This window comes from Saccopteryx leptura, chromosome 1, assembly GCF_036850995.1.
Source record: "Saccopteryx leptura isolate mSacLep1 chromosome 1, mSacLep1_pri_phased_curated, whole genome shotgun sequence".
NCBI lineage: Eukaryota > Metazoa > Chordata > Mammalia > Chiroptera > Emballonuridae > Saccopteryx > Saccopteryx leptura.
In genome coordinates this window covers 99467229-100405478 of record NC_089503.1, presented here as the reverse complement: position 1 = coordinate 100405478, position 938250 = coordinate 99467229, and the positions used below count along the sequence as shown (strand labels likewise).

The 938250-nt window shown below is 47.9% G+C and overlaps 11 protein-coding genes, 1 long non-coding RNA gene and 3 pseudogenes across 44 annotated transcripts; 8 read left to right on the top strand and 7 right to left on the bottom strand.

Annotated features, from left to right (window-relative positions):
- The first annotated feature begins 6078 nt into the window (after window positions 1–6078).
- On the top strand, window positions 6079–45053 carry LOC136388100 (eukaryotic peptide chain release factor subunit 1-like; annotated as a pseudogene).
- Window positions 45054–82453: 37400 nt separating this feature from the next.
- On the top strand, window positions 82454–107234 carry PAFAH1B2 (platelet activating factor acetylhydrolase 1b catalytic subunit 2). Its single transcript, XM_066372616.1, has 6 exons — window positions 82454–82603; window positions 88413–88500; window positions 97301–97390; window positions 98300–98416; window positions 101007–101129; window positions 106537–107234. The coding sequence occupies exons 2-6, from the start codon at window positions 88420–88422 to the stop codon at window positions 106813–106815; spliced, it is 690 nt and encodes a 229-aa protein (XP_066228713.1). The 5' UTR covers window positions 82454–82603; window positions 88413–88419; the 3' UTR covers window positions 106816–107234.
- Window positions 107235–123023: 15789 nt separating this feature from the next.
- SIDT2 (SID1 transmembrane family member 2) lies at window positions 123024–137825 on the top strand. 3 transcript variants are annotated; one of them, XM_066372688.1, is made up of 27 exons: window positions 123024–123491; window positions 125080–125201; window positions 125487–125651; window positions 125738–125783; window positions 126197–126298; window positions 126401–126484; window positions 127473–127572; window positions 127760–127825; window positions 128733–128826; window positions 129187–129239; window positions 129946–130017; window positions 130181–130252; window positions 130440–130502; window positions 131265–131383; window positions 131669–131742; window positions 131838–131904; window positions 132485–132558; window positions 132697–132820; window positions 132969–133086; window positions 133582–133718; window positions 133918–134026; window positions 134221–134297; window positions 134444–134490; window positions 134756–134861; window positions 135520–135630; window positions 136231–136344; window positions 137232–137825. In XM_066372688.1, the coding sequence occupies exons 1-27, from the start codon at window positions 123309–123311 to the stop codon at window positions 137277–137279; spliced, it is 2547 nt and encodes an 848-aa protein (XP_066228785.1). In that variant the 5' UTR covers window positions 123024–123308; the 3' UTR covers window positions 137280–137825. The 3 variants fall into 3 exon arrangements, with proteins under 3 accessions (XP_066228785.1, XP_066228782.1, XP_066228787.1); XM_066372685.1 differs by having other exon boundaries at window positions 136436–137825; XM_066372690.1 differs by lacking the exon at window positions 130440–130502 and having other exon boundaries at window positions 136436–137825.
- Window positions 137826–141223: 3398 nt separating this feature from the next.
- Window positions 141224–146287, top strand: TAGLN (transgelin). The gene is made up of 5 exons (XM_066372703.1): window positions 141224–141333; window positions 144519–144721; window positions 144823–145000; window positions 145293–145395; window positions 145722–146287. Exons 2-5 carry the CDS (start codon window positions 144542–144544, stop codon window positions 145864–145866), a joined length of 606 nt encoding a protein of 201 aa, XP_066228800.1. The 5' UTR covers window positions 141224–141333; window positions 144519–144541; the 3' UTR covers window positions 145867–146287.
- PCSK7 (proprotein convertase subtilisin/kexin type 7) lies at window positions 146234–175267 on the bottom strand. 5 transcript variants are annotated; one of them, XM_066372665.1, is made up of 17 exons: window positions 175138–175267; window positions 173340–173461; window positions 172375–172854; window positions 171503–171637; window positions 170727–170892; window positions 169467–169557; window positions 168116–168170; window positions 167520–167658; window positions 166272–166372; window positions 162538–162705; window positions 161979–162086; window positions 161420–161522; window positions 150051–150207; window positions 149438–149532; window positions 148543–148636; window positions 148219–148336; window positions 146234–147933 (listed from the first exon to the last, which is right to left on the bottom strand). In XM_066372665.1, exons 3-17 carry the CDS (start codon window positions 172840–172842, stop codon window positions 147568–147570), a joined length of 2364 nt encoding a protein of 787 aa, XP_066228762.1. In that variant the 5' UTR covers window positions 172843–172854; window positions 173340–173461; window positions 175138–175267; the 3' UTR covers window positions 146234–147567. The 5 variants fall into 5 exon arrangements, with proteins under 5 accessions (XP_066228762.1, XP_066228754.1, XP_066228759.1 ...); XM_066372657.1 differs by having other exon boundaries at window positions 146234–148336; XM_066372662.1 differs by lacking the exon at window positions 175138–175267 and adding an exon at window positions 174752–175123 and having other exon boundaries at window positions 146234–148336.
- A 417-nt stretch (window positions 175268–175684) lies between these two features.
- Window positions 175685–235540, top strand: RNF214 (ring finger protein 214). 6 transcript variants are annotated; one of them, XM_066372675.1, is made up of 15 exons: window positions 175685–175817; window positions 177326–177446; window positions 179466–179976; window positions 180688–180747; window positions 188481–188621; window positions 192391–192530; window positions 228314–228410; window positions 228587–228675; window positions 229281–229371; window positions 229571–229669; window positions 229880–230256; window positions 230381–230513; window positions 230714–230818; window positions 231523–231618; window positions 232503–235540. In XM_066372675.1, the coding sequence occupies exons 2-15, from the start codon at window positions 177337–177339 to the stop codon at window positions 232566–232568; spliced, it is 2115 nt and encodes a 704-aa protein (XP_066228772.1). In that variant the 5' UTR covers window positions 175685–175817; window positions 177326–177336; the 3' UTR covers window positions 232569–235540. The 6 variants fall into 6 exon arrangements, with proteins under 6 accessions (XP_066228772.1, XP_066228774.1, XP_066228771.1 ...); XM_066372677.1 differs by having other exon boundaries at window positions 175718–175817; window positions 177305–177446; XM_066372674.1 differs by having other exon boundaries at window positions 175727–175817; window positions 177331–177446.
- On the bottom strand, window positions 181593–182596 carry LOC136389719 (PRELI domain-containing protein 1, mitochondrial pseudogene; annotated as a pseudogene).
- On the bottom strand, window positions 231298–259184 carry BACE1 (beta-secretase 1). Of its 3 annotated transcripts, none has more exons than XR_010750002.1 (10): window positions 258456–259184; window positions 243470–243558; window positions 241778–241994; window positions 241138–241275; window positions 240321–240455; window positions 239046–239147; window positions 238567–238716; window positions 238130–238301; window positions 237174–237556; window positions 231298–231315 (listed from the first exon to the last, which is right to left on the bottom strand). XR_010750002.1 is itself a non-coding variant. In XM_066372694.1 (9 exons), exons 1-9 carry the CDS (start codon window positions 258711–258713, stop codon window positions 237315–237317), a joined length of 1503 nt encoding a protein of 500 aa, XP_066228791.1. In that variant the 5' UTR covers window positions 258714–259184; the 3' UTR covers window positions 234690–237314. The 3 variants fall into 3 exon arrangements, 1 of the variants encoding a protein (XP_066228791.1); XR_010750001.1 differs by lacking the exon at window positions 231298–231315 and adding an exon at window positions 234690–235719; XM_066372694.1 differs by lacking the exon at window positions 231298–231315 and having other exon boundaries at window positions 234690–237556.
- An 8292-nt stretch (window positions 259185–267476) lies between these two features.
- On the top strand, window positions 267477–357212 carry CEP164 (centrosomal protein 164). 10 transcript variants are annotated; one of them, XM_066372606.1, is made up of 33 exons: window positions 267477–267600; window positions 271565–271695; window positions 272430–272554; window positions 277047–277149; window positions 285265–285376; window positions 298649–298859; window positions 307514–307669; window positions 308079–308213; window positions 314287–314385; window positions 322027–322398; window positions 324484–324564; window positions 326316–326399; window positions 330489–330574; window positions 331519–331686; window positions 332576–332692; window positions 337603–337797; window positions 343124–343255; window positions 343341–343557; window positions 345281–345358; window positions 345562–345693; window positions 346035–346157; window positions 347765–347848; window positions 347970–348038; window positions 349003–349199; window positions 349495–349621; window positions 349923–349990; window positions 350545–350749; window positions 352305–352409; window positions 353106–353232; window positions 353712–354056; window positions 354810–354870; window positions 355626–355748; window positions 355930–357212. In XM_066372606.1, exons 4-33 carry the CDS (start codon window positions 277068–277070, stop codon window positions 356021–356023), a joined length of 4185 nt encoding a protein of 1394 aa, XP_066228703.1. In that variant the 5' UTR covers window positions 267477–267600; window positions 271565–271695; window positions 272430–272554; window positions 277047–277067; the 3' UTR covers window positions 356024–357212. The 10 variants fall into 10 exon arrangements, with proteins under 10 accessions (XP_066228703.1, XP_066228674.1, XP_066228677.1 ...); XM_066372565.1 differs by lacking the exon at window positions 352305–352409 and adding an exon at window positions 271085–271221 and having other exon boundaries at window positions 267487–267600; window positions 355930–357208; XM_066372577.1 differs by lacking the exon at window positions 352305–352409 and having other exon boundaries at window positions 308088–308213; window positions 355930–357210.
- Window positions 357213–372297: 15085 nt separating this feature from the next.
- Window positions 372298–753009, bottom strand: DSCAML1 (DS cell adhesion molecule like 1). 3 transcript variants are annotated; one of them, XM_066372545.1, is made up of 33 exons: window positions 752801–753009; window positions 736165–736482; window positions 731961–732107; window positions 489736–489882; window positions 483719–483997; window positions 480770–481045; window positions 479173–479469; window positions 477213–477485; window positions 465046–465324; window positions 464525–464644; window positions 463512–463688; window positions 442974–443173; window positions 442377–442473; window positions 441687–441815; window positions 431061–431228; window positions 429831–429901; window positions 424339–424579; window positions 422248–422394; window positions 419863–420018; window positions 410563–410702; window positions 396140–396293; window positions 392546–392663; window positions 392026–392189; window positions 391607–391705; window positions 390717–390905; window positions 389963–390250; window positions 379725–379880; window positions 377338–377368; window positions 377083–377201; window positions 376635–376787; window positions 375622–375816; window positions 374785–375096; window positions 372298–373307 (listed from the first exon to the last, which is right to left on the bottom strand). In XM_066372545.1, exons 1-33 carry the CDS (start codon window positions 752844–752846, stop codon window positions 372832–372834), a joined length of 6162 nt encoding a protein of 2053 aa, XP_066228642.1. In that variant the 5' UTR covers window positions 752847–753009; the 3' UTR covers window positions 372298–372831. The 3 variants fall into 3 exon arrangements, with proteins under 3 accessions (XP_066228642.1, XP_066228639.1, XP_066228649.1); XM_066372542.1 differs by lacking the exon at window positions 479173–479469 and having other exon boundaries at window positions 752801–752928; XM_066372552.1 differs by lacking the exons at window positions 372298–373307; window positions 374785–375096; window positions 375622–375816; ... (8 more) ...; window positions 392546–392663; window positions 396140–396293 and adding an exon at window positions 409755–409825 and having other exon boundaries at window positions 752801–752928.
- On the top strand, window positions 444860–444986 carry LOC136390161 (U4 spliceosomal RNA; annotated as a pseudogene).
- Window positions 753010–771333: 18324 nt separating the features above from the next.
- FXYD2 (FXYD domain containing ion transport regulator 2) lies at window positions 771334–787747 on the bottom strand. Of its 3 annotated transcripts, none has more exons than XM_066372539.1 (6): window positions 787605–787747; window positions 774660–774698; window positions 774425–774499; window positions 773628–773664; window positions 773201–773231; window positions 771334–771484 (listed from the first exon to the last, which is right to left on the bottom strand). In XM_066372539.1, the coding sequence occupies exons 1-5, from the start codon at window positions 787621–787623 to the stop codon at window positions 773207–773209; spliced, it is 195 nt and encodes a 64-aa protein (XP_066228636.1). In that variant the 5' UTR covers window positions 787624–787747; the 3' UTR covers window positions 771334–771484; window positions 773201–773206. The 3 variants fall into 3 exon arrangements, with proteins under 3 accessions (XP_066228636.1, XP_066228627.1, XP_066228633.1); XM_066372530.1 differs by lacking the exon at window positions 787605–787747 and adding an exon at window positions 784750–784868; XM_066372536.1 differs by lacking the exons at window positions 771334–771484; window positions 787605–787747 and adding exons at window positions 772449–772628; window positions 784750–784868.
- On the top strand, window positions 772572–773188 carry LOC136398146 (uncharacterized). The gene is made up of 3 exons (XR_010749999.1): window positions 772572–772668; window positions 772789–772828; window positions 773011–773188. It is a non-coding gene; the product is annotated as an uncharacterized lncRNA (long non-coding RNA).
- Window positions 787748–797135: 9388 nt separating the features above from the next.
- FXYD6 (FXYD domain containing ion transport regulator 6) lies at window positions 797136–841271 on the bottom strand. 6 transcript variants are annotated; one of them, XM_066372511.1, is made up of 8 exons: window positions 841147–841271; window positions 802767–802829; window positions 802085–802123; window positions 801895–801969; window positions 801104–801140; window positions 800318–800367; window positions 799866–799916; window positions 797136–798364 (listed from the first exon to the last, which is right to left on the bottom strand). In XM_066372511.1, exons 2-7 carry the CDS (start codon window positions 802822–802824, stop codon window positions 799888–799890), a joined length of 288 nt encoding a protein of 95 aa, XP_066228608.1. In that variant the 5' UTR covers window positions 802825–802829; window positions 841147–841271; the 3' UTR covers window positions 797136–798364; window positions 799866–799887. The 6 variants fall into 6 exon arrangements, with proteins under 6 accessions (XP_066228608.1, XP_066228610.1, XP_066228599.1 ...); XM_066372513.1 differs by having other exon boundaries at window positions 802085–802120; XM_066372502.1 differs by lacking the exons at window positions 802767–802829; window positions 841147–841271 and adding an exon at window positions 802197–802427.
- Window positions 841272–873962: 32691 nt separating this feature from the next.
- TMPRSS13 (transmembrane serine protease 13) lies at window positions 873963–903819 on the bottom strand. Of its 2 annotated transcripts, XM_066372476.1 has the most exons (14): window positions 903684–903819; window positions 892653–892872; window positions 892177–892281; window positions 889734–889772; window positions 889517–889639; window positions 888576–888705; window positions 885172–885264; window positions 884159–884202; window positions 882685–882847; window positions 881624–881796; window positions 877826–877924; window positions 876472–876614; window positions 876166–876318; window positions 873963–875489 (listed from the first exon to the last, which is right to left on the bottom strand). In XM_066372476.1, the coding sequence occupies exons 1-14, from the start codon at window positions 903702–903704 to the stop codon at window positions 875463–875465; spliced, it is 1533 nt and encodes a 510-aa protein (XP_066228573.1). In that variant the 5' UTR covers window positions 903705–903819; the 3' UTR covers window positions 873963–875462. The 2 variants fall into 2 exon arrangements, with proteins under 2 accessions (XP_066228573.1, XP_066228576.1); XM_066372479.1 differs by lacking the exon at window positions 889734–889772.
- Window positions 903820–938250: the final 34431 nt, after the last annotated feature.

The window sequence follows — 938250 nt, the reverse complement described above, 5'->3', positions numbered from 1 at the left end:
AGCCTTGTCCCACTTTAGCCCTTGAGGCCCCCAGGCAGGAATAGCTACAGTATTAAAGCAACTGTAACCAAGTTGATGGTAAGGCAAGGGAATTCTTCAGTAAAATCCTTCCTCTTGCAAAAGCCAACTCACCGGGTACAACCAATCAAATCCTCACCAAATATAGGGGAACAGGGAAACCAAGATTTGCGTGTACGCGGGCGGGGAAACCAGACTAAATACGCATTCCAATTATTGGGTGGGTGAGGGCTGGAGAAGGCACGTCATTTTCCTTCCTCCCACCTGGTCTCTGAACAATTCTATAGCTACATGACTGTCCTATTTCTGTCTCTTGTGTAACCCTGATGAAGCAGTGGTGCACATTGTCCTGTGAGCCACATCTCAGTTAAAGGAGAACGGTCTGTTAGGCAAAATAAATAATAATAAAAAATTATTAATTTTATATTTTTAGAGAGAGAGATTGTCAGAGAGAGGGATAGATAGGGACAGACAGACAGGAATGGAGAGAGATGAAAAGCATCAATCATCAGCCTTTCGTTGTGACACCTTAGTTCAGGAGTCAGAAAACTTTTTGGCTGAAAGAGCCATGAACGCCACATATTTTAAAATGTAATTCCGTGAGAGCCTACAACAACCTGTGTACATTATGCATTATCCAATAAAAATTTGGTGTTGTCCCGGAGGACAGCTGTGCTGGGCTCCAGCCACCCGCAACCATGAACATAAGCAGTAGGAAATTAATGGATTGTAATACATAAGAATGTTTTATATTTTTAACATTATTATTTTTTTATGAAAGATTTGTCTGTGAGCCAGATGCAGCCATCAAAAGAGCCACATCTGGCTTGCAAGCCATAGGTTCCTGACCCCTGCCTTAGTTGTTCATTGATTGCTTTCTCATATGTGCCTTGACCGTGGGCCTTCAGCAGACCGAGTAACCCCTTGCTCAAGCCAGCAACCTTGGGTTTAAGCTGGTGAGCTTTGCTCAAACCAGATGACCCCGCGTTCAAACTGGCGACCTCGGGGTCTCGAACCTGCGTCCTCCGCATCCCAGTCTGATGCTCCATCCACTACGCCACCGCCTGGTCAGGCCAAAATAAATAATAAAATAAAAATTCCATCCTGGCCCTGGCCAGTTGGCTCAGTGGTAGAGCGTCGGCCTGGCGTGCGGAAGTCCCAGGTTCGATTCCCGGCCAGGGCACACAGGAGAGGCGCCTATCTGCTTCTCCACCCCTCCCCCTCTTTTTCCTCTCTGTCTCTCTCTTCCCCTCCCGCAGCCAAGGCTCCATTGGAGCAAAAGATGGCCCGGGCGCTGGGGATGGCTCCTTGGCCTCTGCCCCAGGCGCTAGAGTGGCTCTGGTCGCAACAGAGCAATGCCCCGGATGGGCAGAGCATCGCCCCCTGGTGGGCGTGCCGGGTGGATCCCGGTTGGGCGCATGCGGGAGTCTGTCTGACTGCCTCCCGTTTCCAGCTTCAGAAAAATACAAAAAAAAATTTAAAAATTCCATCCTTACTAGTGTCTGTTCAAGGACACTGAAGATTATGAAATTTATCTTTTCCTTCCCTCCTCTTTTATCTGGCATTTCACACAAACCCCAGAGCTCCTCACTAGCCCTCAAGTCCCCCCCACACCCTTTATTAAGTAAATTAACTGCTTTAGGTGGGGATGGAGAGGAGTAGGTAATCGGGCCATAAATAATAACAAGATGGCAAAGGAGGGAAGATTTTGAACATTTCTGTTGAAATGTATTCCTTCAGTCCAGTCTCAACCCATCCACACTTGTCTCTGTCAATGGCAGAACTGGGTCACAGATCACTGCATGTACCATATTAAAAACTGACATCCAGGGCACTGTAAATGTGTGAGAAGGAGAGTGCATGTTTACTCTCTCTGACCAAAATATACTTACAAGCGCTCTGATTCCCCATCTAACTGTGAGTAATGGCTGTGTATTGCAGTAATATAATGTTATAGTAATTAAATATTAGAAATATAGAAAAATATGGAAGATATATAGAAATAATTAGGATATAATATTAAAAGCAATTAAGGAAAGTAAATAAAGTTATGCCGTCTGGATAGGAATTAATATAATGTGTACAGATATGATAAACAGACTCTGCCTTTTGCACAGGGCCCAGTTAGTGTGTGTGTAAAGTTATATATAGATAAGAAGTGGCTTGTTGTCATAACTCTGTAGGTTAACATAAACAAGAAGCTTCCCTAGGAACACCTTAAAAGTGGCTTGATGTAACATTTCAGTAGATTAACATAAAAAGAGCTCCCTGCCAGGAACTCCCAAGAAGGTGGTTTGAGGTGATAATCCTGTAGATTGACACCTGTTAGAAGGCATTGGCCAGAAAAGGTACTAAAGCTAAGGGGTCCCCCTGCTGCGGTAGTTGCCCAGACTCCAACGTTGAACGTGGACTGTCTGTCTCCTCGCCGCTCTGACCAAGGACAGCCAAGAGGAGCACGCTGACGGGGCCCCCTTAAGCAGTACCCAGGCACACCATAGGATTGTGAGTAATAAACTGCCTGTGTGATTCTTGCAACTAACTTGTTTGTCGGTCATGTCTTTCCTCTGGTGGCAACTGGTCTCAGTACCAATAAGTAGAATCCTCATAGCTGCCTCAAGAGTAGTCTCGAAAAGGCTTCCAGCCCTGCTGTTAAGCAGGAGTGTCCCACTGTGCAGGGAAGTTGAATCAGGGACGCCTGATCAACGTAGAGCTCGGGCTTTACTGGGACACCGGGGCTAGAATGGGACAGAGAGGTCACTCTGCAATTGTCCTGAATTAATTCCCTGGTGGCTGTTTCAAATTGCCAACACAATTAACACTAATTGGCTCCTTTACTAGCAAATAAGGATAAAAATTAAGTACTGTAGACCTGGGCTTCTGTAGCCAATTTCTCTTACCATGTCCTGACCCCACTCACTTGTCTTTAGCAGGGATTGTACATTAACTTTGGTTTTGAGCCCAAGGTCCTAGTATTACCACCTCCCTAAGGAGAGAGGGGAAGGGAGGGGAGAGGTATGAGGATCTCAACCGAAACTTTAGCTGGCTGATAAGGCAAGGAAAAATATCTTTTACTCTGGGGGCAGGAGCAGCACTGAAACCATTCTCATATTAACTTTATGGCCTCTCCTCTGCTCATGGACATCATTGGAACACCAGGCATGGGGACTTCTGCTGTTCTCTGGAGGGTGTCAGAAACACGGAAGCTTCTGGAGAGAGCACTGGTCTAACCTCCACAGAAAAGAGGCACATCACTCTCATCCCCAGTAATGTCCAGAATGTGTAGGCTGTATGTTATGTCATCTAAAATCCTTGCCTCTATGGATTGAGGCCTGTAGATGGTGTATCCTTTTGAGGCTCAGACAAGGACTTACTGGAGATCTCCCTGAAGAGTTCTCTTTGGCGAGAAGAATATAGAAAATTGGGGAGGTTATTGATTAACAAAGACCTACGGGGGAAAAGGAAAACAATTTAGATATATATGTCTTTAATAAGGATGTATTGAATACCAAGGACTCACAATTAGAGAAGAACTTAAAGTCAAAAATAACAATTTGCCAGGCTTTATGCTAATCTAAGCAGTTGACAGAAATTAATTCAGTGCTCAACAACCCTGTGGAGGGATCATATTATCCCCATTTTCCAGATATGGCAAAGGAGGCACAGAGGGATTAAGATAATTGAACACAGCCATAGCGCTAGATAGAGCGAAGATGCAAACAAACCCAGGCAGTTTACTCACCTCTGGAGCCTGAGATCTCCCCCCATGGGATTATAAACCCTGTCAAAGTAGAAGCTAATAGGAAAAGTTGTTTCTCCAGAAGCACAAGGTGACTGAGCTCACTGTGGACGAGGGAAGAGGACTTTGACAGTTCTTGAGAGCAGGACAGAGCAGACCTAAGCACATATATAAAGAGCAACAGACCACAAAACTGATTGAAGAACCTGTGATGGCTTCCCTTATAAATAGCGCCACAAAGAGACTCGCTGCCTTTTGCTGGCCTGAGAAAACAGGAGGCAGGTGCATTCCCACCCTGCCACAGACTCAGAAATGGGATGTAAGGGCTGAATTCTCAGAGCTGCAGCAGTCCACAGTGCACGCAGAGAGCTAGCCACCACCCAGCTCCTAATGATGCCTCCATAACCAACTAACCCTTTCCAAAAAAGCAAAAGATAAATCCAAAGATGAGAAATGAGACATTTTCCTATGTACGGTAATGTCATTGTGTCTTGTTTCTAGAATTTTAAAAGGACAAAATAAGGCACTCTTTTTTTTTTTTTTTTTTTTGTATTTTTCTGAAGTTGTAAGTGGGGAGGCAGTCAGACTCCCGCATGCGCCCAACCAGGATCCACCCGGCATGCCCACCAGGGGGCGATGCTCTGCCCATCTGGGGCATTTTTCTGTCCCAACCAGAGCCATTCTAATTCCTGAGGCAGAGGCCATGGAGCCATTCTCAGCACTCAGGCCAAGTTTGCTCCAATGGAGCCTTGGCTGCAGGAGGGGAAGAGAGAGACAGAGAAGAAAGAGAGGGAGAGGGGTGGAGAAGCAGATGGGCGCTTCTCCTGTGTGCCCTGGCTGGGAATCAAACCTGGGACTCCTGCACGCCAGGCCAACGCTCCACCACTGAGCAAACTGGCCAGGGCCACGAAATAAGGCATTCTTGATAGAAACTTCTAAAAGTAATACAAAACCTCTGAGGACCTGTGGTCTGACCAGAACATGATATAAGTAGTGGGAGGTAATACATTAACTCTTGTATAATTTTAAAGGCCTGCCCTGCACAGCCCACCTGCAGGGCAGTCTACCAGCAAACTGAAAGAAACCTGTGGCCGTGTAATATAGCTCCACAGATTCTCAGAGCCTGAAGATTCTCAGGACCCTGAAGAAAGTCCAACTCCTCGCTTTACATTCACCCAATGCATTACTGTTTGGGAAAAAAGCTTAACATTAGAGGAGTATTCAGTTGCTACAGATAAATTCTTTATGCTCAAAGGCAACATTATAGAATGTTTACATGACACTCATTCCCAAACAAGGAAGTCAGGAGCCACTGGTAATTTCTGCCATCACATAGGAATCAGGACACTGTTGGATGCACACATTGTCTGATCACTCAACGTGCCCTGGTTCTCCAGGTGAGCTGAGTTTGTGTCTTCTCTTTGTTAGGGCTGCATTCTGCATGACCCCCTCAGCTGTGTGACTGTTGCTTTTCTTCTTCCTTTCCCAGACCAATCTAGTCATATCCAAAAGCTTCCCCTGGCTAACGAGAAATGAGTCTGAGCAGTCAAAGTAAATACATAGTCTTCTGCTATAAAGTATTCTGAGGAGGGGGCTAAATAAGCGTTCAGTCAAAGAATTTCTTTCCAGCTTGCCCACACATTTGTTTTTAACGAAACCATTCAAGCTATTACACAAAATATAAAAGTTACCCTTACTGCTTTGCATAAGTTCTAGAATATCATTACACTTTAAATCATCCAAAACATATTTAAATATGTTTTTCTTAAAAGTTTTCTAGCCTGACCTGTGGTGGCGCAGTGGATAAAGCGTTGACCTGGAATGCTGAGATTGCCGGTTCAAAACCCTGGGCTTGCACAGTCAAGGCACATATGGAAGTTGAAGCTTCCTGCTCCTCCCCCCCTTCTGTGTGTGTGTGTGTGTGTGTGTGTGTGTGTCAATCTCTTTCTCTCTCCTCTAAAATGAATAAATAAATAAATAAAAGTACAAGTTTTCTGCATTCTTAGATGTGACTATATTACCATTTGGGATCACTGTTTTTCTCAAGCAAATACACCTTTGATTTTATATGGAAAGTCAATGGGAAAACACATTTAGTAGAGAAAAAAAAAATTCATCCAGGGAAACTTTGTTCACAAAAGTATATGCTCTTAAGATGAGGTATACTTAGTTACCCTGTGACCAACTCCCTAATATTTCCAGGGGTCCCCAAACTACGGCCTGGGCCCACAGGCCGCATGCGGCCCCCTGAGGCCATTTATCCGCCCCGCTGCACTTACGGAAGCGACACCTCTTTCATTGGTGGTCAGTGAGAGGAGCACAGGATGCGGATGCTCCTGGAGTACCGTATGTGGCAGCGCCGCAAAGCGCAGCGTCGCACACGTACAGTACTACTTCCGGTGACGCGGAACGCACGTGTCACAGCTGTGGAAGCGTGTCGTATCACTTGTTACGGCTAGCAGTGACAAACATGGAACTGGACATTGACCATCTCATTAGCCAAAAGCAGGCCCATAGTTCCCATTGAAATACTGGTCAGTTTGTTGATTTAAATTTACTTGTTCTTTATTTTAAATATTGTATTTGTTCTTGTTTTGTTTTTTTTACTTTAAAATACGATATGTGCAGTGTGCATAGGGATTTATTTGTTCATAGTTTTTTTGTTTGTTTGTTTGTTTTTTGTATTTTTCTGAAGCTGGAAACAAGGAGAGACAGTCAGACAGACTCCCGCATGCGCCCGACCGGACCGGGATCCACCCGGCACGCCCACCAGGGGGCGACGCTCTGCCCACCAGGGGCGATGCTCTGCCCCTCCGGGGCGTCGCTCTGTTGCGACCAGAGCCACTCTAGCGCCTGGGGCAGAGGCCAAGGAGCCATTCCCAGCGCCCCGGCCGTCTTTGCTCCAATGGAGCCTCGCTGCTGGAAGGGAAGGAAGAGACAGAGAGGAAGGAGAGGGGGAGGGGTGGAGAAGCAGATGGGCGCTTCTCCTGTGTGCCCTGGCCGGGAATCGAACCCGGGACTTCTGCACGCCAGGCGACGCTCTACCACTGAGCCAACTGGCCAGGGCCTGTTCATAGTTTTTTTTTTTATAGTCCGGCCCTCCAACGGTCTGAGGGACAGTGAACTGGCCCCCTGTGTAAAAAGTTTCGGGATCCCTGATTTATACTAATAAAATTTTTTTTCTTATATTCTGCCTTTTTCTTCTAAATAAAAAGCCTGATACTCAACAAATATTAATTCTGGTATATTTGGAAGCTTTTCTTTCCCTCGAATATACAAGTGTATGTAAAATTCTAGACTCTATAACTCTTCATAAAAAATAAAGGCCGGTTGGCTCGGTGGTGGAGCGTCAGCCTGGCGTGCGGGGGTCCCGGGTTCGATTCCCAGCCAGGGCACACAGGAGAGGCGCCCATCTGCTTCTCCACCCCTCCCCCTCTCCTTCCTCTCTGTCTCTCTCTTCCCCTCCCGCAGCCGAGGCTCCATTGGAGCAAAGATGGCCCGGGCGCTGGGGATGGCTCCTTGGCCTCTGCCCCAGGCGCTGGGGTGGCTCTGGTCGCAACAGAGCGATTACCGGGAGGGGCAGAGCATCTCCCCCTGGTGGGCAGAGCGTGGCCCCCTGGTGGGTGTGCCGGGTGGATCCTGGTCGGGCGCATGCGGGAGTCTGTCTGACTGTCTCTCCCCGTTTCCAGCTTCAGAAAAATAAAAAAAATAAAAAATAAAAATAAAGGCACACTAAAAAGGTCAACCTCAAATGGAAGTTCTTCATTTTCCTGGTTCAAAACCTACAGAAAGGTAGCTTTCCAGCTTTTCCAGCTGTTCACTAAGAAAACTTTATGCTATCGGGATTGATTTGTGTAGGTAACTGACCTATAATAGTTGTTTGTTGAAAAATTGTTTGCTTCATTTCCGCCACAATTTTCCCCAACTATTTAGAAAACACATCTTCTAACTTGGAGCCAAAAGGAATCTTCTTCCTTTGTCTGCAGAGGCACCTGCTGGTCAAAGTTGGTGACTACATGATGCCTAGCTCTACATACTCCTTTTTCCATTCCACTAAGACCTTCTAGTCCTTTCTATTTTAAAGTTCAGTCAGTTGAAAACCACAAACCCACATCAGGAGCCAGAAAGCTAGAGTTCAAATGGAGCATGGCTCCAGGAACCTGGATTTCCTTGTGACCGAATAAAAAGTACAGCGAGCTAAAATTATCATGGTCGTTTAGGCTTTAGGTAACAGTCTATATAACTGTGGTTATGCGCCGCCCTGGGTATCTTCAGTGATCGCCATTATTGTGGCATTTAAAGAAAAGAATTCTTTTTTTTTTTTATTTTATTTATTTTATTATTTTTTTTACAGAGACAGTGAGTCAGAGAGAGGGATAGACAGGGACAGACAGACAGCAACGGAGAGAGATGAGAAGCATCAATCATTAGTTTTTTGTTGCGCGTTGCAACACCTTAGTTGTTCATTGATTGCCCTACCATATGTGCCCTGACCGCGGGCCTTCAGCAGACCAAGTAACCCCTTGCTGGAGCCAGTGACCTTGGGTTCAAGCTGGTGGGCTTTTGCTCAAACCAGATGAGCCCATGCTCAAGCTGGCGACCTCGGGGTCTCGAACCTGGGTCCTCTGCATCCCAGTCTGACGCTCTATCCACTGCATCACCACCTGGTCAGGCAAGAAAAGAATTCCTTTTTTTTTTTTTTTTTCTTTTTTACAGAGACAGAGAGAGAGTCAGAGAGAGGGACAGATAGGGACAGACAGACAGGAAGGGAGAGAGATGAGAAGCATCAATTCTTCCTTGCAGCACCTTAGTTATTCACTGATTGCTTTCTCGTTTGTACCTTAAGGGGGGGGCAGGCTACAGCAGAGCGAGTGACCCCTTGCTCAAGTCAGCGACCGTGGGCTCAAGCCAGCAACCACGGGGTCACATCTATGATCCCATGCTCAAGCCAGCAGCCCTGCACTCAAGCCGGATGAGCCCGTGCTCAATCTGGTGACCTCGGGGTTTAGAACCTGGGCCCTCTGCATCCCAGTCCGATGCTGTATTCGCTGTGCCATCACCGGATCAGTGAAGAAAAGAATTCTTGGCCCTGGTCGATTGGCTCAGTGGTAGAGCGTCGGCCTGGCGTGTGAGGGTCCCGGGTTCAATTCCCGGCCAGGGCACACAGGAGAAGCGCCCATCTGCTTCTCCACCCCTCCCCCTCTCCTTCCTCTCTGTCTCTCTCTTCCCCTCCCGCAGGGAGGCTCCATTGGAGCAGAGATGGCCCGGGCGCTGGGGATGGCTTCTTGGCCTCTGCCCCAGGCGCTGGAGTGGCTCTAGTCGCAACAGAGCAACGCCCCGGAGGGGCAGAGCATCGCCCCCTGGTGGGCGTGCCGGGTGGATCCTGGTCAGGCGCATGCGGGAGTCTGTCTGTCTCTCCCCGTTTCCAGCTTTGGAAAAATACAAAAAAAAAAAAAAAAAAAAAAGAATTCTTAAGGATGGAATTTATTTCTGCTTATTTTTATTTTTTTAATAATTTCATTCTTTGGGCGCATTTAAAGAGGAGCCTGGCATTTTGAGTTTTAGTTAGAACTGGGCTTTTTAGTAGACTTTTTTTTTTTTTTACAGAGATGCAGCAAGAGTCAGAGAGAGGGAGAGATAGGGACAGACAGACAGGAATGGAGAGAGATGAGAAGCATCAATCATCAGTTTTTTGTAGCGACACCTTAGTTGTTCGTTGATTGCTTTCTCATATGTGCCTTGACTGTGGGGCTACAACAGACCAAGTAACCCCTTGCTTGAGCCAGCAACCTTGGGTCCAATCTGGTGAGCTTTGCTCAAACCAGATGAGCCCACACTCAAGCTGGCGACCTCAGGGTCTCGAACCTGGGTCCTCTGCATCCCAGTCCGACGCTCTATCCACTGCGCCACTGCCTGGTCAGGTGTAGACTTTTCCATTTAAAAGCTTCTCTCCAAGTTTCAGTTTTCTTTTCTAGAAAATCTCTGCTACCTCATGGGGCCATGAGAAAAATAAACTGTCATAAATCTGTAGAGGGACCTAGATTACGGTCTACAGGGGTCCCCAAACTTTTTACACAGGGGGGCCAGTTCACTGTCCCTCAGACTGTTGGAGGGCCGGACTATAAAAAAACTATGAACAAATCCCTATGCACACTGCACATATCTTATTTTAAAGTAAAAAAACAAAACGGGAACAAATACAATATTTACAATAAAGAACAAGTAAATTTAAATCAACAAACTGACCAGTATTTCAATGGGAACTATGGGCCTGCTTTTGGCTAATGAGATGGTCAATGTGCTCCTCTCACTGACCACCAGTGAAAGAGGTGCCCCTTCCGGAAGTGCGGTGGGGGCCGGATAAATGGCCTCAGGGGGCTGCATGTGGCCCGCGGGCCGTAGTTTGGGGACCCCTGGTCTAGTACGTATTAATACGCGTACCGAAGCTTTTATTTCCTCCTTCTAAATTCCAAAGGCATGTCGACAATAGCATGCTGCTTTCAAAATCACTTTCAGAAGATAAGGAATGAGAATAGAGTCATTCTATTCTCAATAGGGCTGTGACATTAGATTAACTTCAGAGTTAAAGAGAGAAAATAATAGTTTTGGTTTGATTTACTAAACACGTTTGTTCAATCTTTGGAAGTTGGGCATTTTCATGATGCAACTCTACATGTCCAATTAAAATATTCTTACTCTCACAACTTTTATAAAGTACTTATTATTCCCACTTTACATATGGTCAAGTTAGTGGATCTATCTGATGATTGGCTCACAGTAAAATGGTAAATTTGAGAAACAAATCCAGGGCTTTCAATATCCAAAATCAGTTGTCTTTCCAAACTTTAGTATATACCAATGTTTGTGGTCTGCTAAAAATAAATAAATAAATAAATAAATAATAAAAAAAGGATACCACTGAGGTTTTTTCCCTAAAATTTATTTAAAGTAGATATGTAAGAAAAAATAGTAAACCCTGGCCAGTTAGCTCAATCGGTTAAGATCATTGTCCAGGGCCTGACCTGTGGTGGCACAGTGGATAAAGTGTCGACCTGGAATGCTGAGGTTACTAGTTCAAAACCCTAGGCTTACCCGGTCAAGGCACATACAGGAAGCAACTACTATGAGTTGATGCTTCCTGCTTCTCCCCCCCCCCCCCCCACTTTCTCTTTCTCTCTCTCCTTTCTCTAAAAATAAATAAATAAAAAATTTTAAAAAGATCATCAGCCCAAAACAAGGTTGCAGGTTCGATCACTGCTTAGGGCACACATGGAAAGCAACTAAAAAGTGGAACAACAAATGCCTCCCTTCCTCCCCACCCCTTCCTTCCTCTCTTTTCCTTTAAAACAAAATGAAATATTAAGCCCTGGCCAGTAGCTCAATTGGTTGGAGCGTCATCCTGGAGTGCAGCGGTTGCCCGTTCAGCTCAGGGCACTTACAGGAGCAACTCAGTGTTCCTGTCTTTCTCTCCCTCCCTGACTTTCTAAAAAAGAAAAAATGCTAAAATATTTATATCATTTCTGTGTGACAGTCTGCTTAAGAAATGTGTGCATTCCCAGACTGTCTACAGAACTTATAGAAGCTCAGTAGAAAGAAAAACAATCAATCCTGGTGTCTTTTCTTCTAAAACAAATTCAAAATCATATATGAAAAAATTACTAATTATATTTACACTAATGTCTTCATTTTATGCAATAATCTGTTTGTTTTTTTATTTTTTATTTATTTATTTATTTATTTATTTATTTTTCACAGAGACAGAGAGTGAGTCAGAGAGAGGGATAGACAGGGACAGACAGACAGGAGGAACATGGAGAGATGAGAAGCACCAATCATTAGTTTTTCATTGCGCGTTGCAACACCTTAATTGTTCATTGATTGCTTTCTCATACGTGCCTTGACCGCAGGCCTTCAGCAGACTGAGTAACCCCTTGCTGGAGCCAGCGACCTTGGGTTCAAGCTGGTGAGCTTTTGCTCAAACCAGATGAGCCCGCGCTCAAGCTGGCGATTTCAGGGTTTCGAACCTGGTCCTCTGCATCCCAGTCCAACGCTCTATCCACTGCACCACTGCCTGATCAGGCTGCAATAATCTGGTTTTTGTTTTGTTTTTTTTTTCTGAAGCTGGAAACGGGGAGAGACAGTCAGATAGACTCCCGCATGCGCCCGACCGGGATCCACCTGGCACACCCACCAGGGGGCAACGCTCTGCCCACCAGAGGGCAATGCTCTGCCCCTCCGGGGCGTCACTCTGTTGTGACCGGAGCCACTCTAGCGCCTGGGGCAGAGGCCAAGGAGCCATCCCCAGCGCCTGGGCCATCTTTGCTCCAATGGAGCCTCGGCTGCGGGAGGGGAAGAGAGAGACAGAGAGGAAGGAGAGGGGGAGGGGTGGAGAAGCAGATGGGCGCTTCTCCTGTGTGCCCTGGCCGGTAATCGAACCCGGGACTTCTGCACGACGCTCTACCACTTAGCCAACCGGCCAGGGCCGCAATAATCTGTTTTTAAGAAACCATATGCCCATATGTAATCTTTATATTTTTCAAAATAAAATTAAAATTTCCTAATTTCTTTTTAGTCTTAAGATTATAACATTGAATTAAAATTTTTAAAGTAAATTTGTTTAATGCCAATACGTGTATGACAAAATACAGTTTGAAAACCAAAGGTCTTTTTCAGCTTGACAGAGAAAGAAACATTTTTTTTATAAATTTTTATTAATTTTAATGGGGTGACATCAATAAATCAGGGTACATATGTTCAAAGAAAACATCTCCAGGTTATCTTGTCATTCAATGATGTTGCATACCCATCACCCAAAGTCAGATTGTCCTCTGTCACCTTCTATCTGGTTTTCTTTGTGCCCTTCCACCTCCCCCTCCCCATCTCCCTCCCTCCCCACCCCCCATAACTACCACACTCTTGTCCATGTCTCAATCTTGTTTTTATGTCCCACCTATGTATGGAATCATGCAGTTTTTGGTTTTTTATGATTTACTTATTTCACTCTGTATAATGTTATCAAGATCCAACCATTTTGTTGTAAATTATCTGATGTCATCATTTCTTATGGCTGAGTAGTATTCCATAGTGTATATGTGCCACATCTTCTTTATCCAGTCATCTATTGAAGGGCTTTTGGTTGTTTCTATGTCTTGGCCACTGTGAACAATGCTGCAATGAACATGGGGCTACACGTGTGTCTTTGCGTATCAGTGTCTCTGAGTTTTGGGGTTATATACCCAATAGAGGGATTGCTAGTTTATAAGGTAGTTCTATTTTCAGTTTTTTGAGGAACCACCATTCTTTCTTCCATAATGGTTGTACTACTTTACAATCCCACCAAAAGTGGATGAGGGTTCCTTTTTCTCCACAACCTCTCCAACACTTGGTACTCCTTGGTTTGGTGCATATATATTAAGAATTGTTATGTCTTCTTGATTCAGTGTCCCCTCAATCATTATGAAATGACCCTTTTTGTCTCGATTACTTTTGCTGTCTTGTAGTCAGCATTATTAGATATGAGTATTGCTACACCTGCTTTTTTTTGGATGTTATTTGCTTGGAGTATTGTTTTCCAGCCTTTCACTTTGAATTTGTTTTTATCCTTGTTGCTTAGATGTGTTTCTTGTAGGCAGCATACAGTTGGATTTTTTTTTAATTCATTCTGCTACTCTGTGTCTTTTTATTGGTGAGTTTAATACATTTACATTTAGTGTAATTATTGACACATGTGGGTTCCCTATTGCCATTTTATAAATTGCTTTCTGTTAGTTTTGTATCTTGTTTGATTCTTCTCTTTTGTTTTTCTATCATTTGTTTTTGTTTGGTTATAATCCATACTTCTTTCCTCTGTTGCTACCTTTTTTAAGTCATGTGCTTCTGTGGTGGTTTTTTCAGGGGTGGTTACCATTAAGTAATGAAAAAGATACCTACCATGTTCATTGTAGTGCACTATCTTATGAGTGCTTCTGCACTCCTCCATCGTCCTTTGCTACTGTTAATCTCCGTCCTCTCCCCTTTTTTTTGTTTTTGTTGTCACAGTTTAAATTTGGTTTTATTGTGTTCTTGGTGGAGCTTTTACTTGTGGTTTTGTTTTGTTTTGTTCTTTGTATCTGATTGGAAAACCCCCTTTAGTATTTCCTGGAGTAGGGGTTTTCTGATGATAAATTCCCTCATCTTTTCTGTATCTATGAATGTTTTTATTTCTCCTTTTCATATGGGGTTGACACTTCCTGCTCCTTCCCCCTTTCCTTTCTCTCTAAAAATGAATAAATTTAAAAAAAATTGGCCTGACCTGTGGTGGTGCAGTGGATAAAGTGTCGACCTGGAACGCTGAGGTCACCAGTTCAAAATCCCAGGCTTGCCCGGTCAAGGCACATATGGGAGTTGATGCTTCCTGCTCCTTCCCCCTTCTCTCTCTCCACTCTCCCTAAAAATGAATAAATTAAAAAAAATTTTTTTAAAGAATTAAATTTTAAGTTAAATGTAGGGGACAAGATACAGTGAGGTTGTGTAATAAGGTTTGAACTCTGCCAGAGTTCACGCACCCCAACTGTAAACTCTGAGACCACTTCCCAGGAAAAGCTGGATGTGGAAACCAAAGTATGTAGATCTCCAAGAGTCTACCTTTTCACTTTATACCAACTTTAATAAACAGTTTTGATTTTTCTAGAGATTTTCTTTTGATAACTACCAAGCACCATGCATTTATTGATTCCCTGTTATATAAGTCCAAGATTTCAGAGCAGAGTACCCAAGCTCCTTTGCAACCAAACCCTACTCTTCTTCAGTGCCTCAAGTTTCATTTATTTCCTGCCCCACCACTCCCCACTCAAAACTACTGCAGGCTTCTTTAATGTCAAAATAAATTCTATACTTCCTCTTTAACATTTTATGCTTTTCCTTGTATCTGGAATATCATTAAAGCTCACTCATCTGTTATCTGAAATTCTATTACCCCTTTAGGTACAGCTCAGCTCAGGGTTTTTACAATCCCTGTAAAAACCAGTCACAGTTTTTTTTCTGGGTCTCCCAAATGTTTTGTCTATTTAGAGCATGGGTTTTGGAGCCAGATTATCTAGGTTCAGATCCTGGCTCCAAAATTTATTAGCTGTGTGTTCTTGAGAAAATTAGTTAACCTCTTTGGATCTCAGTTCTTCAAGTATAAAATAGGTGTTATCATAATATCTATTTCACAATAGTTTAGAGAGGATTGAAAAAAAATTATTACAGGCTCCTAGTCAAGATGGTACAGTAAGAAAATGCTATGCTCACCTTCACCCACAACCACACCAAAATACAACTAAATTATAAAACAACCACTCTTAGGAACCACCTGAAAGCTAACTGAACAAAACTCCTATAATAGAAGACATAAAGAAGAAGCCCCCTCAAGGTTGGTAGGAGGGGCAGAGACATGAAATGGGCTGGCCCCACACCCATGTGTGGTGGTAAAGAATCAGAGTAATATCTCAGTCATGGAGGTCTCACCTTAGGAGCAAGGGTTCCTAGCCCCATACCAGGTTCCCTAGCCCAGAGCCTTATGATCCAGTGATTCCACTTCTGAGAACAATCTGAAGAAATCCAAAACACTAATTCTAAAGAATATATGCACCCCAATGTCCATTGCAGCATTATTTATGATAGCCAAGATTTGGAAGCAGACCAAGTGCCCATCAGTACAGAAGTGAATAAAAAAGCTGTGGTACACTGACCAGGCGGTGGCGCAGTGGATAGAGCATTGGACTGGGATGCGGAAGGACCCAGGTTCGAGACCCCGAGGTCGTCAGCTTGAGCGCGGGATCATCTGGTTTGAGCAAAAGCTCACCAGCTTGGACCCAAGGTTGCTGGCTCAAGCAAGGGTTTACTCGGTCTGCTGAAGGCCCGCGGTCAAGGCACATATGAGAAAGCAATCAATGAACAACTAAGGTGTCACAACGAAAAACTAATGATTGATGCTTCTCATCTCTCTGTTCCTGTCTGTCTGTCCCTGTCTATCCCTCTCTCTGACTCTCTCTCTCTGTCTCTGTAAAAAAAAATTAAAATTAGAATTAAAAAAATAAAAGCTGTGGTACATTTATACAATGTAATACTGTGCGGCAATAGAAAGGAAAGAAATCTTACACTTTCTGACAGCATGGAGAGCATTATGCTAAGTGAAATAAGTCAGACAGAGAAAGACAAATACCATATGAATTCAAAATATGTAGAATGTAAAAATAAAAACAAGCTTGACCTGTTGTAGCACAGTGAATAAAGCATTTACGTGAAACACTGAGGTCGCCAGTTTGAAACCCCAGGCTTGACTGGTCAAGGCACATATGGGAGTTGATGCTTCCTGCTCCTCCCCCTTCTCTCTCTCTCCCCTCTCTAAAGTGGATAAAGAAAGTCTTTAAATTTTTAAAAGAAAATTAAAAATAAAAACAAAATAAATGATCAAATAAAATAGAAACAAATTTATAGATACAGAGAACAAACTAATGGTTACCAGATGCAAGGGGGATTGGGGAACTAGGAAAAAAAAGTGAAGGGATTAAGAAGTACAAATCAGACCTGACTGATGGTAGTGCAGTGGATAGATCATCACCCCCAAAGTTGCCAGCTTGAGTGTGGGATCATCAACCTGATTCCATGATTCCTGGCTTGAGTCCAAGATCACTGGCTTGAGTAAGGTGGTCACTGGCTCAGCTGGAGTCCCCCAGTCAAGGCACATATGAGAAGCAATCAATGAACAACTAAGGTGCCACACCGAAGAATTGATGCTTCTCATCTCTCTCCCTTCCTGTCTGTCTCTGTCTCTCTCTCTCTCTCTTGCAAAAACAAAAATGTACAAATCGGCAGCTATAAAATAGTCACAAAGATATAAAGTACTGCGTAGGGAATTGAGTCAATAATATTGTAATAACTATGTATGGTTCCAGGTGGGTACTAGATTTATTTGGAGGATTATTTTGTAAGTTATATAGATGTCTAACCACTATATGATATACCTGAAGTGAATATAATATTGAATGCCAACTATAAATCAAACAATTAAAATAATTTTAAATAAAGAATTATTGGCCCTGGCTGGGTAGTTCAGTTGGTTAGAACATTGTCCCGATAAGCCAAGGTTGTGGGTTCTGTCACTGGTTAAGATGCTTACAAGAATTGGTCAGGCCCTGGCCAGGTGGGTCAGTGAATAGCATGCAGAGGTCACAGGTTCCATCCCTGGCAGGGCACATGCGAGACGCAACCACTGAATGCACAACTAAATGGAACAACTTAAGTGGAATAAGTGGATACTTTTCTCTGTCTGTCTGTCTGTCTGTCTCTCTCTCCCATTCCCTCTCTTTCTCTCAAATCAATGAGTATTAAAAAAAAGAAGAATAAACCAATGAATGCATAAATAAGTAGTTCAACAAATTGATATTTTTCTCTCTCCTCTCTTCCTCTCCTTTTAAAACCAATCAATAAAAATTTTTTAATAAAATAAAAATTATTACATATAAAGTACTTATAATTGTGCCTCCATATAATTGATACTCTATAAATGATTGCCAAAATTATTATTAATAATAATCTATTGTAGAGCAACACATGTAGCTCACACATGTAGAAACACATGGAGAAAGGAAGCCAATGTTCCAAGTCAGAATCTCCAGAGCCAGTGCTGGGAGAGGGACAGCTGCAGTGGCCCAGGACTAGCTGGGACTTTAGAAAGGAGAAGGTGAGAAGATGGTGTGGGACCCCTCAATGCAGTGAAAAAGACCATTACGATCTGGAAGATCAAGAAGCTCAATTAAGAGCTTGGAGGCAGCCCTGTCAATGGCACAGTTGATTATTCCTCCCAAAGAGCAGATTTCATGAGTGGTACCAATGCTAGCAGATGAATTTAAAACTGCATCAAACATTGTTGGCCGTGGCCAGTTAGCTCAGTGGTAGAGCATTCACCGGGCATGTGTTTATTCCAGGTTCGATTCCCAGTCAGGGCACACAGGAGAAGCGACCATCTGCTTCTCCCCCCTCCCCATTCTCACTCTCTTTCTTTTTCCCTCATTTTCTCTCCCACTCCCACAGCCATGGCTCAATTGATTCAAGCGAGTTGGCCCTGGGCTTTAAGAATGGGTCCGTGGCCTCCACCTCAGGTGCTAAAAACAGCAAACATGGTTGCAAACATGACCCCAGATGGGCAGAACATCGGCTCATAGTGTGCTTACTGGGTGGATCCAGTTGGGGTGCATGCAGGAGTCTGTGTCTTTGCTTTCCCTGCTCTCACTTAACTAATAAAAAACAAAAACAAAACAAAACAATAAAAATATTGTCAAGAGTAAACCACTCTTCAGTCCTGGGAACCTTTATATCTGCACAACAGAGACTCGAACATTGAAACAAAGTACCTCCAAATGGCCTGGTTGTTTACTGCGGTACAATTGTAACAGAGAAAGGGGGAAAAAGGAAAGTCTTGATTGACTTTGATACTTTCAAACCAATTAATAGGTCATTGTATTTGTGTGACAACAATTTCCATACAGAGGCTCTTATAGCACTACTGGCCTGACCTGTGGTGGTGTAGTAGAAAAAGCATCAATCTGAACACTGAGGTCACTGGGTGGAAACCCTGGGCTTTCTCGGTCAAGGCATATATGGGAGTTGATGCTTCCTGTTCCTCCCCCTCCTCTTGCTCTCTCTCTCTTACCTCTCTAAAATGAATAAATACAAAAAAAGAAAAACAGAGGCTCTGACTGCACTATTATTAAATGATAGCAAGTTTGTCTTCATTATAGCAGATGGTAGTGGTGTACTTTTTGGCACGCTTCAAGGAAACACAAGAGAAGTCCTGCACAATTCACTGTGGATCCTCCAAATAAACATGGTGGAGGAGGCCAGTCAGCCTTGCTTTTGTCCCTTTGAGAATGGAAAAGTGACATAACTATCTTTGGACAGCAGCTGAGACTGCTGTGCAGCTGTTTATTACTGGGGACAAAGTGAGTATGGCTGATCTCATTTTAGCTGAATCAGCTGTCTTTAAAACAGAATTAGTCAATCTGACATGTTTGCTTAGAGGTTGCAATCAAAAGTTTTAAAGTTAGTTGATATATCCTAATGTTGTGAAAATGGATTCAACCAAGCTGTTGAGTTATCTACCAAAGTCTTCTCCAATGTGAAATTCATTCAAGAGAAGTAATTAATGAGATGATACTTTAATGAAATCAGCCAGGACATGGGCAACTACTCTTTTGGAGTTGAAGATAAAAAATGCTTTAGAGCTGCAGAGATTCTAATAGTCTATGAAAATCTGGATATAATGAGATATGTTCTTCATTGCCAAAGCACAGAAAAGGAAAAAATTTTCTAACTCCAGAACAAGAGAAGAATAAATCTCATCTCACAGACAAAGAGACAGGACAATAACATACATTAATTGAGGGCATACCCCTGCTGGAATGGTTTGCTAACAACTATAAAAAATTTGAAGCTACATTGGAAATGATCATAGATAAGTCTCAAGAAAGATCCCAGTTTGTGAAAGGATTTGAGGATTTGGTGGAAATGGAGGTATCTTGAGATACTGAGTAGATTTCCAGAGAATGGAATACCAAGGAGGAGATGATGAAATTTTTACCTTGATGACAATGAGGTAGTTGACATGGCTCTGATAAAATGTGCCTCACCCTCCAGGATCCAACCCAAGGAGCACACTGTGGTGGAATCCAATTGGAACATTTCCAGACCTTAATCCATGAGCATTGGATATGGAAAAGAAAACTGAAACAAAACCAGACTGAATCCTACACTTTGGTTTGTCATGGTGTCTGTACAGCAGCCAATAGCTAAGTTCCTAAATGCCACGTTGGACTACTTTAAACAAGAATCCCAGTTTTTACTTTTACTCTATGGTGAAATTGGTTGCTCTTGTATCTTATGAAAAAAATATGTTTTTAATCTTCATACATAAAAGCAAAAATATTTTAACTACTGTAAACCTTCAAAGTTAATATGAAATGGGAAAATCTATTGTAGAATTTTTTGTTTTTTTAAAGATTTTATTTATTGATTTTAGAAAGAGAGGAGAGAGAGAGAGAGAGAGAGAAAGGGGGGAGGAGGAGGAAGCATCAACTCATAGTAGTTGCTTCCTATATGTGCAGGAACTATATTTGTTTAGTACGCTAATCCAGCAGCCAACATTGCACTTGGTATATAATTAATACTCAATAAATATTTCTTAAATAAATGAATGTCTCCCGATAAAATTGTGATTATCTTGAGGCCAAAATTGATTTCTGTGTGCTCAGAACCTAATGCGGTAGGCAGCTTGTATCACTCAGTGTACACTGGCAAACATAAAATAAGAGGAAGATGGAAAAGTTGTATCCTAATGTGTGTATTCTCTCTTCTAAAGTTTCAGGCTGACATGACTGGTGCTCTGGAGCTGCCATCCAAAGTCTAACTTTGTGAATGACATAAACACTAATTTAAAAAATCAGTGAAACTGAAAACAAAAACAAAACAAAATCTATCTTTGGTCTGAGCACTTTATCTTGCAGAAATGTGGGGATCCCAAAGAATTTCTAGAAAAGCCAAGAAAAAGGTGAAGAGTTTTCTAGGTGGTCAGCACCCTTCAGAAAATTGAGCATATGACCCAGCCTGAGACTCTGATCCTTCAAGGAAACAGAGGGCTGGGAGAAGGAATTGTTCACACAAAGATCCTGTTCTGACTCAAATATAAAGGAAAGGAAAGGAAACGTCTTTCTAGTTACTGTTAATACATGACCCCAAAGATGTATAAGAGCTTAAAAATAGTTTCTTTAGAAGGGAGAGTGGAATCTCATTCTGTCCCTGGAAAATTAGGAAGCCATTGTAGTCTTCACTACCATTATTTATTAGACTCTTACTAACCGGATCTGCAGTAAAATAAAGCCTTTAAATTTTTATCTGTTCACTCTTGCCACTTCTATTTAATATCATGCTGGAAGCTGTAGAAAATAAAAGGCACCTAAATTGGAAAGGAAGAAGTAAAACTATCTCTATTTGCAGATGACATAATTTATATATAAAAAAAATTTAAGGAGTCCACTAAAAAACCATTTAAACTAATAATAAGTGAGTTCAGCAAGGTTACAAGATATAAGACCAATTAACAAAAATCAATTCTATTTCTATGCACTAGCAATGAAAATTCTAAAAATAAATTAAGAAAATAATTCTGTTTATAATAACATCCAAAGGAATCAAATACCTAGCTATACATTTAATTAAAGACATTAAATACTTGTACATTGGAAACAACAAAACATTATTAAAAGAAGATCTACATAAATGGAAAGATATCCCATGTTCATGGATTGAAAGGCATAGTATTGTTAAGATGGCAGTACTCCTTAAATTAATCTGCAGATTCAATGCAATACTTATCAAAATCCTAGTTGACATCCTTTGCAGAAATTGACAAGTTGTTTCTAAAATTTATATGCAGCCCTGGCCGGTTGGCTCAGCGGTAGAGCGTCGGCCTAGCGTGCGGAGGACCTGGGTTCGATTCCCGGCCAGGGCACACAGGAGAAGTGCCCATTTGCTTCTCCACCCCTCTGCCGCACTTTCCTCTCTGTCTCTCTCTTCCCCTCCCGCAGCCAGGGCTCCATTGGAGCAAGGGTGGCCCGGGCGCTGGGGATGGCTCTGTGGCCTCTGCCTCAGGCGCTGGAGTGGCTCTGGTCGCAACATGGCGACACCCAGGATGGGCAGAGCATCGCCCCCTGGTGGGCAGAGTGTCGCCCCTGGTGGGCGTGCTGGGTGGATCCCGGTTGGGCGCATGCGCGAGTCTGTCAGACTGTCTCTCCCTGTTTCCAGCTTTGGAAAAATGAAAAAAAATAAAAAATAAAATAAAATAAAATAAAATTTATATGCAAATATAAAGGATCTAGAATAGTTAAAACAATCTTTAAAAAGAAAGAAGTTGGGCCCTGGCCGGTTGGCTCAGCGGTAGAGCGTCGGCCTAGTGTGCAGAGGACCCGGGTTCGATTCCCGGCCAGGGCACACAGGAGAAGCGCCCATTTGCTTCTCCACCCCTCTGCCGCGCTTTCCTCTCTGTCTCTCTCTTCCCCTCCCGCAGCCAAGGCTCCATTGGAGCAGGGATGGCCCGGGCGCTGGGGATGGCTCTGTGGCCTCTGCCTCAGGTGCTGGAATGGCTCTGGTCGCAACATGGCAACGCCTAGGATGGGCAGAACATCGCCCCCTGGGGGGCAGAGCATCGCCCCATGGTGGGCGTGCCGGGTGGATCCTGGTCGGGCGCATGCGGGAGTCTGTCTGACTGTCTCTCCCTGTTTCCAGCTTCAGAAAAAAGAAAAAAAAAAAAAAAAGAAAAAGAAAAGAAAAAAAAAAAAAAAGAAAGAAGTTGGATGACTTACTCATCCCTATTTCAAAACTTAACTACAAAGCTACAGTAAACAAGACAGTGTGATACTGGCAAATGGTACATATGAACAGAATAGAAGTGAGAATCTGGAAATAAGCCCTTACATTTATGATCAAATGTTTTTAAACAAAAATACCAAGACAATTAAATGGGAAAAGAATAGTCATTTCTACAAATGGAGCTGAGACAACTGGATATCCACATTGCAAAAGAAAAAAGTTGGGCTTTTTCTTCATACCATACAAAAAATTAATTCAAAATGGATTATAAACCTAAATGTAGAGCTAAAACTATAAAATTGTTAAAAAAAATAGGAATAAATCTTCATGATTTTGAGCTGGGCAAATGGTTTCTTTTTAGAATATTTTAAAATTTATTTATTCATTTTAGAGAGAGGGAGAGAAAGAGGGGGGGAAGATGGGGGTAGAATAGGAAGCATCAACTCCCATATGTGCCTTGACCAAGTAAGCCTAGGGTTTCAAAGTTCCAGGTGGACACTTTATCCACTTCGCCACCACAGGTCAGGCAAACCACTGTATCCTCAACTTCTGTCGTTGTTACTTTCATCTTTTTTTTTTTTTTAACAGAGACAGAAAGAGTCAGAGAGAGTGACAGATAGGGACAGACAGACAGGAAGGGAAAGAGATGAGAAGCATCAATTCTTTGTTGTGGCACCTTAGTTATTCGCTGATTGCTTTCTCATATGTACCTTGATCTGGGGGCTACAGCAGAGCAAGTAAGCCCTTACTCACGTCAGCGACCTTGGGCTTCAAACCAGCAACCTTGGGCTTCAAGCCTACGACCTTTGGGCTCAAGCTAGTGACCATTGGGTCATGTTTATGATCCCACACTCAAGCCAGCAACCTTACACTCAAGCTCTTGAGCCCATGCTCAAGCCGGATGAACCCACACTTAAGCTGGTGACCTCCAGGTTTCAAAGCTGGGTCCTCCTCAACCCAGTCCAATGCTCTATCCACAGGGCCACCGCCTGGTCAGGCTCATATTTATTTAATTAAGATTTTATTTATTTATTTTAGAGAGGAGAGAGAGAAAGAGAGGGAGAGAGAAGAGGGGGAGGAGCAGGAAGCATCAACTCCCATATGTGCCTTGACCAGGGAAGCCAGGTTTTGAACTGGCGACCTCAGCGTTCCAGGTTGATGCTTTATCCACTGCACGACTACAGGTCAGTATGGCTTCTTAACTACGACACCAAGAGTGCAACAAACTAAATAAATAATATATAATTTGTATATCAAAATAATAATAATACTCAATAATCAATAATTTTCTGCTTCAAATGATACCATCAAGAAAATGAAAAGACAACTTACCAAATGGGAGAAAATATTTACAAACCATATATCTGATAAAGACTTGCATCCAGAATATATAAAGAGCTCTTATAGCCTGACCAGGCGGTGGTGCAGTGGATAGAGCGTCAGACTGGGATACAGAGGACCCAGGTTCAAGACCCCAAGGTCGCCAGCTTGAGCACGGGCTTATCTGGTTTGAGCAAAAGCTCACCAGCTTGGACCCAAGGTCTCTGGCTCAATCAAGGGATTACTCGGTCTGCTGAAGGCCCGTGGTCAAGGCACTTATGAGAAAGCAATTAATGAACAACGAAGATCTCGCAATGTTACTTTTTTTTTTTTCATTTTAGAGAGAAGAAGGAGAGACAGAGGAGAGACAGAAGGAGGGGAGGAGCTGGAAGCATCAACTCCCATATATGCCTTGACCAGGCAAGCCCAGGGTTTCGAACTGGCGATCTCAGCATTTCCAGGTCAACGCTTTATCCACTGCGCCACCACAGGTCAGGCAGATCTCGCAATGAAAAACTAATGATTGATGCTTCTCATCTCTCTCCATTCCTGTCTATCTGTCCCTGTCTATCCCTCTCTCTGACTCTCTCTCTGTCCCTGTAAAAATAGAACAAAAAACAAAAACAAAAAATAAATAAATAAAAATAAAGAGCTCTTATAACTCAACAATAGAAAGACAAATATCCAATTCAAAAGTAGGCAAAAGATGTGAATAGACATTTCTTTAAAGAAAATATACAAATGACCAATCAGTACATGAAAATAACTTAACACCATTAGTCATTAGGATAATGCAAATCAAAATTACAATGAGAGTCCACTTCACACCCACTAGGATGGCTAAAATAAAAAAGACAAACAATAATAACAGTTAGTGAGGATGTGGAGAAGTTAGAACCTATATACATTGCTGATGAGAATGTAAAATGATATAGTCACTTTGAGAAAATAGATTGGCAGTTCCTCAAAAGCCATATATGAAGTTACCATATGACTCAGCAATTATACTCCTAAGTACTATATATCTAAAGTAAAATAAAAACATTTTCATCCAAAAATTTGTACATGAATAGGCATAGCAGCATTATTCATAGCAACCAAAAAGCAAAAAACAACCCAAATGTATATCAACTTATGAATGGAAAAATAAAATGAGGTACATCCCATTCAAGTACTAACTAGCCCTGACCCTGCTTAGCTTCTGAGATCAGACAAGATCAGGTGCATTCAGGGTGGTATGGCGGTAGACAAAATGTGGTACATCCATGTAATGGATTATTGTGTAGCTATAAAAGGAATGAAGTACTGATAAATGCCACAGCATAGATGAAACTGGAAAACATTATGCTAGGTCAGGGGTCCCCAAACTTTTTACACAGGGGGCCAGTTCACTGTCCCTCAGACCGTTGGAGGGCTGGACTATAAAAGAACTATGAACAAATCCCTATGCACACTGCACATATCTTATTTTAAAGTAAAAAAACAAAACGGGAACAAATACAATATTTAAAATAAAGAACAAGTAAATTTAAATCAACAAACTGACCAGTATTTCAATGGGAACAATGCTCCTCTCACTGACCACCAATGAAAGAGGTGCCCCTTCCAGAAGTGCAGCGGGGGCCAGATAAATGGCCTCAGGGGGCCATATGCGGCCCACAGGCTGTAGTTTGGGGACCCCTGTGCTAGGTGAAAGAAGCCAGATACAAGTAACATATTGTATGATTCATTTATAGGAAATGTCCAGAATAGGCAAATCCATAGACACAGAAAGTAGATTAGTGGTTGCCTAGGGTGGGTGAGGGTGGGAGTAAAAAGAATAGGATATGATTACTAATGGATACGGTGTTTCTCTCTAGGGAAAGGGTAATGATTGGCCAAGTCTGGGAATAGAGTAAAACCATTAAATTATACACTTTAAATGGTGAATTTTATGGTATCTGAATTATGTCTCAATAAAGGTGATATTTATTGAATTACGTTTCAATAAACCTCAAAAAAAGGTTAAACTATTTTTTCATGAAAAAAACTTATTAGAAAAGAATTCTCTACTATACCAATGGTGACGAAGCTAAAAAGAGTTCAAGAGAGGGCAAAAGTATATATTATCAATAGCCCTGATCAGCTGGCTCAGTAGTTGGTCCGGTGTGTGGAAGTCCCGGGTTTGATCCAACGGTGAGGACACACATGAAAAGTGACCATATGCTTCTCCTCCCCTCCCTCTTCCCCTTCTCTTTCTTTTCCCCTTCTGCAGCCAGTGGCTCAATTGGTTCAAGCAATGGCCCTGGGTGCTGAGGATAGCTCAGTGAATTTGAGCATCAGCCCCAGAAAGAGTGGATCCCAGTCGGGGAGCATGTTAGAGTCTGTCTCTCTATCTTCTCTCCTCTTACTTCAAAAAAGAAAAAAAAAGTATATGTTATCAAATGTTTTATCTAAGGACTGAAGGTCTTTGTAAGAAGAGATACTTTCAGAGAAACCTGTGGGGAAGGATAAAGTCTGCATTACTTTTTAAACTGTAGACTCCAGAATAAAAGTCAGTTTTATTTGCGTGAAGAACACATGCTGCAGGGAAGGAATGTATGAGAGAAATCTCAAGGAGGGAGATCTTCACAGGAGGAGGAAATAAACTTTCTCCTAGAAATAAAATTTCTAGCCCTGGCCAGCTGGCTCAGTGGTAGAGCATCGGCCTGGCATGTGGAAGTCCTGGGTTCAATTCCTGGACAGGGCACACAGGAGAAGCTCCCATCTGTGTCTCCACCCTTCCCCCTCTCCTTTCTCTCTATCTCTCTCTTCCCCTCCCGCAGCCAAGACTCCATTGGAGCAGAATTGGCCTGGGCGCTGAGGATAGCTACATGGCCTCTACCTCAGGAGCTAGAATGGCTCCAGTTGCAATGGAGCAATGCCCCAGATGGGCAGAACATCTCCCCCTAGTGGGCTTGCTGGGTGGATCCCATTCGGGTGCATGCGGGAGTCTGTCTCTCTGCCTTCCAGCTTCTCACTTCAGAAAAATACAAAAAAAAAAAAAAAAAAAAGAAAAGAAATAAAATTTCTAGTCCTTAATTTTACTGAACAAGTGCTTGCAAAGATACAAAATCCACTCCATATGTAATGATTTAAATAGGTCATACAGCTGATCCCACTGATTACCGAGGAAGCCAGCAACCTCGCCCTAGAGTCCCTGAACAATCCTTGTGGTTATAAAGAGCTCAGCTGGTTTGGTAGCAGAGGCAATGTCTGCTCATTTCTTGTCTGTCCCTTGTTGATAGACCTCAAGCATTGTCCACTGCAGTCTCATTTTGGAGACAGTCTCAGGGGCTGAGTTATTTTCAGCTACAGTGTATTTACTTCCATCCTGTTGAGTGAAGGAATAAAAGCTGAATATGTATATGGCTAGAGTTACCGTTTCACAGGGAAAGAGATGCAACTACTAGACCAGCTGTTTAAAGTATCTGACAGTCCTAAGAAAAGATGATGAATTATATCTTCTCCATAGTGGGGTTTTAAATATGAATTGGGAAAAGATATCCTTTTGCTTACATCCTCACCCTTGATGGAACCAAGCTAGAAAAATTATGTAAGGTGGTTAGCAGGGTTTCTACAGAAGATGGTACAATAGAGCTTTGCACACTGTATCAGAAGTCTTAGGAAAAAGAAAATACCTAAAACAAAACAAAACAGACCACTTGACATCAAGTTATATAAACCAAGAAGCTACAAACACCTACTTTGTGTACATGAACTAGATTCACTGACATACTCTCTGTGTTTGAGAAAATGGTCTTAAAAACTGAAAAACAAACAAAATTTATAAAGAATACTATACTGAGTTGATTCTGTAGCAAAAATTCTCTTTCCTGGGGAACTAAACATAGGGTCATTTTAGGATGCCTAGCATTGCATCTGATAACATGAACTATATGGTCAGCACTTGTGAAGAGGGTGGACTGAATGTATGAATTGGTAGCAGATAAAGAGGAATGCTAGGTAGTCAGGAACTGAAAGCAACAGAGAAGGAACCCAGGGCATCCATTCAAATAGATAAAATCGGAACATTTTATACCAGGGAATGTCCTGGATCTTGTTTTTCAATCCTCTTCTGTTGTAGATGGAAAAGCAGGCTGCAAGAAATTGAAGCCACCTGTCCAGGAACTAGAGATACTAAAGAGCTTATCAGAACTCACACTTGGGTTGGAATCCAAAGTTACACCTGACACTCTTCTCATGAAGCCAGTATTCTTGGTTTTACTTCACACTATTCCCTCCCATTAGCAAGTGAAGAAAAACCTGGAAACCAAAGGACCAAAGCAGCAACAAGGAATTCTCTCCTTTCAACGAATATGAAAAGCCAGACACCTGGGAGCCAAAGAGAAAGAAAGACTGGGCAGAGGTCAGCTCTGTACTGGGGGGCTTAAGCAACAGGAATTTATTTGTCAGAGACCTGGAGGCTGAGAAGTCCAAAATCAAGGTGCCAGCCCATTCACTTCCAGGAAGAGAGGTTTCCTCCTGGCTTACAGAGAGCTGCCATCTCACTGTGTCCTCACCTCAAAGACCTCTGAACTCCTTTCTTCTTCTTCCCCTCTCCTCCTTCTCCTTCTCCTTCTTCTTCTCCTCTGTCGCCGCCTCCCCCCTTCCTCCTTCCACTTCCTCCTCCTTCTCCTCTTCCTCTTTCTCTTCCTCCTCCTTCCTTTTCTTCCTCCTCTTCTTCTTCTCCTTCCTCCTCCTCTTCTTCTTCTTCTTCTTCTTCTTCTTCTTCTTCTTCTTCTTCTTCTTCTTCTTCTTCTTCTTCTTCTTCTTCTTCTTCTTCTTCTTCTCCTTCTTCTCCTTCTTCTCCTTCTCCTTCTCCTTCTCCTTCTCCTTCTTCTTCTTCTTCTTCTCCAAGAGAAATCAGGGGAGATAGTGAGACACACTCCCACATGTGCTCCAACCAGGATCCACCCCACAACCCTGTCTGGGGCCAGTCCTCTGCCCATCTGGGGCCATGTTCTCAACTGAGCTATTTTTAGCACCTAAGGCAGAGGCTCCATGGAGCCAACATCAACATCTGGGGCTGAACCAATCGAGCCATGGCTGTGGGAAGGAAAGAGGTAGAGAGAGAGAGAGAAAAAGGGGGGGGGTAGAGAAGCAGATGGTCGCTTCTTCTGTGTGCCCTGACCAGGAATCCAACCCAGGACACCCATATGCCAGCCGATGCTCTACCACTGAGCCAGCTGGCCAGGGCCCCTCTTCTTCTTATAAGGACACTAATCCCATCATAAGGGCCCTATTCTTAGGGCCTGTTCTAAACCTAATTACCTCCCAAAGGCCCCACCTCCAAATACCATCACAGTGACAGGTTGGGACTTCAACATATGAATTTAGGAAGGACAGAACCATTCAGTCCATAACAAGGTCTCAGATGTCCAAGCAATAAAAAATCACAAAGGTAATGGATGCTAACTAGATTTACTGAGGTGATCGTTTTGTAGTATATACAAATTTCAAATCATTATGTTATATACCTGAAACTAACATGTTACATGTCAGTTATACCTCAATTTAAAAAAAAAAAAAGCCTCACTATAGCTAAATAACAAAATCCAAAAATAAGTTCTCTATAAATATATTAATAAATACCAAAATAACATTACAGTGGTGCCTTGAGATACGAGCAGACCAACATACAATTTTTTAAGATACGAGCTGTGACTCTGTATTTTTGTTCAAGATCCGAGGGAAATTTCAAGATATGAGTTGTGATTCGGGAAGCTGCCGCTAGTTGGCACGTTGGCGCACGGGTCCAGTATCAGCAGCACAACACTAGCATCTTGTTCTTTCTCACATGTTATCCACAGAATCAAGTCGAATCTCGTGCGCTGTACTCATTCTTGCATCATTTTGAATTTCTTTTTTTAAAATAAACTTCTTTTTTTTTATAAGTATTTTTTTAAATTATTTTTTATTTATTTATTTTTAGACTTTATTTATTCATTTCAAAGAGAGGAGACAGAGAGAGAAGGGAGGGGGAAGCAGAAAGCATCAACTCCCATATGTGCCTTGACCAGGGAAGCTCGAGGTTTCAAACCGGCGACCTCAGTGTTCCAGGTTGATGCTTTTACCCACTGCGCCACTGCAGGTCAGGCCATTTTTGCATTTCTTACTAACATTTTTGTGTGCTATCATGCGACCAAAGAAAGAGAGTGTAAAGGACTGGTGAGAAGAAGAAGAGAATGATGTCGATAGAAGTAAAGCAAAAAATAATAGAAAAACATGAGCGTGGTGTATGAGTGGTTGAACTGGCAAGGCTGTACGACCGCAATACAACTACAATTTGTGCCATCCTTAAACAAAAGGATGCCACCAAAAGCGCAAATCTAGCGAAAGGAACTACAATTTTGTCCCAATTAAGGACAAATATCTATGAAGAAATAGAGAAGCTTCTGCTGGTGTGGGTGAAAGAGAAAGAGCTGGCAGGAGATACAGTGACAGAGACTGTAATATGCGAAAAGGCACGTATTATTTACGGTGACTTGAAGAAGAAAGAACCATCAACCTCAAAACAGGCAGCAGAAGATACGTTTAAGGCAAGTCACGGCTGGTTTGAAAATTTCAAGAAGAGATCTGGCATCCACTCGGTGGTGAGGCATAGTGAAGCTGCGAGTGCTGACGTTAAGGCAGCTGAGGAGTACATCGCATGTTTTGCTGTGTTTATCACAAAGGAAGGCTACATCCCCCAACAAGTGTTCAACTGTGATGAAACAGGATTGTTTTGGGAAAAAATGCCCTGGATGACTGTCATCACTGCAGAGGAGAAGAAGCTGCCAAGCCATAAACCCATGAAGGACCGTCTGACCCTTGCATTGTGTGCAAATGCTAGCGGTGACTGTAAAGTAAAGCCACTGCTAGTGTATCATTCCGAAAATTCTCGAGCCTTTAAAACTCACAAGATTCTTAAAGAAAAACTGCAGGTTATGTGGCGTGCCAATGCTAGGGCATGGGTTACGCGGCAGTTTTTTATTGAATGGGTAAATCTTCGTCTTTGGTCCTGCAGTGAAGAAATATCTTCAAGAAAATAAACTCCCAATGAAAGCATTACTAATCCTTGAAAATGCTCCAGCTCACCCACCTGGTCTTGAAGATGACATTCTCGATGAGATCAAATTTGTGAAAGTCTTCTACCTCCCACCCAACACGACTTCAATCTTGCAACCTATGGGTCAGCAGGTCATTTCAGCTTTAAAAAGCTTTACACAAAGCACTTGTTCCACCATTGCTTTGAGGTGACTGAGAATACAAATCTAACTCTTCGAGAGTTTCAGAAAGATCACTACAACATCGTGATATGTTTACGCATTATTGATTTGGCATGGCAAGAGGTTACAAGAAGAACCTTGAACTCGGCATGGAAAAAGTTATGGCCTAATGTTGTTGCAGACAGGAACTTCGAAGGATTCGAACCAGAGACCAAGACTGAGGTAGAAGCGTTGGAGGAGATTGTGTCCCTTGGAAAGTTGAGGAACTCTCAACTCATTTTGTTGCATTTATATCTGAAATAAATTGAAGGCAGAAAAGTTCAAAAAATTTTAAGAAAAAGAGCCTGACCTGTGGTGGCGCAGTGGATAAAGCGTCGGCCTGGAAATGCTGAGGTCGCCAGTTCGAAACCCTGGGCTTGCCTGGTCAAGGCACATATGGGAGTTGATGCTTCCAGCTCCAACCCCCCTTCTCTCTCTCTGTCTCTCCTCTCTCTCTCTCCCTCTCCCTCTCCTCTCTAAAATGAATAAATTTTAAAAAAAAATTTAAGAAAAAGAAAAAACTCCAAATACAGTGGTACCTTGAGATACGAGTTTAAAATGCACTTTCTTAACTTTAAACTTAACCTACGCTTAACATTACATATTTTTCATTTAATCATCACCTGTTTCACTTGCAGGACTTATGAATAAAAATCTGTCCAAAGAGGTTTGCTTTTGCCTGCCTTTTAAAATGTTACGGAAATGTGACAAACAAGTTTCATTAAAAAGTGCTGAAGCAAGACCAGTTGAAACTTTTTCTGGGTGTTTCTTTTCAATGAAACTTGAAAGCTTCTCCGACATTGCCAGCATGTCTTTAATTTCACTTGTAGAAATCACTTCCTCCGACTCGACCTCCTCCTCACTGCTATAATCTCTTGCAGAAGCTCCGTATGTTGCATCATCTGTAGCTCCTTCAACTCCTCAGTTGAGAGTTTCTTCTCATGTTCCTCGACGAGCTCGTTTACATCACCCTCATCTACCTCCAGGCCCATCGACTTTCCAAGGGACACAATCTCCTCCAACGCTTCTACCTCAGTCTTGGTCTCTGGTTCGAATCCTTCGAAGTTCCTGTCGCAACATCAGGCCATAACTTTTTCCATGCCGAGTTCAAGGTTCTTCTTGTAACCTCTTGCCATGCCAAGTCAATAATGCAAAAACATATCACGATGTTGTAGTGATCTTTTCGAAACTCTCGAAGGGTTAGATTTCTATTCACAGTCACCTCAAAACAACGGCGGAACAAGTGCTTTGTGTAAAGCTTTTTAAAACTGGAAATGACCTGCTGATCCATAGGTTGCAAGATTGAAGTCATGTTGGGTGGGAGGTAGAGGACTTTCACAAATTTGATCTCATCGAGAATGTCATCTTCAAGAGCAGGTGGGTGGGCTGGAGCATTTTCAAGGATTAGTAATGCTTTCATTGGAAATTTATTTTCTTGAAGATATTTCTTTTTTTTTTTTTTTTTTTTTTTTTTATATTTTTCTAAAGCTGGAAACGGGGAGGCAGTCAGACATACTCCCGCATGCGCCCGACCGGGATCCACCTGGCACGCCCACCATGGGGCAATGCTCTGCCCATCCAGGGCATCACTCTGTCCAGACCAGAGCCACTCTAGCGCCTGGGGCAGAGGCCAAGGAGCCCAGGCCATCTTTTGCTCCAATGGAGCCTCAGCTGCAGGAGGGGAAGAGAGAGACAGAGAGGAAGGAGAAGGGGAGGGGTGGAGAAGCAGATGGGTGCTTCTCCTATGTGCCCTGGCCGGGAATCGAACCCGGGACTCCTGCATGCCAGGCCAACGCTCTACCACTGAGCCAACTGGCCAGGGCTGAAGATATTTCTTCACTGCAGGACCAAAGACGAAGATTTACCCATTCAATAAAAAACTGCCATGTAACCCATGCCCTAGCATTGGCATGCCACATAACCTGCAGTTTTTCTTTAAGAATCTTCTGAGTCTTAAAGGCTCGAGAATTTTCGGCATGATACACTAGCAGTGGCTTTACTTTACAGTCACCGCTAGCATTTGCACACAATGCAAGGGTCAGACGGTCCTTCATGGTTTATGGCTTGGCAGCTTCTTCTCCTCTGCAGTGATGACAGTCATCCGGGGCATTTTTTCCCAAAACAATCCTGTTTCATCACAATTGAATATTTGTTGGAGGATGTAGCCTTCCTTTGTGATAAACACAGCAAAACGTGCGATGTACTCCTCAGCTGCCTTAACGTCAGCACTCGCAGCTTCACCGTGCCTCACCACCGAGTGGATGCCAGATCTCTTCTTGAAATTTTCAAACCAGCCATGACTTGCCTTAAACGTATCTTCTGCTGCCTGTTTTGAGGTTGATGGTTCTTTCTTCTTCAAGTCACCGTAAATAATACGTGCCTTTTCGCATATTACAGTCTCTGTCACTGTATCTCCTGCCAGCTCTTTCTCTTTCACCCACACCAGCAGAAGCTTCTCTATTTCTTCATAGATATTTGTCCTTAATTGGGACAAAATTATAGTTCCTTTCGCTAGATTTGTGCTTTTGGTGGCATCCTTTTGTTTAAGGATGGTACAAATTGTAGATGTATTGCTGTCGTACAGCCTTGCCAGTTCAACCCCTTGTACACCATGCTCATGTTTTTTATTATTTCTTGCTTTACTTCTATCGACATCATTCTCTTCTTCTTCTCACCACTGTCCTTTACACTCTCTTTCTTTGGTCGCATGATAGCACACAAAAATGTTAGTAAGAAAAAAAAATGTTAGTAAGAAATGCAAAAATGATGCAAGAATGAGTACAGCGCACAAGATTCGACTTGATTCTCTGGGTAACACGTGAGAAAGAATGAGATGCTGGTGTTGTGCTGCCGATACTGGACCCATGCGCCAACGCGCCAACTAGCGGCAGCTTCCCAAATCACAACTCATATCTCGAAATTTTGCTCGGAACTCGAACAAAAATACAGACAGAATCACAGCTCATATCTTAAAAATTTGTATGTTTGTCTGCTCGTATCTCAAGGTACCACTATATAAGAGGGCATGTTGAAAAAAGGAAGAAAGAGCATGAAGTAAAAATGGTTTGTCCTCAGTCGTCTTGCATGCTTCCTGCTGAGATCTGGAGGGTGAGGAATGATCAAACAGAGGGGAGACTGCCTCTGAGGTGAGAATATATGCAATGTAGCTGGTCCTGATATGCTGGCAGTGGAGTAACAAACAGATACCTCCACTTGAGTGAGTTCATAGCAGTCTAAGACTTAGTTTTACTGCAGAGTACCTTGGTGACCTTGGACAGCTTGAGAGATCTCATATGCAAAATGGAGAGAGAAATAACCAACAGGGCTGTTGGAAAAGCTAAACATGTACAAAAGTACTTTGTAAATTATAAAAGGTTATATAAGTTTGTTTTTCTTCTTAATGTCACGATAGGTCTGAGGCTGTGCTAAAATTACAGATACAGGAGAAGTGGAAAACAAGGTCTGTGATCTCAAGTATCTTGTGACTGTATATGTATAAATAAGGCTTACAAACATGAAAACTCTTCAGGATAGCACATAGCTATCCAGGGTTGATCAGGGATCTCATCTTCTCCACTGAAGATGACACAGGTATAGTTGGATGTGTCTGGCTAGCTGATAGGGTATCCTTGAGAAAGTTTATTTGCAAGGAGGCTGCAGTGCCTCATTTGAGAGAGATCCTTGTAGGGGAATATGGAGCCAGGCGTTATAGGCTCACCAAGAGACAGTACCTTAGTCATCAGAATGAAGTGTAGTCATTTTTATGCAAATGCAACATGGTCCCAATCACTTAGCTGAAGATCCAAGACTTCATAGAAAAGACAAGTCTTATGTAGACATTGAAAGAGCTGTTTCAGTATTTCTGTAGCACACTGGGACTCAAACAACATGTTTTGGTACCCCTCTCTGGGTGTGTAACACAAAAAGGGAGAGAAATTATTCCCTACCTTACTACAGACTATGTGTTCCTTTAATACCCAGTAGGCTCTGGGTGGAACAGTGAGGAAGATCTAGAGTACCCAGGAGAAAGAGGGGAGTTAGCAGTGCCAGCCTGCAAAGCTGTCTGTCTCCAGCCAGGACCACAGCACGATAACTGAATGCAGCAGTGTGTATTGTTCCCATCAGAGCAGTGACAATCTCTAGCAGAAACTGCCTTGCCAGGCAGCGCGCATGATAGGAAGTAGTTTAACAGATCAGTTCAGAGCAGCAGCAGAGATGGTGATAGACCACTGTGGATATTTAGTGAATGAAGACTACTAGACTGTGAAGCTGCTGGGAATGCTGAGGGAAGGGGATTTTCAGAGGGCTGGAGTCCCTCTGTTAGCAGGTGAGCCCTGAAGAGCCAACAAAAACTCCTGTAATGCAGAATCATTTCAGATAACAAAACAATCAGTAGAGTGAAGTCACTGACATCACAAAGCTGGTGGCCTCTGGACCTTGAAGTTGTGTGCTTGTTGCTCACCATGCATGTTTACCATATTTTAAAAGTCATTTTAGAGAGGGGAGAGAGAGAAAGAGAGAGAGAGAGAAGAGGGGAGGAGCAGGAAGCATCAACTCCCATATGTGCCTTGACCAGGCGAGCCCAGAGTTTTGAACCAGCGACCTCAGTGTTCTAGGTTGATGCTTTATCCACTGTGCCACCATAGGTCAGGCCTCAGCATGCATGTTTAAATGTTGAAAGGTACTTCTTACTTCATAAGTCATAGAGCAAACATTCAACTACTAATTCCCCAACACCCTGCCAACAGTTTGAACAGAGCCATTTTTAATACCATTGTGCCAGGCTGGAAGCTGGACAGCATGCCTCTTTGGCAGGTAGTCCTGCCTTTTGCCTGTACCCAGAGCAGCTGCTGCCTCTGCATTTTCTAAAGAAAGCCTTCTCTGTGTTCTCCCTTGCCCCAGGGACCCAAAGGAGACAGAGAATCCTTAGCCCCCTTCCACCGGCAAATAGATTGTTCAGAGTCTCTTATGATTTCCAAGAAAAATTAGGCACAGGTAGCAGCTGTGGATGGGATGGTTCTAGATTCCCCATAGCCCTTTGCCCACTGGAGAGCCCTTGCAAAGATGGTCACCGGGGTTACTTAGAGAACTGGCAGCAATAAATCTCAAGCAGTTTCTTGCCATAGGCAACACTCTATCTTCCTAAAAACAAGAGGCAGGCACTCTCTTTACATCTTTAGTACATGGAGGATGAAGCTATGGGGGTGGGCAGAGAGAAAAAAAAATGTCCCTAATCCTGAATTCACTTTAAAGATGACTATTCAATGATTTGGAAGCTGAATCCTTTAGTATTTCCCAAGGTGGGAAAGAGTTTTCAGTCCCTTGATCTGGGGAAGAGAATATAACCAGCAAACTAGCTAAGTGAGAAGTAAATCAAATGAAACTTAAAGAAGGTAAGTTTCAAGATTTATAAGCTTGCTGTCTGAAGATAACAAAAAAAAAGAAAATTGTCAGTTGGTAGTGTTTAAACTTTAATGTCTATAATATTCACCTAGGGAATTTGCCCCAGTAATTCTAATTCATTATAATTCTGAGTTAAGGCAGAGTCCATGGCTGCCTTATTTACTCTTCTTCCACAACAGTCAAGAGTCTGCAAGCAACTTAATCAACTACAACTATGGAGCCTTCATCAGACTTGTTGAGATTTATTGTGAAAAAGCTAAGAAATTTCTAAAACAAAGGAGCTTGAAAACTTGATTTTCTCCTTGGATGCTGATCCTTTCACTGATAAACTCCTTCTTTATTTCAAAATAGCACCTATCCACCATTTTGGGATGGGGGGAGACCTAGAGCTCTAAGAATGGTGAAGCAGCTATTGGCAGGATTTACCAATGCATTCTTCCTGTTCCTGTGGTATAGCTACACTCTGGGCCACAGTTACTAGAACCAGTGAAGAGGAGAAAATCAGAGTCTGCTCAGGGCTTTAGGTACCGATCTTTCTCTCAGCCTGTAAAGGTGACTTTCAGGCTTCTGAGGGCTGTAGATACTGTCTTGATCACCCTCTAATTACAACAGAGGCAGATTTAATGGTAGGCGCATTGGGTGCACGCCCTGACTTCTAAAGGGCCCCGCAAAACCCCAACTTCATACTTTTTTCTAATGACATCAAGTTTGGTTTCATAGGTGCAATTTTAACATTAATAGTACATAATATTTTATTTATTTGAAAATATGGTTAGCCTGACCTGTGGTGGCTCAGTGGATCATGCATCGACCTGGAATGTTGAGGTTGCCAGTTCAAAACCCTGGGCTTGCCTGGTCAAGGCACATATGGGAGTTGATGCTTCCTGCTCCTCACCCCCCTTCTCTCTCTCTCTCTCTCTCTCTCTCTCTCTCTCTCTCTCTGTTGTTCTACTCTAAAATGAATAAATAAATAAAAATAATTTTTAAAAAATGGGTTATCTAGAGTAGATGAGATAAGGTGGGGTAAGGGAGAGTTACCTCCCCTTTCCCCAAACCTCAATACCCCCTCCCACTGGCTTCCCTTTAAAAAAAATAAAATAAATAAATTAAATTAAATTAAAATATGGTTAACATGTATTTCTATTTTCCCTGTCTCTCTCTCTTTTTTAAGGGGCTCAATATTTTCTTCTGTGCCTGGAGCCTCAACCTACCTTAATTGGCCTCTGAATCACAAAGCTCATGATCTAATTATATGGTAAATTCTGACCACATCTTCTTAGTTCTGGTTACTGGTTGTCTTAGCTTGGACTACCATTAAAAAAATACAATATGTTGAGTGGCTTAAACAACAGAAAGTTATATCTTACAATTCTTGAAGCTGGAAGTCCAAGATCAGGGTGCCAGAATGGTCAGGCTCAGGTGAGGACTCTCTTCCTGGTTTGCAGAAGGCTGCCTTCTGGCTGTGTCCTCAGCACACAGCGTGAATTCCGCTCTCTTCTTCTATACACTGTCATGACTTCATTTAAACCCAATTACCTCCCAAAGTCTCAGTCTCCAAATACTATCACATTGAGGGGTTAGGGCTTCAACAATGACTTTGGTGGGTCAGGGGAGAACAAATATTTAGTCCATACCACTGGTTTATTGCCATATCAGTGTTTTAAAAAATTTCTTAGCAAGCCCTAGCTGGATAACTTGGTTGTTTAGAGCATCATCCCAAAGCGCAGAGGTTTTTAGTTTGATCCCTGGTCAGGGCACCTACAGAAACAGATAGATGTTCCTGTCTCTATGTCCTTCTCCCTTTCTCTCTCATTAAAATTAACAAATAAAATAAACTTTAAAAAAAAATTTCTCAGCGAGTCCCATTCTGCCCAGGTCACTTTCCTCCTTTTCTATCTTTCTAAACGTTTTATTATGAAAGTATTCAAACACAGAAATGTAGAGAGAATAGCACAATGATCTCCTATTTGCCTATCACACAACTCAGTCATTGACTCTCTGCCACTCTTCTTCCATTGATCCCAGCCTCCAACACAAGGCAGGTTGTTTCTATGAAGGCAGAAACAATGTTTGATATCCCTAGCACCAAGTAAAATGTCTGGTATGTGTGCACTTAATAAATGGTTGCTGAGCTAATTAATTCACTACGAGGATGACACTGTGCTTCCATGCTAGACATTACTGGAGATTCCAAAATAAATTGGACTCTGATCCTTTCCCCAGGGAGTTTAGATTCCAGAGGAGAGCTAATGTAACCACCTCACAGTGGGCAGGGAACATCGGCAAGGTATGCTAACTGCTTTTATGCAGAAAGTATGTAGGTGTCTATTCACTAGGGTGTTGGGGAACACAAGCTGACAGGGTCCTACGGTTTAAATTTTGGGGAGACAGAGGTGTGGCTGACTGACAGTAAGCTGACAGTCTGCTCAACCCCCCACCTCACTTGCTTAGTGAAGTTGCTAAAGGCTAAGTTTTTCTCCACACCTCCATGTTAGCTGCGATGCTGTATTGCTTTTACTCATCCTATCCCCCATGTCCCTTGGAGAGACTGGAGGCAGTTTTCTTTTTATCCTTTGTTTTATGAAGTTAAGATGTTATGTATGGTGAGGGTTTTCTGCACTTGGAAGAGTTCTTGGGTTGCCTTGGAGATGTGACTTTGTTTTAATGATCTCTTTGATTTACTAATGACTTTACTCTGTCCTATAAACAAAGCAGCTTTGGGGATGGAGAGTCTCTCTTGCAAGCTATCTTGGCATTGCAGAAGCCTCTCGATCCCATCCTGTTTCTCTTTATCTCCTCATTCTTCATCATTCTCACTCAGTACCTGGAATTACTGGACATGCTGGTCTGTGGCAGGTGGTGCCCAAACAGGGACCTGAGGAAGGGAAAACGAAACTAAAGGCAGGTGATGGAACTCCCCAAGTGTGCACAGTGAGTAAAGTTTTGGGGAAAAGTATAGTCAGGAGTAATAAATTATGGGACAATTAGGAGCAAGAGTTAGGGACCTTGCCTGAATGAGTGGTGGCGCAGTGGATAGAGTGTTGAACTGGGATGCGGAGGACCCAGGTTCAAGACCCCGAGGTCACCAGCTTAAGCGTGGGTTCATCTGGTTTGAGCAAAAGCTCACCAGCTTGAGCCCAAGGTTACTGGCTTGAGCAAGGGGTCATTCAGTCTGCTGTAGCCCCTCAGTCAAGGCACATATGAGAAAGCAATCAATGAATAACTAAGGTGCTGCAACAAAGAATTGATGCTTCTCAGCTCTTTCCCTTCCTGTCTGTCCCTCTCTCTGACTCTTTCTGTCTCTGTCACAAAATAAATAAATAAATAAAATTAAAATGCTATAAAAAAAAGAGTTAGGGACCTTTTCTTTTTTGTACAAATGTTTTAATTTATTTTTTTGTGGCAGAGACAGAGAGAGAGTCAGAAAGAGGGACAGACAGGAAGGGAGAAAGATGAGAAACATCAATTTTTTTGTTGTGGTTCCTTAGTAGTTCATTGATTGATTTCTCATATGTGCTTTGACCAGGGGGCTACAGTAGACCGAGTGACCCCTTGCTCGAGCCAGTGATCTTGGACTCAAGCTGGTGAATCTTGCTCAAACCAGATGAGCCTGAATGCAAGCTGGCAACCTTGGGGTTTCAAACCTGGGTCCTCCATATCCCAGTCCGACGCTCTATCCACTGTGCCACCGCCTGGTCAGGCTACAAATATTTTTATTTGAGAAGACCTTGGAGTCTGAGGATGACTCAGGAGACAATGAGGGTGTCACAGGTATGGCCGCCTTAACCTTTGTGCCTCTGCCACCCTCTGCTCCTTCTTATGCTCAACCTTCTGCTCCTCCTTACACTTATTGGATTGCTCCCAGGTTCTTTGTCTCAGACCTTTGGAGATTCCTGCTTCCACAAGCTTTAGATCAGGCTCAAGATATAGGGGATTACATCAGAATATGCGTTGATATTGGGCCTTCATACATGTGAGGTCTGGCTATTGCCACAGCGCTTTAGGGGAGGACTCCAGGACAATACTTTGATAAACAGCAGAACAAACAATGGAAGGGAGACCAGGGAAGTACTGCTGCCAGTAGATCTTGTTTCCAATGTGGGGGTCTAGGATATTTTGCTAGAAAATGCCCTACTCCCCCCAAATATCAGTCTCAGCCTCCCCCTCAAGGGCAGCCAGCTCTTAATGCTCCAGACCTCTGCCCACATTGCAGGAGAAGGAAACATTGGGTGAATTAATGTAAATCTATGTATACTGCTGAAGGGCAGGTGATTCAGGGAAATGGACAATGGGGCCCTCCCAGGCCCTGTCAAATGTAGAGGCAATTTCAGTGTTTCCTCAGCAAATTCTAATTCCAGCAGGCCAAACATTGCCCAATTATCCTGAGCAATGGCAGGGCAGCTGCTCCTAGTTCTCTCTGGCTGCTTAGTCTGCCACTCAGCTAAAATTGAGGTAGAGAAATCTCAGTATAGTCAGCCTGAACTTTCAGTTACAGCAGCTATGGAATTTGAGAATGGATAGAAGAGTCAGGTATTATGAAAGTTACAGCTTTTCCTGTTATTGTCTGATTTTCTTTAATGTTTAAGCTACAATCCTCTGAACTTTCATTTTGTTTCTTTCCTATTCTTTGCCTGGAAAGTAAGGCTGGGGACCCCTGGTGGATGTGACTACAAAATTTCCCGCCTGACCAGGTGGTGGCGCAGTGGATAGAGCATTGGACTGGGATGCAGAGGATCCAGTTTTGAGACCCCCAAAGTCTCCAGCTTGAGCACGGGCTCATCTGATTTGAGTAAAGCTCACCAGCTTGAGCCCAAGGTTACTGGCTTGAGCAAGGGGTTACTTGGTCTGCTGTAGCTCCCCAGGCACGGCACATATGAGAAAGCAATCTATGAACAACTAAAGTGTCACAACGAAAAATTGATGATTGATGTTTCTCATCTCTCTCATTCTTGTCTATCTGTTCCTATCTATCCCTCTCTCTCTGACTCTCTCTCTGTCTCTGGAAAAAAAAATTTCCAGCAGCTACCAAGAAAATTTTTTTCTCGGGGAAGTTTTATTTAGTCCCATCCATCATCAATCCCTCTGTCAGAAATGCCCTAAGATCAGGCAGGCATCTTTCTAGTCTGATTGTACTCTGAAATCCCAGGTTTCTCTCTGGTTTGTCTGATTCTAGTTTCTGTTTAGTTTTTGTCTGATGTTGTCTGAAATGCGATTTTTAGGCCTGAATTAAGTTCTTGCATGCAAAAATTGGAAATGCCAGCTCTAATATTGAACAAGAAAAAAATAAAATAGTTTCATCCCTACATTTTTGCTTAAAAATTAGAACTTATAAGGAAGGAGTGCTTATTTAAATGTAAATAGAATGGAATGTGGATCCTAAAGACTTGCTAATTTGGTTAATGCTTTGAAAGGTGAGTTCTGAGTTTGGAGCCAAAAAGCAACTCAGGGTTTAGGACTAATCAAATTTATATGTTATACTTGTGTTTCTGTACTGTAAATTGTTTTGTTTGCATGTAATACTATACTCAGGTCTGTGAAACAAAGGAATTGAGCAAAATTAAGCAAAGCCCTGATAAGTCATTTCAAGGATTTGTCACAAGCTGCTTCAGGCAGTTGGAAGAATAGTATAAAAATGCTAATTCTAGCCCTGGCCGGTTGGCTCAGCGGTAGAGCGTTGGCCTAGCGTGCGGAGGACCCGGGTTCGATTCCCGGCCAGGGCACACAGGAGAAGTGCCCATTTGCTTCTCCACCCCTCCGCCGCGCTTTCCTCTCTATCTCTCTCTTCCCCTCCCGCAGCCAAGGCTCCATTGGAGCAAAGATACCCGGGCGCTGGGGATGGCTCTGTGGCCTCTGCCTCAGGCGCTAGAGTGGCTCTGGTCGCAACATGGCGACCCCCAGGATGGGCAAAGCATCGCCCCCTGGTGGGCAGAGCTTCGCCCCCTGGTGGGCGTGCCGGGTGGATCCCGGTCGGGCGCATGCGGGAGTCTGTCTGACTGTCTCTCCCTGTTTCCAGCTTCAGAAAAATGAAGAAAAAAAAAAAATGAAAAAAAAATGCTAATTCTGCTTGTCAGACCACATCCTGCAAAAGGCCCTGAAGAAATCAACAGTTTGGCTCCTCTGATGCCCTGAAATGGAGCTAACAGTACAAAAGCATAAAGTCAGAGAACTCTTAGATATAGGGGCTGATGCATCTGTTATTGCTAAGCAACATTGGCTTTTTTCTTAGCGCACTCATGAAGCAGTCACAGAGCTTCGAGGCTTAAGGCAAGGTAAATTTCCCTAACAAAGCTCTAAGTTTTTGTTTTTTTTACAGTAGGTAGATAAAGAAGGTCATACTGAATTTTTTCAGCCTTATGTGCTCCCTAGATTGCCTGTTAATCTATAGGATAGAGATGTTTTGAAAAATGTGGGAGCATTACTTGTCAATCCTAATAATTTAACCAAGGCTCAAATGCTTGATCAAGGAATTTTGCCCACTAAGGGATTAGAGAAAGATCAGCAGGGGATTCTTATCCCCATAGAAATGATACCCAATACCAGTATGCATGGATTAGGGTATCAAATTTTAACATAGGAGCCTTGGTAGCTCCTGCTACCCCAATAATGCATTGTGCAGACCCAATAACTTTGAAATCAAATGATCCTGTTTGGGTAGACCAATGGCCACTCTCTCAGGAGAAACTTAAGGCAGCTGCTCGATTGGTACAAGAGCAGCTTGGGCACATTGAACCTTCTAATAGTCCATGGAATACCCCTATATTTGTCATTAAAAAGAAATCAGGAAACTGGAGGCTATTACAGGATTTGAGGGCAATAAATAAGACTACGGAAATTATGGGTTCTCTCCAGCCAGGACTCCCCTCTCCTACTGCCATTCCATGGGATTTTCACCTTATAATTATTGATTTGAAGGATTGCTTTTCCCCCACATGATTGCAAGGGTTTTGCGTTCAGTGTTCCTTTACTTAATTTTCAGGCTCCCATGAAGCAATACCAGTGGAAAGTTTTGCCTCAAGATATGGCTAACAGTCCTACCTTGTGCCAGAAATATGTTGCTCAAGCCATTTTTCCGGTACAAAGGCAGCACCCTAAGGCATACATAATTCATTATATAGATGATATTCTTATTGCTCATCCAGATAAAGACACTGTGCTGACCATTTTGCAATATTAGAATATTCTTTGAAAGAATCAGGATGGATCACTTACAAGCTTTAAATGATTTCCAGAAATTGTTAAAAGACATTAATTGGCTTAGACTTTCCTTAAAATTAACTACAGGGGAACTAAGACAACTTTTTTATTCTTAGAGGTTCTGAAGAATCAATTTCCCCTCGTTTGGAGTTAACCCACAAGGACTCCTACCAGAACAACTTTGGCAAATGAATGTTACTCATATACCTTCATTTGGCAAACAATCCTTTGTCCACGTTACAGTGGACACTTATTCTGGATTTATGATAGCCTCTGCCAGAACAGGTGAGGCTGCTAAGCATGTTATAGCTCATTGTTTATATACATTTTTTATCTTAGGACTTCCTAAGGTAATTAAAACTAACAATGCTCTGGTGTATGTAGGAAAAGCATTTACTACTTTTTTTTTTTTTTACAGAGACAGAGAGAGGGACAGACCGACAGGAATGGAGAGAGATGAGAAGCATCAATCATCAGTTTTTCGTTGTGGCACTTTAGTTGTTCATTCATTGCTTTCTCATATGTGCCTTGACCTTGGGCCTTCAGCAGACCGAGTAACCCCTTGCTCAAGCCAGTGACCTTGGGTCCAAGCTGGTGAGCTTTGCTCAAACCAGATGAGCCTGTGCTCAAGCTGGTGACCTCAGGGTCTCGAACCTGGGTCCTTTGCATCCCAGTCCGATGCTCCATCTGCTGCACCACTGCCTGGTCAGGTGCATTTACTACATTTTGTCAGACTTTTGGAATTGACCTGAGGACAGGTATTTCTTACAACCCTCACAATCAAGGCATTGTAGAGCATGCCCATCAAACACTTAAAAATCAATTTAGAAAAAAATAATAAAAAGGGGAGTCATGCCCTGGAACTCCTGAAAATCTTCTTTATCATGCTTATTACTTAAAAAAGTTTTTTGAATACTGATATAAAGGGCCATTCAGTGGACAAGATACTCTGGAATCCAACAAGGAAAGCCTTCTCTGAAGTGAGATGGAGGGACCTGCTCACAGGAATCTGGCAAGGGCCAGACCCAGTTCTCTTGTGGGACCAAGGATATGTGTATGTTTTTCCTAGGTCTGCAGAGGCTCTTTGGTTGGTTCCTGAATGTTTGGTGACACACCATGAGCCAGGAGGAGAGAATCACTTCACAAGTGCAATTGTATAAGGCTTATTTTACTCTGCTCTCATCCCTCTCTCTCTGTCAAACCTGTTCCACCTATCAAATCCTCTTAGCACACTCCAAGCCTCCTCCTCCTGCAAATTCTGACTCTCCTTCATTTGATCCAGCTGATCATACTGTTCTGTCTTTTTCCAGTCAGCCCCAGATATACAGGAAATGCTTAATAAGGCAGAGGAGGGCCCTCAAACCCCTCAACGAGATCTCGTGAGCATGGCTTTTAAGGTCTATAATGACCAAGAGGGACAGGAGAAAGCAGACAGAGCCCAAAGAGATCAGGCAAAATACCAGCTCTTGGCAGACGCCCTTAACGGCTCCAACACCCCTAAAGGGCTTCATAGAACTCCATCAGGGTCCTGCTTCAAGTGTGGAAAGGAAGGGCATTGGGCTAAAGCCTGTCTGGGCTCCTCAGCCGCCACCAGGGCCATGCCCTTAGTGCAGGAAAAAGGGACACTGGAAGGTAGACTGCCCCCTCACTCCTCTATGGGAGGGTTCAGTCTCTTCCATCCCTACCACCTCAGACCTAACTTTGCCCAGACTGCTCAGACTTGCCAGTGAAGACTGAAGGTGCCCATGGCTGTCGACCCCATCTCACATCACCGTGGACAAGCCTAGGGTAACCATCCAAGTAGCAGGCAAACTGATCTCATTTCTTAGAGACACGGGGACCACTTACTCTGCCTTGCCCGAATATTTGGATCCTGCTTATCCCTTAAAGATTTCTGTTGTGGGTGTTGATGGTCTTATTTTCCTCCACACTTGCCACATATCCACTGCCTTGTCTAATAGCCTCTCTCTCCTTTCACCTCCCATCCTTGGAGTCAGCCTTGTTGCTACTCTTGGCCAGCCAGATTTGCCCACTTCTGTTACAAATTTACCTCTACCACCCAGCATAGTGAATCCCAAGGTTCTCCTCACCACCCCATGGCTACAAAACTCCAGGAAAAGGTCCCTTAGTTTCATCTCTCCAGGTTAAAGAAAACAGAAACTCCATGTCCACACATGCCTACATACAGCCCTTCCAGTCTACCTGAATCATCACCAGAAATCCAGCATTGACATTAAACTTGAGACAAAAAATTAATGTACTGGAAGCAGTGGGCTTTGGGATTTGAATGCTAGCTGCAGAGTGTGGAAATGCAACAATAGTTCCTGTGCTATGTGGACTTTTCCTGAGTGTGACTACTGCTCCTCGTGATAGTTCTCAATGGGACTGAAGTGGGGTTGGGTTGCATCTACAGAGAATGTGGAAGGGTGATAGTGTCAGCATGGACTTAGTGAAATTACATTAACATATTAAGGACATTCAAAACTGCAAAAACTCTATTATAGATCCTGCTGTATTGACTAAGAATTTGCTTGATAATCTAAAAGGCTTTAATGCCTTCAATGTATTAAGATACTTGTTTTGGTATCTGTTAGCATTGGCTATATTAATCTTGTGTTTATGTTGTATTTTTCCAGTCTGCCTCCAAATCGGAACATGGGAAAAGAGATGAGTGTAAATCACAGCACATGAATTGAAGTTAAAAAATTAAAAAGGGGGATATGTTGGAGACTGCAAGATGACAGGGTCCTTGTGGTTTAGAGTTTTGGGGGACAGAGGTGTGGGGGACTGGCAGTAAGCTGACAGTCTGCCCAACCCTCCACCTCACCTGCTTAGTGAGTTGCCACAGGCTAAGTTTTTCTCCCCACCTCCATGTTAGCTGTGATGCTGGATTGTTTTTATTTCTCCTATCCTCCATGTCCCTTGGAGAGACTGGAGGCAGTTTTCTTTTTATCCTTTGTTTTGTGAAGTTAAGATGTTATGTACAGTGGGGGTTTTCTGCACTTGGAAGAATTCTTGGGTTGCCTTGGAGATGTGACTTTGTTTTAATGATCTCTTTGATTTGCTAATGACTTTACTCTGCCCTATAAATAAAGCAGCTTTGGGGGTGGAGAGTCTGTCTTGCAAGCTACCTTGGCATTGCAGAGGCCTTCTGATACCATCTTTTTTCTCTTTGAGTTCATCATTCTGCATTGTTCTCACTCAAGACCTGGAATTACTAGCTGAGCTGGTCCGTGGCACGGGGACACAATCAGACTCTAATCAAGGAGTTACTCTTTCTACAAAAGGAAAAGACCTTCAATCTCCTAATCTCTACCAGACAGCTTTCTGGAACTCAAAAGCCTCAGATAGGAGATAAGAACAGAAAGCTTCAGGATCACAGAAAAGGAAAGGGAACCCTTTCCTTTTGAGAAAATAGGCATTTCACAAGAAGTGTTAATGTGAGAAAACCTCTTTAGACAGGTGATTAGCAGTTGAGCACTTACAGGGAATGTTGAGCAATTGCAGATAAGGAGCTGGAGAATTGCCCGTTAATAATTAGGGCCCTGATACAAGAAGTCACATCGTAACCTAGCCTAATTGGATGGGGCGGGAATAACAAGGTCACAGAAGAAGTGAAGCAGTAGAACCTAAAAAAAAAGACAGGCAGGCCCTGGTCGGTTGGCTCAGTGGTAGAGCGTCGGCCTGGCGTGCGGAAGTCCCGGGTTTGATTACCGGCCAGGGCACACAGGAGAGGCGCCCATCTGCTTCTCCACCCTCCCCCTCTCCTTCCTCTCTGTCTTTCTCTTCCACTCCCGCAGCTGAGGCTCCATTGGAGCAAAGATGGCCCAGGCGCTGGGGATGGCTCCTTGGCCTTTGCCTCAGGTGCTAGAGTGGCTCTGGTCGCAACAGAGCAACACCCCAGATGGGCAGAGCATCGCCCCCTGGTGGGCGTGCCGGGTGGATCCCGGTCGGGTGCATGCGGGAGGCTCTCTGACTGCCTCCCCATTTCCAGCTTCAGAAAAATACAAAAAAAAAAAAAAGACAGGCAAAGGACCAGAAGTTCTTAAGTTAGATATATTTTAAAGATCCCAGTAAGATATTACAAATTACTTTAAGAACTCTTCTCTAAACTAGCTTTTAGTCTGTTATAAACAATTTTAGCCCTGGCCGGTTGGCTCAGCGGTAGAGCGTCGGCCTAGCGTGCGGAGGACCCGGGTTCGATTCCCGGCCAGGGCACACAGGAGAAGCGCCCATCTGCCTCTCCACCCCTCCGCCGCGCCTTCCTCTCTGTCTCTCTCTTCCCCTCCCGCAGCCAAGGCTCCATTGGAGCAAAGATGGCCCGGGCGCTGGGGATGGCTCTGTGGCCTCTGCCCCAGGCGCTAGAGTGGCTCTGGTCGCAACATGGTGACGCCCAGGATGGGCAGAGCATCGCCCCTGATGGGCGTGCCGGGTGGATCCCGGTCGGGTGCATGCGGGAGTCTGTCTGACTGTCTCTCCCTGTTTCCAGCTTCAGAAAAATGCAAAAAAAAAAAACAAAAAAAAACAATTTTAAGTAAATTCTATGGTAAAAGTATATGTTTCTCATGCCAGGATGTGAGCTCGTTCTCAATGAATTCTTACCAAATTTGTCTTTAAGAAGGCTTATTTTAGCCTGACCAGGCAGTGGCACAGTGGATAGAGTGTTGGACTGGGATGCAGAGGACCCAGGTTTGAGACCCCGAGGTCACCAGCTTGAGCGCGGGCTCATCTGGTTTGAGCAAAAGCCCACCAGCTTGAACCCAAGGTCACTGGCTCCAGCAAGGGGTTACCCAGTCCGCTGAAGGCCCGCCGTCAAGGCACATATGAGAAAGCAATCAATGAACAACTAAGGTTTTGCAACGCGCAATGAAAAACTAATGACTGATGCTTCTCATCTCTCTCCGTTCCTGTCTGTCTGTCCCTGTCTATCCCTCTCTCTGACTCACTCTCTGTCTCTGTAAAAAAAATAATAAATAAAATTAAAAAAAAAGAAGGCTTATTTTAGTCAAGGAGTGTTCCACATAGTCGTCAGACTTATATATATACAGATACAATATAAGATGGTGCCCACACAAGAAGTTTTATGGAGGCTCAGAGCAAGGAGAAAGTTTTCTTTCATCTGGTAGAATCAAGAAGGCTTTATGGAAATGGACATTTCAACCAGGTCTTGAGAGATGGGCAAGATTTGGGCACAGATGGGAGATCAGAACAGGGCATTTCTTAATAAAAGCCATTTTTTTGTTTGATTGTTTGCTTGGTTGGTTTATTACTTTGGTTTTAATACAAACTATATGTCATTTACAAATTTAGAAACTGGTAATAACCCCTAACCAGTGTGGCTAAGGAACTAGTTTGGACACAGTTCCAGAGCAATGCCCACTCTGAGCTTGTTTCCACTCTGCTGAGTTGGAATGTTTTCTTGGCTTGGAATTCATGCCAAATAATGTCCCATTGTCTGAATGTACTACAGTTTATTTATGCACACACCTACTAAAGGACATTTTGGTTGCTTTCAAGTTTTGACAATTATGAGTAAAGCTGCTATAAACATTCACATGGACCTAAGTTTTCAACTCATTGGGTAAATACCAAACAGCCGGATTGTTGATGTTTAGATTATATAGTAAAACTATATTTCATTTTGTATAAAATGACAAATTGTCTTCCAAAGTGGCTGAGCCATTTTTGCATTGCCACCAGTAATGAATGAGAGGTCCTGTTGTTACAAATCCTTGCCAACATTTTGTATTGTCAGTGTTCTTTTAGATTTTGACAATTCTAAATGGTGTATAATGATAGCTCATTGTTTTATTTGTAATTTCCTATTGATATATTATCTGGAGCATCTTCTCATATGCTTATTTGACATCCATATATTTTCTGTGGCAAAGTATCTGTTCAGATCTTGGCCCATTTTTTAACTGGGCCAAGATCTGTTGAGAGGGGGGGATTTTTGTTTCAAAAAAAATGAGACTATATTATGTGTTTCTCTGTATCTTGCGTTCTTGTTTAGTACATTGTGGAAATCCCTCCAGATCAACTGGTATAGCTCTAATTCATTCTTTTTTTATGGTGGCATAATATTTCATGGTATGAAAGGTCCACAGCTTTTAAAACATTTCTTGTTTTGGGGAGGCAGGGAGGAGGGTATTGTTAAATCTGTTCTTTTTACCACAACCATATCAAAATTGTAACTAAACCACAGAACAATCATTATTCGGAAACATCTGAAATGTAGCTGACTGGAAGTCCTACAACTAGGGATACAAAACAAGAAGTCCCGTTGAGACTGATTGAGGGGCAGAGACACAGCACAGCCTGGTCCCACAGTCACCTGTGGCAGATAAAAAATCAAGATGTCTATCCTGGCTGTGGAAGTTCCTTCCTAAGAAGTGAGTGGTTCCAGCTCCACACCAGGCCCCTCCCTGCCAGCCCAGGGTTCCAGAGCCAGGAAAATAAGTGTCCACAGCTTCTGGCTGTAAAAACCAGCAGGAATTGAGGCTGAGAGAAAAAGAGCTGCTGGAGTCCCAGGCATTCCTCTCAAAGGGCCCAGGCATAGACTTATCAGACTCACTCACTCAGAGCTCCAGCCCTAGGGCAGCAGTTTATTTTATTTTTATTTTTATTTTTATTTTATTTTTCTGAAGTTGGAAACGGGGAGGCAGTCAGACAGACTTCCTCATGCGCCCAACTGGGATCCACCCGGCACGCCCACCAGGGGGCGATGCTCTTCCCATCTGGGGCGTTGCTCTGTTGCGACCAGAGCCATTCTAGCGCCTGAGGCAGAAGCCATGGAGCCATCCTCAGTGTCCGGGCCAACTTTGCTCCAATGGATCTTTGGCTGCGGGAGGGGAAGAGAGAGACAGAGAGGAAGGAGAGGGGGAGGGATGGAGAAGCAGATAGGCGCTTCTCCTGTGTGCCCTGGCCGGGAATCAAACCCGGGACTCCTGCATGCCAGGCCAACGCTCTACCACTGAGCCAACCAGCCAGGGCCCAGGGGCAACAGTTTAAAAGGCACCAGGGGCATACAGGGAGGAACTGAATTATTTGGCATAAGAACGAGAACTGGAATGACAGCATTCTAACAGACAAAAGTGCTAGCAGAAGCCATTGTTCCTTCTCTGAGACCCACATATCCCCACAGACCATGCAGGCAGGTGCCATATCTGAGTTTCCATCAGCCTGGCTATCAATGTTCACCCCTGTCCTGGTGATTCCCTGAGACCTCACTCCATCTAGCTTGCAGGCCCACCCAAACCATTTCCAATGGTTTTTTCATACAAATGGCCTCTCTTGCTTCATGCTGCAGACTTTCTAAAAATCTGTCAAACAAGAAGCATCTGGCCTGTGTACCCCATACCTCTTGCTAAGTGGCCCCAGGCCTGGCACTAGCAGCAGCTAGGCTTGGTTTGTAGCTTGGCCTCTCCTGGGTACCTCCAAGCCCAGCAAAAGTAGTATCCATCTACAGATCCCTCTCTAACTCATGCCAGGTAGCCCCAGGAAGGATAGAGGTGGAGGCTGAACTTGTACCTCCTGAGAGGCCCCAGAGCCAATGCACCCAGTGGACAGCTTCAAATTATGCCAGATTACAACTCTACCACCTCCCTGAGTGACACACTCAAGGTGAACTTGGCGAGCATCAAAGCTCCAGTGAGGCAAGTCTTGCTCAATAGGGTTGACTACTACACAGGAACTCATCTGCTGCAGTCCCAGCCAGTTCTCACAACTATGGTAATTGGCCTGGCGGTCAATCCCTCTCAGTGATGCCAATAGCATTCAAGGCTCAATTACAAGAGGACTGTGCACACAAACTACACAGGGGTACACCTGGAGCTCCCAACTAAAGGGACTGGGGAAGCTGTGCCACTGTGTCTTATAGGACACCTACTATATAAGGCTACTCTGCCAAATCTGGGAGATATAGCAGTTCTTGGCAGTTTGTTCATAGAAACAAACATAAGGAAGCAGACAAAATGCAGAGACAGCCTGACCTGTGGTGACATAGTGGATAAAGCATCGACCTAAAACGCTGAGGTTGCTAGTTCAAAACCCTGGGCTTGCCTGGTCAAGGCACATATAGGAATTGATGCTTCCTGCTCCTCCCCCCTTCTCTCTCTCTCCTCTCTCACTCTTCTCTCTAAAATGAATAAATAAAATCTTAAAAAAAATAAAAAACATTTTCCAGTCTACCTGACTCATTACCAGCTAGAAGCAGCAGTCATCGGGACTTGGACATGAGCTGCAAAGTATAGAATGGTGACAACAATTCCAGTGCCATGAGGACTTTTCCTGGATGTGGACTTTTCTGGACTCCTGCTCCCTGTGACAGCTCCTAACAGACTGAACTGTGGTTGGGTTGCATTTTTCAGGGATTTGGCATGGTGATGGGGCCAACTTGGACTTGGTGAACATGTTAAGGATACTACTCTTTTATGGATTTTTGCTGTATTGGCCAAGAGTTTGCTTAAAGGCTTTTAATCACTGTAAAAAAAAAAATAGAAGACTGGATAAAGAAGATGGGGCACATATACATCATGGTATACTATTCAGCTAGAAGAAATGATGACATCGGATCACTTACAGCAGAATGGTGGAATCTTGATAACAGTATGCGGAGTGAAATAAATGAATCAGAAAAAAACAAGAACTGCAGGATTCCATACATTGGTGGGACATAAAAACGAAACTAAGAGACATGGACAGGAGTGGGGTGGTTACGGGGGGGGGGGGGGGAGGGAAGGAGGGAGAGGGGGAGGGGAGGGGTACAAAGAAAACTGGATAGAGGGTGATGGAGGACGATCTCTCTTTGGGTGATGGGTATGCAACAGAACTAAATGACAAGATAACCTGGAAATGTTTTCTTTGAATATATGTACCCTGATTTATTGATCTCACCCCATTATAATAAAAATTTATTTATAAAAAAAAAAAAAATGAAGAGACAAAGAAGTAGGTCCGAAATGAAAAGACAGGAGAAATTTCCAGAAAAAGAACTAAATGAAATGAAGCCAAGCAAATTACCAGATATAGAATTCAAAACAATGGTTATAAGAACACTCAAAAAAACTTAGTGAGGCCTGACCAGGTGGTGGCGCAGTGGATAGAGCGTTGGACTGGGATGCAGAGGATCCAGGTTCAAGACCCCGAGGTCGCCAGTGTGAGTGCGGGCTCATCTGGTTTGAGCAAGAGCCCACCAGCTTGAACCCAAGGTCACTGGCTCCAGCAAGGGGTTACCCAGTCCGCTGAAGGCCCGCGGTCAAGGCACATATGAGAAAGCAATCAATGAACAACTAAGGTGTTGCAACGCGCAACGAAAAACTGATGATTGATGCTTCTCATCTCTCTCTTGTTTCTGTCTGTCTGTCCCTGTCTGTCCCTCTCTCTGACTCACTGTCTCTGTAAAAAAATAAATAAATAAAATTAAAAAAAAAAACAACTTAGTGAGAACTTCAGGGAACTTGGTAACAACTGCAACAGCATGGAAAAAGACATTAAAAATGATAAAAAGGAACCAGTCAGAAATGAAGGCTACCCTGAAACCTATTATAATTTTATTAACCAATGTCACCCCAATAAATTCATAAAAAAAGAAAGGCCTGATTGGGTAGTGGCGCAGTGGATAGAGTGTCGGACTGGGATGCGAAAGACCCAGGTTCGAGACCCTGAGGTCGCCAGCTTGAGCAAAGGCTCATGTGGTTTGAGCAAAAAAAAAAAGCTCACCAGCTTGAGCCCAAGGTTGCTGGCTTGAGCAAGGGGTTACTCAGTTTGCTGAAGGCCCGCGGTCAAGGCACGTATGAGAAAGCAATCAATGAACAATTAAGGTGTTGCAACGCGCAAAGAAAAACTAATGATTGATGCTTCTCATCTCTCCGTTCCTGTCTGTCTGTCCCTGTCTATCCCTCTCTCTGACTCTCTCTCTGTCTCTGTAAAAAAAAAAAAAAAAAAAAAAAAGAAAGATACACTAACTGAAATGAAGAATAATTTACAGGGAATCAGCAGTAAAGCAGATGAAGCTGCAAATCAAATCAGCAATTTGGAATATAAGGAAGCAAAAAACACGCAATCAGAACAGCAAAAAGAAAAAAGAATATAAAAAAAATGAGGACAGTGTAAGGAGTGTGTGGGACAACTTCAAACATACCAACATTCACATCTTGGGGGTGCTGCAAGGAGAAGAGAGAGAGCAAGAAGTTGAAAACTTATTTGAAAAATAGTGACAGAAAAACCTCTTTAACTTGGCAAAGGAAATAGACATACAAGTCCCAGAAGCACAGAGAGTCCCAAACAAGGTGAACCCAAAGAGCCCCACACCAAGACACATCATAATTAAAATACAAAGAGAGAATCTTAAAAGCAGCAACAAAAAAGCAGTTAGTTACCTAAAAGGGAGCTCCCATAAGACCGTCAGCGGATTTCTCAACAGAAACTTTGCAGGCCAGAAGGGAGTCGCAAGAAATATTCAAAGTGATGAAAACAAAGACCCACAACCAAGATTACCCTACCCAGCAAAGCTATCATTTAGAATTGAAGGGCATATAAAGAGCTTCCCACACAAGAAAAAGCTAAAGGAGTTCATTGCCACCAAATGAGTACAATATGAAATGTTAAAGGTTCTTATTTAAGAAGAAGGAAAAAAAAGATAAAAAATATGAACAAATTGCCTTGGCCAAATAGCTCGGTTGGTTAGAGCATTGTCCCAGGTGCAGAGGTTCAAGTTTGATCCCTGGTCAGGGCACATATAGGAACAGATCTATATTTCTCTTTCTCTCTCTTTTTCTCCCTTCCTCTCTCTCTAAAATCAATAAAAAATATGAACAATAAAATGGCAATAAGTGCATATATGTCAACAATAGAATCTATAAAACAAAATTAACAAGCAGAAGAGAAACAGACTCATAGATACAAAGAGTATGTTGATGATTGCCTTATAGGAGGAGGGTGTTTTGGGGATGGGTGAAAAAGGTGAAGGGATTGAAAAGTACAAATTAATTGTTACAGAATAGTCATGGGGATGTAAAGCACAGCATAGGGAATATAGTGACTAATAACTATATTAATAACTATGTATGGTGTCAGATGGGTACAAGATTTATCAGGATGATCATTTAGTAAGTTATATACTGTCTAATGATTACCAGGCATCCCCAAACTACGGCCCATGGGCCACATGCGGCCCCCTGAGGCCATTTATCTGGCCCCCCGCCACACTTCCAAAAGGGGCACCCCTTTCATTGGTAGTCAGTGAGAGGAGCACTGTATGTGGTGGCCCTCCAATGCTCTGAGGGTCAGTGAACTGGCCCCCTGTGTAAAAAGTTTGGGGACCCCTGGTGGGTTGTACACCTGAAATGAATATATTGTATGTCAACTGTAAATGAAAAAATAAACATTATTATAAAAATTATTTTTAAAATTTGTTCTTTTATAGCTTCTGAGTCTCCTGTCTTGATTTAAAGACTATATAACATTTAGCTTGTGTATGTGAGTGTGTGTGTATATAAATTTTCTTCTATAATTTTATTATTGTTCAGGTTTAAGTTCTTTTTTTTGTTTTTTTTTTGTTTTTTTTTCATTTTTCTGAAGCTGGAAACAGGGAGAGACAGTCAGACAGACTCCCGCATGCGCCCGACCGGGATCCACCCGGCACGCCCACCAGGGGCGACGCTCTGCCCACCAGGGGGCGATGCTCTGCCCATCCTGGGCGTCGCCATATTGCGACCAGAGCCACTCTAGCGCCTGAGGCAGAGGCCACAGAGCCATCCCCAGCGCCCGGGCCATCTTTGCTCCAATGGCGCCTTGGCTGCGGGAGGGGAAGAGAGAGACAGAGAGGAAAGCGCGGCGGAGGGGTGGAGAAGCAAATGGGCGCTTCTCCTGTGTGCCCTGGCCGGGAATCGAACCCGGGTCCTCCGCACGCTAGGCCGACGCTCTACCGCTGAGCCAACCGGCCAGGGCTCAGGTTTAAGTTCTTAATCACTTAAAGTGATTTTTTTGCATACCATGTGAGGTAATAATCAATGGCCCCAGCCCCAGGACCGGTCCGTGGGCCATTTGGTATCTGTCCGCAGAGAAAGAATAAATAACTTACATTATTTCCATTTTATTTACATTTAAGTATGAACAATGTTTTATTTTTTAAAAATGACCAGATTCCCTCTGTTACATTTGTCTAAGACTCACTCTTGACGCTTGTCTCGGTCACGTGATACATTTGTCCGTCCCACCCTAAAGGCCAGTCCATGAAAATATTTTCTGACATTAAACTGGTCCGTGGCCCAAAAAAGGTTGGGGACCACTGCTCTAGACCATTTATTAAATAACCACCTTTGTCAAATAAATTCAAATAGCATTTTAGTATATAAATTATCATATGTATTTGGATCTTTTTCTGGACACTCTATTCTATTCTCATATGTTTTTATTACAGAGTCTTTATAATATAAATATCTGTTAAGGCTAGTTTGTCCCTATTGCTCTTTTCCATTATTTTCTTGTCTAGTCTTGAATATTTTTCCTCCCCATAAGCTTTAAGACTATTTAATAAAAATGAAAAGTATACAGTGATTCCCCCAATCCAGTGGTCCCCAACCTTTTTTGGGCCACAGACTGGCGTTTAGGGTGGGACGCATAAATGTATCACATGACCAAGAGAAGCGTCAAGAGTGAGTCCTAGATGGATGTAACAGAGGGAATCTGGTTATTTTTAAAAAATAAAACATCGTTCATACTTAAATATAAATAAAACGGAAATAATGTAAGTTATTTACTCTTTCTCTGCAGACCAGTACCAAATGGCCCACGGACCGGTGTTCTAAAAAAACCCGGTGATGTTGAAATTGCAGATACTACCAAACTTTATATACACAGTATTGTGTTTTGCCTATACATACATATCTTGTCAATTGTTTAACTTACAAATTATAGACAGTAAGAAATTAATATCAATAACTAATAGTAAAATAAAACTATTATAACTATTTACTATAATAAAAGCCACGTGAATGTGGTATCTCTCTCTCTCTCAAAATATCTTATTGTGCAGTGGATAAAGCATGGACCTAGGATGCTGAGATTGCCAGTTCAAAGCCTTGGGCTTGCCCGTACAAAGCACATATGACAAGCAATGAATGAACAACTAGAGTGAAGCAACTGTGAGTTGATACTTCTTGCTCCCCAGTCCCTCTCATTCCTCTATCTGTAAAATCAATAATTAAAATCTTTAAAAATGTATCTCTTATTGTACTATACTCTTCACTTAAAAGAAATACTTTACAGATTCTTTTTTTAAATTTATTTTTTAATTAATTTTAATGGGGTGACATTGATAAATCATGGTACATATGTTCAGAGAAAACATCTCTATGTTATTTTGACATTTGATTATGCTGCATTCCCATCACCCAAAGTCCAATTATCTTCAGTCACCTTCTAACTGCTTTTCTTTGTGACCCTTCCTCCCTCAACCTTCTCCCTCCCACCCCATACCCCCACACTCTTGTCCATGTCTCTGAGTCTCATTTTTATGTCTCACCTATGTATAGGAATCATATAGTTCTTAGTTTTTTCTGATTTACTTATTTCGCTCAATATAATGTTATCAAGTTCCATCCATGTTGTTGTAAATGATCCGATGTCATCGTTTCTTATGGCTGAGTAGTACTCCATAGTATATATGTATCAAAACTTTTTAATCCACTCGTCCACAAACGGACACTTGGGCTGTTTCCAGATCTTTGCTATTGTGAACAATGCTGCCATAAATATGGGGGTGCATTTCTTCTTTTCAAACAGTGCTATGGTGTTCTTGGGGTGTACTCCTAAAAGTGGGATAGCTGGGTCAAAAGGCAGTTTGATTTTTAATTTTTTGAGGAATCTCCATACTGTTTTCCAGAGTGGCTGCACCAGTCTGCATTCCCACCAGCAGTGCAGGAGGGTTCCCTTTCTCCACATCTCACCAGCACTTATTCGGTGTTGTTTTGTTGATGAGCGCCATTCTGACTGGTATGAGGTGGTATCTCATTGTGGTTTTAATTTGCATTTCTCTAATGATTAGTGATGTTGAGCATTTTTTCATGAATAATTTATAATTATTTTTTCATGAGAATTTATAATAATTATTATTATTTTTCATCTGCCTATTGGTGATCTGTATGTCCTCTTTGGAGAAGTATCTATTCATTTCTTTCACCCATTTTTGGATTGGATTGTTTGTCTTCCTGGTATTGAGTTTTACAAGTTCTTTATAAATTTTGGTTATTAATCCCTTAACAGATGTATTGTCAAATATGTTCTCCCATTGTGTAGTTTGTCTTTTTTATTCTGTTCTTATTGTCTTTAGCTGTGCAGAAGCTTTTTAGTTTGATATAGTACCATATGTTTATCCTGTCTTTTATTTCACTTGCCTGTGGAGACAAATCAGCAAATATATTGCTGCGAGAGATGTCAGAGAGCTTACTGCCTATGTTTTCTTCTAAGATGCTTATGGTTTCATGGCTTACATTTAAGTCTTTTATCCATTTTGAGTTTATTATTGTGACTGGTGTAAGTTGGTGGTCTAGTTTCATTCTTTTGCAGGTAGCTGTTCAATTTTCCCAACACCATTTGTTGAAGAGGCTGTCTTTACTCCAATGTATGCTCTTACCTCCTTTGTCAAATATAAGTTGTCCATAAAGGTGTGGGTTAATTTCTGGGTTCTCAGTTTTGTTCCATTGATCTATATACCTGTTCTTATGCCAGGACCAGGCTGTTTTGAGTACAATGGCCTTATAATATAACTTGATATTCAGAAGTATGATACCTCCCATTTTATTCTTCCTTTTCAAGATTTCTGAGGCTATTCGTGTTCTCTTTTGGTTCCATATAAATTTTTGGAATATGTGTTCTATATCTTTGAAGTAAGTCATTGGTATTTTAATCGGTATTGCATTGAATTTATAAATTGCCTTGGATAATATAGACATTTTAATGATGTTTATTCTTCCTAACCATGAGCATGGTATATGCTTCCACTTGTTTGTATCTTCCCTGATTTCTTTTATCAATGTCTTATAATTTTTCGAGTACAAGTCTTTAATCTCCTTGGTTGAGTTTATTTCTAGGTACTTTATTTTTTTGGTTGCAATGGTGAAGGAAATTGCTTCCTTAATTTCTCTTTCTGACAGTTCATTGTTAGTGTATAAAAATGCCTCTGATTTCTGAGTATTAATTTTATATCCTGCCACCTTGCTGAATTCATTTATCAGGTCTAGTAGTTTTTTGACTGCGACTTTAGGGTTTTTTATATACAATATCATATCATCTGCAAATAATGATAGTTTTACTTCTTCTTTTCCAATTTGGATGCCTTTTATTTCTTTTTCTTGTCTGTTTGCTGTGGCTAGGACTTCCAGAACTATGCTGAATAAGAGCGGTGAAAAGGGGCACCTCTGCCTTGTTCCTGATCTGAAGGGGATTGCTTTTCATTTTTGCCCATTGCGTATGATGTTGGCTGTGGGTTTGTCATAGATGGACTTTTTTTTTTTTTTTTTTTAATTTCTGAAGCTGGAAACGGGGAGAGACAGTCAGACAGACTCCCGCATGTGCCCGACCGGGATCCACCCAGCACTCGCACCAGGGGGCGACGCTCTGCCCACCAGGGGGCGATGCTCTGCCCCTCCGAGGTGTCACTCTGCCGTGACCAGAGCCACTCTAGCGCCTGGGGCAGAGGCCAAGGCGCCATCCCCAGCGCCCGGGCCATCTTTGCTCCAAGAGCCTTGGCTGCAGGAGGGGAAGAGAGAGACAGAGAGGAAGGAGGGGATGGGGGGTGGAGAAGCAAATGGGCGCTTCTCCTATGTGCCCTGGCCGGGAATCGAACCCGGGTCCCCCACACGCCAGGCCGATGCTCTACCACTGAGCCAACCGGCCAGGGCCATAGATGGCCTTTATCATGTTGAGGTATGTTTCTTGTATTCCAACTTTGCTGAGAGTTTAGATCATGAATGGGTGCTGAATTTTATTAAATGCTTTTTCTGCATCTGTTAAAAATATCATGTGGTTTTTCTCCTTCCTTTTGTTTATGTGATGAATCACATTGATTGATTTACAAATATTGTACCAGCCTTGCCACCCAAAAATAAATCCCACTTGATCATGGTGTATGAATTTTTTCACATATTGCTGGATAAGGTTTGCTAATATTTTGTTGAGAATTGTAGCATCTAAATTCATCAGGGATATTGGCCTATAATTTTCTTTCTTTGTGTTGTCTTTCCCTCGTTTTGGAATCAGAATTATGCTCATCTCATAAAAGGAGCTTGGAAGTCTTCCTTCCTCTTGAATTTTTTGAAATAGCTTGAGAAGGATAGGAGTTAGTTCTTCTTTGAATATTTGGTAGAATTCACTCATGAAGCCATCAGGCCCAGCACTTTTCTTTTTTGGGATTTTTTTGATAACTGTTGCAATCTCATTTGTTGTAATTGGTCTGTTTAGGTTCTCTGATTCTTCCAGATTAATTTTTCGAAGATTATATGTTTCAAGAAATTTGTCCATTTCATCTAGGTTGTCTAGTTTTTTGGCATACAGTTCTTCATAGTATTTTCTTACAATATTTTATATTTCTGTTCTGTCAGTTGTTATTTCTCCACTCTCATTTCTAATTTTATTTATTTGAGTCCTCTCTCTTTTTTTCTTCGTGAGTCTGGTTAAAGGTTCATTGGTCTTGTTTACCTTTTCAAAGAACCAGCTCCTGGTTTCATTGATCCTCTGTATTGTCTCTTTAGCCTCTATCTCATTTATTTCTGCTCTGATCTTTATTATTTCCTTCCTTCTGCTAGCTCTGGGCTTTACTTGCTGTTCTTTTTCTAGTTCTTTTAGATGCAAAGTCAAGTTGTTTATTTGAGCTTTTTCTAGCTTCTGGAGGTATGCCTATAATGCTATGAACTTCCCTCTCAGGACTGCATTTGCTGTGTCCCATAAATTTTGAGTTGATGTATGCTCATTATCATTTGTTTCTAGAAATTTTTTATTTATTCTTTGATCTCATTGTTAACCCATTCGTTATTTAATAACATGCTATTTAGTTTCCAAGTGTTTGAGTATTTTTCAGTTTTTCTGTTGTGGTTGATTTCTAGTTTCATGCCATTGTGATCAGAGAAAGTGCTTGATATGATTTCAATCTTCTTAAATTTTTTGAGACTGCTTTTGTGCCCTAACATGTGGTCTATTCTAGAGAATGTACCATGAGCACTTGAAAAGAATGTATATTCTGCTGCTTTAGGGTGAAAGGTTCTGAAGATATCTATTAAATCAAGTTGATCTAGTATGTCCTTTAAGTCTGCTGTTTCTTTGTTAATTTTCTTCCTTGAGGATCTATCTAGTGATGTTAGTGGGGTAGTGAAATCCCCTACTATTATAGTATTGCTGTTGATCTCGCCCTTTAAATCTATCAAAGTCTGCTTTATATATTTAGGTGCAATTATATTAGGTGCATAGATATTTATAATGGTTATATCTTCCTATTGGATTGCTTCTTTTATCATTATGTAGTGACCTTCTTTGTCTCTTACTATAGTCTTTGTTTTAAAGTCCATTTTGTATGATATAAGTATTGCTACCCCAGCTTTTTTTTTCATTTCCATTTGCGTGAAATATTTTTCCATCCTTTTATCTTCAGTCTATGTGCATCTTTTGTTTTAAGGTGTGTCTCTTGTAGACAGCATATGTATGGGTCTTGTTTTCTTATTCACACAGCTACCCTATGTCTTTTGATTGGATCATTTAATCCAGTTACATTTAAGGTTATTATCGATATGTAATTGTTTATTGCCATTTTATTCTTTAAAACTGTATTCCTCTTTTGATATATTCTTTTTCTCCTTTGATCTGTTTACAACAGGCCCCTTAGCATTTCTTGCAGCCTTGGTTTGGTTGTAGTGAATTCCTTGAGTTTTTTTTTGTCTGGAAAGCTTTTTATTTCTCCTTCAATTTTAAACGATAGCCTTGCTGGATAAAGTAGTCTTGGTTGTAGACTCTTGTTCTTCATTACTTTGAATATTTCTTGCCATTCCCTTCTGGCCTCAAGTGTTTCTGTTGAGAAGTCGGAAGTCATCCTTATGGGGGCTCTTTGTAGGTGATAGTCTTTTTTTCTCTAGCAGCTTTTAATAATTTCTCTTTATCACTTAGCTTTGGTATTTTAATTATGATGTGCCTTGGTGTTGATTTCTTTGGGTTTCTCTTTAATGGAGTTCTCTGTGCTTCTTGAACTTGTGAGATGTTTTCTTTTTTTTTAATTTATTTTATTTTATTCATTTTTAGAAAGGAGAGAGAGACAGAGAGAGAGAAGGGGGAGGAGCTGGAAGCATCAACTCCCATATGTGCCTTGACAAGGCAAGCCCAGGGTTTCGAACCAGCAACCTCAGCATTTCCAGGTCGACGCTTTACCCACTGCGCCACCACAGGTCAAGTGTGAGATGTTTTCCTGCCTTAATTGATGGAAGTTTTCAGCTATGATATGCTTGAACAAAGTCTCTATCCCTTGTTCTTTCTTTTCTTCTTCAGGAACCCCTATGATGCGGATGTTATTTCTCTTCATGTTGTCACAGAGCTCTCTTAGAGTTTCCTCAGACTTTTTGAGTCTCTTTTCTTTTTTCTGCTCTGCTTCTATGCCTTTATTTATATGTCCTCTAACTCGCTGATTTGACTCTCAGCTTCATCCATCCTGGTTTTAATTCCTTCCATTGTGTTCTTCATTTCTGGTATTGTATTTGTCATTTCTGACTGATTCTTTTTTATTATTTCAATGTCCTTTTTTATATTTGCTATCTCTTTATTTAGGTGTTCGTAATGACCATCTGTTGTTGTTCTAATATCTTTGAGCATCCTAATAATCGTTATTTTAAACTCTGCATCTGGTAATTTGGTTATATCTGACTCATTCAGGTCCTTTTCTGGGGATTTCTCTTCATTCATTTGTGTTGCATTTCTCTGCTTTCTCATTTTTTCTGTGTAAAATGTTTTGGCCACTGAAGTCCACTGGGTGTAGCCTCTGTGTTCCCTAGGTGTGGTCTGTCTGCAGGCCCGCCACCCCCTCTGCTGTTGCTGCCTAGGGCGTTCAGGTATGGGCGTTGCCGGTGCCTGCCCACTGGGGTTGTTGCTGTGGTTTCCACCTCTCCTTGACTGGAGTGGCTGTGATCACTTGCTCGGGAGTACAAGCCTTGGTGGCCTTGGCCTTCACCCCACCCCTGTGGGTGGTGTTATGCTCGGCTCTGAGGGCAGGGTTGAGCACCTTAACTCAGTTGCGGGTCTCTGCCTGAATCTGGGCTTTCGAGTGCCCTTGCAGGAGGAGCCCGCTCATGGGGTGGCTGCAAACCTTGGCTCCACAGCCCAGGCAGGACTGCATGCCCACACTCTGTTAGCGGGATTCCGCCTGTTCTGGGCTTTGGCTTCACCCCCGCAGGAGGAGCCAGTTCCCAAGTCAGGCCACAAGCGCCAGTTCCGTGGGTGGGGCAAGGCTGTGCTCCTGCACCCTTGCTCAAGGGTGGGTCTCTGACCCTTCAGGGCTCCTGCCCTTCTCCCACAGACTAGATTGCAGGCGGCCCGCAGCGTCGGCCTGGCATGCAGGAGTCCCGTGTAGTAAATGATTCCTGGCCAGGGCACACAAGAGAAGTGCCCATCTGCTTCTCCACCCTTCCCCCTCTCCTTCCTCTCTATCTCTTTCTTCCCCTCCTACAGTCAAGACTCCATTGGAGCAAAGTTGGCCTGGGTGCTGAAGATGGCTCCATGGCATCCACCTCAGGCACTAGAATGGCTCAGGCCACAATGGAACAATTCCCTAGATGAGCAGAGCATTGCCCCTTGGTGGGCATGCCAGGTGGATCCCAGTCGGGGGCATGCAGGAGTCTGACTGCCTCTCCATTGCTAACTTCGAAAAAATACAAATATGTATATATATAATATATATAAAATATTATATATATTATATATACACATAGTACTTTTCAATGCACAATTCATACTTTTCAATGCACAATTTGCAGTGTACATCTTTGTGCATATATTTTAATGAACAGGTAATTTTATTTGTACATGAAAGGCAGAAAGGATAGAATATATTTATTTTAATATGCAAAAATGAAAAATAAAGAATTGGTGTTTATTTGTTTGCTTGAATTATTCTTGCACTTTTCTGTAAGTTTAAATTCTAAATAAACACTTCAAAGAAATAAAAATGACAAATCATCTGGGAGTCTAGATTGGGGGATAAGGCAGAAAAAATAGTTGTAGTTGATAATTAAGCTGGGTTATGGAAAAATAAACTTATTGTATTTCTTTATTTTCTGTATTTTAAGAATAAAGAAGTTAATTTTTTAATTGAAATCTGATTTTAATTAGAATCCTTTTAATTTGTGTAAGGTGGTGAGATCTTAATTGTATTATCTTCCCATCTAAGAGCATGGTAGATCTTTCTTTTTAATCCAATCTAGTTTTATATCCTTTGATAATATTTCTGTTAAGTTTCAAGCTCAGTCACACTGGCCAGTTGGCTCAGTGGTAGAGCATTGGCCAAGCATGTGGACTTCCAGATTCCTGGTCAGGGCACACAAGAGAAGAGACCATTTGCTTCTCCACCCCTCTCCCATGTCTCTCTCTTCCCCTCCCGCAGCCATGATTCGAATAGTTCAAGCCAGTAGGCCTCAGGCTCTGAGGATGGCTCTATGGCCTCTGCCTCAGGCAATAAAATAGCTTGGTTGCCAAGCAATGGAGCAATAGCCACAGATGGGCAGAGCATTGTCTGGTAGGGGGCGGATCCTGGTAGGGGTGCATGCAGAAGTCTGTCTCTCTGACTCCTGGCTTCTTTTTCTTTTTAATTTTTTAAAATTTATTTATTTTTATTTTTTTTCAGAGACAGAGAGAATCAGAGAGAGAGGTAGATAGGGACAGATAAACAGGAATGGAGAAGATGAGAAGCATCAATCATCAGTTTTTCATTGCAACACCTTAGTTGTTCATTGATTGCTTTCTCATATGTGCCTTGACTGGGGGCCTTCAGCAGACCAAGTAACCCCTTGCTCGAGCCAGCGACCTTGGGTCCAAGCTGGTGAGCTTTTGCTCAAACCAGATGAACTCGCACTCAAGCTGGCGACCTCGGGGTCTCAAACCTGGGTCTTCCGCATCCCAGTCCAACGCTCTATCCGCTGCACCATCGCCTGGTCAGGCCCTCCTGGCTTCTTAAGAAAAAAAAAAAAAGAAGTTGCAGGTTCAGTGATTCATTATTCCAACAAATATGTGCTGAGGTTTTTACTATAAGTCAGTTGCTGTTCTGCAGACTTGGGATGCATCAGTGAGGAAAACAAAGATCTCTGCCTTTATGAAGATTAATACTAGTGAGGGGAATCTGACAATGAACTATAAAAATAATAAAGAACTAAGCTATATCACTTGTTAAAACGTGATAAATGTAATGAATAAAAAGCAAAAGTCCAGCAGGATAAAGGATTTAATAGTATAGGGTATGGGTGGTCAGCAAAACTTTATTGTGGAGTGGACATTGACTAGAGACCTGAAAAAGTTGTAGGAATTAGCCAATCAGAAACTAGAAGAACGATATCTGCAGAAGAGGAAAAATGTATGCTAAAGAGAATTATCTGATAAAAAATGAACAAAAAAAAAAGATGAAATTTAGGAAAGAAAAAGGATAATAGATGACGTGATGTTTTTTATCAGATGACAGGTCCTCTGAAATCTCCCAATTTTATTAATGTAAGTAATGAAATACCAGGTAGTCTCCTCAAATGCAGGCCACTTGGATAGGATGTTGACACTATCATTCCCAATGTGTTAGGTTTATTCTACTCCATTTGATAACTCCAATCAGTCCACAGGCATTTTGTCAGGGCTTGTATATTACTTTCCTTTAGGTTATCATTTAATCCCAAAGGAAACCAGACTAAAGCATCTGGATGAATTCACAATACCTATCATCATTAATGGAAAAACAACTTGAAGGGCTAGCTCTCCTGGTAATTTTGCCTTGTAGTCAGAAAACAGTTTCTTTTTTACCAACTAGGATGGTATGAAAAATACAAACTCTGAATGGGGTCCCAGGGTAAGGGAGGCTGTGTGTGGGAAGTGAGGAAGAGAAAGGATGTGTGTGTGCCATCAGAATTATGTTCCCACATGTAAACTGAGAAAAGAGTGGACGTTTAAAGCTATAAAGGACCTTAGCAATGATCCAGTCCATCATTTTTTATCTTGCAGGCTAAAATACAAAGGCTGGAAGTCGTTAAAGGAGCGGTAGATCTCAGAAAAGAACCCAGGGCACCCTGAAGCTTAGTTTAGAATCCTTCAGCCATAAGAAATGATGACATCGGATCATTTACAATAACATGGATGGACCTTGATAACATTATACGGAGTGAAATAAGTAAATCAGAAAAAAAACTGAGATGAATCCATACATAGAAGGGACATAAAAATGAGACTCAGAGACATGAACAAGAATGTGATGGCAACAGGGGCGGGGGGTTTGGGGGAGGGGGGATGGGGAGAAGAAGGAGAGAGGGGTTAGGGGAGGGGAGGGGCACAAAGAAAACCAGATAGAAGGTGACAGAAGACAATTTAACTTTGCAGGAGGGGTATACAGCACAATCAAATGTCAAAATAATCTAGAGATATTTTCTCTCAACATATGTACCCTGATTTATCAATGTCACTGCATTAAATTTAATAAAAAAATAAAAAATAAATAAATAAAAAAAAAAGAATCCTTATCACTATACCACTTGCATATTTATTTAGAAAGCTAAAGTAGAAAGATCAGGAGACAGGCTCTGAATACATTTGAGGGTTAAGTGACCACTGAGATTTTTTCCAAAACACTAAAAACTGCCAAAGCCATAAAGGTATTTAAATATTTACAGAGGCTAGCTTAGCTAGGTCTATTATTTCCTAGGGGCACACATCCCTTATTTATGTTTCTCAATTTATAAGTTGAAAGAACAAGAAAGGCCCTGGCCGGTGGCTCAATGGATAGAGCATAGGGGGTGGCATATGGATGCCCTGGGTTTGTCTCCAGGTCAGGGCACATAGGAGAAGCAGACCATATGCTTCTCTCTCCCTCCCCCTTTTATCCCACTTCTACTCCTACAGCCAGTGGCTCTATTGGTTCTAGTATTGGCCCAAACTGAGGATGGCTCCCTCCTAGAAAGACAGCCTCAGGTGCTAAAAATTGAATACTCAGCATAGCCTTAGATGGGGTTGCCAGGTGGATCCCAGCTGGTGTGGGAGTCTGCCTCTCCATCTCCCCTCCTCTCACCCCCCAAAAGCAACAAGAAAAACTATAGGCCACGAGTTACACACAGGCACACATTCAATCCATGATCATTTCATTCTTCATCCAGCAGTATTTAATGAGTGTCTACTATGGATCAGGCATCATGCCAGGTACTAGGAATCCACAGGACAAGGTCTCTGCTAGCTCAGAACTTACAAGGGAAGACACTATGTTAAAGTAGTAATTACATTAAAGTGTGTTGAGTATTAAAATTGGGGAAATGCCAGATTGTATAGATTTAACCTTGAAGAATAATTCAAGCTGTTTCTCTTTTGTTATTAACATATTTCTGGGTGCCTCTTCATACCATCATTTGAGTCCCTCAAATACAAGCTCTTTTCAGTAAAATACTTTTAAAAATCAGTCATTTCCTACTGGTGTGCCATATATGTACTGTGAACTTCTGCAAGAGAATTCCAAGGTAAACTAGCAATGTAAAAAACATTTTATATGAGAGAGGAAGACAAGATGGCGATGGAGTAGGCGGACATACCAAATCTCACCTCCCAGAACCAAAGGAGATTACAAACTAATTTTAATAACTATCATCTGGAAAAACCAACCTTGGACTAAACTAGGAGGACTCTTCAAACAAGGAACACTGAAGAAGCCACACCGACACTTGTAGGAAAAGCGGAAACATGGAGAGGGCTGCCCAGCTCCCCGGAGCAAATGGCAGCCAAGAGAGACTTGCGTGGCGGGAAGTCAGTTTAGCAAAGAAGGGATGGTCCTGAATCCCAGGAACGAAGCCCCAGCCTGCAGCCCCAGAGCCTAAAAGAGGTGTATGGACAGTATTTAGCTGGAAACAAGACAGGATACTGTTTGTGAGAAAGAAACTGATTTCTCAGACCCAGGATTCTTCTTTCTTTCTTTCTTTCTTTCTTTCTTTCTTTCTTTCTTTCTTTATTTATTTATTTTCATTTTTCTGAAGCTGGAAACAAGGAGGCAGTAAGACAGACTCCCGTATGCGCCCGACCGGGATCCACCCGGCATGCCCACCAGGGGGCGAAGCTCCACCCCTCCGGGCGATGCTCTGTTGCATCGAGAGTCACCCTAGCGCCTGAGGCAGAGGCCACAGAGCCATCCCCAGCGCCCGGGCCATCCTTGCTCCAATGGAGCCTCGGCTGCGGGAGGGGAAGAGAGAGACAGAGAAGAAGGAGAGGGAGAAGGGTGGAGAAGCAGATGGGCGCCTCCCCTGTGTGCCCTGGCTGGAAATCGAACCTGGGACTCCTGCATGCCAGGCCGATGCTCTACCACTGAGCCAACCGGCCAGGGCCCAGGATTCTTCTTAAAGGGACCGCGCAGAACACCTCTCTCACAACCACTCACCCGGGGCTCTGGGGGTCAGGGAGAGAGGAGAGGACCAGAGTAGAAGGAAGAGAGTGTAATCTAGGAGGCACAGGGAGAAACATTTTGGGAGACAGCCACCCTAAACCCTGTGACGAGTCACTCCCCAAATCTGAAGTGAATATTTCCCCAGGAAACAGCAAAGGGAAGCAGGACACCAGCCAAACAAGCTCTCCTGCAGCACTCAGAGCAGAGTCGCTTAGAAGGACGGAGCTTTCTGGGCTACAGTAGTGAGTGTTAGGGTCTGAGCTGCAGATCCCCCACCACACGGCTGAAGGGCTCGCCCAAGGACAGGCGGTGGCAGGACACGGAAGCACGGTTCTGTTGGTAAGGGAGCAAACCGGTTGGGCACCACTGGGACCAGGTGTGAGCTCAGTCTTGCCCGGCTGGGGAGGAGGTGGCCTGCAAAAGTGGTCAAGCCCAGCTGCTGGCCGTCTGTATTCTAGCCTGCAGGGGAAGGGTGGGAACCCCAGAAAGGGTGGAGACCGGCCCTTGAGCAAGGGCGCAGGAGCACAGCCTTGCCCCGCCCACTGAACTGACACTTGTGACCTGACTTGGAAACTGGCTCCTCCTGTGGGGTGGAGCCAAAAGCCCAGAACAGGCAGAGTCCTGCTACTGAGCGTGGGCACGCAGTCCTGCCTGGCCTGTGGAGCCAAGGCTTGCAGCCGTCCCACAAGCGGGCTCCTCCTGCAAGGGCGAGGCAGAAGTCCAGAAACAGGTGGAGACCCGCAGCTGAGCAAAGGTGCTTGCTACTGTCCTCAGGACTGAGCATAACACCACCCACGGGGCAGGGCAAAGACCAAGGCCACCAAGGCTTGTACACCTGACCATGTAATCACAGCCACTCCCGTGAAGGAGAGGAGGAAACCACAGCAACGCCCATATCTGAACACCCTAGGCAGCAACAGCAGAGGGTGTGGCAGGCCTGCAGACAGACCATACCTAGGGAACACAGAGGCCACATCCAGTGGACTCTAGTGGCCAAGACCTACTTTTACACAGCAAAAATGAGAAGGCAGAGAAATGCAACACAAATGAATGAAGAGAAATCCCCAGAAAAGGACCTGAATGAGTCAGATATAACCAAATTACCAGATGCAGAGTTTAAAATAACGATTGTTAGGATGCTCAAAGATATTAGAACAACAACAGATGGTCATTACGAACACCTAAATAAAGAGATAGCAAATATAAAAAAGGACATTGAAATAATAAAAAAGAATCAGTCAGAAATGACAAATACAATACCAGAAATGAAGAACACAATGGAAGGAATTAAAACCAGGATGGATGAAGCTGAGAGTCAAATCAGCGAGTTAGAGGACATATAAATAAAGGCATGGAAGCAGAGCAGAAAAAAGAAAAGAGACTCAAAAAGTCTGAGGAAACTCTAAGAGAGCTCGATGACAACATGAAGAGAAATAACATCCGCATCATAGGGGTTCCTGAAGAAGAAAAGAAAGAACAAGGGATAGAGACTTTGTTCAAGCATATCATAGCTGAAAACTTCCCTCAATTAAGGCAGGAAAACATCTCACAAGTTCAAGAAGCACAGAGAACTCCATTAAAGAGAAACCCAAAGAAATCAACACCAAGGCACATCATAATTAAAATACCAAAGCTAAGTGATAAAGAGAAAATATTAAAAGCTGCTAGAGAAAAATAGACTATTACCTACAAAGAGCCCCCATAAAGATGACTTCCGACTTCTCAACAGAAACACTTGAGGCCAGAAGGGAATGGCAAGAAATATTCAAAGTAATGCAGAACAAGAGCCTACAACCAAGACTACTTTATCCAGCAAGGCTATCATTTAAAATTGAAGGAGAAATAAAAAGCTTTCCAGACAAAAAAAAACTCAAGGAATTCACTACAACCAAACCAAGCTGCAAGAAATGCTAAGGGACCTGACCTGTGGTGGTGCAGAGGATAGGGCGGTGACCCGGAACGCTGAGGTTGCCTGTTCGAAGCCCTGGGCTTGCCTGGTCAAGGCACATATGGGAGTTGGTGCTTTCTGCTCCTCCCCCCTTCTCTCTCTCTCTCTCTCTCCCTCTCTAAATATGAATAAATAAATATTTTTTTTAAAAAAGAAATGCTAAGGGGCCTATTGTAAACAGATCAAAGGAGAAAAAGAATATATCAAAAGAGGAATACAGTTTTAAAGAATAAAATGGCAATAAACAATTACATATCAATTGTAACCTTAAATGTAAATGGATTAAATGATCCAATCAAAAGACAAAGGGTAGCTGCGTGGATAAGAAAACAGGACCCATACATATGCTGTCTACAAGAGACACACCTTAAAACAAAAGATGCACATAGACTGAAGATAAAAGGATGGAAAAAAATATTTCACGCAAATGGAAATGAAAAAAAAAGCTGGGGTAGCAATACTTATATCATACAAAATGGACTTTAAAACAAAGACTATAGTAAGAGACAAAGAAGGTCACTACATAATGATAAAAGAAGCAATCCAATAGGAAGATATAACCATTATAAATATCTACACACCTAATATAGGAGCACCTAAATATATAAAGCAGACTTTGATGGATTTAAAGGGAGAGATCAATAGCAATACTATAATAGTAGGGGATTTCACTACCCCACTAACATCACTAGATAGATCCTCAAGAAAGAAAATTAACAAAGAAACAGCAGACTTAAAGGACATACTAGATTAACTTGATTTAATAGATATCTTCAGAACCTTTCACCCTAAAGCAGCAGAATATACATTCTTTTCAAGTGCTCATGGTACATTCTCTAGAATAGACCACATGTTAGGGCACAAAAGCGGTCTCAAAAAATTTAAGAAGATTGAAATCATATCAAGCACTTTCTCTGATCACAATGGCATGAAACTAGAAATCAACCACAACAGAAAAACTGAAAAATACTCAAACACTTGGAAACTAAATAGCACGTTATTAAATAATGAATGAGCCTGACCTGTGGTGGTGCAGTGGGATAAAGCATCGACCTGGAACACTGAGGTTGCCAGTTCAAAATCTTGGGCTTGCCTGGTCAAGGCACATGTGGGAGTTGATGCTTTCTGCTCTTCCTCTTCTCTCTCTCTATCCCCTCTCTCTAAAAATCAATAAATAAAATATTTTAAAAAATTAAATAATGAATGAATAAACAATGAGATCAAAGAAGAAATTTAAAAATTCCTAGAAATAAATGATAATGAACATACATCAACTCAAAATTTATGGGACACAGCAAAAGCAGTCTTGAGAGGGAAGTTCATAGCATTACAGGCATACCTCAAGAAGCTAGAAAAAGCTCAAATAAACAACTTGACTTTGCATCTAAAAGAACTAGAAAAAGAACAGCAAGTAAAGCCCAGTGCTAGCAGAAGGAAGGAAATAATAAAGATCAGAGCAGAAATAAATGACATAGAGGCTAAAGAGACAATACAGAGGATCAATGAAACCAGGAGCTGGTTCTTTGAAAAGGTAAACAAGGTAGATGAACCTTTAACAAGACTCACCAAGAAAAAAAGTGAGAGGACTCAAATAAATAAAATTAGAAATGAGAGTGGAGAAATAACAACTGACAGAACAGAAATATAAAATATTGTAAGAAAATACTATGAAGAACTGTATGCCAAAAAACTAGACAACCTAGATGAAATGGACAAATTTCTTGAAACATAATCTTCGAAAAATTAATCTGGAAGAATCAGAGAACCTAAACAGACCAATTACAACAAATGAGATTGCAACAGTTATCAAAAAAATCCCAAAACAGAAAAGTGCTGGGCCTGATGGCTTCACAAGTGAATTCTACCAAATATTCAAAGAAGAACTAACTCCTATCCTTCTCAAGCTATTTCAAAAAATTCAAGAGGAAGGAAGACTTCCAAGCTCCTTTTATGAGATGAGCATAATTCTGATTCCAAAACGAGGGAAAGACAACACAAAGAAAGAAAATTATAGGCCAATATCCCTGATGAATTTAGATGCTACAATTCTCAACAAAATATTAGCAAACCTTATCCAGCAATATATGAAAAAATTCATACACCATGATCAAGTGGGATTTATTTTGGGGTGGCAAGGCTGGTACAATATTTTTAAATCAATCAATGTGATTCATCACATAAACAAAAGGAAGGAGAAAAACCACATGATAATTTTAACAGATGCAGAGAAAGCATTTAATAAAATTCAGCACCCATTCATGATCAAAACTCTCAGCAAAGTTGGAATACAAGGAACATACCTCAACATGATAAAGGCCATCTATGACAAACCCACAGCCAACATCATACGCAATGGGCAAAAATTAAAGGCAATCCCCTTAAGATCAGGAACAAGGCAGGGTGCCCCCTTTCACCACTCTTATTCAGCATAGTTCTGGAAGTCCTAGCCACAGCAAACAGACAAGAAAAAGAAATAAAAGGCATCCAAATTGGAAAAGAAGAAGTAAAACTATCATTATTTGCAGATGATATGATATTGTATATAGAAAACCCTAAAGTCGCAGTCAAAAAACTTACTAGGGCCCTGGCCGGTTGGCTCAGCGGTAGAGCATCAGCCTGGCGTGCAGGTGACACGGGTTCGATTCCCGGCCAGGGCACATAGGAGAAGCGCCCATTTGCTTCTCCACCCCCCCCTCCTTCCTCTCTGTCTCTCTCTTCCCCTCCTGCAGCCAAGGCTCTTGGAGCAAAGATGGCCCGGGCGCTGGGGATGGCTCCTTGGCCTCTGTCCCAGGTGCTAGAGTGGCTCTGGTCGCGGCAGAGCGACACCCCGGAGGGGCAGAGCATCGCCCCCTGGTGGGCAGAGCGTCCACTCTGTTGGGCGTGCCAGGTGGATTCCAGTCGGGCGCATGCAGGAGTCTGTGTGACTGTCTCTCCCCGTTTCCAGCTTCAGAAAAATACAAAAAAAAAAAAAAAAGTATTAAAAAAAACTACTAGACCTGATAAATGAATTCAGCAAGGTGGCAGGATATAAAATTAATACTCAGAAATCAGAGGCATTTTTATACACTAACAATGAACTGTCAGAAAGAGAAAGAGAAATTAAGGAAGCAATTCCCTTCACCATTGCAACCAAAAAAAAATAAAGTACCTAGAAATAAACTCAACCAAGGAGATTAAAGACTTGTACTCGAAAAATGATAAGACATTGGTAAAAGAAATCAGGGAAGATACAAACAAGTGGAAGCATATACCATGCTCATGGTTAGGAAGAATAAACATCATTAAAATGTCTATATTATCCAAGGCAATTTATAAATTCAATGCAATACCGATTAAAATACCAATGACTTACTTCAAAGATATAGAACACATATTCCAAAAATTTATATGGAAACAAAAGAGAACACGAATAAAGTGGGAGGTATCATACTTCCGGATATCAAGTTATACTATAAGGCCATTGTACTCAAAACAGCCTGGTACTGGCATAAGAACAGGCATATAGGTCAATGGAACAAAACTGAGAACCCAGAAATTAACCCACACCTTTATGGACAACTGATATTTGACAAAGGAGGTAAGAGCATACATTGGAGTAAAGACAGCCTCTTCAACAAATGGTGTTGGGAAAATTGAACAGCTACCTGCAAAGGAATGAAACTAGACCACCAACTTACACCAGTCACAATAATAAACTCAAAATGGATAAAAGACTTAAATGTAAGCCATGAAACCATAAGCATCTTAGAAGAATACATAGGCAGTAAGCTCTCTGACATCTCTCGCAGCAATATATTTGCCAATTTGTCTCCACAGGCAAGTGAAATAAAAGATAGGATAAACAAATGGGACTATATCAAACTAAAAAGCTTCTGCACAGCTAAAGACAATAAGAACAGAATAAAAAGAAAAACTACACAATGGGAGAACATATTTGACAATACATCTGTTAAGGGATTAATAACCAAAATTTATAAAGAACTTGTAAAACTCAATACCAGGAAGACAAACAATCCAATCCAAAAATGGGTGAAAGAAATGAATAGATACTTCTCCAAAGAGGACATACAGATGGCCAATAGGCAGATGAAAAAATGCTCAACTTCACTAATCATTAGGGAAATGCAAATTAAAACCACAATGTGATACCACCTCACACCAGTCAGAATGGCGTTCATCAACAAAACAACACAGAATAAGTGCTGGCGAGGATGTGGAGAAAAGGGAACCCTCCTGCACTGCTGGTGGGAATGCAGACTGGTGCAGCCACTCTGGAAACAGTATGGAGATTCCTCAAAAAATTAAAAATCAAACTGCCTTTTGACCCAGCTATCCCACTGTTAGGCATATACCCCAAGAACACCATAGCACTGTTTGAAAAGAAGAAATGCACCCCCATGTTCATGGCAGCATTGTTCACAATAGCAAAGATCTGGAAACAGCCCAAGTGTCCATCAGAGGATGACTGGATTAAAAGGCTTTGGTATATATATACTATGGAATACTACTCAGCCATATGAAATGATGACATTGGATCATTTACAACAACATAGATGAACCCTGATAACATTATACTGAGAGAAATAAGTAAATCAGAAAAAACTAAGAACTATATGATTCCATACATAGGTGGGACATAAAAATGAGACTCAGAGATATGGACAAGGGTGTGGGGGTTACGGGGTGGGGGGGAGGAGAGGGAGGGGGTTGGGAGAGGGGAGGGGCACAAAGAAAACCAGTTAGAAGGTGACAGAAGACAATTGGACTCTGGGTGATGGGAATGCAGCATAAGCAAATGTCAAAATAACCTAGAACTATTTCCTCTGAACATATGTACCCTGATTTACCAATGTCACCCCATTAAAGTTAATCAAAAAACAAACAAACATCATAAACACAAGGGGAAAAAAGCTGGATTTCAACATGCTCTATCATTTTCCTATATTATATAGTTTTAAAAAATGAATCATCTTCTCCTTAAAGCTCTGAGTGGCCATGGCTTTATTAAAACAAAGCTTTGTTCTTCCCCAGCTGCTGGTCAGCCAGTATACAAAGTAAACTCCACGCAAGCCCTGGCCGGTTGGCTCAGCGGTAGAGTGTCGGCCTAGCGTGCGGAGGACCCGGGTTCGATTCCCGGCCAGGGCACACAGGAGAAGCGTCCATTTGCTTCTCCACCCCTCCGCCATGCTTTCCTCTCTGTCTCTCTCTTCCCCTCCCGCAGCCAAGGCTCCATTGGAGCAAAGATGGCCCGGGCGCTGGGGATGGTTCTGTGGCCTCAGCCTCAGGCGCTAGAGTGGCTCTGGTCGCAACATGGCGACGCCAGGATGGGCAGAGCATCACCCCCTGGTGGGCAGAGCATCGCCCCATGGTGGGTGTGCCGGGTGGATCCTGGTCGGGCGCATGCGGGAGTCTGTCTGACTGTCTCTCCCTGTTTCCAGCTTCAGAAAAATGAAAAAAAAAAAAAAAAAGTTACTGGCCTGTTTTGAAGTATAGTCAAGTGACTGACATTTATTTTATTTTAAAAAATTATTCCTCAAAAATAAAAAATTCATTGTAAAAAACCAACATTTTATATGAGGACAAAAGTATTTTGGATTATATATGCCTGATAAATTTAGTATCACGTAACAAGCACAGGTGATCTGAAACTTAATTTGCTATAACTTGAAACTGTAGGCTCCCATGTTTTTATAGGATAGTATTCATAACAAGTTTTGTCAGCAAAATCAAAAGCCCCGGTCATTTTCTGAGCATTTGAAAGATCTACTGGATTCTGGGCACAGGTCTGAATGAATCCCATCCATCCTTAAAAGGTCAGCTAAGAGAGCTACTCTACAAACATTTCTCATAGCCCCTCTTCTCTACTGAGGAAGGAGGGGCAGGCCCCCCCTTCCCTGAGAAGAAGGAGATGAGAAGAATGCAAGAGAGAGGAGCCTGCAGGGGCAACTGAGTCAGCTAGTCATAGTTTAACTCAGGGGTCAGAAACCTTTTTGGCTGAGAGAGCCATGAACGCCACATATTTTAAAATGTAATTCTGTGAGAGCCATATAATATGTTTAACACTAAATACAAGTAAATGTGTGCATTTTATGTAAGACCAACACTTTTAAACTACAATAAGTCTCTAAATTATTTTTAATAACGTTGTTATGCTGTTGCTAACCAATAATGAATAAAGTACTTCTTACCATTAATGCGACTTCTGGTGCTGCATGGTTTTGCTGATAGCTTTGTAGTCTGGTTGATACATGGTGAGGTTAAGCTTCATGTAGACGTTGAGACTTCCATACGTTAAACGTGATTATAGGTTGGTCTTAACGTTCTTTAGATGTGAGAAAGACTGTTCACATACATACGTAGAGCCAAACATTGTCAGTACAGCAATACTCACATACTGCAGTGTGTGGTATGTGACAGGAAGTGCGTTCCAGGTTTTGACTATCAGCTGGTCTGCGGGTTGAAGTTTTTTCATTTCTCCCCACTTGTGTTTGCTCGCCAACTCTGCTTGCTGTTGTGCAAGTTTTTCCAAATCTTCATTCAGTGACTTGAACTTATTCACCCACATGTCTGAGGCCTTCAGGTCAGCAGCCTGTAGCTCAAAATCTCTGACAGAGACACCGGGGATGTAACTCAGGTCGGCGCTGTCCACTGCACACTTGTGTGGATGGGTGATGAACTTCAAAAGACAAGTGCTCTTATGAAATTCTCCAAAGCGCGCTTTGAATGACTGCAGGAGATTAGATGTGAAGCCCACTAGCTGCTGGAGATCAAAATATTGAGCAGGGTCACTTGGTGTGCATGCATCTTTAAACTCTCCCAGTTTTTCAAAGTGTAGTAAAAGACCTATTTTAATGTCTGCTATGAAGAGTTCCAGCTTGTTTTCAAATGCAAACACTGCTTGTTGAAAGGATAAGAATGTATTTCCAACACCTTGCATTTTCACATTGAGCTGGTTCAGATGTTCAGTCATGTCCATGAGATAGTAGAACTTCAGGAGCCACTCAGTGTTAGCTAACTCAGGATGCTCGACGTTTTTCATTTCAAGAAAAGTTTAGATTTCACTCAGACAAGCCGTGAAACGGCTGAGCACCTTCCCTCTTGACAACCAAAGCACATTGCTGTGCAGAAGCAGACCAAGATAATTATTCCCAACTTCATCCAGCAGTGTTTTAAACTGGCAATCACATAAAGCTCGGGCAACAATAAAGTTGACCACCTGAATGACCAGCGACATCACCTCACCAAGCTGCTCACCACACATCTGAGCACAAAGATGTAGGATGCAGTGAAAACTTAGAATGAGTCTCTTTTCATGTTCATGAAGAAGCGCTACGAATCCTCTGTTTTTCCCCACTATGCACGGACCACCATCAGTACACACCAAAATAAGTTTATCCATAGGTAGATTTTTTCTTTAGCGAACTCAGTGAAAGATTTGAATAAATCCTCCCCTCTTATTGTCTTTCATAGGCAAAACAGCAAGACTTTCCTTACATAGTGTGTCACAGACAGCATACCTTGCAATCACGCTGAACTGAGATGAATGGCTTACGTCTGTTGACTCATCCAAAGCGAGAGAAAAGAATGGTGCTGCATTTATGTCCTTCACTTGTGTTGCCTCAATTTGATTTGCCATCATGATGGTACGATTGTGAACAGTGAACAGTTCTTGCCTACAGAGGCATGTCTTTTATTCGTTTGATTATCTTGTCTTTATCTGAAAAGTCGTCAAAAAGTTAATTGGCAGCCCTGGCCAGTTGGCTCAGTGGTAGAGCGTCGGCCTGGCATGCAGGAGTCCCGTGTAGTAAATGATTCCTGACCAGGGCACACAGGAGAAGTGCCCATCTGCTTCTCCACCCCTCCCCCTCTCCTTCCTCTCTGTCTCTCTCTTCCCCTCCCACAGCCAGGGCTCCATTGGAGCAAAGTTGGCCCGGGCACTGAGGATGGCTCCATGGCCTCTGCCTCAGGCGCTAGAATGGCTCTGGTTGCAACAGAGCGACACCCCAGATGGGCAGAGCATTGCCCCCTGGTGGGCATGCCGGGTGGATCCCAGTTGGGCGCATGTGGGAGTCTGTCTGACTGCCTCCCCGTTTCCAACTTCAGAAAAAAAAAAAAAAAAAAAAAGTTCATTGGCAACATCAAGCATGAATGTTTTGGCATACTCCCCATCTGTGAATAGTTTTCCATTTCTCACAATTGCTAAAGCACCAGCAAAGCTAGCCAAATTCCAGTCACCTTGTTGGGTCCAAACATGGAGTTGCTGCTGACAAGCTCGCACTCTGCACAGTAGCTCTTGACATGCTTTCTTCCTGCTGTCCCCCACTGAATATTTCGATGCAAATGTAGTATGGTGTGTGTCAAAGTGCCGCTTTATATTTGACTGTTTCATCGATGCAATTTTATCATTATATATTAGACACACTACAGAACCTGCTCTCTCCACAAAGACGAATTCCTCTGTCCATTCCTGCTGAAAAGTACAATACTCCTCATCTTTTTTTCTTTTAGACATCTTCTTCGTCAATAGGGTTTCTGCAATTAGCTAGCTGACTACTTGATTAAAAGGAGGGAAGTTTACTTCCTGACCTCACAATGACCTGTGTACATTACGCATTATCCAATAAAAATTTGGTGTTGTCCTGGAGGACAGCTGAGATTGGCTCCAGCCACCCACAACCATGAACATGAGCAATAGGAAATGAATAGATTGTAATACATGAGAATGTTTTATATTTTTAATGTTATTATTATTTTTTTATTAAAGATTTGTCTGCAAGCCAGATGCAGCTATCAAAAGAGCCACATCTGGCTCACAAGCCATAGGTTCCCGACCCCTGGTTTAACTACTTCCTATAGTTCTCTGGAAGGACTGGTGCCACTTGCTACCCAGAGCTAAGAAGATAGAACTTATCTGAAAACACCTTCCTCTTCTCTTTTCTTAAAAGCCTTTAAGAGATGTTTACATACCTTAATTAAAAATTCCAACCCTTATCCTCTGAACCCACCTAAACTCACCCTACCGTCCTGAAGCCATGAGAGTGACACATACCTCTAGACAAAGGAATCACAAGCCCTTTGCCTGAAAACCTGTATTCTCTAAAAGGTATATATATAAGGTGACCAACTTTTTTACAGTGAAAAGAACAAAAATAAATTGAAGAAAATAATTTAAATAAAAGAAACATTTTATTCATTGCAACAATACACTATAATATGATAAATACATAATAAAAACATTTGTAATATTTCTATTATAACTATGCTTACATGCCTATTAATTTTTAATAATAATTGTAAGAAAAAAGTACTCATTTAGTAAAACTAAATATCAAACAAAACCACTAATTTGGAGTGATATTCAGGTGTATTTATCATTTTCTAATTTAAAAACGTCTGTTTTATGCAACTATTTAATCAAAATGCATTATTACTAGATATGGTTTGAGGTTAGACTTCCACTTTAAGACTCGAATTTCAAGGAAATACTTGTAAATAAAATTATATGTATTTGGAAGTTATTAAATAGATAATGAATTAATAAAATGTGAATTGTACTTACCTGTCTATGATTGAATATTAACTGAGAAAGAAATTATCATGAGTCTACAATGTCGTATGTGCCATGTCGTTTTTTAGTAAGAAGTACACAAAGCCACTTGCTCCCTCAGTATATCGCGCTCTCTCTCAATGTCTCCCGTGTGGAGCGCATGCGTCTCATAATCACCTCTCACCACACTGTACTGATCCTTGATGAATCATCATGTCAAATATAAATACGTCAATCACATGCAATGGGTCAACTCTGCATTGATTAAATACGGACATTTACAGATTAGTCTTCCAATATCAAAAAGGAGGACATGTAGGAGAACACTTTTCAAGGGAGGATGAAACTTACAAAAGAAAGACTGGGCCCTGGCTGGTTGGCTCAGTGGTAGAGCGTTGGCCTGGCGTGCAGGAGTCCCGGGTTCGATTCCCGGCCAGGGCACACAGGAGAAGCGCCCATCTGCTTCTCCACACCCCCCCTTCTCCTTCCTCTCTGTCTCTCTCTTCCCCTCCCGCAGCCAAGGCTCCATGGAGCAAAGTTTGCCCAGGCACTGAGGAAGGCTTTGTGGCCTCCGCCTCAGGTGCTAGAATGGCTCTGATTGCAGCAGAGCGACGCCCCAGATGGGCAGAGCATCACCCCCTGTTGGGCGTGCCGGGTGGATCCCGGTCGGGCGCATGCGGGAGTCTGTCTGACTGCCTCCTCGTTTCCAACTTCAGAAAAATACAAAAAAAGAAAAAGAAAGACTGTCCTCCCTAAAGGAGGACGATTGGTCACCCTACAGGCGTAGTCAACCTTTTTATACCTACCACCCACTTTTGTATCTTTTAGTAGTAAAATTTTCTAACTGCCCACCGGTTCCACAGTAATGGTGATTTATAAAGTAGTGAAGTAACTTTACTTTATAAAATTTATAAAACAGAGTTACAGCAAGTTAAAGCATATAATAATAATTACTTACCAAGTAGTTTATGTTGGATTTTCGCTAAGTTTGGCAGAATAAATTTTTTATAAAACAACTTACTATAGTTAAATCTATCTTTTTATTTATATTATACTTTGATTGCTCCGCTACCGCCCACCACAAAAGCTAGAATGCCCACTAGTGGGTGGTAGGAACCAGGTTGATTACAACTGGATAAGATGTAAGAAATCTAAATATGGGCCCTGGCCGTTTGACTCAGTGGTAGAGCGTCGGCCTGGCATGCAGGAGTCCTGGGTTCAATTCCCGGCCAGGGCACATAGGAGAAGCGCCCATCTGCTTCTCCACCCCTCCCCCTCCCCTTCCTCTCTGTCTCTTTCTTCCCCTCCCGCAGCCAAGGCTCCACTGGAGCAAAGTTGGCCCGGGCGCTGAGGATGGCTCTATGCCTCTGCCTCAGGTGCTAGAATGGCTCTGGTTGCAACAGAGCGACGCCCCAGATGGGCAGAGCATCGCCCCCTGGTGGGCATGCCGGGTGGATCCCGGTCGGGCGCATGCAGGAGTCTGTCTTACTGCCTCCTTGTTTCCAACTTCAGAAAATATCAAAAAAAAAAAAAAAAAAAGAAATCTAACTTTGGGGAGCACATGCTTGGTTCCCTCTTTTGAGGGTCACGCTGCTCCACTGGCAAAGTAAATCCTTCTTCCTTCATCCCGTTGTCTGGGCATTTTGTCCTCCTTTGGTTCCTGGTATACTACCTACCCTTAATAGATTCCGCATTTGTATAGAATTTAGCATATGCTCTTTTGAATATTGACTTTGTATATGTATGTCTTCCCCTAAACTGGATGGATCATTAAGGAAAAGACTGTGACTTGCCATTCCCTTATGGCAGGGGTTGGAAAACTGTTTGGCTGAGAGAGCCACGAATGCCACATATTTTAAAATGTAATTCCGTGAGAGCCACACAACAACCTGTGTACGTTATGCATTATCCAATAAAAATTTGGTGTTATCCTGGAGGACAGCTGTGATTGGCTCCAGCCATTTGCAACCATGAACAGGAGCAGTAGGAAATGAATGGATTGTAATACATGAGAATGTTTTATATAGTATATATTTTGGGGGGAGGAGGGGTATTTTTTTTTTTTTTTTTTTTTTTGGTATTTTTCTGAAGTTGGAAAGGGGAGGCAGTCAGACTCCCTCATGGCCCGACTGGGATCCACCTGGCATGCCCACCAGGGGGCAATGCTCTGCCCATCTGGGGCTTCGCTCTGTTGCAACCAGAGCCATTCTAGCGCCTGAGGCAGAGGCCATGGAGTCATCCTCAGCGCCGGGGGCCAACTTTGCTCCAATGGAGCCTTGGCTGCAGGAGGGGAAGAGAGAGACAGAGAGGAAGGAGAAAGGGAGGGGTGGAGAAGCAGATGGGCGCTTCTGTGTGCCCTGGCCAGGAATCGAACCAAGGACTCCTGCATGCCAGGCCGAAGCTCTACCACTGAGCCAACCGGCCAGGGCTGTTTTATATTTTTAACGTTATTATTTTTTTAATTAAATATTTGTCTGCGAGCCAGATGCCGCCATCAAAAGAGCCACGTCTGGCTCACGGGCCATAGGTTCCCGACCTGTTATGGTATCATTAGAACAGGCAGTTCCCAGAAATCCATCCATTTATCATAGAAACATAAATTCCAGTCGTAAATGTACGGAATTGCCTCATTTATCCTGGAACCCTACTTCATTCCCACTTGCAGCAATCTGGTTTATTCCACGGGGTGGAGAAGGAAGCCAGGTTGGCTGGATGTGCAAGGATTGGCGTCAGCGTGAGGTCACTCCACAGTGTACCGAATGCCATCATCCCACTGCGGTGACTTGAATGTAGGGTTGAGGGATGCAGCTGGAGGAAAGATAAGCGACCCAAATCGCGCAACCTACAAGCAAAAAGTGAGCAGAAGAGAGGACAAAGCGAGGAACCTCCTGGGGCGTGGCAAACCACCTGGGTGCCAACAAAAAGGGAAAACGGTGGCGGAGAACCATACTGAGTCCGCGCGGACCGGGGCGGGACTTCCGGAATCTATCTGCCTGAATGGCAGGGGAACCGGAAGTGGGGGCGCTGCTGCTGGTGCTCTGGCCGAGGAGGGAGGTGCCGGAGTGGGGCCGCCGGGACTGAGCGAGCGACAGACGCTCCACCCGCCGACGCCGCAGCCGCTTGGGGCCCGCACGGACCCTCCGTCTGAGTGAGTGCATCCAGGGTCGCGGGTGGCCTGTGGCTTAGAGGTGGGGGTGGGAAGGGGCTGCAATTTGTTATTGTGAGAGGCCCGCGGCCGCCCCTCCCCCACGCTGCGGGCCCCTCCCCCCGCCGCCCCGTGGGGGCCGTGCGCGCGCGCTTTCTGCGCGGGCCCGGCGTTTGTTCCCAGCTGCCCTCGCTATCCGTGGACTTTCCCGCCTCTGGCCAGCCCCGTTAGAGCCATTCCCTCGCAAGCACCCCATCCCCGAACCTGTCCACTTTCCTGGGCCTGGCCGCTTCCTCCACCCCGCCTTTCCGCGTGGACACGGCGAGGTCACCGCCCTTTCCCTGCCCACCTCCTGGGGGAGGCCTCGTCGCGGCGAGCGCCGTTTAGAGTGACTGTTTTGCCTCCCGCTCAGCTGTTGCCGTTTCCCTCTATCCCCGGCGTTGCCCCCTGACCCTCCTCTCCCCTACCCTCTCTCTGGTCGCAGAAACCTTGCACGCGGCCACTTAGATACGCTTTTGGTTTTTTTGATTGGGCACCTTTTCCTCCCCTTTTTTGTTGAAAATTCTCAACTCTTTAGAAACTTCTCCATTTCCTCCTCTAATAGATTTTGGAAGTACACAGACCGTCACGACCTAGAGGGGATTATTTCTTAGAGGGCTGTGCAGTCCAGCATCTCATTGAGGGGGGGGGGGGGGCAGCGAGGCTGTTTTTTCCCAAGGTCAGTCGGCTGGTGAAACCTACCAGTGGGCAGGTTTTCGTGGGAGTGCTTTTTTACCTGGTGCTTGTCCATTGACCAGATCAGTATTTCTGTGGTCCACAGGCTTGCGATACACCGAATGCACGGTGACATAGTTCTTCCTGCTTTCCGTAGCTCCCACCATCCCTGCTTTGCTTTTCATAATTTTTTTACAAAATTTAAGAAAACCATACGCTTGAAATGTGGGCTCTTCGTAGAGCTTTCTCATGAGAAAAGAAAGGTCACCTGGATTCTCCCTAGGACTTCATTTTGTACAACTTTAAATTGGGGGAATGGAGGTATAGGGTTGGTCAAAGAACAAGGAGAAAATTCAGAGGATTATCTCCCCTGAACTTGTGAGTCGCCTTAGCCTTGAATAGGCCTGTGTCACTAGATTCTTCTCCTGGGCACATTGTTCTGATGTAAAAGTTGCCTTCTTGTTGGGGAGCAGAGGAGGAGTCGGAGATCATTGCGTTTAATTTGTTGGCTTGGGCATTTGATAATGAATTATGGATGTGCTGGAACCCCTGGGGCCCACTCGCCAGCCCCTGATGCAGGGTATTCAGGATGAGACCTTGCCTTCCCTTTCAGAATAACCCTGCCAGCTGCCCCTGAAACAGAATGAAGAGTCTTAGGCCAGAGTGGAAACATTCTGAATCCATCTGTTTCCTGGTGAAACTAAGGAAACATCCAGCTCGGCTTGAGAATTTATAAATTTTTGTTGTTGTAACTGGTTTCTGATTAGACCCACTACACGGTGCTAGCATAAGCATTTGGAAATTCTGGTGTTGTGTAGTCATAGTTCCAAGTTCAGTAGAGAGGAGAGAAAATGCAGGAAAATTGGGAAGTGCTGTGCAGGAACTCATTTTAATGAACAATTAAACTTCCTTGGAGTACTCTTTCCTGGTCAGTTAACAAAACTTATGTATTTCAGGCCTTTATCTCCACTGTGCTGGGTTTTTCTTCTTGTTTTTTGTTTGTTTGTTGTTTTTTAGTGAAAGACAGAGACAGGAACAGACAGAGATAAGGATCATCTCATTTGCGGCCCCATAGTTGTACGTTGATTGCTTTCTCATGTGCCTTGAGGGGGGGGGGCTCCATCCTAGCTAGCGACCTTGGGCTTCAAGCCAGTGACCTTAGGGTCATGTCTATGATCCCATGCTCAAGCCAGCAACCTCAGGAGTTCGAACCTGGGTCCTCAGCATCCCAGGCCAATGGCACTATCCACTGTGTCATCACCTGGTCAGGCAAGGCTAGGCTGGGTTTTTTGTTTTTTTTTTACAGAGACAGAGAGATGAGAAGCATCAATCATCAGTTTTTCGTTGGACACCTTAGTTGTTCATTGATTGCTTTCTCATATGTGCCTTGACCATGGGGCTACAGCTGATGGAGCAACCCCTTGCTCCAGCCAGGGACTTTGGGCTCAATCTGGTGAGCTTTTTCGCTCAAACCAGACAGGCCTGCGCTCAAGTTGGCGACCTTGGGATCTCGAACCTGGATCCTCCGCATCCCATTCCGACGCTCTATCCAATGTGCTACCGCCTGGTCGAGCTAGGCTGGGTTTTTCTAACTGAGCCTGCTGTCTATAATCTCAGAAGTTAATGCTGCACAGAAGAGATGATTATGAATCAGTAAGGTGAGATAGGAGTCAGAGCCTTCCCAGTTGGTATCTTTTCTGGTGTGTTACTGATTACAGCTTGACCATCCTGAATACCAGTGGGTTAAAATATTGCTCCCTACCTGTGGGAAAAACCCACAATCACTCAGATTTTTATGGCCTTCCACAGAGTATTCTCTTCATTAATACTTCATATTTATTGTAAAGAAACAACAGTTTATTTTCTCTAACTCCCAAATTATTTGAGTTTTCTAAATGCATAGTCCCTTAGGTTGTAAATTTCCAGCCTGGTTCTTAACCAGCCTTTGTGGCTGTTTTTTCTTTACCTACTGTTTAAAAATGTTACCAAACTGTGGGCAACTGTAAAACTGAAAGCTACTTTGTATTGTAAGATTTTGATTTGTCAAAATAATACAAAATCCAGTGTTTGAAGGCACAAAGAAACAAGTGTTCAGATGCTTTGCCCTTGTAGAAGAAGGATGAACTTGTATTCATAGTTAAAATAAAAAGACCAACTAATTGGGAATATTATGTGATCTCCTCCCAGTTTTACCTGCCTGGTAGCTTCAAATATGTGACATTTTGTTCCTTAGCTCTATTTTTTGCCCACGGAGAAGTTTAGGGCCAAGATGAAAGTATTTTGTAGTAACAGAAGATATAAGATTGATTTAGTACATTAGAATTTGTGACTGTTCCATATACTCTTTTCTAAAGTCTGTGTGTGTGTGTGTGTGTGTGTGTGTGAGAGAGAGAGAGAGAGAGAGAGAGAGGGACAGCATATAGGGACAGACAGACAAGAAAGGAGAGAGATGAGAAGCATCAATTCTTCATTGTGGCACCTTAGTTGTTCATAGATTACTTTTCTCCTATGTCCCTTGACCAGGGCTACAGCAGACTGAATGACCCCTTGCTCAAGCCAGCGACCTCGGGCTCAGGCTGATGAGTCTTGCTTAAACCAGACGAGCCCACACTCAAGCTGGTGACCTTGGGGTTTTGAACCTGGGTCCTCCATGACCCAGTCTGACACTATCCACTGTGCCACCGGCTGGTCAGGGTCTTTTCTAACATCCTTTATGCAAGAAGAGCCCTTCCCCCTTCTCTCTCTCTCTTTCTCTATCCCTCTCTCCCTAGCTCTCTCCCTCTCCCCCTGCAACTGGTGGTTAGGGCAAGTTGCCTCGGGCATTGAGGATGGCACCATGGCCTTAACTCATGCACTAAAATAGCTTAGGTTGTTGAACAACAGAGCAGCAGCCCCAGATGGGCAGAACATTGCCAGGTGGGGGCTTGCCAGGCGGATCCCAGTTGGGGAGCAGATAGGCGTCTCTCTGCCTTTGCCTCTCACTTAATAAAAAAAGAAAAAAATGAATCACCCAATGAAAGAATGCATTAGCCTTACCAGGCAGTAGTGCAGTGGATAGAGCATTGGACTGGTACGCGGAGGACCCAGGTTTGAAAACCAAGGTCACCAGCTTGAGCGTGGGCTTATCTGGTTTGAGCAAGGATCACCAGCTTGAACCTAAGGTCGCTGGCTTGAGGAAGGGGGTCACTCGCTCTGCTGTAGCACCTCCCTCTTGAAGGCACATATGAGAAAGCAATCAGTGAACAACTAAGGAGCTGCAGTGGAGAATTGATGCTTCTGGTCTCCCTTCCTGTCTGTCTGCCTGTCCTTACCTGTCTGTCTCTCTGACTCTTGTCTCTCTCAAAAAATTTTTTTAAAAAGTAGAGTATGTGCGCATCCTGGGATATATAAGATGATACATTGTAATACCAAAGAAAATTTAGAACTTTTATCATTTATATTTTATTTTAAAAAGGAAAACAATAAACCTTATTAATCTATGTATTATATATTATGATACATAGATTAACAATATCTTTTTTTTTTTCTAAGTGAGAAGATAGGATATAGCAAGACAGGCTCTCACATGCACCCTGACCGGGATTCACCTGGCAACGCCTGTCTGGGGCCAATGCTTGAATTAACTGAGCCATTTTTAGTACATGAGGCCTATGCTTGAACAAATTAAGCCACTGACTGTGGAAGGGAAAGAGAAGCAGACGGTTGCTTCTCATATGTGCCCTTACTGGGAATTGAACCCAGGATGTTTATACACTGAGCCAACGCTCTATCCACTGAGTCAGAAGGCCAGGGCCAGAATTTCTAATTATTCTGAATTTCACGTACTCTCCAGTATCAGAATCTGTATTTGGGTTTATTGTTAAGATTTTCTTATTGAAGACCTGCAAAAGTAAAAATACCTAGTAAATGTTTGTCAAAAGCCAGGGCCAATGGTCAATTTTTTCATAATATTTAGTACAGTTATTTGTGTGGTGCTAGTAACCAGTGGCTTCTAGTCATTGCTGTAGTAACTCTTAAATGTGTAGCTAGCAGCCTAAAAGGCTCTAATGTAGATTTCATTGAACTAATTCCTTGTGTCATTTGGTAGTAAGAGTAATAAGTAATCATCAATAGTTATAGCTGTAAAGTAGATACTTGAAACAGATTTTAAAAATGTAATGCACTGTTTTTAACTGATAGTCAAATCTGTCTGGAAGCTTAGTGGTGCTAGATATTTGTAGGACTTAAGCAGTTGTGTTCTGGAATTTAGTCTCTGCTGAAAATAAAGTCCAGTTGGTTTTTTGTTGTTGTTGTTTTGTTTGTTTTTTTTACAAGGACAGAGTCAGAGAGAGGGATAGATAGGGACAGACAGACAGGAACGGAGAGATGAGAAGCATCAATCTTCAGTTTTTCCTTGCGACACCTTAGTTGTTCATTGATTGCTTTCTCATATGTGCCTTGACTGCGGGCCTTCAGCAGATTAGTAACCCCTTGCTCGAGCCAGCGACCTTGGGTCCAAGCTGGTGAGCTTTTTCCCTCAAGCCGGATGAGCCCGCACTCAAGCTGGCGACCTCAGGGTCTCGAACCTGGGTCCTCCGCATCCTAGTCCAACACTCTGTCCACTGCACCACCGGCTGGTCAGGCTAAAGTCCAGTTGTTTTGTTCCTAGGTAAAACCAAATTGAAACTATCTGTCTATTTATTTATTGAGTTAGTGCGAGAGGCAGAGATACAGGTTCCTGCATGCGTTCTGACTGGGATCCACCGAGCAATCCCTTTATAGAGCAATGTTCTTCTGCCCATCTGGGGCAGCTGCTTCGTTGCTTGGCAGCCGAGCTATTTTAGCGCCTGACGTGAGGCCATGGAGCCATTCTCAGTGCCTGGGGCCCACTTGCTCAAACCATTGGAGCCATAGCTGCAGAAGGGGTGGGGTGGAGAAGCAGATGGTATCCTGACCAGGAATTGAACCTAGACTTCCACATGCCAGGCTGATGCTCTACTGCTGACCAACCGGCCAGAGCCACAAATTATTATTTAAAGCCTTGTGTGTAGTATTTAAGTAAGTGGTAACAAAAATATTCCTGTTAATGAATAAAACATGACAGACATTTTTTCCTCAGGTGTAGAATGAGCCAAGGAGACTCGAACCCAGCAGCCATTCCACATGCAGCAGAAGATATTCAAGGAGACAACAGATGGATGTCTCAGGTAAAAGGAAGTGTACATGTATTATTCACATGAGATGAATCTTTTTTTTTTTTTTTACAGAGACAGTCAGTGAGAGGGATAGATAGGGACAGATAGACAGGAACAGAGAGAGATGAGAGCATCAATCATCAGATTTTCGTTGCGACACCTTAGTTGTTCATTGATTGCCTTCCCATATGTGCCTTGACTGTGGGCCTTCAGCAGACTGAGCAACCCCTCGCTCAAGCCAGCAACCTTGGGTCCAAGCTGGTGAGCTTTGCTCAAACCACTCAAGCTGGCGACCTCGGGGTCTCGAACCTGGGTCCTCCACAATCCAGTCCAGCACTCCATCCACTACGCCACCTCCTGGTCAGGCACATGAGGTGAATCTTGTCCATATTTGGGAGTTTTGGGGGTTTTTTTAGCGAGAGAGGGGCAGATAGGGATAGAGAGACAGAAAGGGAGAGTTGAGAAGCATCACTTCTTCATTGCTTCACCTTAGTTGTTCATTGATTGCTTTCTCATATGTGCCTGAACTGGGGGGCTCCATCTTAGCCAGTGCTTACTCAAGCCAATAACCCCATGCTCAAGCTGGTGAGGATACACTCAAGCTGGCAACCTCTGTGTTTTGAATCTGGGTCCTCTGCATCCCAGGCCAACACACTATCCACTATGCTACTGCCTGGTCAGGCGTATTTGGGACTCTTTTGACCAAAGCTGCGTTGTGGTATATTTAATGGTTAACAGGAATTTATTACTGTGAATAAAAATCTAACATTAGAAATCTCATGCCTAATCACCATCTGAAGTTGGAACCAAGCACTATTTTGCCCTCTTCTTAATTTTAAGACATAACAATATCTCTACAGTATTTTAAAGCTTTAAACAATTTTTAAAAGTTTTAAAATTATATAAATATTACACAAATTTTGTAAAGAAATCCTTATATTCTTCATCCAAACTTGCCAGGTAATATTTTGCCACATATGCATAGTTATGGGGTCTACATCTATTTTTATATATACTCAAAATAATGTTTTTTCTAAACCATTTGAGAATAAGTTACAGTCATTATGTCCCCTTTACCCTTAAATATTTCAGTGTTTTCTAAGAACAATGATATTTTCTCATGTAATTATAGTATAGTTATTTAAAATTAGGAAATTTAACATTGATATTATACTATTACCTAATTTCAAAACCAATTTCAGACTTTTCCAATTACCTCAATATTGTTCTTTATATCAATTTATTTCCCATTCTGGAATCACATTGCATTTATTTGTCATATCTGTTTATTCTTTAATCTGAAACATTTCTTAGACTCTTTTTTATGACATTTACAGTTTGAAATAGTTTAGGCAATTCATGTTGTAGAGTCCTTCAATTTTGAATTTTCTTTTTCCTCATAATCAAGATCCAGAATGTGCATTTTTGGCCAGAATGTCAGTGAAGTGATGTCTTCAGTACATTACAAATAAGGCACATGAGGTTGGTTTGTTTCATTGGTGATAACAGTAAGTCCTCACTTATCATCATTTGGTTCTGTGACTTTAAGCAAAATGCTGCATAATGAAACCAGTTTTACTATAAATTAATTGATAAAAACAACAATTAAGTTCCTAGAACATTTTATCAACTTTATAATAAAACAACATTGAACAGCCTGACCAGGTGGTGGTGCAATGGATAGAACGTTGACCTGGGAATCTGAGGACCCAGGTTTGAAACCCTGAGGTCACTGGCTTGAGCATAGGCTTACCAGCTTGAGTGCAGGGTCACTAGCTTAAGCATGATATCATAGACATGACCCCATCATGGTCTCTGACTTGAGTCCATAGGTCACTGGCTTGAGCCCAAGGTCGCTGGCTTGAGCAAGGGGTCACTGCCTCCTCTGGAGCCCCCAGTCAAGGCACATACGAGAAAGCAATCAGTGAACAACTAAAATGCTACAGTGGCATATTGATGCTTCTCATCTCTCTTTCTGTCTGTCTCTGTCTGTCTCTCCCTCCCTCTTTCCCTCTCTCCCTCCCTCTTTCCCTCTCTCCCTCCCTCTCCCTCATGCTAAATTTAAAAAAATAAAAATCAATGAAAAACTGAAGTACCGGAACTATGGAGTTGGTGCTTCTCATCTCTCTCCCTGCCTGTCCTTCTCAAAAAGAAAAATGTTACTGGAAAGTCTATCAATAGGAAAAAGAGCTTAAAAAATGATGTGTCAGTAGGTGTATTCAGAAGGATATTATGTGGCTATTATAAATTATGGTTTTAAGCCCTGGCCAGTGGTTCAGTGGATAGAGCCTCAGCCTGGTATATGGACATCCTGGGTGCAGTTCCTAGTCAGAGCACACAGGAGAAGCTACCATATGCTTCTATCCCCACTCTCTCCCCCCTCCTTTCCCGCTTACACTTCCACAGCCAGTGGCTCAGTTGGTTTGAGTGTGGACCTGGGCACTGATGATAGCTCAGTGGGTCTGGGTGTGTAATCCTTGGGTGCTAAAAAGAGCTCATTGGGCCCTGGCCGGTTGGCTCAGTGGTAGAGCGTCGGCCTGGTGTGCAGGAGTCCCGCGTTCGACTCCCAGCCAGGGCACACAGGAGAGGCGCCCATCTGCTTCTCCACTCCTCCCCCTCTCCTCCTTCTCTGTCTCTCTCTTCCCCTCCCGCAGCCAAGGCTCCATTGGAGCAAAGTTGGCCCGGGCGCTGAGGATGGCTCTGTGGCCTCTGTCTCAGGCGTTAGAATGGCTCTGGTTGCAACAGAGCAACACCCAGATGGGCAGAGCATCACCCCCTGGTGGGCATGCTGGGTGGATCCTGGTCGGGCACATGCGGGAGTCTGTCTGACTGCCTCCCGGTTTTCTTTTTTTTTTTAATTTTTTTATTTTTTTTTTATTATTATTCATTTTAGAGAGGAGAGGGAGAGACAGAGAGGAGAGACAGAGAGAGAGAAGGGGGAGGAGCTGGAAGCATCAACTCCCTTATGTGCCTTGACCAGGCAAGCCCAGGGTTTCGAACCGGCAACCTCAGCATTTCCAGGTCGACACTTTATCCACTGCGCCACCACAGGTCAGGCATTTTAAGCTTGTTTTTTTTTTTTTTTTTTAGCCTCCCGGTTTTCAATTTCAGAAAAATACCCCCCAAAAAAGAGCCTATTGGCCCCAGACGGGTTGCTGGGTGGATCCTGGTGCAGGCGGGAGTCTGCCTCACTATCTCCCCTCCTCTCACTTAAAAAGAAAAAATAATTATGGTTTTGACCTAAAGACTCCAAAAAATGATTAGAAACAGTAAATAACAGTAAAGTTGCAGGATACAAAATCACAGTGTACAAAAATTCACTACTTTCTTATAAATACCAATGAAATTTCAGATTTGCAATTGCAAAAGAATAAAATACTTAGGGATAAACATAACAAAGGATGTGGAAGACCTACATACTGAAAACTGCAAAACATTATTAAAAGAAATAGAAAAAGATACAAGGAAATGGAAAGATTCTGTCTTCATGGACTGGAAGAATTAACATAGTTAAAATGGCCAGATTACCCAAAGCAATATACCAACGCTTAAAGCCCAAGGTCGCTGGCTTGAGCACAAGGTTGCTGGCTCGAGCAAGGGGTTACTCGATCTGCTGAAGGCGCATGGTCAAGGCACATACGAGAAAGCAATCAATGAACAACTAAAGTGTCACAACGAAAAACTGATGATTGATGCTTCTCATCTTCTTCATTCCTGTCTGTCTGTCTCTATCTCTCTCTCTGACCCTCTTTCTGTCTCTGTAAGAATAAAAAAAAGAAAAGAAATAAAAAGATAAAAGAAACATGTAATAAATGTTATCTCAATTAAAAAAAAAGAAAAACTGATGATTGATGCTTCTCATCTCTCTCCATTCCTGTCTGTCTATCCCTCTCTTTGACTCTCCCTCTGTCACTGTAAAAAAAAATTAAAAAATGGGCAGAGGGCCTGAACATACACTTCTCCCAAGAGGACATACGAATGACCAACAGATATATATATGTAAAAAGATGGTCAACTTCACTAGCTATTAGGGAAATGCAAATCAAAATTACAGTGAGATACCACCTCACATCTGTTAGATTGGCTATTATCAACAAGACAGGTAATAAGTATTGGAGAGGCTGTGGAGAAAAGGAAATCTGTTCACTGCTGGTGGGAATGTAAGCTGGTACAGACATTATGGAAGAAAGTGTGGTGGTTCCTTAAAAAATTAAGAATAGAGTTACTACATAACCCAGTGATCCCTCTTCTGGGTATCTGCTCAAAAAATTCAAAAACATTTATTTGCAAATATATATGCATTCATATGTTCATTACAGCATTATTCACAGTAGCCAAGACATAGAGACAACCAGAGTGTCCTTCAGTAGAGGATTGGATACAGAAGGTGTGGTACAGCCCTGGCCAGATAGCTCGGTTGGTAGAACATTGTCCTGAAGCGCAAAGGTTGCCATTTTAATCCCCAGTCAGGGCATATATAGGAACAGCTCAATGTCCTGTCTCCCCTTTCCTCTTACAGGAATCAATAAATTTTAAAAAAAAGAAAGAAAATGATGCCTGACCAGGAGGTGGCGCAGTGGATAGAGTGTCAAACTGGGACGTGGAGGACCCAGGTTTGAAACCCCGAGGTTACCGACTTGAGCGTGGGCTCATCTGGTTTGAGCAAGGCTTACCAGCTTGAGCCTAAGGTCACTGGCTTGAGCAAGGGGTTACTCGGTCTGCTGTGGCCCCCAAGTCAAGGCACATATGCAGAAGCAATCGGTGAACAACTAAGGTACTACACCAAAAATTGAAGCTTCTCATCTCTCCTTCCTGCCCGTCTGTCCCTATCCGTCCCTCTCTCTGTCACTGTCACAAGAAGAAAAAAAAATGAAATGATGTGGTACATATATGCAATGGGATACTACTCAGCCATAAGAAATGATGAAATACTGCCAATTTGCGACTTTGTGAGTGGACCTCAAGAATATTATGCTAAGTGAAATAAGTCAGTCAGGAAAAGCTAAGAACCATATGATTTCTCTCAGATGTGGGATATAAAACTGAAACTCATAGACATATACAACAGTGTGATTGTTACCAGAGAGAAGCAGGTGAGGTGCTGTTAAAGGTGGCCAAATATATGGTGACAGAAAATGATTTGACTTTGGGTGGTAGGCACACATTGCAATATACAGATCATGTATAATAGAAATGTACACTTGAAACCTGTATGATCCCATTAACTGTTGTCACCCCAGTAAACTTAATTTTAAAAGTTACGGTTTTAAGAATCACATAGCTACATAGAAAAGTAATTCTAATAACTTGTAGTATATTGTTAAGTACAGTTATAGTGGCTGTTATTTATTGAGTGCCTACTGGGTGCCAGCCAAAAGGTGAGCCCTTTTCATAGAACTCTCATCTTCTCAACTCAAAAAGAGAGTTGCCAGCAGATGTGAAAAATAATACTCAGATTATATACTTGCTTAAAGCTACTAGACAAGAAACTAGAATTTGAATATAGGTTTTTCTGTTCTCAATCCATGGTGCCAGAAGGAAGTGTACATGATGGTTCAACTATATAAAAGGCAAGGTAGTTATGTGAAAAAATGGTGAGAAGAAAATACACCAAAATGGTAATAGTTATCAGTGGGTTGAGATGGTGGAATTATAGGGGTTTTGTTTTGTTTGGTCTTTTATATTTTTATTTTACTGTTTTTAGTGTGAGAGAGAGAGGGACAGATAGGAGGGGAGAGAGATGAGACACATCACTTCTTCATTGCAGCACCTTAGTTGTTCGTTGATTGCTTTCTCATATGTGCCTTACCCAGGGGGCTCCAGCTGAGCCAGTGCGTGCTCAAGCCAGTGACCTTTGGGCTCGAGTTAAAGACCATGGGGTCATGTCTATGATCCTGTGCTCAAGCTGACATCCTTGGGATTTCGAACATGGGTCCTCTGCATCCCAGGCTGATGCTCTATCCACTGTGCCACCGCCTGGTCAGGCTTGCTTGGTCTTTTAGAAATAATATTACTAGCAATTATTTTTTATACAGTCCTAGAGTTCTTTTTTCTTTTTTTAATTGATTAATTGATATTTAGAGAGACAGAGATGATGGGGAAGACAAAGAGAGAAGCTTTCATTTGTTCCACTTAGTTGTATATTCACTGGTTGTTTCCCCTATGTGATCCTCACCAGGGATCAAACTCACAACTTGGTGTCTTGGGACAATGCTCTAACCAGCTGAGCTACCTTGGCCAGGGCCTGTTTGATTTTTATATTTTTCTAAACTTACTGCATCTACCTTTGTACTTAAAAAAAGAAAATGTGGAATACTACATCCTTTTTGGTAACAGTCTAAATCCCATGACATGCTGTAAACAAGTTTTTTTTATTGGAATTAAAAGGTAATTGGTAATATATATAGGGCAAGCATTAAGAGAGTTGACACGATGTGAAAATGCACCTGCTCACTAGCTAAGTTTTATTCTTGCTTGTCTGTCCCTTTAGTTTACACTTACTGTGCTCAGCCTGTAGGTCACCAGTTCAATCCCCGGGAAGGGCATGTATGAGAGGCAATCAGTGAGTGCACAACTAAGTGGAACGAGTTGATGTTTCTCTCTTTCCCCCTCCCTTTCTCTCTCTTTCTCTCTCTCTCTCTCCTCTCTCTCTCTCTCTCTCTCTCTCAAAAATAAATAAAAACTTATTGAAACAATAATTTTTAAAAATTTATTTACACATTAAATTTTGGGTTTTTTGTTTGTTTTGTTTTTTTCATAGAGAGAGAGTGTGAGAGAGAGATAGATAGGGACAGACAGGAGCAAAGAGAGATGAGAAGCATCAATCATCAGTTTTTCGTTGCGAAACCTTAGTTGTTCATTGATTGCTTTCTCATATGTCCCTTGACTGCGGGCCTTCAGCAAACTGAGTAACCCCTTGCTTGAGCCAGCAACCTTAGGTCCAAGCTGGTGAGCTTTTGCTCAAACCAGATGAGCCCGCGCTCAAGCTGACAACCTCGCGGTCTCGAACCTGAGTTCTCCGCATCCCAGTCCGACGCTCTATCCACTGTGCCACTGCCTGGTCAGGCTACACAATAAATTTTGGATGTGAGAAAATAGAAAATACTAGCCCAAATCCTGTCATCCTAGAAGAGAAATATTTTAATAAATTGTTGTATTATTTCCAAAAGGATTTTTGTATTTTTACCTATAGTAGATGTGTCTCTGTCTCACCCCAGTGTCATCTGCCGCTGGTATTATCTGCAGATATACTTAAGTCATAACCCTACCTTAATTCCCAGTAGGAACATGATTAAAGGTAGTTTGAGAAAAAACATTCAGACCTTTCCCTGGGACTGGGTTAGAGACTTGTTACCTAAAGCATCATGTAGTGTGTTTTAGGGACAGATATAAACATTTGAACTATGTTCTATAGCATTGATAGGTAAGATCCATTTTTAAAAGTGTTTTGTACCTTTAGAGCAAAGAGAAGCATTCCAGGACTCAGTCATCACAGCTTATAAACTTGCATTAGATTGAAGGAGGCTCTAGTCCTAGTTTGCCAGTATCTCACCTTTGGAGTTAACAGATAAGGCCTGACCTGTGGTGGCACAATAGTTGGAGCCTTGACATGAAGTGCTGAGGTCACTGGGTCAGGGCCTGCATTTACCTGGTTGGGGCACATATGGTAGGTAACTGTTGTGGGTTGATGCTTCCTGCTTCTACCCCCACCTTTCTCTCTATCCTTTCTCTGAAACTAATAAATAAGATCTTTTTTTAAAAAAAAAAGCAGACTTTTTTTTTTTTTTTAATTTTTTTAAATGTTTTTTTTTTTATTTTTTATTTATTTACAGGGACAGAGAGAGAGTCAGAGAGAGGGATAGATAGGGACAGACAAACAGGAACGGAGAGAGATGAGAAGCATCAATCATCAGTTTTTCGTTGCGACACCTTAGTTGTTCATTGATTGCTTTCTCATATGTGCCTTGACCGCGGGCCTTCAGCAGACCGAGTAACCCCTTGCTTGAGCCAGCAACCTTGGGTCTAAGCTGGTGAGCATTTTTTATTTGCTCAAGCCAGATGAGCCCGTGCTCAAGCTGGCGACCTCGGGGTCTCGAACCTGGGTCCTCAGCATCCCAGTCCAACGCTCTATCCACTGCGCCACCGCCTGGTCAGGCTAAAAGCAGACATTTTTAAGGTCATATTAAAACTATCCAAGTAAATTACATGGCTCTTGATTTGATAGATAGAAATTCAACTCTTACAACAATTGGAAAGATTGACTGTGGATTGAATGTTAGATATTATGGGATTATTGTTCATTTTCTTAGATGTGGAAAGAGTTCAGTTTTATAGGGAACTGTCCTTATATGTAGGAGATGTATGCTGAAATATTTAAGTGTGAAGAATCACAATGTTTGCAGCTTACCTTCGAATGGTTCAGCAAACATACAGATAAATAGGGGGAAATGTTATTGTTGATTAGAGGTGGAAGATATATAGATATTCATTGTGTTACTTCAGTTTTTCTGCATATATATCTGAAATTTTCTTGAAAAAGCTTGAGGAAAAGATCAAGTTTTTAAAAACATGTTCAATGTATTTTTCTATTTTGGTTTCAGTAAAATAGCGGTTTTCTATAGCATACTAGAATGATCAGTATAGTAAGGATGGAAAGGAAGTTCCAGCAGTTTATTGCCAATCAAGAGGAATCAGCTTTAGGGACAGACATTTAATAACAGAGTAACTGGTTGGACAACTGTTCTATCTAGGTCAAGAAATCTCACGGGGAAAGTAATGCCCATTTCTAATTTTTCTTTCTTCTTCAAACCAGCACAACAGATTTGTCCTGGACTGTAAGGACAAAGAGCCCGATGTGCTGTTTGTGGGGGACTCCATGGTGCAGTTGATGCAGCAGTATGAGGTAAAGTGGAAGGGGGCAGAGGTGCTTAGCTGGTGATGGAAGGCCTTCATCACAACAGGTTTGCATTCTGGGTGGAGCCTGTAGGTTTAGGCATGACACTTTAGAAAAGCTCTAATTCAGAGTGTAAGGGAAATCAGATATACATGATAGAATTTTGTGCCACTAAGCATAACTAAACAAGAAAAGTTACCATTGTTTATAACTAAACCTCTTTTTTTTGCCTTGGCTTACAAGAAGTTTCACATTACGTTTATTATATTTGTCCTGGTCTTTGCCTTCATTTCTTACTACTTGTATCTTATCATTCTCTTATTTTATGTATTTTTGTAGCAAGCTGTTTCCTTTTTTTTTGAGAGAGAGAGAGATTGGTTCCACTTATTTATGCATTCATTGGTTGATTCTTTTATGTGCCCTTACTGGGGATCAAACCCCACAACCTTGGTGTATCGATGATGCTTTAACCAACTGAGCTACCTGGCCAGGGCCCCAAATTTTCTTTTTAAGGTTAGCATTCTTCCAAGGGAAATTTGAAAGAAAAGATACCTCTATTTATTTTGGCTGCAGCACTCTTAACATTCTTTATCTCATGTTTCTACTACACCGTATTCCGCTAAATGGTTGAATAAAGGGAAGGGAGAGTTTATTGAGTTGGCAACTTAATTTTGAATGTTGCTAACTGTTAAGGGGCCAAAGGTTGAGCCAGGACTCAGTTCTTGAGTTAGAAAAAATGCTGTATGAAGAACTGAGTTATACATTGATATCTTCAAAGTCCTTCCAACAGTGAACTTGCAGTGTTACATTTGAATACAGAAGATAAAAATTGTTATTTTAGTTGCCTCGTGACACATTTCAGTTGAAAGATTTCATTTCCAATTAATGTTAGTTTAAGCCAAATTTTTCTCTTTTTAGATATGGCGTGAGCTTTTTTCCCCACTCCATGCACTGAACTTTGGAATTGGGGGGGATACAACGAGACATGTTTTGTGGAGGCTAAAGAACGGAGAGCTGGAGAACATTAAACCGAAGGTGAGATGAAGCTTATTTTTTAAGAATGTTATTAATCTTGGGTCTTTTCAGGTAGTTAAGCTCTGAACTGGTAATAAAAAAGCATCTTCATGAAAGCATTGTTTTGCTGTTGTTCTTTGCTTCATGCCCCTTTAAGATAAATGATTCTGTCCTTTCTTATGAACATTTCAAATACTCATTTAATTAAGAAATCTGTGTACTGCCTGACCAGGCGGTGACGCAGTGGATAGAGCATCGGACTGGGACGTGGAGGACCCAGGTTCGAGACCCCGAGGTCGCCACCTTGAGCACAGGCTCATCTGGTTTGAGCAAGGCTCACTAGTTTGAGCCCAAGGTCGCTGGCTTGAGCAAGGGTTCACTCAGTCTGTTGTAGCCCCCCCACCAAAGCACATATGAGAAAGCAGTCAATGAACAACTGAGGTGCTACAATGAAGAATTGATGCGTCTCATCTCTCTCCCTTCCTGTCTGTCCCTATCTGACCCTCTCTCTGACTCTCTCTGTCTCTCTCACAAAAAAAGGAAAAGAAATCTGTGTACTGTCTGACTAGGCGGTGGCGCAGTAGATACAGTGTCGTACTGGGACACAGAGGATCCACGTTCGAAAACCCAAGGTTGCCAGCTTGAGTGCAGGCTTATCCGGTTTGAGCATGGGCTCACCAGCTTGAGTGTGGGGTTGCTTGCTTGAGCATGGGATCATAGACATGACCCCATGGTCACTGGCTTAAGCCCAAAGGTCGCTGGCTTGAGCAAGGAGTCAAATCACTCTGCTGTAGCCCCCCGGTCAAGGCACATGTGAGAAAGCAATCAATGAACAATTAAGATGTTGCAACGAAAAATTGATGTTTCTCACATCTCCCTTCCTGTCAAGTCTGTCTCTGTTTGTCCCTCTCTCTGCTTCTCTCTCCTCTCTCTCTCTCTCTCTCTCTCTCTCTCTCTCACACACACACACACACACACACACACACACACACACATCCGTGTACTGCTTGCTTGACTCGTATTTGTGATGTTACAGTTTTGCTCATCTATAGAAAGAGATGTGTTGCTGATGAGGTGTGCAGTTGTATGAACCTCAGGGCTGTGTGAGGGGTAATTTGCTTGGAGTGCACTGTGGGAATGGGCCATAGGAGCAGGGCTGGGATTCACTTCAGGAAGGGATTTCTTATCTGTAATTAACCGTACAAACAGATTGGTAAACAGTCTCCCAAGGTCTTCTGAAGGAAATTTGAAGTAGATGTGAACAAGGTCCACCACAAACGTGTACCTGGTCCCTTACCACATTATAAACATCCTACACATACTTTTTCCAGCCCAAACAAAGAAGACAAAGCTGAGCCCCTGATAACAGCTACTTCAGTTCATTTGCTCTTTGCCTTTCTCATAGACTATCCCACCCCTGTTCCTATCTTCTGTAATAGTGTAGAAAATTACTTTGTTGAGTCATCAGTAAGATGTATGTCTAGGTGACAACCACATTGTAAGATTATCATATTTACCCATTTATAAGACACATCCTTTTCTGAAAAATTTGGGGTCTAAACACTGGGCGCATCTTATACAGTGATTATAGATTTTTTTACTGGCATTTCCTGTTTTTTTCATGAGTGTTTTTGCACTCATTGTTGAAGATAGTGATTCGTCATCAGACACAGATGAGGACAAGCTAATGGACGGGAGGTTTTTTTTGTTTGTTTTTGTATTTTTCTGAAGCTGGAAACGGGGAGGCAGTCAGACAGACTCCCACATGCGCCCAACTGGGATCCACCCGGCACGCCCACCAGGGGGTAATGCTCTGCCCATCCGGGGCGTCGCTCTGTCGCGACCAGAGCCACTCTAGCGCCTGGGGCAGAGGCCAAGGAGCCATCCCCAGTGCCCGGGCCATCTTTCGCTCCAGTGGAGCCTCGGCTGCGGGAGGGGAAGAGAGAGACAGAGAGGAAGAAGAGGGGGAGGGGCGGAGAAGCAGATGGGCACTTCTTCTGTGTGCCCTGGCCGGGAATCGAACCTGGGACTCCTGCACGCCAGGCCGACGCTCTACCACTGAGCCAACCGGCCAGGGCCTGGACGGGAGTTTTGACAGTGATGAGTTATGAAATTTGTGATGAATAAAACTTGAATTCAGTAACTTTGTGTAATACTTTTTTATTTTATTTTGGGCCCCAGAATTAAGGTGTGTTTTATACGTTGGAGCACCTTATACATGGGAAAGTACAGTATGTTTTTAAAGAGAAAAATCTGTTAAAGCTGAACTATTTATATCTACTCTATTAGATATTTTTGCTGTTTTCCTCCTAATTAGGGAGACTATGATGCAGGTAGTAAATTTCCTCCCAAGTGTCTTAGATTTCACTAATTTTTTTAACATGCACGGTTTTATTTTTAGACTTTGGATTTTTTTTTTTAATATAGTTTCTAGATTTTAAGAGATTAGCTTCTCACTCAATGGTGATTAAAGAATCCTCTTTCTTCTAGTAAAATTTTAACACTTAAGGATTTATCTTCTGGGAATTTATTCTGATATATGTGAGGTATGAATCAGTGTTCCTGGGTATTTATCGCCCCTCTCCCCCTTTTTTCCTTCCCTAAATTATAGGTCATTGTTGTCTGGGTAGGAACAAACAACCATGAAAATACTGCAGAAGAAGTAGCAGGTGGAATTGAGGCCATCGTACAACTTATCAACACAAGGCAGCCACAGGCCAAGATCATTGTATTGGTATGTAGTCTTTGGTGGGGTAGATACCTTGATGTCATTAGATCAGGTGAGGAATCTTTTTAAATGCCATGGCTCATGAATATAAAGAATCTTCAGCCCTTGCTGGTGGTGGCATAGTGGATAGAGCGTCAACTTGGGATGCTGAGGTTCAGGTTCAAGGTCGCCAGCTTGAGTATGGGATCATCGACATGGTCCCGAGGTTGCTGGCTTGAGCAAGAGGTCACTGGCTCTGCTTGAGCCCCCTGGTCAAGGCACATACAAGAAGCAATCGGTTACCTGATCTGTGATGGCGCAGTGGATAACACATCAACCTGGAATGTTAAGGTCACCAGTTCAGAAACCTGGTCTTGCCTGACCAGGCGGTGGCACAGTGGATAGAGCGTCGGACTGGGATGCCAAGGACCCAGGTTCGAGATCTCGAGGTTGCCAGCTTGAGCGTGGGCTCATCTGGTTTGAGCAAAGCTCACCAGCTTGGACCGAAGGTCGCTGGCTCGAGCAAGGAGTTACTCGGTCTGCTGAAAGCCCGCGGTCAAGGCACATATGAGAAAGCAATCAATGAACAACTAAGGTGTCGCAACGAAAAACTGATGATTGATGCTTCTCATCTCTCTCCGTTCCTGTCTGTCTGTCTGTCTGTATCTGTCCCTCTCTCTGACTCTCTCTCTGTCCATGTAAAAAAAAAGCAATCAGTGGACAACTAAAGTGATGTAACTACAAGTTGATGCTTCTCATCTCCCTGTCTCTCCTTTTTCTCTCTCTCAAAGAAAAAGTAGGTATATATGCAATTGAAAAAGACAACAATTAAAATAGTTGTTATATGGTAACAGGATTAGGAATATAATATGTATTTCTTTTTAAAGAGAGAGACAGACAGAAAGGAGATGAGAAGGATCAGTCTCATAGTTGCATCACTTTGGTTGTTCATTGATTGCTTTCTCATACGTGCCTTGACCAGGAGGCTCCAGCCAAGCAAGCCAGTGACCCCTTGCTCAAGCCAGTGACTTTGGGATCTCGAACCTAGGACTTTAGGATCCCAGATTAATGCTTTATCCCTTGCATCACAACATAGTATTTTAGCAGTTACTTGAGACCATTGTACTAAGAGAAATAAGTAAATCAGAAAAAGTTAAAAGTATATGATTTTATACCTAGGTAGAATATGAAACAGACTCATGTATAATAGACAAAAGTGAAGTGGTTGCGGGGGTGGGAGGTGGAGTTACGAGGGACAGATATATGGTGACGGAAAATGATTTGTATGTGGGTGATGGGCACACAATACAATTAACAGTTTAAATGCTATGGAGACATCTACCTGAAACATACATATTCTTATTAATCAATGTCACCACATTTAATTTCTAAACAAAAAAATAAAATAAATATTTTAGCAGTTACTAATTATTTTAGGGGGAAAATCCCATGGGGATACTCCTTTTGTAAGGAGTATATATGCAAATAAATACATAGCTGTTTTTCTCATTCTTACTTTAAAATTCCAGTAAGTATTGTGCCCTATTCTTGAGGCTTCATCATACCTTTAAAGAACTCTAGATATCTTTGCAGTGATATCTGTCTGTTGAACTATATACTACATTGCACCATTGAAACTGAACCATGTGCGGTTCCTCATAGGGGCCTCATAGGTGTCTAGAGGAGGCTTAATCATTCTGTATAGCTTTGACTGCTATGGTATTATTTGAAAGTTGTAATAGTTTTTTTGTCTTACTGGCCATCCTTCCTGGTGGTTCATTCTATCTCAGCCAGACTTTGATATATCAGCACTGAGGGTGCTCTTTGGTAACTATTAGATATAAGCCTTATGCTTTTAACAATTACATATATAGCCTGACCAGGCGGTGGCGCAGTGGATAGAGAGTCGGACTGGGATGCAAAGGACCCAGGTTTGAGACCCCGAGGTCGCCAGTTTGAGCGAGGACTCATCTGGTTTGAGCAGAGCTCACCAACTTGGACCCAAGGTCGCTGGCTTGAGCAAGGCGTTACTCGGTCTGCTGAAGGCCCACAGTCAAGGCACATATGAGAGAGCAATCAATGAACAACTAAGGTGTCGCAACGAAAAACTGATGATTGATGCTTCTCATCTCTCTTTGTTCCTGTCTGTCTGTCCCTGTCTATCCCTCTCTCTGACTCTCCTTCTGTCTCTGTAAATAAAAAAATAAATAAACCAATTATATATAAACTAGGGTTTAGGATGACCTACCTCATCTGTGACATTTTGAGGCACTTAACAAGGATAGAAAGAGATGGACTAGGCTTGCAGAGTTATAATTCTCTTTTGGAACTATATAATGACACAAAAAGTTGGTAATCAAGGGCCCAGTTTTGCTGAAAAAATTAAAATGGATATGAACAAGTACTTTGGGCATTAAAAAAATCATTTTCTTTTCATAGAATATGCACAGAAAATCTATTTTTTGTGAAATAAGACAGCTTTTCATATTCTGTATTAGAAATAGTTGGATTTTCTTGCCTAACTGGTGATGTCTCAGTGAATAGAGCATCGACCTGGGATGCTGAGGTCCTAGGTTTGAAACCTGAGGGTGCAGCTTGAGCACAGTATCACTGGCTGGAGCCCCCTGGTTAAGGTACATATGAGAAGCAGTCAGTGAATAACTAAAGTGATGCAACTACGAATTGATGCTTCTCATATCTCCCTTCCTCTCTCCTTTCTCTCAAAAAAAAAAAAAAAAGGAAAAAAAAGAAATAGATGGCACTGTTAGGTATAAACCAATTAAAAGGTTGGGAATGTTGGACAGTAATTTTATAATAGGTTTGCTTGTCTGTAAAGGCCATTTATAGTTTGAGATGATAAAACTTTGGTCTTAACCATTTAAGACCAGGCTTTTATTTCCTGTAGAAGGACAGATATTTGATTTATTTAAAAGTTATAATAGATCATTAACAGTTAAAAACAAATATAGGCCTGACTGGTGTGGCGCAATGGATAGAGAATTGACCCAGGACGTTTAAGGGCCCTGGTTCAAGACCCCCAATCGCCTTCTAGAGCATGGGCTCACTGGCTTGATCATAGGATCATCAACATCATCCCAGGGTCACTGCCTTGAGCCTAAAGGTTGCTGGCTTGAGCCCAAGGTCACTGGCTTGAAGAAGGGGTCACTGGCTCAGCTGGAATCCCCTGGTCAAGGCACGTAATAGAAGCAATCAATACACAACTAAAGTGACGCAACTACGAGTTGATATTTCTTTCTTCCCCCTCTCTCTCCCTTTCAGTCTCTCAATTTATTTATTTATATTTTTTTTTGTGGCAGAGACAGAGTCAGAGAGAGGGATAGACAGAAAGGGAGAGAGATGAGAAATATCAATTCTTCGTTGTGGTTCCTTAGTTGTCCATTGATTGATTTCTTATATGTGCCTTGACCGGGGGGCTACAGCAGACCAAATGACCCCTTACTTGAGCCAGCGACCTTGGGCTAAAGCTGGTGAGCCCGCGCTCAAGCTGGTGACCTCAAGGTCTCGAACCTGGGTCCTCCGCGTCCCAGTCTGACACTCTACCCACTGTGCCACCGCCTGGTCAGGCTCTCTCAAAATAATAATTAAAAAAAATTTAGGCCACATCTCTGTTTTAACCTACCATTGTACTCTTTGTCTCTGATTCATCAAGACAGCATTTGTTCCAGCTCTATTTCTCACGTGTAGTAGGATAGGTTCCATATGGCATTAATAAATAGATGTGTATTTGAGCTAGATTATTCTAGTGACTGTTGAGAAGGATGTGAAGGAAAGGCAACACTGGACATAAAAAATCCAATCAGGAAATTTTACATTAATTGAGGTGAGAATAATGTGATAAGTTCCCTAGCCATATTAGTGTATATAATCAGAATGGAGAATAAAGAATGTTTACGCCTGACCAGGCAGTGGCACAGTAGATAGAGCGTCGGCCTGGGACTCTGAGGACCCAGGTTCGAAACCCCAAGGTCGCTGGCTTGAGCTCAAGGTCACTGGCTTGAGCAAGGGGTCACTGGCTAGGCTTTAGCCCCCTGGTCAAGGCACATATGAGAAAGCAATCAATGAACAACTAAGATGCTGCAACAAAGAATTGATGTTTCTCTCTCCCTTCTTTTCTGTCTCTCCCTATCTGTCCCTTTCTTTCTCTCTTGCTTTAAAAAAGGAAAGAAAGAAAAAAATGTTTAGGATGCAGAAGTTGAGTAATTGAGTGATAAATAGATAAGGAATGTGGGATGAAAGACTCGGGAGTGTTGGGATGACCAGTTGATACAGAGAATGCACAAGGACATGGTTTGAGGGAAGGTGAAGAATTGCTTGTAGACATTTTAATTTAGGAATGCCTTGGGAACCTTCAAGTTTGCTTCTGTAGCTGATGTTCAGTATAACTTCTGAAGCTCTCGGAAGAGATCTGGGCCAGTGTTTAGAGTGGAAAGAGTAGTGTGCCAAGGAGAAGACCCTCAAGAATGCCAACAGGCCCTGGCCGGTTGGCACAGTGGTAGAGTGTCGGCCTGGCGTGCGGAAGTCCTGGGTTCGATTTCCGGCCAGGGCACACAGGAGAAGCGCCCATCTGCTTCTCCACCCCTCCCCCTCTCCTTCCTCTCTGTCTTTCTCTTCCCTTCCCGCAGCCGAGGCTCCATTGGAGCAAAGATGGCCCGGGCGCTGGGGATGGCTTCATGGCCTCTGCCTCAGGCGTTGGAGTGGCTCTGGTTGCAACAGAGCAGTGCCCCAGATGGGCAGAGCATCGGCCCCTGGTGGGTGTGCCGGGTGGATCCCGGTTGGGCGCATAGGGGAGTCTCTCTGACTGCCTCCCCGTTTCCAGCTTCAGAAAAATACCAAAAAAAAACAACAACAGAAAACAAACAAACAAAAGAATGCCAACAGTTCAGGGACAGGAGGAGGAAGAGGAACTCATGAAGAAACTGATAAGGAATGATCAGAGGACTTTGATTAAAACCATGGGTAGTCAACCTTTTTATACCTATCGCCCACTTTTGTATCTCTGTTAGTAGTAAAATTTTCTAACCAGCCACTGGTTCCACAGTAATGGTGATTTATAAAGTAGGGAAGTAACTTTACTTTATAAAATTAATAAAGCAGAGTTACAGCAAGTTAAAGCATATAATAATAATTACTTACCAAGTACTTTATGTTGGATTTTCCCTAAGTTTGGCAGAATAAATCTTTATAAAACTTACTGTAGTTAAATCTATCTTTTTATTTATACTTTGGTTGCTCCGCTACCGCCCACCATGAAAGCTGGAATACCCACTAGTGGGCGGGAGGGACCAGATTGACTACCACTGATTAAAACCAATAGAGTGCAGTGTTTCAGAAATCAAAGGTTTAGCAAGTGCCAAATATGTAGAGAAAAGCAAGTGACTCTTCTCATCTTAATTTCTTCTCTGCTCTGCCCCAGGGTTTGTTACCTCGAGGTGAGAAGCCCAACCCTTTGAGGCAAAAAAATGCCAAGGTGAACCAACTCCTCAAGGTCTCCCTGCCGAAGCTTGCCAATGTTCAGCTCTTGGATATAGATGGGGGTTTCGTGCACTCGGACGGTGCCATCTCCTGCCACGACATGTTTGATTTTCTGCATCTCACAGGAGGGGGCTACGCCAAGATCTGCAAACCCCTCCATGAACTGATCATGCAGTTATTGGAGGAAACACCCGAAGAGAAACAAACCACCATTGCGTGACTGGCTCCTATCAGTGTTCACTGCATCCTGGCTTCCTCAGATCAGTTATGTCACTGGCACTACAGAATCCTTCTCTTTCCTAAGGCACTTTGCATTGTAGAATATTCCTGGATGTTTATATCTAGTGTTTGAAAGGGAAGAGGGATTTAAACTGGTCCTGTACATAGGTTTGTTTGACACAGGAGAAAAACTAGTCAAGGAAGAGTGTTGTTGAAATTCATTTGAAACCAGAGGGGACTTTTTAGTTGTATGTGTGACACATTGATTGAATTATCACTGTTTTTCCTAGGACAACATCAAGCCTAAGTACTGAACAAAATGAAGATTTCTTTCTTAGCCTTTCTATGGATTATGTCATATATAACAATGATCAGAATCATACCTACTTGGCTTTAAAACATGTTTGCAGTTTTAAAGGATATTTTAGTCTTTTATTTTTATTTTCCTTTACTCATATATTCTCAATGTTTTAATATATGGCATCAGATTGGACATACTTGTCACTCAAATATGGGAGATGCTGTAGTTACAAGTGAATTTGTTCCACTCTCTTAATCTTTCCCAGGCTTAGCAATGAAAAATAGGTTTTGCCACATTTGGGGGACTCTGTGGAGGGTTTTATTTTTATGCTGCTGAGTATCATGTCTATAATTGACCCATATATGCAACATTTCTCTGTCCCTACCCCCCTTTTTTTTCTTTTTTCTTTTTTTTTTTTATCCTGTTGACATTACACATTTTTGACCGAGGAGCTCTGCTGTTAGAAGTATGTCTCCAGCAGCTCCTCTCACAATATTTCCGATGTGTGACTCCTTCTGTGTGGTGTTGTGTGCTGTAGAGACTGTTGTGCCGTCCACATGCAGAGTCCTGCTCTGCACTCTCGGTCCCTTAAAGCCTGTTACAGAATTAGAACTCTTAATTTCCATCCCCTAAGCCTGACCTTATTTCAAGTTTTATAGTCTTAAGGTGTACATTTTGTTTTTTATTGTCTTAGTTTTTAAATTATATCAGTCCAGAAAATTTTGGTCTTATAGGGAAATAAGTGAAGCTGATCTTCAGAATAGACACCCTACTTGATCCCACCATTTTAGTGATAAAGAACTGGATTTGTCTAACTTTCAGGATTTCTCCTTAATGTATTTTCATCTGAGAATTTCTTTCACGAGAGCGTTTTATAACCTTAATGGTTGGTTTGGGCTACAAGAACTGCCATTTTAAAAATAATGGGCAGTAGTTGGTTTGTTGCTCAATATACCTATGAAATGTGTACAAACTGGATCTACAGACATATTTTAAACTGGACCAGGTGGCTGTTGCAGTGACCCATCCAGATGTGCTCTGCAGTGATCCTGCTTACTGTTCAAGTTCCATAACTGAGGCTCGGGTTTAAGTTCTACCTGCGAGGGAACGCAGTGCTTGTGTGTGTCGGAGGGGCATTGCTGGTTGTGCTAACAGCCGCTTCTGATTGAGAGAGATAGAACTTGGGCCAATTTTTTTTTTCTTGTCAGGCCTCCTAGGAATTACATCGTTTTTGTTTGTCTTTTTTTTTAAATGCATACTTTTCTGAATGTATCATGTCTTTATTAACAAAAGAAAATACACATGGTGTTTACTAAACTTAAGTTTACTATATTAAAAGTTTCCTTTTTTTATTTTTAGTAGCCCAGGTTCTTGAATTTTTCAAGACAGATAAATATTTTTTCTCAGCTGGGGTATAGTTCTAGGGAGGATAATTCAGCCAGGCCTCTTGTCTGTCAGGGTGGGAGGGTGGGAAGGTGGCCCAGACGAGCCCCTGAGGTCACTCCAGCAGTGTCGGGGCTTTGAGCTGCTCCTGAGGATTCAGTCCCTTTGTGAGCTGGCCTTCAGCTCCTTCTCTTGTATGTATAGACCTGAGATGTTACTACATTTTCTATCTACCAGAGCTATTTCGAGCAATAGTATTTGAACCACTAGCCTTTTAAATAAAAGTCTGGCCCATTGCTAATGTGCAGATACTGAGTCCGCTCTCATTTCCTGCCAGCTTTCTTTGCACTGCTTTAGGCAGACATAGTCATCCATTTTTCTTTCATTGACATCCAGTTTGGTACAGTGACAGAGCTTAACCCTTAATCTTTGGATTTTTCTCTCTCTCTCTCTCTCTACACACACACATATATATATATGTACATATATATATATATATATGATATATATATATGTATGTATGTTAACTTAAATGTACTGTCCAAGTAAAAGTCCTAGTTGTCATTGTGATTAAGGGGCCAACTTCCCAGGAAGCAGAGGTCTTATTCTGTTACTCTCCCAGCAAATTTTAATTAAGTAGCAGCTGGTGATGGCACTGTAGAGATTTCTGTGTTCACGTCTTGAATGTGGCAGGTGACGGATGTATTGCTGGGGTGACCTGAGGCTGTCGTTTTGCTGCCCACTGTATTCTAGACCGTCACAGGCCTATTTTGACTGTATCTTTCGTCAGAAACATGAACCCACCAAAAACTAATCTGGAGCAGTTTACAGCCTGCTGTTAAGAATACTGCCTCTTGTTAAAGTCCAACTTTCTTTTTTATTTCTTGACCTAGTCACTGTTTACAGTTGTATGCTAAAGCCTGAAATATTGTCTGTGCTATGGTGTATGAGCATTGCCAAGTTTATATTTATTGCAGTGAGAAACTAAAAACATGAAACTGGAGCACGTCCACGCTCCTGAGTCTGTGTGGGTGCACGTGGGAGGAGTGCGCTGGGGTTTCTTGGAAGGAGGCTTTTTGGAATGGGGTCTCCCAGGCTTCTCCTCGGCGTTCCTGCTTGGGGATTGCTGCTGCTTAGCTGACTGGACCTCCCTGACAGAAGTTTGTGATTCTGCTCTGGCAAAGTTTCATTGACTAGTAGAACTCATTCTGTTTTAGTGCATATTTCAATATAAATGTAAACATTTCACTTAAACTTGCTGTCTTTCTGCCTCCTTTGTCAGAGTTCGCATTCCAGTGGAGAAAAGAAGGGATGGGTTTCTTTTCTACCGTATTACAGCAGATTGGATACTAAGATCGTCCTGCTTCTTTTCTGCAGAACTGAATGGACCAAGGCGATCCTCATTACTTAACCTCCTTAGCGGTGTCGGATGGTAGGGTGGGACGGAAGGTTACAAGGAACCCCAAGTATACTGCTCACAAAAATTAGGGGATATTTCAAAATGAGTATGAAATGATAAAAAGAAGCATTTGATTTTTTTTTTTTTTTTTCCATTTTTCTGAAGCTGGAAACAGGGAGAGACAGACAGACTCCCGCATGCGCCCGACCGGGATCCACCTGGCACGCCCACCATGGGGCGACGCTCTGCCCACCAGGGGGTGATGCTCTGCCCATCCTGGGCGTCGCCATGTTGCGACCAGAGCCACTCTAGCGCCTCAGGCAGAGGCCACAGAGCCATCCCCAGCGCCCGGGCCATCTTTGCTCCAATGGAGCCTTGGCTGCGGGAGGGGAAGAGAGAGACAGAGAGGAAAGCGCGGTGGAGGGGTGGAGAAGCAAATGGGCGCTTCTCCTGTGTGCCCTGGCCGGGAATCGAACCCGGGTCCTCCGCACGCTAGGCCGACGCTCTACCGCTGAGCCAACCGGCCAGGGCCCACATTTGATTTTTTTTTTATTAAACAAGAACATCAGAAAAGCAAACAAGTCAAAGAAAGTTGTTTGATTATGCAAATGAGATGCAAAACCAACTTTTATTTCATTGGTGAAAATGCACTATACAAAAGGCTGAAAGTACTGGAGTATCTGCATGTTCTCTGATCCTGTAATTTTTGTGGCAGTGTAGATGTGTGGGGAAATTGTCAAAGAAAATGTTTCATATGGGTAAGAATACCTGGCATTTAAAACAATTAATTCAAACCATTAAATTGACCTTTTGACTTTTTTTAAATTTCAATCTTTAGAATTTATTCACATTGTGTTCCAGTGTGCATTGTTTCTTTATTTCTCACACTATTACTCATTTTCTTTTTACACTTTGGGATATCTCTACTGTTGCTCCCGTATTGAACTTAAGGCCTTCAAATTAATTGGGTTATTCTGAGTTCCTGTGCCATCTAGGAAGATAAGCCTTAGGATATTGCCCGTTTTATTAACCACTTGAAAACTTCATGTAGGTGCACCCCCATTTTAGTTTTGGCTGAGGGGCCCAGGGAAGTTTTGTACCTTGTTCAAGGTGAGTCATGTAGTTTAAATGGGTGTGCTGGGGGATTTGATCCCAGTTTTACTTGACTTCAAAGTCCTTGCCCTCACCACTGCTTCTTCCACCTGGGCATTTTATCTGTAGATTCTGACTCACTGTGTTGATGACAGATGCATCTCTAAGTTTTCTCTCATTAGAAAGTCCTGGGGCCTGACCAAGTGGTGGCTCAGTGTATAGATTGTCGGACTGGGATGCGGAAGGACCCAGGTTCGAGACCCAGGATCCCAAGTGGGATCCAGGATTGTGATGTTGAGCACGGGCTCATCTGGTTTAAGCAAAAGCTCACCAGCTTGGACCCAGGTCTCTGGCTCGAGCAAGGGGTTACTCGGTCTGCTGAAGGCCCATGGTCAAGGCACATATGAGAAAGCAATCAATGGCCTGACCTGTGGTGGCGCAGTGGATAAAGCGTCGACCTGGAAATGCTGAGGTCGCCGGTTCAAAACCCTGGGCTTGCCTGGTCAAGGCACATATGGGAGTTGATGCTTCCAGCTCCTCCCTCCCTTCTCTCTCTCTGTCTCTCCTCTCTCTCTCTCTCTCTCTCCCCCCCCCCTCCTCTCTAAAATGAATAAATTAAAAAAAAAAAAAAAAGCAATCAATGAACAACTAAGGTGTCTTAACGAAAAACTGATGATTGATGCTTCTCATCTTTCTCCGTTCCTGTCTGTCCCTATCTGTCCCTCTCTCTGACTCACTCTTTGTCTCTGTTAGAAAAAAGCAAAAAAAAAGAAAGTCCTCGGAAAGAAATGGCGATCTTGTCTGGACCAAGGCAATGGTTCCCTTCAGTTTTTTTGCAGCCAGTGCATTCCCTTTTATTCCCATCCTCGTGATCGTGGAATTGTCACCTAGCCCACCTGTTTCCCACCTTAAAATGAGCAGTTAAGAATTGGATTGTGATGTTTAAGCAAGTTTCTGATGGTACACGTGAAAGACTGTCTGGCTACTGTATTAACATGTCAATAACTTCAGATTGACATTACTTGGGTAAATAAGATTTAAAATCTAAAGGGAAGCAAGTCTGACCTGTGGTGGCACAGTGGATAAAGCTTTGACCTGGAATACTGAGGTTGCTGGTTTGAAACCCTGGGCTTGCCTAGTCAAGGCACATTATGAGAAGCAACTGTATGTGTTGCTCCTCCCCCCTTTCTCTCTCTCTCTCTCTCTCTCTCTCTCTCTCTCTCTCTCTCTTTGTCTCTCCCCTTTCTCAAATCAATAAATAAAATTTTAATTAAAAATTAAAGGGCAACAGGAAAGTGTAAGTATAATCATAGCAGAAAGATAATTTTAAAATAGGATTTGCCAGCTTCCATATGCTGAGGAGTGGAGCTGGGGATCACAACTGCATATGAAAATGTTGAAATGGTTCATAGCAAACTGTCTCCCTTGAAGTTTACTCTTACACATTGGGTCCAGAACAGTCTTGCAATAGGTTGGTCTGGGTGGAATGCTGTGGGCTCCTACAACTGACCCGAGTGAGTGGCATTAGTCTCCGCATAACATAATGTAATGGAAGTCCAGGACAGGAACCTTGCACAGGGACCCAGTTCCTCATTTGTCTTCACCTCTCCACGCTAAGACGACAGCCTGCCCCAGGTGCAGCCTCTTAGATCTATGTGACTAGACTAGAACAAGGGTCAGTTACTCAACTTACCATCAGGGCCTACCCTGATGACTAGTGCCACAACCACCCCCAGCAAAAATATAGCAAATTGCTATGTCAGGATAATGTTGTTAGCAGCTAAAACTTGCTACAGTTTTTGTAGCATCAACTTTTGTCACTCTTCACTGCAGTGATGCTATTGGATTACAGTGGTTTACTCCTAGAAGAGGGTAAAATGTGGAGATACTAAAGCTGGAGTGTTTGTTTTTCTCATTGCCTTCCCCCCGTATATAATCACACCAAGTTCCTCCTGACCACCACAGTCTCTGCCTTTTCGAGGTACTTGCAGATTCTTCTCATCACAGCAGCTGCAAAAGCAGCCTGGGTTCTGAGGCTTTGTTGACTGTGCCCAAACTACCCCACATGGACCTCTTCCACAGCCCAGGTGAACTGGGAAAGACAGTATGGTAGAAGGGAAGGCTTCTTCACTGCCTCTATGGGAAAAACTGGCAAAACCAACAGGAGAATTCATTGACTTGTCCAGCCACGACAGGTGAAATCTTAACTCACTTTATTTTTACATAGCCATGAAGCAAAGATCTTAGTGTTTTTGCTAAACACAGTCTTTCTTTGGTCTGACTTTATGCCATACCTCTTGCTTTTTGCTTATTTGGTGGCTTAATTTGGCATAACTCATCACATCAAAATACAGGGTGGGTGGGACAAAAGTGGGTTTATCATATGGAAAATAAGACAAGAATAAATGCTGCTTCGCATACAACTGTAAGCCTACTTTTGCCTCACCCTGTATATATCAAAAAATGCTATATATCGCCTGACCAGGCGGTGGCGCAGTGGATACAGCGTCAGACTGGGATGCAGAGGACCCGGGTTCAAGACCCCGAGGTCGCCAGCTTGAGTACGGGCTCATCTGGTTTGAGGAAAAGCCCACCAGCTTGAACTCAAGGTCGCTGGCTCCAGCAAGGGGTTACTCGGTCTGCTGAAGGCCCATGGTCAAGGCACATATGAGAAAGCAATCAATGAACAACTAAGGTGTTGCAACGCGCAATAAAAAACTAATGATTGATGCTTCTCATCTCTCTCCGTTCCTGTCTGTCTGTCCCTGGCTATCCCTCTCTCTGACTCACTCTCTGTCTCTGGGAAAAATAAATAAATAAATAAAAATATTTTTTAAATGCTATATAAAAATATATTATTTCAGCCTGACCAGGCAGTGGCACAGTGGATAGAGTGTTGGACAGGGATGCAGAGGACCCAAATTCAAGACCCTGAGGTCGCCAGCTTGAGCACGGGCTCATCTGGTTTGAGCAAAGCTCACCAGCTTGGACCCAAGGTCGCTGGCTTGAGCAAGGGGTTACTTGGTCTGCTTAAGGTCCACAGTCAAGGCATATAGGAGAAAGCAATCAATGAACAACTAAGGTGTTACAACGAAAAACTGATGATTGATGCTTCTCATCTCTCTCCGTTCCTGTCCCTCTCTCTGACTCTCTCTCTGTCTGTAAAAATTAAATAAATAAATAATGTCAAATACTGATCAAACTTTGACAGCACACCTGTAAAGAGTTCATGACACATTATATTGCTGCACGCTTACTGATAACCACTGATAGTCCGAAGTATTAAATACAATGTCCTCTTTGTGACCTGGTCCTCTTCAGTCATATCCTCGCACCCCTTGCTTTGAACTTTCATGCCAGTAGTACTGATCTTTAAGTCTGTGCCTTTGCTCAAGCTGAGCCCTCCTGTCTGGAATACACTCCTGCTCCTACTCATCTTTTATTTTTTATTTTTTTAATTTTTTGTTTCTTTTTGTATTTCTCTGAAGTTGGAAATGGAGGAGGCAGTCAGACAGACTCTCGCATGCACCCGACTGGGATCCACCTGGCACGCCCACAAAGGGGCGATTCTCTGCCCATCTTGGGGCGTCGATCTGCCACAATCAGAGCCACTCTAGCGCCTGAGGCAGAGGCCTCGGAGCCATCCTCAGCGCCCGGGCAAATGCTGCTCCAATGGAGCCTTGGCTGCAGGAGGGGAAGAGAGACAGAGAGGAAGGAGAGGGGGAGGGGTGGAGAAGCAGATGGGTGCTTCTCCTGTGTGCCCTGGCCAGGAATCGAACCCAGGACTCCCGCACACCAGGCAGACGCTCTACCACTGAGCCAACCAGCCAGGGTCCCTACTCATCTTTTAAGAACCTCTCGGGGGACACCAGCAGTGTGTTCTGATTTCTGTTTCCAGCTCTGGTCCATACTAGTTCTCATCTGAGATAATACCTTGTATAAACCTTTTGTCATTGCACTTATCACTCTATTATATATACACTTACCTATTTGTCTACGCTGCTAGGTTATGATTTCCTTCAAAACACAGAATGTTTTAAGCATCTTTGCATTGCCAGAACTTAGCTTAGTAACTAGTACAAACTGGGCATTGAATAAATGAAGGAATAAACGAACTGGAGGTTGACTTGTTCATGTTCTTCCAGATAGTAACTGTCAGAACAAAAACAAATGCAAATCTTTTGAAGACAAGTCCTGCTTTTGCCATCGGACTGGGATGTGGAAGGACCCAGGTTTGAGACCCCGAGGTCGCCAGCTTGAGCGCAGGCTCATCTGATTTGAGCAAAGCTCACCAGCTTAGACTCAAGGTCGATGGCTTGAGAAAGGGGTTACTCAGTCTGCTGTAGCCCCATGGTCAAAGCACATATGAGAAAGCAATCAATGAACAACTAAGGTGTCGCAACGAAAAACTGATGATTGATGCTTCTCATCTCTCTCCATTCCTGTCTGCCTGTCCCTATCTATCCCTCTCTCTGACTCTCTCTCTCTGTCCCTGTAAAAAAAAAAAAAAAAAAAAGTCCTGCTCTTGCAATGGTGCTATGCTTCTGATTGTAAGAAACAATATGTGCCTGACCTGTGGTGGCGCAGTGGATAAAGCGTCAACCTGGAAATGCTGAGTTTGCCGGTTCGAAACCCTGGGCTTGCCTGGTCAAGGCACATATGGGAGTTAATGCTTCCAGCTCCTCCCCCCTTCTCTCTCTCTGTCTCTCCTCTCTCTCTCTCCTCTCTAAAAATGAATAAATAAAATAAGAAAAAAAAGGAAAAAAAAGAAACAATAGTGTTACAGTAATGTTAAAGTAATTAAGCATATAGAAATATAGGAAAATATAGAAGATATGTAGAAATAAATTAGGATATAATATTAAAAGCTATTAAGGCAAGTGAATAAGGATACGCCCTCTGGGTGGGAACTAATCTAGTGTTTACAGATATGATAGGCAGACTATCCCTTTTGTGCAGGGCCCAGTTAATGTGTGTGTGTGAAGTTATATATAGATAAAAAATGTCTTGTTGTGACAACTCTGTAGATTAACTTAAAAAAGGGCTTCCTGCTAGGAACTACCAAAAAAGTGGTTTGATGTGATAATTCCATAGATTGACTCCTGTTAGAAGGCATAGGCCAGAAAAGGTACTAAAGCTGAGGGGCTTCCCTACTGAAATTTGCAGTTAGTTGCCCAGACTCCAACACTGAACTTGGACTGCTCCATACCACTCTGACCAAGAACAGCCAACAGCCGAGAGGAGCATGCTGATGGGGCTCCATTAAGCTGTACCCAGGCCTGCCATAAGGATTTGTGAGTAATAAACTGCCTGTGTGATTCTTGCAACTAACTTGTGTGTCAGTTGTGTCTTTCCTCTGGTGGCAATTGGTCTCAGGACCAATAAGTAGAATCCTCAAAGCTGCCTCAAGGGTACTTTTTTTTTTTTTTTTTTTTCAGAGACAGAGAGAGGGATAGACAGGAACGGAGAGATGAGAAGCATCAATCATTAGTTTTTTGTTGTGACATCTTAGTTGCTCATTGATTGCCTTATCATATGTGCCTTGACCGTGGGCCTTCAGCAGACCGAGTAAACCCTTGCTCGAGCCAGCGACCTTGGGTTCAAGCTGGTGAGCTTTTGCTCAAACCAGATGAGCCCGTGCTCAAGCTGGTGACCTCGGGGTCTTGAACCTCGTCGGTCCTCTGCATCCCAGACCGACGCTCTTTCCACTGCACCACCGCCTGGTCAGGCCCTCAAGGGTAGTTTCAAAGAGGCTGCCAGCCCTGCTGTTAAAGCAGGAGTGTCCCACTGTGTGGGAAAGTCGAATAGGGGGTGCCTGATCGAGATAGAGCTCGGGGTCTACTGGGACAAATAGACATTATTCTTGCTGGTGATAAGTAAGGGCAAAAAATATTCACTTAAGAACAACAAAAATAGTTACAGTACCTATGTATTACAAAATTTTTAAAGATATTTTCTGGGATTGCTTGAGTAGAGCTAGATGGAATTAATAAAGATAGTTTTTTAGGTCTGACCAGGTGGTGGTGCAGTGGATAGAGCATCAACCTGGGACGCTGAGGACCAGGTTCAAAACGCCAAGGTCACCGGCTTGAGCACAGGCTCATCTGGTTTGAGCACAGGCTTGCTGGCTTGAGCACAGAATTGCCAGCTTGAGCACGGAATCATAGACATGACCCCAGGGTCACTGGCTTGAGCCCAAGGGTTGCTGGCTAGAGCCAGGGGTCACTGGCTAGACTGAAGGCCCTCTGGTCAAGGCACATATGAGAAAGCAATCAATGAACTACTAAGGTGCTACAAAGAAGAATTGATGCTTCTCATCTCTCTCCCTTCCTGTCTTTCTCTGTCTCTCCTTTCTCTCTTAAAAAAAAAAAAAAAAAAAGTCTTTTTAGGAAAGGTGAAGCTAGAAGAAAAGGCTAGACTGGTTCAGAGGAACAAAGGTATTATGAATGAGAAAATAACGTTTGTGAAGGTTCTGAGGACCAATGAAGTAACACAAGAATCTATGGGATGTGGCCTATATCTGATTCAGAGTGTGGAGAGTGGCTACCCTTCCTAATATCAAGAACAACATTGAGCCTGACTGGTGGTGGTGCAGTGGGATAAAGCTTCAACCTGGAATGCTGAGGTCGCCTGTTCGATACTCTGGGCTTGCCTGGTCAAGGCACATATGGGAGTTGATGCTTCCTGCTCCTCCCTTTCTCTCTCTCTCTCTCTCTCTCTCTCTCTCCTCTCTGAAAATTGAATAAACAAAATCTTTAAAAAAAAAAAAAAAGAACAACATTGAATAAACTGGGTAGCTGTAAGTGATCTTTAGATACAACCAGAAGAGCTGTATCCAAAAGGCTCTTCAGTTGCATCTGTTTTCTTAGCCAGAGACCCACACTTGCTTGAAACAGGAGGCTGGCTGGCTCGCTTTTATCAGTGATCTTTGGAGACACAGATTGAGTCAATCAATTATTTATCAGCTTGTTTTCAGCAACCTGATGACCAGCCTCATTTCCTGGAAAGCTCTGACATTGGTTCCATCACATGGCCACAGGGAAGCAGATTCAGGGCCTGTTTCCCAGTCTGAATGGTGAAAGCCCGGGTTTAGGAAATGGAAAGTGGCTGGTTCCCTGGCAGAAAGTCCTGCCCATTTAGTCAAAGCTGCTCTCTTGATTCACCTCCTACTCAGTAGATAGTAGTTTAGGATGATGAATGCAACCATGTCCCCACTAAGTGGCATTTGGCAGGACAACGGAGATGAGACATGGCTTCTGAAGCCTAAGAAAGTTGAATTTGCCTTAAGATGCACAATGCAGGGCTTTAAACATACACCTTTCTCATACCAAGTCCTCATTTTTTTTTTTCATATCACGAAACCATGTGGTGTGTCTGAGACCTTATCACCAGAATGACAGTTTACTCTGTATCTTTAGCTGATTCCCAACCTATATACATCCAGGTTTCACAGCCCTTGAGGGGAAGATAAACAGACACAGGGCAGCCCTAGGGGAAAACAGAACCTGCCTGACGTGGAAGAAGTGCTATACTCTTGCTGCTGGAGCTGCTTATGTCCAGGTTATTTCTACTTGTGCTCCAAGTAGATATACTGAGCCCTTTTAATGGACATGATGAAAACAGGGAACTTCAAGTTCATTTTTTTTCAGAGGGGCTGATTTGCAACCTTTTTTTCTGTGTTAGAGTTAAACCATTACTTAATTCTAAAATCTGGTTTGATTCTGCGCTCCGCCCACAGGAATGGCCACTTCCTAACCCCCTGGTTCCTAAATTACTTGATGAGACTCAGCTAATGCATTTACTGTGATTCTTACTGTATCTTGCTCTTTTTTTATTTATTTTTTATTTTTTTGTATCTTGCTCTTGATGAAGTCTTTTTCTTTTTCTTTTTTACAGATACAGAGTGTCGGGATAGACAAGGACAGACAGACAGGAACGGAGAGAGATGAGAAGCATCAATCATTAGTTTTTCATTGTGCGTTACGACACCTTAGTTGTTCATTGATTGCTTTCTCATATGTGCCTTGACCACCGGCCTTCAGCAGACCGAGTAACCCCTTGCTCGAGCCAGGGACCTTGGGTCCAAGCTGGTGAGCTTTGCTCAAACCAGATGAGCCCACGCTCAAGCTGGCAACCTCGAGGTCTCAAACCTTGGTCCTCCGCATCCCAGTCCCACGCTCTATCCACTGCGCCACCGCTTTGTCAGGCTTGATGAAGTCTTAAGGTCGTTTTAACAATACCTCTGACCTCTTGCTCCAAACCTTGAAATCGTGAGCTTAAAACAGAGCCAGACCTATGCAAAGCTGGGAACCTTGTCAGCCACCTGCTGCATGGTCCCCTTTCCTGGGTCCTTTCTGTACTCAGGCTAGGAAGGATGGCCCACAGGGAATAGAAGACAGTCATCTGAGCCTTGCAATCCACCCTGCCCCCTTCATCACTAGGGTTGGGGTTGGGCTTTTTACATAATATGAAACCTTTGCAGAGGGTCAAGGGGCCTTAACATCTCTGCACTCATGAGTCTGGCTTTGGGACGGCAGAGCACTGCCCTTCTTTTATGCTGACTGCTGCAGACAACAAAAAAGGTTTTCTCTCCTCTCAGAGCTGCCAGACCTCTGAAAGGACCTATTCACAACTGGGTTTCGCTGTTCCCTCCCTGGGTGGGGCAGGGTGGGTAGGACAGCAAGGCTGTGGAAAGGTCCATGGACCTGAGAACAGCAAGAAAACCTGGGGCTGCTGCCCTCCTATAATGTCTGAATACTCACAGTGCTGAGGATTCAGTTTAAGCCCTTGACACCTTGCAAAAGGGACAGATACCCTCTGGGTTTATTTGAATAGATTTCTCCCAAGATATTGCCAGGAACAGTGGATAGAACGTTGGACTGGGATGCAGAGGACCCAGGTTTGAGACCCCGAGGTTGCCAGCTAGAGCGCTGGCTCATCTGGTTTGAGCAAAATCCCACCAGCTTGAACCCAAGGTCACTGGCTCCAGTAAGAGGTTGCTCGGTCTGCTGAAGGCCCGCGGTCAAGGCACATATGAGAGGGCAATCAATGAGCAACTAAGATGTTGCAACACGCAACAACAACAAAAAAAACGAATGATTGATGCTTCTCATCTCTCTCCGTTCCTGTCTGTCTGTCCCTGTCTATCCCTCTCTCTGACTCACTGTCTCTGTAAAATATAAATAAATAAATAAAGTTAAAAAAAAATATTGCCAGGAGAAAGGAAGCAAACAAATACTGATATTTCACAATCGTTTGGTCCCAAAGCAGTGGTTCTCAAAATTCACTGTGCAGAGCATACTTCTAGAGTTCTTCTTAAAATGCAGATTCCTGGTCTCCACCTCCAGAAACTGTGATTCAAAGACGGTAAGTAGCGTCAGATGTACATTATAAAGAGGTGTAGGAGCACATTTTGCTCTGAAACCTAAGAGAGACCTGGAATGCTTCTCCCCAGGCTCCCCACCCCCCAGCCTGGGCCTATTCAGTAGGGTCACAGCACCAACCAGCCTGTAGCAGAGACTCTATGATCCTCACGCTCCAGGGAAGGTTCGTGGCACATGATAGACCAGTTAGATTATGTCAGGCTAAGTGTGGTGCTCAAACACAGGGTGTAGAGTTCCAGATTTACGGCAAGATGAGGAGGGGGTCACAGTGAGGGAGAAAGTGAAGTCCAGTTAGAATATGGAAAATCTTTCCAAACTGGGCTGCTGACTGTGTGAAGGGCTCCTTATGACACCTGTTACTCTGAGGGGGCCTCCAGTTCAGGTTTGTCTAGATGTGCTGGAAAGAATACTGGACCAAGGCTCAGGAGATGAGTCTAGTAAGCTAATCATGAGCTGACATCTGGGCTTCACTCTACTTATCTGTAAAATGAGGAGTTGGCCCAGGAGTCTGCTAAGGTGTTCTTTGATCTGACTTTCTAAGGCTCTCCAGCCCCTGCAGCTTGCCTCTGGTATTCATCCTCAAGGCTGAACACTTGGGCAGAGCCAGGTCTAATTCTCCCACTCACCATGTTCCCAGTAAATTAGAATAGTACCTGGCACATTGTAGGTGTCTATTAAGTATTTAGTGCAGAAGTGAATAAATATTTATAGTTCATCATAAGGTAAAATAATCATCATTGGAAAATGTGGGGGTGGTGGGGAGGGGCTGAGGCTGCTGGAATCTTATGAGTGAGAGAACTCTGACAAGCCTCTGGCCCAGGGGACTTCATCAGGGTGTATTGACAACTTCAAAGGTGGCCACGGTATATTTCTTTTCCTTTAAACATACTTAATTTGTCTTATCAAAGAAATTTCTGTACATTGTAAAAAAATTGCCTGACCTGTGGTGGCACAGTGGATAAAGCGTCAACCTGGAAATGCTGAGGTCACCGGTTCGAAACCCTGGGCTTGCCTGGTCAAGGCACATATGGGAGTTGATGCTTCCAGCTCCTCCCCCCTTCTCTCTCTCTGTCTCTCTCCCTCGCTCTCTCTCCTCTCTAAAAATGAATAAATAAAATTTAAAAAAAAATTTATAAATTTTTAAAAGGTATTAAAGGCCCTAGCTGGTTTGCTCAGTGGATAGAGCATCGGTCCAGTGTACAGAAGTCCTGGGTTCTATCCCCGATCAGGGCACATAAGGAGAAGCGACCATCTGATTCTCTTCTGCTGCTTCTCTCCCTTCTCTCTCTCTTCCCCTCTTGTAGCCGGTGGCTCCAGTGGCTGGATTGATTTGAGCATCTGGTGGGGGGGGGGGCGGCATTGAGGATAACTCAGTAGATCTGAGTAGTCAGCCTCAGGCGCTGAAAATAGCTTGGTTGATTTCAGCATCTGTCCTAGACAGGGTGGCTGGGTGGATCCATGCTGGAGTCATCATTGCTAAACTTTTATGCATTTTTTAAACATTTTCTATGCATGTCTATGTATTTGGAAACCATAGTTTATATAGTGTTATATTGTGAATTCTCTACTTACATGTCCCTTAAAGTCTTAAGCATTGTTTTTTATGGCGTCATGATAATAGTGCATGTGACCACTCCCTTATTATGGACATTTAAGCTATTTCCTTTATGGTTTATGTTATAAACACAATGATAAAGACAGCTGCTCACTTTTAATCTGAATTTCCTTAGGATAAAGTCCTAGAAATGGTATTACTGGGTCAAAGAGTATAAAGCCCTTTAAGCTTCTTGAAACACAATGCCAAAAATATTTTGCAGAGAAGTTTTCACCAGTTTATACTGCAAGTCACTATCTTGCAATGAGCCTCTGTAGGGAAGGGGGAAGACCGGTAAGTAATTTAAGCCTTACTTTAAATTTAAGGCATCCCTGAATCTGTGGTGGGAGGTGAGATTGCACAGGGAGGGAGGGGTTCCTCCTGCAGTTCTGCCTCAAGTACTCCAACGCCTACAGGGACACCATCCTGTTGTTTCCTAATTCTCTGAGTCCTTCGTTTCTTAAGTTCCCAGGGGGGAAAAGTGGCCTGGGGCGGAGGATTTTAGTAGTAATGGCAGAGGGCGTGGAAGAAGCGGCGGGAATTCCAACCCAGTTTGAGCAAAGAGAATTTGTTAAAACTGGACTCCAACACTTGGAGATCCTTCACGGAAACATCAGTCTACTCCCAAGTGAGCTTCCAGAAAGATGCAGGATACCGAAAGAGGAGGCATTCGCGGGAAATAAATCGAAGACTTGCAGCTGGAGTGCTATGGCCCCTTTAAGGCCCAATCCGGAACCTGGTCCTTTAAATCTGTGTCAGTTTCCCTTGACGTCAGCGGGCGGGCCTGCACCCCGGCTGTTTACCGCTAAGCCGCGCCGCACACTTTTCCCAGTTCCGAGCGCCGGAGCCGCCGTGCCCCCAGGCCTTAAAGGGTCCGCAGCCCAGATAACTCTCCGGGCCGCGCGGCGTCCGGTGACTACCAGCTTTCAAGCGCTTACCCTCGGACTCGTCCCCTTGCGGCCGCCCCCGCCGCCGGCTCCTGCTTCCTCCCTCCTCTCCCGGCGTCTCCAGGCTCCCAGCAACCAGCGCCTCCTCGCTCACCGCCCTGGCGGGCGGCCGCAGGGTCTCGGAACCAAGCTCGCCTTCTCGCGATCTACGGGCCCGTTCCCGCGGCCCGGACCCCACACCTTCCCCTCCCCCCGCCCCTCCCCTCCGGTGCCCCTGGGAGCGTCTCTGCGGCTCCAGGGAGGGGACGTTTACTAATCTCAGGCCGGGGTTAAAGTTCTGGTCCTGGTGAGATGGTGGAAACTGCGGCCGGAGCCGCAACCTGTCCCGGAGGTGTCCTGTCTCCCGCCGCTGCCCCCGCCGTCGCCGCCGCCACCGCTGCCGCCCTGCTGGGGCCATGTTCGCTCTGGGCTTGCCCTTCTTGGCGCTCTTGGTGGCTTCGGTCGAGAGCCATCTGGGGCTTCTGGGGCCCAAGAACATCTCGCAGAAAGATGCCGAGTTTGAGCGCACCTATGTGGATGAGGTCAACAGCGAGCTGGTCAACATCTACACCTTCAACCACACTGTAACCCGCAACCGGGTAAGGGACGCGGCTGGGCTGGGGCGGTGTGAGTGTGGAGCAGGCTGGGGCCGGCGATACTGTCAGCCCCCTTCCCGGGCACGAGCTGCCCCACCGGATTCCCGGTCCCTGAACACGCTGCACCGTCTTGACCAGTCAGTCCTTCCTTTGCCACCGGTATTTCTCCGAAGCTCCCACTGGACAGGTTCTGAAGTCTCATTCCGGTCTTCTTCCTGACCCCCCTCCTTCCGACAGCAGCCAGAACCTGAGCTCCGTGGGGTTTGCGTGAAAGAGGAAGTAGGCTTGCTGCGGGGCTGGCCCAGAAAGCCCAGGGATGAGACAGGCTCTAACTGAAAGGCTGAGCGCAGGCAAGGAAGAGTTAGAGCCCGGGCGCCTAGAAGGATGAATGCAGGACTCCCCTGGCTGCAGATCGCTGGGAACTTCCCAGCCCTCCTCCAGGTTTGGAAAGCCAGATGGCCTTGTAAGATGCAGGGCACTGATGAGGCCAACCCCAAGTTGGGGAGAGAAGAGCTAGGGAGTTTGCTGCGGAGAATATACCGCACCCTGATTTTACTTTCATTTCTTCCCTGGCTGTGAGTTGAACATGGGCACAGCTGGGTCCCGGAAGTCTAGAGTTGAAATTTGGAGAACTCTTGCAACCTGGCTGAGTGGTCTCCCACCTGGTGCTCTGCATGATCGCATTTTCTGGGAAGCAGTGGAGTTGAGAATGGGAAGATTTTTTCAGGATGGGGAGGAATTTGGTGTCTATGAGAGGCCAGGATCTGCCTTCCAGTCCTGGTTCTGTAAAGTTTCACCTCCTCCTGTTTGAAATCCTGTCTTCCTTTCCCGCCATATCTGGGGTTACCCAGAGAGCTGTGACCTCTGTTCCTGTGAGAAATGCTGCGCTAGGGTTTGGGTTTCGGCAGCCCAGTAACAAGATTCACAAGATGTATTTAGTTTTACTTTTTGCTTTGAACTCCCGCTGTCCTATATACTTTCCTATGTAGCACCAGGAGTGAGTGTGTCTCCATTTTATAGAGGAGGAAATTGAGGCTCAGAGATGTGACGTGACTTCTCTGCAGCTTTATCCCTTGGTCAGAGCTACAGACGGTCACTGCGTGTCCACCCCTCCTCCAACCACAGGAGTTGGTGTATGATAGGAGCTTCTGGCTCCAAAGGAAGAAAGTGAAGGAGCATGTTTTGCTCCCCTGTGTCTGTGTGTGTGTACATTTATATGTGTGCAAGCATGTGGATCCCATGAACATGGATAGGAATGGCATATCCTGGAGATGCCTAAGATCTCCACTGTGTTTCCAGTTGGGAAGTGAGGCCTTGTAGTTGCTTAGGTTGCCTTGCCGGTTCCTGCCATCCAGGAGCTTTCCTCTTCCATAAGCCTCTCCTCTAAGTCAGTGCCAGTCCCTCCCGTAGACTGGGGGCTGCTCTGTCTGAAGACAGGCAGTGGACAGCTTCCCAGCCTGAGCAGGATGGGGCAAGAACACAGCAGTTGGCATGAGGGAGGGCAGAGCTCAGTCTCTGGAGCCATATGTCTTGGGTGGCAGAGGTAGAATCAACAGGCTTGACTGAGGTGCATTTCCATGTCGTTCTGCAGACAGAAGGCGTGCGTGTATCTGTGAATGTCCTGAACAAGCAGAAGGGCGCTCCTTTGCTGTTCGTGGTCCGCCAGAAGGAGGCTGTGGTGTCCTTCCAGGTGCCCCTAATCCTGCGAGGGCTGTGAGTAGGACCTGGGGATCAGGGAGGGGGAGGCCTAGGTCAGGCCTTGCCCAGAGCCTCACCCAAGTCCTTATCCAGGGCCTCAGGCCACCCCTCTGTTTCGTTTCCTCACCCCCAGAACCAGGAGGCTGGTCAATGGCATAAGGGCTAAGCCAGCCAGCCCGCCCAGAGTTTGTCAGCCTCGTGGGGGCAGAGAACCAGAGTAGAGGAATTGGGGTCTTGCTCCACTGGAATGACACGCTGATTGGGACAGTAGTCACATCCCAACTCTGCTTCGGGCCATAGGTATCAGCGCAAGTACCTCTACCAAAAAGTGGAACGAACGCTGTGTCAACCCCCCACCAAGAATGAATCTGAGGTCCAGTTCTTCTACGTGGACGTGTCTACCCTGTCACCAATCAACACCACGTACCAGCTCCAGGTCAGCCGAATGGACGACTTCGTGCTCAGGTCTGCAAGGGAGAATGAGGGGACCGTGGGACTAGCCTCCTTCCTGAGCTAGGGACTGACCTTGGGCGCTCTTCTCTGCCCTGCAGGACTGGGGAGCATTTTAGCTTCAATACCACAGCAGCCCAGCCTCAGGTAAGACCTCGCTGGGGACTATCCCTCAAGAGAAGAAATAGGGAAGCTTGAATGTGGGAGTGGTTGGTGGTATTTGCTGGGAGTTTCACATTGGCTGGACTCTCTCTGGAGGGACTCCAAAACAGGCTCTGGACCCAAGGTGGTAAGGGGCAAATAGCACGGGAAGTGCAGAGACGTGGGGGCTGGCTGCCATCCTTCCTACTTGCCTCCCAGACACTGTCCCCAGTACCCAGTGGAGGTCAAAAGGAGTGCTATATAGAAAATGGGGCTGCTGTTAGTCACAGCCTTTCTCCCCAGAGAGCCTGCGTTGCCTCCCCCCCCCCCCCCAGAGGGTTCACTGTTCCCTTCTAGAAGGGCAGGGAGGGCACCCTCATGAACCGGGGCTTTCCCTGCCGCCCTCCCTCTGCCCTCAGTACTTCAAGTATGAGTTCCCAGAAGGAGTGGACTCGGTGATTGTCAAGGTGACCTCCAACAAGGCCTTCCCCTGCTCAGTTGTCTCTATCCAGGATGTCCTGGTAAGTGTCATGCCCTCTTCCATGCCACCCGTAGATAGCAGGGCTGCTAACGAGAGAGGACAGGGCCCAGGTCCCTGCATCTACCTTTTTCCTCCTCTGTAGTGCCCTGTCTATGACCTAGACAACAATGTGGCCTTCATCGGCATGTACCAGACTATGACCAAGAAAGCGGCCATCACTGTGCAGGTAGGAAAAGCACATGGGCCTATGGGAGATGTGGCCAGTGGTTAGCTTTTTAACTTTTTTATTTTATTTTATTTATTCATTTTTAGAGAGGAGAGAGAGAGGGAGAGAGAGAGACAGAGAGAGGAAAGACAGAGAGAGAGAGAAGTGGGGGAGGAGCTGGAAGCATCAACTCCCATATGTGCCTTGACCAGGCAAGCCCAGGGTTTTGAACCGGTGACCTCAGCATTTCCAGGTCGACGCTTTATCCACTGCGCCACCACAGGTCAGGCCCAGTGGTTAGCTTTTTAAACTCTCACTCCTTTTCCCTGCCCCATTCTTCCTCTACCCGCAAGCCATTAGCCCTTGAGAGTTTGGGTCCCCTGATATACGCGAGAATTGAATCATGATCCCAGTTGCCTTTGGGGACAGGACAGGGCAGCATACCCATTTTGGCTGTCATATCTCTTTTATTCACTATAATGATAGCAGAGAGAGAAAGAGACCCTCATGGAGGTTTTGTGCCTGCACTTGGGAAAGGCTGAAACCTATGCTGGGGACAGGGAGGGGGGCATCCACGGGTTCACCTCAAAACATTCAGTCATGCAACTGATGGAGGCAATGTGGCCCCTCTACTTTTTCTCCTAGCTGATGCCCAGCCTGTAATAGGGCTCCTATGGGTCCCGTGACAGTGGGGTACACACACGTTTTCTCACCTGGCCATAGTAGAGATTCAGGGTTTGAGCTCTGGAGTCAGATAATCTTGGCTCTGCCACTTGCTGGCAGTGTGACCCTAAGCCAACTCTGAGCCTGTCCAACAGAGATAATGACAGTACTATATCATAAGAATCTTTGGGAAGATTAAGTAAAATAATATATAAAGAGAGGGCAGCATAATTTCTAGCTCAAAATAGATATTAAGAAAAGGATGGTGACAATGATGACAATTGAGGATATAATGATGACAATGACAATGATATCATTATCATCATCATCATCAATCATTCTCCAGCGCAAAGACTTTCCAAGCAACAGCTTTTATGTGGTGGTGGTGGTGAAGACAGAAGACCAGGCCTGTGGAGGTTCCTTGCCTTTCTACCCCTTTGTGGAAGGTAATTTTGTGCCCCAGGCCTGGCTGGGGATGGGGAGGGCTTGGTCACTCCCTGGGAGGTAGAAGAGCCCGTGTGACTGATTGGTGGACATTATGGGACATGGGTTTTTGGCCCCAGTGCTGGCCCCACCAACTCTAGCTAAGCTCTAGGCAGCCTTTAGTTTGCCAACTTGACATTTTGCTTCCAGATGAACCGGTCGATCAAGGGTACCGTCAGAAAACCCTGTCCGTGCTGGTATCTCGAGCAGTCACATGTGAGTGTGGGTGGCTGATTGGGGATGGACTGGCCTCTGGCTCCTCCTCTCAGGCCAGGGGTAGGAAGGGTGAGGAGGACCTACTCAAGCAGCCTGACAGGGTAGGGAGGGGGCAGGGTTCTTGGTAGGCTTCATTGTGAGAGGGCCAGGAGGTGAGTCCCAATATAACTTGGTACAGAGTTCATGACTAAGAATATAAAGTACTGAGTTCTAGTTCTGTCTGTACCACTAAGGAGCAATGTAATCTCACCGAGCCTCAGTTTCCCTAACTCTATAACAGGGATAATAGGATCTATCCTATCTTCTTACTAAGTTGTGAAGTTCAGCACAAAATTAGTAGGAAAGTACCAGGCTCCTTAGTTGTCCTCAGTAAATATTTACTGAGTGATTGAATGCGGCCCTTTATAAGCTGGAAGGTATAAAATAAAAATAGATTGTGAAGGGAGGGGAAAGAAACTGCCTCTCCTATACGGATTCTTTATTCAGCAAATATTTATCAAGCACCTTCTGTGTGCCAGATGCTGGCCTCCAGCTGCAGTCCTGAGGGAGCACCTGTCTGGAGGGACAGGAGCCTGTTGCTGAACAGGCTGCTGAGAGCTGTGACGAGGAAAGGACAGGCCACTGTGGGAACACGGGACAGAGAGTGTCCCTGAGAACAAAGTTTCTGAGCTGTGTTTTGAAGGTTAAGTCAAGATGGAGTTTTTGAGAAAGAACTAGGGGAGAAAGTTCTTGCAGAGGGAGCAACGTGAGCACAGAAGGAATCATGTCAGAGTTTGGTGTGTTGAGGGGCATAGTCAGGTGTTCACACTGGCTAGGTCATTACAGTCAAGGGAGAAGTGGTGAGAGACAGGGCTGGGCCCAATGTGCCATGACTGGTGTGTTCAGCTTCCTGTTTCCTTCCCAACAGCGGAGGCCTACGTGGGTGGGATGCTCTTTTGCCTGGGCGTATTCCTCTCATTCTACCTGCTGACCATCCTCCTGGCTTGTTGGGAGAACTGGAGGTAAAGTGGACCTGCCGGGCCCTCCCCTGTTCTGGGGCACACTGGACAGGAGATGGGGGGGTATAGCCTGGCAAGCTCTGAGCCAGCCCACGGTAATCTTCCACACTGTCCACAGGGCAGAGGAAAGCTGGCCCCTGTTAGAGTCTGTGGTCCAGGGGTCACTCCTCTGGAAATCAACCCCTTCCTTCAACCTTCTTTCTGAGTAGGGAGACCCTACATGCTTCCCAGCCTGGAAAGAACTGTAGGATCATGGATGAAGGACAGGGTTTTGGGATGGAGAGGGTGGAAGGCAGCCCAACCCAGCATGGAAGGGATCCTCGTCCTGTCCCTCTGGTTTACCTCTTTATTCTGTCCCTGCAGGCAGAGGAAGAAGACCCTTCTGGTGGCCATAGACCGAGGTTGCCCAGAAAGCGGTACCTGCAGAGGGCCTGGGTAGAAGGGTGGAGTGTGCTTTATGTTTTGGGGGAGGTAGTGGTGGATGGTTCCCTTGGAGGTTGGAGGAGGCTGTCTAGAGGCTTCTGGATATTCAAGTTGTGAGTAACACTGCAGATGGACATGGGGCTGGGATCCTGTGCCCACCATCTCTCACATGCTCGTCTGAAAGGCTGTCACTTGATTCATTCCCAGGGTCTAGCTACATGGGGCTCATAGTCTCTGGGATTATTAACCTTTCATTCCCTCTTCCTTTCTTCTGTACCCCTCTGTCTCCTCCCTCCTGCTTGGGACCTTCTCTGTCAGCTTCTCTCCTTGGTAAGCTCCAGGGGCTATGGGCAGAGGAGCAGGAGTTCCGCGTTGGGGAGAGAGGAGGAGCACAAGGGGTGTCTGGGTGGGGCCCCGGGCAGGCCAGTGCTGTCTGTCTTTGCTGCTGGTAACTTAGATGTATCAATTTCTTGACATTTCTCTCTCTCCATGGAGGACAGAGGGTGTCTAGTGTTCCCGGTGGGGATATAAGAGGAGGGAGGTCAGGGTAGGTGCTGATGGGGGGAGTGAGCTATGTTTGCTGGGATTGGTGCTTATTCCTTGCTGCTGCCATGGCCCCTGTCTCTCTCTCTGTCTTCTCCCTGGCTTTCGGACTCTCTCTGCTTCCAGGGCTGAGGGGACCTTGATGTCTTGTTGCAGGTCACCCTCGGGTCCTGGCCGACTCCTTCCCTGGCAGCTCCCCTTATGAGGGTTACAAATATGGCTCCTTTGGTAAGTGTCCATACCAGGGATTGTGTTGGCCCACTCACGGCCTAGACTCCTGAGCATGCCACCCCTAAGGTGGCAAATTGGTAGTCAGCCTCCTCAGAGCCCTTTGAGATGGGCCCAGTGTCCCCTTCCCTGTGGTCTGTCCTGACCAGTTACTATTCTGCAGAGAACTGTTCTGGATCCACCGAGGGTCTGGTTGACAGCATGGACACCGGGGACGCCTCCTACAGTTACCAGGGTGAGTGGGCCAGGGAGGACTGAGCGGTGTGGTGCAGGGCTGGTGCTGGCCGGGTGAAACCTGACGGGGCGGTTGCCTTTTCTGTCTGATGCTGGGCCAGGGAAGGGCCTGCTGTCTCCTACCCGCTCCTCCCTTGGTCTTTCCTCCTCGGCTCCCCTTCCCTGGTAACTTTCCCTTTCCTTTGAAGGGCACGACCAGTTCAAGCGGCGCCTTCCCTTTGGCCAGATGCGGCAGCTGTGCATTGCCATGGGTAGATGTGGGGAGGGGGGGAGCTGCTCTGCCAATTGGCTCCTGCCAGGGCGGTTGACCAGAGTTGTTAGGCTGTGGGGCCAGAAAGATGCTTTGTGCATGGCTTCCCTATCTAATGCCAATGATTTCCAGCTCTTGTGTCTTTTGAGAGGGGCATGCACTGGTGGGCTGGTGTCCAAGTTACCCCTGGGCCAGATGTTCTGGTTTGCTATCATGCCCTTACTCCCTGGCCTTCCAGGTTAGGGCTTGTGGGATGGGGTGCCACGCACTAGCCTCTGGGGGCTTTGGACAGGCAAGGGCACAGAGGAAGCTTCTCAAGGCACAAGAAAAGACCAGGCTAATGTGCTCTTCCTAGAGGCAGCCTCTCGCCCTTGCCTGTACCCTAGGGCCCAGTGGGGACCAGGGCAGTATCTTCTCAGAACCCACACAGCTGGGCACCTTCTAATCAGCATGACTTCTGCCAAATTCAGCCCTGCTGCTTATATCTGGGGCCTGGGGTCAGCTCAGTGTCCTGGCCTGGAAGTCTTAGCCCAGCGGGGTGGGGGTGGGAGTGGGGCTGGAGCAGTCCCTATGTGGTGGCCTCTTTGCAGAGCCTGCTCTTGTCCCCTCAAGGACTTAGGAGTGCTTGGTACCTCCCCCCAGGACCTGAACCCACGGTTTGCCTCTTCCCATTGCCCAGTAATTGTGACAGTTGCTCCAGGTGGGTAGGGACAGACCTCGAGCTCTGTGCCCACTGGGAAACCCTTCTCCCCACTCTCTCCAGACCGCTCCCTTGACCCTGTGGGCACGCGGCCACGACTAGACTCCATGAGCTCTGTGGAGGAAGATGATTATGATACATTGACTGACATTGAATCAGACAAGAACGTCATTCGCACCAAGGTCTGATACCATGTGGACCACCCAGTCAGGTTACCCAGGGAAGGGAGATTCTGTGTTCATGCCCCACTGTGTCTCCCCCTGGGGAAGGAAAGAGCCAGTTGGGGCAGAACAGATTTCAGGGGAAACTGACTCAACTCCCAGCCCTTCTGGGCTGCATGGCCGGTGGCAGCGGGGTGGCCAAGAGCCCTGCCTACCAGCCTCTGGCCCCTTTAATGCTTTCTCACCTGGGCCAGGGGGGGCCTCTTGCAGGTGGTGGGAGAGGGACTCACTCTAGCTTCTCCCCAGCAATACCTCTGTGTGGCCGACCTAGCACGCAAGGACAAGCGTGTTCTGCGGAAAAAGTACCAGATCTACTTCTGGTGAGTGGCCAGGACAAATGGGACTTCCTGCTGTGTGGATTAAGTTGGCCGTTTCTTGGGCTCTGTCACCTCATCTCTGTCCTCCCGCTCCTCAGGAACATCGCCACCATTGCCGTCTTCTACGCACTTCCTGTGGTGCAGCTGGTGATCACCTACCAGACGGTGAGGGTGGGGCTGGCTCCCCTGGCCCCAGAGCTGCAGGTCTCCCTTTGCCACAGTCTGGGACTCGGCCCCAGGTGCAGAGCCTCCCAGCCTGGGGCTCTGGAGTGAGCACAGGTCTTAGGTCTCTGGAACTGGGTTCAAATCTCAGCTTTTACAGCTGGGTGACCTTGAGCAAGTCACATAACCTGCCCAAGCATCAGTCTATTCCTCTGCACAATGGGTATAGCGCAGTACCAGTGATGGCACCTTCCCCAAGTTGTAGGGATTCATGAAATGAAAGTCTGGGCCTTTGTAAATCTCGGCTTCCCTTCTCTTCTCTCTGTGCTGGGGCAAGAACTTCAGTCACAGTCATGGCCCAAGATTTTCTGCCACCGCCAGAGGTGGGTGACAGTGACTGTGCCACGGAGGACTTGCCTGGTATATGTGCGCGCGCACACATGCAGGCTGTGGTGGCACTTGCTGTCCATGGCAGAAAGGGACGGGGTGGGGTGGTTGGGCTGGGGCCTATCCTCACCAGCCGGCAGACTGGCATTGGCACTTCAGCAACCCCTCCTGCTCCCGCTCCCTCTCCCTGCTGCAGGTGGTGAATGTCACAGGGAATCAGGACATCTGCTACTATAATTTCCTCTGTGCCCACCCACTGGGCAACCTCAGGTGGGGATCATCTTGGGTGGCCCCTCCCCCAGGCGAAGGGTGAACCCGGGGAGGGGCAGGGGCTCTGTGACTGCCTACCTTCATGGGGAGGGCCAAGGTAGGAGGCTGAGGCCATGCACCTGGTGTCACCCCTTCTAGTGCTTTCAACAACATCCTTAGCAACCTGGGGTATATCCTGCTGGGGCTGCTCTTCCTGCTGATCATCCTGCAGCGGGAGATCAACCACAACCGGGCCCTGCTGCGCAATGACCTCTATGCCCTGGTGAGGAGCACCACCCGCCCCCTGAGGCCTCTGCTCCAGAGCCTTTGTGCCGGGCATGGCCCACCCCTGCCCTGCCTGGCCCCGCTGCACCAGGCCCTCTCTTCCTGCTTCACCTCTTCTCTCCCTTCCCTTTTCTTCTTCCCATCAGGAATGTGGGATCCCCAAACACTTTGGCCTGTTCTATGCCATGGGCACAGCCCTGATGATGGAGGGCCTGCTGAGTGCTTGCTATCACGTCTGCCCTAATTACACCAATTTCCAGTTTGGTAAGTGGGCCTCCCTTTTCCCCGGCTGAATGTAGAGTGGGGACTTGCCTTGGTCTCCCGCTGTCCCCGCAGCACCGCATGGACCCCCAGCCTCAGCCGCAGAGGAGACCGTAGGCCTGCGGTGCTGGGCGCACACACATCCTAGCTCATAGAGGACAGGCATCTGGGTGCGCTTTCATTTGTCCAGGAGCCTTTCCGTAGCACCAGGAGCACCTGGAAAGTGAAGATAAGTAGGGTATGGTCCCTGCTCTCTGGGTGCTGAGAGTAAGTTGTCTTGTCAGGGTAAGTCAGACTGGCTGACAGCCAGTGGGTGGCAGTGTGATGTGGCAGGGACAGTTTAGGGACTGGCGGTCAAGTGCCAGCCCACCACCAGCTCACTCCGCAGCCTTGAGGTAGTGTGGGGCTCTCTCTGCCCTCTGACTGCCGGAGCTGAGGGTTGGGTGCTGAGGCTCAGTGGATGCAGCTGCGGCTCATGTCCATGCGCACCCTCCCCAGATACATCCTTCATGTACATGATCGCCGGGCTCTGCATGCTGAAGCTCTACCAGAAGCGGCACCCGGACATCAATGCCAGTGCCTACAGCGCCTACGCCTGCCTGGCCATCGTCATCTTCTTCTCTGTGCTGGGCGTGGTGAGGCCCTGGCCTGCCCTGCTCGCCCCGTAGGAAAGGCGCAGGCACACATGCACACCCCCTCACCTTCTGGAGGAGGAACCCCAGCTCCCTCCCTGAGGCGCCATCCTTGGCCCCTCAGAGAGCCTGGCTCCGGAGGAGGGGTGGGATGGGGCAGCCTGCTCCCGCCCCCTCAGCCCTGCCTTTGGCCACCCGGCAGGTCTTTGGCAAAGGGAACACGGTGTTCTGGATCATCTTCTCGGTCATTCACATCATCGCCACGCTGCTCCTCAGCATCCAGCTCTACTACATGGGCCGCTGGAAGCTGGGTGAGGGCATGGCCAGGCGGGGCAGGGGTGTGAGTGGCCTTCACGCCACGGGTCACAGGACATGTTCTAGGCCTGCCCTCTCCCTGGCGTCTGGAGGAGTCCCTGGGTTAGGAAGCAGATGAGCCCTAGGCTCAGCCTGGCCCCTCGCTGGTACAGGCCAAAGGCGGGAACACAGCATGCCTTCTCTCCCGCAGACTCGGGGATCTGCCGTCGCATCCTGCACGTGCTCTACACAGACTGCATCCGGCAGTGCAGCGGGCCCCTCTATGTGGTACCTGCCGCCCCCACCGGGCTCCCTCTGTCTGCTGTTCCTCTGATGGGGGCGGGGGCAAGGGGCACCAACTGACTTGGGCCTCCTCCCACTTCTCTCCCTGTCTCTCCTCCCCTCTCAGTCCCCGTGTCTTTGCTTCCCTCTAGGACCGCATGGTACTGCTGGTCATGGGCAACATTATCAACTGGTCACTGTGAGTCTGGCCACTGTCTGTGGTAGCCTGACTGGGTGGAAGGTTGGGAACTTGGCCGGCCCCTGGTTGCCTTGGAGACCAAGGGCAAATTCGAAGCTTCAGGCATGAGAAATGGGGGCTGACAAAGAGAAGTGTTGGCACCTGGGGTTCTAGAATCTTCTGCAGGCCTCTGAACCAGCCCTATATCATACTAAAACCTGGGGTAGGGAGGAGGACAGGCCCTTCTTGCCCTTGCCCTCCCTGCTTCAGCCCTCCCCCCCACCAGGGCTGCCTATGGACTCATCATGCGCCCCAATGATTTTGCATCCTACCTGTTGGCCATCGGCATCTGCAACCTGCTCCTCTACTTTGCCTTCTACATCATCATGAAGGTGCGTGGGATGGCTGAGCCCCACTGCCTGCTGCTCTGCCTTTTGGGGGGGAGATGGGCACAGCCTGCCTCAGGCAGCACGGAGACAGAATTTCCCTGTCCATCTGTCTGTGCCACTGAGGTTTGAGGAGGGGAGAGCCTAAGATCTCATACATGTGTCCCCTGGGAACCAACTATATCCTAGAGCCACTTCCTGAGCACCTTCCCTGCTGTAAGGATGGCCCATGAAACTGGTAGCACTTGAGAAGCCCCAGTTGGTAAGAATCTGGTTCAGTGCAGAAGGGGTTGAGGAGGTAGAGCTCAGAGTCTGTGACAGGCTTGAGCCTCTGAGGGCCAGGTGTTTTCCAGGGGACCCTCATACTATCCTGTGCGAGAGGAGCCCCCTGCATAGTGAGAATCCCCTGGCCAGTGTACCCCGCCAGCCCAGGGTTCTGGGCACGTGGAGGCCCAGCCAGGTGGACATCAGCAGTGAGGACACCAGGCTGCTAGCATGGGGACAAGTTGAGCTGTGTAACGCTATGGGGTAATGGTGTGAGTTCAGGAAAGTTTCCTGAAAGGCTGGGAAGGCACCAGGAAAGCCACATCTGGAGCAGGCCAGCTAGTGGGATGGGGTGGGGCCCGGCCCTCAAGCTGTCTTCCTTTCCCGGCACCCCCTCCAGCTCCGGAGTGGGGAGAGAATCAAGCTCATTCCCTTGCTCTGCATCGTCTGCACCTCAGTGGTCTGGGGCTTCGCACTCTTCTTCTTCTTCCAGGGACTCAGCACCTGGCAGGTGAGCAGCCACCCCACCAAGAAGGCGGGGGAGTCACCCACAAACTCATCTTGTCAACACATGGCCAGTTTTCTTTTCAAACATCATTTGTGAGCGCTGCCCATGGCCAGCAAGGCCAGGGAAGATCCTTCTTGACCATCTCTGTGATCTTAGTGTGTAGTGCTGATAGCCCATAGACATTGACTAAAGTCTAGCCAGTGTTTGCTGGATAGAAGTTGTGGACCTTGAGTGCCACGATTCATGGCTGCTGCAGGGTGGGGGCAGGGCTGTGTGACCTGACAGTTGTGCCCTGGCAAGAAAATGAGCCTGAAGGAGCGCTGGAGGCCTGAGTGGAACAGAGGGCAGAGTCCAAGGCGGGGCCTGAGCAGGCTTTGTGGCCTAGTGTCTCAAGGTCATCACAACCCTCTGTTCTTAGGTCAAGGGAAGAAGAATCGGTAGCAGGGGCTGATTTGTAATAAAAGCCAATTCTTGGATGTGAGAGATGAGGGCAAGGGGCGAGGCAGAAAGAAAGTGCTCTCTTGCCTGGGGCTGGGAGCAGGAGAGTCCTAGGTGTGGAAGGGGTGCAGGGTTGTGTCAGGCAGTTCTCCCTGTTCTGCCCAGAAAACCCCTGCTGAGTCGAGGGAGCACAACCGGGACTGCATCCTCCTGGACTTCTTTGATGACCATGACATCTGGCACTTCCTCTCCTCTATCGCCATGTTTGGCTCGTTTCTGGTATGTGAGGGTCGTCTGTCCGAGCGGGGAGAGTGGAGGAGAGGTGCCGGCCGCCCCCTTTCCTGTGCTTGACTCGGCATCCACCGCCCAGGTGTTGCTGACACTGGATGACGACCTGGACACCGTGCAGCGGGACAAGATCTATGTCTTCTAGCGGGAGCTGGGCCCTTGCTTCTCTCATGGGGCCCTGAGCTCCTCTGTGCCACCGCAGGAGTCTGTAGCCCCAGGGGTGCGAGTCCCAGCCCTGCTGCCCAGTGCTGGGTGGCCACAGGACACAGAGGCCTAGCCCAGGTCTGGCTGAACAGTCATAGGGGTGGCCTTGAGCCTTGCAGCTGCCCTCTGCCGGGAAGGAGGCTTGCTCCCCTGAAACCCCAGACATTGGCCAAATTGCTGCTTTGTTATCAGTGTTGGGGCCTTCCAAGCTCCCTGTCTTTGCTCTCCATTTGTCCCTCTGTAGGAGAAATGGGGAAGTGTTGCCCTTCCCATCTTGTCTTGATCCTACCTGTCCTTCCCTTCTTTCCCAGCCTGGGGCCCAAAGCCCTTAATTCTTCAGTCCGGGGTCTGATTCTCTGGCCTGTACCAGTGTTCCCCCTTCTCTTTTGGATTATGCCTGGCTGTCATCACTGCCTACTCTGGTCAGCCAGGATAGATGGGGATGTAGGATTTGGGGGACTGGCCAGCTGGTGCCAGGCTTATGGTGCTAAGACCTGCAAAGGGCCCTGGGTGGCCCTTTGGCAGTGAGGGTCAGCTCATATGTGAGAACTGCCTTTGATCTGAGGGGCTAAATTGAGAGGTCACCTTCCTATTCCATCAGCCCCCAGACTGATGCTAGCACCAGGATTGGAAAGAAAAAGCAACTCACCTGTTTTCTTCCTTTTTCTTTCCAGGCCCTTAGTCCTGCCAAGCCCCAGCTGGGGGCCTTTCAGTGCCATTGACATTGCCCAAGAATGTCCAGGGGCAAAGGAGGGAGGATGCAAAGAGCCCAGCCCATCCTGCCTCCTCTACCGTCACAGGAGCCCCAGTGCCTATCATAGAATGGGGCTCGAGAAAGGGACATGATAGCCCTCTGTGTCCCTCATCCCAGCCTCACTCTAGGGCCCAGGGCTGGCTCCTAAGCTTCCGTCCAGTCTTCAGCCAAGTTCTGTGTTGGTCACACACAAACATACCTATGAAACCTTGGAGTTTACACTGAGGGGGCCCCAGCTCTGAGACCCCTGGCTGCTCTGGCCCTTGGGGTCCCCTTTGTCCTACCTGATCCATTCCAGATTTCAGGGTTGGGAGGTCAGGTCAGGCCTCTGCCTCCAGGTGGGAAAGTGTTATTCTCCCCAGCTGGTGTCTATAGCCCCCCCCCCCCTTGGGCTGGGGAGAGGAGGTGGGTCTGGATCTTCTTTCAGAACTCCGTGTAATGTCTTTCTGTGCTATGGTTGTATTTCTGTTTTCTATGAATGAGTCTGCAATCAATTAAAGAAACAACAGACGCATTTCTTGGACCTTGTTTGCTCCCCTTTTCTGGGTGTAGGTGTTGAAAATGTGGGGTAGGTCTGGTCTATCTTTCTCTTCCAAGTCCCAGACCCATTGGAAACAACAGTTCCTTGATTTCCATGTGCTCTTCTCCGAGTAGTGGCATCAATTCAGTAAGTGTTTACAAGGGGCCTGTTCCATGCCTTCTCACCTGAGATTCCCCATCCCTTCCTGGCAAATAGCAGTGACTCTGCCCACCTGGTCCCTTCTTACCAGTCAGATGGCTTCACTTATGACCTGAGCTCCTCCCAGCTCAGCAGCTGCAGGCACAGTACTCCCTGCCATGGCTGAGGTGGTGCTTGGGGAACACAAGATGTTGATGGCTAGTGGGTAGGTGGGTGTGTGGATGACAGGCTGGTTCCAAGAGGAGTTTTGAAGTGACCAGAAGGCTGACTTAAATTTCAGCAGGCAAATGAGGACAAAATGTTAGGGGGGAAAGGGAGCTGGTCAATTCAGGACACAAGCAGAGGTTTATGGGCTGCTCTCTGGTCTCCAGCTCCTTTTCCTGCGCCTCCCCGCAGTCGCCACTAGGGGGCACTATAGCTCTATGCGTCACTGGGGGGCGTGGCTGAAGGGTGGAGAACGGAAGCCAGTTTCTTCTAGCAGAGAAGGGTCCCAGGGCTGAGCACTAACTAGTTAGGAGGCTGACTGGTGCGCCAGCTCTCTTGGGTGTGTCTGTATTGAGTGTGTAGTGGAGAGCGTTAGCTGCTTTCTGCCAGGCTACCCGAGGATGATGTCCCTCTTACTTTTTTTTTTTTTCTTTTTAAATAGGAAGGGAGAGAGATGAGAAGCATCAACTCATTGTTGCGGCACCTTAGTTAATTGATTGCTTTCTCATATGTACCTTGACTGGGGGGTGGGTGGCTCCTGCTGATTCAGGGACCCCTTGCTCAAGCCAGCGACCATGGAGTCATGTCTATGACCCCACGCTCAAGCTGGCAACTCCACACTCAAGCCAGCAACCTTGGGTTTGTTTGTTGTTGTTTTTTATTATTATAGTGCATTGCTATAATTATTCTATTTGATTGTTAGTGTTGATAACTTCTTTTGCCTAAAGTGTGTGTATGTGTGTGTGTGTGTATGTGTATGTTTTTTTGTGTGTTTTTTTGTACAGAGTCAGAGAGAGGGATAGAGGGATAGATAGGGACAGACAGGAATGGGGAGAAATGAGAAGCATCAATCATCAGTTTTTTGTTGTGACACCTTAGTTGTTCATTGATTGCTTTCTCATATGTGCCTTGACCGTGGGGCTACAGCAGACTGAGTAACCCTTTGCTCGAGCTAGTGACCTTGGGTCCAAGCTGGTGAGCTTTGCTCAAACCAAATGAGCCTGCGCTCAAGCTGGCGACCTCGGGGTCTCGAACCTGGGTCCTCGACATCCCAGTCCCACACTGTATCCATTGCGCCACCACCTGGTCAGGCAACCTTGGGGATTTGAACCTGGGTCTTTGGCATCCTAGGCTGATGTTCTGTCCACTGCACCACCAGTCATTCAGTCTCTTACCTTTTTTTTTTTTAAATTTTTTTCTTTTATAAAGTTTTATTTATTTTATTTTATTTTTATTCATTTTAGAGAGGAGAGAGAAAGGGAGAGAGAGAGACAGAGGGAGGGAGAGAGGAGAGAGAGACAGAGAGAGAAGGTGGGGAGGAGCTGGAAGCATCAACTCCCATATGTGCCTTGACCAGGCAAGCCCAGGGTTTCGAACTGGCGACCTCAGCATTTCCAGGTCGACGCTTTATCCACTGCGCCACCACAGGTCAGGCGTCTCTTACCTTCTTTATCTCCTTTTATCCCTTCCTGAGACCCCTGAAGCCAGGTACAAGTGAGATGTGAATGGCTTTCCGTCCTGGGGTAAGGGAGTCCAGTCTGTTTTCAGGACAGGTAGGTATTGTTTCTAAAGGGAGGAAGGGAGGATCACAGCATCTGAGCCTTGTCCTCCAGGGTTGGTGTCTCAGGCCCTGGCAGGCCTTAGACATCCTCTAGATGGGGACTAGGGTCAACTGAGCTGCTGCTGAACACTTAAATCCCACCCCAACTAAAGAATATAACTCAAGCCTGACGTGTGGTGGCTCAGTGGATAAAGCCCTGACCTGGAATACTGAGATCACTGGTTCCAAACCCTGGGCTTGCCTGGTCAAGGCACGTATGACAAGCAAGCAGTGAATAACTAAAGTGAAGCAACTATGAGTTGTACTTCTTGCTTCACCCCCACCCCTCCCATAAAATCAATTTTAAAAAATATGTATATGGGCCCTGGCCTAATGACTCAGTGGTAGAGCGTCGGCCTGGCGTGCAGGAGTCCCGGGTTTGATTCCCGGCCAGGGCACACAGGAGAAGCACCCATCTGCTTCTCCACCCCTCCCCCTCTCCTTCCTCTGTCTCTCTCTTCCCCTCCCGCAGCTGAGGCTCCATTGGAGCAAAGTTGGCCTGGGCGCTGAAGATGGCTCCATGGCCTCTGCCTCAGGAGCTAGAATGGCTCTGGTTGCAACAGAGCAACGCCCCAGATGGGCAGAGCATTGCCCCCTGGTGGGCATGCCGGGTGGACCGGTCAGGTGCATGTGGAAGTCTGTCTGACTGCCTCCTCGTTTCCAACTTCAGAAAAATACAAAAAAAGAAAAAAAAGAAAAAAAAAGAAAAAAAATATATGTATATATATAACTCAAGACCCACCCAACTGAAAATTCCTCAACCTGAGCAGGGTTGTACAACTGAAAGTAGATCTGACAGCCTCTCCAGCTCCCTCCCACCCATGTCCAGTCTCTGCCACTCGTGACTCCCTGGGTGGCTTTGGGAAGGATGCCCTCTGAACCTCGGTTTCCCCATCTGTAAAATAGGGAAGGTAATTGTGCTCTCACAGTGTAGCTGTGAGCTTTACATGAGAGTGTCTTCAGTAAAGCCTAGTTCCCGTCTCCGACTAGAGCTGAAAGCCCAGGAGGAGAGGGTGGCTGGCTTGTTTCCTACAAACCTCAGGGCTCGGCCTTTCCCCTCTCTCCCCCTAGCCCTTTTCCTCTCTGGCCAGACCCTCTTGGATTTTCCCCTCCTCTCAAACCCGGGGGTGGGGGGCAGGGAACAGTGAAGAAGGAGCAGCCCTAAGTCCAGACAGCAGGGAAAGCCTTCATGGTCCTGTCCATAAAAGGCTTTTCCCTCTGGTCCCCCACCAGCCCGGCAGCCCCGCCCCGCCGGCTCCATCTCCAAAGCACGCAGAGAATGTTTCAGGCAGCCCTGGCAGACTGCTCCAACTTGGTGTCTTTCCCCAAATATGGAGCCCGTGTGGAGTCACTGGGGGGCCTGGGGGTGGGGACCGGAGCCCACTTCCTCTAGCAGGGAGGGGGCCATGGGGTGAGCCAGGGGGGCAGGATGACATCACCACAGAAGCAGGCCTTTAAACCCCTCACCCAGCCAGCGCCCTGTTCTGTCTGTCCAAGTCCAGACAGAGCTGACTCCTTCCTGGAAGCCCGAGGAGCCCTGTAAGTGCATTTGTCTGGGGTTGGCAGGAGGTTGGGCTAGAGCTTGGTGGGAGCCGTGGGTATACTGCAGGCAGGGCTGGAGGGAGCCTGGCCGCCAGCGAGGGAAACCCACACTAAATCAGTGTCGCATTCCTAATCTCCAGGTAGGGCGATGGTCCTGGCAGATGGGTGGGATGGGATTGGTAGAATCCCGTGTTGCTCAAACTGGGTAGCCTTGGGCTCCCTGAACTGGCCAGGGTGACTTGGCTGGTGAAGAGGGATGGATGGCAGAAACCTGAGAACTGGGGGACAGGGTGTGTGATGGGCCCAAAGTATTGTCGGGTTGGATGGGCTCTATTATTTTTTGTCTGTCTAGGAGGAGGTCCAGGAATGTGAGGAGATGTGAGGGCACTAATGCTGGAAAGCAGAGTCTGGCTGGCGGGTGGGTCCCAAGGCCTGAGCGGCACAGGGGCCCCGAGGCCCTGGGGAGGATCACTGAACTCTTGTATTCTGAAACAGGCAGGGGTGGCAGCGTGCAGGTACAGGTGAGAGTTGATTCTCAGGTTAGCAGCCCCTTCCCAACACTGAGAGTGGGAAGTTACCTCACAACAGAGGAAGGGTTGGTCACTGCTGGGAGCTTCGAGGGACAGCCTGGGGGGCTCAGTCAGGGCTAGGCAGGCCTGGGATTCTGGGTCCTTCCGGAATGGGCTGGCTGGTTCCCCTCTAGGTTGCTATTCAAAGGGTAGCAGGGAGTGGGGTGGCTCTTCTGTCCCCGGAAGTTAGATGAATCACCTTTCCTGCCTGCCATCTCAGAGATCGACAGGTGCTTGCTCCTATTTGCTGTTTTATTTGAGAGGGGCACAGCAGTCCTGGAGAGGCCCTTGGTTCTGCTAGTTTTTCCCAGTTCCTGCTGGGAGGAGGTGCCCCCTACCTCTTTGTAGCAGGACTTCATTCTGCAACTGGTCCCTTCCCCCTCTCTGCTCCCCAGCAGCTCTGAGGTGAGAACTGCTTTATCAGAGGACTTTGAAGGATTCCTTGGAACTCTCCACTGTGAACTCTTCACCGGGAGGGAACAGGGTAGGGGTGTAGGTGTGTGAGTTTTATCTCCCGCCCGCACCCCACCATTCTGATACAAATATTGTCTCTAGGTCCAGGGGCTGCAACTTTGTGTCTTTGCCACTGTGAGCCTTGCCACCTTGGCTGTGTGTTCTGAGTCTCCTGTCACTGAAAGCCGGGGTCAGAGATGCATTCTGCATCCATCCCGTTGCTCACACACTCAGGGGATGGATGGGCTGGGAGGGTCGGTGGTGGCAGAGCAGGGAAGATGGTGCGTGCCTAGATCACAGGGATGCCTGGCCCCTGCCTGGGACCTATGTAACGTGAAGCTGAGTTGGGGGAGGAGGGAGGCAAGGACGCAGGGTGGGCTGGAATCACTTGTCCCTGCTGACTGATAGGTTTTCACCACAGTGCTTTGCCCAGGAGCCCTGGGGTGATGGGTGCGCAGGGGTGGGACACAAGGCGGGGGGGGGGGGGCTTGCTGTTTGCAGCCAAACAGAGCAGATCCCTCTGCTTTGGGTTCTCTGGCATCACTGGCTAGGGGCACAGGGTGGGGTTGCTCTGAGAACCCTGTCCTCAGGGGTGGCCCAGCCCTCACTTGACAAACAAGGAAACAGACCCAGAGAGAAGTGAGCTGTGCCGTCACTAGAACGTAGCTGACTATCCTGTGTTGTCCTCTCAGGGTATGGTTTTGGAAAGAGGTGGGGGCTGGAGTGGAATGAGCACCCCCTGCTTTTACCCCTCTGTCAGGGGCTGGCTCTCCCACATCACCTCCAGGACGCCGGCTCTGGGAGGCAAAAGACAGCCATTTCAAGGAGCTCTGCTGAGGGACAGGCAGTATAGTAGGTAGTCACAGACACTGTCTTGTTGGATGTTCACAGCCTCTGAGGTGGGTAGCCTTGTCCTCACTTCAGACAGACATTCGAGCTCAGAGCGGTCAGCCATGGCAGGGAAGGGGAGGGCAGACAGAGCTGGCAGCTGACCTGGGACCATGTGAAATGCTTCCCACAGGTGTGTGTATGGAGAAGGTCTTCACTCGGATTAGACAGGAGGTTGGGGGGACAAGCAGACCGCCTCCATTCTCACCCTCTGACCTCTCAAGGCCAGGGCACGGGTTTGGCCTCATTTGGTGCCTCTTCAAATGAACTCTGGGCACCACTCCAGGCTGAGAGCTGTGGCCAGGTCAGCTTCTTCTTGGGTAGCCGTACCCACATCTGCCCAGCATCCTGCCTGCCCGGCCCTGCTCCTGCAGCCTCCCCTTCTGTTAGTGGGGTTTCCGAGAACAGGCCCAGCCCTGGGCCCTCCAGGCAGCAGCTGCTGTCGGTCAGGACAGGCAGACCCTGGCTCTGGGGTTTTCCTGGCAACTCTGGCTTCTTGGCCCCTCAACTGGTGAAGGAGCCCATGGGTATGCCAGTGCCCCCCGCCCCCGCCTGGCTCTCCTGAGAAAATGCAACTTCTTGGCCAAAAGCTTCTGGGCATAGCTGTCTTTCCAGACCTTGCTGGGGTGGATAAGCAGAGCCTCTTCAGCCGCAGGCCAGAGGCTGAGCTGACCTGGCAAAGCACTAGATAGAGCTTTGGAGTCCAGCTTCTGGGCAGGAAGACAAAGTCGAGGGGAGAAGTAAGAGTGGAGGTAACTCAACCCAAGGTACAGCCAGTAGACCACCTCACACATAGCTGGACAAAGAGACCTGCTGGCTTTATTTTGAGGGGCATGTGGCCGCTTCTAGAAGGCCTCTCCAGTATCTCTGTGGCCAATCTTGGTAAAGAAAGAATGCTCTGAATTGGGGGTTGTCACACTATGGCCCATGGGCCAAGTGCAGCCTGCTATCTGTGTAAATAAAATTTTATTGGAACAAAGCCATGCTTGTTTGGGTATTGTCGAAGGCCTGCAAAAGACTTTTGTCCGGTCATTTACGAGAAAGTTCACTGCCCCTCCTCTAGACTTCCAAAGATCTGGACTCAAGTGTGGAGAGGCCCCCATGGCTGAGGGATGAGTCTGGCCCAGATGGGCAGTGCCAGGAGAACAAAATCAGGGAGCCAGGGGAGAACCATCAGTGTCTAGCGCAATGGGGCACCCACAGTGAGACACACCTGGCACAAGTGAAAGCGCAGCTGTTCTCTGACCCCTGATCTCTCCCTCCTCTGGCCAGTGCTGCCTACACTCTCCCCAAACATGGCCAACAAGGGACCTTCCTACGGCATGAGCCGTGAAGTGCAATCCAAAATTGAGAAGAAGTACGATGAGGAGCTGGAGGAGCGGCTGGTGGAGTGGATCATAGTGCAGTGTGGCCCTGACGTGGGTCGTCCGGACCGTGGGCGCCTGGGCTTCCAGGTCTGGCTGAAGAATGGTGTGGTGAGTGGCACCCTGGGAAGGGGGTTGGGCTGTATCATCCTACCAGAGTTGTGGAGCAGGAACCCTGAGCCGAGTGCCAAGCTGTGTTCTATGCCTGGCAGATTCTGAGCAAGTTGGTGAACAGCCTGTATCCGGACGGCTCCAAGCCAGTGAAGGTGCCCGAGAATCCCCCCTCTATGGTTTTTAAGCAGATGGAGCAGGTGGCTCAGTTCCTGAAGGCAGCTGAGGACTATGGGGTCACCAAGACGGACATGTTCCAGACTGTTGACCTCTTTGAAGGTACAGAGAGGAAAAGGGTGGGGGAGGCAGGTGAAGGACAGCTGGCTAAGGCAGGGACAACAGATGACCAGAGCATGCCACACGATGGGTGCACACAGCAGGAACGGGGTATGCTGAGGGAAGACCACACCACACTCCCAAGGGCGCACCATGGGGACTGAAGCCTCCTTTGATTCTGGGATAGCCTTTGCCCCTGGCTTGGCCATTCTGAGTGTTGAGGTCAGACACTGCCTTGGTAGTTTTGTTCACGTAGTCCTGAAGTTTGTCTGCCCTCCCCGCTTTATTCTCCCAGGCAAAGACATGGCAGCAGTGCAGAGGACCCTGATGGCCCTGGGCAGCCTGGCAGTGACCAAGAATGACGGGCACTACCGCGGAGATCCCAACTGGTTTATGAAGTATGTGGCCACCCTGTGCGTGCGTCTGTCCATGAGAAGGGAGGGAGCCAGGGCTAACCTGTTAGTGAGTGATTTAGGGAGGCAGAGAGCCAGAAAGGTGTGAAGGTCAATGAGGGGTAAATGGGTCCCTAATACTTCTTGACTCCTCCCTTTCTACCTTCCTGTGCTCAACCAGTCTCCCCAGCCTGAGAGCAGGCTAGATTAATGAACAAGGGAGGTGAGAGAGGGAGGGAAGGGAGCAGGCTAGGAAGTTAACAGCAAACAGGAAGCAGGTGGATAGGTAGCATGTAGTCCTGCAAGTTTTAGCCTGGTTCCTCTTCCACTAGGAAAGCCCAGGAACATAAGAGGGAATTCACAGAGAGTCAACTGCAGGAGGGAAAGCATGTCATCGGCCTACAGATGGGCAGCAACAGAGGGGCCTCCCAGGCTGGCATGACAGGCTACGGGAGACCTCGGCAGATCATCAGCTAGAGGACGAGGGCCGTCCCTCCGCCTCCCCCAGCCCATCGGCAGCAGCCGTCCCGCCTAGCCCGCCTCCCCCACACCTGTGTAGCTCCTTCAGCCCAGCCCAGCTTCCAGGCTCCGAAGGCCTCACCACTGAGCAAAGGTGACTGCGCTTGGGCACCTCTGCCCACCCCTCAGCCCAACTTCTTACCCCAAAGCACTGCTCCCTGGGTCCTCTCCTCAGTTCCCCGCCGCTCCTGTCTCTCACCATCCTGGGCTGAGCAGAGGCTGGGGCTGGGGCGTGGCCTGTGGGTGGGGCACATGCACTGTCCTCCTTGGCTGCAGAGGCCCATTGAAGGAGACCCAGCCCAACCTTCCCCCATTTTTGCTGGAATATTTTGGGGGTTAACATTCAAGAAGGAAACAAATATACATCAATCTTTTCTCAGGCCTGGCTGGCAGAATTTGATTTGCCCTAGTCACTTCTGTGTGGTTCTGGGACAGGAGCAGGGGACGGGACCACCTTCATGGTCCCGGCCAATGTCTTCTGAAGCAGCCCCCATAACTCAGGGTTCCAGGGGCCAGTCTTTCAGAGGACAGGCGTGGGGGGGGGGGGGCGGGCAGGAGGAGGTCCTTGGTGTGGTGACTTACTTTTGTAGAGAAAAGGAGATAGGGAGGGGCAGAACTGTGTGGAAGGTTTTTATTTGGGATAAGCTGTGCAGAAAAAAGCTCAAGTTGTTGCAGAAAGAGAAAAACCAAATCTTAAGTGTTAAAAAAATTCAAATCGACCAACCAGCTTAGAAGAGGGAAGGAGGCCAAGACTAGAAAGGAGGGTCACAGCCTGTCGGGCAGAGAGCTGGCTTCTCGTGGGTAAGGCCATTTCCCTGAGCACTTTTCAGAGGAAGACACGGTGGTCACAGGGCTGGGGTGGCGTGGCTGGCCCCTGTGCCAGTCCTGTGCAGACACCCCTAGTGAGCAAGCAGCACAGCCCAGGGGCCACGCCCCTCCCCAGCTTTGCCACAGCATTGAGCATCGTACTAATCCTTCAGGATGAAGGGACAGGTCACGGTGAAGGAGTCAGGGGTGTTCATGGTTGGCTTCTGGTGAAGGACAATGGAGGCAGCTATGTTAAGGGCAGTGTGCTAGGCTGAGGGCAGACTGCCATACCAGGAGCCCAAGGTCCAACGCCTAGGCAGGAAAGTGAGGGAGAGTGGAGAAGTCTGCTGTTTCTGGGTCCTGGGTCATCAGAAGGACAGGCATGTCTGGGGCTCTTCCCAGCCTCCACACTGAGCCCTCTTCCTGAGCAACTCCACCAACTTTTGTGCTGAGAGGCTCTCCTGGCTGCAGTGGGCACTGTCTCAGCATGGGCGAGGGTCCCTGTGGCCCATGCACTGGCTTCCCCAGGACAAATGAGGATGGAGGCCCAACAAGGGAGTGGGGCCCATCCTTTGCCTAAGGCCTTCGGACCCGAAGCTCTTGTCTGGTTCAAGGAAGACTCTGTGGCTGTTGCCACATGTTCCCTGGCACCGCTCCTCTGCCACTTGAACCTTAAGAAAGCCCTGGCCCTCCCTGAGCATAGCCAGAGGTACACGTTCACCTCTGGATTTCCAATGTAAGCATCAGGAATGCCTTCTCCCCAGAGCTCCCGGGACTTAGGAGCAGCTTGCCATGCTCCCTCAAACTGGGGAAGGAAGAGCCAGTCCCACGTTGAGTCTGTCAGGCCCTGGGTCAGCAGATCTGCTCCTCCTTCCCCTGTAAGAGGTCTGGGGACAGGTGCCGATGCGGACAGTCCAGGGTGCTCCTGTTCTGGGACAGGCTCCAGTCCCCTTGAGCCAGCAGGTCTGGGGCAAGGAGAGCGGAGGTGGTGAGAGGGCTTTCCTTCTCCGTGTCCTCTCCACCCAGGTCCTTGCTGCTGCAGAGTGGCACTGATTCTAGTTCTGTCCCCTCCTCCCTGGCTTTTCGGCGTCTCTGGGGCCAGGGGCAGGATCCACTCCGACAGGCTGGGTGGGAGGCCGTGCTCCTCTGGCTCAGGTACACTTCCAGCAGGTAGTAAACAGTCCAGAAGAAGGCGAAACAGCCAGCCAGCACCAGCATCTGGGGGGAAAGCCCATCATCCAAGTTAGGGACCGTTTCCCAAAGCCCGTTGCCAATCTCAGCCCAGAACAATGAGCTCAGGGTCCCTCTCCTACGAGGGATTACCTCGTCCACCCCAAACCACTCACTGCCCCCACAAGAAATGCCCTCTGAGAGTCGGCCAGCAGCAGGGCAACCCCACCTTCCATCACTGCTCTCCCCATCACCCTGAGTCTTCCACCAAGGACTGACTCCCCAGGACACTCCTGCCCACCTTGCCTCGAGGGTGAGTCTTAGCTCTAGTACCTTGAGGGTGTTAGGCGTGATGGTGTAACCACCTTCTTCAGGAATTTTCAGCCCAGGAGGGCAGGGCAGGGTGAAGCCATCGTGCAGGTATTTCCCGCTCATGGCACCTTCTAGTAGCCTGTGGAGAGGAGAAGAGACAGGGTTGCCTACTGAGCTCAGTACTATTGGCTGTCACTCACCCTGCCCGCTTACAGCTGAAGAGAGAGAAGCCACACAACATGAAGGGGAGGGACACTGGGTCCCCGGGGGGTGGAGTACCCCAAGAGGCCTCTGTCCCCAGTCCCCAGGAGTTGCCTTCCCTCTGACACATATGTCCACACCTACCTTTGTCTGTCTCTGATGTCTACTGGACTCCACACAGAGCCATACAAGGTCAGCTGCCACCGCCGCAGGACGCCAGCCGGGACTGGCTCATCTCCTAGGGCAGCAGGGGAGGCGGTCATGAGTCATGGCCTCCAGTTGGACATGCGAACAGCAGGGGCCCTGCCTGCCTTGCCACCTGAAGGGACCTGAGCAGATGGTCCCCTGCAGGAGTTGTCTGTCGCACTGACCCCTAGGACCCCTAGGCTCCACAGCTCCCCTCATGGGGCCCTCAGGGGTGGGCGGAGGGGGTTGAAAGGTGTCACTCTGAAGCAGAGAAGTTTCACCCTTATCTCTTTCATATTTTGGGATTTTAGTTGGGATTTTGCTTGGAAAGTAAAAATGTCCTCCTATGAAATGAAATAAAGGTTTGAAAACCACCAGTCTAGTGAAGACCTAACCTGATTGGAAGTTGGGAGGGTTGGGTTCAAGTTCCAGTCTCCTCACTGAAATACTGTGCGACCTTATGCAAGTCACTTCAAATCTCTAGGTGGGCCTCAGCTTCTCCAAAATAATGGTGAAAATTAGTCCTGCCCTTACCTGCCTACCAGGGCTGGCCGAAGGATGGTTATATGTGAAAAGACTTGAAATGTGGTTTCAACAAGGAATTTTTGTTGCTATCCTGAGGAAAAATGGATCAGTCACTTCTCCACAGAATACGAGAGGTAGTATAAATAACAACTTTAGATAATAATGCCCATTTCTTGGATGGGGCTTACTTCTTGGTATCTACCCAGTTGGTCCAATGGCAACCCTATATATTCCACATGGGACGATTTCTGTGGGGACTCTGAGGTCCAGAGGGACCAGATGACAGTCATGAAAGGCAGAGCCCTGGTGGAAGGCAAGACAGACTCACCTACGTCCCTGACCACGAGTCTGTAAGGCCCTCTGGCCCTTTCCCCCCAGCACCGCACTGTGGAGAAGGTCCAATCATTGAAGCCGTTGGGGTCCCTGGGGAAAGAACAAAGTAGAAAACCCGAAGGCATGGAGCAGGAATGGACCTATTTTCCCAGAAATAACCTTACTGTAGCAGTCATGACCATGTAGCACGTGCTGCCTGCGCTACAGCCACTTGGGAGGGGCTGTGAGGGGTCCTCATGTGCTGTCCCTTGTCCCTGGGGTCTGAGGGGATGAGGAACTCATGTCAATGGGTTATCATGGAAAAAGCCAATGTAGGGTGAGCACAGGCTGGGGAGTGACAGGTCTAGATGTAGTGTGGCTTCATGTGACTCATCTCCTTTGTAAAAAGAGGCTATAAAGGCACGGCTTACAGGATGAGGGGCGATGTGTGTAAAGCTCAGTGCTCAGCACGTTGTCAGGACGTACACACAGCCTGTCACGAATGGCTTCCCGCTGCCAAGCTCAGCCAGTGCCACGGTAAGTCAGGACAGAGCTAGTGTCCAATTCTCTTTTCCTTGAAAAGGCTCTTGTTGCAAAGGCAGTTCAGAAATCACGGCAGGCATACGTACGAGTCCATGCTGCGGGGGGCGCCGATGAGGGACATCATGCCACTGGGGCAAAAGAGTTTCAGTTCCAGGCTGCCGCGTCGCGGATGAGTGATGGAGACCGTCACTGCCACATGCTCCAGGGTCTTCAGCCCCGACATCTGCAGGTCCATCCTGCTGACTGTAGGAGGTCAGGCTGGGCAGCTGGGAAACCAGCCCCATGAACATGCCCTTACTTCATCCCAACATACACAAAGGCACATGCTCACTGAAGCCACGTGGTCACACCATGGCAACTCTGACTGGGGCCCAGTGCACATACAAGTGGGATGCAGCAGCTGCTTTCAAGTAACTTAGTCTAGTTAGGAAGACAACATGTACCGAAGACACAGTATAAAACCAAATGGAGAACTTCAATTGTTCGTTCATCCAAAAAAAAAAAAAAAAATTCAGAGTACATTTCAGGCACTGTACTAGATGCTGGATTAGAGAGCTAAATTTGGACATGATCTCAGCCTCCTACCTGCAAGTGGACAAGGATATGGCGTGAGGTGTATGTAACTGATAGGGGAACGGAGATGAGGCAGGTGAGTGTGGGCGCACTGCAGTGAGGCTCTGAAGAGAGAAATGAATGCCGATTGGCAGAGGGTTGGCAGAGGGTATCCCAGACGGGAAATGGCATGTACAAAGGGAAGGGTGGAAATGAACACGTTTCATACAGAATTGAAAAAACAAACAAACTACTGAAGTGAATAAACTTCAAGGAAAATTATGCTGAATAAAATATCCAAAATCAAATTTGGATACATAGAGCATGATTTCATTTATGTAATAGTCATATATGACATAACTGTAGAGATGGAGGCCAGGCTTCAGGGATGGATCAGAGGGGATGGGTGTGGCCATGAAGGGGTGGTATGAAGAGTTGTGGGGATGGTGCTGTTCCAAATCTTGGCTGTGGCAGTGGTTATACAAGGCAAAACATGCTAAAACTGCACACACACACACACACACATACACACACACACAGTGCACATCCTGTTGGTGAAATTCAAATAAACCATAAGCTCTTTGGATTGTACCAACATCATTTTCTTGGTTTGGATATTGTACTATAATTACTTAAGGCATTAACATAAGGAGAAGGGTACCTGGAACTTCCCTGAACATTTCTTTGCAACCTTCTGTGAATCTAAAACTATTTCAAAATAAAACGTTTTAAAAAAAACCCCACACAAGGTACTGGAGTAGAAGCCTCGATTGGGGAATACTGAGAAATCAGGTTGCAATGAGAAATAATTCCTTCTAAAGTACCTGTCCCCCACTAGTCCCTTCCAGCAGGCAGGGCAGAGAGCAGCACCTCTATTTCACAGATGAAGCTCTGAGAGGCTCTCAGCGCAGACCTAAGATGGGAAGGGCTTTCAAAACTTATTTTAAACAGCAAGCACGAGCTATTACAGATTACTAAGCAAGAATGAAGGTTTTTTTTGTTTGTTTGTTTTTTAAGTGCTTAAGGAAAGTTACTCTTAACAGCTCTGGGTAGGATGAATTGGAGTAAGAAAGGAATAGGTGACAGGAGGCAGCTAAAATGCTACTTGCCTTCCTCTAGGGCTGGGGTGGTGTGGGCACAGACAACTACAACTGGAGAAGAGAGGAAAGGAAAGGCGTGAACGCTTCTGTGATGCCACTTTCGTCCCTCCCAGACCCCATGCCTCCTGACCTGCTCAGTCGCCCTCTCACTGATTCACGGAAGAGTACCCCCACCCGTTATCCACTACGACACCGAGTGTTCATGCGGACTACCTATCTGATGCCATAACTTCACATTTCTTAACCTCCTCAGCTCCAAAGACCTTTCTCCATCCCATGTCAGCACCCATTTCCATGAGCAGACCCTGGTCCTTGTCACTATCTGGGATTCCCTCACTTCTGAATCCTTAGGAACATTCACTGTGGCTTTTATTATAAAAGCAACACAAATTAATTGAAGACAAATTAGAAAAGTAGTTGAGCAAAAATGAAAGCAAAAAAAGTTCCCACAATTCTTGATACCGTGCTGGTAAATATCCATCTAGACTTCTGTGTGTGTGCATGTGTGCGTGTGTTTTAGTTCCATTTGTAAACTCTCCAAAGCCAATGTACCACCTTCTCTGAAAGCAACCTCCTGTCCTTCCACTTTCCCCACTCCCTCCTTGACCTAATTATTTATTTATTAATTATTTAATTCATTTTTAGAAAAGAGAGAGAGAGAGAGAAAGAAGGAGAAAGCAGGAAGCATCAACTCCCATATGTGCCTTCACCAGATAAGCCCAGGGTTTTGAACTGGTGACCTCAGCATTCCAGGTTGATTCTTTATCCATTGCGCCACCACAGGTTAAGCCCTTCACTTTCTTGCTCTTCAAGAAGTCCATCAAGCTCCTCTCTCCTAACCAGTTAAGACCCCACAGAGAGACAGAGAGGGGGACAAAGAGGGGCAGACAGAAATGGGGAGAGATGAGAAGCATCAATTCTTTGCTGCGGTACCCTAGGTGTTCATTGATTGCTCTCTCACATGTGCCTTGACGGGGGGGGGGGCTACAGCAGACCAAGAGACCCCTTGCTCAAACCAGATGAGCCTGCACTCAAGCCGGCAACCTCGGGGCTTTGAACCTGGGTCCTCCGCATCCCAGTCCGATCCTCCATCGCTGCATCACCTCCTGGTCAGGCTCATTGTCTCTACTTCTTACCCTCCTATTCATCCTTACCATTTTTTTTTAATTAAAAAAATTTTTATTTATTGATTTTAGCGAGAGAGGAAGGGAAAGAGAAACAGAGAGAGAGGAATATCAATCTGCTTCTGTATGTGCCCTGACCAGGGATCGAACCAATAACCTCTGGTTTCGGGACAATACTCTACCAACTGAGCTATTTAGCCAGGGCATCCTTTTTTTTTCTTTTTCTATCAAACTGTGAGTGTACATGGTTTTTTGTGTTTTTTTTAAATAATAAAAACCAGGGGCGACGCTCTGCCCACCAGGGGGCGATGCTCTGCCCCTCCGGGGCGTTGCTCTGCCAAGACCAGAGCCACTCTAGCGCCTGGGGCAGAGGCCAAGGAGCCATTCCCAGCGCCCGGGCCATCTTTGCTCCAATGGAGCCTCGGCTGCGGGAGGGGAAGAGAGAGACAGAAAGGAAGGAAGGGGGGGGGTGGAGAAGCAAATGGGCGCCTCTCCTATGTGCCCTGGCCGGGAATCGAACCCGGGTCCCCCGCACGCCAGGCCGACGCTCTACCGCTGAGCCAACCAGCCAGGGCCTGTACATGGTTTTAAAAGTAAACTGGTTCTGGGATGACGCCATTTTGGACTCAGCCCATCTGTTCACAGATGCATACATTTCTTATAAAACTCAATAAAATAGGCCTGACCTGTGGTGGCGCAGTGGATAAAGCGTCGACCTAGAAATGCTGAACCCAGGTTGCCGGTTCGAAACCCTGGGCTTGCCTGGTCAAGGCACATATGAGAGTTGATGCTTCCAGCTCCTCCCCACTTCTCTCTGTCTCTCATCTCTCTCTCTGTCTCTCCCTCTCCTCTCTAAAATGAATAAATAAATAAAAAAACTAAACTTTTAAAAAAGTAGACTGGTTCTGGAGTGCTTATAATTGTAAAAGAGCAGTTCCCTACCTCGTTCTTCACCATTTGTCGTCCACTCCTCAGAAGCAAATGCTTTTTATTGCTTTTAGTTGTTTTTCTTCTGGGATCTACCTTCGCGTTTCTAAGTAATAAGCATGTATGGCTATTTCATAGTTCATCAATAATGTATTGTTTACCGACTTCTGATGATAGCAAATCAGGACGTAACACCAAGCCCGCATCTTCTCCCTATCTTGCCCTCTCTCTCCTCTGGCTTCTCAAAAGAATTATATCACAACTTTGGGTCAGATCAATATTTTGTTTACTATACAATGACCTTATGAACATATGGAATTTAGCCAAGTAGTGCACAATGATTATATTTCATTTCTTGAACAATCTGCTGTTTTCTGCTCTAGAATTAATAATTGCCCTGTTTTTTGCTTGACTTTAATTCATGTCCCTATCACTACTTCTTGCCAAATTGCACAAAAGAGCCACATAACCTCTTTGTCCCAACAAAGAAGTCAGGGGCTCTCTCCACCCCGTATTCCCACTGGACGGCCTCTCAAGCCTCCTGTCCCAGTTCCACCTGTGGCACGGCTGTCGGGACGGTCCTTCACCTCTCACTTGGGTTCGCTTCCTCTGTCCCCTCTCTCTTTCTCTCCATCCCCTACCACTGTCAACTCCCTCCCTTGTTTTTGTCTTTCTATCCTCTTCTTCCTTCAGTTTCCTCTCCTCTGTGGGGGAGCATGTCTCTGGCAGTTTTCAGACACGTGGAGCATAAGAAAGACTTGCATGTCTCGAAACATCCTTAGTCTACCTTCCCATATGATTATTAGCTAGGCTGGGTTGTATCAACTGAAAATAATGTCCCTCAGAATTTGGGAGGTATTTGGAGCATTTTTTTTCAAATGGCAAGTGATCCCCAAAAGCCAGTTGGAAGCTTTAACCATGGGTGGAGCTTTTCAATTGGTGGGCTGGACTGGAACAGCACTGCTTCATGGAGGGGCCCACATATCAGTGTCTATCAGTCTTTTTTTTTTTTTAATTCATTTTAGAGGAGAGACAGACAGACAGACAGAAAGGAGGAGCAGGAAGCATCAACTCCCATATGTGCCTTGACCAGGCAAGCCCAGGGTTTTGAACCGGCGACCTCAGTGTTTCCAGGTTGACACTTTATCCACTGTGCCACCACAGGTCAGGCTATCAGTCTTTTGATGAGGGATCATTCCATTTCTCCAAAGAAAAATCTTCCACATCCTGGCTGCCAGTGTCTTGGGTTCAGAGTGGCTGCTTGGGGGGAGGGGTCTCCCTCTGTGTGCTATCTTTCACTTTCTGCTGTACCTGGGGTCCCTAGCTCTGGAGAATACACTTCCCAACTCCTGCCCACAAAAGGAAGGGGCCACCTCCTGGCTGCTAAGGATGGGAGAAGGTCCTTGAGAGTCTACCTCTTATTAATCCGTTTTCAGTCTTTTTCTTTCTTTCTTTTTTTTAGGTGAGAGGGGGGGAGATAGTGAGGCAGACTCCCGCATATGCCCCAATCAGGATCCACCCAGCAACCCTATCTGATGCCAACGCTCAAGTACCAAGCTATTTTTAGTACTTGAGGCCAACACTCAGACCAACTGAGCTATCCTCAGTGTCTGGGGCCAACGTTTGAACCAATCAAGCCACTGGCTGCGGGAGGGGGAGAGGGAGAGTAGGGGGAGGAAAATGGGGGAAAGTAGACAGTCACTTCTCCTGTGCCCTGACCAGGAATCGAACCCGGGATGTCTATACACTGGGCCAACACTCCACTGAGCCACTGGCTAGGGCCACTACATAATTTTTTAGTCCTGCTCACTTCTCCATTCATTTCCATCCCAAAAATGTAATGAAATATCTTATTTGCTGTGGTCTCCTCTCTCATTCTCTTTATCCTGTGCTCATACTATTTTTATTCCTTTATTCTCATTGTGGTGAGGTTTTGGGAGAAAGCAGAGATAAAAGCATATGTTCGATTTGCCATCTTTAACTAGAAATAGTCTCCTGTCCCCACTAATTATTTAACGAAGTGCAATCTAGCTTTTGCCCCATGAATACACGGGAACAATACTTCTCAGCATCTCCAATGGCCTCTTTGATAAACCCAGGGACATCCTCCAGCCCTGTCCACTTGCCCTCTCTCGTGTCACTGTCCTAGATCCTTGTAACTCGACCCTCCTGACCTTTCTTGTACTCTCAGGCCATCTCTTTTCAGTTGTTTTCTTCAGAGGCTCCTTCTCTGTCCACTCCTTTACTGTTGGCCGTGTCCTGGGTCCTCTTTCACCCTTTTTCTATCCACCAACTCTGGTCATCTCCCAGAATTTTTTCTTCCATTTTTATGCTGGTGACTCCCCGATCATTACACAGTCTAGACCTTCAAAGTTATTTATTCAATTGCTTCCTGGATATAACCTTGAGATGATGCACAGAAGCCTAAACCACAGCAGAGCTGAAACTGTCTTCCTGTTTCTCACACTGCAGTTCTTGCTCAGATCTGGTGTTCCGCCTATATTCCTTTTTTTTTTTTTTTGGTGACAGAGACAGAGAGAGTCAGAGCGAGGGACCAATAGGGACAGTCAGGAATGGAGAGAGAGATGAGAAGCATCCGTTCTTCACTGTGGCTCCTTAGTTATTTATTGATTGCTTTCTCATATGTGCCTTCATAAGCAGGGGCTACAGCAGAGCAAGTGACCCCTTGCTCAAGCCAGCAAACTTGGCTCAAGCCAGCAACCATAGGGTCATGTCTATGATCCCACGCTCAAACCAGCGACCCCACACTCAAGCCAGATGAACCTGCACTCAAGCCGGCGACCTCGGGGTTTCGAACCTGGGTCCTCTGCATCCCAGTCAGATGCTCCATCCACTGCATCACACCACCTGGTCAGGCTCTCCTGGGATTCTTTTTTTTTTTTCTTTTTTTTTTGTGGCAGAGACAGAGAGAGTCAGAGAGAGGGACAGATAGTATTTATTTCTAAAAGATCGGGTCTTTGGAGTCTCTCTGACTGCTCTCTGTCTCCCTTACTACTAATTTAAATTGATGACAACTTATCAGAAAGGCTCCCTGCAGACTTCAAGACTTACACGGCACCTAGCTCTCCTGGTTCCTGCCTTGTCAGATCCTCCTCTGCCTCTCACAGCCCATACTCCAGCGATACCACGTCAGCTCTGCACACATGCCCTGCTGCTGGGATGTCCCTTTCATCACCTCTTCTCCTAGCCAGCTTATACAGTGGTAGGAGCGCCTCTCCTCTGACCCTGTGCTGTTCCTACTGCAGTGCTTATTAACACCGCGCTCTTCCTGCAGGCTGGGCTGTCTTCCCTAATGGACTGTGAACTCTCTGAGGGCAGGAAGCATGTCTTATCTCTGAGTCACTAAACCTTAATACAGTACCTGAGACTGGGTAGGTCTAACATATCTGTAGAATAAATGAATCAACTGAGAGACATTTCAGGGAAATCGACGAAAGACTAAATTGTGGGGAAAAGTAAAAGGGGAGACTGGGAATACCTGGGAAGGGGCAAGGGACGAAAGGGACTGAACTCCAGAGTTTCAAGTCTGGGAGCATAGGGAATGCTAACGGCACTGGCAGGAATGGGAGAAACTTGAAAAGCAAGGTGGCTTCTCAGAGGCGATAACGAAACCCACAATTCTGTACGTGTTCATGTAATGTATCGGTGGGATAGCCACAGCACACACTGATGTAGAAATAGAAAGGCTAAGGAAATATTCATGGCACAGCTGGAGGCGAGCGTTAACATGACAGAGGGGCTTATGGGGAAGTAAAGGACAGGGACATAGGACATCACTGGAATGAAATGGGATGGATCGAAAAGGAGCCTATGAGTGCCTGTGTTAGCATGTATACAGAGCGGTATTTTCTCATTACTCTCTATAGGGATTTGGTGGTCATGTATGTGAGAACACTAGAATTATTTCACCAGAATTAAATGGGTTTTAATGCATTAAATGAGTTAATACTTAGAACAGAAAAAAGCACTCAAGTCTTAGTTGATGATCATCACCTTATCACTATTATTATTTGGCCTTTGGTACGTTAGGGTCATTTCAACTCTTACCCTCTGGCCAGAAGATCCCAGGGCTTTATTTGCTCACAGTCTTGTGGAAGCTATGAAAATCTCTACCCTTCTCCCTGGTAGGGGATCAGAATAAGAGATTTCGATCTAGGACTCATCTGGCGAGAGGTGGTAGCTGAAGTCTTAAAACCAGTTGCACTGTCAAGAAAATATTGAGGGAGGACCAAGAACTTGGGAGTGAGTGCAGAAGGTGCTCATGGGAGCAGGGGGGCAGCACCCGAGAAAACCAGTCCCGGGGCAGAGCCTCTGGAAGAGTCTGTGCAGCAAGAAGCCAGGATGCTGGAGGGGAAAGGCTGCTACACAGGCCTGGTTGATAGGGGTGAAGCAACAAAAATGTCAGGGGGGAACAACCCTGAACTGGCCCTGGACCTTCCCAAGAGCAGGGGTGCCATGAGTGACAGTGTGAGCTTCAGCGGTCAAGAGACTGTGCTAAAAGCAAGCAATTGCTTTAGATAATTAGATTGAAAAAGTTACAAGTTGAAGGGTGGCAGGGACTTTGTTTCCTAACAGGTGAGCTGAGGATGTCTGAAGGTGGAAGGAGGAATCAGGGAGAGGGCAAGATTGGGCTGGAGAGGGAAGATGTGGAGAAGTGAAGGAACAGGGTCCTCGCCTAGGCAGAGGGTTAGTCACATCCTTGGACCACAAAGAAAGTCAAAGGCCCAAGTGCCAGTGGTGTTCCGGAACCTAATATAAATACACACAGACTCTCCTGTGTTTTAGACAATCCTCCCAAACCCTACTCTCCCTCCTAATCTCTGGTGGAGTTCTGACCCAGGGCCAGAGGCAGAGCCAGAGCTGAAGGAATCCAGGGGCCCTCACACCGTTCCTCCATATCCTACTGCCAGTGGGAAGAAATAAAAGCCTGCCTTGCTCTAGCGCTGCCCTGGCTAGCATGGAGCTACCCGCCACACGTGGTGTTGGGCAAATAAGTTTGTAAGATTTTTATTTTTTGAGTTTGCTGCCTTTTATTGTTAAAAAATGGCACTGGGCAACCACCTGTGTGTTTGCCCTCAGAGCAGGGCGGTTGATTGCCAATTGTGGATTGCATTCCTGCTTGGGAGGGGCCATTGTTTTGCTAATGTTTGCTGGAGGAGCGGTCTTTGTGGGCCCAGCCAGTTTTGCAGGGAGAGCAGAGAGAATGCAGAACGCTGAAGAAGAAGCCAGTTTGGCAGAGAGAATGAAAGTTGTGCAGATGGGGAACCAGAGCTGAGGGGCTTCTGCGAGCTCCGCTGAGACTGGGGGGGGGGGGGGGGGGAGCTTTTTTTTTTCTTCTTCAAACTTTATTCAATTTTCAGAGAGGAGAGAGAAAGAGATATTCAATTTTCAGAGAGGAGAGACAGACAGACAGACAGACAAAGAGAGAAGGGGGAGGAGCAGGAAGCATCAACTCCCATATGTGCCTTGACCGGGCAAGCCCAGGGTTTCGAACCAGCGACCTCAGTGTTCCAGGTCGACACTTTACTCCACTGCGCCACCACAGGTCAGGCACTGGTGGGGCCTTTGATTCTAGGAGGAACTGGAGAAGATTCTCCTGGTTGTGGAACCTGAGAATGTGTCAGGGCTTTGGGAGCCCTGAATGAAAAGGGAAGTGTTTTCCCTGTGTGGTGCTGGTTGGCCGGTGGGAGACTTTAATAAAGGATAGCCCACCATTTTTGGGCTCCACTGTTTCTTTACTGTCTGTCTGAATCCAATGAGAACCTGCATGGCCACGACAGTGGCGGCCACTGGCCATACATGTGGCTACTGACATATAATTGTGATGAAGTAACATCATAGTTTTCCAGTCACACCAGCCACATTTCAAGTGTTTGATAGCCTCATGTGGCCAGCGGCCCTGACCTCAGTAAAGACAGGGGACATTTCCATCACTGTAGGAGGTCCCTGTGGTGCTACACTTCTACCTGTGCCAGGATCACCTCCCCACCACACATGAAGTTCACTTTCGGGCCCTCAGACGCTCAATCACCAGGTCTTGGTGGGAAAAGACCACAGCTTTGCTACAGGAGAAGAGGCTTTCTGACTGACCGTCTTAGAACTGCGGTCCTCAACGCTGTATTACCTGGACACACTTTCTCCAACCTCCAGGCACACAACAACCTTGTGCCTTCTGTTCTATCCACTCAGGTTTAAGTGAGTCCCAACAGAGGGGAAGGAACCTTTGCTGGGCTCAGAAATCAGCAGAGTTCTGCCTGTAGCCCTCCAAATGAAGACAGGCTCCACTAGCCAAAAGTCCAGGGTCTCTACCTCTCTTGGCTTCCTCCTTTCTCCACTATTCCACCTCCCAGTCTCCTCTTCCCAGGACAATTTGTTCTTTCTTGTGCTTCCTGGCGACAAACAAGCAGTGGACAGAAGCCTCTGTACCTAGGCAAGTTTACCAGACATGCTGGGCACCACCCCTGATCAGTGGGAAGCAGAGAATGACCAAACTGGAAGGAACCTTAACTCTCTTCTAACTCAACCCTCATTGGACAGATGTGACCGGGAGTTACTTTGTTACCTAAATGACAGGAAGCAGTCCTGGTGGGAGGTAAAAGTTAGAAGCCACACTATCCCTAAGACATGCTGTTTCCAAGACAAAGCCTGGGGGTTCCAGCTGATCTGCATTCCTGGGACTCTTCCCAAACTTCTCTGCCTTGGTCAGAGCTTTGTGCCCTTTCCAAGACAGCATTCCTTTTCCGAAAAGTGCAGTGAACTACATCCATGGGTTTCCTTCTGCCTAGAGGACAACTGAGAAGGCACTGGACATGGGTAGTTTGGAAAGAGAATGGACTCTTCCCAGCAACACCTCAGCTCCAGGGATGCTGCCTCTGACCCTCCTTTCTGAGCTCCCTTCTTGGGCCATTCCTCCTCTTGTAATTGCTGCTTTCCTCACTGCCTGCGAGAACAGGAGAAGTGAGGATGGAGTTCTAGTTTGGGTACAGAACATGCTCCAATCTTCACAAAAATAGTGAACACGCTGTTAAAATTTCTCAAGAGAAAAGGAAGTTCCCCAAGGAGCTGAAGGTAGGAAACCGTCCTGTGGGGGCTCTGGGCAGGTGCAGACGTGACTCTCCGGGACAGTTTCCTGGTCCGGCCTCCTCTCTCTGGGAATGTGCCTGACTCTGTGCTCAACACAAAACCCACAGCTCTGACTTACAGACCTCAGAGCCCCAGTGACCCTGCTGGGATGGAAGCAGCTCAGATGGGCCACTGCAGTCTACTCTAGGGAGACATCCACAGTCTCCTCTGTCCTACCCCCAACACACCCCGTGTGACTTTCTCCGTATTAAATGAGGTTGAGAATCAGAGATAGAAAATCCCAACTTCTCTACTTCATCCAAAGGCTACTGGGATGGAAAACCATCTGGTGAGTTCTCAGCGTGATATTCAAAGGGACAGCTGTCACTTGTGCTGTTTCTCCCCAAGCTCCCCCCACCCCACCTTCCTGATCAGTTGCTCAGCTCCCCTCCACTATTAGTAACTGGGGAGAAAGGTCTTGTTTGAGCAGCCCGGGGACTGGCCAACTCAGAAGCAGCAACATGTCCTAAAATGGTCACAGAAAACGCCACAGGTCTGGCTGAAGTTCAGCTCCTAAAGGAAGGGGCAGAACCCAGACAGGATGAGTTCCCCATCACCCCGCCCCAAATCTCAAGCCCAAGATCAACCCCTTCTCTGAGGACTACTTACCATTCCACAGTACCTCCAGCGAGCGAGGGGACAGCGGGATAGCCTTGTTCTCTGTTAATATGGGGCTGACGTAGGAAGCTAAGTAAGGGACAGAGGTCCAGATCTGTGAAAGGTAAGGGAGTGTGTGGATGAAAAGACCAGGCTGAGCTCTCTCTCTCTCTCATCCACTTGATCTTCAGGGCCCAGCTCTTTGTATTTCCTCTCCTCACCACCTTTTCTCATTCCCAAGGCTCCTGCTGACATCATGGAGGGCTCCCTATGGCACCAAGTCAAGCAGCCAGGGGAAATGGCTGTGCCCAGGGAGGAAGGTGAGAACCAGAGCACCCTGGGGCTCCAAGGTATACTCAGGTCTCCCCGACTCCCTCCAAATGGTTTGGAAACTTCAACTAGAACTCTCAGCCTGCTTCTTCATTTATAAAATGGGTGTCAGCTGGGATGAGAAGAGATGAATCAATAGACATTTGTTAAGCACGTACAACATGCCAGGCAATGGTCTAGGCATCAAGTCCCCTCCCCTGGTCACTCTATGCAGGCTCCCTGCCCTGCCAACACTGTTCACCTTGGCTGCATTAACGAGTCTCCAAGCATTGAGCAGGCCAAATCCATGCTGGTGGCTGTGGCTGAAGCCCGCCTCATTGGTCACCCAATCTGCACGGCGATCTTCATACTGACAAGACAGAGGTCCTGATTAGTCTCTTGGATTTCAACTTAACTCTGGTTTACCTGCTCACCCTGCTGGATGATCCCACCCAGGCACTCCCACTATGGGCGGCCATGCCATGAGGAATGCATTCCCCAAGGAAAGCTAAGGCAAAAGGTCAGTCTCCATGACGTCACCACCCCAAGGGCCTGCTTTTAGAGGAGCCAGGAGTCACAGACTCCCAAGAGGAAGTGTCCTGGAGCTTTCTCTTGCAGGTAAAATGGCATCATCGGACTAGGTGCGAATGTGTTTAGGACTTGGTCTTGACAGGGTCCCCACCCCTGTTCTACACACATGGGAGTAAGCTCCTAGCGTCTGCAACATTTAGAATCTGAAGAGTCCTGATCCCTGTAAGTCCTTGGGATCTGAAATCTGGGGTAGGCTGGCTGGGTCCTCTGTCTACCTGCTAGCATCTCACCTGGGTGGCCGTGAAGACAATGATGTGCTGGATGTCACGCCACGTGAGGCAGGGCCGCACCTGCAGCATGAGGGCGATCATGCCAGCTGCCAGGGGAGCTGCGGCGGAGGTTCCGGTGTGGCCCTCAGTGCAGCCTGTGCCCTTCTGAAGGTCCCAGTCAGTGGTCACCTGGTCAGTGAAATGGAGGGGAGGGGACTGGGTTTGAGACTGTTCACAGGTGCTATAGAGGGTGTGGTTAGTCTGGTCCTCAGAACAAGCCTCTCAGGAGGGCCCTTCTCTGTGAGAGCTTAGTCTTTGACCCGAGTGAGGCCCAGTAGCAGGCCAGGGCAAAGGAGACCTTTAATCCTTCTAGACCTCACAAGAGACTCTCTGTAGGGCTGAGAAAGAGGATAGACATTAGAGAACCACTTATGAGGGTCTAGTTGTGTGGGAAAGCAGGTAGAGGCATGGGAGAAGCCTACCTACAGAGGGCAGTATCCTGATTCCTGCTGCTCTAACTCTCCATCCCCAAATTCTCCACCCCAACCCCCACTCCCAACCCTCCGGCCCCTCCAACCATGCTAGACAGAGGAAGTGGTCAGGGAGCTCCTGGGCCCCGGCTGGAGCTAGGACAACTGTGACGGCACCCTCCAGGAAATCCAACTCGGCTGCTCAGTGATAAGGAGCTGCAGTGACATCAGTGCGAACAAAGGGAACGTGTTCCCAGGGAGAGGGGACTGTCCCCTTGTCTACCCCATAGGCTCGGTAAGGGATTAGTGTCCGTACTATCCTGGTCTGTGGCAACTGACAGGATGAGCTGCCCACCACATGGTGCCTTAGTATGGTTTCCATGAGTCCCCTTCTCTACCTGTGTTCAGAGTGGGAGGTGAGAGTGGGGGTAGGGAGGGGAGAAGTGGCAGGTGTTCAGCGTTAATTTTTTTGTGTTTTTTTGAGGAGAGACTGGAAGGAAGAAACATGAGAAGCATCCACTCGTAGTTACAGCACTTTAGTTGTTCATTGATTGCTTCCCATACATGCCTTGACTGCAGGGCTCAGGCTGAGCCAGTGACCCCTTGCTCAAGCCAGTGACCTTAGGCTCAGGCCAGTGACCCCTTGCTCAAGCTGGTGAGCCTGCACTCAAGCCAGGTGAGCCCAGACTCAAGCTGGCAACCTTGGGGTTTTGAACCTGGGACCTCAGCATCCCAGGATGACACTCTATCCTCGGTGCCACCACCAGTCAGGTCAGCATCGAGCTGTTTCTATGCTGTAAGCAACCCTGGAGGCACACAGGGGTTAGCTGCAGAAGGCTCTGACTAGATCTGCTCCACTATACGGCACTTTGATTGTAGCACATGGTGCTAAGGTTAAGACCAGAAATATTTTTTCTTTCAACCTTCTCTTCTGGGTCAGATACCAGGGTCCTAAATTCTGCCAAGAGCTGCCCTTCCTCCACTGTGCTCACTGCTTCCCTCCCAGCTGTTACAGCAGCTGCCAAGACATATAATTTTCACTCAGACGCCATGCACTCCCAGAAGAGAAGGAAAAAACTCCCAAGTTGTAGTCTCAATGAGACTGAGGAGCCTGGCCAGTGCCAGGAGCAGATTGATTTTTTCCTGTTAAGGAAACAGCCTCACGGTGACAGTCTAGTGTGTAGGTGGGAGGCCTGGGAATGTGCCTACGGCGGAAGGAGCCCCCGCGGCCACAGGGAAGTCCAGGAATGTGCCCCTGGCAGCCAAATGGTGGGTAGCCTGTGCCTCCCCACCCTGCCCTCAGGAAGACAGTGTCCCCCAGCCGGTCACTGACCACTGACTGGCAGCAGGAGCTTTCCAAGGCAAGGGCATCCCAAAGATGAAAAACTGGAGAAACAAACTCTTCGTTTCTGGACAAGTTACACTTCTGATGGAAGGTGGGGGTGTGGGTGAGGGTAAGAAGTGGTGTTGATCAAGAGGACAAAAGCCAGACCCCTCACAGCAAGACTGACAACTATGCCTGGGGAGCCCTGTAGGTTCCTGGGTGGGGCTGGGATGATGGATTTCTGCCAGGGATGAAGAGCACAGTATGTTCCAGCTCTTCTTCCGAGCCCAGTGCAGCCTTGTGGGGATGGGGGGGGGGGTGCCCTCTGCACCTAGACCCCCGCCTGCAGAGCAAAGCTTCCCCTTGCTCCTTTCCTTTAGTCCACTCCTTTTTCTCTTCTCCCCAGGGAGGGAGAGGGGAGGGGCGGCCAACTGGCCCAGAGCCTTGGAACATTGTGTTAACCAGAAGTCATTTACAGGCAAAACAAAATTTCACTTTTAGAAAGTGAATATGACCCAGCAGGAGACAAAGCAGCCTAATTCCCAGTGGCCCCAGAGAGACCTCCCCGCACCGCCACTGGAGAAACCTGACACGCCGCCCCAGCACAGCTCATCTGGAGCCTGTCCCCACTTCATTCTATTCTGTTCCCATTTTACTCTATTATGGGCAGTGGGGCGGGCAGAGAGCTCTGGGCTGACAGCCCGGAGACTGAAGATGTTGGCATGGAGCTCAGCCAGCGGGGTGTATGCACTAGACCCTGAATTCTTTAAAATGTTCCCAGAGTTTGTGAGCTCCACTCTGTTGCTCTATCCAATCTCTTGTTTGCTGTGGCTCCAAGGAAAGAGCCCTCCGACAGGCGTTCCCCTGGCTCCTTATCCTGCCCATCCCATAAACACAGCCACGAGCTCGACTCCTGAACATGACCATGAGCAGAACGCACAGTATTTACGTAAGGGCTGAACAGCAATGGAATGATGATATTCTCTTAAGCTTGCAGGGATTAGCCAAAGCCCAATTCTACCAAAGAAAGACATTTCAAAGTTCCTTAGTTAATGTGATACGTTGCAGTTGCTCTAACGATATATACATTTGTACGTTAAAGTTTTTTTTGTTTGTTTGTTTTTGCAGAGACAGAGAGTCAGAGAGAGGGATAGATAGGGACAGACAGGAACGGAGAGAGATGAGAAGCATCAATTGTCAGTTTTTCTTTGCGATACCTTAGTTGTTCATTGATTTCTTTCTCATATGTGCCTTGGGGGGGGGGGGGCTACAGCAGACCGAGTAACCCCTTGCTCGAGCCAGCGACCTTGGGTCCAAGCTGGTGAGCTTTGCTCAAACCAGATGAGCCGCGCTCAAGCTGGCGACTTTGGGGTCTCGAGCCTGGGCCCTCCACATCCCAGTCTGATGCTCTATCCACTGCGCCACTGCCTGGACAGGCTGTAAGTCAGGGGTCGAAAACCTATGGCTCGCGAGCCAGGCTCTTTTGATGGCTGCATCTGGCTTGCAGACAAATCTTTAATAAAAATAATAATGTTAAAAATATAAAACATTCTCATGTATTACAATCCATTCATTTCCTACCGCTCATGTTCACGGTTGCGGGTGGCTGGAGCCAATCACAGCTGTCCTCTGGGACAACACCAAATTTTTATTGGATAATGCGTAACATACACAGGTTGTTGTATGGCTCTCACAGAATTACATTTTAAACTATGTGGTGTTCATGGCTCTCTCAGCCAAAAAGGTTCCTGACCCCTGCTGTAAGCTAAAGTTTTAAAGATAAAAACCACCTCACGGTATTCGGTGCCCTCAGCTCCACTCTCCCAGCGGAGGCACACTGAGGACAGAGGTGTGCTAGGGAAGAAGGACCCAAGGGACAGGACAGGGAGGCAGGGAGCAGGAAGGAAGGTGACTGTGCTGCCTGAGAAAAGGATTATGGGACAGGGCCGGGGGGCACTTACAATGCTCCGGAGCATCTTGTCCCCACCACTGAAGGTGACCGCCAGCATGGAGGCGCACTCCTCTGCATAGAAAGGCATCCGTCCCTCCTCATCCACAGCCCCTGGGACAGAGCAGGGAAAAGGGAGCTGAGAGAAAATCCTGATAATGTCCGAGTTACCTCTGAGTTTTCAACTAGGAGGTGGTCTTGAGTTTAAAAAATGATTTCAGTGGCCCAAGTGCCTCCTAGTGCCCACACCCCTCACTTGAACAGGCAACCTCCAGTGGCAGAGGGTATTCTGTGCCCTAAACACCATTCTTTCAGCAGGCTTGCTCCAGGGTAGAACTGGGGGCAACCCGCCTCTATACCTACATTAATTTGCTCAGCATTTATTATCTACCGTGAGTCACACACTGTGCAGAGCATGCAGGCCACACAGAAAAGGATAGTCCTCATCTCAAGAAGCTCAAGAGTCAAGGAGGAAGCTGGGTGAGTAAATAAGAACCACTGGGATGGCAAATGCTATGGCAGGCACACAGGTCAAGGGGACGAGAGGCTGGAACAGAGGCTAACCAGCCACAGTAGGTGAGGTAGGTGGCGGATCCGCAGAAGCTGGGCTGTTTCCCAGGGCCCAGGACCTTCTGAGCACAGCCTGAAATTCTGCGAGAGCAGGGCCAGTCCTCCAAATGCTCTGAACCCGATGAGGAGGTCATGCTCAGACAGTATACACACACAAAAGCTGGGCATACCAAGATACACAACCCCCTCACCACAAGGACACACAGACACACCAGGATACACAACCCCCTCACCACAGGGACACACAGACACACCAGGATACACAACCCCCTCACCGCAGGGACACATTCACACACCAGGATGCACAACCCTCTCACCACAGTGACACACACATCAAGGTATAATCCCCTCACCACTGAGTCACACACACCAAGGTACAGTCCATTCACCACAGAGCAACACATACACACTGAACTAGCCTCACTAGAGTTACACACACACACACACACACACCAATAATCAGTTCCCTTCTGAGTGACACATACACACCAAGATTCAATCCCCACACCACTGAGTCACACACACTAGGTTACAGTCCCTTCACCAGAGTGACATACACACACCGAAATACCGTCACCGCAGTCTCTCTCTCACACACACATACATACGCGCGTGCACATACACATACATACCAACATACACAGTCCGCTTACCACCGAGTCACACATACACGGGACCATAAGGTTGCTACCTATGGTGACTGTGTAGATGGAGTTGGCGTAGCCATCGTAGTTGCAGTTGTCATTGTGCTGGCCCCCATTGCCACTGGCTACCACAAAGATGCTCCCAAAGCCCTGGCGGCCAGCAATCACCCCATGTTGCAAAGCAGCCTGAGGAGCAAAAATGCCGTCAGTTGAGAACCTCATAAAAAAACCTAGACCTTCCATACAAGCTGCCTTCCGCTCCGCTTCCAGGAAGGAGAAAAGCCCAAAGGGAGTGGGCACGGGAAGAAGAGATTTAAAGGTGGACACAAGGAAGGAGGAAGCTGTTAGTTGAGCAATTACTGATGGATGTTCTCTGCTTATCACAGAGGGCGGGGCCAGAAATGAGGAGCCAAGCACAAAACCTAAGGAAGCCCATCTCAAAGCACTGATTCCATTTCTCTTTCAGAACATGGGAACCCCTTCCACCTTCCTTCTCCCAGTTAGGAGTGCTCCTCCTGAAAAGAGGTAGCAGGGTTAGATGGCATAAGCCTGGCACTACAAGTGGGGGTGAGGTGCGGTGGGAGAGGGACTGACTTACAGTATTCTGGGAACTGAATGAAGAGGGTGCATGCAGCTCAGTTACCTTTCCAAGCTGATGGGGGCCATCTACCGTCTTCCCGTCATCATCTGGTCCCCAGCTGTTGAGGAAGGCCCAGAGGGGAGAGCCAGAGTCAGGCTGTGGCAGCCTGCACAGGCCCCATCTCAGCTGGCCACCCCTCTGCCTGGGCTCATTCTCCTCAAAGGGTTCCAGGTCAGGACTTCCATGATGAAAGGACAGAAAGTTCGAAGGTTCAGCCTCCGCTCCAAAGTGGAGAAGAGAAGTTCATGCTAAGGTTCTTTCCCTTGGAAACCTTCCCAATTTAGGACTATGTTAACCTGCTCTTAAAAATCTTTTTTCATAGAGCGTCGGCCTAGCGTGCGGAGGACCCGGGTTCGATTCCCGGCCAGGGCACACAAGAGAAGCGCCCATTTGCTTCTCCACCCCTCCGCCGCGCTTTCCTCTCTGTCTCTCTCTTCCCCTCCCGCAGCCAAGGCTCCATTGGAGCAAAGATGGCCCGGGCGCTGGGGATGGCTCTGTGGCCTCTGCCTCAGGCGCTAGAGTGGCTCTGGTCGCAACATGGCTACGCCCAGGATGGGCAGAACATCGCCCCCTGGTGGGCAGAGCGTCGCCCCTGGTGGGCGTGCCGGGTGGATCCCGGTCGGGCGCATGCGGGAGTCTGTCTGACTGTCTCTCCCTGTTCCCAGCTTCAGAAAAATGAAAAGAAAAAAAAAAAAAACAAAAAACTTTTTTCAGGTCTCAGGGAGCTGGAGGCAGGACACGTTGGTGGAGAGGGAGAGGGTCCCATCTTCCTGATCTAGGGGGGTCTGGGCAAGGCTTCACGGAGAGCACCCACGAGGGAGGGACCCAATCTGCATAGTCCCAGGTCCGAGGAGTTCTCCATTTCTTCTCTAAGAGGAAATATACATTGTGGATGTCATGGAGTTAAGGCAGGCACCAGTTAGGGGTCGAAAAGGTACAGCAGTGCCATGGGGGCTGCCCAATCTCAGTTTCTCTTTAACCCCATCCCCACACTCACCATAACCACATCCTGATGCTACATTTATGTGTAGGTAGAGGGGACTGCCACTGGGCACTCAGCTTAGCTATGGGTGGAAAGGAAAGCCCACTTTCTTCCAGAGCCCTTATGAGTTTGTTAAATAGCTCGAGCATGCCTCATATGGCAATTTGATTACTCGGGTGACATGTGGCTTAAGACTAGGAACCCAGTGGCTGGGGGTCTGGAGAAATAAGGGCAATGGGTTTATAGGCTGAATCCAATGAGGAGGCCCCTGCTGGAACCCACTAGAGTTACTCACTTGCTGTTCTTTTGTTAGAGAATTAGTACCACTGTTTGAGCCTCTTTCCCGCTCACCTGTTCCTGGCTCTGTCTCACCTGCAACTGTAGATGTCGTTTATCTGATAGTGCTTGTTGAACGCGACAGCCTCCATGCTGTCTGTAAGGGGTCCATCCAGTAACCGGATACCTAGGAGCAAATGCCACATTAGCTCCTTAACAATGTCCGTCCCCTACGTGGGGAACTCAGTTGTGGGGAGCCATGTGGAGATGTACTTTTCCCTCCAGGCACTCTTGTGTTTTTATGTCATGTGGATGCACCTGCACAGAAGTATTTTTTAATATAATGCTAAACCTAAGACTTTAAGGATCATTGGGTCTGGTGGGAAGAGGCAGAGGCTAGAATGAAGGTAGCCAAATTTCCCTTTTTATTTGTCTTTTATCATGTATAACACTGATGGGCGGCAGGACAAATAGAAGGTGCTCAATAAATGACCCTCATTACCATGAACTACTCTACGGATGCCTAGTTTCACCTTCTAAAATGGGGCAGGTCACATCCCGGTGACTGACCGACTGTAGGGACAAATGGAGCTTTCAGAAGGAATTTGGACCCTGAAGGTTTCTGGCTCCCTCTGCAGCTTCACTGAAAGAGCGGCTGCCCTCTGCTGGAGTACAAGAAGAAGACAGCCAATTTATTGAGTCGGGTCCCAAGCCTTCAGGAGTCACAGGGAAATCTTCCCCGTTCATTCCCTTCATCTCCTGCACCACTGGACGAAGACTGAGAGGCGAAGGAGTCATAGAACAACCCCCAGGGGAGGCCAGGGCTTGTCAGGTCTCTTGAAAGGATGGAAAGCAGACAGGGACCATCAGAAGGGCTGGGAGCTGGAGAGCTGGGAGACGGGAGAGGAGCCTCCACAGACAGGAGGGAGATCAGGGAGGATGGGCAGAGGAGAGGATGCCTGGCAAACTGAAAGTACAAGTACAGCACAGAGACGTAAAGGAGGCATCACTACAAAACAGCTGGGTCACTGATGGGCCATAACCAAGATCAGAAAAAGGGAAGAGGAGACTGAGCAGGTGTAACTTGAAGTCTACATCATGCATCAAGGTTATTCCCCCTTTTACCCGTTTTAGATGGTGGGGTCATTGCTGCTAAAAGCATGTCTAAAACACCTTTGTACTGAAAAGAGTATCAGTGAACTGATTTGTCCTAGGGACATTTATTCCAAGCTTACCCTTTGTTCCATGCTGTGTGTGTTGAGGGTAGGATAAAGACAGTACACCATTTGGGGGGTGGGGTAGGGACCCAGGAGGGCCATCCCAGGAGAACCCCGCGGAGGCCGGCCCGGAAGATACCTGCTATGCGGCTCCCGTACGCCACGCCCACTGCACAGAAGCTGTTGTTAGGCACCGCAGCAATCTCGCCTGCACATCGAGTACCATGGTGGTTGCCACTCTCCATATCAGGGTGGGGCATAGGGTCAGGGTCATTAGAGTTGAGGTCATAGCTGCCTTCAGGGCTCTAAAACATGTGGGGGGAGGGGTGACAGTGCTCACTCACTGGTTATATGAGGTCAGGGAGAGAGGGGAACTGGGCGTTTGGGGCTTCGAGCCATGGCAGCTGGCCCATCTCCCTCTGAAAACCACGTGGGCTACAAAATGTGAGGACAGGACACACTTGGGCAAAACTGAGAAGTGCTACAGTTCTTAGGAAACTTCCCTCTTGTCCATTACAGAAATGTGTCCAGAAAACTGCTCTGTGATTTGGGAAACCTGGGATAAAAATGATTTAGGGCTACCTAAAGGCCAGGCTTTAGAAAGAGAAGGTGCTCAGGGCTTGTGTGGAGAGGGCAGTTGCCTGCAGGCCCTACTCCTTATTCCCCGGGGCAGGGAGCTGTGTCAGGAACCAGTGAGTATACCCTGGGGTCCTCTCCCTGGCTGAGGGGGAACAGGAACCCCTCCGTGTTTCAGCTGCCAGTCTGGAATGCTGGTTGGGGAAGGAGATGAACGCCATCCCACTCCCTAGGTTCCTCTGTTTGGCCCGAAGACCTCTAAGGAAGGGGATAAGCCGAAGGCAAAACCAAGAAGGAGGTAAGGCATGGGGTGAAGGGGGTCATTCCAGGGCCACTCACATAGTTGGGTGCAATATCCTGGATGGTGTGTTCCACTCCATCATCCACGACCACCACAGTCACCCCTCGCCCAGTCACGTTGCGTTCCCATACACCCGTCACATTGATGTCCCTGCCGGGGCTCTGTCGGTTATTCTGCAGGAGAGATAAGGTCAGGACCTGTCTGTCCCAAAGCCTTGGGAATCTAGTGACACACTGCATAGCCCATAGAGATACCAGGCATAGCTGGCAGCCTCTTTTCACTCTTGGCTGCCATCAGAGAGCCAAAGAGAGGTTGTGAACCAATAGGTCTAGGTGGGGATGCAGTCAATGAGGAACAAGTGAAAACTTTGCTTCAACCTAAGTCTCCAGGGAAGCCTGGCAGCATTAATGGGCAATAACGATGAAATGGTAGCTAGGCTAAAGATTGGATGGTACAATTATTATGCCATATAATGTATATTATGGTAACGTTATATAATTTTAGCAGTCAATACTCTAAAGTGTTTAGAATGTACTAGACGCACACAATTAATCCATTTATCCTTACTATATCTATAAGGTAGGTACTATTACAATTGCTAGTTTATAGAGAAGAAAACTCAGGCACCAAAAGGTTAAGCAGCTTGCCCAAAGGCACATGCTGGCAAGTGGGAGAGCTGGAACTGGAGCTCAGGCAGCCTGGCCCAGCACCCATGCCCTAACTACTGCAGCCCACTGGCTCTCTAAAAGTGAGCCCAGGGAAGGTGGGGCTCGAGGGGGAAACACAAAACCAAAGCCCACGGAAATGTCTTTTCAGGCAAACTGAAAAGTAATACAGTCAAATGTTCACTGGAGAACTGGATACCCAGAACCTATCTACCTGAAGCTGAAGCCTACAGGACTGGACTCACCAGGTGCCACTGCTGTGGGTACTTGGGGTCATTGAAGTGGACGCTGCGCTTGGCTCGCTTTAGCAGCTTCTGCTCCGAATGCCAGCGCACAGCTTCATGCCTGGCTAATACGGCCTCTGCCTGCTGCCGGATGGCCTCCACCTTCTGATCCGGCTGGTGCCCAGCTGGCTGGACAAAGAGGTAGTGCCCCTGGAGCTCCCCGATGCGTCCGGTGTTCACCAGCCCTGCTGCCTGGGCCAAGGCATCTGCCTTCTCCTCCAGAGCCTCTTCCTTCCCCTGGCCTCCCCAGCTGTCTAGATGTACAGCCCAGCTTAGCCCCACTGGGCCCTGGGCCTCAAGCCGACCTGTCCCTGCCAGGCCCATGACCCAGGGAACCAGTAAGAAGAGCCCGGCTAATTCCAGCCAGAGGCAGGTGGGCAGTCCCAGAGGGGCATCCAAGTGTGGCACTTTCTGCCTCCCCTTCGGCATCAGAGCAGAAGGCTGCAGACAAAGAGAAAGGACGTGAAAGATAAAAGAGCTGATAACTGCAGGAGTCTGAGAATGGACTGAGCCACCAATGTTCAACTGGAAACTCCAATCCACTCTTTTTAAATTAGGAAACACATGATCCTCTGTTTTTATTCAAATTTATCGCTGACCAACAGGGATAAGGCCCCAGGTGGAGTGTAGGCCAGTACCAACCCCAGGGAGCACTTCCGTGGAGTGAGGACCAATTGCCATCTCACTAGATAATTACGAAGCATGTCCAGTTGCTAACAGGCACCACACTGTTCTTTTCCACTGTTGCCCTGAAAAGGGCTCCAAAGTCCTGCCACTCCCACAAATTACTGGCCGAATTATGACTGTTCTTTAGAAGAGAACCTCCTCCCTTACTTAGAGGGCACAAAAATCTTTCTCCAGCTGACTTCTTGGTCCAATTGTCCTCAGGGTTTACTCTTTCCCTTGAGGTGGGGCCCCATACCCACCTGGACTCGAAGTGAGGCTGAGCTCCTGGTCTGGCTAACCACCTCATGCTCATTTTGTGCAAATGGAGAAAAGGCATCACTTTCACTGTGAGTTCTGCTGAGTCTGAGCACAGACTACAGACCTGTGGACCCCAAGAAAAGAAGAAATGGTGTCTTCCCAAACGCAGTGAAGCAAACAGAGCCTCACCATGAATTCCAGGACCTACAACCAAAGAAACTGGCCACCCATCAAGTATTATTTCCAGGTACCCCAGACAGGTCATAGAGTGGAACAGAAGTGGTACAGTAAGGCCAAATCAGGACAAAACCCAGAAACTCTACTTCTTGTCCTAACCAGGCGTCCCCAAACGCAGGCCGCATGCGGCCCCCTGAGGCCATTTATCCAGCCCCCACCACACTTCCGGAAGGAGCACCTCTTTCATTGGTGGTCAGTGAGAGGAGCACTGTATATGGCGGCCCTCCAACGGTCTGAGGGACAGTGAACTGGCCCCCTGTGTAAAAAGTTTGGGGACCCCTAAAAGAGGGTTTGAACTGTTACCAAAAACCCTTCTTGAAAAATTAGGTAGTAATGCTTCCTTCAAGTCCAGGTGGTAGCTAACTTCCTGATTTCTGTATCTGAAGGACACCAAGGGGAGTAAGAGTAGATAGGAGACAGGGGGAAAGGGGAAATGGCAACTGGGAGAGAAGAAATGACCAGAGAATAGCACTAAAGAAATACCCTGCCACTAGCTCAGCAGGCTGGCTTGGAAGTGGGAGCTCAGATTTCAAACCTGGGAATCCCACCCATGATTTGATATAAGTGCCAAATTAGAACTAATTTGTGGGCAACTGTGGGGACAGGAACAAGTGAATGGTAGAACATGTGTGTGCCTTTTGGTGTCTGAGTTTCTTTAGAGGCATCTGTTCTCTACTGGTGTCACTATGAAGCAAACCTTAGTACTCACACAGATACACAAATGGATCTGACTCAAAGCATTACAGAAAAAGTGGGTGTTTTATGGAAGTCTATTTGGAAAAAGGAGAAGGGAACTTATGCCACCTAATATTTCCCTCCAAAGTTCTGCATTCCACACCTCCTCTCTTTTCCTTTTAGGTTCCCCGGCATATACATTCCCTCTCAAAGTCCTTCCTGCCCTCCAGCTGCCTCGACTGTCCCAAGATATTCAGGTGGACTTGGCCAGTGTGCGTACCTTACTAAGTAAAACAAGATCTTTATTAGCCAGATAGTGACCCATCTAGGCAGGCTCCTACAATCTCAGCAGCTTCCACAGATTTCCCAAGAGAAGAGAAACCTGAGCACCAGTTCCTCCTTCCCCTCCCGCAGAGCAGTTTTTCACCTCTCTTACTACACCGCCCCACGCCCAGGCTTCCTGGAAAAGAACCTTAAATATTTCCCGAAAGCAGATCCTAACCAGACTCAACGGGTAGACCCCTCTTTACAGCTCTCAGGGAGAAGACGAATCCTACGGCCAGCCCAGAGTCCAACCAAGAGTCCGCTCCCGGGAGACCGTGGTCCCCGCACCATCTACACCCTGCCCCCCAGAAGTCAGGCTGCGAACAGAGGCCGCTTCCTTGATCGCCCTCCGCGGCCGCGATCATGCGTGCCGTGCGCCCCTGTCCTCCGCGGGATCGTGCCGTCCCAGAATCGCGGACCGCGGTGCCCGTGTGCCCGGGCTGTTTCACTCCCGGACTGGAGGAGCATTCTGTGCGGTCTCGCGTCTTCGGACACTGGCGCACCTCCCGGGTCTCGGCCCCTCTGCCTCGCAACGCTCCGCCCCGCACTGACTTCCCAACTCACCGGCCCGGCCGCAGCTCCAGCCGCCGCCTCCCTGCGGAAACTCGCGGCTTCCCGGGGGTCCGGGGAGCGATGACAGCAGCATCACTTCCGCCCGGCGGCGCAGCCAATCAGCGACGAGCCCGGGCCGCGGTCACCGGCGCTACGAGGCTGCTGCGGCGGGTCCCCTCAGCCGGGAGAGGAGCGCGCAGTTGGGCAGGGCTTTCTTCGCCGTCTAGAGTTCCCGGGCATCTTCAAGAGGGGCCTGCCAACGAAGATCGTGCTCTTCATGGTGTCCTCTGCAAACATCATCTCGGTTACGACCTTAAAAACACCTCATTTCTCTCCTTTCTCGGAGGCCACGGTCTCGACTCTCCCTGGAACCTTCCTAGAGGGCTCCTCCTTCCGCTGGGTCTCCTTCCTTCTGACGACTGCATCCCCCACTCCTCCCCGCGGCCGGGGAGAGGGCACTGACTTGTGTTGTAGGGGTTTCTGCACCTCCGCGTTCCTGTGGCGGTGCCAGCTCCGGTCGCCAGGGGGCGCCGTCGGGGGCGGCTGAGCGGCCGCCGCCTCTCCTACCCGGGCCGGGACGATCCTCGCCCCCTCCGCTCGTGCCGCCGGAAGTGGGAGGTGTAGCGCGCGGTCCAGCGCCGACCCCTCCCACCAAGGCCCGGCCGCCCCCTCCCCCCGCTCCGCCCGCTCAGGTGCGTCCCGTCCCTCCCCCCTTCCCTCCCCGGGGCGCGGAGCCCGAGGGGTTTGCAGGGCGCGCGCGGGCAGGGGGCTTTGACGCTGGGGGCGGCAGTGGAGACCAGGGGTGTGGAGGGTGCCCTGAGGATGCGGGCGGCCGGGCGGAGGTCCCGGCCTAGAAGTGGGACGGGGGCGGGCCACGGGCCGCGGGGCCGCGGGGAGGGTGCGCAGGGACTCTGGCCGGTGGCGGCTGCCAGTCCAGCTCGGTGGAGGGCGGCCGTGGCCACCCGGCGCTGCTTCCACCCATTGTCCCCTGCGCGTCCGCCCCCGTTCTTCCCGGAGGACCGGGCGCCTCCGCTGGCGCCGCCTCCCTGGGGTCTCCTCGATGGCGGTGCGGAGGAGAGCGAGTCCCTCGGCACTTTAGACTGTCCGTCCCCCACTGCAGACCCGGTATACCTGCCCCCCACCCTTCGGGCTGTCTGGCGCGTTGTCGCATGTGTGACCCGTGACCCGTGGTTTCCTTTGCTTGGTACCAAGGACCCCCGGCCCTGGGCTGTGTTGGGGCAGGAGATCTGCACCCGAGGGAGCAGGAATGGTGATTTTGGGGCCCATTTTCTCCTGGGAGTTTTGCATAATGGGGGAAACTGAGGCACGAGGGATCTCTGGCTTGTGACTGAGGTGTTGACACAGCCATCTCCATACTTGCCGTTGTAGGTCCTGAAGGTTCAGGGTGTACCGTTGATACTGTTCAAGTTAAAAAGAAAAAGAATTTGAGCTAGTATTGTACCTTTCCTCACCCCCCAAACATTTTCTTCCCACAGAGGGCCATGAGTGAGTTTGTCCTGTAACATAAAAGATGGCCTTCAGATATAAGAAAGTCATCTTAACTGGATTACCCTGTTTTCAGCTCATTTTCACACCAGCGTAACCTAGATTCTCATGATGTTTTGCACGCCTGTAGTAACTTTCCTGTCAGTGGTTATCACACTTTTCTCATGGGTGGGGGATGCACTGACAGTAAGATACTTGTGTTGCTCAATATATGGCTTTTTTTCTCACACACAAACCGCCCTAAAATTTCTCTTAATGGAGAAATTTTAATGTAACATCAATGAAGTGATTTAAAAACATAAGATATTTTTGCTATCAGGCCAAAAAATACATCTTGTGTAAATAACATCAGACAATAGACATATTCAAATATGTGGACCATTTGAAAGTCTCACAGACTCTAGTTTCCTGTTTTAAATGACTGCATTTTTCCCAAAAGTGAAGAAAGCTTTGCACAGACTCCTAGATATTTATATAAATACGATGATTCTTGAGGGTTGATGTCCACTGAATCGTATTGCACAATGGCTGTTTTAATACCCTGCTGTTGAAGAAATCCTTTTAAGTGTTTTCCCCTGGAGCCCAACTTTGTTTCTTTCCTGGAACAAGGACTGTTGTGTGAACATTCTGAGGGGGGAAAGATACATTTGTTTTAAAAACTTGAAACTTGTAGCCCGTAATTTGTTTCTGAAAGTGCAGAGCGTGATGGCTGCGTCTGAGGTAGCTGATGTGGTGGCCGATGCCTCCAGTTCTCCAGAGTCCTCTTCTAGTTCATGTGCTTCCAAATCAGACGGTGGTCTCCTAGATGGTCTAAGGTAATGTGTGGATTCTTGACTGGGAAGATTTTTTTGGGTAAAGGGCTTTTGAGCCGGGCCTCGTATGGAAGTGTAGCTGGTCTTTCCTTTTTTTGGCTCTAGTAGCACTGCACTAGATTAACCTCTTTTAAAGGTAGGGACTGTGCGATCTATATTTGTATTTTTGGTACCTAACACAGCATCAGACAGCAGACATTTAAAATGTCTGTGAATAAATAGATTAGACTATAGGAAGTTAGACTCATCCAAAAATGCAAATATTTTTTCATTCTATCCTAAACAGATTATGTTCATTTAACTATATGCTTATATATTCTACAATTGTATATACACATATGCATCTTCTCTATGATATGTGTATGCAGATACATATATATACACAGATATGCTTGTGTGTGTTTGTATTTATATATCTGTGTCTATAGATAGATAGCTTTGATAGTATGGCTTACTGCTTTATGTATATATTTTGCCTTCCATCTGAACTCTGAGGGCAGGAATTACCATTACCCAACCTTGTACCTTATAGTGCTTGACACATTGTATGTATAATGTACTAAATCTACCTCAACTCTTTTCTAGAGTGCCTAGGACCTAATATAATAGATAATACTGTACTAACAGCTTTATATGTATTAACACACTTAATCCTCCCAACAATCCCAGGAGGTAGGTGCTAATATTATTATTCCCATTTACAGGTGAGGAAACTGAGACACAGAGAGGTTAGTAACTTGCCCAAGGTTATCAAGCTATGTTGGAGTCGGGGTTTGAACCCAGGCTTGTCTGACTCCAGAGTACTTAATAAATATTTGTTTAAATGAAGAGAAGTTTCTTAGTGAATGGGTAAAATGGGGGAAAATGTTAAGTTAGCTTAACCATAAACTTGGGTCTTCATTTTGTAAGTAAAATCAGCCATGTGCTACTAGTGGTAATAATACCAGTGGTAATAATACCACAAGTATGTGCCAGACACTGTATTGAATACTTCAGATGTGTTATCTCATGTAATCCTCACAATTATCACATTAGGTGGGTAATAATTTCTATTTTACGAATGAAGTTAAGTAATCCCCTCTCCCCCCCCGCCTCTCAGTGAACTTCCAGCAAGGAATCAGCTTAGAGTATTTATAAAGATTTTCATGTTACAAGATGCTGTTTCAGTTGCTTTATTTTGAACAGCAAGTACTGCTGAGGAAAGAAAGGCATAGTGACCTGAAGCCTCAGGCAGTGCTAGCTTGGGGTTGCTAAGGACCTCAGTTGACAAAATTAGTTTTCGACAAGGGTAAAGATTCAGTCATTATTCCTAGGTGAGACACTTACAGTTGTGAATGTTGGATGTCAATGTAAATAGGTTTTAAAGGTCTCTTTACAAACCAATATTTTAAGTTTCTGTGGTAAACAAAACAACTATCCCAGTGTTATATGTTTACTTACTAGTCTGGGATGAAACTTCTACTGACAGCTTCAATTTTGGATTCCGAGTTGTTTGTAGTCAGACAGCTTGAAGTGAAGAAGCTGTGCTCTGGGAACCCTGAAGAACCGAAGAAGGGGCTCTTCTGGTCAGAGAGCTGTATAATGAGCTCGAGTGAAAATTATTTTTGAGAAACATGAGAGTGGAATAAAAACATTTCCAAATTAATGTTTTATTTATTAAAATATTACATGTACCTAAATTAGTACATGTAACTAAAATGAAATATTCTGACTACCATTAGGTTATTTCATCTGAATCCCTAAAAGTGATTTATATTGGCCCTCGAAAAGTGTTTGGATCTTCTGACTCACTTGGGTGTAGTTATTTACCATAGACTGTGTCCAGAACCCAGGCCCTTAACCACAAGCTGTACTCCCTGTATGTGGGATATAATCACTGGATAGAACCAACATTCATTTTGATACTCTGGGGGGTTCATTAGTCTAGTATTGTTCTTTTAGTGTTTACATTAAAAGTATTATGTATTTTGTCCTTGTTAAGACTGGGTGAAGAGAGAAACTTTTTGTCTTATGTTTTGGTAGCCCCAAAGACCCTGCACAGAAGCACAAGAACTCGCCTCTGTCGAGTGTAAGTAGCCAAACGATACCCAAGGAGAATAACAGAAATGTGCATTTGGAACAACCAGAGCAGAATCCTGGTTCATCAGCAGGTGACACTTCAGCAGCGCACCAGGCGGTTTTAGGAGAACACTTGCTAGCAACAGCCCTTTGTCTTTCTGGCGGTGGGTTGCAGTCTGATTTGAAGGACGTGGCCAACACAGCAGGAGAGGAGGGGGACACGTGCCTCCGGGAAAGCCTCCATCCTGTCGCTCGGTCTCTTAAGGCAGGGTGCCATACAAAGCAGCTTGCCTCCGGGAATGGTTCTGAAGAGAAATCCCCACAAGCATCCGTGCTAAAGGAAGGTAGCAGGGACACAGGCTTGGATTTCCGACCTGTAGTACCTCCAGCAAATGGGGTTGAAGGAGTCAGAGTGGATCAGGATGATGATCAGGATAGCTCTTCCCTGAAGCTTTCTCAGAACATTGCTGTACAGGTCAAGTATCAAGTTTCTACTATTAAAATGGAATTTGGGCTCTTTAAATTTTTTTATTTTTATTTTTTAGAGTGAGACATTTCTTCATGGTTGGTGGAGAGCTACTCTATCATTTTTTTTTACTGACAACTGTCATACTATTTCACAGATCATACTATTTCATGCTATTTCTATAGAGTGCTATGTGATTATTTTATTCTGGTTTTCAATAAATAATAAAGCTAGGAGCCATTGTCTGAGTGTGCTGACTAGGAACTATACGGTCTATATACAGTCTCGTCACTGAGTGACTAATGAGGGTAGGTCATTTGCGTTCACATCTCCCATCTTTGTCCTTGCAGGAGGAATCCTTGTTAATTCTCTGACCTACATCTTAAGAAGTACAGTGTATCCTGCCTTCTAGTGACTGGTGTGCTTTGTTGTAGGAGGAAGGATGGGAATCCTAGGTCGTAAGGGCAGAATTCTAATCTCAGGCCTGAGGCTGTCTCTCCATTAGTTGTTGGGTTCCATCCCGGTGGTTCTGTGGGATGAGTGCTCCCTGCAGCATGGAGTCCGTGTCCACTGGCCAGACTGCAGTGCTTCACTTGCTGTGAAGCCAATATGTCAGCGTCTTACTTACTTGTGGCAGATTTCTAGGTGAAAGTGCTAGAGTAATTCTTCCTTTTCAGTTATCACTGAACAGTTCTGAATAGATTGTCTCTTTCTTTATAGACTGACTTTAAGACGGCTGATTCAGAGGTAAACACAGATCAAGATATTGAAAAGAATCTGGTAAGTATTTAAACTGTCATTGTTAATATGTATATGAAACCCTTAATGCAGAAGATCTACAGTCATATGATCTCAGTTGGGAAAGGTACAGGAACAACCTCCTTTAAAAAATTCCTGATGAACAGTCAGCTAATTTTTTTTTTTTCTTTGTGGCAGAGACAGAGTCTGAGAGAGGGACAGATAGGAAGGGAGAGAGATGAAAAACATCAATTCTTCATTGTGGTTCCTTAGTTGTTCATTGATTGCTTTCTCATATGTGCCTTGACCTGAGGGCTACAGCAGAGTGAGTGACCCCTTGCTCAAGGCAGTGACCTTGGGCTCAAGCTGGTGAGCCTTGCTCAAACCCAATGAGCCCGCGCCCATGCTGGCGACCTCGGGTTCTTGAACTTGGGTCCTCCGCATCCCAGTCCGATGCTCTATTCACTGTACCACTGCCTGGTCAGGCCAGTCAACTAATGTTTACTTGATCACTTCCAGAGATGGGAAGCTTACTGCTCACAAAGCAGCCTTTTGCATTTTTAAAATGGCTCTTATTGTTCTGTCTTATTTTGAGGTGAGGATTTGTTATAATTCTCTCTTGAGCTATATAGAGTAAATCTAAAATCTCTTGTTAGCCCTTCATGTTTTTTTCTGGTAGTGATGAGGGAAGTGCTGATTGAATTCAGCCAATATTACTGAGTGCCTGTTATGTGATAGGTATTGATCCAGTTACTGGACATATCAAAGAATAGAACAAAGGTTCCTGCTCTCATGGAGCTTACAGTCTAGTGTTTATGACCACTTTGCTTGCATGCTGTCTGTGACATTGGGCAAGTCATGGCACCTCTTTGTGCCTCTGTCCTGAGCTACCTGATACGGGAGGAAGCAGGCCTGGCCCAGACATGGATAATGTGTTCAGTGCATTGTAGATGCCAAACAAGACACCTCTCCCACCCACCACCCAGTACATCAGGCTGGGAGTTTATCTTTTTTTTTTTTAAGATTTTACTTACTGATTTTAGAAAGGAGAGAGAGAGGCAGAGGGGTGGGGAGGGGAGTAGCGAGAAGCATCAATTCCTAGTAGTTGCTTTCATATGTGCCTTGACCAGGCAAGCCTGGGGTTTTGAACTGCTGACCTCAGCATTGCAGGTCGACGTTCTATCTACTGCGCCACACCAGCCAGGCTGGAAGTTGACTTTTACTAATAAAGTATAAGTGGGGAGGGCAGAGATGTGGAGCGGGTGGTCTGGTGTGCTGCCCCAGAGCTGGCTGGCTACACAGGTGGCTGCCTTGTTGGCAAGGTCCTTGATCTTCCCTGTACTGCCAGCACTGTCTCCTCTCCTACTCCTTGGCTTCTCTGGCTGTCTCAACAAGGATTTTGGAAGGGGCCTCATCTTGCAACTTGGCCAAGATGTATTCAGAACCCTTCATCATCTTGGTCACATTTTTTTTGTACTGCGCGAGACCAAATTCCTGAACAGCTCTGGGGATGCCAGATAAGCTAGAGGAGACCCAGCCTTCTCGTCATATCGGTCCAGCCACTGTTATCAGAGTTCACACAGTAAACGTACCTTCCTCCACTAGCACCATCTGGGTGTGGTTGATGCTCCAGGTGAAGGTGGTCATGGTCTGGTTCTCTGGGTCCATAATAGAATCCTCCAGATGTACACTGAGGGAGCAGCACTGGCAGGAAATAGCCGCTCGGCCCAGTGGGGTATCCTGTTGGTCTTGGTCAGAAGTCTCTGGTACAGGAGCTTCTGGTCAGTGATCAGGGGTCAGCTGCTGGTACACTGTCTTCTGTCAGGACTTAATTGCTGTAGGGATTTGGGTACCACTGCCAGACGGCAGCAACACTTGATCCCAGGAGCATGCTGTGGCCCAGAAAATACTTTGCCACTGACCCCAGTCAGGGCAGGCTCAGCGCAGGGGTGTGGGGGCAGGGGTGGGTTGGGGATGGGAATTGGCGGTGGCACATGGAGGCCAGGATGGCTCAGCACACACCCACCACGCTCAGGCTCAGTCACCAGTGTTTTGGTGCCACCAGCTGCTGTCACCATGAAGGAGTTGTTCAGTAGCCTTACATAGTTCTGAAGTTCTTTTTCTTTTTTTTTTTTTTGTATTTTTCTGAAGTTGGAAATGGGGAGGCAGTCAGACAGACTCCCACATGCGCCTAACCGGGATCCACCTGGCATGCTCACCAGAGGGCAATGCTCTGCCCATCTGGGGCATTGCTCTGTTGCAACCAGAGCCATCCTCAGCGCCCGGGCCAACTTTGCTCCAATGGAGCCTTGGCTGTGGGAGGGGAAGAGAGAGACAGAGAGGAAGGAGAGGGGGAGGGGTGGAGAAGCAGATGAGCGCTTCTCCTGTGTGCCCTGGCAGGGAATCGAACCCGGGACTCCTGCATGCCAGGCCGACACTACCACTGGCCAACTGAGCCAACCAGCCAGGGCCAGTTCTTTTTATGAGTTGATGCTTCTCTTCCTCTTAATTCTCAGGTCTGAACCTTTCCAGGTGAAACATCCCCAGATGTTTTTAACATTCTTCTTTATAGGATATGTTTTCAGTCCCCTTGTCATCCTGGCTACTTGTTCACTGAGACATGTTCCATTTTATCAATGTTTCTTCTGAAATGTAATCATGAGAACTAAATGCAGGAACCCAGACAGAGTATGGGACTCCTCACACTGCTGAACTTTCAGTCAGACCCTACCAGTCTGTTTCGTGTGCATTATTTAGTTGTAGCTCCCATGTTATTCCTAAGTAGTTTTTAAAACTTAGAGAACTTCACATTTGTATTTGTTAAACTGGTCCCCTATCACTGGCATTTTGTGGCAAAAACTCCCACCCCCTAAGTGAATGCATATCTAATAGGTGCAAAGATCATTGACCATATTGCACTTTTTTTTTTTTTAACAGGGACAGAGAGAGAGTCAGAGAGAGGGATAGATAGGGACAGACAGGAACAGAGAGAGATGAGAAGCATCAATCATCAGTGTTTCATTGACGTTGTGACACCTTAGTTGTTCATTGATTGCTTTCTCATATGTGCCTTGACCGCGGGCCTTCAGCAGACGGAGTAACCCCTTGCTTTAGCCAGCGACCTTGGGTCCAAGCTGGTGAGCTTTTTTTTTTTTGCTCAAACCAGATGAGCCTGCACTCAAGCTGGCGACCTTGGGATCTCGAACCTGGGTCCTCTGCGTCCCAGTCCAACGCTGTATCCACTGCGCCACCGCCTGGTCAGGCCATATTGCACTTTTTAAAAAAAGATTTTATTTATGCATTTTTAGAAGAGAAGAGAGGGAGAGAGAAAGAGAAGCAGGAAGGATCAACTCATAGTTGCTTCTCATATGTGCCTTGACCAGGCCAGCCCAAGGTTTAGAACCAGCGACCTCAGCATTCCAGGTCAACTCATTATCCATTGCGCCACCACAGGTCAGGCACGAATGCATATTTAAATATATTTTTCAAAAGGAAGGATACTGCTGGGAAAGGAACCCTAGGATCAGGAAGGAGGTCTTCAGGGTGAGATGTGTTAATTGAGTGGACAAAAGGGAAGTGCTGGTAGTAACCAGAGAAGAAAGTGAGTATGCAGAGCTCGCTGAAGAAACTTAGGGGCTGATAGGGAAGAAATAAGTTACTAGAGTACATTAATCAGATGAGGCCAGTTAAAACTTCAAAATGGAGAGTAGCAACTCAGGAGTTATTAATAACAGCAGGTAAAAAGAATCTGTAGAGCAGCGGTTCTCAACCTGTGGGTCGCGACCCACAGGTTGAGAACCGCTGCTGTAGATGAAAGACCTCGTGGAGACATGCTGAGTAGGAGCGACCCTCCAGAGAAAGGGGACGTCATCTTCTCTTGAGCACTTATGCTAATCAGCTTATTTATTTCGAGTATTTGTTTTGTCCCCATAGTTTAAGGTGGGGTTTGTATGACTATGTAGCAATTGAAGGGGCCAACTAAAGTAATAAATTCATTTTGGTATCAGTCTGAAACAGGGGTGGAAACTGGTAAGTGATTGGGGCAAAAGAGGCCCAGGGTTGTGTTGTGTTTGGCTGTGTTGTTTTGGGTGGTGCTGCAGCCCACAGTCTTAAAAAGGCAGTGGAACTAGGCAGGTGTTAAGCTTAGCGGCAACACAAGAAACTTGGCTCTTGTTTTATTTGCTATCCTTTTCATGCGTTTATGGTAATGGCCCACTCACTACCTTATACCAAATATGGGTTTTTTCCCAGGCAAATGAATGCATTTATTTGAATATTTATACAAAAATGGCCTGAGAGCAGTAGATACACTTTCAAAAGGGTATTGCTTCCATTTTGATGTTGCGCACTAGAGAATATTTTAAATTCTTGTTAACTCTCAGAATTAGATCTCAACACTACGTTTTTAAGCTATGTAACTTGTATGTACTATATCAGCAGTGAATCATATTAGAATCACAACATTATCCAGCTTATATCATGAGAATTATTTGGTAAGAATGTCATTTTAAAAAGTCAAACAGAGCCTGACCTGTGGTGGCGCAGTGGATAAAGCGTCGACCTGGAAATGCTGAGGTTGCCGGTTCAAAACCCTGGGCTTGCCTGGTCAAGGCACATATGGGAGTTGATGCTTCCAACTCCTCCCCACCTTCTCTCTCTGTCTCTCTCTCCTCTCTCTCTCCCGCTCTGTCTCTCTCTCCCTTTCTCTTTCCTCTCTAAAATGAATAAATTAAAAAAAAAAAAAGAAAGCAATCAATGAACAACTAAGGTGTTGCAACGCACAATGAAAAACTAATGATTGATGCTTCTCATCTCTCTCCGTTCCTGTCTCTCTGTCCCTGTCTATAAGAAAAAAAAAAAAAAAAAAGAAAAGAAAAAAAAAAAGTCAAACAGAGCCTGACCTGTGGTGGCTCAGTGGATAGAGCACCAACTTAGAATGCTGAAGTTGCCCGTTTGAAGCCCTGGACTTGCCCAGTCAAGGCACATATGACAAGCAGTCGATGAAATACTAAAATGAAGCAGCTATGAGTTGATGCTTCCCATCCCTAACCCTTTCTCCTCTCTCTGTAAAACCAATAAATAAAATGTTAAAAATAAATAAAAAGTCAAACAGAGCTTTAAACTTGAATCATTTACATTGTTACCTTATAAAATTCAACCCATTTTAAAGACTCTGAAAATATACAATTATGTGTTTTCTGCTTTAAACAAAATGAAAAATGTTTTGAGTATCAAACAGTATATTCTCTACCTTGTAGACAGTATCTTTGTCTAACACTGTTAGCGACTTTTTTTTTCTTTTTTTTTTTTTTTTACAGAGACAGTGAGAGAGAGGGATAGACAGGGACAGACAGACAGGAACGGAGAGAGATGAGAAGCATCAATCATTAGTTTTTCATTGCGCGTTGCAACACCTTAGTTGTTCATTGATTGCCCTCTCATATGTGCCTTGACTACGGGCCTTCAGCAGACCGAGTAACCCCTTGCTGGAGCCAGCGACCTTGGGTCCAAGCTGGTGGGCTTTTGCTCAAACCAGATGAGCCGGCACTCAAGCTGGTGACCTCGGGGTCTCAAACCTGGGTCCTCTGCATCCCAGTCTGACGCTCTGTCTACTGCGCCACCGCCTGGTCAGGCTGTTAGCGACTTTTAAATAACATAACTAGAAGAAAAGCTACTCCAAAATTGTTTTTTCTAATAAGTTATGACAAATTTGACACTAGGTTTTTATCTGGATAAAGCATTCATGTTATGTAGAAATAATAGTAAAATCTTTTCCTTTTAGGTTAATGAATTCCCTTAGAAAGCAGATCTTTTTTTTTTTTTTTTTTACAGAGACAGAGAGTCAGAGAGAGAGATAGACAGGGAAAGACAGACAGGAATGAAGAGATGAGAAGCATCAATCATTAGTTTTTCGCTGCGCATTGCAACACCTTAGTTGTTCATTGATTGCTTTCTCATATGTTCCTTGACCGTGGGCCTTCAGCAGACCGAGTAACTCCTTGCTTGAGCCAGTGACCTTGAGTCCAAGCTGGTGAGCTTTTGCTCAAACCAGATAAGCCTGTGCTCAAGCTGGCGACCTCGGGGTCTCAAACCTGGGTCCTTGGCATCCCAATCTGACGCTCTATCCACTGCGCCACTGCCTGGTCAGGCATGAAAGCAGCTCTTTAACTTTTCTTTTTGGTGGCAGAGACAGGGAGAGTCAGAGAGAGGGACAGATAGGGACAGACAGGCAAGAAGGGAGAGAGATGAGAAACATCAGTTCTTTGTTATAGTTCTTTAGTTGTTCATTGATTGCTTTCTCATATGTACCTTGACCACGGGGCTACAGCAGACCGAGTAACCCCTTGCTGGAGCCAGCGACCTTGGGTTCAAGCTGGTGAGCTGTACTCAAACTAGATGAGCCCACACTCAAGCTGGCGACCTCGGGATCTCGAACCTGGGTTCTCTGCATCCAAGTCCGATGCTCTGTCCACTGCGCCATTGCCTGGTCAGGCCAGGCTTAACTTTTTAATAATACTAATTTAAGTCTAATATTATAGTCCCTTGACCTACTTGATTTGGGCTCATCTGGTACCAAATGTGTTTTAAATTGACCCTCTTTAAGTTTTAGTGACCCTTTGAAAAGTAGCTGTAGCTGATTTTCTGATTTGAGGGAGGCAGAGCTGAACTGTGGTCCTTGCTTCTCCTCCCTACGTTACACAAGACACGAGAGCTTGCCGGTTTGCTCAGTGTGTAGCCTAAGTTCTCTAGACCTCTTTGTGGGTCTGTCCGTTTTCAGAGCTAATGATACAAGAAATTCTATTTCTGTATATATTTTGGTAGGTGACATGTTCTTTGTTTTTGCCCATTCTTTTCTTCACTTAATGAATGATAAAATACCTCTTTCTTCTTATTCCCTAGAGCAGGGATTGACAAACTTATTTTCTAAAGGGTCAGATAATAAATATTTTAGGCTGTATGGGCTCTGTTTTAACCAGTCCAGTCTGTCGTTAGAGTTGAAAACAGCATGTAAACCATTGGCAATGGTTGTGTTCCTACAAACTATTTATTTATAAAAACAGACCATAGGTTGCTAACCACCCTCTCTTCCCCTTCAAAGCAGCATTGTACAATAGAACTCTCTGTACTAATGGACATGTTCCATATTTGTGCTAATGTGGTAGCTACTAGTCACCTGTAGCTATTGAGCATTTGGAATGTGGCTAGGTGACTGAGCAGCTGGATTCTAAGGTTTTCTTCTTTTAATTAGTTTAAGTTAACATAGCCACATACAACTAGTAGCTGTACTATTGGACACTGCAGCCATGTAGCTCTGCACAGTGCCTTGAACAGGCACCTGGTAAATGTTTCTTTTTTTCCTAAATTTTATTTATTTATTTATTTTTTACAGAGACAGAGAGTGAGTCAGAGAGAGGGATAGACAGGGACAGACAGACAGGAACGGAGAGAGATGAGAAGCATCAATCATTAGTTTTTCATTGTGCATTGTGACACCTTAGTTGTTCATTGATTGCTTTCTCATATGCGCCTTGACCATGGGCCTTCAGCAGACTGAGTAACCTCTTGCTGGAGCCAGCGACCTTGGGTTCAAGCTGGTGGGCTTTTGCTCAAACCAGATGAGCCCACATTCAAACTGGCGACCTCGGGATCTTGAACCCGGGTCCTCTGCATCCCAGTCCGATGCTCTATCCACTGCGCTACCGCCTGATCAGGCTGGTAAATGTTTCTTGCAATTAAATTGTGGAATTACACTTCTCTCCTGTTGTTATTAATAGGATAAAATGATGACAGAGAGAACTCTATTGAAGGAACGTTACCAGGAAGTCCTGGACAAGCAGAGGCAAGTGGAGAATCAGCTCCAAGTGCAGTTAAAGCAACTTCAGCAAAGGAGAGAAGAAGAGATGAAGAATCACCAGGTATTCTATTAATGTTAAAATTGACAGTAAGTCTGTAGTCACTAATCAAGCTTTAATTTTGTATCCAAATTAATAGAAATAGAAAAGCAGTATTTAACTTTATAATGGTTATGGTAGAATTTTAAGGATAAAAATAACCTTTGAGGACATCTTATTCAAACTCTTACTTTTTATTTTAGTTCAGAGAGAAAAGGATTTTTTATTTAATACAGTTTGTTGATATGACAGTCTACCTAGAAAATCATTTGATTAGACTCTTGTATCACATGTTAAAAATACTATTGTAGATAGATTAAATATTTCAAAGTAGAGGAAAATGTAGGAGAATATTTAGAAAAATCTCAAGTTATAAGAGATCATTTTAAGCCAGGCAGAAAATCCAGAAGCCATACAAAATTTAATCAACTCAATTACATATGATTAAAAACTTTTGGTATAGCAAATGTTACAAAAACAGTCAAATAAGTCAATGTCAGGCTGAGAGAAGATATTTATAGTACATCTGATGAAGTATTTAATATCCATGACATTCTGAGATTCTTATAATTCCTGGTAAAATTGAAATAATCTAGAGAAGAACCAGGAAAGGTTATTGTATTAGTTCCCTATTGCTGCTGTAACAAATTACCATGAATTTAGTGGCTCATAGCAACACAAAGTTATTATCTGATAGTTCTGTGGGTCACAAGTCAAACATGGGTGTCATTGGGTGAAAATCAAGGTATTAACAAGGTTGTAGTCCCTCCTGAGGGCTGTAGGGGTGGATCTGTTTCTCTGCATGTCCAGCTTCTAGAGGCTGCTTGCATTGCTTGACTATGGCTCCTTCTCCATCTTCTAAGTCAGAAGCATTGCGTCTCTGACCATTCTTCTCCAAATACATCTTCCTCTGATCACAACTGGCCCCATCTTGTGATTAGATTGGGCCCACATACATGATCCAGGATTACTTTCCCATCTCAACTTCCTTACCTAAGTCACATTTGCAGAGTGTCTTTCCCCATGGAAGGTAACATATTCACAAGTTACAGGGATTAGAATGTGGACATATTTGGGGGCAGGGGATTATAACAGACAGTATCACAGAAGAGGACAAGCAAATCATTAATAAATAAATGGAAGGAAGCTCAGCCTCACTGGTTCATTCATTCATTCATTCATTCACTCAGCAGATGTTGGGTTTTTTTTTGTTTTGTTTTTTTCTGAAGTGAGAAGCGAAGAGGCAGAGAGACAGACTCCCTCATGCATCTGACCAGGATCCACCCGGCATGCCCACCAGGAGGCGATGCTCTGCCTATCTGGGGCGTTGCTTGGTTGTAACTGGAGCCATTCTAGCGCCTGAGGTGGACGCCATGGAGCCATCCTCAGTGCCCGGGCCAGCTTTGCTCCAGTGGAGCCTTGGCTGCGGGAGAGGAAGAGAGAGACAGAGAGGAAGGAGAGGGGAGGGGTGGAGAAGCAGATGGGCGCTTCTCCTGTGTGTCCTGGCCGGGAATTGAACTCGGGACTTCCACATGCCAGCCAATGCTCTACTGCTGAGCTAGCCAGCCAGGGCCTCTGAGTTTCTAATCTAGGCTCTGAAGATTAGTAGTGAGTGAAACTTACTCTCTGCCTTCAGTAAATACTTGTTCTAGCTCCAGGAGACAGGCAGTGAAAACAGTAAAGAATGGGAGTTAGGGAAATGCTCATTACAAGTATTAGATACTATTCCTCCTTCTCCCCAAAAGGATTGGCAGAAATAAAATAAGTTGTCAAGTGTGAGGAAAAATGAACTCTTTTCACATACTGGTAAGAGTATGAATTACTAAGGCCTTTTTAGAAAGGTTATTAGGCCTGACCAGGCAGTGGTGCAGTGGATAGAGTGTCGGACTGGGATGCCGAGGACCCAGGTTCGAGACCCCGAGGTCCCCAGCTTGAGCACGGGTTCATCTGGTTTGAGCAAAAAAGCTCACCAGCTTGGACCCAAGGGGTTGCTGGCTCAAGCAAAGGGTTACTCGGTCTGCTGAAGTCTCATGGTCAAAGCACATATGAGAAAGCAATCAATGAACAACTAAGGTGTCAAAACACGCAATGAAAAATTAATGATTGATGCTTCTCATCTCTCCGTTCCTGTCTGTCTGTCCCTATCTATCTCTCTCTCTGTCTCTGTAAAAAATAAATAAATAGAAAGGTTATTAGGGCCTGACCTGTGGTGGCGCAATGGATAAAGCATCGACCTGGAAATGCTGAGGTCGCTGGTTCAAAACCCTGGGCTTGCCTGGTCAAGGTACATATGGGAGTTGATGCTTCCAGCTCCTCCCCCTTCTCTCTCTCTGTCTCTTCTCTCTCTCTCTCTCTCTTTCTCTGTCTCACCCTCTCCTCTCTAAAAATAAATAAATAAATAAATAAATAAAAATTAAAAAAAATTTTAAAGAAAGGTTATTAGGGATTGTCAGTTAAATTTTTTTTTTTTTTTGTATTTTTTTTTTCTGAAGCTGGAAACGGGGAGAGATAGTCAGACAGTCTCCCGCATGCGCCCGACCGGGATCCACCCGGCACGCCCACCAGGGGCGACTCTCTGCCCACCAGGGGGCGATGCTCTGCCCCTCCGGGGTGTCGCTCTGCCGCGACCAGAGCCACTCTAGCGCCTGGGGCAGAGGCCAGGGAGCCATCCCCAGCACCCGGGCCATCTTTGCTCCAGTGGAGCCTTGGCTGCGGGAGGGGAAGAGAGAGACAGAGAGGAAGGAGAGGGGGAGGTGGAGAAGCAAATGGGCGCCTCTCCTATGTGCCCTGGCCAGGAATCGAACCCGGGTCCCCCGCACGCCAGGCCAACGCTCCACCGCTGAGCCAACCGGCCAGGGCCTGTCAGTTAAAATTTTATCTGTACATATGCTGCTATGACATAGCAATCACATGATTAAAAATGTATGCTATAGAAATAAAAATTTTTATATGAAAGTGTTCGTTACAGTATTTATATCTAGAGTGTTCGTTACAGTATTGTTTATAGTTACAGAAAAACTGGATCAGCATGATGGACTCTTAACAGAGTGGTTGGGTAAACTGCATATATAAATATATACATTATGTCATCTTATGCAGCTTTTTTTAAAATCTATATATATCGATAGTGTATTCATTTCAAGTGAAAAAAAGCAAGATGCAGAATAATGTATATAAAATGACCTCATTTGGAAAACAAAGCAGTGAAATCTATGTGTTTGTGTGAGAATGGAGAAAAATATGAAGAAAGTACAAAACAGTTAACACATTGATTACTTTATGGATAAAATTTGTGTTAATTAGGGAGGACTTATCTCTATCACTTTTTTAGTACTATCATAACACACTTTTTTTTGTTAAATAGTAAGAAAAGAAAAAAAACTTCACACATAAGAAAGAAGATCTGTAACAAAACAAAACAAAACTATGTTTGTTGAAAGTAACAAGCTCCCACCCTGTGCAAGAACACCTTTGTCAGTATTCTTGACAGGTGTATTCAGCCTTTATTTGATTATCAGTAATGGAGAATTTATTGCTTCATAAGGCAGTAATTCTGTTTTGAACAGTAAGAAATTCATTTTCCTGTTAAATTGAAATCTGTTTTATTGTAACTGTCTTCCTTACATCTAAATACTGTCTTTCGGAACTACTCTTCAACCAGATTCCTTCAGTTCAGTTTGAATTTCCTGAAATCGGTATGTTAATTTGTGATCGTTGAAAATAACATACAGACCAAAAGAACTAATTTATTTCCTTCTTTATTTGTGTGTAACTGTGATTGTATGGGACTCAGGAGATATTAAAGGCTATCCAGGATGTAACAATAAAGCGAGAAGAAACAAAGAAGAAGATAGAGAAAGAGAAGAAAGAGTTTTTGCAGAAGGAGCAGGATCTGAAAGCTGAAATTGAGAAACTCTGTGAGAAGGGCAGAAGGTAAATGATGCTATTAAAAATAAAAACCCTATGTGTATGTAAGGGGTCAATACTGTTTGTATTTCTGGTTTCTTTCACTCTAATTTTTATTTGAAAAAAAAAAAAGAAATAAAACTCTTCCACTGATTTTAGTCTTTCCAACTTCCTATGTTAGATTTAATAAAGAAAATTTCAGCCTGACCAGGCGGTGGCACAGTGGATAGAGTGCCAGACTGGGATGCAGAGGACCCAGGTTCAAGACCCCGAGGTCACCAGCTTGAGCTCATCTGGTTTGAGCAAAAGCCCACCAACTTGAACCCAAGGTCGCTGGCTCCAGCAAGGGTTTATACTCAGTCTGCTGAAGGCCCACAGTCAAGGCACATATGAGAAAGCAATCAATGAACAACTAAGGTGTTGCAATGTGCAATGAAAAACTAATGATTGATGCTTCTCATCTCTCTCTGTTCCTGTCTGTCTCTCCCTGTCTATCCCTCTCTCTGACTCACTCTCTGTCTCTGTAAAAAATAAATAAATAAATAAAATTTAAAAAAAAAAGAAAAGAAAAGAAAATTTCAGGCCCTCATTGGTTAGTTCAGTCAGTTAAGAGTGTCATCCCAAAACAGCAAGGTTGCAGGTTTGATCCCAGGTCAGGGCACACACAGGAAACAACCAATGAATGCACGGCTGAGTGGAACAACAAATGAATGCTTCCCTTCCTTCTCCCCCCTCTCTCCCTTCCTCTCTCTGTCTCCCTAAAAGTCAATTAAAAAAAAAAATTAAGCCCTTGGCCAGATGCTCGGTTGGTTGGAGTGTCATCCCAAAGGGCAGAGGTTACTGCTTCATACAGGAGCAACTTGATGTTCCTTTCTCTCCTTGCTTCTCTCTCTCTCTCTCTCTCTCTCTCTCGCTCAAAGAAAAAAAAAAGATTTCAGAAATTCAGTAATACCTTTAAATAATAGCAGATAATTATAATTGTTGGGTCCCAAGTTTGATCAAGATTTCGGTATGCATCTAACACCTGTTTTACTTGCTTTATAACCTGATGTTTTAAAAGGTCAGGCTAGAAGAATACTTTTGATTCTATTTATGCTGTTCAGTACCAAAAGTAAATTTCAAACAGCATCGTGAGCTGATTAGAAGGAATTATTTAGTTGATCTGTGTCCTCTTCTGGGTACTGTAGCAAGAGTAAGGTGGGCATAGAATTCAATCAGATTTTCAGTTTTTCAAGTTTTTTTTTTAAAATTTATTCATTTTAGAGAGGAGAGAGAGTTAGAATGAGAGAGAGAGAGAGAGAAAGAAAGGGGGGAGGAGCAGGAAGCATCAACTCCCAAATGTGCCTTGACCAGGCAAGCCCAGGGTTTTGAACCGGTGACCTCAGTGTTCCAGGTCAACGCTTTATCCACTGCGCCACCACAGGTCAGGCTTTTCAAGTTTCTTAATCTGAGCTGTTTGTAAATCAAAATAGCTGTGATACTGTAATGATTTTATTTGTTCTACTAAAACACATTTTTATTTATCAAGAGAGTCTTGGCTTGGTAATGTGTGAAAGAGCTAAGTGGAAAGTAGCAAGTTCATTTGCTGAATCATTTTCCAAGTATGGAAGATGATAATTGTGAAAGATCATGAGGAGGAATGTTTGGAAGAGGGCCTGAAGACCAGTCAGTTCTGTTGAGAATCTAGTGATGATGATTAGAAAATGGATAAGTTATCCATGATGATCTGTATGCTAGCAATTATGAAGAGTGTACTAGAAGCAGGACACTACTGGGCTTTTTTTAAGATGATAAACTTTTTTAAATTTCTTTTTTTATTGATTTTTAGAGTGTGTAGGTGGGGGAGAGAGTGAGAGAAGGAGGGGGCTTCAACTCAGTAGTTGCTTTCCCTATATGCCTTGACCAGGCAAGCCCAGAGTTTGGAACCGGCAACCTCATTGTTCCAGGTTGACACTTTACCTACTGCGCCACCACAGGCCAGGCTGTACTAGTTCTTGTTATCAATCAAAACAGCTACCACTTCCACCCAACAACATGGCCTCTGTTATTGTCTCCATATCTTTGTGGGGTAGGGTTGAAGCACAGATAGGTACATGTCATCAGCTTAGCAGCAGATATCCTAAAGAGCAGAAGTTGGGAAGGTAAGTATATAAGTTTATTCTAAGCTCCATGAAAGATCTTCTGATGTGTGCTCCATGTGCTCTACATATCTCCATCTTCTTTACCATCTGGTTGGATAGCTACAAATGGTGATTGATACTTGTTGTATTGATTGATACTTGTAGTATTGAGGATCCAATCAGATTTTTTTTATGTATGTCATGCTTTCTTTTATTCTTTCTGTTAAATTTGGGGTCCATTTTTCCAGAAGTAGGAGAAGTCTTTTATGTGTATCTTTGTTCTAGCAGTGGTATAGGTTTTGGCACAAAGGTTTTGGTCATTATCTTATATGCTCAGGCTGATGCAACAGAGTGCCATAGACTGGGTGGCTTAAACAACAGAAATTCACCTCACAGGTCTAGAGCAGGGGTTGGGAACCTATGGCTTACGAGCCAGATGTGGCTCTTTTTTTTTTGTATTTTTCTGAAGCTTGAAACGGGGAGGCAGTCAGGCAGACTCCCGCATGCGCCCGACCGGGATCCACCTGGCACGCCCACCAGGGGGCGATGCTCTGCCCATCCGGGGCATCGCTCTGTTGTGACCAGAGCTACACTAGTGCCTGAGGCAGAGGCCACAGAGCCATCCCCAGCGCCGGGGCCATCTTTGCTCCAATGGAGCCTTGGCTGCGGGAGGGGAAGAGAGAGACAGAGAGGAAGGAGAGGGAGAGGGGTGGAGAAACAGATGGGCGCTTCTCCTATGTGCCCTGGCCGGGAATCAAACCTGGGACTTCCACATGCCAGGCTGACGCTCTACCACTGAGCCAACCGGCCAGGGCCCAGATGTGGCTCTTTTGATGGCCGCGTCTGGCTCGCAGACAAATCTTTAATAAAAAAAATAATAACGTTAAAAATATAAAACATTCTCGGCTTTGGCCAGTTGGCTTAGTGGTAGAGCATCGGCCTGGCATTCAGGAGTCCCAGGTTTGATTCCCGGCCAGGGCACACAGGAGAAGCGCCCATCTGCTTCTCCACCCCTCCCCCTCTCCTTCCTCTCTGTCACTTCTTCCCCTCCCACAGCCAAGGCTCCATTGGAGCAAAGTTGGCCCGGGCGCTGAGGATGGCTCTGTGGCCTCTGCCTCAGGCACTAGAATGACTCTGGTTGCGGCAGAGTGACGCCCCAGATGGGCAGAGCATCGCCCCCTGGTGGGCATGCCGGGTGGATCCTGGTCGGGCGCATGCGGGAGTCTGTCTGACTGCCTCCCCGTTTCTAGCTTCAGAAAAATACTAAATAAATAAATAAATAAATAAATAAAACATTCTCATGTATTACAATCCATTTCCTACTGCTCATGTTCATGGTTGTGGGTGGCTGGAGCCAATCAAAGCTGCCCTCCGGGATAACACCAAATTTTTATTGGATAATGCATAATGTACATGGGTTGTTGTATGGCTGTCACAGAATTACATTTTAAAATATGTGGCGTTCATGGCTCTCTCAGCCAAAAAGGTTCCCGACCCCTGGTCTAGAGGCTTAAAGTCCAAGATCAACATGCTAGTAGGGTTGGGTTCTGGTGAGAACTCTCTACTGGGGTTGCAGATACAACTTCCTCTAATTGTGTCCTCACATGGTCTTTTCTCTGCATGCTGCACACACCTTGTGTCTTTCTCCTTCCTCTATGTACCCAGTTCTATTGGATAAGAACCCCATCTTAATGACATCATTTAACTTTAATTACCTTCCTTTTTTTTTTTTTTTTTTACAGGGACAGAGAGAGAGAGGGATAGATAGGGACAGACAGGCAGGAACGGAGAGAAATGAGAAGCATCAATCATTAGTTTTTTGTTGTGACACCTTAGTTGTTCATTGATTACTTTCTCATATGTGCCTTGACTGTGGGCCTTTAGGAGACCGAGTAACCCCTTGTTTGAGCCAGCGACCTTAGGTCCAAGCTGGTGAGCTTTGCTCAAACCAGATGAGTTCACACTCAAGCTGGCGACCTCGGGGTCTCGAACCTGTGTCCTTCCACAGCCTAGTCCGACACTTTATCCACTGCACCACTGCCTGGTCAGGCTAATTACCTTCTTAAACACCCTGTCTCCAAGTACAGTCACATTGAGGGGTTAGGGCTTCAACATATGAATGGTAGGGGGGAGCAGAGATCAGTCCATAATGGACATATTGCTATTCATAGCTCTTTCATTCATTTAGTCAACCTTTATTGAATATCTACTATGAGCCAGACAATATGAGGTGGAGAAGAAAAAGCTCCTTAAGGAGCTTATTGTTTAGTAAAGGAGATAGGTAAAGAAATAGATAATTACACAATCTCATAATGGTGCTGTGACAACATTTAGAAGAAGCATGTCACCCAGACTGGGTAGGACTTTCCAGAGGAAATGCTTCCAAAATTGAGTCCTAAAAGTAAGGGGAAACAGGACCACCAAGTGCAGTGTGTAATTCTTGGTTTAGTCCTGGATTAATTAAACTATAATAGACATTTTGTAATAATTGGGAAAATTTGAATATATGCTACATATTGGGTAATACTGTCATTGCCATTTTGAATGTGATTATGGTATTTGTGATGATGTAGATGGTTCTTGCTAAAGTTTTAGGGGTTAAGTTTCAAATGTCTAATTTTTAGGTGGTTAAGAGAGAAAGTAAATGTGGCAAAAAATTGTAACAACTGGTGAATCTAAATGAAGGGCATATATGTTCATGGTACTATTTTGTTAATTTTTCCTTTGGTTTGAAACTTTCAAAGAAGTTACAGTGGTGGGAATTAGCCAGGCAAAGAACAGGGAGTAAGACATTGCAGGCAGGGGCCCCACAGGACGAATAGCAACTGAGATGTGAGGTGGGGAGGAATGAGGCTAGCAAGGTAATCAGAAGGCAGATCACAAAAGATAATGCATTAGGGAGTTTGGGTGTTTTCCTGATAGTGAGGGAGACTGAAGGATATTAAGGAAGGAGGGGTAACAAAGGATGAGATTTGCATTTTAGATTGATGACTTTGACAGATGGAAAATGGTCTTCAACTGTTGGTCCATGGACCAGTGTTGGTCGGCCAGAATTTTGTGCTCGTCTGTAAGAGTTAACCACCCTGCTGTTGTATGCGGTTGAAAAACTCTGGTGAGGACCCTTTAGGAGACTGATCTAGGAGGAGCCAAGTTAGAATAATGGTGGCCAGAACTTAAATGCTGAGTGGGGAGGCAGGAATTGAACATGTTTGTAAGACATTGGGGTACACTGGTAGGTGGACAGGGAAAAGTTAGAGTAACTACATATTTCTGGCTTAGAAAATTGGGGTTCTTTTGGAAAAAGGAGTTCTATAAAATCCATTTCGCTCACCTTAAATTTTACCACGTTTGTGAAATCTTCCTCACATTTCTTCTTGAAACAATTTTTTTCTCTTCAGGACACCTATATGGCTCTATTCTCATTTAGTGCTTATTTTTATGTTGTACTCTAAATTTTTTTCCACCTATGTATTCTTTGCTGGCCATTTATGTTATAAAGGCTGGGCTTTCTCTCTGTATGTATGAATTAAAAAAATTTTATTTTATACTCTTATGTTCTTTTACAGCATAGTTTAGCACTATGTATTTGATAATTACTTGACAAGTATTTGTTGAATCATTAGATAGGAATTAAGAGAATTTCACATTGGTATTATATAAGCTAAATTTACTTAATAGAATTCTGCTAAGTTCTTTGTACTATTTAGAGGTAATCACTATGACATTCTGAATTGACCAAAGAAACCCGCAAAACACAAATATTCAGGTTAGTCATATATTTGATTCCCCCCCCACACACACCTGGCTTCTTTGTCATGGATATTTTCTTGCCTTTGTGAGGACACTTTCTAGCTGCTGGCTTCATCTGTCCAGATTATTGCTGGCCTGGAAAGGTGAGGCTTCTCTGCAGTGCTCTTCCAGGACTTCTTCAGCTCCTGCCTTTAAGAGGGACTCACCGAGCATGGCAGCAAATAGAGCTCTTCCAGAATAAAAGATGGTGAACTTGCAGTTTAAAGGACATCATCAATTGATTCATCATCGTTAGACCAAATAGCAGAAAAACTGCAATATCTAGCATGATTCTTTTTTTTTCAGCAAGAGAGACACAAGAGGGGAGAGAGATGAGAAGCGTCAACTCATAGTTGTGGCACTTTAGTTGTTCATTGATGGCTTTCTCATATGTGCCTTGGTTAGGGGCTCCAGCTGAGCCAGTGACCCGTTGCTCAAGCCAGTGACAATGGGGTCAGGTCTGTGATCTCCTGCTCAAGTTGGCGACCCTGCACTCAAGCTGGATGAGCCTGCACTCATGCCAGCGACCTCGGGGTTTCGAACTTGGGTCCACAACATCCCAGGTCGACGCTCTGTCCACTGTGCCACCACCTGGTCAGGCCATGATTCATTTTTTAAAATGTTCTGAGCTTGCCTGATGAACTCATATGATAGAACCATTGATAAGTAGCAGATCACAGGGATTATTGTTGGAAGCCTTTCTTTGGATGTGATATAAAAGTCTATGCTAAATTGAAATGGACAGGGTATGTGAGGATTGATTTTGGGAATTTCTCACCAAATGCTACTCACCAAATGCTAGTTTATTTAATTGGTATGCTTTTTAAGTCCTAATAGCTTGTCTAGCGATCAGTAAACCTAGTGAGTGTTTCTTAGATGCAGTAGCCGCAAGTCAGGCTATTGCAGCAGTCCCTATTGTGACCACAGCCTTTACTCCATCTAGCTTTGTCTCATTCCTAATAAATGTACACTTTGACCACATCAAGTCTTCTTTCTGGTTCACTGACTTCACTCTAATTTACACTAGTCTTTTAGATCCCTGGAATAATTATCTTTCACCTACCTAGATGCGAAAGGTTCATTACTTTAATTACTCCTGTACCATTACCTTCAATTCTGTGGGGCCTTGTTCCTTTCCATTTCTCTGCAGTCCTCCACTCCTGGGTGAAGTTAGCCACCTGACCTCTCTGTTCTTGTACCTCGGTTGCAGAACGCTGCTGGAGAAGATCCTACAACTGTGTCTTGGGCCAGAATAAATGAATGACTCCCAACATTACCTGGATGCTCAAGGCTCCCTCTTCCTCTGGGAGCTGAACCAAACTTTTACCTCTCCTTCTAAACTTCCTGTGTCCACTATTTCTCTCCTTAATCTTAGCAGATGACATTGTTTATATAGTTCACTGAAGAGGTAGAGGCCATTAAGTAAAACTTTTTAATTACCTCACAATCAGCAGATACATCCATCCTTTCTTCCTGTCTTTGTGTCTGAGTCAACTTTCTACCTATATGTGAATTTAATTCACTTTTGCTTCTACCATTTCTTCATAAGTGGCACTACCATTTCCTCCAGTGCTTAAGCAGAATAATGGAGGCATCCTAAATTTCGCTGTCTTAGCCCTTCTACCACATCTACTTTTACCAAGTTTTGTAGGTACTTAATGTTAATTATCCCTTTCTTTCCATTCACTCTGCTACGATCAGTTGAGGTTGTCATCAGTCTTAGATTACTAAAGTAGGCTACTAAACTTTGCCTCCCTTCACATTTATCTAATTTACTGTTACCATAGAAATCTTTCTAAAATATGATTCTAATAATGCCATTTCCTTGCTTAAAATCCTTCATAATTCTGTATAATTTTTAGAGAAAAGTTTAAACTCTTAACTTAGTTAAAAGGCCCTTAGTTACCTAGTCCCTTTTTATATCCCTAGCTATATTTTACCACTCCCCCAAACCACTCTTTTGGTTTCTATCTAATACCACATGCAGTTACTTGAATTCACTTAAAACTCGGCTGTATCATCTGCTCTACAAAGTGTGCCCTGATACTCCTTTCTACCCTGGTTCCCACACCTGACCATTTCACTTAGGTGACTCTCCTTCATAAATGTACCTCTGATAGTCTTTCCTATTTATTTAAATGCTTCCCTAATCATATAGTTAGCTTCTTGAGGGCAATTATTTTGACTATCTCTTGCTGTGTAAAAAAACCATTGTAGAAGTTAGTATTGTAAAATGAGTAATTTATTATAGCTCAAAATTCTTTGGGTTAACTGAGTCTGTGATGGGTCTGCTAGTTTCCTTTGGAGTTATTCCTGTCCTTGCAGTCAAGTGGTGGCTGGGCTGGGGCATGCACAGCATGCTCAGCTGGGACATGGGATGTCTAGGCCCTCCACACTCTCACCCTTCCTCACTCTCACCCCTCCTCTCTCTCACCAGTGTGGTCTCAAGGCTTTTTCTCTCCAGGTGGTCTTAGCAGAGAAGCCAGATCTTACCTGGTGGCTCAGAGCTCCCAGCAGTGCAAAAGTAGAAGTTTCCAGGCTTTTTTAAGGTGTAGACTTGACCCTGGCACAGTGATACTTCTGTGGCATTCTGTTGGTTGAAATGAGGCAGAGGGCTAGCTCAAACTTAGTGTTGGAGGGGACTACCAAGAATGTGAACACCAGGGGGCCTGATTCATTGGGAGGGGTCCATCTTGGCAGATTTGCCACCACAGCAAGTAGTACATCTTATTTGACTTTTTGTGCTTAGCATGTGTAAGTATCTTTTAGATGTGGGACATCATAGAAGTTATATAAATAGGGAACATAATTAGAGATGTTTTAGAAATATGCATGATGAATTATAGGGAAAGAGAGAGGCTGAAGTTTCAACCATTAGTTCTTACAGTAAAGTGAGTTTGAAAGGATCATTAAAGACTTGTTGTGGTGAATGAAGGGAATAAATGGCTTCAGGAAGAATTGGTGTCTAATTATTAGGACAGAGAAAGAAAATTTTAAAAATATTACTGTATTACCCTGCATGACTGCCACATGGATAGTAATTGGGAAGTAGAATTTTAGTTCTAAGTTTTGTGCTTAAAATAACAAATTTGATAGTATAAGATATAAAAGTTATAACACTTAGTAGGCAGTTGGAAACAGGAGACTTGAATATGGAAGAACTACTGTGTCTTGACTTGGCATTGACTGTATTGAGGTGATAGTTAAAACTATGGGAGTGAATTTTCTATGGGAAAAATTTAGGGTAGAGCTCAGGTCTGAATGAGGTACACCTACCGGGTACAGAAAGAGGAAGAGAAGGCAAAGGAATAATCACAGAAAGAAAGGGACACAGTTTTCAATAGTTGCATAGGGTTTCAAAAGAGAGATGTTTGATAGTGTCAGAAACTACTGAGAAGTGAACATGAGGACCATGTCTGAATAATGGCCATGACAATTATTGGGTATAACCAGTGGGATTGGTAGGCAGTGGAATTAAATTATCAGATTTATTTTACACCAATTTCTTTTGAAAAGTTTTAGACACTAGGAGAAGGTGGAAGTATTGTACATAAACATTTACAACCTAAATTTGATAATTAACATTCTGCTAGATTTGTTTTAAGTAATATCATTTCCTCCACCCACTCCTCTATTCACCTTTTTTTAAAATTTATTTTTATTTAATTTATTCATTTTTAGAGAAGAGAGAGAGACAGAGAGGAGAAAGAGACAGAGAGAGGGAGAAGGGGGGAGGAGCTGGAAGCATCAACTCCCATATGTGCCTTGACTAGGCAAGCCCAGGGTTTCGAACCGGCGACCTCAGCATTTCCAGGTCGACGCTTTATCCACTGCGCCACCACAGGTCAGGCTATTCAACTTTTTTTTTATTTTATTTTTTTATGACAGAGAGTGACAGATAGTGACAGACAGGAAGGGAGATATGAGAAGTATCAATTCTTCATTGTGGAACCTTAGTTGTTTATTGATTGCTTTCTCATATGTGCCTTGACTGGGGGGCTACAGGAGAGCTAATGACCCCTTGCTCAAGCCAGCGACCTTGGGCTCAAGCTGGTGAGCCTTGATCTAACCAGATGAGCCCACGCTCAAGCCAGCAACTTCAGGATTTCGAACCTGGGTCCTCTACATCCCAGTCCGATGCTCTACCTACTGAACCACTGCCTGGTCACACTCTATTCACCTTTAAATCTATATGTATGTATATTATTAATTAGAATTTAATGTTATTTGCAGTAATAAAATATATACTTCGTTAAATACATAAATCATAAGCGTGCCATTGAATGAGTTTTGATAAATGTAGTACCAGTATAAATCAAACTCCATAAAGATATAGGGAATACTCCCCTCAAATTGAATGGTTTTCTTCTGCACATTTCCCAGTCTCTATCCCACCTCTCCCAAATGCAGCCACTCTTCTGTTTCACCCTAGATGAACTCTGCTTGTTCTAGAACATCACATCAGTGAAATCATACAATATGTACTCTTTTATGTGGTACTTCTTTCATTCAACTTTTTGATTGCTTTTGATACCCATTCAGTTTATCTCTTTACTGTCAAGTAGTGTTCCTTTTGTTAATATACTACAGTCTATTTAGCCATTCTTTTGTTGATGGGCATATAGCAGTTTCCAAATTTTTATTATTATGAATAAAGCTGCTAGGAACATTCAAGTGCAAGTCTTTCTGTGATATACTTTTATTTCTCCCAGAAAAGTTCCTAGGAGTAGAATTGCTGGATTGTAGAGTAGATGTAGTAGATTTAGTTCTATAAGAAACGGTGAGGTACATTTCCAAAGTGGATATGCCATCTTACATTCTACCTACAATGTATGAAATATGAGAGTTCTGGTTGTTTCCTATCCTTGCTATTCAAGTGGTTGTGTAATGGTATTTCATTGTGGTTTTAATTTGCATTTCCCTAATGACTAATGATATTGATCACTTTTTCCATGTGTTTGGTGGCCATTCATATATCGTCTTTGTGAAGTGCCTAGTCAAGTGTTCATTTTGGTTGAGGTTTTGACTTTTTATTGTGTAGTGAGAAGTTCTTTACACATTCCAAATATACATCCCTTGTCAGTTATATGTTCTGTGAAATTTTTCTCCTGTTCTCTGACTTTATCATTTTTTTTTTTTTTTACAGGGACAGAGAGAGAGTCAGAGAGAGGGATAGATAGGGACAGACAGACAGGAACGGAGAGAGAGAAGCATCAATCATCAGTTTTTCTTTTTTTTTAGGTTTTTTTTTTTTAATTATAATTTTATTTTTTTAATGGGGCGACATCAATAAATCAGGTTACATATATTCAAAGATCAACAAGTCCAGGTTATCTTGTCTTTCAATTATGTTGCATACCCATCACCCAAAGTCAGATTGTCCTCTGTCACCTTCTATCTAGTTTTCTTTGTGCCCCTCCCCCTCCCCCTTTCCCTCTCCCTTTCCCCCCTCCCCCCGTAACCACCACACTCTTATCAATGTCTCTTAGTTTCACTTTTATGTCCCACCTACGTATGGAATAATGCAGTTCCTGTTTTTTTCTGATTTACTTATTTCACTTCGTATAATGTTATCAAGATCCCACCATTTTGCTGTAAATGATCCGATGTCATCATTTCTTATGGCTGAGTAGTATTCCATAGTGTATATGTGCCACATCTTCTTTATCCAGTCGTCTATTGACGGGGTTTTTGGTTGTTTCCATGTCCTGGCCACTGTGAACAATGCTGCAATGATCATGGGGCTGCATGTGTCTTTACGTATCAATGTTTCTGAGTTTTGGGGGTATAATCATCAGTTTTTCGTTGCGACACCTTAGTTGTTCATTGATTGCTTTCTCATATGTGCCTTGACTGGGGGCCTTCAGCAGACCGAGTGACTCCTTGTTGGAGCCAGCGACCTTGGGCCCAAGCTGGTGAGCTTTGCTCAAACCAGATGAGCCCGTGCTCAAGCTGGCGACCTCGGGGTCTTGAACCTGGGTCTTTCCTCATCCCAGTCTGACGCTCTATCCACTGCACCACCGCCTGGTCAGGCTGACTTTATCATTTTTAATTGTATCTTTTGATGGACAGAATTTTTTTTTTTTTTTTTTTTTTTCATTTTTCTGAAGCTGGAAACAGGGAGAGACAGTCAGACAGACTCCTGCATGCGCCCGACCGGGATCCACCCGGCACGCCCACCATGGGGCGACGCTCTGCCCACCAGGGGGCGATGCTCTGCCCATCCTGGGCGTCGCCATGTTGCGACCAGAGCCACTCTAGCGCCTGAGGCAGAGGCCACAGAGCCATCCCCAGTGCCCGGGCCATCTTTGCTCCAATGGAGCCTTGGCTGCGGGAGGGGAAGAGAGAGACAGAGAGGAAAGCGCGGTGGAGGGGTGGAGAAGCAAATGGGCGCTTCTCCTGTGTGCCCTGTCCAGGAATCGAACCCGGGTCCTCCGCATGCTAGGCCGACGCTCTACCGCTGAGCCAACCGGCCAGGGCGATGGACAGAATTTTTAATTTCAATGATGTGTAATATATCAGGTTTTCTTTTAAGTTATTGCATTCTTTGTCCTGTCTATGAAACTTTTGCTTACTCCAAGTGGCAAAGATGTTCTGAATTTTCTTTTCTAAATTTTTTATTTTTTAAAAGATTTTATTTATTGATTTTAGAGAGAGAAAGAGAGAAAGGGGGGAGGAGCAGGAAGCATCAACTCACAGTAGTTGTTTCCCATATGTGCCTGGGCAAGCCTGCGGTTTTGAACTGGTGACTTCAGCATTCCAAGCTGTTCTCCTATGTTTTTTTGTGGGGGCTTTATCATTTTAGTTTTTATCTTTTTGTCTAAGATCCATCTCACAATTTTTCTGTATGGTGGTATGGGTCCGGGCTCATTTTTTTCTATGTGAATGTCCAGTTGTTTCAGCACTGTTTCTTTCTTTCTTCCCTGTTTTTTTTTTTTTTTTTTTTGAAGAGAGAGAGAGACAGGAAGGGAGAGAGATGAGAAGTATCAACTCATAGGTGTGTCAATTTAGTTGTTCATTGATTGCTTTCTCATAGGTGCCTTGACCAGGGGGCTCCCGACAAGCCAGTGACCCCTTGCTCAAGTCAGCGACCATGGGATCATGTCAATAGTCCCATGCTGAAGCCAGATAAGCCTGTACTGAAACCCATTACCTCAGGGTTTCAAACCTGGGAGCTCAGCATTGCAGGTCTATGCTTTACCCACTGAACCACCACCTGTCAGGCCAGCACTGTTTCTTGGAAAGACTTTCCTTTCCCCATTGTATTTCTTGACACCTTTGTCAAAAACCAAATAACAGTAGGCCCTGGCCGGTTGGCTCAGTGGTAGAGCGTCAGCCTGGCGTGCAGGAGTCCCGGGTTCGATTCCCGGCCAGGGCACACAGGAGAAGCGCCCATCTGCTTCTCCACCCCTCCCCCTCTCCTTCCTCTCTGTCTCTCTCTTCCCTTCCCACAGCCAAGGCTCCATTGGAGCAAAGTTGGCCTGGGCGCTGAATATGGCTCCATGGCTTCTGCCTCAGGCGCTAGAATGGCTCTGGTTACAACAGAGCAATGCCCCAGATGGGCAGAGCATCACCCCATGGTGGGTATGCCGGGTGGATCCTGGTCGGGCGCATGAGGGAGTCTGTCTGACTGCCTCCCCGTTTCCAACTTCAGAAAAATACAAAAAAAAACCCCAAAAACCAAATAACAGTATGAGTCATTTGTAGAGTGGGCCTATTTCTGGGTACTACTTTGTTGCATTGATTGTTTTGTCTATCCTTTTTTTTTTTTCTTGTGGCAGAGACAGAGAGAGTCAGAGAGAGAGAGACAGATAGGGACAGACAGACAGGAAAGGAGAGAGATGAGAAACATCAATTCTTCGTTGCGGTTCCTTTGTTGTTCATTGATTGATTTCTCATATGTGGCTTGCGCATGGGGCTACAGCAGACTGAGTGACCCCTTGCTTGAGCCAGTGACCTTGGGCTCAAGCTGGTGAGCCTTGCTCAAACCCAATGAGCTCACGCTCAAGCTGGCAACCTCGGGGTTCCAAACCTGGGTCCTCTGCGTCCCAGTCCGACACTCTATCCATTGCGCCACTGTCTGGTCAGGCATAGTTTTGTCTATCTTTATGCCAAATCATGCCATCATGATTGTTGTAGTTTTATAGTAAGTCATGAAGTCAAATAATGCAAGGTTTTCTACTTTTATTTTTCAAGATTGCTTTGGAATATATATATATATATATATATATGTTTGAATTTCTATATATTTGCATTTCAATATATATTTGCATACTTTTTTTTAGAAGCAGCTTGTCCCTTTGTTTTGTGACAGAGACAGAGAGAAAGATAGATAGGGACAGACAGGAAGAAGAGAGATAAGAAAGCATCAATTCTTCATTACAACTTCTTAGCCTTTTGTTTCTTGTAAATATTGTTGCATTGCGCAGGACCTCCAGTATAGTGTCAAATAGAAGTGGTAGAGTAGACATCCTTTTCTTGTTCCTGTTCTTAGGGAAAATGTTTAATACTTTACCATTAAGTTTGATGATAGCTATAGGACTTTTGTAGGTGCTCTTTATCATATTGAGGAAGTTCTCTTTTATTTCTAGTTTACTGAGAGTTCTTAACACGAATGGGTGCTTAATTTTGTAAAATGTTGTTTTCTGCATCTATTAAAATTATCAAATGATTTTTCTCTTTGATTTTGTTATCATGGCGAATTGCATTGATTTATTTTCAAATGTTAAATTTTTACTTATTTTGGGATAAAACCTAACCTGGACAAGATATATTGTTTTTATATGTTTCTGGATTTGTCTTGCTAATATTTTTTAAAGATTCTTGTATCTATATTTATGGAAGCATTTTGTTGTGTATTTTTCTGATTTTTAATTATTTTTATTTATTTATTCATTTTAGAGAAGAGAGACAGACAGAGGGGGGGGGGTAGAAAGAAGTGGGGAGGAGCAGGAAGCATCAACTCCCATATGTGCCTTGACCAGGCAAGCCCAGGGTTTTGAACCGTTGACCTCAGCGTTCCAGGTCAACGCTTTTTCCACTGCGCCACCACAGGTCAGGCTTTTTCTGATTAAAAAAAAAATCAACTATATCTCTTGCTGAGGGGATGATGTTAATATCTTTATGATTATAGATTTTTCTCTTTCCTTTCTTTAAAACAATTAATAAACTTTTGTATTTATTTAACTTTTTGAGTAGTACAAACGTTCATATATGTCCTTGTGCCTCCTGACCATCCAGAGTATAATTGTATCAAAAATTTTTATTTTAAAAATGTGTAAGGCAACATTAAAAAAAAAACAGCCTGACCAGGCAGTGGCACAGTGTATAGAGTGTCAGACTGGGATGTGGAGGACTCAGGTTTGAGACCCCGAGGTCGCCAGCTTGAGCGCAGCCTCATCTGGTTTGAGCAGAGCACACCAGCTTGGACCCAAGGTCACTGGCTCGAGCAAGGGGTTATTCGGTCTGCTGTAGCCCCACGGTCAAGGCACATATGAGAAAGCGATCAATGAACAGCTAAGGTGTCGCAGCGAAAAACTGATTGATGCTTCTCATCTTTTTCTGTTCCTGTCTGTCCCTATCTATTCCTCTCTCTGACTCTCTGTCTCTGTAAATAAAAAAATAAATAAATAAAAGACAAATATATATTCTTCTTGTTTCCATAAATTGGTTATCAAACAAACATGATTTTAAGTTAATAAAACTGTAACTGTAACTAATTTCATTTTTTGAAAACTCACTCCCGGGGGTCAGCAAGCATGAAAAAAACTCACTACTCGAACTAATGACTATAGAAAAATTTTATAAGAAGAGTATCTGACCTTCTTTCTCTATATGTCAAACACATGCACATACACTATTGCATTAGTATTTTACAATAGAGAAAAGTGAATGAGAAAAATTTTAGCCTAAGACATGAATCTTTTGGTTATTTTTACCAGGTTTCATATTTAAATCTCTTTAACTTGCACTAATAAAATTAGTGAATAACAGAGTTAGATAGGATTTTACAGACTTTTTTTTTTTTTTACATAGAGTAGGAGAGAGGGATAGATAGAGACAGACAGGAACGGAGAGAGATGAGAAGCATCAATCATTAGTTTTTCTTTGTGACACCTTAGTTGTTTATTGATTGCTTTCTCAGCACTCAGCAGACTGAGTAACCCCTTGCTTGAGCCAATAACCTTGGTGGTGAGCTTTGCTCAAACCGGATGAGCCCCCACTCAAGCTGGCAACCTCGGGGTCTCAAACCTGGGTCCTTTGCATCCCAGTCCGACGCTCTATCCACTGCGTCACCGCCTGGTCAGGCGGATTTTACAGACTTTGAAAAATAAATTTCCCCTTTTTTAATTGAATTTATTGGGATGACATTGTTTAATAAAATTATAAGATGATACAAATCATCTGTATATTCTATTTTGTGTTCACCACCCCAAGTCAAGTCTTCTTATCACAATTTATTGCCCCATATCCTCTTTAACTTCACCCCTCCTTTTTTTTCCCTCTGGTAATCATCATACTATTGTCTGAGTCTTTTTTTTTTTAATTTTTATTTTACAGGGACAGAGAGAGAAATAGATAGATAGGGACAGACAGGAACGAAGAGAGATGAGAAGTATCAATCATCAGTTTTTCGTTGCGACACCTTAGTTGTTCATTGATTGTTTTCTCATATGTGCTTGACCGCGGGCCTTCAGCAGACGGAGTAACCCCTTGCTCAAGCCAGTGACCTTGGGTCCAAGCTGGTGAGCTTTTTGCTCAAACTAGATGAGCCCGCACTGAAGCTGGCAACCTCGGGGTCTCAAACTTGGGTCCTCCGCATCCCAGTCCGACGCTCTATCCACTGCGCCACCACCTAGTCAGGCTGAGTCTTTTTTTTCTTTATCCCTTTACATTTTTCACCCAGTCCTACAAACCCCTTCCCCTCTGACAGCTGTCAGTCTGTTCTCTATGAGTATGGATCTGTTGTGTAAGTTATTTTGTTCATTAGATTTCACATATGAGTGAAACCTATGATACTTGTCTTTCTCTGACTGATTTATTTCACTTAGCATACTGCTTATCAGGTCCATCCATGTTGTTGCAAAGGGTAAGAGGGAAGATTTTCTTCTTTTTTATAGCTGAGTAGTATTCCATTGTGTAAATGTACCACAGCTTTTTTATTCACTCATCCACTGATGGGCACTTGGGCTGCTTTCAAATTTTGGCTATTGTAAATAATGCTGCAGTGACCATAGGGTGCATATATTCTTTCAAATTAGTGTTTTGGATTTCTTTCACTATATTCCCAGGAATGGAATGACTGGCTCATAAGGCTTCCATTCTTAATTTTTTGAAGTAACTCTAGACTGCTTTCCACAGTGGCTGCACCAATCTGCATTCCTACCAGCAGTGCATGAGGGTTCCTTTTCTCCACACTCTTGCCAACACTTTTTTGTTGATTTATTGGTGATAGCCATTCTGACAGTTGTGAGGTGATATTGTGATTTTTATTTTTATTTCTCTGATAGTCATGTTGAGCATCTTTTCATATGTCTGTTGGCCTTTTGGAGAACCATCTATTTGAGTCCTTTGCCCAGTTTTTAATTGGATTGTTTGGGGGTTTTTGGTGTTGAGTTTTATAAGTTTTGGGTTTTTTTTTTAATTCAGTGAGAGGACGGGAGGCAGAGAGACTCCTGCATGCACCCCGACCAGGATCCACCTGGCAAGCCCACTAGGGGGCGATGCTCTGCCCAGTCATTGCTCCGTTGCTCAGGAACTGAACTCTTCTTAGCACCTGAGGTGGAGGCAATAGAGCCATCCTTAGCACCTGAGGGCCAGCTTGCTCCAATTGAGCCATGGCTGCAGGAGGGGAAGAGAGAGGGACAGAGAGAGAGAAGTGAGAGGGGGAGGGGTGGAGAAGCATGGGAGAAGCAGATGTCACCTTTCCTGTGTATACTCACAGGGAATCAAACCCAGGACATTCACATGCCCAGCCAACTCTACTACTGAGACAACTGGCCAGGGCTAAGTTTTATAAGTTCTTTATAAATTTTGGATATTAATCCCTTATCAGATGTATGATTGACGATATGTTCTCTAATGGGTTGTCTTCATTTTGTTGGTGTGTTTCCTTTGCTGTGCAAAAACGTTGTAGTTTCATGTTGTTCCATTTGTTTATTTTTCTTTTGTTTCCCTTGCCCAAGGAAATGTATCAGAAAAATATTGCTATGAGAAATGTTTGAGATTTTATTGCCTGTGTTTTCTTCTAGGACTTTTATGGTTTTGAGTCTAACATTTAAATCTTTAATCCAGTTTGAGTTTATTTATGTGTATAGTGCAAGAAGGTGGTCTAGTTTCAGTTTTTTGTATATGTCTGTCTAATTTTCCCTACACCATTTATTGAGTATACTATCTTTACCACATTGTATGTTTTTGCCTCCTTTGTCAAAAATATTGACAAAGGAGTCAAAAATTGATTATAAAAGCGTGGGTTTATTTCTGGGTTCTTTTTTCTGTTCTGTTAATTTGTATGTGTCTGTTTTTTTGCCAGCATCATGCTGTTTTGGTTACTATGGCCTTGTAGTACAGTTTAATATTGGGTAGCATTATTCCTCCAACTTTGTTCTTATTTTTCAAGCTAGCTGTTGCTATTCAGGATCTTTTGTGGTTCCATAAAAGTTTTTGGGATATTTGTTTTAGTTTTGTGAAATATGCCATTGGTATCTTGACAGGAATTCCTTTGAACCTAGAGATTGTTTTGGTTAGTATGGACGTTTTAAATGTTAATTCTTTTTGTCCATGAACATGGTATATTCTTCAACATATTTGTATCTTCTTTAATTTTCTTCTTCAGTGTCTTATAATTTTCTGAGTACAGGTCTTTTATATCCTTGGTTAAATTTATTCCTAGATATTTTATTCTTTTTGAAGCAATTGTTAATAGGATAGTTTATTATTGATGTATAAAATTGCAACTGATTTCTGGATATTTATTTTGTATCTTGCTGTTTTACTGGATTCATTTATCCGTCCTAGTAGTTTTTTTTGTGGAATCTTTAGGGTTCTCCATTTATACATTGTCATGTCATCTGCAAATAATGACAGTTTTGGTTCTTTCTTTCCAATTTATATGTCTTTTATTTCTTATCCAATTGCTGTGGCTAGGACTTTCAGTACTACATTGAATAAGAGTGGTGAAAGCGGACATACTTCTCTTGTTCTGATCTTGAGGGAAATGCTTGTAGTTTTTGCCCGTTGAGTATGGTGTTGGTTGTGGGTTTGTTATATATGACCTTTATTACGTTGAGGTATGTTCCCTCTTTGCTGAGAGTTTTTATCATAAATGGGTGCTGGATTTTATCAAATGCTTTTTCTGTATCTCTTGGTATGATCATATGGTTTTTATCCTTCATTTTGTTTATATGGTGTATCAAGTTTATTGATTTTTAGATATTGTATCAACCTTGCATCCCCGGAATAAATCCTACTTGATTATGGTGTATGATATTTTTAATGTATTGCTGGATCCAGTTTGCTTTATTAAGGATTTTAGCATCTGTGTTCATCAGGTCTTTTGGCTTATATAAATAATTTTCTTTTATTTAGTGTGTTTATCTGGTTTTAGAATTATGACAATGCTGAACTTATAAAACGAGCTTGGGAGTCTTCCCTTCTCTTGAATTGTTTGGAATGGTTTGAGAAGGATGACTGTTAATTCTTCTTTGAATGTTTGATTAAAATTCACCAAGTCGAGGACTTTTATTTATTGGGACTTTTTGATTACTGTTTCAGTTTCACTAGTTATAATCTGTCTATTCAGATTCTTTGATTCTTCCTGATTCAGTTTTTGAAAGACATGACCCTTGGTCACTGACTTGAAGCCCAATGTCTCTGGCTTGAGCCCAAGGTTGCTGGCTTGAGCAAGGGGTCACTGGCTTAGCTATAGCACCTCCCTCCCCCATCAAGGCTCATATGAGAAAGCAATCAATGAACAACTAGGGTGCTGCAACAAAGAATTGATGCTTTTCATCTCTCCCCTTTCCTGTCTGTTTCTATCTGTCCCTTTCTCTGTCTCTCTTGCTAAAAAAAAAAAAAGGTCATGATTACTCTTGACATATCAGTGCAAGAGATTGACCCTCAGTGATTGGCTGTGAGTACTGACCATGAGTGTAGCAGAGGAGCTGTTTTGCAGGGGCTGACTCCATGGAGCAGGATTCGCCTTAGCGGGGCTCTGGTGCCTGCTGAGTCCTCCCTTTTGGTATGTTATTTGTGGAGATGGTTCAGTTGTGCTCTGGTGTGGTCTGAAATTGGCTATGGATGTTGGTCCTGGGGCCTCTTGGGAGGGACTCTAGTGCAGGCAGTGGTCAGCCTTTGCCTAAGGTCACTTGGTACGAGCTACAATGTAATCTGCAGTTGGTTGCTGCTTTTGCTGGGCTTGTAGGTGCCTGGGAGAGGATAAGCTGAGAACTGAGGTTGGCAGCCTTTAGTGACAGTCTTGAGACTGCTTAGCCAGAGATATGGGGCATGCTGAGACCCGGTACTTCTTATTTAGGGTTTGTGAACCTTTGAAATATTTAGGAAACTTCACTGCACTCACCAAGACAGGCCACTTGTATGGAAAAGCAACTGGAAACAGCTTGAGTGGCTCTGCAAGTTGGGTGAAGCAGGGTCTCAGAGAATTACCAGGGTGGGACAGTGTTAGCCAGGTTGATGGAGACTCAAATATGGTGCCCACTTGTTCCTGCTGGGCAAGGGCTCAGCAAAGGAACAGTGGCTTCTACCAGCACTTCTGTCTGGGAGAAGGCTCACCCCCAGTCCTCACTTTGAAGCCAGACAATTCAATTCTTCCCTTGTTTGACTAGAAGTTTTTTTGTGTGTGTTTTTTTACAGAGACAGAGAGAGATTCAGAGAGAGGGATAAACAGGGACAGACAGACAGGAACAGAGAGATGAGAAGCATCAATCATCAGTTTTTCGTTGTGCCTTGCGACACCTTAGTTGTTCATTGATCGCTTTCTCATATGTGCTTTGACCGTGGGCCTTCAGCACCCCTTGCTCTAGCCAGCGACCTTGGTCCCAGCTGGTGAGCTTTTTCTCAAACCAGATGAGCCCGCGCTCAAGCTGGCGACCTCGGGGTCTCGAACCTGGGTCCTTCAGCATCCCAGTTCGACACTATCCACTGCACCACTGCCTGGTCAGGCATTGACTAGAAGTTTTTAGTATTTTTTTTATTTATTTTATACTTTCAATTTCTTTGCTGAGAACTGTTATTTGTTTAGTCCTTGTAAGCGTATTTTCTTTTGTGTCCTTTTGCATAGTTAAAATTGATGCTTTAAAATCCTTGCCTGCTTATTCTAACATTTTGGTCACCTTGGAGTTCTTTTCCATTGATTGCCTTTTTCTTGACCAGGAGTTGGAATCAAAAGCAATATCCTAAATACGAAAACAGCATAAAAGCTACTTCTGGTGTGATTATATGCACAAGAATTTCTAGAAAAGACAAAACCATAGTGCAAGAAAATCGTAAATGGTTTCCAGTGGCTTAGTGTGGAGGGCAAGGATTGACTGCTATATAGTAAATATTTTAGGCTTTGCAGACCATATAGTATTGTCATAACTATTCAACTCTGCTGTAGTATAAAAGCAGCAACAGAAAATATGTAAACAAAATGAATCTAGCTGTGTTCCCAAGATACTTTATTTACCTGAATTTGACCCACAGGCCGTTAGTTTGCCAACCTCTGGCCTTGACTGTGGATTATATTTTCTGTTTCTTCTTCTGTTGGTAATTTGGGGCTGAATCCTTAATACTGTGAATAATACATTGTAGAGACTCTGGATTCTGTTGTATTTCTTCAAAAAGTCTTGATTTTTTAAAGAAAAATTTGTCATTAATCTCTTTCTTTGGCTGGACATAAATGTCATGCTCTCGTCTGGTGGGCAGCAGCGGTGGTCTTAGTTCATTTCATGGAGCTATAGATGAGCTCCTTAGAATCTTTTCTGTGCACACATGGGTTCAGGGATCATCCAGAGACTTGGACAGATTTATATACAGAGTTTACCTTCTGTGTTTTTTCACTTTGAGGATTTCCTCATTTTCTAGCTCCCAGTGTTATGGTAGCTGTCAACTTTTTTTTTTCTTTTTCTGATTTTGAGCTGGTAAGCCTGCAGGGTTTCTATCTCAGTTATAACCATCAGCATGGAGCTGGCTGGGGTTTGCCTTAGGCAAATAGCCCTTAAAAAAAGGGAAACATTGATATTCACTTCTTTCAAATGGCAGATCTTCAGTTTATGCCTTGGTTCTTATTTGTTCTTTAGGGCCATCAAATAATGCTTTTTTACAGTTTGTTTAGAATTTATAGTTTTTGACCTGCAGGATGTTGGTCTGTTAGGAGCAAGTCTGCCCTTATTGGAAGTGGACCTCTTCATATATTTTTAAAATTTTTTATTGATTCATTTAGCGAGAGAATGAGGAAGAGATAGACAGGAACATCACTCTGTTCCAGTATATAGACCAACAACCTCTATGTTTTAGGATGATGCTTTAAGCAGCCAACCTATCTAGCCAGGGCTAGACCTTTCCAGATTGTTTTAAGTTTATTTTATTTTATTTTTTGTATTTTTCCAAAATGAGAAGGAGGTGGGAGGAACAGACAGACTCCCGCATGTGCCTGACCGGGATCCACCCAGCATGCCCACCAGGGTGCGATGCTCAGCCCCTCTGGGGTGTTGCTCCGCTGCAATAGGAGCCATTCTAGCACCTGAGGCTGAGGCCATGGAGCCATCCTCAGTGCCCAGGCCAACTTTGCTCCAATGGACCTTTGGCTGTGGGAGGGGAAGAGAGAGATAGAGAGAAAGGAAAGGAGGAAGGATGGAGAAGCAGATGGGCGCTTCTCCTGTGTGTCCTGGCTGGGAATTGAATCCCGGACTTTCACACACCGGGCCGATGCTCTATGGCTGAGCCAACTGGCCAGGGTCACCAGATTTATTTTTAGAAGGTTAACTCTGGCTGAATTAAGTTAGATGGGCTAAAGTGAAAATAAATTGGTGTCAGGAAGACAGTTTCGGCAAGATAAAAGGAGGGCCTGATCTATGTGGTGAAGGAACCAACAGGTGGGGTATTCTGAGGTAGGGTTGATGAGATTTGTTGATTGTCGAGGGAGAAGAGAAGTTGTGACAGTGAGATGTCTGAGATGGCAGAGATGGTGACTATTGGGAGTGGAGCAGGGTTAGGGCAGTGGCTTTGGGGATGGAGGCTTTAAAAATTGTTTTAAACTCACTTTATGATAAAATTCACCCATTTTAAATGGTAAGTTTTGATAAACATATATAGTCATGTAGCTACCACCACAATCATAGTATAAAATATTTCTACTATCCCAAAAAGTTCTTTCATGTCTCTTTGGAGTCTACTGCTTCTTCTACCTTCAGCCATTGATACACAGTGGTCTGCTTTCTCTCACTGTAGTTTTGCCTTTTCTAGAACTTGATGTAAACAGAATTATACAATATATATATATATAGCCTTTTGTGTCTGCTTGTTTAGAATAAAACTTTTGTGATTCATCCATGTTGTTGCACATATCAGTAACTTATTCTTCTTTATTGCTTAGGAGTCCATTGTAAGATTTTACCAAATTAGCTTATGTAACTAAGCTGCTCTGAATATTCAAGTACAGGTGTTTATGTGGACCTGTGTTCTTTTCTCTTGGGTAAGTACATGCTTGGGAGTAGGAATGCTGAGCTATATTGGCCTAACTTCATAAGAAACTGCCAAACTCTTTTCAGAGTTGCTTGCTTTGTTCTTTTGCATTTCCACCAGCAATGTGTGAGTACTGTAGTTACTCCATGTCCTCACCAGTACTTGGTATCATCAGTCTTTTTAGTTTAGCCATTCTAATAAGTGTTTAGTGATAACTCATTGTGATTTTAATTTGAATTTCCCTAATGACTATTGAATACCTTTTTATGTTCTTAGCTGCCATTTGTCATTTTTTAATCAATTATCTACCCGCTTATGAAGTATTTTACCCATTTGAAAAAAAACATGTTTTCTTATTGAGTATTTTATTACTCAGTAATCCTTTTATCAGATATGTGTTTTACAAATATTTTCTCCCAATCTGTCAATTGTATTTGCATTTTTAAAAAAAAATTTCACTTATTGATTTTACAGAGAAAGGATAGAGAGGGATGGGGAGTGAGAAGTATCAACTCATAGTTGCCTCACTTCGTTGTTCATTGATTACTTGTATCTGCCTTGACCGTGTAAGCCCAAGGTTTTGAACTAGCGAACTCAGTGTTCCAGGTTGACGTTCCACCCACTGTGCTACTACAGGCCAACCTGCCTTTTATAACACTGTCTTTTGAAATGCAAAAGTTTTATTTTGATAAACTTCAGTTTACCTTTTTTTCTTTTTTGGTTCACACATTTTGTGTCCCAAGAGCTCTTTGCCTAACCCAAAGCAAAAATAAATTTAGTTAGAAAAATAACATTGTTTACATTTTTACAAGTGTCTTTTTTTGTGTGTGTGACAGAGTGAGACAGAGGGACAAATAGGGACAGACAGACAGGAAGGGGGAGAGATGAGAAGCATCAATTTTTCATTGTGGCACCTTAGTTGTTCATTGATTGTTTTCTCATATATGCCTTGACCGGGGTGGGGGTGGGGGCTACAGCAGACCAAGTAACCCCTTGCTCGAGCCAGCGACCTTGGGCTCAAGCTGATGAGCCTTGCTCAAACCAGATGAGCCTGCGCTCAAGCTGGCGACCTCGGGGTCTCGAACCTGGGTTTTCTGCGTCCCAGTCCAACGCTCTATCCTCTGCACCACCACCTGGTCAGGCTACAAGTGTCTTTAATGGAAGAAACTTAATTCTCCTATATACTTTTGCATTTAATCTATTGCAGTATGTTGTTTTGGTTAAATTATAAGAGAAAGTCTGGTGATGAGTACAGATCTGTAATTGAAAAGCAAAGAGTATATTAATAGCCTTTTGGATAACTGGATATTCTTCTTTGATAGTATCCCAAAATTTGACAGGTGATAGTTTCTTAAAATTGCATCGTGCATTCTGAAACCATATCAGTGAACTTTTTGTACTGTTACACTAAAATCCATTGGCTTGCCCTGTACTTTGAATGGATCTTTTATGTTGTGCAGGGGAGGAAAGCTTTTACCTCCGCTGTGTTAGGTTCAGCATGTGAGGGCTTTGAGTTAAACTGACAAAAGACAGAATGATAGAGAAAGAAAGAACAGTTTACATGTGCAGTGTGATCTATGTGAGAGAACTCAGTAATAAGTAACTCAAAGGGGTGGTTGGAATTTGAGGCTTATATGCCATTTTCATAGGTGAAGGAAAGAGGTAAGAAAGCCTCTTGTGGGAAAACAAATGACTTCTTAGAAGGAGGGGGAGAAGGGGCACTTATGGGACTTCTTAGAAAGATGAATGGGTTTTCAGGAGAACAAGAGATAAAATGTTTGAAATAGCATTTACTATACAGGTATGAATTGTTTTTCTGTCTTTCAGGGCCCTAAAATTCCCTTGGAGAAGGGATTTAGGGTAGCTTTTATTTGCATTCTCCTCAGAGTACAACTGCCCTAAAGAAGAATTTGAGTCAGATAAAGGAAGCTCCCAGGAGGCTTATATTCCAAAGTCTGTTGAACTTTTAATGTCTTCAGCTTAAAATAATCTAACAATTCTGGGGTTCCAGGTGGGGTCCCAGTGTTGATATAATGACACAGTGCATTGATAATTTGAAAAATGTTGGTTCAGTTAATTCAGATCTTCCAAGTGTTGAGACATTTTATTTTATAATATTTAAAGAATCGCATTATCTTACATCACGATCTTCGATCTTTTTCATATCACGACATAATAAACTAATTACTAAAATTCTGCAGCACACCAAAAAATACAATTTTTTGCTGATTTGACAAAAAAATCAGAGGTATAATTTTGACTCATTCACTCTGGTTGACTATTGTGTTGGCTATTGTCATTTTTTTATTTGATAATCTAAGGGAAAAGAGGTCAGTGGTCCTGACTAAATAGTCAAGTATTGTGTGTTTTAAAAATTGTTGCGGCACACCAGTTGAGAATTGCTGGTTATATCAATTTGATCTCATCAGAATAGTCCTTATAAGTAGTAAGAAGCCATCAAGCTCCCAATGGCTGGTACAGATTTTTCAAAATCCTAATTTTTGCTTGAAAGCATGAATTTTATTCTTGGCAATACTGTCAGCTGTTTTCTTTGAAATAACAAGAGTTCTTCATTTATCTTCATTATATATGTCTGCCAAAATCTCAAGTTCAAATAATCATAGTTGGTCTATCAGTTGTTCTTTAAATTAAAAATGGTATTTCCATGTTCAGTTCACAACTCAAATGGTCTCACAAGTGTTTTTCCTTGAGATAACTACTGTACTTTGGCATGTAGCATTTCATCAAATCAGAATATTAAAAAATGTTTACGTAAGGGTTGATATTTAATAAAATTATTTTTATGCCCTCCTCCAACTGCATGTATATGGCAGTAAAGAATACAGTCGTTAATGATAAAATTTGATGCCAGTACCTTGATTTTGTACGGTGCCAATATTTTCATCCGCTATAGTTTTTATACTAGAAATGCACTGTAAGTATCAACACAATTGTTCTAGGAAAACCATGAGATTAAAAAAAGTTACTCAACTTGGATTTTCTGAACATCACTTGTGTTTGTTCCTGAGAAGTCACATACAAGATCATCGTTGGTGACTGGTTGGTGCTAGCCCTAGATGAGTATAAACGAAATAGCAAGTCTAGCCAGCTCTGTAGATTTTTTTGTAGAACAAAGTTACAAATTCCAGAAGTGAAATCCTAAATTCTTTAAATTTGCAGCAAAATTATTAGCTTACTGAGCTACTTACTGTATCACTGAAAAGCAGTGCTGCCAGGATTTGTTTTAGTGACTTTCCTTCCAGCCGGCATGCTGCAGTGCCTGCTGTCAGGCTGTGCTGCTCGGGTAATTCAGGGCAGGCACTGACTGAGGAAGCTGCTTCATTGCCTTTTTTACTTTGAACTTGAAAGGCTTTAACAATTTAAAAAATTTTAAAGAACTTATTACATCTGCATTTAAAATATTCAATTCCTTTTTCTTTAAATTCTGAGTGGTCTCAAAATGTCATGGTAACTTAATTGGCATAATATAATAATAATAAGATATTCTGTCTTAATTGGCATAATATGATAATAAAATATTCTGTCACCTAAGATTCAGTAAGGTAAATTATTAACATCTATGAAATAAAGAGAAAGGTGGCTGCCATCACTTCTCGGCCTTTTGGCTAAGATCAAGTGTAGAGAAAGGTGGCTTTTGTTATACTTTGGTTTCTTTTTTTTTTTTTTTTTAAGGTATTTTTTACAGAGACAGAGAGTGAGTCAGAGAGAGAGATAGACAGGGACAGACAGACGGGAACGGAGAGAGATGAGAAGCATCAATCATTAGTTTTTCATTGCACGTTGCAACACCTTAGTTGTTCACTGATTGCTTTCTCATATGTGCCTTGACCGCGGGCCTTCAGCAGACTGAGCAACCCCTTGCTGGAGCCAGCAACCTTGGGTTCAAGCTGGTGGGCTTTTGCTCAAACCAGATGAGCCCGTGCTCAAGCTGGCGACCTCAGGGTCTCGAACCTGGGTCCTCTGCATCCCAGTCTGATGCTCTATCCACTGCGCCACCACCTGGTCAGGCATACTTTGGTTTCTTATTTATAATTTTGCCAGTTTCTTTGGCCAGTTGCATTATTTTTAGCGTCTTTAGATGTCTACATTCCAGCTGTGGGCTGAGAAAGTGAGTCTTCTAATATTTTTTGAGCCAGCGATTTATTTTTAAATATAAGGAAAATACCAAATAAATCTTTTATTTTAGAAAAAATATTAAAATAAAACAATACATTTTAGATATAATTTAAACATTGAGAAAAGTTTTCAAAAAAAATAAAAAATATTATTGCAAAACAAAGTAACAAAAATTACTTGTTTCTACCAAGATGCATGAAGAACTTTGAAATTTTACAATAATGATTTATTAGGCAATAATGGGATTATATGGATGACAGCAAGTATTACTAAAAATGGCTAGGAAGAATATGACAGAATAATTGAGAAAGAAAAAATTGAGAGGCTAAATTATATCCTAAACCCACCTTAGAAAATGCTAGAAGCCCTGGCCGGTTGGCTCAGTGGTAGAGCGTCGGCCTGGCGTGCAGGAGTCCCGGGTTCGATTCCCGGCCAGGGCACACAGGAGAAGCGCCCATCTGCTTCTCCACCCCTCCCCCGCTCCTTCCTCTCTGTCTCTTCCCCTCCTGCAGCGAGGCTCCATTGAAGCAAAGATGGCTCGGGCGCTGGGGATGGATCTGTGGCCTCTGCCTCAGGCGCTAGAGTGGCTCTGGTCGCAACATAGCGATGCCCAGGATGGGCAGAGCATCGCCCCCTGGTGGGCAGAGCGTTGCCCCTGGTGGGCGTGCCGGGTGGACCCCTGTCGGGCGCATGCGGGAATCTGTCTGACTGTCTCTCCCGGTTTCCAGCTTCAGGAAAAAAAAAAAAAAAAAAATGCTAGAAAACATACGAATAGATAAGCATATATTCCATTAGCCATCAAAGTGATGATATTATCACTTGTCATGTGGTCTCAGGAAAACTCCATTGTAGACTTACAAAAGAATGAGAGTGAAAAAGGCAAATAATTTTAGTATTACCATGAAATTAGTTTTTGCTTCATAGACCAGGCCCTCAAACGGTGTTAAGGACCATGAACTATGCTTTGTAAACTGCTGTTCTAGGTTACCTAGGGTTTCTACTACTATCTCTGCTAGTGACACAGTCATTTGTCTCTCCAGCCCAGATAATAGCACCAAGTGCTGGCCTTGTATGTCCAGTGCCTGCTGAACAACCCGGGCTGCTTCCTCAGCTCGGTGCTCGCTTATTCTTAGGCCTTTGCACACATTCATTGTTCTGCCCCAAATTTTCTTTTTTTTCTTTTTGTGTGTGACAGAGACAGAGAGTCAGAGAGAGGGACAGATAGCGACAGACAGACAGGAAGGGAGAGATATGAGAAGCGTCAGTTCTTTGTTGCAGTACCTTAGTTGTTCATTGATTGCTTTCTCATATGTACCTTGACCGGGGCTACAGCAGAGCAAGTGACCCCTTGCTCAAGCCAGTGACCCCGCACTCAAGCTGGCAACCTCAGAGTTTTGAACCTGGGTCGTCTGGGTCCCAATCTGACGCTCTATCCACCGTGCCACTCACTGCCTGGTCAGGCCCAAATTTTCTTATTTCTTCTGTTCACCCAGAAAACTACTAGACTCTGAGCTTCTTGGGGACAGGGACTGGGCATCTTAAATCCCAGATTTTAGCAGAATGCCTGTCATTAGGCGACTTAGTAAATGTTGTTGATTGAATTAAATCAAGCAAGATTTCTAGCCTCATAAACAATAAATTTGCAGTTCATCCCAGGGTAAATTTTTTCTGCTTTATGTCTGATCTCACTCATTCTACACTGGTTTTTATTAGCTTCAGTTTCAGAGAAAGGATTTCATAACCTACTCCAAATTCAAGGCAGCCAACCCTTATACATTAATTCATCCAACGGTTTTTGTTTTGTTTTTCCTTTTGCCTTACTAAGAGTACAATGTATCTGAAGGGAAGGTATTTTGGGGCTGGGACTCAATATCTTAATTTTTAGCTTTCTTTCTGACTGTTGAGGGTATCACAAGACACTTAACATCTCTTTCTCTCTATTAAAATCATCTGATTTCCACTACCACTAGTGGTGGGAAAAATGTATACTACATATATTTTCTCTGAAGGAAAATGTTCTAACATTCATATGATAACTAACATTTCTTAAGTTGTTAACAATATGACAGAAACTATTCTAAATGTATTACATACTTAACTCTAATCTGATAGTGCTATGAGAGGTAGATTTTCTTATTATTCCTATTTTACTTTAACAAAATGAGGCATGGAAAAGTAATAGATTCTGAGTTTTAACTCAGAGCTTAATTTGGCTCCAGAGGCTATGTTCTTAACTACCATAAATAGCTTCTCTCAAATCCAAATACATTATTTTTATCATTAATTTAGTACCTATGCACAGATTCTCATTATAGAATTACTTATAATTGTGAAATTGAAAATAACTTCAGAGAATACTTAAATAATGATATATATGTGCAATAGCTAGTTATTTAAAAATCACATTTTTATATTTTTAAGTAATTTTGTAAGTATTAAGAATACTTAATGGTATGGAAAAATATATGAGGCTGAGAGACTAAGATAAAAATCCTAGTCGTTGAGAAGCATATTTAATAAATTTGTATATTATATATACTTATATAAATATACAAATATTCTTTTAAAAGACTGGAAAGAAGTATACTGATTCTTGTTAGTAGTGCAGTTGTGAGAAATTGAGTTAAAAATACTTTTAAAATAACATTTGTTGGATATGTCCTATGTGCTAGGCACTACATTAAATTCTTTTTTTTTTTTTTAATTTATTTTTTGTATTTTTCTGAAGCTGGAAACGGGGAGGCAGTCGACAGACTCCCGCATGTGTCCGACCGGGATCCACCCGGCACGCCCACCAGGGGGCGATGCTCTGCCCATCCTGGGCGTCGCTTTGTCACGACCAGAGCCACTCTAGCGCCTGGGGCAGAGGCCAAGGAGCCATCCTCAGTGCCCGGGCCATCTTTTGCTCCAACGGAGCCTTGGCTGCAGGAGGGGAAGAGAGAGACAGAGAGCAAGGAAAGGGGGAGGGGTGGAGAAGCAGATGGGCGCCTCTCCTGTGTGCCCTGGCCAGGAATTGAACCCGGGACTTCCACACGCCAGGCCGATGCTCTACCACTGAGCCAACCGGCCAGGGCCACATTAAATTCTTTATGTGTGTTTTCTTGGTGAACTCTCCCATGAATCCCATGATGTAGGTACTACTCATTTTTCAGATGAAGAAGCTGAGGCCTATAAAGATTAACTTGTCTAGGGTTATACAACCAATAAATAGAAGAGTTGGAACCTCTATGTTATTTATATATATATATATATATTTGTGTTTAAAATATATATATATTTGTGTTTGAGACAGAGAGAGAGACAGAGAGAGGGACAGATAGGGACGGACAGGAAGGGAGAGAGATGAAAAGCATCAATTCTTCATTGCGGCTCCTTTGTTGTTCATTGACTGCTTTCTCATATGTGCCTTGACCAGGGAGCTGCAGCAGAGCGAGTGACCCCTTGCTCAAGCCAGTGACTGTGGGATCATGTCTATGATCCCACTCTTAAGCCAGCGACCCAGTGCTCAAACTGGTGAGCCTGTGCTTAAGCTGGATGAGCTTGTGTCCAAGCCAGCGACCTTGGGGTTTCAAACCTGGGTTCTCTGGGTCCCAGTCTGATGCTCTTTCCACTATGCCACTGCCTGGTCAGGCTGTGTTATAGTCTTATGTTTTGTATTTTCTAAACTTTTTATAATTTGTATTATTTACATGATCAAAACCAAATTGATTTAAAATTATGCAAACACTGGGACCTACAAGAAGTCAGGCTTATACAATCTGGTAGGATTTCCTCATTTGAACCATTGATTCCCTGAACTAGCTATGCAAAATAACAAAGCATGGGACTTGAAAGAAATTAGACCAAGTGTTTTAAAAGTTACAGTAGATGCAGTGCACTGTTTCTGTCCTACCAGGGAATTTTTTTTTTTATTGTTTACTATAGGGAACAGATTTTTTTTTTTCTGAAGTGAGAAACTGGGAGGCAGAGAGACAGACTCCCACATGTGCCCAATCAGGATCCACCTGGCATGCCAACAGGGGGCGATGCTTTGCCATCTGGGACATTGCTCTTTTGCAACTGGAGCCATTCTAGCGCCTGAGGCGGAGGCCATGGAACCATCCTCAGCACCTGGGCCAACTTTGCTCCAGTGGAGCCTTGGCTGCAGGAGGAGAAGAGAGAGATAGAGAGAAAGGAGAGGGGGAAGGGAAGAGAAGGCCGGGAATCGAGCCTGGAACTTCACATGCTGGGTTGACGCTCTACCACTGAGCCAACTGGCCAGGGCAAACTGATTTTTTTTCTAGCATGGGTTGCAGGTAGTACCCTTTAGTGAAGTGAGATCTGGTATATATGTTACAGTGTAGTTAACATGTAAGGCTGAGCATTTTTATAATTGTTTAAGTTGTTTGCTAGCAGTGGTTGTGGTTGTGGTTGTGGTTGCTAGTAGTCACTTTTGTCTGTTGGGGCCCAATAAGGTAGATGTAGCCAAATGCCCAAAGGAAAAACTTTTTTTGTGTGTGAATATATGGACTGTCTCTCGCTTTGCTGCAAGGGGTTACTCACTCTGCTGCAGCCCGCTGGTCAAGGCACATATAAGAAAGCAGTCAATGAACAACTAAGGAGCCACAATGAAGAATTGATACTTCTCTTCTCTCTCCCTGTCTGTCTGTCCCTGTCTGTCTATCCCTCTCGCTGTCTCTCTCTCTGTCTCTGTCACACACACAAATATAGGCATGGTAGGAGGATTTTTCTAGTACAGTCATCCCTCGCAATATTGCGGTTCACTTTTCATGGTCTCACTGTATTACAGATTTTTAAATTGTATATATCTAATTTTGTATTGCTGATTTTTTACTATATTGCGTCATTTTGCGGTATATAGGTATTTTAATATTTTTATTATTTTAATTACTTTTGCAGTAAAATAAGTGTGAGAAAGGTTAATAACCATGTAAGAAAGGTTTATAAGAGTATGGGGAGAGTTTATAAAGCCTTAAAATATATGTAAAAATACATAAATAATAAAATAAATATAAAGTCGCTACTTTATGGATTTTTGCTTATCGCGCAGGGTTTTGGAACCTAACACCCGTGATAGACGAGGGACCACTGTATATAAATGTATATCTGTAGTTGACAAATGTATTTAATGAAATTAGAGGTATTTAGTTAATCATCTGTCATCTTTAAGAATAACATTGATTGACTGACTGGTAGATTGCTCTATCCACTGGTGGTGCAGTGGATAGAGCATTGACCTGCAACACTGAGGTCCCAGATTCAAAACACCAAGGTTACCAGCTTGAGCATGGGCTTGCTGGCTTGAGTCCATAGGTCACTGGCTTGATTCCCAATGTTGCTGGCTTATGCAAGGGGTCACTGGCTCAGTTTGAGCTCCCTGATCAAGGCACATATGAGAAGCAGTCAGTGAACAACTAAAGTGAAGCAATGACGAGCTAATGCTTCTTACTCACTTTCCTCTCTCCCTCTCTCTCTTCCTGTCTCTTTCTCTCAAAATCAATTAAATAATAAAAAAGAATAACGATCAAAGAAGGCAACTGTAATATTTTCCTACAATTATCCCATTGTCAAAGAATGACTAGTAGGCTAAAGAGATCATTGACTGACCCCACAATATATTTCACATATCCTTATGGTAAGAATTTTGGTGACTCATATTTTTTAACTTGAGGAATTTGTGTTGTAGCAGGAAAACACATCTGCTATAAACCTTTGTCTAAATAACAGAGTTTTTCCTCTGGTAGGAAGTTATTTTGAGGACAACACATGGAGATTAAGGAAGAAAATTTTCACCCACACAGTCATTTCTATTACACTAAGTAGACCTTGTCAGTAGAGGGGCAGTGTTAGTGAACCAGTGAATATGTGTAACACACACACACACACACACACACACACACACACACACACACACACACGTACTTCACCAGTGAAATAGAGAACAAGGGTGTAGGGAAGACTGGATCAAGTAAAAGAAGAGACCTCAACGATTTAAGTGAATTGCTTCCTTTCAAATATGTAAGGCTACGAAAAAAATAGAAGAGTAATAAAACTGTTGCACTCACTGAAGAAAACAGGACATTTTAAAGATGTAACTCTTTTCAGCGTTTTCTTTATATATATATTTTATTCATTTTAGAGAGGAGAGAGAGAGAAGGTGGGAGGAGCAGGAAGCATCAACTCCCATACATGCCTTGACCAGGCAAGCCCAGGGTTTCGAACTGGTGACCTCATCAACGTTTTCTTCTTATTTTCACCTTTTAAAAATAATTTAGCCTGACCAGGCGGTGGCGCAGTGGATAGAGCGTCGGACTGGGATGCGGAGGACCCAATTCGAGGTCTCAAGGTTGCCAGCTTGAGCACAGGCTCATCTGGTTTGAGCAAAGCTTGGACCCAAGGTTGCTGGCTTGAGCAAGGGGTTACTCAGTCTGCTGAAGGCCCATGGTCAAGGCACATATGAGAAAGCAATCAATGAGCAACTAAGGTGTCACAATGAAAAACTGATGATTGATGCTTTTCATCTCTCTCCGTTCCTGTCTGTCTGTCCCTATCTATCCCTCTCTCTCTGTCTCTGTAAAATAAATAAATTAATTAAATAAATTTAAAAATAATAATAATTTAAACTTTTCCATATTATTTTGCCCACTGATCTGGGTAATTTTGTTGCTTTTAGCCATAAAACTTATTACAATCAATTGTAATATAAGGGATTTCTTTTGCTGGCTCTGTTCCTTTATTGGCATCTTTAGTCCTGAGCAGGGTGCTCGACTGTCCCAACTCCTGGGAAATTCCTCAGGAGCAGACAAACAAGGCAGTTGTCATCCTAACCCAGAGTGTGTGTATTATGCTCGAGATGGGGTTTAGGTTGGGGCATGCAAGATGGGAGGAAACTATTGGAAGTGGAAAGTGCTGATGTATGAAGAGAAGATTTTTTTCTTTGTGAAGAATGTTCACTGTAGCTAAGAACACAGGGAAATCAGTAATTTGGCAACTATGTATGTGCTTGGTTCTGAGTCAGAGATGAGTGCTCAGTGGACCCCTGTTTTTCATCCTGCATTCTTCATACCTGTCTTGAAAGATAAGTTGCAAATAAGAGAATTGCGATAATAATTGTGAGCCCTCCTTGAACATACAAGAACATTCTGCCTTTAGTGGGTTTGGGTTCTAAGTACACTCTTTTTCCTGTTTCATGTAACCTTATTTTAGCAAGTGGAGATGTGAACATTTTTACTTTAAAATTTTACTTGCTTTTATGTAGTTACAGACTACCATATTTATTACATAATGTTATTGAACTCAAGTTTTATTCATTATAAAGGTCTTACAACTCCTCATCACTGTCAAAATTCGCATCCATTAACTTGTCCTCATCTGTGTCTGATGACGAATCACTGTCTTCAGCAATTAGCATAAAAACAAGCCTGAAAAAGGGAGAAATGCAAGTAAAAAATCTACAGCCACTGTATAAGACACACCCAGTTTTTTGTTTTTTGTTTTTTGTTTTTTTAATTTTTCTGAAGTTGGAAACGGGGAGGCAGTCAGACAGACTCCCACATGCGCCCGACCGGGATCCACCTGGCATGCCCACCAGGGGGTGATGCTCTGCCCATCTGGGGCGTTGCTCTGTTGCAACCAGAGCCATTCTAGTGCCTGAGGCAGAGGCCATATAGCCATCCTCAGTGCCCGGGCCAACTTTGCTCCAATGGAGCCTTGGCTGCGGGAGGAGAAGAGAGAGACAGAGAGGAAGGAGAGGGGGAGGGGTGGAGAAGCAGATGGGCGCTTCTCCTGTGTGCCCTTGCTGGGAATCGAACCCAGGACTCCTGCATGCCAGGCTGACACTCTACCACTGAGCTACCGGCCAGGGCCGACACACCCAGTTTTTAGACCCCAAATTTTTGGGGAAAAGTTTTCTTATACATGGGAAAATATAGAACTTTAAACATTATTTGTCTATATTTATTATTTGACTATATCAAAGTTAATACTTAGAATAAGACTTCCTGTAACATACTTGGCAGACCAATTTTGGGTTTTACTTTGCCTTTCTCCCCTTAGTCTTGTTCTTGGTTTCTTATGTTACAGAGAGGTGTGGGAAATGGAACTGGACAGACTCAAGAATCAAGATAGTGAAATAAATCAGAACATTATGGAAGAAACAGAACGGGCTTGGAAGGCAGAGGTGAGAAGAGTTAGTATATTGAAGGCCTTGATTTTGGGCTTCCAGATGGTCTGTCTTTTTGATATAATGGTGTATCACTAAGCCATATAAGTATTATACCATATAGCCATGAAGCATTGGTTTTAACTAAGCTTTGTATTTGTAAAATTAATAAAGTGTGTGTGTGGTTTTCTTAGATCTTATCACTAGAGAGTCGGAAAGAGTTGCTGGTGTTGAAGCTTGAAGAAGCAGAAAAAGAAGCAGAACTTCACCTTACTTACCTCAAGTAAATATCTTTCCATCCTAGAGTTTAATGGTCCTGCAGTTTTATGTGTGTGGAGGGGGCTGTTTTGTTTTGTTTTGTTGTTTAGGTTTGAAACCCCAGACCAGCTAGTCTGGCATTTGTTCTGTCTTTACAGGAATTTCAAGGTCTTGTCTGTCTGTGCAGTAGTAATTATTCTGTGATTTCTCTTCCCGTATTCTAACTTCCTATTTCTCAGTAACTCTTCCTTTCTACAGTTTTATATTTTCTGTTGTATTATTTCCAGTTGTATAAACAGTATCTTTCATGCTGTCAAGCGTAACAGGTATCTTTGGAGATTCATTTCTTAGGTAGTTGGCTTTCCCCTTTCTGCCATGGAGTCTGGAGGACTCCTGTGGTGTTTTCGGGCAAACAGGCCTATGTCTCAGTGGTTGGTTCTCTTTCTCTAGTACTTGGCTTAAAAGGTGCTGGAGTTACAGTGAGGCAAATGACCTAGATCCTCAGCCTTCTCTTGCATCTGGTTTGACCTCTTCATTCCAGGCCTATTAGCCAGTTACTGCTATATTCTCTCAGAGCGTTGGGAGTTGGGCTTTCTTTAATTCTGTAAATTCCTGTTGGTTTCTTGAAAGGTCTACTCCCCCAACACTAGAGACAGTTCGTTCCAAACAGGAGTGGGAGACAAGACTGAATGGAGTTCGGATGATGAAAAAGAATGTTCGGGTGAGTGCAGTAGTGGGGATCATGAGCCTGAGTTAGTCTGTGCTTAAATCCTTGTGGTGACAGTGAGGTGGGGCCTTTTGCATTGCCATTTGGAGCCTGTTCTCCCCTTCCTTTGTTATCTTCGTATCGGCAGTGCTCTTGTTCTGAGAAGCGCCCTCAGCTCTGTGGTGAAGGCTGACCCTCTCCCTTCTCTCTGTAGGACCAGTTTAATAGTCACATCCAGCTGGTGCGGAGCGGAGCCAAACTCAGCAGCCTGCCCCAGATCCCTACTCCCACTTTGCCTCCTCCCCCCTCAGAGGTGAGAATGCTGGTTTGGGGAACTCAGCCTTTCTGGGACAGAATCAGAGTCCTTCACCTGTTCTCCTTAAGAAGATACTGGTTTTATTATTATATTATTATTGGTTGTTATTGGTATTATTTGGTGTAATAGTTGCTTATTGATTTCTACTGTAGTTTCCTAACCTTTCATTTTCTTCTCTCTTTTGTCCTTACCTCTTCCCCTCTACAGACAGACTTTATGCTTCAGGTGTTTCAGCCTAGTCCCTCTCTGGTTCCTCGGATGCCCTTCTCCATTGGGCAGGTCACAATGCCCATGGTTATGCCCAGTGCAGACCCCCGCTCCTTGTCTTTCCCAATCCTGAACCCTGCCCTTTCCCAGCCCAACCAGCCTTCCCCGCCCCTTCCTGGCTCCCATGGGAGAAGCAGTCCTGGCTTGGGTTCCCTTGTCAGCTCCCACGGTCCCCACATGCCCCCTGCCGCCTCCATCCCGCCTCCCCCAGGCTTGGGTGGTGTTAAGGCTTCTGCTGAAGCTCCCCGACCCCAACCAGTAGACAAGCTGGAGAAGATCCTGGAGAAGCTGCTGACTCGGTTCCCACAATGCAATAAGTAAGTGTCTTGAAGGACTGATTTTTTAAAAGTTGGCAGAGAAATTTTATGGGCTAAAATAGGAGAGGTTTCATGGACATTCCCCATAAGTATAGCATAGACTATCTCTCCCTTTCTTTTTCAGGGCCCAGATGACCAACATTCTTCAGCAAATCAAGACGGCACGTACCACTATGGCAGGCCTGACCATGGAGGAGCTGATCCAGTTGGTAGCGGCCCGACTGGCAGAACATGAGCGAGTGGCGGCGAGTACTCAGGTAGAATAAGCCCCTTGGGGGAGAGCTCAGACCTGCCAAGATGTAGGGGAGGAGGCAGTTCTCAGAGAAACTCGGAGTGGGGAGCAGCACAGCAGCCAGGGGACCTAGTCGGCCTCTTCCTGTGCTGGACAGGAGCTAACAGATCTCTCTTCTAGCTCTGTTAGACGCCTTCCTTACTCTGACGTGGTTTGTGCCCACAGCCACTTGGTCGGATCCGGGCCTTGTTCCCTGCTCCCTTGGCCCAAATCAGCACCCCAATGTTCCTGCCTTCTGCGCAAGTCTCTTATCCTGGAAGGTCTTCACATGTAAGCCTCCTTTTCTTTGAAAACTAGGATGTGAAGGTGGGGGGGGGTTACAGATGGGATGTGAAGGTACAGAGAGGGCGGGCTTACAGATGGAAGAACCTGTCATCTCATCAGCTGAGTTGTTGGCCCCAACTGGGAAAATGTAAGAACTTTGACAAGAACCTGTATTTGAGTTTTTATTTCTTCTGGTGTAAAATCTTTTTACTACATGGAAACAGTAGATGAACTCATAGACAGAAAAGGCAAGGAGCCCCAGAGGTTTCTTTCTTTTTTCTTTTTTTTTTTTTTTCTTTTTTCTGAAGCTGGAAACAGGGAGAGACAGTCAGACAGACTCCCGCATGCACCCGACTGGGATCCACCCGGCACGCCCACCAGGGGTGACGCTCTGCCCCTCCGGGGTGTCGCTTCGCCGTGACCAGAGCCACTCCAGCGCCTGGGGCAGAAGCCAAGGAGCCATCCCCAGAGCCCGGGCCATCTTCGCTCCAATGGAGCCTTGGCTGCGGGAGGGGAAGAGAGAGACAGAGAGGAAGGAGGGGGGGTGGTGGAGAAGCAAATGAGCGCTTCTCCTATGTGCCCTGGCCGGGAATCGAACCCAGGTCCCCCGCACGCCAGGCCGACACTCTACCGCTGAGTCAACCGGCCAGGGCCGCCCCAGAGGTTTCTTACTCTCTTACTCTGTTGACCATCCATCCTCTGCCCCACAGGCTCCAGCCACTTGTAAGCTGTGTCTGATGTGCCAGAAGCTTGTCCAGCCTGGTGAGCTGCACCCCATGGCGTGCACCCATGTGCTGCACAAGGAGGTGCGTGTGCATTTCCTCCTCGCTTTCCACGCCTCCTTTTTTGATGACTGAGATAATTTCATTTTTATTGTACACTTTAGTGTTGATGCTCATCATTAATATCTAAACATAAGTAAATTGTGGCTTAAACATCAGCAGAATTCAGAATACTGGCAACAGGGATCTGCCCACTTCCTTTCCCCTGCTCCATTTAGGGGCCTGATAAGCAGTTAACGCTAGAGCACTGAGCGGGCTCTTTCTTGACAAACTGACACAGATATGCACATCTAAATGTTGTTTGAAATATAGCATTGTCAGGAGACTCTGCTTAGATGACAGAGATGGACTAGAGAACCTGAACGTGAGCTTAGTAACTCTGTTCACAGAATAGCTTTGAAGGCCTGCCCGTCAGAGATTATCTTTCCAAACTGACAAGTTATTCCCGTCACTTACTATTAACCAAGTCTCTTAGCAGCAGGGATGATTTCTTTTTAACTATTTTATTTTGTTCATGTTGCTTTAATAAGAGGTAGAAACTGAATTTACATCTGAATTCTTGGTAAGGGAAAATCCTGAGTAATATTTTAGGATGATGTGTATTAAGAGAGGAAAGCTCACCTAAGCCTAAATGGACCATAAGAGGAGTAAGCCTAGATAACCAACAAAGAGTGGCTTCACAGTATTATTAGCTGGTTGTTAATGTTCCCTATGAAAAGAACAGGTTCACCTGCTCTGATGATTCTTTTAGGGGTAAGAGCCAATGAAATAGCCCTTCTAATCCTCCATGGTAAGAGCTCTTCTGACGTAATGAATGTTCCTTAGACCCATTGAACCTCATACCACACTCTCTCTCCTACCCTCCATCTTGTTAGCTAAACCTGAGGTATGTCTTTCTTTCTTTCCAGTGTATCAAATTCTGGGCCCAGACCAACACAAATGACACTTGTCCCTTTTGTCCAACTCTTAAATGACGGACCCGGTTGGGGAGGAAGAAGAAGAGAAACTGATGTGAACAGGAAGCGCGGGTTCAAGATTTCTAAAGCTCTATATTTATACAGCGCTATCCCTCATGCCATGTACATTTTATTATATAGGGAGTGTGTGTATAGAAGTCTGTATTCAAATGTTCTTAAATGAAAGTATGTATATTATGCAGAAATGGTCTGCCCCCTTCACCTTGCAGTTCCTTTGGAGGATGCAGATGGTAGCTGAGATGATCTTTAGTCTGGCCTTGAAATTATGATGATCCTGCCTAAGGCTGTTTTCAGATACAACATAAAAACCATTAGAAAGCTGCTTTTGCTCTAAGGCCATTCTGCTTCGGTTTGGCTCAATCACTGGCTCATTTTCTTAAGGCTCTCATATGCGATTTGAACCCTGGTGCTTACCTGCTGTCCAGCCAGATGCCTTGCTTACTGAAAGCCTCGGAAGCCTGGGTGTTTCTCCAGCACCTCTACTCCAGATGGATAAAATGTGACTGATTGAGGAAAAGAAATGTAACCCTAATGGTTTGACTTTTTATTGAGTATTTTACTGTGTTACTGCTCATTTTTTGTACATAAACTTTAGGTTTACAGAATATTCTGTTTTTACATCAGCAAAATTTACAGCCCAGGAACAACGACAGAACAAGGTCCTGTTTCTCCCATGCCCTCACAAACTTATGTCCGCCCTACGTCCCAGGTAGCACCTCTTCAGAAGCTAGCACAACCTTCAGGTCTTCCCTGACATGCTGTCCTGGTCACCACTTTCTGGTCAGCCTTGTGACATCCTTACCTCTTCCCCTTTACTCTGGTCTCCTGGTCTAGCTACCCCTCCTCCAGAAAGGTTAAGGCAGTTGGTTCCCAACCAAGTTGTTTGGTGACCTTGGATGAGCTCTAAGCAGGCACTGGGGTGAGGCGATGTCTGTGCAAAATTATTTTCAGAATGATCTTGGGATGCTGGGTTTTAATTTTTGAAGCAAGAAAGCTATGGGGGGGGGGGTATCTCTTGACTGGGAAAAATGGAGACCAAAGGGATTTGAAGGGAGGCTGGGTTAGGTTTCTAAGTCATTTGTTCTGTGGATAGTTAGCTATTTGGAATGGGACCATTTTCCCCTCTGCTTGTTGGGCACTTCTGGTTTATACCTAGGAAAGCTGGGGCTCTACTAGAGCTTTGAATCTTCTGCTATCCTTTTATCTTTACTCTTGTCAGAAATGGCTTCAGCACTCTTCTCTTTTGGAATTAAATAACTAAAAATTAAGTGTTGATTTTAAGAAAAATAGCTCCAGGAAGGATATTGTATCACCAACTGCTGAATTTTTGTCATCCTGAGGCCTAGAGATGCTTACTCGCACTGGCAGTACACCAGGGTCGCTAGACCTTCTCCTTTCAAGAACCATCTCTAAACTCTCCTATCTTTTATTGTTTTTTTTGAGGGGGGGTTGTGACAGAGACAGAGAGAGGGACAGATAGGAATAGACAGGCAGGAAAGGAGAGAGATGAGAAGCATCAATTCTACGTTGCAGAACCTTAGTTGTTCATTGATTGCTTTCTCATATGTGCCTTAACCGGGGGACTTCAGCAGAACAAGTGACCCCTTGCTCAAGCCAGCAACCTTGTGCTCAGGCCAGCGACCTTGGGCTTTAAGCGATCTTTGGGCTCAAGCCAGTGATCATGGGGTCATGTCTATGATCCCATGCTCAAGCCAACAACCCTGTGCTCAAGCTGGTGAACCTATGCTCAAGCTCGTGACCTTGGGGTTTCGAACCTGGGTCCTCTGTGTCCCTGTCCAACACTCTGTCCATCCACTATGCCACCGCCTGCTCAGGCTTCCCTCTCTGTTTTTGTTGCTCTTTTCCTTCTCTGTCTTTCATCCCTTCCTGTCAGCTCACAGACATATTCTTTCTCTTCTCATGTCTCACTTGCCCAGGTTCATTGACCGGCATCAGTGTGAGGAGCTGAGTCCCCACAACCTCCTTGGCATCTTGTAGGGGGATTGAAATACTCCCCTCTGTGGAGGTCAAATGACCCACTTTCTTTGGTTAATAAAATATTAATGTCTCTAGGGTGGTAGCTATCATGATCAGGGAATGTGGCACAATAGAAGACCAGTTCTTTTCATTTGGTGGGGGATTCACTTTTTATCTTGTAATCTTAAGATTTTATCTCCCCTCATCTTTGCAGCAGCCTTGGGGCCACCTGCAATGTTTTTCACTATGTTCCAATTGCTTTCCCATAGGGCACCTGGAGTTTACAGGGTTAGGTATAAAAAATATTGTTTCTTTTCCACAAATCTTTGAACCTAAAGGAGAGATAAAGGAGGGCGTAGGTAGGGGGGCTTAACTGCTTCCTAGTGAAAGCCTCTGAAAGGCAGCGAGCAAGAGGACAGTATTTTGGAGAGTTGTGCGTGGGAACCGGGGTCATTGTTGTTCTTTTCTCTGTCTCATTCAGGGTCAGTCAGAAAGCAGCACTGAGGTCCGGCCGCCTTGTTCTCCCTTTCCCTCCTGTCTGCTGGCCTACACTGGTAGAAGCCATGCAGACCAATGGCAAGACCCCTAATGTAGTGGCAGAGATGGGACAGTCATTTTTCTGGAGTAGAATTTAAAAATAGAGATGTGTAATACATATTCTTATAAGCAAGAAGCTATTGTCAAGGATTGTTTTTTATATGTAGTGTTTATAGTTTCAGGGTAGAAAGGAAGTAACTGTAGAAAGAAAGTAAATGTTTCCTCTTAAAGGAAACTAGGACCATGGGATTCACTGATGAAGGGCTCAATTTTCTGCCCTGGGAAGAGCTGGGGAAAAGCCAGCTTTCCCCATGTAGGTAGAAATTGTAAAGCAGAAGGTGGCATTTCTGTTTCACAGTACCAGTGCTGGAAGTTTATTTACACAGTAAGTTCCAAGCCGAAAATGGGCATCTCCAGTCTTCGTGCTAGTCCTGTGGTTATGGGGCATTCCCATTCAGCCAGAGCAGCACCAGTGCAGGGGAATGAAGACAGTCCAGATAGAAACTATGACTCAGTATTCTTGATTTATTGGTTTATGGCTTGTGGACAGCTGGTTGAGGCCAGGGTTTCCAGCAGCCCTCCTTGTAGCTCTCTCTCCCTCAGCAGGTAATTCCACACTCGGCAGGTCCCATACCTGAAAGCAGTGTGTTGACCACATAGGAATAGATCCAGTGGGTATGCTAGGGGAATGCAGCTCTTCTCACTAACAGTGGTATCAGAGTTGACTGTGTTAGAATGGGTAAGAAAAGGACTTGGTCCCCAATCCTCAGCCCAAGAACCAGCCTGGGCATGCAAGTACTGTTAGGAGCAGGGAGTGTAGAACAGCACAGGAAGGAAGGATGGATTCTACTGAGGGGCTCTTGTGGAGAAGAAAGTAAGGAAGCCCTGAGGCTGCCATCCTTTCTCCAGGCAGCCTTGACACCGAAGGCGAACCAGAAAGCCCTGTGTTCCTGACACTCTCAGTATAATGCTTGTGCCCCTGTGGGACACTTTAGCTAAATAACAGAGGGTGAGACATCAGAGAAGTGAAGAAGGTAATAAAAGGGCTCTGTATTATGTCAAGATCTTAACAACTGCACCGGAAGAAATCCAGGCGGGGTAAAGGGCATCACCCCTGTGCCTATTGAATGAATCTTCAGGATTCTGCTTTCCAGGATTATTAGGTAGGAGAGTTCTCCTGTCTCTTCTTAGCACCTCAGCTGCAGAGCTCCAGAGGACTAGGGTTTTGGGGGAGGGAGTGAAGAGGTGACCAGGAAGACGAAGTCTAGCCCCGCTCTGCTGTACTCCAGTTGCTTTCCCACAGGGCACCTGGAGTTTTTAGGAGGGTTGGGATATTTCGGTGCAACCTTGCATATCTAGAGCAAAGCATTCAGGGAGAGACAAGTGGAATCAACAAGGTGGAAATTCATGTGTTAGCTGGAACTTCTTAGTGGACACTTGTCATTCAAGAGAGCTAACAGGAGCTTTCTGGCTAAAGAAGCCCTCTTCCCATCTCATGTTTGGTCAGGCTGCAGCCGCTGGAAAGAAAACACTGGGAAGTAGCGTCCATCCTATGAGATGGACTCTATCTTGGAGATGAAGTCTAGAACTGGAACTGGCGAGTGGTCTTGTTTCTCCCTCTTCGAGCTCCAATCCCAGTGTTCCCTGTCTTTGCATACCCTCTCCTCCTCTTTCAGCCACCCCGTTTGTACAACTATTCAGTCAAAGTAATTTTTGTTTAATTCAGGAGGCAGTCTTTGTACCAAAGTTAGGCTTGTGGATACAGTTCCTATCTCTAAAGCCAGAGCAAACTGCACTCACTCCTAGTATCTGGCCAGCAGGGACACAAGACTGGCCCTGTCTCTGCTAGTGACTGCAGACACACTGGGCGACCAGGTGGGATGCCATGCTTCTGCAGCTAAGGAAAGAAGACTTGGGGTGTAGAACTGAGAAGGTGGCAGGCAGAGATTTGGGTCGGACATTTCGAGCAGCACAATTTCCCAGCTCAGGTTCGAGATGACAGAGCATTCCTGCCACCAGAGCATGTCCTGCTCCCCTCTACTGTTCCCTGCAGGTGTGAGCCCTGTAACCCACTTTGCCAGCATTTACCTCGTTTCTGCAGAGGCATGTGGTGGGCGGGGAAGGGTCCTGATGTGCTCTGGCCACAGGTGTCATCTGTTTCCTCATGACCAAATTGAACCAGCCACCCAGACGTGGCCCTGGGGACTCCGTCTTCTGCGTGGGGCCTCCTCACTTCAGCAGGGAGATGTCATCAGCGAAGTCATCGTGCTGGCGGCGTAGGCAGCGCAGGCAGCGCCACTGGCACACCATGAGGCACAGAGGCAGCATGAAGAGTGCGCAGATGGCAGCCATGACGTAGGCAATGGTCATGAGTGTTGATTCGTCCGTCTGTGGAATGTTGTAGCCACAGTCTTCCATGTCCACGGTGACGAATGGGCCTTCCACCGCCGCCGTCCTGAACTCATCGTGCACTGGAGAAAGGGCAGATGGGAGTGAGTGTGTCATCGTCACAGAGCAGTCTGCATTATACAACAAAGGAACTTCCTGCTGGATTTGGTGTTAGCCCCTGAGCAGGCTGCAGAAGGCCAGTGCTGGGTGGAGGCATGTCTCCTCCCCCATCACTGGGAGCAACAGCCTGTTTATATGTACCCAGCAAGTAGGGATGATACCTAAAAGGCAGCAGTTCTGAGCTGACTGAAAAGCTAGCCCCCCCAACCCCCACACCCATCACTGCTGAAATCTAGTTGCAAGACCACTGGATTTGACCCCCCCCCACCACCATTCTGAACTAGCATTCAACTTCACCACACAGCAGGCAACAGGATTACTATAGGCTCTGGCTGCCCTGGGTGTCTGACAGGTTACCAATCCAGGCAGGGTCACTGTGCCAAGCGATACAAAGATAGCACAAGCATTGTCATTGGCTTTGCATGGTATGTTGACTGTGGCTTGATGTAGCTGGTGCTACCTCCCAGACTGCCAGGGGCTCCTGTGTCCTGACTGCTGGACACAGATCGACTGACCCCACCCTCTGGTGCTCTCACCATGGCAAGCGCTGACAGCAAAGCCAATCCGTTTTCTTGCGCGATCAAAGACAACATAGAAGCCCTCCATGATAACAGCTCCCATAACAGTGCCTGTGGATGACTGTGAGATGGCGAACTTATAACAGTCGTCTTGGGATGTGGCCACGTCTTCCACTGGCCGCAGGTATTGCTAAGGGTAAGGGACCAGAGTCAGAGTGTCTCTTCCTCTTTCTTCCCGCCATGCTTGACCCCGTCTCTGCCTTCTACGTTTCTGTCCTTAGGCTGCTCTTCCCTTTGTCACCCCAAGCTCTGAAGGGTTGGTTTTTCCAAGAGCCCTTTACCACTAGATACTCATCTATTTTGTCTTCCAAGTTCCAGGAAGCCATGCCTGCTGACTGTCCCCCTATATGTACCGTGTCTTCCTGGGGTTCCGCTGACTCAGGTTAGGCACATACCTGTGGAAGGATGGTGATGCGGAAGGACTGATTGGTGACCTCACTCATTAGGTAGAGTGAGATGACTGGGAAAATATTCCACGGGGTGGTCCCTGCTTGCCAGCACACCAGCTGCTCCCCCAGCCAAAAGCCATCGGGGAACTTCTCTGTCTGTCGGGCAGAGAGGGAAAACAGTGAGCAAACTCACCTCGTCTCTCCTGTTTTCAGAGAACATTTACTGGACCCTTTGTTTACTTTTCCTGGAATGTCCAAAATGGGGTGAGGTAAAGAAACCAAAAATTAGAGGAGGAGAGTGGGAGAGGGAAGCACAACTTTGTGCCCATAAAATTGTGTGATGAGCAGATGGGCCCACAAAAGAGTTTCAACAGCTCTAAGAGGAAGAGTTTGAAAGTAGACATTTTGGCTCTTGAAGAATGTGACTTTCACCACTTCCGGGGACTCGGAGTCATCTCCACACCCCCATCCTTAGTCCCACTGACCGAAGAGGCTGCCTTGATGGACTTGACTGCAGCTTCAAACACTTTCTTAGGCAAACGAAGGTTGGTGGTGCCGCTGTCCACAATGCTCTTGTCATAGTTGTACTAAGAGGGAGAGGAGAGGGTTAGAACGGGGGCCTTTTTTGGTGCCAGGCTCTGGCCCAAGTCAGAGGGGCGAACCTGATGGTGTGGGTCCCGCCTGGGTGGGCAGCCTGGCTTTGCCATTTCTTAGATGTATGTCCTCAGGCAAGTTACTTAGCCTTGGTGCCTCAGTTTCTGCATATTAAAGGATAATAGTAACTACCTCAAAGAGTTATGAATAGAATTAAATAAATGAATACGTATGAAGTGTATTCATTTACAGTGGTACCTGGCACATGGAAAGCATTGGGTAGATGTTAACTTTTATGTTAACACTTGTGTGGAAAGACATTCTCCAATCTTGAAAATAAAAATAGCTTGTACAGTAGGTTTAACTTTCCATAGTACTTTTATGTCTATTCTAATGTAGCATACATCAGGAATCTAAGTAAGGAAGACCCAGATGCTTTAGCTGTCACTGGGTACTGCTATGTGCTAGGCATTGGGACAAATTCTCAATTCATTTTCTGTCATCACCACAGTCTTTGGAATGCTGTTTTTACCTCTGTTTTGCAGATGAGGAAACTGAAACACAACATAGTAACTTGCCTAAGGGCAGATGGCTCTTACATGGCAGAACTGGAAACCGAGGTGTTCCTGACCCAAAGCTGGACCTTTGTAAAACACCGTATCACGCTGCCTTGCAGGTGAATTGCCCAAGGCCCTAAAGCAGGGGTCCCCAAACTTTTTACACAGGGGGCCAGTTCACTATCCCTCAGACCGTTGGAGGGCTGCCACATACAGTGCTCCTCTCACTGACCACCAGTGAAAGAGGTGCCCCTTCCGGAAGTGCGGCGGGGGCTGGATAAATGGCCTCAGGGGGCTGCATGCGGCTCGTGGGCCGTAGTTTGGGGATGCCTTCCCTAAAGCAAGGCAGTGGCTAGGGTCCAGGTGTGCTTTTTTCATTACTAGATATAAGCCTGTGGTCCCCGTGAAAGTGCTCTGCCAGTCTTTCGTGCCAAACACCAGGTCCTGCACCCTGACTCTTAGCTCCTGACTGTGCTAGGATCAGTCTTCAAGTCTTTCTGCAGGTCCTGTGCCTCTGCCTTGTCCTCCCACCTTTATGACCCAGGGTCTGACCTCACACTGTGTTGCCTTCCCCCTTACCTCTCCCTGGCGTCCCCTTGGCTTTATTACCTCTTTGCAGTCCATTTTCAGATCCTGTCCATTGATCTCCACCCGCACAATGATCACCTCATAATACCATTCTCGTCGGATGGGTGTGTACCAGAGGCTGCCTGTGTACAGCGAGTGGTCAATACCCCCAATGATCTAGGGGAAAAAAGAGGCAGGTAACTGAGGCCCAGCACAGAAGGACAGTAAGTCACCCTGAGAGCAAGCGATAGGACCAGTTGTTTCTGGGGGTGGTAAGGCCTCCTACAGATCACCTTTCTCATCTTTCTCATCTTTTGCTTCAAATCATGTCCCAAAGTGACTTATAGTTTCTTAAAATGTATTAAGAATGTGTTCAGGGGAAGAGGCTTTACAGGATTTTAATTTGTTTTAGAATCACACCGTCCTTGTCATGAAGTTACTTAAACCTAAACTGGCACAATAAATGTTGAATGAATGATTATTTGCTTCTACTATAAATTTTATTTTCTCTGCTTGTTGGACATGGAGAACCATTCACCTGTTGTCCTAATTAAGTAATAAATAGACTTTTAAACTTCTTACATCTCTGCCTTCTGATCATCGGACTGAATAATCTTAATCCAATAAGTTTTACTTTGATTTCCTTTGAAATTTTCCTAATCATCTCTGATCCTTTTCAAGTTTACCAAAGGAGACTGAATCCTTTCTGGAATAATGCAAGGAAGAAAAGGATGGACAAAGAAAAGTGGGCGTGAAAATATAAAGATACTAAGTATAGAGCCCAAGACTGGTGTTGCTTTAGAGGGGGGAAGGGAGGCAGATGGTGTCCAGGACCTCCCCTCTCCTAGGAGCTACTCACCATGCTCCCTCCAACTGAGGCCAGCACTTCTGACTGGTTGAGGGGGAAGCCAGCACCACACAGCTGCAGGGAGAAGAGGTTGGGAACGTGCGTCTGCTTTACCAGGGAGTCAAAAAAGGGCTCCAGGGAGTCATCAGGCTGTGGCAGACAGAGACAAGGAGTGAATCCTCACACAGAGGACCCCAAGGGACTGAGGCCAACTTCCTCCCTACTCTGGAAGGCAGAAGCAGATACCTGGGGGAGGTCCCTTGGGAAAGACCACCTTGGGGTGCTGAGATTTAGTGGAGAGAGGCTTGGTAGGAGATGCTGGCCATGCCAACAGGAAAGTGCTAGTGGGTCCACAGGTCTATAGGGGCTTTGATATCAGCATGCCTAACCTGTTTCAGATTAGACCTGGGGCCCTCTTTTGCTTAAAGATCTTATAGTCAGTAGACATCACAGCCTATACCTGTGATTCTGTACCTGTCTCAGCATCTCTCACCTTCGTTCTGCTCTCCACAGGGATGAAATTAAAGACTGTCTTTAAACTGATGTATTTCCCTCCCTTAGTGAGTTCCCTCCCCTTCTCTTTCCCAGCTCTGTCCCCATGTAGCATGCACTGTTCAGACACAATATCTAGAGCTAGGTCTGGCCCACTCACCCTGGCGATCTCGGCATAGGCCAGCCCCAGGATGCCTTCCCAGTTGGAGCCATTGATGAAGAACTTGTCTGACTCAGTGATGGCAGCAATGTTGGCACGTACAGTGACATTGGGGCCATGGGGGATGCTCACCAGGTCAGTGCCCAGCTCACCCTCCCACTTGCCCTGGGTGTAGGGCACGTACACGCCTTTCCGGAGGTCCCGGTACGTGCTGGACCTGTGAAAATGGAGCCGGAGATGAGTGGGTGCATCACCACAACAACCAGTACCAGGGTTCAGCATGAGAGCAACTCCCAAACACCTAGTCTTATCTCATGGTGTTCCCAAGAAGCATGATGCTTTCAGGCCGCTCAGTGGAGCCTCCAGGGAGATCAGTCACTCAGAACAGCATGTCAAGTGATGTGGCAGGCAGATGAGGGGAGCTATTGCTAGGCTCGCTCCCCTGTCTCTGCAGCTCGTATTTCTAGGTCTTAAGCTCGGGCCCTGTAAAGAACAAGCCTAGGCTTTGTGTATTGTGCTGTCGGTACTGAAGGGACAGCTAGTGGGCACCTCTTCCCCACCCCAACCCCAGCCCCATTAAGCTCCCAGAGAAAAGGAGCCATTGATTCTCTGGCTGCCTTGGGACCCACTGGTACCATCAGAGTGGTAGACAAAGTGCCAGGCGGGGTGAATGTGGAACCTTTGCACAAGTTCTTCCAGAGAAGGGACGTGCACAAGCATCTCAGCAGAGTATGTAGATATCACACACTATTTGTGCGAAACATGCTCTTCAACACTCACCTGTGTTTAATCATACCACTAACCAGGGGTGTGTGTGTGTAATGGGCAGTGACAGGACTGGGATAGGGACCTAGAATGAATTCCCTCTTATTGATCCTGAGCACACCCCATTCCCATACTGCTGTTTCTTCCCGGGGTGTTAAAGGGAGGCAGCCTTAAAACGCAGACATTGGGGAAGGTGCTTTGGCATCTTCACAGAAGTCCAAGAACAGGATTTCAGCCTCCGCTCCCACACAGAGATGCCTCAGACATTAGAGGTTCTCATGCCACTTCCTGCTTTTAGACTAAGGGCACTCCCAGGCAATCCCACTTCAATTCTCCCTCCCCCAGTTGGCTGCATCCAGCTAGGGGAACTGGGTAATGCAGGGAGGAGGCACTGCAGCCTACAGCCCCTGATATAGGCAGTGGGTTCATGGAAGGTTCTTCCTTCCTTCATGTCTGTGAACTGTGCACAGCCACTGAGAGGCAGAACACAGCAAAGCGAGCTGTCACTGCAGCCTGCCCAGCCTAGACTTAATTGCTGGTGTCTGAAAACTGAGAGCCTCTGAGGGGGTATAGAATGAGATCCCCTTGCCTCGCCACTTGGGAAGAGGCCATGAGACCCCCGAGATTGCTCTGTGAGCGTTGGGGTGGTTGTCCTTCCGTCTTACCCTGCCACAGGATGCACCCTGGTCTCAATACTAAAGAATGTCCTGCCTTTCAATGTACCCTGTCCCATGCTACCCAATTCCAGTCCATCCCCACCTACTCTTCCATCCTAGTCGTGGTGCCTTCTTTTCCCTTCCCCTTCCTCAGAAGGAAGAAAGGATCTGAGGAGCTGGTCTTTCTCCATGCAGCCCTCTCTTTCTCTCTGACTCTTCTTGGGGCTGTATCCTTGGGAAGTGTTCCCCTCCCCCTGTTCCCAGGACTCACAGCTGCCGCTGGTAGTAGCGATGCAGGAAAGGGTGAGGGGCAGCCCCGACGGCGAAGTTACTGCTGCCTGTGTCCACCAGGATGTTGAGCTGTCAGAGAGAGGGGAGAGAGAGCCGTTACTGGTGGGAGGCTCTGGACTCACCGCCTCAGCACCCGCCAACCACCCCCACCACTGCACACACAGCCACACAGTCTCCCCTTCGAGGGTCCGCAGTGAAGCCTCCATGAGGCAGGACTGCACAGGCTGGCAACCACATATGGGACATGGAGTCCTATGGCATCTTCAGCATGGCCTCAGGAACCTGTGTCTGCTTCTGTCTTCACTGTAAAATCCCAACATTTTCTGTCATGAGAGCCACGTTATCTCTGAGAGGGTCTCCGTTCCTATCTCGCTCTGCCCTCAGACTGCCCTTACTTTGTGTGTAAGTCTGGCTTGCCTCTCTAGCCCAGAGAGAAGCTCTTCGGGGAGCGGGCACTGGCAAGGGGAGCTGGAGACTACAATGGCACATTAATGCGTATGTGTTCTGACCCTGCCTGCCAGAATGTGGCTCCCTACGAAGGGCTCCCCTTCTGTCTCAGCAGGGACACAGACCTGGATCCTGCTGTCAGAAATAGTGGGGATATGCAGTGGAATACTATGCAGCCATAAAAAGGACATCTTCCCTTCGGCGACAGCATAGATGGACCTGGATGGTATTATGCTAAGTGAAATAAGCCAGTCAGAGAAAGACAAGTACCGTGTAATTTCACTTATATGTGGAATCTAATGAACAAAATGAACTAACAAAACAGAGACAGCCTCATACATAGAGAACAGGCTGACAGCTGTCAGGGAAGGAGGATTATTAGGGGAAAGGGTTTAGGGGATTGAGCAAAAAGAAAAACCTGTGGATGCAGACAGCAGTGGTGTGAGTGCCAGGGGGAGGTGGCTGGGGGAGGTAAAGGAGGAGAAATGGAGGAAATGTGGTGGTGGACTTGACTCAGGCTGGTGAACACACAATACAGTGTACAGATGATATGCTGTGTACCTAAAACCTGTGCAGTTTTTTTAATCAGTGTCACCCCAATAAATTCAATGAATATAAAAAATGATGGTAGCCAGGAGCCCAATATGATGTCCTATCTCATCAGGGTCCTGGTTTGGGCAAAATGAATAGGCACAGGTGTCTTTTTGGTGTTCTCTGTGCAGCTCCTTTGAACATCTCTTCTCCTTGTCCCTCCTTCCTCCTCTCACGGCCTTCCCCAGCTCCAGCCTTCCAGGGCTGCCTCCCCTTTATTATCTAGACAGAGCAGTTGGTCCAGAGCTGTGTTTTGAATCCTCATGGGCAAAAAGAGGGAAGATCTGGGTCCTCAGAAGCACAGTCATCTCTTAAATGAGTCCTCTCTGGCCAACTTGCCTTGTCCGCCAACCTCGGCTTCTCCCCTGACCCCAGGGCCCTTTGTTTCTGTGGCCTCTCTCCTTTGTGCAGTGAAGTCAGCGGATCTTGGTTTTGGTGCAGGCTTTGACCTTGTCACCTTGGGCAGGTCACCATGCTTCTCTGGGCTCCAGTTTCCTCCTCTTTGCCGGCTCCTTCCTGTTCTCAGGGTCCTCCGTGGTGTTACTGACTGCCTCTCCTCTGAAGCTAACTTCCTGGCCTTCCCATGTCCCCCCCAAACCACTGCTCCCCTGGTGATCTAGCCCTCTGACCTTGCCACGGCCCTTCCTTCCTGGCCCCCCTGCTGGCCTGGTTCCTCTCTCTCTGGGCCCTCTTCCCTGACTCTCCCAGTCCCTCTTCCTGGTCTCTGAGCAGCCGCTTGCTCCAGATGCTGTGCTTTCAGAGAATCAATACAGCCCAGGCAGGGCAGTTCAGGTTTCAATCAACCAAGTTAATGATTAAATGGGCTTCTTCATCCACCTGCTCTCTAGGACCCCTCCCCCACCTGCCAGGACTCTGCTCCCAGCACTGGCTCAGCCTCATAGTGGCAGGGATCCCTGCTATTATGGGACTGCAAAGAAAGAGGGTCTCCCCTGCCACATGGGCCCCTGTGGCTGTGCAAGGGGGAACTGCTGGGAACGTGTGCCTGGCTGACAGGGGGAAAACATGACCACTCTTTACACTGGAGCAGCGCTCCCGTCTGGGGGCTCGATGTCCCAGCTGTTCCAGAACCCCTCCTTCCCACCCCTCTCCTCTCCTGAGCTGGGGGACTCTGAAGGCCACCCTGTTCCCAGCCAGGAGGTCCAGTCATTCTAGCCAGCCTTTCAGTCCCAGGCTTTCACCTCATCTGAGGTAGGTCTTCCCCTTTCATCTCAAAATGGGTCAAGCCCAGGGAGAAGTGACCCCCCTCCCCGCTCACCCATCCTGTGTGGAGTTCAGGCTGCCACTGGTCTCTGTCCCCCTCTTCCCTCACAAGAACATGGGAGACTGAAGTAAGCAGCTGCGATCTCCTCTTGAGCATGTGCCCCACTGTCCGTCAGCCCTTGGCAGTGGCATCTCGCTTCTGAAAGAAGTGATTTCAGGCCTGACCAGGTGGTGGTGCAGTGGGTAGAGTGTCAGACTGGGATGCCAAGGACCCAGGTTCGAGACCCCGAGGTCATCAGCTTGAGCGCGGGCTTATCTGGTTTGAGCAAAAGCTCACCAGCTTAGACCCAAGGTCACTGGCTCAAGCAAGGGGTTACTCGGTCTGCTGAAGGCCCGCGGTCCAAGGCACATATGAGAAAGCAATCAATGAACAACTAAGGTGTTGCAATGCACAACAAAAAACTAATGATGCTTCTCATCTCCCCATTCCTGTCTGTCTATCCCTGTCTATCCCTCTCTCTGACTCTGTCTCTGTAAAAAAAAAAAAAAAAAAAAAAAAAAGAAAGAAAAAAAAAAAAAGAAGTGATTTCTGGCCCTATTCTTAAACATTTCTAGCCCAAGACCCCTGAGCAGTCCTCACAGAGGCCTCTTACAGGGCAGGGGTGCCCAGCACCCGAGCCTCCACACTCACCGTGAACAGGGCAGCCAAGGGTGGCCGGAAGGAGGAAAGCTGCTGGGAAAGGGCTGTGTGCACCAAAGCTTCTATGCAAACATCCTCACCAAGGGACCTTCCACATCTGCCACAGTCACTGCCACCTGCCCGTGGCGGCATGTGAGCCAGTCCCTTCTCTGGGTGGTCCCTCACCCTGCCCAGGCCCTCCTGGGCCTGAGGGCCAATCTTTCCTTCCTTCTCAGGACCTTTGACCACCATGACATCCCTGACCCCCATGCCCACCCCCAAATGCCTTTTGGCATTTACAAATGCTTTTGTCTATTCATTAAAAAAAAATCTTTTAAATCTCACATCTGCCTCCAAGTACGCTCTCTCTCCTTTCCCTTCACCAGCAGAGTTCTCCTCAGCCAAGCTGTCTTTATCTCTCCACCTCCTACTCGCTTCTCAACCTATTCAAAAATGGAGTCTTGCCTCTGTTCCTCCCTCCACTATAAAACAGCCCTTACTACCATTACCGATGGTTTCATGTCAGCAAATGCAAAAGACATTACTGAGACAGACAGACAGACAAGGACAGACAGGCAGGAAGGGAGAGAGATGAGAAGCATCAACTTATAGTTGCGGCACCTTAGTTGTTCATTAATTGCTTTCTCATATGTGCCTTGACTGGGGGTGGGGTGGGGGGGCTTCAGCTAAGCCAGTGACCCCTTGCTTAAGCTAGCGACTTGGGCTTTAAACCAGCAACGTTTGGGCTCAAGCCAGTGACTATGGGGTTATGTCTATGATTTCATGCTTAAGCCAGCGACCCCACACTCAAGCTGGCAACCTTGGGATTTTGAACCTGGGTCCTCAGCATACCAGGCTGATGCTCTATCCACTGTGCCACCACCTGGTCATGTGAAAAGACATTTTTTAAATCGGGCCTCATCTTCTCTGGAACATTCAAAACATTCAACACTACTGACCTCTCCCTCCTTCCTGCACCCTTCCCCATATCTGTCTGTCCTCCCCCCTCTCTGATCACATCTTCTCTGTCTACTTTGCAGGCTCAGTTTTCTGGGCTCGGGCCTGGGCCCTCTTTCTCTTCTGCTGGGCTTTCTCTAAATCATCTCTCCTACGGCTACAGCTGTAGCTGTCACCTCTATGCCAATGACTCCCAAGCTTAGAGCTCTAGTTCTCCTCACACTCCTTTGAGCTCCAGAAGCACAAATCAAACTGCCTCAAAGATTCCTCAGATGTAGGATGTCTGAAGCTGACCCTACATGGTCCCATCCATCTGTAATTTCTCACTGCCCCCTGTATAGAAGGGCATCATCATCCATCTGTTCCATAAGTCAGCAACTTCAAAGCCATCCTAACACCTTCCTCTTCTTCACACTTCTACCCAGTGCCTCAACAAGTTCTGTCTAATGAACCATCTTAAATGTCTCCTGAATTTATTCATTTCTTGCCATCTCCCCTGCCACCCCGGGCCAAGCTGTCATCATTGTTTTATCTGGGAATGTGACTGGTCTCAGCACACCACCACCCTTACCTCTCCAACTTGCTTTTGAACTGGGGCTAGAGAGATCTTTTCAAGGTGCAAATTTGACCTCCCAATAACCCTCCTATGTCAACAGTTTCCCTTTCCTATTAAAATGAAAGTTTAATGTATTAACATTTCGAACCCCTTCGTGATCCAGCCTTGCCTATGTATTCAGCCTAACTTGTGCTACACGCCCTCCCACCCCCACCCCAAGCCCTCTGCCTACTCGCCACTCTGGCCTCTTGTCAGGTCCTCAAACCTCCCTCCTTTCATGTCCAGTTTTGTCTACTCATCTCCTGTCATCCTTCAGTCTGAGCCCAAAAGGGACTTCCTGAGGAGAAAAGAGCAAGTCATTATTCTCTTGTTAAAATGCTTCCACAAAACTTGGCACTCTAATTTCACATTGACTCTCACCTCCCCTTGTATCTAATTTTTAAAAGATTCCCATGGTGGCCCTGGCCAGTTGGCTCAGTGGTAGAGTGTCGGCCTGGCGTGCAGGAGTCCCGGGTTTGATTCCCGGCCAGGGCACACAGGAGAAGCGCCCATCTGCTTCTCCACCCTTCCCCCTCTCCTTCCTCTCTGTCTCTCTCTTCCCCTCCCGCAACCAAAGCTCCATTGGAGCAAAGTTGGCCTGGGTGCTGGTGATGGCTCTATGGCCTCTGCCTCAGGCGGTAGAATGGCTCTGGTTGCAACAGAGCAACGCCCCAGATGGGCAGAGCATCGCCCCCTGGTGGGCGTGCCGGGTGGCTCCCGGTCGGGCGCATGCGGGAGTCTGTCTGACTGCCTCCCCGTTTCCAGCTTCAGAAAAATACAAAAAAAAGAAAAGATAAAAGATTCCCATGGTGTCCCTAGCAGGTGTCACAGTGCCTGGCAATAGACACTGCTTGAATCGATGAAGGGTTAAAGGAGAGAAAATGGGATGGGTGAGGAAGGGATCCCTCTGCAGACTCCCAAACTGTGGGGTTGTTTAGGTTATAGGTATGGCTCTATCTCAGACCTGCCTTCCTCCACCAAGTCACCTGGTTTGATACAGGAGGTCAGTCTCCAGGCAGCCTGGGCTCCTGAAGCCATCTTGCTTCTTCTCCATCCCTTGGGCCCTGCCAACCCAGGCGTCTCTGTAGCCATTGCCTTTAGATGCATAGGGGTTTGAAGCCTAGGGGTCAAGGATGGGTCAGTGCCAATTACTTAACAAACAAATGTGCCCCTGGGGCCTCAAAGGGGGGGGCAGCTTCATGGGAAATGCTAACAAGCCCCATAGGGAAAAGCACACCTGCCGGTTCCCTCTATAGAGAAGGCTCCCCTGGGGGAATCTTTAGCGGTGATCTTGGGTGATGAGATAGTTACTGCACTGGTGAGTTCAGGGTAAGCTCGTTGCTCCCCAAACCCCAGCTGCATTGACTCCAGCTCTCACTAGCAGACAGCAATAGCTCAGATCTACTTCTGGATAAAAAGAGACTTCAGGAGTCATTTGTCTATTGGCTTTCCCATTCTGAAAGGTCTCAAGTTACTCAGAACCACAGCCTTTCTTGGTAGTCTATCCCAGGGTCTTACCAGCTGTGCAAGCCTCTGGGGAGGGAGCTTTAGCCCAAATTACTCTAGTTATAATTCTCCTAGCCTATTTCCTTCTGTGTGGGCCTCAGAGTTGATGGGTAAAGAACTCTTATACTCTCATATAACAAGCCTTTTTGCTAAACAGATGTAGAAGTCCATCTTCCATTTTACTGAGACAAGTGTGAATAAGCAACTTGGCCACCTTACACAATGAGCCACAAAGCCAGGACAAGGGCCCACGGGTTCTGACCAGACCCAAGTCTGGTCTTTCATCTACTTGACCTTCCTGAATCTCTCATTTGTAGAAGAGATCTATGGTAGGTTGTTACACCAATGAATCACACCCCATGTATCCATGCCCTGGTGTGATGATACCTTCTGACACTGACTGTGGGGCTTGGCCACATGACTTGCTTTGACCAATGACACATCAGCAAAAAGGAGGAAAGCGGAGCTTTGATAAGTGCTTACTACTGGGGATTGCCCTCTTGGAATGCTGCCCTGAGATTGCACGTGAAGAAGCTCAGTCTTGCCTCCTTGAGTATGAAAGACTTCGTGGAGAGAGAGGTCCAGCAGGCTCAGCTTAGTCTGTCCCCCGAGATGTCATACAAGCTTAATTCAGCTACATGAGTGAGCCCAGGTAAGACTGGTGGAACCACAACCAACATGCAGAATCCCGAGAAACAAAATGGCTCTTCAGCCACCACATTTTGGAATAGTTTGTTACACAGCATCAGATAACTGATACAAACTATCCGGGATTCTTGACCTTGGGGGTCTTTAAGCAACCGTAAGTCTGCTCCAGTGAAGAGCTCTTATCACTTTCCCTTTCTTGCCTTGCTTCTTGTGAAATTTCTCAAGAGCAAAACGACCTCTGACTTTTGCACCTTCATATGCTCTTTTCTTTGCTTACAATGTGCGCTCCCTGTTTTGTCTAACTTTTGTTCAACTTTCAAGTCATGGTGGAAACAGCTTTCTCCCAAAGGTCCTGCCCTGCTGCTTCCAGCTGAGATTAGCTTTCTTCTCTTTGCGTCCTCAGTACCACCTGCTCTTCTTTGTAGATCACGCCTCAAACTCTTCATCACTTATCTAATACCTGTCTGTCCCACACACTGTGAGCTCACAATGGTGAGAACACATTTGTATCCTCCTTACCTAATTTTCACTGAGCCCTCTATAGGTGCTTAATAACTTTTTTTTTTAGCTGATAGTATTTGCCTCACTTCCTGTCATTCTCTGGGACACAACAGACTCTTGCTGTTTATTCTCAGCCCCAGGGTCTTTGCGGATGTGACATTTTTAGTCTGGTACTGTGTATGGTGAGGATAGTACTTGACAGCCACCATACCCATGTGGTTGACTAAATACCCACTCAGGTCTTGAGTGCAATCCTAGTGACTTCAGGTCTCCTTGCTCCCAGAGCTTTCTGGCCAGCTCCACCTGCTTTCCTAAGTGGTTATTCCCAGACCTGAGCTTACCCATGGCCAAGAGAAGGGAAGGGAAAATGGAGGAGCCTCCCATCAGCAGCTGGGAACGGCTGAGGGCCAGCAGGATGCACCACTCCTGCCTCAGACTGAATCTAGCAACCGGGTCCTGTCCAGTTCTTTCCATCTTGACCTATCAGCTGATCCAGTGGACATAGGTGGTTTCCCCCAGACACCCTCTGCGTCCACTTCACCCTCCAGCAGATGCTGGCAACTGACACTTGGGAGCAAGTGGGTGGCCGGGCTCCCCACCTTGGGCTGTTTTTTTTCTTTTTTAAAAGGAATTACATGGTGGCTGTGTCACCTCAAACCTTATCTGGTGTCCCCTTTCAGACTGGATGCTCCATTTCCCCCCAGCCTCAAATCCAGCTTAACTACTTGTCAGGGCTTCTGATTCAAATGAATTAGTGAATACTTACAAATAGTACCTGTCTGTCTTAAAGATCAGATCTAAGACAGTGAGTGGTGTTCAAAGTTTTTGTTTTAAAGCACCAGGACCCTTTTCTGATCTCAGACAGGATCCCAGTCTACCAAAGACAGAACAAGCAGATGTTCTGTTTCACTTCCTCTGTGTCTACCCCATCCCTATGGTAGCTCCTCAGGCCTCTCTTTAGCACTTTTAGCCTCCATGAAACCCATCTGGAAAATCCCAGTTGTGAGGTATCATGGCTGCTATTGGCTACCTGCTTTTCATTGTCAGACAGTAAGTCCTCCCTGTTGTCTATCCCTGTCCCACCCACAGGTGACAGTGGCTTTCATCTTCCCTGGGTCTTTCCCCTCTTGCAAGGGAAGCTGGACTGTGGTGTAGGACTGCTTTCCCCACAGGACCTGGGTCATGCTCAGAGCATGGGCCTCTTTGTTCGAGCCCCTGGAAGAGACCAGAGTTCACTTCTCGTGCATCTTGGCAAAAAGTCCACAGGCACTGGGAAAGAATAATCTGGTGGGGTTCGCTGACCTTGAGAAGCCAACTAAGGCGATATCCAGCCTGGACACAGAGTGATGACAGAGGGCAGCAGAAAGGGTAACCACAGGGCCATAACAATTTAGGAGAGCTGGTGAAGGGCTTGGCCGGGGTGGGAGAGGCAGGGAGCTCAGCCAGTGTTCTCGGTGGCTTTGTCAGAGTCTCTGAGAAGAAAGGCCCAGGAGTCCTGGCTCCCCATGTCAGTCCCTAGGACTGATTAAGTGGCTCATCATCCACCTCAGAGCACACACCTCCCCTCCCAGCATCTGCTGAGGACAGCGTGCGAGGTGTGGCCGGCAGCGTCTGTGAGTACTTCCCATCCCTCTGCTGCACCCGGCCAGGGAAAGCTCAGCACAGCTCTGGAAATTGGGAAATGGTCCCCTCCTCCCTAGAACTCGCCACTCCCTCCTAGGCCCTATGAGAAATGGCTCCCAGCACAGAGAGAAGTGGGTTGTCCAGGTAGGGGCTCTCCCTGCTTCCCTTCCTGGATTCTCAACCAGCATTCCCTGCTTAGCTCTTTATTGGAGATGAGAAGCGTTCCCGCTCTTCCTGCTTCTCTTCCTGGATTCTCAACCAGCATTCCCTGCTTAGCTCTTTATTGGAGATGAGAAGCGTTCCCGACCTTCAACCTTCGTGAGAAAGCGGTCTTTCTCTATGCCCCCCATTCCCAGATAAACTTTTTCTTTTCTGACCTGGGGAGGCCAAGGAGAAGCATGTGAAATGTCGGCATGAAGATCCCAGGGAGGGCCCAACCCCCGTCAGTCACACTGTGGTCTCGGGAACTGGGTCTGCAACCTCAGAACTGGGATCCCACCTCTCTGTCTAATTTGGAGGGGGGTTCTTTGAGTTTGATGGTTTTTCATTTTTTTAGTATCAGAACTTAAAAAAAAAAAAAGAAACAATCTGGAATTCCACTCTAAAAAACGGTGAAAACTGATCTTTTCCGGGACGACGGGAGATTTGGGGGCTGGTGGGAGCTGCAGAGCCTGGTGATGGGGAGGGTGGGAAGTACAGGGTCTTCCTGCTTACCTTCCTCCTAACCTCCTCCCTCTCATGTGTGGTCCCTTTATAGAACTCCACAAACCACAGTTTGAAAGTGATCCTAGGGAAGGGAAGGGGGAGGAACCACCTGGCTCTCCTTAGTTTCTGAGACCCCGAACCCGCATCCTTTTCCGCTTCTCTGATCATTTTCTCTTGCTTCCTTGATCCCTAGACTACACACATATTATTTTTCCCTAATCGTTTTCCTCTCTTCTCTCTATCCTTTCAAAGAGCAGTTCATTTGCTAACTTGGCTTCTGCAACCACCTCTCTGCAGGTGGCTCGGGTCTACCTGTCCAGTCCTAGCTTCTCTGCCCTGGTCTCCAGATCCCCATTCTCAGCTGACCGCTGTATCCATCCCTCTAGCATGGTCCGCTGGCATCTCAAAGTCAACCAACATGCCCCGGACTGTAGAGTGCTGGAAAGAACCCAATACTTGGAGTCCAAAGACCTGGATTTGAACCCTAGCTTTATTCTTCCTTAGCTGAGTAACTTTGGGCAAACCTCTTACTCTCTCTGAGCCTCGATGTCCTCATCCCCCAGCTGGGCCTTGTGATAACATATCCCTTACAATTAATGCAGAATAATGCATATAGAATTTTGGAGAACTATATTGTGCTTTGAAAAACTTGCTCCTTTGGCTGTGTTCCCCGACACAAACACCGTCGTCGGAGAGGTTGAGGGGTGGGGAGCCATCTTCTCTTTCCTTTTCCTCACCAGGGGCAGAGACCAGCCAGCTGTGTGATCTGATACATGAGTGCTATTTCTCTGAAGACCCCTCATCCTTTCTTTCCTCACTGTCACCACCGTCTTTCAGGCCCTGGATCCTAATTTCCATCCTCCGCTCAGGCTCCTGACTATCCCAGCTGTCCTCCACACCGGCGATTTTCAACCAGTGTGCCACAAGAATTTTTAAAGCATGCAATAGCTGACACAGGGGTACTGACATCTTTTCCCTTAGTGTTGAATTAAATGATGACAGCAGCCGCCGTAACAATAGCCGTCCAGTGTGAATGGATCAAAATTATACCTCCGTGTGTGACTGAATCAAAATCACACCTATTCTTTCTTTGTCAGATGGGCAAAAAATGTAATATACTCTTTGGTGTGCCACAGAACTTTAGTAATCAGTTTATGTGTGCCATGAGATGAAAGGGTTGACAATCGCTGCTCCACGCTGAAGTTGTTTTGTGAATGTATTAGAACACTCCCCTTCTAATACGTTCACAAGGATGTTCTGCTGCTTCCAGAATAACACCCAAACCCCTCCCAGCCCCACAGCGTCCTGACCACAACTCCAGCTCCTAGCATAGCTCAGCCTCTCTTCAGGAAGCCTTCCTTCCTGCGGCTCCCCAAATAGCAAAGCTGTCTCTTCTTTCTAGGCCATATTCAAATGCTACCCTTTCCAGCAAAACTTTCCTAACACTCTGGCAGACGTAGCCACTTCTTTTTCTGCACTTCCAGGACTCAGCGTTCTTCTATTTGTACCCACTGCATGTGGTCTTGTATGTTATGTAGTGTTTCTATGCCTGTGTCGAATACCAAATTGTGTTCTCCAAGTGCTAAGGCAATGATGTAATTTTTCTCTCTGGCACACCTAGGTGCTCAACAAAGGACTGTTAAACTGAATCGACTACCACCAAATTTCAATCCCAACCATTAATTGTTATCTGTATTTGGATGGTGATGCTCATACCATTATAACAAGATAACAGTCTTTCACTTAGGAAAAAGAATGAAAATCACCAGAGCTCTAGTTCTGCACTCACAATTGCCCATCAACAGCTTATTTAGATGTCTGACAGTTTACCTATTCATTCACCCCACTTTTTTTGGTGCATGTTCTAAGCCTGGTGCTGTCATAGATATTAAAGAAAAATACACTGAAAAAATTTTTTAAAAGACATTTTTCTAAAGAGCTCGATGCTTTATGAAGGAAACACACAGTTACATATTTGGATGAGTGTAGTAAGGGAGATAGCAGAGCTGTCATGGAAGAGTGGAAGAGGGACATTCACAATGAACTCTTTCTTCTTCTCCTCTCCGTGACACACACATAGGTGGCATGGGGTAGTAGGAGGGACAGGGTCAGACAGGGCCTTAGCTGACTGGCCTGCCACCTTGCCAACTCTTGACCCTTTCAGTACCGTTCTTCTGCTAGAAGCTGTGACTATGAAGAACAAAATAATCTATGTAGAATACATTTTTAAAACTTTACATAAATTGCAGCCATACATACAAGTAGATACTTATATACAAGGGCTGCTAAGCTGTCCCCTTCTGCCAACTGGCTTGTTCCACCTGGTTTCACTCTGCTCCAATGCACCCCAGATCAGAAAATCTCAACATCATCTTTGACACCTTCTTCCTCACTCTTCACACCAGTGACACCAAGTCCTATCCTTCTGCTTGTACTGTTCCTTGCATCCTGGTCTTCCCTTCCCTTTTCATCTTATCACCACGCATGCTGTCCTTGTCATAGCACCTCTCGCTTGGACCGTGTGACAGAACCTCCTGCCTCTGCATCTCTCAGTTCCAGTCTTTCTACAATGTAGATGTCTCTTCCTAAAAAGGTTGCTTTCTTTATGTTACTTGCCTGGGGAAATACATTCAGTTTCCCCTTATATCTGTAGAGCAGAATCCAAACTTTATAGCTTGACTTTTAAGGTAATTACCACATTTGGTAATGTGGCTCTAATTTACCCAACTGGGAACATTAACTGGACTGGTTTTCTCACAGTCTCCTGAACAAACATGCCTAAGCCCAAACCCACACAACTCATTCTCTCCTTTGTTGTGGCCTCTTCTGGTCTAAGTGACCCAGTCTCAGGGAAGGAAGAAGTGGACATACAAATAAAGTGCAATTACAGTTTTGGTGGGACAGGTGTCATTTCCCCTCTGAGAATGGCTGCACTCCTCCGACCTGTTCTTTAAGACTGATCTGTTCTTTAAGACCGTGCTAACAACACACCTCCTCTGTGAGGCCTTCCCTGATTTTTCCTCCTCCCGCACTCCAGTAGCACTCACTCTGGACCACCATAGATCAGTGCTTCGCAAAACTTGAGATACAGCCACTGAGATTTTGACTCAGTAAACCTGAGATGGGGCCAGAGAATTTGCATTTCTAACAGGCTCTGATAACAAAGGTCTGGGGACCTCACTTGGAGCACCGTGGTGATGGACTTGACTACCTTGATTGGCACTTATACTTTCACCTCACACTTAAACTCTTCACAGGCAGAAAACATGTTTATGATGCTTCATCTCTTTGTGGGTCAGCTCCCAAGCCCAGCAATTAATTGCACAGCACATAGAAAGTACTCACTCTTGCTCATTCAGACTGCTCTGCCACTTGAGTTCTGTTAGGGTGCTTACAACAGCCGCCATGCAGGGAGAGAGGGCGGACTGCCGGGAAGAGAATCAAAGTCACCACAGAGCACAGACTTGGGCGTTGGTTTGGGTTTGCAGCCCTAGGGCGATCCTCCCTCCCTTTGACTGTGGTCTGCCTGGCACTGGTCCCTCTGGCTGGTGTTGAACTTTAAGCCCACTTTCCTGCTCTTAAGAAGGAACTGGCATTTATTGGGCAATTACTCTCTGCCAACTCCTGGGCTGGGTGATGTAGACATTATCTCAGGGGTCCAGGGAAGGATAGTAACTGGTCCCCCAATTCTACATGTATAAAACACCAGGGCCCAGAAAACCCAAGTTTTTATGCTTCATTGCATAGCACGGGAGAGGCAGAAGTGGCCAGACCAATTGGGAGAAAGGGATTTCATGTTTCCTGGAGGTCAATTAGTTGCTTTTATGTACATTGTCTCATTTACTCCTCACAATGACCTAGGAAAGGAGATCTCATTTCACCGATTTTAAAGACAAGGCAGTAGCCTCAGAGAGGTTATACCATTTGCCCAAAGCTGTACAGCTGAGAAGAGGGAAAGCTGAAATTCCTGGTCTGTCTGAATGCAGAGACCTTATTGGTCTCACAGCTCTGTTCCGTACAGTGTGCACAGCACATCAGAATCCCTGATCCCTGACAATACCTGGCATCCTGGTGGACCAGGCAGCTAGAGGCCTCGATTCAGGCTCTGTCCTCACATTGAGGACTGATCCAAAACTTTTCCTGGGTAGGTTGTGGTACCCAGGAAAGAGGAAAGAGAAGTGGGGGACACTAGAGCCTTGAATCAGCCAGGAAATGGGAGGGCCTGGGTGGCAGGGCCCAGGAAGGCTGGCTTCCATCAGGTGATGGGGCGGTGGAGTCCTGCCTCTCTCCAAGGTCCAGTGTATGAGCTGTCTCAGGCACCGGGAAGTGTTTCCTCTGTGCATCAAGACTCCCACCTTCACAGACACTCCCAAGGACAGGCCTCCTGCACACAGATCCTGGGGACAGGGGTGCTCACAAGGATGTTCAGGCTCAGATCCAAGGTGACACACACCAGCACACACAGAACCATCCTGCCACCCATGTCCAGACTCACCCACAGAGGAGGCAGCTGAGCACAGAGGTCAGCCACAGCACCCCACAGGGCTGTTCGTGCCCACACTCCCACGCAGACACAGAGGCGCGAAGGTGCAACCTCCACCAGCCACTTTGGAGGTGCCGCAGATCGTCAGGAAGGGTGGGAAGAGCTGGTAGTAGTTTTGCCGTCACTGCCATGTTTGTACCCTTCCCCCCACCCCCAGCACCTATCAGCTCATGGAAGGAGATTTATTCTTAGAAGGGGGCTCTGATTCCTTTGCTGAGAGGTGTCCTTTCCTCAGGAGTAGTTTAGTTCCCTCTGGCCTGGGCTTGGGAGGCTTGGTGGCCTGGGGCAGGGGAGGGGCCAGAGTGTGATGCACAGTGGGGAGGGGAGATGAGGAGGGAGGGACTGGGGAAAGTAAAAGTCTGCTCAGGGCTCCTGGGCTAAACTGGAGGTCAGAGGAACTCAGACATCATGCTTTGCTGTCCCTGGGGTAGCCCAGACAGTGGGAAAGAGCCTGATCCAACTCATGTCAGGACTCCTTGGTCTTCAAGGTGCCGGGAATGATGGTGGGAACCCCGATTCTAGGAACACTGAAGGAGGTGATGAGGTGGGTGATCCAAACCGAGTGGTGGGCTTGGGAGACTGAGGCTTGGCTAGGGCTGACACCTGTTCAAAGCACCTCTGTGGCGTAGGCTTAGACCCTTCCCCAGGTCAGGCTCTCCACACTGAAGGGTTTTTCCTGCTCCAAGTCCTAACAAAGAGGTACGTGTGTAAGATGGGTGTGCAGGGAGGGCAGTCAGACCAGGCAAGCTGGGAAGCATGTGGGGGAAAGGGAGCTTTGGGAATGACAAATGATCCCAGCTGCCAATAGGATCCCAGAGGAAAGACTGAGAGAGGGTCTCTCCTGTCCACACCACCCAGCCCACGTTAGCAGGGGCCAGCATGCTGCGTCCCCAGCCTGGCCCCCCTCGGCTCACGTTGGAAGGAGGTTAGAGCTGGCTTGGCCACCTTACCGTCTGTGGGGGACTGCCCACAGTCATCTCCACATAGTAGCCCTGACCGGACTTGCCCCTCAGGTTGTCCACCATCTCCACAAAGCTGCCCCTCCGGCCAGGCTCCTCTGGCTCCTCGGTGTCCCGGGGCAGTCGCAGCCCCAGGGGGGTGCCCCCTAGCCCACTCCGCAGAGGCAGCCGAATGCCAGGCTGTGAGCAGTGGGCAGGAAGCACTGCGGAGCCCATCCACAGCATGAGCCAGGGCAGTGCGTGGGCCATTGCGGGCCCGGCCTTCCTTCAGGCCCTCAGGGCTCCTGCAGGCCCACCTCTGTCTCTGTTTTTGCCCTCCAACTCTGGTGCTGGTGGTGGCTTCTCAGGAGAGAGAGCTGTACAGCATCAGGGTTCCTGCAGATCCCTGAACCGGCCCCAGGTCCAGGCTGTGAGTATCGGCAGGACCAATCCGCAGAGAGAGCAGGACGGAGCCAGATCCTGGCTACATCTGGCCAGTGGCGTCCAGCCTCAGCCCAGGTCTGGGAGAGGACAGCTTGGGTCCCCTGGGGAATCTGGGAGAAGCGAGCATGGCAGGTCACAGCAGCCGGTTTTCCGGTCCTCCTGGCAGGTCGGCAGCGCGGGCAAAGGCAGGGGCTCTGGACTCCTGCAGCTGCGTTTGCTGGTCAGGCCACCATAATCCAGCTCCCAGCTCCCAGGCTGCTGGGGAGGCGGAAAGGCTTGTGGTGGTGGCTGTCAAAGCCAAGGGTTTTCACTGTTCCATGGATCGTTGGGAAATGTAGTCTTCCCAGGCAGGCAGCCCGACTTCCGGGGCTGCTGAGGGGTCTGGGATGCCCTCTGCCGAGGTGGAGTCCATCCTGCAGGGCCCTGGTGGGCGGGACTTTTGCCCCAGCCCTGGCAGGGCGGGAAGACCCCTCAGGATAGGGAGGAGGCCCACCTCTCCTATTAGTTCTTCATTCTGCATTTAATAAGCACCCACTGTATGCTAGGCATCTACCAGGCGCTGGGGCTGCAGAGAGAAATAAAATGCCCGTGCACCACACACAACGATGGGCCCTAAGGAGAAGGGGTTTAGGGGGCATCTGGGAGATTTGGGAAGACTCAGTGGAAGGCGGAGGTATTTAATTTGAGCCTTAAAAAAAGGTGGGATTTCCATGAGCCTGCAGTCTGTGCACAGAGGAGAGCCAGTCAGGTCTCCTCTCATCAGAATCTTATTTTTTTTTCCTTGTAAAACTTTATTTCGAAAATTAAATTTAATGGTTGGAATCTTTCCGTGCCTTAAATGCTGTATCTGCCCTTCCTGCTACCTTTATCTTCTGTGAATCCTTGAGACCCTCCTGACTTCTGGGCTCCTGTCAGACTGTGGATAAAAGGGCCATGTCAGCTTCAAAGTGTCATCACTCCAGGAAGGACCTGTATATTAGTTAGTAAGAGCTTAAAACGAAAAGCTTTAGAGCTCTCATAACTCAAAGAGGAAAAGCCATATGAATATATCAAATTGTGTCAATATTATTTATCAAATGTGGAAAACTGTTGTTACAATTCAGTAGTATTTCAGATAAAAACGAAGGAGAGACATCTTAACCAAAGTAACAGAGATACATAGAAAACAACAGTAACAAGCTGAAGTTATGCCCATCAAAGCAGGCTCAGGACAGGGAACGACACTATCCCTACTCTTACCCCCACATAGTCTAGGCCAGTCTAGCTCACTCAATAAGATGAGAAAATGGGACAAGTGCTATAAATACTAGAAAGCAATGGAATCATTATTTGTAGATTATATGATATGGATAGAAAATCCAACCAATAAAATGATTGGACACAAGTTTAAAAATAAAAATTGATAGATTGGTGTTTTTATGGGAATTTTATATATGATAAGGCTGGCATTCATATCAGAGGGAAAACACATTATTCAATAACTGTTGTTGGGACAAGTGGCTATCCATTTGGAAGGACAGAAAGTCAGATCCTTACTTATATAAAAATAAACTCCAGAAAGATCAAAGAGCTTAAAATTAAAAATAAAACTAAAGAAAAAATAGAAGAATATTTTAATAATCTTATGTTGAAGGTCTCTAACAAAACTCAGAAGTTTTCTTTTTCTTTTTAAATGAAGAGGCTTAACTACTTAAATTTTTAAAATTTCTGTAGACTAAGACTTCTAATATTCCAATTCTGGTTCTACCACTTAGTAACTGAGAGAGTCCACGGTAGTTATTTATGCTTCTGTGCCTCACCTTTCTCATTTATAAAAAGAAATAACAATTGTACATACCTCGCAATATATGAATTAATTGAGATGGTCTATGTAACTCACAAAGAACAGTGTCTGGCATATTGTAAATGCTCAATAAAGGTTAGCTATTGATATTAGTGTTACTACCACTACCACTTCTGAGAAAAATGACACTGACAAGTTAAAAGATAAGTCACAGACTAGTAGATAACATTTGTCACACAATAGAGAGACAAAAAGTAAATGTCTATAATATACCAGGAGCTTCTATAAGTGAATAAAACATCCAACAACCTAATAGAAATATGAAAAAGTAATATAAAAAGGTAGTTAATAGAAGAAATTCAAATGGTCAATAAACATGAAAAAAAGTTCAACTTCATTAGTTGTGAAAGAACGAAATTATGCCTGACCAGGTGGCGGTGCAGTGGATAGAGAATTAGACTGGGACACAAAGGACCCAGGTTCAAAACTCCGAGGTTGCTGGTTTGAGCACGGGCTCACCAGCATGAGCGTGGGGTTGCTGGTTTGAGCATGGGATCATAGACATGACCCCATGGTCGCTGGCTTGAGCCCAAAGATTGCTGGCTTGAGCAAGGGGTCACTCACTCTGCTGTAGCTCCCCTTGCGCCCCCCCACCCCGTCAAGGCACATATGAGAAAGCAATCAATGAACAACTAAGGAGCCGCAACAAAGAATTTATGCTTCTCATCTTTCTCCCCTCCTGTCTGTCTGTCCCTCTCTCTGACTCTCTCTATCTCTGTCAAAAAAATAAAAACAAAAACAAGAAAAACAAGATTAAAACATTTAGATACCATCATTAATATTATTTTTTGCTTCTGATATTGGTAATATTTGGTGTTAGTGAAGATGTTGGTTTGACTATAAATTACCGATATTCCATTTTTAGAGAGAATTTGGCAGTGTCAATTAAAATTTAAAAAATAGCCCTGGCAGTTTGGCTCAGTGGATAGAGCATTGACCCAGACATCCCGGATTCGATCCCTGGTCAGGGCACACAAGAGAAGAGACCATCTGCTTCTCTTCCTCCTCCCTCTTCCTCTTCTTTCTTCTCTTTCTCTTCCTATCCTGCAGCCAGTGGCTTGATTGATTCAAGCGTTGGCTGTGGGCACTGAGGATAACTCGGTTGGTCTGAGTGTCAGCCCCAGACAGGGGTTGCCAGGTGGATCCCAGTCAGGGTGCATACAGGAGTCTGTCTCACTATCTCCCCTCCTCTTACATTAAAAAAAAAAAAAGTAAAAAACATACTCTTTGAGCAATGCCAGTACTAGGATCCTATGCGACAAAAATAACAGTATTTCAGCATGTGTGCGCTATCAAAACTTTAAAAACAAAATAAATGGTTATCAATAAGGGAATGAGACATTCATTGAATGGAATTCTATGCAACCATTATAATGAATGGAGTAACTTCTTATGAAATTTAACTCGGAAGATGTCTATGACACGTTAAATGAAAAGAGCACATTGTAGAACAATGTGTATATTATGATCTCATTTCTGTAAAATTGAAAAAGTATGCACATGTGCATATACATATAAATTTACATCTGCATAAGCATTAAAAAGTCTGATAGATAGGAACCAGAATATTTACAGTTGTTTCTACCAAAGCATGGGATACATGTCTTCTTTCTTTTGCTTATTCATTCGTTCAGGAAATGTCTTTTCAGTGCATACAACAGTCTGAGCGCTGTTTTAGTCATGGTGGATACAATAGGAAAGTGGAGAAAATTCCTGCCCTCATGCAGCTTTTTTTTTTTTTTTTTTTTTTTCATTTTTCTGAAGCAGGAAACGGGGAGAGACAGTCAGACAGACTCCCGCATGCGCCCGACCGGGATCCACCCGGCACGCCTACCATGGGGCGACGCTCTGCCCACCAGGGGGCGATGCTCTGCCCATCCTGGGCGTCGCCATATTGCGACCAGAGCCACTCTAGCGCCTGGGGCAGAGGCCACAGAGCCATCCCCAGCGCCCGGGCCATCTTTGCTCCAATGGAGCCTTGGCTGCGGGAGGGGATGAGAGAGACAGGGAGGAAAGTGCGGCGGAGGGGTGGAGAAGCAAATGGGCGCTTCTCCTGTGTGCCCTGGCCGGGAATCGAACCCGGGTCCTCCGCACGCTAGGCCGACGCTCTACCGCTGAGCCAACCAGCCAGGGCCCTCATGCAGCTTTTTAAAAATTTATTTATTTATTTATTCATTTTAGAGAGGAGAGGGAGAGACAGGAGAGACAGAGAGAGAGAAGGGGGGGAGGAGCTGGAAGCATCAACTCCCATATGTGCCTTGACCAGGCAAGCCCAGGGTTTTGAACCGGCAACCTCAACACTTCCAGGTCGACGCTTTATCCCACTGCGCCACCACAGGTCAGGCTTTTTTTTTTTTTTTTACAGAGACAGCAAGAGTCAGAGAGAGGGATAGATAGGGACAGACAGACAGGAACAGAGAGAGATGAGAAGCATCAATCATCAGTTTTTTGTTGCAACACCTTAGTTGTTCATTGATTGCTTTCTCATATGTGCCTTGACCGTGGGCCTTCAGCAGACCGAGTAACCACTTGCTTAAGCCAGCGACCTTGGGTCCAAGCTGGTGAGCTTTGCTCAAATCATATGAGTGTGCGCTCAAGCTGGCGACCTTGGGGTCTTGAATCTGGGTCCTCTGCTTCCCAGTCCGATGCTTTATCCACTGCGCCACCGCCTGGTCAGGCTGCAGCTTACTTTTTAATACAGGGAGTCAGACAATGAAGAAGATACAATATTTCAGATGGTGACTATGTTCTATGGAGAAAAATAAAGCAGAGAAGGGAGATGGAAGGAGAATTTGCAATTTTAAATAAGTCAGGTTGAAGTGTAGAAGGAATACTTCACATCTTTATTTATTTTGGGGGGGGAGAGAGAGAGAGAGAGAGAGGGAGGGGGACAGACAGGGACAAACAGACAGGAAGAAAGAAAGATGAGAAGCATAATTCTTCGTTGTGGCACTTTAGTTGTTCATTGATTGCTTTCTCATATGTGCCTTGACAGGGGTGGGGTTGGGGCTCCAGCTGAGCCCACTTGAGCCCCTTACTCAAGCCAGTGACCTTGGGCTTCAAACTAGCAACTTTTGGGCTCAAGCCAGCTACCATGGGGTCATGTCTACTATTTTATACTCAAGCCAGTGACCCTGCGCTCAAGCTGGTGAGCCCATGCTCAAGCCAGCGACCTTGGGGTTTGGAACCCTGGTTCCTCTGTGTCCCAATACAACACTATATCCACTGCATCACCCCCTGGACAGGCGGTGTGCCATTTTTGTTATTTTTCCCCAAAGACTTGCTTTGAGTAGCATGAATGTTCATGTACGTCCTCATGCCTCCTGACTATTCAGAGTACAATCGATTTATTTTAAAAATGTGTAAGGCGGCCCTGGCCGGTTGGTTCAGCGGTAGAGCGTCGGCCTGGCGTGTGGGGGACCAGGGTTTGATTCCCGGCCAGGGCACATAGGAGAAGCGCCCATTTGCTTCTCCACCCCCCACCCCCTCCTTCTTCTCTGTCTCTCTCTTCCCCTCCCGCAGCCGAGGCTCCATTGGAGCAGGGATGGCCCGGGCGCTGGGGATGGCTCCTTGGCCTCTGCCCCAGGCGCTAGAGTGGCTCTGGTCGCAGCAGAGCGACGCCCCCCCCCCCCCGAGGGGCAGAGCATCGCCCCCTGGTGGGCAGAGCGTCGCCCCTGGTGGGCGTGCCGGGTGGATCCCGGTCGGGCGCATGCGGGAGTCTGTCTGGCTGTCTCTCCCTGTTTCCAGCTTCAGAAAAATACAAAAAAAAAAAAAAAAATGTGTAAGGCAACATTAAAAAAAGGCAAATGGACCCTGGCCAGTTGGCTCAGTGGTAGAGCATTGGCCTGGCGTGCAGGAGTCCCGGGTTCAACTCCTGGCCAGGGCACACAGGAGAAGCACCTATCTGCTTCTCCACCCCTCCCCCTCTCTTTCCTCTCTGTCTCTCTCTTCCCCTCCCACAGCCAAGGTTCCATTGGAGCAAAGTTGGCCCGGGCACTGAGGATGGCTCTATGGCCTCTGCCTCAGGTGCTAGAATGGCTCTGGTTGCAACAGAGCAACACCCCAGATGGGCAAAGCATCACCCCCTGGTGGGCATGCCAGGTGGATCCCAGTCAGGTGCATGCGGGAGTCTGTCTGACTGCCTCCCTGTTTCCAACTTCAGAAAAATGCAAAAAAAAAAAAAAGAGGGTCCTGTCTCCCACTCAAGGCCCAGGCCCCTCCATTAAAAAAAAAAAAAAAAAGGCAAATGTATGTTCTTGTTTCCATAAATTGGTTATCAAACAAACATGATTTTAAGTTAATAAAACTGTAACTGGAACTAATTTTTTTTTTTTTTAATTCTGAAGCTGGAAATGGGGAGAGACAGTCAGACAGACTCCCGCATGCGCCCGACCGGGATCCACCCGGCACGCCCACCAGGGGCGACGCTCTGCCCACCAGGGGGTGATGCTCTGCCCCTCCGGGGCGTCGCTCTGCTGCGACCAGAGCCACTCTAGCGCCTGGGGCATAGGCCACAGAGCCATCCCCAGTGCCCGGGCCATCTTTGCTCCAATGGAGCCTTGGCTGCGGGAGGGGAAGAGAGAGACAGAGAGGAAGGGGGGGGGGGTGGAGAGGCAAATGGGCGCTTCTCCTATGTGCCCTGGCCGGGAATCAAACCCTGGTCCCCCGCACGCCAGGCCGACGCTCTACCGCTGAGCCAACCGGCCAGGGCCTGGAACTAATTTTATTTTTTGAAAGAAACCCTCACTTATCAAAGGGTTAATTATGTTTGCCTAAGGGCCTTTGAAAATTGGTTTGCATTTTTAAGTACAAACCTATAGGGAAAACTGATAAAACGCAAATTGCTTATCTGTGTGGAGAAATCTCATTAACCCTGGTGAACCTTATTTTACTAGCCCTCCCCATGAGAGAGCAAGGGACCCATTGGTAAGGGACAAAAGTTAAGAATTTTGACAGCTATTAAAGCCAATCAAATTGATTGTAAGTTCTTGGACACAGGGATCAAGTCTACAAATGGTTTTTTGAATTCTTGTTGTGTGCGAAGTCTGTGATGATTAAACTGGAGAACCTTTCAGGTCCCTTCCCAGTGTGGTGGTCCCTTTGGCCTCTCTGAGAGACTTTTTTTTTTTCTTCTTTTTTTGTGACAGAGACAGAGAGAGACAAAGAGAGGGATAGACAGCAAGGGAGAGAGATGAGAAGCGTCAGTCCTATGTTGCAGCACCTTAGTTGTTCATCGATTGCTTTCTCATATGTGCATTGACCAGGGTTGCTATAGCAGAGCAAGTGACCCTTTGCTCAAGCCAGTGACCTTGAGCTCAAGCTGGTGAGCCTTGCTCAAACCAGATGCGCCCGCGCTCAAGCTGGCGACCTCGGGGTTTCAAACCTGGGTCCTCTGCGTCCCAGTCCGACACTCTATCCACTGCGCCACCACCTGGTCAGGCTCTCTGAGAGACTTTTAAGGAGCATGGGGAGGAAGGAGGAGCAATGATCTGTCATCTGCAGGCAGAACAAAGGAAGTATAGGCAGAATTGCCACAGAAAGATTTAAAGTTAAACATGAGACTACTATGTACTGGATATCTGGTTCTGGATCTACAGGAACAACAATCTGATTTCCTCATTCTGGAACCAGCGCTTAGTCGCACTGGGACTAGTTTCAGGAATTAGTGGGAGCCAGATACATCTTCACAACAGAGGGTAACCAGGAGCTTATCCAGGTGTTCCACTCCTTTTAAACTGGTAACATCTCTTAGCTTTCCTGTTGCCCAGTTTTCCGAATGATAATGGCCAGAGCTGTCTTTGCTACTCAACTTCTCTAGGAGGTTGAGAATGTATGAGAAAAGAGGATTTGTCCTCTGTTTAAGCAAAACGAAAGCTCTTCGAATTATATTAGTAGCAATCCCTTCGCTAGACAGGGTGTGTGGAGGGGCTACATATCGTGTCACTCTTTCCTCTTAAACAGTCTCTTCGAAATAGGACAGATATCAATTATTCCCACTTCGCAGATGTGCAAACTGTGCTGGTGCTCTGGCGAAAAAACTGTAGAAACCAGTTTCTTTTCTTTTTTTTTTTGAAAGCAGTTTCTTAACTCCTGGTCAGGTGCTCATCAATATCCTTAGTTGTACATTGATTGATTTCTTATATGTGCCTTGACTGGGGGGCTACAGCAGACTGAGTGACCCCTTGCTCAAGCCAGTGACCTTAGGCTCAAGCTGGCGACCTCGTGGTCTCGAACCTGGGTCCTCCGCGTCCCAGTCCAACACTCTATCCACTGCGCCACCGCCTGGTCAGGCGGTGCTCATCAATATCATCAGAGCACAAAGGAACCCTTTTTGTGGGGATGGGGTGGAGGGCGTTTCCAAGACCATATATTCACATTTCTTTTGTTTATTAAAGGCTCATATGTTGATTACTGATGATCAGTGTTCATGTGATATTAATAACACTACTAAAAATGATAAACAATAAATTGCCTTAGTTAATTCACGTGACTAGAAATACTGTACTGTGAATACGCCTTTCCTACCCGGGAAGAAATGCCCCCAGGAGCTCTCTTTTAACCCCTTGCAAGGCCACATCAACTATGCTGGACCACATCTCCCATTGTGCAACGGAAAACGTGCAGCCTTCCGTGATCCGACGGGATGTCTAACCAATCCAATGCCAGAGCTTTCATACTATGACCTATCAACTCCGGGAAGAGGCGGGACTCCCAGTTGCTAGGTTGGTACCCTATCCGGAAGTGGTTGTTGGCCTATGCAGGGCAACTGCGCGGCGTCCCTGGAAGCGGGAAAGCCGGGAGCCAGGGTGGTGCCTAAGAAGCTCCGCAAAGTCCAGAGTCTTCGCTCAGAGCCTCCTGGGCCGAGGACAGGTGAGGATGTCCTCGGGGGAGGCTTGGGTGGCGGGGAAAGGAAGGAAGAGGGAGAGTGGAGGCACTCCAGTGTGCCAACGGGCGGGGACGTGCATGAGCGTGGGCGGTTACTGCAGTACGGCGTGAACAAGCAACGGCCCGACTGGGTGCATCCATCTAAAACTTCTCTGAGTGGCCAAGGGTCCCTGGGCCTGGTGCTGGCGGGACAGGGGCGCAGGGCAACCGTTGGGCACTGGTTGGCGAGTCCGGTGTTTGCATGGGGAGCCGGCCTTCAGCGTGATCAGTACCTCTCTGTGGGGGCGCTCCCCCAGGCCCGAATCTAAGGTTAGCCAGACCCTTTCCCGGCTTTTGGACAGCTGGGGCAATTTTTTTTTTTTAACTTTCCTTTCATTGATTAAAACAACAACAAAAAACCTACCTTCTCCTCCTGGACCTACTGCCCTCACTTTGGTTTCCAAGAGTCCTCTCTGCTGTTTTTCTCATAACCCAGCCTTCCTCAGTGACGTTTACAGTCCAGTTACCATTGTGGGTGACTCCCCAAACTGTGGCTGCAGCCAGACCTCTTTCCTGAGTTCAGACCTGCTTACTCATCATCCCCAACCTTCCCGGTCCTAGGTCTTCTCGTGGTTCCTTGCTCAGGGAAGGACTTTGCCATGCAGTCAGCCAAGTCTGCACCCTGAATTCATCTACAATAATAATATAATGAGGCAGACGTTTGTTGGGCATTTTCCATATTCTAGTATGCTAGGTGGGGCTATTGGACCAGGTGTAGAAATGAGAGGATAACAGTGCACAGGATACTGGTGTTAAGATTTGCCACTTCTCTCTCCCTTTCTTGCTATGGATATCAAATCCTGTTACTGTGATCCTTCATATCCCTAGATTAGAATCTGGCCTTGCCTTTCCATTCTAACAGCCACTAATTTAGTTCATAATTTCTTGCCTTTCAGTATACCTTAAGTCAGTGATGGGCAATCTTTTGAGCTTGATGTGTCAAAATTCACCAAAAACCGAGCATAACTCGGGTGGTGTGTCACTTTGAGAAAAACGGCCTAACTGGAAGTCCCAAAACTAGACGCTCTGTGCTGGAGTTCTGTTTTGGGCTGCAGACCTCCGGCACAGAGTGTCTACACTACAGCAAATGTTTTATCCTCGGCTACTGCACCTGGCCGTGCAGGAGCCAAGGATGAAACGTCCTTCTCGGCATGCGGCCCCATATTTCTCTGGTATGTGGCTGCATGCAGTCACGTGTCATCGAAAATGGCTACGTGTGTCAGTGCTGACACGCATGTCATAGGTTCACCATCATGGCCTTAAGTGGTCCCTCTGCCTCTGTTCTTGCCCTCCTCTAATTAGTTTTACACAGCTGTCATAATTATGTGAAATCCTGTGATGGCTCCTCACCCTGTGCAGATATAGCCCTTTATAATGTACTTATCTCTTGCCTTCCATTGTAGATCTCTCCTCTGCCACCCCTCCCATTGCATCTTACACTCTGGTTGTGTCAGAGTGGTTAGGGATCCTAAATGTGAGTGTGTGCATGTTTTGCTGTGCTATTTACTAGTTGTTAAACCTTGGACAAAAAATCTTTTAGGCCCTGCCCGGTTGGCTCAGCAGTAGAGCGTCGGCCTAGCGTGCGGAGGACCCGGGTTCGATTCCCGGCCAGGGCACACAGGAGAAGCGCCCATTTGCTTCTCTACCCCTCCGCCGCGCCTTCCTCTCTGTCTCTCTCTTCCCCTCCCGCAGCCAAGGCTCCATTGGAGCAAAGATGGCCCGGGCGCTGGGGATGGCTCTGTGGCCTCTGCCTCAGGCGCTAGAGTGGCTCTGGTCGCAACATGGCGACGCCCCAGAGGGGCAGAGCATCGCCCCCTGGTGGGCAGAGCGTCGCCCCTGGTGGGCGTGCCGGGTGGATCCCGGTTGGGCGCATGTGGGAGTCTGTCTGACTGTCTCTCCCTGTTTCCAGCTTCAGAAAAATGAAAAAAAAAAAAATCTTTTAAACCTTGCTGAGACTCAGTTTCCTTATATGAAGAACAGGGATGTAATGCTGGTGGCCAAGGCCAGGCAGGTTCACATTGGATTCAGGCAGATGGTAGAGAAACTGCGCAGCCAGAAAGCGTTGGGCCTTAACCCATTTATAGAAGGCTCGCAAAGACAGGCGAGTAAATAAACAACAAAAGGGAAAGAGCTAATAAACAAAGGAAAATCTGCTATTCGCAGTACAGACAAGGGAGCAAGGAAAACCACATCTCATGGTGGTGGGAGAGCGAGCTCAGAAGCACCCATAGCCTTACATAGGCTGTGCACACGTGCCTCTGCCATGTGCCCATGCACTAATCAAGCAAAGTGCTTGCAGCTGGTACATCTTCCAGTAAGCCTAATATAGCTGCCCCACAGGGGATAATAATCTCTACCTTGCTGAGAGGATAAGGTGAGATGAAGTATGTAAATAAAGTATTAGTACAGTTCTTGGAACATAGGAAGTGTTCAGTGAATATAAGCTTTTGTTGTCATAATGAGGTCCCTGTGCCCATCATATTCTCTCCTGCCTCTTTGGCTGCTGCTATTCTGCCTTAAATCCCCTTACTCCCTTTTCCTGCCAGGATAAAGATAAGGCTCCTGTTTGTTCTTCAAGAACCACTTCAAAAAAAAAAAAAAAAAAAACCACTTCAATGGTCCTGCACTCTGTGATGCTTTCCCTGATCTCCCAAAGTCAGGTTAGTTCCCTTACTTTTGTGTCCCATTGGATTTTGTTCCTTCCCTTAATGTGCTAAACCTAGTATACAATTATGTGTTTATGTGTTTGGCTTTCCAAAAGGCTGAGCTGTAGTTCAAACCCATGTGTAATCAGGTTTGTAGCCCTAACAGTGAGCACAGTGCCTAACCCGTGGTAGGTGTTTGTGGGGCAGCTGTGTTAGGCTTGCTGGCGGGGTTACCAGCTGCAAGCACTTTGCTTGATTAGTGTGTGAGCATGTGGCAGAGGCACATGTGCATAGCCTATATAGGGCTATGGGTGCTGGAGAGAGATGAAAGATGGGGGATTGCAGATGTGCGGGTTGCCCGCCCGCCAGCCACTGTGATGGGCCGTTTTGCTGTTTGTTTGACTGAGAGGTGGTTTCCCCTGCCTGTGTGCTTGTCAGCTGTTGTGAGACTTTATTAAATGAAATGGCCAATGCTTTTCCAGTTCCGCAGTTTTTCTACCATCTGTCCGGATCCAATGTGGACCTGCCTGGCCTTGGCCACAGGCAGTATGTGTTCAATAATTGGTTATTGAGTGTCTGAAAGACCTTAGCTTATATTCCTTTGTACTGGATTTGTCCTCTGTAACAATGTTAAGTAAGCCCTTTAAGAATGTGAATAGTAGTAATAACAACACCAACTGACATTTATTTAGCTCTTACTGTGTTTTAAGTATTTTAACATGTATCACTCTCACATATATTTTACATCTGACTTTGAGATAAATATTGTTATCCCCATTTTACAGATGAGGAAACTGAGGCAAATTGCTCAGCTGTTAAGTGGTAGAGCTGGGATTAAATTCAAGGAGTTCTAAAACCTGTGCTTATTACCACTACATAATCAACTCTGATGTCTTCTGCCTTCTCCCCAAAGCCTTCTGTGGTAATTTTTTTCCCTGTGATGAGCTTTCTTCATAATTGTCCAAGCAGGGAGGAAGGAGTAAATATGCAGGGAACCCTATTTGTGCATATGCGTGAATATGCTTTGTTAATGTTCAGATGTACAAAACTTTTTGTGCTGACAAATCAGACAGCATTCTAGGAAGGTAACCACAATGTCGAGGGGTTGGGGAGCAAGGGCATGTATTGAATGGAAGGGACTGCTTAGTTTGGAGTAGAGAAGCCTGGGGTGCTCTCTTTAGGTCCAGAGGGCAGAACAGGCAAATGGGGGAAGTTTCTTAGAAAGCAATTAAAACTTATTTTAGATTTTTATTTATTCATTTTAGAGAGGAGAGAGAGAAGAGGGGAGGAGCAGGAAGCATCAACTCCCATATGTGCCTTGGTCAGGCAAGCCCAAGATTTTGAACTACCAACCTCAGCGTTCCAGGTCGACGCTTTATCCACTGCACCACCACAGGTCAGGCTAGAAACTGATTTTTGGCTTAATAATTACCTATCTATGGAATTGGCAATAATATCAATAAAACTGCTAGGTTTGTTTAACATAAATTGTGTATCAGGGACTAGGCTAAGTACTTTATAAATGTCTCATTTAATCCTCAAATAACCTTCTGATGTTGATTATCATGATCCTTTCCATGATACACCTGAGGTTATTGAGGCTTTGGGAGGTGAAGGACCTTGCCTAATTTGCCTAAAATCATGCAGCTGGTGAGAGAGCTGGGATTTGAGTTCAGGTGTTCCTGGCCTCAGAGCTGGTACTTCTCTACTATTATACTTGTCACCTAAGTGTGGAGAGGAAACATTTGGCGGTGGAGGAGTAGTTAGACCAAAGCTCTTACATTTTTGTGTGTGTGTTTTGTTGTGTTTTTTTTTTTTTACTTTTGAGTTTCCTTGGTTTTATGTTAAATGGTTTATAGCAGAGACAGAGCTCATGCAGTTTATATACCTTATTTTGGACTTCGTCAGAAAATGCAGAAGAAGGAGGAGGCATGGCCTTCATAAGTTTGTGGTTTAACAGGAGAGGTGGAACATACTCCCATGAAAAAGGTAATGTTAGGAGTAATACATCCATTAACACATGAAAACTGTGTCCTTACTGTTAAGGAGGTTATAAATTGATGGAAGGGACTGAGGTTATCCAGGGAGGGCTTCTTGGAGGAGGTGGATGAGCCACTTTTTTCCTCCTAGATTCTGGGATTGATAGGAGATGGATGAATGCAGTTGGATGACCCCTCCCCTACAATTGTTATGGCTCGTAGAGGGTCTCAGTCCTGGTGGCAAGTAGATCTCATCAAATTTCATGTGATCTGTTGGTAAGTGCTACATGGAGTATAGTATTGATGGTTCTGAAGGATTGTTTAGGGTACTGTGATTGACTAGGGATGCCCCTCACAATGTCAGACTTGGAAGGAAATATTTATATTAGGATATGTGCTATGTATTTGCAATCGCATATCTCAGGGATGCTTTCTTAGACATCTCATCTTCCTGAGGTAATGCTGGTAACCAAGGCCAGGCAGGTTCACATTGGATTCGGGCACACAGTAAAGAAACTGGAACCAGAAAGGATTAGGCCATTCCATTTAATAGAGTCTCACAGTGGCAGACAAGCACACAGGCAGGGGAAACCGCCTCTCAGGCAAACAAACAGCAAAATAGCCCCTTGCAGTGGTGGGTGGGTGGGCAGGCGGGCAGGCAGGCTGGCAGGCAGGCTGGCTGTACATCTGCAATCCCCTATCTTCATCTCTCTCGAGAGCAAGCACCCATTGTCTTATATAGGCTGTGCACACATGCCTCTGCCACACACTCACTCACCAATCAGGCAGAGGGCTTGCAGCTGGTAACCCTGCGAGCAAGCCTAACACAGCTGCTCCACAGATGACAAGCATTAATTCTTTGTTGTGGCACCTTCATTGTTCATTGATTGCCTTCTCATATGTGCCTTGATGGAGGGGGGCAGCTACAGCAGAGCAAGTGACCCCTTGCTCAAGTCAGCAACCATGGGGTCATGTCTTTGAGTCTATGATCCTACGCTCAAGCCAGCGACCCTGTGTTTAAGCGGGTGAGCCTGTACTCAAGCTGGATGAGCTGGTGCTCAAGCTGGTGACCTTGGGGTTTCAAACCTGGGTCCTCTGTGTCATAGGCTGATGCTCTATCCACTGTGCCCCCACCTCGTCAGGCATCATGGCTTCCTACTTAGTCTCTTTGCAGCGACTCTTGATTTTCTTCATTCCAGTTTGGCCTCCATTCTAGTCTGTGTTCCCAACGGCTACCAGAGAGCTTTTTAAAACATCTACCAAAAAAATTCTTTCTTGGCTTTCTCATTATGAAGGCCAACTTCTCAGCATGGCCTGGCTATCACCCACCTCCATGGCATCATCACCAACCATGCTGCTACTTGCTTGATGTTATTTTCTGTTGAAGGGCCTTTGCATGTGCCGCTGCTGTTAGAACACCTTCTCCCCCTCTCTGTCCTTTAGTGCTCAGCAGAAACTATTAAGTCAGGCTCATTTCCTCCAGAGGAGTACCTCCTAGTTATACATTTCTCTGTGATGTTTTTTTTTTTTTTTTTTTTTACAGAGACAGAGTCAGAGAGAGGGATAGATAGGGACAGATAGACAGGAACAGAGATAGATGAGAAGCATCAATCATCAGTTTTTTGTTGCGACACCTTAGTTGTTCATTGATTGCTTTCTCATATGTGCCTTGACTGCAGGCCTTCAGCAGACCGAGTAACCCCTTGCTCAAGCCAGTGACCTTGGGTCCAAGCTGGTGAGCTTTTGCTCAAACCAGATGAGCCCACACTCAAGGTGGCGACCTCGGGGTCTCGAACCTCGGTCCTCTGCATCCCAGTCCAACGCTCTATCCACTGCGCCACTGCCTGGTCAGGCTCTCTGTAATGTTTTGATTGGTTTGTTGCCCTCCTTCACGAGACTGTAGCTCCAGGGGAGCAGCTGCTGAAAGTGTTGTCACCATTGCCTCGCCTGTGCCCAGCAGTAAACCAGCTTAGCTCGATAAACAGTTCTTGGATGAGTAAATGCTTTCTGGTATCCATCACATAAATGTGGTCTCTTCTTACCCCACCATCCTCCTTCCTACAGTTCCTGCTCTTGTGGCCTTGTCCCTGCTCTCATTTTTTCTGGAGCCAAGCAAGGCGATTTATTTAATTTAATTTGCCTAAGTTTATGAATTTATTTAATTAAATAAAAATTTAAAAATTTTTTAATTTTTTTGTTATGGAAGGTTTGTTTGACATTTGAGTGATTCAAGAATCCAGATTTTCCAGATTCTTTCTAACCTTTAAATAGTTAAACACAGATGATTATGTATATAGCTAATTTCACCTGCCCATGCTTTCTATAGATGTCATGTGCCTAGGGATGGACATTTCTCAAGTGTAGATTTTTCACCTGCCCATGCTTTCTTTTTTTTTTTTCCTTAAAGCAAATACAACAAGGTACTTGCTTTTTTTTTTTTTTTTTAAATTTTTTTATTTTTATTTATTCATTTTAGAGAGGAGAGAGAGAGGGGAGAGAGAGAAGGGGGGAGGAGCTGGAAGCATCAACTCCCATATGTGCCTTGACCAGGCAAGCCCAGGGTTTCGAACCAGCAACCTCAGCATTTCCAGGTCGACGCTTTATCTACTGTGCCACCACAGGTCAGGCCTGCCCATGCTTTCTATAGATGTCATGCGCCTAGGGTTGGACAACATTTCTCAAGTGTAGATTTCCTCAGATTCTCTGAGATAGTTGAGGTCTTCTGTAGATCACACTGCCTGTTGTACTGAATAATGTCCAGCCTGATGTTCAGGCCACTATTCGGTCTTCCTTCTCCAGGGTTCCTTTTCCTCCCCCTGCACCCCCCCCCCCAGAGGAGCTCAGACTCCTTAGGCCACAAGGCAGTGGGCCACATCTGCCCCTGGTGTCCCGTGCTTTTCTGCTTTGCTTTTTCCAGGTCAGTGCCCTGCTCATCTCTGACTCCGTGTGAGGAGGCTGGAGCAGTATGTATGCAGGGCATAATGGGTTTTCATGGTGAGGACCAGATTCCCACTTGGGCTTATGTATTGCAGAGAATAATGTGCCTTTAGCCTTTCTTCCTGAGGTGCTACTCCAAGTTGCTGCTTGGAGGTGTCATGGTGGGAATGAGAGGCAGCAGAGCCTGGCTCCTTCTGGTCCAGAGAACTGACAAAGGAAGCCATCTCTTATAAGTCACAAGGCAGGCCACTTCCCTTGTCCATCTCTCAGCTGTCAGGGTGCAGAGAGCACCTTGGTAGTGGTCCCTTGTAGATCCCATAGCATTTAGCAGAGTCCCTCTCTAAGAACCTTGGAACAGATTCAGAATGACCAGGTAATGGTCATTTCCTGAGCACACATTTCAGGCAACCTCCCCACCTTTTGATGACAGGTTCTTTCTGCTTTCACAGGGCTGTGTCATACTCGCCACTCCTGGTGGGACAGTGACATCTTCTGAAGAGGTGGCTACAGGAAAAGTCAGGACCTGCTCCTTTAGTCTCCTGTTGGTCACATGGTGTGGCTGACACCTCCTCAGTTGGGGGACTCACTCAGACTAGTGGCCACAGCAGCCACTTAATAGGATAACTTGTTTCTGAGTCACTGGGCTTTAGCATGGGAGCAGCCATTGGGGATGGCTGGGTACCCATGGGGTCCTGAGGTAGTTACGGAGTAGGGATGGGAAAGGGGAACATTTCTAGAACTACACCAGCTGGTTAGTTAAAGAGTTTGGCACTGTCCTGTCCCTGAAGCTGGAAATGTTGGATTCAAGTTGGAGTCCTTTGCACTCTTTCCCCCAAGTCCTAGTCCTGTTAACCTTGTCCATTCCCATGGCTTCTGTGCTAGTTTAAGCCCTCATCATCTGCCACCTGGGTGGCAGCCTCCGCAGTGGTCTTCCTGATACCAGTGTCTCTCTAACCCAGCCAGGCCACTCCTGCCAGAGTTCTCATCCTAAAAAAGGCCACTCTGTGTCACTTTTCTTCACCATGGCCCTCAGCAACCCCCCTCCACCTTTGCTACAGGGCAGAGTCAAGGCTCTTAAGGGTGGTCTGCAAGGCTCTCCATGACCAGACCCCTGAGTGGGCTTCTCCTAGCCCGCCAGGCCACGCGTGCGGGTACCCAGCACGGCAGAGCACCTTGTCTGCACGAGGTGTCCCTCTGCCTGCAGTCGCTCTCTCCGCTGTCAGACCTCTCGTCAGCCCTGGTACCCAGTTGCTTGACAAAGCCTGTCTTCATTCTCCTAGCGGGAATGTGCTGCTTCTGTCTCAGCACTCAGAGCAGGTTGTTTTCCCCTCTGCCTGGTACTGCTGTTGAGGTTGTATATGCTTCCTCTGCTAGAGTATAAGTCCCTGAGGGCATTTTTGAATGAAAACTGGGCCATGGAAATAGGGATATGTGTTGAGACAACGTGACCACACTAGGGTATGTAGGTATATGGTAGGGGGTAGGTGGGCTTTTAGTGTTTTTGGTCACTAAGGATTTCTAGCTGAGGACAGGTCTATACTGTTTATTCTGTCTCCCATTTGAGAGGGATAGAAAGTCAAATTCTTGATAAGGTCGGGTTTAATATCTTTTGTGGTCCACTGAGCAGTCAGCAAGCCTTCGGAAGATGTGTCCTTGGGAACGTTCCCAGGCACAGAGCCAGTGAGGCCTGAGTCCTCCCTGGCATCTGGAAAATTCCCAGCTAAGTTGGTTTGCAGGGTCTTGTCTGACTGAGGTGCTCCATGATTTCGACTTTTTCTCTTCTAAGCTGGGTCACTGATTTTCTCTTTGGGTGGGGGTCTCTGGGATCCAGGTGTTTGAGGCCAGACCAGTCATGGCCGGAAGACCCATCCGCATAGGAGACCAGCTGGTTCTGGAGGAAGATGATGATGAGAACTTTGTCCCCACTGAGCAAGGTAAGAGGCCTACGGTGAGGGCAAGAATGATCCCGGATTTATTTTTGTTCTTCTGATGCAAAGATGGTATGTGCACAGGACTGCTCAATATACTTGAGTTAGATCAGGTTGGGCAAATTGTAGCCCACAGGCCTAATCTGGCCTGTTGCTTGTTTTTGTAAATAAAGTTTTATTTATAATGAGCCATGCTTATTTGTTCATGTATGATCTATGATGCTTTTATGCTGCAAGGGCAGTGTTTAGTAGTTGTGACAGAAACCATATGACTAACAAAGCCTAAAATATTTACTTTCTAGAAAAAATGTGAAGGGGTTGGGTGAAAAAGGTGAAGGGATTAAGCAAAGAAAATAAAAACTTGTAGTCACAGACAATAGTATGGTGATTACCAGAGGGAAAGGGGGCTGGGGCAGGTAGAAGAGGGTAAATGGGGGATAGATGGTGATAGAAGGAGACGACTTGGGGTGGTGAACACACAATACAATATACATAATTTTATTCATCAGTGTCACCCAATAAATTCAATAAAAAATTAAAAAAAAAAGAAAAGTGTACCAACCATGGATTAGACCAATGCTTAATTTTAAATGAAAATATCTTAGGGAATATGATGAAATACAGTGTGTGCTGAGGCCAAGGAAAACCCAGTTTCTTAAACTAAAACATTTTTTTTAATTTAAAAAGGACAACAGCAACATTGTTAATACCAATAATAACAGTATTTATTCAGTGCCACCATGTGCCAAGAACATAGTGCTACTTTGTAGCAAGAACTCTACATGTATTTCCTTTTCAACTCTCATAGTAAGTCATGAGTTACTCTCATGTTACTGATGAGGAAACGGAAGCATAGAAAGGGTAAGTAACTTCTCTGCAGTCACACAGATCTGCTGAGTGGTAAGCTAGGACCCATCCCAGGCATTCTTACTTGGGGCCTGCCCTGTGAAGCACCATGCCATTTTGGGAGGGCAAAGATTCCTTTGAAATTCTTATGAGTTATGGACCTGGACACAATTTTGCTTGTAATTTAGATGGTTTGAGGGCCTATTGGCAGAGGGTTGAGGGGGAGAGACTCTTCCATCCTCAGGAATCTATGGATCACCCATTAGACCAGGGGTCCCCAAACTTTTTACACAGGGGGCCAGTTCACTGTCCCTCAGACCATTGGAGGGCCAGACTATAAAAAAAACTATGAACAAATCCATATGCATACTGCACATATCTTTTTTTTTCTTTCTTTCTTTTTTTTTTTTTTTTGCATTTTTCTGAAGCTGGAAACAGGGAGAGACAGACAGACTCCCGCATGCGCCCGACCGGGATCCACCCGGCACGCCCACCATGGGGCGACGCTCTGCCCACCAGGGGGCGATGCTCTGCCCATCCTGGGCGTCGCCATGTTGCGACCAGAGCCACTCTAGCCCCTGAGGCAGAGGCCACAGAGCCATCCCCAGCGCCCGGGCCATCTTTGCTCCAATGGAGCCTTGGCTGCGGGAGGGGAAGATAGAGACAGAGAGGAAGGCGCGGCGGAGGGGTGGAGAAGCAAATGGGCGCTTCTCCTGTGTGCCCTGGCCGGGAATCGAACCCGGGTCCTCCGCACGCTAGGCCGACGCTCTACCGCTGAGCCAACCGGCCAGGGCACATATCTTATTTTAAAGTAAAAAAACAAGACAGGAACAAATACAATATTTAAAGTAAAGAACAAGTAAATTTAAATCAATAAACTGACCAGTATTTCAATGGGAACTACGGGCCTGCTTTTGGCTAATGAGATGGTCAATGTCCGGTTCCATATTTGTCACTGCTAGATGTAACAAGTGATGTGACGTGCTTCCGGAGCCGTGAGGCGTGCATCTCACGTCACTGGAAGTAGTACTGTATGTGAGCGATGCCATGCTTTGCGTCTCTCACTGACCACCAATGAAAGAGGTACCCCTTCCAGAAGTGCGGCGGGGGCCGGATAAATGGCCTCAGGGGGCCGCATGTGGCCTGCGGGCCGTAGTTTGGGGACCCCTGCATTAGACCATGGCCTTTACTTATAGCATAAGAGTTTTGTTTGACATGTAGAAATTTTTAATTTTTATGTTAAATAGATCAGTAGATTCTCATATGGCCTCTGAATTTTCTATCATGGTTAGGAAAGCCTTTCCTGCTGCAAGGATAAATACTTAGATTTTCCTCTAGATTTGTCCCCACACCATCCAGGGAAAAGCTCATCTTCTCCTCACTGGTGCTGCCTGTGTGTGTGGGGGGGCTACTCTCTCTCCTCTTCCATTGGACTGTCTCTGCATAGCCAGTACCGTACTCTTAATTACAGAGGCTCGATAATAAATCCACATGTCTAGCAGGTCTGAAATGCCCTTTTTGCTTTTCCTTCAAATCAAAGTTGTCCTGGTTATCTTGTTTGTTTTATCTCCCTGTGCGTGATCTGCAGAATCACCTTGTCCAGTTCTGGGGAGGGAACTGTATGCAGACACTATTGGTATCTTGGAGAAAATTGTGTTCTATTTTTGAATGAACCCAGAGAGGAGTGACATCTTTATAACGTTAGGTCTTCCTATCCAAGATCATTGTATTCCTTTCCATTTGTGTCTTTTTCTGTTTCTCATGAGTGACTCAAATTTTTCTTCATATAGGTTTTATACATTTCTTGCTCATTTTATTTCTTAAATATTTTATCTCTAAAAATTATTTTTAAATTATAATTTATATTTAATATTATTCTGTGTTAGTTTCAGATGTATAGCAAAGTGATTAGAAAATCATGTACTTTACAGAGTGGTCCCCCAACTGCTTTAAGTACCCACCTAGTCCCACACATAGTTCTCACAATATTATTGACTGTATTCCCTGTGCTGTTATCTGCATTTCTGTGACTCTTCCATAACTACCAATTTGTACTGCTTAATCCCTTATAAATGAGTTCTAATATTTTTCTGAGGATTTTTTTTTTGGTAGACAGGAAACATCAACTTGTAGTTGGGTCACTTTAGTTGTTCACTGATTACTTCTCATATGTGCCTTAACTGGGGCTCCAGCTGAGCCAGTGACCCCTGGCTCAAGCCAATGATCTTGGGATCATGTAGATCAGGGGTCCCCAAACTACGGCCCGCGGGCCGCATGCGGCCCCCTGAGGCCATTTATCTGGCCTCACTTCCGGAGGGGGCACCTCTTTCATTGGTGGTCAGTGAGAAGAGCACAGTGACCATCTCATTAAAGCAGGCCCATAGTTCCCATTGAAATACTGGTCAGATGCGGACTTTTCCTGGATGTGGACTTTTCCTGGACTCCTGCTCCCTGTGACAGCTCCTAACAGACAGAACGGTGATTGGGTTGCATTTTTCAGGAATTTGGCATGGTGATGGGGCCAACTTGGACTTGGTGAACATGGTAAGGACACTACTCTTTTATGGATTCTTACTGTATTGGCCAAGAGTTTGCTTAAAGGTTTTTAATCAGTGTAATAAAAAAAAAAAATAGAAGACTGGATAAAGAAGATGGGACAGCCCTGGCCGGTTGGCTCAGCGGTAGAGCGTCGGCCTGGCGTGCGGGGGACCCGGGTCGATTCCCGGCCAGGGCACATAGGGGAGGCGCCCATTTGCTTCTCCACCCCCCCTCCTTCCTCTCTGTCTCTCTTTTCCCCTCCCGCAGCAAGGGCTCCATTGGAGCAAGGATGGCCCGGGCGCTGGGGATGGCTCCTTGGCCTCTGCCCCAGGCGCTAGAGTGGCTCTGGTCCCCGGCCACAGAGTGGCACCCCGGAGGGGCAGAGCATCGCCCCCGGGTGGGCGGAGCGTCGCCCCTGGTGGGCGTGCCGGGTGGATCCCGGTCAGGCGCATGCGGGAGTCTGTCTGACTGTCTCTCCCTGTTTCCAGCTTCAGAAAAAATACAAAAAAAAAAAAAAAAAAAAAAAGAGATGGGACACATATACACCATGGTATACTATTCAGCTAGAAGAAATGATGACATCGGATCACTTACAGCAGAATGGTGGAATCTTGATAACATTATGCGGAGTGAAATAAGTGAATCAGAAAAAAACAAGAACTGCAGGATTCCATACATTGGTGGGACATAAAAGCGAGACTAAGAGACATGGACAGGAGTGTGGTGGTTACGGGAGGTGGGGGGAGGGAAGGAGGGAGAGGGAGAGGGGGAGGGGGAGGGGTACAAAGAAAACTGGATAGAGGGTGACGGAGGATGATCTCTCTTTGGGTGATGGGTATGCAACAGAACTAAATGACAAGATAACCTGGAAATATTTTCTTTGAAAAAAAAAAAAAAAAAAGCTAAGGGCCAATCCTTAGAATTGTGCAGTTTAGATCTAGACACAAATTGCTTCTCACATGGACAATTTTATGTTGCATGTTCTAGAGTTGGCAAACCAGACAATCTCTATATCTGCACAGACAATGGAACAACAAAAAATAATGTATACCCACAAGCATTGTGAAATTAAACATATTAGAAATGAAAAAAAAAAAAAGAAATACTGGTCAGTTTGTTGACTTAAATTTACTTGTTCTTTATTTTAAATATTGTATTTGTTCCCATTTTGTTTTTTTACTTTAAAATAAGATATGTGCAGTGTGCATACGTATTTGTTCATAGTTTTTTTTATAATCTGGCCCTCCAACGGTCTGAGGGTCAGTGAACTGGCCCCCTGTGTAAAAAGTTTGGGGACCCCTGATGTAGATGATCCCATGTTCAAGCCAGCAACCCTGGAATTTCGAACCTGGGTCCTCAGTGTCCCAGGTCAGTGCTCTATCCACTGAGCCACCACTGGTCAGGCATCTAAGAATCTTAATAAAAACTGTCTTCTGCCCTGGCTGGATAGCTGTGGTGGTTAGAGCATCGGTCCAAAGCACAGAAGTTGCTGGTTCAATCCCCGGTCAGGGCACATACAGGAACAAATGAATGTTCTTGTTTCTTTCTCTCTCCCTTCCTCTCTGGTTAAAAAATCAATAAATTAAAAAACAAAACAAAACAAAACAAAATTGTCTTCTGGCCTGACCAAGCGGTGGCACAGTGGATAGAGTATTGGACTGGGATGCAGAGGACCCAGGTTTAAATCCCAAGGTCACTGGCTTGAGCCCAAGGTTACTGGCTTGAGCAAGGGGTCACTAGTTCTACTATAGCCCCCCCATCAAGGCACGTAAGAGAAAGCAATCAATGAACAGTGAAGGTGCTGCAACAAAAAATTGATGCTTCTCATCTCTCTCCCTTCTTGTCTGTCTTTCCCTGTCTGTCTCTGTCTCTATCACAAAAAACAAAACAACAAAACAAAAAACTGTCTTCTACTGAGTCCAATTAGATATCCAAGGCTCAAGCCACCATTTTCTCTTTCTGGATTCTGAGTAGCTTCTAATTAGTCTCCCTGCTTATAACTCACCCTTTTGCAATCTACTCTGCTTTGTAGAAGAGTGTTCTTTTTAAGTGTAAAGCAGGTCATATCAGGACTCTGCTTGTTAAGACCTTCTATTATGCTCAGCATAACACCTTAGTGGGATGTATAGGACTCTACATGACCTGGCCCTGCCACCTGGCCAGGCTCTTATTTGCTTACTCTAGCAGTCACATGTCCTTTCTCACAGTGCCCACAGGGCCAAGCTGCTTCTTGTCACAGGCCCTTTGAACCTGCTTGTGAGTGCTCTTTCCTCAGTGCCCTGCGTGACTCCTTTCCTCCTACAGGTGTCAGTGTCTCACCATTCCCATAAGTTTTCCCTAGCCCTTTCTAAAGGAGTGCCTCCCCACCTTGACATTCTCTGTCTCATACCACATTTACTTCATTATGTTTATCAGAAGCTTTAAGTCTTTGTGTATTTATCTGTTTACTTCTTTACTGGCTGTTTCTTTTGCTAGAATGAAAGCTTCAGGAGGACAGAGACCATTTCTCTCTCATTCATGGCATGTGGTGACTGATTGTGAGTCAATTAATAATAAATTAGTCCCTGGCTAGCCAAGTTTCAGCTGCTCCTTTGAAAAAGTGCTTTTGTTTCCTAGTCTCCAGGAATGTCACCCTCCAAACTCTCTACTGTGGTGACCCATATTGGTGATGCCTCTATGGCCAGCATTGATGTCTCTTGAGAATTGATCTGGTTATTTCTGGGGGTTCTGGTGACATGTTCCAGTGGTTATCACATGTATTTTTTTTCCTTCTAGATGAGATAGCTCTTAATACATATATCTTCCCTGTTCCTCCAGATCTCTGGCACAGGGCATTTCTAAATTTTTGATTCCAAATTCTAATACAAAAATATTAGAGTTTGTATCATGTAGCAAAATAAAAAAGAAACAGCTCTCTTCATGGAAGAGAGGGTTCAATGAGTGGGGAGGGAGGCTGCTTGAGTGCCACCTACTTCCTCAGCTCAGACATCCCCAGCCTTGGTAGACTGTCACCGCTTCTCTGTGCTCCTGTGGCACTCCGAGCCCACACCTTACATCACATGTCCCCTGGTTTGTACTCTGAGCATGTGTTGGTAAGGTCCCCAAAGGGCGCTTAGTCTTGTGTGGTTTTTCAGTACATGCTTGTTAAGTGACAAGTACTTTTGCACTAAGAATTTGCAAATCTTGTGAGAGCTTGTGTCCTGGTAAGGTTTCCCTCATTCAGGAGGGTTCTAGCTGTGGCCATTAAGATTTCTTCCTGAGGCCCCTGCCACACTGAAGTCTTGGTCTTATTATATTTTGGCTTTTCTTAACTTGGCTTCAGATCATATTCTTGGTATATGGCAATAGCATGCCTTGACTGAGATGTACTATTTAAAACCGTAATTTAAGAAAATTATATATGTTTTTTTTTTAGAACTAATACCTGCTCACTGAATAATATTTGGAATGTAAAGGAAGAGTAGAAAAGTTGTTTTGTGAAAAAATTCTATTTTTCCTTTACTCTCAACTCAATGCTTCTGACACCAGATGTGTGGATTTTTTTCCCCCTACTAACCAATTCTCTGACATCAGCTAGATGTCCTACAGTTCAGTTCAGTTCTGACCGATCTACCTGGAGTTAGCATCTGTTCCACAGGTTGAAGGCTCAGTCTTGCAGGACTGTATCCACTCCAGGCGCTAATTGAAAGTCCCAGGTTGTCCCTGGTACTTCTGACCAATCAGCTATACCCCAGGGTTCCCATGACCCTAACCTCAGGCTTGAAAATTTGCTAGAACAAGTCACAGAAATCAGGGAAACACATTTACCAGTTGATTATGTAACAAAGGGTACGATAAAGGATGCAGATGAACAGCCAAATGAGGTCCAAGAGAGACTCAGTGCAGGAGCTTCTGTCCCCATGGAGTTAGCTGCACCACGCTCCTGGCCCATGCATGTGTGTACCAGCCTGGACGCTCTCCTAGTTTAGGGGTTTTTTTTTTTTTCTTTTTTTTTTTTTTTTTTTTCATTTTTCTGAAGCTGGAAACAGGGAGAGACAGTCAGACAGACTCCCGCATGCGCCCGACCGGGATCCACCCGGCACGCCCACCATGGGGCGACGCTCTGCCCACCAGGGGGCGATGCTCTGCCCATCCTGGGCGTCGCCATATTGCGACCAGAGCCACTCTAGCGCCTGAGGCAGAGGCCACAGAGCCATCCCCAGCGCCCGGGCCATCTTTGCTCCAATGGAGCCTTGGCTGCGGGAGGGGAAGAGAGAGACAGAGAGGAAAGCGCGGCGGAGGGGTGGAGAAGCAAATGGGCGCTTCTCCTGTGTGCCCTGGCCAGGAATCGAACCCGGGTCCTCCGCACGCTAGGCCGACGCTCTACCACTGAGCCAACCGGCCAGGGCTTTAGGGGTTTTTATAGAGGCTTCATCATGTAGATATGATCCATTAATTCACTTTCCAGCCCCTCCCTCCTTTTTGGAGAATCTGAAAGTGCCAAGCTTCTCATCATGGCTTGTTCTTTCGGTGACTAGTGCTTGTCCAGGAGCCCCCTAGAGTCATCCCTTCAGAACAAAAATGCTCCTACTACTTGAAAAATTACAAGGGTTTTAGAAGCTCTCTTTCAGGAACTAGGAGCAGAGACCAACATAACACACAGAAGACGTGTTATTTCATGGGTTGATTGTGGGTTTGTTTTTTTTTCATCCACCTCCTCACCGCTCTTACTTTTCTACGTTCTGCCTCTCTTTGCAGAAATCCTTGAGTTTGCCCAAGAGATAGGTATTGACCCTGTCAAGGAGCCGGAGCTGATGTGGCTGGCACGCGAGGGCATCAAGGTCCCACTGCCTGTGGACTGGAAGGTGTGGTAAGTCTGCTGGCGCAGAGGGCCTGCTGAGGTCGGAGGCATAGGGAGCCTGACACCAGAGCTCAGCTTTTTTTTTTTTTTTTTTTAAGCAACAGAGAGAGGGATAGAGATAGAGACAGATAGGGACAGACAGGAAGGGAGAGATATGAGAAGCATCAGTTCTTTGTTGCGGCACCTTAGTTGTTCATTGATTGCTTTCTCATATGTGCCTTGACCAGGGGGCTCCAGCTGAGCCAGCCACTTTGGGCTCAAGCTAGCGACCCTGCACTCAAGCTGATGAGCGTGTTCAAGCTGGCGACTGCTATCTACTGTGCCACCACCTGGTCAGGCCGGAGTTCAGCTTTTATCAGCCTTCTTTTGAATCCTGTCCTGCACAGATTTGGGGACAGAATGGACCATTCCTCTGCTGGATTGCCTGATGCTTTAGGTCTGAGCGTAGGCTAACTTGATGGTCCCTAGGAGGGCTTCAGCACCTAAACCCAGGGTCCCAGGAGCTGCCACCTGGTCAGGTCCCGTGACACCTGTTTTGGATGCCCTTAGAAGGTATCTTTGTTAATTCCTTGCAGACTGATACTGAGACCTCATCAGTATGTCCAAAACAGATGTTGCCACTAAAGAGGTTTGTGATGAGGCTACACAGGCTTGCAAGGGTCTCATTTCCCTTGGCAGCCCATCCCTGAATTTAAGTCATCTTTTTTTTTTTTTTTTTTTTTTTTGCATTTTTCTGAAGCTGGAAACAGGGAGAGACAATCAGACAGACTCCCGCATGCGCCCGACCGGGATCCACCCAGCACGCCCACCATGGGGCGATGCTCTGCCCACCAGGAGGCGATGCTCTGCCCATCCTGGGCGTCGCCATGTTGCGACCAGAGCCACTCTAGCGCCTGAGGCAGAGGCCACAGAGCCATCCCCAGCGCCCGGGCCATCTTTGCTCCAATGGAGCCTTGGTTGCGGGAGGGGAAGATAGAGACAGAGAGGAAGGCGCGGCAGAGGGGTGGAGAAGCAAATGGGCGCTTCTCCTGTGTGCCCTGGCCGGGAATCGAACCCGGGTCCTCCGCACACTAGGCCGATGCTCTACCGCTGAGCCAACTGGCCAGGGTTAAGTCATCTTTTTATGAATAGGTTTATATTTTTTATTTCAGCTCCTTGAATTGTGAGGGCAAAGACTCACTCAGGATACTGCAAGGACGCAGAGGTTAATGGTGGGGAAGCAGGCTGGCCGAGGCTGGAAGGAGCTGGGCTGCATCACCCCCTCCTGAGGATGTTCCCCTCCCCATTCTGATGCTGTCTTTTCTGTCCTCTCCTCCAAGCTGTCTCCCTAAAGTGAGTGCCAGAAGTTTACTTCCTGTGGTAGCACGGGGTTTCCCTATGCTTGTCCCAGGCTCGTCCCAGGTGTCTTAGAGGTTCTCTCTTATGCTGGTATTGTACAGTTTTTGTATGCAAGGTGTAATTATTCTGTTCTTATCCATTCATTCAATGTGTGTACCATACTTCAAAATGACTTTGGTTGTAGCTGTCATCTCTGCTGAAGGATTGTAATCCTTTTAGCTTCTCACATGGCAGTCTCCCTGTTCTCTTGATCTCTCCTAGCTGCCTCTCCTTGGACCTTCTCCAGCTTAGTGACATCTTTCTTGTAGTAAATCTGTCTGCACTGAACACAGTATCCCAGCTGCTGAGGTGGTTGTGTTTGTAGGATAAGGGTTTCTGTCTTGTTTTCAGTATCCACCATGATGTTCACACTTGCTGTATTTAATAATCTCTGTTTTCTTTTTATCTATGTTTGTAACTTTGTATATACTGTGTTGTTTTGCTTTTGAATACTTTTTAAAATTAAGAGCCACATGAGAAATATAATCAGTATAATAATACCTTAATATACACATACTGAGTAAATAAATGGCTGCAGTGATGTTAAAAAAAAAGGTGTATGGAAGGAAGGAAGGAAACTATCATTGGTTCTGGGCCAGCTGTGCGCCAGCTGCCTCTACTTATCTGCTAGTGGGAGATTGTGGAGTAGTTCTCCCTTTCAGAAATAACAAAAGTAAGGCCCTGGCCGGTTGGCTCAGCGGTAGAGCATCGGCCTGACATGCAGGAGTCCTGGGTTCGATTCTCAGCCAGGGCACACAGGAGAGGCGCCCATCTGCTTCTCCACCCCTCCCCCTCTCCCTCTCCTTCCTCTCTGTCTCTCTCTTCCCCTCCTGCAGCCAAGGCTCCATTGGAGCAAAGTTGGCCCGGGCGCTGAGGTTGGCTCTGTGGCGTCTGCCTCAGGCGCTAGAGTGGCTCTGGATGCAACAGAGTGATGCCCCAGAGGGGTAGAGCATCACCCCCTGGTGGGCGTGCTGGGTGGATTCCGGTCGGGCGCATGCGATAGTCTGTCTGACTGCCTCCCTGTTTCCAGCTTTGGAAAAATGAATAAAAAAAAAAAAAAAAAGAAATAACAAAAGTCATTAAAAACCTTTGTACACATGTCTTTTAAAAACCCTTACTCCCAATCCCAAGTGTAATTAATTGAGGAATTTTTTCCATACCTTTAGGACAGGTATACACATTCTCCCACATATTTTGTGTTTTGTTTTTTGGGGTTTTTTTTTGATAGAGTGAGTCAGGGACAGACCGACAGGAAGGGAGAGGGATGAGAAGCATCAATTCTTTGTTGCTACACCTTAGTTATTCTTCGATTGCTTTCTCATATGTGCCTTGACCGGGGAGCGACAGCAGAGTAGTAACCCCTTGCTCAAGCCAGCAACCCTGCGCTCAAGCTGGTGACCTTGGGGTTTCATACCTGGGTCCTCCGCGTCCCAGTCCGACGCTCTATCCACTGCGCCACTGCCTCGTCAGGCCACATTTTGTTTTTTAAATGTAAGTGCTATATTGTATATACTGCTCTTCTATGTCAGCATGTGCAAGTCTCCCTCATCCTTTTATTAGCTGTAAGCTTTTCCATACATAGATGTAATGTAATTTTTTAAAAATCCTGATTTATTTAACCATTTATACTGAAGGGTGTTTAGATTTTTTTCCAAATTGACCATTATGTGGGGGTTAGTTTCTGGATTTTCTGCTGTTTCCTGTTTATCTCTTTGATTACCTTCATACCAGTATCATGCTATCTTGATCACTGTAGCTTTATTATAAATCTTGAAATCATTTAGGGTAAACCCTCCAACTTTGTTCTCCATTTTCAAAGTTGTGTTATGGATCCTTTGCATTTCTGTATGAGTTTTAGAATCAGCTTGGCATTTATTTTTAAGATTTTATTTATTGATTTTTTTACAGAAAGGAGAGAGAAAGAGAGAGAAAAAGGGGGGAGGTGAAGGAAGCATCAACTTGTAGTAGTTGTTTCTTGTTGCAATTCTGTACAATAATATCCCATTAAGATTTTGATTTGGATCACATCCAAGCTATAAATTGATTTAGGGAGAATTGACGTCTAAAACAATGAGTCTTCCAACCTATGAACAGGGTCTGTCTCTATTTAGTTTTTCTTTAGTATCTCTAAGAAGTGTTTTGTAGTTTTTAGTGTACATCTTGCCCATATTTTGTTAGATTTACCCCTAAATAGTTCATGTTCTTGATGTTTCAGCAAATGGTGTATTTAAAATTTTAATTTTCAATTGTTGCTTTTATATAGAAATAAAATTGGTTTTGTGTATTGACATATCTTCCAAACTGACTAAACTCATTTATGTCAGTTCTAATAGGTTTTTTTTTTTGTAGATTCCATAGGATTTTCTACATAGATGACCATGTATGTCTTCTGGGAATAAAGACATTTTTACTTCTTCCTTTCTAATTTGCATACCTTTTGTTTCTCATTCTTGTCTTATTGCTTTGACCAGAACCTCTAGAATAATTGAGTAGAAGTGGGGACAGTGGACATTTTTGCCTTCTTCAGGGAAAAGTAGTCAGCTTTTCACCACTGGGTGTGTTAGGCATCCATTTTGTAAATGCCCTTTATTAGGGTGAGGAAGTGCCTTTCTATTCCTAGCTTGCTGAGAGTTTGAGTCAAAAATGGATATTGGATTTTATTAAATGTTTTTTCTGTATCTATTGATGGGATCAGATGATTTTTCTATTTTGGTCTGTTAACACACTGATTGATTTTCAAATAAAATGTTTCAAATATTTAAAAAAAAAGTGACTGGTGCCTGACCTGTGTTGGCACAGTGGATAAAGCATTGACAGAGTGCTGAGGTCGCCAGTTCAAAACCTGGGTTTGCCTGGGCAAGGCACATATGGGAGTTGATGCTTCCTGCTCCCCTCTCTCTCTTTTTCTCTCTGTCTCCTCTCTAAGAATGAATAAATAAAGTCTTAAAAACAACAACCACCACCACCAAATAAACTGACTGGTGCTCTCCCTCTTGGGAGCGTGCCCAGGCTTTTCTTTCTTTTCTCTCAGGTGCACGTTTCCTAAACTCTGAGGGTCCCTGTGGGACTCGCAACCAGGGGAGCAGTGGGCTAACCCGGGAACCTGTCTCCAAGGCCCCTGGTTCTGACTTTCTGGAGAGCCAGAGCAGTCCTGCCCAGGTTCTCCTGTTGCTGCTTCTACCTTAAGCCCTTCCTTGTTTCACTGTCCCCACCTTTACTGTACTCTCAAATTAAAAAAAAATGTTAAACTGACCTTACTTTCCTGGATAAAGTCTGCTTGGTCATAAATATATCATATGTTAGTCCATTTGATTTTCTAAAATTCTGTTAAATATTTTTACTCCAAAACAAGTTTGAAGGGAATGAGGTAGATAAGAGTTTGGGTATTTTTTATTACTGATTTCTAATTTTATGTATTCATTATATTCTTTGTTGCAAATTAAGACTTCTTTTGTGACTCAGTAAATGATCTTCTTTATGTAAATGTTTTATGCATGCTTGGTAAGAATGTCGTTTCTCATTTTTGGATACGGGGTTCTGTTAGATGTCCTTTATATCAAGCATACTAAATATGTTTATCTCTTGTATTCTCAGTCATTTTGTCTGGTCTCACTCTTGAAAGATAGTTTAGTTGCATATAGAATTGTTTGTTGAATATATGCATCCCTTTAACAGTATTATGCACCATTGTCTTCTGACTTCTAATTTTGTAAATAAGGCATGTTTTACTGGTCTCTTATTCTTTTGTAGGCAATCCGGTCCCCTCCCCCGGTTGTTTTTATTTTGTTTTTAATTTTAGTGCTCTGTAATTTCACTATAGTGTATCTAAGTATGTATCAATATTTACTGTATTTTTCACTCCATAAGACACACCTACAGTTTTTTTTTTCTTTAAAAAAATTTTTTTTTAAAGATTTTATTTATTCATTATAGAGAGGGGAGAGAGAGAGAGAGAGAGAGAAGGGGGGAGGAGCAGAAAGCATCAACTCCCATATGTACCTTGACCAGGCAAGCCCAGGGATTTGAACCGGCAACCTCAGCATTTTCAGGTTGATGCTTTATCCACTGCACCACCACGGGTCAGGCCACACCTAGATTTTTAAGGAGGAAAAGAAGAAAAAAATATTCCGAACCAAATGGTGTGTTAAAATATTTAATAAAATACCTGTACTTTATTTTTCACTCCATAAGACGCAAGGGCATTTCCCCCTCCACTTTTTTGGGGAAAAATATGCATCTTTTTTTTTTTTTTTTTTTTTTTGTATTTTTCTGAAGCTGGAAATGGGGAGAGACAGACTCCTGCATGTGCCCTACCGGGATCCACCCGGCACGCCCACCAGGGGGCAATGCTATGCCCCTCTAGCGCCTGGGGCAGAGCCACTCTAGCGCCTGGGGCAGAGGCCAAGGAGCCATCCCCAGCGCCCGGGCTGTCTTTGCTCCAATGGAGCCTTGGCTGCAGGAGGGGAAGAGAGAGACAGAGAGGAAGGAGAGGGGGAGGGGTGGAGAAGCAGATGGGCGCTTCTCCTGTGTGCTGTGCCCTGGCTGGGAATCGAACCCGGGACTTCTGCACGCCAGGCCGATGCTCTACCACTGGCCAGGGCCGGAAAAATGTGCATCTTATGGAGTGAAAAATACGGTATTTTTAATTACCATTACCATGCTCAGAAGTAATGCTCAAAATTTGGAGTTTTCTCTCCTTCCTTCCTTCGATGCTTTACCCACTGCACCACCACAGGCCAGGCTGGAGTGCTTTCTTACTCTGTATACTAATGACTCTCTTCAATTTTGGAAAATTATATCTCTTCTTTTCTGGAACTCTTACTAGAAATATATTGGACTTTCTTCTTATTTTTAATTCCCTGTGTCTCTTCTGTTTTATTTAAAAAAAAAAAATCACTTTATCTTGCATACTGCATTCTGGATAATTTCCTTCAGTATATTTTTTACTAGTTTCTTTTTCTGTGTTAAATTTGCTGTTTAATCTTTTTTATTTTTAATATAGTGACTCTACCAATTCCTATTAAGTTCTAATTTTTTTTTTTGTATTTCTGGGTTTTTAATATAGAATTCTGTTATTTCATTATGGATTTTACTCCTCTTATTACCACAGCGATTGTAAATGTAATTATTATTTGTCTTCTTTTGATTGATCTACATGCCAAGTCCATGATGGGCTAATTTTATGTCACTGGTTTTCTGTCATGGTGAACTGTTTCCTCACATGGCTTGTAATTATTTATTGCGGACTTTGTGAGTTCATCTTCTGTGAGTATTTCATTCCCGCATTGTCAAGTGGCTTTATAATGGCTTCTGTCAAGGATTTTTCAGTGGTTTAGGACTGAGTTTTTATATTAATTTCCTGACTTGGGATTTCCTTAACACATTCTGGCCTCTATATATACTTGTATCTTGGGGTTTCAGTTATTTATAAAATTTTACTTTGCCTGCGTAGGTCCTGGAGTGTGGCACCTGCTTCCTTCTTGTTTCCATGGCCCGTGAGGTTCTTTTATTTATGGAGGGAGTGTTCTTAAGGCCCCTAGGTTTATGCAAATGTCTCATTTCCAGTTGCCAAATTCATGGAGGCCACGTTCACATTTTGTGTCTGTAAGTTGACATTAAAACCCAAGTTCCCAGGGCCTCTATCCAGGTAGATGCCAGCCTTGACTTATTGGCTTCTGCACCTCTTCCTCAGATGGCACGTTTTCTTTGTTTCTGGCATGTGAGGATTTCTTTTTCTGTCTATGTTGTAAAAAAATATTTTTGTCTTATTTTGTTGTAATTTTTATATATCAGTTGTATTTATTTGTGTTGGCATGGGGTAAGGAAAAGCCAGATGTTTTTTCAGTTCAGTGTTCCCTGAAGTTCTGTGTTTCCTTAGAAAAAATTTTTAGAATTTGAATTGATATATTATATTAAAAGATGAGCCTGACCGGGCGGTGGCGCAGTGGATAGAGCATTGAACTGAGATCCGGAGGACCCAGGTTCAAGACCCTGAGGTCTCCAGCTTGAGTGCGGGCTCATCTGATTTGAACAAAGCTCACCAGCTTGGACCCAAGGTCGCTGGGTTGAGCAAGGGGTAACTCGGTCTGCTGAAGGCCCACGGTCAAGGCACATATGGGAAAGCAATCAATGAACAACTAAGGTGTCGCAACAAAAAACTGATGATTGATGTTTCTCATCCTCTTTGTTCCTGCCTGTCTGTCCGTATCTGTCCCTCTCTCTGACTCTCTCTGTGTCTCTGTATAAAAAAAAAATTTAAAAAAAAAATAAAAAAAATAAAAAAAGATATGCAGCAGGCCCTGTGGCTCAGTGGATAGAACATCAACCCGTCATGTGGACATCTGGGCTTGATTCCCAGAAAGGCACACAGAAGAAGCAACCATCTGCTTCTCTCCCCCTTCCCTCCATCTTCCCCCCTCCTGCAGCCAGTGGCTCAGTTGGTTTGAGCATTCCCCAGGCGCTTAGGATGGCTTGGTTGGTCCAAGTGCATCAGCCTCAGGCTCTAAAAATAGCTCAGTACTTAGGCATCAACCCCAGATGGGGTTTCCAGGTGGATCCTGGTTGGGGGGCATGCAGGAGTCTGCCTCACTATCTCCCCTCTGCTCACCTTTAAAAAAAAAAAGATGTGCAGCATTTAAATATTGTTAGTTAATACCAAATAATTTTCTATTATAGTTTATTAGTCTCATCAACAGCACATATGATTATTCATTTAAAAGTGATATCAATTAAGAAATTATCAATTCAAAAAATTGTCAGATCTGACCTGTGGTGGGCACAGTGGATAGAGTGTCCACCTTAAATACTGAGGTCATAGAGCCAGGATAATCAAAACAGCATGGTAGTGGCAGAAAAATAGACACTCAGACCAGTGGAACAGAATAGAGAGCCCAGAAATAAAACCACATATATATGGTCAAATAATCTTTGATAGAGAGGCCAATAACACACAATGGAGAAAAGAAAGCCTCTTCAATAAATGGTGCTGGGCAAACTGGAAAGCACATGCAAAAGAATGAAACTCGACTACAGTTTGTCCCCTTGTACTAAAATTAATTCAAAATGGATCAAATACCCAAATATAAGACCTGAAACAATAAATTACAGAGAAGAAAACATAGGTACTAAACTCATGGACCTTGGCCATAAAGAGCACTTTATGAATTTGACTCCAAAGGCAAGGGAAGTGAAGGCAAAGATAAATGAATGGGACTACATCAGACTAAGAAGCTTTTGCACAGCAAAGGAAACTGACAACAAAACAAACAGACAGCCAACTAAATGGGAGATGATATTTTCAAACAACAGCACAGATAAGGGGCTAATATCCAAAATATACAAAGAACTCATAAAACTCAACAACAAACAAGCAAATAATCCAACAAAAAAATGGGAAGAGGACATGAACAGACACCACTCCCAGGAAGAAATACAAATGGCCAACAGATATATGAAAAGATGCTCATCTTCATTAGCTATTAGAGAAATGCAAATCAAAACTACAATGAGATACCACCTCACACATGTTAGATTAGCTATTATCAACAAGACAGGTAATAATAAGTGTTGGAGAGGCTGTGGAGAAAAAGGAACCCTCATCCACTGTTGGTGGGAATGTAAAGTAATACAGCCATTATGGAAGAAAGTATGGTGGTTCCTCAAAAAATTAAAAATAGAACTACCATATGACCCAGCAATCCCTCTACTGGGTATATGCCCCCAAAACTCTAAAACATTGGTATGTAAGACACATGCAGCCCCATGTTCACTGCAGCATTGTTCACAGTGGCCAGGACATGGAAACAACCAAAAAGCCCTTCAATAGATGACTGGATAAAGAAGATGTGGTACATATACACAATGGAATACTACTCAGCCATAAGAAATGATGACATCGGATCATTTACAACAACATGGATGGACCTTGATAACATTATAATGAGTGAAATAAGTAAATCAGAAAAAACTAAGAACTATATGATTCCATTCATAGGTGGGACATAAAAATGAGACTCAGAGACATGGACAAGAGTGTGGTGGTTACTGGAGGGAGGGGAAGGAAGGAAGAGAGAAGGAGTAGGGGGAGGGGAGGGGCACAAAGAAAACCAAATAGAAGGTGATGGAAGACAATTTGACTTTGGGTGATGGGTATGCAACATAATTAAATGTCATGACCTGGAGATGTTTTCCCTGAATCTATGTACCCTAATTAATCAGTGTCACCCCATTAAAATTAATTGTGTAAATAAAAAAAAAAAGATTCAGTTGTGCTAAACCAAAACAAAAAAAAATACTGAGGTCGCTGGTTCAAAACCCTGGGCTTGCCTGGTCAGGGCACATATAGGAAGCAGTTGTTCCTCTCCCCTTTCTCCCTAAAGTTGATAAAAAAAAATTATCAGTCTGAAGGCAAGAAATTATACCTGATGGTTTTAATTTGCATTTCCCAAATTATTCATACAGTTGAGCTGGCTGTGGTTTATCTTTTGTGACTTGCTTGTTTATATCCTTTGCTTTTTTGTCTCTTGTGTTGCTTATCTTTTTTATTTTTGTTGAGGAGGTGGAACTCTTTGATTTTCCTGTGTATTAATCTTAAACTACTGTTTCTACTATTTAAAAAAATTTTTTTTATTGATTTTAATTTATTGTGTTTACATAGATTCAGGTGTTCCACCAAATATATCTCCCCCCACCTTCGTGTTCCCCTTGACACCCCCTTTGCCCCTTTCCCCCAATGCCTCCCCCTTTCCCTCCAGGATTTGTTTTCCTGTTCTCTATAACACTGTGTTATGTATATATAATTTCACTAATCTCTTTCCCTTTTCTTATTCCATCCTCTGATCCCTTTTCCCTTTGACCGCTTTCCCTCTGGTTCCTGTGACCCCACCTCTGCCTCTGTTCTGTTCCTCAGTTCACATTGTTCATTAGATTTCTCAAATGATTGAGGTCATATGATATTTTTCTTTCTCTGCCTGGCTTATTTCACTTAGCATAATATTGTAGTTTCCAGGTCCATCCATGTTGTCTCAAAAGGTAAGATTTCCTTCTTTTTCACGGCTGTGTAGTATTCCATAGTATATATGTACCACAGCTTTTTAATCCACTTGTCCACTGACGGACACTTGGGCTGTTTCCAGATCTTGGCTATTGTAAACAATGCTGCCATAAACATGGGGGTGAATTTCTTCTTTTGAATCAGTGATTTGGTATTCTTAGGATATATTCCTAAAAGTGGGATAGCTGGGTCAAAAGGCAGTTCCATTTTTAATTTTTGAGGAATCACCATACTGTTTTCCATAGTGGCTGCAGCAGTCTGCATTCCCACCAGCAGTGCAGGAGGGTTCCCTTTTCTCCACACTCACCAGCACTTATTGTGTGTTGTTTTGTTAATGAGCACCATTCTGACAGGTGTGAGGTGGGATCTCATTGATTTTAATTTGCATTTCTCTAATGATTAGTGATGTTGAACATGTTTTCATCTGCCTATTGGCCATCTGTAGGTCCTCTTTGGAGAAGTGTCTATTCATTTCTTTTGCCCATTTTTTGATTGGATTGTTTACCTTCCTGTTGTTGAGTTTTACAAGTTCTTTATAAATTTTGGTTATTAACCCCTTATCAGACATATTGTCGAATATGTTCTCCTATTGTGTGGTTTGTCTTTTTATATTGTTTCTACTGGTTTCTCATCTTCTAATTTTCTTTCTGCTTTCTTATGCACTGAAGAAGAATTTACTTCCTTAGAACAATTATACTAGAGGTTGTGGTCTGTGTATAAGTTACAAAATTTTTTGTAAGTTCTTTTTCCTGGTAAAATATACCTAAAATTTACTCTTTTTACCATTTTTAGATACACGGTTCACTGGCATTATGCACATCCACAGTGTTGTATGATGGTCACCACCACCCTTCTTCAGAACTTTTATCTTCCTAAGTTGAAACTCTGTATCCATGAAATAAAACCCCTGCTCTTCTTGCTCCCTACTTCTGGTAACCTCTCCTCTACTTGCTGTCTCTATTAACTTGTCTTTTCTAGGTACTTCATGTAAGTAAACTCATACAACATTTGTCCTTTTGAGACTGGCTTATTCAAGTCTGCAGGGCTCATTTGTGCTGTAGTGTTTTTAGAATTTAATTCCTTTTGAAGACTGAGTAGTATTCCAGTGTATACACATACATTATTTGTCAGTGGATCTTTGGGTTGTTTCCACCCTTGGCTACTATGACAATGCTGCTTGCAACATTGTCATTAAAACCCAAGTTCCCAGGGCCTACATACAAACACCTGTTTGAAGTCTGCATTCAGTTCTTTTGGGTGTCTACCCAGAGGTTGCATTGCTGGCTCACACGGTAATTCTGTTTTCAGTTGTTTGAGGAACCACCATAATGTTTTTCCAGCCTCTTAAGCATTTTACATTCTCACCAGCAGAGCACAGTGCTTCAGTTTCTCCACATCTTTGCCAAACACTTGTTATTTCCTGCTTGTTTGATAGTAGCTGTGAGATGGACGTGGTGGGGTATTTCATTGTTTAGTTTTCATTCCTGTTTAGTGATGTGGAGCATCTTTTTCATGTGCTTACTGCCCATTTATATATCTTCTTTTTATCTTTTATCCCTGGTATTTTCCCTTTTCTGTGTATTTACTGTTTTACCTGGATAGAGATTTCATACGGAGCTCGATTGGGATTCTCTTGGGATTGTGTGGATTAATTTGAGGATTATTGGCATGCTCAGGAACATGGACGTTCTCTTTGATTGTTTTTTTCTTCTTCTCTTTTTCCTGGCTTTCCAGTAAAGCTTTATAAAGATTTTGTACTTTGGATTTATTCCTGGGTATTATATCTTTTATATTGCTATTGTGAATGTTGTCTTTTTTTTTTTTCTACTATCTGCCTTAATGGATTATTGATAATGGTGTGTAGGATAAATGGTTTATTTTGGACTTGTTCATGGTGAAACACAAGTTCTTGAAACCCGCCTTTACATTATTCTCTTGTATTGCTGATCCCCACTAGCTTAGATTGTTCACTCTTAGGAGTTTGGAGAATTTTACCAAATCAGAGCTTTCACAAGACATTTCTCTTCCTCAAACCATTTATAAAAATGTTAATCAAGGTTCTTATCTATTTAAAATCAAATTTAGACACCAATCTAGCACGAATTTCCAGAAACCCCAATGATTGTATGTCTCCATCTAGAGAAGTCCCTAGGTCTCCTAATCCTTTTTTTCCTATCTCAGTGAACCCTTTATTCTTAGCTAACTGGTACTCTTAGATTTTGTGGTATCCTTCCCTGCTTCCCCTTCTCCTTCTGGCTTCTCTCCTGCTGTCTCTCTGTCCTTCCGTCTTCTCTCTTCTTCTGTCTTCTCTCTACTTCTTCCCCTTTTCTCTAATTCCTCCTCCTCTGCCTCCTCACCATTTTTTTTTTCTATATTTTTCTGAAGCTGGAAACGGGAAGAGACAGACTCCCGCATGCGCCCGACCGGGATCCACCCGGCACGCCCACCAGGGGCGATGCTCTGCCCACCAGGGGGCGATGCTCTGCCCACCAGGGGCGATGCTCTGCCCACCAGGGGCGATGCTCTGCCCCTCCGGGGCATCGCTCTGCGGAGACCAGAGCCACTCCAGCGCCTGGGGCAGAGGCCAAGGAGCCATCTGCTCCAATGGAGCCCCGGCTGCGGGAGGGGAAGAGAGAGACAGAGAGGAAGGGGGGGGGGTGGAGAAGCAAATGGGCGCTTCTCCTATGTGCCCTGGCCGGGAATCGAACCCGGGTCCCCCGCACGCCAGGCCGACGCTCTACCGCTGAGCCAACCGGCCAGGGCCCTCCTCACCATTTTTTGTTTTTCTCCTTTTTCCCCAAGTATCTCTGGACTAGTCCAGGGACTGACTACTGTCTTCTGCTCATCCACAGCCAGGACATCACAGGTGATATTTACTACTTCAACTTTGCCAATGGGCAGTCCACATGGGACCATCCATGTGACGAGCATTATCGGAACTTGGTGTTCCAAGAGCGCAGGAAACTATCAACTTCTGGGGCCACTAAGAAGAAAGACAAGAAAAAAAAAAAGAAAAAGGAAAAGAAAGACAAGAAGGACAAAGACACCTTCAAAAGTCCCTTGGTGAGTCTGTGGATACCAACTCAGAGGCCAGGGCTGCAGCAGAGGGGATATGGGGAACCTCTGGGTATTTATACTGGGAGGTTAAGAGCAACGACAGTGAATAGTAATTTTTTTGACTGTGTCACCTGAATTGTGCCAGTCTTTTGGCAAATTTTCCTTTCAGCTTCTAGAAGTTGTTACTGTTTCTAACTAATTCCTTTCTCCCACCCTGGGGAAGCACACATTACATAATAGAACTAGTGAGAGAGAGTGCTCTGCTGAGGAGGGTGGTTAGCGGTGACAGTGGAAGAGCAGCCGGCAGAGGCCCGAGAGCCTGGATGAGCAGGTGGTTTTCCCCTTCTTTCAGAGTTCAGCCGCCCTAATGTGGGTTCATTGTCTCTGGTATGAACCCTTGATGTCCAATGGATCATAACTCAGCTGTCGGAACACCAGTCCCTTCACGGTCCCCAAAGGAAAGCTTTGGGCTTTGCCCACTCCTGTGGGTTGTCTGTTGCCAGTGTCTGGGTAATGATGGATAACTGAAATTGTATAGCAGTGTGATAACCTTGGTCTCAGGTAGCTATTTTGCTCAGATTTGAAGGTGTTCTTGTCTATTGTTGTTTTATTTGTCTCTTCAGGATGTCTGCTCATAGGAGGCAGAATTATCACCCTCACTTTACAGGAGGAGAAGTTAAAAGTTGGAGCCATCCTGCAGGGAGGCCCAGGCTCTCCCAGCACACTGTGGCCGTGCAGGGAAGCCTGCCTCCTTTCCTGCACCCAGGATGGGGCAGGGGAGGGCGGCTCAGCCAGGTGGGCAGCACTGGAACTGTCTTCTCAGCCCTCTCAAGGCCGGCTGATTTGTTCTTTTGTCTGTAGCCTTTATTTCCCACCAGTGCCTCGTGCTTGCTTCTCAGTGAAGATTTCCTCTATCTTCCATGCTTCCCAAAGTGTTCATTCTAGCATTGAGTGGTTTCTGACGCATTTATCTTTCTTATCATTTCTGAGCTGTAGAGATTGCTCCTCCCTCCCTTTCCCTACTCCACGTTATGACTGCTTATGATTCTGAGAAATAAGATAACAACCCCATCCCTCTGGCTAGAGAAAACAGGACAGGTAATTTCCACATATGTTGAATATTATTATTTTTTTTTTACAGAGAGGGAGTCAGAGAGAGGGATAGACAGGGACAGACAGACTGAAATGGAGAGATGAGAAGCATCAATCATTAGTTTTTTTCTTTTTTAATAAATTTTTATACTGGGTATATACCCCAAAACCTCAGAAACATTGATACGTGAAGACACATGTAGCCCCATGTTCATTGCAGCACTGTTCACAGTGGCCAAGACATGGAAACAACCAAAAAGCCCTTCAGTAGAAGACTGGATAATCATTAGTTTTTCATTGCACGTTGTAACACCTTAATTGTTCATTGATTGCTTTCTCAAATGTGCCTTGACCGTGGGCCTTCAGCAGACCAAGTAACCCCTTGCTGGAGCCAGCGACCTTGGGCTCAAGCTGGTGAGCCTTTTGCTCAAACCAGATGAGCCCTTGCTCAAGCTGGCAACCTCGGGGTCTCGAACCTGGGTTTTCTGCATCCCAGTCTGATGCTCTATCCACTGCGCCACCGCCCAGTCAGGCCACATATGTTGAATTTTTTTTTTTTTTTTTGTATTTTTCTGAAGCTGGAAACGGGGAGAGACAGTCAGACAGACTCCCGCATGCGCCTGACCGGGATCCACCCGGCACGCCCACCAGGGGCGATGCTCTGCCCCTCCGGGGCGTCGCTCTGCCGCGACCAGAGCCACTCTAGCGCCTGGGGCAGAGGCCAAGGAGCCATCCCCAGCGCCCGGGACATCCTTGCTCCAATGGAGCCTCGGCTGCGGGAGGGGAAGAGAGAGACAGAGAGGAAGGAGGGGGTGGGGGTGGAGAAGCAAATGGGCGCTTCTCCTATGTGCCCTGGCCGGGAATCGAACCCGGGTCCCCCGCACGCCAGGTCGACGCTCTACCGCTGAGCCAACCGGCCAGGGCCATATGTTGAATATTTTAAAGTAACATGTTTGAAGGGTGAGAGATGTACAATGGGATTTTCACTTACCCGGGATTATTTTACATGATGTTCAGCATCTGGACAGGCTGTTGCATGGCTAAAGGGAGGAGAGAGGATGAAGTGAGGGTTCTGGGTGAGGGTTGGGTAATAGACGGAGTTCCGGGTGTGTGACTGAATCCCTGGAGCTCCCTGTTAGAAAGAATTTCTTCTGTAGTTTCCGGATCTGGGAGGACAGTTGGCTAACCCTGAGTTGCCAGTCTGATCTTAGGGCCCAGGACTGGGGTCTCAAGTCGAGGTTTGTCTAGGGGGCAGTGCAGTGACTGACCTGGGCTTAAGTGGTTTGGGCTCTGTGGAGGTGTGTGCTCACAGGCCGGGTGGAGTTCAGTGTGGTACTTGTAGGGCATGATTAATTTTTTAGGGTTTCTGGCCCCAACATTCTCTGACTGCAGGGACCTCTCTTGAATAGTATCAACTTGTGCCTTTGGTAGAAGACCTCGGCTAAGTTTCCAGGGTTCAGCTCACTGTTAGGTCCCCTCTTCTGTTCCTTCTCAGATAATTCTGGTAGTCCTTGCTAAGGGTGGTGGATTTTATGGAATTCACTAGTCACGAAACTGAGAGCTTGATGGTACCTTAGGGTGATCTGGTTGGAGATTTTCAGACTTAGTAGTGAAGCCCCGTTTTCAAATTGGTTCCTCCAGAGAGGTCTTACATGTGAAGACATGGAATTGCTATGGTTGAACCTGGGGGGTGGGTCTTGGTGAGGCCCCTTTCTCATCACTGTGCACTGTAATGTCCTATTGGGTACCATGTGGAACCACCCTGCAGGTTCTATAGAGCAAGGTTTGTATGCTATTGACCTAGTCTGGCCTCCTTTTCATAGATGAGGAAACTAGGGCCAGCAAACAACAAAGCCCAAGGGAGCTTTTAGCCTTTCTTCCCTCTTTGGTTTTCGTTTTACTTTAAACGGAGGGTGGGTTTCTGCTAAGGACTTGCCAAGCAAGGGCTGAAGTAGCAAGTCTAAACAGAAGTGCTTTGTCTTAGTTTTCTCTGCATGTTTGTATATCCATCTAGGAGACCCAGCCTGAGCAGGGACTGCTGCCTTCTTCCTCCTTTCTCCATCGCCCATCCCTGCTTCCAGCATCGGAGCTTGCTGATCTGGACCTAGATCAAGAGATGCAGGCTAGAAGTGAGGGCTACTTTAAGAAAGGGAAGAACCCATGCATGCTTGGTGACAACCCCTGGCCTCTCATGGGCTCCCTGCCCAGCAAGCTGCAGTCACCCTGCAAAGGCCAAGCTTCCTGGACCCACCAGGTCTTTGCTGATGTGGAGGAAATCTTGGGCAGTGCCCCAGCCCAAAGCAGGCCAGAATTAGGTGATCAGCAGGGTCTGGAGAAACCCCAGAAGCCTGCTGAGAAAATCTACCTGGGGTTTTCAGACCCTGAAATAGAAGAGCTGGAGATGAGGACCAGACAGCAGAAACTTGGCACTCTGAGCCCTGGGAGCTGCTGGCCCCTTCAGAATGGGAAGGAGGTGTTAGACAGCAGGAGCCAGGTCTCTGTCCTCTCTCAACTTTCTGAAACCATCAAGGGACCACCACTGAACGGGGAGCAGCACAGCCACCATGCAGCCAAGCTGAGCTCCACTGGCCCCGGGGAGGACAAGGGCCAGAGCCCCATTCCCTCCCCACCCCCTCAGGAGGACTGCTCCCTGTCCCCTTGTTCCTCTGACTGTATGCTGCCTACCAGGAAGAGCAAGCTGTTCTCATTAGACAGGGGCCCTGCTGAGGACCTGGGCTGGCCGGGTATTCCTGGGAAGGGTGGGAGCCTGGGCTGGGGAAGGAGGAGGAGAGAGCCTCCAGGGTTGTGGATGGGACAGGTCTCCAGGCTTGTCAACAACGATTCCCCTGGGAGCTGCAAGGAAGCAGAGCCCAGTGACCCTGAGGATCTAGGGGCCTCAGCTGAAGAGCCACTTCAGGGACTTTCCCTGATACCACCTGATGCTCTGGTATCAGAACCAGCCCAGAATGTCCCTTCAGGTAGTGCCCCTAGGGCATCTCCTCCCAGGGAGAAGAGACAGTCCCCAGAGTCTTCAGAGCTCCAAGAAGATGACAGACAGCCTAGTGGGTGTGAGCCTGACGTAGAGAGCAGCAGAGGCAGACTGGCTTCTCACCTCAGCTCTCAGACCATGGGGGAGGGGAATAACTTCCCATGGGACCTGCAGAGCTCTCGGGGGTCTGGACAGGGTGCGGGCCAGCTCAGCCCTGGACCCAGAGATTTATTCTCCAGCTCCTTCCTAGTAGCCCAGCTGTCCCCCTTACAGAGCTCTGCTGAAGAGCTGTCAGAGGGTGAAGACTGCTCTGAGGATCAGAGGTTCTACCAGCACATCCTGCAGGTGGCGGAGATCTCCAGGCAGCTGGAGGACCTGGGGGTGCCCGAGGGCATGCAGGGGCTGCTGTGCAAAGACTTCACCAGCACGGTCTGTTGCATGGCAGCTGAGTCTTTCAGGATGTCTAGTGCAGGTGAGCACGAGGCCAGCAGAGCCATGGAGAGGGACTCAAGGTTTCTGGCTTGTGGGCCAGAACTGCTGGAGCATCCTCAGAAGGTGGCCCTCGCTCCGGCTGCGCAGGAAGTTGCTCAGCAAACCTGTTTCCAGCCAAGCAGCAGCCCTCCCAGGCAGGGGCTAGTCAAGCTGAGTTCCAGTGGAGGGCTTGCTGTAGAGCCAGACAAGATGCAGCTTATTAACCAGGTAGGCTTCAGAGAGCACGGCCTTCCAGCTTCCGTGGACAGGGCAGCGAGGGAAATGGTTGTGTTAACGTCTTGGTGCAACCATCAGGTCTGATGGCCTGTTCTGCCCTCCCAGGTAACCATTGATCCCTTAACTACTCAGGACAACCATATGGGATGACATATGTTTCTTGTTTTTTATACCCTGTCACCTGCAAGATGGAGTGAAGTTACTTAGACTTTCTGGGTGGCTCACATACTTTGGAGATTAGTTTTGAGCATGAGCAAAGTGGCACCAATCCTGGCACTCATGCAGGGTGTAGGTACTTTCCTGGGATTTGGGGAGCCTTTCCAGCAGCTGATTGTAGAAAGAGGTTCTCCTAATCAGACACCCTACTTCCAACCTGGGAATTTATTCCCTTCCCAGAGAATGGGAGAGTTAATACTGTCACAAGGGGCTGGAGCCCAGAATCTGTGTACCATGCGTAAGCTGCTTCTGCTCCTTGCTTCCCAAGGTTCCCAGGGTTCCCAGAAACCATGTGAATAACCTGTGTCAAGCTGTGCAGACCTTGTTTGTGCCTTTGCTTCTTCCCCCGCTGGGATTTACTGAAGGCTTGGGCTTGCCCTATCCTGTTGATCCTTGTCCCTATAAAGAGTCATACCATATTCTTCATTTAGAAGAAGTGAGGTTGAATCAGAGACCCTGGGGTTAATCTGAGTCTCCTTGGCTGTTCTGTTGCCCAGTTGTGGCTTCACTGAGTTTTTACCTCTGGATCCTAATTGCTGGTGTGCACTGGTTCTCTGTTAACTCTGATAACTACTGTAGCACTATAAATATCAGCTAAGCTGCAGATTATTCTGGGAATTTTAATTAGTTCAAAGGTAGCAAGTTAATCTGTTCTGTACGATGGTGCCACACATAGCCCACCGGCAGAGTGTGATGGCCATCTACAGTGTGTCCGTAAAGTCATGGTGCACTTTTGACCGGTCACAAGAAAGCAACAAAAGATGATAGAAATGTGAAATCTGCACCAAATAAAAGGAAAACCCTCTCAGTTTCTGTAGGATGATGTGGCAGCATGTACGCATGCGCAGATGATGACGTAACACCATGTATACAGTGGAGCCGCCCACGGCCATGCCAGTGGAGATGTGGACGGTACAGAGGAAAGTTCAGTGTGTTCTGTGGCTCGCTAAATTCGAACCTGTGACCAAAGTGCAACGTGAATATCGCCGCGTTTATAACGAAGCACCACCACATAGGAATAACATTGGTGGGATAAGCAGTTGAAGGACACCAGCAGTTTGGTGGAGAAACCCCGTTCTGGTAGGCCATCAGTCAATGACGAGTCTGTAGAGGCTATACGGGATAGCTACCTAAGGAGCCCTAAAAAATCTGTGCGTGAGCCCACATCGAACTGCACTGAATAGGTATGAAACTGGGAGGGTTTTCCTTTTATTTGGTGCAGATTTCACATTTCTATCATCTTTTGTTGCTTTCCTGTGACCGGTCAAAAGTGCACCATGACTTTACGGACACACTGTATAGAAGATGATCAGCTAGGAGCCAGGAACGTGTAATTTCCCCGCTGACCACTGATGTGGTGAAGGCTTGGGAGAACCAAGTCCTCAGCATGCCTTCTCCCTCCCATAAGCCCCCAGCACATTAGCAAATTAGCCATGTTAGGAGTCTGGCATTTGCCATAAATACAGTGTAGGAAGTATTTTGCTTGCTGCTGCACTGGGGCCTGTTGGGAGGCTGGAAGTTAGGAGGAACAGGTGTTCACTCTAGTTCACCTCAGAGAAGCTCGCTTGGACTCCTTTTCTGCTATAAGCAGAGGACAGCGTAAATGCTGGCAGAGAGAGAGCCCTGGGTGCCAAGCTCATGTCTGTCCTGCTTGCTGGCCCTGTGACTTTGGGCAGGGGCTCTGACCTCACCAATCTGTATGGGCTCATATGGGAAGGACAGTGGCCTCAGGATGTAGACATGTGTGTAAGATGTTAACTCGGGGCCTGATGCTCACATAACGTGGGCCAGATTTATTTATCACCTCTTTCTGCCTAACAAAGACACTCTACCACAGGCCAGGTAATTGGGAACCTGCAAAGGCCTGGGCATGGTTTTCATGTCACTGTTCAGATGAAAGTCTGTTGCCCTTCTCCTGGGGAAACAGACGCTGTTCAGAACCTGTGTGATGGTCCAGCTCCTAGGCCAAGGCTGTGGGTGGAGATGGCCATCTGAATGTTCTAATTCTGGCCTTCTCTGGGTCCCTCTTTCTTTCTCAGTCCCTGAGGGATTAGAGAGAAATGGAATTTTTGTGCTGTTTTATACATTTCAAGTTTTTTTGCAAAGTGAATTTTAAAGAGCTCCTTGTAAATTGTCCTGAGAATGCTCTCCTTGCTTCTGCTTCTGAGGCCAGACCATTGTGATGTGAGTCCCTGGAATCACAGCAGCTCGGTACTGTTGGGATAGCCCCGGACCTCTCACATGCACTAGTCACAGTCATGGTCTCATTTGAACTTCTCGACAGACCTTGAGTGATCTGACACACACTGTCTCCATCTTGCAGATGAGCAAACTGAGAACCTGGGAAGTGTCCGGGGTTCTGACTCCTGGCCTGATTTCCCCCATTCCTGGTGTGTGAACCCTTCTGAGAGCAGGGCAGAGAAGGGGCTGGTCATAGCAGGGTCCTGGCAGCTGCTGCTGTCCTCATCAGTACAGTAGCAGGAGTTCTGCTTTTGTTACTCATGTATATTGTTTCATAGTTAGTTATTATTATTATTTTTATTTTTTTATAAAAACTACATCTTTTTTTTTTAAAGATTTTATTTATTTATTTGGGGGGGGGGCAGGAAGCATCAATTCCCTTATATGCCTTGACCAGGTAAGCCCAGGGATTCGAACCAGTGACTTCAGTGTTCTAGGTTGATCCTTTATCCACTGCACCACCACAGATCAGGCCGTAGTTAGTATTATTTTAATCAAAGTAGTATGTGCTCATATTAAATGAAGTCAAATAGTACCAAAAGGCACATCATAAAATATGGCAGTTCTGTGGTGTGTGTGTGTGTCCCTTTCCACGGGAGCTTTTTTCTGGTATTTACTTCCATATTTGTAAACAGTGTGCTTACACTGCTTTTTCTTTTTTTTTCTTTTTTTTTTTTTTCTTTAAGTGAGAAGCAGGGAGGCAGAGAGACAGACTCCCACATGTGCCCGACCAGGATCCACCCGGCATGCCCACCAGGGGGCGATGCTCTGCTCTGCCCATCTGGGGTGTCGCTCTGCCGCAATCAGAGCCATTCTAGCACCTGAGGCAGAGGCCGCAGAGCCATCCTCAGTGCCCGGGCCAACTTTGCTCCAATGGAGCCTTGGCTGCGGAAGGGAAGAGAGAGACAGAGAAGAAGGAGAGGGTGAGGGGTGGAGAAGCAGATGGGCGCTTCTCCTGTGTGCCTTGGCCGGGAATCGAACCCGGGACTCCTGCACGCCAGACTGACGCTCTACCACTGAGCCAACCGGCCAGGGCCTTGCACTGCTTTTTCTTGATTCATCAGCTTTAAATTTTATCTGTTGAGACTTCTTATTCTGGTCGATGAGTTTTCTATCTTTGCGCTCCCCTCCCCCACACACCCTATGTTTCTTTTGGTTGGAGAGCAGAGCCCTGTACGGCCTCTGCCAGATGTGAGATAGCAGCAGAGTCATGAGAAGCAGGACACCAACCTGTGAGTTCTCATGCAGTTGGCACAGGGTCATTTCTGGATGTTGTGTTTCACTATTAGCCTCTGAACAGAGGTGGTTTAAATTTGAGCAGGTAGGATTTAGATGTTTCATTTTCATGTCTGTTTTCAGCTCTCAGAGCCACATAGTTTTTTGGGTTTGTAACAAGATGCTTTCTGTTGCCCAGGCCCTAGGCTCCTCGTTGGCCCCAGTCCACGTTCCTCCTGGGGGTCTGGCTCCCTTACGAGATCTCGTGGCTGCCCCACCCTCTGTGTTTCGCGTGTCTCAAAATATCAGCTTGGGGAGCTCAGTGGGATCTGGTCAGCTTGGAGAACTCACGATGGTAAATGCTTTTTCTTATGTTGTATATATAGTGACTGTGCATTAGGGCCTGCCTGCTCCATGCTAGGAACAGCGTGGCTCATAGCTGAGAGATAGAGGGCAGGGGCCGAGTCCTCAAAGGTCATACTCTGGTTGGGAATGTGAGCCACACTTGCATGATGCTGAAGGTAGGCTCTTGGCAGTGGAGGATGGACCCATACCACAGGGACTGCGGTGCCAATTTCCCAGTCCGTCAAGTCAGGGCAGTTGAGAGTTGGGGAAAGGAGGGATCAGTATGAGCCTGAGTGACCAGGATCAGCTCTGTGGATGTGGTGTGCTTACTCTCTACGGCATCTAAATAGAAAACATTCTGGAGGTCATTCTGAAGGTCTTCCTTGTGAGACCCTTGATTTTCTTTCTCTATTTTGGAGCCTTCACAGGGTCTGAAGACTGCTGCTTACACAAAGGGTCTCTTGGGCTCCATCCACGAGGACAAGAATGCTCTCAGCTTTTTGGCTTTAGGGGAGGAGACAAACAAGGAGGAAGAGGCAGAGAGTGACAACCAGGTAATGATGACTCCTCCTGGCTTGAAAACCCTCTGCTATTTTTTTGAAAACTTAACTGTTATGGTAAAATCTATATAACATGAAAGTTGTACCTGACTGCCAGTGCGCAGTGGATAGTGTGTCGCCCAGGAACACTGAAGTCCCCGGTTCAGAAACCCGAGGTCGCTGTCTTGAGGGCAGGCTTGCCAGCTTGATCATGGGATCATCAACATGATCCCAACATCACAGGCTTGAGTTCAAAAATTGCTGTCTTGAAGCCTAAGGTCACTGGCTTGAGCAAGGGGTCACTGGCTTGGCTTGAGTCCCCCCACCACCGGTCAAGGCATGTATGAGAAGCAACCAATGAACAACTAAAGTGATGCCCCTAAAGTTGATGCTTTCCATTTCTCTCCTCTCTCTCTTCTCTCTCCTCTCTCTCTCTCCTCTCTCTCTCCTCTCTCCACTCTGTCTTCTCTCTTCTCTCTCTCTTCTATCTTTTCTCTCTTTCTCCCTTTCTGTCTCTCTCAAATCAATAAAATAAAAAAATACAATAAAATGTTGAGCATCTTTATTTTTTTTGAAGAAATAGTTGCCATTTTAACCACTTTTAAAAAAGATTTTACTTACTGATTTTAGAGAGTCGATAGGGGACAGGAAGCATCAACTTGTAGTAGTTGCTTCTCGTATGTGCTTTGACCAGTCAAACCTGGGGTTTCGAACTGGTGACCTTAGCATTCCAGGTTGACGCTCTATCCACTGTGCCACCACAGGTCAGGCTATTTAATAAATTAAGTATACAATTCAGTGGCCTTAATTACTTTTAAAGTGTTGTACAGTTGTCACCACTGTCCATTTCTAGAACTTGCCCATAAACCCAGATAGACACTCTGTGTCCACTAAGCAGTGATCTTCCCCCTTCCATGGTAACCTCTAATCTACTTTCTCTTTCCATGAATCTGCCTATTCTAGAGGTTTTATATAAGTATAATTATACAGTGTTTGTCCTTTAATGTATGGTTTCTTTTTCCTTTTGAATTTATTGGGGTGACACTAGTTAACATCATTATATAGGTTTCAGATACCCAATTCTGTACCTCATCTCTCTTCACCGCATTGTATGTTCCCCCTCCAAGTCCAGTCTTTGTCCATCACCATTTATCCCCCATACCCTCCTCCCCACCCCAGTAGTTACCACTCTGCTGTCCATGTCCATGAGTTTTTGGTTTTTTTTTCCTTTCTTCATTCCTCCATTTCTTCATTCTACCCATTTACCCAGCGCCCCTTCCCACAGCTGTCAGCCTGTGCTCTCTGTGTGAGTCTCTATTTTTTTTTGTTGGTACATTTGTTTATTAGATTGCACATATGAGTGAAATCATATGAGATTTGTCTTTCTCTGACTGGATTATTTCACTTAGCATAATGATCTCCAGGTCCATCCATGCTGTCGGCAAAAGGTAAGATTTCCTTCTTTTTTTATGTCTATGTAGTATTCCATTGTGTAAATGTACAACTTTTTAATCCACTCATCCACTGATGGACACTTGGGCTGCTTCCAGGTCTTGGCTATTGTAAGTAATACTTCAGTGAACATGGGGGTGCATACATTGTTTCTAATTAGTGTTTTGGGATTCTTTAGGACACATTCCCAGAAGTTAGATCACTAGGTCAAAAGGCCATTCCGTTTTTAATTTCTTGAGGAATCTCCATACTGTTTTCCACAGTGGCTGCACAAGTCTGCATTCCCACCAACAGTGCACGGGGGTTCCCTTTTCTCCACATCCTCGCCAGCACTTGTTTGTTGATTTATTGATGATAGCCATTCTGGCTGGTGTGAAGTGATATCTCATTGTGGTTTTAATTTGCATCTCTCTGATGATTACTGATGATGAGCATCTTTTCATATGTCTACAGGCCATCTCTATGTCCTTTTTTGGAGATCCATCTATTTGAATCCTTCGCCCATTTTTTAATTGTATTGTTTGGGTTTTTTTGGTGTTGAGTATTATAAGTTCTTTATAAATTTTGGATATTAAGCCCTTGTCAGATGTATCCATGAATATGTTCTCCCATTCAGTGGGTTGTCTTTCCATTTTGCTGACCGTTTCTTTTGGGTGCAGAAACTTTTTAGTTTGACGTAGTCCCATTTGTTTATCTTTTTTCATTTCCCTTGCCTGACAAGATATATCAGAGAATATACTGCTATGAGAAATGTCTGAGATTTTACTGCCTATATTTTTTCCTAGGAATTTTATGGTTTTGTTTCTAATATTTAAATGTTTAATCAATTTTGAGTTTATTATTCTTGTGTATGGTATGAGAGGATGGTCTAGTTTCATTTTTTTGCATGTATCTAATTATCCCAGTACCATTTATTGAATAGAATGTCTTTATCCCATGTATGTTCTTCTTTGTCAAATATTAATTGACTATATAGGCGTGGGTTGATTTCTGGACTCTATTCTGTTCCATTGCTTTGGTTGTTTTGGCTATTATGGCCTTGTAGTATAATTTGATACCAGGTAGTATGATTCCTCCAACATTGTTCTTTTTCAAGATTGCTATGGCTATTCGGGGTCTTTTGTGGTTCCATATAATTTTTGAAATATTTATTCTAGTTCTGTAAAATACAACATTGGTATCTTGATAGGAATTGCTTTGACTCTATGAGATTGTTTTGAGTAATATGGATATTTTAAATTATTTATTTATTTATTTATTCATTTTTTTAGAGAGGAGAGGGAGAGACAGAGAGAGAGAAGGGGGGGAGGAGCTGGAAGCATCAACTCCCATATGTGCCTTGACCAGGCAAGCCCAGGGTTTCGAACCGGCGACCTCAGCATTTCCAGGTCGACGCTTTATCCACTGCGCCACCACAGATCAGGCTAATATGGATATTTTAATGATGTCAATTCTTCCTATCTATGAACATGATATATGCTTCCACTTATTAGTATCTTCAATTTCTTTCTTCAGTGTATTATAATTTTCTGACTACAGTACAGGTCTTTTACATCCTTGGTTAAATTTATTCCTAGGCACTATATTCTATTTGTAGCAATTATGAATGGTATTGTTTTCTTAGTTTCCCTTTCTGATAGCTCATTATTAGTGTATTAAAAAGTAACTGATTTCTAGATACTTGTTTTGTATCCTGCTCCTTTTACTGAATTCATTTATCAGTTCTAGTAGTTTTTGATGTAATCTTTAGGACTCTTTATATTCAATATCATGTCATCTGCAAATAATGACAGTTTTAGTTCTTGCTTTCCAATTTGGATGCCTTTCATTTCTTCTTCTTTTCTGATGACTGTGGCTAGGACTTCCAGTGCTATATTGAATAAAAGTGGTGATAGCATCCATATAACCATTACTTTGAATTCTATATCTGATAAATTGCTTATCTCCATTTCAGTTAGCTCTTTTTCTGGAGATTTCTCCTGTTTTGTCCTTTGGGCCTGTTTTTTTTTCTCTCCTCATTTTGGCTGCCTCTTTGTGTTTGTATGTATTAGGTAGATCTGCTGTTTCTCAGTCTTCAGGGAGTGGTCTTAAATAGTAGTGTTCTGTTGGGTTCAGTGGTCCAGTCTGTCTCCCAGTCACCATAGTTGGGTCCTCCAGGTGTATTCCTTGTGTGGCTTATGTGAGTCCTTCTGTTCTAATTGAGTGTTTATTGCTCTTGGCCCATTGTGCATGGGATTGACTGTCTTTCCCATGGTCTGTCTTTCACTGTGAGGCTCTGTGTGGACCAAAGCATGAAAGCTGCTGTGCAGGTGCTGACCACAGGAAGTGAAACTTGACTCAGCTGGGTTTGTAACCTGAGGAGAGATCTTTTAGATATGCTGCTTGTGAAGTTAATTGGATCCTGCTCTGATGTTGTCTGAAGCTGGCCATGTTGGTTCTGGGACTTGGGAGGGAGCCTAGCCTGGTGCATGCCAATGTAACACATTGCCTGTGACTGGCTCTCAGCAACCTGTTTGGAGCTACAATCAGTCCACAGTTTGTGACTGCCTCTGCTGGGCTTAGGTGCTTATGGGAAGGACCAAACTGCGTACCAAGGCTAGCTTTGACCAGCACTGGGCCCAGGGGCAGGTCAGCAAAAGTCCCAAGGCACTCTGAGATATGCCTCTGGCTGCCTCCGCCTGTTAGGCTCTGTCACTGAAACAGCCTCAGATGGAGTCAGGAGTGTGGGGCTAGTACATCCATTCTGAAGGGGAGGTGCCTGTCAGGCTTCAGGGAAGATGGTGAGTGTGGCCCCCATCCCAGAGTCACAGGTCTCAGTCTGTCCCTGATTTTGCCCTGACCTCAGCAGGGCAGAGCCACTAGGAGTCGGACAGGTGGAGCATTGGAACCCTGAGTATGGTTCTACTGAGTCTCCCATGAGGGGAAGTGCCAATCAGATTCTTGGGAAAGTGGGGAGAATGGCTCCCACCTCAAGGCCAGACAACTGAGTTACTCTCACTCCCTGAGTCTGTCCAGACCTCTGTTCCCTGGCCAAGGGAGCTGACCCCTCAGCAGGCCTACTCTCTGCAGGGTGGGGCAAATCCCCCCCCCCCAGGCTGATGCCACACAGAGGGGGCTGCTTCACCCAAGAATGATGGCATTGTGGTTGGGAGAGTGACTCAGCACTGGGACTTTGGGGGCTGTACCCCTGTGTTTCTCCCCAGAGCCACAAACTCCAGACTCTTCTCATGTGACTCTAGTCCTGTCAGCCCTCCTCTGCCAGAGCCCAGGAGAAGTGGCTGGGAATGAGATTTTTGCATTGGTCCTTTAAGACGGTGCCTGAGTCTCTGAAGACTCCTGTCTTTTTTTTTTTAAAAATATTTTATTTATTGATTTTTAGAGAGAGGGGAGAGAGAGAGAAAGAGAGAGATAGAAGGGGGAGGAGCAGGAAGCATCAACTCCCATATGTGCCTTGACCAGGCAAGCCCAGGGTTTCGAACCGGCAACCTCAGGGTTCCAGGTCGACGCTTTATCCCACTGCGCCACCACAGGTCAGGCCTCCTGACTTTTTTTGACCAGAAACCTCATTGCTTTTCACCTGAATGCTATGTGGGTGCCTCTTCCTGGCTCTGGTGCTCTGGGCTTCAGGGCCAGGCCCGGTGTTCAGGCCCCTCCCTTCTCAGAGGGAATTCTTTCCACAGCTGGGCTATACCTCCAGAACCTTAGCCGCAGCTCATGGGAGTGGGGCCTATTTGTGTCTCCATCCTTCCTACTGTAAGTTTTTTTTTTAAATTATTTTTTTTTGTATTTTTCTGAAGTTGGAAACGGGGAAACAGACAGATTCCCGCATGTGCCCGACCAGGATCCACCCGGCATGCCCACCAGGGGGCGATGCTCTGCCCATCTGGGGCATTGCTCCGCTGCAACCAGAGACATTCTAGCGCCTGAGGCAGAGGCCACAGAGCCATCCTCAGTGCCCGGGCCAACTTTGCTCCAATGGAGCCTTGGCTGCAGGAGGGGAAGAGAGACAGAGAGGAAGGAGGGGGGGGTGGAGAAGCAGATGGGTGCTTCTCCTGTGTGCCCTGGCCGGGAATCGAACCCAGGACTCCTGCACGCCAGGCCGACGCTCTACCACTGAGCAAACCAGTCAGGGCCACCTACTAGTTTTAATGTGTCATATTCTATGAATCCTTGGTTATAACACTCTTCTTCATTTAGTTGTGAGTCGGTTTTTCAGGATGATTGTTCTTAAATTTAATTGTAACACCAATTTGGTCCTGGGAGGAGAGGAGTGGAATATCCACCTACTCCACTGCCATCTTGGATCACTATCCCATGTGTGGTTTCTTTTCTGTGCCATGTTTTCATGGTTCATCTACATTGTAGCATGTATTGGAGCTTCATTCCTTTTTATGGCTGAATAATACTTACTGTATGAATAGACCACAGTCTGTTTATCCTTTCATCTGTTGATGGACACTTGGGTTGTTTTCACCTTTTGGCTACCCTCTGTGCGACTTTGAAAACAAGTAAAATTGATTTTCCAGCCCACTGCTTCATTTGTTGCCCAGTCTGTATACCAACAAAGAGCCACCTGCCCTCTCCCTGGGTTGTCCATTTTCCTTCAACTTACCACTCATAATTGTTTTGTTTTTAGAGTGTTTGCAACTCAAGTGAGCTTCTGAAGAACCTGTATGTGGACATTGGGGTGCTGGGGGGCGACTTGGAGGCCCCCCAAGGTCCTGAGGCCCTGCAGGCAAGTGCCTTACTTAGCCTAGTGTGTCTTTCTCGCTTCCTGAGCCTTTGTCCCTATGGAATGCATGTTAGGAAAGGGAACCACTTGTCCTGTCCAGGTGGGATTTCTGGGGCTTAGGGAAGCGCAAGAAGGGAAAGAAATTCATTCATGTACTCATTTATCAAATAACCACCATTTATTTCACGTTTCTACAAAACAATGTACTTTGCTAGGTGCTACAGGTCATAAAATGCCTAAATTAGATGTGATTCCTGCCCTTTAAGAGCTTATAGTCTCGTCAGAGTAAGACTTAAGTAACTGGAATGCAGAGTAAATTGCAGTGAGGCCATAAGGACATAAAGCAGAGGCTGTGGGAGGGGACATTAGAGGTCTCCTGTCCCATTGGATTGGCCAGGAAAGGCTTCATTGAGAAGCTGACACCTGAGGTGTGTCAAGAAGAACAGTGGGCAGGGCTAGCCAAGCAGAGGTGAGTGGTGGGGAGGGCGCTGCACAGGCAGAGGCAGAGGGCTGAGGCGAGTCTGAGGAAGACGTAGCTTCCCCTCTGATTGCAGTATAGCATGTATGTGGAGGAGGAGTGAGAGCTAACACCGTGGGGTAGGTGGGGCTGGATCATGGAGGACCCACATGCCAGCTCCTAAATTTGGATTGAATGACAGGTGTTGGCAGCCATCAGAAATTTTAGGTGTGACATCACCCAGATTCTGAACATTTGTTGAATGCTGGTTGTGTAGCAGGCTCCTGTGCTGGGCCCAGTGGGAGATGCAAATGTTGGTAAAATGTGGGTCTGGGCTGGCTCAGGGAGTTTGCAGTGGGAGAGACACTGGGTACTTGGCGTTCAGTAGGTGATGAGTAAATATCGAGGAGTGGATGTTTCGGGGACTAAAGCAGGGCCGCATGTGAAGGCCCTGTGGCACAGGTACCTTGTTTGGAGGAGTCCTGAGGGGAAGAAATTACTTGTCTAGAGATCAGGAAAATTTGATGGAAGAGATAATATCTGACGTGGGTCTTTAGGAGTGGCTAAGTTTTGGACATGGAGAAGATGTAAAGGATATTCTAGGCAAACAAACAGCTTGAGCAAAGGCACAAGGCCTGGGACATGCAGAATAGGGTTGAGAATGATTCCGGAAATACCCTACCCAGTACTCCTGTTGCTTCTGATCTCTTTCCCATGGTCTGTCTTTCACTGCCACCAGAATGTTCTTTATAAAAAACAGACAAAACCTCACACTCATCATATTGTTATAATAACCTAAAAACTCCAGTGAATTTTTGTACTCGAACATTTCCTACTATATGTATTTTGGTGTCCAATTTATTCATTTTTAACAATTAATATTTCTTTAAATATTCCCAAAGTATTTACATAACTAGTAAACTGTGAATCAGCAACTCAGATTCCCCCAAACATTTAAATATGGATTGCAAGCTTAATTAAACTTTTCAGTCTAATATACCAAACTCTTTTAAATACTTGAAACACTTTAAAATGAAACAGATCACTCATGTTTTATTAGAATGGTCACAAAACTGACCACTAAAGCAACAGTGCTGGTGTCATGGATTTGTTTCCTTATTAATATGTCCTTATAAGCCCTTACCATGTTCCTGGTATTTCTGACTCTGTTCACTTGGTCCTCAGCTTACCTGGAGAGCCAGAGTAATGTCTCAGGTGGGCTGAGGTTGTGGATGTTGGCTGACAGGCCCCGAGTTATAGGTGGTCTTCCTAGGTGACTTAACTCTAGCCATTGCAGGCCCCTTTTTATAGTTAGACTTTCTCTAGTACCTCACAAACTGTCCATCTTTTTGGTTCTGCACAATCAGTTGTGTTTTGATTCTGACTTTGACACTTTCTTCCAAATGTGCCATTTTTTCTCTGAGTCTCCCCTCTTTCTATAAACCTGGATATCTGTGTCTACTCTGAAACCCTTCCTTCTGAGTGGGACCTGGTCTGTTTTCATGAAATCCAAAGCCTTTAGTCTTTTTGCTTCCCTAAAGTGACAACTTAGTGTCTTCTCATGTACCATAAGAGCTTATAATTCTGCTGAAGTCAGAGCTCAGGTTTGAACCCAGAAGGATGAGCTGACTAGGAGCAGAGTGTTGGGAGGACTGACTGGCTATTGGAGAAAGAGGATAGTCTCCATAACACCAAGCAAATTAAGAGGATTGTCTACTCTGTTAATGTCTGTATGTTTAGGACCTGGCCCACTGCCTGGAACATAGTAAGCCTTGCTGAACAGTGGGAAGATGAACAGGAGAAGGAAGGGATGGACCATGATGGGACAGGGAGGGTATCCTGGCAAGATTGTGCTGAGTTTCTGTTCTTCCCTTGGCTTGCCTGTGTCCTGGGTAGAGTGAATACTTGTTTGCTGCTATCAGCTGGTGGATTGAAGATCACCAAGTGGTTCAGTTGTGATGAACTTTGACTTTGGACCAGTTCATTTCTACTTTACGATGGATAAGTGTTAACAAAAGGGTTTTTTTTCTCTGACACATCCTGGGTTTCCAAAAGCTTCCCTTTGGTGATGATGTGCTTTTCTGGGTGAGTGGACACTTAAACATATTTTGTATAACCTCTTTAGTATAAATAGGCAGCCTTGTGTGATGGGGGTAAATGTCCGGAGTGGGAGGTGTTAAGCACACCTCCCACTTCTGTCTCCAGCATTTCAGTAGATTTAGTTCCTTATGCCATGTGGAGTGTTAAATCCCTGTGTTCTGACTTCAGGCAGGAACTAGGGCTTTTCCTGGCGGGGAAAGTTAGTGGTGGGGATGAATGGGGGGGAGAGTATGTTTAAGGAGTTGACAAAGCTGCCTCTGCTTGGGTCACACCATTTGAAAATAGCTTTTGTCCCAGTTTGTAGAGCTTGGGTCCTCCGAGGTGCCCGCCTGTCCTGCGCACCCCAGGCAGGCAGTCCTACATGGAGAGCTCCTTCAGTGGTTTGTCTACCTTGTCTCCTCAGCAGCTGTCACTTTGCTCACGATGCCATGAGAGGGCAGTAGGGTGGCAAGAATGCGTTTTTCTCTCTCCTTCCACTCCTCTGCTGCCTTCAGCTTAAACCCATGCCTAGTCTATTACAGAATCAAAAGGGATAGGTTCGTGAAAGGGACACTGAAAGTGGGCGTGAGTGAAAGGGAGGCTGAGGGGAGGCGAGCTGGCCTGTGGCCTGTGTTGCTTGTGGAAGGCCCATCAGCTGATGAAAGGAGAGGGAGGGAGCTGGGCTTAGCAATGAGAGGATGATGTCAGTGTGACTGCAAAGTGCTAGCAACACCAGGGAGAAGTGCAAAGACTTGAGACCAGCTGGGTGGCAGTGCGATGTGGGAAATAGATGGGTTGGTGGTTGGCGTGGTGAGGGTCTCCTCGGGACAGGATCTGGCCATGGCCATCGTGCTCAGCAGCCCTGTCCTCCATGTCCTCCTTCCTGAGCTGTGTGGGTTTCAGGAGCCCCTGCCTCTGTTCTGGCTGGAGGATGATTGTAGCACGGGGGTGCCTCATGGCTTTGGGGGGTATGTTTAACACAACATTGTTCTTACACTTTCCTGCATCACCCTCATCCTGCAGATGACAAGTTCTTTTTTGAAAAAGTAGCAGAAATTTGCCTAGAGATGCCCAAGGGCTTAGGGCTGTGACAAGAGACAGAGGAGTCTGACTGCAGAGGAGCCGAGAGCAAGCTGTGCCGAGAGAGCAGTCCCTGTCCCTGCCTGTCCCCATAGAGCACCGGTGCTGCAGACAGGCATGGCACGCCGGGCTGGAGTACGCGTCCTGGGTGGGGCTCCGGCCTGGAGTATGCGTCCTGGGTGGGGCTCCGGCCTGGAGTACGCGTCCTGGGTGGGGCTCCGGCCTGGAGTATGTGTCCTGGGTAGGGCTCAGGCCGTGGCTGAGATGTGATGAGGAGCAGGGGCCCAGAGAAAGGGGAGGGCATGTTGTCTGACAGGCTTTCTATTCACCCAGCTCTCCTTCCCTTCGTGGGTAATCTGTAACAAATGCCCAGTCTCCCTCTGTGGTCCTTCCCTGGAGGATATACCTCCGGCAGTTGTGTGCAGTTGTCATGGATGCAGAGAATGCAAGCTCATTTATCTGAATGTTAGCCATGCTGTAATATTCTACCGTTTAGGTAGACAAAAGAGGATAGGCTCCCTTGTTAGTAAATCTTCCTTTGAAGAATTTAAGCTTGAGAGTGGCTGGGCTTGGCTTTCTTGTAGGGTGGCTGTGTTTTCTGATATTTTAGGATGGGAAGCTCTTCCTGTGTCCCATGTCCTCTGGTTTTCATAGGTTACTTGTTTCTCCATCATCTTGAGTGTTAATAGGTAATACTTATTTAGCTATTTTTCACTTAATAAGCAGTATAACAAATATAGTCTAATCCCTGTATAACCTTGTAAAATAAATGTTACATCTCCCTTTTATAAACACACCCATATTTATTTATTCACTTGTTATTTGTGCAGTGGCAGTGTTCATTTCCAGACTTGTCCTCAGTTTCCCTTCCTTCAGAGTGGGCTGCGAGAGGGCTTATTCAGGTTGAAGCCGTCTTACCCACAGTGTAGCAAATGCCTCTGGAGTTTTTACAGTGTATTTTAAAAAATTCAGTCAAGTGTTTGCTGAGAACTTATTATGTGTCACGCAGTGAGGATACTAGGGGCTGCCCTGGTGAGGGAAACAGAGAAGAAAATCAGCAGTTGTCACACAGGACTGGAGAAAGGGGATTGGGCTGGCTCATCTCAGGACAGCTGCCCCGGGGATCAGGGATGGCGTCCTGAGAGAAGTGAGGCTGGGAGGCTGTGAGGACCAAGGCGGGGAGGGGAGAGGTTGAAGAATGTGCGTGGCCAAGTAGCAGGAAGGCAGGCTGTTTATCCCCAGGCCGGAGAGGGCATGTGTGCAGGGTGTGGCTGGAGATGACCCATGAGGAGCAGGCAGGGGCTGGGCCATAGGACGACATGGGAACTTTGTCCCCTAATCCACGGTCCACTGCCTTTATTTAATCACGAGGCGAGCATGGCCGGGAGGATTGGCCCTGCTTTTGCTGTGTGAGGTGGTGTGACTGGCCAGATACCCCTCACTTCTCTGAAGAAACTTCACCTCCTTCTTGGAGTCGTTGGAGCACTTAGACCAGTTTTTTTTTTTTTTTTTTGTATTTTTTTTTTTTCTGAAGCTGGAAACGGGGAGAGACAGTCAGACAGACTCCCGCATGCGCCCGACCGGGATCCACCCGGCACACCCACCAAGGGCGATGCTCTGCCCACCAGGGGGCGGTGCTCTGCTCCTCCAGGGCGTCGCTCTGCCGCGACCAGAGCCACTGTAGCGCCTGGGGCAGAGGCGAAGGAGCCATCCCCAGTGCCCGGGCCATCTTTGCTCCAATGTAGCCTTGACTGTGGGAGGGGAAGAGAGAGACAGAGAGGAAGGAGGGGGTGGGGGTGGAGAAGCAAATGGGCGCTTCTCCTATGTGCCCTGGCCGGGAATCGAACCCGGGTCCCCCGCATGCCAGGCCGACGCTTTACCGCTGAGCCAACCGGCCAGGGCCTTAGACCAGTTTTTGAGCTCCTGCTGAGTGCTGGCCATGATGGGACATTGAGATGAGGAGGGCTGCCTCACCTGGAAGATGCCTGTCCTGAGGAGGAGGAGCTCACCATGCCCCCCTTCCCTTAGCACAGCGGTCCTGGCTCGTTCCTCCCATGCTACAGGCTTAGGGAGGTTGGGAGGATGGGCAGCACTGGAGCATGCCCTGCCTTCGTGCTTCCTCCCTGGCACAGACTTGAGGCTGGTGACAGCATTACCACTGTGTCCAGTTCTCCGTGCTTTGGGCAGTAAGGGCTCATGACCAGGACAACCTGGGACATTTCACTTTTCTCCATATTTATCTGAATTTCTTGAGAGCAAGATCAATGTTTTGTTTATATTTGGGTCACTGAAGTAGCATTTGGCACATAGAAGGTCTCAGTGAATGAATGTGTGGGTCTCATTCTATAATAATTAGTAGTATACTTATGGAACACATGGTATGCCAGGTACAGTTATCAGTTCTTTAATTCACTTAATGTTGACTCATTTAATCTTCCCAATAACCATATGAGGTGGGCCTTACTATATCCCTGTTTTTAGGGGAAGAGAGTGAGGCACAGAGAAGTTATTTGCCTAATGTGGAGCCAAGATTGAACCTAGATAGTCTGTCTCCAAAGCTGAGCTCTGAGCTGCTGTGCTTTCCTGCCTCTTAATGGTACTTGCAATGTTTGAGATGGCTTGTCAGTAGGCTGTCCGACCTGCAGGCAGATGGTCATGTCTTTGGGGTCCACAGATCCTTTAACAGATGGCATCAAGGTATGCTGTGTTTAGGGCTTCTCCTTGGACCTTTGGACTCTAACCATCAGGCTACTTGTCTGAGTGCCCAGGGTAGGGAATCAGGAAGTCTCAAAAATCCCTGCTCAGAAGTTGCCACTCATCTGTGCTCAGGTGTCAGCACAGATGTTTTCAGGGAGGAAGGCTTCTCTGCCTGAGTTCAGGAGAGATCACTGGCCACATTTCCAGAGTTGGGGTGTCCTTTTTGTTTTGGGCAGCTCTGCAGGTTTTTCCTGGTCTTCAACTCCAAACCTGCTGGCTCAGGAAATTCAGAGGAGAAATTTGCTTTTTCTGATGTCAAAGTGACGTCTGTGTGTGAGAAGTGGGTGTGGCAGCTGTGGAGGTCTGCTGCCCGCTCTGCTGCCCCGCTCTGCTGCCCGCTCTGCTGCCCCGCTCTGCTGCCCCGCTCTGCCTTTAGGAGCCCCTGGTGGAGGGCCCTCAGGGTCCAGCAGCTGCATCCTTGCTCTGCGGCAGCTCAGCAGCTCGTGTTAAGGCCGTGCTTGCTGATGGGGTTGATGGAGAGCAGGGCCCTTCCTGCCCTGTGTGGGACCTCCAGGGGCTGGCCCAGCATTTTTCAGAGCTGTGCTGTGGCCCGAGGCTCTTCCTTTTCAAGTGCCCTCCTTCCCTTTATCTAGTCCCAGCTTTGAGACCTGTATTCTGAAGGCTCTCCTACCTCCCTTAACTTCCCTAAGCACTTCCCCTCATATATCACTTACATACCCAACTTCATCTTGGCATCTGCTTCTCGGGGGCTTGGCTGATGTTCTCTGTCGGAGGACCTGGGGAGGGCTGCTTGCATCGGGCAGGCTTCAGGGCGAGAGCTACACATACTGCTCCTGTAGAAGGGTGTCCTCCTGATATTTGTTCCCTCCTGCCTTTTAGAATGAAAAACAGAAATTCTCAACGTTGGTACTTTTCTCTTGTGTGAGTCTCCATCATCATCATTGTAAATAAATACTGACTTTTGAGTGTGCAGTCTTTGATTCGTCTATTGGGGCTGGCATGAGACAGACTTTATACGAGGATATTAGGTGCTGATAGAGTTACCTAGTCCAATGCGGAGGTTTCCAAGCCCACCAGTGGATGGGGGTCAGATTGGGTGTATCCGAATCGCCATAAGGTTCAGATTCAGTAGGTCTGGGGTGGAGCTGGGAATCTGTGTTTTAAAAAGCTTTTGGGGTGTTTGATAACCATTGGTGTCAGAACTAGAGCATTGTCCTATAGGAATGGCTACTCTATCTTATAGCAAGTCTCTAAATTCTTTTTATTAATTCCCAAAATCTTCCATTCTGACATGATCTGCTGCTCCCCAGGAGTCTCCAAGAACAAGCCAGCATGAGGAGAAGAATGTCTCTCTTGATTCAGATGCTGCCCACCCCCCTACTCCTGGCAAGCTGTTTAGCCAAGGTGAGGACAGCAGCCTGGCCAGTGCAGACGGCCAATGGCAGCATGGGAGAGGAGCCAGCCCTCAGCTCCCAGGAAGAGAAAAGAATCACAAGAGTGATCCTGTGATGTCCAAGAGTCTGGAGGACCGTGGGGACAGTCAGCCCTCCAAACACGACAGAAAAGATGCACCAGAGCACCCAGTAACTGCAGGAGAGGTGGACTTGGGGAAGGAAGAGGCAGCAAAGGAGCCAAAGAAGGAGGCTTCCGTCCCGAAAGAGAGCAGCTCAGACGCCATTGAAGTAAGTCACTGTCCCAGAGGGAGGTGCTGGCTGCAGCCCTCGTCAGCCCTGTGCACGTTCCTGTGCCTGCATCTTTGTTACCGAGGTGGAGCTTCATCTGCGGGCCTGCACCTGGCTGTAGCGTCTGCCAGAACCCTTAGCTGTGACAAGTACTTTACGCCTAGACTCAGCAGGGGTAGAATCCTGACCGCAACTCTAAACCTGCTGGCTCAGGAAATTCAGAGGAGAAATTTGCTTTTCCATTGAGCCCCTCCTGGGATATTTATGTTCTTCTGTTCTGCTTATTTCCGCTTCCCATTTCCTACCTTCCCCTTGTACTTCTTGACTTCAGTTTGGGGTTAGTCTCAGTTGCAGTGATCTGAGTTCCTAGAGAGGAGGAGAACACTGAGAGGGGCTGGAGGGCAGTTGAGAACTCCTACGCCAGCCCCAGGCACTTAGCTGATAAGATGGTGACGCATTGATTTTCGTGGCTCTTTCTGAACCAACCCAAGACCTGGCCAATGACCAAATGGACAGAAGTGAGACCCAGTGGAGAGAGCCTTTGGCACTTTTGAATTTTCAGCCCTTAGTCCTGTTCCTCCTGTGGTAGTGGTGAGGGGATTAATTTAAAGAACTTTTTTTTCTTTTTATACCTTTTTTTTTTTTTTTTAAGTTTTGGGTTTTTTTTTAAATTTTTTATTTTGTTTTATATTTTTTTTATTGATTGATTTTTTTTTTTTTTTTAGAGAGAGGGGAGAGAGAGAGAGAGAGAGAGGAGAGAGAGAGAGAAGGGGGAGGAGCAGGAAGCATCAACTCCCATATGTGCCTTGACCAGGCAAGCCCAGGGTTTCGAACTGGCAACCTCAGTGTTCCAGGTCAACGCTTTATCCCACTGCGCCACCACAGGTCAGGCATTTTTTTTTAAAAAAGATTGGGTTTTTTTCTCTTTCCAGATTTTATTTTTATTCATTTTAGAGAGGGCAGAGAGAGAAAGAGAGAGAGAGAAGGGGAAGGAGGAGGAAGCATCAGCTCCTATATGTGCCTTAATCAGGCAAGCCCGGGTTTTGAACTGGTGACCTCGGTGTTCCAGGTCAATGCTTTACCCACTGAGCCACCACAGGTCAGGCTTTTTTTTTTTTTGTATTTTTCTGAAGCTGGAAACGGGGAGAGACAGTCAGACAGACTCCCGCATGCGCCCGACCGGGATCCACTCGGCACGCCCACCAGGGGCAACGCTCTGCCCACAAGGGGGCGATGCTCTGCCCCTCCGGGGTGTCGCTCTGCCGCGACCAGAGCCACTGTAGCGCCTGGGGCAGAGGCCAAGGAGCCATCCCCAGCGCCCGGGCCATCTTTGCTCCAATGGAGCCTTGGCTGCGGGAGGGGAAGAGAGAGACAGAGAGGAAGGAGAGGGGGGTGGAGAAGCAAATGGGCGCTTCTCCTATGTGCCCTGGCCGGGAATCGAACCCGGGTCCCCCGCACGCCAGGCCGACGCTCTACCGCTGAGCCAACCGGCCAGGGCCCAAGAACTTTTAACTATTTCCTGGAGAAGATTTTTTTTTAGAGAGGGGGGAGAGAGAGAGAGAGAGAGAGAGAGAGAGAGAGAGAGAGAGAGAGAAGGGCGGGAGGAGCAGGAAACATCACCTCTCATATGTGCTTGACCAGGCAAGTCCAGGGTCTTGAACTGGTGACCTCAGCATTCCAGGTCGATGCTTTATCCACTGCGCCACCACAGGTCGGGCATGGAGAAGATATTCTTATGCTGTATTTTTTTCCAGGATAACATCAAACCTCCCTACTGCCAACTCTCTAGCCATCCTCAATGCACTTCATGTGGCTCTCCTCACGCGTGTACACCCTTGTTGGCCTGGATCAGAGTGTGGTTGTCCGTGCTCAGCTGGGCTGCCAGCCTGAGTGGGCTGGGGCTGGTGTGCATGTCCAGAGAGGTTGGGAGGATCCACAGGCCTCTTCCAGGTTTTGCAGAAGAGGTGGATTTTGGTTTGAGCTCAGCTCTGTGTTGTCCTCATGGCCTGAACAGAATTCCCTGGATAGTGATCACGACCCTCTGTGCTCTGTCCCAGTGACTTTTCTGTGGGTCTGTTTACCCAGGAGTTGGAGGCCATTGAATATGTGAAGGAACTACAGCTCTCAAACTCCGCTACTTCGGACCCCAAGTCTTTCCATGGCCTGGTGAGTGGTAACAAACATGGATTTGCAGGTCACTGTGCTGAAGTTTGCCTGACATTGCACTGCTTGTCAGTGGTGAAGGTAGGCTTCAAGCTTAGGTCTAACACTAACTACCTACTTTATAGGTTATGAGAAGAAAATGGGGTGAAGAATGTAAAACATTAGCATATAAGCATTAAATAAGCATAGCTGTTATTACTCTTTACTGCTGTATGAATTGCCTGTGAGATCATGGGAAATCATTGCCTCTGGCTCTTGTAGGAATATTATATGAATCTAGGAGGTTAGAGATTGGTTGTGTGAGTGCATGTGTGTGTGTGTGTGTGTGTGTGCCTGTGTGCATGGGATCACTGAGCTATGATAGGGACCAGTCCTTGGGCTTTGGCCAGGAGGGATGCTTTGGTTTTATCTCCAAAGTTAAGTCTCTGTCCTGGAATGCCAACATCCATGGTTTCTTTGTCCCAGACCTTCCACCAGCCTGCTGTGACCTGGCTTCATCTGCCAGGCCCCTATCTAAGCAGAGTAGTCTGGGATGCGTTTTGGCAGAGTGTTACCCCCAGAAACCATGCTCCATCTGTTTAGAGCCGGCGGATCAAAGGGAATGGATTAGTGGAAGAGGGTCAGGGCTGAGCAGTAATGATGTGAGGCACTGCCGAGGAATCTGAAGGCCATGTGCTCTAGCCCCTTACTGAGCCATGGGCTTTGAAGGCAGATGGCAGCACTGTTAAGTGAAGTAGATCTCAAACCGGAAGGAAAATGTCACCAAGGAAGAAAACCCACAAGCTAGGAGGGGAAGGCAAAAACCATCATGAAGAATGGCTGTGTCTCAGAACTCTTTGAAACAAGGGCTCTGGCCCTTCCAACAGAGTCACCATATTGGAGAAATGTGCCCATTGGTATTTTTCTTCTCTGCGGGAGTGGATGGGGGAAGCCATGGACAGCAGGACCAAACCTGGGTGAGGCTTCCCACCTTGTTTCAAGGCTGATGACAGAACTCTCCCTGATAGCACACTGTCAGGTAGTGCTTCTTCACTTTGCCCAGCGGAGATCTTAGGCGGGGAGGGGCGGCAGCCAGAGGGCAGCGGCCAGCTGGCACCTGTGTGGGCACTTGCTGCCCATTCCAAACAGAAGCCTGTGGAGGACATGCTGCCGACGGAGTCCTGCTGTTCAGAGTCCCGCTGGATGGGAAGGGGAAAGAACCAGCTGAGGGGAGCCTACCAGCCGTGTTTCCAAGCTGCCCACAGATCTCCTGGGAGCTTTGGCCTCTCTTCTGATTCCCTGGGTGGGCAGCAGGAGAGAGAGACAGCTGGAAAGTGGCATGCTTTGCAGCATATGTCATGCACAGGGCTTGGGCTTTGGAGTCTGTCCAGGGCACATCTACCTGCAGTCCCATTGTTTATCCACTGTGACCTTGGGTGAATGACACTCTGTCAGACCTGCTTCCTCCATTGGGAGATGAGGATAAAAGTAGTGGTTTAGCAGGGCTCTTTTCCTTTATAATTTTATTATAAAAACTTTCAAACCTACAGAAACATAGGAGGAATTTTACAATGACTACCCACATGTCACCTAGAGTCTATAGTGAACATTTAAGATCCTTATTATGTCTTTTCATCTAGTCATGGTGTTATTTTGAAAAATGAAATAATTAGTAAAACATTTAGTACAGCATCTGGCGTATAGTGGGTGCCTTTCTAGCTGGTTGGTGGATGAGATGGGAGTAGAGTTGACCTTCCCATCTCCACTGTCTCTAGGACTTTGGTTTCCACAGCCGGATCTCAGAGCGCCTGCTGGATGTTGATGTGCTTTCCCCAGTCCCGGATGGAGTGCGCTGGGAGGTGAGTCTCTCTGGGTGGGAGGCTGGGTCTCGCTGTTTGGGATAATCCAGAGCTGAGCCCTGCTCATCCCAGGATACACGTAGGGAGTTTCCTCCCTCTTCACTCACTGAGGCATGGCCCTGACTCTTCCTGCTCTGTTGCTGCTTTGAATTAAGGTACGCCCTGAAAATCCCCACTGCATTCACCTGCTTATCTATTCATTTAGTTGCTGGGAGTTGACCCTTTACTCATTTGCAGAGCACTGTGTGGATTTTGGATTTCACAGCACTCTCAGCCTGGCCCATTCAACCTTTGCAGCCTATCCTCCTCAGCTGATAGCCTATGCTCCTCAGCACCAGCTGTGCCCACCACTCACCATTCCCTGGGCCAGTGTTTTTCAACCAGTGTGCCGCGAGACATGGTCAGGTGTGCCGTGGGGAAATTAAACATGGGTCCCCAAACTACGGCCCGCATGCTGGATACAGCCCGCGGAGGCTATTTATCTGGCCGGCCGCCAGCTGCCTCCATCCGAACATAAACATTCCCCTCACAATCCCTCTAGCTATCAGCGACAGGAAGAGTGGAGGCACAGGGAACGCTCACTGACCAATCACCTTCTAGGATTCATTCCGACCCCTAGCAATGAACCAATAGCAGGCCGCCTCTCATCCACACCCAGGAAGGTCCCTACTCGGGCTGCCGTGCACTTGTCATTGTGTGGCCGCGACGAGTAGTTGAAGCTGTTACTCCTCCCCATGGTCCCAATTTCTAATCCTGGTCAGGACTGGAGGTAAATGTTGCCACCACTAGATGAAGCCTCAGCCTCAGCTGGTTATGTCTATCCTGATGGTGTATATAGATATTTGACCTTTTTCTTTTTAAAAGAGGCCCCCGCAGAGGGTGATATACAATGCATCACAATGTTATCTATATTGTATATGGCCTCCTAAAGGGTCATCTTCTTAAAGAGCTCAAATCTCTATATACACCATCAAAACAGACAGAACCAAGGCCCCTGCACCCAGCTGACCATGGGATTTGAACCCACAACCTCAGGGAGAACTGTAGTATTTATCAGAATCCTTACCTAGAAAGCAAACTTCTCAATCTGACAGTAGAGATGCTCTGAGGACTTATGATGTTACACAAGTACCCAACATTTTCTAAAATTGATTTTGTCCAGTCTCTATATAGAGAGAGTATTTGCCAAATTGACTTGAACCCACAACCTTGATGAAAGCTCCAGTATCTATTAGTGGGACTGTATATATGAGGGGATATATGGGACTGTATATATGAGGGGTTACATGGGACTGTATATATGAGGTTACATGGGACTGTATATGCGGGGATGTTACGTGGGACTGTATATGCGGGGATGTTACGTGGGACTGTATATATGAGGGATGTTACATGGGACTGTATGTATGAGGGATGTTACGTGGGACTGTATATATGAGGGGGTTATCCTTTTTTATTTAACTTTTTTTTTAATAAATGTAATTTATTTAAACTTTAAATAAATGTAATTTATTTAAACTTTAAATAAATTCTAAAAGAGTATCATTTTGTGTCATTTTGGTAGGTGGTGTGCCCCAGGATTTTGTAAATGTAAAAAATGTGCCACGGCTCAAAAAAGGTTGAAAATCACTGCCCCGGGCAACACCACCTCCTTTGCTACTCTGCCTGCCGTGCTCCTTCCCCTTTGTCCAGGCTCTGATTTGGTTTTGGAGGCCCACCTGTGACATCACCTGCTCCAAGCAGCAAGATGAATTGTTCCCGCCCTTTGCACCTCTTTTTTGGGGGGGTGACAGAGAGAGCACTAGGGATAGACTGACAGGAAGGGGGTGATGGGGAGCATCAGCTCTTTGTTGCGGCTCCTTAGTTGTTCCCTTGCTCCTCTTAGTGCTGCTTTCCCCCCCTCCCCGCCCCCACTAGCTGGAAACTCTGTGGCATGGGTGATGTCTGACCCAGAGTCGGGTACAGGGATGACTCAGGCACAGCTCCTGTCCTTCAGTAGCTGTTACGAGAGTGGAGAAAAGGATGTAGAACATTATTGTATAAATATTAGACGTAGCTGTTATTACTAATACTGCTGTGTGAATTGCCTGTGAGGTCATTGCCTCCAGGCTTTTTCAGGAATTCATTGAACGAATCTAGGAGGTTAGAGACTAGGTAGGGGTGGTATCTGTGTGTGTGGGATCACTGAGCTATAGTGAGGACCAGTCCTCAAGCTCTAGTCAGGAAGGGTGCTGTGCTTTCATTTCCAAAGTTAAGGAGATCATTTTTTTCTCCTCTGTGGATTTGTTGAGAGAAGAGGGCTTCCGGCACCTGGTCTCTGCAGGTTTAAGGGAGCATTTGGTTTGGGGGAAATGGAAACTGGTTGGGTGGAACAAACACGAAGTTCAATGTGAATGGAGCCCGGGAGCCTTAGTGAAAGGAGTGCTGGAGACAGGGAGCCGCTCAGCTCGGGCTGACAGGTCTTTCCAGGCTGCCATCGGCCACCAGGTCCCTGCTGCACACTGGCCACCCCCCTTTGCAGCACTGGAGGGATGCAGAGGCACAGACAAGAGCAGGTGGGATTAGTTAGGAAGGGTATGGACAGGTGTATTGTGAGGCACCTTTGGCAGCAGGTCAGTGGGGAAGTTACTGAGTCAGCTGGGCAGAGTGCATGTCTATTGCTCTGGCTCCAAAATCTGGGGGCTTCAAAAGAGATAGGTTTCTAGGTCCTGCCTCACCCTAAAGAGGCTAGCATCTTCTTTTCGGGTCATGGCACTTGGTGTAAAGTGGCAGGGGCTGCCTTGTTCACATGAGGCAGCCTCTGCGGCAGCTAGCTCTGGCGGAGGAAGGCCCAAGCTATTTCTCCTGGCTAGCATGTTGGGATGTGGAGCAGTTCTGAGTGCTCAAGCTAGCTGACCACAGAGAGTCTGTGTGGGCTTAGTGTCCAGCTCTCTCCTGTCCTCTGAGCCTGGTGGTGCCAAGCAGGGAGGCAGAGCAGCAGCCTCCCCACGGGACAGACAGAACCGTTGGTATGGGCCTGTTGTCTTTCCCGTGGGCTCCTGTCTATCTTCTGTATTCTCTTTCTTTCTCCCATGGCCATGGCCACAGCCAGTGCAGAGCCTCAGAACTGAGCTCAGTGATTTTTTTCTCACTTAAAAAAATTATATGCAGCTTGTCTGATCAGGCGATGGCACAGTGGATAGAGTGTCGAACTGGGGACATGGAGGACCCAGGTTCGAGACCTCGAGGTCGCCAGCTTGAGCACAGGCTCATCTGGTTTGAGCAAAGCTCACCAGCTTGAACCCAAGGTCGCTGGCTTGAGCAAGGGGTCACTCAGTCTCCTGTAGCCCCCCCCACCGCGTCAAAGCATGTATGAGAAAGCAATCAGTGAACAACTAAAGTGCCACAACCAAGAATTGATGTTTTTCATCTCTTCTCTTCCTGTCTGTCCCTCTCTCTGACTCTCTCTGTCTCTGTCACAAAAAAATATATATGCAGCTTAATTGAGATATATAATTGACAAAATAAACTGGACATATTTAAACTGGACTGTTTGATAAGTTTTATCATATGTGTGCACCTTTCAAAACATCACTACAGTGAAGATAATGATTATAATCAGTTATAAATGTGATATATTTTATCATAGATTCCAAAAGTGACCAAAAAATTATTTTAAATAATACCGATGGCCAAAGTCTCCTACAGTCTAATTCAACACCTATGTTCACCTTGGCACTGGAGGTCTGGCCTCTGTGGGTGTGGGGTGCTCATGGGTTCCTCCTCTTTGCAGCCACAGTGAAGGCTCCCAGTGCAGGGGGCAGGATTTTCTTTCCTGTGTGTGTTTTCCCTTAGCCTCTGGCTTCCGGTTCTGCCTGCAGTGACTGTGGGCTCTGGCTCACCTCCCCAGGCAAGCAAGGCCGGCCCTGGGGGCAGCAGTGTGCCTGGGAGCTGAGCTGGAGCCCCGGGAGGCTTTATTGTAGGGGAGACAGGCAGCTTCTGCTGTATCCCGAGTTCTCTTCTTCCCTCCTAGGCGAAGGGGTCAGTGGAGGGTTTAGAACCCCAGTGCAGACCTGTCCAATACACACTTTCTACTGCTGCCGCCTACAGGCTCAGATACTGGGGAGAGAAGACAAGGATGACAGCCAGTCCAGCCAGGATAAGCTGCAGAACCAGCAGTCCAGTGACTCAGAGAGGTACAGTACCTGGGAAGCCGCCCTCGGGGACTTCTGGGAAGCATTGACCTGGGCACAATTTCTGGCTCAGGTCCGCGTGGCTCAGTGTGCTCCTGCCTGAAGGCAGGGGTGATGGCCTTGGAAAGTCTGCATGTGTGTGTGCGTGTGCCAACATTCTGATTCTGCACCAAGACAGGAATGTGAAGAGGTGCTGGATGCCTTTGGTGGGACTTTGTGCACATAGCAACACTGTGGGCCATGACTGTCTTTGTCACTGCCTGCATTAAATTGTGTGTCTGGTCATGGGCCAGCATGTTAGAGATCTGGGGGAGTCATGCCAGAGGGCCAGTTCTGCAACTCAGAGCTCTGACCAGGGCCCTGCCATGGCAGAACTGACTATGACTGACTGTGTGTGTGGGTGTGTGTGTGTGTTTGGGAGAGGGGGGTTCCAGTTGCTCAGGCCTGAGTCCATGATAAGAGAAGGGCTGCCACTCTGCAAGGGGGAGGGTGTCAGTAACTGTACTTTTTGGATCTTGAAAAGCTATCAGAATTTCTCCTTAAATGTCAAGCTTCGTGCACTTTCTCTAGTGTGACCACTTGAATCTGACTTCCCTTTTTCTCCCTAATTTTTGCTTGGTTTTCCCATCCCTCCCTGGTCCCAGTGATGGTGGACTCTGAGGATGGATATACTGAGAGTGTCCAGCTCTCACTGCTGGGCAAGTGTGTGCAGGGCAGGCTCCTGGGAAGGCTGAGTCTAGTCCAGGCAAAGGGGCTGTTCAGTAGGGAGTCTCCTCGTCCTGCTCTCTGGTTGCGTTGCCCTCTCTGCCTCTCTGTGAATGTGGGGCCAGGGCCGAGGTCCGCCTGGAAGGAGAAATGATCCTACGTTCAGAGGCTGCACTCCCCAGTTCTCTTCTTGCTCTCTGAGTGGAAGGGCCTGACTCTGCTGCTCCGGCTGCTCTCCCCAGGTTATCGCCTTCACTCCTGCACGAGGAGCGGCTCGAGAGTCCCCTCCGCAGTCAGGCCCCCAGTGAAGGGCCTCTGCAGGGCCCCGATGGGCAGCCCGTGTGGAATGGGGCAGAGGAGTCGGGCGAGGACTCTGCAGGCAACCCCGCCCTGCCTGCTTCCCTGCAGAGGTAAGTGAACAGGCAGCCCATCCTGGGTGTGGCTGTGAGTGCTGGGGCTGAGAGAGTTGGTGGCAGGCCTGGAGAAGTGGGGAGAGCTGGGGCAGGTCTTGGCCTGAGCAGCAGTGACAGGTTTCTGCTTTTTGTCCCCCATAGGCTAGAGAAAGAGGAAATCGGCCTCTTCTGAGGTTTCAGTTCACAGCTGACACTGGAGTGCATAGTCTGATTAGGGGTGCTTAGAAACTCGTGAACGGGGCAGGTTCTTTTCTGACCCAGCTGCCTCCCTGTCAGGGACGGTGGCAGAGACTGTTGTTACTGGGGCTGTGCTGGCCCTACCTTGTGGCTGTTTCTCCTAGTCTCCACCACCAGCCTCTCCCACCCTGTGGTCATCTTACTTCTAGCAGTTCAGCAAACCCCTGGAGAGCCCTGTTGTGTACGAGGCAAGGGAGGGGCACAACCCCGGCCGTCCCTGTGGCCAGCTGAGGGGACCCTTGTGCCTGCACCTGCCCTAGACCCTGGTGTCTATTTGCTAGCTCTGTGCTGGCAGGAGGAGGAGGCTTGTCTTAGAGCTCATCCAGTTGGAATGAATCACTGGGGAAGCTGAGCAGCATCAGTGTTCAATCACCAGCATCTATTGAGCACCTGCTGTGTGCGGCACTTCTCACTGGGCCCCGTAACCATTCTGCCTCTCACATGGGATGCGAGCGTTCTTCATTGTAAACAGCTCGGAAAGAGGCCAGGACAGCAGAGTGAGATTAAAGACCTGAGGTGGGGACACTGTTGGGGCTCCTCCCTGTTCCCATCACAGCTCTTTGACCCCGAGTGTGTTGGAGTATGTTGGAACGGCAACCTCTTGCATTTCTGCTGACTTTAACACGTTTGCTTCCTTATTGTTATCAAGGGAGGAAACTGAAAGCCCACCTGCTGCCTACAAGAGGGGCAAGGAGCCGTGCTCCCAGGCTGAGGAGCCCGAGGGGGCGGTGGTGGTCGGCCCCAGCCCGCCAGTCTCTTCTGAGGTGTAAGGGCCAATTTTACTGTGTCTGTCCCTGTCCTTCTGTGTACAGATGGCTTTAGTCCCCATTCACTCTTGGGTGGTGGGGAAGGATTGCCTCGGCCTCAGCCAGTGGGGGCAGTGGGTTACTCTCGGTTCTGTGAGCAGCCTTGAAACCCCCCAAATAGCCATCACTGGTCCCCAGGGCTCCCCTCTCAGGACCTGGGTTCAAGGGTGGAGATGAGGGGGGCCTCTCCCGAATCATTAACAGAAACCTGGTAAATCAAGCACTATTTTTGTCTTTCTTGAAAAAAAGTTTTATCATATGTCAACTGTAATTGGGGAAAAAAATGCTTGATTAAAGAAAAACCAGAAGAAGGTTTCAATGAGATATTTATATACATGAAAAGTGCACAGGCCTTAATTGTAAAAGTCAGTGAAGGTTTACACATGCACATACCATGTAATCCCTCCCAGATCAGACGGAGAACATTCCCCCGAGAAAGCTGGCTTGTGCCCCTTTCCCCTGACCCACCCACCGCAGGTCACCACTGTCCTGGCTTTTGTCCAGGAGGTCTGCTTTTCCCGTCCTCTGACTTCCTCTAGGTAGAGTGAGATGGTGGACAGCATGTATTGTGTGCGTCTGGGTTTGAAGCCCACCCATGTGGTTGCATAGAGTCCTTCCAGAACATAGGGACCACTTAGCTTTTCTCTTCCCAGTCTCACCTTCTCAGTCTCACCCCTTTTGCAGATGAGGAAACTGAGGCTCAGAGAGGTGAAGGGATTTGCCGAAGGTCACATTGTTGGTCAGGGGCAGAATTAGGACCTGTTTCTAGTCACTGGAGCCGTGGATGGCTGACGTAGTAGGCAGCCCTTGCTCCTTTCCTCTGTGAGGAGACCCGGGCCAGGGCCGTACACATTTCCCGTCTGTACTGAGCTGTACAGAGGAGTTAGGAGTCCTCGGGATGCAGGGCTGACTGCTGAGCAGGGACACGTCCACCCACTGATTACTTACAGAGAGTGTCACCCAGAGCTGGCCAGGGTCACGTGTCACCACCATGGTGCTGCAGGAGTGACACCATGGAGCGTAGCCCTGTTTTTCAGATGGTGATATGTCCTACACGACAGCTCTGGCCCTGAGGAATGACTTGGCTTTCCCAAGTCACCTTGGTGCTCTAGACAGCCAGGTCAAGGTGCTTTCTGTGAGGAAAGGAGGCCAGAGGTTCAGAGAAGGGACCCTCTGGGCAGAGGTCAGAGGGTGTCCACTGGGCCTCCAGGAGAGAAGCTGGGCAATGAGAGAAGCCAGGGCACCTTTGTGCTTTTCCCTATCCCAGTGAGGCTGCCCCTGCTGAGGGCTCAGGGGCACTTTCCTTGACCAGTTTGCACAGTACTCTTAATGTCTTCTGGTCCTGGCTGGCTGGCTCAGTGGTAGAGCGTTGACCCGGTGTGTGAAAGTCCCGGGTTTGATTCCTGGCCAGGGCACTCAGGAGAAGTGCCCATCTGCTTCTCTACTCTTCCCCTTCTCCTTTCTTTCTATCATTTTATCTTTCTCTCCCCTCCTGCAGCCAAGGCTCCATTGGAGCAAGGTTGGCCCGGGTGCTGGGGATGGCTCTATGGCCTCTGCCTCAGGTGCTAGAATGGCTCTGGTTGTAATGGAGTAATGCCCCAGATGGGCAGAGTATCGCCCCTGGTGGGCATGCCTGGTGGGTCCCAGTCAGGCGCATGCAGGAGTCTGTGTCTCTGCCTCCCCGCTTCTCATTTCAAAAAAATACCAAAAAAAAAAAAAAAAGTCTTCTGTTTCTTTCCTGAGTCTTCTCAGGCCCCATAACTTCCTTATCATTAATCTTTACAACTACCTTAGGAATGAGTTGATATTCTGATTTTTGTGGGGAGTAGCTCTGTGTCCCATTTGTATCTGGGGGGTTTTAATTCACGGAGGTGACTGACCACAGAGAGCGGCCAGTGCCACTGAAAGAAGAACTTATTGCTAACATTTCCAGAGAAGAGGGCATGCCATGCCACACAGGGCCGCGTGGGGAAGGCCCTGGCTGGTCGGGAGGCCGACGAGGTGAGAAGGGAGGGCTGGGTCCAGGGACTTTATTTGGGTTTCCGTGGGAAGGAATGGATGAGGCAGGGCAAGTACCCTAAGTGTGGGGTTGGATGGTTTGGGTGATTTTGTTGATTTGGTGGTATGAGGGTGGTCTCTAGTTGCCTGGTACCTGGCCCTGGATGACTGAGGGTCGGGAAGTACTGGCTTGCTGGGAGTCAGCCAAGGAGATGATTGGAGTATAGACTCAGGATCCGTTGGTTTGCATATGACAGACGTTCCCTTTGCTGTTAGAATTGGCTGTTTCTGAGACGGGTAGTCTCTCTTTGACCAAGTTTTTTAAGAATGTCAAAACATCATAAAATACAGAAAATAAGAAAACATTCATGGACATAGTCAAGCTGAATTGGGAGGAGTTAAGAGCAAAGGACAGGGCAGAGAGCTGGGGCAGGCACGCTTTGTGGCCCGAGGTCTGGGTCTAGGAAATGGGCATTCTACCCTTCGTCATACCCGTGTCTGTCATGAGGTGTTTGTAGAGAGAGGGTAGCTGAACTAACACCACTGGGTTGAATGTGAGGGGACGAACGACGTCTTGCATCGTAACCCGGCTTCAGTGGTGTGTGGCCATGTCAGAATGGCTGGGTGCCGTCTGCTCCCGCTTCCCCCCCTCTGGCTGCCTTCCCCCCTTGCTCTCCTTCACATGTCCCAGAGCTGCTTGGTGACCAGCCTGAGATGATCATGTGCCCACGGAGGCTCCTCTTGGCCACGCCCTGTTGGAAACTGGGTCTCCCTGATGCTGATACCTGAGGAGGGTCCTAGAAACCAGGCCTGCCTCACCCTCTGCAGTCCTCACCTTCTCAGTCAGCTCATGTGTTTTTGTTGTGGCCCGTTGTTGACTGCCTCGGAGCTAAGCTGGGCGTTTAGGATATGAGATTTTTAAAATTGGGGACGTGGAGAAAGGCACACTGAAAAATAGGCCAGTATGCCCGCGAGCCGGGTGTGTGAGCCAGCTCACCAGTGTGTGCAGCCTGGGCACAAGCTGCCATGCTGTCTGCCCAGTGCCTCATCCTTCTGCAGCCTCGGTCCCTCGGGCCCCACACAGCTATACAGCCCACAGGGGAGAGACACATTAAAGGGAACCATCTCGGGGAAAAAAAAGATGTTTTCAGCCAAGGCTGGAAATGAGTTGGAGGGTTGATGAGGCGGAGAGCTGCGGGGGAGGCTCTTTCCAAGGACAGGGTTCCCAGAGCGGGACAGCACTGCGCTCCATCTGAATCCGCTGGGCTGCATGGGGGCTGGAGGAAGCTGGGGATTGGAATGAGGGGGAACTGGAGCTGGGAGAAGGAGAGAATGAAAGGCATAGCTCAGGACTGTTTCTGGTCTGAGTTATAATATTAGGAACCATGGAAGGAAAGATTTTAATGGTATTTCAGAGATGTCATTGGCCTCTTGTGTCTTCCTTTTTTCTGTGGTCTCAAGGGACCGAGATGGAGTGTTTTCTGCTGTTTCCGTCTGATCCTTCATGCTGCCTTTCCCAGCAGCAGTGCCAGAGCCCGTGGGGAGGGGCTGTGCGACTCCCGTAGGGCGCTGGCTCCCCTGTTCCGGTTTCCTCCCGTGCTCCGTGATTTGGGTCGTGCCCACATGCCCAGTGGGTGGACTGGGTCTCCATACCAGGCCTCCCACAACCTGAGCCATGGGAGAAGGGTGGTGGTTGTGTGGCAAGATCAGTTTCTAACATAGATTTAGGGACCTGGGAACACAAAGGGGATGGCTTTTTGAAAAGTCACTCTGGGAGACAAAGTGCTCTATCCCTCTTATGCCTTCATTGTTCTAAATGTTCCTGGGGTTGCTCTTTGGGTATTTCTTTCAAGAACCAGAGTGTAAGCAACATATAACCGTGCTACTTGATAGACGTCTTGGTAACTGATACCATTGGCCTTTATTTTAACCACCCACCGTACACACCCGGATTAGCTCTGGATTTCTTTTACCACCTCTGAACTTGGAATTCACTCCAAGTAGATGAGGACATGGCCTCACTGGGGAGACTTGGGGCGTGGCATTCCTGTGTGCTCTTGCTACTCTCCTGGGCTTAGGGAATGGTATCCCACTTGGTGCCCTTGGCAGTGCGTTGAGTTTGCTGTTCCTGGACCTCTATGGACTGTTCTGGGTCTCAGGGCTGGAAGAGGTGCTGCTGCTTTTCCCACTGGCTTATATGCATTGGCCTCTGTTCAGTTTGGGCCAAGAGCAGCCCCTGGGAACTTCCTAAACTGCCTCAAGGAGCAGCAGAGCCCTGGTGGTGGTGGGGAAGCAGTTCTGGGCCCTTCTGGGGAAGAACCCATTAGGGACAGCGCTTTCCTCTCTCCATGCTGCCACTAGCTCTTGAGCCACAACCTTCACCTTAGTCACGATCTACCAGGTCTCGCTGTGGCCCGTCCTTCTCCTTAGGCCCCTGGCTGGCAAACTGTGGCTTGCAAGCCACATGCAGCTCTTTGACCCCTTGAGTGTGGCTCTTCCACAAAATACCACGTGTGGGCGCTACCTCGATAAGGAATGTACTATATAGTTTAAGTTTAAAAAATTTAGCTCTCAAAAGAAATTTCAATTATTGTACTGTTAATATTTGGCTCTGTTGACTGAGTTTGCAGACCACTGCTAGGCTCTGGGGGTTTAGACAGCCACAACAGGGCTTGTCTTGCAGAACAGATGCTGCCTGTATCTCTCAGAGGGTTAGCCTTACTGCCTACTGTGGGGTGACATGATTTGCATGTATATTTCCTGATCATGGGCCCTCCGTTAGGGTATGGTTGACAGGTAGTGCTGTAAACCTTGATGCCAAAAGGTGGGTGGATATTAAAACTTGTGAAATGTTGTTTTCCTTCCTTGCTAGGCAGTCTCCAGAACTTGTGGCTCCCCCAAAGCAGCTCTCAGAGGCTGCCACAAAGGCTGTGGAAGAGGTGGTGGTCCACGAACTTGAGCACGTCCAGAGGCAGCTCCTGGATTTGAGGCAAGAGAAGCTGCAGCAGCTGCAGGAGGATGAAGAGGAGCTCCTTCAGCTCCAGCAGCAGAAAGAGAAGTCACTTAGGTCCTGCCCCCCCGCCCCCCCCAAGCTGCCCAGGCCGCAGTGTCCTGTGAGCAAGGGAGTGCTCCTCCCACACCAGAGACTGCTGGGGTGCCTGTGGCCCCACGAGGACTCCACTCTGGTGGCCTGTGTGGAGGAACAGGCTCCCTGGGCAGGGCTCCCGACTCCTTCTGGTAGGGAGTTGGGAGGCATGATCATAATGGGAGTAGCTAGCATTCTTGGAGAGATTACACTGGTCTGTGCGCTTTCTGTCTGTTTATTCGCTTGGTCTCCTGAACAGCTCTTAAGAGGTGTTGTTATCAGCCCCATTTTATAGAATTTATAATATAGACGAAGAAAATGAGGCACCAGAAGGTTAAGTCAACTTGTCTTAAGATGTGGAAGCTGAGAGACAGCAGGGCCCAGCCTAACCCAGGAGGCTTGTCCGTGAAGCCCATTGTCTGAAGTACTGCATGACCTCTTTCTCGGGGGTGTGGGCCCTGCTGGGACCCAGTGACATGGGTAGAGCCCATGATGCAGTGTGAGGTGCTCTTGCCCAAGGCTTAACGTTTCTATTCGGGTTCCTACTCTGAGTAGCTGGCTGGGAGGCCCTAGACAAAAGATGCTTAAGCCTGAGCTGGGCCTGTGTGTATGTGATTATATGTACATGTTAACATGCTAGAGGTTTATTTTGATAAGACCAGGTGGTCCTGGGCTGGCACAGCGGCTTGACAAGCCTCCAGGTTGCGTCTTCCGTAGCCTTGTTAGTGTTGGTGTTTGCTCTCGGGTCTCTCCTCAGCCCACTGCCGTGCCACATCTGCGCTCCCAGCCGGCAGAGCAGGGCAGAGTGTGAGCCGGGCACCTGCTAGCTCCTTCAGTCCCATTAAAGAAGTTTTCCCAGAAACCTGACCCAATCAATAGTTTCCACTAAAATCTTATTGGTTACCCTGGTTGCAAAGGAGACTGGGAAATGAAGTCCTTTAGCTGGGTCTCTTTACCTAAGGGACTCAAGTCAGGGTTCTGTTAGTAAGGAAGATGGGAGAGTGGGTATTGGGAAGGTAATAAGCAATCTCTGTCACAGTCCCAGGGTGGAGAAAGTTCTATGAAGAGGGCTTAATATAATTTACTAACTTGGCGATGTGACTGAAGTCTGTCTGTCCTCTTGGACAGAACATCCAAAAGTGGTGGAGACTGACTTTCTGTGTCATAGTGAACAAAGAGTGTCTGGAACATTGTGCTTTATTTAGAGAAGCGAACAGAAAACCTGAAGGTCAGGGACAGTCTGTCTCATTTGCTCAGCACAGCACCTGCTGATCCCGTGTCCCTCTTTCCATCACCCTTCCTGGATCTGCTGCCAGGGAGTGTCCTGGAAATCCAGCCACGCATGGTGTAGCTCAGTTTCACTTGAGAGGTGTACCTAGAACCCCCCCCCCCCCCGGCCACCTCCAAAGGGATGCCGAGAGCCCTCTTAGGGAGTGGTGAGGACTGGCAGCCAGAGGATCTGGCTCAGGGTCTGCAACACAGTAGTCACTCAGTAAATGGTAGCTTGTTGTTGTTTTTTTTTTTTTCAGTTGCACTTGGTATAGTTTCCGCAGTTTGACTAAGTGGTGTCTCTGTGGGCAGTACCTTGCCTGGTCTTGTCCCTCTTCAAAATCCTACATTGTGATCACCCTGTTTCTGTTTACACACAAGCCTTCCTGAGGGTGGGCCTTTCTGTGCTGGGAGACTTCTCCTTGGAAGAAATTTCCGGAAGCCTCACTGACCTTAGAGCAAATATTTTTCTTTTCCTTTTTTAATTAAATATTTTTCAATTACAGTGTACATTCAATATTACTTTGTATTAGTTTCAGGTGTACAGCACAGTGGTTAGACAATCACACACTTTACGAGTGTACCCCTGATATTTCCAGTGCCCACCTGGCCCTGCACATAGTGATTACAGTATTATTGACTGTATTTTCTGTGCTGCACTTGACATCCCCGTGACTGTCTGTAATGCTGGTATTTCTCAGGAGCAGTCAGGCCGAAGGCAGGCAGGCTGACCCTTAGTTTTTTAAGCTGTGAAAGGAAGAGAGTGAGTGTGGCTGTAATATTGAAGAAGGAGAGGTAAGGACTTACCCTCTGAAGTCTCTTCCAGCTCTGACATTCTGTGGAGCTCTGTGTGAAATTTAGCCAAGGGACAGAAAACAGTTTCTGGGGAATCTAGAAGAAAGGGTTTTTACTGAACTCGAAGTTTCTATCATAATGGAAGAGAGCAGTGTTGCCAATAACCTGAAATAAATGATCCTAAATTTTTTTTTGGCTTTGGAATTCAGTACAGAAGCTTCTCAGAGAAGTCTCCTGAATCCTGTTTTCCTTAGGCTTGAACTGCCTGAGAGCATAGCACACAGCCCCGGGCACGGAGCCGTGTGAGGAGGGCGTGCTGTGCATAAGCAGGGCTGGCTGCCTGGGATGAGATGGTCACTGGTGTTGGTCTGTGAAGAAGATACTCTCATAGATAATCAGAGCTTGCTTATATTTTGGGGCTGGGTGATACTGTTCAAATTCAACAAGCATTCATTGAGCATGTACTTCATGTCAGTGACTGTGTTTGGCATTTGGGCTCTAACGAATTTTAAGACAAGATTCTTTGGAGAAGTTCTGAGATTTAGGAAAACAGACTTACAAACGATTAATTATGATGTGATGTGATGCATGGGATAAGAAAGGTTCTCTGATAAGATGATGGGTACAGACTGATGATCTTGGAGGGAGTCAGACACCTCTGAGAGAACGGAGCTGGTATTGAACTGCAAATATGGGTTTGTCAGGTAGAAAAGGGGGTTCTAGGCAGAGGACCCAGCATGAACAAAGGCTAGGAGGCAAGGAGGAGTGGTGGCTCACCCAGTGTGGCTAGAACAGAGTGTCGGGGGGTAGGGAGAGGATACGGAGCCAGAGTCAGGGTGGGCTCAGACTACCTGTCCTAGGGCCAGTGCCATGCATGGTGAACCTGGAGACTACCTGTCCTAGAGCCAGTGCCATGCATGGTGAACCTGGAGACTACCTGTCCTAGAGCCAGTGCCATGCATGGTGAACCTGGAGACTACCTGTCCTAGAGCCAGTGCCATGCACGGTGAACCTGGAGACTACCTGTCCTAGAGCCAGTGCCATGCATGGTGAACCTGGAGACTACCTGTCCTAGAGCCAGTGCCATGCACGGTGAACCTGGAGACTACCTGTCCTAGAGCCAGTGCCATGCATGGTGAACCTGGAGACTACCTGTCCTAGAGCCAGTGCCATGCTAGGTGAACCTGGAGGCTACCTGTCCTAGAGCCAGTGCCATGCACGGTGAACCTGGAGACTACCTGTCCTAGAGCCAGTGCCATGCTAGGTGAACCTGGAGACTACCTGTCCTAGAGCCAGTGCCATGCTAGGTGAACCTGGAGGTTACCTGTCCTAGAGCCAGTGCCATGCACGGTGAACCTGGAGACTACCTGTCCTAGAGCCAGTGCCATGCTAGGTGAACCTGGAGACTACCTGTCCTAGAGCCAGTGCCATGCTAGGTGAACCTGGAGACTACCTGTCCTAGAGCCAGTGCCATGCATGGTGAACCTGGAGGTTACCTGTCCTAGAGCCAGTGCCATGATAGGTGAACCTGGAGACTACCTGTCCTAGAGCCAGTGCCATGCATGGTGAACCTGGAGACTACCTGTCCTAGAGCCAGTGCCATGCTAGGTGAACCTGGAGACTACCTGTCCTAGAGCCAGTGCCATGCTAGGTGAACCTGGAGACTACCTGTCCTAGAGCCAGTGCCATGCATGGTGAACCTGGAGACTACCTGTCCTAGAGCCAGTGCCATGCTAGGTGAACCTGGAGGCTACCTGTCCTAGAGCCAGTGCCATGCTAGGTGAACCTGGAGACTACCTGTCCTAGAGCCAGTGCCATGCTAGGTGAACCTGGAGACTACCTGTCCTAGAGCCAGTGCCATGCTAGGTGAACCTGGAGGCTACCTGTCCTAGAGCCAGTGCCATGCTAGGTGAACCTGGAGGCTATCTGTCCTAGAGCCAGTGCCATGCATGGTGAACCTGGAGGCTACCTGTCCTAGAGCCAGTGCCATGCTAGGTGAACCTGGAGGCTACCTGTCCTAGAGCCAGTGCCATGCACGGTGAACCTGGAGGCTACCTGTCCTAGGGCCAGTGCCATGCTAGGTGAACCTGGAGACTACCTGTCCTAGAGCCAGTGCCATGCATGGTGAACCTGGAGACTACCTGTCCTAGAGCCAGTGCCATGCATGGTGAACCTGGAGACTACCTGTCCTAGAGCCAGTGCCATGATAGGTGAACCTGGAGGCTACCTGTCCTAGAGCCAGTGCCATGCACGGTGAACCTGGAGACTACCTGTCATAGAGCCAGTGCCATGCTAGGTGAACCTGGAGGCTACCTGTCCTAGAGCCAGTGCCATGCTAGGTGAACCTGGAGACTACCTGTCCTAGAGCCAGTGCCATGCTAGGTGAACCTGGAGGCTACCTGTCCTAGAGCCAGTGCCATGCTAGGTGAACCTGGAGGCTACCTGTCCTAGAGCCAGTGCCATGCATGGTGAACCTGGAGACTACCTGTCATAGAGCCAGTGCCATGCTAGGTGAACCTGGAGATTACCTGTCCTAGAGCCAGTGCCATGCTAGGTGAACCTGGAGACTACCTATCCTAGAGCCAGTGCCATGCATGGTGAACCTGGAGACTACCTGTCCTAGAGCCAGTGCCATGCATGGTGAACCTGGAGACGACCTGTCCTAGAGCCAGTGCCATGATAGGTGAACCTGGAGACTACCTGTCCTAGAGCCAGTGCCATGCACGGTGAACCTGGAGACTACCTGTCCTAGAGCCAGTGCCATGCATGGTGAACCTGGAGACTACCTGTCCTAGAGCCAGTGCCATGCTAGGTGAACCTGGAGGCTACCTGTCCTAGAGCCATTGCCATGCATGGTGAACCTGGAGACTACCTGTCCTAGAGCCAGTGCCATGCTAGGTGAACCTGGAGGCTACCTGTCCTAGAGCCAGTGCCATGCACGGTGAACCTGGAGACTACCTGTCCTAGGGCCAGTGCCATGCTAGGTGAACCTGGAGGCAGAGGGGCCTTTGGAAGAAACGCTGCTCGGGGGTTAGGCAGCCTGCAAACTGCTTCCTGAGACAAAGGACGGCTGGAGTTCACGACCTCCTTTACTCTGGGAGGTGTCGTAGGGGGTGGCAGGACCCAGAGGCTGATTTCAGAAGTTCACAGGCAGGCTGCAGGCTGTTGAGCCCAAGAGCCAGGGATTATGACCAGAAGAGAAAAGACCTGTGGACCCTCCAACAAACTTGCCTTTCTTTCCCAGTGCCCTGAAGGAGCAGCTACAGAAAGCCACTGAGGAAGAGGGGGCTCGAATAAGAGAGGAGGAAAGCCGGAGGCTGTCTCAGCTCCGGGCCCAGGTCCAGGCCAGCACAGAAGCAGAGGAGGACCGAATCAGGTGAGCGCCCGCTGCGTGCTGCCCAGCCCTGTGCTGCACCCCTGACTGCACAGGTCTGTCCCCATTCCCTCTGTCTTCTGCCCAGGGCCGAGCATGAGACTTCCCTGCAGAGGCTGAGAGAGGAGCTGGAGTCTCTGCAGAAGGCCGAGAGGGCCCGCTTGGAGCAGAGAAACAAGCAAAGGCTGGTGCAACTGAAGGAAGAGATGGAGGCCTTGGAGCAGAGTGAGCAGGCTGCCCTGAATGCTGACAAGGAGAGGGCTTTGCAGCAGCTGAGGGAGCAGCTGGCAGCAGAGAGGAAAGAAGTGAGCAAGTAGAGTTGAGGCCTTCCTCTCTGACATGTCCCTGGGCTGCCTGGGGAGGGACTGAGTGTGGAGGAAGAGCCAGCCCTGGGTAGCAGCATGGGGAGCCGGGCAGAGAGTGGGGGTCTGCCCATCTAGGTGTAGACTGGGCCCATTGCTCCATGTGGACCAGCTTTTCTCAAGGCAGGTGCTGGCCCTGGTCCCACGGCAAAGCAGAGGGTAGGTGCCCAGAGACACCATCAGGGCCGCTGGGCCAGGAGCGCTGGCTGTGGTCAGTGGCAGTGAAAAAGTTTGAGGGGAGATGGTCTGTGGCTTTGGGAAGATTTCATGACTAAAAGAACTTTTTTTTTTTTTTTAATTTATATTTTTTATAGAGACAGAGAGTGAGTCAGAGAGAGGGATAGACAGGGACAGACAGACAGGAACAGAGAGAGATGAGAAGCATCAATCATTATTTTATTTATTTTTTTGTATTCTTCTGAAGCTGGAAACGGGGAGAGACAGTCAGACAGACTCCCGCATGCGCCCGACCGGGATCCACCCAGCACGCCCACCAGGGGTGACGCTCTGCCCACCAGGAGGCGATGCTCTGCCCCTCCAGGGCGTCGCTCCACCGGGACCAGAGCCACTCTAGCGCCTGGGGCAGAGGCCAAGGAGCCATCCCCAGCGTCCGGGCCATCTTTGCTCCAATGGAGCCTTGGCTGCAGGAGGGGAAGAGAGAGACAGAGAGGAAGGGGGGGGGGTGGAGAAGCAAATGGTCGCTTCTCCTGTGTGCCCTGGCCGGGAATCGAACCCGGGTCCCCCGCACGCCAGGCCGACGCTCTACCGCTGAGCCAACCGGCCAGGGCAATCATTAGTTTTTCATTGCGCGTTGCAACACCTTAGTTGTTAATTGATTGCTTTTCATATGTGCCTTGACTGCGGGCCTTCAGCAGACCAAGTAGCCCCTTGTTGGAGCCAGCGACCTTGGGTTCAAGCTGGTGGGCTTTTGCTCAAACCCGTGCTCAAGCTGGCGACCTCAGGGTCTTGAGCCTGGGTCCTCTGCATCCCAGTCCGACGCTTTATCCACTGAACCACCGCCTGGTCAGGCATGACTGAAAGAACTTAAACCAGACCAGAGGTCCTGAGACAAATGTGCCTCGTCCCTGTCCTTGTTTCTGAGAGATGGTTGTGATGACCTTTCATCTCTTTCCTGTTCTTCCATGCTTTAGAAGGAGAGGTTAGCACACGCAGAGGGGGTTTTCTCCTTTGCCTTTACTCCCTGTCCCTCTGGTATGAAGATCTTTCTCTGGGTAAGAGGCTGAAGTAAGTAACAGGCCACCTGGCACTTCACCGTTTGATGAAGGGTGGAGTTTCCCCTCTCAGGCAAGGAGAAGCTCCGGCAGGGTGGGGAGAACACTGTACAGCAGTGGGGAGATTGTGCTAAAACCTCCAGCCCTTCCTGCCTTGGGCCTCATTCATAGGCATGAGTGCCACCCGGTGCCCCAGAGGCAGTAACCCGAGGCTGACCTAAATGCCCCTCCATTCTGGCCTTTGTGTTCCTGGCCATTTGCTAGTTGCAGACTTTAAGGACTGAGTTACACTGGAGAAACAGATGCCCGTGGTTCCCTTTGCCCCTTAGCTCGAGGAACGTGGGGATGTGTTCCTGGCTCTCCCTCCCTCTGGGGTTAGTGCCTGGGCAGCCCTCCCCGCCCTGCACCCCTCATCATCTCTTTGCTGCTCCCAGGCGGTGGCGGTGCTGGAGAGGGAGCACAGGGCTGAGCTGGTGAGCCTCTCTTCCTCCGTGGACTCCAGGCACAGAGAGGTGGGTGCTGCCGGCCTGACCTGTGAGCCAGAGCCTGGGTGTGGTGGTCCTGAGCGTAAACCTACAGACAGACCCCTCTCTGCCAGAAGTAGTCAGCCCTGGCCCTGCCCCGTGGGGTGGGCACGGAGGTCCCTGGGAAGTGAGTCGCCTGGGCCATGATAATGCTCTCTGAGAGCCACACCCCTGTGCTGGGGCCTCTGCAGGTGGTCTCCAGCCTCCAGAAGAAGATGGAGGACACCCGAAAGAAGGAGGAGACCCAGCTGCAGGAGAGCCTGGGGTGGGCCGAGCTGAGAGCCCAGCATAGAGCACACCACATGCTGGAGTATGAGCGAGAGGTGAATGCTGGCCGCTCTTCGCTTCGTGTGTTCCTGTCATGGGTGCTCCGATGGTCAGCCGGGCCTCCTGCCCACAGGGTCCTCTTTGCTTTGGGTGACTCGGCTGGGGTTAGAACTTCTGGTTCCCTTTCTATGTCTTAGTTCCCTCGAGGCCAGGGTGGCAAGGTGGTGCTGGGTTGTGGCCATGGGTATACCATGTGCATGTACCTGTGATGTGTATGTCACATGTGGGCTTTACGGGGTGTGCATGTGTGAAACCTTCAGATGCTCCCCAGGGGGTTTCCTCCCCAAGTGCCGGTCCACGTAGTCCTGCATGTTGAATGCCTCCCCCTGCCCTGCAGCTCAGTGGCCTCCTGAGAGAGAAGCGCCAGGAAGTGGAAAGGGAGCATGAGAGGAAGATGGGCAAGATGAAGGAGGAGCACCAGCTTGCGCTGGCCGAGGCCAGAGAGCACTGTGAAGCCGAGGTGACCGGGCTACATCCCCCAGCATGCACACACACACACACAACCCGGGCTCTCCCCAGAGGAGAGTGTGATCATGGTTTGTGGGAGGCTTTCTTCCCTGGTCCCCTGCAATGGCCAAGTCATTTTTTTGCTTTTGTACTAAATCGTTAGATGGGGAGTGTGTCCTCTTCCCCCAGGCGGGCTGCACGTCCTCTCGTGATAGTAACAGCTAATGCTGCACTTGTACTGCGTGCCGAATACTGTTCCGAGTGCTTTATACGGATGAACTCACTGAGTCCTCACAGCAGCCTTAGGAGGCACATGCTATTGTCACCTCCACTTTAAAAACAAGGGAACAGATTCTCCCAGGGCCACCCTGGCTGGTGAGCAGAGGAGCCAGGATTCAGGCCTGGACTGTCTGATTCCAGAGCCTTCAGTTTTAGCCTGACACCATGCTACCAGAGTTAACCAAAATCCCAGCATACCAAAAAATAGCCTGGATATTATGTGCCCATCTTTAGCCCTGAGCCTCAGGAAAATTCAGGTGTCTGAGTGGTAGCCCCTCTGGCTGGCTTGCTTCCGCTGCGGTAAGCAATGGTGGGGTGGCTGCCTGTAGCCACAGCCGGGCCTCTGCCCAGGGCTCCTAGGCTGCTGCTCCCGGGACCAAAACCGGTACCCCAGACTCCTTGTTCAGTCTTTCCTGGGGCAGAAGTAGTGGGTCATGATGAAATGTAGTTGACTCCCTGCCTAAACCTGTTCTGACCTTGTTAAAGATTAGTGACAATTTATTCATGACCTCTCTTCCCTTAAGGAAGGGCAGCTGCACCTGATGGGACAGTGAGGGTGGCAGGCTCCCAGGACGTTTCCTCCCCATGCTACCCAGCCTCTGCGTCAGCGGCAGAGAGGGTGCAGGCTTTCTGGGGCAGGACCGTGCTGTCCCTGGTGCTCTCCTGTGAGAGCTGGCCTTGGGAACTGGCGGGTGCCTTGATCTTATTGACTCAGGTGGCAGGGTCGGGGCTGAGGTTTTAAGGGTGTGAGAGCCACTGCAGCTTCCCGCGGCGGCCCCGCCCTTGTGCAGGAGCGGAAGCTGTGGGCTGACCTGGGGCACCTGACCGGGGAGCTGGAGCGCCTGCGAAGGGCTCACGAGTGGGAATTGGAGACTCTGAGGCAAAGGCAGGACTGGCAGCTGGAGCACTTGTGGCTTCAGCACTGGGAGCAGGTGGGGACCCTGGGCAGGCATTTGGGACCACCTCCATGCAAGATAGAAAGTGTTGGGACAGCAGGACGGAGCCTGACAGCTTCAGCAGTGTGGTTTCCTCACTGGCCATCCCCATACTGGGACATCTTTGCTTCCCTGTGTTCTGGGTCAGGGAATCTCCCCAGGTTTAGAAGAGGCAGTCAGCCCCTCTAGGCCTTGGGGTTGGCACCTTTGCTTCTTCTAGCCCCCACTGGAAAGAAATAAGGGATGCTGCTTTCTTGGGAGGCCACAGGGGCTAATGGGATAAAGCCTGAGCCCTTCTTGGGCAGGGGCACTATGATACGGTGGGTCAGGATCCCTCCTGCCCCTCAGCGATGCCTCCCACCTTTCTACACTTCAATATTTTCTCTCCACCTTTGCTTCTGTGCAGAAAAGGAAACTCCATGATTTAGAGGTAGAATTTGAAACCAGAGTCAGAGATGTCAAGGCCAGATTGGCTGAGTTGGACATTCAGGTGAGGAGGTGGGGGTGGGGGACAGAATCTCCAGGTGTACTTGACTTTGGACACATAGCTCCCCCAAGAGAGGATGAGCCTGGAGATGGCCAAGGAGCCCCGTTCTCTTCCTACCCTTCAGGAGGAGACTGCCCGGAAGGAGAGGCAGCGCCTCTTGGACACCAAGAGGCAGGCTGCACTGGAGAGTGAGGTACATCTGCCTCCCTGCCTCCCTCCTCTGCCCCCATTCACCTCCCTCCACCCCTTCCTTCCTCCCCTCCCTCCTCCGCCCCCATTCCCTTCCTTCCTCCCCTCCCTCCTCCGCCCCCATTCCCTTCCTCCCTCCCCTCCTCCCCCACCCCCTTCTCTTCCTCCCCTACCCCCTTCCTTTCCTCCTTCCCCTCTCTCCCCCACCCACTTCCCTTCCTCCCTCCCCTCCCTCCCTTTCTCCCTTCCCTTCCTCCCTCCCCTCCCTCCCCCACACCCTTCCCTTCCTCCCCTACCCCCTTCCTTTCCTCCTTCCCCTCCCTCCCCCACCCACTTCCCTTCCTCCCTCCCCTCCCTCCCTTTCTCCCTTCCCTTCCTCCCTCCCCTCCCTCCCCCACCCCCTTCTCTTCCTCCCCTACCCCCTTCCTTTCCTCCTTCCCCTCCCTCCCCTCCCTCCCTTTCTCCCTTCCCTTCCTCCCTCCCCTCCCTCCCCCACACCCTTCCCTTCCTCCCTCCCCTCCCTCCCCCGCCCCCTTCCCTTCCTCCCTCCCTCCCTCCCCCACCCTCTTCCCTTCCTCCCTCCCCTCCCTCCTCCACCCCCCTTCCCTTCCTCCCTCTTCCACCCCCCTTCCCTTCCTCCCTCCCTTCCATCATCCGCCCCCATTCCCTTCCTTCCTCCCCTACCTCCACCACCCCCATTTTCTTCTCTTCTCCTCTCCCTTCTCCACCTCCATTCCCTTCCTTCCCCCCAATTCCCTACCTCTGGTTTACTTGATCTCTCCTGGGCATTGGGGTTATTCCACAAGTAGCACCACTGAGTGGCCCCAGCTCAGGAGCCTCAGGGAGTGGGGCAATGATGGGAGGCGGGGTATGCACAGCCCTGACCGGAGGTGGGACCCCCACTAGCTCTGCCCTCTGTCCCTGCCCTCTGCCTTCTTCCACTGTTTCTATCCTGTCTTCTGTCATAGGAAGTCACAGCCACCCATCAGCACCTGGAGGAGGCAAAGAGGGAGCACACCTGTCTGTTGGAGTCAAACCAGCAGCTTCGAAGAGCTGCTGGCGAGCTTCGAAGAGTTGTTGGCGAGCTTCGGGCCCACAAGGAGGAGCTGGAATCGCAGGTGGCTCTGCTGCAGGCTCAGACCCAGAGGCTGCAGAAACACATCAGGTAGGGAGTGCGCCCTGCACTTAGCCGCTGTGCCTCATGCATGCCCTGTGACCTCTGCTCTCATGCCCAGTTAGCAACCAGAGGTGCAAGGCAGTGTCTGCTGCATTCTGTGGGGAGTGGGGATGTGAGAGGCTGTGAACCTGGTTTTACTGTGCACGCCCCAGCTCTTCCTCGGGGACTTGCTTTCTACCTCAGGTAGGGGCTTGAAGCCCAGCCAGGGGTCCTGACAGTGTGCTGCTGGCCTGCTCCACCATGTGACCCTGTCTCACCTGCTTGCACCCCACCCCTGTCACAGTGAGCTGGAGGCCAGAGCTCAGAGGAAGCAGAACGTGTTGGAAGAGCCCCCAGTGGAGAAGAGCAGTGCTGCCTCATGTGCTGAGCCAGAGCTCCGCGTGGAGGACCTGACGGAATCGCTGGGGACAGTGAGCGTCTCTGTGCTTTGAGAGGGACAGGATGGCTGGGCTGGGGCCCCAGGATGGGGCGGGGCCCTTGGAGGGGTGGGGCACCAGGGTCCTAGCACTGCTCTGTAGAGGGCCGTAGCCTCCTTCCTGATCGTTCCCGGCCCCCGGTTTCCACCAGTCAGATGACGGCTCTAAGGGGACAGCGCCCGGCAGCTGGCAGAGCCATTTGTGTCTAGGCCCCTGGCGGGTTGTAGGGCCCCCGAGCCTGCCCTGTATCTGCTTGTGCTGCATTCAGTGGGTCTTTCCTACCATGTATCCTCAGAGCCAGACCAAAGAGGTACTTTCTTCTCTCTCCCAGAACAAGAAGGATATTGGCTTGTCCTTGCACAGGTGAGTTTTGAGAACCTGTCTTGTTTTGGGCTGAGGGTCCCATGAAGGGGGGTGAGCCTGTGCCACACAGCTGGGGTCTCCCATCCAAGTACTAACCAGGCCCGACCCTACTTAGCTTCCGAGATCAGACGAGATCGGGCGCGTTCAGGGTGATATGGCCGTAGCACAGCTGGGGTGAACTGAAATGAGGTGACACAATTACCTGTGGGGCATGGTTCAGGGAAGAGAGGTGGAGGACCTAGGCATCTTTTCTGGCAAGCCAAGTACATGCCCATTGTGACTGTGGACACAGCATGTTGGCATCTGCTGATGCCTGGTTGAGGGTCAGGCTGGTGGGAGCACCTGGTCATCTATTCGGAGGCCTTTCCAGGTCAGGTGGGAGGACTCAGTGCATTTCTCAGTGGCATTCCTATACATGGCCTAGTCCCAGCCCAGTCATCTGTGCTCAGGGGGTCTGGGTCTGCTAAGGAAGTGGTCGAGTGACTGAGCAGTGGCTCTCAGAGCTTTTGCTGGCCCTCTCCAACAGCCCCCTCCCCTGCCCTGTCTTCCCACAGCTCCCAGCACCACCTCTCTGCTGAGGGGATAGCTCTTCACAGTGCCAGGAGGTTCCTGGTGCGGCAGATGCGCTCCATGCAGAGGCAGCAGAGGGCTGTAGCAGTTGCTTTGCAGCACCAGTCCCATGAGCTGGCCAGTGCTCCGGAGGCAGCCAGAGACCTGGGCACCAGTACCGTGGAGGATGTGCAGAAGGACCTGGAGGAGGTCAGGAGCCTGGAGGACACCTGCCAGCCCTGGGCCGGGGCACTGGTGGAGCCAGGGCAACACGCCCTTGGAACTCGCCCTCAGTTGGTGCTGCGACTCCCGGAGAGCGGTAACCCAGGCCCCAGGGCAACCGCGCTAGTCTTCCGGGCCAGCTGGGTGGTGCTGGAGGCTGTGTATCTCCATGAGAACGGAGGCACCTCCTTTATGAGGCAGTGCACAAAATGCAGAATGCCTTCTCCAGTAGCAAATCATTGGTCTTCACAATAACCACAGGTGATGTGCAGGGTGGTGGTGTTATTCTTGCTTTCTAGGTGAAGAGTATAAGTAAGGTTTCCAAAATTTCATACTCAGTACCTTGCTTGTCCATTCCACCACACTGAAGACCTCATTTGTGACTGAAAGTCTTCTGTGTGTACACTCAGCATGAGACTGAGTCACTTCTTGTTTGTACTGCTTTGATATCCTGATTGCATTGAGAAGCCAGAGACTTCAGTTAGTTGTAATCACAGATCTTTTTTTTTTTTTTTTAAGATTTTTATTGCTTTTAGAGAAAGAGATAAAGGTAGGGGGAGAGGAGTGTGAAGCATCAATTTGTAGTTGCTTCTCATATGTGCCTTGACTGGGCAAGCCTGGGGTTTTGAACTGGTGACCTCAGTGTTCCAGGTTGATGCTTTATCCACTGCGCCACCACAGGTCAGGCTCATAGATCTTTGAGGGTCCTGGCAAATCATACTTAGTCCCTTAGAATTCTGATGGTGCTCGAAGCTGGTCAGTACACTTGGGGCCTTGTGGTCCCTAAGCCTGGCTTTGGGGCAGCAGAGGGCACGCAGCTGCTATAGAGTGGCAGGCTTCTCAGGGGTGTGTACGTGCCATTTGGGTCCTCTCCCTGCTCCTCTGTATCCCCCCTGATGACATTGGGAGCGATGATAGTGGTGGTTGTTGGAGCACTGATAACTATTTAAGAATTTATTAGAGGCCCTGGCTGGTTGGTTCAGTGGTAGAGCATTGGCCTGGCGTGTGGAAGTCCTGGGTTTGATTCCTGGCCAGGGCACACAGGAGAAGCACCCATCTACTTCTCCACTCTTCCCTCTCTCCTCTTCTTTCTCTCTCTCTCTTCCCCTCCTGCAGCCAAGGCTCCATTGGAGCAAAGTTGGCCCGGATGCTGAGGATGGCTCCAAGGCCTCCACCTCAGGTGCTCTGATTGCAGCGGAGCAACGCCCCACACCCCAGAGGGGCTGAGTATCGCCCCCTGGTGGGCATGCCGGGTGGATACTGGTTGGGCGCATTGGGGAGTCTGTCTGCTGCCCCCCACTTCTCACTTTGGAAAAATACACACAAAGAATTTATTAGGTATGGGCATAGTGCTCAGCATGTAATATACTCTCATTTAATTCTCATGACCCAATGAAAAGTAGTATTTCTTTTAGATGAGAAACTAGACTAAGAGTTGAGTAGTTTTTTTCCAAGATAATTCAGCCAACAAAGGGCAAGGCTAGGACTCCAGCATCTGTGTGGCAGTCACCACACGTCTCCTGCCCTTCCTCGCTGCCCGCAGGAGACAAGACACCTAGATGAGATGCAGCGAGCCATGTGGAAGGGCCACAGCCTGCGGGAGGAGGAGGAGAAGCTGATGCGGCTTGGGCCCTCTTTCCGGGATGAAGTGCAGCCCCGGGGCCTCACTTCCTTTTCCACTCCCAGGAGATGGTTGGGTTCTCTGGTCCCGCGTTAAGGGTGCTGGGCCTCTAGGGCCCGGGACTGGCAGTAGGCTTAGGGCTTCTGGGCTGGTGAAAATGGCAGGGACTTCAGCTTTGAGTTTGGTGGTCTGTGCTGAGTGGTCCTCACACACTTGAAGCCTCTGCCTCTTGAAGTTTTAAAACATTTTTAAAAGATGAATTTTTAAAATTCATTGATTTGAGAGCAAGAAACATCGATTTGCTGTTCTACCTAGTTGTGCATTCTGCAGTTTCTTGAGAGAGGACCTAGCCCTCGCGCGGTGCCCTAGAACAGGTGTTCCCAGGGTGTGGGGAGTGGTGCACCTAGGCGGTTGCTCTACCTTACTGGCCCCTTGTAGATTTTCCCCTGGATGCCTGACGTGTGGGGGTGAGACTGCAGGGAGAGTTTACTGGGGGAGAGGGTGGGCGTCTATCTGGCCCTGGTGGCCCTACTGCCTGTGTCTCGGGGGGCTGCGTTCTGTTAGCCTGGCCTCCCTCCTGCCCCTGCCAGGCAGCCTGCTGGATGTGCTGCTTTCCGAACTCCAAGAGCTCACACACTGGCTGCTCAGTCTCTTCCATCACAAGGGCCATGGGCAGAAGGCACAGGGAGAGTGCCAGTAGTAACTGCTGCTTCTCTCCACCAGGATGAGGACGCTTTGAGGGGAGCCCCCAAGAAAGTTGTGACCTTTGACCTCAGCAACACAGAAGATGGGAGCAGTGAAAGTTCAGAATCCAGCAGTGGAAGTTCAGAATTTGACCCCCTGCCTCACAGTGAGTGGTGGCAGCAGGGATGGGGGAGGACTACCGTTTCCATGTAGACAGGGGAGGCAGGGGAGTAAAGGTGCAGTCCCTTCCCTCGGCCCCATGTGGTTGGGCCTCTGGGGGACAGTATCTGGGGCAGGGTCTCAGTAAGTGCTTGGGGAGGAGTGAACCAATCTGGCCTTGCCAGCCAGCAGGACCCAGGGAGGCCTGCGTGTGCAGAGTATTTACAGTGAGGGGCGTGCCGCCCGCCGCCGCCTCAGGGAGGAGGCGGAGAGGGCCCTCCTGCTCCTTCCCCAGGCCTGCCCTGGAGAGCCTCTTTCCTAGGGCCTCTCGCTAAGTCTGCACTGTTGGGAACACAGAAGCCCTGCCGTGCCCTATTGTCTGGAGGAACAGGGAGGGGCGGGCGTAGGGTGCCATAGTGCCACCTGAGCCTGGGGATGCTTCGGCACTAGAAACTTGAGTTCTTCACCACCTGCCTTTCCTTTCAGTCACCCCGACTGCGAGCCCCACCTCCCTTAAGATCCACTACTTGAGCAGCTCCCTGCAGCGGATCAGCAGCGAGCTCAACACTGTGCTCAGCGTGCTGGGCGGCCCCCACGCGCAGTCACCACCACCACTCCTCACGTCCACCCCAGCACATGTCCCTTCCCCAGCCTTCAGGAGCACTCCCCTTCCCACTCACTCTTCCCTGGTTCGGGTCTCAGCCTTGTCCCCGGCTGCACCCGTGTCCACCCCGTGGGCCTGGCACTCGGGGCTGGGCCCCCGGCTCTCCTCCCCCATGACTCAAACAGTGGACGACTTCCTGGTGGAGAAGTGGCGCAAGTATTTTCCAAGTAAGCTTCCTTCCGGGCTGAGCCTTCTTACTTCCTCCTCTTCCCTCTCTGCTTTGTGCTTGCTCCTCATCCTCCCCTGCCCCAGCTCTGGGTCCCTGGGAGGACCTTGCCGGTTGCCCTGCAGCTGCAGGCTCCGTGGTCGTGGAAGTTTACGCGGAGTGTGGGCTGACTGGGCCTTTATAACTCCAGAGCCCAGCGAGCCTAACAGGTCACCGTCATCATCTTCGTCATAGTTACCATTATGTGCTTTATGTGGGAGGCCAGACATTTTATATAAAGTTTTCATTTAGGCCTTTTATAATAGCCCTTGAGGCAGTAATTAGATAGCCCTGTTGCAGATGAGGGAACTGAGACCCAGGGAGGGTACGTGGTGTGCCCCAGGATGCCTGGGAATGAGCCATAGGCTGCGCTTCAGCCGCCTGTCTGTGACTCCAGGATTCTGCTTGTCACCCTTGGCTGTATGGCATCCTCCTGCTTCTGGGCAGGGTGGCTTCCCCGGATGTCAGGACCACTGAGGAATGTGAAAAGCCATAAGACTATAGTTATTTGAGGGAAAAAAGTTACACCTCTACATTCCAACTTAAACAGAAAAGTAGATTAAGTTTTAGACATAAAATAAATAGGGTAACTTCTATCACCTTTCATTTTCAACTCTGGAAAGTTTCCGTTTTTGTGTTTTGGTGGGCAGAGCGGCGGGGGCTGGCCCAGCTGACCCTTGTTCATTCTGAATGACACCCCCCCTCCACCTTTCAGCTGGAGTCCCACCCCTCCTCAGCGGCCCCTTGCAGAACAGGCTGGGTTACGTGTCTGCCAGGTAAGACGCCTGTAGGTTCCAGTGGAACGGCACTGCCCGGCTGCATGGCACTTCCCTGAGCTGGGAGGGCCTCTGAGGGGGAGCAGAAGCCACAGTAGCAGAGCCCAGAGCAGTCGGGCAGGCCTGCCCACAGTCCACAAAACTGCCTGGGTCTACACTGCACACACACATGGGGAGGGTCCAGTGGGAACGTGGGGGTGTGGCAGGCATACCTGGCCCAGCCCCATAGGGAAGCTGCCCTGTGGGAGAAGCAGCCCCTGGCCCTCCAGCCCTGGAGAGTGGCCTTTGTCTTTGGCTCTGTCTGCTTTCCCCAGGCCTGTTGAGTCAACAGCTGGAGGGAGAGCCTGTGGGAGACAGGGCAGTTATTTCAGCCTGTTCTCTCTCATTCATCTTATTTCCTGCCAAGGGTATCATCACCACGCAAGGCCCCCAATCATAGTATCCCCTCCCGTATACTCCTTTGACCAATTCAGCAGCTTATGCTGGGCAGGTATTGAAGTTGACATTGGGGAGAGCTTTTGCTGATGACATTGGTCCAGAATCTGTGGAGGTGGGAACTTAGAGTCTTGATGTCAGGAGTAGTCACTGGTGGAGGGATGGGAGGGTAATGGGAACATTCTAAAGGGGGAGCCTGCCAGTAGAAGAAGCCTGGGGTTGCTCAAAACCCCAGAAAGCTGGTGGGAGGGTGGATGTGGCAACCTGTGTCTGGCTGCATCACGTGTCCCCTCCCCATCCCATACTATCCTCCTTCCCAGAGAGCAGCTCCGCCTCCTGCAGCGTCCCCACTCCCACACCCCTGAGCTGGGCAGCACCGACTTCCAGGCCATGATCGAGGCTAACCGGAAGTGGCTAGAACGCTATAAGAATGACCCCAAGTTGTATCCTTTAAGCTGGTTTTCGCCGTTCCCTTCCTGCTGTAGCCACTGGGATGACTGAGCTGGGCTGCAGGGATGTGTTTGTGCCCTGAATTTGGGAGACAGTCCTGTTTGGCTTTTGACCCTTCCTCCCATGACACCCTGATGCCCCGCTGGCTGCAGTGTTCCTTCACCTTGTGACCAGACATCTTTTCTCAGTGCACAACCCAACAGACACCTCAGGCCTCCTGCAGGTAGACCTGGATGAGACCAGCAGACTGAAGATTTATCGCTACTGAGGCCCTGGCATCTCCTGCGCCCAGCAGTGCCCAAGGAGGGCCTGCACTGTCTCTCCTTCTGTCCCCTTTGCTGCCTTCCCCACTGAAAACTTGGAGGGGCGTTGGCAGGGGAAGTGGGCCGAGTGAAGAGGATGGTACAGCCGAAAGCAGTAAGCCACCCGCAGTGACTGCAAAGTGGATATCTGGCTGGGACGTGTGGGCTTCTGCGAGCTCCCTTGTGGACACGGCAACACTGAGGATGTGGCATCAGAGACACAGCACTATCAAGAGGAGGAGGTGGCTTTAGAAGAACTGCTGTCAAAGGCCTGGGGACTCCCTTGGGAACCACATTGATCCCTCGTACCTGCAGGGCAGGGCGTGGTTGTGTGTGTGGTCCTGGTGTCACCAGAACAGAGCCCCAGCAGTCTCTGAGCCTGAGATGAGGCTTTCTCTCCAATACCTCAGTTTTGTAGAGATCAGACCTTTTTCTTTTTAAAAAAATGTCCCCCTTTTTTTGTGCCACTCATTTCTGACTCTCAGGATTGGCCCAGAGCTCTGCCACAAGTCGCTGGAGGCAGCCAGAGTTTTGTCACCTGTCTTCTCTCTGCCAGCACTGCTATCCTCAGGAGCACCCCTTCCCACTCCTGGCTCTCCGCAGAGCCCCTCCAGCCAGCTTCTCAGGTCTCACCACACAGCTGTCAGGAAGCCACAGCCATAAGAAAAGCCTGGGTGGCTTCAGGTCATCGCCTTGCTGTTATCTGCCCTGGGTACAGTCACGGACTCTCATCTCCATCTGTCTGCTCTGCCTGTGCCCACCCCACTGCCCCTTCGTGCTCTGAAGGAGGTGAGGGGCTGGGCTCGTGCCTGGCCTGAGCAGCCAGTGAGGTTCCGGCAAGCCCTGCTGCTCAGCGGGCTGTTCTCTGACATCTGTCTCATTGTTTAATAAAAGGCCCCCATTTTTCTTGTTTTGAAAGCTGTGAGTTGCCCTAGTCTCTCATGCATAGAAACCAAATCTCTTCCACCTCACTGCTCATTTCACTGCCACGGAGTAAGAACTAAGATCCATATGGGCACCCCCCACCCTTGTGTTTTATGGTCATCAGTCTACCACACAGAAAAAAGTCCAGTTTGTCATTTGGCTGATTCTGCGTGCTTTGGGACTAGTCTTTGTGTCATACCCATCTCGTAACATCCTGTGTTTTGTACATCAGTTAAATCTCTGCAGGTCCATTTTCTAAAGGGTTGTGTGAATGTTTCCTTCTCTCTGAATACTTTTACCTCCTTCCTCTTAAGAATAGAGGAAGGGAAAATTAGTATTCACAGGACATCTCCAAGGTCACTGATAATCATCACAACCAACCTGTGATGTCGAGCTTTTCATCTTTGTTTCTATGAAGGAGAAGAATCAAGGATCAGAGACCTGTAAGTGCCAGGAGTTCTGGAGAAAATAGCTCATTTCCCTACAAGGCAGACCCTCTCTTACCCCTAAGGCCCTAGTCCCCTGCTGCCAGCTGTGGGAAGTGATGACATTCTCCATCTCTCCCTGCACACCCCCCCCCCCCCAACTCCACTGCTTACCAGGTGGAGACTGCCTGTGCCGTTTTCCAAAGTCCACAGTTGGTGCCATGCAGACAAACGCAAAGGAATCCCCCTGAAGTCCTAAGCAGGTAGAGTTAGGTGGGTATTTTCCCCACTCCGGTGGTGTAAACAGCCTCCATACTTGGGTCTGTAGCAACAGAAACGCAACAGAACCAACTTAAGATGGCCATGTTTCATGGATTTGCATGAGAAAACTAACTATCAAAGTATACAAACTACGCCAGCCTCCTGTGTCCCAGTGCCCACCCCACTCTGGTGCAGGGAGGGAAGAAGGAACAGAGTGGACCTTTGCAGAACATCTGCATGCCCAGTGCTTTCCATGTTATCATGCAATCCTTTTAACCTGTGAGGTTGCTCTTATTTTATTTTTTATTTATTTTTTGTATTTTTTCTGAAGCTGGAAACGGGGAGAGACAGTCAGACAGACTCCCGCATGAGCCTGACCAGGATCCACCCGGCACGCCCACCAGGGGCGACGCTCTGCTGCGACCAGAGCCACTCTAGTGCCTGGGGCAGAGGCCAAGGAGACATCCCCAAGCGCCCGGGCCATCTTTGCTCCAATGGAGCCTTGGCTGCGGGAGGGGAAGAGAGAGACAGAGAGGAAGGAGGGGGTGGGGGTGGAGAAGCAAATGGGCGCTTCTCCTATGTGCCCTGGCCGGGAATAGAACCCGGGTCCCCCGCACACCAGGCCGACGCTCTACCACTGAGCCAACCGGCCAGGGCCGGTTGCTCTTATTTTATAGTTCAGGAAATTAAGGACCACAGAGGTGAAATTACTATAGCTCAAGGTCACCCAGGATTTGAACCTGGGTTTGTCCATACATCTCTGAAAGCTGCGTTCTGTGGACCACACTCCCCGTGTCAGCATCTCCTGTCTTCCTCCGGGTTTACAGAACAGCCCGGGCAGCTTGGTCTGAAGGCCTGGGTCCCGGGAAGGGGCTGGCTTCTAGCTGAGTAAGCAAACCTCCCTGGGCCCAGGTTTATAAAAGAAGTACTTGCTCAGGACTCCAGAGTTGTCTCATCCTTCCCCTCATGGATTTTAGAATCCACCTGGGGAGTCTGGAATCAGTCATTTGGAGCTGAAAGGAGACTGGCAGATGACTGGTCAGCACACTCATACTCCACAGTGGAGGATATGGTCTAGAAAGGTCACACGAGACATAGTATGTGGCAGATATAGGGCCAGAACCGAGGAACTGGTTCTGAAATTCCCAGCCTGAGGTTCCAGGATTATTTTTTAAAGGACATTTATTTGGAATAGGCCATGTGTTCACATGGCTCCATGTTCAAATGGTACAGAAGTCACTCTACCCACAGGGCATCTAATTTTCTTCTTGAAGGTAACAAATACACCGGCGCCTTCTGGAGCTTTTATGTAATGCAAGGAAAGAATGGGCACTGTCTTCTTCTCCCCTTTGCAGGGGGAGGCCAAGGGGGGTTAAGAGTCATTCCTAACGTAGGAACAGACCATTTCCCAAAGCCCTTCTGTGAGATATTCACTGACCATTATGAGACCAACTTTGGGAATAACAGCCCCTCCCCACCCTCAGCTGCTATGAGAGCTCCCACACCGATGGCAGTATGGTGAGGGGGGAATGACCTTGCTCTTGGCTCTGACACTGGCAAGCTCTGTGACCTGAACAACCCCTTTCTGGGCCTGGGCCTTCTGTGGTCAAAAACTCAAAGCCTGAATCCATGCTCCAGGGATGAAGCAGAGCAGCTAACTCAGCCTCAGGCACTGTGGGGCTGCCCGCATCCAAAGGGAGCCAGAACTCTGCCAGTGTCCTAAGAGAGGGCTTAGCTGGGGAGGGGCAGTGGGTGGGGCTGCCAGTCCCACCACCAGTGCTTTCAGAGGGGGAGATGGGGAGGCGATGGCTATCACCAGTGCCCTTACGGGTTGGAAAGCCCTGTTGTGCCCCTGTCCCCTTGCTTCCCCAATCTACCTCTCCTGCCTTCCACTGAATGTGCCATCTCCAGCAGCTGTGTTACAAGGAGGGCCCAGTAAAGGGCAGTGCAACACTGTTTGCCATTTTGGAGGAGAGGGACGCCTGCTCTTGGGAGGTGGAAGCAGTGGGCCACTTTCAGGGTTAAAAGCTGAGGGGGCATGAAACAAAAAGGGTTCTCACTTGCCTGACCAGTGGTGGTACAGTGGGTAGAGTGTTGACCTGGGATGCTGAGGACCCAGGTTTGAAACCCTGCAGTTACTGGCTTGAGGGTGGGTTCACCAGCTTGAGTGTGGAGTCAGAGACATGACCCCATGGTCACTGGCTTGAGCTCAAAAGCTGCTGGCTTGAGCAAGGGGTCACTGGCTGGCCTGGAGCCCCCTCCCACCGTCAAGGCACGTAGAAGAAGAAATAAACAACTAAAGGACACAACTACGAGTTGATGCTTCTCATCTCTCTCCCCTCCTGTCTGTCTCTTGCTTAAAAAAAAAACAACAAAACATTCTGCCTGGCCAGGCAGTGGTGCAGTGGACAGAGTGTCAGACTGGGACCCAGAGGACCCAGATTCAAAACCCTGAGGTCCTCAGCTTGAGAGCAGACTCATCTGGTTTGAGCATGGGCTCACCAGCTTGAACCCAAGGTCGCTGGATTGAGCAAGGGGTCACTCGTTCTGCTGTAATCCCCCGGTTACAACACATATGAGAAAGCAATAAATGAACAACTAAGGTGCTGCAATGAAGAATTGATGCTTCTCGGCCCTGGCCAGTTGGCTCAGCGGTAGAGCGTCGGCCTGGCGTGCAGGGGACCCGGGTTTGATTCCCGGCCAGGGCACACAGGAGAAGCGCCCGTTTGCTTCTCCACCCCCACCCCTCCTTCCTCTCTGTCTCTCTCTTCCCCTCCCGCAGCCAAGGCTCCATTGGAGCAAAGATGGCCCGGACGCTGGGGATGGCTCCTTGGCCTCTGCCCCAGGCGCTGGAGTGGCTCTGGTCTCGGCGGAGCGACACCCGGGAGGGGCAGAGCATCGCCCCCTGGTGAGCAGAGCGTGCCGGGTGGATCCCGGTCGGGCACATGCAGGAGTCTGTCTGACTGTCTCTCCTTGTTTCCAGCTTCAGAAAAAAAAAAAAAAAAATTGATGCTTCTCATCTCTCTCCCTTCCTGTCTGTCTGTCCCTCTCTCTGACTCTCTCTGTCACAAAAAAAGGGTTCCTACCTTATTCTCTCTGTGCTTCAATTTTCACATTTGTAAAATGGGATTAACAGTATTATAATGTGGTTGTAAGAATTAAAGAAGTTACTCCACATAAACTTCTCAGAGCAGTGTTTAACACATAATAAGGGGAGTGACGTCACCAAGACGGCAACAAAGGTTGTGACTTCTTGCCCTCACAAGAAAAAAAAACTATTCATGGGTAGGATGCCACTGAGAGAATCCTAGAACATGGGGGTAGAGCTAAAGCACTCCCTCTCCCGGTACCACAAGCACTACGAGACTGCATGAGAAGGGTGTGAGTGGCTACATGCCGACTATGTGGCACCTCCCCTGGGCTGGTGCAGCACCCCACCAAGAAGTCTCCCCAGAGTCTGTGGTTCCTCCAAAAGGAAAATGGATCCTTGGGGGTACCCCCCCCCAAATGTGGGTTATTTCATGGGAGTCTCTACTTTAACTTTGCCTGACAGGGATGATGGGAATGTGATTGTGATGGAGAAGGGGCTTCCAACAACCAGTGCTCAAGTGGCAGACCCAGTTCTTACCTGTACAGCTCAAGTAGTAGTCTCAACCAGCAGCGCTGCTCATCTGCAGAAACAAGTTGGTGGTGCAACCTGACAGAGAACTTGGCAGGGCACAGGTCTGACTGATTGGGGTCCCCAAACAAGGGGCTTGCAGGCCCTGGAGTTTGGTCTGCCCAGGCCAGGCAGAAGGACATGTCATAGCCCCCCCCAGCTATGGACTGTGGCTTCTGGCCCCATCTGACAGGAAAGGCAGGTGAGAACACCTGGAAGTTGCATAACCCAGGGAGGCCAGGAAGGTGGCCAGAGCTAATTGCTCCCAGAGCAAAGCCAGCAGCGCTGTTTGGCTACAGAACGTGGGGCATGAGTTGGTTTGAGTCAAGGCCACAAAGGTCAAGGCCTCTAAGAGTCTTAGAGGCCTTGGAACTGTTTCTGCTGCTGTACCCAGGCAGGGACATTAATCTGAAGCCCCGCTTAGCAGGGACCTAGGAACCTTAGCAGACCACACAGGAAGCTGCACAGGGCAGCCAACAGCCCTGCTTCTAGTGGCACTTGAACAGAGAGAGCCCAGCCTGTGTCTTTCCCTGTGTTCTGAGTAAAACTGGTGGCCTCACCTGACCAGGATACTCAGTGCACCATCTGCCTAATTTGGGTCCCCAAACAATGGCCATGTAGGACCTGGGTACTGTCCTGCTGCCCTGTCAGAGCAGGGAAGCTAATTCATAGCCCACCTATTACTGAATATAATGTCTAGTCCTGACTATCTAATTGACTATCTAATGAGTCTGACTGAGCATTCAGGCAATCATAGTCCTCATCCTATAGCCTCACTTGGGCAAGGAACCAAGCCAGCAGTCCTGTTCAGTTGTTTTCAGCTAGTGGCACACTATCCAACTGACCTCAGGGCTCAAAAAGCTCCTTTGCCCCAAAATAGACCCTAATAGCAAACCCCACCTGCCATGGACGTTACCAGTAGACACATCTAGAAACCCAAACTAAGTTGACTGGTGAAGAACTGTTTCTGTCAAAATGTGGAAGAGGAGACCTCTTGCCAAATGCACAGCTACCAACCTAAGGAATCAAGGATCATATACACATACACATATACACACACATATCATAAACATGACATCTCCAATGGAAATTAATAAATCTCTAATAACTGATCCTAAAGAAATGCAGATCTATGAACTGTCAGACAAAGAATTCAGAATAATCCTTTCTTTTTTTTTTCTTTTTTTAGTGTGTGTGTGAGAGAGAGAGAGAGGTGGGGGAGGGGAGGGACAGACAGAAAGGGAGAGAGATGAGAAGCATCAACTCATAGTTGCGGCACCTTAGTTGTTCATTGATTGCTTTTTCATATGTGCCTTAACTGGAGTGTGGTGGTGGTGGGGGGCTCCAGCTGAGCCACTGACCTCTTGCTCAAGCCAATGAACTTGGGCTCAAGCCTGTGACCTTCGGGCTCAAGACAGTGACCATGGGGTCATGTCTATGATCCCATGCTGTAGTTGGTGAGCCCATGCTCAAGTTGGTAACCTCAGGGTTTTGAGCCTGGGTCCTCAGCATCCCAGGCTGATGCTCTATCCACTGTGCCACCACCTGGTCAGGCCAGAATAATTCTTTTAAAGTTGTTTAGTGAACTATAAGAATACACAGACAATAAAACAAAATTAGGAAAACATTACATGAACAAAACAAAGAAATAGAAACCCTCAAAAACAACAAAACAACCAATTGAACAAATCTTAGAGCTGAAAATACAATAATTAAACTGAGGAATTCAAGACAGAGCTTCAAGAACAGACTCAACCATGCAGAAGAAAGAATCAGTGACCTGGGAGATAGGACATTTGAAATTATCCAGTCAGAGGAGCAAAAAGAAAAAATACAAAAAGATGAAGAAAATCTATGAAACTTATGGGACATAAAAAACAACAATAAAACAACAACAACAATAAAAACAAAAAAACCCCAATGTTTGCAATGGGAATTCCAGAAGGAAAAGAGACAGAGAAAGAGACATAAAGTATATTTAAAGCAATAATAACTGAAAACTTCCCAAATTTGGGGAGAGAAACAGATATCCATATCCAAGAGGCCCAAAGAATCCCAAATAGGGCTACATTATAACTGAATTGTCAAACATCAAAGACAGAAATAACTTTAAAAGCAGCAAGAGAAAAGATAAGTTATATTACAAGGGAACCTCCATAAGATTTCTCAACAGAAAATTTTCAGACCAGAAGAGAATGAGATACATTTTCAAAATATTGAAACCATTAACCAAGAACACGATATGTAGTGAAGCTGTCCTTCAGTGGCGCAGTGGATAAAGCGTTGACCTGGAATGCTGAGTTAGCTAGTTCAAAACCCTGGGCTTGCTTGGTCAAGGCACATACAGGAAGCAACTACAAGAGTTGAATCTTCCAGCTGGTACCCCCTAAAAATCAATCAATAAATAAAAGTTAAAAAGAAAAAAAGAAATAAAGGAGAGATAAAGACTTTCTTGCATAAACAAGAGTAGAGGGAATTAATCACCATTAGACTTGCCTTACAAGAAATGCTAGAGGGGTCCTTTGAGTAGAGATTAAAGGATGCTAATTAACATCATAAAAACAAGAAGGCAGTGCATACTCACTGCTGATGGTAAATATATAGTCAAAATTAGATTCTATAATATGGTGATAGTGGTGCATAATTTACTTACAACTCTAGTTTAAAAGTTAAAATCTAAACATGGTAAAAATAACAATAACTACAATAATCTATTATTAGTTACACAATATAAAAATATGTAAATTGAACATCAATAACCTAAAATGTAAGGGGGAAGAAGAGTAAAAGTATAAAGCTTAGGACTCCTATCAAAGTTAAGTTGTTATTACTTTAAAATAGGGTATTATAATTTAAAGATATTTTTGTAAGCCTTATGGTAAACACAAAGGAAAGACCTGTCATAATTACACAAAAGAATCTGATAAAGTAGTCAAAACATTCTGATACCACAAGACATCAAAACAAAAAAAAAAGTAGGTTAAGAAGTAACAGTGGATCTATAAGACAACCAGAAAACAATGAACAAAATGGTAATAGTAAGTCCTTACTTATCAGTAATTACTTTAAACATAAATGAATTAAATTCTCTAATCAAAAGACAGAATGGCTGAATGGATATGAAAACAAGATTCAACAATTTGATGCCTACAATTGAGTCACTCAGCCTTAAAAGACATACATGAACTGAGAGTGAAGGGATAAAAAAGGTATTTTAAGCAATTTGTGACAACAAAAAGAAGGCAGGGATAGCTATCTTACATCAGAAAAAAAAGGACTTTAAAAATGTAAAAAGAGAAAAGGTCATTATATAATAATAAAGGGGTCAATACATCAAGAAGATACAATTGTAAATATTTATGTCCAACATTGGAACACCTAAATAAATAAAGCAAATACTAATAGAACTAAAAGGAGAAATAAAAAGCAATATAATATAGTTGAGGATTTTAATAGCCTATTCTCAACAATGGATAGATCATTCATATAGAGAACTAATAAGGAAACACTGGATTTGAATAACACTACCAATCAAATTGGTGTATAGCTATATACAGGCATTCTATCCAACAATAGCAGAATATACATTCTTCTCAAGTGCACACAAAACATTTTCTAGTATATACAGGATATATTATATGTTAGACCATAAAACAAATTTTAGCAAATTCAAGATTAAAATCATACCAAGTATGTTTTCTGACCACAGTGATATGAAACTAGAAATCAATAACAATAAGGAAACTTAAAAACTCATGAATACATGGAAATTAAGCTACATTCTTGTGAACAACCAATGGGAAAAAGGGGGAATAAAATAAATACCTTGAGACAAGTGAAAATGAAAACACAATATAGCAAAACTTATGGGATGCAGCAGAAGCAGTTTTAAGAGGAAAGTTCATAGCTAAAATTAGGAAGCAAAAAAGATTCCAAATCAACAACCTGACTTTTCACCTTAAGGAACTAGAAAAAGAAAAACAAACTGAGACCAAACTTAGCAGAAGAAAGGAAATAATAAAGATTAGAGCAGAAAAAAATGAAATAGAGAACACAAAAACAATAGAAAACATTAACCACACTAAGAGTTAGTTCTTTTTAAAAATAAACAAAATTGACAAACTTTTAGTTAGACTAACCAAAGAAATAAGAAAGAGGACCCAAATCAAAATTATAAATGAAAGAGAAAACATTACAACTGATACTACAGAAATACAAAGGGTTATAAGGGGTTATAACTATATGCCAAAAAACTGGACAACCTGGAAGAAATGGAAAAATTCTTAAGAACAATCTACCAAAACTAAATCAGGAAGAAATAGAAAATCTGAATAGACCAATTACTGGTAAGGAGATTGAATTAATAATAAAAAATATTCCAATGAAGAAAAGTCCAGGGCCTATGGACTGATAGCTTCACTGGTAAATTTTTACCAACAATTAAAGACAAATTAATACCAATCTTTCTTGAATTCTTCCAAAAAATTGAAGAGTTGGTAACACTTCCAAACTCATTTTACGGGGCCAGAATTACCCTAATACCAAAACCAGAAAAGGACTCTACCAAAAAACAAAAAACAAAAAACAACAACAAAGAAAGAAAACTACAGACCAATATCTCTGATGAACATAGATACAAAACTTCTCAACAGGATACTAGAAAATTAAAGTCAGCAGCACAATGAGAGGATCATTCACTTGATCATCATCAGGTTTTTTCTCTGAGATTAAAAACAAGACAAGAGCCCTGGCCGGTTGGCTCAGCGGTAGAGCGTCAGCCTGGCGTGCGGGGGACCCGGGTTCAATTCCCGGCCAGGGCACATAGGAGAAGCGCCCATTTGCTTCTCCACCCCCCCCCCTTCCTCTCTGTCTCTCTCTTCCCCTCCCGCAGCCGAGGCTCCATTGGAGCAAAGATGGCCCGGGTGCTGGGGATGGCTCCTTGGCCTCTGCCCCAGGCGTTAGAGTGGCTCTGGTCGCGGCAGAGCGATGCCCCGGAGGGGCAGAGCATTGCCCCCTGGTGGGCAGAGCTTCGCCCCTGGTGGGCGTGCCGGGTGGATCCCGGTTGGGCGCATGCGGGAGTCTGTCTGACTGTCTCTCCCCATTTCCAGCTTCAGAAAAATACAAAAAAAAAAAAAACCCAAAAAACAAAAAACAAAAAAAACAAGACAAGAATGTCTACTCTCACCACTCCTACTCAACAGAGTATTGGAAGCTCTAGCAAGAGCAATTAGGCATGGAAAAGAAACAAAAAGTACCCAAATTGGAAAAGAAGAAGTAAAACTATCACTATTTGCAGATGACTTGATATTATATAGAAAACTCTAAAGTCTCCACCAAAAAACTGTTAGAAATAAACAAATTCAGTAAATTTATAGGAGACAGAATATACAAAAATCAGTTGCATTTTATATACATTGATAATGAACGTCAGAAAGAAAGATGAAAAAAACAAACCCCACAACAGTCCCACTTGCAATTGCATTAAAAAGAATAAAATACCTTGGAATAAATTTAACCAAGGAGGTGAAAGACCTGTATGCTAAAAACTGTACAATGTTGATAAATTGAGGAAGACACAAATAAGTGGAAAGATGTTCTGTGTTCATGGATTACAAGAGTTAATATTGTTAAAATGCCCATCCTATTCAAAGCAATCTACAGATTCAATGTGATCCCTATCAAAATCCCAATGGCATTTTCCACAGAAACAATCCTAAAATTTGTATGGAACTACAAAGAATCCCAAGTAGCCAAAATAATCTTGAGAAAGAACAAAGTTGGAGGCATCATGCTTCCTGATTTCAAACTACATTACAAAGATATAGTAATTGGAGTATAATTATGGAAAAAACAAACCAAACCAAAACTAAACTGAACTCAAAAGTGAGACACATAGATCAATGTAACAGAATAGAAAGCGTAGAAACAAACTCACATGTATATGGTCAATTAATTTATGACAAAGGAGCCAAGAATATCCAATGGGGAAAGGACAGTCTGTAACAAATATTGTTGAGAAAACTGGACCACTATCCTACACTATACACAAAGATTAACTCAATATCAAAGGCTTGAATATAAGGCCTGAAACCATAAAACTTGTAGAAGAAAACATAAGTGGTAAGCTCCTTTATTGGTCTTGGTGATGATTTTTTGAATCTGACTCCAAAAGCAAAGGCAATAAAAAAAAAAAAAAAAAAAAGGGATTACATCAAACTGAAAAGTTTTTGCACAGTGAAGAAAATTACCAACAAAATAAAAGGCAACCTACGGAATGGGAGAACATGTTTGCAAATCATCTATCTGATAAGGGGTTAATGTTCAAAACATATATAAAGGAGCCATACAATTCAATAGAAAACCCCCAAACAATTGGATTTAAAAATGTACAAAAGATCTGAATAGACATTTTCCCAAAGACGACCTACAGATGGCCAACAGGTATACCACTCACAAAAACTAAGGGATATTTCAAAATGAATATGAAACTATAAAATATCCCCTAATTTTTGTGAGCTGCACACATGAAAAGATGCTTAACATCACTAATCATCAGGGAAATGCAAGTCAAAACCACAATCAGATCACACCTCACAACTGTCAGAATGGCTATCCTCCATAAATCAACAAACAAGTGCTGGCGAGGATGTGGAGAAAGGGAATCCTTGCGCACTGATGGTGGGAATGCAGACTGGTGCAGCCACTGTGGAAAAACAGTGTGGATGTTCCTCAGAATTTTTTTTTTTTTTTTTTTTTTTTTTTACAGAGACAGAGAGTGAGTCAGAGAGAGGGATAGACAGGGACAGACAGACAGGAACGGAGAGAGATGAGAAGCATCTCTTTTCGTTGCGCATTGCGACACCTTAGTTGTTCATTGATTGCTTTCTCATACGTGCTTTGACCGCGGGCCTTCATCAGACCGAGTAACCCCTTGCTCAAGTCAGCAACCTTGGGTTCAAGCTGGTGGGCCTTTGCTCAAACCAGATGAGCCCGTGCTCAAGCTGGCAACCTCGGGGTCTTGAACCTGGGTCCTCAGCATCCCAGTCCGACGCTCTATCCACTACGCCACCACCTGGTCAGGCTCCTCAGAAAATTAAAAAAACACAACTACCATATGATCAATCCAACAGTTCTGTTTGGGGGTATTTATCCAAAGAAAGTGAAAACATTAACTCAAAAAGATATCTGCATCCTCACGTTCATAGTAGCATAATCTACCATAGCCAAGATATGAAAACAGCCTAAGTGTTTAGTGAAGGATGAGTGGGTCAAGCGGAGGTGGCATACACACAATGGACTACTACTCAGCCATAAGAAAGAAGGAAACCTTGCCATTTGCGGAAACGTGAATGGAACTTGATGGCATTATGCTGACCGAAATTGGACAAAGACAAATACTACACTGTCCTACTTATATGTAAAATTTAAAGAAAAAAATCAAAACCAAACCAAACCAAGCTCATAGTTACAGAGAACAGATTGCTGGTTGCCAGGGGACAGGGTTGAGGTTGGGCAGAATGGGTGAAGGGGGTTAAAAGGTGCAAATTCCCAGTTATAAGATATAGTAAATAAGTTACGGGGATGTAATGCACAGCCTGGTGACTATTGTAACGGATACTGTATCGCATATTTGAAAGCTGCTAAGAGAGTAGATCTTAAAAATCCTCATTACAAGAAAAAAAAGTTTTGGTAACTATGTCTGCTGACAGATGTTCACTAGGCTTATTGTGGTGATCATTTCCCAATATATGCAAATACCGAATCATTCTGTTGCACACCTGAAACTAATAGGTTATTGTCAATTATACCTCAATTAAAAAAGTTAAAAATTGGCAAAAACAATAAGAAAAAGGGCAGAACAGTTTGTTCCTTGTCACTATGGTATTTATACGCACCTCTAAACTATACTCAAATTTCAAAGACAAAAGCAAAGCCTAGCTTCTGTTTACCATGCTACTATCCCATGTACCACCAAAAAGTGTGCTGACCCTCCCTCCAAAAGAGAATTAAAAAATAACTTATAAAAAAAGTGGTTACAATGGTAAATTTTATGTTGTGTATCTTTTACCACAATAAAAATAAAACCCCAAACAAATGCCTGGCCTGCACACCCAGAAATTGTGACTCAGCTGAGTTGGTGAGAGCTGGGATTGTTTTTTTTTAACAAGCTCTTCAGGTGAATCTGATGTGCAACTCAGTTTGACTCTGGTTGTTGGCAGAGAGGGAGAGCAGAGGGTGGTCACTCTGAAGGCCTTCTGGAGGAGACTTTGAATGTGCATCCGAATCCTCTGTGGGTTTTGCTAAACTGCAGATTCTGATCCAGTGGGTCTGGGGTGAGACCCAAGACTTTGCATTTCTAACAAGCCTCTAGGCCCTAGAGGCGTCCCCAAACTACGGCCCGCGGGCCCGCAATGCGGCCCCCTGAGGCCATTTATCCAGCCCCCACTGCACTTCTGGAAGGGGCACCTCTTTCACTGGTGGTCAGTGAGAGGACCACTGTATTTGGCAGCCCTCCAATGGTCTGAGGGACAGTGAACTGGCCCCCTGTGTAAAAAGTTTGGAGACCCCTGCCGGCTGCTAGTGCTGCTGGTCTGTGAACCACACCTTGAGTATTGAGGCTCTAGAGACCGATGGTGGCCTTCTCTGTGTCAGACAAAGGAGAAATCTGGAAAGTAGCAAGAGGACATTTAAGATGATCGCCCAGATGCAGAGTGCAGTGACAAGGGACAGCTCAGCCGATGTGTGGCTTAGCCTCTGGGCACAATTTACACAGGCAGGCTGTGGTTCAGAAAGGGCGTAGTGAGATTAGAGGGTATCAGTACACAAAAGTGAGTGGATTTTGCACAAGTCTGTCTGAATTTCCAGACCTTGTGTTTTTATAGTAAGGGGCCCAGCTCGGCTGAACACAAGTTAAACTGGCTCAAATCCTGCTGCTCTGTTGCCTCTCCACATCCTCATCTTCCTTCATGCTCCATGCCAGGTCCCAGGCCTTCCCCGCCAGCCCCCAGGACTGTCCATCCCTCTTCTCACTGCCCTCACCAGAGGAGGGTCCATCCTGCCCAGTTTACTAGCTCAACTGCCCTGAGTTGGCCACTGACAGTTCCAAACTGACTGCTCTTCTGCCAGGTAGTGCAGCTGGCTCCCTGGTTCTGGAGGACTCCTCACCTGGCAATGGCCTCGAGAAGGAGGAATGCAAGGCAGTATGGGTCCATGGCTAAGGACTCAGACACCTCTTCCTGCTCCTCTAAACTTGGGTGGATCACTTAACTCCCCAGAGCTCTGGCGTTCTCACCTTGTAGATGGAAACCGTGATGCTTCCCTCCCAATGCCGCAAGGAGGTTCCATGAGCCAAGTCAAGGAAAGTGTTTGCTCAGCACCTGGCCCCATACAATGGAGCTCTGGGATATGTCTCCACGAGAGTCCTTAGGTGGGTGTCTCCATTCCACTCTAGCTCCTAGGGATTTGTTCATCCCCTTGTGCTGGTCCAAGCAGGCACTGATTTGTGTTTTGTGTTGCCCAGGGTCCAGCATGGAGAAGTGGGGCGGAGGAGGGGGGAAACTCTAAGCCCAGTTCTGGGAAGATCTCTCAGGCCTGATCACTATGCTTGAGGTTTGGGAGGTGACCTGTCGATGATGAGAGCAGCCCTGGAAGGCATCCTGTCCTCTCAGGACTGAATGAAGCTGGGCTGTCATCAGGTGTCTTTTGTTCTCATTTTTCTCGTTAATGCCATTAGCTAATTCTGTGGGCTGGGTCCTGGGTGTGGGCCCAGGAGTCACCAAGGAACATCGCTGTCCCTCCTCTGTTATGGTACCCCCTGTAATGCCCCACACTTACTGGGTGCACAGGCAATGTTTATGGAATGAGTTCATTTTTGGAAAGTGCCTCTATTAAAGGTCATGCATCTCAGGTATGCAGCCCTCGCTGTGGCCTGGACCCCTCCCTTCCTCTACGATCCTCGGTTCCCTTCCCAATACCTCCTTTCAGCTGTGGGGCAACAGCGGGTCCCAGACTCACCTTCCTTCCACACTCCCGATGCACGACTCAGCCTGGATGGAATCTGGGGGCAGTGAAGTCGGGAGCTCCCTTGTACTTCTTAGGAGCACCTTCTTCTTACCTGGGGCTCCACCCATGATGGAGGGAGGTCCTCCTCAGACCACAGACTTCATGCCCCTGGGCTTTACTAGTCTCCTGGGTCTTTCCCTCCCTGTATGTCCAAACCTGCACATTCTTGGAGGTCCGGCTCACACACCACCGCCTCCCCGTGCTGCTCTCTCAACCATCAACAGAAATGGCTCCTCAGCACACCTGCGTGTGGACACGTTTCCTTCTACCTGATGCTCTAATTGCCGACTCCTCTGAAACCAGGTAGAGAGGGTTCTAGCCTGTCTCTTTGGCTGAGCTCATTTCCACCTCCTCCATGAGCCCTTCTTACATCTCTGACTGCTGACGACCTCACTCCCTCTCCCTTCGACTCCTTGTCCTAACAGTAAGCTCAGAACTTCCGGCTCTGGCCCCACCCTCGGGTATATAGACCCCGCCCCCCCAGTTCACAGGAACCGCTGATATCCCTACCTGCAGTAGTGGTTGGCACAGCTGTAACCCCTGGCTGCACTGTGCTTCTCCCACAGGAGAGAAGCGAGTGGGCACTCCCAGATCCCATACCAGACTCCCCTGAGCTCTCACCAGAGTTGCCTCATTTTATAGAGAAGAAAGCTGGGTCTCAGAGGGGTTTTAGAGTGTGCCCGAAGCCACACAGCTGGTCTCTGTTACGAGATCATGCCAGGTGCTCAAGGACACACCTTGGCTAACTGAAAACCTTAATGAGCTGAGCTAGAGCCCCCGGCTTCTTCTCCAAACCTCTCCATGAGGCATGATGGTCTGGTACAGGGGCCTCTCCTTCCTCCCTCCCCCTGGCCCTCCTTACCAGATGGGAAAAAGCCACCACGTAGAAACATAACCTTTTATTGCACACAGCGCTGGGTCTTTTTTCATAGAAAAAGGTATTAACACATAAGCATCTGCAAATTGAAGCAACTCCTGGTTTTCTTGGAACAGTAAAATCGCATGCAGTGTCTCTGAGTTGGGATTCTGGTCTTTGTCAAAACCACCTAGATTGGAGGGAGGGTGAGGGTGAGGGAAAGATTGCTGAGTCTTTGTGCCTCTGTCTCAAAATAAGGTGAGAGAAATATATAGATACATAGCTGTCGATGTGCTCCTGTCTCTCTATATATGTATATATCTCTCCACGCGTATTTTGTGGGTGAGGGTGGGGTTTGACGTGAACTGTCAAATTCCTTGTGCCCTGGCTTCATGGAGAAGAAGAAAATAGTTTCATTTGTACAAAAGAGTTCTATGTACAAGCGTTCATGACTTGGGTCTTTTCCCCCCCATTGTCGGTTGGTTTTGTCTGTCCGTTTAATATAAATAATGCAGAGAAACAGCCAAGTTGGTGTCTGAGGGCCGGAGGTGCAGGTCCGAGCGCAGAGCTGCTCTTCCGGCTGTGCCCCTACACCAGGGTGTAGGACTTGGAGTAGGCCCCAGCCCCTTGTTTCTGAGATCTCCCTACGCCTGATGTGCTCATCTCGAGAAGTGAGTCCCTGGAGCCCCCCATTTTGGTGTGTGGGCCCCCGGGCCGCGGAGGCTCGGTGCTGGGAGCTGGAGGGGCAGCGCTGGGGGCAGCAGGGGGCTCAGCAGGGGTGGGACCGGATGCTGGGGGGGCCGTGCCCGCTGCGGGGGCTGGCATGGCCAGAGTCCTCTGAGGTAAGGTGGCTGTGGAGGCGGCGGCTGGGGCCCCTGGGTGTGGGAGGCCCGAGGGCTTGCTGGCAGGGTCCAGAGTCAGATGGCGAGCCTGGGTGTGGTAGGTTCGAGGCAGGTTCCGCATGGAGGCCTCTCGGGGTGGGACCACAGGACAGGGCTCACGCCCATCTGCCTTGCGGAAGAAGGCCTCCGACTTGGCATACAGGGGCAGGTTACAGTAGTCACCTGGAATCACAGAAGCAGAGGGAGTGAGAGGCAGAGCCTCTGGGGACCAACCTGTTCAACCAACTCCCTGCCCTCAATATCCTCCCTGGACTGGCGTCGGAGACCGTCCACAGGACGGGCACAGAAGAATGAGGAAAGATCAATTACTTGACCTCTCTGGGCCTTAGTTTACTCGTCTGTGAAATGGGGATAATCATATTTCCTACAGGATTACTCAAGAAGTGAATAAGATCAAGTAGAGGAAGTTTCTTGGTCCAGTGGCTGGCACACATAGCCGCTGATCAATAAAATTGATACTTATTGTTAAATGATCACTGTGGGCGGCTGTTCAGCTTCAGCTGGTAGAGAGCTCACTTCTGAGGACCAGAATTTCTCAAGAGAGTGCTAGCCATCAGAAAGCTTTCTTTATCCTGGGAAGGAAAGGGCTGTCGCTCCCTGTCGCTTCCCCACATTGAACTGATTCTGCTCTTTGAGGACCCACAGAGCAAGGCCTCCCCCTTTTTCCTATGCAGCCTTTCAGATGTCTGAGATCAGCTTCATGTCCCCCCTCCCTCTCCCTGGCCCCCTCTTCTTCCAGAGGAATGTCTCCATATCCTGACCCCTCTGCCCTTGCATGACCCTCTCCTGCGACCATGCCTCTGTGCCGTTCACTGTCCTGTGAACTCCCCTTAGATGACCTCATTCAGTCCCCACTGCCCTTATATTTTACAAGTGAGGAAATTGAGGTTCAGAGAGATTAAGTAATTTGTCAAAATTCACACAGCTGGAAGGGGTGGGGGTTCCATTCAGGGCTGCTCGTCTCCTAAATCCTGACTGCCTGTTACCCAGGCTCTTCTCTAGATGACCATGTTACCGTGGCCACTTGGCAAGGCCAGTCCCGACCAGACCAAACTAATGGTTTGACAACCTGGGCCTTGTGTGCTGTGGCCCCAACACGTGCCGATGGACTCTACCTCATATATCCCTTCTTTATTCTAGACCTGCCCCACCAACCCCAAGGGACATATGCTCTGCCTAGTCCCCTGAAGTCAGACTAGGTCACTGGCCACCATGGGCTGAGCTGCCAGGATTGCCCCTTTGGGTCTGAATTAAGTTCACCCAGCATTGAGACCAATGGCCATTGGGCAGGTGACCCCATAGGCTTCTCTTTCTATCCTGACATAGCTTCTGATTAAGGGAATGATCACTACTTAATGAGAACCTACCGTGTGCCAGGTCTGTATACTATTTCAAATGGTCATCACAGCAATGAAAAGTATATGCTATCATTTGCATTTTACAAATAAGGAAGTTGGGCAGGTTGACCCAGGACATGGACCCTGATTCGCTTGCTCCCAAGTCCTTGTTTTCGCACTTCCCCACAATGCCAAGGAGCCCCACTGAGTTGGCAGGACCAGGTGCTGTTAAGGCTAGGCCTAGCCAGTGCCCACTGGGCTCAGGGGCAGGGGACAGCAAGGGAAGTGGTCTGGGCACTCACTCTTGCTGGCCCGGTGAGGGATGGGCACCGCCACGTTTTTGCCCCGGTCTGCATCCTGGGGCTTGGGCGGGGAGGCAGTGAAGCGGCAGATGCCGGGCTCTGAGGGTGTGCTCATGGACGTCATGCTGTCGGCATTCTCGTTGGTGCCTGTAGTCATCTGGTCCGAGGAGCTGTCAGAGATGAAGCACTCAGTGATCTCGAACTTGGCGTGCTGCAGCTGCTCCTCCAGCTTGGCGTGCTCATAGGCCCGGGCCAGCTCCTCGTAGGTGGAAGAAGCACTCTCTGTGGACACCATGCTGTTCCGTCCTTTGTCTGGGGAGAAGAAAGGCATAGAGTTAAGAAACAACAAGTGGGTTACGGGAAGAAGAGTGTACACGAGACAAGACTGAGCTGTTCCCCTCCCCCTGACCCCAGCAGCCATCTGAAAGCATGGCCATAGATGTACCAGGCTCCGAAGACCCTGCTCCCCACCCCCTCCCTGTGAAGGCAGTGGTGCTGGCAGAATTGGGATCTTTGGCTAATGAAGGGCAAGCACCTTTCATTTCCTGAAAATAAGCAACTGCCCAGAACACTCAGCCCTTTCTCCAACCAATGTCATGTGCACTGTTTTCTCTGATGTTTTTGGGGAAAACAACTTGCAGTCCTTGACCAGGTGAGCTCAGTAAGGTCCAGTGTTTTCATCATAGCCACACAGTGAGTCAGTGACCAGCTGGGAAGGAAACTGACCTGTGTCTCGGCCCCCAGGGCTGGGGAATAGGAATCGGGAAAGTGGAAGGTGGAGCTGGGTGTGGGGGAACTGGGAGAGTGACCAGGACACAGGCAGGGCCCCAGTCTCACCTGTATCCTGCGAGAGACTTGCGCTGTAGCTGTCACTTTCAGTGACAGTGACACCGTGCTGGGAGCCCACAGTGCGCCAGTCAGAGGTGAGGGTGCGGGCAGGCGTGGAGGCCTGGCACTTGGTTAGAGTCCACTGGCTTGAGTATCGGTTCCGGGTACTGTGGGCTGACTTCACATTCTTCCTGGACACAGGATCTACACGAAGGAGGCAAGAGCGAGCACTCTCAAGCTGAGGGCACCTGGGCTTGGGCAGAGAGGGCGGTAGGGAGCAAGGGAGGAGGCAGAAGCAGCCAAAGAACTCCCTTGGGAATGCTGGGCATGTGGCCTTTTCTGACCATACAGCTGGCCCCCAAGGAGAGGAGCGAGAGTGTCTAGGCAGGGGGACAGTGGGCGGCATCCTGGTCTTCTCTGCCTACCCCATCTTTTCCTTCAGCCTGGGAAGAATGCCACCTCTAATCCTGCTGCTTCCTGACTGCGCAACTGTCCTCTACACTCAGCAGGCATCCCCAAACTACGGCCCGCGGGCCGCATGTGGCCCCCTGAAACCATTTATACAGCTCCCGCTGCACTTCCGAAAAGGGGCACCTCTTTCACTGGTGGTCAGTGAGAAGAGCACTGTATGTGGCAGCCCCCCAACGGTCTGAGGGACAGTGAACTGGCCCCCTGTGTAAAAAGTTTGGGGACCCCTGCTACAGTCCTTGATGTATTCTAGTCTTACGTCCAGAGTTACAGTGTTAGAGGCAGAAGGCCTTGAGGGCAAGAACATCCAACCCTCTCAACATTTTTAGGTAAGGAAGCCAAGGCTCAGAGATATAAAGTTTGTTATGTTCCCAAGGTCACACAGCAAATCTGCAGTGAAGGTGTCCAGACTGTAATGCCAGTGCTCTTTCCATTCTCCCACGCTGTTCCTCCCACTTTTCTATCATTACTGTTTTTTATATCACCAATGCCCCATGCTGTGCCCAAGACACACTGTTTGGGAAGAGGGCTGTTTCCCTGGGGGTCATGCATACTGGTGCCTGGCCGGATGTCAGACATATCGATGAGGGGTCCTGTGCTCTGGATGAGGGCTGGGTGGTGCAAGGAGACACCAGTACAGAAGCTCTGTGGGTTGACAGCTTGACTGAATTCAGCATCCGCCACAGGGATGGTGGCTTTGTCATCTCCTGGGGGGAAAAGAACAATCAATAGGACTCCTTCCCTTGGGCGCCATCTTTAATTCCCAAATGTCTCTTTGTCTTTATCCAATGCTGAGGCCCAGGAAGGACAGGATAATTCTCTCTTAGAGAAAGAAACAACCCTTGAGAGAAACTGCAATGCATTCAAGTTTGTTGAGTTGTCGACAGGGCTTCAGTTAGAACCCTGGGCAAGGCTGTGAGGGTTGGTGGTAGCCCTTTGTGTGCTGTGGCTGGGGAAGCACACTCAGAGCAGGACAGAGAGCTTGTGGCTCCTGCTACTCACCCAGCTGCTTGATACCTTCTTTGTCTTCAATTAGCAGCTGGACCCTGGGGATGTCGATGTGTAGCCGCGGGCCCTGGGGTGGCCCCTTCACAGGGGTGTCAAAGCTTCGGTTGTTCTTGCTGTGGGGAGAAGGGTTAGAGGTGGGTGACTCAGCAGCCATAAGGGATGGGGGAGGAGTTTTATAGGCTTGGCGGGGTGGCGGTGGGGTGGGGGGAGGAAGAGAAGAGGGAGAGGAAGCAGCTCTATGAAACCCACCTTATCAACATTTCTGCCAAGCTCTTTGCATCTGCAAAACAGTAGAAAGAGAGGCTGGGTGAGAATGGAGTTTGAGTAGGATCAGAATTGGAAGAGGTGTGGGGACAAGGTGGGAGAATTCCCTAAATTGGGGCCCAGTCTGGTCTCCTGGGAAGAAGAGAGAGGAATGTAAGGAGCCCTAAAACAGTCTAAAACATGATAAGGTCTCACTGTTTCCAATTCAGGATTTGGCTCAGGTCTGTTTTCATTTCCTCAGAGTTTTATTTAATACAAAGGTCCTTCCCAAAGAAGAGGGTCTATAAAAAACTCCATTTGCTTCCTGAATTAACTTTAATTAAACAAGACACCAGAGCAGGCTGTAAATGGGCATGAATGGTAGGTCTATCCTTTGTTTTGTGTTTGGGAGAGGAGAGAGTGGAAGATGGAGTAGAGGTGGCCAATGGGTAGCCCCAGATGACTATCAACTAAAAGGCTTCACTTCCTCCTCTAGAGCAGGGGTCCCCAAACTACGGCCCGCGGGCCACATGCGGCCCCCTGAGGCCATTTATCCAGCCCCCGCCGCACTTCCGGAAGGGGCACCTCTTTCATTGGTGGTCAATGAGAGGAGCATAGTTCCCATTGAAATACTGGTCAGTTTGTTGATTTAAATTTACTTGTTCTTTATTTTAAATATTGTATTTGTTCCCGTTTTGTTTTTTTTTACTTTAAAATAAGATCTGTGCAGTGTGCATAGGGATTTGTTCATAGTTTTTTTTTATAATCTGGCCCTCCAATGGTCTGAGGGACAGTGAACTGGCCCCCTGTGTAAAAAGTTTGGGGACCCCTGCTCTAGAGCATCTATCTATTCCTTAAAAAAAAATCCATGGATGGGTTTGGGCCCCCTGTTTTATTTCAGAGTGTCCTTGAATAGAATTAGGACTCTCAGGTTAGACATTGGTGAGAGAGGAGAAGCAAAGGTCCTGGTTAATCCATTAGACTGCTGATAACTGAGAATGATCTGTCAGAGTGAGTCTAGTTTGCATGCATTCATCCAAGCACCCAACTACCACCCATTCACCCATTCATTACTAATCCTAATATGTGTTACTCCACCCATCCAACTATTCACACACTTAACTACTCACCCATCCAAATGTTCATCCATCATCCATCAATTTAACTACCCAGTCATCCATCTATTCAACCATCAACCCATCCAACTATTTCTCCAACCATCCATCCAATTATGCATTCATCTATTCAACCATTCCATCTATCAATCCAAATATACATCTATACATCCAAGCATCCATTCAATCATCAATATATCCAATCATCCATTTATCCAACCAACCATTCATTTACTCATTGAACCAGCTATCCATCTACCCATCCATTCATCCATCCATCCATCCATCCACTTCTCCATCCATCTATCCATACAACCATCATCCATTTAATTATCTATCAGTCAAACCTTTTATTCAACTATTCTTCCAACCATCCTTCTATCTATACATCCTTCCATCCAACCATCCAATCAACTATCTAATCATCCAATCAATCATCTAACCACTCATCCATCCAATTATCCAACCAACCAGCCAATCACCCATCCATTCATCTATTCACCCATCTAACAACCATCCAGCCATCCTCTGAACCATCCATTCAACCAACTCCTAAACACCCTATGCAGTGTTAGTCATTCCCTCTTCTATGCTATCATTACATCCTGGCTTCTCATATTAGAATATGAACTCTGTAAGGGCATGGATTGTATCTTCTCCATTTGTCTTTTTATCTCCAATATCTGGCAGTATCTACAATACAGCAAATACTCAATAGTGATGAACATTTATTTATTAATCAACTAGTAGATGCCAGACACTATACAAATCAAGGTAAATCAGACTCACTCATCCCAGGCTGCACTATTGGGCAATGGGTCAGGAGATGCTATTCAAAATATTTAAAAACTGATGTGGCATAGAAACTGTCCAGTCATAACTGAGCAAGGTCCTGGAAAACACCTGCATGATAGTCACCAGTGGCAGGGTCCTAGAAAAGTCACAAGGATCCTGTGGGAGAGAATGGTAAATCTGGGGTGAAGGGAGCAAGATCTATTTACCACCAACATGGACATGTTTAAATCTTTCAATAAGCAATATGGCTTTACCAGTGTGAATCTCTAAAATCAGCCCTGGTTAGGTCAGGCACAACGTCCTGGGGGCAGAAAGGAGGGAGCAGTGAACACTAAGGAGGTTTTAGGAGGTTAGAGAGGCAGCTCTCTTCTCAAGGGGTAACAGGCACTCTCTCTTCCCCTGCTGTGAGCCAGGGCAGGTGGCCAGTGGGGCTGAGGGTCAACACCCCTGCCCAGGAAGCCCACAGGAAGGAGACCTCCCCACCTCGGAGCCGCTTCAGCCGCTTCTCCTTCCTCTTCTTCCGTACAATGAAGAGCAGAGCCACCCCCAGCGTGGCCAGGATGACTGGGCAGCCGATGGTGAACAGCTTCTTCACGTCGTCCCCCTCACCTTGAGCAGACTTGATGGGAGGGATGGTGCCTGAGTGGGTTGAAGACAGGAGTAATGTGTCCCCTATGAGTTGGGTGCTATGCAGATTCCCATGAGCAGAAGAGCCCTTTGACCTTTCTTGCTGCCCTTGTTCTCACTCTGAGCTCCACTTCCTGATGCAGAGCTCTGCCCTTCTCCTCTGCTCCCACAAATTCTGGTCCCATTAGGATAGCTATGAACAGTTGGGTAGTTTTATACTACATTTTGATATTGATGACTCCTGGGCCTGTTTTAAAATCATCCCCAAATCTCTCAGAGTCTCTTGCCTGTTGGAGTTCGAGTTCAGCGTTCATTCCTAAAGGGTGGCATGATGGGCCTAGAGTCCCACACCCAGCTGGTAAGGTAGGGAGGGGAAGGAGAGACGGTGAAAATCTCAATTAGAGAGTAGTCAGGGCAGTAGGATCCTGGGTTCTCTTCCCCAGGTAAAAACAAAAGCCACTAGAAACCCTGCATCTTTTCCGTGATCCCCACTCCCATGGGCAGGGTCTGCTGGCCTCGGGTCCCTGCAGTGAGCAGTGACAGTCTCCTGCTGACAGGGCCTCTGCCAGGCACTGGTCTTTCCTGTTCCAAAGCCTCACCTAAGAGTTCTCTCCTTCATGAAACCTTTCCTGTTTGAGGTCATCCCCTTCTGGTACCACTTTGTTCTGTTTCCTTACCACCCAGGTAGACTTAATGTAGCTTGTGGCCACTGGTCCCTGTGAATGCAGCCTTCTGTACACCTTTAATGTATGTGTGCCCGCGTGTGCGTGCATGTGTTCATGTGTGCATGTGCGAGCATGCATGTGTGTTGACACTCATGTGTGAGGTGTCACTGTGGGGCAGACACCAATTAGTGCTCACCAGATATCCATGTGTTCGCCTAGACTTCCCAGTTTCCTGGCAGTTAGATTAGAACCGTGTGACTAGTTCTGGACAACAGGAGGTCAATAAAGTCATGAGTATCCCCTTCTTGATACATATTAAGAACTGGTGTGCTTAGGCCCTGGCCAGTTGGCTAAGTGGTAGAGCATGGGCCCAGTGTATGGATGTCCCGGGTTTGATTCCTAGTCACGGTACACAGGAGAAGTGACCATCTGCTTCTCCACTCCCCCTTCTCTCTCTCTCTCTCTCCCCCTTCTCTCTCTCTCTCTCTCTCTTCCTCTTCTGTAGGTAGGGCTTGGTTGGAGCAAGTTGACCCTGGGCACTGAGAATGGCTCCATGGCCTGCCTAAGGTGCTAAAATAGCTCAGTTGCTGAGCAACTACCCCAGATGAGCAGAGTATTGCCCGCCCGGTTTGGGGCTTGCATGGTGGATCCCAGTTGGGGCTCCTGTGGAAGTCTATCTTTCTGCCTCCCTGCTTCTCACTTAAAAAAAAATTTAAAAAGCCTGACCAGACGGTGGTGCAGTGGATAGAGCACTGGACTGGGATGTGGAAGCACCCAGGTTCGAGACCCCGAGGTCGCCAGCTTGAGTGTGGGCTCATCTGGTTTGAGCAAAGCTTACCAGCTTGGACTCAAGGTCAATGGCTTGAGCAGGGGGTTGCTCTGTCTGCTGAAGGCCCACAGTCAAGGCACATATGAGAAAGCAATCAATGAACAACTAAGGTGTCGCAATGAAAAACTGATGATTGATGCTTCTTATCTCTCTCCATTCCTGTCTGTCTGTCCCTATCTATCCCTCTCTCTGACTCTCTCTCTGTCTCTGTTAAAAAAAAAAAAGAACTGGAGATGACATCAGAGTAATGGCGGGGTAGGAAGCGATACTGATAAATCTCCCCCAAAACTCAACAAGATCTTCAACCAGAAACAGAAGAACCTACCCTTGGAGCCTCCAGATATTTTGCAATACACCTGAAGGTATGGTCAAATGAAAAATTGGCTAAATATATAACCAAACCTCGAAGGAAATAGGGAGTAAGAAATGCTCCACCTTCCTCACTAACCTAAACAGGGCGGCTTTCACTGGGAACTGAGAATATAGAAACTGAGGCGGGAAAAGGGGGTGAATAGATCCAGGCCACGGCACAAACGGCCGAACCAGGCTGTGGCATGGAGATCCAAGCCGAGGAAAAACTGTTCCTGTGGCAACCCGGGCAATACAAGCTAACACTCGCGCCAAACCCAGACAAAGAAAGACAAGTGGGGCAGCCATTTTCCCCGATCCCCTGGTCAGTGCATGCAGATAGTGGGCAAGAGATTCCTTCCAAAGCCCCGGGAGTGAGTGCCCGTGTTATCCCACAGAGAGGCAGAGTCAGAGGCCTTTGTGTGGGCCGAAAGCGGAACCGCCCCAGCACCCTGAAAAAGCCACGCACGGGGAGGGAGCGAGAACTAATTCCAATGCTGGAACTTTTCCGTGCGGGTGGGGGTTTCACTCAGAGGGTGAGGCTGCCAGCCTGATATCCTGGTCTGCGCATGCAGATAGTGAGTGAGAGATTCCTCCGAGTGCCTCGTCAGTGCATGCCCGTGTTATCCCACAGAGGAGCAGAGTCAGGGGCCTTTGTGTGGACCAAAAGCGGCATCTCGGGCTGCCCTAGCGCCTTGAAAAAGCCGCGCACGGGGATGGAGCGAGAGCCAATTCCAACGCTGGAACTTTTCCATGCAGGTGGGGGTTTCACTCAGAGTGTGAGACTGCTGGCCTGATATCCTGGACTGTGTGCGCAGATAGTGAGCGAGAGTTTCCTCCAAGCGCCCCAGGAGTGGGCGCCCGCCCGTGTTACCGGACAGAGTGGCAGAGCCAGAGGTCTTTGAGTGGGTGGAAGCCCCGCCTGATTATGCTAGCAGCTCTGACTGACTGAGCCTTACCCAGAGCCCTGTGCTGAGTGGGAATAGAGTGGGGAGTTGCCAGCTCTTTGAACCTCTTACTATCCAGGCAGAGGCAGCAGCAACCCCATAGCTGGATTATCAGGCTACTAATTGAAGAAGGAAAGACTAGGAGAAAGGCTCCAGGAACATGGACTCTTTCACTGGCAGAGCCTATAAATGCTAATGAGCCTCGACTGCCGAGACTAAAGCACAATACATGACATCGCCATAGAGACTTATCAACTGCAAACCTCTACCTGAGCGTGCCAAAGGGGCAGAACCCGGGGTACAGAGTCACCGACCAGGAAGAGGAAGAGAAAAGAAAAAGCAAGAAGATAACCTCTCAAAATCAAGAATAATCCGCAGACTTTATAACCTATCCCATTTTATTATATTTGTTCGTTTGTTTCTCTTATCTTCATTCTTGATATTTTTTTTTCCTCCTCCAATTTGGTCAATTAACTCTCTGCTGGTCTTACTCTCTCCTCTCCTTAAACTACACTACCCATAAGTGTTACATCTCCTATTATCCTTTCTTTCCTCTTCCTTTCTCTCTATGAGGGTTGCACTCCAAAACCCTTAACTCTCTCTCTCTCTCCTCTTTTTTCTTTTTTCTTCTTTTAGTGGTTCCCTCTTTTTTTTCTCTCTCTCTTTCTTTTCTCCCTCTATATTAGTTTCTTCCTTTCTCCTTTACATCTCCTCTCATTCAAACCTCAATAATGAACAAATTATCTTATCTGGGACTCAAACTTATGTTTGTGGCATTTTGGGGGTTTTTTACTTCACCTTTTTAACTCACTAGCAGTGCTCCCATCCCTGGCTCTCCATTTTATCTAGTTCTTGTTCCACTAAATACAATAGTAATTTTTTAATTTGTCCCCCCATTTTCCTGTTTCCCTCTTATTCCTCTCATCATAACTCTTAGTCAACCAACACCTAGAAGCAAATCATTTTATTCTTGACCCAAATTTTTTCCTTATTTGCTTTTTGTGGGTCAATACCCCCTTCTTTTTTCTTTTTTCTTTTTTTTCCCCCTTTATTACTTTTCCCCAATTCAGGCCCTCCATTACAGGCATTGTTTGTTCTATTTAATACAATATAATTCACAGTTCACCACAAGATTTTCTCAAGAAAGAGGGGAGAGGAAAGGAGAGGAAAAAAGGAGGGGGGGAATAATTTCCTTTTTTAAAATTTTTATTTTAATGTATTTTTCTTTATTTCATTATTAATTTTTTTTAAAAAACAACTCTTCGATTTTTTATTTTTTTAACTTTTTATTCTTTATTAAATCTCATTAATACTATCAACAAAACCACCCTCAGATGCCGTTAAGGAAGAGAAAATTGAATATCATGGATACAAAAGAAAGAGAGGTAACACAGCTAGATGAGGAAAAAATCTATGGAGAAAAAATTTAATATATTGGAAACCTTGGAGCTAAATGACAGAGAATTCAAGATAGAAATCCTAAAAATCCTCCGAGATATATAAGAAAACACAGAAAGGCAATTTAGGGAGCTCAGAAAACAACTCAATGAACACAAAGAATATATTTCCAAGGAAATTGAAACTATAAAAACAAATCAAACAGAGATGAAAAACTCAATTCACGAGCTGAAAAACGAGGTAACAAGCTTAGCTAATAGAACAGGCCAGATAGAAGAGAGGATTAGTGAAATAGAAGACAAGCAACTTGAGGCACAACAGAGAGAAGAGACTCAAAAATTAAAAAAAATGAGATAGCCCTACAAGAATTATCTGACTCCATCAAAAAGAATAACATAAGAATAATAGGTATATCAGAGGGAGAAGAGAGAGAAAATGGAATGGAGAACATACTCAAACAAATAATAGATGAGAACTTCCCAAGCCTGTGGAAAGAACTAAAGCCTCAAATTCAAGAAGCAAAACAGAACTCCGAGTTTTCTTAACTCCAACAAACCTACTCCAAGGCACATCATAATGAAATTGGCACAATCCAATGGCAAAGAAAAAAATTCTCAAGGCAGCCAGGGAAAAGAAGAATACAACATATAAAGGAAGGCACATTAGATTATCATCAGATTTCTCAGCAGAAACTCTACAAGCTAGAAGAGAGTGGACCCCAATATTTAAAGTCCTGAAAGAGAGGAACTTTCAGCCACGAATACTATACCCATCAAAGCTATCCTTCAAATATGAAGGAGAAATAAAAACATTCACAGATAAAGAAAAGATGAGGGAATTTATCATCAGAAAACCCCCACTCCAGGAATTACTAAAGGGGGTTCTCCAATCAGATACAAAGAACAACAACAACAAAAAACAAAGCCACAAGTAAAAGCTCCAAGAAGAACACAATAAAACCAAATTTAAACTGTGACAACAACAAAAAGAAAGGGGGGGGGGAGAGGATGGAGATTAACAGTAGCAAAGGACGATGGAGTGCAAAAGTACTCACAAAATAGTGTGCTACAATGAACAGCGTAGGAACCCTTTTCATTACTTAAAGGTAACCACCATTGAAAAAACCACCACAGAAGCACATGAGATAAAAAAGATAGCAACAGAGGAAAGATGTATGGAATACAACCAAATAAAAACAAAAGATAGAAAAATGAAAGAGAAGGATCAAACAAGACACAAAACTAACAGAAAGCAATATATAAAATGGCAATAGGGAACTCACAAATGTCAATAATTACACTAAATGTAAACGGATTAAACTCACCAATAAAAAGGCACAGAGTAGCAGAATGGATTAAAAAAGAAAATCCAACTGTATGCTGCCTACAGGAAACTCATCTAAGTAACAAGGATAAAAACAAATTCAAAGTGAAAGGCTGGAAAACAATACTCCAAGCAAATAACATCCAAAAAAAAGCAGGTGTAGCAATACTCATATCGGATAATGCTGACTACAAAACAGGAAAAGTACTCAGAGACAAAAATGGCCATTTCATAATGGCTAAGGGGACACTGAATCAAGAAGACATAACAATTCTTAATATATATGCACCAAACCAAGGAGCACCAAAATATATAAGACAGCTACTTATTGATCTTAAAACAAAAACTGACAAAAACACAATCATACTTGGAGACCTCAATACACCGCTGACGGCTCTAGATCGGTCATCCAAACAGAGAATCAACAGACATAGTGGCCTTAAACAAAACACTAGAGCACCTGGATATGATAGACATCTACAGGACATTTCATCCCAAAGTGACTGAGTATACATTTTTCTCCAGTGTACATGGATCATTCTCAAGAATTGACCATATGTTGGGCCACAAAAACAACATCAGCAAATTCAGAAAAATCGAAGTTGTACCAAGCATATTTTCTGATCATAAAGCCTTGAAACTAGAATTCAACTGCAAAAAAGAGGAAAAAATCCCACAAAAATGTGGAAACTAAACAACATACTTTTAAACAATGAATGGGTCAAAGAAGAAATAAGTGCAGAGATCAAAAGATATATACAGACTAATGAAAATGACAATACGACATATCAGAATCTATGGGATGCAGCAAAAGCAGTGATAAGAGGGAAGTTCATATCACTTCAGGCATATATGAACAAACAAGAGAGAGCCCAAGTGAACCACTTAACTTCACACCTTAAGGAACTAGAAAAAGAAGAACAAAGACAACCCAAAACCAGCCGAAGAAAGGAGATAATAAAAATCAGAGCAGAAATAAATGAATTAGAGAACAGAAAAACTATAGAAAAAATTAATAGAACAAGGAGCTGGTTCTTTGAAAAGATCAACAAAATTGACAAACCCTTGGCAAGACTTACCAAGGAAAAAAGAGAAAGAACTCATATAAACAAAATCCAAAATGAAAGAGGAGAAATCACCATGGACACCGTAGATATACAAAGAATTATTGTAGCATACTATGAAAAACTTTATGCCACTAAATTCAACAACCTAGAAGAAATGGATAAATTCCTAGAACAATACAACCTTCCTAGACTGAGTCAAGAAGAAGCAGAAAGCCTAAACAGACCTATCAGTAGAGAAGAAATAGAAAAAACCATTAAAAACCTCCCCAAAAATAAAAGTCCAGGCCCTGACGGCTATACCAGCGAATTTTATCAAACATTCAAAGAAGACTTGGTTCCTATTCTACTGAAAGTCTTCCAAAAAATTGAAGAAGAAGCAATACTTCCAAACACATTTTATGAGGCCAACATAACCCTCATACCAAAACCAGGCAAGGATGGCACAAAAAAACAACAACACTACAGATCAATATCTCTAATGAATACAGATGCTAAAATACGAAACAAAATACTAGCAAATCGAATACAACAACATATTAAAAAATAATACATCATGATCAAGTGGGATTCATCCCAGAATCTCAAGGATGGTTCAACATACGTAAATCGGTTAACGTAATACACCATATCAACAAAACAAAGAACAAAAACCACATGATCTTATCAATAGACGCAGAAAAGGCTTTCGATAAAATACAACACAATTTTATGTTTAAGACTCTCAACAAAATGGGTATAGAAGGAAAATACCTCAACATGATAAAGGCCATATATGATAAACCATCAGCTAACATCATATTAAATGGCACAAAACTGAAGGCTTTCCCCCTTAAATCAGGAACAAGACAGGGTTGTCCACTCTCTCCGCTCTTATTTAATGTGGTACTAGAGGTTCTAGCCAGAGCAATCAGACAAGACAAAGAAATAAAAGGCATTCATATCAGAAAAGAGAAGTAAAGGTATCACTTTTTACAGATGATATGATCCTATACATCGAAAACCCCAAAGAATCCACAAAAAGACTACTAGAAACAATAAGCCAATACAGTAAGGTCGCAGGATACAAAATTAACATACAGAAGTCAATAGCCTTTCTATATGCCAACAATGAAACAACTGAGAACGAACTCAAAAGAATAATCCCCTTCACGATTGCAATAAAAAAAAATAAAATACTTAGGAATAAACATAACAAAGAATGTAAACGACTTATATAATGAAAACTATAAACCATGGTTAAGGGAAATCAAAAAAGATATAATGAGATGGAAGAATATACCTTGTTCTTGGTTAGGAAGAATAAATATAATCAAGATGGCCATATTACCCAAAGCAATATACAAATTTAATGCAATTCCCATCAAAATTCCAATAACATTTTTTAAAGAAATAGAGCAAAAAATCATCAGATTTATATGGAACTATAAAAAACCCCGAATAGCCAAAGCAATGCTAAAGAAAAAGAATGAAGTTGGGGGCATTACAATACCTGACTTCAAACTCTATTATAGGGCCACGACAATCAAAACAGCATGGTATTGGCAGAAAAATAGACACTCAGACCAATGGAACAGAATAGAAAGTCCAGAAATAAAACCACATGTATATAGTCAAATAATTTTTGATAAAGGGGCCAACAACATACAATGGAGAAAAGAAAGCCTCTTCAATAAATGGTGCTGGGAAAACTGGAAAGCCACATGCAAAAGAATGAAACTGGACTACAGTTTGTCCCCCTGTACTAAAATTAACTCAAAATGGATCAAAGATCTAAACATAAGACCTGGAACAATTAAGTACATAGAAGAAGACATAGGTACTAAACTCATGGACCTGGGTTTTAAAGAGCATTTTATGAATTTGATTCCAAAGGCAAGGGAAGTGAAGGCAAACATTAATGAATGGGACTACATCAGACTAAGAAGTTTTTGCTCAGCAAGAGAAACTGATAACAAAATAAACAGAAAGCCAACTAAATGGGAAATGATATTTTCAAACAACAGCTCAGATAAGGGCCTAATATCCAAAATATACAAAGAACTCATAAAACTCAACAACAAACAAACAAACAATCCAATAAAAAAATGGGAAGAGGACATGAACAGACACTTCTCCCAGGAAGAAATACAAATGGCCAACAGATATATGAAAAGATGCTCATCTTCTTTAGCTATTAGAGAAATGCAAATCAAAACTGCAATGAGATACCACCTCACACCTGTTAGATTAGCTATTATTAACAAGACAGGTAATAGCAAATATTGGAGAGGCTGTGGAGAAAAAGGAACCCTCATCCACTGTTGGTGGGAATGTAAAGTAGTACAACCATTATGGAAGAAAGTATGGTGGTTCCTCAGAAAACTGAAAATAAAACTACCTTATGACCCAGCAATCCCTCTACTGGGTATATACCCCAAAACCTCAGAAACATTGATACGTAAAGACACATGCAGCCCCATGTTCATTGCAGCACTGTTCACAGTGGCCAGGACATGGAAACAACCAAAAAGCCCTTCAATAGATGACTGGATAAAGAAGATGTGGCACATATACACTATGGAATACTACTCAGCCATAAGAAATGATGACATTGGATCATTTACAGCAAAATGGTGGGATCTTGATAACATTATATGAAGTGAAATAAGTAAATCAGAAAAAAAAAGGAACTGTATTATTCCATACGTAGGTGGGACATAAAAGTGAAACCAAGAGACATTGATAAGAGTGTGGTGGTTACGGGGGGAGGGGGGAAAGGGGGAGGGGGAGGGGCACAAAGAAAACTAGATAGAAGGTGACAGAGGACAATCTGACTTTGGGTGATGGGTATGCAACATAAGTGAACAACAAGATAACCTGGACTTGTTATCTTTGAATATATGTATCCTGATTTATTGATGTCACCCCATTAAAAAAATAAAATTATTTAAAATAAATAAATAAATAAATGTTTATAAAAAAAAAAAAAAAGAACTGGTGTGCATTTTATTTCTCTCTTTTTGGTGATCTCGGAGGCTCAGGTTCAAGATGACAGAGCGAAAGGGTGGTGGCCAGCCAGCCCTCACAAAACTCTCTGAGGGTGAGAAACAGATCTTAACTAGCTTCAGCCATGGAGCTTGGCACGCACATTGGTCATCACGGCTCTCCCCCCGCCTGCTGTGCGCACTCAGAGTGGGCCCTTAGGGGGTGGGGCCCCACTGCATCTCTACCTCTGTCTGAAGTAATGGGCAGCAAGGCTTGTGCCTTCAGGGACCCTCTCTCTTCAGTGTTATGACCTGCTTGTCTGCCCACCTGTCTTCACTGGCTACGAATGCAACTGCCTACTGACTTGTCTGCCTACCAACCTGCTGCTTCCTTTGCCCCGTTATCCACCTGTCAGCCTTCTTCCTGACTATATAGTCCTGCTGATTTTCCTATTTGTTTGCTTCTCTCTTTATGCACCTGCCTCTCTGCCAGCTCCCTGGGCAAAACCTTGCCCCAGCGCCTGTGCCGCTCCCGTCTATTCTCCCCGACTCACTGCCGTCATAGTCCAGGGTGGCGAACTGGGCTGTCTTGTTGCCGCAGCCGGCGCTGTTGCAAGCCCTCATGCGCAGCTCATACCACGTGGCCTCTCGCAGTTCGGTCAGAAACACCTCCCCAGAGGTGTTGGCCCGGAGGCCCTGCCAGGCCCAGGTGCCCTTGGGCCGGTACTCCAGTCCAATGGCTGTAATAGGGCAGCCGCCGTTGTTCCAGCCCTGCAGGTTAAGCCGGGCATGTGTGGAGTTGATGTGGGTGAACAGATGCTGGTCTTTGCTGAAGGAGGGCTCTGGGGGGCCAGAGGGAGAGAGAGAGAGGTCAGGGAGACTGAGGTGGAGGGAATCATTCATCTGAGCTGGGAAGGGTGCCCCGGGGGCAGCTGGACCTGCAGTGGCTCTGGGGGCCTCAGTGGTTGGCAAAGATGGAAGTAGAGATGCCCCAGGGAACAGAGGAGGAGGAAGGGAGGGAAGAACCTGGAGACGAGGCTCTAGCAAAGGAGGGCAGAGGTGCAGGAAGAAGGAAGAGAAGTGATGACCATCTGCCACCCTCAGTAGGGAAGTGGGGCCCGTTTTTCCCACTGAGATTTGTCCGGATGCTGCAGTGATGGGAACTAGGTTGAGCCTCCCGTTAGCCTCCTGCTTCCCTGTGCCCTCCTTCCCCACCCCAGCCACCTTCCACCCCTTGTCCTGGGCTTTTCTCCCCCACGCCTCCTCCCTGGGCCCATCTCTCCTCCCACCCCTGTCTCCAGGCCTCACCCCGCCCATGCGTCTTGGCCTCGATGATCTCGCTGATGCGCCCGGAGCCCACACTGTTCTTGGCTGCCAGCTTCACCTTGTACCATGTGCCACATTTGAGACTGTCTAGCTTGAAGGCCCGTTCACTCGAGCTGATGAACACGTCCTTCCACTCCTCGCTGTTGTCCACCGAGTACTGCAGCACAAAGCCTGCCCGGAGGTTCGCCTGGCTCAGGTGGGGCACGGTGGGCCAGGGCCACCTGACAGTGTCACGGGGGCTGGGCCCCGGGTAGGGGCAGAGTGGGGCTTTTGGTCAGTGGGAGGGGCAGGTGCACTTTAGAAGCACAACCAGGAAAACCCTGGAGAGTTTCACTGCTCTCTCGTCGGTTCTCCTGTTGGGATTTAGAAGCCGAGGCGGGGAGAGGAGTAGAAAACCAGGCTTGTGAGGCTTAGAAGGGATCCTATTTAGACCTAGTGGTCCTCGTGTGGCCCCATGACAGCAGCGCAGCGGCACCTGGGCGCCTGCTAGGCGTGCCCAGTCTCAGCCCCCGCCCAAGCCCTCCGGAAGCAGAATCTGCTTACGAGACCCCCGGGTGATTCACGTGCATGTCTAAGTCTGAGAAGCACTCATCTAGGAGTTCATCCACTTTTATAGACTCAGAAACTGAGGCCCAGAGAGGAAAATGACTTCTTTGGGTCCGCACAGCTCTCTGGTGGTGTTCTAAGCCCAGATGCCTGGGCCATTGTGCCTTTCGTGGCACCGGGGTAGCCTCCTTGTGGTCTGAATTGTAGCCCCCCCATGACTTCCTGGGTGTTCTGGGGACAAGTGGTGGGAGTGGATGAAGCCCTTCCCCACCCCCGGGCCCAGATTCCCTCCCCTGTCTCCCCCTCCTCATCCAGACCCCTCTCACCTCGGATCGAGCTGCCCCCATTGTCACCTGGAATCCAGGTCAAGGTAATGGACGAAGCGGAGGTTTTGGAGACAGTGAGGCGCGGCTGGTCCGGGGGAACTGTGAGGGGAAAGCACCAGCCTTCACCACAGGCTGACCTCTGATGAGGAAGAGCTTGGGAGCATCCCCATGGGAAGGGGCGTGAGGTACTGGCTTTCTAGGTGTTCCGTCCCCTCGCAGCCCTTCCTGCTCACGTTCCCTGCCCCTCCCGCCTCCTCTTCCATTTGGCACCTCTGTTTGCCTGACTTCCCTGACAGTAGGTCGCCCTGGTGGTTGGTCTTTTCCTTTCATCCAACATCCCTCTCTCTCACAAGATGGTATTTCTACCCCTTCTTCATCCCTGCCCCCTTCCGAGCCTCGCCTGCCTCACCGGGTCTCACCTTGGACGAGAAGGTTGACAATGATGGTGTCAAAGCCCCCAGTGTTGGTGGCCGTGCAGGTGTAGTAGCCGGAGTCCTCAGCCTTCACAGCGCGCAGCAGCAAAGTGCCGTTGGTATGAATGAGCCGGTGCCCGTCCATGGACACGGGGATGGCTGAGTCCTCACTGTGGGGATATGGGTTCTGGCAAGCGTTCCCTCACCGGGGGCCTCCCCCAGGTCTCGGGGAAAGTAAAGCTGGGAGCAGAAGGAGACTTGCGAGGGGTCCCTGGATCCATGGGTCATAACGGAAGACTTCCCGGGGAGCATCTTGGCCTTTTGACCACCCAGGGAAGGCTGACCCTGAACTCCCAACAGAGGGGCGTCAGGGGGGCCAGACTTGCTTCTAGGGTGGTAGCCGCGACCAGCAGGGCCTCCACAGGGTTGGATCAGCCATAAAGAGGGACACCCACTTTCTTCTCCATGGCTCTTCTACTGTGGTCCTATCTGGGGGTCACCCATCCTTCCAGGACCCTGTGCACACCTGTCCTTGGTCCACTTCACAGCTGGGGCTGGGTCTCCCACCGAGTTGCAAGGCAGTCGGACATCTTTCATCCAGGGTGTTGTCACGGTGCCCCCAAATGAGATGATCTTTGCTGGGGCTACAAGGAAGAGAGGATGAGGGCCACCCCACTTCCACACCCAGCGCTGCCTTGGCCCCCCTTTCTCAGGGCTCTCCAAATTTCACATAAAGTCCTTCCTCTGCCACCCAAGTCCTCTGTCTTGGACTTGGATTCAGGGGTGGGCGCAGGGAGTTTCAGCCAGTAGTGATTGATTTGACAAACATTTATCAAATGCCTGTTATGGGTCAGCTATCACACAAGACTGAGGATTCCCAACATGAATAAAATTTATGTCCTGTCCTCAAATTGCTGATCATGCAAGAGGAAGACAGGTACTTAGAAAAGTCATTACAAAAAAAAAAAAAAAAGAAAGAAAAGAAAAGAAAAGTCATTACAAAGTGAGAAATGGGACGGCAGAGGTAGTGACGGAAGGACAGTGAAGGAGGACTGAGCTCTGCTGGTTCAGTGGTGGTGGAAGCGAAGGCTGGGGAGGCTTTGGCATGAGAAGACTTGACTTGAATCTTGGAGGCTAAGTAGGAATTCACTCTGCAGAGAAGGCAAGGCCCATCGGGAAGAAGAAACAGCCTGAGTGGAGGCGTGGAGGACTGAATCCCGTGGCAAGTGTGGATCTGCAAATACTAGGGGTGACCAAGGCCCCAGGCAGTGAAGGGCGGTGGGCAAAAGCAGGGCTGGCGGGGTGAGCAGGGTGGACGCCCGGGGGTCACTCTGCTGGCAGAGCAAGGGGGCTGGACTTCCGCTTGAGGTCATGAGGAGCCACTAGAGCAGGGGTCCCCAAACTTTTTACACAGGGGGCCAGTTCACTGTCCCTCAGACCGTTGGAGGGCCAGACTATAAAAAAAACTATGAGCAAATCCCTATGCACACTGCACATATCTTATTTTAAAGTAAAAAAACAAAACGGGAACAATATTTAAAACAAAAAACAAGTAAATTTAAATCAAGAAACTGACCAGTTCCAATGGGAACTATGGGCCTGCTTTTGGCTAATGAGATGGTCAATGTGCTCCTTTCATTGACCACCAATGAAAGAGGTGCCCCTTCCGGAAGTACAGCAGGGGCCGGATAAATGGCCTCAGGGGGCCGCATGTGGCCCGTGGGCCGTAGTTTGGGGACCCCTGCACTAGAGGCTTATAAGTAAGAAGCAATGTGTTCAAAGTAGAGTTTTAGTAAATACCCGGCTGCTGGCAGAGGATGGCTTGGTATAGCTGGTCCTGAAGGACAGACACAGACCAGAGACAAGAGTGTGGCTGGAGTGTGGCCTGGAGGCGACGCATGACAGTGGGGAGGTGACAGGCGTGCAGGGCAAGAACTGCCAGGATTCGGGGTCTGACTCGTTTCTGGGGGGAGCTGTAGAAGGGGGCTGAGGGTGATGGCTGGGATTCCAGCTGGGCCAGTTCAGAGACAGGCATGTGGCAGGGGAGGAGGTGGGCAGCAGAGATGGGGGACTTGCCCTACACTGAGCCCGGAGTGCCTGGGTTCACCCACATGGCAGAGAGGAAACTGCTGGATATAAACGTTGCTGAGACTGTGGATACTGACGCAGGAATCAGAAGAGTGACTGAGGTCACAGGGCGGGGGGGCAGGGAGGTCAGTCAAGGTGACAAAGCCTGGGTGGGCGGGGGTGGTCAGGAGCATGCCGAGGGGACCAGAACGCACAAGCAGCATCACAGAAAGCAACAGAGGCAAAGTGGTCAGAGGTCCAGCTAGAAGGTAACCCTGTCAGGTGCATCATGGGAAAGGTCTTAAATTGATCAAATGACCAACTGCTTCAGGGGGTCAGAGCAGGTCCTTCTGAGCCATGGGACCCTTCTTGGGGAGACAGAAGACATAGGTGGTCAAGGAAGCAAAGTACAGAGGTCTGGGTGCTGGAAATGGAGGTTCCTGTCCTGTGAGAGTACTGGCGCAACTGGGCTGGGAGAGCAGGGCGGCGGGCGTGGAGGGCCGTGGGCCGTGGAGGAGTGCCTCGAGGCTGGACGGAGCGGAGAGGCCCGAGGTGACAGGCCTTCCACTAGGGTCACAGAGAAGTCTTGGGGGCCTGGGGAGAGCGCCCGGTTTCTGGACCTGGCTCCCCAGACTTGTCTGTATTTCAGTGCATGTGGGGCAGCAGTGGTGGGTGGGGAGCAGGGCTTGTCTCTCCCTCCTCACGGGGCTGCAGTGAGGACAGAACAGGAAGATGCATCAATGTATTCTAGAAGCACAAAGCCCTCTGGGAATGGTATATGTCATGCCCACAGGAGAGGGGCCAGCCTTCCGCCAAGACCCCGGGCTCTCAGGCCCTGCCCCCGGGCCAGCCCCAGCCTTCTGGGACAGCTGTGGGCTCTGGCTCACTTCCTCCTGAAGGAGGTCAGTTCAGGAGTCGGGGTGGCAGTGCTTCCTGGGAGAAGGGTCAGGGGAGGCTAGAGATGCTGAAGCCATGGGAAAAGAGCCCCAGCTTGGAGCCAGAGAGCCAGCCCATGGCTCCCAGCGGTCTCACAGGCCACACCGCTCGTGCCGAGTGCTCTCCTGATGAGCGATTGGCTGTAGATGGGGTAACCGACCCTCCCAGTAGGACAGGTGGGGCTCCTGGCTCATGGTAGGCCCCAAGTGCATGCTTGCTGACTCTGAGCCTGTGTCAGATGAAGGTTGATGCCCCTCATCCCAACAAAATTCCCCTTTCTTTCAACCCCACCTGAGTTCTGGTCCCAAGGCCCTGGGTTGGAAGGTCAGGTGGCTGTGGGAGGGGGTGAGGCCAAGAGGAAGGGCCCAGAGAAGCCCAGCCTCAAAGCAGAGGACCAGAAATCGGAAGCTTGTGTGGCTAAGTCTCAGATCTGGGCATGGCACGGAGGGTGGCTGAGCAGTTCTGTGTGGCTGGCTGCCTCTGTCTTGATCTTGTGGCCTCAGAAATGCCATTCCCTGTTAAGTGGGTAGATGTGTGCCCGTGGCACATGCCTGTCCAGGTCAGGGATTCAGTGGGGTGCTCCCTAAGACCAAGCAGAGTCTAATGGACCCTGTGTGCAGCCTCTAACCCAGAGCCTCCTTCACGATGTGCATTCTGAAATGACTGTTGATCAAATGAACCAGCAATCAGTGTGGTCCCCTTTGCCTGAGGTGTCATGGCTTCGGATGAGGGGGTTCTCTCTCAGCTCTGCTCTGTGGAAGCAGTGTACCCTGCCTCAGTCCCCTCTGAAGAGCAGAGTATTGAGACAAACATCCATTGGGAGGTTAAGAGGGTTGACTCCCCCTTCTTTCAGCCCCCGAGTGGTTTGAAGTGGGGGACCCAGGTGCACCATGCCCCCCAGCCTCTCAGTAGTAGTGCCACCTGGAGCCTGTTGTGAGGCTTTCTGGGCGTCAGGGGGCAGCAGAGGCCCATTCTTGGTGGATGCTGGAGGGAAGCAGGTGGGACCATCTCCTCCAACAGGGTGGAGGGGAGACATCCCCTATTTCTGGAGAACCAGGATTCTAGAAGGGCCCTTCTGGGAGTGTCAGTCCCTCTGGTCCAGCCCCAGCTGGCTCACCCTTGCCGGCAGGCTCGATGGTGACCTTCTCGCTGCTGTTGCCCCGGCCGGCAGAGGTGACAGCAGCCACCCACAGCAGGTACTGTTGCCCTCGGTTCAGGTGGGCGATCCGGTAGAAGAGCTGCTCTGGACTCGTCTCATACTCGCTGGGAGCCTGTGGGGCAAAGGCAAAGAAGCACTACTAACAAGGCCCTCGGGCCTTCAGCCTCCAACTCCAGCCCTCCTCGGGCTGGGCTCAGAGGAGGTGGGGCGGGCGGGGGCTGTGGGAGGCGGGGGCTGTGGGAGGGAGGCAGGATCCTGCCTACTCTGCCTTTCTGGTTTGGGAGAAACAATGAACAGAGTGTGCACCAGGCTTGGCCCTGGGAGCTAATGGCCTGCTCTGGGGTATGGCGGGTCAGGCTCAGTACACCCCTGAGTACTTTAGGCGCTGGCCATGGCGGCTCCAAGGCCAGGGAATGTAAGTGTTGTGTTTGAAAGGGAGTTGGGAGAATGGAGAGTAGAGGAGGGAGGGTCCCAGTAAAAGCCTGAGGAAAAGGGAGTCTCTGGGAGGAAGCTGAATGACTGCACCTGACTTCCTAGGGTTGTAGATAGGCTCCCAGTCTGTCCCTACTGGAAGTCACCTCCCAGCCCGCCATTTAACCACCACCCCTTCCTTCTGAAGGAAGCAAACCCACCCAGGGGTGGGAAAGGGAACTGTAAGAGCTTCACTGGGTAACACTTTATTAATGATTATTAGCAGTACAGATCCTGTATATATTTGTAGGTTATGTAAATCTATACATATATATATATTTTTTAACCAAATGACAGTTTTGACAAGTTGCCAACAAAACAATATCAGATCCCAGTGGTTTTACCAGTTGCTTTGATGAAAAGATTATGTTACCTTGGAAACCAGAGGCTCAGATATTGAAATGAATTTGAGAAGGAGCTTTTGATAAGCGCTAGTTTGCAGACCTCCTGTCAGCCTCTTCCCTGGTGCAGGCGGGATGGGGCTTACTTTCATTTTATTTTATTTCTTGGTCAGCCGCAGGGAAGGGAAAGGAGGACAGCACTAGAGCCTCTTTGAAAGCAGGGCGGAAGTCTAGGGAGGGGGGAGCCCCCGGAACAGATGGGGGCCCTGAGGCCAGAGGGAGCTAATAATTAGTATCTCTGCAGTCATGGGATCTTGCACACACATGCACACATGCACATGCTCACATACACAGTCATGTATATGCATTTATTGTGCTGAGGAACAGACCTCCGGACAGATTGAGGGTCACAGAGGCACATTCTCTGCCCCATGGGAGGGCTGAGGGGCCCAATGACTTATAACAAACAGGAGAAATTTTTTTTGGCTGTCTGCAGGGAGATGTTGAGGAGAAGGTACAGGCATTCCGCAATACACACCGACTCCCCGCAAACTGTTCCTTTTGCCTCTTTTACAGAAATCTGGCTTTGAACCCAGAAGGTGCCTTCTGGAGATAGGTGCAGAGCCACCCTGAGCCTTGGTAGTTGGGGGACTGTGTGCATATCTGCAACTCATCTCTGTGCATGAGGTAGGATGGTGTGGCGGCTTCAACACCTGCTTGCCCTTCTTACTAAGCATATGACTCATAAATGTCTCTCATGGTTCCTGAGCCTCGGTTTTCTCTCTTGCAAATTAAGAAAGCAGTACAGCTCTGCCTACTCTGTGTGGTTACAGTATGGTACAAGTGAGGCAAAGGTTGTATAAGTCATTTATAAACTGCTCTTCTCCTGGCTCAGTTTTCTGTGATGGTGGAGTTGTGTGTGTATGTGTGTGTGAGAAGAGAAGTTTAATGTAGTTGCCTGTGTATGTCAGTGTGTACATGAGTGTATAATTCTCTTGACAAAAGGAAGGAAGGGTTTAGTTTCCTCTTGAAGGTATTAGTAGCTTACCCAACCTTCCATTTACTCTGGAATCCCCAATTATCTGCTGAAATAACTTTAAAAACACACAACAATGCTCCTGAGTACAGTTCCAGTGGATCAAAGTTTTTTCAAAAAACAAGCAAAACTATAAAAGAAGAGACCGTAGGTAGTTCTCTGTCTTTCTAATCACAAAATAAAAGCAAAAATTATAAATGAAAATGATTTATAAATTTGAATTATATAGAAAAAATACCTGTGGTATACCAAAAATAGAATGACCATACCCACCACCCTTCCTAATCCCTGAACTGCTTCACGCTCTAGACTCTAGCAGAGGTTTTTTCAGTGGCCGAGCCCAACAAGCAGCCAGCAGACAGAGGCTGCAGGAGGTGGGATTCAGGGAACCTTGGCCTTTTAAGCGGAACTTCCCCCAGGCCCAGTGTGGGTAAAAGCCAGCCTAGGTGTGCAGCTTAGTATTTCCATGTGTACCTGGGCCCAGCAGAGGCAGCTACAAACTCTGGATTGCTTGTAGCTCCAAGAAGGTTGCTGAAGGCCAGTCACGGGCAGTGTCTCCCACTGGTCTGTGCAGGGTTCCTGCCAGGGAGGCCCAGGGCTGGCACATCCAGTGGCCAGCTGCAGAGAGCAGTGGTTCAGGACCTAACAACCCTTGCTAGAGTGGTATACTAAGGAAGGGCTCCTCACACCTGGCCCAGCTGAGGCAAATTTCATTCTCTGTGATCAGCACCAGCATAGCATAGCAGCTCATGTGCATTGGATAGAATGAAGCTTCACAGTCAGCCAGCCTGGGCGCTGGATATTTCATCCTGGCTAGATTCCACTGGGAGAAGGGAGAGAGGCTTGGAGCATGGACATTTAAAGTGTGGGTCCCTGTGAGCCTATTGTTGGATCAAGTCAAGGGGCTTAGCCACTTTCTGGGGGGACACAGCCCCAGGAGAGGACTCTTTCAGTCTTCCTCCCTGAGACCAGGGTCTCACCAGCTGTAAGAACTTCTGCAGAGGGAGCTGTTGGCCCCACATTGATCTGAACCTGCTGCTCACCTTGTTGGGAGAAATAAAATTTGAGCATCCAGCAGTGGCTGAGGGATTAGGCTCTGGAGTAGGGGCCATATTTCCTGTACTGAGCTCCTGACCAAGAGACCACTGAAGTAGGGGGTCCAACTAACATTGTATTCCCAACCTCAGCTGCCCTAACCCAACAAGCTTGCAACCTGTAGAGGGGTTGGTTGGGTGAGGCCAGTCTGATCCCACACTACAGTCTTTCTACAGAAGACTCTGTGGGAAGACCAGGCAGTTGCAAGAGGAGGTGGAGCAGCTGAAAAGTGGAGGCAAATCTTATGGAACTTGGGGCTTTTATGGAGCTGCTGTCATCTCTAAGCAGGAGGAAGCTGATCTTTGTACACAGGCTGGTCCTTCCCACACTACTCAGGCACAGAAAACAAAGACATAAACAGCGTAAAGAGCAGTAACTATAGACAAGTAGCCCACAGCAGGTTACAAACAACAGCTGACACCAACCCAAGAAGATCTAGAATCAACACAACTGGTAGTGGGTGGCAGACAGCACCAACCCTAGACTCATACTAAGCTGCACACAAGTAGCATGCCCAAAGTAGAAGTCTAGCAGGTACCAGACATTGTGGAGAATAAATAAGCCCAATAAGATGGACATTGCACAGTGTGTAATATACATGATCAAGGTTGACCTTTAGAGTCAGCCAGCCTAAAGGAATAACCATACAATGAAAGGTCCAACTGCATTCAATACTTAAAGACAACAGGAGGGAAAATAGTACCTTCAAGAAGCATTCCTAGAACAAGGAAAACAGGTGGCCGGGAGGTCAGTACCACAGAGCCCATCTTCCTCATAAAGACACCACAAAAAATTCAAAATCAGACAGCGCTACCTAATACACAGACAAAATGGGCAGACAAAGAAATGTGACACAAATGAAACAACAAGAAAAATCCCCAGAAAAAGAACTAAATGAAATGGAAGTAATCAAAGTGATACAAAACAATCACACTACCAGATGCAGAATTTAAAATAATGATTTTTAGGATGCTCAAGGATCTTAGAGCAACAATGGATATCATAATGAACACCTAAATAAAAAGATAGCAAGCATCAAAAAGGACATTGAGGCCCTGGCCAATTGGCTCAGTGGTAGAGCGTCAGCCTGGTGTGCAGGAGTCCTGGGTTTGATTCCCGGCCAGGGCACACAGGAGAAGCACCCATCTGCTTCTCCACCCCTCCCCCTCTCCTTCCTCTCTGTCTCTCTCTTCCCCTCCTGCAGCCAAGGCTCCATTGGAGCAAAGTTGGCCCGGGTGCTGAGGATGGCTCTGTGGCCTCTGCCTCAGGCGCTAGAATGGCTCTGGTTGCAACAGAGTGATGCCCCAGATGGGCAGAGCATCGCCCCCTAATGGGCATGCTGGGTGGATCCTGGTTGGACGCATGTGGGAGTCTGTCTGACTGCCTCCCCGTTTCCAGCTTCAGAAAAATACAAAAAAAAAAAAAAAAAAAGAAAAAAAAAAGAAAAGACATTGAAATCATGAAAAAGAACCAGTCAGAAATGACAAATACAGTATCAGAAATGAAGACTGCACTTGAAGGAATGAACAGCAGGCTGGAGGAAGCAGAGGATCGAATCAGTGATTTAGAAGACAAGATAAACATAAACACAGAAGTAGAGCAGCAAAATGAAAAGGGGCTCAAAAAGACTGAGGAAACTCTAAGAGACCTCTGTGGCAACATAAAGAGAAATAATATCTGCATGATAGGGGTTCCTGAAGGAGAAGAGAATGAACAAGGAATAGAGAACCTGTTTGAAGAAATCATAGCTGAAAATTTCCCTAAATTGATGAAGGAAAAAGTCACACAAGTTCAAGAAGCACAGAGAGTCCCATTAAAGAGGAACCCAAGGAGACCTACACCAAGACACATCATAATTAAAATGCCAAAGTTAAGAAACAAAGAAAGAATACTAAAAGCTGCAAGAGAAAAGCAATTAGTTACCTACAGAGGAGCCCCTGTAAGTATGACATCCAACTTCTCAACAGAAACACTTAAAGCCAGAGGGATTGGCAAGAAATAATCAATGTGATGTAAACACACACACACACACACACACACACACACACACACACACAAAACCAGAAAAACAAAACACAAGGAATTCATTACAAACAAACCAGTACTGCAAGAAATGTTAAGAGACCTGATATAAAAAGAGCAAAAGAAAACAAAAAAAGAAATTGAGAAATGTAGATTTAAAGAATAAAATAGCAATAAATAAGTACATGTCAATAATAACCTTAAATGTAAGTGGATCAAATGCTCCAATTAAAAGATATAGGGTAGCTGCACAGATAAGAAAACAGGACCCATATGTATGCTGTCTACAAGAGAGCCACCTCGTAACAAAATATACACAGACTGAAAATGAAGGGATGGAAAAACATATTTCATGCAAATAAAAATGAAAAAAAAAAGCTGGAGTAGCAATACTTATATCTGACAAAATAGACTTTAAAACAAAGGCTAGAGTAAGAGATAAAAAAGGTCACTACATAATGATAAAGGGAGCAATCCAACAGGAGGATATAACCATTGTAAATATTTATGTGCCTAATATAGAATTACCTAAATATATAAAGCAGATTTTAATGGACATAAAGGGTGAGATTGACAGCAATAACTATAATAATAGGGGATTTTAATACCCCATTAATATCAATGGATAGATCCTCTAGATAGAAAATTAACAAAGAAACAGTGGCCTTAAATGACACACTAGATCAATGGGTTTAATTAATATCTTCAGAACCTTTCACCCCAAAGAAGCAGAATATACATTCTTTTCAAGTGCTCATGGTACATTCTCTAGGATAGACTACATGTTAGGACACAAAATGAGTCTCAATAAATTTAAGAAGATTAAAATTATATCAAGCATCTTTTCTGATCACAATGGCATGAAACTAGAAATCAACTACAATAGAAAAACTGAAAAACATTCAAACACTTGGAGGCTGAATAGAATGTTATTAAACAGTGAATGGGTTAACAATGAGATCAAGGAAGAAATAGAAATTTTCCTTGAAACAAATGAAAATGAACATACAACAGCTCAAAATTTATGGGACACAGCAAAAGCAGCCCTGAGGGGGAAGTTCATAGCATTACAGGCATACTTTAAGAAACAAGAAAAAGCTCAAATAAACAACTTAACCCTGCATCTAAAAGAACTAGAAAAAGAATAATAAATAAAGCCTAGAAGAAGTAGAAGGAAGAAAATATTAAAAATCAGAGCGGAAATAAATGACATAGAGGCTATAAAAACAATAGAAAAGATCAATGAAACCAAGAGCTGGTTCTTTAAAAAGATAAACAAGATTGATGAACCTTTAACCAGACTCATCAAGAAAAAAAGAGAAAGAACTCAAATAAATAAAATTAGAAGTGAAAGTGGAGAAGTAACAACCAACACTGCAGAAATACAAAATATTGTAAGAAAATACTATGAAGAACTGTATGCCAAAAAACTAGACAACCTAGATGAAATGGACAAATTCCTGGAAACATATAATCTTCCAAAAATTAATCTGGAAGAATCAGAAAACCTAAACAGACCAATTACAACAAAAGTAATTAAAACAGTTATCAAAAAACTCCCAGTAAACAAAAGTCTTGGACCAGATGGCTTCACAGGCAAATTTTACCAAATATTAAAGGAAGAACTAACACCTATCCTTCTCAAGCTATTTCAAAAAATTCTAGAGGAGGGAAGACTTCCAAGTTCCTTTTATGAGGCAAGCAGGATCCTCATTCCAAAACCAGGTAAAGACACTACAAATAAAGAAAACTATAGGCCAATATCCCTGATGAATTTAGATGCTAAAATTCTCAAAAAAAATATGAGCAAACTGGATCCAGCAGTACATGAAAAAAAATCCTACATCATGATCAAGTGAGATTTGTTCTGGGGAGGCAAGGCTGGTACAATATTTGCAAATCAATAAATGTGATTCATCACATAAACAAAAGGAAAAATAAAAATCACATGATAATATCAATAGATGCAGAAAAAGCATTTGATAAAATCCAGCACCCATTTATGATCAAAACTCCCAGCAAAGTGGGAATATAGGGAACATACCTCAACATAATAAAGGCCATCTATGACAAACCCACAGCCAACATCATACTCAATGGGCAAAAATTAAAAGCAATCCCCTTAAGATCAGGAACAAGGCAGGGGTGCCCCCTTCCACCACTCTTAGTTACACATAGTTCTGCAAGTCCTAGCTACAGCAATCAGACAAGAAGAAGAAATAAACGGCATCCAAATTGGAAAAGAAGAAATAAAACTATTGTTATTTGCTGGTGACATGATACTGTACATAAAAAAACCCTAAAGTGTCAGTCAAAAAACTACTAGACCTGATAAATGAATTCGGCAAGGTGGCAGGATATAAATTAATATTCAGAAATCAGTGGTGTTTTCATATACTAGCAATAAACTGTCTAAAAGAAATTAAGAAAACAATCCCCTTCACTATTGCAACAACAACAAAAAATAAAGTACCTAGGAGTAAATTTAACCAAGGAGGTAAAGGATTTGTACTCAAAAAATTATAAAACATTGATAAAAGAAATCAAGGAAGATGCAAACAAGTGGAAACATACATTATGTTCATGGATAGGAAGAATAAATATCATTAAAATGTCTATATTACCCAAAGCAATCTATAAATTCAATGCAATTCTTATTAAAATACCAATGGCATATTTCAAAGATATAGAACAAATATTCCAAAAATTTATATGGAACCAAAAAAGAACATGAATAGTCTTAGCAATCTTGAAAATGAAGAATAAAGTGGGAGGTATCACACTTCCTGATATCAAGTTATACTACAAGGCCATTGTACTCAAAACAGCTTGGTACTGGCATAAGAACAGGCATACAGATCAATGGAACAGAACAGGGAACCCAGAAATAGACTCACGCCTTTGTGGTCAATTGATATTTGACAAAGGAGGTAAGAGCATACAATGGAGTAAAGACAGTCTCTTTAATAAATGGTGTTGGGAAAATTGGACAGGTACATGCAAAAAAAAAAATGAAACTAGACCACCAACTTACACCATTCAGAAAAATAAACTCAAAGTGGATAAAAGACTTATATATAAGTTGTGAAACCATAAACATCTTGGAAGAAAACATAGGCAGTAAACTCTCTGATATCTCTTATAGCAATATTTTTGCCCATTTATCTCCATGGGCAAATGAAATAAAGGACAGGATGAACAAATGGGACTATATCAAACTAAAAAGCTTTTGTACTGCAAAAAACACCATGAAAAGACAACCCACACAATGGGAGAACATATTTGCCAATATATCTTATAAGGAGTTAATAACCAAATTTTATAAAGAACTTCTAAAACTCAACAACAGGAAAGTAAACAATCCAATCAAAAAATGGATAAAAGAACTGAATAGACAGTTCTCCAAAGAGGATATACAGATGGCCAATAGGCATATGAAAAAATGTTCAACATCACTAATCATCAGAGAAATGCAAATTAAAACCACAATGAGATATCACCTCACACCTGTCAGAATGGTGCTCATTAACAAAACAACAGAATAAGTGCTGGTGAGGATGTGGAGAAAAGGGAACCCTCCTGCACTGCTGGTGGGAATGCAGACTGGTGCATACTGTGGAGAACAGTATGGAGTTTCCTCAAAAATTAAAAATGGAAATGCCTTTTGACCCAGCTATCCCACTTTTAGGAATATATCCTAAGAATACCAAATCACTGATTCAAAAGAAGGTATGCACCCCTATGTTTATTGCAGCATTGTTTACAGTAGCCAAGATCTAGAAACAGCTCAAGTGTCTGTCAGTGGACGAGTGGATTAAAAAGTTGTTGTACATATAAACAATGAAATACTATGTGGCTGTGAAAAAGAAGAAAATCTTACCTTTTGCGATAGCATGGATGGACCTCAAGATTATTATACTAAGTGAAATAAGCCAGGCAGAGGAAGACAAATATTATATGATCTCACTTATATGTGAAATCTAATGAACAAAGTGAACTGAGGAATGGAATAGAGGCAGAGGCAGGGTCACTGGGAGCAGAGGGACAGCTGTCAGAGGGACGGGGGATAAGGGGATGGGATCAGAGAAGGTGAAGGAATTAGTGAAACTATATATACATAACACAGAAATACAGATACCAGGACAGCAAATCCCAGAGGGAAGTGGGGAGGGAATTAGTGGGAGGGGGATAAATGGGTATAAATAGGGACATGGGGGTGGGACGTGAGGGTGTTATATTCAGTGGGACACTTGAATCCATGTAAACACAATAAATTAAAATTAATAAAAATTAAAAAAATAGAATCAAAGTCAAGCAATTAACTGGTAAATACTTGCAAACTATCTGATAAAAAAATGCTTATATCCTTAATATGTAAAGAGCACTTACAAAATCAATAACAAAAAAACATGAGCTACCCAAATAAAAAATAGATAAGGGACATGAATTGTTAATTACTCAAAGATAAAAAAAAGCCACATAATAAAAACATATAACAATAATTAACCTAACTAGTAGTTAAAGAAATAAATAACTTAAAACACCTTTAAAAAAATCAAACTGGCAAAAAAGAAAACTATATAATACTTTGGATTAACATGGGTGCAAGGAGCAAGTATATACTAACCATTCTAGTGTAAGCACAAATTGGTGAAAACTTTCTGAAGGGTAATTTGCAAATGTGTATGCAAACCTTAAGAATATTTTTTGTGGTCTATGAATTCCTCCACAAATTTACGCTAAGAAATAATCAGTCATGTGCATAAAGACTTATGAAGAATGCTCAGTGAAGCATTATTTATAATGGTGAAAATTTAAAAATAGATTCATATAGAATAATGAAAGACAGTTAAATAGATTATATACAAACAAACATTCAAAATTGTATTTTAAAACATATTTGATGGTGTGGGAAAGTTCCTACATTTATTACATGAAAAATGCAGATTATATAACATTATGTAAAATGTTATTTTAATTAATAAAATATATACCCAAACCCACAATATATGTACAAACCAGATACTGGAAGGTTATATATCAAAACATTGGCAGTGTTTATCTTTAGGGGCTGATAGTAATTTTTACTTTCCCTTCTATTCTTTTATATATTTACAGAATTTTCTGCAATAAATCACATTATTTTGATAATTAGAGAAAAACAACAAATGTTTTAAAGTGTTTAGTAAAATTTCTATCTCCAGGGCAGAACTTGCTGGGAGCCAACGCCATATTGTAGTTTCCCACATCTATCCTGAGGATTCCACATACACACACACATTCACACTCAGATTAGCATGCACTTGCCTCTAACCCCTTATACACGCCTATAGTTTTTTTTGTTTGTTTGTTTTTGTTTTTGTATTATTCTGAAGCTGGAAACGGGGAGAGACAGTCAGACAGACTCCCGCATGCGCCTGACCGGGATCCACCCGGCACGCCCACCAGGGGCGAAGCTCTGCCCACCAGGGGGCGATGCTCTGCCCCTCCGGGGCGTCGCTCTGCCGTGACCAGAGCCACTCTAGCGCCTGGGGCAGAGGCCAAGGAGCCATCCCCAGCGCCCGGGCCATCTTTGCTCCAATGGAGCCTTGGCTGCGGAAGGGGAAGTGAGAGACAGAGAGGAAAGGGGGGAGGGTGGAGAAGCAAATGGGCGCTTCTCCTATGTGCCCTGGCCGGGAATCGAACCCGGGTCCCCCGCACACCAGGCCGATGCTCTACCGCTGAGCCAACCGGCCAGGGCCACGCCTATAGTTTTGCACGGTCACGTATATACAAGTGTGCCCTCACCCCCATCACTCACTCCTGGAGCTCCTTCATAAATAAATTTGTAATGCAATTACCATATTTCTCCATGTATAAGATGCTCTCATGTATAAGACACATCTAAATTTTGGGGACCAAAATTTGGAAAAAACGTATTATATAAAGTTATTGAACTCAAGTTTTATTCATCATAAAATTCATACAACTCCTCACTAAGTGTGAAAAGGTGAGAAATGCCAGTAAAGAATCTACAACCACTGTATAAGATGCACCCAGTTTTTAGACCTCAATTTTTTCAAAAAAGGGTGCATCTTATACATGGGAAAATACAGTACTTGGAATTTGGAATGTACTTATGCAAAATGATAGCATCACAAATCAAATATGGTGGTTAGACTCCTGGTCCCTCACTAAACCCAGTTCCCATCCTGAAATGTGGTTGAAGTTCTTCTCATCACACTAGCACACCTGGCCCCTTGTGTGACACTGTCCAATGAGAAATCTTCCCATGAGAAAGGAGGTTCCTACATGCGCAGGATGTTCCAGGGAGGGTCCCAGGGTCTCCAGCAACGGGTGGAAGAAATGGGACTCAGGAGCTCTTCTCTGGGTCCTGGGGGCTCCTAAAACCCAGGTTAATGAGGAAGCTGGGCTTCTGGATACCAACCCCTTTGACAGACTTCTCTCAGAGGAGGGAATGACTGCAAAAACCCAAGCTGTAGAATGAGTTTGTGAAGGGAAGCTTGCCCATTGTTGAAAGTTTTATGATTGCCATGGTACTTGTGTTTAGTGACAATGATGTTCTAGGCACAGTGTTTGGCAGCTGGGGACCCAAAGATGAAAGGATGCTGCCCTTGTCCTCACAGGGCCCCACAGACCAGTGCAGGAGACAGAGGAGTGGACAGCTGATGGCCATCTAACACATCCAGTGTGTGACAGGGGGTGAGGAGTGCCCACGGTAGGGAGCAGCATGGGCAGAGTTGGAGCGAGGTGAAAGGCATCGCAGGTGCCTGGCATGGTGACAAGCTTAGTGTGAGGAGAGCCTATAACAGGGGTCCCCAAACTTTTTACACAGGGGGCCAGTTCACTGTCCCTCAGACCATTGGAGGGCCGGACTATAAAAAAAACTATGAACAAATCCCTATGCACACTGCACATATCTTATTTTAAAGTAAAAAAACAAAACGGGAACAAATACAATATTTAAAATAAAGAACAAGTAAATTTAAATGAACAAACTGACCAGTATTTCAATGGGAACTATGCTCCTCTCATGACCACCAATGAAAGAGGTGCCCCTTCCAGAAGTGCGGCGGGGGCCGGATAAATGGCCTCAGGGGGCCGCATGCGGCCCGCGGGCCGGGCCGGGCCGTAGTTTGGGGACCCCTGGCCTATAATGTGTGTGTGGGAAGGGTGGGGGAGAGGGGAAAAAGGGGCAGAGGACATGGCTGAAAACATTGACTGAGAGATTGGCACAACTACCCAAAAGTGGCAGGGTGTTCTCAACCCAACATCTGCAGACCCCATGACTCAGCAATTTCTCTTCTGGGTACACACCCAGCCGGAATGCATGCACATCAAGAGACACATCTAAGAGTGTCCACGGCAGCATCATTTGTAATAGCTCCAAACTAAAAACTCCAAAATGATTATCAAAGGATAATAAATTGTAATAAGCTCACACAATTGGAAACTATATAGAAGTGAAGTCTCTGTCCATCACCATTCCCCCCCCCATATTCTCTACCTCGCCACCAGCAATCACCACACTGTCTACGTCCATTAGCCTTTTCTCTTTCTGCTCAACCCCTCCACCTCCATCTAACCCCCGCACCCCTAACAGCTGTCAGCCTGCTCTCTATCTATGAGTCTGTCTCTATTTTGCTTGTTAGTTCATTTTGTTCATTAGATCTCGCATATGAGTGAAAGTATGTGGTACTTGTCTTTCTCTGACTGGCTTATTTCACTCAGCATAATGCTCTCCAGGTCCTTCCATGCAGAGACGTGACTTGAGGGGGAACATACAATACAGTGTACAGATTATGTGTTGTAGAATTGTGCACCTGATACCTGTATAATTTTGTTAACTAGTGTCACTCCAATAAATTCAATAAAAGGAAAAAAAGAAAACTATATAGAAATTAGTGTGAATGATCAGTAACCACACACAACAATGTGGGTGAAATTCAAAAATTCAATGTAATGTTTAGTAAAAGAAGCCAGACAAGCAATATGGCTCCATTTATATCATGTGCAAAAAGAGGCAACACCAATCTGAAGTCAGGACAGTGATCACCCTGCCAGGGCAGGGTGGTGATGAGAAGGAGTACAAGGAGGTCTTCTTGGGTGTGGTAATACCCTGTTCCCTGCTTTGGGTGCTGCTGGCCTGAGTGTGCTGGGAAAATCCATGGAGCTGTATAGTCACGATATGTATATTTTCGTGCATGTGAGGCAGTGGCCGTGAAGATGGAGCAGAGGGGATGGAGTCCCTGAAAAGACATAAATGGGCTTCCCCTCTGGTGATGGAACTCCAGCCTCACTGGTGAGGAACGGGGCCACCTGCCACTCGGAGGACAATTCAGAAAGACCACAGGGAAGCAGAGAGCAGAGGAGGAGATGATGACACAATTACTGAACAATTTCAGGGCAGCTTGCCCAGTTGCTAGCTCATCTGCAGGTGCCCAGGCTGCTGTCACATCACAAGTTGCTCATGGGAGGAGCTAGCTCTTTCTGCTCCCCTCGCCCCCATCTGAAGCTCATCTCCTGGACAGTACTGTTGCCTCTCTAGTGGGCACCCCAGGGCCTCCCCCTACGAACTGGAAGCCTCCTGGGGGCAGGTATCTTTGTACCTGCTCTCGTAACTAGAGCAGGAGTACTCTACTCCAGAGTAGTCACCAGCAGCATTTTGGGGTGGCATGGCTGGAGATAAGAGGCAGAGGGAAGAATGCATGTTATGGGATGTGAGTGCATATGGGATATGCGTGTGTACCCCATGGCACCCACCCTCATTCTCTTTCCTTTCCATGGGGCCCCTCTGGCCTGTCTCAGGGTTCGGTGGGAAGGCAGGGCTAGCATTATACCCCAGCCCAGGGGCCACCCCCTTCAGTCTGAGGTGTGGGCACATATGGCTGACTCAGGCCTCTCTGCTTGGTTAGGCCCAGGCCCTGGCCTAGAGAGGTGTCCCTGTCATATCTCAGCTGTCCCCTGTCTTTTCCCCCCTGCAGCTGGCTCCTTGCTGAGGGGGCCACTCAGGGAAGAGTCCCAGCAGCCCTCCAAGCCCAGATCGACCATGCTGAAAAGAAATTTATTTCCAGAGACCACGGACCAGCCAGTGCCCAGCCAACAGCTCTGGGGCCTGCTAGGGGTCTTCTGGGCTAGCCCTGGCCTCCTTTTCATGCCTGCTTGGTTGTGACTCCTGACTCAAAGGAGCCTTGAGGGCTTGTGACAACCTTGCAGCCTGTGGAACAGACAGCTGACTCTTGATGGTCACTAGGTAAAGCTTTGGCCATTCTTATGTGACCAGTGCCCACTCTTATCCACGAGTCCAGGTAGAAACATAGATATGAACAGCCCCAGGGTTTGGTCTGGAAGCCAGCTAACTGACAGAATACGTTTTTCCACTCTTGCCCCACTTGTCCTGCCCTGGGCCCACTTACCGGCTGGCCAGACCCGGGACTGGAGCAGAAGATGGTGTATTTGCGGATCACCCCATTGGGCTTGGTGGGGGGGAGCCAAGACACTACCACACTGCTGGCGGACGAAGGCACAGCTTTGATGCCAGCAGGGGGACCTGGAACTGAGCAGGGAGAAGATAAAGTCAGTTTAGAGAGAGAAGGAGCCCAGCCTTTAGGAAAGAATGACATGCTGGATAGAGTGAGGCAGATCAATTTGGGAGAGCTTCCTGGAGGAGGCATCCTTGAGCTATGGTTTAAAGGAGGAGATTCTAGCATGGAAAACATGTGGGAGTAGAAAGGTGATCATTTTGGGCTTACAACAAAGTTTCTGAGATGAAGGCACTGGGAGTGACCAGCTTTAGAGCTGTTTGGCTAGAACTAAGGATTTAGGACTCACAAGAGAGAAATAAAACTTGTAAGGAATTCATCTTGATCCTTCTGACCCTAACCTGCTCCCCACCATAATGCTCTACTGAATAATAACTTGTACTAAGGCCAAACAAATATCCTGGGCACTTTGCTCTTTTTTTGGCCTCTGAGCAATTTGGAGCTGGGGACTCCAGAGAGTCACAGCATGGGTCCCTCTTCTGGAAAGTCAAGGGTTGTGGTCAGCCACTGGATGACTGTGTCCCCTGCCATGTGCCCATGGCACTGCCTTCGGAGTGCTGGCTCGGCCCCTTTTTTTTTTTTGTATTTTTCTGAAGCTGGAAACGGAGAGAGACAGTCAGACAGACTCCCACATGCACCTGACCGGGATCCACCCGGCACGACGCTCTGCCCCTCCAGGGCGTCGCTCTGCCGAGACCAGAGCCACTCTAGCGCCTGCGGCAGAGGCCAAGGAGCCATCCCCAGTGCCCGGGCTATCTTTTGCTCCAAGGGAGCCTCGCTGCGGGAGGGGAAGAGAGAGACAGAGAGGAAGGGGGGGGGGTGGAGAAGCAAATGGGCGCTTCTCCTATGTGCCCTGGCCGGGAATCGAACCCGGGTCCCCCACACGCCAGGCCGACGCTCTACCGCTGAGCCAACCGGCCAGGGCCCAGGCTCGGCCCTGTTTCCAGGAGGGAAAGTCTACTTTAGAACTAGCTAGGAATTCATTCTAAGTGACCTCAATTCATATAGACTCTGACCTCCCCCTGCCCCCATCTCTGAGCCTGCCTCGGCTGCTGGGAGCCTGGAAGTTTCTCATTCTCAGCTCACACTCTCCTTCAGCCCTCCCTTGGATTGTGTGCTTGTCTCCATCTCGGGAGCATTTACACTCCTTTGAGGATAGTGATGGTATCCTATTCAACTTATTTTGCCTCTCTGAGTCTCAGTTTCCACATCTATACAATGGACATAATAACAACCACATTAAAAGTTTGTAGGGAGAATCAGTGCTAATTAAAATAGAGCGCCTGGCATCGTGCTTGACATATAGAAGACACTCAATAAATCAACAATTATTTTTTGCTTTCCCTCTCCCAATTCTTTGTTATTTAGTAAGTGGTAAACGATTCCAGGTTAAATAAAATGACTAGATGCAGCATCACCACTTACACAGGTGCTGAGTACGGGAGCTGGCACTCCCTGCTGCTGCCATCCTGCCACACCAAACCTCTGCCAGGTGTCTCTGCACTTGTGGAGCACAGAGCTCTGTGGATGCATCTGGGGCCAGTGTGCTGACTGTCATGTTTACACCTCTATCCTTGTACACTTTTTTACTTATCAGTTGTTGAGAGACGTATGTTGAAATCGTCTGCCATGATTGTGGATTTGTCTTTTTATCCTTGTTCCATCAGTTTTTTGCTTTTATATATATTTTGAGGTTATGTTAAGTTCATACAAATTTAGAACCATTTTACTTGCCTAGTGAATTAAGTCTTTTTTATCATCACAAAGTATCCTTCTTTATCTTTAATAACACTTCTTTTACCTTATAGCATATGATGTTTGATATTAATATTCTACTTTCCTCTTAGACAGTTTTGCATGGTATGCTTTTTATCTCTCTATATCCTCTCCTGGTGAACTTCTCTCTTTCTCTCTCCCTCCCTCCCTCCCTCCCTTCCTCCCTCCCTCCCTTCCTCCCTCCCTCCCTCCCTCCCTCCCTCTCTCCCTCCTTTCTTTCTTTCTTTCTTTCTTTCTTTCTTTCTTTCTTTCTTTCTTTCTTTCTTTCTTTCTTTCTTTCTTTCTTTCCTTTCTTTTCTTTCTTTCTTTCTTTCTTTCTTTCTTTCTTTCTTTCTTTCTTTCTTTCTTTCTTTCTTTCTTTCTCTTTCTCTCTCTCTCTCTCTTTCTTTTTTATTCAGTGAGAGGAAGGGAGTCAGAGACAGACTCTGGCATGTGCCTCAACTGGGATCCACCTGGTAAGCCCACTAGGGGGTAATGCTTTGTTGCTCAGCTATCAAGCTCTTCTTAGCACCTGAGGCAGAGGCTATTGAGCCATCCTCAGTGCCTGGGGCCAACTTGCTCCAATCGAGCCATGGCTGCAGGAGGAGAAGAGAGAGAGAGGGACAGAGAGAGAAGTGAGAGGGAGAGGTGTGCTTCTTCTGTGTGCCCTGACTGGAAATCAAACCTGGGACATCCATACATCAGGCTGACATTCTACCACTGATCCAACTGGCTAGGGCCATGGTGAACCTTTCTATACCTTTATGTTTTAGATGCCTCCTATAAACAGCATATATTTGGGCTTTGTTTCATTGCTAGCCAGCCTGACAGTGTTTATCTTTTAATTGGAAAATTTAGTAAATTTACCTTTGATGCAATTATTAATATACTTGAATTTTGATATTTCATCTTACTAAATACTTTTTGTTTGTTCCACCTATTTTCTTTTTCTTTCCTTTTGTGCTTTCTTCTGGATTGAGTATTTAAAAAAATACTCTATTTCTCTCACTCCAGTAGTTTGGCTATATACTCAAAGTCTTTCACTACTTTGAGTGGTTACCAAACAGACTAAAACATAAATCTTTAACTCACCAAAGTTGATATCATTCACTGGCACTTTTCTTTTTAGACAATGCAAGGCACTTAGAAATTCCAGCTACCCTCTCCCAGGTCACATGCCATTGTTGCATATTTTAACTCTGCATATACTTGAGACCATCCCAAATATGATGACATCATCATCATAATTTTTATACTGTCGATAATAATTTTTACCCCCATATTCATCATTTAATTCCTCTTCTTCCTTTACTGCATCACTGAGCTTCTGCTTGGAGTAATTTTCCTTCTGGCTAAAGGATGTCCTTTAATATTTTTCTAGGGAAGGTGTGTTGGTGATAAATTCTTTCAGTTTCTGTCTGAAGATTTATTTATTTCATTTTAATCCTGAAGAATATTTTTGCATTGTATCCAGTCATAGATTGATAATTATTTTCCTTACATACTTTAAATATATCATTGCATTGTTTTCTGACTTCCATTGTTTCTGATAAGTTAGAGAACAATCTAATTGTTGCTCCTTTGAAGGTAACTAGTTCTTTTCCCCCTTTGGTTGCTTTTCTTATTTTTCTCTTTGTAATTTTTGTTCAGTAGCTTTATTATGATGCCTGCTCAGTAGCTTTATTATGATGAGCTTATTATGATTTCTTGACGTTACTGCATGTAGAGTTTGTCCAGCATCTTGCCTTTGTGGCACAATATCTTTCAACAGTTTTGAAAAGTCTTCAGACATTTTATTTTCTGCCCCACTGTCTTTCTCCTCTTATTTGGAATATCTTCTTGCATCTTCTGTGTCCTTGGTATTCAGAGTGTGGTCCATGAGTCAGCAGCAGCATCACCTGGGAGCATGTTAGAAATGCAAAATCTCAGGTTTTACCTTGTACCTACAAAAACAGAATCTGCATTTTAACCTGATCCTGAGTGATTTGTGTGCACAGACAAGTTTGAAAATCAGTGCTCTGTGTCTTACTTGTTCTTTTATTTTCTACTCATGTGTCTTTCTGTGCTTCATTTTGGTATTTCCTCCTGACTTTTCTTCCAGTCCACTAGTTCTCTCTTCAATTATGTCTTATTTATTGGAAACTTTTCTACTGAGTTCTTGATTTCCGGTATTAGTAGTTTTTGTTTCTAGATTTTTCATGAGAGTTTCTAATTCTCTTGAAATTTCAATCTTATCAAAAATAATTATTTGAAAGTCCATATTTGATTGAAAAATAAAAATCCTATGTTTAGAATCCTTGTGGGTCTGTTTCTTTTGTCTGTTTTTTCTTTTTTTCTGCTGGCTTATGTCACCCATATTACTTTTTTTATTGTGTGCCAGGCATAGTATTTGCAAAATTGTCTATAAACCTAATTTGAGGCCTCAGATGATGTAATCTTTCTAAAGTGAGAATACATGTTTGTTTCTGACAGGTACCTGCAATTTGAGGTACTAGCAACCTGGGTTGTTTCATTGTAACTTCCATGATTGAGATTATTTAAAATGGAACTGTCTTCTTGTAATCCACTTTTACTCCTAGAGTGCTGTTCTATGTGGTCTTAGTGCAAAGAGAGAGGGGGTGTTCACCAGACAGACCCACACAGCCTGGCAGGCCCTAGCCTCCAAGTCATGTCTTTCTAATGCTGCTTGGATTCTCGGCACCTGCCTCTAGATTCAGTAACTGTCCCCCAGGGGAAAAGCTGTTCCAAATGCCAGGCTTACCTTCTGGGCTTCTATTCCCCCTTGGATCCTGGCCCAGTAAGTCTTTACTCCCCTGCCAGCAATCTGATGCCTTCAAGCCAGTGTTTTTTTTTGCTTTAAAAATTTTTTTATCCAGATTTTATAGTATGCTCAGTAAGAAGGAGGGTGAGTTTGGGTTATCTAGCCCCCCACCCCACTGCTGGAAGTGGGACTCCTCTGATATGCCTCTCTAAACTTGACCCTCCTCTCCCCTTCGCCCTCACTGCTGTCGCCCTAGCACACACCTTCCTCCTCTCTGCCTAGATGCCCACAGGGTCTACCAGGCCTCTCTGACACTGGTCCTTGTCCCTCCCAGCCCCTTGTCATTAGTTTCCTCTATTCCTATGAAAGTCAAATCTGCCTAAAGTATGGGTCTAATCAAGACTCTTCTTCAGTTAAAAATCTTTAAAGTGGTCTGAAATCTAACTCAACTTTTCACTCTGAGGCTATGTGGCTAGAGTTGGCATTCACGAAGGAGCTAAGGAGCAGGCAAGAGGCTTTGCTGCTTATGGACTGGATCCAGCCAAGCCGGCCTGAAACCAAGCCCAGACTGAGAGATCTGGGCTTCAGAAATGAGCTTGAATTGATATGTTTGCATTTTATCTCTTTCTTTGTTTTTCTTTTCCTCTAAATTTTCTTATAATTTTGTTTTCTTTGGAAAAATGCAATATTCTAAGTGTGGTGGTGGTGGTGGAGAGGGAGTCACAGTGTCTTTAGGTTAGGGTATTTGCTCAAGCTCCCGTGACAGAGGCGGACTTGGAACGTTGGACAATGTGGGAGGGTTGGGGCAGCACTGGTCAAGTAGACCTGGTTGTCTGCTTACCCACCCACCACCATTCTTTCCTATTCCTTGTAAACAGAACCACTGTTTGGTTGGGTACTCATGTTCCTCCACCCCTTAGAGAAAGCTGCCTCCCTCACCTACACTGGATGGTTTACCATGCTTGGGGGGAGTCAGCCACGATCATTCCATTCCCCATTCAGAGACTGGCTTAACAAAAAGTGTGTTGCCCCACGGCGGCCAATGGGGAATGAGGATAAATCTGTTGAGGGGGTTTCTGGGAGAGGTTTCTTTCAATCCCAAGAGAGGCATGCCTGTAGGAAGAGACCACTTTCCTCACTCTGAACTCTGTTTTGTCTGGTGTGATGCTTGGAGCTGTAGTCATCTTGAAATCATGAGAGGGATAGGTGACATGCTGAGGATGGCAGAACAGAAATATGGGGAGCGCTGAATTGACCAGCCCCACAGCTGTCCTACTCAGGACTTCTTATATTTCTGGGAATAAGTACCCTTATTGGTTACATCTTTTTTTTTTTTTTTTTTAGTTTTATTACTCACAACCAAAAGCTCCCTAGCAGATACAGTGGTATGATGGAAAGTATAGGGGGATAGAGGCAAGACAGCTTGAGGAGGCCACGTATTAGTAGATTGACCTTCAGTAAATCACTTTAGCTCTCTGGGCCTCAATTTTCTCACCTCTAAGATGGACATAATACCTATCTCTTGGGCTCCTGGGAAGGTGAAGCCATACTTATGATAGGGCATCATACACATCAAATCATGACTGCTGTTCTGATTGAGACCTGGTCAGGCAGTGGAGTCCCGGGGCCTAGGTGTCCCTTTGAGGACACCGATTCCGTAGGAGACACCTGGGTTCCTGTCAGCAGCCACTTCAGGGCCAGCACCTTGAAAGCCCTAAAACAGGGGTCTGGAAACTTTTTGGCTGAGAGAGCCATGAACGCCACATATTTTAAAATGTAATTCCAGCCTGACCTGTGGTGGTGCAGTGGATAAAGCGTCGACCTGGAAATGCTGAGGTCGCCGGTTCGAAACCCTGGGCTTGCCTGGTCAAGGCACATATGGGAGTTGATGCTTCTAGCTCTTCCCCCCTTCTCTCTCTGTCTCTCCTCTCTCTCTCTCTCTCTCTCTCTCTGTCTCTCCCTCTCCTCTCTAAAATGAATAAATTAAAAAAAAAAGCTGTGCCTAAAATTCTAAAAAAAAAGAAAAATGTAATTCCATGAGAGCCATACAACAACCCATGTACATTACGCATTATCCAATAGAAATTTGGTGTTGTCCTGGAGGACAGCTGTGATTGGCTCCAGCCACACGTAACCATGAACATGAGCGGTAGGAAAGAAATGGATTATAATACATGAGAATGTTTTATATTTTTAACGTTATTATTATTTTTATTAAAGATTTGTCTGCGAGCCAGCTGCAGCCATGAAAAGAGCCACATCTGTCTCGCAAGCCATAGGTTCCTGACCCCTGCCCTAAAACAACTACCATTTTCTAACACTTGACATTTTAGAAAGGATTTTACAGTTAACTTGCTTCTTACAACTTGATGAGACACCACTTGTTCCCATTTTATGATGAGGAAACTGAGGTTCAGAAAGTGTAAGTGATTTGCCAGCCAACATGGGACAGGGGCAGGCATGTCTGCAGTGTTTGCCAGTGACCCTTCCACTCTGTGGGGCTACCGCCTTGGGGCCCTAAACCTGCCTGTGTGTGTCCCTGTGTGTGACCCCAAGGCAGCTCTGGACCAGACAGCTGAAAGTTCCCACAGCAGGGACGGTGCTCCCCGGTCTCTGGATTCCCCGGTGGAGCCCTAGCTCAGTCAGTTAAGCACATGCAGGTGCTTCTGGCTCATGTGTTGAATTGGGATGAAACGTAGGAAGTCTGGGGCCCCAGTCGTCACTTCTAGAGGCTGTGTGTGTGTGTGTGTGTGCAGCTCTGAGCCCGGGAAGGGGCCAGGCTCTGAGCATCATCTCTGTTCAGCCTCCACACAAGAGCAGGTGGCTCTGCCTGGAGTTGTCCCAGGAAGCTTTGCCCAGAGGGGAGGGGGTTAATGACAGGAAAAGTAGGGCAGGCAGCAGAGGTGGATTAAGGTCAATTGAGGCCCCGGGTGCAGAAAAAAACATTGGGCCCCTTAAAAAAAAAAAGAGAGAGGCCCTGGCCAGTTGGCTCAGTGGTAGAGTGTCGGCCTGGCGTGTAGAAGTCCCCGGTTCGATTCCCGGCCGGGGTACACAGGAGAAGCGCCCATCTGCTTCTCCACCCCTCCCCCTCTCCTTCCTCTCTGTCTCTCTCTTCCCCTCCCGCAGCCGAGGCTCCATTGGAGCAAAGATGGCCCGGGCGCTGGGGATGGCTCCTCGGCCTCTGCCCCAGGCGCTAGAGTGGCTCTGGTCGCGGCAGAGCGACGCCCCAGAGGGGCAGAGCATGGCCCCCTGGTGGGCGTGCCGGATGGATCCTCTGACTATCTCTCCCGGTTTCTAGCTTCAGAAAAATACAAAAAAAAAAAAAAAAAAAAAAAAAAAAGACAGAGAGAGACAGGGAAGATAAAAATACATGTTAACTATATTTTTAAATAAATAAAAAATATGATGATGTACTATTAATGTTAAAATTGCACATATGAAACCAAACTTGGTGTCACTAGAAAAAAGTATAAAGTTGGGGTTTTGTGGGGCCCTTCAGAAGTTGGGGCCCAGGGAATGTGCCTGGTGTGCCCACCATTAAATCCGCCTCTGGCAGGCAGGTTGGTAAATATTTAATTGCTCAGAGTTTAAGATGGGGAGGGGCTGATCTGATGGAAAGTGAGGGGTGTGGAAAGAGTGGGGAGCATTAAGCTGAGATGAAAACTGGTTTGGTCACTGAGAGCATGGCTGTTCTGGGGACTTTTCCACCCCCCCCCACCCCCCGCCTGAGCCATTTTCTTCAACTCTTCTAACCCCTTCAGCACCTTTTGACAAATTGTATGGGTAGGACCTCAACTTCGGCAAGACTGAGGCTGAGGGGAAGGAAGCCATAATACCAACAGTGGCTGCTGTTTCTTAAGCACCCATTGTGAGCCAGCTGCTCTTCATATAAACCAACTCTTTTAAAAATACAGCACCTGGTTTAGAATGTTGAAGAACCAAACAAGCAGTAGGGCTGGGGTCGGGTGAGAAGTGCAGCCCTGGACCCAGGCTGAAGTCTGGCCTTTCTCCTGATCTGTTCTCTCCTGGGTTGACTTAGCCCCAGCCTCCTCCAGCCCCTTATTTTGTTACTCTGCCCTTGAGTCTTGGCTCTTTATCCCTGGTTTTCCTCTGGTTCCACTGCCATGGACAAGGGCTTTGAGACCATGGCTCCAAGTGGAAGCACATCCCTTTCCCTCCCTGGAAGACCCCCAGCACACCAGGCCCCATTCTGGGGCCTCTGTAGGGTTAGAGACTGCCAAGTCTCTAACCTGGGGTGGGTGAGGTGATATTCTTGATCCCCCTCAAACCCAACCTTCTGTGTCCAGAGAAAACCAGGCTGAACCTTGCAAGGGAGCAGGTGCTACAAAAGGATGCCCTGGGGTGGGGGTAGGAGGAGAGGCCTTATCTGGCTTCTGATGCAGTGCTGCAGGGGGAGGGGTCATGGTTGCTCCTATTTTATGCATGAGTCCCAGAGCTTTTCACCGCCACCCACGGTAAGTTGTTTCTCCAAAAAGCAGGGCCAATAGTCCTCAAAGGGACAAGAGAAAGGATGGTGTTCTGTTCTTGCCCTTCTCAAGTAGGGTACGGGAGGTGGGGGTGGCACAAGGGCACACTCACAGGCTCCCTGGGGGCCTGCCCCTCAGCCAAAGCCCAGCAGCCCCCGGGGGCACACTCACCGTCCTCCTTGGTCTGGATGTAGAGCACACTGCTGCGCACGCCGTCCCCGGCCTGGGTGTAGGCCAGCACCTGCACGCTGTAGTTGGTGAACTTCTCCATGCCCCGCAGCTCCACCCGCTCCCGCATGGTGGTGATGTTCTGCATCTCGCCCCACTCTGCCGGAGACAAGCAGCCTCTGAGCGCAGCCCTCACTGGCCACGCCACAGTCCCTCTGCCACCGTCTGCCAGCCTGGGCTCTAGTCAGCCCTGCTTCATTGGGCTCTGTCTTTGACTCCGTGTGGTGGCAATGAGGGGGACTCTCCATCTCAAGGTACATCAGGACAGATTTGGGGCACTGCTTCCAGGCCATATCTATCCCCAGTGGCCCCACCAGGGTGAATGGCATATGCTAGCCTGGTCTCAACCCCCAGCTGACCTTGCACCAAATTCAATTCAATCCTCTCCCTTTAGAATACTTCCATCTCTCCAAGAAGCATTTCCCCTCAGGTACCCAACCCTTCTTCACGTGAGGGACCCCAGGAGTGACCTGGATCTGGAGGGAGCCTATGCCAGGCGGGATGAGTGGCAGCCATTCCTCCTTGCCCCCCTGGTGCCGGCTAGGGAGGCTCCCAGACCTCCCCAGGCAGTGTGTCAACCTAGGGTGACTCGTGATACGCTGAGGCCATATCGGAGTGCTCCTGGGTCAGCATCCTAAACTCCCCAAAGTAAGAAAGGGCCAGGCCTTCTATTTTGCTCAGGGAGGACTCATAGTCCTGGCTATGCAAAGGAACTCGCCATAGACTCTGAAGACGAGCTTAAGGAGAGGGTCCCATGGGAGGGCCAGGGTCTTAGAAGGAGGAAAAGAGACAGGCTCCTGAGCTGAAAGCCCTCCCTCTGGGCTTGTAGAAAGACAGGCCCAGACAGTGGCTGAGCATGACTTGAGCAGTATGCCCAAGCATACTTCTACAGCCTTGTAGAAGCCGAGTGCCTGCAAACCTACTCCAGTACCTTGCCAGGGACCAGGTGCAGCCAAAAGATCCTGGGCAGAAGACTGGGCCAGGGGAGGCAGCAGCCCGCTAGGGCTCAGAGGATGAGAATGCCATGTCCAGCTTGAAAGGACTCCAAGTCAGTTTGGGGGAGCCTTGGAGGCCTGGGCAGCAGGCCCTTCCTTTTATAGGAGGTGAGAAAACAGGGCATACCTGTCCCGGCTAGAGGCAGAAAAAGACCCAGGAAGAGGGCTGTGTCGCCAACAATTCAGGTGGCCTTCAGAGACTAGAGAGGCCAATGCCTTCCTCACCTGAAAGAGTTGAGTTGGGGAAGCCTGCAGGCTTAGATAAAAGAGCAAGTTCTGGAAAACCCATTACAGGACTCAGCACAGATATGAGGCCATGAGCCGAAGAACATGGAAGACCTTGAGATCCAGCCCTCTGTGTGTTCGGAGGAGAGTTGAGGTGATGAGAGGGGAAGGCACCTCCTGTCGGCAGTGTGTGGGCAGAGTAGTGTCCAGGTGGGGAGGGGAGGGCAGCTTCCTGGAGAGATGGCTGTGAGCTGGAGTCCTAGGTCCTCCAGGAAAGAAGGGAGGGACTGGGGGCTGGGGGGCAGGGGGTTTGGCATTTAGAGAGCAAACTCACTGCAGCCCTTTGTACACTCAGCAGGACACTTCCAGAGTTAGGGACGCTGGTGCTCCAGTGGGCATGACTGCAGACTTCCTGTCCACTGCCAGGTCTGTGCACACCAGTGGGCAGGGCTTGGGATGCTAGTGGTGCTATGCAAACCCATTTAAACCAGTGCATCCCAGGCAGAGGAAGGCACCCGAAGGGTTGGGACACGGTCTTGGTTTTTCTCCCTCTGCCATTCCTGCCCCCAGCTCCATGTGGACTCTTGTGTGCCCTTCCCCAGGTGTGCCCCGCCCCTCGGCATACACTGCAGGTCTCACTGCCCAGGCAGGGGCTGAGCTCGCTCGTGGGTTCTGCAGACCTTGCTTCCTCCTCTTGCCCCTGCAGCCCTAGATGCGAAGGCTTCCTGCTGGTGCCCCACCCTCCCTCCACACCCTTGGAAAGCAGTGCCTTCATTAACTCTCTTCAGTTGCCCCATTTGAGGGTGCCAACTGACACGGCCCTAAGTGCCTAGAATTCACACATTACATTAGAGAAGGAAATACGCTCCTATCACTGTTCAAGTCATGCCCAAGTGTACTGCTGTCCAGGAGCAGCTGGTACCCCACCCCACCAGGAAGGGGACGCTGGTCCCTGCCTCTGGCTTGGGATAGTAGGTGCTGAAGAGGGGGCTGCACTTCCTTTTGACATCCCGTGGGAAGATGCTCATTTCTACCCAAGCATGAGGGCAGATCCCACCACCCTGCTCCTTGCACCTCGAGACCCCGCCATCATTTCCTGCTGACTCACCGCCATCAATGTAGAGTGACCAGAAGATGACCCGATAGCCTTTGAGGACGCCATTGAGAGTACTTCGTGGGGGCTCGGACCAGGAGATGACGGCCACGTCAGAAGTGATGGACAAGGCCCGGACGTTCTCAGGGGGCTGGCTGGGCACTGCATGGGGCAAGGAGAGAACCAAAGGGCCCGGTCAGGGAGGCACAGTCCTACATACTTGTCCCAGGCCAGGCCCTGCTGCCCAGCTAGAGGAAGTTCAGCTTAGACAAGTAGAAGGACCTTTTGACTCAGTGAGTGGTCAGAGTTTGGGCCAGGAAGGGAACCAAGCCCCCTTCCCTGAAGATCTGGGTAAATAGACATCTTTACAGACTTGGTTCCTTGCTCCTTGGAGGCCATGTCCCTGGTCTGGGTCCATTCTGGGGGAAGAATGTGATGAACTCCAGGCACGAGCAGCCGGCAATTCACCAGTGGGCATCGTAGCCCCGGTAGTCCACCTCTACTGAACATAACAGAGCCTGGAAGACTTCCAGGCTGGCCTTAGAAATATCTGTAATTGATGATCTTGTCTGATGGCCGCCAGCTCTTTGGTGCCACCTGACCAGGGCATCTGAGCCAAAGCCTGGCTCTAGAGACCCTTATGTCCTTGTGCCAAGCTAAAGGGAAGGAAAAGAGGAAAGGGGATTTTAACTAACTCTGTTGAAAGGGAAAAGAGATTATGTGGATACCTTTTGGACTTCCGGGGTCATTATACCTTTGTCCCTGTCACTGCGCATGAACACACCCAAAGGCCTTGGATGTGAAAGCACTCGTGACACTTTGCCGGTCGGCCTGCCAGTAACCCTCTCCCTGTGAGGACCACCTCTGAGCTTCACCAAAGTGGCCCTCCTGGGTTGGCCGTGCACAGCTCGCCCCTTCTGAGATGACAGAGGGAGGGAACGCCAGGCCCACGAGACACCTTGGTGAGGAAGAACTTGGGTGGCACTTCCTGCTGGCTTCCGAGAAGCAGGAGGGCATAGGGAAAGGCCACGCCTGCTCCGCTTTCACCGGGAGAGAGGAGGCTAGGGCTGCTTGGAAGGTAATTAGATCCCGTTGCCCCACAAGAGGCAGCTCTAATTTTTATGAGCATTTAAATGATAATACATCATCCTAACGATCCTCTTTGAGAATGATTATTGTTTCATATTACTTAGGTGTAAAAATATAAGCACCATGTAATTAGAGACCCAGTGTAATAAACTAATACAGATCGCCCGTTTGAACAAAATGAAGGTAATATAATTATGGAAAAGACACTATTGCTAAAGCAGGGGCCCTTGAATACCCCAGGAGGAGTGCTAATATTGCCAGGAAATGATCAGGATCTGACAGGCTAACGAGGGCCTTAATTAAGTATGAAGAACTGCTGAGCAAATGCTGCTGAAAACTTTCTTCCCCTGTTCTCCTTTGTTTGGGAGATGACGCCACAGCCCATGCTGATGTCTCCCTGGAAATTCCAGGCCCTTTATCCCCCCAAAGCCAGGGAGGTGGTGCCCTAAAGAGAGGCTGAAAGTAGGCCTGCTCTGGCTAGGTCCTGCTTGGCTGTGGGTAGACAGCTTAGTGTTTGGTTGGGCACTCTGGTGTGGGCTCTGGGCAGCTGTTCCCCCTGGATGTGTCTTTCTTGTGCATCTTGTGTCCATACCACTTGGTCCTGCATCCAGTCTTGCTCCCAAGCAAGAAAGTGACCATAGAGAGTGGAGGAAAGAGTGTGGGGAGAGAGGTGAGTGAGGGCTAGAACAAGGGAGGGAGAAAAGGTGGAGGCAGAAGTATGGTGGAGAGTGCACAGAAAAGTGCTCAGACGGGCCAGCCTATGAGCAGACTCGTGGGTACAGCATCAGCAAGCGATGGATAGAGAGCTGGCCAAATGGACTGAGAGGTTGAGGGAGCTCAATACACCAAGCAACTCTCAAGGAGCCAAGAGGAAATGGAGGGACCCAGGGAGTCTGTGTGAACCACAAGACCATGATGGGGCCCAGGAGCGGTAGAAGGGCCCCAAGACCTCCCTGGCAGCTCTGGTCTTGCCTGTGGCCAGGATCAGCACCCTCTACCCTCCGCTGGTGCCCTCACCATCCTCCAGGGTGGTGGCATTGATCTCACTGGACGAGGGCCCCGTGCCGGCCCGATTGAAGGCCTGGACCACCACCCCATATTGGGCGAACTTCTTGAGGTTGTCCAGGGTGTAGACTTCGCTGTCCCCAGTGGCCTTCATCTCCACGATGCTGTACTGCCCATTGCTGCCAGGACTGTTCTCTCGGTAGCCGATCTGGTAGCCCCGGATCACGCCATTCTGCAGCTCCTTCTTGGGCGCCTATGCGTGTAAGGTGGGGAGAAGTGGAAGGGGAGGCAAAGACACAGTGACACTCTGAGACTAGGCTCTTAAAACGAAAGTCAGATCACGCCATGCCTTTAAAGGCTCCCGTCTCACTGACAGTGAAAGCCAGTCTTTCCAATGGCTGTACATGACCCTATGTGATCTGACCTCATTGCCTCTTGGATCCATCTCCCCCACCCCACCCTGATGCTTGCTACACTCCAGCACAGTGGCCTCTCCACTGATCAGAGCACCCAGGGAGCACTCCTCCCTTGGAAGCCCTTGCCTCCTCACCTCTGTGTTGTCTTTGCTGAAATCCCCCTTCTTAACAAGACCTTCCTCAAACTCTTGTGTCAGACTGCACACTACCCTCGGTCTAGTACTCCTGACAGTTCTTCCAGCTTTATCTTTCTCCACAGTACTAACATCATCTGACATTCTATATATTTTACTTAGGTGTTTGGCTATCTTATCCATATTAGAATATAAGAACCATGAGGATGAGGATGTCATCTGTTCTGTTTTCTGCTGTTCTCTCAGGGTCTAGAATGGTGCCTGGTTAGTTGCAGGCTCTCAATACATATTTGTTGAATGAATGAGTAAGGATGTCATTTGACATGGGCTCAGGACCCTGGGAGAAATGGACCAGCAGACAAGAAGTAACCAGATGGAGAAGGAGGTGAGAAGTTAGTTTGAATAAAAAGAAAGAGTCCAGCCCTGGCCAGTTTGCTCAGTGGTAGAGCGTTGGCCTGGCGTGCAGGAGTCCTGTGTTCGATTCCTGGCCAGGGCACACAGGAGAAGTGCCCATCTGCTTCTCCACCCCTCCCCCTCTCCTTCCTCTCTGTCTCTCTCTTCCCCTCCCGCAGCCAAGGCTCCACTGGAGCAAAGATAACCCGGGCGCTGGGGATGGCTTTGTGGCCTCTGCCTCAGGCACTAGAATGGCTCTGGATGCAACAGAGCGATGCCCCAGATGAGCAGAGCATCGCCCCCTGGTGGGCATGCCGGGTGGATCCCGGTCGGGTGCATGCGGGAGTCTGTCTGACTGCCTCCCCGTTTCCAGCTTCGGAAAAATGAAAAAAAAAAAAAAAAAAGAAAGAGTGCGAAGATACCACTTCAAACCCAACTATGAGACTTTAATGAAAAAATGCCAGTAAGGATGTGGAGAAATTGGAGACCTTGCACACTGTTGATGGGCATGTAAAATGGTGCAGCCACTGTGGGAAATAGTTCAGCTCAGAAAGTTAAACGTAGAATTATGGTATGATCCAGCAATTCCACTTCTGAGTATTCATCCAAAGGAATTGAAAGCAGGGACTCAAATCTGTGTCTGCACACCCTCGTTCATAGCAACATTATTCCCAATAGGCAAAAGGTGGCAGCAACCCAAGTGTCTGTCAACAGATGAATGGATAGAAAATGTGGTAAATCCATACAATGAAATATTATTCAGCCTTGAAATGGGAGGCGATTCTGATACATGCTGCAACATGGATGAATTTTGAAAAATATTATGGTAAGTAAAGTAAACCAGACACAAAAAGACAAATATTGTATGTTGCAACTTTTATGAGGTACCGAGAATAGACAAATTCATGGGGACAGAAAGTAGAATAGAGGTTATGAGGAGCCGGGGGTGGGTGGACAAGGAGTTATTTTGTATAATGGTAATAGAGTTTCTGTTTGGGAAGATGAAAATGTCCTGGAGATAGACTGTGGTGATGGTTGCACAACATCGTGAATGTTCTTAACTCTACACATAAACAGGGTTGAAATGATAAGTTTTGTGTATATAAAATGGTATCGATATTTTTTATTTTATTTTATTTTTGTGGATAAGCAAAAGCTTTATTTAGTTCAGCGCTTCCCAGATGAGGTTCTCTGGTCCGGGAGACAGGGGCCAGAGAAGTTGCTCAATATTTTTTATAAGTGAAAAAACAAAGTCCTTGACTTTCATGTGAGCCCAGCCCCTCTTGGAGTGTGCAGCTGGTTCCCCTGGCATCCTGGCAAGGGCTGTGCTGTGCTGAGGCCTGAAGCAGCTCCTAGATGGAGGGACAGAGCTGGGCAAGGGCATGCGGTGGGAAGGCTGGTAGGGGTGAAGGACTGATCCCAGTCAGCCCGGCGAATGGAAGGAACTCCACTAGCATTACTCTGGGAGTGGGAAATCTGTTCTCACCCCAAGCGTATACCCTGACACACACACACACACACACACACACACACACACACACACACACACACACACACCACACGATCCCAATACATCTCCTCACATCTGGAGCCATGAACATACACATCTGGAACCATCAAAGAAAACATGCACACACCTATCTCCTGCCACATGCAGTTAGACCCACCAAGAGAAACGGGACCCTTTAAGGAGAAGACCTGCCCTTCTATAAATTGAGAGAGAGCACCTGCCCCACTGCATACAGAAACAGCTTGAATCAGGGTTTCAGAGACAATCAAGTTAATTTAAAAGCCCACCTTTTTATTGTACTAAGAAGTAGTGAGATAAAAAACAATTAAGTTAGTGAAACAGCCCCACTGTTTTTTTTTAAATTCAATGAATGTTTTAAATAAGCTGCATTTTAAAGCTCACAGCTAACTCAATAAAATTAAGTTTTTAATTTAACATAATTGTTTTGAACTCACGAAATAGGTGTGTGTGTGTGTGTGTGTATGTGTGTGTGTGTGTGTGTAGTTAATTGACTTGACTTTTTGTTAAGCCTGAATAGTGTTTTCTTCCGTACTTGGGCAGTCCTGTTGTCTGGTTTGTAAGCAGGCAAATTTCTGAATCTGGGTCTTGTATCTGCACACATATCTCTACATGCATTCACACACACAGAAAGATATCTATTCTAGGTAGAAACATGTCTTCAAGATACCCTTGTCTTCACACTGTCATATACTATCATATGTTGACACACATTCTGATATACATATCATTAGACAATGACACACATACCTATATACCCAGAGCTTCCTACACCATGACACACACCTGCATTCACATCAACATATATTGGCAGAAACCATATAGATAGGCATCCAGGTATACCCTGCTATGTACATAGATAAATGTTCACACATATATGAGTCTTGAAAGATCTTCCCTTCATCCCTGCCTCCTCTCTCTTTTTCTTTCCTTCTCTCTCTTTCTCCTCTCTGCTACCCCACCCCCCAAACAGGCACATTCAGGATTTAAATCAATCTTAACAATATTTCTCTGAAGCATTAAGAAATCAATAGAGCTGATTGCAAATTTATGTCATAAAGCAGTGGCGATCCATCTCATGGAAAGAGTCTTAAAATAAAGTGACTTATCTTTCAACTGAATCTTTATTTTTCATTAATCTGTTTCTTGGTGTTAAAAAAAAATCTCCTGAGAAGTCAGCCCAAAATTTATTGATGGGCTGGTTCATTCTGAAGTTCTAACTTTCTAATCAATTTTATTTTTCATTATGAGGCTTTGGAGAAATAAATCTGATTCTAAATTTTTATCGACCTCCGGGTCAGAGCTTTGTAGCCAAATGGCTCAGTGTCAGTGTTTCACACACTTACTCACCGCCCCCCCCCGGCTTCCTCAGAGTGTTCCTAGGCAATGGTCCCGAGCCAGGATGCAGGTGAGACTTGGGAATTGGACTATTGGACTCCAGGCTTCACTTACTCACCCCCCCCCCCCGGCTTCCTCAGAGTGTTCCTAGCAATGGTCCCGAGCCAGGATGCAGATGAGACTTGGGAATTGGACTCCAGGCTTCACCCCCAGTTTCCGAGGAAAGCCCTGGATTCCAGAGCTGGATCTGGAGAGGAACCATGGCTCCAGGTATTACGAAGTGGACTGGCTCCTTGGAAGGACTCTGCTCCACTTGCATCTTGGTCATTTCTCTAGGGAGGGAAGGAACCAGGCCTGCTGCGTTTTGTGTGTGCGTGTTGTGCGCGTGCGTGTGTGCATGTTTGTGCACGCACACACAGACAAGAGTGCAGTCTTTTTAAGGAAAACCTCATTCAGTCCTTCTGGATCTCTCCTATTGTTAAGTCTACTTTTTTGAAAGGTGCAGGAGGAAGACTAAAGCACCTAGGCTTTTCCTTCAGGAGCTAGAGTCAGAAAATGACCTTAAACACTTGATCCCAGCTATAGATGAGGCAATCTCACAAACCCCACTGGTGAGATGGGTAAGTCCCAAGAAGCAGAATACAAATGGGCCCTAAAAGAGTGCTCTGTTCAGGAACCCCATGCTGTGTGTTGTGGTGTGGAGACTGAGCAGGGCTCCAGACTATGTGTGCTTAAGTCCTGCACCGGTAACTGCTTGAATGGCCACGGGCGAGCCACCTCACCTCTCTGCCATGGCCCCCTCTGACAGATGGAAGCAAAAATACCTCCCCAGAAACACAGGGTCACAGAAGTTAGTGTAAGCAAATAGTTGGACGCTAGAAAATGAAGCTCAATAGAAGTCATCAGCAAAGTCAGCCCTTCTGTGTCTATGGTCGGGATGTGGCAACAAGGCTGGAGTGACCCCGGAAAGCACGTCTTGTTCTCTCACAGGTTATTCTGATCTGTTTGTCTGCCCAACTGTTGACTCTTCTCTATGGTTTTTCTTAAGTGACAGATTCTTCTGACACCCTCTAGATTTATAAGTTTTTGTCCCTTAGAAATGGCTGTAGCATACATGATTGCCCACCCTCATAGGGAAGGAGGGCAGTTATTTTCATCCTGATTTTACAGAGGAGGAAACTGAGGCCTGAAAGGGCCATGCTCCCTGTCCAAGGTCTCACTGTGAGGGGACATGTGTGAGGGTCCTCCAGTCATAGGGCGGAAATGAGGTAAGACCCTGTCCTGTCATCTCCCATCATCCACAGGGTCCCCTAGAACTTTGCAGAAAATTAAACCCAACTTCTGAATTTTTACGACATGTGGGGTTTGGAGGACTGTCCAGTGTGGTGAAAAAATCATCTTCCCTACTTGGCACTGCCAAGTTCTCCAACCCACACCATGCACTGGCCTCCATCAGAGAGCCGAGGAGGAGAAAGAAGTGGAGGCTGGTGGGGGGACTTGTTCCTGTATCCCCCTCTCTTTCCTTCCTGGGTTTAGCAAGTAAGCAAGCAAGCAAACAAACAAACAAACAAAAAAACACCAGGCATGAGCATGATAAGAGACAAGAACTAGCTAGCCTGCTGGGATTTCAGCCCTGGGCTGAGGAGGGAGGAGGCAAGGAAGCATTCCAGGGGAGAGACCTTCAGCCTCACTTACCTTCCAGGTCACTTGAATACTCTGTGAGGTCACTGGCTGCAAGGTGACATCCATGGGGGGCCCATCAGGAGCTGGCAGAGGTAAGAAGAAGAATAATATTATGAGTTAAATCTTGAAAGAAGAGAGGGTCCTGTGTTCTCACTCCTCTCCTCCTGAGCTAGAGGACCACTAGGGAGAGAGGAAATGCTCATCTACAGAAGCTGAGGGCTCTATGTGAGCTCCTGTAATGATTATAGGGTTCACTTTTCTTCTTCATTCTTCATAATTTAAAAGATGTTTGATAGTACGAAGTATAGGCAAGTGTGTGTAGTGGCAAGAACTCTTACACACTTATGCACATCTGATGATGTTATAATTCTACAACTGCTCATGTCCCCTAGAGAAATGCACAAACCTGTGTACCAGCATACAAGTACACAAATGCCCATATCTCTAAACTATAAACAACAAATGTCTGTCTGCAGTGAAGTGGACAAACGGACTGTGGTGCAGTCATGCAATGGAATACCATGCAGCCCTGAAGATGCACAAATGATCAGCCGCACTGTAGACACAGAGCTCACAAACACTTTGATCAACACAGGGAAGAAACACAAGAATATATAGACAATGATTTCATGAATACATTATGTTAGAAAACAGGCGAATCTAAACTATATTGTTTATGTGTACATTCATTGTGTTGACAACATACAAAGAAAAGCAAAAAAGTTAAGATATTGGTTACTTTAAGAAGAGGGATGGAGTCATGATTGGGAAGGGGCATAGGGAGAACCTCTGGCATGCTGGTGATTGAGAATGTGTATTGGTTATTCTAGTTTTCACTTTACTGTTATTTGTAAAACTGTATACACACACATATAAAGAGAATATTGCAACAGAGATTGTTTTTAAACTATCAGGAAAACTCCATGACAAAGGTCACGGAGAACAATTCACTAGTACCCCACCCTTTGCAGATCTAGCATCTGTCTTTCCAGACGGACTGGGGCTGGGAGGGAGCAGGGAATGTGGCATTACCATGGACAGCTCCCAGAAGCCCAGCATCTCTGGAACCCCATCTGGAAAGGCCAAGCAGAAGAGCCTCAAAAGATCCAGAGGCAGACACGAACAAACATCTTGGGATCTTGTCCCCTCTCTCCTAACTGCAAGCCCAGTGGGTGGCTGTGAGGCCCCAGAAGGCCCTGCTCCCCGAGGCCAAGGGCACGGGCAGCAGGGTGCGGTGCTCACCAGCCTCCTCGGTGCTGATGGTGAGCTCTTTGCTCGGCTCACTGCGGCCAATCTTGTTGAAGGAGTACATGCGGATGCTGTACACAGATGCTGGGTGCAAGTCCACGATGTTGGCCTGGTTGATGGTGGGGGAGATGTTGCGTGTGGACTGCTTGAAGTCCCAGGAATCTGCAGAGAGAACACCCATTTCAGACCACAACCAGGCAAACTCCAAAGCCCCTCCCTGGCTTCAAGCATCAACACATCCCAATCTCAAGCTTGATGCTCAGAAGAGGTCCAGCCCACACAGACTGCAGTGAGAGGGCACGGGTGCCTTAACTTTACAGAGAGTGAAAGGGCTCTGTTCCATGAAGCTCAGAGAGACCAAGGAATGCCTGAGGACGTGCGCAGCAAATGCACTGGTTGGAGAGTCAGGAACCCTAGCCCTCCTCTGCCCTGGGACAGCTTGTGAGCTCAAACCTCAGATGGGAGTCAGACGAGATGTTTCCCAAGGTCCCTTTCAAGATCACCATATGCTTGCTGTCTCTTAGAGTCTGACTGGCCAGAGCCCTCCTTACTGGTCTCTCACACCACACATCAGTGGCCTGTTTAAACAGCGAGAGACCCCATCCACCACTCCCTGTTGTCCCAGTGCAAAGGGGAAGCCAAATACTCTCTCTCTTTCTCCTCTCTCTACGCTCTGTACATCTTTCCCTTGTGCACATGTTTGAGGGTGGCTTTGGGTGTGACCTTGTCTGTCAGGGAGACAGACCCAGTGCCAGAACGCACAGTCTAACCCCAACCTCTTTCTCACCAGCAGGAGCATGGTCTCTGAGCCTTTAGGATCAAGCCAACAAAAGGATTAGCATGTCCCCGACTTCTCTGGGAGGGGGAGGGGGACTCATGGCCCATTCCAGGGTTCATGTTTAGCACAACTGGAATGTGAAGAATACCAGGTAAAAGCCAGGGACACTGACCGCATACCCCGTGTCTCCAGAGGAATGCAGTCATTTTGCTGTGCACCTACTGGGAATTCCAGAGAAAAATGGGAAGGGGTTGCAGTTACAGCAATGCCTCAGCTAGGACCTTCCAAGCCCGGCGTTCATAATGAGATTACTTTATTGGCGCTTCACTTAGAAAAGAAAAGAAGAAGAAGAAGAAAAAAAAAAGACAGTGCAAAGACAGAGCTGATAGTAGGGCTTTAAAACCTTCCCAGGTCTCTCCTGATGTCCTCATTCAGTCCAATTTTCCATGCCTTGTACATCCACAGGAGAGGATGCCGAAAATTCTCAGTAGAAAAGATTAAATTGTATTCACTATAGCTTAATCCCTAAATCAGAAAAGAAAAGCTAGCACATTCTAGAAAGATTTTTAGAGTATTTTTTTTAAGCTAATGCCTGATAAATCAGGAGAATCAGTCACCTCTGGTTAATCGAGGTCTTAATGTTTTTTTTCAAAATACCACTTTTAGCTGTGCATGCTGGGCATCTGTGGAGGGCACTGGACCAGCTACCCATAGGAAGCTTTGCATGTAATTCTTTGGTTTCCCAAGCCAAAAGTCACAAATGGCAGGCTGCTGATGCTCAGAAGCACATTTTGTTCTTATCTTTTTCTTTTTTTTTTTTTTTCTGTATTTTTCTGAAGCCGGAAACGGGGAGAGACAGTCAGACAGACTCCCACATGCGCCCGACTGGGATCCACCCAGCACGCCCACCAGGGGGCAATGCTCTGCCCCTCCGGGGCGTCACTCTGTTGCTACCAGAGCCACTCTAGAGCCTGGGGCAGAGGCCGAGGAGCCATCCCCAGCACCCGGGCCATCTTTGCTCCAGTGGAGCCTCGGCTGTGGGAGGGGAAGAGAGAGACAGAGAGGAAGGAGAGGGGGAGGGGTGGAGAAGCAGATGGGCGCTTCTCCTGTGTGCCCTGGCCGGAAATCGAACCCAGGACTTCTGCACGCCAGGCCAACGCTCTACCACTGAGTCAACTGGCCAGGGCTTGTTCCTATCTTTTAAAACACCCCAACCACCAGGAGAGTCTACTCTGTGGCTGGCAGGTTCAGCCAGAATCACAAGTATGTAGGCTAACGTGAGGAAATGGGCTAGCAACATGGAGGCAGGTATCAGCTTCCCTCGGTGGCATCCTGGGAACTGGTACCAGCTCACACACCATACTTGATAGGCTGTGTTTGTATGAGAGAAGCAGTGATCACAAGTCAGGGTGTTCATATTTGATGAGTGCAGGCAAAGGGAGGAGACCCACATGATGTGTCTGGACACACTGCGCTGAGGAAAGCAGTGCTAATTTTGACCAAGCACCGTGATGTGCTAGGTGTGTGTGCTGGGCAATGTACACATTCACCACCCACTCCTCACTCTCCAGTGACATTAGCACCATTAACCCACGGTATGGATGACCCTCATGTCACCAAGCCTAATCCCTCACTTGGCCTGTCAGGTGTGTCCAACACTTGGATCTCTCCCTTCTTGAAAAACTCTTCCCTTGGGTTCCCTGGTAAACATCCTCTGGCTTTTCTCTTATCTCTTGGGTCATTTCTTTGCTGTCTGCTTGCAGGTGCCTCTTCTCTACCCTACCATTGACAGTTGGCTCTGCAAGGGTTCATCCTATGCCTCTTCTTCTCACTCCATACACATCGTACCCATGCCTGCCGTTTCCATCTATACAGAAAGCCCAGAGGTTTTCTATACCAGCCTGAATCGCTCCTTTGAACTTCAGACCCTAATAGCCTCACACTCAACATGTCTAAGACAGACCATACACCTTGTAAACCCACTGCCTTCCTGGGTTCCCTGTCTCCTGTAATGCCAGAAACTTAGGTGTCATTCTTGACTATTCTCTTTCTCTCCCTGCCCATTAAGTCCTATAACTGTTGTGTCCTATGTAGCTCTTAAATCTCTCCCCTTCTCCATCTCCACCCTTACTCCAGGCCAAACCACTGCCATCTATCACTTGGACCAGGGAAATAACATCCTAGTGAATACAATTTAATCTATTGATTAGGTTGCTTCCATATCTTGGCTATTGTAAATAATGCAGTGACCATAGGGGTGCATATACTTTTTAAATTTAGTGTTTTGGGGTTTCTATAGATAAATACTCAGAAGCAGAATTGCTGGGTATTTCTTTGGCTCCTCTTATAACCTCTGTTTTAAAGTTTATTTTGTCTGGTATAAGTATTGCTAACCCACCTCCTTTTTTGTTTCAATTTTCATGAAATATCTTTTTCTATCCCTTTATTTTCAGTCTGTCTTTTTTTTATTTTTAAATTTTCTTAAGTGAAAAGTGGGGAGGCAGAGAGAGAGATTCCTGCATGTGCCCTGACTGGGATCAATCTGGCAAGCTCCCTATGAGGCAATGCTCTTCCCTTCGGGGCTGTTGCTCCATTGCTTGACAACCAAGTTATCTTAGTGCCTGGGGCAAGGCCATGGAGACATCCTCAGTGCCCAGAACCAACTTGCTCCAACTGAGCCATGGCTATGGGAGGAGAAGAGAGAGATAGAAAGATAGATAGATAGATAGATAGATAGATAGATAGATAGATAGATAGATAAAGGAGATGTGAAGGGGTGGAAAAGCAGATGGGTGCTTCTCCTGTGTGCCCTGACAGGGAATCAAACCCAGGACTTCCACATGCTGGGCTGATGCTTTACCACTGAGCCAACTGGCCAAGGCTGTGTAAATCTTTCCAACTGAAGTGAGTCTCTTACAGAGAGGTCTTGATTTGTTATTCATCTAGTCACCATATGTCTTTTGATTGGAACATTTAATCTATTTGCATTTAAAGGAATTATTGATAAATATGCATTTACTACCATTTTATTATTCATATTTTAAATCTTTTCCTCCCTTCTTCTTCATAAAGTAGACCCTTTAACATTTCATATAATACTGGTTTGGTGGTGATAAATTCCTTTAGCTTCTTCTTGTCTAGGAAGCTCCTTATTCTCCTTTAATTTTAAGTGATAGCTTTGCTGGGTAGAGTAAATTTGGTGGTAGGTCCTTGCATTTCATCACTTTGAATATTTAGTGCCAATCTCTTGTACCCTGTACAATTTTTATTGAGAAATAAGCTGACAGTCTCATGGGAGCTCCCTTGTAGGTAATTAACTGTTTTTCTCTTGCTGCTTTTAAGATTTTCTCTTTTGTCTTTAACCTTTGGCATTTTAATTATGATGTGGTTTGTGGGCCTGTTTGGGTTCATCTTGTTAGAGTTCATCGCTCTGCTTCCTGGACTTGTGCGTCTATTTCCTCCACAAGGTTAAGAAAGCTTTCTGTCACTATTCTTTTTTCAGATAGATTTGCAATTTCTTGCTCTCACTTCTTTTTCCAGCAGCCCCATGATGTGATGTTGGTATACTTGAAGTTGTCCCAGAGGCTCCTTACACTATTCTTATTTTTTATTTGGATTATTTATTTCTTTTTGATGCTCTGATTGAATGTTTTCTGCTTTTTTTTATCTTACAAATTGTTGAGTCGATCCTCTGCTTCATCTACTCTACTGCTGATTCCCTTCTGCCAGGTTGATGGTGACTCAGATGTGGCACCCACCTGCCGGCTCTGTGGGGGGAGGACTCGGCAACGGAACAATGGCCTCTCCCAGCACATCTGTCTGAGAGAAAGTTGCCCCTCCAGCTCTCACTCTGACGTCAAACAATTCAGTCCCTTTCATATGTTTCTGGTTCCTTTTGAGTTGCTGCCCCAGTGCTGGAGCTCAGAGCAAGTGAGTCCAGGTAGGTCCATGCATGTAAGCCCTTTGAGAGGAATGCCAAAGACTCCAGCAGTCCTCAGTCTCACTCAGCCACAGTCTCCACTGTTTTTTATAGCCAGAGTTACAGGGACTTCTCTTAGCAGTACTGGAACTCTGGGCTGGAGGACTTGGTGTGGGGCTGGGACTCCCTTGCTCCTCATGGGGGACATCTGCAGCTGAGGTATCCCTCCTGACTTTTCACTGCAATGTGTGGGTGTGGGACCAGCTAATTCTGTGTCTCCACCCTTCCTACCAGTCTTGTGGCTTCTTCATTTAGTTGTAGCACTTCTGTTCAACTAGATCTCAGGCAGTTCTAAATGACAGTTGTTCTGTAGTATAGCTGTAATGGTTGTAGAGGGTTCTGAGTTCTGTGTTAACCTATGCCACTATCTTGACTGGAAGCCCAAGACAAACATTTTAAATATGACCCAGGCCCTGCAGCATCTGGCTTGGGCACAACTTCTCAGCCTCATCTTCCATCACTCTTCTCTGCTCTCTTGCAACATTTGAGCCCCTCTTCATTGCACAGTATCTTTCTTTGAGGGCTGCTCACGGTGAGGCAATTGCCTAAGGTGATCCTAAGCTCCCTGAAGGCAAGAGCCATGTTTAAAATACATGCATGTCTCCCCAGCTGGGCATATGTTGGGCACTTAAAACCCATTATTAGTTTTAGATCAGAGCCTCTTTTTTATTTTCTACGTTGGGCTTGGAATTTCTCTGTATTTGTAGTCACAAGAAATATCCTTTGCCTTTCCCTCCCTTGCCTTCCACAGCTGCCAATCATAGGAAGGTTGGGAAAGGGGGTGTCCTAGAGAGTGATCCCCTTTTCTCTGGCTTTCGCCACTCCTTTGCAGGTGGGGTTCACCTCTCGTTCCCAAATCATCTTTAATATTGGCACAGAACAGCTCCCTCTCTACATCCCTTCCAGGCTAATGCAACAGAGCCACAGCGAAAGGCCTCTGGCTGATTTTCCAAACTTGATCACTGCCATCTCTCTGACTCTGAATAGCTGAAATCAGGGACCCTATTTTCTTCCCCTTCCTTTGCAGCTATCTCAGAGTACTGAGCTGGCCTTGGCGAATATTGTCTCTTTTAATATTCCCTTTCATATGAGCCTGGCTTACCCAGATTAACATATTTCATTAAGGGCTCTCTTTCCCTTTCTTCATCAAAGGGTTTATGATGCAAAATATTCTTTTTAAAAAACAAGGCAGCGGCTGGGGAGATGTCAATGCCTTCTACTCTGTGGGCTGCTTACTGGAGGGGGATGGAGCCTTTGTTTTTTCAGGAGACATATTCTCTGTGGAGGGGGTGCAGCATGGACCAAAGCCACATCTGGAGCATTCAGCTGCCTGTGCTCGGGAAACAAATCTATTCTGCGTCTCTGATTTCTTCCTCGCAGCATGGTTCTGAGCCCCCTGTGGCATTCTCTCCGCAGCTCTGAGAACAGGTTCCCTGGGTTGCACGACTGCTCACAGCATCCCACACCAGTCCCCAGTCCCTCTCACAGCTACACTCCTGCTCACATGGAATGCCATGTCACACCAAGCTGGCTCACCCTGTGGTGGCCGATGGCTGGTGTAATGAGGCTGCCTTCTGGGTTTGCAGGGCTGTCCTCAAAGAACCCACTCCTGCTCCTTGTTTGGGGAACAGGGGCAAAATGTAGTATCTGCATTTTTAAATCTGCACAGTGCTATCTGATAGATTTGTGTGGATGCTGCTATTTATCATTCAGCATTCATGTATTATTACTCTGTTGCCTGGGGCTAGGAGAAGTCAGCATGAGCGGATGGTTTAGAAAGGGCAGATTTGGTAATTTCCCATGGAAAATTAGCACAATGAGCAACATGACAGAAAAGCTGGAAAAGGCACGGTTGGGGCAAAGAAAGGAGTTGGTGTGGTCTGGGGCAGGAGGAAGAGAGAAAGGGAGCGTAGAGGCACGGGATGGGGGACTCTGGGGGTTTAAGATGTGCCAACTTTGTGCTAGGAATTTCCACATAAGTCCTCACACCCACTTAATCCTTACAACCTCCTGAAGAATTCAGGTTGTTGTCTCTGTTTGATAGACAAAGAGATGCCCAAAGACATTAGGTAGTTTGCTAAAGATCAGCCAGCTTTCACACTTGGTCAACCTCAGTCTTTGACAATGGTTCTTTTTTTAAAAAATTTGATTTTTGAGAGAGAGAGAGAGAGAGAGAGAGAGAGAAAAGGAGAGAGGGAGGGAGAGAGAGGGGGGAAGGGAGAGAGAGAAGGAGGGAGGAAAGAGAGTGTGAAGCATCAACTTGTAGTTGTGGCATTTCAATCACTGGGTCAGTGACTCCTTGCTCAAGCCAGTAAACTTGGGCTCAAGCCAGAGACCTTGGGATCATGTCAATGATCCCGTGCTCAAGCCAGCAACCCTATGCTTAAGCTGGCAAGTCTGTGCTCAGGCCAGATGAGCCCATGCTGAAGCTGCCAACCTCAGGGTTTTGAACTTGGGACCTCAGTGTCCCAAGCTGATACCATATCCACTGTGCCACCACAGTCAGGCTGACAATGGTTTTTGTTTCACTATTCCGCATGCAGGAAGAAGGTCTACTCAGATGCACATAGGCACACCTGCACACGTGCACATCTCCTTCCTTCCCTTGAGTCACCCATCTGTTCCCTAGGCTGCCCTTCTCAGTTCTCCTGTAATACAGTTTGTGACATGTAATCTGGGATTGCAGAGCACTTGGTAGCAGTTCTGGAAGCACAGGCATGCATGTGTGTGCGGTGTTTGCTCTCACCCCAGCCACACCGTAAGCTCCCAGGACAACACAGTGCCTCCTATTTCCTTTCCTTTCCTACCACAGGGCTCTTGCATGACTCTGCAAAAGACGACTGACACTCAGTACATGTTGCTGACAGACAGACATGTGTATTTCAGCCTGCAAGTCCCATAGGACATAAATTGCCACATGATGTGTTTCAGTTAGAAAGGGGAGAGGAGTTTGTGTTTATTAATAGTTTACTATAGCTCTGTGCTAGATGCTGTCTTTATTTTTATTTATTTTTGTATTTTTCTGAAGCTGGAAACGGGGAGAGACAGTCAGACAGACTCCCGCATGCGCCCGACCGGGATCCACCCGGCACGCCCACCAGGGGGCGTCGCTCTGCCGCGACCAGAGCCACTCTAGTGCCTGGGGCAGAGGCCAAGGAGCCATCCCCAGCGCCCGGGGCCATCTTTGCTCCAATGGAGCCTCCGCTGCTGGAGGGGAAGAGAGAGACAGAGAGGAAGGAGAAGGGGAGGGGTGGAGAAGCAGATGGGCGCCTCTCCTGTGTGCCCTGGCCGGGAATCGAACCCGGGACTTCTACACGCCAGGCTGACGCTCTACCACTGAGCCAACCGGCCAGGGCTAGATGCTGTCTTTAATTCAAAAAACTATCCCACAAGGCAGGCACGAGCTTTCCCAGCTTCTCTGAGAGGAAGCTGTGCTCCTGGCCTCTGACTGACTCCAGTGGTAGCCCTGTGGTTCTCACAGAACCCTTTTTCCTAAATGTTGGGACAGATGTCCTTGTGAGTGGGTAGTCTGGAGCAGTCCTACTCAAAGGCAGGGGACAGGGCCAGCCAGCCTCTCTGTGCTCCTGATCCTGTGATTTATTTTTTCACAGGTACAAAGTCCCTGTTGAAGGGAGAGTTTGAAGTTGAGTTTTCATTACCTCTCCTTCTACCCTGCCAGCCTTCCTGGAATCCCCCGTCTGGGTCTGGTAGAACAGTCCTTCTTAGGCCCAGGAGCCAGAGGGGTGCAGGAAGATGTGAACTTGCTCTAAAATCCCACCTTCCAGAGGTGTGATGTTCGCAGCTTTGCACTGATGAGTGGTGCCCCAGGAGAGGTTCTGCACGTTAGAGAGCGGACAGTGGAGGGGAAGCAGGCAACCGAGCAGCAGAGGGGAGGAGGGCAGGGAGGCTGTTACAAAGAACAGTGGGCGAGGGGTGCAAGTGACAGCCCAGGCGTCCGCTGCCCACCCCCATGTGAGCAGAGCCTCTCCAGTTGTACTAGCCGGGCAGGGGGCAGGGAGACGGCGTGGACTGCCACACAGACATGTGGACCTGCACATGGACTCGTCGCTTCCTGCCTGGCTCTGGGCAGCTCATGCCCAGCCAGTGTCTGCGCTGAGGCCCTGCTGCTCATCACCTGGCCCCAGCGGCAGGGCTGCAGCAGCCCGTGCTCACCTCCTAAACGCCTTTCTTCCCACAGGTGCCAAAGAAATCTCTCCATGGCGCCATGTTGCTCTACTCCCTCTCTGGGAGCTCAGCCACGGTCAGTGGCTCTCAATGACCTTCCCCAACAGAGTAAAGGCCAGCCCGGAGGCTCCGCCCCAGCCTGGCCCTGGAGCACTTGTCAGTCTCATTGCCCAGGAAGCGGGTCTGCGAACCCTGGCCAGGCCTCTCCGGGACTGCATCATGCTCTGCCCTCCCCTTCCCCCCGAATCTAGGCCCCTTACTTCTCAGTCTTCAGGACCCAGCTCAGTGCAGCCTCTACAGGATTGGAGAGATGCTTCTCCAACAGCCCCTGTCAGGGACAGCCCCCTTCCCTCTGCAGTGCCCCACCCTTGCACTCAGGGTGAACTCCTGGGTGGCTGGCTGCAACCCAACTCTTCTCCCCAACTTGAGCTTCTGAGGGCGGGGCTTGTCCCTGTAGAAAACTGTACCAGAGACGACCGCCCAGTGCCCAGACAGAGCTGCTTCTCCAGAGCTGACCGCAGGCCTCTCTGACTTACACTCACTCAGCAACCACTCGTGGGGCATCACTGCATGACGCTGCTGTGCTAAGTGCTGGGAAACCAGCTAGATGAGGGTTAGGACACTTTGGAGGCGAGGACAATCCCCAGACCGTGTGCTGTGCTAGGGAAGACAAGAGAAGTCTGGAAGGCTTGGGGAGGACGACGAAACCTTGGATCTCGTCTAAGACCCCAAAACTGAGTTGGAGTTGGCAGAGGAAGGAGGGTGGAGGGTGGGCTGAGTTCTCCACACTCCTGGTTGTTTTATTTTAAAATGATTTTGAGTAGCTTATACAAACGCACGGTAATGAGTTCCACAGGTACAAGGGGGATCCGGAGTGAGACTTGTGCTTTCTTCTCACTCTGCCTTGGAACCACCGTGTGTCCTCCCAAGGCCACCCACCCCCAGCTTCCCACGTCCCGCAGCCCACCCAGGGGCGGTCACACAGATACAGCACAAACACCTCAGCCTCAGTTCTGGCTCGGTTCCCTTTCGGGGCGCCACATTGTGTTTCAGTTAGAAAGGGGCAGTCTGGCCGTCTGAGGCCCCCTCTACCTGACCATGCCCCTCATCCTGTTTCCCTCGAGACCCCGGGCCATTGTTCAACCTGTCCCACAGGGTTTCCCAGTGGCGGGCAGCCTCACAGGCGCTAGCGTGGGCCCTAGGGGAGGCACCGGGAAGGGTTTCTAGCAGAGGAAACTTAGATCTAACCTCTCGCAGGGACTCCCGCCCTCCATCAGCCTGACCCATTCTTGGCAAAGAACAGCTGTCTATTCCCTAGTCACCCCATCACCCCGACCAGGAGTGCCCAGATGACCCTGTCAAACCTGTGATGTCCCTGACTCCACAGATACGTCCACAGTCCCAGGCTCAGGGACTCTGAATCGCTTTAAACCAGACCAATCAGACAGCACTGGAAAGTGGACAGCACTTCTTCCCCATTAACTGGGGTCCCTCTGTCTACTCCCCAAGGTTCCTAGTCCAGCCAGTTTTCCTCCTTTTGGAAGCCACAGGGGTTTGTGTACTGGTGAATGACGGTATGTCTGCCTCAGGCAGCTCTGAGACCCTGGCACTGCCCCACCAGAGGGGCCCAGGCAGGGCAGGCGGCATAGGGCCCACGGTGGGCCCGCGCTCAGTGTACCTGACTTGTTCTTGTATTCAATGTCGAAGCCCGTGATGATGCTGTTTCCATCAAATCGCTGGGTCCAGCGCAGGTTCATGCTCCGGGCCTTCACCTCCCGGATCTCCAGCTCTGGGGGGTCAGGGGGTTCTGGGGTGTGGCAGGGGAGGGAGCAGAAGTGAGTATAGCAGCAGAGAGATTGGCCTCCTGTTTACCACCAGGGATGACCAGGGTTCTGCTGTACCCCTGGGTGTTGACGTCTGCCCAAGGGCCCTAGAACCCTGGGGTTTGGACAAGGTGAGACTAGGAGAGGCCTGGCAGTAGGGCTCAGGCAGAGGGGGACCCCTACTTGTCTCTTGGTTTGTTCCCCTCTAGTTCTTTGTGTGGGAGGAGGAAGGCCTTGTTGGAGGGACTCCTGGATGGTGGCCTGTTTGTCCTCCACGCAGAACCTCCAACTTTTCCCAGCTTGACTCCCCCTCTCCTGGTCTTCCAGGCCCCTGCACTTCTGCAAACCTTGCTGTCTGAAGTGTGCCTGGAAGGGCTCCTCTCCTGTACTCTGGGCAGGGAAGGGCTAGGGAGGCCCTTCCTCAGAGGGCATTTCTTATCATCCTCCACTGTGGTGTGGGCAATACCCCTGCTCTCGAGGTGGAGTTAGCAGTGGGCACCTGTGTCGCCGGGAAGGGGCTGGGGTGGTGGAGCAGGTGAGGGTACCTTGCACTGTGAGCTGGATCAAGCCACGGTCCTCCCCATAGGAGTTGATGGCGTGGCAGCTGAAGAACACAGAGTCCCCACGGTCAGCGGGCTTGAGCTGGGAAGTGGCCAGAAGAGGAAGGAGCACAGGGAGGCAGGGAGGAAACGGAGAGAGCCTTTTAGAGTTGTCCTGCTGAAGGGGGCTCGGTGTAGTGGGCATCAGCAAAGTCAAGTTCTGCTGGGAGAAGACCCACTGCAGGGTTTTGTCAAGGGTTCCTCTTCCCAGACAGTTCCAAGAGCGGAAGCGTGAAAAAGCCCATGCAGGGAGGAGCTGGGGGGTCTAGGAGGGAGGATGGAGCCAGGGGTTCCAGAGAAGAAGGGAGAGTTGCGAGTTCCACACACAGCATGGCTGGGGGTTGTCAGAAAGGAGGTACTGTGGGGTCCTAAGGCAGGGGTTGCTGGGTGGAGAACAAAGTAGCTAGCAAAGGGGAGGTAATTTCTGGGGTGCAAGGAGGGGCTCCCAAGGCTTTCCATTTACCTCCATTAGATACAGATGCAATAGTTGTGGGACCCCACTTTCTGAGTCGGGCCCCCTGAGACTGGGTTGTGGGTGCTCACCTTCAGTGTGGAGACAACTTCGTCACCATTGTCCTTGGTGGTGATGGCATACCGCATCACTCGGTCGGGGTCGATGACCGTGTCCCCCTTCTCCCAGCGGATGATGATGGGCCGCTCCCCCCGCGCCGTGCAGTTGAGCTCCTTTGCGTGGCCTTTGATGGCGATGGTGGTGTTGGGGTGGGAGGTGATCATGGCTGGAACTAGGGAGGGGAGAAGGCCAGAGGCCCCCGTGAGGGGGAGGCCCGGCAGGGGCAGGGGTGTGTGCTGTGTAGAGGCCCTCTCTGCAGAGCACCTCCGCCCCACGCAGAGGGCCTAGTAAAGGTTGAGGGGGGATATAGGGGACCCCATTGGCATGTTCCTGTTTCCCTTCTCCCTACACATGATTGGGGAAGTCTCTCTTCACCAAGGATTATCACATTCCATGGACTCCCTTTGCAGAATGTTTTAAAATGCATACCAAACATAGAATTACAGAGGAAACCAGATATATTGAAGTGTGGTTGGATAAATATTAATAACCTTCAAAAGCAAACTTTTGATATAGTATATCACACACCAATATATGTCTTTATTACTCTTTATCAAATAAGATCTGGCGCCGGGTTATGTCAGCACAATTTTGTAATAGTGATGATGATGATGTTCCGAGGTTCTGCAACCACTGCGATGCAGAGACATCTGTCGATGGTGGTCACAGCTGCTGCTGTCGCTGCTCTGGTTGGTTGTGTATGTTCAAAATGGAAAAAAATAATCACATTTCAGTTTGAAGTTAATGGAAAAATATGTGATTTCTCTCTTCAAATCCATGGACCCCAGGTTGCGGGCCCTGTGCCGAAGCACGGGGCCTCTGCTGTGTGTTCAAGGCTCATGCTCTCTTCACAGCAGTCAGTGGAGTCACCCTCCCAAACGGCTGAGAAACCCCTGTTCTTCCCAACCAAGCGCAGCAGAAAGCTCTGGGTAGCATTGCAGTGATTAGAATTCCTTAAACAGCACTAACAGCCCCCCGCCCCACCTTACTCTGCCCCCCCCACTGCCATCCTGAGAAATTTACCACAAAACAACCAAGGCACTGGCTGGCCATCAGGAAACCCCTCCTACTGCCACAACAAGATACAGCTCCGTCCTGACCCCCTCTGGGACTGAGCCAAGCCAGGAGAGGGAGAGGTGTGGGGCAGAGGGAGACAGTCTCAGCTGCCAGTGAGATCCTGTTCCCTCTCTCCTCCATCCAACCCAACAAACACACATCGAGCACCTAGGCCAGTCTGGGGAACACACACATGAGGTGGGTCCTTGCCTCCCGGGGGAAGAAAGGAGCGAGGAGGAGAGAAACCGCTACACAAGCAACATGAAGATGTGAACTGTGTGACAAGTTCCATGCATGTATCAGGAGGAATGACTTTTACTGAGGGACCTGGGAAACTTCATTCATCTATTCTACAAGCATTTTTCGAGCACCTCTGAGGAGCCAGGCCTTGCGCTGGTTTTGGAGCTAACAGGGAACAGGACAAACCTGACCGTAGGCATGTCACTGCAGTGGTGACAACAGAGACAGAAGGAGCAGTTCCAGTACTAGATGGTAGGGGCTGTGCTGGGACGCAGGCACAGCAGCCGGCAGGGCGGGACTTAAACGAGGAGAGTAGAGGCCTGGGCAGCTGACTTGCTGGAGCAAAGCTCTGGGCAGCAATGTGCAGGTCCTGGAAAGAGACGTGGTCTGCTGCGTCTGGAGGCCTGTCCTGCCTGGTATTCTCCTCACCGCCTTCCCAGGCAAACTTGCCTCTCAGAGGACAGGTGTCTAGCGGTCCTCGTCCTGGAGGAGTGCCCATTAGCCATGCTGGGGGACACAAACCAGGAATGGCTGTGGTGATGGCAAGAATCAGGCACTTTTTGGCTTTGTGCAGTGGCAGTATCGTAACCAATGAGGTTTATCCGAGACATGGGCATTGCTAATTGAAGAATCACAGCCCATTGTGGGAAGCACCCTTCTTCACACTGAGTTCTGCAGAGACCCAGCTCCCCGCACCCCCATCACTGTCCTGCCCGGGTGAACATGCCAGGGGCGCCCCGAGTTCTCTCTCTCCACAAGAACCTCCCTCTGGAGCACCGAGTCCCAGCTCCCCTTCAGTGGTCTCCCCTTTCTTGACGCACCCCCTGCCCCCAGTGTCCTCAGGATCTCTTTCTCCTCTAGTTTTGGACTCAGAAAACATTCTTCCCAGCAAACTTTACAGAATCATCTGATTTCGAAGGATAAATAAGCCTTTGGAGAAAGGCAGGAAGCCATGGGGCTGTAGTGGTGTGACCCGAGATGCCGGTGAATGGATGCGGAGACATTTGGAACAGGCATGGGGGGTGAAGGGTAGTTTCTGGGGTCCCTGAAGTCACACTGGATAGCAGCCACTACTCTCCTCTGCCTTCTGTCACGTGGGACTTGGTCTGAAGGGCCCCCGGCCTCGGCCCCAGCATCCCAGCACATGCCCCAACCCTAGCTCATCAAAGAATGAAGCAGATAAATTTTATAATGCATGGCATTACACCAGAATATACAATAAAATGTGGAAGACAAATAACGAGGTGCGAGTTATAATGAAGAAAAAGCCTGCAGTCAGAGACATCCACGTATGAATTATTGACTAAGGTTTTACACTCTCAAGGATGTGCGCAGGAATATTTTTCCATCAAAGATTTGCATAATTCACTCGTATAAACCTGGGTGGAATATAGAGTAAGATTTTACATCAACAAGTCGGGTTTTGCATTGCAGATGCCTCCATTTTTCACTGGAGGATTGAAATGTTGGGGGGTGGAGGGGAGAAGCAGGGGGCTGTCTCTACTCTTCCCACAGTGAATGGTCAGAGAGGGGGGCCGGGAACCCCTGGGCAGACAGAGCCCTGAGGTCTTCCTGGGGGAAGGGGTCTTGCTCCTGAGAGGTGGAAGGCACAGAGGAGCCGGGGGATGCTCCTGTAGAGGCAGGTGTGAGGGGTGCGTGTGTATATAAAAGGGGATGAGGAGGAAGGTCAAGCCTCAGCGCAGGTCAGAGTCTGAGGAAGGGAGAGAAAGGAAGTATTTTTTGGTAGGAGGACTTCAAGGCTCTGCACTAGCAGGAGAAGCTGACAACACACCCTTGTCCGGCTCTCCAGGCAGGGCTGTGCCAGCCTCTCTGGGGCTTGCGTGTGAATGATAAAGGCACCCTCTGGCTGGGCAAAGCCTGGTGTCAGGAGCCATGGCTTGGCCTGAGGAACAGGGACTAGGTTTTAGATTCTATGTGTCCCTTAAATGATGTACCTTTGAGCAGTTCACAACCTGCATGTCGATATATGTCAGTCCCACCTCGGGGAGTTTTTCTTCCCAATCAGGTTTGTTCCAAGAGCTAGCACAGGAGAACCAGGGACGACAGGGTGTCCAGGGATCCTGGACAGGCCTCAAAGCCCCCTTGGTCCACTGCCCCTAGTGGCCACCCCTGGGCCGGGGTGGGTTCTCTTTGCCCTTTTGCCAGCTGGTTGCTTGTTATACCAATGCGCACCAGGCAGCACAATCCGATGCCCCCTCCTGGCCCTACAGCGCAAGGCAAGTTCAGGGAAGCCCATCTATGAAGAGGGGCTGCTTCTGTGTCCCCCCGCCCCAGCCGGAAGGGCTTGGGGCCAGGCAGGCCTGGGCTCTACTTTTATGTCTCTACCATCTATGTGGCCTTCAACACAGTTTACACAACTCCCTCAAGCCTCGGATTCAGCACGTGTGATATGAAGACGTAGCTTATCTACCCCAGAGAGTGGTGATGGGGCAGACAGTGTCTGTAGATCATAGCAGCTGCTCAAGGAAACCATTCCCATCTGAGGCTCTCATGCTCTTCTGTTCAAAGAGAAGCATCGGATAAATCCATGTACACCTTAAGACGTTGCTGGCCAGGTTACTGCACAGAATCACAGAGCCCAGATAATGTTCAATACAGTAGCCACCAGCCACATGTGGCCATTGAGCACTCAAAACATGGCCAGCCCAGGCTGAGATGAGCTGTGAGTGGACATCAACATACGGGATTTCAAAAACATGAGAAAAAAATGTAAAAGATCTCATTAGTAATTTTCATCTTGATGACATGTTAACTTTTTAGATATAGTGAGTTAATAGAGACTATTTCAATGAACTCACCTGTTGCCTTTTTACTTTTTTTTTTTGACAATGTGGCAACTAGGAGACTTTAAATTACATCTCTAGCTCGCACTTTGTTTCCATGGAACTGCCTTGGTATAGATCATCTACACAGATCCTTATTTTTACCAGTGAAGAAACTGAGGCCACGCTGGGAAGTGACTTGCCCACAGTCACACTGCCAGTGAACAGCACGGCATCTTAAAAGCGGACAGGTGGGGGAGGGCAGTGCTAACACACAAGGCTAGGACACTCGTGGTGGAAGGCGCGTGACATCGGAGCCAGTGCCCAGCTCCTCAGGACGTGGCCTGCGAGCTCCAGATTACTCGGGAACATGGTCTTGTTCTGGGCATGCTACCCAACAGAGCACATGAACAAGGGGGAATGTGACCAGGAGGGTGGGCGGGCCGGGGACTGTGCCGTTTGAAGAGTAGCTGAAGACTGGAAATGTCACTGTCAGGGAGTGGGAAGGGCAGCCCTCCTGTCTGGTCTTGTAAGGACTTTTCCAGTAGTTTTCGCTGTTAGGGACAGGACTGCAGCGAGGTCCCACATTAGAGAGGGGCAGCCAAGACACTGAGAAGACTCAAGGGAGGAAAAAATCCACAAAAGGATCAGAGGCCCTTGTCTTTAGGCCCCGGGTGGGTTTCTGGGTCCACGGTGTGAGGGAAAGATGGTCTGGGCATCCAACTCACTGTTTTGGGAGGCGAGTCTAGCATCCAGAATATATGTTTCCTTGTGCACAGGGGGTCTTTAGCCTCTCTGTCCTGGGCAAGAAGCACAGAACTTGACTCCTCTTTTCTCTTTGCCTTACAGTCTTCCTGCCAACACCAGAACAGAACAGAGAACTCGGCACTGTGTCCCCCAGGCTGTGTCCCAGCCTCTGCGGGCCACAGTGCCCTCCTGTGCCCACAATGGGGGTGGGGTGGGTCAGCCCTCCGGGCTTCTGTACAGATTACTTTAACCAGGCCGCATAACAGGCCACTCCACACATCTGCGCTCTCCCTTCCCCCGCCCCTGCCGTGGACCACAGGTCTCTCTGCTCTACTGAATTGCAGTAATAAACACGACTGAACCTTCACTGCACGGAGACCTGGCTGTGCCCCAGAGAACTTTATGTGTTGAAGACCGACCCCAGGAATTCCCTAGGGACTTGTGCAATCATCTGTAGGCACAAAGACACACACACACACACACACACACACACACACACACACACACACCTTTATGAATACAGTTGACTGGGAACTTCCTCTGTGCTTTGTGCGGGCAGTATTCGAGCACTCCACAAGCATGAACTCGTGTGAGGTAGGCGCTGCAATTACTCCCAGCCTCCCGAGCTTGGGTTCTGATGCGTTTCTTGACTAAGTTCAATGGTCCTGCCTGTGACGGAGCAGGTAGCAGCAAGCTGGATGCTTTTGCTTCTGGTCTCATTGCTCAAAGATGCCTCCCCAACAACATCCATGAGAAATAAGTTTTATAATCCCCATTTTTTTTCAAATGATGGAACTGAGGCTTCTAGAAAGCAATTCTTTCTTTTTAAGCCTGTACTGTTGTGGTTGCAGGGCCGGCCTCCTCTCACCATCTGTCTGCCTCGCATGCACACAGCATCTGGCTTTGGGAAATAGAGTGTGTTGTCAACAAGAAGCTGTGGCTTCTCTGTGCTGGGCAGATTCAGCAGGCCACTCCCCAGACAGGTGACAGGTGCAGCTTTAGGGGTACAGTCAGGGGAGCAGGGAAAGGGAAGGGATTCTATGCAAGGGCTCAGTCCTGCATGACAAATGCTAATAGCAGCCACAAAGGCAACACATTGCTCCAATGGGACACAGGAGGCTTTAGTGAGATGCAACTTCTCTGCTTTCCTACAGTGTAGTTCAGTGAACAGCTAAGGAAACTTAATTTCTTTGTACAAAGAAGGGTGCTGGGGGAGATTCTCTGGGGACTTGGAAACAGGGAGTGGCTGGGCTGAAGGGTATCAGGGACAGCCACGTGGGTAAGCTGCCCCTTAATAAGTAGCTCCTTTCCATACGGCCTCTTTAGGTGGGGTGGGGTGGGGCCTGTGGGAGGTCCTGATGTGAGCTGGTTCAGTCGTTGTCAAATCTTTACAGTCCCAGTGTCTGGCATGGTCCCCAGCACTGAGCATGGCCAAAGTGGGGCAAGCTCTGGTGGAGGCCCAACGGGCTTCCTGATGGTTTTCCAGAGCCCTTTCCTGACGCCGTGTCCGTGCAGACGCCTCTCTGCGGGACACCGAGCACCCCTGGCACAGCACATGCTACGCTACACTGCCGGTGTCTCCGTGTCTGACTGTGAGACTCCTGGGTAGACTCCGGCAGGACTTAGCACGTGTTTGTGGAAAGCAGGAAGTCTCCCACGTGCTGGGCACCTCTCCTGCCCGCCCCCTTCCCCAGTGCCCTAGGCCAGCCTGTCCTGGTCCACAGTTAGCCTCCTCCAGGGCAGGGAGGAGCCTTGCTGGGCCTTCCGTGGTCAGGCCACTCACTACCTTACAGTTCTGCAGAGATCCCGGAATTCCTCCTCCTGGTTCTGATGGGCCTGCCAGCAGGCACCAGGGGGAGGAGCAGGGCATGGGCTGTGCTGGAGTCACCCCTCCCCTGCTCTAGGGCCCTCCCGAGACAGCAAGCCGAAGCGAGAGGAAGGCAACTTCAGAAATAAGACAGTTGTCAGAATCCGACGTACCCGGTTCCCATGTGTGATATCACTAGTAGGCCGGCCACCGGCACCCGAGGTCCTGCCCAGACCAGCTGCTATTTACATTTTAATTTGATGTGACAGGCTGATAGATTTTTAAAACACCCCAAGGCAGCTCAGCTTTCTCCCTCACTCCTGGCACCTACAGTCTTTCCAACCAACGGCCGGGTCTGCAGATGGAGTCCTGGGCCCCTCCACCCTGCCACTGGGGACATAAACTCTGCACCTACTTGGCCCCTCCGTGGCCCCTTCAGCACTCCCCTTTTCTGGGGTCCCACCTCAGAAGCTGGGCTAGTGGCTCCTTTAGCTCACATAGCACTGGATCATCTTCTATGAGGGGCACCGTTCTTGTTGAGGTGGCCTGGGGGCTATTAGCTCCTACTATACCAGTGAGGAAGTGGAGGCTCAGAGAGGATAAGGGGTTTGTCTAAAATCACACAGCTAGTGAGTGCCAGGAAGGAGATGAAGCCTCAAGTCCCCTGACAATTCGCAGGTGCCCTTTCCCTTTCCTCTGGTCTTAGTCTAACCTTCTTCTGCCTGGTTGATTTTTCTCCCATCCTGGGCTTTGTCCTAGGACTGGAAGCTGCATTGTGGGAGGGACACACTGTGGATGAATCCTGCAGGGACTGCAGAAGGGGGTTGAAAGCTGGAGTAGGGCTGGGAGGGGGGGGGTAAGCCAGGCAGGGCTGGGGGCAGGAGTTGGGAGGGAGGCGGTGAGTCAGTCTTTCTATGTCTTTGTCTGCTTCTCTCTCTCCTATCTGGTGATTGGAGCTCAGCTGGTGTTTCTGACAAGTCCCCAAGTCACCAGGGAGGGAAGACTCAGTTTTGAATACCCAAAGGAGAGAGCAGTGCGTGAGGGAAGGAGGGTATGGAAGAAATAGAACACCACTGGCTGTCAGGAGAGGCCTGAGGAGTGGAACATCGTTCCAAAGGGAAGCCCGGGGCATACCAGCACCCAGCCGTGGGCCTGCGGACATGACCGTCCTAGTCCTTACATCACTGTGTGCTGGGCATGGTTCTGTGTTCTCTCACATGCATGAACTCACTCAATCCTCACAACAACCCTATTTTTATCCCCACTTTAAAAATGGGGAAAGAGAGGCTCAGAGAAGTCAACTGCTCAAGGTCACACAGTCAGTAAGTAGCAGAGCCAAGACTCACCCAGGGCAACTGTGGTTTTACCCACAGTGTGACCCTGGTCAGAAAAGGGCAGGAGAGAGAGGGACAGGTACCAAGGATGGGAGTGCAAAGAGCCTAGCTTTTCTGAAGACAGATGCAGCTGGGTTTGGGGGGAAGAAGATTGGTCTGGAGACCAGGAGGCCAGGATGCCAGCAGATGACGCTCTTTTTGCCTCTCCAGGTGGGTAGCCTGCAGGAGGAGGCCAGGGAGGTAGGTGCTCAGGGTTGGCTACACAAAAGAATTACCCGGAAAGCTTTTTGGACAGTCTTACTGCACAGACACTACCCCCAGAAGCTCTGATTTAAGTGGCCCACGGATGGGGTGCGGGTGGGGGGCGGCTGGCACGAGTGTTCCTCTTTCATGGCCTGGGGAGAGCCACAAGGCTGGGTGATCCTCCTTGCTTGTGTCCCACTCCAGTCCAGGCCCTCCAACCCCTCCTCTGACTCAGGTGGGCATGGCCTCAAGCCAAGAGGACGGGAAGAAGGGCAGTTCTGGTGTTGTCTACCATCCTCAGCGAAGGGCCCTTACCTCTCAGGATGTCCTTGAGAGGGCCTCTCTAGGGGTCTCATAGGGCTTTCTACCACGAAGGGTGTCTCTCTAGGCAGGCTGAAATGCTGTTCGAATGTCCCCCTCCTTGCCCCTGGGAGAGGCTTTTCAGGGCTGACAGATGCCTAGAAGGCACTTGGGAGTCCTGCGCATCCACCTGTCAGCAGAGCAGGGCTCCCTGCTCAGAGTCCCTCACCACCTTCTGTTTCTGAAAAGGCTGCAAGTGCCCATTGGAGGTGAGTTCCTCTTTACTGCCATCCCAGCCCATCCCCTCCCTCCCTGCAAAGGCTTGTGTCCCTACTCCTTGTTAACAAGATCCTGACAAGAACTGCAGCCCTGCTGGTTGGTGTGAGATAAGCTTACACGAAGGGGCATTGTTGGCACGGGTGGTGGGCCTGCGGGGGTGGGAGAATTTCTGTGCGCTCCCTCACTGGCTCGATAGGTCCGCAGCAATTCCAGGAGTATCCTGGGGAAGGGCTGGGGGGAGGTGCCTTCTGGCATTTGCTTTGTTTTATTCTTTTTTTAAAATAGAATTTATTGGGGTGATATGGTTTCACAGAACCATACAGGTTTCGAGTGTATAATAAAACATTATCTGCACATGGCGTGGAGTGCCCCTTGCCCCAAGCAAAGTCTCTTTCCCTCCCCATCCTGCCCACCTTTGGCCCACCTCTTAAAGAGCCAGGGCCATGGCATTGTTAATTTGATTGCACCCACTTCGGCTTCTTGTCTCCCCTGATTAGCCAAGCTCCACCTGAAGCATGAGATTAATTCCAACTGCACAGAAGCAATCAGCTTCAGCTCTGAGAACCGGTGGGGAGGGGCCCGGGGAGCAGGGCTCATGGGACCCAAACTGTACACTGCCTATGTGCACTGGGGACAGAACTGGCGAGAAGTGTGTGTGTGTGTGTGTGTGTGTGTGTGTGTGAGTGTGTGTGTGTGAGGGGGGTTGGGTGCTGGTGCTTTGGGACCTTTGAGACAAGGGCTGAAGTCTCTATCTGCTGCAGGGTGGTCCCAGTTGAGACCCCCAACCTCACCAGGCCTTGCTTTCTTTAGCCATAAAGTGGGACCAGTCAGGTCCTCTCCTGGCTGCTAGCCAAGGAGTAGAAGAGCAGGTGGTGGGGGGTGTTTCCAGGTGAGGGCAGGGGTCTGGTTCTTCCCCAGTCTCTAGTCTTCTGTTCTACCCAGTAGAAAAGAATAGTAATGATTTAAAGTTCCTAATATTTATTGAATGCTTATTGCATGCCATGCATCCCCATTAGTGCTTTATATGAGTTAGTTCATTAAATTCACTCTCCCCATCCCTAGGAGGAGGTAGTATTTTTATTCCTGTTTTAGAGATGAGGGACACTCAACTCTGAAATGACCTCTGAGCACTGATATCCTTTCAGAAACAAAAGGAGACAAGACCACCTTTAATTACTTGGAAGGTACTTCTGGGTCATTGTGCTAGAACTGGGATTGGCATACTTTTTCTGCCAAGGGTTGCTAGTAAATAGTTTAGGTTTTGCAGGCCATAGGTCTCCATGGAAGAAACTAGGCTCTGCCAAACCAGCCACCAGGCAGACGAGGGCCTAGGCCCAGGCTGCTGACTCCTGCTCTAGAGGTCCATGCACAGGAGAGGTTGAGTTTGTTGGCTCTTGACCAAGAGGGGTTTTGGTTAGGAGACTGGTTAGATTCGGACAAGGGCAGTTGTAGGATGTTGGAAAGGAGAGATTTTCAGCTTCCAAGGTTCTGGGAAGCATGGATTCATGGACAATAAATCACTAGGCATGGGGATTATTGTAGGTTGGACTGAATCTCCCCAGGAGACATGTCAAGTCATAAACCCTGGTACCTGTGACTGTGACCTTATTTGAAAATAGGATCTTCGCAGATGTGGTTAAGGTGCCTTACTGGAGAGTAGGATGGGCCCTTGATTTGATATGATTGGCTCCTTATAAGAAGAGAAGAAGAGACACACACAAAAGGAAGGTGGTGAGAGATGGAGGCAGAGACTGGAATGACACGTCTACAACCCAAGGAACACCATGGAACACCATGGAACACCATGGAACACCATGATTGCCATCAGCCCCCCGGGGAGGCAAGGCATCCTGCTGCCCCGGAACCCGCCAAGAGAGCCTGCCGACACCTTCATTGCAAATTTCCAGCCTCCAAGAACAGAGAGAGAATGAATTTCTGTTCTGTTAAACCACCCAATTTGTGGTTCTTTGTTACAATGGCCCTAGGAAATTAATACAAGGTTCCATTGTGTGAAAGAGGTGCTCTGTGCAGAGCATCCGGGATGACAGGCCATAGCCTCTCCTCCATGGAACTAGAGGGGGTGACCTAAGGTGGGACATCATATGGGCTTTGCTTTTCCCTGCTCTGTGGGGAGGTCACCCCCCCCCCTCTACTTCCAGCCCTCCAGGACAGGAGGCAAGAGGGTACAGGAGCGTGAGGCCACAACCTCTCCCCCCAACACCCTCCCAGAAACACACTCAGTGGGTACTCAATAACTATTGAATAACAAATGGGCAGTGGCAAGCCTGGACACGAGCAACGTGAACAGGAGAGAATTTTCTTCAGAACCTTAACTTTGAGAGGACTCACATCTTTATAGACCTAAGAGAGCCAGGCTGAAGCCTGTTATCGTGGGCTGGGCATTGTGAGGACTAGGCAGGGAGGGCTGGGGGCCTGGGCTTCTGGTGGGGGGTCTACATTTGGCCCACAGGTTATGTTATTTCTGGCCTAGAACAGAATACCTGCAGCCCCACAGTAAAATGTGAGTGGGAGCCACAGGGTCACCTGGTCCAGCACACTGTTTTAGGTAGAAATCCTGGGAGAATGTCAACCAGTGTCCGCTGCCTTAGGGCACCCCCATCACTCCTGCCTTGACATGGCTGAAGCAAACCTGCCATCTCTCTGCTCTCATCTATCCACTTCTATTTGGGGCACCATCATAATGATCTCTCAGCCTTGAGTTCTGGAATCTCCTCGCTCCTTTTGTTCAGTCCATCGTCAGGGCTGGTACGTGTTCCTTCACAGTGACTCTTAGATTTCCCCTTTCTCTTCATTCCTCACTCAAGATCCTAGTATCACATCCAGACTTGGGTGCCAATATTTCCATTCAACAACACCCACATAATCTCCTAATGCCACTCTCCCATCAGCTGTTCTCCTCACTGACTCCCACACAGGCTTCCTACCCCAGTGCCTTTGCTCATGCTGTTTCTGTCACCTGCATGTCCTGCTTTTTTTCCTTTGCCTGTCCAAACACTACCTATTCTTTAAGGCTCAAGCCAAATCCCACTCCTCTAAAAAGCTCTGTCTTACCATGTCTGTCCACACTGGTTTTTCCTTCTCTAACCCAACGCTGCATGTGTAGTGCTAGACCTTCTAGTACGTGAGCTTGCCTTGTTTCCTGAAGGTTTGTACCAGCTTACTAACAAGTTTGTAAATTCCTTGAGGACAGGGTGGTGACTTAATCTTGTCCTTCTCTCTCTAAGACCTTGACATCATGCTAGACACATGAAAGTACATTGTTTGACTGATCCAACAATTTTATTCTGCCCCTACCATTCATAAAGGCTTCAAGTATAAATAGAGGAGCAATTCTGGGCTCCCCACTTAGGGAAGGGTCTAGAGACACTGCTTTAGCTCTTTGCCTGCCTATATTTTTTTTATCTAGTAACTGAGATACCAGTGATGACCTGAACTCCTCGTGACTCAAAATGTTTACTAGCACTTTTTCTTGGTTGGCATGTGGGATGTGTATAATTTTGTTACTCATCGGGTCTGCGGGAGCTGAATATAAGGAATGCCCTGAATGACACTGCAGAGCACGGATCCATCTGGAATCTTTTCCAGGCTCATGGGTATAGAGACTGTGGGGGTGAGGGTGAAGAGAGGGTGACATGCTTAATGCCACCATGCCTATAGCTTCTTAGAAGAAGATAAGGGCCCAGATGAGACCCTCGGGACAGGCACTTTTAAATTGGGAATAGAGGTTACATGGATACTGTTGGCCTCTTGAGATCAGTAGGAGAATCCACATTTCTTTAGTTCAGACTTGTCTTTTTCTAGAAAACGTTGAAATACCAAGGAAGATGCTGGAACTGGTAACACACGCCCTGTCAAGTCTCAATTGGCATAGCCCAATGTGACCTACTTGTTGAGTTCTGTTAACGCATTTGGAGCTAAAGGAAGGGGAGAGATGGGTGGTTACCTCTCTGAACAGAGGAGCACACAGTCTCAGGGAGAGGGAGTGACCACAGTGTACACAGGATGTAGTGGGGGAACACTGGGACATGAAACCAGGACGCCCATCTCCCTGATCAAGAGCTTTCTGACTTTTTAATCCATTTACTCATTCTGGCTTCCCTGGGTCCTGCCTGGGGTGGAGAGAGCCTGGATTAGCCGATGGCTGGAGACCTCCTGGTGATGGTTCAGTGGGGGACACAGGAGGGAGCCTGGCTTGGTGGCAGGATGCGTCCAGCTTCTCTGCTCGTTTCTGTTTGACGGAGGAGGAGACCAAGTGCTGCTCCTTCTATGAAGTCTGAACGTAAATGAGGCCAAAGAGGCGGCTGGATCATCACCTCCATGGAAATCACGGCAATGGCTCATCACCCTTTCCCCTCCCCCCCTTCTCCAGAGGCTGCGGGACCAGGTCCCAGGCTTACAGAGACCCTGGCTTGGTGCAGGCCAGGGTGGGGCTCTCCCAGCCCCCTTGAGGTCGGGCAGATGTGGCCACAGCGATGGAAGGGTCAGCACCAGCACCAGCAAAGTGTGACTGCAAGCCCGGCCTCAGCACTCTGCTGCCTGCCACTCTGCTTCCCGGCACCTCTCCCCGCTGCTTGCAGGTCAGCAGAGGGTCCATCCCACCCACCCCTCACCCATAAAGGCAGAGGGGAGTGCTAAGGGGGTGACCTGTGATCCCACATGTGATTGGGCCAAACCTGAGAACTGGGGTCAGTGAGCGTGCTGGTCCCCAGCAAGGCAAGCCCAAGTGGGCAGAGCCTGTGCCAGAGGTGGGAATTCCCACAGAGGGACAGGAAGATGGGCCCAGCTTGTGAGGAGCTCAGTCTGCTGAGGAGACAGAACCCGCCACAAGAGAACACACCAGAAAAGACAGGCCAGTCGCTAGGTCTCAATTCCACCTGTGTGCTGAGAAGGGCTTTATGAATACACGTGTGGACATCCTGGTGCACATGTCCAGGCCCCAGTATTTGTGCTGCAAACAGTCATCTCTCAGACCTAGGGGGTCAAGCTGGGGGCAGGGCCCACTCCTGGGAAGACAGACTGGGGAAGAGGCCTTGGAAGGTCCTAGAAATTGGCTCAGGGAATTCAAGCAGGGAATTCCCTGGGTACCCAGAGCATGGTCTAAGAAAAGGAACTGTATTATCAATAAGACAGGTAATAATAAGTGTTGGAAAGGCTGTGGAGAAAAAGGAACCCTCATTCACTACTGGTGGGAATGTAAACTGGTATAGACATTATAGAAAAAAGTATGATGGTTCCTCAAAAAACTAGTAATAGAACTTCCATATGACCCAGCAATCCCTTTACTGGGTATCTTCCCAAAAAAACTCAAAAACATTGGTAAGTAAAGACACATGCACCCCATTATATCATCACAGCATTATTCACAGTGGCCAAGACATAGAAACAACCAAAGTGTCCCTCAATAGAGGATTGGATAAAGAAGATGTGGTACATATATACAATGGAATACTACTCATCCACAAGAAATGATGACATATTACCATTTACAACAACATGGATGGACTTTGAGAACATTATACTGAGTGAAATAAATAAATCAGAAAAAGCTAAGAACTGCATGATTTCACATATAGGTGGGACATAAAACAGACTCATGGACATAGACAAAGTGAAGTGGTTACCAGGGGAAGGGGGTGTGGGGGGAAGGGTATATGAGGGACAAATATAAGGTGATGGAAAATAATTTGACTTTGGGTGATGGGCACACAACACAATCAACAGTTCAAATGGTATAGAAATGTTTACCTGAAACCTATGTACTCTTATTGATCAATGTTGTCCTGTTAAATATAATTTTCTAAATAAAATAAAAAAAATATATAGAAAGGGAGCTGCAGGCTCTGGGCAGCCATTTTCTTTGGCCATAGACTCCTTGCCCCATGGGAAGGATGGGGCCAAGGAGGGCAGAGAGGCACTCTAGAGCAGGAGTCTCAGCCACCAGGTTAAGGAGGGGCTGCTCCTGCGGATGAGGAGGCGTTTGCTTTGGGAAAACTTGAAATCCAAACCATCTCAGGTCAGTGGAAGGTCAGTGGATACACAGTTGCCTTTCCAAAGTTTCACATCCTGACCTCTGCACCATGGACAGCTGCTGGTAGGTGATCTGGTCTACCCAGGGGCTTCGTTCTGTTTGTGTGGGCTCCCTCCACTTCCCCAGTGTCCGCTTGGCTGTGTTCTCCTTCCTCCTGCCTTCCTGCGATTCTGCAGCTGAGGGTGTGCTTGCAGAAGGCTCTTGGATTTGGCTTTCATTGGTCTAACATCTTGTTAAACAAACAAATCAAAACTCAGACCAAACAAAGCTCTTTTGGCTTCATTTGGTCATAGGCTTTGCCTTGGGCTAATCACTGGAGTCTTCACCGAGCAGAGGGGAGTTTGGGGCATGTAACAGGTCCTGTCCAATCAGGTAAGGTGCTGTGCAAGGGACCACTAGTCTCGGGAGGTACTGCCCCACAGGGGTAGCATCGAAATGCAGTCAGCCTCCTGCAGCCCAGACTAAGCAGCCTGGTTTGCACCTGCCCTCAGTGAAGCATTCTCTTAGAAAATGTTTTATTTTTTCTCTCTGTGTGTCAGCTGGGCAATTATGTCATTATGTGTGTGTATGGTTTTTTTTTTTTTTTACATTTTAAAAGGTAGATAAAAGGGAGCTCTGCGGAGATGGTATTTTCTTATTAATTACATTTTTCAACCAAGTTCTCGGAAGTGGTCTGGTACCCTGAAAGGACCATATACCACTAGAATCATAGACTGTTGAGCTGGATGGGATCTTGGGATCAGCTGATGACTAAGTTCAAATACAGGCCTCTTATTGCACAAATGAGGAAGTTGGGGCCTAGAGAATGGAAAGGACGGACAGTGAGTCGCTGAGCTGGAACCAGCAGTCTCTGTCTCTCGCCTGTGCTCCTTCTACCAAACCATGAGACTAAGAGCTCAGCCGGGACTATATCACCCAATGACCTGCACCCAGACCTTCTGAGAAGGAGCTTCTGCCTGCCATCTTCACAGTCAAGGTCTGGGGAGGGCTTTATAAACTCTCAAGTCCTATACTTGTGATGGTGGCGAGGCTGGGCTGAATGTTCAGGCACGCATGGTCTCGGCCCGCACCAACATGTCGGGGGCAGAAGGAGGTGGGGTCTGGATGGTTGCTGGCAAGGATGTCCAGCAACTGTGGAAAAGCACCTGTCCACTCTAACACCGCCTTAGCAATCTGGAGCCCTGAGCAAGGAAGGGTTCTACACGGCAATCCTCTAAGCACTAGCTCTAGAATCCCAACTCTCACCACACCCTGGGGCTTCTGGAATTCTGGTTTGGCACCTGATATCAAGAGTCAATGTTTCACGGAAAGACAACATTCAGCTTCCAAAACCCACAAGCACCTCACACTCATTCTCCCTGTCCATCCTCCCTCCACTTTCTTCTAGCCACCATCCCTACCAGATGACAGTTATAGCCCTTCCTGACTCTGTGCCCTTGTCATGCTGCTTTCTCATCCTGGAATGGAATGGCCTTTGACCCTATTGGTTCTTTTTTTTTTTTAGACCCTATTGGTTCTTGTCAGAAGCCTTCTCGTCCTTCAAGTCCTACTTAGTGACTACGTTTGTGGAGCTTTTCTTGACATTCTCTTATTGGCCCCAAAAGTGAAAATTGGTTACTTCATCCCTGATTCTCTTTGTATCATCACCACGTTCATTGCTTTTAAAAGCACTTGCCATTTTGTATATGTGAGCTGTTTTGAGTATATGTCTATCTCCTCTTTAAGATTCTAAATTCCCTGAGAATAGCAACTTTATTTCACTCATCACTAGATCTGTAGTACTGGATAGCAGTGATTACCGATTACTGAATGTGTTTTGTGCCAAGCACTGTGCTAATTGCTGTAAAAGTAAGCCTTACTTAAACCTTACCAATGAGCCTGACCAGGCGGTAGTGCAGTGGATAGAGCATTGGACTGGGATGCGAAGGACCCAGGTTTGAAACCGTGAGGTTGCAGGCTTGAGCATGGGCTCATCCAGCTTGGGCATGGGCTCACCAGCTTGAGCACGGGGTTGCTGACTTGATTGTGGGATTATAGACATGACCCTGTGGTCACTGGCTTGAGCCCAAGGTTGCTGGCTTGAAGTCCAAGGTCACTGGCTTGAGCAAGGGGTCACTTGCTCTGCTGTAGCCCCCCGGTCAAGGCATATGTAAGAAAGCAGTCAATGAACAGCTAAGGCACTGCGACGAAGAATTGATGCTTCTCGTCTCTCTCCCTTCCTGTCTGTCTGTCCCTATCTGTCCCCCTCTCTGACTCTCTGTCTCTGGAAAAACAAAACAAAACAAAACAAAACAAAAAACAACAACAACAAAAACCCGTACCAATGAATTAAAAACTTGCAGAGGAGAAAATAGCGCTTAACGAGATTACTGTCTAAGATTGCACAGCTATCAAAAGGCAGAGCTTGGATCTGAACCCAGGACTATGCTCTTAGCCATGGAGTTTTGTAGACCTCTTAAATGAGTGCTCAGTGAGAATCCATTAGTTATCACTGGAAACCAGGAGGGTCAATGTCTGGACATGCTCCAGCAGAAGCCAACCACAAATGTCCAATTTGACACGTGGATGCTTTTCATAATGTATGTCTCTTTGATATAGTATTTACTTTCTTAATTCTACTTGGCCAAAGTGGGGAGTGAGGTCAGTTTGACTCCTGAGAGTTCATAGAGCTGTGCAGCCTGGAAAGGTGGAGCTGTGTTGGGTCCACATTTCCCTGAGTGTGTTAGAAGCAGTGAGGCAAGTCTTAAAATCGGCTTCGCGAATGGCAGGTCCTTCTATGGTCAGCTCTGCAAGTGGTAAGGGGAGTGTTGGTGGCTATGGTATATTTGAGATGGGTTAAGGGATGACAAGGAATGGCTGTCCCCTGGCAATCCCATTGGTAACTCATGCCTGGATCCTCAAGGTTCTCGCCCCACCACCTAACAATAATTGTTTTATCAAACAAATAGATCACTTGATATAATGATTCAGATAGAATTGCCAACCTCCAGATCAAAGTAAATGAGAGGTCACATGGTCCCTTGACCATGTCCTTTTGAGTGAAGTCAGAGTTGCCGAAGTGGAAGAGGGCTGAGGGAGAATGGAGAGGGAACAGAGGAGGGCGAGGGCACTGCAGGCAGGGGCGGATGTGCAGGAGGAGGACTGAGCTGCATTCCCTGGAGCACCGTGCCCGTGTGAAGGTGGCGGAAGGCCGAGGGCAAGTTCCCAGGGAAGGTCAGGGCACTCCTGCCCCATGCTCTCGGCAATGTCACACTGTCGGATGCACAGCCAGGGACTGTGTAGCATTATCAGGCTGCTGTAGAAGGGCAGTCAGGCCCTCCAGCTCCAGCCAGAGTGCCCAGCCATGCTTAGGCACGCACGTCGACTGCCCTCAGGCCTCAGAGCCCCTGCTACTGCCGCCTCTGCGCCTGCTGGCATCCCGTGGCATGGAGGCCGCCAGCATGGCTGGGTAGGTCAGTGGGAAGAGTGGGACTGGAATGAAAGGGGATGTTTGCGATGGAGAAAGGGTGTGAGGAAGAGGCGCCCTGATAGAGTCCTGTGAGTGAGGTTTGGGGACGTGGTGTGCAGAGGCATGTGATAGAGCTGAAGGTTCTGTGAGGGGCGGGGGCGGGGAGTGGCGAGGGCAGGCTGCACTGGGAGGCCGAGAGACGCTGCAGACAGCATGTGAGGAAGGTGAGGTGACTGGGAAAGCATGACTTGGAGGTGTGAGATGGAGCAGATGCAGGAAAGGTGTGTGCGTGTGCATTGTTGTGGAAGGAAGCAAAGTAAAGTGACAAGGCAGCTGAAATTAGGACAAGGGAGACGAAGAGCAGGAACAAGGCACAGACTCTGCCCACAGTGATTAATGAGAGGGCTCAGAGATTACCACGGGAGGAGGGGCCAGAGATTACCGCCACCGTGCTCACAGGGCTGCCCTGGGTCTACAAGATGTGCTTTCCTGAACACCCCAGTGTGCTTCCTAGCCTCTGCCTGGCTTGGGAACTGAGGCCCGAACAGAAAAATTCAGGCCCAGAGTGGGCCCTACGACATCAGGGACAGCCTGATGTGAACCGGGTCTCCTCACACACAGCCCACCTGATCACCAGACCGACTGGGACCCAAGTCTTATCTCCACAGAGAAACCACGTAGCCAGAAAGCCATGGCCATGCTTGCTCAGTGGACTCCCTTAACTGAGAGAAAATCAGAAAAGACCCTCCCTCCCCAAAACTGTCTGAGCATTTGGGTTCATCTCTCCTGTTGACATGGGGAGAAAAGGATCAGATACCAAGGATAGTTCCAGAAGCATCTGTGACTCTTCTCGCCTCACACAGGCAGAATTAGCAAAGTTCTCCCTGGCCGAGGGATGTAAATTGATTGTCTGGTTTTATTAAGGACAAAGTACTTTTTGATAGCATGAGGGAAGTGGCTCCCCAGGGCAGGGATTCCGGCTCCGAGCTCCCGCACATCGATTGCCTGGGCTTCCCTGTCTGGTGCTGAGCCAAGCAGAGGGCTTGGCGAGCGCTAAAGAAGCTATGATTCATAAAGGGAGGAACTCCCGGGGGATGCTGAGCGGACCATCGCCGGGCCTTGCTCTCAGCGGCTTTCTACGCGTACCCTGGAGACACTGCTCTCAAAAGGAACAAAACTGGTAGCTAAATCTTCGCTGGCCTACTGGGTGCCAGTTACCACACTGGCTGCTTTACACACATCATCTGACTTATTCTTGACACAAAACGTAACAGGTAAGGCATTCTTATGACTCCCATTTTATGCATCAGGAAGATGAAGGACAGAGAGGCCTAGTAAATTCAGAGAGGCCACAATGATTATGACCAGGAGTCCAGATTCACACTGAGGTTGATCAGACTCTAAAACTCACTGTCCTCTGTGGCCTGTGGACACTGTCCTTATGACATGATTCCTGGAGGCCCACTGTACAGACATCTACGAGTGTGAAGGGTTAGAATCACATAGTTGGAATGTGTGTCTGTGGTGACAGAATGCAGGGATATTCTGAGCTTCCAAGGTCATCAGGACTGGCTCTGTGCCCGGGGACTTAGAAGCCATTGAGAGAGCACCAAGTCACAGAGTGTTATTGTTCTTTTGGCTTTTCTGATGCATCTCTCTCTTTCTACAATCAGTTCCTGTGTTATTCCCACCAATGTTGTGGGACAGGTGGGCTGGGAACGAACCTCTAGCCCAGGTGAAGGCACGGGAGCCTAAAGAGGTAGAGGGACTCGTATAAAGTCACACAGCCCCTCAGGCAGATCTGAAATCGGAACCCAGGTCCTCTTCTACATTGTGTATGTGGCATTCTCCTTCCCAAGCATAAACAGGTTATTATATACAACTGGGTGTAAACTAAGTAACAGAAACAAATTGTTTGCTATAACTATTCAGATAGAATTGCCAACTGATAGATAAAAGTAAAGGAGAAATCCCATGACCCTTGAGGAAATCATGAACTTATCATGGCTAGAGGGGGGTGAGCCAGTCAGGGTGAGGCCATTGTTTTAGATGACCATGGTTTTGAATCCCCCATTCAAGGGTCACAAGCCCACCTCTGATGAGAAATTCTCCCTGCCTCCCCTTGCAGACGGAACAATGGGAAACAAGAGGTGGGCAGGTAAGTGCAGAGACAGCCCTGGCCTGTGGTCAGGGCTGCAGGGAGGGCTGCCGGGGCAGGACTCACTCTTGACAGTGAGGAACATGGACTTGCTGATGTCGGTGCCCACGCCGTTGCTGGCCTGGCAGAGGTAGTAGCCGATGTCCTCTTCTAGAACGTGGCGGATCAGCAGTGAGCTGTTGGGCAGGATCTGGATGCGGCCCGTGAGGGGCACTGGGTGGTACTGCTGAGGGTTCCCACTCCCTGGAAGGAGGCAGAGGTTAGAAGGGCCGCCAGCTAGGCTAGGGAGTGAGCTGGGTGCACTGGAGTGCCCCAGTGAATGGGCCTGACGCCTTTCTCTGGCAGACCTAGGGCCATTTTGTAGCATTCCCACACAACTCCTATTTCCTGGACAACAAGAAAAACACTCACAGAGCGCCGGTCCTGCCCCAGCTCTCTGAGTAAGGAGATGGAGGCAGAATGCCCACCTTGGCACTGAGCTTCCTTGGGGTAAATTCCTCAGAGAGGAAGAAAGAAGAATCTTCAGGCAACTTGGCAGCAGACAAAGGGAAGGCTGAGCTCTCCAATGGATGTTTCCTGGTCTTAGCCAGCCAGGTCCGGAAAGCAGGCCAGCTGTCCTCCAAGGGGGCTTTGGGTACCATCCCCGTTCGCCCAGTGTTAGCCCTGCACATGGTCTCAATAAGAGGTTGGCATGGGGCTTAGTCAGAAACCAAATGTGTCCTTGGAATAAAGCTGGGCTCTAAGAAGGACCAAGATCTCAGAATAACTGGTGAGAAGCAGGGCTGATGGGGCTCAGGGACCTCAGATCAGAGGGTGGGGTCAGGGCAAGTGGAGCGCACTAAGTTCTAGGGCTGGAAGGGAAGGGGAGAGGTCAATTTGTAGGGACAAAAGGAAATTTGGAGTCAGAACAATAGCTATCCCTGGCCCAGATCAGAGGTAGCCTGGAGGCCCCTCAAAGCTCAGAACCCAGGGCTTCCACCTGAGGCTAGGGATTGTGTGTGGGAACCAGGCCCGCGTCACTCAGCTTCCTCCCTTCCCTCTCCCTGGCTACTCGGGGTGCTGGCTGGCCAGGCACTTACCCTTGGCATGTTTCCACATGACCTTGGGTGGAGGGTAGCCGTCCACTGAGCAGTTGAGCACACCAGCTTTGCCGTAAATGCCATCCTGGTTGTTGGGCTGCACCACGAACCGAGGGGGCACTGAAGAAAGAGGGAAGGTGGGAGAAAGACCAGCTCAGTCTCCGAGAGGTCTCCTGGGGCTTCAGGCCCTTTCCAGTCCACGTCAGGCCCTCCGGGACTGTTCCAAAGGTGGGCCTGGCAGCTCCCGAACCAGAGATGTAGAGAGCTCTTGCTGAGTCCTGGGCTCGGGGTGGGGAGTTCTGAGTTTCAATTCTGGTTTGCCAGCGGCTAACCGAGTGGGTGTCTCCTCCTCACTAGGCCTGTTTTGCGGCCTGGAAAGTAAGAGGTTTGGACCTCTTGATCTTGAAGGCCCGAGCCAGAGCCGAGCTTCCATAAGCCTGTGATTCAACCCTGAAGCCTAGAGATGTTTAGCAGCGGGCAGAGCTGGACTCTCCCTCCATCGCCGGCCTGTCTTCACTTACCACGCACGATGAGCTGGCGCTCCCGGCTCACGGTGGCCGCCGCGTTGCTGGCGATGCACGTATAGTTGCCGTTGTGCTTGAGGGAGACGCTGGAGATCTGCAGGGAGCTCATGAACTCTTTGCTCTCGATAGTCACACCTGAGCCCGAGATGATCACCTGCCCGTCCTTCCTCCAGGTGATGCGGATGGGCATGTCCCCTGAGGACACCACGCAGGGGATGTAGAGCAGCTGGCCAATGGAGGCGGGTGGGAACTCGAAGGGCTGAATCAGAGGGGGCACTGGGAAGGCAAGGGGCACGCTGCAGTCAGGCCCTTCCGTCAGTCCAGCCCGGCCAGCAGCACCGCTGCACCCTCCTCCTCCCCAGGCCCCTCCCTACCCCAGCTCTTCCTCATCCCCAGGCTCCTCCCTACCCCAGCAAGATCTGGGAGCACAGTCCTCCTGCCTTGTCTTCTCGTATATGCAGAATCTCTGGGGGTGCCCTACCACTGTCCCTTGATTCCCACCCCCTTTCTCACACAGGCCTTGCACTGTCTCTGCTGAAGGCCTTGGTTGGCTGGCTTTAAACCTGACCTTTGGACTTGCCCTGGAACATGAATGGTGATGCTTCATGTGTTTCTTGACACTCATCTGACTTCTCAGCTCTCATCCCGATTTCCCTGCCATTCCTTAGCACCCCTGTGCTCACTGTCCGTACCCGAGGTACAGCTCACAGCTCTCTGGGGGTATGGGGTTGGCAGAGGTGATGTGCCCTGAGTGACAGGAAAGGTCACCAGCACTGAGACTCTCCCCCATGCACACCTTAGCTGCTGGTCTAAAACCAGGGTGCTGTTCTTTGGTCTCCTGCGGGAGTGCCACCACCCAGCCGGCCCTTCTATGGTCATCACGTGTCAGAACAGGCAAGTGGAAGCTCCCAGCCCTAGGTGTGTCTGTACCTGATTCACCTTCTCACTGTAGCCTCCCACCAATAGCGTGCTGTGAGCTTCCCTGCCTCCACCGTATAGATGAGAAAACTGAAGTTCCGAGCAGAGAAGTGAGTTGCCCTATGTCCCTGCTCATAAGGAGTGCCTGGAATCTACCTGTGCTCCAAGTCCAGGCTCTCTCCCTTAATCTGCCCGCTTGCCTCTCTGAGTGGTCCCAAACATGCCCTTTTATTTCATAAGTAAGCTCCCTTTGGGTGTCAGGAAAGAGCAGAGAGGGTGCCCCCTTGTCTGCAGGACAACCGGTTGTTAGACTCACGGCTAAACACCATCCACTCAGCCCCCTCCCGGCTGGGGATGGGGCTTATCCTCCCTCCCCCCACTGCCCACAGCTCAGCCCCTGGGGGGCCTGTCTGGAACCAGAGCTGCTATGGGAGGGAGCCTCCTTTGTTGGCTCTGGCTAGAACATCAGCCATTATCTTTATGTTAACTCAATTAGGCCACTGAAACTTCCCCAGCAAGTTGGGGGAGAAGAGAGAGAAGGAGACAGACAATTAGCTTAACAGGGATGAGCACCTAGTAGATGAGAACTCCTTTCTGCAGTCAATTAAATTATAAGGCTGTCCACAGCCCTCTGGCCTTCTCCCAGGAACCAGCTCCACCCCTCCTGGGAATCCAGCTACTCTCCGCCCAAGACCTAACTCAGAGCAGCTATGAGGTGGGGGGGGGGGGGGGGGGGGCAAGCCCAGAGGGGAGAAGGAGGGGTGGCTTCTCTGCATGCCCACCCAAGATCCTCCTTGCTGCCCCTGGGGAGTGGGCAGGTTTAGACACAGTCAAACCTTTGGCTGACTTTTTAATGCCTGGGAAAAGTCTTGGGCAGGAGCTATAGAGCCAGAGGAGGTGACATTTAGGAGGGATGTTGCCTCCATGACCTACGGTGCAAGAGCCATACCCCTCAGCAGGGCCTTGACTGACCATCCCAATGTTGTCTCCCACCTTACCCTTCACCACAGCCGCAGGGGCTCTGTTGGGCAGATAAAATGTATTATGCTCACTTTGTTAAAGATAACACGAGGAAGCCGTCGCCCAGGTGATATTAATGTGTGTTGGGGTGGGCTAAAGGCAGGCAGAATCCTTGTAGCCTGGGGCTTGGTTTTGGGATTAAGCCTTTCCTACCCTTTTTGATGTGGGGTGGTGCAATCCAATCATGCCTCAGAAGGTGACTTTGGGTTGGAGACTTCCCTACTTTGTATATTGGATTAAAGATTGTGAAGCTACACTATAAAATGGGGGCAAAACGGGACTTGGCTCTTGGTTCCTGAGGTTAGCATGAGAGAGCGGAGAGAGTAGAGCCAGCAGCTAAAGGAGGCCACGTGGAGGAGGCCAGGAGAAGCAGCCAAGATGGCGGAGTGCTGAGTGAGATGCCAGTTTGTGTAGAGTTTGTATCTGGGATAAGGAAGGAGATGGGGAACTGAGGAGAAGAAGGCTGGTGAGCTAGAAACCTTTGATTCTAGGAAACTCGGATAAGTCAGTGGCTTTGTGAGCACTGAGTGTGACTGGGTTTTGGAGCCCAGTGTGTATTTTTACTTGCCCGCCGGGTGCAAGGTAGGATTAAAGGCTATGGTCCACCAGTTTTTGGCTCCATGGTTTCTTTACCGACTGTCCGAATCCAATGCGAACCTGCAAGGGCCGGGCTGCTATGATAGTGGCCCTGGCCGTGGCTGCTGGCTTTACATTTGGCGTAGTCTGTGGCAGGATTCGATACAGATCGGCAAGGAGCCTTTGAGTGGTGGAGTAGAGGACTGGCTAGTTTTAGGGTTCCCCATGGCTGTCTTTTTGGGGATTGTAGGCTGGCTGACTTTTACAGCCATGCGTGAGGAAACCAAGAGCTCTGTGAAAGAGGCTGCCTGGGACCTGCAAACCGAGCAGCAGAAGAAGCTGGAGCAAACGCAGGAGAAACCGATGCTGACCCTGGAGCTGGAGGAAATGCTGGAGGAGGAGGCCAACCAGGTGTTCGAGATTCGCCTGGAAATGGAGCAAACGCTGGAGGAGGATTCAGAGGTTCGTGAGTTGCAGCTTGCCCTGGATGTTGCGGAGAGCCAGCAGCGGCAGGAGGCCGGGGCTGAGGCCAGGGCTGAGGCTGAGGCTGAGGCTGAAGATGAAGCTGAGGCCGGGTCCGGAGCTGCAAGGTCTGTGGAGCAGAAGGCGGCGGCAGACGGAGGCTCGAGCCCGGCAGCCGGAGCTGGTGTTTTCAGTCCCTCTTTGGAGGATGAGGAGAATCGGACTGGAGTTGCAATCCGCAGTCTCCAGAAGGTGAAAGCGCAGCTGGAAGGAGCACCTACTTCGGCCCTGGTAGGTCTGCGATTTTGGGAAATAGGGCTGGACATGCTTTCCGGAGCAGAGATGGAAATGCTGACTGCCATTGCCACGTGCCCCTCTTTGGGACAGTGTGAAACCTGCCAGGACGGCAGGAATGAGGGGGGTGGCTGATGACCCACGTGCGTGGACTGATTTCCTGGACTACGACCGGAGTGGGCATTGGCTCCTTTGTTGGATGGACTTTCGGATTACGGATTTTGGACAATGTAAAATACCCTGATGGGGGTGGGGGTGGCTTTGCTGGAAGCACTCCCCTACCCCGGGAAGCTTTTCCCGTGGCTAGAAAGAAGACCGAGGACATTTTGCGCTTTGGGCTAAGTGCTCAAAGACTGGTGAAAGGTACCTTTGTAATTGTTGAAACTGTATGATTTTTGCTGTTGTAATCTGTGTAATGTTCTAATTTCCTTGCACAGGGATGCCGGTGGTATAGATTGTGGGTAGTAAAGTGAGCATAGGGGTGGATTGTTGGGCAGATAAAATGTATTATGCTCACTTTGTTAAAGATAACACGAGGAAGCCGTCGCCCAGGTGATATTAATGTGTGTTGGGGTGGGCTAAAGGCAGGCAGAATCCTTGTAGCCTGGGGCTTGGTTTTGGGATTAAGCCTTTCCTACCCTTTTTGATGTGGGGTGGTGCAATCCAATCATGCCTCAGAAGGTGACTTTGGGTTGGAGACTTCCCTACTTTGTATATTGGATTAAAGATTGTGAAGCTACACTATAAAATGGGGGCAAAACGGGACTTGGCTCTTGGTTCCTGAGGTTAGCATGAGAGAGCGGAGAGAGTAGAGCCAGCAGCTAAAGGAGGCCACGTGGAGGAGGCCAGGAGAAGCAGCCAAGATGGCAGAGTGCTGAGTGAGATGCCAGTTTGTGTAGAGTTTGTATCTGGGATAAGGAAGGAGATGGGGAACTGAGGAGAAGAAGGCTGGTGAGCTAGAAACCTTTGATTCTAGGAAACTCGGATAAGTCAGTGGCTTTGTGAGCACTGAGTGTGACTGGGTTTTGGAGCCCAGTGTGTATTTTTACTTGCCCGCCGGGTGCAAGGTAGGATTAAAGGCTATGGTCCACCAGTTTTTGGCTCCATGGTTTCTTTACCGACTGTCCGAATCCAATGAGAACCTGCATGGGCCGGGCTGCTCTGATGGTGGCCCTGGCCTTGGCTTCTGGCTTTACAGGCTCCAAGCCTCAGCCCATGTCTGAGGGCACCTGGGTGACCAGAACTGGACATTTGTCCTTTTAATCTCCTACCCCGTGTGCTCCTAGCCAATGGCTGGCTTTTTTTTTTTTTTTTTTTTTTTTTCATTTTTTTTTTTTTTTTTTTTTTTTTTTTTTTCTGAAGCTGGAAACGGGGAGAGACAGTCAGACAGACTCCCGCATGCGCCCGACCGGGATCCACCCGGCACGCCCACCAGGGGCGACGCTCTGCCCACCAGGGGGCGATGCTCTGCCCATCCTGGGGGTCGCCATGTTGCGACCAGAGCCACTCCAGCGCCTGAGGCAGAGGCCACAGAGCCATCCCCAGCGCCCGGGCCATCTTTGCTCCAATGGAGCCTTGGCTGCGGGAGGGGAAGAGAGAGACAGAGAGGAAAGCGCAGCGGAGGGGTGGAGAAGCAAATGGGCGCTTCTCCTGTGTGCCCTGGCCGGGAATCGAACCCGGGTCCTCCGCACGCTAGGCCGACGCTCTACCGCTGAGCCAACCGGCCAGGGCCAATGGCTGGCTTTTGACCCATTTCATTCCAGATCTACCTGAGCCCAAATGCAGGTCCTAAGTCCATCCAGCTTTTCTGGAACTCTGGTCATTTTCTAGATCTCCCCATCCCAATCTCTGGCTGCCTCTGCTCTCTGGGTTGGAGCCTCCCCAGTATTCTGACTGGCTTGCTGCATCTTGGACATCCAGACAGATTCTTCTGGAACCCCAAATCTAGTGGTGGCCAAATGCCCATTGCTGAGACTTTCCCTTGTTGAGCTCAGCTGGTCCGCCCCACCCACACTCTTTTTGGTGCCTATATGAGATCTGGCCTCCTTGGTCGTTTTGGTGGAATTATTGCAGAGACCCAGATCTGCCACCCAGTTGGTTTCCCGAGGCCCAGAAGAACCACTTCTGGTCTAGTCCTTCCCACAAAGGTTCAAAGCTCGAGCTTGACAGGCCTCCTGGGAAAGCCTTCCTTGAACTTTCAGACCCCACTCCCCGATGCCACTCTCCTGCGAAGCCGGCCCCCTCTTGCACAGCCTTGCAACACTTGGTTCCCACCTGAATCATGGCACGGATCATGCGGCAGTAAGGTCGCTTTTTCATTGCCATCTTTCCTGGGAGTCTGGGAGCTGCCTCTGGGAAGTAACCTGGACTTGCTTACCTGGCAAGTTATGTGCCCAGTAACTGTCAGGTGAGTACAGTAAATGGAAGAACATGTCTGTAGATCACTTCCTGGGTTGATCTTAAGTTCCTATCTTGTGCAGTGGGCAAGGGGTGGTGAGAGCACAGGGTGGAGGTTCACCCAGAAAGAGGGGGGGGTCTATGCTCTCTCAGGATCCTGAGTCTGTGCTGGAGTTTTGGAGTTTTAAGGCTGGGAGGTTCTCCCTTCTCCCTCCTTGCTGTTCTGGCACCGGAACTGGCTCCTTCGATTTAAGAGCCCTGTGGACAGGGGAGAATTTCAGAGGGATGAGGGGCTGCAGGGGGAGACGTGGGGGCAAAGTGAGGAGCTGGGAGTTTCCGCCAAGGAATCTCCAGGTCTGCAGGGCTATGTCCTGGGAAAGGAACACTTCCATTGAGGATGGAGCCAAGGGAGAGTGATGGATAGAAATTAGGCAGGAAGATTTAGCCCAGGCAAGAGGAAAACTCTCTCTCAGTCAGAAAAGATTTAGATAATGGAACAAGTTACTAAGGCAGGTTAATTCATTAATTAACTAATTCATCTAATGTTTGTGAAATGACTCCTCTATGAAGGCATTATGTTCTGTGTGGGCTTGGGAAAGTAGAAACATGCTTAAAATACAGACAGAACCTCCAGGAGCTAATCATTTGCTTGGGAAAGGAAGGTATTTTCCTTCTGTGATTATTGGACAAGCACCATCTGAATATAAAGGCACTGAACTCTGGGCAGAGAAAAGTGTCATCTAGTTGGGTGATAGCAGCTTCATGGAGGAGGTGGCATTTGGACTGGGAGTTAAAGAACACACATGTGCTTTAAAAATAAACATACATGTGAGAGAAAGGGAAAAAACTGAGCTATGAGGCAGATGCCAACTAGGGGCTGTCATTCCCAACATTGATGACTACTTGACAGACCACTGAAGGAGAGTGGTCAACTTCCATCCTGGGTGGGGGTTAGACATTCACCTGGCTGGTTAGAGCTCTCTACTGACCCGTGGAGGGCAGATGACCAGGCAACTCAGAGATTCAAGGCCGGCTGCTGGCTTTGGTCCACCCTCCACCCCTGCTGTGGGTTGATGGGAAGGTGGGGTGCTAGGGCAATCAGTGTTATCAGTGTTCCCTTAGGAGCCCCTCGTTGGGAGTGCTAGGGGCCAGAGCTGCTCACAGAATCCCGAGCTCTGGGCTCTCACACTGAAAACCTTGTAACTGTGGGCAAACAACCTGGAGGGGGAAGAGAGCCCAAGTATCCTGGCTCCTTCAAGCTCACTGACTACTAGGAGGAGCGCTGTGAGTGGGAGGAGGACTGAGAAGCAGGGTGAGGGGCTCTGAGACGGGCACATAGGCAGCTGCCTGGGTGTGGGGTTGCTTTCTGATCTGTGTGTGTCCATTTCCATCCCTGGGAAAACATCCTCATCATCTGGGAGCTCTGACTACCTCCCTCGTGGCAATGATCAGAGACTTCTTTAGTGCTGACTGCAGCCCTCAGGGGCTCCCCTCCCCTCCCATCCCGAAGTCTCAGCATGTCCCTAGCACACAGCCTGAACATAGGGGGCACAGATGCCATGCCACCCAGGGAATTCTCTCTGGAAGCCACACTCTGGCTACAGCCATCTTGGCAAGAGAACAGCTCGGACAGCTTTGAGGGAGGCAGGGTCAGAACAAGGTGCTGGAACGGTGAAGAGGCCGAGAGGGTCAAGTGGCTGAGGCAGTTCATGAGGTGTCCATCCACCATAAAGACTTTATAGTGGCCACTTGTTTTAGAGTATTTTGCAGAGGAGGGCATGCTGACCACCAGCCCAGCCCATAAACACCTTATGGTGGCTCATCTCTCTCTGAGCTGAGCCTTTCTATTTACTGCACCTGTTTGTCAGGAACAGGCCCTGGGGGAACTTGGAGCTTCTCTGCTCTGCAGTGTCTAGATTGGGAAAGCCAGGCCTGAGAGCCAGGACACTGGGGCTATGCAAACGACCGTGGGCAGTGCCTCCTCACTGCCACCCTGCCTCTCCCCCTGAGCCTCATCTTCCTCCTCTGCAAAGCGGAGGAGTTGAACCAAGTAATCTCTAAAGCACTGAGGCTGTTTTTTGGGTTGTAACAAGTGTTTTAGGAATAATAATTTACGTGTTCTTATTTTCTGTGACCCTCTTCTCAGGAAGGCTTGACCTGACCACCCTATTGGAAATGGCAAACCACTCTCTCCTCCCCTTTGCACTCTCATCCCCACTACCTATTAGATGTAAGACATCTTTTTTGTGTCTTATGTACTACCCATTTCCCCTAATGGGAGTCCTCGAGGGCAGGGACTTCCGTCCGTCTAGACTACAGCTGTGGTCACTGCACAGGGCCTGGAAGTACCTGATATATAGTGGGTGCACAGTAAACATCCCTGAATGAAACATCACTGCTGCTGCTGTTGCTCCATTGTCACCATCATCATCATCATCTTAAGCCCTGTCCGTCCAATAAGGAAGATGCTTACCCCTATCTGTGTTCCTGGCTACCTCTGCCCCCTTCCTGTGGATTCTGATGGGTTTCTTCACAAACAACTGCTGCTGCCAAGAGCAGACATTTGGCCAGGTGGCCAGCTGTCTCTTAAACCCTATGATCACAGAAATCCACTCACTAGGGTGGGAGGGATCCCCTCCAAAGGCTGCAAGCCCGTGGCAGGGACTGGTTTGAGCAGCAAGAAAAGAATGCTTTTGGGTGGGGAGTGTGGGCATTGAGAATGAGGGCATGTGACTGTGTGAGTCTGTGTGTGAATGTGAGTGTGTCCTCTCTTCCGTTTGCTCTCCACAGGGTCTTGGCACCCTCTCCTGGCCCTGGCCTTGCTGAGCATGGGTAGAAAGTATCTGATGCTCTTGCTTTGGCTCCAGAGGCCCGAGGAGGCTGAGATATGGGGATGGAGATGCTCCCTCACTGAGCTCAGGACAAGGAGCTCCCGCGGCAGCCCTGCCTCCTCAGTCAATTAAGCTGCCAGCCTGGGTGCCTAGAGATGCTTTTATGCTACATTATTTTTCTACTACAGGGGACCCAAAAACACCAAATCTAGGTTGGACCCACATGCCCTCCTCTTAGCATCCTGCCAAAGATCTCTTTGGATGCCCAGAGACAAGTCATTGCCTTCCCTCAAGCCTGGCTCTCTCCTACCAGTCAGGGTCACATGCACCAATGCCCAGGCAGCCCTAGAGACATCCTTGCCTTTGCTCCCCTCAATCCCTTCCACGTGGCTGGGTCACAGCTGGCTTACCGGGGCAATATTTCATACGACATCACATGTAGCTACCTATTGTGGCTCAAGAATTGTGCCTTACAGGAGGATGTGGACAGAGGAAACATTTGTATCAATATGTAACTGCCAGCATGTACAATGTACATGTATGTGCAGGTATAGATGGGTTAATGTGTGCATATTTGTTGCAGGTACACGCACATAGTGTGCACCAATGTGTACATGCATTATACTCACACACATGAGTGTGTGTGCACGTGTATGCAAATCTGGTGTGCTTTGCTCTTAGCTTAGTGTTTGAAAAATTCGTCAGCAGACAAGCAGTCCCGGAAGGAGTGGAGTCAGCAGTTGTTTTTTCAGCTCTTGGAGCAGCACGGGCTTTTGCCTTGCCCTGCCCACAGCGCTGGGCCCCACAGATAGATGAGGGGGGTGCTTCCAATTGGTCTCAAGTTTCGAGTGCCCTACTGGCTAGCACCTTGACTTTTCTACATTTCAGGCCTCTGCTCCCATCCTTTGGGTGTGATGCATGCCCCAGCCAGGCAGGAGTGGGGTCTTGAGTGCTGCCCCTGGGCCCACTCTTTCCTATCTTGGAACCAGGGCCCCTTCCCACCCCCTAAGCACCTCCTCCACCCTTCTCTGTTCCCCTTCTCCCCCCTCCACCCTCCTCCTTGAGTAGCTCCTGGAACAGCACACCATCTAATCAGGCAGTGTGCTCATAATCAGCTCTGATAGGTTCTTTGCAAAAGTGCATTCTAATGAGGTGTGGAGAGGGAGCAGGGGAAACAGGGGATGAGGGACCTGAGCTTTTGGAGTAGCGGGGGCACAGGGGCCTTAGAGCTCCTCTTGCAAATGCTGCTTCTTGGTGAGGAGAGAAAACCTGCTAGGGCTGAGTTTTCAGACATGGAGGGTGGGGAAGAAATGTGCACACATGTGCTGGTACACTGTACACAAACACCCCTGCTTTATGATTGCCAGGCTTGTGCTGGGAGCTAGAGCATGGGCTTTGCCCTCTAGGATCACGCGTGCGCGCGCACACACACACGTTCTTGCTTTATGACAGTCCTGGCCTCTAGGATCACACACACACACACACACACACACACACACACACACACAGAGTCACTCAGCATAACACAATTACAACAGGTCCAGTGAGTCGCTGAGACAGAATGCATAAGATTCAATTCATTAGGACTGATCACTCCCTGGATGGGGATGAATAATTGATGAGGAGAAGCAGCTTTTGGGACCTTCTGCATACTCTAAGGCTTACTGGAGCCCTGCGGGGTTTTTTTTGTTTTGCTTTCTTTTTTTTTAAGCCTACAAACCTGGCAACATGTTCGCTAGGGAGGCAGTCTAAGGGAACAGAGCAAAGGTTATGTGTTATAATACGTGATGTTTACACCATGAACTCTTGGTCTACTGCTCATAATGGAAATGGATACAGGAGGCCCGTGATATTGAGAAACGGGCTGCACTGTAATCTAGGGCCACCAAACTAGGAATACAGCCTGGGGAATTGGAGGTTCCTTCCAGCAGAAGGTTCCTAGACTGGGCAGAGGCATTAGGCTGAGAAGGGGGCCAGAAGAGCCCCCGCAGCCTGGCTGGGGTGCAGCAGCCAGAAAACTGGCAGGCAGATGCTGTGCAGGATTCCGCCCCCCCCAACCAGGCCATAGACTCCCAGTTCTCAAGACTCAAAGCAAGGCTTCCCAGAAAGTCACTCCAACTTAGACTGCTGTCTCAGTTTCAGTTCAAGAAACACTCACTGTCTAGCACTGTGACAGGTGCTGGGTGCACGAGGAGGCATGTGACACGGTTCCTGTGCGCCAGTGAGGGTGAACTGGGTAACAAAGAGCGCTAGAGAGAAGAACTGACCCTGTCTTTTGCTGCTACTGTTCAGTTTTGCCTGCTGTCCCCAGACATTTCCACCTGGATGTCCCATCATCACTACACACTGAAGGGGCCAATACCAAAGGCAGCATCCCCAACTCGCCCTACTCCCAGACTTAGCTCTTCTTGTCTACAAGGCCTTCATCCAATCTTGCTGCAGGAGTCTCGGACGCTCTGGTGCCAGGAACGTTTCCCAGGCCCACAGCCCTCTGCTCTTCCTCCTTCCCACGGGCCCCATGGCTCAGGCTAGCTTCCTTCTGGTTTCTGTTGTCCCAGCTGCCCTTCTGCACCGCTTTGGCTGACGCAGGTGTCCAGATGTTCTCATGGACTCTCACAGGGCTCATGGACCCTGTCTCTTTTTCTGTCTTCTCAGGCGGTCCCAGAAGCTCTTCCTTCACTTCTGAGGTGGCGTGTTCTTCCTCCCAGCCCGCCCTTCCCTGGCTCTCGGTTGTTTTGTGGTTGGTAGCTAGAAGCTGCCGGGCTCTCACTGACCTGTTCTCAGCCGGGCCTGGCAGGTTCCACCTCCTTGTTCAGCCCCCAGAGCAGCCCGGCCACCCTGCTCCCACCAGCTGCCCAGACAGTCCGCAGGCCTGCTGGCTCGGCAGAGTGCATGTAGGAGGGAGCTTCAACGTCTGCACAGCCCCAGGCTCAGGGGACAGCCACCACTGACTTATGTATTCGTTTATTTTCCTGTTAATGTCCATTCACTCATTTAACCCACAGACATTCCCTGAATGGCTGTTTGACCAGGCACGGTGCTAAGTGCTCCTGCACAGAGCAGACCTCATCCAGGGGAGCGTGCAGGGCCTGGGAGGCAGAGGTTTTAAGCACCAGGAGCTGCTTTCCAGGCCTTAAGCAGCGTTAGCAGTTGGAAGGTCCTGGCCATTCCTGCCAAAGCTGCCTCAGGCAGCCGCTCTGTGCCGTAGAAGGGAGTCGGGGCTTCCAGCTTGTGCCCCTGCCACCGCGCTCCCGCTGCCCACGTGCTCCTGGCCCTGCCCCTCATCCCCTCTTACTGGTCTCTGGTGGCCCCTTCTAAGTTCTTGGTGGCTCCATGCTGACATCATGGGACCTATACAGCCTGCCATTTCTGTCCTGGCCTCTTTCCTGGCTGTTCTTTACGTGTCACTGGCCCCTCATGCCCCTGCGGTCAGTGCTGCATTGTCCTGCCACCTGTAGAGTGACCCTGAGTAAGAGGTACTCCTGGCCTCCTTGTGTCACCCAGTCCCACACGCTGCCCCTTTCTCTTAGACCCCACGCTGAGGCCCTCTTCTCCTTGGCTCTCCATTCATCTCTCAGGAGGGCCTGCGGCTGCCTGAGCAGCTGGCTGGAGAAGGACCCACCATCCTGGGTGAGCAGGCTGGCCTTGGACCCCGGGTAGGCTTACCTTTGACGGCCACGTGGACACTCTGGCTGATGGAGAGCTGGGGCTGTATGAGGACACTGCACAGGTACTCCCCCTCGTCCATGCCCTTCTGCACGTCGGTCAGCTTGAGGGTCCCGTTCTCGAACACCACCTGGCGATGGTTGTCGGGCAGCAGCAGGGCGTCCTTGTACCACTTGATGGAGTAGTAGGGGTAGCCGATGACCCTGCAGTTGATAAGGGTGTCCCGCCCGGCAACAGCCGTGATGTTCCTCATTGCCCGGATACTGGGGGGGCCTGGGCAGGAGTCAGGAGGGAGGAGGAGAGGAGGAGCAAGTGGTGTCATTAGCCAGGGACAGGCAGGCACCGCCCTGGGGTGCTTTTCTTAATCGCTTGGCTTCTGAAACTATGGGGGGGGATAGAAAGTCAGCAGAGGAGGGGGAAGGCGGCCTTTGCTACATGGCTAACGGCAGGGGCTGGGCCTGGGGGTACCTGTGGTCTCCCCGGACCTCTGTGTTACCAGCTTCTAATGCAAACAGACAGGCATTCCTTTCATGCCTAGGGCAAGAATCCACTCCCCTAGAGGGAGGGTGTGTATGCATAAACTGAAGCCTCACCGGGAAGTGATGGCCTTTGGGAGGGCAAGTCCTCACTTGTGAGGAGATTAGGACTTTTGGGTTAAAATGGAAATGTGGAGATTTCCGTTATTTTCATTCCACTTGCATAATGGCTTCTTACCAAATAGGATGTTATAAACGTTAAATACTTAAAGGACAATAGGAAGGTCTTCTCTAGATAAATTAATAATGTTCTTTCAACAGGTAAATGTGTTTTGTGGACCCCTGAGAAGGGGCTATAAGAGGGGGACGCGGATCACACTGGTGGGGGGGTGCCATCAGCTGGGTCAGCTGGGAAAATGGTACACGGGGCTGTGAAGGGGCTCAGAGGCCACCGTGCGAAGCAGTGCTGGAGAGGGCACAGGAAGTCCAAGCTTCCAGGCCCCCACCCAGGAGACGAGGACCTGGACCAGGGATTCCTCAGCACCCGGTAGCCCTGCCCTTTTCCAGTTCGGAGGAGAAGGCAGAGGGTGGCCAAATGGAAGGCACAATTTTCATGTGGGGTTGGAGACCTGCCTGACACAGGGAAATTCAGCATGAACCCCAGCTCCCTTCCCCTGCCCACGGCAGCCACCAGCACCCTTGGCCCCTCTTCTTTCCCATGGTCCACCTTTGCCCTTGAGTCGGGGGTCGCTGGTAGGGGTCAGATGGGGACCAATCTGACCCCGCGGGGCTGCAGAGAGCTTCAGCGGAGACTGCTCTCTTCACAGTAACATGGAGAACTGAGACATGGGATGACCACCTTGAGGACTCCTTCCCTGGGCGCTGCCTGTCTCGGGGTACCTCACCTAGCCCAAGCCTCCTACTCTTGATGGCTTAAGCCTTGTGGGGTGGTGAGGAGGAGGATGGAGGGTAAGGAGAAGATGACGCCATGGATCCTGCTGCTTACGCCTCCTGGAGCATTGGAGAGATGGCTCCGCGGGAGTACTGGGGACCCAGCTTTGGTGGACACCCCCATCAGAGGCACCAGGCCGGGCCCCACTGCCCCTTCCCTGTCCTGTCCTCACGAGGCTCCGGCTGGGCTGGTGCACGCTAGTGGGTTATTTAGTATACCTGGGGCCAGACGGAATGGGGAAGGGGCTCAGTGTAGACTGCAGGAGAGAAGGGGGAAGAGGAGGAGGTGGGAATGCCAAGGCAGTGCACTGTACCAGGCACACAGACCCGCACGCACACACATGCGCTCATGGGAATGGATAATGGGACAATGGAGGGTGGGGGAAAGAGGGAGAAAGAGGAGAGACCGCTACTAAAATTAAAATGACAATAATAAGTACCGATCACCACAAGAATAATGAAGAATAATGGGCACCACAGAGATGGCAAAGGAACTCAAAAGCCTATTCTGATATTTAAATGTAGACAGGCACCTCTTACGTTTATTCGTGCCTGGTATTCAGCACTGCCCACCGAGTTCCGTGCGGTGCACCGGTACACGCCCCCGTCTCGTATCTGCGGGCCGGTGACGTTCATGTGACTGATGGTGGTGCCGTCAGACATGGTGTACTGGTTGGTGCGGTGGCTTCCGTCCCGCACGATGGGCTCATCGTCTAGGGCCCAGGTGACAGTGGGGGGTGGGGCACCCTTGGCCGCACACATCAGTGAGAACTGCTCCCCGGGGTTGACCACCTTTTCACTGAAGGAGGAGATGATGCGGGGTGTGCCATCTGCAGGAAGAGAGGAGCCCCCTTCAGAGTCGCGGAGCCGATGAGCGACTGTCCCACCGAGCCACCCCACCCCACGGGGGAGAGGAGGGACAGCAGTGGCCCTAACACTATAAAGAAGTCCCATGTACATCAATTCACGCGCTGTCCACAAAGCCAGGTACCAGCTACTACTGCATATGAATTAAGACTTCTGGGTTTAAGACTTCCCTCAGCCACTTTGGTTCTGTGTCTTTTGGCAAGTTACTTAACCTGAGTTTTTCCGTCGCCTATCCACAGAGGATGGTGATAATGGGGGTAATGAGCATAAATTTCTTGTGCTGCTGCTGTGAGGATTAAATGAGCTAATGTATTCAAGGTGCTTAGGACAGGGCTTTGTGTGTGCTTTATGAAATGTTATTCCTCTCAGCTTTTCCTTTTCCACCTCTTTCTGCTCCCTTGATTAGTAAGGACATAGAGGCTGAGAGGTTGACTGTGTATGGAGCCAGGACCTGACCAGGTGAACCTGTGGGGTCTGTTTCCAGTTCTCATTCTGGCAGAAGTGGGTGCGGGTGGGGAGGGGGTGATGGTGCTGCAACGATAAAACAGAAGTTTGAGGCTTAAAATGTCCCTGGCTGGGCCCTGTCCCTGGCTAACTGAGTAACCTTGCACAGGATAATGAACCCAGGCGCCCCAGCTGCTCCCTTGGAACGTTGTCATTGTTGACCCTAGCCACCCTTCCACACAGGATTGTTGTAAAGGACCAAAATAGGTATTAAGTAATTAAAAACACCAAAACAAACAAACAAACAAACAAAAAGCAAGGCAAATATAACACGCACTCTACACCCTACCCACATTGCACACCAAAAGGTTGACGATAACCCAACATTCTGCCAGACTCCATCCAGCCCCTGGCCATCTCTGGGGAGACCCTCATCTGAAACTCGGGGAGAGCTGGTGCCTGGCAGAGCCTGGGACCGCCCACAGGTCACTGCCTTGGCCCCGCCTCTGCCTCTTGCTCTGTGTTCTCTGTTTCTGGGAGTCCCACCTGCTCCACTCTCTGCCCTTTCCGCCAGACACATTTTTTTATGTCTCTGCTCTGAACTGGCTGTCACTTGACCTTGGAGAGGTGACCACAACCTCAATTCCCTCAACTGCAAAATAGGTAACACTAACTAAGACAGGCTTCTGCTTGCTGTGTGGGAGGAGCCGGGGGCATGTTTTCTATCAGGAAGGGAGGGAGTGCACCTGGGGTGGGACACCTCCCGGCAGGGTTTTGGGAATCCAGAAACCGCCCCTCCGCGCGGGCTGCCCGACTCACCCTCAAGCACAATGATGGCGAAGTCCTGGGCGGTCTGGGCCTTGCGGCTGGCGAAGCACTGGTAGGCCCCCGAGTGGCTCTTCTGGGCGGAGGTGATGAGCAGGGTCTCATTGCTGAGCCCGCGGATGGAGATGGCCTCGTTGGGCAGTACCAGCTCCGTGTTGCGGTACCAGCGGATGGTGAACTCGGGGGAGCCCATCAGGGCACAGGAGAGGATGACCGTGCTGCCAATGCCAGTCTTGAGCTTCTTTGGTGTCAGGGTCACATGAAGAGGTTCTGGGCCAGGCCAGGGAGAGGTAAGGGGAAACGAGGGAGGAAATAAAGAGAAAAAGGGCTTAGTGTGGGTGAGTGTGGCTGGAGGTGATCCTAAAAGGCCCTGGGAGCCAGGAGGCCCTAGTTCTGTCTCTAGCCTCCTTGGTGGGTGAAGGGAGGTGAGGGGGGACTGGGACTGGTGAGTTCCCTTCTCTAAGCCTTAGTCTGCTCATCTGTTAAATGGCAGGGTCAGGCCATGAGATGCCTCTGCACCTCTTGTTTGATGGTCTGTGCTTTCTGGATGGGTGACCTTTGCTCAGGTGGGATGTGAAGCTCCCTTCAGCAGCTCCTAGGTTGGATGGGAGCTTGACCGGCTCCTTATCCTTCCTGTCACGCTCTCCAGGCACCAGGGAGGCACCCTGGGCCGGCCACACCTCTCGCAGAACCATACAGAGAAGCAATCGCTGCCTTATGTGAATCCAACTTCTTTTATACGCACCATCCATCTCTGCTGTTCACCCGCACTGCTCCGGCCCCACTGCAGACCCACAGTTCCCTGCCTGAGCCCGGGAGGGAAGCTCTTCCCTGACCTCCTTCTCCCTGCGTCCCTCCTTCTGTCCTCCATGCTGCAGCCAGCCACTGCCCTGTTCAGAACTTCCACAGTGCCCTGCAACCTGGCATGGCATCTGAGGGTTTCAAGGCTGTGGGGCCTGGCCCTGTCTCAGGAACAGGCTCTAGAGCTCTATGTGCCCATAGTTCATGCATGTGCTGGGCTGCTGCCTGTCCCGGGGCCTCTGCCTAGAGTGTTCTTTGCCCCCTTTACCTAATTTCTACTCATCCTCCACACTAAGCTCAGGTGTCATCTGTTCCAGGAAGCCTTCCTGGACACCACTCCTTCTCAGGATGCTTCTTCTGGCCTCCCTGGGTATAATGAACACCATGTTAAGCACATGGTCTTTAATCGATTCTGTGTCTGTCTCTGTCTCTAGACCCGTGATGGCGAACCTTTTTATAAAAACCGCCCACTTTTGCAGTGCTGGTCAACCTGCTCCCTCCCGCCCACTAGTGGGTGTTCCAGCTTTCATGGTGGGCAGTAGCGGAGCAACCAAATGGTGCCGCAATTGGGGAGCAGAAAGAGCCCCCCAAAATGCTCTGAGAATGACAGTGCATGATGCAGGTGCTTAGGTTACAATGCTGAAAGCCTGGCTTCAGGAGGTTCCTCTCTGAAGCCCGACACAGCAGAGCAGGCAGGATGAAGGAACAGGGTTGGTATCTCACTTCTTGCATTAAGCACTGTCCAAAGTTATTTGATCTAATATTACCTTCACCCTCTTTGCCACCCTCCTGCTGCACACACACATGCACACACAATCATACTCACTCTCATACTCACACATGCCCTGTCTCAGGGAACAGGTCAGGACATAACCCCAAGTGCCACAGTGAAGCCGCACGGGGAGAGCCTCTTCTCAGCATTGCAGAGAAACACAGTCCGACCGTCAGGACCCCTTCCTTAACTGTGGGGAGGAGACTGGGCCCGCATCTGGGCTGAAGGTGGCAGGACACCCAGCCCAGGAGGCCATCCCAGGAGAGGCTGGGCTCTGCTGTGGTTCTCTGGTCCACACAAGGCTCTATGACCCACAGCTCTATGCTCATGAGATGGTGGCAGAGGGAACTGTTCTGCACATTGGGGTTGGGGTAACCTCTGGATGGCCTCCTTCCACTGCCCAGGTTGAATGACCCTCATGACATCATCAGGGACAATATTCAGAGACTCAGGCTATTGCTGTCCCACAGAAGTGAGGTCCCCTGGGGTTTCTGAATGCCAGCCCCACTATCAGCAACATCTTCCCTGCTGTCCAGAGAGCAGAAAACTCAGAGTCAGACTCTGGATGCCAGAGCTAGAAGGCCAATTCATTTCACAGATGGGGAATCTGAGGCTGGGTCGACGGAAGGTGGGACTGGGTTGGGGTGGGGGCAGAGGATGCCCCTCGTCTCATGAATGCTCCTCCAGGGCTCTCCCCCTGGCACCCTTCCCTCTTCCTGTCCTTCCTTCACCACCCAGGGGCTCAAAGCAGCAGGGGCCTGCTACTAAGGCCTCCTGTGCTCCACATGGCCTCTCTGGACCATGAGCCTCTCTGGGGCTCTGAGACGGGGAGGGACAGAAAAGATCAGTGTTAATACCCATAGGCACATCCTGGAAAGGGGGACTTGGTTGTTTACACCCGGTCTCTGACTGGATTGATCAGGGCCCCTATCAATTATTGCTGAATATTCTGAATGTCGCCTCTGCTGGGACATATATGTTCTCTCTAGTGGATTTACACTAGCATGTTTACTTTAGTATAGACATTATCTCTCTCAACAAGCCAAGAAACCCCGCAACTTTGTTACCATCACCCTCATGGTCACATCTGGGAGGTAAGAAGATTGTGATCACTATCTCATTTTATAGAAAAGAACGTGGAGGTGATGGTCATTGTTTATGATTTGCCCAAAGTCAGTTACTATCCAATAATGCCAGAGCCAAACGCAGGGCTTTCCCAGAACACTAAGCTGCCTTTCCCAACCAGGAGATGACCCCCCGGGGCCGGCCACAGGCAGGTGCAGCTGCCCCATGCCCTTCCCTATCACAGTGTGGGGCTCTTAGCGGTTACTCTCAAGGACAGGGCTGAAAGAGCAGCCTTCCCTGCTCACCGATGACCGTGAGGGTGCCTGTGGCCTCCGCTGAGCCAAAGGTGTTGGTGACCTCACAGATGTAGGTGCCACTGTCCTCAGTCCGCAGGTCACTGATGGTCAGCCCTGTGATGTGATTGGTCCAGCGGTTGTCAGCCGGGAGAGGCCTGCCGTCCTTGAGCCAGCGGATGGCAGGGATGGGGTAGCCGGAGGCTGTGCAGGGAAGCTCCACGGTGTGGCCGGCCCACACTTCCTGGGAGTGGAAGCCGTCCAGGATGGTGGGGATTGACTCGGCGGGATCTGGAAGGCAGAGAGCGTCAGTGGCCCTGCAGCCCTGTGTTGAGGGAAGTGGAGGTGGGGGAGGAAGGCAAGCACCCGGAGCAGGAGTCTGCAGTGCACCAGTGCCCAGAGCAAGCAGTGCTCAGTGCGGGCAGCTCGGTGTCTCCCTGAGCCCCGGCTCTGGCCCAGACTCTCCTACTCAGGCTGGATGGAGCCCCCCGAGAGCCAGGATGGGGAACAGGGGCTGGGGGAGGGCAGGCTATGGCAGGCAGACTAGGCTAGAATGACAGACAGATGGGAAGAGTGAAGAAAGAGCATAAGGCTCAGAGGGAGAGAATGTGTACAACTCTTTTGCACAAATAGTCCCTGTTGTCTGGCCCAGATTCAGGCGCAGTGAGTCCCTGGAATGTAAGAATCTTGACATCTTGGGTTTGTTATTATTGGGAAGTCTTGGTCTGGGCCTCAGCCTGGCTTGTGGGTGCCCCTCGAGGATGGGGGAACAGTCGGCCTGCCCTGTCCAGTCTCTAGACACCAGCACGCTGGGCAGACTAGGAGATGACCCACGCATTTCCATCCACGTCCAGAGGGACTTGGAAGTGAAGCCCTCTGCAAACCAGCCTCACCACCCCCAGCAATTACCCACTATTTCACTTTCCCAAACCAAGAGCAACCAGTGACTGCAGGATCTATAGCCCTAACCCGCAGAGGACACAGGGCCTGTGTAGGTGAGAGTCTGTGTGTGATAGCCGTCCCCTCCCGAGTGGTGCTCCAGCTGCTCTCTTAGTCCCGTTCTCACCCCCTGGGCTCCCTTTCCACTGGGGACCTCCCCCTGCTGCAAACTCCACAGGCTCCCCTTTATCGCCACGATACAGCCCATGCTTCTTATCCTGCACTCCAAGGACTTCTGTGGGCAGTTCCAACCAGGCCCCTAGTCAAGCCTGTCTGCATGTCCCTCTACAACCTCTCATCCCAACAGTCTCTCACCATGGCATGCTTGTCACCTCACAGTCCCCCACCCCGCCTGCTCTGCGTGGCCAGCTCCTACTCATCCTTCACAGACCAGCTTAAATGTCACCCCCTGGACAACTCCTCCAAGTCACTCTCACTAAACTCCCATCGTTTCCTTTTTCTTAACTTTATTTTCAAACAACCTTTTCTTTTTACAGAAAAAGAAATTGGAAGTGTAATATATACACATAACAAAACTTCAGAAAGCCAAGATGGGCCTACAATACAGTGCGAAGAGAGGTTCCTTCTTCCCCCCGCCAGCCACCCCACTTCTCTCCTCAGAAGGGAGACAGCAGTTGGCAGGGACACTGCACCCGCTTCCCTGGGAGACTGCAAACGTCTTGGGCAGTGCTGACCTGCTGCTGTGTCTCCCTGCCTGGCCCAGAAAAGGCCTGGTGTGGTGGAACCACTGATGACCAAGGGAGGATCAGTGGGAGCCCTCAGGCATGGGCAGTCCGGTGGGCTGCTTTTCCCACATTGCAGAACTTTATAGGCTCACACATGAGTAGAGTTGGCTTAGGGCCCTTGGAGGGCACACGTCAATGAGATCCTGAGACCAGAGAGGTGCAGTGATCTGCCCAGGATCAGTTGGCAGAGCTGATATCAGAAACCAGTTCTCCTCATACCTGGTTCAGTAAATGAGGTTGAGATGGAATCACCTAATACTGAGTTTTGCTCGAGTGGCTGCCTCCTCACCCCCCCCCCCGGGGGGCCTCCTTGGCTCATGGGAAAACCCCTCTGTCCTCAGCTCATCTCTCTTGGAGAGGAGTTGGGCTAGCAATCCTCCTCCCTGGGAAAAGGCTTTGTAGACGACTCTGCTCCCTTCCCACATTGCACTGCTCTTCAGACTTGGGGACTCAGAGATCCAGTTGCAAGTCTGCCTGGGTCACAGGTCACTGTGTGACCTTGAGTGAGTTTTCTGAGCTCTCAGAGCCTGCTTCCTCATCAGCACATGAAGTGGAGGTGATAGGGCTGCCTCAGATCTCATAAGGTTGTGATTGACAGCAGTGGCAAGTGTATGTCAGGGAGTTTGACGGACCCTAAATCACCATGCAGATGTGCGGGCAATTACGATTTGGGGGCTTCCCCCCTCCTGCCAGTTTCTGAGGCTCTCACCCCTCACCACCCTGTGGGAATGCTTGGGATAAACAAACCCTGTGCCAGGGAAAAATTACTCAATGTGACACTTAATTGATGCAAAACACACAAATTCTGTGGCACACCGCGGAATTTACAAGCAGAGGGGCTGACAGGGCTGTGGAAGAAGGGGCGGGGTGTGGGGGGGAATTAATCACCGAGTCTCAGGCGTGAAATTAAATTCTGAGGGAAAGAGCCCTCTTTCATTACTCTGGAGCAGAAGGGAAGTGCGGTGGCGTGTGCTGTGACAGCCCGGGGGGACTGGGCACTGCCAGGGTCAGCACGGGGCTGGGGAAACAGATGGCCGGGCCTCAGAACTCTCCAGGGGTGCCGGGGCCGGGCTGGGGGCATCGGGGTGCCTGGGGAGGCTGCTGGAACCTCCCCAGTCGGCTGAAGAGTGTTGTCTGGGACGGACACCCCCAGACACAGCTTCCGCACTTGGCTCCGGACTCCGTGAACTGGGGAACCCTGTTCCGGTCTCAGCCTCTCTGGCTACTGGTTTCCTCTGTTACAAATGCAGGTGATAATGCCTAGTTCACAGAGGTAACATGCCAGAAAGCACCTAGATTCATGGGATGGTTATTGTTAGGGTGTGTTTTAGGGGACTCAGATTATTCTTACAACTGCCTCCTCTACTTTGGAAAATACAAAAAGAAAATGAAAGTTGCTTCCCCACCCCCAACATTTTGTAAACATAGTAGGAATAATAACCAGCAACATCGGAATAGAAACAACCACCATAATAAAGGCAGCAGCTACTCCCTCTCCGGTGCTTCCTGCGCCAGGCACTCCACTAAGCTTTCTGCGTCCAGGACCCTATGGCATTTCCACAGCAACGCAGTGGAGTGTATACTTGTCACTCCCATTCTACAGAGGCGGAAGCTGAGGTTGGGAGACATTATTTTGTGCCAGGTAGGTTTAGGTTGCACAACTTGAGCAGCTAAGATCGAAAGTGTGGCCTGATTTATGTCACTGTTTCCTTCCTCCTTCCCTCCTTCTTACTTTATCAAACACTTCCTGAGGACTAGAGAGACTTCAGCTATGGCCACGGCCCTCATCAAATAACCATCTACAGCTTTCTGCCCCTGCATCGTCCTCACCCGTTCTTCCTGCCTTTGGGCCTGGGGAGCGGGAGGAGTTGCCATCCCCGGGGGGTGTGCCAGGCTCAGATCCTCTCAGCCACCAAGTGCCTCCGCCAAGAAACAGCAGCTGCATCTCCTCATCCCTGGGGTCCGGCTGCTGTCCCAGGGCTTCCGGCTAGGGAGGGACCACTCCCTTTTCAGTCACCAGCCCCAGGAGCTCATGGGGCTCTGGCCATAAAGAGTGAAACATCTCAGCCGAAACTGGCAATCCCTGGAGCCAACCACACCCTCGATCTGGGCGGGGATCTGAAATGCTGGAGAGGAGGGCCAGTGGGGCTGGAGGCTGACGTCTGACACGCACCCATACCCCAATTCCCCTCTGCATTGCCTTGCTCCACTATCAGTTGCATTTTTGCCAAGACAGGCAGCTTGCAGATGGCCTTGTCACATCACGTCAGGGCCCATGTCATTCACTGGGGCCCTTCCCCTGGGCTCCCCTCTGTCCCCTTCCTTCAGCTCTCTGTTTCTCCCTTTAGATCCCTTTTGTCTGTGAGCTCTGTCTTTTTCTCTCTGTGCCTGTGCCTCTCCTCTATGTCTGTCTAGACTGCTTCCTCTCCTTATTTCAATTTATGTGGGCTTTATATCAGAGTCTATGGGTGCCATCTCTCATTCCTTGCCCACCTGGTGGGCATTAAAGAACAGAAGGAGAAGGGTTGGCATATTCTCGGCTTTAAAGAGTATCTCTTTTGGGAGACACCTGCCTATTCCCCCCCAAAGTAGAGGTGAAATTAGTAGGATGAAGGGGCTACATATTTGTGAGGGGAAAGGAGCAGGCCTGCTGCAGGAGGTGGGGTTTCTGTGCCTTTCCCACAGTGTATGAGCAGCATGCAAATAGAATGCAAATGAGAGCAAAGCGCACCCTACAGACAAGCCCCTGCAATTTGGAATGGAACCACTAGGACAGATTTGGGAAGTGAGAGGCAGATTCCAAAGTCTCTAGCCACAAAGATGGAGCTGCACAGTGCAGCAGCATTCTCTTGCCCTCGGCATTGGTTGATTCATAAGTATTTACTCAGCCTCCATGTGAGTATAGGGCTAGGCACTGGAGACACTAGGAGGAATCAGATAGCCTGCTCCTGCCCTCCTGGCTCCTGTTCTCTTGGTCTTGCCCACAAATGGATTAGGCAAATGAGAGGGGATCTGGAAAGAGTCATCTGCTGGTTAGGGTAGTCCTCACCAAACCACACAATATCAGTGGCACTCAGCATCAGAGTGGTCACCGCATGATTTGGCGGGTCCAGTCTGCAAACCCAGGAGTTCTGACTAGCGTCAGCTCAGCCTCCTTCCTAATGCCACTCCGATCCCATCTCTTCAGGAGCAAAAATGTTCAAACGGCAGGTCACAAACTGTTAGGAAGTTTTAAATCCATTTGGTGTGAAGTTGTGACCAGCACGTAGACAAATTGAAATGGGATAGAATAGAATAGAAAAGATGAGAGTGTCTCACAAGGCATGTGGTAGGTAATGCCAGCGTGCAGTGCGGGGGCAATAGCAAAATGGTCTTTTCTGGATTGCTGCTGAGAGAGGTTGAAAGGCACTCTTCAAGAATGCCTTCCTTGAAGAGCCCATGTGCCTGTCTTTACTCTCTGACTGAGCCAGCGGCATGGTGTCCCCTTGGCCCTTCCATGGGAGCGGGGCCGGCAGCTAGAGGACTCTGGGGTCAGAGTGTGAATTCTGGCTGTGCCTCCCACTGGTAAACAGTTGGGGCAGGTCGCTTGGCTTCCCTGAGATCTGGGTTTCTCAACTGTAGAAATAAGAAGAGCAGCGAGCACCTCACAAGGTTCTTAGGGTGCCTAACAGATGACACATGAGTCAAGTTTCTGGCACTAGGAGGCGGATTCAATAAATATTAGCTCCCATCCCTCCTTAAGAAGCTATAATCGATCACTCCAGAATAAGAATCCTTTAATTTAGAAATATTTTTACTTACAAATTATGTTCTACCTACTTTTAGATGTTGTGAGGTAGGCTATAACAAGAGATAGAAATGCACTTATAAGTGGATAAAATAGGATATTAAAAAATACTTAGAGACAAGGAAAATTTAAAAACCTCCCTAATTCAATCTAATCAAATCCAATCATTATTGTGTTTGAGCATCAGATTTGATCTCTGAGCTTCCTGGCAGCAAAGGCGTGCATATGTGTATGTGTGCATGAGAGAGAGAGAGAGAGAGAGAGAGAGAGAGGAGAGAGAGAGAGAGAGAGAGGATCGATTTCATAACTCTCATTGTTTGATAAATAGTAACATAGTTCTTTAGGAGATTTAACCTTCCTCAGGCACAGACTCCTACAAATAATTTATTTTTGGAGTCCTCATATGAAGGCCACCCCCCAAAAAAAACCCAGACAAGGTTTGCCCCAGTGGTTCTTGTACCTGTCCTTTAATCATCTCTGAGACTCCCTGGTCCCGGTGCCTCATGCCCAGTCCCAGCGTGGGCTGGGGACCGCCCCCCCCCAGCTCTCTCACCTACCTGTCACAGAGAGGCGAGCCCCATTGCTCTGCCGGGTCTCCCCACTATACTTGTGCTTGGTGATGCAGCGGTAGGTGGAGAGGGCATCTTCCTTCTGCACGTCAGAGATGTATAGCCCGCCGTGGTAAGTAATAAAAAACCTGTTTTCTGGAGACACAATCAGAACACAGTTCATTACTCCCCTCTCTGGGCATACCACCAGAGGCAACTCGGCCTGCAGCTGGCCTTCTCCAGGCTAGGACCATTGCCCAGGCAGAGGAAGTGACGGGGGCACAAGAGGGTGAAGCTGGTGCAGCCTCAAAAGCAGGGTAGTATCTCCAAAAGATGAGGGTTTTCTATATGCAAACAAATAGAAATTACAGGAAGTGCTCCTTTAAGTATAAATGCTTCAGAGTTTTACAGAAAGACATTGGGCTTTAGAGTCAGACGAGATCTGGGGTCCAATTTGATTCTTCCTTTTAATAGTTGTGTGACTTTGAGAAAGTTGCTTAACCTCTCCGAGACTTACCTGTACAATGAGGTGCAAATAATACCTCATCTAGTGGATGTAAGAATTAAAAAAATAACAAAGTTTCTGGTATACAGTAAGTGCTCACTTAGTGAATAGTAATTCTCATTTGCCTTACCTCGTTCTATGAGTTTATAAAGACCTTTCATAATCATTGCTTCTCTGTTCTTATAACTGTGTGAGGTGTCATCTCCATTTTCAGGTCACACAGCCAGTAAGCGGACTGGAACTCAGGCCTCTGGCTCCCAGTTCTCCCTCTGCACTGAACTAAGCATGAGCCTCAATCTTTTTCTTGCAATTTTAATAATTTATTCATGGAACAAACAATCACTGAGGCTAAGCTACATTAGGAACTGGGACGTGGAGAAACAGATAAACGATAATCACTCAACAACCAGTTCTCGAACCCCCATTCTGTACCGGGCAAAGGCACAGTCACGGCATTTGACTTCTCCTGCCCCTCCACCAACTGTCCGGACGTGATAGCAGGTCGGAGAGACAGGCAGCAGTAGCATAGCACACCCATTTTGCTGACTTTGATGTAAGACCCCACTCAGATATGGAGCGGATTTTCTTGTCCGGGGTTCTAAGGCAAAACCTGAACTGAGCTGATCAGGGTTGATTTCAAAAGGGGAGCATGTGAACGTGAGAGTAGGGGTGGGGCTTGCATTTGGCTTGGGGCCTCCCTGAGCTCATGTCAGTGTCCTCGCACCTGAGACCCAGTCAGGCTGAGACTGAGAACCTCACTTTGGGTCCCTCTGTCTGCTCTCTGGGGGCTTAGCTTCTTCCCCAGGCAGCCTGGAAGACCTGAGGCTCCATTTCCACTGGAAAGGGGAGATGGAATCAGACAGAGATAATGACTTAAAGAAGGGGGGGGGGGTGAGAGGGAAGGGCCTGCAGGCAGCGGTAGGTTAGGCTTTTACAGGGAGACACACTGGGTTGCTCCCTGCCCTTCCATCTGAGTATTTAGAGGCCAGGCTCCTCCCACCTGGGGGCTGAGTGATCCCCTCAACCAATGACAAAAGCTCTGATACTGGCTCACTCTCTTATTAGGAATATTCTGTGGTGTTCCACCCCTCTGAGCACAAGTTCAAGATCTTGGCATCTGGAGATGGGGCCCTCACCAAAGGACACTTTCCGACAAGATAGGCTATGGAACTGCAAGTTTGAAAAGCTGTGTTTGACCACATCTTTGGCAAAGGTTCACCAGCCTTCATTTGAATATCTCCCAGGCTGGGGAGCTTACTACCTCGCTTAGGAACCCATCCCAGAGTCGATAGCTCAGACTTTTACACAGATCTTCCTTGATCACAACAGGTCTCCTTGTAGCTCCCTCCATGAGCCATGGTTTTACTTACCGGCGCCCTACAGAACCAGCCTACGCCTGCGTGGGTGACACGCTCCCTCACAGTCTCCGCTGCTAGGCCATTTCCTCTCTCTCCACCCTTTGACGCGTGGCTCTGTGGGGCCCACGCCTGGAACTTCATACAGAGCCCTGCTGTGTGCCACCTTGTTGGGATTCTCCATAAATAAAGACTTGGCTGTCTGGCAGCCTGCCAGTCCTCTGGACCCCCGGGTTTATGGGCCCCACCCCCTCCAACACACAGACCACCCCGTGCAGACTGTGCAGCGCTGGGGGTCAGAGATGAGAAGGAAGTGAGAGGAAGCCAAGCTGTGCCGCCAGCAGCTGGAGAGGACCCTGAGGAAGCAGAGAAAGCCTGGCTCCCCCATTAGACTCTGAATGTGCCGTTATTGTCTCCATGTTGTGACATCCCCAAGTCAAATGCGGAAGCTCTCCTGTCATTTATTATGTAACTGGGACTGGAACACAGACCCACTAGAGGGGGTTAGTGCCAATCAGAAGGACCAGCGTCAGGGGTGGTGGTGGTGGAAAGACCCCAAGTCAACCCCATCAGCCCACAGGTGCTCCAGGCTGAACAGCTAGGACTCTATGGTCCCTGCACTCCAGGACCACAACGTGATCGGCCCCACCGGAATTTTAAGCTAGGAAGGGGTGCTGTGGTGATGGTGGTGGGGAGCTGGGGTTTCTATAGTAACAAGCAGCTGCAGCATCTGATGTTTCACATCCTTCATTGTCCTCATTTCCCCCTCCCTTCCCCCCTTCTTGTGCATATTTAATTGCAGTAACGTTTCTAGACAGTGTACCGCTCCTTCTGAAACAAAGGCAGGCCACAGCCAGGGGGGTGCAGTCAGCGAGGGGGAGAGAAATCAGGGGTGCTATGCTAATCCCCTCTGGGGGGGACCTGTGCAACATCAGTTCTGCATGTCTGATGAGCATCAGACGATGGGCCCTGCTGGGGAAGGAGGGAGCCGGAGGCCCGCGAGTGAGCGGCATACAGTGCTGAGAGAGGACTCAGCCAGCTGGGGAGGGTTTGAACGCCCAGGGCTCCAGGACAGCGCTGGCCTCCAAGGCGGGGTCTGCAGGCCTCCCTGGCAGTCTGCCAGCAACACTCCTCACCCAAATGGGACCAGCCGTCCCTGGGATGGTAGAGGAGCTGCTATTCCACATCTGGGCTCCTTCTCCTTGGGGCAAGCTGGGTCCAGCTGCAGGGAGGACAGAGTGGCAATCAGGACCTCTGTGTCTAGCCCCCCATCCTGAGGCCAATCGGAAATGTGTATCTGGGACCATTTTTGATGGACACCATAATTGGGGGGTTCTAATGGCACTGGGTGGTCAGGGACTACAGGTGCTAGATGGCAATAGTGTCCCCATGGGTATAATCGGAGGGCCCCCTCCTCTTAGGCTCTAGGCTAGGAGATAGAACTGTATTTAAATGTGGACTCTGCCATGGGTGCCGCTTGACTGTCACCCTTCAAAGGCTGCGGTTTCATATGTGAACACACCTATGACCAGAGAAGTACTGTGTGTGCTTAATACATTTTTCCTCCTTTTATAATAATTATTACTAGGAACACTCCAGCTTGTTTCTGCATCCCTCTTCCTGGTGATCGAGAGCAGGCCCATCCTTTTAAAAGCTAAATATTCATTGAACACCGATTATACATTAGGCCAAAGGCTTTACAAACATTACATCATTTAATCCCCACAACCCTTTGAAATGAATAGTATATTACTCACCAAAGCACAGAGAGGTTGAATACCCGCCCACAGTCACACAGCTAATAAATGGCAGAGCCAGACCATTAGTCTTCTTCCTGTGTTCTTCCAAGGCTCCGACTCTCCTAGAATAACAGCACCTCTCCCAGGGACACATGGTCAGCCAGCTTCTGCTTGGTTGCTTCTGTTCCGTGGGGATCCTCATTACCTCGTGAACTACTACTCATGTATTCAATTCACTTTGACTCAATTTATCAAGTTTTTATGGAGCACCCTAGGTCCTGGAGTGGGCTCCATGGAGAAGTCTTGCCCTGTGCAATTCTGCATTAAGAAGACAACATCCGCCCACCAGGAAGGGTGTGGTTGTCCGTGCCAGGGCTGATGAAGGGTGGGGAGGGGGCTCAATGGAAGCCACTAGAGAGAGGAGAAAGATGAAGAGGGTCCAAGCCACCAGGTGTGCAGGGCAAGGCCAGGATGATCCTAGAAGACTGGGATGGAGTTCTGGTTCTGCCACAAAGGATGGGGTAGGTCCTGGCTTAAATAGCATTTCCCCAAACGAATGTCCACCCAGAGCCTGTGAACGTGACTGTAATGAAATGAGATCTTTGCAAATGTAATCAAGCTAAGAGCAGTTTTTACTGGATCAGGGTTGGCCCTAAATGCAATTTGACTATGTCCTTATAAGAAGAAAGAAATTTCAGCACAGATGCATGCACACATGTGTGCGTGTGTGTGCATGTGCACACGCGCACACACATGGACATGTGAAGATGGGCAGTGATGCATCCGCAAGCAGAGAAATGCCAAGGACTGCCAGCAAGCCCAGAAGACACACGGAGTAAGCAGGGTCCTCCTCTAATGCCTGCAGAGGGAGCGCACCCTGCCCACACCTTGAGTCTGGACTTCTGGCCTCTGGAACTGTGACACACTGCACCTCTATTGGTTGCTCTAAGCTGCCAGTGTGTGGTATTTGTCATTGCAGCCCCAGGAAGCCAACACAAGGTGACCATAAGGAAGTCCAGGCATCTCTCAGGCCCTGAACTGACCCATTCTTAAAAAGAGGGGGGAGTTTGATTAGCTGTGTGTTTTTAACCTGTGCTTATACATTAGAATCACTTAAGGAGCTTTTAAAATTAAACTCAGCATCTCTGGGGGTGTGGTCTGGGAATCACTATTTTTGAAAGTCTTTTTTGGGTGATGCAATGGATAAGGCCTTACATGCAATAAACATGTAAGGCCTCTTCACGCTGACAGTTGATGTCTCTATAAAGACACCAAACTTTTCCGAGTCCCTTTGTGCCCTTGGGAAAAGGGGAATAATAAGCAGGACGGAGTTGTTGGGAGGACTAGGTGAAGTGTGGCATGTGGAAGCCCCCAGCATGTGGGTGGTGCTCATTAAATGTCTGCATAGGTTGCTCCATTTCAGGGAGGTGGGGGCCAGGGCGGCGGGGGTTCTCAGCGCCTCCTGGTGGTCAGACTTCCAGCTCTCTGCTTCCTCCTCCAGAGCATGGACACAGAGGAGGCCTTTCTTGGCAAGCTGGCAGCCCTGCACACAGGTGCTCAGGGAGACCACAGCATCTTTCCTGCTTTTTTTCTTTTCTAAAAGGTGGAAGAGATGGGCCTTGGAGACCTCCTAGAACTGCAGGAGCCATGGAAAGATGTAGAACTGACAGAAACCTGGGGGCTCCTGGCGAGTCCTGAAAGCTGGAAGGAGAGACGCTGTCCTCTGGGGGGTGGGCTCCCTCTCTGCTGTCAGGGAGGCGAGGGCAAGCTTGGTGGGCAAAGGGCCAGGCAGAGGAGGGGAGCTGAGTGTGAGTGGGAGGCTGTGCACTGGACAGATCCCAGCCTCGCAGGGGTCTCCAAACTTTTTACACAGGGGGCCAGTTCACTGTCCCTCAGACCATTGGAGGGCTGCCAAATACAGTGGTTCTCTCACTGATCACCAGTGAAAGAGTTGCCCCTTCCAGAAGTGCAGTGGGGGCTGGATAAATGGCCTCAGGGGGCCGCATTGCGGCCCGCGCGGGCCAGGCCATAGTTTGGGACGCCTGCTAGAGCAAGGGAGGGGAAGTCACCGCATGAAGCAGGGCCGGCAGCTTCCCACCTGGCCTCCGTGCTTCGGCCCCAGGTCCTCCTCCACCTGCTCCCAACACACAGGCAGAATGACGCTTTACAACCGAAGTCACACCACACAGCCCCTTGGCTCGAACCCTCCAGTGCTTTCCCGCTCCACTCAGTGTGGAAACAGTGGCAGTAACCGAACAGGTACTTCATAAATATTTCCAGAATGGGTGAACAAATAAAATTTCCCCAAACGCTGAGGCAGTTTGATCCTCATTTTGCTCATGAGGAAACTCATGAGAAAAGTCAGATCCCAGCTCTAAATTTACCTCCTTCAGGAAGCCTTCCAGATGAACCCACTCCCATTTCTGAATGTTTCAACATCTGGCCTACCTCTTACCACTGCTTATCATTTATTTCTACTATATCCGATTAGGTCTTTAAAAAACAGTTATTTTTGAGCATTCCAAAGTCAAGATTAAAACAGTATGGAGGTTCCTTGAAAAATTAAAAATAGAATTACCATGTGATCCAGCAATTCCACTTCTGGGAATATACTCAAAGGAAGGGAAAGCAGGACCTTGAAAAAGATATTTGCATACCCGTCACAGCAGCATTATTCACGGCAGTCAAGAGATGGAAGAACTAAGTGTCCACTGATCGATGGATAAAAAAATGTGGTCTATACAAGGCATGGACTATTACTTAGCCTTGAAAGGAAGAAAATTCTGACACAAAACCTTAAGGACATGATCCTAAGTGAAATAAGTCAGTCACAAAAAGACAAATATCGTATGATTGCACTTACGTGAGGTACTGAGAACGGTCAAAGTCATAGAGACAGAAAGTGGAATGCTGTCCGCCAGGGTCTGGGGCAGAGGAAATGGGAGTTGTTGTTTAATGAGTACAAAGTTTTAGCTTTGCAAGATGAAACTGAACTTAAAACTGAGCTGAAACGTTCCTGAACTTAAAACCTAACACTTAAAAATGTTTAAGGTGATAAATTTTATGTTATGTGTATTTTACCACAATTAAAATGAAAAAAATTAAAACGTCAAAATTTATAAAGAATTGAAATGAGTGTCTTTGTGAGGTAGTGTTTCCTGTCACCAGGAGTATTTAAGCAGAGGCTGCAGAAGCACTTGACGTAGAGGACTCATCTATAAGGTTCCCCCCGCCCCCAGCAATTTATAAATTCCTAGCTTAAAACATGGCAGCATGGCCAGACCCTTAGAGATCATGTACTGCTGTGAAAATCAGGTGCATGTGCTCATTTCCACGCCAGGACCTTTGCTCGTGACCATTTTCTCTGTGTCTGAAAGGCTCTTTTCTTGACTCACTCCTGGCCTCATTCAGGTCTATGCTCAAATGCCAGCTTCTCGTCTGATTCTTCTATCAAAATTAGGCTGTGCCCCTTATTCCTGCCCAATTCCTTACCCTGACTTTTTGTTTTCAGACCATGTGATGTTTCTCCCTGAGAGCGAGGGGTTATATTAGTATCTCAGCTTCAGAATGTGGTTGGCACATAGTAGATGCTCAGTGAGCATGAGTTGAATGAATGATTCCTGGCTACAGAGGAGGCACCTCCAATGGAGTAAGATAGCTGAACCTCCAGCCTGGGGCCCTGTCCCGTGGTCCCCCTTATCCTGGGGGAGGTCTCTTTTCTACCACCACTGTCACACTGCAATGGTTTGGGCCACTGTTCCCCCCTTTAGGCCACTTTGATCCTTGTCTCGGTTCCCCGGCTCAGTGAGTCCAGGCTGAGACACTAAAAGCAAGACTGGGGTTTGGAGCTAACAAAAGGGAAGTGAATGAACACATGAGAACATGAGCAGGGGGATTTGGAGTCTAAACTATGGCTGACTCCTCCTCAGAGGGAGCCCTCTGCAGGGAGTGAACTCACATTTCCTAAGAGCTCCCCAAAATGTGGCGACCAGGGCAGCTGGGCCCAGGGAGAAGGAGAGGGTGCCTGAGGATGGTCTTGTAATGTCCTTCCCTGAACCCGCCTCTTACTTAGGGATTAGAGCAGAATGCTACCCTTGTTTGGGGGAGAGACCACTAACAACAGAAGTCACCGATTCCAGGATGAAATCACATTGGAACCCCAGGGGCCGGCGTCCGGACCAGCACTGTGCCGTAAGTGGAGGAGGCAGGGTGGCACTCTGCCCTGTTGCAGACGAAGAAGTCCTAACCCTGAGCTGCCTTGGATGGTGACATTTGGCCTGCCTTCAGGTAAATTTAACCCCTTAGGTGTTAGAGGCTCTGTAGCTGGGGCCTCTGGGGAGGAACTGTTTCAGGGACCTGAAGCTGTGTCCCTACTCTCTCCGGCCCTTTTGGGCCCCCTTCATAGGTAGAGCCTGTCTTGGGTTGAGAGAGAGAGAAAGCCGGGCTTGACTGGTGAAGTGTCCTCAATCACTTCATAAGCTCATTAGGAAAGATGCCCAGGTCCAGGAACCAGTGAGTGCCATGTGCCAGGCATTGTGCTGGGCACGTCTACATTTTCCCTCTCTCTAGTGCCATCGCCAGCCCAGAAAGCACAGGCTGCTTCTTTGGCTTTCCAGATTGGAAACTGGCCCAGGTGGAGACTTGTCCCAGCCATACCTGAGTCTACTGAATATAAATCTAGAGCAGTTTTCCCCCAACCCAGCTGCCAGGACAGTGCACGCTGTATTTTGGGAGAAGCTTTTGCCAGTGAGTTCTCTTGAGGCCGACCTTCCCACCCCTTTTGGGCAAGTGACCAGGCCCCTGGCCTTCTGCCACTTCTAAACGAGGCTCCCCTCTCCCTAGCCAGGCCAGGGTGGTGAGTGAGCAGAGCAGTGTGGGGGGAGACGAGACGGCTTCAGAGGCATTGTAGTCATGACACAAGGGATAGATGAAGGATGCTCCTTAGGAGGCTAGTGTGCAGTGAAGTAAGAGGTGGGGGGTATTAGGCAGTCCTCTGTTTTGGGAAGACTCAGACTTAGGGAGCAAAGAAATCCTGCCGTGACCAGGTGCTGCATGCCAGCAGGAAGGTGTGGGTCTGGCTCTGCGTCTGAGAGAGACCAAGTTCACGTGCGGGCATGTCTACTTTTGGGTACGCTTGCAAGGGCTCAGGGGACATCGCAGTGGACACAGAAGTGGCTGGCAGCTTGGGGAGGTGTATGCTCCAATGGGTGGTATATGGAACGCCGTTTCTGGAGTCAGTGATGGGAGATTCAAGACCTGCTTCAAGAAGATCCCATAACTTTTCTGCACTTCCTTTCTGTCATCCCCAAGTTGTGGATACTAACTCCTGACTCCCTCAGTCCCTGGGCTTCTGCAGTGTGACAGTGTCTGTGAAAGAGTGTTGTGACATTGCGGCATTGTACAGGTGTAAAGAGGGCTATTACCATAACATGAAGTGTGTGAAAGCACAGGATATTATGTATCCACGCGACGTGCATGAAGCATAGGTCTGTGTTGAATGAACAAACCCTGGCAGTAGAGATGTTTCTTGGAAGATGTTTCTGGGCTCCTGGAGGCAGATGCCTTCCTGAAGCAGGAAAACCAGAAGCAGAGGGAAAGGTTTCCTTCTCCGCTCACCCTCCCCACCCCATCAGAATGGCACCAGCGGGCAACAGGTGGTATAGGGCAGGGAGGAATGGATGGAGCTTTGCCCCACGACCAGGCTTTGGCCAGGGTCAGAAAAATCATTCAGTCTCTCTACAAGAGAAGAGATACTTAGCCTGTCACAGTTCAAGTCTATTTTCCTGGGCAGCCTCAGGATGCCAGCCTCCAAGCGCCTTGACTGGTCCCCAGGGAGCTCCCAATTCCAAAGGAGAAATTGCAATCAATACAGGTTACCACTAACTGCTCTATCCAATATAGATTTACAAAAACAATGTGGTCAAACTGCTGCTCAGAGCCTGTGGACGAGACTAATGAGCAATCTGCCCCCAGCAGCAGTCTGCCCTCTCCTCCCAGGCTCTCTGTGCCCATCGGGCAGGGTGGGGGTGTGATCGATACCTCCTGGCTGGTAGGAATTAGCCCTGTCTGGGGTCCCAGCACCAGGGCAGCCTGCAGGGAGCTATTTAGGGCTGACTCCACAGAGCACCTTCCTCCTCTCACTCCTTCCTGCTGTTCCAGCCGGCAGTGACAGCACTGGGATACCTGGCAGCCTGGGTTTAAAAGCCCGAGGGGAGCCAGAGCCAACTCCTCTCCCCCTGGACTCTGGGCTCCAGGACTGTAAGCTGTCCACCCAAGACCCGGAGGACAGATTCGTGGTGCGGAGGAAGGTACACGGTATGTGAGATGGAAAATTGGATCCAAGTCCCAGCTCTGGTGCTGGCTGGCTCTAAGTCCTAGGACCTCCCTGCTAAGGACTGAATTGTGTCCCAGAAAAATCCATATTAAAGCCTTAACCCCCAGTGTGACTCTATTGAGAGATAGGCCTTTAAAGAGCTAATTAAGATGAACTGAGCTTGACTGGTATGGCACTGTGAATAGAGCATCAACCTGGGACCCAGGTTAGAAACCCCAAGGCCACTGGCTTGAGGTTAGGCTCATCCACCTTCAGAGAAGGCTTGCCAGCTTCTGCAAACTGAGTGTGAGGTCGCCAGTTTGAGGGTGGGATCATCGACGTGATCTCATGGTCGCTGGATTGAGCCCAATGTTGCTGGTTTGAGCAGGGGGTCACTGGCTTGGTTTGAGTCCCCCCCCCCCCTTGTTCAGGCATATATGAGAAGCAACCAATGAACAACGTAAGGGCCATAACTACACATTGATGCTTCTCATCTCTCTCCCTTCCCTACCCCCCTCTCTCCTTTGCTAAAACAAAAAATAAACAAACAAAAAAAATAAAGACAACAAAAAAATCAGATTAAATGAGGTTATAAGGGTGGAAGCTTAACTGAATAGGACCTGTGTTCTTATAAGAAGAGGAGAGACACCAAGGATGCGTGGCCTAGAGGGAAGACCGTGTGAGGACACAGTGGGGGGTGGCCTTCTGCAGGGCAAGGAGTGAGGGCTCGGGAACAACCACGCCTGCCCGCACTTTGGTCTTGGACTTTCAGCCTCCAGAACCATGAAAAATAAGTTTCTATTGTTTAAGACACAGTCTGGTGTTTTGTTATGGAAGCCCTAGAAAACGAATACATTCCTCACTTGGACATGCTTTTCCCTGAGAACCCCTCACATGCTAAGATTCTGTAGGTGGGCCCTGCTCTATGAAGACACTGAGGTGAGGACTTTAAGGTAGGAATGGGGAGGAGGACAGAGGCAAGCTGGTCCTGAAGGTCACCAAGTATACCACACAGGTTGCATTCATAGTGAGAGATGGGGAGCAATTGAACTGACACCCTGTAGCGGGCACCAAGTGCCAAGAGAAGAGGAAGGCATTGCTCCAGGACGAGGTGGGCAGGAAACCAACCCTGAGAATGGGCCTTTGATCCCCGGGAGGGCCTCGTCTGCTATCAAACACTCAAATTGAATCTACCACCACGTGTGATACTCAGGGACACTGAGGCACAGAGGGTCACATAGCTAGTCTGGATCAGAGTACAAATGTCAAGAGAGGTCTTCTGTCTCTGAGCCCACTGCTCCTTCCCTATGGAGTTGAAGTCAGGCAGAACAGGCAGATCTGGGTTATGATGAGGCTGGATGGATGGTAGTGGGGCCGCTGCTACGGAAGCCTGTTGGGGGCCCATAGAACCAGAGACTTTGCCCCGTCCTGGCTAGCTGGACAATGTGGACGCTGGGTTCGACAGGGAACAGAGCTGGAGGAAGGCTCCATAGAGTAATAACATCTGTACGGCAGGTGACAAGTACCTGCCTGCATTCTGGCACAGTCTTCTCCCAGGAGCTTGGGAAGACACCACGGTCTCATGTTCATCTTCAAAGTATGATGCCAAGCTGGGTTGGATGGGGCTTGGTGTTTTGGGCTCCTGATGGGCAAAGTGTACCATGTGTATTTCCAGGAGGACTTAGGGGAACAGCCACCTCTATAAGTGAGAGGGCAAAGGGTTAAGGAAGAAGACATGGAACTTTGAAGTGATGCCTATTTCTGTCTTTTAAGAGTGATTCATCAGGCCCCCATCTCTATCTCTGCATTTTGGGCTCTACGGGATATGGAGTTATTGGAGGGTTGGGGGTCTGAGGTCCCAGGAAGACCCCGGGAGTTGGGAACTGGCAGACCAGAAGCCCAGCTCCGCAGTCAGAAGGGATTCGGTTCACTGTGTTCTCCTTTCTAGGCACATGATGCTGAGCTCGCCACTGCACCTCTTTGCATCAGTGCTCAGTGAGGTCATGAACATACCCCACACAGTGCCTGGCGTGTAGTAGGTAGCCAGTAAGTAGCTGCTAAATGACTGAACGAATTAGTGAATGAATGAATGGATAACTCTGGTCATGGTGGGGGGCTCAGAACTTGACCTGGGCCTCAGCCTCCAAGGGCAGGGTTCTGCTGACCCTGACCATCACCTCCCAACTGCCCTGAACTGGCTGCTCAAGTAGGCGGGAGGCTGTGGCTATGTGTGGAGGAGCCAGGCTGGGTGCCCTGGGGGCTGGCAGACTGACTGCTTTGGGCAGCTGAGCTCCGGGAGGGGTCAGCCCAGGGAGCTGGGGGACAACAGGGATGCGAGAATGAAACGTCTCCATCTTGAGGAGCAGAAACATCAGGAGAGTCTTGGTGCAGGGGGTACAGAGAAACAGTGGATAGTTTCCCTGCTCTCCCTGAGTCCTTTTCTCTAAGTACATCTCTGTGTTCCTCCACCACGGGATTAGCACACATCTCTCATTCTCCTATTGCAACAAGATTTTATTTCTAATTATGCTGTAATAAAACTGGAGCGCTCCCAGGCTTCCTTTCAAATGACTTGTACACACACTGCCTATCGGATCCTCCTCAGCCCCATTGTAATAGCATTTCCCTGACATTCATTAGACATGCATGAGAGGGGCGCTTTAAGAATAGAATTGCATTTAAATGGATTTGCTGAGAGAGGAAGATGAAAAAAAGAGAGGTGAGGGGGAGAGGGAGACCGGAGAGGGAGAGGGGTTTGTTGAACAAACTATGAAAACAAGATGCTGTAATAATGGTACTGAAATAAGCCTCTTTCTTCCCAGTCCGCCGCTGCTGCGCATGGCGGAGCCCAGCCAGGAGTGGCAGCCTCCACCCCTCCCCTGGGTCCCCCTCACTGTTTATGTTCCCCGCTGGGGGGCTTCAGAGCTCTCTGCTCCTCTGTCAGATGCTCATGGTGCAATAGAAATAACTATTATTACAATTTAGGAGAGCTGCCTTGCTTTTACAGAACTCCAATAACCCCGCAGGGGACAAGACTCTGTTTCCTGGGGCCTAGGGGAGGTAGATGGAGCCTGCCGCCCAGCACGCATCTCTAAGGCCTGGACCCCACCCTTCTGCTCCTCCCCTCGAATGATCCCCATCCTCCACAACCCCCGTTAAGGGATAGCAGACCCCTCTGACTCCAGAGCTTAGCTTGCTTCCTGCTAAGCTCCCTGCCCCCAACCCTGCCCCGTCCTCCTCAGTGAGCACACTCTCCCCGGGGCACCCTGTGTGAACCACACAGGGCCTATGTATCAATGGCCTACTGTGTGTTTGTGTCTACACTTATTAAAGCCATATCCTCGTAAAATGAACATTAGATCGCACTGAAAACCATCCATGGCTTCTCAATTTTCTTAGGATAAAAACCAAGACCCGTAATCAGGCAGTCACAGCCCACCATCCTCCCCTGGGCCCAACCAGCTCCTCGCTGGCCGCCGGCTAAGCTCCAGCACGCCGGCCTTCACCCAGAGTAGGAGCTCCTCCTCCTCCCAGAGCCTTCCAGCTGCTCCAGACTCTCATTGCCCCTCCTCCCCAGAGCTCACCCTGAACCACCACTTGGAGCTCAGCTCACACTTCTTTCCTTAAGAAGACGCCCCTCCCCCCATAACGAGTGTTTCTGTTTCTTGCTCTCTTTCTGCGCGCACTGGTCACAGCCATGCTGAAGTGTGTACGAGTCACCGAAGGCCTGGCACCAACGCTGGACTGCAAGCCCCGGTGTGGGCCCGGGCATAGGCCCAGTCCCCGCCCCGTTCTACAGGCTCATTACAGGGGGACAGGCGCCGGACACTGTGCCAGGGACGCTTTCCGACACGATCTCTTGTTTAATCATCTCTGCAGCTTTATTGGGGTGCAAGTCTTTTTTTGCCCCCTCTAACAGGTAGGGACGCTGAGAATTGGAGAGCTCAAAGCAATCTTCCCTGGACCACAAAGCTGGAGCCATCTCAGTCGAAAGCCAGGCTCTGCTACGCTACTTGCCGCACTGTACTGTCGCGGGCACTCCTGCGGCTTCCCCCCTGTTCCCCTGCAAGGCTCTTCGATACTCCTGCTCCTGGAAGGTGGCCTGAGAGTCCATTGGACCAGCCTCTCCTTTTCCAGATAGTCCCTGGCTCCGCCCAAGGGACCGGCAGGGTTTTAGCTTTCACATTTGGGTTGTTCCTCCCTGCTCCCTGCGACTCCCTCTTGTACTCCCAAAATAGAAGGCAAGTTCCTTAGAGACACCTGTCACACTTCTGAAACCCTATAGCCCCCGGGCCAGGGCTGGCAATACACTCTGAACGGAGCTGCAGATCCCAGCGGGTGGCACCCGGAGGCTAATCCTGGGCAGCAGGCCCTCCGAGCCTCGGCTTCCTGGTCTCTGAAGTGGGGACCGCGGCACCCAGTGAGCTGCTGCGGAAGACGAGCCACCCAGGTGCTCCTTTCTTTCTTTTGTCCTGTCCCTCCCTTTGTCTCTCTGTTTGGAGACACTGGGGTGGTTACGGACAGGGAATGAGGAAGCTGGTCTTGCAGTATCCCAGAAGGGGGTGCGGCTAAAAGGGATGAGGCACTGTGACCTCTAGAAGACATTCCTCCAAGAGCGCCGGGTTGGCGGTTGGAGACCTTCCCTCTGTTCTTTGTTTGCCCCCTACTTTGTCACCTTTCCACCCTGACTTATTCAGAGGCCCCCAGTGTCCACATGTTTCCAGGATGAGTGGTCACAGCCCCCAAAGGCCAAAAGCAGCTGGCAGGCCCAGCGACCTCTGCGGTCCTGTCCCGGCCACCCCAGGCCTGTGGCAATGGCTGAGAGCACAGGGAACGTTGGCGAATGAGACCATGACCTCCATGAGGGCGGGAGCTGCCTGCCTGTCCATTGTTCTGGACTTAGTTTTGGGCACAATTTCTGCACGTGGTGGTTCTCAGTAAGCACTCATTGAACGCATGAATGAGAAAGTGTATGAACGAAGGAGTGTATAAATCTCTCAGACTCTTTTTACCTCATGGATGAGCACATGGGCTCTGAAGTCAGTTTGGCTGCATTGGTGAGATCTTGCACAGCTTATTGGACCTTTTTGACTCAGTTTCCTCATCTATAAAATTGTGCTATAAATAGAACAATCACACAGATTTGGAGTCGTCATAACCGAACAGCCTGGCCTGGTGCCTGCACAGTGACTGCTCAGTACACAATAGCTCTTATTGTTATTACCCCAGGGAAGGGTAGCCTACTTCTGGTCTACTTCAGCCCACCGAGGAGCTGGGAGTGGCCACTCGTGCTGCTGGTTCTAGATTGCTCTGAGGTCCATTTCCCTCTTAGGACCTTTAAAAACCCTCTGCTGCTGCTGCTGCTGCTGCTGCTCGGACAGCAGAGGCAACCCTGTTTTGAACACCTGTCTTTTTTATTTACAGGCTCATCGGTGGGACAGGACGGCATGTCAGCTATGCCAGCAGAGGAGCTTATCAGGAAAGGTAGAAATATTCACCGTCCCATCAACAATTCTGTCTCCTCAGCTCTTGAAGGGCGTCCATCTCATTGTGATCAGCTCTGCCCTGATCACACCGGCCCATCCCCTGTCCTCCCAACACTGCAATCTCAGGAGCCTTCCATGCCTCCTCCTGCCCTGCCGTGCTCATCTCTGCATCCCCGGCGGAACCCCTTACCCTACTTTCATCATAGACTTGCTCTTATTGTTGACTTAAAAAAATACGTTGGTGACTTGTCTTCCTTGGTGGCAATATTATTCCCATCTTACAGATAAGGAAACCGGCTCATGGAGATCCAGAGACTTGCCACAGGTCACAGAGCTAGACAGCAACATAACTGGGATTCGAACACAGACAGTCTTACTGCACAAGGCCATGAGAACAGAGACCTCACATTCCCCCAAGGGAGTCCACAGGCCTGGCCCAAGGTCTGTTTATGGACATTAGCCGTTAACAATGACCATCTTTCAGGGCGATACTAACATGAAATGAGAAATGTAAGGGCTTCACCCTTGGTGAAGCACTCGCTGAGGGCTTAATTGCTGATTTCTGCTCTACTCTCTATTTATTTGTGTTCCGAGGGTGACAGTGGTATGTCTGGAGCCATGTCCTCTCAACATAGTGCTGGCCCCGCTAGCTCCCTGGGCAGGGGCTGCCTCCCCACCCTACCCAGAGTGGCGTCAGCTCCCCGGGCTCCCAGAGCACCTGGAATCCTGAGCTTATCCAGCACACACGTGCAACTTCCCACCCTCCCTCTCTGACACTTCCCGCACGACCAATCTCCAAGCTCTTCTCAAATGAACCTAGAGTTAGCTGCGGTCTCCCCTCTTCTGACCCCAGGAGTGCCCTACCTGTGCCCTGGCGCAGTTAACTCCTCCAGGCTCTGGCCTCCTGTGTCTTCGCTTCTCCCTGAAAAGGCTCTGATGGCCCAGAGTGCAGGCTGCTTCCCCACGTGGCCCTCCTACCTCTGGGCAGGGACTCTTCTGGACTTAGTCTCTTTCTCAGGGTGTCTCTCTGCTCTGCCCTCAGCCGTGGTTTAGGGCACTGGACAGGCAATGCCTTTTTGTTTCTTCTGTCTCTTTTTGGGACTCATTTTAAATGCTGAGCTTTCTTTTAAATAATGTTTTGGGTTGAAGGGGCCATAAAGTTTCTTCTGCATAAACCTTGAAAAATGTGTAAAGAGAAAGAAATTTGGTCAGAGGGAATTGGTACAAGAAAAGAATTTGGGGATATAACAGTGTTGAAATAAGAATTTCTTGGTCAATTCCAAGAGTTATATTGTGCACCCCCACTAAATTCTGTCTTGAAAAAGCAGAGAAGAAAATTAGCATTAATTGAGGACCTACTATGTGTTAACTACTGTACTCTGTGCATTACTACAACCTTGCCAGATGGGTGTTATCATTCTCAATGTAAAGATGGGAAAACTGAGGCTCACAGATACTGGGCAAGTTGTTTTCTATGTCATAGACCCAGGAAGAACCCAGGTCCAAAGCTTGGCCCTCTCATCCACTGTGCCAAACTACCTCTGCATTCCCTCCCCGGAGGCTTCTGATGGGTGTGTGTGTGTGTGTGTGTGTGTGTGTGTGTGTGTGTGGTGTGAGTGTGTGTGTGGTGTGAGGAGTGTGTGGAGTACAAGTATGTGTATGAGTGTGTGGTGTATGTGTCTGAGAATGTGTGTGGTGTGTGCATAATAAGTGTGTTGTGTTGGTTTGGTGTGTATGTGGTATGTGTGGTATGTTATGTGGTGTGTATGTGGTATGTGTGGAGAGTGTGGTGTGAGTGCGAGTGTCTGTGTATGGAGTATGTGTGAAGTGTGTGGTGTGTGTGTGTGGAGTGTTTGTGGTGTGTGTATGGAATGTGTGTGGAGTGCGTGATGTGAGTGTGAGTGTGTGTGGTATGTGTGTGGTGTGAATGCGAATGTGTGTGATGTGAGTGTGTGTTTGGTGTGTGAGTGTGAGTGTGTGTAGTATGTATATGGTGTGTGTATGGTGTTTGTATGGAGTGTGTGTGGTATAGAGAGTGTGTGGTGTGAGTGCAAGTGTGTGTGTGGTGTGAGTGCGAGTGTGTGTGGTGTGAGTGTGTGCGAGTGTGTGGTATGTGTATGGAGTGTGTGGTCTGTGTGGAGTGTGTGTGGTATATGTGTATAGTGTGGTGTGAGTGTGAGTGTGTGTGGTGTGAGTGTGTGTGGTGTGAGTGCGAGTGTGTGTGGTGTGTGTGTGGAGTGCGTGTGGGGGTAGAAAGGAAAGAAAAGGAGCGGGTTAGGAGTGTCCCTTAATCGTTCCTCTGCCACCGAAACTCTGGCTTTCAGCTGACCTTCTGGTCATAAGTCAGAGGTAGTCGCTGCCCCAGAACCGGAAGCTGAGAGGGGCAGGGGTGGGATGGCAGGAGGAGTAACAGCAGTAGCAGCGGGAAATTAGGGAGTGGCTGACTCTCTGAGGAGACAGCTGGGGAGGGCCTCAGTGGCCAGGTGGCGTCCTGGCATATCAGCAGTCACAGGATCAAAGAACAACTAGGAATTAATATCCCTGAGGTGGTCTGCTGCCTATGATATCAGCAGAAAATTACAGGACATGAGACAGGAGCTTACAGAATGAATGGGGAGGAGGAGACGAGAGATTTCCATGGCTAATCTTGTTAAGGAGACAATTTCTTATCAAACTCATTATGCCTTTGAAAGGAGGGAGCAAGAGGGGGAAGAGGAGGTGGGGGAGAGTACCATGGAGGGGCTGGCCCTGGAGAAGGAAGGAGGTGGGTGAGCTGCGGAATGAAAGTCTGCAGTTCCCAGGGAGGCGGGTGTGTGACTGGCGGGGGTCTGAAGGAATAGGGCTTGCACCTGTCTGTCTCTGCGTCTCACTAATGGAGGCCAGTGGGGAGCACTGCGCCGCTGGGAACATCAGCCCTGCCCTGACAGGTTTCTGAACCCACGGTGCCTGAGAGAGAAGCAAGACTTTCCACCCTCCTGCTTTAACCAAATGTCATCTTGTCCCATCTTCTGCGGATCAGAGAGGACCATCCCCAATCTGCGCAGATGCTAATAAACCAGGAACACCCATGTGTCTGTGGAACGCTTCCCTGCCCAAGCTCTCACTTAGTTCTCGCAGCCCCGCTGGCCTGGGAGGTGGACAGGCAGGGGGTTGCACAGCCTGGGAAGGCTGGTTCTGGCAACTGACAGCTGAGCATTTTGTGCAAATCACTTAATCTCTCTGAGTGATCACTTTCTCATCTTGGAAATAGAGATTAAATAAATCCTGCCCTACTTACTTTATAGGGTCCTTGTGAGGATTAAAAAGGATAATGTAAGCAAGAGGGTCTTGTAACCTGTGAGACATTTACATAAAGGGAAGAGGCTGTGAGAGCCATTTTGACTGAAGTTGAGGCAGCAGGTGAAGTGTCTTGCTCGAGGTAATAAGGTAGAAGCAGTAAACCAGGGCTTAAACCTTTAGTTTCAAATTCACGGTCATTTCTGCTGCCACAAAAATCACTGCACTCCCTGACCTTTGTCTAGACGATCACAAAGGAATTCCACTGGAACCAACCCAAGCATCTGTTTACTTAGGGCCCATGCTGCACTCAGTAGTCTCCCGGGCCAGCCTGGAGAAACCAGTGAGGTTAAAAACAAAGTTCAGATCCTCAAGGAGCTTAGTGCCCAGTTGGGGAAAAGTCAGATCCATGAAATAATGAGGAGAGTTCAAATCAGGGTGCCTTCCCCATGTCCAAAATACTCAAAAGCACAGGACTAAGGGCCAGACACAAAGTGCCATGGATGTGCCACAAGGGCAAAGACTGCTTGCCGGGCCAGCACCATGGGTGAGGGCTCCACAGAGGAGCCAGTACTCAAGGTCAGGTGTAAAGGATGTGTGGGGTTTGGGTAGATAAATGAAGTTTTATGAATAGTCAATGAACATTTGTGGAGCTCTTGTTATATGCCTGGTACTGTGCTAAATTAGGGACTAAAATATTTTTGTGGTCAAGTTCAAGCCCCTCAGCAAGTGTTGTGGGAAAAGTGAAACCCCTGGCACCTTTGGAGGGAAGGTAAAGTGATGCAGCAATACAGAAATAGGATGGTGGCTCCTTAAAAAATGAAAAACAGAATTACCATACAATCCAGCCGTTCTACTTCTGGGTACATACCAAAAGAATAGAAAGCAGGGATAATGAAAATATTTGTCCACGTGTCCATCAACAGATGAATGAATAGCACAAACATACAATGGAATGTTATTCCGCCTTAAAAACAAAAGAAATCCTGTCACATGCAAACCTGAAGATACTATATTAAGTGACATAAGCCAATCACAAAAAGAGGACAAATATTGTATAATTCCACTTAAATGAGATACCTATAGCAGTCGATCTCACAGAGACAGAAATTAGAATGATGGCTGCCAGTGGCTTGAGGGGAAGGGGAAAATGGGAAATTGTTTAATGGACACAGAGTTTCAATTTTGCAAAATGAAACTAAAGTTCAATATTATTGACAGATGAGAGACAGTGTCATGGTTGGGGGCTCAGAACCGGAAGCTGGGCACAGAGTCAGCACAAAAACTCTTCTGTGGAGTGGGAGGAGTGCTGGGACCTGAGCGGGGAGAGGGTAGCAGCAGGAAGCCAGTAGGAACCTTTTGTTGGAGACCTGGTGCATGATGGAGGAGGGGGTGAAGGGGAGGAGCAGACGTGCAAGAGACAGAGGACACTGCCGTCAGACTGTCTAGAGCTAAGACCTGGCCCTGTCACTTACTGATGCCACTTAGGGTCAACTGCCAGTTCCTTTCTTTCTGCCCTAGTTTTCACATTAGTAAAAAAGAGGTTCATCATAGTACCAATCTCAGAAGCATGCTAAGAGAATGACAGGAGACAAACCATTACGAAGTGATACACATGAGGCCTGGTGCACAGAAAGTGCTCAGTGGCCCTGAAGATGCGGGTGAGGGGACACCCTCAGTCCTGTGGGATGTTTAGGGATCGGGAAGCCTGGAACAGAGGGACGGTATGGCAGGGACTCCAGGAGACCCAGGTGGGAGAGCGGGATGGTGGAGGCTTTGAATGCTAGGGCAGGAAGCTCCATCTCATCTGATGAGCCATGGAGGGCCATGGAAGGGTTCTGGATGGTGGTATTCAGGATGGGAAGAGTGCTTTAGAGAGATGAGTTGGGCTATGTTTACAGGAGAGAGCAGGGGATAGAGAGACGCCGCCAAACTCCAAGGCCCTGGGAGTGGAGGCCCTGCCTGGTGCTATAGCTACACCACCCAAGCGGCCTGCATGAATGCCAGAGAGATGGGTACAGCCATGTCCTCTCGCTCCCAGCAAAGGTTAAGGGTCTTGAGAATTCAGCTGGTCCAGGGGGCTTCACAGGTGCTGGGGAAGCACTAACACCCTTTTCCAGCTATCCATCTAGAGCTTAATAACCCGTGTGTCTGCATCTTAGCTGTAGTGTTCCTTCCTTTGGGTTGGATTAAATTGCTCTGGGGGGTGTGGGTGCCGGTGGGGTGGGTGCCAGTGGATTGCCCATCCTGGATGGCAGGGGAGGGCCAGTCCGGACAGGGACAGGCAGGCTGGGAGCCGGATTAGACCTTGGGTGAGGGGACTTTAAAATGGGCAGGAAATTTTCTTCTGAGTCCTTCATGAGGAAGTTGAAGGAACTGAAATGTCCCCTAAGTACTCTAGTGGGAGTCAAGCATCATGGATAGGAGGTCCAGTGTGTTGGGACTTGGGGAAGCGGGTGCAGAATTTGGCAGGAGAGTCTCTGACAGTGACAGAAGGTGACCTCCCAGGATTAGGCTGAAAGTGCTTACTGTCAGTCTAGGCTGCTTCCCTGGAACAGACCTGAGCCTCTGAACCCCTTATCCGGGAAAGAGGCTCCACCCGGCTCCCACCCGCGTTCTGCACCTGGGCAGAGCCTGGAACTCAGGTCCTGGAGGGAACCAGGCCCACTCCTGCTCTCCCCATCCCCCCAGATTCAGGGCAGGGGCAGCCGAGGGGGCTGAGTGCAGAGAGGGTCGGGAAGGAGTGGTGGTGTGGCTTCTTGGGAGCCCCAGACAGCGCCTCTCAGCTCCAGCCCCTCTTCCTGCCTTTCATTCAGCAGAAAACAAGGGAGCCCCACGTGCTAACAAGCATTTCACATGTGCAATTTGCATTTTCTGTCTCCATCTTGAGTAGCTCTGGCTTTGGGCAGGAAGGAGAAAGGACTGTAGCTTAAGCCAGAGAAGGTGCTTAGTTCAGTTTAGGCTGTAAATTGTCAATGAAGCTAGTCGGGGAGGGGTGGGATCTCTGAGTGGAGGAGAGGGGCAGTGAGAGGGAGCAAAGCCTAGGGAGCTGGGCTGGGGGATGGATGTTAGGGGACATCTGGCAGAGTCTGGAGCCATTTTGGGCTGGCACAACTGGGTTGGGGCGGTGCTACTGGTATCTGGTGGGTAGAGGTCAGGGGATGTTCTTAAACATCTTACCAGTGCAGGACAGCCCACAGCCAAGGGCTCTCAGGTCCAAAACGTCAGCAGTGCCGAGGCTGACACCGTGCTAGGGGTGAGGAAAAAGGCAGAACAGATGGGGACAGGCAGTCAGATCTAACCAGCGCCCTCCAGGAGCAGGTCAGTGCTAGGAGCTGTGACGTTGACAAGAGGAGCAGTGGTTGCCTAGCTGTGGGCAAGCTGGGAATCTGCTGTCAGGACTCAGTGGCACTGTGGTCCACGTAACTTTCCCCGAGCGAGTGGGATAAGGAGGAGGCCCTCTGCAGAGCGTTGCAGCCAGTTAGTCTGGGCTGAGGAAGGGGCGTGAGCTCTACGGTGGGGAAGCCAGAGAGAGGGAACACAAAGAGAGGCCTCGTTCAAGGATGGAGGTCACAGGAGGGGCACTGTTCAGGTACCATATGCGCCAGGTTAGAGGGAGATGAGGCTGAGGTTGGGGTAAAAGCCCCAGGGGCAAAGGCTTGCCTGTCCCAAGCCCAGAGAAGCTCCAGCTCTCAGCCCTGATCTCCTTGGGCGAGTCCCCTAGAGCAGTGGTCCCCAACCCCTGGGCTGCGAACCGGTACTGGTCTGTGGGCCATGTGGTACCGGTCCACAGAGAAAGAATAAATAACTTACATTATTTCTGTTTTATTTATATTTAAGTCTGAACGATGTTTCATTTTTAAAATATGACCAGATTCCCTCTTACATCCGTCTAAGACTCACTCTTGACGCTTGTCTCGGTCACGTGATACATTTATCCATCCCACCCTAAAGGCTGGTCTGTGAAAATATTTTCTGACATTAAACCGGTTTGTGGCCCAAAAAAGGTTGGCTACTACTGCCTTAGAGAACTCAGACAGGTTGGCCTGCAGGGAGGGATGGGGGTGAGGGGCCGAGGTAGGCCTCTCCAGAAGGAAGGAGGAGTCACTTCCTTCCAGGGACATATTGAAGCATTCAAGGGCTGGATAGGACTGCATTTTATTAATAATGAGGATGATGGAATAATAATAGTTCAAATACAGCTGCTGTCTGTTGAGTAACTCCTTTGTGCCAGGCACAATGCTGGGCATTTTAATAGAGTATCTCATTCCATTGGCATGGAAACTGCACAGGGCGTGTGACCAAGCCCAGAGGGTCATGTTCCATGCTGTCTGGAAATAGCCCCATCACCACCACAGTCCCTTTTTCTACTGTCACATCCTTAGCATACCTTATATCGGTGCTCTCCAATCCACTTTCTCATTTCACTAGCTCCTTGTCCCATGAAGTAGACTGGGGAAGTAGCAATAATCTTTCTTTATATCTAAGAAAATCAAGGACGCCTAGTTCATTAGTGGGAAACCTAGAACCAGAACCCAGCCTTTTAAAAATTTTATTTTTATTTATTCATTTTAGAGAGGAGAGAGAGAAAGAGAGAGAGAGAGAGAGAGAGAGAGAGAGAGAAAGAGAGAGAGAAGGGGAGGAGCAGGAAGCATCAACGTTCATATGTGCCTTGACCAGGTAAGCCCAGGGTTTTGAACTGGCAACCTCAGAATTCCAGGTTGATGCTTTATCCACTGAGCCACCACAGGTCAGGCTTTTTTTTTAAGGTGAGAGGAGGGGAGATAATGAGACAGATTCCCGCATGCGCCTGAAATGGGATTCACAGGGCGACCCCATCTAGGGCCAATGCTTGAGTACCAAGCTAATTTTAGTGCCTGAGGCTGTCATGCTCCAGTGGAGCCATCTTCAGTGCCTGGGGCCGATACTTGAACCAACTGAGTCACTGGTTGCTGAGGGGAAGAGGGAGAGAAGGGGGAGAGGGAAGAGGAGAGAAGCAGATGATTGCTTCTCCTATGTGCTCTGACCGAGAATTGAATCCAAGATGTCCATATGCTGGGCTGACACTCTGTCCACTGAGTCTTTAGAATCCTAGCCATGCTCTCTCTAGAGCCCTCTACAATTCAGAGAGAACAACCCTTCTTGTCCTACCCTTGCCCTGCCTCTTCAGGACCGTGGTACTGAATCCAGTTCCTGCCTCAGCCGCCCACCAGCTTCTGTAACAAATCTAGGATGGGCCCCCTGGGCTCAGAGTAAATTGGCACAAAATCCTTCCAGCCACTCCTGCTTCAGGGTCAGGGGCTTACACCCTGGGCACATGGGGCACTCTCCCCCAGTCCCCCTACTGCCCATCCCCTCCTAAATTTTACTTATTATTGTAAAATTAATCTTCATTTGCTAAATAAATTATGAGGCAGTGCCAAGAAATGCTTAGCAAAGCTTAAACTCTTCATTCCTGGCTGGCCAGGTCCAAAAGCTGTCCTAAGGTTGGGCTCTAGCTCTTCCCAGGATCAGAAGTGGAAGGTGGGGGTCAGGGCCCTGGGGACTGTCCAGCAGGTGAGCAGACCCTCCCCAGTGACAGGGACATGGCTCACTGTGAACATGCTGCACCTAGGGCGTGCTGTGCTGTGCAGGGCTGTGGCCACCAAGAAGGGCGTGGCTGTCGCTGTCGCCCTCCTCTCTCCAGGGCGAGCGAGCGAGGTGGCAGGCTCCGCCCTCCTGCACCTTTAGGCCCCTCCCTAGTGGTTGGTGAGCACTGGGCTGTGAGTCAGCAGTCCTGGGTTCTAACCAAGTCAGCCCGGGATCCTGGCCCCACTGCTTCCCCCTCCAAGCTCTGGCGTCTTTGTGCAAAAAGAGGATTGTGCTCGATGATGGTTTATACCTCACCCAGTTAGAGCACTCTGCGATTTTTGCCACTCCTCCTCTTCAAACCTTGCTGTGGCTGGATGAAATCTGAACTCTTTTCTGTAGTTGGGGGTGGGGGGGGGCTTTCTGTCACTAGGCTGCTGCTCACCCTCCAGCCACGTCCCTGCCTCTCCCCTTACACCATCGCCCAGAAGTACCTGCCGTTCTCCCTTTGACTCCCTCTCCTCCGGCCTTTGCACATGGGGTCCCCCTGTCTGTGCTAGCCTGGGTGCCTACTTCCTGCCCCACCCACCTCCTACATTAACGACCTAACTTCAGGTTGTAGCTCAGATTTTACTTTCCCTAAAAAGCCCCGGGGACCAGGCCAGCTGGGCAGGACAGGCTGGACGGCCCGGGCACATGCCCCAGAGCGCCCGGCTGACTGCACACCATAGCACTGTAATCTCCTCTATGTGTACATTTCCCATTAAAGTGTATGCTCCTTGAGAATGGGGTCTTGTCTGTGTTGACTCCAGTTGTATCCCCGGTGCCTCGCAGTGTTACACGGTAGATTCAGAGTGAATAATGACTGTAGCAATGTGTCCATGGCACAGAAGTCCAGGGGGAGCACGTTGTGGGAAGGGGGTTGGGGAGAGAAGGGAGGGAATGAGGAGGCAGCCAGAGCAGCCTCACAGGCTCTGCTGAGAGAGAACAGGGTATCACAGACCACTCTTATTGGGCCTCCCACCTGCGGCCTTAGTTCAGAGGGGTAGGCTTTCTTGGCTCTGGGGCTGACCCAGCACTGGAGGCCAGTTACCAGAGGCATGAGTGGCTCTCTGAGATGCTGTTCCTCCATTTGGGGCCTGAAGAGAACAAGCTCCCATTAATAACACATCATGGGTCCCAAGGCAGCCCTGGGAACCCTGCATATGCTGGCCACCCAGGATGCTCTACTCCCTAAACACATCACAACCCCTTTCCCCTTGTACCTGGACTCCAGGGCTCCCACGCCTAGACCATCTCTTCTGTGTACTTCCTAGATCTCCTCGGAATCATTTCTTGCTCTGAGTTTCCACAGCAGGTGGCATGTATTTAACACCATTTTGTGAGTTGTACTGAAATGTTGATGTGTGGGTCTCATTGGCTGGAAGGCATGCTCTCTGGAGCCCAAGGTCAAGGAAGCATGATTAGAGGAAGTCCAGCAAGCTTGGGTTTCAACATTGGGTCTCAGCCAGTAGGCATTTTGTGAATAAGTGAATGAATAAATGAATGAATAAATGAGGGAAAGTGCTTTGCTTTTCTGAACTCATGCTCCTTCTTTCTAAAATGGGAATCATCACACAAATATCATGGGGATGTCATAAGGCTGGCTGGTGCTCTGGGAGTCTGACACAAAAAATAAAAGGTTATTGTTATCAGTATTCATCAATGCACTCTACCCATGCCTCCCATCCCGGCCCGTGGCATGCCAAAATGAGGTGAATGTCAAGAGCAATCACTGATGTACCAAGCCCACTTCCAGGTGATGTCACCCACTCCAAAGCCAGTCTTTTGCAGAGGCTGTTTGAGGATAACTTAGGGGCAGTTGCCACTTTATTTTAGTGTATTATTTCTTTCATATGGGAGGAAAGTTAAGAGATTCAAGAAAAGGGAGATAATGAAAAGAGGAGAAAACAAACCCAAAGAACATGCGAGCGCCTAATGAGGAAAACGGTGCAGCACCCACTGTGCTGAGGCGACTCACTCGGCCTTCTCCTGGTTCTAGCTTACTAAACACCGACCCCCTAGCTGACATGGACACCAGGAAGGGCTGATGAGAGGGTAAGGGGCAGGCATGGCCAACATATGGCCCACGTAATGAGTTTAGGTGACCTGAGATTAAATTTTTAATATTCTTCGCTACTTTAAAATCTCAGCTACTCAGAAGGAGAAGCATCTTTGATTATTGAAAATCGAGATTTAAGAAGATAGTGATACACAGAAAAGAATTCCGCGTGTGACTAATCTAGGGTTAACTTCCAATAAGTGGTCTAATGGATTCGCGATACTTCTTTTTATTTTTTAAAAAAATTCCATTATAAAGATTTACAACTTTTGTACTCATCTGTACTCGATATGAACTGTTTGATGTTCAGTGGCAATGTGAGACCCACATTCTTTTAGGTGGAATTTGCCAGTGTGCACCCATGGACAAACAATTTGTTATCTTTGTGGTCAAGTGTGCTGAATCAAGTGGCATTGTAGCATAGACAATAGCTACAGTTGATAACTGAAAACTTGTCCAGGCTGTTTGTAAAATGAAATAATTGTTTTATTTGCAATATAACTCCTTCAAGCTCATTCTATTAATTAAACATTGTTTCAATTGATTGCAATACAATTTGGATATTTATACGGTATGTAATTATATTTTTATTAAAATATATTTTTATTAAAATTATATTATATAATAATTTTTCACTCACATTTATTCATAAACAAATTACATAATAAAATTTTGTTTACTTAAATGAATCGTTTTTGTATTTAACATTTTTTAACTTTAATATTTAGTCCGGCAAGTGAAAAACATTTTTTCTTTCTAATCTGGCCTGGGGGCAAAAACTGTTGGCCACGCCTGGTCAGGGGACAGCTGCATTTCAAAAATAACGAATAAAAGCTCCTTCCTGTGTGAACTTTCTACTCCCAAACTTTCACAGATGTGAACAAAGCTATGTGATGGAGGAACATGGAGGCTCATCACTGCGTGAAGGTGCTTGACGCCCTCCTGTGTCGTTGAGACCTCCTCCATTGTGGTGTTTGCCTCAGTGTGTGCTGAGTTTGTGTTTAATTTTGAGCAATTTTTAAAATAAGTTTATTTATTTTTATTTTTTGAGAGAAAGAGAGACAGGAAGGAAGAGAGATGAGAAGAATCAACTCGTAGTTGCATCACTTTAGTTGTTCATTGATTGCTTCTCATATATGCCTTTTCCAGGGGGCTCTAGCCAAGCCAGTGACCTCTTGCTCAAGCCAGAGACCTTAAGCTGAAGCCAGGGACCTTGGGCTTCAAACCAACAACCTTTGGGTTTAAGCCAGCGACCATGGGATAATTTTGATGATCCTATGCTCAAGGGGGCAACCCCATGCTCAAGCCGGTGAGCCTGTGCTCAAGCTGGCAACCTTGGAGTTTGAACCTGGGACCTCAGAGTCCCAGTTCGACACTCTAGCTACTGCGCCACTACCGGTTAGGCAACTTTTGAGAAATTTTATAACAATGATGTCAGCTCCTTCATATTTGAGAAATATAAAAGCAGTGAGTGTTGCAAGTGCTGGAAAGAAGAGGAAAGCTATTACAATGGACTCCGAAGTGGGGCTGATTTTAAACCTGAGAAGAGAAGAGAAAGTGACCAACACCGCAGTGCTCCCCTATGGAATGAGCCGTGACAGTCGGGGCCATTCTGAGGGCAGAGAGTAAGCCATATGACATGTTTCAAGGGCTGAGGTAGCCTTGTGCAACCTGGTTGTACTAGTAAGTGACAAGGAGAAATGGCTGAGGAAGTGGAAAATGTGTTCCGTGTGCTGCTCAGCACCTGTGCTGGATGCTGGTCGAACTTGGAGTTAAAATGCTGAGCAAAGTAAGGCGGTGCTGATGGAACTTGCACAGTGAGCCAAGGATGGTTTTTCAAGTTCAAGGCACATCAAAATCCGCACAACATCAAACTGAGTCACAGCTGCAGATGCTGGTGGCGTAGCTGCCTAGGAGTTTCCAGGGGCACTGGCGGAGGCCAGCAAGGTGAGGGGTCACCTGCCTCAGTGAGTTTTCAGTGTCAACTGAACTGGTCTATTTTGGGGAAAGATGCCTACTGAGCATGATGTGTGTGAGAAGGAAGAGGCAGCCTGGTTTTGGAGCTTCAGAGGGCTGACTCACCCTCCTGTCTCACAGACATGTACCTGGGGATGGCAACTTAGCGCCTCCAAGTCACTTTGGACTTTTGGGGAAAGGAGCTGGCTCACAGCCTGTGCCAGGGGAACCTTCTCTGCTTTGTGAAGAAGTGCTTTGTTCTTTGAGGCCTTTGGGAAGGCAGTTACTAGTTCTAACTGTTATTTTTATTCACCTGAGAACTCTTGCCTCTCGAGGCCAAAGGGCTGTTTCTCTGCTCTGGAATGATCTCTCAGTCAGTAGGCCTTGCAGGCCCTGGCGGTATTCCTCCTCCAGTTGCCCGGCGCCTTGCTGTTCCCTGAACATGCCAAGCACACTCTGGCCCAGGCCTTGGGCTACTGTCCCCCACCCTAGGAAGCCCTTCCCCAAATCTACATTGCTCGTTCCTCACCTCCTTCAAGTCTCTGCTTAGATGCCACCGTCTTGGTGAGGCTGCTCTGCCCACCGTTCAGCACTTCACCCGGCCTCCTCTCCTGTGCTCCTCACCCCTCTTCCCTGCTCTGCCATCTCCTTGGCATTTGTATACAGAGTGCGTAATCCACCTATCTGTTATGTTGGTTGTTTAATGTCTGTCTCTCCCTACGAGCATAGCTGCCACACAGGCCAGTGGTCTTTATTATATTCACTGATCTATCCTAAGATCCTGAGTGAGCATCTGCCATATAGAAAGGGCTCATGATGTATGGAACAAAACAGCCGCATGCTGCTGCATGCCTGCTTGTGGTGCGTGCCCTCTGGTTGTCACAGATGCAAGACCAAGCACACTGAGATCTTGGCCTCTGGGAGATGGGCTTGGGGCTGTGACCAGATTCTATCTAGTGCAGAGCCTGTCCTCCAAGTGCTGGAGCTCAAAGCTGCAGAAGAGCAGGTTCATTCCGTGCGATGAACAGATGCCCCAGGAAGAAGTGCTTCCCCCAGCCCCTCGCTGTCATCTTCACAAGGTTGGAGGACCGATGGCTTGACCTAGGTTCTTAGACCTTATGCTCATAATCAATGACATTTTTGAGCACTCACTGTGGGTCAGGCGCTTCATGTGGATTACCTCATTTTACGCTCCCACCTAATTTGTGTCATCGCCATCATCATGACCAACATCAACTCCGTTTTGTAGATGAAGGAACTGAGACCTAAGGAGTGGCTTGCGCAGAGTTAGGGAGCCGGCAAAGTGAAGGAGCCAGAAGTCAGGTTCCCTCCTCCCTCCCTCACAAACTGCAGAGGCAGAACACGAGGTCAGGTCTCCAGAGTCTCATCCTACATCCCTTCTCTCACACCAAGCTACTGCCCTTAGTTTATTCTGTTCTAGTTTTGCTAAGGAGAAGGTCAGGAAGGTTTCCCAGAGGTGGTGACATTTGAACTGGGTCCTTGTAGCCCAGATAATGCTATTGGCCAAGTTTCCTTTCCTATAGGTTAAGAGTAAAACCATAGCTCCTAGCACTCCGTGCAGCCAGGTGGGCCTGTATAACCAAATTCTGACCAGTGCATTACATGCTAAAACAACTCACCCACTCCACACCGACTCCCTCCTTCTCTCTCACTGGTTCCATGCATGGAATCCAGTGCAAGGCTCTGAGACGCCAGCAGAAGGAGAGCTGCTGTGGCCCCAGCTGACTCACTGGGATGTGAGGCAGCAATATATTCACAAGGTACTAAGTCATCGAGACGTCAGAGATGTTTATTACAGCAGACTGCCTACTCTGGCTAGTACAGCCTCGAATGATAAGGGTGTGTTTACAAAGGAAAAAAAGGAAAAAAAGTGGGGGGAGGGCTTTCTGAGAAGTGAAAACACCATGGGCACACTTCATGGACTGTGATGGGGAGATTTCAGGCTGGCACTCTTTGCAGAGGGGTGGTGGGAGACAAGACGAGCGGGAACAGTTGGGCTCGCTGATGGAAGGCCTTGAAGGCCATTCTAGAGCTAGTGGGGTGCTTGAGGGATTCATACTAAAGGCTGACACATCTCATCTGAGTTTTAGAAGGATCATTCTAGTGCTGTGTTTCCTCAAGACCTTTTAAAGGAATGCTAACCCTGAGAGGTCTTGATAGAGACGGCAGTTCTGCTTCCCTTTAAATATTCACAGTGCACACTAATACCTCACTCCTCCCTGGGCCTTTACTGGTTTACCTTCTTCACAGTGCTCACCACTGCTTGGAGCTCTCTTACTTAGTTACACATTTATTTCCTATCTTCCTACACTAAAATATGCCCACGAGAGCATAAAACTTGTCTGTCTATTCCTCACCTATTCCCAGCAGGTAGGCAAGTCCCTGGCACTGAAAAGCTGTCCAATCCATTTGTAGTGACTGAGCACTTGAAGTCTCTGAGAAGGGCTGCAGTAAAGGAATTTTTTTTACTGTGGATACAAGACCTGTTAATATTTCCCTTTACTATCCCATTTTATAAATGCTGCTCCAGTGGCCAGTGGCAGATGGCGTGGCTCTTTGCTGACTGTGCCTACCGACTCCAAGAGCCACTGAGGGCCATGACCTTTTGTGATGTTGGGGGTGGGAGCTTCAGCTAAAACACAAGGAAGCCACTGGCCATGGCAGCTGGAACCTGGCGCGGAGGCTGGAGCCTCGCTCCCTGGAGGGCTCCGAAGCAGGATTAAGTCTCCCACTCCCCGCCAGCCTGGCTCCGCACCAGCTGCAAGGCCTACCTCCCGCACATGGCAGCTGAGCACAGAATCTGAGCTTTCAGGATTACTGCTGGCCCTCCCTGTGAGAACCCAGCTCCCACCTCAAATGATTTTTAGCTGGACACCAGGAGCCCCAGACAAACAAGAAAATGAAATCCAAGCCTCATTATGAAGAAGCAGCAGGGCTCGACGAATGAGCCCTGGTGGAGAAGGGGGCAAGACAAGGACTCCGCAGGGCCAAGGCTGTGCCCAGCTCTCCCTGCGCTGGCACAGATAGTGGTGGGGGCTGGAGATATCGCTGGGTGGTAGCAGAGAACTTGAGAAGGGGCTTTGGAGGTCACCCTCACTTTTGTAGTCCTTGCTAACATTTATCGAGCAGCTACTATGTGCCAGACAGTGACAGAGTCCTCACAATAACCCTAGAAGTAGGTATTGTCCCTCTTTTACAGATGAGAACACTGGAGCTCAAGGAGACAGAGTGATTTTTCCAAGACCCTGGAGTGAGTGAATAAGGGAGTGTCCAGGCTGGGAGCAGGGACCCATTCTTTGGACTCCCAGTCCAGTGCTCTTTCTTCAACTCACTGTGGCTTCCTGGAGCCCTAGCCTCTGTCATTCTGTTCTGCTCTGACCCAGGTGTTCTCAGCTGAAGGCTTGGCTCTGGGGCCCAGTAAGTTCTCTGCTTTCTTGCTCAGACAAGCTATTTGAGAAAAGGTGAAAGAAGAAGAATGGACATGGATTCTTGGTACAGGTCCTCCCCTTGACCCCAAGATATGTTCTCTTGCCTTCCTCTTCAAATAAAAGAAATATCGCAATAGCTCTTTGTTATTTTCACAAAGGCTGGCTCATCTCTAGCCTCCCTGGATTCTCAGCCTAGTCCTGGGAGATGAAGTAAGTGAAGCTGAGGAGGGAGCTGAGGAGGGAGCTACCACTTGCCCTGGTCACCCAGACAGAGGCAGAGAACCAGAAGAAGCCAGGGCTCCTGATTTCTGATCTGGCATCTCATTATCATTATGATTACAGTCCTTTGCAAGGCCTCAGCCTTCCCCCATCCTTATCCTGTTCTATGCCTGGGCCTTCTTGCCCCCATCTGTCATGGGGTATATGCACAGTTAATAATACTAACTCTGTTTCCCATCTAACATCAGTGATGGACACTTAGAAGGTGCTCAATATGTACTGCAAGTGAATTATCAGAAAAGCTAATATCTGGGGGAATGTGCCTTGCAAAGATCTGGTCTTTAAAATTCAGACTCAAGGCAGTCCCTGTGCTGTGACTTTTCTCCCACACTGCCCACAGACACTATCTTTCCTGGGTCAAACGTTCCCCTGTAATAGCAACAGCCTGGGAGGATGTATTAGCCATACCCTCCAGACTCCTTGTCACCCTGCCCTGCTAAGCTCACACCTTGCAGAGGAGTCAGGTGCCTGGGCTCATGGTGTACCAGGGGTCCCCAAACTTTTTACACAGGGGGCCAGTTCACTGTCCCTCAGACCGTTGGAGGGCCAGACTATAAAAAAAACTATGAACAAATCCCTATGCACACTGCACATATCTTATTTTAAAGTAAAAAAAACAAAATGAGAACAAATACAATATTTAAAATAAAGAACAAGTAAATTTAAATCAACAAACTGACCAGTATTTCAATGAGAACTATGCTCCTCTCACCGACCACCAATGAGAGAGGTGCCCCTTCCGGAAGTGCGGTGGGGGTCGGATACATGGCCTCGGGGCCACATGCAGCCTGTGGGCCGTAGTTTGGGGACCCCTGGTGTAGACTCTCTTGGAGGGCTCTTGAGGAAATCTGCATGGAATCAGAGGCTATCAGAGGTGTATTGTGTGGCTCTTGGGTGGGAGCCATCTCCCTACCCCACCTGACTGATACCCCCTCCCCATAGGATATCCAATAACCACACCCTTCTGACTCTCAGTGACCCTACTCTGCTGAGCTCACACCCTGCAGAGGAGTCAGCTGGCTGTGGCCAGCCTGGGTCTGTGGTGCAGGTTTTCTTGGAAAGTTCTTGAGGAGGTCCAAGAAGACTTGAGGAGACTGAGTTGTGTGGCTTTACAGTGGGGTCATTCTCCCCTCACACACTGACTGTTCCTGTGCAGAGCCCTCCCTTTACAGGGCCCAATCTGGGTCTGTTTGGGCCTGTTTAAATCTGCTAGCCTTGGCCCTGGCCGGTTGGCTCAGCGGTAGAGCGTCGGCCTGGCGTGCAGCAGTCCTGGGTTCGATTCCCGGCCAGGGCACACAGGAGAGGTGCCCATTTGCTTCTCCATCCCTCCCCCTCTCCTTCCTCTCTGTCTCTCTCTTTCCCTCCCGCAGCGAGGCTCCATTGGAGCAAAGATGGCCTGGGCGCGGGGGATGGCTCTGTGGCCTCTGCCTCAGGCGCTAGAATGGCTCTGGACGCAACAGAGCGACGCCCCAGAGGGGCAAAACATCACCCCCTGGTGGGCATGTCGGGTGGATCCCAGTTGGGCACATGCGGGAGTCTGTCTGACTGCCTACCCATTTCCAGTTTCGAAAAAATGAAAAAAAAAAAAAAAAAAAAAAAGAAATCTGCTAGCCTCACCCTGATGACTTCCTGAGACTCTGTCCCACTACCAAGGTCTTCAGGCCTCAGGCAGGTGGTGGCTGGCCTTGGTGTACCCTGAGACTTCTCCTGAGTGGCTTCAGATTGAGCACTGGTGCCATATTTGTATCTGTATCAGTCTGGTGAACACTACTCACCCCTACCTGGTGACTTACTGAGAACAAGAGAGAATCTTAAAAGCATCAAAAGAAAGACAATTATCTATAAGGGAGCTTGCATATAACTTCCAGCTGGTCTCTCAGCTGAAACTTGGCAGGCCAGAAGGAGAGGCACGATATATTCAAAGTGATGAAAAGCAAGGACTTACAATCAAGACTACTCTACCCAGCAAGGCTATCATTTAAAATTGAAGGAGAAATAAAGAGCTTCCAAGACAAGAAAAAGCTAAAGGAGTTAACACCAAACCAGTATTACAAGGAATGTTGAAGGGACTTTTTTAAGTAAAATAAAGGAAGAAAAAATAAAAAAGAGGAACATAGTTATAAAGAATAAATCGGTAATAAATATGTATACTACAATGTCTTTAAATGTAAATGGATTAAGTGCTCCTCCAGTCAAAAGATACAGGGTAGCTGAATAAATAAGAAAATAAGGCCATCTATGTACTGTCTACAAGAGACCTACTTCAAAATGAAAGACACACAGAGACTAAGAGTAAAGGGAAAAAAAGATATTTTATGCAAATGGAAATGGAAAGAATCTGGGATAGCAATACATATAGAGAGAAGAAAAAATGAATTTTAAAACAAAGGCTTAGAGACAAAGAAGAACAGTACATAATGATAAAGGGATCAATCCAACATGATATAACCCTTGTAAACATTTATGTACTCAACATAGGCACACAAATATATAAAGCAAATCTTTATGGACATAAATGGGACATCAACAATAATGCAGTCATAGTAGAAGATTTGAATACCACATTGACATCAGTGGATAGATCTTCCAGATAGAAAATCAGCTAGAAAACAGTGACCTTAAATGACACACTAGACCAGGTGTCCCCAAAGTACGGCCCATGTGGCCCCCTGAGGCCATTTATACAACCCCCCGCCATACTTCTGGAAGGGGCACCTCTTTCATTGGTGGTCAGTGAGGAGAGCACTGTATGTGGTGGCCCTCCAATGGTCTGAGGGACAGTGAACTAGCCCTCCTGTGTAAAAAGTTTGGGGACCCCTGCACTAGACCATATGGATTTAATATATATTTTCAGAACCTTTCACCCCAAAGCAGCAGAATATACACTTTCAAGTGCACATGGAGCATTTTCTATGATAGACTATATTAGGACACAAAATAAATCTCAATAAATCTAAGAAGATTGAAATCATATCAAGTCTCTTTCCAATCACAATAGTATGAAACTAGAAATCAATTACAAGGAAAAACACTGAAAAACAAACACTTGGAGGTTAAATAATATGTTACTAGATAATAAATGGGTTAACAATGAGATCAAGGAAAAAAATCAAAACATATCATGAAAGAAATGAAAATGAGGACACAACAACCCCAAATCTATGGAACACAGCAAAAGCCATCCTAAGAGGGAAATTTATAGCAATACAGGCCTACCTCAAAAAACAAGAAAAATCTCACATAATCTAACCTTACACCTAAAGAAACTAGAAAAAGAACAACAAACAAAACCAAAAGTGAGCAGAAGGAAGAAAATAATAAAGATCAGAGCAGAAACAAACAAAAGAGAGTCTAAAAGAACAATACAAAAGATGAATGAAATCAAGAGCTGGTTCTTTGAAAAGATAAACAAGGTTAACAGACCTTTAACCTGACTCATCAAGAACAAAAGAGGACACAGGTAAATAAAATCAGAAATGAAAAAGGAAAAGTAAAAACTGACATCACAGAAATACAAAACATTATAAGAAAATATTGCAGGCCTGACCAGGCGGTAGCGCAGTGGATAGAGTGTTGGACTGGGATGCAGAGGACCCAGGTGCAAAACCTCAAGGTCCCCGGCTTGAGTGTGGGCTCATCTGGCTTGAGCATGGGCTCATCTGGATTGAGTGCAGGCTCATCAATTTGAGCATGGGGTCACTGGCTTGAGCATGGGATTATAGACATGACTCCACGGTCATTGGCTTGAACTCAAAGGTCACTGACTTGAAGCCCAAGGTTGCTGGCTTGAGCAAGGGATCACTTGCTCTGCTCTAGCCCCCCATCAAGGCACATATAAGAAAGCAATTAATGAATAACTAAGGTGCCACAACGAAGATTTGATGCTTCTCATCTTTCTCCCTTCCTGTCTGTTTGTCTCTCTCTGTCCCTCTCCCTGCCTCTCTCTGTCTCTGTCATGTACAGACACACACACGCACACACACACGCACAGAAAATATTGCAAACAACTATATGTCAACAAATTGGACAATCTGGAAGAAATGGATAAATTCCTAGAAACATACAATCTTACAAAACTGAATCAAGAAAAAAACAGAAAATCTGAACAGACTACAACTAACAAAATTGAAACAGTAATGAAAAAAAACTTCTAACAAACAAAAGTTCTGGATGGAATGACTTAACAGGTAAATTTTACCAAGCATTCAAATAAAACTTAACACCTGTTCTTCTTAAACTATTCCAAAAATTTCAAGTAGAAGGAAGACACCCAGACTCATTTTACGAGACCAGCATTATCCTAATTCCAAAACCAGATAAAGACACACTGCAAAGAAAGAAAACTACAGGACTGATGAACATAGGTGCAAAAATTCTCAACAGAATATTAGCAAACTGATTATAGCAGTACATTAATAAGATCATATACCATGATCAAGTGGGATTTATTCCTGGGACATAGGGTTGGTATACAATATCCATAAATTACTTATTGTCAGACGCTATATAAACAAATGAAGAATGAAAATTATATTATCATATCAACAAATATAGAAAAAGTATTTGACAAAATCTGGCAAAATTTATAATAAGAACTCTCAATAAAGTGGGAACAGAGGAAACATACATCAACATAATAAGGACAAACCTACAGCTAACATTTTACTCAATGGGGAAAAATTAACCGTGTTTCCTTTAAGATCAGAACAAGACAGGGATGTCTACTTTCTCCATTCTTATTCAACACAGTACTGGAAGTCCTAGTTACAGCAATCAGACAAGAAGAAGAAATAAAAGGCATCCAAATCAGAAAGGAAAAAGTAAAATGGCTATTATTTGTAGAGGACAGGATATTATATAGAAAGACCCCTAAAGATTCCACCAAAAAACTACTAGAACTAAAAAATAAATTTAGTAAAGTAGCAGGATAAAAAATAAATATTCAGAAATTGGTAGTACTTTTATGCACCAATAATGAACTATCAAAAATAAAACTAAGAAAACAATCCCACTCACAATTGCATCAAAAATATCTAGGGCCTGACCTGTGGTGGTGCAGTGGATAAAGCGTCGACCTGGAAATGCTGAGGTCGCCGGTTCGAAACCCTGGGCTTGCCTGGTCAAGGCACATATGGGAGTTGATGCTTCCAGCTCCTCCCCCCTTCTCTCTCTCTCTCTCTCCCTCTCTCTTTCCTCTCTAAAAATGAATAAATAAAATAAAATTAAAAAAATATCTAGGAATAAATTTAACCAATGAGGTAATTAAACCTATACTTGGAAAATTACAAGACACTGAAGACAGAAATTAAAAAAGATACAAATATGTGGAAGCATATAATGTATTCATGAATAGAAAGAATAAACATTAAAATGTCCATACTACCCAAAGCAATCTCTAGACTCAACACAATTTCTATCAAAATATCAATGATGTATTTTATAAAATTAGAACAAATAATCCAAAAATTTATGTAAAACCACAATTCCCTGAATAGCCATTGCAATCTTGGAAAAGCAGAACAAAGTTGGAGGTGTCACACTCACTACCTCAGTGGTTTTCAACTGCTAGTTCACAGACCGGTGCTGGTTTAACAGAAATTTCATGCTGGTCTGTGAAAAAGTTAACCATTGTGATGTTTCACTGCACTACCTGATATCAAACTACTTTACAAGGCTATAGTAATCAAAACAGCATGGTAACAGCATAAAAACAGACACATAAATCAATAGAACAGAATAGAGAGCCCAGAAATAAACCCATGTCTATATGGTCAATCGGTATTTGACAAAGGGAGGAGGACCATACAATGGGGTAAAGACAATCTGTTCAATAAGTGGTGTTCGGAAAACTGGACAGATACATGCAAAAAAATAATTTAGATCACCTTCTTCTACCATATATAAAAATAAACTCAGAATGGATTAAAGACTTAAGTGTAAGACCTGAAACCATAAAATTCCTAGAAGAAAACATAGGCAGTAAAACCTCTGACATTTCTTTTAGCAATATGTTTTCTGATATATCTCCTCAAGCAAGGGTAAGAAAAGAAAAAATAAACAATGAGATTATATCAAACTAAAAAGTTTTTGTCCAACAAAGGAAACCATCAACAAAATAAAAACACAACCCACTGAATGGGAGAACATATTCACCAGTGGTACAACTGATAAGGGATTAATACCTAAAATTTATGAAGAATTCATACATCTCAACAACAACAACGACAACAACAAAAACATAGAAACAATCCAATTAAAAATAGACAAAGGACTGGAAGAAACACTTTTTCAAAGAGGACATACAAAGGCAATATCATATAAAAAAGATGCTCAAAGTCACTAATCATCAGAGAAATGCAAATTAAAACCACAATGAAATATCATCTCACACCTATCAGAATGGCTATTTTTAATAAATCAAGAAACAACAAAATCTGGAAGAATCAGAAAACCTAAACTGATCGATTGCAACAAATGAAATGGAAACAGTTATCAAAAAACTCCCAGCAAACAAAAATCCTGGACCAGATAGTTTCACAGGCAAATTTTACCAAATATTCAAAGAACTAACACCTATCCTTCTCAAGCTATTTCAAAAAATTCAAGAGGAGGGAAGACTTCCAAGTTCCTTTTATGAGGCAAACAGGATCCTTATTCCAAAACCAGGTAAAGACACTACAAAGAAAGAAAACTAGGTCAATATCCCTGATGAACTTAAATGCTAAAATTCTCAACAAAATATTAGCAAACTGGATCCAGCAATACATGAAAAATCATACATCATGATCAAGTGGGATTTGTTCTGGGGAGGCAAGGCTGGTACAATATCTGCAAATCAATCAATGTGATTCATCACATAAACAAAAAGAAGGATAAAAATCACATGATAATATCAATAGATGCAGAAAAAGCATTTGATAAAATCCAGCACCCATTTATGATCAAACTCCCAGCAAAGTGGGAATACAGGGAACATACCTCAACATGATAAACACCATCTATGACAAACCCACAGCCAACATCATACTCAATGGGCAAAAGTTAAAAGCAATCCCCTTAAGATCAGGAACAAAGAGGGGTGCCCCCTTTCACCACTCTTAGTCAACATAGTTCTAGAAGTCCTAGCCACAGCAATCAGACAAGAAGAAGAAATAAAAAGCATCCAAACTGGAAAAGAAGAAGTAAAACTATTATTATTTGCTGGTGACATGATACTGTACATAAAAAACCCTAAAGTGTCAGTCAAAAAACTACTAGACCTGATAAATGAATTCGGCAAGGTGGCAGGATATAAATTAATATAATACAACAAAAAATTAAGTACCTAGGAATAAATTTAACCAAGGAGGTAAAGGACTTGTACTCAGAAAATTATAAAACATTGATAAAAGAAATCAAAGAAGATACAAACAAGTGGAAGCATATACCATGCTCATGGTTAGGAAGAATAAACATCATTAAAATGTCTACATTACCCAAAACAATCTATAAATTCAATGCAATTCCTATTAAAATACCAATGGCATACTTCAAAGATATAGAACAAATATTCCAAAAATTTATATGGAACCAAAAAAGAACACGAATAGCCTCAGCAATCTTGAAAATGAAGATTAAAGTGGGAGGTATCACACTTCCTAATATCAAGTTATACTACAAGGCCATTGTACTCAAAACAGTTTGGTACTGGCAGAAGATCAATAGAACAGAACAGAGAACCCAGAAATGAACCCATGCCTTTATGGTCAATTGATATTTGACAAAGGAGGTAAGAGCATACAATGGAGTAAAGACAGTCTCTTTAATAAATGGTGTTGAGAAAATTAGACAGGTACCTGCGAAAAAATGAAACTAGACCACCAACTTGCACCATTCACAAAAATACACTCAAAATGGATAAAAGACTTAAATGTAAGTCGTGATACCATTAACATCTTGGAAGAAAACATAGGCAGTAAACTGTAAACAGTAAACTGTCCAATATCTCTAGTAGCAATATTTTTGCCCGTTTATCTCCACGGGCAAGTGAAATAAAGGACAGGATGAACAAATGAAACTATATCAAACTAAAAAGCTTTTGCACAGCAAAAGACACCATGAGCAAAATTAAAAGACAACCCACACAATGGGAGAACATATTCGACAATATGTCTGATAAGGGGTTAATAACTAAAATTTATAAAGAACTTCTAAAACTCAACACCGGGAAGGTCAACAATCCAATCAAAAAATGGGCAAAAGAATTAAATAGACATTTCTCCAAAGAGAACATACAGATGGCCAATAGGCATATGAAAAAATGTTCAAAGTCACTAATCATCAGAGAAATGCAAATTAAAACCACAATGAGATACCACCTCACATCTGTCAGAATGGCGCTCATTAACAAATCAACACACATTAAGTGCTGGCGAGAGTGCGGAGAAAAGGGAACCCTCCTGCACTGCTGGTGGAAATGCAGACTGCTGCAGCCACTGTGGAGAACTGTATGGGGTTTCCTCAAAAAATTAAAAATGGAACTGCCTTTTGACCAAGCTATCCCACTTTTAGGAATATATCCTAAGAATACCAAATCACTGATTCAAAAGAAGATATGCACCCCCATGTTTACTGCAGCATTGTTTACAATAGCCAAGATTCTAGAAACAGCTGAAGTGTCTGCCATAGGACGAGTGGATTAGAAAGCAGTGATACATATTACACAATGTAATAATACCACATGGCTGTGAAAAAGAAGTAAATCTTACCTTTTGTGATAGCATGGATGGACCTGGAGATTATTATGCTAAGTGAAATAAGCCAGGCAGAGAAAGACAAACATCATACGATCTCACATATATGTGGAATCTAATGAACAAAGTGAACTGAGGAATGGAATAGAGGCAGAGGTGGGGTCACAGGGGCCAGAGGGACAGCTGTCAGAGGGAAGGGAGAAGAGGGGATGGGACTGGAGAAGGTGAAGGGATTAGTGAAACTATATATACATAACACGGAGACATAGATATGAGGACAGCAAATCCCAGAGGGAAGGGGGTGGGAGTTAGGGGGATGGTGGTAAAGGGGTATAAAAAGGGACACAGGGGTGGGGGGTGAGGGAGTTATATTCAGTGGGACACTTGAATTCATGTAAAGACAATAAATTAAAATTTAATAAAATAATAATAATAATAATAATAATAATAATAATAATAAAAGAAACAACAGGTGTAGCAAGGATGTGGAGAAAAGGGAACTCTTGTGCATTGTTGGTGAGAATTCAGATTGGTGCAGCCACTGTGAAAAACACGATGGAGGTTCCTTAAAAAATTAAAAATGGAATTACTTTATGACCTAGTGATTCTACTTCTGGGTCTATATCTGAAGAAACCCAAAACACTAATTTGAAAGACTATCTGCACTCTTATGTTCATTGCAGCATTATTTACAGTAGCCAAGATATGGAAATAACCTAAGTGCCCATCAATAGACAAGTGGATAATAAAATGATGGTACATATATAACCATTTGGCCATAAAATGAATGGAATCGTACCCTTTGTGACAGAAAGAATGAAACTAGAGGGTATTCTGCTAAATAAAATAAGTCAATCAGAGAAAGACAAATATATGATTTCACTCATATATGAAATCTAAAGAACAAAATAAACAAACAGACAAAATTGAAGCAGACTCATAGATACAGAGAATGGACTGATGGTTGCCAGAGGAGAGGGGGATTGGAGGACTGAGCTAAAAAGGTAAAGGGGATAAGAATTACAAAATGGTAGCTGCAAATTAGTCACAGGGATGTCAAGTACAGCGTAGGCAAAAAGTATTGTCAATAATATTGTAATAACTATACGTAGTGCCAGGTGGGTACTGGAAATAAGAAGAGAATACTTTGTAAAGTATGTAATTGTCTAACTACTATACTGTATACCTGAAACTAATACAAAATTTAAAAAAATTAAAAAATATTAAAATGTATAGTGAAGACGAGAAAGCTATTCTTGTCAGGTTATCTGCCATGGCCCCCTTCATTAGATAAGGGATTGTTGTTCAAGTGCAAGTATAACCAGGCCCTGTGAGAAGACCCGAGTACCCTGTTCTCTCAGAGCATTGGGTCAATTACGTGTTTCCCTGGGGCAGAGGGAGGGAAAAAGCGGCTTCCACATATTGGTCCTTTCAGCCTTCTTGGTCACAATGCAGGAAGCCCAGCACTTTCTCAGGTGCTGTCTTACTTGTTCTTCATAACAGCCCTGTGAGAGAACTAGTGTTTTAGTATCTCATTCCTCAAATGGGAAAAGTGAGGCTCAGGGACCCACGAAGTTCACAGTGCTGTAACTGCGTGAGCACTCCACGTTCACACCTGTCCTGGAGCAGTCAGGAGGCAATCTGAACCATCCACACCGGGCCTGCTGCTGTTGGTGGACCATGCCCGGAGACTGTTCACAGGCCCTCTGTGAGCTTGTGTCTAGCTTCCCAGAGCCTCTGGGGGTCCTCATTTATGGGTACTGATGCTGATCGAACAGATTCCAGCCTGGAGGAACCTCTCAAGGCCCCTGCAGGCTGGGCTGGGCAGCCCCGCAGCTGCAGGCAGGCAGAGAACCCGTCCTTGCATTCCCTTCAGAGCCTTCTCCTGACCCCTTAGTCCTATGCCCCTGGCAGTGCCACCTGTGCTCTTGCAGCCTCGGCTAGTCCCCCAGGGAGAGAAGCCCTAAGTCACATACCCAGAGGAGGGCAGTTCCCTGCAGAGTGGGCAGCCCCTGTGAAGCCAGCAGCCTCTTCCCTCTGCAGGCTCTTACCGCCCATTGCACCAGCATCTCGTCAATAAAGCCAAGCTGATTCCGATCCCCTGGGAATGCTAAGTCCTAAATTCCAAGTTCTCCCTTATACCTCCTCAGGCAACAGCCAGAGTGGCATGGCAAGGAGATTATTGGAGGGCAATGCAGCCACCCTTTCCTGGTTCAGGAGAGTCTTTCTTGCCTTACTCCTACCCCTCCACACCTAGCTCACTGCAGCATTCTGGGAACCCTGGCACAGCTGAAGCGGAAGGCCCAGCGTCCGCCAGCTATGATCACCTTCTTCTGCTGCTGTGGATTCCTCGTGCTTGGTGAAACATTCATGAGGCAGAGGTGTTGGAGACCAGGAGCCAAACAAGAGGTGGTGCCCATTGTGGCAATAACAGTCACTAACAGTGTGCGAAGCCCTGTTGTTTGTCAAGTACTTGGAGGAGTAAGTCCTCATAGGAGTTGCTGCATCATTTGGCTTTCATCACCATCCCAGTGGTGGGAAAGCCAGGTGATTGACGCCCATTTATTCACAAGGAAACTGAAGGCCAATGAGAGGAGAGCGCCCTGTTGGGCTCCTTCAGCCCCAAATCCTAACTTATCAGCCAGGTAGAGCAACCTGCTTAGGCTCAGCAATTGTGAAGCAGGCAGGCAGCAGAAGTGTTAAGCAGCACCTGCATCCCCTGTCCTGGGCCCCTGGCTAGACTTCCCTTCCCGGCCCCTGGGAAGCTGTTTTGGTGGAGGGTTTTTTCTGAAGCTGTGGATTCCTCAGCATGGCTCCGTGCGGGCAACACGAGCCCCTGGGGCTGGAGAAGCCAAAAGATGGGAGGGGCTGGTGCCTAAGGCCTTACTGACCCATGGTGACATCATCTTGGATATAAACTGTATTTGAGCCATTCTACTTTTTTTTTTTAAGTTAGAGGAGGGGGAGATAATGAGGCAGACTCCTGCATGCACCCAGCCAGCAACCCCATCTTGGGCTGATCCTCGAGTACCGAGCTATTTTTAGTGCTTGAGGCTGATTCGCTCAGACTAACCTGAGCTATCCTCAGTGCCTGGGGCCATGCTTGAACCAATCAAACCACTGGCTGCAGGAGGGGAAGCAGGAGAGAAGTGACAGGTTAGGAGGGAGAAGCAGATGGTCGCTCTCCTGTGTGCCCTGACTGGGAATCAAACCACAAACGTCCATACGCTGGGCAGACACTCTATCCATTGAGCCACCTGAGCCTGCTCCACCCTAACTTTTACACACACACACACACACACACACACACACACACACACACACACACACACACACATGCACGCATACGCACACGCACATACAATATGTTTATCCATGTACTGTCTGTGTCGGGCAAAAAGAAAATGAGGAGAAGAAGTGTATTTTGTAGTTCCTGCCCTTCAGGAGCATGAAGTATGGTGAGAAGAGGCAGACACAGACTGCGCCAAACATGACTGAACAGAGGGAGTGAGTGCCAGGTCAGGGGCGGGAGGGCGCCAGGGGGAGGCAGGGGAGGCGGCCCTGTTGTGGTGAGCATTGGTGCTGGGCTTTACGGAGAGGGGTGATTTGGTCACCAGAGTGGAGAGGTGGGGCCCTCCCAGAGGCTGGGGACAGCTGGAGTCCAGACTTGTCTGCAGGCACAGTTGTCCAGGGCTCTCTGTGCTGGCTGAACCCTTCCTTAGGCTGTCGCTGTACTTGAAGGTCTCCTACTTTACCTCAGGTGGAAAATGCCCTCTGGGTTGAGCAGGACAGCGGTGACCCTGGGTCTCCCTGGGCAGCAGGGGCATGGGAAGTGGAAGGAGTCAAGCTATGAGAGGATTTCCTCCAGCCCCGGTGCTGGGGTGCCCGCTCTGGGGAATCTCTTTGTCCCTGAAATGAAGGGCTGCATCTAAAGCAGCTCTAAGGTGCACAAGTGTCAGCTCCTTCTTCCTCTAAGTTCCATCCAGCTCGAATACCTCATGGCTTTCTGGGTGAGTGCCACACCCCTCATTTTTGGGGTTGGATGGCAGGGGAGAGGGACTCAGAGCACCCACCCACCCTCTGACTTTGACTCCTAGTGGGAGGGCCGCTTTCTGGCTCTTGGGTCGCAGTTTTATCTCCTGTGGGCTCCAACTCTGTGGAAGGATGAAGGGTTTCCTCTTGAGGGAAACCCAGCTATTTAGGGGCAGAGAATAGAAAATTCTGATTTGCAGTTGCGTCTCAGAGGCCTGGTACTGGAGGTGTGTGTCTGCTCTCATTACTCACTTGTCTGCTCCACGGTGAGGAGCAGATTAGGCAGGGTGTGCTTTGGTGGCGGGCTTGGAAGGGGGTTGCCTACTGTTATTATCTGGAAGGTGAGCTGTCACGGTCTGGCTGTCTCCTGAGGCCCCTGCCCTTTTTTCAAATTGCCTGACCTCTGCTCTTAGGGCTCTGACAGAGAGCCGCACACTGGCCTGCCCTCCAGACCCATGGTTTCTTGAGCACCAGCCAGGAGATGAACCGAGTGAACCTACATCATCTCTGTGGGGCCCTGGACTCACCTCTCCTCTGAAGCCAGTGCCGGGCATGTTGTCCCCTGAGCCTGGCTCTCCCCCACTTCCCAGGCAGAAGTCTAGGGTGTTGGGTCCTCCGGGCTCAGCCCCTCACTTGCTGTGGAGCCTATGGAAAGCCACCTAATAGACCCAGCCACATACTGAAAGGCCAAAGGCCAGGCCGCATGAGCTGGCACAGGTAAGAAGGGAAGCTCAGCCACGGAGAGTCGCCTGGAGGAGGAGAACTCACAGGAGACCTGGGGATTGACTTTAAATCACTGGTTCTCTTTAGTGCGTGCTAGGCCTGCCTTTCAAAGTTCCAAAGTTTCTGATTTTGTCAGCTGGCGTGAGGTCCTGACATCTGATTTTATAACCTTCTCCAAGTGGCTGTGCTGCATGACCAGGGTTGAGGTCGCCTTGGGAGGGGCACTGATCTGTCTGGGTGGGGGCTTCATTCTTAGCTTTACTGACTCCATAGTAATCAACGAGGGGCTTCCCGTTCAGCAGGGGTGGGGGGCAGGCACCATTCTTGATGTGAGGAGCGGCCAGCACAGATCATGACTGACCTGGCTCACCCAGGGGGGCCAGCCTTGGTCCTCACCATTCCACCAACAAGCAGGTACATTTCCTAGCAGTGAACTCTGCCCACATTTATTTGGTTGCTTTCTACTCCAGCCCTCCTCATTTTACCACCAACATCTTTGCTGCCGTTAGCTTCCTGTGTTTATTGTAGTCAATGGGATGAACAAGGGAACCAAGATCTCGTGCTTATTAAGAGAGAGAGTTTACACAAAGCTCCTAATACAGTGCTGGGTACATGAGGTGTGCTCAAGAAATCAATACCTTCCCTTATCCCTTCCCAAAGTCTCACCCAACACAAGTCAATCCTGAGTATTCCCAACAAGTTCTTTCCCTTTGTGTCCAAACCTTTCAGTTTGCGGTTCCGAGAGTGCAGAAACCACTGGACAGAAGGGCTCAGCTGTGTCCTGTGTGTCAGGGAACAATCCACCACAGAGTCGACATCTTTATCAGTGCCAGTGGACAATCCCAGGGCTGATCATTGAGACCTGGGCTGGAATGGTGGTCCTCAATGGTCAATTACCATTGATTTGAATATTCTGGGCATTTTACTCAGAGGCACCACACTTCCAACATTTCAAATTTGAATCCTTAACCTAGAGTTAAATTTCTTCTACGACTTATTTCTATATTTGGCAAACCGTATTTCCCTAGCCAGAGTGGCCATGCAGTATGATGGACAGAGGACTGCTTTGGTAATAGGGGGTCTGTGGTCTAATCCGAAAGTCCCTGGGTGCTGCTCTCACTCCAGGTGACTGAATCTCGCTGACTCTGGCCCAGGAGCCAAACTAGATGATCAATTCTCATATCCTGGCCCATGGCCTGGTTGCATCAACTAGGGCACATTTGACAAAGTACTAATGTCCTGGTCCTATCTTCAGAGTGTCCAATTTAATAAATCTGGGGTGCAGTCCAAGCACTTATATTTTAAAAAATCTCAACAGTGATTTTAATGCACGGCCAGATTTGTGAAGTATGTGGCCAGGGAATATTTCCTTGTTCTGCTTGTGCCATCAGAGGTATTTACCCAGCTGACCACCTCTTCCTTATTAAAGCTCTTAACTTCTCTTGGCTTCCATGACACCATTTTTATCCTGGCTCCCTTATCCCTCACTGTCACACTTTATTAATCTCTGCTTCCTTTCCTCTGTTCCACATCTAAAGCTTGGTGTGTGCCCATCCTGAACACCCTTCTCTATCTAGACCCTCTCCCTTGGTGTTTGCATCTACCCCCATAGTTTTAAATCCTACCCATACACTAAAGGCTTCCCAGGTCTGAATCCATAGCCTGAACCTTTCTCTAGAACTGCTTACTTTTCACCTCCACCTGGAGGTCTACCTCCAGTCATCTCAAAGTCAAAGTAAACAAGCACAAAACAGAACATGTAGTTTGATCTCATGCTCCCACCTGTTTCTCCCCAGTTTTCCCATTCTTCATAAAGGGCATTCCAACATATGCTAACCCCCAAACGTGGGCTTATTCATGATTCCTCCTTTTTCCTATTCTGCCTTTTTCTAATCATTAGCAAGTCTTGTTGAGTTGATCTCCAGATAGACCCCAATCCTTCTACTTCTCTCGGAATACACTGTCATGACCTGGTCTAAGCCACCCTCATTTCCCACCTGGGGTCTGCAGCTGGACCATCCTCTCTGCCTCCACTCTTGTCCTCTAATCCATTCTCTACTCAGCAGCCTAAGAGCTCCTTTTAAAAACATGTCATTGCCTTTTATATCTTCTCACAACACTTAAAATAAAATCTAAACTTCTTACCATGATCTTAGTTTTTCCTAATCTGGCCCCCGCCTACCTCCTCCTGGTTCTCTGTGGTTCTCACCCTTGTTTTATACCACTCTGGTCACTCTGCTCTCTAAGTACAAGAGTATTTCTACCTTGGGCCTTTGCACTGGCTGTCCCTCTGTGTGGAAGCTCTGCCACTGGTCTTCACTCTGCTACATGTCACCTCCCTAGACAGGCTTTTGCTGACCACCCAATTTGTAGGAGACACCAAGCATTCCCTTTTACTTTATTCTACTTCCATTCTCTGCACATCATGTGCCTCTGTCTGATATTTCATAGTCCGTGATTATATTTTCCTTTTTTGTTTGTAGCCTGTCTTTCTTCCCTAGAATGTAAAATCCATGAGGTCAGAGATTTCATTGGTTTGGTTTACCACTGTATCCCCAGTGCCTAGAGCACAGCTTGCACACTATATGTACTCAATAGATATTTATTAATAAGTGAATAAATATAAGTTCCTGTCCAGTTCTAGAGGTACATGATATATTTAGAATACAGTGGTACCTTGACACACAAGCACTTTAAATCATGAGCAATTTGAGAGATGAGCAGCCCCTCGCGGGATTTTTTGCTTTAAGTCACAAGCAGATATTTGAATCACGAGCTTCCGCCACCCTCCACTAGATTTGACACACGAGCAAATTGAGTCATGAGCTCGGCCATGAAACGAATTAAACTCGTGTGTCAAGGTACCACTGTATGTAATACTTAATTATGTTATTTCAGATAAAAGCTTTGTGGAGCCCAAGAGTGTGCATTTGAGCATAATTAGAAAGAGTGTGACAGTTTTTGTGGTCACTTAGCTGCCTAGATGTTTCAGGCCTCCAAGCTTTGCCTCTTGGAGACACAGAGAATCCTATGAAGACAGGGGTTGTGCTTTTCTTCTCTTTAAGTGTTCGCAGAGTGCAGGGTTATGCTGAGCTGCATAAGTAAATGTGTGATAAGAGAATGAATGGATGGTCTTCTCATGGATTAAGGAAGAAACTGAAGGTGAAGAAGGGGGGAAAAGTGTGCTCAGGGGGTCATGATGGCTACTTGGTTGGTCCGGTGGCTCAGCTCTGGTCTCTACTCTCTGGGTTGACTGCCTCCAGACATCATTCCTTCCTTATACTTGGCCAGAACAAGGCAAAGTCACAGTTACCTTTCCACCTAGAAGCTGGCTCAAGGAAGTTGATGCAATCTTTAGCTCTAAGGGGCTGTCTGGTAGAGGTGGTGGAGTGAGAGTGAGAGAGGCTCACGCTGGCCCACGTGTTGGCTGGGTGACCTTGGGCAAGTGCTTCGTCTCTTTGTGTCTCCGCTTCTCTATCCATGTAAAGGAATGAATTATAGCTGGAGGTGCTCACAGGATTGCTGTGATGATTAAATGTGAAATGCACGGGAAGCTCTTTGGGTGGTGCCTTGTACACAGTAGTTGCTCAATAAATGTGGGCTATTTTAACAATCCTTAATAGCTGTGGCATTGAGCTGAGATCTGGGGTACTAAGGTTCTCTCCCTTGGATTTCCTCCTTTCTCCCTACCCTTTGTGGCCACAGGCAAGTCACCTGAACCCTTCGTCTTTTCTGACTTTTGCAACCAGGGAAATGATAGCTCCCCTTCCTTCCAGCATAGCTTTGTGGATTAATTAGTGTTAATTAATAGGCTTTGAAAATGAAAAGCTTCTAGGTAAGTGCTGATCATGATTATTAATGGGAACTATGAGCATGGAGAAGATGCTGAACAGGGTCCTAAAATTATATGGATTACAGAACAATGAGGGGAGTTGAGAAAGTGGCTATTAAGCTCCAAGGCTGAGGCCCCAGGTCTGCCAGCCTGCCAAGGTGCTCAAACCAGAACAAAAAACTCACAGTCATTCTTCTGCAAAGCTACCTGGTGAGCCTAAGAAGTGGAATAGTTTCAAGGAATGTCACAAACTGGAAGGCACCACTACAGGTCATTGAGCCAAAACTGCCTTCTTTGAGAACTGTGGCCAACTCAGTCCTTTTGCCCCTTTGAAAAATGTGCCGTTTCTGTGCACTTTGTGGCAGGAAGGGGCTCCCCACCAGAGAGGTAATAAGAGTTAATGCTCACCACGACACTTATCTAGTAAACCCCAGGCGTTAAGGATCTTACATGAATGCATTCTTTCTTTTTTTGGAGGGGTCAGATTTATTGAGGTATAATTTGCATTCACTATATCTCACTCTTTTAGTGTACAATTCTAAGTCTTGATACACACATAAAATTTTGTAACCATCATCATAATCAAGGTACAAACCAGTTCCATCACCTGCCAAATTTCATCGTGTCCCTCTGTCGTCAGCCCCTCCCCCTACCCTCAGCTCCTGCCTGGGAAACACTGATCTGTTTTATATAGCTCTATAGTTTTGCCCTTTCTGGAATTTCATATGTCATATAAATGAAATTACACAGTAGGAAGCCCTTTTTTTTTTCTTTCTTTATTAGGTGAGAGGAGGGGAGATAGTAAGGCAGACTCCTGCATGTATCCTGACCAGGATCTACCTGGCAACCCCATCTGGAGCCGATGCTAGAGTACTAAGCTATTTTCACTGCCCAAGGATGACCCACTCAGACCAACCAAGCTATCCTCAGCACCTGGGGCCACGCTCGAACCAATTGAGTTACTGGCTATAGGAGGGGAAAGAGGGAGAGGAGGGAGAAAAGGAGGGAAAGGGAGGAGAAGCAGATGATCACTTCTTTTGTGTGTCCTGACTGGGGATTAACCTGGGGCATCCATACACCAGGCCAATGCTCTATCCACTGAGCCACCAGCCAGGACCAGCAAGTAGCCTTTCAGGCTGGCATCTTTCACCCAGTGCAATGGCGTTTGAGCACAACACACAGAGATGCATGTGTTAGGATTTTACGTGCATGTGTTATCTCTTTCCATCTTGAAGACCATTCTGACTTAGGTACTACTATTTCCCCCATTGTATAGATGAGGAAATTGAGGCTTGGAAATGTTAGTTACCTTAATTAAGGTCACACTAATGTAACATGGATTGAGGATTTTTTTTTTTTTTTTTTTTTTCTGAAGCTGGAAACAGGGAGAGACAGTCAGACAGACTCCCGCATGCGCCCGACCGGGATCCACCCGGCACGCCCACCAGGGGCGGTGCTCTGCCCCCCAGGGGGCGATGCTCTGCCCATCCTGGGCGTCGCCATATTGCGACCAGAGCCACTCTAGCGCCTGAGGCAGAGGCCACAGAGCCATCCCCAGCGCCCGGGCCATCTTTGCTCCAATGGAGCCTTGGCTGCGGGAGGGGAAGAGAGAGACAGAGAGGAAAGCACGGCGGAGGGGTGGAGAAGCAAATGGGCGCTTCTCCTATGTGCCCTGGCCGGGAATCGAACCCGGGTCCTCCGCACGCTAGGTCGACGCTCTACCGCTGAGCCAACCGGCCAGGGCCGGATTGAGGATTTAAACACAGCATTTCTGATCTCAAATCTAATCTGATGAATTAATATGTGGCACTCCACAGGCACATCAGCGTATAACCTTTCTAGAAACCGATACAGCACATTTGATTAGTTGTTTGTACTGATTCTACTCTCTTTTCCAGAGGCCCTTCTTGTGCTCATTCCTTTCTCCTCAAAATCCAGATCCTTTTTCTGTGTGACGTGGAGACCTTTGCCTGACCCCGCAGCTGCAGGTTACTCTAAGAAGCACGCTCCGTGTATGGAGAAAGAATCCCTGTGACCACAGGATGTGGGTCTCGATCAGGTAAGAGAAGCATGTTTTGAGAAGACAGAGATAAGTTTAGGGGACGAGAAGGGCAGCTGGGACCTGCGGAAGAGAAAGGTGAAGTTCCATTTATGGTGAGAATCGCCGCCTGGTTTCTGTTGCACTCTGTCTAATTTCATTTCAGCTGCTGCTTTGTTGATTTGGGGCTCAGTCTCCATTTACAAGTCCAGTGGGATGTGGGGGTGCAGTGTGGTTTGAAACCACAAAACCATTCTCCGTTTCTTTGGAGAAGTGCTGACTGGGGCGGTGGAAGGCAGCGCTGAACGGACTCAGCAATTAGTACACCAACAAAGGCATTTTCCTTGCACCGGGTCCCCGATGACCTCGCTGGTGGAGAGAGGGATGAGCCGGTTCCTGTAGCCCACGTGACCCCCGTCTTCCCCAACCATATCAACAATTAGTAAGATGTGCATAAAAGTGCATTGACCTAGTTGAGAGTTTCATAAATATAAATAAATTAAATGGTAATGCCTAAGGATGTCGGGCAAGCGTGAGGGGAAGAAGGGAGAGAGAGTTGCTCATGGTTGGGTGGAGATTGAGGAGGGTCCGCAGGCCTGCTGAATGAAAACCAGAAAGAGCCAGACTGTAAGGGGGAGGGAGAACTCACAGGGACCTGCCTCCACGCCAGGACCCTGCATCTTTAGGACTGGCTGAGCGTGGTGTCCTGGCCAATGCGTGGGGTGGCCCCAGGAAGCCCTGACTAGTGACTTCTTACTGACAGTAGCCTGGTAAATTGATCCCAGTGGGTCGGAGAGAAATATTTTCAATTTGTGCTCTGAAGTAAATAAGACTGAAGGTGAGGGAGGCAATATTGACTTTCAAGGAAGAAAGGGGACTAAAAATAGTGCACAGCCTTCAACTTTCCCCAGAGTGCTTTTACACCACGATCTCATTTCATTCTCACAACAACTTTGCACAGGAGACAGGGATAGTATTAGCACGGTCATTCCCATTTCACAGATGATAACACTGAGGCCCAGAGAGATGAAGTGCATCACTCAGGATCACCCAGAGGCCAAGTGGTTTTCAAATTCAGGAAACCATGGCCCTTTTCCCTCCATACTGCTTTGGGAGCCTGAATCATCTAGGGGTGCTCCCCTCATTTAGTCTTCCTGTCTATTTCCAGTGCCTTTTTTTATCACCAGACCCCTCATATTGGAGTCCTCTTGTCTCTGGTCTTTCCCCTTCTGATTCCTCCTGTGTGCCCCTCTGCCAGGCTGATCTTTGATGCTGCTTCCACCTCAGCACCCCTTTGGTCCGCATGCCTAGGCTCCCCTTTACCGGGGTGGGGGTGGGGGTGATAGCCTCCCAAAGTGTAAGCTGCAGCCCTACCTCCTGGAGACGACTTTCTGGATTACCGCAGTGACACTGCTCTCTCCCTTCTACCTGTTACAAGTGCACTACACTCTGCCTTGCATTGCAAGTCACCCCTTTTCAAGTCGGTGTCTGCCTTCCCCTACTAGCCTGTGAGCCCTTTGGGTAGCGTCTCCCCCTCACCTCTGACCTGAAATGCGGAGGGCCCTGTCCTTACCATCCTCCACAGAAGGGGAGGGGCTGAGTCCAGAGGTCCTCTCCAAACTCGTTTCCCCATGATTATGGACCTCATCAGGCAGTGGCACAAAAGAGCGATTCTCTCTAGCTTCCGCTCTTCTCCAGAAATTTGCATTTTAACTGGCCCGATGCTTTCTGCCAAAGGAAAGAAGCTGTGACATTTTGGGTTGGGGAACTTTCTGGTCCTGCAGGGGGCTGTCTTCCACTGGCCAAGGGCCAAGCCTGCACTGTGAAGACTTTCCTTGTGCTCCCAGTCTCCTCCCCCACCTCCCATGCAACACTCAGGGATCCTCAGGGAACCAGAGAATAGAAACACATTTAAATTCTTTCCGCTTCTGTCCTCTTGTATTCAGATGACTGAGTCATTCTGGCCTCCCCTCCCCTGTCTCTAACTTTGGGCTCTAACCCTCAGGGGCAGAAACGTCTTGTTCTAGCTCCATTTTCGAGTCAGAAACTCAGCGGCTGGGACTCTGGGTCTGATTCCCCACCCACGCCCCACTCCCACCTCCACCTGGTGATCCTGTCAGCTCTCAGGAGCCCGGTCCTGTGTGAGATGAGGATGTTTAGGAAGAATAACCAATCCCAAGTCTGAGAGAGAGGCAAGGCTGCCATCCGGCCTGCTTCAAACAGTTGCAGGGAGACCAGGTTTGCCCAGCTCCAGAAGGTGTCCGTGGACGTCTGGCAGAGCCAATGAAACTTGCTCAGTGCAAGACTAGACCCCTGTGTCTGGACATTTCAGTCTTTAGAGCAGAAGTCTCAGGGCCTGGGTAGCTTCTGGCAGCTCCATTATTCGTCCTGTGTTTGGAGTCAGGAAAAACAGGCATGAGCATTAGCTCCAGTGCATGGATTTGAATAATGTGAATGTTGCTAATTAAATTTGAACAAAGACAGTGTGGTCTATCCAAGAGTACTTGGGGCAAAGTACTCAGTCTCCTCATCTGTTAGTTGATTTAATAGCACCTTACTCCCAGAGGTGTTGAGAGGTCAAGTACCCAGAGCAGCGCTTGGCTATAAGTCGTCAATAAATATTAGTCCTTGTTATGGTAATGTGACTTAGAGCCGAAGAAAACATTACTAGTTAGTGATGGATGGCCTTGACTATTTGCTATAGTCTCATTTTGATGATTCCAGTCCAGGTCATTATTCAGGGCTTCCTCTCCTCATAGTCATCCAACCCTTCCTTCCATGTGACTCATCTCATTTTGATGCTCAGCAAAATGGAATTAAGAATTCATCTTTTTTCTACCCCCAAAAGTTGCATTTCAAATCAAATGAAGATGATTTATGTGCATGTGGTGGGGGGGGGGGGGTTGAGGGGGGAGTGGTTCGCTGTGGTTTTAAATAAGCAGTTTCTTAGTTTCTACAAATATATCTGACTGCATGCTTAAATAAGAACAGCACTGGTGTTTACGGATGTCACCAGTTCTCTGAGGGTTTACACAGTTGATTTCTAACAGCTCTCCCTGTTGATCTACACTGAGCTGTAACTTGTAGGAAGTAACAGCAGGATGAGACTCATGGCAGAACTGGCACCTCTGTCGGGGGCGTGGGGAGTGTGAGCTGCCAGGGCAGGGACCCCACTCACTCCTGGAGGCTCCGTTGAAATGTCACTATCACTGTGAAACCTTCTTGGCCAATTCCTTGTCAGAATAAATTACACTTTTTCATGCTCTCAGAGTATTTGTGCTTAGACCATGAACCTTCCCTGACAGCCCCCCAGAGCACCCTGAGGACAGAATGGCCTCTGATTCATCCAGATGTCTTGAGCACCCGGCACCATGCCTGGAGCCAGGAAGGAAATGTTTGCTGGTAAAGGCATGAATGCCCTCGGGTGACCGACCACTTCTAGAACGCTAGAATGCTGGGAAGAGGGACACAGCACCAACTGGATCCACTACCTACTTTTTTAGACCCAGAAAACTAGGGAGGCAGAATGATATCTCCAAGATCACACAGTTGGTGGCACAGATGGGACTAGAATGCAGGCCTTTGACATGGAGCCCAGGGCTCTGTTCTTTATAACTCACAGATGCCTGCCGCCTGCTTCCCATCTTGCCCCTCTATCCCACCTGTGGGCACTGGAGCTTGGTCTGAGCTCCATAGGAGGATGGGTGGGGGACGGGGCCCTACCTCCAAGTCATCAAAAATAGCTGATCCTTCAGAACCTTCTACTGTAACCCCCAAGGTACTGCTCCGGGTGGAGGAGGGCCCTCAACCCTTTGCAGCACTCCTGTGGAGAGACCAGCTCTCTTCTCTTCCCTTGACTCTCCATCGGGGTTTAGGCAGCCTGCCCTTTGACCTCACCTTGAGTTGACAGGGAGTCCTGCTCCTTCTCCTCCCACATCAGTCCTGGCAAGGTAACCGTTTTTCAGGGTTCTCTTCCCAGACGGCTCATTGCCCTGCTCCACAGAAACATCCGCTGGTCTCTCTGGACAGACCCAGGCTTGCCGTGAGACAGGAAAGTCCACATCTGACACCTTTTGCAGAGACCAGGGAGTCCATACAGCACTGGATTTACCCCATTCTCTCCAGTTCCCATCACCCTAATGAAAGCACAGGTGGTGTTGCAGTAACGCTGGGAGGGGTTGACAGCACCGGGGGCCTGAGCTCTCTGCCATGTTCTTGCTTTCTGCTTCTGTCCTCCTGCTGCCCGGCGGTATCCTGCCAGTGATGCCTACTTCTTCCAGCTCCCCATTCTCTGGTCCCACTTCTCTTACTTCTGGAGGGGATACTCTAGAGGGGAGAGGCCCAACATGCTCAATCAGGAGGTTTGAGTGAAGGTGTCCCTGAAAGCTCTTTGGGTCTAGGGGGCCGGCTAGAACTTTCCAGAGGCTCTCCTTACTGACACATTTCCTGTCTCCCTCTGCCTGGCGTGTCGCATTTGCTCCCATGATCCACCCTCTCTCCATGCTTGTGTTTGGCTTTACTGTTGACAAAAAAGATGCACACCAGGTAAGACCTTGTTTTACAGAAGACTCACTGATGTGTGGTGTAGTATATGAGAAAAACGCGTGGCCATGTGTACTTGAGTCCTGGCCCCGTTCTCTCTAGTTGTGTAATCTTAGCCGTGCTCTTCAACCTCTCCGAGCCTTAGTCATTTTATTTGCTAGCGACCAAGATGCTTCCTTATCGGGTTTTGGTAACAGCTGAAGACAGGCACAGCACCCGGCAAGTCCTCGAGAGCTGGGGTTGGGGTCTGCAAACACTGTGTCTTAGCGAAGAGGCTGCGCAGGGGCTGAGACTTCCTCCTACAGTTCTCTCCCTTCCTCCTCGTCTCTCCCGGGTTTCAGCCCAGTCTCGGTTCTGCTGGCAGTGGATGGAGCAGGATCTCTGCTGCAAATGTCACGCTGAGGTGGTGAAACACAGACCACCCCCTGCTGACAGCTGTTCTTCAAGTGCCACCCGGCCTCAGCCAGCGGTGGATAGTGGAGTGGTACTCATATTTCCACTTTTCCTTCTGAAAGTGAGAAGTAAGGGAAGGACCTTGGCTAACGTCTAACATCACAATGGCAAGTTTGAGAACTTCTCATTCTAATGGCGATGGCAGCACAAAAAATGACAAAGGACAAGTTTTCTTGGCAAAGCCCAGCTTTGCTGAGAGAGCAGAGTCTCAAAGGGACTGACTCTTAAATATCTGTTCTCAGTGGCCGTGTGGGACCACTGCATGGGCACTTCCTCCTAGGGCAGGGGTCCCCAAACTACGGCCCGCGGGCCGCATGCGGCCCCCTGAGGCCATTTATCCGGCCCCCACCGCACACCCGGAAGGGGCACCTCTTTCATTGGTGGTCAGTGAGAGGAGCATAGTTCCCATTGAAATACTGGTCAGTTTGTTGATTTAAATTTACTTGTTCTTTATTTTAAATATTGGATTTGTTCCTGTTTTGTTTTTTTACTTTAAAATAAGATATGTGCAGTGTGCATAGGGATTTGTTCATAGTGTTTTTTTTATAGTCCGGCCCTCCAACGGTCTGAGGGACAGTGAACTGGCCCCCTGTGTAAAAAGTTTGGGGACCCCTGTCCTAGGGTTTGAAGACACTAGGTTGGAAACTCACTAAATAGCTAATGTTTGACTTTGAATAGTAGGAGGTTAGATCTTAATCATAAGTTAGTCAACCCCACCCAAGCTAGTTTCTGAGTGCAGGGCACAGGCCCAGAGATGGGGAGCAGTCTGACCAAAGCCACAAAGCTGAGTCTTTGTCCCAGGTCCCTCTGTTCTCAGCTTGGTGGCTCAGTTCCCTTTTATTCTATTCCAGAGGCAGGATCAGAACTTGGCTGGGGCTGGGGGAAGCAGAAAGCCGGAGGACTACACTGGGACCAGCACTGAGGAGCTGGGGAGCAGGAGATAGGGCAGAGAAATTGGTGCATGCTCTCACCGAAGGTTTCTAAGTGCAGGTAGGAGCCTGTGGCAACCAGCCCTTCCATGAGCTGAGTGAAACACTCACTGCTTATGCTTTGGGGGACATTGCCTGAGGCAGATTCCGGCAGGGGGAACTATTTCCCACATACAGGTGACATAGCGATTTGTTGTTTCTAGCACCTTAGCTTTTTGGGATAAAAACTGCCCAGTGCCAAGGTTGAGCTGACTTTTTTAGAGTATAGTGATGATCACAGGTGGGGACACCACTCCAGAGCCTTCACTAGACCCATCTGATCCTGTCCTCTAGGGTAGACACTCAGCCCAGTTGTCTCTGGACAAGTTCTATGGGCAGGTGATCACATGCTGTGGTGGCCACAAGGAGGAATTTCTCACCTTTTGTCAGGGTCATTGCTATTGCTGCTGTCCTATCCTGGGAATACTTTCTTAGATCAAGGCCTGACACTTCTCTTGAAAACTGAAATAGGCCCTGGCCGGTTGGCTCAGTGGACAGAGCATCGACCCAGAGTACAGACATCCTAGGTTTGATCCCAGTCAGGGCACACGTGAGAATCAGCTACTGCTTCTCTTCCCCTCCCTCTTCCCCTTTTCTTTCTCTTTCCCTCTTGCAGCCAGTGGCTTGGTTGGTTCAAGCATTGCCTTAGGTACTGAAGATAGCTTGGTTGTTTCCAAGCATTGGCCCTAGATGGGGGTTGCCGGGTGGATCCTGGTCGGGGCGCATGTGGGAGTCTATCTCTCCTCTTCTCACTTAAACAAACAAACTGAAATAGCTGACATGCTGGGTAATGACTAAAGGTGCCACAAGTATTATCTCATTTAATTCTCTCAAAAACTCCAAGGTGTAGGTACTATTATTATCTCTATTTAATAGTTGAAGAAACCCAGGGTGAGAACTTTAGTGAATGCCCAGGGTCAACCAGTTAGGAGGTCACGGGGCCAGGGTACTTGGAGGCAGGCTCTGACACTGCCCTCGGTGCTCTCCCCGCAGCCTGTCTTCTCTGCAGCCCAGGGCCGTGCCCCCCCCCCCCCCCGCACCTGCTCCAGCCCCGCCCCACTGCGGCTGGCGGCGCCAGTGCACAGCCTGTGAGTGCTGATGACATCTCCCTCGCCCCCACCACCTCCGGCGAACTTGGGATCCCAGATGGAGGGGCTGGCGTCCGAGGTGAGTCAGGCCACCATTCTCCACATCTCGGCAGCCTGGGGCTCCTGCACCTCATAGAGCCATCACGGAGACGGCAATGGAGGAGAGACCGATTCAGAGACTGTATGCTTCTGGGATGGAAAAGGGAAGGGAGGGAAGTGCGACTTTACAAATGAAAAGTGTCCCTTGGTTTTTTTGTGTGTTTTTTTTTTTTTTTTTTTTTTTTTGTATTTTTCTGAAGCTGGAAACGGGGAGAGACAGTCAGACAGACTCCCACATGTGCCCGACCGGGATCCACCCGGCACGCCCACCAGGGGCGATGCTCTGCCCACCAGGGGGCGATTCTCTGCCTCTCTGGGGCGTCGCTCTGCCACTACCAGAGCCACTCTAGCGCCTGGGGCAGAGGCCAAGGAGCCATCCCCAGCGCCCGGGCCATCTTTGCTCCAATGGAGCCTTGGCTGCGGGAGGGGAAGAGAGAGACAGAGAGGAAGGAGGGGAGGGGATGGAGAAGCAAATGGGTGCTTCTCCTATGTGCCCTGGCCGGGAATCGAACCCGGGTCCCCCATACGCCAGGCCGATGCTCTACCGCTGAGCCAACCGGCCAGGGCCTGTCCCTTGGTTTTTAGGATTTGAGCATTCTCTCTTCACCTTCTCTTTGCCCCTCACCCCTACTTCGATGGAGAGTCAGATGCAGAGCAAGCCCATATGGACAGGGTCTTTATAAGTGTCTGTATGGGGGGGGCAAGGAAAGCTGAGTTTTGAGTCTTTCTGTGTCTTTAAGAGCCCTGAAGGAATCAGCCAGGATTAGGATATCCAGAGCCAACATCCTGGGGCCTTGTGTCACCATTTTTCCAAACCTTGGTGTAATCCACCGCCACAGGGGAAAACAGTATTTTTTGTATTTACTCCACTGACATTGACATGGCCCTTCAATGTGGCAGGCCCCAGTCCAAGCATGCTGGTGATGTGAATTCATTTAATTCTGTGACAACCCACTGGGCTAGGTCCCACTGTCACCCTCATTTCCGGGATGAGGAAGCTGAGACACTAAGGTCACATAGCTAGTAGGTGGCAGAGCCAGGAGGAGACCTGGCAGTCTCTCCCTAGTGTCCACACCCAGCCCCACCCTGGGGGATTAAGGTGTGGGGGCTGCAGCATTTTCTTCCCCTCTGGGACACAAGGATCTTCTCCCTGAAGACCGAGTATCACCTTTGTAATTGGAAGGCCCACTCCAGTCCCCTCCAGTTTCCCATCTGGCCTCAGGTAGCCCGTGCAGACAGCCAGGATGAATTAATCCGGGATAACACGGGCTGCAGCTCCCAAACAAAGCTCCTGTATTGACAAAGTCCTCCTCCCCCTGAGGCCCCTGAGCGGGTGCATTGAGGGGCAGGAGGCGTTTAGTAGGTTATTATGGAAACACACATGCGCCCCGCATGCCAGTGCGGCAGAACCAGACTCTTCACACCCCACAGCTCTGCTGGGCTGCCGGGGAAGCTCTGAAGTGAAGTGCATTATCGTCGAGGGACTGTCAACACTGAACATTGGAGGTGCTTGTATGCACACAGAAGGAGCCAGTGGGGCGGGGTAGGGCACAGGCTGAGTTCCAGACACTGACACCAACACTCAGGATGGGCCCCGGGCGGGCGTGGTTGGCTTGGGGTTCCTATTCCCCATGATTGTCCCTCCCCACTGGACCCTTCCTTACTTTCCATCCTCTCCCTCCTATCCCCCACTCCCTCTGCTAAGTGGGGAGCTTCAGTGTGGGATCAGGGACCCTGCTGCCATCTGTAGAGAGGAAAATGAGCTTCATCAACTCAAACAAATAAACCAAGCACATGCAGGGGCGGGGGTGAGCAGCTCTGCTGCAGAGAACAAGGCTCACGGCATTTAGAGCTTCTGGCAAGGAGAGTTGGGGCTGGGGACTCAGAGGTCCCCATTTATGAGACAGGTAAGAAGGTGGCAGCCTTTTCCTCCGTCATAATCAAATACAAGCCCGAGAAGGGGCTGGTAAATATAAAGAAGCAGATGACAGATTAAAATGCAAGTGCCCAGAGCCTGCCTCCTTCCAACACTGCGATCTGCCTTGGAGAGGACTGCTAACCAAGCTGGGTCCTCCTGTCATCCAGCTAGCTGTTTGCTTATTCAAAACAAACACGCACTCAAATTCCTTTTATCCTAGGTGAACAAAGCAAACACATTCTGCAGGCAGCATGCCCCTCCCCCGTGCAATGTGTTTTCATTAATATAAATTGTTTGCGGCAGGCAGATTAATTCTAAAAAATGATTTTTAGATGCAGCAAATCATTTCTGTAAAGCAAAGGATACACGAGAACCCTCTGCATTTTTGTATGCACCGGGGATCTTAGGTAAATATAATAACGTTGATAATGATAATCGATGCTTATTCTAATAGCCAGGTTTAATGATCTGTAGCACTTAGAGCTGATCACTGATCGGAGCTGCTGGATCCAGGGTTTGCGTTAGAACCCCTGGGAGCGGGCAAGTGACATTAGTTACAGAAGGCTTTGAAACTGGGGAGTTCTCAGCCTATCCTAAAACTTGCCCCTGTATATGGCTTCCCTTTTTAAGAACACTCGGAGCTCGACATTACCAAGGTGGACAGGCACAGCCTCAGTGTACAAGTGAAGGAGTGAGGCCTGAGAGGGCAAGGGCTTTGGTCAAGATTATCTGGTGTTAATTAACGGAGCTTGGACTGAAATTCAAATGTCCTTGGTTCAAATCTACCCCTCCGACCATACTGAGGCTTTAAAACTTCAGGGGTTTCAGTCTCATTAGAAAAATAATTTTTTTTTGCCTTATTCAAATTTCTCTGCAAAATGGTTTATTTACTAGTTCTGAAATTCAACACATATTTTTGGCTGGCCTCATCGACAATAATGTTATCCATGAAACTGTGGGTTTGAGGTGCTGGTTCTAATTTTTAAAATGACAACCAGAGTAAATATAGAACCTTTGCTAACGCTTGACCTTGCACAATCTAGACCTGCCTGGCCCACCACGAGGGCGTGCGCACTGCACTGGGAAGCACTGACTCACCCCTGAGAGCCCCAGCCTGACACATCTGAGTTGTCCTTGTCATTACTGCTGCCCCTCCCCCAACACCTGCCAGGGCTACAGTGGTCCCCTGTCTATCACGGGGGCTAGGTTCCAGAACCCCCAGCGATAGGCGAAAATTTGTGAAGTAGTGACCTTATATTTATTTTATTATTTATATATATTTTATGGCTTTATAAACCCTCCTCACACTCTTATAAATCTTTCCCACACTTATTTTGCTCATTTTACCGCAAAAATCATTAAAATAATATAAAAAATAAAAATACCTATATACCGCAAAATCCCACAATATAGCAAAAAATCCACTATATATGTACAATTTAAAAATCTGCGATACGCCCTGGCCGGTTGGCTCAGTGGTAGAGCATCGGCCTGCCGTGCAGAAGTCCCGGGTTCGATTGCCGGCCAGGGCACACAGGAGAGGCGCCCATCTGCTTCTCCACCCCTCCCCCTCTCCTTCCTCTCTGTCTCTCTTCCCCTCCCGCAGCCAAGGCTCCATTGGAGCAAAGATGGCCCGGGTGCTGGGGATGGCTCCTTTTGGCCTCTGCCCCAGGCGCTGGAGTGGCTCTGGTCGCTATAGAGCGATGCCCCGGAGGGGCAGAGCATCGCCCCCTGGTGGGCGTGCCGGGTGGGCGCATGCGGGAGTCTGTCTGGCTGTCTCTCCCCGTTTCCAGCTTCAGAAAAATACAAAAAAAAAAAAAAAAAAAAATCTGCGATACAGTGAGACTGCGGTATGGCGAGGGACGACTGTACTTGCTCCTCCCACACAGGTGTCCTTCTCCAGACCTCTGACCCTGCGGTAGCCTCGGGAGGGCACATGCAGCTGAGAACAGAATATCCTCTGAGCTCTGGTCAGGGTCTGGAGGTGGGGGATCTCAGAGCCCCTCAGAAAGGACTGCTGGAAAGAACTCTTAGTAATATAGAGATGACATCAAAAGAGTCCTGAAATTCACCTGAAAACACTTCAGCCAGTGTGGGCAAATCTTAATAGTTGTTGAATCTAAGTGACGGGGTGATGGGTAGATGAGGTTCATCATTTCACACAATTTGAAATAGTTTGTCATAAATATATTTTTTTAAATGGGGAAAAAAATGTCCTTAGTTCACCTAGTGTCAGAAAGGGAGTGTTAAGATGCATAAAGAGGTAGCGGGGTGAAGGGTCTGCTGTGGGGGTGGGGTCTTTGGGAAGAAGAGGTATTTCCAGCACCCCCATAACCCAAAGGGCATCCTGGCTCCCCCACAGTCTGCCTTGCTCTTCTTAGCCTGGCCAGGTTCCTCACTGGCCACGGAATTCCGTCGTGAGCGCCTGCCTCTGTAATGAGGAGTGATGTATAATTGATGAAAGCACAATGTGATACAGGCCCAGAAACCTCGTCTGCTGGAAGACATCTGTTCAGCACACGGAATCCACTCAGCTACTGTCACAGTGCATTTACTGTATTGTATCGGAGCTGCAGGGATACGCGCACGCCATGCGAGCTGCGGTCTGTAATAGAATATGTCTGGGGACCTGGAGAGGTAAGAGCCCACGCTTCTGGTTTTGATGTTTATGTGTCTGGGCTGTGCTGCCTCTGCCTGCCTTGCTCAGCCTGCACTGCTTCAGTGTCCTCTTCATAAATTACCTCCACTCTCTGACGGGCTTTTAGTGAACTCAGGTGCCAGAGTCTCACTCCTCTCCTTCACGCACTTGTGTCACAGAAGCCTCTGGAGCCCTGTTCACTGCACATTTTGAAAAGAGGGAAGAGTACTTTTTCTGGAGGCAGCTCCCAGGAATTCTTCTTTCTCTAGGACTCTGCCTTCTGGTGCATCTAGGCGCTGGCTCCCCTTGGCTCCAAGTGGGTTTTCTATAGGCCTGGATAAAGGGAAACCAGGACAGGGTAAAGGATGCACCCCAAAAGGACCAGGCAGGAGAAGCTACAACCTAGGGCTTGGGCCACAGACCTTGGCGTGAATGTCCTGGGCTGGATCGGGGCACAGACCCCTGACCTGAGCTTGTCATCTCCACTAGGGAGGCAGGTGGAGCTGTGCTGACTGGGAAGGACAGGGACTTTTGAACATCAGCCATCAGGATCCCACTGTCACAGACCAGCATCCTCTCAGCTCTATTCTGCTGGTCTTGCCTCCTCAGACTCTCTCTGCAAAGTCCTAGTCTGTCATCCCTCTGTTGCCTAATTCATAGTGCACCTTCCTCCTGGAAGCTGTCCCAGGTAGGACTGCCTCATAGCTCAGAAGGAGCCATTGCAATGCTGCCCTTGGCACTCACATGCAGAGTTCACGCTGTCCGCACTGTCTGAAGCATTCTGAATGTGTGCGTTTGCACATGCGTGCACACGACATGCACGATGTCTTCCATTTCCCCTAAAGCCCCCTGAAGGCTGAGTCTGTGTCTTCTCCTTCTATAAGATCTCCTATGGGATCTGGCACAGGGATACAGAGACCCCTTCACCCCTGACATCAAGCTTCAAAGGCCTCTCACTATCAGAGATTGGATGGTACCAGTCTCACTACTAGACAGCAGTCATGTCATTAATAGCTAGTACAATAGTTATGGAGCAACCCATGCATGATGGGCAGTGTCCTAAGTGTCTTATGGTATTCAACAATATAGTCCCTTCTGTAACCCTCTGAGGTAGGTACTATTATTAGCCTCATTTTTCAGATGGGAGACTGAAGCACAAAGAGGTTGGTTCCATGCTTCAAGTTCACACAGCTAATAAATGGTAGAAGAAGCAGGCTTTGAACCTAAGCAGCCTGGTTCCAGAGCCTAAGCTCCTAGTTGCCAAGAGGAACTGCTGCCCTCACAGAACTGAGAAAGGCTTTGACGTCAGGCAGCTCTGGGTGTGAATTCAGACACTGACTGCTACCACGTGTAGCCACTTCCTCCGGGCTCAGTATTCTCTCCCACAAATGGGCTAATAACACCCATGTCAGAGGGAGACTGAAGATTAGACGAAAGAAGGCATCCAAGGTGTCTAGTAATTGGCACTTACGAGGCACTTAACAAGAGGGTGTCCCTGCTCCCACGCCCTGGGGAGAGGGGATATAGAGGGAAATGGCCAGCTTCTCAATCTACTGATAGAGAAGGCCACGTGTTTGCCTGCCGTGCCCTCGGCAATGTCGGACCACATGGTTCTATGCAGAGAGATACTCGGTAACAAGGTAAACAGACCTCTGCCCTTTAGCACAGTTGTCTGCTCTTCTACCCCTCCCACCTGTCCTGTCCTTTTGCACATCTTCCCCCAAAAGGCAGATTACCCCAGGGGGCAACGAAACTGCCTCCTGTGTGCCTCACTGAGGACTGTGGCCTGAGCCACTTAGATGGCATTAAGAATTAAGAGTCTGACAAATGACACAGGTAAGCAGAAGCTGCTCCCATGCTTCCTATAGTGGGGAGCATTGGGCTGGACATAGAAGATGACAGTCAGCTGGTGTGCAGGCTTCTTACCACCCCCAGTCCCAGAGGCCGGGGAACACTATAGCCTCATTTATTAGGAAAAGACTGAGGCCTGGTCTAGGTTTGGGATCCTCCAAGAAACAAAGTAGGGGCCCTGGCCGGTTGGCTCAGTGGTAGAGCATTGGCCTGGCATGCAGAAGTCCCGGGTTCAATTCCCGGCCAGGGCACACAGGAGAGGCGCCCATCTGCCTCTCCACCCCTCCCCCTCTCCTTCCTCTCTGTCTCTCTCTTCCCCTCCTGCAGCGAGGCTCCATTGGAGCAAAGATGGCCCGGGCGCTGGGGATGGCTCCTTGGCCTCTGCCCCAGGCTCTAGAGTGGCTCTGGTTGGGGCAGAGCGATGCCCCGGAGGGGCAGAGCGTCACCCCATGGTGGGCATGCCGGGTGGATCCCGGTCGGGCGCATGCGGAAGTCTGTCTGACTGTCTCCCCCCGTTTCCAGCTTCAGAAAAATACAAAAAAAAAAAAAAAAAAAAAAAGAAAGTAGGGAGCCTCCTATTCCACCCATCAGTTTGAGTTTCCCGTTTCCCCCAAACCTTTGCATTGAATGAGCTGCATGCCTAAGTACCCCCTTTAAAAGGAAGCCAGGTCTTGCCTGGCATGATATTCTGGGCAAAAGAAAGAACAGGGGGCAAAGGGCACAAAAGGGGAAACTCCAAGGCACTCTGAGAGACATGAGCAGATGTTGAGCTCCTGTTTGTGGCTCATTTCAACCATAAAGGGGATTTCCTGCTGTTTCTCATCCCAGGCAATATTGGCATTTTGGGCAGGCAAAGAAGGACACTTAATATCCATGCATTTAATGCCAGTAGCACCCCTTGGGAATTTATGACAAACAACTATGTCCCCTAACAGTCAAACACACATGAAGATGGGGGTGGGTGGCGATACTGCCCCAGGTGCAGAAGTCCTTCCAATTTGCCAGTGTTCTTAGCAAAGCATGCACAGCCCCTTGGGTCTCCGGTCCTAAGCTTCCAGGAACAGTTATGTCTTCCCTCTGGACACAGCTTCTGCAAAACAGGTGGCTGTACTCCTGCAGATACCTGGGCTCCAGGTGTCCCTAGGGGACACCTCCATCTGCTGTCCTGTATCAGCTCCAGCTTCTTCTCTGACCCCAGTTATTTGGTTCTCTCACCCTGGCTGTACTCTCCAGGCCTCTCGCTAGTTTGTGGCATCTTCATTCCTCTCCCAAGAGGTCTTATCCTCTGTGGCTGGAGCTTAAGGAAGGAAGGGAGCCACTAGAGGGTGTCAGGCATGCCCCTTTCCCCCCTGGATAGGCCTCCCTATTATTCAGTTCTCCTGTCATCCCTGCCCTCTGACAGTTCCTCTAGTGGGATTTTAATTCCTCATTGTTACCTCTGTCAAGATGGGGCTCCCCTAGAGTTCACCCTCGCCTTTCTCTTCAGTTGTTCTGTTTTGCATTTCTATGGTGGGTTTCCTCCCTCCTGATATAATGATTATTCTGCCTTTCTCTTCCACACAATCAGACACACACACACACACACACACACACACACACACACACACACCCTTTGATATTTCCTTGAGACACTTCTCTGAAGAGACGGGGGTGAGGGAAGGCTATAGGGGAGCTTTAATGAGAAAGGCTTCCTTCATAGTGGGGATGACAGGGGGTTGGGAGAGGGTGATTAGAAAAAAAGGATTAAGGAAGTCAGTGGACCCACTGTTTCTGAAGGGCTTTTGAAAAAATATCTGCTTCTTTCTGATTAAAATATAATATGTACTCATTGTAAGGAGTTTGGGCAATTTAAAAAAGCAGAAATAGAAAATAAAAATGACCTGTAATTGCACCAACAAGAGATAGAGTTAATATTTTGGTGCATTTCTTGTCAGTCTTTTTTTGGAGGGGAGGCGGGTCGAGATCAGTCTGCACATGCAGTTGTGTACGCTGCTTCCCCCACTCCACAGTACAGTAAGAGTTTTTACCCTGTATTATTAAACCGTCTTCAAAAGCACCATTTGAAGGACTGCACAGCATTCCCTTCTGAGGCTCACCTGCACCAGGCCTCCAGGTGTCCCAGCACTCTAAGATCCCAGGGTTGGCCTTGCCTGCTTCCACAAAATCTCTGAGACAGAGGACATTCCCCTCTACCTGGTGATGCATTTTTCTACCTTATTTCACAGCCAGACATTGATCATCAATGTCAGTCCCCATCCCTCACTCCACCCTCACGCAAACCCCCTGAAGATGAGTTTCTGCCAACCTATGTTAACAAAAGCAACCTCTTAAGCTCTACTGCCATTATATCCAACATAAGAATGCCTTTCTTCAATAAACCTTTCAACCTAAATGGACAGAAAGAGGCAGGTGTGGAAATATGCAGATGAAAGTGGCTGAGGAACAAAATGTCATGTTTTGAGCTCGGAGACAAAATCATGTGGGAGCAGGAAACTTATTAATAAATTATTTTTTTGTTCTATATTTTTCATGATAAGTGACCTCATGGAGCATCAGTAACTGCAAACACACATGGGAAAGGGATATGCCCACAAGCCCAGTGTTCCTACTGAAGGGAGAAATTAAGTTCAATTTCAGGTTTGAAGGCACATTTCACAGCCCTAACTAAGCAAAATTATCTGAGAGCGTCATCATGTGCACACATGCAGTAAGAGTGGGAACATTGTGACTAAAGTAGGGAATGTTTCCCCACTTATAAAAGACCCCAAAGCACTGGATGGTGAAAAAATTCTAGTCTTCAGTCCAGACAGTTTGAAACTTCAAGCTCTGGTTTTAATGGGACTCCTACCAGGAAACACAACCTCCCTGAAAATTCAGAGTATCTTCTGATCAGTCAGAGCTTTCCATTCCTCTCAGGAAAAAAAATCCCAGTAATGCACACCGAAGGCATAGAGAAGTGACAGGTTGGGGAGGAGAGTTAGTAGAATCAGAGAGCCCACTTCTAATTGAAATAATATTATTTCTATGCTTGGATGAAATTCAATAAGAGAGAAAATTTTGGAAACAGGTACAAGGGCCAGGGAAACCTGCTTTACTGTGCTCACAGAAAGAAACGGAGCTACGCATTCTAGAAAAATAACGATGACACACGGAGGTGGGAGATACAGGCAGAAAGAAGCAAAAGGGAGCAACATAGGTATAACTGTCCAAAAAGTTCATCCTTATCAAATGAACATCAGCCAAGGTTGATGCATGTGCATTTAATACATAAAGAGGAAATTTTAGAAAGAGCTCATTGTTTTGAATGTAGAGGCAAACCTAGACATCCAATTCATTACTATAAAGGTTCATAGGAAGAAAGAGGAGGAACCCAGTTGCTAGTTTTGGGATCAACCAGTTAGGCATTTACAGGGTTTCCACATCTGTGAATGTGTCTCTGCTGTGGGCTTTCTTCTCCCCTGGCATAGAATGGTTACTATGATAAGCAGTCACATAGAACGCAGTATAAATTTTTATTATTATTGAATGGTGCTGTGGCTGGAACTGCACTGTTCTGCATGGAGGTTTTGAGAGGTATTATAATTACATTCTGTAGGCTTGCAAATAATGACATAACCCAGTCACCTTACTGTGGGTATGATTTATTACAAATAACAAAATGTTATTATATGGAAATTAGTTTCCATACAACAGCTGACTAGAGGGGAGAGCTCCAAAGATACTTTAATCACTAAGGTGGCACCCGTGGCATTTCAGGACCAGGGACAGCGCCACAAGGGCCTTAGTCACCTTCCTGCTAGAAAGACCTCTGCCAGAAGGGCACTAGAAGGCAGGTGTGTGGGAAAGAGCAGGGTCGAGGGCAGTGGAGACCTGACCTGAGTTCAAGGCTATGGCCCTGTGTCAGCCTGGGAGAGAGAGCTGCTATGTCTGACTTTTGATTTTCCATGTATTTAGATGCTGCCTTCTCTTGACCTCTTTTTGCTGCTTAAACACTCCTTCTCTAAATTAAAAAAAAAAAGTCACCTGACCAGGCGGTGGCACAGTGAATAGAGCATCTGACTGGGATGCGGAGGACCCAGATTCGAGACCCTGAGGTTGCCAGCTTGAGCATGGGCTCACCTGGTTTGAGCAAAGGCTCACCAGCTTGAACCCAAGGTCACTGGCTTGAGCAAGGGGTTACTCTGTCTGCTGTAGGCCCACAGTCAAGGCACATATGAGAAAGCAATCAATGAACAACTAAGGTGTCACAACGAAAAACTGATGATTGATGCTCTCATCTCTCTCCATTCCTGTCTGTCTGTCTCTATCTATCCCTCTCTCTGACTCTCTCTCTGTCTCTGTAAAAAAAAAAAAAAAGTCAACCTCAGAATCATCATCCACAACTTCACTTTCTTTTGTCTCAGAATCATCATCCACAACTTCACTTTCTTTTGTGCAAATTTAGAAATATTGTCATTATTTTTGAAAAGACAAAGAAATAAAATTTAGCCCAAAGACACACTGACTTGGGAAAATCTAGCGTAGAGGCATGTTGTGTCTAGCCTATCCATAAACTTAGGCTGGCTCTGCAGGGGAACACAGAACTATACAGTGAAGAAACAAAATGCTTATTGGTCATTTTGCTGTTTAATGTTTTTATTCCTGATAGGGTGAATGGTCACCGCTTATGAACAGAAACAGAATAAAGCACTGAGCAATTCTCAGCAGCTCTCCTCACTCCCTGTGTATAAGAGAGAAGGAATGCCAGCCAAACAGTTCTCCTCATCCCGGTCATTTCCTGCAGTGTTCCAAGGGGCTAACCTTTTGATGTAATGCATTTCTTGCAAGGTAAAAATAATAATAGTTTTCATAGAAACTTAGTGTTTTCCCATATCCTCACAGTAGAATTTATTATACCATTTAATTGGAGTAAAAATGAGTTTAGTGGCCCTGGTAGGTTAGCTCAGTGGTGGAGTGTAGGCCTGGCATGTGGATGTCTCAGGTTTCATTCCTGGTCAGGGCACATAGAAGAACTGCCCATCTGTTTCTTCACCTCTCCCCCTCTCACTTCTCTCTCTCTTCCCCTTCTGCAGCCATGGTCAACTGGTGTGAGTTGGCCCTGGGCACTGAGGATGGCTCCATAGCCTCTGCATCAGGTGCAAAGAAGAGCTTGGTTGCTGAGCAACGGAGCACAGCCCTAGATGGGCAGAGCCTCAGCTCGTAGTGGGCTTGCCAGGTGGATCCCTGTCAGGGCACATGCAAGATTCTGTCTCTGCCTCCCCTCCTCTCACTGAGTAATAATAATAATAATAATAATAATAATAATAACAACAATAAAAGTTTGGCAACTTGTCCAGGATTGAAGAGCAAAGAAGGGCCTATAAGGCAGGCTTCCTAGTATTTTTAGTCTAAGATCCATCCTGTTGGATTGTGGCCACCCAAGGTGACCCAGAGGGTGCCTGCTGATCTAAGTGTAGCACTAGAGCCAAGACTAAAGTGGGTCTGAACTCCCTTATGATTCTCTCCCACCTTGGGAGTGCTTGCGATATAAAGAAATTCTGACTTTTTCATTGTTGCCTACATTCAGGCCTGACAGAACAAATCCCATCTCTTATCCCCAAATATAAACCCCAAACTTTCCTTTGCCTTTGTCTATGTAACTTCAGGCCTGCGTGGGAGTGGGAAACAGAGTTCAGGAAGGGGCAATGAGAACAGGGAGCATTTTGTGTCGTGAGGGGGAGCAGTGCCGGCTTCATTATAGCCTCCTGGGGACGCCGTGACACAGAACTCAAAGTTCATTTGTTGTTATCTCAACATCAGAGCTGAACTTCTTTGGTTTAGACTCATTGAGAGCTCTAGAGACCTGGGGAAGCCTTCCGACTACCCCATTTTGGAGCAGGATTTCCGGGGTTGTCTTTTTTGGATGTTGACACCCAAAGTTTTGAAAGGATAAAAACTAAGAATTTAAACATCTGGAAAGCAATCAGTGACATTTAATGACATGAACATGGGGTAGGGGTGGGGAGGATTACAGAATTATTTATGACATATAACAAAATGTTATGTGGAAATTAGTTCCCACACAACAGCTGACTAGAGGGAGAAGCAAGTAATACTGACCTCAGTACCAGTTTCATTTAAGTGATTAGAATATCACTTAATAAATGAATATGAAGCATTTAGTTGGAGCATGAGGTAGATTCTTGCTGGTTGCTACAAACCCAGAAACTTTCCCTATTAGTTCACAAGAGAATTGCTCCCCTTCTTTCCCCATTGCCTCGGATGACTGAGGAGGAGACATCGGATCCAGCCCTACCTTGTGTTTGCTCCTGGGAATGTGCCGGTAGCACATTCCTTCATTACCCAGCATCGGCCACTGGATGTCCAAGTTCAGTTCTGGTCCATACTCCGTCCTATCCTTGGGATACTAGTGACTGGAAGGGGATTTCCAAATGGTTTCACACAAAAGTCTTCAGTGGTTCCTTATTACCTAAGACCGATTTTCAACTGGTGTGCTGCAAGAATCTTTAAAATGTGTAGTACCTGACTATGTAGTCAGGGGCATGAATGTCTTTTCTCTTAGATTGTCAAATTAAAAAATGACAACTGGCAATACAACAGCCATCTAGTGTGAATGAATCAAAATTATACCTCTTTTTTTTGTCAGATTGGCAAAAATATATATATTTCTTGATGTGCTGCAGAATTTTAATAATTATTTTATGTGCCATGAGATGAAAAAGGTTGAAAATCACTGACCTAGTCTCATAGAACTGTAAAATGGGCTCCTAGGAGCTTTCTAGTGTTAGACATTTTTCTTTACAATATGGGTGCTTTTCTTCAGGTGAAAGCCCATGCAGAGCCCCTGGCTAGGTGTCAAATGGGTGGAGATGGTGATGCTCAGGATAAAGCCCTGGTGGGGGGCACAGAGCCTGCTCTGTGGCTATGCCCCCAGCCCTCTCCACACCATGTAACATGTCACATGTTCATGGAGCTCTTCCCTAGCCTTCTCCTTTCAACACAAGATGACTGTCACTATTCTGTGTTGTTGTTGTTTTTTTAAATCAAAACAGACTTCACTCCAGGATTCAATCCAGTAAGGGCTACAGAACCCTGGCTCTGGTAGGTCAGATAATGTCCAGCTGGATCAGAAGAGGGGCATCAAGTGCACACAGATGTTGCCTGGCCTGTGGTGGCACAGTGGATAAAGCGTTGACCTGGAATGCTGAGGTCGCCAGTTTGAAAGCCCATGTTAGCCTGGTCAAGGCACATATGGGAGTTGATGCTTCTTGCTCTGCCCTCCAAATCTAAACTAAATTAAAAAAAAAAAAAGAAAAGCACACACAGACGTCAAATATCAGACCAATAGGTATGTATGCCCACAGACAACACAAAGCCCAGTTTAGCGTCTAGATCAATGACTCTAGGACACTGTAAGGTAAGTGCCCATGACCATGTAGGGGGGAGTGGTAGAGGGCAAAATGCACGGCCAGGTTCTGTATTTGAATCCAGGCTCTGCTAAAGTGTGTGATTGGGGCAAGTTACCTAATGTCTCTATGCTCCATGCAAAAATGGGGGTAATCCTAATATAGCCTGAATTATAGCAATATGGTGAGGAATGGATGAGTTTTGTTCTGAGAATAAGCCTTGATTTATGGAAAGGTCTAAAATGAGGGAAGCATTCAATGCATGTTGGTGACTCGGCTACTGAGCGCCCTCACATTTGTTTGCCTAGTCTCTGTGCCTGGCTCTGCCAGCGCCTAAGGGTGGGCTGGGGCAGTGCTCAGGCAGCACAGTGAGGGGGGCATTTATCGCCTGTTTCTTTGCAGCCCCTCCTTTCTGTTCCAGGGCTTGCCTGGCCAAGCAGGAACATCTTGCAGGCACGTGACAGCCTCTCGTGGCTGAGCTGTGAAGCGTGAAGGGATTTATGGTCGTTGCCACATCTCACTCTCAGCCATGTTGGGAAGTGAATCCCACTCTCTGCTCACAGCTGGGTGGAGAGAGATGCCAGCTTCCCTCTCTGCCTGGCTCTGGATCCCACTGCCATTCTCAGCCCCCCTCCCCACACTGCAGGGTCCCTTGTGCTCCCTGTTCCCTTCCTTCCCACCAGAGGAGGGAGGAGGGGTGGTTTGAGCCACCACATCAAGCAGTGACAATTAAACCCATTCAGAGCCCAGTCATTTGCATGCAACTCCTCACCAGGCAGAGAACACTCAACCTGTCATTATCTCCTGGCATTGCTAGTGACTGCCACACGGCTGTGAAAATGGTAGCTTCCTCTTCCTGGGCACTGCAAGGCAGGGAGAAAGGAATGGATGAAGGGCCCAGAACCCTTCCTCTTGCCCTACCTGGCCTCTGCAGGAGGCTTAGAGGCTAGAGTTGGAGGAGGAGTAGGGGGGGGTGAGGATAAGGCAGTAGGACCCCATGGACCCATGTGCGTGTGCCCTGAGAGGGTCTCTGGAGGGCACTGCAGGAGAAGAATAGCAGGGCGGGAATGAGTCATCTGAGGGTTGGTCCCACTTCCTCAGCACGAATTTATTAAACGAGATTATCCCTTGAAAAGTATTCAAAGCCTCCATTTTGCTGTATACCCACTGAGCAGGCTCAGTAGCAGCTGCTCCCTCAAAGGCACTCCAGCTGTTCCCTGCCTCCACCCTGTGCTTGCTACTTCTTCCCTCTGACCCTCCCCCACACCCAGCTCTAAATAAACCACAAATGCTATGATGCCTAGTTGTGCTGGCCCAGCACTTCTGGTCTCAGAAAGGAAGACAAAAAGACCCAGAAGCACAGGGTCTCACATTGATTGTCCAACCCTGGACCATGAAACCAGGTTCCAAAGCCCCTTTCCCCAGAGCTGGATGGGCAGGTGAGGGTGGGAGCAGGGAAGCTTCAGCTTGGAGACCCTCTTTCACCTTCTGAGCTACTCAAGGTCAGAAGTAGCCTACACTTAGAGTAGGTGGTGCCATTATGACAGAGAGACCCAGAAGCACAACACCATCCAAAATGTGATTCATTGTCCACTATGACCTGAGATTCTACTATTTGTGTTTTGTTCTTTTCATCAAAACCTTAATCCTCGTTTCAACGCAAATATCCTTAAGCAAGGCACTACTATAAAATGCATTGTTTACTCTTTAGTAAGAATAAGTTTCTTCAGCCTGACTAGGTGGTGGCGCAGTGGATAAAGCATCAAACTGGGATGCAGAGGACCCAGGTTCAAATTCCCAAGTTCGCCGGCTTGAGCATGGGCTCACCAGCTTGAGCACGGAGTCGCTGGCTTGAGAGTGGGATCATAGACATGACCCCATGGTTGCTGGCTTGAGCCCAAAGGTTGCTGACTTGAAGCCCAAGGTCGCTGGCTTGAGCAAGGGGTCACTCGCTCTGCTTTAGCCCCTGGTCAAGGCACATATGAGAAAGCAATCAGTGAACTAAGGTGACTAAGGAGCTATGATACAATGAAGAATTGATGCTTCTCATCTCTCTCCCTTTCTGTCTGTCCATCCTTATATGTCCCTCTCTTTGTCTCTCTCTCTGTCTCTGACACACACACACACACACACACACACACACACACACACACACACACACACATTAGGTTTCTTCAGTCTTTTTTTTGGGGGGGGGGGAATAAGCATCTATTTTAAAGGAAGAGAGAGACGTGAGAGTTTCACACCCTGGAATGGGTGGGAGTAGGTTTTACCAGCAAGAGGGAACATGAGGAGCTAAGAATCTGGGTTGGGCAGACTGACCTTCCTCAGATTTCTGCCCGGGGCCAGTTCTGATCCATTGGTTCATGGGATAGAGAGATCTGGACACACTAGGGTCCAAGTCATCCCAAGTGAGTGTCATATATGCTGAGGTCAATCTCCAGGGCAGTGGGCAGTGAGGCCCCTGGGCTCAGTCTGAATGGGAGCTAGAAGGGATCATCCTTTCATCTCACATGTCCCTGCTGCTGTGACAAGGCCATATACCCACAGAGCCCGGGCTCTATTCTCTATCAAAGGCAGGGATTTATCAAAAGGACAACTGCGTTTTCTGCCTCTGTTCCCACAGCAGAATCAGCAAGTCCAGCAGTGCATGCCCACAGATGCTGCCCTTTAGTGAATTTTAGAATCAGGAAAGTCAAATTTTCAAGTACCATATTTCCCCATAAAGTTATTGAGCTCAAGTTTTATTCATCATAAAATTCATACAACTCCTCATCACTGTCAAAACTCCCATCCATTAGCTTGTCCTCATCTGTGTCTTATGATGAATCACTGTCTTCATATATTGCCTCCTCCTCAGTTCCATGGCATTTGAAATGCCACACTTCTACGACCACTGTATAAGATGCACCCAGTTTTTAGACCCCCAATTTTTCCAAAACAAGGTGTGTCTTATACATGGGGAAACATGGTAGGTCCAAGCACTTCCTTTGTGCCCCCAGATACAAGGAGATGGCTAGATGGCTAACATGGTGCCAGGCAAGAGCACTGCCCCCACTCCAAATGTGGACCTGGGCACAGGCAGCCGGTTGTCTGGACATGTGTGTGTGCCTCCCGTCTCCCCTTGCCTGCAACTCTTTACAGGCAGGGTCCCTCTCTTCAAAACGAGTGCCTGGGCTGAGCACACAGCTGGTGCTCAGTAAGTACTAGCTGATTGGCTGCTGCTCCTGCCCTTGAGCAGCTGAGTCCAGCAGCGGAAGCGAGACTGCACACGGCCACCACTCAGAAAGCAGTGCTGGGTCCACCGTGAGTAGAAGCTGACAGTCTACGAAACAAGCACACAGAGGGGTCAGACCCTTCCAGTTCCCGTCCAGGAAATTCCCAATGAGATGCACCCTCTCCCGAGAACTGCTGCCGAACTTACCCTGACTTTGCCTGTCTGTGGTGCCCCTTTTTGGGCCAAATGACACTGCACATGGCTTCCAGGCTGCACACGTGTAAATAGCACGGTGGCTAAAAGCTCTGGGGCAGGGCGTATTTGAATCTTCGCTCTGTCACTTGCTGTGTGACGGAGGGTAAGGTGACCTCTCTGGGCCTTAGTTTCTCCATCTGTACATTGGTGATAAAGAACTACCTGTGTCGAAGCTTGCTGTGAAGTGTGAAAGAGATCGTGGATATAAAGCACTCCGCAAAGTGCATGACACATCATAAGCCCTCAATAAATCAAAGTTTATTACTTAATTATATTATTTTCTTCTGTCACAATGCTGCCATTTCATTCATTTATTTTTATTAAATGAATTTATTTGGGTGACCCTGGTTAATGTCATTATACAGCTTTCAGGTGCCCTAATGATATTACTCTCTAAAGCGTAAGGGTAATGCGGCAGAATTTGTTCAGAAGGAAGATTTTTAAATTCGAAGAGAGAAGAACCAGTTCCTGTCTTCCAGAAAGATGCAACAGTGAAATTGCGTGGGGTGAGGAGGGCTGCTCTCAGGGTGATGCTAAGAAATTGCAGACCTTTGGAAAGAAAGAGAAAAACAGGCAATTTCCTGAAAGACCTAGAAGATCGAAGTGTTTGTAGGAACGCCAAACACTGTTACTACTACCAACAACTCACTGAGCATTGACCGTGTGCCAGAAACTGTGCCAAATACCTTGTGTATCATCCTTTAAAGTGACACTTCAAGGAAGGTATGATTATTCCCACTTAACTGACAAGGAAGCTCAGATGGGCACCTGCCAAGCTGGTGTTCGAACACAAGTCGGTCTGACTTGAAGCCTGGTGTTCTCCTAAGGCTGAGCAGACGGCCTCCTGAGCCCTGAAATTACTAGAGCAGGAGCTCCTTGCAGGTAACGTGAACATCTCGTTTACTTTCAGGAGCCCTTGTCACACTTGCCATATGTTCAGCACATGGTGATGAGTTGAACATTTTGTGGCATAAATCTATGTCACATACCAGGGGCGGGGGAAGGGGAGAGTGGTGCTGCATCAGAGACGATTGCTGTGCAGGTGGCCTACCACTGTGTTTGACCGTGGCTGAGACCTGGCTCCCTCCCCACACCCTCTCCCGCTGTCGCTGCCACAAGGCCTAGGTTACATCGCAACAAACAGCAAAGGCCTCCACCTCTGGAGGGCACGGCTCATGAATAAAGAACCCACACCAGGCTCGCTCTTTTGAAGGCATTCTCTCTTGGCCGGGGAGGCTGTGTGGCAAGGAGCAGGCTCATTATGGCAGTTGCTGACTTATTCATGCTTGAATAGGGTGGGCCAAGCCCGTTCGCAGATGTCTCTCCCCTCATTGACTCTTACTCTCCACTCTCCCTTCCTTCTAGTTCCAGTTTCTCTCTGAGGGCTCCAGGGGAAGATGAGATGGGAAGCCAAGCGGTTTGAGGGTCCCAGGTGCTCAGGACAGAGGAGTCAGAGATGGAAATGGCAGCTCTTTCCCATGCCAGGCTGCCTGCCCACGCCTCCTTGGCAACAAGTTGTGTCGGGGAGCCAGGGCTCCCTGCCTTGGAGGTGTGAGGCCGGTGCTCTGGGGACTGCCAGAGCCTGGCCATTGGCATAGGCTGTCTGCTGGCTGTGAGTCTGGGGGCACATGATCAGAGGGGTTCCGGGGGACGGAGCACATGGCAGGTGAAGAGCCGCTTGTCTTTCTGCTCTGCCATCCCTGTCCTCCCAGGTTTTAGATGGAATAGCCTTTCTTTTTGCCCGGACCCCGCTCCATTGTGGGCTGGTCTGACAAACATGTCCCAGGGTCACTAATTAGGCTGGGAAATATGGGGCACAGACCCCTCACCCCCGAACTCAGCTCAGGCTCCCGCATCCTTGCACCAGCCCAGAGAGCGTCCCTCTGCAGCAAGCACAGAGGCCCTCGTCCTGCGCAGTCACGGGGAGCCCAGCACAGCCTGAGGCAACAACAGGGCGCGTGGAAGAGTGCTGAAGCAGAGGCCCTCGGCCGACTCTCACGTTCTCTGCCACCAGGCTTCTCTCAGTGCTGGGCGCATGGAGTCCATCTTTGTTGGACTAGATTTCTTCGTTAGGTCAGAGTAGCCTGCAGTGGGAGGAGGGAGAGTTGAGAGGGCCAGGGCAGGGGGTTCTGGCTTTCGTTCAATTGTGTAGGTGGGCACTTCCTGCCCCAGGGAACCCTGTAATGTGCCGGAGCCAGGCAGACATGGCTTTAAACCCTGGCTTGGATTCTTTCCAGCTGTGCCATTGGGGAAGGGGGCAGTCATTTAATTTCCTTGAGCCTTAATTTCCTTGTTTGTCACTTGTGGCCAACCCCAACCTCCCTGCTGGCAGTTCTGAGGGTTAGAGGTGTATGCACAACACCTAGCCCGGGGTCTGTTTAGTGCACAGAGCACAACAACAGTTATTACGATCCTTTCCTTCCTCTAGTCTCAGTTTTCCATTCTGTGTTATGGGAGAGCAGGGTTGAACTCTTCAGCTGGGCATGTGGAAAATCATTCTTGAAGCACACACAGTATTGCTATGGTGACTGCTCACTGAGCTCTCAGGCTTGCTGGGGGTGGGGAGCCCCCACTCTCTCAGGAATCTCTCCTTCCCTCCTGATATGACCCTGTAAGTAAATTCTGAGGAGCAGAGAGGAAACCTGAGGCAAGGAATAGCTCCTCTTCCTTCCATGGCTTCTGTGGTCCCTGGAAAGAATTCGCCTTCATGCTCTCTGGAGACAGTGGTTCGGCCTTCGTTCAGGCCTTGGCTGCGGTGGGAGTGCTCTGCCGCCCACTCTGCCCTGTGTGTGGACCGCTCCGAGCACCACACACACTACAGAGATACCTGCTGCCTAAAGGGTCACCCACAATTACAGTGGTGCCCTTAAGTAAATGTAGTGTCTTCCCTATGACACCCCTTCAGATATTTGTCTGTCATGTAAAACACACTCATTAAGGAAGAAGTCAATCTTAATTTGACATGGATTCCCTCCACTCCCTCCCCGACTCTGCTCTGCTTCCACAGATAATCAGCAGTTCAGAGTCTCTGTTCTTTGTGTGAATGGGATTTTAGGAATTACTTATCTCTGACTTTTCATCTTGCAAAAGCTAGCCCATCATGCAGGCAAAGGATGGGAATTTGGATTCTGACTTGGATGTCTTTTTTCTTGAAATGTGCTAACCAGACTGTAGCATCTTCATCCAGAAAGGGCTTCCAGTGGAATGTGCCTCCTCAGAGAGCCACTGAGGGAGGGTGGCACTGGATAGGAACACTGATTAGGCGAAGAGAGTTGATTCACTTAGTCAGCCTGAGAACTTTCCACAGGCGAGGCGGAGTGCCAAATAGTGAGCATAGGTCAGGGCGCCGCCCTCAGGAAGCTCACATTGACTAGTACCGGACGGTATTCTAAACATGAGGCTCTGAGAGCAAGCCACCGCAAGAGAGGGTCTCTTTTGTAGAATAGACAGGGGCATGGAGGAGACCGACTGTGTTTCTGGACAAGTCACCATGTCTTCTGACCACAGCATGATCTCGTGGTGCCCTGAGGCTAAGTCTGTCCACCTAGGAGACTGAGCCAGAGCATGCTTCAGAGGAAGGGGAAGGGAAGGAGGCAGACCATCAGCCCAGAGTGGGAGGTCAGCCCACCTGTCTCAGGGGAAAGGTGTGTACTGTAGGTGCTGAACCAAAGAGATGCCACCTGTGCCTCTGCTCTGTGTTGCTGCCACCCACACCTTGAATCAATTCAGGCCAGGTGGGAGCCACAGCCCACAGCAGAAACTGTATCTCTGTTGTATCTGTCAGGATCACAGCAAGAAACAGAATTAAACTCAGATGGGTGAAAAGTAGAGGCTTTAAGAAAGGGAGTAGCTACAGAGGTGTGGACAGGACATTGCTACCCCTGAAGACCAGCAGCCAGGTGTGACAGGTCCACAGTCCCTTAATGAAAGCTGATGTGGGCGCCTTGGCAGCAGGTAGAGGAGACCTGGCTCCTAGCAAGCAGTCCCCACATCTTGTTTTTGCTGAGAGAATAGGCCTAGGGCCACAGCAGGTGTGGAGACCAGCAGGACAGGTAGTCAGGGCAGGACCTCCCAGCAGAAGGGCACCATGGAAACCCAAGGGGTCTGTTTCCTGTGCCACAAGGATGGCGAAGTTTCCCCTGCACCTAGAAGCTATCTTGGGTAGGAAGAATACACTTAGTAGGGCAGAAGAGTCCTGATAAATAATGGGGACTTCACAGGAGTATTTATGTGTTGTTAAATCCCAACAGGCTGTTTTAAGCTGGATGAGACTGCACCCTTTCTAAGTGGCAAGTTTAGAACTCCTCTCTCCACCTGCATCAGAGGGAATGGTGGCTCTCGAGCAGGGAGATCAGGCAAGCAGGGTAACAGAATTTTCATCAGCATTGTGGTGTGTCCATTTTAACCCACGACGTGTGCCTTGAGACCTCCTGTGTAAGGCCATCACCCTGTGGCGGCTGGCCAGTGAGACCACAGGGGAAATCTAAGTGGGAGATATGCACAGACTAATGAAAAGTTTAGCAGCAGTACAATTGCAAAATATAGCAATTCCATGGTGGAGAGATGACATCAATATCTAACGATCTGGTATGGTTCACACAGCCTTGCAAATACATGTAACTTTTATCCAACAATTTTTCTGACCATAAAATTAAAATATACTTATAAAAAATTGAAACATATGGAAAAGTATAAAAGAAAGAATTAAAACCCACAATCCAACTTTCTCTATTAACATTTTGGTGTTATTTCCTTAATGTCATTTTTTTTAACTTTTATATGTATATATATATATATATGTATATATATATATATGTATATATAAACACACCCCCACATATGCTCATACATTTCTGTCTAGTTGAGGTCATGTTGTACGTATGTTATCTTTCCTCTTCATTTCCCTTGACATTCGACTGAGAACACTTTTATTCTTTGAACAGTCTTCATAAAGCAACATGTACTATGCCGATGCGACAGCTTTCCATATAGACATATTGTAAGGCATTTAAATCATCCCCTTGTTGATGTTTAGTTCACTTCTGATTTTTCACTATTATAAATACTGATTTGTATTTCCAATTATTTTCTTAGGATAAATTTCTAGAAATGAAGTTATTAGGTATACAACAAATAATACATTATTTTCAGGCTCTCTGACACATGTTACCCCAGTGCTGACACATATCACTATAAATATTGTACTAATTTTCACTATCTAAGCAGTTTGCCCAAGTGTGCTCACCTTTGCCAACACCGAGCATCATATATTTTAAAATCTGTGCCAAATTAAAAGGGCAACAATGGCAGCTTGATTTAATTTGCATCTTTGATTACTAATGAGGTTGATTGTTAAAAAAATATTCCTTTCAACTGTTTTTATTTCCTCTGCAAGTTCTGCCATGTTCCTTGATCATTTTTCATTTTAAATGTTAGTGTTTTCTTAATGATCTACAAGAGCACTATTAATTTTAAAGATTTTAATTTTTACCCATTGCTGTATTTGTTTTCAATAATTTTTTTCTTGGCTGGTAGTTTGCCTTTTAACTTTATCTACAGTATTTGTTGAGTGGAATGAAGTTGGAGGTGTTACGGTCAGCAATCTGGAGGACTGGCTGTGCATGCTACCTGGCCACTGTGGGTCAAGACAGAGCCCACGGCACTGACCGCTCCTGCTCCTCCTCAAAATGGGCACTGACGCTTGACAAAAACTTACCTCCCTGCCCCAAAGAGGAACAAACCCTCAACACACCCAACAGAGCAAGCTGCCCCCTCAACAAGGCGCCGACACTGTCCCCAGTTTCAAGCTGTCCTCAGCCAACAGTGTGGGGAAAGAAACTGTGGCTTGTTCCAATGGGTTGTCTGTGCATGTCCTTTATGCCAATGAGACACTCCTGACCACTCTGCTCCTTGCCCACGGAGTCTGCAGGGAATTCCAGAGACCAGTTTCTCCCTGCCCCTTTCTGTTGCTACAACTGTATTTCCTGGCCACACATGCTTCCCAAACCATCCTCTCCCAGCAACACATTACAGTCACACCTCCAAGTCCTCGAGCCATTAGGCAGTGGTGGAGATCATTATTGTGTCCCCAGACTAAGGGGTTGCTGTGTCAACAGAGACCTTGTCAACACTCATCTCTAGTTAGTTTCCAGAGGCGGCCGCTCCACCCCCTCACCTCAAATGTAGCAACAATGCCTCAGCTAGCTGGAGCCAGAGCTCCTGGGCCAGACTGTGAGGACAGGCGGGGGTGGTGGTAATGGAGGGTCAGGCCTTTCCACACGGACCTCCTATAGGAGTCTACTGCACTGCACATGTTTTGCCTTCTTTTCTTCTTTCCTTTTTCTATTTAGCATGTCTTGGAGGTTTTTCCAAAGCTGCCCCATTCTCTGTAATGCTTGCCCAGTATACAATCACATGCATTTATATTCATTTATTTAATCAGCCCTCTATTCTTGAGCATTGAAGTTGCTTCTAGGTTTCGACTATTACAAATAACACTAGGAAAAAAAAACAGAGAAAAAACAATGCTTGTACATAGATAGGCCCCTTTGCATATGTGCTAATGGACACTAATAGTTTTGCAAAGTGAGGTCCTGGGGGCAGAACAGCTGAGTCAAAGGGTACGTAGGTTCCCAATATTTCTATCTCCTTCCAAATTACTCATGAGGAGGATGGAGGGTGGGCCCATTTACCAGCTCCTCCTGCCTTGCACCCCTCTGTCCCCGCCCAGCATGGCAGCATGGAGGGCACTTTTGCCCACACTGTGGCCAGTCAAACCGAAAAAGACAAAACTCCCAACAGGACCACCTGAGCCCTATGGTCCCGTTCCATCCTGCTTCTTCCCACCTCCCAGGGGGACCGTTCCCCCTCCCTCCTTCCTTGCTGCTCACGGCCATGGCAGATGCCATACTCTCGTCTGGACTGTTCCTTTCTGCTTTCTCCGCAACTTGGCCTTCAGACCTCAGCCATGCACCGCTTGTTTAGAGACACCTCTTCTGAACCCCAGGTCAGTGTGCAGCCTGTGGCGGAGATCTTGGAGTAGGGCACCCTACTCCGTTCTCGCCACGGGGTCTCTTATAGTTGTTCGGGGATGATCTGATGAAGGTCTGTCTCTCTGGCCTCTAAGCTCCATGAGGGCAGGCACCATGTCCATTTCTGATGACCACAGTATTTCCCCAGAGGAGGAGGCAGTATTGGGCCTACAGAAGGCATTCAGAGTATTTATTGAATGACTGAACAAAAGTCAGACTAACCCAGCACTTAACTCCTCTGAACTTCTTGTCCTATGCTCACTTTCTTGGCGAAAGATCAATACTCTTTGAGTGCTTTGGCAAGAAATCCTGAAGCTCCCTTGAACTCCTTTTTTCTCTCCTCCCTCCATATGCAGCATTTTATACAAAAGTAGGAACTCCTTTTCCTTCCTTTTTTTCTTTTTAATTTTACTTAGAAAATTAAACAGGGTGACATTGATCCGTAAGAGCACATAGGTTTCAGGTGAACATTTCTATTGCATTTGAACTGTTGATTATGTTGTATACCCCTCACCCAAAGTCAAATCATTTTCTGTCACCTTATATTTAATTCCTCTTTACTTCCTTCACCCACACCCTCCCCCAGAGCCCCCTGCCCCTGGTAATCACTTTTCTATTCCCTCTTTAGGCCTTTGTTGAAGTCACTTCCTTCCCTGCATTGCCCTCTTCTCCCTCCTTTGCCTGATGAAGTTCTATTCACCCTTTAGGACATATTGCTAAGACACTCGCTAGCTCTTCCAGTCGAATTTACCCTGGCAAAGAGCCCTATGACTCTATCTCCAATGGGCCTTTTCCTCTGCTGAGTTTTGAAGCTGTCTGTGGATTTTCCTGTCCTCTACTGGGTGTGAGGTAGCAGGAAGCCACCCTTGTTCATTTCCAAATGCCCTGCAGCCCCAAGAACAGCATTCTGTACACAGTAGGTGCTCAGTAAACTCTGGATAGAATTGAACCAAATGATGTTCAAGCAAAAATGCCCATCTTGGCTTCCTGCACTTTTGGAAACAAAAGCTACCAGGCAACGCAGAGAGAGTTTCTTCTCCCCACCTCCTTGCCCCCAGCACAGGCACCCCAAACCCCATGCTTACTAATGTTCAGACTGTTATTATTTCCACCCCAGAACTCAGGCAATATCATCAGACAAGGCAGATGTTTCCCATCAGCCTGGAAGGTTTCTATTTTCACTTTCCACATCAGCATCACGCCATCAATCTCTTCTCCTACCTGCTTCTTTCCCCTGCCTCCCCACCCCCACCTCAACATACCTAGTATCCCTGCTGTGGATCAATTCCTGTGCTGCAAACACAAATGGTAGTTTTGTTTGACAAATGAAGCTGCCCTTCCAGGAGGTGATAAAGAGATCAATACTGGTTACACTGGAATGTTCAGGAATGAGGGGTCCAGTGACACCCCTGCCACTGTCCATTTCCAGGGCCTCCCCATCCTCTACTTCTCTGTCTTCTTCTTTCTACACCCTAGGTACCTGCGGAGGCCTGGCATGCCCAGACCAAGCCAGCTTGTCTCTCTTTGCAGAGAAGTCATTGGTCACCATCAAGAGGAGAGCATTTTGCTCATCTTCTTTAGTTATTAGAGAAATGCAAATCAAAACTGCAATGAGATACCACCTCACACCTGTTAGATTAGCTATTATTAACAAGACAGGTAATAGCAAATGTTGGAGAGGCTGTGGAGAAAAAGGAACCCTCATACACTGTTGGTGGGAATGTAAAGTAGTACAACCATTATGGAAGAAAGTATGGTGGTTCCTCAAAAATCTAAAAATAGAACTACCTTATGACTCAGCAATCCCTCTACTGGGTATATATCCCAAAACCTCAGAAACATTGATACGTAAAGACACATGCAGCCCCATGTTCATTGCAGCATTGTTCACAGTGGCCAGGACATGGAAACAACCAAAAAGCCCGTCAATAGATGAATGGATAAAGAAGATGTGGCACATATACACTATGGAACACTACTCAGCCATAAGAAATGATGACATCAGATCATTTACAGCAAAATGGTGGGATCTTGATAACATTATACGAAGTGAAATAAGTAAATCAGAAAAATCCAGGAACTGCATTATTCCATACGTAGGTGGGACATAAAAGTGAAACTAAGAGACATTGATAAAAGTGTGGTGGTTACGGGGGGACTGGGGAAAGGGAGAGGGAAAGGGGGAGGGGGAGGGGCACAAAGAAAACTAGATAGAAGGTGACAGAGGACAATCTGACTTTGGGTGATGGGTATGCAACATAATTGAACAACAAGATAACCTGGACTTGTTATCTTTGAATATATGTATCCTGATTTATTGATGTCCCATTAAAAAAATAAAATTATTTAAAAAAAAAAAAAAAAAAGAGGAGAGCATCTTTTGGTGCAGAACCCCCTGTCCTGGGTCCCGGGGGTTGGTGACCTGGTGATGAGCCTGCAAAGAGGCAGTACAGGGCAGTGCTGATAGAAGAAGCCTAGCTGGAGCGAGGGGACAGAGAGCAGGCCAGAGTTGGGGTCCCAGTTCTGCCACTCACTGGTTGTGTGACCTCGGGTAAGTCGCTTGCTGTCTTTATTTGACCATGGCTGTTGTGAGTTAAGGAGGTTAGACTTGATAACCAAAGGTCCATGATGGGCTTCTGAGGGCCCATGTACCCCTGAAATTGTCTTCAAATTTAGTGCATATGTGAATTTTTTTTCGGGATACAGGGCTCATGTTTTCTTTTTGAGTTTAAGGGGCCTGTTTTTCCTGTTTCCCATGCCCCTTAAACTCAGGTTCCTAAAGGGATCCTTGACCCTAGATGGTCAATACAGCCCAACTATTGTTTGCTGCTAAACAGGAGACAGGTTCTTACAGTGCCACTATTGTTGTTGGGAACACATAGAAGACACTCCAGAAAATTGTTCAAGAACACTTTTGCAGTAATAGTAAAGAGATGGTCCAATGTAGGTAGATAAATCTGGGAAGACTTCCTGCAATAGATGTCAACAAGAAAACAAAGTTTCCAGGTAAGGCAGAAGGTTGAGAGATAAAGGTGAAAGGACACTGAGAAATGATAGGGTGCTCTCTCCTCATTCTCATGCTTGAAAAATGGGATGTTTTGTGGTGGGGTTGGGGGGAGTGGCTAATTAGCTGAGGCTGTTCACAGTCCTCCATCAAGAACAAGAAATCAAAAAGTCAAACACCAGCTCATTAAATGCCTGGGGCTGTTTAGCTATTAAAAGAATTTCCATTTCAGAACAGGATGCCTACCAGGGAATGCCAGACCTAAATATAAATATAAGCCAGCCCCCTCCTTGCCAGGAGATTTCACCATGTTAGGCAGGCAGGAGGGAGGCTTCTTGGAGATGTGTCATTACTTTTAACATCCAAATATAACCCACCCCAGGGGGTCTGGGACTAGGACTGCTCTTCCCAGTTGCCTCCAGCCAGAGCCAGGGAGGGTACAGGGGGATGTGGGAGCAGGCCCTGCAGACGTTAGAGGTTTGGGCTGCAGGCAAACCCCAGCCACCTTCCCTTCCCCAAATTCAGGAAGTCTGGAGGGGGCACTGAGGTCTGCTGACTACACTCCGCCCTGCTGCAGGGGTGGGGAGGGGTGGGGAAACTCAGGGTCTGTCTGGGTAGAGGTGGGGCTGCCCTGGACATCCAGAGGACTCTCCCTGCTCGCTTTCTTGGAATGGGGAGAGGAAAGGAGTGTCCATGGAAGAGGAGACCCCATTCTCCACCACTGTCTGCACATCTGCTTGCGTATCTGTGTCTGCGTTTTTTCCCTTCAGAGCATGCTATGTTTGAGGTTCTACACTCATGGGTGGTTCTTGGTCTGATCTGTCTTTGCCAGGAACTATAAGCTCTTTGAGAACAAAGGCTGTGTGTCTGCTCCCTTTTCTACCCTCCACCCCAACCCCATCTCGCCCAGTGCCAGGTGTGTAGAGGCCCTCGGTGAGTGAATTAGCGGATGGACTGCCAATACCCCAAGTGTGGGGAGCACTTTATATCCCTGCTTCCCAACTCCGTGCTGGTCCATTGACTGCATACCCAGTTCTGAGTGGATTGGTCTGGGTGGGGCGTGGGCAGCAGAGTTTTAAAACCTCACCAGCAGACTCTAATGTACAGTCATACTATCTAAAGGAAAAGCTTTCAGTTTTCTCAGTCAATTCTTGTTTCTTCCTCCTCCTACTTTAATACCCTGTTGTTGATCCTTGAAACACTCTCCTGAGGTAGGCAGGGCAGGATCCTTACTCCTGGGGGACTTTAGAAGTTCAGGCTCAAAATAGTTACATGACTTGCTCAAGGTCATACAGTCTAATGGACAGAGAAGGGGGGACAGAGGCCTGGGTCCTTCTAGTGCTCGGCTTTCCTGCGCCCTGCCTCCCTGGGTCCATAGGAAGGGTCTTGACATTCAAGGAGGTTGGCCTGCAACAAAGTGTGGTTCCTTTCTTGGAGTAAGGGGAGGGGGAGCTGAGAGGAGAAGCCCATGGTCACCACGCAAGACCCAGCACCTGTCTTTGTCCCCTCACAGCCTGCAAGCACTGCCTCCATCTGCACTGAGCCCAGCTGGCCACAGTCAGCTTGGAGGCTAGCCAGGGCTGGGGGTGGCGTGTCTCTGAAGCAACACAGAGGGCGTAGCATGTGGTCAGATAATTATGCTCAGAAGGAAGTTGTAAAGAATCTACAGGGGAATAATGCATCTCAGGTTGCCTCCATACATGGAACTGAAGATGTGTTGATTCAGGGAGGGTGATTTGGGTCCCTGGTGACTCAGTTTCCCCCTCTAGAGGGGGACAGTATAATACCTTCATGAGCTGCTGCAATGGTGAGAGGAGAAAGTGAAGGTGATCATGATGTCAAAGAGGAAAGGAAATGTTCCTCTGTGCTGGTGATCCAGGGGAAGAGCTGTTACCTTTGTTTCTTTTCCCCACACCCCTGAGTCCCACCACACCCTGAAGTCCAGGAGGCTGAGCCGACCTGCGGAGCTAGCTAATCCTACTTGCAACCCTTGTTCCGTGAACTTCAGACCAGAATGACTTTGTTTTCTTGAACTTGGAAAAGGTTCATGGAAACTGATGTGTATACAGAGGAGCAGGTGGAGGGGCAGAGTGGGGGACTCCAATAACTTATACCCAGTGGTGGGATTCAGCCGGTTTGCACCGGTTCAGCAGAACCAATGCCTAATTTTTTGTTGAGTTCTGCAAACCGGTTGTTAAAATGGCACTTGTAATCAGGGTTCTCTCTAATTGGGCACCTGGACAGCTGCCCAATGTTGATATTACAAATTTACATTCTTTACTCTTTTTTAATATTCATCTGCACAACAGTGTATTCTAAGCACCTGTAGTAATGTTCATTCTATTCATAGGTGAAAAAATGACAAGTGAGGATGCCAATCAAGAAGCAATATAGAAATACTTTAAATAACAGTTTTATTGTTTTTTGTCAGGTATTATTTAATATTTTTTCATTAATATTTTAAAACTCTTTCTTATAACATAATCTAGTTTTGTGTACCTCTTTTATTGTTCTTATTTAAATATTAAATGCATAAAATAATAAACTACCTTTGAGTATATTAGGCTTTTTTGTTTTTTTAATTCAGTGAGAGGAGGGGAGGCAGAGATAGACTCCTACATGTGCTCTGACCATGGTCCACCTGGCAAGCCCACTAGGGGGTGACGCTCTGCCCATCTGGGGCATTGCTCTGTTGCTCAGCAATCGAACTCTTCTTAGTTCCTGAGGTAGAGGCCATGGAGCCATCCTCAGCACCTGGGGCCAACTTGCTCCAATCCAGCCATTGCTGCAGGAAGGGAAGAGAGAGAGAGACAGAGAGAGAGAAAGAGAGAAGCAAGAGGGGGAGGGAGAGAGGTAGGGGTGGAGAAACAGATGGGCAACTCCCCTATGTGCCTCGATCCGGAATTGAATGTGGGACATTCACATGCTGGGCCAACACTCTACCACTGAGCCAACTGGCCAGGGCCTAAAACATGTTTTTATATTTAAAACAGCATGAGGGCAGAGAGCTAGTTGTTAAATTATTTGAATCCCACCACTGCTTATACCTGTTGGTCACCAAGGCCAGTTTTAGGGAGAGGAAGGGGCAGTTCTCTCACCCTTCAGTGTGGCTGCTCCCAGATGTCCTCATTTCCATTGAGGCAATATGGCTGGCGGGGTTGTAGAGAAGGAGTGTATCTGGGCATTGGGTCTCATTAAGTCCCAAGCAGTTACTTTGGGTGGGCAGAATGGCAGCATCCCTTTCCTCAGAAGAAAGTCCTCACAAATGCAATTTCCCATACCTGGCTGGACCAGGTAAACAAGTAGCTGTTGGTGAAAGTATCCCCATCAATGGCCCTTGGGTTATGGGTAAGTGTTCACTTACTTAACGTGACTGCCATGACCAATGGGGAACAGCATGGGGAGTCCTGGAGGAGCAAAGATGCACGACTCATTGAAAAGCTTTTGTTTACTTAGAGTGGAAACCAGCAGCCAGCTCACAACAACTATTTTTATCTCATCTAGGTAGCCCTGAGATTGATTGTCCCAGGCTTTGTAGCTGCAGCCCATTCAAGATGTCAAATATGGCGACCCTGCCATTAACAGAATCAGAAAGAAGGAAGGGACCTTGGGGCCATTATCAGTCCAACTGGCTACTTGATAGTTGAATCTTCTTTGCAGGCAGCCTTCTGGTATCTACTTATGTACCTCTAGTGATGGAGTGTTCAGTACTTCCCAAAGTTTCCACTTCAATTCACTATCCATTGTCTTATTGGAATTGGGCATGGCTTGGCACTCTCAAGTCTGGAAAGTGCCCAGGCCCACTGCCTCTAGGAGAGCTAGAGCCAGAGAAACTTGTCCTGCTGCTGGGGTTGACACAGGGGCTCAGGAGGGTGGCCACAGTGGGTATCCCAAGAGTTTTAGTAATTTCTAGCCATTCTTAGTTTTCAAAAGTAGTCGTCAAGTCCTTAACGGGAAGGTTGTATTGTCACTGGTGTATGTAGTTTGTTGCTTTTCATTGTCGTATAGTATTTCGCTGTAAACAGCATAGCCGCATTTGTTTATCTATTCTATTGCCGATGGACAAGCGAGATGGCTCCAGTGTTGGCTGAATGAATCTCACATGGACAGAGCTCACAAACAATGTAAGACTAAGCAAAAGAAGCCTGACCTCCAGTGCACTTTGCATGATTCAATTTTGTGCTTTTCTGGGGTGGAGGGTGGCTGAGGACTGAAAGGGGAACAGGAGGAGGCTCTGGAGTGCTGGTGATGTTTTGTCTCTTGAGTCAGTTGATGATCATACAGATATCTTTACTTCACGAAAAATCATCAAGCTCCCCATCTATAATCTGTGTCATTTGACACACATATGCTATACGTAATTAAAATATTTACTTTAAAAAATTACAGCCAAGCCATGATTGATCTGAAAATAACAATACAAAAATGACCAGTGTTATAGGACTTTACCCTTCCCAGCTGAGGTACAATGGGAGAGAAGAAACTTCAGGGGAAATACTGATCCTTTCACAGAAAAAGTCTGGCGATAATGAAAAAATTATTCACTAAAATTTGTTGATTACTACTATATATCACACCCTATTTCACATTTTTTTATGTATTAATTTATTGAATCCTCACTACAACAGTAGGAGAAGGAAACAGAGGCCCAGAGAGGTTAAGTAGGCATGGAAAGGTAACACAGCTGATAAGTGGTAGAGCTGGGGTTCAGGAGTCTGCTCAAGGCCCAAGGAGTAGGAGGAGATACCTGAGCTCTTGAGATGCCTCAACTAAAGGCACCCTTGAACTGGTTCTGGGGAAACTAGGCTGGGCTGGGAGGCTGTAGGCTGGGCCAGAGGCCCAAGTATTTCTGGCCAAATGAGAGAAAACCCACCCCCACAGTGTGGATGTTGTCATATTTTTTAAAAAAAGTAAATAAGCCTCCTCATTTGCATGACATTTCACGCTGACTCTGCCTCTCAAACTTATTCCATCTACACATGGCACTGTGGGATGCCTGCGATATTTTATAAAGTTAATAACTTTGTCTTAATTGGATGAGTTTATAGAATCGTCTGAGCAATTAACAATAATTACGCCAAAGACACTTTGATTCCAAGGATGCTCCACAAACACTGGCATATTAAGCCATTTAGGAAAAAAACCTACAACATACTGTCACAGGACAGTGCACAGGCACACACACTCGCTCCCTGCAGCCCCGTGACCCACACCAAGTCCTGTTTTCAGGCCAAAGGGTGGTGGAGCTTCTCTGAGACATGAGAAGAGGAACGACTCTGTCATACTTCAGTGCACCCTTGCGCCTCCCTCCTTCCCCCCCCCCCCCACCTAGCAAGAAGAAGGGTTGGCAGGGCCAGGCCTGCTGGCACTTGTTGAAGGACACACTGTCTGTCCATGCTCAGGTGACCATGCAGGACAATGGCCCCTGAGTGGCTGGCAAAGAGTCTTAATAAACTAGGTCTATAATGCCTCTGCCTCTCTCTCTCTCTCTCTCTCTCTCTCTCTCTCTCTCTGCCTTTGATCTCAACAATGCCTTTTCCAGAATGACTTCTCATTCAGACAGGGTAATTGCTAAAGACTATGGAATTCAGCATTACCTGAATCACATTTTTGAGCTGTTCAGTAGAGCTTGTACACTAACGGGCAGGGTTAGAAGGGCCTCAATCTCATGCAGTGGTCGGACAGCTTCTCCAACGTTCTCTCTCAGGTGGCTTTTCAGTCTTTATTGAAACACATCCATCGATGGGAGCTCCCTAACTTCTAAAATCATCAATTCCATTTTAAGATAGCTTTAATTATGAGAAAAATCATCCATGTAATAAAGTTTAAATTTATCTCCTTGGAACTTCCACCTGCTGGTTCTGCCCTTAGGAGATCAGGTGAACTCTCTCTTTTATATGACTGCTCTTCAACTTTTTATCACCTGACTCTGAGTCATGTTTCCCCAAACAGACACCCCAAATCTTTCTCTCTGTAGGTTGTGATCCTGGCCCTTGTAGTCTGCTCTACCAATCCAAGTCAGCTTTAGAAACCCATCCACTTGAATAGCAAACAAACTCTAGTCCTTAAGTAGAATTGGTTCCTAGTTTAAAGTGCTCATGAGACATCATCTCTTTGTCCTGCCTTTAGGTTTGGTTTGCTTAAACACACACACACACACACACACACACACACACACACACACACACACACACACACAAATTTGGCCTTTGTAGACCAATAGATGCTGTATCTGGGCTATGGAAATGAGCAGCAGGGAGGGGAGAGGCCTATTGAGGGCAGAGGGCGCACAGGACAGAGAACGGGGAGACCTTGCTCCGAAGGCTGACTTCCAGCGCCCTCAGGAGTGCCCCCCAGCCCCTATTGGCATAGTCTAAACGCCACCTCACCGAGGAAGGTGTCCCCGGGACAGCAAGACCCTCTGCACGGGGCTGCCAAACAATGCAGAAGCTGTGCCCCTTTGTCCGCACCATCTCAAACTCAAGGCTGCCCAGAGCACCGTGCCCTGGACCTGCTTGGAGAGCCAATTCCTGACCTCCCTGCTCTGCCTTTCTGTCCCTTCCCTGGCGCCACTCTTGTCTTTATGGTTCTAGCTCAGGGCACTCATGCCAGCCCATCTGTTCAGTCCCATATGCTTCCTGCAAGGACTGCCAAGATGTCCTGGTGCTTAGTGACTGACTCCAGCACCAGCGGCGGGTCTGGGGCCTTTTCTGCCTAACCTGGTCGCTAGGAAACAGCCTGGCTGCCGTGTCCAGGCCTGGCCTCCACGTGGTGGTGGTGTGGCTGGGCCATAGTTGTTGGCCAGGGACATCTGACAGGCCCCCTAGGCCAACCTCCTGTGGGAAAGGCCCCTAGTCAGGCCCAATGAACAAGACCCTCCTGGGTTGGAGGGCCTCACTCACTGCAGATCTGTAGACCCCAGGGTGAAGATACCGTTCAGAAAAATTAGGATTTGGAGGACAATGAAAAAGATGTTTCATCTTTGTGTGTGTGTGCCCTTGCAAATCCATAGTTCCTTCTTATTTAAAAAATTTTAAAGTGTATTAAGGATAACATAGTTTGATTCCGAAATGTTCATGCTGGTATACTTAAAGGGATATAAATGAAAACTTAAAAATCATGGCTACATTTTGGGAAATGCAAAGTTTCTCTTATTTTATTTTACTTTCTTACTAGTGGTGAAATAGTGTATAGACATGTCTTTATGTGCTGTCACGCACACATACGTACAGAAGGTCTCAGGCCATGGGGCACTTAATTCCCTTGCCCTTCCTGAGCGAAGTCTTTTAGCTGGGTACTGAAAGGCATGGTACAGGGGGACGAATATAAAAATCCTGAGTTCAAATCCTCACTCTTGTATTTGTTAGCCTTGTGACCTTTGGCAACTCCTCTGAGCCTCAGTTTCCCAATCTGTACAGTAGGTATAACAACTTTGTGAGAAACTCAGTTTGAACAACTGGTGAAACATTTAGCACAGTGCTTGATGCCCTGGAAACAACAAATCATTGATGAGTCAAGACCAGTCTGGGGAGCTACAGTTTTGTGAGTGGTTTCCAAGTAGGGTCCTGGCTTCCGGACAGCAGAGACAGCCCTGGCTAAAGCTCTCAAAGTGGACTAGGAAGCAGCCCGGAATAGCAGATGTGAGGATGTGGTCCCGCTTCTCTGCACAAACAGAGCTGGGTCTGAATCCATCAGCCTCCAACAGTGGGGGGCTAACAAATCACTATCTTTACCTTGCCAGAACCTTTAAACACTACCAGCTCCCCCCCCCCCATTCTCCTTCTAAGATTAAATTGATTCCAGTTTTATAAGGCCATTCTGACACCTACAGCCAACCAACTGCTCCATTTAATAGGGAAGACACTGCGACTGAAATTAACTCTGGGGGAGAGATTTCCAATCCAGTGCTCAGACAGGCATGTCTGCTTACCACCAGTTTGGAATAGCCCCCCCACCCCCACCCCCGTTCACCACCTCCTCCCTAGGTTTTCCTCTCCTTTGTGTCACAGATAAGACAGCCTTGCCCTTGTAAATCCGTCTTAGCCCCAGACAGGCAGGACAGAGTGCCCATCCCATAGGGACAAGTGGAGACCAAATGCTCAGTATTAAGAGTCAGTGTGGAAAGCTAGAAAGAGTGAACTTGAAGTCAGTCAGGTATGTTCTAATTCCATCTCTACCATGTATTAGCTGTGTGACCTTGGGTAAGTCATTAAACCTCTCTGGGTCTGTTTCCTCAACTGCAAAATTGATTCAATGATAGCTACTCTGTAGGGTGATTGTGAGAATAAAGGAAAATAATGCAAGTGAAATGTCTCATGTGCCACCAGGCATACAGAGCAGGTGCTTAATAGATGCTAACCCTGTTAAAGTCTGACTTTTAGCTTGGAGGCAGACATAGAAAAGTCTCCCAGGTTGCGACATGGCACCTGGGACAATTAAGCTGAAAACAAAAAAATACTTGTACTCCTTTCAAAGCCCAGCTCAAAAATCCCCTCCCTCAAGAAGCCTGTTTCGATCAAACCAACAACGTTTCATTGCTCTTTATATTGGTTGCCCTATGTGCCCATAGACACATCTGAGATACAGAGAAAACTTGATTATAAGGAAATACTGTAGGTGGATGGTTAACTTGCAGATAGTTAGGAACTAATTTATTTGCTGTTGTCTGAAATCTTAAGGCTAAGTGATTTTGGGGTACTCAGTGGCTACACCTATCTGTAAAGTCTGGTACTGCAGCCCAGCTCTATTAGACACAAATATTGTAACCTCAGGAAAAGGCAGGGAGAACAGTGTTTCAAAAGTGAAGTCAGTAAGAAGTTTTTGCTCAGCAAGAGAAACTGATAACAAAATAAACAGAAAGCCAACTAAATGGGAAATGATTTTTTCAAACGACAGCTCAGATAAGGGCCTAATATCCAAAATATACAAAGAACTCATAAAACTCAACAACAAACAAACAAACAATCCAATAAAAAAATGGGAAGAGGATATGAATAGACACTTCTCCCAGGAAGAAATACAAATGGCCAACAGATATATGAAAAGATGCTCATCTTCTTTAGCTATTAGAGAAATGCAAATCAAAACGGCAATGAGATACCACCTCACACCTGTTCGATTAGCTGTTATTAGCAAGTCAGGTAACAGCAAATGTTGGAGAGGCTGTGGAGAAAAAGGAACCCTCATACACTGTTGGTGGGAATGTAAAGTAGTACAACCATTATGGAAGAAAGTATGGTGGTTCCTCAAAAAACTGAAAATAGAACTACCTTATGACCCAGCAATCCCTCTACTGGGTATATATCCCAAAAACTCAGAAACATTAATACGTAAAGACACATGCAGCCCCATGTTTATTGCAGCATTGTTCACAGTGGCCAGGACATGGAAACAACCAAAAAGCCCATCAATAGATGACTGGATAAAGAAGATGTGGCACATATACACTATGGAATACTACTCAGCCATAAGAAATGATGACATCAGAACATTTACAGCAAAATGGTGGGATCTTGATAACATGATACGAAGCGAAATAAGTAAATCAGAAAAAAACAGGAACTGTATTATTCCATACGTAGGTGGGACATAATAGTGAAACTAAGAGACATTTATAAGAGTGTGGTGGTTACGGGGGGGGGGAGGGGGGAATGGGAGAGGGATAGGGGGTGGGGAGGGGCACAAAGAAAACAAGATAGAAGGTGACAGAGGACAATCTGACTTTGGGTGGTGGGTATGCAACATAATTGAACGACAAGATAACCTGGACTTGTTATCTTTGAATATATGTATCCTGATTTATTGATGTCACCCCATTAAAAAAATAAAATTATATAAAAAAAAAAAAAAAAAAAAAAAAAAAAAAAAAAAAGTGAAGTCAGGAGGATTCTGAGACTCAGAAAAAGGATCCATTTGTATATTAGCTGGTGCATTTCCTTAAAATGTTAATGTATTTGCTTCTTGTTGCCCAGCTGGACTCTAGGATCCTAAGAGTAGGGCTATATCTCTTTCTTTGGGAAAGATAGCAAAGTTGTGGAATGAAAGCTTGGCTTTGCCATCGTAGGCTGTGTGCTTTGGGATAAGTTATTCAATATCACTAAGCCTTGTTGCCTCATCTACCCACTAGAGGTAATATTTACCTCACAGGATTAAAGATTAGATGAGAATGTGTGAAAGTACCCGCCACTTATAGCTGTAAGATATATGAGCCTCAGTTTCCCAGTTTGTAAAGCAGGGTCATGTGAGGTTACCATGAGGACAACATAAAAGGATGTGTTTTGTGAAAAAGTGCTCTATAAATTGAAATGCTATTTAAGTATTTAGTTATTACTACAGCAAGCATACTAAAAGAATTGGAACTTAGATGACCTCATTCCATGATTGCAGGATGAATGAGTGGTGGACGGCAACACCATTTGCCTAGTCCAAGCTCAGATGTTTGTCAAAATGAGGACACCTTGAAAAAGAGAAGTGGTCTGACCAGAGTACTACTGAATGGATTTTCCCACCAGGTCCATATGCAGCTTTGTTCATCCCAGAGGGCCAGCAGTCCAAAAGCTCTGTGCACGCGTGCACACACACACACACACAAACACACACACACACACACACACACACACACACACACACACACACACACACACACACACAAGGCCGCATTGCACCGGCAGCCTTGCTTCACCTCAGAGACACGAATCCTCTGTGGTGGGAGATGATGAAGCTGAGAAGCCACCTTCTGTGAGATGTTAATTTTGATCTGTCCTCCAGGAGCAGGACAAGTTGCACAAAGGTGCCCTCCCAACATTCCCCTCTGACAGATGGCGGGCAGATAGGTCAGAGCTGGCGGACCCTGGCAATGAGCCTGTAAAGCTAGTAGCCCAAATGTGGATCAGAGACACACACAGTCTGGGTCACCAACCACAGTGTCCTAACCAACCGAATGCCTGTTCCTTCCATCCTGATGTGGAGATTTTCATGTATAGGTTCCGAAGCGCCCACTCCAGTGCAAAGCCCTGGGTGAAGAAGATCATGGCTCCTCTTTCCTGGTGGATTTCTCCTACTCTGTTCAGTTCAGAATGACCAGAACCTTAACCTACTGGGTAAGAGGGGAGCCAGGACCCAGGGCCATTAGAAAAACTATGAAGCAGTTCAAATTTGTCTTAGCTCTGTATATTTTGTGCTCCTCATTCTCCCAAGTCACTTAGCAGGCAGGACTTTTCCTGTGCCGCATTTCTACAGGACCCTATGGGTTATAGATTCAGTAAGTTTTGTATGTACATGTATCATATTCACCGAGTCCATATGTATCAAGACACTACAATGTGTGTGTGTGCACGCACACATATACACACACACACACACATATACACACACACACACACACACACACCTGTATATGTGTGCTTGCAAGTTCTACTGCTGGGCAGAATAGTGTACCATTATGAATGTTGACTTACCAGTAGACTAGTCTGAGCTCAAACCTTAGTTCTACCTTTATGAGCTGTGTGGCTTCAGACATGTTATTTGATATCTTGAAGACCTACCCTCACGCTTCCACACTCTTAAGGGATATGGAAACCCTGGTTTTCATGAACTAATATCTATAGAAAATCCCTATGATGTTATAGGGCATCAGGTTGTCTAAAATGGTACCTTTTCCGATGGAAGGCAACTTAGCAGGGGACCTGGAGTGAGTTAATCTTGGCTCCTTTGTTCACCAGTGGTGGAGTCTTGGGGAAGTTAAATAACCCAAGAGTCAGTTCCCTTCCCTCTAAAATAGGGATAATATTCATTTCTATCACATCACATTATTGTGAAGATGAAATAAGACAATGTCTCTAAAACACTTAGCCCAGTACCTAGTACATGGTAAATGTCCAATAAGTATTGGCTCTTTTTGTTAACTAAACCTCCCAGCAGTCTAGAAAGAAGAGGCTCAAAAGTTAAATAACTTGCCATGATGACACATCTTGAATTTGAACCCAGGTCTCTGAGACCAAGGCCAATGGTGTCACTGTTGGGGAACAATGGCACTAAACAAAGCTACAGTTTTTACAGGCGCTGCCAGAGCTCTGCTCCACAGAGAAAAACAGTGGGCTTTCCGGTCCCGCGGACAGCGGGAGAGAGCCCTCCACACAGGCGGCCCAGCGGAGACGGAGGAGAGCTTACCTTTATTAAGTGATTAACTTTCTTCTCACCACTTGTTGGTTCCAAATTAAAGTAAGTCTAGCTAACCCACAAAGCCACCCACCTGCTCCAACTTTATTGAAATGAACTGAGCTGGAGTGACAGCATCATAAGTGCTCAGAGAGCAGGGTGAGGAGGGTCTGGAGCAGAGGCTCAGTGCAGACACAAGAGCCAGAGGAGGACCCCTCGGTGGGGCCTGCAGAGAGGATGCACCTTCCCTCTAGCCTTCAGAGAATGGCGGGAGCTGTTTTTGAATTGGTGGCTCCTGACCAGAGAGTGAATGGTAATGAGATCTAACCCTGCAAAGAGAAGGGGATCTGAAGGCTGCAAACCTCTCTGAATGGCCTGGGAGGGAGAGAGGGGTGGAAAGGAAGTCCAAGTTAAAAAGAATACCTCAGGTGCACTTGGGTTTTGCCCTTTTTGTTCTATATTTAGGCTTGCTCATGTCTGGCTAAATAATCCTTTAAAGCGATCTGCATTTGCAGGTCCAGGCATGGCCCCACCCGGATGAGAGAGCCTCTTAGCCCTTTAACTCGGTCACGCCCAAGGCAGGTGGTGTGTGTGGGGGGGAGGCATTCTCCATGCCTCCCTCATGGAGTGTCTTCACAAACCCTGGGTTCCAATGCAACCCTGGCTGGACCGCAGCTTGGGGAGCCGCCTGTGGGGTGGAGGAGCCTTCTAGTGAGGATTTCTCTGGCGGGGCACAGGTCAACTTGTGGCCTAAGGGAGGGGTGGGGAGGGGACAGAGCCAGAGTTTGGGAGGCTGGCTTGGCTTCTGGGTCTCTGTCAGGGGTTCCCAAACTTGTCTGCACACTGGAATCACCCAAAGAGCTTCCAAACCCACTGGTGCCTGGTCTCACCCAACATATTGTAATGTCACTGGTCTCAGGTGTGTCCTGGGCTGTGGACGATTCAGACGTCCCCCAGGTGATTCTGATGTGCAGCCTCCACATGTCCCCCCGCCCCCAGACACACAGGCCATCTCTGCAGGGGCCTCCCGGGCTGCCAGGCAGCCAGAGTCCAGCCCAGCACTGCTGATTTGACTCAAAGTTGTCTGAAAACAGGAATTTCAGACCACGGGAGATTGCCCTCTGGCTTTCAAAACACCTCTCCCACCTATTCCCTAACACCTGCAGTTCCTTTGGCTGGGACAAAAACTCTTGATTCCACAGTAGAGATAAGGCTTACAATAGCAGCACCCTCGGGAGAAGAAGGAGAGAGACTCAAATTCCTGCTGAGCTATTCATGTCTGGTGGGGAGGCAGTAAGAAGGCTTCGCCATGCTGCCTGCCTGTGACAACAGTGCAGCTAGGCACGAGGAAGCTTGTGTTTCCAAGGTGTGGTGCAACCTGGCCACGTCCATCTGTTCGGCAGGTCAGCCGTGGAGCCTGGGGGTGGAGAGGATGCTTTCTGTCCTTGACACAAAATGAAGGTGCATCCCACAGGTGTCAGTGGGGGATCTTTGTATCAGACCTGAACTGCCCTGAATGGCATTTATTTATTCTTAATGCCTATGGGTGCTGTGGCATTTAGTGAGCAGAGTCCAGAGACACTGCAATGTGGGGCAGTGCTGTCCAAAGAAGAACTGCCCAGCCCAAATGCCATTAGTGACCCCAGTGAGAAACACTGTCAATTCCTGGGCTACAGCAGCTTATGAGGCCCTTCTTTCCCTAAACCTATTATGGGAACATTGGTCCTCTGCTGGTTGACGTGATGATTATGTCAGCCAAGGTAGCACCTGGCCCCAGGTAGGCTCTACAGGCACGGTGAGGCCATTGCATGGTCAGCTGGGCTCCACTCAGGCTTCTACCGCATTACCCCATTATCTGCAGCTAAGCCTAGGGAGGCTCAAGAGCCCAATACCAGCTTCAGGGCAGACGGTAAAAAATGCCCCTTGGATGGCATTACTCCAATGAGTGGTATAGCCCATTCTTACTGGGAGCCTCCCTTTTCTGGCATGAGACCTGGACAAAGAGTAAGACCAAATGACCACCTGCCCCCGCTCAGGCAGAGCGGCCTTGGTCCACTATGGATGCTACACGGCACAGGGGCTTGCAGGGAGGGTGCCCCTTCTTGAACAGACAGGACACTGCCCTGTGTTGCCAGGGCCCTCAGCAGTGAATGTGGGCATTCACACTGCTACTGGCTGGATTCCAGGGGGTACCCATCTCCTCTTCATCCAGCGATATTTGTGCTTTCTTGACTTGATAGTGGGGCAAGTTCAGCTTGATGGGTCATTATCACATTGTGACAGGGTCCAGGGCTATTTTACTCTCTGGGCCAGTCACGTGTGCTCTTGAGCCTTAGTTTCCTTATCCACAAAGAGGGTGCTTATGCTGCTTCCCTTATCAAATGTGGCAAGTGTGCAAAGGTCTATCAAATGTGGCAAGTGTGCAAAGGTCTATCTCTAAGCTGCACGGAGAAGGGGGAAGGGAGATGGGGAGGGGAGGGCACTTCTGTTCCCATCATCTTCCCAGGCACTCAATGCCCCTCCATCTCCAGGGTCCACACCTGCACACTTCCTGCCTGTCAGGCCACTGTCGTCCTGGGACTGTTCCGCACATGCAAATCTCATACTATACTCCATGGTGCATGTTACCTGTCCATGAGCAGCACTCTAATGCACTAGGAAAAAGAGGGCTGAGGTGTGTGTGTGTGGGGGAGTACAAAAGAAATCAGCCAGGCCTGTAGGCAGTGGTTCCTGCCAGACTTTAAATTCAGGAAGATGAATTGACATTTATAGTGGGAAATTTTATTTCGGTGGTAAATAACCACTAATGGTGTAGGTTATTACACTAATTATAGCAGATAATTAATTTTCTAATTCTTTTTTTTTTAGATGGTCACATATTACAAGAGAAACATGATTTATTCCTTTTCCCTCCTGACAGATATAACAGGGCTCATGCCATTGTCCTGCCCCACTAGAAACTGAGCCAGCCAGGAAAGTTCCTCCCCAGTCCCAGGGCCACCAGGATGCCCGTAGAGCTTACAGAGAGCTCCCTGTCTTCCCCTCCCCTCACGTGTTGTTCTCATTCAAAGCACCCTGGATGGTGCTTTTCATTAGAGATGCCCTTAGGTCCTAGGCACATGGCCTGGCACTTATTTTTAAGGCTTTGACTGAAGGCTGGCCTCGTGCCCTTTGTGGTGCAGCACTGGGTAAAGCCAGCCAGCCACTCAGAGTGCCAGGTCACCATGCACACTGTCGCCTCTGAGCCATGACTTCCATGTTTGCCGCCATCTGGATGCCCAGGCAGCCCCTTTCCACAGAGACCCTGTCTATCAACCACGCTTGGTTCAGCTTTCAGCTTAATGCCCAGAACTTTATCTTTCTGGTGCCCAGCAGAGGACTTTGGGAACTCCTAATGCCAGGCACTCGGCCCCATATTATTATCTCATTTAATTTTCAGAGGAGGTACCAATACCCTTATTTTGGAGCTGAGGAGACTGAGGCTCAAGGACGTTAAGAGACTTGTTCAAGATCACACACCTGAGAATGTGGCCCAGCTGGGGGGGGGGGCAGGCCATGCACCTCCTCCAGCTCCCTGGCCCCACTGTCTAAATTCCCTCTCTTTATCAGGCATTAGGCTCCTCATGACCCCTCAAGACCTCATGAGGGTTCCATTTTCCAAATTTCTACAGCTCTAATCAGGGCTGCTCATATTCCCCAAGGGGCCCACAGGCATTTCTGCACCCTCCGTGGGCCCATATCACCCATGGAGACCAGCGTGGGCCTGTATATTGGCTGTATATTGGGATTTCTCAATCATTACCCTGCTACTTTAAAGACATTTAGGATTACAAAGCACTTCCATCACATACTATATTTGAATTGTACATTATTCCTGTGAGAGAGACATCAGCGCATCATCATTCTAATATTAAAGATGAGAGATGGTGGTGCCCAGGGAGACATAGCTGGATGGGTGTAGGACAGGACCAGAACTGGATCTCCTGCCCTTCGTCCGGGGGTTTCCCACAGGCTTACGGAACTGGATGATTTGAAGACTTTCACTTCCTGTCCCCAAACCCACAAGGTGGCCTCTGTGTGTGGGAGGGCAGTGCTGTGTGGGTCCTCTGGGCTGAGGAGGGGTCAGCGGAGGCCTGAGTCTCAGGCAGCTCCACCATCCCTGCTGACTTCCTGCTATTGTCAGAGCTGCTGGTTTAAGAGCAGGACAAGCTCCCCCACTCCCCCCGAGTGTCAGCCTGCCCCTCACACACCCTGTGTCTGAAGAGAAACCTGTCCCCTCCCCCACCCCTCCCCACACACAGCTTCTCCTCCAGACGGCTTACATTCATTCATTCAAAAGTATTTACTGACTTGAACAGCTTTTTGTACACCCAAGTTCACAGAAGCATTATTTACAACAACCAAAAGGTAGAAGAGAATCAAGTATCCATCAATGCTTGGATAGATAGAACATGGTATAGAAACATAATGGAATATTATTTGACCTTAGAAGAAGAAAAATTAAGACATATGGTTGAACTTTTACTACATTATGCTAAGTGAAATAAGGCAGACACAAAAGGATAAATACCATATTATATACCTCCACTTATATGAGGGGACCTAGAGTCGTCCAATTCATAGAGACCAATAGTAGATGGTGGTTAACACGGGCTGTGAGAAGGGGGACATTGGGAGTCACTGTATAATGGGGACAGAGTTTCAGCTTGGGAAGGTGAGAAAGTTCTGGAGATAGATGGTGGTGAGGTGACGGTTGTACAGCAGTGTGAATGTAATAAATATCACCAAAATTATGTATTTAGAATGGTAAAAATGGTACATTGTATGTTGTATACATTTTATCATAATTTTAAAAATATCCTTCTTGTGTGCTTGTCATGTGCCAGAAACTGTTCTAAATTGTGGAGACACAGCAGAGAGCATGAGAGGAGAGAGAGAGAGAGAAAGAGAGAGAGAGAGAGAGAGAGAGAGAGAGAGAGAGAGAGAATACCACCATCAAGATGATATTCTAGTTGGTAAACAGACAGTCAACACGCAAGGTAATAGACGTTGCAGATCAGGTGGGCAGATAAGAGACTGAAGAGAAATAAAGCAGGAGAAAGGGAAGGATATGGAGGCTGCTATTTCATGAGGGGGTCAGGAAAGGCCTCTGTCATATGATGATTCTGGAGCACACATCTCAAGGACAGGTTGGAGTGAACCATGTGGATGGCTCAGAGATTGCAGTTCCTGATAGGAAGTGAGCAAGTGCAAGGGCCCTGAGGCTGGCACCTGTGTGACTGGAGCAGAGTGAACCAGGCGGGAGAGGCTCGGGCCAGACCACAGCGGTCTCACAGGCTGGACTTGAGATTCCATTAGTGTGCTCTCCTTATTGTGTTTCATGGAACCATCAATCCCTTTTTCTGTCAGTTGGGTTTCCAAAATAATGACTAACTTGGCTGCCACAATTCATACTGCCCAGGCTCACATTCTAACCCCCACTTCCCAGAAGCAGAGCCTTGAACAAGATATTGACCTGTCTCAGGCCTTATTTTCCTCATCTGTAAAATGGGGATGATACTTACAATGCCTCCTTTGTGTCATGGCTTGCGTTGATTTTTTTTTCTCTCTTGTTCTCAATAGCCAAGTCCTACTAAGTCCACCTCAATGGGCCCAGGTGGTTCCTCATATGGCCCTAACCCTCCAGAATCTGGGACACATTCCTTGAAGGTCAGCACGAGACTCCAGCAAGCCCTGCACTGACCCTCTTTCAGCCCCTCCTTCCTTCCCTTGGCCTTCATGTTCTTCGGTTTCAGCCTTGCTTTTCCTCCCTGATCTGACACCTGCTCACCCTGGCATCCCCCAGCCCCTTGGTCGGTGCATAGAGGTCCTGGCCACCTCCTGGCAGGGATGCTCCCAGCCTGCACATTCTGGCCCCTCCAGGATGCACATCTCCCTGGAGCCTGACCCTGGTCCCCCCACCCTCTTTACCTTTTCCCCCTCACCTCATAAGTTCAGGCCGGGCTTCTCCACGCCCAGATCGCCACCCTGGCTTTCCAGTGTTTCTGTCTCTGCCTTCCCTTTGGTCTGATGTCCCCATGTGGCTAGCACATCAGTCCTGCTCCCATTTCTACCTGCCAGAATCCCTCCAACTCATTCTACCATGTGGCCCCAGCCTGGCCCTGAGCATGGCTGACCCAAGTGGAATGTGTACTTTCCAAACTCAGGTGGAAATTAGAAATGGCAGATTGATGAGTGTTAATAAAAGAAAAACAAAACAAAACAAAAATCACCAACCCACCAACCAAAAATGCAGATTTAGGGATTAAAGCAAAAGATCTTGAGGAAGAATCAGCTCAGCTTGAAGTGTTGATCTGCTCCTCAGAGAGGGGCCTGGTAATTCTCACTAGTACGTGTCCCTTTTGGGGGATGAGGCAGGCTATGCATGTGCAGAGTACCTGGGGTTATGAGGTGAGGTTTTGGAGGCTCAGTGGCACTGACAGGCAAGTGCCTTTGGCAAGACAGTCTCCCTAGTGCCAAGACCCCAGCATCCCTTTACCCCCTGGCCTTCTCTAGGAGTCCTGCATCGCTCCTGGGCTGACAGGGGCGGGAAAGCACCAAGCTCGCTCCTCCCCAAGCCAGGGGACAGCCAATGGCTGCCTGTGCTGAGCTCCGGGTGGATAGGGAGTGCAGGGTGGGGTGGTCTGACAGCCATCGGGGTCTGGGACTGCAGCCGGGAGCTTGGGGACAGAGTACAGGGCTCTCTCCCACCCTGGGTGGCAGCAGCCTGAGGGGCCCGGCCAGATGGGGGCCAGGGGGATGAGAAACTACTAGTAAGACAGTCAGGCTGAGACAGCAACAGAAATTGCAAGTGACAGACACAGACAATGGGAGGGAAGGAGGAGAGAGACAGTCAGTGAGACTTTAAAAAGAAAAGTGAGTCTGATGCGGCCTCATAGGACGCTGCAGGCCGCCACTCAGCCCTCCTGTGGGGCAAAGGGATGACACCTCTGGGTCCAGAGCCCCTTCCTCTTTCTTCTCACAGTTTCCTAAACTGCTGAAAGGGGAGGGGGCAGTGGAGAGGAACAGACAGCGAGACAGGCAAAAGGGGGCTGGCCGCACTGCCTGAACGGGTCATTGAATGCACTTAATATGCCTGCTTGCTGCTAATTGGCCTAACAAACAAAACCCACATCTGCTCAGCTCAGTGGCCTTGGAGACATGCAGCTCTCCACTCCAAAACCCAGCAGGGAATGGGGCTGGCTGCCAGGGGCTCCCAGAATGCTCTGCGATGTGGGTGGGGGGTGGAGGGACAGATGGGGGAGGATGAATGGACAACCCACCCTGCCAAGTAGCCCTCCCTCCCGCAGGGGGCAGAAAGTAAGTCCTGGTGGGCCTGTGTCTCTACCACCACTGGGCTGAGTACACACTTGGCAGGTCTGGCAGGAGCTCTGTGGCTCTATAGCACGGAGGCTCACAGCAGCCCTGAACAATAAGGACTGCTGTTGTCCCCACTTTATAGATGTGGAAACTGAGGTACAGAGTGGCAACATAAACCACCCAAGGTTACCCAATGGATGGAAGGCAGGGCTTACTTTACACCAGGTTAGAGCAGGCAGGGACCTTAGTGGAGTGACAAAGCCTTTCACTTGCTGACAAGGACATTTCAAGCAGAGAAGGGAAATGACTGGTCGCAGGACAGCGTGGACTGTTAGAATTAGGAGAAACATTAGCAGCAAACGAGTTTTAGCCTTCGCCTCATAAAGAAATGTATCAGGAGCTATCCACATGCTGTCTTAGATGCTCTTGGGGACGGGAGACTCACCACCATTTCAGAGGGGCCAATGCTCCTTCAGGCCACTTCAGGTGCTGGATTTTAGTTAACAAGAATCAGGTCTCCCCAATTCCCATGATCTGCTTTGTCATAGGCCTTTCAGCAGCTGACGGTGGGAACTGTGTTTTCTTAAATGTTTCTCTTAAATACTTTGCTCAGATAATGAGTTTCTGGCCTCTCCCCAGCCTGAACGCCCCAACCTGGGGCAGAGCAGGCCACTGAAGGGGTTGGTTCTGGGAGCTGGGAGAACACCAGCCAATGTGATTCAGGACACAAGTGCTTATGAAGTCCTCCAGAGTGTGGCCAGGCCTCGCATTAAGTTTACTGCACTTTCTCAGCATCTGGTCAGATCTGGAATGGGAATTGTTGGGGAGAGTGAGCCTGAGACTTTTCCCTGTCCAAAATATTCGGGCACGTGTGGATCTTTTTCTCTTTGGTTTCTTCACGTGTAATAGTCATCCTAATCCACTCATGAGAATCAAAACTACCATTTATTAAGCACTTATTATGTGCCAGGCACTATAAAAAGGGCTTGACATATATTATTTAATTCTTTCAACAAAATGAGGAAAATGCTGTTTATTAAAGAAGGAGGGGCGGAGGAAAAGAAAATGAGGCCTATAGCAATGAACTTGTCCACATTTACACAGTGAGTGGTAACTTCAAAGCCAGGGTCCCTAACCACTAGGCTAGAGGACCTGGTAGGAAAGGGCTGGTCCAGTTGAGCTCTAAGTGTCTTTCCCATCCGAGGACAGTACCACCTTGCCCTTCAGCCTTCTGATCAGGACATAACACAAAGCAAGGTCTCCTTATCATCTGGGGTCTGGGTGTGAAGATTCTGAAAAGGGTAGGCAAACAGGAGTGGTGCCTCTCTCTGTGGCCGGAGGGAACCCAGGTGTCCATTGGCTGAAAGGCCATGTCTCCCCGCAGACCAAACCCTGGCCAGCCGGGCTCTGGCTTCCCTGTACTGAAGGAGAGCCTTCCCCTCCCACTACAGACACATCTCCCAGCCCAGGGCGCTGAGAGGCGGGCAGAGACAGACATCAGTAAATCTCGCCCTTTGCTTCCTGTCATCGCAGAAGGAACACTCTGAGAGCTCTAAAAACTGGGTTAAAAATGGCTCGGCTGCACCTATCTTATCTGCTTTACGCTGAAAGCCCTCGACGCGTGACAGGTTTTCACGCAGAATTTTCCTGGCTAATCCCCCTTTGTTGGCTCTGATACCAACATTGCAATACCGGCCTCATCCGGGTGATTTGAGAGGGATTAGAGACCCTCAATCCTTCCTGTGTGTGGCAAAAGAATGTTTTCTCAAATCAAATTTTACACAAACCTGTTTTCAAAAATAATCAAAGTGCAAATCTCTCCTCGAGATTGAAGGGGTGGGGGAAGACCCCGTCTCCCACATTCATCATGGCATATAGGAACCCCTTGTCTTCTTAGAGGGCTGGGGAAGGAGCAGCGTCCCCGGGCTGATCAACAGCACCAGCCCCGTGTGTCTTCTGGACTTGTACACGTGCTTAGTGGGGCTCTGTGGTCGGAGGCAGGTTAGACTCTTTGGCTTGGGTTTGCGTTGACCATGACCCTGTTCTCTCTGAGTGGTGCATGAGCAAGGAAGGGAAGCATGGTGTAGATTCAAATTCAATTTTAGCAAATGTAGATTAATAACCTATCATATACCATACCCCATGCTGGGCATGGTGGGGGACACAGTGATGAATGGTTTTACCCTCGCCTTGTGGAAATCACTAGCAGAGGAATCTAGCAGCTACATACCCAGAGAATCCTGATGCAGGTCATGGGACAGGGGCTGTCATGGAACATAGGTGACAGGAAGGAGATTGTCCCACTCCCTCAGAAGGCTTCCTGGAGACGTGGGGGAACGTGGATGGGGGTTGCATTTCTTGAGGATTAGAACCTTGGATGCCTCAAAAGGTTGTCTACTGCTGAGCAGAAAGTGGGCCAATGGGAATGAGGCTCTGGGCTAGACTGTCACTATTGTGTGGCTTCTGGGGTGTCACTACACCCTCCCTAGCGACTGTTTTATACTGTGGCATCAAACTGAAGTGGTGCTCCCCTTCTGCCTGGCCTGGTAGAACAGGCCATCTTTATAGCCCCTTCTAGGTCCTACATGAAGCATTAGAAGGTCAGGCAAAGGTAACAAATGGTGCAAGACACCTGTGGGCTTAATCCGAGTCAGCCGGGTCCAGGAGTAAACCTGGTGTCTGTGCAGTCTGGAACCTGCATCAGTGACCCTCTTGAATGCTCTGGTGGCAGTAGCTGATAGGCAGGGACCAAGGCCACATTCTCCCGCAGACTCTCCTTTTTCATGCCAATCTCCCATCAGCATACACCTGGATCTGGGCCCTGCCTGCAAGTGGCCCCTATGCCTCTGAGCCGCCTTCATGGTGGCAGAGGACACAGGGTGCCGCTTGCTCGGTCTGGGGCCTTGCTTGTCACAGAGTCTGGGCTTTCCTTTCATCGTCCCAGAGGTAGCTGAAGTCGGGCACCTCTCAAGAGCCGAGGCCTCTGGAAATAAATTGGTCTTGATATCGGATTTGGTCTTGGACACTGCACTGTGACTAGGCACAGGGAGCAAGGGGACCAAGCCAGAAACCCTCTCCTCCCTCTGCTGACATGGCCGTGCTGCTGCCACCAAACCCCAAATGAGCTGCTCAACAGTGCGCAGTGTCCCTCGTGGGCTGATTAAAGATAGATGCACAGCCCCTGAGGTCCCTTGGAGCTCAGGCCACTCTCGATGCATAACCCCAATATTTTCTTGTTAAGTGATCCCGTTCTTTGATGTTCTCAGGCGGCACACAATCACACGTGGTTTGGTGCACAGGAGAGGGAGGAGGGGTGCGGGGAGGGGGAGGGGAACCCTGGCTCTCTCTGCCCATTCTTTCTGGGCAAACTCAGTTTTACCGTTTCATCCCTGGCTGATCAGGAAGCCAGCAAGCTGTGGGTTGTCTGTTCACAGCACCAGAATCATGGGTATTCAAGGGAAGTGGTGCCGGTGGTGGGTTTTACGGCTGTAAATACAGAGCTTCCTAATGTTTTCTATTTATTTTAAATTCTGTGGCTCACTTGTTAATTATCCCGGGCCGCCCCAGGGGCTAGAAGAAGGAATGGAGATGGAGCTTAGTAGGAAAGGAGAAAAAAGAACTGCTTCTGAGAAAAGAAGTGATAGAGAAAAGAGGAATTCATCCATAGGACATGCAAAAGAAGAGATTATGATGGAGCACGGTTAGCACACTGGCTGGGAAATGTGACTTTATTGGTGAAAATCATAGAAAGCTATACCTGGGGATCAAGGGAGGAATTGGATGACCAGATCATAAAAATGACTCATCCAAGGGCTGAGCCCCATTCCCATGGCCCCTGAGTCTTCATTCTGTTCCTCCCTACCCCTTCCAAAAAGTAGCCAACCAGCCTTTACTCAAACTGGTAATTCCTCTTCTGTGCATGCCCAAATTACAACCAGTCCCTCCCCACACTGCCCTGACCAACCCTCCCTGCTCCCTGGAAGCTGAGAGGGAGTTAGAAGTGGGGAGGGCTAATGTGGTCATGACAGGGGCATTATGCCTGGACAGGGACAAGGGGAGCCTTCCATGACATTATGGCTGTGCTGAATAAAATTACACCCATGTTGCTCCTGGCCAGACATTTGGGAATAGGTGAGCATTTTCAAGCATTCCTTTTTAAGAGTGAAGCAGCAAGTTTCATTATCATATTTTAATTAAAAGGAAAAAAATCCTATTAAATAATTCCCAATGTATTGGGATTAGCAAAAACCAGCACCTGAGACCCAGTAATTTGGCATGTATGAGCACACTAATCAGACATTTTCTCAGAGATGGTCTGTACACGTGCCCTAAACCTCCACCCAAATAAATGGCTCCATGCCGGTTCATCTTAGGCAGGCCACAATGGGAGACCCATGCTTCCTTCACTCCCCCTGGGGGAGACAGGAGGAAGTTACATGCCCCCAAACCTTGTTGGAGCCCCCAAAGCTTCCTATTCAAAGCAGCATTGCTGTCTAGAAACCTGGCTTTAGAATCAGGTATTCTTGGGCTTAAAACCCAATTTCCCCACTCACTAGCTGTGTGACCTGAAGCAAGTCCTCGACTTCTCTGAGCTTCGGCTTCCTAATTTGTAAAGTGTGAGTTTTTTGTTTTTGTTTTTGTTTTTTTGTTTGTTTGTTTGTTTTTTTTTTACTTTTCTGAAGCTGGAAATGGGGAGAGACAAGTCAGACAGACTCCCGCATGCGCCCGACCGGGATCCACCCGGCACGCCCACCAGGGGCGAAGCTCTGCCCACCAGGGGGCGATGCTCTGCCCCTCCGGGGTGTCGCTCTGCCACGACCAGAGCCACTCCAGCGCCTGGGGCAGAGGCCAAGGAGCCATCCCCAGCGCCCGGGCCATCTTTGCTTCAATGGAGCCTTGGCTGCGGGAGGGGAAGAGAGAGACAGAGAGGAAGGAGGGGGTGGGGGTGGAGAAGCAAATGGGCGCTTCTCCTATGTGCCCTGGCCGGGAATCGAACCCGGGTCCCCCGCATGCCAGGCCGACGCTCTACCGCTGAGCCAACTGGCCAGGGCCTAAAGTGTGAGTTTTACATTTACTCTGTAGGATTGTTGGAAGGGTTAGGACTTGTGTATGAAAAGAAAGCTAGCCTAGTGCTTAAGTAGTAATAAATAAATAGGGGCTACTATTAATTACCGTCACTTTGTTTTTAGACAGAATGGAGGAACTTCCAGAAGCTCCAGTTCAAGCACACCTGGGAAGAAGGCTCAGGGAGGGGGACAGAGGGTGGAGAGAGCCAAAGGGAAACGGAAGAGAAGTGTGGACGTGAGGGCTGGAGCAGCTCAGGCGTTGCTGGCTGGGCCCACGCAGCTACCCGGTGGGTGTGGGAGAACTGGGCAGTTACCAAGAAGCTGCAGCCACCACCTACGCTGGCTGCCCCCACACTTCCCACCTGCCCTTTTCATGGGGCTCTGCTGCCCACCTGCTCCTCCGTCCTTTGACACTTGATCTTTCTGTTTCTGTCCTGTCACTATAGAAGGGACTTTTCAGCTGCCTAGCAATGTCTTCTCATGGAGAAGTGGGCAGACTAGGCAAGATGCTCTGAATCAGGTGCACACGTGCATGCATGCGTGTGTGTGGAATGGCCCTCATGTGCTCAGGGCTGCTAAGAAGCCTCAGCAATTTTGGCCACGTCTCCTTCTGCTGTCAGAGTCCCCAAGCACCCAGCAGAACTGCGGCTCAGTTCTCAGTGCCTGGGCCATGGACGTGGCTCTTCTCTTCCTTGTTTCCTCCTCATTCCACTTCCCGTATCACAGCCCACAGAGAGACGATGAGCTCCTCCTCTGCCAAAGCAGCCCATTGACCATTGAGCAACTTGGTGCTGTTATTACCCTTACGGTGTATTGGTAGAGAACCCTGAGATTCACGATCTTGTTTAGTCCTGAGAAAAATTGTACGTGGGAAGAAGGGGAGAGACTGTTGCTCTTACTTTATAGATGGGCTTATATATATATTTTTAATGACTTGTTCTAAATCACACAGGAGCAAGTGCCATGGTCAGAACTCAAAGGCAGCCTCTTGGGACTGGCCATTCACACACTTTCCAGTGGCTTTGGCTCAAAACTTGGGTGTCGTCCTTGACTCCTTTCTCCCTCATGGCCCCGTCTAACCCATCAGAAAATCCCGCTGATTTTATCTTCACAACATATCCTTCTCATCCCCACACCATGACCTAAACCACCAAGGTGAATGGCCAGCTCCTGCCCCTGTGTCTACACCAACCTCTCCCTGGCTTCTGCAAAAAGGCTGGGCACACTCTTGCTTTATCCTTTGTGGGGTCAGCGTTTTAGGATTTTAATACACCCTCTATGTCCCCTTACACAGTGTGGGACACAGAGCTGCAACTCACTGAGATGTGTCATGTAACAGAACTGAGATGAGATTTGTTTCCTGCTGTGTGCATGTACGTGCATACACGCATGTGTCCATGAGCCCATATATTTGCTCTGGTTTCGACCAGAATAAAACAAAACCAGGCACACAGCCATAACTCTTGTTGAAAGCTTGTTTATTCTACCCTCACTGTGTGTGTGTGTGTGTGTGTGTGTATGTGTGTGTGTATGGAGAGAGAAAGAGAAGGGAATGCATACATTGCATTTTGTAGCAAATCAGGTTAGAACCACTCTGACTGGCAAGATGAGATTGCATGCAGGTTTCCAATAGGGACAAGGTCACATCTCAGTTTCTCTGCCAGCTTGTCAAGCAATTTGGGTCTGATCACATGTCAGGAATGGAAACTAGCTGACCCAAGGGTCCCAGACAGAGATCACTTGTGACACAGATGGCTCAGTGCCACCTTCTCCCCACCCCTAACAATGGAGCCCGATGGCTCTGAAGGCTGCTGGAAGTGGACAACCCCAGTCTTAGTTCTCTATCCCTCAAGTCTGATGTCAGCATCCTCTGCGATCATGTTAGCACGAGAATACCTCTCACAGTTAGTTGTGTGCATCTGAGGTGAGGCTACAGTGACCTCCCGGTGTCTCATGCCCCCAGCAGATGCACACTGTGCCTCCTCTCAGAGCTGCACGTGAGCAGCAGCCCTCCCATGGGACCTGGCAGTGGGTATGGCTGAGGTGGCTTTTTAATTGCCTGGGAAGGGTGTGGAGGAGATGGGGACAGCAGCAGCTCTGGAGTGACAGATCAGAACCTCCTTAAACTCCTTGTCAAAAGGGCCCTGAGTCTGAAGCAGCGAGATAGAGGAGGCTGGCAGTCATATTAGCATTGGTGATTGCTGACTCCTGCCTCGGGGCAGGAGGGAGCAAGGCTGCTGGTGTGAACTGCCCTGCAGCCAGACCTCTGCCCGTTCCAGGGGCCGCTGCCTGGTGCTAAGGAGAGAAGGAAATGACTAAGGGAGAAGAAAATGGCATCTGTGGAACACTGACTGCATGTCCCTTCCAGCGAGCCCCTCCCTGTGCTGCAGAGAGGTGTCAGCTGTGTCTTTAGCCTCTAAGCCAGCGCTGCCCTGTGTCCCCACCCTGCCTCTCCCAGCACCTTCCCCACTCCACCAGCCCCTGAACTCCCACTGAGTCCACTTAACCCTTCCCATTGCTTTTGCCCTGTTTCTGGGTTTGGAACCCCCATCCCCAACTCCGATGGATTGTAAGATCCTAAAGGGCCCAAACCAGGACCTGATCTTATTGTGTCTCAGAGCCCCTAGCACACTGCTGAACACCATAGTGTTGTTTAATAAGCAGATTCAAGGCCTTAGAACAGCTGTCACAAAGGGCCTGGGAGTGCCGGCCCAAGCGAACCAGGGCCAGCACAAGCATGTGCAAGTGGGAGGTGTTGACTGGATTTTGCCTTGCTCCCTCAACGCCTTAGGCTTCCCTGGCCACCCTGCCCTCAGCCTGGCCTCAGGAGTGGAAGTTGGTTTGATCTATTCTGCGCAGGGCTTGGCCACTCCTGGGGTGGGCCTAGCACACTACCTCACCTCTCTGGGCTATAGGCTATGCAATGAAATGGGAGGAAGCATCCTGACTTAACAGGGAGGTTATACAAAGAAAAAACGCGCTTTAAATTTGAATATGGATTGATTTGATACCAAGTGACTACTGTTAATTTTGTTAGGTGTGATAATGGCATTATGGTTAGGTTAAAAATATGTCCATATTTTACAAAAGTAAACATAAACTGAGCAGGCAGGTATAAGATGAATTAAGTGTGGCAAAAGCTTAATAATTGATAAAACTTGGTGATGGGCATGAGGGGGTTCAATGGAGAGCCTCTCTACCTTCTGTGCATATTTGAAATTTTTCATCATTAAAATATAAAAAAAAAAGATTAAAAAAAATAAAAGACACAGAAAAAAAGGATATGAAGGCACCTAGCATCCCTGGCATATAAGCAGGGTGCTCAGTGAGTCATTTCCAGCCTTGTATTTCTCCTTTGCCACACTTCCCAGGGGTGCAGTTCCCCCACCCCCTCCCTGGAGAAAGCTGACATCTCACAGCCCAAGAGGCAGAGAACAAACAGGAAGTCCTCCAGCTCCATCAAGCACTGGAACCCCACTGTAGCTGGTCACATGCATGACCAGGCCAGGCCACTCCTTCAAGGTGACGCTACTGTCTGCCATTCACTAAGCACTCACTACAATGCCCAGGCTAAGCGCTTTGTGAGCGATCTCTCTAATCCCCGCAGTGCCCCTATGAAATGAGCACCCTTATCTTCATCTGTCAGCTCCGAGCCTTTCTCTTCCTCCTGCTCCCACACTGGCCTTCCTTTTTCGTCTTGTTGGGCTCTGGTTCTTTCTGTCGAAGTCTGCACTTCCATACAGCTTTGTGTACAAGCCTTGTCCTTACAAGCCACCTGGGCACGGTCTGGGGACAAGAACCGGAACCATCAGGCCGCACGGCCAAGATGCTCAGTGGGAACCCAAGTTGGCAGAGCCACAAAGAAGGCTGCGTGGGAAGTAGGGCACCAGGGCTCTAGGTGGTGGTTTGAAAAGGGGTGACTCTGACACAGAGGGGAGTTGTGTCCCATCACATGGGCAGGAGCACCTGGAGACCATGGCTGCCACGGCCCAGAGTGAGTTCTGTGGGTCCTGCTTCCTTCTTGGGCCAGTGGGCTCACATGACCCCAGCTCTTGCTGCTGCTAAGAGGAAGATGTCAGAACGGGGGAGCTGAGAAGCACCCTGGCTGCTCACCCTACTCTTGGAGCGCATCAGCCTCCTTCCATCTCCAGCCCTTTGCCCGGAACACCCTTCCTGGCCAGGTTTCCAAAGCCATTCTGTATTCAAGCAGCTTAGGAATGTTGCCTCCCCAGTATGCCCTGGTAGAATAGGAGGAGAAGTCAGGCCAGTTTTCCCAACTTTCCTCTCTGGAAATGCAAAACTCCTTTGATTTGCCAGTACTGAGCTCCCCATGGAAACCTTTTGCCCTCAGCCTGCAGGGATCTCAGACTTTGCCTCTGGTACTCTTGGTACCTAGTTCTGAGTCTGAGTTGATACATCCTGTGTTCTCTTTATATCTGCTCATTTCCATGCAGTTTCTTTGAAGAAGACTTTATGGGGCTAGTTTAAGACCAAGAGAAAGAAGTGGGACTTTACATAGAAGCTTATAAACTTATGGAACATCTAACCCCAGGAGGTGGGACCAGCTGAAGTATAGCTTCTGAACGGATGTGGCTCAATTCACAGGTGTCAGACTATGGTGGATAATTAAAGAAAACCAAAGTGACTGTATATACTGGATTGTGTGTTTGTGTGTGTATGTGTTGGGGCACCCCATCCCCTCCGATAAATATTCCTACATCTTTTGTTCCACGTACCCACTTTTGAGGTTGGCATGGAGGAGAGAAATTTAACTCTTCTTGTGAGGCTGATCCCATAAGCATTCTGAAAATTTACCTTTTATTTAAATTTACCAGGGCATGGAGGATTTCTATCTGTGTGCTTTTCACTCACCCAAGGAGATCTGTTGAATTATTATCATTATTTTTAAAGATTTTTATTTATTGATTTTAGGGGGGGGGCAGGAGCAGGAAACATCAACACATAGAATTATTTTTAAAGACCGATTCTACACAGTCTAGCTTGTAGAGTTGTAGGTGGATTGGGCAGCTCAGCTGAAGCCTCAGACTCAAACCCAGAGCATCCTCTCCAAGGAAACAAACGGGTGACCATCGCACCCTCTGTCGAACTTGCATTTACCCCCTGCCTCCGGGCTCAGAGTGCCCTCACACGCCATCACCCTGGGGGGGGGGGGCTGGGCAAGCATTATTTGCATTCTACAGGCTCAGAAAGAGGTTTCAAAAGTAGTAAGACCCATCCCCAGGCGGAAAGCAGGCAGACGACAGAGCGAAATGTTACGTAGCAGCCTGTCTGGGTGGGAGGCCTGGGCAGGCTCCTTCGAGCTATGACACTACTGTTGGGGTGTGGAGGTTGGCAGGACTTCTGTCTGGTTCTCCCAATTTCTTTTTTTGTTTTTTGTTTTTTTTTTAAATTTTATTTATTTATTCATTTTAGAGAGGATGGGGGGAGATAGAGATAGAGAGAGAGAGAGAGAGAAAGGGGAGGAGCAGGAAGCATCAACTCCCATATGTGCCTTGACCAGGCAAGCCAGGGTTTTGAACCGGCAACCTCAGTGTTTCCAGGTTGACGCTTTATCCACTGAGCCACCACAGGTCAGGCTGGTTCTCCCAATTCCTAACACCAAGAGTTTCCCTTCTCTGTGGGTCATAACTTCTCAAAGGAACCTGAACAGACGAGCACTGGGTGGGGCCCATGGTCACCGTGGTTTGTCTGACCCCTTGAATTCCATCTCCTCTCTCTTCCAAGAGAAACACTTGCAAGTTTCCAGGTACAAGATGCAAAGCCCATCAGAACACAAGGGGGTGCTTTAAAACCCCAAAGTGCCAGAGGTTGTGCACTTCAGTCCTCTTCTAAAGGCCCAAGTGGAGGAGAGTATCCAGGGCCTGTCTGGTTTTCCAGGTGGGGCTCACTTGTGCTGAGGGCCGAGGGCCAGGCCGGCTATGCAGACAGTGTGCCCTAACTGCTTGGAGGCGCCCAGCTCCGGCAGGCCGCAGTACACCTGTGCCCATGGGCACCCAGCTGACGGGTCGGCACCCACTGGACTCCCTCCAGACCGCTTTCCTTCCCTAAATTGATCCCATTTAGAAAGTGTTCTTTCCTCTCTCCCACTGAAGACATCCATCACTTTCCCCAGCAGAGGCGAGGCAGCCACAACTCCTTTCTCGGGTTTATTAAATACGCTCAAGAGCCTATTTGTAGCTGTCACAGAGAAGCCGAGGGGGAGGTGGGAGCCTTCTCAGCCATGCAGCCCGCATGCCAGCCTCTGGTAGGGGAACCCCTTTCACAAATGCTTCTCCACGGAGCTGAAGGGGTAATCCCAGATCTAATGCCGTGAGTTATACCTTCAAACAGCCAGTGGGGGGCCACAGGGGTGACCAGAGGACTGTAACTGGGCTGGCCAGCCTAGGACAAAGCTTACTTAGCAGGCCACACACCTCCCATGTACCAAACCCCACCCTAACAGTGCAGTGAAGAACAAATACATCCACACTGTGTCCCATGTCCCATAGAGCACCTCAGAGTCACAGATGGGGCTTAAGAGCCTGAGTGTGGGGGCCATGCTCCCCCCAACATGGGCCATCCTGGCCCAGTCAGGCCGTAAGCTCCCAGACAGGGACACGGCTTGAGAGCTTCCTCCACATGGTGGTTCACGCTGGCGTGTGCAAGGCAGCAGTCTTCCACCGTTTCCCATTTGATGGGTAAGGACAATGAATCCCAGAGAGAGAGAAAGGGCTTTGCTTGGGCCCCCACACACCCCGCTCAATGTCTCCTCAGTGGTCTTCCCACTGAGGGCCAGGACCACTGAGGCTGGCTCTCTCTCCCCTCCCTGGGATGGAAGGGGTGAAGAGAGAACTTCCAGGGGAGGATTAGCACTGAAAACAGGGGAGGCAAGCTTCTTGCTTTCTTAAGTCATTGCTTTTTCTTTTTGATTATGAAATATTCAAATGTAGAGAAGAGCATGAAGAATTCTATAACCAACATCCGTACCCACCACCCAATATTAACAAATCCTAATAACTTGAGTGTTTTCCATTTTCAAACATGGTATTAGCGGCTATATGGTTAGCTGAATTTTTATAGCTCTTTTCAAATGTAAAATAATTTTATTCTTTTTAATATAGGCACTTCATTAAGTGTATAACCAGGATTTAATTTTTAAGCCCTGGAAGACTTTATTTAAGTACTTCAAAATCAGGGAGGGAAAGCCCTCTCTTGTCATCGGTCCTCAGTTTTTGCTGGAAAACCAGTCTTGGTGGCTGTGTCCTGATGTCATTGCGGGGGAGGGAAGTTACACAGATTTCCCAGACTCTCTGGAAAGGTGGAATCCAAGGGAAATGCTTTCTCCCAAGCTTTTGAGGCGGACCTTTCCGCCCAGAAAGTCTGCGGATAAAAGAGGGGCCAGAGAAGAAACGAGGCGTGGGTAGGAATTCCAACCTTGAGTGGGCTCTGCCAGGTCATCCTGCCCGGAGTTCCTGTCTTCCCTCCCCACCCCCACCCCCACCCTGGTATATTCTTCCCTCCCCTTCTTGCAGGTTGTGCTCCCAGCTATTAAAGTCGAGCTCTTACTTAGCATCTATGTGCACCTATCAAGGACGTCAGCAGTCAGATAACTGAGTATACTGGAGCAGCTAATGCTAGTTGCACCTTTTCCTAACCTCATGTTCAATGACATCGTATTGGTAGCTTGGAACTGGCCATGGTCAGAGTGTTGATTCCCTGAAAATCAATCTGCAAACCCTATAAATCGAGATCCTTCTCTCTCTCTGAGAACTGCTGGTTAACCATGTGCCAGCACACACCTGATCTCAACTATTCCAGGGGTGTTTGTGCTCAAGAGGCCCCCTGGAGAAGAAAACAAGGGACTGAGTCAGAAAAGGTAGAACTTCAGCTTATGATACTGGAAGCAAGATGAGATTCCCTGCAGCAAAGCCACCGCTGCTTAACATCGTGTGGCCACCCAGGCTCCTCAAAGTCCTCTTGTCCACTCCTCTCGTGTTAGGAAGCAAACCAAAACCCAGAAGGGTGACGTGACTTGCCCAAGGTCATGCAGCTCACTAATGACACAGGTGGGGTTACACTTCATAGCTCCCATTCCTGGCACTTCTTACGCTGCATCACAATCCTATGCCTCCTCCTGAGCCTGCTCAGCTGGAGATGGAAAGGTCCCTGAGGCAGATGCAAGTGACTTCAGCAAAGGCACAGAGATGGGAGTGACAGAGCACTGTCTTCCTGTCCCTTTGCTGTCCCCCTGCTTTCCCAGGAAACGGCTGGGTGTCTAGTATGTGCTTAACAAACACTTGAATGGACTGAGGCTAATGGGCCAGGTGGTCAGTATCAAGATAACCTGGGCAGGGTCCACTCGCCCACCAGCATGCGGTATGGACAGCTCACTCGGCTCTCCAGTTTCTTAGCAAACAAGAGTTTCAGGGCCAGCCCACAGGGACAGCTAGCTGCTCAGAGTGCCACCACTTGCTCTGGCCTTCCCAAGAGGGGGTTTCTTAGGGTCAGAGGGCAGCTGAAGGCTCCAGAGAGCTAGGCATGAGCCACAAGGAAGAGGTCTGGAAAGAAGACGGAAGGAAGCAAACCGGTGTCATGCCAGGTTTTAGGTCGCTGGAACGTGAGCATGGTGCTGATGACTAGAGAGGGCAGGAGCTCAGGTAGCATCAATGTGTGAAGGACGGAGAGGGAGATGAGAGATGGGGAGGAGGAGACAGGGAAGAGGGAGATGAGAGGTGGGGAGGAGGAGACAGGGAAGAGGGAGATGAGAGATGGGAGGAGGAGACAGGGAAGAGGGAGATGAGAGATGGGGAGGAGGAGACAGGGAAGAGGGAGATGAGAGATGGGGAGGAGGAGACAGGGAAGAGGGAGATGAGAGATGGGGAGGAGGAGACAGGGAAGAGGGAGATGAGAGATGGGGAGGAGGAGACAGGGAAGAGGGAGATGAGAGATGGGGAGGAGGAGACAGGGAAGAGGGAGATGAGAGGTGGGGAGGAGGAGACAGGGAAGAGGGAGATGAGAGATGGGAGGAGGAGACAGGGAAGAGGGAGATGAGAGATGGGAGGAGGAGACAGGGAAGAGGGAGATGAGAGATGGGAGGAGGAGACAGGGAAGAGGGAGATGAGAGATGGGAGGAGGAGACAGGGAAGAGGGAGATGAGAGATGGCAGGGAGAGGAAGTAAAGACCCCAGGGGAGTGGGAACAGGAGTAGGGAGAAGAAGAAATGGGAGAAGGGCAGGAGGTTGGAGAAAAACCACTCTGATCAGTAGAAAGTGAAGAGGAAACAGGAGTCCACGCAGAAAAGACGAAGTGGAGGGGCTGGAGTGGGAAGGACTGGAGAGCCCAGGAGAAAGGGAGATGGGAGCAAGGGTGAGCCTTTTCCGATCAGGACTCTGCTCAGACCTCCTCCTCTCCTCCACGGCAGCCTGGGTCCCAGTGCCCCTGGCTTGCCCACTGGTGCTTCTGTCCAGCAGCACAAGCACAGACTCAGGGAGGTGCACCAACAGGTGCTGGGGCTCAGAAACTGCCTGCTTGGTGGCCATGCCACCCAGCCCTGCATGGGGCTCTGCCTGGCCCCAGACACATCCCCCAGGCCCTGCGCCCTTCTTCCCCCAGAGCCACCAGTGCCATCTCCATGCGTTCGCCCTCTGCCAGGGGAGCTGGGGAGCCGCAGTGACCTGGAAAGCAGGAGGACTGGGTTTTCTGCTCAGCTGTTTGTCCCAGGGGTGAATTACTTCCACTCTGGGAACGCAGCGAAAGGGGAGGTGAGGCGGTGCCAGGGGCGCCCCTGGGCTTCCTGTAGGGGCAGGCTCAAGGTGGAGCGGGCAGCTGCCCGAGCAGCACGGCCCTCTCTGGAGAGGACTGGTAGGAACCCGGGCATTGCCTAGGCACAGTATGCCTGCCTCGAATCACTCAGTTCTCTGTGTGTCAGAAGAAGTCCCTGCGTACAAAGAGGAGAGGAAAGGGCTCTGGGAGGCGGAGCCACGGGCCAGACAGAGGGGAGCCAGCAGGCTTTGGGGTCCGGCAGACTCTGGGTTTGTGGCTAGCTCAGCCCTTAATCCCCGGTCACAGAGCGACTCAGGTGTGACTCGCTTTTTCTTTAAGATGTAGACAGTGGAGACAGCTCGCCCCGTGACTATGTGGAGGGAGAGAGAAACCACCCACAGCCAGAGGCCTGACGCAGACACCCTCCGGGTAGCTGCCCTGGAAATGTCTCTCTTTCCCCTCCCTCCCTCCTTCCAGGTTCAGGCAACCCAGGAGACCAGGACTCCCAGGTGGACTCTTCCAGGGACAGGGGGTGAAACTTCTGCAAAAGCCCCACGCTTGGTGGCCCCCAGCAAGGCGAATGTCTGCCCGGAGAATCAGGTCAAGGTAGGGAAAGTGTGGCTGGTCTGGATGGAGAGCAGCAAGCGACAACCACACACCCCTGGGCAAATGTGTCCCCCGAGCTCGTGGTCCTTCCTCCCGTCCCTGCCTCTGGGTCACAGCCTCCAGGTGCTGCCTCTTAGGGAGGCTCCTCATAAGAGCTCCTTGTTTGGTTCAGCCCGCTCTCCCTTTGGTTGGCAGGACATCCTGGAAAAGGTTGGTGCCTGGCCATGCCACTAATTAGGCAAGTTAATAGACCCTCTCTGCTCCAGTCTCCTTATCCGTGAAATGAGGGAATGGACTACATCCATGGTCTTTAGTATGGCTGCTCACTGGCATCATCTGGGAATTTCAGGAAGCACGATTCCCAGCCCCTTCTGCGTCTGCTTCTCCAGCGTGGGGCCCGGGAGTCTGCTTCCCAAACACTCCTCAGGTGCTTCATAGCCCCCGCCAGGTTTGGGAGTCCCTGGACTAGGGAACCTGTGAATACTAATCGGCCTAGTGTGACCGCTCTGACAGGACCTGCGTCTTTTTCGCAGGTGCACAAGGCCCAGCTGTGGTATTCAGAAGATGCTCAATAAATGTCAGTGAGTGAGAGTGGGAGTGACCCAAGGGAGGCAGCCGCAGCCCCGTCCTGTCTGCTTTTGTAGGCCCAGTGAGGAAAGAGCTCAAAGAGGTCACATTGAGCCTCATGCACAGGGGCTGCCAGGGCCTCTCACAGCCTGACACCCTTGAAGGACGGTCATGACACTGAGCAGGGAATCAGAGGCTGTCCTTGGAGCCGGTCTGAATCATCCTTTTTAGAGTGTGTGCGTGTGTGGTGGGGCTTAGGGGTTCCAGGTGTGTGGCTTGCTAGGACTAACAAGATCATCAGGGATGGCCAAAGGCTGTTCAGGACTCAGCACTAACTGTTCAGCTTCTCACTGTGGCTGTGGTCTAGGGCTCAAGCCCAAAGGGAACATGAGTGTCAGTCTTAGTGGGTTCTCAGAACAGCCCAGATGGGCCCCAGAAAAGGACAAGCAGTGAGGGAGAAAGCAGAAGTGTCTCTGAGGGGTGGATAGATCGTGGAGGGCCCTTGACCATAGCACATACATAAACAGCCTGGTTTGTGAGCCATTTCCCACAAGATAGGGCACAGACTGAGGCCATGTTTTGACCAAAGCCTTCGTCCATACTGCTTTGCTCTTAGAGTCTGTCACAGCTGCTGCCTCTGTCCACAACTGCTGGACCAGCATCTCATTGCCCTGGTCTCGGCCAGGAAGAGAAATGGGTAACAGGACCATACAGGCCACCCTGGTGGGAGCTGCAGCAACAAGATTTCTGCCCCCCGGCTCCTGTCCTCCCCACTCTGATGCTTGCTGTCTATGCTTTGTGTTGTATATCTAGCAAAGTAAAATAACTACACCCTTAAAACTTTGCTGCCCTTCAGCAAGTGGATTAAAAAAAGCTGCAGTACATATATACAATGGAATATTACTTGGCCATGAAAAAGAATGAAATCTTACCATTTCAGACAGCATGGATGGACCTAGAGAGTACTGTGCTATATGAAATAAGTCAGTCAGAGAAAGATAAAACACCATATATGTTTTCACTTATAGGTGGGATCTGAAGAACAATGTAAATGAACAGTAAAACAAACAGGCTCATAGATACAGAGCGGAGGGAGTTGGGGGACTGGGTGAGAAAGGTGAAGGGGTTGAGGAGTACAGCTTAGTAGTTACAAAACAGTCATGGGGATGTAAAGTACAGCGTGGAAAATACAGTCAATAATATTGTAATTGCTCTGTGCGGTGCCAGGTGGACACTGGAATTATAAGGGGGAATACGTAAAGTATATGATTGTCTAACCACTGCGCTGTACACCTGAGACTGATATAGAATAATGTTGACTATAAACTGTAATTGAAAACATTAAAAAATGTGTGTCCTTCAGCGTTTCAAAGTATTTTCTTAGCGTTATCTGGTTGCATAGTCACACACAGCGTCCCCTTAACGCAGGTGTTGTCACTCCCTCGTGCAGCTGTGGCTGGCATCGTCTGTCACCCAGGAGTCCAAGCTCGGAGGCCAGCCCAGGCACACCTCTCTCTGGCCTCAGAGCCAGTGCTCCCTCTACACCTGCGAGGCCCGATGCTTGGAGCCATGGCTACTCCTCGTACCGCCTTCTTCATCTGAGTTCTCACACTGCAGGCAGAGAGCAAACCCTTGGGCCATGGTGCCCTGGCCCAGCAGCTCTGGGAGGCCTCCTAGCAGCAGAGGTCTCTGACTTCCAAACTGCTGCTCAGCCTTTGCAGTTTTTGGAGACATACCATTAGTGAAATTAGTCCCAAGTATGTGGCCTGTTCTAGTCCCCAGGTCTGCATCTTGATTATCACAGGTCCCCCGGGCTGTGGAAAGGAAACTAGGGGCTGCCATGAGGTTGCCACCCCAATGCCGGGGAAGGCAGTTGTGCACCAGAAGAACCAGGAGGTAGAGCAGGTGACACCTGCTCACTCCACCAGAGTTCTCATCCCACTGCTGCTGTGCCCTCCCCAGTCCTCCTCTCCCCAGCTGTGGCTTAAAGGGTGGGTAGAGAAGCCTGTCACATCCACTCCAGCTCTAGCAGCCTCCAGTTAGAGGTAAGATGCTCACACTCGAGACATCCATTGCTCTAGTCTCCCCCATGGGGGTAGGAGGGTGAGGGAAGGCTGGTGAGCCCTGAAAGTCTGAATCCTACACACTCGGTTCCAAAATGCCACAAGGCTCTTGCTTGTGGCTCCCTCCAGGAGCATCTGAATCACCAAACAAAGAACCGGGACTAATGATACAACACTAGGTCATGGTTATGACCCTGTGTGCTGGGGGAGGCAGGGCGCTTTCTCATTACCCCCCCCCCCCCGCCACCGCTGAAGTTAATGACTGGCGGGAGAGGTCTTCTCACGGGGTCAGCTTCTCCCTCCATGGCTTCTGCCTTTCCCCCAGTATATATGGTGTTCATTCCTCTCTCCAGTGCTAGTCTACTTCTAGGTTCTTCAGAGTTTAGTATCCACGTCTGCTTCACTTTGGGGAAATGAGCTATGCCTCTGGCATCTAAATGGTGGTGAGAAAGGACAAGAATGAACTGGGTTCCCCCTACCCCACCTCACCCCTGCACTCTTTGGGGCAACCAGCAAGCTCCGTGGCAATCTTGAGAAGTCTGAAGTACAAGCAGGACTTTTCCCGCTCACGGAGGCACGCAGGGCCCCCAGCCAGGCCTGTCTGGGAAGGAAGCAGTTAGCACGCATACAGAACCTACAACCCCAGAGTCACCATCAGCCACACATGAAGCTACAGCTCCCTTTCCTGTAATTTTTACCTCTAGACACTAACTAGATCTAAGAAGTGGCTTCAATACTTCAGATGACCTCCAGGGGAGCCCCAATACTGGCCTTTGGTCAAACTTGGCCCCAGGATGACCTCTGCAGGGACAGACTCTGTGCTCTCTAGAAGGGATTTCTAACCCCACCCCAACTCACTCTTCTACCATTTACCCTAAATCTGCTTTGTCTCCCCTCATTGTCACCCCCTCATAGATCCCCTCGCTTGCTGGTGAGCTAGGTAAGGCTAAGACAAGTGTCAATGTTGGTGAGAATGTGAAGAAACTGGAGCCCTTACACACCATTTATAGGAGTGTAAAATGGTACAAAGTCTTTGGTAAACAATCTGGTTGTTCCTCAATCAGTTAAACACAGAATCACCACATGACCATTTCTAGGCATATACCCAAGAGAAGTGAAAAACATATGTCCACACAAGAACTTGTACGTGAATGTTTATAGCGCCGTTAATCATAATAACCAAAAGGTGGAAACAACCCCAAATGAATTGACGCACAAATAAATAAAATGTGGTCTACTGTACAAGAGAATATTATTCAGCCATAAAAAGGAATAAAGTACTGACAAGTGCTACAACACAGACGAGCTCTGAGCACATTATGCTAAGTAACAGCAGCCAGCCACAAAAGACTGCATTTATAGGAACCGTCCAAAGTAGATGAACCTCTGGAGACAGAAAGGAGGTGGGTGGTTGCTTTAGGCTTGGGGGACATTGGGTGTAACTAGGGGTGCTATCTAAAGGGTAGGGGCTTTCTTCCCGAGGTGCTAAAAATGCTCTAAGATTGCAGTGATGGTCGCACATTATCTATGAATAGACTAAAACCCCCTGAGTTGTACATTTTAAATGAGTGAATTGTGTGATATGTGAATTACATCTCAGTAAAACTGTTATACAAAAATAAGCGAGAGAGAGAACGTCGAACTGGAATCGGGAGTTGTAGGTGGTGCTCTGGAGACACTCCCAGTTTGCTCTGTGTCACTGGGTAAAGCCACTCACTTCTCCAAGCCTGTTGCCCTGCCTCGAGATGGGGTGAGACTAATTCCTGCCTCTGAGAGGTGAGAGGTGCTGGGAAGAATCAAGGAATGGAAGGTATGTTGGCAGGTGGATTAGAAGCAGAGGCATTTCAATGGGCAGGGTTTACTGTAGAGCTGAAGAATCCTTGAGTTACGGGCTCTGAGCCCTGCAGAATGTTAAGCTGCAGGGAGACTTAGAGATTCTTCAGTGACAGAGCTAGGATGGTCCTGTTCTTGCCCAGGTACATGTGCCCCCACTCACCATCCACAAACCTATGGCACAGAGGGCACTGAAATGGCAGAAACAGCAAGAAAGAATGGTCAAGTGTCCCTGAGGTACCCTGGTGGGGCCACCTGCAATGGTGTTTCTCCCTGTCTTTATCCCAGGATGTAAAATATGGAATCAGGTGCAACAGCCTCTTCAACAGAAAACCCTCCTCCCATGTCTGACTTCCACCCCCAATGCCAGAGGTCCAGATGTTGCAGCAGCTGCCAGCACATTTTCCTTTCCAAACCCTGAGCCATGATGGGGAGCCTGGCAACCACCCCTGGGCGTGGCTGCAGCGCACATCCAGGCTGCCGTCCCTGCTGCCGTTTGCTACCTTGACACTGGGCTGCGTGGGCTGTACACGCAGGGGGACCCATGCCTGCAAGCACCAGGCTGAGGCCTGTGTGCAAGGATCTGGGTGTACCCAAGGTCAGGTGTGGGCATGTATAAGGCAGAAGACGGCTGTTTAAAGGCTTTGTATTCTGGGGTCAGCAGAATATAATAATGATAATAATCATACTACAGATATGTAGTAAATAGCTTCCCCCTTATTATGGGCATAGACTTTATGGGTGTTAGAATTCAGTACTGACAATAACACTACGAGGGTATCATCTTCATTTTATAGATGAGGAAAGAAGTAAGGCTCAGGGAGGTTAGGTATATTGCCCAAGGTTACACATCTAGTAAACAGTAGAGGTAAGAATTTTAAACTAGATCTGTCTGATGCAAAATTGGTGGAAAAATATAAGTCATACTCCAGCCCTTTCAGTCCTCTGCCAGGAGCCAGCCAGCCAGCCCAGGGGCACCCAGGCATCCTGAAAACCACTGCTCTGGGGAGGGTGACCTTAGCGACTGCCCCAGCGCTGCGGGAGTTGGGTCCAGTCCCAAACCACATTTGTCAGGTGCCACAAAGGGATTTTGTTTAATCTCCAGATGGAGATGCTGGGAAAGGGGGTGCATTTTGAAGGATTTAAGCTGAAAGGCAAACCTGGGTGCATAGCACTGCCTCTCAGTTCCCTGAGTTGTGGCTGGTGAGAGTAACTTGTCCTCCTCCCACCACACAAGAAGTGGCTCCTGGTCCACGCTCCCGGGGAGAGCTGGCAGTATGTAGCATGACTGTGCTACAGGGAAGGGTGACTGCTCACACTCTTCAGAACGGGTTCCGGGGCTGGAGTAAGGCAGGGCCAGATCCCACTCCTAGCTCCACCACTTAGCAGTGTGGTCATCTTTGACGAGGAACTTAGCTCTCTGAGTCTCAGTTTCATCATCTGTAAAATGGAATTATAATGTCTACAGTACTGAGATATTCTGAAGATGAGGGTGACAGTAAAGGCTGATGTAATATTTACTATGTACCAAGGACAACTGTTCTAAATGTCTGTCTAAATTATCTATATCTATCTATCTATCTATCTATCTATCTATCTATCTATCTATCTATCTATCATCTATCATCCATCCTTCTCAACTACCCAGTAAGATAGATATTACTATTAACCCCTTTTATAGATGAAAAAATAGAGGCTCAGAAAGGTTAGAAAACGTGCCCAGGACACAAAACCAAGTTAGTGGTGTTGCTGGGATCTCCACCCCAAGTGGTCTGACTCTTGATCGCCACACGATACAGCCCCTGAAGAATACACACGAAGGATCTAGCACTGGTGCTCAGACTGTGCCAAGTACAGTGGCACACTGCAGAAGGGCCACATACATGGTCCTCACACGCTCCATGCCACCCTGAGGAACTGGAAGTTTGCTAGAAGATGCCAGTGTGGCATCAGCTGGATCTAGCCACTGACTAATTAAATAGAGAACCAGAAATGTACCCATTGTTCTAGAGAACAGTTTAGCTGCTTTACCACATGAGTCGACTTCACATCAGCTATTGGAGACTGGTAGAACCTACAGAAACAAGGTGGGTCTATGTGGGTTGCAGGGCAGAGACAGAAACACCACACATCATGTGGGCTTTCCAGAGCTCTGGGGCATCACAACAGCCAGTCCCGTGGGCGGTGCCCCACTCTGCCTGTCCATTAGCACCCACCTCCCAAGCCAAGCATTTCCTTCCAGATTCTCAAAAGCCCTTGGCTTTCTAAAAGGAACTTCGCTTGCCTAGGACCTTGGGCCCACATGTAACTTCCTGGGCTCCTGGAAGAAGAAACAGAAAAGGGAACCAAACAGAGAAAGCCTTGAGACATCGAATAGAATCTCTCGGAACGTAAGGGCATTGAAGAAAGAAAAGGGAAACAGACTCACAATTTCCAGGGTCGCCTTCCCTGGCCAGTAAATGAATGTGGCTGCTTTAAAGATTAGTACTAGAGAAAAGAGTGTCTCTCCTGCCATTAGCCCTTGTGTCAGACACCTATATAACAATTATATTTCCATTTTTGCCTTTGCTGCCAAAAAAAAAAAAAAAAAAAGAAGCTCAGAGCTGAATTTAATGTTCATTGTCAGTAACCACCTAATTCTGGTCCCTGGCAAAATGATCTCCTCCTCAACCCACCCATTTATCTGGGCAGAATCTCCTGTTCTGACTTTATTTATAACCTCAGCAATCCCAATTCTCCTTCTGGGAAGCTGGTAGGACACACATTATAAATCTGGGCAGCTGGATTACAGACGGAGATTCAGAATTAAGAAGGAAGAGGTAGATTATTGACCTTTTAAGAACCCCTTTTATCCTGAGATTCTGGGACTGTAATCAGTAAACAGTCCGCCACGTTCTCCTTCACAAAAAGCCGAGACTCTTCATTGTCTTCTGGGAAAGGGTATCTGCTCCGGAACGTCAAGGAGCGATTGACTTCAGTGCATGCACTGGTGTGGTACAATGAGCCCAGAGCTGCTCCTGGCCAGTGTCACCTTATTGTGCCGGAGCCGGGCTTGGTTACAGGGTGCCAGCTGGCACAGAGGTACAGTGAGCCCATGGCTTGTGAACAATGGCCTTTCCACAATGCACCTGACTGGTGACTGACAACAAAGGCCGAGCAGGGGCTGTGGACTCGGGAGGCTGTCGGTATAAGCAGCACAGAATGGAATGCAAGCCTCTTTTTGGACCCAAATTTAAGCATAAAGACACCATGGTGCCCCTTTCGCAGCCCTGAGGTCTTTGGAGCTTCTGCTCCATGTTCACCCCAGATGCAGTGTGAGATGGTCTCAGCTGGAGTGGTTTGCCGACACGTGTCCATCGGGGGCCACCTCTATCCCACGTTCTGATCTCAAAGGGACTCCCGATCTACTTCATCAGGGCAATGTTAATTCAACTTCCTCATTTCATAGATGGGCAGGCTGGAGCTCAGAAAAGTTATGGCTTTCCCAAGGTTTGTAGAGATTCCATCCCTCTGAAATGACTTGGCCATGGAAACTTCCAGAGTTCAGAAAGGATCTTAATTAAAATGTAAATATTGTAAACATTCAAACTTGTTCACCCCTAAGGGGGGGAATGGGGAAATGGGGGTTGTGGGTTGAGGGGGTTGGGGTGATAGGCAGCTGGAGAGAGGGGTCAGGGCACTATTCACTGTCATTAACATTATACAGGTGCCTTGTGTATGCTGCCCATACTGGGTTCTATTGGGGGTTGTCATGCACATGGAACACCCTGCAAGAGGAGATGGGTGTCCACTAGTGAGCTGTATCTAGAAGCAATTTAATGGCTTAATTTTGAGAAAGATCCCTTGAAAAAATTATGCCGAGAAAATAAGTAAATCAGAAAAAGCAAAGAACTATATGATTTCACAGGCTGATAGGTGGGATATAAAACTGAGACTCATGGACATAGATAAAAGTGAAGTGGTTATCAGGGGGAGGAGAGTGAGGGGAAGAGGGGAGTAAAGAGGGACAAATATATGGCGACAGAAAATGATTTGGCTTTGGGCAATAGGCACACAACACAATCAACAGTTATATGTTGTAGAGATCTTCACCTGCAACTTATGTATTCTTTTTTTTTTTTTTTTTTTTTTTGTATTTTTCTGAAGCCAGAAACGGGGAGAGACAGTCAGACAGACTCCCGCTTGCGCCCGACCGGGATCCACCCGGCACGCCCACCAGGGGCAACGCTCTGCCCACCAGGGGGCGATGCTCTGCCCCTCCGGGGCGTCGCTCTGCCGAGACCAGAGCCACTCCAGCGCCTGGGGCAGAGGCCAAGGGGCCATCCCCAGCGCCTGGGCCATCTTTGCTCCAATGGAGCCTTGGCTGCGGGAGGAGAAGAGAGAGACAGAGAGGAAGGAGGGGGGGGGGGTGGAGTAGCAAATGGGCGCTTCTCCTAAGTGCCCTGGCCGGGAATCGAACCTGGGTCCCCCGCACGCCAGGCCGACGCTCTACCGCTGAGCCAACCGGCCAGGGCCAACTTATGTATTCTTAGTGACTAATGTAACCCCATTAAATTTACTTTCTAAATAAAAAAAGAGTTCTACTACTAGGAGTTCCTTTGACTTAGGAATTGTACTTCTATTATAGGCAAATCATCCAGAAGAGGTAATATGCTACTTTACCAGGTGTTCCCTAGCAGTACAATCCTGGACATCAGCCCTGCCACTCTTCCAGGGATGAGGGCTGTACAGTGGCCTGGTCCTGGGACTCTCCTCCTCGGGACCCAGAATTCTAGAGTTGTATTCCATCTTCTCAGGCTGATGATCCTGGGACTTGTCCTAAATGGCAGGAGGAAATCCCAGGGCTGGAAACGAGAGAGACTGGGCACCTCGGGGGGGGGGGGGCACAGGCTCTGGCTACATAATCATGAAGTAGCTGCGGAGGTGGACATGGAAATGGAAGGCCTTCCCCTAGGCTTCTGTCACAAGGGAGGAGGAACATGAGAACAGGGCTGGTGCACATCGACAGTGAATACCGTTGCTGACTGGGTTTTGCGTTCATTCTACTCACTGCAACTTTTAGTGATTGTCTAATTACGTCTCATCACAAACATCAAGTTCCATTTTACAAGGTTGTAACTACAGGGGAATGATACAATTATTATAATGAAGCCTCCCTAGCCCCAGACTCTCTCCCCTCCAATCAGTCCCAAATGCCACTGCTCAAATCATTTTCCTCACCTGCCACCTGGTCCTCCTCTGTCTCCTTTCCTGCATTCCCCTCCTGTAGGCCAAGGTGACAGAGGATGATCAGGAGATGGTCCCCTCTGTGGCTTTTTTCCATCAAAGGGTCCTTTTCTCCCTTTTTCTTTTCCCTGCTAATGAGCACCTTTATTTAGGTGCTGCTTTGATGGCGGGAAAGAGCTGAGGATGTCACAGGGCAACTAATGGGGGTGTGGAGACCGGAACTGTGAAGAGGGCAGGATGTAAGCCAGAGAGTTAGCGCCTTCCAGCGTAGTGGAGGGTTGCGACCCACCTGCTGGCTAAAGCCAGGCAAATGGTTCCTTGAAGGCCAGATGCTGGCACACAAACTCTGGGCCAGTGAGACCTCAGCACTGGGAGCGGGGAAGGCTCAAAGTGGCCTGTGTACACTTGTTCCTTGCCTTTCTCAGAAGTCCTTTTATCCCCAAAGCCTGTTATGGGGGAACTCCTCTAAGGGCAGCTTTCCAGGGCAAAGGCTTGTCTGTATCCAGAAAAGAAGAAGAGAGTGTGTTTCAGCCCCCCTTCTGCTGGCCAACCTATTTCTAGAAGTAAGGTACCACTCTTTAAGGAGGATAGTCACAAACCCAAGTACACAGAACAGGGAAAGCTAAACGGTGAGAAGGCTGGACAAACTCTTCCTTCCATGGAAGTGGTAGTTTCTAGTTGGAAAAGAGACTTTAAAGGAACATAATAGTTGGCTTCAAAATCTAAAGGGCTGTCACTTATAAGATGGGAGACGTGGCCTGTGTGCCTGAGCGCAGAATTGGGACCTGTAAGCCAGCCACCCATGGTCTTGACCACCTCACAGAGTAGTGAATTCATGGACGACCCCTTGTCAAGGGAGGCTCTCTGGGTGCCAGTTGGGCTCTGAGGTCTCCTCCACCCTAAGACTCATCTGTATCTGGGACTGGCAACAGTCCCTGGCACAACACCTTGTGCACAGTAGGTGCTCAATCAATGCTTTTGGATTGTCAAATAGATAATATTAAATTACATGGAAAATCATCTTTCATGTAGGTGGTAGAGACCTTCTCCAGGAAACCTCTTTCCAACCACAGGTGATAAATGTAGCTCCTAACAGGAGTTACCAAACTTCATGTTAATAGGAGTCACCCAGAGTGCTCATTTAAAGTGTAGATTCTTGTCCCACCCAAAATTTGGATCCAGTGGATCTGGAATGAGGACAAGAAACGTGCATTTTAAATTCAGCTCCAGATGATTCCTATGCCAGGGCTTGCCCGACTGCACTTTAAGAAACGTGGACCTCCAAAAAAAGCCAATGGTTCTTCTGGTTTCCTGATAACAACCCCATCAGCAGTGCCGTGGCCTTTGACTGTCCATATTCACTTGTCCCTGGAGATGGAAGAGGCCTCCGTCTCATTTCTGAACCCCAGGAAATCTGAGGCCCTGAGCAGCCAGAAAGAGAAGATGGCATCTTTCATCATAAGACCCATTCCCAAACCACACCCTGATGCCACTACAGAGCTGGCCTCCTCCATACCTGTGCCACACCGCAGATCAGCCCTGAGAGCTCGCCCAGCTTCTCCATCTCCCGATCTGGTCACCGGCCTTCCCATTACTGCTCCTGCCACCCCACAGGGGTTCTGGCTTTGGCTCCCACCTCTACCATAACACAGGCCCTGCTTCTGGCTCCACTGTCTTTCACTATCCAGCCCGTCTGCCATCTAGACGTGGGGCTGGCTGTCCCCCCTCTGCTTTTTGTTTCATGTCTGCAAGCAGAATGTGACCAACCTCCCCTGGGAGGAAAAAAGGGAAGGGGCTAGACTCATCCCCACCCTCCTTTTCCCTCCTTTTCCAGGGAGCTCTTCCTGTCCATGGTGCTTCCATTCCCTCCCAGAACAAAAACAAAAACAAAAAAACCCTGAACTTTTCCAGAAGATTCTCTCCCTTTCAGTCCCTAGATCAGTGCCACGGGCCAGCCCAGCCAGGCTATTCCCTTCCCTCTGTCCTTCCTCTACGGTGATTGATCTGTTTGATTTCAACAGTTTTATCATCCCTTCCCTTGGAACAGAGCTGTTTTCCTCTGGTCCCTGGTGGGAGGCGTCTGCTCTGGACTGAGTAAAGAGGGGCTGGGGAGGAAGGTGAAAGGAAAAAAAAGAAAGAAAGAAAACATACCTCCTGGCAAAACCCAGAGCACCGCTTTCCCAACATCTTCCTCACTGCATTATTTATTGTGTGACTGAAACATTTATTCCTCCCCTGCTCTTCCAAAGAGCATGATGTTTTTACCGAGCTATAGCAAGTAGAGTGAGGCGGCGAACACCGAACATCTCACATCTCACACACAGCAGTGTGCCCTGGAAAACACTGTGGCTCCCAGCAGCCAGGAGGAGACCTCAGGGCTGAGGGCAGGGTCTGGGAAGGGAGAGGGTGTAGCTCCAGGATGCAGGAGAGCAGCCAGAGGGATGGGACTGAGACTCAGGCCATGGAGGAATGAGGAACCGGGGTGGGGGGGGTCTAGGCAAATAGCTAAGGGGGCTATAAGCTAAGGCTTACAGAGAGCCAGAGGCCTGGGCTCACAGGGAGCTGTGGCAGGCCGAGAGCCAAATCCACAGCGGCGGCGATCTGGCTGGTGGCGGGCTTCATGATCAGGTATTTTAATTTATTCCCTAATTTATATAGATACGTACATTAACAACTTGTGGTATGGTAGAAAGGGTATGAACTTTAGATTCAGACAAACCTATGTTCCAGTACCCCTCATGACCCCTCCCTGCTCTGTGACTCAGGGCAAGTGACACAATCTCTCTGAAGCTCAGTTTCCAGTTCAGCAGAAATGGGTACACCGACACCCACCTCAAATTGCTGTTTTGGAGCCTTAAGGTCATATGTAAAAAGTACCTAGCACTTTAAGGAGATTTCATCTCCATTTAAAAAAAAAGTACTTCACACACTGCCTCACACCTACCATATGCTGCTACACGAAGATAACTTGATACATGTTCAGTTCACAAGCATGATGAGTACTCACAGGTTTCGCGGCTCCATTTCCCACGGGCCTGGCGTACATGTTAATGAGAATGCATAGGGAGTGAGGGACATCAGACATTCTTGAAGACCTCTAGCTCTCTTTGCAGGACTCAGTCCACAGACCCACGGCAGTGGGGTTCCTCGTCCATCCATCCTGGCTCCACCTTAGCCGAGCCAGCGGCTCCCACGCCTGCTCCTGGCTGCGGGTCTGCACAGTACATTCAGGGCAATGTTTGTCAGCAGCTGCTGCTGAGTGTGCTCAGGACCTGGGGGCCCCAGCCCAGCACCCTTTTCTGCTTTGCTATGAACATATTTCTTTTCCAGCCTTTCTTCCTGTCTTGCCCAAACACAGTAAAATTGTGTTTGTTTTGATAATTCCTTTACCAGAGAAGAAGGGAAACTGGGATCTAGTGCTGTGAGAGTTATCATTTACCAGGCATCTGACATTGGAGCAAGTAAGTTGACCAGCGTGAGAACAAGATAACCAAACACCATTAGCATTTATTATGTGCTAATTTTATCTCATTTATTCCTGTAACAACCCTAACGGGTTCTTATAATTATCTGTATTTCTTTCTTTCACCTATTCATTCCTTTAAAATTGTTTTCAAATGTCTATTACATTCCAGGTTTGACAGCAGGAATACAGTGCTGAGTAAGCAGGCTGTCCTCATGGGAGTTTAGAGTCCAGACGAGGAGACAGGCCCAAAGAGGTTGGCTGAGAACGTGATACCTGCCCTTGGTAGGAATGTCATACGTCACACCTCTCTGCAGGGTGCTCTGCAGTCTACAGATCCCATGGAGCCAGCGCAGGTGTCCCCGGCCACTGGCCACCTCAAGGGTCTGGTGTGAGCTCTGAGCAAGGACTGGCTTACACAAGAGGGTGTGTAGAACACAATGTGCCACTGGTTGTTTCCTGCCTCATGATGCCAGAGCACAGTGGGACCTAAGAGGCTGGCCAGGTCCCCTTCTAATTGCAGGACAGTGGCAGGGGCCCCCAGGAAGGCACTTGGGCCAGTCCCTGAACAGTATGGAGTTCAGGCGGAAAGAGCTTGCCCTCCTCCATTGCCCTGGCCCTGCCTTCTGTTTGACTGCAGGGCCACCTGGTAGCGCACCAGCCACCTCAGCCACTCAGTGCCATCCCCTTCCTGCTGTTCCAGCCCCTTCCAAGCATGGGGAGTGGAGAGGTGAGGAGGGCGGCTGGAACAATAGCCCATTTGCCTAAAACCCCAATGCTGGAGTTAATGAGAAAGAAGTGAATCCATTCAGGCTAGCACTGAAATTACAATCTCAGTTTCACTGTGGTGATAGAAGGCGGGTTCTTTGGCACAGAGTGTGGTGTTAGTCTGCTGGGGGGGTGGGGAAAGGGGGCGGGGAAGCAGTCCTCTGCTGCTGCTGACGCTGCTGCCTCTGGGTAAGCTTGGCACTTTGATTAGTTTTCTTCCTTCTTTTCCTGCCGCTCCTCCTCCTATGAATCAGGCCCCCTCCTATGAATATATTTGTTTATTCCTGTTGATTTCCAAAGGCCCAGGTGCCCCAGGGCCTCCTGCTGCAGGTGTACTGAATGCAAATCCGACAATTACAGTCAGTCCAGCAGGAAAAGTTCTCCATAAAAGGGGAAAGCCAAAGGTTTCCCCGCCAGGAGAGCGCAGCCCTTAAAGACAAGCCCTCCACTGAAGGACAGCTTCAATGGCCCTGGCAACATAGGCCCAGGCAGGCACCGGGGGGCAGATGGCTGGGGCAGCGGCCTCAGGCTGGCTCTGAGACAGCTTTGCCTCATGTGGCTGGCTGTGGCATCTAGCCCTGGGAGACCTCTAAGGTCCCCATCTGCCTGAACTGAGTGAGTATAGGAGATGGAGCCAGGCTTGGACTGCCTTGGACTGGTTTTTCCCAGTCCCTGCCTTCTCAGTCGGCTCATTTGTTCATTCAACGGCTATTTAAAAAGACGTTTGTAGTGTTAAGCACTGTTTTAGGCCCCCGGGGAATCACCAGTGCCCAAGATGGACAGACAGACTTGGTCCTAGTGCTAAGGGGCTTTAGCCTAGTCAGGGACAGCAGACAAAAAGCACGGCAGCAAAGGTGGGAATGTGAGGGCGGAGCCAGGCAGGGACAGAGGGAGATAGATCTTAATGGACAAGGGCTACTTCAGGTGAGCCAGGGAGGGCCATTTACCAAGAAAGATGACATTCACCCTGGGACCAGAAGGATGAGACGGGGCCAATGAGAAGTGTGCGAGGGCAGCTTCCAGGCAGAATGAAGAGCAGAGGAGAAGGCTCTGGGGCTGGGAGTGTTGTGTCTATAAACACTCACGTTTTTCTGAGAAACTAAGAGATTGGTGAGGCTTCAGCTCAATGAGCCACAGAGCTGTGGCATGAGATGGGGTCAGAGAGCGCAAGGGACAGACCATGGGGGCTGCCAAACCCCAGTGGGACGTCTGGATTTACACTGCAAATGCCAAGTTCAGTCTGATGGCCTGGCCAAGCCTGAGATACTAGACCCTCTTTAAAGAAAGGAACCTTTCTGGCTCCTAAGTCTTCAGAGACCTTTGCCAGCTTTTCAGGAAGAAAAGGAAAAAAAAATTAACACAGCAGTTCTGATGTGTGTCACCTCCCCCCAATTTTAGTTATGTTGTGCCTCAACTTCTTCTCATTCAAAACCAAACCCACTCATTCATTAGTTTATTCACTCCAGTAAGAACTGAATACCTACTGAGTGCAGCACAGGAGGTGGGTGGGCAGGGGGCAGGGGGCAAGCTGCAAGCTTGCCTAGATGCGGGCAGGCTTTGCTGTCATGGCAGGGAGCTTGGACTGATGCTGGAGCCTGGAGACTCTCTGAACAGGGTTTTTAAACAAGTAAGTGACAGACTCAGGTTCAAACTGCATGGAGAGCTTGTGGCTGCAGTATGAAAGGACCAGAGGGACCCAGTGAGGCTCTGGTCTGAGGCCACTGTGATTGTCCAGTGAGAGAAGGCAACTCCTTGAGGCACATGCCCACTCCCCGGAATAGGACAAAAGCTTCACAACTCCATGTTGTATTGACATTTTGTTCCTACTTCTTGTGAATTCTAGCTGCTTGTATGTCCTACTCTGATACTGAAAGCCAACAGATATCCCAAAGGTCCTTTCTCCTTGACTTTGGAACCCACTAAGGTTTGGGCAGAGGCGCAGGAAAAAAAGGAACAGACTTGTCCCCTAGTATCACTTTGCTGATGTTGACAGTGAAATAAATTTGCCTTTCTGGACCCCCAATAACTTGACAGAAGGGGAGGAGTCCAGGGGCCTGGGTAACAGAGGAAGTCAGCCAGGGACTCCTTCCTCCCCGCTCTGTCCACGGGGATAACTGAGAGCTGGCTGAACGCTCTGTCCACGGGGATAACTGAGAGCTGGCTGAACCGGGAAGATGGTGTGCATTTGGGAACCTCCAGGCCACTCCCCCGTGGCCTGTGCGGGGCATAAGGAATGCATTGAATGCCAGCACTTCAAGGTGCCAACCCACACACATCTTCCCAGGAAGGGAAGCAGTCTCTGAGCCAGCAGTGGTGTTTGATGTGCAAATAGCCCATCTCTTCAGCCAGACTGTGAAACAGAGAGTTAGAATCAGAGGTAAGGATCTGAACCCTTTGAGGCCTGGAGGCACACCCTCGTTTTATAGAGTGGCTGCCCCCAGGGGGGTACTGAGGGGACATGATTTATCCTGGGACCTTCAGTTTCAGGGCTTGAATCTCTCGTGCTGGATGTCAGGTGGCCATGTGAGTCTGTGTTTACCTCTCAGGGCTTACCTGCTAAGCCCAGCACACACGTTAAATGTCTCCCAACAGCAGTCTTGGGATTCGAGAAATAAATACTTAGATAAAAAGCCATTTACCAAGACCCAAATGCCTTTTAACAGAGGCTGTGCGTGGGCCAGGATAAGCCAATTACAAAAGGATTGTGTTCCAAATGCAGCCTGTCTCAGGGCCATGTCAGGGAGAATCGATAAGTAGTTCATCGATAGATTGATTGATCATTTACTGTTAGTAATTAAATTTTGAGGGAGTACAAATTCTATTACACTTATAGGCAGTCAGAAGTTTTGCTTGGATCCTGGAACATAAAAGGAAATGAAAATAGAAGCCCTGTGGCTTCAGCCCTAGAAAGTCAGAGAGGGACGGGGGTGGGGGTGGGGGTGGGGTGATCTCACAGCACTGCAGGGCTTTAAAGTCAAAAGAAAATTTTATCATTTAGTCTGACTCCCCCACTTTAGAAATTTGAGAACCAGGGCTCCCAGAGGTTGAGGGATTTGACCAAGAGATGCAGAGGGTTAGTGTCAAAGCAGGACTCCCAGACTCCTGCCTCCTGGCCCAGTGCCCTTTAAGAGAATAGGCAGGAATTCCCCGCTGTGTAGTTTGGGGTTATGGCAGCAACATCACTGATGCCTTGTCTACAGCTTTTTCCTTAGTGGCAATAACTAGATTTCCAGGTGGCCGTTTCCTCCTCAGCCCAGACACACAGAGTTCATGGAACCCCACCAACACAGAGGTTCATGGACAGACCTCAGACACCAATCCCCTTCTTCTGGCAAAGTCTGAAGGAACATGCCCCGAGGGTGAGGATTTGCTGTTACTCGGGTAATTCAACATGTGCACATGTGCATGAAATAGTTCCTGGAGAAGCAACTGCAGCAACTTCAGAACTCGCCCACGATCCCATGAGTAGGCAACTCACATGATACATGCGTTCTTCTCTGGTCTTATTTTCTTACGTGTCTTTATCATGGAGTTCTGCCTGATGCTGCTCCCATAGCCCTTAAACTAAGCATCACTCTGGGCCTAGCACATTTGCTGAATTGGTTCAAAGACTTGAGGAATGATACAACAAATTTAAGGCCAATCATTCACTCAGAACAGGTAGCCTTCTCTGCCAGCTAAAGAGACAAATGCTGTTTGTTTACCTACATCTGGAGGTAGGAAGTGGAAGGGAAATCACGTGGGTGGGCTGTAAGTTTATGTACTTGTTCCCAAAGTTAGGAGGAAACTCCTTCAGGAAGTCTCCCCAGACAACCTGGCTGGGTCTAGTCTCTTTGGAGCCCTGTCTATCTCCTGGACAGTGTTCACGGCCCGTTGTGGCTTTCTGTGGACAAGGTGCAGATCCAAACAACCTTCCTCTAGCCAGCCAGCAGGATTTGGAGCCCCTCTTCCCCTTGTGGCCAGACTAAATGTGATCAAGAAAGGCAAACACATTTTTATTACTTGCTTAAGCCAAGCAGAATTACGTAGGTAAATCTTCTGGGAGGAAAATCAATACATTCTAAAGCTCAATATCAATGATTTCTGAATTATCCTCTACTTTTGTTTCTGTTTATGTTAAGCACCTTCCTGAGCCTTCCTCAGCCAGTAGCCAGTTGTGTTCCCAAGGGCGGGAATCCTGCCTCCTCCTCTCCCTCTCTTGCTATAGTGCTAGAGAGAGCACTTTCCGTATGGTCTTATCCCAAGCGCTGATGGTCCACTGCTCTACTTTCCTGTGGGGTCTGTCCCCTCCCCTCAACCCCCACCCTTACCCTGTGCCCAGGGAAGCAAATCAGAGAGATTAAGGATTACTTGACATGCTCTGTGCAGTCACTGGTAACATCTAAGCCTCCTGCATCCCCTAATTGGATCCACTGCAGGGAAGTCTGATTGAATCAGCCCGTGATCACTGGGGGAGGGGGTGGTTCGGGAAGAGGATGAGCCTCCTGGTCTGGGCTTGCTCTGTTTGCTGGCCTCGGCTGTGTGTGCACAGTCAGCCTTTATTAACTATTACACTTCACTCTGGACAGCTGCCTGGGGAGAACATCGATTCATCCCCAAGCTCTTAGGCTGCCATTTATCTACCTCCTTATTTTCGTGCACACGTGCAGGCTAGACCTGGGCTGTGAGGACAGTGTCAAGAAAGGGATTCAATTAGAAGTGTATGCTCTGCTTTCTTCCCTCAAACCCCCACCTCTCCTTGAATCTCACCCATGTGGTGGTTTCCCTTGACCCCTCCCACCTTACAAGCCCTGAATAGAAGAGTCCCTACAGGAGGAAGCAGGGGCAGCACTTGCACCCAGAGCCACTTATTGTGTCCGGTCCCCTGGGCTGCACCTCACATATTTTCGTGTGGATGCCAGTCCATCCTGTTTCCTCCCGACTCACGCCCATGTGTGTGTTTGGCACGTGCTGTGGACAGGACTTGGCACAGAGCCGTGCTCGTATCCCAGGCTTCCCAGCCAGGCCTGTCTTGAGGGTACAATCACTCCCAGATGCAGGATATTTTGGGTTTTGGTGGGGAGGACCTGAAGCAGTACCCCCATTCTATGACAAAGTAAGGAGGTTCTAGGTAGAGACATTTCTAATGGACCAGGGGGACCAGCCACATTCCTCTTAACAGGTGGGGGCCCTCATGTGGCACATGCTCCGTGTCCTCATACTTTGTGCCAGGCATCTCACGTGTATGACGGATGTGAGATGCCTGGCACAAAGGGGATGCCTCGCTTACACATTAACGGGACATTCACCAAGGTCCTGCATGAGGCACCCAGCCAAGTCCCCCTTACTTCTGTATGGACTGAAGACAGGGACTCACACGTACAGAGAGAGGGCTGGCTGAGTGGTGGAGGAGAAAGAGTGTCCTCATGCAGCCCTCAAAGAAATGGCATTCTAAATATCCCTGCGTGGGTGCTCTCGGCCTCATTGCTACTACCTACTCTGTAACTTTGGGCAAATCAGGTGACCTCTCCGTGCCTATACAGTATTTCTGCATTTGTAAAATGGAGTAAGGCTGCTCTGGCTGTTTGCCTACTAGGGATACTAAGAACCTTAGGAGATGACAGGTGTGCCAGTACCTCATCCAGGCAGACAGTGGAGTAGTTAAGACAACAAATGCCAGAGCCAGGACTTGAGCCCAGGCTCTGCTGCTGCTTGGCTGTGTGACTTCGGATAAGTTATTGGCTACTCTATGCCTCAGGTTCCCATTTATAAAATGAAGATCATACAGCCACTGCCTCACAAAGTTCACGTGCAGATTTCATGAGTCAATATGTCAGACTGTGTGTTAGCTTTTATAATTACACACACAGAGTCTGTCTCCTTACTGTTCCACTCTCAGAACACGCACACACACACCGTGGCTCCAGACACTTTCAAACACACCACAAATATTAGGGTTAAACTCCCTACCCATGGCTGAGCTGGGGCCTTCTTCTGTCAGCCCAGGTCCCAGGCTGCAGCGGGGCTATAGGAAGAAACCCGCCCGCAATGCGGTTACTACAAGGACAAGCCTAACCATGGGGCTGGCTTTCTACGTGCCAGTCCCCCCTGGCTCCCTGCAGAAGCCAACACTGGACCATCTTGGGCACCACTTCTCGTCTGGTGTGAAGGTCAGCTGTTGGCCTGTGCTCCCCTCCCTCACCCACCAGCAGCCCCAAAAGCAACCTGTAGATTTTCCGCTGGTCACTCCCACCTCCATCTTATCAACATGTCGTCCTATAAAATGCAACCTGAGTCAAACATGTCACCCTCCTGATAGGATTCTGTCTCCATACTGAGTGACCCCCACTCCAGGGACAGTTTTTGATGACTGGGGAGCTGGGGTGTGAGGGAGAGCAGGAAGTAGAAGGGGATACAGGGCTCCCCAGCAGCAGTTCTGCGAACGGCTTTTAAACCCACTAGGTTCTCTCATAAAAAGTTCATTACGATTAAAATGATAAAATGGAGCACAGAGTCAATTAAAAGACTGGCAATAGTATCACAAATTGTCAGGAAAAAAACATTGCTAGTCTTGATTACCAGAAAAACAAAAGCAATCATAAGGGAGGAAGAGTGAAGAAAGCAACAACATTTGAAAGTGTAGCTTTTACAAATCAAAGGAAGGAAGCAGGCAAGTGCTGCTCTGGACGGGAGACAGTGGACACGACTCCGACAAGCTCAGGATCCCCCCTTTGTCTGTACAAAGAGGCCAGAAGGGAGCGTAAACCAGGGTTAGGAAGACTCCTCTGCCAGTCAATACTGCATTTCAAACACAAGCACCTGCGAACAGCTGTGAGGCGACCAGGCTCTCCTTCCAGTTCTGTGTCCCTGTGGCCAAGCAGACCAGATTCCTGCCTCTCACAACCTATGATCCCCTTCCCCAAAAGGGTTCGAGGGTTTCCACTTCCACAGCTGTGCCTGCAGGGGGCGCTGCCATGCCCAGCCCTTCTGCTCGAGTCCTCCTGCAGCTGCTCCCCCATCAGCCTCCATCGCTGGCGGCCTGGAACGGTCTGGAAGGCCAGCGGCTGCTCAGCAGACATCTTCCAAAACGAGCGGCGTGGTCAGAGCTTCACTTCACAGGGCAGATGGTGGGGGTGAACCGTATGTGGCTCTTCAGGGGGCAGCACCCAGAGCCACAGGTTCCCACGGGTCCAGGGCCACAGTCAGTGGGGGACAGAAGCATGTGGGTGGTCTGTGAGCGCTGCCCAGTCTCCTGTTAGTCCCTACCAGGGTTCATTCCTGAGGGATGTGGGCTAGTCCTGAGATTCTGCTTCAAAAAAACATCATTCGTAGGGACAGGACTGTACCTTCTCCTCAAGGAGCAGGGTGGAGAGCCCTGGTGGGGACCCCTGGCTAGTGGGAGACTCTAGTGTCAATCATTTCATCTCTCTAGGCCTAGATTTCTCCAGACCTTCACAAGTCTCCTTTTCTGCTCCAGCATGTTAACGTTATAAGATGTAACACAGGATGTTTCTCACGGCCTCGGAATTTCTTGTGAAGCCCAAAGCTGAGACTCATCGGGGCAAGGACCGCCACATTCTAGAAAGAGGCTCAGACTCCCCACGAGGGGCTGGCTGAGAAGCGGGGAAGCCAGTCCTGCGTCCCGGAGCCCACCACCGACTCCAACCCGGACAAAGCAGTGAAAACGCTTGACGAGCTGACGGAGTGGGGCGGTCTTTGGAAAGCGGGGCACTCTGTGCTTTCCCGGCACATGTTTGAAGAATGTGTCCCACTTACGGTCCAAGTGAGAGGCTTTGGGAACCTAGAGACATTCTGGGAACATGGGGGTGCCCAAGGAGGCCCTCAGGGAAGTGGGCTTGGGTTCTGGGGCTGTAAGTAGGGGCTGTGATGACTCTGGCCTGTGAGCAGAGGCAGCGTAGAGGGTTCTGGAGGGCTACAGTGGGGGCGTGGGGGCTTCTGCGTACGAGGGGCAGGCAGACACCACAGAGAGCAGACGGGACGACAACCATGGCTAACTTTTACTGAGCATTCCTATGGCCCAGGCTCTGTGTTCAGGACCTCACACATGTCATCTCATTTAAACATCAAACTATTATTAACCCCACTTTATAGATAAGGTCACTGAGGCTCAGAGAGGTGAAGGGACCTGCTTCAGGTCACTGAACTACTGAGCGCCAGAGCTGGTATAAGAACCCAAGCTGCCCAGGGCCCTGTTCCTACCCAGCATGCTGCACGACACTTCTAAGAAAGCTGTCTTACAGGAAGCTGCTCCTCAGGACTGTCAGCTGTGGCCTTGTGGTGTCTCCTAAGGAAGATGCCCACGGGGACTCAGGAGACATCGGCCAAAAGGCCATCGCCCTCATCAGAAATGGTGTGCTGCCTGCGGGACCTCGCTGGGCCATCTACAGAGAGGGCGGTTGCCACCAAGAGTGAGTTACATTAGCAGCAGTGACGTAAATGACCCCTTTGCCTTCTTCTTCTCATCTTTCCTCAGTGAAGCCATGGGTATACAAAAATAGATCACCTTTCTCCTTTAGGTCCCCTGCCTGGGGAAGCCCAGGCTCGGGGCAGGGGGAGAAGACCAGCCTGGCTAGATGAGAGACTGAAGCTCTGGCTGAGACTGAGGACTGTCTACTATTAGCAGGAACTGTCTCAGGCCTTGAGGATACAGCAATAAAGAAAGTGGGCAAAGTCTCTGCCCTCTTGGGACTTACAATCCAGGAGAGAGGGAGAGCAAGGAACGGACAGGTGAATGCCCATCGTGTCATGCAGTGTTAACTACCACGGCAGGGAAAGTGTGCACGAGGAGGTGTTGTTATTTTACTGAGGGGTCAGGGAAGACATTTCTAATAATTCCTGATGTTTCAGACAGTCCTGAAGGCAGTGAGGGAGTGAGCCTGTGGTTATCTGGTGGAAGGGCGGTCCAGGAAGGGGAGCAGTGAGTGGTAAGGCCGGAAAGAGCAGCACATCCGGGGGGAGGGGGCACAGCAAGAGGGCGCTGTGCCTGGGGAGGCGGATGGGAAGTGGTAAGAGATGAATGAGGTCAGAGGCAGCAAGGCCTGGAGTCCCACACGCAAGGACTCTGGCTTTGACTCTGAACACAAAGGGAGCCACTAGAGGTTTTGAGTGGGGTGTAACTAGACTATTTAATACTAGAAAATCCGAGAGCAGACGTGCTACGTAATCACCTGAGATACTGTGGGAAACACAACAGAGCCGGTTGAAAGGGCAGAGATGGGGAAAAGTCAAACTATTTCCCGATTACATGCTATGTGTCCAGCCTGTTCAATAAAGTAGCCATATTAGTGTTGAATCTTGTTTCTGAGAAGGCTTTTTAGCAAATCTTTACAGAGTGTGCCACTGTTCCAGGCCCTGTATTAAGTATTTACACTGACTGGCTTATTCAATCCTCATAACACTGTGTGGTGGGGAAGAGTTCCACCATTTCACAGAGGAGCCGGGTGAAGCCCAGGGAGGCAAAGTGAAGGATTCAAGACGAGGTCCCCTGCAGCCAAGGCTGTGACCCGCTGTGCGCACTTGGGCGGAGCTTCCAGGTTCAAAGGCTGTGTGGCTTTCTGCTAGATGGGAAAGCCACTCCTGGTCTGCCTGGGCCAGGACAGGGGCCGGGGAAGAGATGGGCTTGCTGTCACCCCACAGACTGACTTTGGCCGTGGCTGCCCTTTGGCAATCAGTGCTGCGCACGGCAGACAGCGAGCTATAGATGGTGTGAGACCCCCGAGTCCGTCAGGGGGCAGGGCCTAGCAGACATCAGGGCCCATGAACCAGGTTCTGGTGATGGGGGTCCCAGGTGCTGGAGTGGGCAGCAGAAAGGGAGCAGCCATTCCTTTCTCTCCAGAGAGGGTCTGGGAAAATTCCCAAGAGAGGTGCACTTGGAGAAGGCTTTGAGATTAGTCACATTAAAAGGTAACTCTGCTCAGCAGCTATTCTGAAATCTGGCTGCTCTCAGTGATGGATGGGTACTTTTTCCAACCCTTGGTGAGTAGGCATGACCTTTGACCTCCTCTGTGCCCCTCACCTGGGCATAACCTGCTGAGATTCACATCTGCTGCCAGCATTCCACACTTCCCGGGTCGGTTTCTTGTGCTCCTTGTGGGGATGGGGGGCGCTGAGTCTCTGTGTCTGGCCCCTGTACCTCCCTTGCTGTTGGGCTCCAAATCCCATTTGAATGCCATGCACCAGCTTCTGCCTGAGTTCTGGGTTCTGGAACAACAGCAGAGGCAGATGTCATTCCTCAGATGGAGAAAACAAGTGCAGCCAGCTCTGCCTGTGAGAGTGGATAGCGTGTGCCCACCATGAAGACCAGCCCCTCAGAGACCCTTCTCTGCATGAGACAGCCACGTGGGGAAAGTGAGGCTCACAGTATCTCATAGCCCCAGACAGCGGTGGGGCCTCAGCCACGAGAACCTGCACTATTGGATTCCCACTCCTTGGCCCTGAGCACCTCAAGTGACCTGCCTGGGCCTGCTCTGCCACCCAGCTTTCTTTCTTCTACCATTTTCCTGAGCAAAAATGGCAATAACAAGTGTTGGAGAGGCTGTAGAGAAAAAGAAACCCTCATTCACTGCTGGTGGGAGTGTAAACGAGTACAGACATTATAGAAGACAGTATGGTGGTTCCTTAAAAAATTAGGAATAGAACTACCATATGGCTCAGCAATCCCTCTACTTGGTAGCTACCCAAAAAACTAAAAAACTCTGGAACGTAAAACACACGTACCCCCATGTTCATCGCGGCATTATTCACAGCGGCCAAGACATGGAAACAACCAAAATGTTCCTTGACAGAGGATTGTATAAAATAGATGTGGTACATATATATAATGGAATACTACTCAGCCATAAGAAATGATGACATAGTGATATTTACAACATGAATGGACCATAATAACATTATACTGTGTGAAATAAGTAAATTAGAAAAAGCTAAAAATTGTATGATTCCACACATAGGTGGGATACAAAATTGAGACTCATGGACATAGATAAGAGTACAGTGGTTACCAGGGGGAGGAGGATGTGGAGGGGCTGGCTGGGGGAAGGGCATAAAGAGGGACAAATATAAGGTGACAGAGGATGATTCGACTTTGGGTGATGGGTATACAATATAAATGATTGTTCAAATGATGTGGAGATGTTTACCCAAAATCTATGTATTCATGTTGAACAATCTCACCCTGTTAAGGTTAATTTTCTAAATTAAAAATATATATATATGGGGTAAGGATGTTTTCAATTCTTATGTAAATGGATTCTGAAGCCCAGATAATCCAAGTGACTTGTCCCAGATCATTGCCAGCAAGAATCAGAACCAGGCCTTCCAACCCCCAGCCTGTGGGCCCTGAGCCCCACAGCCTGAGGGACCTGCACAGGGAGCTCCACCATTTACACAGGTCCCCTCAGGTCCTAGGCAGTTAGAGCGCAGAAAGGATATGAGCCCTGAAAGGGGCCGTGGGGAGCTGTGGGGCTTTCTGAGCATCTAGAAAGCTCCCCCCACCAAGGCATGGAAGAGGAGGCCGACAGCTGGGAGGACTTTCTAGTTACTGCTCAGATTCACCTGTGCTGCGTGCACACTGACTTGGGCCATGGTCTGGAACAGGGCAGCTATCTGCATAGCCTTCCAGCATCCCTTTGAGCCCCACCTTGCTGGCAGGCTGCCATCTGTGGTTTCACACCTGGGTTCCACAGGGGGACACCAGGACTGTCCTCAGAGCATCCCCAGGGCCATGCTTCTTAAACCTTCCTGCTTTGCCAGGGAAAGATCACACAGGGCTCCTAGGAGGGTCAGAGGGCTCAGGCAATCCTGTCCTGCAGTAGGCAGGCTGCTCTGTGTTCCTGCCCCTCATAGGGGTGTCGGTGGGCTGTCAGCTTCAGTGGAAACAGACACAGGGAGGTTTGTCTGGCCATGAGGTTTTATTCCGCCTCAGGACTGGCCAGATCTGGGGGCACTGTAGTGAGGATGAAGAGCCCTCCAGGGCAGCACTTTGTCCAGAGAGCACAGGGACGTGGCTGTCCCAGAGCTGAGTGCTCTGCACTCCTTGCTTCTCTTCCATGTTCTCACCTTGAGTTTTCCAGGCCAGCAGCAAAAGGACCACGAAGATTCAGACCCATCCTTCTCACTCCCTCCCAACCCCAACTTCAGCAACACCGGACAAACTGCTCCACCCAGGGTTGGCCCAGGGTCAACAGCCTTTCCAGTCTTGCCACTCAGAAACCGAGGGCCCTGGGCCAGAAGCATCAGTATCTCCCGGTGCCTCTTGGGCCAGAGGAATCTGAACTTGCATTTTTAACAAGCACCTGGGGTGAATACTATATGCGCTGAAGTTTGGGAAGCACTGCATTGGGGACACAGGCTGCCCCCAATTCGAAGGCCACCCTGGCTTGACCACAGAGGCAGTGAAGTTTCAAAGAACCCGGGGAGGTAAGCAGCACGTCCCCTTGGCAGGCTATTCCAAGACAGGCCCCGCTGGGTGAGGGGCAGGGTTTCAAGTTGGAGAAAAGGTCTCTCAACATGCCAGGCCTTTACTGAATTTCCATTTTTAATTTGCAGAGTCGTGATGGCTGATCAGACAGAGACTGCGCTCTCCCCCATGGCCACCCACCCTCACCTTTCCTTGTGGGAGCATCCTTCCCTCTATCCATTCAAAAATGAAAACAGAGAGCCCATGTGAGGATGTTGTTGGTGAATACAGTTTCTTTAATTAATTTAATAAATTAATGCATGGATTTTTTTTTCTTCATTGTCTCCTTGGGAGTCCCTCCTGGGCAGAACTGCTAACACCCATAAAAACCCTCTAGCTCACAAGAGCCTCTTCTCTTAACATCACCACAGACTGATACGATTATTTAGGGCCCTAACTGGCGGCCGCACGTCCAGCCTGCCTCCCATCCCACGTGGGCACCAGGGCGAGCTCTCGGAGCCCTGGTTCTGCCTGTCACTCCTGCGTTTCCTGCAGTGGCCTCTCAGCGCCTGCACGGTGCTTCTCAACTACAGCGAGACCCTCCTCCCTTCAGTGGCATTTGAAAATTGGGGGTGTTTTAGGGTGTCACAAAGAAGGCCACCTAAGTGTGGAGGGATGGCCCCCCTCACAGCGACTGGCGCCACATCGAGAACCGCATGACAGAAGGGTTGCCACACTCGTCTGCCCCTCGACCTTTCCACTCCCATCTCCCTGTGACTTTTGCACCCCCCCCACTGCCACTGCCTGCCTTTGTTCCCACCTGCTCCGGCTATGACCCTGAACCTGAGGATTCTCTCATATGAACCACTCCCTCCATCACCTGAAAGTGCCTCCTGCTCCCTCCCCCGCTGCACTTTGATGAGCTGCTGTTCATCCTCTTTCATGCCCATCTTCTGTGGTGGAGGTGAAGTGGCACTTTCAATGAGTGTTTGAATACCAGTTGAACCAGAGAACCAGACTGAGAGCAGCAGGTAAAAAGGACTCCCATATTTCAACGAGAGGTGACAGACCCTCCTATGCATGACCCTGACCTTAGGCTCACATCCAGATTCTATGTCAAGATGGAAAAGGGTTTCTTCCAAGAGAGTAATGGCCAGTAGAGAACATTTTAATGTTTTCCCTCCCCATGAAGACAATAAGAAGAATGCATCCTCCACCCAAGTCAACTGTACAGCTCTTTGGACCTAAAGCCACTTCATACTGCAGAGGGTTCTGGAGAGAATATGACCCATATCTCCAAGCCTAAGGGTGACAGAGACAGCTATGTGATAGGTATTTGACACTCCCAAGGAAGAGTATGAAGTCCAAAGGCTGGCTGGCACTGCCATGAGGGAAGGAGGGGAGAGAGCTGCTCAGAGCAGGCTTCTCTGCTTTTCTACCAATGGTCCTACCCCCATTCTATTGACGAGGAAACTGAGGCCCAAAGGAAACAGGTGTTTGTCCAAGATCACACTGTTACCAGTGGCTGAAACAGAAATGAGATCTAGATCCGCCCTACTTCCCACCCTGTCACAATATCCCTCCATTCCTCTGCAGAAGGTGTGCCCCTTTCCTGGCTGGCCTACTTGATCTATTCACTCACCTGCCCTTAGTTATTCTTTCATCCTATCCTGTTTATTTGTTTGACTAATTTGTATCTTACTCTGCTCCAGTAGGGATTAGAGGCGGCTTACAAAGACACATGAAATATCATGAAAGATGATGAGATGAGGGAATGCCAACATTTGAAAGACCAAGAAAACTAACAGGGAACATCCAGGACACACAGCCCTGTGCCATTCCAGGCCAGCAGCTTCTACGTGGCAAAGACTGAGAGTGCAGACCTATTGTGTATAATGTCTGCATCAAGTATGCCGGTCCCTTTGGGGTACAGAGATGAATGCTTGAGCTCAGTCATCCAGGTGTTTATCAACACCACTTCAAAGTTTGCAAAGGACCTTGACAGACATTTCCATTTTTAATCCCCTAATACCCCAGTAAGGAAATGGAAGCTCAGAGAGGTGAGTGACCAGCTCACCCATGGCCACACAACTGACAGGGTGGGAGGCAGGAGAAGCTCACTGCCCCCAGGCCCTTTCCTGTATGGCATAGCAGTAAATCATGTAGACATTAGGCCAACACGCCCAAGTTCATATCCAGGATCCACCACTGAAGAGCTGTGTGACCTTGGGCAAGTTACTCAACTTCTCTATGCTGCAGTTTCCCCATCTATAAAATGGCACCATGTCTCGTAAGTGAGCACTGCATTTGAAACTCCCGGCTTATGTGAGGTATCAAATACATGTTGGCTACCATTATTTTATCACATAGCAGGCTGTCTTCTGTCCATTACCTCCACTGAAGTCTTAATCCTGGCTTTAAAGAAGGGCACAGAAGGGTGGACAAAGACACACACAGATATGTATGTGCAGCTGCCATCCGCAGGCCAGACAATAGTCATTTCCTTACCTGTGCCTTGCCTTCCCTCTCTGGGCACAGAAACCAAGGAATAAACCCTTATAAGGGTTCTCCCTCCTGTTAAAGCCATCCCAAGCATCAATTCCCGGAGGTGCTGATTCACTTCTGAGAGGTGGGGCCTCCCCACGTCCCTGTGCCCATGCATTGATCAAAAGGACGAGGGCAGGGTTTGCACATGGGGACAATGAAAGAGGAACAGATCCCACATGGAGGTTAGCACTGATCCTTCCATTTTCCTCCTTCCTCCCTTCCTACCCTCCCACCTGTGGCCTCCCGCTGCCAGCTAGGGCCTCCTTCAAAACCTACAGAAAGGTATGAAAACCATCAGCGCTTGTTTTAGCCAGGAACAGACTATTCGTACATTTCATTAACAGAGAGAGAGAGAGAGAGAGAGAGAGAGAGAGAGAGAGAAAGGGGTGTGTGGGGTGAAGATGGCAGCATATCAAAACCACTTAACTAAATTATACACAGAGACTTAGAGTTAATAAGGAGCAGGTAGGGGTTGGGATGGAGTTGCAAGGAGGTGACCCACGCTGTCTTTGTGCTAGTTTTTCGGTGCTAATAAGATGGGTCTGTATATTTTAAAATGTACTGCTAAATGTTAAACATTTCCAGTGGGTAATGTAAAATTGAAGGGTGTTTGTGTGTGCACTCGAGAACAAATAGCAAACTAGTGTTGAGTGGAGCCTAACCCCTCTCTTTACGCACCTCTGGGACGTGCTGAGCACTCAGAACTGTAGCTAAAGGGTGGGTGGGTGTTTGCTCGCCTGACTGAAATTCTTCAGGGGAAGGAGAAGAAGGCTCCAAAGTCTCCTCATAAGGAAGCCAAGGTAAGCTATAGCAGAGGTCGGGCCAGTCCAGCCAGCCTTTTCTAGATGAGGAGAGTGGAGCTCAGAGAGGTTGTGTGACTTATCCAAGGTCACACAGAAAATTAATAGCTAGAGCTAGAATCTAGGCCTCTTCCTAGGCAGGTGCTATTTTCACCATCTACCTCTCTGTCCTCCTCACCTCCTTCCCCACCTTTTCTGGTCAGGCCTGCTTGTGCATGAATACCAGGGTCTTTGCATGTGCAAAATGGGCCCAGGCAGGGTAATGGAACAGGCATGATCCAGGGCAACCTTGAGGCCCACTGCCTCCAGTTAACAGGGCCTGCAGTAGGAGGCATCTGAATGGGTATCTGCAGATGTTCTGGAAAAGCCCAAACTTTGCTTTCTATCCCTGGAACTGTTGTAAGCTCTGAGCTCCCCAAGAGCAGGCAGAAAACACCCTGACCTCTAGGTGACTTTGGGCCACACACTCACCTCTTAGAGACATTTCCTTATCTGCAAACCTGCCCTGCCCGGCTCCCAATGATGTGGGGAGGCAAGTTATAGGTGGTACAGTTCTGTCATTGTGAAGAGAGATGACGACTGCTAATGGTGGTGTGCTGACCCCCCCATGGGCAGTGAGGGTTGACTTTTGGAAAACAGAGCCTGGGGAGGGGTGTTTGCTGATAGGTTCTCTGTCTGCAGCTGCACCTGTCCTACTGTCTGTGGACCGTCTGAGACTAAGCCCACAGCAAAAGCCTGTTGGTAGAGAAGCTGAGGCCCAAAATTGAGGTTCCAGGCTCCTTCTAACCTCAGGGACCCCAGTTCCTGGCTAAAGACCTTCCAGGCAGACAGAGCTGAACTGACTTTAAACAGCAGTTTGGAGGAGGGTGGGTGGCAGGGCGTGCTGGCTCAACTGGGTCATCTCTTGGCTTAGAGTTCAGGAACTGGAGGGAGTCCCCAGTGCCATCCTGCCCCTGCACGCCGGCAGAGGTGCAGTGACAGTGGTCACATCAGCCTCTGTATCAGATAGGAGTGGATTACAGAGTACACCATGAGCACAATTGTTTTAAACTGTTGTTCCTTTTACTCCGAGGTGGCTGGGTCTGATCATGCCACTGGCAGAGAGAAGAGCAAGAAAACCTAGTCTAGAGCTGTCATTGTTCCATCAGCCTCCCCATCCTGGGTCCCAGCCCCACTCTGAAGGAGTCCCTATTATATGAACCCACTTGGAACCAGGTGTCTCTTTTCCGAGCATAATACTCTTCCTACTGGTTGTGGCAAATTTAGTCAAACTCAGGTGTAAATGACTGCCAAGCCCTCAGGTATCCTCTCCTGAGCACCTGAGTATAAAAGGAACCCAGAGCTTTAAGGAAGAGGCAGGCATACACCTGGGGGTGGGAGAAAGAAACAGAGTAGTCACCAGAACACCCAGGGCTTCTGAAAGGACACAAAGGAAAGGACAACTCTGCCAGAGGGTGGAGCCCACTGACCAACCCTCTACAAGCCTGTGGGTAACGGTATGCATATGGTGATGATGTTAACCCATACTGATTTAGCTCAATCTTTTTTTTTTTTTTGACAGAGACAGAGAGTCAGAAAGAGGGACAGATACTGACATACAGACAGGAAGGGAGAGAGATGAGAAGCATTAATTCCTTGTTGTGGCCTCTTAGTTGTTAATTGATTGTGTTCTCATATGTGTCTTGACCAGAGGGCTACAGAAGAGTGAGTGACCCCTTGCTTAAGCCAGTGACCTTGGGCTCAAGCCAGCAACCTTGGGATTCAAGCCAGTGACCTTTGGGCTCAAGCCAGCGACCATGGGGTTAGGTCTATGATCCCATGCTCAAGTCAGAGACCCAGCTCTGGAGCTGATGAGCCCGTGCTCAAGCCGGCGACCTCAGGGTTTCAAACCTGGGTCCTTTGCGTCCCAGTCCGATACTCTATCTACTGCACCACCGCCTGGTCAGGCTAGCTCAATCTTTTTAAGGAGTCTTTATCCTTTGGCTCCAAGAATGAGTGATTCAGGCACAGTGTGGGAAAGTGAATTATGATACATGAAATATGTTTCCCATTTTTTTAGTCAATGGTTGTGTGAGGGGTTTGCTGGCTGTGAATAGTCTTTTATGAACCCCCTCTCTGCAGGGGATGCAAGAAGTCATGCAGAATATGGACTAGTGAGAAGAAGGCCAAGGAGTGGGTATGGGGGAAGATGTGCTAGAGGAGGAGAGAACAGACGCAGAGAGAAGAGGCCAGAGGGGGAGGAGGAACCAGAGCTCACAGTTAAAGAAATTCAAGGAGGGAGAAGTCAAGAGCTGTTTGGGTTTGGGGGGCCCATCTGCCTTCAAATCCTCAATTATTCTGTAGTTCTTTGTTCCAATAGTCATTTATTGAGCATCTACTGTGCCCATAACAGCATATGGTACACTAAACACTTTACCAATTCATTTGAAAACCGAGGACATCAAACCTTACATAGTGGTCTCTAAGAAATCAAGACTCTAAATACTAAATGATACCCCAAGTTACACAAACAGTTGTTTATTTTTTCCTCTTAAGCCAAGGTCAACTACACCAGGCTGAGGGCTGGCTTCTTGCTGGCATCCTCCAAACCCCTGGTAAAAGCTGGATAACCTTTCAGCAGCTGGCCACTAGGCACAACTGGGAATAGACTCCAGAGCAGCTCATTCCCAGAGGTGGCACAGCCATGGCCTCCTCCTTCCAGGAACTTCTGTTTCAGCAGGTGAGCACCACCACACCGAGCCTGCACTCCAGCCAGGTGCGCTGCTGAAGGAACCAGGACCCGCAGAGGCTAAGGCAGTGGTCCCCAACCTTTTTTGGGCCATAGACCGGTTTAATGCCAGAAAATATTTTCATGGACCGGCCTTTAGGGTGTGACGGATAAATGCACAAAATAAAATTATGCGACCGGCGTAAAACTGTGGTATTTTTAAATATAATTGTCGAACTTATGAGACAAGCATCAAGAGTTAGTCTTAGACGGATGTAACAGAGGAAATCTGGTCATTTTTTAAAAATAAAACATCATTCAGACTTAAATATAAATAAAACGGAAATAATGTAAGTTATTTATTCTTTCTCTGCGGACTGGTACCAGTCCGCAGCCCGGGGGTTGGGGACCACTGGGCTAAGGGATTTGAGGGCAAAGAGTAATTTCTGCAGAGACAGAAATGTATATGGGACCATATGAATAAACTTAATTAAGCTGGGCTATTAGCTTTTTTGTTTTTATGTTTAACTTCACTGTGTATTTTTTTCTCTAACTTTAAAAAAAAATTTTTTTTAACTTTTTTTACTTATTAAATTTACTGGGTGACATTGGTTAATAAAATTATATAGGTTTTAGGTGTACAATTCTATAATTGTATATTGTGTTGGGTTCATTTGTTCCCCTTTTACCTTCTTCTCCCTCCCCCTGCCCCCTTTTCCCTCTGGTAATTACCACATTGTTGTCTGTCTATGAGTTTTGTTTTTTCCCTTAATCATGTCACCTTTTTGAGCCTGGACACTTAGAATGTGCTCAGTGGACCAGCATCACCCAGGTCCGGTTCGAATGCAGAATCCCAGGCCCTCCCCCAGAAATAATAACCTCAGGAGATTTGCAGGCACACGGAAATTTGAAAGCGTACATCTAAAGGAGGCACGTAGCAAGAAAGATTGGGTTAGCTCTAAAGAAAAACTTCCTGCCAGCAGGTTATAAAATCTGTTATAAAGGGGAGGGAGGAGGGTGGGGCTGTGATCCTCAGCTTTCTGGGATGCTCAGATGAACTATGGAAGGCGCACAAGGTGACTGCTCAAGGTTCCCTCCGGTCCTGGGAGCCGGGCGTGGTGTTCTGGGCCTCCCAAGGAGGAGCCGGAGGGTGTCCCATACACCCCTGCAGGTTCCCTGACTGCTACAGGCTTGGATTCAAATGCAGCTGCCTCTGTTGAGCTGAGACCAGCAGGCTTAATTCAAATTTTCCTGGAGGAGAGGTATTTGCATCAGAAATTACCCTGGAACTTAATTCTGCATAATGTTGCTCAGACAAACACCTGAAACTCCTTGCCAAGGCCAATAATAACATAACTGCAGAGAGAAATAATGAATAGGAGCAGAGGGAAAGGGAAAACCAAGGAGGCAGGAGACGGGGGAAGGAGAAGCAAAAGAGACAGGCTTCCAGCCAGAAGTGTTCCTGTCTTTTCTTCATGTCACTAGCATTGTGCCAGCACATAGTAGGTACTCAATAGTTTTCAAAAGCCACAGATGATATTGAATAAAAAGAAGTAAAGCTGAAGAGAGAGCTGCTCTAATTTATCAACCAACTAATATATTAATCAACTCATTAATCTAACCATTCATATGTTCAGTAGATTTTATTGCCTACCTACAAGTCAGGCACTGTGCTGAGCACAGTGGGCTGAACCCCCTGGGGCAAACACTGCAATGGAGGACCCCCAACAAGGCCCTTGCCCCAGGAAGCTTACAGCCCAAGGGCAGACAGCTTGAAAAGTGACTAAAGCCCTTACCAGCTGAGAGTCATCTAAGGGTTTCCAAGTGGCCCCTTGCAGGCCTTTCAACGTCTATCCCATCAGATACTGAACTGGACAATGTAATTTCCTTGAGGACTGTGCTGGGCTTAGATTTCAGACCTGGAAGGACTGTTAGCTATCATTTAGTTGTCTCCATTTATTTTACAATGAGGAAAGTGAGGTCCAGAGAGGCAGTGAGTTTCGTCCAAGGTCACCAGCCTGTCAAGGACAGAGTTTGCCCCCTCCCCCCGCATCCTTGACCATGTTGCATACCTCTCGGGAAAGCAGGGGAGCCGAGTTCTACTCCCTGAAACAAGAAGGTCACATCTCCTCTCTGGGCCTCAGCTTTGCCATATGGAAACAGAAAGGGGGGACCTTTCAGTAGTTCTCACACTGTGTTCCACAGAGGTACCTCCCTGGACAAGGAGGGTGATGGGCCAGTGGGGATCTGGGCCTCATCTCTGCTTCCATCAGAGCAGCTCTCTTATTCCTTGGGCTTGTATAAAACAGTGGGTTTGAACCAAAGAGTTTCATGGCAAAACCCAAGCCAAAACAGCCAAGCCCCGCTGCCCCCCCCCAAATCCCACTATGGTTCCTGCAACACGTATATTGTGTGCTTGGCGATGACAAAAGGGATAGATGGAGGAGCTCTGTCCTCCAGCTGCATACACTGCACAACGAGGGAGAAAACACGCCTGTGAGCCAACTTGAAAGCCCAGGAAGCGGCACGCAGTCCCCGTCTTTTCCCTAAGTGAGTGACATCTAAGTGGACCCAGAGAATGGTCAGTAGGGTGTGAGGGAGATTGGCCTCCCTGAAGACACAGCAGCCAGAGAGATGAGACCCCCGACTTCCAACTTTCTGACTTTGGGGACCCACCCAGTGCCTTAGGTGCCACCCCCAGCCCACTGCCACCAACGCCCCCTCCTCCCACCAACTCAACGCCATTCTGAGTGTTTACATTACAGTGATGTTTAATTCTACCATTTACATTCAGTTGCTGGCTTCTCTGTGTGCTCATAAAATATTAACATTGGAGGGCCGCTTGTTGCAGAAATGTTTATAATTTCTCTTCCCCATTACGGGCTTATTAATGATAATAATGCTGTTTCCCTGCTTAGGAGCTGGGGCTACCGAAAAGGCAATCATTCACCAAAGCTGAAATATGACAGTGGGAAGTCGGATTCTGTTCCCTGCTCAGCATTTAATCTTAATAACGTTTTATCTTGGATGACAAGTGTGTGTAATGTTGTTTAAGAGCCATGACTACACCGACACTGCATGTTCAGGAAAGGGATGGGGGAAGGCACAGGAAAGGTCTGTCTTTCTTGCGCCCCTCCCTGCCTCAGTGCACCTGTCTGCCTTCCTGCGGTGGGCATGAGGGAGGGAGGCTGCAGGGTCCCTCCCTCCACCCAACCTCCATTCGGTGTTTCTGCCACGAAAGGATTTTTTTTTTTAACCTGTGAGAATGAAAAGTATTTATGAGTACACCAGCCTCTGAAAACACAACTAACTCAAATGGGCTCTATTAAAAATAAATAAGTCCATTTGGGCTGGAGAACTGGCCCTGAGGGAACATGAAGTCTTTAAGGTGCGCTGCAGCAGGACACGTGTGCGGTTTCCTTTTCCCGAGGCCAAGTTCTGACCGATCCCGTCCTCAGGCACAGCTCACTCAGGCACAGCTCACTCAGCCTGGCTCCCTCAGCCTGGCTCCGTCCTCCCTCCGTCTTACCCGCTCGTGGCATCACCTGCTCCCTTTTCTCAGTCTTCTTTTCACTTTGCTAAATCGGCCCCTTTTGTCTAGTTCTTGCTTACGGCAACCGGGAATACAAGTGACACTCAGCTCTGTCACAGCCCCTGCCCCCACTGTCTCGCTTGGCATTGTTCTGAGACACAGAAGGGGGCAGACCTCTTCCTCTGTCTTTCTCCCTTCCTGAAAGACACTCAGGGGAGCAAGCTTGTTGGGGGGATGCATGTTTGAGCACTACACTGCGGTGACAGTTTCTCTGCACAGCTCATTAGCTGTGTATATAGGTGTGTACAGCATTTTGTATGCCAATCATACCTCAATAAAGTGTTTTTTTTTAAGAATCAATATAAGGATAACATTATAATATAAATTGCATAGTGAGACTAGAACTAAATGACTCTTGGTTTACAATAAACATTGCTTCTTTCCTTCATTTCTAAGTCATTTAATCAACTAATTTTGTTCAGCTTCAAAAAAAAGAGAGAAAGAAAGAAAGAAAGAAAGAAAGAAAGAAAGACCGGTTGGCTCAGTGGTAGAGCGTCGGCCTGGCGTGCGGGAGTCCCAGGTTCGATTCCCAGCCAGGGCACATAGGAGAAGCGCCCATCTGCTTCTCCACCCCTCCCCCTTTCCTTCCTCTCTGTCTCTCTCTTCCCTTCCCGCAGCCAAGGCTCCACTGGAGCAAAGTTGGCCCTGGCGCTGAGGATGGCTCTGTGGCCTCTGCCTCAGGTGCTAGAATGGCTCTGGTTGCAGCAGAGTGAAGCCCCAGATGGGCAGAGCATCGCCCCCTGGTGGGCATGCCGGGTGGATCCCGGTCGGGCGCATGCGGGAGTCTGTCTGACTGCCTCCCCGTTTCCAACTTCAGAAAAATACAAAAAAAAAAAAAAAAAAGACATGTATGATAGGACTGTCCATAGTAGATGATTGGTGACTAGATGTTGGTTGGAATTTTAAATTAAAAGTGCCCCTTAGCCTGGAGAATGGCACTGGGTTGAGAAAGGGGAGAACCCTTTGATCAAGTCTGGTTTTGTAATTATATGCAATGTCATAGAATCATAGCAGCTGTTAATTGGAAAGGATCCTCAAACCGTCTAAATCAACCTTGTTCCCAAGAGGGACTCTCCACTGTTTTCCTCACGGGGTCAGCCAGGTCCTGTCTGCACACCCTCAGTGATGTGCAGACCATGGTCAGTATGGGGGTACTGCTGGATGGGGACACCAGTTACACCTGAGTGGAGCCAGAACCTGCTGACCTGCAGCTCCAAGTCCTGCCCTCTGGAGCCTGCGAAGCAGTCTACTTTCCCTGCTCCACCACAGCTATCTTTAGTCTTTTCTCCAGACTAAGGGCTCTCACTCTCCCAAGTGCTCCTCATTGGACAGAACTTCCAGAGTCATCGCCATCTTGAGGACGTACCTCCAACAGGTTCAATTTTTTAAAAGTCCACCCAAAATGTGATGTTCAGAACCAGAGCCCCAGCTCTGATGTTGTCTGCCAGCACAGAGCCCACTAGAAGCCTCACATCCTCAGCTTTAGCATCTAACTTTTATTAATTCAGAACAAGAACAGTCTTCAGCACCTTGCTGTGGCTATTTTAGCAGCCAAGGAGCCCTAAGATCCTCTATTAGCAACTCAGACACATAGGCATCTACTACCTGAACCTACATCAATTCAAATTTTCCCCAGCCTGTACTTATGTAATTGATTTTTCGGAAGCCTCAGTGCAAGACTTTCCATTTATTCCTGTTAAACTTCATCTCTTTATTTTCAACCTGTGATTCCAGCCTCAAAGGCATTGCAGATCCTGATCCTGGAGCCCACATATCAGTAACTCCTCCTGCTTCTGCGTCAATTGCTTATTTAAAAAACGCACCTTCTGGGCTGAACTTTAAAGCTTGATAAATTACTGAATGGTCAGGGTCAAGGCTCAAGCTCTGCAGCACACCACTCAACATCTCCCGTCAGGTAGAAAGCTTCCTTTGTGCTACGGACCAACGGACTCGAGGAAAAGCCCTGTGTCAGCACAGTCTGGAAGAAGTAGACCATGGGTCCTGTTATGCTACTAATAAGCTGTGTTTCTTTAGATAAACGAGCCTTTGGGGTCTCAGTTTCTCCACCTGTAATGTGAGAGGGTTAGCCTGATGGCCCCAAGCCTCTTCTAGCTCAACAGTTCAATGGATCAACGACCATCCTGCAACCAGGTTTCACAACCTCAGACGAAGAAAGACATTGTCAAAAGCCTTATTCAAGTCAACACAGCCCATGGCTGTAATGTCCTCTTTTCCTACTAGTCCTGTATCCTTATGCAAATAGGAGATGCATTTTTTGACATGACTTGTTTGAATGAACACAAGCAACTTTTGTCCATGTGGTCCAACGACAACATGGTCTTTTCTAAATGCAGTGTGGAGGGTAGGTCTTCCCTCCCCCTTTCATTTTTAGTTTCTATATTTTTCCACCTGTAATCTCCTGGCTTAAACAAAGAAAAATAACATTCATAGAGTGCCTAAGGTATGCCACCCCATGCCATCTACTTCCTCAGTGGTGCTGGGCCCTGGAAAGCCACACCAGAGAAGAGCTAGGTCCTCTCTAGGACACGCACACTCGAAAAACTTACCATAATAGCATGTGGGAAGTGCAGTGTTGATGATTTGAGCTAAGTTTGAGGAACAGAGATCCATTCATTGGTTGAAGAAAGCATCACAGAACAGATAGATCTCCAACTGCCTTCTCTGTGATGCAAATATGACTGTGTGGTTTGCCTCTGCGGACTCGTGAATAACTAATGTGAATTCCACCTGAAACAGGTGGGGGGGGGCAGGGGAGGTGTGTCATGAAAGATGAGGTCAGAGGTACACTGGAGCCAAGTTGTGGGTGACCTTGACTGCCTGTAAGAACTTGAACTTCAGCCTCTAGATAACTGGGAGACAGAGAATGTTGAGAGCAGAGTGACAGCCTGGGCTTTAGGAAGACACCTGGCTGCTGTGCAGAGGATTAGAGGGGAAGGTGCCAGAAGTAAGGCAATGAAAGATCAAGGGAAATATTACAAGGTATTTTTTGTTTTTTTTTTTTTAATTTTATTTATTTTTTATTTATTCATTTTAGAGAGGAGAGGGAGAGACAGAGAGAGAGGGAGAGAGAGAGGAGAGACAGAGAGAGAGAAGGGGGGAGGAGCTGGAAGCATCAACTCCCATATGTGCCTTGACCAGGCAAGCCCAGGGTTTCAAACCAGCGACCTCAGCATTTCCAGGTCAACGCCTTATCCACTGCGCCACCACAGGTCAGGCTATTACAAGGTTTTAAACCAGAACCTTGAGTGATTAATTCAGTAAGCCTCAGTTTCTTCAGCTGTAAAATGGGGATAGTAACAAGGCTTACCTTACTAGAGGTTGTTACTGGGATAATAGATGACGATATAAGTAAAGCACTTGGATAATATCGAAGATGCTCAATAAACGTTAGCAAAAGCCTCAGCAACTTGGAGGTTTAGTGAAAGTGTTATAGGAGAACAGCTGGAAAAAGACAACTGAAGTAAACAAAACATTTTTTTATGACAGTATTCAAATATGGCCGAGAGCTGAGGAAATGGTGACAGGAGGTAAGGATAGAGAGGTGAGAGTGCTCTCTAACAATAGAGGAAAGGTGCAGACAAAACAGGAAGATTCGTGTTGGAGACCCTGCTTAGGGTCGGGCTGCTTTTATTTTCAGTAGACGGAGGCTACTCTGGGGATGACAGACAGGGACCTGAGCTGGTCCACACCTGCTGGGCTTTCTCTTTTGGTCAGTTTGGTGTGTTCTTTTTCAGGGTTTTTGCTGAGAGGGGCACAGATGGTTTGGAATACTGAGAGAGAGAAGCTTGGAACGGGGTTGAGGAAAACGAAGTAGGGACTGAAGAATCTCCAAGGGTACAGCTCCAGCTGGACACAGCACGGTTATAATGTATTATCTGAAGATTATTTACTACAGAAAAATACAAGTGAGGGAGTTCTGTCAGTGTCGGTTTCAGTCACCTGTCAACCTCACACTATCTTCCCAGGACAGGTGGCGTTTGTGTTCCTGCAGCCCCTCAGGCTGGGCTGCTGGCTCCCCATCTCACATGCCTATCACTGCCTGGCCTGGGGGTAGCAGCTGGGAAGCACCCAGCTCCTGTCTGTGCTGCCCCGGTGCTTAGCACAGTGACCAGCACAGAGCAGAGGCTCCCAAACACTCATTACTTTCCTTTCATTGTCATCTGGACCCACATGGGGGCTAGAAATGCTAATCTCCAACAGTTATTACCACAAGCTTAATAGTCACTATTCAGCTCACTTCCAACATGTTAAATTCCTGCTCAACACCATGGAAAAGGACATCTTGCATGTTCACCCATTAATAGTAGTACAACCTCCCTTGTCATCTGAGGCTGGCATTTAAACAGCCTGGAAACCCCACCTCTTCCACAGAAGTTTCAGGGATGAATATGGAAGCTAACATTTAACAAGGGTCTTCTCTATTTGCTGAAACCTCCTTATGCACATCACAGATATTGTATTATTTAGCATTATAATATCTCCGCTGTTGTTAACATTGTCACCCCATTTTATTGATAAGAAAATAAAGGCTCAGAGAGGGTAGATCACTTGTCCCAAGTCACACAGCACTGAGATCAAACCCCAGTTTGGATGACTCCCATTTCTATGTTCAGTCCCCTGCACCTGGCTGCCTGCCCTCAGATAGCTTCTTTTCTGCAGGAACCTCCTTTGGCAGTCTCTCCTGGTTTTTAGCCCGTGATCAGGACATAGGTCCTGCCTTGTTGCATATCCTGATGGGAGTATGCAAAGCAGACATTCTTGGGCAAACCTGGGTCAATCTATTTGTCTCTTTTTTCTCTTATGGTAAACCATAAATCATTCCTCCAATTTTAGTTTTATTGTGGTAAAATATACATGACAAAATTTACCATCTTAATCATTTTAAGTGTCTAACTTAGTGGTATTGTTATGCAACCATCACCACTATCCATCTTTCTAAACTGAAACTCCACATCCATTAAACAGTATCCCACTTCCCACTCCTCTTGGCTCTTGGCAACTCCCATTCTACTTTCTGTGTCTATGAACCTGACTATTCTAGGGACCTCATATAAGTGGAAATATACAAAATGTGTCTTTCTGTGACTGGCTTCAGCATAATGTCCTCAAGGTTCATACATATTGTAGCATGCATCAGAATTTTCTTCCTTTTAAAGGCTGGATAATATTCCATCGTAAGTACTGATCACATTTTGTTGATCTATTCACTCACCAGTGAACACTTGGGTTGCTTTTAACCCTTGGCTATTGTGAATAATGCTGCTATGAACATGGGTGTACAGATATTTCTTTGAGACCTAGATTTCAATTCTTTTTGGGTAAATACCTAGAAGTGGAATCGGTGAGTCATATGATAGCTCTATTTTTAATTTTTTCAGGTACGTCACTTTGTTCTCTCACAGAAGTTGCACCATCTCACATTCATACCAACAGTACACAAGGGTTCCAATTTCTCCACATCCTTGTCAACACTTGTTGATTTTTTTGATAGCCATCATCTTAATAAGTGTGAACTGGTACTACATTGTGGTTTTGACTTGCATTCTTTAGTGTTTAGTGATATTGATCACCTTTTCATATGCTTATTGGCCATTTTTATATCTTCTTTGGAGAAATGTCTATTTAAAACTTTTCAAATTGAGTTGTTTTAAACCACAATGTTATGAAAAACCCTGACCCTCTTCCCTCTGTACCTCCATTCACACATATTCCCAAACTAGCTCATTGTAGAGCTCTGAGAGAGCAAAGCAATCTTCTGCCCGACCTTGTCTTGCTCAGTTTACCAAGCACCGGACATTTAGGCACTGCACCACACTCACTGGGCTATGGCACCGAGAAGCTCTGTCTATGTGCAAATGTCACCCAGAAGAGGACATTCATCAAGTCACTATGACTCAACACTCTAGCTTGGAATCCTTAACCTAGATAGCCACCTGGCCATACATCAAGAAAAAGGCCACTGGACAGGCAGCTCCTAACAGGAGCAGGCAGGTCCTAGGGGAATCTGGTGGTGATGAGAAGAGGGGACCAGGCAGTGAGAGTCTGAGCAAACAAGGCCAGGCACTAGCCAAGGTGGCCAAGAGGCAGGCTGGTGGGGACAGCCCTCACCCTGGGGAACAGAGTGTGCAGGGGTTATCATACAGGAAAGAGAGTAGAAACATAGAAGAGGAAGAGGAAGAAGAAGAGAAAGATGGGCTTAGGGGAAAAGAACTCAGTTCCTATGAAGGACATAGGAGCTTTGGCTTCACGAGGCCACCCCAGCACACAGGGGCATGAGTTGTAACAACAGAAGAGGTGCCAGAAACCAGAAAGGAGCTGATAGAGAAACCAAGATGTGGCAGCCGTGGGAGTGACTGCTTAGACCTCCCCTTCCCAGAGAAGCACTTTGAGGAACATGGTTTTTCCTTCGACACCCAGTACAGCCTTCATGCCAAGACCAGACTCTTTCCAGGCTGCTCCCAGCCAGTGACGGAGCACAGCACTGGCCCAGAGCAGGACCGTCCCCATCAAGCACCGCACTCCTCACTGGTGGCCTGGCTGAGACTTTCTCTGAGCTGCACTTTCTCTGAGCCCTCCTGACCAATCCACCCCCCTTTATTTTTCCTCTCTCTTCTCACAGGTTTCACACCTGCATCAAGACTTGAGGCTCCTACTACTGACTTGCGTTCCCTGACCTCTTTGTACCCCATAGAGCTTTCTCTCAGTGAGTCAGCTGTACATCTAATTATGTCTGACATTTGCTTCTTGGAGGACCCAGACTGACAAAGAAGATATCTAAAGACCTCCCCACTACACACACACACACACACACACACACACACACACACACACGTCGCAAAACAAGAACCTACAGCCAAGACTTCTGTATCCAGCAAGTCTATCATTTAAAATTGAAGGAGAAATAAAAAGCATCCCAGACCAAAAAAAAAAAAAAAAAAAATTCAAGGAATTCATTACAAGCAAACCAATACTGCAAATGTTGAAGGGCCTGCTGAAAAAAGAGCAAAGGCAAAAAAAAAAAAATCTAGAAAAAGTGGATTGTAGATTAAAGAATAAAATGGCAATAAACAACTACAAATCAATAATAATCTTAAATGTAAATGGATTAAATGCCCCAATCAAAAGACATAGGGTAGCTACATGGATAAGAAAACAGGACCCATACATATATGGTTTACAAGAGACCCACATCAGAACAAAAGATACACATAGACTGAAAGTGAAGGTATGGAAAAAAGTATTTCATGCACATGGAAATGAAAAAAAGCTGGGGTAGCAATACTTATATCTGACAAAATAGCCTTGAAAACAAAGGCTATAGTAATGATAAAGGGAGCAATCCAAGAGGAGGATATAACCATTGTAAATATTTATGCACCTAATATAGGAGCACCTAAATATATAAAGCAGATTTTGATGGACATAAAGGGTGAGATCGACAGCATTAATATAATATTAGGAGGATTTTAATACCGTACTAACATCAATGGATATATTCTCCAGACAGAAAATTAACAAAGAAACAGTGGCTTCAAATGTCACACTAAATCAACTGAATTTAATTGATATCTTCAGAACCTTTCATCCCGAAGCAGCAGAATATACATTCTTTCCAAGTGCTCATGGTACATTCTTTAGGATAGACCACATGTTAGGACACAAAACAAGTCTCAATAAATTTAAGAAGATTGAAATCATATCAAGCAACTTTTCTGATCACAATGGCATGACACTAGAAATCAACTACAATAGAAAGAAAAATATTCAAACACTTGGAGGCTAAATAGCATGTTATTAAACAGTAAATGGGTTAATAATGAGATCAAGGAAGAAATCAAGAATTTCCTTGAAACAAATAAAAATAAACATACAACAACTCAAAATTTATGGGGACATAACAAAAGCAGTCCTGAGAGGGAAGTTCATAGCATTACAGGCATACTTTAAGAAGCAAGAAATAGCTCAAATAAACAACTTAACCCTGATCTAAAAGAACAACAAATAGAAAAAGACAACAAATAGAACAACAAATAGAAAAAGAATAACAAATAAAGTCCAGAGGAAGTAGAAGGAAGGAAATAATAAAGATCAGAGAGGAAATAAATGACATAAAGGTTTAAAAAATACAAAAGATCAATGAAACCAAGAGTTGGTTCTTTGAAAAGGTAAACAAGATTGAGGAACCATTAACCAGACCCGTCAAGAAAAAAAGAGAGAGGACTCAAATAAATAAAATTAGAAATAAAAGTGGAGAAGTAACAACTGATACTGCAGAAATACAAAGGATTTTAAGAAAATACTATGAAGCTCTATATTCCAAAAAATTGGACAACCTAGGGGAAATGAATAAATTCCTAAAAACATACAATCTTCCAAAACTCAATTGGGAAGAATCAGAAAACCTAAACAGACTGATTACAACAAAGAAAGTTGAAACAGTTATCAAAAAACTCCCAGTAAACAAAAGTCCTGGAAGGATGGCTTCACAGGCGAATTTTACCAAACATTCAAAGAAGAATTAACACAAATCTTTCTCAAGCTATTTCAAAAAATTCAAGAGGAGGGAAGACTTCCAAACTTCTTTTATGAGGCAAGCATTATCCTCATTTCACAACCAGGTAAAGACTCTACAAAGAAAGAAAGTTATAGGCCAATATCCCTTATGAACATAGATGCTAAAATTCTCAACAAAATATTGCCAAAATGGATCCAGTAACAAATTAAAAAAACAGTACATCATGATCAAGTGGGACTTATTTTGGGGAGACAAGGCTGGTAAAATATTTACATAAATACAAGGAGAGATAAAAATCACATAATTATATCAATAGATGCAGAAAAAGCATTTGATAAAATCCAGCACCCATTTATGATTAAAACTCTCAGCAAGTGGGAATACAGGGACCATACCTCAACATAATAAAAGCTATCTATGACAAACCCACAGCCACCATCATACTCAATGGGCAAAAATTAAAAAGCATTCCCCTTAAGATCAGGAATAAGGCAAGGGTGCCCCTTTCACCACTCTTATTCAACATAGTTCTGGAAGTCCTAGCCACAGTATCAGACAAGAAGAAGAAATAAAAGGCATTCAAATAGAAAATGAAGAAGTAAAACTATCGTTATTTGCTGATGACATAATACTGTACGTAGAAAACAGTACATAGAAAACCCTAAAGTCTCAGTCAAAATCTACTAGACCTGATAAATGAATTTGGCAAGGTGGTAGGATATAAAATTAATATTCAGAAATCAGTGGCATTTTTATACACCAATAATTGAAAGAGAAATTAAGAAAACAGTCCTTTTTATATTACAATAACAAAACTAAGTAAATAAAGCACCTAGGAGTAAATTTAACCAAAAAGGTAAAAGACTTGTACTCAGAAAATTATAAGACATTAAAAAAAATCAAGAAAGATACAAACAAGTGGAAGCATATACCGTGTTCATGGATAGGAAGAATAAACATCATTAAAATGTCTATATTACCCAAAGCAATCTATAAATTCAATGCAATTCCTATTAAAATACCAATGGCCTACTTCAAAGATATAAAATAAATATTCCCAAAATTTATATGGAATGAAAAAAGAACATGAATAGCTTCAGCAATCTTGGAAATGAAGAATAAAGTGGGAGGTATCACACTTTCTGATATCAAGTTATACTACAAGGCCATTGTACTCAAAACAGCTTGGTACTGGCATAAGAACAGGCGTACAGCTCAATGGAACAGAACAGAGAACCCAGAAATAAATCTACATCTTTATGGTCAATTGATATTTGACAAAGGAGATAAGAACATACTATTGAATAAAGACAACCTCTTTAATAAACGGTGTTGGGAAAATTGGATAGATACATACTAAAAAATGAAACAAGACCACCAACTTCAACCATTCACAAAAACAAACTCAAACTGGATAAAAGATTTAAATGTCAGTTGTAAAACCATAAACATCTTGGAAGAAAATGTAGGCAGTAAACTCTCTGATATCTCTCATAGCAATTTTTTTTTGCCAATTTATCTCCACAGGCAATTGAAATAAAGGATAAAATAAACAAATGGAATTATATCAAACTAAAAAGCTTTTGCACAGCAAAAGACACCATGAACAAGATAAAAAGACAACTCACACAATGGGAGAACATATTTGCAAATATGTCTGATAAGGGTTCAATAACCAAAATTTATAAAGAACTTCTAAAACTTAACACCAAGAAGGTAAACAATCCAATTAAAAAATGGGCAAAGGACTTGAATAGACACTTCCCAAAGAGGACATACAGATGGCCAATAGAAATATGAAAAAATATTCAACGTCACTAATAATCAGAAAAATGTAAATTAATACCACAGTGTGATACCACCTAACACCTGTCAGAATGGCACTCATTAACAAATCAACATACAAAATAAGTGCTGGTGAGAGTGTGGAGAAAAGGGAACCCTCCTGCACTGCTGGTGGGAATGCGGACTTGTGCAGCCACTGTGGAGAACTGTATGGGGTTTCCTAAAAAAATTAAAACTGGAACTGCCTTTTGACCCAGCTATCCCACTTTTAGGAATATATCTTAAGAATACCAAATCACTGATTTAAAAAAAGATATGCACCCCCATGTTTATTGCAGCATTGTTTACAATAGCCAAGATCTGGAAACAGCTCAAGTGTCCGTCAGTGGACGAGTGGATTAAAAAGCTGTCATACATATACACAATGGAAGTGAAAAAGGAGGAAATCTTACCTTTTGCAATGGCATGGATAAACCTTCAGATTATTATGCTAAGTGAAATAAGCCAGGCAGAGAAAGACAAATGTCATATGATCTCACTTATATATGGAATCTAATGAACAAAGTGAACTGAGGAATGGAATAGAGGCAGAAGCGGGGTCACAGGGAGCAGAGGGACAGCTGTCAGAGGGAAAGGGGATGAAGGGATGGGATCAGAGAAGGTAAAGGGATTAGTGAAATTATATATATAATACATAACACATAGATACAGATAACAGGACAGCAAATCCCAGAGGGAAAGGGGAGGGAGTTAGGGGAGGTGAGCAAAGGGGGAGTAAGGGGGACATGGGAGTGGAGGGGGTGAAGGAGTCATATTGAGTGGGACCCTTAAATCCATGTTAACACAATAATATAAAATTAAAATTAAAAAAAGAAAAAGGTATGGCCCAATGGCAGGCACTGACCAACATTTCATTTTTTTCTTAAGAGCACTCTTTTCCTTCTGGGAGCTCAATGCATTGAGGGAAGGTGGTTCAGAAGCTGGCCATACTTGACTGAAACCACAGGGCCTTGAATAGTGCCTGGCACCTGCTCGATAGGTATTCAAAGAATGAATGAGTTTATTTGTCACAATGATGCTCTAAAATTTTCCCAAATCTTTCAAGCCTCTCATTTTCTTTTCTTTGCTGGGCAAAGACTGTCTCAAAGCTGCTAAACTGAGGCCCAGAGAGGTTGAGGAGATGACTGCAGCTGTGGGGCTCCTTCCGGCAAATAAACCGTCCCACCTCCTATTCTCCTTCATTCCAAAAGACCCTTCCATCTAGAGCCCCCGGACAACAGTGAGATGCCCTTGCTCCCCAGCCCCCTTAGGGCTTCCAGGATGTACCAGCTAATTGCAGCTCAAGCTCAGAGAAGCAGCAGCTTGGAGCACAAGGCCAGAATTAGGTCTGAAATACAATGGGTAAAGCCAACTAGCAATTGACTGACCTACTTTGCACTATCAATAACAAATACCTCAATCACAACAAACTAGATTCTTAGGACATACCTAAGGGTAATTGATCAGTGTGGAGAAGCAAGGAGCTCAGGCTTCCTGGCTGGAGTGGCAACTGAGATAGGGGTGAATCGATGCCGCTCTTGCCCCCATGTGGGCAGTGCCATATGGGGTACTGGGAGCAGAAGTCTGAACATGGGCCAGGGACTCCCCTCTTCCCATCCAGGAGTCAAACAGCCATTTCTAGAAGCCATTTCTACAGCACTGTGAAACACCAGATTGCCACTAGTGGAGCCATTCAGTGCTCACCGCCTCCTAAGACAGGACAGAGTTTGCTTTATTTTTTTCTATTTTAAAATGAGGCAAAACTAAGCCAAGAGAAGCAATTAGGGGGCAAGAAACACGTGCTTGCTGAGTGAGTGACGACACCACCCTGGGCAGGATTGTCCCCTGGAAAATAAACTACTGCCATAGACAAAAAGGCATCGATGACCTGCTTATGGTCAATTAAAAATCCCAATTAACACTCCTGAAAAGTAGTTCAATATCTGTCACTGAACTCAGAATGAGAAGCGTCGGGTGGCAGGTGGGAGATGGGGCCACCTTTTTCAGAGGAGGATCAGTTGGTTGCTCTGCAGGGAAGGTCATGGAGGGCTGTGCAAAAGATCTCCCTCAGCAAGACCAGTAGGAGGTGGGTGAGGTCTGCTTCTCCACCCCCATTCCCACTTCCAATGGTTATTCCTGTGTCTTCTAAGGAAAATGCTACTTTGGGAGCCAACCCCTGTGCTATTTGGGCACAGTCCCCCTCCCTGTCCTGCTCTGTCACCTACTGATTCCTGGTTGTGCTGCTTCAGTTCTGGGTTCACTGTCTTCACACTCCTACTCTTGGGCCTGGTGGCCTGGATGTCCTGAGGATGTCACCACTAGCACCCAGCTCCATTAGTCACAGGCCATTCACCCCACACCAAATGTACAGAGGACAAACAGCAAGGCACTGTGCTGGGGAAAGACAGCACATTGCAGCTATGTCAACTGCTCTGCTGGCCTTTGGATATCTCCCTCCCTCAGTCCACACCCCTCAGGGACATGTGCCATGGATCCAGCTGCCTTATCTGGTACCCCAGCCTGCTTCTCCAGTCCTTCCAACGCCTCTCTCCTGCCTGGCTTCCCAATCGATCTTCCTTGATGCTGCCAGAGTGATCTTCCCAAAATGCAACTAGAATCAGCCCCTTCTTTGAAATAATTTAATGGCCCTCATTGCTTTTAGGAAAAGTTCAGACTCCTTCTATAGTCAAACATAGAAAACCCTTCATACCTTGGGTGGCCTCTGCCCTACTTCTTAACCTTATCCCCGCCCCCCATACACACCCACACCCTCTGTGCACTGCCCCTGGAGTACCCTGATCATGCTGTCTTCCTGTGAGGTGTTCTCTCTGCCAGGATAGCCCTTTTCCCCCTTCTTTGGCTAGCGAACATCAACTATCCTCCAGGAAGCCTTCTCCGACATCTCCCCTCCAGTTTGATTCAGATCCTCCTTCGTGAGCCTTCTGTGTTTGCTGCTTACCCTCCTAGCGGCAATTCCCATCCTACACTATCAGTGTCGACTCATTGTTCCTTTAAGTGTCCTTAAACACAAAGACTATGTCTTATCTCCTATTTCCTGGCACATAGTAGGTGTTCAATAAATACAGTATGTGAATGAATAAAGGAATATTTAATATGTCTTTATAAAAACTGTGTCATTATAAAGGTGTTGTAAATCAAGCAGTATTTCCCATTGAGCTCATTACAATATCAGAGATGCTTTATCTTCATTTTCAACTGTTGAGGCATCAACAGTGGCTCTAATTCCTTAACTTTGTGTGTCTTCCCCCAAAGCCCCTGTCAGGTATAACTCCACCCTAAAATGACCTAATAGAAGTTGCTAGTTAAAGGATTCTTATGGTTAAGCCTCATTATAAAATAGAAGACTTTCTGGAATGCAAATAACTACCTCCTAAATAATCAGCCTACCTGGTGAGTTTGGATTTGGGAGTTTCTTTATATTAGCTGAGAAAATGTGAGGTTTCTCTGAAAATGTGAGTGTCGTTGTGGCTCATCCCGTAAAGATGGAGATAAAGGGGCTTCCATGAAGCGCAGCACAGCAGCTGGTGGTGAACAAGGGAGTGGGAAAAGAGGTGGGAGCCTGCAGACGATTCCAGGCTGTTCGCAGCTCCATTATGCAAACCAGTGACGTAGAAGGAATCTTGCTGGGAGCTCAGACCTCCATCTCTCAACTACCCCAGGGCGATTTCATCTCAGGATCATCCAGGCTGCCTGCACCACCCACTACACTCTCAGGGGAAACTGGGAAGACAGAGTATTTCTTATACTTCATCCCTTGGAATCCTCTTGTCTGCTGTTTGGAGAGCTGCCTGTTCTATAGTATGGCCGCTGCCTACCACCATCTCCCTTCCCAGATGCTGGACTCTGACCTGGGAGACTGTTTACTTACCATGTGTGACAAATATTGACATTGGAAGCAACTCAGCTTCTGGGGTTGCTAGTTTTCTGGTCCCAGGAAACCTCCATTCCCAAGTGACAAATGGCTTTTAAGCCCATTAACTATGCTGTCATCAAAACAAAGTATAAATCTCTGCTTCACTTCTGACCTTTTCCAAAACCTGGAAACCAGGATTTGTCCTTCAGTTGTCAGCCTTACTCCACCCAGAATCTTAGCTCTCTATTGGCAGCTGGGTGGAAATGGAAACAGCGTGTCACCCAATAAAACCGTGGGTGCCCTGAGGACAGGGACTGGAATATCTATCTCCAGGACCTGGCCTAGAACCACACACCTGGAGGCAGCCTGATAAATGTTGGGAGGAAGGAGAAATGGCAAGGATGATGATGATCATGACAACACAACTATTGCCCCGTTATAGAGCACATGCCCTATACTGAGCCTTGTGCTAAATCCTTCCCTTGTATTATCTGTGCTGCTCACAAAAATTAGGGGATATTTTATCACTTCATATTCATTTTGAAATATCCCCTATTATTTCAAATTAAGAGGTTAATTCAGAGGTTAATTATCACAAGTATTATGGTGCCCATTTCACAGATGCGGAAACTAAGGTTTAGGAGGTTAAATAACTTGTCTAGGATCACACAATGGAATCCAACATTCCTGACCTAACTCCTATGAAGAAAAGGAGAAAATGAGAGGAGAGAGAAAAAAAACAAAAAGATAAAGACTAAATTATCATTCCTTAGACCAATTCCCTGAAGAGCTTGAAGTGCGCTAACATCTGTTCCTTTTCCTTCCTACAACACAATAAGGTGGGTCAGAGTATCTGCTAGTCAGTTTGTTCCTTCCATTGTCCTGGGCTCCCATCCCCATCTCCAGCCTTTCCCATGTCATATACATACTTAAAAATGTTTTCAGGCAGATTGAAAAACCGAAGTCTGGAAAAAAATCTACAGTTACAAGCTTCCAGCCGCCCAGCCCAAACATCAGAGACCAAGTCAGGCAGATGGGCGGGGAGACTAGGAGATGGAAGGAGGAGGGCTGAGCACCTTCCTTGCACTTCACCTTCCTCTGCTGACTGCGCTGGGAGCCCTGGCGATGAGAACATATGTTCTCTTGTTTTGCTTCAGCCAAAGGGAAAAGGTAGATGTCATGTACACCCACACCCTAGAAACAATGCACGTATTAATAACTTTTAATTGCATGTGCGTCTCGGCATATTTCCTCACGGTGCCTTCAAAAACCATTTATCTCAGCACCTCGGAGTGGGGATGGCACTACATACAGCCCAACCAGACTGGTGTAGCTAACAGAGAACGCTCCGTTCAGAGACGCACTGCAAAGCGTTCCTGCTCCCCTGGGGCATGTTAGATGGGTGGCGAAGGCAGTGAGCTAAGCGGAGCGCTGTCGAGGGTTGCCTGTGTGCCCACATGTCCTCACGCCAGGGGAGGGGAGTCTTGGGACTGGGCAGGGGTGGAGAATGAGATAATCCCCTACAACGCATATTCTAAAAATAGTGTGTGTTTGCCCTTGACTGGCAATATATGATTCCCCCCCAGCAGAATAACCTTTCTAATTGTATTTTGCTTAGGCTGTTGCTAAAATGAGTTTGCACTCTCACAGAACATGTGGAGGGCTCGAGTAGCCAGGTGAGCACCGGGTGGCGGGTAAATGAACCTGGGAGTCTAAATTTGTCTGGGACAATCCCAGTCCCAAGCCAGTGAATGCTAAGTTTGAATATTGTTTTTATTTTAACACAGTTTTTTTTCTTTTGTTAGCAACAAGACACTCTGCCCTCCAGAGACATGCATGAGAAAATTTTTCTTTTCCTAATAGAAATTCCTCTTCTTCTCACCCTCATCACCAACATGACTAACACATCCTGCACAGTAGGTACTGTCTGTGACAAACAAGGGACTTCTTCAAGGCTCAAGAGCACTGTAGAGTGGTCCGAAATGGTCTCCATTAGGAGTGCAAGTCCAGGCTCAGAGGGAACCCGATGGAGTCCGCAGCTCCTCTCCCACATCTCCTGTACATCTGCTGGCCTCTGAGCAGAACTGTAACTAAATTATCTCAAACAGGTGAATGTCTGATTACTCTCAACCGCCTCCCGAGTCTCAACATGTTTTCTCTCTTTTGTAGTGAGGTTTGCCATTCTAAATTCCCACGTAGTCAACGGTGGAGGTGGGACACAGGTCAGAGTAGGAAGTAGGAACTTAGGCTGGTGCTTAACCTCTCTGAATCTCAATTTCATCAGGTGGACCGTGGGGATAGAGTATATATACCTTGCAGGGTGACATGCCTACTGCTCTGACACAGAAGAGTTCTGCTTATAAGTGAAGCTCGATCTCAACCTCTGTTAGTGAAGCTGGTAGGCAGAGCAACTTCGAATATATGCCCATCCCTCTGTGTAACCTGGTCCTCTCTGGTAGCTGAGAAGATGAGAGTGTCAGTCCCAGGGAGCTTATTTTGGGACAGCATGGGGATGAAAGTACTTCAATAGGCACTGAACACCCCATCTCCTCAGACCCCTCCAAACTGCTCTCTGCTACCTACAGACACTAAAATCACCTCTCAAAGTGGCCCTCTCCAGCACGCTTACCTTTTCCTCGCAATTAACCCGAATGCACTGTGCTTGTGGGTCTTGCCTGGGTTTTGATTTGGTTGATTGGTTGGTTGGTTTCAAATCAACTGCTCCTTTTTTATACTGGGGGAAACTGAAGTCTACAGGCACACAGAGACCAGAGCTCATACCACTTCGAACATTCCCAGGACTCAGTGCTGGCCTACTCCCAGAGAGGGAAGCAGTCAGAGTTCAGGGTCCTACCCAGGGAATCCAGCAGGACCAAGCGCTGGAAAGCAGAGGTATAAGTGGGAAGATTCTCTGTGCGCTGAATCCCTTCATCACATGCATTCTGAGCCACACTGATTTTTCCTGGTGCTTGCAAGCCAAGAGGGTGGCAGCCATCCACAGAGGCAGATGCATCTGTGCAAATGCTCGTGTGTCCGAGAAAACTCCTTCACCTGCACACACCTGTGTAGAGTGAGGGGCAGGAGGAGGCCTCGTGTCTAAATACCACCTGAGACTGTTATTTAAAGTACAGATTCTTGGAGTCTTCACAGAACTACTGACCTAGAATCAAACCACATAATCTTTAGGAGTTTATGGACCACAGGGTGCCAGGGCTGGCTTTAGACCTCTGTTCTCTCCTCTGCAAAAGGAAGCAGGTTGAAGGCCTTCTAAAGCCATATCATGGGGCCAGTGTTCCAGCTCTAAGGGCGCCTGCCTCTACGACCAGAACCGTAACACTGCTCAGGGCCCCAGGTGCACATGATTAGAGCTACAACAGACTCTAGTTCTCTTCTTGCTCCAGCACGTGGTCCTGCTTAGCTTTGGCTGGACTCTGGTGGTGACTGAGGGGGTTTAAGTTACCTGTAAAGCTCGTACTTTGTGGGAGCCAGTGCTCCAAGTCCCTGACATAATTGTCCCTCAGCCCAGCAGGTAGCTGGTAGTGGTCAGGTAGATACCTGTGACAAACACACTGGTCAGGGACAATCACTTCCCTGCCCAGAGAGTCAACTTAAATTTCAGGTGATTAAATAAATTCTACCTCTGAAGGCTAGTGAAATGGTGGAACCAGTCTTCTGGCTCCCAGAGAAAAGGAAAAAAGAAGAGAGTGAATGATCTTGGAGGTTCTTCTCTCTTCTCTGTCCCTCGATTCTCCTCCCAGAGGGTCTGCCTCCCCATCCAGGCTTCCAAGTGTCCTCCCAAGCCAGTTCACTGAGCCCATTTCCAGGCATGCCAAAATGCTGGTGGAGGCAGACTTCTGAGCTGCCCAAATTCAGGTGGACCAGATGCTTCTAAAGCAGTAGCATGAGATCATCTTTCTAGTCTTAGGGAGTTGGGGGTGAGCACTCTCTCCACCCCTGAAAAGTTCAAGCAGAGGCTGGACCCCAAGTGTAGACTTACCCAGGGGTAAAGAGAGACTGGACTAAGGCAATGGTGAGCTGGAGAACTGTTAGGTGCACAGCGCAAACTGCCTCCCTCTGTGTGCCCCACACTCTCCCCTCCGCAGTTTCCCACGCTATCAATATGGAGGCAAGAAGACAGATGGAAAGGGACTTCAAATCTGTCCGTTTTAACCCTAACACCCAAAGCTTCCATTCTGGCACATCATCCCCCTCCCCAGTGTAGGAATGTCTCCCTTCTGCTGGTAGTGACAAGAAACGTACTACCTACACAACCCTGCTGTAAAGTAGGCTCGATATCGAATCTCAAACTATCTCAGTTATCCAAAGTGCCCAAATTAAATGAATTCTTCCCAAACTAATTATTTCTATTTGACTTTGGGCAAGTTTCTTAATATCTAAGCCTTAGTTTACTTTTTCATAAGGCGAGCATAACAGTAATACCTAACTCAAATGCCTAACTATTGTGTGAGTCCCATGAAATAGCACATACACAGAACTTGGCACGGAGTAAGGCCTCAGGAAATGTTCATGGGTAATGCTTTGCTTCTGAGGAGCTGGTATACAGTCCTTTGCACTGAAGGCATCCCTGATGTTTTCATTTTCAGCAGGCACACGCTGCCCTGAGGGGGAGGGTTCTCAGGTGTTCTGCAGACATGCGCAGGGTGTGTATCAGAGTTGGCATGTTGTGCATAGTGGAGCAATGCTGTTGTATCAGGGCCCAGGGTTACCTTGGTCCTGCTGGATGTTTTGGGTGTCTTCCTAGGGGCATATTCCTGTACCCACCCCCAGTCTTCCTCTTCCTTCCCACTCCACAGACCCAGATACACAGGAGAGTAATGAGGTTGGGGGTGGAGGTGGGCTCCTATTATTTACCACCAAGTAAATTATCCTGATTTCATCCAAGGCCAAGTCCTACCCCAGAATCGTGACCTGTCCAAGGTGGAGAATGCTCTTCAAGTGCACTCACTAGCTCTTTCACTTGGGCAAGAAATTTAAACTCTCTGAGCTTCTGTTTCCTCATCTATGAATTGGAGATATTGATAACATCCCCCATGGACTTTACATTCAGGGATAAACTGAAAAAAGGTGCTTAACTTATGACAAGCTTGATATAATACTAAAGGATTTCAGATATAGCCTAATATCAATTTGTGGTCCAGTAGGACATTTGACATTCTGAAATAAGATGGTAGCTGTCTTAGCCTACTCAGGCTGCCGTAACAAAACACCATAAGCTAGGTGCTTATATCTCCAAAGTTTATTTTCTCACAGTTCTGGAGACTAGAAATTAAATATCAGAGTACCAGCAGGCTCAGTGTCTGATGAGAATGCTGTCCTTGGGCTGCAGATGGCTGCCTTCTTGCTGGGTCCTCACTGGGCAGAAAGCAAACTCTCTGGTGCCTCTCTTACAAGGACACTAATCCAATTGGTTGAGGACTCCATCCTTATGACTTTATTTATAATTAATTACTTCCTTAGAAGTCCCAGTTTAAACAGTCATGAGTGTGGAGGGAACAGTCCATACAATTAGTCCAAAGGGTTTTTTAAGTGGCTGTCTATTTCAGTAAATGTCACGGAGAGGAGATGGTTACGTCACCACTGCCTCTTCTTCCCCAGCTCATGGGCTTTGGGGTAAGATGTCATAAGAGAAAAGCCGATAGGTCTGCATCATCAGGGCAACAGGTAAGTTTCTGGATCCATCAGCCTCAGAGGCAGTTGTGAGAAAGATGAGAACCCCAGGAACTGATCCAGGCCCAGGTCCCTGAGGAACCAATATCTGAGGGTAACATGTCAATGGCAGAAACCCGGACCAAAGGCACAAAGAGCAGGGAGACAGTTTGGTGTCCCTGCCTCCAGACTGGGCCTCCTTGTAGAACATACAAAGAACCAGCTTCAGAGCTGTCCTGTCCTGCAAGGGTGGCTATCCCTTCTGCGAGGGACAGGGCCAGAGAGACCTCGTCCTGCTGACAGATTACTGTTCTGGTGGCCTGGGATTTGTATTTGCCTTTGCTTCTTTTAACACTGCTTTGTTTATTACATGAATATTTCATCTCTTAGGTTCATCTTGGGATCATGGTCAAAGGTACCCTCTCTGCTCCTGAGATGTCCCTGATAATCATAAATTTCTATGTTGCAATTTCAGATTAATTAAAGCTGTAAACTGGGAAGCTAGTAACTGTAAGTCATATTCCCCACTTTCTGTGTACCCTTTCAAAATCATATCATTTTATGACTCTTCCTAAAAATAATTTTACCTCTCAAAACTTCCTTTAGCCAGAAGGCAGCCTTCTTCGGGCTGAGCTGTCTTCTAGTCATGGCTTCCTGGCAGTGACATCTAACACATCCTGGGCAAAAAGCCCCTTCCTCTAACTTTAGCACCCCCAAATGTATCCAACATGATCCTTATGGACAAGAACCCAGGAAGCAGAGTCCTGGTGTTGAATCCAGCTCAGCCACTTACAACTTGTGTGACCATGTGACTTAACCTCTCGGTTTCCCCTGGGGAATGGGGCAATGACAGTGCCCACCTGGTAGGTTGTTGTTAGTATTAAATGAGATGCTCTATGTAAACACCTGTATGCAGAGCAGAGTCTGGGGAGCCCAGCATCTGGCTGGGGCCCTGTGGACAATACCATGGACACAGCAGTGTCCCTGCCCTCTGCAAGTTGACAGTCTAATAGAGGAAATGAAACACACCTAAAAGAGAGACCATACCAAGCTCAAAGCCACATGGTACAATGGGAGTCGGGTCCCTTCAAGGTCAGCAGTGGTGGGATTCGGCCGGTTTGCACTGGTTACGCAGAACCAATACCTAATTTTTTGTTGAGTTTGGCGAACCGGTTGTTAAAATGGCACTTGTAATCAAGGTTCTTTCTAAGGTGCGTGCCTGGGCAGCTGCCCAATGTGAAAATCACAAATTTACATTTCTTATTCTTTTTTAACATTCATCTGTGCACCAACGTATTCTAAGAGCCCATAGTAATGTGCATTCTGTCCCTGGGTGAAAAAGTTGCAAGTGAGGATGCCAATCAAGAAGCAATTTGGAAATATCTTAAATAACAGTTTTATTGTTTTTGTCAGGTATTAGTGAATATTTTTCATTAATATTTTAAAACTCTTTCTTGTAACAATCTAGTTTTGTGTACCTCTTTTTTTGTTCTTATTTAAGTATTGAACTCATGAAATAATAAACTACCTTTCAGTATATTATTTCTTTATACTTGTAATGGTCATTAGGGCAGAGAGCCGGTTGCTAAATTATCTGAATCCCACCACTGCTGTGCCCAGTGAGGGCTGTTCTCCGGCTGCCCTGCTCCTGTGCCCAAGATGGGCAGGTTCCTGGAGAAGTGGATCAGGTGGTCCCAGCTTCGCTGCTCCTACCTTCTCCAGAGAAAACCAGGAAGGCTGTGTGCACCCCTGCATGGTCCCAGAGGAGCCTTCCAGGATGGTATTTTTGAACAGGATTTTTCTTTGTGCTCAAAATCATGGCTATGATTTCCCCTTGCTGAGGCAGGCTGAGCCCAGCCAAGGGCAAAGAAAAATGAGGTTGGAAGAAGTTATGGCTGCTTTGCTTTGTAGCTCCTCCTCTCTTTCGGGGAACTTAAGATGTGAATGCCACCATCCTCAAAATGAACTGACTCCGAGAACCCACTGCTCCCATTTTACAGAAGAGAAAAACTGAGGGGCACAATAGCTCACTGAAGGCCCTGAATGGAACCAGTGGCAGGGCTTGTAAAATGACTGCGGGTCCCATAGAGCAACCTGGCCGGGGTGGAGGTCTGGGGCATTTCCCTGCCTCGTCCCCCCTCCCTCAGGGTGCTGGCTGCTCCTAAGACCAGGTGTAGGAGTTCCCAGCCCTCTGCCCACTAGGACAGATCTCTAGTCCCTGGCACAGGTAACTCCAGGGACAACACCCTTGGCATCTCGAAGTCTCTGTACTCACACATCTGCAACTCTGGGCTCAAGAAAGAAGATTCAATTCTGCAGCTCCTTTTATTTTTCTTTCTTTCTTTTTTTTCAATTTCCTCCCATCACCTTAATAATTACATCTCTGGATTGTTTAATTCCATAATGAAGCGGCTTGGGTTTACAAACTGGCCTATCATCAGCTAGGATTAAGATTCATTTCAAAGAAGAGGGTTTTTCCCTCCCCCCTTTCTCCCTCTTTTATTCCCAAACTGAATTTGCATCAGAAAAAAATTAAACAAAAGCAGCTTTTTGAGTCTCCACTCATTACTCCCATTACAAATGTTAACATCATTATCCTCACTGAAGATGGCAACTATTATCAGATGTTGCAGTGCTTTTGTGGACCTCTCTATATTCGTTTAGAAAATTGCTTTAATGCATATATTCTTTTTAGAGGTTTAAAAATCTACCAGGGTGTTATGAGTTATATAATGCTGTCCATTTTTTAATCTAATAGTGCATATTTTTAAGTGCGTTGCATTGAAATAAAAATGCATGCCCGTGGTAAGAAAGAATATACAAATGAAACTGGGAAAATGCAGAACTAGGCTCGTGAGTGGCAGGCCCTCTCCTACTCCCTTCTTCCCCTGGAGAGGAAATTGCTCCTTCTGAAACCCAAACCCTGAGGGTCTGAGTTGAAAACATGGGTGGATGGTGGGGGGTGAGAGGTGCTCACTGACCCAGTGATGGGGAGGGAGGCTGTTCTTCAGGGGCTGTAAGCAAAGCGAGCTCCTGCTGGTCATTAACACAGAAAAGCAGGGTTGCAGGGGCAATTACCAAATTTCTATATTCATAGAAATTCTGTTTCCCTGGAGAAAAAGGCTCAGGTTGGAACATTTATGAAGTGCTGATTTCTTATGGAAATAAGAATTTTTTGGTAATTACAGAGGAGCTGCTCTTTATCTGCTTCTGTGTTTAAATAATGGAGAATGGTATTTTGTTAGTTTCCTTTTTATTATTGAGAAAGCATGCACACACAGGCCGACACATCCTCGCTGGTATCCTGGGGACCCACTCCTCCTAATAGCTGAGAACACACAAGTCATCTGCAGCCCGGCTCGAGAACACTCAACCACTCTGCTCACCAAACCAGAGAGAGCACAGCTGGAAAGGGGACAAGGGGCAGCTCCACGCTCTGGGCTCTATGCCTCTACTTCCTCCCTTTCACCCCTCCCGGTGCCCAGCCCACTCTTGGGGCTGTGTGGAGTGTGTTCATGCCTTGGGAAGCCATTTTTAGGGTGAAGAAGTTAAGGAAGTGAGATTCTGTTGTTTTCTCTCTCCCAACTCCCTTTAGGACAGCAAATTTCCACCCCAACCACCAGAGTTCATAGAAACATAAATAATTGTCAATGAGTGAGCCTCACACAACAAGGTTCTCTGACTCAGTTTCCCCATGGCTTCTTTCCCCTCCATTCCCAATGCCCAGTGGATAGCTTCCAGTCTTGTCTCTAAGCAGTCTCCATGGGACCCACGGCGGCCTCCTCCCTCCCCCTGCTCCATACAGTGCTTCTGTAACCTCATGCCATAGAATGGCCACTGTCTCCAAGGAAGACCAGCAAACTGACACCAAACCCCTCCCAGAGCTACTTGAGCAGATTTACTAGTTGTAAAAGAGGTCAGAGCTTGATTAAGCTTAATAGATCCATTAATTACACCAAAAAAACCCAAAACATAACGAACATAAAAATTTACAATCTCTGTCACAGGTTCAGATGTCCCCTTGTCAGGCCTTACTAGGTTCTGTGGAGCCCATCTACCTCAACACTTTGTAGGACCAACAGCCCATGGCTGTGTAGAGGAACAGGAGGAGGAGGAGGAGGAGGAGGAGGAGGAGGAGGAGGAGGAAGAGGAGGTGGAGGAGGAGGAGGTGGAAGAGGAGGTGGAGGAGGAGGAGGTGGAGGAGGAGGAGGAGAAGAAGGAGGAGGAGGTGGAGGAGGAGTTAGAGGAGGAGGAGGAAGAGGAGCTGAAAGAGGAGGTGGAGGAGGAGGAGGAGGTGGAGGAGGAGGAGGATGTGGAGGAGGAGGAGGAGGTGGAGGAAGAGGAAGTGGATGAGGAGGAGGTAAAGGAGGAGGAGGTGGAGGAGGAGGAGGTAAAGGAGGAGGAGGTGGAGGAGGAGGAGGTAAAGGAGGAGGAGGTGGAGGAAGAGGAGGAGGTGGAGGAGGAGGAAGTGGAGGAGGAGGTAAAGGAGGAGGAGGTGGAGGAAGAGGAGGAGGTGGAGGAGGAGGAAGAGGAGGAGGTGGAGGAGGGGGAAGTGGAGGAGGTGGAGGAGGAGGAAGTGGAGGAGGAGGAGGTAAAGGAGGAGGAGGTGGAGGAAGAGGAAGAGGTGGAGGAGGAGAAAGAGGAGGTGGAGGAGGAGGAGGAGGTGGAGGAGGAGAAAGAGGAGGAGGAGGAGGAGGTGGAGGTGGAGGAGGAGGTGGAGGTGGAGGAGGTGGAAGTAGAGGAGGAGGAGGAGGTGGAGGAGGTGGAGGAGGAGGAAGAGGAGGAGGTGGATGAGGAGGAGGAGAAGAAGGAGGAGAAGGTGGAGGAGGAGGAGGAGAAGAAGGAGGAGGAGGAGGAGGAGGTGGAGGAGGAGGAAGAGGTGGAGGAGGAGGAGGAGGTGGAGGAGGAGGAAGAGGAGGAGGTGGAGGAGGAGGAGGTAAAGGAGAAGGAGGTGGAGGAAGAGGAGGAGGAGGAGGAGGAGGAGGTGGAGGAGGAGGAGGAGGAGGAGGAGGAGGTGGAGGAGGAGGAGGAGGTGGAGGAAGAGCAGGAGGTGGAGGTGTAGGAGGAGGAAGAGGTGTAGGAGGAGGAAGAGGTGGAGGAGGAGGAGGAGGTGGAGGAGGAGGAAGAGGAGGAGGTGGAGGAGGAGGAGGTAAAGGAGAAGGAGGTGGAGGAAGAGGAGGAGGAGGAGGAGGAGGTGGAGGAGGAGGAGGAGGAGGAAGAGGAGGAGGTGGAGGAGGAGGAAGTGGAGGAGGAGGTAAAGGAGGAGGAGGTGGAGGAAGAGGAGGAGGTGGAGGAGGAGGAAGAGGAGGAGGTGGAGGAGGAGGAAGTGGAGGAGGAGGAGGAGGAGGTGGAGGAGGAGGAGGAGAAGAAGGAGGAGGAGGTGGAGGAGGAGGAGGAGAAGAAGGAGGAGGAGGAGGAGGAGGTGGAGGAGGAGGAAGAGGTGGAGGAGGAGGAGGAGGTGGAGGAGGAGGAAGAGGAGGAGGTGGAGGAGGAGGAGGTAAAGGAGAAGGAGGTGGAGGAGGAGGTGGAGGTGTAGGAGGAGGAGGAGGTGGAGGAGGAGGAGGAGGTGGAGGAAGAGGAGGAGGTGGAGGTGTAGGAGGAGGAAGAGGTGTAGGAGGAGGAAGAGGTGGAGGAAGAGGAGGAGGTAAAGGAGAAGGAGGTGGAGGAGGAGGAGGTGGAGGAGGAGGAGGAGGAGGAGGAGGAGGAGGAGGAAGAGGAGGAGGTGGAGGAGGAGGAGGAAGTGGAGGAGGAGGAGGTAAAGGAGGAGGAGGTGGAGGAAGAGGAGGAGGTGGAGGAGGAGGAAGAGGAGGAGGTGGAGGAGGAGGAAGTGGAGGAGGTGGAGGAGGAGGAAGTGGAGGAGGAGGAAGTAAAGGAGGAGGAGGTGGAGGAAGAGGAAGAGGTGGAGGAGGAGAAAGAGGAGGTGGAGGAGGAGGAGGAGGTGGAGGAGGAGAAAGAGGAGGAGGTGGAGGAGGTGGAGGAGGTGGAGGAGGAGGAAGAGGAGGAGGTGGATGAGGAGGAGGAGAAGAAGGAGGAGGAGGTGGAGGAGGAGGTAGAGGAGGAGGTGGAGGAGGAGGAGGAGAAGAAGGAGGAGGAGGAGGAGGAGGTGGAGGAGGAGGAAGAGGTGGAGGAGGAGGAGGAGAAGAAGGAGGAGGAGGTGGAGGAGGAGGAGGAGAAGAAGGAGGAGGAGGAGGAGGTGGAGGAGGAGGAAGAGGTGGAGGAGGAGGAGGAGGTGGAGGAGGAGGAAGAGGAGGAGGTGGAGGAGGAGGAGGTAAAGGAGAAGGAGGTGGAGGAGGAGGTGGAGGTGTAGGAGGAGGAGGAGGTGGAGGAGGAGGAGGAGGTGGAGGAAGAGGAGGAGGTGGAGGTGTAGGAGGAGGAAGAGGTGTAGGAGGAGGAAGAGGTGGAGGAAGAGGAGGAGGTAAAGGAGAAGGAGGTGGAGGAGGAGGAGGTGGAGGAGGAGGAGGAGGAGGAGGAGGAGGAAGAGGAGGAGGTGGAGGAGGAGGAAGTGGAGGAGGAGGAGGTAAAGGAGGAGGAGGTGGAGGAAGAGGAGGAGGTGGAGGAGGAGGAATAGGAGGAGGTGGAGGAGGAGGAAGTGGAGGAGGTGGAGGAGGAGGAAGTGGAGGAGGAGGAGGAGGAGGTGGAGGAGGAGAAAGAGGAGGTGGAGGAGGAGGAAGAGGTGGAGGTGGAGGTGGAGGAAGAGGTGGAGGTGGAGGAGGTGGAGGAGGTGGAGGTAGAGAAGGAGGAGGTGGAGGAGGAGGAAGAGGAGGAGGTGGAGGAGGAGGAGGAGGAGGAGGAGGAGGTGGAGGAGGTGGAGGTAGAGAAGGAGGAGGTGGAGGAGGAGGAAGAGGAGGAGGTGGAGGAGGAAGAGGAGGAGGTGGAGGAGGAGGAAGAGGAGGAGGTGGAGGAGGAGGAGGAGGTGGAGGAGGAGGAAGAGGAGGAGGTGGAGGAGGTGGAGGAGGAGGAGGTGGAGGAGGAGGAAGAGGAGGTGGAGGTGGAGGAGGAGGAGGTAAAGGAGAAGGAGGTGGAGGAAGAGGAGGAGGAGGAGGAGGAGGAGGTGGAGGAGGAGGAAGAGGTGGAGGAGGAGGAGGAGGTGGAGGAGGAGGAAGAGGAGGAGGTGGAGGAGGAGGAGGTAAAGGAGAAGGAGGTGGAGGAAGAGGAGGAGGAGGAGGAGGAGGTGGAGGAGGAGGAAGAGGAGGAGGTGGAGGAGGAGGAGGTAAAGGAGAAGGAGGTGGAGGAAGAGGAGGAGGAGGAGGAGGAGGTGGAGGTGGAGGAGGAGGAGGAGGTGGAGGAGGAGGAGGAGGTGGAGGTGTAGGAGGAGAAAGAGGAGGAGGAAGAGGAGGAGGAGATGGAGGAGGAGAAAGAGGAGGAGGAGGAGGAGGTGGAGGTGGAGGAGGAGGAGGTGGAGGTGGAGGAGGTGGAGGTGGAGGAGGAGGAAGAGGTGGAGGTGGAAGAGGAGGATGAGGAAGAAGTGGAGGAGGAGGAGGAGGTGGAGCTGGTGGAGATGGAGGAAGAGGTGGAGGTGGTGGTGGAAGTGCAGGTGGAAAGGAGGTTGAGGTGGGGTGCATTTACCCCACACCTCAGATGGCTGCTGAGGGAAGTACCTGGAACCACCCACCAGGCTGCTCATCTTTGCACCTGACTCTCCTGCAACCCAGGAGCAGTATTGAGCAAGTTAGCACAATGGCTACAGCATCATGGTTAGCAGCTCAGCCTCTTGGGCCCAAATCCTGGCTTTACCAATTACTACCTGACAGTGTTGGGCAAGTTAGTCCATTTTTCTGGGTTCCCATTTTTGCAGGGGTGAAACGGGGATAATAGCAGCTGCCCCTGAGTTGTTGGGATTGAGTCAATGCATCTAAGGTGCTTAGAGTACTACCTGGTACATGGCATACACTGTTACCTGTATTTATTTTAGCCCTGAATTGTAGTTTGAATAAAGACCAGAAACCACCTAAAATTCCTGGATTTCTCTGGGAACATCTCCTTTATCTTTTTATTTAAAGACAGAGATCCCTGCCCTAAAGTAGCCCATCATCAAGCGTTTACTAGCCGATTAAGTGCCTAACCTTTGGTTAGGGGATGAAAGAGCCTTTCAGCTTCAGCAGGGAGTGCCGGCCCGAAATGGATTACTTTACAGCATCAGCAAGAGCTTGGAAGGCCATCTGACAGCCTTCCTCCCATCATGCCATTTTCCACAGGAGGAAAGGAAGAACAAGAAAGGTTCAAAGGAACTTGCCCAAGGCCAAGGGAACTTGCCCAAGGCCATGGAGCCACACAACGACACAGCTGGCCCTAGAACTGTGGGCCCTTGACCAGTCCAAGCCCCTGTTACACTGTGCCTGCGTATAACTGTGTCCACCCTCCCAACCACGTGGATTATCACAAACTAAAAGACCATGCCAGGAAGACGAGGAAGCAGTGTAAAACAATATGAATTGAAACAGGAAACCATCACCAGCTGGTGCAAATCACCTTTCTTCAAGATCACAACGCTCTTTGGGTTCTGAAGCAACACGACTACATCTCGGGCCTTTGCATGGCAGGTCCCTCCCTCCGCCTGGAGCGTCCTCTTGTTCTCCTCGCAGTGACCAAGTCGACTCCCATTTCAAGACTCAGCTCAGGTGTCACCTCTTCTTCGGTTTTCCTAACCCTGATGAGATCACCCTGAAACAGCCTCACCTCTTTCCTGTCCCCGACACCCCTGCTGCAGTCCATTCCCCTGTAGAACACTTCGTGTACATCCCTGAGACTTTGGTTTTGGCTTGGTCATTCTCTCATTACCCGAAAATATATTGAGCACCTGCTCTGTACCAGGCACTGTCTTAGGCACTAGGGATATGGTGGTAAACTAGACAGCCATAGACTGAGACCTCATGGAACTTAAAATCTGATGACACTGATTTTTGTCTTGTGCATTTTTAATCATCTGTGTTCAGCATGGAGCTTAACAAGCAAGTAGTCCTCCAGGAAGTGTGATAAGGAGGTGGCTGGAATGCTTGGAGGAGGGACAGAGGGTGTCTAACAGTGGGCCAGCTGTGAGGACAAGCAGATAAGTAGATTGTTGGGATCTCTTTCTAAAGCAGGGGCAGGAGTTATAGTCCTGCCTGGAGCCCACCCATCGGCTGGTGACAAGCCTGGGGGAGTACAGAGACATCCACTGATGTGGTTTAAGTCTATATAACCCTCCCCCATCTACTAGTCCATGCTCAGATATCAATTCCTGGTCAGTCACTCAGCCCACACGACCCTGAAAGTAAATTTAAATTATTGTTTTATTTCCCATCCAGCTCCGCTCTTGATTTATGCCACCAAACAATCAAGCCTTTATCTCAGTCACCCAGCAGCATTAGCAGCAATTTATCATGTTTTATTCTCCTTTTGCTTCCGACACCTGGCCTGTTGGTGTGTCCTTCCCCCGATGACAGACGCAGCAGCAATGGGCATGAGCAACCCTGGTGGCTAAGGGCCAGGGCGCTTCCTGACTCTTAACTGGGAGGGCCTCTTATTTCAGGTGTAGGCCTGGAGAGCAAGGGTCCTTGTCCCAGCTCTGCTATTCCCCAGCTGAGCAACCTTGAGCAAATCACTTCTCCTCGCTGGGCCTCAATCTCCCCATCTGTGACCCTCTCTGACTACTGAGGTCTCAGGAAAGAGCAGAGGCAGCTTGGAGAGCTGTCCTCAAACAAAGGCTTTGGCTTTTGCCTTTTAAAAGCGTGACCTGGACAACTCTACCTCCACCTGCCTAATCTGTGGTCATGAGTTCTGCAATACCAGGTGAGCTCACTAAGCAAGAGCAGGTGGAGCAGCCCAGCAGAACCAGAAGTCAGAAGTGCCAACCAAGTTTGAGACATGCTGACCTGACTAGATCTCAGGGGTCCAGGCTCGGACCACTACCTGTTTTGTACAAACTGAGAGCTAAGAATGGTTTTTACATGGCTGCAATGCTTGGGGGAAAAATCAAGAGAAGAATATTTTATGACATAAATGTTACATGAAATTCAAGTTCCAGTGTTCCTAGGTAAAAGTTTTTGGAACACAGCCATGACCACTTGTTCATGTATTGTCTACAGCTGCTTTTGCCGTACAAGGCAGTGCATGGGGTTGTCAGAGACCTAACAGCTCCCAAAGCCTAAAATATTTACTCTTTGATCCTTATAGACTATGTCCACTAACCCTGGGCTGGACGATTGGCAATGCAAGACACCCCCTCCTGGACATGCCAGAGCCAAGGTTTTTGGCAGTTGCTTTCTGTTTATTTCAGGATGGAGATTCAGTCCTAGGGCAAGGAGAGGAACCCTGAGTTTTCTATCAGCTAAAGAAACCCTCCCGGAGGGAGCCAGAGATGAGAGACAGCCTTAGGCTCCATCACCAGGACAGCTGAGGAGGCAGCCCCATCACCAGGACAGCTGAGGAGGCAGCTAATCACCAGGACAGCTGATGAGACCGGCTCACACTACCCAGTGGAGTGAGAGAAGCCTACACGCTGTTGTCGCTCCTGCACTTGACCTGCATGTTCCTGCCTCCGTCTTTGCCCACGCCTCACCCCCCTGTCCTCACCTGCACTGTCTTTCCCTACTCCCATGTTCCCATTCTACCCAGCCCTCCAAGGTCACCTCCTCCATGAAGACCTGCCTCCCTCCCACCCCCTCCTGAAGGGCTCTGCCCCCCTTCAGGGCCTCCTCAAGTCTTCATCAGAACTTCCCTGGTACCACTCATCATGTCCTCCACTGAGGACAACAAACTGGTTTCATCTCAGTCAGGTTCCAACTGACTGGAGGTGGCCTCTGTGTGGCTGAGAAGTGTGAAGCTGCTTGGAAGCTCAGCAAAAGAGACTGTCCTCTAGATAAAAGTGAAGTGGTTACCAGGGAAAGGGGGATGTAGGGGAGGGGCGGGGGTGGGGGAGAAGTAAAGAGAGACAAGTATAAGGTGAAGGAGAGTGATTTGACTTTGGGTGATGGGTACACAACATAATCAACAGTTCAAATGCTATAGAGATGTTTACCTGAAAACTAAGTACTCTTGTTGATCAGTGTCACCCTGTTAAATTTAGTTTTCTAAATTAAAAAAAAATGGCCGTCCTATTCAACCAGCCAATGGCCACCATAGGCACGAGCAGGGTTAGTGCCCATCTGGGCATCTCGTCTGCCCTGCTCTATACTGTGTGCTGGACACCGGTGAACAATATCACCCCCTTAGGGCTGTCGGCTTCTGCCCGGGGAGCACTGTCTGTGTCCATAGCCTCCCGCCCCCCAACCTGGCCCAGAGTTGATCTCAGGGCCTGCGTCCCCCACACCCACCCCAGTAGCTGTTTTGACCAGCCCTTTCAAATGCCTCCTGGCAACTGGTACTAAACACACCTATTTGGCTTGTTTTCAAAGAACTGCTTGGGAGACCTGGCCTGGGAACAAACCCTCCTCCCAGGAGGAAATGAGAGGCAAGGAGAGAAGGAGAGAACTGCCCCCTGCCCCTTCCAACTTTAGGCAGGAATCCTTCACATTTACACAGCAAACAATGCCCAGGCGAGGCGGTATTGTCAACAAGGCCCAGCTCAACAGCTCTCTGTGTCTCAATATATTTTAAATGTTTGCCACATGCCAGACATTAATATTTTAACGGCTGCATGTCCCTGGCAGGTGGGGCAGTGATTGGAACACAGCCTAAAGTTGAGTGATGATAGCCTGGTTGTATGTGAGGTCAGAGGGGCCTCACCAGTGCCTGTCCCAGCCTCTCCCAGGGTAGCCTTTCTCCCCTGACCCCACCAGCACAGACTGGAGACCGTGGGGTGCTGTCTGTTGAGCTGCTGTGAGTGGGCAGGGTTCTCCGGGCCAGAACGACCCCTAGGGGGCTCCAGGGCCCTTCACAAGCCCCTACATTGGGAGGATGTGCATACATGGAGGGGACCACAAACTCAGTTCTAAGCATAGCTGCAGTGGCCTTCGTCCAAAAACTCAGACGGCTTTGGATATTTGCAATCCAGGAGGGGCTTTCTGGGGGCAAGGTGGGGGAATCAAAGTTTCCTCATTGGCAGAATTCATCAATGGGACTAACTGATTAACCCAGCGGCTCCCAAGTGACTGATATCTCTTGAAATGAAAAAGATGTGGCTCAGAGGGAAGGTATATAGCTATACCAAATACTGCTCCCAGTTTTCCTTTCTAAAAATAAACACAAATGTGATGAACATTCAAACATTCAAAAAAATTCCTCCCACCATATAAGGCCTTCAAAAAAACCTTCTCTTGGAAGCTACCTGTTATGTAAGCTTTGCTCCAGTCTTTTTTGTGAAGCTCTGTGAAGATTACAATTACTTAATAACACCTAGCGTTTAATGAGCACATACTATGCCCCTAGGCCAGGGGTCAGCAAACCTTTTCCACTAAAAGCCAGACAACAAATATTTTCAGCTTTGTGAGTCAGATTCAATTCTGCCCTTATAGCCCAAAAGCAAAATAGATGATACTTACAAGAAAGAGATTGGGCAGTGTTCAAATAAAAGTTTATTTACAAAACAGGTGGTGGGCCTGATTTGGCCCCTAGGCTATAATTTGCTGATTCCTGTCCTAAGAAGTGTACTAAGCATTTTACATACACAATTTCACTTAACCCTCATAATAACCCTAGGAGGTGGGTACTGTTATTATATTCATCTTTAGACACAAAGAAAAAAACTCAGGTTATGGTTAGATTTCTTGCCCGAGATCACACATTAATATGTAGCATAGCTGGAATTCAAACAACTAACTACATTGCTCCAGTTAGAATCTTCTAAAAATAATAATAATACTAGCTGACATGTAGAGGACTTACTAGGAATCAGGTACTATGATAAAGGATTTATTTAATCCTTAAACCTATATTGTTATTTTCATTTATAGATAATAAAATCAAGTCCAGAGAAGTAAAATGACTTGTGTAGGGGCACACAGCTTACCAACAACAGAGATTTGAACCCAGGTGGTCTAGTTCTATAAGCTTGTGCCTTAACTGCTTAACTCCCAAGGCATTCTTCAAGGTGGTCCAGTGGGCAGAAGGTAGAGGGGGTTAGGCCTCGGCTGTCACTGAAAAATACAAGATCCAACCCTGCCTTCCACTGTGCCCACCTGTCCTTGTGATGGCTCACCAGAAAAAGAGTTGACTTCCCTGAGTGTTCTGCTGAACTAAGTGGGCTTTCCAAGGCAGAAAGGACTTGAAACCAGATATAAAAGCCCCAGTGGTCTGTTCCCCCACCTTCCACCCCTCCCAGGCTCAATCAAGTAGCAATCACTTAGTCCCTCCCAGCCCAAGCACTGGAGCCCTTGGTGGAGCCTAGCAGGACAGAGTTCCCGGTCACCCACACACTGGTGCCTAGTCAGCACGGGCACGCCCAGAAGAGGGGCAGCCAGCGAGCGCCTGCCGCCCGCACATGCCGCTCATAATGACACCCAGGCGTCCAGGTACAGAGCAGATAGCAATTTTCCTTTTTACTTATTGGTGCAAGGCGAGCCAGAGAATCTGACAGGGCCCCAAACAAGCTGTCAAGAACTTCTAATTAGGGCTGAACAGTATAAAGAGTGCACACGCCCTCCAGCCTCAGAATTAGCAGGACAAAGTGGCGAGATGGAGTCAGACAGGCTGAAAGAGGCAGGCCTGCAGCAGGGCTGGAGAGGGAAGGGAGGCGGGGAGAACGCCTCTCTCTAGGCTTCAGAAAGCACTGGTACTCAGAGGGGAAGATAGGACCGCAGCCTTTGCAAGCTTTGAATTCCATGTTGACACCTCCTTTCCTGTCCCAAATGATCTGCTGAGTCCCAGAGAGGAAGTACAGTGGTTGGTGTTTAAGTCGTGGACTTGAGTCAGCCAGACTTAGATTAAAACCCGGGCACTCCTGCTATCTGGGTTCCAGTTCCCTCTCTTGCTTCCAGCGGGGTGTTGTGAGCATTAAAGGAAAATGCCCTCCAAGTGCTTAGCCTAGTGCCTGACACACAGTAAGCTTAAGAAATAAATGGCAACTGTTATGGGTACTGTCAGCAGTGGGCCTCTGACGCTAAGCTAAAGCCTGCATTAGGGCCCTGGCATAGCCTCTGTCCTCTAAGGAATGTCCTCAGGAAACATTTAGTTAGGCATCATGTTCAGCCCCTCACATAGGCAATCTCCTTCAATTTTCATCCTTCACAATTGTCAAAGTGGTCTTTATGATCCCCATTTCACAGATGAGAAAACTGAGACTCAGAGTTGAATGAACATGAGAAGCAGTTGATTCTGGATTCACACGCTAAACAAATGATCATAATCACACTAATTGCCACCACTTTTTGCACACTCATAATGCATCAAGCACTGTACTAAGCAAGTTAGATATTATTTCCACAAACGATGCTCCAGTCACCGGTCCAGAGTGACAGAGCCTAAAGAGCTAGAAAGTGCTTCTTTGTACTGGGTACAATTCGATGTGCCTCCCTGTATGTCTGCTCCTGGGCTTTTGCTTTGGGGATGCAGTCAGTCTAGCCCCTGCTGATATGTCAGCCCCCCAGGGGTCCTAGAATAATATTCACCCCTCTCCCAACTTGTCTCCAGTTATTTCACCTGTCCTTCAACGGTTGATGTATTATTTAGTTAATACAGTCAGAGGTTCTTGACTCCACTCTCCTGACCCCCTTCTTCAGCCAGGACCTGCTTCATTTTGTCCATGTCCTTTACAAACCTGGAGCCCGGAGTTCACAGCTATGGAATAACCAGGCTATCACTACCCTGGAGCTCTCTTGGCAGCCTCACCGCCCTGTCGATCCAGGCCAAGATGTAGCCAACCAAACCCCTACGTGTTTTTCAGATATGCTGGTGACAAGTCTCATACTGCATCCTGTCTTGATGCTCTTTGATTTTAGAAATAGTGATTCCCCTGTATTCCTATTGGATTTCATCTCACATCCTGTCCATCATTCTAATCTTCTTTAGAAACTGCTTTGCATCATGTTTCTTTCATGCTCTGGAACTGAATGCTGGTTCTACAACTGGTTGCCTTGAGCTCTTTGGTCTCAGTTTACTTATCTGTAAAATGGGAACAATCATATTACCTGTCTCACTGGGATGCTGAAAATGTTAAATGTTAACACACATAATGTGTTTAGAACAGAGCCTGGAGCATGGGAAGTTCTAAAGGGTGTTAGCTGTAACTTTTCTTACTACTATTATGTAAGTTATTTATCATTTCCTGTAGCTTTAGATCACTCACAAACCTTACTAGTATGTCTTCTACAACTTTACCAAAGTCACTGATAACACATCTTGGAAAGAAAAGGGGACCCATGTCCTGAGAACTTCCTCCAGACTGATCTCAACCCATCAGTTACAAATGCTCCTCCTCACTGGGTACCAGTCAGGTTACAAACCTCCAGTTTGCCCACAGGAATGCCAGATGCCATTCTGAAATCCTCATCCCATGTTCAAAACGTTCTTCTGGCCTACCAGTATTTCACAAATTAAAAAGCAGTTTGTCTGAAATGACCGGTGTCCAGTGTCCCTATCCTGACTGGTCGAACACCCTTCACTCCCCTTGTGTCCACAGTCGGCCACTCTGCGCTGTGCTGGGTGCCCCGGGGCTTGTGTGGCACTCCTCTGTGGGACATGTGCAGCTGTCTCCTTCTTTTTCCTTAAAAAGCAAAACAACATTTGCCTGTGTTCCCATACAGCCCTACCTCCAGTTCTGCGCGGTTCCCAGGAGGGGCCTTCAGTAACGTGGCAACCTCTCTGGAGCCCCAGGTGACCTCCTCAGGTCTCTGTGCCACCCTGGGCTTGTGCTCACATACCAGGTTCTCCTATTCCAGTCCAACCACCCTCCTTCCAAACAAAGCCTGGCTCTGCTGTCTGACCTCACACTCCCGTGAGTGTTATACCATCTGTGCCCATTAGCAAATCTGTACCTTCTTAGTCTTGCTACAAAAGCAACTTTCAAAGTCTCTTCTTAAGGTCTGAACATCACTTTCCCCCCCCTCACATCTCACCTTGTCTGGGGTTCAGCCTCCCTGAGAGCAGTAAGCTGACTCCAAGGCTCCCTGCAGTCCGGTGAACTTCCCTCAGAAACTGAACACACCCTGCTGAGGCCATGGGGCAGGTCGCAGGGCCCCTGGTCCTGTCAGATCATCCACAGGCTTTTCTGCCAGGCATGGCGGAGACCGGAAAGGAGTGGGAAGGAAGCTTGAGGAAGTTCCACCATGCAGGGGCTATGGAAGGTGGGGGTCTGTGGTAGGTGGGATGGGGGCTGTGGAAGGTGAGATAGGGGCTGTGGAAGGTGGGAGGCTGTGGAAGGTGGGGGGCTGTGGAAGGTGGGGGGCTATGGAAGGTGGGGGGCTATGGCAGGTGGGGGGCTATGGAAGGTGAGATAGGGGCTGTGGAAGGTAGGGGCTGTGGAAGGTGGGAGGCTGTGGAAGGTGAGATAGGGGCTGTGGAAGGTGGGAGGCTGTGGAAGGTGGGGGGCTGTGGAAGGTGGGAGGCTGTAGAAGGTGGGGGGCTATGGAAGGTGGGATGGGGACTGTGGGAGGTAGGGTGGGAGCAGGTGGGAGATGGCTGTGGGAAGAAGCCTAGCTCCCCGCCCCCCAGGTGCTTATGCTGCTCTTCATTCATTAAGATGCTCAGATGCCGACTAACTTTATTTGCTCAGTATTTATTTCGCCAGCCTTGAAGCGGGAACAACAGGCAGCTTGATGGAAAGCTTGTCTGGTTTCATTGTGACTCCTGTAAGTAATTCCACGGCCTCGGTGGGGACGGTGTTTTATAACTTGCCAGAGCGGATATCCTTTAGTGAATTGGCATAGATATTCCTGTGTCCCCTAAGCTGTCTTCTCCCTAATGCTCAGGCCTGCAACCAGCAGTGCCCTTCTCTGCAGCCCTGTGACATGGCGCTTCTCCAGGGCTGGTGCCTGGGAGTCCTGCTCCGGGGAACGTGGGGAACGTGGGGAACATGGAGCCTGACTTCCCAGAAGGCAGCAACCAACACCCACCACCTTATAGGCAGAGAAGAAACAGCCTAGAAGTGCAGTGGAGGGGGCTCTAGGTTAGACGTGGGCTCACTCCAAGGGGCAGACACTGGAGTCAGGGCATGGGGGTTTCACTGAAGGGCAGAGAGACCATGTGGCTTCCCCTTCTCTGGGCATCCTCAAAGACCAGGCGTGGTGGAACTGGGCCCCGTTTTGCCTGGAAAAGGGAAGGCTAAGATGTTTTCTGGAGAGCATTAAAAATAGGAGGAATCAGATTCCATCAACACTTCCCTGTCCTCCCACCAGCACTTACTGACTCCCACTAAAAAATTCAGTAGGCAGAGTGCCTTCTCCAGGCATAGCTGGGCAGGGTCTCCAGGGGTAGAAGGCTGGGCTGGGCTGGGCTGGGCTCTCTACACTGCTGCCTCCCTTCGCCCCCTCTGAGGGCAGAAGCTTAGCAGGCTGAGCAGGCTGCTGTGCCTTGAGGCTCCCAGCAAACCCAGTGTGCCCAGGTTGCCAGCCACCCACCCCTGACCCAGCATCATCTCAGCGGGGAGCTTCAGAGGGGTGGTGCGGAGAGATGATGCCCCGCCTCCAGCGCCCTGATTGCAGCTGGGCAATCACCCTCTCCTTACTATTATGACTAAATCAAGTTGGGTGATTTATTTCCCACTTATCTTTGCCGTTTCCGCTCCTGTCTGATCTGCACTGTTGAACACACCAGAGTGAAAACATGTCATCTGTTCCAATCAGTGGCTGCTGAGCTGCAGAGCACACCCCCCTGACGCCTGTGGCAGAGTGGTCTGCAGAAGTGGGGAAGACCCCTCTAGAGACTGGGCTGGCTCCACATCCAGCTTTAGGCTAGGGGGTAGGAGCGGGTATCAGAGGCTTTGGGAGCCTCTGCAGAGGAAACAAGCCAGGGCTATGGTAATAAAAGGGTTGGTAGCTAGGAGTGGGTAGCAGACAGCAGGCCTCAGCACAAGGTGTTCACAGCGCCCATCTTTACACAGTCTTAATCACTGCTCTCCCTCACGTGTTGCAGCTAGGCCTCGTGCTAGTGCGGCTGCTCCGCTGAGCCGGACATGCCGGCCCCCACGCCTTCCTTGCCCTGGGCCCCTGGGTCCATGCTGACGGAACAGAAGAAACCAATCTGTGCCTGACATCCTTGGTCCAAATTCATGCAGCAAATCTGGCCACCCTGTCTGGATGTGCTGCCTCAGAGGGGACTGCAGCCTAAAAGGGTCCACTCTGTGAGCAGCAGAACAGTGTGAGGGTCAAGAGCAGGGGTCCCCAAACTTTTTACACAGGGGGCCAGTTCACTGTCCCTCAGACCGTTGGAGGGCCGGACTATAAAAAAAAAACTATGAACAAATCCCTATGCACACTGCACATATCTTATTTTAAAGTAAAAAAACCCACAAAAACAAACAAACAAACAAACAAACAAACAAAACGGGAACAAATACAATATTTAAAATAAAGAACAAATAAACTTAAATCAACAAACTGACCAGTATTTCAATGGGAACTTTGGGCCTGCTTTTGGCTAATGAGATGGTCAATGTCCGGTTTCATATTTGTCACTGCTAGCTGTAACAAGTGATATGACGCGCTTCCGGAGCCGTGATGCATGTGTCCCACGTCACCGGAAGTAGTACTGTATGTGAAAGATGCCGTGCTTTGCGGTGCCACCACATACGGTACTCCAGAAGCATCCGCATCCTGTGCTCCTCTCACTGACCACCAATGAAAGAGATGCCCCTTCCAGAAGTGCAGCGGGGGCTGGATAAATGGCCTCAGGGGGCCGCATGCGGCCCGTGGGCCGTAGTGTGGGGACCCCTGGTCAAGAGCATTGGCCTTAGGGCCAAAAGCCTAAGTCAACTACCTGGCTTTTCTGAACCTCAGTTACTCACTGTTGTAATGTTTAAATGGATGCTTTGGGAGGTGGTATTTAAACCATTAAGCCAGATTCTTGCATGTGGGCAAAGGGGCAGAGGGACACTTGGGTGATTTAACATTTATTCCATATTATATGTTTATATTTATTTATATAAAGAGAAGACCACTGGGAAGCACCTGACCCAAGCAAAGAGTAAATCAGTAGATTTCCTCTGTTTTAGATAAACTGTCTCTTCTCAGGTATATAGACTGTGGGAAGTTGTGGCCTTGTATAGAAGGACCCAAGGGCCTTCTGAGAAGCGACCAAGACTTCACCTCTCTCTCTGCAAGGTCTGAACGTAAATCTGTTTGTTGAATAAGCTAGAGTGGCACTATGAAAGGCTTCAAATCAGGACAGGACCCCAAGTACCCTAAAGGGAGATTCACAGTGAAAGAAATGGGCAGCAGGGCTGATGACCTGCTCGACCACCAGCATCAGGATGGCTTCTGTAAATAATGATGAGACCATGACTTTGGATCCAAGGTGTGGGGGCCTCAGGCCTTATAAGGGAGCTAAACCAGCACAAACAACCTATAGGAACAGAACACCTTGGGGAAGCAGTCAAAGCAACAGCATGGCATTTTGTACCCAAGGTAGCACTTAGCTTGCTACAGGCACACAGCAGTCAACAAATGTTGGCTTTTATTAATAATGATGATAGTTGACATTCTTTGAGTGTGCACTTTGTGCGAGGTAGTTCCATGCCTTTTACATTCATTGACTCATTTAATTCTAATAAAACTCTATTAAGTAGGTATTATTATTACCCTTAACTTAATAAATTAAGGATAGAGACATAATTTACCCAAGGTCAGATAACTAGTAAATAGGTGAGCTGCGATGAGAACCCATATTTACTGTTATAATTCACTGTTGATAGAAATTTTATACCTTCCCCCATTCCAACCACCAAGACTATGTTAATCCTTTGAAACACTGTGAGATTGAAAGTATTCACAGATTATGGGCAAGCTTCAGGAAACCAGTGGATCACTGTCCAGAAGCCAACAATGATCCTAGTACCTTCCTTCTCTCATTATCTCCCAGCACCCATACTTACCACTTCCCCAAGCAAAATTCTCTCTCCAGAAAGGCTGGAGTCACTCACTCACTCTACACTGGGTGTGACTGCACAGCTCAGCACACTACTTCTCTTGATGTATTTGCCTTTTAACTCAGACAAATTCTTAAGTCAAAAGAATGAACCTCTACTTGTACAACATCACAGCCCACTGAGGTGAGGGACTGCACCCAGGTGACCATCAGCAGGGTCAGGAGTCCCTTCATGCATGTCTGGTTACGGCCTATGTGAGAAACAGCACCTGGTCTGCTTGGAGAAGCTCTCATGGCCTCCTCCCATTACACAGGATTTAACTCATTATTTTATCTCTGACTCTGTGAAGACGTTGATTTGGAAGGAGGTCATCTCTGAACAACATAAATACACCCCAAAAAGCTGGAGTGCTTCCAGCAAAGGGGGTCAGAATCACAGAGTTTTCTTGTCTGTCACAAGGCAACCATCATGCCCACTATTCAGGAGGACAGGGGGTCAATATTTCCTGGAGGTCTTAAAACAATTTAGGACTAGAGATTAGGGCCTACCATGGGCTCAGCTGTCTCTAGATCTAGTGGTCTCCTCCTTTCCTGACTCCCCACTGCCAGTGTCTTTGGTTTGCTGTCATTTTGGGGATTCCAAGATCATCCTCTGTCCTGCTGCACCCCTCTAGCCTGAGTTGCTACTGCTGCACAAGGGATGGAGGCCCCTCTGGCCAGCCATCTTCTCAAGCCTGCTAGGGCTCCCTGTGCTGGGGTGTGGCCAGCTCCTGAGTCTCAGAGGGGAGCCCGGGTGCAGCCGTGACAGGGTGGCAGGGGCAGATCAATGGCAAGAGTTGAGAGAGCTGGGAAGGAGCTCCGGTTCAGTCCCAACAAGCTGTGTTCTACCTTGGCTAAGTCACTCAGCATTCTGACTCTTAACATTTTTATATATAATGTGGAGGTGACTTGCAAAGCTGCTAGGCAACTCGAAATCAGAAGTAAATAATATATATGAGAGAGGGCTTTGCAAATACAATGACAGAATTATAGCTAATATAGTTATTTGCAATCTCCTGTTTCCAAGTTTCTCTACAACTCAAGGATCTCCATGAGGATATGTCTTTCTCTAGTAACCCTCTGCCTATGATAGTTTTTTTTATAGTTTTATTTAGACAATTAATTTTAACAGGTGACACTGATCAACTAGAGCACATAGATTTAGAGAAAACATCTCAAGATCATTTTGACATTTGATTATGTTGTATACCCATCACTCAAAGTCAAATCGTCTTCTGTCACCCTTCATTTGGTTTTCTTTATGCCCCTCCCCTCCCACCACCCCCTCCCTCCTTTCCCTTCCCCTCCCCCTAGTAACCACTGTACTCTTATCTATGTCCATGAGTCTCAATTTTGTGTCCCACCTATGTATGGAATCATATAGTTCTTAGTTTTTTCTGATTTACTTATTTCATTCATTATAATGTTATCGAGGTCCATTCGTGTTGTTGTAAATGTTCCTATGTCATGTGATGGGGTTTTCACACAGCTGTAGGACCCCTCCTGCCCTGCACTATCTAGGAGGGACCTGGTTCCCATGTACACCCTTAGTGCAGGTCAGCAGGGGACAAAGTTAGCCTTGGACTACTCAATTCAGGATCCTAGGAGGAATTCCAGAACCAAAATAAATCCTGGAGCTAGCTGTATCTGCAACCCAATTTGCCTTTTTTGAACAAAATAATAAGACTTTGTCAATATAAACTGTACAGAATGTCAGGACTGGTACATGCCTGGAGGGTCCATTCATCCTGGGATGGTACATGGCTCATGGAGGCCTCCTGGAGCTCTGTGTGGAGGATCCTGGATTCAGCTAGCAGCTCCATGAGCAGCAGGGAGACAGCAGTGTCACAATTCCTGCCAAGTTTTGCCAGTTCTGTTTGAGTACAGCAATTCCTTTTACAGATGAGGAAACCAGGTCTAGAAGGTGAGGCCAGATGCCCAAAGTCACCAAGATGGAGACAGTACAGGGCTCCTTCCATGCTGTCATGGTTTGAAAACCCTGTCCTGTGAAATCACAGGGTTTCCAAGGAGCTCCCTAAAGATCTGCCATGGAGCAGGACAGGGAGGCAAGGGCAAGGCCTAGGGGCCAGGACCCAAGAACTCTACCCTTGCTTCAACTCAAGCAGCTGCCTCATTTAATGTGTTAGAAACATCAGGGTTCTGTGTAAGATCCCATCTGACATAAAAGATTTTGCTGTTTTAAAAAAATATGTTTAAAAACCATTCACACTATATCAAGATACTGAATGATCTCTAAGGATTTCCAATCTTTTGTATTCCTAGAAAGTTTCTTAGGACACAAGTCTTTTAACAAACACCTTGTGAGAATTTCCCAGGCAAGCAGAAGAATGACTCTAGTCCATGAGGAGCTGCCATTCTATCAGGGGAGACCAATAGTGAAACAGCTGGCCAAAGGAGAGAGTGGCTACTGCTACAAGAAGTTACGTGCAGCCTGACCAGGCAGTGGCATAGTGAATAGAGCATCAAACTGGGATGCAGAGGACCCAGGTTCAAAACTCGGAAGTTGCTGGCTTGAGCACGGGCTCACCAGCTTGAGCACAGGGTTGCTGGCTTGAGTGTGGGGTCATAGACATGACCCCATGTCACTGGCTTGAAGCCAAGGTCACTGGCTTGAGCCCAAGGTCACTGGCTTGAGCAAGGGGTCACTTGCTCTGCTGTAGCCCCCCCAGTCAAGGCACATATTAGGAAGCAATCAATAAATAAGATGCTGCAACAAAGAATGATGCTTCTCATCTCTCTCCCTTCCTGTCTGTCTGTCCCTATCTGTCCTTCTCTTTGGTTCTCTCTCTGTCTCTGTAAAAAAAACACACAAAAAAACAAAAGTAGTTATGTGCAAAGAATGAAGGGCGGGCGAGATGAGGAGGCTGTTTCTGCTGCTAGGTGGGTGATGGGAAGCTTCGGTTGGGAAATCAGAAGTGTTCAGATGGGAAAGGCAGAAGTAAAACTTTCTCCTCTCTATTTGCAAGATGACATGATCCTGTATATAGAAAATCCTAAGCAACCCACTAAAACTCATAAATGAGTCTAATAAAATTAGAGAAGGCTTCCTACTCAAGATGCTATCTGAGCCAAGCACAAGGATGGCACGCTCAGGTGATTATCTTTCCCATTGCCATCAGCTAACAGTCCATGGGCTAATATGGGAAAGATGGAAACAAGAGAAGTAAGGAACATTCTGGTAGGTGTCATCATAGGATGGTATGGGAAAAGGGAGCAGTGATTTGTTGCCACCAGGGACTCCTAACATCAGAATAGTTACTTAATCCTAGAGAACTGAATCCAAACACATAAGAAAAGATTATATACCATGACCAAGTGGAATTTATCCCCAGGAATGCAAGGTTTGGCTTAACAGTGAAAAAAATCAATTAATGCAATACACCACATCAATAGAATAAAGAACAAAACCCACATGATCAACTCAAGAGGCACAGAAGAATCATTTAACAAAATGCAAAACCTCTTCATGATAAAAACACTTAACACACTAGGAATGAAAAAAATTTCCTCAGTCTGATAAAGGGAGCCAACAATAATCTTACAGTTAATATTATACATATTTAATGAGGAAGGAGCAGACACCTTCCCCAAAGATCAGGAACAGGCCAAGGATGTCCATTCATCACTTCTGTCGATACCATACTAAACATTCTGGCCAGGGCAATTAGGCAAAACCATGAATTAAAATATAAAAGGCATCCCAATTGAAAAAAAAGTTACTAGAACTAATAAATGAGTTTAGTACAGTTGTGGGGCATAACATCAACACCCCAAAATAAATAGTATTGTTATGTACTAGCAAGAAACAATTCAAAAATAAAATTAAGAAAAAAAATTTATTTAAAATGGTATTATAAAGGCCCTGCTTGGTGGCTCAGTGAATAAAGCATCATCCTGGCACCCCAAGGTTGTGGGTTTGATCCACAGTCATGGCACACATAAAAAGCAACCAATGAGTGCACAACTAAATGGAATGGGTTGATACTTCTCCCTTTCTCTCAAAATCAATGGAAAAACATATTAAATATTTTTAAAAATGGCATCACAAAGAATAAAATAGGAATATATTTAACAAAATAAATGCCAAAGATATACCCTAAAAACTACATAACACTATTGAAAAAAGTTACAGACTTAAAATAAATGAAAAGACATCTCATGTTCATAGACTAAAAGACCTGATATCATTCAAATGGCAACAGTCCTCAAATGAATATACAGATTCGACACAATCCCCATTAGAATCCCAGCTGGCTTCTTCGTAGATGTTCGTGAGCTGATCCTAAAATTAAAAAGGAATTGCAAGGGATCCAAAGTAGCCAAAACAATCTTAAAACAAGAACAAAGAATTCATAGTTTTCGATTTTGACACTTACTACAAAGCTAAGATAATGACTATAGTGTGGCACTGGCATAAAAACAGACTTTAGATTAATGGAATAGAAATGACAGTTCAAAAATAAATTCTCACAATTAGGGTCAACTGATTTTTGACAAGAGCACCAATATCATTCAATGAGGAAAGAACAGTCTTTTCAACAAATGGCGTTGGGAAATTGGATGTCCACATGCAAAAGAGTAAAGTTGGCCCCGTTCTTCATCCCTTATACAAAAATTAACTCAAAATAGATCAAAGATCACATGTAAAAGCTAAAAAATGTAAAACTCTTAGATGAAACATACAAGTAAATCTTCATGACCCTTCATTTGTCCATGGTTTTTTAAATACAATATCAAAAGCACAAGCAACCAAAGAAAAAAAAGCAGATTTCATAAAAATTAAAATGTTTTGCATTTCAAAGGACACCATCAAAAAAGAGAAAAGGCAACAAATAAAATGGGAGAAAGTAGTTGCAATCATATACTGATAAGTGACTTGTATCTAGAATATATAAAGAATTCTTATAACCGAACAATAAAAAGATAACCCAATTAATATATGGGCAAAGGATCTGAATAGAATTTCTCCAAAGAAGTTATAAAAAATGGCCAGTATGCACATGAAAAAATGTTTGACATCATTAGCCACAAGGAAAAGGTCATGTATTGTATGATTCCATGTGTGTGATTTACCCCAAACAGGAAAATTTATACAGACACAGCTTAGTGTTTGCCTAGGTCAGGGTGTTGGTGGGAGTGGGGATGGGGAATGACTGTTAGTGGGTGTGAGGTGTTTTTTTTTAAGGGTGATAAAAATATTCTAAAATTGATTGTGGTGATTGTTGCACAACCCTGTGTATATTCTAAAAACCATTTAACTGTCTACTTTTAATTGTATATAATTGTAAACTGTGAATTATATGGTATGTGAATTTAATCTCAATAAAACTCTCATCAAAAAAAAAAAAATTGCTTACCCTGTCCTGCCCCACGGAGGTAGTGAATCACAGAAAGGCTGCTAGATCCACGCTGGCATGCCAAGTTCAGTGGAAAGAGCAGCAGCCCTCTGAGTTGAGGTTCCAGGGCAGGACAGGTGCTGCCTTCCCATGGCTCAAGATGCCCAACATGGATGCTGAAAAATCCCACAGAGATCCCTGCTTATTTCGCCAGCCTTGTCTCCCATGGTCAGCCTCACAGCGCACAAGGCCATCATTCTGAACCACTGAGACTGTCCACACATTCAAGCTTCTCCTTCTCCCTACAGACCTCCTTTATCCAATTCTTACACACCCTTCAAGAGCCCACTCAGGTGTGGCTTCCCGAGCCCCCAGAGGCTGGCGAGTTGCTCCTTCTTGCTTCCTTAGGCTCCCTCACTCCTTGAAGACACTGCAGGTCACTTAACACCACGGGAAATGCCAGAGTTCTGTGCCTCTTTCACCATGGCTTTTAGGTTCCTTGCAGGCAGAAGCACCTCTTACTTGTCTAATTTTTCTTTGCAGTTTTGCTATCTGGAGTGTCTGGCACACAGTTGCTGCCGAGAAGTGTGGATTAAAAAGCCCAATGGGCTACTTTTCCAGCCTGAACCTTGCAGGCCCTGCTGGGACACCCAGCGGGAGAAAGGAAAGCATCAAGGACAATGGGGAGAAGAGGGTGTCTCAGCAGGGACCACACAAGGTCCCATGGGTGTCATCCTCTTCCCATTCCTTCACCTTCCTCTCAGCAGGTGCCCTCCATGCCCAATGACCTTTTTCTCCTCCAGCTGTCACCTAGCCCCAGCATCAAAGGTATCACCTTTCCCAGGGATATTTGCATAGAATCAGTAGACCCTTGAAGACTTGAAGGGCTTTGGAAAGAAAAAAAGACTAACACTCATCGAGCACCTACTGTATGCAGACACTGCACTTGGCACTCTCACATATATTGTATTCCTTATTCCTCAAAATAGGCAGGTATCATGTATTTCTAACTTTTCCTGATAAAGAAATGTACCCAGGCTCGCACGATAGGGATAAGCAGGACAGGCATGCGGGCCCAGGTCTTCCTGGTCCTGAGGGCCCTGCCCTCCTAGTTCACACATGGAGTCCTCATTTTAATTCTGTTATTAACAAGGTTTGTCCCCTGAGGGGAAAGACCATTCCTCTGGCCCCGGTTTCCTCCATTATAAAAAGGGGGATTTAACTGACCTCTAAGGCACCATCCAGTTCCTACAGTGACTAATGAGTGAGCGGTGGGACTTTGGACACGGGGAGGGTGGATGACCAGACCTGCCAGTGCTTCTCAGACCACACGTGGAAGGTCAGCTCCGGGCCAGGGCACTGGTCACTCCCCGAGGTCTACAGTTGACAACTGGGGCTGCTCTTATCTCTCCTTTTCTGGAAAGTACATAGTGACTGCCCAGCCTCCTTGGGAGCCTCCCATGGAATCCAGAAAAAGCTAGGAATTGTTATTATTATTATCATTATTATTATTATTGCATGGCAATTGTGCATGACTAACCCGGGAGGAGGGGCATACTTTATTTTTGCAGGCCCTGCAAATATCGGTATGATAATAATAATAAAAATTATATGCTTCAACACACGCACCCAGCACTGTCCTACGTTTTCTTCTAATTGTTCCCAGAGCCTCTGAAAGTCATATTTAAATAAAATGAAGCAATTATTTAGTCTGCAATTAAAGATCACAGTGATTTATTTTTAAACAGGAATATCATCATGAGGGATGAACTGGCAAGAGAGGACGACGGAAAGGGTCTGTGGCACAAGGAGGAGGAAGGAAGGGAGAGCGGGGGACAAGGGACAGAGGTTTTGCACAGCCACAGCCTCAGCTGCGGCAGGTGGGCAGGAGCCGCTGGCTGGCAAGAGGCTGCCTTAGGCCTGGCGCCTGGGAAACTCAACATGGGTGGGTGGTGGAGGTGGCTCCACGGCCCTGCAAAGCCTAGGAAATCAGAACAGTTAGCCCTTCTCTGGCTCTATGCGGAGAAACTCCTGTTGAAAGTACTTAAAAACGCAATCCACTTAGGCCCTGCACAGTGCCTGGCACATAGCAGGCTCTCGACAAGTTGCCAATGATGGGAAAAGAAGCAGAGATCTGGTTCTGCCCATCCTCACTTAGAAACCCTGGTACTGGCCACTCGGTGCAGGCTGAGTGACAGGACTCAGTCTTCCTGGGGTCTCTGCTCCCTGCGAATGGCCATGTCACCCCACACACACACACACCCACCAGACTCAGGGTGGGCAGGCTGCTTAGCTGGCAAATAAAGGATTATAGGTGAAACCTGTTGGTGACTGTTGCTCAAATCCTGCAGTCATGACACCCTTGGCAGAAAGTAGTCTGGCACATGGCCCCTGTAGGAGGCACAGAAGGACACGTGCAGGTGGGTAGGGATGGGGAATGGTGTTGGAAGAGAGCCTTCCAGGCCTCTGGTTTCTGGAGCTAACTCCATGCACGTATGACATACTAGTCTTGTTTGTGGGGGTGAGGGGCTATCCGGAAAAATCACCTCCTTGATCATCCCCTTCTCCACCACCCAAAGTCACTGCCCAGTCTGTCCCTGCAGCTGCTGGGACATCCTCAAAAGGTGCAGGCTGTCGCCTGGTTTACTTGTCCCTGGAAGTAGTGGGGGGGGGTCTTTCCCTAGCAAGCAAGCAACACCTCTTAAGAAATGGGGAGCCTGCCCTGGCCAGATAGCTTGGTTGGTTAAGAGTGTCGTCCTGAGGCACAGAGGTTGCCGGTTCAATCCCCAGTCAGGGCACATACAGGATCAAACTGATGCTCCTGTCTCTCTCTCGCGCGCTCTCTCTCCTGGCCTCTCTCACTAAAGTCAATAAATTTAAAGAAAAGAAAAAAGAAATAGGGAGCCCAATAGTGGGTAAGGGAGGGAGGGAGACAGGCCAGAGGGAGCCACCCTCAGTCTCTGAAACCCCTGTGAGGACCCCAGGAAGCCCCGCTTGCTGCCCCACTTCACCTGGGTTGTTCACCTCCAGAACTCTCCTTCCTGACATGGGCCTGCCCATTCCTAGCCAGCACCACACTCTCCAAGGCCTTGGGCCACCTCGGGCTTTCCCCCCAACTCTGCCTGGCCAACCCCTGCACTTGTTTCCCTAACACCTGCTTCCTGTTCTCTCTGTAAGCTCCACGGGGGCAGGGTCATGCCTGTTTTGCTCCATAAATATTTGCTCCATAAATATTCCTGGGGACGAGAGCAGTTAGGATACAGACTGGAGCTGAGCTTTGGAGGATAAGAACTCAGACACGTGATACTCAACAAAAGCCAGAGCCAGGAACACCAGCAGTGGAGCTGCTGTTTGCTTCTCTGGGTGCTTGGTCACCTTTCCATGAGAAAGCCCTGGGCTCAGGGGTTACTGAATGGAGACCTGGGTTATGCTGTGGGGAAGGGGCACTCCCTGCCCTCACTCCACAGTGAGCTCGGCCTCACAGCATGCCTGGGGGTGTGGAGGGGTGGGGAGATGGAGTGTGTGGGGTCAGGAGGCAGGAAAGTGGACAGAGAGAACTCTGCTGACACAAAGCACTCCCAGGAACACCAGAGGCAGAGGCAGGATGTGAGTTCACAAAGGACTTTCACACCCACTGGCTCATCCCAAATCGCACAGGCGTGAGTGACCACCTCATTTTACAGAGAAGATCGAAGCTCGGAGAAGATGCAATGTTTGCTCAAGGTCACACAGGTTGAAAAGGCAGATTCAAGGTACCCGCCCCTGGAGAAAGTAGAAGCTGTGTGTGTGAGAGAGTGTGTGTCCAAGTAGAAGCTGTGTGTGTGTGTGCGTGTGTGTGTGTGTGTGTGTATGTCCAAGAGGGGAATAATCATCCCTTTAAAAAGTACATGAAAACATAAAGCCAGAAAAGCCAGGAGAAGACTGGACCTCCATAGAAAGAGAGGGAAACACAAACTATCCTTTTCTTTTCCCAGAATGGTAGCCTGTGTGAGCTTGCAAGTCCCTCACATCTGTCTCCTTATACAAAATAAAAGAGGTTTTGAAAAACAGGAGTGCCTGTGATAAAGCATAGACTGTGCTGGTGCCCAGCTATGCCCACTGTCCTGCCACTGTGACCACCAATGAAACAGCGGCCAGGCTGTTCTTGCCCCCAGGTTTGCCCCAACTCTGGGGCTCCAAGAGATGTACAGACAAATGGACACATTCTTCCCACACTGAGGGAGGAGCCAAAAGGCCCAGAGCCCAGCTACCAAGGGCCCAGAGCCATAGCTCCTATGTGAACACACAGCAATATAACTATTGCTTCTCAGGACCCAACCCCATCTGCAGAGCTGCTTAGAGCTCTCCCAGAATTGTAGCCCAGCAGTGTGTCTTTGTGGGGCTGTGTTATTTATCTACTGCTGCAAAACAAAGTACCCCGAGACCAAGCAGCTTAAAATCACTATCATCTATAACAGGGGTCGGGAACCTTTTTTGGCTGAGAGAGCCATGACCGCCACATATTTTAAAATGTAATTTCATGAGAGCCATACAACGACCCGTGTACATTAGGTATTATCCAATAAAAATTTGGTGTTGTCCCGGAGGACAGCTGTGATTGGCTTCAGCCACCCGCAATCATGAACATGAGCGGTAGGAAATGAATGGATTGTAGTAATACATGAGAATGTTTCATATTTTTAACGTTATTATTTTTTTATTAAAGATTTGTCTGCGAGCCAGATGCAGCCATCAAAAGAGCCACATCTGGCTTGCGAGCCATAGGTTCCCGACCCCTGATCTATAAGCTCATACAGTTTCTGAGGGTGAGTCAGTGGCAGTGGCCGATTTGGCTGGTTCTGGCTCAGGGTCTCTCATGACCTTGCACAACTGTTGGTCATGGCTGCTGTCACCTCCAGGCTCAGCTGGGGCTGGAGAATTTGTACACTTCTATTAGACCTCAATTTCTTCTGGTTTCCTGGCTAAAGGCTTCAGTTCCTTGCCATGAGACATCACCCTGTGGCTGCTCACAACCTCATGGCTGGTTGTCCCCCAGAGCCTGTGAGCCAAGAGGGCAAGACCGAGACAGAAACTGCAGTCTTTTATAGCCTCAACTTGGAAGGGACCTCATCACTTTTGTCATATGCTATTGGCTACACAGACCACATGGTACAGTGTGAGAGGGCAGGCCATGAGGGTGTGGATACAAGGTTGGGAGGATGCTTAGAGGCCGTCACGGAGGCTGGCTCTCATGGGGGTACTGTATCAGTTTGGTGGGGTCACTGTGCTCGGCATCCCCGGCTCTACAGCTGAGACGCCCCTACTTCCCCTCATCCTGCTCGCTTACTCGCCCTCCTCTCCACACACTTCCAAAAGCTTTTTAGGAGCATTTCTTATCACAGGACCACTGGCTCCATCTTCTCATTTTACTGAGGAGAAAATGACTTTGGCAAAGACACCTGTAATATGGTAAAGTAGAAGGACCATGAAGAATGGGGTCACTCAGGCTTGGGTTCACAGCCTCCCACTCACAAGATGTTGCAGGTATGGGCAGGTTACTTCTCGTTCTTCCACTTCAGGTACCTGACCTGGGGACTGGGAAATAAGACCGAGCTCACAGAGCTGTGGTGAGGTATAAAGGAGATCATGGCACTTAGTAGCAGCTCAACAAACCACCATCCAGACAGCTATCAGGCTCCTATCTGAGGTCTGCTGGTCCTTCAACACCTGCTGTTTCAGGGTAATGCTTAACGTACACAGGTCGTTGTACGGCTCTCACGGAATTACGTTTTAAAATATGTGGTGTTTCAGCTGACACTCTCCAGTTGAAAGGGTTCTCACTGTCTTGTGAATCAGGAAGATGGGACTATTCTTGGGTCTGGGCAAGTTGATTTAAACTTTCCTGGGCCTCAGCTCCACTACTCACAAGTTAGAAAAAAAATCACTTTCAGTTGTTTTAATTCTTTCCAGTAATACTATGATGAAAAAAAGAAAGAATAGATATAAAAGGCCTTTCAGAGTTTAGAGATTGAGTGTAGCTGACAAGGCCAAGTTCTGTGTCCCCACAGAGTCTGGTCAATCACTTGGTTGGCGAGTACACACGGAGTGCCCACTACGTGCCTGTGTCACGTGAGTCGGCACAGCCAGTGCACTCACAGAACAGGCTAATGCTGTGCGGGGAGGAACAGAGGCTACGGGTCTGACAGCAGAGAAGTACCAGTCTAAGTGGGGGGGTGCTGGTCCACATGTGGACGCTTCTGAGCCTGGGATACAGGGCACAACTGATGGATACATTTCAGCTGGTGTGTTTATTATTACTAAAAAGATGGTAGTCCAGCTCGGAATCAGTGATACCCCACCACTCATCAATTGTAATGATCCAGTAGTCATGATGGCTTCATTTGCTGGACCCTGGGAAGGCTCCACTGAGGGACACATGCAAAGAGGGGTTTATGAAGGACTGCTTGAGCTTCCACATGGAGAAGGATGACTCAGGCAATGGGAGCAACCAGAGGAAAGGGAGGGAGGCGGGAGGTGGGGTGGGAGGCTCTAGGCACCAGGACAAGTCCAATGGGTGTCGATATTTGTTGTAAAGAGAGTGAGATGCCATGAGAGGTTTAAAGTCAGGCGGCAATATGACCAGCTCTCTATTTCAGATAGAAGTGGACAGAAATCAGAGGCCCTGACATCAGGCAGCAGCTGCAGGTTACATGAATGAAAAATGATGGCTGCCTAAAACTTGGGAACCTGGGTTATCCGATAGACGTTCACTGTTGAGTGACTGCGTGTGGGAGCTTTGTTCTAGAACATGACTATTTCAAGTGGCAACTCTTCATTTCCCCCCACCCCATACACACATTCTTAACTCCTTTTTCGCCTCTTCCAGCACCTCAGTTCTTGGGGTTCTTCTTGCTAGAATCTGTCCAGTTTTCCAGACAAAGTCTATTTTGCATTCTAGGTCATTCCTCCCTACAAAGAATTTTGGGGGTCTAGCTATGATTAGCTGACTGATGCCCAAATCTTCCCTTAGATGCTAATGTCAGCCAGCACCCAGAGGGGTCTGGCTGATGCCAGCATTAGTCATATGACATTGGTGTCGGCCACACTTCATCCTCACTTGCTGCGTATGTCTCTGCACAAGGTTTCTGTACACAGGGAGTCCCGTGGGCATCGCTCAGAGCTATATATAAAAGTACCTTTACATGTACCATGAAAATATGGATTAAAATGTCCATATCCATCTTTCATATTCACAAGTATAACACTATGAAAAACATTCATTAAAAATATGCATAGAACTATTGGCCTTAGACTCCTCCATTGGACTTCTGGGGCCAAAGCCTTGGGTAGCTCAGGCATTTCCTCCTTGCTCGGCAAGGATTTCCATGGTGCCCTGGGAGTGAGGTTAGCACGGGCCTCTCCTAGACTAATTTGCATGACCTGCCAGCAACTCCGCAGCTGTGCTGTTTGGAGCCACAATGAGGTCTGCGGCAACATCATCGAATCTGTTTCAGGAGGGCTGGCTCTGCGGGCTGCCGGCATCCAGCCAGCTGTTCCGCAGCAGTCTCTCTCCCCACATCCTGGTACTTTTTATGGTAAGAGATGAAGAGGTGTACTGTTACATCCTAAGAGGAGGAGACTAGAAGAGTCCACCAGAAGATGAAGGGAAGCACACTGTAGTCCAGAGAAGAAATGAGACTAGCTAAAAACCCAAACTGTACAGTTACCAGACATGTACAGCCCTTGAACACATGCTATCTAATCTGACCCTCTAAATAATGCCCTAAGCCTAGGGCCTAAGATAAGAACAGCAGGTCTTTCTACTCCTAATTGATGAAACTAAGGCTCAGAGAGGTGAGATGACATGCCTACACCGATGCCACTAATAAGAAGCAGAAAAGGGACCCAGCCCCTGGTCTCCTCCCACTGCATAGGGTACCAGGGAAGATTCACTTAGCACAATGGTTCTCAAAGGTGCTCCTATACCAGTAGCAACAGCATTACCTGGGATATTGCTACAAATGCCAATTCTTGTCCCCTCCCCGCAAGAATCAGAAACTCTGGGCTGGGGGAAGGGCGGAGACCTGGTGATCTGTGTGTTCACAAGCCCCTCAGCCAACTTGGATGTGTGTGCAAGTCTGAGAACACCAGCCTGGGACATAGACACAGATAACTAGACAAAACAGATTTTAAAAAAAGAGTTTAGTCTTACATACTGACAGGGAGTGCCCTGTCAGCAGGTGGTGGCTGCTTGCTTCAAGTGTATACAACTATGAGCCTGCTCCCTGGAGTCAACCTCAGTTACCCACTAAAAGCACCGGTGTGTGTGTCGAACTCTGTGTGTGGTTATTCAGGCTGGGCACTGCCCAGCTCAGAACAAACAGTGCCCTGGAGATGGGCCACGCAGCCATTTGTGATGGCCATGCTGACGGTCTCACATGGTGCTGGGAAGGGGCAAAACTGAAGCTGGACAGGAACAGAGTATGGAAGTGGTACCCACAGCCAATTACTTCTACCTCCGGGCCTGAGCTCCTCGCCCCAGACCCAGCACCAGCCCCTTTGAGGTGGCCCATCGCCATGCCATCTCTAGACCGATCTATCTGTTCAGACAGTTGGGCCCACGACCATCATATTTAGAGTTAGGGGCTATAATGTGAAGCAGTTCACAAGAAAAACCGGTGAGCAGAAATCCCTGATATGGATGTTTTTAACAAACAGACCCAGCCAAAGACGGAACAGGCTGCCTCGGGAGAAAGGGGCTGCCTGGTCACAGGAAAGAGCCTGGAGAAGGCTGGACAATTACCCACAGCAGGGCAGGGCCATGTTCCTTGGCTCCTTGCATATGTTATTTTTATCTAATCACGGAAATGGCTTTGGCCATGGGCTCTATTAACCCATTTTATCAGTGAGGAAACTGAGGCTTAGAGAGCATACAGAACTTGACCTCAGTTGTACAGCCAGTAAATACCAGCAGAATTTAAACCTGGGCCTATCTAACCCCAGAATTCATATTCTTTCTACATCTTGCTGTAGGATAACTCACTATCTCAGTTTATCTGAGACTGACGCGAGGGGGTGAGGCCTAGGACATGGAACATTGAGTCCTAAAACCAGAAAAGTCCTGAGCAAACTGGGGTGAGTATCGCCCTGCCTAACACAGAGAGTCTTCATTTTGGAGGCTGTCAGGACTTGGTGTGCGGGCTGCTCGCTTCTCCAGCTCCAGCCTCCATGAGTACTTTTCATTCCCTGTGCTGCACACCTACCCAGCAGCACCCCGCTCCGCGACCGCAGGAAAGCCTGCTCCTGACACGCTCCTTCCTGCCCTTGCCTCTCATCTTCCCTTCATTCCAGCAATCTGACACATTTTTGAGAAGGAACAAACCTGGTCTCAGGAAGCTACAAGCCCTCACCGTGCCACCTGTCTTGACCTCCCTGACTCTGAGGCCTGCCAGGATTGTGGCCATAGTTGTGCTGCTGGCACAGTCACCTCTTCTGGAGCCGAGCATGCGCTCTGAGGGCCACAGCTGGGTTCAACCAGGAGGAACTGCCCGGCTGGTTCTGGCTCAGCCTCCCCAAGGCCAGGTGCTCTGTCCCTGCAGGCTCCCCCACTGGGCCTTCTGATTCAAATGGAGATGCCAGGCAAGCAAAAGGAATGAGTACCCTGCACCTACTATGTGCCTGTGCCTGTGTCCGTGCTCATATTTATAATATTTACATCAATCAGAGGGTGTGTGCTGTCCCCCAGAGGTCCCTGCCCCCGATGCCATGGTGTGGAGTTGGTGCTGGGGAGCAGCTGTCCAGCCAGGTCTGTGTCCCAGACCTCCTTATGTCTTGGTGGGACGTAGTGCTGGGTCAAGGCCTCTAGGGTGTGTGTAGAAGTGAGGAATGCCAAGCCCAGCCCTTCACTACAACACCTCCCCCTTTCTCTCTCTCCTGCTGTCCATCTCTGGATGGTTACATCAGTGCATCCTTGAGATAATGGATCCTTACACACAGTGGATCCTAGCTGGTCAGGATCGCTGGATGACTGTGTGGAGCAGACTCCCACTGCTTAACAGATTCTCCATAAACAAGAAATAAATTTTATTATGTTAACCCACTGAGATTTGGGCATTTTCTAACACAACAGATTATATCACCTTAATGAATAGTGTGTTATTCCCATGGACAATTGAGGAAACTGATGCTCAAAGATGTTTGAGATGCTCCTTGGAGCCCACAGTGATTAGGAGACGTAGAGCAACAACCCCCTGTTCCCGCCACTTCTTCAGGCTCCTCCACACAGCACAGTGTTCGAGCCTGCTCAGCCTCTCTCTTCCCTGGGCATCACCAGGAGGACTGGGGTGCTGCCTGCATCCGGAGGGTTGCAACAGGGATGCTAGATGCCACTCTGTACCAGCTCTGCACCCCAGGCAATGCCTGGCCTCGCTTTAATATCACCTTCAAGGTAAGAAAAAAGGATAAGAGGGAAAAGGCAAAGTGCACCCTGGTGTCCACAGGATTCTGTCTCTGCTGGTGGTCAGGTTCCTGCTTCCATACTGCTGAGTTGCTCTGAGGCAACAAAATTCATCTCTCCTGGGCTTTAGCTCCCTGACCATGTGTCTGTGGAGGGCGACCTGGCCGCCCGATACATGAGAGCACACCCACTCCTACTGGCCTCACTCTAGAAGCTTCAGATCCAGTAGTCTCAGGGACACCAGGATGAGGAAATGTAAAACCCAACCACAGGACACCACCCAAGCTTACATACTGCATGTGAGGGAAAGCCTGCCTTCGAACCGGAGTTCCCGATGCCCAACCTGGTGGCGGCAGGCCAGACCTGCCGCTGTTCACCAGCAAAGCTGAGGACTTAGGTTGTACCAGAGGCCCATTGCGGGACAGTGGGGTCACTGGGGCTATCATGGGGCCCCACCTCAAGCCTAGTTGTTTACTAACAAGGGAACCTCAAATGCTCTAAAAACATAACAGGACCAAGTCCATCAGGTGACACCTTGTGGTTGGAGGGAGTGGAGGTGACTGGGTGGAGTGTGCCTAGTGTGAAGACCAAATAGTTGGCTTCCTGCAGGGACCTGGAGCTGATCAGCCTCCAGGGCCCTCACACCGTGAACACACTGAGTTCCCCACGACACCATTTACCAACAAACACGTGCAGCATTCGCGCAAGTTTTTGGATCAGAGAAAACTATCTGGAGAAGAAGGCCAGTTGGGGCGGGGGTGGAAGGCTGATCTCGTCTCTGAGAACAGGCCATCTGAATCCAGCCTTGGCACACCAAGGGACCCGTGTCAGAAACAGTGATGAACACTAGGGGAACTAAATAACCCGTGATGTTGTGACCTCAGGTGGCCTCTCCATGTCTCGAGTGTCCCTCTGAAAATGCATCTGTGGAAATGCTCACTGCACTCTTTCTTCCATCTGTCCATCTACCCATCCAGCTGTCCAGCACATACTGACAATCTTCTTTGTGCCAAGCCCTGTGCCAGGGTGAGGGAATGCAGAGAAAAATAAGACATGGTTTCTCATACCCAAGGCACTCACGGTCAGTAGGGGAAGCAAGTAAACGGGTAATTACACATGGCTTCATGTAGCACAGTGGAGGAGCAGACCCTGCAGAAGGTGGTGAGGAAGAGCAGGGGGCAGAGAGAGGTTGTGAGACAGCCTGCCACAGAAGGGAAGGCCTAGGAGGAGGGGCAAGGTGACAAGGCTTCTGGGCCGGGGTCGGTCCTGCTGAAGGCCACAGAAACAGCTTGGCTGTACCCGCACATGTGAAGCACACACAGAGCTGAGTGGTGATCAGCTGCATCACCCCCACCCCGATATTGTTCAGTCCACACACCTTATCGAGACCTGTGTGTAGCCAGGGCCCTCTGTCCTCCTGGGGAGCCAGGGAGCCAGCTGCTCCTCATCCCACTGGCTTACCAGTCCCCTGAGACGCAGGCTGCTGAGCGGTGTCCACCACCTCTGGGCCGCTTGTCTCCTGTACTCTGCCATCACCACCTGCTTGGCCCCTGGCCCAGCTCCCTGGATGGCAGGACTTTCCTGAAGCCCAGATCCTTCCAAGCATCCTCTCGCTCTCCAACAGGCCTCTGCCTTCCCCTTTCTCGTTTAATTTAGAGCTTGCTGAGAGAGAAACACCTTGTGTTTATCCTTAACAATTAATCCTTCGTGATTAACTGGCAGAATTTAATATCCATAAACACTTCAGCAGCCTGTTTACGGCCTGCAGGTATTACATCCCCAGACCAATGTGGGGAGGAGGAGGGGCCAGGCTTTAGAGAACATGCCACAGGCTGCCGTTTATAAGAAGTTCAAGACCAAACAACACTAATCTGTGTGGCAAGCATCAGAAGGAAGGAAGCTGGAGGGCACACAGGAGGCGCCTGGGCTGCCCGTGAGGTGATCCGTGGGTGGCCGCATGGCCGTGTTCATTTTGTACGAATTGTTGAGTACTTTTCTGTGTGTATGTTATACTTCGTTAAAAAATCAATTAAAATAAAAAGGGAACAACCTGGCTGCAAAACAACAACCACAAAGAAAACATAACCAAAGCAGAGCAGGGCATGCTGCCAAGGGCGTCCAGGCTCCCACCTAGGGAGGCTTCCTCCCGTTCAGACCAAGGTAGGGGGGTGGGGGACAGTGACCCTGCCACCCCGTCCTTCACATGGGGGTGGCTCAGCACCGACCAGACGGAGCCTTCTGTCACTCCCACTGAGCTGGAGCACATCTGGTTCAAAGGACAAGGGCCAGTGGACTTCGGTGCTCAAAGACCCACGTTGTCCAGGTGAGACAGGTGCCCACATCCTTCTGCCTTCAGATAGGCTGGGTTTTAAATTGCCTATCTTCTGCTCCGTTTTTGCTATACTGGCTAAGCATGGAGAGTCCATGCTAGACTACCTGGTCTCAAATCCCAGTTGTATCTCTTACTAGTGTGTGACTTTGAGCGAGTGCCTTACTTCTCTGTGCCTCAGTGTCTTCATCTGTAAAATGAGCATAACAATAGCACCTTCCTCAGAAGGTTTTTCTGAACATTAAATGAATTAATATATGTAAAGTGCTTAGAACAGTGCCTGCCCCACAGTAAGGGCTACATAAGTAAATTTTTATTTTTGTAATCCAGCATTTTGCAAATGTGTTAGGCACCTCAGACATGGGCATTTAGGAGCTGACAAGAGGTCAGGCAGCTGGCACCTAGGCCTCGTGCTTGGGCTGTCCCTAGCTGGCTGTGTGGCCTTGGGAGAGGGCTCTAAGGCTCCCTCTCTGTGCTTCTTGTTCTGTCACAGGAAAGGTGGGGGGACCAAAGGGAAGTGCAGTGGTACCGAGGGAAGTTCTGGGAGCTCTCAAGAGAGGGGCCAGTCTCCTCAGATTTAAGCCACCCTCCCCACTGCTGGCAGAGACATCTTTCTGAAGTCCATGCCTGACCACTCACCTCTTCCTCAGAGTAAGCCACCAGGTCTTTAGTAAGGAGAAGGATCGTAGAGGTCATCTAAGTGACTCCTTCCCCCACACAGAAGGTTTCCTCATAAAATGCCACGGGCATGGCGGGCAGACCTGCCCTGCTATTTATAAGTTGTGTGATCTCGGGCGAATTATCTAGCCTCTTGGAGCTTAGTGTCTCCTGTGCAAGATGGGGACAATAATACCCAAACTGCAGGTTATGAGGAAGTGAACTCACAGTAAGAACACGTGGCATGCCTCCATAACTTGTAACTAATATTATGATTATCTGGTCCTGCTTTAGGCTTCAGGAATGGCGAGCTCACTGCCTCAGGAGGGAATCCAAGCCGCTGCCTGACCTCTTTCATTGTGGGAAAAGTCACACTGATATTGAGCTCTGTCCTCCCCATAGTTTCTGGCCCTGCTCAGCCTCTCAGAGCCTGCTCTCCCTTTCCTTCCGGGAAATGGGCCTGCTCTCCCTTTCCTTCCGGTAGCACCTCAGATATAGGGAGGAAGACAAGAATCATGTCTTCCCCGAGTCTTCTTCTCTCTGGCCGTACAGCCCAAGTCCATCAGTTTTTCCATAAGGGCTGACTCTCCCTGGTCACCTATCATTGACATGCTCCCGGGATGAAGCCAGGCTCTAGCTGGTGCACAGTGCCAGGGCCCAGGCCCACTCCTCCTGCAGTCACTCTGGAGACGTGGCTTGGAGGAGAGAAGGGCTGAGACTCAGGCTGGTTGTGTTGCTTGTAGCCCAGTCCACTACTATGTGCAGGAACCTGGGGCTTCAATGCTTTTGTCACCCCCACTTGGGGAGACCCAACTGTCTACGGAGGCAGAAAAGGGTAGACAACGTCTACCCTGCATTCCTACCCACTCAGTCAAGACAGGCTAATTAGGGGGAGACAGTGGGAGAGGCAGGGGCGTTACAGGCAGCGAGGTCTTGGGGCACCGCTTCCTGGGCCCAGCGGCTGGCGGAGCAGAGCTGGTAGGGTGAGGCTCACCTCTGCTCTGGGTTCCTGTGGCCCAGGACCCACCCTTAACCACATCTTGTGGGCTCTGCTGGGCTCTGAGGGAGGGGTTCTGTCATCTTCAGCCTTCTCCTACACAGATGGAACACCCCAACTCCCAGAGAGGACCCACAGCCCAGGGATAGGAAAGAGGAAAGGACTAGGAACCCCAACTCATGGGTTGCTCCTCCAGCCCACTACAACCTTGTTCCCTGACTCACAGGTGAAAGATGGGGGCGTGAGCCAGGATGAGGGCCTGGAAACATGCTGGAACCCAGCTGCCATTGTGGAGCTGGGCCTGCCCAGGTAAACAGATTACACACCAGCACGATCTGCTGCCTGCCCCTCCCCAGTCACAGAGCAGCGTGCACACGGGGCAGGCGCTGTCCTCCAGGAAGCTGCTTTATTTCCTTATGGGGGTAAGGAACGGGCTACAGCAGGGGCTGGGAACTTGTCCCCCATCTATGGCCCTCCACACCTTTTAGTTTGGACCAGGTAAATTACTGGAAAAAGAACTGCACAAGCACTCTGCTGAGATGGAAACACCAAGAGACCAGCAGACCTTAGCCTTTGTAACCAGCCCATCTGCTGGGGAGCGGGCAGCGGGCAACCTGGGCCATTCTTGGCAAGATGCTGAGGCCCAGACACAGATGACCACACCTGCTGGTGGGGTTTCCTAATGGGCTGGAACTCCGCCAGGCTAAGCGGAATTGCAGGGAAGTGAAGTATTGCTGGGAGCTCTGCCCGGGGCATGAAGTTCGTGTACCCAAAGCAGAGGATGGAAAGAACTCCTCTCCAGCAGGTAGAGGCTAAATCCCAAGGACTGACAAATGGGAGGTATGAGAACACACAACCCAGGTCTGAGACAAATTGAGCTCCGCTGGTCCTCATAATAGCAGACAACCAGGCCAGTAGCGACCCCAAGCAGGGAACACGGACATACAGGTGGACGAGCCTGTGTCTGGCACTGTTTGACATTGGTATGGTTGACAGGAAGCGCTGATAAGTGATAGTTTAGAAGTTGGAGGTCCTGTGTTCTTGTTCTGGCTTTGCCTTCAGCAAAGCAGGAGACCCTTCTGGACCTGGGTTTCTCACTTGGGGATTGTTGGCTCAGGGGCATCTGGGGTAGAAGAGAGAGAACAACAGAGGCCTTATTTTTCAGCAAGAAGTAGGGGCAGCACGGAGGGGACCCCATTCTCAGGGACTCCTCCAGAACCTCGGGGGCTTTGTCTCCTACCCAGCCCCTGCCCTCATACTGAACACCCTGGCGCTGCCCCTGCTCTGCACTGGATGGAGCAGGGAAGGTCTGGTCTGAGGGTGGAGGCAGCTTAAACAAGGTGTCCTTTCAGTAGAATGGGAGGAGTGCTTCTAGTCTCCACCAAGGACAATGACTTATGAAGGTGACTACAGTGGAGGAACTTCCAATGGCTGGAGACCAAGATCCAGAGAAACTGTCAGACGCTGAAAAGTAGTACCTGTAGGCACATGCACCCAGCAGAGAAAGGAAGATAATACTCAATAAATACTGAAAAGGGGGTTCCTGGGTGTGTCTCCTCTTTGCCATGCACATGGGCCACTGCACGCATGTGTGTGTGCCTTCCTTCTCTGGGGTGTGCAAGGCAGGGGTTAAAGAAAGCAGAGTGTAGGCCTTTGTGCTAATTCTAATCCTGAAGCGAAGTCTCTAGTAGAAAAATCCCTGGCCTGGGGGTCAGGAGACTGGGTCAGATCAGACAGGACCTTGAGCAGATGAGCAGAATCAAGGAATTCATAAAAATGTCTGAATTAATCATGCAGGTTGAACAGAGATGGTACAGCAGGACCACATAGCCCAGCCCAGCCCTCTAAGCTTGTGCTCTGTAGAATGGCGGTCAGATCACGTGGGCAGGACGGCAGGGGAGGGGCCCGGCCAGCCTGCACCAGCTGGGACTCTCTTCCCTCCAGCGTGCAGTCTGAGCTGGCCTGGCTGTATCCTTCTACCACAGCCTTCTCAGGCCTTTGCCAAGGCCTTGTGCTTTTAGGGGCTTTCCAAGGTTTCTATCTAGAGGAGATAGAAACCTTTCCAAGGTTTCTATCCAGAGGTGCTGGGTGTGGGCTGGGGCTGCCCATGCACACGTTTGTGTGTGTTTGGGGGGGGGGGGGGCGTGTCGTTGGCACAACGTGACTCTGCATTATCCATGCCCGTAATGAGTCCTCATTGCAACGGGTTTGATGAAATAATTATATTCTGGAAAAAACTGCAGGAAACTGCTTTCCACTTCTTAAAGGGCAGGATCATCAAACATTTGTGCTACATTATTTGCAGTCACACCTTCTGCTGCATCTGTTCCCTTAAAAAAAAAAATCTCCAACTCCAATCTGATCTGAATATATAAATCTGAATTATCACAGCAAAAGCGATACGCTCACACCTTTTTTTCTTTTTTTTAATCTGTTGCCATGGTGATTAGATAAAATTCACGCCAAGTCTCCAGGGAAGGATGGAATTATTTCAGACAGCTCCTAACCCCTCTCGAGCTACTTCCCTCAGTAACACGCCTGGGCACTATCTCTGGGCTCAGGCAGGGAGACAGGCAGAGGAGACGGCCCACCTCTCCGAGAAGCCTTGGACAGGTAGAGTGCGCTCATCTTCCAGAGATGTTTTTGGTACCAAACTGAGCCCCAAGCCACAGAGCCGATAACATGGCCCCAACTCACAGCTTCCTTAGTCATCCCCTGAGCCGCTTGGGAAGATAAATGGGGGGGGGGGGGCAGTGCCCTTGTTCAAGGTCAAGGAAACAGGAATTACAGAAATGTACCTGAGGCCATGGCACTGGCCTTCCCAAATGGCACTGAGCAAGGAAAGAGGTTTCCCTGGGAAAGGAAAGACTCAGCTTCCAGGTCTGCATGGACCCACACTCCATCAGCGCCTCCTTCCCAGACTGAGATTCTCAAAGGGTTAATTGTCAATGGATGTAAATTACTGAAAGGTTTTTCATAAAGGGTATTATTGACCTAAGTGTTATTTAACACAACCAGGTCACAAACCTCTTGTCTGTGTGTGTGTGGTGTGTGTGTGGTGGGTGTGTGTGTGGTGTGTGTGGTGTGTGTGGTGTGACACCTAAACGATCCGGAGTATATAGCAGAAGGCCACACCTCCCTCCCAGCACAGCCTTCTCATTCTATCAAAAGTCCCCATGCCAGGGTGGAGAAGACAGATTTCCGAGCTCTGACTCCAGGAGGCCTCTTATACCAAAGCCTCTGGGGACTGAACTCACACTTAAAAAAGCCGAGAATGGCTCGTCATTAAAGCCACAGCCCAGCAAGAAGAGGAAAGCTTTGTCAGCCTAACCCTACAGGGCAGGACAATACTTTGTGTCTACTCCAGTGGCGCACGGCAGGGTCTCATTAGTGGTCCCATTGATACAGAGGAAGGGGGTCAGCGTGCATAAGAGTTGAAGTGTATCTCATGGCTGCGTTTACCTCAGTTTACCTCATGGCGAGTTAGGAGAGAGCCCTGGAGGACAGGAGAGGACACCAGACCTCTCAAGGGATTTAATCCAGACCCCTCCAGACCAGCACACATCAGGACAAAGAAGACTTCTTTGAGTCTTAGCCAGAAAATGTCTTGTTGTTCCAGGGACTGGGATACATTCAGCAGAGTGGCCTGGGGAAATGACAGGGTCTGGGAACCAGGATGTGTGGTTGTTAGAGGCTCTGTGGGAACCTGCTAAGTACTATCTCTGGGCCTGTTTCCCTCTCTGAAGATGAGGGAGAAGAAACCTATTTCTGTCACTGTTGGGAGACACTGCAAATATCAATTTCAGGGGTGTAGATAGCATGAAAGCCTGTGGGGAAGTGAGGATGCCAGGAGGGTTGAGCAGCACCCCCGCCCCTGGGCCCAGCACCTAGCCTGGCACATGGGCACTTGGTGCTGTGCGTCAGTGAAATGAGTCTCTGAGCCTCTCCTAGCACTTGGCCCACAACTGACCCAGGAGGACTATGACCCCAAGATGGTGGCAGGAGTCACAGGAATACAGTGAGTGACTTGTATGGGCATAGGAGTCAAGCTGAGCTGGCCGTGAATCCTGCCAAAGCCACCTTGGGCAATGTGACCTCTCCAAGCCTCTGTTTCCTCAAATGTAAAGTGGGAATAAATTTAAAACCCACCTCACAGGGTTGCTGTCAGGTTTAAACGGTATGAAATCTATAAAGCACTTAGCATAGTACTTGGCATAGAATAAAGGCTCAATCAATGGTAGATAAGATATGATGAGAATGAGGAGGAGGAGGAGGAGGAGGAAGGAGAAGGAGAAGAAAGCAACATCATTTTAGCAAAAAGTGATGCAAAAACAGCACAGGCCTGGGAGTGAGAAGACTGTGTCCCAGTCCCCCTTTGCCATTGGTTACCACCGTGTTTGAAGGCATGTCACTTAGTCTCGGAGTCTTAGTTTTCATTTATAAAATGAGAGTCTACTCTGTTCTAAATGTGTGTGATAAATGTTATTCTTCCCAATTTTCAAATGAGAAAAGGCTTTGAGAAGTTAAGCACTAGAAGTTGCACGGGTCACATAATTGTTAGCGGCTGAGCTAGGATTCAAACCCAAGGGTAAGAGTATCTCCCTGGCCTTCAGCACAACAAACATAACATGATATGATGTATGTGCACTTTTGTTGCATATCGAGTGCGATACTTGGCTCAGTCGCCATGATTCACCAATGGTTGTAAGAATCAATTTGATGCCTGACCAGTGGTGGCACAGTGGACAGAGCATCAACCTGGGATGCTGAGGACCCAGGTTCAAAACTCCAAGGTCGCAGGCTTGAGCATGGGTTCATCCAGCTTGAGCAGGGGATCACGAGCTTGAGCCATGGGGTCGCTGGCTTGAGTGTGGATCATAGACATGACCCCGTGGTTGTTGACTTGAGCCCAAAGGTTGCTGGCTTGAAGCCAAGGTCACTGGCTTGAGCAAGGGGTCACTGGCTTGAGCAAGGGGTCTCTGGCTTGGCTGGAGCCACCCCCATCAAGGCATGTATGAAAAAGTAATCAATGAACAACAAAAAGTGACACAATTATGAGTTGATGCTTTTCATCTCTCTCCCTTCCTGTCTGTTTGTCTGTCTCTGTCTCTCATTGTCTCTCTCTCTTGCTTAAAAAAAATAAGAACCAACTTGAATTGGCAGTTGAGACCTATAACTTTGTGGTGCTGAGCAATGTAACTGTCACTCGTCCTGCGTGCTACTAGAACAGAGATAGGATGCAAAGGAGATTGTTCTAGAGGCTGGTTCTAGTCTTAGCTCTGTTACTAATAACAGTGGTACCTTGAGATACGAATTTAATTTGTTCTGTAACCAAGCTCGTAAGTCAGTCAACTCATACATCAAACTGCCGATACTGGACCCGTGCACCAAGGTGCCAACTAGCGGCAGCTTCCTGAGTCACAACTTGTATCTCGGAATTTTGCTCAGATCTTGAACAAAAATACGGACCGAGTTGCAGCTTGTATCTTAAAAAATTTGTATGTTGGTCTGTTCATATCTCAAGGTACCACTGTATATAACTCTAGGCTAGATTACCTCCAACATCTCCTACAGTCTAAGCCTCTGTGATTCTAGAATTCACTCACTGGGGACCAAGTAAAATAGGCATTGTTTGCAAAGGAGTTGCTTGGGCCATACCTGAAGACAATTAAAGGAGATGACAGAAGATAGGGCCACCAGGAATATCTGTAGGCAGTTTAAAAAGATCCTGGAGTCCTTTCCCTTTAAGAGGAGCGAGGATCCTTGACTTTTGGATGAAGGCTGTATAAACCTGGAAGGGGGAGGGGGTAGGAAGCCCCCTGAGTGTAGAGATTCAAAGGCACCCTATCCCTGTGAGATGCAGAAACTCTTAATTGGAGCTGTGCGTGCATCCAGCACCGATCGCTGGATCGCTCTGTGACGTGCCTTTCTGAAGCAGCACCGTGGCAGCACTTCATTAAATCCGACACCAGGGAATTAATTCTACTCACGGCCGTCACTCTGTCTCTGTCACCCTTTCCCCTCAACAGCCATTGCTCCTTGATCTTCCCTACCTTCATGTTGAAAGTTCTCATTGAGAAGGGAAGCTTCCTCTGGTTATCACCTGAGCTATGACTATATTGTGGGCCAGGACCCAGGGCCCAGATTGGGAGGGCACAGTGGAAATGGGTAGGTGGGTATGGGAACAGATGGATCTCTCTCTCTCTCTCTCTATCTCTCTCTCTCTCTCTCACACACACACACACACACACACACACACACACACACACACACACACACCCCTTGACAGAGAGAAAGTGAAGAAAGGACCACGGGCCATGGCGATCCTTCTCCACCAGCAGCAGAAGGAAAGATCTGAAAGCTAATGGTGACAGTTACCTGGCTCACCCTCTTTTAGCTTATTCTTAAAACAGAGACTTATAAAGTCCCTTCAAGAGGAGTAATGTGGAGACAGAGGAGGGAGAAAAAGAAAAGGGATTGCAGAAGCTACCGGGGCCACTGCACTGTCCTGACACTTCCTTGTTCATAGAAAATCACAGCTCCCAGTCTGACTTCTCATCTACTTCCTACCTACCTACTGTGGTAGGTGACTTCCTACCTACCGACAGATGCTCCCCACAGTCTCTTCCTGACCCCACAAAAGGGCCACTCGTGCTCAGAGATGCCTCATCTCGAGTCAGGGCAGGCCCTGGGCCAGGCAGATACCCCACCTCCCACAGGAGCCAGTGCCCCCCATTGTAGGCAACCTCTCCCTTTTGCCCCAATACGCCAAATCAATATTGCTTTTGTTCTACCTGTGATGAGAAGTGAAAACAGTTGGAAAACAATGCTTTACAGCACCAGACCCTGAGATCTATTGTCCAAGGAAAAAATACTTCAAAAGCCAAAAAACAAACAAAAAAACAAAGAAGCCTTCAGTGATTTCTCTTGTAAGTCACTGGACAGCACTTGAGTTTAATTCCTCTTTCTCTAGGGAGCCCCAAAAGGTTTGTCCAGGGCTTATAAATATACAACAATCATAAGACCAGGATAGGGAAGGTGAATTACACAAATGCTAACTAATGATAGAAGAGATGATTTAAAGAAAAAACTTTCCAAAAGGAAGGAGGCAGGTCCACCAGGGAAACATTAGCAGCGGGTCCGGACTCCTGGCTGAGGTGAGGGACAGCCCAGGAAACAGGAGCAGTGGAAGAATAACTTCCATTAATTTCTCCGTTTTATAAGTGAGGGCGTTCTGAGAGGTCAGCAGCTGCCCGGGGTCCCAGGCCTCCTGCTCCCACCCATTGCTATCCCCCTGCACCAGAGTGTCCTTCTCCTGGGAGATTCCCGCTCGCTCAGGACCGCCAGGCAGACAGCGGCTCCTCTGGACTGTAAGCAAATTGCGGAGTTGAGTCAAATGCAAAATGAACCATTTTAAAGGGTTCTTGGTTTTGCTTTTTAACCTTCTTAAGAAATTCTGACATTTTTCTTTTCATTGAGTCACAAAATAAAAGTATAAATTTTCCCCAACCACAACACAACTCTGAGTGCTGGGGCTGACGTCATTCAAATAAAGGGGCACCTGGTCACAGAGTGAGGAGGGCCGCCTGACAGGCCGTCCCCCTGCCCATCACTGGGACCAGATGTTGCACCTGCACCCATGACACCACCCGTGTGTCTGGAGACTCTGTCATGCTCCCTGCCTCTGGAGGAAAGGCCCTCGTCCGGGGCGCAGGAAAGCCATGCTCTTTGGTAAAGCGAGAGGAGAGGAAGGCACAGGCACAGGCTTTACTAATACACAGCAACCCAGCACACGCTCTGAAATTGTATGCAAGATGTGCATGACCTTGTTGAGAAGGTTAATCTGAGTACTAGGAAGAAGAAACTTGTCCCCAGACTGTGCTGGTAGAAAAGTGGTGCTGAATGCCTCTCTGAGGTGGGATCGGCAGCCTCCGTGCAGAGCTGGGGACAGGGAAGGAGGCCACTCAGCATGGCGAGGTTTCCATGGACTCCTAAGGGACAGAGAAGCCTGTCCTTGGTCCATGTCATCTGTTTCCCAAAAACCCCCAGGAAGGTCTGCGATACACACAGGCCTGTGTGAGGGTGGGGTTTTTGTCAGGATGAGGAAAGAGGCCAAAGCCATGCTGGTCGGTGTCAGGACGAAAATAAAGAAGTGTCCTTAGAACAGCACGAAAAGTTGACTCCAGCAGAGCTGGGAAGCCAGAGCCAGTGCGGCCCTGGGACCAGAAACCTTCCCTGGAACTTGCGGACCTTTTTAAGAAGGACGCAGGACATTTCTGAGGATGTGGAATTAGGAGCAAAGGCAATTTTTATCACTTTTAAAAGGCAGGGCCATCTATTGATATCTGGGTTATGGGAAGATATTATTAACCTTATTTTACAAAGGAAGGGGTCTGAGAAATACAGGTCCCCAGCTGTTGAGAGCCAGCAAGCTCAGGAGGAGCCACCAGCACGAGGAGGCTGATGACAAAGCTGACCCCAGACTGTACTGGTAGAGACAGCGCGATCCAATCAGAGGGGGCGACAGGCTCACGGAACCCTCTGTTCTCACATCTGTGATGCAGGGAACTCCCTCTGGGCCTGGGATCCGAGAAAGACATGGACAGGCTAGGACATGACCGGAGATGGCATCACAACGAGACCAGACCAGACCATGGAAGGGACTGCTGCAGAAATGGGTTGCTTTAACCATTTTAAAAAGGGGACACTTGGAGGGAAAGGGTAGATAAGAGATGTCCTCAGGTAACTGAAAGATGCCATTTGGAAAGAAGGAAATGTATTCTGTGGAAGTTTGGGGCTGGGCAAGGGACAGGAGGAGGACCTAAAGGACAAATTTTCTGAAAGCAGATTTTAGTCCAATCTAAGAAGGAACTTCATAAAAGAGAAACTTCCTAAAAAACCAGGAGCAGCAGCTACTTTGCGAGGTATCTATAGTTAAATATGGCTTTCCTGTTTCAAAACTACTTCATATTTAATCTCCTTAACACATACTCGCAAAATATGGAAAACTATAAAAAAGAAAACAGAAACATTTGTAATCTCACTACTAAGAGATAGACACAGCCAGTCACTAATAGCCTTGAGGTATTTTTTCAACATGTTAATCTATGATATATATGTGTATATGTGTAGGTACATGTATAAATATTTTTAACTAACTAGAATCCTACTATACATAAACTGTATTTTCCATTTAACATCACATTTTGATATTTTCTCCTGTAATTAAAAATGTATTAAAATATTTCACTGTATTATTATACCATTAATATTTAATCATTCCCATATTATTAGATACGTAGGATTTAAATTTTTTTTCACTTTTGTAAATAACATTGCAGTTATTTACAAAAATTTCTATTGGCATCTTGGGTTACTTCTTAAGAATAGAGCCCGAAGAATATGGGCATTCATGGCTTCAGATACAAATCGCCAACTGCTTCCCAGGAACATGGCACCAGCACCTTGCTGCAGCAGTGTGTGTGCCCAGCTGTCCACACGCTGGCCAATGTCACCTCGAGGTCCTCCTAAGGGGACAACTCCTACAATTAAGATGAGACTTGATACCTCACTTTCCAGGAACATGTCTATTCCATGCCTACTTACGATAAACAAAGTACAAACCGCTCTGTACACATACACACTGGTACCCACACTAACTAGCTGTGTTCTCGTGAACTCTGATGATACTTCCAGACCTGGGATGGTCCCAACACGCATCCATCCTGTTGAGAAAGATGCGGTTTCCCACACCCTGTGGCAGGATGCATCTTGAGGCTGAGGTCCCAGGCCCAGGCAGGGCATCTATAACATGAGCGGGGGATTGGGCGCCATGATTTCCAAGGCCCGTTCGAGCTCTGATAATCCAACTGTACCACCTGCACGTGCCACCTGGGAACTTGTGTATGTAAGAGGACGGGGGAACTAGAGGAAGGGCAGGACAGGGGGTTCCACTGTTTCAGAATAAATTGGAATAAAACGAGGTATCCTAAGAGCCAACGAAGAAGGCAGCAGCCGGGCTCCCCACCCCCCTCTTCCTGGCACACCCTCTGTCTCTAAGTCTCCAGGCAGGTCCTGCCCAGGGACACTGGGAGATGACCTTCCTCTCTCAGGTTTCCCTGTCGGCTGGGGATCTCAGCTCTCTCTCTTGTCATTTGAGCTGGAATTGGAAGTGCAATTCTCAAAGGGGGTCATTACCTGGGCCTCCTCTCCCATCCCCAAGTCACCTGTCCCTACCCAGCGGGCCTCTGACACTGACCAACAGCCCCAGGACACTTTCTGGTTCCCAGCTCTTCACAGTCCCGTAACTGCTCCAGTATTCTTCATTTTCAGTGACCTTGCGCTGGGTCTCCAGACTCATTACACTGAGAAACAGACAATGGTGGGATCTCAAGGTGGACCCTCTCTTACTGTCACTCCACTTTGAGCTCTGAGCCCTGCCCACGGAGGCCTGGGGCAGGAAGGCAAGCTGAGTTGCAGGTATGTGCATGGTCCCTCCCCAACTCCACCAACACTCCCTCCAGGACCAGCCCCTGGACCTCGCTTTCAACTAACACTCGGCACTCCCTGTCCCCCAACCCTAGACTGTCACATAGGGGCCCAAACCGTGACCTCACTCCTCTCCAAACCGTGACCTCACTCCTCTCCTGGCATTCTGCAAATGAAACTGAAATGGGTGCTTTTCTAATAAAATGCAATATGCATATAGAAAAGGTTAAAAACCATATTCAAATAGCCATGTGTATTTTGGCTATGTTTCCTTCGGATCTTTTTTAGAAGAAACATTTTTAAGACACAAGATATTGTGGAAACAGTTGTATTCCCTGCGTTGCCTCCTTCCTCAGAGGGAGGCACTGCTCTAAATATGGTGTTTATCACTCTCGTGCATGTTTTTACACTTTTGCTGCATATGTATGTATCAAGAAACAATAAAGACTCCTGTTTTGCATGTTTTCAAACTTTATACAAATGGTACCATAATGTATGCATCCTTCTGCAATTTGCTTTTTTCCATTCAACATTTTTCATGATATTTTTAGGCTGATTTGCAAAGCTCTGGTCTGTGCCTTTCCCCTACAGTACAGCATTTCATTGTAGGACTATAACATCTAATACATCCATACTGCTTTCCAACGTTTTGCTATCACGAACATTCCTATCTTGCATACATTGCAAGAGTTTCTCTAAGAAACACATATATTGGAGCTCTTTGCTTAAGATGTCTGTCTCCCCCACAAGACATATGGCTATCACTGTGTCCCCAGTGCCCAGCACAGTGGAGGGCACACAGGGCTCAGTGGGGTCTGTTGAACTGAACCGAGGTGGAAGAGACCTACAGGGGTCCTCTGATCCAGCCCCTCCACTTACAGATGAGGAAACTGATGTCCAGAGAGAGGGTAGAGAATGATTTAGTGACAGAACTAGAACTGGAACCTCTAGGTCCCCTCCCCCTTCTCTAGCCCAATCCTTACCACATGCAGGGGAGGCTGGTGACTAGCACACAAATGATGCAAAGGAGGCAGAGTGCAAAGAGGCACTTAGGGAGGTCACACCAAGACACCCAGCCTCCTGAGATGCCCAGGCCCCACACCTGGCGGTGTCCAGACCGAGGCCTGGGATCCACACACCCAATGCCCAGATGGAGGTCTTCCTTCCGTGGTCTTCTGTCCCTCCTTCTAGCCCAGTCTAGTGGATGACCCTGGACCTGGAAACCAGGAGACCCAGATATCAGGGCCTAGAGGTGAAGAGTGGGCTCTGGCACCAGATGGCTTGCAGTTGAGTCCTCATTCCATTTCTTACTAGCTATGTGGCGTTGGGTAAGTTCCTTCCCTTCTCTGTACTTCATCACTAAAATGGGGGTGATAATTCTACCTACCTTTCTTATTATGACATTGGGAGAACTAGTGAATTAGTTTGCAGACAGCAGTTCAGACGGTGCCTGACACGTAGCAAGGGCTATTTGTTGTAGTCTCTCCCCCATCCCCGATCCTGCACAACACACCGTGCAGCGTCAGTGCCCCCATACAGCATGGCCACATTGGCCGCTTTGACTCTACTATCTGGCCTCGGGCAAGGCATTCCTCTGTTGCTCAGTTTCCTCGTTTGCTAATGAGGATGAAATCACCTCTTACGAAAATAAAATGACATCAAACAATACAAAAGGGTGGTGACAAGGTAAGCTCATAACACAGACTTGCTGTAGCGGTCTGATTGCTTTATCGTTCCAGTTGTATAATTGCTGGTGATGCCACGAGTTCTCCCATTCATCCTGCACCACAAGGAAACAAAAGATATTCTGTCCATGATAATGTGAGGTCACATCTGTGACAGTGCCTGGCGGAGTGTGTGGCCCACAGTCCAGTAGCAGCACAATGGTGGCCCGTGGTGCCTGCTCCCTGCTGTCAGGAAGGTCTCCTTCTACTGACATAGGAGGAATTAGAGGGAGCAAAGTGAAGTCACTGAACCTCACTGCTTGCTCACCTATAAATGTGGATAGCTGCTCCATGCTACATGGATCGTCATGAGAGCTGAAGTGTAACATATATAAACTGTGCTGTAAGTTGTAAGAGCACAGTGCAAAGTTAACTCACTAGTATTATAAACAGAGACTGACTGTGCAGCTTGTCTTGCTTCCCCATACTGCTTAAGCTCTGGTGTGGCATTGTGGGGACCTTCCTTCCACAGGAGTCTCTGGCAAGCTCCCACAGCAGACTTGCTGGGGCCCTGGCTTATGGACAGCAGCCTGGGGAAGGGACAGGAAAATGATGGCAGTGTAGGGTGTAAAACAGAGGTTGTCTGTAGTCCCCCTGCCTGAAGGATGCTCAGTGGTCATTCCTGGGAATTCAAGGGCAGTCTTGAATTCCAGCAGGCTGAGCAAGGATGATCTTTAGGTATCTGTGAACATTCTTAATCATTAAAGACCTACTCTCAAAAGTCCTTCCATACCATTCCCCATTCAAAACTTCCAACGGTTCCCCACTGCCCTGAGCAACATCAATCACCCCTGCCCATACCCTGAAATGTATCCCGAGCTCCAGTCAAAGAGGCTGTTTGTCCCCAGGAGCTCAGCCTTTGTGCCGAGTGCCCTTTGGCCTCCTGTATGAAGAACAGGGCTTTGCAGCACAGTTGCTCACCAGAACCACCTAGGGAGCTTTCATAGACACAGGTGCCTCGGTCTTACACCCAGGGATCCTGTCTTAATTGTCTGGGGTTGGTCTTGGACAGCAGTGTTTTCTAACAGCTCCCTGGGTGATTTGAAAGTCGGGAGCTGACAGGTCTGGAAGACTCTCTCCTGCAGGAGCTCCACCTGCCAAAAGCAACCATTTTCCAGGGCCCCCGGGAAATGCCACTTCTTACGCTGAGCCTGCTTTAATCATAGACGATGTGGCTTACTGCTCCTAAGCCACCAGAGGAAGTGCCTCTCCTGTGTCCTCACCACACTCTGCCTCATGTTGGGGTCACCAGCATCCCGAGATCATCTTGCCTGTTGGACAGCAAGCCCCTCGAAGGCAGTGTTCCCTACACCTTCCATGTCCCTGCCCACCCCACCGACACTAAAGAGGCCTCATTAAATACTGACCGGTCAAGCAGGCTATCCATGAAATGCAGAAGAGCTAGGCCACACACATTCTGACCCAAAAGACAAGAGGGGAAATAAAAACCTGTCCTCTTTGTGTGTAGAGAAAGCCAACACCTGGACGCTCACCCAGCACACTCCTGAGCTGGACGTCCCTGAGCGCTGCCCCTTCCCACACACAATGGGCCCAGGCGTCTGCCTCAGGGCTCTGCTCGCGGCTCTGGGCACTTCTGGGGGTCGACATGGTGAGTCTCTTCCCTTTCCACAGGCAAACACTGTGGGTGTGAGTACATATATGTACACACTCAGTATGTACAAGTTACACAGTGCACATTATTCATACACAAACACACGTGCGTATTTTCATTAAAATGAGTTTCATTGGTGTGTGAGAAGAGGAATTTCTTCAAATCTCTTGATACCCTCAAACAAAGACCCTTGGGAATCACTGTCTATATAACATAGCATCTTGTGCACAAGAAGTGCTCAAAAAACATCTGCTAAATTAAATAATTACCTAAAAATTCAACCAACCGATTGCTGCTTATACCAACACAGCTATTTAGATAGATTCAGGGGATGAAGTGGACGTAGAATATGGCACCGGCAGCTGTAGCCCGATGGATTTCGTGCCCCTTCCTGGGCGCAGGCCCTGAGGGTGCACAGCTACATCCCAGTGGGCTTTGCACAACTGCTTCCCTCAGCCTGTGTCACTAAGAGCAGGCTCTGGAATATTCTAGATACAAGCCCTTTCCCTTTCCTTGCTTCACATGGTCTGAAAGCCCACCATACCAGCACACAGAGGACAAAGGTCATCCGATGCCTGGCCAACTCCAGGGCACAAGCCGAAGCTGAACCCAGAGCTCACACTCCACCTCTGTCCCCACTCCCTGCTCCCGCTGCCTCTCACCATCACAGGCTTCTGTCTCTCACCCTCTTCCGTTTCTCACCAGAATTCTGGCAGATTCCATGTCCCTAAATATGCGAACATTCAGATCTGCTGGGACCCTAAAGTGGGGGGAAGGAATCTCTCAGTGTGAGAAAAAACTGCCTCCAATTCTGAGCCCTCAGTGTGAGCCTCTGGGCCCCGCCTGCCCGCCATGCTGGAGTGCAGAGGGCTGTCCCTAGTTCCAGCCAGCTTAGCAGTCACTGCAAAGGTGGACTCGGCAGCTGACGAAACACACACCAAACTCCTGAGGATTTCCTACACAGCAAGATGCCTCGTAGAACACAAAGGCCAAAGTCATAATGTCAGAGACTTTGGACTCTAGCCTGTGAGATAACAGAGCTTAGCCTGCCTCGGTCCCAACATAAGGGCTTTCTCATCATCCTAACCTTATGCCCTCAGCCCTGAAGGCCAAATTACCCTCAGTGTAATAACAGCCAAGTTCACACTCCTATATGCTCACCTCTAATGTTATACCTACACGCTCATACGTAAATGCTCTCTCCCAGATGTGCTCATACCAGATAGTCACTGCTGGATAGTCCCTCCTGGATGCACACTCCTGGATCTTCACATCTGAATGTTCACACTTAAATGCTCACTCCTGGATGCTCACACCTGGACACTTCCTCCTAGAAATTCACTCCTCATGGAGACTTTCTTGCTCGCAAGGAGATGACTAATCCTGGGACAGTGTATCATGTGTCTGCTCAGCACTAAGAAAAATTGAAACCTACATATAGAGACTCTATTTATAAAAAACAGATCTACATAGAAAAATATAAGATAGAAAATGTTATCTTATATATTTTCCCTATATAAAAAAGTACATATTTTCTAATCCTCTCACATCTGAGGAAACTGAAGCTCAGAAAGGTTAAGGGACCTTACCTAGGGCTGAACGGCAAGTAAGGAGTAGGACCAGGATTTGAACCCAAGTCTCTCTGAGGCCAGAGCCCATGCTCTTTAGCTTTGCTATACACCTTCTCCATCAGAAGGGCTCTAAGCAAGCCTTGTTGATTTGGGACATCACAGGAGCAAATGACGACTTTATTCTAGCAGCCACAGAACCACAGCCTTCTCTTCATTTTAACCCAGTCCCTTTACAACCTAAAGGAAGGCCAGTCACCTCCTGTTTAAACATTCCTCCAGACAATCAACAGCCATAGTCAGAATGCCTACTAGGTGCTAGTGCAGTAAGGCTTGAGGTATTACAAACGCAGGCTCCCTCCCCACTGCCACCTAGCACAGGTCTCTGCTTGGAACGACAGCCCTGTCCCCACCGTGACTCCAGCTCTGGCAGTGAAGTCTCATTGATAAACAACAGAGTTCAAAATCACAAGCTTGGCAGGAAGTGCCATCTATACATAGTTCTACCATTCTGTAAGCACCGTTGGCTTCTTCTGAATAAATGCTACCCTACATTAAATGCCAGAATTCAGCAAGCAGTACTGCATGTTTGCAATGAGATTGAGAACTCAAGGCAAGATTGATTCTGATGTGAACACCAGCAAAGCAAATGTGTTTTTGAAAACCCTGTAATTTCCCTGCAACCCTTGACTTCACTAAACACACATTTTTAGACTACAGCACAGTTAGGTAGGCATTAAACAAAAATGAGGTAGTCTAATGATGATTTATGTGTAGGATAACCTTCTATAAAGAATTCCTCTCTGATTTCAGGGTAACTTACACAGGTGCCAACTTAACCAAACAATGCCACTTACTCCATGTCCGGTGCCACAGCATGATCCCGGGGCATAGCATTCACTTGCAATTGTCTTAAATCAGCTGAAATTCACCCAGTGGGTGCTCTGGAAATGTAGCGCCTGCCACAAACTAAACGGAAAAGCAAAACATGACACATGCACACGCTGCCAGAGGCACCTGTGAACATAGGCATTTTTGCTTGACTGAGGAGCTGTGACTGATGGCTCTGGAACCAGCCGACTGGCATGCAAATGCAGAGCAGCACACCAGCCAGGAGACTGGAACCAGTCCTGAGGAGCTGCGGGCATGGGCTCCCAGGAGGGGGCCTCAAGAACTCCTAGGGCACAGGTAGCAAATCAGAGTTCTGATATACCCTTCCCTGGCTGTGTAACCTTGGGAAGACCCCTTAACCACCCAAGCCTTGGTCTTCCTGTCTGTGAAGTGAAGTTAAGAGTGTTCTTCTGACCCTGGCCAGTAGCTCAGTGGATAGAGCATTGGCTCAGGCGTGTGGACATCCCAGGTTCAATTCTTGGTCAGAGCACACAAGAGAAGTGATCATCTATTTCTCTTCCCCTCTCTCTCCCTTTTCTCTCCCTTTTCCCCTCCTGCAGGCTCAATTGGTTTGAGTATGGCCCCGGACACTGAGGATGGCTTAGTTGGTCCCAGCACTTCAGCCTCAGGCACTAAAAATAGCTCAGTTGATCCAAGCATTGGCCCAAGATGGGTTTGCCAGGTGGATCCCGGTTGGGGCACATGCGAGAGTCTGCCTCACTATCTCCTCTCCTCCCACTTGGAGAAGGGGGAAAAAAAGAGTGTGTGTCTTCCTCAGACGGGGTTGGATTAAATAAAATGGTGCCTGTGAATAGGCATTATAAACCAGAGAGCACTACACCAATGGCAAGTGATACAGGCAGAGGGTACAGTTTGAGAGGTGGCTCAAGTCATCTCTAAGGACTGAAATCAAGCTGCTCTGGACTCAGTTCCTGCTGTATGGACACTCTCACTCTATAGCCTTGGGCAGGTGACTTCTCTGTACCTCCAGCTCCTCATCTGCAAAATGGAGATAATAACAGCACCCACTATGTAAGACACGAAGTTGAAATGAAATGATTCATGAAAAGCACTTATTGCATAAGAGCACAATGATTGATCACTTACTTTCTTACTAACCATTATTATAATTACGATTATTATTTCATTTCAATTTAGGCCATCTGACTAGGGAGAGAATTCCTTTGTTACTACTGAATGCTTCCTAGTAATCTCTAACCTGCAAATTGTGCTTTAAGGCATTAGAAAGTAGAACTTTCTCTCCATACTTCAAGAAAGAAACAAGGCTGGGTGAATCTGATGGCACCTTCCCCACTGAAGCAAACAATAAACAAATAGCAACAACAAAATGAAGGGCCAGCTGCCTTTCCCTGTAGAACTGCCTTAGTGAGGGAAATAGTAATTGTCCTGAGTCCCCGGGACAGTCCTCAGGCTGGGGTCACAAAAGCATGTTATAGTGAAAGAGATTGGGCTTTGGGGACAAAAGCTCTGGGTCCCAGCCCACGGAGAGGCTGTGTGACAGAGCAAATGGCTTGGCCCTTCTGAATCGCTTTTCCCTTATCCCTAAGAACTAGGAGTAGCATGTCTCCCTCACAGGGTTAAGAGGGGGATTAAGAGAGATGACATCCAGGAAATGGCCACAGAGCCCTGCATATACATATGTTTTAATGTTTCTCCCCCTTCCCCTTCCCCTTCTCTTCTAACTGCACAAGTCTCTGAACCTCACTGCACCTGTTCCCTTGTCTGTAAAATGGGGTAAGGTAACGGGGTTACTGCGAAAAACAAATGAGATCATATAGAAGCACTTTATAAACTGCATTGTATTAAAGAGATACTAGTTGTTAATGAAGCAGGGTTGGGGTACTTTGAACAAATTAGACCCCGGTAGTTTGTAGAGTTGATCTTTGCTGTGTTGGTGACCACACCACATACCTTTATTCTGTACCTAACCATAATTTTGATTGAGAACCATACCAGGCACATGTGAATACAGGATTAATAATCTTAGATTTCAGTCATTTCATTTCCCACATTCTGCCCAGATAATATCATGGCCTATATGAATTAAAAATACCATTGTGGTCACCCAATCTAGCCCGTTGTCGATGGCTTTCTCAAGGTCACGTTTAAGGGGAGCCATTCTCTAACCTATGACCCCAGTTGCTCTGGGGGCTGCACCCCTGGCTAACCTGTGTCCCACCCAGCACCCAGGAAGGGTAGCACAGCCAGCGTGGGTATGGGCATGAAGCTGAGCAGCCAGCTTCCCCACGGGCCTAGGCTGCCCCTCGACCTGAGAATTCAAGTCTCTCCAGAAGCTTCATTTTCATCTAAAGGATTCCACATGTAATAGATTTCATCATTCCCATTTCATAGGTGAATACATTGAGGCTTTGAAAGGGACTTGCTCGGGGTCATCAATTAAGATTAGCAATTAAGACCTGTCTTCTTTCTGCCACATACCACCCCCTCTCCTGTAAACCATCTGCTCATAGAGGTCACCCAGTGTTGTATTGTGTTGTGCTTATTTTCTTGTCAGTGTGCAGTTTTATATTCTGTATATTAACTTTCTAGGAGGCAGTATACTGCAACGCTTAGGAGCAAAGTAATGGAGTCTGAATGCAAACGTTTAAATAGTCGGGCCACCGTTGACTCACTTTAGGCAATTCATGTAGTTTTGTTTTTACTTTATTTCTTTTTTATTGAATTTATTGGGGTGACACTGGTAAATTAAATGTGCCTCTGTTTGTTCCTCTGCAAAATGGAGAATATTAGTCCCTTCATCTTCAAATTGCTATAAATATTAAATGAGCAAAACATATAAAATGCTTAGGACAGAGCCTGGCAACTTCGTAAGTGTTGATTACATACTAGTCATATTATTGTCATATGTTGTTTCTTCTTTTTTTTTTCCAGAACAAATAGGACTTTCCTGCATGAAGTGTCCTGGTGCCCTTTTCATATTTCTCCCACCACTTCTACTTACCCTCCAGCCGCATCCTCAGACCACCCTCCCTCTCCTTGCCTGCTTGCCTTTGCCCATGCTGTCTCCTCTGCCTAAATATTCTTCCTGTGTCCTTGGCCAGGGACTGTATTCTATTCTAAGGCCTGACTGTGGCCTCCATTCCCTCTGTGAGCCTCACGGGGCTGCTGCCTTGAGGAAGAACACTAGCCTCTATGTGTCACCCCCTTCACAGGAAGGTACTGGCACCCCTAGACAGGCATGGCTGAAGGAAAGAAACAGGTCATGGGCAAGTATGGTTCCTCGGCAAGCTCTGACATCGTGCCTAGTGCCCAGCAGGGGCCCAAACCCCATTTGTTAAATTGCCTGAGCACATCATCTATTTCTTATTCACGCAGGCTGACCATCCTCGCCCATTTTCTCCATGTCCCTAAATAGTTGAGAGCGGACGTCCCCAATTTTGCACCTAAACAACAGAGTGTCACAGGAGGAACCCACAGAAGCTCGACATCATGGAGACTGGGGACCACCAAGCCTAACTCTTATAATACCGCCAATTCTCCGTGACCTTAGGCAGCCCCCCCCTTCCTTCCTGCCACATGACAGTCCAGCAGGGGAGAGCCCAGCATTTTGTCACCATCGTTAATCATCTTCTACGAGCACTGGAGGGGAGAGCAGTCTGAATTAAACATAGACACTGTTCTTGATGAGCATACGTTCTGGTAGTGGGAATAACCCAGATTTTAAAATATTACAGGACAAAATACGACCAGTGTCTTGAGCTAGGAACCAATCAAGTCCTAAGGGAGTTCAGAAAAGGATTCCCTACGAGGTTAATTAGGGTGAATTTTAAATCCATTCTTAACAGAAATTGGTAAAGACATTATGGAAAAAGTAGTATTTGAATCAGACTTTGAAAGGTGGGTAGATTTTAGACAGGCAAAGAAAGAAAAGAGTCGGGTAGTAAAAGAGAAGCACCCTTTGAGTCAAGTAATGCGTCCTGAGAACAAGCAGGAGGGAAGGGGCAGAGGAGGCCTGAGGGCATGCGGTCAGGGCTGGGGTGTCTTCATCAGCAGATGAGGAGGCTGGGTTCCAGGCCCCTCCTCTCTCTCCTCTGTCACCCCCCCCCCACATTGGTGGAAACTCCTGGGATCCAGAGTAGCCTTAGGATCAGCCTGAGCAAAATGCAATTAACGAGTTGAATCTGCTTGCTAAAGCAGACTCAGATTATGTGTGATTGTTTAATTGTGTTGAGATCATCCATCCTTGTCCATCAGAGCTGACAACATGAACTGAATCCTAAAATTTCCAAATCAGGACCATCTTTGTGTCCCCACTGGGCCAAAAACAGACCCAGAAACCCAATAACGCCTTCTGTTTTATCCATTGGTCTTTAAGCTAGACATCTGCTGACCTTCAGAGAAACCAACACTCTGGTCACTGCATACACAGCCAGAGGTCAGTGCAAAGGCTGGTGACACATTTCTGTCCTAGGCAAGTACAGGAGACAGAGATGGCCCTCCTCCTATGTTGGAACCTGAGGAGAGTCGATTCTTAATCAAGAGCCTGCTCTGGAGAGACAGCAGGAAGTACAGCAACCCAGAGGATCCCAGATCAAACCCAGGCTGCTTATTAGCTGTGTGGCCTTGGGTAAGTTGCTTAACTTCCCTGGGCTTCACTGTTCTTATTTACAAAATTGGGTGGGTGAGGAGAGATAACAAAAAAAATAACAACAACAAAAAATTATCTTAAAGAAGGGGTCTGAGGCTAATTCATCCATTCAACAATATTTATGGAGTGTCTGCTGGCCACTTACTGGCCATCTTGGCCACAGAGAGGACCAAGGAACTGAGCCCTGAACTGAAGGAGAACTTCATCGGCTTCACCAAATCCCTGGGCCTCACCGAGGACCACATCCTCTTCCCTGTTCCAATCGGTAATGGCCAGTTGGGGAGAGGAGCAAGGGACAAGGGGACTGTCCTGGAAGAGGACACATGTAAACCAAGTTTCAAAGACAAAAGAAGAGTTGGGTATCCACAGGAAAGGGGGGATTTGTGCAGACCAGGCAGAGGAGACAGCAGGACCAAAGCAAAAGAGGCACAGAAGCCCATAAACTTGGAACCCTGGGGAAAATTAGACAGGTAGAAGAAGGGTGGTAGGCACAAGTGGGCTGCAGTCAGGGAGCACTGCCCCTTTTCAGAAAAGACCCCTGCGACCAGATTTCTCCTCGCCCTGCTCCTCCCCATCCCAGTGCGCCGGTGCACTCCCAGCCTGGCCAAGGCATGATGACAACCCCGCACTGAAGAGCCCCAGTCACACAGACAAGGCAGTTGATGCGGGCTTGTCTTCCAGAGCAACAGCAAGTACATCTGGCCCGCATCTGAGCTGTGTCCAAAACTCCCCGCTGGGGCCAAGACAGCCAGTCAGGATGCTGGTGAAGAGCATGCTGGGAAACTCCCATAGGAGCCTGCATTGATATAATCAGGTCTGGTGGAAATTAAAAGCTATTAGAAACAGGGCTGAATTTATCTTTATATCCAATAACATGCATTGTAATGGTGATCATGCAGATGGGAAATTAAACCATGTCTTGGCTTCACTGGAGGCCTTAATTTTAATTTATGTTCATGCACAGCCCTTTGCCCTACTACCCCTATGCTGCCAGCTCAGAAGAGCCAGTTCACCTCAAGACCAAGTCCCTGAGAGAGAAGAAAGGGGTAGGAGTCTTTACAGAGCCTGATGGAGGAAGATGACCAGCTTGAGAGAGAGGGAAGGGGATCAGAAAGGGACGGATGTATTAAGTAGCTCCAAGGAAAGGCAGTACTTTGAGGCTGTATCTCTAGCCTCTACAAATCCTGGGAAAAGCACAAAAAATGCTACTTAGAGTTTCAGTGATCAGCTCCAGGGGCTTACCCGCCCCTCCCAATGGTGGGCAGCTGGAGAGGCTAACCTGTGAGCAAATTCCCAACTCACAGAGCTTGCTTAGGCCCCAAGCCCTCTAATTCCTTCCAAAGCCCCTCAGAGAAAATCATTGAAAGGCAGACTCTTCATTTACACGGGTCTGTATCCACTTCTTCCTCCCAGAGCACCTGATCTGCCTGAGGAGATGTCTCCTGGGGCCTGACCGGTCCACACTGACCTCTGTTTCTCCTCCTGTACTCTTGCACCTACTTCTGCTGGCCCTGTGCTCTGTGGAGAATCTGAGTCCAGACTTGCAGATCCAAATATCAAAGTCAACACCATCCTCCCTGTTTCAGAAGTCCGGGGATGGGACATCACTCTGGCTCCTAGGTTCTTTCTTAACCTCAAGCCAACCTAATCATTAAATCTGCCCCCTCCAATGGGGAGGTGGCTGCCTTCCAACCTCCCAGCCAACACAGTCAGTGTGAGTCTGGATGGCAGAGGATCTATTTTTATTGGGAAAAAATCAATAAAGAATTTGCATTTTCCAAAACAGAAGCACGTAACACAAGGGCCCGAGTTCTGGCCTCTTGGCTGCAGAGACTGGATGAAGCAGAGCTGTACTCTCCCTGGTTCTCCTGGGCTCCTGGGGGAGGGCGTTATTGGATTGATGTGCTTTAGGAGGTCTGTCCCTGATCTACACTTTAGCCATAGAGAGATCTAGAATGATAATGGATGGGGCTGACGGGCTGGGCAGAGGAGGAAAACTCTGCAAGGCTAAAAGTAAGTAAGGGGTTCTACAGAACCAGGTTTAACAGAGCCCTGCAGATTAGCATCAAGCCCACTTCCCTGATAATTATGCCCTTTGGGGCCACCAGCCCAATTCAGACATGAAAGACAGCCCTGAAGCACCAACTACAAGAGCGGCCTGGGAGAAGCTCGCTGCCTCCAGCTCCTGAGCGCAGGAGCCAAGTCAACCTTCCTTCTCTCCTCTCTGAGCAAGCTACTTCCTCCCCTGTGCCCACTGCACTCAGGTTTATTTCAGTGACCCTGTCCGCGCTGTTCCCATATTCCTCTAGAACTCCCCCAACTGAGCAATCGTGCACTCACTGAACATTTAGTGAGCATTTACCCTGAGTGAGCCAGGTGGTGTGATACGAGCCAGGGAGTATGGATGAAAACCATCCAGTTCCCACCATTGGGAAGCTCAATCTAGTGGGAAACACAGTACTTGTTACATAAAAACCCATACACCCCAACAGGAAACAGCAGTGCAGAGGAGAACACGCTCTTCTACCTACTGCTAACTACCATAACTACAGCCCATCCTCAGTGTGCCGGGTAGGGCTCCAATCATTTTACATACATGAACTCACTTCAATCCTAATTGAACCCTATATAGTAGTTTATCCTCCTCGTTGTATTATAGTTGGGGAAACAGAGGCTCTGAGGGGTAAATGACTTGCCCAGCTGGTAAGCAATGCCATCTAGTTTCAAGGCCAGGCAGCCTGGTCCTAGATTCTACGCTCTCAATCACTGTACTCAACTCAGTTCATAAAAGCTTTTCCCAAAATACAATGTGGATTTTTTTTACCCCATCTGGAGGCCAAGGCCCTCACTGCCTGCCTGCAGGGTACATACAAGACTTCATTGTAACACCCCCTGAATACATTTGTTCAGGTGCTAGGAGGCATTTCAATGTGGAGCGAAGTGTACAGGCTGAGAAAACAGACCTGGATTCAAGCCTAGCCACACTACTAAATGTGGGATACAGAAGATTTTACTTTACTCCTTTAATCCTCAGTTTCCTCTTCTGTAAAGTAGGGGGGGGGGGGCTGGGAATACACTTATGGACATTTTGTAAGAATAAAATGAGACCATACATGGAAGGTTCTTAGCCCAGTGCCTAACATATGGTAAGCACTTAAAATTTCTCCCCCTTCCCCACCCTTCCTGTTCCCTCTCCGTCTATCTTTCCTCCTCTTCTTCCTCTTCCTCTTTCTCTAATTATTTTAATGAATATCACTCTCAGTCCATAAACCCAAGTGTATAAGAGACACTGCAGTTCTTTCTGCTCTTTGAATCACCTTCAATCTGACTCTATTGGACAGGAAATTCCATCTCCATCATTATTGGGGCTTCCCCAGCGAGGTGCCAGGGCCCAGGGTCTCTCTGGCCTCACCAGCCCATTGACCCTGCCTGCACAATCCCTTTGTGTCTCAGGCTGTGCATCTCATGCCTCATTTGAACACAAGAACCCTGGCCTCTTCGTTCCAGACCTCATGGAGCCACACAGAGCCACCCCAGGAGGGTCCAACCACTGACCACAGCACCATCGCTATTTCTGGTATTCACATGTCTCCTGTGTGTGGGCTGCCCTCAGAGGCTTCCTCTCCAGTCATCCTAACCTTTCCTGTGTGGTTTTACAAAAATGCAGGAAAAGCAGCTGTCTTCAAGTAGCTTCAGAGTTCTGTCCCACTACAAGTTCTAAGACCAGGAGAGACAATGGCCTGACCATCTACTTGGAAGTGAGAAAAGGAAAAAGTACCAAGGGCAAAACACTAAATATAGTCTCAAAAAACAAAAAAAGTATCCTGCCATGCTATCTGTAAATATGCCCAAGCATTAGTTCTTCTAGCTATACACTGAAACCACCCAAGGAGCTTTACAACTGCTGGTGCCCGGGCTCCACTCTAGAGACAGTGACCTTGACATGGGGCTAGGAGGCCCAAGCACTGGTGTATTTAAAAGAGCTCATTATGGTTTCAAGTGTGTCATGGAGTTAGGAACCCCTGCTCTACAGGTGTCATGCATAAAAGTCTGTTTTCCCCAACTAACTTGAAAACCTTGAATAACTACAATTATTTCATATGCCTAGTGATGGGGCATCAATGCTCGAGGGGCACTCAGAGAACATCAGGTCAAGTCCCTCTATTCTACAAAAAGAAAAACCAAGGTTCTTGGTAGAGAAAGGAAGATAGTCTTGCAATGTGACAGGACAGAGGGAGGGATGCTGGAAAGAGGGAGGGGGACCACAGTTTTATACCTGGAGGCATTTTGAGGACTTAAGCTTCTCTCTTGGGGTTTCTAGACCTGTTTTCCTGTTGAAGGGACAACCTCGAATAGAGAAGAACCAATCATGAAGGGTTCACAGTCACAGCAGTTCCAACAGGGTAAACTTACAACATGTTATTAACCTCTTCTGCCAACGCCAGGCCAGGAGTGAGGCCAGCTAGAATTCCAAGGAGGTCTTTATCTAACTCATGAAAAAGTCCCACATGGCCCTGCAAATATTCAGTGAGGAACATGGACCACAAACCAGCCTCTTATCTTCCTCTCCCCACAACCTTTCACAAATAAGGTGCTTCCAGCCTTGACTTCAATCTTCAAGGACAAGAAAAGCCGCAGGGGTCAGGAAGAGGGGAACCCCACTCCTTTGGGGAGTGTCTGGTGGGACCTTTGCAGACCCAGCAGAAGCTGCTGGCACCTGGGTTTTCACCACCCCACAAGAGATGTACCAAGCTGAGACCAAAAACAACTTTTTTGCCAAAGCATCATCAGAACAGTCACAAACAGCTCACCAGAACTATCCTCAAGATCTTGGCGAGCTCAACAACCAACTCAGTGCCTCTACTTTATAGCACCCCACCGCACCCCCTGCCTACTGGTCCTTCTTACCTGGGATGATGGAGACAGTGTCCTTCTCCCAGGACACAACGCTAACGTATTCCTGCACTGAAGAAGGGATGAGGCACTTGAAGACAGCCATGTTTCCACGCATTGACCTTTGATCCTCCACCCGGACGGTGTAGGGTTCCCTGAAAACTGCAGAGAGATGGGGAGCAGGGAAGTGGACAGCGTCACAAGGTTCAGCTGGGACATGGTGCAGGCCCAAGGAAGCCACAACTCCCTCAGCACCGCCAGGCCTCAGCCTCCATCACTTCTCCCCCACCGCCCACTGACTCAGCCCAGAAGCCTCCCCATGAACTTACTGCTGCCTGTGTACCCCTTCTGCAGAGCCTCGTCCCTGCTCCGAAACATCCAACCTCCTTTAACAAGACTGTACATTCAACTTCTAACCTTGCCAATTTTGGTGAGTATTAACAAACTATTAAATTAGAAGGACCAAGGACCTTAAGGGCAGCATCTAAGCCCTGCAACATGATCATGTTCAGCAAGGGGAAGTAAGAGTTATAAGGAAATGCACTAGACTTCATCTAAGGAAACCAAACTTGCCTTCCTACATTATTCTTGGGCTCAGGGTGGCAATAGTTTTGGGCACAGTGACCATACGTTGTCAAAATAAAAATTGGACACATGATCTAACAACAGACTTTTGTGCCACTTAATGTGAAAAGTAGTTTGGGAAAATGGAGTATAAGCAGAACTGGAGGGCTTGGTGATTTTAATGGAGAGAATATTTGTAACTATCTTTTCTCTGAAAATGCTGAATGCCAGCAACATGGACAGTCTCCAAGAGACTCCAAAACAAAGCTTCCTTGCTCTTTCCCACCTTCTGACATGATCTGCACCTGAACCCCAGATGTGCTCCTGCCTTCGGAGATATAACTTCCCCCACAGTGCCACGCAGGCCTCCTGCCTGGGTCCCAGGGCTGATTTCTGGGATGCTGGTAACCTGCGGCCACTCTGTGTGTCAGGTCCCACATGTGAGCAGGCCCAGCCTTAGGCGTGGGGTTGCGGGGTCTGGCTTGCCATCGCCCTGGTCCTCTTCTGCTTGACCTCTCCCGGGCACTCACTCCATCCTTCCAGCCCTTCTCTGTCCAGTAGAGAGAGAGTATCCAGAGCCCCACTGCCTACTGACCTTGTCCCTCGGCTGGCACCTGGGCAGCGTGCCCTCCTGCTCACCCTGCCATGGTTGCCAGGGCGACACATGGGGCCCAGCAGCCCCTCTGGCTCTGCACCTGCAGCCCCTCTGGCTCCATCAAAGCCTCTTAATTGGCTGTGTTTCCAGCAGGGCCAGCCCTGCCCGCCCTCCCTCCCCCCAGGTCACTATTCTTTCCCATCTCTGTTTTGTGGCTGTGATGGGAAGAGATACAGGTGAGGAGGAAGAGAAAGGAGTGAAGGGAGGCAGTGCCAGCTGGGCTTTGTGGGTCCGCAGCCCACTCTCCCGCAGGTTTGGGCATGGCACTGCCTACAGGTGTGGAGGCACACAGAGGGTCAGAGGAAGCTGACCCAGGAGGGAAGCAGGTGAGAGGAGGGACAGGGCTGGGGTTTGGGTGCACACCACCCAGGACAGGCCGAGGGAGCCAGCAGGGGCCAGTGGTTAAGAGTATCAAACAAGCAGGCTCGGCCCTCTCCTCATCTGAACAGCCGTGTGCTCTAGGCAAGAACTAGGTAACCTTTTGGAGCCTCCGCTTCCTCATCTGTAAAAGGAAATAACAACATCACAATAATAGTGATGATGATGATAATGGCAACGTGTAGAAGGCCTGGCACATGAAAAGCATGGCAACAATGTTGTGTGGCATTATAGCTACATCTCTGTTGTTACTACTGCCCAGCTGTTGTTGGGCAAGAGACTTAACCTTTGTTGGTCTTAGTCCCCTCATTTGTAAGAAACATGTTACAGGATTATTATGAACATTGCATGCTAACCCGGTGAAGGGTATGTAGTAGGAAATGTGACATCACTTCCTCTTAGCCTGTGAAGGGCAAAACTGGGCTCCAAATCCTGGCCTTGTGCCCCCAGCCAGGCACCTGGAATTTCATTAGGGGAACAGAGCAAAGGACCTACTCTGGAAAGCAATTCTATGGGAAGCCCTAAGGGTGATTCTCTGAGCATGACCTTGGGCTCTAAGGGCTCACAATCTCCCCCCAAACAAAATGGAATTAAAATCAGCTCTTTAATTAAGAGCTCTTAACCTTCCCCATACACACCTGTTCCCAGCTACTTGGAACCTTGTACTTGTGAGAGGCACTCCTGAGCCAGAGAGACCCAGGGGGTCGGAGATCTTGCAGGATCTGTCACTGGGCATGCAGATCAAGAAGCCTTCTCCAGAACTGACCTTCCTCTGCCAGGACAGATGGCACGCCCAAGGCCTGGTACTGCTGCAGTGGGCAGTCAGAACCCTGCCTGTTTTCACCCACCTAGAAAGCTCTGCTGAGGAAACCATTCCCTAAATTCCAGTGCATTTTCACTATTTGAGGCACACCTCACAACTGCTGATGACACACCAGTATATCATGACATCCTAGTTAAGGGTCGTTGATCTAAGCCATTTCGAGCCTCTAGGCCTAGCTCAGAGAAGGGAGACTTTCTGTGTTCTTTAAAGAGACTATCTGAGAAATTCTCACTCCCTTGACTCCATTAACTCCTCCAAAGACCAAATTCCTTCCCTGCTAGGAATTTTCCATCTTGAATTTTACGTGAATGCCTGTTCTCACGAGATAGATGATACTCAAATGTCCATCAACAGCGGGATGAATAAAGTGCAGTATAGTTGAACAATAGAAAACTGTCTAGCAATGAGAATGAACAACCCACACTTACACAGAGGAACAGGGGTAAATCTCACAAACATAGTGCAGTAAGTCCCTGAGTTACAAACATTTGACTTCCGTATAATTCACACTTAAGAACGGAGCCCCATAAGGGCTATTGGTGATCAACTGTAGTTGGATACCAGTGAACATGATATCATAGAGTTACTTGACTCCCATGGCAAAGAACTAACCAGTGAAGACCTTATGCAACTAGAGCAGCAGACGCTAGCATTTAAGGAAGAAAACAGGGACCTAGAAACTCCAAAACTATAAGTTTCCTACAGAAGAGTTAGCTGATGCTTTTCGTCTCATTAAAGCAGGAATGACAAAGTCACAGGAGCAAGAGCCTGATACAGAGAGGTTCACCAAAGTTTACCATGCAGTTACCAAAGGCCTGAGGTGATACAGGTCCATTTATGATGAGAAAAAGAAAAGCTCTGTAAAACCTCCCTTGATTCTGACTTTAGGAAACTGACTCCAGTAACACAATCAAACCCTGACTCTCTAACACAAGTCCCAACCTCTCCAACAAGTTTATCATCTGCGTCATTCAAGATTGTTTAAGGTTGTATTTGAAAATGTTCAAGTATTTGTATGCACATGGAGCCAAAAATAAATACTATGCTAAGGCAAACATCTAAGTTGCATTTAATAGGTAAATGTACCTGTTCCAACTTACATACACATTCAACTTAAAACAAACCTACAGAACCTATCTCATTCGTAACTCGGGACCACCTGTAGTGAACAAAGGATTCAAAAGAACACACACTGTAGGGCTCCACTTATATAAAGGACAAAAATTAGCAAGCACTGATAGGGTAAATCCTGCTAATCCTGGAAGTCAGGATTGCAGTTTTCACTACAGGAATGGTGACAGAAAAAGCCTAAGGGGGACTTCTGAGCTGCTGATATTGTGTATTTTAAACTGGGGATTAAACTCTGTGAAAATCCATCAAGCTGCATATAAATACACTTCTCTTTATATATTCTATTTTAATAAAAGTTGTTTTGTTTTTTTTAACGAAAGAAACTCACTGGATGTTTTCCATGGGTGAAGCACTAAATGAGCCCTTAATTTAAATGAGTGCTATCTCATTTAATGATCCCATGTAGTGCTAAACAGGGTAGATGCTGGTATCACTTCTGCAGATGAGGAAGCAGACTCAGAAAGGCCTGTTCTCAACCTAAGGACGTACAGGAAGTGGCAGAGCTAAGATTCCAAAGAACAAAACTTTTCTTGAGGGACTGACTTTTTCCAAGTTCCCCCAGCCCCCTGCCACCACCAGGAGGTTCCACACGTGTCTTCAGAAGGATGGGTGCTGCCCACTCCTTCAGACTGACTTCCCAGAAGAGGAGCCGGCATCAGTGCCCTTACCTGCTTTGACGCGGATGTTGGGGCTCCGGATCTTGCCGGCAGCGTTCTCCGCAGTGCAGAAGTAGTCATTGTCGTGGATAAAGCTATTGAAGGCGGAGGGGGAGAAGGGGTAGAGCTGCAGCGTCCCGTTGGCGTGGACGTGCCGGATGTGCGGCACGTCGTAGATGTCGTCCCCCGTGGCCAGGTACCATCGAAGGGCTGCGCTGGGGGAGCCCGTGGCCGGGCAGGGCACCACCACCCCCACGGAGCTGGAAAAGGTCACCTGCTGCAAGGAGTCATTTACAAAGTAGAGGCTGGTGCCGACATCTTCAGGGCGGGCTGCAGGGGAGGCAAGGAGAGAGGCTCCGTTAGCCGGACTCTTAATAACGACAGGCCAAGAGGCATGCAAAGCCCACACATCTAATAATGGTCAAGCACCTGTCGTTCAATAAGTGCTTACTGAATGCTGACTACACACCAGGCACTGGCAAAGGTGGGTAAGGGGCAGTTCCTGCCCTATGGAAGCTTCTAGCCTAGCACAGGAATGACAAAAGTTAAAACATCTAATTTTCCATGCTAAGCCTAGTCCATGGAGAGAGGTGGCCACCATTCTGCTATGGTGAAGGATCTAAAGCCATTGCTTATCAGTGGTTTTCAACCTCCCGTCCTGGGACCAGTGTACCAGAAATTTCCTGCCCATCCACAAAAGAGTTAAGCACCCTGATGTTGTATGAAGATGATAGACCCAATGATCTTAATCAAATTTACTTATGCTCAGGATGATTTCTGCCTTAGCAGCCCCCAAAATAATTCTCTTATTTTCACGGGCCCCCAAGTGTAAAACGTTGAAAAACACAGGCTTCAATAATAATAAATATTTATTGAGCAGCTACTATATGCAGGCAGGTTAACACCCATTACCTCAGTTCATCTGTACAATCATGAGAGGAGATGGCATTACTTTTTTTTTTTTGGTCATTTTCTTTTATAGGCTGAGAATAGTTATGTGATTGCCTGAGATGACACAGCTAACAAGCCACGGAACCCATTGCTCCAAAATTTGAACCCATTTCTCTGAAAGAGGACCTCAAGGCCTTTTCTATCATACCATAGCTGAAAAACAAAAGGTCTAAGAACATGTTCTAAGAAGAATGACTGAAGGCAGTGGGGATGCTCGGCTGGAAGATAGAAGACTCCGGGAGACACTGAGAGCTGCCCTCCACCTCTGCAGGTCAATTTGGAAAATACAAAGCCCCAGAAGGCTGACTGAGGACCATCAGTACAGTGGGTGGATAAATTGGATCTTGGGGAGCAAGAGACCAACCTCGGTTCTAAACCTATCCCTGGCGTGACTGCCTATGGACTTCCTTTTCCCTCTCTGATCATCTTTTCCTTAGCTTGAAAAATGGGAGAAGGATGGGTAAGGCTGCAAGCCCCCCCCCCCCCCGCATCCCCGACCCGTGGCCACCGCAGCACTCCATCACACGGGAGAACGTGCTCACAGTTGCAGCTACCTAACGATGGCAGGGCAGCCTGACAGGGCAGACAGACATCCAACTCTCATCTCAGCATAGGACCTAGGTCTTTCCCCCCAATGGGAAGCAGTCCTGAGCGGTGGATTCAGGGTCCACCCCCTACTAAGGAACCTGCCCCCTTAACAAGGGCTACCTCTGAATGAGTAGAAGCAAACCCAGAGGAAGGGAGAGCCTGGTCCCAGGTCTCCTATTGGAAGCCATTCACTCTCCACCAGGGAGATCAAGAAGCAAACAAACCACTCTGCTGCTTGTTTAAAGAACATTGCAGGGCACCCAACTTGACCTCAATTTCCACAACTTTATGGGAAGGGGGAGGACTCACATCTGGACTGTATTAATATTCTTGGCTTAACTCTGAGCTGAGCCTCCAGGGAAAATATACCACGCAGCTCGTTGAGGGAGGCCATTAAGCCTCATTGGCCAGAGCAATTCACATCATCTCATACAAAGCCGTTAGGAAGCCATTAGCAGCCGTGCTGGAAAACACATTCGTGGGATCCTTGCTGCAGTGTCAGGGGCCTCCTCTTAGCAGCAAATGCATTTGCTGTCACCAACAGGCGCTGCACCCTCAGTGGCTTAAAGGCTCCCAGAGAGAAGGGGCAGCATTGCCTTTCATCCTCCTCACACTGTCTCCGCTGTGACGGTCCCATGTTGGTAGCTAAGCAAGCCCACTCTGGGGAAGAGGATGGTGGCCTACCCACAGACCCTCAGAAGCTCAGAGCAAGCCCAGATCACAGCAACTGGAGTATCCTCCTAGACCATGAAATCATACCATTTTATAGGTATGCAAACCGAGGCTTAGGAAATCTTCTAAGTTAGGAAAGCTTCCCAAGCTCACTCGCTTTCTGAAAGACTTCCTTATTAAGATTCATTCAACAAATATTTGTTAAGCATCTTCTACATGCCAGTCACTGTTGCAAGCACTTTACCTACATAACCTCTTTTAATCCTCCAACAACCCTATGAAGTAGGCATTATTAACATCCCAGTTTAAAGGTGAGGAAATTAAGGCCCTGAGAGATCAAAAAGCAACTTACCCAAGACTATACAACCAATAAGTAAGGGCTCTGGGAGACAGGTTCAGGCAGTAGGAACCCACAGTCTGATTTCTTAACCATTAGATAATTGTAACCACTCTAGTAACACTTTCCTCAGATACCACCTGGCCACCAACTTCCATATTCAGCTAGCCAGGAACAGAATTTATACAACATATACACACACACTCTTCCTGAGAGGGACCCCTGTTGGACTTGATATTTCAGACAATGCTTAGCCTATGAGAACAAGGGATATCACTCTGGGGTCCTGGCTGCTTTCTGAGACTGCCTACTTAATCGAACACCCTCACCATGGTAGCTTTATGGATATTGGGAGCCAAAATCCATCAAGGAACAGAAAGACTCTACATGATTCCTGACAAAGGGACTTAGAGAGTTCAGAAAGAGTCCCGAGGAAGAGGAATTCAGGAAGTGTCTGATTCGAGGGTAAGAACGTAGTTAGGGCTAAGTATGATATAGCCCCAGTAACGATAACTCCACCAGCCATAATTCCCACTGCAGACTTCACATCTGCATAACTTCCTAGGGGATGTTACTATTATACTTCTATTTTACAGATAAGGAAATTAAGACTCAAAGTCAGCTAACTTACCCAAAGTCACACAGAGTGTTAAGTGCTGGATCCGGACCGGAAGCCAACTTTACCTCACTTTCAGAGCCTGGGATAGAACCGCTCTATTTTATGAACCACACTGAAGACAAATCAAACCACAAAATCCATGCTGGGTTCCCTTCCCCAACATTTCTTCCATCCACTCACCCCACACCAAATGCACGTTCCTAATCTTCTCTCTGTCCCACCTACCCTGCCCGCCAAGACAGTCCCTTTCCCAGACCCTCCACCCTTCTCTCAGGAGCACCAACCACAGAGACAGCAGCCTTCCTAAACTCAGGGCCTTGGATCCTGCCAGAGCCAAGGACATGGGGTCCTCAGCAGCTACAAATGAGTAGATTTAATTGATGAATTGACTGAGATTGTCCAGCCACCTGTCAGGGCTGATGAAAGGGCAGATTTATAGCAAAGGGAGAGGAGCCTCATATTTCTCCCACCCAGAGATGTGCGCTGCTGTCTTGTGCGTCTGGGGGAGCTGGGAGGATTAGACAAACCATTCATTCCCGCTCACAGCCCTGACAGTGCATTGCCATCATGAAACATCACCCTCAGGTGTAAAACAATAGCATTTTGCACTTACATCGAACTCATATTTTACCATCACAAGGCACCTGTCAGCTCAAAATGCAGAAGCCTTGCCATAAACATTAATTTAGGCTTACCCCATCTGCCAAGAGAAAGGAGTGAGCAAATCCACAAAGGGGAAACTGAGGCACTGACCACCTCAAATCTCTGCCACATGCCAAAATGAAGGCTGGCGCCAGAGCACCCGTGAGTGGCTGAAGCAGCAATGGGTACCTGCAGTCACCTTGCCCTGAAAGGGGAGCAGCAAGAACCTGAGGAACTCCCTGAGTCTCGTGTGGCCTCTGAGGTGGGGCTTTCCCTCCTTCTCAGTCACCTGTTGGAGTCTGCAGAGCAGTGACCAGACCTCAGCAAGCTTTGAGAGGAGACCAGAAGTTTAGCACAATAGAGGAGCCCTGGGGAGATGTCTGACAGTCACATTCCCTCCTGGGGCTCACCTCTGACCTGCTGGGTGACCTCAGGCAAGTCCAATTAGTCTTTCTGAGCCTCTGTCAAAAGAGGGAGGACTGTATCATCTCACCTGCCCCTCCTCCTCAGGCTGCCCAACAGGTAAGAAAGTACTTGGTTCCTCAGAATGAGAATGTATGAATATGAGGGATGGGGCTGCTATTCCTGTCCCAGTCATCCCCCCCCTCCCAGGGCTCTGGTAATGGTACAGGGTGCCTAAGGTTATTTATTGCGAAGGGTGACGAGGGCACAGCTCTCCTCTGCGGCCGTGCAGAACTCCAAAGTCTTCCCCACCCTTACTCATCCCAGCCTACTCCCGCACTTCAGGGCTCTCCTCCCCCTGGTCCTTTCTGACCCAGGGACCTAAAAAGACCTTTGTTCCTTTAGGAGGTGATGAGCACCAGCCACTGCTCAACAGGGCCCCTGGCATGGAAATGACATCAAAAACAAGGGGCTGTAAAGGAGATGAGCACAGGAAAGGGCTAACCCAGAGCCAGGGCAGAGTGCAGAAAAGGTTGAGGAACATCCAGACAAGAGCCACTGGGAGGGAAGGTAAGTTACTCAGCAGCCAGAGAGATAGCTTTGAGAATGGGGGGCTTGCACTGAGCCTCCATAAAAAAGCACTTCTAGAGAAAGGACAGCCTGAACGGTGGCTCAGTGACAGGTGTGGATGGGGCATGTTTGGGGGACACAACAGAAACCTCCCAGGCAGGGGCAGTGGGCGGGACTGGGGAGAAGCCGCAAAGGCAGCTGGGCTGACCCTCAGTGGTGGACGGCAGGGGGAGGTGTGCAGGCTTCTTCCCAGGTGCACAGTGGATTACCACCCATGGCAGGGGCGATGGAGATTATTCAAGCTCTTGTAGCCCTATGCCTGACTCCATTTTGGACATACCCCCTGTCCCCTGCAGGCTTATTGGCATGGCTAATGGTACAGAGTTCTCAAAGGAGACTAACACTGATCGAGCACCTACTGTGTGCCAGTGACTGGCGTTTGCATGCTTCAAGGGCGTTTTCTCACTTAATCCTCATACAAAGGCATGAGGTGGGCCCTGTTAGTCTCATTTACAGGTGAGGAAAAAAAGGCTTATGGGGAGAAATTCTCCAAGACCGTACAGCTAGATGGAAACAGAGCCAACATTCAATCAAGGTCTGCCTGGCTCCTGGGCGAGAGTGTTAGCTGTCACAATGCTGAAGGGTTCAAAGTTTGGGGCCTGTTGAGGTTTCTCCTTTCCTTTTTTCTGGAAGCCAGTCCTAATTTGGAAAATAAATCCTTGGACAGGAAACTCCTCCTTTCCCCTTAAATTCCATCCCCCCCCAGCTCTTTCTTCCCTCCAAAGACAGAAGCAGGCATATTCACAGAGGGGATGAGAGGAGGGGAAACGCTTCATAAATAAAGAGAGAGACATTCAGATCAACAGCAAAGCTTCTTCTGGTCAAAGGGGAAAATGGATTTTTAATAGAAAATGGAAGTTCTGGGATTGGTTGGGATATGACAGACGCCCAGACTTAAACCCAGTTAATCTTCTCCGCCGTTTAACACGGAGCACCACCCGATGCCGTGTTTCATAAAACAGGCTCCAAATTGCTGGGAGATTAGAAGTGTAGAAATAGCACAGCAATATTTTTAAACAAGAACTCGCCCCCAGGCATTTGGGTTGCCCCCAAGGTCACCACTGAAACCTAAATACCATTGCATCAACTCACTCCTCTCCCTGTGCGTCTAGTTGTCGGGATTAGTTCGTGGAAGGAAACTGGACACCCATGCATTTGACACCCATGGGCCCCCATGGGTTAGGATGGAGGTGTCTGGCCAACTGAGGCTTCCTCCCTGGTGCACATTGAATTATCCCCATGTCATCATCTCCAATCATTGTAAATGCCAGTCCAAGAGGACTGAACTATTAACACCTCGCCACCTCCGCAGGAAGAAGTGAGTCATTCTGTTCTCTTCCTTTACAATATTTACTCATCTCATTCACTGGACTTTTCCCCCACAAGCATCTGCCAGTGCTGGGGCCCCTGTCACACCCCTCACTCCAGACAGACAAGAGCCTGAAAGAGGTATCCATGCCTGGACAGAGCAAGTGAGGATGGGAGGACACGGTGGGTTGTCAGGGAAGCAGGGTGGCAGGAGAAGTGGGCGGGGCTCCCCTACAGGGCTGTGAGCTCCCTGTCCTGGTCACCACTCTATCCTTGGCCTAGCAAAGCATTGGGCACATAGCACAATGGTTAACCACTCAGATTCTGGTGCCAGGCTTCCAGGTTTGAATCCCTGCTCTGCCTCTTATAGGCAGTGTAACCTCAGGAAAGATTACCCTACCTCTGTGTGCCTTAGTTTCCCCACCTATAAAATGGGGTGCCAGTATCTACATCCAGGGTCGTTAGGTTTGGTGAGTTAATACATATGACAGTTTCTGGTGTAAGTAAGTGTCTGACACCACCTAAGTATAGTGCTTACAAAAATCAGGGGATATTTCCAAATGAATATATAGTGATAAAATATCCCCTAATTTTTGTGAGCAGTATATATTTTTTGCTTTTATAAGTATTATCATTATAGCAGGCAGCGGTAAGTATTTGTAAAATGTATATCCCACAACAAATATTCACCTCTTATCTACAATAATATAACAGCTTAAGACAGTAGTAGTTCTCCAACACTACGATGTGTAAGAATCACCCGGAGAGATTGTTTAAAATGCAGATTCATCAGAAAACAGATTCACCAAGTCTGTCATAGGGTCAGTAAGCTATTTCTGACTCAGTGGTCCTCTGCTTATATGCAGAGCCACGCTCTTTATCGTTTTTTTTTTTTGTTTGTTTGTTTGTTTGTTTGTTTGTTTGTTTTTATTGGAGAGAGAAGACAGAGAGGAGGGAGAGAGAGAGAGAGAACAGGGGGAAGAGCAGGAAGCATGCAGAGCCACGCTCTTTAGAAAAAAAAATAGATTTGCCATCCTGGACTTCACTATCACTTTCCCAACAAGCCACAGTTCTCATGGGCCTGGCTGAGAGGACCTCAAAACCGCATTCACTTAATTTGGTGATCAAGTTAACAAAATAATAGCAGTGTAATCAACAACAAAGCATTGCAACAGCTACATCCAGGCCTCACACAGAGCTTGTTACGTGGACGTGGCCAGGTGAGGTTTCCCAGGTTAATTAGCTAGGATGATTACTCCACTGCAGTCCCACACAACGGCTCCTCACACCAGATACAGGGGTGGGCAAAACTAGGTTTACAGCCGTGAGTACGCAACAGAGTTCGTTTCTTGTGTCACATATTAGTTACTGAAGTATTTTCCATATGAATATCTGAAAACCTACTTTTTCCCACCCTTGTACATTCTTTGTCTTCACTTTAATTGTTCTCATTCCACAGTTGGAAGAACCGGGTCCAGAGAGACTCAGCCAGTGGGGCCTTGGCTCAACCACGATGTCCCTATGAAACCCAGACCAACGAGACAGGGTGGCTGCATCATCTGGAAACCCCCTATTGTGTGTTCACATTGGAGACAGCCTGAGTGCAGACCCTGGGGAAGAGGCAGGCGAGCCGCCCATCCCAGACCGCATCAGAGCCCTCATAGGCAATCGGAGTTGGCATCTTCCCTGGACAAGATGGAGCAGCACGGACTGAGTCCCATGCCTTCTGTCCACGGCTTCCCCCAAACCTGGCACACCTGCTTTACCACTATCTTCACCATGACTATGCCTACCATTTCTTTTTAGCATTTATTTTGTGCCAGGCACTGTGAGAAGCCCTTTACATGTGTTATAGTGCATTTAATTCTTACAACAACCCTTGTAATGGAGTTACTGCACAAGACCACATGTTGCAGATAAGAAAACAGGATTTTATAGAGATCAAGTAGTTCCCTAGGACTTCACAGCTCATGGCGGCAGACCTGCACTTCAAACCCAAGCTCCCCTTACCACAGGCTGCGTCTCTCAATGGGCACTCTACGTGCTAGACTTGGACCATCTATAGGGTGTGAACATACCATGAGGAGGTTCTCTGAGAAAGGACAGCAATAGGGGTATGAAAATTCTGATTTATTTGAGACTGCCCCAGACATCAAACATTGCATCCCTAGTACATCCCTGCCACCCCCACCAGCTAAATGCTGGCAGCTCCTGACTCTAGTCATTGAGATACCAAAATACCACCCCACTCCCTAATTTCCAAATGCCCCTAGGCAGGCAGAACTACCCCAATGAGAAGCACTGCTTCAGTGTCCAAGTGCTCCACCTCTGTCCATAAAAAATATGTTTTTTTTCTTTTTTTTTAAAGATTCTTAGCACAAATAGTTCCTGTAACCAGCAACCAGAAACCTACAAGACCCAGTAAAGATTCATCATCTTTCAACCTAAAAGGCCCCTCACCATTGGCTCCATGAGAAATTATGAGCAACAGCTGACAGCCAAACAGACTAATCTTCCAGCCCCTCTAGACAGAGCCTGTCAAAGGAAGGCCCCTGATGGCCAGAAAGGTCTTTCAAGGGAGTTGGCTCAGACAGCACAGTTGTCCCGAGAGATTCCTAGATTTAGATTGCTAATGCTTGAGGGATTTAAAAGATTATTTTGTCCAATCTCCTCCATTTACAGATGAAGAGAGTGAAGCCCAGGGAGGTGGAGTGAGTCATCCTGGTACACAGCTAGCCAGGGTCCTGGCTGGGGCTAGACCCTTGTCTTCACTGCTTTCAGTTCTGGCCACTCCACTTTCAGAACCAGCAACTCAGGAACGGAGAAGCCACATGGAGAAATGAAATGACATCTCTAAGGGAGCATCAGAGGGCCAGGGACAATGGGTGCCCAGAGGAGAGGCCTCAGACGGGTAGCACATCTGTTCACAAGTGGTCAAATGGTTAACAAGGGGAAGAGGGTTTCACCTGGAGCCATGTGGTCAAAACAGCAGAACCAGGGCCAGTGAGCAGAAGGCACAAGACCAAGACAGGGCTTGGCTGTTTCTAAGGATAACTCTGAACTAGTCATAGCTACATGGCCAGGAGTGAGCTGCCTTGAAAGGAAGAAGTAATTACTGTGACTGGAGTCAGAGGGAGGACCACTGCTGGTGGGAAAGCTGCAAGGGGACTCAGACATCTGATTAGGGGATGGACTCTATGTCCTTAAAGGTACCTTCTAACCTGGAAGACTTTTACCAGTGGCAGTCACCACAAAGCAAGTCCTCTATCTCTCATAACCCCAAAGTAGGTCCTCCATCCTCCCAGAGACCACATGGCTCTGGATGGCTACCCCAGAAGCAGTGTGTCCATGTCCCTGACCCAGCAGGGTCCTCAGGACCCGGATTCCAGTAATTACTCTCACCTCAAATGAGATCACACAAGGTAGGACCCAGAGCTTACTGGTCTCTCCATGAGACTGTGGGTTCTTAGCCCGGAGAACCACCCTTGGGGAAGGGCTCCAGAGGACGATGGAGAAACTTGCATCTGAGGGCCCAGTGAGGGAGTCTCTCCCACTCCCACCGGGCACTGGGGTCTCAGGGGAATCTGCCGGGTCTCCTCCAAGAAGACTGTTGCCAGCCTGGATGTGCCTCATCAGCTGTTCCCATCCTGTTGAAAAGCAAAGGCTAAGAAAATTCTCTGTGTGTAGGGAGCCCATAAAGGGGGAGACAGCCACACACAGCTGTGAGACCTTCGTTCTTCCTGTATGATGAAATGACAGTAATTATACCTCATATTTCAGCAGAGCATTTATAGGGCTAAGACTATTTTTATGTGGTTTTTACATGTGTGTGTTTATATGTTGCCCATGTGACAAACATGATATACCATGTATGCCCTTCCTCCTTCTTGCACATATGCAACCACAGCTGCTTTGTGGGACAGTCAGGACAGGGTGATTTTTGCCCATTTTAAAGATTAGGAAATAGAGGCACATGAACTCTTAGATAATGTGCCTAAATTAGACAGGCTAAATTTTGTTTTCTAAGTCCGTGGACAATGCTCTTTCTAATTTACACACACACATAAACACACACACACAGTTTAATGGATATGCAACTAGCATTTGAATAACTCTATTCTAAATGAAGATGATGACCTTGGAAACTGTCAGTGCAAGCATCATGTAGAGCAAGGGCACAGGGAGGTGGGGTCGGGTGGCTGAATAGATGAGGGAGTAGCAGCTGGGTGGCCAGGGTGGTACTCAAGGCTAATACTGTTCATGCTAAACCAGCACTGGACAAACATCTGTTAACCAGGGCCCACAGGCTGTTGCTGTGCCCACAGTCTGCCCCACACTCACAGAACCCATAGGCCACAACCTGCCATGGGCAACACTTGACCTCTGTGTCATATGCTGCTTCTCTGTTGCTGACTGGGTCATGTAAAGTGAGTGGTCCAGGGATACCCAAGGTCATGACTTGTCAAGGGTGTTCTCTACATACAAAACTACCTAAAAAACAGTGAGACTCATCCCAGCAGGATGAGACACAGAAAGCCATCCAGCTACAAGGGATGGGGCTCACCCTGTGTGGCCCATTTACATAGGCTTTATGGCATTATATCCAGAGAGTTCTTACTTGGTCCTATCATGGTAGAGATTTAACAACCAATCCTAGCTTTCCTTTGGCAGGTAAGAGACTGCCTCACCCTCAGACCTAAGTCTGGAACCAAACTCTGCCCTCACCTTTTGCACTGTTACCACTAGCCGTGACAGGGAAAGGAGTGTTCCGGGCTCCCCAGGGACACCCAGGTGCCTGCAGAGCCTCAGCCATCTTGCTGGGATGATAAGTCCTGCAGGCTACCCAGCAAATGACTGAAAGAGGCAGTGGTGTCCCCTGCCCTGGTCACCGTTCAGTCTTTCTTACTGTTACAAAGTCTAAGCCAGTTGACTTGGCCAAACTGCAGCTAATTAATACAATTCCTCAAGACAAGACCTGATGATCTATTTGGAGGGGGTGGGAGGGGGGGGAAAGGTGGGAGTAGTGCAAAAAAAAAATCTAATGTTTATTGAGCATCAACTCTGCTCTGGCTATTTTACCTGCATTATCTCCTCTAATTCCATTTCATGGCTGGAGAAAGTGAGGCTGAGAGAGACCCAGAATTGCATGTGTATTAGTGCAGAGCCAGGATGTGAATGAAGGGTTTGCCTTGACTCCAAATCTCCACCACACCAGCGAGTCACAATCTTTTCCCCTTTGCAACTCCAATACAGAAAATGTACTAGTTGAAAGAATTGGTGGGAGGGAGCTTGAGCTTTGCTTGCTGGCCCTCCCTCCAGCTTTCTACCTCCAGCCACTCCCTTAATCTCCACCCCACATCCTTGCAAACCTCTGTGGGCTCCCGGATCATTATATGTACAGAAAAACACTCTGAGACCCTGGCTGTTTGGCTCAGTGGTAGAGCATCAGCTTGGCATGTGGATGTCCTGGATTCAATTCCTAGTCAGGGCACATACGAGAAGTGACCATCTGCTTCTCCACCCCTTCTCCTCTCCCTTCTCTCTCTCTCTCTTTCTCTTCTCCTCCCACAGCCATGGCTCAATTTGTTCTAGTGCATTGGCCCTGGGCACTGAGGATGGCTCTGTGAAGCCTCTGCGTCAAGCACTAAAAGTAGCTCAGTTGAGAGATGGTCAGAACATCGGCCCCAGACAGGGTTGCCAGGTGGATCCCAGTTGGAGCACATGTGTAGTCTGTCTGTCTCCCCTCCTTTCACTTGGAATAGAAGGGAAAAAATAAAAAATAAAAGAAAAACACTCTGGGAGGCCTTGGAGCTGTACCTCCCCTGGCAGGGTCTGCTCAGGGCCTCAGAAACGCAGACAAAACCGTTCCTGAGGCCACATCCCCACAGCAGGCATCCCAGCTGGCTCCCTGAGAAGGAGCACTCCAGTTGCCCTTAAGTGTTTGTTCCTCAAGCACTACTCCCAGCTCTTTACACACTCTTCCCTCTGTGACCACAGTGCCTACTGTCCCACTACCCCCGCTGAAATGCTACACATGACTGGGGCGACTTCAACAGTGGTAAACTAAGAAGGCTGATGCTCTCCCCTGATCTCTCAGTGGCCACAACCCTCTCCCAAGCTGGACCTTGATAAAGCAGGCAGGAAAAGAACGTTTTGCCTTGCTTCATACCCCCTTTCCATCAGCGGTTGCTTCTCTACCTACTGACCACAGCCCTGAGCACGTAGCTTCTGCCCTTCTGGGGTGCACACACCAGATAGTTCACATCAGCCCTGTTCCCACAGCTGATGTGCCCCTCTGTTCACTCTCTTCTTCCTACGGCACGAAAGGGACAAACCACACCCCGATCTGATCTGATCTAGGTGTGTCTGTCCATTGCTACCCACCCCGCCCCGACAGCGAGCCCAGCTGTCTTGCCAGATGAAGAACTCAGTGCTGAGTCTCTGTGGGCCTAATACTCAGAGGCAAGAAAGATGTGCTACCAAGAATACTAGTCCTTCTCCCCACTCCTGCCTCACCCCCATTCATTGCAAGGAAAAAGCCACTGCCTGCCTGGCTGCTACTGAGGCTGACCTGAGATCAAGAGGCTACTCACTCACTGGGGGCTAGTCTCTTGGCCTAGCTAGGTGAGCATGCAAACCTGAATGTAAATTATATGCAAATCCAGGGCCTGCCTTTGGGTTCCCGGCATCCTGCCATCTCTGCTGCCTGTAGTGCACCCCATTCAGATGCTTCAGTGCCGGCTAGATTATACCATGCTAGGGGCTGAGAACACACTTCAGAAGCTGGGGGCTCTTCCTCTTGACTGCTTCAAATGTACTCAAGAAACATCCCCTCCAAGATCCTGTGGGAGGGAAGAATCTCCCAGCCTGGCAGCTGTAACCCCAGAAAAATAAAGCTCTCTAAATATCCACCCTCCTTTCAACTCATCCACAAATAAAATCATTCTTCACCAGGCCCAGCAGTGAACCAAGCAAGTCACCAGGATGGAATTCCTGAAGACATGGAAAAGGTAAGGGTGTTTGAGGTTTGTACCCCTTTGTCACAGGCCAACAGCCCATGAGATGCTCTGGGCAGACCCCCACCCTGTGTCTAAGAGCTTGTGTCTCTAGCAGAACATCGCTGGCCACACACGCGTTCGCTTGTCCACCTCCTCCCCATCCGTCAGGCTAAGAAAAATCAGCCTCTCCCGCCTCTCCTGGGATCTGTTCAACTTCAGTGCCGCCTTTGGGTCAACTGCTTACTTGCTTTTTGTTTCTAATTGAGCTCCCCATTCTGCTGCAGAAATATATTAAAGGCAGCTGGCTTTGATGCCCAGAAATATGAAGCATCTGAAAGGTTTGTTGAGCATCATGGCAGTTCCCATTCTCCCCCATACAATTCTAGCACCCAGAGCCCCTCTGCCCGGCGGCCCCACCCCAGGGCTCCCTGGCCCTTCACCTGCTTCCCCTAAGTTGTTTTTGCCACTTCAATATTCTAAAGCACATTCCCTCCCCACTGCTCCCCTTTTAATTAGACACTGAACAGAGTGTTAGAGATTTTCTTAATGGTTTGACGAAGGCTTTTAATTTGGTCTTCTCAAGAGAGAAGAACCATGAGTCTCCATTTGAGAGGTTGGGGTGGGAAATGAAAAAAAAAATCAATGCAACCCATTATTTTGGCTTTTAGAAAACAGGAATTTTACTGCCGGGGAAGCTTGTTCTTTTACACAGTAAAAATGCAAATGCAGGCGGCACAGATGCTGGCACGCTGGATGTAACAACGGAGAGAGCCTCACTGGGGTTCATCTGGCTGCCCAAACCTGGATTTGTTTTGGCAATAATAAGGCATTTATTGGAGACTTGATAACTGGTTATTATTAAAACACCTTCCCAGTTCAGTTCTGGGGAATCAGTTTGAGCTCTCAGTCTTTATCAAAAAATAAATAAACAACAACAACAACAAAAAACACCCAAAAATGATATTTTAAGAGAAATGGAAATAACTGAAGCTTAAAACACATTCAATAACTGCTTAATTCCATCCAGAGGATGAGCCATCTCCTCTTGTTTCCTCCTCCTCTCTCTCTGTCTCCTCCCGCTCCTCACAGATGGACGTACAAATTATTGCAGGAGGATATTGTTTTCTGTAACAGGCTTGAACATTTACATTTTCCTCGGTGCCGCGGGGGTGATTGGCAACAGGAGAGAAAAATACACCCAACCCCATCCTCCCTGCTCTCACCGCATCCTATCTTTCCCCAGACACCTCTGCCACCCCCCACCTCCCACCCCCATGCTACCCCAAGCAGAACAGGCCCCAAGGACCAACCTGGCACCTAAGGCCCAATTAAGGCACGAAGAAAAAGAAAGGCCTCTCTGGCGAGTCGCCTTGGTGCCCACCCGGATGCTAAAGCAGCTGAATGGCAGGAGCTCCAGGCAGGGCTCTGCAGGCCCAAGACCACTCAGGTGCTGCCTTACCTGGAGGTTGGCACCTCCAACCTACCTCCAGCCTACCCACCGTGGCAACTTCCATCTCAAGTTGGAAAGAATTTTGCACCTTGGGCTCTTCTGTTGTCTTCTGGGCCTTTCTCCACCCCCACCTCCATCTGCTCCCTCCCTATCAAATAGCATGAGCTTCATTTATTAATGCCTAGCTTCTGGAGGGGGTTAGGAGAGAGTCCTTCGCTTTCTGCTAAGGGACCTCCACTCCTGGGGACTGGGCTGCTCTGGAGGAGGTCGCTAGAAAGAGGGTGCGGGGCGGTGGGGGGGGGGCAGGTGGAGGTTGAGGACAGAGCTGGGCAAGTGTGTGGCTGCAGCTCTGGCCTGCACTTTCTTACCAGACAAAACGGAAACAGGGTGGCGGGTGGAGAGAGAGAACTAGTGAGCGAGAAAGCCACTGCTCCTCACCTTATGTATTTTTAATATTAATGTAATTAAAGCTTGCAAGCCCAGCCAGCCTGAGGGGGGCAGAGACAGGCAGGAAGGGCCTGGGGAGAGGGAGACTGGGTTGTCTGTGTTGGGGGTGTGGGGGGAACATTCCCGCTAGGCAGCCTTCTTGCTTCCCTAAAGTAGGATGAGAGGGTGTTGTGCAGGGGGCAAAGGGGTAACCAACCTAGTCCAGACTCGATGTATCACCCAGTGGCCCCATTGGGTCAGCGAAACTCAACTACTTCGTCCACGATTTAGAGACCACTCCTCACCCCTCACCAGATCTCTAGGCATACATACACCAGCAGTATCTTGGCCTTAGTCTGGCGTTGACGGGTGGTATCGACAAATAAAATACGGGTTACCCTCCTCCCCCAAAGATAACTGCAGTCAGCTCGGGCGGGCGGGTTGCCCACTCCAGACCCCTGGGGCGTCGGCACCTTTGCTGGATTGCCCTTCCCCCATCTCACAGGGGTTAAGAGTTGCAGCTCCTCCCGGGCCACCACCTGTCCTAGGCAAAGGATGGGGTGGGGGACCGCCCCCAAGGCGCGAAGGAGAAAAGTTAGAAGGCTAAACTGGTGAAGCTGAGCTTGTGCAAGCGTGTGTGCTTCGCCGCGCAAGGGCACGGAGTTCGGCCGCCCGTCTCCCGCCCTCTGAGCGCCCCGGGAGCACGTCTCCTACGTGGCCTGGAAGCCCCACCGCCAGGGACAGCCTGGTCCCGACTTGGTGTCCAAGTACGCCGGTCGGAAATGTCTGACCCCGTCCAACTTCTACTCCCAGCTACTTCAAGGATCAGGTGCGCGGCGCCCCAGCAGCAGGTCTGGACACGCTGGACACCTGGACCCACCCCTAGCAACGCTTTCTCTGAGAAAAGCGACACGCCCCCTCCACCCCAATCCTGACTGAAGACCTGTCCTCACGTTCGGGTGACCAGGCGCCCAGGCCGAGAATCCTGTACCTCGGGGCGCGCTGCTCCAGGTAGCTAAGGCGGAGCCGCGAGGACCGGGCTCTTACGGGGGCAGAGGGTGGGGTGGGGCTGGGGGCAGGCGACCTCTGGGTTTGGAGAACAAACTTGCCCTCCTAGAGACCCCAACTCCAGGGACCCCCAACGCTCCCCGCCCCGCATTCGACCTAAGGCTCGCATAGCGCCTTTTGGGGCGGCGCGGGGTGTCCGGGGCGGCGCAGGGCGCATGGTGGCGGAGGAGTAAGCCGCCGAGTCCGAGGCCAGATCAACGAGGACTCCTGTGTGAACACTCGCCTACGGAGGACCCCTCGACTCGGAGGGCACCCCGGGGTCCCAGCGCCACCCAGCCGCAGGGAGCGGGCAGGGAGCCGGGCGACGAGGGGCTCACGCACCACCACCTCGACACCAAAGCCGCAGGAGCGGGTGCCGGCGGCGCGGGCCAGGGCGGACTCTCACCTGGCCCGCTCCGGCTTTCCGCCCTGTCCCCGCCGCGGCCCACACCGGGCCCAACCCCGGCCCCGGGGTCAGTCCCCCGGACGGTGGGAGCCTGTCGGCACCCCGCCTGGCCGGCAGCCGCGCGCTCCCCGGCCCGCCGCATCCACCGCCCCGCAGCTCGCGCGGGTCTCACCTTTGTGTAAAGAGTCCAGGAGCAGGAGGAAAGTTACCAGCCACATGCCATAAAGAGGCCCTATTCCCCGGGGAGGTGGTCCTGTGCCGGCCGTGTGGCAGCGCTCTCCCCCGCTCGGCGCTCGCACAGCCGCCCGCACTCCGCGCCCGCTCTCTCTGCTCCTTCGCCGAGCGCTCCGCGCGGCTCCTCCCTCCTCGGCTCCCCGGCTCCTGTCATCCGCGGGGCTGGGCTAGGCGGCCGCTCTCCCCGCCCCCTCCCTCGCGACACCCCGGGTGCTGGGAACCGCGCAGCCCCGGGCTGAGTCGGCCCCCAGTCTCACAAGCCCCGGCACAGGGGTGGGCACCTGGACCGCGAGATCCTGACCGGGGTTAGCCGTCTGGGTGGCAAGTGGTCCCTGCCACCCACCGGCTCAGAGCCTTTGGTCACACACAGGGGTATCATACGCGTGCCAAGAGCCCGCCATGCTCATGCCAAGTATGCCCCGTATTTCCTGGCCTCAGTCCCCTGGGGCCAGTGCTTCCTGCCTCTTTCAGACTCAGTTTATCCTCTTAGGTGGGGGAGCATGGATGCTCTCAGTGAAATCCAGACTAAGATCTTCTGATGCAGTCAGAGCTATCTGCGCCTCAGAGCTCAAAGCTGCATTCCCTTCCAGCCCCTCCTTACTCCGCAGGTCGGCCTCCCGGAGAGTCCCAGCTGAGTCCAGCCGCCCCCAGCATTCTGCTGGAATGCCCCTTAGCACGTGGCACACTGGGATTATTCAGATGTTACCTGCAACAAATGGTTCAATGTCTGCTGTAACTTCAGGACCTAGCCTCCCCCAACCCTCAGCTTTCTCACCAAGCAAAAATTGGCTTCTTCCTGATACCATTGGCTTGAAGTTGGTGTGAAATTGAACAGGTCTTGAGTGAAGGTATCTTGTCAATTACAAAGTAAATGTAGAGCACCTGCTGAGTGCCAGACCCTGGGTTAGAAGCCGGGGCAAAGACTGGCTGAATCAGGTCAGCTGTGAGAAGGTTGCTATGGTTGAGAAGCCCATGGTATGTTGTAACTCCAAAATAAGTGCCCAGGTGGGACCCAGAGACAGAATCCACAAGAGCCCTGAGAATGGGGTAAGCCAGGGCTGGACCTCCTCTCCTAACATGCAATGGAGGTCACCTTGATGTGCCCTGGCCACTTGGCTAGGCACATTTTTGACCCAGGTCTCTGAGGTCTGCAGGGAGAGGGGAGCGTGAAGGAGGAAGGAAGGCAGAGAAGGTGCCATTCAGCTCCATTTGACTGGGGAAGAAATTTTATTCCCCCCAAATGTGTTGCCCGAGATCAGATAAGAGAACTAGGACTCTCATTCCCAGATTTTTTCCAAGGTATCCTTAGAGATTTTAACTAAAAATTTGAAAGGGTGCATTTATTCACTTTTTAAAGATATGTTAAAATATACATAACATAAAATTTACCATGTTCACTGTTTTCAAGTGGCATTTAGTACATTCATAATGTTGTTCCACCATCACCACTATCCTTTTCCTAGAACCTTTTCATCATCCAAACAGAAACTGTGCTCATTAAACAGTAACTCCCCATTCTTCCCCCCTCCCACCCTGGGTAACCCTTAATCTACTTCTTTGTCCCTATGAATTTGCCTATTCTAGGCACCTCATAATATAAGTGGAATCATATAACATGTGTCCTTTTTCACTTCGCATAATGTCTTCAACGGTCACCCATGTTGTCGCATATATCAGAATTTCATTCATTTTCTTGGCTGAATAATGTTCCATTGTATGTATAGACAGCATTTTCTTTAATCATTTGTGAATGGACACTTTCACTTTTTGGTTGTTGCGAATTATGCTGTTATGAGCACGAATGTACAAATATCTGCTCCTTTGAGATCCTGCATCCGGTTCTTTTGGGTACCTAGGAGTGACACTGCTGGATCATATGGCAGTTCTGTTTTTAACTTTTTGAGGAACTACCAGGCGCATTTGCTTTTTTTAAGAGCATAAAGGGCTCCCACCTACAATTGCTCCCTGGAATCCTCACACTGTCTTTCAAAGCTTCATCACCCCCTTTTAAGACAAGTGAGAAGATTGAGGCTGAGCTTGTTCAGGGTACCCCTGTTTGTATCACAAGCAAGACTAGAACCCAGGTCTCCTGGTTCAGGACAGAGCTGCTTGCTCCACACTGTGCTGCCTCTGTTTAGTGTGATGCTAAGTCACCACTCCAAAGCAGATGCTTTCTCAGTAGCCAATTTGTCCCCTGTAAACACAGGGACAGAACAGAGATGGGGCAGACGGCAACAGGTGTTTGGGACGATGTAGCCTAACCCTCTGCTTTACGTATAGAGAAACTGCAGGCCAGAGGGAGGAAGCAATGGACCTGCCCTGGGCCGTGCAAGCAGGGACAGAGCCCAGTTGCCTCCAGTCTTCTAGCTGAACTCGCTTTCCTCAAGACCCCCAGCCTCCTGGGCTCATTCTTTCCTTAGGCCCCTTCCCTTCTAATGGAGATGGTTGCTGAGAAGAATCCAGTTATTTAAAACTAAGCCTGTTGACCCAGAGCACCTGATCAGGCCATGCCTAAAATAGATTGCTAAGTCAGACAGGATGAAAGGGGCTGTCTGCTGGGAGGGGACGGGGTGAGCGAGCCTGGAAGTAGCAGCCCAGCTGCTCGGCCCCATGTGCTGGAAGGAGAGAGGAGAACCCTCCCTTCTCCATGCACCTGAAGTGCATCCGACAGCTTCAGTGTCCCTGTTATGCTGGTTACACATGGGGGCCAAGCGTTACCTGAGGGTGAGGTCGTTCATGGTGTCAGGGACTACAGTCTGGCTATCCCCTAAAGAGGAGGTTTGTATGAGGGAACAGGGGCTGGGCAGGTGGAGAGAGAGGACTTGGGGACTCTCGCTAGCACAGGGAGTCTTTATAATGTCATGATCAGGAGAGTGGCTTTGGAGTCAGACGGAGCTGAGATCTTAGCCCACTCTGCCACTTGCCAGCTGAGCATCCCAGAGATTTAATGTGTACCAAGCCCCGGTCCCTCATCCGTAAAGTGGGGACAGCCCCAGCATTTCCTCAAGAGCTGTTGTGAGGATTAAATAAGACAAGCCTGGGGCTGGCATGTTGTAAGCACAGGTGACTATATCACTAATGTCCCTGGCCTCACTCCCATGACCTGACCTGTGGGGGAGGCAGAGAAGGGTCTGTTGAGGGGGTGATGGGGTGACATACTACACTCCATGCTGTGACAATCTAGGCACAAAGTGCAGAAATACAGAAGGAAGTGCCCTCAAGGCTGGAAGAGCATAGGGCAGTGACCAGCAAGGGAAGAACCCACAAACAGTCCTTTTGGTTTTTGTATTTTCCATTTCCTAGGTTTTGTCCCTCCTTAGTATATAAGAAAAATATCTCTGAACATGACTGGTTTATATGTGTTCAAAAGTCCCCTCTTAAGTGGAATTTACCAAGAGAGCTAGCTTGGCAAAGTCAGCAGGAATCCTAGCAAGGGAGACCCCAAGGGAAACGTGAACTTTGGGGTAAGAGTAGGTTTGTTCCACCCATGCCCACCTGGAGCTCTGATGCTCCCACAGCCGACATTGGGAGAGCTAATTTTTGTTTTGATCAAAGGAAAAATTCCTTCACAGACTCAAATTACATGGAAGCCCTCACACACACACACACAAATATATGCACACCAAAGTGAGAACAAATACAGTTGCCAGGCAAACATTCATGTGTTCAGGTAAACATAAACACTTGTTGACAGGCACACCTGCTCTCAAATGCAATTTGAATACAATCCAAAAGTTCTACATTAACACTTATGCATATGTCCTAACATTATTTCTAAAAAGCCTCAAACTTGTGTAATTAATTCATTTCTAGTAGAGATAAACCATCTATTTTAAAACAGTGATTAATTTTAATATTTTGTTGCATTAGCATGTTGGGCAATGATGTAGCTGGGGTGTGTGTGTGTGTGTGTGTGTGTGTGTGTGTGTGTGTGTGTGTGTGTGAGATCAATGCCAGTAGAAATAGCAGTATGAAGGTCCTGGGAGGTAAACCTTCTTCAATTCAGGTTAATCATGGATATTTGGGGGTATTATTTTGTCATGATATATTAGGACTAGAGCCATCATGAAAAAAACAACAGCTGTTTTTATTGTTTAACTCAAACAACAGCTTATATAGTTTGGATACCTTCCTTCAAAAACAAAGACACGTGATTATTTTAACAAAGCCTTCCTATGTGCTCTGAAATTCTTGAACAACTTTATATAAACGTAGTTTTCATAAAAGAAATCAATACTGAACCAGGTCAATGTTAAAAACTTAGCATGTGGGGTTGTAGAGCTAATTCAGGATTGACCTTCTTAGTATTTATTCATTGATTGAGGAGATAAAAAACAAATAAGAATTCCCCTGCCTTTTCCACCCAATCTGTAACTTGTTTCAATAGAAAAGATTCTGGACCACAAATCAGAAATTCTGGGTCCAGGCATGCTCACTTCTGTCACTTCAGCTAAATGGTGCTCTTAGGGCGCTTTACTTTTCCAGGCCTTGGTTTCCTCGCTAGTAAAATGAGAGAGTTGAGCTGGAATAATGAGCAAGGTCCTTTCCTAACACTGGAAATGAGGTGAGCACAAACAAATACACACATGTCCTACCCCATGTAGGGTGTGTATGTGTCCTCACAAACCTATGCATGTTCTCTACTGCATTCAAAGAAACAAATACAAATTTTCATGCACAGATACCTAGAAGCAAATAGACACAAACACAAATAGCGTTTGCTTCAAATGCGTGCATATGTATCTAAAATATCTCCATCTTCTAAAGACAGAATGAATCAATGCAAATCATAGTCCATGATGCCTATCTGAAGAGAAATATGTGCCATTAAATTACCTAAGTGCTCCTTAAACCAAAATTCTATACGCTTAGCTTGCCCTATGTCTAGGCATGTTTTGCTGTTTATCCTCTTAACATTTTGGATTATAACACCATGGTTATCACTGGAACACAGGGCTCAGAGTCCTGATGTTCCTCCTCCACCAATGGGGACTCTAGGGGTCCTGTTGCCCTTGTACAGGCCACTGCTCAGGAGGGTTGGTCAGGGACAGAGGAAGCCCCCAGGGAAGCTGGAGTTCCCTCAGTAGCTGTGGCCTCTCTCCTACTGGTCTCTCTCAGCTCACAACTCTGAAACTGGCTGAGAAGCCAACCTAGAGAGCGTCCATGAAGTTTGAATAATGTGGAGCTGAAGCTCACTGTCAAAGTCCTCCCTGGGGGCGGGGGCAAGTGGGGGAATTGAACTAAGAAAGCAAAGAAGTTCCGTGAGTGGCCGCTCTCTGCCAGCTTCCCAGATGGTACAGCTGTTCTTCTGCCCCACAAGACACTCGCCAAGGTGTTCATCAAATTGTGGTGAAGCACCTTCTATCTGGAAAGCGTCCTGTAGCTTCTCAATTTTTCCTCAAGTGCCCGGTTCCCCCTCTTCACCTGAGTGAGCCTTCCCACGCAGCAGGGCCAGTGAGGCAACCAACGGCTTTCCCAGGCCAGCCCTGACCGGCTGTCCTCTGTGTACTCCTGCCCCAGACGTCACCTTGGCCTGTGGCTCTCGTCCCCCTGTCCAGTACTGTGGCTGTTCACACATGCATCTGATTGCACTCCTAATTCGTTTACCATGAACCTGCAGAGCTATGCCTGGCCACTCTTGCACAAGGGGCACTCAATACAGTAAATGTTGATTTGACAACTAGACGAGCTCATTCTTACAGGGTTGCAGATACCTGATTACAACTTCATGGGGCTTGCTCCCGGAGGTGAGCTCTTTAACTGGAATCAAAGCTTTAAGCATTGCAGCTCTCACATTAGAGTTTCCGACTTGGAAGGGTGAGCACTTGGCAGGAGAGAGGAGCCTGCAGGAGTAGCTGGCTCTGAAGCCAGCGTCTTGGCGGACACCTGCTCAGCCCGCGCTGCCATCGTCTCCATCGTCATCATCACCGCATTGGGTGATGGCATCCAAAGGCATCACATTTTCTTTTATTTCTGATCCTCACCAAAAATAGACGCTTTGGGGCAGAATGTGTTTTGCTTGTTACACAAGTGAAGAAACTAAGGTTCAAAGAGGTTTGTGACATGTCAGAGGCAGACCTACTACAGAGCTAATGTAGCTTAAGCATCAGGGGCCTGGAGGGCCCAGGTGTATGTTCACATGCTCGGATAACTTGGTAGAATGTCACAGCTTAACTGCAACCCACTGCGGGTGTTTCTCTGTCCCGTTCATGGGTCTGGTGCATTTGGGGATCTGACTCAGGATCCCCTAGGCCTAGAGTGAGTGACAGCTCCATTCCACCTGAGGGTAGGAGGGGCATTACGTGGTCCAGAGGGACCACTCTGTACCATCCTGGCTTGGGCACGGCTGTGCAGGAATGCCGCCACCCACAGGACCAGCTCCATGGCTCTGTTACACGTCACAGGGCCATAAGTTGTACTGCAATATGATCACAGCTGGAAGGACCCACAGCAGAGGTGTGTGCAATGGAGGAAAAGCCAGGTTCAAAATGCAAGAAGCTAGTCTGTGTCAAGTTGTGAGCAGAAGTAATGTAAAAAAATTATAGAAGTATGTCAGCAGTTAGTTAACACAAATATTAGGTTATTTGCCCAAAATTTGTGATGTTTTTGGTATTTGTTTTTCTTTTTTTCAAGATTTATTTTTCTTATGGTTTATTTTTCTCAAGCTATTTTTTCTTATGGTTCTAGATAATCATGTTTATACCTAATTTAACATTCATAATTTTGTACTGTTTTGCTTAAAGAGGTCCTCCTAAATCAGGAGTTGGAAAACTTTTTGGCTGAGAGAGCCATGAATGCCACATATTTCAAAATGTAATTTCGTGAGAACCACACAACGACCCATGTACTTTACGCATTATCCAATAAAAATTTGGTGTTGTCCCGGAGGACAGCTGTGATTGGCTCCAGCCACCCACAACCATGAACATGAGCGGTAGGAAATGACTGGATTGTAATACATGAGAATGTTTTATATTTTTAATGTTATTATATTTTTTATTAAAGATTTGTCTGTGAGCCAGATGCAGCCATCAGAAGAGCCACATCTGGCTCGCGAGCCATAGGTTCCCGACCCCTGTCCTAAATGGTCTAAGCTTCAGGTCCGACAAAAGCTGAATCCGTTCCTTGAACTTCCTCAGGTCACAGTGGTGGCTGAGCTTGGTCCAGAACCAGGTTTTCTGGATTTGGGCCCAAGGCTCTTCCCCCACAGAGATGTAAGTCAGTGTGTAATGTATACGTTTGTACAGTGCTATGCACACAGAAGGTACTTAAAAACCCACAGTTCCCTAAAGAGAGTCCTGCACAACGAAGGGGAGGTCAAGGCCCAGGCCTATGGTAGCAGCCTCGACATGGATGTTGAAAGTCCTCTTCCTAGGAAATCTGGACATTTCACCTGGACCTGACCTGTCAGTCCACAGAGCGGAGGATCTCAGGGATGGAAGACAGGTTAGTGTTGCACTGATCCCCTCCACCCTCTCTCTGTGGGACAACGCCCCTCCTGTCACTGTGATGGGGGCCAGCAGCATGGAGAACGGAGACACCCCTCAAAGCCCAGGAGTCATGGAAGACACTTGAAGCTCCTCTAACCACTCTGAGCAGAGGAAGTCCCCCAGCCGGAAGTCAAAGTCACAGAAGCAGGGTGAGGTAGAGGTGGGCGGGATGCCGGCTGGGGCGGTGAAGGTGAATAGGAGGCTGTGGGGAGGGCGGGATTATCAGCCCAACTCGGCCGATGGACCAGTGGCACCTGAATGCTCACCTTACTCAGCCCACCTTGGGCTCTGTCTACACCACCCCCAGGGGCTCTGTCTACACCACCTCCAGGGGCTCTGTCTACACCACCCCCAGGGGCTCAGTCTACACCACCCCCAGGGGCTCAGTCTACACCACCCCCAGGGGCTCGGTCTACACCACCCCCAGGGGCTCAGTCTACACCACCCCAGGGGCTCTGTCTACACCACCCCCAGGGGCTCGGTCTACACCACCCCCAGGGGCTCGGTCTACACCACCTCCAGGGGCTCGGTCTACACCACCCCCAGGGGCTCTGTCTACACCACCTCCAGGGGCTCTGTCTACACCACCCCCAGGGGCTCGGTCTACACCACCCCCAGGGGCTCGGTCTACACCACCCCTATGGGCTCGGTCTACACCACCCCCAGGGGCTCTGTCTACACCACCAGACATGTGCTAACACAACCTCTGGTTAAATGCTCCCATAGACAAGGAGCTACCCACCCACCCAGAAGTTCGGTCTCAGTTTACATCTGTGAACAGGCACATGCTCCTCTCTGTATTGAACCCGATCTGCGCCAGCCCCGTAGAGCTCAGAGGATGTACCCAATCTCAGCCAGGTGACAGCTCTTCCAATATTTGTAAACAGGCCCCACAAACCTTGCATGTGCCAGGCTAAATATCCTAGTTCCGTCAACTCCTTTTCTGACGTGACTTCCTGCCCCGTCACTCTGCTGGTTTCCCTCTCTGCGTGTACTCAACCTCAACAGTAGCTCGCAGAGAAACAGATGGGCCCAACATTCCAGACGAGGGCCGAGCAGCTCCAAGGACAGGAACTAGCATCCTCTTAATAAGTATTTGGCCTCTTACTATTGCTCAAGCCTTTATTGGCTTTAGGGCTAACATGACAGGAAAGTGGGCCTCTGTCCCATGACCGACTGCTGGGCTGGCCTCCTGAGCCTTGCAATCCCAAGGTGGATTATTGGGGAAGGGGCGTTTTTAGGCACATCACTTGTTGAAGGCCGGGAATATGATGCCTGGGTCACATGGTGCATTTAACACACACCAGGGACTACAGTACAACCTCTGTGAAGTCCTAGCTTGGCCACAGACCTCAGCTGGGAATGCAGGTGTGAGGAGCAAGATGGCCCAATGTTAGTCCATAATGGCACCGAAAGCTTAGCATCTTTACCAAATGTGGCTTTTTAAAAAAACAAACTCAGCTGAAAATGCAGAAAGATCTAACACTGAATTTCCCAAGTGTTTCAGGAGAAGGAAATAGGTGATAGGCCAAAACTAATTTATGGTCATATAGGTTTGAGAAACACTGGAATAACAAAGGTGAATAGGTTTCTTTCACTGCGGGACTTCTCAGAGCCTTTAAAATGCTAACGGACCTCTCAAATCTCCAAGTGGCAGATACAGGGGACTATTCAAGGATCCGTGTCTTACTTCTCCTGGTCTAAAAACTCATCCTTCCACTGGCCACTGCCCCCACTCAACCAGAGAAAGCACATGTCAGTTTTTTTTCATTCTCTCAGCAAGTTTGTGCCCAGCTCCTGTGGAAGGTTCAACCAGCGTTTCCAGAAACTACCACACAGTCCCTGCTAAAGGGGGCCTGTGCTCAGTGGAGAAAGATGTGCGAAGAACGAGGAAGGTCCCTATGCTGAACCAAGAGGTCAGGGCGGGAAGGGACCTGGAGAGAATCTACCACAAGTGCCTTGTGTCACAAAGGAGGAAACAGTGGCCGGACAAAGGGCATCAGGCCACTGGACCTGAGGGTCAGTGGCAGGGCTTAGCCCCAGGGCTCCTGACCCCTAGGCTTGCCCGCCATCTACTGTGGCACTCCTGGCCCAGGTTGACTTGGCCTCTGCCTCTGGACTACCGGCTGGGTCTGCCCTGCTCATCACTCCGCCCTCGGCAGCCAGGAAGGCGCCAGGCCCATTACAGGTGCTCTACGAGCATCTATTGAATGAAGCTACAAGGGTGGGTAGGGTTAGATGGCTTTTATGATCTCACCAATGGCTGAGATTCTGTGAGTCTGTGAAGAGAGCTGCTTGAACTCAGAGAGAGGTATGGTCAGAAAAAGCCAAGGCAGGCTGTGAGCGGGCTTGCAGACGCTGCATGCAGGGCAGGAGAAAGCATGCTCTGGGCATCGGGAGGAGGCTTCCTGCAGGATTCCAGGAAAGCCTGGCTCTGTGGCATGTCTACTCACTTGAGATAGCTACATGTCCGGTCACAGGCTGCTCAGGGCTATGTCTTCCAAGACTCATTGCTTAGAACGGTGTTTTTCAACTGCCCATCTGCGGACTGGTGCTGTTAACACTTTCACACACTGACACAAAATTTCTGGTCTGCGAACCAGAGGTTGAAAACCACTGGGTTAGAACCTTGCAGCTGAACTGAATTGCCCAACTGTTTGTCTGTCAGGCAAAGTAGCTTTGGGGGAGGGGGGGGATGGAGACAAACTATAATAGAGCCATGAACTTCTAATAATAGTGATTATAACTGCTCACTTGCAAGGGGCCCAGAACTGTGCTAAGTACTTTAGAAGCAGAATCTCAGTCACCCCTCGAAACAATCCTAGAAGACTAGTATTATTATTGCCACTTTACAGATAATGAAACTGGGTCACAGAAAAATTAAATAACTCGTCTGACTCACCTGGCTAGTAAACATCAGAGGCTCAAACTTTGAACTGAGCAGTCTGACCTCACAGTCTTCATTCTTTTTCTTGTCATGGATGGTGGGGGGAGTGTTTCTGCTATCACCTTTTTGGAAAGTTTTTAATATGGAAAATTTCATACATATAAAAAGTAGAGAAAATAGTACAAAGAATTACTGTGCACCCTTCTCCTACCTACAACAGTTGCTGACTTGTGCCAATCTCATTTCATCTCTATTCCCACATTCCCCCCACTTCCCACCACCAGGGATTTTTTCTAAAGCAAAGCTCGTGCATTCTACAATTTCATCTGTAGACCTTTTAGTGTGCATCTCTAAAATCTAAGGCTGACATCTCATTCTCAGTCACTTGCTTGAGGCTGGGCTGACTGAGAAGCAGCTCGGGCCAGGTACACTCCCCCCACCAGGTACACTCCCCCTAGTAGGTACACTCCCCCCACCAGGTACACTCCCCCCACCAGGTACACTCCCCCCACCAGGTACACTCCCCCTAGTAGGTACACTCCCCCCACCAGGTACACTCCCCCCACCAGGTACACTCCCCCTAGTAGGTACACTCCCCCCACCAGGTACACTCCCCCTAGTAGGTACACTCCCCCCACCAGGTACACTCCCCCCACCAGGTACACTCCCCCCACCAGGTACACTCCCCCTAGCAGGTACACTCCCCCCACCAGGTACACTCCCCCTAGTAGGTACACTCCCCCCACCAGGTACACTCCCCCCACCAGGTACACTCCCCCTAGCAGGTACACTCCCCCTAGTAGGTACACTCCCCCCACCAGGTACACTCCCCCCACCAGGTACACTCCCCCTAGCAGGTACACTCCCCCTAGTAGGTACACTCCCCCCACCAGGTACACTCCCCCCACGTGCACTGGACTTCCAGCTGGCCACCTCCCGACACAGCTAACCTGTGCCCTGGGGCATAGAGGCAGTCAGCTTGCTGCCGGGTTCTCACCTCACAGCCTGGGCACAGGGCCTCCCAAAGCATGCTCAGTGTACCGTGCTGCAGCTGTAGCCCCTGCTGTCAGTCTAGCTCCTCTGGTGATGGGGAAAACTAGAGCTGGCAGTCTTCCACCCGGTGGGGTTATTGCCGCAAGGATAACAGGTCTTTCTCCACCAACCCAGACCCAGACCCTAACCCTGGCCATGCCTGTAACCTCAGTTCCCAGTTCAACATGATTTAGGATGCTCTCCTCTGCCTAAGAGGGAACGACTCCCTGCTCTAACAGCGAGAGGTGTGGAGAAGAGGAGCAGAAGCACCTGGAGTCAGAGACTCATTGTTCCTCTCCCGAACTGGAAGGGTAATGTCTCAGTTCCTTCATCTGTAAGATGGGAGCATAACACCTACTTCTCAGTGAGGCTGTGAATGTCCAAGGAGATGGGCAAGTTTTCTCTTGTGGAGTTGTTTGGTTGAAAGAGGATGCAGTACCTGCCATGGCCAGCAGGTGTCACCCAAAGACTGGCACTGGAAAACTTGGGTTGGGGATGGGGTAAAGGTGGAAACTGCTTTGAGAGAATTATCTTACATATTGGATACAGTTGGACCTGGGGGAAGTGAAAGTTCAGCAACCCTCAGGATTTCTCCTTAGAAATGTCAGCCTTGGGTTTGGCTCCATCCAGAGTTAGAAAATTAAGCTGTGCTGCTTCCAAAGCATGCTCACAAGAAGACCCCACAATGAGACAGGCATCCATATCCCCATTTTAGAAATAAGGAAATGGAGGCTACAAGAAACAAGTGATTTGCTAAAGGTTACGCAGCCACTAAATGACAAATAGACTTGAATCTTCTGCTTCCACTTTCTGGGTGCTCTGCTGAGCCACAGCCTCAGAGGCCAGACCTTTGAGAGGAGACCTGAGACCGGCTGTCCTTGCCCCTCTGGAAAAGTATACAAAGTGCGGGTGCTCCTGAACCCCTGGCATGTGATATGCTGTGCTCTGAGAGGGTCTCGCATCTCTGGGGCTCAGACTCCGCTGCTCAGACTCCGCCGGGCAGCGAGCGGCTGAACTAGATCAGAGTCTCCCAACCCCAACTGTGCAACCCATGCGTGCAGGCAGAGAGAGACGCAGACACCGGGGAAAGGGAAGGTTCCAGGCTACAGAATCAGGAATCTCTATTTCCCAGGTAGTTTGCAGGTAAGCAGCTCAGCATGGGCCTTAGGATTGGCATTTGGGAAACACTAGACTGGAAGATCTACGAGTTTGTGCTTTATAGTTACACAAACAGTTTTCACTTAAGCTTATCAAAACACCTACCTAACAGAGTGCCTGGTACGTACTTGATACTCAAATATTCAATGGATATTTTGCCAAATGGATGACTTAGAAAGCATGCAATCACCCAGCCCAGTGAAAAACTCTATTGATATTGCTTCGTTCCTCCATTAAAAACCCACTTGGTATTTTTGGAGCACGTTATGGCTTACATATCTTGTATACACCCAATCTCATTCAATCTTCTTAATTCCCATTTTGGACAAGGAAACAGAGGTTCAGAGATACTAAGGGACTTGCCCGGAGCTGCCCAGCCAGTCAGTGGCAGAGCTGAGCTTCAAATCCAGGTCTGTCCCCTACTCTCCCAGCACCTACCTCCTCATGGCACTATTCCTGAGGCATGTTATTTTTACCACACAATTTAAGAGGAAAAATATCAGATCTAGAAGGAAATGAGTCTTTCCAAACTGTCGGAGATCGCCTCCAATTCTGAGAGAGGTGACAAAAGGAGTTTGTGCAGAGACCACAGGATGACGGGCAATCCTGCCTTGTTTGGGGAAGGAGCTCATTGTGGAGCCCCAGGATGGATGGACAGGCCCCACTCAGGTGGCCCAGAACAGCAGCACCTATACTTCCTAGAGTGGCAGTTTGGGAAGTACAGGAGCCCGCCTCCCCCCTCCCTCCCTGCTCTACCTGGCCCCAAGGATGTGGCCCTGTTCCCTGGAGGGACATCTCGCTGCCTTCCCACTGCTGGTGGCCTCCACGGTCCCTCTGTCCCCCGGTGTCTGCACAGGGAACCTGGCTCTGGGCCTCCCCTGGTGCTGCAGGGGGGGATGGGCTGGGTGCTGCTGGCCCAGGTTCTCCACCACAGCAGCCCCACCCTTCAGGACATCATTCAGGGAGGGACGAGAGGCGGAGGGCCCTGAGTCTGATCTTGGACTGGCCAGGTCCCAGGAGGAGACGGGCGCAGCCCCAGGACCCAGCCCAGACACTCCAGCACCATTTGAGCCATGACACAGACTTGCCACCCCACACTCACTACCTGCCCCAGTGGGGTCGATGTCAGCCCCTAAAAACTGTCAGAAGAGACAAACAACGTCCTCTGATCTCAGCCGAGGGGCCCACAGTCCGGAGAGAGGCGAGGCAGGGGGTTACGTGGGTCTTCAGATGCCGGGGTTGCCTCTTGCACCTTCTGCTCAGTCCTTCCCTGCTTCCTGGTCTGCTCGACTCCTCCCGAGTCCCAAACATCACTCGTAACACGCTCAGGTGTGTGTGCGCACCATAATACACACTCACACACATTCATACATGTACGTACTCTCCCACACAGAATGCACACAAAGCAGAATCCTATAATTAAGGTACTTTTTCACAAACGCTCCTTGGTCCCAGCACAGTAGCCATAAGCGACCTTCCAATGGACTCCAGGGAGCTGGGGAGCCCACAGCTGACCTGGCACATGGCCCAGGGGGTGGGACACCTCCAAGTCCGCATCAGGGCTCAAATGTCTGAGCCGGGCTCTGTGAGCCACCTCCTCCTGGGCCCTGGCCCCTCTGAGGGCAGACTCAGGGGCCCTCTGTCCCTCGGCCCTGCCTGAACAGGGTCCTGAGAAGAATGCACTCGACAGAACCTGCAAAAATTAAAGCATTAGGGAAAAGGCGGGGCCCCTGGTGGGGTTCTGAGAGAGCGTGTGGCAAGTGCTGGCACGGGAAGAGCCTTAGGGACAGTCACTGCAGCAGCCCCTGGTCACCAAGGGCTAGAGCAGAACAAGAAACCTCAATGGGTTAGAAACTCTTTTTCCATTTGGGGGAACTGAGGCTTAGAGGGGATTTGCCCACAGTCCCATAGTCCATAATTGGCCAACCAGGGCTCAAATCCGGGCCTGCTGGTTACATGCTTACGATGTTAACTGTGATGCCAAGGAAGTATTGCTGGCTGTCACTGGACTAACCCCCAAACCCTCACCCAAGTGAGCACACACCCCACAACTCCAGCCACCTCCCTGGAATGTAGCACCCAACAGCCCTCTTTGCCCCTTGGGGAGCAGGAGGCAGTGAGGCCTGATGTGGGGAATCACTTGTGACCCATCCATTCCTTTGGTCACCCACTCACGTGCTCATTCAGCACACATTTACTTAGCAGGTGCTATGTCCCAGGAATGGGCTCGAACTGGGGGTTGGGAAGACACTATCAGACACAACCCCTGCCCCCGTGTCACTGGCAGGCTGTGGATAGCAAGACAGGACGGGATGGTCAGAATCAGGGCGATGGGAGGTGGCTCGCCCCTACCCCCCGCCCTGGGTCTGAAATGGCCCAGGGGTTGCCAAGTCCCAGCCAGGCCCCGCTCTGGTCCGGCACCTAAGGGCTGAGGCCGTTCCCTGGTGGTTTTATTAACGGCATGGGGAGCATAGGGTCCACGGACAGGAGACTGGAAACGTCACTGACCTCAGAGCAGAGGATACTGCGCGGGCTGGGTTTGGCATAACTGTTACTGGTTGGTAGGCCTTTCAGAAAACAAAGACCATGAGGGAATGCACCATGCTCCTGGCTCTGGGCCAAACCGACCTCGTCTTGGCTTTGGAAGTGTGTCTTTTTGTCCTGCCATCATCACTTGCCACGCGTCTCTGCTTTAACTACCAGGAGGAAGCCGGTGTGGGTTTATGGTGTGTGCGCGCGTAGGCACATGGGCACACCAGCCTTCCCTGAGCCCAGCTTCCACGGGGGCTGGAGGGGAGAAGGGGACCAACCCCCCCCCCCCAATCACCCCTTCCTGAGGCCCTTGACTTTGAAGCCAATGCCTGGAATTTTTGTCTTGCATTTTCTTTTCCTAAAGCCAAGTCCAGAGAGAGACCACAGATTCCTCAAGGTCACACAGAAGGCTGAGGGCAAAACTGGCCCTGAGGCCGGATTTCTACCTTCTCTGGCACTGGCTGTGCTGAGCTGCAGGTACCTTTCTGAGGCCACGGATCGCTGCCCCAACCGGGAACTTCCCGCTTTCCTATCCTTCCCCCTGCCCCGCTCCCCTGGGGAATTCCTCTTGGTGACAACAAGGAAGCCCTTTGGGGGAAGTGACACTGAGAGTTTCTTAAAAGGGGAACTAAGTTTAGAGATCTAAAGTGGAGGGCACCCCGGAATGCCTGCAAGCATCAGGGCGGGGCGGGACAATGCGGTCACCAGGTCAGAGCGGGCAGCCCAACAAGCCCCAGGTGAGCTGCCAGTCTCAGGCTAGGGTGCTGCCACCCAACACAGCTTGTGCCAGGGCCTTTCCGGATGAGACTTGTCCACGTGGGGGAACCCCTCACCCTGTCTCCTGTCGCCACCCCCCTAACCACTCTGATGCCTGTCAGGCTGAAGCCCAGGACACCAAGGTTCCCAGTTCCAAGTAGGATTTCTTCTCAAGCCCTTTTCACTCAACAGCAAAAAGCATAAGTGACCCCCGGTCTGGGAGACGCCTACTGCCACCAGAGCCTGGGGGAGCAGACAGACACAGCACAGTGTCACTGTGCCCCCACCTGGCCTTCCCAAGGCCCTTGAGAGAGGCTGCGGTGGCCCTGGGTCCGTCTTCCCAGCCAGGGACTCACCCACGGGACAGGGCTGGTGGCCATGGCATTGGCCTCTGATGTCCCCCACCCCAGAGGCCCTGTTGGACCACACACAGTTCAGAGCTCAGCCGCCTGGTGCCATAGATCAGCAGGGGGTGATCTATCTCCCCACAGCCCACAGCCCTGGAGTGAGGTGGGGCAGAAGGAGGGCCGGAGGGGAGACTCACACCCCCTCTGCCTGGCCCCGTTTCAGCACCGCCCTCCACCTCCACCTGCCACCCCCCTCTGCCCAGGGAGCCCGCTCTCTTTCACAGCTATAGAACCAGTGTCTTTCAGAGTGCCTCCACCTTGCTCAGCTGGGGAGAGGCTGAGCTGGCTTGGGGGTCTCCCCCAAGGTCCCAAAGTTTAGAAACATCGGAGGCCTGTGCCAAGGGCACCGTCCCCCTGGAAAGGAGATCAATACCTGTAAGGAGCCAGAGATCACCAGTCCAAGCCTCTGATTCCTCTGACAGGGAAAACCAGGGACATGGAAAAGAGGGCCCTGCCCTGCCCTCCCCGCCACCCCCACTCCAGGCTCTGCTTCTGCCCTCACCACCCCCCATATGTGTGACTCCCCATGGATTAAGGGCTGCAGAGGTGGCGGGTTTGGGCCGTGGCCAGGCCCTGGAGCTGAAGCGCTCACCAGGCACTCACTGCTCCTGCCCCACCCCGGACCTGGTGCCCTGCTCCTCCTGTGCATGGTGCTGCAAGGGAAGGCCAGGGCAGAGCAGGCTCCAAGGAAGACCCCAGGGCCCCGCGTCCAAGGCCAGCAGGTGCCCTTGGGGTCCAGAACACTCTCTCAGAACTGGAGGGAGCTGTGATGAGGACCCCGCCGGGCAGGGCGGAGCTGCTTGCCCCTCCCTGGGGCTGACCGGGAAGCAGGTCAGGTTTTCCTGGGGCCTCTGACACTCCCTCCTAAGGGCACCGGTCCCCTGCCTGCCACTCTCCTCGCGTACCCACCTACTAAGCCGGTGACTTTCAACCCTGGCTCCATCTTAAGCTCCCCTGGGGAGGTTAAAAACCACCAATGCCCCCACCAGTTAAGTCAGAATACCTGCAGCTCGGGTCGGGAAGCATCCTTCAGGCAGCTAACCTCTTTACCTGGCCACCACACAAACGTCCCGCCTGATGTTTCCACCCGTCTCAAGTCCTGCTCGTGATGTTGATGAACTAAACTCACTCTGTGGGGTCAGAGGCTTCACGGCTCCCCAAGCCTGGGGAGGGGGTGCAGGTCACATATGGTCCCTACTTTAGGAACAAGTGAGGGCTCAAGAACCTCACAGCCAAGAATTACCCCAGACCAGGGCATGCTGCACCCAAAGGATGTGCGAGTGGCATGAGCAGAGATCAGAGCTCTCCCAGGAGTCAGGCCTCCCAGCTGACCATTCAAGAGGCCCCTCTTGGCGGCAAAGGACCCCACAGCCCTTGGCCACTCTGGGTTGAAAACCCAAAGTTTGAAAGGATTCTTAGTAAGACACATGCTCCCTCTGGTGGTAATAATGGGAATTGCATGTCCCTGGACTAAGGCTCTTTGACGCTGTTATGGTTAAGAATAATTTATCCAATCGCTTCTCAGGCTTGGGTATTCTTTGTGACTCAAATTGTAATACTGAATTGTGGAAAATTCCAAGTGAAGTGAAAGTTCAGTGGCTCCCAGTCCATGTGACCTTCATTGAAAGGGAAGGGGAAGTGACCAAAAGGGCCCAGACCAGGAGCAGGTCACAGGCCTCAGAATGCCATCAGGATCCACAGTTGTCAGCACTAGCTGCTCTCCAGACTCCAGAGTCACCTGTGAACAGGTTAAGCATCAGTTTGAGTGAGTCCGCCCCAGGACTGCTATTCAATAGGCCTGGAGGAGATGGTGGGTATCTGGTGGTTTGAACAGCACTCCAGGTTCTCTGGGAAGATAGCCTGGTACCCGTGGGAGCCTCGTGCTCCATGGGATGGAGGGCTCGCAGCAGGGCGGAGAGGGAAGGAGACTCACCCAGACCATTTTCTCGCCGAAGCCGCAGGAACTCCCCCTGTGTTGGCAGACTCAGAACCTGCGTATGAAGACATTCTCTTCTCTACCACTCTGATTTCCGCCCCCTGGGCCACAGGCCTGGAGTTCCCCCTCCTTCTGTTTGCATTGCTGCTGCATCTAAGGGGCTCCCGGAGCCCCCAGCAGCCCCCTGGGTGGACCTGCCCCACTCCTGTCATTGCTTCCCACTGTCCTGGACAGCCCGCGTGTGCCTCATCTCATGTATACAAATACCGAGTTCTGTTTAGGGGCTGGCCCCTCACATTTTATTTGTCACTGGTGGGCCCACATTCAGAGCACATTCTGAAAAGGGAGGATTATTTTTGCCCTTGGAAGGGCTGTCTGTGCTCAAGCCTTCTGTGGTTCTGTGAGGGCTGGGGGTCTTCAGGACCTAGGGGCAGAGGAAAAAGACACAGACCTCAGTTCTCAGGTGGAATGGTAGCTTACCCCGCCCCTGCTCCTCAGTCACACGCTATTCATTTCAAAATCCACTAACTTGCCAGTTCCCCCTTCCCCTCCCTGGGAGGCGTGCAGATCCAAATGAGGAAACGGGACACTGTGTGGCGCCACGATCCCATTGTCCCATCCAGCCTCCTGGAGGCTTCTATAGGGAAAGGGGGGAGAGGGCAGAGAGGCCCAAGAGCGCTGGGCTGCACTTGCAAGGGGAGTGCAGACATTAAGAAGTCAGACATCGTGGGAGAGCCAGTCCAACACTGCCTCAGGCTGAAGCTGTCCTGGGAGGGGCCTGCCAGAATGGACAGTGGGCTGTAGGAAGTGGGAACAGGGCCCACCCTCCCTGGCCACTCCCCGGCCCCAACCCCGAGATTAGCCAAGCCAGCGCTCAAATGCATGGACGAGAGTGGCTCTAGATGAGGTCCCCTGGCCCCACAAGTAAAAGGGGGTGGGTGGCCTGAGCTTAGCAACAGGGTCAGCAGGCAGGAGACAGCATTGCTGAGGCCCGCACCAGGCCTTGCAGACCACCCTCCCTGGCATATTGGTGCATTTGGGGAGATGGCAGAATACACAATGTGGCCACCAACTGCTACACTTTTGGCAGCCCGGGCCTGTCCACAGCAACTGGTAGTGGGGTAGCTCCAACAGAGGTACCCAGAGCCTGGGCGGATAACCAGGCAGCACCCAACAGACCCAATGGCTTTGAACTTGTGACATTCAGACTCCTGGGTCTCTCTGTCTGGCAGTTGAAAGACAGGCTGAGTCCTCTATCCAGGGGCTCTTGGTAACTTAGGGGGTGAGGAGAGGCCTACTTGCTCTAAGGGGCAGGGGCGCCTGAGCAATGCACTCCAGCCTGGAGGAGTGCGTCATGGCAGTTACAGGAGAGAGACAAGCCACAGAAGGAGCCGGCTCTAAGCTCAGCTTTATTATTAGAAAGACGGGGTGGGAGAGGGCTATGCCTGTCCAGGGGTCACATGAAGCCTGGTACTTCCTTCAGCCCGAGGGCCTCGCAGTGCTGAACAGAAGTGTGCAGCTCGGGGAAGGCTTCTCCGCTGTCCCCCACGCAGCGGTGGCGCAGCTGACTGAGAAGACAAAGCCGGCTCGGGCTGTGATGGGGCACAGGTGGGCGTGATGGGGCACAAGTGGGCGTGATGGGGCACAGGTGGGCGTGATGGGGCAGAGGTGGGCGTGATGGGGCACAGGTGGGCGTGATGGGGCAGAGGTGGGCGTGATGGGGCACAGGTGGGCGTGATGGGGCAGAGGTGGGCGTGATGGGGCACAGGTGGGCATGATGGGGCAGAGGTGGGCGTGATGGGGCACAGGTGGGTGTGATGGGGCAGAGGTGGACTGTGATGGGGCACAGGTGGGTGTGATGGGGCAGAGGTGGGCTGTGATGGGGCACAGGTGGGTGTGATGGGGCACAGGTGGGTGTGATGGGGCAGAGGTGGGTGTGATGGGGCAGAGGCCGGCCTCCGTCCCAGTCCTGCTGTTCTCACTCTCTCTGGCATCTCGCAGCCTCCCTGGCCATCATCTAAACACATGTGATGGGTGACAGATGGAAGATCCTAAAACTCTTCCTGCCCAGTCCCAAGCTCTTTCTTATTTCTCCACATCCATCCCTGGAGGCACCCCTGCCCACCCCTCCCAAACATACCTATTGTTACAGCTCGTCTCCACTGACTGGCCTGGAAGGGATGAGGGAAAAGGACAGGTAAGAGGTCAGTAGGGAAGGAGGCCAGTCTTGGGTCCCCGAGGGTGGGGCCTTCTTAACAGGCCTCAGAGACCCAAATTCTCAGCCTGCCCCCCCACCCCCCCGCCCAGCAGACATCACCCTCTGCGGGCACTCCCCCCCCCCCAGCAGACATCACCCTCTGCGGGCACTCCCCCCCCCAGCAGACATCACCCTCTGCGGGCACTACCCCCCCCCCCAGCAGACATCACCCTCTGCGGGCACTCCCCCCCCCCCCCCCGCCCAGCAGACATCACCCTCTGCGGGCACTACCCCCCCCAGCAGACATCACCCTCTGCGGGCACTACCCCCCCCCCCCGCCCAGCAGACATCACCCTCTGCGGGCACTCACCGGTGCTTCTTTTTGCCCCCGCAACGGAATCTTTTGCCTGAAGAGAGAAAAGAGGTCGGTTTTCACTGGCCGCTCAGCTCCAGGGAGACCCTCCCTCCGCTGGAGAGATGCCGGTGTTCGCAAACGCGGCCCAGAGGGCGGGGCCCCCTGTCCACTAGCAGCGGCCCAGACCGCCAGCTGGCAGCCACACTTGCTTTCTGGCAGCTGCTGGGGGACACTCGTGGGTCCGGCGGAGTCAGCCCTGCTCTGACTGGCTGTGGAACCATGAGCAGGGGCTGCTCTGCTCAGGGTGGGTCTGATTTTTAATCTGGAAACTGGTGACAGTGTGCCATCGTCAGTGTTGCTGAGAGGGTGACAAGGGCCAGGGAAGTGCCAGGTCAGAGGGGGTGGGGTGTCCAGTAGAGGGTAGCTCCCACCTGTTACCCAACCCCCTCCCCCATTTACGCTGGAGCTTCCCTGTCCCAGGAAGCCGGCCCTCCCACCTGGCAGCCTCTCCTGGGTCCACTACAGGGTGCTCCTGAGAGCTACGGAGCCTCCTCTGTGTGGTCCAAGGACCATGTAGGGGGACACCCCAAGATGCCTCCCTCCACTGAGGTGTCCCTCAGTCCCCAAGTCCGGCACAGGGGAGGGGAGTGGGGCAGAGAGCCTCCCTCATCCTCTCCAGGGTCTGGAAAGGGGGCGGAAGGGCTGTCTCCCACCCCCCTCTGCTACCTGAAAAGCCAGTGGGCTCCGCGGCTCTGAGAAGAAGCGTGCTCCCATCCAGCACCCCCTGCCCACCTGAGGTTGACCCCACTTACTGAGGATGATGATGAGCCCCACGACGAAGGCCAGGCCGGCAAAGATCAGGCCCCCGTTGCGGACAGTCTCGTAGTCTGAAGGAGGAGAGGGCAAGGGGGCGGAGGGGTTATCCGGGCAGCCCCACAGTCACCAGGGAAGTGAGGGGCGTATGACCCAGGGCTGGGAGAGGCTGGGAACAATCGGGGGGCTGGGGGGTAGGCTCAGGAAGGCAGGCGGAGGGCCAACCAGGCTTACCGTAGTGGAATGGGTCCACATCCCCCTTGGGACTGCCACCTGGAGAAGGAGCAGAGACAGGGTGAGGGCAGGGCACAGACACAGACGGTGGAGCTCCGTCCTTGTCCTGGCCCCCAGGGTCCAGGTGGGCAGGGGCGGACAGGCAGAGAGAGACCTTGGGAGAGGGGGCTGGTAGGTTGGCAATGCCTCTGCCAGAGAGGGCGTCTGCCCGAGGCTGCTTCTGGCACAGTCGACTCCGGACCGAATCCTAAGCATCCAGAGCGGGGAGCCACGCGGCCTGCGGGGCCTCCGTCAGCCCTGGAAGAGGAGCGCTCTCTCCTCCCCTGCTTCACACAAAGGGGGGAAAGGCCAGGAAAGACGGCTCCCCAGTGGCCTCTCCTCATAAGACTAATCAGCTGCAAGGGGCTTCGCAAATATTTGCGAGACGAATGAGTAGATGAAGAGAAGGAGGAAACTGAGGCCCAGCTCAGACACTTGTTTAGAATCCCAAGGAAAGTTGGAGGCAGAACTGGTCTCAAACCAGATTTCTAGTCGCTTCCCTCTTGGGTTTCTGTCCTCTGGTACATTATTTAAGAAACATTTATATGCAGTGCTTACTGCAGGCCAGACTAAGGCTGACAAAGTGTTCACTTATTTCATCATCATAACGACCCTGCGAGGCATTAATATACGATCACGACAACATGGAGGCACAGAGAGGTTAACTAACTCACCCAGTGACATGGTTGTGAAGAGTAAACTGGGATTTGAACCCAGAAAATGGGTTGCTGGGAATCAAGAAGCTTCACCCTTTTGGTAAGCTGCCTCTTACACAGTCAGTCAGAACAAAGGAGATGTTCCAAGGCTAAATCACGTGGTCCACTGTCCCCTGCCTCCATGGTCCTGTCCCCTGCCTCCATGGCCCAGTCCCCTGCCTCCATGGCCCAGTCCCCTGCCTCCATGGTCCAGTGTCCTGCCTCCATGGTCCTGTCCCCTGCCTCCATGGCCCAGTCCCCTGCCTCCATGGTCCAGTGTCCTGCCTCCATGGCCCAGTCCCCTGCCTCCATGGTCCTGTCCCCTGCCTCCATGGCCCAGTCCCCTGCCTCCATGGTCCAGTGTCCTGCCTCCATGGCCCAGTCCCCTGCCTCCATGGTCCAGTGTCCTGCCTCCATGGCCCAGTCCCCTGCCTCCATGGTCCTGTCCCCTGCCTCCATGGCCCAGTCCCCTGCCTCCATGGTCCAGTGTCCTGCCTCCATGGCCCAGTCCCCCTGCCTCCATGGTCCAGTCCCCTGCCTCCATGGCCCAGTCCCCTGCCTCCATGGTCCTGTCCCCTGCCTCCATGGCCCAGTCCCCTGCCTCCATGGTCCAGTGTCCTGCCTCCATGGCCCAGTCCCCTGCCTCCATGGTCCAGTGTCCTGCCTCCATGGCCCAGTCCCCTGCCTCCATGGTCCTGTCCCCTGCCTCCATGGTCCAGTGTCCTGCCTCCATGGCCCAGTCCCCTGCCTCCATGGTCCTGTCCCCTGCCTCCATGGCCCAGTCCCCTGCCTCCATGGCCCAGTGTCCAGCCTCCATGGCCCAGTCCCCTGCCTCCATGGCCCAGTCCCCTGCCTCCATGGTCCTGTCCCCTGCCTCCATGGCCCAGTCCCCCTGCCTCCATGGTCCTGTCCCCTGCCTCCATGGCCCAGTGTCCAGCCTCCATGGCCCAGTCCCCTGCCTCCATGGTCCTGTCCCCTGCCTCCATGGTCCTGTCCCCTGCCTCCATGGCCCAGTCCCCCTGTCTCCATGGCCCAGTCCCCCTGCCTCCTTGGTCCTGTCCCCTGCCTCCATGGGCCAGTCCCCCTGCCTCCATGGTCCTGTCTCCTGCCTCCATGGCCCAGTCCCCTGCCTCCATGGCCCAGTCCCCTGCCTCCATGGTCCTGTCCCCTGCCTCTATGGTCCAGTCTCCTGCCTCCATGGTCCTGTCCCCTGCCTCCATGGCCCAGTCCCCTGCCTCCATGGCCCAGTGCCCTGCCTCCATGGTCCTGTCTCCTGCCTCCATGGTCCTGTCCCCTGCCTCTATGGTCCAGTCTCCTGCCTCCATGGTCCTGTCCCCTGCCTCTATGGTCCAGTCTCCTGCCTCCATGGTCCTGTCCCCTGCCTCCATGGCCCAGTCCCCTGCCTCCATGGTCCAGTGTCCTGCCTCCATGGTCCTGTCCCCTGCCTCCATGGTCCTGTCCCCCTGCCTCCATGGTCCTGTCCCCTGCCTCCATGGCCCAGTCCCCTGCCTCCATGGTCCAGTGTCCTGCCTCCATGGTCCTGTCCCCTGCCTCCATGGTCCTGTCCCCCTGCCTCCATGGTCCTGTCCCCTGCCTCCATGGCCCAGTCCCCTGCCTCCATGGTCCAGTCCCCTGCATCCATGGTCCAGTGTCCTGCCTTCATGGTCCTGTCCCCCTGCCTCCATGGTCCTGTCCCCTGCCTCCATGGTCCTGTCCCCCTGCCTCCATGGTCCTGGCCCCTGCCTCCATGGTCCTGTCCCCTGCCTCCATGGTCCTGTCCCCCTGTCTCCATGGTCCTGTCCCCTGCCTCCATGGTCCTGTCCCCCTGCCTCCATGGTCCTGGCCCCTGCCTCCATGGTCCTGTCCCCTGCCTCCATGGTCCTGTCCCCCTGTCTCCATGGTCCTGTCCCCTGCCTCCATGGCCCAGTCCCCTGCCTCCATGGTCCTGTCCCCTGCCTCTATGGTCCAGTCTCCTGCCTCCATGGTCCTGTCCCCTGCCTCCATGGTCCTTTCCCCTGCCTCCATGGTCCAGTCCCCTGCCTCCATGGCCCAGTCCCCTGCCTCCATGGTCCTGTCCCCTGCCTCTATGGTCCAGTCTCCTGCCTCCATGGTCCTGTCCCCTGCCTCCATGGTCCAGTCCCCTGCCTCCATGGTCCAGTGTCCTGCCTCCATGGTCCAGTCCTCCTGCCTTCATGGTCCAGTGTCCTGCTTCCATAGTCCAGTGTCCTGCCTCCATGGCCCAGTCCCCTGCCTCCATGGCCCAGTCCCCCTGCCTCCATGGTCCTGTCCCCTGCCTCCATGGCCCAGTCCCCTGCCTCCATGGCCCAGTCCCCCTGCCTCCATGGTCCTGTCCCCTGCCTCCATGGCCCAGTGTCCTGCCTCCATGGCCCAGTGTCCTGCCTCCATGGCCCTGTCTCCTGCCTCCATGGCCCAGTCCCCTGCCTCCATGGTCCAGTGTCCTGCCTCCATGGCCTAGTCCCCCTGCCTCCATGGTCCTGTCCCCTGCCTCCATGGCCCAGTCCCCTGCCTCCATGGTCCTGTCCCCTGCCTCCATGGCCCAGTGTCCTGCCTCCATGGTCTAGTCCCCTGCCTCCATGGTCCTGTCCCCTGCCTCCATGGCCCAGTCCCCTGCCTCCATGGTCTAGTCCCCTGCCTCCATGGTCCTGTCCCCTGCCTCCATGGTCCAGTCCCCTGCCTCCATGGTCCTGTACCCCTGCCTCCATTGTCCTGTCCCCGGCCTCCATGGTCCTGTCCCCTGCCTCCATGGCCCAGTCCCCTGCCTCCATGGTCCAGTCCCCTGCATCCATGGTCCAGTGTCCTGCCTCCATGGTCCTGTCCCCCTGCCTCCATGGTCCTATCCCCTGCCTCCATGGCCCAGTCCCCTGCCTCCATGGCCCAGTCCCCCTGCCTCCATGATCCTGTCCCCCTGCCTCCATTGTCCTGTCCCCGGCCTCCATGGTCCTGTCCCCTGCCTCCATGGCCCAGTCCCCTGCCTCCATGGTCTAGTCCCCTGCCTCCATGGTCCTATCCCCTGCCTCCATGGCCCAGTCCCCTGCCTCCATGGCCCAGTCCCCCTGCCTCCATGGTCCTGTCCCCCTGCCTCCATTGTCCTGTCCCCGGCCTCCATGGTCCTGTCCCCTGCCTCCATGGCCCAGTCCCCTGCCTCCATGGTCCAGTCCCCTGCATCCATGGTCCAGTGTCCTGCCTCCATGGTCCTGTCCCCCTGCCTCCATGGTCCTGTCCCCCTGCCTCCATGGCCCAGTCCCCTGCCTCCATGGTCCAGTCCCCTGCCTCCATGGTCCTGTCCCCTGCCTCCATGGCCCAGTGTCCTGCCTCCATGGTCTAGTCCCCTGCCTCCATGGTCCTGTCCCCTGCCTCCATGGCCCAGTCCCCTGCCTCCATGGTCTAGTCCCCTGCCTCCATGGTCCTGTCCCCTGCCTCCATGGCCCAGTGTCCTGCCTCCATGGTCTAGTCCCCTGCCTCCATGGTCCTGTCCCCTGCCTCCATGGCCCAGTCCCCTGCCTCCATGGTCTAGTCCCCTGCCTCCATGGTCCTGTCCCCTGCCTCCATGGCCCAGTGTCCTGCCTCCATGGTCTAGTCCCCTGCCTCCATGGTCCAGTCCCCTGCCTCCATGGTCCTGTCCCCTGCCTCCATGGCCCAGTCCCCTGCCTCCATGGTCTAGTCCCCTGCCTCCATGGTCCTGTCCCCTGCCTCCATGGCCCAGTCCCCTGCCTCCATGGCCCAGTCCCCCTGCCTCCATGGTCCTGTCCCCCTGCCTCCATTGTCCTGTCCCCGGCCTCCATGGTCCTGTCCCCTGCCTCCATGGCCCAGTCCCCCTGCCTCCATGGTCCTGTCCCCTGCCTCCATGGCCCAGTCCCCTGCCTCCATGGCCCAGTCCCCTGCATCCATGGTCCAGTGTCCTGCCTCCATGGTCCTGTCCCCCTGCCTCCATGGTCCTGTCCCCCTGCCTCCATGGCCCAGTCCCCTGCCTCCATGGTCCTGTCCCCCTGCCTCCATGGTCCTGTCCCCTGCCTCCATGGCCCAGTCCCCTGCCTCCATGGTCCTGTCCCCTGCCTCTATGGTCCAGTGTCCTGCTTCCATGGTCCTGTCCCCCTGCCTCCATGGTCCTGTCCCCTGCCTCCATGGTCCTGTCCCCTGCCTCTATGGTCCAGTGTCCTGCTTCCATGGTCCTGTCCCCCTGCCTCCATGGTCCTGTCCCCTGCCTCCATGGGCCAGTCCCCCTGCCTCCATGGTCCTGTGTCCTGCCTCCATGGCCCAGTCCCCTGCCTCCATGGCCCAGTCCCCTGCCTCCATGGTCCTGTCCCCTGCCTCTATGGTCCAGTCTCCTGCCTCCATGGTCCTGTCCCCCTGCCTCCATGGCCCAGTCCCCTGCCTCCATGGTCCTGTCCCCTGCCTCTATGGTCCTGTCCCCTGCCTCCATGGCCCAGTCCCCTGCCTCCATGGTCCTGTCCCCCTGCCTCCATGGTCCTGTCCCCTGCCTCCATGGCCCAGTCCCCTGCCTCCATGGTCCTGTCCCCTGCCTCTATGGTCCAGTGTCCTGCTTCCATGGTCCTGTCCCCCTGCCTCCATGGTCCTGTCCCCCTGCCTCCATGGCCCAGTCCCCTGCCTCCATGGTCCTGTCCCCCTGCCTCCATGGTCCTGTCCCCTGCCTCCATGGCCCAGTCCCCTGCCTCCATGGTCCTGTCCCCTGCCTCTATGGTCCAGTGTCCTGCTTCCATGGTCCTGTCCCCCTGCCTCCATGGTCCTGTCCCCTGCCTCCATGGTCCTGTCCCCTGCCTCTATGGTCCAGTGTCCTGCTTCCATGGTCCTGTCCCCCTGCCTCCATGGTCCTGTCCCCTGCCTCCATGGGCCAGTCCCCCTGCCTCCATGGTCCTGTCTCCTGCCTCCATGGCCCAGTCCCCTGCCTCCATGGCCCAGTCCCCTGCCTCCATGGTCCTGTCCCCTGCCTCTATGGTCCTGTCCCCTGCCTCCATGGCCCAGTCCCCTGCCTCCATGGCCCAGTGCCCTGCCTCCATGGCCCAGTCCCCTGCCTCCATGGTCCAGTCCCCTGCCTCCATGGTCCTGTCCCCTGCCTCCATGGCCCAGTGTCCTGCCTCCATGGTCCTGTCCCCTGCCTCCATGGTCCTGTCCCCCTGCCTCCATGGCCCAGTCCCCTGCATCCATGGTCCAGTGTCCTGCCTTCATGGTCCTGTCCCCCTGCCTCCATGGTCCTGTCCCCTGCCTCCATGGTCCTGTCCCCCTGCCTCCATGGTCCTGTCCCCCTGCCTCCATGGTCCTGTCCCCCTGCCTCCATGGTCCTGGCCCCTGCCTCCATGGCCCAGTCCCCTGCCTCCATGGTCCTGTCCCCTGCCTCCATGGTCCTGTCCCCCTGTCTCCATGGTCCTGTCCCCTGCCTCCATGGCCCAGTCCCCTGCCTCCATGGTCCTGTCCCCTGCCTCTATGGTCCAGTGTCCTGCCTCCATGGTCCTGTCCCCTGCCTCCATGGTCCTTTCCCCTGCCTCCATGGTCCAGTGTCCTGCCTCCATGGCCCAGTCCCCTGCCTCCATGGCCCAGTCCCCTGCTCCATGGTCCTGTCCCCTGCCTCCATGGTCCTGTCCCCTGCCTCCATGGTCCTGTCCCCTGCCTCTATGGTCCAGTGTCCTGCCTCCATGGTCCTGTCCCCTGCCTCCATGGTCCTTTCCCCTGCCTCCATGGTCCAGTGTCCTGCCTCCATGGCCCAGTCCCCTGCTCCATGGTCCTGTCCCCTGCCTCCATGGTCCTGTCCCCTGCCTCCATGGTCCAGTCCCCTGCCTCCATGGTCCAGTGTCCTGCCTCCATGGTCCAGTCCTCCTGCCTTCATGGTCCAGTCCCCTGCTTCCATAGTCCAGTGTCCTGCCTCCATGGCCCAGTCCCCTGCCTCCATGGCCCAGTCCCCCTGCCTCCATGGTCCTGTCCCCTGCCTCCATGGCCCAGTCCCCTGCCTCCATGGCCCAGTCCCCTGCCTCCATGGTCCTGTCCCCTGCCTCCATGGCCCAGTCCCCTGCCTCCATGGTCCTGTCCCCTGCCTCCATGGTCCTGTCCCCTGCCTCCATGGCCCAGTGTCCTGCCTCCATGGCCCAGTGTCCTGCCTCCATGGCCCAGTCCCCTGCCTCCATGGTCCTGTCCCCTGCCTCCATGGTCCTGTCCCCTGCCTCCATGGCCCAGTGTCCTGCCTCCATGGCCCAGTGTCCTGCCTCCATGGCCCAGTCCCCCTGCCTCCATGGTCCAGTGTCCTGCCTCCATGGCCCAGTGTCCTGCCTCCATGGCCCTGTCTCCTGCCTCCATGGCCCAGTCCCCTGCCTCCATGGTCCAGTGTCCTGCCTCCATGGCCTAGTCCCCCTGCCTCCATGGTCCTGTCCCCTGCCTCCATGGCCCAGTCCCCTGCCTCCATGGTCCTGTCCCCTGCCTCCATGGCCCAGTGTCCTGCCTCCATGGTCTAGTCCCCTGCCTCCATGGTCTAGTCCCCTGCCTCCATGGTCCTGTCCCCTGCCTCCATGGCCCAGTCCCCTGCCTCCATGGTCTAGTCCCCTGCCTCCATGGTCCTGTCCCCTGCCTCCATGGCCCAGTGTCCTGCCTCCATGGTCTAGTCCCCTGCCTCCATGGTCCTGTCCCCCTGCCTCCATGGTCCTGTCCCCGGCCTCCATGGTCCTGTCCCCTGCCTCCATGGCCCAGTCCCCTGCCTCCATGGTCCAGTCCCCTGCATCCATGGTCCAGTGTCCTGCCTCCATGGTCCTGTCCCCCTGCCTCCATGGTCCTATCCCCTGCCTCCATGGCCCAGTCCCCTGCCTCCATGGCCCAGTCCCCCTGCCTCCATGGTCCTGTCCCCCTGCCTCCATGGTCCTGTCCCCGGCCTCCATGGTCCTGTCCCCTGCCTCCATGGCCCAGTCCCCTGCCTCCATGGTCTAGTCCCCTGCCTCCATGGTCCTATCCCCTGCCTCCATGGCCCAGTCCCCTGCCTCCATGGCCCAGTCCCCCTGCCTCCATGGTCCTGTCCCCCTGCCTCCATTGTCCTGTCCCCGGCCTCCATGGTCCTGTCCCCTGCCTCCATGGCCCAGTCCCCTGCCTCCATGGTCCAGTCCCCTGCATCCATGGTCCAGTGTCCTGCCTCCATGGTCCTGTCCCCCTGCCTCCATGGTCCTGTCCCCCTGCCTCCATGGCCCAGTCCCCTGCCTCCATGGTCCAGTCCCCTGCCTCCATGGTCCTGTCCCCTGCCTCCATGGCCCAGTGTCCTGCCTCCATGGTCTAGTCCCCTGCCTCCATGGTCCTGTCCCCTGCCTCCATGGCCCAGTCCCCTGCCTCCATGGTCTAGTCCCCTGCCTCCATGGTCCTGTCCCCTGCCTCCATGGCCCAGTGTCCTGCCTCCATGGTCCAGTCCCCTGCCTCCATGGTCCAGTCCCCTGCCTCCATGGTCCTGTCCCCTGCCTCCATGGCCCAGTCCCCTGCCTCCATGGTCTAGTCCCCTGCCTCCATGGTCCTGTCCCCTGCCTCCATGGCCCAGTCCCCTGCCTCCATGGCCCAGTCCCCCTGCCTCCATGGTCCTGTCCCCCTGCCTCCATTGTCCTGTCCCCGGCCTCCATGGTCCTGTCCCCTGCCTCCATGGCCCAGTCCCCCTGCCTCCATGGTCCTGTCCCCTGCCTCCATGGCCCAGTCCCCTGCCTCCATGGCCCAGTCCCCTGCATCCATGGTCCAGTGTCCTGCCTCCATGTTCCTGTCCCCCTGCCTCCATGGTCCTGTCCCCCTGCCTCCATGGCCCAGTCCCCTGCCTCCATGGTCCTGTCCCCCTGCCTCCATGGTCCTGTCCCCTGCCTCCATGGCCCAGTCCCCTGCCTCCATGGTCCTGTCCCCTGCCTCTATGGTCCAGTGTCCTGCTTCCATGGTCCTGTCCCCCTGCCTCCATGGTCCTGTCCCCTGCCTCCATGGTCCAGTGTCCTGCCTCCATGGTCCAGTCCCCTGCCTCCATGGTCCTGTCCCCTGCCTCTATGGTCCAGTCTCCTGCCTCCATGGTCCTGTCCCCTGCCTCCATGGTCCTGTCCCCTGCCTCCATGGTCCAGTGTCCTGCCTCCATGGTCCAGTCCCCTGCATCCATGGTCCAGTCCCCTGCCTCCATGGTCCTGTCCCCTGCCTCCATGGTCCAGTGTCCTGCCTCCATGGTCCAGTGTCCTGCCTCCATGGTCCAGTCCTCCTGCCTTCATGGTCCAGTCCCCTGCTTCCATAGTCCAGTGTCCTGCCTCCAAGGTCCAGTCCCCTGCCTCCATGGTCCAGTCCCCCTGCCTCCATGGTCCTGTGCCCCGCCTCTATGGCCCAGTGTCCTGCCTGCTGGGGCTTGTCCCACCCTGCCGTGGAGCCACTCAGCAGGAGCCCAGTGCTCTAGCCCCACCCACCACCCTGTGGACAGAGCACAGCTGCCCTTGGGAAGCTACAGGGCAGCCTGGCCAGAGCGTTCTTCCACAGCTGAGGGTGGCCCCTGTTTCCTGCTCTGCTTGAACCCTTTCTTGGCATAGGGAAGTCGTGCCCAAGGCCAGAGGAATGTGCAAGTTGGCACTTCCTAACCTGTGCTGAACTGTGGCCTGGGCTGTGGAGGCGCAGGGCCTGGTGAGCTCCGCTGTCCCAGCAGCAGGCTCCCTGGGCCTGAGTGAAGAGGCTAGGAGGGGCCAGCCTGGGTCTGGACGCCAGAGGCCAGGGGAGGCAACAGGTGCCCATCCCCACACACAAGGCCTTCTAGGGTGTCTCAGTTCGGGTCTTGTTCCAGGTCACATGGGGAGTTAGTATCAGAGCCATGACGAGACTCATGACTTCTTCACCACACCAGGAAACCGTGCCCTCCTTAACCACCTCACCTGGAGCCTTTGATGAGCTTGCCCCCCATCACTCAAGCCCTCATCTTTTCTGGATTTGGCTCAGAGCCCACCACAGCCAGCAAAGGCCCTTGCTGGATTCCAGGCTCCGTTACAGGAATCCCGCTGGGAGCATGCCACTTAACCGGAGGCTCTCCCCCTCAGCTGGCCTGGCTTGAAAGCGGAGCAGAGAGGCCGGCTGCTTCCCCTGCCGACCCCATCGGGCTCCTGCCCCTCAATTCCAAACAGGCTCCCACTCGGTGCCCGGGATTCTGCTGTTCAAGCTATATTTCTTTGGAGTTAAGGCAGGATCCTCTTTCAAAAGCAAATTTTCTAAGACAGGAGACTGGCTCAGGGTGAGGGCGGGGTGCTTTGTACCCTGAAAGGCAGAGGCCAGGAGAGGAAAGAGTGTGTCCAGCTCACACCTCCAAGAATAGGTCCAAGCGAAGCTGCCTCCAGCTCAGCGCACACTCACACACTCACCATCGTTCGTGGACAGCCCAGCCATTTCCTCAGTGGACTGGGCTCCGTTCCACTGCCTTCCTCCTGCTGCGTCTGAGTCAGGGAGAATGTCCCCCCGCGGGGGCCGGGGATGAGGTGGGGGCATTAAACATTAACAGTGCCGGCTAATATTTACCCTGGTCACAAGAAAAGCCCTGGTGTGGACAGAGGGGCTCCCGCTGAGGCACGAGGAGGTGCTTGGGCAGGCAGGGACGGGCAGGCAGTGTCTGGGTTTCCAAACACTCCCAAAGGAAATTTCCAAAGAGGAGGGTCAGGGGTGGTTGGCCATGGTGTTCTTCCACAAGCCAGGGGAGCCACAGCTGGGGCTATGGCCATGCATGGGAAGTGGGAGCTTCAAGCTGCGTTCAGTGTATACTACAACCAAGGGCAATGTCAGGCTCCCATGGAGGCCCCAGCCCTAGTTGCTGTCACCTCACCAACCAATGCAGAGATCACTGTTTCAGCTGGTGTTTTGGACTTGCTATTGGAGGCTTCCCTGGGCTGGTCCCCAAGGTGCCTGGTTCCCTCTCATCTCATGCTCACCCCGAACCCTCCATGCAGGGCCATACCTCCAGGCCTCAGCCACAGCTCCTCTGTTACCTTCCTCGCCCATCAGCCTGTACCCAGCTGCTCACAGCTCAGCCAGAGAAGCTCCAGCCATCCCTCAATAAGCTCCTCTTCCCCGCCGCCGGGCACGTGGTGTTTACCAGCGTGCAGGCTGGCCCAGACAGCATGGCCCTCTAGTTGTTGGCATGCCGGGCTCTGGTGGGGCACTGGGGTTCCTTCAAGAAGGGGCCAAGCCTTCCCACAGGGAGAGTGCCCTGCCTTTATAATTACAATGCACTTTCCCGACTGTTATTTCCTTGAGCTTCATCTTCCTCATTTTACAGTTGAGGCATCAACTGGCACAGACTGGGCAGGGCTGTGGCCAAGATCATCCAGCCAGCGAGGGGGAGGTGGGGACTGACGGCTGGCCCTTGGCTGTAGGAGTCAGGTGCTTTCCCATAGCTCTGACACCACCCCCTGGCCACAGTGCCCCCTTTAACCTCCGGGGCCCTGGCTCAGGGCACTTCGTAGGTGCTGAGCTTCCTGGCTGAGTTCTGGTCAGTTGAAACTGGCTTCCCCAAAACAGCTGGTGTTCAATAGTATCCAAGGCCAATGGTCAGTGTCTCCTGGGGGTGGGTTAGTCATTCTCAAGGGAATGAATCTGTTATTAATCCTCTTATTAATCTTTCTTGAGCAGTGATAGGGGTCAAGGTTTGAGTTCACTACCTGGGTCTTCCACTTGCTAAGTATATGGTCTCTGTCAAGTGACTTGAGTTCTCGGTGCCTCAGTCTCCTCATCTGGACAGTGAGACTGCTCCCCACCTCACAGGGAAAAGTGAGCATGGCACAGGGCCTGGTACACAGTAAGTGTCATCTCTGTCACTGTGATATTTGTGTTAACAAGAGAAAGAATAGGCATTGTTAACTTTCTGTTGAACATTGGCTACTGGACACAGAAAAGCCAAGCGCTGCACGATGGAGGTGAGCTGGAAAGAGAACGCACCACACTGCGGCCGGGAACACAGCCCCTCCAGGGCTCTTCTGCCTTTAAGGCCAAGTGATGAGTATTCACGAAAATTTCACAACAGCTAATGTTTACTGGGGGTGACCACATGTCACATTCTGCACATACTGTCCCATTGAAGCCAGCTGTGCTACCTCTAGAGATAAAGAAACTGAGGCTGATTTTTTTGCCCCTCCCCCCCAAAAAAAACGAACCCTGGAGGTGGCCAGGGCATTGTCATGATGCCCCCTGGGGACACCAGAAAGACTGAGGGCAGGGAGAGGAAGGACTTGTCTTAAACTCCCAGTTAGTGACAAAACCAAGGCTAGACATTCAGGCGCCCGAGCCAGTGCCCCCCAAACTCCTGCCACTCTCCACACAGGGCACCATGTCCCTCACACATTTTCTTGGCATCTCAGTGTGTTCTATCTTTGTAAGCCATTATGGATTATTTCTGGAATAATAAGGGATATAAAAATAGGTGGGAGGAGCTCTGGCGGGGTAGCTCCGTTGGTTAGAGACTGACATGCCAAGGTTGTGGGTTCGATCCCTGGTCAGGGCACATACAACAATCAACCAGTGAATGCAGAAATAAGTGGAACAAATTGATGTTTCTCTCGCCCTCTCTCACTTCCTCTCTCTCTAAAAAGCAATCAATAAATAAAACTAAAACATTTAGGAGAAAAGGTAGATAGATAGATGATAGGTAGATAGATAGATAGATAGATAGATAGATAGATAGATAGATAGATAGATAGAGAATAGACAAAAAGAGGAATAGGCAAAGCAAGTTGATACTGCATTTCTGAACTCTATGTGCAAGGCACTGTTTTAAGTACTTAACAAAAATTAAGTCATTTAATCGGCACAATCCTGTAAGGTAAGAGGGGCATCATCATCACCTGATGTTATAGAAGAAGAAACTGAGGCACAGGGAATTTAAATAACTTGCCAGAAGTCAAGCAGCTAGGAAGTAGAAAAAGAAACAAGATTTGAACTCAGCAGTCTGGCTTCAGAGTTCCTGCAGGTGGACAATGGATGGACAGATAGAAGAAAAGGCTGTTGGACAAGTCGTCTCTCCAGCCCTTGAAGAGAGCTGAGATGCTCAGAGTGTGGATTGCAGTGTGCCCAGGACTCCATGCTGAGATGTCCTTGTTTAGAAACCCTGCCTCTCCTCATCTCTGCTTCTCCTGCACTTCTGGGGGCTGGTGGGTGCACGCGAAAGTCACAAGGTGGCCACCTGTGCCGGAGCCAGGGCAGGTGGGCGGGATGGGGCTGAGGGGCTCACCTAGGTTCCACCTTTCCATGGCAGGAGCTGCTGGCCGTGTCCCCGCGGAAGAGAGCTGTGCAGTGCCTGTTGCTGAGGGCCTGGGTGGAAAGAGCGCGCTCCCTCCCTCCACACCTCTGCCAAACCCGGAGAAGGAAGAAACAAAGGCAAGGAGGAGGGGCTGGTCAGGGAGCCTGCACCTTGTGCCAGCCTGCCTGGGCGGGCCACGGCCAGGGATCCAGGTGAGAACAGGGCACCCGAGGCAGGGGAAGCTGTGAGCCCCTGCAGAGCAAACCCAGCCCCCCTCTGGGACAGGTGCCACACCCTGCCCCCTCCCGGCAGCCTAGGGTGCCCGCAAAGGTTACCAGAACCCCGGAGGACACTGGCTGAGGCTGGAGCCGGCAGTGTCATAGCCCCTGCTCTCCACCTAGCCCCTGGGCTGCTGGTGACTGAGGGTGACTGAGGGTGACTGAGGGTGACTGAGGGTGACTGAGGGAGACACTCGGGAGCATGTGTGGGCCCCCATAGCTGTTCCTCATTCCTCCAGCCCAGTTGGGTCTTTGCCCTGATAGATCCTGTCCCAAGACTCCGTTCTACAGCTAGGAGCCCCCTAACGCTGCATAGCAGCCCCTTGGAAGCCGCCCCAGGTGGAGCGCATGCCTTTCAGGAGGCACCAGCTGCAGCCTCGTCTGTCATTTCCGCATCGGGGTGGAGATGAGGAGCTGGTGTGGGGCTGCTCCCATGTACCCTGCCCTCACGTGGCCCCCAGGGACTTCCTGCCGGCTGTGATGTCAGACCATACCTCAGCAGCCCACCTGGAGACACCAGCAGCCTAATGAGGCCTCTGAGGACTGCTGGTTAGTGCCACAAAGGGGAACGGCAGGAACACAGCACCTGTCGACACAGGGCAGGTGGAGGGCCTGTCTCCCAGCAGGAGCCGGGAGCCCAGCACAGAAATGGCAGAGCAATCGCTGCACTGCTTCAGCCTGTCCCTGTGCCCTGGCTGCTGAAGCCTCTGATGGGCCAGAGCAAGGTGGCCACAAGCACGTCTGTTTGCTGCCCCGCTTGGCCGTCCCAGTGCAGACACTAAAGACCAGGGGCTGGAAGGGGCTGGGTCCGGCCCCAGGTTCTGGCCACAATGACAGCTCACCTCTCTGTCCCTCTTCAACTCCACTTCTGCCCCTGAGGGGATGACTCATGGTGCCTACAGAGAGCACCTGGACATTTCTGGGGGCACGGAGAATGGTGGCCTGGAGGAGCTTTATCTGGCTGAGCTGAAGTGTCTGGGGGGCCCCATCAGGCAGCCCTGGCTCTGGGCAACTTGCTGCTTGCCCCAGCCCTCCGCCAGACAGGGGCAAACCCACCCAGGGGCAGGGCTGCTCACATCGCCAGGCCTTGCAACATGCTCCCAAGTAGAAACCCGTATACTCAGACAAGCTAAAGCTACTGAGCAGAAAGTCCCCCAAGCTGGGCACTTCAAGGGGTTCATAAATCTTGAGGTTAGATGACACTTTAGAAGTTACCTGGTGCAAACACATCAATGGTCCAGAAAAGAGGCTATCTCAGTAAGAAGCCCCCCAACACACACACACACACACACACACACACACACACACACACACACACACTCTATGTTCCCTGCCAGAACGTCCTGCTGTGAAGGAAGATGACTCAATTTTAACTGGTGACCTGTGTCACAGATGGACTGGAAAGGAACTCCAAGGTCACCTCACCGTACCCCCTCACTTTTACAGGGGTTCACTTTCCTGCTTAAACCCTCCTAGGGCTCAGAGATCACGCCCAATTTCCTTTCTGTGTCTTATAAAGCCCTTCTTAATCTGGCCCCCATGACCTCTCTGACCTTGTGCCCAAACTCCTTGCCCCTTCTATGCATTCCAGCCGTGTGTTCTCCGGTCCCGCGGCCCTCCAGCACGCTGTGCCCCAAGCAGGACCTTGGCCCTGGCTGTTCCCGCTGGTAGTGCTCTGCCCTCAGGGAGCTTCCTGCAGTCCCAGCCTGAAATTCTCACACCCATTCTCTGCAACATTTCAGGTCTTTTCCCAGCTTTTTTTTTTTTTCAGTAGCAGTTATTATATTTGATGTTATATGTTTTCCTTATTTTGTTTCTCAACTCTTTTGACTAAAATTTAAGCTCCAGGAGAACGAGTTTTTGTTTCTTTTGTTTATCCCTAGATTCCCCGTCCCTCGAGTGGGGCAGGTCCTTGGTGACCCCAGTTTTGTTAAGGGAATGACTAAGTCCCAGAGGCGAAACAACTTCACCAGGGGCACAGACAGACCCAGAACTTGCCTAATGCAGCCTCCTCCCAGGAAGTTACCTGCCCTGTAAGAGACGGCGAGGCCTAGTCTGCTCCCACAGAGAGAAGCAGGGGGTCAGCACCTGCTGACAGCCCCCCCAGAGTCCTTCTTGGGTAGTTTCCCCTTCCCGCCCCTCTCCTCACGCCACTCCCCTCCTCCCCAGAAGCCCTGAGGCAATTTTTACAAAAGCGGTCATTTGTCCTTCCTGGGGAAGCCTGGGCATTGAGAGTCCAGAAGGTTCGGCTCCATTCACCTCACTCAACACTCACGTTCTTCTTTGTCCCCCAACCTCCAGCTGACTGAGGTAATCAGGTCCTGGCTGACACTGGGGACAAGAAACCCTTCTCTTGGAGATACCCTCTCCTCTCTAGGAGAGCCCTGGTCCCTGTAACCCGTGGTCCATGATCCCCCAGAGAGTGGCCCAGGAGAGCCTCTCCCCCAAGGGCTTCTGCACGCAGGGCTGGACATACCCATGCCTAACCCCCTTTGCTTCCCGACTCTTCCTACAGACTGTGTGATCCTGGGAAAGTCACCCCCTGGGTCTCCTTCCCTCATCTATAAAATGACGTGGCAGCACCTACCTTGCAGACTTGCTGTAGAAATGAAGATGATATGAATAAAAATACCTGGCCGGGACCTGGCCGGTTGACTCAATGGTAGAGCATCAGCCCAGCATGTGAATGTCCTGGGTTTGATTTCCGGTCAGAGCACACAGGAGAAGCGACCGTCTGCCTCTCCACCCCTCCCCCTCTTGCTTCTCTCTCTCTCTCTCTCTCTCTCTCTCTCTCTCTCTCTCTCTCTCTCCTTCCTCTCCCGCAGCCATGGTTCAATTGGTTTGAGCACATCAACCCTGAGCACTGAGAATGGCTCTATGGAGCCTCAGCCTCAAGCACTAAAAATAGCTCAGTTGTGAGAATGACCCTAAATGGGCAGAGTGTCGGCCCCAGACAGGGGTTGTTGGGTGGATTCTGGTCAGGGTCCATGCAGGAGTCTATCTCTCTATCTACCCTCCTTTCACTTGGAAAAAGAAGAAAAATAATGCTAGGCCAAAGAGGATCCTAACAGGTGCCAACTTCATCATCCTCACCCTGAGCTAGCCCTCCAGCGACAAGGACACTCCCCTTAATCCCTTTGCTAGGCTCAGTCCCCTGCCGGGGTGATCTTTAAAGCAAGATCCCTGAGCAGGGTCCCCTCCCTGACCGTCAGCATGACCCCCACCAGCCCACCACCCCCGGGCGTCCCCGCCCTCCTCTCCTCCCAGACACCCGTGCAGCACGACTGTTCCGATGGGGCCGGGCCCTGCTGCTTATTCTTCCAGACTTCCTCAGGACGGGGGTCAAACGGGGTGGGAGTGCTACTCTGCCATCCCAGAAAGGTGACAGAGTAGGCAAAAGTTCCCCCAGCCCCTCCCTTTTGGCTGAAGCCAAAACAAGCCATCCAGCCACACTCTGCTGTTCCCCACCAGACCCAGAGATCAGGAGGTCTTTGAGAGATATGGAGAGGTAACCTCAATTTCCTTTTCCAACACTCTCACACCTCATAGGACAGTGTCCTCAGCTGCCATGCCTCAGTCTCCCCTGTCTTCCCTAAGCATGTGTACATTTGCCCCCTGTCTCTCCAGTCTCAGGACGGCAATCTGGGTGGTCTTTGTTGGTGCGCTGGGTAGCGAGGTTACATGCCAGAACATCACCGAGCTCTGTCCGCCTGGTGCTCAAACACCAGCAACAAGGCGAAGGCCATCAGCACCAGCGCCCCGCGTGGCAATCTCCAGCTCCACCAGCCTGCACGTCCAGGGGCTGCACAGCAGAGTGCACACTTTGGCTCCAGGCTCCAGTCTTCCTGCTGACGGCTTGCAGCTGGAAAGAGGCCAGAAGCCCCTTGAAAGCCCCGATTCCCAGCTTGGGTGGGTCCTCGGCTGCATGGCCACTCGGCAGGGAGGTGGCAGCTCCCAGGCCCCGTCGGTGCTGCCCAGAAGTCCTGAAACCAGGGAGTGCTGGCTCCCGTTTCCTGCTGTGTCCACAGATGCCAGGGTCACTGGGGTCTTATAAGGCGGTCCTGGGAGGAGCTGGGCCCTGGAGGGTCAATTCCTTAAGTGTTGGCTTCAAGATGGCCGAGCCATGGGGCACACGGGGCCTGGGAGCTGCCAAAGGGCAGTGATTCTGAGCCAAGGTTACTGAGGCCTTTCTGCTCCCTGCGCAGGCAGGGAATGGGGACATTTTCTTCTGTTTCTACTGCTGGGGGACAAGGGCAAACCTGTTTGACCCACCTCTCCCACAGTGAACACCCTGGAGAAAAATGCATTCTTGACTTTTCTCAGAACTCACGTCTGGGCTTAAATGAGAGCAAAGGCTGTTTCTTTCCAGCGTCTGTCTTTCTCTCCTCCGAACGGCATCCTCCTGGTCTCTGAAAAGCCGCTGTGGGCTCGCGGGCCAGCTCCAGGGACACCTCCGGGAGCAGCACCCCCTCCCCTGCTCCTTCCTTTCCTCCATGACCGGTGGTGGCCTGAAAGGCTTGCATCTGGCTGTACGACAACCAAGCCAGTCCCGGCCTCCATGAGGACCCAGATCACTGTCTGTTGAATGCCCATGTCTTCCCTGGTGCCCAGCTCTCCTCACTCAGTAACTGCTTCCATTGCATGGTTCTCAATAGATCCAAAGAGCCTGTGCCTCCTTGACAGGCGGTGTTCCTCCCAACAACTCAGCCATACAGGTCGTGACATGCATCTTGCAAAGGAGGAATCTGCTGTGGTACGTGGACAGGTCAGACTTAAGCCCTGGTCTAACAGACAGAAGGGGAACCCTGCTATCAAAGAAAGAAGAAAATGAATGACAACGTTAATATTATTAATATAATATCTACATGTAGAATTTTCTAAGGAATTGTATGTCCATGGCATCACTCTGACCTTATGAGGTTATTGATGGAAGGTTATTGATAGACATGTTGTACAGTTGAGGAAACTGAGGTTTAAGTGGCCCTGCGTACCCTACGGCTAGTAAGGGCTTCATTTTGCAGAGAAGGAAAGTGACAAGGATGCTGGGGACCACCCAAACTCACCCAGCTCAGAGGAAGAGGGGAGCACAGAGAATAAGAAGGCCCTGAGTCTCCTGCTCCACCAGGCTGCCTCCACACTGGGCTCAGAGTCAGAACCCTACCCTCGGGATGGTGCAGGGGGCCCATCCCCCACAGCCCCTACTGCCTCAAGACCTTCAGGACATCCTAGCTCAGTGTCACCTGCTCTGCCATCCCTGCCCTGGCAGGTGGCCCACTATTATGCAACCAGGCACAGGGCTGGGGTTGGCTCCATATAGTCAACAGCCAGTTGGCTTGAGCTAGAGAATTCTGCCTCCCCTGGAGTTCTACTGTGACAGCAATGAATCACGCTAATGGTGAGAGGTGACCATTCTTCTTCTTTGTGGCCTGGAGGCAGGTATTTCCAAATCTCCTCCCCTGGCTCAGGCAAACACACCTGACCTACCCCCCCCCCCTCTCTCCAGGGTGAGGCAGAGCAGCCAGGGACAAGGTGGGGTGAACCAGACAGAGCTGGACAGCCCTCCCACACCAGCCACCCCCGTCTGGGAGTGACCTCGGGGAGGGCAGGCCTAGCCTGCAGAAGGGGAGAGGAGCTGCTGACCTTGGAGTGTGCTTCACCTGGCATCCGTCTCAGCCCCCCCACCCCACTCCCACCCCCACCCCACCCCCACCCCCACCCCCACCACCGCTGCTTGCACTCTGTCTCTGACTCTTTCAAAAACTATTCCCAAGTTCCACTGCACAACTTGCAAAAAAACCCCAAAAAAACAAAACAAAAAAAACCCAATGGTGGGGAGGCCACAGCTTCAGTGCCCAGAAGGCAGACTGACCTATTTTTATGTGGAATTAAGTAACACAAACACCTCCAGGCAAATAGACTTCAAAACCAGGACTGGAATTCGTGGGATAAGGGGAGCCATTGGAAGGGGATGCCTGGTTACTGAGGCCAGGAGACTCAACATTCCCTTCTGGAAAATGGCACTGCTGGGCAGCTTACCTATTCAGTCAAGTCACCGTGTCTATATCCAACCAAATTACAAACAGAAGTCATGTGCATTAAGGCTGTGGACAGACATGGTCCTGTTCAGCAGACACACATTAAGCAGCAATCCGTGCATGGATTCTGGATTCTTCTTCTCTGGTCCTGCAGTGGTAGACCAGAGAAGACCTGCCTCACCCACTGGTGAAGGCAGGGGGGCGACGGGCTGTCCCAATCTGGGCTTGTGGGCTTAGGTCACCCTGGGTTGGTTCTCAGTCCATCTTGCCTTGAAGATCCCACCAACTGGTCATTTTTCTGCACTTCAAACACTTCCAGTGATAAAGACTCACTCAACTTGGGGGTCATGATGCCTGTGGGTACTAAGGACTCCCTCACATGAGGCCAAGTTCTGCTACTTCTCACAACCCCGATGGGCCACATTCTTTCCTCTGCAGAGCAGTGACCCCAGCCTGGAGCGGGACCAGCCTGGGCAGGAGCTGGGCAGGCCTGGCTGGACCTTGGCTTTGCCACCGGAGTACACACACAAGCGAGGCTGCTGAGCCTTCTGTACAGTACAGACACCACCGTATGGGGTCACAAGTCTGAGTCGATGCACGTGAAGTCCTGTCCAATGTTTAACACAGGGCAAGTGCTAAGTATTAGCTGCTTTTATCTACTATTATCATCATTTCATTGTTGTTATCTTAACCATCAGTTTCTTTGACTGTTCTTTATGTGTCATTTCCAAACGACTCACCTCCCACAAGACCCTCCCAGAGCAGAGTTGAGCGGTTGACGCCTGGAAAGGACCGTCAGGCTCCCGGTGTGGTCTCTCCAGCCCAGATGACCCGCCCCTTGTCTGGGGAAGCCAGGCCACATGGAGACAGACTGTGTACCCTAGATCAGTTGGGATTTTATCAGAGAGAAGCTATTAAAGGTGAGTATTCTACCTGCCTTGGAGACAATGCTATGGACCAGAGGTAAGTTGCTTGGAGTCTGGTAAACTAGGGATAAAGATTTTGTACATATGCTAAAGAGAACTATCATTCTCTATCATAAACACAATTGTTTTTCATGAGAAAAACCAGGACTTCCCTACTGGACTTCATTAAACTTTTTTTTTTTTTTTTGTATTTTTCTGAAGCTGGAAACGGGGAGACAGACAGACTCCCACATGCGCCCGACCAGGATCCACCCGGCACGCCCACCAGAGGGCGACGCTCTGCCCACCAGGGGGTGATGCTCTGCCCATCCAGGACGTTGCTATGTTGCGACCAGAGCCACTCTAGCGCCTGAGGCAGAGGCCACAGAGCCATCCCCAGCGCCCTGGGCCATCTTTGCTCCGATGGAGCCTTGGCTGGAGGGGAAGAGACAGAGAGGAAGGAGAGGGGGAGGGGTGGAGAAGCAAATGGGCGCTTCTCCTGTGTGCCCTGGCCAGGAATCGAACCCGGGACTTCTGCACGCCAGGCCGACGCTCTACCACTGAGCCAACCGGCCAGGGCCCTTAAACTTATTTTTATAGTTTAATGTCTTATTTTTAATAATAAATATGGGGAGGTATCTGGTCTGTGGCCCTGGGGCCTCTCAGGACCTTCATCTGGCCACGCTGTGAAGTTGCAAGGCTGAACCCTGACCAGGAGTGCTCCGCGGGTGGTGGTCAGTAGCTCATTTACAAAGCTTAAGTGTGACCAGGCTTTTTTTTTAACCACAGGGATCACCAGGTTGACCATGTTGAGCTTGATCTCAACTACAAGCCTGTCTTTGCAAAGACTCGGGGGGCTGAAGCTGGGTAGGCACACAGGAGTCGGGGCGGGGGGTGGTGGCCGGGGAGCAGCTAGGCAACCCCTCCACTCCAGTCCCGCAGGATTCGAGACTTGTAGCTCCAAACAACTCAACAGAATCTAGACAGACTCTACAAACATCTTTTTGAGTCCCTAAGATGCACATTAGAATAAGACATAGTTCTTGCCCTGTAGAAATTGTGCCCCATAACGAAGACACAAGACACACATGGTGGGGGAGGGGTGCACACCAGTGCCCTCCTACGGGAGTTGTCCTGCAGCTGTGTTTACTTGGACAACAGCACTTTTTATGAAACTGAACTGGAGTGGCTTTGGAAAGCAGTGCTGGGTGGCCCCCAGGCCCTATGCCCCACCTATTGTCATGACAGCTGAGTCACAAACATTATCTGCCTGGCCTCTCCAGTTTGGATCCCAGGTATGGAGTATTGAATGTAAAGATAAAGGCAGGAACCTGTGTGACTGGAGCACAGAAAAGAAAGAAGTTATTCTAGGTGAAGTTCAGGAAGGCTTCACAGAGGAGGGGGTATTTGGATTGGCAGAAAGATAGAAAGGCTTGGATCAAGCCCTGGCCGGTTGGCTCAGTGGTAGAGTCGGCCTGGCATGCAGGAGTCCCGGGTTGATTCCCGGCCAGGGCACACAGGAGAAGTGCCCATCTGCTTCTCCATCCCTCCCCCTCTCCTTCCTCTCTGTCTCTCTTCCCCTCCCGCAGCCGCAGCCGAGGCTCCAGTGGACCAAAGATGGCCCAGGCGCTGGGGATGGCGCTGTGGCCTCTGCCTCAGGCACTAGAATGGCTCTGGATGCAACAGAGCAACGCCCCAGATGGGCAGAGCATCGCTCCCTGGTGGGCGTGCCGGGTGGATCCCGGTAGGGCGCGTGCAGGAGTCTGACTGCCTCCCCGTTTCCAGCTTCGGAAAAATGCAAAAAAAAAAAAAGGCTTGGATCATAACCTGAGTGACCTATGTTACTCTTTGTCAAACACTTAGGTAGTTGTCCCAAAACTAACCAAAGGGAGGGGTTAGAAGCTTTCAGTCCAGGCCCGTGAGGCTTCAGTCCAGCCACTGCAACTCCCTTCTCTCCAGGACAGGCAGAAGGTACACATCCTGGTCCGCTGCCTGGGGGAGGAAGTGAGGGAAGTAGGAGGAGTGGGGGGTACAGGAGGAGGAAGGGATGAGGAGGGGTCTGGGCAAAGGAGGAAAGGGGGAGGGGAGGGGAGGGGAGGGGAGGGGAGGGGAGGGGAGGGGAGGGGAGGGGAGGGGAGGGGAGGGGAGGGAAGCAGGCGAGGTGGCTAAGCATTACAGCAGCTGGAAGGAACAAGGGCCACTTAGCTGCCTCTTCAGCCCTCACCTCCTCCCTCTGACCAAGGACAGTCCCTTTGGCCCTCCAAATATTTGAGTTCTTGCACAGAAAGGAACGCACCTCTGAGCCACTAGGAAACAAATGATATTTTATTCCTTGTTGTTGTTGAGAGGATAGATCACAGCACAGACAGCAGTTCTGTCACACATTTGGTTAGTTTCCAAGACAACACGATGGATGGGAGGGGCAGGGTCTGGTTTGGCTTTCCACTCTCTTTATGACCTCTGACCTCTTGCTGTTCCCCAGCAGGAGGGCTGCAGGGAGCCCTGTCTGGCCTCTAACCTCCAGCATGGCCACTGCACTTGCCACTCTGACCAGTGACAAGCAGAACAAAGGGAGCAGCAGCCATTACCGCCACCTGACCAAAGGGCTGTGGACAGAGAAGCAGAGGACCTCTGCCCTCCCTGTGGCCTCCCCGGGATGTTAGCCCCAACAGAATGACCAGCTGTCAGAGGTCCGACTCAAGGTCGGGGAGTCCGATTCCAGGCAAGCCGGGCTACAGATCAGAGCCGTGGACTCAGGAAAGGGAGGAGAGGGGTAGGGACCCAGATCCCAAGGGCTTATTGCTGAGAAGATGTGCAAGAGGCACATTCCCCAGGGGCAGAGTACAGTCCCGGGCCTGGCCTCCCTGTCCACTCGGCGATGGGGCAGGGCAGGCGGGAGCCCCGTGGTTAGTCCTAGGAGAAAAATGACCAGGGAAGGGGCATCGCCTGCCTGAGACCAGCTCCTTGCTGTGAACCTCCAATTTCTAAGAGACACTCCGAACAGACTGGGGTCAGAGGTGGAATAGGGAAGGTTCTTGCAAAAGGAGTGAAGAGAGGCCATGAAGAATGACCACGAGGGTGTGTAAACCTTCCCAAATCCCAAGAGGAGTGGGGACTCCCACCTGGGCCCCAACCCTACACTCACCCCCAACTCAAGAGGGGAGGCTGGTCTCTCAGGGGAAAAGCAGGCTCCCGGGGGCGCTACTGGGGAGGGGTGGGGCTGATGGTGACTCGGCTCAGCTCCAGCCCAGGGAACGAGGCCAGGTTCACTAGACAACATCATCCACAGACAGGCAGCCACGAAGATCACGGCACCACACACACAGACACGTCACGGGTGGACAAGCCCGCAGGCTGCAGCTGGGAAGGTGGGTGTTAGTTGCGTCACTAAGTTGAGGACTAGTATTGGGGGGAAGGGATACAGAAGCTCTCAGCTCCTCCTGGGAAAAGGTCTGCAGCTGGAGTGGCATGTTTTTCTTAAGCACTGACTTTTGCATCTGAAGGTTCGAGCAGCTGCCTTCAGGGTCTGGAGGCTGAAGAGGAAGAGAATTTAAATTAAAACAAAACCCTGGCTCCTTGAAGAAATCTTCAGCTCCTTGTCTGCCTGCCTTCCGTAGCCCCTCTGCCCACGGAAGCTCACAAGGTGATACCCCCCACTTGAAGAGCCACGCTCCCGGGGAAGTGAGCCTGGAGCATGAGGAAGGAGGTGCAGGCACAGAGGTGGGGGGGTTCCCTTCAGGAGGGCTGGGCCTCGGGTGACATGGAAAGGACACTCTTCAGCCCAGAACCTCTATCCCAGGACACCCTTCCCTAGTCACTCAGTCCTGTAACCTAGGAGTCCTAGTTTAAAAAAAGAGAGAGAGAAGACAACTACTAGCTCTCGCTCCCTCCCCTGAGCCTTTCCTACCGCTCGCAGATTCTGACCTGCCAGCTGCCAAGTGGACAGGACGCCAAGTGGCAGCTGGGACACCTGCCTCTGAGGCTGGGTCCCTCAGCACTGCACACTTGGGAACCAGCCTCCCGAGCCTCTTCTAGAAGAGGGGGCTCTCGCGCCTGCACTGCCCTCCCGACCCCCAGGGGCTCTTCGGGGGACATGAGCGGAAACGCTACAGGAGCACACCACGTCATAATGACCAGAGAAAACGCTGGTGCAGCAGGCTTTGGACATCCAGAAATCTCTTTTAAATTACAATTCAGGATAAAGGTATATGCCTTATTTGCATTAAACATACACACACACACACACACACACTCTCTCTCTCTCTCTCTCTCTCTCTCTCTCTCTCTCTCTCTCTCTCAAAAAGGCAAAAGTGAGCCGAGAGAAGACAGCCCTGGGCCCCGTGGTGTCCAGGGTGTGTCACTGAAGCAAGGCAGGAGGGAGCACAGGGTTGGTGAGATGGCACCAAACCACCTGAGTTTAGGACCGTCTGTCACTTACTCTCTGTGTGGTTATGCTTGCTGACCTCGTTTCCTCATCTACAGAATGGGGTGCCCTCCCCCATCCTACTGACTTCTGGCAGGCTCCAGCGAGTTTGTGTGGTGATGACATTTTGAAAACGGTAAAGCATTTAACGATTACTTTTCTTGTCCCTACAATGAGCAGTAAACAAGCACACTAAAAACAGTGCCCCTAAATGTTGAGACCTGATAACACTGGTAAGCAGAGGGTGGAGGACGTGGGGCATCATACACTGTTCTCCCAACATTCATGTAGGGTTGGTAAATCTCGTAACTTGTTAATTTAAAAAAACGGCCCTAAGGGACTTTCTGAATCATCTCTCAAAGCAATTATCTTTATGCTGCCCTGATACGAGATTTCACTAACCTGAGTCCTCCCCAAGTCATGCCCAGATGGCAGCAAGATGCCCCATTAACTTGACCACTGTGTTCGTCTGTCTGATCATCCCTTTCAGACGCCAGGCTCCTCAGACCACAGCTCTTAATAAAAGCTGTGCCCACTGCAGAAGCTAGCCCAGTCTTCCCCAGGAAGAATAGTGGTGGAGACAGAGGAAGACACAGCAGACAGCACCTTACCTTCCCACCTGAGAGCTGCACCTCAGTTCTCTGCTTTCTGGGGCTCTGTTGCTGCAAAGTAAACCAGAACAGATGATTACAGCAAACGGACTCCTTACCCCAGAGGGCCACACCCCGCAGCAGCCATGCCTAACTCTGGGGGAGCCCAACCCATTCAGCAAAGAAGTGACTCGTGTGGAATTTCGAGTCTGACAGACCTGGGTGCAAATCACTGCCCTTCTCCTTGCTGGTCATAGAAACTTGGCACATTTCCTAAACTTTTGAGTCCCACAGTTGTAAAACTAGATAGTGATGTCAGCCTCACGGGGCTGTGTGCACATTAAATGAGAGGGATCTGTGACACACTTTGTATCTGCCTGACACTAAGCAGCTGCCCCACAAGTAGCGGCTGTCAGGAGCAGCAGCCTGTTGGTGGAGATGAGGAAACGCAGGCAGGTGGCCATGACAGTTACCATTTGCTGTGATGAGGTTCTCTACCTGGGCCTCCTCGTCCCCTGGAGCCCTGCAGGAAGACAAGACACAAGCCCTTCCGTCAGAGGTTTCCACGGCAAACCCGGAAAGCATCTCCATTCCCTTTCCTGGGGTAGGGGTGCCTAAAGTCGCCAGAAGCCTCCACACTCTCCATGAGCTCACAGGGTGATTGAGAAGTCGAGACTAAAAGGGCAGAGCCAGGGAACTTGTGGGAACCCTTCAATGTCAGCCCCAAGAGAACTAAGTACTGGGAAGGGGTGCCCTAGGGACTCCTGGGGGCTTAGCCGGGCTATGTCCTGCCACAGACTTTGGGCTTGTGAGGCCCAGAGCTTCCCTTGCTTACTGTAGTGGACTAATGAATGGGCTGTGCCCTTGATGTCTAAGTAAAAAGGTGACTGAAAAGGGAACCCAAGCTTCTACTCAGCTCAGAGAGCATCAAGAACAGGTGACAAGCAGGGACAGTGTCACAGACCCTGAAGGGAGATGACCTCCTGAGAGGCTCTGAAGCCCTCTGCCTCCCTTCGCCTCCCGACTGTCTCAAGGGCCTGCACCTTCTTGCCCACTTCCCATCCCCATACCCGTTAGAAGAGAGAAGGGGGGACTAACCGTCCAAGTCTGCCTGGCAATCCTCAGAACTTCTACCCTACCCTCAACACACACGGCCATGTCTGAGACAAGAATCTCAAAACACTCATTTGGGTCACGCACCAGGAGGCCCCTGCCTATTCCCCTATCACCCCAAATGTCCGCAGCCATGGCATCCTTACCGGGGCTTCTGGCTGAAATTGCACTTGCATCTGCGACCTAAAAGGCAAAGCAACCATCCAAGGTCATCAGCTGGCCTGAGCTCAAGGTCACGCTCCTGGCTTGGCCACAGCAGGGCCACCCTGTGAGTTGGTGCAAGCTGTGAGACTCGGTGACAGCACCCTCACACCCAGGCTCATACAGCTGGATGCCGCAATCCTGAGCTGGGGGAGGGTCCTTCTGGGGCCCAGTTTCAACAACAGCTTGGACAGCTACACACCACAGTCTGCCTGACTGTGCAAGCGCAGAGGCCCCCACACAGACCAGGCTTCCACGAGGAACACAAACACACAGGGCCACCCTCAGAGCACATGAAGGGCAGCCTCTATGTCCGATGTCCTGTCAGTCTCCCACTCACCCACTGCTGGATACAGCACCAGAGGGCCACCCTGCCCCTTTTTCTTGTCTGTGCTTTTTTCATCAAGCATTTATATCGCTTGTGCTTCACCATTTTTACCAAGCACCTATTATGTGCCAAGTACTCTCTTACATCCTCGAGATAACAGGGAGAACAGACAGGTTCCTTCCCTCCCCTAGAAAGGGACAGCCAGGCTCTTAGACTGCTCTCCGCCTGCTCAGCAGCTGATACTGCTCTCACAGGGTGAACAGGGAAACTCACTCAGGATAAGAAGGATCCCGACAGAGAAGAGGACCACAGCAAACACCAATCCCCCGATCCTCAGGGTCTGGTAATCTGACAAAGGAACAGCTTAGCAGCTGATACTGCTCTCACAGGGTGAACATGGAAACTCACTCAGGATAAGAAGGATCCCGACAGAGAAGAGGACCACAGCAAACACCAATCCCCCGATCCTCAGGGTCTGGTAATCTGACAAAGGAACAGGGTGAGAGGTGGAGAAGGAGGACGGGCCAGGGAGTGTGCCAGCCCGCCCCAGAGGGGCTGTGCCGCCCCCTCCCGACCCAGGGCGGCTGTCACCACTCACCATAATGAAAGGGGTCCTTTTCTTTCTCCTGCTCAGCTGCTGCAAAAGTAAACACACCTGGTCACGAGGAGGACAGCAGCACACTGCACATCTTGGCTCCCAGGTACCTTACCTGGCCTCACAGCCCTGCTCCCCACAAAGGCTTCCTGGGAAGCGGCACCTGTTCCGCAGAGGAGCCTGGAGAAGCCCCCAGGATGGGCCTGCCTGGCAGCCAAGGGCAGGCCCACCTCAGAGCCCCTGTGAGAGTCTGTGTTCATAGCACAGCCATACCAACGGTCCCTTTTTATGCATAGTCACCCCCCAAAGGCAGGATCTATTTCTCTCGTTATGGATGAGGGAACTGAGACCAAGGAAAAAACATGTGACTTGCACAAGGCCAGAGTCTAAAGACTGATGTACAGTTCTCACTCCCAAAAGCTCACAGGGCCAGGTGGCCTTGAGGCTTGAAAGCAGACCCCGCCGGAGTGCAGGAGTCTGTGGGAGGGGTGGGCAGGCTGGACAGGGTCTGTGAGTAGCTGCCACCTTCCGGGACTTTCTCTGCTGACTAAGGTAAGGGGGGGGGGGCTGCTCAGACCTGTAGAACTTGAGAGCCCCAACCCTAGAGTCCCAAAGGGCCAGAACCTTCCATCAGAAAAGGCCATGGCTGCCAAGTGGTCAGAGCCAGGTCCTGTGGTGTACTTACCACTGGCCAGGATGGCAGGGGCAAGCAGGCTGCAGAGAAAGATCAGCACCACCTCCATGGCGTCTAGGGACAGAGGGAGGAGAAATGACCCCTGGGCAGGAGAGTCCCCACTCCAACCTTCAGTCCCACCAGGGGCCCAGTCGAATTCCCAGCTGTATTCTGAGCATGCTCCAAACGGTAAGAGCAAAGCAGCGAACATTTATGGGACTCTTGCATTCACTCAATTACTACCATTGAACCGATAATATTAGCAGGCACCTGGACAAACCCCTTTTTGCAGATGAAGAAACTGAGGTTTAAGAGGTTAAACAGCACTCATGACAGTGAGCAGCACAGCCTAGATCCTAACCTAGCTCGGCAACTCCTCCACCACCTACCTCTCTGGCACCAAAGCCATAAAGCCCAGAGGGCTTTGAAGGTGAGTTCATTGGTGACCGCCTTTCCAGGTCACCCTTCTATTTCATTAAGATGTCTGGGACTTCCTGGCCTGGCCCCCATAGCCAAGGCCCACTGTTGCAAGTTCTTCCTCCTACTAGGTTAAATGGTGCAGGTGAACCGATGCCTGCTCTAGCCCAGCCAGCTGGGTGGGTCAGGAGACCTGCCGTTTCCCGAGGTCTGTATGGTAACCCTGCAATGCTGACAGCTCTCCCTAAGTCACCCTCACACTCTCACCTCCAATGTGCCCAAGCCAACTCCTCCCATAGGCTTCCAGGCACAATCCTCCAGAAAGGTGGTTTGATTAAACAAAGGGAGTATGGACCCTGGTTCCCGAGCATCAGTGCCCTGGCCTCCTTCCCCAGGAGACACCTGAGACTTCTGCTCATGAGCTTATTGATCTCTGCGGTTGTTCACTCCAGGAAGGACTATCTCAGTGAAAGCTTCTGCCACTTAGCCCCTCCCAGGGGGAAATTTCAATGGAGTCATACACACCTCATTTCTGGGCTTAAAGGAGTATGGTAAAAAGCCAACAAGGAAAAGGGGAGGGGCTGAACCAGGAAAATCTGAGGCTGTCTGTTCCTTTCCTGGGGGTGTGGGGGGTGACACCGGCAGTGGCCTGACCTCCTGGATGTCTATCTGGTGGCCAGGGCCATACTAGGTCTGAGGGATCTCACCCTGTGACTTCCCCTGGCCCAAGCCAGCAGCCCCAGCTGCCATTCCCCTCTCCGCCACCAGAGGTCAGAACTGCTGCATCCAGAGTCACCCTGATGCACAGACCTGGACTCTTGGGGGACTCAAGAAGCATTTTTTGCTTTAATGCTACGTCATTTAATAATTGCGTTTATTTATAACTTTACATTTATATTTTATAGGTATGGACATATAGAATATACATAATAAAGCACAGGACTTAGATAAACACCCATAACAAGTAACTTTATTTGGACTAGTACTTAACAAATACTACTGTACTTACCCAGCTCTTCCTCCATCCTACCCCCCTGCTCCATTCCCACAGGTAAACACTATCCTGAACATGTGTATTTCTAATCATCCCCTTGCTCCTCCTCAAAGTGTTTTACATTAGAAATCACATGCCATAAAACTCACCATTTGAAAGTGTAATTCAACAGCTTTTAGTATAGTCACAGAATTGTACATGCATCATCATCAATTCCAGAATACTTTCACCGTCCCCCAAAGAAACTGTGCCCATTACCAGTCATTCCCACTCTCCCTTTCCCCCACCCCTGATGCCAGATTATCTACTTGGTCACTATAGATCTGCTATTCTGGACATTTCGTGTGTGTGTGTGTGTGTGTGTGTGTGTGTGTGTGTGTGTGTGTGTGTGTGTGTGTGGCCTTTTGCATCAGATTTCTTTTGGTTAGCATAATGTGGTCAAGGTTCTCTGTGCTATATAGTACGTGCCTGTACCTCATTCTTTTTAATGGCTGAATAAGTTTTCATTGCGCAAATAACCATCCTGATCTTTTTAAAAATATATCTAAATAAGATACTGTTTAGTGGAGCTTTTTTGAGCTTTATAATTATGATATGGCTTCTTTTTTTTTTTTCAGTCTTCTGTTAACTGGCCATTTGGGTTCAACATGTTTCTGAAATTCATGTATATTATTACTTGTAATCATAGTCCATTCATTGTCAATGTTGTGTAAAATTCCATTTTTCCAGTAAATGATCCTGTATCGATTGGTCCTTTCTGTCGGCAGACTTTTTTTTCTCCCTAATTTTGTGCCGCTCTAAACAATGCAGTTGTGAACGTCTCTGTGCCCGCTGCCATGGCACACAGGAAGAGTTCCAAAGGACTGTGTTTCACATCTTTTGACCACTCCTTTCATAAAAAACACTTTTTACACCAAGACTCCGTAAAAATGTATAGTCATGAATACCAGAAAAATAATATCACAAAATACTTAAAATGAATGATGCCTTCTGATATTTTCTACCCTACTTTTTTTATTTTAAATGGCTAAGTCCATTAATGGGTGACCCTCAGCAGCTTGAAAAATTCTGTTCAAGAGACAGGCCTAGGAGTGAAGTCATTGGGTAGCACAATATGCAAACCGTCATCGTTACAAAATAATTTCAAATTGCTTTCCTAAGTAATCATCCCCATTTTAGCATCCCACAAGCTGCGTGTCTGTTCTTACTACTCTACATACTTATCAATACAGTACTTGGTTTGTCAGACTGCTCAATTTCTGTCAATCTAGAGGTATAAAACATGGCATTTATTTTACTAATGCAGTGGGGCTTTTCTCTGTTTGCCATTCCTACTTCTTCATCAGTGATGTCTTTCATGTCTTTTGCTCTATTTTCAAATGGGTTGACATATTATGCATTTCTTATTCTGAGTACTAAATCTTTGTCATTAAGTATTGTAAATATCTCATTCCAATTAAGGCTTGTCTTTTCACTTCTAAAAATTGTCTTTTAATGAACAGAATTTTGTAATTCTAATGTAATTAAATGAAATAATTTTTGTCTTTGTCACCTTGAGTAAGAAAGCATTTTCTTCTAAAAACTGTAAAGCTTTTTTTTTTTAGCGAGAAAGAGAGCAAGATACAGAAACAGGCAGGCAGGGAGAAAGATGAAAAGCATCAATTCTTCATTGCAGTACCTTAGTTATTCATTGACTGCTTTCTCATATGTGCCTTGACTGGGGGGCTCCAGCCAAGCCAGTGACTCCTTGCTCAAGCCAGTGACCATGGGCTCATGCCAGACACCTTGGGTTTCAAGTCAGCGACCTTTGGGCTCAAGTTTATGATCCCACGCTCAAGCTGGTGAGCCCACGCTCAAGCCTGTAAACTCAGGTTTCAAACCTGGGTCTTCAGCAGGTTCGGTGCTCTATCCATGGCGCCACCTCCTGGTCAGGCTAAAAACTGTAAAACTGTCTTTTATATTTAAATTTTTATTCCATTCAGAATTGATATTTGTGTAAGGTGTGAGGTAGGGATCTGACTTCTACTTTCATTGTAATAACCAGTTGTCTTAGCACCATTTGTGGACACTCCCCCCTTTCCTCACGATGCTCAATGCCACTTGTTCATATATCTGGCCTCTATTTAGATGTGGGTTTCTGGGCTTCTCTTTGGATTTACTGATCAATCTGTCTATACCTGCTCAAAATCAGTGTCTCAATTACTATAGCTTCACAGGACTCTTCCTATGTGGTAGACGGGCTTCCCTCTTCTTTTTCTCCTCTTTCTTCTCTTCCTTTAAGTACATCTTCACTATTCTTGGTCTTTTGCTCTTGTATATAACTTTTAGAATCAGTTTGTTAAATTTATTTAAAACTGTTGGGATTTTCATTGGAATTGCAATGGATCTATCTATAGAACAACTTGGGGAAACTGACATTTTTCTGAACTTGAGTCTCCCATATATAAATAAATCTTTTCATGTGGTTAGGTCCTTTTCAATGTCCTTTAATAAAGTTTTATAAATGCTTGCATATAGGTCTTATACATGTTCTATTATTTATTCCTAAGGCCTTTACAATTTTTTATTGCTATTTTAAACACTGTTTTCTGCATGTTCTCTAATTTTTACTGGTATAGAGAAAAGCCATAGATTTGTATATATTGATCTTAAATCCAGTAATCTTGTTAAACTCTTATTATTTCTAATCATTTACTTTTATAGTCCTTTGGATGTTCCCTACAGACATATCATCTGTAAATGATTCAGTATTATTTCTTCTTTTCTAGTTCTCACACTATTTATTTCTATTTCTTATCTTATCCTTAGACACTGCTAGGAATTTCAGTAAAATTTAGAACAGAAGCACTGATAATGGACACACACACTAACACATATGGTCTCATTGATGATTTTATTTTATTCTCCATGTGTTTCAGAGATATAATGACATACAACATTGTGTAAGTTTAATGTGTTCATGATTTGATACATGCACATATTATAAATGACAATAAGCTTAGTTAACGCTTCTATCACCTCACATAATTACCTTATGTGTGTGTAGTGAGAATAAGAAAATGTGATATATTATATATTCCACATACTCAATGGAATATTATTCAGCCATAAAAAAAGAAATTACTGATTTTAAATAGTGTTCTTCTAATGTTTTAAAAGTTCCTCTCTAATACTGGTTTTCCAAAATATTTGTTTTATTTTCTCCTTTAATCTATCAATGAAGTAAATTACATGTACGTTGTATGAATTTTCTAATGTTAAATCATTCTTTCATTTCTGAAATACAACCAAGGTATTACCTTTTTAATAAGCTGATGGATCTGGGTTGCTGGTATTTTGTTTTGGATTTTTGCATCTGTGTGCATGAGTAAGACTGGGCTGCAAATTTTATTTTATTGTATTCATTTTGCTTGGTTTTGGTATCGTGGCAGTACTGGCCTCACAGAACAAGTATTTCCTTTCTTGCTATTCCTTTGAAGAGTTTGCAGAAGATCCGGGATTATCTGTTCTTTAAATGTTTACCAGAACTAACCTGTAGAATCATCTAGGCTTAGTAGTTTTTTGTGTGTGTGGATTTTAAATTGCCCATTTAACTAACTAATGACAATGGCACTTCAGATTTCTATTTGTTCTTAGATATATTGAATTAAAATTTTCATGAGAATTTTCCCTTTTCTGCTTTTAATTTTATTACCACAAAGTTGTTTATAGTATTTCCTTATCATTTTATTTTTTGTTGGATCTATATTTATGTCCTTTTTTACATTCTTTCTCTTTAATAAATTTTTAAATTTATTGTTAACATGGATTTAAGTGTCCCACTCAATATAACACCCTCAACCCCCAACAACATGCCCCCATTATACTCCCTTTACCCCCCTCCCTTCACTCCCTCCCCCCTTCCCTCTGGGATTTGCTATCCTGCTATCTGTATCTATGTGTTATGAATATATAATTTTACTAATCCCTTCACCTTCTCTGATCTCATCACCTCATCCCCCTTCCCTCTGGTCCCTGTGACCCCGCCTCTGCCTCTATTCCGTTCCTCAGTTCACTTTGTTCATTAGATTCCACATATAAGTGAGATCATATGATATTTGTCTTTCTCTGCCTGGCTTATTTACATTCTTAATATTGTTTGTGTGTGATAACTTTTTCTTGATCAATCTCATAAGAGGTTTAACTGTTTTTTAAGCTTTTCAAATAACCAACTCTTGGTTTTGTTACTACTTTATAATGTGTGTGTTAAATTTGTCTTAATTTTCCCCTTATACATTCTTAGGTTTCTTTCTCTTGTTCTTTCTTTATACTTATCTTCCTACATTAGATAACTAGTTCATTAGTATTTAGCCTTTCTTATTTTCTAATATAAGCATTTAAGACTATAACCCTCCTAAGTGTCATTTCTCTCCAACATAACATTTTGAAATTTTTGAACATTGTTTAGTTCTTAGAACTTTAAACTGGCATTTTAATCTCTTATTTGAACCATGTGTTATTAAGTGTGCTTTTAAAATGTCCAAATGTATGATTTTTAATTTACTTTTGTTATTGACTTTTGTAAGTGCACTGTGGTCAAAGAACACGGTCCGTAGGATACACACACCTTGAAATTTATTGAGACTCTATGATTTAGTCATTTTTAAAATTATATTCCATGCCTTAGAAGATGGTGAATTCCTTCATTGTTGAGGAAAAAGTTCTATATACCATTAAATTGTAATTACTAACTGTGTTAAATTTCTATATATATATTTTCTCTTTTTAAAAAAACCCCACAATTTACTGATTTTAGAGAGAAAGGCAGAGAGGGAGAAACATTGATTTGTTGTTCCACTTATTTATGCATTCATTGATTGACTCTTGCATGTGCCCTGACCGGGGATCAAAACCGTAACCTTGGCTTAATCAACTGAGCTCCCTGGCCAGGGCTTCTTTTTTATTTACTTATTTTTTTAACCTATCAAAAAAATGAGATAGGTGCTTTAAATCTATGCTATGAGAAAGGATTTATAAATTTATCCCTCTGTTTCTAACAATAGTCTAACAGGAAGTTTACAATTGTTATATGTTGAGGGCAAAATCAGGTTTACATTTGTTTATATGGAAAAAGACATACAGGTTATAATTATTAAAATAGCTTTATTAGCTCAAAAGAATGTCATAATGAAACCATAAACCTACTTTTGCCCACTCCTGTATGGTCTTGTGAGTTGGCTCTCATGATTACATAATAATCCTTTGTATTTTAAATTCTATTTTACTTTCTACATTTCTGTCTCCTTACAAATTTTGTGTATCTTTTAAACAGCAAAAAGCTAATTTTTTAAAAAAGCTAATTTTTAAAAATTTAATCTGATAATCTCTACCCACTGTCAATTTTACTCTAACTTTATTGTGACAATATATTGGGTCTGATTTCTACCATCTGTTCTTTCCTTTTTTCTCTCTCTCTTAGCTTTTCTTTTATTTATTTATTTTTTTCTTATTCACTTCTCCCTCTACTGATTGAGAAATTGCACAAGCTATTTCTAGTCTTTTAGTGTTTGCCTTTGGAATTTTACCACAGATAATTGCTCTGGACTAAATGTTTGTGTACTCCAAAATTCACATGTTAAAACCTAATCCTCATTATGACAGTGTTAGGAGGTGGGGTCTTTGGGAGGTGATATGTCATAAGGGTGGAGCCCCCACAATGGAATTAGTGTTCTTCTAAAAAAGACTCCAGATAGCTCTCTAGCCCCTTCTGCCACAGGAGGGCTCAACAAGAATGTAGCTGTCTATGAACAAGGAAACAGAACTTCACTGAACCCTGAATCTGCCAGTACCCTAATCCTGGACTTCCAGCCTCAAGAATTGCTGAGAAATAAACTTCTGTCGCTCATAAGCCACCTGATCTATAGTACCTTGCAGCTTAAATTAAGTCAGTATTCAATTTACCAAAGATTAAAATATCTACAGTGAAAAGGTATAACAGATATTAAATATAACATGAAAACAACAAAAATACCCCTCTCCGCTTCCCTGATCTATATGTTATTACTGTGCATGTGCAGTGGCCAGCCTAGGAGACAGCCCCCAATGCCTCCTCATATTTGCATACCAGGGGCCTCGTGTAGACCCTTCACAAGGGTTAGTCTGTATGGCCAAATAAAATATGGCAGAACTTCTACGTCACTTTTCTTATTAGATAATAAGAGGCACAAAAGCTCCCCCCCCCCCCAAACACCACTACTTGCTCTGGGGAAAGCCACCTGCCATGCCTTAATGATACTCAGGCATCACAGTGGAGAGGTCACTGTGGAAACAATCCTAGGGCCTCAGTTCAAAGCCAGCTAGAAAATAAGACAGCCACAAAGCAGTCAATGAACTTGGAAGCTGATCCTCCAACCTTCACATCATTGCCCCCTGGGGTGACAGCATGACTGCAATAACGATGACGATGACGCTGAGCAGACCCCAGCTCCCTGGTTCCCAATCCTCAGAGACTGTGAGGGAATACATGCTTGCTGTTTTAAGCCACTGAGCTTGGGAATGCAGCAATAGATAACTAATACAATATATCTATGAACTAATGTGTTCACAATCCTTTCTGAATCTCAGTTAGCCTTCAACCATGTTCTTGATTCCTCAAGAACATCTGTTAAAATTCCCTTTGATGAAGATCTATTAGTTATAAGCTCAGTTTTTGTTTATCTACCAATGTTTTCATTTCACCCTTGTGATGGACAGACTATTAGGTGATCCCCAATAATGCCAACCTCCTAGTAGTCAAGCCTCTGGTTGTAATCCCCTCCCCTTGATGGGAGCAGGAGCTTGAACTTGCTTCTAATAAACAGAATATGGCGAAGGTGATGGGCTGTCACTCACATGATATTTTTAGGTTATATAAGACCCACTCTTAGAAGACAGAAACTAGAGAATTTTCTGGCTTGCTTGAAAAAGAAAGGTCATGTAAAGAGGGAACTATGGCAAGGAACTGTGGGAAGCCTCTAGCAGCTCAGAGCACCTCCTGGCCAAGAACCAGCAAGAAAATGGGGACCACAGTCCTTCTGCCAACAAGGAGATGTACTCTGCCAACAACCTAAGTGAGTCTGGAAGTGACTTTTTCCAGTGGATCTTCTGATTGGGCCACAACTCTAGCCAACATGTAGGCCAGAGCTTGGCGAGACCCTGAAGCAAAGAACCAGGCTGTGCTGGACTTCTAACCTACAGAAACCATGAGATAATAAATGCATGTTGTTTTAAGCTGCTAAATTTATGGTAATTTGTTATTCATCAATAGAGAAGTGAGACAACCTTAGACCTAAAACGTAGTTTGATCACCTACATAACTCCAGGTTGATCATTATTTTGCTCTGCACTTTGAAGATATCATTCCACTACTTTCTCATTTCCATTGTTGCTGTTGAAAAATCTGCTGCTTATTGCTATTCCTTCACAGATATTGTATCTTTTCTCTCTGCCTCCTTTTAATTCCTTTCTCTTTCAGTGTTCAAACTTTCATTGGACCGGAGTCTAAATGAGAATGTATTTCTATGTAGTCTGTTGTCTCCTTTACCTGTTGATGCATCCTTTTCAACAATTATGAAAATTTTCCAGCCATTTTCTCTTCAAATGTCACCTCTCCTCCAAGGGGGAGGGGAGGCAGAAAGATTCTGCACATGCCTGACAGGGATCCACCCAGCATGCCCACCAGGGGGCGATGCTCAGCCCATCTGGGGCGTTGCTCCACTGCAACTGGAACTATTGTAGCGGAGATCATGGAGCCATCCTCAGCACCCAGGCCAACTTTGCTCCAGTGGAGCCTTGGCTGCAGGAGGGGAAGAGAGAGACAGAAAGAAAGGAGAGGGGGAGGGGTGGAGAAGCAGACAGGCGCTTCTCCTGTGTGCCCTGGCCGGGAATCCACACGCTGGGCTGACGCTTTACCGCTGAGCCAACCAGCCAGGGCCTCACCTCACTGCTTATTCATGTTTTTTATTTCTTTGTTTCTCTGTGCTACATTCTGGATAACTATTTCAGATTTATTTTCTATTTACTAATTCAATTTTGTGCTTAATCCATTCATTTAACTTTCCATTTCAATGATTATATTATTTATTTCTAAATGTTCTATTTGGTTCTTTTACACATTGCCTGGTTTTTGTTAGTTTTTGTTGGCTATACATTTCCTACATTTTATATTCTATATCGGATAATTCCAAAATCTTAATCCTGTGGGGCAGGGTCTTAATGTATTTTCTATTTCTGTACCTCTCAATCACATATGACTTAATCTTTCTTGTGTTTGGTAATCTTTGATATGATCACATATTTGCTACATTTTACTCTGTGGTACACTAACAGTCCTAGAAGACAGTTTGATTTGCTTTTTCATACAGACTGAAGGCAGCAGATACCAACCTCAGATCACTTTAGCCCCTCTCAGGGGTCCTGGGTTTAATGTAGGAGTCTCCGGCTTCCTAAACTTGTTGGGACCACAGCAGGTTAGTCTCTGGAATGGAATGATGTCAAGTAGCATACATTCTATGAACAATTCTGGCTTAATTTATGGTTACACTTCACATAATCCAGTGCTAGTTTTATTTCATGGGTTTTTAGTTGTTTTAGTTTTTAGGTAGTTTTTGTTTTGGGGAAAGGATGATGACTGGTGAATAGAAGATTTCCTTTCCTTCTTATGAGCCAAGCTGTGTAATAACAAAATTGGTTTATCTGAGATCAATTCTTTTACAGTGGAGGTCTTGATGTATTAGCCAAATAAATATACTGTCCTAAATACCTTTTGCAGAGTATGAAATAAGTTTTCAGCACCTGATATTTGTAAAACTATGGTTTTTCTTTGGAGAGGAGGTGGTTAGAGGTTGGGTTTACTGCTATTCCTCAGATCAAGTCCCAGCTACAAATTACATCTTTAAGTTGCATCTGTTACTAGCTCAGCCAGTGGGGAGCGACTAGATTCAGGACCTGGAATGAGGATGGAAATGAATAGTAAAAGTCTACAAATCCTAGATACTTTGGCGTGAATATTGGATCTGAGGTGACAGAGGAAAGGACACATGGACCAAGCTTCCCACAGTGGGTCCTTGACAGCTCTAACCATGAGAAGGTTTATTAGGCAAGTAAGGGTCCGCATTTCACAACGGTTTCAAACCACTTTCCCTGCTGTGTCTTCCCCTCAACTCCCCCACAATCACCTCCATAAATACTCAGGTTCAAGTCAATCCCACAGCACATGCTGAACTCCTAGAAAGTGCCATATGATGCTAGGTTCTGCAAGGGATCAAAGGTGAGCAAGACAAAGGCTCAGCTTCCAAGGAAAGGCAGGGTTTGGAAACAAAGGGCTCTGATATATCAGCAAATGTGAAGAGAGCTTTGCAAGTGGTAGCAACAACCTGCAGGGAGAGCCCATCAGGGCAGGGAAAGGAGGAGCAGGACTACAACAGGGAACCAGGGCAGCTCCATGGAGGAGGTGGTGTCCGCTGAGCCTTGATAGTAGGGTGGGATTTTGATGAAACGTAAGAAGAGAGAAAAGGAAGGGCATTCTAGCACAGAAAACAGCATGAGCAAAGGTGGTGAGAAGGGGGAGATGGGAAGCAGGGATACCAAAATTGTTCAGTTCAAGTTGGGGTTGAGTTGAACTTCAAGGCATTTCATTCAACAGTGGCTGCCTCAAGTGGTTTCCTCAGGACTCTGAATGAAGTCCAGCAAGAGAAAGGGCCTGCAGCCATTAGTAATGCCCGCATAACACAGTGGGGGCTATGAGAGCCATCTGCCGAGAATTCACCATTTCTAGAGTAAGATACCTGCGCAAACAGTGAATCATTCAGTTGAGTGAGCCATGAGGGGGTGGGTGGTGGAGAATGCTGATAAGACAGCTGGAGTCAGATTATGGAAGATCCTGAATGCCACATTAAAGAATAAAAACCTGTCTTTGTACTCTAAAGAAAACATTTCTGATCAAGTTACACTGTGCTTAAAAGAAAGAACTGTTACAGACTGGGAAAGTGACCAATTCCCCACTTCTTCAAGCAGCTGCCCAGGCCTGGGCTATACCATCCACACCTCAGCACAGGGCTCCTCCGGGTGCCCTTGGCCCCTACACCCATTTTTTAAAATGTCATTGGTACCACTGGCATTGACCCTGAGCTAAGTGACCAAGTACAGAGCCTCTGAAGGGGCACAAAACGCCTTTCTCTCACTACTGCACCAAGAAACTCTATCTGGGCCTCCGCTCCCTCCCACCGCCCTTCCAAGTCACCACAGGCTCCTTTCTCCCAGAAAGGAAGCTGGGCTGCCTGGGGGTGGGGTGGGGGCACAAGGGATGGGGTTAGGAAGTGGTAGAAGTGATAGATCTCATTTTCAGAAGAAAAAGAGGAAGGAATTTTGGAGAAGAGGGGAAAGCAAGGTAGATTTAAGTGGAGCTGGGAGAGGGGGTTCAGGAACCTTACGTTCCACTCAATGTGCACGTAGGGGGAAGGTCCTCATTCTGGGAGCCAGGACCCCCTGCCTGGGAGGCCGGAGGGCTTGGCTCCCTGGGTCGGGCTCTGGAGTCTCCTCACTCTAGCACTTTTTGACTCTTGAACTCTAAAGCAGAGAGACCGTCCTCCACATCTGGAAAAGGGGACCAGCTACATTTGGCTTTCTCTGTAACATTTTATGGGAAAGAATTCCACTTCCACTTTCTCCCCCTTCCGTGTTCTCGTGAGCTTCTCCACGGGTAAACCGCTGACATTTCCGGTGGTGGCAGCACGGCCTTGGGAACCCTCCTCCTCCCTGAGCTTCCTGCCTTCCGCGCAGTTGCTTTCTGCAGGCGCGGGAGAAGCAATCAGAAGAGTTTCTCCGGCAATTACCTTCCCATACTGAGTCACACAATTCCACATAATTGCTGGGTAAGAGCTGCTTGGAAAGAGAAGCCACTGGTTGATGAGATAGCAACATGCTATTATATGTCTGAATCCACACAGCAGTGAGGGAGATCAGAATACACAATTCTGTTGCGAAAATAACTCAGAAACCACCTCCCTTTAAAAGCAAAGGATCCCAGTTACAGTGGAACTTCATTATCTCACCTCATCTCCCATCCCTCAGCCCCCGCCCCAAGCCTCACTCCTCACTCCCCACTCCCCTCCCTGTGCATCCACCTGCTTGCTTTCCTTCAGGCTCAGCCCCCGGCAAACACGGCAAACACGCCTGGGGGCTCGCCATGGCCTGGACCCTGGCAGGACTCCCAAAGGAAGATGAGATCCCTCACTCCAGACCGAAGGGGCCCTTTTAAGGGACCACAGAATGCCATTGTTTAGACTAACTGGTTGTTACTGTAGAAAAGGGGACATAACTGAGCTGATGATGTATCCAAATCTATTCAAAAGCCAGTAAAGAAAATTTCGTAGTGTATAAATAGGATATAAACAAGATGTGAGGTTTACCAGATGGAGCTCGAGTCTCAGCATTCCTGAGTTAGAATAATTAAGATGAAAGCTCTCACTTTTTCCTTAAGGAGGCTGAGCCTCCACAGAGAAATGCAGCCAGTGCACCTAGCTAGTCAGGTGCAGGGCCAGGCTCCAAACCCAGGCCTCCAGCTGCTGCCCGCCGCTCTGCTGTGCTGTGCTGTGCTGTGTTGTGCTGTGCTGTGCTGTGCTGGCGCTGCTGTGCTCTGCTGTGCTCTGCTGTGCTGTGCTGTGCTGGCGCTGCTGTGCTGTGCTGTGCTGTGCTGTGCTGTGCTGTGCTGTGCTGTGCTCTGCTGTGCTGGCGCTGCTGTGCTGTGCTGTGCTGTGCTCTGCTGTGCTGTGCTGTGCTGTGCTGTGCTGTGCTGTGCTGGCGCTGCGAGGTGGGCAGGCCAGACTTGGGGGAGAGGAGTGGCCAGGAGGGGCAGCAGGGAAGGTGGGCCATGCCTGAGTACTGGGGCAGCCCAGCCATGAAAGTGACGAGGGCAACCCAGAAATGAAGGGAACTCCGGCAATGAGAGGGGTACAGAGGAAGCCTCTGACAGGTTCCTTGGCTATTAGAAGACCACATTTGCTTGAAGATGTCAGCGGGCAGTGATGGAATTGTTTATAAAGGGCCTTCAGAAAGCACGGAGCCCAACTCACTCTCAAGAGAGGACAAAGGGATGATCAGGAAGTCCTTTCAGATTCCCCTGGTGGCACTGCGTGGGTGAGTGTGGTGCAGGTGACTGTTACTCTAGCACAGACCTGGACAGCCTCAGGCCGGGCTAAAGACAGGGACGGCCCAGGACTCAACACTAACATGGACAAAACGGTTTGATATTCATAAGACATCAGTAAGTCTTATTGTTTGGGAGGAAAATATAGGGAAGGTAGTCTGATTTAATTGTGTTAAGCAAGGCTGTTTGGAGTCAGGGACTGGTCCTAGCATCCTTTTAAGTTCCCTAGCCTCCGACATGCTGAAGGCTGTGGTACCATCAGCTCTCTATTACACCTGCTAATGAATGGGGCCTGGGCAAGTGGTCAGCACAGACCAACATAATGCCCAACCCATGGCTTTAGAAGGTGCTTTACTCTCATGAGAATGTAGGCATCATAATGCCCAAGTACTAGACTGGCTGCAGTGTTCCCGGTCTTCACTGGTACCCCTTTCACATCCAATGCTTCCTGTGCCCCATCCACAAGGGGGCACCAGACATCCTTGGCACTCACCGTACCTTTCCTCTCTAACCTGCTCATCACCTTTCTGCTTCTTGTCTTAGAAGCTCTGGGCCAGAGTTCTCTTGCGATTTTATGTACCAGAGTAAAAAGAAAGCAAAGAACAAAAGGACAGTCATCATGTACTCAACAGCCCTCTGTCTGGGGAGCTCCAGCCCTGTGCTTCTTCCTCCTTCTCTGTGTCAGGGACACCTTTAGGGATGGGATGTGTTCTTTCTGCACCTCCCCGTCCCATGTGACCAGTAGCCTGGAAACAGTTCAGGGCTGCCCTATGGCCTCAAACCCTAACTCTGTGCCTTTAAACACTGACCTTGAAGTTTCTTAGCCACAGTGACTCAGAGCCACGACCAAGTTTCTTCTGTTTTGTAAAATGAAGGCTGGATTCTTCTTCATCCTTGGCCCCATCTGGGAGGCTGAGGAGGACTCCCCTTTCCTCATAGAGATGCAAGATATGGCTACAGCCTTCTTGACCATAAAAGCCGTGAATGCTGTCCCCCAGGTCAGCATGCCCCAACCCACGGTCTACCCACATGAGGCACAGCACCCGGGAGCCAATGGCTGCAGAACACTAACCTCCCAGAGAGGGGCGGGTGGTCAGGGCCGTTGCGTCCTGTGGCTGCACAAAGCCCAGCCCACTCACACTGCACACTGCCTGGGGCAGCAGCCTTTCCCTGAGCAGGAGAGAGAAGGTGCAGGAAAGACTGGTGAGTCTCATAGGAGGTATAGAACAGTATAGCTGGCAGAGGAAATGAGCAAGGTGCTGGAGTTTGAGAGGTACATAGGGGGACAGAGGTCTGCCTGAAGCACAGGGGTCCTTCTAGAGACTCCATGGAAAGAAATGAGAGGAACTGAAAATTCTGGGCTGGAAAGCCGATAGGTAAGGCCCAGTCTAGGATTCTGGATTGGATATATGAAGTAATCATAATCATCATGACAACAGCACAGGTCAGGCACTACTCTTAGAACTTCAAATATTTATTTTCATTTAATCCTTAAAGATAGCCTATGAAGTATGTGTTGCCATCAAACCCGTTTTACGGGGAAAGAAACTGAGGCAGATAGAGGTCACCTGGTGAGTAAAAAAAGATGGATTCCAAACTTCAACCTAGCTCTATTTGCCTCCCTGCTGGGAGAGAAAGGGCAGTCTTCCTGCGGTGAGCTCTTAATTCCAGCCACTGGGCCCCTCATCGTTGGGGAGGGTGGTGATGGGCCACCTGTGCTGTGACTCCCACAGGGCTCACCTCCCAGACAGCTCCAATCCCAGTTCAGCAGGTGAGGCTGCCAGGCTCAGACATGTGAGGAAGTCACATCAGCTCTCCAAAGAGGACCACCACGAAGGGGGCTCCCGCCTTTGGGTGCGCACTCGCCACCCGGGCTCCCCACCATCTCTCGCTTCACACATGTTCACGGGAGGGACAGCAGAACACACAGTGACTGCCAGCTCAGCACCAGAACGCATATTGTCCTTGCTGGATGGAGAGCTGCTTACTCAGCAAGGGGCTTCACTTGTTTTAAACCATTACAGAATTGTGCTAGGAGTGAGAGCAGGGGGTGGGGCGCTAAAGGATTAGCCAATCACTCTCTGTCTCCTTTCCTATTATAAAGATTGTGATAAAAGGTCAAATGAGATAATATATGGAAAGGTTCTTTGTAAACGATAAAGCACTGTGATAACAATACCTACCATTTATTAGGCATTCGTGTCAAGTACATTTAATCCTTACAGCAGTTCTAGGACTATGGTTATGATCATTCCCATTATACAGATGGAGAAACTGAGGCCAGGAAGGTTAAGTAACTTGCCTAAAGTCCCAGAACCAGAAAATGGCAGAGCAGAGTTTGGAATCCAAGCAAGCTAGCTAGTTGTTCCTTAACCATAGGCAGGCCTGTGCTCTCCTGACGTGGGGTAGGGAGGGGGCCAGGCCCACCACAGATGCAAGCAAAGAGGGCTTGACAGACTCAAAAGGTTCCCTGGCCACTGCCTTCTGCCTAAAAACAGCAGCAACAACAACAACGGCGTCATCCAGGGCCACAGACAGGTAGGTGGTGGAGGAAAGCACGTCTTACTGAGTCAGCCAGAGAACAGTGACAACCTCCACAGCCAACACCCCTGGTGGTCCTCACCAGAGACACAGAAGCTGAGATAAACAGAGGGCTAGAGACAGCAGGAGAGGAAAGAGATCTCACAGGAAGAGAAACTGAATTGCAATGTGCCCAAAGCAAAGTGTGAGAAGCAGGTGAAGGCACAAGAAAGAGACTGCAAGACAGAGGCTGGCTAGAGGGCAGAGCTCTGGCTGAAACTGAGAGAGTGGACAAGGAGGGACGCAGGTGGCAAAGCAAGGAGAGGCGGAGACTGTGAGAGAAGAGAAAATATGCTTTGGACAAAAACATCAAACACCGTCCACGCTCTTGCCCTCCCCACAAGACCCTACCTACACCCTTAGGTATGTTGGTTGCCTCCTCCATGTCCCCTGCATGCCCTGGTCACACTGATGCTCCAAAGAGCAGAGAAGGGGGAATGCACTAGCGCAGAGTGTGGGGAGGAAAGTCACCAGACAGCTGCTATTCCTGGGAGCAACACCTCCTGCCCCTCCCTGGCCACAGGACAGCTGCCCAGAGGGAGACACAAGTTCTCTGCTGTGCAGGCAGCGTGTTGGACAGGGTTAGAGGCCCAAGGCCTAACCCTGGAGGGCCCTGGGCACCCACCCCTCTGGCCAGCTTGCCCTGTCTTTCTCCTAACCCAAAGTCCTTCAGAAGCCACACCCTTCCTCCAGGGGTCCCTTTGGTCTGTCTCTCTAGGAGGACTGCGCCCAGAAAAGCACAGGCAAAGCCAAGTGGACTTATCTAAAACTGGAGTGCTGTGCCGAAGACCACCCTGGCCCTTCTGCCTCCTTGGATTTAGGGGAAGTCAAGGAGAGATCAGGACAGGGACTTGTCCTTCAGCCCTGGACCCTCATGTGTACCTGTGGCTGTCATAAGTGAAAGGGGAGCAACTGGGTTTTGTATGTTCCACACCCTTGTTCTGTGAAGGAGATGATGTTTGTGATGATGGTGTCTACCAAATATTTGAAACGGATATTACTGTCATTTCACAGATTAGGAAAGGTGAGGCCCAGAGTTAGGTTAGTTGCTCAAGGTCTCACAGCTAAGAGTAGCATGGCTGGCACCCGCCCCTGATTTTGTGGGTACCAAATGCTATGCTCTTTCCCTCTGCGCTGCCTGGCAAGTGTGGCAATGTGTGGGAATTAAGGGAAATGGAAGTGCGAACCTGACTCAGGCCCCACTAGCCTCTCTGGGCAGGCGTGTTCTTACCCAGGGAAGAGAAATCAGGCTGAGAACAACCCAAATAAGTAGCTTTACAGAATTTCAGCATTCATATATCATTTTTCTCCTTTCCCAGTTTCTTGCCCAACTCTACTACATCACTAGGACTGATGTTAGGGAAAGGCTGGGTGGAAGCCTGGAGCCCCTCAGGAAAAGGGAGGCAGCCTGGCCTGTCTGTCAGCCACTGCTGGGCCCCAGCTATTCTCAGAGCTGCCCCATCACCCCCATCACCCCTTCCCCTCTCGGCCTCCACTTGCACAGCAGCTGCCAAGCATCCCGCCGCTCTCCGCCCAGCAGAACACCAGTGCATCTATGCTGGGAGCTGGACGCTGTCCCAGACCAGCTGTAGGTGAGCCTGGCCACTAGAACCCAGCCTACAAGGGATGCCAACAGAGCTACTTGCCCAGCAACTGGCAGCCGCCGTTCAGAATGGGCTGGCAAAGGCAGACCCCACTTTTCATCTGGTATGGCTCAGAATTAGATTAAGAGTGTAGAATGGAAATAAAGATCACCCTAATTCAAAAATACATCCACGTACACAATATTCTCCCAAGGAGAGATTTTTAAATTTCACCAAATGCTTCTTTTAAAAGGTAAATGCTTCCAGGGAGGGGGGTGGGTGGACTGGATGAGAGGTCAGGCAATTAGCAAACACACACACACACACACACACACACACATAACACGTATACACAGACAACAACGTGGTGACAGTCAGAAGGAAAGGGGGTGGGGGAGGTAGAGGAGAGCAAAGAGGGATGGAATTGGGGACCGAAAGAGACTTTGCTTGGGGTAGCGGGAACATGATTTTGTGTACAGATAATTTACTGAGTTGTACACTTGACACCTGTATGGTTTTGTGAACTGGTATCATCCCAATAAATTCTATTAATAAAATAATAGTAATAATAAATAAATAAATGAATGAATAAATAAATGGTAAATACTTCCGATCCTAACAGTTATTTATATCTTGGCCTAAGTTATTTTAATCAGATTGCTTTCCAGACAGCTGAGATCTCCTTATATTTAGGTGGAGAAATGGGTACAAGAAAAGGGAGGAGAATTTTGGAACTATGTGTAATTTTGGGAAAAAAACAGCCCCGTTATCTTTCCAGTCACCAAATTAACAAACAGTTATCAGTGGGCTACCACTGTCCAGGAACTTGGATCATCACTAAGGGTACCACAGCAGCACAGTCCCTGCTTCGGGGCTGACATCTAACCAAGTGAGTGCTCCTTAGCAGACGGGTATGCTTGTCTCAGGGGCGGAAAGGACATGGCTCTGACCACCAGGCCCTGGAACCATGCCAAAGAGGGGAGGCTGAAAGGGACTGAGAATCAGACCTGTCAACAACAGTGATGGGTCGCACTAAGAGTATTCTTGATGTGTGTGATGTAATAGCACTTTCCCTCTGTGACCTTCATCCCCCAACCAGGGGTCCCCAAACTTTTTACACAGGGAGTCAGTTCACTGTCTCTCAGACCGTTGGAGGGCGGCCACATACAGTGCTCCTCTCACTGACCACCAATGAAAGAGGTGCCCCTTCCGGAAGTGCGGCAGGGGGCTGGATAAATGGTCTCAGGGGGCCGCATGCGGCACGCGGGCCGTAGTTTGGGGACGCCTGCGCCCAAACCTTACAGCCCAGTCTAATCATGGCAAACATATCGGACAAAACCCAACCGAAGGGTATCTTACAATATACCTGATCGGCCCTCCTCAGAACTGCCACGGCAGTCAGGACAGAAGGCAAGTCAGAGAAACCGTCAGAGCCCAGAGGAGCCTAAGAAAAGGTGACAACTATATGTAACGTGGTATGTTGACAGCGATCCTGGAACAGAAAAGGGACATTCGGTAAAAACTAAAGAAACCAGGATAATCTTTGGGCTTTCACATCAATAAAGTATCAACACTAGTTCATTATATGTGTGAACAACAATGTAAACGGAGCCACTTCCAAATGGGAGTCGGAGCTGCCATCCCAGAGGAGCTGCCTTACCTGTCTTACCTCTCAACCCTCTGCAGTGTTTAGGCTGGGCACAGGAGCCTTTCACCCGGGCCAAAGCTGCACTGTCTTCCAAACACTGCTTGCAAAGCTAGCAGGAAAGCCGACACCCCGACAGTCAGGACTACCACCACCATGTACGAACACTAAAGAGTAACCAGCTTGTCTACACCTATGGAAAGTCCTTCTTTCTACTCCATGCAGTCACTCCCCTCCCCCCCCTCCTTTATTTATTTATTTATTTTTTTGTATTTTTCTGAAGCTGGAAACAGGAAGGCAGTCAGACAGACTTCTGCATGCACCTGATCGAGATCCACCCGGCATGCCCACCAGGGGGCGATGCTCTGCCCATCTGGGGCATTGCTCTGTTGCAACCAGAGCCATTCTAGCACCTGAGGCAGAGGCCACAGAGCCATACTCAGCGCCCGGGCCAACTTTGCTCCAATGGAGCCTTGGCTGCGGGAGGGGAAGAGAGAGACAGAGAGGAAGGAGAAGGGGAGGGGTGGAGAAGCAGATGGGTGCTTCTCCTGTGTGCCCTGGCCGGGAATCAAACCCGGGACTTCTGCACACCAGGCCGACGCTCTACCACTGAGCCAACCGGCCAGGGCCCCCTCCCCTTTCTTATAAAAACCCTGCCTTCCCCTACCAGGGACACTGGGTTTCTGCCTGGTCAGTGCTTCCCGAATGGCTATTCTTCTGGATCTCAAGTAAACACTTGTTGTCTCTCACTTTGACCTTTTGCTCTTAGGTCAACATTTGTAACCACTGTACCACACCACATAAAGTAATAGGGGAAGCTGTGTTTGTGTGTGTCTTAGGGAGAGGGTATATTGGATCTCTGTGCTATCTGCTCAATTTTTGTAAATCTAAAAAAAAATTTTTAAAGAGCTATTAAAAATAATTTAAAATTTTTTCATTCCAGCCCTGGCCAGTTACCTCAGTCGGTTAAGAGTGTGATCCCTAAAGAACAAGGCTGCAGGTTCAATCCCTGGTCAGGGCACACACGGAAGCAACCAAGGAATGCACAACTGAGTGGAACGACAAATGAATGCTCCCCTTCCTCCTCCTCCTCTCTCTGTCCCCCCTTCTAAAAATCAATAAAAATTAAGCCCTGGCCACATAGCACAGTTGGTTAGAGCACTGTCACAGAGCACAAAGGTTGCCGGTTCAATTCCCTGGTCAAGGCACATATAGGAGCAGCTCAATGATCCTGTCTCTCTCAAAAAAAATAATAATTGGAGATTACGTCAGAGTAATGGCGGGATAGGAAGCGATACCGATAAATCTCCCCCAAAACTCAACAAGATCTTCAACCAAAAACAGAAAAACCTATACTTGGAGCCTCCAGATGCTTCGCAATACACTCAAAGGTATGGTCGAGTGAAAAATTGGCTAAATATATAACCAAACCCCGAAGGAAATAGGGAGTAAGAAATGCTCCGCCTTCCTCACTAACCTAAACAGGGCGGCTTTCTCTGGTAACTGTGAATATAGAAACTGAGGCAGGCAAAGGGGGTGAATAGATCCAGGCTGTGGCACAAAAGGCCGAACCAGGCTGTGGCACGGAGATCCAAGCCGAGGAAAAACTGATCCTGTGGCAACCCGGGCAATACAAGCTAACACTCGCGCCAAACCCAAACAAAGAAAGACAAGCGGGGCGGCCATTTTACCCGGTCTCCTGGTCGGCGTGCGCGCAGTTAGTGGGCGAGAGATTTCTTCCTAAGCCCTGGAAGTGGGTGCCCGTGTTACCCCACAGAGAGGCAGAGTCAGAGGCCTTTCTGTGGGCCGAAAGCAGAATCTCTCGGCAGCCCCAGCGCCCTGGGAAAGCCGCGCACGGGAGGGAGCGAGAACTAATTCCAACGGTGGAAATTTTCCGTGCTGGTGGGGGTTTCACTCAGAGGGAAACGCGGCCGGCCTCATATCCTGATCTGCGCGCGCAGATAGTGAATGAGAGATTCCTCCGAGTGCCACGGCAGTGCGAGCCCGTGTTATCGCACAGAGGGGCAGAGTCAGGGGCCTTTGTGTGGGCTAAAGCGGACTCTCAGGCTGCCCCAGCGCCTTGCAAAAGCCACGCACGGGGACAGAGCGAGACTCAATTCCAACGCTGCAACTTTTCCATGCGGTTGGGGGTTTCACTCAGAGCGTGAGACTGCTGGCCGGATATCCTGGTCTGTGCACGCAGATAGTGAATGAGCGTATCCACCAAGCGCCCCGGAAGTGGGCACCCTCCTGTGTTACCGGACAGAGTGGCAGAGCCAGAGGTCTTTGAGTGGGCGGAAAGCCCGCCTGATTATGCTAGCAGCTCTGACTGACTGAGACTTACCCAGAGCCCTGTGCTGAGTGGAAATAGAGTGGGGAGTTGCCAGCTCTTTGAGTCTCTTACTATCCAGGCAGAGGCAGCAGCAACCCCATAGATGGATTATCAGGCTACTAATTGAGGAAGGAAAGACTAGGAGAAAGGCTTCAGGAACACAGACTCTCTCACTGTCGGAGCCTATAAATGCTAATGAGCCTCGACTACCAACGAGACTAAAGCACAATACATGACATTGCCATAGAGACTTATCAACTGCAAACCTCTACCTGAGAGTGCCAAAGGGGCAGAACCCGGGGTACAGAGTCACCGACCAGGAAGAGGGAGAGAAAAGAAAAAGCAAGAAGATAACCTCTCAAAATCAAGAATAATCTGCAGATATAACCTATCCCATTTTATTATATTTGTTCGTTTGTTTCTCTTATTTTCATTCTTGATACTTTTTTTCCTCCTCCAATTTGGCCGATTAACTCTCTGCCGGTCTTACTCTCTCCTCTCCTTGAACTACACTACCCATAAGTGTTACATCTCCCATTATCTTTTCTCTCCTCTTCCTTTCTCTCTATGAGGGTTGCACTCCAAAACCCTTAACTCTCTCTCTCTCTCTCTCTCCTTTCTTTTTTCTTCTTTTAGTGGTTCCCTCTTTTTTTTTTCTCTCTCTCTCTTTCTTTTCTCCCTCTATATTAGTTTCTTCCTTTCTCCTTTACATCTCCTCTCATTCAAACCTCAATAACAAACAAACTATCTTATCTGGGACTCAAACTTATGTTTGTGGCATTTTGGGGGGTTTTTACTTCACCTTTTTAACTCACTAGCAGTGCTCCCATCCCTGGCTCTCCATTTTATCTAGTTCTTGTTCCACTAAATACAATAGTAATTTTTTAATTTGTCCCCCCATTTTTCTGTTTTCCTCTTATTCCTCTCATCATAACTCTTAGACAACCAACACCTAAAAGCAAATCATTTTATCCTTGACCCAAATTTTTTCCTTATTTGCTTTTTGTGGGTCCATACCCTCTTTTTTTTTTCTTTTTTCTTTTTCTTTTTTTTTTTGCCCCTTTATTACTTTTCCCCAATTCAGGCCCTCCATCACAGGCATTGTTTGTTATAATTCACAGTTCACCACAAGATTTTCTCAAGAAAGAGGGGAGAGGAGAGGAGAGGAAAAAAGGAGGGGGGAAATAATTTCCTTTTTTTAAAATTTTTATTTTATTTTATTTTTCTTTATTTCATTATTAATTTTTTTTAAAAAAAAAACAACTCTTTTTGATTTTTTATTTTTTTATTATCTTTTTTATTTTTTTTTAACTTTTTATTCTTTATTAAACCTCATTAATACTATCAACAAAACCACCCTCAGATGCCATAAAGGAAGAGAAAATTGAATATCATGGATACAAAAGAAAGAGAGGTAACACAGCTAGATGAGGAAAAATCTATGGAGAAAAAATTTAATATATGGAAACCTTGGAGCTAAATGACAGAGAATTCAAGATAGAAATCCTAAAAATCCTCCGAGATATACAAGAAAACACAGAAAGGCAATTTAGGGAGCTCAGAAAACAACTCAATGAACACAAAGAATATATGTCCAAGGAAATTGAAACTATAAAAACAAATCAAACAGAGATGAAAAACTCAATTCACGAGCTGAAAAACGAAGTAACAAGCTTAGCTAATAGAACAGGTCAGATAGAAGAGAGGATTAGTGAAACAGAAGACAAGCAACTTGAGGCACAACAGAGAGAAGAGATTAAAAAATTTTAAAAAATGAGGTAGCCCTACAAGAATTATCTGACTCCATCAAAAAGAATAACATAAGAATAATAGGTATATCAGAGGGAGAAGAGAGAGAAAATAAAATGGAGAACATACTCAAACAAATAATAGATGAGAACTTCCCAAGCCTGTGGAAAGAACTAAAGCCTCAAGTTCAAGAAGCAAACAGAACTCCGAGTTTTCTTAACCCCAACAAACCTACTCCAAGGCATATCATAATGAAATTGACACAAACCAACAGCAAAGAAAAAATTCTCAAGGCAGCCAGGGAAAAGAAGAATACAACATATAAAGGAAAGCCCATTAGATTATCATCAGATTTCTCAGCAGAAACTCTACAAGCTAGAAGAGAGTGGATCCCAATATTTAAAGTCCTGAAAGAGAGGAACTTTCAGCCACGAATACTATACCCATCAAAGCTATCTTTCAAATATGAAGGAGAAATAAAAACATTCACAGACACAGAAAAGATGAGGGAATTTATCATCAGAAAACCCCCACTCCAGGAATTACTAAAGGGGGTTCTCCAATCAGATACAAAGAACAAAAAAAAAACAGAGCCACAAGTAAAAGCTCCAAGAACACAATAAAACCAAATTTAAACTGTGACAACAAAAAGAAAGAGGGGGAGAAGATGGAGATTAACAGTAGCAAAGGACGATGGAGTGCAAAAGTACTCACAAAATAGTTCGCTACAATGAACAGGGTAGGGACCCTTTTCATTACTCAAAGGTAACCACCATTGAAAAAACCACCACAGAAGCACATGAGATAAAAAAGATAGCAACAGAGGAAAGATGTATGGAATACAACCAAATAAAAACAAAAGATAGAAAAACGAAAGAGAAGGATCAAACAAGACACAAAACTAACAGAAAGCAAGATATAAAATGGCAATAGGGAACTCACAAGTATCAATAATTACACTAAATGTAAACGGATTAAACTCACCAATAAAAAGGCACAGAGTAGCAGAATGGATTAAAAAAGAAAATCCAACTGTATGCTGCCTACAGGAAACTCATCTAAGTAACAAGGATAAAAACAAATTCAAAGTGAAAGGCTGGAAAACAATACTCCAAGCAAATAACATCCAAAAAAAAGCAGGTGTAGCAATACTCATATTGGATAATGCTGACTACAAGACAGGAAAAGTACTCAAGAGACAAAAATGGCCATTTCATAATGGCTAAGGGGACACTGAATCAAGAAGACATAACAATTCTTAATATATAAGCACCAAACCAAGGAGCACCAAAATATATAAGACAGCTACTTATTGATCTTAAAACAAAAACTGACAAAAATACAATCATACTTGGAGACCTCAATACACCGCTGACGGCTCTAGATCGGTCATCCAAACAGAGAATCAACAAAGACATAGTGGCCTTAAACAAAACACTAGAGCACCTGGATATGATAGACATCTACAGGACATTTCATCCCAAAGTGACTGAGTATACATTTTTCTCCAGTGTACATGGATCATTCTCAAGAATTGACCATATGTTGGGCCACAAAAACAACATCAGCAAATTCAGAAAAATTGAAGCTGTACCAAGCATATTTTCTGATCATAAAGCCTTGAAACTAGAATTCAACTGCAAAAAAGAGGAAAAAAATCCCACAAAAATGTGGAAACTAAACAACATACTTTTAAAAAATGAATGGGTCAAAGAAGAAATAAGTGCAGAGATCAAAAGATATATACAGACTAATGAAAATGACAATACGACATATCAGAACCTATGGGATGCAGCAAAAGCAGTGATAAGAGGGAAGTTCATATCACTTCAGGCATATATGAACAAACAAGAGAGAGCCCAAGTGAACCACTTAACTTCCCACCTTAAGGAACTAGAAAAAGAAGAACAAAGAAAACCCAAAACCAGCCGAAGAAAGGAGATAATAAAAATCAGAGCAGAAATAAATGAATTAGAGAACAGAAAAACTATAGAAAAAATTAATAGAACAAGGAGCTGGTTCTTTGAAAAGATCAACAAAATTGACAAACCCTTGGCAAGACTTACCAAGGAAAAAAGAGAAAGAACTCATATAAACAAAATCCAAAATGAAAGAGGAGAAATCACCACGGACACCGTAGATATACAAAGAATTATTGTAGAATACTATGAAAAACTATATGCCACTAAATTCAACAACCTAGAAGAAATGGATAAATTGCTAGAACAATACAACCTTTCTAGACTGAGTCAAGAAGAAGCAGAAAGCTTAAACAGACCTATCAGTAGAGAAGAAATAGAAAAAACCATTAAAAACCTCCCCAAAAATAAAAGTCCAGGCCCTGACGGCTATACCAGTGAATTTTACCAAACATTCAAAGAAGACTTGGTTCCTATTCTACTCAAAGTCTTCCAAAAAATTGAAGAAGAAGCAATACTTCCAAACACATTTTATGAGGCCAACATAACCCTCATACCAAAACCAGGCAAGGATGGCACACAAAAAGAAAAGTACAGACCAATATCTCTAATGAATACAGATGCTAAAATACTAAACAAAATACTAGCAAATCGAATACAACAACATATTAAAAAAATAATACATCATGATCAAGTGGGATTCATCCCAGAATCTCAAGGATGGTTCAACATACGTAAAACTGTTAATGTAATACACCATATCAACAAAACAAAGAACAAAAACCACATGATCTTATCAATAGACGCAGAAAAGGCTTTCGATAAAATACAACACAATTTTATGTTTAAGACTCTCAACAAAATGGGTATAGAAGGAAAATATCTCAACATGATAAAGGCCATATATGATAAACCATCAGCTAACATCATATTAAATGGCACTAAACTGAAGGCTTTCCCCCTTAAATCAGGAACAAGACAGGGTTGTCCACTCTCTCCACTCTTATTTAATGTGGTAGTAGAGGTTCTAGCCAGAGCAATCAGACAAGACAAAGAAATAAAAGGCATCCATATCGGAAAAGAAGAAGTAAAGGTATCACTTTTTGCAGATGATATGATCCTATACATCGAAAACCCCAAAGAATCCACAAAAAGACTACTAGAAACAATAAGCCAATACAGTAAGGTCGCAGGATACAAAATTAACATACAGAAGTCAATAGCCTTTCTATATGCCAACAATGAAACAATTGAGAACGAACTCAAAAGAATAATCCCCTTCACGATTGCAACAAAAAAAAATAAAATACTTAGGAATAAACATAACAAAGAATGTAAAGGACTTATATAATGAAAACTATAAACCATTCTTAAGGGAAATCGAAAAAGATATAATGAGATGGAAGAATATACCTTGTTCTTGGCTAGGAAGAATAAATATAATCAAGATGGCTATATTACCCAAAGCAATATACAAATTTAATGCAATTCCCATCAAACTTCCAATGACGTTTTTTAAAGAAATAGAGCAAAAAATCATCAGATTTATATGGAACTATAAAAAAACCCGAATAGCCAAAGCAATCCTAAAGAAAAAGAATGAAGCTGGGGGGCATTACAATACCTGACTTCAAACTCTATTATAGGGCCACGACAATCAAAACAGCATGGTATTGGCAGAAAAATAGACACTCAGACCAATGGAACAGAATAGAAAGTCCAGAAATAAAACCACATATATATAGTCAAATAATTTTTGATAAAGGGGCCAACAACACACAATGGAGAAAAGAAAGCCTCTTCAATAAATGGTGCTGGGAAAACTGGAAAGCCACATGCAAAAGAATGAAACTGGACTACAGTCTCTCCCCCTGTACAAAAATTAACTCAAAATGGATCAAAGATCTAAACATAAGACCTGAAACAATTAAGTACATAGAAGAAGACATAGGTACTCAACTCATGGACCTGGGTTTTAAAGAGCATTTTATGAATTTGACTCCACAGGCAAGAGAAGTGAAGGCAAAAATTAAAAAACTTCAGACTAAGAAGTTTTTGCTCAGCAAGAGAAACTGATAACAAAATAAACAGAAAGCCAACTAAATGGGAAATGATATTTTCAAACAACAGCTCAGATAAGGGCCTAATATCCAAAATATACAAAGAACTCATAAAACTCAACAACAAACAAACAAACAATCCAATAAAAAAATGGGAAGAGGATATGAACAGACACTTCTCCCAGGAAGAAATACAAATGGTCAACAGATATATGAAAAGATGCTCATCTTCTTTAGCTATTAGAGAAATGCAAATCAAAACGGCAATGAGATACCACCTCACACCTGTTCGATTAGCTGTTATTAGCAAGTCAGGTAACAGCAAATGTTGGAGAGGCTGTGGAGAAAAAGGAACCCTCATACACTGTTGGTGGGAATGTAAAGTAGTACAACCATTATGGAAGAAAGTATGGTGGTTCCTCAAAAAACTGAAAATAGAACTACCTTATGACCCAGCAATCCCTCTACTGGGTATATATCCCAAAAACTCAGAAACATTGATACGTAAAGACACATGCAGCCCCATGTTTATTGCAGCATTGTTCACAGTGGCCAGGACATGGAAACAACCAAAAAGCCCATCAATAGATGACTGGATAAAGAAGATGTGGCACATATACACTATGGAATACTACTCAGCCATAAGAAATGATGACATCGGAACATTTACAGCAAAATGGTGGGATCTTGATAACATGATACGAAGCGAAATAAGTAAATCAGAAAAAAACAGGAACTGTATTATTCCATACGTAGGTGGGACATAATAGTGAAACTAAGAGACATTTATAAGAGTGTGGTGGTTACGGGGGGGAGGGGGGAATGGGAGAGGGTTAGGGGGTGGGGAGGGGCACAAAGAAAACAAGATAGAAGGTGACAGAGGACAATCTGACTTTGGGTGGTGGGTATGCAACATAATTGAACGACAAGATAACCTGGACTTGTTATCTTTGAATATATGTATCCTGATTTATTGATGTCACCCCATTAAAAAAATAAAATTATATAAAAAAATAAAAATAAAAAAAAAACTGCAATGAGATACCACCTCACACCTGTTCGATTAGCTATTATTAGCAAGACAGGTAATAGCAAATGTTGGAGAGGCTGTAGAGAAAAAGGAACCCTCATCCACTGTTGGTGGGAATGTAAAGTAGTACAACCATTATGGAAGAAAGTATGGTGGTTCCTCAAAAAACTGAAAATAGAACTACCTTATGACCCAGCAATCCCTCTACTGGGGATATACCCCAAAAACTCAGAAACATTGATACGTAAAGACACATGCAGCCCCATGTTTATTGCAGCATTGTTCACAGTGGCCAGGACATGGAAACAACCAAAAAGCCCGTCAATAGATGACTGGATAAAGAAGATGTGGCACATATACACTATGGAATACTACTCAGCCATAAGAAATGATGACATCGGATCATTTACAGCAAAATGGTGGGATCTTGATAATATGATACGAAGCGAAATAAGTAAATCAGAAAAAACCAGGAACTGCATTATTCCATACGTAGGTGGGACATAAAAGTGAAACTAAGAGACATTGATAAGAGTGTGGTGGTTGGGGGGGGGGAGGGGGGAAAGGGAGAGGCACAAAGAAAACTAGATAGAAGGTGACAGAGGACAATCTGACTTTGGGTGGTGGGTATGCAATATAATTGAATGACAAGATAACCTGGACTTGTTATCTTTGAATATATGTATCCTGATTTATTGATGTCACCCCATTAAAAAAATAAATTAAAAAAAAAATAATAATAATAATAATTCCATTAAAAACAAAAACAGTCCCCCTACTTCAACCTATTGCCTTCCTGGAAAACAGTGTGAAGCCCTGTGCCCTGTTCACAGGAATGCTTCTGTGATTCAGAAGCAAGGAGTCAAAGCCAGAAAAAGCTTTTATTTTATTTTATATTTATTAATTGTTTGTTTGGGTTTTTTTGTATTTTTCTGAAGCTGGAAACGGGGAGAGACAGTCAGACAGACTCCTGCATGGGCCCCACCAGGATCCACCAGGCACACCCACCAGGGGCGACGCTCTGCCCCTCCAGGGCATCGCTCTGTTGCGACCAGAGCCACCCTAGCGCCTGGGGCAGAGGCCAAGGAGCCATCCCCAGCGCCCGGGGCCATCTTTGCTCCAGTGGAGCCTGGGCTGTGGGAGGGGAAGAGAGAGGCAGAGAGGAAGGAGAGGGGGAGGGGTGGAGAAGCAGATGGGCGCTTCTCCTGTGTGCCCTGGCCAGGAATCGAACCCGGGACTTCTGCACGCCAGGCCGACGCTCTACCACTGAGCCAAACGGCCAGGGCCTATTAATTGATTTTAGTAAGAGAGGAAGGGACAGAGGGAGAGAGAGAGAAATAGGGTCCATTCCTGTATGTGCCCTGACTAGGGAACTGGGCATCAAATTGGTAACCTCTGAGCTTTGGGACAATGCTCTAACCCAATGGTCAGCAAACCGCAGCTCCCGAGCCACATGCGGCTCTGTGGCCCCTTGAGTGTGGCTCTTCCACAGAATACCACATGCGGGCGCTACCTCGATAAGGAATGTACCTACCTATATAATTTAAGTTTAAAAACTTTGGCTCTCAAAAGAAATTTCAATCGTTGTGCTGTTGATATTTGGCTCTGTTGACTAATGAGTTTGCCGACCACTGCTCTAACCAACCAAGCTGCTGGGCCAGGGCCAGAAAAGGCCGTTTCGTTTTGTTTTGTTTTGTTTTGTTTTGTGAGAAAGAGACATGAAGGAGAGATGATGAGAAGCATCACTTTAGTTGTACTGATTGCTTTTCATATGTACCTTGGGGAGAGGGGATCAAGACAAGTGAGTGACCCCTGCTCAAGCCAGTGACCATAGGATCACATCCATGATCCTGCACTCAAACCAGTAACCTCAAGATTCTGAACCTGGATCTCAGTGTCCCAGGTCAAGGCTCTATCCACTGAGCCACCACTGGTCAGGTCAGAAAAGGCTTTTAAAGTTGCTTTTTAAACAAGTGTTTTGGGCCTGACTAGGTGGTAGCACAGTGGATAGAGCATCGGACTGGGACACAAAGACCCAGATTCGAAACTCTGAGGTCACTGGCTTGAGCATGGGGTCACTGGTTTGAGCGTGGAATCATAGACAAGATCTAGAGGTCACCAGCTTGAAGCCCAAGGTCTCTGGATTGAGCAAGGGGTTCTTTGCTCTGCTGTAGCCCCCCCCCCCCACCCAGTCAAGGCACATATGAGAGACCAATCAATGAGCAACTAAGGTGCCACAATGAAGAATTTATGCTTCTCATCTCTCTCCCTTCTGACCTGTCTGTCCCTCTCTCTCTGTCTCTCTGTCTGTGTCACACACACACAGAAAAAAAAAAAACAACAACAAGTGCTTTGGGGCCAAACAGAGGTCACAGAGAGATCTCTGCTTTCCAGAGAAAAATGCAATTTGTTCCTTAGATTTGCATTTCAAATGTTCACTAAATAAAATAAACAATTAAAAACTTAGGGCTAATGAGGTAACAGAACACAAGGCCTGAGACTGAGGAGAGAGCAGGGGTGACGGGAGGTGATGGGACTCACAATGGTACTCACAGTGGATGGACACTTGACTGAATTCCCCACACCACCTGGCGGCTGCTAGACAGCGAAGGGGCAGGCAGGGTGCCTCGGCCCAGACCTGCACTGTTACTGACACCTGCCAGGGCGGTCCCTTCCCACTGGGCCCTCTCCCGTTGCTGAGGCTGCCCCACCATCCTTCACTCAGGAAGGGAGGCACAGACCCCACCCAGCCTGGCTGCACGGGGGCAGTGGGAGGGACAAAACTCCCTTGTTACACAGCAGAGGACTTATTTTTTTGACCAGGAGGTACCTCTACCTTTAATACAGAGTGACTTTGCAAGAAGAGAAACACAATCAGAGGAAGCAAATGACTGACCATGAAAAGAAACAAGTCCCCTTCCTTAGAAAGGTAAACAAGAATTCACAAGTCACACAGTCTCCCTGGAGACCCCACACTCGAGTGGGCACAGCACTTGCCTCCACCCCACCATCACTGCTGACTCCCCAGCCACTATCCCGTGGGCTTCTCATAACAGCCCTCAGCGGCAGGAGCACAGAGCAATATTGTGCGGCCAACTCCAGCCCAGGCCAATGACACAAGTTGCCCAGAATGAGTCAGGGAGCAGGACCCTGGCTGCTGGCTGCTGTCTGCTGGCACAGAGGCCAGGCCCCTGCCCACAAGGGGATCTCAGTCCAGTTCCAGGGAGTCTGGTTGGAGCAGACTCCCTGGAGTCAGCGGGGAGCATTGCACAGAAGCCCCAGGCCAGAGTCCAAGCAGGCTGAGCGGGCATGAGCGAGTCGGGCCAGGAATGGGATTACCTCCTCCACAGGTCTGTTAACAAAAGGCCATTCAAGAGAGGCCAGATAGGCAGTCCCAGTGACAAAAACAGAAAGAGCAGCTGCCAGCGCCAGACCCATCCACCCTACCCTACCCACAACCATACATACCACAGGAACTAGGAGACTTAGCTGGCCCCTTACACAACCTCTACCCAATGGCCCACCTCCTTGCAATCACAGCTCTGACCTCTGTGGTTGAGCCTGCAGAGTACTTTGCATATATTCACACTGTCTTGCTTGGGGATGGGGGTGGCATGGGGATGAATCCTGACCCGTGGGGCCTGCTACCTAGAAATCTGTCCTCCCCCTGGGTGGTGGGAGGGTTTGCCCGACCTATTCTATCTATACTTCGGAAGACACACTGTCCCCTCCCTCCTGACACATGCCATTATTTCCCCTATTCCCACACAGCCAAGGCCCACACCACTTTACATGTACTGCATCACGAGTTTGTGTGTCTGTCTCCCCCATCAGACCATGATTTCCTAGGAGGCAGAGACACATTCTAGGCAAGTCAGAATCTCTAGGACTTAGCATAGTAGCTGCTCAATACAGTAAATGGTGACTGACTGAACAGGTGCTTCAGCATCATTATCCCTTTAAATCATAATGCAATCTAAGCTCAGAACAACCTAAGGATTTGGATCAAATATCTAAGGCAGGGGTCCCCAAACTTTTTACACAGGGGGCCAGTTCACTGTCCCTCAGACCGTTGGAGGGCCGGACTATAAAAAAAACTATGAACAAATTCCTATGCACACTGCACATATCTTATTTTAAAGTAAAAAAACAAAACGGGAACAAATACAATATTTAAAATAAAGAACAAGTAAATTTAAATCAACAAACTGACCAGTATTTCAATGGGAACTATGCTCCTCTCACTGACCACCAATGAAAGAGGTACCCTTCCAGAAGTGCGGCGGGGGCCGGATAAATGGCCTCAGGGGGCCGCATGTGGCCCGCGGGCTGTAGTTTGGGGACCCCTGATCTAAGGAATGTTAGAACTGTCACAATGCCCTCATCCCCCACGTCCTCACTCTGCTCACAGCCAGGTCACAGTCAAATCCCAATCCAGAATGCCGTGATGAATCAGTTCCCTCCATTGACTTCAGCCTTTTAAGCATCCCAGACCTAGGCTGGAGTCAATTCTTAGTTTTAGACTCTACTGAAAGAACTGGGCATGGGAACAAAGAAATCTACACCTTAAAATGTGTAGTATGAACCTGGGTAAGAGTGACATGCGGAAGACAGCGCTGAAGGACAAGTGGGTTTTCAATATCTACTGGTGAGCAAGGACTTTTCCCCACTTATGTTCAACTCACACATGCTCACTGGGCTTTCTCCATGTGCGAACACCAAGCCAGGCACTGTCTAGGGAGTAGGGGATGAGCTGACTTTGCTGTTGAAGAGGTGAGTGGGGAGGGAGAAGGGGTGAGGAGACGTGGACATAAGCAACATAAAATGAAAGCACTGTGGGCCATAGAGCTTTCAGGGGCCCAGAGAACAGAAAAGCATGTCTGTTTCCCAGGAATTAGGAAAAGCTATTTGAAAGAATGAGCAGTTGAGAGGCATCTCAAAGGATATTATAACCACAACAGAATGTCATTCTAATAACAATGTCATTGCTATCATTATCATCATAGCAGCTAATATCTACTGAGTGTTTGCCACATGCTAGGCAGCTTGCAAAGCATTCTATAATGCTCCCCCCTGCTCAATGCTCATGCTTATTTGACAGATAAGAAACAGTCTTAGAAAAGTTAAGAAAACTAGCAAGTTTTGTAATTACCCAGATCAGAGCCCAAGTGTGTACATCACCAAAGGCCACCACCACCCAGTCAGCAGGCTGGAGGGAGAGAGCTCATTCCAGATGGGGCCTGAGCACAGGCAGAGGGGAGGACATGCAGACTGGATGACACCAGAGAAGGTGCCTAGTGTGTAGCTATAGCCAGGTCACAGAGGGCCAAGAGTGCCCGAGCCAGGCACCTGTCCTAGTGAATAAGCAACGGAGAGCCACAGAGATCTGACACAACGGGACCCAGCCAGCCCAGGGACCCAACCAGCCCATGGGTGGGAAGATGGATTGGGATCGAGCAAGTAGATGGGAACAGTCCATCACAATGGTCGGGCTGAAAAACTACGGCTAGGTGAGGTATGAGGGTGTGTGAGAACCTGTGAGCATGCGCCCATCTGTGTGTTCAGTCTGCTAGATTATGTATGTGTGTGCAAGTGTGAGTGTGCACTGAGTGAGGGTGGGGGACCTTGCTGTTGATGAAGAAGGTTGCAGAGCCTTCCTCGTGGGAAGTGGGGTCAGGTAAGCAGGGGGAAGGAGGAAGGGACTGGACAAATTTCAGTAACTGGTCTATTTGAGCAGGAGGGCTCTGGTGAGTGAGAAACCATCATCTCACAGTTCTTTTGGGCTCACAGAACTGGCATACCAGAGGGACTCAACATTTGTTAAAATGGCCTATGAATGAATTTAAGATCTTGGCCTCAGGTCTCTTCTGAGGCCTGGCTTTGCCCCTCTGCTGCGTGAGGGTCAGTCATTCCAGCTGGACCCTCTCTCATCCCTGCCCCCTCCACCCCGACCAGATCTTCTGAGCTGGGGCAGCCACATCCCTGGGCCTCGTGCCCCTTTGCCTATCTTTCTAATGAACTCCAAGCCAATTTCATACTTTCCCAGGTCAAGTTTTCCCCTGCACCCTCCTATTCCAAAGCAAAGATGCTGCCAAAATGGCCCCAAGCTTTTGTCTGCGCTGGAGAGATACTGCTTCTCATCAGGGGCAGAGAGAACTGACCAGCACCTCCTGTCCCACTCTCGAGCTGGCCAAAGGTTCTCCCTTCGGAGGATTTCACAGACCCACCAAAGGATGGGCCTGTGTCCCATCCTCCCCAGAGGAGGCTTCTTTCAAGACTCGACTGAGTCTCAGCCTTCATCCTGGTGGAACAGACCACGTGGACCAGTGTCCAGGAGGAGCCGGTCCTGCAGCCCAAGAGCAGAATACTTGGTGTCAGTTTCCTGGGCACTTGGGTGTAAAGGGAGGCTTCCTCCGGAGTCAACAGAGACCAACCCCTTTCCTGCTCAGCTGCAACCCTGTTTTACAAAATAATGATTATAATTAGAAAACTAAAGAGAAAAGGGATCTCTTTCAGACTGCATAATCTTACAAAAATTTAGAGGAAAAAATGCTTTTTAATCATGGAATCTAAATCCCCTCCGGGAAAAAAACCATGGCAGTATGGATAGTCGAGGAAACAGATGCAGAAATTGAGGTCTAAAGTCTTGAAGGCTTTCAATTGCTTAAGATCCTTCTAAGCAATTTCTGGCAAAGGCCCAGTTTGCATCCAAAAGAATATCTGTGAAATAAATGCAGTTACCCTCGGGGCAAAGGCTGGGTGGTTGCCTCCACGCTCATAGCCTTTATGCTATAGGCTCTGCCTCCTGGGGCTGGGGCTGTCATGACTATTTTATATCCTCCAGGGCACTCGGGCAGACGCAGGTGGGTGATTTGTTAGACAGTGAGTCCTGGGGGCTCACTGGCACAGTCTGCCTGCCATCCAGATGGCAGCCACCTAAATCCAACAGGGCTCCAGGTCTGGTAGGTGAGTGTGTGCTCTGATTTATGAGCGATGTAGATGGTCTGGCTCACCTAAGGCTATGGGAGTTTCCAGGATCTAGGGAACCATTCCTTTTTGCCACACCCTCCAAGAAAAAATAATAAAGCAGGGTCCCCACCCACTAGGGAACCCACAATTTAGAAGGGACATACCAGTCCCCAGAGGATTGTTGTGAGAAAGGAAGGCAAGAGATGTGAGACAAAGAATGTGAGGTCACAAATCCTGGTGGAAGAGTCAGAAGGCCCCAGTCACTAGTGCAGAGATCGGGAACCTATGGCTCGCGAGCCAGATGTGGCTCTTTTGATGGCTGCATCTGGCTCACAGACAAATCTTTACTAAAAAAATAATAACGTTAAAAATATAAAACATTCTCATGTATTACAATCCATTCATTTCCTACCACTCATGTTCATGGTTGTGGGTGGCTGGAGCCAATCACAGCTGTCCTCCGGGACAATACCAAATTTTAATTGGATAATGCGTAATGTACTCAGGTCGTTGTATGGCTCACACGGAATTACATTTTAAAGTATGTGGCGTTCATGGCTCTCTCAGCCAAAAAGGTTCCCGACCCCTGCACTAGTGGGTGTGTGAGCCTCAATTTCCCATCTGAGCCTCAGTTTCCCCATATACACGATGTCCTGACTGGATGTTTCCTCAAGGCCCTTTCTGGATCTTAAAAATGTAGGATTCTAAGGTCAGGGACTGTGTCTTACTCCTCACCTTCATGTCTGCAGCAACAAATACATAATAGGTACTTAAACCAGTTCACTGAATGACTGAATTGAATGGGCCCTCAGTCAGACCAAAGATCTCAAGGAGGCCAGGAAAAAAACTCTGGCCTTCAGCGCTCCCACCTGATCATCACAGAATCCACAGGTCTTTGAAAAGCCCTGCAATCCTGGAGCCCTTTAAAAACTTGCTTCCTCTCTTAGCTGTGGCTGGAGGAGCCAAACAGGAAAAAGGGCCTGGGGAAAGAGGGGGAACTGGCCCCCACACAGGAGGTTGCCTTCTTGCACTTTGTGAACTCCCCTGGCTCCTCTCCTTCCTGCTCTTTCTGGCTCCCCTCCCCTTCCAGGCCCTCTTTCTCCCTTTGTCTCCTCTCCCAGCCCATCCCTGTTCTCCTTGGCTCTCCTTGAACAGTCCTCTTCGCTGCTTCCTTTGTGGAGGCTCAGAGCCTCTGCTGGTCCCAGGTTGCCTGATCCACCGTTACGCAGGAAGACTCTGGGGCTGAGGAGACTCCTAGGACAGTCCTGGAGCAGAGCCTCGAGCTTTCTGGGGGTGGAGGTGAGGGTGGGGCATGGAGAAAGCAGTAGAGGAGAGACCAGCCTCTTGGGTCTAGCACCAGGAGAGGGGCTCCCCTGAGGGGGATCTGAAGTGCATCTCTCTCTATCCTCCTCTCAGGGTTCCTGGGGAAATGTTTCCCTCTGGGCCTCCTGAGCCTTCCCCTACACACCAAGACAGGAAATGTCCTATCTCTCAGCTGAGATTTATTTAGAAATACTGCGTGTGTGTGTTGTGTGTTGTGTGTGTGTGTGTGTGTGTGCGCGTGCACGCGAGCTTGCGTGCGCTTGCATGCAGGGTGTATGGGTAGCACTGTGCCTGGTATGCTGTGGTGAGATTTACATATGGTATATCTGGTATGCATGAGTGGGGGGGTGTAGTATGATGTGTATGTTTTTGTGTTTGGATGTTTGGGATCTGTGATGTGTAATGTGGGGGGATGAGTGGAGTGGGTGAATGGCCGTGTCAGTTTGGGTGGGAACTAGCTATGCAGGGTGCCCTACCCAGAGAAGCTAGGGGTAACCAGTATTTAGGTAGCCATGTTGGGGGGAGGGGGAAGATATGAAGCTGAAGAATGGGCAGGAAAAGGAGGGAGGCAGAGAATTAAAGAGGAGTTTCCATGGCAACTACCAGGCAGGTCACATGCAAAAGGCTAAGTTGCGGGGAACATATATACACATCCACACATACACAGTATGAGGGCATTAGGCCCCTAGAGTGAGGGTCCTTTAAGGGAGAACCAGCTGCCCACCAATCCATTTCCAAACCTGGAAAGCCAGCCCAGCCTGAGAGCACTGGTCAGGGAGACAAAGGAAGTGGAGACAGAGGCCACAGGGTGGGAGAAGCCTTGGCAGCATCAGCCCCCACGTCTGGAGGGTGGCCAAAGGGGTCTGGGCAGCACCATTATTCCAGCACAGCTGCTCCCTGCTCCCCCCCTCGGGTGCTTTTTCCACCAGCCACCACTTGTAAGAGCCAGAAGCAAGCTCCAAGAGCCGCGAGCTGCTCTTCCAACTCTCCATGGAAGCTCCGCGAGACACAATGGGGGAGGTTCTGCCAGGGTCAGCCCTGCCAAAAAGGGGCTGGGCAGGAGGAAAGAAGGGAATGGGGAAGGTGGGTCTGGGCCCCCTAGAAAACATCGGGACAGGATAAACAAGGAGGTAAAAACTGATGCAGACGTTCTCTTGAATCTCCTGCCCTGGAACCCCAGCCCTCCCTTACCACCCCCCAACGCCCTGCCACTCCCCAAACCGGCACGTCCCATTTTGTACTGCTCGTGTGTCCACACTCACATCCAGCCACCTCCCCAAGCTCTGCTCGGGTGTCCACAGCTTCCCAATAGCAAGGAGAGAACTCCCCCTGGATAAAGGTGGTGCAGCCCTTTCCCCATCTAAAAGCTAAAGCCCCCAAGCTCCAGGCAGCAGCGAGCGCTTTCCAGCCACTAGCTTCGCCCTCGCGGCCACAGCCGCCTTCCTTCCGACGCCCACCTCCCTGCACCCCCCGAGTTCTGCGGCCCCAGTGTCGGCTCCGGGGAAGACCGCTCGCCCCCGCGAAACCAGCAAACCCCGCAGCTCCCAGCGCCCGCGACCCAGCCCCACCCGCGCTTCTCCCTCTAGGAAGAAGAAGAACCCAACTTGGCCACCTCCGAGGCCACTTACCTGCACAGCGCTGTCCCCTCCGAGACGACTCAGAGGATGTGGCGAGTCCGGAGAGGCTGTGAGCCGCGGGCTTGGGGCAGGGCGGTGCGAAAGGCTTTCGCGGTTTCCCGCCTCCCCTCGGCGCTGGGCTGGGCTGGGCCGGCCGGGCTGGGCTGGGGGAGTAGCGCGTCCTGCGCGGGTGGGGACGGTGGGCGGGGCTTCGCGGGCTGCTCGGGAGACCGCCGCCTTGTCGCCCGCCGGGGATGTGGGGGCGCGCCCGTGAGGACCCCTGTAGCCCGCTGCCGGCCCGCCACCTTCCGCGAGCGGGAAGGGACCCTCTCAAAGGGCGGCCACCTCCGAGGAGCAACAAGAGCCTGCCGCCGAGGGGATGGGCCGGCGCCAGCGCAGATTTGCCTCCAGCTGCCGCCTTTTGATTTTACCTCCGGTGAGGGTGGGAAGGGAGCGAGACAGACACAATGACAGAGCTAGTGTCACTCTGAAATAGTAAACGGAGGGGAACGGGAAAAAATCAGATAAAATAACCCAGCACCAGACACAGCAACCCACGTTAACTGGAGCCTTGGCAGTTCAGGGACATGTGTAGCAAATGTGCACCATTCATGTGCACACGAAGGGTTGTGTCGCGCGCCCGCCCGTCGGCTCTGGTTGTAGTTGGCATTTCAGCTAGAGCCACGTGGGGTGCTGGGAGCGGGGCGCTCAACCCTAACCGCAGATTTACTGCCCAGAATCCTCCCCTTTTCAAGACCCCTCAACCTGGCCCTGCCAGGTGTGTGCTCCCTGTCCCCACTCTTCATGGTCCAAATTCAAGATGAGAAACTACATTTGAATATTTAAATTCTAGCCCTGCACAACTCAACCTGTGACTTTATCTAGAGCCTCAGAGAATGTTTGCTCCCAAATGAAAATAGCTACAAACCAGTGCCCTCCTGGGAGGCTTAGACTAGCCTCCGGAGTGAGTGCTCAGTGAGCCGGCTGTCACCTGGAGGAGCGAGTTTGTAGGAAGGGAAGAGGCCAGGCAGTGGCAGAAACCACAGAAACACAGCAAGGGCTGGCCACCCAGCTGGTAGCCAGGAGGACATGCTGCCTGCCATGAGGCTGCCCAGCCTGAGCCGAGATGGGGGTCAACAGGATGAGGGGTGCCTGGAATGTCCAAGCCTGGGAAGGACCCCAGCAACTTCATTATAAACTCCAAACCCTGGGAGGATGGGTACTGCTAGGAAGAGTCCCAGCCCTACCTCTAACACCTCAGCTTTGGGCCTCCATTTTCTCATTTGTGCAGTGAAGGAGATGGTCTAGTCCTGAGGCCCCTTCCAGATCGAACTCTACATAATTTGTTTTAATAAGTAGTCAGATCTCAAAGCCTCAAAGCAAGAAATATACATAAATTCAAGAAGGAAGCCATAAATGGCTACTGAAACAATGGGGTAGCTACCCTCAGGGAGGCCATGAGGAGGACAGCTCTGATATATGTGACTTTACATAGTCTGAGTAATCTTTGTGTCCCTGCTTTTCTTCTATAAACTGAGAACATTTACAATGTCCTTCTCCCTTTTTTGCTGTAGATGGGAGAGATCAAACCATGCCACTTGCTAGGCCTGTGTCCTTGGGCAAGTAGATTAATCCCGGCCAGATGACCTCCCTGTTGGCCAACTCTCTGTGTTTCTTTTTGGAGTTTCTGCTAGTGAGAAAACATCAAACCCAGGCTTTGCAAGCTTATTAGGGAAAGAAAAGGCCAAGGGTCAGAATCCACAGCTGAGCCACCTGTTAGTACAAGCCCATTTCCTGCCAGGCAACTGCGAGGTGTTTGGCCACATTACTTCCCAGGTGCCCCTGCCTGACACTACTGACCAGCCACAGGTGGCCGAGGGGTACCAGAATCTACATTCACAAAAGGAAAGGTAATGACTTGCCTCTCAAATGTTATTTCCTCCCAGTCCATCCTGGGGCATTGCTGAAAGAGTTTGGGGTGACGCAGCTGTGCTGTCACACACAAGCTTGTCCTAGAGGGAGTTGTGTCTCTTCAAATGGGAGAAGAAACACATTAGTCCCTACCCTGTGAAATATGTGGACATGGGTAAAACAAAAGGTCACCAATTGTTCCATCCTTTCAACGGATATACTAACATGAGGAGCTACTCTTCACTGAGCCCTGGGCCAAGCTCTGGGGTACAATGCTAAAAGGAAAGACATGCTAATAGGCGACATAGATATTAAATAGTCCCATGAATAAGTGTGTAATTAAAAGATAGTTCAAAGCCCTGAATGAGGGTGTAGCATTTGAGAAGTAAGCTGAAGGGTCAGGAGATGAGGTGGAGAAGCCAGAAACTGGCAGGCTTGAGAAATGATTCTGACACAGGAACAGAAGGAATACATGCAAAGGTCCTGAGGCAGAAGGAGCATGGCATGAAAGGAACCACTGTGACTCTCAAGCAGAGGAGATAGGCAGGAGAAGGAAGCAGACACCAGACCAGGCAAGCCTGGTAGTCAGTTCCTGTGTGAATTCAACCTTTATCCTCAGGACAATGGGAAGCCACTGAAAAGTACCAACAAACTGTTGCAAGCAAGAATTGGGGAGTGGCTGGCTCTTGCCAGGGAGTGAGGGGAGTTGTCTTCACTCAGGGCTCAGGGGCTGCAAAAATAGCAGTGCTAATGTAAAGTTAAGAAATGGACCTGAATCTCAACTGAAGAGAATCCTGCTTCTTTAAAGGCCTGAAGAGCAAAGAGAGGGAGAGGTGAGGCAGGGGTGCACAGCCATGGTGGAAGTAGGATAAGAAACCATTTTTGAAATGCTCCTCCCTCCACCCCACTCCCAGAATTGGAGCCAGGGAGACCTAGGGCTTGGCGCAGTGTTGGGAGCATCAAGGACTGCTCCATGCCTTAAAGCATGTTCTCAGACTAAGTAATTCACACTGTGCAGCTAAACCCACATCTAGATGACACTTGCCCCAGTCCCCTATGCTGTGGCAAAAATAGCTCTTCACTATGTCAGTGCATGGGACATGCAGTCGCAGGGAAAATTAAAGAGACAAGACCAGGAGTCTTGGAATGAAGACGCCTGTCCTTTCCAGCAAGTAACCCTCCAAGATAGACCAAAGAAGCTCTTGGAGTGTCATTTCATCCTGTGGTGCAGAGTGAAAACCAGAGCAGATTCTGCCCACTCTCAAGGCTCAGCACCGGCTGCCCCAAGATATTCCACAATGACGTATTGATTATTTGGAATTAAAGGCTCTTGAGAAACTGCCATGCAAGAAGAAAACTGACTTCTCTGTGCCCTTAAAAACAGGAGATGAGCCTGACCAGGCGGTGGCACAGTGGATAGAGCATCAGACTGGGATGCGGAGGACCCAGGTTCGAGACCCTGAGGTCGCCAGCTTGAGCGCGGGCTCATCTGGTTTAAGCAAAGCTCACCAGCTTGGACCTAAGGTCTCTGGCTCGAGCAAGGGGTTACTCGGTCTGCTGAAGGCCCACGGTCAAGGCACATATGAGAAAGCAATCAATGAACAACTAAGGTGTCGCAATGCGCAACGAAAAACTAATGATTGATGCTTCTCATCTCTCCATTCCTGTCTGTCTGTCCCTATCTATCCCTCTCTCTGTCTCTAAAAAAAAACCAAAAAAAACACCAAAAAACAGGAGATGAATCTCCCACATGACTGATTCTTTCCCTGCTCCTGAGGGCCTAGAGACAACCTATCTCAGCAGTTAGAAAATCCAGTGGAAAACTTGTACAAACAAGCCTACTGACGCCTTGACTTATTTACTAGCCAAACCCAAACTTTGCTCAGATTCCTCACCGAGGAATATCCAAGCCTTACTTAGATTCCTCTCCAAAGAGCACTAACATTCTTTGTCCAGTCAATTCCTCATAATTTATTGTTTCTTTGATTAAAAAGTATAAATGGTGTGTGGTTTGGTCATTTGTTTGAACCTCATTTTATAATCTTAGCATCATCATATCAAGATTCTCCCATGCATACATATTAAATTGTTTTTTCTGTGATATTTTAGTCTTGTGTCAATTTTATTAACAGTCTAATCATAAGAACTAAAGAAGGGGAGATGGGAATTCTTCCCATCACACCCCACCTATGCTAAGACCCTAACCCCTGAGACAAAACTGTTTGCTAACTCCTTGGCTAGAAGAGCTTGCTCATTTCCAAACCACTTTTTGATCCTTATTTCTTCCTCTCTCCCTAACTGGTCTTTCTCACACTCCTCTGGCTTCTCCCTTAAGTATCTGTGCTGGGTAAAGAAAGTCTTTGATAAATGGTGTTGGGAAAATTGATCAGATACATTAAAAAAAAAAAGTAGAACTAGACCACCTTCTTAAATCTTGTGCAAGAATAAACTGAAAATGGAATAAAGACTTAAATATAAAATTCAAAACCATAAAACTCATAGAAGAAACTCAAAGAAGAAAGCATAGGTAGTAAACTCACATTTCTCCTAGCAATATTTTTTCTGATATATCTCCTCAGACAAGGGAAATAAACAAAATAAACAAATGAGACTACAGCCTGACCAGGCGGTGGCGCAGTGGATAGAGCGTCGGACTGGAATGCAGAGGACCCGGGTTCGAGACCCCGAGGTCGCCAGCTTGAGTGCGGGCTCATCTGGTTTGAAGAAAAGCCCACCAGTTTGAACCCAAGGTCGCTGGCTCCAGCAAGGGGTTACTCAGTCTGCTGAAGGCCCGCGGTCAAGGCACATATGGGAAAGCAATCAATGAACAACTAAGGTGTTGCAACGCGCAATGAAAAACTAATGATTGATGCTTCTCATCTCTCTCCATTCCTGTCTGTCTGTCCCTGTCTATCCCTCTCTCTGACTCATTCTCTGTCTCTGTAAAATAAATAAATAAATAAATAAATAAAAACAAATGAGACTACATAAAACTAAAAAGTTTTCACACAGCAAAGGAAATCATCAATAAAACTAAAAGACAACCTGCTGAATTGAAGAAGATATTTGCCAGTGATATATCAGATAAGGAGATAGTATACAAAATTTATAAAGAACTCATAAAATTCAACACAAAAAAAGAATTCAATTGAAAAATGGGCAGAGGACCTGAATAGACACTTACTTCTCCAGAGAGGACAGACAGAGGGCCAACAGACATGAAACAATGCTCAATGTCACTAATTGTCAGAGAAATGCAAATTAAAACCACAATGAGAAAACCTCATGCCTGTCAGAATGGCTATCATCAATGAATTAACAAACAAGCATTGGTGAGGATGTGGAGAAAAGGGAACCCTCATGCACTGTTAGTTGGAATCAAATTGTTGCAGTCATTGTGGAAAACAGTATAGAGTTTCCTCAAAAATTTTAAAATGAAACTGCCTATGACCCAGTGATTTCACTTCTGAGTGTATATCTGGAGAAAAAAAAACCCAAAACACTAATTTGAAAGAATATATGCACCCCTACGTTCACTGCAGCATTATTTACAATAGCCAAGATATAGAAGCGACCCAAATGCCCATCAATAGATGAGTTGATAGGCCTGACCTGTGGTGGCACAGTGGATAAAGCGTCAACCTAGAAATGCTGAGGTTGCCGGTTCAGAACCCTGGGCTTGCCTGGTCGAGGCACATATGGAAGTTGATGCTTCCTGCTCCTCCCCCCTTCTCTCTCTCTCTCTCTCTCCCTCTCTCTCTCCCTCCCCTCTCTATAATGAATAAATAAAATCTAAAAAAAAAGTTACAAATCTAAATAGATGAGTTGATAAAAAAAAGTGTGGTACATATATACAATGGAATACTACTTAGCCATAAAAAATGAAATCTCACCATGTGACAATATGGATTGACCTTTTATGCCAAGTGAAATAAGGCAGACAGAGAAAGACAAATACGATATGATTTTTTTATACCCTACTCACAAAAATTAAGGGATCAGGGAACGTGCAGATACTCTAGTACTTTCAGGCTTTTATGTAGTGCATCTTCACCAATGAAATAAAAGTTGGTTTTGCATCTCATTTGCATAACTGAACAACTTTCTTTGACTTGTCATTTGCTTTTCTGATGTTCTTGTTTAATAAAAAAAATCAAATCCTTTTTTTTATCGCTTCATATTCATTTTGAAATGTCCCCTAATTTTTGTGAGCAGTACATATGGAATCCAAAGAACAACATAAATAAACAAACAAAATAGAAACAGACTTATAGATACAGAGAATAAACTAATGGTTGCCAGAGGAGAGGGAGATTGAGGGGATGGGTGAAAAAAGTGAGAGAATTAAGAAGTACAAATTGGTAGTTACAGAATAGTCACAGGGATATAAAGTATATCATAGGGAATGTAGTCAATAATATCCTAGTAACTATGTATGATGTCAGGTGGGTACTTTGTAAGTTGTATGGTTATCTGGCCACTGTGCTGTATACCCGAAACTACTATAAAATAGTATTAAGCATCAAATGCAATAGAAAAATAAAATTTAAAAAAAAATAAAACAGTAACTGTGTCAAGATTTTGTCGCTCTGCTCTACGTGATTCCTGAACAATCCTACCCACAACCATGGATTGACCACCCACTTAGGGCTGATGACCCTACAGTCTCCAGCCTGGTCCTCACCCCAGACACCCAGCTGGATAACCCCAGGTGAATGGAAGCTGCTCACACTGAATTCATCTTCTGGCCCATCATGTCTTCCCTGATTTATAAATGGCACTGCCCCAACCCACTTATTCATCTTCACTCCTCTCCCCTCACTGCTTCTGTTCTAGGTCAGGCCTCGGTGGGACCAGCCTCCCGCTGGTGACTCTGACTCTATCTCCCCACCCCCAGGCTATTAACCCTTGTTTGGTAGAGTTATTTTTCAAAAACACAGAGATGGTTTAAACCTTCAGAGACTCCTTAGTTTCTAGTAGTTAAAATCCAACTTTTTTAAGACATTCAAATTATTTTAAAGAAAAAAAAATTTCTTTACTAAATGATGAACACTTCTTCAACAAATTAAAATACAAAATTGTTTCTATTATAAACTCTTCAGGTATAAATTGCTCTTTAAAAATCATGGTTTACATTAACTCATACTTGATAATTTTTGTCTATATGAGGACTGAATAGCCAAAGATGTTAAAGCTTAAGTTTTCTTTAAAAAATTTTATTTTTCAACTGCAGTTAACATTTAATATTATATTAGTTTTAAGTGATTAGGCATTTACATAATATATAGGATGATCCCCTTGATAAATCTTATACTCATCTGACACCATACATAATTATTACAATATTATTGACCATATTCTCTATGCTATACTTTACATCCCTGTGACATTTTGTAACTGCCAATTTGTACTTCTTAATTCCTTCATCTTTTTCGCCAGCACCCTGATCCTCCTGCCCTCTGGCAACCATCAGTATGTTCTCTGTAACTATGACTGTGTTTCCATTTTATTTGTTCATTTGTTTTATCTTTTAGAGTCCACATATAAGTGAAATCACATAGTTTTTGTCATTCTCTGTCTGATTTAATCCCTCTAGGTCCATCTATGTGGTCACACCTGGTAAGATTTCATTCTTTTTTATGGCTGAGCAACATTCCATTGTGTATACATACCACCTCTTCTTTATCCAATCTTCCATTGATGGACACTTAGGTTGCTTCTATATCTTGGTTATTGTAAATAATGCTGCAGTGCATTGTTCACAATAGCGAAGATCTGGAAACAGCCCAAGTGTCCATCAGAGGACGAGTGGATAAAAAAGCTTTGGTACATATACACTATGGAATACTACTTAGCCATAAGAAATGATGACATCGGATCATTTACAATAACATGGATGGACCTTGATAACATTATACGGAGTGAAATAAGTAAATCAGAAAAAAACTAAGAACTATATGAATCCATACATAGATGGGACATAAAAATGAGACTCAGAGACATGAACAAGAATGTGATGGCAACGGGGGTTGGGGGATGGGGGGTGGGGGGATGGGGCGAGGAAGGACAGAGAGGTTGGGGGAGGGGAGGGGCACAAAGAAAACCAGATAGAAGGTGACAGAAGACAATTTGACTTTGGGGGAGGGGTATACAGCACAATCAAATGTCAAAATAATCTGGAGATGTTTTCTCTCAACATATGTACCCTGATTTATCAATGTCACTGCATTAAATTTAATAAATTTAAAAAAATAATGCTGCAGTGAACAGAGAGATGCATATGCTTTTTTGAATTATTGTCTTGAATGTCTTCAACTAAATACCCAGAACTGGGGTTGCTGGGTCATGTGGTAGTTATATTTTTTAATTTTTTGAAGAAACTCCATTATTCTTCTCCTTCTCCTCCTCCTCCTCCTCCTCCTCCTTCTCCTCCTCCTCCACCACCTCCTCCTCCTCATTTTTTTTCTTCTTCTTTTTTTTGACATAGAGAGTCAGAGAGAGGGACAGATAGGGACAGACAGACAGGAAGAGAGAGAAATGAGAAGCATCAATTCTTCATTGTGGCACCTTAGTTGTTCAGTGATTGCTTTCTCATATGTGCCTTGACTGGGGGGCTACAGCAGAGTGAGTGACCCCTTGCTCAAGCCAGCGACCATAGGGTCATGTCTATGGTCCCACGCTCAAGCCAGCAACCCCGTGCTCAAGCCGGATGAGCCCTCACTCAATGCTCTATCCACTGCGCCACCACCTGGTCAGGCCTCTATACTGTTTTTCATAGTGGTTGCATCAATTTGCGAACCTACCAACAGTGCATATGGGTTCCTTTTTCTGTGTATCCTCACCAACATTGTTGTTTGTTGATTTATTGGTAATACTTTTCTGATAAGTGTGAGGTGATATCTCATTGTGGTTTTTTCTTTTTTTAGAGAGGAAGAAAGAAAGATGAGAAGCATCAACTTGTAGTTGCGTTACTTTTAGTTGTTCATTGATTGCTTCTCATAAGTGCCTTGATGGGGGGGCGGGGGGGCGTTCAGCTGAGCCAGTGACCCCTTACTCAAGCCAGCAACCTTGGGCTCAAGAGAGCGACCTTGAGCTTCAACCCAGTGACCTTTGAGCTGAAGCCAGGGACTGTGGGGTCATGTTTATGATCTCACACTCAAGCTGGTGAGCCTGCACTTAAGCCGGTGACTTCAGGATTTCAAATTGAGTCTTCAACATCTCAGGTTGATGCTCTATCCACCAGTCAGGCTCATTGTGGTTTTTATTTTCATTTCTCTGATGATTAGTGGTAACATTGAGTATCTTTTCATATGTTTATTGGCTATCTGTATGTACCCTTTGGAGAAATGGCTATTCAGGTCCTTTGACTATTTTTTTTTTTATTTAAATAAATTTTTATTAATGGTAATGGGATGACATTAATAAATCAGGGTACATATATTCAAAGAAAACATGTCTAGGTTATTTTGTTATTAAATTATGTTGCATACCCCTCGCCCAAAGTCAGATTGTCCTTCGCCACCCTCTATCTAGTTCTCTGTGCCCCTCCCCCTCCCCCTAACTCTCCCCCTGTCCTCCCTCCCCCCACCCCTGGTAACCACCACACTCTTGTCCATGTCTCTTATTCTCATTTTTATGTTCCACCAATGTATGGAATCATGTAGTTCTTGTTTTTTTCTGATTTACTTATTTCACTCCTTATAATGTTATCAAGATCCCACCATTTTGCTGTAAATGATCTGATGTCATCGTTTCTTATGGCTGAGTAGTATTCCATAGTGTATATGTGCCACATCTTCTTTATCCAGTCTTCTATTGAAGGGCTTTTTGGTTGTTTCCATGTCTTGGCCACTGTGAACAGTGCTGCAATGAACATGGGGCTACATGTGTCTTCACGTATCAATGTTTCTGAGGTTTTGGGGTATATACCCAGTAGAGGGATTGCTGGGTCATAAGGTAGTTCTATTTTCAGTTTTTTGAGGAACCACCATACTTTCCTCCATAATGGTTGTACTACTTTACAGTCCCACCAACAGTGAATGAGGGTTCCTTTTTCTCCACAGCCTCTCCAACATTTGCTATTACCCGTCTTGTTGATCATAGCTAATCTAACAGGGGTGAGGTGGTATCTCATTGTAGTTTTGATTTGCATTTCCCTAATAACTAATGAAGCTGAGCATTTTTTCATATATCTGTTGGCCATTTGTATCTCTTCCTGGGAGAAGTGTCTATTCATGTCCTCTTCCCATTTTTTTATTGGATTGTTTGTTTGTTTGTTGTTGAGTTTTATGAGTTCTTTGTAAATTTTGGAAATTAGGCCCTTATCTGAGCTGTTGTTTGAAAATATCATTTCCCATTTAGTTGGCTGTCTGTTTATTTTGATATCAGTTTCTCTTGCTGAGCAAAAACTTTTTATTCTGATGTAGTCCCATTCATTTATCTTTGCCTTCACTTCTCTTGCCATTGGAGTCAAGTTCATAAAATGTTCTTTAAAACCCAGGTCCATGAGTTTAGTACCTATGTCTTCTTCTATGTACTTTATTGTTTCAGGTCTTATATTTAGGTCTTTGATCCATTTTGAATTAATTTTAGTACACGGGGACAGGCTGTAGTCGAGTTTCATTCTTTTGCATGTGGCTTTCCAGTTTTCCCAACACCATTTGTTGAAGAGGCTTTCTTTTCTCCATTGTGTGTTGTTGGCCCCTTTATCAAAGATTATTTGACCATATATATGTGGTTTTATTTCTGGGCTTTCTATTCTGTTCCATTGGTCTGAGTGTCTATTTTTCTGCCAATACCATGCTGTTTTGATTATTGTGGCCCTATAATATAGTTTAAAGTCAGGTATTGTAATGCCCCCAGCTTCATTCTTTTTCCTTAGGATTGTTTTGGCTATTCGGGGTTTTTTATAGTTCCATATAAATCTGATGATTTTTTGTTCCATTTCTTTAAAAAATCTCATAGGGATTTTGATGGGAATTGCATTAAATTTGTATATTGCTTTGGGTAATATGGCCATTTTGATTATATTTATTCTTCCTATCCAAGAACAAGGAATATTTTTCCATCTCATTGTATCTTTTTCGATTTCCCTTAACAATGCTTTGTAATTTTCATTATATAGGTCCTTTACATTCTTTGTTATGTTTATTCCTAGGTATTTTATTTTTTTTGTTGCAATCGTGAAGGGGATTATTTTTTTGAGTTCGTTTTCTAATATTTCATTGTTGGCATAGAGAAAGGCTATGGACTTCTGTATGTTAATTTTGTATCCTGCGACCTTACTGTATTGGTTTATTGTTTCTAATAATCTTTTTGTGGAGTCCTTCGGGTTTTCGATGTATAGGATCATATCATCAGCAAAAAGTGATACCTTTACTTCTTCTTTTCCAATATGGATGCCTTTTATTTCTTTGTCTTGTCTGATTGCTCTGGCCAGAACTTCTAGCACCACGTTAAATAAGAGTGGAGAGAGTGGACAACCCTGCCTTTGACTATTTTTTAATTGAATTGTTTGGGGGTTTTTGGTGTTAAGTTGTATGAGTATTTTATATGCAGTGTGTCCATAAAGTCATGGTGCACTTTTGACCGGTCACAGGAAAGCAACAAAAGATGATAGAAATGTAAAAGCTGCACCAAATAAAAGGAAAACTCTCCCAGTTTCATACCTATTCAGTGCAGTTTGATGTGGGCTCACGCACAGATTTTTTTAGGGCTCCTTAGGTAGCTATCCCATATAGCCTCTACAGGTTCGTCACTGACTAATGGCCTACCAGAACGAGGTTTCTCCACCAAACTGCCGGTTTCCTTCAACTGCTTATCCCACCGAGTAATGTTATTTCTATGTGGTGGCGCTTCATTATAAACGCACCAATATTCACGTTGCACGTTGGTCACGGATTCGAATTTAGCAAGCCACAGAACACACTGAACTTTCCTCTGTACCATCCACATCTCGACTGGCATGGCCGTGGGCTGCTCCGTTGTATACATAGTGTTACGTCATCATCTGTGCATGCGCACATGCTGCCACATCATCCTACAGAAACTGGGAGGGTTTTCCTTTTATTTCGTGCAGATTTCACATTTCTTTTTTTTTTTTTTCCATTTTTCCGAAGCTGGAAACGGGGAGGTAGTCAGACAGACTCCCGCATGCGCCCGAAAGGGATCCACCCGGCATGCCCACCAGGGGGCGATGTTCTGCCCCTCTGGGCATCGCTCTGTTGCATCCAGAGCCATTCCAGCACCTGAGGCAGAGGCCACAGAGCCATCCCCAGTGCACGGGCCATCTTTGCTCCAATGGAGCCTTGGCTGCGGGAGGGGAAGAGAGAGACAGAGAGGAAGGAGAGGGGGAGGGGTGGAGAAGCAGATGGGCGCTTCTCCTGTGTTCCCTGGCCGGGAATCGAACCCGGGACTCCTGCACGACAGGCCAACGCTCTACCACTGAGCCAACTGGCCAGGGCTCAGATTTCACATTTCTATCCTCTTTTTGTTGCTTTCCTGTGATTGGTCAAAAGTGCACCATGACTTTACAGACACACTATATTTTGTTATTAACTCCTCATCAGATGTATCATTGGCAAATATCATCTTCAATTCTGTAGGTTGTCTCTTTGTTTTGTTTATGGTTTCCTTTGCTGCACAAAACTTTTTAGTTTGATGTTGTTTCATTTGTTTTTTGTTTGTTTGTTTGTTTGTTTCTCTTGCTTAAGAAGACATGTCGAAAACCTAATTACCACAAGCAATGTCAAAGAGTTTACTGCCTTTGTTTTCTTCTAGGAATTTTATGATTTCAAGTCGTACACTTAAGTCTTCAATCTATTTTGAGTTTTAGCTTGCATGTGGTGTAACAAGGTGGTCTAGTTTTATTTTTTTCCATGTATCTATCCAGTTTTCCCAAAACCATCTACTGAAGACATTGTTTTGTCACAGGTTACTTGACCATGCATATGTGTGTTTATTTCTGGGCTCTCTGTTCTGTTCCATTGATCTATATGTCTGCTTTTATGGCCAGCACCAAACTGTTTTGATTAATATGACCTTGAAGTATAGTTTGATATCAGGTAGTGTGATTCCTCCAACTTTGCTCTTTCTCCACATTGCTGTGATTACTAGGGGTCTTTTTTAATTATTATTATTCATTTTAGAGAGGAGAGAGAGAGAGAGAAGAGGGAGGAGCAGGAAGCAACAACTCCCATATGTGCCTTAACCAGGCAAGGGTTTCAAACCGGCGACCTCAGCATTCCAGGTCGACGCTTTATCCACTGCACCACCACAGGTCAGGCACTAGGGGTCTTTTGTGGTTCCATATACATTTGAGGATTATTTGTTCAAGTTCTGTGAAAAAAAAATGCCATTGGTATTTTGATAGGGTTTCCATTGAACCTGTAGACATTTATACAATTTACAAGGTGATTTCCAACTTCTTAGTATGACATTCAGTCTTTATAGCCCAACACACTTTTCTGACTCATTTCCTCAGACATTCTCTGCTGTCCCTTTCCCATTTCGCCTCTCTGGCTCTCGCCAACACTGTCTCCCAGCCCAAGACTTAAATTTTCATTTAAATCTTGCCTCACTGAAGTTACAACTATCTTGTTCATGTCATGAACAATCTTGTGCTTTTATGTCTATTTTTATGTATATCAGAGCCTGAAATTTATTGTATCTAATTGCATGTGTGTGCTGTCCTAATAGAATGGGAACTCCTTGATGTCAGCCTGGCATCATACTGTTTATAGACCCCAATGTCTTGCTTAGGTTCCCACTTATACTGGTTGAATTTAAGTGAATTGTAGCTAACAAAACCCTATATGATGTTTCCCCAGCCAACCCCTCCAGACTTATTTGAAATACTTTCTTGCTTGCTCTCTCTCCAATCAGCAATCTGTCAGCTTAACCAGATTCTTCAGACTGGCTCCCTGAGCACTAGTACTTTGGGTCTAGACCAGGGGTCCCCAAACTTTTTACACAGGGGGCCAGTTCACTGTCCCTCAGACCGTTGGAGGACCAGACTATAAAAAAAAACTATGAACAAATCCCTATGCACACTGCACATATCTTATTTTAAAGTAAAAAAACAAAATGGGAACAAATACAATATTTAAAATAAAGAACAAGTAAATTTAAATCAACAAACTGACCAATATTTCAATGGGAACTATGCTCCTCTCACTGACCACCAATGAAAGAGGTGCCCCTTCCGGAAGTGTGGCGGGGACCGGATAAATGGCCTCAGGGGGCCGCATGCGGCCCCGCGGGCAGTAGTTTGGGGACCCCTGGTCTAGACCATGCACGTGAAATGCATTGTTTTTGTTCTCTCTTACCAAGATGAATGGATGAGGTGGCCTGTGCTGTTCAGACCACAGGAAGAAGAAAAATGGGTGGTGAGTCTCACGGGGTTCTTAAGCCAGATGGCCCAAGAGGAAGAGCAGGTAACCCTGACACTGACATTGAGCACTGAAAAACAAAAACAGAATGTCTCTGACTATGTGTAAAGCTGAGGGACTGAATAGGATGGTAGACACTATTGGTTCCTAAACCAGATCCATTCTCTTCTTTTTCCTTTCTGTCAAACTGTTTTTGTTGTTGTTTTTGTTTTTAATGAGAGAAGGGGAGAGAGATAGACAGATCTCTGCATGCACCCTGACTGAGATCCACTTGGCAACCTCTGTATAGGGCTGATACTTGAATCAACCAAGCTATCTCAGCACCTGAGGCCAACACTCAAACAGAGCAAGCCACTGGCTGTGGGAGGGGAAGAGAGAGAGAAGAGGGAGAGAAGCAGATGGTCACTTTTCATGTGTGCCCTGACCAGGAATTGAGCCTGGGACCTCTGCATGCTGGGCTGATGTTTTATCCACTGAGCCAACTGGCCAGGGCCAAAACATTTTCCTAACTGAGCTGCAATGTGCTCAGTATAAACTACTGATTTTTCAAATCAGCTAGAGGTGTGCATATGACCCAAATCTGGCCAAGGAGACAGGAATGGAATTACACTGAGTAAGAATCCTAAGAAAGACACAGTAGTATGTGTCTTTTACTTCTTTTACCTCTTCCTTTTCCTTCTCTTTTTTCTCAGAAACATGGATGTGATGCTTGGAGGTAAAGCAGCCATCTTGCAACCATGAAGAAAGAAGTCTCCTACTAAGGATGGTAGGACAGAAAGCAATCAACAACATCTGAATGTCTTTATTCCAGAGTTCTCAATTCATGAGAGAAGTCAGCTCCTATTACATAAATTTACAATAGCTGGCTATCTGTTCCAGACAGTGAACACAGTGACACAAGTGGGGCAGAATATCTGGAAAGACAGCTTTTCATGTGAAGAAAGTTTTCTTTTCCTGGAAGACCTCGACTTACTTCTTGCAGCCCCATGAACACACACGCCAGCATATTGAGAACACAAACACCCATCTCTCTTCTTGGAGTGTGTCCTGCACGGCTGCTTTCCTTAGCTGCCTTTAATCATGGTCTTGGTTTTGGGGAAGGGAGCAAAACAAGGGCAGTCATAGTGGGGAAGTCTGATATAAAACCTCACCCGTCTTCCCCCAGGAAGACTATGACACATGTTGGGAAACAAGGCATGAGATTTGTTTTTAAGTGAAAACACATCAGTCCCACTAGTTTGGAAAACCAGTTGCTGCCTGTAGAACTTAAACTTGTCTTTTAAGCATGACCTGTCACCTCACAGTGCTGATCTCTAATTATGATCACACATCGCCCAGAGCTGCTGGTTGTCCATACTGGAGCATGTGACACCTCCTCCCCCAGCTTTTCTGCTCTGAAAATATGCACCCAGTTGTCTTTCCCCAACGAATGCTAATGGGAGAAAACCAAGCGATGTTGCCCTTTAGAGATAATGATGTTGGAAATTCAGTACAAATGGCTCCCCAGACAAGACCAGAATATCTTTGTGTTTCTGCTTTCCTGGTGCACAGAAAAGCTGGCAGCCTGTTAGCATTAGCGGGCATCTGAACTCCCCACCCCTCCCCGAGAGCCTGGAGCCAGCGCTCATGGAGAGAGGCACCTGTTTACCAACATACAGGTTTTCTAACCCAATGGATCAGGCCCAAAACAGAGGCCTTAGCTGAGCTTTTGAGCCACAAAGAATCACAGCGACCCAGCAGGCACCTCCATTCAGTCTGTAAACCGGCTTTGCAAGTAGATATAGCAACACACTGACCTCTCATCATGTTTGCCAGGCAAGTAAGACTGGCTTGAACCCACTTAATCTCTTTTGTATCCCCAACTCTGACCCCCACCCCAAAGCCTGAGCTGGAGTTTAAGAAAATGATCAAAATGATTTGAGGCTGGCAGATTGTTGAACTTCTTTATGAGGAAGTCATGTGAATCCTGCAGACCAACTGCCACGAGGGGGGAGGAACCTCCTTCCAGGGCCTGGAGACAAGCAGCATGTCTCCGAGCAAGGCACAGCAGCAGCCCAAGGCCTGGCATCCTGGGACTGTGCCTGGCCTGCCTTGGGAGGTGGGCTCAACTCTGACGACAATGGGTAGGTCTGCAGACCACTTTTGGCCATAAAGGCACTGCCTCTCTTGTCTGTTTATAATGGGCTCTTGCGTCCTTTGACTTCTCCAACCCTCTCAACCCTCCTGTAATTGAGTTATCTCCTTGGTGCTGCTGTTCATGTAATTGCCTCTCAAACCAGAGGCATATTTGATAAGCACCCTATAAAGCATTACCTCTATTGATTTTCATTTTTCAGGGCTTATATCAAAACTTAGATGTGGCTGGTGGGAGCTGAGGGGAGTAATGTACTCGCTGTTCTGGCCATTCACTCTAATAGCAAACATTTACACATTCCATGGAACACAACTACTTCCTGGCACATGGTTAAGAGGAGAATCCACTGTTTCCCTACTAAGTGTAACTCAACAATTTTCTGCTACAGAATCAGAAGGGATGTCAAGATTTAGCCCAGGGAGTTCCTTAATCTTAGATGGTGACTACTTAAAGTCAGGAAGGGTGCCTTGTTTATGTTTTAACCCTTTTCTCCCCTCTCCCCAATTGCCAATATAATTGGTTTGGCATTTGCTGAATGCAAAAGATAGGAATGATATTGTCAGAGAAAAGCAATTCAGGTGAATCAGCCCCACCTCAGCGCTCTGAGGCAGTCTGATGCTCTGACACGTCTGATGGGAAGGAGGCAGGGAGAGATGGAAAGCAGGCTCCCTGAGGCATGGTTCACAGACCTTGGGCACAGCACACTCATCTAAAGTGTTTTTAAATTACGGTAAATTGTATTTACAGCGGTGATCTCAGTAATATCTCCCCTCCAACGGGCTCTCTGGCAGTGAGACTTTACTTCTCCCACTGACAGGGGAGTCAGTAGACTTCAGTCTAGGCTGGCTCAGGGACTTACTTTGAGAAATAGAAGGAAGCAGAACTGTCACTGAATAACTTTCTAGACTGGGCCCTGAGATATCTGCAACGTTCGCCTTAGATGTTTGGAATGCCACCTCTTGGAAGCCAGTTGCTCTGTAACCAGGCTGCCCTGCTGGAGAGAGACCATGTGGGGGGAATATTGATGCCATCTTGAATGTTCCCCTCCCAGCCAAGCCCTCAGTGGAAAGCAGCCCCTTGCGTGACCCTGACCACAAGCCATTCAGCCAGGCCCTGCCTGAATTCCTACTCCTCAGATCATGAGTAAATAAAATAGTGGTGTTTTAAACACAGAATTTGGGAATATTTTGTCTTGCAGCAATAGATAACTAAAAGGAGGTGACTGAGCCCTGCCCCAGGCACTGAACCAGAGCATCAGCATTTTAACAGGCCCTCCCTGCAACCAAGAAATAGAGTTGGGTATCCCACTGACATCTTTGTCTGACTTCTCCCACTGGCTGCTTCCTGTGTGACTTCCAGACTCAGTGGTTTTGACCCTGGACCATACAGTGAGTCAGAGCTGCAGGACACACATGGGTGAAGGAGATCAGACAGTCTCAGAAAGGCAGATCTTGGAAGAAACAGAATAGGAGAGAGTTCTGTGTGTAGAGCCCTGAGCCACACACAGTGAGGAGAGTCAAAGGAAACAGAGCCACAAAATATTTGAGCTGAATGAGATCTTGAGAACATTTTGCAAAGTGGGAGCCAGAGGCCCAGAGAGGGAAACTGACTGGCTCAAAGTCACAAAGCTCTTTAGTGGCCCATTCAGGACCAGAGTGAGGTCTTCTGAGAAGCCCTCCCTCACATGCCCCGTTCATCTCTCGGGATTTCTGTCTCCTAACTGGAGTGAAAAAACACATACTTTCCCAAATGCATGAAAAGTATTTTAAAATATGAACTCAGCTGAGTACTTGTGAGTGCCTATTACTAACGTCCCAATTAAGGTGAAAATATCAAAAGCGTCCAAGGTAAGAGGAAGCTTAGAACAAGAGGTGGGACGAATCAGAGGTGTCTTGCTGGAAGAGTTGGCCTTTGGAGAAGCAGGATGGGGCGTTGGGGTGGAGGCTCAGAGGTTGGAATGAGATGTGCTGGAGGTACAGGCTGATCTAGTTGGCAGTTTCAGAAAGTCCTACTGGGAAGGAACAGGGGTTTAGAAGTTTCCATTTCAAGTCCATTTTTTTCTTATCTGTTTTTTCCACCAGCTAAGGGAAGAGAACTGGCTGGTGCCCAAGGCAGGGAGCCTGCGACACAGACTCCCGAGGCCCCACCCCTGGCCCTGCTGCGCTGATCAGAAAGCAGAGGGTGGCCTGGGAGAAGGCAGGCCCAGGAATAAATCAGTAAGGTCGAGGGCTTCTGAACCTGGTGTCAGGATTCTGCTCTCTGCTCCTGTCTCCCTTCAAAGTCCAGCCCCCTCTTATCATTAGAGGAGGTTTCAGGGACCCCACCCAAATGAGTTTATTTTAAGTTTCCCATTCTCTTCTAAGGACCACTGTACAAGGACACTTCAAATGTTACCAGCTACCTTTTGCTGAGGACTGAACCAGAGAGAAGGGGTTTTGCTCCTAGGAGGTGAGAGATCAAGACCAGGTCGAGGGAAGAACTCCCTGTGGTCAGAGTGGGCACAATGAGTGAAGCTGGCAAATTTATTTCCTTGGCAAATAATTTTTCTTTTTAGTTTTTCCATTGATTTGAGAGAGAAGAAGGGGAGAGAGATAGAGAGAGAGAGAGAAGCACCAACTTGTTCCTCTTAGTTGTTCCATTTAGTTGTGCACTCATTGATTGCTTCTCATACGTGTCCTGACGAGGGATGAAACCTGTGACCTCGATGCTCTATCCACTGGGAAATCCAGCCAGGGCCTTGGCAAATATTCTTGCTCAGTGGAGATATAATAATGCTCTCTGTAGCTTCCATGCTGAAAAGCACCTTCTCTGGGAAGGCAGTAAGAGGGAATAGAATGAGCATGAGTAATCACTCATTAGAACCCAGTACTGTTGGTCTTGAACAAGTCACTTAACTTCTCTGAGCATCAGCTTCCTCATCTGTGAAGACGGTATTAATGATAGTCTCTGCTCTACAGGGTTGTTGTAAGGATTGATTGAGATAACCTATGGAAAATACCTGCCTGGAAATGGCAATTGCTCAATCAATATTCACTTCTTAACTTTTCTATACAAATTAAACTCACACTGACTAGCCCCAGGATAAAACTTCACCTTTAACTGCCATCTATTGCATACCTTCCGTGCCAGGCACAGAACAAAGCAGGTAGCACACCTTCTCATACAACAACCTTGAGCGCTAGGTATTACTGATACTGTCCTCACTTTATTGTGACTCTTTTCATGGTGAACCCCACCCTATAGCAGACCATGGTGACAAAAGTCAGAGTGGATGCAAAGACATGCAAAGATGCTGTCAGCAGCAACCATGGGGCCAGAGAACACAACAGGCCCACTGCTTCTGACCTGTATGCGGCTGCAAAGTGTCAGGACAGTGAGTGCGCCGCAGAGTGGAAGCACCGTGGGCCCTGCCTCATGTCTCGGGAACCGATCGGTCCAATTAAACCCTTTGAGTTGGCTCAGATGACAAAGCAGCAGAATTCAATCTTATTCTCTGGCAGGGAGATGTTTCGGGAAAGCACTACAAACACAAGAGCAACTCTAAGAGTATACTATCTGGCTTAGCTGAGTGCCCATGAGTTCACCTAGGTCATTCTTCCAATGTGCATGGCAGCCTTGGACTGCAGATTCCATTATTGTCCCCCTTTCAGAGACAAGGCACTGAGCTGGAAAGAACTGAAGCTACTTTCCCAAAGCCACTCATTTGATAAGCGGCAGAACCAGGACTCGAATCTGGGTGCAGAACAGGGACTTGTTTGGTGAAGATGCAATATTGGCTGGTGGTTTTCAAGAGTTCTGCACTCCTGGTCCCTTCCTCCCATGGGGAGACCTTGCTCTGGGGGCTTCCACCATCCGTAATCCTATAACTCAAGGACACCCTCCACAGCCAGCAGCCACCCCCAGCCCTGCCCCATGTGGGTCTGTGGCCCTGGCAGCCACCCCTGCTCTCTCTGACTCTCTCTGCACACTTAGCCCCATTAGGCAGGAGAGGCGGGAAACAGTTTAGTTTGTCCCAGCAATCTGTTTAGGGGAAGTGCAGAAAGGTGTTTTTCCACTCTGAATAAGCCATTTCTCTGGTGCTCCCATTGTGAACTTCTGCTTTGTGCACTGGTGAGATGAGATTTCTGTCTGTGATAAAGGAAGGGTGCCTTGTGGCTGCTATACCTAGCGACTGGTAAGAAATAGGAGCTCAGCTAGAGATAGATCTCACTATCATCATTGTTCTCATCATTTAATATCTGCTAAGTGCCCCAGACTCAGCAGTGCTCTGAGAGGACAAAGTCTGCTTCCTGCCTCAGGGGTGCCTAGATGCAAATCTCCACCTGCAAGTCAAATACCCCAAAGCCTGGAGCACACAGGTGCACTCAGACACACCACAACCATGGATGAGCTGTTGAAACAGATTGCTGGGCTCACCTGTGAGGGATGTTGATGCTCTGGTCATGGGACCACAGTTTGAGCACTTGACATTCATGCATGTGTTCAAATTCAGGTACCTGCTCAGACACATACTATCAGACACAAGGTGCTACCACCTCTTCAACGTCCTCTGATGACTCCACTTCCCCCCCTCACTCCCTGGGCTCCAGCATCTCCAGTCTCTGCGTTCTTTAAGCTAAGCTCCTACCTCAGGAGGGAAAAGAGGTGGGAGAGCAGTAAGTTAAGGCAGAAAGGCAGGAATGCTCATGTATGGGGGATATCAGAAGATTCTTACAGTAAGATAGTTCCCACTAAAGGTTGAACAAGAGCAAAAACTTCTCTCTTCCTTAAAACATGTCCTCCTGCCTGACCTGCAGTGGCGCAGTGGGTAAAAGCGTTGACCTGGAACACTGAGGTCTCTGGTTCGAAACCCTGGGCTTCCCTGGTCAAGGCATATATAGGAGTTGATGCTTTCTGCTCCTCCCTCCCTTCTCTCTCTCTCTCTCTCTCTCTCTCTCTCTCTCTCTGTCTCCTCTTTCTAAAATGAATAAATAAAATCTTTTAAAAAAATTTTAAGAAAAACAACAAAAAAACCCACCATGTCCTCTTACTTTTCATCTAGTTAATGTCTCCTCATCCTTCAGACTGTAGCTCTAACATCTTTTTCAAGTAAGCCTTCCCTAATGTCCCTTACCACTCCTGACCCCCATACACAGACCAGGGCAGAGCCCAGCTATGGGTGGTCATATCTTGGTGTAATGTCTTCATGCACTTATGGCAGGTTTTATTTGTTTGTTTGGTTGGTTGTTTTTTTTTTTGTTTTTTAGTGTATGTTTGATGTCATGAGAGCTGGAATCTTGTGTTTTTCAGTTGCAGCCCTAGCCGAGTGTCTGCCTCATGGCAGACGTTTAGAGATATTTGTTAAATGAATAGGCCTCAGGCATGTGGACAGCTGTTAGATAAACAAATGTTTTTTAAGTTTGTTGGCTTATATTGGGGCAGTGCCATGTGTGTTAACTCATGTGAGGGACTCATATGGTCCCTCGCCATATCACGGTTCACTTTTCACAGTCTCACTTTATTGTGGCTTTTAAAATTGTATATATCTAATTTTGTATCACAGTATTTTTCGCTATATTGCAGGGTTTTGTGGTATATAGGTATTTTTATATATTTAGTATCTTAATTACTTAGGAAGTGTTTATAAGAGTGTGAGGAAAGTTTATAAAGCCTTAAAAAATATATAATAATAAAATAAATATAAGGTTGCTATTTCATGGATTTTCTGCCTATCGTGGGGGGAGGTGTCTGGAACCTAACCCCATGATAGACTGATAGACAAGGAACCATGTAGTCTATGAAAGGCTGCAGCGCTTGCCCTCAGGTGTAGTCTATGAAAGGCTGCAGTGCTTGCCCTCAGGGTGGCAGATTGCAGATTGCCTTCCTGCTTGGGAGGGGCCATTGTTTGCTAGAGAAGGTTTTTTTTCCCCCCCTTAGCCTGTTTTGCAGGAGAGTGCAGAGAGAAAGAGAAAAAGCTGAGGGATTGGGGAGCCCTGGTTTGGGCCAGCTTGTTTGGCTGGGGAGTACTGAGACTGGTGGGGGCCTATGACTCTGGTAAAGCCAGAGAATGAGTCGGGGCTTGGGAGCTCTGAGTGAGAGGAAGCAGTCTTCCCTGCCTATTTGCTTGTCTGCCCGTATGAGACTCTAATAATCAGAATGGCCCACCATCCTCTGGCTCCACAGTTCTTTTACTGTCTGCTCAAATCCAGTGGGAACCTGTATGGCCACTATGGTGGTGGCGCTGGCCCTACAACAGCTCACATATCCACATTGGTATTCATACAAGAACGCACTCCCATCTACTTTCATGCATGCCTTTCTTGTTCTTTTAAGTGTAGAGTCGCAGACTTGGACATTGTTGGAGGAGTAAAAGTTAATTCAGCCCTGGCCAGTTGGCTCAGCGGTAGAGCGTTGGCCTGGCGTGCGGGGGACCCGGGTTCGATTCCCGGCCAGGGCACATAGGAGAAGCGCCCATTTGCTTCCCCACCCCTCCGCCGCGCTTTCCTCTCTGTCTCTCTCTTCCCCTCCCGCAGCCAAGGCTCCATTGGAGCAAAGATGGCCCGGGCGCTGGGGATGGCTCTGTGGCCTCTGCCTCAGGCGCTAGAGTGGCTCTGGTCGCAACATGGCGACGCCCAGGATGGGCAGAGCATCGCCCCCTGGTGGGCAGAGCATCGCCCCATGGTGGGCGTGCCGGGTGGATCCCGGTCGGGCGCATGCAGGAGTCTGTCTGACTGTCTCTCCCTGTTTCCAGCTTCAGAAAAATGAGAGAAAAAAAAAAAAAGAATAAAAAAAAAAGTTAATTCAATTCTTTGGGAAATAGTTTAGCATTTTGGGTAAAAATGTATAACCCTACTTACAGGAATTGACGCTCAGGAAATCATTGCTTCAGAATGAAACAAGCACAAACAAATACATGGAGTAGTGTTTATATCATCAAAATCTGGAAACGAGCTACTTCACTTCGATGTCCACTGACAGGTAAAGTAAATAAATACATCTATACAATGACTATTCTACAATTATTAAAGATAATGATATTATCCACCCCCTTGGGGAGGTCAGTGAGAAAAAAAAGAGATATTGTTATAAAGTACCACACCCCAGATTCTAAAAGGCACTGTGCCTCATTTCACCGAGTTCACATAGAGACACCCAGTCCAGATGAATTTTGAAGAATTTTATTAGAGAAGGAGAGTTATTATATATGCCTGCCACAGATGGCATCAGGCCCAAATCTGCAGTCCCAAAAATAGTTCAGGGGCTGCTTATATACCCTTGCTCACACACGCCGGGGGAGAGCATGACATCATGGAACAAGCTGGCAACATTTGTTTAGGGGATACACAGAATCATTAAGACTCTCAAGGTAACACAATCAAAGACATTTACAAATCTTTCAGGGTTCCTCTTCCCTCACTAGCCTAGAGGTATTTTACTCTCAAGATTCCAGGAAGGGGGAGGAACCACAGTCAATGCAAGGTGGTATGTAAATTATGCCTCCTATTGAAAGAGAAGAAGTTTCTCAGTTAACCTTTATTTTAGATTTTTTTTTTTTTTTTTGTATTTTTCTGAAGCTAGAAACAGGGAGAGACAGTCAGACAGACTCCCGAGTGCGCCTGACCGGGATCCACCCGGCACGCCCACCAGGGGGCGACGCTCTGCCCACCAGGGGCCTCGCTCTGCTGCCACCAGAGCCACTCTAGCGCCTGGGGCAGAGGCCAAGGAGCCATCCTCAGCGCCCAGGCCATCTTTGCTCCAATGGAGCCTCGGCTGCTGCGGGAGGGGAAGAGAGAGACAGAGAGGAAGGAGAGGGGGAGGGGTGGAGAAGCAGATGGGCGCTTCTCCTGTGTGCCCTGGCCAGGAATCGAACCTGGGACTTCTGCATGCCAGGCCGACACTCTACCACTGAGCCAACAGGCCAGGGCCTATTTTAAATTTAAAACTGAATGACCCATTGTTCTTGCAAGCTAGAAACTTCTACATTCTTCTCCCTCCCCTCCCTAAAGGAGAGACGATGGGACTGGAAAGCCTGACCTTTCCTCCCAGAATATTAATATCAATTTTCAGCTTTTTGGTACTGTAAAGCCAGCAGCCATGGCTGCCATCACAGCACCCTGGCCCATGCAGGTTCGCATTGGATTCGGACAGTCGGTAAAGAAACAACGGAGCCAAAAACTGATGGGCTGTCATCTTTAATTCTAGCTTGCACCCGGCGGGCAAGTAAAAATACACACTGGGCTCCAAAACCCACTCACATTCAGTGCTCACAAAGCTACTGACTTATCCGAGTTTCCTAGAATCAAAGGTTTCTAGCTCACCAGCCTTATTCTCCTCAGTTCCCCATCTCCTTCCTTATCCCAGATACAAACTCTACACAAACTGGCATCTCATTCAGCACTCCGCCATCTTGGCTGCTTCTCCTGGCCTCCTCCACGTGGCCTCTCTCTGCTCTCTCCTCTAATGATAATCTCAGGAACCAAGAGCAAGCTCCCGCTCCGTCCCCATTTTATAGTGTAGAAATCCAAACCCTTAATCCAATATACAAAATAGGGAAGTCTATAATACAAAGTCACTTCTCTGAGGCATGATTGGATTGTACCACCCCACATCAAAACGGGTGGGAAAGGCTTAATCCCAAAACCAAGCCCCAGGCTACAGGGATTTTGCCTGCCCACAGAGACACACATTAATATCACCTGGGCAACGGCCTCCACGTGGGCAGCGCCGTCTTTAACAAAGTGAGCATAATATATTTTATCTGCCCAACAGGTACTTACAACAATACAAAATAATTTGTATCATAGATCCTGTTTATATAAAATTATAGACTTCTTTCTTTGGATGCTGTTGGGCAGATAAAATGTATTATGCTCACTTTGTTAAAAATGGCGCTGCCCACGTGAGGCTGTCGCCCAGGTGATATTCATGTGTGTTGAGAATCCTTGTAGTCTGCGGCTTGGTTTTGGGATTAAGCCTTTCCCACCCTTTTTGCTGTGGGGCGGTACAATCCAATCACGCCTCAGAGAAGTGACTTTGTATTAGAGACTTTCCTGTTTTGTATATTGGATTAAAGGTTTGGATTTCTAAACTATAAAATGGGGGCAGAACGAGAGCTTGCTCTCTTGGTTCCTGAGATTTTCATTAGAGGAGAGAGCAGAAAGAGGCCATGTGGCCAGGAGAAGCAGCCAAGATGGCGGAGTGCTGAGTGAGATGCCAGTTTGTGTAGAGTTTGTGTAGAGAGAAGGAAGGAGATGGGGAATGGAGGAGAATAAGGCTGGTGAGCTAGAAACCTTTGATTCTAGGAAACTCGGATAAGTCAGTGGCTTTGTGAGCACTGAATGTGAGTGGGTTTTGGAGCCCAGTGTGTATTTTTACTTGCCCGCCGGGTGCAAGCTAGAATTAAAGAAAATGACCTATCAGTTTTTGGCTCCATTGTTTCTTTACCGACTGTCCGAATCCAATGCGAACCTGCATGGACCAGGCTGCTGTGCTAGTGGCCCTGGCCATGGCTCCTGGCTCTACAGATGCATAGAGAGTTCCAGAATTTATGAAAATGTTAATATTTACCTCTGGGTGGTGGGATTTAAAGTGATTTTTACGCCTGACCTGTGGTGGCGCAGTGGATAAAGCATCAACCTGGAACGCTGAGGTCCCCAGTTCAAAACCCTGGGCTTGCCCAGTCAAGGCACATATGGGAGTTGATGCTTCCTGCTCCTCCCCGCCCTCTCTCCCCCCTTCTCTAAAATGAATAAATAAAATCTTAAAGTGATTTTTACTTTCTTCTTTGCAAGAGTACTTACTTCACAATGTTGTTGAGAGATTAAACGAGATACAGTATGTTATTATGTGGAGAGTTTATAGCACAATGCTTAGCACAAATACATGGTACCCCTTATATTATTTTTATAGTTTTCAGGATTGTTTGAATTTTTTAAATGCTTCCATATAAGAGTTAACTAACAAAATAACTAGAACAATAAAGCTTTAAAAAAAAGAGAGAGAGAGAGACCAGGATAGAAAGGGCCAAGGAAGAAACATCATGATAAATTATCCATTATCCACAGTCATATGTCCTCCACCCCAATCCCACCCCTGCTCCAGCATTTAATACTGTCCTCAGTACTAGTAAGTACTTGTGACAATTTGTTAAATTCAACTGAGTTTGGGAGACGATTAGTCCAGTGAGAGTTCGTCAGAGAAGAATCTGATGGGGTCCTGACCTCTAGTCCCACACAAAGCAGACCCCACTCATACCTCAACTGGAGTGTTGGGGGCAACAGTCATCCTTCCCTAGTCTTGGGCAGAAAAATTGCAGCGTTTCTAACTGGAATTAGTACAGTCACCTGAGATGCCTCAAGTCCAGGAAGTGAAGAAAATGCAAATTTCCAATCATTCTTCTTTCCCCCACCCACTGAGCACTTCATTAAACTGCAATTAAATTAACATCCCTTTTCTTCAACAAGTTCAGCATCATCGCAGAAAGCTTAGCTTTAGCTGTCTTCAGGATGAAAGATTTTCCCTGAGAGTGGGCAGCAAGGGTAAGATAAAGATAAGTAGAGGAGGGATCAAAGGGACCAGAGGAAAAGAGGACAGAGGGAAAGGGGATGATAGGATGGGATAAACCTGAAGGGAAGGGGGGAGGGAGCTGTAGGAATGGGAGCAAGGGAGATGTTGAGGGGAATATGGGGGAGGGGGGGTGCATTCAGGGTGATCCTAGAATCTATGTAAACACTATTAATTAAATGAAAAAAAAAAGGTAAGTTAGCAATGGAATTTCCAGGAAGTGCCTGTCCCACGTCAATTTCTGCAAGTTCTCTTTTTTGTCTTGTGTGGTCTAATGCAGCAGTCCTCAAAGTGTGGTGTGAGGATCCCTGGGGCTTCCTGAGACATTTTCAAGGGATCAGCAAGGTCAAAATTTCTTTCATCATCATGCAATGATGTCATTTGCCTTTTTGACTTTGTTGACATCATTGGTACAAAAGCAAAAGCGGGCAAAACTGCTTACTCCTTAGTATGAATCAAGGCAATGGCACCAAACTGGACTAGTAATCATTGTGCCCACTACCATCACATACTTAAGAATATACCCTGATGAAGAAGTAGAAATTATTAATTATTAAAAATTATTTTTTATCAATAATAATATCTCAATCCTGCATATGTGTGTTTTTAACTTTTAGGGTGAAATGAGAAGTATGTATATAGCACTTCGGCTGCATACCAAAATCTTAAGGTTTTGAGCTACAAGCTAAGCTAGTCATTTTTTTCATGATACACAATTTTACTTGAATGAAGATTGACAAACTATGATTATCCAGACTCAATAGTTGTTAATCATTCTTTCAAAAATCAAGAAAATTAGCTTGTTACCTCCAGGAAAACATCTGACAATATGTATTGCTAATGACAGAATTTAAATTTTCAACTGAAAATTAGAATTTTGGAAAATGTACATCCTTCATCATGAGCTTGACAGCTTCCCAATTCTTAAAGACTTTTCAGATGAGGTCAGTAGATAGAGCGCTGGCCCGGCGTGCAGACGTGCAGACAGCCCCCATTCGATTCCTGTTCAGGGCACACAAGAGAAGCGACCATCTGCTTCTCCACCCCTCCCTGTCCCCCTTCTCTCTCTCTTCCCTTCTCACAGCCAGTGGCTCCATTGGTTGAGCATTGGCCCTGGGCGCTAAGGATAGCTGAGTTGATTCAAGCATTGACCACAGGCAGGGGTTGCCAGGTGGCTCTCGGTCCGGTGCACGCAGGAGTCTGTCTCACTATCTCTCCTCCTCTCACTTAGAAAAAGAAAAAAAATATTGGCAACATTTATCACTGGTGAGGATGTGGAGCAACCGGAACTCTTACATTGCCAGTGGCTGTGCAAAATGGTGCATCCCTCTGAAAATGCTCTGCCAGTTTCTCATAAAGTTAAACATATGACCAACAATCCCAACTATAGTGATTATTCTAGAGAAATTAAAATTTAGATCACATGAACATCTGTACACAGTTACTGAGATGTATGCTCATCTTGGTTTCTACCATGATCTCATCAGAAGGAATGACTTTGAGCCTGAGCTGGACCCACAGAGAGTGGGATTCCTGAGCTGGGGGCTTCTGAGCAGGATAGGTTTATGAGCTACTCCCTGAGGGGCCTGTGAAAGCTGCGCAGCCCCCTAGAGAGCAGGCTCCCCCAGGGCTCGCGTCCTGGGGGAACATCAGGAGAGATGTTTTCTAGCCAGGCTGCTACAGTTCATCAGATTTTAATCTGTTTGTAAAAAGAAAGGTGACCTTTCTTGTACCTTAGTGACATGGAGCCACTTCCTGTTGGGTCCGCAGATATTAGTTGGAAACTCCAGGAGTGGATGAGATAACCCAGCGTGAGCATTTACCATGAGAGGAGAGCTAAAGGTGGTTGCCCTGGGAACAGGAGCTGGTGGCAGGTAGGACCAGCCAGAGGACCAGAAAGGGTCCTAGGAGAACTTGACGGCACAGAGGCCATGGCAGTTTGACAGAGGAGGGAGTACTCAACAGTTAAATGTTGCAGAAAGTTTCAGTAAGATAAGAACTAAAAAGTCTCCACCAGACTTGGCAACATGACGGTTGACAGACATGATGGGGCAGGAGCCACAGGGCTATGGATTGAGGAGTCCATGGGGGACGAGAATGGGTGCCCTGAACATCAGCTCCACTGGCTAAGCAGTCAGACACCAGTGGAGCAGGCCCAGGGAGCCATTCTGGTCCCATCGATGATGAGAGAGACAGGGTGAGCCCAATTCAGTGAAGCTTGAGAAGCCACAGTAGGGAATGCCCATCAGCCCATGTCTCCTCCATGGAAGATCAGCCCATTACTGTAATAAGACCAGTAGGAACGCTTATGCAGAAAAACGACAAATTTCATAAGAACTGAAGGTTTACCCAAATTTTCCTCTCCACCTCATCTGTTTGGTAAAGAGATATGGAGGTGAAGGATCTGAACCTCTTGCTGCAATTTCAACATTTATTGAGAGGTCACAATATGCCAGTAACTTTGCCCTACATTTTTGCCTGTATCATCCCATCTAATCCTGCAACAACATGTAAAACAGATGCACCCATTTTATGGATGAAGAAACAGAGCGTGGCTTGTCCAAGGTTACATAGCTGCATAAGTGTAGAGCTGGAATTTGGACCTCCAGTTACTTCTATTTCAATTCCAGTGCTCTCTCCACTATGATATGGTATAATCAGAAGGAATTGTCCAAAGAAGATTCCCAGCACCCTCCTTGTATAAAAAGTGAAGAACTTCTGGGACTCGGGGCTTGGACAGAGGAGACATCCTGTTATTTCCTCTTGTCCTGCTGGCAGATGAGCTGTGGAGAACCAAAGACCAAGCTATGCCCTTCTCAGAGGACTCATTAATAAAGCCTCCTGCCTGCTGCTTATCTCCAGAGCATGGTCCTCCTCACTCTCTGGGCAGGCCCATTGTAAGACCAGTGAGGGGCTTAATGCCAGGGCTATGTGGTAGATTTCCTGCCACAGGAAGCCTGAGCCAGTGCAGAGGAGGTAAGAAATGAGTGGCGGGTGCCTCCCAGAGCTACCCACCCACATCAGTGAGCCATGAAGATGTCCTGGGGTGAAAGCTTGTCATGGCATGGGAGACTCTTTCAGAAACCATCCAACTTGGGATGAGGGTGGGAGAAGTGCCCCTCATGATGCACTTGTCCCGGTTCTGGAAAGTGCATGATTTAAGCCTCTGGTCACGTGACACTCAGGGATGTGCTCAGCCTTTTCTGGGCCTTTGTCCCACCATGCCCGTCCCACGTCAGAGGCCCAGTGGAGAATAGAAAGATCCACAGACCCAGGTGGCCGACCCTATGAGATCACAGAGAAGAGGGTTCCATCCGATTTGGAAAAGCAGCTTTTAAAATCAGAGAGCCTGGATTCAAAGTCCTACTTTACTGTTTTGTAGTAGCATAGTTTTGGGGAAGCTTATTACATTTCCTTTGGCCTTTGTTTCTTCATCCATGAACTAGCAATAATAATAATGCCTACTTTGTATTGCAGGAGATAATACACTTCAGGTGGTTAGCACAACATCTGGCACAAAGCATCCATTCAGCAAATGCTTGTTATTATCATCAATATCCCTTCATTATCATCACGAGGAGCTCTCCTCATACATCTCCCTATGTCCTTCCAATTGCATCAGGACAGAACAATTATGGGGAACAATAGCCTTGGAAATCTACCCAAACTCCAGGCAGCTGAATAGACAGCTCAGCTGTAATTGGCTCTTAATCCAAAGAGCCATCATCTGCCTCACCCCAACACACTCCCTTGGCCCTCTATTCCCTCCCCAGGGGAATTCAGCAGTCAGGAGAGTTGACAAACCCAGAGGTTTTGACTGGTACTTGGAGATGCCTGGGATCCAGGATCCACAGGACAGCATCACCATCAACACCTCCCTTCACGAATACAGACACACACACACACACATCTCCCTGGAGACTCTGTACCAATTCAGGAAGTCCCATCACCCACCTACCATGATTTTTATTGTCTTTATAGATGTCCTGGGCCTAAGGAATGTGTTTCCCTATTTCTATTCAGACACTGCTTTTTCTCTATCTTATCTCTCCCCCAACACATACACCTCTGCACCCCTGCAAACCAATCTATGCCCCAGGAAGCCTAAGAGAGGAAGAAAAGGGTAAGCCCTGCTTCTCTTCCTCAAAGCCTACCTTCCAGGGTGACCAGCTCCCTCTGATGGCCAGAGATAGCCAGTTGTCCTCCAAAATGAGTGCTGACCCTTGCATGGGAACCGGCCAAGGACTGCATTTCCCAGTCCCACTCCATCTAGGCAGTGCCGTGTGACATAACACGCATGGAATGGTGTGTTTCGCTTCTGGGCCAGAGCAGTTAAGAAGTGGTTGTGCTCTTATGACTTCTTTCCTCTTTCCACTGGCTAGGAGCAGCTAATAAAGGTAGAAAGAGTCTGAGTCCCTGAAAGATCATGAGGAAGAAAGCTTCCTACTGGCCCTGGCTGGTTGGCTCAGTGGTAGAGCGTCGGCCTGGCGTGCAGGAGTCCCGAGTTCGATTCCTGGCCAGGGCACACAGGAGAAGCGCCCATCTGCTTCTCCACCCCTCCCCCTCTCCTTCCTCTCTGTCTCTCTCTTCCCCTCCTGCAGCCAAGGCTCCACTGGAGCAAAGTTTGCCCAGGCGCCGAGGATGGTTCTATGGCCTCTGCCTCAGGCGCTAGAATGGCTCTGATTGTGGCAGAGCGATGCCCCAAGATGGGCAGAGCATCACCCCCTGGTGGGCATGCCGGGTGGATCCTGGTCGGGCGCATGTGGGAGTCTGTCTGACTGCTTCCCCGTTTCCAGCTTCGGAAAAATACAAAAAAAAAAAAAAAAAAAAAGAAAGCCTCCTACTGACCAGACACCCTCACTGGGTGGGTCAGTGGATGAGAAGTAAATGTTCCCCATGGGTTAAGCCACTGCAATTGTGGGAAAGTGCGGGATCCATTGCAGTAGTTGTGTTATACCTACTGGAACACAGAAAGTCTGGCCTCTGCCCCCTCCTCAAATGTTCTTATCTGGATGGAGCAAAAAAAAGAACTGAGTTGAGAAAAGGTCTTTCCCTAGCATTGATATAAGAGACTAAAGCAAACAAATTTGAGGTGTACAAAGGCCAGGACCATGGGGGCAAGCCTGAAGAATTCTGTGCTGGTGGCTAGAGGCTTGCGTGTAGTGGGGCACTGAGGATGCTGGGCCGTCTTCAACAGGATCATAATGGCCGAGGTCAATACATTAATGCAGAAAAGTAAGTGCAGGGCAAGAAGGAAGACATTTTTCAGAAGAAGCTGATGGGACTACTCATCCTATTTTTTTGAAAACAGTTGGGTAAGCATTGGGGCTTCCTTGTAAACATGCTTTCTGCTGAGCTGGCAAAATCAGAGGTAGAAAAAGAGGAAGGAGTGAAGGAAAAGGACGGACACTACTGTGTTCTTCTCCCATTCCTGTCTGCTTTGTCTATTTACCTTCTCTTTAAGATTCATCCCAAACCTCAACTCCTCTGTGAAGCCTTTTCTGACCTCTCTAGGTATAACTGGTGGTTTCTTTATTCATGCTCCAAGCACGGCACCCAAACTCAATCTCAACTTCCATCACATTGGGTCACAACCAAGAGTACCTGACACTGTCTTGGTTTTTATGTTCCCTGGACCTGGTAAGAGTACCTGGTACAGACTAGGCACTAAGATGGTTGATGAATGAATACATACATAAATGTATGATGAAGTTAGAAGAACTCAAAGTGGAGAAACCAAAATTCTGAACCCAAACTGAAGATGTCTGGGCACCTGGTTGGACAATCTCAATTTTCTATTTAGTATACCAGTAGAACATCCAATGACAAAATTTTCAGGTCACACAACTTTTATTGCTGAAGACCATTGCTGGGGGCTGCTGTGGAAATCACTGTTGCTCTCCCTTCCATCCCCTGCCCTTAGCCTTCATAACATATAACGTCCTCAGACTCTGCCCAGCCACTAGCAAACTCCAGCCTGCTCTTCCAGGGTCATCTTTCCCCCGAATGGCTGCCTGCCTCGGCTGGACTAGCCTGGGCTGAGCTGATCTGCTCAGACCCTGCCTCTGGGAGTCATAGAACCATACAACAGGCCCAAGCAAGGTGCGGGGAATGGGACAGAGGAAGGTATGGGAGCCAAGGCCGGGGAAGGTTCAGTCCTTCAGTGGAAGTGGAGAACAGGCCCACTGGTGGCTTGTAAGAGCAGGGCAACTGGGATCCTTCAGAAGGGCTGTTTGGAGGGCCTGGGGCCAGTGTCAGCTTTCTCTCCTGGTAAATTTTCACATCGTTGTTATGTTTCTGAAACAGCTAAGAAATTGAAAGGTGGAGAGAGCTAAGAAGAAATTCCAAAGTCTCAAGACAGCTCTGAGAATGAGAGATGGCAGTCCATGTGGGTATTCCAGCCTCCAGGGGACCCAGGGAGAAGCAGCATCCATTTCTTCCTGCCCTGGCTGCAGCCCATGAATATACAACAGTTGTGGCTCCTTTGTTCTGGATCTGTCCACTAGCCCAAATGAGGATTCCCTGAGTATTCCAAAGGAGCCACTTCAGTGTCCCTTGAAGCCAGGAACATTCCACAGGTGGCACAGCTCCCGTGAGTCCCTCAGAGTTCTTGGGGTGACTCCTGGCTCCAGGAATTTTTGGAGAATATTTAAAAATACATCTATTCCTGTCTCTTAAATATAAAAATAAAATAAAATAAAATCCACCCCAACAGCCTGTGAGCAAACAAGAACAATGAGCCCTGTTCACAGCCGTCAGCACAAACAGCCACAGTGCAACCACCTCTCCACAGCCACAGCTCCAGTGGGAGGCCTGACAGAGCAGGGGGCTCATAAGGCCAACGGAACTGCCTTCCCACAAGGGACAGTCCAGGCACTCCAACGAAACCTGTTCCCATTCCTGAGCAGTGTTAGTGTCACCAGGGCTGCTGGGTGGCTGCCCATTCTGGGCTAGTCTCCAAGTCAAGATCAGAGGAGCAAGAATTCTTGATGTGACCTTCCAGGCCCTTCCCTGAGCTCTATCTTCTCCATCCATTATGGACACACTGTAGATATCTCCACGGTGCCCAAACTGTTGTCTCCAGGTTAATATTTTTAGCTTGGCGTTTGAAAAGAACTGACAGCTTGCTCTCCTGGTTTCTGACGACCTAGGGAGAGCAATCACACACACGCACACGCACACGCACACGCACACATGAACACATTGCGCAGTCACTGAGGCAGCAGACAGTGGAGGAGTCAGTAATGAAGGTGTCTGGTGGCCTTTAGCCCAGATGACGTTGCAGGTGGCCCAGTCACTTTGGCCAGAGTCTTGACCACAGGTGGTGCTGTGAGGTAGAGCAGGACAACTGCTTAAGATTTCCGAAGACGCCCCTCACTCTGAGGAGGAGAACGGGGAGAACGGAATGAAAGCGAGCTGGGTGGGCCCAGAAACCGGGCGCAGAGACGGTGGCTCAGAGCCTAAACCTCAGTCCATCTGTCTCCTGGCACTCTCCTCAGAGAAGGCAGGTCGCAAAGGGACAACGACGGAAGCAGGTTCTGAGGCCCCCAGCCTTCCCCTGTCCCCGTCCTGTTCTGCTCTTGGCTGGGCAAAGCAGTCCTGCTTTACAACTTAGATAGCAGGCCCGGGGAAGGCGGGGGCTGAACTGGGGCAGCGTGGGTGAATCTCAACTTCCTGACACCCGTTTCCCCAGGGCCCAACTTCCTACCAAGGAGGGGGAGGCCTCCTGCTGTCAGTGGCTGGTGTGAACTCACAACTCGGCCACCACTGGGAGAGGAGAGCTCCTGGGGCCACCGCCCACTTAGGCCCATCCCTTTTCAACCCTCAGAGCTTTGTTCTGACAAACAAAGAGGAGGGAAAGGGACACAGTAAGCGGGGTCAGCCCAATATTTGACTCCTGTCCTGTCCTGGTCGTTGGCACTGTGTAAACACCCTTGGGCAGGAGGAGGTGAGGATACCCTGCTGAGACCCTGGGGAAGTCTGGGCCCCCTTCCAGCTACAGCTCTGTGGGGAGCACCGCCCCCCTGCCCAGCCACGCCCCCCACAGACTCTCACCTCCATCTTGCTGTAGATCCAGGGGAGGAGCTCCGACACTTTGGTGTACACACCAGGCTTGTTTCTCTGGCCGCAGCCCGTTCCCCAGCTGGTGACTCCTGCCAGATACCAGCGGTTGTCCTTCTCACAGACCAGGGGCCCCCCACTGTCTCCCTGCAGGGGATATCATGTGCATCAGCAGGGCAGAGGAGATGGCCTTTGAGCAGGAAATGGTGGGCCCTGGTTCCCACTCTGACCCCAACACCTCAGCCCTCGCCCACACCCCTGGGGTCCCGGAACCCACGCCCCATGCAGAAGCAGCCTCACCTGGCAGGAGTCTCTGCCTCCCCGAAGGTCCCCAGCACACATCATCCTTGGGGTAAGGTAACTGTCATAGACCAAGTAGTCATTGCACTTCCTAAAGTCTATGAGTTTGACCTGCACTTCCCGGAGAAAGGGGGATGTCTTCTCTGCAGTGAAGTGTGGAGAGGACAGAGAGGATGGGAGGATTAAGACTGGTCAGCTCCATGCCTGCTAGCTGCCCATCCCAGGATCCAAGCTAAGCCTTCTTGGAGCGGAAGACACATTCCTGTGGTTGACTCCCAGGATATATGGACACACATGCCCTCATACTAGATACAACTCACTTCGTATATCAAAAACACACGTACACAGACAAACTCACAGCCTCAATCTGCCTTGCATGTTGTACAATGCTTTTCTGTATTCAAAGCACCATCCACTATTTCACTTCACCTGTTTTCAGTAACTATGTGTCCTAAAGAGGCAGAATTAATCCATTCACAGGTGGAGAAGCTCAGGGCTTCAGAAGTGACTTGCCCACAGTCACACAGCTAGTCAGTTATAGAGCTGAGACCAGAGAAGGCTGCTCACAGGCCAGCTGGCACTTCCTCACACTGAGCAGGGGAGTCTGGCCAGAGTCTCACCGTGGGCCAGATAGGCCACAGCACCCTTCTGCCCCACATAAACAATCCTACACAGCCAACATCCGACAAGGCCACTCTGTGCCCGTGATGAGCCAAGATAACACAAAACCACTTCATAATATGGACAAGGATAGATGGAGACAAGGAGGGCACTGTGCGAACCACAGGAGTACCAAATACCCCTCCCAGCCAGTGGGGTGGCTGCTGCTTCTTCACCAGACACAGCTTTAGACTCAGTTGATTGATAACTTCTAGGTGAAATTATTTAGAGAACCAATCATAGAATTCCTGCTCCTTTGAGGTATCCAATATAAAAAAAAAAAATGCTCTATTTCTTTGAACCACCCCCCCCCCCAAACCACCCATGTCCTGTGCTGAATGAGTCTCTTATTGAAATGTGCCACCGTTCTCAACCATGTGTGTCTTCCCTCAGTGCAGTGAGCAATGGACCCGACTTGTTCAACAAAGTCCAATTTACAAAGTCCAGCTTATTCAAGAGGTTTTCCTAGTGGTCTTGGCTGGAGGGCACTGTCACAGTAACTGCTTTGACATATACGCAGGTGTACATACACACATTCATACCCAGGCCCATGAATTTATAGATGAGCCCTTACCTATCTACTCCGACATATCACCCCCACACCTCCTCACAGACACATGTGTATACAGGCCCATGCACACATGTGCACGTGCACACACACACACACACACAGTTTAGCATTTCTGCTTCTCACCATCTGTCTCCTTGGTCTTGCCAAAACCTGTGATCCAGCAGGTCTCATTGAGGCCAAAGGTCTGTCCATGCATGGGGAGGCAGGCAGGGTGGATGTGAGCTGCAACAGGACTTCAAGACATCAGTGAAGGCACAATGCTGGAGGCTTTGGTGGGGGCAGTGGAGGGATAGAAGGACCAATGTCCTAGGAGCTCCCTCCTTGCCCCCAGAGTGGTTCTGCTTGTTCCAGGGCCTTGGATTGACCAATTACTTTATCTTGCCCCTCCAGTCTTCAGGATGCTACCAGAATTCTCCCCAGCATCCTGATGCTAGTGGGCACCATGTGAGCAGGTGCATGTGCCTGGGAAGCTCCCCTGAACCAAATCACTACTGAGTGACGGAGAGTCTCTCCCCCTCCGAGAGTAGCCCTTCTGACCGAGCCTCTCCCCTGCCATCAGAGCGAGAAGCAGCAGCTGGCTAAGTCCCACGTTTTATGGCCATGATGTCTCAGTGGGATGTCCAGCCTGGCCTGGGGAGGGTGCCTGCTGCGTGGCCAGGACCTGAGGCTCTCGCTCCAGGGTAAGACCACCTCTCCCAGCAGGGAGAGTGTATCCTTCGAGGCACAGACCACAAAATCACTGCTCACTTGCTCCTCTGCCCTCCTGCCCCCCCTGCCCAGAAACAGTTAGAAAGTGCTAATGCTGTTGTATATCTTCTCATAAGCTCCTCTGAGCACTGGTGCTCCTGGATGAGCCAGGCATTGACTACCACAGACCAAGTTGCAAGAACAAAATGTAAATTGAAAAGTAGAATGCTTGCAATGTTCTCAGTTGTTTATTTTGCTCACTGCCGCTTCCTGAATCTAGAATATAAAGTGCTCAACAAACTTTGAAAGAGAGAGAATAAGGGAAGAGAATAAATATTAAATTGTCCTATAAATTGGGCTTTATGCATCTGTATCTAATGCACTTGTCTGCTAGAGAATAAGCAAACAAAAAATAAATGGATAGTATCGGTTACAAACAAAAAATGCAAAACATGATTTCTTAAAATATTTAATCTATTTATGTGACACAGTCTTAAAAATATGTACCTGTTATACATTTCACTATTTCTTATGGGAAAATAAATTTACCAGTGAGTTTTCACAAGTTATCTCAGATAGGTCTGTGACTTCAAAGTGCTTGGCCTGCCATGTGAGTGTGACAAAATTTGTCCTGATTTTTAAACCAAAAGTCAAGTCACATGGTCTGAGCTGTGATTCCTGCCCAGGGGCCTATCAGAATGTGGATGGTTTTATATGGTTGGAAAGGCCTGTTCTGGCCCTGCAGACTAACTGCTCCCTTTCACGTGTGCATGAGGAACAGGGCAGGGGCAAGGCAGGGGTGGGCAGGGGCAGGGCAGGGGCGGGCAGGGGCAAGGCAGGGGTGGCAGGGGTGGGCAGGGGTGGGCAGGGGCGGGCAGGGGTGGGCAGCGGTGGGCAGGGGCAGGCAGGAGCAAGGCAGGGGAGGGCAGGGGCGGGCAGGAGCAAGGCAGGGGTGGGCAGGGGTGGGCAGGGGCAAGGCAGGGGTGGGCAGGGGTGGGCAGGGGCAGGGCAGGAGCAAGGCAGGGGTGGGCAGGGGCAGGGCAGGGGCAGGCAGGGGCAAGGCAGGGGTGGCAGGGGTGGGCAGGGGTGGGCAGGGGCAAGGCAGGGGCAGGCAGGGGCAAGGCAGGGGCGGGCAGGGGCAAGGCAGGGGTGGGCAGGGGCGGGCAGGGGTGGGCAGCAGTGGGCAGGGGCAGGGCAGGAGCAAGGCAGGGGAGGGCAGGGGCGGGCAGGAGCAAGGCAGGGGTGGGCAGGGGTGGGCAGGGGCAAGGCAGGGGTGGGCAGGGGCGGGCAGGGGTGGGCAGCGGTGGGCAGGGGCAGGGCAGGAGCAAGGCAGGGGAGGGCAGGGGCGGGCAGGAGCAAGGCAGGGGTGGGCAGGGGTGGGCAGGGGCAGGGCAGGAGCAAGGCAGGGGTGGGCAGGGGCGGGCAGGAGCAAGGCAGGGGTGGGCAGGGGTGGGCAGGGGCAGGGCAGGAGCAAGGCAGGGGTGAGCAGGGGTGGGCAGGGGTGGGCAGGGGCAGGGCAGGAGCAAGGCAGGGGTGGGCAGGGGCAGGCAGGAGCAAGGCAGGGGTGGGCAGGGGTGGGCAGGGGCGGGCAGGAGCAAGGCAGGGGCGGGCAGGGGCAGGGCAGGAGCAAGGCAGGGGTGGGCAGGGGCAGGCAGGGGCAGGCAGGAGCAAGGCAGGGGTGGGCAGGGGTGGGCAGGGGCGGGCAGGAGCAAGGCAGGGGTGGGCAGGGGTGGGCAGGGGCAGGGCAGGAGCAAGGCAGGAGCAGGCAGGGGCAGGGGGTGCCCCTCACTTTATAGTCCCAGGCTCTAGACAAGGCTGGAAGGAGCAGGAAGAGGACAGAAGTCTTGCCCACTCGTAGATGTTGTTCAGGTGGGCATAGTTCTGGGACAGCCCTGGCCAACTAAGCTCTGCCAAGGTTTCCACCTCCTCACACCACTCTGATGAGCTAACTGAGTACTCTGACTCGCTGACACTACCTCCATAATTAACATGGCAGGAAAGACCAGCTGATAAGCCCAGAGTACAAGAGAGGGTTCCAAAGCTTCCAGAAACCCCGGTCCACTTTAGCTATCCTTCCTAGGAAAGCCTCCCTATCCTTCCAAGACTGATTACATGCCCCCATCTGACCACCATGGCTCCCCAGCTCCCTACAACACCCCCTCATTGACCTCTACTAGGACTGTGTTTGTGTGTCACCCTTTAGGTTCTATTTGCAATTGCAACTACAGGGCCCACTAAAATGTGGACAAGTGAGTGCATGAATTAATGGATGAAGCCTTCTTTGGTCTCCTCCTGAGAACCTCAGTAGCATTTCCTCCATGTATCCTCACTGAGTCCTTCCCTCCAACCTGATGGCAACTGGTTGTTTGAACGTGGCTTGCCTTGTGCTCTCAACTGCAGTGTTAGTGTTAGCAACCTGCCAGCCAAGAGCTGAGTGGGAAGGGCACTGTTTGGGAGTTAGACCAATCTGGATCCAGTCCTGGAATTGCCACTTACAATGCCATGTCCTCCGGGAGTTTCCTCTTGCTAAAGCTCTGTATGTAAACTGAAGCTAACAATAGTACCTGCTCCACAGGATTGGTTGTGAAGAATAAAAGAAATCATAGATGTCATATGCCTACCACAGTGTCTAGCCCCTGTTCAGTGCTCAAGGAATACCAGTGGGAAAAAAATCCAATCTACTTATATTGATTATATTGTATCCAAGCCCTGGCCAGAGGCAGATTTAAAGGCGGGCGCACTGGGCGCACGCCCTGGGCCCTGATTTCTGAAGGGCCCTGCAAAACTCCAACTTTATACTTTTTTCTAACGACACCAAGTTTAGTTTCGTATGTGCAATTTTAACATTCATAGTACATAATATTTTTTATTTATTATAAAATATAGTTAACACGGATTTTTATTTTCCTTGTCACTCTCTTTCTTTTAAGGGTCCCAATATTTTCTTCTGTGCCTGGGGCCTCAACAGACCTTAATCCGCCTCTGCCTGGCTCTGTTACCCACTTGCAGTGTAAGTTGTATCATTTGGGGCAAACTTATTTCCAACCTCTGGGCCTCAGTTTCTCTAATTGTGAAATAGAGATGGTCCATTAAGTGATCCCTGAGTCTGACTCTTGCCATACTGAAGCTCTGGGACCCCAAGATGGGTCAACAGAGGCTGCCCAGGTGCAAGGACTGGGCCTTAAGGGCTGCCAGGATGAACCAGGCTTGGGTGGGAGAGGCTGATTGGCTCACCAGACAGGGTCAGGGGCTTGGAGAGACGCATGAGGGCGATGTCGTAGTCATCCTGATCATCCGTGTAGTTGCCGTTAATGATGATCTGGGAGATGGAGGCTGCTTCGGGCAGCTGGTGCAGGTTGGTAGTGCCTGCGTACACCTTCCAGCCCTCCAGGATCTTTTCTCGGGTCCTGTGGAGCCACAGGGGAGCGTGATACAGTCACACAGCAGGCAGAGTCTCCCGGCAGCATGCCCCCCCTCCCAGGGGAGCTGTACTCCGAGCACAGGCTTGGAGGCAAGAAGATGGATGAGATGACCTCTGGAGGGAGCCCTCTAACTTAGTTCAGTGGTCCAAAACAATCCCCCACCTCCAAAAGCCACTCGAACTGGCTGCTCTGCACCTTACAGTAGGAAGGTAGAGATGAGTGGGCTCTCTATGAGCAGTCACCCACTGTCTCGTTTGCACGCCACCAAAGATCCAGATAAAGTGGGAGATACACATCTTGGCATTATTATACTCAGCAGAAACGAAGTTTTAGAGAGGACAAAGTGACCCGCTGAAGACTCATTGCTGGGCAAGCCAGTGCCCCCGAGACCTGCTCTCCAGAGCCCTTCCTGCCCACCAGCTCTAAGGGACAAGCCTGATGGTGGCTCAGAAGCTGCTGTACGGCTGCCCGTCTTGGAACCACCCCACCCTCGGTTCCTAGGACATCGGTCCTGATTCCTCAGGCTCCTCTCCTGTAAGTTCCAGTTACAGAGAGCAGCAGCAAACCCAAAGCCTGTTTATTTCAGTCTGTTCTCCGGGGGCAGGCTCCCAAGTCCTTCCCACCTGCCTCACTCTCCCTAGCGGCCATCAAACCAAAGCATTTTCTCATGCTCACTCTCCCACTCAACTCACACTCCCAGGACCAAGTACCTACTGCAGATCATGGCCAGGGCCTCTCGGCCCACTGGGGAGGGGTGGGGGGCAGCCTCACACCAAGCCTTCCTCCATAGGGAAAGAAGCCAGTCTACCATCAGCCCTTCCTGGTGACCCAGGACCCCAGCAGCATCGCATGGCCCTCCCCTCAGGCACTTACACAAAGAAACAGTGGGCAGCGGTGAGCACCCACTGGGCGTCGATCAGAGTGCCCCCACAAATGTGGGTGGTGCCATAGTGCAGACTGACTTGCCAGGGCCACTTGCTCTCAGGGGCCAGGGCCCCTCCTACAATCCGCCCAGTCATGGCTCTCAGGCCACAGTCTAGATGAAAGCAGAAAAGAAGAACTGTGAGTTTTGCTTCCCTCAGAGCCCTCGATGCTCCCTGGGCCCAGGGCAGGCTCTGTCAGCCCGGTCCCGAGTTCACCCCTACTCCCCCTCCCCACCAGTGCTCACCCATGGACATCACTTCGCTCACTTAGTCTGATACAACAGAGCTGTTTCCTGCCAAAGCAGGGGACCCTCATGGTGGCTGGCTTTCTGGGACCATCCAGGGGAAAGTTTGCTCCTAGGCAGGTTCCTCTTTCCTCTCACTCATTCATTCTTTCACAAGTTAGACAAATGCGTACTGAGTGCCTGATTGCTGGGCACTGTGCCAGGCAGTCGGGCTGTGATGGTCAATCTCAGGACTGCTGGGAGAGCAGATCAAGTCTACCATGACCCTGAATTAACAGGTACTGTGATGGGGGTCCCTATTATTCCCAATAAAACAAAGGAGGAATAAACTTCTCATGATGCATGGGTGGGTTTGTGCCCACATGGCTCCCCAGTGGGTCATTTAGTGCTGTTGGGGACCCCTCCTCCCAGGGAACATTTCCAAGCATTTTCTAGAGTGTGTCATCCTTATAAAATTGTGGACAAGGAGGGCAGCCCTTGGAGTTTGTTCAAACATATGCTCTTTTCTTTTTGCAGGGGGAAAGAGTGAGGAATCAGAGGTGGTCTGAGGGGTGGGCACTCGTCTACCACACCACGTGCCTGGACCACCCCCACCGGGTCATTACTGAGCACACAGCACACCCGCGGGTGTGCTTGGCTTAGGGGCCAGACCCTCAATCAAATATCACGTCCTCACCTACCAGAGGTCTGACCTTAAGCAAAGTAAACATTTTATTTGTCTTTCCCATAAGTGGCCAATAACAGTGCCTGCCTCGTGAGAATTAAAAGCATGTTTGTAAAGAGATAGGCACAGGGCCTTGCCCATAAACTGTGCTCAATAAATATTGACTGTAAATCTAGTTCTTTGTCTGTTGATACAGGAGCTTTAAGCAGGATCAGACCTGCTCTCCCAGTCCTCTGCCCCCTGCCCAGAATCCAGAAAACTTGAATGGCTTCTTTGGTATGAGCAAAGTTCCTGGGCTGAGTGGTCAGGAGACAGGGAAATGCTGTGCTGGAATTGCCCCAGTCCCTTATAAGATTCCTGGCCCTGAAGCAGGCCTGCTGGCTAAGCTCCATTTCCTGGTGGACCCCCAGGGCCAGCCATCTCTCCCACAGAGGTCCCAACCCTCTGCCCCTGACTCCCACCCCACCTGACTTCCACCCCACACAGGCCACAATTCAGGAGGAAGAACATCTTACGGGAACACTGGAGAGAGACATATCGCTGGGAAGGGCATTCGGACCTGAAAGAGGAAAAGACAGAAGATGGGAAAAGGGTACATTAGTCACCTCCTCTATGAAGCCTTCCCTGATTTAATCTTGCTCAGTTCCTACCCCATTTCTTTTGCACAAGATGCTGACCTTCTTTCTCCTGGTGGGAGCAGGTCCTTCCTGTGCTTTCTCCAGGAATAGAAATAGCTCAGTACAAACATTCTCCACTCTTCTCCCTACCCCCACTTTCTAGAGGCAGATTGCACACATTGACCAGATTCACATCCTTTGGACTCTTGACTCTGTCATCCCAGCATTTTTCCACAACTAAACAGGTAGCCTAAACTCCAGTGACCGAGTTTCTGGTGCTCACCGGAAACATTGCACGCCACCTCCTGGCACAAAGCGAGTGCCCAGGATGCAGTTAATTCCCTCTCCTTCCCCCCACTCCCTTCTTTTCTCAGAGGCTAGTTTCTTCTCTTGACTCCTAGGTAAACACTGTGAGCTGGTGGAGTGCCCCCCAACCTTCCATGCAGGGAGTAGGGGACAAGGGTGGGGCTGCAGGGCAAAGGACATGTGAGGAGGAAGCCCAGGAGGCCAGTGTCTCCCAGATGGGCTTCCTGCTCCACCACAGGCACCTGGCAGTACCCCACTGCTACTCCTCCTCCCCACACCAAGTCCACTCCCTGCTGCAGTGCTCACTCCAAGCACCTGGCTGACTTGTGGCCCCAACATTTATTAATTATCTCTGGTAACCAGCTAGAGACTCTTGGGTACACCTCTGACCTCAAGGTGCATTCTGCATCAACCCTCAATAAGAAGTCAGGAAGCAGGAGGTGAATGGGTACTATTTCTGAGATGCTCCTGACATTCACAATGGACTCCTGGAAGCTGGGTCCCAGAAAGACCAAGGGAGAGGGGCTCCCTGACTTCTAAGCCTCCTGACCGCCCTGCCCCCATTGCCCTGCTCACAGACAGGCGGCCTGGCCTGCCCACCACACCTGTAGAGGCTTTCCTGGATGGTGGAGTTGTATTTGGAGATCGAGAAGCTGCTGGCAGTGTCCCTGTAGGCCACCTGGGTCGTCCGGTAAGCACTGCAAGGGAAGACGGGGGAAGAATGAGCCCCCTTGCGACAAAGTCCACCCCCAGTTCCCCAGCTGGCACCACAGTTCCAGCCAGCCCTGCTGACAGGGGCCAGAGGCTTTCAAGGCCCCATGCGGTCTGACCCACCCACCCAGCCCTTCCTGCTCCCCACTAGCCCTATGTGTTAGCCTGGTAGTTCTCAAAATGTGGTCCCCTCCAAGAACTGAAAAGAACTGGCCGCATTTGCATTGCCTGGGAATTAGTTAGAAATGGTAGTTCCCCTCATACACTGTTGGTGGGAATGTAAAGTAGTACAACCATTATGGAAGAAAGTATGGTGGTTCCTCAAAAAACTGAAAATAGAACTACCTTATGACCCAGCAATCCCTCTACTGGGTATATATCCCAAAAACTCAGAAACATTGATACGTAAAGACACATGCAGCCCCATGTTTATTGCAGCATTGTTCACAGTGGCCAGGACATGGAAACAACCAAAAAGCCCATCAATAGATGACTGGATAAAGAAGATGTGGCACATATACACTATGGAATACTACTCAGCCATAAGAAATGATGACATCGGAACATTTACAGCAAAATGGTGGGATCTTGATAACATGATACGAAGCGAAATAAGTAAATCAGAAAAAAACAGGAACTGTATTATTCCATACGTAGGTGGGACATAATAGTGAAACTAAGAGACATTTATAAGAGTGTGGTGGTTACGGGGGGGGAGGGGGGAATGGGAGAGGGATAGGGGGTGGGGGGGGGGGCACAAAGAAAACAAGATAGAAGGTGACAGAGGACAATCTGACTTTGGGTGGTGGGTATGCAACATAATTGAACGACAAGATAACCTGGACTTGTTATCTTTGAATATATGTATCCTGATTTATTGATGTCACCCCATTAAAAAAATAAAATTATATTAAAAAAAAAAAAAAAAAAAAAAAAAAAAAGAAATGGTAGTTCCTGGCCCTTGCTGGTTAGCTCGGTCGGTCAGTTAAAAGTGTCATCCTGAAATGACAAGATTGCAGGTTCGATCCCCAGTCAGGGCACACACAGAAAGCAACTAATGAATGCATAACTGAGTAGAACAACAAATGAATGTTTTCCTTACCCTCCCCCTCTCCCTTTCTCTCTCTGTCTCTCTAAAAAAAAAATCAATATTAAGCCCTGGCCGGAGAGCTTGTTTGGTTGGAATGTTGTCCCAGAATGCAGAGGTTGCTGGTTTGATTCCCTGGTCAGGGCACATACAGGAGCAGCTGGATGTTTCTGTCTCTCTCTCCGGGCCCCTCTCTCTCAAAAAAAAAAAAAAAAAAAAAAAAAAAGAAAGAAAGAAAGAAAGAAAAGAAAAGAAAAAGAAATGCAAATTCTTGGGCCCTACGCCAGACCTACTGTATCAGGAAGTCTGCTTTAATGGGCTCTACAAGTGATTCTGATGCACACTCAAGTTTGAGAAACACTAATCTAGCCCTTTTCTACCCAAACTGAACTCCAAGGACCAGCAGCATCATCACCCTGGACCTGCTGAACCAGACTCTTCATCTTAAAGACCCTCATTAACATGAGGTTTGCACACTAAAGTTTGAGAACCTTTTATTCACTTGCTGAATCTCAGACCACAATGTGCATAAGAATCACCTCAGGGTGTTTGCTAAGCAAATTCTAAGTCATAATCCCCACTCCTCCCAGGTTTGATTCCAGTTAGGGCAGGCAGGAGAAGCAACCACCTGCTTCTCCACCCCTCACTTCCTCCTTCTCTCTTCGTCTCTATCTCTTTCTTCCCCTCCCACAGCCATAGCTTGAATGGTTCGAGCAAGTTGGCCCCAGGCGCTGAGGATGGCTTCATGGCCTTGCCTCAGGTGCTAAAATAGCTCGGTTGCAGAGCAACAGAGCAGTGGCCTCAGATGGGCAGAGCATTCCCTGGTTGGGAGTTTGCCAGGTGCATCCCAGTCGGGGCACATGTCTGTCTGCTTCCCCACCTCTCAACTTAATAATAATAATCATTATCATCATCATCCTCCCAGTGATTCTGAATTTAGATGCATTTTGACAAAACCCCAGATCATTATGATGTGAATGTTCCATGGACCACTATCCATGCAGCACCTGTGTGCATCTCTGGAACATGGTACATCCTTACATTAGAACTCACCCTTGTGTGTGCTGTTCCTCTACCTAGGAGCCCCTTCATTCTTTGCTCTCCTCCAAGGGCAGCCAGGCACCCTCTCCATTGTGTGCCCATAGAGATCCACACGTACTCTATCATTGCACATGACATCGCGCCATAATCCTTGGTTTCAGCCTCTCTCACCCATATCATTCCAGAGGTTCTCTAAGGCCAGGGATCATGTCTTATTCCTTTGTGTCTGCGTGCCACATATTAAAAGCTCAATGAATGTTCTTTGAATAAATGACACTATCTACTGAAGTCCGAGGGAGGTTCAGACTTGCCTAAGATCCCATAAGTAACTCATAGAAAAATGTCCATAGTCTTGCAGCTAGATGACTCCGGTCCCCCTTTCACAGGTGGGAACTCTGAGACTGGGGTGGGGTCAGAGGACTGATTCTAAGCCCTCGCTCCCCAGCCTGATTTTCTAGGAGTTTCTTCTACAGAGACCCCGCAGTGAGATCCTAAAGTGTTCTCCCCACAACCTCACACACACTGATGAACCCCAAAACCATGTGGCTTGAAAACCCAGACAGACCAAGGGGGAGAATGGAGATGACCATGTGACCTGCAAATTGGGACTCCTTCAGGCCAGAAGGGCAATGTTTGCCCTATTCTTCCTCCACCTACCAGCATCAGCTTCTCTGTTTAAAATCTTTAGAGCCAAAGATTCTTATGACTTAACCTGGCCATACCTGCCCACTTTGTTCCTATTTGATGAATTCTAGCTCAAGTCTCCACAATTGCTACAGCTCCAAGTCCACTAAAGGGTTGCAGAGCCTGAGCTTCTAGTTCCCAGAATTGAGAAGATAAGACCTGCCCAAATGTATACCCGTTGCAAAGAGGTCCCATGACCATTAAATGTGATAAGGGGCATGAGGGTGCTTTGATGCAAAGAACCGTACAGGAGTGTGATCCTACTGAAGATCGACAAAATTACTGTGGCCTCAAGAAAATAGCTTACCCCAGACTTACAAGATCTCAGGGCCACTGTCCCATTGAACAACTCAAGGGTGTCCTGAGCTAGTTACTTCAACCCTGGTCCCCAAGAGTCTTTTTAATGTGAGTTTCAGTAATGAGCCTGAGATACCGTGCAAAGAGCTGAAGACATCCCTGAAGCCAGGACCTTGGGGAAAGTTTTACCTCTCAAAACCCAGCTGCTGGCAGGTCTTCACTGAGTAGGAGTTGTTCCAGCTGTCACTGCAGATGGGAACCCACTGATGGGAGGATCCAGAGTAGACTTTAAGTAGAGACTTGTCCCACTCAAATCTCACTGCAGGGCAAGAAAAGGGCAGAGCAGGTGCTCAGCACCCAGGAAGCTCTAAGATTTGGGGGAATGAGCTGAGTAAAGCTCTGAGAAGCTCTTGTCCTGAGGCTCCTCACTGGGGTCTGGGAAACGCCCAGGAGCTTGGCCCCAAGGTGATGATCCTCAGCCAGTGCTTAGAAGTCCAAGACGATCAGGAAGGGCAGAGCCAAGGCAAAGGACTAGAACAAAGCAGAGAGTTCTCCAACTGACAGGACCCAGGGGACCACTCCTGGGAGAAGGGGCAGGCACTGCCAGGAGCTGTCACACCTAGAGGGCGGTGGCATGTCCAAATGAGAGAATGACAGAGGTGTATAATCTGACTGAGTACTCACTAGACAGGTTCAATCACAGAGGGACACAGTTGTGGGCAAGGGCACATGTAAATGCACAGGTAGACTGGAGGGGACACGCAGCCACAGACAGCTGCATCAGGGCTGTACATAAATAACACATGTGAGAGCCGGAACCAGAGCTCAGTAACATCTTTGTACTCATACAGGCCAGCTGTTTACAAACTGACCTTCATAAAACTGTAGAAGTGGAAGTCCAAGGTCACATGCTGGGCAAAGAGGAGGGGCACAGAGGAGGGGCACCTCAACTAACACCCAGAGAAGGTGAGTGATTTGCCCAAGTCACACAGCACTTGAAGCCAGGTCTCAAGCACAAGCCTCTGTGCCTAGAACCCAGCTCCTCCAATTCTCTGTCTCTGGGCTCCCATTTGAGTTTGCAGTCACCAGAGTGTGCGCGCGCACACCCCCCTCGTGCCCAGCCTGCTCACCACAGCCCAGCTCGTCGCTCCTCAGCTTGCAGTCCACCACCCCATCACAGCGCGTGGCATGCTTGGGGCAGCTCTCTCTGGGCTCCTTGTACTTGATCCCTGTGTGGCCCCGCCAGAAGTAGACTGGAAGAAATGAAGCAGACGGCCAGGTCACCGTCAGCCCCAGGGAGACGGGGACACTGAGCAGCCCAAGGCCCTGAGATTCCGAGACACCGACCTGCAATCCCTCTCGGACTCTGGGGCTCTCGTCCCCCATCTGTATGGAGAAAAAGGTTGCTCAGGAATGCTCCGGAGTGCTCCATCCAGAAAGCTCCCAAAAGCAGGGCAAGCAGGGCAGCACCTGACAGACCTGAGTAGCTGCCCAGAGAAACAAAAGGGCAGAGAGAGAGAGAGAGAGAGAGAGGGGGGGATGCGGAGGTGGGTACTACTTTGGGAGCTCCCTGCCCTACACACAGGCCAGAGTGGTGGCCAGAGAAACCAGCTCCCCCCCTCCCCGAATCCTAGGGCCCCCTTCTCAGAACTCTCTGATCTCTATTCAGCTCTGCTCTGCAGAGTGATGACAGCAGAGAAGTTTCTAAACCTACAGTCACACACCTGCAACTACTCCCAGTCCTGTTTTCTCACAGGTGGTCTTTGCAGCCTCAGAAGCTGCTAGATTTTCCTCCTCTGCCTCCTCCTCTCCCCTACACAAGAAACGTCTCCAATACTCAGTTCTTGCCCCATTACTTGTCTTTGTGCTTTAAATGTCTTCCCACTCCAAAAGCAACTCTAGATGGCTCATGTTCATGTGCAAGCTTTGCAAACCATCTGGGAAATCAGCCTCATGACGCCCTGTGTCTCTAACACCTATCTCTTTCCAAACCAGGAACTGCCATCCTCCTGCCTGGAGACACCGCCCTTTGGATGCCAAAGAAACCTGAGTTCTGACTCTTCATTCTGCCTGTCATCTACACCTGATTTGTAGCCATGACCCCCCTCCTCCCACTTCTGCCCCAGGCCCCACTATTCTTTGCCACCCAAGGAGAAGGTCACCCTTGTGTGACTATTCCTTCCAGCTTCAGACACCAATCCCTCCCAATCTCTTGGATGCACCCCTGTCCTCCGTGTCCTGGTCTGTCCCTCCCATGACCTGCACAGTCATCTTGATGTGTACTGGGGAGAGCTCTGGGTAGGGGGTCAGGGCTGAGCCTCTGGTCTGGACCCCTGGTATACTGCTCAGTGACCACCTCCCAGGTGCTGAAGGTCTAAAGGTGAGAGGACTTCAGGAAATGTCCTGAACCATGCTGGGAGCTGTAACTAGTTGGGAAGCTGGCCTCAGCTGCCCTCCCACCCGCACGGGTGACTTCCTCCCACTCTCAGCAGAATGTGGGAATTTCCCCTGGGGGTGAGTTGCATGGGAAAGGCAGGGAGAGCAGGGCAGCAAGTCCCGGAGGAGGGTTGCATGGATACCACGCAGCAGACCTTTACATGCGTTGTGAAATGACACCTCCACCTTGTCAGACAAGTGGGGAAGTGACGGGAAATTAGGTAACTTGCGAAGGCCACGCAGCTGATAAGGAGCAGAACTGGAAGCTTCGGCGGGTCTGTGTGATACTAAAGCTGCGTTCTCAACCAGCACAACCCTCGTTTTCACACAGTCCTGCTGCCAGCCGTTTCTATGTCGTCCCCCACCTGCTGTCTCCACACTGCCACCGCTGGCTCTTTCCCAGAATCCTTACCCTCAGCCTGGCATTTGCAGCTCCCCACAACTCAGCCATGCCACACCCAACAAACAGGAAGCCACAGGCACACTCCTCTGGTCAGCAGGAGCCTTCCCTCTCCCCCTGCCGCCCAGACCGCCTGCCCACGTTTCCCGGCTGCTCATCCCACTCAGATGCCCTGGGCCAGATGGCCTCCCATTGTCCGGGTCCTCATCTGGTCCCACAACCTTCATAAGCTGGGCCCTGCCTCCCCAGGCCACACAGCTGCCACTTCTCCCTGACAACCCCACCCACAGCTCTCCGGCTACGTCCCCGAGAGATGGTGGTCTCCCAAGGACAGGATGGAATGATGTGTGCTCCCTTTTTGCTGCCTCCCACTGCCCTGGGTTCCTCGTGGGTGCCCTGACAGAGAGCCTGGGGACATGTTCCGTGTATCTTTTCCAATGGGGGGGGGGGGAATTGTAGATGCCTGAATCCCTGGACAATTTTTCTCATTGACAGAAAATGCCTGTGAGATTTTTTTAAATCAGTGTTTCCTTTTTTTAGGATTTTTAGGTGTGTGTGTGTGTGGGGGGGGGGGGTGCCAGGCATTATACCATTATCTCATCATTGTTCATAACCCAGTGAAGTCTTTATGAGACTCTACTGGACACATAGTAAGTTGAAGGAATGAAAAGGGAATGAACAAATGAGTGTATGAATGAATTTAATCTCATTTGAAGATGCAGAAACTAATCTGCTCAGGGGAGCTGCACAGTAAGAAGCACAGATGGGACTCAAGCCCATGTTTCTCTGACTTCCTATACTCATAGCCCGGTACTTCGCAGGGGCATGGGGGCACCATAGTCCAAGGTCATTTGCAGTGGTGGCCTTCTGTCTTCCTGCTGTGTGCCCCAACCCCAGACCCCACTCCACCCCGGCAATGACCAGAACCACCCCTGTTGCCCCCGTTAAACTCACAGAGAATTATGAGCGACACCACCAGGCCAATGAGGAGGAGGACGCATCCGATGAGAGGCAGCCGCTTCTGGCCCTCTTGCCAGGTGAACTTGGGCAAGCTGACACCTAGGAGCAGGGCAGCAGCCGGGGAGGGTGAGGTTGTGGGATGGGAGTCCTGCCCTGTGGGGCCTCTCTGGGAGCCTGTGCCCTCGAGATCTATACTCTGAGCCAGACTATGCTGCTTCAGAAGTGACATCTGCTTTATTGATCAGGTTTCTTAGCCCCTCCCCCATTGAACCCAATATTCCACCATCTTGGGTTTGTATGTAATGATTCCCTACTGCTCCGACCACCCCAAACCTCTAGTGCCACCCCTGACCATTCCCCCTCCTTCCCACACATTATTATCCAAGGGGGAGAGGAGGAGCTGGGTGCGCCAGTGACAAGACATCCTCCCCACCCAGGGACTGCTCCCTGCTCTGCCTGCCTTCTTTTACCTGAGGTGTCTTCGGTGGCCCTGGGGGCTGGAGCCGACGTGGCAGGAGATGCTCGGACGGGCGTGGCCCTCACTGGTGTTGCTCTAACAAGGTACACTCTCGTGGGAGAGGAGGTTGTGGAGGCTGACCTGGCAGAGGATGACCTGGCAGAGGATGACCTGGAAGGTGATGCTGAGGCTGGGGCTGCCCGGACAGGGGACCTCCTCACCGGGGAAGCATTCTGAAAGCAGAGTAAAGCCATCCATTAGGCTGCACCCCTGCAGACCCTCCCAGGAGTGCTCTGCGGAGGGCAGTTGGGGGTGAGCAGAGCCGCTGGACAGGGAAGCGTTTGAGAAGACAGGAGTGTTCAAGGATGGAATCAAGTTCAAAGGGCCTGCTCTCTCTAGGGTCTCTCTCTGCCTGTCCGCCCCTGCCCACCTGGACCCTGGGGGGCCAGGATAAGGTCGGAGCTCCACCGTCTGTGTCTGTGCCCTGCCCTCACCCGGTCTCTGCTCCTTCTCCAGGTGGCAGTCCCAAGGGGGATGTGGACCCATTCTACTACGGTAAGCCTGGTTGGCCCTCCGCCTACCTTCCTGAGCCTACCCCCAGCCCTCCAATTGTTCCCAGCCTCTCCCAGCCCTGGGTCATACGCCCCTCACTTCCCTGGTGACTGTGGGGCTGCCTGGAGAACCCCTCCGCCTCCTTGCCCGACAGTCTCTACCTGTCACCAGGTGGGCAGAAGACAGTGGGCCATCTGCCTGGAGCTTGATGTCTAGGGAACCTCAAAGAAGAGGTGCTGCACTCTGAGGATCACTCAGAGGGATGTGGGCCCCTACGGGGAAGCAGCCAGCCTTTCCATGCCCTTCACTTCCTCTCCCTTTCATCTTGCCCTTTCTTTTGTGTATGTGTGTGCTAGCTTATAAAACATCGGTCTCACTGTGAGCTGTCACCAAAAAGTGTGAAAACATGTTTAAGAAAAACCCTGACCTCCCTTGTACCCCGCCATTCTCAGTAACCCCAGAATTAACACAAGCATGCATACTCACACACGCCCAAATGTACACTCACACGTGCATACTCACACACACGGCACACACATCCGCACCAGTATGTCAGGACACTGGACAGGCAGCACACAGCAGAAGGAGAAGGTGTAGACAAGATCCTTGACCTCACTTGGCTGTAGGCTTTATTAATTTATATTTAGTACTTTAATATATAGTTGTAGAGAACTTGACATGCTAGGTGCTTTATGTATATTTACTCCTTTTATCATCAGGACAACCCTATGGGTCAGAATTCTCATTTCTCATTATCCCCACTTTGCATAGGTGGAAACAGAGGTAGAGAGACTAAGCAACTTAATTAAGCTAGCAGAGCCACGATGTGAGCCCAGAAGGTCAGGATCTAGAGGTCATGCTCTAACCACTAGGTTTTGGTGCCTCTTAGGAGAGGGATGTATGAGATAAAGCAGCAGCTGGTCATAGTAGGCAAACAGTGCATGCCAGTGCTGTGGCCTCCTGGAGACCCTGAGCTTCTGAGTAGTCTAAATCTGGAAGAGGGAGCAGTGCACAGTCAGGGCTGACGACAAGTGCTCCAGCAGCCTTTGCTGGCTGCCAGGCCCTGGTCTGCCAGACTCCCGGCCCCTGTCACCAGTTAGGCATCTTTGCACCTCCCTCTTGAGGGAGATCTTGCCACCCTCCCTCACACCATCACTGCCCCTTAAGTCCCCTCTAGAAGTCTCTAGAGCAGCAGGGAAGGCTGGGAACTGACCTGGCCTGGGGCCACATCTGACTGACCCTTACTACAATTTCTGCTGAACACTGACTGGCGGCTCAGAGGGTGGGTCTCCTGGGAGCAGCAGGCGTGGGGGTGGGTCACACACCTGTGCTCAAGGACCCTGAGCTGGGGGAACAGTCTGTAGGGGTGCATGGAAGACACAGGACCTGGACCTGTAGCCACTCTGTTTCCCTCCCTCACCTTCCACTGTGCTTAAAACATGTGGCATTAGGCTCTGGCAGTAGTTCTCTTGGTTAGAGCATCATCCCGATGCGCAAAGCTTGAGGATTTGATCCCCTGTCAGGGCACACACAGAAATAGATTGAAGTTTCTGTCTATGTGTGTGTCTCTCTCTCCCTTCTGCTCTCACTAAAATCAATAAATAATTTAAAAATTTTTTAAAGCATGTGACATTATCACTAATCATACCAGTTAATAAGAAGTGCTCCTATTGAAACATTTGACCCAAGCCAATACCATTATCCTTACTAGGCAGGTGTTTTGATTTTTGTTTTAATTCCCTCTCCTGAGAGTCAGAGGTAATTGATTTGGTCACTTCTTCATTTTTGCGGGGTCTGTGAGATGAATTCACGGGGGAATCTCCAGTCCCGATCACACTCAGCTTGCCGGAGGCAAGGACCAGGAGTCACCAGGGTTAGTGAATGGACCTGGGTAAGCACACACAAGTCCTGATGCTCCAGACAGCTAAGCAGGGACACACTTATGTGTATTCAGGGACTTGAAAGGCAGCTCTTGCCTCTGTCAAACCAAAAAAAACAAGAGCTCAGATTTCCCCCTCACCCATGTTGTCTAAATATCCAGGAAATGAAAACAGACCAGTCCCTGCAAGCCTCAGGGGGAACTGGACAGGGGCAGGGGGGCAGGGAGAGTGTGTTGAGCATAGTCTGTCAACTCTGTCAACTGACAGCACTGAAGTCAGGCAGACCTGGGTCCCAACCCAAGGCCTAGCAGTGTGACCTTAGGAAAGCCACTTAATATGTGGACTAGGACTAATAATCCTGGGGAGTCAATGAGATAAACAGGAAAGCCCTTGTCTGCGCCCGCTACACAGCAGCTAGGCGGGAAATGGCTGTTCCCCTCCCCCTTGCATTGGCACACACAGCACCAGCTGTGCTAAGATTTAACAGCCAGCATTCTGACGGAAGGGCTAAGAGTGATGTGAGCTCATTGCAGGGAGGAAAGAGGGTGCTGGACAATGGCCAGGGTAAAATCCTTCGACAAGGGGATGAGCCCTGGCCTTTCCACCAGTGGTGACCTAAACCTTGGCATCCGCCAGGGACCCTGGCATTCTGCCAATCAACTGGCCTGCCAGGCCTTTGTCCCTGTTACATTCTCACTATAATTCTTCCTCAGCTTCAGGAAGGGAATGCTCATCATTCAACACAATGAAATGGAAACAGCTTACACAAGTGTGGCACTTTAGAGTTTACAATACATTTCCACATCTCTGGCCTCATGAGGCCCTCACTCCATCCCTGAAAGGTTGGTATTTTTAGAAGCACATTTTTTTTTTTTTTCGTTTTCTGAAGCTGGAAACGAGGAGAGACAGTCAGACAGACTCCCGCATGCGCCCGACCGGGATCCACCCAGCACGCCCACCAGGGGCGACGCTCTGCCCACCAGGGGGCGATGCTCTGCCCCTCCGGGGCGTCGCTTTGCCGTGACCAGAGCCACTCTAGCACCTGGGGCAGAGGCCAAGGAGCCATCCCCAGCGCCCAGGCCATCTTTGCTCCAATGGAGCCTTGGCTGCGGGAGGGGAAGAGAGAGACAGAGAGGAAGGAGGGGGGTGTGGAGAAGCAAATGGGCGCTTCCCCTATGTGCCCTGGCCGGGAATCGAACCCGGGTCCCCTGCACGCCAGGCGGACGCTCTACCGCTGAGCCAACCGGCCAGGGCTAGAAGCACATTTTTACAGAAGAGCAAACCCAACTCAAGAGCTTAGATTTCTCAGGATCATACAGTCAGGAATCTGGCCCAAGCCTCTGTGCATCTGAGTTCCCTGTGCAGTCCTCTCCCCTAGAGGCCCTGGCAGGTGCTCGTCCGGCGCCTGTGCAGTGGCTGGAGAGCCTGGGCCAGGGCCCTGGCAGGGCTGAGTGCACCACAGGGAGCCTAGGTGAGGGCTCAGGGCTCCCACAGGGATCTTGTTCTTGCTGGACTTGCCAGTGGGACAGAGTTAGTCCAGTGACCTGCCAAGACAAGGCAGAGCCTGGTGGATGGGGACAGCAGTGTCATAGTCATCAAGCACTGGCTAAGTCAGATGGTGACTCTGGGCAAGTGACTTAAACTCTCTACATCCCGGTTTCTTTACCTGCACAGTGAGCCAATCACCCTGCTTCATGGCATTGCAGTGATGAATGCCGTTTGTAAGGTAAGGACTCGGTGACCATTAGCTGTGATGGTAGATGTTCGTTTGTTTGCTTGTTAAAGATGCTGGGTTAGAGATGGGAAAATATATGTTTAAATATGACTTCAGCCCTGGCCGGTTGGCTCAGCAGTAGAGCGTCGGCCTAGCGTGCGGAGGACCCGGGTTCGATTCCCGGCCAGGGCACACAGGAGAAGCGCCCATTTGCTTCTAAGTTCACACTTCAGAGTGTCTTCACACTCTGAGGGTGAAATGGAACTAGTCCTGCCTCCGTCCCCCCAGATAATGCAGAATAAACATGAAAGAACCTGGTCTGTAAGTGTGGAACACCACAGTGAAGATAACAGCCCATCAGGCACTTTACTTGATTCCATTTCAACCTCATAACAGCTCTTTGTGGTTGGAATTTTAAACCTCGTCATACAGATTTTGAAACTGAGGTCCAAGGTGGTTAAGAAGATGCCCAAATTCACATCTCAGGCAAGCGTCAGGGCTTGGGTTCTCACAGGGCCTGCTAGGAGCCAGTGGAGTCTGGCTCATAGTACTTCCTTTGTTTCTTCGGGGCTTACAATTCACCAAGAGCTTTCACACCCATGATTTCATTGATTCTTGCAAGGCTCCTAGCTAGCAAGCTGGACAGGAATTAACTCTCAGTTTATACATAAGGAAACTGGGGTTCAGAGGCCCTCAAGAGCATGCCTAAGACCCCTAAGCTTTCTGGTGACTATGTGAGGATTCTATCACAACCTTCTGAGTCCCAGTCAAAAGCTGTCTCCACCAGAACAGGATCCCGTGACTCTGTCTTGTTACCCCATCATGACGAGCAGCCACACAGCAGCCAGCCTGAGGACAGAGGGCTGAGAGGCATGCAGAGGCCAGGGGAAAATAGGTGGGAAGGCTGGGGGAGGCGGGAGCAGTGGAAGGGAGCCAGGCTAGAGAAGGCATCGGTGCTGGGGTGGGCACAACAGGAAGGCAGGGGCGCCAGAGAGGCAGAGACCTCCTGAGCCATGTTCACGCAATTGCAGCCTGCCCGGTGACCGGTGGACAGGGTAATCAGAGCGTAGGTGACACTGAGCCATTTCCCTGGCCTAGCACTGCCAATCATTCTTTTTTGGCCCTCTTTATCCTCCCCATCCACCCTAGGGTTGTCTCTCTGGTTATCCCTTGGGTAAGACAGGCGTGAGCCCTCACCATGCTATGAACCAGGCCTACACCCCAGGCTGTCACTGGGCCTCTGCAGCTCCCAGGGGTCCCCACTCAAAATTCATCCAGCCCTGTCAAGACGGTCTGGGGCAGGAAGTGGCATAGCTGGAAGGCAGGCAGGCGAGCTCCACAGGAAGGCAGGAAAAAGGTTGAAAAGAGCAGTTCTCAGCACTGGGGCTCTTCCCAAGAACATTCCTGCATAGGAGTCAATAAGGATTATTATTCCCATTTCACAGACAAGCAAGTAAAGGCCCAAAATACTTGTGTGCTTTATCCAAAGTCACTCAGCTCATAATGCAAATGAAAACCCAAGACCTCTTCTATCTAGTTCACTGCTTTCTGTGCCACAGCTTCCAGAGGTGGGTTCCCCAAACCAAGGTGAACGGAGCTCTTTAATGGTTTCCCCATGGGCCTTTGCCTGGTGGGGGATGGGAGTAAGGAAACAAGCCTCTTGGTCTCTCTGGGTCTCCTGCAGGCCCAGCCAGTGATGCCACAGAGGAGAGGTTATGCTGAGTAATGTCACAGCCTCATGCATTGCTTCGTTACAATGGTTGTGTAGCCTGCTATGGATTGAGTGCTGGGCTTTGCATAGAGACCAGTCTCCAACCACAAGCAAATACCCTATAAAAAGCTCTCTTGTGCTACACCCACAGACTGCCCACCTGCAGCTGCAGCAGCAGCAACAATTCAACATCTTTTCATGGCCCAAGGACAGGTCCATTAGGGTCCCTTCAAGTCCAGCCCAAGCTGCCTGGGCCTCCTCACTCAGACCTGGGCCTCCCTCATAAAGCCCCACCCCAGAGCAGACTGGGCACTGGCTGTCAGAGCTCATAAGATCCTGAAAACTCCTTGTCCAAATCTTTATTCTAGTAATAAGGCAATCAAGGTCCAGAAAGGCAAAGTGACCTGTCTAAGGTCATGTTACTAGCTGGGGGCAGTGTCAGGGCTAGACCCCAATCTCCTGGCTCCTGTCCTTGGGCTGCTGCACATCGTTGTCTTCTCCCACTGCCAGGGTGAGCATGCCAGGCCCTGCGGACCCCGCCCCTCACCAGACCCAGGCCCTTCTCTCTCCCAGGGGCTTTGGGTATCGAGGATGTTCACAGGAGTAGGCACAGGAGGACCCAAGGCTAAAACCCCAGCACTCTGGGCTCAGCAGAAAGTGGTGCCCCCAATCCCCACCGGAAGCACTAAGGGGCACCAAGAAAGCTCAAGAGCTTCCTTTGATGAGACCCAACAAGCCCTCTTGCCTGTTGGGAGCCTGGGAAGCCCTTGGCCATGCAGGGAAGTCCATTTCAGTGTGGACTGGCCAGGACTGAACTGGCCTCTATGGAACAGGTCTGGGTTTGAGTAGATCATGGCTTTTTTCCCACTCTTACTGCTAACCCCAGGCTTCACTGTACCTGCAGGTACACAGTGCTCTCTCCTCCCTCCTGCTCTTCCCTCTCTAAACCCAAAGAAACCCCACAGATACAGGCTCCCCTCCGAACACAGGCAGACTCCCAGCCCCTCTTCCTGCCCAGCCACCAGTACATGCAATGGTAACCGCAGAGACCTGGGATCCAACTGGGCTCCAGACTGGGAAGCCAGAGCCACGAGACCTCTCTTGCTCCAAGTATGAAGACACAAGGGTGTCTTGCTTCTGCTCCTACCCACTTGTGTGACCTGGGGGATAGTCACATTTCTCTCAGCACTCTAAACTATCAGATGAGGGGGTCAGACCATCAGCTGTTTCCAGCAGGGCTCTACCGAGCAGTTCCATGGAGATGCTGAGAAGTCCAGATTAGTCAATACAGGGCTCTGAGTCCTTCACTCCCCTTCAAACGGAGAAGATTCACTTTTCAGTTGTACACAATGGGCTCCGCATACAATTTCATTTCAACAAAAGAGCCTGTAGTAACAAAGAACTTGAAAATCGCTGGCCTAGGTAAGCCCTAAGGTTAGTTCTAGTTTACCATACATGCCTCCAATACTCATGAAAAAGCCTTGGGCTCCAATAGACCAAGATCAAAACTCCTCCTCGTTTGTTCATTCATTTGTACATTTTCATTCATTTATTATTTATTCATCAAATAGCTTAAAGAATATTGAGTGGTAACTGTTGCCAAGCAAATAACATTTGATTATCCGGGAATTACTGCCTCCGTTTCTCCCCTTATACCCTCTCTGCCAATGCTGGTACATAACGGGGGCTCACTGGACAGTTCTGGTATCGCTTCCCTGTCAGACGAGCCAGCCTCCACTTGGCACTGCCAAGGCCTCCGCCTGGCTGACAAAGCCCCGGAGCCAGGGTTCCTGGGCTGGCTTCCCTCGTGCACCCCCCCCCCCCCAGCACCTTGCACACCTGTCCACCTCCATTGTTGCTGCACCAAGAGGAACCTATTTTGTCAAAACAAGACACTTAAGTTAAGTGGCTATTGTTACATCAGTCAGCCTTCCTGCCCAGTGCCCTGAACTGAGCCCTGTACACAAACTCCCACACATTCACACTCAAATTTGCAAGTCATATGAACAACACAAGGGCTGGCGGGGCAGGATGACCCTGGTGGCAGTCTGCCCCACACGAATGACAACATGACACAGAGGTCTCGGGTGAGAGCTGCATGCCTGCCTGAGTAAAAGGCAGGAACCAGGGGTCCCAAAGGTGCCTGCACAGTGAGGTCTTGGGGTGGCAGAGTGACCTGAGCCTGCTGGACTGTCATCTCGGGAACCTGGCCATTCTTCTCTGTGTGGGGTGCCCCATCTGAACCACTCCTGGGGTCTCCAGCCCTTCTTCAGTTCACAGCACCTGTGGTCTTGGGCTGGATGAGGACTTACTCCATTGTAAGGAGACCCAGCATAAGAAAATCCATTCTGCAAAGGGTGCTGCTTTCACCAGTGGATCTATTTCAGTCTTCCTTTAATACACATTGTACTTCTTAAGCACAAAGAATGTGTCTTGTTTTGAAAAATAAAAAAATACTATTTTTCAAAAACATATACACATATCTAGTGAGGTACACTTGTAATCTCTTTCCATATAATTTCAGAGGCTGTCATGGTACCACAGAGTGGCCTCCAGGGGCAGTTTGTCCAACCCTCTGATTTGACTGGTGGGGAAACACAGGCATGGCAAGGAGGAGATACTTGTCCAAATTTTTAAAGGAGCCGGGACTAGACCACAGGTGAGGATGATAACAGTGAATCTTAACTCCCCACGAATCTCTATTACCTCCACCTCCATCTCTCTCTCCACCTACGGCAGGTGCTATTTCAAAAGAGCCTCCCATGTGAAACTATTCTAAGACACCTTCAAGTAGATACTATTTTTATTCCACTTCACAGATGCCCAAAGCCATAGCTAACCTGGAACTCCGTCATTGTTCCATCCGCCACACTCTGCAGCAAATCTTTGGAATACAGAGAAGCTGAGAACCTTCTTCACCCCTGCTCCAAGGTCCCCCCAAAGAATCAACCAGCTTATGCATGAGTTTCATCAGGCTTCAGCCCACTGGACCATTTTCCACAAAACTTTACAGAGCTAAAGAACAAAATACACAGTGCGTTCCTCTGCCTCGGGGAGAAGGTATGGCCTTGAGGACCAGTTTCTCCCAGTCAGCTCCTATTCAACTTAACCCACTTAAAAAAACCTGCTGCCACGATGATTAAAAGCCTCATGCGGCTCTCCCTGCACCCACCCCAGGTTCACTGTCTTGGCAGTTCTACCTTAAACAAGGTGGGGAAAAGAAGACTCTGAAATAAGGAAGTAGAGGTTCACTTCTTTCATTTCAGTGTAAGTTAGGATAACCTCCCAGAGTGAACGTGGCACCTTCTGCACCATGTGATGCTTATTCCATCAATAATGATAGGATCCAGCCATCCCACTTCTGAGTATATATCCAAAGGGAATGAAGTCACGCTCCAAAGAGATATCGGTGCTCCCATGTTTTCCTGTAGCATTATTCACAATAGCCAAAGTATGGAAACAGCCTAAATGTCTACTGATGGACAAATGGATAAAGATGTGGTACAAATATACAATGGAGTATTATTCAACCTTAAAAAAGAAAAAAAAATCCTGCCATTTGCAACAGCAGGAATAAAATTTGAGGGCATTATGCTATGTGAAATAAGCCAGACAGAGAAAGAGAAATGTTGCAATGTATCATTTATATGTGGAATAAAAAAAATAGTTGAACTCATAGAAACAGAGGAAAAAAAAGTGAGCTGTAAGAGAGGGCACTAAGAGGGTGCAAATTCCAGCTATAGAATGAATCTAATGTATTGATATATGTAGTGACTATAGATGATAACACTGTGAAGTTGAAAATTTGCTATGTAGAATTTAAATGTCTTTACCAAATAAAATTGTGAATACATTGTTAACAACAACAAATGAAAAGCCTGGTTTTCATTCCGTGCCCCTCCAGCGTCCTTCCATATCAGTCCCTGGCTCTGGACAGAGGAGCTTCCTGGGCTGAGGTCCCCTTATCCCCCTCCCCCAGGAACTGGCCCTATCATCCTGCAGATAGCTCAGCCCTTCTCATTCTTTTTTTTTTTTAGGGATCATCACATTAAAACTCCCAGCACATTACCAAGGAGCATGGCTGTGACTGTGGTTCAGTCTCTCCATGCCACAAAACTCCTTTCTCTCTGCACATCACCCTCTTTGCTCACCAGAGGCTCCAATGAGCCCCTAAGCCTAGGGCCAAATGACCTTGGTGGGGTGAAGACATGGATTAAGGAGGCCACCACAGAGCAGAGGTCAGGGGAGAAAGCCTAGAAAATAAATGTCAAGACGGGTGGATGAATGATGGGGGGAGATCATGGTAAAGGTTGCAGAAACACATCTGGGGTTCAGAATGGACCACAAGCCAGAACATAAGCTTAGACGGTCTTTCTCAAAACCAGCATTGCCCATTTTTCCCAGAGTCCCAAATTCTACCACTTCAGTAAAGAGCAGGGGAAGGTGAAAAGCAGTAGAATATAAGTCCTAAGGATAAGTTAGAGCCCAAGAGGAACATCCCTCAAGAAAAGAAAGCTGAGGCACAGTTGAACAAAATCTTTGGAAGCCTTCATGTGTATACGATGGGCTTTTCCACAGAGGACCTTTAGCTGCTCTCTACCACCATCAAGAGTGGGAAGAGAGGAAAGGAACCTGAATTGTAGTAGAAGAAATTGTGGGTAGACATAAGGAAGCACTTTCCAAGCATGAAGATTATTAAGCCCAAATATAAGTGACCAAGGGAGGTTGAAAAAATCTCCTTGACCTTAAGTGCACATAGTGACATTTTTAGGAAGTCTATGAGTCTAGTGAGGGGATAGCCAAGGTAACCTAGAAGCCTGTGAAGTTAAAATGCTAAGGTTCCGCGATTCTCAAACCAGCAACGGTGATGCTCTAACAGTGTACCCATCCTGGCTGGGGCGCTCACAGTCCACAGAGCAGAAGCCCAGTATTTACATACAACCCTGGGGTGCTTCCTGACCAGGCCCCAAGTCCTATCAGCTTCTCTCTCCTTCCTAGGAGAAGACTCCCAGGAACCATGACAAAAGGAGGCCAAGCCATCTTGATTCCAAGTAGCTTCACAGTAGAAAGGGCACATTCAGTTTCCCCGAACCTGAGGCACACAGATGCAGTGCCCTGCCTATCTCCCAGCCCGTCCCGGCCTCCTCAGTGCCAGGAGCTTCTGGCTGGTGTCCTAGGGACACTCACCGGGCAGCTGTGCCTTTCCATGGTCTCCCAGAGGCTCCCCGACTCAGCTGATATCGATGGGAAGATCCATGGTGGCCCCTGTCTTCCCGGGCATGTGGAGAAAAGGGGGCCGGAGAGCTGAGGGCCAGCCCCCACCCGATGGGGTGGGGAAGCCGGTTGGGACGTGTGAGGTAATTCCAAGTACAAACAACAGGGCAGACGAGCCAGACCTGTCTTCACCCCTCCTCCGAGGCCGCCCCAGTTACTCAGCGAATACCAAATGAACGTGAGCTACCTCTCCTCCTGCAGCTGCTGGGAAACCCAGTTGTCCCGGTGCCTCTCCCGAGGGCGATCCTGAGAGAAAGGGCTCAGGTCCCGCCAGGACAGTCTCAGCCCAGTCGACCTGAGCCCCTCAAACAGATGTTTTCGAGCACCCTAAGGTATGACCCTGTCCCTAGGGGATGTCCACGGCCAGGGACCAAAGCCCTACCCAGGGCAGGACAGTGTGAATCTTTATCTTCAAAGACCATGTATCCAAATCACAAATTAGGGCATGTGGACTGGCAATATATTTTTCTTCTAAACTTAATCTCCACAAGAACTTTTAACAAAAAAATTTGACTTAAATAACTTCTTTTTTTTAAAAAACAGCTTTTCTTTTTTTTTAATTTTATTTATTCATTTTTATTATTAGAGAGAGAGGAGAGAGAGAGAGAGAGAGAGAGAGGAGAGAGAGAGAGAGAACAGAGGAGGAGCAGGAAGCATCAACTCCCATATGTGCCTTGACCAGGCAAGCCCGGGGTTTCAAACCGGCGACCTCAGGGTTCCAGGTCGACGCTTTACCCACTGCACCACCACAGGTCAGGCTCAAATAACTTCTAATTATGCACATAATGAATTGTGCCCATTGAAAACAATAAAATGCTATTAAATAACATTTCAAAGCCAATTAAAATAGAACATAAACATCTGAATGGAAACCATTCCAAAAAATATTGGGCTGACTCAAAGTCTCACACCTAGGCCCCGCTTTGACTCTGGGAGTCTCAGGAGACAGCAGGACTGCCCCAAGAGGGGTGCCCAGCACCACCAAACCCAGCAGAGCTGCCCTGTGAGCTGCAGAGGTTAGCTGGGTGGACGCCTCCCCTGGCTGAGTGTTAACGGGTGTAAAGATCAGAGAGTTGCAGGCGTTTTGGAGGTTGAAGGTCTCTCAGTGACCACTGGAGATTCAGTGTCCTCATTTAACAGATGGAGAAGCAATCTGCACATGTCACAACAAACAAACAGCAGCAGCAGCCATAATAACAAGGTGCCCATGTGAATACTTTGCATACAGCAACGCCATCTAGCCATCCTTCCCTCACTTATTCAACTATCTACGGAGAGCTTCTGATATGCCTGCACCGCTCTAGGACCTGGGGACACAGTGAACAAAATAGGAGAAGACCCCTGCTCTCTGTCACTAGCAGTGAGACACACAAAAATAAATAGATGGGGAGATGGACGGACAAAGAGATGATAGATAGATAGATAGATAGATAGATAGATAGATAGATAGATAGATAGATAGATAGATAGACGGATAGAAGAGTATATTAGAAAGTGAGGTGCTATAGAGAAAAACAAAGCAGGGAGGAATCAGGAGGGCTGGTGGTGAGGGTTACAATTTGAAACAGGTAAGTCAGGGAGGGCCTCACTGAGGTCACATTTAAGCAAAGACTTAAAGGAAATGACTACTCTTCTCCCCATTTATATATGAGAAAATAGAAACATTGGCTCAGAAGGGAAACTGTCAGCTCCAGCTTAGGGTGTCTCAAGGGAAATCTAATCTAGAGGCAGAACTCCTCGAGGGCCCAGGTGGGGACCCCAGGGTTTTCCAATATGCGGTTAGTTTGGGATGTTAGTTCTCTGGCTCTCCAAGAGGACCAAACTCAACCCCAGGCCACCCACTCCTGCTGCTCTCTGACAGCAGAGGGACCCTCCTTCCCACCAAGGGTGAGAAGTGAAGACGCTGGAATTCTGTCCTGCTCCTCCTCTCCCTCCGGCCTAGGGAGGTGCCCAGCGGGGAGTGACCGGGCTGTCACTGAGCCTTGGTTCCATTGGCCAGACCTGAGGAGCCCCACTCTATCCGGGACAGGCTCCTGGCCTCCCAGGGTCACCCTTAGCTTTACTCCCTGAAGGTTCCACTGACCTCTAAAAAGAGCTCAGTCGTGCAGGTCTGGGCCAGTCGGAGAAGATGGAAACCCTGGCCCTGAGGGGAAGGCCAGCTACGTGGACTTGGGGGTGTTCAGGTTCAGCAGCTGGAAAATGATGAGGACATCCAAGCAGAGACTGTGTTGGGCATTGGGCAGACACTGAAGAAACATCGGCTTCATTTCTTGCTCTGTTTCTCAGCTTCCATCAGAAACACAAGTTGGCCCAACCCAGAGCCCTTGCTGACCAAGCCATCTAACCTGTGCAAAATTCCTGCCAGCCAGTGAGTCAGTTCAATAAGCAATGTGACTGCTCGGCACCAGGCCTCACAGAAGCTGCACCCTGAGAGGACACCCAGCACAGCTGACCCTTGAATGAGGCAGGGCCAGGGTCACCGACGCCCTGCACAGTCAAAAATCCGAATAGAATGTTTGACTCTCCCCAAAACTTAAGTACTAGTAGACTACTGCTGACCAGAAACCTTACCAATACCATAAACCGTTGATTAATACATATATATTTTGTATGTTATATGTATTATATTTTGTATTATTATAATAAAGTAAGCTAGAGAAAGAAAATGTTATTAAGGAAATCACAAGGAAGAGAAGATATATTTATAGTCCTGTACATATTTATTTCTATTTATTTATTTTTACTTCTTTTTTAAGTGAAAGGAGGGGAGATAGATAGACTGCTGCATGCGCCCCAGCCAGGATCCAACCAGCAACCCCCATCCAGGTCTGATGCTCTGCCCGTCTGGGGCCATGCTCACAACCAAGTTATTTTTAGCGCCTGAGGAGGGAGGCTCCAGGGAGCCATTCTCGGTGTCTGTGGTCGATGCCTTCGAACCAGTCGAGCCATGGCTGTGGGAGGGGTAGCAGGGAGGGGAGTGGAGAAGCAGATGGTCACTTCTCCTGTGTGCCCTGACCAAGAATTTACATACGTATTTTTAAACATCCGTGTATAAGTGGACTGGCTCAGTTCAAGCCCATGTTGTTCAAGGGTCAACTGTCTATGTGTTGGGGATGGAGGGGACCCTGAGGCAGGAAATTCTTTGCTGGCAGTTTTTCTAGTTCCAGAGACGAAAGTCCTTGGGATAGCACAAGACCTGGATCCTTCCCCCAACAGGGCTGGCCTTGAAGGCCTGCCCCTCCCTTGTCTTTTGCCCCTGATCCGGGCCTGGCTCTGCCCTTTCCTGTCTCCTGGGAAGGAAAGAGATCCTGTCCGCACCTTCCCTGCCTCCGTCCCCTCCAGCCATTCCCTGTTCTCCCTCCAGCAGCCTGACCCACGACTTCCCTCCCAGAGGCTAGTAGCAGCCCCTAGACCCAAGTGCTCATTTGTCCTCCCTTTGACCTCCCTGAGTGGGGAGCCCAGGATAGCCAGCAGGCCCATTCCTACCCTGGTCAGTCATTTCTGTCTGAGGTGGAGGGAGTTTTGTATCAGCCATGTAAATGAGCACAGGCCTCAGGCAACCAGAGGAGGAGAGTGAGGGGTGACAGAAATCTCACTGCCACTTTGAGACTAAACTCCCAGCGCTCTGCTTCATGGCTGCACCAGCTGCCACATCCCATGCTTTGGGAGCTCCTTCCTGGGACTGCAGACTGGGACACAGGGCTCTTGGCCTTTCTAGTCCCACCCTGTTGTTGGTGCTTCTCTTTCCTGAGCCTCCCTCCCAAATTACTTCCCCAGCTCCCTCTATGGAAGCCCTGAGTACCTTTCCCCTTTCGCACCCCACTTCTGAGAGTCTTCCTCACTCAGAGCACAACAGAAGGGCTGCCCTCTACCCAGAGGGGGCCGGGCCACACACCACCTGCTTAGAGCCAAGGCAGAGAGGAAACACTGAGCCCACTCTCAAGGAATCGTTTCCAGGAGAGACCCCACCCAAGCCCAGCGCTCCTCCCTATGCCCAGACCAGCAGGGCCACTGCCTCAGACCCACACCGGGTCCTCAGTCAAGGGCGCTCCTGGGTATTGTAAGAGGAGGCCAGGTAAGGTGGACGTATTATTTTTTTAAGACAAACAGAAACAGCCCATGAGCCTAAATGCAGTTGCGGGTCCCCAGCTCGCCCCTCAGCCAGTGGTCAGGCTGGGTTTCTGTGGTGGGCAGATGTGAGACTCTCTGTTTCCATCCGATATTGGGCCTCTCAGCGAGGCAGTGGCGATGGGGAGGAATGCCCAGGAGGGAAGCCAGGACTTAGACGTGTGTGGAGAACTTGAGGTCAGCCAAAGGACCAGACAGTGACCCCATAGCAGGTTTGTGTCTCTGAGAGCCTAGAACCCTAAACCCAGGAGCTAGCATTTCCCTGCCATCAGGTTAACTTCCTTTTGTATCTCATTCAAGACCAAGAAGGGGCAGAGGACAAAGCCTGCTCTCCTCCCCATTGTTCTTCTGCATCATCGAAAGCCCATGATTAGACAGTAAACACTGGGTAAGATGCCTCTGGCAGAGCCCCTGGCACCCTCAGCACATGCTGGACCCCACCCCATCGAATGGTGGGCAGTGGGCAATGAAGAAGGATGGCCCTGCCCTCCAGGACCCCCAGGCCAGGGAAGGCAAGTTCTCTCCAAGATACCCCTACATGGCAGCCGACCAGCTGTGCCCAGATGGCTCCTGGAGTAGGAAATACCACCATCTGTTCTGTGTAGGTGCCACTTGTCTCCAAGGGAGGATTTGACACAGCCATTCCTCCTCATATTTCACACGCACCCACTTCCCTACAGTTCCTAGGTTCCCACCACAGGGACACATTGAAAACATTAAATCCCACTTCCACATACATGACAGCCCTTGAGGCAATGGTTTTATGACCCTCAGAGTCCTTGCTTTCACCGTCTGCATACACCCAGTTCCTTCATTTGCTCCTTGTGTGCAGCAGTTTTAAGTCCCCTTATCTCTGTGGTTATCTCCAAACCAGACCCTGGCCACCACAACCGTCCTGAAGCATGGACTCAGAGCCCCACAGTCATGTTTACATAGCCGCCCCTTCAAATAAAACTGATTAGAAGGTCATTGGCACTACCCATTGGGCTACTGCTCATCATTCTGCAGAACTGAAGGCATTGCAGACAGACCTGCGATGCTTGGGAAGTTTCTTACCATCTCAGAACCTCAGTTTTCTCATCTGTTAAATGGAAATAATGTTTCCACTCACAAAGAGTATTTATATCCACTCAATGACATCCTTTGTACAAAATCTTTGGCACAGGACCTGGTACATAGTGCCCATCGATAAATACTAGCCATTACAATATGATTATAATTTCTAAATTTGCTTGAACAACAAATAGTGCTTTGAGCAGGCATGGAGAGTATTAAGATACGTGCTTTAATCCAAAGCCCAAAGAGGATGTTTTTGGTGGAGAAAGCCCTGGGCCGAGGTGTGCGCTGGGCTCATGCTGTGGCTCTGCGAATTCTGAGCCATGCACCTTCATGCCAGTGCCACCCCCCACCCCAGGAGCTGTGCTGTCTCATCTCTAAAACCTGAGGTCTTTTCAGCTCTGGAGCGCAGAGCGGTCTCCAAATGGAGAGGCGTGGGCTGAGAGAGGAGTCGGCTGAGAGAGGAGTCAACAAACGTGGTCAGGTGATCTGGAGCTTCTTGTCAAAGAGCTGAGAAACAGAGACTCTGACCAAGGGATACAAATTCACCCTTTGTGAAAGGAGAACATGCCTTCCAAGATGGCCCAGACCAGCAAGAACAAAAGGATGGTCAGAAACCAGAGATGAAGAGAAAAATCAGGTGTAATTACAATAAATAAAAATTATGAGGCAAAACTATACATACAGGTTTCTTTCACAGTTAAAAATAAAAAGAATACTAGAAAATAATAACTCACATTGAAAAGCACTTTTTTTTTAATAATTTAATTTTTTTAATGGGGCAACATCAATAAATCATATATTCAAAGATAACATGTCCAGGTTATCTTGTCGTTCAATTATGTTGCATACCCATCACCCAAAGTCAGATTGTCCTCTGTCATCTTCTATCTAGTTTTCTTTGTGCCCCTCCCCCTCCCCTTTCCCTCTCCCTCTCCCCCCTCCCCCCATAACCACCACACTCTTATCAATGTCTCTTAGTCTCACTTTTATGTCCCACCTATGTATGGAATAATGCAGTTCCTGGCTTTTTCTGATTTATTTATTTCACTTCGTATAATGTTATCAAGATCCCACCATTTTGCTGTAAATGATCTGATGTCATCATTTCTTATGGCTGAGTAGTATTCCATAGTGTATATGTGCCACATCTTCTTTATCCAGTCATCTATTGATGGGCTTTTTGGTTGTTTCCATGTCCTGGCCACTGTGAACAATGCTGCAATAAACATGGGGCTGCATGTGTCTTTACGTATCAATGTTTCTGAGTTTTTGGGGTATATACCCAGTAGAGGGATTGCTGGGTCATAAGGTAGTTCTATTTTCAGTTTTTTGAGGAGCCACCATACTTTCTTCCGTAATGGTTGTACTACTTTACATTCCCACCAACAGTGGATGAGGGTTCCTTTTTCTCCACAGCCTCTCCAACATGTGCTATTACCTGTCTTGTTAATAATAGCTAATCTAACAGGTATGAGGTGGTATCTCATTGCAGTTTTGATTTGCATTTCTCTAATAACTAAAGAAGATGAGCATCTTTTCATATATCTGTTGGCCATTTGTATTTCTTCCCGGGAGAAGTGTCTGTTCATGTCCTCTTCCCATTTTTTTATTGGATTGTTTGTTTGTTTGTTGTTGAGTTTTACGAGTTCTTTGTATATTTTGGATATTAGGCCCTTATCTGAGCTGTTGTTTGAAAATATCATTTCCCATTTAGTTGGCTGTCTGTTTATTTTGTTATCAGTTTCTCTTGCTGAGCAAAAACGAAAAGCACTTTTACATGTATTGTTTCACTTTGTCCTCCAAACACAATTGCACACTTATTATTGTCCTCCCATTTTGCACCAAGGAAGCAAAGTCTCAAAGAAAATAATTCTTTACACAAAGAATTGTCAGGTAATACTCTCCAAGAATATGTGAGTGAACAGACCCTATTCATGAACTCATGAATTCACAGGAAAACAGAAAGACCATTAATATGTCACCATTTGAAGTTGGCATTGAATTGGGACACTGTACAGAGGGGCAGAAAGTAGCCTTAAAAGCTGTTTCAGAAGTCAAACAAATTTGCTTGCAAACCCCATTTCTAAAACTTAATAAGTACGTGGTCTTGGGCAAATTACTGAATCTATTTGTAAGGTTGTGTGGCCATCAACTAAGACACTGCACCCAGAGAGGGTTTGATCCACATTGTCTCTCCCTTTCTGGTGGCAAATCCCTCAGGTGAGGAGGTCGCGGACGGGGGAGTGAGGCTCCTCCTAGGAGGATAAAAGCCATGAGGACAGGCACCATGTTAGGCTGTCCCTGCTCTATTTTAGCGGCTTGAGCAGCACTTGGATCACAACCGATGTAATAGTAAACAATTGTTTTCGGATGTGTAAAAGTTAAGCAAGACTTCAGGGGCTTAGTGACTGGACTTTGATGGGATAAGTGAAAGGGAACACAGCACAATGATCTGTGCACTAGCCCGAGGGTCGTGGGCCCCAACCTTCTGGCTTGAACTCAAGAAAGGGATATAGAAGTCATTACAATTTTGGATGTTGTCTCTTAGTGGGTGGTCCAAAGGGCAGTCCCAGCCCCAAAGACCAATGAAATCAGGATGTTTTCAGGGAGGGTTTTGGAAATCAACTGGAAACCTTATCTTGCCCTTATGTCCTGTCCTTTGCTCAGTGCTCTGTGACTAAGGGGGCTCCATCTAGAGCTACTAGAAACATCAGGACCCCTCAGTGTGGGGAAGCTAAGGCTGAGAAGAAAAACAGTATGAACTCATAAAAACCTGGAAAGCTGAGCTGAATTTGATGTGTTAGAAGAGGACACATCTTAACACTCAAAAGTACTGAATGATGATGAATTATAAGAAGACTTGTTTGCACAGAGTTTTAAGCTTATAGGAATAATGTCCAATGTCCTCAAAGTACTTCAGAGTGTCCCAAGAGCCAGCTCTTGGATAATTGATCCCTGAGGGGCAGGCAAAGGAGACCTTATGGTTGTTGGATCATATCTGAGAGAACTCAAGATTCCACTTCTGAAAAGTAGCCAAGCTAGGGCTGGACCTGGGTCAAGATGCATTGTTCTTAAGAAGTGCTGTAGGTTGGAAATAGAGACAGATTCAAGGGAAGTGTTCATATCTTTATGAAGTTTATGTGGATCATAGTTTTTTGGGGCCGCTGAAGCTGTTTAGGGTGTACCACCAACATTGTGAAGTGCACAGTCTTGGCGGCACTTCCCACTGCAGCCAGGCTCAACCACGTCACAGCCTTGGGACTTGGAGCCCCTCTGGGCTTTCACAAGCTTGTTACTTGTCCTGCTTACCTTGGAGAGTTGTCTTAAGGGCTAGATGAGATAAACAAAGAGGAAGTGCTTTGCAAATGTGACTATTCAAAGTCTTAATATCCAAGGGCATGAAAAAAAAATCATATTCCTTTAGATTAATTTGTTCTTAACTGAGAAGTCTTTTGAGAGCTGAAAAAGCAGACAGGCTCCTGTATTCTTTCTAAACTCTGAATAACTGACAGGAGAATGGAATAATGTAGCTGCATTCTCAAATATCTATAGTTTCTCATGTTAACCAAATTTAAAGTCTAGATAACTTTGTATCTTTTTAAAGGATTCACATTCAAAAAGCAAAACATTCCATTTCCCTTTCAGGAAGCAAACAGTAGCAACATCTATCTTTTGGTGACAGTTGGCAAAACACAATGTGATTAATCTGGGGGCCTGCAGGGGTTGGCTTGCCATGATTCACACTTATCATCTGCTCTGGTGAAAATACATCTGCAGCAGCTGAAAAAATTAAACTAGAAAAAGCACTGCATCAAAATGAAATATTCCTTTTAAAATACCCTGAGCTATGAAGACTTGTAAAAGTTCTAATAAGAATGTGCAAATTTAACATTTCAAACTTTATTATGAAAACAGCATACTGACATTCAAGAAAATGTAAAAATATGAAGACTGTTATATCTCTCTATACAGCCTACACAATCATGAAAAGAACACAAATGTGGAGAAGTGTTAGCTTCATCTTTATAAGGTGTTGACCCGGGACATTTATTTCTTTGAGACTTTGCTTCCTTGGTGCAAAATGGGAGGACAATAATAAGTGTGCAATTGTGTTTGGAGGACAAAGTGAAACAATACATGTAAAAGTGCTTTTCAATGTGAGTTATTATTTCCTGGTATTCTTTTTATTTTTAACTGTGAAAGAAACCTGTATGTATAGTTTTGCCTCATAATTTTTATTTATTGCACATTACACCTATTTTTTCTCTCTGTCTCTGGTTTCTGACCATCCCCTTGTTCTTGCTGGTCTGGGCCATCTTGGAGGGCATGTTCTCCTTTCACAAAGGGTGAATTTGTATCCCTTGGTCAGAGTCTCTGTTTCTCAGCTCTTTGACAAGGAGCTCCAGATCACCTGACCACGTTTGTTGACTCCTCTCTCAGCCGACTCCTCTCTCAGCCCACGCCTCTCCACTTGGAGACCGCTCTGTGCTCCAGAGCTGAAAAGACCTCAGGTTTTAGAGATGAGACAGCACACACAGCTCCAGGGGTGGGGGGTGGCGCTGGCATGAAGGTTGGTTTTCTTTTCCTTTGTTTCTTTTTTTTTTTCACGATTACCGACGTGACGGCTCCACCCATGAGACCTCCCCCTCCCCCACCACTTTAGATACTAATTGCACCCAGTAGATCCCCAGGTTATCCACAACTTTCACTCAATTTGGCCACAAATTCCCATGACCTCTTCTCCTTGGATCAAACGTTTTGATTATTTGCTAGAACAGTTCACAGAATTAGAGAAACACTTCCTTACATTTACCAGTTTACTAAAGGACATGGTAAACGACACAGATGAACAGCCAGATGGAGAAATACGCAGGGCGGGGCCTGGGAGGGTCCTGAGCACAGGGACTTCTGTCCCTGTGGAGTTGGGGTGTGTCACTCTCCTGGTGTGGATGTGCTTGCCTCCCAAATCTCCCCAAACTCCGTAATATCGGGATTTTTAAGAAAGCTTTGTCATGTCACTTCACTGCATTTCCAGCCCCTCCCCTCTGTAGAGGATTGGCAGTGGGGCTGAAAACTCCAAGCTTCTGATCAGGGCTTGGTCTTTCTGGTGGCCGGCCCTCATGCAGGAGCCTATACAGAGTCACTTCATTAGGACAAAAGATACCTACCACCCAGCAAATTCCATATTTCAGAGCTCTAGGTCAGGCATCAAGGTCAAAGAATAAATGTTAGAACCAAAGTTTCTCTTAGCACACTACACAAGGGGTTCAGAAGCCTCATGTCAGGAACTGGGGGCAGAGACCACTATAAATATATATATAATTTCACAATGTGTTTTCATCCATTTGGACAGTGTTATTTTTAGCCGAATCAGTTGCCAAAACTTAGAAATTCAAGGAAGTCTGGTCTCCCTTCCAAGATTGGGCAACATGTTGCTCATAACATGGCTAGAGAAGTACTCACTAATTGATCAATGCAACTCTTTTGCATCCTCTCACAATATCTAGCACAAATCTAAGCAATCAGTTAGTCAGTCAATAAGTCTTCACTGAATCTCTACTATGTGTTATTTAGAAGTTGCTCAATAACTTAATTGGGTCCACTGATCTCTGCATCACAAATGACTGTGGACAGGCTCCACCTCTGAGGGTTCTATGAGCATGAGCTGGGCTGAGCCATTGCACAGACTAAGTGCTCAGTGGATGTTTCCAGTCAGGCTCACAGAGTGTCAGGACTGGAACCACAGAGATCCTCTTTCCTGAACCATTCACAGAATTCTGATACTGGGGTAAAACCTCTGACACTTTGTGGCAGAAATTTTTCCTTCCAGGCCTTAGCACATACGTTGGAGTCTGAATGCTTGCTGCTCAAGGCTCCTTTGGTTCAACACCCAACCACAGGCCCTAGCATATCAAGTTCAAAGCTTCAAATCTAACCACAAGGTTAACCAGCCAGCTGTCCTCAGTCCCGGCTGGAACCATCAGGGCCTGCCGGCTCTGGGTTCCAGTTCTGGTGTGAGGAGGAAGGAAGACTAGAGAGCCCTCCTATGCCAGCACCGCCTACCTGCTCTCAGTGCTGGGTGTCCCGGCTTTCCATTCGGCCCAAGTGTCTAGACGAGCCAGTTCCCCCAGTCTGCACTGGGGCCAACGCTGGTGTGATGCAATGCAGCCCAAGTCTTCAGCCTGAAGCTTGGTTTAATTATCCACATGTGTGGATGACACATAGAGGGGCTAAGGAGGGGTAATTACCCGGGGTGGGGCAACAGGGCCCAGCTGACTAAGACAGTGCTTTGCTCTAGCTGCAGAGAGAGATGGAGAGGAAATTACCAGGACCCCTCCTGGGCCTAGACCCTGTCTTGCCTTCCAGGACATCTTTCCTATGAGGTCTGCCACAGCACCCATGGGAACTTCGTGGGGATGGCATCCCAGCAGGGGACAAGGCATGTGCACAATGTGAACTGCCTGCATCAACTGTGTGTCTCCAGAACAGTGTCTAGTCCAGGCACAAAGGTCCAATGACCAGTTCTGGAACATATCTTTCCTGATTTGTTCCCCTGAGAGCCAGGAGGCTATCAGAAGGAGTAAATTCATTCATTCATTACACACACACACACACACACACACACACACACACATGCACACACCTACACATACACAAATTTAACAGCTTTCCTGAGATAGTATACTCACAGAGTTGTGCAAGCATCACCACAATCAATTTTAGAACACTTTTATCACGCAGCAGCACTCTCCATTTCTCCCCAGCCTCTCTCCCCCGCCCCCAGCCCAGCTGTAAGCAACCACTAATCTCTCTTCCTCAATGGATTTGCCTATTCTGGACCTTTTGTGTAAGTGGGATGTAAATGGAGTCATACAGTAGGTGGCCTTCATGACTGGCTTCTTCCACACATAATATTTTCAAGGTTTATTCATGCCATACCTTGTATCAGCACTTCATTCCTCCTTGCTATGGAATATTATTCCATTGCTTGGTTATACTGTATTTAATTTAACCATTCATTTGTTCATGGGCATGTGGGCTGTTTCCACTTTTTGGCTATTATGAATAGTGCTGCTATGAACTAAAATGTATATTTCAGTTTTTGCGTGGACATGTGTTTTCAGTTCTCGTATGTATGCCCATGAGTGGAATTGCTGTGTCGTATGATAAAACTCTACATTTAATCTTTGAAGGAACGTTTCCACAAACAATTTCTTACATGCTGGACTTTAGCTAGGTGGTGGGGATACTAAACAAATACAGCAAAACAATCTGAACAAATTCTAGTGAACAAAATAGATGAGGCACTGTCCTCATGGAGCTTCTAACGAGGAAGACAGACAGTCAGCAAATAAAAGTCAATGAGCTCCCTGGCTGCATAGCTCAGTTGGAGCATCGTCCCAAAGCACCGAGGTTGCTGGTTTGATCCCCAGTCAGGGCACATACAGGAACAGGGCTATGTCCCTCCATCCCCTGCTAAAATCAATAAAAATTTTAAAGAAGTAAATGAGCAAAGTCATTTCACATAGCAACAGAAGGGGGCAAAGTGAGGGGTGGCTTTGGCTGGGGCAGCCAGGGAAGGCCCTGGGTAACGAGAAAGCACCAGTCAGGCAAAGACCCAAAGACCCCAAAGCAGTGGTGTCGGCAGAGACAAAGCTCAGCAAGTCTGAGGAACAGAGGAGACAGCAGCGTCGTGGGAGCAGAATGAGCATGGAAGAGCGGGCCTAGGACTCTGCAGCCACAAGGGGGTCTGAATTATACTCTAAGTGCACTGGAAAGCCACCGGGTCCTTTTCAGTAAATGCTGGCAGGAAAGCATGATCTGATTTTTTTTTTTTTAAAAAATCAATAAGATTTTGTGAAGTATACTGCATACACAATAAACTTTACCTTTCTTAAAGTTTAATGAGCTTTGACAAATACAGTGTCTCCATAAAGTCATGGTGAACTTTTGACCAGTCACAGGAAAGCAACAAAAGACGATAGAAATGTGAAACCTGCACCAAATAAAAGGAAAACTCTCCCAGTTTCATACCTATTCAGTGCGGTTCGATGTGGGCTCACGCACAGATTTTTTAGGGCCCCTTAGGTAGCTATCCCGTATAGCCTCTACAGACTCGTCACTGACTGATGGCCTACCAGAACGGGGTTTCTCCACCAAACTGCCGGTTTCCTTCAACTGCTTATCCCACCAAGTAATGTTATTCCTATGTGGTGGAGCTTTGTTATAAACGCAAAGATATTCACATTGCACTTTGGTCATGGATTCGAATTTAGCGAGCCACAGAACACACTGAACTTTCCTCTGTACCGTCCACATCTTGACTGGCATGGCTGTGGGCTGCTCCGCTGTATACACGGTGTTACGTCATCATCTGCGCATGTGCACATGGTGCCACATCATCCTACAGAAACTGGGAGGGTTTTCCTTTTATTTGGTGCAGATTTCACATTTCTATCGTCTTTTATTGCTCTCCTATGACCAGTCAAAAGTGCACTATGACTTTACAGACACACTGTATTACCATTGCGTAGCCTCTGCTGCAGTGAAAACAGACAATATTTCCATCTCCCCCAAAATTTCTCTTATGCCTTTTTTTAGTCGACCCTGTGTTCACATCCCCAGCCCCTGACAAGCTCAGATTAATATTTTGTGCCTTTTTGTAATGTCATATAAATGTAATTATAAACATGTCTTCCTTAGTGTGTGGCTTCTGTCACTCAGCATAATGTTTTTGAGATCAATCCATGTTGACATATAGCAGTGATTTGTTTCTATTTTTCTTTCAGGTGGTATTCCGTTATATGTATGGATGTGCCACAATTTGTCTGTCCCTTGACCAGTTGGCTGCCCTTTGATTGTTTCCAGTTAGGTCTATTATGAATAAGAAGCTTCTATGAATATTCACGTACATCTTTGTATGAATATGTTTACATTTCTCTTTTTTAAGTGAAAGGAGGGGAGACAGTAAGACAGACTCCCACATGCACCCAGATGGGGATCCACCCAGCAACCCCTGTCTGGCAGCGATGCTCAAATCATCCGAGCTATCCTCAGTGCCCAGGGCCAATGTTCAAAACAGTCGAGCCACAGACTACAAGACGAGAAGAGGAAAAGCAAGGGAGAAGGAGGAGAAGAGAAGCAGATGGTCGCCTCTCCTGAGTGCCATGACCGGGAACTGAACCCGGGATCTCTGCATGCTGGGCAAACTATCTATCTATTGAACCAACCAGCCAGGGCCAGTTTACATTTCTCTTGAGTAAGTATCTAAGAATGAAATTGCTGGATTATATGCTAAGTTTGTGTTAATCTTTTTAAGAAATACTAAATTGTTTTCCAAGTGGCTGGACCACTTAGTACCCCCACCAGCAGTGTGTGAGAGTTCCAGTTGCTCTGCATCCTCACCAACACTTACTGTTGTTGGTCTTTTTTTTTTTATAAATAAATTTTTATTTTAATGGGATGACATCAATAAATCAAGGTACATATATTCAAAGAATACATGTCCAGGTTATCTTGTCATTCAATTCTGTTGCATACCCATCACCCAAAGAGAGATTGTCCTTCGTCACCTTCTATCTAATTTTCTTTGTACCCCTCCCCCTCTCCCTCCTTCCCTCCCCCCGCCCCCCATAACCACCACACTCTTGTCCATGTCTCTTAGTCTCGTTTTTATGTCCCACCAATGTATGGAATCCTGCAGTTCTTGTTTTTTTCTGATTTACTTATTTCACTCCGTATAATGTTATCAAGATCCCACCATTTTGTTGTAAGTGATCCGATGTCATCATTTCTTATGGCTGAATAGTATACCATGGTGTATATGTGCCACATCTTCTTTATCCAGTCTTCTATTTTTTTTATGGTGACTAAAGCCTTTAAGCAAACTCTTGGCCAATACAGCAAGAATCCATAAAAGAGTAGTGTCCTTAACATGTTCACCAAGTCCAAGTTGGCCCCAACACCATGCCAAATCCCTGTCGGTCTTTTTTAACTTTAGCTATCCTCATCTCTGTTCTAGTGGATGTACTGTGTTATTTCAATGTGGTTTCAAGCTGCATCTCCTTATGTGCTCAATGGCCATTTCCACATCTTCTTTGTAAAATGTTTGTTCAAATCTTTCTGTCTTCTTCACATTTTTATCAAGTTGTTTGACTCTTCATTATTGGGCTGTAAGGGTTCTCTATATATTCAGAATACATTTTGCACACTCTGAATATAGTTTTCAAATATTTTCTCTGATCTGTGGCTTATTTTTTCATACTCTTTCTAGTGTCTTTTCAAGAGTAGAAGTTTTTTTATTTTTGGTTAATCTAATATGCCAAATTTTTTTATGGTTTGTGTCATTCATGACTTATCTAAAATCTTTGCCTAACCCAGGGGATTTTTTCTATTTTCATCTAGAATTTTTATAGTTTTAGCTTTTACATTGATATCTATAATTCAAGTTAATGTTTCTATGTGGTGTGAGGTAAGGATCAAGTTCCATTTTTTTTGTCATTGTGGATATCCAGTTGTCCCAGCATTATTTCTTGAAAAGACTATCTTTCCTTCCCTGATTCCTTAGTACCTTTGTCAAAAGCTCAGTTTATTGTATGTATGTGAGCCTATTTCTACACCCATAGAGCTCATGAGTGTCAAAAACAGGAAGCTATGTACTGGCTTTTGATCACCAAATAGTAATTTTGGCCTCTAGGCAGCCACCTGCCCCTGGTCTGGGTTATGCTTAGCACCTACTGAGAGGAGGCAAACGCTGGTCTGCAAGGAGGGGAAAACAGAGACTCCTGGGCACAGCACCTGTCTCTGGCTATAGCAGAGGGGACATCAAAACCTGGAGAAGATATCTTTCAGCTTCTCAGAAGCAGAACAGAAGAAGGGATATCTGGGCCTAGTGAGCACAGCTGAATGGAATTAGGCAGTCAGAGGCAAAAGTGGCAAAGGAGAGAAACAGGGAGAGAGAAAGAGGAAGGTACCTTGCTGTCCTCAATAGAAATAACAAGAGCAACATAGGCCAGCCCTTGGAGCTTGGGGATAAGTTAAATAAGTGGCCCAAGTATAACTTTCCAGAGCTGGGAATCAGAGCACCAGAAAGGCTGTAGACTAGAGCAATGGTTCTAAGTCTGGGCCTTATTCCAGCATCACTTTGACGTGGATCTCACCCTAACAAAATCTCTGGAAGTAAAGCCTGCACACTGGTATGTTTAAACAACTTCCTTGGTAATTTTAATTAGAAGCCAGCCTGAGAACTGCTGTTTAAGTAAAACTTTTTCATCTTACAGAGGGAAAGTTAAGAAGCAGAGTTGGGCAGAGGCTAGAATTAGGATGAGTGACCATCCTGGTTAGCCCAGGGGTTCCTGTGATGTAGGGTTTTCAGTTCAATAGCCAGAACAGTCCCAGAACATGGGACTTTCAGTGCCAAACCTGGGAAAGTCCTGGGTAAACCAGGACAAGTTGGTCATCCTACTATAATGGTCATCTCCCCCCTATTTTCTATAGTTCTTTCCACTTAAAATGATAGACTAGGTGATCACTGAATCACGGACAACAAACTGACTATCTTGCTATGCCATCAGACCTATAGCATGGTACAGCTTTTGTTTCTAGCTTCCCCGCAGGACAGGACATTCCCCCAGATTCTAATACAAAGCAGTCAGTCCATTGGCCTCTGAGGGGACAGAAGCCATGGGGAAGCAGTTGGTCTCCATAGAAGCCCCATTTAGCTTTGCTCAGACTGTTTCCATGTGGGCTCCCACCTCTGAGGGTTGAAGGAGGGGCTTATTTCCTAGCTAAATTGCCCTAGGACAGCTCTCATGTCACCACTTCCCTCTCCTCTATAGCTTTATCACAGTAGTAATTTTACTTTATTTTACTTTACTTATTTTTGAGAAAGGCAGGGAGAGAGAGAGACAGGAACACTGAGCTGCTCCTGTCTGTGCCCTGACCAGGGAATCAAACCTGCAACCTCCATGTTCCGGGACGGTGCTCCAGACAATTGAGTTATCTGGCCAGGGCTTAATTTTTATTGATTTTTAGAGAGAAAGAGAGAGGAAATGAAAGAGAGGGAGGGGGAAGGAAAGCATTCATTTGTTGTTCCACTCAGCTGTGCATTCATTGGTTGCTTCTCGTGTGTGCCCTGACCAGGGATCAAATCCGCAACTTGTTGTTTCCAGATAAACTGACTGTGCTAACTGGCCAGAGCCCACAGTGGTCATTTTATATTTGTGTGATAGCTTGATTGATGTTTCTCAATATTTTAAACTCATCAAAGACAAGGCTCTGCCTGTTTTAGTGTATTATTGCATCTCAGTACCTAGTATATATGTGACACATAGTAGGTTCTCAACAAATGAATAAAAGCATGCATGCATGAATAAATGGATGAATGAATGAATGAATAATAAATATCACTACCTATTGTCATGCTCAGAGAATAACACTGACTTGTATCCTTTTATCACTGGGAGATTTCAAACCGGTAGGAGTTAAGTCTTTGCCTAGTGGGGCCCACACTGTTATGACAAATATAATCCATATTCATCTGAAATATACAGTTGAAATTTGAACAATGTTGGGGTTAGGAGCACCAACCCACTTTGCAGTAAAAAATCCACCTATACTTTTTGACTTAACAAAAACCTAGTTGTCACCCTAGCCGGATAGCTCAGCTGGTTAGAGCATCATCCCAAAGCACAGAGATTGCAGGTTTGATCCCCGTCAAAGTACATACAGGAATGGCTCAATGTTCCTGTCTTTCTCTCTTTTCCTCTTCCTCTCTCACTGAAACCAATAAATAAAACAACAACAACAACAAAAACACCTAGCTGTCCATCAGTGTTTGTGGTGGACTGGTTCTAGGACCTCTTGTGAGGACCTAAATCCACAGATACTCAAGTCCTCTGTAGAAAATGGCATGAACCAATGCATGGAGCTGGCCCTCTTCATCCATGGGCTCACAATCAAAAAGAGAACAGGTATTTATTGAAAAAGAATCTGTTTATAATGTGGACCCTTGCACTTCAAACTTGTGTTGTTCAAAGAGCCAATGACAGCGGCTCGGGAAGGAGAATGAGGGCGGAGCTGGCCCCGCTGAGAGGCCTTGGTTTGCTACCTGCTTCCTGAGACACGGTGCTTCTGAAAGCAGAGCTGCTGGTCACCCTCATGTCCAGTCCACGCTCCTCCCCAAATCAGTTACCTCTGGTGCTTTATTAATTCCTATGACATTCAGGGCTTGCCAGGCAGGGCTTCTGTCACGTTCCTAGAACTTCGTTACAGATGGTCCATGGATTCGTCATCAGCACCAGATGTCTAATAAACATCCTATGTTCCAGTCACTGCGCCGAGCGCTGGGGAGCAGTGGCTGGGGTGGGCGTAGATGAGATAATCGTGATGAATAAGACATAATTCCGGACCTAGGGTGTTTTACCATTCAGCTGTTAGAGAGATAAGAAATATGCTTGTCTCGAAAAGGCTTATCAGACTATAAGACAGTTTGTAATAAATGCCAGAGGTGTGGTATAAGCAATGAATGGTGTCCAATTTCAGATGGGGGTGGTGGTAAAAGACAGAACTGAGGGTTGGGCTGGGCTGGTTGTTTTCTACCGTGTCACCCACGTCTTCCATTTTCCATGATCAAATACCAGTCTTTGGCCCTCACTCCATCCTCTGTTGCACTACCCAAACTCAAAAGCGAATGACAGGGGTATCTTTGAGGAAATGCTTGCAATGTCCCCCTGGACTAGGTACAAAAATGCCTTGTGCCTTGTAGGCACTTGTTAGAATGTTGATAAACACAGAATGAATGAATGGGTCAAGAAGACCACCCCCAATTGCACCGGTCATTTCAGATACAATAAGATACAGTCCTTCTGGGTCTCGTCCCATTGCATTTAGTGAAGAATACCTGACTGATGAAGTCACCCTGGTGAGTCATTCCCTGGGAAGCAGCCTGGAGAACAACCTCCCACCTTGCTCAGTAGCAGTGTTTGGTCTAGGGCACCACCTGCTGACATCTCTAAGAAAGGCTCTCCTGCTCGCTCCACCTCCTCCTACGTGCTGGCCAGCTTCAGAATCCCCCAGCATGGGAACCACGAAAAACTAAGACCCTGCAATCCCAATTTCCCAAAATAACAGAATCAGCCCTCTCCGAGACCCTCCTCCCCCATGTTTCTCCTGTGTGGCTTTGGCCCTGAGAATCCTCTTAAGGGAAAATGTCAGCTTCTTAAATGTCCTAAAGCATCCAGCTGTCTGGGCTGACTGACCTTGTGCTTCCAGCCCCTGTATGGGGAGAACTAGGGCCTCTCCACACACCTCCAAGGATTATGGAGGGGACTTGGGTTTCCAGTGTTCTCTCTCAGTCTGCATTCTTCCTTCTGCTGGTGTCAGCGCTCTTGTTCGCCACTCTGGGTTTTGCATCCTATTCACACTGCTTCTTTCCTGCACCATGTGTCCCACCAGGTAACACCCCAGTCTCTTCATTTCTCAAAGCACCGCCTACCAGAAGCTGTGCACATAGTACATTTTACAGAAGGTACAGAGCCAGAAGGGAGGAATCAAGTGCAGAGTTATGTTGGCAAATAACAACCTGAGTGAGAGATTTGGGGGTGGGCTAGGGTGGGAACAAGGTCAAATTGATACCATTCACAGACCTAATCTCATCACTGGGAAGGCAGGCTTCAAGACAGCTCTGGACAAGAGCAGTGCATGGGCAGATAGACGAGGGCTCTGGCCCCATGAAGCTTCCACTCTGCTTAAGAGAGACGGGCAACAAACAACTAGACTAGTAAATAAGTAGATGACTTCTGCAGGAGTAAGTGCGAGAAAGAAGATAACATGAAATAAAGTGATAAGGAGTGGCTGACGGGAAAAGAGGGAGGCACCTGTATAAAATGATGTCAGGGGTGACTTCTCCAAAAATGTGCCATGTGAGTCAAGGCCTGAGTGGTGAGGAGACACAAAAAGGAGGAGAGGCAGGGACAATGAGGAAGAGAATGGTGAAAGAACCAGAGAAATGGCCCTTCACGGTTAGGGTGAAGCACCAAAAAGAGATCCTGAAAACAAGGCACCCATGTGACTCTAACGGTTAGGACTATCAATGTACAAGTTCAACTGTGTGCACAGTAAAGGGTAGTGTGGCCTCTCATTTTCGGTACATTGATCATACTCACAGATTATTTTTGCCAGGGACTTTTTTGTTTTGTTTTTTAATTTTATTTCTGTTTTGGTTTTGGTAGAAAACAGGGAAGAATTGAGATTGTCACCCATGGAGCAAACAGAAAACACGTGTGGGAAAATAGAAACCCCGAAGTGAAGGCAGCGTGAGCTCACAGGCCCCCAAGAACTCCTGCTAGCCACAGGGATTCCAGGCCTGGGGCTTGGGGCTCAAGCTCACCTTAGTTAGATCCCAAGGGCTAGAAGGCCGTGGCTATGTTTGAGGATATAATTCCCAATGTTTATTGCATACTTATAAGCTGCTTTTCTGCACCATGTACCTCACCAGTTCTTGCTTCCAATATCTCACTTCATTTTTACGTGGGTACCACAATTATTTGCACATAATAGATGAGGAAACCAGGGCTAAGGGAGGATGAGTAACTGCTGAAGATGGCATGACTAATAAGTGGGAGAAGTAGAGTTTGACTCTAACCCTGTGCCCTGAACCTCACTCTGTATAGGATGTACATGAGTGAATTCAAAAATGAATGTTTCTCCTGTCCACTCGCCCAACATTCAGACACACATAGACAGAAGCAATCCCTCCCTCCTTTGAACCCCCCATGTCAGTCGGCCTGTTGAAATTTGCAAGAAACCTTGACCACTGTAGTGATTCTCACCCACTGCACTCTTGGCCACATTCAGAGACACTTATGGTTGTCACAACTGATGGGGGGGGTGTGCTACTGGCATCTAATGAGTAGAGGCCAGGATGCTGCTAAACATCCCACAATGCACAATACAGGCCCCACAACAAAGAACCATCCAGACCAAAATCTCACTGGTGCTGAAGTTGAGAATCTCTGATGTAGTTGTCATCAAGGAAACTGGCTAGCTGGCCAGCATGCCATTCTATTGATGATTTAATCTCCGTCAATGGTCTGTTTCTCAGCTTGTAGAACCCAGAACCTTGATTCTGTGAATTCTCTGAGATCATAAGGTCTTGGAGAAGTTACTTGCATCAAGCAAAAAAAAAAAAGAAAAGAAAAGCATAAGAACTAAATTAAAAAAAAATTTTATTAAACAAATTGACCTCCAAAACAAAATAAGCAAGAACTTCCCAATTATTCATAGACACTATTACAATAGACCTTGCAAAGCAAAAGAAAGAAGTGAAAGAAAGCCATGAGTCCATTCAAGGCCCTCCGGTGTCTAACCTCCTTCCTGGGCAGTAAGAGCCTGGGCAGGCACCCACAGCTCAGCATCACTTGTCCAGGGTGCTGCATTGGCTCCCAGGAACAGACACCAGGAGCAGCCCTTCTAGAAAGATCCAGACCTGGACAAAGTCCAAGATCCATCGGGAGAGACCCAAAGGGAAAGAGCTGGGGAAAGAGGCCGAACACCACCCATGTTGAAACCAGTGAATTCTCCAAAGCTACACTCACTGGGTTGTCACAAATAAACCCAAGGGTCAGACAGCCTAGAATTTTTTCATCAGCATAAGAATTAATTCTCTCCCTAGAATTTTTTCATCAGCATAAGAATTAATTCTCTCCGCAGAAGAAAACCCTCAGAGAACTAAATGCTCATTCAATTTGTAAGGAATTGACACCGAGGAATACAGAGAATAGGCTCTTCAGCCTTTGAAAGTGACTTTCTCTCCCGGGACTCACCGAGCCAGACCCTTCCAGAGAGACTCAAGTACTTAATACTTACCACCGTTAAGCTCTTCTTCTCAGTTCCTGGGAAACCTGGATTCCACACTGCCAGCCACCCCTCACGGGCACCTTCTTCCTATTGGCACCTTGACCAGATTGTGGTTGAGTGTTCTGCAGCCCAGAGCCCACAGGTCCCTTGGTTCGCCCCAGGATGGGCTGTGCCATCGTCTTGGTGTAGCTCTCAGCAGGCTCTCTCACTTCCTGGTTTGCCCATGATAGTCCATGGGCCACCCTGCTCCTTCACTCTGGCTCTGCCTGGAGCACCTGTCACTTCCTACACTGTGACAGCTCCCTGGATATGAACATTGCCTTCCCCGCTAAGTCAAAGGCTGGCAAGGTAGGTTTAACAGCACAAACTCTCAATTTGGGCAAAGTTGAGACTGAGTCCCAGCTGTGGCACATACTGGCTGTGCAACCCTGGGCAACGGATTTAACCTCTCCACATCTCAGTTCCCTCATCCATCAGTCAGGGCTACTAATGAAATGACAATCTCATGAGGTTGGTGTGAGGAATAAGCGAGTTCATGCATATAAAGTGCCTAGCATGGGGCCTGGCAGTGGTGGGCTCTCAGTCAGTGTTACCTAATCACCATTGTTGTCACTAGGCACAGGGCCCTGTCACTGGGCAAGGGGAGTTGGTACCATGTATCATGCTTTCTACATAATGTGTGCCCAGCACATGGCTGTGGCTCAGGGCATCAGTGCAACTCCTTGTTCAATACTTGTTTTGTTTACACATGCTTGTCTGACCGGGGCAGGTGAGAAACCCTAGAAAGACAGGAGGAGAGCGGTGTGGCAAGGTGAAGGCAGGGCCTGAGTGTCAATCCTGTCTCCTCCACCTCCTAGGTACCTCACCTCTTAGCTTTCTCGCCTGGAAAGTGAGACAACGGCAACACCGACCTTGGAAACCAACACTAACCGACAGAAACATAACCCAAGCCACACATGTGAGCCACACAGATGTAGTGTTTAAAAACTCAGCAACCACATTATAAAGAGTAAAAAGAAACCGATGAAATTGATCTTAATAATATATTTTATTTAACTGAAGATAGCCAAAATATAATCATTTCAACATGTAATCAATGACAAAAGTTAAAGGGACATTTTATATTATTTTTAACACAAGGTTTTTGAAATCCAGCATGCATTTTATCTATATAGCATATCTCAGTTCCGACTCACCAGATGTCAGGTGCTCAGTAGCTCTGTGTGGGGAGCAGCCGCTGCCCTGGGCAGCACAGCTCTAGGGTGTCATAAAGTTAAATGAGTTAATGGAGGTAGATTAGTTGGTTCCTAGCAAGCGCATGGTAAATGCTGCTGTTATTATGTCACTGCCTGAAATGGACAGCACACGGTGACACTCTGAATAACCACATATCAAAGTATTTTTTAATATGCATCATCTTTTTTCATTGCGAACATCGTGTGCAGTATGCCAGGCAGACAGCCTCTGAAGTCAAACTGCCTGGGTTGGATTCCGCCACTGCCACTTACTAGTTAGGTAGCCTTGGGCAGATTACTTAACGTCACTGTGCCTCAGTTCACTCATCTTTATAAGGGAGTTAAATAGTACCTCCATTATAAGGTGGTCATGAGGATGAAATAAGTTAATTTGTGTAAATGCTTAGAATAGTGTCTGCCTCCTGGTGACATAATAGTAGATATTGCTATTCCATGTTTGGTAAAGAAAACCTGAAAATACAAAAAAGTTAGAGGCAAAATGAATTAGTTAATTCCTAGAGTCTTTTGAATCGGAAACAACCACAGCTGACATTTTTCTTCAGTGGTTTCTTCATAAAACATGGAGCCCTGCCTAGTTCTTCTCTTAATAACTTATAAAGCACCTCTCCCACCCTTATCTTACTTTCCACTCCACCCCAATTAAAATATCTGGCTCGAGAAGCTAAGTGAAGGTTGAACATTTCTATGAATGTGAAGAAAAAGCAAAGGAACAGGCTTGTGCTCCAGGGCCACTCCTTGGGTCTGTTGTCCAGGAGTAGTCTTATCGGTAACTGGCACGATATCTTGCTTCCGCCAAGTGCCAACTGAGATTGGGCAACTGATTTGGTCATATCACAGCACAGCACATATAGAGTACCTCTATATGTCAGAGATGTAACACCATCTTGGTGACCCACCTGTGAACAGAGAACACTTGTCCCTAATTATAATCCTTCCTGCTGGGCCTGCAGCTCTGACCATGGACTCCTCCTTCTAGGCAATGCTTCTCAAACTTGAGGGTATTCTATGAGAATCACTTGGGAAAATTATTAAAATACAGATGGCTGGGTTTTACTCTCTGAAAGTCGAATTTAATAGCTCTGGGAATACCCAGGAATCTGTGTTTTTATCCATGGTGCAGGGATCTTGATGCCAATGCTCTCTAGCCCTAACTCTAACCCTTCTCTTTAAGAAATCTTGTACTGTAAGGGCAATTTGCAGCTCACTAATATCTATAAGACACAAGGACTGAGCTAGAGATAGTGATGAGGATAGTGAGAGTGAGAGAGAAAGGGGGAGAGGGCTCTGTCCTTCTCCTTGAGTGTCTGACCCACAATCCTTCCCTTTGAAGCTCAATATCTCCCTTTACCCCACCACAGACAGCTACATTCACTTAAAAACAAACAAAAAAACCAGTGTGACTCACATATCACAGTCAAATGATAATCGGAAGATATATGTTGTCCGGAGTCAAAGCTTGACTTTGCAATGTCATGCAAGTTTCTTTCTTCTTTGAATCTCTATTTATTCATCAGCAAAATAGAGATAATGAAGCCAAACCCTCACGAGTGCTAGGGCTATTCAGTTATATAATGTATGAGAACAATCTTAGAGCAGGACCTCCAACATAGAGATGGTCATTTTATTTATTCCACAACTCTTCATTGGGTACCAACATGTGCCAGGCTCCGTGCTAGCTTCCAAGGCACAAAGATGGATTGGAGGAACTGCCTTCCTGAAGTGTTCTACAAGGATCAAGGAAGGCAGGCAATGATTCCACCATGAGAGAGGAGAAAAAGATGAGTATCCTATTTTTCTATTTTTCTCCAGATGATAACTTACTGTCCATCCAGAATTTGGGGAGTGGCCACTCAGTTGTCTTTTCATTGGGGTTGGCCATAGAAAGGACTGTGCCGTACACCTGAAACTGATAACAAAATAATGTCGCATGTAAAGTGTAATTGAAAAATAAAATTTTTTAATGAACAAAAATATGTTCTCTAATGACAACAGAATTATATGAGAAATTATTACCAGAAAGATATCTGGGAAATCCTCAAATGTCTGAAAACTGAATCCTATATTTCTAAATAACCCACAATCAATAATGAAATTGAAAGGGGAATTAGAAAGTATTTTTAACTGGATGAAAATGAAAACACAACTTAACAGAGTTTGTGAGGTGCTGCTAAGCACTACTTATGGGAAAATTTAAGTCACTGAGTGCCTATGCTAGGAAAGAACTGAGGAACTAAGCTCAGCTTATACCTTCAGAAATTAGAAAAATGAGACAATTCAACTCAAAGCAAACAGGAAAAAAAATAATAAGGATCAAAGTGGAAATTATTATAATTAAATATAAAACAAAACAAAAAAAATAGTGAAAACCAACAACACCCAAAAGCTGATTCTGTGGTATCTATAAAATTGATGAACCTCTAGCCAGACTGACCAGGATCGACATAGGAAGGATTGCCAGTATCAGGAGTGAAGTGACATCATTCAACAGGCTCCATAGATTTAAAAAAAAATAAGACTATATTAATAATTTCATGTAAAAAATTTGAAAACTTGAATGAAATTCTTCTTGAAAAACACAAAGTACCATGGTTAAGTAAAAAATAAACAGATAACCCAAATAACCCTGTATCTATTCAGTAATTGGAAGTTGCCGTTATAAACCTTACCACAACAAAAACTCAGGCCTAGGTGGCTTCAGAGGTCATTTTCTACCAAACTTTTAAGTAAGAAATAATACCAATTCTATCTAAACTTTTCCAAAATAATAAAAGAGAATACCTCCAAAGCTTTTTTTTTTTTTTTTTTACAGAGACAGAGAAAAAGTCAGAGAGAGGAATAGACAGACAGGAACAGAGAGAGATGAGAAGCATCAATCATTAGTTCTTCATTGCAACACCTTAGTTGTTCATTGATTGCTTTCTCATATGTGCCTTGACTGTGGGGCTACAGTAGACTGAGTAACCCCTTGCTCGAGCGAGTGACCTTGGGTCCAAGCTGGTGAGCTTTTGCTCAAACCAGATGAGCCCGCGCTCAAGCTGGCGACCTTGGGGTCTCGAACCTGGGTCTTTGGCATCCCAGTCCGATGCTCTATCCACTGCACCACCTAGCTGCTTCCCAAGCTATTTTATGAGACTGAATTAACCTGATAATAAAACCAGATATAGACATTTACAAAAAAAGAAAAACTAATGGCCAAACCCATCATGAACATGGAGCAAAAACTTTTAGCAAATCGAATCCAACAATATACAATGTGTTCGTAAAGTCATGGTGCACTTCTGACTAGTCACAGGAAAGCAACAAAAGACGATAGAAATGTGAAATCTGCACCAAATAAAAGGAAAACCCTCCCAGTTTCATACCTATTCAGTGCAGTTCGATGTGGGCTCACGCACAGATTTTTTAGGGCTCCTTAGGTAGCTATTTCGTAGAGCCTCTACAGCCTCGTCACTGACTGATGGTCTACCAGAACGGGGTTTCTCCACCAAACTTCTGGTTTCCTTCAACTGCTTATCCCACCGAGTAATGTTGTGCCTATGTGGTGGAGCTTCGTTATAAACGTGCCGATATTCACGTTGCACTTTGGTCACGGATTCAAATTTAGCGAGCCACAGAACACACTGAACTTTCCTTTGTACCATCCACATCTCGACTGGCATGGCTGTGGGCTGCTCCACTGTATACACGGTGTTATGTCATCATCTGCGCATGTGCACATGGTACCACATCATCCTACAGAAACTGGGAGGGTTTCCTTTAATTTGGTACAGATTTCACATTTCTATCGTCTTTTGTTGCTTTCCTGTGAATGGTCAAAAGTGCATCATGACTTAACGGACACACTGTATTTAAAAGATAGTGCATCATGATCAAGTGAGGTTTATCCCAGGGTTTCAAGGTTGAATTAACATTTGAAAATTCCTCAGTGAAATTCACCACATTAACAAACCAAAGAAGGAAAACTATGTGAACATCTCAATAGATGCAGAAAAAGCATCAATAGATACATAAAATTTTAAATCCATTACGGACAAAACCTAGAAATGGATGGAAACTTCTTCCACCAGATAAAAAGCAGACATGAGAAAACCTACAACTATCATTATACTTACCAACAAATGTATCAAACAAACCCTCTCATTCTAATTCATTCTGTGAACCACTGGTCAAATATTATTTTATAGTTTTACCTTTCCAAATGTTTGGCGATTTTTTTTAGTTCAAGGGTCATTATATTTAGTCAGAGACCATAATCAATATGATATAAATTCTTGGGTATTTGTATTCTTTTTGTATACATTGTTCATCTTAAACTTACACAATATTATATATCAATTACAGCTCAATTCTTAAAATTAAAATCATTCAGAGTATTCTACAAATCAATAGAAAAGAGATCATTGGAAAATCCTCAATTGCCAAGGAAGCAATTGAAGAACATATAAATAATCCAAGAGCCAAATAAACAATATTTTAATCAAGTGATATACATAACTAATCTTGTGCAATGTGGCTAAAACTGTGCCTAAATACAAATGCAAAACCTTAAACACATAAATGGAAAATGAAGAGACACTGAAAATTAATTATCTAAGCTGCCATTTCAAGATAATGTTTTTAAACCAAATCAAATATAAAGAAAATAAAGGATATAATAAAGAAAAGAGCAAAGGTCTATCAATAAAAAAACATAGAATATTTTGGCTCCCAGGCAAGATGCCAGCATAGGTAAATGCAGTACTCAAATCCTCCCACAACCACATCAAAATTACAACAAAACTACAGAACAGCCCTCATTCAGAACCGCCTGAAATTTAGCTGAAGGGAAGTCCTACAACTAAGGTATAAAGAAGAAGCCACATCAAGGCTTCTTGTCTGTCCCACTGGTAGGAGGGACAGCGGTGCAGAGCGAGTTGGTCTCACACCCACAAGTGGTGGATAAAAATCAGGAGGATATCTCAGTTATGGAGGTCCCCCCTGAAGAGTGAGGGGTCCCAGCCCCACACCAGGTCTCCAGCCCAGGGTTCCAAAACCAGGAAGAGAAGTCCCCCTACCTTCTGGCTATGAGAACAATCAGGAATTATGACTGAGTGAGACAGAGGCTACCTAAGCCCAGACATTCCCCTTAGAGGGCCCATGCATGGACTTATCAGACACTCACTCTGAGCTCCAGTGCTAGAGTAGTAGCTCAAAAGACAGCAGGAGGAACTATAGAAGCAGCTTTCTCCAGACAGATGTGCTGGAGAGGCCATTGTTTTACTGCTGAATCCCCCCTCTACAGAGCTGGCAGGCAGGTGCCATATCTGAGTCTCTATTAACCTGGCTCACACTGTTCACCTCGTCCTGGTGACTCCCTGAGACCCCACCCAACCTGCAGGTCCACGCAAGCTGTTTCCAGTGGTTTTTCCATACAAATGGCCTGTCTTGGCTCATGCTTTGGACTTTCCTCAAATCTCTCAAACAAGCAACATCTGGCCTCAGCATGCCCCCTCTCTCTTGCTAAGTGGCCCCAAGCCCGGCACTAGGGGCAGCCATCTGCATATTTCTTTGTAGCTCATGCCAGGTGGCCCAGCACAAGACCTAGGTGGCAGTTGGCCTTAGCCTGTATCTCCTGGAAAGACAATGCACCCAGTGGACACTTTCAGACCACATCAAAACACCACCCAACCACCTGCACAGTGCCGTGCTCAAGAGATGGACTCTGCAGGCACCACAACCCCACTGAAGTAAGTCCTGCTCAGTGGTGCCGTTTGGTTTGCTCCACTACCGCCCACCATGAAAGCTGGAATGCCCACTAGTGGGTGGGAGGGTCCAGGTTGACCAGCACTGCCAAAGTGGGCGGTTTTTATAAAAAGGTTCGCCATCACTGGTCTAGTGCATCATGAGTCACCATGAATTGGGATGAGCTCTCAGTGACCTTAGAGTTCCTCCTTTCAAATAACATGCCCCTCTGGATTCTGCCTGCTTTGCTGGCTCTCTAGTGCCTTCAAAATAATTGGAGTTATTTTTGTTTGTTTGTTTTTTCAAATTATATAATTTTTTTTCTTTAGAGAGAGAGAGAGAGAGAGAGAGAAGGACATACCAGGACAGACAGACAAGAAGGGAGAGAGATGAGAAGCATCAACTTATAGTTGCAGCACCTTAGTTGTTCACTGATTGCTTTCTCATACGTGCCTTGACTGGAGGGCTCCAGTTGAGCCAATACCCCTTGCTCAAGCCAGCGACCTTGGGCTTCAAGCCAGTGACCTTTGGGCTCAGGCCAGCGACCATGGAGTCATGTCTATGATCTCATGCTCAAGCTGGCAACCCCACGCTCAAGCTGGTGAGACTGCACTCAAGCTGGCGACCATGGGGTTTCAAACCTGGGTCCTCAGTGTCCTAGGCCAATGCTCTATCCACTGCGCTACCACCTAGACAGGCCCAGATTATATAACTTAAAAAAAAAGACTTCACATTTCTAGAAGTTTGCACAAATAATACAAAGAATTATATATATATTTATATAGCTTCATCAATTGCTAACATATTTTCACAAATGTTTACATAGATAGATGATATGGCATGTGTATATCTAGACACAGATAGATTTTTTTTTTTTTTTTCATTTTTCTGAAGCTGGAAACAGGGAGAGACAGTCAGACAGACTCCCGCATGCGCCCGACCGGGATCCACCGGGCACGCCCACCATGGGGCAACGCTCTGCCCACCAGGGGGCGATGCTCTGCCCATCCTGGGCGTCGCCATGTTGCGACCAGAGCCACTCTAGCGCCTGAGGCAGAGGCCAAGGAGCCATCCCCAGCGCCCGGGCCATCTTTGCTCCAATGGAGCCTTGGCTGCAGGAGGGGAAGAGAGAGACAGAGAGGAAAGGGCGGCAGAGGGGTGGAGAAGCAAATGGGCGCTTCTCCTGTGTGCCCTGGCCAGGAATCGAACCCGGGTCCTCCGCAAGCTAGGCCGACGCTCTACCGCTGAGCCAACCGGCCAGGGCCACAGATAGATATTTTAATAGGTTTCATTTTTTTTTAAAGTTTAAGATTACCAAAAAAAAATCTGAGAACATAGTACAAAGAGTTCCCATATACCCCACACTGAGTTTCCCCTACTATCAACATAAGAATATTTGGTTATAATTAGTGAATCAATGTTGATACATTTTCATGAATTAAAGTCCATATTTCTTCCATTCTTCCTTAGCTTTTCCCTAATGCTTTTTACCTGTTCCAGTATCTCCTCCACGGTACTACATGATATTTGTTGTTGTGTCACAATACATATAGTCATCACGCCTCCTTAAGCTCCTCTTGGCTGTGACAGTTTCTCAGACTATCCTTGTTTTCGATGACCTTAATGGTTTTAAGTTTTGGTCAGGTATTTTGTAGAATTCCCCCCTGCTGAAATTTGTTTGATGTTTTCTTCCTGGCGGTACTGGTATTACAGGGTTTTGGGAGGAAGACCACAAAGATTAAGTGTTATTCTCACTGCATCATATGAAGAGTTGGTACTACCAATATTAATAGTCACTGTTGATGTCGACTTTGATTGCCTGGCTGAGTTCATGTTTGTCATATTTTTCTGCTGTAAGGATATTCTTTTCCCCTTCCCCATTCTGTCTTATTTGGAAGAAAGTCACTATGTGCAGCCCACACTTAAGAAGTGGAGAACAATGTTCCCCCCTCATTGAGGGTAGAGTATTTACATAAATAATTTGGAATTCTTCTAAATGGGGGATTTGTCTCTTCTCCTAGTTAGGATTTATATATATTTTATTCAGAGTTATCACTGTTATCAGCTACAGGGTTATTCCAATACAAACTATTCCACCATTACCTGAATTGGATCTTCTTATATCTAACATTATGGACACTTACTATATACAATGCACTATGCTAAACATCTTTTGAGTACCTTATTTCATTTCATCTTTGCAATAACCTTATGCAATGAATACTATTTTACCCATTTCATGGGTAAAGAACTCAGGCTCATTACTCTACTTGGAAACCACATTGTATTCCTGTGTATGCCTTGCACACCACACCCTAAAAATTGGAGTAAAGTTCCATATACTTTGTCTAGCCAAGTTTGTACTGCAAGGCAAGCCTTGCTCTGAACCCATCCCTTTCCACATTTGTCAGCTCTTCTCTGAGGTTTCTTATCCTCCTTTCCCTGCGGAGCCTGCTTGTGCAGTAACCAGGTGCTCACAGTAGCTTGCCCAAGAGCCAACCCACAATCCAGTTCCATGATTGCCCTGGATGCCTGAACTCCTGGGCACAGACGGCAAGACCTGCCGTTATATCAGCACCCAGGCACGAGGGGTCACAATCCAACGCCTCTGCTCACATTGAAAGTGCCCTCCTCACTGAAGGACAAAACAACATCTCACAGCTATGAAGACCTGAGAGTCTGTTTCACACTCTGAACAAAATCCCCCACCCCGATGGCAAAAGGTGACAGAGCAGGGAGGGAGGTGAAGACTCAAAAGCCACTATGGTTGGAAAAGAAACCAAACAACACTATGTCTGGGTGGTTAACTCACTTGCCTCCACAACAGCCTGGCACCACTGAATGGCGAGGCTCGGCCAACTCTAGAGTCAACTACTCAACGCTCAGAGTTTTGCCCTCCCCACCCTCACCCTCGCTAGGTCTCTTACTGGGCTCTGCAGTGGGGCAGAAACAGGACTGGGGGCAAAATCTCACTTGATTTTTACAAAAGTCCTGGAAAGTATGGCAAGGTAGGGATTTATATCCTCACTTTACCACAGAAACTGGGGCTTGGAGATGTAAAGTGATTTGACAAGAACAGCACAGTAAACTGGCAAGTTGCCTAACTCCCATGGCCGTTTTACACACATGGTTCAATGGAAAAGACCAGGGTCACTGCAGCTACAAACAAATCAAGTTAGAGATCCTTGGTGATAGTGGCTGATAAAACTGCAGATGAATATTGTCGGTCCAAACAGTGCTCTGCAAAGTCGGGGGTCATTCAGGAAGACTAAAATCGCTAGTGTTTATCAAGAAAGGTTCTCTGCAAGTGGTGTCAAATATTCTGCAGAAGGAAGGAAAAGGAGGAAGAAAGAAGGTCAGATGGGTCTACACTCCCAGGGCACACATGCCTTCTCTCTGCCTGCCATCTTCTGAGCTCCGTGCATAGTATGGGGCCCCTGCACAGGAACCACATGGTGGCTTGTGCTCTGTGAACCTATTTGGACCAAGCACTACAGGCAGCAGAAGTAGAGCTGGAGTCCCCACAGAGGACACAACCAACCTCAGTGTTCTGCTCCCATCCAGACAGGTCTCTGAGGGTTGTCAGCACCTGGCTGACTGCCTAGCACACAGTGGAGTCACATGAAATGTTTGTTGACTTGAGTTAGGTGCTCCTGAAAGGAATTAAAACACAGAGAGGTAAAGTCATTCTCCCAAGATCACACATCCAGTAAGTAGCAGAAGTAAGAATCAACCCAGGTCAACAGTCTATTTAGCACTTAAACCCTAGTCTTTCCCCTGCACCCTAGTCTCTTGTTTTAAAAACCAGGCGGTGGCGCAGTGGATAGAGTGTCGGACTGGAATGCGAAAGACCCAGGTTCGAGACCCCGAGGTTGCCAGCTTGAGCACATGCTCATCTGGTTTGAGCGAGGCTCACCAGCTTGGACCCAAGGTTGCTGGCTCCAGCAAGGGGTTACTTGGTCTGCTGTAGCCCCATGGTCATGTCATATATGAGAAAGCAATCAATGAACAACTAAGGTGTTGCAATGAAAAACTGATGATTGATGCTTCTCATCTCTCCATTCCTGTCTGTCTGTCCCTGTCTATCCCTCTCTCTGACTCTCTGTCTCTGTAAAAAACAAAAAACAGAATAATGTCATTTTTCTCATCCTAGTTCCTGTGATTCCCAACACAATGTCTGCCACACCATAGGCTCTCATAAAGGTTTTATTGACCAAAGCTTGAAGGTCTGTCCCTAACACCAAACTTGGGTACTTTCCTTTCTAAATCACATGCCACACTGGGCAGGAAGTTAAAGGGTGGGGTCTCAGAGAGGAACAGAAAGAACGGTCCCTGGTACCAAGCAGTGGCCACAGGCTAGGACTGTTAGAAAGGGTGGGAAGCAGGCATACCATATAGACCCCCACACGGCCCATATAGACACCCAGGCCCCTCTCCCCATGGGCCTCACCCCAAGCCCAGCACACTCCACCAGTGTCATGCCCCAGTTCTGCCATCTCTTCCCTCTGCCTGAAGCAGTGTGCTCTCCCCCTCTCCCTGGTTTCCTCCACTCGTCCCTCAGATTGCAGCTCAAGCAGCACCTCCTCATAGCAGCTTTCTCAGGCCTTTCTCACAAGTCAAGTGTCAAGTCCCTGTGACGGACTCTCGTGGCACTAAGACAGTTGTAATTTTACATTTTCTTTGGGTGATTATTTGATTGATACCCATGTCCTCTTCTAAACTGTAAGGCCCAGGAAGGCTCTGATTTGCTCACAGTGTGTCCCCAGTGTTCTGCAATGTCTGGTGTTGAGTCAGTGTTCAATAAACATGGTGAATAAAGGACTGATTGAATAAATGTAGAAATGCATGTTGACGAATGATCCTCCTTTGTAGCAGGATGAAGAATGAATGTTTCCCCGGAAGATATCTATGTTCTAATTCCTGGAACCTGTAGGTGTTACCATATATGGACACAGGGTCTTTGCAGATGTGATTAACTTCAGGATCTAGAGGTGGGAGATTATTCTGGATTATCAGAATGAGTCCTAAATGGAACCACATTTAGGCTCCTAAGAAGTGTTTTTTATTAAAAGGGCACAGAAGCACATTGGACACACACACAAAGAGGAAGAAGCAACATGGTGGAAACAGAGACAAGAAGGATGTAGCCACAAGCCAAGGAACCCAGCAGCCATCCGAAGCTGGAAGAGGCAGAAAAGGGTCCTCCTCCGCAGCCTCCAAAGGCACCGTGGCCTTCATTTCAGCCGAGGGGAACCAATTTCAGACCCTGGCCTCCAGAACTGCAAGAGAATAAATGTCTGTTGCTTTAAGCCAACCAGTTATGATCATTTGTGATAGCAGCCCCCAAAACTAATATACCTCCTGGGCTTGACCTTCCTCCTCACCTTAGCCCCAATCCTCCCCCATGAGGAGACACTTCAGATTTGGGGAGAGGGAAGAATCGCAAAAAGGAAAATGAA

What these genes read in the sequence shown, in the direction of transcription:
- DSCAML1 (XM_066372545.1), bottom strand. Translation starts at nt 752,846, where the DNA reads ATGTGGCTGGTAACTTTCCTCCTGCTCCTGGACTCTTTACACAAAG. An exon ending in GTCCCGGGTCTGGCCAGCCG is followed by an intron (nt 396,294 to 410,562) that starts GTAAGTGGGCCC and finishes TTTGCCCCACAG; the next exon opens with GCTCCCAGCGAGTATGAGAC. An exon ending in TGGGGGCAGCTCGATCCGAG is followed by an intron (nt 390,906 to 391,606) that starts GTGAGAGGGGTC and finishes ACCTCCGGGCAG; the next exon opens with GCTTTGTGCTGCAGTACTCG.
- SIDT2 (XM_066372685.1), top strand. Translation starts at nt 123,309, where the DNA reads ATGTTCGCTCTGGGCTTGCCCTTCTTGGCGCTCTTGGTGGCTTCGGTC. An exon ending in TTTCTACCCCTTTGTGGAAG is followed by an intron (nt 127,573 to 127,759) that starts GTAATTTTGTGC and finishes TTTTGCTTCCAG; the next exon opens with ATGAACCGGTCGATCAAGGG. An exon ending in AGGGACTCAGCACCTGGCAG is followed by an intron (nt 135,631 to 136,230) that starts GTGAGCAGCCAC and finishes TGTTCTGCCCAG; the next exon opens with AAAACCCCTGCTGAGTCGAG.
- CEP164 (XM_066372606.1), top strand. Translation starts at nt 277,068, where the DNA reads ATGGCCGGAAGACCCATCCGCATAGGAGACCAGCTGGTTCTGGAGGAA. An exon ending in TGACGGAATCGCTGGGGACA is followed by an intron (nt 349,622 to 349,922) that starts GTGAGCGTCTCT and finishes ATGTATCCTCAG; the next exon opens with AGCCAGACCAAAGAGGTACT. An exon ending in GTGGCGCAAGTATTTTCCAA is followed by an intron (nt 354,057 to 354,809) that starts GTAAGCTTCCTT and finishes TCCACCTTTCAG; the next exon opens with CTGGAGTCCCACCCCTCCTC.
- TAGLN (XM_066372703.1), top strand. Translation starts at nt 144,542, where the DNA reads ATGGCCAACAAGGGACCTTCCTACGGCATGAGCCGTGAAGTGCAATCC. An exon ending in TCTGGCTGAAGAATGGTGTG is followed by an intron (nt 144,722 to 144,822) that starts GTGAGTGGCACC and finishes TATGCCTGGCAG; the next exon opens with ATTCTGAGCAAGTTGGTGAA. An exon ending in GATCCCAACTGGTTTATGAA is followed by an intron (nt 145,396 to 145,721) that starts GTATGTGGCCAC and finishes CTCTTCCACTAG; the next exon opens with GAAAGCCCAGGAACATAAGA.
- TMPRSS13 (XM_066372476.1), bottom strand. Translation starts at nt 903,704, where the DNA reads ATGGAAAGGCACAGCTGCCCG. An exon ending in GCTGCCCACTGTTTCTTTGT is followed by an intron (nt 881,797 to 882,684) that starts GTAAGTGCCTGA and finishes GTGGCTCCACAG; the next exon opens with GACCCGAGAAAAGATCCTGG. An exon ending in GAGGCAGAGACTCCTGCCAG is followed by an intron (nt 876,319 to 876,471) that starts GTGAGGCTGCTT and finishes TATCCCCTGCAG; the next exon opens with GGAGACAGTGGGGGGCCCCT.
- BACE1 (XM_066372694.1), bottom strand. Translation starts at nt 258,713, where the DNA reads ATGGCCCACGCACTGCCCTGGCTCATGCTGTGGATGGGCTCCGCAGTG. An exon ending in TGAAAATGGACTGCAAAGAG is followed by an intron (nt 239,148 to 240,320) that starts GTAATAAAGCCA and finishes TCTCCCTCTTAG; the next exon opens with TACAACTATGACAAGAGCAT. An exon ending in TGCTGTCAGCGCTTGCCATG is followed by an intron (nt 237,557 to 238,129) that starts GTGAGAGCACCA and finishes CCCTTTCTCCAG; the next exon opens with TGCACGATGAGTTCAGGACG.
- RNF214 (XM_066372669.1), top strand. Translation starts at nt 175,948, where the DNA reads ATGCGGGCGGCCGGGCGGAGGTCCCGGCCTAGAAGTGGGACGGGGGCG. An exon ending in CTTCACCTTACTTACCTCAA is followed by an intron (nt 228,676 to 229,280) that starts GTAAATATCTTT and finishes GTTTCTTGAAAG; the next exon opens with GTCTACTCCCCCAACACTAG. An exon ending in GAGTGGCGGCGAGTACTCAG is followed by an intron (nt 230,514 to 230,713) that starts GTAGAATAAGCC and finishes TTGTGCCCACAG; the next exon opens with CCACTTGGTCGGATCCGGGC.
- PAFAH1B2 (XM_066372616.1), top strand. Translation starts at nt 88,420, where the DNA reads ATGAGCCAAGGAGACTCGAACCCAGCAGCCATTCCACATGCAGCAGAA. An exon ending in AGTTGATGCAGCAGTATGAG is followed by an intron (nt 97,391 to 98,299) that starts GTAAAGTGGAAG and finishes TTCTCTTTTTAG; the next exon opens with ATATGGCGTGAGCTTTTTTC. An exon ending in AGGCCAAGATCATTGTATTG is followed by an intron (nt 101,130 to 106,536) that starts GTATGTAGTCTT and finishes GCTCTGCCCCAG; the next exon opens with GGTTTGTTACCTCGAGGTGA.
- FXYD2 (XM_066372530.1), bottom strand. Translation starts at nt 784,774, where the DNA reads ATGGCTGGGCTGTCCACGAACGATG. An exon ending in TGTGGACCCATTCCACTACG is followed by an intron (nt 774,500 to 774,659) that starts GTAAGCCTGGTT and finishes CTCCTCCTTCAG; the next exon opens with ACTACGAGACTGTCCGCAAC. An exon ending in GGGGGCAAAAAGAAGCACCG is followed by an intron (nt 773,232 to 773,627) that starts GTGAGTGCCCGC and finishes CATCCCTTCCAG; the next exon opens with GCCAGTCAGTGGAGACGAGC.
- PCSK7 (XM_066372657.1), bottom strand. Translation starts at nt 172,842, where the DNA reads ATGCCGAAGGGGAGGCAGAAAGTGCCACACTTGGATGCCCCTCTGGGA. An exon ending in GTACGGGAGCCGCATAGCAG is followed by an intron (nt 169,558 to 170,726) that starts GTATCTTCCGGG and finishes ATTTGCTCCTAG; the next exon opens with GTATCCGGTTACTGGATGGA. An exon ending in TTGTCTTCACGGCCACCCAG is followed by an intron (nt 162,087 to 162,537) that starts GTGAGATGCTAG and finishes CTGTCTTGTCAG; the next exon opens with TATGAAGATCGCCGTGCAGA.
- FXYD6 (XM_066372502.1), bottom strand. Translation starts at nt 802,341, where the DNA reads ATGAACACAGACTCTCACAGGGGCTCTGAGGTGGGCCTGCCCTTGGCT. An exon ending in AAAGGACCCCTTTCATTATG is followed by an intron (nt 801,970 to 802,084) that starts GTGAGTGGTGAC and finishes TTCCTTTGTCAG; the next exon opens with ATTACCAGACCCTGAGGATC. An exon ending in AATTTCAGCCAGAAGCCCCG is followed by an intron (nt 800,368 to 801,103) that starts GTAAGGATGCCA and finishes GTCTTCCTGCAG; the next exon opens with GGCTCCAGGGGACGAGGAGG.